Consider the following 1041576-nt stretch of genomic DNA (forward strand, 5'->3'; position numbering starts at 1 on the left):
TTCGAGGGGTCTTGATAAATGGAGAGGTTTTTCATCTTCGAGGAGGTTTGATAAAGGAAGAGGTCCCTCCTTCTCGAGGGGTCTTGAGAAAGGGAGAGGTTTTTCATCTTCGAGGAGGTTTGACAATGGGAGAGATCTCTCCTTCTCGAGGGGTCTCTCTTCCTCAAGGGGCCTTGAGAAAGGGAGAGGTTTTTCATCCTCGACGGGTTTTGACAAACGGAGACAAATCTGAACAGGTTTCTCCTCATCCCCATCATTATCGAGGAGGATGAGGATAGGCTTTTGGAAAGGTTTTTTCTTTTTCTTCTGAACAGGCTCCTCTTGATGCTCGGGGAGAGGGATGGGGTAGTTGTTCCACCATTCTATTTTTTGTTGCTCGAGGATTTTTTCAAAAGTCGTGGCCTCCTTCACATGAGACGAAGGACGAGAGTCCTCGAGAAGAATATAATAGGTATTTTTCCCAGTCTTCTCGATCGAGAGAGGTTCGTGCAAACATTTGTGCAACCATTCACTAAAATGAACGAGAATCCCTTTTATCTTCTCAAGACGATCCATAATCCTATTCATTTGCGAGACGGTTAGAAAGTGGGACGTGTAAAAATATTTGGCTCGTTTTATTAACAAAATTTGTGCATCCAAAGGTGGAATGTCATGAGCCATCAACACGTTTTCGTCGGACAAAAATTCGTCCCGCATCTTTTGATAACTCCCCACGGTATAATAACCCGCACATTTTGAAAAATCGGAGGCTTTCAGGTAAACGACTCCTTGGATGATATAAAAGGAAAGACCAACATATTTATATTTGAAAGGAATACACGTAGTGAGCTGGGGATGCCTCCTCATGATCCACTTGGACAAAAATACGACTTTGGGGCTCTCCCCTTTTATTTATAGAGAGAAAGAGAGTGTGACCTTCCCTTCCCTCCTCCTCCTCTCTCCCTGCTTCCTCTATCTCTGGACGTCCTTGGATTGGAAAGGTTGACTTTGAAAAAAAAAGAAGGTCATGGTTGGTAATTTTTTGTTTATTAAATTATTACTTTCACTTCCTCATTCCCACACACATTCATCTTTTAAGAAAACAAAAAGAGGTCATGGAGATAAGATTTCTTGGAAAGAAGAGAGAGAGAAACAAAAAAAAACAAATAAAACGGACGTCATACAGCCTCTATGTGTATCTGTGTGTGTCTATATAGATATATAAAAAGACGAGAGTACTGGGCGAGATCATTTCTTTTCCATTGGGAGCCATGTCGCTATTAGACGTTTTTCCAACTCAACGGATTTCGAACAGGGAGGATTTGAAGATGCTAAAGCAAATCTCCAACTTGAAAATTTTTTGGCGTGTCATTGTGCGACATTTATTCCGCATTTACCACCTCATCAAGCGATCGTTTCTTTCAACCAAGATGTCGAATTCTCCAACCTGCTCGTTCAGAATATATACAGAAATTTATTCGAATCGCAACAAACGAAAGAGGAATCTCCCTTCTCTTGGAATCGGATGGATCGAGCTTTGAGACGGCCCATTCAAACAGACCGGCGATATACGGATCCGCGCACGAGTTTTCGGTGGAAGAATATTTTTCTCACGAAACGATATTTTACGTTTGGAGTGAGAACGACGGCTGAGGACGAAGTTCATATTGTTCAAACCACAGCCGCTCCTCTCGCCTATTACGAATCATCGTCCCCCAATCTGAAGGAAAGAAGTTTTAAAGTTAGCGACAGGATGAAATATAAGAAATATATTCTAAGACCTTTTCAAAACTATGTCGTTCCCCCGAAAACGCAATATCTCATCGTCACAACCCAGAAGAGTCTCTTTCTCGTCGATCGGTGCTCGTACTCGCTTTGGAAACAATTGAAAAAGGAGATTTCTTTCCAATCGCCGATGATGTTTCAAGAAAAAGAAGAAAACCCTCCGCCACCTTTACCCATCCCTTCCTTAGATGATAAGAGGAGCTGGACCAAACCGTCATGGCCCGAAACAAAATCGACCCGGCAACGGAATGAAATTGAAGTCATCACAATTGAAGATGAGGAGGAAGAAAAAAATTACCTCTTAAAAAACGGTCGACTTACCGGAACCTACCTGGCGTGCAAGATCCGCTTCAGAATCCAGAAGCTTCTTCTTCTTCTTCTTCCCCGACTTGTTCCAACAGGCAGCCTCTTTCGGACTCCTCACAGACAGAACCTCTTCCAGTATCCTCTTCTTCTTCTTCTTCTCTAACCTGTCCCGACATCGTAGAGGTAGAATGTCAGACGGGTCCACAAGCTTCAAAAAGTCCCGACATCGTAGAGGTAGAATGTCAGCCGGGTCCACAAGTTCCAACGGGTCCAGAAATCATGGAGGCAGAATCACAGCCGGGTTCACAAGTTCCAATGGGTCCAGAAATCGTAGAGGTAGAATTTCAGCCGGGTTCACAAGTTCCAACGGGTCCAGAAATCATGGAGGTAGAATCGCAGCCGGGTCCAGACATCCTAGATCCCTCCACTCATCCCAAAGAGACTCCAAGTGTTTCAAGACAGCCTTGTGAGGATCCAGCCCTTCCCGTATGGAATGATTATATGGACTTACAAAATTTGGTGCAACAGGAAGGAGAAGAAAATAATCATACGGATTGGTGGATCAAAGACTGTTTAGATCATTTAACCTCGAATGAAATTGAACTGTTATGGAATTGCATTTCTGAAATCACATCGGAAATGGGATAAAAACCAAAACAAAAAAACTTTTTTAATAATAAATTGGAGGAGGGGAATGATGTCAATTAAAAAAAAATATTATATAGAGTCCAATGTTGGTGGTTCACTTCAATTTTCCAGCATGAGGTGATCCACGTTTCCCGAAATATGGATCCCATTCCAAGAGAGATTGTGTAGAGCTTTCACTTCAGTTCTTTTTTTTTCTACCAAGAGGAGAGGGTCCCCAAAGGGCTACCCATGTCCAAAGAGAGAAAGTGTAGAGCGTTCATTTCAGTTTTTTTTTCAAGTTTAGGGGAGGGAGGTCTCCAAATGACACCCCCCCATTTTCAAAGAGAGATGGTGTAGAGCGTTCATTTCTGTTTTTTTCCAAAGTTAGGGAGTTTTCAAATGACTACCCATTTCAGAGAAAGAGAGAGAGAGAGAGAAGGTGTAGAGCGTTCATTTCAGTTTTCCAAGGTTAGGATGGTGGTGGAGAATCCTCCAAAATGGCTACTAATCTCAAAGAGAGAGATAGAGAGAGAGAGAGAGAAAATGCGTAGAGCGTTCATTTCAGTTTTCCAACATTAGAAGGTCCCAAAATACCTTCTGAATTCAAAGAGAGATCGTGTAGAGCGTTCATTTCCAGTTCTTCAAGATCAGAAGAAGAGGGTCCGCTTTTCAGAGACAGCGAAGTGCAGACTTCAGTTTTCTCCCTCCCCAAGAATAGAGGGTCCCAAAATGGCTTTCCATTTCAAAGAGAGAGGGAGAGGCGTTCATTTCCATTCTCCAAGATAGGGTCGTCTGCTTTTTCCCAAAATGGCTTTCCAATTCAAAGAGAGAGAGAGAGAGAGAGAGAAAGGGTGTGTAGAGCGGTCATGTTCATTCTCCAATATAGGGTCGTCAGCTTTTTCTCAAAATGGCATCTCCCCATTCAAAAAGAGATCGTGACCAATTTTTTCCAGTTTTTTCCAAGATGGGGGGAGAAGAAAACCTAGGATGGAATAACACGACACACAGAGAGAAAGAGAAAAAAAAACGCCATCTTGTCATTTTCTGATAGGGTACCGGTGTTCGAATACTTTTGTGACCGATTGTACGTTTGTTTCGGGGCGCCATGGGCGCACAATTTGTGTTTATGGATGACAACGCCCGTCCTCACCGTGCAAACATCGTAAGCGAATGCCTTCAATCGGAGGATATCACCCGTATGGACTGGCCAGCATACTCACCGTATCCAACAGCTTTAAATAGTATTAAAATCTTGTAGTTTAAATAATTTAAATAGATGAACATTAAGTTATTTGTGAATGGCAATATTTGAAACCAGACTCGAGTGCCACGTGCGACTCTCGCACGAAGAATGTAATTTATTTTTAAATGTTAGAATGTGTTTTCTCTTCTTGTTTGTATGTCGCCATTTTTTTAGTGTTAAATAAAAGTTATTGCTGTGTTCCATCATTGGAGTTGCTTCATTTCGCCGAAGAAGCATCACAGTCATAATTATTTTGGAGGCACTGATCGAGATCGAATAATCGTGCGTATTTTTATTTTATTAGTTCATCACTGAACATAATATTAGTGATACCAGATTATTACTTCCTGTTCATATAGAATTGCTTTATTTTATTAGTTCATCACTGAACGCAATATTAGCGATACCAGATTATTATTTCCTGTTAATATTAAATTGTCTTATTTTATTACCGTATTTGATATTATATTTAATATTCATTTTAGTTGTGCAGACGGTAGATATATATATTGCTCTATGTTATTATTCTTATTTTAATCACAATTAATGTGGTAGAGAGAATGAACTTCATATAATTTAAATATTTCATTTTTGAGGTATACGTACTTAACAAAGTGTATTTAATTTCGTGATTCCTGACTGCATTAATTAATTAAAGTAATTGAATTGAGCTATTTTGAGGAAATATAAAGAAAACAGTGTTCGTTAATTTTAAACATAGAAACAATGTCTTACTTAGGAAGAGCTCGTAAGGAAGATTTGCAAAATCTCGCGGCTGAACTGGGAGTTCATGTGACTGCAGATTTGAAAATAGTCGATTTAAAACAGAAAATTGTTGAAAGTAGAGATTATGATGAAGTATTCGTCAAAGGAGTCTTAGACACAATAATAGAAGAACGGAAAGTGAGGGAGGAAAGGGAAGAAAGGAAAGAGAGGGAGGAAAGAGAAGAACGGAAAGAGAGGGAGGAAAGGGAAAGAGAAGAACGTAGGAGACAGGAAGAAGCGGAAGAGCGGAGAAGGAAAGAACAGTATGAATTAGAGAGATTAAGACTTGAAGCAGAGACAAAGTCTCAAAATACCGGACAGATCCGGCCGAAAACGGAGCTGCGTCACCTTATGCAGAAATTCGATGACAAGAAAGGAGATATCGGTCTATATTTGCTATTGTTTGAAAGGCAAGCAGAATGGGCTAAAATTGATAAAGAAGAATTTGTATCTCATTTACTAGGACTACTTCCTTACGAAGTAACCCAGTTAATAGCTAGAGAACCCTCCGATAAAACTAAAGACTATGAACACGTGAAGAATTTATTGTTAAGACGGTTTAAACTAAGCCCGGAAAAGTTTAGGCAGAAATTTATGAAACATCAAAAGAGTACCGAATCCACATGGGTGGATTTCAATTATGAAATAGAAAATTATTGCAAGGAATGGGTGACTGGTCTAGGAGTTAAGACTTTTGATCAGTTGCTAGATTTGATGGTGATTGACCAACTTAAGCGTCGAGTTCCTCCTGAAATTCGAGATCATTTTCTTGATGAGTGGGTAGAGATGATTTCATCTAAAAAATTAGCTGAAAAACTTGATGCCTATGAAAACGTTTGCGGAAACTTTAAAAAAAAGCCTGTAGTGGATAGGCAGAAAGAAAGATACAATGCACTAACTCAAGGTAAAATGAGTTCAGATAATAAAAATAAAACTGAAAACAAAATGTCATCAGGATTTAATACGCAAAGCTTGTTTCATAGACCTAGAAGTCCACGTCCAGATGATAAATATGAAAAACGAAAGACGCCACAATGCTATCAGTGTGGGTCCTATCAACATTTAAGGCCCCAATGTCCAAAACTTAAGAATAGTACTGAATCTCCTGCTAATCTTAACAGAATTAGTGCAAAACCAGAGGATAAATTTCTATTACCTTATACTAGTATGGGTTACGTAAATGGTCATAAAATTCCTATATTAAGGGATTCAGGTGCTAGTATTGATATAGTTTGTCGCAAATACATCACGCCGGAAATGCTGACAGGTGAAAATGTGTGGGTGCAACAGCCATTAGACTTGAATCCAACCTGTTTACCATTGGCTGAGATCGAACTAAATTGCGATCTTGGGCGAGTAATAACTAAGGCTGCCATTATTAGAAATGAACTCGACAAAGGAAGGTATTTATTAGGCAATCGAACTTTTGCACTGTTGAATAAACAAGGAAAGGAGCCTGATAGTTGTCCTCACCAGGTTAATGCTGTCTCTACTAGAGCTCAAAGGAAAAGAGAAATAGCTGAAGAGAAGCTCTTGGAACCGATGAAGGAAGAAAATAAAGCATCCAGAGATGTTTTTGAAGAAGAAGATAATTTACCGGAACTAAATACGGAAGATGAAGCTCTCATGAAACTGGTAAAAATTGACTCAGAAGAAATTGCACAACTTCAGCTTGCTGATAAGGAACTGTCTAAAATCATCCAAGAAGTTAAAGAAGGTACATGCAAAAATGAGAACTATAGTCTGACAGGAAAAGAACTTTTAGTTAAAAAAACGACGGATAAAATGGGCTTTGAAAGACAGCTTGTCATTATACCTGAAAAACTCAAGCCGTCAATTATAAAGATGTGCCACGAAGGAACTTCTGGTCATTTGGGTGTCAAAAAGACCAAAGACAGACTTGCTAGATATTTTTACTGGACGAGGTGTTACAAAGAAACTGAAGATTTTGTAAGAACCTGTGATGCTTGTCAACGCGCTGGAAAAGGAAATGACAAAAAGAAGGCTCCAATGACATTAGTACCAGTAATTTCCGAAATATTCACTAAAATAAATGCCGATGCCGTTGGTCCCTACCTATTTCGAAGACTGGAAAAAAATATATTATTACAGCTCTGTGTATGTCGTCCAAATATCCAGATGCTGTAGCGGTGACAGACATTTCTTCGCCATCTGTGATTGATGCTTTCTTACAGATTTTCAGTCGTATGGGTTTCCCAAAAGTGATCCAAACAGATCAGGGGACCTCTTTCGTCAGTGCTTTGACAGAGGAATTTTTGGAGCGTTTCGGCATTAAACATGTAAGAAGCTCTGTGTATCATCCGCAGAGTAATCCCGTTGAGCGATTCCACAGAACGCTAAAAAGGGTGTTAAGAGTCGTATGTATAGGAGCGACTTCGGATTGGGAGAATTATCTACCATCAGTTCTTTTTGCTCTCAGAACAGTCACACACGAAAGCACTGGTTTTACACCAGCAGAATTAGTTCATGGCAAAAACCTACGAACGCCAGTCACTTTACTTTATGAGCAGTGGCTAGAACCGATTGAAGAAAGTAATAATGCTGTCAGTTACGTTTTCGAACTTATTAATCGAATGAAGAAATGCCAAAAACTTGCCGTGGAAAACATGAAAGAAGCTCAACAACGGAGGAAAACATGGTACGATCGAAACGCAGTAAAAAGAGAATTTGCTAGAGGAGATTTAGTTCTTGTTTTATCAACGAATCGTCAAAATAAACTAGAAGTACAGTGGAAAGGATCTGGAAAAATAGAGCAAAAAATTTCAGAAACCAATTATATTGTAAGTTTCGAGGAACAAAATGAGCCAAATCAAGTATATCACATTAACATGCTTAAACCATATTACAAAAGACCAGAAATGATTAATATGATAACTGAAGTGGAAGGAGACTTAGAAATGGACATTCCTCGTTTACCTTCCAATCCAAGTATATTAAATTTCTCGGACATCATAGAGGAGAATGAACTCGAGAAAAGGTTGAAATCCGAGCAAATAGAAGATTTACGAAAGATTTTATGGAAATATTCTGGTTGTTTTTCAAATAATCCTGGACTAACAAACTTAGTTTGTCACGATATTGAGCTATTAAATAACGAACCAATACAAATAAAGCCATACAGACTGTCACCCCGACAGACTGAAATTCTCAAAAAGGAAATACAGAAAATGCTCGATCTTAAAATTATAGAGCCGGGAGAATCGGACTATACATCTCCCATGATTTTGATAGAATCTTCATCAAAGGATCCTCGGCCTTGTATTGATTATCGTAAACTCAATGCTGTTACTAAAACTGAATACTATCCTTTGCCTAATATTGAAGAACGTATCGAAACTGTAGCAAAAGCAAAATATATTACCCTATTAGATTTATCTAGAGGCTACTGGCAAATTCCGTTAACAGAAAGAGCCCAAAGATGTGCAACGTTTGTAACTAGTTTTGGAAGTTTCAGGCCCCTACGTTTACCCTTTGGATTAAAAAATGACCCATATTTTTTTAGCAAAGTTATGACTAAAGTCCTGGCTGGATGCGAAGGTTTCGCTGTACCATACCTGGATGACATTGCCATTTACTCAGAAAACTGGGAAGAGAACCTTAAAAACTTAACTTCTGTTCTAGAAAGAATACAGAAAGCAAATTTACGACTAAAACCATCAAAATGTAAATTTGCACAAGATCAAGTGAGCTACCTAGGCCATGTTGTGGGACAAGGACAATGAACCCCGGATGAAGTAAAGATCCTGGCTGTAAAGGAGTATCCTACACCTAAAACCAAAACAGAAGTACGTGCTTTCTTAGGACTGGTAGGGTATTATCGCCAGTACATACCGAGATTTTCAGAAATTGCTTCACCCCTCACGGACGCTTTGAAGGGGGTAACAAAAAAAGGAAATATACAATGGTCTGAAATATGTGACAGAGCTTTTAAAAATTTAAAAGAGTTGCTATGCAAGAAACCAATTCTGTATGCTCCCGATTTTGATAAAAGGTTTATTATACAAACCGATGCCTCAGACAATGGCATGGGTATAGTACTATGCCAATTAGATGATGAACAACGTGAACATCCTATCTTGTATATAAGCAAAAAATTTACTAAGTTTGAAAAGAATTATTGTACTACTGAAAAGGAGTGCGCTGCTATCATCTACGCTATCAAGAAACTGCATTTTTATCTGGATGGTCAGCAAGAATTCTTGATTCAAACTGATCATAATCCTTTGGTCTGGCTACAATCCAACGCCAAATGTAACTCTAGATTGATGCGCTGGGCACTCTCATTACAACCTTATAATTTTAAGGTCATTCATCGCAAAGGATCTTTGCACAAGAACGTAGATGTTCTGAGTAGAATTAAGTAATGTAACTCTTAGTGTATGTAACCACGTTTAGAATTAATTTTATTGTTTAATGTATGCTCAACTAATGTATTTGAACGTTCTCCATTTCTTTCTTTTAAAATGTAGTGTAAAAGTATTGTTTAAAACTTAAAATTTTTTGGCCTGAAATTTAGAAATTTATAAGAGAAATAACCTTTGCTCTTTAAGCAAATGAGCAAGCCGAGCTTATTAAACTGTCAAATTTTACAGAACTTTTCCCTTCGGAAAAAGTCTCTCCGTTGGGGGAGAGGTTGTAACAGCTTTAAATAGTATTAAAATCTTGTAGTTTAAATAATTTAAATAGATGAACATTAAGTTATTTGTGAATGGCAATATTTGAAACCAGACTCGAGTGCCACGTGCGACTCTCGCACGAAGAATGTAATTTATTTTTAAATGTTAGAATGTGTTTTCTCTTCTTGTTTGTATGTCGCCATTTTTTTAGTGTTGAATAAAAGTTATTGCTGTGTTCCATCATTGGAGTTGCTTCATTTCGCCGAAGAAGCATCACACACCGTATCCAGTAAAGCAAGTCACCATGAATCCAGTGAAGCACGTGTGGGACATGCTTGGCCGACGAGTTGCAGCCCATCAACCTCCTCCTACATGTCTACCGGAACTTCGGGGAGCATTGCCTTTTGAGTGGTGTAATATCCGCTAAGATCAGATGGATAATTTGATACTCAGTCTGCCTAGGCGTTGTACGGACTGTATTGCATCGTCTGGGAGACATGCAATGTATTAACAATCATACCAACCATGTAATATAGCCATTTTTGTAAATAGGTTTTTTTTTTTGTAATTTGCTCCAGGGAGAAAAAATCGCCAATTTTTTTAATAATATCAAACATATAGCATCTTTTTTTGGTCTTTGCCTTTTGTTTAATAAATAAACTTTACAAATAAGTCAAATTTGTTTTGTTTCTAACTCTTCCTTTGCCTGATTTTGCATTATCCTTAATTTATAGACATAAGTCTATTATGCATTTTTCCTATTTCTGCTCACTACTTAGATATTTTTCTGATGTGGAGGTACATGGTTTTGAACCATAATCATTCCGTAATTTATAATCATTGGCAATTCAGTTGTAGTTGTTGTTTTAAGAGTTTGTTTAACTGTAGCGAATTCCCGGATTAGCTTTCTCTAGCTGTTTTGAATTAAGTTCTCTTGAACGTTTGAGTAGTTAAAAGATAACTACTGTGAGATACTGTAATACTGTACGAATATCTGAGGAAATTTAAGTATTTTGTTTTATTTGTTGTGAAAATAATAAATTTTGTTCATTTTTCATCGGATTCAATTCATAACGAACCCGTACGCACGCAACAATATGTTAACTAATTTGAATCCTGATGGGAGCCAAGAAAGGTAGAAGAGACAGTAAAGATAAAAAATAATCAGAAAATGGGTTGATAAACATAAAACTATATTCATTATCAATCACTACCTTCGTCTCTTAAATTACAACACATGTGTAATAATTTTAACTGTTTCAAATTGTTCACCGTAAACTAATCGTCAGAATGAAAACGGTAAATAATTCCATGTCTATGAATTATTATTATGACCATGATACTTTTAGAGCAGGTAATGGCCTATGGGACAAAACAAATGACAAATCTGAAGGTCATATAAAAAGCAATGCACTGATTTTTTTTCTCCGAGGCTTTTACTTCAGATATTTCCTCCTTACATTGACACTACTATGTAGTCGCTCTACTTATGGATAACTGCAATCCAATGTCTCAAAAATTAGCTGTTCCTTGCAAAGTATTATTTTTATTCTATCCTGGGATGGCTTGGGTAATCGCTGAAGAAATCAATTAGATTAGCTGTTCCTTGCAGAGTATTATTTTTATTCTATCCTGTGATGGCTTGGGTAACTGCTGAAGAAATCAAAAATTACTGTTCCTTGCAGAGTATTATGTTTATCCTATCCTGGGATGGCTTGAGTAACTACTGAAGAAATCAAAGATTACTGTTCCTTGCAGAGTATTATGTTCATTCTATCCTGGGATGGCTTGGGTAACTGCTGAAGAAATCAAAGATTACTGTTCCTTACAGAGTATTATTTTTATTCTATCCTGGGATGGCTTGGGTAACCGCTGAAGAAATCTTTTTCAATGAGGAAAAACACCATCCATGCAGGAAATCTCCTTACTAGAAAGAACAGGAAGTATTATTACCCTGAGGTCAGATTTTATGGCGAGTGAAATAAAACTTCCTTTTCAAAAGATCTATTACAACCTTCTTACAAGTAACTGTCCATGGTGAGAAAATCAACTCGTGTTTTTTACATTTTTCTACACACTTTCCGCAACCATTCACAGTATTATGCTAGAGTCGAACTTTTCCATATGGAACTCAGTCTTGCCTAATTCTTAACAATTTTACACAGAGTTCATCCTTACCTTCACCTGTAACTGCCCATGCTGAAATTTTGGGAATCGCAAGGGAGGACAAACTTCTCCACTGCAGAGACTTCCAGTTGATATTGGGCATCAGTTCAAAGCCTCTAATCCATATTTCATCAGTACAATTATATTAGGCAGAAACTTTTCATCTTTATGATCAACTCTTCTTTTCAATGATGTTGCAATATCCAGGAATTTCTGTTAAGCAGTCAAGCAATGATTTCACTACATTATTTCAACCAAAGACAGTATTACAATCCATTACTTTATCACGAAAAAACTTCAAAAGTATTGTTGAGGTTTTGTAAGAATCACGCCATGCAAATTATTAATTTTGAACTCTTAATGATCTTTGATCTTCTGCTCTCACAGTACCCTAAAAGCCTCTATACTGCACTTCAACCACTCGTCACTTCACAATGTCGCGCTCTCGAGAACTCAACAAACGCATGAAACCCATTGCAAGGTTAAAGAATACAGAATTTTTTACAGGAAACACATCAAACACCTATCAAAATTACTAGGAAGATCTATGGCAGCACCATAAACCTGGAAATCAGTTGGTCCAACATCAAATGTTGGAAGAGTGTCATAACTTATGAATGCTAAATATTAGAAAACAAAATACAGATGAGGGGGGAGGAAAGAATTAAATACCTCATGCCCAAATATCAGAACTTTTTATTCTTCAACTAATATGTAATATTTGTAAACTGCCAGACATTTAATTATGCTTGACATCCTTCTCCTTGTGTAATTCACACGTTAAAATTTCTTAGGATAATTTGCTGATATTACCACAAGAAGGTAGTCTCTCCATCCATGATTAGCAAAAACTTGATTCAGTTAGCTACATAAAATATATCTTCAGGCAGAATTTTGGCAGGAATCTTTCTGTTTGATTAATCACCCCCCTATTCTTCAATTCAGATATATTTAGCACATGAATCTTCATTTTTATAATTTTAATCAGAAGTTTCCATGATGAAACTGGCATTAAGAACTTTGTAGTGCTTTCATGGTGTTTGTCAAAGCTTGATGTACTACAGATTTGTATACTTTATAACATACATTGGAGCGCGGGTGAATAGAGGTGAGTCGAATCGTAAGTTTTTTTCAAATCCAAACCCTAAGAGTTTCTTGTATTTTTCAAATCAGAATAATAACAAGAAAAAAATGAAAATACCTAACATAAAAGCTTTTTTTTTTTTTTTTTTTTTTTTTTTTTTTTTTTTTTTTTAATAAAGCAAAACTCGAAATCCGCCTCCAATAAAAAAATTAATTTTAGAACACATTTTTTTTTAAATACACTTTTATGCAATCATTTGAATTCAATGAACATTTAAAAATTCAACAGCCTTTCCTGAATAGTTCGATGATAGACATCTGGAGTCATATGCACGATGCTGCATTTATTTACCATGGCAAGAGTTGATAGAAACATCCAATTCATTACTTTAATCTACACACTTTTAAGCTCATAACGACCCTTCTCTAATTTCTGATCATAAACATGTATCATTATCACTGCACAGATAGGAGTACGGAATTTTAGCATATTACAGGACTCAATATTCAACAGCAGTGGTTATCATAGTTATGAAGCAAACTAGAAGAGACAAATAGCCTTGAAGTGCCTTTTTTAAAGTAACAAACTGTTGTAGGTTACATCCAAAATTATTGAGATGATTCAAGAGTTAGTTTTCAGTATTTTCAAAAAAAGCACCACATCAATTACTTGAAAAAATTCCAAAAGGTTCCAATGGATGTCGTACTGAAACAATATGGCAGTCAGGACCATCATGCGGTGATAAGGGTGAGCCAGATTCCACTAAATGTATAATAGTCATATTTTTTTAATGAATGCTTCTGTTAGCTGTCAATAAAACTTAATCTCTCCAAAGTTTCGATTTAAGACAGTTATTTGCTTCTTAGGTTTAGGTTTGGAACAAAGAAAAAAAGTTTCTCAGATTTGCTTTTTGAATTTTTGGCAAAGTTGACAACTGAATTTAAAACAATTTGACTACATCGAATAGTCATTTCTTCACATTGTGTGCTCCCATGACTTCTAAAGAAGCACATTATGAGTCAAACACTTGGATCTATTTTTCAAATTAAGTTTTACTCTTCACTCAGAAGAAAAACTTTTTGTGTCACTGCATTCACAGACTGTTATGTTTTCTTTAAATTTGAGTTTACTTATGTACTTCTGTTAAAATCAGCCAACAATAATAAACAGAAATGGGTTGTGGAAACCAGAAGAAAATGCTTAGTTTTTAGCCTAAAAAAGAGTGTTTGTTGCATAATACAATAATTTTTAATTTGTATATTTTGGAATAATTGTTGAATACACAGCAAATTATTTATATTTACATGTATATTTATATCAATGATGAAAAAAAAATACAGTCAAAAGTCGTTAATCCGGACTCATCGGGTTTTTGGCGATTCCGGATTATCGATTTTTCCAGATTATAGATCATCAGTTTAAATCTCGTAAGATGGCATGCAGAAATTCTAAAATTAAAAATATGAAACCGTAATTTATGAAATAAAAAACAATTATGATCTAAAGGGTATCAAAATTTACAAAAAAAAAAAAAAGCTTAATATTTATTTGTTTACTTTATTAAACATTTCTTTCAATGTAAGTTAAGTTGCTTCGTTTTATATGATAATACTTTCTCCTTAATTCTATAAACAGACATAATTTTTTGTTCAGTTACAAAGTTCCGCTGTTCAAGTCCCATTAATTGCTGTGCCGAGAATACCGACTAACTTGTCAATCGAAATTTTTTCGTTTTCACTAACCTCTCTGTCACATTCTTCATGTCTTTATCCATTTTTTGGAGCAATGCTACTTTTTATTTGTTGGACATCGAAACATACTTTCGTTTTGTAGATCCTTTGGAAGTTCCAGCATCGGAAATTCTATTTGACATAATCGAAATTTCAAGTTTACTTTTATAAAATTGCTCTTACAGTCTGCAAAAAATAATAAGCGGGATCTAATTCGAAGATTAAGGAACAACGCAATCATTAACATTAACTGAAATAGATAATTAGATAATTTTAGCTTACACCGTCCGTTATATATTAAACACGCAGGCGAAAACGTATTCTGCACTTGCGCACACGCATATGCGCAGTAGTCAAGGTCTTACGCACACGCGTAAAACGCTTGTGCGCAGCGCAGAAAGTTTTTAGCTTTGAGGTCCAGATTATGGGTGTCCGAATTAACGACTTTTGACTGTACAAATGATTTATTCATTTACTTCAAATGTTTCTTTTTACTCAAAACCCACATAACTACTTTTAAAATGAAACAAATATGGAACTGTGGTTCTTGACTTTTTCTGGTATCTAACATGCGAGACCTGCATCTTGACCTCCAGCAGTAGCCGAGTAATTAAAACTGTTGAATACTGGTAGTTCGACCCAGGTTCGATTACAGGTGAATGAGTTGACTGCATGTTTGGTTTTGAAGTTTTTGAGTGATAACACTACAAGTCAGTTTCTCTTAGAAATTTCCTTTCCTCTGAGCAGATAGCTCTAGTGTGCTTTACCATTTTCAAATAAGCTAACCTGATGCTATGAAGTTTGGCCATGTAACTTGGTATGCTATTTCTAGAGGGAGGAGTAAACAAAGAATTTGGTAAAAAAGTACACATAAATGAGATGTACTAAATACTAGGGTTAGATACTGTCTTTAGTATCTGCTTATTGTATATTGGCCTATCCCTTTCAGTACAGGCAGGGCTTTATAATTTACAAATGAAGAATCTTGATTCAAGTAAATGCAATAATCAGTTTCAAATAGAACTGACAAATGGAAATTTTAAATATTCAGTGTCTAAATAAGAAATGCTCGGGGAAAGGGTTCCAAACTGCTTAAAAGTAATTTATTTATATAAAAATATATAGATAACATATTTATTATATTTTAATAAACAAGTTTATATCCACATTTATAATCTACTACACTACTTTAGTTTGTATTTTACAGATTCTTTAGAATACAAACTTGAACTCCAAATTTTTTAGGAGAAAATGATACTTTTACACATGCTGAGGAGGAAGGACAAGATGACAAAAAAAAAAAGTGTTAAAGCTGCTATTATAGAACCTTCTAGAATAAAAGTTATAATTCTGAGATGTTCTTTAAAACTATCCCTCTAAAAAAGGATATGGCTATGTTAATTTATACAAGCATAAACATGTATTGTATATTTTTGGAATGAGCAGGTATGATCTACTCTAAAGTCAAAATTGGAAAAGAGATTTTTAAGTCACATGCTCTCAATACTCTTGAATATTAAAATGAAATAATTAAATTACTGAAATCAAGATCATTTTAAAAGAATATACTACAAAGCTATACCAATTTTTAAACAACCAAAAAATTTAAACATCAACACAGATGATAATTCTAAAAAATCAAATTTTCCCAAGCAGGAAATCCATAAAAAATGAAAAATTTGAATATATGGGGACTCAATTTATACACTGACTGGATCAAAATATAATATACTACTATTTACGCCAGAATAGTCACTTTAAGACCATTTTTCTCCATTTGCTTTCCTTGTAACAATAGTATTGACTTTTGTAGATGATGATAAGGTATGTGGTGATGATAATAAGTTATGATCAGAAATGTGTGGAAAGTCATTACGACTTTGAAGTAGCAGATAAAGTAGCAGATTATGGTTCCTTTTTACCTGTATGTATTATAAAGCAAAGCTTCAGATTGTATATCCAACCACAGAGAAGTTAGGCAAATATATGCCAAGAATCATACGACAAACAACCTAAATAGCTCTCTAATGAGTTATAAAAATGTGTAATTAATGACAAATTTTTCCAATGTTCATTCTATGCCTATATGTCTTAAAGAAGAGATCACTCTGTTCAGTGATATGTTAAAATTATTTAAATTCAGTACTCTACACTACATTATAAGCCATGTTTACTAAATGAGAATTAAGTAACATCTTGAGTAAAAAGTACTTAGGAATACCTCAATATCTTCTTTCATAATGATAAGACATCTTAAAGTATGTCAAAAATCAGAAACCAAGTTTAATGAAAAGTACTAAAACAAAATTTAATAAAAAATTAATTTTGGGTGCAGTTTTAAAAAATAAACTCATCTTAACTTTCCTACGATAAAATGATTTAATATTTTTGTTAATACTGTCACAATTTACTAGCAATATTTCTGTGCACTGAATCTAAAATACTTTTTAAGGTCAGCCTATATTGTCTTAAAGCTTTTATGAAAAATTATTCTACAAGTTACATCATGAAATGTAACTAGTTTGTAACACTGAGGAATAAGTTTTTATATCTGCTTTTATAAAAGGGCCTGATTTGATTAAATAGCTGTCATGTAATTAATTATAAGCTTTTTGCTAGAAGGTTATTATAAAGTACTTCATATTTATCAATACTGTTCCATATACATATTCTCTTATTTTTCCTTGTATTACCTTCATACAAACACGTGATATTAAAAAACAGTATAATGCTTAATATAACAAATCAAACTTTAAAAGAATTGCATGAAAAGCATCTCTTTTTTTTCTCCCAAGAATCTTATACAAAGAAAGCAACCTATGCATTCTTATTCAATTGTTCTGATTTAAAATGTTGCAGTTCTCTAATTTGACTTAAATAATCAAAACTGGCTCCATTAGAAGCTGGATGTAAAAAACATTTCTCTACATAGAGTATGCAAGGTGAAGACTAAAATTTTTAAGCATATGTATAAATGAATAACAAATTTATATATATATATATATATATATATACCACAAAAGTCAGGAAATAAAGTTTAATGTTTTTTCTAATTGCATAATTCTTAAATATACACTCCATTTCCATAATCTAGTAAAAAGAGCCAGACTGTAATTATCAAAATCATACATTTCGATGCTCTGGCATAGATATTGCCCTCCGAACCAATGGAAAAAAATTAACTAAGTGATTAGAATTATACAGTTAGCATTCAATAATGAAGTTACAAATACTTATTAAAAGTTCTTAAGCTTATTTTCAGTAACTATTTTCCTCTCCTCCTCTTCCCTCTACATTTCTGAGAGGAGCAGTTAAATGCATTCCACACAGTTAAAATCTTAATTTATGGGAAAAAATTACGAAAATTTATTAAAATAGTCTATTAAGTCTACTAATTCTTCTTTTATGAATGGATGTAACAGAAAAGAGAGTTTAATGAACTTAATAGCAGTTTCTCAGCATCTAATTTAAAACTGCACTGCAGAAGCAGTAACATCCTTTGAATAGACGCCCTTAAATTAAAAGGGAGTTTTCCATTGCTTTGTCAAGTGTGAACTTTAAGTGTAAATACACATTACTAAAAAAAGTGAGCTATGTGAAGTTATAGATTATATTTTATCAAGTACAATGCCTAAAATAAGTTTTAATGTATGCATAACTGATTCCTTTGCAGCAATGCACACCCATTTCTTTGAGCATATACAAGGGAAAAGTGAAACCTTTTCAGCCTTACAGTGAAGGGGGTGTTTGAGCTAGAGTTTCTTATTATGATTTCCCTACGTAATCACTTCCTTTATCAGTACACTTATGATATCAATGCACACCTATACCAGTGCTACAATTAGTTTATAGTCATCTTATAGAATGATTTGTTCCGACTCTTATCCCACTGAATGGCCATTTCACAATTCAGCACAGAAAAATCAGGTTATTGGTATAAATATTTACATCAGTAACTTCATATCTGAGTTGAAGTGGCACTTTCAAAGTGAATTCTTCATTGCAGGGATTAGATGAAAATTTCATGAGGCCAATCAAGAGAATAAGGTGGATGGGGAAGTAAAGCAACAGTTGACCAAACCAGCTTGTGCAACTGCAGTATGATAAAGAGATTCACTGTCTTGATGTAAGATGACTCTCAATCCAGAAAGAACCAAATCTGTCTTATAAAATTTTGCACTGTGTGTCATACAACCCCAACCTATTATCCTACAAAATCTTAATTATCTAGCACCACTTTTTCCCTGTGAGGCTAAAAACTTTTCACTCTCCCTATTAATCCCCCTCCCCAAGAGGCAGCAACATTCACAACAATAACCATTGATTTAGATAAAGGTAATTGAAAAATAAATGCAAAAAAATTAATCCAGTAAATCAAAATTTATTCATGTCCAGCATGAAATATTTATGCTTGTAATCGGTATTTACAGCTCACTGTTCTTGAATTATATGAGAAAAGTCAAAAATAGAATGAAAGGGGGAAATTGTAGATATCTGCATTTACCAATATTAAGCAAAAGAGGCACTGAAATCTATATTGCTACAGTATATGAAAATCATTGTTAAATACTATTAAAGGTAATTAAATTCATAAAATTATATTTCCCAATTAAAGAGTAATACATTTCAGTTTTCAAACTCAGTTTTTAAGACATATATCCTCCATTGCTTCAAAAAGGGGCCCTGAAAATCAATTTGACACAAGTTTGCATGAAATTTCTATTTAGATGGTAATCAGATTTTTTTTTATACTTATCAATTTATTTTTCTAATAAACATTTTTACTTCCATATTTACCATCATATTTACCAAAAAAAGGGGGGATAAGAAATGTCTACACTTATAAGCTACTACCATTTAAACATCATGCATAGTGGCACAATAAAAACATTTATCTCAACATTAAAAAAATTCCTATATTTTTACATATCTTTGAAACACTAAAAGGCAATTGTACAAATCCGCTAATGCTTAAATTCGATACTTTCTAATTATCCATACTTTTCTGAAAAGTATTCACAAGGCAATTCACTATGTTAACAAAACAAGCAACCACGACAGCACAAAATGCATTGATATGGCAACCCAGGTATGCATGGACGTGCAACAGATGAGCACAGAATGAGTATTTATTTTTGTTGCACTGACAATGGTTATAGTATTCGTTTTTGTAGCACTGAGTACATTTTTTTCTTGTGAGGAATCATAAAGGGACTTTTGATCAGCTGGACTTTTTACCAGCTAATCAAAAAGAGAGTATTGCATTTCTTCAGACATGTGGTGTTTGTTAGCAGAGATAGCAAAAATTTACATATTATGAAGTTGTACTTCATAAACAATTAAATTTTATGGATCCAAATTTGTGCTATTCCTCAATTTATAAGTAAAAACAGATCACTGTGAACATGAAAAAAACACTGCTGTGTGCAATGTCAAATTTGTGAAGTTCTCCAATTTTTTTTAATTGCTACGTATGAGAGAATATTGAGTGTCTGCAGTGCCAAGTTATGTACAATATGGAGTTTCTGCAAGTCATCAATGTTTTATGAAGCTAAAACAGATCACTGGGTATATGGCAAGAACAGCACAATGAAAAAAGTGTTATTTCATAGGTTTCTTGCACTTAAATTTTATTAACTGGTTACTATTTTATGCAATTCTTAGTGCGTCATTTTTTAAAAATGACTATTGCCTTTCATATCTTAGCTTGGGGGAAAATTAGTCATCAATGGTTGGTGACTTTTCGGAAGAGGGATGTCAATACATTAAATTATATCATGCAGATTTATGAAGCAAAAGTAATAACAAAGTAAAAATGTTTCATTTCAAGATTATGAACTGTTTATATGTACTCTTTCCCTCAAAAATAAAAATAGTTTTGTTACTTCATATTCTACAGTAACATATAAATTTTTTAAATCCAGCCTTTCAATTCAAAAAATATTTATAGGTAAACATGCATATTACTACAAAACAAAATGACTAATTAAAATGTTTATTTTTTAGAGACTAATTAAAATATTTATTTATTATAGACTAATTAAAATGTTTATTTTTTATGGAAAATTCATTTCAATAAATTGATTTTCAAGTTTCCAGAGGGGGATACTTTGCTTAACTATTAATTTGAAATATATTTCGCTCAAAGAAATTTTTGATATAAACAATCCCAAGAAAGACTTCAAAAGCCTAATGCAACAATAATTTTTCTTATGCTATGAAATTCAAAACATTACACATATTACAATAAACATACAATGTGGTTTAAAACTGACAGCGGGAATCCACCAAAATGTTCTTTTCAAAGCTATTTTACTTACTCTGGTCTACTAATCCAAAATGAAATTTCTGGTTATTTAGTAAAAGGCAAACATATATTTAAAGAAATAACAAAATAAGCGCACTGAAAACCAACTCTTCTTCTATATATAATGACATTAAGAAGCAGCCAAAAAATTCCAGTAGTCAAACAGTTCAGAATTCATCATTCTTCGCGTCCAGCGTGAAGTAAAAATTTACACCCATGACATAAAGTGACACTACAATAATGGCTCATGAGAATTTTTTCGAAAAATGTGATGGCAGCCAAAAGCAAAATGAAAGGAAATGCAGACATCTGCAATCAGCAAGGCTATTAAGTAGATGAGGCACCAAAGACCAACTGCTACAATAACTTTAAAGATCCTGTGACTTGATCAACAATATCAATGCGGCCCATCAGGCACAAGACCGTTGTAGAACCTGCTGCCACCTACAAAAAATTAAAACACTCTTAAATGCTTTTAAGTCTAGAAAAAAACTTAGATCAAATTACTTTTTAAATCATACACTGCAATTAAAATGTTATCAGTTTCTATACTCAATTATGATAATGCACTTGTTTTAATAATTATTAACAAATAAGAAAATAATCATTTATCACCATGATATATTCTTAATAAATGCTCCCTGCTATAGCTGTCCTTTTAATAAAAATATACTGAACATTAAGGTTTGACACTGATTACAAATTAGTTTTGAATAACGTTCATTAAATTATTTACTCTTAGTTTAATTCATATTCTTATTATTTAATTTGTATTTCTTCATTTGTCACATGTAGTTAGTTATGTTTTGTGCCTGCTAAAAGCAAACACATATACAGGGTGTATATATTTAAAACCCACATTTCAGAAGGTTTTATAAGAACTGTTATTTAAATAGTTAAAAGTCTGTATGAATAATCTTGCAGTATTGGAATTTTGCTTCATAAATAAAACATATGAGAACAAGTGACACTATTACAGTTAAAAGTAACATAAAAAAAATCAAAATATTTACTACTTGTATAGAAGGTGTTCAATACAGTCCCCTATGCTTTTGTTGCAAGCTGAAACTGTAAAATCACATGTTCGTAACATTGTTTCTCAACACAAACTGTTTCTTTTGAGATGCTATAGATGAAAGCATAAGCTTTTTTTTTCCAGATCCACAAGTATGCAATTTGTCCATTTAAAAAATGCGTTTTTCAGACAACTCAAAAGCCAAAATTGCAAAAATTTCACATCTGATGCATGCATAGGCTAAGAATGATGCATTCATTTTGGAAACAGCTATAACTAGTGTCTAAAAGTTAAGCAGCAAAATTTGCGTGCATAAGATGTGTACACACAAAGAAACTAACTCACAGAAAAAAATTCTGCATACCAACATTTTTTAACAAGTACAGATTGAAATAAGGAAAAGCACTTTTCATCCTCACAAACATATTAGGTATTGCTAGGATTTGCTAACTACTAAGTTTCTGTCCCAGACTTGCCAACCTAAGACACTCAAAAATCAGGAGATTTTTCTCAACGAACGACAAAAGGACTTTTTAAATGATAAAAATATATTTTTTAATAATGAATTAACTTTAAACAAATATCTGAAAGTTCAGTTACTAATTCTTAAACGCAACAGTACAAAAATACCTACTTGTAAAAAACATTTTTATTATTTGCATCTTTTAGTAAAAAATAATACTTTAATCAGTTTTCGTGCAAATACTATTAACAGTGACAGATTTTAGAACTCTTTTCAAGATAATAATAAATATCAACAATGTGTTCGGCGACATTTATAGGTAAAGAAGCTGCTCCTTTGTCTGCAAGTGCTAAGCAATTATCCAGAGTAATTGCATTTTCGTTTAAAATTTTAATAATTAGCTGTGCTATATTAAAGTCTGTCTAACGTGCTTCTAAGTTGGGAACAGAAAGTAAACTACACTCAATTTCTGAAGAAACTGGATTAAAATAAGAAACAACAATTGGATAAAATTTTGAATCGGTATTATTGCCTCCATCCGCAGAGATGCAAAATGGAGCTGTTTTAATGCAGTCAATAACTGAAGATTTATTGCTCATACCCATTTCTTTAACAATTTGCAGGCGTTTTGGTCCTTGCACTTGAATATTTCTTAGTGATTTTGCTATCGGGAAACATTTTTCTAAATAAAACTGCAGCATGATTCAATGCTTTCAGTGCCAAGTTGGGCTCAAGTAAAAAGTCAGAGAATAGGCATTCGGCATCGATAACTTTTCGGTCCTTTGCTTCCACAGTAAAATCTAATTTTTTGCTTTTTCAACAGATTCCTGTTGTCTTTGTGTTTTTGCGTACGCAGATATTTGAGAACATCGATCTTTCCACTATGCAAAATTGAAAAATCGCAGTGACAAAAGTACACATTGCAAATGTATTACATTTCCTTGAGGAAATAATAGAAAGAAAGTCTGAATTCGAAGACCACTGCAGTAAATTCATGTTTGCTTCACTCAGTATAAATTTAGAGTCTCTTCATAGAGATTCCGCTTCTTCAACAGTTGATGCCCCACTTATTAAGTCATCAACATAAAGTTTTTTCAAAATAGAACATGCTTCACTCTGTGAAATTTTATATTTCTTTAAATGAAGTCGTATAGTTGCTGTCAAAATAAAAGGACTGCATTTCACACCAAAAGGAACACGTGTCATTCGAAAAATTCCAATATCACGACCATTGAAATCAAGTTCGGTTCCCCCCTCATTTCTCCATAAAAACTGAAAACCTTCGATCCTCCTCTGCTACGCCAATCTCTAAAAATGCTCTCTGAATATCAGCACAAAACGCAATTGGGTGATAACGAAATCTTAAAATAATCCTGAGAAAATTTGGATTAAGGTTGGGACCACTATCTAAACAATCATTCAGCGACTGTCCATCTCTAACTTTCGATGACGCATCATACACAATCCTAACTTTCGTACTTTCCTTTGATTCGCGTACTACAGCATGATGAGGCATAAAATAATCAATTTTCCTATCACAATCTCCATGAAATGCAACTTGCTCAATAATACCATCCCTTAACTGCTCATTAATTATTTCTTTATAACAAAAATACAGATGCAGATCATGCCTAAATTTATTATTTAAGCTTATCAAACGTCTTTCTGCAACTTCATAATTACTGTTCAATGTGTTACAACCCTCCTTCCATAATAATTTAGTTTCATACCTCCCATTTCTAAACGTGGTATTTCTTTCAAACCTATCTATGACATCTGCATCTGATTGCGAAATTTCCTTCTCCTGCTTTATTCCTATAGACTCCAAGTCCTACAAATTCCTAACTCTTTCAAAATCTGTTCATAATCGCCATGATTATACCATCCCATTTCCTTACCTTGGATCACAAACCCAAACAAACTGTCTGTAATAACTAATCCTTTCCCTAATCTTATGTTTCTTTCATATAAAATTTCCCAAGTGTAATCTGAGCCGATCAACATGTGTATCTCTTTTGTATTTCCAATGTCGGCCAATTCTATTCCCTTACTTAGAGCCATGTTTCTGACCCACTTTGAAGGAACTTCTATGTGGTCATGGGTAATCGCATCAATTACCGCTGCTTCTATGCGGAGTTTTTTACTTGGGTTGGTTCTATTCTGCAAATCAAGCTGAACTATATTATACTGCTGTTTAGGTTTACACTCGCTACTAAACCCATATATTTCAAACGTTTCACATCTGGTAGCCTTCAATCCTAAGGAGTCCACAGTTTTCTTTCTGATAAACGTTCTGTTACTCCTGCCATCTATTAACACCCTCAAGATTTCGCTTTTTTTATTTGTTTTTACTATAGTGCTGAATGTTTGTAGTAAAACCGGGGATGACGCTTCGGCGCTCTCAGTTTTGTTTACAGATTCCCTTTTACTTCCTCCGAAGCAATGCAATGACTGTACCGCAGATAAATTATTGCCCGTTTCTTTACTATTTGATTCAGCTGCATTATCTGTCGGTTCAGCCTTATCGCATATTAAATAATTGTGAGGTTTTTTACATAATTTGCAGAGCTGGTCCTTTTTCTAGCAAAATTTTAAGGTATGTCTACGTTTCAGACAAATGTAACATCTCCCTTGTGATTTTAACGAATTTCTTTTTTCTGTTAATGGTAAAGGACATTTATGTGTTTCGTGAGATTTATCCGAACAGAAACTACACATTTCATTCACTATGGCCGTTAAAGCAGCCGCTGCTGGAATGTGTGCTTTTAAAATGTTTCATTTTGAGTCTACATAATTTTTCTGATAATTTTAACTCGTTTCTCTATTACTAAAGGGAATTTCATTTCACTTAAAGGTTTTTGAATCTGATAATAAAAAAGACGCTTACCTTATTTCTACCTCTTTTCTCAAAAACTCAACTAAGTGCTCTATATCAAATGATTCATGCGATTCGTGTTGCCTATTGTAATACAAATTTAGCTCATCTGGAATTTTCTGTAGTATTACCGGGCAAAGTAAACTACTATACGTTCCTGCTGCAACACCTAAAGACTTTAATGATCGAATCTGAATCTCAATCGTATCATACATTCTTCGCAATGCTGGAACGTTCGTGCATGTCTTAACGGAATCAATCAGCAGCAGTTTATTCATGTGCGAGCTTATAATCAAATCTAGAATTTCGAATCTTTCTTTTAACAACTTAATTGAGGAATCATAATTTTCGTTTGTTAACAAAAATCCCGAAACTGCTGATAAGGCAGTACCTCCCAAAAATGTTTTCAGATACAAAAACTTCTCAACCTTACTTAAGGAATTGTTATTGTGAATAGATACTTCATAGGAATTCCAGAAATCTAACCAAGAGCTACAATCACCATAAAACTTCTCAATACTTAACTTTGGAAGCTTAACTACACTACTTTCATTTCTTACTACACATTGTTCCAACCTAACATTTTCATTAACCCGAATTTCATATTGCGAAGCCCCGTTAAAAGCATTTTCTATATGCCTACCTAGTTTCGTTTTCCATTGAATACTGCGTTCCTGATATTCTTCACTCTCAGCAATTTCGTTTTCTAACTCATCTATACCAATTATCGCTTCTATTTCACTATCTAAACCCTTAAGATTCTTTATCTTTTCAATCAACTGGTTTCTTTGATCATAAAGATCATCAAGTTTTTGTTCTTTACTGTAATTTTCACTTAAAGGTTGTTTATTGAGTCTTCAATTTTTGCCAAAAGATTACAAAAAAGCTGCCTAATGCAGTTTCGTTTCTGCCTTAACCTTTCAACTCGTTTCACCATGTTTGTATAAACTACTTCTGTTTTCAAAACTAAATTTCAAATCAATTTACAACTAAATAATCAAATCACCACTATAAATTTAAAACTTTCTATCACATACAAAATCATAACACTTCAAGAACTGAATCTAAAGGGACCTACCTCAATTCCATGGTCGCGAATCAGAAACTTCCAAAACAAAGAAAGGTTCACATTCCATCAGAAGGTTCACAGATTCCAAATCACGTCCGGGTCACCAACAAATTTGTGATATCTTCATTCTGAAGTGTTGAGTCATTTAATTTACAGTAGTTGTCTTTTGATTATTTATTGAAAACAATAACAACATGATTGAAACAAATATGAAATATCATACGCGGCACAGTGCCGGATCTACACATCTTACCACATCATCGTTCCTGTGCGTTCTAACTGTATTTTCCCCCCCGCCGCGGGAAAAGCAAACATCAGTTTATCCCTTTAGGGAATTTTAGTTGGAACAGTTCTTAATGGAATTCCAAGGAAGTACATACAAGGGTGCAGGCCAAGATCTCCCACTAACTTTTCAAGAGGACTTCAGCTCACCATATATTTTGAGAGCCCACTAACTATTAAAATGCTATACAGTTAGAAACATTCATACCTTTCCTGGAATTCGAACCTGACCCCTTCAATATGACAGTCAGTGTCACATACCATTATCCTGTCTGAATGGCCAGTGCCATTAACAAGAGATCGATATTTTCCATTCATGAAGGAAAGTCAAAACATTATCCTGATTTGACCATTTCTCATTGCCGTTTCAAACAGTCAGACACTTAATGCATTTGTTGGGAGTTAAGTATCTCATACAAAGAACATTGCCCATGGTGCACCACAGAGGGTGACTAATTTCACACCAATGAAAACGAAGTTCCTATAAAAATGGGGGAAATATTTACTAATTTCTTTACCAAAAAAAAAAAAAAAATGTGAGGGGGTTAAATAAGTAAATTTTTTTTTTTTTTTTTTTTTTTTTTTTTTTTTTTTTTTTTTTTTTACAAAATATCCTGCTTTTTTCAATGCATCTGGTCCAACAGGGACGGACCAAGTGGGGCGCAAAGGGAATATGCTATGCCAAAAATTTTTTTCTCATTTCTCCTTATGCTGAATTTTTTTTCATCATGAAGAGAAAAAAATTACTTAAAAAGATGTGAGACTATGGGTCTTCAATCAGAAGGAATAGCCCTAAGGGGAATTTCACAGTTTCAGAGAGTAATTTAGTCAATCTCTTCTTTACGTATTAAGTATTTAGATTTAGTTTTTGAATATAAAAAAGCACTTTTATTCAAATTTTGGTATTTACCAACATGTTTCATACTCCTTTAATTTCCATTAAAAATAATCCATATTTAAACAAACGCATATGTACTTTTTAAGTTTTGGGAAGGAGAGATTGAATAATCGTTTGGCAATGGTGAAAAGGGCACATGAAGGGAAAAACTGTTGAGAATCACTGGTCTAGACTGAGCCAACTTGAATTAAATATAGAATTTTATACTTTACGGATCTTTAGTTCTTACTGTAGAGTCATTAGTTTTTTTTTTTTTTTTTTTTGTGGGAGACATGAAAAATAAGCAATACCCTCTTTGAGACTAGAGCCTATATCTCTCGAATACGAGCCAATTGTACTAACCGTTACACCACAAAGGCATCCTGGAAGGAGGGAGAAAATACCTTATATACTCCCCCTTTTAAAGACGACTGGATATTAGGGGACCCAGTTGTCAAATCTTGATGGAGAAGAATCATCATCCACCACCTTTTTTTTAGTTCAGCCATCATGCTGGAGGCGTGAAATATGAGCAATGAGCTCGCTAGGACTCTAACTTTAACCTCTCAAATACGTGCCGAGTGTGCTAACCCAGTTGTTGGCAAACTTATTAGCCAAAGAGCCAAATATGAACATTACAACCATTTTTAAAAAACTTGAGAGCCAAATCTGCTTGTTTAGTAAACTTTTATTACACTAAATAAAACTAAATTTAATACTTAATAAATATTTATTAATGCGAACAATGTGCTTGCATCCCCTTGGAAAGTTTGAGTTTGTATGTTATTGTTTTTAATTTTAGGCATGATTCCAAGTTCTCATCAATAAGACGATTTCTCAGTTTACTCTTGATAATGTTCATGCTTGAAAAAGATTGTTTGCATATATATGCAGAACCGAAAAGGGAAAGAACAGCAAACGCGAGCTTTTTCAGCTGATCGTAAGAGTCAGGAATACTATTCCAAGCGTTGAAAATGATCATGTCTTCCTTTTCCAGATCATTTAAAGCAGACCACTTGTGTTGTGAACTAAGATCACATTTTTTGTTCTTCAATATTTACAATTCAACACAAAGACGTTCGAACTTAGAGTGCCATATCTCCTCGTTTTTTAAATCCTGCAATTGTATTTCAAAGCTACCAATGTGAATTTCAAAAGGAGAAAGTTTCAACTCGGTTATCATAGCATTAAAAGGATTTTTGACAAATGCTAAAGTTGCTCTGCGGTTTTAAAATTCCTGAAACCTGCTGATAAATGCTTCCCTCATATTTAAAATTATTGTTTTAAAATGGTGTTTATCAATAGAGGAATTATTTTCTTGGTGATGCTTCAGCAGGCTCGTAAAGTGAAACAATGTTTCCCTTTCAAAATCCTGTGCAAAAATGGATAATTTGTTTTCGAATGTTATTACTTCTTCTAACATTGAAAAAATTAGGTTTCCTTTCCTTTGTAGTTTACGATTAAGCTGATTTAGATGAGACGTAATGTCTACCATGAAATAGAAGTTTTGGATCCACTGATCGTCTGTTAGTTATGGATAGTGAACGCCCTTCTCAAGGAAAAATGCTTTAATTTCCGGAAAAAGGGACGCGAAACATTTTAAAACGTTCCCTCTTGATAACCAACGTACCTTGTTATGAAGCAGAAGATCAGCATACACACTCTCCATTTCAAATAAAAATTCTTTGAATTGGCGATGATTAAAAGCTTTAGCCAAAATGGAGTTGATAATGGTAATCACTAATTCCATAACTTTACAATTTTTCTCCGGAAATGTTTGCGCACAAAGCGCTTTTTGGTGAATGATACAATGGTAAACAAGTATCTCGTGATTAATTTTTTTCTTTCTTTTCGTGATTAACTTTTTAATAAGACAGGACGATGGCAGACACGGTAGATATGACAAAACTGTTTACACTGAAACTGATGCTCTGCGATGCCAATTTGTGTCTTCACTACTTTATAAAAAGCATGCACGCACATGATTTTTGTACATGGTTTATGTCTACATTTACGAAAACTAATAAAATTAAAACTCGATGTTCGTTATGTACTTTTATAACAATGTAAAATTTTAATTACCTATCTATCTTTTTACTCAAACAAAAAATTATATATATTCTCGATTTATAGAAGAATTTTAATTTATCAAAATAAGATGTAATTTTTTTCTTACCAAGCATTTTTTTTAAATGAAAATATTATTGCACCTTCCATGGATATTTGTACCAGAGCCGCAACTTAAGGAGCCAAAGAGCCACATGCGGCTCTGGAGCCGCACTTTGCCGACCACTGTGCTAACCGAAGGCATGCTGGAAGGAGGGAGAAAATACTATCCTGTTATGTATCATTTCAGCCTGTACTGTCAATTTTACTTTCTGCTTCCTTACCCGAATGTAAATCAGTTAGTAAGTAAACATGTTTAGGATGCAAATGAGTTAAGAGTATTATTTAAGGCGAAGCTTTTGCAATTGAAAGGGAATGCGAGAATTGGCTACGTCGACTTCTGCTGTCAGAGTTTAGCCATTTGTGGCCATTGCATTAAGTGCGCCAGCAAGTTAATTGTCTGAGAAAGCCTGTTAGGCTAATCTTAAATTCCTCTATTTAATTTATTACCTTGAAATGTTAAGCTTATTAGTTGTGCTGATACTTTAGCAACTCAATATTTTGTTGACTGAGTTGTTAAAATATCAACACAACAATTTAAGTATTGTTGTATGGTTGTACTGATAGTTTAGCAACTCATTCGTCAATACTCAGTAGCTAAAGTATCAGCACTTCTATACAACAATATTTAAATGTAAGCAGTAAGCATAAATATGCAGAATGAAGTAAGCTTTGTAAACTTTTTTATAGTGCTAACTTAATTTTGATAGTAAACACTGATGTAAACTAATCATGTTCGCAAACACGCCCTAAAAGAACATCATCTACATCACGCCTTTAGCTACTGCAATATGTAATGTCCTGAAACATATCACCTTCATATCTACTGCAATATGTAATGTCCTGAAACATGATGCCTATAACAATTACAATAAATAATGCCATAATACATGCACTTGTACAACTATGTATCCCATTATATATCATGTAAAATAATGCATTTTACTTAATCTAATTTAATGCCCGTCAGTGGCAGAACTTGCAGTGTTGGCTGGAGTCACAATTTCATCATGACTCGAAGACGCCGGAAGGTTGTTGTTTTCTAGTCAATGTGTAGAGCTAATGTCTACTTACTTCAGGTAAATATTATGTGGCCTCTTTACTTCTATGTAACATAATACCACAAGCAGTGGTCTATATGTTAAGCACAAGGTGTACTCTTGTAAATAGTTCTCTTGGACAAAAGGTTTCAACCTTTATCCTTATTCTGTTGTTACTGAACATCAAGTTGATTAGTGAGTTTGGTTTGGATTGGTATATGTGAGCACAGCAAAGCCTCGAGGGCTATCTGCCTGAGGAGAGGGATGCCTTTGTGGAAGACCTTTCTAAGAGAAACTGGCTCGTATATATGTTACATGTGGGAAAACCCATGAAAATCTCCATACAACCAGACCATTTGCGGGACTCGTACCTCAGACCGAAGTATCAGTGTTTAGTGATTAAGTATTTTTAAGGTAATATGGCTGAGATTATGCTATTTTAAAGGTAATACGGTTGTCAATAGATATAATTCACTATAATTATTTTCTAATGGATAATGGAATTAATTTAATCTAATGCCAATTAGAAACAGCTATTTACAATAGGGAGATTTTAAAGCACTATAACTGTAATTAAGAGAACTGTAATTTTTCTTTCACAATCAGCTATTATATAACATTAGCTGTTTTCTGTATATTTTTCATAATATATAACTTATATCCATATGTCGTGAACAAATATACAGCAAACGCAAGAGAAATTATTAAAAAATTACAATTTGAAACATTAATACTAATTTTCTATTGCTATACATAATACTATTAATGAATGATGAATTTTTATAATATGTATACTTAGAATCCAAATACAATGAATTTTGAATCTGATGAATCTATAAATATATATTTATGTAGTTAGAAAATTTTATTAGATGTTACTATATGCGTAGTTCTTTGTAATCTTCACAATCTCTAATAAAATGCTACATATTTATTACTACAGTTTGAGGTGATTGTACTTAAATTTGTAGATATGTTGACTTTTAAGAGTTGTTCCATCCCCACCCAAAAATAAATAAATAAAATGAAAATTAAAAACACTATTCCAAATTGCTGTAGTTGAAAGATTAAGAGGTTACATTTGGAATTCATTTTCTGACAGGGTGTCAGTTTTAATTTATTCAGAAATCTAAAAGAAAATATCTCTAGAAAATCGCCAAATTATAATTACTACATTCAAAAAAGCTTTCAATGAGAAATTTGTTTAAACTTTGATAATAAGCTCAGTCTAAAGTAAATAATAAAATATCTCTTAGGCAAGTTTTCATTGTGCTTAACTGTTTTAATATTCCTAAACTAAAAAGGAACTCAAGGAAAAATTAAAAAGAAATAAAATTCAAGTGTTTTTAATTAAAGAGTTGCTTTCAACCTAATAAATTAAACAAATAAAGTAGTGATAAAATATACAAACAGACATATATTTGAGACATTAAAATTCAGATCTGAATACTCTATTTATTATAATTAAAATTATAAATACACAATTTAGTAATAAAAAACCATTAAGTCCCTTTTGATTATGTGCACTTTTATCAGTGTGGGCTTTCATCAGCATAGGCTTATATGTACGTGGGCTTTTATCAGTGTAGGCTTTTATCAATGTGCACTTTCATCACTAAGGTTATTTGTCACGTGGGCAATTGCTATAGTGGGGTTTTTCTTTTTTGTGGGCTTTTGTCACGTGCACTTTTGTCCAGTGGGCTTTTGTCTGGGAACCGATAAAATCATATCAATCCTTGAATAGTTTTAAACGGGACAAATAAGACTAATATAGCACATTTAGTTTTTACCAAGTGGTAATTCTAAACTAAAGAAATTACTTCTTTCATAACAATGACAAATGCAGCCCCCAATTTATTTATGGATATAACACTGTGGTCCAATGATACATTAGTTGGCATTCTTCCTCCATAGAGGTTTTTGATTTACAGCATGATCACTTATGCACTGCTTCCTTTAATTCTTTGCAGAATTACAACCTCATAAAGCACCTTTGAACAGTCCAGAGATATGATTAATAAAAAAGGAAAGATCAAGGCAGTAAGAATATTCCAACACCTTGAAACCCAAATGGTTAGTGGTTTCAATGGTCTAGTACGCCATGTATGGGAGTGCATTTTCAGGCAATCACTAAAATTTCTTCAGTAAAAGGCCTCGTCATCTGGTACGAATTGCTGACCTCAAATTGCTGATCAGGACAGAGTTTTCCAAACTGTTTTCATGACTTCTTTTAATATTTTCCCTTCATGACTCAGAAAAAATGTTTATGGCTTATTGGTAAGTTAAACAGATTTTAATTTTCAAATAATTTTTCTTTACTGTGAAAGTAACAAATATATATACAGTCAAAAGTCGTTAATTCGGACACCCATAATCCGGAATGATCTATAATCCGGACCTCAAAGCTACAAACTTTCTGCGCATGCGTCGTGTTCACGCATGCGCACAGGCGTTTACGAGAGCGTGTAAGACCCTTACAGCTGCGAATATGTTTGTGCGCATGCGCGTTTAATGTGTAACGGAGTACGCTAAGCTAAAGTTATCTAATTCAGTTAATGTTGCAGATTGCGTTGTTCCTTAATCTTCGAATTGGATCCGGCTTATTATTTTTTGCAGACTGTTAGAGCAATTTTATAAAAGTAAGCTTGAACTTTCGATTATGTCAAATAGAATTTCCGATATATATTTACTACAAAGCGAAAGTATGTTTTGAAATCCGAAATCTGTTTATCAATTTCACGCTGGTCTGCGGCAGGGGGGGGGGGCAGAAACGTCATTATTAGATTATGATAGATTAGAAAGATTATGTCAAATAGAATTTCCAATATATATTTACTAATATGTAATTTGTATCTACAAAGCGAAAGTATGTTTTGAAATCCGAAATCTGTTTATCAATTTCACACCACGGATTGGAAGTTGATCTGTCAACACTATCCTTATCTTCAGAGCAGATGTTTTTATTTTATTTGGATTATAATTCCGAAGTTTAGTATTTCATCTCGATGTACTCTGTCTTTGATATGATTTAAATCAAGTTCCTCGTTAAAGAGAAAGTATTATCACATGAAACGAAGCAACTTACATTGAAGGAAATGTTTAATAAAGTAAACAAATAAATATTAAGTTTTTTCTTTTTGTAAATTTTGATACCCTTTAGATCATAATTGTTCTTTATTTCATAAATTACGGTTTCATATTTTTAATTTTGTAATTTTTGCATGCTATCTTACCAGATTTAAACTGATGATCTATAATCCGGAATCGCCGAAGTCCCGACGAGTCCGGATTAACGACTTTTGACTGTATATGAAAGTGTAAAACAAAACAAAAAAAAAAAAAAAAAAAAGGTTTTAACAAGAAGGTGTGATGGTGTTTCTCGTTAGCTAGAACTTTCAGATCTATTGAAAAAGATGACAATTTTATTATTAAATTTCATTTGACATCTAATCAGTTTCTATATTCATTTTTTAGGAAAACTAGGGTCCTGAAGAGAGTTTTACATTTGTAAGTTGCAACAAAAGACATTAGAAATCTAATTGCATTTTATGACAAATATGGATAATCTTTACAGACTATTCAAAAATCTATCAATGATACTTCGTCAAAGCTTTATCATAAAGCAGTTCAATTATGGATTAAGTATCTGGATCCAACAATTCTTTCTCCGATTTTATGTTAACTGTGAAAGGGTTTCTTATACATCCTTTGTTAATACAAATTACAGGAAAATATTCTTTCAGATTTGTCTGCAGTCCTATCAAATGTTCCTTCATAGCAACTAAAATTTCATCAGGCATGTAAATAATATTGTAATTTTTTTTCTTCACTTCAGTTAGGTTCATGAAAGCCCAGAGCTTTTTCAGTGCAGCTTCCATCTTTTCTTGCCCGCACATTGTTGTTGCCTTCTAATGAAAGATTTAATTATTTTAAAACATCAAAAATGTCACAAAGATAAGACAACTTCATCAATCAATTACCATTACTAAAAACTATTGCATCTTTAGCCATTGATGAATATTGGTTAAAAAACATTGAAGAAAATGTTCATATTCATTGCCATTTCTTTATATAATGCACTGAAAAATCTTGAATTCAAGGAACACTGTCTTATAAAATTCATACATTTTATATACTCTTGCACAGATGTTTGTTAAAGAAATACATTTTTCTTGGCAAGGTTTTTCCATATATGCTGCAATGCAATCATACACATTCTGTTGATGTGGCCTTTATTTTTAAAAATAGCTCTGTGTGGACCTCTGCCACTGTGCGAGCACCAATGTTGCTTGGTACCATGCATTTTTTTCCTACTCAATGTCATTTTGAATGAAGTAAGTATTAATCAAATTTATAATTTCTTCTGCTGCTGTTCTTATATTCAATGGCTGCAAACTAGAAATTCTTCATTAGAATCTATTCTTAAAATTATATCTCGCAAGCACATTAATTTGGCATTGATGTGAGTGTACTTTCATTGAGTTGCACAGACAAAAAATTGCAGTTTTTGAGCTTCTTCATCTGCTATTTCCTCAATTTCTACGCTTCACAGTGTTATTAGAAAAGTCAACATATTTGTCAAATTTTGGAATAACACCATATTAATCTGGTTTTGCAGTTTTTTTTATTTTATTTTATTTTTTTTTTAATCATATACACAAGATGCCAACATTTTAATTGCAGAACTATTAAAATATCTGCAACTGGATGGGAATATCCAGTTTTGGAAATTAATTGAGATATTTCATACAAGCTACTACTAGATATTCAAACAAAGCCCCCAGAAAACAATTCACAGACATAGTCTGCTTGCATAGCTGTTAATTCTTTCTTCTTATTTATTAAGAAATCTATTGGGTTGTTGAGTAGTTTGGATGTTTTTAATTTCATGTGCTACTTCAAATTTGAAGGTCTCATGGACTCATTTAATAAGGACTATAGCAAATAGCATACAATGGTTTTTAATCAGCATTTTTCATGAAACCAAATTTTATACAGTCGTCAGAAAACTGTCAAATTCAGGGTCCCCCCCTTTTTTTAGTCTGTAATGGACAATACTTTATACAACTGCTTGTTAGTGCCAATCTTGGAATCTGTACTTTGCTAAATGCCACTTAAACATGTGTTGTTAGTTAATCAACAAAAATTGTTCTTATCTGGACAAGGCTGTTTATTGGTTATAACCGTACATTACTTTTTTGGTGTTTAATTAATTATATATCCACCAATTATTAGATGAAATGCAATATTATAATTAAGAGTAAATAAGTATAAAGAAAACAAATATAACTGCGCTGCTACCACAAGTTGACTGGAATGCGGCAGTAATTTCCCACTCGTGTAGACTGTCATCGCTCTCATACAAAAACATTGGTTGGTCTGCTGCCATACTCCAGGCAAGCTTAGTCAAGTTTTGGTGGCAATGTAGATAACATTACAATATAAAATAAACTAGGCAATAAATCAATAAGCCACAAGTTACATTCACATGTGCCACATATGAAGGCATTAAATTATTAAATTTTGAAGTAATCTACTGATAACTATAATATAATTTATTGTTACTGTGATTATGAAAGGTTAATAACTTCACAAGTTTAACTGCAACCTGCAGTTTACTTTCATAGCCAGGTCATGGCACTGTATCTGGGCAACGATGGCTCAGAAAGTTAGAGTATCTTGTCCCGTTAATCATGTATTCTTCCTACATAATCTTCCAGCTTATGCTATTTTGAACCACAAAAAAGAATCACCTTTTTCATAGAAGACTGAGTCTTGAACTTCTCCTTCATTGGTAACTTTGGTTGTCTCCACTCCCAAGATCGCCATGACTAAAACTAAAAGATTAGATTTAGTCATGGTTCATAATGATGGACTATGTTTCATCTTCTGCGACTATTATGTTAAAAAATTCTTTGCCATTATTCTCATAGTGGTTAAGTATGCATTTGCAGATTTCAACATCTTTGCACTTTTTCTTTATGGCAAGCTCTTTTGGCACTGATTCTGCACAGATATGAAGAATTAAGGCTGATCACTGTTCACTAATAGGCAGAACCATGACTAATATTCAAAAACACGCTACTTCATTGATGGTAACTTGCTGTTTCACTCAAGCAATATTCAGCAAGCTCAAAAAATGGCTTGAGCATCATTTCTCGAAACTTGCTAAATCTTCTCTCCACTCACATACATTTCTGTGTGGTATAACATTATCTCTGTATATGATGCAAGCTCCAGGTTATTCAAGCTTGAAATCCTTCTCACCAGAAAAATCATATTAATCTTTGATTTACAGAATGACAATGAAGGGGCCATGTTTTACAATTTCACAACTATAAGGAAAATGATTTTTCTTATGAGTAATTGACATTTTTATATATTGTATTTTACACATCCATACTGTCTTCAATACATAGCATACTTTTAAATTTACAGAAAAAGATTGTTTGGTAATGTCGACAAACAACAGTATGGTTTAATGCAAGTTTGAAAATGTGCTTTTTCTTGTATTCCATAAGTCCAGCAAAAACTAATTGCAATCCAAGGTTCAAAGCTCTAAAATAAATTCTCATTTAAGATAGTGTTAAAATTATTTAAATATAAAAAATAACCAAAAATTATTAAAACCTAAAATATGTTAAGAGAAATCTGAAGTTCACAGATTTATATGATAATTAGAGACAAAAATTTACATTCCCAAAATCTCAGAGTATCCCTTAAAATTTGTGAAAATAAACACGAACATTTGTACCACAATAAGGCTAATATTCTAGTTACATTATTTGACCTGTGAAATATTCAATGACTTCAAATAAATGCTTTCATTTCTCTGTTTAACTTTCGGACATGAGTGTATTTAAATGGTGTCACTTCTTGCAAAAGTGTACCCTCTCACATAAAAATTGCAGAATTCAGGCACTGACACTGTTGGCATTTTGCAAACTTATGGTTTCATGAAAGGTATTGCCGAAGAGTGAATGAACAAGCAACGGTCCAAAAAAAAGAGCATTGCCCAATAATTAACACTGCGGCAGCCAAGACAGTATAGTGGTTAGAGGAGCTAACTGCAATACCAAAGGGCTTGGATTCGAATCCTGGAGAAGGTGTGGTTGTAACTGTCTGTCCCGTTATGGGAAGGTGACAGTGGCTGCCTATTAGGTGACAATAAAATGGCTACCACTTCTGGCCTTAGGAGTGGCTAGTGCAAAAAGGCAAGCGCCCGACATCAGATTTTTTTAAAAAAAATTAACATTGCTTGTAAAGCCCCAATTACATAATGACTTTCCAAAAATGAAGAAGCTTTTCTGGTACTGCATGTGAGTTTGAAACATCCAAATTCTGAAATTATGCATATTAACTGCATCAAATAAAAATGGACAGTGTCTGTCCACAAAATATTTCTTGGTTTTTTGTTGATGTCTTTAAATTAAAGTGTAGTGCATTTCTTGTTTACTCTTGTCAACGGCTAAATACCAACACTTTCGTATAGATAAAAATTACGAATGTTTCTCACACTTTGCAGATCATGCTACCTAGCCAAGTAATTCCCATGCATTACTAACACGCTAGCAGCACTGACCATACTATTATTTAGTAATGCTATAGACACAATATTGAATTTCATTTTATAAAGATAATATTTTTTTCCTTCCTTTTTTCTTGTAATGATGCAGCCACATCATCATCATATGTCTGTCGAATGGTTTCAAGCCACCTTAAATTCTAAAATCATTTTTGCCTAAACAATTTTCAGACAGTGTGCAAATTTTTAATTACATATAATTATAATGGTTGTTGAGTTGTATAGATTTATTAATGCATACTTTAAAAGTTTTTTTTCTTGAATCCCGATTTTTGAAAATGAAACATGTTCAGTATGTACTTTTCTATAGCAAATTTTTAATAAAGTGTTCATTTTAAGTAATACATACACATGAATATTTTAACAATGACCATGTGCATCACTGCAAAAACCACCTAGTAGAACTAGCAGTATGCTTTAGAAGTAATTTTACTTTTCCTTCACTGAACAAAATTCCATTGCTTCTAAGAGTATAAACAGAAAACTAGAAACCAATATTGGCCCAAAATTTTCCAACAGAATTTTTTTGAAGTGTGATCTTTAATTACATATTCCATGTCCATTTATACATGTGCATATGTAATATAATATATATATATATATATATATATATATATACATACAATATATATATATTGTATATATATACATACACTATTATCAAGGCATCGAATATTTGCTCCGACTTATTACAGAAGAAAAAGCATTTCCATGAAGATATTGGGTTGAAACTTAAGGAATGGCCATTTATGTTGTGTTTAAAATTATGCAGTAAAAATAAATATATAAGCATAATGTTTTGTGTTATTCGAAAGAGAATTTTTCTCTCTACGAGATGGCGTATTTGATATTTTTGTTATTTTTCAGATCATTAAAATGGAGTGTCAAGTCGACAAAAATAAAAATTTTCAACACCTTCTTCTTTTTGCGTTTAATCGAGGCACCAATGCTGCAGAAGCTGCACGAGAGATTTGTGAAGTGTATGAAGAAGGTGCAATACCTGAACGAACTACAAGAAATTGGTTTCCCAAATTCAAAAATGGAAATTTCGACCTCGAAGACGCTGCTCGTTCTGGATGACCAAATGAGTTTGATGAAGAGCATTTAATCAACTTCTGCACAAAGACGCGAGTCAAAGCACTTGGGAATTAGCCGAACGAATGGGTTCTAGCCAGATGACTATAGTTCGACATCTTGGAACTATGGGGAAAGCCAAAAAACTCAGATATTATTAATTACTTTATTGTTCTTTGTTTTGTTAAAATAAAAATTTTTTAATTTAAAAAAAATGGCCATTACTTATGTTACAACCCAATAAAATCCTTGCCAAAAACTGTACGCTATACTCTACTTTGAAGAAGCCATAAGGTTACATTGTGAAAAATTAACTATGTTAAGGAACTTGCTGATAAATGTTCTACACAGAAAGCAATTAATTAGAAATTGAGCTTGCTGCAAATATTTGCTCAACATTCCCAACTTTAGTACACAGATGTAACTAGCTTATTCACTGATAGCAAGGCAGTACATGCACTGTTGTCAAAGACATAAGCTAGTTAATTAAGACGCAATAACAGGCTAAACAAATACTAATTCAGAAATCAAACAAGAAAAATCAGCGTTATATTTTCAAATTTTCACAGGACTAGTTTCGATGGTTTTACTGAACCAATATCCTCAGCTGCAAAAGCACAAATGAATGAGATAGGATATAATGATTAGATAAGACAAGAAAGCCTGGACATAAAATAAGCTAGTGGTGCCATCTGTTGATGAAACCAGAACTAAAACATAATTTTTTTAAAGGCCGAAGACAAAGATTGATATAACTAAGGTTTAAGGAGAAACTACAAAACTAAAAATCGGTTGTTTTGATGATTACTGGCTGCATATTTGGGTAAAAAAGAACTTATTACAGTGAAACTGTAATTATCTGTCAGTCTTAGAACTGCTGTCATGACAGAAAAAGAGAACAACACATAGATAACAGAAACTCCTCTCGTCACCACCTCCAAGTATGGACAGTCTATGAAGTTTAGTCCCAAGACTAACATTATCAGAAATAAGAGAATAGAAAGATAACATACACTTATTTCAGCATCATAAGCAGACATGAGTTGTCAATAACAGAGATTGGTTTCGGGATTGTCATTGTGATAGATAGGAAACCTGATAGCTCTTCTTTCCTCCACCACCAGCAGATAAGGGCAGTTGATAATAAAGATCTATTTTTAGCATAGCACATTGATTAGCATATATAAAAATCAAGATTAGAATTGGAAGTTAATCACTTTATAGTTCTTTGTGAAGCTTATTGTAATACATAGCAAAATTATGATACTTAAATCAATCCAAAGACATATTCACTTATAATAAATAAATGTCAAATAGCTTTTATTTTTCCAGTATTTTAAATTTCAAGTCAATTTAAAATAAAATGTTGTGCTGTATTTTTTACCTGCTGCAGGAAACTAAAGAAATATTTGTTAAAAATACAGTACTCAGAGCTACATAAAAAGACAGTTCTTCTTAATTTTAGGCTATATGCATAATTAAAATACATAATAATACATAATATAATGATACATTCAAACGATTCTCAGAAGATGTCAAAAGATGCAAAAATGAAATCCAGAGTGATTATGGAAGATGTAAAAATAAAACTTGGTGTGTTTACAGAATACAACGAGGGTGCAATGATAGAATGAATCAACATCTTGGTCCAGAAAAGCTGAGGGAAATTCTACAATGCTACCAATTTCACATGTAGAATACACAGTATTAGACACCAAATTTGGCACAGCTGAATATACATTCTGAGCGTTATCAAGAAAGCATCCATAGAGCTGTAATCTTTTTGGTAACTCTTATCATTTGTATATCAGTTTGGTGATTCAGAATCTTCATCAAGGTTTACTTGGTATAATCATCAAAACTTTTGTTACATTTATTGGTAAAAAAAGTTGATCAAAAACACCAATACCATTAAATTTTTTAATTGACATAAAACTGAAGATTTCATGGCTCCCCTAAAGCCTAAATATACAAAATACCTGATTCTTCACTTGCCAAAAAACTTTCCAATACCCGACTCAATTACATGAACTCAGTCATACTGGAATTGGGGCTCAGCGATCTCACAATCTATCTACATCACAGAAGCGTATAATTGCTCCACACCCTTTTCAGGGATCTTAACTCTTTGATATAACAGAACAAATGTCCTCATATTAGAATGAATACCTGTAACTTACATATGCACACAGCATACCTGCCAACCTCTAAAGATAAAAATTCAGAAGATTTCTCCCCCAAATTCAGAAGATTTCTCCAAAATTCAGAAGAACACGAAGAATTAATATCATGCTTTGATATTAAAAAAATAACAATTTATACAAATAGAAAAAAGAAAATTGTACTTGCATTAGTAAATCACAATTAAGTAGTAACTAAAAAATTTATTAGGAAACATAAAACAAGAACTTAATGTTACACAAAAAAAAAAAATTATTGTAATGAATTTAGAGTGCATTTTTTGGCTTTAGCCAAAAATTCTTTGGAAAATTTCCTGTCATAACAATTAGTTTCCTCATAACATTAAGCAATTAAAATGTTTTCTAGAGTTTTTGGTGAAATTGAAGAACGAAACATAGTTTTGTTTTTCTTCACAACACTGAAGACTCTCGCACTCAGCATTACTGTGTGGAATTACAGCTGCAGCTTTTTCTGCTGCCAAATTAATTAAGTGGCATGGGCATCCAATAACAATTAATTCATTTTGTTCTTTTTTGAGGAAAGAGGCTACACTCTTTTTGTCACCCACCATGACATGAGCATTATCTGCACCAAATGAAATGCAGTTTGATATTGGGATGTTGTTTCAACTCATTAATTACCAAGGAGGCAATATTTTCCCCCGTAGCGTCTCCATTTAACAACGGCAGACGCAAAAGATCAGTTTTCATTTCATTAGAAACATCACAGAAATATGTGACAACGTTGGGGTAAAGTTTCCAATCGCTGTCGTTTCTGCCATCGATTGACACCGAAAATGCTGAATTCTGGAGTGCATCTATCGTTTTACTTTGTGCATCGCAAGCAATTTCGTTCACAATAGAAGATGTTTTCTTGCTAGCACAAGCATATTTCTGAGCAATCTTGGAGTCGGGAAACATCCGTCTGAAAACTTGACCGGTGTGATCGGCAGCGCTTAGCAGCACGTTGTGTTCAATGAGGAATGCAGTAAACAAACACTCTGCCAAAATGACATTGGCATCCGAATTCGTAGCCGAATTTGAAAAAAAATCATCCACTTTCTTTGACATTGTCGAAGCCGAAGCATTAACTTCATGCTTTTTAGACTTAACATGCTTCACAATGTCGCTTCTTCCACTGTGACTTATTATGAAGTCACACACGCTCATGTTGCAAAATGCATAGTTATTTCCTTTGAAGGATTCTTTAATTGTTGGAAATTCGGCTTTGTAGGCAGGCCGAAAATATTGAGAATACGGTTTTTTTTTTTTTTTTTAACTCATTTCGTAACAACGACGTATTAAGAAAATTCGTAGCACTTGCAAACAAAAAAACAAAACAGAATGCGACAATCCACGCTCGCTGAGTTCGAGCTGAGTAATTCTCTTGCTGCTGAAGCGAAGACAAAAAAAATAATCTGGCGCTCACAAAGAAAAGAGTGGGAGAAACAAGTTCAGCGCATTGGATTGGTTTGTTAAGCGGCGAGTTGAGAGAAACCGCAGGTTACTGGATTCGAAGTAGTCGGTAGTTGGCGGTAAAACACAATGCAATTGGCGAAAATCGCTGAATTGGCGAAAAATTCTAAAATTTCGACAAAAATCACCAAAAACACTTGAAAAGGGAAAAAAAATCGTAAAAAATGGATTACGATCATAAAGTCGTAAAGACAAACGCATTTTCGTAAAAATTACGAAAACTTCGTAAAAGTTGGCAGGTATGACACAGTATGACATGATATGCAGTGGATCCAATAAAAGGCCACTGTAGAAACTAATTTATGTATATGGTGAACATCAGGGTTGGCATTCAAATAGGGGAATGAAATTTCCTGACTTTTCCAGGTGTGTTTATGAAAATTCCAAGCCATCTGTGTAGTGCGAGTTGGCTGTGTTGAAGATAAATTAATTATGGTACCACTTGAAAACATGAACATTTGCCAATTACATATAACTAATCCCCAAAGTATTACTTTTATAAATATAATAATTGTTTTCACCTGAGGATTGAGATTAGAATCTGCCCAATATAGATTAAAAAATGTCTTTTATGCAGACATTTTGCAGCTAAAGGGAAAAAGAAATGTATTTAATTATATTTTATATTTATTTAGCAGCATACATAAGTAAAAAATATGTGCACTAAATTTCGTGAATGTATGTCATACTAATGCTAGAAGTAGTTTCACAAGTATGCCAGAGATAACTGCCTGAAATTTGAAAGTATTATTAACTAATAATAAATATATTTAAAAGGAAGAAAACACATTAAATGATTCAAATAACATTAAAATAAAGTGACCACTTAAGTATTTGGCGAATATATATATATATGTATACTAAATGGTTAACCAATATAAGTGATTATTATTTTTATTATTTTACTGCAAAATGGCAAATAAGGCATTTAAGAAAGAAGAAAAGGTTTAAAAGATTTTGTTTTATGCGAGAATTGGGGGGGGAGATTTACTTTCGTTCAACATGCACTCCACAAGCGCATGCGAATCTCTGGATTCTCCAGGTTACTGGAAACCATAGATGCTGGAAACTTGCTTTGCCCTTCTATAAGACAATCTGACTGGCACTGCGAAAACTGGCTTTATGCCAGCTGTCTGAATGACACTAACGTGATACACGATTTGCCAATAAAGTTATTGCTTCCTTATCGCTTGGTGCAAGAATCGCTTTTTGGGGGATTGCAGTAAGAAATTTCCCAATTTTTCCAGATTTTGACTCAAATGTTCACTGACTTTTTTGGTTTTCCAGGTAGAATGGCAACCCTTGAAAATTTATCTATGCACAAAGTACTACTAAAATTAGAATAATGAATTATATTAACTTGTTTGCATATACTTTTCTGGAAAAAAAAGTATCATTTGACCTGTACTTTTGTTAAGTTCAAAGGGTTAAGAGCAATATATGTATAAAGCCTCACTCATCTCTTTCTGATATAGCCCAAAAAAATTGTAATATATGGGTAACTTACATTTATTATTGACTTCAAATATAATTCCTACAGCCAATAGAAAATCATTTATATTGCAGCAACAAAACTTCAAATTTTATTTAAAAGTTTCAATAAAATTAAAAAGCTTCAAAAGACTGCAAAAACAACAATCTACCTTCAAAACAAATCTCATACCTGTGTGCGTCCAGCATCTTGTACTAAGTATGTTGGCAAACCTAACCGAAGGGCTTTCCTTTCTAATTCTACTAAGTGCTGTGTAGTGTTACCTCTCAAAACAATTTTTGTTTCTCTAAAAATAAAAATTTACATAATTTTACTGCAAGGTATTTCACACATGAAATTATTTTCCATTCAAACTATTATCACTGCACTAACAGGTATTTAATAAAACTGATAAACAATGCAAAGTTGATTATTACTTCATTGAAATGCCACATTTTATGCACGACTATCACAACAACATGCTTTCAATATGTCTTAATAACCACAGGAATTAAAATAAGTGGATATTTATCACTTACATGTAGAAAGCCTTTCCATCACCCTCTTGAAAATAGTCTTTTTTTGTCTCAAGTTCACATTTCTTAAAAAAATGCATTGGCATGATGACCTCAAAATATCACAAATGTTTTCAAGGTATAAATTACATTGATTATTTTCAGACATTGGGGTTCATTTCATCATTACATGATGGTTAAATCTCATATTTGGTACATAAAGTCACAACTTTCAATGAACAAATGATTTTCCAAAGCAGGATGATATTACACATATTTATGTACAACTCTATCATAAAGTAAATTAGTTGACACCTCATGAACTCTTTGGCAACTTCTTTAGACAAGATGCAGAAACTTGCCATACTTCTTATCAAATTTCTAATTATAAATACTACAGAAATGTAAAAAATGATGATAATTAAATTATTATCAATGAAAGTTTCACCATAGTAAATAATATTTTCAGTTACTTATTGAAGTAACGAAGTTTATGTGTATCCTTTTTTTTTCTATTAAACAAATAAAGTACTATAAAAAAACTGAATATTTATTGAAAAGTGACAAATTGAACATAAAAGAGCAATATACAACTGATGCTCATTATAGCAACCTCTCGCCTCCTACCGAAAAAGATCATTATACTAAGTAACAACTTTAATGAAAATATCTGACAACCTTGAAATACCAAAAAACTAAAGCTTTTGGAAGGTTTTCATACTGCACAATGGCACTCTTTTCAAACAACTTCAAATTGACTTAAACTAGCTAGATAATACATGATTTAAATTATTCGACTATTTATAATATGACTCTGATAAATATATAAATTGATAATTAATTCAATATTCTAAATTTTATGTTCTTTGATTAATTTTATTTTTTAATTTTCTTACAGTTTGAAATTGAGAAAATCCTGAGTAGAAAAGAAAAACTTTAATTCACTAATGTACTTTTAAATGAAAATGATATTAATAATTAATGAACACACATCGTGAGGATAAATTTAATAGTGATATAAAACAAACTGATTTAAAAGAAAATTAAATAAATATTAACTGTTTAAGCATAAACTGAATCTTCGCATAAAGTTAAAAAAATATCTATAATACATTAAGACTATTCAGATGAAATAAATCACTAGGGCTGGGGGATTAAAATTTGCCCAATTCCTTCTTTCCTTCCTTCTTTAATTCAATAAATTTTATTTACAGCTAAAAAAAAAGTAAACGCATAAGTAAACACTAAAATTAAAAACTGAAAGATTTTAGCAATCTACCAAGAGACATGGCAAAAAAATGGGAAAAATAGCAGCTATGATATTTAATACACTTCACTTGGAATTATTTTGTATCATTTACTGTTGTTAGAACTTTTCATAGTATAGAGGGCACTGTTGCACCAAAAGAATTCTTTTGTGTGTTTACATTATGTAATTGTCGGTTCGCCGTTGCGATGTGTCTGTATTCCTTGATATATTTTGGTGTTTTCATTATATATAAACGAAAGATGTCATCAAGTATTTTTGTATACCGAAATGAGATAAAATTACGACTAATGCAAACTCGCCGAAACAAAAATAGCATTCGTACAAGAACCGTCAATTTTTGTCTTCACCTTTCGAACTTTGCATTTGTATAGTTAATTGCTTCGCAAAATGTGGTGCTGTCACCAGGAAACATCGTATGGTGAGGTGAGCAAATAGTTTTGTTGAAAATTTATTTGAATAGAATATTTTGTAATTGTTGAAGTAGTAAAGTTGCTTGATGTCTTTGATCTTGTTTGGTAAAAATTTAGAACTTTCGTTTTTGAAATTTACTGAATGTTTGCATCGATATTTAAAAGTTCGAATGTATTTGCAAGTAAGGAAATGTTGTTTTTTCCTTAGAATTAGAATTTGTTGTTAATGTTTGAAGTGTGATTTGTTGTTGAAAATTACAATTTGTCTTCTTAGAATTCTAGAATTAAAAGTATTTGAGGGGTAAAATTTTAAACAGCAAGAAACTGTGAAAATGGCTAAATTGTTAAAGCTTCGAACTAAGTGTGACACACATCGTGAGCAAACTTAGAAAAAATAAACAAATATTTGAATGAATCGCATATCAACATAGATGTATGAGATTCATATTTAGAACAGTTAAATATTAAAATTGAAATTATTAACATACTAAATAGTGACACTAATGAACTGTTGAAAGAAGAAAATGAAATTAAGGATGAAATTAACAAAGTAGATGAATATAATGAAAAAATAATACCAATTAAAGTTGCAAAACAAAATTAAATCAATTGGAAAAGTTCCATATCAGTCAGGTGAACAAACAGTAAATCCAGAAAATGTTCACGTAGAAAATAAAACTTTGCATTTAGAAAACAGAACTAAACTCCCTAAACTTTCGCTTCCTCGATTATATGGAGAGACTTCAGAGTATTTAGATTTTCAGAATCAGTTTGAGAATTCTGTGCATAATATTTCTAATTTAACTGAGGTTGACAAATTTTGTTACTTAAAATCATTATTAAATGGTAAAGCCCTAGCTAGCATTAAAGGATTTTCAATTACTCAGAGAACTATAAACAGGCTGCTAAATTAATTTCTGAAGCATTTGGCCAAAGAGACATTTTAATAAATGCTCACTTGTCAAATTTATTAAATCTGGCACCTGTAAAAAATGCTTCTAACATTTAGGCTCTTTGGAACCTTTATTTTGAAGCCCAAACTCAGATTAGATGTTTAGAGGGATTAAATGTCAAATCGGAAACATACACAACAATACCGACTAACATAACACTAAAAAATCTGCCAGGAGAATTGACTCTTGGATTTTCTAAGCAAAATATAAATAATTGTCATGATTTACAGGAATTAATAAAGTTTTTACATAATGCTATCAGTGCAAGAGAAAAAGCATTCCGTATTAATTCTAATAATGTATCTTCATGTAATAATTTTCATTCTAACCAACACAAACAAAACAATTTTCGAAACCAGAAACAAAACTTCCCTCCGAGTTGTAACAATCAACACACGTTAGTAACAGAATTTATGGCGAAAACTTCCCAAGTTTCTTTATTCTGCGGTCAAGGTCACTGTAAGACTGAATGTGAATATATGACTGTATAACAAAAAAGGGGAAAATTAATTAAGGAAAGGAGATGTCTGTTGTGTTGTAACACAAACTGTTTTGTGAAAAAATGTAATGCTAAATAGTGTTCATTCTGCTCTGGCAGACATGCCAAAGCTATTTGTTTTAAATTTGAAAATTCAAGCAAATGTAAATCTAATTCAAATCCAGAAGAAAAACCAAAGGAAATGGAAATTCAGCCTACTATTTCATATTCAGTTGTAAATGATAGGAATGTGATTTTATTACAGTGTGTTAGGACAGAAATTGTTGGTCGTAAATCGTCAGGTATAGTTATTGCAATGTTCGATAATGGTAGTGAAAAGAGTTTTATTAAAAGAAATGAATCTATGAAGTTGGGATTAAAATGTCTAGGGTCAGAAACCTTAAAGATTTATTCATTTGGAGCAAAGGATCCTTAGTTGCAAACATGTCGAGTCGAAGAGAGATTGCAGAATATTTTAGATGAAAATGAAGTCGTTATACAGGCATTGGAAACAGATGAAATGTCGAGGGCTGTGATTAATTTGCAGAATGAGAGTACAAGAGCTGAAATGGAAGCCAAGGGATTCACTTTAATGTGGGGACATAATCAAGCGTCTGATGATAATGAAAAAACTTCCTTGTTAATAGGTACAGATTTTTATTGGAATTTGACAAAAGGTTTTGAAAGGTTAAATACATATTTGGTAGCCGTAAACACAGAACTTGGATGGTCCTTGCAAGGAAATTGTGGTGATATGAGTAAAACGGCTGCTGTAAAATTAGTTTTGGGTGATTAAAATGCTGTGTCAGCTGAACTCAGGCGTTTCTGGGAAATGGAAAGTTTAGGTATTGAAAACAAGGAAGCGGAGTGTTTGACTTTAGTGGAACAGGAGATACTTGATGAATTTAATAACTCTGTTGGGTTCGTAGATGGAAGGTATTGTGTAAAGTTGCCGTGAAAACTGGGTATGCAGGAGAAATTAGCAAATAATAGAGAATTGGCTCGGAAACGTTTCAATGGTCTGGTTAGGAGATTTAGAAATGATACAGCTTTTTTTGAGGATTATAAAAAGGTAATTGGTGATTATCGTAAGGAAGGTATCATTGAGAACTCGTCATCAGGTATTGAAGTGCCATGTCCGAAGCAGTCATTCAGGAGGACAAATCTACTAGTCGACTTCGAATCATGTTTGATGGTTCTTCTCATGAAGGAGGACAACTTTCAATTAATGACTGTTTATATAAAGGACTAAACTTGTATCCAAATCTATTTGAAATTATTTTAAAGTTTCGACAAAATACAATTGCCTTCACAGCCGATATAGAGCAAGCATATCTACAAATTTTGATCAATCCTAGTGACAGAAAATTTACTGGATTCTTCTGGACTGATGATATCAGTTCTAATTCATATCAAGAAGTGAACTTTAGTAGAGTGTTATTTGGACTAAAACCAAGTCCATATTCATTAGCTGCAACTCTGAAATATCATTTTGATAAATGTAAACAAGAATTTCCTGCTACTTGCAAATTACTGTCAGAATGGTTTTATGTCAACTATTTGATTGGAGGCGAAGAAGATTTGCAAGCGGCTTTGAAGATTACGACTAAAAGTGTAGAAATTCTCAAAAGAGGTAGCATGATATTACGAAAATGGAAAACCAATTCCATGGAACTGCATAAGCTGTGGAAAGATGTTTAGTTCGACATTGATGAGGAAACGAGCTCAAGTACGGGACTTGACTCACCATCCAAGGTGTTGGGTCTAGTTTGGGATCCAGATACGGACAACATATCTTACAACTTAAAAGAATTATCAAAGTTTGCCAAGAACAGAACTGCTTCAAAAAAGGTTTATTCTTCGAGTAATGGGTCGTATTTATGATCCTATCGGATTTCTAGGATCTTTCATTATAAAGCTGAAGTGCATTCTACAAGAACTGTAGAGTTATGACATGGACCGGGATGACAAACTTCCATCGTCACTGAATCACAAGTGGTAGTTGTGGTGCATTGAAGGTCGAACACTTAGAAGATCTCCAGATTCCTAGATGTTATTTTTCAAATTTGAACTGTAAATTTATTTCATTTGAAATTCATTCTTTTTCAGATTAATCTCTTTTAGCATATGGAACTGTGTTGTATTTAAGAGCTTTATCTGAAGATGGAAGGATAAGTATTACTTTTATTTGTTCTACAAGTCATGTAGCTCCTCTGAAAGGTCTTACATTACCAAGACTGGAATTAATGGGAGCTTTATTGTCTGCAAGATTAGTCCATCAAGTAAGTAAACGTCTTAAATTTAATACTTCTAGTTATTTTTGGACCGACTCGATGATTATGTTATATTGGATTAAGGAACAATCTAGTAAATACAAAACTTTAGTAAAAAAATAAAATAGAAGAAATTCAATCTTTATCAGATACCAATAATTGGGCTCATTGCTCTGGCAAGCATAACGCTGCAGATATCTTCTCCAGAAGAATTTCTGCAGCAAATTTCGCTAAAAACCAGCTTTGGTGGCACGGTTCACTGTGGCTAAGCCAATCACTTGAATACTGGCCTACTGAAAGGGAGAACTTAAAATCTACAGACGTGGACTTAAAGTTAAAAATAGAATTTGAAAGAACAGTGCAAAATAAGTGTTTGGTAGAAAATTTGAAATTTATTTTATAGTTAAGGAAATATAGTTATTTGTTAAAAGTACTAAGAGTAACTGCACTAGTTAAACGGTTTGTTAATAAACTTCAAAAACGACAAATGAATGCAGGTCCCCTCACAGTAGAACTTCAAAATGCTGAAGTAGACTGTATAAAACATGAGCAAAACATTGATTTTAACTTAGAATTACAGAACATTAAAAATGGTAAGTCGATTCCTAAAAGACTATACACTTTCGAATTTAGCCCCATTTTTTGACAATTGTGGTATATTGCACAGAAAAGGAAGATTAGAAGAAGGAACATTTACAAAGGATGAAGCTCACCCTGTGCTTTTTCCAAAGCAGTCTAAATTTACAAAGCTAATTATTATTCGAGAGCATAATAAAATTTTTCATGGTGGAATGACATTTATGCTCACGAAAATTAGGTCTAGATTTTGGATTCCACGAGGTAGACAAATTATAAAAAGAGTATTAGGTAACTGCCTAATTTGTCAAAAGTATAAGTTGAAACCAGCTAAGCAAATAACTAGTCAACTACCAAAAAAGAGAATTACTAAAATCCTCCTTTTACTGTAACTAGCATCGATTTCACTGGCCCGGTTTTAATAAAATCAGGAAAGGCTTGCATAACATTATTTACATGCAGTGTGACTAGAGCTGTGCACATAGAATTAATCACAAATATGTCAACAAAAAATTTTATTTTGTCATTAAGGAGATTTTTAGCTAGGAGAGGAAATTGCAAAGTTATCATTTCCGACAATGCTAAAAACTTTAGAGCCACTAATGAAATTCTTAAAGCATTTTCAAAAATTAAAATAGATTCAAAATTAAAAGATTTCATATCAATAAATGGCCCATAACCTGGCAATATATTGTGTCTTAAGCTGCGTTCAAATTACGATGTAAATGTCACATAGACATTGTCATAAAGGAAAAAAATGTGAGAATTTCTTTCACACCTGTGACACAGGGTCTAAGCCGCACCCACTTAGAGAAGCTAAATTTGAACGTGCGTGAATGTGGCTACAGCTTTCCCGCTCTGTTTTCCCATTCAGGTTACGTGCGTTCACTCTGATTAGTCCCCGCAGAGCACTAAACCAGATTTTGTGACGTAGTGCAGACTGTTTGCTTGGAAACACGACTCGGCTTAAATCACTTACGCCCTTTATACCATCACCTCAATGCTACTTTACGTGCCTTAGTGGGGTGGTTTTTATGAAAGGCTTGTGAAAAATATCAAAGATCCTTTGAGAAAGGTTCTCAAAAGGGCTCTTCTTAACTTTGAGGAAATGATGACTACAGTAGAATTCCAGAAATCCGCAAAGCTTGGGACTAGAGGTTGTGCGGATTTTAGGATTTTGCAGATTTCAAGACAAAAAAGATGCATAATATTCGGACTAAAAGTGCAAAATAAATAAGGCGTATTAGATACATCTAATTAAGTTATTATATACATTATTGCAATAATTTATTATATGCATTAAATTATTATTACATATATAAATTGATTATATTATTCATTGTATTATATGTACACAGCATCGAGGTTTGCCGATTTCGCCTTATGCAAAGATTTCCAGTTTGGGATTTCGGTGTTAGAATCACTGTTGCTCTTTTCTTTATTTTTTCGTATATCATACACAATTGTGTCACAATTCCTAAAAATCGAGCTATAGCACCTGCTATAAATTGAGCAGTAGCACCTGCTTCCATCTTTTGCATAATTTGCACTTTTTGCGTTACTATCAATGCAACGTGTTTACGTTTTTCAATGTTGCAAAGCAGTAAAATCACAAGTGTGTTTCTTATCTGTCATTGTATTAAAAAGGGCTGAAACTAAAAATATTCTTATCAATAATTTGGTATTTCTGTTTTGACTCATTATTATTCGGTAAGTATTTTTTCTTCGATATTTCATACTCAATGCTGCGGTTTCCGAAACCTATAAACTGAATGTTTATATTCTGCGAGGCAACACGGATTTCAGGAGTTGGCGGATTTTCGGTATTTCACTGTATTGTATCAGAAATTGAGTTAGTTCTAAATCATAGACCTCTTACTTATGTCCACAATGAAATAAAAGAGCCACAAGCTCTCACACCTGCCCATTTCTTGTTTCCAGGGCAAGATATTATTTCTTATCCTGTACATTTTGCCGACCTTTTCAGGAATAAACCATTGAACAGGCAGATTTTGACTAGGAGAAAACTATATCCAACTAATCTTTTCAAACAAATTTGGAAAAAGTGGAAGGAGAATTATCTCCTCGAAAACTTTTCTAAATCCATCTCCTGAAAGGAATCTTAAAAAGAGTGAGGTTGTATTGCTGGAAGGGTCGACGAAATCAAAATTTTTATGGCCTATTTGAATTATAGAAGAAGTTTATAAAGGTAGGGATGGGTATGTGCATTCATGTTTGATTCGTACTTCTCAAGGACTTTATCGAACACCCGTCCAATTGATCTATCCTTTTGAAGTTTAAAGTTATGTATAATATATGTTTGTGTCATATATTGTATTAATTTGCAATGTAGTTTTAAGTATTCATTCGTGTATATTGATTTGCGATTATATCCACATTTATTATTGATGTGTACGCTTAACAGAGCACAGGTGGGGTGCGTTAGAACTTTTCATAGTATAGAGGAGGCTGTTGCGCCAAAAGAATTCTTCTGTGTGTTTACATTATGTAATTGTCGGTTCGCCGTTGCGATGTGTTTGTATTACTGTAATATATTTTGGTGTTTTCATTAAATATAAATGAAAGATGTTGTCATGTATTTTTGTATACCAAATCGAAATAAAATTACCACTGATGCAAACTTGTTGAAACAAAAATAGCATTCGTACAAGAATCGTCAGTTGTTGTCTTCGCCTTTCGAACTTCGCATTCGTATAGTTAATGACTTCGTGAAACTGTAATAGAAGAAGCATACTAACAAACGACCATTGTTATTGCATTACCATTTTGAAACTTCAAGGGTTTCCAGCATTGTAAAGAATAGCATATTATTAATAAATTTACTGCTCGGCTTGTTCCAGAATTACAACAGCATTACATAAAAAGATATGTGAAAACCGTTAATGATCCATGATGTAAAAGGATGTGAGCGCCTGGTTTTTCACAAACCTATCTTTAACCCAGCTTTAGTAGGTGTTAAATTCATACTTATGTATTAACACATTGGTGCAATTTGGCGATTTTGTCCACATGAAAAGGTAAAAGTTACTTATTGGGCAGAAGTGGGTGGTTTTCCTGGTTTGTTTTTTAGAAAGATTTTAAAACTATCAATATTTATCATAAGCTGGTAAACCTTATCAACATATGAAAAGAAAACATACTTTAGCAATTTAGAATACAAATTTGAATTATTAAATAAAAAATTAATGATATATTAAAAAATAAAACACTTGATTCTTTTTCAAAATCTTTCCCCCCCCCCACTATTCTTCTCCCAAAGTACACAACGACCTGTTTCCGTATTGGTAAACCCTTGGCAATAATGGCTATCAAGAAAACACATTTCCTCATCGTTTTCTTTACAAAATTTTCAGCAATATTCTGTATTCTTGCAGAAATTTTACCGCAGTTTCTTCCATTGCTGGCAAATTCCACAAGCTTGTATTTTAAAACTAAGTTTACGGCAAAAAATATCATGATTTGTTTATAAAAACAATTGGAACTTTGAAATACAACAAAAGAGAATGCATACAAAAATAGCAGCATTGCTCGACTGAAGGACTGTCATATGCATGGCTGCCAGAGTTTGGCACGTTCTGAAAGTATCTGACATCTACTAAGGTGATGGCATTAATTCGTAAGTACCATTAAATTTAACCAGAAATTAGATGATCCTTTGTAAATGACAGCTGTTGATGATGTTTATAATCAATACATAAATTCAGAATAGATAAATGAAATTCATCTGGAAAATTTTGAAACAAAGTAGAAATGTCTCTTTCTATACATAATTAAAGTATTAAAATTTTGTGTACATATTAGAATATCACTGTCAAACCAATATCTGCTATGTACCCTTTTTGGAGATTTTGACTATTATGACTAGTTTACTAACCAAATTTTCATATAAAAAGACTGCAATGGGACTCTAAGCATTTGCAATTAACTGTGGTAACTAAAAAAAAATATGCTATGTGCATCAGCCAGAATACTGTCAAATAAAAACAGCTATGTGACAAATGCACACATAGCATATTTTATTTGACTAAAATCAACTGCAATGGTTAGCAAAACATCTGCTATGTGGTTAGTCAAAACACAACAATAAATGTTGTGATTTGACAACAACCCCCCTCCTTCCTCATATGCATTACCCACAACGTGAAAAGAATCGTCTTAGCATTAGTTACCAATATGGTAATTGTTTGCGAGAGACAATATCATGCCAAGCAGCTTTCAAGCTCATAAAATCATCTACCTCATTTTGACAAATTCTGTATATGAAAGTGCATATTTAAGAACAACATTCAAAGAAATAAAGCCTGCAGCCACCTTTCTTCTAACTTTCAGAATAAAGATTATACAGAAAATAACTTACCCATCTTCTGACCACTGAAGAACCATTTCACCATATTTATTTTCATTTTGTAGTAATAAGCGATGCATTCCTATTGCTGCATGTGCTACTTGAGATGCCAATTTTCCTGTACCCATGTCCAAACTCATATTTACAATAAATGCCATCTTGTAAGCATCTCCAAAGGAATCTCTACCTCGATCATCTGCTTCAGCCTGTGAATTTTTTTTTCTATTTCAGAAGCTGTACACAATAAAAATAGTAAAAAAAAAAAAAAAACTTTCAAATATAGGGTCATCCAAAAATTTCTGTGATTTTTCAAATTAAAGTGCATTTTCTTGTAATGATTTTGTTAGTGCTGATGAGGAGCAACTGTGATTTAAGCAGATGAGTAAATAAGTCTTTTCTACTCATGCTGAATTTTTTTTTTTTTTTTTTTTTTTCATTGCAATGCTGAGAACCCAAAAGTTCATTTTCATCATATTATATATACTCTTTTATTTAAAAAAAAAGAAAAAAATGCTAGTCAGACTGTTAGTAAAATTTGTGCTATATATGAACAAAGTACTGCTTCTCATGACAAAGTTTGAAGTTGATTCAAAAAGTGCATAAATTTCAGCCTAAAAAACGATACCCACACTGGAAGACCATCCTGAAAATCTGAAAAATCTATGTTACACAGTTCAAGAACAATCAGATAGAGAAGGGGTTCACAACCAGTGGTACCATCAATGGTACATGTACCACTGGTGGTACACAAAAGAAAAATAGGTGGTATGTAAAGAAGCAAAGCATTTTTAACTATTAAATTCAAGAATTAAAACCCCAATACCCTGATTGAGTTTTTTCTCTAACGCTCGTAAATTTATGCGATCTGAGCTTTGTTCAAGAGTGGTGGTGGTAGTAGTACTTGTTCAAGAGTGGTAGTGGTGGTACTAAAGGTTTTCAATTTTTGTTTAGATGGTACGCATTAGTCAAAAGGTTGCGAACCGCTGAGATAGACTAAATATTTCAGGTACTCAAGTATTAGCACAACTACCTTGGCATATCAATAAATACATATTTTATATTTGAAATAGGTATTTATCCTAAGGATCGATCAATAAACCTACTTGTATGGCAGTTTTTTTTTTCTTTTGATCTCAGGGTTCGTACACATTTCTTTACATGAAAATTAAGGACTTTTAAGGACCATCAAAGAAAAAATTAAGGACCTATCAGCAAACAAAAAAATGAATAGAATAAAGCAATTATCCATACAACCGACTTCATGCTTGTAATTTCACTTTAAGAAACTAACAGAAGTGTGTATTATGCACTATTATTAAATTCAATTTAATACTTACCATAAAACAATTTTGAAAATTAAACTAACTCCCTACAAGTTATGAAGTAGATAACATTAAATTAGGAACATAATTTCTTGAAAAACATGTATAAGTGCATTTTACACTAATAACAGTCACTATTTTAGAGGTTTACATGATTATTATTTAACTTATTTGATATTTATTGAAACACAGTCACCTAGTATTATAATCACAATGTAAGAATATTTTGCAGATTAAAATAACTGATTTTCCTTGGTTTTTTGAAAGATACTAGAATAATAAACTGTACAATAAAAGATACAAAACATTTGTGCTTTTTTTTAAATCTGAAATCTTTTAAGCTATTTTAACATCTAATTTATTTATGTCTATTTTCTTTTCTTTAACTATTCTTCTAAGTTCATTTGCTTTGATAAACAAATCAATGTTCCTGCTGGTCTCAGCTTCATCTGCTAAAGCATCTACTTCTTCATTAATATCTTTAATGTCCCTTTGAAGAAATTTTTTCTTCTGCTTCATATAATCAATTTCTTCCTCAATAATATTTCTTTTCCTATTTGAATTTTCAGATTTAGTTAAAGATTTTTGTTCTTCTAAATACTGAACTTCTAAATAACGAACTCCACTTCTTGCAGAAGCTGCTGCTGATCTCATTTCTTTATTAGTTTCGATATTAAGAACACCTCCAGAAAATTTTATGTAATCAAATACTGTACGTTGAAAAATGTATGATGAGTCACTTAAATTTTCAATTTCAATTGCTTTATTTACAGAGAAGCCCCTTTCCACAGAGGCCTGTTCATGTGACAAGATAAGAATACTTGTCACAGTGAATACTTGAATAGTGAAAATATACATTTTTTACTATATATATATATATATATATATATATACATAATTTATTTTCTAAACAATATTGATTAATTGATTACATTATCTCCTAAGTTTATATTTGAAATAGGTAAATCCATACTGGTAAGTTATATTTTGAAAGATGTATATATATATATGTATGTATATACAGTACAAAGTCCGAGATCCAGACATCCAATATCTGGAATGATCTAAAATCCGGACCTCAAAGCCACCACCAACCAATTTTTTAGGGCTTTTTTGAAGGGAAGGGGTATGCTTTACGCACGCGCATTAGATTTTTTCCTCATCATAAAAAAACATGTCGGAAATCCCGATTCTTAATCTCAGTTTGGTGCTAAATAAAATATCTCATTATTGAAGAAATAATTATTTTAGCATAAATTTGTGTGATTAGTAACTTGACTCCATAGCTGCGTATCTGCTTGGCATAATCTCAAAACGAAACATTTGTTAATTTTACACCAACTAATATTTTATATCCTTGATGCCGAAATCGCGAATCATTATTTATTGTATTTTGCTTTCATCACCGCATGTTTATCAACAGATGACAACTTGAGTGATGAATCATGCAGCGACGCCAAATAACAGAGTATTATCCGATTACAGATTTAAGTTTAATGCGCTAAAATGTTGACAAGGGGAGATTTAGCAGAAATTTCTTTCCTTATGCTAAAAATAGATTTTGTTAATGATACTCATAGGACAAATGATTATATTTAGTGCTATTTGAATTAAGAATAACTGATTTGTTATTCACATAAAGCCAGAATCAGCACCAGATCTCGCATGGCCGCACCAGGCGGCAGAATTTAGCGAAGTGAAACAGAAGTTTTTCATTGCGATGACAATGCCCAATCATCAATCAATTAACGGAGGGCGAAATCTGTAGTATGATTCTAAATCCAGAAAATACAGCTACCGATAGTGAAGAAAGTAACAGAGAGGTTACTGAACGAGAAAAAATTTTGATTGACAAGTTATTCGGAATTCTCGACACAGCAATTACAGGACTTGAACAATGGAACTTAATACCTGAACAAGAAATTATATGTCTATAGTATTAGTCTAAAGTATTAGAAGAGAAAACAAATCAAACAACTCACATTGAAAGAAATGTTTAGTAAAGTAAACATATAAATATTAAGCTCTTTTCTTTTGTAAATTTTGATACCCTTTAAATCATAAATGCTTCATTATTTCATAAATCACAATTTCATAATTTCTACGTGCCATCTTAGTAGATTTAAAATGATCTAATAACCGGAAAAATCTCAAATCTGGGATAGCCGAAGTCCCGACGAGTCCAGACCTCAGACTTTGTACTGTATATATATATAATACGGAAAGTATATTTTCAGTTAAACTTCTACCCAATAACTTTAGTAATTCATGAAAGTTAATTTTGCGTCTAGTTAATTCAGGAAAATTAGTTTCAATTAGTTGTTTTCAGCTTTAAAAGTATTAAAAAAATTTTAATTAATAAGTTATTTTCAACTAATAATTGTATTGCATTAGCAAAAATTATGCATTTCTATCAACAACATAGGTTTAAACCAAATACTTAATTCTCTATTGAAGCTTCAAAACGTATTTCCGAACTTCACTTTTTCTCGGCTAGCGTTACTGAATTTGCCCTTGGCGACCTAAAATCGAAATGGAGCCAACAGATTTCCCGCGAAATCGATAACAGACCCTCTGCAGAAATAAACTCATAATCCCGATATCCCATACACATACCGTATTTATGCGAATCTAATGCGCCATCGAATCTAATGCGCATCCCCATTTTAAAACTTTAAATAATAAAAAATTGTTTGTCGGCGAATGTAATGCGCATCAATGGTATGAGGAATTTATTGAATCTTATTTTATACAACAATGGATTTGTATATAAACTATCAATCAATGGTATGAAAATTTTATTTAAATTTAGATACCATATTTTATACAACAATGGATTTATACATAAAGTAACAGAACATAGAATTAACCTATTAGTGGGCTATTGTTATGTGAAACAATCATTGTTAATTACCACTACCGTATATACGGTACATATCGTAAAGTATGAACATGAAATAAATGGTAACATTTTTATCTAGCTAACAGTTTCTACAATCAGTGATTAATAGTAAACGTCTTTATTCATTATTTTGATGATAACTTTTTTAGTCCCCTTCTCCGTAATGGTGTAGTTACGAGGCATATCAAACAACCAAATTGGCATCTCGTCAGCGTTGCCAATTTGCCCCATTGAAAAATTCTTTTCCTTCCGAAGTGTGATGAGATACCGCTAAAATGTTAGTAGTTTTCCCTCAAAATCTGCAGGAAGCTTTTGGCATATTGTTGTACGGCGTCTTAGAAATAAGCCCATCCGCTTCATAAACCGATCCATCCATCGACAGCTAGCTTTAAACTCTCGTTTCGGTTTTCCAAGAACTTCAGCCTCCTCTTTTGCTTTATTTCTTATAGTGTCGCTAGTCACAGGTTGTCCATTCTTCCTCCTTTCACGTACAAATTCCAAAACGTTTTCTTCAATTTTAGGGTGTCTTCCTTTGCGAGGGGCAGTGAATTTCTTTCTACTAGTTTTAGTTGCAAACAGTGCCAATTTCTGTTGCCGCCACAAGCGAACATTGCTCTCAGCTACGTTTAACTCTCTCCCAGCCTTTCTATTGCCATTTCTTTCAGGATAAACAATTACTTTACGTTTGAAAGTAGCATCATATGACATTCTTCTCAGCTTGTTCTCCATTTCGTGACTATGTACTCTGCAGTTTGTATCCTCTATGCAGTAATGTGTCAACGATAAATGTAACGGTAAATGTAGTCGAGAAATACAGTAATCCATTGTTACGATTTAAATTCGGTTGACGTCATCGGCGAACTTTGCACTCGAATCTAATGCGCCATCGAATCTAATGCGCACCCCAATTTTGAGTACTACATTTGGCCAAAAACGATGCGCATTAGATTCGCGTAAATACGGTAGTATGTGCAAAAGAGAATAAACTCCGTAGAAGGTGATAAAAAATTCATTTATGTCTTAATTGAAACAAACACAGAAATTAAGCTAAGCAAAACCGTGTAAAAACAAATTGAAATGATAAAACAAAACTGAATTTTCATGTGAATTTTCAGCGCTGACTCTCCCATTCCAGAAATTTCAATTTGTTTCAGACAAAGACCACATTTAAGGATTGCCATCCATCAATATCCAGTCTTTGTAGTCAGCTTGATGAAGCCACAGTTTATTGAAAATGCACTTTCCAGGCATCTCGTTCCTATTGGCGTCGGAAGGGTTGTGGCCTTCCAGGTTGGGATTGCTCTAATTTTGGCAAATATTTTCAGAATCCCCCCTCCCCTTTTTTTTTTTTTTTTTTTTTTCCTCGAGCACCTTCATCATCACTTTCGCTTCTTAAAGAACTTCTGGCTTCACGCTTTCGTCACAATCTGCCTAAATTTATGGATAACACCTGTTTCGAAAGATTGGGTGAATAGCCAATCAGACACCGATACTTTCGTTCGGGTAGCTAATTGTTTTGTTTTTTTTTTATCGTTAGCAACGCAAATCCGCCAACAGATTGGTTAAGAGCCATGTAATTTTAATTCCATATTCATGAGAAATCGTAATTCACACTTAGAATGGCAATCATTAGAAATGATAAATGTCAAATGAGCAAAATTAAGGACCGTTTATTCATTTTGGCCAAAATTAAGGACTTTTAAGGACCGTACAAACCCTGGATCTGGTGGAAATTTCATGGTGATTTTTTAAGAATACATTCAAAGCATTTATTCCCTTTAGTGATTTTATGACAAAATACTGCATTCCTGCAGAAATTTGAATGCAGATTTCTCCCCCTCCCCATACACAAATTTTACATGCATATATTTTAAAATTGAATTTAAGACACAAAATATTACAATCTGTCAATAAAAATTGTTGGACCTTGGAATACAAAAAAAAAAAAAGAAAAAAGAAAAGAAAAGAAAAGAAAGAAAGAAAAGAAGAATGAAGAAAAAATGCATACGAACACGGAGATGCTGCTTGTAAAATAGAATTACTATATGCTTGGTTAAAGTTTGCAGCAATCTGAAAATTTGGTGACTTCTACTAAAGTGAACCTACATGTAAGTACACCTACATGGTTGCACCTACATGTAAGTACCACATTTCAAAAAGTACAATACATGATCTTTTGAAGAAGACTGGATATGTAAGCTGATTAAACTAATGGGTAACCCATACACCACAGGCAGAACAGAATGCTCATGTGATTCAGTACTGGAAAAGAATAAAGCTCTTTTTTTTAAAGCAGCTCATTACTAGATATAAGAAATGAATACAATACAATAAAGTTACAAGAAATAGATCATGGGATAGTTAAAAAAATCTTTCTTTAGTAACATTCATCAAGAGGAGTTTTGCATCTAAAAATAATGTTTTGTATATGGTGGGACTACAAAGGAATTTAAGAATTATGAACAAAAAAATTATGTTTTAGTTCTGGTTTCACCAACAGATGGCACAACTTGCTTATTCTTGTCCAGGCTTCCTTATCTTATTTAATCATTATTTCCTATCTTGTTCATTTGCGGTTTTGCAGCTGAGGATGGTGATTCAGTAAAACCATCGAAACTAGTCCTGTGAAAATTTTGAAAATATAATGCTGATTTTTGTTGATTGACTTCTAAATTAGTACAAAGGAATTGTACATCATGCCAATCACCATCACACATTGTACATTATACCATTATTGCCACAAAATTAGACAATAAATTTCGAAAAATACTATTCCCAAATGGCAGTTTTAAAAGCAGAAATTGAAGCAAAGCACTGGGTTGTCTTCTATTGTGGCAGGGCTCGGTCCCACATTTTAATGAATGTCAGACAAAGACTTAAGCCTGGGATGCTTTGTGTCATCCTCCCATATTCATCAAATCTTGCCCCCTTTCATCTCTTCAGTTTACTTCAAAATTCTCATGATGGTCTGGAATTTACTTCTTTACATCAAACAGCACTATAACTTCTTTGTGAATAAACCACCTAATCTTTGGAATATGGTAACAGGTAGTTTGGCGACATTTTGGTAAGGTGATAAAGGTTACTAGCTAGGACTATAACAGTGTACATGGATAAAGTCAAGAGTTTGCTCATTGCCATTTTTGTGCAATTCTGGGATGTTTTTTTAAGTGAAAATAGGTCAACGTGTACATGGATACCATGTATGTGCAATTCTTAAAAACGGGGCAAGGAATGGGCGATTCTGCACTTTCTCCTAATTTCGCACCTAATCTTCGTCATGATTAAGCACTTTTGTTCCATATACGTTCTAGCATAAGCGTAATTCGGCTAGCAGATTGTTGGAAAAAAATGTTGAGTTAAAAAAAAAAAAAAAAATGACTTTACTCTTTACTTCGTGAAAACAAAATACCGTCCAAAAAAAATTTAGCAGCTTGCAGTAGCAGGGTTGATCGCCAAATTTTCGCCAAAAAATCGCCAAGATACCATAATCCAAAGAGCCTCTCTTTTTTTTTTTTTTTTTTTTTTTTTTTTTTTTTATAAAGATGAGAGGCAGCAAGAAGACAAGGAATAAAATAGTGTTTATACTATTCAATGATATTTTTTTATGTTGTTGTACAGCTTCATTTGTATTTATCACCAAAAACCGTACAACTATCCGGATGACCCAATATTCCAAAAAGTATGGTATATGATCTTTTGAAGAAGATTAAATAAGTGCATAGGTTGCTTCCAAAGTTTTAAAATTTGAGTACAATTTCTTTTTTTTTTTCGTCAATTTTTATCAATATTACAATGCAGCTTTTCAAAATAATCCCAATTTCATTGAATAAACTGATCCCAACGAAAAACTAATTTTTAAAATTATTTGGTCTTCAAAGAACTTTTTCAGCATCTCCTCTCTCTCCTTATGGCATAATTATATTCTCAAATCAAACACACCGTGAAGATTTTTTATGTTCAAATATGGAAACAGCTTACAACATGGAAATAGCCTCACAGAGGTTGAACACTTTCTGAAGTTTTCCCACCCTCTTTTCATAAAAAGACTGCTCTTTCCATCTTCCATGTTCGCAAAAATAGTGCTACAAAAATGTACCTGAATTAGTCAAACAACTGACTTGGACTAAACATTATTGCACGGGATACCTGTATAAAGATATGAAGACTTGTTTCTAGTTGAAGTGGTTGCCTTAATTCCTAGGAATTGAACTAGAGCTCAATTCTTAGAATTTTGGAAGTATCCAATGTATCTATATATATCAAATTAACCACATTCTATCAAGTGCGAAACTAAAGTTTACACATGAACACACCAAAATAAATAAATAAATAAAATACTGAATGCCTAAAAAGCGAAAAAATAGGCATACAGTCAAAAGTCATTAATCTGGACTCGTCGGGACTTTGGCGATTCCAGATTATCGATTTTTCCGTATTATAGATCATCACTTTAAATCTAGTAAGATGGCATGCAGAAATTATAAAATTAAAAATATGAAACCGCAATTTATGAAATAAAGAACAATTATGATCTAAAGGGTATCAAAATTTGCAAAAAGAAAAAGCTTAATATTTATTTGTTTACTTTATTAAACATTTCTTTTAATGTAAGTTGTTTAAGTTTTGCTTCGTTTCATGTGATAATACTTTCTCTTTAATTCTATTAAACAGACATAATTTCTTGTTCAGTTACAAAGTTCCGCTGTTCAAGTCCTATAATTGCTGTGTCGAGAATACCGACTAATTTGTCAATCGAAATTTTTTCGTTTTCAATAACCTCTGTGTCACTTTCTTCACTATCGGAAGCGAATTATAATGACAAGGAATTTGATTTAAATCATATCAAAGACGGAGTACATTGAGATGAAATACTGCATTTAGTAAGGAATTATAAGCTAAATAAAATAAAAACATGTACTCTGAAGATAAGGATAGTGCTGACAGATCAACTTCCAATTCATTGCGCGCTGCGGCGTTCCCCCCTCCCCCGCCCCCACCACAGAGCAGCATGAAATTTATAAACAGATTTCGGAATGGTTAGAGAAACAAAGGATATGCCTTTATCCATTTTTTGCAGCAATTCCACTTTTTGTTTAATGGACTTAGAAACATACTTTCGCTTTGTAGATCCTTTACTTATTAGTAAATATATATCGGAAATTCTTTTTGACATAATCGAAAGTTCAAGCTTACTTTTATAAAATTGCTCTAACAGTCTGCAAAAAATAATAAGCCGGATCCAATTCGAAGATTAAGGAACACTGCAATCTGCAACATTACCTGAATTAGATAATTTTAGCTTAGCTTATATCGTCTGTTATACATTAAACGCACATGCGTAAACGTATTATGCGCATGCACCCACGCATATTCACAGCCGTAAAGGTCTTACTGCGCATGCGTCGCATCGATGCATGCGCAGTAAGTTTCTAGCTTTGAGGTCCGAATTAACGACTTTTGACTGTATTTTAAAAAAACACAAATATTTAAAAAAGAGCCTTCACACATATACGTATTTGTTTTCATACAAGCACACACTCTGCATTAAAACTGCAACCATTTGACACATATCTGAAATGAATTAGAATGGCAAAGATGCATTTAAAAATTCAGCTTGATGAGCTTACTTCTAATGATGTTTCTAAATCTGCTTCTGAATTTTCAAATATCCAAGCAGCTGCTAAATCAGGAGATCTGTTGTCTGTATAGAATAAAGCCTAAATAAAAAAGCACACATTAATTGAAATACATAATGCATGGAAGAAGTAATTATATACATCAACAAAACAGAAGGAATTTAACACTCAGCAAAACTGGTGCAGACACCTGAGTAATTTTTATACATTTTAAATTAAATCTGTAATAATAGTGAGACTCAATGGAATTTTCTTACATTATAAAAGTAGATACAGTACATCTTAAACAAAAGTACACTTTTCAAAAGGTATTTTTGATATAAATTCAAATCTAATTGATAAGCTAATACATTTATTTTTAGTATTTATACTTCCTTAAAATAACAAAATTTATAGAAAACTCTTTTATATTTATTTAAATATTGATAATGTATTAATTTGGAGACATACTCTATTACAATATCATACATACAGATATTTTCAGGTTAAGATTGTTAACTCATAAAATATAAAAGACAGTGTTGAAGCTCTTTCTTGAAAGACATAAATAATACCACCACACACAGTTCTATTAATACATCAATCCACCACATCTTATTGTTACACAACTTTCTCAAATAAGCACAATTTTTTTAAAAAACAAAAACTCATTATGGATATGCTAAATATAAAACTACATTTTCCCAGAATGAACAATTATAAAAAGCTGAATACAAAATATCCCACATTTCTAGCATAAAACACAGAATTTAGATTAATAAATCAACTAGTATTTTTTATACACAGATATGTATCTTAAAATATGTCCAGATGATTAAATATATTGGAGTTATGGATTATTCAATTACAAAGCACACGAGGGCTATCTGCCTAAAGGGAGGGATGCCTTCGTGGAGGACTTTCTAAGGGAAACTGGCTTGTAAACATGTTACACATGGGAAAAACCACGAAAACGCCCATGCAGCCAGCCCATTCGTGGAATTCGAACCTCGGTCCAAACTACCAGTATTCAGCGCCTTTACCGCTCTGCCACTGGTGGGCTTAAATATATTGGAAGAAAATAGTAAAGGTGAAATTTAGAGGGTCATTTTGAAATTATAATCAAGGCAATACCTGTAACTTATTGCCCTTCTCAAAACTAGAGGATTTTGGTATCAAATACTTGGCCAATAGGAAGATTAATCAAAAGGAAGCATTTAAAAAAAAAACTTTATTTTTTTATACCTTATAACTTGACATATTTCGGGACATTTATAATTTAGATAACAATATCACTATATTTTTTAGCACCAATATTCTTTTTGAATAACTTTTCTGATAAGCTCATTGCTTCTGAGAAAAATAGCTAGTTCTGATAAAAGAATTTTCAGATTTCTTTCTTATGTAAAGCTATTAATTATTTAGCATTAAATGATAGGTTATTTAAGTCACATTCTCTGGTTATTAAATTACAACAGGCAAGTGCCATCTGCATATAAGGTATGAATTGCAAAACATTTTTAATGACAATTTGACCTGTATTTGCATTACATATCAGAAAAAAAATTGTATCGGCCTATTCAAAAATTAAGAATAAAGTTCTAGTTGACTTATATTTTGTAATTTTATCAATTTGGCCACATATATTCTTGAGAAGTAATGATATAAATGTAGACGTGTAGAAATAATATAAAAATGTAAAAGAAAACGTAAAATTATCATGAAAGCCAAAACACTCATGTAAAGTTGTGTCTACATATTATCACTAGCTTCAAAATATACTTTCTAAAAATTTTTAATATTTTAAATATAAAAATGAAAATATTAAATTGAAATGAAATTTCAAATTTACTGAAGATTAAAAAATAGACATCAAAATTACAAAACCGTTTGCAGAATATTAAAATGGTTACTGTAAGTGAAATTAGTGGTATCAGGTATTCATTACAGTACAAAGTCTTTAATCCGGATGTCCATAATCCGAAATGATCTATAATCCGGACCTCAAACTTTTGTATAATCCGGACCTCAAACTTAAACAAACTTTCTGTGCATGCACATAATACGTTTATGCATGTGTGTTTAATATATAACGGACAGTATAAGTTAGGCTAAAATTATCTAATTATCTATTTCAGTTAATGTTGCAGATTGTGTTGTTCCTTAATCTTCTAATTGGATCCAGTTTATTTTTTGCAGACTGTTAGAGCAATTTTATAAAAAGTAAGCTTGAACTTTCGATTATGTCAAAAAGAGTTTCCGATTCTGGAGCTGCCAAAGGATCTACAAAGCGAAAGCATGTTTCAATGTCCACAAAAAAAAAAAGTGGAATTGCTGCATAAAATGGATAAAGGTAGGAAGAAAGTGACAAAGAGGTTAGTAACAAGTTAGTCGGTAGTGTCGGCACAGCACAGGACTTGAACAGAGGAACTTTGTAACTGAACAAGAAATTATGTCTGTTTATAGAATTAAAGAGAAAGTATTAGCACATAAAACAAAGCAACTTAAACAACTTACATTGAAAGAAATGTTTAATAAAGTAAACAAATAAATATTAAGCTTTTTTTTGTCAATTTTGATACCCTTTAGATCATAATTGCTCTTTATTTCATAAATTACGGTTTCATATTTTTAATTTTATAATTTCTGCATGCCATCTTACCAGATTTAAATTGATGATCTATAATCCGGAAAAACCCCTAATCCGGAATCGCGGAAGTCCCGACGAGTCTGGATTAAAGACTTTGTGCTGTATTTGAAAAAAGGACTTTCATTTAAACTTAGCAATTAAAAAACGATAAAGAAATTAGCAGCTTCTTTTAATTACTACTTTGACTGTACAAATGAATTAACTATACTTCAATAAAAAGTAAAAAAAATCCGGTTTATCTATATTCTAGGGTGCCTCTTGGATTACTGCCAAGTTGTTTCATTTATTATCAAATTGTTGTTTCAGTTCTGGTAACCTGAGTAGTTGAATGTTATGGAAATACTATTATGACGTGAGTGGTTGCGTGACTGGCAGTGACTATGACTGGCGGGAAAATGTTCACTTGCAATGCCCATTTCTGGAATGTCTTGTTTAGGCACTATCTGCAAATACCATTCCTTTGCGTTTCTTAGCAACATTATGCAACTAGCCCTTGTTTAGCACTGTTTGCTTCTTACATCTCTTAATGAACTCCCGATATGATGCATTTGAGCCTCAGGAGATGCTTGTCCTAGACAGTTGTGCGCTCCAGTCAATACTCAAATGGTCTATGTGAGCAGCCCAGAAATCCAGACCCACTTTGTTTAGTCTATAGTTCAGGTTGCTCCTTGGATTCTCTCCAAGTTGTTGTTTCATTTATAGTAACCTGAGTAGTTGAATGTTATGGAAACACTATTATGACGTGATTGGTTACGTGATTGCAGTGAATTTGACTGATGAGAAAATATTTGTAAGGGCTTATTTCTGCGTTGGATGTCAGGAAGTACATTGCTTATTTTGTGCTGCACATATAAAATAGCTGTATGTGATGGGATTAATCTGAAGTTTCTGTACAATTTGGAATGAAAGGGAAAAAAAGCATGGTACTACTCTTATATGTGCCCTCAAGTCGCCAAATGCAGCGATATGTGTTGTGTGCGCTGGTTTTTGGCGAGATTGTGTGTTCTGTGATGTTGGTTTCTATGGCATCCCTTTTTATGTGGAAACTTGGATTTTGCTGTAATGGTTTCAGTTGCTAGTTGGTTCATGTGGTGTGTAGTATTTAAGTGATTTATGATGCAATGAAAGACGTGTTGGCAAAATTTTAGTCGCATGCCTGGTGCAACTATTTTTTTTGGTAGTTTGAAATTCTACAAGTATTTAGAAGAAGGTTTTGAACATTTACTATTTTTCCATCGTTGTTTTGAAATGGGAGAAGATGCTTTTAACAAATTTGAAGTGAAATTGTTTTGGTGATGTTTTAAATTAGTATTTCTGCTGTTCGAAGAAGCATTCATTCACGATAAATGCATTTTATTTTATTCTTATTTCGTAGAATGTTATGTTCATTGATTTTTAGTATGAATTTCTGTTGTTATTGTTTTTTTTTAATTTATTTTAGTTATTTTAGTTTATTTTGTTGATTGTGCTATGCCTAGATTACACAATTCATAGACGTTTTTTAAAGTTTAAACAGAACTCTGCATACATGGCATTCTTGAAATTTTTTGCTGTTATGTTAATTCATTAAAGCGAGGTGTACATAGTTCGTACATTCCTTCATGCTTAGATTATGCAATTCGTATATATATATATATATATTTTTTTTTAAAGTTTAACCAGAACGCTGTGTACATGGTATTCTTGAAATTTATTGTTGTTATGTTAATTTATTTAAGCTAGGTGTGCGTAGTTCATAGATTCCTTCGCTGCAAAGATTGTGCAATTCTGTGATTTTTTTTTTTTTAAGTTAGAACATATCCTGTGTACATGGATTCTTGTCAAGTATTTTTTGTTAAAAACTTTATGTTTTTATTTAAATTTTCTGTTTCTGTTTCGGATTTTTAGCTTAAATTGTGTGTTCAAAACATGGTTTTCGCACGTGCAGTTTTGGAGACAATTTAGGCTTAAAGTTCGAAATGTAGACAAAAATTTTAGATAGTAATATGGCCCCATGGAGTTTCTCACCAAACGAGGGCGTATATAACAGTAGTTCCAAAAGCATTAATTGAATGGTGTGTAAATGAAGGTTTACTTATTAGTGTTATAAGGGTCCTGTTTGCATAAAGGAAATGCACATGGTCGAACACAAAGATTGTTCAGATGGCTTTGAAATGGTTTGTCGCAAGAAAGTTAATGCAAGAAATCCCACCGACAGTCTGGCACTACAGAGGATACTTTTGTGAATTTATGTGGTGACAGAAATATGCATATTCTAGTTCGAATAATTTTAGAACATTTTTGGATGCTGTTAAGGAATTTTGTGCACTACAGACTGAAGACACAGAAATTTCTAAATATGGCAAGTTGATATTTCCTTTTTTGTACTGCATATATGCAATAACATGTACAGTCAAAAGTCTTTAATCCGGACTCGTCGGGACTTCGGCGATTCCGGATTATCGATTTTTCCGGATTATAGATCATCAGTTTAAATCTGGTAAGATGGCATGCAGAAATTATAAAATTAAAAATATGAAACTGTAATTTATAAAATAATGAGCAATTATGATCTAAAGGGTATCAAAATTTACCAAAAAAGAAGCCTAATATTTATTTGTTTACTTTATTAAACATTTCTTTTAACGCGCGGATGCGTAAAGCATACCTTACGCATAGCCGAAATTAGAAAATTGCAACCAGAAAACTATTTGATTTGTATTCGTGATATTTATAATGACGAGGAATTTGATTTAAATCATATCAAAGATGAAGTACATCGAAATTAAATACTGCATTTAATAAGGAATTATAAGCCGAATAAAATAAAAACATCTGCCCTGAAGATAACGATAGTGTTGACAAATCAACTACCAGTTCATTGCGTGCCGCGACGTCCCCCCCCCCCACGCAGAGCAGCGTGAAATTGATAAACAGATTTCGGAACGGTTAGATAAACAAAGAATATGCCTTTATCCATTTTTTGTAGCAATTCGTTTTTTGTTTGATGGACATCGAAACATACTTTTGTTTTCTAGATCCTTTGGGAGCTCCAGCATCGGAAATTCTATTTGACATAATCGAAAGTTCAAGCTTACTTTAGAAAATTGCTCTTACAGTCTGCAAAAAATAATAAGCCGGATCCAATTCGAAGATTAAGGAACAACGCAATCATTAACATTAACTGAAATAGATAATTAGATAATTTTAGCTTATACTGTCCGTTATACATTAAACGTGCACGCGAAAACGTATTCTGCATTTGCGCAGACGCATATGCGCAGTCGTAAATGTCTTGGGCGCACGAGTAAAACGCCTATGCTCATGCGTCAATGCGGCGCATGTGCAGAAAGATTTTAGCTTTGAGGTCCGGATTATAGATCATTCCAGGTTATGGGTGTCCAAATTAACGACTTTTGACTGTATTTCCTTTTCTATGTTATTTCATTGTGTGATTTAAAATGCAGTTTACTGAGCTTTGATTGCCTATAAATTTTGTTCAATTTTGATGGTGAGTAAACATTACATGACGTCATTGTTTTAACATTACATGACGTTTTCATTCTCAGGACTTTTTTTAAGTGAAAATAGATCAATGTGTAAATGGACAAAGTCGAGGGAGTTCGCAATGCCAAGTTTGTGTAATTCTCTGATTTTTTTTTAATGTGAAAATTGTTCAATGTGTACATGGACACTAAGTTTATGCAATTCTTTGACTTGTTATTTTGTTTTCATGTAGCAGCCATCTTGAAATTGTGCCTTGTTGGCCAATCACCCAAAATTGCAAATTTTCGCTAAGGGGCAACCTGAAATATATTTTTACCAAAAATCCTTTCAGCTATTCAACATTAGTACTTGAGCCAGTTTCCCTAGAAAGTTCTCAATCTGGGCAGCGTCCTGCCCACCAACGGCAGAGCAGTTAAGTCACTGAATAGTGGAAGTTCGACCTGGGTTTGATTCCAGGTAAATTGGCTAGCTGCATGGCAATTTTCCTCATGTGTAACATGGATATGAGCTAGTTTTCCTTAGAAAGTCGCCACGATGGCATCTGTCCCCTTAGGCAGCTAGCCCTCAAGTGCTTTGCCGCAATCGAATAATCCAAACCTGCCCTGTGTTTATCATACACATTATGGTAACTTTAAATGCATTGCATATGTAAAGTTTAAATTACTACTTCCTTTCTTCTACCAGTAACTACATATAACTTTCGTTCTATAAGTTATCTATTAACTACTTAGTTATAACATATTACAAGTTATGCATTTCTATCCCAGCTACCCCCTTCTCCCACAAAAAAAAAAAAAAAAAAAAAAAATCAAACTATAGCAGTGCATTTAAGGACTATGCATCTGTTAATAAAATGGGTCCACCAGCGGCTAAGCGGTCACTGAATACTGGTAGTTCGATCCAAGGTTCAAATCTTTTCATGGTTTTTCCCATGTGTAATATATATATGAGCCAGTTTCCCTTAGAAAGTTCTCCACAAAGGTATCCCTTCCCATAGGCAGACAGACTTCGAGTGCTTTGCCATAGTTAAATAACCCAAACCCTGCTAATAAAATACAAGCTATATTAAATATAATCAGTTCCTTGGCAAATAATAATACATGTATAAACAAAAATAATAGTAATAATAATAATAACAGTGTTCCTGACAAGACTGCAAAATCTACTTTTCTTTTTTTAAAATGACTAGCAAGAGATTTTTTAGAAATTTAACCTCATCTTCATTACTTTCCTAGGAAATGAAGATAATTTTCAAGAATTGCAGCTTTTTAATTAATAATAAACAATACATCTTTAGTCTTTAATTTTAGAATTGCTTTAAGTTTAGTTATTGAATATACCTTCTCAGCTGCAACACGGCTGATGCCCATTCCAGTGAGAACTTTCAAATACTCCTCATTTGCTTTCCAAGGAGCAGCAGTTGCTGTACTTTCTTCTCCATCTCCATCTTCTCTTGGTTCCTGCATTCTGCTATAATTTTTTTTTCTTTTTTTAAGATTCAATGTGCATAAATAAATTAATAAAATTTATATAGTATAGCAAATATGTTTATTGCTCTTTTAAGCTGGTTTGGTTAAGTTGCAAAATGTTACAAAATATTACACAAAAACTAAAAAATTAAAATTACTAAACTGCCTCTACTCTTATTGAAAACACAAAGACTGCACAGACCATATGGAAAATGCTAATTACTCAGTTATATAGACCTATAAATTTATTAGAAATTTAATATAAAAAAATTCATATATTATTATATCATTACTACCAACTTTCATTTGAAGTTATTTTTTAACTACTAAGTTCTTGAACTCTAAATATTCAGGAAGTCACACGTTTTCAAATGACAAAAAAATTTTATTTAACAATAAATCCATGGGAATAATTGATTATTATAACTTAATCACGAAATCACGAATACAAATACTTTCAGTTGTATTAAATTAATATCATTTATCACTTTTAAAGTGTCCAAAAAATTACGCGAAATTACGTAACTCGTGGTAAAAAAAAAAAAAAAAAAAAAAAAAATGTTCTGAAGAACAGAGAATCAAATCGTTAAGCATCTCAAAAAGTGAGCGCTTAAAAAACGAAATGTGGAGAAAATGCTCAATCAAATAAAATACCAAATCCAATACATCATATTGACAACATATCCATAGTATAACTGATAGCATACAATCTGAAATGGACTTCCATTTATGGTATTTGATGCAAATATTGACAGTGGGACTTTTAACAACTAAACGTAAACATATTAAAACATAGCTTATTTTTGATACAATACAGTACGCATTAAACCTATCGAAGGATTAAAAATAGCTCATACTAACGAGATATATTTACGATCCGTCTGAAAATAAAGATGTCAATATACAATTAAATGAAACCTAAAAGATAAATACTTAGCAGAAAATGCGCTACTGGGGACCGCGTCCACGATTAGACAGACAGACAAAGAAGACAGATGTCTTCTTTTGCACCCGCTAAGTCTTTCTGCTCAGGTGGGAGAAAAATCAAGTTCAGGTCCGAAAAGTGAGTCAAGGTCCGTAGAAAGAACCTTCTACGGACGCGTATTTCCAAACCCTACCCCACTTTTCGAATTTTTGACATCACGGAAATATCGACTAGTTTCACCTGGCAAGACGCCTACCCCACTTTTCGAATTTTTGACGTCACGGAAATATCGACTAGTTTCACCTGGCAAGACGCCTACCCCACTTTTGACTACTACGGCGCGCTTTCGAAAGAATTGTGCTGCTGAATAGTGTGTTTAGGTGCTAATTGTGAGATTTTCGCAATTTAAATTATTATGAGGTGGAACTTACGCAAAATCTTTAGTGAATGGTTATTGTTTATCGCCGTAGTTTATTTGAGGAAAGTGGAGAATAATTCACTGCTGATGTATACATTAACAGTATGAAAAGTCTGGAAGGTGACACTCGGCAATAAATGTGCTGCATTTCATCGCAAAATTCAGCGACGCCAGTGAAACAAACGAAAGTGTTCGAAAAACTTATCCACATCTGAAGCCACTATACAAAAATTGTATGTGTGCCAATATAGCAATTTAAATAAAAAAAAATTTTTTAAATTGCAGAAAACTTCAGATCAAGGAATAAGAAAGAATTGCAGTGCCTCTATGTGCTTAAAAACTAGGAAGCATTCTGCAGACTTTCGTGCCAAAAAATCAAGGTTGACAAAGAGATTAATACATTTTATTGTTTCTTTTAGTGTATACATTTCAAAATTATTAAAATAACTCGCACAGTTGTTTAATTGCTTAAAACAGCAGTAAAGTTCATTCATAAAGATATACAAGGAACTTCATAATTCATTGCTTAGGTGAACAACTGAAATTTACTAAATTACCTAACTTTATAACGTTAAATATCTTCGTAACTGTGGTATTATGCTCTGTTTTATAAAAGCTTAACTACTTTATTCATTTGTTATACATTAAAATATTTTCTGATTTATTTACTAAATGCATAATCAATTATCAGGATTACTAAATGTATTAAGAATTTCCATACATGCTTGTGCAGTGTGAATGCATGTTCGTGTAATGAACTTTGATTTTCATGAACAAAAAAGAAATACAATCTCCGAATAAGTACTTTTTTGTTTTCCAGTACCTGTGTTTAGCTGTAAAAGTAAATTCACTTCAAGTATGTGTCTGTGCAATTGTGACGATGTAAATGCTGAAATGTATGTATAGTAAAAACTCAACAAAAAAAATATCCGGAAAGCTCTTGAAATTTTGGATAGCCGACCATATAAAAAATGAAATATTGTAATAAGTGAATGGAAGAATAAACTACTAGTCTAAAATCATAAAAACAGTTCTCTTATTTGTATCATTTTCATTCATCCTTGGAGTCGCTGAATTCTATGCAGTGCAACATACGAGCCAAACTCACTAATTTTTACTCACACTGCCATATACTCATCACTGAATTCCAAAGCTAACTGATGAGAGATGAGATGTTTGTGTGGCGTTTGTAGACGTGGAAGGCGAAAGTACCATAGATAAAATAAACTGGCTCGTGTCACAGGCTATTCCGAGGGTATTTCAAAGCCAAATTAGCCTCTTTTCTACGAAACATGTGAAACCACCTCTCTTTCATTTCACACCCCATTTAAATCTCGCCAGTGATGCCAGTGTTTTCTGTATTTTGTTCATTTCCAGAAAGGATATCTTTTCGTGTTAAGAGAAACAAAATGCATGAAAATACATAGTAGGTTGTCGAGACCATTGCATTATTTCGTGTTAACCGATATTTTGCCTTAAGCGTTTTCATGTTAAACATATTCCACTGTATACAGATGTGTTTGGACTATGTATATACAAATAATTTTTTAAAAGGAAAGTTTATAATCCTTCCAAAAATTTTTGTGCATTATGCTGTTAAAAATTGATCAGTAAATATATAAAGAAAGAAATTTAGAACCAATTTTTCGGAAAGAATAAAAATTGAAATTCAAATTAACTTGATAAAATCCTGTTTAGACTAGTAAAATTTTTTAAATTGGAAGATATCTTTAATTTCTCATTTTAAGACATCGAACAAAGTGGAAATTTTAATTAAGTAACAGACGAAATGACAGCGTCATGTGCAAAGCAAGTAAAATGAATATTATATTATAAACAGAATGCGTTGAAACTTTTTTTTTTTTTTTTTTTTTTTTTTTTTTTGTCTGTATTGTCTTATCTTTATCTATTTTCAGATACATTGTGTAAAAATATTGGGTAATTGTAAAATTATTCTATTAAGTTTAAGAAATACCAAAACTACTAAAATTTTTTACGACCCCCTTCCTGTAGATAGGGGTTGCGATCTACAGTTTAAGAAAGTCTTGTCTAAAATAACGTTACAATATTTCCTTTTGTTGGAATATTGGATTAACTGAGGTCACAGCAAGTGCAGTTATGGCAGATGTGCAATTTTGGAATTTACAGAAATATCAAGTAGCAAAATTTTTGGAATTTAGGACCCACAGAGATTGCATAGCACAACAAAATGTACCTGCCGAAGCTAGGACTCCAGTGCATGGTTATATTTTCGTAAGGAGTGTATGCCTGAATGCAGAGATGCATTTTGAGTCATCATCGCTAGGTCACCAGCCTACACAGCATTGTGTGATACATCATTCATATAAATAAGAAATAAAATTGACTGCACTTTAGTTAACCAATTTCATTCCTTGTAAGTATTATGCAAGAGTATTGTAATTGTTGAATAAGAATACAACACTTGCTTTCTGTTCATCTGAAATGGGATAGATATTCTAGCAGTTATTCCAGCAGAAGTTTGCAAGAACGGATCATTCTGTATTTAGTTAGATAATCAAAATACACAAGCTATGAACGTAACATATTAAATCGTAATTCACTTTTCACATTGGACAGCCAATGTTTATCAATTTTCACATAAGTCGTGCTTTCCCGTAAATTTGAAAATACTCTATTGTATGCTGTTCTGTTGAAGACAAGCCTGAAATCTTTTTTTTTTTTTTAATGCAATTAATAACTTGTTTTTTTACAAAATTTTAAGCTGGGAGTCATGAACAAATTTGTGGCGGGTCACCAAATTCAAAGAAATTTATTTGACAAAGATATACGGAATTTGAAGAGAATTTTGGATGTTTTTTAACATTTGTCAGGAATTTTAAATTAAACATTTCCATATTTTAATTCTGATTTTATTGCTTTCCACTTGATTTATGTGTTATGTTTGATCATTTCCAAATAGCTCGAATCAAATTTCAAAGCAACTACATACGCGCAGCTAAGATTTAGTTTTTTCGGCTATCTTAGTAGTGTCTTGCATGCAATTTGTAATTGTAATATGCATCGTTTATAAACTATGTTTCTTATTTCTAATCAAATTTGTTGACAAGTAAGCACATAACATTTCCTAAGCATTGGAAAATTCAGTAGTGTCTCAAAGGATAATAAAAACAATTTTGTTTTCGTTGCAATTTTGTTCATGATGGTTAAATGGTCCAAAATCTCTTGTAAGAGAAATGGGATGGATGCACCAATATCAAATAAACTTGGAGAAAAACTATTAATGAAAATGCAAACAAAAATGTAACCATTGGCTCTCTTTCTACTTCTAAAAATAAAAAAATTGAGTAAATATCAAGAGTTTATACTGATTTACATGTTGCATTATCAATGGAAAAAGAATATCTATTGTGTGTTAAATGCAGTGAAAACTTGGCAAATGGAAAGCATGAAACCTGCGAAATTAAAAATACATTTAGAAATGGTACTTTTCCCGTTTTGCCGCCGCAAACAATAAAGTCGCCAACAATGGTACAACTGATGCCAAACGGAATATCTTCGCTGCCAACGTTTTCCGCCTCATTTTCAAAACAAGTCGCAGCCATTTCTTATCAGATTGTTTCTTTCAATACTGGCATACAACTACATAGAATTTTTACAAGATAATTAAAATTTATGCCCCAATACCATTCACAGTAATTAAGACAATTAGACTGCAATCCCACCACTCACCCGAAGGCAAAATGAAGGGTTAAATTCATCAATTCTAATGAGAATGCAGTAGCGAAGTAAAGCACAGCGGTTTTACATAATTTCTGAGTAAGCTATTAGTACGAATTGAAATAATTCTTGCATTTAAACTCGCATTCCACATTAAGATTTAACTTGAAATTAATGTAGATAATTACTGAGGTTTTTGTAGCGTAGTTTACGCGAGATGAGATCACTTGGGATCACGTGATATGAAACGGTGAGTCAGAATGTTCTACCATGAAAGCATAGTAAGTTCTTAAATTAATGTCTTTTTGCAAATTTATCGTCTTTATTTACTGTCTTTTTACAAAATTTTAAATGATATTAAAATGTTTGTGCCTTCAAAATAAAAAATTCTTAGAACTAACGTATGTTTACATTTTTTATGTGTATATTGTATGTTGTCGTCAACTAAGTCTGCTTGGCGAGATTTGCGCCAGTGAAACTGAAAAGTACCTCAGAAATTAAACATAAAGATTAAGTAAATAAATCTGAAGAAAGCTGATCTTTGGAATATGGTAACTGGTAGTTTGGCGATATTTTGGAGGCGATAAAGGTTACTACCTAGGACTTTGGAAATAATGTGAGAAGCACTCAGTTCCGATTACGCATTATTTTGTGTGAGGGAAATGAGAGATCATGAGATATGTCGTGACATTAATGGAGGAATTACAGTTTAATCGGAAAAGGGGGAAATCTGGAAATTTCGTATTTAGCTATATTCTGTGTTGTGTGAAACGTGACATTAATGGACAAATTACAGTTCTTTAATCGGAAAAGGGGATTAATTTGGAAAAGCTTCATTGTGTGTTGTGTGAAATAATGTTGATTAATTTTCGGATTGCATGGCGCTATGTAAAGTGAATTCTAAATTTTTAATGCGTTTATCTGATAATAATAATAAGTTGAGATTGTGTGAAAGAAAGGATATTACAAGTTTAAATGGCGGTGCAAGAAATATGGTGAAAATGGACATTTTGTGAAAAGGAGTGTAAGGAAGGGTACGTGGTTTGCTGAAAGTAGTTTGAGTATAGGTGAAATTTTATTAATTTCTTATTACTTGGTGAATAGACTTCCAGTTGACTACTGGATTTAGGATTTAGAAATTAGCAGTAGTACTGCGACGTAATGAAGATTCTGAAGAAGATTAGGTAAGTTAGTATTTTTAATCATTTGAGGATATCATTTTTATGCATTGTTCTAATTGTAAGGAGTAAATAAATTAAAATGGTATTATTTGAAAATTGTTATTAGCAATGATTTAGTTTAAAGTAATTAGGATTGTAATCTAATTTTTATTAATTTAATGTATGTGCTTATTTATATTTTAAGTAGTGTTTTTTAATTTAATTATATTTTAATTTAATGATCGTGATTTTGTCAGTTGTATGTTTGTAGTATTTTGGAATATGTTTGAGTAGTATACGTTGACTATTTTCATGCATTTTCGTGAAATTTTTCTAATTTATGAGAAAAAAGCAGTGTACATGGATATAGTAAAGAGTGTGCGCAATGCCATTTTTGCGCAATTCTGGGATTTTTTTTAAGTAAAAATAAGTCGACCTGTACATGGTTTAGTGATATTTTAATTAAATGATAGTTATTTTGTGAATTTTATGTTTGTAGGAATTTGGTATACGTTTTAGTTGAAGTAAATGTGCATGGAAATAATTTAAATATTTAACACTAAGTATTTGTAATGTTTGCGGTATGAATTCGTTGGTGACGTTTATAATATAATAGATAATTTAGAGGTAAAAGTTTTTAGATATTTTATTCATTTTATACGTGGAAATGTTCATATTTGGAAAGGGTATATACTTTTTCTCTTTAAAAGGTAATTTAAAAGGTAATTTAAAAGGTTCTTTAAAAGGTTCTTTCTCTTTAAAAGGTTCTTTTAAAAGGTAATTTAATATATGTTCTTTTTACCGGGTTTAAAGATTCAGAAAATTGTCATGCATTTTCGTGAAATTTTTCTAATGTATGAGAAAAAAGCAGTGTACATGGATGTAGTGAAGAGTGTGCGCAATGCCATTTTTGTGCAATTCTGGGATGTTTTTTTAAGTAAAAATAACTCGACGTGTACATGGTTTATGTGTATGTGTTATTGTGAAAAACGCGCAAGGAGTTTGCAATTGTGCACTTTTTCCCAATTTTGCAGTGAATATTTGTCATGATTAAGCAGTTTTGTTAGATAAAATTTCTAGTATAAGTGTAATTTGGCTTGTAGATTGTTGGAAAAAGTGTTCAGTAATTTAAAAGAAAAGAAACATGTCTTTACTTCGTGAAGACAAAATGGCGGCGGGAAAAAAAAAAAAATAGAGGGTTGCTGTAGCAGAGTTGGTTGCCAAAAAATCGCCAAGTTACCATAATCCAAAGATCACCCCTGAAGAATTTTTTTAAGGACTGAGCTGAAAGCATGAAAAATTAAAATGTATTTTTGTAAAAATATACAACAGCTCCTGAGAAGGATTTACAGGCATCCTTAAAAGTTTCATATTTAATTGCAAAAAATTTAAAACCTCATACAATTGGAGAATCGCTCATTCTTCCTTCAGCAATTAAAATTACATCATTTATGCATGCAGAAATATATAGTAACGATTTAAAAAAAAAAAAAAAAAAGATACTGTTTCTCACCAAATTTTTGTCATATCAGACACTATAGAATACAAAATCCAGTCTTTACTATAAAATTTGATGAAACTAACAACATTACTAAAATGTTTCATTTCATCGTTTATGTGAGATATGTTTTTGAAAACGACGTAGTAGAATATTTTTTATGTTGTAATATTTGGGAAGGAAAAGCAACTGGAGAGAAAATATTTGAAATTATTAACAGACACTTTGAAACGAATAATCTTACCTAGACACACTGTGTCGCAGTTTGTACTAATGGAAGCTTTTAAAACTAAGCCAATACTTTGGCAAGGAGAATTGAACAGAAACATGCTTTTCAGAATTTACTACAGAAAATAATACAGATTTCTTGTTTAAAACAACATATGATAAAATTGACAGAAAATTTTTTGAAAAATTTCCAAATAAGGAATTAGGTTGGATCTGTGACCCATTTTGCCTTTGGTATTTTCAATTCCAATGTATCTCTAAATGAAAAAGAACAATTAATTGATATTTTAAGTGACGGAATACTGTGTGTTAAGTCTCTAACTCTTGCCAAAAATTTTAGTTGATTGGAAACTAATATGCCGATTTAAAAGGAATGAAAGTAAATTATTACGTTTCTTACATAAAATTGTACAGTAAACTTTTAGCTTATATTTAAAACTTCTAAAATGCTTATCTTACATTTTTCTGTTACATAAGCATTAAAAGTGGATTTCTCACGGAAATAGAAATAATTTTGCTATTGAATTTACATGGAGAACTTTTTTATTGAAATATTTTTTCTCTGTGACATTAGTTGCATCAACTACAAAATAAAGATTAAAGAACTGTTTTTAAAACATTTTGAATTCGTTGTCATATTGATCTATGAAACACTAGATTAGTGAGTTTTTATTACATTATTGACAATATAGTTTTTAAACGATCGAAAACTTTTCAGCGGAGATAATTATTTGTCAAATATGAATGTGTTTTCAAAGAGGAAATAAATAATAAGTGATAAAAAGAAAATTCAGTTAGAACATTCACATCTCTAACAAAGTAATTTGCTTTGATTTAATCTTTATAATACAATACATTTTAAAATGATAAGGCAAAATCCAATGCGAAGATTACGATAGCACCTAGAGTATTCAGCATTTCGTATAATCCTATAACCAGATAATAATAATATTAAAATAAATTTGATCTGAATGAAGTTTTCTTATTACAGAAACAGTAAAATTATGCAATTACATAAACGAATACACTTTCAGACAATATACTTAATACTGTTTACAAGCCAAAGTTCTGTTTTTGTTACTTCTCGCCCTTCAGCGCATGCTCAAGAATTATAAGCCAGGCGAAACTAGTCGATTTGTCCATGACGTCAAAAATTCGAAAAGTGGGGTAGGGTTTGGAACTACGCCCCCAGGAGGTGTTCGCCAGGACTTTTAAAATATTAAAACTTTGGTACACTTTTTTCTTAAGTTTAAGACATGAGGAAGGAAAGTCAATTTTCGGTCGAACATCACCTCTAAAAATTTTACTTCAGGTGCAACTGGAATTACAGACCCATTGAGGTATAATTCAGGCTCAGAATGGAGACCTCGCTTTTTACAAAAATGCACGCACACGGTCTTTTGTTTTGAAAACGTAAATCCTTGTCTTTTTGCCCATTTCTGGATCCTGTTCAAAGCGATCTGGAGCTGCCTCTCTACATGTCTCATATCCGCACCCCGACAGCTAATTTGTAGATCATCAACATATAAAGATCCTTAAATGGTGGGAGGAAGTTGTTTTAATACAGAATTTATTTTTAGGCTGAACAGAGTTACACTAAGCACACAGCCTTGAGGCACACCCTCTTCCTGTTCAAAAATATCTGAAAAAACAGAGCCAATCCTTACTTGAAATGTCCTACTATTCAAGAAATTCTAAATGAAAATTGGTAGGTTGCCGCGCAAGCCACTCTCGTGAAGATCCTGAAGTATACCGTGTCTCCATGCCTTATCATAAGCTTTCTCAATATCAAAGAATACCGAGACAAGGTGACTTCTTCTTACAAAAGCTTTTCGAATGGATGTCTCTAAGAGGAGCATATTATCTACGGTAGTCCTCCCCTTTCGAAAACCACTTTGATAAGGCGATATAATATTATTCTTTTCCAAGAAGTAGACTAGGCGGCTGTTTACCATTTTTTCAAACAGCTTGCATAGGCAACTCGTAAGGGCAATTGGCCGATAGTTGGTGGGATTCCTTGGATCTTTCCCAGGCTTAGCAATAGGAATTACAACAGCTCTCCTCCATCACTGGGAAAAGTACGCTCCTTCCACACTCTATTGTAAAGCGTGAGAAGGGCATTCAGTGACTTATAGGACAGATGCTTTAGCATTTCGTAATTCACGCCATCAAGACCCTGAGACGACCTATGTGTCTGTAACAAAGCTGTCTTTAACTCTAGCTTAGTAAAATCTCTATTATAAGGCTCAAATTTGGAAGACTTGAAAGCGATGGGATTTTTCTCAGAGCGTTGCTTAATAGAAAGAAATGCAGGTGAGTAATGTCGGCTGGAAGAAACGGCAGCAAGTGTCTCACCAATAGTATTAGCAATTTCTTCTATAGAGCTAATCACTCGGCCATCTTTTTCCAAAAAGGAAAGTGAGTGGTCCTTATATATTCCGCATGCTTTTCGAACTCTTTCCCAAACCCGCTTACTAGGCGTAGAGGATGTTATTGACGACACATAGGAAATCCAAGAATTCCTTTGGCTCTGCCTCCTTACTTTTCGTGCATTTGCTTTGGCTCTTTTAAATGCTATGAGGTTTCGCAGAGTAGGATGTCTACGAAAAATACCCCATGCTTTTTTTCTGTTTTTTCAGTGCTTCATGACAGTCGCGATTCCACCATGGTTTCGAATATTTTAGTAGTTTTCCTGAAGTTCTAGGAATGGAAAGCATAGCTGCCTGAATAATAGTATTAGTAACAGCTTCAACAGCGTCATCGATATGCACATCTTCTACCATTTGATCTGTGAGCTCTACAATGTAAGAGAAGAGTTCCCAGTCTGCCCTGTCCAGTATAAACCGAGGGAGTCTCGACATGGGGTTTGCTCCTCTTTGTGCAAGAGACACAAAAATGGGATAATGATTATTGTTATAAAGATTATTTTCCACACTAAAAGTGCAAAAAGGCAACAGAGATGGTGAACAGATGGCAAGGTCGAGAGCATGGAATGTCTTTGAAGGCTCGTGGAAGTAAGTATCCTGCCCATTATTCAGGAGACAAAGGCTATGATCTTCAATCAATCGCTCAATTTGTCTTCCTCGGCAATTTGTATCTTTACTACCCCAGAGCGGACTATTATGGCCGTTAAAATCACCTATTATGATGAAAGGCTCAGGCAGCTGCTCTATAAGGCCATTTAAATCTTGCTGATCAATATGCTCATTTGGAGGCAAATACAGGGAAACGACTGTAGCAACAATATCAAGATTTGTTTGAGTAGCGACAACTTGGAGGGGTGTCGTCAAAGGAAAGGAACTTGATGGGTAGTCCAGTGAGGTGAGGAGACCTGTACCTCCACTGGCGTAAGGCTCCTCTAAACCAGGCTGAATCACCAACTTTTCTCTCTTGGCGAGGGAGGAACGCGCTACCAATTTTGGCGCGTTTATCGCACACGCTGGCTGAATGTCTGCTGTTTTTTTTTTAAAGATTTATTTTATAGACGCGCGGCATTCAGCGCACATAAACTTTTCGGATAATTAATTAATTCTCGAATAGTATATAGACGTTTTCACTTAAATAAAAATTTCGCGTATATTTTGTAAACATATTCAAAATAACTTATTCTTTAGATGTTTCAGTTTCGTTAGCTGACTAAAATAAATAAGATATGAATAAAAACTTTCAATAGTGTCAAATGGGGAAATAGTTAAAGCGTAGAGTGTGCAAATAAATTTATCTTAATGACATTTTAACAAAAATTTCCATAGAAACACTGTAAATTCATACTAAAAAAATAACTTAAGAATATGTTGTCATTTTAGTCTGAGGTATATGGAAATAATTGTGCAAGACTCTAAAGAAACACTTTCTTTTAAATGTGTGAAATATTTCATAACATATATGGAAGAAGAAAGTACAGCATTCTGTGTTTTGGATGACTTTCACCAAATGTAATATAAATACGAACTAGAAACCGTAATAAAAAGTCCTTCCTCTCCAATCAGATCACCTTTGTGTTGCATTGTATTTGTAATACTTCTAAAAATCCAATTTTTACCTAAATTAAAAAACAGTTATTCCATAAAAGATAATAAATTTGAACGTATATAGAATGAATTTTGTAATTTGAGTTATGTTACAAAATAATTCATAGTTTATATATTTTATACTAATAATTTAGATAAAACCTGTCCAATTTAAGAATGTGTGTTGACCACATTCTTAAATTGTAAAAGGACGACTTAACCACATGTAATTCATTTCAAAGCATAAAAGAAAGCTTATTTTTTATTTTACACAGCAACAACATTTTCATGCAGTCAAGTTTTTTTAATTGTTAGTTATTATACATAATACTTAATTTTTAACACATTCTTATTAGAAAGCCTAACTAAGAAACTTCTTTTTAAAGCCCCACAGTAATTGCAAAGAATGTCGTTAAATTTACAAAAGTATTGAAGATATATTGAACAGCATTATAACAAGAAACTACTGTACAAAATATGTAAATTTAACATAACTTCTTTTTTAGTATTTGCATAGTTTCCTCCAAATGAACCTTAATGGGAAGTTATCTTGCAAAAATTTAAAAGTATTAAAATGGCCTCTATTTAAGATGTAACTGCATTTATAATTATTTTGTAATTGTGAATAGATTATATTATTGCAATTAGATTATGCACTTACAACATAATTGCATAAAGTAATGAAATTAAGAGTTCACAGATACAATGTAATATAATTACAAAGCAATTATCTAAATTGTAATTATAATCACTTATTTAATACCACAATATTATTACAATCACAATGTAATTTAAATTGGGTACTATATTTGTATACCCTCCACTCAAAAGGAGGTACTGATAAGCCTGGAAGTTATTATCAACAAAAAGCCTGTTCAGGACAGTTTAATGACAATTTCCACCGGGCGAAAAGTACATTCTTAAGCCCAGGCAAATCATGACAATAAAAATCATTTAGTCTCATGATTCACTATATTTCAAACCCTAAATTTGAATTCTGCACCAAATTATTTACCTATATTTTAATATACTTTATGAATTATTAGAAGCGATATGGCAAATATCTTCTAAAAATAACTGTAAAATATTTGTATCCATTAATTGATTCAGATACACACTTTTATTATTTAAGTATATCAAAATAACAGTTTCATGTTCCTGAAATACAAAAGTTATGAAAAAAGTTAAAGTAATATTCTTAGAAGCATATGATATTAGTCACCAGCTGCAAAACAGTTAATTTTTTGCCCTAAATACAAGTTTATTACACAGTAGTCATACGTGTAACTTAATAACATGGTATATAAAAAATTAATGATAATAAGTTTATCAGAAATGAATTAATTCTGCAAATAAACTTTCTGCATTTGAAAATTTTCTACACCTGAGGGGAGGGAGAGATCTAGTAAAATTAGATTTATTATAACTTCAGTTGGACCAAATACCTTCTCTCTCTCTATATATATGCATCACTAAAGAAATAAATAAAATTATCATGCTTAAAAAACAGATGTACCATACCAGTTTTTTTCCCCTTGTTACCCTTTACATTGAGAAATAACAAACAGTACAACGCTGAAAAATACTATCTTTGAAATTTTATTTAAATGAAGAAACACACACCATCTTTTTATTTAAGCATTACACTTCAAAAACAGATACACATACCAATTTATTTTCACTAGCCTTTATACTAATAACATGCCATATAAAAATGAAAAGAATTATCCTTGAAATTTAGATAAAATGAAGTAACACAATGAAAAATTTATGCACACGGACATCTTTTTTCTATTGCATGTTGTCTGACATGATCCACAAGTGCCTAAAAATGTACCCAAGGAAACACATTTCAATATTAACAAAAAATTGTTTACAGATTAAAATTCATTCATTTCATACCAGTATTATAAAGATCATGCATGAAACAAATCTGCTTTCCCATACTTTTAAGTAAAACTGAACTGAAATTTTATACTGGAAAATATGCTATATTTCTATATATTAGAAACAAGAAAATAATACCATAATAATATACTCATAGCCTAGCAGAAAGTAACATATATAACATCAAACACAGAAATTTATATACTCGTAGCCTAGGAAAAAGTAATACATATTACATAAAACACATAAATTATTTAATATAAAACATACATACCTTCTAAAATTATTTTACTTTTTGTTTCTTATTGGCCGATGTTGATGAATATGAAACGTTATGGGCTCTTTTGTTGATAAGATGCTGTGTAAGGCCTTTGCATCTAGTAATAAAAAAATTATCAATAATTACTTTCTTAAGATTACAGCATTCTGGCATGGCCACATGCGTACATTTATCAATTATTCTTTCAACTAATTCTTTTGTGATGGCTGATTGTAAACGAAGGAGTACATCTTTACATTTTTGAAATTCTCGTTCAGCTTCCCTACATATTTGATACATTCCTGAAGAGATGACCTTCAGTCCACCTTTATTGCTATGTTTTGTAAGAATTGTGCGATGCTCGGGTATGTCAGGTTCCAGCATGTCCTCTGAAATGGTCATAGCTGTTTTACAATTTTCACATATGCTTTTTTTTTTCAACAACTTATTATATATGGCTCCTGCGATGTAATGTATATCATTTTCTTCCACAGCTGGGGGCAAGCGACGTTTCACTGCCACTGCAGAAGAGGTAGATGGCACTACAGAATTGGAGATAGGATGCAAGACCTCCTTTCTGATAGCAACCTCTAATTCAGAAGCATCAAAGAGGCTGTGGTCACTTTCAGAACAATAATTTGGATTATTGATATCTGAAATGAACTGTGATAGGCACACTAATTTCAGTGCTCTCTTGGCTTGCAAAGCAGTAGGCTTTGCACCCAACTTTCGTCTAATCTGTGAAAAGGCATTTTCCAGCGCATCTTGTGTCAACCTGCCTGGTAAGAAAAATGTAAACCCCTCGGAAAATAATTCTTTTGAGAGTTTCACAACACTCAATGTGCTCATAATAATGCCAGTTTGAAATGGCTTCCATGCTTTTCCAAACTGAACAGTTTCAGTCACATGAATGAATTTCAATAAAATATTAAATTTCTCATCTTGATTTTTGATAGTGATGCCTTTTTTTGGATGCCTTGTAGTCATAATTGTAAACCATTCTGCTACAAGTCTCAGCCACCATGCAGAAGTTAATGCTTCTTTTGCAACTTGGTGTAAAATACCTGCTTTTTCAATAGCAGCAGCTGTTTTTACAGAAAACAATTGCACAGCAGATGCCCCATTCATCGAGGAAAAGTGTGTTGGGAAGAGATGAACTCTGTTCAAGTGATGTAGAGATCTCAGGGCAGCATCTGCTTCTATCTCACTTGACCAGAGTCGTTTCACATACACTGAAGATACTATCCTCGATGGCAAGGCATGCTGGTGGCGAAATTCCTCTGGTAATATTATAATACTTGAAAGAAATGTATTTCTCATATTTTTAATGAGATGTGGTACATCTGCAATACTGTGAATGAAAACATCAGGTCCTCCAATGTTGTAATTTGTCTTCCTATCTCTCCTAGAGACAGACACATCCAATGACGACCACATTGCTCTGTTATTGCTTCCCATATCTGAAACAGAGGCTCTTACAGTTAAACCTATTTCTGTAGCTGCTACTACAGTTCTATGAATTAGATCTTTCATGTCAGAACCTGATGTTGAAGGCCCTGTTAATTCATTGGCAACAATCTGTTTCCATGATGTTTTAAGGCCTCTAAGCATTACAATAGTGTAATGCTTAGCTTCCTAACGTAACATTTCCAATGAATGACTTAGACGATGTATCAAAATCTTGATATGAAGCTATTTCCATTTCGTCAACTAAAAGGCAGCAGTTCCTATCAAGAGCATCTAATGAATGAACTTTTGTCTTGAGGAAAAAAAACAAATTTTCTAAAATGCCGAAATTAATTTTTATGTCCCTAATCCTCCTGTTCAAGGTACTGTACGATGGTGCTGGATATCCAGTACTTCTGAGGTAATTATATCCATGTTTGCCCAAAGCAAATCGCATCTTCAGTCCTTTTATAATGGACTTTTCTGACCAGTTCCTTTTTGACTGCACAGCAAGGGTTCCTACTTGCTCATCGGACAAAAATGATGTCAATTTTGCATCTTTTTCTTGAAGCTGTTGCTCAAGGAATTCTATTTTTTTTAACAACTCTTCATTTGAAGCAGGTAGAGTTTCCTAAATTCAAAAAGAAATAGTAAACATGTTATGCTGTGATTATTTTTTTAAACAATGGTTGACTGAATTAATATATTTGTAATAACAATGATTTTTTCAACAATTTTTTTGGAGAATATTAAATAATTTACCACTTCAGTATTTGGCTTAGGACATCTTACTTCTCTTATCCTCTTGTCAGTTACAGATGGTGGTGGATTTGGAATGCTAAAGAGTGTTGGTACTGCAGTTTTTCTTAGTTTTTAACTATCTTTGCATAGTGACTCAAATTGAAATTCCTCAAAATGATCCTGTAAATACATAAAGTAATAAAAAAAAGTATACAAAATAAATAAAAGTACAAAAAACAAACCACACGAAAGAAATGTGAGAAAAGTGTTTCACACAGTGAGGTTGTGCCAAAGGCAGCAAGCATGAACTGTAAGTAAGTATAGGCAATAAATAAATATGCAGGTAATTACATTAGGCCCAGTATTATAAAAAACTGAAACAATAAACAAACCATGTCTAACATATCAGCAGCAGCATCTTGTAAGCTTGGGCAGAATTTAATTATCCAATATTTATTTTTTGCCTATAATTTAAAGTGTTCTTTAGAACATTATCCAAAAATTAAATGAAGTAGTGTTTTGCTATAAAATTAAAAACAACTAAAATAAAACTTTATATTTCTTGCTATAGTGCTCTTACAATAGATAAGAAAATATGAGTTCACTTCACCCAACTTTTAAGATACTAGGCCGATAAATACATTTATAATTAGAGCAGACTATGATTCTTGTTATAATTGTAGTAATGTTTATTGCTTTAATTGAAATATTTAATTTTTAATTCTCTAATCATTCAAAACATAGGCCTAATTTCGAAGCACAGTGCCAACATGCATTTTAAAAAGCATCAAGGCCAGTTTAAACGACAATTTTTTAAATTACATCCCCACAGACATATCCAATTAAAGTTATTAAAAACTCTAGAACGTAGTTCAGTAGCTTTCTGAATTTGTAGGCAATTTCTTATTTAGAGATGACAACACAAAATAACGCTTCAGAAAATATTATTTATCATGTATAAAAATCTGCTTTGTAACACATATCAGTAATAACTGTTTATCAATGTCATGAGGATTTAATTTGACGAGATCACATTCTTTAGAAGTATCAAATTCATGAAAGGATTTTGGCTTGGCCTTTGAAATTCATCATTATAGGCAGATTTATTTGATTGTTATGCAAGCATTAAACACTACACATGCATTAAAAACACTACAATTATTTTTGAAAAATACACATGCAGTTTCACAAGTTTTCTGTGCTTATTTGAATGTTCTGCATTCATTTCTAAATCTTTACTCCATTGCCAAATTGTATAATACTGTGATTATAAATATATGGTACTTGCAATTATTGAAGTCAGATTATATATATTTTGTCTCATACTATTCAATTTATTCTATTGACTTCAGATGTCAATGTCGAAATTCTGGAAGTTATTTTAACCAAGAAACATTAGTGGGCACCGTGCATAAAAAACTCATCTAACTTTTTAACAATAGTGATTATAAAATAAAGAAAAAAATTATATATCATTCCAACGATATTGCAACTATAGTATAATGTTACATATATCTTTAGCAAACATTCAGATTTTATCTTGACTTTCCAAATTATGATTTGTTTTTTAATAAATTTCAATATGCTAATGATTTTCATGTTACATTAGTATAATTTCCACAATTAGCAGAGGAAAACAAAATTTGCGCTTTATATTAGAAGAGAAATTTCTTTTCCACATTCAAAACATCCACATTGGCGATGTTTGGCGACGGGTACATTAACCCTAGACTAATTTAATTATAGCTATTATTACAGAAATTAGCAGATACTTAGGTTATTGTACACAAGAATTTCACTTTACTTACACATTATAAACATCAGAGAAGATATAAACTCTAAATCAAGGCGTAATTAACATTATACTTACTAAGCAAATTTCAGCGCTTGGACCAGGTTTCCAATTGTCTCTTCGGCAATTATTTACCCATATTTTTCTTCTTTCTTCATTTTTAGGAAATTTTACCAATGTATGACCTTTCCGTGAATGATTTGAACAATTAATAGCTGCACATCCGCCCATTTTACACAAAAAAAACACAAAAAATTGTTGCACCGTAACTACACAGCCGCCATTTAATCTCCCACTTGGGATAGCGAATGCCTGATGATTCAGCCTGGTATATAGGAGCCTTACACTGGCGCGTATTTCCAAACCCTACCCCACTTTCGAATTTTTGACGTCACCAAAATATCGACTAGTTTCACCTGGCAAGACGGCGTACCCCACTTTTGACTACTACGGCGCGTTTTCGAAAGAATTGTGGTGTTGATTAGTATGTTTAGGTGCTAATTGTGAGATTTTCGCAATTTAAATTATTATGAGTGGAAATTTAAGCAAATCTTTAGTCAATGGTTATTGTTTATTGCCGTAGTGTACTTGAGGAAAGAGGAGAATAATTCACTGCTGATGCATTAACAGTATGAAAAATTTGGAAGACTCGGCAATAAATGTGATGCATTCATCGCAAAATTCAGCGAAGCCAGTAAAACAAACGAGTGTTCGCAAAACTTATCCACATCTGATGTCACTATACAAAAATTGTATGTGTGCCAACACAGATATTTTAATAAATAAATAAAAAAAAACTTTAGATCAAGGAATAAGAAAGAATTGCAGTGCCTCTGTGTGCTTAAAAACTACGAAGCATTCTGCAGACTTTTATGCCAAAATCAAGGTTGACAAATAGATTAATAAATTTTAATGTTTCTTTCAGTGTATATATTTCGAAAGTATTAAAATAACTTGGACAGTTGTTTAATTGCTTAAAACAGCAATAAAATTCATTTATAAAGATATACAAGGAACTTCATAATTATCAAAATATTTCATTGCTTTGGTGAAAAACTAAAATTACCTAACTTTTATAACATTAAGTATCTTCGTAACTGTAGTATTATGCTCTGTTTTATAACTTTATTCATTTGTTATACATTAAAATATTTTCTGTTTTATTTACTAAATGTGTAATCAATTATCAGGATAACTAAATGTGTTAAGAATTTCCATACATGCTTGTGCAGTGTGATTGCATGTTTGTGCAATGAACTTTGATTTTTCATGAAGGAAAGAAATACAGTCTCCAAATAAGTACTTTTTCGTTTTCCAGTTTATGTGTTTAGCTGTAAAAGTAAATTCACTTCAAGTATGTGTCTGTGCAATTTTGACGATGTAAATACTGAAATGATTGTACAGTAAAAACTCAACTAAAAAAATTTCTGGAAAGCTCTTGAAATTTTGGATAGTCAAGCATATAAAAAATAAAATAGTGTAATAAGTGAATGGAAGAATAAACTATTAGTCTAAAATCATAAAAACAGTTCATCTTATTTGTATCAACTTGACTATCAAAAGCCAATATTTAATATTATGCACGATTTTGAAAAAAATGTATGCTGCTGATCTTTGGAATATGATAACGAGTGATTTTTATAATGGTTGTTATGTGGATTAAGACTGCAAGTTGAGACTTTAAATATGAACAATAGTAATCTAAAGATTTGAAGTAGTAATTTTATATCCAACAATCTCTGCCAAATAACTTCCATATTTTAAGTAATTAAAATATATATTTTTAACCACTTGTTATTAATTTTATAAAGTACGTTCTATAATTTAAATTTTATTTACTTTCATCTATTTTTAATGTTTGCCATTATAAATTTCATACTATGTACTTTTTTAAGATTTCATAGTTGCTAATTAAACTTCCTTTACAATTTAGTTAGTTATTTTATACATACATTTATATTTTATGTAAGAAAGGGATTTATGTGCAATAGATATACAGTGAAAATCATTTAACACAAAACTGAGGGGACTGAAATATTTTTTCGTGTTAAAGAATATTAAAAAAAAAACATATATTCAACAAAATTAAGCTTATTAGAGTACATTTTATTTACATATATATGTATATATGCATGTATTTAATAAATCAATGAAACAAAAACATCCACAAGAACTTCATGGAATTTAATACAAAATTTTCATGTTTTTTAAAAACAAAACATTTATTGAGTTTTGGGAAAATAATCTGATATTTTTCTTTCCATTGTCTTTTTTAGCATCAAATTGTTCAATGTCGAATATTTTGTTATTCATTTCACCATTGGAATGTGCGTGTAAATAACTATTCATACTTTTTATGATATTCCTCATTTCGGATGACGGGGGAACAGGAACTGCATTCATTTTATTTTCGTCATCAGAATCTGCATCAATGATATCTTTTTAGCTTTGAACAAACTCCAAAATAACTTTGTCTGCCATAATTGAGGCTATACACACATTATCATAAACTACTGCAACGAATTCTTCCGATAGTACAGTAGGACAGTCCATTAATACAGAAACTTTCTCAAACATTTCATTAAGTGTCAGCTTAGTTTCAATATCCCACTTCTTCATTTCTTTCGGTGCCAAAGAATCTGATACTTTTGAGAATCGTGTGTAATAAAAATAATTTTCATTTATCCTTGGAGTCGCTGAATTCTATGCAGTGCAACATATGAGCCAAACTCACTAATTTTTACTCACACTGCCATGTGCTCATCACTGAATTCCAAAGCTAACTGATGAGATATGAGATATTTGTGTGGCGTTTGTAGACGTGGAAGGTGAAAGTAGCGTAGATAAACAAAACTGGCTCGTGTCGCAGGCTATTCCGAGGGTATTTCAAAGCCAAATTAGCCTCTTTTCTACGAAACATGGAAACCACCTCTCTTTCATTTCACACCCCGCTTAAATCTCGCCTGCGATGCCAGTGTTTTCTGTATTTTGTTCATTTCCAGAAAGGATATCTTTTCGTGTTAAGCAATTTTTGTTTCGTGTTGAGAGAAACAAAATGCATGAAAATACATAGTAGTTTGTTGGGACTGTTGCATTATTTCGCGTTCAACGTATTCCACTGTATAAAGATGTGTTTGGACTATGTATATACAAATAATTTTTTAAAAGGAAAATTTATAATCCTTCCAAAAATTTTCGTGCATTATGCTGCTAACAATTGATCAGTAAATATATAAAGAAAGAAATTTAGAACGAATTTTTCAGAAAGAATAAAAATTGAAATTCAAATTAACTTGATAAAATCCTGTTTAGACTAGTAAAATCTTTTTAAACTAGAAGATATTTTTAATGATTTTACTTTCCCCTCCTCGTTTTCCTTTGCTACTGCTGTTTGATAAGAGGTTCTAGTAAAGTTTTGTGTTAAAATTATTTTGAACTTTCAAAGATTTTCCACTGCAGGATTTTAATTTTTTCTACATTTTTAAGGGCATGTTTTCATTTTTTTTTTTTTTTTAAGATTCTTTTTAATTTTTAAATTGGAAGATATTTTTAATGATTTTCCTTCGCTTTGAGGATGACTAGAATTTTCGGGTGAACTATTAAGATAAAAAATATATTGAAATGGTTCATCAGCTGATTCTGGATACAGAAAAGCAAGGATTTTGTTTTAGATGGGGAAATGTAATAAAATTCGACATACCTCCTCTTGATGATATTATGTTAAAGTTGGTTGGATTCCTCACCTTTCTTGTTCTTTTATACTACTTTTTTGTTTTTTCTTGTGATGGTTTATTTTAACATGTTGACTGCCGTGGGGGTCACCGGTGACCGGCACTCGACTTGGCTACAGCGCCGTGGGTACCACCGGCAACGCGACAAACAGTAAAATACATAATTAGAATAAATATCGATACTGATAAATTTTTAAATAGTACCATTGTTACTGTATGGTTTGAAGAATAATAAATCATAAAAATTTAAATTATAAATCACAAAAATGGTCTACAGATGTTTGGGGGTTGATGGTGACCCCCAGCATGAAGCACAATTACATAACACAGGGTTGCCACTCAAACAGGAGAATGAAATTCCCTGACTTTTCCAGGTGCATTTCAAGAAAATTCCAGTCTATCCACGTAATGTACGTTGGCTACGCTAAGAGGTAAATTATGGTATTACTTGTATTGTGTAGCAAATTCACTTAATTATTCAATAAATCCCAGAGGACATTTATTCTTAATTATTCTTGGTATACTTTGTTTGATAATTTTGTTTACTTTTCCACTTAAGAAACTTAATAAAATTTAAGATATATACATTGGATAACAAATGTATGTTTTATTTAATTATTACTCATGATCATCACCAGTTCAACACGAGGCTAATCCGGTCCTTATAAATCACAACGCAATGCTAAATAGTTAGGTTAGATTTTAGGTAAATTTAATTTGTGTGAGGTGTTCTTAAAAAGCACCTTAACACTTGAAAACACAAATATAATTATAATAGTTGTTGTTTTCTCCATTGAAGATTGAGATTAGAATCTTCCCAATCTGGAATAAAATAAGGCTTTTTTTGCAAACATTCTGCAGCTAAACGAAACAAAGAAATCTATTTTAATAAATTGAGGTATTTTATATTTAGTTCGCAGCATACATAAGAAAAAAATATGTGCATTAAATTTCGTGATGGTATGTCATCATACTGCTAGAATTAATTTCAAGATTATGCCAGAGAAAATTTCCTGAAATTTAGAAATATTATTTACTAATAATTAATAAATTTAGAGGGAAGAAGCATCATTAAATTATACGAATAACAAAAATAAAGATAATTATTTAAAAATTGAATTACAATAATCAACGATATTTTAGCGAATATAGTTATATTACATGGTTAGCCTAGATGACAGATTACTATTTTTTATTTTACTGCAAAATGGCAAGGTATTTATTAAAAAGAAAAGTTTTAAAAGATTTTGCGGTAAAATTCTAGTATACGGTTAGGCTTTGGCACGATTTTGAAAATTGTCGCCAAGACCAAAATGACCCGTTTACTGCGCATCATCATGTCGCCAAATCCATACATGGAGATTATTTTAACCAAAAAACGTCTATGCATAGAATCTCTAATTCTTTGGTCTATGTAAAGAAGAAAATTTTCCATACAAGTAAAATGCTATTACGCCGCTAGAATGCGGAGGGAAAATTTGCAAAGGGATTTGGCGACGGAACCTGGCGGCCAGAATTTCCCTCTCCGCGATGTGTACCGGAAATTGAGAAACGTGTTAAGAAGAAACGTTCTTTGACAAAAAGAAAGCTACGAAAATCCGTTTTTAAATTATTGCTAAAAATCCAAGAAGAAACGTTTTATCATAGGACGTTTCTTCTTGGATTTTTCGCAATAATTTTAAAAACGGATTTTCGTAGTTCCCCCCCCCCTGAAAATTACTAACCTATGAATTAATTTACTTGCGCCAAAAAATATTTTCTTGTGCCGTGCGCTACAATATAGCAAGTGGTAAAGTGTCTCATTTACGCCGCTCCGCATCTGCGAGTGCAATCCAGAGCTGTAACTCGAGAAATAAACAATCTCGTTGTTAGGCGACGTGTGCACCATGTTATTTTCATTTTTGCGATAAATGCTTATCGACGTGGTGTTCACGTCGCTCGCAGTTTGAGACAAAAACATCTCGACGTGCGTGGCACGTCTTTTTAGCGCAAGTGGTTAAAGAAATTTTGAAGGATATTCATTTTATGAACTCTTGATAACGTGACCTTCGAACTTCGACACCGGTTTCCAGCTTTGGCGGCAGATATATCACGCATGCACAGCTGTTTCCCTCTATGATGGAACGGAGCCACGTCTGTTGCAGAGAGGTTTTCCTTCTTTACAATACATATTCTTTGATTCTAACCTCCATGGTACCGTATACTAAGATTAAACCCATTTTGTTTTATACGAGAACAGGTACTTTCTTTAGTTCATGCACTGCACATGCGATTCTCGAGAATACTGGAAACCAAAAGTTGCGGGAAACTTGCTTGCTTTGCCTTTCTAAAAGGCAATCAAATTGGAGCTGCGAAAATTGGCTCTATGCCAGCAGACACTCACGTGATAGGCAATTCGCCAAAAAAGTTATCTCTTCCGACGTCGGCGCAAAAATCGCTTTTTTTTTGGCGGGATTATTGTATGAACTTCCCTGACTTTTCCAGATTTTGACAAAAAGACTTAAATTCCCTGACTTTTCCCTGAATTTTTTGGTCAATTTTCGAATTCCCTGACTTTTCCTGGTTTTCCAGGTAGCGTGGCAACCCTGATAACATTATTTTCTGTAGATAATATTTCGACATAATATATATCGCATAGTAAAAATTTCAAGTTGCCGTCATGGGCAAATCACGTAAAATGCGCGCGGCAGTCAACGTGTTAATTTTTACATTTTAAAGTATTCTTGTTCTACATTTATAAGATTTTATGAAGATCATTTGAACTTCAATTTTTAAGTCTTTGTGAAAAGTTGGTTCCAAATTTCTTTATATACTATATATAAGAACTCCTACACTCCTAGAAAAAACTAATTTATATATTTATTTATCCCACATTTTCATTTTGAAACATTTTAGTACATGCTTTTCCTCAATATTTTAAAAGTTGATTTTTTGTTGAACTGAAATATGTAATATGGAAAAATTCTATCAAAAAACATAACTCAGAATCGAAACAGGAGATAAATAGAGATAATAATAATGTGGGGTATTTGATTCTCTTTCCCTAATAGTCATTTGAAACATTTTAGCGTGTTTTTCCATTCAGCTGAAACAGTAAAAATATAGAAAAAATCCCACAGAAACATAATTTGGCTGAGAAACAAAACAGGCCAAAAATTTGGTTGGCGTCAGGAAACTGATTGGTCTAAAACAGAGCTTCTTAAACGTTTTTTCAGTCGTGAACCTTTTTTATCATAGATTTTTTTTACGACCCCAAAATATTTACGAAAATTTTGTGGAACCCCATATTCTGAAAATCTGACATGTGCGTGAGTGAAACTGTCAATTTTTTCACATGTATTGTAAGATAATATTGCAGTTTTAGGTCATTATCTTTAATTTCTCATTTTTAAGACATAGAACAATGTGAAAATTTTAATTCAGTAACAGACGAAATGACAGCGTCACGAACAAAGCAAGTAAAATGAACATTTATATTATAAACAGAATGCGTTGAAACATTTTTGTTTTTCTCTTTGTCTGTATTGTCTTATCTTTATCTATTTTCAGACACATTGTGTAAAAATATTGGGTAATTGTAAAATTATTATATTAAGTTTCAGAAATGCCAAAACTACTAAAGTTTTTTGCGACCCCTTGCTGTAGACGGGGGTTGTGATCTACAGTTTAAGAAAGTCTGGTCTAAAATAACGTTACAATATTTGATTTTGTTGGAACATTGAATAACTGAGGCCACAGCCAGTGCAGTTATGGCAGGTGTGCAAAATTTTGGAATTTACAGAAATGTCGAGTAGCAAAATTTTTGGAATTAAGGAGTGGAAAAGTTTTTAGAATTTAGGACCCAAAGAGATTGCATAGCACAACAAAATGTACCTGCCGAAGCTAGGACTCCAGTGCATGGTTATATTTTCATAAGGAGTGTATGCCTGAATGCAGAGATGCATTTTGAGTCATCATCGCTAGGTCACCAGCCTACACGGCATTGTGTGATACATCATTCATGTAAATAAGAAATAAAATTGACTGCACTTTAGTTAAATAACCAATTTCATTCCTTGTAAGTATTATGCAAGAGTATTGTAATTGTTGAATAAGAATACAACACTTGCTTTCTGTTCATCTGAAATGGGATAGATATTCTAGCAGTTATTCCAGCAGAAGTTTGAAGGAACGGATCATTCTGTATTTAGTTAGATAATCAAAATACACAAGCTATGAACATAACATATTAAACCATAATTCACTTTTCACATTGGACAGCCAATGTTTATCAATTTTTACATAAGTCGTACTTTCCCGTAAATTTGAAAATACTTCATTGCATGCTGTTCTGTTGAAGACAAGCCTGAAATCATTTTTTTCCTCCCTTCAAAATGCAATTGATAACTTGTATTGTTTTTTTAACAAAATTTTAACCTGGGAGTCATGAACAAATTTGTGGGGAGTCACCAAATTCAAAGAAATTTATTTGACAATAAAAGATATACGGAATTTGAAGAGAATTTTGGATGTTATTTAACATTTGCCAGGAATTTTAAATTAAACATTTCCATATTTTAATTTTGATTTTATTGCTTTCCACTTGATTTATGTGTTATGTTTCATGATTTCCAAACAGCTCGAATCAAATTTCAAAGCAATTGCATATGCGCAGCTAAGATGTAGTTTTTTCGGCTATCTTAGTAGTGTCTTGCATGCAATTTGTAACTGTAATATGCATCATTTATAAACTATGTTTTTTATTTCTAATCAAATTTGTTGTCAAGTAAGCACATAACATTTCCTAAGCATTGGAAAATTCAGTAGTGTCTCGAAGGATAATAAAAACAGTTTTATTTTAGTTGCAATTTTGTTCATGATGGCTTGTGAACATTGGGTATTTCACAAGAGAAACGGGATGGATGGTCCAACATCAAATAAACTGTTAATGAAAATGCAAACAAAAATAAAACCATTGGCTCTCTTTCTACTTCTAAAAGGGGGAAAAAAAAAAGGAGTAAATATCAAGAAGAGTTTATTTTATACTGTTTTACATGTTGCATTATCAATAGAAAATGAATACCCATTGTTTGTTAAATGCAGTGGAAACTTGGCACATGGAAAGCATGAAACCTGCAAAATTAAAAACACATTTAGAAACAGTACTTTTACCGTTTTGCCGCCGCAAAAAATAAAGACGCCAACAATGGTACAACTGATGCCAAATGGAATATCTTCTCTGCCAACCTTCAACGCCTCATTTTCAAAACAAGTCGCAGCGATTTCTTATCAGATTGATTGTTTCTTTCAATACTGGCATACAATTACATAGAATTTTTACAAGATAATTAAATTTTATGTCCCAAGACCATTCACGTTAATTAAAGTCAATTAGACTGCAATCACATCACTTACCCGAAGGCAAAAAATAGAAAAGGCAAAATCAAGGGTTAAATTCATCATTTCTAATGAGAATGCAGTAGCGAAGTAAAGCACTGCGGTTTTACATAATTTCTGAGTAAGCTATTTGTACGAATTGAAATAATTCTTGCATTTAAACTTGTATTCGAAATTAAGATTTAACTTGAAATTAATGTAAATAATTACTGAGAGAATTATATTTTTGTAGCGTAGTTTACGTGAGATGAGGTCACGTGGTGTCACATGATACGAACCGGCAAATCAGGATGTTGAACCATGAAAATGTAGTAAATTCTTAATGTCTTTTTACAAATTTATTATCTTTATTTATTGGCTTTTTACAAAATTTTAAAAGATATTAAAATGCTTATGCTATCAAAATAAAAAATTCTTAGAACTAACGTTTGTTAAAATTTTTTATGTGAATATTGTATGTTGTCACAAACAAAGTCTGCTTGGCGCGATATGTGCCAGTGAAACGGAAAAGTACCTCAGAAACTAAACATAAAGATTAAGTAAATAAATCTGAAGAATTTTTTTAAGGAATAGAGCTGAGAGCATGAAAAATTAAAATGTAATTTTGAGAAAACATACAACAGTTCCTGAGAATGATTTACAAGCATCCTTAAAAGTTTCATACTTAATTGCAAAAAATTTAAAACCTCATACAATTGGTGAATCGCTCATTCTTCCTTCAGCAATTAAAATAACATCATTTATGCATGCAGAAAAATATAGTACCGATTTAAAAACAATAGCATTAAAAAAAGATACCATTTCTCACCAAATTTTTGTCATATCAGACACTATAGAATGCAAAATTCAGTCTTTACTATAAAACTTGATGAAACTAGTGACATTACTAAAATGTTTCAATTCATCGTTTATCTCAGATATGTTTTTGAAGACGATGCAGTAGAATATTTTTTATGTTATAATATTTGTGAAGGAAAAGCAACTGGAGAGAAAATATTTGAAATTATTAACAGACACTTTGAAACGAATAATCTTACCTAGACACACTGTGTCGCAGTTTGTACTAATGGAAGCTTTTAAAACTAAGCCAATACTTTGGCAAGGAGAATTGAACAGAAACATGCTTTTCAGAATTTACTAAAGAAAATAATACAGATTTCTTGTTTAAAACAACATATGATAAAATTGACAGAAAATTTTTTGAAAAATTTCCAAATAAGGAATTAGGTTGGATCTGTGACCCATTTTGCCGTTGGTATTTTCAATTCCAATGTATCTCTAAATGAAAAAGAACAATTAGTTGATATTTTAAGTGATGGAATACTGTGTGTTAAGTCTCTACCTTGCCAAAAATTGGTAAAATCCTAGTATACGGTGCAGCCTTGGCGTGACTTTGAAAATTATCGCCAACACCAAAAATGATCCAAAGAACGTCTATATATATACTATACACACATAGTATATATACTATATACATAGTATATACTATGTTTAACTGTATATTTTCTTTGAATGACCGGTTAACTACTCATCGTATATGTCCTGCTTTTACTGCTCATCATAAAGTCGCCAAAAGTAGCCAAATCCTGTGTGCACCGGATACTAGGATTAAACCCCAAAAATTTTAGTTGATTGGAAACTAATATGCCAATTTAAAAGGAATGAAAGTAAATTATTACGTTTCTTACATAAAATTGTACAATAAACTTTGAGCTTATATTTAAAACTTCTAAAATGCTTATGTTATATAAGCTCATTGCTTATGTATTGCTAAAATGCTTATGTTATATACCATTTTTCTGTTATATAAGCATTGAAAGTGGATTTCTCACTGAAATAGAAATAATTTTGCTATTGAATTAACATGGAGAACTTTTTTATTGAAATATTTTTTTCTCTGTGACATTAGTTGCAACTACTGCAAAATAAAGATTTAAGAACTGTTTTTAAAACATTTTGAATTCGTTGTCATATTGATCTATGAAGCACTAGATTGAGTTTTTATTATATTATTGACAAATATAGTTTTCAAACAATCAAAAAATTTTCACCGGAGATAATTATTTGTCAAATATGAATGTGTTTTCAAAGAGGAAATAAATAATACGTGATAAAAAGAAAATTCAGTTAGAACATTGACATCTCTAACAAAGTAATTTGCTTTGATTTAATCTTTATAATACAATATATTTTACAATGATAAGGCAAAATCCAATGTGAAAGGTTATGCGAAGATTACGATAGTACCTAGAGTACTCAGCATTTCGTATAATCCTATAAGCAGATAATAATAATATTAAAATAAATTTCATCTGAATGAAGTTTTCTTATTACAGAAATAGTAAAATTATGCAATTACATAAACGAATACACTTTCAGACAATATACTTAATACTGTTTACAAGCCAAAGTTCTGTTTTTGTCGCCCTTCGGCGCATGCTCAAGAATTACCATCCAGGCGAAACTAGTCGATTTGTCCATGACGTCAAAAATTCGAAAAGTGGGGTAGGGTTTGGAAATACGCGTATGACAAAGATACTTTACTCTAAGGACTTTTTCCTAAAGTGCTCTTTTCAAAGAGACTTCACACCCTATTAAGACCTTTGTGTCAACTGACAGCCGCCTGCAGAAAGGTAGGGAAAGGAAGACCAGATCGCGTCGTCTAAACACGTCTTAAGCAATCTTCGCGAAATTCGGGCTTCGTGTATACACGTCTTAAGCATTTTTCGTGCGATTTGAAATTCGTGTAAAGACGTCTTAAGCCTTTTTAAAGAAATTCCAAAAACGTTTAAACATGTCTTAAGCAGTTAAAGGGTTAAGGCGACGCTTTTGCGAGGCGAAAGCCAAAGGAGGAACAACCCAGAGCCCTTGAGGCGAGGTCGATAAACTCGGTACAGTAGAAACGGAGAGCGAAGCGATAAGACGTCCATCTCGAACGCTGTCCCACCTCGGAATGCGGTTTGGAATTGTAACGACAAAAGGTTCCACAAATAATGGGCAATTTCAAGGATTTTTAATGTTATAAACTAATGGAAATGAAGTTAAGTAATTTAGAAGCACTTTAGTAATGCAAATTTGATTTAGTTTAGATGAAAGAAAGATACTTATCTCAGAATTCCAGGCTTTCGTCGTGTATCCTCGCAGTGTCTGCTTTGTCACTCCCATCAACATTGGAACTTTGGAAAGGGTGTAGATTTTGTTGTAAAAAACAAACTTTCGAAGTAATTTACGTGCGGCCGCTTGCATCGGTGATCACAGCGCCCTTCTCCCCGCAATTTTGCATACATTATACGGCTGCAGGTTAAATTCTGCATTTACATAAACAACATTTTATCTTTTGGTAAGTTTATAATAGTCAAAAATTAAATTTATGATAATAACTTCAATAAATTTATAATTATTGTAAAGTTTTATTTACAGATATTAATTAATGACTTATGTTTGATATATTGACAAACCAGTATATTAATACTAATACTGATGTCAGGTAACGAAGTATTTAATTGTAAACAAGCCGTGTCCTGTTCTGGGAATCTAAACTATTTAAAAGCATTTTAAACTTATTTATCTGTTTTCCCTTTTTGTATTTCACGTGTTTCGCTGAGAGTTGAAAAGTGTTTACGGAGTGAAGAACGAAGTGAAATGAAAAATAGTTTCATCGAAGCAAAAGCGAAACTTGAATGTGTTATGTTGCTAACACAATTTAATTCACGTTTCTGAATTATTTCAGATCTGTTTGAACATCTGAATATTATAATGAACATCTTACACCCACAATTAGTGTGGATTGAAGACAGATGTTACAGAAAATTACCAATCAGAAATGTTGAGAAGAAATCAGAAGATGTCGGTAAGGGTATTCAAGATAATTAAGTACTTTGAGTGTTATTATGAAAATATTCTTTGTGAAGATTCAGTCAAGCACTCCTGCACTCCGTTTTCACTGCCTCAGTTAAAGTAAAAAAAAAAAAAAAAAAAAACTTTAAAATTGCTTTAACTGATTCTTTTTATGCTTATTTCCCCGTGGTCTAAAATTATTTTCCTTCTTCATCCCCATGTTGCTAAGTTAAATTTAAACATAATGCAACTTTAAGAACTTCTGACGGATAAAAATAATAAAGACATTTTGGAAGCACTTCCGCAGAGGACCCGGTAAATGTTAACATCGCCAACTTTGGAGATAATAGTTCAAACCTGGTAACCTAGCTAATTCATCCTATTCGCTTATGCGCAGGTTGTCGTTGTTCGCAGTTGGAGATTTATATTATTTTTCTTTTATTTATTATTATTTTTTCCGAATTTTTTAACAACGAATAGACAGAAATATTTTCGCGTAATTAAAGAAGTTTTCGTCGAAAGATGCCGGTTCTCGGGTCGTCAGTTCGGGATCAAAGGAAGAAATTATGGCGGGAGGGGTGAATGGTAATTTGTAACATGACTGTTCACGTTATGTTCTTAATTATTAACAGCTGTAAGCACGCAGATCCATGAGGTTTCCAACCCCTATAATAATTTTAAAATGTATAAAGTTCTAGTTTTATTAAAAATGCTACTGAAGAAAATTGGGTTACTGTTGAAGGTTATTTGTTTTGTGAAATATATTATGAAAAAGGATAGGTATTTGTTTCAACGTAAAATGCTTTAAGCTGTATGCAAGTAACTTGAAAAAAAAAAAAAAAAATACTTAAAACTATGTAAAATGGATATATTAAAGGTCATGCATTCATTAATTTATTACATGGGCATGGCTCTTACCGAAATACATCAATCAACAGGCAAAGTACTTAATAGTGAAAAAAGACATTTGTAATAGAAATATTAGTATTCTATATGAATTAGAGAAAATACATATAAGTATATTGTAAACGTAAGTATAAGAAAACTAATTGTTATTTTTTAAATGAATTTTTACTTCCCGTTATGTTTAATACATTGTTTTCTGTGCTAACTTGAATTTAATAGAAATTTATTTTCGTATATCACGTTTAATCTGTTAGTTTTATATCTACATACTTATTATCTGTGAATTTCTACTACCATTGTCTGCTAACTTGAATTTACATCACTAAAAACCACGTTTACAAAATATCACGCTTACGGCTCGGCTCAGCTTGGCGAGTAAAACTGAAACTGCGCCAAAGGTTTCTTTCCCGAAACGGCAACGGGTTCTCTGCGGATGAAAACCCGACACCGGAAAAAAATTTGATACATTGATTTTGTATTTGATATAAAGGCTGCTAAAGGACCTGTGAATACATAGTAGTCTAGAATTGCAAGCATTTTTTGATTAAAGGACAATAATCAATCAAAACTGTTTATTGAAATTACCTCAGTAAAATAATGTATCCATCATTCCATTTAACTGAAAACTATTTCTTTATTCTCAGAAATTATCTGCTGAAACTTTCCAAAAATGATTCCTGTAGTTTCAAGCAGTTTTGCACTACCATAGAGATAATAAAACTACCGTTGGTGTGTTTACTCTGTCCGCTTTCCAAGAAGTACTCGTCAGTTTTAGATGTTACAGAAGTGGCTGCTGTAAAAGGTCTTTTGTTGACAACTGTCAATGAGCTATTAAGCAGTAAATGATCTTCTTTATTTTTTAATTATGACAGCAATATAATCAAAACTTGTCAATGACTTACAAATCATACTGCTGCCATGTGGCTTTAAGATTTTAAATAGGGTTTGTCCTCTTGAGTATTCAGAGATGCTGCTTCAGTATAAGTGTGACTGTACATTATTCTGTTTATTTTGATGACAGTGGTTATTACTGTTTCACGTTTGTTAAATTGCAAAGTTAATATTAGGTTCTAATTTTGTATGTGTAAGAGAGGAGGTCTGGACAGCAGTCTTGTCAAGATTATCAACCGTATTATTAATATTACACCAATCTTGTATTACTATTCTAAGAGCAGTGCCAAGGGTTTGCTCAGTTATACTATTTGCATCCTTCTTCTGTGATTGTGTCTAAAAGACCAGATCATCCACAAATAAAAGGCAACTAATTTCCTCAACTGAGTTCAGAGCAGCAATTAAATCATTTATATATGTGTTGAAAAGGATGCAACTTAGTACCGATCCCTTAGTGAGACCAATCTGCCTGACAAAACTCCGAGATACTTTATTTCCAATGTGGACTCTACAGAAATGTTGGCCACTAAAAGAACAAATCCAGTTTAACATTTTATTTCTAATACCAGATCAGTAAAGATCTTATGGAACTACTCTGATATGCGCCCTCAAGTCGCCAAATTTCTCGCCAAACATTTTTGGCGAGAAACTCCACGCTGCCATATTACTATCTAAATTTTTTGTCTACATTTCGAACTTTAAGCCTAAAATGTCTCCAAAAACTTGGTTTTCGCACATGCAAAAACCACATTTTGAACACACAATTTAAGCTAAAAATCTGAAACAAAAACCAAAAATTTAGATAGCAAAAACGTAAAGTTTCTAACCAAAAATATTTGACAAGAATCCATGTACACAGCGATATGTTTTAACTTAAAAAAAACATCTACGAATAGCATAATCTAGGCAACGAACGAATCTACGAACTACTCACACCTCGCTTTAATAAATTAACATAGTAATAAATTTCAAAGAATACCATGTACACAGCATCCTGTTTAAACTTAAAAAAACATCTTTGGGTTGATCTTTGGATTATGGTAACTTGGCGAATTTTTAGCGAAAATTTGGCGACCAACTCTGCTACAGCAACCCTCTATTTTTTTTTTCCGCCGCCATTTTGTCTTCACGAAGTAAAGACATATTTCTTTTCTTTTTATTTACTGAACACTTTTTCCAACAATCTACTAGCCAAATTACACTTATACTAGAAATTTTATCTAACAAAACTGCTTACTCATGACAAATATTCACTGCAAAATTGGGAAAAAGTGCACAATCGCAAACTCCTTGCGCGTTTTTCACAATAAAACATACTCATAAACCATGTACACATCGACTTATTTTTACTTAAAAAACATCCCAGAATTGCACAAAAATGGCATTGCGCACACTCTTCACTACATCCATGTACACTGCTTTTTTCTCATACATAAGAAAAATTTCACGAGAATGCATGAAAATTTTGTGAATCTTTAAACCCGGTAAAAAGAACATATATGAAATTACCTGATCGCAAAAAAGTATATACCCTTTCCAAATATGAACATTTCCACATATAAAATAAATAAAATATCCAAAAACTTTTACCTCTAAATTATCTATTATATTATAAACGTCGCCAACGAATTCATACCGCAAACATTACAAATACTTAGTGTCAAATATTTAAATTATTTCCATGCACGTTTACTTCAACTAAAACGTATACCAAATTCCTACAAACATAAAATTCACAAAATAACTATCATTTAATTAAAATATCACTAAACCATGTACACGTCGACTTATTTTTACTTAAAAAAACATCCCAGAATTGCACAAAAATGGCATTGCGCACACTCTTCACTATATCCATGTACACTGCTTTTTTCTCATAAATTAGAAAAATTTCATGAAAATACTCAACGTATACTACTCAAACATATTCCAAAATACTACAAACATATAACTCACAAAATCACGATCATTAAATTAAAATATAATTAAATTAAAAACACTACTTAAAATATAAATAAGCACATACATTAAATTAATAAAATTAGATTACAATCCTAATTACTTTAAACTAAATCATTGCTAATAACAATTTCCAATAATACCATTTTAATTTATGTACTCCTTACATTTAGAACAATACATAAAAATAATATCCTCAAATGATTAAAAATACTAACTTACCTAATCTTCTTCAGAATCTTCATTACGTCGCTGCAGTACTACTGCTAATTTCTAAATCCTAAATCCAGTAGTCAACTGGAAGTCTATTCACCAAGTAATAAGAAATTAATAAAATTTCACCTATACTCAAACTACTTTCCGCAAACCACGTACCCTTCCTTACACTCCTTTTCACAAAATGTCCATTTTCACCGTATTTCTTGCACCGCCATTTAAACTTGTAATATCCTTCCTTTCACACAATCTCAACTTATCATTATTATCAGATAAACGCATTAAAAATTTAGAATTCACTTTACATAGAGCCATGCAATCCGAAAATTAATCAACACTATTTCACACAACACACAATGAAGCTTTTGCAAATTAACCCCCTTTTCCGATTAAAGAACTGTAATTCGTCCATTAATGTCACGTTTCACACAACACAGAATATAGCTAAATACGAAATTTCCAGATTTTCCCCCTTTTCCGATTAAACCACTGAATTTGGTCCATTAATGTCACATCACATATCTCATGATCTCTCATTTCCCTCACACAAAATAATGCGTAATAGGAACTGAGTGCTTCTCACATTATTACCAAAGTCCTAGGTAGTAAACTTTATCGCCTCCAAAATGTTGCCAAATTACCAGTTACCATATTCCAAAGATCAGCCCATCTTTGAATGGCACAATCTAGGCAACAAACGAATCTACGAATTACGCACACCTCGCTTTAATAAATTAACATAACAATAAATTTCAAAGAATACCATGTACACAGTGTTCTATTTCAACTTTAAAAAACATCTACGAATTGCACACACTAGATGCTACGCACTAATCAACAAAATAAACTAATAGAACTAAAATAAATTTCAAACAATTCAAAAAAACAACAATAACAACAGAAATTCTTACTAAAAAAACAATGAACATAACATTCTACAAAATAAGAATAAAATAAAATGTACTTACCATGAATTAATGCTTTTTCGAACAGCATTAATTCATGGTAAGTGCCAACTTCATACCGCCTTTAACATGACGCCACATAATCACCATCATATTTATATGACAATCAGGCACACTATTCAGAAAATTCATACTATGGTTCACAAATAAATAAAATCATAAATCTCTACTTCTATCATGCAACTAAAAATAATCTCCCAGACCCTCTTTCCACACCTCCAAATACCCACTGCCCTTCAACAGGATGGCCACGATGATATTTCCTTTTGCTGAACTTCAGTTCAACAACTTCTACCATTTTATCTTTCCCCTCTATCTTCGTGAACCAACGAGCTCCAGCGAAAGATTTTTCAACATCAACAGGGTTGCTATACAACATGTAATCACGTCAAAAACCAGCGCAGAACACATATAGCCACATTTGGTGAAATTAGGACGTATATCAGAGTTGTACCGATCTTATAAATATTATTGATCTTATAAAGATCTTATGAAATAACTTCTTCTCTCACACCCTATCATATGTGGATTTAAAATCATCATAAAGAGCCAAGAAGGAATTTCTGGCATCGAGCATCCTTTAAGACTTGAGCAAAATAGGTAACCTGTAAATTTTTCGATCAACATCTAGAAAATCTAGCCTGTTCCCATTACTAAACCAAAATACTCCAGATATCAATTAACCTTGCTTGAACCATCTTTCCATCACATATGTGAGTGATATACAGTGGAGGAAAAAAGTATTTGAATACGAAGTTATGCAATAATTTTATTGCAAATGGGGTAAATTAAATTTTTGAATAAGAACTACTTCACATAACTAATGCAATAATTTAAAAAAAAAAAAAATAGAGGGTTTGTTGTCACCCGTAACATGCAAATATTCAAGGGGAAAAAATTATTTGAAGTAAATAATTATAATCTGAAACTCAATCAAATACTAAAAGGAACATTTTATATTTCATAAAAAGTCTATTGTTGTCTATAATAGTTTGTAATCTTGTTATCCTTGATTCTACTAACTTTTTGTTTAGATCCGACAATATATTTTCCCATGTTTCCAAAAGAATATTTTTTAATTCATTTTTATTTGAAAATTTGTGTTTTCTAGCTTCTTGATCCCCCAACATACCGTAAATTCTCAATCAGATTGAGATCAGGTGGTTGAGATGAAGTGTTCAGTCTTTGGGGAACTTTATATGAGAGGAATTCTTTTGTAAATGTGATTAGCCTAGTATAGCTAAACTTAAGGAATAAATAGATCCATACCTAGCAGTTGCAGCTATTGCTTATATCCTAAAATTTAAACATTGCATTGAAATTGAAACTAAAAGCAAGAAAAAAGAAAGAGAGAGATAAAGGTGTTTATTATATATATATATATATATATATTGGAATATTTTTTTTAGAAAAATGTTTTAAAGTGACTCAACATGTTATGTATCAAATAAAAAGAGTAATTTTGGAAAACATCAGTGGTTTGCCCTAATGAAAGTTGCAATATTCATGAAATGCAGGTTACTGTAGGCAAGTTTGCCTTTCATCAAGTTTATGTTTTTACCAATAAAGAAAAGAAATTAATATCTGTGTACTGAAAATGCAAAGTTTTGATTCATACAGTCACAAGAATTAATTTGAGTCTGATATCTTTCATATATACTCGGTGATTTTCGACTCAATCTTTAGTGATTCTCTCCTTTTTCGTTTCATTTTGAAAATAATTTCAGAAAATTTAGATCTATTTGTATCTGGTATGTGTAAAAATACTTTGTAACCCTTATTTTCTTCTAATACAGTACAAAGTCCGTAATCCAGACTCGTCGGGGCTTCAACGATTCTGGATTAGGGTTTTTCCCAGATTATAGATTATCAATTTAAATCTGGTAAGATGGCATGCAGAAATTATACAATTAAAAATATGAAATTGTAATTTATGAAATAAAGAGCAATTATGATCTAAAGGGTATCAAAATTTACAAAAAAAAAAAAGCTTAATATTTATTTGTTTACTTTATTAAACATTTCTTTCAATGTACGTTGTTTATGTTGCTTTTTTTTTTTTTTTTTTTTTTTTTTTTTTTTTTTTGTGTGTGTGTGTGTGTGTGTGTGTGTGTGTGTGTGCTAATACTTTCTCTTTAATTTTATAAAAAGACGTAATTTCTTGTTCAGTTACAAAGTTCCACTGTTCAAGTCCTATAATTGCTGTGTTGAGAATACCAACTAACTTGTCAATAGAAATTTTTTTTGTTTTCAATACCCTCTCAGTCACCTTCTTCACTGTCAGAATCAATGAATGCGCGCATGCGTATCGGAAGCGCGCACTAAACGCGCATGCTTAAAGCATACAAAAAAAAGTTTGTGGCTTTGAGGTCCGGATTATAGATCATTCCGGATAATGGACGTCTGGATTACGAACTATGTACTGTATTGGAGTTGCTGTTTCAGGTACTTTTACACAAGGAATTGTGATATGTACTGTGCCATTTTCTATAAAACTTATAGCCCTGTAGAAGAACCATATTTACTATTTCTGAGTTAATGGAGGTACACTGCGGGGGGGGGGGGGGGGGGGGCAGTTCTATGTCCCGTTTTTCAAATTCAAATTTCGTCTTTCAGGTCTTGATTTAGGCAATATATATTAGATTTATATCTGTTCTATTCTAATATAGGTATTAAAATCAGACTTTTTCTGAAATGTCATGCCAATTTTTTTCCCTATTTCCATTCTACGACTTATCATACCTAAATACTAAATTTTGTAAAATTTGGGGCAAAATTTATAGAGAAATTCAAAAATTTATCTTGGCACATTTTTTTCAGTTTGCGCTTAGAATTAATTCACTTGGCAAACTTCTTAATTTATAGCAACCTCTTTGACTTTACCTTTTTTTTCTTTTCATTGTACACGAGTGGAAAAAAGTCATCATTCATACTTTCAAATAATTTTAACAAAGTGCATAAACCACATTTGGTGTTATTTATTGCTTTAACATATATGCCAAATTTCAAAATGCACCAATATGTAAATTCACATACATCTTAGAAAATTTTGAATAAAAGAACAATTTTTTGCAGGTGTGCCTAGAATACGTCTACTTTAAGATGATAAAAATTGTATAGGTTATAATACAAAAAATGTTTAAAACCCCAAATTTTAAAAATAAATTGTAAAAAATGTGCAAATTATATTTGGATTAGCCCTAAATTTTGAATTCTGGAAGAAGGAATCAAGTAAGTTGTATATAAAAAAGAGATATTAATAAATATATATCAAATTCAATTAACATTTAACAGCTAAAATTTTGAGAGCTAATTTTTTAAAAACTACTTGTGCGATTTTTTACAAGACTTGGTAATTTGGTATAATTTGAGTCGTAGAATCAAAATATGGAAAAAAAAAGGACATGCCATTTCAGAAAAAGTCCAATTTTGTGTCAAAATACCCATATTAGAACAATGCTATATATAAATCTAATACACATCCTAAGTCATGCTTTCGAGACATGAAAAACGCATGTTGAGTTTTGTCAATTGGCCCAGTAGAATGGGAGATATAAAATTGTCCTCCCCTTTTTTTTTTACCTTGAAAAATGCAATTAGTGCAAAGTTATTCTTACGAGGGCTATCCAGAAAGTAGATTACGTTTTGGAATAAAAAAATAAACAAAGTATAGGAAACAAATTTTATTATATACAGATGAAAGCCACACTCAAATACTACTTTTCTACATAGTCACCATACAAATTAAGGCATTTATCGTAGCGATGTACGAGCTTGGAAATTCCTTCGTCGAAAAATTCGGCCGCCTGCGCCTTCAACCACTTCGTTACCTCTTGCCTTCCATCTTGCACAAAACTTGTGGTAACCAAGCTTTTCGCTGATGATTTCGTGCAACAAACTTCGTGAAATTTGTGGAAAACTCAAAGAAAGTTCCGTTATTGTGAAATTTCGATTTTCACGGACTTTAGCATCGACTTTTTCGAGAAGTTCGGCGGTCACTATGCTGGGTCTCCCACTTCGATCTTCGTCGTGAACATTGGTTCGGCCATTTTGAAATCTTATGACCCACTGACGCACTCCACCTTCAGTGATAATGTTGTCCCCATACACTTCACGAAGCTGCCGATAGATTTCTATCGGTTTACAGTTTTTTGCAGTCAGAAACCTTATTACTGAGCGCACCTCGCAGCTCGCGGGATTTTCAATTAACGCAGACATTTCAAACCGTCACAGTATCTGAACGGAGCACAGCACGAACCTCTCACTAGCACGGCTAGATGCAGACTGAGCTGCGCAACGCTCTGACCCCAAGATGGCCGCGCTAGCCCCGCCCCTAGCGGACACAGACGGAAACGTAATCTACTTCCTGGATGGCCCTCGTATATCTAATTTTTAATGCATTAAATAAAAAAGTAATAGTTGTGGAACTGAAGTAGAACACTAACACTATTGCAATATTTAATATTTTCTATTATAATAAGTCTAAATATTTTACTTTCCGTATTCTAAAACTGAAAATTTGTAGAACTAAAGCATTTATTATTAACTGTGCATATATTTTATTTATTTCTCAGTATTTTAGAGAGTATGCATGTTTTACAAATGTTTCCGTTTTCTTTTCATGTAGTGGTTTCAAAAATCGCAATTGAAGATGAAGATGATGACTATAATAATTTGGGCATTAAATTTTTAAAAAGCAGATTTTTGGTGACAATTTCAGTACCAAATCCACTGATGAAGTATGTAAAATTTTCATATTTAAAAAATTATAATAGGTATATTGCTTAAAAAATGTGAAAGGTTTATGTTATGATGTTATAAAATGCTTAACAGTTTAGATGAGCAAGCATGCAATAAAAATCACTTGCAATAAATGATAAAGAAGAACTTTTGTTCCTGCAGTTCTCTAGTAATACTTTATTGGATAATAAAAGTCATATGGAATTATTAAACCTAAACACAGTACAAAGTCTGTGATTCGGAAAACATTTCTATCAATGTAAGTTGTTTAAGTTGCTTCGATTTTTGTGTTTTTGTGCTACCACTTTGGCTAATCTTTGGAATATGGTAACAGGTAGTTTGGCGATATTTTGGTAAGGCGATAAAGGTTACTAGCTAGGACTTTAGCAGTGTACATGGATAAAGTCAAGAGTGTGTGCAATGCCATTTTTGTGCAATTCTGGGATGTTTTTTTAAGTGATAACAGGTCGACGTGTACATGGATGATACCGTGTATGTGCAATTCTTAAAAGCTCAGCAAGCAGTGGGCAATTCTGCACTTTCTTCCAATTTCGCACCTAATCTTCGTCATGATTTAGCACTTTTGTTCCATAAAAGTTCTAGCAGATTGTTGGAAAAAAGTGTTGAGTAAAAAAAAAAAAAAAAACATGCCTTTACTTTGTGAAAACAAAATGGTGTCAAAAAAAAAAAAAAAAAAAAACTAGCAAATTGCTGTAGCAGGGTTGGTCCCCAAGAAATCGCCAAGTTACCATAATCTGAAGATTAACCAATACTTTCTCTTTAATTCTATAACCAAACATAATTTTTTGTTCAGTTACAAAGTTCCACTGTTCAAGTCCTGTAATTGCTGTGTCGAGAATACCGACTAACTTATAAATCGAAATTTTTTCGTTTTCAATAACATTCTCTGTTACTTTCTTCATTATTGGAAGCGTGCATGAGTGAACGCTTTACTGGCTTTACGCGCATGCGTAAGTTTGTGGCTTTGAGGTCCAGATTATAGATCATTATGGATAATGGATGACCGGATTATGGACTTTGTACTGTAGCAGACTTTGGATCAAAACAACAGGCAAGCATTAAATTCAGATAATTCTTCTAACCTCAAATAAATTAACTTTTTAAAGTATGGAAGGTATTTGCTGTCTATCCAAAAAACATGTTTGAAAAATTTGAGGGGAGAAATGCATGCAGCAGAACAGAATGTGGTAACCAAGGAAAGAAGTACAGATGTAATAATTTTTGGAAAAATGGAGATTATTTAATTTGATACACTTTTAACTTCCTGCCACTGTTCATGTTTCTTCTATACATCACATGCTAATGAGAATACCAGTTTAGCTTTGTGTAGCAGATGATTGTTGTTTAACTGAATTATTTCTGTCATTATTCTCTTATTAGCATTTCTTGACACATTTCCAAGCTGTACTCTCTTCAGCAGGAAATTATGAATGGCGGCTATTAAAAACTGCCAACATTTTTACACTATAAAATCTGAGATCTGTACACATCGAGACTTCGACAATTCCGGATTCAGGATTTTTCTAGATATCAGATTACCAATTTATATCTAGTGCGATCACATAAAGAAATTATGAAATTAATGTATGAAATAATAAATTATTTGTGACTTTAAGGGAATCAAAATTTATGGAAAAAATTTCAGTATTTATTGTTTTCTTTATTCAACATTTCTATCAATAAACCTTCTGTAATTTGCTTCATTTATAATGCTAATAATTTTTTTCTTTTTTATTCTCAACTACCTCTCTGATTTTCCTTCACTAATGGTAGCAATATTTTCTAAATATAGAACCATACTATAGATTTTGTTGTCCGCCATAATAATTGGAGTATTGTCATTGTTGTGAAAAACTTCTATTATATCTTCTTCATTTATTAATACTTTTTCACTGTCTTTATAAATTCTACTAATTGGAAAATTTTGTTTTTATTTGTGATATGTGATTACTGAAGCTACAGTGTATTGGTAGTCAAGCAGTGTTGAAAGCAAAAAAGTGATTCTCGTGGTTGCTATCAATGCCAAAATTAAAATTTAAAAAAATTAAAAAATCAGGACTCTCCAACTTGTTTTATTATGAAAAATATCAGATTTTCAAGCATAAAAAAATCTGATGTAAACAAAACATGACTTCCTTGTTATGGCCTGTTAAATTATATACATTTTTTGCTGTACTTCATTTAAATTATTTCCTCAAATCCCTCTAGGCAAGTTGAAAAATTGTAAATTTTGAAGTTGAATATCCTGGTCAATTTTTGTCATGTGGAGTGAAAGTCACGATTTCATTTTTTCATAATGAGTATGAAGCATTCCCAAATGTAAGTATAGAAACCAGAAGACAGCATTAAAAGTTAGATTTCGTAGTTTGTCCAACAATTTTTTATTTTTTAATTTGACATTGTCGAAACATGGATATTTTCATCAGTTGAAACATTTCTATAATTGGAAGTACATGACTAGAACCAGTGATGGTGAAAATAAAGGTGAGGTAAGTGTATGTCTATGTGCAATTATTACATATATTAAATTATGTGCAGGGGGGAAACGATGAAACTTAAATCATGCTTGAGTCATGGCCGAAAAGACTGTTGCTTAGTGCTGGTGGGAAAATCACAACTGGTATTTTTGTTCAAACATCATGTCTATTTTTTATAGAAACAACTATTTAAAAATATACTTCTCGTTAAAACTGATAGAACACTAAGGTTGCTAAACACTCCCCAGAATTTCAATACAGTCAAAAGTCGTTAATCCGGACTCGTCGGGACTTCGGCGATTCCGGATTATCGATTTTTCCGGATTATAGATCATCAGTTTAAATCTCGTAAGATGGCATGCAGAAATTATAAAATTAAAAATATGAAACCGTAATTTATGAAATAAAGAACAATTATGATCTAAAGGGTATCAAAATTTGCAAAAAGAAAAAGCTTAATATTTATTTGTTTACTTTATTAAACATTTCTTTTAATGTAAGTTGTTTAAGTTTTGCTTCGTTTCATGTGATAATACTTTCTCTTTAATTCTATTAAACAGACATAATTTCTTGTTCAGTTACAAAGTTCCGCTGTTCAAGTCCTATAATTGCTGTGTCAAGAATACCGACTAATTTGTCAATCGAAATTTTTTTGTTTTCAATAACCTCTGTCACTTTTCTTCGCTATCGGAAGCGAATTATAATGACGAGGAACTTGTTTTAAATCATATCAAAGACGAAGCATATCGAGATGAAATACTACATTTGGTAAGGAATTATAAGCCAAATAAAATAAAAACATCTGCGCTGAAGATAAGGATAGTGCTGACAAATCAACTTCCAATTCATTACACGCCCGCCGCCGAGCAGCGTGAAATTGATAAACAGATTTCGGATTTCAAAACATACTTTCGCTTTAGATGCTTTACATATTAACAAATATATATCGGAAATTCTATTTGATATAATCGAAAGTTTAAGCTTACTTTTATAAAATTGCTCTTACAGTCTGCAAAAAATAATAAGCCGGATGCAATTTGAAAATTAAGGAACAACGCAATCATCAACATTAACTGAAATAGATAATTATTTAGCTTATACGTCCATTATACATAAAATGCGCGCGCGAAAACGTATTCTGCACTTGCGCACACTCATATGCGCAGTCGTAAAAGGTCTTACGCACACGCGTGAACGCCTCTGCGAATGTGTCAACGCGGCGCATGCGCAGAAAGTTTTTAGTTTTGATGTCCGGATTATAGATCATTCCGAATTATGGGTGTCCGAATTAACGACTTTTGACTGTATACATAATTTACATTTTAGACAATGAAGAAGAAGGCAAAGCGAGAGACATGGTTAATTCAGGCAGCAGCCAGCGAGGATAAGTAATGCGTTCTCACTTCAGTCGTAGTTATAGTAAGAAAGTCGTTGTGTTAATTTTCAGCAGCAGCTGGGCTTCAGATGTTGCAGTGCAGAGAGTGTGGGGAAAGAATGAGGCAGAGTAACACAGCAAAGTGTATCCTTAAAAAGTGAGAATGCATTTAATTAAAATATATGACTTTGATTATGTATTGCCAAGACTGCAATTAAGTTAAATAAGTTTGCTATTACACTGTCTACCAAAAGTTAAGGAACAGCTTGTTTTTCAAAGCTCACCATTACAAAAATGTCAGTAGTGTTTAAATTCACAGTTCATATGCATGACAGTAACAAAGTTTAAGAAAATATATAGAAAAACAATAGCTACAACTTTTACTTTATAGAAATGAATGCTTATATAGGAGTTGGAGAAAAAACGCAAAAATTATATTTTTTGTTCACAAGAGTTGAAATTCAGTTGTTATTACAGTTTTGTGGACAATATCCAGGAGAAGTCGTTTGCCCGATTTGCGAAGGTGGTGGATGATCGGATGGATGGAATTGAAAATATCACAAGCTGATGCTGCTAGACATCTCAATGTCTCTTGTAGTGTGGTCCACCGACTGTGGAATCAGTTTGAATTCAAAGATTCTGCATCTAGAAGACATGTTCCAGGCAGACTTAGAGTTACAACACCTGCAGGAGATCGTCATTTAAATCTTATGGTCCGAAAGAGGAGTAACATTACTGTGCCTCAGCTCATGGCATATCATTTAGTGGCAACAGGAATCTCAGCTACTACAGTGTGCAGCTGCCTGCACAATGCAGGTCTATATGAAAGATGGCCAGATGTTTGTGTCCTCTTGACCCGAGGACACAAAGGTGTCCGTTTATTGTTGGGCAAGAGTCAGCAATGGGTGTCTATTCTCTTCACAGACGAGTGCAGGTTCACACTGGAGAGTGATTCAGGTCATCAGCTCATCTGGAAGAAACAACGCATCAGATAGAACCAATCCCATATTGTGGAAAGACACAGTTACAGAGGTGGTGGAATAATGGTTTGGACTGAGATCTCTCTTGGTGTTCACACTGACCTACGTGTGTTCCCTGAAGGAACTTTGACCAGTGTTAGATATTGAGATCCTTGATCAATATGTCCGCCCATATGTCGCTGCTATTGACCGTGGATTTCTTCTGATGGACGACAATTTGCAACCACACCGGTCTCGTGTTGCTGAAAAATATCTTAGGGTCACATTATGGAGTGGATGGAATGGCCAGCTGAATCCGATAGAGCATCTTTGAGACTACCTTGGGAGACAGGTTGCTGCTTTAAGCCATCCTCCAAGGTCGTTAGATGAGCTTGAACAAGGATTACTCTGTGTCTGGTCATTGCTTCCCATTTCTTTAACCAACACCATACATTGACAGCATGGAATGTTGCTGCGGCCAATGTATTGCAGCTAGAGGTGGACACATTCTTTATCACAACCTATTTTTGTAACGTTACCACCCAATTTTTCCTAAAAAAACTGTGATATACTCTCTCCAAGACTGGATTTCTCTCCCAAGAGTGCAATTTTTTGTAATTCATGTTTGTGTTGATCTTTAGAAACATTCTTTGTCGCATTCATTAAGGAACTGTTTAGTGAACATGTCCTATAAATTTCTTGTTTGTATGTTGCTTGATTCTCAAATTAGACACAAAAAACATGCTGTTCCTTAACTTTTGGAGGGCAGTGTATATACATAATAGCAAACTTCAGATAGATCTTCAGAAAGACCAACTTTGCAAGGCCAACTTTATTGTTCATGTTACTGTTATCTTTAAAGAAAATTGAATGAAAACACTAATAGTCTCTTTATAATCACCGAAATTTATAGGCTGGATAATAGTAGTAAAGTAGCTGGATGAGGAATATCAGGGAAGAGGACATTTCCATTTCTGCAGTATTCCAAAGTATTAGTTGCTAGTGCCTCGAAAACATTATTCTTATGTTCTATTTTGAAATCAATAGGCAGAACTCCTGCAAGAACAAAAGTAGCCTCATAGCTTAAAGCTCTATAACCACTAATAATACAAAGAATTCTCCATTGAATCTTTCTCAGATTTCTTTTGTTAACCTTATTTGCAAGAACATGTCTCCAAACACAAAAGCTGTATGAAATGAAAAGCAAAATACACTGCTTATATAATCAATTTCTTGACCTCATAGGTTACTCCAAAAGTATTTTTGGCAATTCAGTGAAAATAATTAATAATTTTTTAACATTTAGTTGAAAGGAATTCGATATGCTTTATGCATGTTAATTTTTGATCAAGTATGACACCAACACACTTAACACTTTCTACAAATTCCAACAAAGAATCATCAAATATGAAAGGAGCAATATTTTGTTCATCAAAATTTCTGAAAACAATCATAGCTTTACTTTTTGAAAGACTCAAAGAGAGTTTATGAGCGATCACCCAAATGGAGACAAAATCCATCATTGCTTCTCACAAAAGAGTATTAATCAAAATCATTCTTTGGAAGATTAAAAGTTGGTCTTTTGCAAATGCAGTTTTTAAACAGCCATCAAGATGACTTAAAAGATCATTTATTATTATGTTCTAAAAAGTAGGTTTGGAAACAGATCCTTTTTCCAGAGAATAAACTTTATCTTTGGACCCAAGCTAAAACTCGGTCCTCTTGTTTAAGAAGCTTATAAGCAGGTTATAGATATTATGTGGTATACCAGCATCTTTTAGAATTTTTAAGCTGGATTCAAGCATCATCAAAAGCACCTTTGATACCCAGAAAAATGAGAACTATTGTAAACTTCATATGCTTTCCATACTGCAAGATATTACTAAGGCGAATAAGGGCATCTTCAGCAGATTTCCAGGGAGTAAACTGAACTGAAAATCGTTATAAAAATGTATCTGGGTCAAATACCAGTTTATGTTATTAATGAAGAGAGTTTCAAGACATTTTCCCAAAGTAGGTAATAGGCTAATGCATCTAATATTATCAAGATGAGTTCTTTTATCTAAAGTTTTAAGCATCAAAACAACCCAAGCTCTCTTCCATTGTGTTGGGAAGACTCCTAATGATAAACAAAGATTGAAAAATCCAAGCAAAAAAGTGTTACCAACTGCATGAAAGTGCTGTATAATTTCATTGGAAAGAGAGTCTAGGTGATAATTAATTCTGTATTGTTTTAATCAAGTTTGATTTCAATAGTTGAGATTTTTAACTTTCATTTTGATCAGACTAGAAATATTAGTTCATCATATCAGATCACTTTATATACACGCATTTTTAAAAAACGTGGTTTTTTTGCAAGTAATAATACAACTATATGTACAGAATAATGAAACTTGTCAGGAAATACATAATTTAGGGGGTTGTGAATTCAAATTGGAACATCCTGAGCTTTTAAAACAATCTTTAAAATAGATATTTGAAAAATGTAAAAAATAATGTTGGTACTTTTCTGTTTCGCCAGCACAAATCCCGCCAAGCAGACTTTATTTGCAACAGCACACAGTATACACATAAAAAATGTTAACATATGTTATTTCTTAGAAATTTTTATTTTGAAGGCATAACATTTTAATATTGTTTAAAATTTTGTAAAAAAAAAACAATAAATAAAGACTATAAATATGTAAAAAAACATTAATTTAAGAATTTACTATGCTTTCTTGGTACAACATCCTGATTCACCGTTTCATATCACGGTACCCCAAATAATCTCATCTCACGTAAACTACGCTACAAAAATCTAATTATCTTCGCAATTATCTGCATTAATTTCAAGTTAAATCTTAATATGGAATAGAAGTTTAAATGCAAGAATCATTTTAATTCGTATGAATAGCTTACAGAGAAATTATGTAAAACCGCAGTGCTTTATTTTGCTAGTGCATTCTCATTAGAATTGATCAATTTAACCCTTAACTTTGCCTTTTCCATATTTTTGCCTTCGGGTGAGCAATGTCATTGCATCTTAATTGACTTAATTACCACAAATGGCCTTAGGGCATAAAATTGAACTATCTGGGTAAAAATTCTATGTGATTGTATGCCAGTATTGAAAGAAATAATCAATCTGATAAGAAATGGCTGTGACTTGTTTTGAAAATGAGGCGTGAAAGGTTAGCAGCAAGGATATTCCGTTTGGTATCGGTTGTACCATTTTTGGCGCCTTTATCGCTTGCGCTGGCAAAATGGAAAAGCACCATAATGTTTATGTGTTTAAATCCTTGTTTTTTTACATAAAACCACAATGCAATTTTTTTTTTTTTTTTTAAATTTCAAAAGAAAATTGCTTCCATAGCCTTTTTGAATTTTTTTTTTTTTTTTTTTTTTTTCATTTATTTCAGATTTTTTTTAGCCTAATGATTTTTCATTTGTAACCTATAATTCACACAACATCAGGTTGCACACCACATATTTTTGTTGTTCTTCTGTATACAAAATTTCCTGTAAATGAATGAAATGATTTTCTGTATCAACTTAACCTGCTCATAAAGCAGAAGCTATTATTATTATTAATCAGTGTATTGTTTTTCATAACCTTTGAAAATTTCAATTTCAAAACATGGAAAATGAATCTAATTGTTATGCAGAAATAATGCTATTTAAAGAGAAATTTATGATGCCATTTAAATTAGAAACAAAGGCTCTTCTTTTAAGTCGTAGAGACATTATTATTATTTTTTTTTAAGCAGGCGAGATGAGAAATGAGCAGTGCCTTCACCAGGACTCGAACCACGGGCCTCTTGAATACACGTCGAGTGTGCTGATCACTACACTATGAAGGCATGCCAAGAAGGCGGGAGAAATACCTTATAAAGTGATTAATAATCTCAATAAAATATTGCAGTTTAACTTGGAATATTTTAATTTAAAGGGGAAAGTGCTTCATTTTACATTAGATTGCAGTTTATTTCTAAATGTGTTGTCTAATATTTGTAGTAAAACGTTTTTAAATGAATATCACTTTTAAAAAACTTTCTTTAGAAGAATAATGTTTATGGACTATATTAATAAACGTAAAATTTTAGTTTTCATCAGAATGCGAGATTCAGACCAGTAATTTAAAAATTATTTTCTACAAAATTCTAACTTAAATTAATAGGCAGAAAATAGGAAATGATATAGACTCCTTTCAAGCTATAAAAAATGTTATTTAACATCAGAATTTCTTAAATTTGGTAATATATGTTGATAATTGTTGCCAATAAACTCATCAATGAGAGAGTATTTACGTTAAACAGAATTAGAGCCCTACTAAGGCACTTCCAGTTTTAGTCAAAATTTACACAAGTTCCTTAATTTTGTTTACCTGATAATTGTTTTCTTTTTCAGAGACTGAGATTTTTCAGTATAAATTAACATTTTGACTGAAAATGAAATTTCAAAACATGCAGGTAGTAATTGAGTCATTACAGACTGCCATAGTAAACAATGAGGAATGAAAGTTACAATGTGCCTGATTGGAATTTGCCCGACATTTCATTACAGGGATTATAAGGTATTTCTCCTGCCTTTGTCTTGTAGTGATCAGCGTGCTCGACGCATATTCAAGAGGTCCGTGGCTTGAGACCTGGCGAGGGCATTGCACATTTTTCATATCTTCTGCTATGAAAAATACCTAATGTCTCTAGAGCAGCGGTTCTCAACCTTTTGACTAACGCATACTATCTAAACAAAAATTTAAAAACATTAGTACCACCCCTACAATTTACTACTACCACCATCACTCTTGAACAAAACTCAGATCGCTTAAATTTACGAGTGTTAGAGAAAAAACTCAATCAGGATGTTGGGGTTTTAGTTTTTGAATTTAATAGTTAAAAATTAAAAATCTCAAAGGTTTCAGATTTTAAATTATGTTCAGAGGGGCGTTTTTTTAACGTTTTGTGTGTTACCTTTATTTATTAAATATCATGTTCTTCACACTTTAACCATAAAATTGAGTTCAACAGCAATGTCGCAAAATAATTTTAAAATGAGCATATCTTTAGAATTTCCGATACACAGTTGCGTGCGCTGGAGATAAAAAGGTTTTTACCCCCTTTAGAGTGTTGTCACTGCTCGCTTTTAAATTTTGAGTTTGTTAATCAAAAAATTAAATCGATAATAAAACAAATTTCAAATTTGGGCTTTAAGGTGCCCATATTCGCAGTAGGATTACGCTGTTCCAAATTGGATAGTTCTGGGTACCGTTGTTTTATCACAATGCGAGAAACATACATACGTTTATGCAGATTCTTCATTATTTAATTTCCTCAAATATAATACAGGGCGATAGTATTTGGTGGCAACGATTTGAAAAGTGATACAGCCTTTTAAAGTTTTCAGCGCAAAATCGTAAAACGAAAACAATAGTTCTTCAGGGACAAAGCCCCTTTGGACTAAAAATACTGTGCTTCTTTTGCGTACCACCTATTTTTCACCTACGTACCACTAGTTGAGAACCTCTGCTCTAGAGGGTTATTAATGCAAATTATATCTGTTTGCAGTGTAAGAAAAGAAACAAAAAAAAAAGTTTCTTGGACTTCAGTTTTCATTTTATAGCCATGCTTCAACCTGCTGTGACAAAAGCATGACCTTTATTAAGGTCAGATTTCAACCCACTGTGATCAGTGAATCCAGAAATTCTTCAAGGGTATGAGAAAAGATATGAATAGGGACTTGAAAAAGGGGAAATATAATCTTAAAATTTTTACTGTTATTAGAACAATCTAAATATAGGAATCTGCCACTTATTTGCACACATATTTCAAATATTACCAATTCCATCTCCACCGTAAGCAATTGGGACCACCTAGAGCAGTGGTTCTTAAACTGAGGTGCATGGATTATTAAATTTTTGATGGAAATTTCTGCCTGTGAGAAACTGGTGGGCTTTATGTCAACCTTTGGGATAAAGTTTGTAATAAAGTTATGACAGAGAAGAGTTTTCTAAGTATGCACCTGCTATTCTAAACTTAAAATGGGAAGAACTATATAAATTTTGAAAAAATGCTGTTAAAATAATACAAAAGACAAAGAGATATGAAATGCATCATTCTAAATCTAAATTGTGTGGGAAAAAATAAAAATAGCAAATCATACTTTCTGTTTTTCAATCTTTCTGAAGGCCAAGGAGTTTATGCCTGCTATGTTTTCTTTCTGCCTCTTTCAGTGATGAAACCAATGTGGCAAGTTACCTCTCCTTACAAATTTTTCTATTGTTTCTGATGATTATTGTTGCATTTTTACATTATTTGAGTACCACTTGCTATGAAATCTGGGAGCTGCTTATGTATTTTGTAGTTTGTTATATTTTTCCTTATTCATTCAGAAAATTGTTCTCTTTACAAATTTTTCTGTTGTTTCTGATGAGGGTGGTGGTGGTGGTGGTGTATTTAATTATGGCAAAGCACACTAGGGCTATCTGTCTAAAAGGAGGGATGCCTTCGTGGAGGACTTTCTAAGGGAAACTGGCTCGTATACACGTTACACATGGGGAAAACCACGAAAACGCCCGTGCAGCCAGCCCGTTTGCGGGATTCGAACCTCGGACCGAACTACCAGTGTTTCTGATTATTATTGTTGCATTTTTACATTATTTGAGTACCACTTGCTACGAAATCTGGGAGCTGCTCATATATTTTGTAGTTTGCTATATTTTTCCTTATTCATTCAGAAAATTTTAAATATTTAGTTTTCTTTATGTTGTATGTTTCATTGTAGTTTCTCTAATCAAGTGAAATTTATTTTATTTCTTGTTAATGTACTCTGACGTAGAACTCAAATCATGTTTGAATTTTGTTTTGTAAACTCTAAGTTCAACGAGACAAGACTTAGAACCTATTCCTAACAAAGTTGTATATTTCCTCTGGGTATATTTCAAAGTAGTCAGTCATTTCTCACAAAAAGTAATCCCTCTTATATACCTGTGCCTTAACTTTTTTTATTGGGATTTTACTGACCTTTTCTGTTTATACTTTAACACATTTCACTTAGAACAACATATAGTACAGGTTGTCCGAATCAAATGTACCAAATTTGGAGAGGTCGCTCTACTTAACAGAGAGTTTAAAATCATAAGAAAACTGTAAAATTAGATACCAGTACTCACAAAGTTTTTATTAAACAATCAGTACAATTCCTCCGGAGCTCCCTAAGTAGCCTTGAATGTCCAGATGACAGTCCAGTTCTAGCCATTTAGCATTTCCAGCATTAGCATTTAGCGCCAGTAGCATTTCTGGTATCACAATAGCAATAGCTGCAGTTATGGAGGCACGAAAGTCTTCAATATCACGGATATTCCCTGAGTAGACTTTGTCTTTCATGTAACTACCAAAGAAGAAATCGAGAGGAATAACGTCGAGAGATCTTAGTGGCCAGGCAATTGGGCCACTATGTCCTATCCATCAGTTAGGGAAAGTTGTATCTAACAATACACGAACATGGTTGCCCCAGTGAGGAGGGGCACCATCTTGTTGGAACAGTGGGTTGCAAATGCCGCATTTGGGGTATTGCATAAATTTGTAACATGTCCCCAGGTAACTGTTTGCCATCACAGACGTCTCAGCAAAGAAAAATGTTCCTATGATTGAATCATGTGATAGAGCACACCAGATATTGATTTTTGGGCTGCTCTGTTCCAATTTGTGTAGTGAATGGGAATTTTCTGAGCCTCAAATACTGCAGTTGTGCTAATTAACGTTGTTGCTAACATAAAAATCTAGTTTCATCTGAAAAAATATGCAGTTTAGAAAATTGTGTTCACTTACGATAAGAGATAACATCTCCACAGCAAATGCTGCACACTGCGGCCCATCATTTGGTTGCAGTTTCTACACAATCTGCATTTTATATGCATGCAACCTCAGTTCTCGATGTAGCACATCATGAATAGTTGGTCATGGCATAAATAATTCAGAAGCTGCCTACCTGATTGACTGACGAGGGCTCTGTTGGATATGCAATACTTCTGCCTGTGCGCGCGGATAACAGATTGAATTGATTACGTAAGTTTTAAACGCGCGCTCAACCATTTATGATGTAATCATTGTTCTATTTTTAGTTTAGTTTATTTTTTAATGCCTTAGGAAATGGATGCGTAGTTTTTGATCTCTTGTAATAACGTCTCTTTTATAACTTGTGTACAGATTAAAGTTTTAAAAAGCTGAACCTGATTGTATTTTTTGGATACACCTGAATGAAGAATCCGGTGATTCAGGTAAGTGCTATTTTGCTTACCTATTGTTGGAATGCTTTATGCATTGATTAATATTGTCTATTGAATTGACGCAATAGGCTCTGAACAAAAGCTTTGTCGAAAGCTTCACATGAATCAGAATGTGAACGCTGATCACCTCCGTATCTTTTCCGTACTCCTGTTTCAAGAAATGTTTTGTGTCACTTTTTTTATGCTCTTAGCCTGGGGTGGATTTCTTTTATAAACTGCTTGAAACATTCTTTGCACTTTTACTACAGATTTGTGTTCTGCATACTAGAGAACAGTTTGCACCTTCTCTTGCGGTGACACCATTTTTCCATTTGTCGGCTCAGCAAAAGCGCAGGTGCGTCAGACGCGAGAAAAAATATTGTTGTCAAACTTTACAAATTCAGCTCCCACATGTCACCAATATTGCCCTTGTAGCACTAAAACTTTATTTTTAATCAACTGTTCAAAGTAGGTACGTTTATTCAAACATCCTGCACTACGTTTGATTCTAACATCCTGCACTACATTTGATTCTAACATCTTGCACAATAAGAAATAAATTAACATGTGCATTTATTTTCATACTTTTAGTACAAACATTAACGAAGTAGTTTGGCATGGAAACAAATACTGTATTTACCAACATTAAACAGTGATTAAAGCCTGTACTGAATACAGTCAAATACATAAAATTAGTCTTCAAATTACGAAAAATTATAGTTATTTGACTAACTTTATTTTTTTTTTTTAATTATTGACTAACTTTCAATGTTTTAAAAAAATACTAATGAAAGGATCCCAGCAATACTCCCATTGATTGATTGATTGCATTTCTTTCCTCCTAGTAATGAGGGATCTGCACCTGGTGCCCTCGAAATCTATACAGTCTATAGTATAGAATATTGTTTTAACATTATTCTATACTATAGACTGTTAAAACATTAAGCAGGCAATTAAGTAAGCAGTCTAGGTCTTGATTTTGCACATTAATAATACTAGACGTACTATTACAGATTTTCTTAATCCTCCTTGAAGGTATTTACTTAGATGACACTTGATCGTAAAATATGAGACACTTTCTGGATTTGAATTTGTTATTAGAAACTAAATTTTTAGATTCAATTTCAAAGATCACTTTTGAAATTGAATCTGATAACAGCCTTCCCTTCCTTGATATTATTATAATCCATAATGGATCTGATTTTAGTGCTATTGTTTACTGTAAATCCTTTTCTGTTTGTTTGCCTCCCCACCCTAAACCATGCCCCCAGCTAATCAAAAAAGGCTTCTTTTTACTTTTATGTGCTTTGCTCTCTCAAAGCTTGCTCCTCAGAATCTTTGCTTTCTAATGAACTAAATTATTTGAAATCAGTTGCCGTTGACAAAGGATTGCCTCCCATGCTTATTGATTAAGGTTTAAAAGTTGTTCATCTTGCAATCAAAGACATTCCACTGTTAGAAATAACATTAATAACCTTATTGTACTTCTGTTTATCCTCCTATCTGTTACAAAATTGCACAGATTCTCCAGCAGTTCATTTTTTAAATCATTGTCTCATCTATCAATAAAACCCATTTTTCGATCCTTAAAGATCCCATATTCCCAGCTTTTGGAGAATATATGGGATATCCTATCAATGCAGTTTGCGATATATTGGCCAACTAAGAGAGTGTTAAGGGTTCATATCAAGAACATGAATATTATGACCAAAAAGAAAACAATAACAAATATTCGATAGCTAATCATAGTCTGAAATTTAATCACAATTTAGACTTTGGGTCTGCAAAATTTATCCAGAAAGCTTCTTCAGTTGGTAAGTTGGATTTCTTTGAAGCTTTTCACATTCACAAAGATTTATCTTCTTTAGTTAATGACTTATATTTAGTCCTTCATAATGCTTTTAAAATTTGTTTATCTTAATTTTCTGTCTCTGCAGATAGATAGTGCTACCCTCTTGTTTACTCCTTTGCTTGTGGCCCCTCAGGGGCTCACCTTCTGTGAGTTCGGGTGTAGCAATCCCACCTTCTTGTTTACTCCTTTGCTTGTGGCCCCTCAGGGGCTCACCTTCTATGAGTTCGGGTGTAGCAATCCCGAGGTACCCTAACCGTTCAAGGGATCACTTTCTTGGTGATATGGGGGTCATGATCCTGGAGCCTTTAGTAATCTTTCCTTCCTTCCTTTTCATCTCTCCTTCTGTCTACTATTTTCATTTCTTCTGCCCTTGTAGTTTTCCTTTTTAGAGGTTCGGGCTCAAAGTGAGAATCTGTAGAACTTCTAACAGAGAGAAAACCACCTACGCGTTTTGCCATGCGGTGTGACCCGTAAGGCTGGAAAGTAGGGTCCTGGTAGTTGAGGGGCGAGGTACTGTCTCCAACACACTGCTTTGGCCTCTGCTTCAGATTGAATTGGGAGGCACTTAGCTGTCCCCACTAGTGTCAATTGTCTAGTCACTTGTCCTTAAAGACAGTGGCTTGAGGATAAGCTTTTGGGAGTTCCTGCTTTTGGGAGAGCTGACTGTGGGAGCTTCAGATTTCGTATAGACCCGGTTAACCCTGGCACAGATTTCTGTTTTCTCTCATGATGGGTGGGGCTGGTGGGTCCGAATCATTTCTCTCATCAGTATTGCTAATTCCAAAATATATGAAGTCAGTCCCGTCGCTCAAAGCGTTAGTTCTAAAAAATCTGCTAAAAAAGTGCATACAAATGCAAAAAATCCTAACAATAGTCCTTGTTTCCTTGTTGCCTCTAGTCCTTCTGGGGAGCTGCAAAAGATGTCTCCTTTTGTAATAAATAAATACATTGAGTCTTGTATCAGTGAACCAAGCATGAATAAAGCATCTCCGCTCTGGAGACTTACTTATTGATACAACTTCAGCCACCCAATCTGCTTCCCTACTTCAAGTATCCAAACTTGGACAAGCTGATGTCACTGTAACAGCTCATAAGACATTGAATTATTGTCGCAGTGTAATCTCGGAAGTCGACCTTCTGCGTGTTCCTGAAGAAGAGGTCATATCCGAGCTGTCTGACCAAAATGTCTCTGGTGCTAAGCGGATCAAGATGCGTAGGGAAGGTCAGTTGATTGATACAAAGCACCTGAACCTGACCTTCAACTTGCCTGGTTGCTCATTTCAGTGGCTTGTGCTTTGCTATGTTCAGCCGCCTTGCATTCACTGATGATATTCTGCAGCGTCTTTTTCGCTCTACAGTCAAAAGTCGTTAATTCGGACACCCATAATCCGGAATGATCTATAATCCGGACCTCAAAGCTACAAACTTTCTGCGCATGCGTCGCTTTCACGCATGCGCGTAAGACCTTTACCGCTGCGAATTTGCGTGTGCGCGTGCGCAAAATACGTTTACGAATGCGCGTTTAATGTATAACGGACGGGATAAGCTAAGCTAAAATTATCTAATTATCTATTTCAGTTAATGTTGCAGATTGCGTTGTTCCTTAATCTTCGAATTGGATCCGGATTATTATTTTTTGCAGACTGTTAGAGCAATTTTATAAAAGTAAGCTTGAACTTTCGATTATGTCAAATAGAATTTCCGATATATATTTACTAATATGTAAAGGATATACAAAGCGAAAGTATCTTTCGGAGTCCATTAAACAAAAAGTAGAATTGCTGCAAAAAATGGATAAAGGCATATCCTTTGTTTATGTAAACTTTAACGTTTGTTTATGTAAACTTTAACGTTTGTTTATCTAAACATTGTTTATCTTTAACACCGGGCGGCGTGCAATGAATTGGAAGTTGATCCAGCACTATCCTTATCTTAAGAGCAGATGTTTTTATTTTATTTGGCTTATAATTGCTTACTCAATGTAGTATTTCATCTCGATGTGTCTTTGATATGATTGAAATCAAATGCCTCGTCATTATAATTCGCTTCGGATAGCGAAGAAAGTGATAGAGGTTATTGAAAACGAAAAAGTTTCGATTGACAAATTAGTCGGTATTCTTGACACAGCAATTATAGGACTTGAACAGCGGAACTTTGTAACTGAACACGAAATTATGTCTGTTTATAGAATTAAAGAGAATGTATTATCACATAAAAAACGAAGCAACTTAAACAACTTACATTGAAAGAAATGTTTAATAAAGTAAACAAATAAATATTAAGCTTTTTTTTTGTAAATTTTGATACCCTTTAGATCATAATTGTTCTTAATTTCGTAAATTACGGTTTCATATTTTTAATTTTATAATTTCTGCATGCCATTTTACCAGATTTAAACTGATGATCTATAATCCGGAAAAATCGATAATCCGGAATCGCCGAAGTCCCGACGAGTCCGGATTAACGACTTTTGACTGTATTTGTCTCTCGTATTAGCCGTTCTTGTAACGCTTTATCTGAGATGCCTTGCACTATTTTATCACAGAGCATTCTATCTTGCGCTTGCCCATAGTTGCAATCTACTATTGCACATCGTAGCCTTGAGTAAAAGTCCATGAATGTCTCTCCTTTCTCTTGCATTATTTCGAGAAACTTGAATGATGCATAAATCTCATTCTGATAATCTGCAAAATATTTGTCGAATTCTTGTAGCACTTGTTTCAAGGACACTTCACTGCTGCCTGCTTCTGGCTTCAAATCAAATGATCGATATTGCTTTTTTAATTCGTCACCACAAACATGTCAAAAAACGCAGTTTTTGTGCTTTCCAACTCTTGGCTATATCTTAATGCCTCGATATAGTCCTCGAAGTCTTCCTTCCAGTGTCTCCAAGCTTCAGAAGGGTTCGATCCAGTGTCAAACGGTGACAGCGTGGACAGGTTATGCGCCATTTTTGATTCCAAGTTTTTCGAATGCACGTAATTCTTAAAATATCAATTTATGCATTAAATTCGTGAGCATGGTTTACTCTGACACCATGTTATATATGTTGACTCGTCAAACATAGATAAATTACTGTTTATTTATAAGATTAAATTAGATTACTTTATACATAAGAGTTACATTGATGCTACATGGTTGGTGGCAAGTGACAAGAGTGTGATGCAGCACAAATACCGTGCACTTCCTAGCTAGTCAGGTTAGAGGCACTGCCATCTATCGGCAAGCAAAGTAATCAGTATCTAACATAACCCTGTTCAGCTTAAAAATAATCTCTGTATTAAAAGAACTTACCCCCACCATCTTGGGATCTCTATATGTTGATGATCTACAGATTAGCTGTCGAGGGACAGACATGAGATATGTAGAGAGACAATTGCAGATGGATCTGAATAAGTTCCAAGAATGGTCAGACAAGCAGGAATTTACATTTCCGAAGACTTTGTGTGTGCACTTTTGTAGGAAGCAAGGTCTCCATCCTGTGCCAGAGTTATATCTGAAAGGTACAATTATTCCAGTTACACCTGAAGTAAAATTGTTAGGAGTGATTGTTCGACCAAAAATTGACTTCCCTTTTTCATGTTTTAAATCTGAGAAAAAATCTGTTTTAAATCTGAGAATGCCTAGCATCTCATGTCTTTTTAAAAGAAATTATCTCTTAGATTCTTCTCCTCTAAATGTATGGTTTATTATTCCTTAGTTCTGAAGAAAAATTCTTTATTCCGTATTTTATCTCACTTTTATTAAATAACAAAAAATTTGTTTGTATGTATGTTTGATGATTCCTTTTAAAATACTTAGTGTTTAAAAACACTAAGTATTTTAAAAGTCTAAACACAAAGTATTTTAAAAGTCTTGGCGAACACCTCCTGGGGTGCAGAACGTTGCTCTATGCTTCTCATTTACAGAATGCTTGTCCACTCTAGACTGGACTATGGCTCAGTTGTATATGGATCTGCTCGGTCATCTGTTATTAAAATTAGGCCCTGTTCACCATCAAACTCTGCAGACTTTTTCTGGAGCTTTCAGGACATCTTCTGTCCAGAGCCTTTATGTTGACTCTAACGAACCATCACTTTATCTGAGGCGTGAGCAGTTGTCCCTTTTGCAGTATTTTAATATTTTATTGCAACATGAGCATCCTACTAAGCTGTGCTTACTTGATAATGTGTGTAACACTTTTTGAAACTCGTCCATCCTGTATGCCTACCTTTCCTTTAAGAGTTCGTCCTGCCATTGAGGAACTTTCTCTGATATTCATCCCCAAGCAGTGCAGAATTTTGAAATCCCACCTTAGGAAAATGCATGGATCCAGCTTCTTGATGTTTTCAACCATCACGTGAAGGCAAGCACTAACGACATCGTTTACAGACAATTCTTTGCTGAGCACAGGCATAAATATAGCAGTTATCTTACAGATGGATCCAAGTCAAATGTTCATGTTGGGGTGGCATTTGTAACTGAAGATCACATAGAGGGCAGACGTTTGCACAATGCTTTCTCAGTCTTAACATCTGAACTAACTGCAATATGTTATGGTCTTTTGTACAACTCAAAGCTGTGCCACAAGAAGTTGATACTGTATACAGACTCATATAGTGCACTGAAAGCATTAGAAGCTTTTTCTGACACTCATAATGCTGTAATAGTGGATATTCTTAAGATACATATAAACTTAACGAGTTGTGGATATGAAATCCTGTACTGCTGGGTTCCCGGATATGCGGAAATAAAAGGCAATGAGCTGGCAGATATCACGGCGAAATCTGCTGTTGAACCGTTCAGTTGCTTCATTCCTTTTAGAGATATCTGTTATACCATCAAAGATCCGGAAAAAATGGCAGCAACTTTGGGATGTTCAGCTTCACAACAAGTTGAGAAGTGTAAAGCCTAGAATTGAGCATTGGGATTTTAATAGAAATCGTAAGGAGGAAGTTCTTTTGGCTCGCCTCAGGATTGGTCACATTATGGTGACACATAACTGTCTTCTGAAAGCTGAAAATGAGCCTATTTGTGTAAATTGTAATGTTTGTCTATCTGTCCATCGTATTTTAATTGTTTAAGTTTTAATAATCATCGTCAGAAATATTTTAATAGCTGTGACTTACCTCTCAACCATTTAAATCGGAAGAGAGGTCAATTGTAATTGATTTTATTATTTAAAAGAGACTGTCTTTTATTACCTAATGTAATTTGTTTTGAAGATTATGTATTGTATTTTAATGTGTGCTTTTACCACTTGTATGCTTTTACCTTGTTTTTATATGACTTCATCCTCTGGATTTGGTACATTTATCCGGCCTTTTTTTTTTTTTTTTTTATTATTTTTTATTTATTTATTTATTTATTTATTTATTTTTTTATTAATAAATTTTTGATTTCATCAAATTAGATCATGCTACCTCGTGTTTGGCGCAGTATAATCATCTTTGGTTTTGCACCAATAATCTCACTCTCGTTCACCTTTGCTTTTGCTACAAATGTGGTCGTGGCTCAAATGGAGATTTCTTTGCCCCTGATGAAGAGGGACTTGTATCTGTTCATCTTCAAAATCGATAGAATCTTAATTAAAATCTATGCCAAATATCAGGTTGTTGCTTTTCAAATAGATTTTTAATATTAAAATAATGTTATATTTGCATTTGATTTAAAATTCATTGTAGTGGTCCAGTGGACAAAATGCTGTATGTAGAAGTCAAATTAGAATTGAATCTAAAAAAAAACCTATTGATTACTGTTAGACTATGGTGATTTCCTGTTATGTTTTTACCACCAATCCTCAAATTCCATAAAATTAAGCTTTATTTAGGAACTTCGCGCACACTGCCCGACAGCCTGCCTGTTTCGCTCTGCTCGCTACTCGTAAGAAAAACTTCTCCTCTAGGGTTGCCACACTTATCGGAGGGCGCAAGGCGTGCTCCTTATCGCCATCACCACAGAGTTTCCCCCCAGTTCCTTTAATGGCTATTCAAAGGAACGACATAGGTTATGAAATTATCTCAGAGTATCCGTACTGTCGGGTATTTTTACATGATTACAAAATTAAAATATAAAATTAGAAAAGATCAAAATGAAATTCAATATATAACAAGGTATTGACACATATAATAAACATGAAATAACAAGAAATATGTTAAGATATGAATTTAAAAAAAGTGTTTTAAATTGTTATGTAAGAAGCAAGTTTCTTAGGGAAGTGAACATGTCTTCCCGATCTGGTGACAGTTTGTGTCTTAGAGAGTTCGTTTGCAGATTTATTCTGCTGAACTGTCTTTAAGTCTTGATTTGTTTTCAGTTCAGGCAAATTAGAGTCCGAAAGCAAATAGGCTGGTTTCACACGGTCTATAGACACAGTAGATTTCAGACCGTTAACATCAATTGTGAAAGTTTTGTCCGTTCTAGAAAGGACTTTATGCGGACCTGTATATGGTTGGCACAGAGGTGGCTTTACTCGATCGACACGTAAGTATACATGCGTACACGACTTTAAGGTAGCACTTACGTAACATTTTTCTTGGCAATGTGCAGATGTTGCTATTGGATTCAATTGTTGCATTCTATGCCTAAGATTCGTGATAAATTAGATGACGATATCTTAGGATATATCTTAGATGACGTTATCATATCACTAGGCAGCTTGAGAGTTGTGCCGTACACCAGTTCAGCACAAGATGACTGTAGATCTTGCTTTACGGCTGTCCGAATACCAAGCATAACAACTGGTAGTGTTTCAGTCCAGTTATTGGTCTCGTGAGCCTTGAGAGAAGATTTTAAATGTCGATGAAATCGTTCAACAATGCCGTTTGACATTGGATGATAGGCTGTTGTTGTGATTCTGTTCGTACCCAAAATGCGCGTGAATTCTGCAAAAAGTGCGGATCTCATTTGAGAACCTTGGTCTGTTGTTATGATCGATGGGCAGCCAAAACGAGATATCCAACAGTTGAAGATGGCTCTGCAAATGGTTTCCGTTTTCATATCCGGGATGGGAATGGCTTCATGCCATCTTGAGAATCTATCTATTAGAGTCAAAAGGTACACGTTGCCTTCTGATGGAGGTAACGGTCTGACGATATCCATATGGATTTCTGAAAAACGTGCATCAGGAAGAGAGAATGTGCCCAGTGGTGCTTTAGTATGCCTAGTAATTTTCGATTTTTGGCAAGATTCACAGGATTTCACCCAATTTTTGATATGACGTTTCATATCGGGCCATACATAACGAGAACAAATAAGCTTCGTAGTAGCTGCAATTCCTGGATGTGACAGATTATGCAGATGATTAAAGATGAGTCTGCGAAAGGAATTCGGAACAAATGGACGAGGAATGTCTGTTGATATGTCACAAAGAATATTACCATCGGAATATTGGCACGGTTTAAATTCCAGTTTCAAAGATGATGTGTTGTTTTTGAGAAGGTCTTGTACCTCCGGATCATGCCGTTAAGCTTCCGAAAATTTTTTAAAATCCAAAAATGGAGATTTTGTTATGGAATCAATTTCGATTCTTGAAAGAGCGTCAGCAACGACGTTTTTTGAACCTTGCACATGCCTAATATCAGTAGAGTACTGAGAAATAAAATCTAAATGTCGCAATTGTCGAGGTGAGCATTTATGAGGGTTCTGTTTAAAAGCGTATATTAACGGTTTTTGATCCGTATAAATTATAAAATTTCTGCCCTCTAACATGTGTCAGAATTTCTTAATTGCAGAATAAATTGAAAATAATTCCCTATCGTACGCGGACCATTTCTGTTGACTTTTATTGAGTTTCATAGAGAAAAATGCTATAGGTTCCCATGTTTGTTGAGACAACTGCATAAGTGTGCCGCCGATTGAGACGTCTGAGGCATCTACCCAGATGCTTAGCTGGGCTCCGGGAATAGGGTGTCTCAAAAGGGTAGCCTGAGCAATGGCATTTTTGGCAGCAATAAAGGCTTGTTCAGCATTCTCGTTCCAATTTAATTGTGGGGATGAATCCTGAACACGAGAACGAGATTTCTTTTTATTAATATAGCCTTCTAACAATTTTATTAAAGGAGAAAGAATATGTGCTGCTTTAGGTATGAAACATCTATAAAAGTTAAACATGCCTAAAAATCGGCGAAGCTGAGTGAGAGTGGTAGGTTGAGGAAAATCTAAAATACATTTGACTTTGTCAGGAAGAGGTTCAATTCCGTTTTCACTAAGGTGAAAACCTAAGAAATCAATAGATGTTTGACCAAAGGTGCATTTTGAAACATTTATGCAAAGTCCATATTCCTGAAGTTTGGAAAATAAAGCTTTCAAATGCCTGCAATGTTCCTCAGAATCTTTAGAGGCTATGAGCAAGTCGTCGACAAAAGCGTAAACGCCTTCTAAATCCCGCGTGACTTCTTCATCTATAAAACGTTGAAAAGTCGCAGATGCATTGCATAAGCCGAATTGCATACGGATACTTTCGAATAAACCGAATGGTGTGCATATGGCGGTTTTGTGGATGTCGGCTGGGTTAATTGGTATTTGATGGTATGCCTTAATCAGGTCGACATGACTAAAAATTTTAGTACCGTGCAATGCAGCAGTAAAATCGGCTAAACATGGAATAGGGTATTTGTCTTTTATTGTTTGAGCGTTCAATGCTCGATAATCTCCTACAGGTCTCCATTCCAGACTTCCCTTTTTTGGAACCATGTGAAGTGGGGATGCATAATTGCTGCTCGAAGGTCTCAAATGCCCCAATTGCATCATAGTTTGAAATTCTTGTTTTGCTATTTTTAAGCGATCTGGAGCTAACCGACGAGGTTTTGCAACCACAGGTGGACCTTTAGTTATGATATAATGAACGGTGTTATGTTTAACAGGTTGGTTAGGATCTGGTAATCTAGTAACTGAAGGAAATTCTTTTAAAATTTTGTGATATGGTGTATCACTAAATACAGTTTTTACTGAATAAATGCTTGCATTTTTCACGCAACCGACGGTTTTAAAATGCGTTTTTAAATCTTTGAGACATTTGTTTCTGAGATCAGGCACCAATTCAAAGAAATGGAGAAAATCTGCTCCAAGAATGGGTGTACTAACATTTGCTATAAGAAAAGTCCATGTAAACTGTCGTCTTAATTTGAAATCCAAAGAAAGTGTTTTTTGACCATAAACATGAATAGTAGAAGAATTAGCAGCGAAAAGTGTTTTTTGGGACGAATTCCATTTTTGAGAATTATTTGCTGGAAGTAAGGACACGTCAGAGCCGGTATCGACCAAGAATGAAAGGTTTGTTCTACGGTCACGAACGAACAGGCGACGTGAAACTTGAGGCAAAGAATAAGTCGCCTCTATTCTTTGCTGGTTTCGTTTCCCTGCCATGAACAAGGTTTTGTACATTTGTCATCTCTACACTTTTTCCCAAAACGTCTATGATACCAGCAAACAGAATAGTCTCTCCTTTTGGAATTGCTTCTTTCTCTATTGCGATCTCCGCGGTTTGGCGAGCGACCACGAGAAAGAGAAATGCGATCAATACGTTTGTTTAATTTTTCTATTTGTTTAAATAATTTATCCTCAAGAAACTGATCGACTGTGCGAGAAACGGCACAAGTCCCTGGGGTTGGATTTACTTCTAAAATTCTGTCGGCAATTTCTGCAGCTTTATCTACAGTTAAATTGGAAACCGCTGCCAAAATAGACTGAACAGTCGAAGGCAAACGTTGAAGGAATAATTCTAACATTAAGTTATCAGGAACATTTAAAGATTCTGCTCGACGTTTCATATTTCTAAGCAAATCGGAAGGTTTTCGAGAACCTAATTCTTCTCCAGATAATAATTGGCGAATTTCTTGCTGAGAAGATTCTCCTGAACGATTTATTAACTCAGTTTTGAGCTTTGTATATGGATCAATAGGGTCTGGTTTCATAAGTAAATCCCGTACTAGTGATGCGATATCTGGAGGAAGATGAGAAACTACATAATTATATTTAGTAATGGATTCTGTGATAGGTTTGGAGGTGGCAAGAGCAAAAGTACTTTCACACATAATAAACCATAAAGATGGGTCTGATCGGTTATAAACCGGAATTTGGACGGCATGAACATCAGACATTGTGCAAGGTTTTTAAGCCAAAATAAAAGCAAAAATTTAACTAAAGAAAATTAAATTAAATGATAAGTAGAAAACAGAATTATAAAATGATCTATAATTAGTACTCATCTGTGATTCGGAGGATGAAAACCGATGTAATCCATTACTTCTGGTTTGGAGATCTTGAGTGATGGCTTGTAGTCAAAACCGAAAGTGCTTGAGAACTGTTCATACGATTTAACACAGTCCGGGTTACCATTATGGGAATTTCCTGTTATGTTTTTACCACCAATCCTCAAATTCCATATCGCAGATTATGTTCTTACTCCATTAATATAATATTAACAAGACATAGTGCACAATAAAAATTAAGCTTTATTTAGGAACTTCGCGCACACTGCCCGACAGCCTGCCTGTTTCGCTCTGCTCGCTACTCGTAAGAAAAACTTCTCCTCTAGGGTTGCCACACTTATCGGAGGGCGCAAGGCGCGCTCCTTATCGCCATCACCACAAGACATAATGGTTTGGGTATGCTTCACTGCCTTTGGGATAGGAGATTTTCTTTTCTTTTCTTTTTTTTTAGGAAATTATATCAATAAATATATAAATATTCATAAACCCAAAAAGCATTTACAAGAAAACTTTGAATGCAAAAATGCATTCATGTTCTATGAGAATAATGACCCTAAACATACAGCCCTAATTGCTCGCATGGGTCATGACAATTGTAGTAAATTTTTTACTTAAAGTAATCAAAAATTCTGCATATCCTTCGGACTTAAATCCTATGGAGTGAGTTGGAGAAAAGAATAATTAAACATGACATTTCTTTGAAAATTCTGTTAAAAGGAATTCTTATAGAAGATTGTAACATTCTTACTCAGAATTAGTTCAATCTATATGAAAAGTAGGATTTTAGCTAAAAGATTTCCAGTAAAATATTGAATGCCCTATTATTTTAATTTTTTCATTAAATATTAACTGCTTGTTCAACTGCCTAAATATTTATGTGATTTCATTCATGTAGCACCAATTAAGTCTTGATAAGCTGCCTTTTGTCTTATGAACAGGAATAAAAATTAATTGTTGTTTGTGTATTTTTCTTCCATCTTGAAAAAGAAAAAAAAATTAAGATTTGGTACCTGCTTCTACAAAATAGTGGATTGTTTTCAATGTTATGGATTCCTACTGTCAAAAAAAAAAAAAAAAAAAAAAAAGTATATGTTAATGGAGAAAAGATATGGTCAACTGAATATGGATGACAAAGTAGTAATAGATCGGAGTAGCTATCTACAGAAAGTTTACATTTATAGTGTTCTAAACAAAGCTTCTGGTAAAATCATACAGCTTAACAAAGTAGTAAAAATAGGCAAAAGCCTTTTTATGAAAAAATGAAGCGAGTTGAATACCTATTTTTTATTTATAAAAGGGACATCAATTCCTTTAGAATTCTGCAGGAACAGTTGCCTTAACTTTCACGAGATCCCCAACCTCTCCCATATTTCTATGGTAGCCAACTTTCATGGTCAATGGAATAACATAGTACCATATTTGGTAACTGATATTTACGAATAATACTGAAAAACACGTGTCCAAAATGTGAACCACTCTAAATCTTTTAGGAGAAGTGACAGCTTTTAGGAGAGCTGAGAAAATTAGAAGTTGATCTAATCATATTCTGCAACAGAACTGCCTTACAAAATGCCCAGGACAGTTTTTCTTAGCACCAAAATGGCAACTAATCAAGTTACCTAATTTTACAAAACAAATTTTACAAATTCTACAAATACAATTTAATTTTACAAATTCTGGTGGGTAGGTAAATCAATGACCAAACCAAACTCTGCTCATAAAAACAACTCTGAATTCTCACTTCATGGTTATATGTTATCTCTCATTTTTTCCCCTTGGTTTAAATCATAGCATAACAAACACTAAAGAGTTAATTTCATGTGAAGAAATATAACTTATTTGATTTGATTTGATTTGGGTTTTTCTTTATCGCTTCATGTCATTTGGATGTGCTAACAGGATTGCTATTTTTGTCCATGAGAGGATAAGGAAATGACTGAAACTGAAATGCAAAAAATGGATTAAATTCTGATGTCTATTTGCTAGATTGATAAATCTTAGTTAGTCTTCAGATGTTAAATTGATTCCAAGGTTTCTGTGGCTATGTGTATGTAAAAAATAAGGTGTGCCATTGCTGTGAGACATTCATTCTGTTTCTGCCTTAATGTTTACTGAACATATTGGTTGCTATATTGTGGATGTGTAATCTACTTTGCCTATGTGGTACTGATTGTGATGGTGAGTTCTATCTCAATGGTACTAGGCATCTATATTTCACTCTTATATTTGGTGATGCTCAGTGATTCAAGCTTCGGCTTCTGCTATTCCTCCAGATGAGAATTGTGTTTTTTCGCAAGGGGCAGTAGATAATTAACATTAGCTTGTCGATTTCTAGAAACTTAAATTTATCTGTATTTGTTTGATCTTGTAAATTATCTTCTTATCTTAGCCTAGTGCTTAAAAATTCAACACAAAAGTTACTGTAATATAATTTATTTCATGAAAATTAAATGTAAAAGTATTCTTGTGTTTCACCATGCCTTTTGTTAATCCTTTACCATTCTTGTTAATAAACATTAGAGTGTAAAAAAAATTTTTGTTTTTGTTTTGAGTGCATTTATGATGATAATTCTTATGGGGCTGCTATTGCGTAAGTATTATCAGCTTACACAAAAATTATCACCATACCATAGTACAGTGTTTTCTGTGAATGTGCTTTATATTTTGATTAAATATTTGTATCCCAAAAACAATTAAGGTTCTTACATTATGGTGTCAGTTGAACATCTATCTTGCAAAATAAACTAATTAATGTAAATTCCAATGTCCATGGCATATTTATGTGAATTTTCCATCCATGTGTCCGTTAATAATAGTGATGGAGACCATAATGTGTAATAATTTAGAATTATTATATATTATAATCTGTAAATCTTGAAAAATAAGAATTTTATTAAAATTTATATGTATGAAGTTAGTATCCAAAAGTCTTCTTTAATCTGGATTTAAATGCTAATATTAGTTTAAATGTTTGAAGCAATTGTTTTTAATTTGGTTTTAATCTATTTTAGATTTGTAATTGGAAGACATAATAAAACAATTAGTTCTATTGAGCAACAAACTGGAGCCCAACTTAAAGTCCTTAACAGAAAAGCTGAAAGACAAACAAGTGAAATTGGTAAATTATGTACTGCTATTTATTACTGAGTTCAATTTTTACCTGGTATTGCTATAATACAGAACAGACTTAAGGTACAGTAGAAAGTCTTTAATCCAGACGTCCATAATCCGGAATGATCTATAATCCGGACCTCAAAGCTACAAACTTTTATGCATGCGCATATGCATTTACGCATGCGCATAATACCTTTATGCATGCGCATATGCATTTACGCATGCGCATAATACGTTTATGCATGCGCGTTTAATGTATAACGGACAGTATAAGTTAGGCTAAAATTATCTAATTATCTATTTCAGTTAATGTTGCAGATTGTGTTGTTCCTTAATCTTCTAATTGGATCCAGTTTATTTTTTGCAGACTGTTAGAGCAATTTTATAAAAAGTAAGCTTGAACTTTCGATTATGTCAAAAAGAGTTTCCGATTCTGGAGCTGCCAAAGGATCTACAAAGCGAAAGCATGTTTCAATGTCCATAAAAAAAAAAGTGGAATTGCTGCATAAAATGGATAAAGGTATGAAGAAAGTGACAAAGAGGTTAGTAACAAGTTAGTCGGTAGTGTCGGCACAGCACAGGACTTGAACAGAGGAACTTTGTAACTGAACAAGAAATTATGTCTGTTTATAGAATTAAAGAGAAAGTATTAGCACATAAAACAAAGCAACTTAAACAACTTACATTGAAAGAAATGTTTAATAAAGTAAACAAATAAATATTAAGCTTTTTTTTGTCAATTTTGATACCCTTTAGATCATAATTGCTCTTTATTTCATAAATTATGGTTTCATATTTTTAATTTTATAATTTCTGCATGCCATCTTACCAGATTTAAATTGATGATCTATAATCCGGAAAAACCCCTAATCCGGAATCGCGGAAGTCCCGACGAGTCTGGATTAAAGACTTTGTGCTGTATTTGAAAAAAGGACTTTCATTTAAACTTAGCAATTAAAAAACGATAAAGAAATTAGCAGCTTCTTTTAATTACTACTTTGACTGTACAAATGAATTAACTATACTTCAATAAAAAGTAAAAAAAATCCGGTTTATCTATATTCTAGGGTGCCTCTTGAATTACTGCCAAGTTGTTTCATTTATTATCAAATTGTTGTTTCAGTTCTGATAGGTTATTTAAGTCACATTCTCTGGTTATTAAATTACAACAGGCAAGTGCCATCTGCATATAAGGTATGAATTGCAAAACATTTTTAATGACAATTTGACCTGTATTTGCATTACATATCAGAAAAAAAATTGTATCGGCCTATTCAAAAATTAAGAATAAAGTTCTAGTTGACTTATATTTTGTAATTTTATCAATTTGGCCTCATATATTCTTGAGAAGTAATGATATAAATGTAGACGTGTAGAAATAATATAAAAATGTAAAAGAAAACGTAAAATTATCATGAAAGCCAAAACACTCATGTAAAGTTGTGTCTACATATTATCACTAGCTTCAAAATATACTTTCTAAAAATTTTTAATATTTTAAATATAAAAATGAAAATATTAAATTGAAATGAAATTTCAAATTTACTGAAGATTAAAAAATAGACATCAAAATTACAAAACCCTTTGCAGAATATTAAAATGGTTACTGTAAGTGAAATTAGTGGTATCAGGTATTCATTACAGTACAAAGTCTTTAATCCGGATGTCCATAATCCGAAATGATCTATAATCCGGACCTCAAAGCTACAAACTTTCTGTGCATGCACATAATACGTTTATGCATGTGTGTTTAATATATAACGGACAGTATAAGCTAGGCTAAAATTATCTAATTATCTTTCAGTTAATGTTGCAAATTGCGTTGTTCCTTATTCTTCTAATTGGATCCAGCTTATTATTTTTTGCAGACTGTTCGAGCAATTTTATAAAAAGTAAGCTTGAACTTTCGATTATGTCAAAAAGAGTTTCTAATTCTGGAGCTGCCAAAGGATCTACAAAGCAAAAGCATGTTTCGATGTCCATCAAACAAAAAGTGGAATTGCTGCAAAAAATGTATAAAGGCATGAAGAAAGTGACAGAGAGTTTTAGTAAAATTGCGATTGACAAGTTAGTCCATATTCTCGGCACAGCAATTACAGGACTTGAACAGTGGAACTTTGTAACTGAACAAGAAATTATGTCTGTTTATAGAATTAAAGAGAAAGTATTAGCACAAAAAAACAAAGCAACTTAAACAACTTACATTGAAAGAAATGTTTAAAAAAGTAAACAAATAAATATTAAGCTTTTTTTTTTTTTTTTTTTTTTTTTTTTTTTTTTTTGTTGTTGTAAATTTTTAACTCTTTAGATCATAATTGCTTTTTATTTCATAAATTATGGTTTCATATTTTTAATTTTATAATTTCTGCATGCCATCTTACCAGATTTAAATTGATGATCAATAATCCGGAAAAACCCCTAATCTGGAATCGCCAAAGTCCTGACGAGTCCGGATTAAAGATTTTGTTCTGTATATGTGTTTACTAAAGCTTTAAATCTGTTTTTTCATCATTTTGTTGTTTTAAAAAAGAAAACCAGAGATATATTGGTTATGTTTGATTATTTAACTTTAATAAATATTACATTGGACTATCAACCAAAGTTGGTGTATCTTCAGAGAGAATTTTTCTGCCAATAGTAATACAGTGGATGTAAATAGGAGCACCATAAGCCTTTTCCATAGCATCTGAGAACTCATAAATCTCAGTTCTAACTGAGTACAAAAAAATTTTCTGTCAATCCCCTCTGTTTAAAGCTTCAAACAGAACTTGTCAAGGGAAAAGTGTTTTGAAGCCTCAAACCAAGTTGTGATCAACTAGAAAAACTAGTTAACGTGTTTTGTCAAAAACTTATTAAAAATCTGATTAAATTTATCTCTTTTTCCCAACTTGCTTTCGCCCCTCCAAGTCCTGTTATGCTGCCTCAACGTGGCAAGGGGGGTGTCACTGGGCGGAACCGGCGAAGTACGTCGGGAGCATAGCTCCTGTTAGGGCCACCCTAGGTGTGAAGGTCATTTCAACATGCTCAGCTAAAGCATAGCAGGTGAAGATCCTTCAGTGGATTACCATCTCGGTGATCGGTAGAGCCCCAGTGATCTCTTCTCCTTTCTGCCTCCTCTCCTCTTAACTGCAACTTTTCCCGTTTTCCTTTTACCTCTTCCTCTTCCAAGGTTCGGGCTCGTCATAAGAAACTGGAACTGCCTTGTCCCTAGTACTTCGAGTGGCGAGAAAACCACCCACGTGTTTGCCGTGCGCGGAGACCCGTTTTACTGGAAAGGAGGGTCCTGGTGGGTGAGGGACAAGGTACTGTCCCTAGCACACTGCTTTAGCCTCTGTTTCAGTTAAACAGGAGGCACCATGTTGTCCTCACATGTGTCAATAGGCTGGTCACTAGCCTTGTGTCAGTGGCTTGGGCACAAGCTCTTAGGAGTACCTGCTTTTGGGAAAGCCGACTGTGGGACTTCAGATTGCGTATAGGTCCAGCTAGCCTTGGCGTAGGAAACTTTATCCCCTTGTTGGACTCCATGGTGGGTGGGGCGGTCGGACCCGAATGTTTCTCCATTTAAATGTGAATGCTATGAAACCTTCCTGCTCCAACAATGTACCCAATACTCTGACTGTGACTAAAAGACTAAGAAGCAACACAGAAAGCACTGCATCAGATGTACTTTGTCCACGTTTCTTAATTATAACCAGCTCTGAAGAATTGAAAAAAATGTCACCCTTTCTAATAAACAAACATCTTTTGTCTTCTGTAGGAGAAATGAAAAATATTAGGAGACTTCGATCTTGGAGACCTTTTGATAGAAACTGTGTCTGGAAAGCAGTCTAATAGTCTTTTGAAACTAACTAAATTAGGACAAGCAAACATTGTAGTTAAGACACATAACACTCTAAATTCGTCCCAAGGAGTAATCTCTGAAATAGACTTACTGTCAGTAACTGAAGAGGAATTTGTTAAAGAGTTGGCAGATCAAAACGTGTGTGGTGCTCGTAGGATCAAAATACGGGAAAAAAGGTCAACTCATTCCCACTAAACATGTCGTACTTAACGTAATTTCGCATGTATAGTCCGCAGACACGATTTTATATAAAAAAAATTTCAAAAATCGTCAGATGGTCCACACCACCGGATAGTCCGCGGACTATACGTCCGAAATTACGTTTTTTAATACGGCAATATTCCCATGCTTTTTAAAAACATCCTTTTGTCTGCGCCAATTTCTCACCACTTTCTTGTCCAGTTCAAAATAACGGGGTAAAATCCTAGTATACGTTGCAGCCTTGGCGCGACTTTGAAAATTATCGCCAATACCAAAAATGATCCAAAGAACGTCTATATATATACTATACACACATAGTATATGTATATACACACATAGTCTATATACATAGTATATACTATGTTTAACTATGTATTTTCTTTGAATGACCCGTTAACTACTCATCGTATATGTCCCGTTTTCACTGCTTATCGTAAAGTCGCCAAAAGTAGTCAAATCCCGTGTGCACCGGATACTAGGATTAAACCAACAAAAGCCCGTTTCTCTATTTTCATCTTTTTCAGCATTCTCAACTACCTTGAGTTTAACTCAGCAGTAAAACTCTGGTGATGTTTCATCAACGTTATCGAAGATGAAAGACAAAATACTGTGCAACGTGCTATCCTCGTGATAAGTGGTAATGAAATGTGACCTTCGACCCCACTCACTCGGTGTTGCCAAACCACGCTATAAGTAAACGAATCACGCTTTTTTTTCGTACTCCAGGTACTTGCTACTATGGCTCATAAAAACCGAGCTGACGCATCAACTACTTTTCCCCCTCCCGGCAGTTACACTAAAGCAGTGCGAAGGATACTGGGATACAAGACTCTGGTTGCGCTAAGTGAGTGCTCATACAAGACTTTCTTTGGCTCAAATCCCGGCATCGCTTGATGCGCCAGCCTTGATTTTAGGAGCTCTACTTGCTAATACTCATTCGTTCTGCACTATTCTGTATGGTTTACTATCGATACAATACATACGAATGTTTTCTTAGAATCCCGCGCTTTTTTTATATTTGATCATCGGCAGTTCATGACAGCGTGTTTTTTAAATTTCAACGATTTTAACCATGAACAACCAGCGTATTATCCGCACTGGTGGATAGTCCGCAGCTTCAAAAATTCGCATTTTAAACACAGATAGTCCGTGGACTATACGCGCGAAATTACGGTACTTTCAAGTCTCCTAACCTGCCTAAAAACTTCAAAGCTGGATACCTAAACTGTTCAGTCAGGCCATATATACCGAATCCAATGCATTGCTTTCAGTGTCAGCGCTTTAGACATGGAAAGACCTCTTGTCGCGGTAGCCTCACGTGCGCTTGATGTTCCATCGTAGGCCATGCTAGTGAAGGCTGCTCTGCTGCCCTTTTGTGTTTAAACTGTAAAGGCGAGCATCCAGCTTTTTCAAGATCATGCCCAAAATGGCAGACAGAAAAACAAATTCAAAACATTAAAGTCACATAAAAGATATCTTTTGCAGAAGCCAAAAGACTTGTTCTCTCTAACCAGCCAAGATCTAATAAATCTTATGCATCCACAACAAAATCATTCAGATCAATATCAACGCAAACCACAGTAACCACACAGAAAAAAGAACTAGCAAAAACAGAAGATCCTAGAAACCAAAAATCAGGGGGAAAACCTGATGTTGAAAGTAGTATGCCGATAACTGTGCCCAAAAGAAAACAGGATGTCCAACAGAACAAGCATACAGATGGTATCAAATAGAAAAATAAGCAAAAGCCCAGGACTCCCAGTCAAAGACGACTCAGACGAAATGGACATTGAAGAAGGGTTATCCCTTCCGAAACACCTTTTGCCTCGAAAGTCAAAACACCAACACCGCCAAAACAAGCATCCATAATGGGTACATCTATTTTGTGGAATTGCTGAGGTTTCCGTCAAAACCTGGATAACATCAAGGATTTAATAAACATGCATCAACCTGCCTGCCTTGCATTTCAGGAAACCTTGTTAAAACCAAGCAGACATGCTAAGATACGGAGATATACAACAGTAAGAAAGGACAACCCATCTGGGAATCGTGCCTGTGGTGGTGTGGGCCTTATCACCGCCCACAATCACCCATACATTGATCTCCCTTTGTCGACCTTCCTACAAGCTGAGCAGCCGAGCGGTAAAGTCGCTGAACACTGGTAGTTCGGTCCGAGGTTCGAATCCCGTGATCGGGCTGGCTGCATGGATGTTTTTGGGGTTTTCTCCATGTGTGTAACGTGTATATGAGCCAGTTTTCCTTAGAAAGTCCTCCATGTAGGCATCCCTCCCCTTAGGCAGATAACCCTAGTGTGCTTTGCCATAATTAATTGCTTGTTGGTTCGTGTCGTGCGTGTTTTAAAATGGCCTACGTTGCAATGATAGATGTGGTGGGAAGATTTCAATCGCATATTTTAGATTGTATGGAAAGTAAATTTAGTATTAAAAGGTACGATGTTGGAGTTGCTAAAGAGTCTTTTGTTCACGGGTGCGTTTATGAGGATTGAAGTATATTTTTGGAATTTTTGTGCGACTTTTAAAAGAGAGTCCAAAATGTAGAGCTGCTATGAGAACTCCGACGAAGAAGGGCGTTTCTGATAGTTCTTGTGTGGATTTGCAGCACTTTTGTTCAGAGACATTGTGTGACTGGCGAAATTTTATTCAGGAATGTATTATGGTAAATGCATTTTATTTTCTAGAATGTTATGTTTTTTTTTTTTTTTTTTTTACTATGAATTTTTGTTGTTATTGTTGTTTTTGGAATTGTTTGTAATTTAGTTTATTTGGTTGAGATTGCGGAATTTGTAGATTTTTTTAAAGTTTAAACAGGATGCTGTGTACATGGTATTCTTCAAAATTTATTGTTGCTATGTTAATTTATTAAAGCGAGGTGCGCGAAGTTCGTAGACTAGACTGTGCATTTCTCAGTTTAAATTAAAATATATCGCTGTGTACATGGATTCTTGTCAAATATTTTTAGTTAGAATATTAGATAGGCTAAAAAGTTAGCTTTATAAATTTTTTAACACCAACACCATCCCTACAAGCTGTGGCGGTTCAGATTAATTTACACTTTTCAGTCTCTGTATGCACCATTTATTTACCCTCACATCAGCATATTGATCAGCGAGAGTTGGACAGAATAGTAGAGCAGCTCTCAGAACCTTTATTGCTTTTAGGTGACTTCATTGCCCATAGTACATTACAAGGAAGTAGGGACACTTATTCAAGGGGCCGGCAGATCGAACAATTAATGGAAGTTTGTTCTCCATCTCTACTGCCTTTCTTCTCTTTCAGTGTAGGGAAGAATCTCTATGATAGTGACCACTTCCCAGTCCTTGTAAATATTACAGGGAAATCAAAGATCTCAAGACAACCACGCTTACTTTACGATAAAACTGATTGGGATCTTTTTGAATCTTGTGCTGTGCTGACTGAAGAAATGGTCAACGATGTGGACATTAATACAGCAGTAAAAATGATCTCTGATACTATTGTACAAGCAGCTGAACTCTGTATTCCGAAGTCCTCGACAAAGTTCCCTAAACCCTGGTGGAACAATGATCGTCATGAAACGTCGAGAGAGCAAAAGGAAGCTTGGCGTATCTTTCGCCAATATCCAAGACTGGAAAATATCCTTGCCTTTAAAAAAGCTAAGGTGAAATGCAAGAAAAGTGAGGCGGCAAAGTCAGAGAAAATCATGGGCAGCCTATGTGTCCACTATTACGTCCTCAATGTCAGCAAACAGGTTTGGGAAAGAGTCCGCAAAGCCTCTGGACTCTATAATGATTATTCCTTTTCTGTTCTAGAAAAAGGTGGAAAGTTGATAAGCACTAGAGAAGAATTAGCCGATGCTTTAGGTGATGCATTTGCTGCTGTATCTGGCAGTAGCAATAACTCAAAAGAGTTTCTGCCCACAAAGATGCGCTTGGAAAGGATTCAAACCGACTTTTCTCATCCTAATGCAGAATCTTATAATAAAGATCTCACCATGTTTGAATTAAGAAATGTAATATCTCGCACGGATAGGACTTGCCCTGGTCCTGATGGCATAAGTTATTTGACGATAAAGCACCTGCCCTATGAATCTCTAGTGGTCCTTCTTGCTCTTTATAATAAGATATGTAAGGAACAAATTTTTCCTACGGCCTGGGGCAGAGCCTTTGATATTCCTATAGTAAAACCCGGCAAGGACACGTAAAATCCTTTAAATTATCGCCCCATCGCGCTCACTAGCTGCCTTTGCAAGATAATGGAAAAAATGGTAAATCACCATCTCACCTACTATCTGGAGACTAATCATTGCCTATCGCCTTACCAAAGTGGTTTCCGTAAGGGAAGATCTTCACTTGATAATGCCCTGTTTTTAGAAACCGCAGTATGCAATGCATGTGTGAAAAGAAATCACGTGGTTTCAATCTTCTTTGACATGGAAAGGGTATACGATAGAACTTGGCGGCATGGAACTCTTCATGACCTGTACAGCACTGGATTGTGAGGTAATTTACCCATCTTTATTCAAAACTTTTTGAAGGACCGCACTTTCCAAGTCAAGATTGGTTCGTTGCTTTCTCAAGTATTTGTACAACAAGAACAGGGTTCGCAGCGGTCCTTATAAGTTCTTATAAGTCCTTATATTTGAAAATAAAATATAAGGGCCCTTATAGGTGCTTACTTTTTCTCTAAAGCACTTATTTTTTGGGCTTTTAGTGGGGTGTTTTTTTTTTTTTTTTTAGGAATGTGCATTTTTTCCCCGTACTAAAGCCGAAACTAAATAAACAACTTTTCTTCTTTATATAGAACGTCAGATGGTGACTCATATTCCCAGAAAAAGCTTTTTGCCCTTTTCTCTGATTAACGTAACCGTTGGTTCACGCGAGTACAGACTTTGGTGCACGTTGTTCTATTTGTCAAAAAAATGTGAAAGCGGTAGAAAATTCCAATACATTCCGTATTCTTTTCCTTCCACCCAAGACTACACACATTTGAATTTCTATCAAGATTTTAATAATTTGCATTCTCGTTCCGTGTGGTCAGTTCATATTCATGTTTATTGTGATCGTTATGCTTATATTATGAGCATATATGAATATTTATAATAATATAGTTACAGTAACTGCTGAAGTATAGATAAACTTCAAAAATGGGTAAGTCTGTTTTAACACAGATTAGCTTTCTAAGGAATAATATTCTGAATTCTTAAATAAAGTTAAAGTAATCGAATAGTCATAATAATTTTTCTCTCTCTCTCTCTTTTTTTTTTTCCCAATGCATTATACATTATGAAAGTTGGGAGGTCCTTTCCTTTCTCCGCTTAATCTCAAATATTGAAACCGTTACAGTTCGCAGCAAAACAAGCAATGGACTTTTTTTTTTTTTTTTTTTTTTTTTTTTTTTTTTTTTTTTGTCACTTTCCAATCTGGATTGATTAGGACTGAAAGTTCTGCGGTGTGCCAACCCAAGTGAAGAATAATTCCAGAAATTTAACACAGTCTGTTCAGAATTAGAATGAAAAACACCTCAGGTGGGTAAATCTCTTTTCCTTTATTTAGTTCTTTATTCTACGAATACCAGTAACTGTTCATTCCGGTTGTGTAATATCACGTACGGAAGAATTAAGGCTTACCGTATTGTGTAATAACATTTGCGATATTTTTCAAAGATAATTAATTTTGATGTTCAGTCTGAGATTTGTTAATGAGCACTTAAAAGAACTTGCTAAGCAGAATATTTTTCTGTTCAGTTGGGCTATTTTTATATGATGCACATATCGAAAGGTCAAAAGCATTATTTAGCCGAAAAATCTAAAGAAAGGCTGCAATCTACCCCCTCTTTTTCTAGTTTCACTCGACTATCCGGAATTTTCAGATATTCGGCAATTTCCGAGTATACGGGTTAGTAAAGCTTTTACTGTTAAAGGGTGACTGCATGAAGCAATTTCCCGTCTTCTGATTTCAGAAATGTTCCTCTTTTTACTTATTTTTACTTAAATTATTTAACTTGCAATATCTGTTAAGGGAAAACTGTTATACAATGAAAATTTATAGAATTTTACTGAATCTCTCATATTTAATTTAGAAAATTTTCAGAATTTTGACTTAAGTTAAATTATTTAAATATTAATATGAGTGGAAAAATAAATTGAATTTCTTATTAGGTGCCAAGCGAATATAAGAAATATGGCTTATTATTATTTATTTTCTCTATTTTGAACTGAAATTTCATCATTAAATCTTGTAATATAATTTAGTTTTGCATCGTTTTTTCCCCCCTCATTATAAATAGTTCTGTAAATTGAACTGTTATTTAAAAAAAGTAATTGTTTTCCATGGTTGATTAATACTCAATCTCTCTTAATAAATACTGTTCTCATATTTAATTACAAGTCTAATTTTTCTTTTAAGGGTAGGCAGTTGTGTATAATGTAATTGGACAGATGCTTATTTTTTTCCTTAAAATGTGCTTGAAAAGCTTATTTTTTTAACTAAAATGTAGCTACTAATCCTGAAGGTGTACCACAAGGTTCAGTGTTCAGTGTCACTCTTTTCAGCCTGAAAATTAATTCCATTTTAAGAGAACTTCCTCCCACAGTGCATGGTTCCCTGTATGTTGATGATCTGATGACCTATTGTCATGGTCAGGTTATGAGATACATTGAGAGACAACTACAAATTGCTCTAAATAGAATCATAAAGTGGTCCAACAACAATGGTTTTTAATTTTCTAGTCAGAAGACAGTCTGCGTGTGCACTTCTGTCGCAAAAGAAATCTACATCCTGATCCAGAGCTGCATCTTGACGGCTCTTTGATCCGCGTTGAGCCAGAAGCAAAATTCTTTGGAGTTATCTTTGACAGAAAGCTCACTTTCCTTCTGCATATCCTAAATCTAAAGAAAAAGTGTGGTAAAGCTCTCAACATACTGAAAGTCCTGGCCAATACCTCATGGGGAGCAGAACGTTATTATATGCTCCGCATTTATAGAGCTTTAATCTGTTCCAAACTTGACTATGGCTGTGTTATCTACGGATCAGCAAGACCTTCTGTGCTCCTGAAATTGGATCCAGTCCACCATCAAGTGCTATGTATTTGCTGTGGAGCCTTCAGAACATCTCCAGTCCAAAGTTTATATGCCATCTGTTTTGAACCATCTTTGGAATTCAGACATAAGCAGTTGTCCATTGATCTTCATTATAAAGTACCATAATTTCCGGAAGAAAGGCCGCATCAGTGTAAACGGCGCACTCGAGAACAATGGCGGGAAAAAATTAAAATTACACAGAAACGCCGCATCAGCGTAAACGCCGCAATAGATTAAATTGCGCGTGACAACGTTGTGGGCTGTATAGATGCAAAAACTCAACCTAAGTCCTGATATATATATGACATACCAGTTAAGAAAAATGCATGAAATGAAACCATAACTCAAAAATAAATTAAAGGTAAGAAATGTATAGCTTCCGTGCCGTTTAGAGACATTTTCAAAAAATTTCCGCTCCCTTCTTACTTAAAAACTATCAACAAGTACTTGTACTCAAACTGATGGGATCTGTATTTGGCAGAATGCCAAGAAAAATCCATTCATACTGAAGGGGAAATATGTCAGAGTTCGTTATTGCGAGGCAGGTGGAGTCGTGTCCGCTTTTGAAAAAAATTGCAGAAAAGGCAGGGGTGGGGAGAGGATGGGTCCTGGAAGATTCATCAAATGGCAGAGGAGAGAGACTGTTCAAACTGATGAGAATGTTGATTTGAAAGGGGGAAGAATGTTATTGTTCTGAGATCTCGTTTAGGGTGAATAAGGCATGTAGGTCCATTCAAGGGAAAGAATGTAAACAAAATAACGTTCGCAAAAAGCAACTGAGTGGTCTTTTGTGTGGGAACAGCACCAGTCTATGCACAAGGCCATCCAAACTATGTACAATGACCATCATAGGAAATATTTTATTTTTAGTGCACCTAAACGCCGCATGGGTAGAAACGCTGCACCCGCTGAAAATTTAAGTTTTAAACACGTAAACGCCGCGGCGTTTCTTCCGGAAATTACGGTAATGTCACAGGCCGAACATCCTGTCAAACTCACGACATCCGATCAGTACTGCCGTCTTTACCATGCCCGTACTTCATGTATCCCACCTTTTAATCTTCGTATTCACCCACTGATTGAAGAATTCAACCTAAATGATCTGCATCCCAAAAGCTTTGACCTTTTCGGTATTGCTCCCTGGCAAGAAGTGAACATTCACCTACTTAACATTTTTGGTGAACTAAAGAAGAGCAGTACCAATGATATCCAATACCAACAAATTTTCCTAGACCATAGAAGCAGTTATTCTAACTACAAAGCAATTGTTGCTGATGGCTCAAAGAATCATGATCATGTCGGGGCAGCTTTTGTTTGTGATAAAGAAATAAAAAGTAGTAAACTTCATAAGGCTGCATCTGTCTTTACTGCGGAAACTTTTGCCATTTTGAATTCCTTAATCTTTATCTCTTGGCAGAATAACAGAAAGTTCATCATCTACTCTGACTCTCTGAGTGCTCTTGAATCAATAAATACTAATACCAGCCACACTTTGGTTTTAGAAATTTTAAAGGCACACCTCCATTTGAGAAATGCAGGTTATTATATTCCGTACTGCTGGGTGCCTGGACACGCTGGCATCAAAGGCAATGAACTCGCCGATATCGCAGCAAAATCTGCTGATATTACCTCAGAAATTGATGTCCCTTTTACAGACATACGGAATTACGTTAGAACAAAGGTGTTGTTCAGGTGGCAAGAATTCTGGAAATGCCAAACTCTGAACAAATTAAGACAGGTAAAACCCAATTTGGAGTACTGGGAGTCGAATGGGAATCGGAAGGAGGATGTACTACTGACTCGCTTGCGAATTGGTCATTGCAGACTGACACATCAGTACCTCTTGACAGGGGATAATGAGCCTATTTGTGGCACTTGCAATGTTTCCGTTTCAGTCAATCACATTTTAACCTGCTGTCCTGCTTTTAGTCAGAAATGTGAATTTTATTTTTACGAATGTTAACTTAACAGATCTCATTAGAAGAAACCCTCACATCAACCTCATAAGTTTTTAAAAGACATCTCCTTTTACTGTATGATTTGAACTACATTTTATCCTGCTCTACCTGTTGCTAGAGCATTTTTCAGTCATTTCTGCCTGGATATTTTAAAGTCATTTCTCCATGCCTTCATCAGCATTTCAGATTCATTTTATCAATTCACTTGACCCAGTGTGTTTATGCATCTTGAATTTTACTCACCATTTATCTGGCGCAAAATAACCCTCGAGGTTTTGTGCCATTTAAAAAACCAACCAACTTGCTTTCCTTTTCTATGCCACATAATGCAAAAAAAATCTTAAAGTAATTACTACAGAAATTATAAAATTTAAAATATAAAAATCAAGAAACATAAAAGGCCAAAAAGGTTAACAATCAAATCGCAGGGAAAATGCAAAAGAATTAAAATAATCAAACAATTTTCAGATATTAAAATTAATTTGAAAGCCCTGTGTAAAAGTAAAAAACAAGGGCTGACTCAACTATGAGAATTAAAAAACTTTTCCCTTTAAAATCTTGTTAAAGTAAATAAAAAGGAGCAATTATGCTCAAAAAAGAAAAAAAAATGCTTAACTCTCTGACTGCTCAATTTGTAGACCAAAATCGCTTCCAAAATTGCCCCCCCCCCCTTTTTTTTTTTTTTTTTTTGTGCGTATTTTAAATCTATATATATAGGAGAATTGAAAAATGCACTTTTTCTTTCTAGAAAATATTTTTTATATAGATTTTATCATGAGAAACTAAGTTGCCAGAAAAGCAATTTCAGATGTTATCACACACAAAAAAAATCCTTTTTTTAAAATAAATTTCAGTCGAATTACAGTTAATTTCCATTTATTGCATAATATAAAAAAGTAAAATGTATAAAATTTAAGAAAATATAAAGCGCTGAGGGGAAAATACCTTAAAAATGCAGTTTAGTATGATAGAGTTCAAACTTCACAGTCTTTGCACCAAATTCAATAAAGCTAATTAATAATCAATATAATTACTAATGTAATCAGTAATTCAATAATTTAATTAAATAATCAAGATAATTGCTGAACGTTTTCTAGCAGCCATTTCTGTAAGAAAAAAAGCAGCAAAAAGTGAAATTTGAGCGCTAATACCCGTGCCTTCAAATGCCGCAATTTAGTAGACAACTAACGATATCTGTTGGCCAAAACGTAAACTAAACACCTAATACTTTATATAATTTATTTCAATGGTTAAACGGGGAAAAAACGGGATGCGCTCCTCAATAAAGGAAGAAAAACTTATGCCCATGGAAATTGCGGGATGAGAAAATTTTGCTACGTTTCAGTTGCCAGTGAAAATCGTGGGATGATCAGCCAGAAGGTTAAAACAGTTAAAGATGGAACTTAAAATCATACCTTTCAGTCAACATAAACTCAATTAAGCTTTGAAATTGAGCTGAAATTTTCAAAGCTTAATTTGGCAGCAATTAAGCTTTGAACATTTTGGACGTGTAAAGGTTGCTAAATTTCGAACGAACCTAACAAAAGGGCTACCAGAAATTTGAAACAGTCTACTTCAGCCAATAGCAAGGGTCTTCAAAACCTGAAACTAGCCAGCTGTTCTTGTTGCTATGCCAATGGAGGATTTCAGAAATAAGGGGGCACAATGGGGGGGCATAGTCAGAGGTAACCAGTTAAAAACATTGAAAGTTGTACATTATGTGGCATAGAAAACGAAGACATGTAGGAAAAAGAAATCAATTTAATGAGACTTTAATTTAATGAGTTTTTAAAAAATATTAAGTTTAATTAAAATGGTTTGAAGTCTCAGTGAATTTATTAGAGCGAAACATGTTAACATTTTTCTACTTGGTCAACTTAGTTTGAAGCTTCGAAACACTTTTCCTTTGACAAGTTCTGTTTGAAGCTTTAAACAGAGGAGATTAACAAAAAAAAAAAAAAATTGTACTCTGTATTTTTCCCATAGTAAAATATTTGGACATGATTGTCTTATTTTAAAGTATTTCATTTTTGCAACGTGTTTCTGGAAAAGGATAGGATACTTTCAAATATTTAAGCAGCTTTTGTTAGGTTTTAAATTCCCTACATAATTGAATTAATTTTTAAAATTTAGTAGCTCAAGGTGCTAATTTTAGTCTCAATTTTTTCTTTCTTTTATTTTTGTAAAGCACTTTTTGACTACTTTGTTATATCTTCTTAAAATATGTATATAATTACAAAACAGTTCTTTTCAAAACAAAACATGAACTTGCCTAGTATTTCCGTGCATTATGCTGCAAAAAAATTATCATTAAAGAAATGAAGTAAGAAATTTAGAACTATCATAATATGTATATATATATATTTTTATAAGAGAAATGTTTAAGAGCTAATGCTAAAAAATACATCTGACACTATAGTTCCTTAGCAAAAATGTAAAATCATGTAATAACTAGAAACATTATTAAAGTAGTAAAAGCTATCTCATAAATACTAAATGTAAAAATTACAAATCGAGATGACTTCAAAATCAAAAAGGGTGAAAAAAAATTAAGAGATTTTAACGCACAAATAATTTCAAAAAAAAAAAAAAAAAACTTGTGTAAAAATTAAATACATTTCAAATACACAGTAAATATGTACAAAAAATTGCAATAAAAATGGTAAATAACTGAACTCGAGGTTTCAGCCGGATTTATCAAGGGAAAAGCAGCTCAAATCCCGAATTAAGTTAATACATGTAGTGCGTTCTGTCAAACAACAATAATTGAGACTATAAACGTAATTTCACTAAGGTCTCTCTAATTCATGTTGTCTTGCAACTTTCGTATATATGTATATATACACATACAGAGAGAGAGAGACAGTACTCACCACTAATTAAAATAACTTCCATTCCAAATAAATTTGTTGTTGTCTTGTCCATATTACATGAAACAATGTTTGCCAGAGCCTACTTCGAAGAGAAATTGGACTTCTATTTTTCACCCCCAATTTTGAGGGAGAAATCCATGGACCTCCCACCAATCCACACGAGAGGACTTTCGGGTCACTGCATATTTAGAGCACGGCCATGCTGCACCAACACTATAACATTTACAAACATCCATTCCTTACCCGGGATTCGAACCTGGACCCTTCAGTACTGTAGTAGGCTCTCCTAACCACTATATCATCTGGGCGACCCAAATATAGTTGAATTTATTAAGTGGGTGAGTTTAATAGGTAGTGATTAGTGTATTGTAAACTGTTATATCAGTTTTAAACATGTCAAGTAAAATAATAACTACCCACAGTTTCATTAATTGTTCATAAAATAATAATTAAAACGAGTACTAAAATTAAACTATTTATGCACTTTTAGAATTCATTATAACATTTTTCATAAAAATATTTTCATAACATTCTTGATGAGTTTTTGTCATACAAACAACTGTTCTATCAGTGTTTGTTTCATATTGTTCAACAACAATTTTTCAGTTGCATTCTCAGTTTTGTAAAACTGCTGATACCTTTTTTGATCAACAACTTTCAGTTCAAGAATTTGTCTTGGAGTTTGCAGTGCTTTTCTAGAGTCACCTAATAATGGAATGTCATCACTTTTTTCTGTATCACATTTGCTGTCAATTCTTATAAAACTTTCATAGTCAGATTTATATATGTTGTTTCAATATTATTGTGAATTAACACATATTCTAAAGATGAATTTTCATAACTTTCCTCGCTGATATCTGAAACATGAGCCATAGTTTGCAATTCCTCTGAGATTTCTTCTAGATAAAAGTGGTTAAGTTCTCATTCCTCATACAGTTGCCAAAGGTTTATTTCATCCCTAGCTTGATTAATCAAACAAAAATTGGAAAGTGTACGTAGACCTTCATGTTAAATACTGGATTGGCATAAGGGTGCTGACAATCAGTTTTAAGCCAGAAACTAATCTTCATTCTACACACTCTCCGTTATGCCCTGACAGTGTTATGAAAATTTTCTTTTTTTGAATAGCGTTTGACTTTTATAAAAGTGCAACAGTTCTGGGCACCACTGTAAAGGCATCTCACAAAAAAAAAAAAAAAAAAAAAAGATAGTGCACAGTATGTTTAACAGATGAACTATAAAAAGTTTTGATAACTACAGTTAGGATATTCTGGCACTGAAGAATTCAGCCTTATGCTAATTTGTATTTAATAAATGGCTGAGATGAATTTAATAAATTAGCAGTTTCACTACTGATTATGTATATGGCTTGGTTCCTGGAAATTGGGGCTCGACTGGAGCAGCCTCATGAACGTAATATGTGGCAGGTACTGTATATATATTATAAATAGATTTTATATCAAAATTATGTTAGATAGTCTGTATTTTCATAGTTATAGAAGAAGCTTTTGTGTACTGAATTCATATTAAAAGGTCACTCCAAATGTATTGTTACATTTCTACGGGTCCATGGATTTGAAGTGACTTACAAGACTTGATGAAGAATCAAAGCAAAACTTATTAGACAGTATTACTCGGAACAGTTCCAAAAACTCATTTACAGTCATTGAGAAACTATGACAAACATGCTGAAACAATCAGCAACACAGCTATCAAGCTATGACGGTGAAGCTGTCTTCACAACAAAGCACTAAATACAGCTCTCAACTCGGTCTATCGCTCTCGGAGCTGAACACACTGAAGATAAATATTGACGATATACTCTTGCAATGCATTAACTGGGGATCACTTAACGATGCATGATATCCTCAAGCTACTCTATGTACATGCAGGGTTTATATAAAGCTTTTGGCCTGCCTTCAAGAACATTTTGGGCCAAACCGGTAAGAATTTGTTCTAAAATGTTCTCCATCCGTCTATGATATATTGGCTATTTTGTCACCAAATGGGCAACTTTGCACCAAATCTGACAACCCTGCCTCTCCTTGCCATTTTACGGCAACGTTAAACGCACTTTGCGGGGAAGCTATGTTACTGCGGCTGGGCATTTTGTAACAGTATTTTTTGTAGTACTGTGTTCCACATGTATTTTTGTGTTTTACATATATTTTCTAATTCTAAATGTTTTTTCTGAATGTTCATTTGAGATTAAATGGAGAGTATAGTGACTTTGACCTTGTAGATTTCAATTTACCAATTTTAAATGTTGGATGAACAGTATTTTTCACTAAAGAACTTGATTTAAAATAGTCTAACTTTGCCATTTTACGGCAACATTAAACGCACTTTGCGGGGAAGCTATGTTACTGCGGCTGGGCATTTTGTAACAGTATTTTCTGTAGTACTGTGTTCCAAATGTATTTTTGTGTTTTACATACATTTTCTAATTCTAAATGTTTTTTCTGAATGTTCATTTGAGATTAAATGGAGAGTATAGTGACTTTGACCTTGTAGATTTCAATTTACCAATTTTAAATGTTGGATGAACAGTATTTTTCACTAAAGAACTTGATTTAAAATAGTCTAACTTTCTTTTCAAGTAAATGCTGCAGTTAAATTTGATTATTATTAATAATTAATCCCATTATTTCTAATATGTTATTACTGAGATACAAAGATAACATTTATGGAATTTCTCAAATTATAATTTATTCTCATACACATTATTTATGAAAGGGAAATGCATTGTCTGCAAAACTGTATTGCATGAAGAGATGTGTTGAAATTTGACTTTACCAGTTACATTGAAAACACTTTAAATGTGATTATTTATTACCAGTTTTATTTGAGTTTAAATCATTGCATATATTTGAGCTTCTTTCTTTTTCTTATGTAATAAATGTAAAAAATCAATTTGTATGTATTAGTTTTATGCAGTTCTGAAAAGAAGCATATAAATTAATGATCTTAACCTTCTCTAAATAGATTCAGCTTTATTTTAATGTCATTGAAATTTGTTGTTAAATCCAAGGACTAAAAAAAAAAAAAAATTGTAGAAGCCTTTTTTTAACTTCCGTTAAAAGAAATTTATTTCCAAATAGTTAAAAATCATTTTTATGAAAATAAATAATTTTTTCACTTCTGTTTTTATTGTATAATTTTTTTGTAGCAATAACTGGTGAAACTAAAAGAGTTGTTGGAGCTGCCTACTATAGAATTGAAAGTATTATTTCCAGTTCTCGTTGGTATGGGGATCAAACACATTTCATCTCTTTACCAATAAACAGCAAAAATATCCAAGAATATTTTATAAAGTTTCGAGAGACTATTCTATCAACTTGTCAAAAAGTAAGATAATTTCTCATTTGTGTTCAATGTATATTTTTGTAAAGAAATGGATTTTCAGATAAAAAATTTTAATTTGTAACTGATGTGTTTAAAATGCATGTACATTCAATAGCATCATTTAACCCATCATCAGTGAAACTCTAGTGTATAGATTTAATACATGTAAAAATGTTTTAATAATTTTTATAGAACTTTAAATCAGTCTTTTCTGTTTCAGTCAAATTTTGATCTTCAATTCAAAATTTCAAAACTTTTCTATTTCAATCAAATTTTGAAAAACTATATTTGTATTATTTTAAGATATTTTAATTGCTGAACATTATTTGGCATTTTAATACTTGTTTTATTTAGTAAAATATTTGCTATAATTTTTATAACTAGATTTTGTAAACATTGTTGTAATATTATGAAGTTTTAGTACCTCCTCCAGTGTTCCATGCACTATTATTTTTAGAACAAATGCATAGCACAGAAATATAAATATGATGGGATCATCATGAGCATTCAGTGTGTTGACAGTCTATGGTTCTTAGTTTATCATGAAGTAAAAGCCTGAATGTTTAGAGAGAACTTTGCCCTCTATCTATAATTCCAGACAGAATTTCACTGCAATTCAAGAATACTCCTTGTTCAGGAAAATACTATTCTTTGCAAGTGAATTTATAATTATCTATAATATATAGCACAATGAATGTTTGACACTAAAAGGAGATTTTTTTTTTTTTTTTTAAATTTTGTCTGGTAGGTGATAGATTATTTAGGGTAGCTATGTTATGTTATTGGAGCACGAAAGAGCAGTCTGCTTCAGGAAAGTTTTTATGGAAACTGTTGTAAATTGTCAGTTTAAGTCTGTCTTCAGCTGTTAAACCATATATCCACAGCTAAACCAGTATCATCTTTAAAACTGTTCAAGGTAACTAACAATCTGCTCCTTTATTTAAGAAAATTTATTTAATCTCTTTTGAACACAAATGATTCATTCTAACCTATTTGTTAAAATACATTGTAAAGTACAGTAATATCAAGTATAGTTTTATAAAATGAATATTTTTTAGCTAAGAAAAGATGACTGCAGCATACAGTGTGAAAACAAGTTAGTTCACCGAATTTTTAATTTAACCTTCTGAGTGGCATGATTGGGTTTAAGGGGTCAAGAGGATCTTCCAACATAAGCAGCATGGGTGCTTTTAAGTGGTCTCTGCCAAGTTACTTGAAAAGAGGACTAGCAGTCATGCAGATATCTGACTGCCTTATGATTAGTAGTAATCCTGTAGCTGTTCTAAATGAGGGCTCTCAGCAGGCAGTCTAAGAAGGTTGATTTATTTTGTTGTATAACTACTGTATTATAAGAGTGGCCAACTTTTGTATGTATAATGACTGACCTTTTTCTTCAAAAATGTATTGCAATCTATCTTTTAAAATCTTGACTTTTAACACATTCAGACTTATCTCTTATGTACTAATAAGTGACTTTGTTGAAGGGGTATTAAACTGTGATATTTTATTAAGTATATGCATTAATTGAAAAGTAGCAAAATTTTTTTATTTTATTTTATTGTCTTATTATAAATGGGAAGTTTGCTTCTACATGTCTTCAGCCAAGTGTTTATAATTTGGTGTATCTATAAGCACAATAATTACCAATATTTGTTCTTTAAAAAAATAAAAATTGCTTCTGTAGGTTGATTACTATTACTGTTAAATTTTTTAGATTTTACTTTTACTTTTCATCAGAAAGATTTTGGGTTTTCTTACCTACTGAATATACCAAAAGAGGTGTTACTTTATGTGACTGTAAGCAGCAAAACGAGTTTGCTTGCCTCAAAACCTTTAAAAAAAAAAAAATCGGGTGAAAAGATCTGAGTTTTTATCATGTATCAGTATCTTGTTTTATGTATTTAAGCGGTGTACTGATATCAAATTGTGCAAAATATATTTGTCACTTAACAAAGATTGACTATTTCCATCTCCTTTTGAAATATGCATAATTTCTATATGAAAAACTGTTAGCCTAGGGTTGAATTTTGTATAAACTGCTATAATAGTATTTTAACTTAAACAGCAAATAAAGACATATTCATATGAAATTATGCTGGGTTTATGTACCTTCTTTTCTAGTCTAAAATCATTTTTTAATAATTAGATGATTTTTAATAAAACTGAATTGTTACAATTGTAGTAAAATTTCATAATTAACAAAATTGTGAATAATATAATTTTATTTAATTAATAATAATAATAAATTATTTTTCATTTCTTTTTCTGATTGTTATGGCTCCCATCTGTAAACAAATTTTCATGCGAAAAAATAATTGATAATGATGTTGTATGCAATTTACCACTTTTAGTCATTTACTTTTTAGGTGGCACCACCAAAATTGGTTGTATTAATAATTTCTTTTAGAATTTTCTGCAGTCTGTTAGTATTAGTACCAACTGTAGGATTGACAAAGTTATTGTCCATCCTTCAGACAGTATTAATGGTCAAACAGTTGAATCATGCTTGGGAATTTTGAAGCTAAAGATTCTGCAGAACATGTGAAGTACCACATCCAAATGCTCCCTTGTTTTCTCGTAGAAGCATGAGGGAGATCCATTAGTAAGAGTGATGATTATTTTTTGGCCATGTTGCACAATATTTATAATGTAAATGGCTTGATGCCTCATAAAAATTGTCATTTAAAGGGCCAGTCCTGCTTTTGTTTTGTAAAACTTGAAGGAATAAATTTAATGAATTTAAAGATTGAATGATTTATTAAATTAAATAATGGAATCATTTTAATTAATGTATCTTTAATTATTTCTATTTATTTTTACTCATATATTTAAAAAATGCCGTTTTAATGTCACCATTTATAAAATAACTAACTAAAAGTTAAATCATATACTGCATCATTGCTTAGTAATTTGCAAGATCTTACATTTTATCTGATTGTTTGCTTATTTTTTTAAAATTAAATATGGAAGAGAATATGAATAATATAAAAATGAGAGAATCATAGATGGAGGATCCTCTAAGGGAAACTGTCTGATATTTACATCACGCATTGAGAGAGATCACAAAGACATGTATGCAGCTTCAATTAGAACCCAAATCCAACTACTAGTGATATTTTATACAAAATAAGATCTTTTTAATCAATCTCATGTTAATGACAGCTAGGATTGTAATTTCATGGCAAAAAAAAAAAAAAAAAAAAAAAAAAGACAGAATTTGCTGTACAATTAACTGGAAAATTAATGAAATTTTTGTAACCTAAGAATAACATTGGAAATTTTAGGAAAAATTCATGGTCAAAGGTTTCATGTTCAGAATTTCACCTTATCATTTCAAGACAATTGGGAGAAAGCATTTTTTGAGGATGTGCTCAATGTTCTAACTATATAATGATTATGTTTAAAATTGAAACTTATATTTCTCAGAATCGCTTCAAGTACACAATACACAAAATAAGTGTTTGAAGAAAAATATATTTAAACATCTAGTAATTGCTTGGTTTTGAGGAAAACTGAGTTATAATTTTTGAAAATTCTGTCTCTAAAAATGAATATGCTTCTTTCTACATAATGCAAAGCTCTGAAAGTGAATATAATAGTGAACAAGGTGTAAAAGATGGAGGTGTGTTTTGCTAGTTTGGTACTGAGAATTTACATCAATTAAATTTTATTGATACTGTTGAACTTAATATGTCAGCTGAATATTTCCATTTAAAAGGATGGCATTTTCATACAAATATTCTGTATTAATTAGTAAGTTTAGAAAATGGATAGTTGATCATCAGAACTGTTTATCATTACTGACAGACAGCACAGGACTTTATCATGTTATTCTAAAATGATATTTTCTGATATTCTATTGGTCTAAAATGATATTTTCTGATATTCCATTGGCAAGGACTGAAATATAATACTACGACTAAACTGAGAGTTGTTTTCGATGCTTCAGCTAAAACGACATCGGGTCTTTCATTAAATGATATTTTGATGGTTGGGCCAAGAGTTCAGCAAGAGCTGTTTCCAATTCTTCTACGTCTAGTGATACATTTCATTTTTCGGTATGCATAAGTGATAAAGAGTTTACTAAGAGGACTATTTTATCAGAGATAGCCAAAATCTTTGATCCAATGGGATGGTTAGCGCCAACAATAATATACGCAAAAATATTATTACAAGAGTTATGGAACTTACAGCTGGGTTGGGATGAACTCATTGATAAGAGAATAAGTAGAATTGCCCTTACTTTCAAGCTTACAATTTCCGAGGTATGTTTTGAGTCCAAAGGCAGTAGTTATAGAAATCTATGCTTTCTGCGACGCTTCAGAAAAGGCTTATTGTGCAGTCATCTATCTCCGAACAATCAACCTTGATTCGTCAGTCAAGGTCAGCCTTCTGACATCGAAAACCAGAGTAGTGCCCTTAAAAACCCAGTCTCTTCCGAGACTAGAGTTGTGTGCTTACTTTTAACCAACCTCTTACATGCAGTATTATCATGCATAGAACTGCCTATTAACAATATTTACGCATGGACCGACTCGCGGGTTACATTGGCATGGGTGTCGTCCGAACCTCGCCGTTGGCTACCTTTTGTGGCAAATCGAGTTGCAAAAATCCAGGAAGCTGTTCCAGGTATTCAATGGAATTATGTTGCTGGGAAACAAAATCTTGCAGACTGTGGGACCAGAGGTTTTATTCCATCAGAATTCTTACAATGTGAGTTTATGGATGAAGGGATCGCAGTGGTTAAACGAATCCCTAATTCATGTACAGCAAAATTCAAGTGTAGAATTAGAAAATGAGGTTATGTTGAAGGAATTGAAAAAGAGTTTCAGTTCAAATGTTTCCAAATTTGAAGAGCTTAGTGTGTTTTCAAGATTTTCATCATGGTTAAAGTTATGTCGAGTGTTAGCGTGGTGTTTAAGATTCAGAAATAATTGTAGTAAGTTACCTACAGAGCGTATAAAGGGTTATTTATCTACTGAACAATTCTATGAAGTTACTTCTATGATTATTAGGATTGTACAAAGAGCCGAATTTCCAGAAGAATTATTCTGTTTAGACTCTGGTAAACCCTTGAAGACATCAAGTAAATTACTGTCTTTAAGTCCTTTCTTGGATTCCGCAGCAATAATGCGTGTAGGCGGAAGGCTCAGAAACTCTACAGTTTCAAATAATCAGAAACATCCTATGATTTTACCTAAGAATCACAATATTACGCATTTAATTATTAAGCATTATCATGACACGTATCTTCACGCAGGTACGCAGTATTCTTATTTTATATCCTTATCTTCTAACTAATTATTCAAGGTAAAACAAAACTGCTTGCCTTGTTCCAATGGGTTCGGCCAGGGCCACTGGATCGATCTCCTTCGTGCATCTCCCTGCAAAATCTTGAGAAGGATAATCCATAAATGATAAACTTTCTTAACACAAACATATTTAATGAAGACGCAACGGTTACAGAATATTTACATAATGAAAGGTTTAAATGTTCGCACGACGCAGCGTGCGACTTCTCAGTTCCGAGTTCTCGTGATCTCTAAGCGAGAGTTCATAGTTCGAGATGACATCACTCAGCCATCGGATCTCAGCAAGAGTTGAGTTGCAACATCCTCTTGCCCGGAAGGACAATTGCTGTAATTGTCCTTATTACATTCCAGCTCCACTGGATGTAGTAATTGCACTGGTCTTCTAATTGTATGGCCATTGGGAAAGCGGACGGCACAGGCTCTCACCTTGCCATCTCTCCCAGGAAAGACTTCCATTATGATGCCCATCTTCCACATCAGCCGTGGAATTTTATCTTCATGCACTAATACAATAGTTCCTTTCTTCAAACAGGTTCCTGTTTTCACCAGTTTGGAATGATGAGCAGATTTAAATTCATCAAATAATCCTGCCTCCATTTTCGCTAGATTCTTTCTACCAGTATCTGTTGATGTCTAAATCGTGTAAGACTCTCCTTTGTTGAAGTTAATTTAGAGCTTCCTTGTGGCAATGATAGTAATCGTCTTCCTATTAAGAAGTGACCAGGGGTCAAGTTTTCTGGCTCTCCTAGATCCGAGTATGTAAATGTTAAAGGTCTGGAGTTCAATATAGCTTCTGTTATGACTGTCTCTAATTCCCTGAATGTCAATGATAATTTGCCTAAGATTCTCTTCAGAACAGCTTTAAGAGACTGAACCATACGCTCCCAAAAGCCTCCCCACCATGCCGCCCTCTCAACTGTAAATTTCCATTTGATTCCTTGATTAGAGAACTCGTCTTGAACTTTATTGCTTTTCATCACCTTGTTCAACAGCTCTAATTCTTTTTTCGCTCTTTTAACCCTGTCAGGGGCGCAATGTTATGATTTTTTAAAAGTTATGAAAAAGTAAGCATAATGACATGCAATGGTCCTACAGACAACATAAATGAGTTTAAAAAAATTTTTTTCGTCCCCCTTTATGGAAAGGGGACCGGTTTCGCCTTGAAACCAGCGCCCGTCTAGAGCACTTAAGACTAGACATTTACTTATTTATCTTTACTTTGCTGAAAAGTATCTAAACGTAACCCAAATCACAGATTATACTAGTAAATTACTGAACAACTAATAAAGTAAGTAATGTTTTCATAAACACACATTTTTAATTATAAATAAAAAATTTAAAACAGGAAACAAAAAAGTATGAGAGAAAAAGTAACTAATAATGCACTAAATTACTTGCATAAAACTATGAAATATTTTTAAAAATTATGTTTAAAACTAAGAAAATTATATGTAAAAATAAAATAAGATGCATACAATTATTTAACTATGAACTAGAAGCATGAGAAAAGCGACCGCTAAGAGAAGCATAATAAAAACGCAACTACGAGTGTTTTTCAGTGTGCTCTGTGTCTCTGTAAAAAATAAGAAATGTTTTCCCTCTCTCAAAAGCTCCATAAATCCTCATCTTTGAAGCCACTCAAACGAAGATATTGTGCAACTGTTTACAGCAGTGATCCGAAAGCAATAAACACAACTGCAAAAAATCTCGCGACTGCGTCATCTGATCATTTCTTCGATGTCCCAGAGGGGCGGTGGTTTCATACTGAAACCGCAATGAAAACATTCAAATTTAAAAGGGTTCTATTACTTTTTTCTGTGAACTAAGGACATTTCATTACTCATTGATGCCTGCTTATAAAATATATTGTGGAAAAATAAAAATTTTTTGGGTTTTTCGCTTTTAAAATGCGTCAAAAAGAGTAGGGTGCAAAAGAAGCTATTTTTGAATGATTCGTATCAATTAATGGATGCCCAGAGAGGTTTGTTGCTGTCATCTGTTATCAGATTTAAGAAGTAATTTAATTTTAGCATCGGTTTTGAGAAAAAAAAAAAAAAAAAAAAAAAAAACATATTTTCTAAATTTAAAAAAATGTTGAAAATGCGGTTTCAAGACGAAAGCCACCGCCCCTGAAAGGGTTAAAGGTTTTGGCGTTATCGGTGTACACTATTCGGCACAAACCTCTTCTGCGACTTGTATTTGTCAGCGTGTACACTAAGAGTTGCTCTGAGAAGAAACGGACTAGATGTTGCTCCAAAAATTACCCTTGTCATACGAAGAGCCTTTATTTTGGTTCCATTTAATTCACCATCGTTCCATAGAAACTTGACTGCGTTTCTGTCTTCATCAGCAAGAGAAATCTGCAAAAATGCTTGTTCGATGTCAGCTGTAAACGCAATTCGATTTTGACGGAACTTAAGGAGCAATTTCAGTATGTCTGGACACATCTTGCGACCTGAATGTAAACAGTCATTGAATGACAAACAATTCTCCACATGTGATGAAGTGTCAAAAACCACACGGAGTTTTGTAGTTTCCTTGTTTTCTCTTATAACGGCTTGATGTGGCATAAAATACGTTTTTGGTCCAATTTCAATGTTAGTCTCTTCAGCGATTCCTTCTTTTAAGTACTTATCAATTACTTTGCGATATCTGTCATAGAACTGTTGATTATTCTGAAATCTACAACTTAAACTCTTAAATCTAGTTTTAGCAATCTCCAGATTATCTCCTAGCTCATTTGAATTATGATTCCAGAGAAGGCGAACAATATAACGATTGTTTTCAAATTTCACAGATCTTTTGAAATTATCGAAAACTAAATTATCTTCTAATTCGAGTTCCTTATCCGAATCATAATTTATCCCCATAGAATCGAGCTCCCAGAGATTCTTCAGCAAACTAGACAGTGATTTGTTCGTGTGTATCTTTATTATTATGAACCACAACCTTCATCGTATTCACATTATTTGAGGAAATTCCGTAAGCCCTTTCTGTTCCACTAATAGTCCAACCCAATTTTGTTTCAACCGCTACTAAGGAATTAGACAGTCTGTGAACCTTACCCGTAACTATTTTCCAATAAAAATCTGCTCCTATCAGCAAAGAAATTTTCGGTGGTTTATTTCCTTGTCCCCATTCATCGCAAAAGTTGTATGCCCTGTTTTTTAATAAGATTAACTATTTCATTTCTAGGGGAATGAATATGTGATCCATTAATGACAGGGATAATTATAGCTTCTACTTTGATATCATACCGATACTTCGAATTATGCAAAATGAGCCTGGTTTTTTTTAACATTCTGCGCTTCAGACGTCGTGCAACCGAAAGAGAATATTTTTATTTTTTCTTCTCCAATAACGGGAAGTTTTAATTTCTTACAGATGTCCTCTCCAATAAATGTTTGCTGCGATCCTAAATCAAACAACAAACGAACGCTTTGCTGGCGCCAATTGCCTGTGTTTATAATTTCAGCTCGTTCTGTCAGAAGAAATGAGTTATTTGCTGTTGCGCAATCGGAAACAGAAGAGACTACTGCCCTTTGGACGGGACTCTTGTCTGACGCATTCATTTCATCAGAGTGTATCAATGTATGATGTCGCTGATCGCAAATACCACAAGTTAGTTTCGATTTGCACATTCTCGCTAAATGGTGTCTTTTGAGGCACATGAAACAAATTCCACTTCGCTTTAACGCTTCCTTTTTCTCTGGCACAGTTTTTTGACATGATTCTGACGTATGATTTTCAGAACAGAATACTCAGCTATTAGATAGTGATGTGTTTAACGCTGCCGCTGAAGGAATCCTACCCTTATTATAATCCCGATTTCTTTCGCTGTCTCGAAAACGTTCTCCAAACTGCTGCTTATTTTCAAAATGGGATTTCCTTTCAGTGACTTCAGAATCTGTTGGCTTAACTAAAAATCCTGTACGTTCTCGACTTTTCTTTTCTTAAAAAATTTAGCAAATTTGTAATTTTTGTCTGATTATCATCTTCATATTTCCTATTAAATTCTAGTGCTAAATCATTTGGAATCACCTTTATTAATATCGGATACAATAAGGTACCGTACGAATCCGGTAAAATATTACACGATTCTAATCCTCTAATTTGTACTTCACAACGATCATATAATTTTCGAAGTGCTGTCACATCGCAAGACCTTTTAACCGGAGTCAGAGTTAATAAATTGTTCATGTGGGTATCTATTATTAGTTCTTTGCGTCTGAAGCGATCTTTTAATATTTTCACAGCCTTTTCGTAATTCTCCGCTGTTAATGTCAACCCTTGTATTGCAGTTTCTGCATCGGAAGTAAGAATTGACTTTAAATAGTTAAATTAATCTACTGCATGTTGACTTTCGTTTTCATGTACAGCTGTCTCAAATCGTGCCCAAAACCCGGGACAACTGCACACGTCCTTTCCTGAAAATGTTTCCAGGGCCAATTTCGGGAGTTTAATTTTGTTCTGCAATTCAGTGACATTTCCACATGAAATAGAATTAGTGCTATGTGGATTAGTATCTAAATATCTTTTCGTGCGTAATTTCCAAATAATAATTTTACTTTTATACTCTTCTCTAGACATTATTTCATCTTCTAAATTTGTTACATCAATTAAAGCTTCAATAGCATTATCTGCTAAGATTAGTTCTTCTTCTTTACTAATTAACTGAACAACCATTTCTTCAATTACATTTTTATCCCCCTCATTAGCACTTTCTGTTTCCATCTTATTTATCAGTCTCGTAACTACTGCTCTTATAGCAGATCGTTTCTTTTTTAATTTTTCTAAATCCATGTTTTTGCTTAAGCAAAATCTATTAAATTTCAGTTCAAACTCAACCCAATGGCCCCACGTTGGATGCCACAATATTCTTATTTTATATCCTTATCTTCTAACTAATTAATCAAGGTAAAACAAAATTGCTTACCTTGTTCCAATGGGTTCGGCCAGGGCCACTGGATGATTTCTTCTCTGTGAATACCTGCAAAATCTTGAAGGGGATAATCCATAAATGATAAGCTTTCTTAACACAAACATATTTAATGAAGATGCAAACGGGTACAGGATATTTACATAACGAAAAGGTTTAAATGTTTGCATGTCGCAGCATGCGACTTCTCAGTTCCAAGTTCTCGTGATCCCTAATCGAGTGTCCAGAGTTTGAGATGACGTCACTCAGCCATCGGATCTCAGCAAGAGTTGAGTTGCAACACGCAGCTACTTACTTCTGTCATACCACGTAGAGTTTGGATTGTGAATGCTAGAGATATTATAAGAAAGTGTATAAACCAATGTGTTATCTGCCGTAGAGTTAGAGCGCAAACTGCAACTCAGCTAATGGCAGATTTACCCGCTTCAAGAATTGCTCAAAGTAGAGCTTTTTCTCGTGTAGGGATTGATTTAGCAGGACCATTTAACATTAAATATCATCCTGGTAGAGGAGTCAAAATCTTTAAGTGTTACGTATGTCTATTTATTTGTTTTACTACAAGAGCAATACATTTAGAATTAGTTGGAGATCTTTCAACAAAATCATTCCTCGCGACACTTAAGCGGTTTATAGCTCGTAGAGGCAAACCGCGTGAAATTCACAGTGATTGTGCGACGAATTTTGTAGGAGCTAATAAAGAATTAAGGAAAGCCTTTTCTATTGTTCAATATGATGAACAGCTATAGGGTTATATTTCTTCAGAAAATATTAAATGGTTATTTAATCCTCCCTCTGCCCCTCATTTTGGAGGGCTTTAGGAAGCAGATATCAAGTCTATGAAACATCACTTAAAAAGATGTTTAGGAACACTTACTTTAACATACGAGGAATTTTTGACATTATGAATCCTGTCTTAATTCTAGGCCTTTGGTACCAGCTTCAAGTGATTGTAGCGACTTGGAGGCGATAATAACAGGACACTTTTTAACCGGAGCGGCTTTAAGCGCTATTCCAGAATCTAACCAAATTCAAGAAACCATAAGCTGCAGTGACCGTTGGAGGTACGTGCAAAGGTTATTTCAACATTTCTGGAAGAGATGGAGCAGTGAGTATTTATCTAGGTTGCAGCAGAGACCCAAGTGGTGCAAGTTGCAGCAAGATCTGAAGGTTGGTGATATGGTTCTTATTAAGAACGAAAATCTGCCTCCGCTACGTTGGAAATTAGGTAGAATTACTAAAATGTATCCTGGCCTTAATGTGAAAGTTCGAGTGGTGAGTTTACGCACTTCCAATGGTGAAATAAAACGACCTATAGCAAAGCTATGTGCTTTGCCATTTAATTCCTGATTTAGAGACTTTAATTTTTATTTTAAAGTTTATTCAGTTCAACAGATTAAATTTATTGTTTGAACCCCCTTGGGACTTCAAGGCTGGGGGTATGTTCGATGTTATGCAAATTGTATTTCTTTCTTTGTACCAAGGAGCGGCGCAGACGCAAATTTGTTAGGTTTTTAAAGCTCGCATTTAGAGCTTTGAGGTTGCTGTGAATTACTGGAGTTTCATTTTTCTTCTGAGTTTGTTTGGTAAGCCGCTACCGAAGTCGGAGTTTGCAATGCGGTCTTCGCCATTCCTCAACCAACTTGATGTTTGAAAGCCAATAAAGAAGTTTCGGTCAACATTATTACTCTGAGGTTTCTTGGGTTCTACACTGAGGGAATATCAAGTCAATTACAATCCACTATTTTTAAACGACGGAACGTACAAGAAGTGTAGTACACTGTGCATAATAAATATGTCATTTAAATATTAAATAAACCTCACAAATAGTTAATTATGTGTATTAACTGCATAACTACTGCTAATTTTAATATGAAATCTAGCCAAACGATTTTAGTTTAGGCTTGCATCCACTATTACTTTTCACTGGTATGTCTGAAGACAAATAGTATATAATGTATGCATATAAATTTTCTTTAAAGTAACATTTTCTGAAAAATGGAATTGGTCCTTGTATTATAGTTAACGGAACTGTTATTTCAAGGAAATTCTGAAAGAACTGGAAAAAACTAATACGGACTGGTCGAGACTATGGCGATTCCGGATTATAGATCATCAATTTAAATCTGGTAAGATGGCGTGCAGAAATTATACAGTTAAAAACATGAAACCGTAATATATGAAATAAAGAACAATTATGATCTAAAGGGTATCAAAATTTACAAAAAATAAAAAAGCTTAACCTAAAACCGTGCCGAAATTCTCAGAATATAGCCTTCAGACCGGCGCGATTCGAAACAGTATTGCCCCCTCTTTGACATTTTCCTAATGAGAAAAGTCATTAGTCCCCCTTCATGGATGCAGTAATATTTACATGTTTGTCGGATGCTGTCACATAGTAGATGGGTTGCTAGATTTGTGATTTTTTTTATGATTATTTTGCTTTCATTTAAGTGAAGTTCTAAATAAATAAAGCTCCGGATGCATATCCAGTGCACTATTTATTTAGAACAAAATGTATGCAATGTTTATATTTCACTCACTGTTTCTGATCAATCTCGTCAATAACTTGTGAATTTTATAACTTTGTTTTCACACTTCATTTATATTCGCGTATTTTCATATTAGAAATTAGAAAACGAGAACAAAATTTTACAAAAAAGTAATAAATATGAACTAGCTTTGTAAGTCTGCAGGTTGGAATGTGATTTTTAATAACATATTTTCATTAACAAAATAATGGTAATGACTAATTTAATGAAATAATAATAATAATATTTATTACCATTAGATGATTAGAATGAGATTCAATACAACTAGATTTTGAGATGAACTTACAGCAATAATAAAGTTTTAAATAACAATAACAGAGCTTTAAATCTGCTTTTTTTCGATAATTTTGTTATAATATAAAAAAGAAAATCTGAGATACATTGGTTGCATTTCATCATTTAACATTAACAAATATTACAATGGACTATCAAGCAAAGGAGGTATATCTTTAACGAGAATTTTTCTTTGTAAAATTGGCTTTTGTTTATGTTAGCAGAGAAAAAAAAATATGTGACCTATACATGCAATCATCAAAAGTGTTTTTCAGAACAGTTTTAAATGTTCATGAAGAATTAATTATATGTCAATTTTTTTTCATAGGTAGAAATTTCGTCTAAAACCATCGTTATATCCAAAGGTTGAAGTCTATTTCATTTTCAACAAATATTCTATTTGCACATAATATATTTTCTAATTTATTTACAAGAGTAATCTTTCACGTTTTCAAAAGAATAAGGACATACTGAGTGTTGACATTTACAATGTAGTAAATCTGTTTTTCATATTTCTTCCAGTAATGAAAATGATTACCCTGGAATATTTTCAAAGCAAAATTAAGAAAACTGTTTACGCCAAATTTTGCATAAAGTATCTTCTCGTGTATTTTTTCAAGTGTGAAATTTTCTCTTTGAAAAAATAAAAAATCATGAACAGAGCAAACTTAATTTATGAGAAATAACTGTGAAATGCAATAATTCCATCATAATATGAAATAATGGAGAAAAGTGCAATACAGTTTATTTATTCACAAATAATCCCCTCATATGTGTAATTTATGTACTGTCGATTGAGAAATATAGGTTAATAAATTAAACCGATTATTTTAATACTTTATCAATTTTTTTACAGGCTCTTCAGTAGAGCGGTAAAGGTGGCTGAACGCTTGTAGCTCGCTCGGGTTTGAATCCCGGCTAAAGGGTTGGATTCATGGTTTTTTTTGTAGCATTAATGCAAGCCAGCTTCCCTTAGAAAGTCCTCCACGAAGGCATCCCGCCCCTTAAACAGAATTTGTTGTATGCTTTGATGTAATTCAGTAAGCAAACAAAATTAATCCAATCAAACCCGAAGAACGGGTTGATTACATGTGGAGTTTTCGACCAGGAACGTAAATGCGAGTAATTTTCTCTTAAAAAGGTTTACACGAAAGTATCCATCCCCTTAAGCAGATAGCGTTCGCGTGCTTTTCCGTAATCCAATCCTAATTCTCATACATTTAATAGTAAGTTGATGTACATCTTATTACAAAGTAACAACCTTTTTAAAAATTTTTTATTAACTTGTCTGAATTCCTTTTATCTCTTGAGGAGTATAAGAATTTCAGGAAGTAAAACTGGCCGAAATTTTATACAATGTAACTGATGTTTTGATTCAATTTAGAAGTAACGTGAGCTTTACTGATATTTAAATACTTTTTGGCAGATCTCATCCTAAAAGATGGTCTAAAGATAAATTTATTTTATTTAATTTACAATCAATGAAAACATTGAAAGCAATCATCGAATGAATGAAAATCACAAAAACTATTATGCATGCAATTGTCTCTTATTTATCTCCTGATAAATCAGACAAAATTGCCTACATAATAGAAGCACTTTGAAAGAGTTAACAGTTCTTAAGGGTTTTATGCACTCAAAAAAAAAAAAAAAATGTCAAAATAAAATCTCATTATTCATAAGTATAAAAAGGAAGTAAATTTTCATAAGTATAAAAAGGAATATTCATAAGTATAAAAAGGAAGTAAACGATAAAAACAGTTTTACCTATTTTCTAGAAGGGCATTAAATCTAAAATATTAATCTATTCTTATTTGCTATAATTAAAAAGCATTAAATCTGGTAAGCTCAAAACAGCGTGCAAAATCGCTGCCGTTTTAATCAGCAAAAGTTAGTACTAAAAAAATTAGAGATGGCCTCTATTTGATTTTCAAGTATATTGGCACGAAACGAAGCCTGCGGTTTTTGCCAAAATGTAGCCAAACTGTTAAGAAGAGGGAAATAATGCGTAACCAGCGGCTGTTCTGAGTAGCGACACTGGACCACCCACAGATCTACAGATTATAAGCGATTCTCTAAAATAGGGAGGGTATGGCTGGTACGACAGTTGTACCACAGCCGGCATTAAAGAAAGTCATTTTCCTTGTACAACTGCTGTACCAGCCGGCTTCGAAAAGTTAATATTTATTTTTTTACTTTATTAAACATTTCTTTCAATGTAAGTTGTTTAAGATACTTCCACAAAAAATTCAAAAAGTTCCTTTTTCTTGTGTCACATATAGTGGACATTCCAATGCCATATTTCTCGCATAATTTTGAGATGGATAGGACTTTATCCATTTTTTGCAGCAATTCCACTTTTTGTTTAATGGATATTGAAACATGCTTTCGCTTTGTAGATCCTTTGGCAGCTCCAGAATTGGAAACTCTTTTTGACGTAATCTAAAGTTCAAGCTTAATTTTTATAAAATTGTTCTAACAGTCTGCAAAAAATAATAAGCCGGATCCAATTAGAAGATTAAAGAACAGCACAATCTGCAACATTAACTAAAGTGCATTAGATAATTTTAGCCTAGCTTATACCGTCCGCTGTACATTAAATGCGCATGCGTAAACGCATTATGCATTTACGCATGCGCATAAAGTTTGTAGCTTTGAAGTCTGGGTTATGGACGTCCGGATTACAGACTTTGTACTGTATTCTGTTTCTTAGAATTACTGCAGAATAAGATAAATATTCACCCGCATTTTTATTTTAAATTTATCATAAAGTGTAAAGGGTGTCTTATATTCTAAAGGTTCTTATTTTTGAGAGACTGTGGTATTGTTTTTTTAATTTTGCATTAATTCAATTCAATTACATAGTGATTGATAGAAGAAACTTGAATATTACTCAACAGTTTTTAATTTTACTACAAAAATATGAAAAAAAGTTATATTAACTACCTAAGTTCTTATTGACAGCACAGCTTTCTTGTTAATTTTTTACAGAATAGCTTATAGTTTTAATCCTAAAATTCATATTACAATATAATAAATCTATTAAAGACAAATTTCTTGGTACTTTGTGATTTGATCAAATTTTCTTTTTGTCAAAAATATCCAATTTTAATGCAATTTGCACTGTGTAAAAGATTGTGAAATTTGATGACTAATTAATTCTTCTCTGAGTGGGATTGTTGCCCTGGAAAAAGAAATCATAATTTTTAATATATACATAACGTTACAAGAAAGTTTAAATTAGTCCGTGATAGGTTGAGCTTTTTATTTAAGTAATGTTAGGTACATTCTGTTTACTTTTTGGAAGAATAGTGATAATTCAGATTTGTGCTAAATGAGTAACTATTCCCTTGGAGAGTAGTGGTAAATGTTTCACTTGCTTTTGAATAATGGAGAACATTTAGGCCAGGGTATAGCTTCAGTTCTAAGAAATATATGGCATATCTATATTCCAGAATATGAATATGAGAAATATATATGAAAAATATATTCCTTCGAGCATAACAGCAGACATTATCATTTCTCACATTTGAACACTTGATTTCAACTTGCCTTTTCTATGTTTTTTCAAATTCACTAAAACTTGCTAACCGTGTCTCATAGCACTTTAAGTATGCTAGACCTAAAATACAAAATTTGTTGCTTAAATTTTTAAAGTTTTAGGCTTTCTTTAAATGTGATCACGTAATATTTGTAAAAATTTGCTTTGCATATCAAAGCTATGTTAGCCGTTTAAGTTCCAGGGGGTATTGAAAAAACAATGTCGAAGAATCCCAAACTGCTCAACCGCGCTTTCTCTAAATGAGTACGAAAAGACCCAAACAGCGCAATAGCACTTGTTTTATTTTATATCAATGTGCATTTGATTTAAATCAAGTGCCTACATTATCAATATCAAGTGCACCGTTAGTTGTTCACAATATTCGAAATGTACTGGGTTTTCTCATCATTAAATCTCAGCAGTGCTTGGGACTCAAACAGTTAATGTTCCTTCCGATATTGGTTTTTCATTATTATAACATTATAAGTTAATAAGCAAGTATTTCAAAAGGAAAATATTTCATATATTACTTTTAACTTGAAATTGTATTAAATTTAAATAGACTTTAAAATTAATTAGTATTAAGTGGTCTTTCTGAATTCATACAATATAAACTATTATAATACGAAAACGCGGAGAAATATAAAAGATTTTAAATGTAAAAAATTTAATATTCCCTTCTTTCAAATAATTTACATGATCATCTATCTCTCCTGAAATATTTTAAAATTTGCTCTACAGCTACTGTAGAAAATATTGATACTCAATTAAACTCGATTATTGTTTTCAGTTGTATGTAGTAAAGATTTTATGCAAAAAAAGCAATTAACCATTGCTGTTTTAACTTATTATTTAATTTACTGCAGAATGTACGATATTGATACTTTTATTGGGAATATAGTACATAAACATCATTAAAGGAGTTTTTAAAAACTTTCATAATTACAGTATCTGCTAAATATAATTTTAATAAAAACTATAACTAGATATGATACCTGTGCTATATTTGATTTCAGTTTAATGTAATAAAATGTGAAGAATTTCTCACTATATTTCTTTCAGAGGACTGGTAGAAATTTTGTTACTATGTGTGCATAGTTAAATTAAATGTAACGTGGTAAAATTGCTGTTTCTTTTAATAGAGAAGCAGGTTACATACTGAGAAGTGATGAAGTAAATTAGTTCAGAACATATGCAAATGTACACAAATACAACACATAATATACTGGTTTACAAAAGTTAAGGAAAAATCACAAACACTGATAACGCGTTCAAAAATAAGCCAATCTGTATAAAATTTGAATATGTTGCGAAATAAAAGTTAATGAGTAAAACTGCAGTATGCAAATTAGTGATGCTGTAATCAGAATATGCCTTCTGTGAAGAGCATAAAATCATGAGTCCTTCTGTGATTCATAGACTTTGGCAACAATTTCTAACAACAGATTTGGCATTTGGAAGGTTCAACCAAGGAAGGCCAACTGCAGCGACAAGCGCTGATGACTGATAGTTGATGCTATGCACACAAAGGAGCAACTCCGACTCAACTCAGATCTTTCCTTGCTTTGGCAACTGAAAGGTTGCTGTCAACATCAGTCATGCATAGAAGGCTTCACGAAGTAGATATCTATGCAAGGCTACCATCCATTTACGTGTTACTCGCATCACATTGGGTTGGCAACTAAGTAATTGCGGATTTCACTCATAGATGGCTTCAGTTGAATTTTTAGGGTTGCAGACGTAATACAAATGAAAAACACATTTTATTATTTGATAGTTGGCAATTCAGCTGTCAGTCAGTAAAAAAAGTTTTTTGATTGGTTGCATAGTTTTCGTTTGGCGTTCGTTGAAAAATGGAAAATCAAAAGGAACCTTTTCGTCATATTTTGCTTTTTTATTTCCGCAAAAGGAAAAACGCATCACAAGCTCATAAAAATTTATGTGCTGTTTATAGTGACGAAGCATTAAAAGAACGGCAGTGTCAAAATTGGTTTGCCAAATTTCGTTCGGGTGATTTTTCACTCGAAGATGAAAAACGCTCGGGTCGTCTAGTTGAAGTTGGTGACGACCTAATCAAAGCAATAATCGATTCGGATCATCACAGTACAACACGTGAGATTGCAGAGAAGCTTCATGTATCACATACATGCATTGAAAATCACTTAAAGCAACTTGGCTATGTTCAAAAACTCGATACATGGGTTTCTCACGAACTGAAAGAAACGCATTTAATGCAACGCATTAACAGCTGCGATTTGCTAAAGAAATGTAATGAAAATGATCCATTTTTAAAACGACTGATAACTGGCGATGAAAAATGGGTTGTTTACAACAATATCAAGCGGAAAAGATTGTGGAGCAGGCCAGGTGAACCAACTCAAACAACATCAAAAGCTAATAATAATCAAAAGAAGGTTTTGTTATCAGTTTGGTGGGATTACAAAGGAATTGTCAACTTTGAACTCTTACCACCCAACCGAACGATCAATTCTGATGTCTTACATTGAACAACTAACGAAATTAAACAATGCAGTTGAAGAAAAGCGGCCTGAATTGACAAATCGAAAAGGTGTTTTATTCCATCATGACAATGCAAGGCCACACACATGTTTGGTCACTCAGCAAAAATTATCGGAGCTCGGTTGGGATGTTTTGCCACGTCTACCATATAGTCCTGACCTTGCACCATCTGATTACTTTTTGTTTCGATCTTTACAAAACTCCTTGAATGGTAAAAATTTCAATAATGATGATGATGTCAAATCGTACCTGATTCAGTTTTTTGCTAATAAAACCCAGAAGTTTTATGAACGTGGGATTATGATGCTGCCTGAAAGATGGCAAAAGGACATTGATCAAAATGGGCAATACATTACAGAATAAAGTTATTTAGTTCCATGAAAAAATTGTCTTTGATTTTCTAAAAAATATCCGCAATTACTTACTAGTTGCCAACCCATTAGAAGGGAACATCAACATGTTCCATTCTATGGATGACTGAGGTACATCAACATGTCCACTGGATGACTGATCAGTGGAGGGCTGTTCTGTTGATGGATGTGTCCAGGTTTGTCCTGCAAAGCGGTAGTAGGATTTACTTGATTTGTAGAGAACCTGGAACCCATTATCATCCATCAAACATCTCTGAAAGAGATGCATGTGGAGGAGGCATTGTCTGTGTTCGGCATGATATCTTTTGGGGTGGATGCATAAACATCTGTGTCTTTCTGCATGGAACCATGAATGCTCAGGCCTATAGAGATGACACCCTTGATGCTTATGCTCACTGTTATGCCAGGGCAATGGATGATAATTTCCTGCTACAAGACGACAGTGCTAACCACTATACGCTTGCATCATGAACGATTATCTTCAGGCGTAAACAGTGGCCAGCTCGATCACCGTACCGGAATCTTATGGAGCATGTTTGGGAAGACGTATAGCTGCTGTCAGTCCTCATCTTCAGACCCTTGTCATACTTGCAGCTGCTTTACAAGAGCAGTGGCTCTCACTTCCTACAGAACTGATAGACCTCACTGTTGACAACATCACACATTGCTGTATTATTTCTAGGGAAGGTCATACTATCATACTACATATTGAAGGTAATATTACTATTCCAAACTGACACATTCTGTTTGTTCATTTTATCATATTATAAATTCTATAACACCATAATAGTCTGGTAACTTCTTTTCATGCTATTTTATACCTTACTATGTACTGTGGGTCAATTTCATTAAATTCAACATGTAACTTTTTGAGTATTTGTCATTTTTGTGATTTTTCATTAGTTAATGATAACCAGTGTATATTCATCTACTTAAAATGGGTGTGTTGACATGAATTTTTCGATTTTTGCATAAATAATATAATCTAAAAACTTTATATAAGCACACAAAGTAAAATGAAATTATTTCTCTGATAGTATTGACCACCAATAACTGAGCAGTAAGATCACTATGCATTGGTAGTTAGACACCACCTGCAAATCCCAGGAAACAAGCTGCTTAATTGGAGTTTTGCATGATGGATTACCATGTGTAATAAGAGTTTAATCTCTTTTCCCTTGAAATGTCCTTTGCAAAGACATCCATTTCCTTTGGCAGAGAGTCTTTGTGTTTTTTGCTACAATCTAAATAACCTAACCTAGGCTAACCTTAGTTAGCTTTATAAAGCAATTTACAGAATTAAAAGCAAAAAGTCTCTGTTATTGTAAACCTACGGTAAAATTAGATACGTTATTTAAAATAAGTGTTTTTATCATTGTGTTCATTTTGCATGAACACCATTTGGTTTTATTCATCTTAAAATGGTTCATATTTTCTCTTTGATGGGCAGTGCACTATTTATTATTCCTAAGTTCAGATACTCATTTTCTCCTTCCATAGAATTGTGTTTCTTAAACTTAGAATTATTTCTTTGTTTAACTAAAAAAGGTGAAGCACAAGTAGACTATCTACCTACGGGTAAGGTGCTTTTGTGGAAGATTTTTCACATTATAGTTATTTTGTATTCACATTACACATAGAGAAAGTGATGAAAATACTCGAGCACAAGCAGGCTTCAAATGCGTATTGAACTATCAGTTTTCAGCTATTTTAAGCACTGAGATGCCGTAATCTCAGAGTTTTTCATATTTTAGTGCATTACTCTTTATTTTAATATTGTTCTTGAACATTTTTATAACTAATAAGAAAGAAATATCTATTTTAGTTGAGACAACCTTAAAACCTAATTATTTACCTTAAAAAATCTACAAAAGCATTGTCTAATTGTAAAAGGAACATTGTCTTCATAACATGCCTTTTGTGAGCGTAATTGGAAAACTTTTCATCATTTGAAACTAATTTGCTTCAAATATCTTGTACTTGTTAAGACAATAATGAGATTAAAATTGTTTCTAGATTAGTGTCTTGCTGGAAACTGTCTTTCAGCATCTCATTTTTGTCCTTGGGGCAGGGTAGCTATATATTGAAAAGCATACTTCGCTTTTCAGAAATAATTAATTCTGAAATATATCTAAAAATAAAAACATTTATTTCACTCTTAAAACAAAGCAGCCTTTTACAAGTACACAAAGAAGTGAGCAGGACACCAGAATTTCAACCAGAATTTCACAATTAATCATATAGTCATGCCACACCATATATGCAGTTCCAGTGCTGTTTTGAGGGAAAACATCCAGGGGAGTAGTCTGAGGGTCTCCCATTCCTTTTCTCCTACCAATAACCTCTTGAGAGGACTTTTGGCTCAGTGTGTGTTTTGAGTACCCCTTATTGCACAGATACTAAACATTTACGAACATCTATGCCTTCTCTGGAATATGAACCCATCAGTATTGTATTCAGCAACACCAACCACTGTATCAAAACTAAAGAAAAAAAAAAAATGAGCAAGTGCAAAGCTAATTGACTCTATAATGTATATACGGCGTGATTCTATGATCATGGGACAAACTTAGAGGGGTGGTTGAGCATACTAAAACATGTATTTTTTGTATAGTAATGTAGGGTCTAAAGCGACGTGTTAAGGCACAAACGCAAAAAGAAGCCAATCCATGATCACACATTGCAGACTTTTTTAGATTTAGGGGTTTTCTTTAATATAGGAACATTTTTTCTCTATGAATCATCTCATTCATGCCAAACTTACGTGATGCAATACAGTTGTTCGTACTTTCCACAGATGAGGCTACTTTCAGCTTGAATTTCACAGTATAAGGCATTCTCTTTTGTTTTACACAACTCATTGCAGAGTGTGTGTGGCTCTGAAAAGAGGTTTTTTTTAAGATTTTGCTAAATTAGACATTAGCAGGATAAGCAAAAAAGCATTTGGTATAGTTACAGTTACTGATTCGATACAGTAATAGTAATCAAAGATCTCCGCACAGATATTGTACAGACTGAATTGCTCAGTGATGCCAGATAATGAAATGAAATGAAATGGGGGGAACTTTTCTAATAAACACAGATAAAATTGAAGCAAATTTAATAAAAAAAGAAATGAATAAATAAAAATTTTGTGTTTTTTCTGTATGAATGATGTAATTTAATAATAATGTTTGACAACGTATCATCGATCGATGGCAGCTTTTTTTTTTTTTTTTTTTTTTTTTTTTGATTCCCCATATAAGTCAACCCCCTACTTCAAAGCTTGATTTGTTTTTTAAATTTGTTGCCTATACGTGGGTATATGGGGTACTCATTTTATCTGTTTTTGCTCTTGTAGATGCATATTTAATTTTGGTATGGTATTGTTTATATTGGTATCTAAAAATGTTACAATTTTTAAAAAATTTCTTTGATCTATATATGCTGATGTGTAAATCCCCTATTGTCATTTTCTAAGAATTCAGTGCCAGATAACTTTCTAGTTCTGTTTAATACACTGGTGGGCAAAGTTTAAGATGAGACAGTTAACGTCATGGAGAAGTTTTCCACGTCAACCCAAATTATACTGTAAGATGACCAAGATATGGAAATATGGAACAAGTTGAACAAAGCCATCGAAACAAGGAATTAAAAGATAAAAAGCCATTTATTAAAAAAATAGCTTGAACACTAATGACCTTGAAACGTCCATGTGACAGGCTCCTGGCAAGAAAAATCTAGTCTTTAGAAAGGAATATAATCACCAGTGACTGTGATGCAGGAATTAGAATATTTGTCAATGCTGAGGACAAGGGTTGTCAAGGAGCTGTTGAGCCATAACTTTCCATTCCTCTTGTAGTATCAATTTCAGCGGCAGAATTGTTGCTGCCGGCTGGGTCACATGCTGTCAAACATCTCCCAAGAAGCTTTCACACATGTTCTATGGGATTTAAGTTCAGTGACCTTGAAGGGCAATCCATGCATTGAATATCATCACTCTCCAAAAGTGCTGTGATAGCTACTGTATGATGAGGTGTTGCATTGTAATCCATGAAGAGAAAATCTGAACCTACAGTACCTCTAAACAGATGCATATGAAGCAAGAGAACCTCAATATAATAGCTGACACCAGTGAATGAACCTTCTTGGAAGATGTGAAGTTCAATACAGTTACCAACCATGGTACTACCCCAAACAAGAGTTCTGTCACCTTCAAAATGGTCCCTTTCAATGATGTTGCAAGGGTGATTTTATGTTCTTTTTTTTCTCCAGATATGTATACATCCAAAAATAATTATCAGACTAAATCAGCTTTCATCCATAAAGAGCAGTCAGCCCCATTCCTGTTGTGTCCAGTTCTTGTGTTTCCAGTATCTTTGGTGAGCAGGCATTAATGTCACACACTGTACTGATCATCATGCATATAAATCATGTTTGTGCAGTCTCCAGGCGAAGACAAAATTTGATATCAAAAACCTGTCTCTTTTGACCTATAGGATATTATGCTGGTCATTGGCTGTTGCCGTTGCTAGTGAATGACCACTGCTAAACACTTGAACTGTTGTTCCTGTCATTTGAAATGCTCTCCAGGCTTGCAAAAAATTGCTGCAAGTGATTCTGAACTCTTGCACCATATTTGCAAACTTTCTTATAATTTCTCAATGATGCAACCTCTGGTAAAGTCAGTCATTCAGATGACATTGATTGCCTGTGAGCTATATCACATGATAATAGCTAAGTGATGTCACTGAAATCACTATAACCCATGCAATAGCTTTCAACAAATCATTGAGTGTACACTGCCCATGTGCTTTATTACCTAACTAATACTCTTCCCCCTAGCTTTAGTACCGGTCAAACGGTCTGGCATGATGTAAGGGCCTACCAGGTATCTGCCCTGACATCCACAGAAAATTTCTGGTGGTATTTACGAGGAGTAGTGCAGTGGGGATTGCTGTCAGACCAAACATGTTGATTATGCATGTTCAAAATGCCTTCTCTGCTGAATGTTGCCTCATCACTAAATAATATTAATGCAAGAAATCGTGGATTGTTATTCTTCATTCCAAGCATCCACTGCACAAAGTCTGCCCCCACAGGGATAATCATCTGTGTCCAAAAATTGCACTTTTTGCACGTGGTAAGGATACATATGTTCCTCATGTAAAATACGTCACACCACTGCTGAAAAATACCCATTTCGTATGCCGCTTATACATTTTGCGTACTTGTGAAAGGAACTGCTTCAGATCTAGTCAGAACTAGCACTTCCATTTCTGGGGTTCATGCATTTCACAAACATCCTGCATTGCTTTTTGAGATGGCAAAAGAACCGGTTTCTTGCAGTCTTCAATCAACACTGGAAAAGGTTGGATGACTTAAAATCCAACGAGTTGGAAACCGCTGTTCATGCAATCTTCGTGCTTCACGTCCATTCCCTTTTGCTTCACCATGTTTGAGTGAATATCTGCTAATTACTCATACGTGTACTGCACCATAGCATTCACCATGTTTCCACCGTGCCATAGAATTCACCGAGTTTTAGACCTATATTATCGGTGTAATACTTGATGCGATGATGATATGCCATTTTCAAGAACACTGTTTGCTCTGATTGGGTTTCTGCGGTACCAACTAAGAGCAAAATGCTGTTTCTTTCCAGAGCAAATTTGCATACTGTTAGTTCTTGATAGTTTTAGGAGATAGTTTCCTTGATTTTCAATGATGTGTTCTACTTTCCTCTTTTCTGCCTCTCAGAGTGGAATGTGACCCTATGTTCTATGATAATTATTGCTTGTCTGGATGGGTACTATCACCCCTCTTAATTTGTAAAAACAATTTAGAGCCACCCTATATAATCTGAATTATATTAGGGCTTCTATAAGCATGGTTACACCATAGCATTTTATTAAAATTTAGATTTTAAAAAATATTTTCAAATTCAAAAAATTATCTATGGCCGCTTTGCAGACTAATGGCCTTGTGTAATAAACACATTTTATTTTTTTCTCTTTAATAAAGCGCTTTGACTGGGTTATATAAATTTCCTCATTTAGTTTTGCAAATAAATATTCATTTTTCACATCTAATTGACAAATTATCCATCCAAATAAATATACCAGCATTGTGAAAAATATTCTTATGATTGAAAAATTAAAATGGATGGTAAAAATATCAAATAGCAATAAAAATAGGTAAAATCTTCCTCTATTTTCTGTCTGAATTCTTGTTTAACAAGACAAGTGTTATATCTAACAACTTCATTCTTTTCATATCCTTTTAGTGTATAGATCCATTGGTTTCCTAGTATATTTCCCCCACCCTTGCTTCTCAATTAATTCTCAAATTTTTCTTCTCTTCATTGTGTCAATAACTTCCCTCATTGCCATATCCCATTCTGCAGCATTTGCAGAGAAAACATTATAGGCGATTGTCATGTGTAATTTCTAAATCTAACTGATTCAGCTATAGTGTGATATATTCATATAGTGTGAATTTTATTTTTTGTTCTTTTGTGGAAATCTAAAATTACCACTTGTGGTCCATAGATGTAAAACATGTAAAGTGTTATATATAGTGAGATATTTTTGTAATATTATCTTGATTTCAGAAAGGAAGATGTGGTTAAAAATGAGAATTTTTTCAAAACATTAGCATTCCCTCTCCTTTGTATGTGTGTTATATAATTAAAAATCTCATATTTCAGGTTCGTGGTATAAATTCTACCATTTTCCAAAGTCCTGCAAGGTTGCATTTGACTGTAACGACACTTGTATTACTTGATGAGAAAGAAACTGAAAATGCTGCTGGGATATTACAGAAATGCAGAAACGATATTTTGTGAGTACTTACTTTGTGTGTTAACATGTGTCTAAAATAACATTTCATTTACAAATGTAAGGTGATCTGCTTGTAAGCCAAAAGGTACGATTTTGTAAAAAAAAGGTGGGGAAACACTGGAATTTTTATGTAAACTGAATTTTAAATTGCTCTACAAAGCCATATGTGTCATAATTTCAAATACTTTATAGTTTAATTTAGGTAGATCAGATTTTAAAAAGATTGCCAATGAGGTGTTCACTTAATTCTGAAAACAATGTTTTTGTGGCCCTCAGAGTTTGCGCATTTGAGTGGTGCAATCCCAAGGTACGTCCTCTAGGAGATATCTTATTCGTGAGACTGAAGTCACAAACCTGAAACCCCATGGATCTATTCTGTTTCTTGTTTTCTCTGTTCTTCACTGTTACTTTGGCCTTCCCTTCTCCCTTGGGGTTTACTTTATGGAGGATTAGGTTGTCTATGAAATACTGTTACATCCCTTTTCTCTCACTTTTACCATGATGAGATAATTGCGTATGTGTTTGTCATGCATGGAGATTTGTAGAACTCGGAAGAGGATTGTTGGTAGTTGAAGGTCAAGGTATTATCCCCCAGCACGCTACTTTGGCCTCTGCTTCAATTAAAACGAGAGGCACTTAGCTGTTCCTGTTATTGTCAATCAACTAGTTAGTAGTCCTTGTGTCAATAGCTTTTAGTAAGCTTTCAAGAGATCCTGCTTTCAGGAAAGCTGACTGTATGGCTTCAGTTTGTATATAGACCTGATTAGCCCTGGTATAGAAGTCTGCATCCTCTTGTTGGGTTCCATGTTAGGTGAGCCGCTCATTGTGAATATCTTTATTTTCTAACATGGAAACTTCAAAAGCAAATTCATTCATATTCATAGTGTATCATATGCTGATACTTCCATGTCTGCAAAATCCATATCTACCTTGACAATTTTAAGTTTTCAAAAAAGGCAAACTGAAACACTTGTTCAAGTAGCAAGTAAACCTAACAATATATCAGTAAGTAAAACAACAGCAAAAAAAGAAACCAAAAATAACAAAATAAACCCAGAACAAAAAATCTGAGCACCCAAACGCAGAGTCTCAGAGTGTGTGCTCTGGTTTCAGAGACTCAGTGCTGAAATCGGCTTAGACAAAGATCTGCAACTGCCAAAACATCTGTTACCCCGAAGACTAAGAAGCAGCATCAACAAAATAAAAAAATCGTAATGGCCAAATCTCTTGGCATTGTAGTTTGTACCAGAGTTTAGCTTATATTAAGAATTTGGCAAATAACCACAATCCTGTTTGGACTTCAGAAGACATTTCTAAAGCCAGAACTGCAGAGGTATTTGGTCTCTAGGAACAAGAAAGTTTTAGGATATCATATTAGTGGAGGAGTTGCTCTCCTAACCTGCCATCAGTGTCCATCAACTGTTCTATCACTGAAAAGTTTGCTCCAAGCTGTTGCAAGTCACACAAACAGTTGAACTTTAGTTAAATAATGTGTACGCTGTACCTACCTTCAAATGAATTGATAGCTCAGACATAGTTAAATGATTTGTTGATGTAGCCGTCTGAACCATTCATTCTGATTGCCGATCTAAACAGTCATAAACCGCTGTGGGGAAGTAAGGGTAGAAACTCTTGTGGTATGCAGATAGAGTTGTTGATCGAAGATCACTGCTTTTGTCTCTGTAATAACAGAGAGAAAACATACTTCCACCTACTCACAGATGTCATATCTCATTAAATCTAACCAAAACATTGTACGTTGGAGCACTCAACAAAAAATGTACTTATGTTAAATCTGTTTATTAATAATAAAGTTGAAAAGCTAAACAATGAAAAAAAGGTTGCTGGTGCAATGATCAGAACAACATGAGTGATCTGTAGTGCCTATTGATAGGTGAAGCAGGTGGAATAATAATAAATAAATAATAAATCTCATGCAGTGGAAATCTCTATTCCCATATTTATCAGTAAGGTTTCCCCAATTCCTGAAGTAGTAGTATAATCGCATATGTCAAGAAACTAGAGAAAAGGCTTGGGATATATTTTGATGTTTCCTCATTCTGACCAACATCATTGCACTGTAAGCAAGATCAAAGGCTCCAAGAGTGCATCAACAAAGCCTGAGAGATTCATAAATCTCCTTTTTGTCACCTTTCAGATCAACAACTCTGAGCAAACAGGTCTGGAAACATATACTTAAAGCTTTGGGTATTTGCAGTTAGTTTCTTTCCATCTTAGAAAAAAGCAATTGGATAATCTACAGCAGAAAAGATATTGCTAATGTCATTGAAGAAGCATTTGCTGACATATCGTGTAGCAGCAATTAACACCCTTCATTTCTTTCTGCTGTGCAACAATTAGAAAAGACCCATATTACTTTTAACACTCCTAGTCAGGAAGTACACAGTGAAAACTTCACAGTGCTTGAGAAATTTCTGGCTCAGTCTATTAAAACTGGACTTGGTATTGATGGCATCAGTTACATCATGCTCCATCTTTCCAATAAATCACTGGTATCCCTTTTCACTCTCTTTAACCTTTAAGAGACGGGGAGTTTGCAAAGGTTTCAGTTAAAAAGATGGGAAATCCAAATGCATTTCCACCCCCTATTAGCTGCCATTGTAGAGGGAAACTACTACTCTTTTGCAACTTTTCCTGTAGGTCGCCTTTGTTAATTTTCAGATAAGTGACTAGGGAATACTATAGAAGAATTTGTTGAATTTGTTCTCTTTTCTGCTGTTTCTTTTCCCTAAACTAGGAAAACATATTGTAATGAGATTTTGTAGCTAAATAATTGTCGTATGTTGAAATATTAACTTTTGACATTGCGTCATTATGAAAATGCACGCCTATAATTAGTTCATAGTTTATTCCATTTTTATTTGTTTCCAAACTGAATTTAGTTTAGAATTACATGTACTAATTAACATTTTTAATTTATACTCAAAAAAGATGTTTAAGTATTTGTTTCTCGTATAAATCTGCAGTTCGCTTTTATTTGTTTCCAAGCATAGTGTAACAGCTTATATTTATATATCAAACAAATTCCGTTGCCACAGTCGTCTTTTTGAGACACTGCAGCTCTGGCTGATATTTAGGCCACCTGTCTTTTAAAGGTTAATAGAATGTGAAAGAAGCATGCTTTTCCTGGTGCCTGGCAAAACGCTGTGGTGATCCCAATAGTGAAACTGGAAAGGACCAGAATAATTCTTTAAGCTGCTGCCAAATTGCTCTTATGAGTTGCTTGTGTAGAATTTTGGGAACAAAATGGTATATTACTGTCTCGTTTTTTGTTTGGAGAAAAATAGACATATTTCACCTTACCAAACTGGTTTCTGGAAAGGCAGATCAATTCTGGTAACATGCTTCTTTTTAAGACTGTAGTACATGATGTCTTTTGTAAGAGTGACCACTTAGTATCTGTCCTTTTTATGTGGAAAAAACCAAACCTAGAGGCATGGAATTCTTTGTTATGATTGTGATAGTGATTTTCATGGAAATTTACTGATCTTTATCCATAAAATTTCTTGAAAGATAGATATTTCCAAACAAAATTAATGTAAATAAAATCAAAGTCTTTCTGTCAAGAAGAGGGTGATCCACAGGGCTGTGTATTGAATGAAACCCATTTTAATCTTAAAATAAATACTAGTTTAAAAAGCTTCCTCTAGCTGTTTCAGAACTTTATATGCTGATAATATTCAAGTAAGTTGCCAAGGTTCAGACATGCATTTTATTGAGAGACAACTGCAAATTTCCCTTAACAGGATTGCTAAATTGTCAGAGTAAATGGATTTAAGTTCTCAAATCAAAAGACTTAGCATGCACTTTTGCTGCAAGTAATCCTATCCTCCTTTCATGATTTCTACCTTCTCCCTCGCTCGATCCTGATCTCATACTCTTTCTTGATGGTTCAACTATTTTAGTACAGAGGCCAAATAAATAATGGACTAATAATCCAAAACTTCTCAGATTTGATATTTAAAATAGGTATACAATGAGACCAATATATTGCATTTATAAGCATTAAATGTATTCTTGGAATAATGTTAAATGCTACGAGAATAAACTCATTATGAAGATAAGCTCTCATTATGAAACAATTAAATGTATTAGCCTCAGTTCCCCAATTTTATATTCATTTCACTTTTATATTGAATCACTTTGCAAATAAATGGATTCTACCACCATATGTTATTAATATGCATAATTTTTTTAAATAATACAGCAAATATAAAAATTAATTTCTGGCATGTGTCAGGAATTCTAAAGATACGCTTGCTGCTTTTAATAATTTTGTGATTGTCAAGTCATTGATTTGTGAAACACTGCATGACCAGATGATAATATGATGGATGTGATATTTCAAATTGCAACATTAACATGTGTAGTTTGCATTATCCATTCTATGGGAGAATAATGAAGAATTAGTATTTATAATTTAACACTGAACCATAAATTTTATAAACAAATAAGATTTTATTTATAAATGATCAACAAGAAGTTAATAGTTCACTTAAAGCTCATTGCTACTCCACTAATTCCATGTCTTAACATGGAGTTGGTAGAAAGTCATGTGCTGAACATACCAGATTTCCTTATATGTGATACTGTGTCCCTAATCAAAACCACAGGCTTAGAAGCCAATGTTAAGGAGTTACTAGAGCAGCGTAAAAATGAGCTCAATTAGAAAGAATAAGATCAACTTCAGAAGTGTGATCAACTTCAAAAAGTGATTGTGCATGAAATGTCTTTAGAGGAAGAGAAAAGAAAGGAAGATGACCCTAGCTCTTTTATCTGCAAAATGGAGTAAGTGTTAAGTTTTCGTGTAAAGATAGGATAGCCTAATAAAGCTGTTGCAAGCCGCAATATAAATATTTTTAGTAACCATGGTCTTATTTAAGAAACATTTTAAAGCATAAACAATAGTAAAATTGGACAAATTCTGAATAAAATGAAAACCCAATGAATCTCAAACAGAGTCAACTGGTGCTAAGTGACAATAAAAGGTGGACCCCTAAAAGACAGTTACCTGATGATTTTATGGAAAAGCAATAATATCTATTCCCTGTCTCTTCCTCATAACTTTCCACTTATGCTGTCCACACTCTTTCATATAGGTAAGATAAATTTTAATATCTTTTATCTGTTGCTAATATTTTTGTTTTGGATTTAATGATTTCTATTGGTTTTGTGTTATGAACTCAAATATTTCACTGTTGTGAAGTTTAAATAAATAATTATATGTATATATGAATTAATGAGTATGAATGAATGAATGTATCCAGGGTATGATTGAATCCTTCTTATGGTGAAGGTAATTTGGATTGCTAAATAATCTTTAGGAACAAATAATATTTGTGAACCGAGGTTTAACTCTACATACCTTGTCATATTTCTTATAGCAAAGCCAGAAACTATGTTTTTCATTTTGATCTTCTCATTTTATATATTCATATTTAGAGCTATTGACCCATATTTCATATATAAAGTACAAAGTCTGAGATTCGAAATCATTGGGACTTCCTGGATATTGTAAAATTTCCGGCTTTTAGATCATCAATTTAAAACTAGTAATATGACATGCGAGCATTGGGGGCTGCACTTATTGTTTAGGTGAGATATTAAAATGCTAACTCCCAAATGGATGGCACCATAGCAGCTGCATAACTGATGTGGCTGCCTCTAGCATCAGAATTTAGATGCGGCAAAAATTTTAGAATTTAGAAGAGCACTAAGCAGCAAAAATTAGGGATATCAGAATTTTTAGGATTTAAGAGAGACACAGGGCAGTAGGATTTAGGGGTGGGAAAACTTTTAGAATTTAGAGAGGTACCAGGCAGCAGGAATAAGCACTCACCAAGATCACTCATCAGGTGTCAAATGCACAGCACTGGCTCTGATCCCCCCCCCATAAATACTGAAGGGCCAAAAGTTTGATCCTGGCCATCATCAATCGGTCACAATGGCGACTTCCTGGACAGCACATGTTTGAAATTGACATGCAGAAATCTCAGTTAATTGGGAGAAAAGTTGCATTTATGGCATACTTTCTTCCTTTGTTGTTATATTGTTATGAATTTTGTATTTAGTTAGATATTTTTTGTAGAATTGTAATTAAAACTGTTGTATTTCCCTGTGAAATGCAGCACGAGACAAATATTAAGAGAAAACTATGGCGGAAAAGTAAAAATACGGGAGCACATGCATTTAACATTGAGTAAATGGATATCTCTTTTATTTGTATTGAAATTGAATAAATGTAATTGACTACTGTGTTAGCTGTAACTGTAATTACATCCTCTCACTGCTTTTCAGAAATCTCAAGAAGCAGAAAATGCTAGAACTATCTCATACGGCCGATTAATAACTAAAAGCCAGAGAGAAACACATCAGCTCAGTTGTTTAGTTAGCTGCTGTTGTTATTATTGTGAATTCATGGTGAGATTAGATTAGCTTTCTCTTTAAAATGTGCGGTGAATTGAGTTCTATTTAACGTATTTGCATTCTACTGATTATTACTACCTGATATTGTAAATACTTGCACAAATTTCTCTGAGGAGAATTCCAGGATTTAGTTTTATTTCTTGTGATAAGAATAAATTTTATTAACCTTTTCATCACCTGACATAAGGGCCACATAAGCATCAAGGACGTTAGCTGTATAGGCTTAAACATTCACAGTTCCACGTGGAAAGACATGGAGGTCTGTGTGTCCACCTAAAGAGATACCACCCCAAACAACGACACTGCATCTTCCATATGCACCTATTTCCCAGAAGTTTGATGGATAATAACAGGTTCCAGATTCCCTCCAAATCAAATAATGCCTACTATCACTTTGGAGTCTAAAACTGGACTCATTTGTAAAGAGAACAACTCTCCATTGATTAGCCGTCCAATGGGTATATTAACGTGCCCACTTGTAATGAGCATCGTGCAAATAGCTGGTTGCCTCGTTTACAGACCTACTTTGTGAAGTCTTCTATGCATGAGTGATGTTGACACCAACCTTCAACTGGCTGCACCAAGGAAAAATTTGAGTTGTGTCAGAGGTTCAATTCTATTCTTTTGTGTGCATAACAACAAATATTGGTCATCGACGCTCGTAGTAGTGGTTGGCTGTCCTTGACTGAACCTCTTGGAGGTTTATGAACCACAGATGGACTCGCATTTAACCATTTGGCGACTTTTGTCTGACTTTGTCTTTCCTCTAGTCTCCCAATAGCTCTCCATTGGAGTTCTTCAGGCAAATGATGCCTGGATGTGACTCTTACGAATTAACTATCCCAGATTTCTTATCTCAGTATCACAACGGAATTTTCAGGCATGCTCTCAAACAAGCAATTTTGTGCTCCTCGCTTATGACATATTTCAGTTGCAGCGCCAATAATCTGCATTTTGCAGTTTTCATCAGCAATTCTAATTTGAGAACATATTCAAGTTTTGTATGGATTGATGTATTTTTGAACGAGTTATTGCTATTTTTGCATTTTTCGTTAATTTTTTAAAACCATTGTTATTTCAAATTTAATTCATCCTTTTCAAAAGTAATGTAGCTATTTTATTAAATAATATCTGTCTACCAGTATGTAAAATATTTTTATTTTTCAGAAATATTCTTGGTGGTAAAAAATTAGTTATTAAGGTGAAAGGTGTTGAATATATGAATGATGATCCTGCAGAAGTCGATGTACTTTATGCTAAAGTACAAGAAACTGATGGTGATAACTGGTAAGATGTTTCACATTTTCAAAATAGGCACTTTTTTTAGGGGGCTATACAAACTTTAATAATAATAAGAAGAAGAAATAAGAAAAATATATAATTCTACATATGTTTTTAAGTATAAATTTCTTTACCCTTAATGAATTGACACAAAAAATACATGGGATTAAACAATTTTAATGCATGGAATTTATGATTTTTTTTAATCACTGAGGTCCTTGTATCTTTCAAATCAGCTGGTAGCATTAAAATGTGATTTTCATATACAAATACCATACCGACCATGACGTCTTTTACCTTTACTTTAGAACTGAAACTTATAACTTCCTTTCTGTGCATTATATATGAACTTACCATGCAGTATTTGCCTCCATTCTTCTGTAAATATTATTCATTAAATTGAATTCATATTTTGCTAACTTAAGCAAGACATTTTAATATTTATTAATTCTTATATTAGATATAAATTGTGTAGATATGCTCTTTTTGACATTTTTTCTAATTGCAGAGAAATAATCTTCTAATAAGCTGTGCAATATTTATATAAAACAATGTATTAGTTGTAGTTAGTTCACTTTACCTAACCAAACATATGCTATAACTTACGTTTAATTTAATTATCTATACTTTTGCACAATCTTATACAGTACAAAGTCAGAGATCTGGACGATCAATATCCGGAATGATCTAAAATCAGGACCTCAAAGCCACCAAGAACTTTTTTATAGTCTAAAGGGGCAATTTGCTCTGAAGGACTATTAATTTCATTTTGGCATTTTACGTTGGTTCACTATAAATGTCCGATTCACTTTTCAAATAGTTGCCACCAAATATTAGAGCCCTGTATTATATTTAAAGAAATTAAATAATGAAGAAGGGTGTTCATAATTAAACTTGATATTTGCGAGCAGTCTATAGCAAAAACTATACAGTAGAATTGCATGAAAACTGGGTAATGGCAGAATGAAATGATGGGAATTTTATCAAGGGGGTGGGGATAATGATTTTCAAAAACCACCCTTTGGTGTGGTGTATCATAGCTTTACCTATAAATAATTTACAAAAGTTTACAAAACATGCTTGATATGATGTCTACCATTGTCTGCTACCATCTGGAAGCATAAAATCATATGTTTGATTATTGAAAGCAGTAGGAAGTGGAGAATGTTACGCACATGGTGTTCTATGCTTTCTATGCTAAAAAAAAAAGCATTTTTATCTCCAGTACACGAGACTCTGTGTTGGAAATTCTAAAGATATTTTTTAAATTATTTTGTGATATTACTGAACTGAATTTTATGGTTTGAGTACATATATAACATGATATTTAATAAATAAAGGTAAAAGACAAAATGTAAAAAAAAAAAAAAAAAAAAACCCTTTGGACGTAATTTAAAATCTGAAGCCCTTCAGATTTTTTTAAATATATATTTTTTAAAGCTTTATGAATATTTGAATCCCCCCCATAATAAAGCATGTGGAGAATTCCAGTTCCAGTTCTTCATCACTTCGGCACTAAATAATAGACCTTGTTATTCAAGAAACATTCATTTTAACATAAATTTGTGTGATCAATAATTTGGCTCCGTAGTTACGTATCTGCTTGGCATGCATCTCAAACCAAAGCATAGCATTGTAGATTTTACACTACTAATATTTTACATCCCTGACACCAACCTGGCAAATCATTATTATATTTTGCTTTTATCACTGCGTGTTTATCAACACATGATAACTTGAGTAATGACTCATGTCTAAATAATTTTTTTATATTTGTAATTGAGTAACAAAAAGTATGGTAACCTTTTACGCTGACATGACGCTTGGCGATGATTGCAGATTCAAGTTAAACGCACTAAAAAATGTTGATGAGGAAAAATTTAACAGAAATTTCATAAGCTAAAAACAGATTTTTTTAATGATACTCATTCACCAAACGATTACATTTAGAATTATTTGAATTAAGAATAACTGATTTGTTATTTACATAAACCCAGAACCGGTGCCAGAGCTTGTATGGCCACACCGGGTAGCAGAAAGACAAAAATTTTAATTTTAGAGAAGCACGATGCAGCAAAATTAAGGGATGACAAAGTTTTAGAATTTAGGGAAAGCAGTGAGACCCAAAATTTAGAACTTAGGGGTAGCAGAACTGTGTAGCAGAATTTAGGATCTCCAGACACTAGCATTTTTTAAAATCCATGTTAAATTTCTTTAATAATGGCAAGGCTGTTCAAGAATTTTTTAAATATTTTAGCATAACAATCTGCTGTGTGGAGCATTTCAAGATCGTGGGAGGATGTGCGTGTCCAGCTGTTTTAAAAAGTACTTGGCATAATTTATGGCCAGCTAACCGTACTTCATGGTGACGATAACGCTGATAGCCGCAAATTTTAAGGTTTTTGGATATCACAAACCAAAGGTGAAATTTTCTAATTAATGGATTTTGTAAAGAAATGGGAGAAGCGGTAATAAATGAAAATTATATAACAGAAGTTTTTCATTGCAATTCCAATGTCCCAATCATGAATCAATTAACGGATGGCGAAATTTGTAATGTGGTAAATCCAGAAAATACTGCTAGCGATAGTGAAGAAAAGAGAGGTTATTGAAAACAAAAAAAAATTTTTTTGATAAGTTAGCCGGAATTCTCACAGCAATTACAGGATCTAAACAAAATGGAACTTTGTAACTGAACAAGAAATTATGTCTGTCTATAGAATTAAAGAGAAAGTATTAGCCAAAAAATGGAAGCAACTTAAACAACTTACATTGAAAGAAATGTTTAATGAAGTAAACAAATAAATATTAAGCCATTTTTGTGAATTTTGATACCCTTTAGATCATATATGCTTCATTATTTCATAAATCACAATTTCATATTTTTAATTTTTTTAATTTCTACATGCCATCCTTTTAGATTTTTATCTAATATCCAGAAAAATCCCAAATCCGTAATCGCCAAAGTCCCGATGAGTCCGGATCTCAGACTTCGTACTGTATATAGTTGCTGCATATCCAACTACCTGAGGCACTGGATGTTATATTTTTCTACTTCTAAACTCATAGTAATATACTTTAAGATCAGCAACTTGTATGTAGTTAGAAAGGTAACTGATTGTGGTGAAGATGGAATGCTTACATGAAATTTTGTAGCTTTCATTCTTAATTAATAGTAGCTTATAGTTTTGATTTTAATTAATGTAAAAGAGCCAAACATATGAAACATCAAAGACAAAGAACTATTTTGGTGCTTTAAGGAATTAGAAATAAAGTTTTTATTTTTTATAAAGCATTTGTTTCATGAAATGAGGATAATTGAATATGATTTTTACATGAATGGCAGTCACTTATAATGTGATATTTAAGTTTCTAAATGAAAATTTGTTAATTTATACCAGACCCAGTAGTAGTATGAAAGTATAACTAATAGAAATATTTGCATTACTAATCATCAGTATTAATTTTAATGATGTTACATATAAAGAGAAATAGTCTTTCTTTCCTTCAGAAAATTGTATTTGCTTACCATTCTTCTTCGGATTTATAGAACTGTTATTCTACTATTCTTCTGTAAGTTTGGGTTTACAGTTGTTGCAGTGAGAATGAGAATATTTTATGGAAGCTATATTGCCGAACTTTTCCTTCATTTGTCAGAAGTAATGACCATACAAGTATTTTTAATAGCATAGCTTTATTATAATTCAGAGTTATCAAATGAGGACTCTTTGTAATAATTGTAATTTAATATTTTTAGAGCATTTATATTTCTTTATCTACTTCAGTGTTACTGGCAAATTGATGTTTTAATTTTTATATTTTGAAGTTTGCAATTAATAGCAAACTTATTAGCTGAAAAATTTGTTGCTGAAGGATTTGCTAAACAACAGCATGAATCTGTGAAACTTCATGTAACATTAATGAATAGCCTGTTTGGGAATAAAAATGATGAAACTGGACAGTCCAGACACACATTTGATGCTCGTCCAATTTTAGAGGTAAGCCAATCTCTCACCAAGCTTAATTCAAATTATTTTTCTATATCACCAATTCTTACTTATTAATCATAAGATATTCTTTAATAATACTGAGAATGTCTTAAGTGAGTCTATTATGGATTATCTGTTACATTGCAAGTGGATATATTTGTTTAAACTCTGTTTGGGTATGCTTTTTCAATTAAATTTTAATATTTTTTTTTAACCAGATAACGTTTTTTCTGATTATGCATAGAATGGGGCAAATTTGCTAAAATTCTCCTTTCATAGAAATAGTCAAACATATGTGTTTCCACTAAATGTAGCCTGAAATAGTAATACCAATCTTTACAATTCATTACTGCTCAAAAGTATACTTAATTCTGTGTAAATTAATGGCAGACTATTTATGATTTGGCTGTTATCATGTGGTAACAGCCAAATCATAAAATCAATTTATTCTCTTGCCTCAGAAAACCAGCTCAATTGATAATGAACCAGCTCAAATGAAAAAAACTGCTCAATTGTTCTATAAAAATCAAAATCATGTGCCCAAATACTTATTTTATAACTCATAGTTTCAAATTAAGTATTTAACAAAATAAACACAGCTTTAAGAGTGGTAATATTGGCCGTATTTAGTAAAAACGTATGAAATATGAATTTTTATATTTCCACTCTTACGAAGAAATATTTCAAATAAATAGATTTCCCTCATATCATTATGGATAATTTTAAAAATATGCTCTTTAATGTAGCAGTTACTGATTTAAAAAAATTTTCAAAATTATATGATTTAAATTATTTGCGCCTGACATTAAGATTGGGTTACTAGGTGGGACAGAATAAATGCTAGAATCTGTTGATCAAAAAAGTTCAGAAGGTGCTTTACTGTACCTCTATCATGTAGTAAATGCATTTTAACATATTTTATCCATTGGGCTTTGTTTTAAACTTAATTTGCAGCAAAAATGTCTAGAAAATGAATAGCAGTCTTCCTGAAAGATATAACTAAATTTTAAGAGAATTGGACAGGAATACAAAATTTATGGAAATGTGATGAAAACTGAATATTCTTGTGGCAACATTGAAAACAAATATTTCTCGAAAAAGGAAATTCAAAGAAAGAATAACTATTTATGGAAAATCTGCTTCAAAGAAGTTGCATGTCCAGGATGAAATATCTAGAATTTAAAACCGTATTTTGCTAAAGTTAGTTCTCATTGAAATGTGTCTAATATTCCAGCAAATGGATCTAGATAGACAGAAAAGGCACAAGAAATAACATTACAAGTGAATGTCTACGTTGGAACAGAGCCACTCCTATCGCGGAGAGATTTTCCTTCTTAACAATACATATTTCCTTAGCTACATAGCCCACTTCTACCACCCCTATCCATATCTAAGTGGTGACCAAAAATAGGAAAATTGCATAAATAGTTATCATGATGCATACTAGAGGGAGCCACATTAGCTTGAGAAAGTTGCAAAGAGTAAATATTTTTTCACTGAACGTCCGTGTAAATTTAAATTATGTCATAGACTGTTTTAGCATATTATAAATGGAGAATCTGAGGATGTCTTAGCCAAATTTGTTTAGATTTAAAAAATTTTCTGAAGATGTATTTGGATATGAACAAAAAACGGTTTCAATATTGGTGAAAGCAGTCTTTCCTTTCATCTTTTGCCTAGCCTAAAGATGTTAAAATCTTGGTCAAAATCTCATCGCTAGTTAATTCTGGGCAAATATTAATGAAAAGGAAGGTGATTCCTCTACTCTTAAGAATCCACAAAAACCAAGATTTTTCAAAAGTATTCATGGTATATAGTAAATAAAAAATTGTAAATGATCATGGATATATCTGCAAAATGCCTCAAGAAAATTGATAAGGATTAAATGATATGAAGAATTTGTTGCATTTTTTAATAATGTACTATTTAATGCTTTTGATTAAAAAAATGAAATATTTTAAAACTTGTTCTGAAATACAAATAACATTTTAACAAACTGGAGGTTGTATGATAAAATCGTGTAAGCAAAGGCATAATGATAAATTGTGTAAAACAATATATGCATCTCCACCTAAATTAAAATGTTGATTATATAGCTTTCTTGTTTAAATATCCTTTCCTAACAGCCAACTGAAAGACATATCAACATTGCTTTACCATATTTTATCTTTTAATGTATGCAGTTTTCAAAAGCATCATCATGTATACTAGGTAACAAATAATTCTTTTGTAAAAATGCAATTTAAATAAATAAATTCAACTTTTCAAAACATATATATCAATAAATATACTTAAAGTACACAGTCTGAATGAATAAATAGACATTTTTATAAAAAAAAAAAAATTATTATTTGAAAAATATAATTCAAACATGCAATTCAAATAATTAAAATTAAAAGAAAGAGAATTAAAGGAAAAAAATCTAAAAATTACATCTGTGGTTAAAAGATATAATACAAAGTAAAAATATTTGCAAGAAAGAAGGAAATTTTTTTTTCCCACTTGTGCAGAATGAATGGAACAGTGAAACATGTTACCATATACTGAGAAGTTCTCCAAGTGAATTATTTTTGGTGCAAAGTGAAAAATGCACCAAATTGTATTCTCAATTCTTGTAAAATTAATAATTTGAGTTGTAGAATCAAATACGAAAATAAGTATGGAAAAAAATCAGCATATCGTTTTAGAGAAAGTCAAATTTTGTGTCAAAATATGAATGGTAGAGCAGGGCTGTGTATAATTCTAATACAGTCAAAAGTCTTTAATCCGGAATGATCTATAATCTGGACCTCAAAGCTACAAACTTTCTGCGCATGTGTCAACGCATAATGCGCCGACGCATGCGCGTAATACGTTTACACATGCACGTTTAATGTATAACAGTGACGGTATAAGCTAAGCTAAAATTATCTATTTCAGTTAATGTTGCAGATTGCGTTGTTCCTTAATCTTCTAATTGGATCCGGCTTTATTATTTTTTGCAGACTGTTAGAGCAATTTTATAAAAGTAAGCTTGAACTTTCGATTATGTCAAAAAGAATTTCCGATTCTGGAGCTGCCAAAGTATCTACAAAGCGAAAGCATGTTTCGATGTCCATCAAACAATAAGTGGAATTGCTGCAAAAAATGGATAAAGGCATATCCTTTGATTCTCTAATCATTCCGAAATATGTTTCTCAATTTGATGCTGCTCTGCGGGAGGGGGGGGTGGGAACGACGCGGCGCACAATGAACTGGAAGTTGATCTGTCAGCACTATCCTTATCTTCAGGGCAGATGTTTTTGTTTCATTCGGCTTATAATTTCTTACTAAATGTAGTATTTCATCTCAATGTACTCTCTCTTTGATATGATTTAAATCAAATTCCTCGTCATTATAAATATCACAAATACACATCAAATAGTTTTCTGGTTGCAATTTTCTAATTTCGACTATGCGTAATGTATGTTTTACGCATGCGCGCATTGAAAGAAATGTTCAATAAAGTAAACAAATAAATATAAAGCTTTATTTTTTGTAAATTTTGATACCCTTTAAATCATAAGTGCTCTTTATTTCATAAATTATGGTTTCATATTTTGAATTTTATTATTTCTGCATGCCATCTTACCAGATTTAAACTGATGATCGATAATCCGGATTCGCCGAAGACCCGACGAGTCTGGATTAAAAACTTTTGACTGTATATATTTTAAGTCATGCTTTCGAAATATGAAAAACGCTATTGAATTTTGTCAATTTATCATGAACAAGAGATAACAGACCATGTATGAAATACAGAATTGCCCCCCCCTTATTTTGCATACTACCCACTGACAAAAATATACCAATTTGTGGTTGCAGGAGGTGTCAAAATTGGTTTGTGAATAGTTTGGCATTTAGTATTTGGTGCAAAATTGCAGTCTTTTTATAACATAATAACCTCTTTTAAAATATAGTATTCATTGACAAAATTTCTAGCAGCTCACTGAGAAACATGATGAAGTTTAAATTCAAGCACTATTTTTTAAATCAGAGCATGAAATATTTTGTACCATAAATATGCAGATAGTTAAGCAAGCATAATTAATGTATGAAAGAATAATGTTTGACTGTATGCAAGTGTTTTTCATTACTGTGGGTGTTCTTGAGTTTTTTAAATATACAGAAATATCTCATTGATATAAAATAGTGGATTCACCTGTAATTTTTCTTGCATTTTTTTTTTTTATTTGTGTAAGATTTTGTTAAAATGTCACTCAGTATGTTCAGTTATAACTAATGCTTTCTCTTTTTCCAGAAATGTGGTGATTTTGATTTTGGAGAAATGGAATTGAATGAAATTCACATCTCAATCCGCTACACTGGTGGAGAACAGTATTATCGTCCTAGCTCATTAATAAAACTTAATTAATATAAATACTAGCTGCTATTCACACAGTAAATTAAGATAACATGAAAACCATCTCTGCATCAGAAAACGTTGAATAGATATAAAGAATATTCTTTATTGAGTGAAATGTATCATATTAAGAAAAATACTCAAAATGACAAAAGAAATGAAGTATAACAAAAACTGAAATATATTGATGATGATATTTATGTGGGGGGGAGGTGATACTTGGATATAATATACAAAGTGGTCATAAAATCTGTATAAAATTCAAATTATAGGAAAATCAATCATTGGATACAGCAGGGAACAATTTACATAAAAATATATCTGGAAAGTGAACCCTGCCTTTCCTCTATGGAGAAGCAAATATTTAATTTTAACTTTCATCTGTAGAAGCTGCTACTATACTGACAGTAATAATCTCATCAAAAAACATTACAAACAGTACTGAACTTTTTTTTTTTTTTTTTTTTTTTTTTTTTTTTTTTTTTTTTTGGATAGATTATCTGAGAATGATAGATTATCTCTGTGATATCTAAATTGTTTCTTGTTCTATACATTTAAAGTCAAATAAATATTTTTAACACTAATATGACTAATCAGTATCATTAATATGATGCACTGGCCTCTGTCAGTGAAACATTGAACTAATGTTTACCTCTGACAAAATTTAATCTCCTTCCTTGCGATGGACTTTTACATAAATTACACACCATTATACCTTTTTGTGTAATTTTCATTTCTACTTGTGTTTATGAATTTTAGGTTACCATGTATATATTCATTTTAAATTATTGCATGAATTAATAAGCAAAATATGTATCATGCTGTTTTAACAGTTTATCGAATATTTGCTATACAGATTTTCAGTATTATTCTCGTATTAACTGGTTCATCTCTAAACTATAGAGTGATCCTTTATCTGGAATGTCAACTAACCTTGCATTTATAGTTTAGTTTTAAATGCACTTGGTCAGTATGCTGTGGCATGTTATTGGAGACAGTTTTCGTCATATCCCACAAATTTTGAAGAAAAGACAATGCTTCATCAGTAAGAGCTGATTGAAAAAACTTAAAAGGAAGTTTCATGCTATATATTATTTTGGCATATGCACTCTGAAGATATTCTTTGGAGAAGGAACCCAGATCGAACTAGGCAGAGACTCGAGCCTCCAGTGAGTGTTGTAATGGCATCTGATGACTTGGTAAAGTATCCACCTAAATCATTTCATGAGGCCGTCTGAAAAAAATGCTGAGATGGAGCATGAACTCAGTGTAGCCTTAATTAGGATGCTAATGAGCAAACGAGATGTGACTAGAATTGTCAGTTTTGATTGTTATTACGACTGGTGGCACTCCAAATCATGAAATTTAACCAGAGATTTATGATGTCTTGTATAAAAAATGCTTTTTATAGCTTATGACGCAACTTAATAAATGTCGAAAACCTTCAGATGCAAGTAATGGATCAACAATGCCCAGAGGTACGTGGTCAAATCTTGCAGCTGGCATGTCAGGTTTTTGTAATGGGCTTTAGATATGCTGGGTAATGTGTGATTGTTGGCATGAGACATGAATATGTCCAGTTAGCTATGAGCATTGAGGGATAAAGAAACTGGATGAACTGGAAAAAGGATTTCTGGGTGTGAACAGTTTCTGAAAGCATCTAAATATTTTCTTCAATATATGAGAGGCCAAAAAATTGGGGAATTCATTTGCTCCCTGAGCAATATTCTGTATGATAATGTGGTTAAAAAAGTGATGGGTTGGCCATTCCTTATATATTATGCATTAAGTTACGAGTGTCGATCATTTGGAGCAAAAACCTTAATTTCAGTCTTTTGCCAAAATATTCAAAAACAAATTAGGTATGTAATTAAATGAAACTGCATGATTTTTCTGTTACATAGTGTAAAATGTATTGTAGCAAAAATTATATCAAGCAAATCGCAGTGCTTAGATTTATTTTTCAATCAAAGAATATTTTTCTTAACATCTTTAAGTAAATTCATATATATGTGTATCTACACCATAAGGAAGTGTATCAGCATGAAAAGAGGCAAGAACATTTTTGAATTAAATAAAATACGTATTGCCATTTTATAAATTTTGGGATCAAATCCTTATCTGACTGGAAAAATAATTGAACAGAAATTACTTAAAAAAATTATAATTCTACATATATAGATATAAAATATTAAAAATACAATGGCTTTGCTCTATGCAGACAGGCAACCTCTAATTAACTTTCTGCAATTTCAGGATCTTCCCCCTAGACCAGTACTTTTGAGAACATTCTGGCATGTTACGTAATTGCTGCTGTAAATGAAGAGTTCGCACCATTTTCTGTCAGATTGCTTTTCTCTGCCTGCCGCTGTAAAACCCTTTCGTTGCCGCTCTTCCCGTCTGTCTTCTTTATTTGAATAGTATGATGCTGTAAACTTAAAAGTTAATTGCATTTTAGTCTAAATAACTATCGTATATGTAATCTTGAGGAATTTAAAAGAATAATAATTTACCATTTGAATTGAACAAACATGTGAAACCAAAACAGCTAACCTCTTCTGTGTTGTCATTTCATGCCAAATGCCCGACTGCCAAAATATGACATATATACATATGTATTCCTTTTGAAATTAAAATAGTTTCAGTATGTAAGGTATGTAATCCTAAGTAAATAAGTGTAATCAAATCAAAAATGATTTTATTTTAAAATGATAAAACTAAACCAGCACCTCTGTACTGTTACAGAAATTTCATTTGAGATTGATGCTATTAAAAACCATTTGTGTGAAGCAAGATGAAGTTGAATTTTGCCCAAGATAAGCTATTTTTTATGACTGAGCATTACTTTGCAATGTGAGCAAATATGAATGTGATGCCATCATTCCTAACTCTTTGTTGGTGATTTCAACAATGTATTACCAGTATTGGTCGATTTTGTATGAACTCACAACTCAGTGGTTACTGAATTAAGCATATGAGTACAGCCAAATTAACAAATAATTATATTTATTGTCATTTGCAATGTTAGCACACTGTAAATTGGCGACATGCCGGCCATGTAAAGGGAAAGTTATGTCTTTTGCAGTACCAACAGATCATATGTAAAATAAATGGTTGGCATGTAATGAAGAAACCAACAAATTCAGTGAAAATGTTTCTAATATCAAAACATTAAATATGAGTTTCAACCAACTATAAACAACCATCTCCAGTTCCCACATTGTCTGCTCAAAAGATACAATTTCTCAAACAAGTGTGAATGAGATCTACATTCTAAATGCCATTTAGCCAAACCAATCTCATCAAATCATTGTGTTAAATCAATGTCAAAATCACTGTGAATCTAGAATAAATAGGTTTTTAGCATTCAAAAAAACACCATGTTCACAAAAATCCTTACCCAAAATTTATTTTTGCGACCTTGATCATAGGCTTATACTTAGAATTACAGTAATGTTTTAAATCAGGGATGTCAAACTCATAGGTACACTTGGGCCAAACAAACAAGGTTTAACTTTAGGCGGGTTGCAAAAAAAAAAAAAAAAAAAAAAAAATTAATATTCATAGAAACGTAGATTTATTTTGAATAATACAATAATAAACATATATATATATTTATATAGAGAAGAGCAAGAAAAATTTAATGTTTACGTCCTGATACTTGACATCTCTTCTCTGCTATTATCTTTCCTATTTCGGGAGAAATTTTCTTTGCAATGATAACTTTCAACGCTGACCCAAGGTGAGCATCATTAATACGGTTTCTAATAGGAGACTTATTACCTTTCATGACTGAAAATAACTGCTCGCACCGATAAGTGCTACCAAACATGGAAATAATTTCATATGCGAATTTTCGAGTATTTTCAAACCTGGCTGGTAAATATTTGTAAAATTCAGGCACGCCCACTTCAATGAATTTTGCTTTCAAATTTGAGTTGCATTGAATCTCTATCACCTCCATTTGCATATGGCTGGGTACTGAGTCAATACTTATTGAGAAAATCGAAGAAAACAAAAAAAATTTGTCTTCAAGGGAACTAAAATCTTTAAACCTCGTTTCAAATTCAGTTGTTAAATTTGCAATTTTTTCTGCGTATTTTTTATACGAACAACTATCATCTAAACTTGATTTGTTCATGCTGCACGTCGGGAAGTGCGTCAAATCTTCATTTTTAATTTTTTTTCCCCAAAGAACTAGTTGACATTTGAATGCTTTAATTATGTCAAACATGTTCGTAATGATATTATCTTTTCCTTGTAATGATAAATTTAAATTGGTTAAGTGTTTGGTTATATCAACCAAGAAAGATAAATCTCGTATCCATATTGGATCGTAAAACAAACTTACGTCTTGATTTTTCGTTTTTAAAAACTGACATATTTCTTCTTTCAAATCCCAGAATTGGAGAATCTTGGAGCAAGATAACCAACGTACCTCGGTATAGTAGGACAAACCCGAATATTCACTATCTAACTCACTTAAGAAAGCAGTGAATTGACGCTGATTTAAACCTCGAGATCTTATAAAATTTATAACTTTTTTTATATATGACAAAACATTCTCCATATTTATTGCTTTCGTGCATAGAACTTCTTGATGTATAATACAATGCATATGTTGAATGTTTGAACCGTGAATTTCACTAAGTTTTTTTCTTAGTAATGCTACGAAGCCCTTGTTTTTCCCGGTCATTGATGGAGCGCCATCTTTAGCTACAGAATTTAATTTTGCCAAAGGTAGACTGTATTTCTTCAGAAGTCCAAAAACACAAGTAAATATATCTTCTCCTGTGGTAGTACCAGGCATCGATATTAGTTCCAGTAATTCCTCAAAAATGTTAAAATTCTTGTCACAAGAACGAAAAAACACTGCTAATTGAGCTTTGCCACTAATGTCCGTGCTCTCGTCACAGGCAATGGAGAAACTTTCGAAACTAGATGATTTTGCTTTGATCTGATCACTTAAATTTGTGGCTAAATCAGTAACTCTTTCCGCAACTGTATTTTGAGACAACGAAATTGATAGAAAAGCCTTCACATTTCCAGGACAAACAATTTCTCCAGCTTTCATTAGGCATTCCTTGATGAAATCACCGTCAGTAAAAGGCTTCGAATGTTTAGCTATCAACTCGGACAAGACGTATCTTGCATGTACCGCTACTTCACTTTCTTGCAATACTTTACTAAACATGGACTGTTGCTTTTTCACTCCTAACTTGAGCTCTTTCAACTTTTCTTCTATCATTAATCCTTCATAATTGTTATATTTCGATTTGTGTTGTTCATAATGATGTTTAATATTATAAAACTTTTGTACATTAATAGTATTATTACATATCAAGCAGATTATTTTATCTTTTATTTCACAGCAAAAATATTCTAATTCCCATTTTACTTGGAATATTCTATGTTCGTCAGCGATTTTTCGTTTAATTTTACTACCACTTGGTTTTGATATAGACATACTGAATACAAAGGGCTGGAATAAACACGGTTAACGTTAAAAGTTAACAAAAATTTATTCTTTCAACAAGAGATAAATCAAAATGCTGAAATATTTCTTCAAAAATATTCTAACAATATCGCAAAATGTCAAACGTTTAGCAAAAATCAATTCAAAACAGAGAAACTAATTCTATCTCACAGCGAAATCGCTACAAATCAATCACAGCATTAAGTAAACAAACAGTTCGCTAGAACTACTGCTACTACTGAGATGAGTTGTTTGTTCTCGGCTTTCATAAGCTTTATAATTAATTTCTCGAATATACTGGAAACAACTGTAAATTTCTGGATTTTTGTAGATGGCAACAGCAATTACGAGATATTTATTTATTAGGTATTAAATGCACGCGCTGTTCTATTTTTAACCTTCCAACGCAGCTGTCATTTCAAAAATCGTCTGCGTTGCTAAGGCAACATGAAGCAAATCTAATTACGGTTCTAAATAATAATAAAAAAAAAAAAAAACTAACTAAATAAATAACTATGAAATCCGTAACAATATGAATTAAGTAATAATTAATAAAAAAGCAAAGTGCATGCACATGCATGCACCAATATATCGTATAAAACTATGATTGGAAAACTGAGACCATGAGTTCAGCCACATTTGGCTGTCGGAGGATGCGTACAAGTTCTGAGTGCACGTGTCCCCCAAAAGCCGAAGGTAGCTGAACGCAAGCTACTCACACACATTTGTAATTTAAGTAGTGTGTGCATCAGCTCCCTGTGAGTAATCTAACAACATTGAATAAATTATCGTTAATTACTTAGCAGTAAACATTTCATTTTTTTCTTCGTCGATATGTTATTTTATTATTATATATTATTATTTGCCGATATATTGCCCGGGCCGCAAAAATATTTGTTGTAGGCTGCAAGTTTGACATCCCGGTTTTAAATGATGCTACGATCTGTTTTGCCATTTTTAAATTTGAAGAAATCAAATTTGTAAAAATTATGATATCTAACTAAATTAAAAATATGAAACCGTAATTTATGAAATAAAGTGCAATTGTGATCTAAAGGGTATCAAAATTTACAAAAAAAAAGCTTTATATTTATTTGTTTACTTTATTAAACATTTCTTTGAATGCGCGCATGCGTAAAACATACATTATGCATAGTCGAAATTAGAAAATTGCAACCAGAAAACTATTTGATGTGTATTCGTGATATTTATAATGATGAGGAATTTGATTTAAATCATATCAAAGAGGGAGTACATCGAGATGAAATACTACATTTAGTAAGAAATTATTAAGCCTAATAAAATAAAAACATCTGCCCTGAAGATAAGGATAGTGCTGACAGATCAACTTCCAGTTCATTGTGCGCCGCGTCGTTCCCACCCCCCCCTCCCGCAGAGCAGCATCAAATTGAGAAACATATTTCGGAATGATTAGAGAATCAAAGGATATGCCTTTATCCATTTTTTGCAGCAATTCCACTTATTGTTTGATGGACATCGGAACATGCTTTCGCTTTGTAGATCCTTTGGTAGCTCCAGAATCGGAAATTCTTTTTGACATAATCGAAAGTTCAAGCTTACTTTTATAAAATTGCTCTAATAGTCTGCAAAAAATAATAAGCCGGATCCAATTAGAAGATTAAGGTACAACGCAATTTGCATCATTAACTGAAATAGATAATTAGATAATTTTAGCTTAGCTCATAGCATCCGTTATACATTAAACGTGCATGCGCAGAAAGTTTGTAGATTTGAGGTCCGGATTAAAGACTTTTGACTATACTAGCCATTGATCAGCTTGTGGTGTAACAAGGTACTCAACCCTGTGCCCGAGGCGACCTTGCATAGCGCCTGCCAAGCTTAGGTTTTTTTTTTTTTTTTTTTTTTTTTTTTCCCTCCTGCAGTGGTCTTTTTTAGGATTGCACGGAGAGGTGGTTCGGCTGGGGAGGGGTCAAATACTTGGTTGGCCTTGTCTTGGGTTTCGGAAACATCGAATGTGATGGCGTGTCTTAACTTGATCCTTCTTATCGCCTCTGTCAGGTTTAAAATGATAATATTAACTAAATATGAACGTGCGCTTTGGGCCTGGTAGGCCTGGCTACCTAATTTCTGAGAAAAAAAGGAGAGATGGATTCCGGAAATGCCTGTGAATTGCACGTACATGACCTTGAACGAGCTACTGAGAAGGTCGAAAAGTTTCACCTAAAGAGCAATTTCTGTACTATGTTTTTGTAACGACTGGGCCTTTTAGGCCCGACGCGCGTCCTAACCGGTTAAATTTTAATTAATTAAAAAGTTTAAGATTGGGAGCACGATATTACAAGTCTCAACACACCAAACCGAGTATACAAAGGTGTTGGGAACTGCAGGTCAGAGTCGACTCTTGACTCGACTGTATGACACTATAATATTAAATATTTAGCAAGGAGCAAAGAGAAACTTTCGATCCACGTTCTTCACCAGTCTTCTTTGAGTTTTTGGCAGTGACAATGTTAGTGGTGCATCCAGTCTTGTTCGGCATCCTCATTCTGCGTCGGGGGCTTAGCACTTTTTTTTTAACTGCTGCAGCATGATGAGTGGACCCAACAAAAGGCAGAAGATATACAATTACAATTCCAACTGGGAAGGAAAATATTGCTTTGTTGATGTGAAAGGAAAGTGTGTGTGGTGCTTCTGTAGCATTGGCAAAGAAACATAATGTGGAACATCACTTTCAGACGAATTATGGAACATTTGCAATCAACTACCAGGAGCATTCGAAAATTAGGAAGAATTGGGTATGCAAGCGGAAATTGAAGATTTCACCGCAGCAATCAGTACAGTCAAAAGTCTTTAATCCGGACATCTATAATCAGGATCTCAAAGCTACAAACTTTCTGCGCAAGCATAAATGCATAATGCGTCTACGCATGCGCGTTTAATGTATAACAGACGGTATAAGCTAAGCTAAAATTATATAATTATCTATTTCAGTTAATGTTGCAGATTGCGTTGTTCCTTAATCTTCTAACTGGATCCGGCTTATTATTTTTGAAGACTGTTAATTGGATCCGGCTTATTATTTTTGAAGACTGTTAGAGCAGTTTTATAAAAGTAAGCTTGAACTCTTGATTATGTCAAAAAGAATTAGTGGTATTGCTGCAAAAAATGGATAAAGGCATATCCTTTGTTTCTCTAACCATTCCGAAATCTGTTTATCAATTTCACGCTGCTCTGGGGGGGGGGACGTCGCGGCGCGCAATGAACTGGAAGTTGATCTGTCAGCACTATCCTTATCTTCAGATGTTTTTATTTTATTCTGCTTATAATTCCTTACTAAATGTAGTATTTCATCTCAATGTACTCTCTCTTTGATATGATTTAAATCAAATTCCTTGTCATTATAAATATCACGAATACACATCAAATAGTTTTCTGGTTGCAATTTTCTAATTTCAACTATGCGTAATGTATGTTTTACGCATGCGTGCATTGAAAGAAATGTTCAATAAAGTAAACTAATAAATATAAAGCTTTTTTTTTTTTTTTTTTTTTTTTTTTTTTGTAAATTTTGATATCCTTTAGATCCTAAGTTCTCTTTATTTCATAAATTACGGTTTCACATTTTGAATTTTATTATTTCTGCATGCCATCTTACCAGATTTAAACTGATGATCTATAATCCGGAATCGCCATTGTACCGACGAGTCCGGATTAAAGACTTTTTGAATGTATTTGTTAGGCCGGTTTAAAAGTCCTAAAATGCACCAACGGCTTCATTTAAAATTGCTCACTTGCTGGCGAAGAAGAAAAAACATTTTAAGATGGTGAGTTGCTGAAGCATTTCTTGCAAGTTCCAAAAGCCTCTTTGACAGATTCTCTAATAAAGCGTGAAATCGTCAATACAATTCAGGACTTCCAATTATCAGACAACACTGTTGTTGCCTCCTACGCGGCAATATAAGTTATGTACAGCGCATTGTTTCTGCGCAATTTTCAGTTAGTTAAGATTCGAACTCCTAGCATAGCATACATGTTTTTTGATCCCGTATGGTCGGGAATTTATCATATTCGATTTAGATTTTTAGTTATGATACAGTCCACGAAATAAAATTGTTGTTGTTGTTGTAAAGTTGTCTTTAGTCTACAGTCTAACCAGCGACCTCAAAACATTGGTCAACGTCGAACCGAAACGTTGAACAGGAAACGTGGTGGTATTAGAGCACAAATACAAGTCGTCTGTCAGTGGAAAAAGTGATGATTTTGGTTTCGAACAAAAAGTATTGCAAGAAAAGGTGCACAAGTTAAATAAACAAATTGATGAACTTCGCTTGGATTATTACAAAGTGTGCAAAGATGAAGAAATATCAGACATCGAGGCTACTTTTGAAGAAATCGAAATGGGTATTACCAGTGTTCAGGTAATGTCTGAAATGTCTTTATACTTCATTATGTTGTAAGAATGCAAATAATAGAATCCCAGTGTAAGATCCAGCCGTGTCCGGTGGCGTAATTAATAGACTCAGATTTATCTTTTAATTTATTCACACCATCAACGTAAACTATATACACTTTGTACAAATAGAAATATATAAAAACTTAGGATTGTTAAATTTATAAAGTTACTACACTGAGCAATCGGCCTCTCTCACCGAAAGCCAGTCTCCAACTTACCGTTTTTTCGCCTAGAGGGCACTACTTATTTTCAGGGTTACAGTTTCGGAGGACCAGGCACTACACCTTCCCCCTAAGATTGTGGTTGGGCAGGATGTCCAAACACATTCTGATAACAAAGCCTAGTGATCACAATTCAACATTATAAATACTAATCAACTAAAAGAAAATATAAAATATTACAACATTTGCATAACAAAAGAGTTAACTCTTACAAGTATACATTTTATAGAAAAACTTCTAAATGGTTAAGAATGCTACATTTAAATCATCTAAGTAACTAATTTCAATAACTTTACAAATATTACTTTGTAAAGATATATCTTGCAGTAAGCTTTAAAGAAAATAAGAAATTTAACAATTAATCTAACCACCAAAATTAAAGTCTATGAAAAGACATAAATAAATAATAAAAAAAAAAAGGCTATTCAGCCTTCTATCACTCTGGATAAAGCATCTGCGTTACCCATTTCGACTCCTGGTAGATGCTTCATGTCTATTTCGTATTTTTGCAAAGCAAAAGCCCAACGTTGTAATCTAGATGATTACGGTGCACATTTTATCAGGTAAGGTAAAGGATTATGGTCGGTATAAAGTTCAACTTTGGATCCAAAAATCCAGGTTTCAAATTTTTTCAAACTCCACACAATAGCATATGCTTCTCTTTCTATAGTAGACCACGATTGCTGAGCTCGAGTTAACTTCTGACTTGCATAGGCTATGGGATAATTGCGTTCATTGAAATTTTGTGACAAACGTGCTGCAACTCCTATTTGTGAGGCATCACAATGTATAATGAATGGTTGTCCCAAAACTGGTGTATGCAGCGATGGAGCTTTAATCAGAACATTCTTGAGTTCCTCGAAAGCAATATCGTGCTCTTCTTTCCATGGTATTTCCTCAGGTATCTTCTTTGTAAGTTCAGTAAGTGGATATACTAATTCAGAATATTTTGGAATATAGTCCCTATAATAGTTACATAGACCTAATAAACTTCTGAGTTGCTTCTTGGTCTTCGGTTTTTAAAATCTGGAAATTGCTTCTATCTTCTCAGGATCGGCTTGATGTTTTCCAAATGCGATTACATGACCCAAATATTTGATTTGCGGTTTGGAAATCACATTTGCTGATATTGACTGTAAAGCGAAGCTCTTCCAACTTAGTGAGTATCATATCCAAATGAACCATATGAGATTTCCAGTCCTTTGAAAATATTGCGATGTCATCAATATATGCTCTGGCAAAGTCTTTGTATTCATGGAGTGCTTTATTGATTTCCTTTTGAAATGTTGCTGCAACATTTTTCAAACCAAAACTCATAACTTTAAATCCGTACTGTTGTCGATGGGTTTTAAACGAAGTGTAATCACGACTTTCAGGATCCATAGGAATAGCCCAATAACCTCTTAGTAAATCCAGTGTTGATATTATATTAGCTTGTCCTATTGAATGTATAAGTTCTGAAGCATTTTGCATAGGAAAATCATCAGTAATTGTCACAGAATTCAATGCACGGTAATTAACACACAGTCGAATTCCCCCGTCTTTCTTGTTCACACAAACTATAGGATATGCAATTTCTGCACTGCTTTCTTCTATTAAATCAACTTCTAACAGCTCTTCAATTTGTTCATTAACTTTGGATTTTAAAGTTTCAGGAATCCGGTAGATATGTGACTTTTTCCTTTCTTGATTGGGTTTTAATTTTATTTTGTGAAAACCCACCTTTGCAATTTTCACTTTACCTGTAAATAACGATTCATGCTTTCTTATGAGTTGCTTAATTTGCTGCTGTTGTTCACCCATTAAATGTTCAAGTTGCAATTTTTGGAGAACAACTTCCATATCTTGAGAAGAAGCTTGCGGAGTTGGATGAATCTCTCCAAATTCTTCTTCGTTTTCGAAAATAACCCCCACAGCATTTACTCTAGCTATATACTTTCTGATTTTATTCACGTGAACATGTCTTACTTTCCCATCTGAAAGTTTGACTTTATATGAATGAGGTGGATAGTATTTTATAATCTCCCCTGGACCAGTCCATCTTGCATGAAGTTTATTGGACGAATCGGGAATAAGCAAATAAACTTTGTCTCCTACTTTGAATTCTTTAGGTGTAGCTCGACGATTAAAGTAATTCGAATAAGCTGCCTGTTTCTCAGATGCTATCAAGGATGCTTGATCAGCTGCTCGTTCTAAGTTTATTTTCATTTCTTGTAAATAATCAACAACTGATTGCTTCATATTTAAGGGTATCGGTATTTCACCACTCCAACTAGATTTCAAAACACTCAGTGGACCACGTATCTCTCGACCATACATTAACTTAAACGGAGAAACCCCTGTAGTAGAATTGGGAACTTCGCGATAAGCAAAGAGCAAATATGGTAGATACTTATCCCAATTAGATGGATCCATACGGATGATGTGATGTAGAGCGTTTTTCGAAACTCGGTTGTACCTCTCGACAAGTCCATTACTAGCTGGATATCCTGGAACTGAAAATCTAGGATGACATCCAAGACGCTTCATAAATTCTTGTGTCAGTTAAGAAATAAAGTTAGTTCCTTGGTCACTTGCTATAATTTTCGGAATACCAGTTCTTGTAAATACCGGGTGATCAAAAAGTCAGTATAAATTTGAAAACTTAATAAATCACGGAATAATGTAGATAGAGAGGTAAAAATTGACACACATACTTAGAATGACATGGGGTTTTATTAGAAAAGCAATAATTAGCATAATAAATTAAGACAAAGCAAAGATGATGTTCTTTACAGGAAATGCTCAATATGTTCACCATCATTCCTCAACAATAGCTGTAGTCGAAGAATAATGTGAACAGCACTGTAAAGCATGTCCGGAGTTATCGTGAGGCATTGGCGTAGGATGTTGTCTTTCAGCATCCCTAGAGATGTCGGTCGATCACGATACACTTGCGACTTCAGGTAACCTCAAAGCCAATAATCGCACGGACTGAGGTCTGGGGACCTGGGAGGCCAAGCATGAGGAAAGTGGCGGCTGAGCACACGATCATCACCAAACGACGCACGCAAGAGATCTCTCACGCGTCTAGCAATATGGGGTGGAGCGCCATCCTGCATAAAAATCGTAACATTTTTTGAACTTTTTTTTGGTTCTAATAAAACCCCATGTCATTCTAAGTATGTGTGTCAATTTTTACCTCTCTATCTACATTATTCCGTGATTTATTAAGTTTTCAAATTTATACTGACTTTTTGATCACCCGGTATTTCCAACAGAGCATCACAAGTAGCCTTTGCCGTTAAAGAACGTAATGGAATGGCTTCTGGCCAACGTGAATGTTGATCCATTAAACATAAAACATATTTATGTTTTCTAGCCGAAGGAGGATCTATAGGACCTATAATATCGATATTAACATCTTCGAATGGTAAATAAGGTCTTAGAACTGGGGTAATAGGAATTCTATCAGTTATTTTTTCGGTACTTCTTAACTTACATGGTTCGCAAAATAAACAATATTCGGTAATATCATTATTCATATTGAGCCAGTAGAAATTATATCTGATTCTCTCTTTTGTTTTCTTTATTCCCATGTGAGCCCCGAAAACAGATTCATGTGCTAATTTTAAAACATCTTTTCTTCGACTCTTTGGAAGAACTAACTGCTGAACCGAATCTCCCATTACTTTATCCTTATGAAAAATTATATTATCAAGTTCCATAAAATTTCCTTTCCCCTGCTTTAAATTAATTCTGACTTCTTCTAAAGTCGGGCAAGACATCTGCTCCTCTCGAAATTTTATTACATTATTACGTTGATTATTTTCTAATATCTGTATTGGAGTCGTTACTGAATGCGTGCTGGCATCTGAATTAACCCTATTTTTTTTATTTTAGTTTCTTCATATGGCTGAGGAATGTTTATTTCAGGCGTATTTGACTCCACGTAGTCTACACATTTATTCGTTTCGCTTTCCAAATTCATTTCCCCCGTTAAATTTTGTTTCCCCCTTCAAACCGCATCCCTCGCGCAAGAGTTCAAAGGTCTGTATGAGTAATAAACAATCTACGTTCAAGCGATCTGTTACCGCCGCCAAAATGTCTACCGGGTAGCTTAATAAATCAGAATCCTCATCTTTCAGTGACATAAATAACTTTATTAATTTCGCTTCTATTTCTTCGCCAAATGCAGATATTAACTTAATTTTTCCATTATCTTGATCGGTTGACGGTACAATATTACTGTTTAATACCGGAATTTGTGTACCTGAATCAATAATAGCATCAATTTCTTTATTTTCAACTAATATTTTCATATATTGCAAAGGCTGAACTTCGACTTGTTTCTTCTCGAGGTATTCTGTATTAATCTGGGCCACAACCGCATCACTTTTCTGTGATTTATTACTTTCGGAAGTAGTTATATTTTGAATTTCGCGTTTAAATTTTTTCTGACAGTCTTTAGCTATATGTTGGAAAGATCCACAAATATATCAATCCTTTTTAAATTTAGTAATTTTGGGCAAATCATCCGGTCTTCGCATAGGAGGGGGTACATAGCGGGTACTTTTGGTTTCAATATTCAGTGTTTCCTGAGAATAACTACCGATATCATTTAAAGATTTTCTCTTAGCAAGCGAAGAACGTGTCACATTCCTTTCCGATTTCCGCGGGTTTTAACGAAGTATCGCGTTGTTTCACATTTATATGCATGGCTGTCTCGTGATCAAGAGTTTGCATTAATTTATCGGCTACAATTAATTCATGGATTGTATTTAAATCATTCGCATTCCTTAAAGTGCAATAGTATTTCCACTGTGTCATTAACCGGGCTGCAAATTGTGCATGTGTTTTCCCTGACTGACGTTTAGCCTTTCGAAACATATCCAAACATGCTTGAGCAGTTGGCTGATATTCTTTTAAGATTTTATTCTTAACTGCTTCGTAATTTTTGACATCGTCTTCACTAACATAAATCAAAGCGTTTGTTGCATTTTCACCTAAGAGATTTATCAAAATTTCGGCTTTGTATTCTGGTACATTTTTAATCTTAAATGCTCTTTCTAGCGAAGAGAAATAAAGTGTCCATGATTCCGGACGAGTCGGAACGGATATTGTTAAAGTTTTTATGCTTTTAATTAAATTTTCTAACGATGTGTTATCCGAAAGATTAAAATTAGATGAAGCTCTAAGTTTTGCGATTTCTAATTCGTGTTCTTTCTCTAATTTAAACTTTTCTAGCTTCAACCTTTCAGCTTCCAATTCTTCAGTGGATTTCCTATCATCAATTATGGATATTAGCATAGATTTAACGAATTCAGGATCAGTTTTATAATCATTACTGTTAGTAATTTTATCTTTCAGTTCTGTGAGTTTAAGACTTTCATCAGCATCCTGACCTAGTTCTTTTGCCAATAAAAATAAGTCTTGTTTCTTGAGACCTTTAACCGAGAACATTTTGCGACTTTCTTATAACTTCGTAATACAGCGCTAATTAGTTCAAACTATTATAGTAACTTATAATTTATCTCATTATACAGTTTACGTAACTAAAATTTAGAGTCACTTTAAAATAATAGGTAAGCATAAATCACTTACCTTTTCTCCGTTGGAAGCATTAGTATCGATTCTAATCGTGTCGTACTGCGACAGTGTAAGATCCAGCCGTGTCTGGTGGCGTAATTAATAGATTCAGATTTATCTTTTAATTTATTCACACCATCAACGTAAACTATATACACTTTGTACAAATAGAAATATATAAAAAGGTAGGATTGTTAAATTTATACAGTTAACACACTGAGCATACTGAGCAATCGGCCTCTATCACAGAAAGCCAGTCTCCAACTTACCGTTTTTTCGCCTAGAGGGCGATACTTATTTTCAGGGTTACAGTTTCGGAGGACCAGGCACTACACCCAGAAACAAGAAGTAATTCATTGAATTATAAATTGCCTGAAATAACATTACCTAAATTCTCTGGCAATTTCGAAGACTGGAATTTATTTAAAAACCAATTTGTAGCTTTAATTTCATCTAATAGACAATTAACAGATTCTCAGAAATTGTTTTATTTACAATCTTGTTTCATTGGTGATGCAAAGCAGTTACAAACAATAGATGATACATTTTCTTCCTTTTTTAAGGCCCTTGAAGAAAGAAATGATAATAAGAGACTTGTTGTAAATTCTCATATCAATGAATTACTTTCTATTGAAAAAATAGTTTCTGAAAATCCTAAAGATTTACGATCATTAATTGATAAAATTCAGAAACATTTAAGAGCATTGAAAGTTATGGAATTAACTATGGATAAATTAAGCGAAGTTTTGCTGATTAATATTATTCTTAATAAAATAGATAAAGAATCGCGTAAGCAATTTGAAATGTCATTAAATAGTAATGATTTATGTGAATGGGATTCTTTCATGACATCTCTTCAAAAGCGATGCCTGATGTTAGAAAATATGCAAAACAAAACTGTATTTGCAAAAACAAAACAAAACATTCCTCCAAATAAAGTTCGATCGTTAGTGACAAAAACGAATAATAATAAATTTGTGTCCGGTTTGCAAAGATAATCACGCAATTTTTAAATGTGAAACATTTCTAGCATTAAATCCAATGGAACGATGCGAAATGAATGATTAAGAAGCTCTCTTTGTGCATTAATTGTCTACAGTCAAATCATAAAGTAGCTTCCTGTCAGTCTAGACACTTTTGTTCGGTTTGCAAATCAAAACATAATTCACTTCTTCATCGGAATGAAGCTTCCATGTCGTCTGCAACAAGTGGGGGAAAGGAAAGTGAAACTACGCCCTCCCCAGAGAACCGCAAAAATGAGGCTGTTTTGAATAGCAATGAATCAAACAGAAAAAGCCTTATCGGCGTGTCTTTTTTCGAAAAATAAAATTGTTCTCCTTTCAACTTCGATTGTTTGGGTTAGAAATATTTATGGCCAATTCGTTAAAGCAAGAGCAATTCTTGATTCAGGCTCAATGTCAAATTTTGCTACAAATGAATTCTGTGAGCGTGCAATTTTAAAAAAAGGAAAGAATAAATATTCCCGTTTCTAGTTTAAATGGGAAAATTTCAAACATTAAATCTCGTACTTTTGCTTCTATTTTTAATGGAAATAAATCGTTTCCTGCTTCATTAAATTTTTTAGTTGTAAATAAAATCACAGATTTAGTACCTTCTACAAAATTAAATATTGAAAATATAGATATTCCTGATACATCAAGTTTGGCTGATCCAGAATTTGCAACTCCATCTAGTATAGATCTGCCTTTTAGGAGCAGAAATATTTTATGACATTTTTATTAATGGCCAATTTAAATCTTCTACGAAATCACTCGTTTTCAGAAATTCTGTGTTTGGTTATATAGCTACTGGTTCTTTGAAATCATCTTTTGAAAATTGTCAGAATTATTGTGGACTTGTCGGTAATGTTGATAATATTGATAGATTAGTAGAAAATTTTTTGGTCAGCGGAAAATATTGGTGAAGAAAAGCCAATGCTTAGCCAAGAAGAATTCTGTGAACAACATTTCAAAGACATTTATAGACGAAATGAAGATGGCAGATTTATCGTAAAAATACCTATGAAAGACGAACAATTAGGAAATTCAAAGCACTTAGCCATCATTAGACTCAATCAATTAGTTAAACGTCTTAGCAAAAACGCTACATTGCAACATTTATATCAAGATTTCATAACAGAATATGAAAATTTGGACCATATGGAAAGGGTCGATGATAATTCAAAACCGGAACTTGAATATTACCTTCCCCATCATGGAGTATATAGACCAGAGAAATCAAGTACAAAATTAAGAGTTGTGTTTAATGCTAGTGTCCCAAGCTCAAATGGCTCAAGTTTGAATTATTTACTTTTAGCAGGAGCAGTCCAAGAAGATACTCTTGATATTCTTATGAGATTTAGAAAACATCAACTTGCAATTATTGTGGATATACAAAAAAATGTACCGGCAAATTTTAGTTGATGAATCCCAAAGAGACTTTCTTCGAATCTTATGGAAGAGAAACCTTAGCGACTCACCTGTGACATATAGACTCAAAACGGTGACTTATGGTACTAAAAGCGCTCCATTTTTAGCCATTAGATGCATAAAGCAAGTTGCATATGACGAAATGCATAAATATCCTGAAGCTGCCAAAGCTGTCTTGTCAGACTGTTATGTTGATGATGTCATCTCTGGTTCATCAAACTTAGCAAGGGAATTGAAAAATCAGCTTATACAGCTTTTTCATAGTTGTGGAATGACTTTGCACAAATGGAACTCTAATTCTCCTGAACTGTTGGATAGCCTTTCTACAAGTTCTGAGCTTTCATTCTCCTCCAAAAGTGATAATGTGGTTAAAGGTTTAGGCATTTCATGGAATTCTCAGAAGGATGAATTCAGTTTTAAAGTTTCAATCAAGGAGAAATCATCATATACTAAAAGAGACATTTTATCGACAATTGCCAGACTTAAGGATACTTTAGGACTGATTGGTCCGGTAATCACCAAAGCCAAGATATTTTTACAAAAATTATGGGTTTAAAAACTGAGTTGGGATGAACCACTTTTTGCATTTATTGCTCACGAATGGCAACAGATAGTTTCAAATTTAAAGGCTGTTGAAAACATCAGAATCAATCGTTGCATCCTCTCCAATCATCCAAGCAAGATTTCACTCATTGGATATGCAGATGCTTCGGAAGCCGCTTATGGTGCAGTTGTCTACTTAATTTGTTTTGATGAAGATCACGGCTCGTCATCTCATCTAATAGCCAGCAAATCTAGTATGGCTCCATTGAAAATCTTATCTATTCCAAGATTGGAACTTTGTGCATGTTTGTTATTGGCTCATCTGATTTCGAAAGTTAGCAACTCATTACAGATGCATTTAGATGACATCATTCTGTGCACTGATTCAACGATAGCACTGTCATGGTTGAAGACTTCTCCTCATCGTTTGAAGACCTTTGTTGCATATAGAGTCTCCAAAATCCAAAGACTAGTAGAGCCGCGACACTGGAAGCACGTACCATCAAGCAAATAATCCGGCAGATCTGATTTCTCGTGGTGCTTATCCTCATGAACTTGTGTCATCTTCCTTGTGGTGGAATGGTCCTGAACAGAAAGAACTTAATGATGCTTCTTTATTTGAACTTGACAAGACTCTCATAGATTCTCCTACTTATCAGGATGAACTTAAAAAACCTTTAGACGTTAATTTGAACTGCAATTTAAACTTGTTTTGGAATACCTTTTTTGAATTAACAAATAATTATGTTAAACTAATTAGAATTTTAAGTCTTATTTTCAGGTTTCTGTCCAATCTGAAAGGTCCAGTGAAGAAAACAGGCCCCATTAGTAGTACTGAATTTCAAGATGTGGAAATGCACTTGATAAAAATGGTTCAGGTAATAGAATTTGCAGAGGAGATTAAATCACTTCAAGATCAGAGAGTAATCAAAAGTTAGGTAAAAACTTTAAATCCATTTTTAGATGGAAAAGATATATTACGTGTGGGTGGTTGCTTAACTCATGCCACAATTAATTATGATTCTAAACATCAAATTTTATTGCTAAAAAATCATAAGCTTACCAAGCTAATATTTAGTCATTATCATTTGAAAAATTTTCATGCTCGTCCTCAAGCGTTATTACATTTTGTTAGGGAAAGGTTTTTGGCCCATTGGTGGCAAGGACTTAGCTAGAAAAACAGTTCATGAATGCTTAATTTGTTTTCGTCATAAACCTATCATTTCAGACCAATTAATGGCCGATTTACCTCCTGAACGTGTAAATCCAAATCTAACCTTTCATAACACAGGGATAGATTTTGCAGGCCCTTTTCTAATCAAATATAGAAATCAAAGGAAAGGTAGTTTACATAAAGTTTATATAGCAATCTCTCTTTGCTTAGTTACAAAAGCGATTAATTTAGAAATAGTATTTGACTTAACATCTGAAGCCTTTATTGCATGTTTAAAACGATTTTTCTCGCGTAGAGGTAAAAGCTCATGTCTGTTTGATGCTAAACTAAACTATGAAGAATTTTTAACCGTAATTGATCAAATTGAAGGAATACTAAATTCGAGACCTCTTTCTCCTTTATCGTCTGAACCTTCAGATTACAAACCCTTGACTCCAGGTCACTTTTTAATAGGCAGACCCATAAACTCATTTGTAGAACCTCAAATTTTGGACTTGTCAGAAAGCAGATTGTCAAAATGGCAAAAAATAACTAAAATGATACAGATTATATGGAAACGATGGATAGCTGACTATCTTAATCACTTGCAACAACGAAAGAAATGGTATTTTTCAAAGGACAATATAAAGAAAAATACAATAGTTATTATTAAAGATGATCAGTTACCTCCATTTAAATGGTTACTAGGAAGAATTGATCAGACCATTCCTGGTAAAGATGGTAAGATACGAGTAGCAGTCATTAACACAAAGTTTGGTCCAATTAAAAGGCCAATATCAAAATTTTGTTTATTGCCTATTGAGGATAACTTCAAGGATTAATTTCTATTGTTAATAAAATATACATTGTTCTTTATTATACTTATATTTTGGTTATTTTGATAAAAATTGTCAATATTTTTTATTTTTGAAATAACCATAATTATTCAAAAAATTTGCAAATGTTCAAATTTTATGGAATTTTTTGAATTGTTTATTTCATTCTGTAAATGATTTACTAACTTTAAGTCTTTTTTTAATGCTTAAAAAATGAATAGCTGAATTGTTAGCATTTAATATTGAATTGTATGCTTAGATTTAGTTTGCATATCATAGATATTGCAACGTGGGGCGGTATGTTGCCTCCTACGGGGCAATATAAGTTATGTACAGCGCATTGTTTCTGCGCAATTTTCAGTTAGTTAAGATTCGAACTCCTAGCGTAGCATACATGTTTTTTGATCCCGTATGGTCGGGAATTTATCATTTTCGATTTAGATTTTCAGTTATGATACAGTCCACGAAATAAAATTGTTGTTGTTAAGTTGTCTTTAGTCTACAGTCTAACCAGCGACCTCAAAACAACTGTTTTAAGGAGAATAGAAGTAATTGCTGATGACATGCAATATCAACTGAAGAGAGACTTTGAAACATGTGAATGGTTTTTCTCTCCAATTTGATGAGTCCCGACACGTCGCAGTTAGCTGTTATGATAAGAAAGGCTTTTCTTTAACAGCTAACTTTCTTATCATAACAGCGAACTTTTTTAAAGACTTTTCTTTTAAAGAAGAATTATTAAAAATTCTGCCTTTGAATATGAGAACGCAAGGAAAGGACATTTACAAAGCTTTTAAGACGTTTGTGGCAGAAATTGGCTTGCCGCTTATAAAGCTATCAGCAGTCAGGGTTCGTACGGTCCTTAAGAGTTCTTAATTTCGGCCAAAATCGGCAGAAGGTCCTTAATTTTAATCAACTGAAATTTCTGTTTGCTTTTATGACTATCATTTTGAGTGTGAATTAGCATTTTGGAGGAATATTTTTGGCGATTCGCAGACAAATATGGTTATCTTTTGAATGGGTGAATGCGTTCATGGGTTATAATTTGTTCCTATTTCTAATATAAATGGCGGAATAGAGTTTTTGAACAAGAAGTGGAATATAAACGTTTCGAAATTTTCTAATGAAGAGCTCTTAAACAACTTTTCGCTTTTGGGGATGTGAATTCCTTTATTAAATGGTTCTAAATTTGCCGACTTCAAATCAAAATTTTGGCAATTTTATGATCAGTATCTATAGAAATTTTTAATTCTGACATCTGGGAATTTTTCAACGATTTTTTTAGAACATTGTAACTTTGATAAATTTCATTAAAATAAAATAATGATAAATTTTGTGATTATATTAAGAAATAACATTAAAATAAAGCATTTTTATTTTTCGCTGTCATATTATAAAGTTCCATTTTGGCCATTAGTGGATTATTAGAATCTTAAAAGTATATTAACTGAGTTACAACCTCTGGAACTCTACACGAAGCTACGGCCCTAACTGCGTCAGACAGAGCCCAGCTAACTTTCAAAACCTGCCAACCGTGTTTACATCAGGCCTTCTGTTCTGATCCCTCTAGGCAAGTAGGAGCGGTGACAACAGCCAGTCTTTTGTTTTGAATCATGCTGATTATAATTTTACTCCTCATTTAGACCTATGTCACGTAACATAAAATCTACTTACGATTTACTACATCTCTCGACTGAGCAAAGTATGTGACAAAATGAGACATAATTTTTTTTTTTTAAATCAACATAAATCTAACTACAGTACAAAGTATGTAACCCGGACGTCCATTATCCGGACCTCAAAGCTACAAACTTTTTTTTTTTGTAATGCGTTTAATGTTACGTTAGCACAGAAAACGAAGCAACTTAAACAACTTACATTGAAAGAAATGTTTAATAAAATAAACAAATAAATATTAGGCTTTTTTTTTTTGTAAATTTTGATAGCCTTTAGATCATAATTGCTCTTTATTTCATAAATTACGGTTTCATATTTTTAATTGTATAATTTCCATTTTACCAGATTTAAATTGATGATCTATAATCTGGAATCGCCGAAGTCCCGACTTTGTACTGTATTAATTTAGAAGTCAAACAACAAACAATCGTAATAAATCTCTTAGTAAAACCTAAATAAAATGTCACTTATCTTTTTTCAAATATGTCCAATTATTATAAGTATAAAATATCTAATGCTACTTGATAAATTTCAGTTTATTTTATTCTCAAAATTAATAATTATTCTAATTAAGTTATGTTTAATAATAATGCATCCTACTTATGGATGTATTTTATTTTTAGCATGGTATTACAGAAGTGAAGTTCAGGTATAGATATTTTTGAGTTCTCATTTGCTCAGTCCTTAATTTTTTCCATTCATTGTCCTTAAAAGTACTTAATTTCCGTGGGCAGAAATGTGTACGAACCCTGGCAGTTACCACAGATGGGGCACCTGCCATGACAGGAAGAACCAACGGCTTTCCCGCTTTGTGCAAGAAAAATGAGTGTTTTCCGAACTTCATGTCTTATCACTGTATCATTCATCAAGAAAGCGTTGTGTCGAAGATACTTCCATTTGAACACGTCATGAATGTTGTCACGTCGATTTTCAATTCTATTCGTGCGGCTCCTTTGCAACACTAGAACGGGTCATTTGGATACATTTAACACTTTTTACCGTTGATTACTTTTGTTTTATTGGAAAATCGTTTGGAATTTTTTGACTTTTCCTAAATAGATAACAAATATTTGTAAAAAAAAATTCAGCATTCTAGGTTTGTTAGTTTTTGGAATATTGTTATGCATTCTTAGAACGGCAGACATTTTGACTCCTTTACTTTTATCCCTCTTTCTGCTAGAGACATTGTCAAATAACCCATGAAAAACATTTACTGATAAGGATTTTTCGATTGCATTCATAATATCTCCCAGAGGGATAAAAACCTGGGTGGTCTCACTACTTTGTAATGCCTACATAAGTTGTGTTCCTTTGTTTGGAATTTATCTATTCGTTTGAAGAAAATACTGCAAGGAAGGTAGATGCAGGGTTTTTCGTGCGTACATTTCTTTTCAGAAACAGTTTATTTTAACAGATGTATTTTCTCGTTTGTTAGTTCGGCTTACTTACTGCAGGTTTAACAGAACAGATGTTTTCTTGGTAATCCCCAAGGTCAGTAAAATACTTTTTTGCTTAAATGCGAATTGCATATGCTTATGTAGCCTTGCGGCTTTTATAAGCTCTGTTCTTCTAATCCCTAGGGAACATCACAGCGTAAACTATCAACTAAATCCCAGCCGGGAAACGGATCAAGGTAGGAAAGATGGCCCGTTGGCCGCGAAGCATATAAGATAATCATTACATAACTACCACTTATCGAAGAGGTTGTGAGAAAAATTCGTAACCAAAACATACATGTGCAAATGTAGCGATATCAAGTTGCAGAAAAATGAACAAATAAAGTGTAAATTAATGATATTTACAATGAGAACTGTAGTAAAGTGTATGCCTAAGTGACGAAATTATGGTCCTGTATTCTGTGAGCAGTAAAAGGCCTTAGTGCGACATCTGAGACGCATATGTAGTTTAAAGAAGCATTAAAATTGGCCGCCGTGCATTTTAAACCCTTATCATAAAATTTACTGTTTAATCTATGGAGGTACTCATCAATGTATTCTACCTTCAAATCATCATGCAGTAGTTTGTTCCCAATATAGAAATGTGCGTTTGTAATGGTGCGCAATATTTTATTTTGTACAACTTGTAATTTGTGCAGTTCATTGCTCTTTGCCGTAGCCCAAACTGGCGAGGCGTAACACGATAGGTCGCAAAATGGAAAGATAAATTTGTCGCTTCCTCCTTACGTCCAATTTAGAACAGCTACCAAGTAGAAGATTCAGCTGCTGTGCAACACTTTTAGTTTTGCTAGCTACATACGAGGGCAATCCCCCCAAAAACGTCTCCTATTTTTTGGGGACGTAGAGAAAGTTTTAATACGGTTGTTGGCAACACTGTTGTGAGTGGTGCTTTCTACACTACCACATAAGCACACAGGCGCTTCCCTCGGATGCTCAGTCTTGGCTTGGCAGCCATTCGAAATAGAGCTCCCGATAAACGTTACCGCCAAGTGCGAAGTGCGCGCAGTTATTCGATTTTTGAATGCAAAAGGCGTTAAACTGGTTGAAATTCACCGCCTATTGACGGAAGTGTATGGACAGTCGTGCATGGATGTCAAAAAAGTTCGCAAGTGGTGTAGAGAGTTTACAGCCAGTCGTACTGAAATTCATAACGAAGAAAGGAGCGGGAGGCCGTCAATTGCCGATGAGACAATCGCGAAAGTTAAGGAACTTGTGCTTAAAGATCGGAGGATCACTCTGGATGCTGTCTGCATTTTGGTTCCTGAGGTTTTCAGAAGCACCATCCACAGGATTTTAACGGAAAAGTTGCAATATCGGAAGGTGTGTGCAAGATGGGTGCCGCGTATGTTGACAGAAGACCACAAACAGCAACGGGTTTATTCTTCCCCGCTATGGAGACGAAAAGGACAGCTTCTTGGACTTCTTCGAAAGATGAGGGTCAACACTTCCTGAAGGGCATGGCGGCAAGCTGGTATGACATGGGCATTGTAAAACTGCCACAGCGTCTACAAAAATGCATCGATTGAAATGGCGATTATGTTGAAAAATAAAGCATTCTTCAATCTTTAAAGAGATGTAGCAATTATAGAAAATAAATGTTTCTTTGTATATCTAAAAATATAGACCTTTTTTTTTGGGATTGCCCTCGTAGTTGATATGGGTGTTCCACGTTAGCCTTTGATTTAGATAAACTCATAGATATTTGTTTGGCCTTGTCAACTGTGGGTATCCGCTGGTCGAATAGGTACAGTGGCTGAATAACAACTTTTAATTTCTTCCTGCGTACGATAAGCAGTTGAGACTTATCAGCATTAATAGAAATCCTCCAGTTGGAGCACCATTCTTCAATATCAAGAACAATATCTTGCAAAACGCTAATGGCTTGTAGCTTCTGCGTAACCAGTTTCTTTCAGTCTTGAGTGCCTTAATAAATTTAGGGAACTTAGTAATCTGTCACGTAGGCCTGCTTTCATTAATAAAAGTTTTTCTAATGTGTTTTCACTAATATTAGATCTAAATTTAGTCTTTGTTTTCGCAACAACACTGAAAATCCTCTCACACACTGCATTACTATGGGGAACTGTCAAGATGGCCAACATAATTCTAGACAGTTCACTATATTTTAAAATTCCATCAGCACCTTTCAGTTTTCCAATTAAACTCCACTGGGTGTCAATCCTAGCTGATTTTATAACTTCATCCAAGTTTCTCTAATTGTAAACTGCTGTTAAGCTGTTGGAACTGTTTCAATTTTCCCTTCCTTATAGAACTCCTTTCAAGATAATAAGTATCAACAATGTGTTCATCCACATTTATTGGTAAAGAAGCAGCCTAAATTTAAGAGGTGACAGGTGCACCTTATAATCTGCAAATCTGAATTTTCCTTCCTTAAGATGCCTGCAACACCAGTCTTCAAGCCTACCAATACTGGTGCATTATCGGCACTAAATGCTTAGCAATTATCCAGAGGGACTGCATTTTCTTTTAAAGCTTTAATAATTAGCTGTGCTATATTAAAGCTTGTCAAAACATGATAATTTCTTAAACTATTTCCCGAAGGCACGTGTACTCGCACAACTCAGGACAAAATGAACGAAATAACTAAAGAACATCAAATAACAACTTGCTTTGTCCTCATTGGCTAATATATGCCAAATGACACGCAGTGGAGATCGATGCCCATTGAAGAACTAGAAAAAGACGTTTCTAGATGCGTATATGCTCTCACTCACAAAGCAGAAGTTATCTGATTCGCAAGGTTTCGTTTTAGATATAATTTAGAGAAAATTCAATTGCTTCCAGACGTCCAAAATCACTTTATTTGGTTCACATAACAAAGTATTAAGCCAAGTTCCATAACAGTCGTGATAAATTTTAAGAATAAGAAAAAGTCGGGAGGAATATATTGTAAACCGGGAGTCTCCTGCCTAAATCGGGAGAGTTGGCAACTCTGTATATGTATTGAAGACCATCTCGGTGAGAGTTACCAATGTCAGTGATAAACCAAAAGTCACGAGGAAAGGCAAAATGCATTAAATGAACCAATCTCTGTGTCTTTGGGAAGTCTACATGAAAGTTACAGCAGAATACACAATTAAGTGATCAAGAAAGGAGTGACATGTCATTAAAGAATTTTAAAATGTTTTCTCCCGCCGACCTTCTGACACAAATTGAAACAGTTAGGCTCAGCATAAAATTGATATGGGAGATCCTCTAACAATCGAGCAACATCCAAGATGTCTACCAATTGCTAAACAGGAAGGTGTAGGAAAACTAAAGGACATGCACAAAAGCCACGTTATCAAGTGATCACCAAGCCCATGGGTCCTAGTCATCAAGAAAGATGGTTCAGTCAGATCTGGCTTTAATTGACAAAAGTCGGTTGAACAAGGTTAGAAAAAAAGACAGCTACCCTTTTCCCAGAACTGACGATATTCTGAATACATTTCATGGAAACAAGTGGTTTTTTGATGTTTGACAGTGGCAAATATACCCTGATGGCATTTACTATCAGACAAGGACTTTCACAATTCAAATAGATACTGTTTATATTATGTAATGCGACAGCAACATTTGAACACCCCATGGTAACAATGTCGAGAGGTCTTTCTTACAAAACCTGTCCGACATTATTGCCACGAAGAGTTTTGAACAGTATTTAGAAAATATTAAGAAGATTCTGGACTTTTTGGGGACCAGAAATTTAAGGTAACCAGTCTAAAATTAAGTTCTGCCAAATTTAAACTTTTTAGACAGATCCACACAAAAAAAATTCACAAGAAGCATGTACAGTTATTTACAAACATTCCAATGGTGAAATGACTAACAAAATGGACGACACCGAACAATTTGATGCTGATTATTTTCCAAAAACTCAATAAATGTTTTCCCCCCAAAACTTGAAAACTTTGTATTAATTTTCATCAAGTTCTTGTAGATGTTTTTGTTTCATCGATTTTTATGAAATATTCATATATACATGATCTATGTAAATAAAATTTACTCTAATACACCTATGTTAAATATATGTATATATTTTTCAATAGCCCTTAACATGAAAAAATTTCATTCCCCTCAGTTTCACGTTACACGATTTTCACTGTATGTACATATATTAAATTCTGCCTATTAACACACCTCATTCTATGTTGTTCGTAACCTCTGTAATAGGGTGATGCTTTGTTCCGCTATTTTTAAGCTAAGAATAAGCAATTCATCTTATGTTTGTGGGATTAAAAATCTTAGAATTAAACACACGGTTTAGTAACTTTACTGATCACGCCTCTTTCTTAAAATGTTACTTAGGGTTTAGGTGTAATAAATTGTTGTATAATAACTTAGAAGAAAAATATTATTAGCAGTCTTTTTATTATTCAGTATTGAAGCAAAACCTAAATTTTTCACTCTCCGTATTTCGAAAAAGGTGATAACATCCAACTTCCCTGTCTAACTCCAGCTAGACTTTCTTTTACTTTAAACCCACACACTAAACAACTTTGGTAAGGTTGCACACACACATATTGAATATTATTTACCGAAAATTGGTGCTAAAACATATCTATAATTATTAATTAAATGAAGAAGCTTTATGGATAATTTTTGCAGATCTCATATTAAAATGTAATTAAGTGATCGTTGTGCTTAGCTAAATAATTTTTTTCCTTTCAAAAATTCATTCATATTCCCTGATAAGAAATTTCAACGCTTTTTCAATTTAGCCAATATACAGCAAACTAAGCTAAATTATACACAAGAATTAAAAGCACACATGGGATCTTTAAGAATTGAAAAATGATTTAAATATTCAACTTAATGCAGAAGTTTGGTAACTGATACTAAGTTTAAATAACTATCAGGTATATATCAGCTAAACCTTACTGTCGGCCTCTTTGTATCCTACCTCTTTTGGGTACCATTTTCTTAAAAATGGTTTTTATTTTAACCATAAACTTATTAATGAGTGAAAACAGTTTAAAACATAATGCTAAGTAATTTTAATTTTGAAAAATAATGAAAAAAAAAAAAAAAAGGATAATTTTTCCTTAAATTTTGCTTTTACGGCAACAACAATGGTGAAAAATGTATATATAAATGGTGACCAGACAAAAGCGCACGCGCCTAAAGCCCACAAAAAGACCTCACTGGGATCATTGCCCACGCAACTAATACCCACACCGATGAAAGCACACATTGATAGAAACCCACGTAGATATAAGTGCACGCTCATAAAAGCCCACAGACAAAAACCCACGCCGAAATACATGCTACATTAAAATTAATATATTTTCTCTTTTTTCTTCAGCTGCACAAAGCAGATTCATGAATAAAGATAACATATACATGTAGAATAGAATTTTTAATACCTTGTTTTCTGCATGAAATGTTTCACCACTTTTTAAGGTTCATTCCTAAGAATAATTCATTAAGAAGTTAGTAAGAACAAGTAAAGTATACTTCAACTTTGATCTCATAGGTTTATTACATAAATAAACGATTTTGAATTCAGCATCAAATTTTAAGCATAATTTTTTTAAAAATTTGTCTCTTAACTTTCATTTTCAAAAAACATGCACGTGATCCGAAGTTTTGTATAACAAAAGTGCGACAAATTAAATTATCGGTACATTCAGTCACTATTAAAAACTAATTCTGTCTAGCCTATGGGTTCTCAATCAGGAGGAATACCCTTAAGGAGAATTTCACAGTTTCAGAGAGTAATTTAGTCAACCTTTTCTTTACGTATTAAGTATTTAGATTTAGTTTATGAATATAAAATAACACTTTTGTTCAAATTTTGGTATTTATCAACATGTTTTATACTTGTTTAATTTATACACTGCATTACAAATAATGCCTATTTAAACTAACGCATAAGTACTTTTCAAGTTTGGGGAAGGAGGTATTGAATGATCGTTTAGTAATGGAGAAAAAAACTGTTGAGGATCACTGGTCTACACTGATCCAACTTGAATTAAATATGGAATTTTATACTTTACAGATCTTTATTCTTACTGTAGAGTCATTATTATTATTATTATTATTATTTTAATGCGGGAGACATGAAAATAAGCAATGCCCTCTCCAAGACTCTAACCTGAATATCTCGAATACGAGCTGATTGTACTAACCACTACACCTCGAAGGCATGCTGGAAGGAGGGAGAAACACCTTATATACTCCCCCTTTTAAAGACGAGTGGGGATTAGAGGACCCATTCGTCAAATCTTGGTGGGGAAGAATCATCATCCACCACCTTTTTTTTTAATTCAGGCATCATGCTGGAGACGTGAAAAATGAACAATGCGCTCACCGGGACCCTTAACTTAAACCTCTCGAATACGTGCCAGGTCTGCTAACTGTTACACAACGAAGGGATGCTGGAATATAGTTCTTGTAAACAGTTCTTTTGGATAAAAGGTTTCAACCTTTTTCCTTATTTTGTTGTTACTGAACATCATGTTGATTAGCGAGTTTGGTTTGGTGCATACGGCAAAGCCTCAAGGGCTATTTGTCTGAGGAGAGAGATGCCTTCGTGGAAGACTTTCTAAGAAAAACTGGCTCGTATACAAGTTAAACAAGTGAAAAACTATGAAAACGCCCATGCAGCCAGCCCATCAGCGGGATTCGAAACTCTGACTGAACTACTAGTGTTCTGCGACTTTACCGCTCGGCGGACTCTATTGACTAGTGAGAAGTCACCAGCAATCTTACAGAAGGTCATTGACAATTTGCATGCTCCCGTAAACATTAGGCCTTATAAAGTGTTTGTTAGCTCCATTCTTAAAGCTAACATTCAAACGTAAAATTCCAAGTTTTACTGGAAAAAAAAAATTCTATTGATTTGAAAAGATAAACAAATTTTGAGCATTTGTTGAGATAAGCAGTATGCATACAACTTACATATATTAACATTCTAAGCGTGATTTTTTTTTTTTTTTTTGATTTATAGAACGTATCTCATCTAAGACTTAATCATTTATTTTCGATTCGCAAAACTTTCTAGACATTGTTCCCTTGAAAATAAATCCGAGAAAAAGTTCAAATATCGAAAAAAAAAAAAAAAATTAGTTAAATGAATAAAAAATGAAATAAAAGCTGTACATTAAGGAAGCGTCAGTCATCTAATTCTTAAGCTTTTCATGTAGGCACAAGACTCAGCAGCCAAGTGGTAAAAACACCGAACATTGGTAGCTCGATCCGGGGTTAAAATATCAATGGAAAGGCTGGCTGCATAGACACTTCCATGGTTTTCCCCTTGCGTAACACGTATACGAGCGAGTTTCCTTAACACCTTCCTCCACGAAGGCATGCCTTTCCTTGGCTTAGTGCCATTTTGTTTTTTTCTCTTTTCATGCCAAGTTCGAAATAGTGTCGTCCGTACTTATTCTGTCTTTCCCGTTTCATTCGCTGTTTGAAAAGTCATTTTATGATTAAGAAAAGATATATTCAGACGAAATGACCTTTACTGCTTTGATTTGACTTAGCCTTTGAGTTTTAATATTTATTAAACATTTCCTTCAGATAAATTTATTCCGAACAGAAATATTTCAGACATATTAAAGACGTGTTTTTGAATCTAATTTTATTTTTGTCATATAGTGTCCATTTTTTTTTTAAATTTCACACACTTCTAAAGAAATAGAACCACTGTTCCTCTGCTTTGACAGAAAATCAAAATGCAGCAAGTGTATAACTAAGATATACATGTTTTATTAAAAATATAGTGAGCTATCTATAATCCCAATCGTTTACGGTTTTAAAGGATTTTGGATGTAGATAGGTCTTAGAAATGTGATATTCACAAGCAAAGTTTGTTTATGTTCACAAAAAATATAGATCTCCTTCAAAAGGCAACCTCTTAGAAATGTCGTCAATAGATAAAATTCACTATAATTATTTTCTAATAGATAATGGAATAAATATAATCTAATTTCAATTAGAAAACAGCTATTTACAATAAAGAGATTTAAAAGCAATAGAACTGTAATTTTTCTTTCACAATCAGCTGCTTTCTGTGTATTTTTCATGTTATGTAACTGATATCCATGTCATGAAAAATATACAGCAAATGCAAGACAAATTATTAAAAAATTAAAATTTGAAACATTAATACTAATTTTCTCTTACTTTACATATTATTAATTAATGATGAATTTATATAATATGTAGACTTAGAATCTAAAAACTATGAACTTTGAAACTGATGACTCTTATAAATACATATTTATGTAGTTAAATTTTACTAGATGTTATTTGCAGTTTTTTGTAATCTTCACAATAATAAAATGCTACATATTTATTACTATAGTTTGAAGGGATTGTAGTTAAATTTGTAGATATGTTACTTTTAAGAGTTGTTCCATCCCCTCCAAATAAATAAAATGAAAATTAAAAATGCTATTTCAAATTGCTGTAGTTGGAAAGATTAAGAGGTTACATTTGGAATTCATTTTCTGACAGGGTGTTAGCTGGCAGCTTTAATTTATTCAGAAATGTTAAAAGAAAATATCTCTAGAAAATCGCCAAATTATAATTGTTACATTCAAAAAAGCTTTCAATGAGAAATATGTTTAAAATTTGACAATAAGCTCAGTCTAGAGTAAAGAATAAAATATCTCTTAGCCAAGTTATTATGCTAAACTGTTTTAATATTCCTAAACTAAAAAGGAACTAAAGGAAAAACTAAAAAGAAAGAAAATAAAATTCAAGTGTTTTTTAATTAAAAAGTTAACAGTTTTAGTAATGAAACATAATTATATTTAATTTCAGCCATACTACCTTGAAAATAGAACGCGAGAAACTCTACAATGATATTTTTTATTTTTCATATACACATGCCAAAGTTAATAAGTAAATAAATAATAAAATGCAATTTCAGATTTATCATCGAAACGTTATAGCTAATCAAACAGAGTGCAGAAAGTTTGCTTTCAACCTAATAAATTAAACAAATAGTGATAAAATATAGACATATAATTCAGATCTGAATACTACATTTATTATAATTAAAATTATAAATATAGTTTTTAGCAGGGGCGTAGCTAGAGGGAGGCATCTGTCCCCGGGCGCAGAATCCAAATGATGTTAGGACATTTTAGAATTAAATGTTTTCCCATCCTTGGCAAGCAGTAAGGGGGTGTGAAATCCTCAGTTGTCCCTGGGCACTGAAAACCTTAGCTACAACTCTGGTTTTTAGAATTAAAAAAAACCGCAAGTCCCTTTGGATTATGTTCGCTTTTATCAGCGTGCGCTTTCATCTCTGTGGGTATTTGTCGCATGGGCAATTATCATAGTGGGCTTTTGTCTGGGAACCATATAAATATGCAGTTTTTTAAATTTGCAATTATGTTTACACTTGTTTTGTATGCAACGAAGCAAAATTAAGAAATATTTATATATTCTTGAGATATGTCAAAATTTATAGTATTTACTGTATATTTTTCTATTATTGCATCCAAAATCTAAAAATAAAAAGTAACAATTCAACTTCTAATTAATATTACTAAAATCTTACGCTTCAGAGCATGCATCAGATTATATGAAACATGTATAGAAGGTATCATTTAATTTTATCCATAAAATTTTGAGTTATGGCTGTTACCATTGGCAATATTTACAGAAAACAAGTTTAAAGTTTTCATAAAACAATTTCGTAGTGAAAGAAGCATCCCTGATAATTAAAATTCCCCTGCTTTGTAACGCACACCTTGTTTTTTTCTTCACACAATTTGCACTTTTTCTTTCGAGAAAGCGTAATTTTTTTCCTTTGTGTTTTTGTAAAACTTGTAGAATGCCGCCAAGAGTCATGGTTTTGCACTTTATAAAGATTTCGAATTCCCTGCTCAGTGTAAAATCCAGGACACATACCTAACCTTGAAAATGCTTCAAGCAAACCTATAAATCCATCATTAAATAACATGAAATAACACAACACTTACATTTGCTCCAAAGATTAATGTTCGCAAGCTGATGATTATGAATTTTTCTTTCGGAACAATTTGCAATAAAATGCCATTAAAACATTCCTTGATATTTTGAGTTTTTGCCATGAATGCACCTTTTTAATAACTCTTGTTTATGTAGTCAACTCCATATATGTAGGTTTAATTAAATTCAAAATATATGTTGTATATACCAGAAGTTTCTGCCTGATTTTTTTCCCGATTTCTGCAATGCATATTCATAGTTGCACAAACTCATTGATTGAGGAGGGCATTGGCTTCGAAGAAGTGCTACAATGGAACAAGCAGCTAGTACAACCTGCTGCATCACAATTCAATTTCCAACATTACTTCTAACTGCAATCCCTAATTCTGCAGTCTATCAATAAAAGAATCAGTCAGTTTACCTTTTCCTTTCAATTCAGAAGCAGAATTTTTTACTTTTCATAGTCTACTACCAACCCTTCTCTGTACATGTCCAATGCATTCCAGTTCCTTGACCGAATCTTTACCATATATATCTTTCACAATTAAAAACCCCTTAGAATCCCCATCCTCATAATACTCCGTGTACTTCAGCTTTCGTAATGTAACAGATCATTCAAACAGCGGATAAGCACCAACTGCTTCCATACCTGAAGCTGCTTCTTCATAATTCGCAGAGCAGTTATGTTACGCTTTACATATGTCATGCTGAAGATTACATACTATTCTGTTTATTTTGTTGGAAATGATGCAAAAATGTGACATAGCTTTCAAATCGAGCACTTTGTCAACGCTAATCGACAAAGCAGCAACACATCCATTCAACGTCGAATACCCTCTGCGCCAAACTAAATATGAAATTAAGAGAAAAAACTATCCCCAGATTCTTAAAATGTATTACAAAATATCTAAACTTAGTACGCAGGTTTATAATTTACAAAATATTGACGATAAGTAAAGTTTTTAAATAGGTATATCTATATTTAAATGCTCACTTCCGGCCCAGAACAATGGAACTTCCGGTTTATTCTGTTACCGAAAAATGCTTATAACTTCAGTTCTAATTAATCTATCAACAAGCAAAAACTTTTATTTGATAGCTAAAGATGTATTCTTTAAGATAATGTAATAAAGTAAAAATCGAAATTTTGACCAAAAATCGTCTTTTGTACTAGGTTGGATACCTTAATGTCCTGTTGACTAAATGTCGTTGCCGGCTGTGTCACGGACCTATGTTGTGAGTTATGCAAATTTTATATTCCCAAAATTATTCCGTCACATTATAGCACTGGTAAGAGTTGTTTAAAAGCAAAATTTAACAGAAAAGAATCAATTGGCAAACTTTAAATTTTAGTATGTCTTCTTGACGTCACTTAGATGATTCGATGTGGCCTTATTATTGACAAGATAGAAGAATACTGAAATATAACACATGATTTAGGGAACCAGATGGTTGTTCTTTGGAAATTATTTCAAACAAATGGAATGCATAGCAAATGTCAGAGGAGGTCATGTTTGCAGTACAATGCCTACAGAAGATAGGTACATAGGGATATTAACAAAAAAGAACTGGAGCAGCACAGCAAATCCCGAAAAACTGTAACCAAACGCTCGTATAAATCCGTCATCCTGTTGTCTGCATTCTACTGTCCAAACGTCACTGTTCCTCCCATTTGCAATGGTGCCGTCAGCACTGCAATTGGAGGGAGGACGATTGGGCTCATGTACCATTCTCATGTAAAAGTTCAGTCTTGCCCGACTGTAGACAACTTATGTGGTAAGAGTAGTACCACACACAGTCTAGCAAACATCCAGGAAAGGAATCGGTATCTTTGTCATGGTATGGGGGCAGGAGGCTAGGGTTGGCCAATGCTACATTAACAATGTTCTGCTACCTCATACTGCTTAGTGATAAAATCTGCTTTCATGGAGAAAAACGCAATATGTCAATCACTGTCCAATGTTTACAGAAGGAGGATATTAGATGCCTTGTATGGCCAATACATTCTTTGGATCTGAATACCATTAAAAATGTTTTGGATGCTTCGAGAACTCTTGCTGGTCAACAATGTCCTCCCATAAACAAGAACACCCTCATCTGTGCACTTACAAAGAAATGGGATAAATTACCTGAACAGGTGGTGGATGATGTCATACAAAGCATGGCATCTCTATATAATGGCCATATTCTGTTAATATGTCACATCAGAATGCCTGCAGATAATTACATTTTTACGTATTTAGCAATAAAATGATCATTTTGTCCCTTGAACATTTTCCAAACCCTTTTTGATTTCAGAGTGCAATAAATTATCTTCACTGTTATGTGCTAGCATTATTTTATTTTACTTGGCATCCAATTACATTTACTTTATATGCACTATACAGTAATTTGCGATCTGTCCTTAGCACCTGCCCCCCAGTGTATGTACTACTGGGTGAATAAACTTAGCAATGTGCCATTTACTGATGCAAAGCAAAATTCAATGCAAATATCAGACACCTAAACATTATCTGAATCTTCAACAAATATCTACAACAGATTCAGGCAAAGAAGATGAAATAAAATTTAATCTACTAAATGGTAAAAGTCACACTAGGGATGGCAGAATGAAATTTGCACAATTTTTTAGTTTCATTAATTTAATAAATTTCATTTATGGCTGAAAATGCTCTTAATAGTAAAAGCTAAAAATCAGGAAATTCAGTAATCTCAGGAAGAGTTGGCAACTATGAAGTACATTATTAAGAATGAAAACAACCTTTTTGTAGTCTGCACTATATAATATTGAGAGTACTGATAAGTATTTGGCACCACTTGAGATGATACTAAGATCGACATGGCGGACTTACACATTTTAAAAATTCAGATAAAACAAACTACACTAAATATAAATAAAAAATATTTAATCAATCATCTTTGTTGTACAGATTCCAACTTTACAAAGGAAAGCACTTAACTTTATACTGATTATTGGTATTCTGCACTGAAATGTGCTCAGCCCACAGCAGAAAAACAGGCACCAAATCGGAAAAAATGAAACAGAACTAGAAGTTAAAAACAGAACTTTTAAATGAAATTAAGTAATACCCCAAAATCATAAGTTGTAATAAATATAATATCAAAGATCGCCGAAGCAAGTTTTCTTATCAATAATGGATAGAAAGAAAAGTATATTTTTGCTGCCTCAATGATTAATTAAATGTTTTATCAAGAAATAAATACAGTATTAAAAAGAGTCATTTTTAATATTTAAACTTTGAAGCTTTTGTTGACAAATGCCACACAGTAATCTATAACTGGCGATAATACCGCACTTTATACCTATTGGTTTAATACTGTGTTTTCTGTCACAAATTCTCAAAGTTTAAATGATCCTATGCAAGTAAATTCATACAAATTGTTCGAAAATGCAGTTAAATTTTTTTCACTTGAACATTCTATTCATGATTCAGAATTTGAGCACAGCAAGCATGCACCCAACTTTCATACACTAATTTGAAGTAACCTCAGATTAAGTCTGCTACATTCAAAGGCATCTCTTCTATTTGTGTGTTATAAAATTGTTCTATATCACGAAGAGATCTTTTATCATCTTCTGTAATGAAATTTATCGCAACACCTTTACGTCCAAATCGACCACCTCTTCCAATCCTGAAAATATATTAAATATTATTAATAAAACATGTATATTAAATCAGATGTTTTTAAACACACTAAAGATATTTTTAATAATAAATACAACACCTCATCTAACCCTAGAAAATATTTTAAATATTAACAAAAGATGCAAATAAGTGTTTTTAAAGTTCTTTAAACACATTTAAGTTTATATATATAATACAACATGCAACCATTAAATTTTCAGAATTTATATAACTGGACAGAGCCTGTTAATTGTCAGAACATGGAAAGTAGTTTATCTGCTTATGTCCAATGAAGTCAGCACCATTCAGAAGCAAGTAGTTGTCCTTGAAACATGCATTAACCCATTAACTGCCAAAACTACAAGGAATGTTTCTTTTCTCATGAAAATAATAACAAATATCAAATTAAGCATTTACAACAAATTTACATTGAAAATAAAAAAAAAAAAAGCTCTTGTGGAAAAAGCGAGTGTTGCGTTCGCGCAACGTCAGCAGAATAAGACTACGGATGTTTAGTGAGTTGGATTGTACTCGTGTGATGTTTCTTTTGAGTGGAGTGCAGGATTACTTTTTAGCTGTATAATGTTTTATAAATCTACAAATCACTTTACTTGTAATTAATTTAATATTAAAATATACATTGTATTTCTTTTACAAATACAGATTATTTCAACTGAAAGATTCAAGGATGAAAAGCTTGATATCAATCATGATGTAAAGCTACATTACATACTTTGCATCTAGAAACAGTCTGGCTATGGCACTCTTTACAACAAAGTCTTTTTGTTATCAACAGACTTTACGATAAAATGTCTACCATCTCCATGCAATGGTTTTTTAATGCTGAATTTACTGGGTCTTCCTGTTGCTGATCTATTTCTGGCTGATTCTACACTCTCAATAGGAGTTCGCAAAAGGAATAATGCATTCTCGCGTCTGAAATCTAAAAGAGACTTAACATTTCCAGTAGTAAAAAGTGGTGATATTTAGTAAGTTTAGATACGGTCTCACCTCATATAATTTATCAGTATTGTCAATTTGACAATTGTCAAATTCAAATTCTGCTTCATATTCCTGTGCTGCAAACGTGATATCGATTTTCGTACAACAGGAATAGAAATGTCCTTATCAAAAGACCAATAAATTTTTTCTTGAGGTAAAGAATGATATCCTGTAAGCAATAATATTCCAATAAATCTTCTCATACAGGCTTCAGATACAATAAATTCTCGGCACATTTCCCCCCTTTTTTCAGCTGAGCGTATATATTTGTCCGTTCAACGAGAAGAGAGTAAATGTCTAAACCAAAATGAAAATTTTGTATTTAATATACTTAAGAGCTCACAAGATTGTGCTCTACCATTTGCGCTAAAAAGACATGCCACGCACGTCGAGATGCTTTTGTCTCAAACCACGAGTGTCGTGAACACGACGTCGATAGGCATTTATCGCAAAAATTAAAATAATGTGGTGCACATGTCACCTAACAACGAGATTGTTTATTTCTCGAGTTACAGTTCTGGATTGCACTTGCAGATGCGGAGCAGCGTAAATGAGACACTTTACCGCTTGTTATATTGTAGTGCACGGCACCGCAACTGTGTATTGTAACGAAGTGGTTAAGAGTCAATGGCACTACCTTAAATTCTATTTTTATCTCTACATAACAGCTGTAATTTCACAGGCAAAAGGCACAATGCTGCCATCAGCAACAGTGAATTAAAGACATAATTAAAAACCACAATAGATTAGGTATCAGCCAGAAGACTAGGGATGTCATGAAATTAGGAGAATAAAACCTGAAAAATCACAAATCTTTATTAAAAACAGGATAATCACCCCATCTTTTGACTTGGGAGTCCCATTTCATTGCAGGAAAGAAGTTAAACTCACAAATCCTGCACCACAGAAACATGGCAGAATAAAAGAGGCATAAGGTAATTTGGCTTTGCAGTTAGCTATAAGGAATATATGCCGAACTCTGTTGCTAAGGAACTGGACATTGGCTACATAACAAAAACTGGTATAGAGATTCTCAGAGTTATACCTAATATCAGAACTCACCAACCAAAGCAAGACAAAAAAACCACTGACATTCAGTTGACAGTTTTGTTGCTGAGTGAACAGCACGTTTATGCTTTTCCTTCCCTGGATGGCAATGTGAACAGACTTAATGGCACCTTAGGATTATGACAATAGACAGCTAGACCATCATGTTAGTGTTTCCTAACAAAAAAAGGACTCTTAGCATTAACAAATGCATATACAGTCAGAAGTCGTTAATTCGGGCGCCCATAATCCGGACGTCAAAGCTACGAACTTTCTGCGCATGCGTCGCGTCGACGCATGAGCGTTTACATGTGCGCGTAAGACCTTTACGGCTGCGAATATGCGTGTGCGCATAATACGTTTACGCATGCGTGCTTAATGTATAACGGACGGTATAAGCTAAGCTAAAAATATCTATTTCAGTTAATGTTGCAGATTGTGTTATTCCTTAATCCGGCTTATTATTTTTTGCAGACCGTTACAGCAATTTTATAAAAGTAAGCTTGAACTTTCGATTATGTCAAAAAAAAATTCCGATTCCGGAGCTGCCAAAGGATCTACAAAGCGAAAGCAAGTTTCGATGTCCATTAAACAAAAAGTGGAATTCCTGCAAAAAATGGATAAAGGCATATCCTTTGTTTTTCTAAATATTTCAAAATCTGTTTTATCAATTTCATGCTGCTCTTGGGGGGGGGACGACTTCACGGCGCACAATGAACTGGAAGTTGATCTGTCAGCACTATCCTTATCTTCAGGGCAGATGTTTTTGTTTTATTCGGCTTTTAATTCCTTACTAAATGTAGTATTCATACCTGCCAACCTCTAAAAATAAAAATTCAGAAGATTTCTCCCCGAAATTTAGAAGAACACGAAGAATTAATATTATGCTTTGATATTGAAAAAATAACAATTTATACAAATAGAAAAAAGAAAATTATACTTACATTAGTAAATCTCAGTTAAGTAGTAACTAAAAAATTTATTAGGAAACATAAAACAAGAACTTAATGTTACACAAAAAAATTATTGCAATGAATTTAGAGTGCATTTTTTGGCTTTAGCCAAAAATTCTTTAGAAAATTCCTGTCATAACAATTAGTTTCCTCATAACATTTAGCAATTAAAATGTTTTCTAGAGTTTTTGGTGAAATTGAAGAACGAAACATAGTTTTGTTTTTCTTTACAACACTGAAGACTCTCTCGCACTCAGCATTACTGTGTGGAATTACGAGAATAGCACATAAAAACTCTTGCTAGTCTATCATATTTTGGTGCTCCATGAACTCTTTTTATTCTTTTTAAGGCACCCATGAGGACATCAAGTCTATCTTCTCCAGAACTGGCAAAGTCTTCAAACTGTGCAGCAGAAAATTGGTTCTGTAGTTCATCTAAAGCATCATTATGGCATTCATTTTCTTTAATTGTTAACAAAAATAGAAATTTATCAACAAAAAAAAAAAAAAAAAAAAAAAAAAAAAAACGAATCTTTTCAAAAGATGAAACATCCATCTGAAAAGTTGACCGGCATGATCGGCAGCGCTTAGCGGCATGCTGTGTTCGATGACGAATGCAGTAAACAAACACTCTGCCAAAATGACATTGGCATCCGAATGCATAGCCGAATTTGAAAAAAAAATCATCCACTTTCTTTGACGTTGTCGAAGCATTAACTTCATGATTTTTAGACTTAACATGCTTCACAATGTCGATTCTTCCACCGTGACTTATTATGAAGGCGCACACGTTGCAACAATGCATAGTTATTTCCTTTGAAGGATTCTTTAATTGTTGGAAATTCGGCTTTGTAGGCAGGCCGAAACTATTGAGAATACGGATTTCTTGAACTCATTTTGTAAAAACGACGTATTAAGAAAATTCGTAGCACGTGCAAACAAAAAAACAAAACAGAATGCGACAATCCACGCTCGCTCAGTTCGAGCTGAGTAATTCCCTTGCTGCTGAAGCGAACGCGAAAAAAATAATCTGGCGCCCACGAAGAAAGGAGCGGGAGAAACAAGTTCAGCGTATTCGATTAGCTGGTAAGCGGCGAGTTAGGAGAAACCGCAGGTTACTGGATTCGAAGTAGTCGGTAGTTGGCGGTAAAACACGATGCAACTGACGAAAATCGCTGAATTGGCAAAAAATTCTAAAATTTCGACCAAAAATCACTAAAAACACTCGAAAAAGGAATAAAATCATAAAAAATGGATTACGATCGTAAAATCGTAAAGACAAACGCATTTTCGTAAAAATTAGGAAAAATTCGTAAAAGTTGGCAGGTATGAGTATTTCATCTCAATGTACTCCGTCTTTGATATGATTTAAATCAAGTTTCTTGTCATTATAATTCTCTTTTGATAGTGAAGAAAGTGACACAGAGGTTATTGAAAACGAAGAAAATTTTGATTGATAAATTAGTCAGTATTTTCAACTCAGCAATTATAGGACTTGAACAGCGGAACTTTGTTACTAAACAAGAAGTTATGTCTGTTTAATAGAATTAAAGAGAAAGTATTATCTCATAAAACGAAGCAATTTAAGCAACTTACATTGAAAGAAATGTTTAATAAAGTAAACAAATAAATATTAAGCTTTTTCTTTTTGTAAAAATTGTTCTTTATTTCATAAATTACGGTTTCATATTTTTATTTTTATAATTTCTGCATGCCATCTTACCAGATTTAAACTGACGAGTCCGGATTAACGACTTTTGACTGTATTACATATATTCAAACTTTACCTGATGATCCAGCCCTCTGAATTTAAGTGCAGATATATTTTAACTTTATGCTGTTAAAAGTATGATGGTAATTTACAGCTAAATATATTTAGAATTACATGTTAACTTACCTGTGAATGTAATTTTCTCTGTTAGTTGGAAGATCATAATTAATAACCAAAGATACTTGTTGAACATCAATACCTCGGGCTAATATATCAGTAGTTATCAAAACACGACTAGATCCAGACCTAAATTCGCGCATGATAATATCTCTTTCCTTTTGATCCATATCTCCATGCTATGTATAAAAATATTTAAAATAAGAAATACATTCTATGACAAAAACAGTGTTATAAAAGAGTAAAAGTACCTTTAATGATAACATCAATAAAGCAAATTTTGAAATTATTTAATGTACATGTACAGTTAGTATCATAAACAAAATACCATTACATTTTGCTAATCTAACTTTACCAAGCCATGAATCTATAGCATAATTCTAAACTTATGCTGACTGTGACTCAATGTGTCTAAAGCATGCTGACAGAATGATTTTACAACTTTCAAATGATACCAATTACATAAAAATATACGATATGGTTACATTTAATAATTACCAAAAGTATATACAACTTTTTGAATTTCACTTTTCTTATTAAGTAAAGTAATGTTCACCTCCTCACCAATATGTGAAATAATAAAACTATTATGATCTTACTTTATATAGGGCCATTAAATGAATACTCTTATATAAACATATTTAGATAAATTGGCCAAACCACTTAAAATACAGAAAAAAAAAATAATAATAATAATAATAATAATAAAAAACTTTGCAAAGACAGTGACCATACAAATTAACTAATTTCATACATGTGACTGTGGAATACGAAAAACTTACTTCTACTTACGAAACTATTCCTGAAGCAGCAATTTTTATATACACAGAAGATGTAGCAAAATATTATAGTAAGAATTTGGAGCAGCATATAAAAACAATAAGCAATCTTAATACACGCATTCAAAAATTGAAAATTAATTTTAAATTTTATATCCTTTAAACAGAATTAATAAGTATTAAAGGTCTTAATACTGTCTTCCAAGGTATATAAAAAATCTGAATGAAAATTTTAGAACTGCTTATTTCTATATACAATCCAAATGAATAAATTTCGGCATCCAAAACAAAAATACTTTTTGGCAGCATTAATCTCCCTCTTCATATTTAATGCGCGATCTCGCGCGCTGGGTCTAACGGACCCACCTGACTCAAGAAACCTTTCTGAAAAGGTACCAATTTTCCCCAAGTGGTTGTGGTTCAGTGTAGTCTCCTCGAAGGCCACCCTCTTATGTTTCCGAAGTTTCGTTTTAATCGGATTGGTCTTTCACACCTAGCACACCTATTTGTATTGCTGTAGCGTAGTTTCATTTGTGGTAGCACGGAAAACTGCAAACATAAATAAATAAATGTTGCACAATTTATCCTATAACGAAGAAATATGTTTGCAAAAATTATTTGATGTATCAACTGTTGAAGACTTCATTGAAGAAAGTGATGATGTAGGTTATAATGAATTTTTTAGTTCTCATGATACTGACTCAGAAATCGAGATGCATTCTGAAAACAAAAATGAGAATAACATTTATTGCTTTATTGAAAAAGATAAAAAACCTAAACCTGATGTTAGAACTCCTACGCGTAATATTACTAAATTGTCCGGAAACATCGGTAAGGCAAAATATATGTAGACTCCAAATGAATCGTGGGAACTTTTACTAAGTTAACAAATGTTGCTGAAAGTTGTCAGTTAAAAAAGTAAAAGAGAGAGAGAAATGCTCGTCACACAACACAATTGAAATTCATGCTTTATTTTTGTGACATAAGTCATCTCATGTAACTGTGTGGGATCTGTGGGAAACAGATGGAGCCGGCTTGGAAATTTGTCGACAAAACTATGTCCTACAAGCGCTTTCTTTTTTTTTATAAAGATGTTTGCATTTTGATGACATAGGAACTTGCGTCGTCAATAAAGAATCAGATAAACTTTCACCTATAAGAGATTTTTTGAAGATTTTTGTGAATAACTGCCATATAACAAATTTGAAGCTTTCCGTGGAAGTTCTTTCAAGCAGTATATTCCTGATAAACCTCAATTTTAATAATAATTTATAATTTCTGAATAATAATATAATGAATTCCTAATAAATTTAATTTTTTTATTCCTTTAAAATATTTTATTTCATAAAAAATATTATGGAAATTAAAATTAATTTTTATAGTTTGCATATTTTTTTTAAGTTTGAGCATCAAATTTTGTCATAAATGTAGCACTTTAACCTGAAGAGTAACAGTTTTTCTTCAAAAAGCGCGAGCTAGGTCTTTTGGACCCAAGGCGGCGTGCTCCCGGGTTAATAAAACCAGACTCCTGCGTATGTTTTTCATTTTAACACTGCACCTGTATTTTATCACTTGGTCTGCTTACTTTCCATTTCAGAAAAAATATTGCAATTTATGATTATGGTATGAAAGTTAAACAATACAGAAATGATGGTATTTCAAACAATAAAAATAAGTACTTTTTATGAAAACATTAATATAACAGTAAGCACTGAAACATGCTACTAAAAAAAGAATTTTACTTTTCAATATATCTGCAAAATGTTTTATAAAACTCCACCATTAAACCTTCCCTTGGGATAGTAAAATTAACACTGCATGCAACTGACAAAGTATTTTTTGTGGCAATATCTTAATACATTTTGAATGAGCACTTCAAGAAAAACTGACAGCATTTCAGTTTCCTCCTAAGCAATTAAGTAAATGTTTCAATATTCTTCCCTAATTACATTATATTAATTATTAAATCTTTTGATATACTTACTAAAGCAGACACAGTAAAATCCTTGCTACGCATTTTATCAGTCAACCAGTCAACTTTCCTTCTAGTATTACAGAAAATAACAGCCTGAGTAATTGTGAGAGTTTCATATAAGTCACAAAGTGTGTCAAGCTTCCATTCCTGCATAATTTAAAGGGAAGCATTAATGTAACTTTCAATAATATAATGAAAAACTGAAAATGAGAACTACTAACAAAGAAGGTAACAGGTCTAGTTTGAAGTGGTCTCAACCATCAGTTGCAAGTCGGTTAAATACCTCTTTATTGCTTGCATTTTATTCAATTTATAAAATGTCACCAGCATTATGTAAAAACTGTATGATGTAAATTAAATTGGAATTGATGCAGTTTAGAAAGATTTATTAGGAGCAGTTACTAATTTGGGGACAATAAGGGGGAAATTGCAAATTTAAGTTAGAATTTTTATTTACATATTATCTTAATAAATATGTAAAATAAAAATATATTAAAAATGTGGCTGCATGCCACCAGTTTGAGACCACTGATCTAAAACCATAAGCTTGAATTTAGATAGTACTAAAGCATACATAACACAATATCTTGAATTTTTTTAACATATACTAATATTTAAAAAATTGATTTCTATATATTTCCAAACGAAGTCTTCTTGAGTGTCATTCAGATTACAATATCAGAAAATATTAATTTTTTAAAAAATATTTACCTCTCTATCTACTGCAATATAAAATTGCTTGATACCCTCTAAAGTAAGCTCTTCTTTCTTGACTAAAATACGAACTGGATCTCGCATAAACTGTTTTGTAACATCCAGAACATCAGCTGGCATTGTAGCTGATAATAAGATAACCTAAAACAAATTAAGAAAATTAATACATGCTTACCAGACTAAGAAAATATAAAATTTTATTTCCAGTGCCTAAAAATGGATCTCCATAACTTAAAATTAACATACTTATTTTTTAACCCATAGTTACATAAACATATAATTAATTATTCATAATCTGACATCTGCATATCAAAATTTACTTATCAATTTTTTCTGTAATGTCTTTATATACAAGGATATTGCAGAAATAATCAACTGTTAATATCCATGTTCAAGATTTAGAATGAAAAACTAGTAGAATATTACAAACATACATAAAAAGAGAGAAAAAATTAATACAATATGAAGTACATGAAAAAATCTTAATCTTCAAATCAACAGTTAAACACAACAAACAAAATTTTGAAGCTACAGAGGTCAGGGAAGATAGAAAAAAAAGTTTCATACCTAATATACAAATTAAATACTTATATCAGCACTAAATGAAGTTAGATAATTAATATTTCCAGTGATCTAACTGTAAAATCTATTTTTTACTGATACTATACCAAGTGCATTTCCTCCCATAAAGTAACTTCTTGAAGTCATACTTTTTTAACCCTTTTTTAATTTAGTAATTTAGAACATTTATTTCAAAATCTACAGAAACTTAAAACATACTATCATCAAATTTCCTTCACTATACATATTTGGCTATGCATCATGAGCTTGGCGGTAAACAACAAGTTGTTCCGTTAAATTTTATCTTGCTTCTATTGCGCAATGAGAGAATTAAGCCTGAATTGTATTAGTTATTTATTATACTTATGTCTATTTCTTGCACATGCTTAACCTTCTAAAACCAGGCCGAAATTATCACAATATAGCCTTCAGAAAGGCACGATCCAAAATAACTTTTAACCCCTCTGACATTTTCCTAATGAAAAAAGTCGTTACTCCCCTCCAATTTTGCTGCAGCAAAATTTACATGTTTGTCGGACACTGTTCCATAATAGATGGGTTGCTAGATTTGCGATTTTTTCGATGATTATTTTGCTTTCATTTAAATGAAGTTCTATTTAGAACATGTCGTATGCAATGTTTATATTTCATTTACTATTTCTGATCAATCTCGGCACTAATTTGTGAATTTTAGAACTTTGTTTTCACACTTTTTATATTCGCATATTTTCGAAATGAAAACAAAATTTTACAAAATATAATAAATATGAACTAGCTTTGGAAGTCTGTAGGTTGGAATGCGATTTTCAATAACATAATTTCATTAACAAAATAATGGTAATGACTAATTTAATGAAATAATAGTAAATTCATTAATAATATCTATTTTTATTAAATGATTAGAATGAGATTCAATACAATTAGATTTTGAGATGAACTTAACAGCAATAATAAAGCTTTACATAACATAACAGAGCTTTAAATCTGCTTTTTTCCCCAATAACTTTGTCATTATAATAAAAAAAGAAAATCAGAGATACATTAGTTGCGTTTCATCATTTAACACTAACGAATATTACATTGGGCTATCATCAGGCAAAGGAGGTACAGTCAAAAGTTATTAATTCGGACACCCATAATCCGGACCTCAAAAGCTACAAACTTTCTGCGCATGCGTCGCGTTGACGCATGCGCGTAAGACCTTTACCGCTGCGAATTTGCGTGCGCAAAATACGTTTACGAATGCGCGTTTAATGTATAACGGACGGGATAAGCTAAGCTAAAATTATCTATCTATTTCAGTTAATGTTGCAGATTGCGTTGTTCCTTAATCTTCGAGTTGGATCCGGATTATTATTTTTTGCAGACTGTTAGAGCAATTTTATAAAAGTAAGCTTGAACTTTCGATTATGTCAAATAGAATTTCCGATATATATTTACTAATATGTAAAGGATATACGAAGCGAAAGTATCTTTCAGAGTCCATTAAACAAAAAATGGATAAAGGCATATTCTTTGTTTATCTAAACTTTGTTTATCTTTAACGCAGCGAGGGCTTGCAATGAATTGGAAGTTGATTTGTCAGCACTATCCTTATCTTAAGGGCAGATGTTTTTATTTTATTTGGCTTATAATTGCTTACTCAATGTAGTATTTCATCTCGATGTACTCCGTCTTTGATATGATTTAAATCAAATGCCACGTCATTATAATTCGCTTCCGATAGCGAAGAAAGTGACATAGGTTATTGAAAACGAAAAAATTTCGATTGACAAATTAGTCGGTATTCTCGACACAGCATTTATAGGACTTGAACAGCGGAACTTTGTAACTGAACAAGAAATTATGTCTTTTTATAGAATTAAAGAGAACGTATTATCACATAAAAAACGAAGCAACTGATACAACTTACATTGAAAGAAATGTTTAATAAAGTAAACAAATAAATATTAAGCTTTTTTTTTTGTAAATTTTGATACCCTTTACATCATAATTGTTCTTTATTTCGTAAATTACGGTTTCATATTTTTACTTTTATAATTTCTGCATGCCATTTTTACCAGATTTAAACTGATGATCTGTAATCCGGAATCGCCGAAGTCCCGATGAGTCCGGATTAACGACTTTTGACTGTATATCTTTAACGATAATTTTTCTTTGTAAAATTGGCTTTTGTTTACGTTAGCAGAGAAAAAAAAATCTGTGACCTATACATGCAATCATCAAAAGTATTCACTCATATTAATATTGAAATAATTTAACTTAAATCAAAATTCTGAACATTTTCTAAATTTTCATCACATAACAGTTTTCCCTTAACGTATATTCCAAGCAAAGTAATTTAAGTAAAAAAGAGGAACATTTCTGAAATCACGAGAAGGGAAATTGCGTCATGCAGTCATCCTTAAACAGTAAAAGCTTAACTAACCCGCATACTCGGAAATTGTCGAATATTCCGTATAGTCGAGCGTAACTGGAAAAAGAGAAGGGGGGAGATTGTAGTTGTTCTTTCGATTTCATGGCTAAATAAATGATTTTGACATTTCGATATGTGCATCATATAAAAATAAAACCAACGGAACTGAGAAATATTCTGCTTAGAAAGCACAGTAAAACTCTTTAAAGTGTTCATAAATAAATATCAGACTGAACATCAAAATTAAGTATCTCTGCAAAATACCGCAAATGTTATTGCGCAATATGTGCGGCATAATTCTTAACAGCTGCCGGCATTCGGAGAATAAAGAACTAAATAAGGGAAAAGAGACTAATCTGGGGTGTTTTTTATTCTAATTTTGAACAGACTGCGTTAAATTTCCAGAATAGAATCATTCTTTGCTTGGGTTGGGTAGACCGCACAACTTTTATTCCTATTCAATCCAGATCTGACAGCGACCTCCCCCCCGAAAAAAAATTCCGCAGCTTCAAGATTAGAGATTTTGCGGAGAAAGGGGACAACCTCCGTACTGTATAATGTATTGGGGGGGGGGAATGTGACTCTTCGATTACTTTGTTAATTTAAGCCATTCCGAATATTATTCCTTAGAAAGCTAATCTGTGCAAAAATACACCCATTCTCATCAATAAGGGTTTGAGTACCTGTTTACTTCACTGTGATAAATTATAGCAAAAATATTATATCTAATGTTTCAAATGAGTACCTGTTTACTTCACTGTGATAAATTATATACAGAAAAAGAAAAGTTGGCAAATTTAATTTGCTTTTCAGAATTTAAATCTATACTGGCTAGATCACAGATGCACCTTTTATGTCTCACAGCAATTCCACTGCCAAAACATTTGGCAGTGGAATTGGTGAACCGAGTTGGTGTTGAATTATGTCTTTTCACATTTATTTTCTAAGAAAAATCTAATTTTCTATGAAATTTGGTTCCAACTGTTCTTTCATACAAAATTTGAAACATTAGATATAATATTTTTGCTATGTTTTGATACATTAGATATAATATTTTTGCTATGTTTTGAACTGGTTTTCTGTTTTCAGTAGCAGAAAATAACTCAAAACTTCCCAAATATTCTACCAATCACAAGAAAAAAATTTAATGCTAGTTCAAATAATTTAATTATAGCCTTTTTTGTGAGAGGGGTGTAAGTGTAATTCTCACTTCATGTTTCACAACATATACTACAAGCCTTGCACAAAAAAGTCAGAGTGAACAAAAAACAATAATTTTCCAATTTTTTCCAATTATGCACTTGGCAGACATTTTCATATCAAACAGCACTAGTTCAAAACTTGCATCATACTGCATTAAAGCTTATGTCTGTAACACATTCACCCAACAATAAAATATACTATTTACAAAATAGTTAACGGCACACTGCACTCATTTAATATGTATTTGATAAGTATCAAACTCTTATGTCTAATTTAAAAGTCTCTAAAGTACTAATCATTACTTATATCAAGTGAGGCTAGTTCACAACACACTGCTGGTTTTATCAAATTACCTTAGGAATGTACCAGTCCAATTAAGATTATGGCAACATTTTACCATATCTTATCCACATGGATTTGATTTACTTTACTTCCACAGCGACGTCCACAACAATAATTTAAACTGATGTGGTGCTTTTAGGAAGACTCAAATCCCTAAAAATTATTTGAAATAATGTTAAGACCCTATATAAAAAACTAACACATTATACAACTGATGTGGTGCTTTTAGGAAGACTCAAATTCCTAAAAATTATTTGGAAAAATGTTAAGACCCTATATAAAAAACTAACACATTATCCAACTGATGTGGTGCTTTTAGGAAGACTCAAATTCCTAAAAATTATTTGGAAAAATGTTAAGACCCATTATCACAAACTAACACATGATCTAAACACATTATACCATATCATGCACTAACACATTATAAAACTGATGAGGTACTTTTAGGAAGTATAAAATTCCTAAAAATTATTTAGAATAACATTAAGACCCAATATCACAAACTAACATATTACATCATCCAAGGTGGACTGGAACATGACATACACTGCCAATTTATTAAGTTAAATACCAATCATTACTTACATAAAGAAAGGCCAGTTTACAATACGTCCCCCCCAACTTTACCTTAAAAATGTATCAGTCCAACTGAGATAATGAAAACATTTAACCATTTCTCACCCACATGGATTTTAACTACTTTACTTCACTGCAACGTCCACAACAATAATTTAAACTTATGTGGTGCTTTTAGGAAGACTCAAATTTCTATTATTCTCAAATTATTTTGAATATTTTTAAGACTCAATTTCACAGAATCACTGTAACATCCAAGGCTTAGTACATAACATTAAAATAAATTAATGTTTCTTGAAATTATTTTAAAAGTTCCATAAATTATTTGGAATAAAAAATTCAATATAAATGTCATAAAATATTCCAAATAGACTATTGATAGTTGAAGCTGTGGTTTTTATTAGTGGTTCATTTCCAAAATGTTAAAAAGTAGACCCATGAACTGAAAAACAGCTATGTAAATTATTACAGTTCTTAGAATTTCTTAAAACCTCAAGTCTTTTACAAAAATAACGTATACTAAAATTTTACGCTGCAGTTTTTTCAAACAGGTAAAAAGAAGCTTGCAGTATATTCGTTTGAGGCACCACTAGCCCACACACATCAAGGATCAGAAGAGTAAAAGTATCAGCAGTCAGTAAAATCAATCATCAATGAGATTCTGAGGCCTGGTACACAAACTCATGACTCTCCTTATAAAGCCATGTTTACTCTCAAATGAGATACAAATAACAATTAATATTTCTCACGAATAAGCCCTTGAATATATGTTTTTTGATATTGGTCAGTGGATCATCATCATCAGATATAATATGTTTGCTATGTTTCTGATTACCTAAACTTGATTTAATGTAGTCCAGATTAATAACGGCTAACTTTGAACTCCTCTGCATATTAGCGTGATTTCAAGAAATTCTCACGACCTTTTAAAGAATTTTTTTATAAAAACCAAAAATTGATATTCCTAATATAAATTAACATTCTCTTACAATATTTTAAAATAAGAAAGTTGTTTTTTATTTTCAGTAGCCAAAAGTACTTAGCTTAAAACTTCTCAAATATTCTACCAATGACAAGGGAAAAAAAAAAGTTTAATGCTATTTCAAATATTTTCAGATGAGCCTTTTTTGGGGGGAGGGATAACTTTAATCCTAACTTCATGTTCCACGACATATACCAGGAGGTTTCCCACAAAAGTCACACCACGAACAAAATAAACAATACCAATTTTCCAGTTGTTTCCTATTACGCCCTCGACAGGCATTTTTGTTTTATTAATTTTAAACAATTTCTAATTATACAGGTTGTTTACAGACACACAAAAAGCAGTGCATATGGCACTACTGTTGTGTCTCCTGCCGTCTTGGGCTTCTCTTTTCCAGGTGCCAAAAAGCATAACAGATGCATAGCAAAAAAGTGTCGATATTCCATATACAGATATATAAAATTATAATATGTAGTAAATTTTACACATAACATTTAAGTTAAAATTTAATTATAAAATTAATTCCCTAGAGGAGTAACATGAATCAACAATAGCAAAAGCCTTTCAAAGCAGTCAGAATAGAACTTGACAGCATTATCATATCAGACAGCCCTAGTTCAAAACTTGCATCATACTGCAGTACAGCTTATGCCTCTTAACACGTTCTCCCAACCCTACAATATACCATTTACAAAATAGCAAACAATGCACTGCACTCAGTTAATGTATTTAATATACATTAAATGCTTACAACTAACTTATATAAAGAGAGGTCAGTTCGCAACACACGACTGGTTTTATCAAACAATGTTAGGAATGTATCAGTCCAATTGAGATAATGGCAACATTTTACCATTTCTAACCCACATGGATTTGAATTACTTTACTTCCATTGCAACGTCCACAACAATAATTTAAACTGATGTGATGCTTTTTAGGAAGACTCAAATTTCTAGAAATCATTTGGAATAACATTAAGACTCAATATCACACACTAACAGATTATACCATCCAAGGTGGACTAGACCATGAAACATACCGACAAATTATCAAGCATTAAGTAAAAACCATTTCTTAAATAAAGAAAGGCCAATTCACAACACATCTCTAGACTTTATCTTAAAAATATATCAGTCCAATTGAGATCATGGCAACATTTTACCATGTCTCACCCACATGGATTTGAATTACTTTACTTCCACTGTGACGTGCACAACAATAATTCAAACTGATGTGGCGCTTTTAGGAAGACTCAAATTTCTAGAAATTATTTGGAATATTTTTAAGACTATTTCACAGACTAATCATTGTAACATCCCAGCCTTAGTACATAATATTAAAATAAATTACTATTCCTCGAAATGATTTGGAATAAAAAATTCAATATAAATGTCATAATGAAATATTGCAAACAGGCTATTGATAGTTGAACCTGTGGTTTCTATTTGTGGTTCATTTCCAAAATGTTAAAAAGTAAAACCCATGAACTGAAAAACGGCTATGTAAATTATTACAGTTCTCAGAATTTCTTAAAACCTCAAGTCTTATAAATAATAATGTATACTAAAATTTTACTCTAGTTTTTTCAAACAGGAAAAAAGAAGCTTGCAGTATAATCGTTTGAGACAACACTAGCTCTCACACATCAATCTGATAAGCAGTCAGTAAAACCAATCATCAATGAGATTCTGAGGCCCGGTACACAAACTCATCACTCTGCTTATAAAGACATGTTCACTCTCAAAAAACAGTACAAATGAGATACAAATAACAATTAATATTTCTCATGAATAAGGACTTGAACTTATGTTTTGTGATATTGGTCACTGGAGCTGGAGTTTTAAGTACAATTTAATAGCACATTTAAATTTTTGAGAAGGTACAAATAATATTTTTCGAGTTGATGCTGAATTATGTCTTTTCACACATATTTTCTAATACATTTCATACAAATTTTTAACCATCACGTATAATATTTTTGCTTTGTTTCTGATTACCGTATACTTGATTTAATGCAGTCCAGATTAACAGCTGCTAACCTTGAACTGCACTGCATATTAGCGTGTTTTAAAAAAATTCTGAAGACTTTTTAAAGAATTTTTTATAAAAACAAAAAAAAAATTGATATTCCTAATATAAATTAACATTCTCTTACTATATTTTAAAATAAGAAAGTTGTTTATTTTCAATAGCCGAAAGTACTTAGCTCAAAACTTCTCAAATATTCTACCAATCACAAGACAAAAAAAAGTGTGATGCTATTTCAAATATTTCAAGAGGTGCCTCTTTTTTTTTGTGTGTGTGTGTGTGGGGGGGCAACTTTAATTCTAACTTCATGTTCCACGACATATACAAAAGTTATGACACGAACAAAATAAACATTACTGATTTTCCAATTCTTTCCTATTATGCCCTCTACAGGCTATTTTGTCTTATTAATGGTAAACAATTTCTAATTATAACGTTTGTTTATAGACACACAAAAAGCTACGCATATGGCACTACTGTTGTGTCTCCTGGTGTCTTGGGCTTCTCTTTTACGGATGCTCAAAAAGCATAACAGATGCATAGCAAAAAAATATCGATTTTCCATATACAGATATATAAAATTATAATATTTAGTAAATTATAGACAAAACAATTAAGTTAAAATTTATTCCCTAAAGGAGTAACAAGAATCAACAATAGCAAAAGCCTTTCAAAGCAGTCAGAATAGAACTTGACAGCATTATCATATCAGACAGCCCTAGTTCAAAACTTGCATCATACTGCAGTACAGCTTATGCCTCTTAATACATTCTCCCAACCCTAAAATATACCATTTACAAAATAGCAAACAATGCACTGCACTCAGTTAATGTATTTAATATACATTAAATGCTTACAACTAACTTATATAAAGAGAGGTCAGTTCGCAACACACGACTGGTTTTATCAAACAATGTTAGGAATGTATCAGTCCAATTGAGATAATGGCAACATTTTACCATTTCTCACCCACATGGATTTGAACTACTTTACTTCCATTGCGACGTCGACAACAATAATTTAAACTGATGTGATGCTTTTTAGGAAGACTCAAATTTCTAGAAATCATTTGGAATAACATTAAGACTCAATATCACACACTAACAGATTATACCATCCAAGGTGGACTAGACCATGAAACATACCGACAAATTATCAAGCATTAAGTTAAGTAATAACCATTTCTTAAATAAAGAAAGGCCAATTCAAAACACATCTCTAGACTTTATCTTAAAAATATATCAGTCCAATTGAGATCATGGCAACATTTTACCATGTCTCACCCACATGGATTTGAATTACTTTACTTCCACTGCGACGTGCACAACAATAATTCAAACTGATGTGGCGCTTTTAGGAAGACTCAAATTTCTAGAAATTATTTGGAATATTTTTAAGACTATTTCACAGACTAATCATTGTAACATCCCAGCCTTAGTACATAATATTAAAATAAATTACTATTCCTCGAAATGATTTGGAATAAAAAATTCAATATAAATGTCATCATGAAATATTGCAAACAGGCTATTGATAGCTGAACCTGTGGTTTCTATTTGTGGTGCATTTCCAAAATGTTAAAAAGTAAAACCCATGAACTGAAAAACGGCTATGTAAAATTATTACAGTTCTCAGAATTTCTTAAAACCTCAAGTCTTATAAATAATAATGTATACTAAAATTTTACACTAGTTTTTTCAAACAGGCAAAAAGAAGCTTGCAGTATAATCGTTTGAGACAACACTAGCTCACACACATCAAGGATCAGAAGAGTAAAAGTATCAATCTGATAAGCAGTCAGTAAAACCAATCATAAATGAGATTCTGAGGCCCGGTACACAAACTCATCACTCTGCTTATAAAGACCTGTTCACTCTCAAAAAACAGTACAAATGAGATACAAATAACAATTAATATTTCTCATGAATAAGGACTTGAACTTATGTTTTGTGATATTGGTCACTGGAGCTGGAGTTTTAAGTACAATTTAATAGCACATTTAAATTTTTGAGAAGGTACAAATAATATTTTTCGAGTTGATGCTGAATTATGTCTTTTCACACATATTTTCTAATACATTTCATACAAATTTTTAACCATCAGATATAATATTTTTGCTTTGTTTCTGATTATCGTATACTTGCTTTAATGCAGTCCAGATTAACAGCTGCTAACCTTGAACTGCACTGCATATTAGCGTGTTTTAAAAAAATTCTGAAGACTTTTTAAAGAATTTTTTATAAAAACAAAAAAAAATTGATATTCCTAATATAAATTAACATCTTCTTACTATATTTAAAAAAAAAAGAAAGTTGTTTTTTATTTTCAATAGCCGAAAGTACTTAGCTCAAAACTTATCAAATATTCTACCAATCACAAGACAAAAAAAAGTTTGATGCTATTTCAAATATCTTCAGAGGAGCCTCTTTTTTTTCTTTTCTCGGGAGGAGGGGCAACTTTAATTCTAACTTCATGTTCCACGACATATACAAAAATTACAACACGAACAAAATAAACAATACTGCTTTTCCAATTCTTTCCTATTACGCCCTCTACAAGCTATTTTGTCTTATTAATGGGAAACAATTTCTAATTATAACGGTTGTTTATAGACACACAAAAAGCTGCACATATGGCACTACTGTTGTGTCTCCTGCCGTCTTGGGCTTCTCTATTACGGATGCTCAAAAAGCATAACAGATGCATAGCAAAAAACTATCGATTTTCCATATACAGATATATAAAATTATAATATTTAGTAAAATTTACATAAAACATTTTAAGTTAAAATTTAATTATAAAATTATTTCCCTAAAGGAGTAACAAGAATCAACAATAGCACAAGCCTTTCAAAGCAGTCAGAATAAAACTTGACAGCATTATCACATCAGACAGCCCTAGTTCAAAACTTGCATCGTACTGCAGTACAGCTTATGCCTCTTAACACGTTCTCCCAACCCTACAATATACCATTTACAAAATAGCAAACAATGCACTGCACTCAGTTAATGTATTTAATATACATTAAATGCTTACAACTAACTTATATAAAGAGAGGTCAGTTCGCAACACACGACTGGTTTTATCAAACAATGTTAGGAATGTATCAGTCCAATTGAGATAATGGCAACATTTTACCATTTCTAACCCACATGGATTTGAATTACTTTACTTCCATTGCAACGTCCACAACAATAATTTAAACTGATGTGATGCTTTTTAGGAAGACTCAAATTTCTAGAAATCATTTGGAATAACATTAAGACTCAATATCACACACTAACAGATTATACCATCCAAGGTGGACTAGACCATGAAACATACCGACAAATTATCAAGCATTAAGTAAAAACCATTTCTTAAATAAAGAAAGGCCAATTCACAACACATCTCTAGACTTTATCTTAAAAATATATCAGTCCAATTGAGATCATGGCAACATTTTACCATGTCTCACCCACATGGATTTGAATTACTTTACTTCCACTGCGACGTGCACAACAATAATTCAAACTGATGTGGCGCTTTTAGGAAGACTCAAATTTCTAGAAATTATTTGGAATATTTTTAAGACTATTTCACAGACTAATCATTGTAACATCCCAGCCTTAGTACATAATATTAAAATAAATTACTATTCCTCGAAATGATTTGGAATAAAAAATTCAATATAAATGTCATCATGAAATATTGCAAACAGGCTATTGATAGCTGAACCTGTGGTTTCTATTTGTGGTGCATTTCCAAAATGTTAAAAAGTAAAACCCACGAACTGAAAAACGGCTATGTAAATTATTACCTTATTTTAAAAAAAGAAAGTTGTTTTTTTATTTTCAATAGCCGAAAGTACTTAGCTCAAACTTACCAAATATTCTACCAATCACAAGACAAAAAAAAGTTTGATGCTATTTCAAATATCTTCAGAGGAGCCTCTGAAGTTCAGAATTCTTAACAGCTCTCAGAATTTCTTAAAACTTCAAGTCTTATAAATAATAACGTATACTAAAATTTTACACTAGTTTTTTCAAACAGGCAAAAAGAAGCTTGCAGTATAATCGTTTGAGACAACACTAGCTCACACACATCAAGGATCAAAACAGTAAAAGTATCAATCTGATAAGCAGTCAGTAAAACCAATCATCAATGAGATTCTGAGGCCCGGTACACAAACTCATCACTCTGCTTATAAAGACATGTTCACTCTAAAAAAAAAAAAAAAAAAAACAGTACAAATGAGATACAAATAAAAATTAATATTTCTCATGAATAAGGACTTGAACATATGTTTTGTGATATTGGTCACCGGAGCTGGAATTTTAAGTACAATTCAATAGCACATTTAAATTTTTGAGAAGGTACAAATAATATTTTTCAAGTTGGTGGTGAATTATGTCTTTTCACACATATTTTCTAATACACTTCATACAAATTTTTAATCATCAGATATAATACTTTCGCTTTGTTTCTGATTATCGTATACTTGCTTTAATGCAGTCCAGATTAACAGCTGCTAACCTTGAACTGCACTGCATATTAGCATGTTTTCAAAAAATTGACATTCTTAATATAAATTAACATCCTCTTACCATATTTTAAAAAAAGAAAGTTGTTTTTTATTTTCAATAGCCGAAAGTACTTAGCTCAAAACTTATCAAATATTCTACCAATCACAAGACAAAAAAAAGTTTGATGCTATTTCAAATATCTTCAGAGGAGCCTCTTTTTTTTCTTTTCTCGGGAGGAGGGGCAACTTTAATTCTAACTTCATGTTCCACGACATATACAAAAATTACAACACGAACAAAATAAACAATACTGCTTTTCCAATTCTTTCCTATTACGCCCTCTACAAGCTATTTTGTCTTATTAATGGGAAACAATTTCTAATTATAACGGTTGTTTATAGACACACAAAAAGCTGCACATATGGCACTACTGTTGTGTCTCCTGCCGTCTTGGGCTTCTCTATTACGGATGCTCAAAAAGCATAACAGATGCATAGCAAAAAACTATCGATTTTCCATATACAGATATATAAAATTATAATATTTAGTAAAATTTACATAAAACATTTTAAGTTAAAATTTAATTATAAAATTATTTCCCTAAAGGAGTAACAAGAATCAACAATAGCACAAGCCTTTCAAAGCAGTCAGAATAGAACTTGACAGCATTATCATATCAGACAGCCCTAGTTCAAAACTTCCATCATACATGCATTACAGCTTATGCTTCTTAACCCTTTGACGCGCGTTGGTCGTGCCCTGAAACCACCATTTTTCGAGTTCCTTTCTCTGACATCAACACACTTGCTCCCCAAGCTAGTATTGTGATTTTATAAATTATTTCCTGTGGTTTAAATTTAATGTAAATATACTTTGCTATATTTAAAAATAGAAATTGCGTAAGTTTTATTTAAATTAAAAATATTTTCTGAATATTTTGGGTTGAAATACGAATAAAATAAGTATGAATGGAAAACGAACGATCCGTACAAAGCCAAAAAAACCAAGCCCCCCCATTTAACATAAAAAACCCAAATTTCATGTACCATATGAAAAGAAACTAAATAACGCTGGACACACACCAGTGAAATTTAAATCCATGCACTGTACATTTTGTAGCACAAGGAAGAAACCTCATAGAACAAGATGTGCGAAACGTGCAGTGTGGTTCTATGCATGTATCAAAGAGACAAAACATGCACAGTGTCCCAAAAAAAAAAAAAAAAAAGAGTTCTTTTTTTTTCCTTATTTTATTGAGTTTTTTAATCCATTTATCCAAATGTCCTTATTATGTAGGTACTTATATTTTCACTGCTGTAGAAAAATTACATAAATGTGTATTTTTTAATTTTTTTCTGACGATTTACTTTGCAAAATAATATTAAAATGTTATATATAATGCAATTCTTACCTAATTTTTTTTAAATCCGTAAATTTCGTCATTTATTGAAAACGCACGTGGAAAATGGTGCTCCCCCCCTACTACATAAGTAAGTTTCAAAGTCCTAGACGCGCAGTGGTTTCACAGTGCGACCACCACCCACAGAACAATGGGCAAGATAGATTTTTTTTTAAATTCATATATTATTTGTGTCTAGGATCATAATATACAATTTCTAGAGTTTTTAGTTAAAAAAATAATAAAAATAATATCGCGCTCGTCAAAGGGTGAACACGTTTTCCCAACCCTAAAACATACCATTTACAAAATAGCTAACAATGCACTGCACTCATGTAATATATTTAATAAACATCAAATGCTTATAACTAACTTATATCAAGAGAGGTCAGTTTGCAACACACTACTGGTTTTATCAAATAAAGTTAGGAATGTATCAGTCCAATTGAGATAATGGTAACATTTTACCATGTCTCACCCACATGGATTTGAATTACTTTACTTCCATTGCGACGTCGACAACAATAATTTAAACTGATGTGGTGCTTTTAGGAAGACTAATTTCTAAAAATTATTTGGAATAACATTAAGACTCAATATCACACACTAACAGATTATACCATCCAAGGTGGACTAGACCATGAAACATACCGACAAATTACGAAGCATTAAGTTAAGTAACAACCATTTCTTAAATAAAGAAAGGCCAATTCCTAACACATCTCTAGACTTTATCTTAAAAATATATCAGTCCAATTGAGATCATGGCAACATTTTACCATGTCTCACCCACATGGATTTGAATTACTTTACTTCCACTGTGACGTCCACAACAATAATTCAAACTGATGTGGCGCTTTTAGGAAGACTCAAATTTCTAGAAATTATTTGGAATATTTTTAAGACTATTTCACAGACTAATCATTGTAACATCCCAGCCTTAGTACATAATATTAAAATAAATTACTATTCCTCGAAATGATTTGGAATAAAAAATTCAATATAAATGTCATAATGAAATATTGCAAACAGGCTATTGATAGTTGAACCTGTGGTTTCTATTTGTGGTTCATTTCCAAAATGTTAAAAAGTAAACCCATGAACTGAAAAACGGCTATGTAAATTATTACAGTTCTCAGAATTTCTTAAAACATCAAGTCTTTTATCGATACAAATGTATACTAAAATTTTACACTAGTTTTTCAAACAAGCAAAAAGAAGCTTGCAGTATAATTGTTTGAGGCAGCACTAGCTCACACACATCAAGGATCAGAAGAGTAAAAGTATCAATCTGATAAGCAGTCAGTAAAACCAATCATCAATGAGATTCTGAGGCCCGGTACACAAACTCATCACTCTGCTTATAAAGACATGTTCACACTCAAAAAACAGTACAAATGAGATACAAATAACAATTAATATTTCTCATGAATAAGGACTTGAACTTATGTTTTGTGATATTGGTCACTGGAGCTGGAGTTTTAAGTACAATTTAATAGCACATTTAAATTTTTGGGAAGGTACAAATAATATTTTTCGAGTTGATGCTGAATTATGTCTTTTCACACATATTTTCTAATACATTTCATACAAATTTTTAACCATCACGTATAATATTTTTGCTTTGTTTCTGATTACCGTATACTTGATTTAATGCAGTCCAGATTAACAGCTGCTAACGTTGAACTGCACTGCATATTAGCGTGTTTTAAAAAAATTCTGAAGACTTTTTAAAGAATTTTTTATAAAAACAAAAAAAAAAAAATTGATATTCCTAATATAAATTAACATTCTCTTACTATATTTTAAAATAAGAAAGTTGTTTATTTTCAATAGCCGAAAGTACTTAGCTCAAAACTTCTCAAATATTCTACCAATCACAAGACAAAAAAAAGTGTGATGCTATTTCAAATATTTCAAGAGGTGCCTCTTTTTTTTTTTTGTGTGTGTGTGGGGGGGGGCAACTTTAATTCTAACTTCATGTTCCACGACATATACAAAAGTTATGACACGAACAAAATAAACATTACCGATTTTCCAATTCTTTCCTATTACGTCCTCGACAGGCTATTTTGTCTTATTAATAGTAAACAATTTCTAATTATAACGGTTGTTTATAGACACACAAAAAGCTGCGCATATGGCACTACTGTTGTGTCTCCTGGTGTCTTGGGCTTCTCTTTTACAGATGCTCAAAAAGCATAACAGATGCATAGCAAAAAACTATCGATTTTCCATATACAGATATATAAAATTATAATATTTAGTAAATTATAGACAAAACAATTAAGTTAAAATTTATTCCCTAAAGGAGTAACAAGAATCAACAATAGCAAAAGCCTTTCAAAGCAGTCAGAATAGAACTTGACAGCATTATCATATCAGACAGCCCTAGTTGAAAACTTGCATCATACTGCAGTACAGCTTATGCCTCTTAACACGTTCTCCCAACCCTAAAATATACCATTTACAAAATAGCTAACAATGCACTGCACTCAGTTAATATATTTAATAAACAACAAATGCTTATAACTAACTTATATTAAGAGAGGTCAGTTCGTAACACACTACTGGTTTTATCAAATAATGTTAGGAATGTATCAGTCTGATGTGTCATGAGTAACTGATGTGGCACTTTTAGGAAGACTCAATATCACACACTAACCATTAAGCCATCTAAAGCATACTATAATACACAATATTAAAATTTTATTACCGTTTCTTGAAAACATTTCTTTCAATTATTTAGAACAATAAGATTCAGCATAAATGTCCTAATGTAATATTAGAAAGAGACTACTGATAAATGAAGCATTTAGTTGTTATTACTGGTTCATTTTCCAAAATGAAACTCCAGTGAAACTTTAAACTTCTATGTAAATTACTACAGTGCTAACTTAATAGCAGTTCCCAAATCTTTAAAAACTCAAGAATAATGTATACTAAATTAAGAATATCAATACTCAAATAATATACTAAATCAAAACTCATAAATCAAGAATAATGTATATCAAAATTCTATACTGTACCTTTCTCAAAACTATGCAAAAACGAAAGTTGCTAAAATAGGTTGCAGCTTAAATTTGGACCAAGCAGTCTGATCAATAGCTATAAAATTATCAAAACTCCTCAAAGCTGTTTGAAATGTGTCAAATCTTGGACATGCGTTTGCATTAACCCTCTAAGCAAAAGTTGAAAATCGTTGTTTTAAACAATTTTTTCTTTTACATGGAGTATTTAAATTAAAAATCAACTCTAGACTATTTCCATGGTATGTTAAAAATTTGCAATAGAAATACTTGCAGTCAGAATGGAACTGTACAGCATTATCTTATCAGACAGCCCTAGTTCATAACTTGCATCATTCTGCACAATAGCTTAAATTTGTCACTTCCCAAAAATTATCTACAGAATTGTTCAGGCATTCCAATCATTCATTACATTTAAGAAATAACATTCTTAACCAGAGTCTTAATTGAAAAAGACTATATTAAAAAGTTACAAAGAAGCAAAAATAAGTTTCAATATTTAGTAAAATCAGCATTACTAATTTAAAATGTAGTAAACAAAATACAAATTATTACTTAAATAAAGAAACGCCAGTTCATAACACATCCCCAAATTTTATCTTAAAAATTCGATCAGTCCATTTGAGATAATGAAAACATTTTACCATTTTATACCCACGAGGATTTGAATTACTTTACTTCCACAACAATAATTTAAACTGGCGTGGTGCTTTTAGGAAGATTCCAATTTCTAGAAATTATTTGGAATAATGTTAAGACCCAACATCACATACTAACCATTACATCATCTAAGGCAGACTAGTTTAAGATATTAAAATTGTATTACCATCTCTTGAAATTACTTTAAAATGTTCTACTGATAACTGAAACCTGAGCTTTTATTAGTGGTTCACTTCCAAAATGTTAATACTACACCCATGAACCTTTTAAAACTTCTATGTAAATTATTAAAATGTTCACTTCACAGAAGTTATCAAAGCTTTTTAAAGAGCTCATTCTTTTATCAAGAATTATTTATAAAATTCTACGTTATAGCTTTCCCAAACAGCCAGAAAAGAATCTCTCAGCATAATCATTTCAGACAGCCCTAACTTAAAATACACATAATTTTACATTACTAAATGCCGTCTAATTTTAAAACTACGCAAAAAGGGACATTGCTAGAATACGTTACAGCTTAAATTTACACTAAGCGGCTTAATTAATAGTTTTATAATTATTAAATTCCTTTCATAAACTACCCAAAATTTTTAAAATATATCAAATCTCGGACATGTTTTCACATTAAAGTTAAGTCATGTTTCACAACAAAGCAAAGTTGAAAATTACTGTTTCAAACACAATTTTTCTTTCACGTGGAGTAATCAGTTATAAACTATTTCCACGGTATGTTAATAATCAGCAATGGAAATATTGCAGTCAGAATGGAACTTCACAGCATAATCATATTAGACAGCCCTAGTTGATAACTTGCATCATTCTGCAATATAGCTTAAACTGTGAAGTCTTATTTTGTCACTTCCCGAAAACTATTATCTACAGAATTCTTAATGCACTACACTCATTCGATATATTTAAGAAATAACATTCTTAAGTCATATATTTGACAAGATCTATACTAAACAATGTTACAAAAAAGCAGAAATAAGTAAGTTTTAATATTTCGTATTCATTAGCTAAATTAAGAAGCCAGTTCACAACACATTATTTGGTTTGCCAAATTAACTTAGAAATGTATCAGTCCAATTGAGATAATTACCATATTACCATTCTCATCCACAAGGATTTGAATCATTACTTCCACTGTGATGTCCACAACAATTCTAATTGACATGGTGCTTTTAGGAAGACTCAAAAGTTCTAGAAATTAGTTGGCTAGTATTAAGACTGAATATCAGAGTTGCCACCTTTGAAATATGAAAAACCAAGAGCTTCCAAGATGTTTTCTGCACTGCAAAGCGGCATGATTTAAAAAAAAAAAAAAAACAACTTGAAATTGATTTAAATGCCTTTCATAATTCATCACCTATTTACAATATGTTTCTGACAAATAAAATTAATATTTTAATTATTTTAAATTTTATATTGAAGATTTAATTGGTAAACGAGATTGAACTAAAAACAAGATAAAATATTTTAGGTTGACATGTTGAAACACACCACAGTCGAACCCATAATGAACTTCAAGAGACTGAAACACTACTGATAGTTTGTTACACTGAATTGATATTTTAAAATTGATCATAAAATAGGGTAAAAATTGAAGAATTCTACAGAAAGATCAACTAGTATTGTCACATCTCCCAAAATGTTAACAGTAACTTTAATGTCAAAAATATCAAAAGTTATTTACAATTATTATTGCATACCATTACTACATTTTTTTTCATTGCTTTTCAGTTTCACCATACATTATTTTGAACAAAAAATAACAGCATAAAAAGTCACTGTTTAGATCCATCCCATATACTTTCGATCTAAAATATGCATCAGCCTTGATAAGAATGCTGCCTAACAGCTCAATAAAATAACTCAAATGGTCGGGGAGAGAGATTCAAGCAGCTTTGTCTTAATGGTTAAATGCATGACATTAGGACATGCCTGTGGCTCTACCTGTTTTGCACCATGCATCCATTTCACTGCTTATAGATCACTCCCCACTCTTTGATACTTTAAACATAGATTTTTTCTATTTATGACTTCAAACTACATACTTAACAGCTAAATGAAAGGCTGACACATTCCCCTCTCCCTTGAAACTGAGAAATTTTCCCTCATTGATATCTCACACTGTATATCTACTGTTCCTACTTTTCCAAGAAGCGAGTCCTGCACCTACCAAGCATGGCCTTTTGTTTAGAACCCAGAGAAAAGTGGAATGTGAAGATAAAAGAGTAGAAAATTTAAAAAATGTTTTCCCTTATTCTGTACAGTATGTTTTTTAATTGTAAACAATTTCTAATTATAAAAGTAGTTTATAGACACACACAAACATCAGAACATATTGCATTAATATTGGGTTTCCTGATGTGTTGGGCTTCTCTCTCGTTAGTGCATAACGAAAAGGTTTCAATTTTAGATATAAAAAATTATAATATCAAGTAATTTTTACACAAAGCATTTAAGTTAAAATTTAATTATAAAATTAATTCTTTAAAGGAGTAACAACAATAGCAAAAAGCCTCGCAAAGCAGTCAGAATAGAACTTGACAGCATTATCATATCAGACAGCCCTAGTTCAAAATTTGCATCATACTACATTAAAGCTTATATCTAACACGTTCAACCAACAATCAAATATACTATTTACAAAATAACTAACAGCGCCTACACTCATTTAACGTATTTGATAAGTATCAAATTCTTATGACTAATTTAAAAGTCTCTAGACTTAGACTCTATGATTTACTGAGCTATTGCGAAGAGCAATGTTGCCGGTTCCAGAATTAAACCCCAAGGGCACTTGACATAAAGAAATCCGGACGTGGAGAAAAACTCAGATAAGAAAACGGAGATAAGGGGAAGAAGAGAAGTACCAAAAGGAGCAAGGCAATCCAATCGGACAAGTTCGCAAAATGTGACGAGCGATCGTAACTTTCAAGGAGGACCCAAGACAATGTAAATCAATGACAACAATATGAGAAGATACACTATAGCAATAGTTCCAATGACAAATTCAAATACAATTAAACAACCTCAATCAGTAGTGCTAAATACAACACAATACAAAACAATTATACAACATAATTTAAATACAACTATTCAATACAGCAATACACTACAGCAATTCAACAACAACCTAAGCAACCTATTTACAACACTGCTATATTATCACAATGCAAAAAATCTCACACCATTAGTTTTATCAATCTCCAAGAATAATACTCAAGCTACAGAAGAACTTCAATCAAAATCAGATGCATTGGAAGTATAAACAGCTACCAATTGAGGATCTAAGTGAAAAAGTTGTCGTCTCCTCCCATGAAAGTGTGAGCTGCAAGTGGTCTGACGCTTCAAGTCACATTGCACAACTTTGTTGAAGAATTTTTCATTAGATCTTCTGATGCAATCTGGAATCGTCTCAAGTTTTAAGTCTCTGTGTAAAAGTTTATTGCGGATAAGATAGTGTGAATCAGTAATAATACACAGAAATTTTTTTTGCACTACTTGTAATTGATGCAGTTGAGTTTGAGTGACCGTGTTCCAAGCAGGAGCAGCATAACAAAGGATCGGTTGAATGCAAGTGGTATATATATGTTTTTTGGTACACAAGCTAAGATTTGAATATTTTCCAGTGACCGGGAGAAATATGCATATTATGCCCATGGCTTTGCTCTTGACACTATTAATGTGATTAGACCATGTGAGCCTTTGGTTCAAAATAATTCCTAAGTATTTGGACTTTGTGACCAGAGGAACAGCTTCCTGAAAAAGATAGAGATCTTTAAAAGCAATGTTTTTCTTAGTTTTGCTAAGAATTAAAAGTTGTGACTTGCTAGCATTGATTTTTACGCGCCAATTTGTGCACCAGTCTTCTACGGCATAGAGGTAATTTTGCATTTTGTCTATTGCATGATTAGCTTGGATGGATTTAATTGCAATCGCCGTATCGTCGGCATAACATGCTAACAGAGAGTAATTGTCCAAACCAGGGTGAGGAAAATCTGATATGTAGAAAAGATATAGTACTGGACCGAGAATACTTCCTTGTGGTATGCTGGATCTGATAGGTCTTGAATTGGATTTTTCATTTCCTTGAGCGACGAAGAAAGTGCAGTTCTGCAAAAAGGAGAAGATCAGAAGAATGAGTTCTCTAGGAAGTCCCAAGTTGATAAGCTTGGAAACGAGCCCCTCATGCCAGACGCGGTGAAAGGCTTTTGCCACGTCCAGCATAAGGAGCCCAACACTTTGCTTGTTATGGAATGCAGATCCCACAAATTCTACAATTCTTACTAGTTGTCGGGTAGTACTGAGGTTTTTTCTGAATCCGTACTGATCATTAGGTAGCAAGTGAAGAAAAGGTTCCAATCTAGTGAGAATAAGTCTTTTACCAATGCTGGATAACAAACTGATTAGACGATAGCCATCAGGCTTGGTCACATCTTTACCCAGTTTGGGAAGAAGAAAGATCTTGGCTTGCTTCCAAGGATCAGGGAAATAGTCGAGAGTAAGACAAGCGTTGAGAATACTAGCGAATTTACTGATAAGATTTCTGGGTAAGTTACGAAGCATTTTATTAGTAATTTGATCACGTCCAGGAGCTTTTTAGATGTTGAGATATTTAATAATATTAGTAATTTCCATAGGAGAAGTAAGCCTTGGGATATTATGAGCCGAAGAAGAATGAAGCCAGGAATACACATAGTTTTCCAGAACATCTTTAAAGTTCTGATTCATGGGCTCCATATTAGGAATAAACTGCTTTTCCAGGTATTCAGCGAAAATATCAACTTTATCTTTAAGTGAGTAGGCAATTTTAATATCCGTATGAATAGGTCTATTGTTAATACTCCTTCTTTTAAGATTTTGAAGATATTTCCACAAAGAACCATCATTAATATTAAGTTTAGATATAAAATCTCCCGTTTCCTTTTTAAAATCAGTGATAAGCTTCTTGATTCTTCTATTAAAAATATTGATTTCTCTTTTAAGGGCAGGGTCCCAGTTACGGTGCCAAAGCTTCAGCAATCGGTTTCTTTCTTTCATAATGTCTGATACTGCGAGGAAGTCGAATATTATTGTTAGTTAATTGAATGGTAACTGTAGCATCTCTGAAAGCTTTCAGTATACTGTCAGTGAAGATTTGAATAGCAAGATCGATATCCTGTTTGGCAGAAAGTGAACTGAAAATAGGAGGATGTTTGATTAAGATATTGTGAAAAGTAATCCAGTCAGTATTATTTCTGGTAATAGGAGGGTCTTCTTTAGAAACACCAAGAGAAGCAATGACAGGTACATGATCAGATGCAAGTTCTGCCTTGACTTCCAAGGAAATAGGGATAGAAGTATTTGTAAGGATAATATCCAAGATGTCCAAGAGATTTGGAGAGGCAGGACGATAAGTGGCTTCAGAAGGTACATGTAATGCAACAGGATGATTGCAGATAAAATTATGCATAATACATCCATTGGTGTTAGAACGACGACATCCCCATTCCAGGTGCTTAGCATTCATGTCTCCGGCAATAATAACTTGCTGATTTTCAGAAGTAAGTTTTTTAATATATTTTCAGAAAGACGATTTCGTGGTGGATTATAAATAGCTGTAAAATGGATGGTACCAAATTGTGGGAGTATAACAGCAACAGTCACATTTTCGAATCCAGAAGCAGAGTTTGTCGAGACAAGACAGGATTGCAGAGAGTTTATAACAAAAATTGCAGCTCCTCCTCTTCTTTGTAAAAGTCTATCACCTCTGTAGGTGCGATAATTAGCAATATACAGTTTATCGGCAGGAAGAACATGTGTTTCAGAGATCATGCCAATATCTATGTTATATTCTATAAAAAAGTCTGAAAGTTCATCAATTTTGTTAACAATGCCAGCAGCATTCCAATAGCAAAGTTTAAGCGAATCTGACTTATTGAATATGCTGGTCAGAATTAGTTTCATCTGATACAGTATTAGTGGCATTTTGACGGATGTTTTGCGCAAGGAGTTTTATTCCTGAGTTTTTCAGGAAGGTGACTAGAGTATTAAGGTCATCAAATATCTTTTTTGCTTCTGCAATAAGATTTGGAGAAGGATTGTTATTAGTTTTGATGGCTTCAGCAAAAGACTTATTCATAATAAACCTATCAGCATATGATTTGATTTGTTCTTTTTTAGCTTGCTTCGGAAACTTTTCACAACTTTTAAATGAAGCTGTGTGGTCTAGACCACAATTTGCACATTTAGCAGGTGCATTCTTGTCTGTTTGACAGGTTCTTGAGTCATAGTTATCACCACATTTAACACATCTAAAGTCATTGTGGCAAGCAGCTTGTGAATGGTGAAATCCTTGACATCGGAAGCACTGGAGCGGGCCAGAGCGTCCTTTATGTGGTTCGACTTTGATATGTAATCCACAAATTTTGGTTTCTTTAGATTTTTCATTTTTCTTCAGAGCGATAAGAGAAAGTGGACATTTTTTAACTTCTCCTTTAAATCTACGAGAGAGTTGACTAACACTTATAACTTGGTAATTTTTGCTTAAAAGTTCTTTGATTTCATCAGGATCTGTGTCCATTGTAAGATGACGGAAGACCACTTTATGATTCTTCTCATCAGATAAGAGAAAGGAGTGATATTTAATTTCCTTTTTGTTCAGAATACTTGTCATTTCTCTATGAATGTTGACATGAGAGACTTTAATTTTAAAGCCTTCTTTTTGAATGTAACCAGTGTAATCAAATTTGTCTAATAATTTATGTTCTGCAAATAATGCTTTTAGTTCTTTCCAATCAAATTTTTTATCATTTATATAAATAGCAGGTGGCGCTTTGCCTTTTTTGTTTTGATCGTTTTGTATTTCTTCATTTATCTGAGATTCATTTGGAACAATAGAACTAGTGTCCATTGATTCTTGACTATTAATGGAAGGAGTAACAACTGGTTTGAGCTGAGAAGGATTAATGGGACGAAAATGACCCTTTTTCCTTTTACCCACACTACGATCTCCTTTGGGTTTTTGTTCAGTTTCGTTACTTGAGCTATCCGTTTCTTGTTCGAAAGGAATTTCATTTGAATTGTCTTTATTTGGCTTATTAGGTGAGCCTTTCATACGTTTTCTTTTGACAATTTTCAATTCACTTTCTGTAGGTGTAGAAGGAGTTTCTTCTTGATGTTCTAATGACTCTTCAATTTCTTTGTGAGTAGTAATTAAGGCATCATACCCTTTTTGAAGTAGATCAAATTCTTTGTCTTCTTTGATAGAAAGATTTCCATTTTGTTTTCTTTAATTCTCAGCTCCTCAACGGTAGCCGCAAAAATTTTCAAAAATGGTTCCATCATTCATAAGCAAATTAATGGAGTCCGGCGCTCCGGAACCAGACCCACACGAAGGTGTTCTGGATGAGCCGGAACTTCACAAGGCCCTTGACTTCAGCACTGATAGTCAAAGCAAAAGAGTAACAATCCAAAACAGTAAAAAATCGAAGGATCAAAATCCAACAATTCAGTGATGAGCGATCAGTGGCACAAAATAAGCAACCACAAAGCGTAAACGCAGACAATCTCCAACAGCGAGGCGGGAAAACACGTCATCCAAGTACGGGTAGAACACGCAGGTGGCAAAGAGCAACGTCGACAGACAACCTACCCTTACCGCTGCTCCACTGCTTTATAAATAAAAGTCTCTAAGTACTAATCATTGCTTATATCAAGAGAGCCAGTTCACAACACACTGCTGGTTTTATTAAATTAATGTACCCACCCTATTGCAACGTCCACAAAATTAATTTAAACTCATGTGGTGCTTTTAGGAAGACTCAAATTCCTAGAAATTATGTCAAGACCCAATATCACCAACTAACACATTATATCATCCAAGGCAGACTAGAACATGACAGATACTGCCTATTTATCAAGAATTAAGTTAAATACCAATCATTACTTAAATAAAGAAAGGCCAGTTCACAATACTTCCCCAGACTTTATCTTAAAAATGTATCAGTCCAATTGAGATCATGGCAACATTTTACCATTTCTCACCTTCATGGATTTGAAATACTTTACTTCCATTGCGACGTCCACAACAATAATTTAAACTGATGTGGTGCTTTTAGGAAGACTCAAATTTCTAGAAATTATTTGAAATTTGGACTTGATATCACACACTAACCATTATACATTCAAGAGAGTAGAACATATTATTATACTGCCAATTTATCAAGCATTAAGTTAAATAACAACCATTTCTTAAATAAAGAAAGGCCAATTCACAACACATCTCTAGACTTTATCTTAAAAATATATCAGTTCAATTGAGATCATAGCAACATTTTACCATGTCTCACCCACATGGATTTGAATTACTTTACTTCCACAACAATAATTTAAACTGATGCAGTGCTTTTAGGAATTCAAATTTCTACAAATTATTTGGTATAATGTTAAGACTCAAAATCACAGACTAACCATCATTGAAGGCAGACTAGTACACGATATTAATAATGTATTACTGTTTCTTGAAATTATTTTTTAAATGTTCTGCTAATTATTTGGATTAATAAGATTAAATATAAATGTCATAATGCTATATTACAAACAGGCTCTTGATAACAGAAGCTTTAGTTTTTATTACTGGTTCATTTCCGAAATGTTAAATTTACACTCGTGAAACTCCTATATAATTTATTAGAATGCTGATTTCACAGCAGTTCTCAAAGCTTCTTAGAAAACTCAAGTCTTATCACGAATAATTGATACTAAAATTCTTTATAATATAGCTTTTTCAAACAGCCCGAAAAGCACATAGCAGCATAATTGTATCTGACAGGCCGAGCTCAAAACTCAGCATTCTACATTACTTATACAAATCTAAATATAAAAACACTTTGTCACTAACTTAACAAGCAATCAGTAAATTTCCGATCATTAATCAAAGAGAGGCCAATTCACAACACATTGTTTGGTCTACTAACTTATCCTACAAATTTATTAGTCCAACTGAGATTATTGCACCATTTTAACATTTGTCACCCACAACAATAATTTAAACAGAAGTGATGCTTTTAGGAAGACTGAAAGTTCTAGAAATTATTTGGAATAATATTAAGATTCAATCATCACACACTGACTATTAAACCACAATGAACAGACTAGTCTTAAGATATTTAAAGTTATTACTTCGAATTATTTTTCAAATGTATCAGCCCAACTGAGATACTGGCAATAATTACCATTCCTTCCCCACAGGGATCTGAAAATTTTTCCTTCACTTCTGCTGCGAGACTGTTGCTTCTATAACAACAATACAGTATATGTGGTACTTTTAGGAAGAACCCACAGCTCAAGAATTTATCTAGAATAACATTTAGTATCTCATATTTATCTGCCTAATAAAATATTCTTTAAAACTGATTTCCCATCTAGCTATAATTTACCAAAAAAAAAAAAAAAAAAAAAAAAAAACTGAAATTTTTTCAGATTTTAAATTACGTCCAAAGGGGCGTTTTTTTAACGTTTTGAGTGTTACCTTTATTTATTAAATATCATGTTCTTTGCAATTAAACCATAAAATTCAGTTCAAGAGCAATATCGCAAAATAATGTTAAATTAAGCATATCTTTAGAATTTTCGATATACACAGTCTCGCGAGCTGGAGATAAAAGTATTTTTTTCCTATATAACGTTGCCATTTCTCGCTTTTAAAGCATTGAGTTTGTAAATCAAAAATTCGTTAAAGTTTTACAAAATATAAAATCTATAATAAAACAAATTCCAAATTTGGGATTTCAGATGCCCATATTCGCAGTAGGATTTCGTCATTCAAAATTCGATGGCTCTATGTACCATCGTTTTATCACAATGCGAGAAATAGACAATCATTTATGCAGATTTTTCTTCTAACATTTTGTGGCAACAGTTTGAAAAGTGAACCAACGTTTATGAGTCCGCAAAATGCCAAAACGAAAGCAATAGTCCTTCGGGACTGAAGTCCCTTTGGACTAATAATTAAATTATGTTCCAGAAGTATGGCTGTTGCCACCGATTCTTAGAGACCTGTTGAACAAAAAACATGTTAAAAGTTAATTATGCTCTGTCTGAGGTAATTAGTGTTGTAGCTTTGAGTACAGTTGTCGCAGTTATAAACCTAGCCGATGTAGTTTAAGTTTCAATACACTAAAGCAACAGAAGTGTAAGTTGTTTTGCATAACAAGCAGTGAGGAACAAGTTTCATATCGTATCTTGTGACCACAGTAAAGATTGATGACAAACAATAACTTACTTCAACATTCAGAGATAACTTTTAAGGGTAAGCAACTAGTTACAAATAATTAAATTAGGTAGTTAGATAACCTTAGTTTTATAGATTTATTTAGACACTATTAAATTTCAATTTTTAAAATAGTTGTTAAAAAGCATTAAATTTATGATACTGATTCTTAAAGGATATTAGGATAATTATACATTAAAAGCTACATACCATTTATGTTTTGTAGCAACAACACATAAATATTTACATGTCTCTTTTACTTGAAACATTCTCAAACATAATGAATGGCTTACATCAGTATCCTTTTCCCTACACATCTTAGCTAACAACAAATATGTTTCAGTAAGCAAACCAATGTTCCTACAACTTTCTGCTTCAACTACTAACTTGCCAATGTGACAACAATATTCCTTTGAAGATTTACTTCTCTTTACATATTATTTCTTCCTCAATAAGTTTTTTCTTCATTTTAGAATTCTTAGATTTAAAGATTTCTGTTATTCTAAAAAAACTTTAATTACTTAGAATCTACAGAAGAAACTGCTAATTATATATTTTTAGTAAGAAGATGAACATTGAAAATAAATATGATATATGGTCAGGGCCTGTATCAGAGCCAGTGTGGCAGAATTTCTAGAATTTAGGACCCACAGATTACATCAGGTGGAAAAATGCCTAGAACCAAGCTTGCGTATGTACCTTTTTAATTTTCAGTTTTCAATTTCTTTTGCTAATGTGATAAGAATTTTTTTTAATACTTTCCATGCTCGTGTCTAGTGAAAAGAAGACAAAATAAAAGGAAGATAAACATGTTAAGAGAAAGACTTCTAAGATAAGTAGAAAATTCAAATAATAAAGCTTTCTCTTGTTCTTCCAAAAAGAAAGATATTGATCACAAACTTCATGTAAAATACATCCATTACATCTTGATACCACGAAGACATTTTAAACTAATTACAAGAGTAATTTTATTTTTGCTAGGAAGTGTTTCAGAAACTGTGCTTTATAGCATTTATTTTTCAAATCCAAAATATTCTAATAAGTCGTCAAAATGGAAGGTAATATCATTTTATAATATAACAATGAAAAATATTTTATTTTAATGTTATTTCTTAAAAATACTTTTCATTTATTATTATTTTAAATCTCCAAATGGGAGTAATAGTTAAGAGGACTTCATAAGCAAAAAAGAAATAACTTCAAAATGCTTAACTTCTTGCCTAGAAACTTGGGTATTGCATCGCTTATACATATTAGTTTGCGTATAACAAAAAATATTCCCCCGAAATGGTAATCCACACTGAATATGGCAGTCATTAAAAAAAAAAAAAAAAAAATTTCGGATGATTAAGGGCCTTCTGCCGACTTGGCTGAAATAATAGATTTATTAAGGCTGAAATTAAGGATCTTAGACCCCGTGATCTTAAAAAAGATAAAGTACGGATTACATGATTTTGCAACTGCCAAATGATGGTTATAATCAATTTTGTGAAGATACCCATACAGAAAGACAAAAAATGTGATACAATTGTATTGGATGATAGTCTGAAATACTGCATATTATTTTTTTTATACCCTTTTGGTTTACTTTTAATGTCAAGAGCTGTTAAAATTCTACAAATTACAACAACGAATGTACAACTGCAGACTAGAATAATTACTCATTTTACCTGTGAATTTTAGTATTAGTTTAATAGAATAACTATTCTTTTAATTAAGCTATGAATATATCATTAGTGTTGCCATACTTATCCTTAGATTTTCCAGAAACATCTATGTTTAGTGCCAAGTTGTCCCTTACTTACTAAAAAATATTTCTAAATCTATATTACAAAGCATCTTAAATTCCCTTTATGAGAGTTAAGCTAATATTGAATAGTAGTTACCTGAGTACTAGAATTAAGTGTCTTAAATACATCATAAATTTGATCCTTAAAACCTCGAGACAACATTTCATCAGCTTCATCTAAAACAAATATTCGTATATGGTCGGTTCCTAAAAAAAATAAAAATATATGTTAGAAAAGTTTTATGATGAATAGTATTAAAAATCACCAAAAAAATTTTTCACAAAAAAAAAAAAAAAATATATATATATATATATATATACTAAGAGCTTTTCTGTTAATCATATCAAATACTCTCCCTGGAGTACCAACAACTACATGAACACCCATTTCAAGTTTCCGTATGTCTTCTCTGACATTAGTTCCACCAATGCAAGCATGACACTGTGCTCCCATGTAGTCACCTAATGCAATAACTACTTTTTGAATCTAAAAAGAAAGTTTTTAAAAATTAAACATACACATTTGAATTTATAATAGAGCTATATATGTGCGTGCACTTAAAAATATGCAAAACTTAATCAGATATGTATATACACCGACTACCAATAAGTATTTGGACACCTATGCAAATGACGATATCTGCAGTCCTAAGGTAGGTCACGGACTCCGCTGGTATATATCATGTAGGAAACAGCATCGGCTTTAGTCGCATGCAAGATGCCTCGCAGTTAGGAGCTCTCTGATTTCGAGAAAGGTACTGTATGTAAGGGTATCACAAATGTGGCAGATCCTTAAGGGACATATCTAGCAATCTGAAGTACTCAAAATTGACAGTGGCCTATGTGATTAAGAAGTGAAAGGTTAGCGGTGGTTGTCGGAATGTGCCCCGAGTCGGCAGACCAACGAAAGTGGGAGATAGACCGACGAGTGCTGTCCAGAGAAATTCGGAAGAACTGCACCCAACCGATGGCCCTCATCCGCGAGGAGTTTCAACAGCCATCCGGGAGTACTGTTTCAATGAATACCATCCGTAAGGAAACACATCTGCTTGGTTTTCATGGTCGTGCTGCTGCCCATAAGCCTTTAATCACAAAGTCCAACCGCACTGCTCGATTAATGTGGTGCAAAGCACATCGAAATTGGACTGTAGATCAGTTGAAACGGGTTCTTTGGAGTGACGAGTCAAGGTTCACCTTTTACTGTTCGGATGGCAGGGTCTGGCATCTACCTGGAGAACGTCTCCTGCCTCCGATGCTTACTGCACTATTCTGGATGACAATGTGCTTCCTATGTCCTGGCAGTTTTACGGGTTGGACCCCTGTTACTTTCAGGACAACAATGCCAGTTGTCATGTTTCGACGTTAAACAAGGGTTGGTATGGTGTCAATGGAGTTTATCGAATGAACTGGTCTGCCCAGAGTCCAGACCTGAACTTTATCGAGAACCTCTGGGACGAGTTGCATCGCCGAATTCAGGGGTGCACTACCCGTGCAAAATCAGTGAAGGAACTTCTATGTCTTCTCCAAGCCAAGTGGAAGAAAATACCACTAGCTGTCATACAAAGACTTGTGGAAAGTATGCCCCGGAGGGTCCAGGCTGTAATTACCTCTCATGGAGGCTCTACCAACTATTGATTTTGAATAAAGTTAGTTTTTCTTTTCTATCACAGGTGTCCAAATGCTTATTGGTAGTCAGTGTATAATATACACAAACAAAAAATGTGTTTGTTAATCTATAACTTGATATAGCATTGTGAAAAACAACAAAAAAAAGAAACAATTGAACATTTGTATAAATATTTCAATTTGCTTAATTTTTAATTTAAAGTTTTAATTCCCACAGATAAAACTTCCATTTTGTCATCCACATGATTCAAGATATTCTTAGATTAACACACATCCTCCAGATCGAGTAATTTTCCAGTATTTGATTAAATGGTAGTAATATAAAATATTATGAAAAAGAATCTAACATCTATACAGTGGTACCTCGCGATACGATCTTAATCCGTTCCTGGACCAGGATCGTATCGTAAAAAAATAGTATAATGAACAATGTAACCTTATGTAATTTAATTAATTCGTGCAACGCCCCATATATAAACACCAAAATCGTCTATACGTAATAATAATTAGTCACAAAATAGTATATTAAGTACCACATACACACAAACATTTATACCACATTTATAAATTAAAATAACCTTATAAATAAATAAAAAGAAAAATTAATTTCACTTACCGTAAAGTACTGTACAGTCAGCGAGGGATAGTTTTTATTACGAGACTGATAAATTGCGCACAGTGCTTATAAAACTTAGACACAGTAATGAAAACTTAAAATCAATTTTTTTTAAAATTTTTCTTTTGTAATTTTTTTGCTTTTCTTTTTTTTTAAACTAACTGAACTTAAATTTGAGGTGATACATTATCGTCTTGACTTTCCTTTCTAGTCTTCTTACTAGAAACACTCGCTTCTTCACTTTCTGGGGCACTTCTCTTCGAAAAATATCTATCTAAAGAGCCTGTTTCTGACAACTCCTCAAAATGTTTCGAAAATGACTCATACAAACGTCATTCACATTGTCCATTGCACGAGCTGTACGCATTTTTTCAATAAAACTGTTTAAGTTTTCAAACCAATTGATGGCTTCCCGTATTTCCGTAGATGTCAGTGCCACCTCCACCTCAACACTCGAATGATGTTCCTCTTGAAGATCGCTGATTTGCATCACCTCCAATGCCTTCAAGTCGTCAGTGTTGAGCTCTTCCTTGTGCTCGTCGAGTAGGTTGTCAATGTCAGCCTCATTGATAACAAGCCCCAAAGACTTTGACAGAGAAATAATCTCCTCCAATGGAGCAGGATCATCCACAGCTTCTTCTTCAGTAGGGATTTCGAAACCCTCAAAGTCTCGTTCTGCAACCACGGCTGCCCAGAGTTTCCCTCCATGCTGAGTTCAAGGTGTGCCTTGAGACCTCAACCCCATGCCTTTTCTATGATTTTTAAGCAATGGACAATGTCGTAGTGACTATTCCAAAACTCAAGGAGTGCGAGTTGCGTGCTCTCTGTCACTTCGAAGCATCGTTTGAAAAGGTGCTTCGTGTAAAGCTTCTTAAAATTAGCAATGACTTGCTGGTCCATAGGCTGGAGGATGGAAGTGGTGTTCGGTGGCAGATAGAGAGCACTTTGATGAAGTCGAAGTCGGGATGTATCTGTTCTTCAAGGCCAGGAGGATGAGCAGGGGCATTGTCGAGCCCAAGGAGGCATTTTAGAGGAAGACCATTCTCATCTAAATATTTTTTCACTGCAGGTCCGAAGCAGCAATTAACCCACTCAACAAATAAAAGCCTCGTGACCCAGGCTTTGGCATTGGAACTCAAAAAGACGGCGAGCTTATCTTTCGACACATTATGTGTCTTGAAGCCACCAGGATTTTCTGAGTGGTATACACCAGTAGGGGTTTTATCCCCACTGGCATTCGCACATAGGATAAGAGTAAGCCTATCCTTCATGGGTTTGTGTCCAGGAACTTTCTTTTCTTCTTCTGTGATGTATGTATGACGGGGCAATTTCTTGCAGAAAAGCCCCGTTTCATCACAGTTGAAGACTTGTTGAGGGATGTAGCCTTCATTGAGGATTAACTTTTGAAGGCCTCGATAAATTCTTGCGCTGCTTTTTCATCGGCGCTGGCAGCTTCCCCATGCCTGACCACGTTATGTATCCCCGATCTTTTCTTGAATCGTTCAAACCACCCATGAGATGCTTTGAACGTTGGGGCCTCTTGTGTTGATGTCCCTTCGCCTCGGGGTTTTTGAGAGGTCTTTAAAGATCGCAGTGGCTTTATGGCATATAGCAGCTTGTGTTATCGTATCACCAGCAATTTCCTTCTCTTTTATCCAAATAAGAAGAAGAGTCTCCATCTCGTCATTAAGGGCAGTTCTATTATATGAGAAGGTGGTAATGCCCTTTGCAGGCTTGCTGGCTTCTTTATTCTTTATAATGGTACTAATCGTCGATTGGTTTCGTCCATATGCATTATGCAATAGCCATGATGCGCATGCCACTTTCGTATTTTTTTATAATTTCCAACTTCACTTTCATGTTTATCGATGACTTTCTTTTCCCCTTATCACCACCAGCACTACAAGCACATTTAGGACCCATGGCGAATAAAGTTTATCACAAAATAATATTACGATCACACAATCACAAGAATATTCTATGAACTGTACGAACGCCACGCGGTCTCGAGAAGGAGAGAACGATATCACATCGACGCTTTGTGTGGACTCGGTATCCTACGATGCCGTGCAATAGGAGAACAGGATTTATAGAGAAAGGAAGATGACGTCACGTCGACCAATACCAGAACAGCTTGAATATAGTGACGTATTGAGGAACAATTTCAAGCGGCAAGAGATATTGGGATCGCATTGCGAAAAACGCATCGTTTCGCGAGCACGAATATTTGCGATATTCCACTTTGTATCTTGAACACATCGTATCGCGAGGTACTACTGTACTAAAGATATATACAACAAAACAATTAAAAGTAAATATGAAACAGAGCTCCTGCAAAAAGAATAAGAACACAGCCACAGAATTTCACATAAAATGACAACTCAAAACATGTAACAGCATCAAACCATCAAACTTAACATTTTCTCCAGAGTAAAGATAATTTTTATACAACAAAAATATGCCGAAATGAAAATTCTTTTTAAAAAGTACCTGAAAGAGCAGATACTATGTAAAAATCATTTTTAGCATTTTATAGAAATGATAAAAAAAATAAAATTGTACAAAAATGCTCATATAGAAAAATACTTTAACCAATTTTCATTTAATTCAAATTTTGCAACCTTTACGGAAGAAGCAGCATAATTTAATTCATATCTATTGCCAAGGAATGTTTGTTTTTGCTAGAACTTATATTCAAGTAAATTGCCATTAATAATGTATCTAAATTTAGTCATTGTTTCAGCATAACATTGAAAATCCCCACACATTTGACTGCTATAGAGAACTTAAAATACAAAAAGCCTAATTACTTTAGAAATTAATTCACTCCAAAATTCCATAACACCTTTCAGTAGCCCATTTAAATTCCACTCTTTCTCAACTCAACCCTTAATAAACTACTCAAAGCACATAGAACACGCACTGTTTAGAAACAACAGAAATGCAAAGAACAGCCTCAACCTTGCTCTGTGCTCAATGGCTGATGTATGGTCAGATGACCTGCAGCTGCACTTGATGGTCACTGGAGAACTGAAACACATTTTCAGACACATCTACTCACACACACACATAGCAGTAGCTGGCCATTGATGAAATGGCATTTTAAAACTAGGTAATCTAGAGAAATATCAAGTGGTTTCAGACACCAGAAATCATCTTGTGTTCAAACAATAAAATATTTTGCTAACTTATATATAAATCACTTTTTTAGAGTATAAGAGAAAGTCCGGAGATAATATATATAACAAACGAGGTTGGCAAAAGTATGGTAAAAAAAACTGGGAGAGAGGGGAAAAAATTAGGCACATCAGCAGCTATTTATAAAATTTTACACGCAATTTCATTATTTTGATGTTAACTTTTTCAAGATATAGAATATCTGAAAGAGTATAGGTATCCATCCCAGAAGGTTGCCACTAAGAAAAGTACAATAAAAACTGAAATTATTTTTATTGAAAATATTAAAAATAATCCAAAACTTGACATATTTTAACTAAAAACTATGAAAAGTCTACTATCTAGATTTAGAAATCCTTAATATTCACAAAACGTAAAATCCCAGAATTGAAAAGAACTGTTTATTTTGTTATAGAATAAATATGATAACAGGAAGACAGAATAATATAACTCTGAACTTATTAAATAAACAAATAAATTCAAAATAAAATGCAGTTTTTCATCAGATCATTTTTATGAGGCCTGCTTTTTCCAGCAACAGTAAGACATAAAAATTCATAATACAAAAACATTTTCAAAACACTATTTGTTTAGTAATATAAAAAGCAGATTTTACTTTTTTTTACATTGATTTTCAATGCTATTAAATTATTTGCAAATCACCCAAACTTTTAAACACACACACACACACACATATATATATATTCAGCTTTAGATTAAAAAATAAATAAACCTGTTGTGCCAATTCTCTAGTTGGAGCAAGAATTAAAGCTTGACACTCTCGTACCCCAGTATCCATTTGTTGTAAAATAGCTATGGAGAAAGTTGCTGTTTTTCCAGTACCAGACTGGGCTTGAGCAATAACATCAAGACCTGAAATTGAATCTTTGATATAGAACAGAGACTGAAAAAATTGCAGTTTATATAAGTTACAAAAAAGTTCCTAATAATAAAATTAATGAATATTTCTACTCTGACATTTAGATATTAATAATTAAATCATACTTAAGGGATACTGATCTCAGACTATCACACAAAAGGTGAGATTCAATGACATGTTTATTTCCTGCTACATTTTGAAAATACAAACTGGGAAAGAATGCTGCTTATTTTCTCCAAAAAAAAAAATTAAAAGTAACAAAATTAAAACTATAATTGAATATTTAATACTTCCTTCCGCACAGTACTTGTTAGCATCTATCTATACGCACATACCTACTAACTTCATAAGAAACACAAAACACTGATTAATTGCACTGGGAAAGGGAACTTACCATAAAAATGGGAAATCACTGATTATACAACTTCCACTATTCCTGCTGGAGGCACAGAAAACCGTGTTATGAATATCAGCTCTCCTCTTTTACCTAAGCACAAACCTTCTACTGCATTCACCATCATAAAAATGTTTTGACATTGTTGGGCAAGCTCAACAGAACTTCAACCAATGATTAAATTCTTGTTTCTTTGTGCTAACTATCAACTCAATAATGAGTTAATTTCCTCATATTTGAATGTGTGTCATATAAATTAGCCCATTTTATGCAACATTCACAATTAACTGAAAATTCATGTATCCACTGTAGTTTTGGACTATCACCAACAAACAGGATATACTGTAATATGTTTAAGGTGCCAGAAAAAAGATTTTTTTGAAATATTTTTCTTGATTTCTTAAAAATGAAGCACATTCATTCAAAACCACTGAATCTTAAAACAAATGAGTTATCTTACATTCAGATATGACAGAATGACATGTACCCAGAGCTGTGGAGTCAGGCAGACTTTTTGGGTAAAAGAAGTCGGTTGGAGCTAGTCACTAAAAACACATTGACTCAAGACTCGGTTTTGGGGGACAGTTTCAATTTGAAATGAAATTAAAGTAAATTGGAAAAAAAAAATTACGGAGTTATTATTTTTTATGGACTATACTAATATTTTGTTATTTTATATTTGATTGACATATTAATAAATATAAGGGAGGAGGATGGATGCAATATCTACCATTATTCATTAAACTGATTCATTTAGTTACTTCTTCAGCTCATAGATGGCATTATTGTAGCATAATTCACAAAAAAACCCATTGCTGCAAAATGCTACAAATCTCGTTAATTTTAGGCAAGCAGCAATGACTCTCAAAAGTCATGCCATTCTTAGGCAAGTAAGAAAAGGAGCAATTATTGATCAGATAACCCTTATGTTTTACTACCAGAAAGAATGTGGAATGATCTTGCAGAATTGGAAACTCTTCTTTCTACACCATATATAGCCACAAAAAATCTACAATCTGAAGAATTAACACGAGGCTTGTTTCTGTGAGAATGGAAAAATGTAATGTTTGTTCTTTCTAAAATGGGATACCTTATTACAGAAGGAATCATTTCCTCAATGAAGAAAAGAGAAACTAAACTGCTAGACAGTGAGATCTTGCTCGGTTCAATATATGTAGATCCAAAACACAGAACTTTGTTGAATAACAAACAAATTAAAAAGGCAAAGAAAGCCATCTATGAATTTTTACTAATAATGAAATTATTCTCAGAACAACTAGTGTATCAAATTAAGACAGCCTGCAAACACTGCAACTAAATCTCTATCATCTTCTTCCATCGATAAATTCAATTTTGAGAAATATTTGGATAATACTGAAAAAGGCTAAGCAAAGCAAATGAAATGAGAACCAAGAGACTTTAGATATAAAAATTAAAAACACAAATAAGATTTCGACTTGAAGAAATAGAGGAATATGATCGTTCTTGCAAGACAATTTTTTAGAACAAACAAATCTATCCTGAAAAGTTAAAAGTAGTAGCCCTAACAGCAACAGCTCTTCCTGTTCTTAAGTTTATCAAAGAAGATCTTGCTGAAGATATACTGGTTCTTAGAAATTACTAATGCTGGTTTTTCCATTCCATAATAATGCTAATTAATTTAAATAATCTGCTATGCCACCTTTTTCCCCCTGTGCCATTTATTACTTCTTTCATATTAACAAAAATAACCTATAACATATGTATATATGATTACATACATATGAAGGAATCAAGAGTCTTTCTTTGTTGGGTTTTTCCCTATTAAAGGGATATTTCTCTGCGGCAAGGGGCGAAATTAAGGTACTGGAGCATTTTTAGTCATGCCGCTAATTAAGCGTCTAATTGGCTGATCGACTTGCGAATTAAAAATTTCGAAATTTCAAGAAAATTGGATGATTGGTTCCCAAATTACGAATTTTCCTTAATTAAACTAAATGAGTCGGAAAAATGCACCAAAAATATGTATCTCCAGATCTAACAGACCGATTTCGTTCAAATTTTGAACTTCCCGCATGCTCAAATGAACGTTAGCGTCGATTGTAAACTGTTTTGCTAATTAGGAGCCTAATTAGCAGGTTCATTAAAAAAGCGCTATTAAAGTTCCAGGAGTTGGACATTCTCTCTACAGACTCCACAGCCCTGCATGTAATGGTCAGCAAGATTTTGAAGAAATGTTATTCCATTCGGAATGCATATTAATAAAAAGTACATAAAATGAAAATGTTCAAATGCATAAATGTCCTAAATAATCAACTGATGAAAGACTGTACAATACATCTACCAGATACATTCTGTAAAATAAATGAACATAAAAACTTATTTGATCAATAAGGATAACAAGTGAACTGGAGCATGCATTGGAGCAAACAGAAATAAATATAAACATTCTTAGAAATCATCACTTACAATAAAATTTAAGAGCTTTCATAGTAATTTTACACAAAATTAATTTGTGGAGAATTTTCTGAGGGATATTGATACGCAAAAAGAAACTATGAAAACTCTCATACAGAGTCTAACTATCATGCTGCACAATATTTGTGCTCAGCTTTTAGTGGACCTCAGAAACTGTAATATAAATACACTAGAAAATACTATTACAACCATGGAGGTAAGAAAGGAAGGAGTGGCCAACCGGCACTAGAAGTGAAGCACTGCTTTGAAGCTTCGGTCACCAGATGGAGTGTTCTTTGGTTACATCCAGAAGCTCGCCTGACCGTGTTCTGATAGTATTTCGACACACAATAGTTCCATACAAATCGAAAAAGGGATACTTTCGCATGAAATGAACATTCATAGCGTGATGGATAATAGCAATTTGTATAGTTTAGTGACATTTACGCAAAAATCACATCTTTGTTATTTTTCGATAACTAACAACAGCGTGACTTTGATTATGAATTTGTTTCATAAAATTCTAAGCTGTTGAACTACAAAAATATAGATTTTAGCAAAAATGTTATGCTTAAAGAATGAAAAATACCTTATAATACCTTTAAAATTGTATATGTCTTTCGATACCCTTGATAGAGTATTTGCTACTTTTATTTTATGTTCCAAACACCAAAATGTTTTAAATAAAATTTTTTTACATGCATATATTATTGTAACATGTAAAATTTTTTAGAGGAGAGGCTTTACTGCTGCTATTTTTAAACTCATCATTTTAATTTTATATATCTAAAAAATAATCCCTTTGGGCTTACACGTTTTACTTATTTGGGTCAATTATAAATAAAATATAGTGAATGCACAGAAATTAAAGATTTGGACATGCCAGAAATGAAAAATAGGAAATATGTATGGGTATTTATGCATGTGCTTGCAAAAAGCATGTATCTGCCTTTAACAAAATACATATATATTCATTAAATTATTTATAAATGTATTTGAAATGAAGAATTTATTCACTTATAAACAACTCTAAAAGTACCGTGAAGAAATCTAATTATTAAATGTATCTAATTTATAATGATTATAAATGCTATCTAAATATATAATAACCTTAATATTGAATTGTAAACATAAATTGAAATCCTGTTGACAAATACGTTATAAAAATATTTAAGCAAGAATTGTTCGTATTGTAAAGCAAAGGCTACGAGATGCGCACTTAAGAACGTAATAAAGAGTTTTGGAATATGTATTGTTGAAATGAAGAGTAAAAAAAATCTGATAAGTATAATTAAAAGAATTATTCCTCTTACATTTTATAATAACTCAGTTACAAGTTTTAAATAATACTTTAAAAAAAAACTTATTTTATTCCCTTTCAGAAATGTTCAGAGAAAGTCAAGTACTATTTAAAGTATTTTGCTAATTCCTAATAATTCTCTAATTTAAAATGAACCGAATAGAGCATTAATTATAAATTGACTTACATTTTTCGATTTAAAAGATGCCTCAGAAGCCAAAAAATCATGTCATATTTAAGAAAGTATTTTAAAAAGAAGCTCTATAAATAGAAAAGAAATAATGCATAATTTTAATATTAATAATACAATAAACTTCGATCTTAATTTTTGTACCTTAACCGAATAAAATCAAATTACCTTAAATTTTTGAAAATATTTCATTCAAATTAAACCATTCTGAGAAAACTGTTCTGCAAAAAGTATAGCATTTAATTCCGTTCAGGCTGAAATGTTGTTTAAAAATATGTTGTTTTCATGTACTTAGGACTCTGAAGTGTTGTAGAAAAAGAAAATATAAACATAATTACAAAATATTTACATCCGATTGTGTCAAAACCCATTGAACTTAATGGTAAATGACCCAATGTTTTGGTCACCACATAGGGATCGCCAGTGCTTCAGAGCAGGGTACCGGAGAAACCTGTTTAGGGCCACTCCATCTTCCTTCCTACCTCCATGATTACAACTAACAATAAAGCACCACCATGGCAATACTAAATAGAATACTGATTATTCAATTTGACATCTAAGGTATAATTTTAAAAACACAACTCCAGATGGACCAACCTTAAATACACCAACACTAAGCTTAATTTATCCTTCCTCTATTCCTCCAACTTTAATACCCAAATTTCGTTATGAACAGATATACAAGCACAATACATACTCTGGTCATGAAAATTAACCCCTTCTTGGTTGGATTTTTTTTTCAAATTTCTGACCCCCCCAAAAAAAGCCTTTTGTTATTGATGAAAATATATGTTGTATCCTAAATTCAAAATATTTTTGACGGTAAGCAGTTTTTGATGGACCTACAGGCGATCAAATATGTAACAGCCTGCACACCGATCACCAGTTTTCCCTGCAATGCACCCAAGTTTTAAATTTAAAAAAAATACAATGTGATACTATATTTATTAACTCTATTGTTTTGATGTGTTTCACATAGACATCTACATAAAAATAATTATTAAAATCATGTAAAAAATGCTTTATGAAATGGTTCTCCAACCTTACTGTTAAAGCACGTTTACAACCTGCCTCTGCCATGGACATCAAAACTACATTTATATATATATATATATATATATAAAGAAAAGAAAAAAAGGCAATGATATAAAAATATTGTGAATGTTTTTTTTAAAATTATTTTAAATTCTAATAGATATTCAAGGCATAATAATTCTAATAATATCGCACAGATATTCAAGGCAGGAAATCTCATTACGAAAAAACTAGGACCAGCCTAGTTCTTCGTAGTCTCTCTTAGCAATATTCAGAAATGCAAAAATAATCATGGAATTTAAAGTGGCATATTCAGTTTCAACAATGGAATTTTTCACTTTGTCATGTCATGGCGATATTACAGGCACAAAAATGCCAACCTAGAAGGGGTTAAAGAATAATCAGAAAAAATATGCTTACTAAGTTAATGTTGACAAATGCTGTAATTATTTACGTTCATTAAGTACTACTGAAAGCAAAATTTTACTTCTGCCAGTATATTAAGTGCCGGAAATATGTAATGATTGAAAATGCGATGCGAACTGGACGCATGTTGAAATTCTGGTATGTAGTGTTGTTTGAAGTGAATATGGTTTACCAGAGTGATCAATACTCAGTAGTTATGACACAAAGGCATCACTTAAGTGAAGGTCAAAAGTGGCGAATAATTGGTAGAACCGAGGGAAGTTAAACACAAATGGAGGTCACCCAAGATTTAAATATCCCTCAAAGTGTTATATCAAGAGTTTGCAGCCTCTTTTTTACGCACATCACCAGTCGATAAACAACCTTGTTCAACCAACCAAGAGCACCAACTGAACCAGAAGACCGTTTTCTGTTGATGGTGGCTTAAAGAAACCGTAAAACAACTAGAAAAGATTTCCTTTTAGACCTTCAGGCTACCACAGTAACTCGGATTAGCTGAACTACTGCTGTATGAAGATTTAACAAGGTTGGATTGTATGCAAGAAAAACAAAATTGTGTCTCACTAAGTTCAGCTTCTAGAGGGACCCGTTTAAACTTTCAGAGGGGCCAGTTCAAACTGGAGCCAGCGTCGAAGACAAGACGACTGGCCTGAGTATTGTTTACTGAGTCCAGATACAAATCCAGTGATTTTAGATGTGTTTTGATCTGGAGAGAGGAAGGAACACACAACTTGCCTTCCCTTGTCTGTGAAATATCAAGTTTCACACAACTGCAGTTTAATCGTTTGGGGAGGAATCATGACAAATGACTGCATATCTTTCAAGGAGGTTCTATTACCACTTGGAGATATGTGGACAAGGTATTGAAATTCCAAAAACTTTTGCTAATGGACGACAATGCTCAGCTTCAATGAACATAAATACTTGCAAACAGACAATACCACTCAAGTGGATTGGCTACCTTACTTACCCGAATGAGCGAAATACCCTCAATATGCGGTCAGGTCGTAAATTTAGAACCCCTTTTTTCACGGGAGGGGGGAGTAGGGGATAATCCGGATCCTGCTCTTGAGAAAATGTGGGGGTCATTTACACATGTAACTTCTCTACATTCAGTTTTATACAGAGCAAAATACAAATTGAATTCTTCGAATGAATGCAATTTTGTACAATGAAAATGTATTACTTAACGATAAACTGCAAGATAAATAACATCTTTTTTAAAACCATAGGTGTAGAAAGACAGATATTTGTTACACAAATGAATTTGTAGTAAATATTGAGTTTTTCATTTCGAATGCTATGTTCCATGTATGCGAAGTAGCTGAGTATGTGAGATAATAGTCATAACCGAATGGCTTTCAACCTTTTCACGGCTAAGGACTGTTTCTCAATTACATTGTGGTCGCTACTTTTTAGTTAATTTTCTAATGACATATAAGCAATAACTGTTTTTATTTGAGACTTATGAATAAAATAACGCAAACTAGACTGCAGAAAATTCTTACGAATGAAGTTAAATAATACTGAAAAATACATTATTGATGTACTTTTGTGTTTTATATGTAGTAGTATTAACTACTACTATAATCCTTAAATTATATATATCTATGTATAGGTATATATAAATGGAAACAAAAATAGAACAAGGTATAAAATATCTTTATTATACAATGTTCATTACCATACGTATATTTACGTAATATCAATATAAATAGTTAGGTTTTGTACATATATAATTTATTTTTATATTTTGTATTAGATTCAGTATTGTACAGTCAAAAGTCGTTAATTTGGACACCCATAATTCAGAATGATCTATAATCCGGACATCAAAACTAAAAACTTTCTGCGCATGCGCCGCGTTGACACATGCGCATAGGCGTTTACGCGTGCGCGTAAGACCTTTTACGACTGCGCATATGAGTGTGCGCAAGTGCAGAATACGTTTTCGCGTGCGCGTTTTATGTACAATGGACGTATAAGCTAAAATTATCTAATTATCTATTTCAGTTAATGTTGATGATTGCGTGGTTCCTTAATTTTCGAATTGGATCCGGCTTATTATTTTTTGCAGACTAAGACCAATTTTATAAAAGTAAGCTTAAACTTTCGATTATATCAAATAGAATTTCCGATATATATTCGTTAATATGTAAAGGATCTAAAGCGAAAGTATGTTTTGAAATCCGAAATCTGTTTATCAATTTCACCAGGGCAGATGTTTTTATTTTATTTGGCTTATAATTCCTTACCAAATGTAGTATTTCATCTCGATATGCTCCGTCTTTGATATGATTTAAAACAAGTTCTTCCTCATTATAATTCGCTTTCGATAGCGAAGAAAGTGACAGAGGTTATTGAAAACGAAAAAATTTCGATTGACAAATTAATCGGTGTTCTAGACACAGCAATTATAGGACTTGAACAGCGGAACTTTGTAACTGAACAAGAAATTATGTCTGTTTAATAGAATTAAAGAGAAAGTTCACATGAAATGAAGAAAAACTTAAACAACTTACATTGAAAGAAATGTTTAATAAAGTAAACAAATAAATATTAAGCTTTTTGTTTATGCAAATTTTGATACCCTTTAGATCATAATTGTTCTTTATTTCATAAATTACGGTTTCATATTTTTAATTTTAGAATTTCTGCATGCCATCTTACGAGATTTAAACTGATGATCTATAATCCGGAAAAATCGATAATCCGGACGAGTCCGGATTAACGACTTTTGACTGTATACGTATCTGAAGTTTAATTTGTTTTCTTTTTGGGTAAGTGAGAAAGAATTGTTAGGGCCTTCATAGGGATTACATTATATACAATCAGTTAGGATCCGACTTTTCCTTTCTTTTAATCATTATATATATTGAAATACTACTTGATAAGTATACATAAAATATAGCAGTTTTTTAAGCTACTTATTTATATATCTATTGTTTGATCTGGTTTGTTTGATTATAGCAAAGCATTCGACGGTTATTTGCCTAAGGGTAAGGGTGCCTTGTGGAGAACTTTCTAAGCAAAATTGACTCTTATGCACGTTACATGTGGGGAAAACCTCGAAAACGCCAATACAGCCATCCCCTTCGATCAGGATTCGAACCCCGGATCGACCTGCCAGAGTTCAACGACTTTACAGCTCAGTCGCTAGTGAGCCCCCCCACACACATACATTAAATAGTATTTACATGTCATTTATAAAGTATAATTGAGTGCAATTTAATCATAAAGAGTTAGAAAATATTCTACGGAATTACTTCACTTCGTAGACTTTTTGTTAAGCTTCACCATATTTCTTAAAGAGAATCTGAATGCTAGTTCCATTCCCAAGCTGTTTATGTACCTTATTTGAATTATATTTAGAAAATTATTTCACTTGGTTATAGCTGAAAATACAGTTTTTTTATTGAAGAATTTAAGGGTAAGAAGAGAATTATGCCCTTTTCTAATTATTCTTGAAGCATTTAATTTTTTTTTTTTAAAAAGCGCACATTAATACGGATCACTTAACTAAAGTGCTCGATACAGGACAGATTAATTAGCTACTAAATTTTGATTTTCGTTGAGTAAAAATGAATTCATCTGCATTCTATAAGAAAGTAAATATTCAAAAAATGTTTTTCCCCCCCTATTCTCGCAGTCACAATATTTTTCTTAAATATTCAGCTAATTCATATTCAAATATTCCAATCCATTGCAATAAGTAATAAATCGATACAGTAAATAAATTGCCCTATTGCATACATTTGAAATACTTATTCTCGTAATAATAGATACGTATGTGTTATTCTCTTCGTAATTTTCAGTATATATATTTATAATTAAGAAATCTTTTGAAAGCAGCATCAAACAGCTGTCAAAGTTATATTTTAAAATTATTATTTAGAAATGCGCTTATAATGGTTTTTATATTTACGAAAGATACTTCCCGTTTACTCAGGCTCACTGTATTTAAGTCGATAGGACCAATTGAATGGAAAGATCGATTTTGTTAATTCATTTCCAAGTTTCAAATCGGATGAATGGACTAGCGAATAAAATGGTACATTAAAATACGGTCAAAGGTTTCATACTTTATCTTATGAAAACAAAATATCAGAATCTAATTAAATGTTTCACTTATTAGAAAAATACAAAATATAAATATTTGTGAATAAAAAGAAATTATCTTTAAAAAAATAAAAGAATTACAAAATATTGCAGAAATTACATAAAATAGCGAATAAACTTATTCGGCACAAGCTTGCTAAATGTAAAACAGATTGTACAGTCAGAAAGCTCGCCTTGTCACACTGTTCATCGGGTTTAAAGATTATTCAGACTAACGTGCGAAGTTCAGTGAATAACTTGTATTTTCCTTTAAATGTATAAACTAGCCAAAAAAATTGAGCACCTGACAATTAGATGCAAATTTAACAGATGGATTGAAGGAAACCTACTGCAACGTACCACTTTGTGTAAGCATTTTCGTGGATTTCCTTAAGGTATGTAAATATGAGCCCATTTTCCTTAGAAAATTCTCCATGAAATCATGCCTAGCCAACCCTCATATGTTTTGCCATATTCAAACCAAAATCACTCTTAAGATGATTAATTAATTAGTTTTACCTCATATGTTTTGCCATATTCAAACCAAAATCACTCTTAAGATGATTAATTAATTAGTTTTAAGTTAGATGATACGAAGCTTTTCAAAAACTAGGATGCTTTCCGTAAACAATTAGTATTAATAAGCGCTGTTCAACTGGAATTGGATTGGATTATTTGTTTATAGCAGTGCTTTTCAGCCGACTTACATGTACCTGTATGTATTGCTCAGAGGGGGTGGAAGGAAATTCCTGAACGAAAACAATGTAATAATGAAATGTTAATAAACAAATAAATATAACTTTTTGTATCTTATGTAATTTGTCTCCATTCTGATACCATGTGCATCCATTATTTCTGATATACTGATACTGAATGAAACCTAAAAACACTTTTTTTTAAAAATATATCTCCCCTTATGATCCCTGACACAGCCATTTACCTTCCCCTTCCGTAATTAACGTCAGTCTCCTGCTCTTGACCGCATTTGCCAAGCCACCGAATGAGCATCCGTAGGACGCCTTATGGCGCTGAATTTCCGTGCGGCAATTTCCTCTCCCAAGCCTTTCAGGATTTGAAAAGTGCACTGGTGTGCAGTTCCACAAGACTTGATCAACACATCTATCAAATCAAGATGTGAGATATGCATATCTATCCAAGGTGACCATATACCACATAAAAAAATTAATTTTCACAAGAGGCGACATAATTTTTTCATAAATTTGGTTTCAATTTCAATATTTCAGAAATAATCAACTGACAAAAACTGAAATTTATGTTAACTTATGCCTTTGTATAAATTTATACTAATAATTTTTCATTAAATATCAGTTATGCTTTCTATCATTATCCTTTAATTTTAATGACTAGTGTACATTGGGTACTTCCTTATTACAATGGTCCTCAAAATTTAATTGCTAATCAATCAAAATGAAACACATATCAAGGTATAAAAACACCTGCCCAATTATGCCTAATTAATGCATTTATGACATGCAATTAGATTTTGCAGCAATGCTTATGTTTGGCTTTAAGTGGTACCCTGTTAAAAATAGGAAATATCCCCTCTTATTCCAGATCCACATGACTTCCTAGCATGTACCTAGAAAAAGAAATCTCATTTAAAATTAGCTATTAAGCTGAACCCGACAGACTTGGGAAACAAAATGAAACAGCACCTATACACACGAATAATATATAATTTAGGTTCATTGGTTCATTCAAAATTGTCAATGACATTATTTAACAAACAAATGTTAAGGTTTGTAAATTAGTTACTAATGACTATTACTTTTAACACACGAAACACGGCTATTAAGATTATAAGGAAACAGAAAATGATCATACCTCTTACACATGGCATAATTGCTCTCTGCTGAATAGCTGATGGCTTCTCAAAACCGTAAGCATAGATGCCACGCAGAAGTGGCTCATGTAATTGCATATTATCAAAATTATCAATAACTTCTTCCCAATTGCTCTGAAATAAGGTTTAAGTATTCTTTTTTTAGTTTATAACAGAAAAAAACTAAACTTAATATACATAAAAATATTTCAATATATTACAGTATTCGCAAGTATCATAAAACAATACTTTTAAAAAGTACTGTGTTATAATGCTTACGAATTTAATAATCAGAAACATAGCATAATATAAACTGAAAGAATATACTGAAACTGAAAGAATTAGTTTTAAGTTAGATGATACGAAGCTTTTCAAAAACTAGGATGCTTTCCGTAAATAATTAGTATTAATAAGCGCTGTTCAACTGGAATTGGATTGGATTATTTGTTTATAGCAGTGCTTTTCAGCCAACTTACATGTACCTGTATGTATTGCTCAGAGGGGGTGGAAGGAAATTCCTGAACGAAAACAATGTAATAATGAAATGTTAATAAACAAATAAATATAACTTTTTGTATCTTATGTAATTTGTCTCCATTCTGATACCATGTGCATCCATTATTTCTGATATACTGATACTGAATGAAACCTAAAAACACTTTTTTTAAAAAATATATCTCCCCTTATGATCCCCGACACAGCCATTTACCTTCCCCTTCCGTAATTAACGTCAGTCTCCTGCTCTTGACCGCATTTGCCAAGCCACCGAATGAGCATGCATATTGGTTGATTAATTATAGCAAAGTATTTATACATCAGCTGCTACTTGCACTTTCATTGAAGTTGACCTATTTATAACACAGTTGAACAACCCTTCAATATGGTGAAGAAAAGGTATAAAATAAATATGCTGCCTTACCAAAACTACACAGTACTTTACAGTTAAGGCCATACCACTTAACATTTTCTGAGCTTGTTTCAGCATGAGGTGTTTCAAGTTTAGTTTCTATTCTGGATGAATTCTTTACTGCAACAGATTCCATAACTGGGGATTTGTCAACAGATAAAGAAGTCACTAAGGTATTCCATTAAAAAAGAGATGTCATTCAGGAAAAAAGACTGAATAACCACCCCATGACATTAAAATTTAACTCAAAACTGAAATGACTTTGCAGCATTCATTCATGCCATGCAGGAAAAGTCCAAATACAGTAGTGGTTTGTTGGATCCTGTATTTCTTTCATTATCATACTTCATGTCTCAAAAGTTACTGCAAACCAAAGCTTGCTTCATACAAATCGTAATGAAATGGTTGAATGGAAAAGTCACATACGAGATACGAGCACAAATTGCTTGTGGTCTCAGCTTATCATTAAAATTGACTAATATAACAAACTGGGAGAACTGATAAAAACTTAGTCCCATAGTAAATACACACATACAAAAAATAAGCGAGTTTTATAATGATTTTTGTATATTTCTGTCAGGAAATTAAAAATTGTTCCTTGTTGCTGTTTCTGATCATTCTGTTTTATGTACACTGGTTATCGTAAATTAAGGAAAAACCACAAAAATAGCAATAACTCCCTCAAAAATAAGCCAAACCGTGTAAAATTTGAATATGTTGCCAAGTAAAAGTAGCTGAGTAAAATTATGTAATAATATGCAAATTAGTGCTGCTGCACTCGGAATACGTCATCTGCGAGGAGAATAAAAGTCCATGTTTGAGTGCAAGCCCACATATTTCACTGTGATAGTGACATCAGAAATCTGAGATAGCCAATTCATAACAATGACCTCCAGGCATCATTTGCCTGCAGAACTACGATGGAGAGCCATTGGGAGACTAGAGGCAGGATAAAAGTCAAACAGAAGTGGCCAGATGGCTAAATGCGAGTCCTGTGGTTCATATACTTTGGAGGCGATTTCAAACCACAGATTCGGCCTCTAGGAGGTTCAGCCAAGGACGGCCAACTGCTACGACGAGCACCGATGACCGATATTATGTGCACGCAGGAATAGAACACCACTACTCCAACTCTTCTTAGATCCTCCCTTGCTGCAGCCACCGGAAGGTTGGTGTCAACTGTGCGTAGAAGGCTTCACGAAGGTGGTCTATATACGAGACAACCAGCCATTTGTGTGCCACTCACGTCACGCCATAGGAGGGACCGTTTGCAGTGGGCACAACAACATGTCCACTGGACACCTGAGGAATGGAGGGCTATTCTCTTTACGGATGAGTCCAGGTTTAGTCTAGAATGCGATAGTAAGCATTATATGATATGGAGAGAACCTGGAACCCGTTATCATCCGTGAAAGAGATGCATAGGAAGAGGCAGTATCCGTGTTTGGGGTGGCATCTCTTTGGGTGAACGCACGGACTTACATGTTTTTCCAAGGGACTCATGTTTATAGAGATGACATCCTTGATGCTTATGTGCGTCCATACGCCGGGGCAATAGGCAATGCTTTCCTGTTACAGGAAGACAATGCAAGACCACACAGGGCTCGCATCGTATATGATTATCTTCAACAGGAAACAATTATGTACATGGAGTGGCCAGCTCGATCCCCGGACTTGAGCATGTTTGGGATGATTTAAAGAGACGTCTGTCTAGCTGCTCTCAGTCTGCCTCCTCAGACCCTTGCCGCGCTTGCAACAGCTATGGCTCTCGCTTCCTATGGAACTGATAGACAGCATAACTGAAAGTATCACACATCACAGTATGTGTTGTATTGGTTCTACAGGCGACCCTATTCCCTATTGAAGTTACTTTCCCCTAGCAAACTGACATCTTCAATTTGTTCATTTTATACATGTGCTAATTTATATACTACCATAATTGTCTGGTAATTTATTTTTAAGTTATTTGATACCTTATTATGTGTTGTATATTGTGGGTAAGTTAACGTTAAATTCTACATGTAACTTTTTCAGTAATCATGATTTTTCCTTAATTTATGATAACCAGTGTAGTATCAAGCCAAAGGCATGGGAGAGAAACCAAAATGTGTGATGTGGCTTTAATGAAAAAGTACCAACTATACTCATTTTAGTCAGCCTGACAGTTCTTCCAAGAAATTACATGTGCTTAGTTAGTTTCTAATAGCATTTAGTAATTAAACTAGCAGATGTCATCCAAATAAAGTTAAATAAATCTTACATGGATATATATCTTGAGAAATTTCAGAAAATTAATCTGTACAAAAAGCACTTATTGATTACGTATGGTTACTGATTTTGAGATATTAAAAATTTGCAAATGCATGTCAGTATGCATAATTTTTTTCTTTGTCAAAAGACTTAATATTTCATGAGGCTGCATTTATGCTTTTCACTCTTTGTTTTATGCAGTCGTTCCCATACTGCTGATTCATAACTGCAGTCCTGCAAAATCTCATTTTGAATGATTCTTTAACACTAAGTGCAAGATGCATCAGAATTTAGAAGGGCACTTGTAGCGAAAATGAGGAAAGCAGAAACTTTCAAATGCAGAGAGAGGCTCTAGGCTGCAGAATTTAAAACAACAAAATGCATCGCATTAGCCCCGCTCCAACCAAATCATTCAAGCATTGAAAATCTGATCACTGCCAACATCAATCAATGCACTGTTATTGAACACAAAAGGACTTCCTAGCCAGCCAATGTTTGAAACTGGCATGCAGGAATCTTGTTAGTTCCAAGAAAAAATGTATTTACAGCACATCTGCTTCCTTTTGTTATCATAATCTAGATTCCTAGACCTAGTGAGACAAGGATTTATTTACATTTTTATTTCATTTTCTTCTTTTGACCGGTGGTCCAGATATTGGATGTCTGGATTTCAGTCTATATTCCACATCTGAAAATTATTATTTACCTTCACTGTTAAAACATAAAACACACCAAAAATAAAATTTTGATTTCTAAATTATGATGCACAAAAAAAGGCTAATGTTTTTCAAAAAATTTTTTAAATTGCATGACAGGGGGAAGAAATTCACTTACTTCAATAATTCCATTTGTTTCCATTCCTGGTGGGCCATCATAATCACGGTCTCTTTCACCATTGCGTTCATAATCTGGACCATTTCTGTGAAATTTCAATAACATATATATATGAATGTATTATTACACATATAGGTATTAATTAATTTCCTATTATTAACACATATAGGTATTAATTATTGCCTATTATTAATATAGGTATTAATAATAGGCCTTGTAATATAATTCAATAAGATACTTTTTCTTTAATTATTCAAGACATTTCATAAATCTGAATATAAATAAGACATTCTTAATTTCTAAACTTACTTTTGTACAGTCTTAAAATTAACCTGTTTCCTAAACATTATCCAAGAAATAAAATTTAAAACATCTTAAGTTACTTTTGCAGAACCTACATATTTCCAAACACCTGCAAAATGGCAATAATTTATTTTGGTGATGCCATCAACATACTTCCTACATGCAACAACTATGTACATTACTCTTCTTTTTATGTCCTATTTGTTATAGAGCTGAGTTTTAGAATTTAATGCTGTTTTAGGATGTAACTAGAACTGAAATTCATTAGTTTCCAATAAGACAAAAGAAAACAGGTGAAGCAAGACAAGCTCATGTTTACGATAATAGAAAGACTATCTTTACCTCCAAATGGACAGCAAAAATGTCTTTTAATGATAGTGTTTTAGCATATTCCAAAACACAATTTCCTTTCTACTGCATGGATGGTATAATTTTGATTAATACCTTTAGATTTCTCTAGAAACCATAAGATTTTTGCCAGATAAAACTTTGTAAAATTGTATTTTAAGAATACTCCTCAGAATAGACCGCACACTGATTCTTAAACAGTTATGGACATTACTTACATCACATTATAAATTGGTATTTCTGAAAATATTTCACATCTGCATATGGCTGCAATTCATCACAACTCATATGCACACCAGGAGGTTCATGCTGTACAGCAACACCATGTCAAAGGAACTTGCTTTATAATGCATGGTTCAAGTTACTCAACTATTTGTAATTCAATTCAGATAAGAAATGCAGGGTGTTTCATATTGAATGGGACAAAAAGAATAGCATACTGCAAATTCAACAACTTATTTCTGATTTATTAAGCAAAAACAAATTAATCCTGAAAATACAATTATACAAAGTTTTACTTGGCAAAAACAAAAAAATCTTATGGTTTCTACGGAGATCTACAGGCACTGTTACTTAAAATTATGCTATCTACGCAGTAGAAAGGATAGTTTTGGAATATGCCAAAACACCATCTTTTAAAACATTTTTGCACACAAAATTTGGTAAAGTATCGCATCATCAAAATATCAAATGGGTAAAACAGTTTCAGGACACGCGCTGATTACTACAATTATAGAAGCTTAATTAAGCAACAGCAAAAAATCTTAGTGTTTTTAGAGATCTAGAAGCACTGTTACAACCCCTCTGGCTGATTATCCCCTTCCTTTATTGAGGAAGCGCATCCCGTTCCCCCCCATTTAAACATTGAAATAAATTGCATACAATATTAGGCATTTAGTTTACATTCAGGCCAACAGATATCATTAGTTGTCCACTAAATTGTGGCATTTGAAAGTACATGGTATTAGCACTCAAACTTCACTTTTTGCCGCTTTTTTCTTACAAAAATGGCTGCTAGAAAACGTTCAGCGATTATTTTGATTATTTAATTAAATTATTGAATTATTAATTAGATTTGTAGTTTTCCCTGTTTCGTACTCTACCATATCAAACTGCATTTCTAAGGTATTTTTCCCTCAGCACTTTTTTTTCTTAAATTTTATGCATTTTACTTTTTTATATTATGCAATAAATAGAAATTAACTTTAATTTTCAACTCAAATTGATTTTCTGGCAACTTACTTTCTCATGATTAAAATCTATATAAAAATATTTTCTAAAGAAAACATCTTTCAATTCTCCAATATATATAGATTTAAAATATGCCCCCCCTCCAAATAATTTTTTGGAAGCCACTTCGGTTCACAAATCAAGCAGTCAGAGGATTAATCAAAATTATGCCATCCATGCGGTAAAAAACATACCATGTTTTGAGAGATAACGAAACACCATCACTCAGACATTTTTGCAAGAAATTGGTAAAGAACCACCACATGTCATATTATCAAAGTGTAAATAAAACAGTTTCAAGACATGGGCTGCTCGTGTAAGAAAACCAGGCCAGGATGACAGCCCAAACCTGAGTGGTTGAAAAAATTTGTAAAATCTTTTATAAAGCCCCACAAAATTAAGGCGCCATGCGAGTTCTGAACTTCATCTGCCCGTGGCACATGTTATGGAAATGTCAACAATTCCGACCATACACCTTCCAGATGGTGCAAACATCAGATGAATTTACATTTCTGGTAAAATTAATCACCATAATTTATGATTTTGGGGATTCACGACGTAAGCACGTCTATCATTCTGGCCATACACCTTTCAGATGGTGAAAATATCAGATGAATTCACATTTCTGGTAAAATTAATCACTATAATTTATGATATGGGGGCACTGAAATGTAATGGGACATGAGCATGATTCTCCAAAGGTGAAGGTTTTCTGCACCATTTTCAACATCTGTGTATTTAGTCCTTCACCCCGAGGAAAAAATCATCTGACAAGTGCATTTATCAAGGTAATGGTTGTTTCCTCAGCTGGAGAAATTGGTTGATTTCACGCTGGAACAAAACACTACTTCACCACACTAGCATAAAAACACATACCAATAACTGAACGATAGTCTACCCCACTGCTGGGTCAAACAGTATGCCACTGCTTCGTTGGCTGAGATTCCCATATCTAACCCCTTGTGATTTTTTCCTATGGGGTTTTTGTTAAAGACAAAGTGTTCATGAATCCATTTCCCAGCAATTGAAGCAGTGGATAACTGGAGGTGCTCAAATCATTGACAAAGGATATTCTAGCACTAGTATGGCAGGAATACCATAGATATCTGCCATGTCACCGGAGAGGCATGCATGGAATATCCAAATACTTGGATAACTATAATTTCACTATCAAATTGATTTAGTAAAAATAATTACAGCATTCAGAGATATGCTTTTTTTGTCCAATTCAATATGAAACACTGCATATTATCATTTACACTCATGTCCATAAATTAAGGATAATTCGGAGTCACGCAGAAATCGAACTCTAAAATAAATATATCATCTGTAAAATCACTACACACATCTTCAAGAATCATATGCAAATTTCAGAAAGTAACCAGATGACGAGAGTGCAAGAGAGTGATATATAAGGAATACAGGCAAAGTAAAATTGTTTGCAGGTGCTTTATAAGCATTTCAGTGCAATAACCAAATAGTTATGACACAACGGATGCATTTGGATGATTTTTTATGTGGTAGAATTATCGGGCGTCTGGAATGTGGGCACACCCAACTGGAAGTATCAAACGAACTTGGAATTGCCCAGAGTGTCACCTGCAGGCTTTGGCAACGATTCCAAGATAATGGTAATGTGAGTAGACGTTACAGCACAGGTTGCTCCAGAGTTACAACGCCGAATGAGGACCGGTATTTGGCAGTTGCTGACAAACGAAACAGGCGGAGCACAGCCTCAGACCTGTCTTGTCAGCTCTCTTCAGCCACTGATACGACAATTTCAAGGCAGTCCGTGTCCAAAAAGAGAAATGAAATATATGGCAAGACCCAATTAAAGCACTATTTGGGGACCAAACGATTTAATGTGTATGTGTTCAATTATAAACACACATTTCACTGTGTGTAAACAAATAAAAAAACCCACTAAAGTGTGTGGCATGTGCATTATGGAAAAGCACCCCAAAATGTATGGTAAAACCATAAGTAATGTTCTCTTTTTCATTTTACACTGCAATTCAAAATCCTGAGATTGCTCATTCCTTTTCAAGTATATGTATTAATCGCAGAATGCTCAAAATTAACGACGTACGTGTATGTAACATCTACTCATACTTGAATCGGAATATTTCTTCGGCCATTAACCTTTTAACTGTCATGCCCGTCGGGGTAATTTTGTTTTGAGTGCATTATATTGTTATACCCGAATATATATAGGGAGATGTTTATTTCGGCTTCATCTCTGCCAAACCCGAATGTGTCTCGGGAAAAGTTAACGTGCGCTCAATTCAATAGATGACAGCACTTTACTGAAGATTTCAAAGGTTAGAGGTTATAAGTTCTTTGGTTCAATGTGCACGGGATCTTTTTGTTGTAAAATGGCGTCCAGTTCTTTGAAATGTTATATAGGTGATTTAGATTCTTCAACCGAAGATGAAGGATGTGTGTTTAATAAGCAGTATTCATGATACTTCCATGGTCAGCCTCAAAAATAAAAAAAAAAAAAAATAAATAAATAAAATAAAATAAAAATATACTCAAGCCGAAGATTGTTTCTGACTACAGTCTAACTATGGGTGGTGTAGATCACTGTGATCAGGAAATATCCTTTCATCCAACAATCCGAAAACGTCAGAAAAAATATTATAAGAAGATATTTTTGCATTTACTAGACAAGGTACTCTGGAACTCATATTTGCTCTTTAAAATTTTGTTGGGAAACGCATTACATTTTTAGAATTTTGAATCCAAGTTGTAGAAGAGCTTTTACATAAATATGATGATGCAGCTTCTGGACAAAAGAATGCCGGCAGACCACCTACAATAGATAACCCTGCCCGTCTTACTGAACAACATTTTATTTCCCATATTCCTCCTACTCCTGCGAAGCGTGAGCCTACAAGACAGTACAAAGTGTGTTGTTCGAAAAAGGATAAAAATGGGGAAAAGATAAGGAAGGAAATATGATTCTGGTGTAGTGATTGTAGAGTTGGTTTGTGCTTGGAAAAGTGTTTCCAGTTGCACCACACAAGATTGAATTACTGAACTACTAATAGGTATTCACTTTTATTTCTTTATTTTTTTTTTTTAGAAAATAATGCTCCACTAGAAGCGAACTTTACAACTGCCATGTTGAGTGGCAGCCGCCTCAAGCAAATATGCAGTGGCTGCAAGACTTTAAAAATTTTACCCATGTACTTCAAAATATCAATTTTTAACTACTTAAGTATATTTTATTTTGTACTAAACATTTGATTTTTCCAATAAAAAAATTTGACAAGTTGTGTACCCAAATCATCAAAATAACTTCACAGTTAAAGGGTTAATCTGCTTTTGTGCATTTTACACAAACTTCCATCTTATAACTTTAATAAACAATAACACAACAGTAAATCCTTCTTGAAAATAAATGACACATATATATACTTAGAGGAAAGTGGATTTAGAATGCTGGCATACCTATTAAGTGCAGACAATTGACTTATATGTTAGTTTGTTAACCCATTAGCAGCTGTTGCCTTGCAACAGTCAAAATAAATGCCTATATAACTACCTAAGATATTTTATATCAGATGATTTTGTGTAGGGATTAAGATTATTAATTAGTAAGTATTAAGATTATTTAATATAAGTATTAAGATTATTTCTGTAAAAAAATATTTGCCTTCAACAATCATTTTGTTTATAATAATTAATCTGGTATTTTAGACAAAATTTTGCCAAGAATCCATTCTTTATGAGTGTTCTATTTTTAGTCAATGTCAACATTTATCAGAACATTACATCAATTACATGTTCATATTTATGTTGGGAAGGAAGGGAAAACAGGTCTTGGGCTGAGGCAACGTCAGCAGGAACTCCTTTCACATAAGTTTCAGCCTTCTAAAAGCAGTGACAGTCATACGAAAGGGTTTAAAAAGCAGAAAACTGAAAACTTGGATAAAAAAAGGAACCGTCAGTTATGTCTCAGGAAGAAAATGAAAAACGAGATAGAAGAGAAACTATAAAAGACAAAATACAAGGCTAAACTTGTGGAGAGATTTTCTTTTTGGCTCAGACATTTACTCTCTTCTCATTGAACAGACAAATATATATGCTGAGGGGAGGGGGGAACCTCATATATTGCAACTGAAACCTATATGAGAAGATTTATTGGAATATTATTGCTTATGGGACATCATTCTTTACCTCAAGAAGAAACGCATTGGTCTCTCAATAAGGACATTTCGGCTAATCTTTGGAATATGGTAACTGGTAGTTTGGCAACATTTTGGTAAGGTGATAAAGGTTACTAGCTAGGACTTTAGCAGTGTACATGGATAAAGTCAAGAGTGTGCGCAATGCCATTTTTGTGCAATTATGGGATTTTTTAAAGTGAAAATAGGTCGATGTGTGCATGGATATCGTGTATGTGCAAATCTTAAAAGCGCTGCAAGCAGTTTGCGATTCTGCACTTTCTCCCAATTTCGCACCTAATCTTTGTCATGATTAAGCACTTTTGTTCCATAAGTTCTAGCATAAGCGTAATTCGACTAGCAGATTGTTGGAAAAAAATGTTGAGTAAAAAAAAAGCCTTTTTACTTCGTGAAAACAAAATGCCGTCCAAACAAAAACTAGCAGGTTGCATAGCAGGGTTGGTCGCCAAATTTTCGCCAAGTTACCATAATCCAAAGATTAACCAACATTTCTGTTCCTATTGTACAAGAATCGATGTCACGTTTGCAGTACAGGAATATGAAGCAGAATTTGCATTCAGCTGACAAGTCAAATTGACAATACTGATAAATTATATAAGGTGAGACTGTATCTAAACTTACTAAATAAGAAATTCTAACAATTTGGTATATTTTCTCATGATCTGAGTATTGACGAGCGAATGATTCCTTATTGAGGCAAACATTCAGCAAAGATGTTTTTAAAAGGGAAACCTATAAGATTTGGATACAAAACATGGACTGGATCATCTGGTGGATATGTGTTTCATTTCAATATTTATTCAGGTAAGCCCACAGCCCCAAAATTACCAGAATATGAAGAATTTGGGTTTGGAGGAAGTGTGGTGATAAATTTGCTCAGTGTTGTTGAAACTCCTGCAAATCATGCTATTTATTTGATCATTTCAGCTTCTCTGTCACCTAAAAAATAGAGGTTTCAGTGCTACAGGAACAATTCAGGAAAACCGTATACAAACATGCCCACTAGAAACTGTGTCCATCAGAAAAGGGTATTATGATTTCCAGTATAAGAAAAAAACAAAATAATTTTTGTCCAATGGAACGACAATTCGGTTGTAACTATTGGTTCATTTTGAAACATCCAGCCTATAAAAAAATGTTTCTCTTTATTCGAAAACACAAAGGAAAAAGGTTTTTATATCTCAGCCTCATCTTATTGAACAATACAATGCCAAAATGGGTGGAGTCGATTTATATGACAAATTAGTTGCCAATTACAGAATAAGAGTTTGTGGCAAAATATGGTGGTGGCCAACATTTACTAATTACATTGATATAGCCTTGATAAATGCATGGAAAATATCAGGACTTTCTGTACTGGAAATAGTTTCTTTTAGATTTCAGATGCTAGATTGCATTATTCCTTTTGCAAGCTCTTATTGAGAGTGTAGTTGAATAGATCAGCAACAGGAAGACTTAGTAAATTCAGCATCCAAAAACCATTGCATGGAGATGGTAGACATTTTATCGTAAAGTCCGATGATAACAAAAGATTTAGTTGTAAAGAGTGCCATAGCCAGACTGTTTATAAATGCGAAGTATGTAATGTAGCTTTACATCATGATTGTAGTGAATCTTTTCATGCTTGAATTTTTCAATTGAATTAATCTGTTTGTAAAAGAAATATAATATATATTTTAATATTAAATTAAAGTATACCTTAGTCTGGAAATATAAGTGATTTGGGCTGATCTTTGGAATATGGTAACTGGTAGTTTGGCGACATTTTGGAGGCTATAAAGGTTACTAGCTAGGACTTTAGCAATGTACATGGATAACCTAGGACTTTGGTAGGTACGTTTCATTTGAAGTAAACGTGCATGGAAGTAATTTAAATATTTGACACTAAGTATTTGTAATGTTTGCAGTATGAATTCGTTGGTGACGTTTATAATATAATAGATAATTTAGAGGTTAAAGTTTTTGGATATTTTATTTATTTTATACATGGAAATGTTTATCTTTGGAAAGGGTATATACTTTTTGCGATCAGGTAATTTCATATATATTCTTTTTACCGGATTTAAAGATTCACAAAATTTTCATGCATTTTCGTGAAATTTTTCTAAGTTATGAGAGAAAAGCAGTGTACATGGATATAGTGCAGTGTGCGCAATGCCATTTTTTGCAATTCTGGGATGTTTTTTTAAGTAAAAATAAGTCGACGTGTACATGGTTTAGTGATATTTTAATTAAATGATAATTATTTTGTGAATTTTATGTTTGTAGAAATCTGGTATACGTTTTAGTTGAAGTAAACGTGTATGGAAATAATTTAAATATTTGACACTAAGTATTTGTAATGTTTGCGGTATGAATTCGTTGGTGACGTTTATAATCTAATAGATAATTTAGAGGTAAAACTTTTTGGATATTTTATTTAGTTTATACATGGAAATGTTCATCCTTGGAAAGGGTATATACTTTTTCGCGATCAGGTAATTTCATATATGTGCTTTTTACCGTGTTTAAAGATTCACAGAATTTTTTTGCATTTTCGTGCAAATTTTTGTAATTTATGAGAAAATAGCAGTGTAGATGGATAAAGTTAAGAGTGTGTACAATGCCATTTTTGTGCAATTCTGGAATTTTTTTTAAGTAAAAATAAGTCGACGTGTAAATGGTTTATGTGTATGTGCTATTCTGAAAAACACGCAAGGAGTTTGCGATTGTGCACTTTTTCCCAATTTTGCAGTTAATAATTTGTCATGATTAAGCAGTTTTGTTACATAAAATTTCTAGCATAAGTGTAATTCGGCTAGTAGATTGTTGGGAAAGGTGTTCAGTAAATAAAAAGAAACATTACTTTACTTCGTGAAGACAAAATGGTGGCGAAAAAAAAAATAGAGGGTTGCTGTAGCAGAGTTGGTCGCCAAAAGATCGCCAAGTTACCATAATCCAAAGATCAACCGTGATTTGTAGATTTATAAAACTTTATACAGCATATTCCACTCAAAGGAAACATCGCATGAGTATAATCCTACTCACATCCGTAGTCTTATTCCGCTTACATTGCAAGAACACAACACTTGCTTTTTCCACAGGTAAGAGCATTTTTTTCTTTATTTTCAATGTAAATTTATGTTATAAATGCTTAATTTAATATGTTATTATTTTCATGAGAAAAGAATCATTCCTTGTTGTTTCGGCAGTTAATGGGTTAAAATAATTACTGCTTTACAAAAGTGCTCACTTAAAGCTGATGTTAACAAAATGATAAGTGGCAATTATGCAATAAAAAACTAATAAATGGTAATTGGGAGAATATTTCTGGGAAATTCTTTTTGTATATTAGGTGAAAGAAACATTAAAAAAAATTAATACTTATATTCACAGGCCCCCTTTCAAGAATTTACCAACTCATTCGGCACACAGTTAAAACTGTAGAATGGTAAAGTCCTTCTTTTGTTCATTAATAATAAGAATTTTTTAAAAAAATTATGCAGCCAATATTTACCTTTTTTTACAGCTACCATTCAGCAAAAAGTCATTTAAATGTGAAGCATATAAATCCACATGCAAGGTATGTGCAAGCATGAGTAGGGAACAGGGTTGCAGATAATTACAAAGTATCCTTCTATTTTCTTTCAAAATTTAGTAATACTATGTTACAAATTAGATTTAAAGAAAATTCTGCTCGGCATCGTATAGTGAACGAGCAAAATTTTTATAAGTACCATAGTCCGGAAACATATTGCATCTTTTAATTCCTCAAACAGCTTTTATAACCCTTTCCCTAGATATAATTTCTATTTCCATGCTTAATGTTTATCACAATATAAAATATTAAGTTCCCTATAGAAATCTCTGTCCAAAAATATTAAAATGTGTCAAATACTATTTATAATTTTAAGTAGGGGAAAAATCGGACATTACATTAAATACAAGAATTTAATGAAAGCATGAGCTAAATCTTTTGTTTTAATAAATTCCTCCTCCTCACACAACACAAAATAATAAAAAATACTAAAATTTTGTAAGTATAACAAAATTATACAAACTTGCAGTGCACAATAAAATGTATATCTAACAATTTCTTTAGACAAATTCTCCAAACATTAATACACCACATTTACATTCCAAATAAAAACACATCTACAATCAAAATTTATTGAGATTTAATACATTAACTGGTATAATGCATTAAACTTGTGACTACTTCTCTGTCATTTACAAATATATATTTTATGTATAGTATCTTTTACAGGATTAGTACATCTGTAAAAAGTTCCATTATAAGTTTTAACATGAAATAAATGTTTACTTTCGTTCAGCTTTTTAGAAGAAGCGTTACGTAAAATTACATAAACAAATAACAAGAATCATGCAGGAAAATCATTTAATATGCAATGCCCATATTATAATCCCATGCATTTATTATTGGCTGGCAATGATGTACAACATATTAGGTAACCTTTTTTAATTTACTTTACAAAATGCAAGAAAATGTGAAAAATGAGCAAAAAACGCACTCTACTACTATATTATTCCCTCTACACAAAATCATTTAACTTTTGACATCACACAGTATTAAAATAAAACAGTTTGTTTTGATCACTTTATAATCCAACGTATTTTTTAAAACACGTGGAAGAATCCTTAAATAATGTGAGTTCGTTCAATGCGTTCAAAAAATAATAATTGAAAACAAAAAGCAAACTTCATTTAATATTGCCTGTGTGTATACTTAACTGTTAATATATCTAACAGCAAGAAAGTAACAGGCTTCATATTGGATGACGGATGAATTAACAAACCTGGGTAAAAATTTTAAGTCGTATTGCTAAAGAATATATGAAATTCAATCCGTAAATAATGGTTATTAGCTACTGTTTAAACACACACATGAAAATATGATACGATCTAATATTGCTCTAACATTTTATAATCGTTCAAGGGTAATTTTCTAATAACACAAGGTAAATATCTTAAATTTATGCTCCAGAAGAACACCAAATTATTTTTAGGAAGGCAAAAGAATAAAATGCTACTAATATACACTGAAGTCGGACTAAGCCTATTATGCCACATCGCATTGCCATGTGTAAGCTAACATAATAATTACCAGAAGATATTATTATATAAAATAATGTCACAAAGAAAAACTACAGAGTCTAATATTGTTAAATCTTAATTAATAAATTAAACATAAACTAGTTATCAGCAGAAAACACACGTGCTACTGACAAAGGGTAACGTTCGTCAGCCATGTTTCCAGACACATACAAAAGAGAGTCAAACTATACTACCTATTTATGAATATACTAGTTGATCGAAGATAATTAATAAATATACTGCACAAAAAAACATTATATTTAACTTATTGAAGAAATTATTAGAGTAAAAAATCTTATATTAAGCAAAAACTAATTTACCTATTTCCGTCGTAATTCGACATCGCCAGCTGGATATAGAACAGCACGAAAAGGAACGAGTTAAGCTGAGTTGTAAAAAAGTTCCTCAAACTAAACGTAGCCAATTGAAGAACAACAAAAATCCAAGTCACTATGAAAACAAACTTTTAAAAATCTGCATGAAATAAGAAAAAATACAGAATCTGTAAAATTATTATTATTTTCTTAGTGTCTAATTATCTAAACACTGTGTTCTGTCCTAAAATCTTTAGAGATTATTATAATTACTGCTACCACTAGCAACAGACATCCAACATATATTCGAAATTTTAGTGTCAGTATCATACTATTAGTACTGCAAAAATAATCTGTAGTTATTAAAAAATTATGGGAATTTAAAAAAAAATGTTGCATAAAGCTGCAAGGATTAACTCGACAAGAACAAAACTCCATACTAAAGAAGGAAATGTAGGGATAAATGAAAGATAATGAAATTATTTTTGCACATATTACGTAAATTTACTATTTATTAAGTCCTCTCAGTTAGATAGGATAGTCTAACTGAGATGACTTAGTAGTATGATAGACAAAATATCAAAGGTGTGTTTGCGTTGCAAAGACTTAAAAATAACAGTTTTGTTACTTGGATAATAATTGATATTTTCCAAAACATGTTGTTGTAAATGGTTTCAATGACTGATAACATTACTATAAATATATAAATGCCTTACTATAAATGAATAATTTTAGTGTCTACTTGAATAAGCTGTAAATATTTCTGGCAGCTCCTTTGGTAAGATTGGCAACACTAGGTGTATGAAAACTTGTATCTTGTGAATAGCTGCAAATGTAAGTTACTGTTTTGTTATATTTTATTATTCCCTTTTAATGATGGATGTTAAATATCATTTTGACCGTATTTGTAACTGTATGATTTTTGCAGTTAAGTTCTGGCAACAGTAAGGTATTGCTGTTCTATTCTGCTTTTTTTATGAGTAAGTTATGCTTTGGGTTTGAGATATTTAAAAAGCATCTTTTTGTATTATTTAAAGATGTACACTACGAAAAAGAAAAGGGGTCGGACAGTTCTGGGCTCAAATGAGGTTTAGCCCACTGCTTGGGGATTTTTTTTTTTTTAATGGACAATAAAAGCCCTAAATGACTAACCCGATATTTTGAAGCTCCATTGTTATTCAAATTGTTGCCAATAAATACTATCGCCCTGTGTTATATTTAAAGAAATAAAATTATGAAGAATCTGCATAAATGTATGTAAGTTTCTCGCATTGTGATGCTCAGCAGGCAGCGCATCAGTCTCATAACTTATTGATGAAGTTTTCTATAACGCTCAACGAAGAGGGCGCTAACATCGCGGAAGATTTCATTTCCGGTATTGCTGTGTTTGTTTACGTTGCTGTTGTGAATTTTATGTTAGAAGTGTTTAATTTTTGTTTTATTCTGATAAATACAGAAATATGCGTAAAAGGAAATCGAGTCAATGTTGGGTGACTGTGGGCTGTAGCATGAAAGCTAAAATAAGTTTATTATCTAAAATAAAAATGTTCTATTTTCCTAGAAATCTTTCACGTAGGCACCTCTTGGAAGCTGCCGTTGATAGAGAAAACTGGACTGCTAATAATTCATCTACTCTCTGCAGTTCTCATTTTATTATGGGTAGTTAATATTTATAAGCATTTTATATCATACTAATGGGTATGTTAACATATATGTGGTAGGGGAGTTGAAGATGCTAAATAACAATTCCAACGTTTTCCACACCACAGAACATTTAATAAAAATAGCAGAAGAAGGTACATTAAATCCAGTCACAGTGCTGTTTGATACAAACAGGATTCTGGATAGGTTTTACCAATCTTATAACATGGCAGCTTAGTGCCTACTCGCACTTGCTGTCGTATTATGCAGTTCAATTTACCACCTCCTCGTGGAAACATACAGTCGCGTGGGATAGAAGACTGTCTATCTATGTCATACTCCTCTTTCACCCTGCTCTCGCTGCTGGCGCATAGGTGAGGCCCTCTGGTGGTTGTGTTGCACTTACAGATACTACAACTCGGCGATCCTGACTTTTTTCGCCCTCGAAAACATGGATCAAGGTCACTGGCTCATCAAGATAGCACCTGAAAATAAATTTAAAAAAACATAAGAAAAGAAAAAACAAAAAGAAAGAAGTGTGGAAGAACGATACATAGTTCTAGACAGTAGCAGTCCAAGCCTTCATGTGATCAGCTGCTGTAATGGTACATCCAGGACCTTCATGGTGTCCCACCTTTTCTACCTGGTAACGATCTTTGCCTTTCCTCTCTGTTACACGATATGGACCGAAGACCTTTGGCCTTAACTTCAGACCACCTCCATACTGCGTTCTTTGTATGGCAACTAGGTCTTTCACATTGTATACCTGTGCCTCTTTGCACATTGCAACTCTTCTTGTTGTATGTTTTTCTATTCTTTTTCTAAATTTTTAGAATGTTTTTCCTTGCTTCCTCTCTCATATCTCCTCGATCTTTCATCATAATATTTCTTTCTTCTTCTTTGAGAATTTCCATAATCTTTAAATCTTCTCGATTTCTCATTTCGTGCTGGAATAATAAAATCGTCCATGTAAGTAACAACAGTGTCATTCCGAATTAAATCTCTAAATACATTATAAATAAATCTTTGGAAAACACTAGGTGACGTGCACAAACCAAAATGTGCTCTTAGGAATTCGTACAAACCTGCATTTGTAATAAATGCCAAATATTTAGTGCAGTTTTCCTACACCGGAACATGAAAAAAACCATTTAAGTCTAATGGGGGGGGGAAAAACCTTTGCTTCACCCAAACAATCTAAAAACCTCTGCTGCTTGTGCCATGGGAAAAGAATCCTTAACTATTTTTTTATTTAACTGCCTGAAGTCAACACGGATTCCTGTCTTGCCCGATTTTTTCTGCACAAAACAACTGGCGAAGCATACTCTGAACACGAATGCTTTATAATCCCATCCTTTAACCACTCATCTATTTGATCATCAACAGTTTTTTGGTCAGCAAAAGGAATTCTCCTCGAACGCTGAGAAACTAGAATTTCGTCTTTTAATATTACTTTCATTTTTAAGTCTGTACTGCGCGGCTTTTCTAATGGTTTATATTCATTTATAAGAGTGGAAACAGTATTGCGTAATCCTTTATCCTTAATGTGCAATAAATCTCTTTCGCTGTTTCTCTCAATGGCTGCAGAAATAAAAGACAAAAATTCCTTTCCGACGAGACAGAATCATTTTCATATTGCGTACTCATCACTCCCTCACACCAGATGTCAGCTAGACTCGAAGGCGGTATAACGCATTCTGTAATTAGGTCATGAACCATTGCTGCTTCTATCTCTTTTTGTTTTTCGTTTTCGCATAAAGGAAAAATAAACTTAGCCGTTTCCACTTTAACCACGTGACCAAACGAACTTTTGAGTTCTATACATCCACATGATATTTCATTCGGAAAAAGAGATTTCTTTACAACTATCAACTCACTTCCAGAATCTATTAAACATTTTATTTTCTTGCCATCAATCAACAGTTCAATAAATTCTAATTTATTTCTAGCTGCATTATTCGATTCAATCTCTAACCCAGATACCTTTTTTTTTAAACAAACTTTCCTCCTTTTCTAACCGTTTGGGACACTTTCTCGCAAAGTGAAATAATTACCCTTTACTCCCACATACGTAGCAAATACGTTCTGTTTTACTACTGTTAGGATTTACAAGCTTCCCTGAATCCTTGAAATTGCTCTGAACTTTTCTAAGATTGTTTTAGGAAAAATTAAGCTTTTTATTTTCTGGAGTTTCGATTCGCGTGTTACTGGTATAAGCTAAAGATTTACCCCTGGATGAATAAAATAAATCCCATTCTCTCCCCAACTGATTTGGTTGGAACCAACTTTGGCCCTCCCGAACACTAATATGTTCCTTTGTTTTAGAATCAAGAGTTTCATACAACTTATCAGATACAATAAGATCACACAATTTCTTAAACTCATCTACCTCTCTTAACTTACAATAATAATTGAAAGTTGCACTGAGTCGAGACGCGAACTGAACATGCGATTCAGATGAATGTCTGCGCCTTTTTAAAATTGTTCAAACATTCACGCAGTGTCGGCTGAAATTCTTTCAAGGTTAGAGTTTTTAATTTATCATAATCCGCGATCTCTTGTTCAGAAACATACGTTAAAACATTATTACATTTATCACCCAATACATTAATCAACACTTCTGATTTTAACTCCACCGGTACGCTTTTAGTAATAAAAGGTTTCTCAAGTGACTGAAAAAAACAAATGCAGAGCTTCCGGGGTAGAGCTATAGTTAGTGTTTTGACGCTTTTAATGATATGTTCAACACTAGTCTGCGCGTTTCTTCTATCACCCGATAATGATCGTGATTTTAAATTTTCTAGCGCAATCTACTTCTCAATTTGAGCTAATTTAAGACGTTCGATCTCTAACAGATAGTGTTCATTACTTGTAGGCGTCCGATCCTCTGTGATCCATTTGACTTCCCACGAACAAATTCAACATTCGTTCTCAAGACATCAGAATTTTCGATAATTTTTCTAATGTCAGCTTTTTTAGCATTTTCCGGAACAGTCTGTCCGATTTGTTCCGCAATTACTAATAAATCACTTTTCTTTAAATTATATAAGAAACTCATTTTAAAAACGAAACAAAAGTATCACTATCTTCAAGAAAGAAATAAAGCAAAGTTTTCACAGTACCTTCTCTGAAGTATCCCGGCCGAGCCCCCAGATTTTCTGTGGTAGGAGAGTTGAAGATGCTAAATAACAATTCCAACGTTTCCACAGAACATTTAATAAAAATAGCAGAAGAAGGTACATTAAATCGAGTCACAGTGCCGCTTGATACAAACAGGATTCTGGATAAGTTTTACCAATCTTATAACACAGCAGCTTAGTGCCTACTCGCACTTGCTGTCGTATTATGCAGTTCAATTTACCACCTCCTCGTGGAAACATACAATGCATTATTTAACCACTTTCTCGTGGAGACATCTTACCACCTTCGCGTGGGATAGAAGGCTGTCTATCTATGTCATACTCCTCTTTCACCTCGCTCTCGCTGTTGGCGCATAGGTGAGGCTCTCTGGTGGTTGTGTAGCTCTTACGGATACTACATATATCATAAAGATCTTTGACAAAAATTGTGAAGAATGTATCAGCCGTGTTTGTTGATGCTTTGGCGACGATTTTCGCCTGTTGAGATTATGTTATATCCGGGACACTAATGATTCATTATGTTTTAAGAAGTCACGTATTGTTTTATGATCGTCAGATAGTTTTTTTTTTCAGTTTTCAAACTTCTAGGAATTTTTAAATATATTAAAATCTTAAAAAGCTTCATTCATGTGACCACTTTTTAGAGAAAATATTATTTGAAGATTCTTCTTTTTTTCATGTTTTATTCTTGGAATTCAAATGATTTTCAGTACACAAATTGAAATTTACTCAGCATTTGTTTAATCTATTTTAACTGTAATTTTTATTCTTAGTTTGCACATAGTGTTGTCTATGAAAATTGCAATATTTTAAGAGAGTACATAGGAAAGTATTAGTATATGAAATATCAAAATAGAAGCTAATGCTATTTTTTATTCTGTTTGCAATGCTATATATATTTCAGGTAAATCATTGTGATATCTGGCTACTGTTTGGCGATCAATACAGCGTGCTTGGCGCATGTAGCTCTTCTCCAAGAAGGGTTAATGTATTTTAAGAGAGTATATCAGGTTCTATGTTCCGCCTTACTTTCTTTGGGAACATGCAAGGACCTGACTCGGAACAGGGAGCTTACTAAAGCTATGTTCAATAAATGTGGGAAGTAGACAGGATACACAGGAAGGGTATACAAAACCCTTTATTTTTCACTCTTTACATTAATTTCCTTACTTCGGAATACAGAGACCAACTACTTGTGGTCTGAACCTAAGAATATAAAAATATAACTAAACTCTAACTTAAATTTGGAATAATAAACGTGGAAGATTGGCCTTATATTAACAGGAAGCCGTATGTAGTACAGAGAACTGTTAACACTACAATACGTTCAAAATTATCACGAGGATTAAACCTCTGGCCTGGAAGGCAACTAGCAACTGAGTAAACTTCTAAGGTAAGCGGCCTGCTTCGATTAACTCCTTCCTCTCTCTCGCTTGGCAAAAAGCCACAACTTAAGTACTTGGCGTTCGCCAGACAAATTTTGCATAAATAAGTTAACGCTTTTAATTCTGGCCGGAACTAGAAAATAAGAAGTGATAGTAAAGATTTAAAATAAAATAAACGTTAGTAAAACTTAAGATCCTTACATACTTCCCGCCAGAGTTAATTAGTTTGAAACTGAGGTCTAAAACGACCTTGTTGAAAACGTTTAGCTCTAGAATCTAACGCGAGGCCAATCTTTTACAAACATTTCTCCCTAGAAACTAGAAATTAAAAAAAAAATTGTTTTTACAATAACAGCTCCATGGACACCCAATTTTTCATCTGTACTGCATCTAAACAGGAGCTTTTATTCAAATCTGGTTCCTTCCAGATCTCTGGAAGGAAAACTAGTTTAATGAAATGTTACACAATGAAATGGCAAGTAACATGCATATTTATATTTCTCTTAACATTCTTATTTCATTCATGACTATTTTAATTATCTCTCTCCGTGCTGTCTGACATGTGTTGTAAAAGAACACCAAACACGAATGTGTTTATGTATACGTGTTCAACACTGCCTCCTATAATCAAAACACTAACGTGTTAAAATTCAACATGACAAGACCTCGTAACACACCCTATCTTCAACTCTACCCTGAGGTAGTATTCTGAAAGTGGCTAACTCTGAAGTGTAGCGTCAGAGAGCCTAACTACATTCATTCAACCTTTAACACATATTCACCATAAACTTTAAATTTGGTCTTTTTTCAGTCACACGAATAAGTTTAAAAATTTTGGCATTACTTTCACTTTTACCATATCACAGTATTTCTTAACATTTAAAATAACAGTTCACATTGTATATAAGAACATATTAACATGCCGTTAATTTTACGCATTTTAAAACATACGACTCGTACATTAGTAGTACATTGTTAACTTCTATTCTTTTCAAAGCAAGTGCCAATTCTTCTACATTGAAATACTACATTTCAAAAAGTCTTTCAGACTAAAACTTCTTTCTTGCCAGAATATTTTAAATAAAATTTATACAATAACTTTTACAATATTTAAGTATTTACACATTCCTATTATACATTAACTTTAGTTTTACGCGCGAGTAATTGAAAAACATAATACCAAAATCGGTAACAACTCATTTCTCGCCTTTTTGGACGGTAAAAGTAGACCTCACATGAGGTAAAACTTCTTGAAATCTGCCACTTGCAGTAAGAATGAAAGATTAATTTAAGTTTGCAAAGTAACATAAAATTTTACTTTTCTTTGTGATATTCGGACATTCTTTTCTGAGCCCAGTCCTGGAAGGTAGCGCAGATTCTGGTTTGATTTATCCTCCTTCTTGTGCGGGCTCGCCCTTCAGTGCCTTCCTCTAGAAGCTTTCTTTTTTCTCCAGTTCGGTCACCCTTGAATACCTTCTTTTTCGCCTCTGCCTGTGGTCTTGGCCGTTTGATCGCAGCTGGTCTTGGCGGAACCGGGACACTTCTTTCGCGTTCCTGCTTGGACCTCGTTGCTGGCCGTTCAAATTTTCCTTGTAACTTTTCCTCCGCCGCTGGTGGCCCTTCCGCAGTTCGGCGAAATTTGCTGCGGAGAGTCCTGTCCGATGAGTTGATCTTCCGTTTGGGAGCCGGGTAATAGTTGCCGTTATTTCTCCTGGCTTTCTTTGGATTCGTCGTATTTCTCCCTTCTTCATTCTGGGGGTGTTCGTGAGCTCTCTTTTCTGGACGGTGGAACGGCTTCTTTTTCTTGTTACCCTCAATTTTCCAGTGGGGAAACTTTCTTTTCAATTGCTCCTGCCTCCTAATGGCTTGTCCTTGCGCTTGACGTTGTTCCACCTCTGGAGCTTGTGCCTGCCGGTTCTGCCGTGCCGGATCCTGCAAAAGATCTTTGAAAATTTCATTTTATTACGATCATAGTAGGGTTTTATTTGATCAATGTTTCCGGAGCACGTTTCACCATTTCTGGCTTTTAACACCACTACAGCGTGAGTTATTTTTTCTATGACATATGGTCCTTCAAATCGTGGAAAAAATTTGGTAGTTTTATCTTCTGGTGCTGAAGAAAGTGAATGCTTAATTTTTAACACTTCATCCCCTACTTTATAAGTTACTCCCCGTCGTTTCAAATCATAATAAAGCTTCTGTTTTCTCTGTGCTACTTCAGTATTCTTTTTTGCTTCTTTAATTAATTTTTCTATATCACCCATTTTAAATTCTGGGGCTCTTTGTTGCACATAAAGTAATTTATCTAACGGCGTTATAATCTTTCTGCCTAAAAATAACTCAGCAGGAGTTTTGCCCGTTGTATCATGTTTTGCGGTCCTAAGGGCGAAAGCAAATTCATTGACATAGTTATTCCAGCTTTCATGAAAATTTTTAATATAACTACGGATAATTTTCACTATATTTCTATTGACCCGTTCCGCTATATTTGATTGCGGCCGATAAGGGACCATTTTTATATGACGTATGCCCAGTTTTTGGCACATGTCTTCAAATACATTACTTACAAATTGAGGACCATTATCCGATATAACTTTTAGGGGCGCCCCGTATTTTAAAATATATTTATTTAAAATAGAATCAGTAACTAATTTCGCGGAGGCTCGTTTTAAGGGAACAATTTCGGTCCAATTACTAAAATGATCAACCATAACAAGGAGATAGCGACTTTTATTTAACTGACTTTTTGGGAAAGGGCCCAATAAATCGATGCCAATTATTTCATTTGGAAATTCGGATTTAATACTATTTTGAAACCCGGCTGGGCGGAAATTAATATAATTAACTGCTTGACATGTTGGGCAGGACTGACATACGCCCTTGTTAACTTTTGCAGTTCAGGAAAATAAACTGCCTCGCTTACGCGTTGTATAGTTTTTCGAATACAGCATGAGAAGCTAAAGGGCTGTCATACAACTCCTGCAGGATATTTAATCTAAGACTAGCTGGGATAACAGGTCGAAATTCGTTGTTGGAATTCGTAGTTTTTGTATAAAATAATAGACCATCTATTAGTTCGTAATGGGCCGCTCTATTTCTTATCGCCACAATATCTTGGTGGCTAAAATTTTCAGGATCCTTTAAATACTCATAAATGCTTCCAAACTCAGGATCCTTACCCAGTTCGGTTACTACAGTTTCTCGGGAATTTATTGTACATGCTGTGAGCATTGCCACCTTTACAGTATTACCTTCTTCATCTATTTTAATTCTGGATAGGGCATCTGCTACGATATTTTCCTTTCCGGTCGTATGCTTGATTACCAGATTATATTCTTGTAGCTTGAGTGCCCATCTTATTAACCTTGGGGATAAGTTTTTCCCTGAGTACAATCTAGTTACCGCCGCATGATCAGAATACACTGTTATTGGCGCCTTTCCAAAATAGACTCGGAACTTTTGCACTGCTAACAAAACTGCAAGTGCCTCTCTCTCGGTCGCGGAATAGTTTCTTTGTGTTTGATTTAAAGTTCAGCTAAAAAATGCCACGGGCTGCTGATTTTGCGAAAGTACCGCTCCTACCGCATAATCCGAAGCATCCGCTGAAATTTCTAAATTCTCATCCTTTTCAGGAAATTTCAAAACAGGGGCTTGCGTTAATGCTTGCTTTAATTTTTCGAAAGCACTATTGGCTTCGGCCGTCCACGAGAATCTTGCCTTTTTCCTTTTTAATTTTAACGATGGTTCAGCAATAGCTGCAAAATCTTTTATAAAGGACCTATAATATGAACAAAGTCCTAGAAAAGAAGAGAGCTTCTTCGCCGTGTTTGGAGTCGGATACTTTTGTACAGCAATTATTTTTGATTCGTCTGTCTCGATTCGTTTCTGAGATATTTTGTAACCTAAATATTTTAATTCAGGGGCTGCAAATTTGCACTTTTCGACATTAACTTTTAGACCGGCCTCATTTAATAAAGAAAACACCTGTCTTAAAACTTGTACATGTTGGTCGAGATTATCACTAGTAATAATGATATCGTCTAAATAGATAAATGTGGTCTTTCCAAGAACAGGCCTTAACACAATGTCCATACATCGCTGAAATGTTGCCGGTGCCCCTGAAAGGCCAAACGGCATACGCAAGAATGCATAAGTGCCAGACTTGGTTATAAAAGCAGTCTTAGGCACGTCCTCAGGCCTAACCCCTATTTGAAAATAACCAGTCGTTAAGTCTAAAGTCGTCATATATTTGGTGGATGTTATGTTCCTTAGAATTTCTTCAATAATAGGTAACGGATATACCGGATATTTAGTTATGGAGTTTAATTTACGGTAGTCAATCGCGAATCTCCACCTTTTTGGATGTGTCAATGGATAGTCGTTATTTTTCTTACATAAAACCACCGGGCTAGCATAACTACTTGAGATGGGCGTTATGATCTTTTTACGTAGCATATCGGTGATATGCCATTCTATAATTTTTTCCTTATTCTTATCATACCGGTATGTTTTGTGGCGAACTGGCATTGAATCTCCGGTGTCAATACTATGGTTAGTACCCTGAGTAAATCCTGGAATATCACTAAATAACGAAGCAAATTCACTTACCACTTGTCGGATTCTTCGTTGCTCTTCATTAGGCAGGTGGGCAAGGTTTAACACCGGCAGTTCAGCCTTTTCTTCTCGAACTGGTTTCATCGTCAGCTTAAGGGACGCTTCATTAAAATCCAGCGTTGCTTGTGCCTCTGAAAGAAAATCTATTCCTAAGATAATATGTGCTTGCATATTCTTTACTATGAAAAACATAACCTTTACTTGTTCGTCCTTGATACGGATGTATAGTGGTAATTTACCTATGCACTTACATCTTTCTCCTTGCGCCGCTAACACTGTCGTATTATCCGAATTATATATGCGGTATTTCCGAAAATACTTCCTAAAAAAATCTTCTGCCACACAGGAACACTGCGCGCCTGTATCCAGGAGTGTGGTGGCTGGGATATTATTCACCAACACTTCAATCTTCGGAAGAGTCAAATTTTTCACCATTACTGTATTTAACTTGTAGGAAGAGGGGTTTTCTTGGCCTTCGGATTTCCGCACTCTCCCGTCAGCAGAAATCCGTTTTAGTTTAAATCCTTTTTTGTTTCCATGCTTTCCTTCTTTTTCCACTGGCCATGAGCCTTTTGTCCTGGGTTGCTATTGAACTGTCGACGTTCGCCGGCTGTTTTTGAATCCTCGGGTTTCCTTGCCCACTGATTTGCTTTGCTTCCGTAGCCGTGTGCTTGACTTTGCTGTGGTCTTGGCGCACCAAATTGGTTTCGTTGTTGATATTGGCGTCTTCTTTCAATGTCCGCCGTTCTTCTACTTTCAAACTGGATTGCTAGCTCAAATAACTTTTCCAGTGTAGTCGGATTTCTTAATTCAATAAAGTCTTGCACTTGGGGAAGTAACCTCGGCAAAATCACTTGAATTATCTCAGGATCCGGACGGTTTCCATACAAGAGTTTGAAGACGTGAATTTTTCTTAAAATAAAGCTTGAGAGATTTTCGATTCTTTGCTGATATATGCTGAAAAGTTCCGTTTCTAATTTCGCACGATCCCTTACGACAGGGAAGGCTTTTACTAGGGCAGTCTTGAAATTCTCGTAAGTATAGGTGGGACTTCCTGCTTGACGCAAGAGACTTCTGCCTATACATTTGAACCAGTTAAGCGCTTGGCCCCTCAAAGCGCTGGTAGCTAAGGTAACTTTTTGAAACTCGTGCACGGGATAGAGCATGAAGTGGTCATCCAATTTTTCCAAAAAACTGGTTACCGGTGAGTTTCCATTAAATGTTGCTTCTGGTTTCATCGAAGCGCGCATGGTCTGGACGATGTAACCAAATCCTTCCAGGGCGGCAGCTGGCATTTCTGGATTCTGAGCCGCTTCTGCAGGCAGCACGGGTTCTTCTTGAAACTCGGCCATGGTTATTCTTCTTCGTTGGGCGCCACTATCAGGTTCAATGTTCCGTCTTACTTTCTTCGGGAACATGCAAGGACCTGACTCGGAACAGAGAGCTTACTAAAGCTATGTTCAATAACTGTGGGTAGTAGACAGGATAGACAAGAAGGGTATACAAAACCCTTTATTTTTCTCTATTTACAATAACTTCCGTACTTCGGAATACAAAGACCCACTACTTGTGGTCTAAACGTAAAAATATAAAAATAAAACTAAACTCTAATTTATCTTTAAAATAATAAACGTGGAAGATTGGCCTTATATTAACAGGAAGCCGTATGTAGTACAGAGAACTGTTAACACTACAGTACGTTCAAAATTATCACGAGGATTAAACCTCTGGCCTGGAAGGCAATTAGCAACTGAGTAAACTTCTAAGGTAAGCGGCCTGTTTCGATTAACTCCTTCCTCTCTCTCGCTTGGCAAAAAGCCACAACTTAAGTACTTGGCGTTCGCCAGACAAATTTTGCATAAATAAGTTAACGCTTTTAATTCTGGCCGGAAGTAGAAAATAAGAAATGATAGTAAAGATTTAAAATAAAATAAACGTTAGTAAAACTTAAGATCCTTACAAGTATAACTGTATAACGATAAGCTGATCACTTGTCTAGGGTATGGGCTCATGGAGTCCCGCGTCCACAGTCAAGAAAGCAGATATCAGGGCACTGCGAGACATGGCTTACTAAGGACTGTTACGCAATTTAGCTTAATATATTCATTTCTGTTGGTCGTGTTGGCAGCACATCAGAGAACGTAACTCAAGAAGTTGTAAGGGATGACGAGTATGACACAAGGTCTTTTCTTTTGTATCTTCCAGATTCTGATGGATTTAAAAATTCTGTGAAATTTTGGGATTCTTAAACTTTAACATTCTTGGAAACAAGAAAAGGAGCTAATGCATTGGAGCAATTTCTCTTCAAAGAAGGTTATCCTGGAATTAGTGCTTTTGCTCTCAGAAAGGTAGAAAGAAATCTGTCGTACTGGGCGCACCCCAATCTTAGTGGCAACTACGGTTCCTGGGAGAGGTTTAATAATCTCAACATTAAACAAGTTTATTAATTTTTATTTACCATCTAATGTAGAGGAATATGTTAGTCGAATTAGTCGTATTGGCAGAGTTAAAAATTTAGGTTTGCTTACATCATTTTTCAATGAAAAGAAAAGGAATATAGCAGGGGATTTAGTGGAATTTTTCGCTCTGTATTTAACAGAATTGTTTGTAAATGAGAGTTTGCTCTGCAACCAGTGCTAGTTTTATTCTGTTTCCACTATACCTTTATACGTAAAAACGTAAATAATGTCTTATTCAATTTATTGAGATACTTTATTGTTGATTAGTAACGGGAATTTTAAAAATTGTATTAAACGTTAAATTAAAATTGAACCTATAGAAATTCACATCTAAAAGTATCAAGAGCAATTTACCAGTTCGTCTTATATCTCTATAGATTTTCGTATTTCTAAAAATAAGGCAGAGTAAAAATCAGAATTTTCTTGTCAGAAGAATCAGAAAGAGCAGAATTTTTTTATCGTCTGCTACAGATAGAACAAAACTTTAACTGAAGTTAAATAAAAAGCAGAATGCTAATTTACGGTTAAAACATAGTCATCTATTAATTAAACAAACTTTTAATTGCATTTTAATGAGCTTATAAAAGTTTATAAATAGTAGACTGACTATAAATATTCTTACATTTCCACAATGTATTGTTATATTTTTATTCATATTATATTTATTTCAGTACATTATGTAGTAATAAAATATTGCAGAAGAATTGCGAGTTCTAGTGTAGAAAAGAATGCTCCTTGATTTGGCGTCAAATACCAGGGCTGGTACCAGTTTTAATGGTAGTTCAGAAACGACTCTGTTACCCCAGTGCCATAGTAGCTATTTTTTTATTATGTGCCAATGCTTTTATAGTTTAATCTGACTCGGACTTATTTGTTTAGCGATCGAAGGCTGTGTTATTTGTAGTACACGTATTTCGGACTACAAATAACATATTTTGAATTTTGACCGTATTTTGAGTTATTGGACTTCTAATTGCCATTAATTGACCTTTAGTTTTCGTTAGTTGGTTGGTTCTAATTAATTGCTGTACCTCACACCCATAATGTCTTATGTCTGGTAAAATAAATACTCTTTTTTTTCCCATGATTTAGAGCGAAAGGATAAGGAAGATATAACTGATTGGTGTGTGAATAAAGACTTAATTAGTTCTCGGTATGGACGCCAAATTTTGTTGGACTTCTGTTGTTTTCGCAACATACGTTGGCGACGTTTTGGGTAACAGCTATCTTGGAAGCTGAGCTTTTTGGCACCATTCTTGGTGTCATAAAAATCACCAAAAATATCAAGGGGCACCCGATTGTAAACTTTTACCAAATTCAGTTATAGAGCCATAGGCCGATTAAAAGTAGCTCAACGACAGTCTGATCTGCAAGATGTCTAAATGTTGACCGTTCCTTGGCAAGCCAGTTGTGGAGCCAGTTTCTAATAGCCCGTTCAACCTTTCGATGAGTTACCGAAATTAGACCAATAGTACCATTTCTGTAGATGACAGGTATTTGCGACTTAGTGCACTTTGCAGCAGAACTGCAGCTCCATGTCAGCTTATATTCGTGTTCATTTCTGCTACAAGAAAGGCAGTATCACCCCCAACAATACGTAAAAGGCCGCATGAAAGATGCCTGTATGCTAGGCGACCAGCATTGTGCGTTCCGTTCGCCACCGGAGAGAGCATTTGAACTGCGCATATTGTCATGTAAACTCGACTGAATTAGTGGAGGACTGTTTCGTTCACTGATGAGTTCCGCTTTGTTTTACAGAAGGATTTTCAGCGTGTTTACATATGAAAAGAAGCAAACCTCGATAACTTCCGTCTATCATAAGAGAAAAGGATACTTATGCGGCAGGTAATGTTATTATATGGGAAGGGGTATCTTTAGGTGGACGCACATACCTGTATTTGTTGCCACATGGAACTTTCAGAGCTCTGAAGTACAGAGACACAACATACTGGATCATGTTGTTTCTTACATACTGGATCATGTTGTATATTGCTGCAATTGGTAATACCTTCATTTTCAAGGAGATAATACCTTCTCTCATAGTGCTCTTCTAGGGAATCAATTCCTTGAAGAGGAAACTATAGTTCAAATGGAATGACTAGAACGCTTTCATGCCCTTAATCCTACTGGGCAGGCGTATTGTTGTCTTCCAACCCCTCCTTCAATCTTTATGAGCTTAGAACTGCTTTCTGTAATCAATGATTATTGCTTTTCATGCAGCTCAGTGAAGCCATCATATAGAGCACGAGATATAGCTGCCAGGATTGTGTTGCTGTTCGGAGTAACCCCACTTAATACTGAGAAATTTTTTTCGCATTTAATTTGTACTCCCAAATTTAGGATATTTTACGTTCCTGCTGATATCACAAAATGTAAATATTCTATATATAATTTCATTTTGTGAGTTTTTCAGTTACATGTGGTAATCAAATTTCGTCTAATTTGCTTGCATACTTTTTGAGCTATTCTCAGTTTTCCATTTGCTGCTTAATTTTTAGAAACCAGTGTAGTTTCATGCACGAAACGCACATCTTACTGATGACAATTTTTCCTTTCTGTGGTTGTACGGTCTGACAGTATTTCTTCAAAAGTAATTTTTATAATAAGCACATGAACAAAAATAAAACTGGAAATGGTCGGTTTATTTAAATATTTATGATATATGACTACATAGAACGTTCAAAATTCCCTAAAAATATCCAGCTCAGAAATACTCAAGCTTCAGATATAAATCCTTTTTTCACTATTTTGCGTTTTTAATGTTTCTAATTCAAATACTGATTTTTCGAAATTAATATTTACGAAATATAAAAATTAGAGTTTCAATCATAATATGCTTATTTGCTTATTTTATACACAACTGGAAATTAATAGAACTAAATCCCAGCTTCGTTTAGAACTAAACCAGAATAAGAACTGAACTCTAATGATTGTCTAAGAACTAGTTGCGGAAGTTAATATTATTGATTTTCCATTTTGATTGCAAGCTCAAATCTAGAAACACGTTAAAATAGTTTTTATGATACTGTTACGAAATGTACAGACGCAGTAAGATGGCTTCCCAGCAAAGCATTTTTAGGTTTACCATAAAATGGCAAGGGAAGGCTGGGTTGCCATATTTGGAAAGAAATCGCCCATTTGACAACAAAATTGGCGATATGCCATGGACGGATGGAGAACCTTCTGGAATGAATTCTTACCGGAATGATTTCTTGATTAGTCTTCCAATAAAACTGAGCTTGAAAAACTGGGAAATATAAAAATAAATATATTTAATAAATCAAGAGGAAAACTACTGATTTTAAATATCGTGTCAACGATTTTGATGAAGAAAACGTTGAAATGCAATTAAACTCAAGAATTTTCAATCGTATATCGAAATCACTTTCTATCATTTCTCATTTATGAGTTTTGAGAGACTAGATTGATAGACTTGCCATACAAAATGGAATATTTAAAAGAAAAGTGAATAAAGATTATCAGGTCTCACATATGGTAAAATAACATAATCTCCTATTTAAAGAGCGACTGATGATAGGCACAGGACCCAATCGACCGAATCCAGGTGGTGACGAATTCTCATCCACCGCGTTTTAATTTGCGCTCCACCGTAGATATTTTTTATTAGTACCACCATTTATTTTTTCGGAGTAAGAAATGCGAGAAATCAACTGTGCTTCACCAGGGTACGCAACAAGGATTTCAAAATTGTTAGCTAGACCTGCTAACTACTTACGCTACTATAGCATGCACGGGGAACCGCGATAATTTCTTACAGTTTTTACTGATGTGTTCGAATATAACGAGCTTTCGGAGATACTAGTATTAAGTATAGCCAAGTCAAAGTTCAAGAAGAATAGCAGCTATTGAATGATTGCCATGCGCTGAGTGTCTACAACATTTTAGAACTTTGTACTGTAGAGTCATTAGTTTTATTTCAGGAGCAGAAGAGATGAAAAACATGCAACGCCTTCGCCGGGAATCGAACCGTGGATCTCTGGAATACTCGCCCAGCGTGCAGACCACCACACCATGAAGCCATGCCAAGAAGGCGGGATAAATACCTTATAGCAGCGGTTCTCAACCTTTTAACTAACGCGTATCATCTAAGCAAATATTGAAAACTTTTCGTACCACCACTACAAAGTATTACTACCACCATCACTCTTGAACAAAGCTCAGATCGCATAAATTTACGAGTGTTAGAGAAAAACCTTAATCAGGATGTTGGGGTTTTAATTTTTGAATTTAATAGTTAGAAATGCTTTGCTTCTTTGCGTACCACCTATTTTTCTCCCGCGCTTATAGTACTTTTTAAACAAATTCCAGAAAATCTGGCAAGCGATAATTGATGACATCTATTGCTATACATCTCAGCTTGGTTTCTCGAAAATGCCATTTGTTTAAGGGGCAGATCTTTCTGTACAGTTAATCATTTGCTTTGATCCAGTGAATGTGTGTTCACATGGATTCGAAAGCTGAGCAAAGAATAATAATTAAGTTTTGCTGTAAAGCGGACGAAACACCAACAGAATATTAATTAAATTATTGGGGAGAGATAATTTAAAAAAGTTTTATTCCTGCCGGACAGACAGAGAACTTCATATTTTATAAGGACGTAATGGATAGATTTCCGACGAGAATTCAGCACGTCGTTGCTCAAAAAAATCTATCGAAAAATTGATTTCTGTTGTACGACAATACGTCCCATCAAGCAGTTTTAAAAACAGACAAGCGTCACAATTCTCAACCATCTCCCTTATTTACCAGATTTGACATCTGCAGACTACTTTATCTTTCCTGAAGTGAAGTCTCAGCTATGTGTTATTATTTTATCAATTTAGAAAACCACAACCAGAGACTTAAATAGTATTTTAAAAGTTGAGTTTTGTGAAGGAAACAAGCCAGCTGTGAACTAATTTCTAAAACTTTGTAAACGCATTGTGTATATTCTACTTATGTTTCCATGTTGAATGTTTCAAAAGATGATTTTGACCATTTCGCAAGTTCCTTTAACATTAAAAGCGGTTTGACTTCATGAAACTTAGCCTTGCGGTTTAAGTATAGAAAACGGATGTAGAATTTACAAATCTGAAATGAAATATGAGAATTGCTTAGGAATTTAAATCAAAGTATTCGTGATAATGTAAACTTAAATGTACACAGACTCCTCAAAAAAAAAAAAAAAAAGGGGGGGGAGAGGGAGAACAGTTTTATATCTGCCGTTATACTTGGCCGATTGATGAAATTCAACTTGCGTTGCAAATTTTTACCTAAAATTGGACTTCTCCTGAAATGACCTGCCACATTTTTTCCATATTTTGATTCTGCGACTCACATTATGCCTAAAAACCAAATTTTATAAAGATGAGAAACATGCTGAGTAACTGCAAAATATAATTTGGCGCACTTTTTTCACTTTCCGTCAAGAGTGCTGTAGTCACACTTCCCGCACTGGCTTCATTTGGCGAACTTCTCAGTTTATGGTAACCGTTTAGTTTTCTTTTCTGAACATGCGGTAAAAATGTCTCGTTTCTCCTTTTTTGGAAATATTATTTTTATTTTACAGAGTACTTTTTAATCATAACTGTTACTTTTAGATTCTTCTTCTTTTTAAAGAATTTTATTTTAATTGTTTGAGTTGCATAGTTGAATTATAGTTCCTCAAATAGTTATTTTAAAAGTTTCTATTTATTCAGTACTTTAAACATGTTTATTCATATAAATGCTTTTATGCTGTATTTTAATTTGATTTATTTATTTGTATAGCATTTCTTTCAAAAAAATACTTTGTGAGCCAGTATTTGCCAAAATACCTTTGAAAACTGCATTGTACATTAAAAGAGAAAACAGTAAGCTTAATATGTGTTTGAATGGGCCGTTAAGAAAAGGTATGCAAGATTTTACTATATGCATTTTAATTTAACATGCATACAAACGAGTTTTTACAGTCTGATCGTTGTGCCACTGCTTTACACAATTTTATCATTCCACGTTTAATTTTTCAAAACGTTATAAGTGCGTCTTCTTAGCATGCCTTAAAGGTGTAATGGTCAGCACACTCGATGCGCATTTGAGAGGTCCGTGGATCGAGTCCCGGCGAAGGCATTGCACATCTTTCACGTCTCTCTCTCTCTCTATATATATATGTAGAATTTGACTTGATTCACAGCATGAGAGCACGAAGTAATATTTAAATGGTTTATTTAATATAAAGAAATGAAATTAATTAAGAAAAGTATATAAAGATGAAGTTAACGGTATGCAGGATTAACATAATGATGCACCAACAGTCCTTTTATAAACTCTTGAAGACGTGTGAGCCGTCTGCTCACGTCTGCCATCCACTCTCGACCAGGTCTCAGCGCTGTCTGGGATGATTCTTACTGCGCTGGGTGATGCTATACTGATGACGTCATAACGGGCAATTCTCATTCAGCATTGGACGGTATGATTTCCCACAGCTTCGGCCAGCCTCAAGAGGCATCGTCCTCGATGTCTGTTGAATGGACATCACTATCATGTACCTGCAAAGATAATAAAAAAAACAAAAAAGAAAAAAAGAGTATCAGGTCCTTAGGCTTTGAGCTGATACAAGCATTAAATCAATTTGACCATGGCTTCATATGGTCAGCCGCAGTAGATGTCAAATTTGGTCCTTCATGGCATCCTACTTTCTCGACTTCATATCTATCATTTGATCGAACAGCTATGATTTTATACGGTCCATGAAACTTAGGTCGTAGTTTCAAACCAGTCCCATATTGAGTTCTCTGAATGGCTACCAAGTCGCCAATCTTGTATAGTTTCGGTTTCTTACGTTTCTTGTTGAATTGTTTTCGATTCTCTTCTTGTATCTTCAAAATGTTGTTTTTCGCATCTTCTCTCATTTCGTCACGTTCTTGTATCAATTGTTTTAGATATTCTTCATTCAATATCTCACTAATTCTCAAATCTTCTTTATTCTTCATTTTCGTGCCTATGAGAAGTTCAAACGGTGAATATTTTGTACTTCTCGTAGTTGTACTGTTGATTATTCTCTGAACATCTGAAACATATTTAAACCATTTCGTTGAATCTTCATGTGATAATTTTGACAAAACAGGAATCAAAATTCTATGAATTCGCTCAATTTGTCCGTTACCTCTTGGAATACCGGTAGTAATTTTGACATGTTCTATTCCTTCTTCAGTACAATAAGCTGAAAATTCTTTCGATGTAAAGGCACTACCTCGATCTGAAATGATTCTCGCTGGATTTCCAAATACAGTCTGTTGTTGCTTCAATTTTGAAATAACTTCTTGCGTAGTTGGTGATTTCACTGGATAGAACCAAGTAAATTTCGTAAAAGCGTCGACAACAGTTAGAATGTGTTGGTATCTCTTGTTCGTCGATGGAAGAGGTCCAATAAAGTCGATATGATACGTACTCAAGGGAACGTTTTCTTTCGGTACAGGATGAAGAAATCCTTCTGCTTTTCCTTGCTTCTTGTTGTACAGTATACATTCTATACAGTTAGCAATTACTTTTTCAACTTTACATTTCAGTCTGGGAATATAGAATTCTTGCTCTACAGCATTCACAGTTTTATCTACAGCAAAGTGACCTTTTTTATGTACCTTCTGTATGATTTCATTCTGTAAGGATTCTGGCACTACTAGAAGATCTTTACCATTTTCAAATTTGTACAAAATATCATTTCTCACGAAGAATCCGTTTTCTTCTCCCTTCTCAACTAAATTCTTGATTAACTTCACATGTTCATCTTCATTCTGTTGTTGTGATAACCGAATCTTCTCAGTTACATCGGATGTGTATGATGTTAAAATTAAAGCATTTCTACTTAAAGCATCAGCATGTTTCATTTGGCTTCCTGAACGATGTACAATTTCGTAATCGAATTCTTCAATAAACATTGCCCATCTCGCAATTTTAGGAGTTAAATCTTTCTTATCTAAAGTTTTCTGAAAAGCACTACAATCAGTTACAATTTTGAATTTAGTCCCTAACAAATAGTTTCGAAATTTCTTCAGAGCTTCTATTACTGCAAGGGCTTCTAATTCGTAACTACAGAGTTTCTCTTGCTGCGGTGAAGTCTTCTTACTCATATACTGGATTGGGTGATAATTACCATCATCAGACAATTGGAGTAATACCGCACCAAAGCCTTGACTACTAGCATCAGTATGGAGTTCTAATGGATATCCTTGCCTAAATATGTGTAGAACAGGTGCCTGAGAGAGAATTTCTTTCAATCTGCAAAAAGCTTCCTGTTGTTCGGAATCGAACTTAAAACCAATACCTTTTCTAAGTAAGTCACTAAGAGGTTTAGCTATTTTAGCATACTGAGGAATGAATTTACGAAAATATCCCGTTAGTCCTAAAAAGCTTTGTAGTTGTTTACAGTTACGCGGTTGTGGAAAGTTTCGAACAGCAGCAGTTTTGGAAGGTGATGGTCGAATAGTTCCGTTTTCAATTACATGTCCCAAAAATTCAATTTTACGTTTTAAGAATTGGCACTTTTTGAAATTTAGTTGTAATCCATACTCCGAAGCAGTTTTGAGTACTCTTTCTAATTTGTCTAAACATTCAGCTTCATCATTAGCCGGTATGACTATATCATCCATATAAATAATTAGTACACCTTCATTTAGCAAGTCACGAAATACTGAATAAATATACCTTTGAAAAACATTTGGACTAATACATAAACCAAAAGGAGCTTTAAGAAATTCGTAGATACCATTATGTGTTACAAATGCGGTATATTTGGTGCAATTTTCGTCTATGTCTACATGGAAAAAGCCATTTCTCAAATCTAGTGTCGTGAAGACTTTTGACTGTTCTAAGCGATCAAGTACTTCCGAAATTAAAGGCAGTGGAAATTTGTCTTTAATAATCTTCTTATTCAATTTCCGATAATCTATACATAAACGTTTCGAATTATTACGCTTGTTACACAAAACAATAGGCGCCGAATAATTAGAATTGCTAGGCTTTATTATGCCCTCTTTCAACCATTCCTTAATTTGATCGTCAACAATTTTTTGTTCCGCGAAAGACATGTATCTTCTATTTTGACAGACAGGAATATCATCGCATAAATTTATTTGCATCTTGAAGTCAGATTGTCTATTTTTCCGAGGCTGGTACGAATTAATTAAATTACACAGTCTTTCTTTATGTTCTGCATTTGAAATATGCGATAAATCAATCTCGTTGACAGAAATAGCATTCACCAGATGTGAAAGGTAATTAAACGTCGAGCTACTTCCGCTTTCGGGACTTTTGTTTACATTAACAGAGACGCCAGACGATCGCGAAGGATCATAAGCATTCTTCAATGAGACAGCAATATTCAAATTTCCCATAACGCAACGAACGTTAGAATTTCGAGATGACTCAGCAGTTATCAAGTTTACATTACTTTTATTCCGATGAGAAATTATTTGAAGGCCATTCTCGGTAAAAGAGAAGTTAAACTGACTCAATAGATCCAAACCTAATACAATTTGATTACATAATGACTTAACAACATAAATTTTCGTACGCAGTGAAAAACTATCAATTGAAATATCAGAAATAAAAAAGCCGATAGGGTACGTTTGTTTTGATTCAATTCCGTTTAATGTGATATCGCTACAATTTAAATTAGGAGAACCAATCTGCTTGTGTAACTCTACGCTGCATATCGTTACATCTGAACCAGTGTCAACTAAACTATCAACTAAATGATTATTTATTTCTACAGTCTTCATAATTCTATGCTTGTCGGAAATTCGTTGTAATAAAGCTGCTTGTTGTGTTTCGGGGGTCTGCTCTGGACAGTTTGTTGAATAATGCCCGAACTTCTTACATTTTATACATTTTACACCCTTTGATTTGTTTACACAATGCTTAGAATAATGCCCAAATTCCTAGCAATTAAAACATTTGACCTTATTAACGTTAGATTGATTTCGGTTTGATGACGAAAGCTTACTTCTATCTTTAACTTGAGTGTCTACTTTCGGTTTCGGATTTTTAAACTTAGCATTGTCCGATCTCATTTTATCATAAATTTTAAGCCTTTGTTTAAATTCAGATATTGTTTCGCAACCATACAGTATAGTTTTCCTAACCACAGAATCGGGAATACCATCAATAACATATTTAATTAATGAAGCATCTTCAATGTTACCTCGCGAACATATTTCTTTCATTTTCAAAAAATACTCATCTAAAGATTCATTAGGCATTAATTTACGTTTACATAACATTTCATGCAACTCAGCAGAATTAAAAGCTTTACCATATTCAGATTTCAAAAGCTTTTTTAACTTGCACCAGTCATTAACTTTAGGTTCACTCTGAATAAATAGTTTCGCTTTACCTTTTAATGATCTTTTAGCAAAAACTAATTTATGCAAATCACTCAATTTTAAAGAATTTATAATATCTTCAAATTCATCAATCCATTTATCGACATTTTCATATGCATTACCAGAAAAAGGATTAACAATACTTTCAATATCAGAAAAACTAAGATGAGGTTTAAATTGATCTTGAATTGGAAGCTGCATACTGTTATTTACTTGAGACTCGTTAAAACCAGGATTGTCTCTTTGATTATCATCAAGCATTACTTCAGAAAATTTATTAATAGTTTCATCTTCAATATCACTATTTTCTTTATGCAAAATATTTTCAAATAATACAGATAAATCACATAGGAAAGAGACAATTCGGGTTACGACTTCCGTTTTTGAACCTTCTGAATTTATGCACAGTACATTGCAAATTTTAATTAACTCATTCAAAGTAAAACTATTCTGCACTGCATCTATTTTCTTATTAAATTCTTCAGAATCTGGTTTAAATATAAAGCCAGAAAATTCACGTAATCTTTTCCGGTTATTTCGATCTCCATCAGTATTAAAAATAAGCTTATGCAAACTTTTGATTTCAGAACTTTTACGGTTCTTTAAAGCTGCTTCCAATTCTGGAATTTCTACTAACTTCATATTGGAAAGAAAGTTTTGTACTCACCCGACAGATGATCGTCGTCAATTGGGTAATCCACACTTTATACGAGTAATCCAATAAATCGAATAACTTGTGACAACAGTTCACTCAGTTCACAGTTCAAAGCACAGTTCTACTACTCGCACATTTTGGAATTCGAGGCCGCACGGTTGGTCGCCATATTTTTTTGTAGAATTTGACTTGATTCACAGCATGAGAGCACGAAGTAATATTTAAATGGTTTATTTAATATAAAGAAATGAAATTAATTAAGAAAAGTATATAAAGATGAAGTTAACGGTATGCAGGATTAACATAATGATGCACCAACAGTCCTTTTATAAACTCTTGAAGACGTGTGAGCCGTCTGCTCACGTCTGCCATCCACTCTCGACCAGGTCTCAGCGCTGTCTGGGATGATTCTTACTGCGCTGGGTGATGCTATACTGATGACGTCATAACGGGCAATTCTCATTCAGCATTGGACGGTATGATTTCCCACATATATATATATATAATGGTTATTCTTGCTTTAGAAGTGGTTCGAGTCACAGCGAAGGTATTGCTCATTTTTTATGTCTCCTGCTTCGAAATAACATAATGATTCTATATCTTTTTCACTAGTGTAGGCCCATTTGCTGCAATATTTGATGCACTTCACTGAATGAAAACCTTAGCAAAATGCAACTTGAACTTTTAGATATTTCTTACATTAGATATATTATATTAGATATATACAGTCGATCGACAAAAATATGGAAACACCTTGTGAAATGCATGTTTGAAAAAAAAGATTGATTTAAATGAAATATGTCGGTGGCCCTGGCGTTTTTGACTACTGACGCCATCTATACAACTTCGTAAATGTGCTAAACAGTTCAGTTATTTGTCGAAGTACTGTTATGTGAGGTTGTCATTGCATTATGTCAGAGTTAACAGACATCGAAGTGGGCAAATTGTTGGAGCAAGTATGGTAGGTGCTTCCGTAAGCAAGGTAGCCGAGGTGTTTAGTGTTTCAAGAAGTACTGTATTGAAGATTTATTCCGCATATTTGAAAAGCGGAAAAACATCATCTGCTAAATCACAGCGCGGACGAAAGTGTGTCCTGAGTGATCGTGACAGACGATCATTAAGGGCAATTGTGACGAAAAATAAGAAGACCACAGCTGCAAAAGTTACTGCTGAAATCAATGTTGTGTTACCGAACCCTGTGAGTACCAAAACAATTAGAAGGGAGCTTCATAAACAAGGAATTGCTGGCCGTGCTGAAATTGAGAAGCCAGTCATCAGTGATGCTAATGCCCGTAACAGGAAATGCTGGTGTTTAAGTCATAAAGCCTGGACTATAGAGCAGTGGAAGCGAGTAATATGGTCTGACGAGTCTTCTTTCACATTGTTTTCCACTTCTGGCCGAGTTTACGTTTGAAGAACGCCATCTCAAGCCTATGACACAGACTGCTTGTTGCCAAGAGTGAAACATGGCGGGGGTTCTGTTATGGTTTGGGCAGCCATATCGTGGTTCTCTGCTAGCCCCATGATAACTGTGTCAGGGCACATGACTGCCAAGACTTACGTGAACATTTTGGCCGATCAAGTTCATCCCATGGTACAAACTTTGTTCCCCGATGGTGATGGTGTCTTCCAAGACGACAAAGCCCCTGTTCACACAGCTCACATTGTCCAGGACTGGTTTTCTGAGCACGAGGATGAGTTGTCCCATCTCCCCTGGCCACCACAGTCACCAGACCTGAATTTTATCGAACCTTTGTGGTCTAAATTGGAACGGAAAGTGCGTTCTCGTTATCCACCGCCAACATCGTTATCTGAACTTGCCACCGTTTTGCAGGAAGAATGGTATAATATTCCCTTGGCAAACATACAGGAACTGTATTTATCCATTCCGAGAAGACTGCAAGCTGTTTTGGATGCCAACGGGTTTCCTACACCATATTAAGCAAAGAAACATGTTTTTTTAAAGGTGTTTCCATATTTTTGTCCAACCCCTGTACTTTGAATACACAATTTCTTTGAAACTGTTTTCCGCAAACTGCTGTTCTTTTTTCTAATTTCTTTCTTTCAGTGTTGACACGAGAATATCCAGTTCTTTGACAGTTATATTTTCATAAATTTTGTATTCTTATCAAATCCTTTAAAACTTTAGTTGTATCTTTCAGGAAACTGCCTTTTATTTTCTAGATATTTTAATTGCAAATTAAGCTTAAAGCAAACTGAAGGATGCGTAATTAAGTTAAAATATGCTTATTAAATGATAGTGGAATAAAGCATTTCCCAAACATTTATGATCAACAGAATCCAGCATTTATTCTGGCCCACTTAATAATCCGATATTAATGTCGAGTGCAAGTATTCTAAATCATGTAATTTTGTGAATTTTTAAGCTCAGTAAGAGTATTTTAAAGAGCATTTAATTTAAAATTATCTGTAATAATATGAGAAAAAACTAGCTATTTGAAACATTACTTGTTACAATGTTAATATAAAATTTGTATTTCATATATTTTTACTAAATGATGAGATATGATCAAAACCGTCGACCTCTTAAACTTAGTTTACATTGTAAAACACTTAGCTTGAAACTGCGCACTGTGATATAGGTATATCATGCGTAAGAATTAAATAAAACGAAGTATCAATCCAAATACAGTCAAGTTTCAATAAGGCAAAACTGAAGAAAAACGACCGTAATCATCTTTCCATGGCTTATTTTTGCAAAAGGGAAAAAAAAGGATTTTTTTTTTAATTAGGGGAGACACTGGGAGTGCTAGTGTACTAATAAATATATTTATATAAAAATTTAACAAAAACAGGATTTTTTTTTAAATTAGGGGAGACACTGGGAGTGCTAGTGTACTAATAAATATATTTATATAAAAATTTAACAAAATAGTAAATCAAATTCTTTAATTTCAGAGGTTATAACTGCAGTACTATTGTTCGTTTTATATTAACGATTGAATGCTTTTAGTAGGTTACTTAAATTTTAAGATACGAATGTTTTTATTCCTAAAATGTTATTTAATAAATTACGAAACATTTAAAATCCAAAAGAGAATTTCTTAATGTATTTTAATACTCTATTTTTTTATCAAATATGAATTGTCATAGTAAATTACAAAACATTTAAAATCCAAAATACAATTTCTCAGTGTATTTAAATACTCTCATATTTCTGTTAATTGTGCATTGATCCGGATATCAGGTGATCTTCAGTATGAAAAAACAAATCTTACTTAAAGTATTTTTTAAATGTTGAGGTACACTACGGAAAAAAAAGGGAGGGCAGTTCTATATCTTCCGTTCTACTGGGCCGATTGACGAAATTTAACTTGAGTTTTTCACGTCTCGAAAGCCTGACTCAGGATATATATTATATGTATATATAGCATTCTTCTAATATAGGTATTTTGACGCAAAATCAAACGTTTTTTGAAATGACATGCAATTTTTTTCATATTTCGATTCTAAGACTCAAATTATGCCTAAATATTAATTTTTGTAAAATTTGGTGCGAAATTTACGGAGAAATTGAAAACGTTATCTTGTCACATTTTTTTCTGTTTGCACCAAGAATAATTTGCTTGGCGAAATACTTAATTCATAGTAATCTACTTACTTTTCTTTCCAAATTTCAAAACGCTCCAAAATGTAAATTCACGTATATCTTAGGAAATGTTGAATAAAAAACTAATTTTCTGCACTTGTGCTTAGAAATACATCTACGTTAAGAGGATGGTAAAAATTTTACAGGTTGTAATTCAAAATTTCTTTCGAAAATTTATAAAAATATTTAAAAATGCAAATTTTAAAATTGAACCGTAAAAAATCGGCGAATTTTATTTGGAATGAACCTAAATTTCGAAATATTAAAGGAAGAATCAAATAAGTTTGATAAAAAAAGAGATATTAATAAATGTATACCAAATTCAATTATAGCTAAGATTTTGAGAGTTAATTTTTTAAAAACTGTGCGGTTTTAACAAAACTGGGCTATTTGGCATAATTTGAGTCATAGAATCGAAATACAGAAAACAATTGCATACCATCGATTTTGTGTCAAAATACCTATAGTAGAACTATGCTATATATAAATCTAATACATATCTTAAGTCACGCTTTCAAGACATGAAAAACGCAAGCTGAATTTCGTCAATCGGCCGAGAAGAACGGGAGATGTACAACTGTCCCCCTTTTATTATTATTATTATTATTATTATTATTATTATTATTATTATTATTTATTTATTTATTTATTTATTTTTATTTTTATTTTTTTTCCCAGTGTTCCTTTATAAGACGAGTGCGACTTTAAGATGAAAGAAAGGGTATGACTTCAAAAAGCAAACTTTTTTTTTTTTTTTTTCAAAGAAAAGTCCTGTATTTTATTCTAAGTAGTAGGGTGTTAAGATGTCTTAGTAATACTTATATTAATCAGATACATGATTTATGTTTTCAAACTTTCATTAGGTTATTGAAGTGGAAAGCTCTAAACTCAACTATGCTGTCATCGAGAATAGAAACACGGATGTTCGAATTTGCTTACGCATATGGATATGCTTTACATTTTGACTTAACTTCACGTTTGGACTTATAAACTGGTTACACTATGACACACACACGGGTGAATGCGACAACCAATTAAACGCCACCACATTGCTTCGGAATCAGGAAATTCTAAGGCATTTTGCAAGTTAATACTCAACGTCCTAACCACCATCTTGTTAATTTATATAATTTCTCAGAATTATACTTTATAATAACATGCTAAGAACAACGAAACTTAAATGATACAATGGTCACGGCTATTAAGGACATGGGGAAAACCCAATACGATCGAACTGCCAGATGGAAATAAATGTGTGGTGTTGGGAAAATTGCAATTACTAAAGGATCCTAAGTTTTACTAACGTTTATTTTATTTTAAATCTTTACTATCACTTCTTATTTTCTACTTCCGGCCAGAATTAAAAGCTTTTACTTATTAATGCAAATTTGTCTTGCTAACGCCAAGTACTTAAGTTGTGGCTTTTTGCCAAGCAAGAGAGAGGAAGGAGTTATTAGAAGCAGGAGGCTGGCCATAGTAGTTTTACTCGTTTGCTGGTTGCCTTCAAGGCCAGAGGTTTAATCCTCTTGATAATTTTAAACGTATCGTAGTTTTAGCAGCTCTCTGTACTACATACGGCTTCTTGTTAATTAAGGGCCAATCTTAAAGTAGGCACTTGTATATTAATCCAAAGTTAGTTTAGTTAGAGTTTTAGTTAATATTTTTATATTCTTACGTTCAGACCACAAGTGGTTGGTCTCTGTATTCCGAAGTCCGGAAATCTCTTTAAAGATAGAAAAAATAAAGGGTTTCGTATACCCTTCCTGTGTGTATTGTCTACTTCACAAATTATTGAACATAGCTTGAGTAAGCTCCCTGTTCCGAGTCAGGACAGTTCATGTTTCCAAAGCAAGTAAAGAGGAATACCAGTCCTGATAGTGGCGCCCGACGAAGAAGAATAACCATGGCCGAGTTTCAAGAAGAACCTGTGGTGCCTGTAGAAGCGGCTCAGAATCCAGAAATGCCAGCTGCCGCCCTGGAAGGATTTGGTTACATCGCCCAGACCATGCGCGCATCGATGAAACCAGAAGCAACATTTAATGGAAACTCACCGGTAACCAGTTTTTTGGAAAAATTGGATGACCACTTCATGCTGTACCCAGTCCATGAATTCCAGAAAGTCACCTTAACTACCAGCGCTTTGAGGGGCCAAGCGCTCAATTGGTTCAAATGTATAGACAGAAGCCTCTTGGGTCAAGCGGGAAGCCCCACCTATACTTACGAAAATTTCAAGACTGCCTTAGTAAAAGCCTTCCCTGTCATAAGAAATCGTTCCAAATTAGAAGCGGAACTCTTCAGCATATACCAGAAACGAATTGAAAATCTCTCAAGCTTTATTTTAAGAAACATTCACGTCTTTAAACTCTTGTATGGAAGCCGTCCGGATCCTGAGATAATCCAAGTGATTTTTCCGAGGTTAGTTCCCCAAGTACAAGACTTTATTGAATTAAGAAATCCGACTACACTGGAAAAGTTATATGAGCTAGCAATCCAGTTTGAAAGTAGAAGAACGGCGGACATTGAAAAAAGTCGCCAGTATGAGCAACGAAACCAATTTGGTGCGCCAAGACCACAGCAAAGGCAAGAACACGGCTACGGAAGCAAAGCGAATCAGTGGGCAAGGAAACCCGAATATCCAAAAACAACCGGCGAACGTCGACAGTTCAATAGTAAGCCAGAAAAAAAGTCTGAAGGCCAGCGGAAAAAGAAGGAAGGCATGAAAAGGAAGAAACAAAATTTAAACTAAAACGGATTTCTGCTGACGGGAGGGTATGGAAATCCGAAGGCCAAGAAAACCCCTGTTCCTTCAAGTTAAATACAGTTATGGTGAAAAATTTGACTCTTCCAAAGATTGAAGTTTTGGTGAATAACATCCCAGCCACCGCAATCCTGGATACAGGCGCGCAGTGTTCCTGTGTGGCAGAAGATTTTTTTAGGAAGTATTTTCGGAAATACCGCATATATAATTCGGATAATACGACAGTGTTAGCGGAGCAAGGAGAAAGATGTAAGTGCATAGGTAAATTACCACTATACATCCGTATCAAGGACGAACAAGTAAACATCATGTTTTTTATCGTAAAAAATTTACAAGCACATGTCATTTTAGGGATAGATTTTCTTTCAGAGGCAGAAGCATAGAACCACCGAAATTAAACCTCGACCACCTGCCTAAGGAACAGCAACAAAAATTTCGACAAGTGGTAAGTGAATTTGCTTCGTTATTTAGTGATATTCCCGGATTTACTCAAGTTACTAACCATAGTATCGACACCGGAGATTCACTGCCAGTTCGCCACAAACCATATCGATATGATAAGAATAAGGAAAAAATTATAGAATGGCATATCACCGATATGCTACGTAAAAAGATCATAACGCCCATCTCAAGTAGTTATGCTAGCCCGGTGGTTTTATGTAAGAAAAATAACGACTATCCATTGACACATCCAAAAAGGTGGCGTTTTGCGATTGACTATCGTAACTTAAACTCCATGACTAAATATCCGGTATATCCGTTACCTATTATCGAAGAAATTCTAAGGAACACAACTTCTACCAAATATATGACTACGTTAGACTTAACGACTGGTTATTTTCAGATAGGGGTTAAACCGGAAGATGTGCCTAAGACTACTTTTATAACCAAGTCTGGCACTTATGCATTCTTGCGTATGCCGTTTGGCCTTTCAGGGGCACCGGCAACATTTCAGCGATGTATGGACATTGTGCTAAGGCCTGTTCTTGGAAAGACCACATTTATCTATTTAGACGATATCATTATTACTAGTGATAATCTCGACCAACATGTACAAGTTTTAAGACAGGTGTTTTCTTTATTAAATGAGGCCGGTCTAAAAGTTAATGTCGAAAAGTGCAAATTTGCAGCCCCTAAATTAAAATACTAAGGTTACAAAATATCTCAGAAAGGAATCGAGACAGACGAATCAAAAATAATCGCTGTGCAAAAGTATCCGCCGCCAAATACGGCGAAGAAGCTCTCTTCTTTTCTAGGACTTTGTTCATATTATAGGTCCTTTATAAAAGATTTTGCAGCTATTGCTGAACCATTTTTAAAATTAAAAAGGAAAAAGGCAAGATTCTCGTGGACGGCCGAAGCCAATAGTGCTTTCGAAAAATTAAAGCAAGCATTAACGCAAGCCCCTGTTTTGGAATTTCCTGAAAAGGATGAGAATTTAGAAATTTCAGCGGATGCTTCGGATTATGCGGTAGGAGCGGAACTTTCGCAAAATCAGCAGCCCGTGGCATTTTTTAGTCGAACTTTAAATCAAACACAAAGAAATTATTCCGCGACTGAGAGAGAGGCACTTGCAGTTCTGTTAGCAGTGCAAAAGTTCCGAGTCTATTTTGGAAGGGCGCCAATAACAGTGTATTCTGATCATGCGGCGGTAACTAGATTGTACTCAGGGAAAAACTTATCCCCAAGGTTAATAAGATGGGCACTCAAGTTACAAGAGTATAATCTGGTAATCAAGCACACCCCCGGAAAGGAAAATATCGTAGCAGATGCCCTATCCAGAATAAAAATAGATGAAGAAGGTAATACTGTAAAGGTGGCAATGCTCACAGCATGTACGATAAATTCCCGAGAAACTGTAATAACTGAACTGGGTAAGGATCCTGAATTTAAAAACATTTATGAGTATTTAAAAGATCCTGAAAATTTTAGCCACCAAGATATTGTGGCGATAAGAAATAGGGCGGCCCATTACGAACTAATAGATGGTCTATTATTTTATACAAAAACTACAAATTCTAACAACGAATTGCGACCTGTTATCCCAGCTAGTCTTAGATTAAATATCCTGCAGGAGTCACACGACTGCCCTTTAGCTTCTCATGCTGGTATTCGAAAAACCATCCAACGCGTACGCGAAGCAGTTTATTTTCCTGAACTGCAAAAGTTAACAAGGGCGTATGTCCAGTCCTGCCCAACATGTCAAGCAGTTAATTATATTAATTTCCGCCCGGCCAGGTTTCTAAATAGCATTAAATCCGAATTTCCAAATGAAATAATTGGCATCGATATATTGGGCCCTTTCCCAAAAAGTCAGTTAAATAAAAGTCGGTATCTCCTTGTTATGGTTGATCATTTTAGTAAGTGGACCGAATTTGTTCCCTTAAAACGAGCCTCCGCGAAATTAGTTACTGATTCTATTTTAAATAAATATATTTTAAAATACGGGGCGCCCCTAAAAGTTATATCGGATAATGGTCCTCAATTTGTAAGTAATATATTTGAAGACATGTGCCAAAAACTGGGCATACGTCATTTAAAAATGGTCCCGTATCGGCCCCAATCAAATATAGCGGAACGGGTCAATAGAAATATAGTGAAAATTATCCGTAGTTATGTTAAAAATTTTCATAAAAGCTGGGATAACTATGTGAATGAATTAGGTTTCGCCCTTAGGACCGCAAAACATAATACAACGGGCAAAACTCCTGCTGAGTTATTTTTAGGCAGAAAGATTATAACGCCGTTAGATAAATTACTTTATGTGCAACAAAGAGCCCCAGAATTTAAAATGGGTGATATAGAAAAATTAATTAAAGAAGCAAAAAAGAACACTGAAGTAGCACAGAGAAAACAGAAACTTTATTACGATATGAAACGACGGGGAGTAACTTATAAAGTAGGAGATGAAGTGTAAAAAATTAAGCATTCACTTTCTTCAACACCTGAAGATAAAACTGCCAAATTTTTTCCACGATTTGAGGGACCATATGTCATAGAAAAAATAACTCAGGCTGTAGTGGTGTTAAAAGCCAGGAATGGTGATACCTGCACCGCAAACGTTGACCAGATAAAACCATTTTATAATCGTAATAAAATGCCAATATTTCAAGATCTTTTGCAGGATCCGGCACGGCAGGCACAAGCTCCAGAGGTGGAACAACGACAATCACAAGAGAAGCCATTACTAGACAGGAGCAGTTGAAAAGAAAGTTCCCCCGTTGGAAAACTGAAGGTAACAAGAAAAAGAAGCCGTTCCACCGACCAGAAAAGAGAGAGCACGACCACCCCCAGAATGAAGAAGGGAGAAGTACGACGAATGCAAAGAGAGCCAGGAGAAATGATGGCAACTATAACCCGGCTCCAAAACGGAAGATATACCCATCGGATAGGAGTCTACGCAGCAAATGTCGACGAATCGATGAAGGAACACCAGCTGCGGAGGCAAAGAAACAAGAAAAATTTGAGCAGCCAGCAACGAGATCCAGCCAAGAACGAGAGACAGTTGTCCCGGTTCCGCCAAGACAAGCTGCCATCAAACGGCCGAGACCACAGGCAGAGGCTAAAAAGAAGGTCTGCAAGGGTGGCCGAACTGGAAGGAAGAGAAAGTTCATGGAGGAAGGAACAGAAGGGCGAACCCGTACAAGACGGAAGATCAACCAGACTGTAGTCTTCGCCACTTTCCAAGCCTGGGCAGATAAAAGGATGTCTGAATATCAAAAAGATAAGTAAAACTTTATGTTACTTTGAAACCTTAAGTTAATTTTTCATTCTTACTGCAAGTGGCAGAATTCAAGAAGTTTTACCTCATGTGAGGCCTACCTTTATCGTCAAAAAGGCGAGAAATGAGTTGTCACCTATTTTGATATTGTTTTTCAATTACTCGCGCGTAAAACTAAAGTTGATGTATAATAGGAATGTGTAGATACTTAAATATTGTAAAAGTTATTGTATAAATTTTATTTAAAAAAATTTTATTCTTAACTGGCAAGAAAGAAGTTTTAGTCTGAAAGACTTTTGAAATGTAGTATTTCATTGTAGAAGAATTGGCACTTGCTTGGAAAAGAATAGAAGTTAACAATGTATTACTAATGTATGTTTTAAAATGCGTAAAATTAACGGCATATTAATATGTCCTTATATACAATGTGAACTGTTATTTTAAAAGTTAAGAAATACTGTGATATGTTAAAAGTGAAAATATTAGAGTAATGCCAAAAAAAAAAAAAAAAAAAAAAAAAAAAACTTTTTACTTATTCGTGTGACTGTAAAAAGAGCAAATTATTGTGAATATGTGTTAAAGGTTAAATGAATGTAGTTAGGCTCTCTGACGCTACACTTCAGAGTTAGCCACTTTCAGAATAGTACCTCAGGGTTTAGAGTTGAAGTTAGGGTGTGTTACGAGGTCTTGGTATGTTGAATTTTAACACGTTAGTGTTTTGATTGCATGCGGTAGTGTTGAACACTTGTACATAGACACGCTCGTGTTTTGGTGTTTTCCTTTACAACACATGTCAGAGAGCACGGGGAGATAATTAAATAAAGTCATGAATGAAATAAGAATGTTAAAAGAGAAATATAAGTATTCATGTTACTTGCCATTTAATTGTGTAACATTTCATTAAACTAGTTTTCCTTCCAGATCTCTGGAAGGAACCAGATTTCAACTAAGAAACTCCTGTTTATAGATGCAGTACAGATGAAAAATCTTGTCCATGGATTTGATAATGTAAAAACGACTATTTTTTTTTTTTTTTTTTTAAATTTCTAGTTTCTAGTGAGAAATGTTTGTAAAAGATTGGCCTCGCGTTAGATTCTAGAGCTAAAAGTTTTCAACAAGGTCGTTTTAGACCTCAGTTTCAAACTAATTAACTCTGGCGGGAAGTATGTAAGGATCCTAGGTTTTACTAACGTTTATTTTATTTTAAATCTTTACTATCACTTTTTATTTTCTACTTCCGGGCAGAATTAAAAGCTTTTACTTATTTATGCAAATTTGTTTTGCTAACGCCAAGTACTTAAGTTGTGGCTTTTTGCCAAGCAAGAGAGAGGAAGGAGTTATTAGAAGCAGGACGCTGGCCATAGTAGTTTTACTCGTTTGCTGGTTGCCTTCAAGGCCAGAGGTTTAATCCTCGTGATAATTTTAAACGTATCGTTAGTTTTAGCAGCTCTCTGTAATACATACGGCTTTTTGTTAATTAACGGCCAATCTTAAAGTAGGCACTTGTATATTAATCCAAAGTTAGTTTAGTTAGAGTTTTAGTTAATATTTTTATATTCTTACGTTCAGACCACAAGTGGTTGGTCTCTGTATTCCGAATTCCGGAAATCTCTGTAAAGATAGAAAAAATAAAGGGTTTCGTATACCCTTCCTGTGTGTATTGTCTACTTCACAAATTATTGAACATAGCTTGAGTAAGCTCCCTGTTCCGAGTCAGGACAGTTCATGTTTCAAAGCAAGTAAAGAGGAATACCAGTCCTGATAATCTCACTAAAAGCATCTTTCATATCAAAATTAAACAATTTGATTTAAGAAGTAAATATACAGCATATAAAGGTAATGAATGGACCTCACTCTTAGAACCATTTGAAAAACTATTATACGATGAGAGCAAAAATCACGCTAGTAATATTTTCAGTTATTAACGCAATTATTTCTCCGACTAGGATTTATTCCCATGAATTTGGCTTGTTTACATTTTGGAATTTACACAAAACAAACAGGGAAATAAAACCTGAAAATATTACTTGTAGACATTAGGTATTTTGGGAGGGGGCAGGCAAGACGAAAAATTAGCAACGCCTTCGCCGGGAATCGAACTACGGACCTCTGGAATACGCGCCCAGCGTGCAGATCACTACACCCCGTACCTTATATATTACGTAGAAATACCTTATATATTCGCCCTTTTAAAGGGAGACTGGGGTTTTTGTAGGACCCAATCGCCAAATCCTTTAGTTCGAGCGCCAATGTAGAGACTTTAGGTATTTTTTTTTTGTGGGGGGGGGGAGAAGCAGGCAGGATGAAAAATTAACGACGCCTTCGCCGGGAATCGAACCACGGGCCACTGGAATACGCGCCCAGCGTGCAGACCACCACACCACGAAGGCATGCATGCTAGGAAAGTGGGAGAAATACCTTATATACCAGGGGTGGCCAACTTGCGGCTCTTTGAAGGATTATTTGTGGCTCTCGATGAATGTACCCCAGTTCCCTTTTCATTTTTGTGTTATTATATTTAAAAAAATTATTATCGGTTCGTCTGTGTTTCAAAATGTCTTTTAAATTACAGACAACAAGTATGAAAGACTAAGTGCAACGTTGTAACAAATTTCATTTCCGTTCATCGCCTCTTGATTTTTTTTTAAATTCATTTGAAATTAACATAATTCAAGGTGAGTTTTCCATTTCCAATATAATTATGACCCAAAAAGCATCTGGACAATTAGAATTAATAGAGATGCAAGAAGATCAAGCTCTTTAATTAAAATATAAATCGCTGCCGATTGCTGAATTTTGGAAATTTGTACCAGAATCGAAGTATCCTGAATTTAAAAAGGTTGCTTGTCGAATTATTTCAATATTCGGAACAACGTACTTAGGTGAATCATTTTATTCCACTTTAAAATTCGTGAAATCCAAACACCGATCAGTATTAACTAACCAGCATCTCGAATTACTGAGCAGTTCTGTCACCAATTATTCACCAAATTTAAAAGAATTATCAAGAGAAGTAAAATGCATATGTTTAATTTTTAATATTTAAATTCAATGCACATATTTTATACTTTTATTTATACGTTTTCAATAAATATAATTTCTGTAAAAAAATTTTTAATACCTTTTTTGCATACCTTTTAAACACGTATTTAATTGCGGCTCGCGAAAAATTTCAAATTTTGAAAAACGGCTCAGACTATCAAGGAGCTTGGCCACCCCTGTTATATACTGTTTTACACTTATCAGGAGATAAAAGCTCAGAGGAAGTTTCACGATCTTAAAATATTAAGCAGCACATTCCAAGGAACGTAAACGATTTATGAGTCTATATAATGGATGGCTTGTCCAAGCTAACCCGTACTGTGTTTTGCTTTTTGTAGTATTAATCTCAAACATTATTGCCTTTAACAAAAGTCTGTAAAAATAAGAAGATAGTTTATGAAAGCTGTAGAAAATTCAGAAACATCAAATAAATATTTTCAAACCTAGAATATAACGCTTGCCTAATAGGACATTCTAGAACGGCCCTTTTGTTGAAAGTGGATTGTGAGCTTTTACTATGAAAAGGACTTTGCGGATATTGTATTGTCCTACTTATTTAATTTCACCTCATTTTATTTTTATATTGACGTCCTGCCTTCGTGTTTTCTGATTCATTTTTTCTTTCATGTTGTTAGGTAAGATTCGGAAACCTTCTATAAATGTTTAATAAATATTTATAAAATGATTTCTGTTTAGTAATTTTATTTCGATGAGCGCAGAAAGGATATATGTCTGCTTCTTCAAATTAAAAATTTTTTATGACTTGAATAATAAGTTCAGGTTATAAGTCAATACTTCAAGGAATGTACAGTTAGTATAGCTATTGGCAGAGCCGTGCCTACATATTTTTTCACCTGAGGCAAAGCGGTAAATGTGCGTCCATGCCTACAATGCAAGATTATTTATTTAGCTATTTGTGTATGTGTTGTGTGTGTGAGGGGAAGAATAAATAAATAATACTAAATGATGTTTGAAAACATAACATTATACAAACACGCGCAATATATTTATAGATAGATACTTATCATACAATCAATAATTTTTCCAAAATCTATTTGATTACTTAATTGATGTTCTATAGAGAAAATGGCCATGTTTTTCTTGTCCTAGTAAAGATCTGCTATAGTTTTTTATTATTTTGAGTTTGCTAAAGCTTCTTTCGCCACTAGCTATAGTAACTGGCAACGTTAAAAAAATTCTTAACGATACTTCCAAATTCGGATAGAACTGAACTAAGGTATAATCGTGAATTATTTTTAAAAGTTCTAAGCTTGTAGCTGCTTTTGTGTCCGTAATTATTGAAATAGTATGGTTTTTAAAACTAGATATTTCTGACTCAATTTCTTCGGCGTTCATATTATTCGGTCATTTAAGTTCTAAGCTGCTGCCTTTAAATTACTTTAAAAATCAGATGAGATTTCATTTAACTTTTCGTATCGCCATTTCAATTATGAAATTAAAACGTACAGCACTTCAGTTTCTGTAAAAATATATTTTTCTCACAAAGTACGATTTATATCAATTGATTCCTCATAATTTGGTTTATTAACTTTGCGTTTCTCTTCAAATTCTGACGATATATTCATCTCTAAAGCTGAAGTTTTACACTTTTCAAAAATGCATTGAGAAATATTTTCTCTCATTTCCTGTAATGAAAGACATAGTCCCTCTATTAAGCGTGCAGCTTTATAGACAGTTATAGTTTTTGACTGCAAGGTTTTATATACATACGGTGATTGTACACCATATGTTTCGCATCATGAGCAACTGTGTCCGATTATTAGATACGTGTACATAAAAGACGAATCCATTTTTATTGAAGAAAGCTTTATAGATTTTATGGAAACAAAAGAGAAAACTGGTAGTGGTTTAGCAAATGAAATTATTTATAAATTAGAAAAGGATGGCCTAGACATTCAAAATGCTCGAGGACAAGATTATGATAACGAGGCCAATATGGCTGGATTGAACAAAGGCGTGCAAGCCATTATTTGCCAAAGAAATGATCAAGCTACATATGTGCCTTGTTCGGCTCATAGTTTAAATTTAGTATGTAAAAATGTCGCTTGAACAAATTTAAGTATGTTAAAATTTTTGGCACTGTACAAATGATTTATAATTTTTTTTTGTATCTTCAACGAGTAGATGGGATGCACTTACGTCCGTTTTGAAAACAACATTAAAAGGTCATACGGATAAACGATGGTCATCAAGAGCAAATGCTGTTAAAGAATTAGATAAACAAATAACAGAAGTATATACGAGATTATTGAAAGATATGGCATTAAATCAGAAATCTTTGCAATAGGCTGAAAATAACAGCATTTTGAAATAAATAAATTAAAAATTTTTATGTTTGCTATCTGCGTGGAATTTAGTACTTCAAGAAATCGAAAAGGTAATTTAAAAATTTTAAATCTATATACTGAAATCTATATACCTATCTAGTGTATACTGAAAAGCTATTTCAATGCAAAACATGTGTATTAAGCAAAGATTCCATTGCTTAGGAAAACACTTCCATATTAAAGAGTACAAAGAAATATAGATGAAGGATGATAAATTATTTATTGGGTAAGAAACTATTGTTACGAAATGCCCAGCCGCGGTAAGATAGCTTCCCGTAAAATGGGTTTGGGTCTGTCAAAAAATGACAGGGTTGCCAGATTTGACGCAAAATCGCCCTTTTGCCCACATTTGGAGACAAAATTGGCGATATACCATAGACGGAGCGTGAACATTCTAGAAAGAATTCTTACCGGTTTAACGCAGAATGTTCTCGAAGGCAGGTCAAAAGGTATATAAACTCTGTCTGTGAGTAGCAGTTTATCATCAGTTTATCGTGAGTGCATCGAAGAATATCGTTGAGGGCATCATGAGAGTATCTTGAGGAGTACGTTGAGCTCCGAGAGCGATCGACTGAGTCAGGATCTGTACTTTAGTGCTTTGCCGTTAAGCTGTCTTCACCGTTGTAACCTGAAGGCTATGTTTGATTGTAAACTATGACGATTGTAAACAATCTTTGGAAATTTCCTGTGAAATACTGGCGAATAAATTGTGTTTTGATTATTTATCAAGTGTTTACATCAATCACTCCAAAATCCACGAACCCGTAGAACGCAAGAATATCTTTATTATTATATCACAGCATTCAAAATTATAACATTTATTTTTGCATACACAATTCTGTGCTAATCTTCACATCTCCTTTGATTTTTCCCATACATTCACGCAATTATTGAAGACATATTTTGATTGCTCTTCACCAGGGTAGATGCATACGATAATAGCTGAAAAATAAATGCCAATCAATAAGTTTTAATGAAAGCTATTATGAAAGCTATATAATGAAATCATATTGTTACGAAATGTACAGGCGCGGTAAGATGGCTTCCCCGCAAAGCAGTTTTAGGGTTGCCATAAAATAGTAAGGAAAGCAGGGTGCCATTTGGCAAGAAATCGCTCATTTGGCGACAAAATTGGCGATATAACATGGACGGAGGGAGAACCTTCTGGAACGAATTCTTACCGGTTTAGCCCAGAATGTTCTCGAACACAAGCCGAAAGCTATATAAACCCTGCTGTTCCGCAGTCAGTTAGTGTGCCTCATCTAGAGTGCGAGTTAGTTAGTATCGAATTGGTGTCTCGTCTAGCGAGTCAATCCCTGCGGAGTCGATCGAGTTGACAGCCGGGCAGCGAGTACCGAGTGGGTCGTCGAGTGCACCGAAAGAGTCTCATAGTCTATTACGGTTAGTGTATCGTCGAGAGAGCGTGTTGAGCTCCGGAAACGACTGAACTGAAGAGTCGGGAGCTGTGCTCTGTGTGCAGTCGAGTGCATCGCGAGTTGTAGCGTGGAGAGTCTCGAGAGTACGTGGAGTTCCGAGAACGACCAAGCAGAGTCGGGAGCTGTACTCTAGTGCTTTGCCGTGAAGCTGTCTCCACAATGATAGCCTGATAACCTGGAGGCTGTGTCGCTGATCGTGTCAGCGTGTTTATAGTAGTTCATCGACGACTGTTTTGGAGCTTTCCTGACAATACTGGCCAATAAAGTGTGTTTCGATACTTCATCCAGTAGTATTGTCATTATTCACTCCAAATCCTCACGAACCCTGTACGAATGTGAAGGAAGAAAAAAACGTAACAACTGGTGTCAGAAAAAAAAAGTAACAATATTATAAATATCTGTAAACAAAATCTTTGATAATGGCAAGTTGAGAAATTCGCCCATTGCTTTTTGGTTTATTCTCGTTTACTGTACATTTGAATACACATACAATATAAGAGTTTAAAAATTATTTTACTTGAAAATGAGCTTAAAACTAAAGTCCTATCTTTATTGAAATATATGATAAAGTTTGCTATTCGATTTCATAGATTAGACGGAAATTTTAGTATTTAATTTTACACTCCACTTTTACGGCGGGAATTGATAGTTACGCGGTGAAGAATAAAAGAGAAATATCATTTCGTCACTTGTAACAATGTTTATATGATAGATATGTGATATTAGTTTTTTGTGTAGCGGCCATTTGCGAAAGCAAAATTACTTACAGGGGCTGTAATGAATTGCAATAATAAATATTTGGTTATTCATCAAATGCAAATAGATGTATCAAATGTCTCTTTTAGTGTCGAATATATTATGATGTGGAATTTAAATCTGGATTCTTCGCAAATAGAAAAGAAGAAAAAATATTCGTTGATTTAAACTTTTAATTCGGAATCGTTTGACACTCATTTCGTAATAATAGTCTACAGTGGCCTGCCTCAGGCAACATTATACCTTATAAAAATCGAAAATAAAACTTTTAGGGAAAAGTTGTTCAGTGGAATATATCTATGGAAAATCGAGAAAAATCGCAGAATACATTAACCAAATGAGAGCAAGCCTATCGAGCAGCGACTCCAGAATCCTTTCGCAAGGGATTTTGAGATTTACAAGAAAATATGTTTTATTCTTTATATTTCAAAAACCGCTACGCTTGAGAAAAATTCTTAAAAATCTTGAGAATATAAAAAATATATTAGTTTTTCTTTCACTTCTGACAATTATGTTTACTCGTTTAAACGAATTTCAACCGCTCAGTATACGAATACTTTGATTATTTCAAATGAAATACAGAAGAATATAGAACGATTTGGAAATAACGACTTAAAATTTAAGGTCTTTAGAGAGAAACTTTTGATAGAATGAAGTGTGACTACGATTCGTCGAATAATCTGTAAAATCACATCACACGATCTTTAATTGCTTTAAAAAAAGCATGAATTTTATTACGAGGAGCAACCGAATTGGAATCTGGTCTAACTGGTAACATGCGTAATAATAAAATTGTGCGCAGAAATACTGCTGGAGAGTGTAGAATATTTCGCAAGTTTACCTATTTTATGCTATATATCTATTAATGTTAGAGTGCTTATCTTTCCACAGACTTTCAGCAGAAATACACACATATATATAGGCCACCAGATTTCGAAACGCTGTAAAATGCATTTTTTTAATTTTTTTTTTTTTTTTTTTTTTTTACCGAAAACCTATTTTTCTATCTCCAATGACAAAAGAAGTTTACTATTTTTAGAATTTTTATGCTCAGACACAGGATTCTTTCAATAGAGTAATAGGTTACTTGATGTTCTAGAAAATTTATTTGAACGAAACATTTCAGACTCTGAAAAATAGTTCTAGAAAATTTATTTGAACAAAAAATTTCAGTAACTGATATATAAGTATGTACTATTATTTTTTACAATATAATTAAATGATCAAATGAAAAACGAATATGAAATAACTTTTCTGTTCATATTTTAAGAAATTTTTCTGTTTTATTCACTCTCTTCTTTATTAAAATACATCTTTTAACATGTTTTCTTTTTTAGCCCAAAGGGGCGGTAACGCAGAAGGGCTGTGAGCCTCAAAATGGCAGTTTATGCCTTTTCACTATAAACGGCAAATCACTTTTTTAATTGCTGCCACCAAAATATTATTGCTTTGTATTATTGTATTTAAAGAAATTAAATAATGAAGAATCTGCATGAATATACTTGTACCTATGTTTCTAGCATTGTGAAGAAGCGACAGTACCTAGAACTATCAAACTTTAATAACCTAATCCTCCAACCTGAACATGAGCACCTGGACGCCCGAATTTTGAATTTCAAATTGTTTTATTATCCAATTCATATTTTGTAAAACTTAACGAATTTTTCATCAACAACCTCAACGATTTCAATGCGAGCAATAAAAACACTACAAAAAAAAAAAAAAAAAAAAAAAAAAAAAAAACCTCCAGTGCGCCAGACTGTTTATCGGGAATTCTAAAGACAGGATAATTTTAAGTATTTTGTGATACTGCTGTTTAACTGAGTTTTAAGTGCTTTAAGTGTGAAGAACATGATATTTAATAAATAAAGGTAACGCACAAAACGTTAAAAAACGCTTCTTTGGGTGTAATATAAAATCTAAAAGTTTCAGATTTTATTAAAGAATTTTTTTATTTCATATTTCATATTTGGTAAACATTTAACGAATTTTTGATTAATAAACTCAACGATTTCGAAGCGAGCAGTGGCAACTCTACGAAAAGAAATTTTTATCTCCAGCGCGCGAGAATATGTACGGAAATTCTAAAGATATACTGTTTTTAAATATTTAGTGATATTGCAACTGAATTGAATTTTATGTGGTTTAAGGGCGAAGAACTGATATTTAATAAATAAAGATAACACACAAAACGTTAAAAAAATTCCTTTGGGCCAAATATAAAATCTGAAACCTTTCGGATTTTATATATATACATATATTTCTTTTTTATCTCGATATTTTTGCGAATTTCAGAAAGGAAATCTCGAATCTTGTGAAATAAATTAATAATTAATTCTCGAACCTCAGCAACGTGTAAAATGAATGTGATTATAAAACGCATCAGGTAGGTTTATGGATTTAATAAAAACTACTTATTTTTACTGTAATGCTGAAATAGATCTCAGAATTGTAGATTTTTAGGTTAGCCCTCTGTTTAAATACACTGAACATGTACCAAAGATTAATTTATATAGGGTATAAAAGATTTTTCTATGATACAGTACAGTGAATGTTTCAAATCAAGTTTTGAAAGAAATCGAAGCTTTTGCATTCAAGAAGATGAACCCGAGAACAAGTAAATGCTAATAAAATAATAAAAATAATATCATTGTTTTAGGCTTTTCGGGTTCAGCTTCTCGCTTTTGAAGACAAAAATATTATGTTTCAGAAACGTTTTTGGGTATTTGTATGCACTAAACACAGTAAAAGTTTTGCAACGAAGAATTACTTTTATTACAAAGCTTCTGTCATGTCTGGGACTAGCGGAAATTCATTGATTTGCATAGAGTATTTTCTTACCAGACACCTCTTAATACCTACCTGCTGAAAGCGGGCATCTATTTTGGAGCGTGGGCTGATTGGTAATCATCAATGTTGAAAAATAAGACTTTGCTTTTATTAAGGGTTATTATAATATTCACTAAAATTCTGCGCCTTACATAAACCATTTTTAACTTTCATTAGCTTCTTTCTGTTCTCAAAAAGCGAGATGCATTTACTTAATCCTAACTCCAAAGTCTCTTGTAAAACTACAGTGCACACATTCTAAGATGATCACCAGTCGTTCCATATGATTTTGATCTTCTTTGTAGGCGATTTTCTAAGAAGTGCTCAGTTATAGTGTTTTATGTTAATTAACTCAGTTATCTTCTTTTTCTGTCCATACTATATTAAGACTTTCGTCAATATCCACCAGGATGTAAATTAATTAATGGATATAAGCACAGATTTCTTTTGTTTAGAAGGAAGTCTTTGGCAGCTATCGCTGACCAGTTCCTCTGTTAGACTTCTGTGTTGCTGAATTCATTTATTAGCTGTAACTTCATGTGGCCTTCATGAATATCTTAAGCCGAGGAAAAAGTTATTTAGGCACGTGCTACTTTGTATTTAGCATTTTAATATGGCTGGAACATTTGTTTCCCTCAAGTAGAGGCTCATATTTCTGTTACTATGTAGTTTATGTAAGCGCCAAGCCTGACATGTAAATAAAAATTTATTTTAAACCTTTTTACTGGCTTACCGCAGTGCAGCTTTTGTGTCGTATCGTATCTTCTTCATCTCCATCGCCAAGTTGACTCGCTCTCGAGCAAAGTTGTGCATCACTTCAAACCGGGCCTGGAGATCTTGAGTGTATTCCTCGGGCGATGAAGGCGCATCCGGAGGGCGACAAAAGAAAAGATTACAAGGCAGACGAAGGTCACGACTGAAGAGCATCCGAGATGAAGAATAGCCGGTAGTCTCTTGAACAGCGCTAGGGTAAGTCAGTAAAAACAGTTGTAAAAACTCCATCCTGTTGGTTTCTGGAAACCACCAATGAGAGGTTATTAACCCCTTGACAACCAGCGCGTGGGAAACGAACCGCAGCCACGGAACAGAACCCCACAAAATGGAACGCCGCTACCGGCCCAAGCATTTTCAGCAGTTAAGCCTACTTTTACAAAAATATTCATATAGAATCAGAATTTTAATATAATGACCTCAATTTTGGAAGTTACGTGCATAATGCACTAGTTATTAATATAAAGAATGTCAAATTAATAGGAATAAATGAAACATGCGAAATACTAAAATTCTAACTATAATCACGAAAATAAATACTATACACATGAAAACAAAATTACAAATACGAAATGTAAAATAAAATGGAGCAATAATTATATGTAGGTAATTAAATTCCAATTTAATAATTCTGCTGTGTGTGGAATAATTGAAAACGAGAATCGACACACAGGACAATGACGCCTTTTTTCGTCGAGCAAGTAAGATACATCACGCATCAGGAATCCTGATGACCCTATCAGACAAAACAAAGATAACAAAAAAAAAAACGAAATTCCTAACGAAATAAACAAACATCCGGTATTCCGGAACTGTGATTCTCAGTTTGTTTACACCAATAAATCTATCAAAACCAGAACCACAGAACAGAAACTGACACTCATACACGAAGGTCAAAAGCCACATGACTTAACCGATGTGAAAACCGTTACCATTTAGCAACATCTATTGGCATTTAAAAATTCAAATAAATTATTCCGTTTTCAAGTTACATATACGCGAGGCTGGGCTGTAGAGATTGATTGGAGCTCTTCGCGTATACTCGGCGCTGGGCTGGTAAGGGTGAAATCCTTGCGTCGCGTATAGGCGTCGCTGGTCCTGAACGTGTTAACGATGGTTCGACTGAGCCTCTCTACCATGCCGTCCGACTGGGGATGTAAGGGCGTCGTTTAGGTTTTGTCAATGCCGAGTAGCTTGCAGAGTTCTTTGATTACCGCCCAGGTAAAATTCCTTCCCTGATCGGAATGTAACTGAAGAGGTACTCCAAACCTGGAAATCCAGTGCTGTATCATCACCTCAGCTACTATGACAGCTTCTTGATCAGGCATAGGATACGCTTCAGGGTACTTGGGGAAGTAATCAATAACAACGAAGATGTATTTGGAAAACATAGATTTCAAGACTATTTAAGAAACTTTGCTTTAGAAGGTACAGTAGGTGATGAGTCGTCTGTCTGTTTTTATGGCTCTAAGAGTTGGTATTAAGAATAATGTGGAATCGAGCCCAAATACCGACGTTCTTTAATATTCCTAAAGGTATGATATAGACAGAAATTTATAATTTTAAAGATATTGTATAGAACTGTTGCATTAAATATTATAGGGTATGATGGAACATTGAGAGTTAAAGATTTATCCGATAAAAATTAAAGTAATTTAAGCATGAACTGAATACATTTAAATTATCTTAGATAATTAGTAAATAACTCATTAAAATGTACATTAAGGATTTTCTTAAAATAATTACGAAGTTCAAAAAATTACTCCGATATGTTTGTGATTTTCCTCATTTTTATAGTCATTGTTACCTCTGATTGAAGAATTATTTTCAATTAGATGAAGTTTTGCAAGAAATCTGAGGGCAACTTTGAAGAAAAATTTTCTTATAACTTTGAGTTCATAACCACTGATTTCTGAAGAACCAGCAGTAATTGGCCCCAAAGCATATTTTGGAGAACTCGTTTAGTTTAAATTTACTACAGATAGAACGGACAGAAAATTACAGAGACGATGAACATAGTTTTGGTTTTATAAGTGAATAATTTGTTGTAACTCTGTTTTGAGGAACTGAAAGAAGGTGGGTTGGTTTATAAGCTGAAAGGCTTGAACCTTTGTGTTTACTTTACGGACTGAAAGCTACACACATATGGCATGTAAAGTTACAATCAAGGGAAATATGGGTATCTTATCTCCCTTGACCAAAGAATCCTTCTTCTTATGAAAGAGGGATTTTTTTCGTTAAGTATCCAAAAGGCATTGTTGTAAACAATCAATCGGCTTTCGAAATTTAAAAAAATCTTGCTAACTAATGATAGAAAAGAAGCAGTTCAACCTTAAATAAAGAATACATAAAAATGCTCATTATAATATGCGTAACGATAAACTCGAACACAGTTTACGTTGCCTTCAATCCCTTTTCTTTCATAGAAAGCTATTCTTTTTCTTTGTGCCGACAAGGGCACTGTTTACTTGCAGTTTGCTTTCCTAAGCTTTCCTAAGTCCTAAAGCTTTGTATTTGAAGAGAGGAAAGACAATTTTTTATAACTCAGTAGCAAACTTAAAGATAATATCGTATGTTGATTTCAAAGTTGATACTTACCTCAGTGGTCACCCAAACTGCATGCGGATCGAATGCGCAATTTGAAAACAGCTGATGGGCCAGACTTTTTTTTTTTTTTTTTTTTTTTTTTTTTAACAAAACACACATTTAATAAACCATTTATATTTAAAAAAAATCTTTACTTACAAAATTAAAAAAATAAAAAATATTTAAAATAATTTTAAAATTTTCGTTTGCTAAATCTTTATCAAGACATACATAAACAGTAATAATAAAAACACAGATTGAATTATTCATGTTCGTTTTTAATGGAAATGAATATAATATAAACTCGGACTTCAAATAACTAAAACCTTGAAATCGATGTTTTGCAATGAACACATGGCTGAAATATCTTCGCTGGCAGCATAAAATTGGGGTCGCCGTTTTCAGACCACTGCCTAGCTAAAATACATGCATAACAGAAAGAATGTGCTTGCATACACATTCGAAAAGATTTCGCTAAGGAGCCTGATAGTAAAAAATTTTTGAAAGGTAAAATCTTCAATAAAAGAAATACTGAATGAATAAATGAAAAGAATGAATCATATTGCCTTTATAGAATTCTTAAGAACATCTTGTTGCAAGAGCTACTATCCAAAGGCAAGTTTGTGATAGATTAGCCATAATGAGCTGAATTAAATTAAGAGAAAGGAATTCCTCCTGAAGGTAGTTGAATGCGAGCACATTTTGTTTAGTCATTTGCGAGAATTAAATAGTTGCGGATTACCCACTAATTGCATTAATTAACAGTTCATAGCTTTCCGGTAAACACTTGAGTTAGTTCTGCATAGAGAATATTCCACAGACTCGATTTTCAAGTGTGTGTTTCAATGTATTTTTGATGAAAAGGGAATTTGCAGTAATGAGACACAAGAGCTTATATTGAAGTATCTGCTATTCTGACTGCAAACTTAAGAACTGGTTGTGTAATTATACAATAAATCACATGTTATAAAAGCATTGTTGTCCCCCACCTTTTTATTTTCAAGCAAACTTTTCTTCCTTTTTTATTAGACAAAAATTCACAGATTTAATAATTGATTTACCAAAACTAATCCTTTACAAACATTAACAGGATTATCTAAAGACATTACCATCCTATAAAGAATATGCGTATTGGAAAATAAGTAGGGACGTTCCGTTACAGTAATGTGGTTTTCATCGTGATAGAAATTAGAATATAATTCAGTCTTCAACTGAAGCCAACAGCTACCGAACAAAATTACGATCATGATCAGATTTTAATTGGAGTTTAATGAAATAACTTTTTTACTTTTAACAAACATATTCAATTTATATTTTAATTCTAATAAGTCTATATTAGAAGAGCATGAAGAAAATGATGAAGTACAGTTCCCAGAATCGAAGCCACTGGAAAATGATGAAGTACAGTTCCCAGAATCGAAGCCACTGAAATCTGATATATCAGATTTATAGATACCGCATTTAATCGCGTATTTTTCATTTCTCTTTTATTAATTCTATAGGTTGAAAATCAAAAAAGGGGAAATTGTTCTGTGAACGTAATGGTAAAAGTTTACAATTGGGTGCTTCTTGTTTTTTTGGTGATTCCTTTTGGAAGACAAGATCGGCGCCAGGAAGGCACAATTTCAAGATAGCCGCTACACAAAACCAAAATAAGAAGTAAGAGAATTGCTTAAACTCGGTGTCCATACGCACATCGATCTATTTTCACTTAAACAACATCAGAGAATTGCACAAATTAGGCATTGCGAACTGCCTTAACTTTGTCCATGTACACATCGACCTATTTTTACTTAAAAAAAATCAGGAAGCTGAAACATATTTAAAACTATAAGGTATTTCTACCACCTTCCTAGCGTGCCTTCGTGGTGTAGTGTTTATGCACGCTGGGCCGGTATTCCAGAGGTCCGTGGTTCGATTCCCGGCGAAGGCGTTACTAATTTTTCAATCACCCTTGCTTCCAAAAAATCCTGATGTCTCTGTAGTGGCACCCGAACTAAAAGGGTGTTGGATGAGGATTCTACACACCCAGGATTTGGCGATTGGGTCCCCTAAAAACCCCAAGTTACCCTTTAAAAAGGGGGAGTATATAAGGTATTTCTCCTGCTTTCCTAGCGTGCCTTCGTGGTGTAGTGGTTCTGCACGCTGTGCCGGTATTCCACAGGTCCGGGGTTCGACTCCCGGCGAAGGCATTGCTAATTTTTCAATCACTCTTGCTTCCAAAAAATCGTAATGTCTTTATAAACTATCATGGTAACCATGAATGGGGTTTCATCGCCAAAACTGAACAAAATTTGTCGCTAATCGAAGGGACACCCAATTCTACACTAGAGCCAACGTAATAATTTTAGGAAATCAATTCTGTATTTTAGATGTTATATAATTTAATACTTCAGGAGGAAATTCTAGATTCCATTTTATACAGTCCTGATTTCAGATACGTATGAGTTCTGTAAACAAATATGGTCGTTAATGTATTTTTTTTCTGTTTGTCATATTAGGTTCGATAACAAACTATTTTGCGGGGCTTTAGGATCATTCATTGTCGCATACTCTAACATTAGCTACTTAAATTCTACGGTAAAACTGCGAATACCTTTATTCAACATTGTTCTCAAACAGTCCTAATCTATAATCAGTCACCCGAACTGACAAACCGTGATAGTGAAAGCAGGGGTAAAAATATATTTAAGGGTGTCCCTTGGCTATTTTTGGCGATTGGCCAGCAAGTCAAAATTTCAAGATGGCCGCTACACAAAACCAAAATAACAAGTCAAAGAATTGCACAAACTCGGTGTCCATGTACTAATCGATCTATTTTAACTTATAAAAACATCAGAGAATTGCACAAACTCGGCATTGAGCCCTTTGTTCATGTACACATCGATGTATTTTCACTTAAAAAACATCAGGAGAATAATAGTGTCATATAATGTTAAAACAAAGTTACTCATCACCAACACTGAACAAAATTTGTAGCCAATGGAAGCTCAGTAAACTGCATTTTAAATCATACAATGAAATAACATAAAAAAGGAAATAGATATTATCGCACATACTCACTACAAAAAGGAAATATCGACTTACCTTGTTTAGAAATTTCTGTGTCTTCAGTCTGTGGCACACAGAATTCATTAACAGCATCCAAAAACTTTCTGAAATCATCCAAACTAGAATATGCATACTGCCGTCATCACATAAATTCACAAAAATAAGAGCAGAAAATATCCCAGATAGTGCCGGACTGTCGGTGGCATTTCTTGTATGAACTTTTCTTGCGACAAACCCACTCAAAGCCATCTAAACGAACTTTACGTTCGACCATACGCATTTCCTTCGTACAAACAGGACAGTTATAATGACTCCAGTAAACCTTCATTTACACACCAATTAATTAATGCTTTTTTTCCTTTCGTTCAAACCGTACAGAAGCTTCATATTAATTTCATCACATACAGCCATTTGACGGTGTTTCTTTTTCAACAATTTGGAGCTAAATAAAATAACAACTTGGCGATAATCCAAGGGGCACGCTAAAATGTAGACTAACCAAAGCGGATCCGGACTCCCAGGCTGCTTACATAAATTATTCAAGTATTGACTGGAGCCTGCAATTGTCTAAGACAAGTATCTCCTGGGGCCCAAAGGGGATCGTATCGAGAGCTCAGAGATGTAAAAAGCATACAATGCTATAAACAGGGGCTAGTTGCATAATGTTGCTAAGAAATACAAAGGAATGATATTTGCAGATGGTACCTAAACATAAGACATTCCAGGTATAGGTATTGCAAATGGACATATAAGACAGACACCTATATAAACAGGTAATACGTCACTAAACATCAAATTATACAACGCTAAAACATCACTTGTTCTGACACGGTTTTAAAAAAACTGCTCTGGCTAACTTTGAACACCTCACTTCAAAACTGCTGCAAGGCTCTTGACCGCCAAATTGAGGCCCAAAGATACTGTTATAATTCTGAGTATTTAGAGTGCTCGTATAATTTCAAAGATAAACAAGTGGGTAGTAGATGTCCGGAACATTATAACATAAATATTGTACTGTGTTAAATTACTTAGATGATATAACCTAGTAAACAGTCCAGTGTAAACTAATGGTTTGTGTAAAACAAAGCAACTGAATGAAAAGGCTTGCTTTTAGTTAAAAAAAATTACATTATTTATATAGTACTTTTGAGGATAATGTTTACAATCTTAATTATAAAAAGAACTGCAGAGGATATAAAGTGGCAGCTGGTGCCATTTACTTATAACAAACAAAGTAAATTTACATACCTTAATCAACCGTAGGGGAGATGAACATCCCCGAATTTTAATTTGTTTTACCCCTTTCTAAATTTTTACATTTTCGGCAAAAGTATGATTTTCTTAAATACGTAGTATAGAATACAGTTAAACATCTGATAAACTATGAGCCGGTGGGCATTGGGAAACTTACGTTTCTGGAAATACAATTGTTATATAAATCAATAGGCAAATAATGGATCCGGATAATAACGAATAAAGAACATAATAAGGTTCAAATTTTGCTAAAACATTTTTTCACTATAAAGAAGACATAATTAAAAAATTTTTTACGCTTTCTCTTTTCAAGTTAAATAGACCGTCTAATCACCAGAACAGACTTTCAAATTCAATTACTAATCGCTAAGTCTCTTATTTCATCTAATTACTTCAGTTCATTTTGAAAAAATAATAAAAGAAAAACCTTATATCCATATTGAACAACAGGGATACTGGGGTCGAGGAGAGTACCAAGGAAGAGTATGGCTAGCAGAATTTTTATAGTTGCCAAGGCGTTTACTCATAGTTTTACCTGCAAGAAAGAAAAGCAACTAGAGGGATTATAAATGGTAGTCTGGGTAGAAAACTTGAGGCTCGTATTCTCCCGTCGGGCAATTCCCAAAATTCGTGGTTCACAACGAACATTTCTAACACATTTCTAAGTACTAAATTCTTTACCATTACGAACATTTCTAAGTACTAAATTCTTTACCATTACGAACATTTCTAAGTACTAAATTCTTTACTATTACAAAAATTTTTTTACCAAGTTAAACAGATGATCCATAAAATAAAGAATCTTAGTTTCATAGGAAGGAAGGGAAAAATTAGAACAAATTAAAATTAGCAAATCAATTAAGTGTAATATAAAATCAAAAATTTTTTAAATTAGTAAACCTTAAGGAGAATAATCCCGTTTACCATATCAAACAAACGTCATAAAATTCAAAAACCAAACAAAACTTAAATTAAGAATTAAGTTTTCAAACAGAAATTAACTATCATAAGTTTTTCCTTGAAAATTTTCAAAAGATTAATCATTATCAATTACTAGTTTAAGTAAAATAATTACAACTCAAGATCAAAACTTTAGATCTTAAAATCATGAAACAATAAATATATTCAAAGTAATAAAATGAATAGTAAATTAAATTAAACGACTTTGAATAGAAAACCAATCAACTACAAAAATTTAAATAACAAATTAAATCAGCTAACCAGCTACACAATAATACTTCAAGGTATATCACCAGTGATTATGTAGTCTAATGGCTAAAGATGGATACTAGGGAGACCGACAATGGGAATAACATTCTAGATTTGCAAGTACTTTGTCTTTTGGCAGAACAGGGGATGTCCTTTCCCATAGAGTACAAAGCCCTCTTATTTCAGTTCTTCATAAATACATCTTGAAATATGAATCTGCAGTAAGAGTTATTTTTATTTTCTTTTTCTATTCTATTTTCTAACATTTACTGAACTGTTTACTGCTTCAGCAATTACATGGAACTCATTACTATACCATTCCATCTGACCTACTAGAAGAGCATAGAACGAATTATTGAACAGGTGCCAGTTCGTAATATACTGTCGCCTGAAGCTCCATTTACATTTTGATCTCTATGAAAAGGAAAAATAATGTTAAAGAGGAAATTATATAAATGCGTCATAATTTTCTAAATCGCATGCTGAAAACGCTAGGAGAAATATGCGAAGGGGAAGAAAGTGAAGGAAAATACGGTATGCAAACCAAGAAATACATATAATAAGATACCTGTAACTGATTCTTAATTGGGATGTTTAGTAATAAACATCACTCACCGTCATCCGTTTGCATGACGATACAGGCAAGCTGTGAGGTCCTCCCCAGTAATGCATTTCCTTCTACTTTAACATAGGTGAACTTGATGTCTCTTAAAGTGATATTTGAGGAATAGAGCAAGGTGGGATCTTTAAAGGCTCTCTTAAGTTCTAAAATCTCCTCGGTTTTAACCTGAAATATTCCTAAATATGTATTTGAAAAACACAAAGATCAATGAAAAAAGCTTTTTATAGCTCAAGTTCACTATTATATATGCATTCGAAAAAACTTATTCATTATCTTGGAATCTGGAAGTTATGATCATTATCTTGGAGTGTAGAAGAAAACTTGCAAAATCTAGTACACATGTCTCAAACATTGATATGGAATTTAGTTTTCAAATTTGATGTAAACCAAAAATAAAGAACAGTTAAAAAATATTTATATCAAGCAAGCCGTCTTTTCTGCTACGTATTTCGCAACTCAAATTCTCTTAACTTACTTCAAGTTTGTTTTCTTATGCAAGAGTATTATATCACTTATGAATTTAAATATATTTTCAGCTTTAAATAACAAAACTTGAAATAGCATCTACTATATCAAGAAGAATAAATGAAAAATAACTGCGTTAGTGATACCTTTACTAGCAAACTTTTAAAGCTGCTAAGAAATAAAAAAGAATATAAGAAATCAGGACGATAGTTTAAGTAACTAATTTGTCAGAGTATTTAAAGAAGCCAGTGAATCAAGAGGTTTTACATGCATTCCCTGAATGAGGCAAATATTTTCGCATATAGTGGTTAAATTCATTTCTAACAGTATTCATTGTATGGAATAGCTTGCTAAGTGACTTTATGTACAGGGATGTTAATACATTTTTGATTTAGTATTCATCCTAACATCGAAAATAAATTTAAAATGAAAAATCTTCTATTACGAAAATCTGCCAAGAGCCATTAATGTTTTACTTCAACGACATTTTTTCTTTCTTATTACCCCTCTCTTTTTCTGCTCTTAACCCCTCCCTCCTCTCAAAATAAGAGTTGCTGCATTTAGAAGCTCTGCTTTAATAATCATTAACCCCTTTTTAGGTTGTAATGGATCAAGTAATTTGGTCACTGCAGATGTCGTTATACTGGACGAGAACTAATTGATTCTAGAGACTAATTTTTTTAATAAAATCAAATTACTAGTCATTTTCACAAGGTTAAAAACTTTTAAAATTCAACAAAAACAAGTTAACAAGAAGCCTGCGTCTGCACGCGACCAAGTGTAGAACTCCACTAGGCTACTAAATGAGATATAGTTACAGTTACATCTCAGTTAAAGATAGCCCTATTTCTAGTGTAGCAATAGTTTTTATTTTCGGAATGTTGTAATAGCATAAGTAGGAAGTCGTAAAATGTAGAAAAAAAATCTTGTAAAAGCAAATATGGCAAATCGAAGTACGAATGTGAAGTTCATCAGTAGAATGGCAAAGGCCAAATGTTAGCAATATGGCAGTCGAAGGAAAATTAAATATGACAGAGTCCTTATATGATGTAAAAAATGAAGAAGTAGATGATGAAGATCCAGCACTGAATATACATCTCCGTGAGCTAACTGCTGTATTGGCAGTGGTGGTGAGAGTCCCAGGCTGAATGAAATGGAGGTGTGAAATTGTCGAGGTATAAGCAGGAGCTAGTGCAAAGGTTCTAGAATCACATAAACTTAAACGAAACCCATTGAGAAGAGTTTACATGCTATCGAAGTGCCTCTTTGTGAAAGAAAGGATTACAGATAGAGAAAAAGCTTTTAAAGCCAGATTATTAATTAGAATAAAACTGTATTATATTACAAAAATATAATCAAGAGAAATTCTACCTCAATTTAAGATTTAAATGATGTCAAAAGAAGGATTAAGCTTGCTTATCTTGTAAAGCACTTTCTCACTCCTTACCAAATGCATTCGTGGGGTAATTGCTTAGTAATTGAAAGGTTTAGAGTTCGAATCTCGGCGAGGGCATTGTGTATTTTCCATATTTATTGTGTTCACAAATTTAATGTTTCTAAAGCCTAAATTAAAATATGATGAACTGTAACTCTTCACCACTAAGATTTGGTAATTAGGTCCACAGTCGCCCTTTAAAATTGCGTAAAATGTGAGGTATTTCCTCCAAACTCACCGTGTGTCTTTCAGGTGTAATTGGAAACATGATTGGCTAGCAATCAAGAAGTCCGAAGTGCGAATCCCAGAGCGGGTGTTTTAAATGTTTACACGTTTTCTGCTTCGACAGATCTGATGACTCTGCAGTCCTATTAGCTGAAATTCGATATATATTTTGGGTATCCTTCATTATATAACTTTTATTCGTTGGTTATTTTGGGATATTTGAAAAATATATGTCATATCGATATTCGTGCATTTTATTTATGCTTTTGATACTGAGCGTACTTCACTGATTTTTGAAAGCAATGGAAGACATCGCAATTTTTAAAGTTATTTGACGAAAGTATGCGTTTACTGATAGATTTACAGATCAGCAGTCATTGTACAAACTACCATTTTTTAGGACATGGATGAGACGGCTAAATGTCTGTAAGTAAACACATAACACCTTCATGTTTCTTCATGAAATAATAAACTGACATGAGCAATTTTAAGGAAAAATTTCAACTTCCCACGAAACACTAAGACACGATAACTATCATTCTTTCCTTTTAAATTAGTTTGGTGGAAGAAAATGAACTTGAGCTCCATGGCTTAGCACGAAACATGATAAAAAGCATTGTATGGCCTAGAATGAAGAGCTTAGCGCAACGGTGAGCAAAGAGAGCCCGACAGCTGAATGTGGCCTTTCTAATTGCTAAATCAGGCCCGTTATGTCCTGTGCAACCACATTTTCATATCATTCCTACCCGATTTTGAGCAAAAACTACCGAAATCAGCAGCACAAGGCGAATCTATTGTTACTATATATATACGCATATATATACATGATTATACTAGCGAACAGCCTATGCTGAGATCTCTAGATATGCAAGGAAGCACGTGCATTTTCGGAAGAATATAGTCCTATCATTTCTAGCAGCGTTAATTTAAAAGCTGAACAATGAAATATGAATATAATTGAGATAAAATGCTTGATAAAAAAACAAGCTTAGGGAAAGAACATATCACCTCTAAATTTTTATTTGAAAATGAAACAACATACTTTTCGGTCATTTTACTATGTCTAATAGCAAGATATCCCATTTCTGGGGTATTTGTAATTTTTTCTAAATTAAAGTTTTTTATTTGTAATTATTATTGAAAAATCTAACGGGGCAGGGGTATGCCATCCCCATTGTGTCCTGTAACAGAGGCACGGCAAAAGATCGTCATGGTCCTGCCTGCATGTTGCGCTGAATAAGAACTTTTGGGCCAGCATATTTGGCCCCTTGGCTTAGGGATTATTTTTCTCAAGCATTTGTGTGATAGATGTTTTATAGAGATCCAATTTGTATTCATTACTTCAGTAGGAGTCTCTAAACAAGGAGATTTCTTTCAACGAAATAAAAAAGAAATTTTATTTTGTTTATGATTGAATTTCTATCCTATGAATTTCTTATTTTTAGAAAAGCTTCTGAAACTTGACAATATTTTAAAATTATGTTATACAAGAATAAAACATTTACTGGTGGAGAGTCCTTGGGATATTTTCCCAAACAAGTCCCATCGTCCAAAGAATGAAAGGCAGCGAAAAGGCATCTTCCAGTTCCAGTGGGTACTTCTGTCAGCTGACGAGCCAAGTTTTCCCACTTCATTTGAAGCTGATTTCAGAAATTAATTTTACTTTTGCATCAGATAAGCTGAAAAAGAAGAATTTGGCAGGATCATAATAAGTCCAAGATATGTTAGCTATTTCATTTTCTAATAGTATTAATTCTGATCCGGTTTAACATTGCATTAATTTAAATTTAAGAAACATTCTCACACTTTTTGAAAAGATGAGGCGCCGATGTTTCATATGAAACAAAGGTATAAAATATATTGATGGAGAATACTGATTCGAATATCACAAGTGAATGCAAAGAGCCTCAACATTATCTGTTGAAGGAAAAGGTAAAGTCAAACCCAAAAAGCTGTGCAGAGTCGTATGATAGCGACAGAAGTTAGAATTATAATTGCTGTGTTACTTAAAGTTTCAGAAAACTAGCTCACCAATAATAAGATTATTGGCTCCTCACCAGCAGGCTAAGGTTGAAAAATGTTGTCTACATTTGAAGGTCCCTTTGTCATTCAGCAGCGACGGTACTTTACTTCAAACGGAAAGACTCGCAGAAAATGGGGACTATTGCAAGTCAACTAGACCCTTCGGGAGTTAATCAAGATAGCTAGAGGCCAGAGCAAATATTAATCGTACCGTAGTCTGACGAAGGCACGCCAAGAAAGAGAAATGCAAAGAGGCCGAGGATTGAACAAGTGGTTTAAAGGAACACTATAGCGAAAAGGAGAGCCGAAAGTGAGTAGAGTTTAGTGTACTGTAAATGAAAAGTTATTAGAAAGCTGGTGGTAAGTTCACCAGTAACACCTTGTTTGATATTGGTGCAGATAGGAATAGAAGTTGCCGTTTCGCAACACGAAGGCACACATCTGCTCACTTATTACAAAGCTGAAGAGCGAAAGATTTCAGCTGTATTAAAGCATGTTGTGAAAATTATTGGTTAAATAAACTATGGTATTTATGGTATTTACGTATTAACCTGTCCACCGTGAAGACTGGCTGCCATCAAAATATCAAAGTTGGTAGAGTTCCCACCAATCATTTCTATGGAATTCTGAAGATACTGTAGCCTTTTTAGTTACTAAACAATCAGTTTCACTCCGCTTTATTTTTTGCACCTCGTAAAAAGTGTTCATTGATTTCACTATTTTTTAGGCCATTAAATTGTATCAGAAGCTAATTTGAGAGTTCTCTGAGTAAAAATTTCCCGCAAGCATTGTTTCAATCTGTTATTATTTTGTCGGCCATATTCAGCCGATCATATCATGCCCAATTAATGCAGACTTTCCTTTTGATAGTGGAATCCCATAACTTTGAAAACAATCTACTGTTTGCTGTTATGTAGAAGGCAGATCTTAAATTTTAATCATTTCCCCCTCTCCAGAATTCAAGAAAAATTACAGCAGTAACAGTTAATTTATTTCCTTGTTCATAAGAATGAAAGGTGCGTGACGAGAACGTGTTACGTCAAACCAAAAGTGCGGATGTTATGAGTGTGTTGTTATGGCTTGTCTATCCATAACCGGCGCTAAACTGCGCTGCTTGGGTAGAGTTTCACGGTGCAGGATAACACGAAAGTATCTAGGTTGTTAAGCCATATCTATACTACTATCTGTGTAATCAAAAGTGTTATTTGTAGTACTAATATGGAAGGAAGGAAAAGAGACTGAACAATAACATGTTATAATGTAAGTAGGTATTAATTGTAGTATCAAGTCATTGTCAAATACACGTCTAGTTTTAGTGTGTTGTAAAAGTTTTCGCTCAATCTTAGTTTCAGAATTCTAAAATTCTCTAACAAGATCATTAAAGCCTTTCTTTTTAAATTATTTAAATTCTAATGAAGGTGACTGTAAGGTTTTATATTTATAAACCTAATATCTTATTATTTTTATCTTTACTATAACTTCTACGTTTCTCGGCTTCCATCAGTTGCAAATTAATTAACTTAGAATAAATTTCTTGAAGTTTAGAGAGAGCTTTTGCTAGAGACTGCTGACCACCTTCCAAGTATTTTCATCCAGCTTCCAAATTTATCTGCTTTAGCATTTGCTAGCTTTGCCTAATCGTGTGATTCGAGAGATCTGAGCCAATACTTGCAGAAGGACTTTGTCTTGTGAATTTATACTTTGATTGTTTAGGTTTATCTTGACTTAGTGTTCGGTTTGTAAAGTTGCGCGCTTCCAACCTGCACGCAATAAAGTGGTGACTGCTGAGAACTGGAAATAGACCAAAGTCTTGAGAAGGATTTAAATCCCTTTTTATTCAACTTTAGTAATTACAAATGCGTGCTCTTGACGCTCACAAACTACGCCGACCCGGCGGTAAAATAAAAATAAGAAACTGAAAAGAGATAATAACAAGTGACTAACTACGAGGCTCTCTAAACGTAACTAACCTCACCGCGTTCTAAAATACCGCTGATTATTCAGCAAACTCTGAATATTGCGTTGAAAGATTAACAATTTGCCGAGGCAAGCACACAGGCCGAAACGCGTGGTTCTTCAATTTCTAACTAGCCACCTCCACACTCGTGAAGAAGCAAGAAAGCACACCTTCGAACTCGTTTCCTTTCTATTTAACTCAGAATACTTCCGCTGATAATTTGAATCCTTGCGCGTTCTACTAAAATTTACATACTCTGGCATTGGCAATTCCAGGGGAAAGTAAGGCTTGACAGGAAAGATAGTTTAAACTTAAAATAAATGTTAGTTAAAATAAATATAAACCCTACAGGTTAATTCCTCAAGAAGCAGTGACTGTCATTCCAAGAGCTGTGTACTTTTGTTAATCTGAAGAACTAAAAGCTATATTTTTAACCGTCCTTCTGTGTTCGGTGTTATGGCAAACTAAGGCAATAAGTCGTCTGGCTGTCTACACGGAGCCAGAATTTAGCATTGAAATAGTACACTGGCGCCCATTGTGAATAATTATGTTGTAGGGATTTATATTTATTTTAAATAGCAAATTTAGTTTAATTTTACGTTTTTTCTTATAAGCCTAATTGTCAGTGCCAGAATATTTAAATTCGGTAGCGCGTGTGAAGTAATGTAAATTCTACCTTACGGAGAAAAAGTTTAAGTTTTTATTTCTAGAAAGTTTAAATTTTTTTAAATTTTCTAGAAAGGAGAGTTAGAGAGTTTGGACAAGCGCCATTACCTTTGTAGAGTGAGCTTCTATTTCTGTATTTATTGCTGGTTTACGTGGCGTAACAGCTATTACTTTCTAGATTTCGACGCGGTTTTAGGTAACATGATTTATCTGAGCTCTGCAGAGTATTTTCTACTACTTGTTAATATCTTCGAATTTTTACTTTAGTTCTTGTTATTTGAGTTATCGGCCGAGTGAGGCGTAGTGTGTTAGTGTCAAGTCGACGCACTGTGAATTTTAAAGAGTTTAATAAAGGGTACTTTTAACCCTTCTGTTGTTTGGTTTCTACATATACTGTAGCTGTCACCTTAGAAGATAGACAAGTGGTTCTTAAAATGTACGTCCGGAGATTCAGCAACTTCCAACTTAGCTCTTGCAAGGTTACAAGCGGATAGAAAGCCGACAAGTCGGATGGAAAGTTTCATGTGTATTAAAGATATTATGAAGCCAGGCATGAGTTCAAATGGTATGGATTCTGTAATGACTTTTGCGGAAGGCCTGGAAAACTATTTTCTTTTGTGTCTAGTCGGCGAGCAACAGAAGGTAGCGATACGTCCATTTTTGAAAAGCAAGGACCCTGAGTTAGTTCAAAGACATCGGGAAAAATTTATTAAGGGAACCCATAAGAGAGGCGTACAAATTTGGTGTTTTTAAGGCTGCGTTAGTTAAGGAATTGGCTAGAGTCAGAGTTCTTCGGAAAATATCAGATACTAGGGAAATAACTAACTGCATTTGCATTCAGAAAAGCGGATTATGTAATTATTGTATGGGAAAAAAGATTTTGGTATCATATAGTTGATTATGCACAGGATGATACTGCATACAAGTATTTCGTAGAATTGAAGTATCCCGGTATGCGTAAAAAACCATAAGCGGTAATATTGCGATAGTTTCGTCAGTAGTTACAAAAAGAGATTTAGCGGAAGAAAGGATCGAAAGTTTGGCCTGAGAGCAAGGTATGGTCATATAGCTACTCGAATTCGAGTCTAAACTTGGCTAGTGTGCCTATTAAGAGTTTTTCTATGTGGTTTTGACAAATGGATTATTCCAATTTGTGCTTTGGATTGCCTGAAAACCAGAGACAGCGTCTATGTATATGGTGAGATATTCATTAGGCCAAAGCACAGACAAAGGCAGCTTTTAATGCAACCGACTCAGCTTGAAGAATAGAAGTTATGCTGCCTGTGCTTTCTTTTCCACATCTATTGACCACTGTTCATACTTACTGCTAGTGTCACACTCTCTTTCTGACCTATCAGTGTAGAGTGCTGTGGCTTTAAGCTCTGCCGGCGATTTACTATGCTTAAAATATTGAATTCTTTCGAGTAGCAACGTGGCTGGCTCAGGAATACATTGCTCATAAGAATTTAATGAAATTTCATGGTAGTAATATTTATAGATTTATAGAGGTAACAGAGCATTACTCTCTGGGCCATTTTTCAGGAAAAAAGTACGAAGGTTATGCCATGTTATCAGGTTCGTCAGGAAGTTAAAGTTACTACTAGAGGAAGGTCTTCTCTGTTGACTGAGAGAGTTCGATACAGGACTGTGATAAGCTTATTCACTTAATCTGTGTCATCTCAAAAATTTTATATAAGAATATTTGAAATATTGTGTTTTCTAATTCGGTTGTGGTTTCTAAGTCATTCATTTTGTAAGGATCTTAAGTTTTACTAACGTTTATTTTATTTTAAATCTTTACTATCACTTCTTATTTTCTACTTCCGGCCAGAATTAAAAGATTTTACTTATTTATGCAAATTTGTCTTGCGAACGCCAAGTCTTAAGTTGTGGCTTTTTGCCAAGCAAGAGAGAGGAAGGAGTGATTAGGAGCAGGCCGCTTGCCATAGCAGTTTTACTCGGTTGCTGGTTGCCTCAAGGCCAGAGGTTTAATCCTCTTGATAATTTTAAACGTATCGTAGTGTTAACAGTTCTCTGTACTACATACGGCCCTTTGCTAATATATGGCCAATCTTGGAGTAGGCACTTGTTTGATTAATCCAAAGTTAAGTCTAGTTAGAGTTTAGTTAATATTTTTATATTCTTACGTTCAGACCACAAGTGGTTGGTCTCTGTATTCCGAAGTCCGGAAATCTCTTTAAAGATAGAAAAAATAAAGGGTTTCGTATACCCTTCCTGTGTGTATTGTCTACTTCACAAATTATTGAACATAGCTTTAGTAAGCTCCCTGTTCCGAGTCAGGACAGTTCATGTTTCCAAAGCAAGTAAAGAGGAATACCAGTCCTGATAGTGGCGTCCGACGAAGAAGAATAACCATGGCCGAGTTTCAAGAAGAACCTGTGCTGCCTGTAGAAGCGGCTCAGAATCCAGAAATGCCAGCTGCCGTCCTGGAAGGATTTGGTTACATCGTCCAGACCATGCGCGCATCGATGAAACCAGAAGCAACATTTAATGGAAACTCACCGGTAACCAGTTTTTGGAAAAATTGGATGACCACTTCATGCTGTACCCAGTGCATGAGTTCCAGAAAGTCACCTTAGCTACCAGCGCTTTGAGGGGCCAAGGGCTTAATTGGTTCAAATGTATCGGCAGAAGCCTCTTGGGTCAAGCGGGAAGTCCCACCTATACTTACGAAAATTTTAAGACTGCCTTAGTAAAAGCCTTCCCTGTCGTAAGAGATCGTGCAATATTAGAAGCGGAACTTTTCAGCATATACCAGAAACGAATTGAAAATCTCTCAAGCTTTGTTTTAAGAAAAATTCACGTCTTCAAACTCTTGTATGGAAACCGTCCGGATCCTGATATAATTCAAGTGATTTTGCCGAGGTTATTTCCCAAGTACAAGAATTTATTGAAATAAGGAATCTGACTACACTGGAAAAGTTATTTGAGCTAGCAATCCAGTTTGAAAGTAGAAGAACGGCGGACATTGAAAGAAGACGCCAGTATGAGCAACGAAACCAATTTGGTGTGCCAAGACCACAGCAAAGTCAAGAACACGGCTACGGAAGCAAAGCGAATCAGTGGGCAAGGAAAACCGAGTATCCAAAAGCAACCGGCGAACGTCGACAGTTCAATAGTAAGCCAGGAAAACAGTCTGAAGGCCAGTGGAAAAAGAAGGAAGGCATGGAAAGGAAAAAACAAGATCTAAACTAAAACGGATTTCTGCTGACGGGAGAGTGCGGAAATCCGAAGGCCAAGAAAACCCATCTTCCTTCAAGTTAAATACGGTGATGGTGAAAAATTTGACTCTTCCAAAGATTGAAGTGTTGGTGAATAATATCCCAGCCACCGCACTCCTGGATACAGGCGCACAGTGTTCCTGTGTGGCAGAAGATTGTTTTAGGAAGTATTTTCGTAAATACCGCATATATAATTCGGATAATACGACAGTGTTAGCTGCGCAGGGAGAAAGATGCAAGTGCATAGGTAAATTACCATTATATATTCGTATCAAGGACGAGCAAGTAAAGATCATGTTTTTTATCGTAAAAAATTTACAAGCACATGTCATTTTAGGGATAGATTTTCTTTCAGAGGCAGAAGCAACGCTGGATTTTAACGAAGCGTCCCTTAAGCTGACGATGAAACCAGTTCGAGAAGAAAAAATAGAACCACCGAAATTAAACCCCGACCACCTGCCTAAGGAACAGCAACAAAAAATTCGACAAGTGGTAAGTGAATTTGCTTCGTTATTTAGTGATATTCCCGGATTTACTCAAGTTACTAACCATAGTATCGACACCGGAGATTCACTGCCAGTTCGCCACAAACCATATCGATATGATAAGAATAAGGAAAAAATTATAGAATGGCATATCACCGATATGCTACGTAAAAAGATCATAACGCCCATCTCAAGTAGTTATGCTAGCCCGGTGGTTTTATGTAAGAAAAATAACGACTATCCATTGACACATCCAAAAAGGTGGCGTTTTGCGATTGACTATCGTAACTTAAACTCCATGACTAAATATCCGGTATATCCGTTACCTATTATCGAAGAAATTCTAAGGAACACAACTTCTACCAAATATATGACTACGTTAGACTTAACGACTGGTTATTTTCAGATAGGGGTTAAACCGGAAGATGTGCCTAAGACTACTTTTATAACCAAGTCTGGCACTTATGCATTCTTGCGTATGCCGTTTGGCCTTTCAGGGGCACCGGCAACATTTCAGCGATGTATGGACATTGTGCTAAGGCCTGTTCTTGGAAAGACCACATTTATCTATTTAGACGATATCATTATTACTAGTGATAATCTCGACCAACATGTACAAGTTTTAAGACAGGTGTTTTCTTTATTAAATGAGGCCGGTCTAAAAGTTAATGTCGAAAAGTGCAAATTTGCAGCCCCTAAATTAAAATACTAAGGTTACAAAATATCTCAGAAAGGAATCGAGACAGACGAATCAAAAATAATCGCTGTGCAAAAGTATCCGCCGCCAAATACGGCGAAGAAGCTCTCTTCTTTTCTAGGACTTTGTTCATATTATAGGTCCTTTATAAAAGATTTTGCAGCTATTGCTGAACCATTTTTAAAATTAAAAAGGAAAAAGGCAAGATTCTCGTGGACGGCCGAAGCCAATAGTGCTTTCGAAAAATTAAAGCAAGCATTAACGCAAGCCCCTGTTTTGGAATTTCCTGAAAAGGATGAGAATTTAGAAATTTCAGCGGATGCTTCGGATTATGCGGTAGGAGCGGAACTTTCGCAAAATCAGCAGCCCGTGGCATTTTTTAGTCGAACTTTAAATCAAACACAAAGAAATTATTCCGCGACTGAGAGAGAGGCACTTGCAGTTCTGTTAGCAGTGCAAAAGTTCCGAGTCTATTTTGGAAGGGCGCCAATAACAGTGTATTCTGATCATGCGGCGGTAACTAGATTGTACTCAGGGAAAAACTTATCCCCAAGGTTAATAAGATGGGCACTCAAGTTACAAGAGTATAATCTGGTAATCAAGCACACCCCCGGAAAGGAAAATATCGTAGCAGATGCCCTATCCAGAATAAAAATAGATGAAGAAGGTAATACTGTAAAGGTGGCAATGCTCACAGCATGTACGATAAATTCCCGAGAAACTGTAATAACTGAACTGGGTAAGGATCCTGAATTTAAAAACATTTATGAGTATTTAAAAGATCCTGAAAATTTTAGCCACCAAGATATTGTGGCGATAAGAAATAGGGCGGCCCATTACGAACTAATAGATGGTCTATTATTTTATACAAAAACTACAAATTCTAACAACGAATTGCGACCTGTTATCCCAGCTAGTCTTAGATTAAATATCCTGCAGGAGTCACACGACTGCCCTTTAGCTTCTCATGCTGGTATTCGAAAAACCATCCAACGCGTACGCGAAGCAGTTTATTTTCCTGAACTGCAAAAGTTAACAAGGGCGTATGTCCAGTCCTGCCCAACATGTCAAGCAGTTAATTATATTAATTTCCGCCCGGCCAGGTTTCTAAATAGCATTAAATCCGAATTTCCAAATGAAATAATTGGCATCGATATATTGGGCCCTTTCCCAAAAAGTCAGTTAAATAAAAGTCGGTATCTCCTTGTTATGGTTGATCATTTTAGTAAGTGGACCGAATTTGTTCCCTTAAAACGAGCCTCCGCGAAATTAGTTACTGATTCTATTTTAAATAAATATATTTTAAAATACGGGGCGCCCCTAAAAGTTATATCGGATAATGGTCCTCAATTTGTAAGTAATATATTTGAAGACATGTGCCAAAAACTGGGCATACGTCATTTAAAAATGGTCCCGTATCGGCCCCAATCAAATATAGCGGAACGGGTCAATAGAAATATAGTGAAAATTATCCGTAGTTATGTTAAAAATTTTCATAAAAGCTGGGATAACTATGTGAATGAATTAGGTTTCGCCCTTAGGACCGCAAAACATAATACAACGGGCAAAACTCCTGCTGAGTTATTTTTAGGCAGAAAGATTATAACGCCGTTAGATAAATTACTTTATGTGCAACAAAGAGCCCCAGAATTTAAAATGGGTGATATAGAAAAATTAATTAAAGAAGCAAAAAAGAACACTGAAGTAGCACAGAGAAAACAGAAACTTTATTACGATATGAAACGACGGGGAGTAACTTATAAAGTAGGAGATGAAGTGTAAAAAATTAAGCATTCACTTTCTTCAACACCTGAAGATAAAACTGCCAAATTTTTTCCACGATTTGAGGGACCATATGTCATAGAAAAAATAACTCAGGCTGTAGTGGTGTTAAAAGCCAGGAATGGTGATACCTGCACCGCAAACGTTGACCAGATAAAACCATTTTATAATCGTAATAAAATGCCAATATTTCAAGATCTTTTGCAGGATCCGGCACGGCAGGCACAAGCTCCAGAGGTGGAACAACGACAATCACAAGAGAAGCCATTACTAGACAGGAGCAGTTGAAAAGAAAGTTCCCCCGTTGGAAAACTGAAGGTAACAAGAAAAAGAAGCCGTTCCACCGACCAGAAAAGAGAGAGCACGACCACCCCCAGAATGAAGAAGGGAGAAGTACGACGAATGCAAAGAGAGCCAGGAGAAATGATGGCAACTATAACCCGGCTCCAAAACGGAAGATATACCCATCGGATAGGAGTCTACGCAGCAAATGTCGACGAATCGATGAAGGAACACCAGCTGCGGAGGCAAAGAAACAAGAAAAATTTGAGCAGCCAGCAACGAGATCCAGCCAAGAACGAGAGACAGTTGTCCCGGTTCCGCCAAGACAAGCTGCCATCAAACGGCCGAGACCACAGGCAGAGGCTAAAAAGAAGGTCTGCAAGGGTGGCCGAACTGGAAGGAAGAGAAAGTTCATGGAGGAAGGAACAGAAGGGCGAACCCGTACAAGACGGAAGATCAACCAGACTGTAGTCTTCGCCACTTTCCAAGCCTGGGCAGATAAAAGGATGTCTGAATATCAAAAAGATAAGTAAAACTTTATGTTACTTTAAAACCTTAAGTTAATTTTTCATTCTTACTGCAAGTGGTAGAATTCAAGAAGTTTTACCTCATGTGAGGCCTACCTTTATCGTCAAAAAGGCGAGAAATGAGTTGTTACCTATTTTGATATTGTTTTTCAATTACTCGCGAGTAAAACTAAAATTAATGTATAATAGGAATGTGTAAATACTTGAATATTGTAAAAGTTATTGTATAAAATTTTATTTAAAACATTCTGGCAAGAAAGAAGTTTTAGTCTGAAAGACTTTTGAAATGTAGTATTTCAATGTAGAAGAATTGGCACTTGCTTGGAAAAGAATAGAAGTTAACAATGTACTACTAATGTATGTTTTAAAATGCGTAAAATTAACGTCATGTTAATATGTCCTTATATACAATGTGAACTGTTATTTTAAACATTAAGAAATACTGTGATATGTTAAAAGTGAAAGTAATGCCAAAAATTTTAACTTATTCGGGTGACTGTAAAAAGATAAAATTATTGTGAATATGTGTCAAAGGTTGAATGAGTGTAGTTAGGCTCTCTGACGCTACACTTCAGAGTTAGCCACTTTCAGAATAGTACCTCAGGGTTTAGAGATGAATATAAGGTGTGTTCTGAGGTCTTGTTATGTTGAATTTTAACACGTTAGTGTTTTGATTGCAGGCGGTAGTGTTGAACACTTGTACATAAACACGTTCGTGTTTGGTGTTTTCTTTTACAACACATGTCAGAGAGCACGGGGAGATAATTAAATAAAGTCATGAATGAAATAAGAATGTTAAGAGAAATATAAGTATTCATGTTACTTGCCATTTTATTGTGTAACATTTCATTAAACTAGTTTTCCTTCTAGATCTCTGGAAGGAACCAGATTTCAACTAAGAACTCCTGTTTAGATGCAGTACAGATGAAAAGTAATTGTCCATGGAATTGATAATGTAAAAACGACTTTTTTTTAAATTTCTAGTTTCTAGTGAGAAATGTTTGTAAAAGATTGGCCTCGCGTTAGATACTAGAGCTAAAAGCTTTCAACAAGGTCGTTTCAGTTTCAAACTAATTAACTCTGGCGGGAAGTATGTAAGGATCTTAAGTTTTACTAACGTTTATTTTATTTGAAATCTTTACTATCACTTCTTATTTTCTACTTCCGGCCAGAATTAAAAGATTTAACTTATTTATGCAAATATGTCTTGCGAACGCTAAGTACTTAAGTTGTGGCTTTTTGCCAAGCAAGAGAGAGGAAGGAGTGATTAGGATCAGGCCGCTTGCCATAGTAGTTTTACTCGGTTTCTGGTTGCCTTCAAGGCCAGAGGTTTAATCCTCTTGATAATTTTAAACGTATCGTAGTGTTAACAGTTCTCTGTACTACATACGGCTTTTTGCTAATATACGGTCAATCTTGGAGTAGGCACTTGTTTGATTAATCCAAAGTTAAGTCTAGTTAGAGTTTAGTTAATATTTTTATATTCTTACGTTCAAACCACAAGTGGTTGGTCTCTGTATTCCGAAGTCCGGAAATCATTGTAAAGAGAGAAAAATTAAGGGTTTCGTATACCCTTCCTGTGTGTTTTGTCTACTTCCCAAAATTATTGAACATAGCTTTAGTAAGCTCCCTGTTCCGAGTCAGGACATTTAATGTTCCCAAAGCAAGTAAGGAGGAACACACAACCTGATAATTTAAATATTCACTCTGAGTGTTTAATGAGCGAGGCAAGTGACATTGGTTAAAGAAAGATTTACACATTCGTCATCCATAACGAATAAATGAAAAATATATAACCTTCCTTATGAAAAGGAAAGAACGCATATTATCCAAATAATGAATATGGTAGCAAACATAGGCGCAGATTTCTGTCAACCCTGACGAAGTAGTTTCCCACCTGAAGAAAAACTCCATTAGGTTGTAGGGTTTATTTTATTTTACTAACAGTTAATTTTTATTTTGAAGACAACCTTTCCTTTACACCCTCATTTTCTTATCCACGCTTTCCTGCCAGAAGGAGTTTTCAGTTTCACGCTTTGTGCAAAGTAGTGTAGAAACTACTATTTAAGCTGAGGTCTGTGCTACTTCAGACAGAGCCTGTTAATCAGATCGTAACGCATATTAGAGAAAAAGCAAACCGTTTTAATTTTATACAGCGTTGTTGAAATCAAAGATAATTAAAATTTTTGCCCAAAATCAAACAAGGTCTTCCAGTACATTAAAAGTAGTATATTAAGTACATAATGTAAAATAATTAATTATGTAACTAAAACAGAATTAGTGTTAAAACAACTTTTTCCTTTGTATGCTTGTTATTAAATTACTTGCAAGGCATTTCTCACTACTTTCATAATCAAGAAATTAAAAATTCATAATTTTTCAGTTCTTCCCATTTATAATTCTTTGTTTCAAAACACAAATTTTTGGGGATTTGTATTTCTGCATTAAACTGGAATAACATCCAATCAGTCTACAATATAAGCTTACTCATTTATTAAATGAGAATGCATTATAAAATGTGTAGGTACTTTTTGGAAAATTTGTTTAAAATTTACATTTCTGTATAATTGTCATGTATACCTACAATATCTGAGTTTCATTGATCAAGTTCAGCGGGTGATAAGTTTGAGAAGAAAAAATAAAAACACCTCTTTTAATTTAAGTAACATTATTAAACCATCCAACATAAAAGTATTTGTCATCATAAAATATGAAATTTAATGAAATCATACACTCATGTAATAAAAAATAATGTTCAAAAATCATGTTTGAGTAACCAGCATATGTAAAAATTTTTTAAAATAAATAAATTAAATGAATGGTGTGGTGTGGTGTATTTAATTATGGCAAAGCGCACTAGGGCTATCTGCCTAAGGGGAGGGATGCCTTCGTGGAGTACTTTCTAAGGGAAGCTGGCTCGTATACACGTTACACATGGGGAAAACCACGAAAACACCGATGCAGCCAGCCCGTTCGCGGGATTCGAACTTCGGACCGAACTTCCAGTGTTCAGGGACTTTACCGCTCAGCTGCTAAATTAAATGAATGAGAAGTGAGAAAGTAAAAAGGAGAAAATTACAATTAAAGTTAGCTTTCAACTACTAATACAATCGCGTAGTAGATTTGTAGCTGTTTTTGACTAGTTTATCAACCGATTAGTTTAAAAGTTTCTCTCCCCTCCTAATATTGCCAAATAATTAAATAAGTATATGGATAAATTTTTGTATACCGTATTTATTTAACACTAAATTGAATTCTTTATCCAGATAAACATTTCTAAAAATGGAGGCTATCTTTAGAAGCGATAGTAGCTTCATTCGAATTTTCCTTTGTGTATCTCTCAGTCTGCTTAAATCCATCTGAAATCAGCATGGATTATTCGGAAAAGGAATATGAATTCTGGTTGTCGAATGATAACTTTCCAAAAAAAAAAAAATAAAGAAAGAAAGAATTGGCAACAAAATTGGGAGAACGAGTATCAGAAACTTAATTCCCGAAAGATTCGAATAAAATTACATTTAAAAATATTATAGACCAACACATTCGATGTTTCAGAACAGGATGTATTTGATAATGAAGATACAATAATGTGCTCAGATAATGAAGATAAAATGTATTCAAAAGAATATCATTCTGAATCACAGAAATCACTCACGGAAATACTACATTAGATATTAAGATGCAGATATCGACGGTTCAGAAGAATAAGTAATTAATTAGTAGTAACTAAAATACCAAGGGTTAAATATCAAAAGTGGGAGTAAATAATTACTACTATTGTTAGTAAATCGAATTCCATTTCAAGAAAATGTTTTTAAAACTATACATGTACATAATTTTATTTCATGAATTGAATTTCGTAGAATCAAAGATATTTTATTTTGGTAAACTAAAATAATGGGCTTTACTATCGATGGCGTCTTAAAAAAGATAAGATAATTTATTCGTTGCCATACATCCTCATTCAGGAATGCGAATTTATTATATCGCATTTGTAAATCTAATGTCTACTAGGAATTATAATGCATTTTGTTTTTCATTTCTATGGTTTCCGTATATATATATACATTGGCTCAAAAAAGTGTTTAGGAGTTTTAGTGAAATATTGCTTTATTCATTAATAAAAATTAATATTTTAGAATGAAAAGGTTTTAATAATATCTATAAATTTCTTTTATAAAAACTACATTAATTATTTTATGAACATATTAAAACTTTTTTTTTTGAAAATCATAAATAAAAAAGTAACAGAAAAGTTACCTCACAAAAGTCTTCGTACACTTTAAAGAAATATGCATGTTTTAGTAAACATTGCAGTATTTCTATCAGTTAGTATTTTGTAGTATATCCTGCAATATTTGTGACAGCATTCAAACGTCTGGGCCTAGAGTTGACCAGTTTTTTTCTGTAATATCTGCATCAATGTTCCTCAATTTCTTTCACCATTACTGTTTACAGTTCGGTTTTTGTTTCAATGTTGTGTGTTCGTACTGCAATCTCTAATCCTCTCCAAATGTGTTCTGTTAGGTTTAAATTCTGGTTACTGAGGTGGTATTTTCAGAACTTGTGGACAATTATAGACACCCAAAAGGCGAACGTTGAGGACGGCGTGCTTAAGATCGTTACCCTGATAAAAAATAAAGTTGTTTCCAGTATCCAAATTTTTGGCTGAAAATTTTAAATTATCTTTTAAAATATTTACATAAAGAGCGTGGTTCATTCTGTCATCAATGAATACTAAATTATTTAATTCTGATGCTGACATGCATCTTCACACTAGAACACCTTCACTGCCATGCTTTACTGTTCCAACCAAGGTCTTGGCATTAAGCTCATTTTTTCCCTCCATACAATTATACCCCTATAGAAACCAAATATGTTAAATTTGGTTCCATCTGCAAATAAGACAGGATTCCAATGCACTTTGAGCTTATTTGCCATGGATTTTGAGAAGAAAATTTTTTGCACTTTTAAAACAATTTCTTCTAGGAAAGAGCCCATGTAATCCAGCTGTTCTGAGCACTCGTCGAACAGTTTTAAATGAACTGAAGTAGAAAGATTTCAGTAAATTCTGCAGAAATCTTTACAACGCTCAAACGTGGATTTTTCACAGAGTTTCTAACTATAAATCTCCGGTCATGTTGAGTCGCGTCAATTCCTCTTCCCCAGAGAACCTCTTCTTACTTTATTTTGGATCCTATTTTCTTCTTTAGAGCATTTTATCACGTACTGCATTGTAGAATGTTATAAATTTATTAATTTAGTGATATTACGAATCGAATTTCCCTCCTTATAATAAAAAATCCTCAATTTTTGAATGCTGTTCATTACTTCCTTACGATTACGAGATATTTTTGAACATTAAATAAAATATAACGAAGAATTACGAGATATTTTTGAATATTAAATAAAATATAACGAAGCAAGCAAAAGATAAAGGCAAAAGCTATTTTTTGAACGTCACCAAAATGCATAAACAAAAAAAAAGTGGTAGACGATAATTTTATTTATGAAATTTTACGAAAATGTCTCGGCGTACGATCAGTTTTGTGGCGTGTTTTATCTTTGCCTCCTTACATTTTAGATTTTAGAAAAAGAAAATAAGTCAGTATTAAAAATTAAATAGTTTGTTTTTTTTTATTCAGAAGGACATGGAGATGATATGAAAAAATATTAGGCTTTATATTCGAATTCAATTTCGGGTTACAGAGCTTTTTCTGCAAATTCTTAAAGCGTCCGAACACGTTTATAAAACACTGTATACATAAGCGGGAGAAAAAAAAGAAAAAACGCGTAAAATTTCTATATAAAAATTTAATAAATGTATTAAATTATAAATAATTTTTGTAAAAAAATGCTATTTGAAATAAAAAGTTAAAAGATATCGAAATAAACAATATAATAATAATAATGTTTAAAATTTGTGAAATATGTAATCAAAAATACTTTTTTTTACAAGCGTTTGCAGCAAATATTGGCAGATATATAGTCAAGATTTTGCACTAAGATTAACTCTTTCTCTGCTGATATTACATGTTCTCAGTATTTAATAAAAAACAAAATACGAAATAATCATTTCTTGCTTCTTCTCTCTTTACAAAGATTTTTTTTTTTTTGCTCCTAAAGAAAGTAAAATTGTGCTTTTGATTGCCCTGAATATCGATAGAATTTCATTCAATATCTACCCCACTCTAGCGTGGCATTTTAGCCTAATTTTTGACCACTTCTGTATTTGATTGGAATGTTCTATAGATAAATAAATTACAGTTCAATATTATGTCGAGAAATTTCCAGATCATAATGAATAACAGGAATTGCTTTCACAAAATCTTTCAAATCTGCCAAAAGTATTTAAAATTAACTGTAATTTAAATAATTTTCATGGATGTACAATCACAATAAATGCCTGGCGCTAGAGTATTTAAATTATATTTCTGCAAAATGGCATGCTCGAATGCGTTACATTGATTCTTCTGTTAATACTTCTACTGGCAATGCCTATCTCACAAAAACCCACTCTAAAATGTGTTCCCGCTCATACAGGGATTCAACGCTATGAAGCCGCTGACCTTCTGGCCAAGCAGACAGCTAACGACACGGAGTTACTAGAACGACCAACTAAACTTCCTTAATCTCACATTAAACAAACAACTTTGACAAGTTTACAACAAAATTGGCAAAGCAGATGGTCAGAGGCAGAGGTAGGATGAAGGACATTTCGCTTACTGCCGAAAGTTAACATGGAAATCAAGACCTGCCACGCTAGCCTAACACAATTCTTAGCAGAAACCAGCGGACTGTTACTGGGCCATGTGGACGTCTAACACACTCAAAAACAGAGCAGTCTTTGGAAAAAAGGGAGAAAATCTTAAGACGCTGCTAAGCAGAAACCACCGTGAATAATAACATGTTTGAAATGATCAGAATTTAAAGCAGATAATCAGGATAACGTTTGGCGCCTACAGTTATCAATCCCCGAACTACTGTTAAGTTTATCATAGAATAGTAAAGCGTGTTTTCATGCAGCAAGAAGTATAAATCTGAGCGATTGTTTTAGTTACTCAGTAAGATTATGATATGAACTAATTTTGGACAAGAAAGACTTTGTAAAATATGGAAACTGCTATTTGTACATAATATTCAACATTGTAACTTTGGAGATTTTCCCGCTGTAATGGTATATAATTCCGTTTAGTTCATGTCCGTGGTCGGAAGCCAACTTAGCCGTGCACTCACTTGTAGAGACATTAGGTATTTTTTGAAAGCAGGGGATATGAAAAATTAATACCCTAGCCGGGATCCGAACCAAGGACCTCTCGAGTACGCATCAAATGTGCTAAACACTACACCATGGAGACGTGCTAAGAAGGCGGGAGAAATACCTTATATACTCCCCCTTTTAAAGGGCAACTGGGGATTAGGGGGTCCAATCGCCAAATCCTGGTGGTGGAAAATCATTATCCATCACCTTTTTTTAGTTCGGGAGCTACTGTAAAAACATTAGGTAATTTTTGAAAACAGGAGAGACGAAAAATTAGCAATGACCTCGCCGGGACTTGAACCTCGAATACGCGCCGAGTGTGCTGACCACTGCACCACGAAGGCATACTAAGGAAGGCTGGAGAAATGTCTTATACACTCACTCTTCCTCTTCTTTTTCTTTTTTTTTATTTCCTGATAGCTGCTAAAACGCAGTAAATAAATTTGCGTACGTTGTTAAATATCAGTCTATTTTCATATAACCGTCCCCATATTATGAACTTATTTTAGACTAGTACTGTATAGTGAACTGTATATATGTAATAATAATTAACGAAATCTGCGCCGAAGGACAGCAATTACACGAGTAGTCCAGTTCGTATAAGTATTCTTTCACAGTAGATATTACTACAAATGAAGAAAGAGCAATTATCCTAATGGTTTTTGAAACACAGAAATATAATAATGATATGCTATGTAGTGACGCAACTTTACATAAAGATGCTGCTGTACAACAAATATAATGGTACCTTGGTATGCGTCCGTTCGTTTTGAAATGCATCCAATTTTGCATATATCCTATTTTGAACACGATTTTTTTTTTTTTTTTTTTTTTTTTTTTGGGTATACGACGTCTGTTTGGAATACAACTCAAGTTTGATGAGTCATGACAGCTTGCCTTACACTAGTTTACTTCTTTCGAGGCAATGCTGCGACTGCCTATGAGTATCAGTACGCCTGTTGCTACTTTTCAGTAAATATAACTAGCAAAAATTCTGAATTTTCGAGTGATTTTACATTTTTTTTTTTTTTTTTTTTTTTTTTGCATAATAATCGCATAATTGTTTTGTAAAGTCATTCAAAATGTGTTTTAAGAAAGTTAATAAGAAGAGTCAAGCAATGAAGAAAATTCTTAAGATCACTAAAGAAGTGAAAAAAAGAGCTTGTTGAAAGGTGTGAAGATGGCATGCTTATCCAGGACTTTGCTATTCCATATCGTATGACAAGCATGATGGTGTCCACGATTGTGAAAAACAATGACTATTGAATCGAGTAAAGTTACGAAAAGCTAAAATCGATTACCAAGCAAAGATGGAGCATGTTTAAAAAATTGCTTTTGATCTCGATGGCAGAAAGTATTCATGTGCAGTGCTTCAGTCATGTACAGTATATACGAGTGTCTTCCCTACTGCATTTGTTTTTTAATATAAACAGTGTTATAATCGTAACAATAGGAATTTTTTATAATTAAATTACTTTCCCTTTATATCTTATTGGAAAATTCATTTGTTATACGTTCAAGGATCAGAGGATCATTCAAGGATTACTGAGGTGTGCTGAGATACCACTGTAAATCTAAACAAAAAAACTTAAACCTTCAATCAAGATTTCAAAATGGGCAGATAGCTTCTCAAACTGCAAGAAACTTTACTATCGCGAACCGCTTAGTGCCCATTAGAGGCCAAGTGACTGCGGCCGCTGGACACTGATAACATGACTTCGGTTAGAATCCCAGCGAATGGAAGGCTGCAAGTAGGTTTCGTGCCTTTTATATATGTGTAACGTGACTACGAGCCGTTTTCCTTTAAAAAGCCATACCTCGACCTTTTATGTAGCCATACCTCAACTTACGCAGTTAATAAATACGCGTGTTGCTATAATTCAATTTCAGATAATGATTATAATATTTCTTTTGAAATCATACATTCATCTGGAGCAACTTCGACAGAGAAATTTCTATTCTAAATAAAAACAAAGCGATTCTTAGCATACAGTCTGAATGCTACTAAAATTGGCAAACAGGACCGTATGGCGAAGAAAAAGTTTTAATAATAAAAAGAAATAAGTATATACTTTACATACAGCAAGGTTATAGTCATATGTAGTGCCCAGAGAGTCACACAGCAAAAACAGCACAAAAAAAAAAAAAAAAAAAAAAAAAAAAATGAACCGCAGACCCTTTTACAGACGAAGGGCTTGTGCTGATGTGTTTTCGCAAGACTTAAAAACTTTAAAAAAAAAAGGGGAGGCGCTTTTATTTTTATTTAGCAAAATGAAATGTGTTCCTTAGATGTAAAATGCAGCACAAAATGTATTTCATGTTGATTTTTCCAATATATTCTTTTGGGTAGGGAAAGGGTTTAAATTAAGAGACATTTAATTGAAAGCGTAAATCTACAATTAATTTCTGCGCTGTTTCAGTGATACTGGATTACACAAGCGCAATCGAGCAATGCTCGAATTTCTGTATTTTCATAAACTAATTACTTCTGTTTTCTAGTTTTCACTAAATAACTAAACTGATAATCCTTTTTTAGACACTGATCTTCGATGATCTTTCATGTTTCAAAAATGAAAATAGAACGCGAGCTTGAAATTCGCTTCTTACGTGGCTCGACAGCTTTCGAAGGAAACACCATTTTCTCTTATCTTCTTTTTAAAATTGTTTCGCACAAAAACTCGCGAATTGGGGTTACGGACACGTACATATCTAGTTCGATGGAGCAAATTTTCCGAGGCATTTCATCTACATATTTTTCTCCTTGAAACGCCGAGTGTGACGTCACTACAGCACCAGTACGAATTCCAGTTTTTTACGAGCAATGAATATTGAGAACGCGGCGGTTACAACTAAAGAAAGTTGTATACGAACGGGTTTCCCCGTCTTTTACTTTTTTTTTTTTTTTATTAATTTATTATTTTTAAATTGCCGAGTAGACAGTAGGGAAGGTCATTGTTTAAAGAAAGTTGCGCGTTTCTTAGGAAATTATCGTTCAACAGAATAAATTATTCATACTGACTGAGGTGATCCATCCAAGTTAAAACTATATTTGCGATTTATTTTCAGTTAACTATCTTAGAGATTTATTTCTGGTTACTGAATGCTTATTTTACATTCTCGATTCCACAACTATAGAACGGGTTCTTTTCAGCTTTTTAAGCTATATTTTGAAAATCGAGTCAAATACAATATGAATGCTTATTCCCATTCGTGAATTATTCTCAAAATATGAGAAAGAAGCAATATTCGATTTTCGTTCTCTAATTGTGAAATTCTCATAGTTATTGAATATGCCGTCTCTCATGTGAAATAAGAGAAATTACTGATAGGTTCAGGCCTAACTCCTGCATTTTCAGCGTATTAGGTGATCAATACAATTGGTGCAATTAGTACAAATATTAATAGACTAGAAGAGAAACACGCTGATGTGACAATCAAAATCGTAAAAACAACCTTGTATTTAGCGCAAGTATATTGAAAACACTCAATCGATTGAGTGTTTTCAATATACTTACGCTAAATACAAGGTTGTTTTTACGATTTTGACAAATATTAATGTTTGAAATTTCAGTTTATTTTTTAGTTTCTTAAAAATACAGTCTTTCTAATAATTCTGATCTATTACAAATGCAAACATACGTTAGAATAAATTTCTCGTAAAAGTAGAAAGCAAATTCATTTAGTGTTGTAGCCACCCAAGAAATGAGGTCTTGTAAGGTGAACATTTCTAAGCGCATCTGCTCAGCATTCAGATTAATATCAGAGTGATGGCTGCTTATTCTATTCTTGGAGTCGTTTGCTTTCAAATAAGCTGCAAATTTGAATGATTTTCAGCTAAAAAGTTCCTTTTTTATTTTTCAGTATCATAAAGAAATTACTAGAGTGCATTCAGATTATGGAGCTGTTAAATCTTTTGCTTCATCGAAAAAACTTGAAGAAATATTTTTGAAATTACTTTTCCAGGTTTAACTGAAGTTTCAACAGAATATTCATAATCAAGTTTTCGTTTCTTTTGTCGAAATTTAATGAATTTGAATATACGTAATGTTTCTAAAAAATGCAAAATCTGAACGGCAAAGCTGATAAACATGACCACTCTTTTTAAGAAATGTTATAACAATGAAAGATAAAGGTATCTTCTCTACAGCCAAATGAAAATAATCATACACAGTAAAACGTAATTGGTCAATTCATATTGACGTAAATCGGTCTTCCATTGATGAACCAAGATTCCCCCCCTCTAATAATTATGTGCATCTCCAAATCAGATGATGGTGGTTCAGTGGGTTTACTAATTTTAACACTTTTACGTTTTAATAATATTTTAATTACTATATACAGAGCGTATTCTTAGGCCGCCGCCTTCAACATGAACAAACTTTATTCTCCACAACTAAGCGAGCAACAGCGCCCTCTAGCCTTTTTCTTCAAATTACACAACACTCCCCACCTGAACTCGGTGGAGAGTTCATCTTTCAATAATATATTCTAGAATATTCAATTAATATTTCGACAATAAATCCTGGAGAAATGGTTAAATATAACACACATGCATACATAATTATAAGCACAAAAAATTTTACAAAACATTAAATGATACCTATCAGCAAGGTCAGGAGAATCAAACCTAAAAATACAAAATACAAACATTAGTTAAGTTCCATATTATATAACAATTGTATAGGCCTTTTTAAGGTACCAGTAGGTGTTTTAATTATGCAAGATCTTATTTCACCATCTCTGCCTGGCATTAATTCCAAAATTTGCCCTATTGTCCAGAGATTTCTGGGATGTTAATTGATTAGCAGGGCAGAGATAGTAATCGTCTACCAACCAGAAATTGAGAGGGCGTTAGTGGAGAAGGTTCATTGGGATCGGTAAACACGTAGGTAATTGGTCTACAATTAATCATTGCCTGGATTTCAAGCTCTTTCACAGTAAGGGATGCTCGACCAATAATTTTTCGCAAGCTGGATTTTATGGTTCATACCATACGCTCCCAAAACCCTCCCCACCATGGACCCCTCTCAATAATAAATTTCCAATTTATGCCTCTAGCAGAAAATAATTCTTTCACAGATGAATCACTCAAAGTTTTAAAAATATGTTTTAGTTCTTTATCAGCTCTTTTAAAAGTCTTGGCATTATCGGAGTACACGGTGGTACACAGTCCTCGGCGAGCTAAAAATCTTCGGAAGGCTAGCAAAAAACTTTCAGTGCTGAGATCAGTTACTATCTCTATATGTAAGGCACGAGTGACCGCACACGTTAACAACAGCATGTAAACTTTACCTTGCCTGTCTTTCGTAAAAAATGGACCGGCGAAGTCCACCCGGTCACAGCAAATGGAGGCGACTCTTGGATTCTGTCTGGAGGAAGTGGAGCGATATCCTGTACCCCAGGACGTGCACTATATCGTTTGCATATCACACATTTTCTGATGATAGTCTTAACACGCTGTCTTCCCTTAATGATTCAATATTTGTCTCTGATCTGAGTTAGTGTTGAATTAACTCCAGCATGGAATACCCTTTCATGCGAGTCCATGATGATCAACTCGGTAAACTTGCATTTTGAGGGTAATAGAATAGGATGTTTTAAATTCTCGTGACAGTCTGCAAATTGAATGCGACCTTTCAACCGAAGAATTCCCTCCTCATCAAGCCTTGGATTAAGGGAGTAGATGGAAGAATCGAGAATTGATTTTTTATTTGATAACTTAATTATTTCCGCTTGATAGGATTCTCGTTGCGTAATTTTTATCCAATAATGTTCAGCTGCTTTAATCTCAAAAGCACTTAAAGGTCCATTCCCTGTAGACCTTTTCCGAAGCCTCCCAATAAATCTAAATACATAGGCAGTAATTCGAAGTAATTTTCCTAAAGAACTGAATTTTTCTATATGCAAAATTGGGGATTCATTGTTAATTACAGGTGCAGTCAAAATAATACTTTTTCTTAACTCCAACGATTCTGAATTTGGTTTTAATTTCTTTTGTTTTAGAAAGTTTTCAATAGAAAAACGTAACCAGTGTGGCCCATGCCACCACAGATCATTCTTAATTAGTGACTGAGCACTAATTCCTCGAGTTAGTAAATCGGAAGGATTTTGTTTTCCTTCGCAGTGGTTCCACAATTTTTTGTTGCATATACTCTGTATTTCTGTAACACGATTGGCGATAAATGGTTTCCAATTATTTGGCGAACCTTTAATCCAAGTAATGGCGATTTCGGAATCACTCCAAAAATAAACATTCTCAATTAAATCACCAAACAATTTTTTCAAGTATTTATACATTCGAGCAGCCATGAGTGCTCCCATTAACTCTAAACGAGGAAGCGTGATTGCTCTTAAAGGTGCAACTCTGCATTTCGACATGATAAAGGAAGTTTTAATTTTAGAATCACTCGTACAATATCTGAAATATGAGATGGCCCCATATGCTTTAGGACTAGCGTCCGAAAATAGGTGAAGGCTTATATTCATTGGATCATCATCAAAGAAATTTCTCTGTATCGATATTTCAGTTAAATCATTAAGTTCCTCCCGCCAAATGTTGAATTTTTCCTTAATCTCTGCAGGAAGGACCTCATCCCAGTCAGAACCGGAACACCAGATTTCTTGCATAATAATTTTTGCCCGAATAACAAAGGGTGCAATAAATCCAAATGGATCGTATATTTGGGCGATGCTTTGCAAAAGTTTCCTTTTGTAGCAAAATCGTTTCCAGTAGAAAAGTCAATTAAATTTTTTAAATTTAACTTTATATCGTCTTCAATGGAATTCCAAATCATGCCTAAGAAATTCGATTCACTAGTTAATTTGTTGTCTGATTCCTTAATCCCATCTGAGACCCATAAATCGTTTAATGCTTTAGAATTAGTTCTTAATTTTCTGAAATTCATCCCAGCATCCTTAAATATATTAACCGCATCTACAGATAACCGATATGCATCTTCAACCGTTCCTGCTCCAAAATATAGGTCATCGACATAGACAGAAGAATTTAACATTTGGAAACTGTCCGGCATTTTATCTTTATATTTTCGAATGTGATATTTTATAGTGGCGGCCAAAATGAAAGGAGATATAGTCAAGCCGAAAGCTACGCGACACATTTGCATAATCTTAAAGGAGTCATTATTTTCATTAAACCAAAGAAATTTTAAAAATTTTCTATCACCTTCAGCAATTCCTATCATCAAAAAGGCTTTTTCAACTTCTCCACAAAACGCTATCTTTAACTTACGAAAATTTAACATAATGTCTAATATATTTGGATTTAGATTAGGTCCCGATTCAAGGCAGTCATTTAACGAATTCCTGTCCTCTGTCCTTGAGCTAGCATCGTACACAATTCTTACCTTAGTAGTTTCACTAGGTCGTATCACTGCTCGGTGAGGCATAAAATATCCCAAATTTGTATCATTATTCGGACATTCCTCCACAATTCCTTCTAATATCTGGTTCTCAATTATATTTTTATATTCCTGAAAAATCTCCGGAGTTTTACTTAGTTTATTGTGAAGGTTTGCGAATCGTTTCTTAGCTACCTCATATCTTCCGTTTTTAAACTGCAAATTTCTTTCAAACTGGTCTACTATTTCGCAGTCAATATTGGAATAATCATCAGAATCATTAATTCCCATATGTTCTAATTCCCAAAAACCTTTTAAATCTTTCAACACAACAGTGTTTGTCATTACCGCTAAATTTTCAGAAAAATTTTTGTTTGTTTTATTTTTCTCGATTCCTGCGGCAACCCAACCAAACACAGAACTGACTGCGTACAACCCTTCAGATATTTTAATTCTTTCAGAATAAACTACATTCCAGAATTCATCCCCGCCAATTAATATCTCAACATCTATGTTATTTTTTCTTGCGCAATCGGCGATCTGCAACCCCATATGCTCCATGAAGTCTGTAATTTGTTTACTAGGCACACTGATGGACGCCGAGGAAATAACATCCGAGATCAAACATTCAATTTTTATTTTATTATTTTGTTTCCAATTCTGAATTTCGATTTCAACGACCGGATAGGAATGATTCATTGCCTTTGTCGCACCAAATGAATAAACAGAAAGTCTTTCATAACGGATTGGAGTAAGTTTTAAATGGTCGGCCAATTTTTTCGTTATAAAGGATCTGTGACTGCCTTGATCAAGAATTAATCTAGTTAATTTTGATTTATACTTAGAACAAGCATAAACTGTACAAGTTTGTAATAATATTTCCCTGGCATTACAGTCATCATTATTATCACATTGAGGAACAGAAGCAATCAATTTTAAGTTTTGAACTTTATTTCTTTCCTCAGAATTCAAAGTCAGAGATTCAGTTTCATTTTTGGAATAACCTTGTTCCGACTTTTTGTTTACAAGGGATTTATTAGTACAAATCGATTCATTGTGATACATACCGCCACATTTATTACATTTAGTTTTATTTCTGCACCTTTTTGAAGTATGGAATTTTTTAAAACAAGAAAAGCAGCGGTTTTCGGATCTTAGTTTCTTTAATTTATCAGAAACATTCACTTCGCATTTAAATGACTCGTGCAAATTATCACAAAAGATGCATTTTCGGTTAACTGCAGTATGAAATGCAGCCGTGGGTGTATTTTTTACATATTTTCTAGTTTCATATTTTGATTGATCGACTCGCGGAGGCACAGGATTTTTCCTTTCGCTTAATACTAGATTTGAAACTTCCCTGCATTCTATTTCCGTTTTAATAAATTGTGTTAATTCCGAAACTTCAACTTTATCTTTCGATCCTCTTTGCCGATTAAATTCCAAAACTAAATCGTCCGGAATTAATTTTAATAATATTGGAATTAATAAATGTCCATATGAGCCAGAAGTTACTTCTAAAGTTTCCAAATTACGAATCGAAACTTCTAATTCGTCATATAACTTACGTAAAGCCTTTACGTTAGCAGAATTTTTAACGGCTTCTAAATTGAGAATTTTATTCATGAATGAATTAATGATCAGGTCTTTTCGACCATATCTGTCCTTTAGTAATGCTACACAACTATCATAATTACTTTCTGTTAACTCAAAGCCTGACACAACATTCGAAGCTTGTCCCGTTAAGAATGTTTTTAAGTATACAAATTTTTGTATTTTTGAAAGAGTTTCGTTTTTATGTATCGAATTTTCGAAACTATTCCAAAATTCATTCCATTGTTTGGGGTCTCCCCAAAATTTATCAATCATTAATTTTGGTAATTTCAGCGTACTACTCCCACTAGAACTGGAACTTACATGCAAAATTCCATTACCACTAGACTGGTTTAAATCAGAACTTTGGGGATTCCTCGCTGGCGGTACTACGGTAATCGCACCTAGAAACTGCTTAATTTGACTACAAGCAATTATACATTTGTCATTGTATTCTTCGCTTATACTACAATCTTCTTCAATTAAGTTAACATCAATTAACTCTAGTATTTCATCACCAAGCGTTCTCAAATTATTTTTCTTTTCGGTTAATAATTCAAACAATTCTCGTAATTCTTTAATCGAATTTTCCTCCCCTTCAATTTTTAATTTATCTTCAATCACTTTAATTAACCTAGTAACAGACGATCTCAATGTGGAACGTTTACGTTTCAATCTATCTAACTTCTCTTCCATTTTATTTAATTTAAATACACCCACGACAGCAATAATAAATACTTACTAATGTACTACAAATAATCACTAAATAATTAATTTAAGATTTCCCTACCTTTATTTGGAATTCCATTGGCCCTTGAATATGAAATATCCATTGAAATCGAAACACTTGGATCGAACACCCAAAAATCTTCACAAAGCCTTAATTCCTTACGCCGATGCACCATCTAATAATTATGTGCATCTCCAAATCAGATGATGGTGGTTCAGTGGGTTTACTAATTTTAACACTTTTGCGTTTTAATAATATTTTAATTATTATATACAGAGCGTATTCTTAGGCCGCCGCCTTCAACATGAACAAACTTTATTCTCCACAACTAAGCGAGCAACAGCGCCCTCTAGCCTTTTTCTTCAAATTACACAACACCCCCCCCACACACATTTTAAAAAACTTAGATTTCAGTGGGGGTGTTCAAAAATCGCCTTCCCGGCCGCTATGCTTGACTACATAGTACATTAGAACTTTACGCTTGTTTCTTCACAATGATAACTCTTCAGAAAAAAACCTGGTTGATATCCATTTAAAGCGGCTACCAGAATCGCCCATCTTGGAGTAGGTCCTAGATAGGCTCTAACATATTGTTACGAATATTTTACATAGATAGATGATTTCAGTGAGTTATATGTGAAACTGTTGTATATTTCGGTGTAATGTAACATAAAAAAGTCTAGAGAGACAAGTTATGCCGGAAAATTAAGAATACAGGAGCAAATCCATTTAACATTGGGTAAATAGGTATCTCGGTAATTTGGCGAGATATCGAAAACGTTTTTTTATTATAACCTATAAAATTTTGCACATCGTCTTAAAGTAGATGTATTTCTAGGCACACCTGAAAAAAATTAGAGTTTTTGATTCAAAAGTTTTTATAAGATATACATAAATTTACATACTGGCGCGTTTTGAAATTTGGCATACATGTTATAAGTGATAATAACGCCAAATGTGGTTTACTCAGTTTGTTAAAATTATTTAAAAGTATAAACGATGATATTTTTTCCTTTCGTGTACAATGATAAAAAGGAAAATAGGTTGTTATAAGTAAAGAAGTTCGGCAAGTGAATTATTCTTGGCAGAAACCGAAAAAAATGCGCCAAGAGGAATTTTTGAATTTCTCCGTAAATTTCGCACCAAATTTTACAAAATTTAATATTTAGGCATAATATGAGTTGTACAATCGAAATACGAAAAAAAATTGGCATGTAATTTTAGAAAAAGTCCTATTTTGTGTCAAAATACCTATATAAGAACAATGCTATATATAAAACTAATATATATCCTAAATCGCGCTTTCGAGACATGAAAAACGCAATTTGAATTTCGTCAATCGACCCAGCAGAATGGGAGATAGTTTTTTTCTCGCAGTGTACCTTCCTTTGCTATGATTATCAGCTTTCCAAATGGGGGAAATACTATGAAACGAGGATAGCATTATCACAGGCTTTGTGAAATCCAGAGTCAAAAGAACGCTTCATGGCAATCATAAATGTATTTTTAGACAATACGCACTAGGCCAATACTGATACCCTGAAGTACTGAGTATTCTTTAACTGAATTTTACCATATTATTGAACCTTGTTTCGCTGGGGAAATATTATGTTTTCTCTTGTTGAAATAAGAAACCTGAAGACCCTGAGCAATATAAGAAGCTATGTTTGAAAAAGAATAACCATAATTAAAAAATATATATATAACATTCGTAAAAGGCCCTGCGGTTAAGATGTGGATTTTAATTACCTGAAACTTTATCCTCAGGACCTGAGGACAAAGTTTCGGATAATTAAAAATCTGTGAACAGCAAAAACGTACTAATTTTCGAGCAGCTGCAAAAGTAAAAACATATTGTAAATGCGTTTTGTAGTTGTGAAACTCCTAAACAAAACATTCTGATGTAAACTAAGCTTGTGCGAATGATTTAAAGGCATGGACACTAAAGTTTGGACATATACTGCACGAAATGTTATTAGAGTTTGTTAGGATGAAGAAAAAACTTAAAATACGGAATTTATAGTTCTGAAAAAAAGCTTTCTTACGTCTATATTTACTCATACTTACAAAATATTAGTAATGAAATGGAGAAATTTTAGAGATCCTCAAAAGAGGGAAATCTTGTCATTTAAATAACTATCCAGATTTACAATGGCCCCACCAGTGTCGGAGTCGTTAAGACCGTTAAATGATGGTATTTCGACTCGGCTTGGATTCAATCCCAGGCGAAAGGGCTGGCTGCATGGTTTGTTTCTATAGTTCTCCCCATGTGAAACATGAATATTTGCCAATCGCTTTAGAAAGTCCTCCACGAAGGCATCCCTTCTCTTAGCAGATAGCCCTAGTTACTTTGCTATATTCAAATAACCTAACATAACTAGATGTATAATAAATAACTATCCAGATGTAATGAACTAATAAAAGAAATGGAAAAACAACTGATTGGTTTGATTTATTTAATTATGGCAAAGCACACTAGGGCTATCTGCGTAAGGGAAGGGATGCCTTCGTGGAGGAATTTTTAAGGGAAATTGTCTCGTATACACGTTACACATAGGGAAAATCACGAAAACGCCCATGCAGCCAGCCCGTTCGCGGGATTCGAACCTCGGACCGAACTACCAGTGTTCAGCGAGTTTACCGCTCGGCTGCTGGTGGCCCCGGAGAAATAACTGAAGTACAACTATAAATAATAATATTTTAAATAAAAACTAATAGTAATAATAATAATATTTTTGTAGGGTTTATATTTATTTTAACTAACATTTATTTTAAGTTTAAACTATCTTTCCTGTCAAGCCTTACTTTCCCCTGGAACTGCCAATGCCAGAGTATGTAAATTTTAGTAGAACGCGCAAGGATTCAAATTATCAGCGGAATCTATTTTCTGAGTTAAATAGAATGGAAACGAGTTCGAGGTGTGCTGTTCTTACTTCACAAGCGCGGAGGTAGTTAGCCAGAAATTGAAGAACCCCGCGTTTCGGCCTGTGTGCTTGCCTCGGAGAATTGTTAATCGTTCAACGTGATATTCAAAGTTTGCTGAATTAGCAGCGGTATTGTAAAACGCGGTGAGGGTAGTTACTTTTAGAGAGCCTCGTAGTTAGAGTCTTGTTATTATTTTCTTTTCAGGTTCTTATTTTTATTTTACCGCCGGGTCGGCGTAGTTTGTGAGCATCAAGAGCACGCAATTGTAATTTCTTAAGTTGAATAAAAAGGGACTTAAACCCTTAGCAAGACTCTGTCTATTTTCCAGTTTCAACAGTCACCTCTTGGTTGCGTGCAAGTTGGAGGCGCGCAACTCTACATTTTAAAGAAAACTCAAGCATATGATTTATTATGTTGCAAGTAGTATTTTGTAAACGAATTTCATGTTACAAAATTTTGCACTTGAATGCATTTATTTCTAAAACTCTGATGGTTTATTAATGCACTGAAGTTTTTAAAACTCAATTTATGGCAAGTGCATTATTTACTGGAAAATATTTTTTCAGGTGTGTTTTATATTAGATGCAAACCGTAAAACTTGGTACAGTTTAAAGTATTGTAAAACCTGGTTCAGTTTAACAAAAGCGTGTAAATATTACAAAATGTGCAACATTTTAGGTACTCTTCTGTTATCTGGATCGGACTCAGAAATGTATCTTATATATGCACGTGTATATGCATGTATGTGTTTATATGTGTGTGTATACATACACATACATACGTATGTACATTAACACCTGAATACATGAACACATCCATCCATCCATACATACGTACATGCATTCACTTCTGAATCCGCTTTTGATAACAGAACAGTACCAAATTTTCATGAATTCATGTTTTCCATTGTGATTTTGAAAATAACAGATTGTCCTTGAATGAAAATTAATTTAACTATGTAATAATATCGAGCTTAAAATGAAATTATAAACAATATGGTTAATTTCTGAAGCTCATTACCAGTGAAAACAGAATATACTGAACTATAGAACGGTGCTCTAAAAATTATAATTCATTTTGTTCCTGCGCATCTGTGTAAGAAAGAGTTTTCATCGCTAATTCGGATAAAAAGGAATGGTTGGAACTGACTTGATGCATGTGCAAATCTCAAACTTAGGCTTATCAGCAAAATTCAAACATAAAACAGGTGTGCAAGAATCGGCAAGCTCATTCATCTCATTAATGCGAGTATTGAAGTTTTAGTTTTTTACAAGCTAAAATTTTCCATTCGGCATGTTCATCCAGTCCAATCGGCATACTCATTCATATCATTAACGTGAGTACTGAAGTTTTAGTTTACAAGCTAAAATTTTTCCAAATTCTAATAACCTTGAATTATTAAAAACAAATACAACTTTTCTTCTATTAATTAATTGAATAATACCGATAAAATTTAAATTAATATTGATTAATTCTATTTTTAAAATATAAGAATATTGGTAATAACATAGGCTAAAAATTTTATTTTGAAAGGTACAAGAATAACATTGCCCGCAGAACATTCTAATTTATGAAAGTGGTTCCCACTTGGGAAAAGTTTGACAAACGCTGTTCTAGATTTAATTTTTTCCCAATACTGATTTTATTTCGTTTATTAATGGCATTCATTTTAATAAATTCAATTTAGTGTATGCATAGTATTTCAGGCTTACAAAACGAAAAAAAGAATTTTATTTAATTTTATTCGATCAAATAGTGGGCACTTTCGTAAAGTAACAACTTTTCAGCGCTAGGCTTTCCACTTTAAAGTAGTTTTGCCACTTTAGTAGGTTTAGATGCAATTTCTCAAGTGCATAAATGTAATACACGCTCGATGTTTTAAATGTGACATTTTGTTCTATATAAATTGTTTTTCGTTTAATTCGAGGGTGATTAGTGGAACTAATTTCTAAATAAATACTGTTTGTAACAAGTTCTTTCGATAAGCATAAGAGATATTAATTCTAGATATTATTGCACATTACTTAAGATTATGAGACATATATACAAAGCAAAAATAAATTATAAATCTCTTACCTAGAATTTAAATTAGGTCGTCAATAACTGCTAGATAATGTAATATAAATTTTAAAGTATATCAAATAGCATCACGAAAACAAAGGTTTAGATTTATATACTTGACTTAAATTTGGAAATATTTTCCTTATCCTTCACTCCATGTTATTAAACATTGATTAATGTTGCCACCGAGTGTAAATCATAATAAACACGTATAAATCTTTCCGAACTTATTTAAGAGAATGTTAATAAGTCTGCTTGTATATCAGGCAATAATCATATTTGTTTAATTTAAAACAAATTTTATTCATAAAGTTATTCAAACCCTAATTTTAAATAAATAGTTTTGTGAGTAAAGGAATCAGAATGGCATCAGATGTAATTTACTCCTTGAGAAGTCTAAAATGAACGTGAAATCATCCTGGTCTATTTGATCAATCACCATGTATATTTTTTATGATTTTTTTTCAGTGGACCTTTTATCGAAATAAAAAAAAAGCTATAATTAATACTAAGACATAATATTTTAAATGAGATGCAAAAATAAGAAATGACTGTCACATTATTAAAAAATATATAGATATCATGTGTATCATTTTTAGTACCCATTTGAGTCATTCTTACCGTTGGGTGGCGGGATTTTCTACGTCCAAGATTTATTATTGCTTTTGACTTTGGAGTTTTGGCATCCAAAAAGTTATAATCCGATTTCATATTTTTTTAAGTTTGAGATAATCGCTTTTAACATATAAATAGCTGGTCCATTATGTTTGAGACAAGGTGGAAATGATAGATCGTGCTGTAAACTTGTGCAGTTGACAGAACAGTGCTCCTGGAGTCATTAACATTATTGTCAACAAAAGCATTTTTGAAAACGTTGAGAAGATTAATTGCGAGAAGATGTACAGTGAATCGAGGCATGATTTTTTCTGGTGCTTCAAACTTATTTGCTAATCTTGCGAATGCAAAAATTCGTAGTGAAGCTGTTACAAAGAATATAACATGGAGATTCAGTCCTCCGGCAGCACCATGGTGAGTTGGCTGATGGGAACAATTAATAGGCTGCACAAGGCAATTTTTAGAAGAGTATTGGGACGAGCAGCCTTAGATTTTGAAGGACTCTACATGGATATCTGTAATATTGACCCTTAAATACCATCTCCGAAGATGTTGATGACTTGGTTTCCTTGACTCCTAGTATGTTTTTGCAAGGAATTACGGAACTGGACTTTCGGATCTAAATAAACTAGAAACGTAAATTTAGAAAGAAGACATTGATGTTGGCTAAGGATGAAGAGAGATTTACGTAGCAGATTCAGAGTCGAATACGTAGGACAATTAAACAGTTCCAAAGGAATGACCAAAAAGAATAAGAAAATTGTTGTAGGGGATATTGATCTGAAAGAACATGGTAACAAAGAAGAATCAGTTGGCCTTTGGCTAGAATAGTGGGAGTATATCCCGATGAAGATGGATTAGTTATGGTGCCTAAAACTAAGACTGAGAGCGGATTTTTGATACGCATAATACAAAGACTATATCCTATCTACTGAGGAATGTGGCAACATCCGAACAAAATGTGCTTCTCTTGGAACTAATATACCTCCTCGAACAATTTCGAAGAGATTCCCTGATGACTCGAAGCTTCCCCCAAGTACTAATGCCCGAGCTGTCAAGAAGACACTCCGATATGAGATCTAGTCAGCAAGTTACTGGAAAGAGCAGACTCGTTAGGACTCATTAGCAGACTCATTATAGACTGAACTTATGAATTCTGTGAAAAACTGTATCTTTCAAATAGTTGCAAACGTAAGTTATTATTTTGTTTATATTTTATTTTTACTTTTGAATGATGCATGCTGAATTTCATTTTCACGAATTTGTAACTGTTCGATTTTTACTAGTGAGGTTCTGGCAAGAGCAAAATTTTGCTAATTCTGTTCTTTTCTTTTTTTCGTTTAAGTTGTGCTTTGTTTTTTGAGATATAAAAAAGCATCTTTTTCTTTTTGTGATATTTAAAGATGTACATATTGAGTTTCGATGTACTTACGGTGTAATAAATGTTTTTTATCACACAACTTGGAGGTTTAGTGAATCGTTATTGACTTACGTATCGTTATTGACTTATCGTATCTATCGTATCAGAGTATTTTGAGAGGCAATTATTTGTCAAACTCACTGATTGTTTAGTTTACTTCCCATTTTAATTTTATTTATTGTAACACGTTTATTAATGTTTTCCTTTTCCTTTATGTTAGATTTCGAGTTTGCATGACCAAAATCAAAGATGGAAGGATAAGCCACTCTTGCCGTCAGGCAAAAATACATACAAAGGCTAAGAAAGTACTGTTACGATAGAAGCCTTTATCGCTGAGCAACTAACTTCCTGTCTTTTACTATAACCGATAGCTGTGATTATTTTGACGATAATGTAATTAGTCGCTGAAGCCTTCAAGTTTCTTCCTGTAAAATAAAGTGTAATAAATGTTTGTGCCACAAGCATAGATTGTAATCTAGTCTGTGACTCATGATTGATTTTAGAACAACACTGGCGGAAAGAACGGTGAGATAAATGAGAATTTATTCACAATTACAAGTTTTGGAATTTCTGATGGGACAACATTTTCGAATCCCCATTATTGATTAAAAATAAAAGTGAAAAATGAAATTAAAAATAAATTTAAGATTTTAACGGATGTCCAAAAGCGCTCTTTTAAAGCTCGTTATCAGTAGAGACTATTGATAGGCCCCAAGTAGAATGGAGAATTTTATAGCTTATTAGATGAATATATATTTAAACTAACGTGAATTATATATCTGTATGTTTAAAAAATGAAAAAATATATAATGTAATTATAAAAAAAATATTTAATGTTTTAAATTAGATATATCATGAATTTAATGTATTTTGATTTTAATCAGTCAGATTAAAATTATAAAAATATCATTCTTACGAATTGAATGCATTGCTTTCAAATTATTTAGCTTGTTAATTAATAATGGATAGATTAAATTTGAAGGAATAATATCTCACGTTTGCCGAATGGCAATAGACTCAAACGAAAAGTGGAAAAATGCAAAACTGTGTTTCGGGACTAATAGCCCTTGTGAGCTAATAAATATAAATAAAACAAAAAAAAAAAGTAATAAGGAAACATGACACCTGAAATAGAAAGAAATTTAAATACACTCAATTCTGCATTTACATAGAAGTTTTTATATGATTTTAATTTAAAGCAATTTAAAAAAAAAACTTAGTATTTTCATTAGTACGCTGTAGTACTTACTTTACTTATTTTACGAAAAAAAAAAGCTTTATTTCACAAATTCATCAATATAAAACTATTTTTAGTACTATTCCGTTTTGAGGACCGTAAAAAAATGCAGCAAAAATGTATGCTCAAAAGCGCCAAATCTAACAAACGCGCCCATTTAACAGCGCGCCAAATCTAGCATACGCGCTGATTTCAAATTGCGTAAGTATATATACTTCTATATTTCTTAAGACGCCATTGAAATACTAGTTTAATTTTAAAATATTTTTTGATTTTAAATCCTTTTTTAACCTATGGATTTAACAATATGGGAATTGTCCATGACGAAAAGTCTGCAATAGAATTTTGCATAAAATGGCAGAATCACCCAAACTGCTTGACGCGTTTTAAAGAATTGCACATACTCGGTATCCATGTACATATCAACCTGCTTTCACTTCAAAAAAAAAAAAAAAAAAATCCCAAAATTGCACAAAAATGGCCCTGCGCACACCTTTGACTTTTCCTATGTGCACTTCGACCTATTTTCACTTAAAAAGTGACAGAAAATTGACAAAAATCCAATTGTTTTTACCTTTGTAAAAAGCGGCAAACAAATGAGTAGGAGATTCTGCACTTTACCGATAATTTTTTCAAAGAAAAGACATCATTCGTTATAGAGAATTATGTTTGAACAACCAACGAGATGGAATTATGCTTTAGCGATAACTCGGTAGAGAAATAGCGATACAGGCATCCATTCAGTCATGTTTAGCCTTTTTTATATAAATTATAATAATAAAAAGTATTATATGAAATTAACTTTGCATCTAAATTAAAACATCAATCTTAGATAATTATTTACTATTATACTTTCTTTCTTGCGTTAGGGTTGCCGCAGTTATTTTTGGCAGCACTGGCATCAAGAATAGTTTGGCGATTTTTTACGGCCCTCAAAACCGAATAGTACCCGATTTTCAAATACTATTTAAAAATGCCTCTTTAGTGTCACTAAATTACATACAAAGCAGAAAGGTGAAAAACAATTCCTTCAAAAAGTATCATTTTAAGCATTATACATATATAACATACATATGAGCAATTCGCCTATTCCTTAAATGAAGACTCAAATATGCAACAAAATCTTTTAATATTGCCAAATGAAAATAATAGTGTTAGTTTTGCATCAGCATTATTGTTTTAATGAGATAATGTTTAATGAATTATTAAACCCAAACAGAAGGTCAGCCACATGGCTAGGCTTAATGAATATTGATGGATGAATGCATCTGGACCAGACAATTGTCATAGACGTTGAAGATCAATTGTGATAGTACGATTTTGCTTAGCTGTATTCTAGTAATTTTGATCGGAAACAGCCTCGTTTTCTGAACCGTGGAGACAAATCAAATGCACTTCCGTCCTCAGAGCCAGTACAGCCGGTTGCGAGGGTTGCAACGGCCATTTAGGCACAGAAAAAAAAATTTCAAATTTAGACAAATACCGAGTAATTAAATTTAAGAATAGCAAAATTTGTAGAATTTGAGGGACGCACTAATAAGGAGAAATTAAGAGCGCCAAAATTTTTAGAAAATAGGGAGGCACCGGGCAGCAAATTTAGGACCATAAAGACTGCACCGGGCTGCAAAATGCCTTGAAACTGCCCTAATCAAATAATAAATATTATAAAAGTAAGCAGCACGGATAACAAAATGCCAATCGCTGCACAAAAATATGTAGCAGTATTCGTTACAATATACTTAGAACAGAGAACAGGAGTGAAGACTTTGAATTTATAAGTAGAGGTACGGGTAGAAGCGGGAGTACCAGAAATACACTATTGTTGTACAGGTATAGTCCTACCGCACTAACTATGCAGTTCTACCCCAGTTATGGGAGAGAACACTCCACGCGGCGTCCTTCCTCTACCACCAACTTCTCGAACGGACTTTGATGGAAGAAATGACTATATTATATGAAAGTACAACTGAGCACTTGCAATCAACTAATATCGAATTACCGTGTATTTTGGATGTTCCCTTGCCGCATAGACACGATTCGCTTACAAAGATCTATGTCTTCTCTGGGATTCAAACTGGGCCCATCGATAAGGCAATCGGCATTACTAACCACTATACAATCTGCGCATACTATACCAGCCAGTGGTTTGATTTTATCACTGCAGTTGCTACAGCAGCAGCTTTCGCTCATACGCTTTTTACATTTTTACAAAAACCCTTTTATAGCTAATAAGACTTCAGACATCTTCTATCTTCCAGGAAAATAAGGAACTGAGTAAATACTACTGTGTAGAATTATTCAAAATAGAGGGTTTCCAATAATATTTGTGATTATCCGTGATTAAATAGGTTGACCAGGTATTTAGCAACACGCTCTTCTTTTCTACATAATTACAGTAAATCGCTGATATAACACGTACATGTTTAGAAAATCAGAATTTTGAATGATTATAGAAAATTTCAATAACGTCATAGAGTTTTGATTAATAAAAGGATTCCACTCATGATTTAAGAAGGCTATATTTTTAAGTAACAATCGAATTTGCAGGCAGTCCCTTTTGTACTTACAGCATAAATTGCAGATACAAAAGGGAATTAATATAAATTAGGAAACAAAATTTTAAAATTTATTTTGGATGAGTTAATAAAAGCACTCGAATTTTCTGAGAGCTTAAGTTTAATTATCAGTTCTTGGAATCATGATCGTAATATTTTCGCTCAAAGCTGCTAAAACTTGTTATTTTATTTCTTACGGTTACTGTATTTTATGATAATTCTATAACTTAGTTGTTGATTTATGATACAATCTTCAGATCGACAATAGTGCGTTTTCTGCTTAAAAATACCATTCCATCTTGAAAAAAAAAAAGAAATTTATTTCTAAAAAATGGTGAGAGGCACGGCATTTTTAAAGCAAGTGTTCGAAATTTTTTAATTTGTAAGGAATTTTCTTGTATATATTTTCATGGCTTATGTATTTCTTGTATATATATTCGCGTTTTCTTGTATATATTTTCATGGCATAAGTGATTAGCACTTCAGATTAGTGGATATCTCTAGTATTAATCTTCTAGGAGTGCTTAGGACTGCTAGAAGATTAGTGGTTCCAATCTCGGTGACGGCAAAGTTCATTTTCACGTCTCTTGCTTCCCCCCAAAAAAACCTAATAGTATCTATAAATTACGTAGAATATCTACCGATTTCTCAGGATTTTGCCGCGAAATAGTGCAATCTATTCATCTGTTGGGACTAGTGTTAGATTATTAAGAACTTTGTACTTTTGCTGAAGATTATAAGATATTTTCAAAATACCATTTTGATTTTTATATATATTTGTTCACATTTACAGTTTCGTTATAAGAACTGCAAATAAAATAAAATTTGATGGGATATGCATACAACGATAGTTTTTATCTTATCCACAAATATTTCCTCTGATTTGGGAGTATTCTTTGGAAGAAAATTCTTTTGGGCGAATATTCATCAAGCAGATATTAAATCTGCTGAACTAGACCTTTCATGTGTATGGTTATAAATTTGTTATTTCTGGAAAGAAAGTGGGAAAACAAGGTGACAGATAAATTAGTATTTTCCCTTACTTTTTTTAACACAGCTAGGCATTCTGACTAAGCATTTAAAATTTTATTTTGAACTTTTCTTTGAAATTCTAGAAATACTCAAAGTTTTTGGTCGTATTAATAAATGATAATAACTTCCTAACTTTATGCTATTTCGGTTTGCAAACGGTTTCACAGGAAATTTCAAGTTTCGTAAGGTGGACGAAAGGTGTATTGGTAAAAGAGCAAGCTTACTTTGTATAGCTTTGGATGCGACAGTAAATAATACAGAAAAATCTTTAATACAATAAACAGTACTTTATTTCATTTTTTACTTTTTTTCTCTGTTTTTTATAGCTTCCTCTTCTGAAAATGATAAAAATGGAAGAAATCGCATTCATAACTATTCCTCAAGAAATGATCATGTATTTTGATTCATGAGCCTCTCTAGGATGCTTCACTGGATTAGTATCTGTATTCACGGGACAGTATCTATCATCTTTATCAACTCCTTCGATAGATACACACATAAACACACTAGAATAAATATAATAACTCTTTGATTATAGTTTATGTTTATTTCACTATAGCGACAGTCCGTCACACTGTTGTTCTAGGTTTGGATCAACAAATGTTTGTGAACAAATGTTTTCTGTTATGAACATATAATTTATATGCACTTAAAACACCTAATTGTGTTAGCATCATCAAGAACAAATCTTAATGTAGACGACTTGGTTAAAAAAAAACTACATATTCAAAAACCACGTTAATTAAGTACTGACTGTTTAATAGTTATTTAGAATTAAATGTTTCAAATTATTCATTTTTATTTTATACATAACCTAACTGACTAAACATTTAAAAATGTTTATTAATAATAAAACTCTCGTTTGAACGTTTGTTTGATTTATTATATTATTTTTTAAATGTCTTCTACTCAGAGTTACTTAATGTGCTCTTTGCTCTTGCTCTTTGCTTATCAGCCTATAGATAACATTTTTTCATCTTTTTAATATGTTGGAAATGATGGAAGTGGTACGCGCAACTTTTGTTTTTCAGGTAGTGGCCACTCTTCCTCGAAAAGGTTGGCCACGGCTGGTATACATGGATCATACACTATAGATCATACATAAATCTTGATTCATTACACTTTTACCATAGCGTCAAAGAAAAAAATTGTAATAGCCGACACAGGAAAATTCTAACAGCTGGAAATGCCGAATTTGAAATATTATATTTGGTATTTTTCAGGAAAGCAGCAGGGACTCATTTTCTGTTTATAGATGACAAAGCGTGCCAGCATCAAGCTAGCTAAACAGAAAAGTGCCTGGAAAAGAAGATATTAATTCCTTTGAAAAGACAATATTAGAAGTCGTTCATTTCATTTGAAAGTGAATAAATATACACGGAATGCTATCAGGTTATTTTTTTAGGATGAAAAACATTATCTTGATGACTTCTGACAATCGGATGGGCAAGAATCTAGAGTAATTAGGTTTTTTGGAAGCAGAAAACAGGAAAAGCCAACTATGCCCTCACCAGCGTTCGAACTCCGGGATTGCCGACTGTTGATTGGATGTGCTTTTCAGTTGCGCCACGAAGGCACGTGGTAAAAAAGGAGAAACTTCTTACAAGACTGCCTAACCCAACTGCAAAATATTCTTGCTTTCAGCGTCTACACTATGTCTGATTAAACAAGTGGGAATGGTCCTCTGTATGTTAATTTATTACTTGCTAATGTAAGTGCATACTATGAACCCATACATTACTTTCCTAATTGCAAGTAGCAGTAAATTATAATCTGTAAATTACAAGTTGAAGATAACATAAAACTGTTAGGTTTGTAAAATGTTTTAGGGCAAGAAAATGAAATTGGGTATTCATTCAGACTTTGGTTTAGTAGAAACCAAAGTTTGGTTCTTAGTAGAAGCAGAGATGAGGATGGTAAGTGAAAGCGGTAAGCTCTCGCAGTTGCTATATGATGTTAAAAAAACTGATGTGTCACAGTATGCTTCTTTCAGAAACTTGAAACTTTGAAACTTTTTTTTACATAACTCCTCATTCAAAGCACCTTTTTTATTTTTTAAAATGAAATTAAATTTGTAGTACATATTTCTGTAAGAAGAAGGCGGTAAAAATATAGGATTATCCACATGTGGGAAAACTTCTAAAAATGTGTACTATTTAAACTACGCAACTGATTCTAAATTTTCTTATTCTGAAATACAGGCAAACTTACCAAACGTTTTTAAATACGTTTCATAAATACTCAATCTATACATGTTTGCTGAAACGACGACTGAAACGATGAATATCTACACAATTTATCGTTTCATTCAACCACTCTTGTTTGTATTGCCACGCTACAATATTAGTGATAGGGCTTTAAAGCTCCTAAACATTCATGCGAAATAGAGGCCTAAAGACAGAATCATTGACAAATTCACATAAGAAAATTATTCTTGAGCTCAATCCTAAGACTAGGGTCCCACCAGCGGCCGAGCGGTAAAGTCGTTGAACACTGGTAGTTCAGTCCGAGATTCGAATCCCGCGAACGGGCTGGCTGCATGGGTGTTTTCGTGGTTTTCCCCATGTGAAACGTGTATACGAGCCAGTTTCCCTTAGAAAATACTCCACGAAGACATCCCTCCCCTTAGGCAGATAGCCCTCGAGGCTTTGCCGTAATTAAATAACCTAACCTAACCTAACCTAAGGCTTGGATGGCCACATAGTCATTTTTGTAGACTTCACCTATTCTGTGGAGACATGATGGCTTAATGCATCAATGCATCCTGACTTTGCCTTATCCACCTCAGCGATAGATTGTGATTGAGATACTCTCCCTAATGATCTTTGCTTTTGTAATAAGTTTTGACTGAAATAGTTTCACAAATTACCTTAATAATGATCTAAGTGGTAATGAACTAGGAAAATATCTTGTTGAAAGAAGCAAACGTTGAACTGTTGAACCAGCCAGCTTTCCAGTATGTCCAAATAAATCCTACGAGTAATGTATAGGTATCTGTCTTATATATTAAGGGAGGATATATTGAACAATGTAAAATATATGAACAAGTTAATGAGCTTAATAATCCTTCAGTAAAATAATTAAATGATAAAATTTAGTTCCCGTTACTTAGTTTATCTGTTATTTAAAAATATTTCATAAACTTCCAAATAATCCTATATTATTAATTTTTTGAATTAAATATCACACAAGAATATAAAATAAATTTTATTTTACTGAAAGGCACACAAAAATATTACTATTAAGAAACCGGCGTAAAATATACAGAACAATAACTCTCTTGGTTTGCAAATAATTTTGAGCTCTTTATCTTTGAGAGTTCCATTGAAACCCTCCATTTGCACAACAATCCTTCGCTGTGAAGCAAGTGGCATGGCAAGACGACACTGACTGTCTCTCGAGCAGTTGCTGATACTAGTTTCATATGCGTAGTGAGTTCTGTCGATCACGAATTCTATGGAGAAATCATTGGGAAGAATATCTAAATAAGTATGAGAAGAAAATATGTAATAATAATAATCAGTTTCTTCGATGTTGTGAAAAAGTGTGAATTTTCTGTATGTCTCATAGTACTTAGAATTACACTTATACGTTGATGGAAGTTGAACATGGTGCAAGGAGTTCTTGCAAAAATACGGTCGATCCGAATCGTTTGTCACTGCTCCCTGACTGCTAGAAATAGAAGATGTCACATCGTCGGATTCAGATTCAGACTGACTGTCCTCACCACTGATGTCCTCATCCGTTTCTAAATAAATCCTAGTAAAGAATAAGGTCTATGTTTAGAAGCCTGAAGCTGCAAAGAAATTTTAAATGACAAGAATTCATTTGCGTTTTTACTTTATAAATTCCAGAATAAAATAACCACTTTTAAAAAATAAAATTTCAAAGATTTGGTTTTAAAAACCTGAGAGAAAGCTATTTTTATTTAACTTACCAGATAGCATCTATTATCAATGAAATAAATAATCAAATATTTATTTTTATTTTAATGATGTACCACTAGTATTCCACTGCTGTTTTCCAATATTAACAGTGAGATTTAATATGATTTACTTGATTAATTTTTCTTTGTGGCTTAAGTTTTTGGACATACATGATAATTTGCTTATTTTAGATTGAGGAGCATTATTATTTCTAATGTTATATTATTACCACTCTCCCTCCCCCCTAGTTTACCATTTTATCATTTTACTCTTTTTACGACTTGATTATAAATAGCTATTGTATTACTATCGAAATATCGAACATTATGTTTTTTCATGCTCACTATTAGTCTTATTATTAGTCTCCATAAACCGCAGCTCTATATGCATTCTTATAAGAGATAATTAGTAATTTTTATTATTCGAGTTTTCTAATTAATTATCCTGTATATATATTTAAATTGGCTTAATTAAGCAAAAAGAAAGTATTTAATAATGTAAACCTTCCTCATTCAGAGTCAATTTCAAATTATAAAAAATGAGTAAACATAAAAATAGAAAGAATATCAGTTTATAAACAAATATGTGAATAAAAGCAAAATATGAAAAGAAACGGAAATAATAGCAAAACGCAAGACAAAATGGAATATATACTCTTAAACTACAAGAGGTGAAACTACACCGTCATTTATGGTTCGAGGGCTACTGTAAAGCCATTATGATATTTTTAAGCAGAAAAATAAGCACCATCCTCGCCGGGGACTCGAACCACGGATCTCCCGAATACGCGCTGAGAGTGCTCACCACTACACCACGAAGGCATTCTAAGTAGGCGGGAGAAATACCTTATAATTCCACTGTTAGAAGAAATAACATTAACAACCTTGTTATTCTTCCATTTAATTCTTCTATTAGTTACAAAATTGCACTAAATTCTCCAGAAGCTCAGTTTGGAAGTCATTTTCTTACCTATGAAAAAAAAAAAAAAAAAAAAAAAATTATTCGGTTCTTTAAGATCCCGTTTCTAATTTTAATTCCTGGAGAACATTACAGCATAGCTTGCCAATGGAGTTTGAGATATATCGGCTCAAACAAACAGCGTTTAGAAATGTAATCACAGTTTTGACTCGCAATTTAGGTCTGCAAGAATTAGCCAAAAAACTTCTTCAGTTGGTGAAATGAATTTCTTGGAAGCTTTTGACATTCACAAAGATTTATTTTATTTAGCTAATGACTTTAATTCCAATCCAGTTCTTCCTAACATTTTTAAAATGCTATCAACTTAATTTCCCCCTTTTCGTTACTATTTTATTGGAGAGATGGCGCTACCTTCTCGTTTCCTCGTTTCTTTTTCTTTTTGCTTTTGGTATACATATAGCTTCCTTCTTTGTTGTGAAGGTGAACTGAAGAAAAATCGCAGAATAAATTGCTATTTTTTACTCTTTCAAGAAGATAATGAATTCGCCATTACGCCAGTTAGTACACTACATGCTTCTTCATGTCTGAAAGAAAAAGACATGCCAATTGGAAATGCCATTTTACGAACTGCTTTCAAGGAAAATTAATTGCTTACTAAAATTGTCGTTACAAAAATGCTTTAAAATGTATTTGCCTTGGAACTTTCTTGCATCTCTACATCGACCGCCTGAATTGTTGTTCTTGTTGTTGTTGCTAATGCTCACTTGACTGACCTATAGTCAGCCCAAGCCCACGAAATTCCTCGGGGCAATGAGCCTAAGTTTACGCCTGTCGCTGGCAACAATTGAGCACCTTACAGGTGACAGTGCGATTTAACTCAGTTCAGTCCCCAATTTTGGTGAAGAGCACTCCGGGGGTGGGTGCGGGTCCGAGGGTCTCCCAACCCTCTTCCGCTACCATCAACCTCAGCTCACCATCTATGTTTAGAGTGCCCTCATATCGCACGGACAGTATACATTTACAAACATCCATGCGTTCTCCGGAATTCGAACCCGGGCTCTTCGTCACGGCAGTCAGCGACGCTAACCACTATACCGGTTGGGCGGCACCGCCTGACTTTGTCACCGTAAGACCTTCGCCTTCGAGTATGTGACCATTTTCTCTAAAATTAACGCAATTGGCCTTAGGGCAAAATTTTTAATTTACTCGTTAAGATTCTTAGAAGTTGTGCACCAGCGGCAAAGCAAAGACCAAAGATCACTGAATTTCTCCTCCTGATGATGCGGGATTTGTACCTGTTGTCATTGAAATCTAAAAAGCGTATAATATAAAATATTGTTTAAAGTATTGTTAAAATATACGCCAAACAGAAGACAAGCAGTGGCTTTGTCTAATTTTATAGGATTTACTAATTTAAGAGATAGATTTTTATTTTTGCCATTTTAGCTACATATATGTTACCGGGAAAGACCGAAATTGGAGAATGTCGAATTGGATGGTGAAATAGAGAAAAATGTAGTGATAAGAAAGAATTTAATAAATACTTAAATAATTAATTTTTAAATAATTTTTTCTCTGAGTTACTCTAAAAAACTTGTCCTCTAAAAAAGTTTAATTTACCTTATTTAAATAATTAAAAAATATGTCCAATGAAACAATTTTATTGCATACAATTTGATGCAAGGAATATATATTAACCAACCTAAGAGAATTTTCTGTGTAAAGGACATCTTTATCGGAAGTCTGCGTTTTTTCCTTTTCTCATATTTAAGATTTCGACATTTTATAACAACATATTTTATGCTGTACCACCACGAAATCTAGTTTTTTAATAAATGGAACGGAAAGGTAATGCCTGGCTTATATCTATCAGTTGCTGAGATGAAAATTTACAATCATCAATCCTTTTAGGAATCCTTTTAGGAAGGATTCCTAAAAGGCTCCGATCCTTTTAGGAAGATAGCCCTCCTGTATGTAAAAATTCTTTTCTTGTTACTTAAATTCCTTTAATAGTTTAATGGGCATCCGGAAGTGGATTGTTCAAATAGTTATTCCGAAAATTTCTCTGTAAGAGGATTTTGTGTGAAAAAGCTCAGGCTGTGCTGTTACTTATGAATTTATTGGTTAACAAAGCAGTCTGACAAGGTGTCTATTAGCGGTTAGTTAGTTTAAATCTTAACAATTGTTAAATTAACAATCTCTATGAAAAGTGACGAACGTTTAAGAGTTTTTATTATTAAGATTCAATTTTTCATATAGTCTCTGCCATTTGCAGCAAATATTTAAAGCTACAGTCTGCATTTTGACATCTTAGTAAAAATTTTTGTTTGGTTTGATGTTGTTGCTATGACTTATATCACTTCTTCACAATAAATTTACTAATTTTATCTGGCTAAGAGCGCAGGATTGCATCTACAATTTAATTTGGTTTAATCTTCTACGATTTGATAATTAACATCTGCGTGGAACAGGAGTAACCAAAGAATAAGTTAAATTCAATTAAATAAATATTTAGACTTTAGGCACAAGTTTTGAAATATTCATCATTTGGACAAATATTTTTGAACAGTACTGAAATTTTAAAGAAAATATTCTAAAATGCAGAATGAAAACTGCATGAATTAATTTGAGAAATACATATATTTTGATGCATCACAGACTACTTCGTTTTCATTGCTGCAGTAGTAGTGCATGCAGTAGGGAAAGAAAAAGTAAATGTAATGAAAGATAATTTAAAACAAATTCATTACCTGTGTTCTTTAAGACAATTTTGAAGCTCATGATATCCCTTGACAACCGAAACTCCAGCTCCAGACAAGCGAGAACAGGATGACATATTCACTTTTGAACCTTGAAGCAGATGAAATCTGAGGTATTTTTGAGCTTTGTTTGGTAAAATAATTCTTTGTGTAGCTATCATCCTTTCTGAAACCTCCTCGTTAACTTCAGGATCAGATTCATATAAGAAAGATTTGTAATTTGAATCTGATTGCAACTCAACTTCTTGGCACCAGACAGTGGAAAAGGGGCCTTCGACGACTTCCACATCTCCTGTTATTACTCGTTTCATTTCTGGTTTGTAAACATGGTACTTCAGTACTAAAGGCACAGAAAACAAAATGGCGGCTAGAATTATAGCTCCAAGTGTACCTAGAGCATGCATTGCCATTGTTCCACGCAGTTAGTATGCAGTTATTGCTGTTAGTTTCAATGCAAAAGAAATGTTCCAAGTAACATGGCTTATGAAATCTTTTGAAGGTGCATAAAGTTTTACAATATTAACCTCGAAAATGTCAAATGTACTTTATTAACAAGATACTGAAAAGCAGTTCATTTGTTTTCACGTCTGAATGCAAGGAAATGTTTTTTTATTCATGATAGACAGTTTTTGACGAACTGTCAGTTTCTAAAGTCATCCCAAAGATTTTTAAAGCACGTAAACAGGTCTTAAACATAGTGAAATCCTAACAAAAAGATCTTTTCATTATAAGCAATGACAAAAATTCTATATTTAAATGCAACACAATATTTATTGAAATATTTGTCTTTAATAAACTAATATTTTTGCATTTTGTAAGTTTGCAATTTTTTTTTTAAAATTTTACTGTAAAGTACAATAATGATTTATCAAAACAGGTTAAACAATAAAATTAGCTTAATTTCTCATGAATTTTAGTAGACACTGAAGCTACTTCTGAAATTATTCAAATTTATTAACAACTAAAACAAAATGCTACTTTTAACATGCTTTTAAGTTAACATTTTCTTTTAATACGCAATCCAAAATTGAAATAGAAAATATGAAGGGAAAATAAGAAAAAAGATTATCATCAAATACAATATTTGAATTTTTTGTAGTTAATTTTGTATGTGTAAAGAAAGATGAAAAGGGGAAAGTATTCAAAAGATATCAGAAAATGTTTAAACTAAAATTTTTTAGTACTACCTTTGTAATAACAAAATTCAGACTCTGTCAAATCTTGCCTTTATCTAATTCAATGATAACTGTTCCCATTGTGATACCAGATGTTCTGTTTCACAATTCGCAAATCAAATTCAGTTACTTTAAAAAGTATTTTCACAATTGGCGTATCCGAAATTTTTTGACAAATAAAGTTTCAGAAAGAAGCAGAGCGTCACTCTCATGGTAGTACATTAAGGTACGCCTGGGATCTTGTGAAAACGATTTCCTGTTTTTTGCTCGATATGTAGATGTTAAACAAGTTTTTCAATCGTGCTTGAAAAAAACTGCTGGATCTTACTGATGTTTGAGAACAAAGTTCCTTTTATCATCACGTGGTCACATATAAACGATAAGGAAGTATGAGATAAAAGTTCTGTAGATTTTGATGAAACTAGATCAGGAGTGCTCTGGCAAACGAAAGCCATTATTACTTATGTATCTTAAAAACAGATAGAAAGGCAAATAACTGGTAATAATGGAAAATTTCAGATAATATTACCTAATTCGAAAATAAAGATTCAGATAACAACGAGAAGCTTGTGATCAATATGTAACTCCATATTTTATTTCTAAGTATTTTTTTATGAATTAGGGGTTCTAAAACTAGATGATGCGAACCACTAGTGGAAAGGGTGTGTGCATGTGTGAAAAAAATTAGTTGGTGATTTCAGAAGTATTGTAAAATTTTATATTTTAGGAGTAATTACATAATTCGACTTTTGAAGTACATAAGTAATTATGTTGTATTCCTGTTTGCTGTGAAATTTCTCAAAATGATTCATTGTTTAAAAGAATTGCTTCTAATTTCAAATGGGTAATCTATTTTTAAAAGATATTTCTTAATTTTTTAACCTTATTATAAATACCGTGTAATTCTGGAAAATAGAACTTTCATTCAAGTGAAGATATCACAAAAATTTCATATGAAGAAAGCTATCGCGAAAGAAAGAAGTTTTAGAAACTTACTATAAGATCCTAACATCCTCAATTTTAGAATGAGAAAGCTTGTCAGTTGTTTAAAAAAATCGTTTACCATTGTTTGGAACAGGGTTGAATTTAATAGGATCATTATGCTTGGTATTTATTTTAAAACCCCGCAAAATTTCGCTGCTATGTTAGAACAAGTTTAGAGATTTTCATCCATGGTTGATGTAACAAAGATCAATATTGAATCTATAAAGCATTTCTCCCGCCTTTTCAGCATGCCTTCGTGGTGCAACGGTTAGCACACTCGGTGCGTATTCGAGAGAACAGAGGTTCGAGTCCCAGCGATGGCAGTGCTCATTTGTCTCTTCTCCTGTTTAGAAAAAAATCCTAATGTCTACAACAGTGGCGCCCCGAACTAAAAAAAGGTGTTGGACGATGATTCTTCATCACCAGGATTTGGCGACTGGGGTCCAGTCGCTCTTTAAAAGGGGGAGTGCCTTCGTGGTGTAATGGTCAGTACATTCGGGGTGTATTCGAGAGGTTCGATTCACGACGAGGGCATTGCTCATTTTTCATATCTCTTGCTTCGAAATAACCTAATGTCTCTACAAATCAACGAATGAAATTACCTCCGAAGCTTTAAAAAGGTGCAGTAATAAAAGTAATGAAATGTAAAATCGACTCATAAATCATAAAATTTCTTCGAAGAATAAAATCTGCTTTTATAGATTTTAATCAGGCTGCTAATACTGCAAATAAGTAAATTCACATAAAATTTCTCACATAAATGCGAGAGAAAAAGTAATCAGAACTGTCCGTGGATATTTTGTGTAGTTCAAAATGATATAATTTGAAGTTCAAAAGTTTGCATGAATACCACAGAAGTAAAACAACGATTTCTCAGTTTGATTCAATCAAAACAGATGGTCAGCTAGCCAATTTGTAGTTCAGAGTTGACTTCAGACTATTGAGATTCGCTTTTTATACGTACTTTACATCGTGTTGTGCTTAACGTTCTTAGTAGTTTTAAGTATAATTACTGATTGTTCTCTGTAATACTGAGAGCTGCACGAATGCTTTTGTGGAATGTTCCAAAAATGAAACTAGTTTCTTTTGGGAAAATAAATTTTATTAAACTAACATCAGTTCTGTGTGCATTCAGTTCATTACGAACCCGTAAGCACGGAGAAATACAATTTGCTAATAGGTCATATCTGAACGTACACTATAATGCGATCTTCATAGATCAAGCAAAGTGGAATTGTGACTAATATATAAACTGTTAAACAATTTTAAATATCTACTAAAATTTTACAAAGATCACTTGATTCCTCAAAGCTGGTGAATTTTCAACTTTTCTCGTGTATATTTCATTATTTAATATGCTACGCAATATCCACCAAATACGTAAATGATGCAACAAACTTTGAAATGTATATAATGCCAACTAATAATATATAGTTAATGTATAATATATTTATAGTGTTAATATATGATAATATATATAGTTAATGTATAATATATTTATAGTGTTAATATATGATAATATATATAGTTAATGTATAATATATTTATAGTGTTAATATATGATAATATATATAGTTAATGTATAATATATGATGATATATAACAAAGGTTTTTAAAAAATTATTATTAGGCAGCTTGTTCTTTATGGAAATTCAGAATACTTGCATGGTTTGGAGGAATGTTTGCAAATAATGGAATTGTTCCAATCTGAATAGACATATTTTACTACCACTGATTGTCAGCGTAAAAAATCGTAAAAACAGCATTCGATTTAAATAGAATTTTGTTTTAAATGACAATGAATGCCAACAGAAAAGAATATTCTCAGACATTTATGCCGAAATTAGTTAAATTAGAAAGATATGTTGCATAGCAGATGTCTTCACAAAAGCATACCTGCATCTTACTAAGAGTGAAAATTTTCCAAACTCAAAATTTTTATATGCAAAAAATTACATACTTGATTAGATAACAAGAGAGAAAAGAATAATATCCTTTCTAACTTTAAAAAGAAAGCAACAGAAATTTCATTCCCAAATCAAACATTTATCACGGTTGATATGGCAATCAAAGGAAACCGTAGTAGTCCATTAAGAGGGGCGCATAAAAAGATGCCAATCGGAATCACATTCCTGAACCTGAAGTTTTGAAGTATTAATAATAACATAAATTAGAAACTACATTTTCTTTAAGGAACTTCAGGTAGATTAGTATGATCTAAGTGTCTTTATTCCAGTTATTTCATTTAATTCATACGAATTAAAATTTTATTATTATCCAAAATTTTAAATACTTGATTTTACATACAAATTAAATCTTTAATTTTAGATGCCAGTTTTATTGCGATTTCTACGAGTTCCTTAAGGTATATTTGACAGCAAGAATGTATAGAAAAGCTAAGTACTGAAGATTACGCGAGAAATTACTGTGAAAAAGTTGCATATATATAGTAGTTGAATTCATTAAAACATTTTAAAAATACAGAATTTTAGATTTTTTTAAAATTCAACAATAGAATTCTCATTGGATGTTTCACTTGTCTTATCTTACTCGAGTGCATTGTTGGTCCTCCATTTGAAGTAGTTAAAAAATCGAGAAAAATAATAATTTACACCAATGTTTTTGGTGGTCGTTTTTCCGATTTAAGTTAGGGCTAGTTTTCTTTTTAAAGTTCAAATATTTTAAGATTACATTTATTACATTTTAAGATTCGAAAGGTGTGTACCTTAACTTTATTCGTTACCTAATGTTGTTTCATTGATAATAGGAATACCATCAACGTTATTCTGGAATTCGAAAGTTTCAGTTCTTGCTGTCCGTATGCAGTTCTTTATTAGATGAATTACTATATGTAACATTTTTTAAGAAATCGGGAACTATTACGCAAAAGTCATAACTCGAATTTTTAGAAAACAACCTTTAAACGCATAAAAAAGTCGGGGTTATCATTACATATATGAAATACTTTTATTCCTTTTTCTATTATAAATTAAATTTGGCGCCTAAGCAAACTCATACCGAAAAGTCATTTAGAAGCAATATATATATACATATATGTAAGATAAAAAATATGTGAATCAAAATTATAATTTAGACTAACGGAAAAAAATTAATTCTCTCTCTCTGTTTTAAAAATTGCAGTAACTTCTCTGGATTGCGTCATTTCTAAATCATTCTATGGCCTGCGCAGCTCTAATAACGTAATAATTGGGAACTGAAACGACCATCGTAAACCAAAGTTTTTGTCTTCGTGTGCTTCCATCTTGTATAACTACGCAATTAGCTTCTGTTTCTGCTTTGCTTGGACGTAATTTCGCTATGCTGCTTGCTATTGCAATAATATTAAAAATGTAAATGTTCTTGAATAGACACACCTCGAGTGTCAAGTGAACTGCGGCCACAAATATCAATTGCGAATAAAAATGAAATTAAAACTGCATCGACTGCCAAGTTTTTTAGATACTAACGAAGTCAACACATAATCATACTACCAATCAGAACTTCAATGTGGATCTAAGTACGCATTAACAGGGTTCCTGTTTTTTCTTCCTTTTCTTATGTTATACATATATAAGTGCATTTTATTTTCTTTAACAGTTTCATAGACTAATGACAACTATATAATAAAATTACTTCAGAAAGTTGAATCAAATATCTTTATACGGAATTATGACTTATTTGCTTAATTCGTATCTCAAAAGCCAGTCAAAACTTTGAATAAGACTTTTCTTTGGGAGTAAAAAAATTGACTATTTCCAGTTTGGGAATAAGAAAATAAATTATTTTCAAGCTAATAGTTTATGTTCGTCTTTCTCTTTAACACCACTTGTTTGTCGTCTGGGAAAACAGTCCTAAGAATCTTTTACTTTAAATCTTATTTGAATAACGTTACGTATATATACGTTACATACAAATAAGCGAAAAAGGTGATTTTAACAAGCATTCATTACAAGGCTATTTCTAACGTTGTAGAGTCATTAGGTTATTTTCAAGCAGAAAACACGAAACATGAGCAATGCCCTCGCCGGGACTCGAGCCTGAACCTCTCGAGTACGCGCCAAGTCTGCTACCGTTACACTACAAAGGGATGCATAAAGGAGGAAGGAAATACTTTATAAGGTATTAATTCTCCAATTAAATAGTGATTTATTTTAAATTTCAAATGCACAGATAGAAACTCATACAGTTAGGACTTTAGATGATACATAGTTCAGTTTCTATATGAATCCGCATGATTTATTTTAAATTTCAAATGCACAGATAGAAACTCATACAGTTAGGACTTTAGATGATACATAGTTCAGTTTCTATATGAATCCGCATTACGTGTATTTCTTTTCTGGATTGAGTATTAATAGGATGTCAAGTTTATGAAGATCATTTATTGCAAATAACTTGAACGCTACAAGCGAATTATATGATTTATTTCATGGGGTATTCTAATTTTTTCATTAATTCTGTTAAAAATGATTAATTGCAAATTTTATTTTATTAATTATAGCTTTGTTTTATTATTCAGCCTTTCACTCTAGTCATTAATCAACAGTCATATTTTTCCCCCGAAAATAAAGCAGAATATTAAAATTCAGCAGAATTTTGAATATTTTCACAGAACTTAAATAAAAACTCAAGTAGCTGCTGAAAAATTATTCTTTAGTTTTCATAATGTATACTGCGATGCGTAATGGTTAGCGTAAAAACGCAAGATAAAAAGTTTTTTGAATAAAATTTTCAGGGCGAATTCTACACATGAATTTTGATATTTAAAACAGTTTTTTAAGGGAAGAAAAGCTTTTCTTACATAATTTGATCATTAAATTTTTAATTGTATAAAATTCAAAATTTGGATATGACTTCATTTTTTTTCATCTGAGTTTTAGGCTATGTGTACGAAATATTGCAGCTTTCCTACGAAGGTTAGAATTCGTATTAATCGCCAATTTTCAGTTCTTTTAATATAACAGTTTCTAGAAAAAATGCAATAATCAATGATAATAATCAGAATATTCTTTATGAAATTTTATATAGAAAGATTTAAAATATGTGTTCATGAGAGAAAAATTAGTCATCATCTGTAGATAAATTCAAAATTTAATCGGTAAATTATTATCTGTTGTATGTAAAATGATTAGCTTAATACTTTTATAACAATTTCTTTCTGCTATGAATAAAAGAAAACATTAAAAGAAGCTATCGGAAATTGATAAATCATTACTAATTACATAATATTGCCAATTTATATAGCCAATATACCTTATGTGCGTCTCGCAAGCAGTAATAATACAGTATCATATGCCAGTATAATTAACTGAGCTATTGTGTTTCATAACATAAGGTACTTTTTCAGTATAAATGAGATTTTTAATAAAATATCATCTGTTTTAAATAATTTCACATAAAATCAGTTTAAATGCCATTTATAAGTATCAGTATATATAGGTTTTTGTATTCCTCAATGTCTCAACACCCAAAAATAAAATAAAGAAATTGAATTATAGTTCAAATGAAAGCAAATCTCATAAAATAAGGCATAAATAATCATAAAATAATAAGCTGTATAAAATAAGCGCTAGTTTAATGATGTTAATCGACCAAAATAAATTTTTCGTTTAAATTTCAGACAGTGCACTAAAAAAAATTTTTTTTGCTGATACTGATTTCATGAAGAAATGCTCAGAGAAATTATAATTCGGCTGAAAACAAAAATCTTTTTACACTCCATAAAATAATCGGTAGTTCATAATATATGATTTTGATCCATGAAATTGTTTTTACATTTAAATTACAGACAACTCGTCATAAAAAATAACAATTTCTTATATCCCTTTTCACGAAAGAATACATCTGCTTTTTTTTCAATACACAAAATTACAAATTAATCTTCAAACATCTGGATCAGAATACTGATTCTGTATATTTCGTTAAGCGTTGGATCAAATTCCATCTTTTCTTTTAACAATTTAGATCTTTTATAGCTTATGAGCAAATTTTTCATCTCCTTTGTACCTCTGGCATATAATTGACAATTCGTTTCTGATGTCAGTGTGCAACACTGAGAACGAGATTACGGATTACAACAGATCTCGACAAATGACATCGGGTTGCACGAAACACAGGAAACTTGAAAGGTTTTAATTTATGAGATCGAAAAATGTGAACCCATTTAGATGTTTAATGGAGGAGGATATCATGCGAATGGAGCAAATGTTAACATTCAGAGTACAGGTGTACAAAGAAACGACGAAAAAAGTATGAAAAATGTTAAAAAGATTTGCAATTTGAAAATTTCAGATTACAGTTTAATATCTCAAACACTTTTCAGTTAAAAATATTGAAAAAAATAAAAATATAAAAATCGTAAGCTTAAAAAGAAATTGCTGTCTGATTTTACAACGGCATTCCAAAAGACGACAAATTCTAAGAAGGAATGAAACCAGCTGCAAAAATGTGCCAATCACTGTACAAATTTACAAGTGACTATTGATTGTTTTCTTCTATTTCAGATTTCGTACAAACGTAATTCTAAAATGACAGTCTATCTTTATATGCACAGTCTATCTTTATATGCTATTGAAAATCATGATTCATAAATGTTTAAAGACTTTTTCTCTTGCTTCGCTGTAGAGCAGCTCTCTTACGTCACAGTTAAATGAACAGCACAATAAACCCTTGCTGAATGCAGAGATTACGTTATTAACACATACGGCAAAATCATGTTTCGCAGTGCTAACTTCCTATGGAAATAATGGGTTAGATATAGTTCAGATTAAAAATGTATATATAATTTATACAGATTTAAATACTATTTTAATTAAAAGGGAAAAATGAAACAAATGTTAATTGGAAGGATTTCTATTACTGCTTAAGAAATAGGTACATGATAAAATTATGTTTTTAAATAGATAATGATGTTTGCTTGTGACACTCTCTCACGCAATGTTTTGAACATTTCGCGGTAGGAAGAGCAATGTTTTCCAATGTCTCTCAGGGAATTAAGTGAATCATAAGGATGAATATCCATTCCTATTCAATCAGACAGTTTCTATGCCTTTTTTTACTAATCTCTTTAGTTTCTCGTACGTTAAAGGCTCTTTGCCTTCTTCCCCATCGCTGCTTCATTGGCTGGTGTAATAAGATCATGCAATTCTTCATTTGAATTTCACGATCGTCATCCTCAATTAATTCTTTGATTTCTCCTTCTTACATTCCCGAAAATCCTTTGCTACCTATTACTTTTGCAATTTGTACGATTTCCTTGGCTTCATTTTCAGTCAATAGAAGTTGTTGATAACTTCGACCAGAGCTGATGCCAGCAAGCTTTCGTTGGTATTGAATTCGCCTGTTCCCATGCGAGTTTAATCATTTCTATGCAGTACCTAAAATTGAAATGTTTCTAAAATGTCATTAGTAAGATGCGCTTTCTTTCATCTTCTTCATTATTTTCCAGACTTGTGAATATGCTTGACATAACGCGCTTTGAATGTGTTAATGATTCTTTGATCCATTGATTAGATCTAGGAAGTGGTATTCGGTCGAAGGAATAAAACCTCTAGATAAGAATGCAACGTTATGAAGGCTTCAGCACTGTATCTTGGAAGTTGGATTTTCCGGTTTTGAGTAATGTTTGACTTTAGTGAATTAACTTTCTAATCAGTCGTTAAAGAGGGCTTGTGCTACACAAGCTTTTCTATTCTACTTCTACACAGCCAGCAACTGCTCAAGATTTTCTCCTGCAATGTATTCAAGGCGTTTTAGAACGATAACGTTTTAAACGAGTTGTGCACCTGAAGTTACTTTATGCATGTCCGCAGAACAGCAAAGTAAGGCCATCCTTGAGAGCTTAAAACCTGGTGAAACCATTTTATGCCTTTGTGATGTATTGTACGTTTATTATCCTATTGTAAAATTATAAAATAGGCCTGTCTCATCTGCACTGTTGGGAAACGTAGCCATTATCCTCAACTAATTTAAAAAAATTGAGGTCTGAATATCTCTGCTGCTTTTTTATCTGCAAAGCCAGCTTCTTCCTGAAGCTTTAGATTGTGAAAATTAAAACGGCGTTTAGAGTTTTCTCATGTCAACGTTTGCTTGCTTGAAAGTCACTTTTTTTTCTGAAGATTAGCCATATTTATTTAAAACAAAAGAAAACAAATCTAAAGCTCTGTTTCGAATAGCAGCACCATCCACAGCTGAAAACCTTCCTTTTTTTGTTTACTTGTTTCTCAGGCCAAGCTACGAAAACATTTTTATTTTTTTAAATTCAGGAAAATTCTCCCATATTGTTCTTATGCTTGATTCGTTTATAGTTGGTTTCACTGCTAGCAATGAAGCAAGCGTATCATTTATCAATTTATCTATTTTTTATTTTGCTGCTTTATCATCTTTATTATAGCTTTTAGAGGTCATATCGAATTTTTGAATTAAAAGATATACAAAGGGAAACGTAGAAGAGGAAAAACACATATAAATACGTGATTACAGCTCTGTAACGTGAGTGAAATGACAGCAACTCGGTCTGAGTGACTCAGCTAGCGGGCAGCACCAAGCAGGGTTGACATACGCGCGCGTGGGCGTTATCTTGTAAATAACCAGGTCAGTAAGCAAATAAAATTATGCTCTTTTTAACGATCGAGTTCTATGGAGTCCCTTACAGAAATAGCCGAAACAAAGCTACAAAAGGAATAGTTGCTTTTGAGCAGACTTATGAGTCAGTGGCGCCACATGTTGAAAGATTTCACGTCTGGAGAGTAAACCTTGTTCTACGCCTAGGTTTGATAAAAAGTATGATGTATCACAACGCAGTCGAAGTTCTGCAGCATAACTGAAATTCTTACGTTGGGCAAATTGAATGGAGACAATTAAGAACATGCATAAGCATGTATAGAAAACTTGTATAAGCAAAATTAAGTTCCGAAAGTCCGCATTCGGCAAGGGTTTAGTGTATGTTAGCAAATGTACAGTTAGTCAATAAAGTCTGCGTACATCAAGAAAAGTAATATCAAATCCAAATTTTAAGGTGCAAAAGGGTAGTTTCTTAAAGTTTTATTTTTTAAATATTTAGTTTCAATAAGGGACTTTGAAATTATTTAACTGTAATATTTTCATATCTAATAATTTATACACACTAATTTTTAAAAGATAAGTGGCCAGAAATCAAAGCCAATAAAGTTTGCGTACAACGCGAAAGAGGCGGAGGATTTCTTATCTAACTTTTAAACTTCAAACTTGAGAATGCAAAGAAGGTTACACTTTCAAGGTCATTGATTTTCCGAAGCAAATTTCATGATTGGAAGTTGCTATTTCTATTTTCTTTGACGAAAATGACAACCAATAAAGAAATTCCTTTAGTTACGAGACAACTAATTATCAAATTGAGAGATGAAGGTAAAACTCTTCGGTATATTGGTAAAACCATTGTAAAACCATTTTCTAGTGTGCAAAGAGTTACTCGAAACTATCTTGACACTGGTAGTCTTGCTGTAAAACCAAGATGTGGGAGACCGAAGAAGCTAATGCAGAGAGAAGAAAGAAAAATTCTTTTACGAATTAAACAAAATCCTAAACTTTCTGCTGCAAGCATTGCAAAAGACATTTTTTTAACTAGCAACAAGGAAATTTCTCCTGAAACTGTACGAAAAGTGCTGCGAAAGTCCGAGTATCATGGACGCAAACCTAGGTCTAAGCCATACATTTCCGAGACAAATAGAAAGAAAAGAATTACTTTTTCCGAAACATATTTAAACTCTTCTCAGGACTTCTGGAACAATGTAATTTGGTCAGATGAAAGTAAATTTACAGTATTTAAAGTTAATGGCCACCCTATTGTATGGAGAAAACCAGGAACAGAACTGAATGTGAGAAATTTAAATCCAACTGTCAAACATGGAGTTGGCGGTGTGATGGTATGGGGGTGTATGTCGTCGAAAGGAGTTGGAAATTTTCATATTATTGATAAAGTCATGGATAAGTATGTTTATCTGGATATTCTGAAGAAAAATCTACGAGACAGTGCCCGAAATTTAAACTTTTCTAATACCTTTATTTTCCAACAAGACAACGACCCGAAACATACAGCTAAAATTGTGAAGGAATATCTCCTCTATCACACTCCAAAACAGTTGCGTACTCCTCCACAGTCACCAGACCTCAATCCAATCGAACATTTGTGGGCAAAATTGGAGAAACGAATTCGAAAACACAATATTACGTCCCGAAATAAGCTAATTAGTAAATTGCAGGAAGAATGGGCGAAATTTACGTCGGATGACACTGAAAAACTAGTTCAGCCAATGCCCAGACGTCTGCAAGCTGTTTTGAAGAATGAAGGATATCCTACAAAGTATTGAAGTAATGTAAAAAACTTATATTTTGCTTTTTTTTAAAGTGTAGCAGACTTGGAGGGAATTTCTGAGTTTTTTTTGACAAAATATATTTTTGAAAAAATGTAAAAAGTATTACACTGATATTATTTACTTTTTATTTAAGCTTACAATTTTAGCTAATAGGAGAAAAAAAATGCAATGATTAAAATACATTTTTCTATGCTTTAAGTGTTTTTTTAATTTAAAATTTAGTCTGTACGTAGACTTTTGTGACTAACTGTACATTTATTGCTTTGGTCAACGAGATGTAAGCGGCTAAGCTTTTTTATCCATTTCTGCTTTAATTTGTTTAGTAAAATAACTCCACTATATTTTCCATTCGTCTCACAACTTCAGCTAATATTTTAAGTAAGTTAAATGAAGAAGTACTATTTTTTATAAAAAAAAAAGTGTTCATTAAATAATAAAAAAATCAGTACAAAAGCCAAAATATAAATATAATACAAAAGCCAAAAGGCAATAAAAAAAAAGATAAGCTAGAACTGCAAACAGTACACAGTGATTTAATATAATTTTTAGAAACCAATAATTGCATCACTTCATTACCCACACACAGTAGGCTAATCACCTTGTTCCAGAAAAATATAATTCAACAGAATAATGGGCAGTTTTAGTTCAAGTAACAGGAAGTATAGGAAAGACAATAAGTAAATGTTTAAGGAATACAAGTTCGAGATTTTGTCATAGTAATTGATATAATTAATAAAAAACTTTTGAAAAATAATTTTCCTAAATATTACTTTCCTAAATATGTACTAATATTTACTGAAAAATCTTTAACAATTTCTCAGAATAAAACTCAATTTTTAAATGATCGGTTCATAATAATAAATTCAATCATAAGTCATATTTAACATTTAATAAACCATTATTAACAGCTGGTATTAAATATTCCTAAGAACGAAAAAAGCAGTGTTTTGCATTCAAAGCATTTGTAGTTTCTATCACTTGTTAAAATCGGCTTACCAGAGGCAGAGAGGCAAAGTCGCTGAACATTGGTAGTTCGGTTCGAGGCTTGAATCCCCGGCGAAATGGGTTTGCTGCATGGTTTTTCCCCTATGTATAACGCGTATACGAGCCAGTTTTTCTTGGAAGGACCTCCACGAAGGCATTCCATTTCTTAGGCCGATAGTTCTCGAGTTCTTTGCCATAATCAAATAAACAAAACTTATTAAAATCAAATATATTTCAGTTATGCAGCGGTTGAGTTCAATAACCGGTAATTCTGTAGTAAAGTCAGTTCAATAGTAATCATTCTTATGCACTGCAAACTCTGAGGTATCAGCTTTAAACTTATTTAGTAAGATGCTAACTAACAACTGATCTAGTAATTAAAACCAAATTAATAATTAAAAATTAATGAATAAATCAAACTGTTTATTTAATTTTGAAATTTCTGTTTATTTCTTTCCGAAAAATATTTTTACAAAGTACTTGACAAAATTTCAAACATTTGCAAAGAATTATCTATTCATCTTTGTTCCCCTTTTTTCATCTGTAGAGACATTAGGTATTTTGGAAGCAGGAGAGATGAAAAATGAGGAACGCCTTTGCCGGGAAGCGAACCACGGATCTCTGAAATACGCGCCCAGCGTACAGACCACTAAACCACGAAGGCGGGAGAAATACCATATACATCAATAGTTTAACAATAATATTTTCGAGTTCATGAACTGCTGGTAGCTCTTCTAGTTCTCTTTCATTTGAAGAATTTTTAAAATTTCATCTGGTTTTCTACATTCGATTAGATTGACATATCATCACTTTCCCTTCCGAATCACTTTCATTACCTATTTCAGTTTCTGCAGCTGTTTTAACAATTTCTCCAACACTATAACCAGTTTTTTTTCAATTATGTTGTTTCGCAATATTATCGCAAAGTATTCTAAAAACGGATCTTCGTAATTTCTTTCACTAATGTATGAATCTTTAGCTATAGCTTCAATTTCTCTGAGGCTTCTTCTAAATAAAAGTCACAATTTCGAAAGGACTGCGTTTCGAGAGACACACCTTCATGCATTGGATACGTATACATGGCCTCTAGCAAAGATATTGACTTAGTTATCTACTTCGATATGCTTTCATTTTCAAAAATTCAAATTTTGTTTACGATTTCCTGACCGACATCTTTTTTAGTGTATTTGAAAGTTTTTATTTTATCTGAATCTAAAGGCTAAATAAGAGAAATTGTATTAGCAAGAAGGAATACTTAATGTACTCAGTGCGAGATATGCGAATATTTTGAATGTAAACCATTCCATTGGGAAGATTTTGAATGTGGAAATCATTGCAGATTGTTGCAATTCCACCCCCTATTTGCTGAAATTTAGTACAAGCATTCATTTAGAGTGCCTTTAAAGGATTGCTTTTATTAATATCAAGGTAAGGAAATTCTGCCTGTTTCAATTTCAGTCTGAAAAAACAGCTTTGCAAATACTATCTGACAGGGATCAGATGGGGTAGAACTACGTTTGCTGAAATCTCGGCCAAACCCGCTTTACTGAAGTACCAAATACCTGAATGATAAGTAAGCCACCTTCTTGTATAAATTAAATAGATTGATCAACAAACAGCATTGATAGGTACCCAAGAGAATATTCTGGTACTGAATAACCAGTTTTTGAGTTTATAAGTGGCGAAGGTGAGTTTAATGAACAGCAGTTTTCCTATAGATTAGTATATATTTGTATTTTCAAACAGGACTATTAAGCGCAATCAGGAGTTGATTTTACTAACCAATGAGGTTAGCTACTGTAACACACAAAACCAAAGAAATTTTTTAATTGCTTCGTATATTTTATGATGTCTATTTTCACGATGTCAGAATACTTGTCTTCCTGTTCCAAATACATTTTAGAACAGGAAGTTTTATTTGAAAAAATGACATGGCATATATATGGGTGTGTATCTGTGTAGAAGAAACTTTAGACTTTTTATCCTACAAACTCAAAAAACAATATATATGTGTGTGTATCTGTGTACAAGAAACTATAGAACTTTTTATCCTACATACTCAAAAAACAGTCTCAAATACAAAATATAAATTTAATTTTTTACACAGTATAAAAATATTACCTATACATAAAATATACAAATAAAATAATTCAATCGACACAAAAGTCAAATCCGACCATCCATGATCTTATTGTTCTACAGAGTAAGTTTATCATTACACATGATATGCTTCCAGCTACAAATTGATTTGCAAAGTGACCAAAGACATCTTCTCTTAGATTTCAACACACTATCTGGTGATTTATAAAATGCTCAGTTGACAACTGGACTAGAATAAACGCCAATAATGATAATCACATCGTTTTCTGAATGAATTCTCAATACGTTAATTTTCAGAAGCTACTAAAATCAGCGTTACATTCACTGCGCTGAATTCGAAGCTGGTCCACTGCTTGCATTTTTGTCAGATTCTTCTGTTCTTTCTATTTTCAAACAAGCATAAGGAGGCGGTGGATCATACAGGGTATGATAAGGTGGTGGTAACTCATCAGCGCCTGAAGCAATCTGATGAGCACCACCACTTGTCGAAGGCAAAGCTTCGCAACTCGAGCCGACACTGTCGTCCAGTAAGGGATTCTCGAACCTTCGCTGCTCAGAACGTCTTCTTTGATTTCGAGAAGGAGAACCTCGGTTGTAAATGCGTCTGATTCCCTCCCTATCAGCTCGCACAACAAACGCCACAAGAAGAAACATCATAAGCGGCAAGAACACAGATAAGATGGCAAATACGGCAAGCCTGGGTTTACATCGGGAACGTATTGTAAAAGTAGAACGCCCAGCGTTATGCTCATCAGGAATCCACACAAGGGCACGGTCACTTGAACCGAATCCTAAACCTGCAGAAGAATAATAATTTCAATAATTCAAACAGCATTACAGGTTGTTGCACATATTTATGTATTAAAGATAAGTATCCAAGAAATAGCCTTTTTTTAGACAAATGGTCTACTGTTAATTTACAAAATAATTATGCTAGAAAAAAATGGTCATCTCTTTTAAAATATCTAGGAACAATGATGAGCATCAATAACTAAATTGATAGCATAGATAAGTATGAGGAATATAGAGATAATAAATAATTTAATTAATGAGTAAAAGGCTTTTCTATAGTGAAGTATTATATATTATCAGCAGAAATGAACTCATTACAAATATGTTATGTTTAATGATAAGACATAAAACCACACAAACAGTGCCAAAGTAACAGCTCTTTTATACATGTAATACTGCAACAACAGCAAATTATAATTCATCCACCGAACGCTCTGATTGGTGTTCTGCGTTGTTTTGGTATTGAAGCATTAAGGAAAACAGCAGACAGTGTTTGACATGATCATACTACCCTTGGGAACCAGAAGGTAATATTAAAACTTAAAGGTTAGCTCCCCAAGATAGCAATGCTGTTTATCTCAATAAAAATGAACTAAACGCATACAAATACATATTTTTACACGACAATAAAGAGAAATAGAAATGATAAAAAATTTATTAACGATGGTCAAAACTCATTTTGATTCTGATGTTCGCATTAATAACACTGTTTTAAAATTGTTCGGAAAAGATTCCCTTCCAAGACTTTCTAATGCACTCTGATGTTCACAGTTTCCATCAAAACCCTCAGACAACTAATAGTTCGGAAGGAAATACATTCCTATCTCATAATGAAGAAAATATTTCATTATAAAAATGTGGTCAAAAAGAAGACATTCTTTTATAGCGGCTTGGAGCTATCACTTTGATATCGATGCCAAGAGAAGTATATTTTGATTCACCTGCTAAAAGCACATGTTTATAGTTATTTGAAACGAATAAGCATGCTATTTTGCCATATACGCCTCTTAATAATAATAATATACACATTTCCACATTCATTAAACACGATTGATTAATTTTTTCAACCGAAAATAATGAGAAAATAAACTGCCAGTAAAATCTTCTGACTTGTAGCTTACAGAGAGCTTATGGAAAATCTTTGAAACTGCTGTTGCACAGCAAAATTATCTTCATACGGCTATCAACGTTTTGATAACTAGACTGGCTAAAGCGTGGAGTTCATTTTCTGAATCTAATGACTGCTTTACCAACAGCATGAAGTCGCATTCACTATATTGTATGAAGTAGGAGAGATCACATTCTCCTTTATATCCAAAGTCTGCATTTTTTCGAGGTATTCAATGTTTTTCTAATATCTTGCTATTAAATATTATTTATTTCCGTTACTTCATACATTTGTATTTATGCGTTATGTATTATCTCAAATAAATTAATTCAATTTTATTTAACAGCTTTTGTGAGATCAGTATTTCTGATACTAATACATAAAGTTTTTACTAAAATTTGAAATAACAATGCTAAAAAAGCTAATTTCAATTTTTATTACATATTTTTCAGTTATGCATTTTGTTTTTGTCCAACAACTTAAATTTAACTATTTTTATTTTGTTTACTGGAAATCACTGATTATTCTTTACACGTGAAAAACAACATATCAGGTTACATTCATGAAATAAAAATAAAAGTATTGCAAAAGCAATAAGTTAATTGAACTTAAAAAGAATTTTAGAAAATTCGGAGCAAAATAAGTAATTAAATATTTCAACATTTAAAATAGGTATTTAATCAAAGAAAATTCTTACTAATTTTAATGAGAATATGCTAGCTTGTATTTCAATGTTTTCATTCCAGATTATCAGCCATGTAATACAGTAAGTTATTTGGCTTTAAATCAAGCGATTTTCATTACAAGTAGTTCGAAAATATTGACTAATTCAACAAACAAGCAGCGGTATTCCACTCACATTTCTGAAATTTTTTTAATGGTGAAGTTTAAAAAAATTAAACTAGCTATCAGACTGATATGTATCGAGATAAATACGTTTGGTTTCAAATTCATAAAAATTCAGATGTCCCCAAGACTGTCGTAACAAAATTTCATTTCCTATACTTACATCGCTTGTTTACTGATTATTTCTTAACAATGAAGCGTTCATTTTTCTTTCATGTCGATATCTATTGTTACGACTAACTGTTTTTCTTGCAAGAACAATATGTTTTCTTCGCATTTGGAGATATCGTGTCTTGGCTCCGGTCTTGGCGCATGTTGGCTATAACGCCACTCACGTAAACTACGCACATGCAGTTTTGTTTTCACTAAAGCGGCAGGCTAAACATTTAGTCAGTTCAATAAATTGTTAAAGTTCATAAATGTTTACGTTCATCATCGCAAAACACAACGCATCCGCACACACAGCAATAAATATCATTTTAGCGACTATTACTCTTCTTTCTCACTTCATAAGACAGTAACTGATCCGATTTACCTATAGTGCAAGCTGTGGACAAGCTACACATGTCGAAGGCTTGACCGGACCTGTGGACAACATAACGGGATCTATCCAATAAGATTTGGAGACCAACGTTGTTTGTTGTCTTGCCGTTGGTGTTCAAGACAGCTATCATATAATAATCAGAAGCTGTAATATTCACTTTTATCGGATGCAATGCAACTGATGCCGAACATCCAAGAGAAAATTCGCCAAGGAAGCTGGTTTCAACAATATGATATCTAGGAGAAAAAGAAGAAATGCTAAGTTATTTGACATTGTGATCTAATATACTATTATTGTATTAAAAAACTGTATAAAGGCAATAAGGATTATGTAATATCCTTAGAACCATTATTAGTTTTACAAGCTTATTTTTCTGCGCTTACACACTAGCAAAATGTTTAATAAAATTAAAAGAAAAAAATGAATAATTTAACTTAATAACAAAGAAATGTATAAAATAATGAAATAATGACTTCGCGTTGCATCAATATGCTTTGTATAAAAATATTTCTTTCAAAGTAATGAAAAAAAATCTATGTCCCAAAACTAAAAGGTTTACGCATATCTATTTTACTCAAGCATACTTGTTTTATTCAAATGTAAGGAAATACGCAACTGGTTGGTCAAAATTATTTTGATAGTATCAAAAAAGATATTTTTTTCCGCTATTTGTGTACTAATACAACGTCGAAAGTTTTGTATTTAATGAAACTGTCAGTTTCAATATCTTACTTAATTTTTTATTGTAGAAGGTACAGTTTTTAGTGTACTGTAACGTAATTAAATAATCGAAAATTTGTGTATAATTGATATTCAAATAACAGCTGATACTTAAGAAGAAAAAACGATAAAACTGCAACGCTACTGTGACAAACAAGATTTCACATTTATATAATACCAGCCAGAAACGGAAATTTTAAGCAAAATGAGATCGTGTCAAGGCATGAATAGTGCGTATTGACTTATTGTGAAGTTAGCATTAACTCCTAAAAGTACTTTTACATCACGTCAAGAGGCTATTAATAAAAGTGCAACTGAAAATTCAGTTTATTTTCAGAAAAGATACAGGGAATATAGTTTTATACAAAATGAATCAACATCTTCTAAAATTGCGATATCCAAAAAGCGATTGAATTAGGCTTGCAGATCCGTATTCTTTTGGAGACAAATTCTCAAGCGTTATACATATAGTTTAGACGAATCGCATAGCTGAATACAAATAAAAATCTGTCAACTATTATAAAAAATAACACTGAATTTGCTAGCATTTGGTGAGTTAAGGGAAAAGAAATGGAAATTTCAAAATACCAAAGCTTTGCCAATTCCAGGAAATTGTTGCTTAGCAAATTATGTCACATTTAGAATGGCCCGCCTGAAGCCCAGAGGTCCAACGAATTAGAAAATATATGATGGGAGAAACGAACTTATTTATTATTGTACATAGCAGTAAAAAACATTACCACTCTATTCAAAAATTAAGTTAGACGTTGAAACACCATGAAACGCCTTACTGGCAGAAATTCAACAAAATTTTGTTTTGTTTATGAAAATGTGTTTATTTTTAGGAATTACATATCACGAGAAGTATATTCATGCATAATTATTTTGCCTACCTTCCCGCAATGTTTTCTATAAATACCTAAAATTAGGGATATTTGACTTCATCTGATGGACAAATTTTTCCAAAATGATATTAAATCAATGATATTTTCCAATTGTGCTTAGACTTTTGAGATAGAATGCACTTGTTCTCTTTCTCATACTATTAAACCTTCTACGCACGCAAAGAAAACAAAAGTACACTGAAAAAGAACTGAGGAGTTAACTGCCAAAGCGTACGAGGCGATAACCCATTTTTATACAAGATTCCGCATATTGATAAAGCTGAAAAGAATACATCTTTATTTAGAAATGTTTAAAGGATGTAATAAAAATATACTTATAATTATGCATTCCCCTTCCCACATTTTACAAGTAATATTGTAAGCCTAAATTTTAAGCTTTGTACAAGCCGTATACTACATTGTAAGCCTAAATGTACATACATTTAATAATGGTTTTAAATATTTGTATGTATGTCATACGTCTCAAATAAGTGATATTTGCAGAATACTTGAAAATCTACAAACATATGACTAGGAGTTCATAAAGTATTCTCCTTAAATGATACACACTTCAAATCGTTGGCAAAAATGTCGAAATATTCTTATGAATTCCTTTTCAGAAAATAAATAATTTTTTACTGCATTACCCTAACTTATTACAGTATGATAAAGAGAGTAGTAAAAAATTAACAAAAAGAGAGAAGAATGTTTAAAATAATGTCTTACATTAATAATGAAGAACACCTGTTGCTTTTCCAATGTCTAACTGCTTCCAATGGTTTGGATAAAATACTATATAGGTCTTGATAATCGAAACTGTCATCTTCTTCAGAGCTTTCGTCTGAATCATTCATACTAGAGGAATCGCGTTCTTTATTCATTATACTTTCCAGGCAAGAATCGATATCCTTGTCACCCTGTTTACAAATCAGTGGATCAGAAAAAAACACAAGAATGAGTCATTATTTATCTATAAAAGGACACATAATTTGAGAATGGCTTGGATATATACTGAAACAAATTTTCTCATACTATTTCACAATCTATTCTCTAAGATACTGCTTTCAAATATTCTGTTGTCTTTGTCATTCGCATATGCAGAAATTTTTTTATCAGAAGTATGTTATTAATTTTTAATTAAATTTTAAACAAAGTAAAGTTTACAAAAGCATTCATTTTTAAACTAGAAATGAAATTAATTAATATAATGTTGATGATGCTGATAACAATCTAATGTGAATTAATGGCATTAATATTTTCAGTTAATCCAATTACGTATAAATTAATAGATGCATATAGATGATGAAAAGATGACATTCATGAATTTGAATAGCAAACATAATAATTTTGGCTAACACTGTTCACTCACATGGCATCCGGTAGATACAAGGAGTCTAAAGGTAATTTTAGTAAGCTTATAAGGTATTTCTCCCGCTTTCTTAGTGAGCCTTTGTGGTGTAGTGGTATGTACGCTCAGCGCGTAATTGAGAGGTCCGCGGTTCGATTCCCGGCGAAGGCGTTGCATATTTCTCACCTTTCCTGCTTCCAAAAAAATACATAATATCTCTACAAGCTATGCTATTAAAATCTATGTGCATCTGTTTGTTTGTTAGTGGCACTATCTCCTCCGGAACAGCGAAGTGTTAAATTTCAAGAGAGGTACCCCCTCCGGATTTAAAAAATTCGTGGGAAGCCATGTCGACCATTCGAATCTTCGTACGTCTCTCATCACTACCTCGCTGACGTTTATTTCTCCATTTATCGCTGCCCCATAATCGCTCCACAATTTGGTTAAGGCATTCAGTTTCGGGGTCTACAAAATTGTTACTGTGATTCACAATGAAATGTTCATACCCAGAATTTTTTAATTCCTCTTTCTTGTATCCTTTCCATTAGTCTGAAAAATATAACGCTGCCATCCGCGATGTTTTCCTGAGTGGCTGTCATCAATGTTGTAGCAAAACAATCGGGAACGGTGACCAGAAAACTTGCTTTGCTTTCCCGGCATAAACCCCCGAATATCTATTGTTCCGGAAGAACACGTCCAAAGTTGTTTTTCTCTTTTTGTGAAAAGACTTTAATGTAGTTATTCCAATCTACTGTCGATTTCTAACTGAAGTTGGCAAAATTCAATCGACGTCAATCCTTGACACCACATATAGTAAAACGAACGGCATTGAGGGAAGAAAGCAGCGATCCCTTCAAACCATCTTTTGGCTCTCAATCCTTTGTTATTCACAGCAAGAACGTACGTAACAACGCCATATAGGAGCTTTGTTTGAGTCAAAAGTTAACTTCATCGGATAATTTTGAGAACAAAGTCTATTGCTACGAATTTTTTCTTTGTCTTGAAAGAACCTTATGGCAGCCTCTTTGTCCTTAGGTAATTGTGAAATTGTGTAATCTGTCGTATTAAAAAATGGCACAAAAATAAACGAGTGATGATATTTCAAACGAAGCCTAGAAATTTCGAACCACGATACTTCAAACATAAATAAAAAATACTCAAAATAACGAGTGACAATATTTTATACGAACACTAGAAATACTTAGCCACTAGGCACTGTCAGGGCCAATAAAGTGTATAGAGAACACCACTCGGACAAAGAGCTAAAAAGAACAGTTACAGTCATAAGCCAGGAAAATGTCGTCGCATTTCTGATTTCGGGATATATGCCCTTTATACTAAGCTCTCTGCGTATTGCCCACCGTCAATGTTGCTTGATGAAATAGTAAGGGAAATCAATAAGTTCATGAAAGTATGAGAAGACATGCCTATCACACTCTCGGGTTTCTCCAACGCGTACATGAGGGGAGTGGATACAAGTATGCGGATTTATGGCTGCATCGGGCTTAACTGTTTGCATTGAACCAAAGAGTTTCGCAACATACACATCAAATCGACGGAAATCGTTTGTAGATCATACCCCAAGTAAACGCTGAAGAAATATGAGAATTGAAAACTGAATACTGGAGGACAGAACGAGTTTGAAAGACCACAGATTCATTCATTACCTATGAACTCACAAATGTCTTCTTCTCAAAAAGACGGGTAAAGAGACAAAATTTGAAAAGATCAAATTAGATAGACCTGGAAAAGATCAAATTAGATCAACCTGCGAACATGACTATTTGAAGGCTTTCTATGAAACGGTAGCCTAAACAGCAAAGATTGACAGTGTCATTAAGAAAGCAACGTCGCATCAAACCTATGAGGACAAGAAAAAGTCACCAAAAGAAAATAAGATTTATCCCAAGTCGAATTAATCCTAAGTAGGTTTATTCCAAGCACAGAACTCAAAACTCTCAGAACGGAGGAAAAACGTATGAGATGCAGACGAAGATACTAGAGTCTAATGTAGGACAAAGATGAAAGAAGGTAGTACAAACAGAGCTATACAAGAGAAAAGGCTCTCTACAAGCACAATATTTATAGCAGAAAAATCGTAAGATGATATGACAGAAAGTATAGTTCATACCAAGAACAGAATATGATTTCAATTTTAAAAGAAAAGAGATCCAAGAAAGTAATAGGAACATCCAAGAAAGAGCGAGTATCAGATCTTGATAAAATAACTGTAGTCATTGTACAAAAACTGTATTTACCATACAGCGATATTCCTGAAAAAATAACGATTAATGCTCTCATTCATCTTTTGGAGATCATGAAAAGCATTCTCCACAGAAACTGGCATACTAGCGTAACCGCTCTAGGTATAAAATCGACTTGCAATAATTTGTAGTAGCCGTGACTTTTGGCCACACAATATAGACTTAAAAATGTCCGAAAAATATCTTCGAACTTTTAAATAACTATATAAATTACAGGCAAAATATTATAGAAAAATTCATTGAACATTATTATTATGATTAAGTTATTAAGCTTTTACACTTTTTATCATTTTGATGCTATATTTTTAAAATCAGTTTAACCCGGTCTGTAGGGTTTCAAAATTTACATACATTTTTTTTTGCACATGTTAGATTGCTTGTATTTGCAGGTTTTGTATTTTGAACTCAGTCTGCTCAAAATAGTTTTTAGATTTTGTATTTTTTAATATTTTTAAAAATTTATTTATGCTTCTTATGCTATAATTTTGCAACTGTTTGCTTCGGTCCGTAAAGGTTTGACTGATAAAGACACAGATGATTTTGATTGTTTTTCTGGAATTATTTTAAGTTTTTACTTTAATTTGTGTCTTTATTGATTCAGAAACAGACTGATTTATTTACTTCTTTTGTTGAACTAACCTCCTGATGATTATGCAACGAAAGATGTCAATTTCTCAATTCATTTCTCGTTTTGGCATGCTTTGCCCCTTTTTCTCGCAGTTTCCCACTGTGGTTCTCATATCTGATTTTTGCATATGTTTATTCCTGAATGAATATGGGATGAATTTTAAACGGACTATTTTTTAGTTCGTATTTTTCATGAATATATATGTAATATTTTGGTAGGCACAGGAATGGTATTAGGCAGGCACAGGAATGACAAAGTTTGATTGCATAACTACATCAGAGTTCGGGCATTATTGTGGCTGAGTAGAAGACAGCAAGATAAAATACTGTAAAATATTTTGGTAAGCAGGTACAGGAATGACAAAGCTTGACGATATAACTACATCAGAGTTCGGGTATTGTTGTGGCTGAGCAGAAGGCGGCACAGTGATGACAAAGAAAGCTCTAGCTTTTAAGGTTCCACATCTTTATTCAATTCTCATCGCAGATCATTTTTCCTATTCTCCAAATTACATATTTAATAGTAACTTAAACTAAGTAAGATTAAATTTAGAATTTCTACGTCATAACTGTTCTAACAAAGGGAAGACAGATGGGAAGAGCAGCAGTAAAGTCTGGTAGCAGCAGGAAGAGAAAGCAGTTTGACGAAAAATGGAGCGTTCTCTGTATTTATACTAGCGGTTATATAACATACAGAATGTTCTCGAAAGTATTGGTCTAGGGTAAGATCCTAAAATTGCGGAAAGTTAATTATAGGTTGCCCGTTCGCGCAGAGCAAAGCCATCGTATTTTTTATATTTTATATATACACACACACACACACACACACATATATATATATATATATAAATTTGGATGTAAAAATGTGATTTTAATTTTAGCCTCTTAAACAGCGTTAAGATGTTGGCAGGGTTAAGAAAAGAAGTGACGTAGTTGCTTGCGAAGCAGTATTTATACTACGTAGGTGCATATGTAAACCTAAGCTACAGTTGGTTAAGTTTAGGTTTTAGTTCCTTTTTTCAAGCAGTGTTATGTAATTTAGAAAGATTTAGAATTTGGGAGAAAGGATAAACTTAGGGAGAGAACAACAAATTTAGAGTAGTCAATTTTAAGGTCGCCAATTATTTCTTAACATAGTCAGAGTATTTTATTATATCTTACAGACACACACACATATATAAAGATGTAAAATATAAAAAATACAATGGCTTTGCTCTACGCGAACAGGCAAACTCTAATTAAGACACAATAACACGCCGAACAAATACTGATTCACTGATTGTTGTTTGACTTCTGAATTAGGCAAACTCTAATTAACTTTCCGCAATTTCAGGATCAATCTTGAATGATCTGCCATTTGCACTGAATAAAAATTTGGAGCTAAAAAGCTAAATTCTGTTTCGTCATTGTATTATACTCAGCCACAAGAATGTTCGGATTCTGATGCCCAGCTTCATCACTTATGTGCCCGACTGCCAAAATATTACATATGTGTGTGTCTGTATGTGTGTGTAAGATGAAACTGTAACTTTAATTTGTAGAGTTTTTATGTACAGTTCTACTAATTTTTCTTTCACTTTACTAATTTATATTTTAAAAGTAATTTATAGTAGAATATAGTTTAGTAATTTATATTTTAAAATTTTATTTTGTTTATTTTGCAAATTTACTTTAATAAGATATATTTTCTATATTTGCGGTAATTTTAATTCAAAGAGAGATAACTCGTAGAGGAAGCTCTTCGAGAATGTAAGACTATCAGTGAAATAATATTTCAAAACGAAAATTAATTTACAAAGGTTTAACAGTGTCGAAAGGAATGAAACATGTTGTTCAATACTCATTAATCGAGCCAGTTTAATGTTTTAAATACTTACCGCTTGAAAGGTTCTGTTTGAAACATTAAATAACGGTGATTAATTTATTATTTTCTCAATGTTCCTGTAATTATAATGATTACACCAATGTTTTAAAAAGTTTTAACATCCCATACCAAAAGCTTAGATTTCCCCTTTGACTACACTAAATATTCACTTTTAATATTATGTCATGTTAAAGGTGCTCCATACTTTTTTTCCTCAGATAAAATAATCAAAATTTCTAATCCTTTTGAATTAAATCTTGATCCATACTTATATACGTTTGTGATGTAGAGGCTGATAATACTATAAAGAAGTAGCAGTGGCTGATTTTAAGAGTACTTTATTCTCACTAATAGCAATTTGTAGCAAATACAGATAAAAAGCCGAATTTCAAAGTTAATTTTCTTAATTACAAATATTTCTCTGTGATTATTTTCCCTTGTTTCCACATTTCTGGAAAAAAATTATCCTTTTCATTTGCAAAAGTTTTTATATTCAGTGAGGCATATAAATGCTCTATGAAAGAGAGTAAATACACTAAGATCTCACATTTTGGTTCTGTAAGAGAATTCAAACCTTTAAAGAATGAATGGATTTTCTTTTGAAAAGAAAGCCCTTCTGATGCGTCGTTTTATAGCAACAGAAATTAACTTACCTTAAAAACGAGTAAATGAGCACCAGGATACGAAGAACATGCAATTATTTCCATCACTGAAGATGGTAGAAGAAAGTATCGAAGTTTCACAGAATTGCTACTTTTGCTGGTGCCCAATTTCAACTGCAAACCAACTTTCTGTCGGCTAAGATGCTTTGGATTTATACGAGGAGCCCGACTGACCTGCATGCATATACAAAAGAAAAATTAGGTAGAAATTTCTGAAAAAATACGTTTACTGGTCATAAATATTAGCGTAAATATCTATAGACTATATAATTACCGAAGCAAGTGGCAAGAACTTTTGTAAAATAAAGGGGACGGATTAAATCAGAGATGATGCGCATCCTAATATTCTCGAATTTTTCATATGGAAATAATAACAAAAAAAAATTGTTTCACATATACTTCTCTAATTAAAGCAAGTTTTGAAATGTTTAATGAAAAATAAATTTATGAATGCAGTTTTTAAACATTTTAACTGAAGTGAAATTTAATAAATGAACTAATAATTAAACTCTTAAATTTTAACGCTTATTTTCTCAATATGATTCGAGAAAATAAACATTAAGATTTAAAAATATTTGAATAACTCTCCAAAATTTTTACTTTTCCCAGAATTGTTTTAAATTAAAGTAAATATAGAAAGGGGAAGATTTGTTAGTTAACATACACAAAACATCTAATTAATACTTCATTTTTCAACGAATGACGAATGCTTCTCCTGAATGCCAATAAAGCCAATCTTTCATTTTACGTTAACATGTTTTATGGCTTTCAAGTTACGATTCGAATGATGAAAAAGAAGAAAGGTTGGGGCTTTCGAATGTCGAATTGTTTTCAAGACATTCGAGGATTCAAATGTTCCATCAATAATTTATAACTTAACGCAATTTAAATTATTGTGCTAGATATTTCTTGCTGAAGAATATCAAATCATTAGGACGACGGAAAAGAGCTTCTCAAATTTTTATTATGCATGTTGTGTTATTTAAGGCAAAAGTAACATACTTGATATAATGTTACCAATACACAGCATAAAGACCTATCCTTATTAGATTATCATTTGTCACCAAATATATAAAAACGTTTAAAAGGTTAAGAATAAGGTCGGAATTTGACGACGCTTCTAGAAAGCACAAGATGCATCAAAGGGGTCTAGTGAAATTAATCGTGTTTTTAATATCTGCGAGTATATTTTTGCACGAATATAACATTCCTATTTATCGATTATTAGTAATATTCGTGTTTACACAATTATGATTTCTCTGATAATTTGACAAAAATGGATTAAGAGTTTCGGTTAATGGGCTGGTTGTCATTATACTACTTTACCTTTTGTATCAAATATAAAATTAATATTTTAAGAGATTTCAGTTTTAATTATTTGCAGTTTTGATGAAAATGCAAACGTATTGATCTTTTAGTTATCAGAAGAAAAGTACGCTAAAGTATGCTAAAGTAAAGAGAAGTATGCCAAATACAATGTTGTTACTTTGGTAACTTAGTTATTTTTACAGTGTTTTTCGTAAGTACCTTCTTTTTATGCCAGACAAAATAAAAGTAGCAGAAATTTTTAATTGAAATTTTAGAAAAATTAAAGATAAGAAAAAAATTAAATAGTAAATTAAGAATTTGTTTAGAAGATTTCCCCACTAAAATCAATATTAAGTATAAATGCCATCTTTGTTCCAATATCCTCTGGCAGTAGCTTAGAATGCCGATACGCAATTTTAGATAATATTACAGTTTTATTGTATGACACTCTTTGGAGATACCAATCAACAAGTCACAATGAAATGGCAATTTTGGCAGCAAGATGTCATTTAGACAATATTACAGGATTTATCACAGGAATCGCTTCCAAAATAGATATACTTGCCCGTAGTTCATAATGAAATGGAAATTTTGATTGATTTTCTGCCTTATCTTGTATGGTAATTGCCCTAAAATACTGTTCAACGGAAATGAGCAAGCAAACTAAAAACTAATCGATAAGTTAGAAAATATGTCATTTCTAATTTTTGCTTTAAATAAATATTTCTTAGTTGTCTCTTTATTCAAAAGAGAAAGAGTTTTTTCTAATGTAGAGCAGGACTCATAAATACTCCCGCCGAGATTCGAACCAGGGTTCCTTCGACTGCTAAGTGGACGTAGTAATATCTGCACGAAGGCAGCACGCGCGAGAGAAGTCTCTTCTCTCCAACTTCCCTTCTTTTCTCCTTATCTTCTCTCCAACGTAAGAAATGACTGGGAAAGGCATCAGGAACAGATTAAATGTAGGTGGTAACATGCTAGCATCCCCTACGTTATAAATCGGATGCCACTGTCGAGTCTTTTAGAATATTTGAAGGGAGAAGAGTGAGAGAGCAATTCTGCCTTCATTGAAATTCGAACCACGAATTTTCCAACTGCTAACTGTACATGCTAACTATATACGCGTCATAAGCACGTACGGGAAAATGCGACAATTCTTCATAATTGCTCGTGATTTGTGTTTAAAAAAACGCACTTGCGAAATCTGTGTTCCGGTGTTAAATTTTAAGCACCTATGTTCATTGATGAATTATGTCAATTAAAACTGCCATAGTACTAAACGATTCTCTGAAAGTGAATAATCTTTCAATATAAATTATTAAAAAACTTCACATGGTTTTAATTAAATGCACTAAAAAGTAAAAGTTGATCATCCTAATATTTTTTTTATCTTACACGATTATAAACAAAATCGAGAAACGAGGAAAATATAAGTGAATCCAACGCAATCATTTTTGAATATATATTTTCTATACTATCTTTTTTGTTGTTACTTTAAGCCCTGTTAATATATAATAATAAAGAAAGAAAACTTCTGAAAGCAAGAACATTACTTCTTCTAATCAGTGTAGCAACGAAATATGTGTGACATCATCTCCCCACCTTCAATGTCTTCCGATCTATCTGATCGCGTCAAGATTGTAATAAATTCCTTTTAATTTCTGTTTGATTTAGATAACCCATCTGTCATCACTTAAAATCGGGCAGTTACTGACAATGAAAGATTAAATATTTTGAATTAATAACCATTACTGTTACCAGCCGCATAAGAGCTAAAAACGAAAATAAATTTTGAAAACTCGCCAGAAGTCTGTAAGTTATATTAGAAATTCCAAAGGAATTTTAGTTGCAAGATTACATTTTGATCTAGGATGACGTAAAAATCAAAATTTTGGGGCAGCTAATTTTATCGTTAAACAAGAATATGTGAGAAAGATTCAAGACAAAATTGAAAAACAAAATCTATACAGAATTTTGAAAAAAAAAGTTGTAAAACATTGCACTATCATCACACATATATGTAACTATGAGCAAAAAGAATAAAAAAATTTTAGGTTTTTGGAAATTTAAGAAAACGTCTACTAAACGTTTTAAATTTATGATTAATATACATTGTTTAGATCCCATTGATATGATTTATTCGTCTCTGAGTATTAGATCACTGATTATCTTCGTGTCAAATTGTTTTTCTTTAAACTATCTCAAAAATACACCAACTCCCACCAAGAAAGGACACTTGCTCATTTAGAATAAACTAAAACTTACTCTTTATTAAGTTGCAATACATTTCTTTTTAAGAAAAATATTAATTCTGTTTTCAGTTTGGCATGCAGCAGACTAAGTTCTGATATTTCCTTAACTACTTTGTCTTATTTGTATACGTAGTGGAACTTACTGAACTATGTAGGACTTATCGCTAAGTCCAAAGTAAGTAAACGACAAAGTCCAGAGAAGGTTTAAAATACCCTTTTATTAAGTCAAAAAAATAATGACAGTCCATCACTTCTCGGACTTACAGGAAAGTCTCCACTTGGGCTTAAAAAATTAAAATAGAAAATAAGAACCTAATCTAGAGCTAAACTAAACTGACTTAGTCAAAGCTATGCACAATTATGTACGTCAGTTGACCTTGATTAAATTAACCGGCGAATATCAGAATGCACGTACAATGAGGCCAAGCGTAGTGAACTTAACAACGAAGTACACGTGTCACACGCCAACACATACCACTAAAAGCGCCATCAGGCGGCACTAAAGACTCCTAAGCTCTTTTTGGTGAAGTAATCGCAATTTCCTTTATATACTCTTTCTATCTCATTTACATGCAGCGCGCTACTAAAACTCATTCTGGTAGGGGGTTGTAAGTGGGAAACAATAATTTAAAGGAAAGGGCTTCAGTATTAAAAATAACTGTTAGAAAATTAAAATAACCCTTACAACATTATAAAAAGCATCTTGCACAATTCTCCGAAGTTTCTTAAAACTGACGGATGATGGTATATTATTTTATCTTTTAGTTCGCGTCTTAAGGACCCAAATGTATTTAGATCCGGCGAGTGAGAAGGACCATGGCATAATATCAGTCCTGTTTACCTCCAATGAGGTTTCTTGTTATCTTTGCCGAATGTTACGGATTGTCTTACTGAGAGCTTCATCTGAGTGCCAGATTTTGTCCTGCAGATGGTAACACTGTATTCTCTAAAATATCCATATATACATCTTTGATCATTACATCATGTAAAGTAGCTCCCAAAAGTGTTCGTACATTTACGAGTTTTAGTAAAATATTGTTTTATTCATTAACAAAAATTAATATATTAGAATGAGAATTTTTTAATGATATCTATAATTTCTTTCAACAAAACGACACTAATTATTTTATACTTCTTTGTTTTTGGAAAATTAATAATAAAAATGTAATGCAAAAGTTACCTCACAAAAGACTTCGAATGCTTTAAAGAAATTCGTACATATTAGTAAATATTGTCGTATTTCTGCCAGTCAGCATTTTGCAGTATATCCTACAGCATTTATGACAGCTTTAAAACGTCTGAGTATAGAGTTCACCAACTTTTTCTTTGAAATTACCTGCATCAATGTTCCTCCTTCTTCCATCATTACTGCTTTTACTTAAGTTTTTGTTTTAATGCTGTGCCTTTGTACTCTAACCTCTTAATCCCTTCAAATGGGATTAAGTCTAAAACATCTAAATAAATTCTAAATAAATAAATGGAAAATTGGTTCATATCAGGTTAAAATTGCATTTTTAACCTGATATGTCTGAACGAAATAATATAGCTATATATGTTAAATTAGTACAAAATTATAGCAAGATAGTACGCTAGTAATCTTTTTTTACATAAATTGTACACTATTCTTCTTGATTCAAAATAATAGCAACAAAAAGTATAAATTTCCAAAATGTATATTAATATCATAAATTATTTTTCAAAATAATTAATACATGTGAATTATTTTGAGTTTCAATTAAAATTTAGTTATTAAATAATTGTTAACTCAAATGATTAAAAATTAATTAGTTGAATTTGAATTAAAAGTCATAGCTATTAATAATTAAGTTTACTGATTCCAGTTAGTAAGCAGTTCAGATAGGTACGTGAATTCAAAAAGAAAGATCGGCAGATGCTGCAAGAAAACTCGGTACTGTTCTGTTATCAGGACCGGATTCAGAAATGTTTGTATGAATGCATATATCTATTCTGTTATCAGAACCGGGTTCAGAAATGTCTATATGTATGCGTATATCTGTTCATGTATGTATGTATACATGTAAGTACGGATATATGTGTGTGTATACAAATACACATATATGCACATACCCTACAAACACTCGTTCATACATTTCTGAATCCGATCCCGATAATAGAATAGTACCGAAAATTCTAAGCACAAACATTGCGGGAAAATCAAGTTTGAGATTAGCAGTAACTTAAAAGCAAGGCAGGTAGAAGTAAAGTATGATGCATTCAAGAAATTTCCTTTCTGCACGTGCTGATTTATGTCTGAACTCAAAACTCGGATTCAGCACCACTGAAAAGCATCACAGAGACACAGACGAAATGCTGAACCTCGACTGTATGAATTCAGCTATAATACTTTTGTGTTATTTTTCCTTTTTCTGATGAAGCTTATATTAATGTGCGTATGAAGGTAACATTCAACACCGCAAATCTGACTAGAGGTTAAGAAAGTAAAATATGAATTTCAGGTAAAAAAAAGAAAAAAGACATGGAAAATTTAGGATGAAAAATTTTAAGATTCCTCTTAAATGTAGAAACACACTGCATTAAGAAAAAGCATAGAAAACAAAGCCTCTAAGTGTGTTAGTGTTGTAACATGTGGCCCAGTTGAAGCTGCTTCATCTGAATCTCAGGGTTAGCCAAGGCTCAGTCATTAATTTCTTGGGAGTCTCATGCAGAAAATATTGCACTTTCGGAAAGAAAAAATAAATTCCACAGATTTGCTCTATGAATTTTTCGAATAAAATTTTGTTTCAAAACTAAACTTCAAAGGTGAAACTGTACTTCCAACATTGCGAATAAAATGTGTATGTTTCGTATACACAATCTTTACACTGAAATCCACTCCTAGCATAAAACTATAACTTTTACAGTTTTTTTCGTTACACCCACAACCGTAAATTCTCTCATTCAGCTTCAACTTCTATGACTACATGATAGTTGATGATTTAATAAATTATCTACTTCTGCACAAATTACGTAGATTATTTGAGGCTTCCGTAATTTACCGTTAAACGAAAAAAATACATTTCGCATAAATCAACTAAACAGAAACTGTTGCCACTACAATGAATTTTAAATTTGGCTTTTAAAATTTTAGCAGTTTTACTTATTGTTTATTAAAATTTTAATCTTACAATATTCTAATTGAAAATAAAGTGAAAACTTTAGGTTTTCGTAGCAAAATAAGTTTTGGATTATAACAATGCAATATGTATTACGTCTTTCATTATAAACTAAAAGATTCTGTAACATAAAGGACATGTTCATGTTATATATACATATGTAAACACAAGGTAATCTAGAACTTCCATATTTAGCATTTATAAATTTACCTGATTTAAATTTATGAAACACAATTTCTATTGAACCATGATTATAACACCGATTATAAATCGTTTAGAGCGGTATTTGTTTTATTAATTTTAGTATAAAATAAAACCAGGTCATCTATCAGCTTTTACATTAAGTAATATCAGCCTTGAGTTAATTCTTGAAGGTCGACTGCCTTGCACTTGCAACTGGATAGTATAGAAGCAAAGAAGCACATAAAAAGCTTTTCTTCTCGGATTTCTTAATGGATTTCGAAACCTGTACACGTCTGAGAGGCATTTCAGTTTCCTCTATTTAAGTATTTAAAAAAATTGAAATTGAAGATCAAAGATTAAAATTTGGATCAAGTGATTAATTATATCAGAATTTTAATGAATGCATCAGTCAAAGGTAATTACGAGTAATATAAAAGCATACTTTTGCTGGATTGTTTCTTATTAGCTTCATTCAAGAAAGTGGGAAGAGAAAAAAATTGAAATTATTCATCCATCTACATTTACTTGGAACCGGTTATCGGTAGTTAACTGATAATCATCCGACTGAAAAAAATTTTTATTGATGAAGAATTAGTATTTTACATGAAACACAGTTTCATTAATTACTTATATTTTTAATTACTTCAGTTAAGAGTTTGATGTCCACCACTAAGTACAAGTTTGCTTTGTATTAATGTGCTTGTAACAGCAATATTACTTCATACTTAGGCCAGTGATGCTCTATGCTGCCCCCGTGGACAATTACAAATAAAATGGAAAGGAGAAAACTAGAAGTTCTTCAAAACAAAATCTTGAGAGCCATCACAAACGCGCCCTGGTTTGTTCGGAATACCATTATTCAAGCTGACTTGAAAATAAAGCTCATTCCTGAACAAATCCTCAATGATGCGCACAACTTCTTTGAAAAAATGGATAACTCTCCAGTAAACACATTAAGAGAACTCGGAAATTATGACCCTACGGTGGATAGCGTAGTGAAGAGACCTCGGTCAATTCATCATAATGCGCTGTGGTGATGTAAATATTGTAAATACTACTTATTTCTATATTACGTTTTCATTCTTATTTACCATTATTCACGATTAGTGCACTTCAGGACTTCGCCTGGTAGAGCAGGCTATAGAATCTACGATATAATCCTTGTGTTTTGTGAACTATTTAACCTTATTTAATCCAGAATTGTGTATTGCCAAAATTGGATTTAATGCCTGGTAGAGCAGGTTATAGACTCTACGTTATTTAGTGTCAATGTAAGAAAGTTTGTGTATCACGTGATATCACCACGCCCATCACAGTGGTTCAACTTCTGATTCGCTGCTAGTACTGCTACAAAAATTCTCTCAGTAACCTTACGCTACTATCTAGATTGAATGCTTTACGCATGAATTTGAACTTGAATTAGACAACTGGATACTTATTGATTTATTCTACGAACTAATTTCTCTTTTCGCTAATTTTCGTGAGTACAACTTGACTTTGCCACAGACTGATTGCACTTTGTTTCACTGTTACGTCCACGCTATAATGCTATAAAATGCAAATATAATTCGCATTTTGAAACCAGACTATCCACCAATTTAAACAGTGAAAGTGAAATTTGTTTAAATAAAGACAATAAAGCATACCACTGTAATTCCTTAACATTCCAACGCTTCATAAGTTATGTAATACAGCTGAGCAGGAATAACTGGCACATTATTGATGATATACTATTAACTCCTGTGACTCTGAGTTAGCAACACCTTTTGAAACAAATGTTATGCGGAAACCATGTCTTTGGAACCTAAAGTTATGGAATGTTCGACGGTGAAGTGAAGACCTACATAAAAGCAAAATCTCATAATATTCCTCGGTGCTCTTTCCACAATTAAACGATTACTGCGGAGTCCTAATGTTAACTTGTTGCATTATTAGGCCTTATCTTTTAGAACGATAATGGCAATTCACTACTAACTCTAGCTGCAGTATCAATGATTCTGAACTGGATTTCTAGGGTTAAAAACTAAGATATATTGAACCTTCAACTATTGTCCTATATAACTGAACACAAAAGAATTGATTGCTAAATGGACTGTTTAGTTAACGACAAAGCAACTACAGTTACTTATCTCAGAGGATATGTTTTATGAAACCACTCAGTAGCCACGACAAAAAAAAAAAAAAAAAAAAAAAAAAAAACTGAAGCTACTTGCCGGCAAAAGTTTCCCGGGTTTAAATAGTTAATAGTTGCCAAATTATCTAATGGACCTTATATAAGACGAAATTTAATAATTCAAGACTAAAATTCATAACTTGCGAATACGAGGGTTCATAACTTGCGAAAAATACGACGGTTCATAACTTGCGAAAAATACGAGGGTTGTTCGATAAGTTCTAAACTTGTGAAGTAATATTGTGGATGACGAAATGGAATGAAATGATTGATATCTCACGAATTTTTATGTCAGTAACCCTTTATTAAGGTCTTTTATCGGATAATGTAAAACTAGCTATTCTGAACGCCTGAATATTAGCTCAATATTGAACATTTTTCAGCTGTTGTTATTTAATTTTTGAGCGGCAGTTAAATGCTCAGTCAGTTACGTCTGTTAATACAGGTGTAGGGTTTATATTTATTTTAACTAACATTTATTTTAAGTTTAAACTATCTTTCCTGTCAAGCCTTACTTTCCCCTGGAACTGCCAATGCCAGAGTATGTAAATTTTAGTAGAACGCGCAAGGATTCAAATTATCAGCGGAAGTATTCTGAGTTAAATAGAAAGGAAACGAGTTCGAAGTGTGCTTTTCTTACTTCGCGAGCGCGGAGTTAGTTAGAAATTGAAGAACCACGCGTTTCGGCCTGTGTGCTTGCCTCGGCAAATTGTTAACCTTTCAACGTGATATTCAGAGTTTGCTTAATTATCAGCGGTATTGTAAAACGCGGTGAAGGTTAGTTACGTTTAGAGAGCCTCGTAGTTAGTCACTCGTTATTATCTTTTTAGTTTCTTATTTTTATTTTACCGCCGGGTCGGCGTAGTTTGTGAGCGTCAAGAGCACGCAATTGTAATTTCTAAAGTTGAATAAAAAGGGACTTAAACTCTTCTCAAGACTCTAATTTCCAGTTTCAGCAGTCACCACTTTGTTGCGTGCAGGTTGGAGGCTCGCAACTTTACACAGGAAACATCAAACATCTTTTTGTGACAGATTTCTTGATAAAAGAAGGTATAACAACGATAAATATACATGAATGCATGGTTGCAATCTGAAGTGTCGAGCATCGAAAAGTGATATATCATGGTCAGACAGAGAAGAATGTCACTAGAAGAAGATCGCAGTCCAGGCTGCAGTCTGATGTAATTGTTGGAGCAATGTATGTTAAAGACGAAAAAATATGATATGAAAAATAGATGAGTGACAGTTTCTCATATTGCTTCTGACGTATATATTAAAGCTATATCAATAGAAAAAATCTACATGAAGAGTTGGATGTCGAAAGTCTGTGCCAAATGGTACCTGGGATATTTACTCTAGCCATGAAAAAACATCGAGTGGAATGTTCTCTCAAACAAACATCGATAAAAATTTTTATTCACAACTAATGACAAGAGGTGAAATATAGCATCACTATTGTGACCCAGAAATGAAACAAGAAAGCGAATTTAGGAAACACAATGAATCTCATTGACGATAGATAGCGTTCCAGTTTACAGAGATCAAATTTTCCAAACTGCTATATTGCTATAGCAATGCGAATTTCAACTGCTACAGTAATGCGAATAACTGCGAATTTCAGCATCCTCCATCCACTGTATTCAGCATATTTGATTCCAAGCAAATTCGTTTTGTTTCGTAAACTGGAAGAGCATTTAGTGATTCCCATTACCGCGACGATGATGATTTGAACGATGCTGTTCAGAAATGATTGGAAGATTGTAACACAATTCCTAGAATCCGATGTTTACCCTACTGCTGTATTAGGTGCACTGAAAAGAGGAATTACGTAGAAAACTGAAATAGTAATTTTAGATGTTTATTTTGTAGCATTATGATGGGCTTAAAACTTATCAAATGACACTTTCTTATGATAATCAGAAATTAAAATTTTAGATTTCAAAGGCCATCAATTAACGGAACATTTTTTAATTATTTTTCAAAATTAAATAAAATGAAAATAAAGATTTGTAATTAATATTTGGTGTTTTACGCAAATAATACTGCAATTTATAATAGAATATTAATAATTTATTGTCATTAATGAAAATAAGTTGTAAATAGTTTGTTTAAAAATTAGTCTAATGACTTTATGATTAAAATCCTACAGTTATCTAACAAAAATAGTTAATAATGTAGTGAATCCCCGTTTAATCGTTAAATGTGTAGTACTGATCATTAAATGTCCAATCCTGATTCCGAAATTGTTTCGTATAACTAAACGATTAAAAGCCCAAAGGGACGTTTCTTTCACGGAGGTTCACAACGGGATTTGAAAAGTGATACAGATATTCAAAGTCATTTGACGTAAAATACTGTTAGACATTTGTAAAACCTTTGTCTTAAAGACTTCGTATTATCTACTCTAGCAACATAACACCAGTACGAAATGTAAAAAAAAACCTCGCGCATAAAATATCCACGCTTGACGATGCACGCGATGTTAATGTTATTAATGTTAATGAAACGCTTTGAAATTGTTGAGTTTGTTAATGAAAAATTCGTTGAAGTTTTACAAAATATATAGTAGATAGTAAAACAAATTCCAAATTCCAAATCTGGGCTTCCAGATGCCCATATTTGAATGGAGGACTACGTTATTTAAAATTTGATGTCTCTAGGTACCGTTATTTTTTCACAGTGCGAGAAATATACATACATTCATGCAGATTCTTCATTATTTAATTTCTTTAAATATAATACAGGGCGATAATATTTGGTGGCAATAGTTTGAAAGTGATTCTGGATTTTACAATGAACCAACGCAAAATGCCAAAACAAAACTAATAGCCCTTTGGGCTAAAAAAGTCAGTGAGCGTATTTTTTAATTTGATAATGAGAAATTAGATGAAGGATTTTTTGGGGGGCTGACTAAAATGAATTGAATATATGCCTTTACAGATGAATATATGCCAGAACAACTACTAGATATTGTTTCAGCAACTGTTTGTTGTTCAACAAAGACAGTGTTTGAAATTAAATCAAATTGCAGCAATCTTACGTTAAGGGTAGTAACTGTAACTATAACTACGTCGGGACAAAATTACGACTAAAAATGCATAGCATTCATCACACTTTTTATTAAAAGATTTTGAGAACATATTTCAAGAATCTCCAATTGCATTTAAGAACCCATTCTAAAAAAATATCAAACAAATCTACGTACGTGTAAATGGAATATATAAAGTTCCAATGAGTTTTGAAACGAAAAGAAAATTTATTTAAGTAGATTTTTGTAAGTTGTATTTATTTAAAGAAAATGTTTAATCGCTTATTAAACATCTCCTGTTTCAATCAAAATCATAAAAACAACCTTGTATTTAGCGTAAGTATATTGAAACACTCAATCGATTTCGAGGGCAGCTAAAGGTCCCTCCTCATCAGGAGAAAGAAATACCTAGAATCTCCTGTTTATAACATTTCTTACTAAACGCATGCATATTTTCATGCAAACGTTTAAGTCAAGAACTGATGTATACAATATAAATAAAGAAAGAACAAGCATTTCAAAAGACCATTTTAAACATACTGTTCGAAACTGCTACACAGGACTGGATATACATGCACTAGGTATCCAGCAATACAGGCTCCGATATCACGTTACAAATGTTCTACTGATAATTTTAGCCCAAATAACATCTTTTAGAATAAAAGGTAAATATGAAATATCATCAGGCACAACAATACTTGTCCTGTGTCTTTTAAATTCTGTATGTGGTCTGCAGGATATTTTTATCGGATGATGCGACTCTCCGCATATCATTGTTTAGCTCATGGAGGTAGGAAGTAAGTTTATTCTTACGTCTATGGTTTATTCGTGTGGCATAGAAGCTCCTAAAGCAGGGTTCTAAAACAGAGGGAAATTGCCAGCTGCAGGGATATCAATAGTTTCAGGAGGGAATGCGGTTAACGTTTTATTTAGATGTCCAGTATTTAGTTTTAATTTACGAATATAAAACTATTTTTACTCATGTTTTGGTACTCATCAACATTTTCTATACTTTTTATTGTTTAGTTTATAAAACATATTGAAAGTAATATGATTTTAAATAAACGTATATGTGTAATTTTTGTGTTTGGGAAAAGGAAAACAATGATCTTCTAGCGATCATGAATGGGTGCATGGGGTAAAATAGGTTGAGAATCACTGTCCTAAAGGCTGGGATATCCCTTGTATTTATTATACAAAATTAGTAGAGAATGAACTTCCTGTTCAAGAAATGACTTCCTATTATTGACATTAATTGACAGACTGTAAATTACAATTTGTGTTGCACTAGAGTTGTTTTTAGAAAGAGAAAAAATGGCCAGAAATGGAAGCAGCAATTATGTAAAAACAAATTAACATCTCAAGAAAATGTTTACCATTCTATAAGGGAATACATCAGCAGTCTTTCAGAGATGATGTCAGTATACCAGAAAGGAATTTATGGAATTGGTAACGTAAGTTGTTTATAAGATGCTGTAATTTTTTTTTTTTTTAATCTTCATCATGTGTTTTTCATATTCATTCATTCTTTTTCATTATGTTTTAATAGTTTATAAGTAGTAATTGCAATCAAAATTAAAATTTAACAAATATTTTTGTAATTATATACGCATACTATTTTTAAGACATTTAAATGAATATAAAAGTCAAATTCTCAAGTTCATTTTATGAAACATATACTAAAAACTAACCGCTACGCTGAAAATTTTTTGTTCTACCGCTGTTGCCGAAAATCTTTCAAAAATGGGACATTTTTCTTTTTAAAGAATACTTTGTAAAAAAACTCTGACCATGTGTTACATTAATGAATTATTCGAAATGGTTCTGCCTCCATTAATTTACGTAAAAGATGTTCTATCTCAATTAAATTTTGTTCGGTAATCAAATATTTGATTAATTAATTAATAAAATTTGGAAGAACTGGACAGGAAAACTTTTTCTAAATTACTATTATTATATTTTATTTACATCAAATAGGTAAAAGAAATATTTGATTTTTATCCTGAAAGCTTTCTTCTTCTACTCTAGTGATTCGGAAAGTATTTACCTGGTAAGCAACAAAGGGATGGTCCGAGTAGAGTGCAATAGCCTCGCACCAGAGGGTGGAAGAAGGAGGAATTAGCTTCATATCTGTCGCCGACAATTCTGTCTTTTGTTCCGGCCATGTCTTACGTTCCGTGAACGTGAAGAAGAGGCCGAAGACGGCTATGATGAAGATTGCTGATAGTACGAACCAACCAGAGATCCGTTTCTCCGTCATGCCTGCAAACAGAAAACAAATTTCCCAAACTAACACATAAATATCCGAAGAAATCTTTGTAATCACTGCACACAATATATGAAAATATTATGAATATAACTTGTTTTGGCATTTTAATATTTGTTAGCCATATTGAAAAGCATTCTTTTACTTTGTTAAGCAGTTAGATCTTTTTATACTGCAATTCACTGCAAAAAATAAGCAAATGAAGAAGGAAACAACAGTAAGCACAATGGTCTTTCTGTAAAAATCATATACTTTATTCTGTATATTTTTCTAGATTGGTTATTGATTTAACATTTTGATTGATTTGGTTATTGATTTAACATTTTGATTGATTAACTGTCTATAGACAGTGGCTCTTAAAAAAATCTATCAGTTTTGTTCCACAGTGATGCGTTCGTTTTTCCTTTCTATCTATGCAACGAAGCTCTGCGAATCTTTCTCAAGAATCAGGAAACAAATTAAGACATGACATATTGATTACTGAAAACTTTTCACATAGAGCTATTATTACAAATATAATTAGGCAAGAAGTTTAAATGTAATTTTATTTACAACAATCAAGTTGAAAAATATTATTAAGCACTGTGTTTATTGCTTTAAACTACTGAGTGTTTTACTCAGAAACTGATGAAATTCGCACAAAATATGAAATATTTTTTTAAAAATGGAAATTAGAATTTGGGTGAAGGGCTACGTATGCTCAGAATTTGGTGGCTGTAGCTGCCATCGTTTTTTCCATAATGCGAGAGACACATACATATATACACAGACTCTTCATATATAAATAGCAGAGACTACTGTTAAGCTTAAAATTAGGCACAGTAACAACTTTATGTTTGGCACAGTGGGTTCTCCTGATGACAAGGGACCTGTACCTGTTCGCCCTCGAAAACGCTCTTTTAATTAAAATCTACAGCTAAAGCAACATTATTGCTGTGCCTTAATTTTATGTTTAACTTTGGCGTGCTTTTCTTATTTCTTTATTTAGTGTAAAGCAGTCAGTCGACCATAACAGATACTAGGCATTCAAGTACATGTCTGTTATTTTTAATCGCTAGTCTGAGCTGTAATTTTGTAAATATTAGTACTAATTACAAAACAATTAATAAAACTATATGTAGAATCATATAGCAATACTGGCATATATGTATGAAGACTTTGTAAGGATCCTAAGTTTTACTAACGTTTATTTTATTTTAAAACTGTACTATCACTTCTTATTTTCTACTTCCGGTCAGAATTAAATGCTTTAACTTGTTTATGCAAATTGTCTTGCTAACGCCCAAGTACTTAAGTTGTGGCTTTTTGCCAAGCGAGAGAGAGAAAGAGTTATAGGAAGCAAGCGGCTTGCCACTGTAAGTTTTTACGAGTTTTCACTCGGTTGCTGGTTGCCTTTACGGCCAGAGGTTTAGCCCTCTTGATATTTGCAGACGTATCGTAGACGTATTGTGATGAATAAACAGATTGTTTTATCAGCGTTTATTCTGAAAAACAAACTATGACATGTGATCTTTTCGTTTATACTTATGACATTACGAAATTTACAATCCTTACGTGCTCACCACCGGAATTATGGTATACCTTATTTTCTATTTTGGAAGAAGAATTTTTTGTTAGCTTAAAATAATTTTTACTGTTTATATAATCAGTTGAATATTAATATTTTTTTCAAAAAGGCGTGAATTAATCTCTAAATAAATATATTAAATAAATAATATATTCTTTGATTGATTTACTATAACTTCTATAAAAAGAATAAGCCTTTGTTACCGCATCCTCTAATTTCAGTTTTGATTTCGAAAGTCTTTAAATCGATTCATTTAATACTTCACAAATGTTCTGGTAAATTATCGTTTAATGAAATTCCAAGATTAAATCCTTAAAGAACTTCTTCTATTTCTTGCTTTCGTGGTGTAAATGAGCTAACAAATGGAAGCTCCTTGATTAATTGGTTCTAATACCAGCAAAGGCACAATGGATTTTTCATGTTTTCTGTCTCCGAATAACTCAATAGTCTCTACAATTATCTACAACTTAAATTTGATGTATGGTAATTTCTCAACATCTGGATTTATTCGACTGGATCACGAAATTCTCCCAAATCGCACTAAGTACAGAAGGATGTAAGTAATTATAACATTCTTATGTGTGTGTTTTGCAGTGTAAGTGGTTAGCAGGTCAAGCTAACAGTTCGATGATCCATAGTTGGAATACCGGTGAGTGCATAGTTAACTTTTCATGTTTTCTGGCTTTGATATTTTAGTTTCCTTACACACTTCTGCTAAGTTATGAAATTTGGCAATATAATCATTTAAGGTTTTACCACTATCTTGCATTCATTTATAAAATTGAAATTTGTAAGAAATTCCGGATGCCTTCGAAAAGAAAATATCATTTTAATACAATCCTAATTCCAGAAATGTTTTTCTCTTGACGGTTTCTGTTACGACACATGCTCGCAAGTGCTAAAATTTGAATTTAACAAATGTCTAGAAAACGCAGCTAGACATTTTTTATTTTCATAAATACACAATTAGCTTCTGAAGAAATTAACTGATTTATTCGACATACAAATCTCAAGAATTGTTTATAACATCTTCAACGATCTTAAAAATAGTAGACATGATTAATTGAAATCAAATATTCTTGCCCATTAGAATGAAAGGAAAGTTAATTTACTTCGTGTCTGCAATGAAACCTTTTCCCGTTTTTCACATCCGAATCCTTCAATCCCACCCTTGTCACTACTTGTATGACAGCAGTTATCTTTGACTATAGAATAAATAACAGAAAAGAATAATATTTTGAACATTACTTAATGCCCCAAACATAAAATGAAACAAAATGTGTGTAATCTAGCTTCGGAACACAGTACAGAATATGAAAATTGAAGAAGCGAGTGTTCCACATAGTTAATACATAATCATTCATTTAAATCAAGGTGAAAAAACAAATAAACCTGTAGCCAATTTATGCACTTGGGGAATGTGAAATAACGATTTCATTTATCATATTTGTTCAATCATTAAAGCTCATTCACTTTTATAAACTGTGTGTATAAAAAGTCGTTTTCTTGTTTTCATTGAGCAAAAAATTATTTAATATGTATGTAATATTATATGAGGGGAAGATTTAGCAATTTTAACGACAGATAGTGACGTACTCAATTATATTTTTGATAGCATAATTAAAAAATTTGTCGAAGGAAAAATAAAATGCAAAGTTATAAAAAGTAAACAAGTACGGCCATTTAATTGGGAGTAGATTAAAGAGCGAGGATTAATAAGGCCTTATCAAAAACATTATTCAGAAGCGATAAAACATTTACTATTACGGACCATCAGAAAAGAGCAAAATTTCTTCGGAAAATACTAGAAAGAGATGAAAATGTGTGAAATGATACCATCTGGTGCCAGAGCAATTTGGAACTGTTTTTAAACAAAACACTATATAATTTAAATGACATGGAATATAAAAACATTATTAAATTAACCATTAAAAATAAATCTCTAAATCACAGTAATAAATTAATTACACAGATATGAATCTTATGTTTCTTATTGACTCCTACCGAAGTAGAAAAGGAATATAAATAAAAATATTTCTCGATTCCAAAGTGTAAACGCTTAAAATAAAGGTAAATTAAGAGCACTTTTCTCTTTACCATACATTCGTTGTTCCTCTTTTCTCTCTTTTTTTTAATTGCTGTCGGATTAACTGCGATTTTAATTTGTCTCAGACATTGTCCCGGGTGTTAACCACATTAATCTACATTTTATCATTTAAGACTGGATTGTTTTGCATAATTAATAACATGTACAATAATTAACAAAAAATAATCTGGACACTCAACCCTCAGTCGTGTATATTTTACATTTTCGTACTTTCGTTTTCTGCATAATCTTTTGGCATTCTTTGTAATTTTACACTATAAACCATTTAAATACATACATATTTAATTTTACTAATAAATAAATAAAGTGGAAAATAACAATAGTTTAGAAAGTTAAAACAATTTTAGCCTAGGGTGCGGAAAAATCCCAATCCGCTCTTGTTGAAAGATTTGTAAACAATGTTATACTTTTTAATGTTTATTTTTAATAATACATAAAATCGGTGTTATGTACATTGCATCTACTTGATAATTTTTATAAACACTTGCTTAGAATAATAGTGTAATTAATAATAAATGTTTCTATTATATACATTCGATTACAGGATGACTGTTTGTATACCGCCTAGCAAGAGTGAATTTTCAAAGACATAATTTCTCGGATTCTCTGCGGTAAGTGCAAGATTTAGATTTAAGAAAAACTAAAAAGCGTAAACATGCGTTCTAGAAATATTTCAGTGTAATTATGAACACATTTTTACAGAATGTAAATTTCTTCATGGTCTCAATGATTTTAACAAAAATTCCCCAAATTGGATCTGGTTTATTATGTAAATAATCTGGATAACTTTATACAAAGGAATATTTATTTTCATTATTAATAGCAGTGGTATTAATAAAAATTCCCATAGGTTCGCTTTGGCTAATTATGATAACAGTCTAAATAATTTCACGTTAAAGAATACGTCCTCTACATTACACAGATTTTGTTTTCGTTTGCTATAATATTTAATTATGATGCATATTTTCTATTTTATCATAATCGTAGATTAAAATTAATTTTAAATATAAATTCCTTCAAGATTTCTGAAACTGTCAGAATTTCAATTAAAATTATAAATGTTATAACAAATTCAGATACATTATAAATTTCACACGGAAAAATTTTGAGATCTAAACATTTTCAGTTGCGAACAAAACTTTAATTTTATGTAGAAGCACGTCCTCTTAATCAAAGCTAAAGTTTTGAAAGTTAATTTTATATGAAGGAAGTCCGTAAAAATCAGACCTTGATGCACATTTACATTATATGTGATTTATTAGGAAACATACTTGTTCTAAACGCAGGGTAAGTTAGATAATAAAACCGTAAGTGGCATCACTCTACATCCGTAACAGAGAAAGGTTACTTTTCGAAGGTCAGTTTGCTTACCTTGTCTTCGAATATATCCTAGGCAGTAGTCTTAATCGGAGCTCAGAAAAGTCTAACGTCGTCGAAAGGAAATCCGTTGCCATTCCTTTCTAAAGAATTTTGTCCTAAAAAAATAAGAACAAAATAATCTACGCAGTTTGAACAAGCTATCAGAGAAGCCAATGGCGAAAGCTGAAAAAATGCGCCGATAAGGAGATGTAAAGCACAATCGTTGGGTTTACGTCACACAGACCTTTAACCGCTGAAACTTTCTGAAACTCCTCAATGCTGCGGTACTTTATTATTGCAGCCGCCTGTCTAAACATAACATACATGCACCTGAAAATAACTAAATGCAAGCTTATCGTTAAGTGTGCACAGGCGTCTAAATACGAAAACTTGACTTAAATTTTGTTTTGTAATTGCCAGATCATGAGCTGTGGAGCTTATTAGGAAGCAAAATACTTCAGCAGAAATAAATTCTAAATAATTTCTTTCAGAGTGAAGCAATTTCCTTGTTAACTTCTTTTGAAAGATGTAAAGAAAAATTACATTAAAAAACAATAAAGCTAAAAAGAAATTTCGGAGCTAAGCATAGTATATACTTGTGCAATTTTTCTAAAAGTTCCGGATCGGCATTGAATGAGGATGAACGAACTTATAAAGCAAGGCAACCAGCAAGCTCCACATATATATCACATAAGTCAATAAAGGGTTCTACTAAAATTTGCGCGTTTAAAATAGAACATAAAAAATAAACGAAATGTAAGAATGAAATACTATTCGAAATAGTAAGTAGGTGAACTGTGTTATAGAATGTATGGTGAGAGAAGCTTGAACATACTTAAATAATAGAAAATTATGTAAGATCTTTACTTGACCATGAATTTTTTTAATCAAAGCTGCTCTCTTCATAAAACATTAATTAAATAATCAAATAGATCTTTCTGCCGCAATATTAACATGACTTACTTTTAGGTACATTTACAAATTGCTTTTTATACATTATTAACAGCTATTTACCTAAATTACTCATGCAGAGTTTCTTAAAAATTGTCATCACATAATCCATTATTTCCTTGATAATGTAATGAAGCAGAAAACCGTCGGGAGACTGGAAACAGGTTAAGTCTGAATTCAGATTGCTAGGGACTTGAATGCAATGCCCATAGTTGTGTATAACTTAGGAAACAGTTTCAGGGTAACGGATTTGAAGAAAGGAAGTCCTATCAAGGTTGTCCAAGAGCCACGACGGCCAATGAAGATAAAGAGTTTTATGTTTCGTTTAGTTGATTATGGCAAAGCACACTACGGCAATATGCCTTAGGAGATGGATGCCTTTTTGGAGGATCTTCTAAGGAAAACTGGCCTGTATGCACATTACACAAGGGAAAGACGCCCCTGTAGCCAGCCCATTCGTCTGGAATCGAACCCCAAATCGGAACTACTAGTGTTAATTGATTTTACAGATCAGCTACTTGTGGGCGATAGTAAGGCGGAACTAAAAAACAATAGCTTTTCAACACCCTTGTTATTTTCATTCGGCCCCAGGAAACCAAATTTTAAGAGTTATTATTTTCCAGAAGATTCTGTTTACAAAAATACCTGTTATTTGCAACCCATGCACTTCTGCCCGCAAAGAAGCCCGTTCAACATGATGTACAGAACACTGAATTGTTCTAAAAGCAGGGTAAGTTAGGTAATATAAACGTAAGTGGCATCACTCTACATCCATTTCATAGAAATGTGCTTTCGAAGGTCAGTTTGGGAACATTCTCATCATCACTAAACATCGGTGGGGAACCATTCCCTTCAAAGATGAATCCTGATTCAGCATAAAATTTTATTCTCCACGTAAACTAATAAAAAAAGAGTTCAATATCTTCCGTTCTATGATAGCAAGCCGATTGACGAAATTCAACTTGCGTTTTCATGTTTCGAAAGCGCAGCTTGGGAGATATATATTACATTTAAGTATTGCATTCTTCTAATATAGGTTTTTGCATTGGATTTATTATTCTCTTTTTTCCTTAAAAACGAAAATCTTGTGCACGATACACCAATATCGTAGCACGTAGTTTCAAACTAAGTTTTTTGTAAAATTTTGTATTTTGTTTCAAACTAAGTATTTCATAGTATAAATTAAGATTAAGGGTCTGCGGGCTTTGATCAAATCTCGTCTTTTAGTAAAAATATATGAAATATAAAGTTTATATTAACCCTCTTACAGAGAATGTTTCAAATAGCTAGTTTTCCTCCTAATATTACACATAATTTAAAACATATGCTGTTTAATTTGTTCTTTATTGGTCTTCAAAAGTTTCAAAACTATGAGATTTAGAAAATTTACACCCGATGTCAATATCAGATCACTAAGTGAGATATGATAAACGCTGGATTCTGTTGACAAAAATTTCTTAGAAATTTCTTCTGCCATTTGGTAAGCCCGTTTTAACTTCATTTTTGTCCTCCTTTACTTTAAGCTTAATTTTAAAGTATAAGCTTAATATGGAAGTTAAAATGCATAGAAAATGAATAGCAGTCTTCCTGAAAGATAGAACTAAAGTTCTAAAAGAATTTGATAAGAATAAAAAAAAATTATGGAATTGTGACTGTGGAAAAAAACTGCACATCCTTGTGTCAACATTGAAAACATATGTTTATGAAAGAACGAAATTAGAAGAAAGAACATCAGTTTGGGGAAGCCTTTTCAAAGAAATTGCGTGTTTAAGAAGGAATATCTGGAGGTTCAAATCATATTTTGCTGATGTTTGTACTCAGAGCAGTGTGTCAAATATTTTAGAAAATGGAACTATAACATAGAAAATGACAGAAGAAATAGTGTCGAGAAGAATGATTGTTTTTCTATTATTAAATAAAGCCATTGAAAGTCCTTATATTATCATAAATGGAGAATTCAAAGATGCCTGAACTGAATTTATTGAAGATTAATGAATTTATCTAAAGAAGTGTATGGATATCAGCTAAAAATGTTTTCATTGTTGATGGAACTCGTCTTCTCTTTCATAAAATGCATAGCCTCTAAATACATTCAGTATCATAAGTAAAATCGCTGCACTATTTTACTCTGAGCAATTATTGATGAAGCGGAAGGCGACACCTTTACTCATAAGAATGTCGCAGAAAATCAACTGTTTCAAAAATGAGCATCGTAATAAAATGGAGGATGATTGCGGGATATCTGCAGAATGTCTCAAGAAAATCATTAAGGCATTAAGATTTTCTTGAGACAACAAACCATTAAGAAGAAAAATTTAAGGTATAAATAAAAGAAAATATTTATTTTTTATTTTTATTTAAATATTTGTAGTGCCGATCGCTTGGAGCTGTGATGAAAACCAGATGCCGTGACGTCATTCTCTCTACGAGCTGCGAAGGCGCCAAGCAAAAATTAGGGAAATTACCGTTTTGAGATGATAGACGATTGACGTGAAAGCAGAGACGCTGCTTCTGTTCAAAAAGAACTTTGACGAATCATTACTTGTTTAATTCTCTTAAATGTTAAATTTATGTAATAATCGTTTGTCTAATTAAAATGTCTTTCGTTAATTAATTTGTTCATCGTTTAAAATCCCCACAAAAATTTTCTCAGAAGTGGGATAGCAATTAAGCACTCGAATGAACTGTAGTTTTACCTGCTTTCCTGGATTACTACCGGTTTTGAAGAATAACTGTTGCTGTGCTGGACTGTTTTACGATGTATAATCAACTATGCTTCGAACAAAAACCTCATCAAGCTCCTAGGAATGTATGCTGATTTACCTGAACTGAAACTGCGTAATAGTGAGTAAATAGTGTGCGGCTCTATTAAGGACTGAAATTAATTTTAATAATACTGGATGTCAAGTGTCAAGACGTGAATTGTGGCCAAAAATCCATCGGACATAACCTGTTTCTACTCGCCTTTTGTCGACACCATTTGTGATCCATTGGATGGTATGGAAGTAATTTGTTTCGTTTCTGTTTCCGGATTATAGAGCCAGGAACATCGTCGATTACCATTATATGAAGTGAGTGATTTTCTCAATTTTATTAACTATGTTTCTAATTGATGTGCCGGGAATGGAAGATGTCCTGAAAAGTGAAAAAGCGCATAATATAAAATTATTACACAAAATAATATTTAACGATGTGGGCGACAGAAATAATCGAAAAAGGTTAAGACAATTTAGTGGTTTCTCTTTAGCAGAGAATAGTAAAGAACTTAATGAAAAACTCGAAAAAATCAAACAAGATTTTCAGGCTTATGAATTAATTTCCATTGCCAATGTTTTATGCATTGATAGCTCTGGCGCACAAGATGACTTAGCAACCCGAATTGTTTCTTATCTGAATAATTTAGAATTGCTTAAAAATAATGTAATTTTAGAAGAAAGTGAAAACGAAAGTGATTTAGAGGGTGTGGATGGTGGGGATAAAAATGAAGTAGATGATAATGTTCGAGATGAAACGAAACTAAGAAACAATTCTGGTGCCACAGTGAGACAACTTCCTTCCCAATGTGCTAATGATAATATTCTTAGTACAATTGAAAACAAGTCGAATGTATTTCATAACTGTAGTATAAATGTTACTATTGAAGACATCAAATCTTTTGTTGCTCAATTTGATGGCCAAAGCCACGAAAATGTCAGTAGTTGGGTCGAAAGTTTTGAAGATGCAGCTACCATTCTTCAGTTAAATGATTTACAAAAACTGATTTTTGCTAAACGCCTGATGACAGGCAAAGCAAAGCTATTTGTTCTTAGTGAACCAAAGTTGAACTCGTGGCAAATTTTTAAGAATGCTATTCTTGATGAATTCCGGTGCAGCTGCAATTCGGCCGAACTGCATGAGTTATTATCAAAACAAAAAATGAAGAGCAATGAAACATTTGATGAGTATTTTTTAAATATGAAAAGAATTGCTAAAAATGGTCAAATTGAAGATGTTGCTTTAATACGATATGTTATAGATGGTATACCAGGCTCCGCGTTTAAAAAATCTTGCTTGTATGGGTCACAAACATTAACTGATTTTAAGAACAAATTGAAGCTTTATCAACAGATATGTGATGATGAAGAAAAGTCGCGAACGTCAAAAACAAAATCTGAAAGTAAACAAAAAATTGAATCTAGACATAAATATGACTCAAAAAATTCTGTTAACCAAACAAAGCGTAACGTAACCGATAGTCGAGGAACAATTCCTGAAATTAAATGTAATACAACCTGTTTCAACTGCGGTGAAAGCGATCATATTTCCAAACAATGTGTTCATAAAGATAAGGGAGTCAAGTGTTTTAAATGTAAAGAATTTGGGCACCGAAGTTTCGAATGCTCAAATACGAATTCGAAACCAGAAGTATCAACCATGAATATTGATGTAGTCTCGAAGTTGACCAAAGAAGTAAAAATTAATGATGTATATGTAACCGCGTTAATAGACACAGGAAGTCAAACTACTTTGTTATGTAGATCGACTTTTGATAAACTGAATATCGAAGGCCTCGTGCCCGTAAGTTCAACGCTGAGTGGGTTCGGTAAATGTCAAGTAAAACCTCTAGGTTTCTTTAAAGGTAATATTAAAATTAATGATTTCCAGTGTACTGCAGATATTTGTGTTGTAGACAACAATGTAATGACACATGAAGCCATTTTAGGCTTAAACGTAATATTAAAAGGTGAAATATTAATAAATGAAAATGGGGTTACCATAAAAAGTAAGTCACAGAGTGTAGAGAAAGTAAATATTGTATCTGTTTTACCTGTTGACCTAGCTAGTAACGAAGAAGAAATAAACATTGCACCTAGTGTTCCAAACTACTTTAAAGAGACTGTTCAACAGCTAGTTTCGAACTATATGCCATGTAAGACCAAATCTACGGACATACAGTTAAAAATTTTCGTTAAAAATAACGAACCAGTATCGCATCAACCGCGTAGATTACCGTTTGCGGAAAAGAAAATTGTTGAAACCCAAATATCCGAGTGGCTAAAGTCAGGAATTATAGAACAGAGTTCTTCGGAATATTCCAGCCCATTGGTCATCGTTAAAAAGAAAGACGGGACACCAAGAGTTTGCGTTGATTATCGTCGTTTAAACAAAGTTGTCGTAAAGGATAGATTTCCCCTTCCCCTGATTGAGGATATCCTAGACCGCCTTCAAGAAGCACGTGTTTTCAGCACTATTGATCTCAAAAATGGCTTTTTTCACGTGGACGTCGAAAAGGAAAGTCGGAAGTACACATCATTTGTTACGCATGAAGGACAGTACCAGTTTTTGAAAGTGCCGTTTGGACTCTCTAACTCACCAGCTGTATTCCAGAGATTCATAAATACCATTTTCCGACCGTTAGTTAACGATGGCATTGTTTTGCCGTACATGGACGATATCATCATTTTGTCCGCCTCATACGAAGAGGGAATCGAGAGGCTGAGTCAAGTTTTAAATCTAGCGAGTGAATACGGATTGGAAATAAATTTTAAAAAATCGCAATTCTTAAAGAAACGAATTGACTTTTTAGGTCATGTCATAGAAGAGGGTAAAATTTTCCCATCCACCTTGAAGACGCAAGCTGTTATAAATTTCCCTGAACCATCTAATTTAAAACAGATCCAAAGTTTTCTTAGGCTGACAGGGTATTTCAGAAAATTTATTAATAAATACTCTATAATTGCCAAGCCACTTAGCGACCTGCTAAAAAAGGGTAATAAGTTCGAATTCGGTGAAGAACAAAAGATCGCATTCAATCGTTTGAAATCAGCGCTAGCTGAGAAGCCTGTACTTGCAATTTATAACCCTAATTATGAAACCGAACTACACACAGACGCCAGTATAGAAGGATATGGGGCGATTCTAATGCAGAAACCTCCAGGTGATAGCAGTTTTCACCCCACTTGTTTTATGAGTCGGAAAACCTCTGATGCAGAGAAAAAGTACTCAAGTTACGAGTTGGAGGTCCTCGCGATCGTAGAAGCACTGAAAAGGTTCCGTGTTTACCTTTTGGGAATTTCATTTAAGATAGTGACGGACTATTCAGCATTTCAACGGACGATGGAAAAAAGAGATTTAGCGACGCGTGTTGCTCGTTGGGCTCTGTTGTTACAAGAATTCGATTATGTTATAGAGCATCGTAAAGGTGTTAGAATGCCACATGTAGATGCTCTAAGTAGAGCTCCTGTAAACGTCTTATGCATTTCTATTGAAAATATCTTACCTAAATTAAAACTTGCTCAAGAAAATGACACTGAAATAAAAACCATTAAGGAATTATTGAAAACCTCAAGTTATGAAAATTATTGTAATAGAAATGGCGTACTATACAAGTTTATTGACGGTAAAGAATTGATAGTCGTACCCAAAAGTATGCAGACTGAAATCATAAAAGATGCTCACGAGAAAGGGCACACCGGTATCAAACATACAGAGAAACACCTGGATGAATACTATTTCATTCCCAAACTTCGGCAGTAGATAGAAAACGTTATCGCGAATTGCGTTCATTGCATCTTAATAAATCGCAAAGCAGGGAAAAAGGAAGGATTTTTACATCCGCGATTCAAAGATGACATTCCGTTGCATACTTATCATATAGATCACTTGGGTCCTCTGGAAAGTACCCATAAAAACTACAAGCACCTATTAGTAGTGGTCGACGCCTTTACTAAATTTACTTGGATTTATCCAACAAAATCTACGACCTCAGCTGAGGTGATAGCGAAGTTAGAGAATCAGAAGGTCATTTTTGGAAGCCCTTGTCAGATCATTTCTGATAGAGGAACGGCTTTCACATCCAGTGAGTTTTCTGACTACTGTGCTAAAGAAGATATTAAACATCATCTAATCACCACAGGCCTGCCGAGAGCAAATGGACAAGTCGAACGAATCAACCAAGTCATTATATCAGTATTAGCGAAACTGTCCTTAAAGAAACCAACCGAATGGTATAAACATACACACGAAGTTCAGAGAACGCTTAACTCAACATATCAAAGAAGCATTAACACCACTCCGTTTGAATTACTCTTCGGTACTAAAATGAACAGTAAGGGCACCGATCAGCTCAAAGAACTGATAGAAAGTGAGTTTCAATCTCAATTCGAGTCTCAAAGAGAAGAATTACGAAAGCAAGCCAAGAGGCAAATTTTCCAAGTCCAACAGGAAAATAAAAAGACATATAATGCCAAAAGAAGACAAGCACAGCCGTACAAAGTTGGTGACTTAGTGGCAATCAAAAGGACTCAATTCGGACCACACTTAAAATTAAGAGCGAAGTATTTTGGACCTTATAAGATCACGAAAGTTAAGGGTGGCAACACCTATGACGTAATAAAGGAAGGATGCCATGAGGGTCCCATATGCACCACCACATGTGCCGAATTCCTCAAGAAATGGACGGCACCTTAAAATTTTTCACGAACACTTATTTCTGTTATTGTATATTCTTGCTTGTTGCTTTTTTTTTTTTTTTTTTGTTTGTTTGAATTTTGCAGTGTCCTGGAGGGCCAGTCCACCCTCGGATGGCCGAAATGTAGTGCCGATCGCTTGGAGCTGTGATGAAAACCAGATGCCGTGACGTCATTCTCTCTACGAGCTGCGAAGGCGCCAAGCAAAAATTAGGGAAATTACCGTTTTGAGATGATAGACGATTGACGTGAAAGCAGAGACGCTGCTTCTGTTCAAAAAGAACTTTGACGAATCATTACTTGTTTAATTCTCTTAAATGTTAAATTTATGTAATAATCGTTTGTCTAATTAAAATGTCTTTCGTTAATTAATTTGTTCATCGTTTAAAATCCCCACATATTTTTATTTGCATAAAATGTAGTCTTTTTTATATTATTGTTGCGTGCGTACGGGTTCGTTATGAAATGAATGCACAAGTCCGATGGAAAATGAACAAAAATTTATTATTATCACAACAAAAATGCTTAAATTCTCTCAAATTATCATGCAGTATTACAATATCTCACAGTAGTTATCTTTTAACTACTCAAATGTCCAATAGAACGTAATTCAAAACAGCTGAAGAACGCTAATCCGCGAATTCGCTACAATCAACAACAGTAGTTTTCTAAACAACAACAAACTAAGCAACTACTACAAACTGAGATGTTTTCCTCCTTTTATAATATTTTAAAATCACGCGCTAGAATTTTCCAGCACTTTCTCGAAATCAAAAAGAGATATTTATTTATTTAACGCACGCGCTCTTGTATTTTTAATTTTTCCGGCTTAGCTTTCTTTTAATATTCGTCACGCGCTGCACTGCGCGAGAAATAAAACCATTTAATTTATAATTGAACTAACATTAGCTTTTTAAGGTATCTGCCTACGTTAAAAAAACGATTTCGGCGAAAAAATTCGATTTTTTTTATTGCCCAATTTGAAAGGTCAATTTTGTAGGATTCCGAAAATGGTTCATTTTTACGTTTGTGATAATTAGAAGAGAAGGTATAGCCAATTAACTGCACTGGAAGTGAAAGCAGAAAGACCGGAAGTGCCATTTAAAAGGCTCAACTTAAAGGTAAACAATGTTGTTATCCGTGTTTTTTTTAACTGCTTGTGTGTAAAATTGTGCTAAAACATTTCATTTTAATTCTGGGTACTTTTTTTGTTTCTGGCAATAATTATTTGCCTTAATTCTTTGAACTGGGACTGGAAACATTGCGGTTTTTTTAACTGGGTCTGGCAACATTGCGATTAGGTATAAAGACTATGTTGCTGGGTGCATATATAGCAGTTTTAATTTTTAATTCAGGGTATCTTGGATTACTTCCTGTGTTTGAACATTTAGGCATATCAATTGAACAAGAAATGATTAAAAATTACTTTGGAATCGATAACGAAAGAATAAAGAACTCGAAAATTCATTCGTCGCTCGTTTCGAAAATAGCCAGAAAAAAATTAAAATCAAATAGGAAATCAAAATTACTTAAGTATAAAGATATGGAGGGTGTGATGTACAAATGTGGGGAATTTTAAGTGTGTAAATACAACAGAACAGTTTTTCTGTTCATATGAAATCTTTAAATGCGTTTTCTGAAAAACTAATTTTTCTAGTGTTTTTACATACAAGAAATGTAATTACTCAAAATGTTCTAAAGATATCTCTATTAAATTTCACTAAAATGTTTTCTATATTATTTATTAGGTTTTAAGCTAAAATCTAAGTAATATTTATTAATTTGATTGTTTTATAAGTATTTCTATATAAAACGATAAAAAATATTTTACAAAAAACTGTGTTTTTTCATGTAATTACACATATTTTAGTAAATTTTAGAAATATCATATACATTTTAGTTCATAACACAGATAAGTGTCGTAGTAGTATACAGTATAAAAAAAATTGAAATATATGCTGTGAGAAAAAATATACGGCATTTAACGTAAGTGTTAAATTCTCCTAAAAATTTGCATAAAATTGCATATATTTCAAAAATTTATAAAAATATTCCTAAAAATTTACCTATTTTCATGATTTGATATCATATTTTGACTAAATAAATATATATTTCATCAGAATTCTATGTTTTTAAAAAAAAGTGCTCCGAACGTAGGCAGATACCTTAAATACCAAATTCGTAACACTGCCCCCTTCCCAAGGACTGCACGTCCCGGGCAGTACAATCCCTGGACAGGAAGCTAAACTTACAACTGTGGCATAAATGCAACTGAGGCATAAACATTACATTACAATATCAAACAATATAAACAATAAATGCAATAATGCAATAATTTTTTTGAAGCTGCGAAAAACGCGAAGAACCCGTAATGCCCTCCGTGAGATCTTAACTTCGGGCCTGCCGATTACTAACCGGATGTGCTTCCAGTTACAAAAAAAAAAAAAAAAAAAAAAAAAAAAAAAAAAAAAAAAAAAAAAACCACCCTCGTGGTAAGGATTTGTGTATGAGGGAATACCTCATAACACAAATTATTTCTAATTTTACTTAAAATTATATTTTTGTGATTTCAATGATTTCGTCAATGATATTAATGCCGGATTATTGTCCATAAAATCCAGTTTGCTGTAAGAAATTTTAATATATCTCCAGACACATATCCTTCCTAGATTAATTGATTATATGCACACCATTAAGTGAATCCATCTTAAATTTCACATCGAGGCGCAAATTTATTATTCAGTATTCCGTTTCTTTTATACTTATTTAAATGCGTGAAATGTTTCCTCATCTAGTTGTAATGCTGTACTCTATTTACAAGTTTACAAAGACCATTTCGAATCATTATGTGGACCCAATTCCTAACGATAATTCGATATAAAGTTTTCACACATATATTTGGTAAGTAACATTTTAGAATATTTATATCATGTTCAAGGTATCGAATAATATAAAATGGTTGAGAATAATTGTCTTTGGCTTAGATTGTAAAGGTAAAGGTAAAAGTATGGGGACACCCAATTACCTCAATGTTTTCAAATCAAATAACTGTGGGGCATTGTGACATAACGAGAAACTTATATTGAGAATTCAGTTTTGGGAAAAGCAATTCTAACCCTAAATATTAATAACATCAGGTGTAAATTCTTAAATAATTATTCAGTTTCAGATGAAACTGCTATGTTAGGGATCGCTTTTCCATTGTTTGAATCCTTTGGCGCACGTATATAATTTATAATAAAACATCAATCTGCGCATTGTATGCAAAAACAACCAACTTTGAAATCTCTGTGTAAGAGATAGCTTTCATGCATATTTCTCATCAAATTACATTAGTAGCGTTACACGTATATATTCCTGCTTTCAGCTTCTGAAAATATATTCCATATATTATTCAAAATAAAGCAAATTGGAATCTGAAAAGTTCGAGTTGGAATAACATGCATAACACTTCGGAGTATTGCAGTATAACACCCAGATGAAAAGTTTATCATTAAAAAAATAATAAAGCAAAATGTATTAGAAAATATAAAAGTCAGGCAAATATTTCGTTTCTCATCTTAAATAATATTTATATTGTCAGTTCATAGAAACTAAAGTTTTACAACTGACTAATATTAAAATTCAGTTAAAGTAAGAATTTTATTTGCATTGGATTTTTGAGCTTAAAATGAATGAAAAAATAGTAAAATATTAAATTGCCTGTTACCATTCGATAAAAAATGAAATAAAAATAAAAGAAAAAGAAACATATAAAGGGGTATGCAATGTGTATGTTTCTACAAAATTTCTCCAGAACCTGAATGCAAATGATAGTGCACACAAAACATAAAATTAGAAGTTTTGTACTGGACATCGTCTATGACACCCATGATATGAAATAAAATTTGTAGCAAAATGTTGCTATGTATTCCATATAAAAAGACATTTTAAATCATTAACTTAATGCTTTATTTCGCACGAAGATAAATTAAAGATCATCTTCAACACCGATGACAAAGTCTATTTCGGTGAAAGTGATTTCATTAAAATTGATAACATTAGCAACCCAAAACGAATGCCTCAATTAAAAAAGCATTCGAAATCACTACATGTTTTATTTCGGATAAACAAGGAACAACGGTATATAAACTTCACCCATTGCCTTATGTTTTTAGGCTTAAAAATATACCTAAACGTACATTTAACAGTATACTTCATAACAAAATTTTATGTGTAAAAAACATATTTGTTTTTACTGCATTATTTATATATTTTAATAAGTATAATGGCATCAAATACATAATTGCTTGATTTTTTCTCTTGTATCAAAACAAAATTTTAAATCTTACACCTTTATAGTAAAAGTGTGCAAAATCGTACACTTTATAGCAAAAGCTAATATGGTACATCTAATGTTACACACCTAAATTAAACCAGACATTTCTAACTTACGATAATAATATGAATTAATTATGTAGAAAAAAAAAAAAAAAAAAAAAGAGAGAGAGAGAGAGAATTTCTTACCTTTCCAAAATCATCCCAAGTTTATCCAAAGTGGGAGAATATAATAATAAGTTTACTAAATATAAACAATAATACCGAGTTGTAATAACGTTTGCTTAATTTGTTTCTAAATAATTCAGCTATTCCGTAATAAAACGCAGTCTTTTAACGTATGGAATAAAAACACGCCTTTTTAAACTAGTAAACAATGATTTATCGAATGGGCTAAGAGAGTCTGCAAGAGCCAGATTATCAGCGTAATGAACAATGTTCCAAATTTTAAATGAATGACCCATTTCTAAAGCATGACTTTTGACCCAAGTAAATGAATGACAATTGTGATCGTGAGTTGTTTTTAAGGACTTTCTGGCTGCCGGAAAGCTATTAAACATTTTAGCACTTTATAAAGCAACAAAACCTTTTTTCGTAATCTAAGATGACGTAGATATGTGGCAGTGTGTCATTGCACTGATTAAGCATAGCGGAATTTTAATTTTAAGATTCTGGACATCAGTAATTCTGTTTATCCGAACAGCTAGCTCTCATTTCAGTCCTTTTCATTAATTTAAATAAGTAATATAATAAGTTAATACCTCAAAAGAAGTTATTAAATTAATTTAATGAATGCGTATAATAGTAAATAACTCTACAATGTTCGACAGATAATTTTCCTGCAAACAGCATCCGAAAATCGGTTAAAAACTACAATTCTTTGTTTATTCCGTTAAGTGTGTGTGTGTTATTATGGCAAAGCCTCGAGGGCTATCTGCCTAAAGGGAGGGATGCCTTTCGTGGAGGACTTTCTAAGGGAAACTGGCTCGTATACACGTTACACATGGGGAAAACCACGAAAACGCCCATGCAGCCAGCCCGTTCGCGGGATTCGAACCTCGGACCGAACTACCAGTGTTCAGCGACTTTACCGCTCGGCCGCTGGTGGGCCTTTATTCCGTTAAGAGATTACTCAGTTGGTAAATTTATATCAGTTCCATTTCCATGCAAGAAGTTTTTGTCTAACAAAAGGCAGTATTAGTGCAAATAAAAAATAATTCCTCTGTTTCAAAAAACAAAGCAAGATTATTCTTAGAAAAAAACAAAGCAAAATTATTTTTAGCTTTAGAGCCTGCTCATACAAAATTTAATTCGTTATTTTGTTTTAATTCAAATAGAATGTGTTAATTTAGGTATACAGAAGATAACTTCATCGTTTAATTTTGACAGGAGAATAGAAATTTTGCTTCATAAAACTAAAAATATTTTATTATAAATTTTTTTATTCGCATAATATTTATAAAAAAACATAAACCAAGAAATAAAAATTCCCTCACCTGTATTATAGTAAAACCGAGGGCCTGAAAATAATAAGATAATGTTATTATTGATATTTTTTAAACAGTCGGGCGGGTTGCGGCAGAAGTAAATTGCGATATTTGGAGTTTTACTGTAATTTACTACTGGTATTTATTTTCATATGAATCATCGTCAAAAGAAATGAGGCAGAAGTATATAGCATTTATTTTTTATATTGTTTACGCATACTGAACGCTAATAGAACAAATGGAGAATACAAAATTCTCACCTATTTTATGTAAATATTATCATGCTTACTGAAATACTATTAATGTTAGAATGAAAGATACTATATACCAACAATAATGGTTTCAAAAAATGAGCGGTTTTTTAAGCCGCTAATGTCATCTTTTGGACTAAAAATAATTGTAGTATTATTATGCAATTAAATTGAATGAATTTTAAATTTTACTGTGTTTACGAACGTTTGTTCATTGAATAAACTGAAAAGTGCGTAGTAGAAAGTGCGTATCAAAAAAGTTTGAGAATATATTTCTTTTTTTAATATGCGATATAGAACAGCAGAAGGAATTTTCGCGAATAGCTTGGTTATGGTTTGCTGGGAAAAAAAAAAAAACTTTTTGTACAAATCTGGCAATACGATCGGCTGAAATAAAACACAAAAATGCTACTAGTTACTTTTAACAACGGAAAATTAAGTCTTTCATAATTTGTTGCTTTAGAATAGGCACATCAAGGATCATTTTGCCCGACCAGCTGTCTCATAACCATTGTAACCACACGGTAAAAAAAAAAGTTCGCTCTTTACAGGCAAAAGTTTTGTAAAGTTACAGAAATCAAAAAGTTACAGAAGAATTTCCTGTAATGGTAACAGGTTGAAAGCAAATTGTAGCGGTAACAGCTGATTTGCTTGTAGCATTACAGATAATGTTTCAGTACCCGCGCGGAAGAATCACGTGACTGACTGGAAATTAGCCAGTCAGGAGAAAAGTATTTGAAAGCTAGTTGCAGAAAAAAAAACATGGCTGAATGCCTGTTGGTTGTATAGCGCAGGTAAGTAAGAAAATGTTTACAATTACTGCTTGAAATATTTTTTGTTCATTTTATGCAGATTATTCTCATGCACTTTGCACTGTTATATGTAGTGAGTAAGTATTTAAACGTTTAAGCTTTGCGATTAATTAATATCAGTGTTCGTAATGTCTAATGAGTTGAAAGAGTGCAAAATATTTATTCCAAATGCAGATCTAATAGTAGTATTTTGTCATTGTGCATCCGATAAATTACGCCTTAAATTGCCCGTATTATTATTTAAAACTAATTATTCCAAAATTTAATTACTGTTTGTGGTATTTAATTGAAATGGTAATGTGGTTGTTGAAAACAAAACTAATCATGTTAGCGTTCTTTTCCAATCGTCTGACCAAAGAACGTTTGACATCATTTTCCCGGCAGGCCTTGCGAGAAACGTTTATATAAACATTTAGAATTCTGAATGTAATGTATATATTTTTTGCTTACTAGGTTTAGTTTATTCTTTTTCTAGGATTACCTAATTAGTTATACCTGGTTTATAATTCAGTCTAATATGTTTATGTACGAGTGTGTTATGAAGTAAAATTACAAAAACTTGAACAACGCGGTCGAGAATCTCGTTTATTCCTTTAGTGTAATAATATTTTTTTCAGTGGTATTAATTTCTTACGAAAATATTATAATTCCAAAACGAAGTAATTATATTGATAAAAATATGCCGTATCATACTTTTCGTAATGTTTTGTTTTACTAACTAGATGCAACTTAATTATTCCATGTATTTTAATATACCAATATCAACAAGGGGAAAATGGAAATGACCTAAAATATTCTTCTAACAATTCGTTAAACTAATTATAAAACAAAACTAAAATTTTGTGCATTATTTCCAAAAATATCATTTCATTAATATTTTATAAATGACAACATATATTATATTGTATATATAACTACCATTGCATACTTATAAGTTTTTAAACAATTAATGTAGAATTTATGTTGATTTTATTTTGCCCAGTTTTAATACAGTTTTGAAGTATGATAGTCTTGTTACTAGGATAGCATGAATCTGCTAATACAAGTTTAATACATTTCTTGACGAATGTTTCTCTTATTCATGTAATATAATGTATAAATCATAAAATAAATGTTCTTAAAAATAAATTATTATTGTTTATTGGAATTTAAAACATTTCTGTATCTGTATGTTGTATTAAAAATAAAATAATAATGAATTTTTAATGAAGCATTGATTTTAGCATTAACAATGTAAATATATATATATACACACATGAATAAATGGAAATGCAAGCTACGTTTCCTTACAAAACCGCCCATGAATATAAACTTCCCCTTAGGCTGATAGCCTTTGCATGCTTTGCCATATTCTATCAATCCAAATGATGCAAATATGCAGAAAATTTTACTTTCTTTGAAAGTTAATACCGGAAATAAAATTCAGTGCATTTGTAAACTACATTAGTTCTCTTATAGCTTGGCATTTAATTGCCCAGTGATTTACTAGTCCAAACTAAGGCAGAATTCAGATATCGTTCAAATAAAAGAAAATTAATAAGGTCTGATTTTTAGACGTATATATGAAGATTTATTTTTTTTAATATTATTTTAAGTCAACCAAATTAATTTCAAATTTAAGTAAGTATTCATGCCTTTCAGTAGCATTATTTTTGATATCTTAAATTAAATAACTGAATGCAATATTTCTTGTTAATAAAAGAAAAGCAATGTTATGAAAGACTAGCGAAGTGGATTTGCAAGTTCTAATTACGAAAGGTCCCATGCTTTAAGGGGTCATTTTTAAAAATACTTAATTAAAAAAAATATTTAACGTAAAACTTCCAAACTTCACACATGTGGAATATTAATTCTATATATTTTATCTCATTCTTATTTTATTAATTAATTTCATAGCATTTCGTGTGACACTAGTAGTAATTATTAATTAAATTTTATGCAGTTTCTGATCTATGTTTTGATTTTGTTATTAATTACGTTAGTTTACATAAGATTTAAAATTATGTAAGGTACAAAAACCTTCTGCATCTATTAATATACGCTGAAGTGAATGAAATTACGCCAGTGAAATTTTTTAAAATCAAAAACAAATTTCTGTGGAAAATTAAAGTTTTAAATTCTAAATACAAACAAAGGAGTGAATTTGAAAGTTATCAAATAAGCCAAAGTGTTGGTCATTTTTTCAGTTTTGCAGAAGAATTTTTATACTTTGCAGAATGGGAATATGATGTTTGGTTTTGTTAGTATTAATTATTACAACTGAATTATTGCAACTTACATTGCAACACGTAATTTAGCTTAAAATTTATTTGAACTTAATTTTCTAATTTATTTTGATCATGTATATTTCATGTGTCATAAGTCTTTGAAATGAACTTAATTCTCATCCTATTTATTTACACAATTTTTTTAAAGAAAAAAAAGTCACATTTGTTTTGCTTAGTTGCAAACGAAGATACATGTCTATATATAGAGAGAGAAAGAGAAGTTATGTTTACTTGCAGACTTTTTTCCTCCTTTTATATTATAGTATGAAAATCAAGGGGGAAATTAAGCAATCAATTTAATTTTGAAGGATGTGATTACAATAAGATCATAACCAATCAAAAATATTCATGAATGAACTACTGGTAACTATCATAGTATTATTATTTAAAAGAAACCTACATTCCAATAAGAACGCTTAGTAACATAACCATTTAAGTTATCTGATAAAAGTAATTTTCATTCCTACTTCCCTATACCTTGAATTTCACTCTTAGTATTGCCCACTGCTACTCCCTAGACCTCAAAGCATTTAATGCATCTGGAACTGCAATTTGTGTCTTCTTCTACAGCATGCAAGTTATCACCGTTTAGTTTGTACTGCCACGAGCAATGATCTTCAGAATTACCGTATTGCGTTGCATATTCCACCCCACCCAGCTTTAGAACCAGATTCTGAAAAGTAAACAAATATTTACATAATTTTCCCCCTTTTAATGCATTCAGAAAATGAATATCCCAAGATTTTAAAATGGATTTATCAACATAATGATTGTTTTCGTCATACTAACCAAGGCAAACTTTTGCACACTTAAGGCCCGTTGAATTTTTCTTTCTAACTGTTGAATATTATGTCAGCCTAATACACAATGATCTATGATAGTGAAAGCAAATACCAACTGCCATTCACTGTGCAATTTTGCCATATCAGCTGAATGTTCACCCTAGCAAGCATCGGACCACAACCTTCTCTAATTATTTATGTATGATCTGAGGCCTAAAGATTTGCAAGAACAACAATGAGAATGACAGAAGTTCAAATTATAAAAAAGAAATAAGATAACTTATTAGATGTTGCAATTATGTGTATTCTTATTGAAATAGATGTTTCTTTTAAATAAATAATATTGTGATAGTAGTAGTTTATCCATGATTACTTTTCATTTGTTATATTCCTACTGTGACTGTGTCCTTTGGAAATTAAATTATTCGTTTAATTTTTCCCTCTTAATTTTCGGAAGATAAAATTAGTAAATAATAAGTGGGAATATGGCATCAAGAGCATTAGATATCCCCATTTTCTTGAAGATGTTCACTATTATTGTTTCATCAATGAGAGGCCATGCACCCAAAATCCACTAGCAAATCAGTTAGTAAGATGAAAATGACCACTATGCGGACAAAACATTTAGGGTAACTTGTTTTGTGAGCGCCTTAAGGAAGACAAACATTACCTAAATCATTAAAACATATTCAGAATCCTGTGCTAAAAGAAAGCTAGGAGAAAATGTTGTCCGAGTCCCAGTGATTCCTTTGGACGAATACGTAATATTGTTTTAGAAATTTAAGGTAATAAATATAATATTTTTCGAATGCTAAAACAGTTCGAGAAATTTATTCAAGTTCTGAATTCTGAATATAAATATACTGTATATTATATTTAATAACTATGGTGGCTTCATTTATGAAAATATTTGAATATTGGCTCTTTTTGTACAATAAACCTTCCCTAAGCTAGCTATACCTGATTCCTGAAAATTTTGGTCTTTAAATGATAGTGGGCATCCTAGAGAAGTTATGTTTACTAATTAGTTATTTTATGAGGAATGTTGGTTAAATTTAAAAAGTGATTGACTGAGGTAGCTTGTCGTAATGAGACGGTTCACTGTAATCCAATTTTTTAAAGAATTTAAGCTGTTCTTAATTAATTAAGATATTATAAAGAAATATGATTAAAAGTATTATATAAACACATGTTTAAAACATCCATTAAAATAATTTTTATAAGCTTTTTAAGAGCATGATTATGATTTTAAAAGAAATGTTTTTTTCTTTATTTAGGAGACATGGTTTACAAAGAGGGGAAAAACCATTCATTTTTTCCAAGCAGTCGAAACGAATTTTTATAAAATGTTTATTAAATTATATTATGTTATTTTTTAATTAATTCTTTTTTTTCAGGTTTTATGTAAAGTTTATGAATTAAATAATAAATTATTTTTACTTCTGTATTTTAATTAGCATATTATTTTCTTTATAGTGCTTCACAATAAAATTATAAATTCAATAAACTTCTTAATTAACATGCTGTAATATAGAGAGAGCATAAAGTTTGTTTTCTGTTGTCACATGTTTATTTCACAATTTTGTATGCGAATCTCGAAATTTATAATAACTAGGAATACTTTTTTAGTATCACTTTCGAAATGGTAAATATTAAGCTTAGATTTATTACATATTATGTTTGTAAAAAATTATAGGTAAAATTAAAATGCATTAAATTTTAAGCTAAACTAAAGTATTAATTTTAGAAATAAATTTCTTAAAGGCATAATTGTATTAAGAATTTTAAGGGAAACAAGGCTTTAAAAATTAAGGTCAGTTGGCAAAGTTTTATGCTTATTCAAAAAGCATGACATTAGGTTTTTAATGAAAGACTTCTATCTGTTAATTCAAAGAAAATTATTTGAAGGTAAGTAAAAAAGTTATGCATTATTTCAAACAATAGCAGACTGTTGACAAACACTGAGTGCAGATAAGAATAAAAAGATTAGTTAGACGTTGTAATTCAAGCTTATGAACAAAATTTGAATTCCTTGTAGTAACAAAATGAAGTTCATTGCTATGTTGAATTCTTTAATTTACTGAAAATGTCATTTTTTAGAAGGAGAGAATATATTTTTGAAATATGAAGAACAGCTGTTATGAGTTCTTCATAGAAATATTTCACAAAATGTCTTTTACTGTAATAATATGATCATATCAACATGCAACACGTTTACTCATATAAGTTAAATCTAAAGCAACATGTGTCTATTTTAGCTAAAATTACTAAAAAGAAAGTTCTAGAACATATCTTATTAACTGACACTAAAACATGCAAATAAAACATACTATTTTTTTCAGCTATTTTACAGGGCAAATATAAGGAGAAGCATATCAATTTGAACTTTTAAATTAATCAAAATGATAATATGAAAGGCCTTTCAATAATATCAGACATAAGTTTCTCTTCATAAAACAAAAATACTCTGCAACAGACTAATGTTACTTTTTGAAAAAACGAATATTGCTGTTGAAAGCGCATCTTTTAAATTAATGCTATTCTGAGGTCAAATTGACTAATTTAAAAAGCCAAACTATTATGCTTCACTTGCATATATCTGTATAATGATATACACATGCAGATATTGTTTTACTCAAAACATCTTGATTTCAATATATTTTATTATAATAAGCATCATTTTAAACAAAAAAATCTATTACTTTTATAGACATATCCTTTAGTATTATTATCTATGAAAAATATATTCTACACACATAATTACTTAGTGGGATATTAGAAGGAAATAATCTGAAACCTTTACAGATACAACCATTGGAATTTTACGTAAGAAAAGTATCTTCTACTCACATAATAACTTGCTATAATAATACAAGCAAATAACCTGTAACGGTTACAGATATATCTGTTGAGATTTTACATGAGAAAAACATGTTCTTTTTACATAATTATTTGCTGTAATATTATACGCAAATAATCTGTAACCATTACAGATATATCGTTTGGGATTTTACATGAGAAAAACATGTTCTTTTTACATAATTATTTGCTGTAATATTACACGCAAATAATCTGTAACCATTACAGATATATCGTTTGGGAATTTACATGAGAAAAATATGTTCTACTTACATAACTATATGCTGTGATATTACAAGAAAAAGATCTGTAACCATTACAGGCAAAACTCTTGTAATGTTACAAAGAAAACACCTGTTTCTGTTACTCAAATAACCCATGGCATCCCAGTTTCCATGAGTTTTCTTAGTAACCTTACAGATTTTTTTACAGTGCACAGCTGCGTCAGATGGTCAAGTTCCCAAGTCATTTTTCTTTTCAACTTCATTTCCGTTTAGTGTATTTCGCTTCGTGAAAAATGCACGAATTAAGACTCATTTGAACTGCAGTCTCAAACCAAGTGGATGAATTATATCGATGTAGCGAAAGTTTTCCGCAAAAATCATTCTTAATTAAGTTAGAAAAAAACGAAAGCAGTAACTTTAGTGCGGGTCATAATCACCACATAAATCTATGATTTCCTGCCAACGTTTTGGTAGTCTTTCAAAGCCTTCGGCTCAGACACTTGGTGGCCAGAGTCCAAAAACAGATCAGCCTCATTTTGGACGTTCTGTGCAGAATGAAGATAGCACCCGCAAGATTTAGCTGCAGGTGTGAAATAGGTAGAATTCCGAAGAAGCGATATCGGGGCTATATATGGTCTTGCAATGTTTTGATGGAACATTACCTTTTTGCGCCGGAACTTAGTTCGACGTTTTTACTCGATAGCAGCTTCACCATAGACTAGCATCTCGCTGTACATCCTTACTGTCAAGGGTTTTACCTTTTCCAGATAATGTTTGTAGCTAATACGATGGCAATCCCACCAGGTACAAAGCATGATCTTTTTGTTAGACAAACTGCGCTCTGCGGCGCTGCCGACGGCCTCACCGGGCGCAGACCAACTCCATTTTTTTGCCTGTGTTGTTGAAGGAAATCCACTTTTCATCGCAAGTGACCCAGAATTTTGTCCTTGCGTTGATATTCGAGCAGATTGTGCAGGCCCGAACACGTCTGTCTTTATCTGCTTGAGTCAGCTCACTCGGAGACCACCGACTGAACTTGTATGTCAGGTTTATGCTATACATAGTCCGACTAATGGACATGGCACTAACGTTTAACTCCTTAACAAGCTCTCGCAGGCGGGCCTCATCAACATCAGTAGGCCAGCCAAAGCGCGCTGCTTCTTGACTGCCATATTCCTTGCTTTTGAGCTTTGGGTTCCAAACTTTCACAGTATCGGATGATGCAACATTAGTACCTAAGGCTATACACATTATTTGGTGGCATTTTTTAGCTGACGTTTTGCAACAGAACTGGAAGTATATGATGGTTCTAATCTGGTAGCGTGATAGTTCCGTTTCAGATACCTTGTCTTATTGATAACGATATTTTTTTACAGCTTCATGTTCTAAAGCAAGTCTCTTTCTTTCAAATGCCAAAAATCGCTTGACAAACTATAACTAAACACGCTGACGCGAACTGTTTGCGCAGACGATATTTGCGGTAGCGGAAAACTTTCGTTAAAACCCGAAATCAGCGCTATAGTGCTGAGCAGCATACATCCTTGAAATTTTGCGCTCGTTCAAAAGTCTGCTGCAGAAGCATACGAAATGTTACAACAGGCATACAGTGAAAATAGTTTACCGCAATCAACAGTATTTTGGTAGTTCAAGCATTTTTAAGAAACTGTGCTTCGTTATCAAAGCAAAGCGTTTTAGATACTCCTGAACGACATTATGATGAATATAGATACTATCATTATTCGAGAAGATGGTTGAGTGGCAATGGATGGACTGGCGACGATGTAGCACATTTCACATGATAGCCCATTTACAGTTCTGCATAACTCTCAGGACATAAGATGTGTGTCTGCGAGATGGATGCTGGGATTATTAACTCCCTAACAGAAACAAGTGCGAGTAAACATGGTTCGAGAACTTAAAATCAGGCAGGAAAGCATGACGAATTTCATAGAAAGCCACAGTCAAAAGGTTATAAAGGGAAAATAGCGGTTGCTTCTTACAACATTCCATACAACTTTAAAAGCTAAAATTTATTTAAAGCAGTAATATGCTCAACTTGAATGAAACAGAATGAGCCTTGAATAACACGGGAAGATGGGTGGAACTTAAATTATTATTAGTCTATTAGTGACCAAAAACCTTAGAGAAGTTTCCATTATTACTAATGACAAAGCCAAACGGTTAATTAAATCATATTTTACATCAAATATTATTAATTTATTATTGCGAAAATCTTACCAGTGATATGAACAGTCAGCTAAATAATATTTTATATCTTATACACTGTACGTAAGTATTACATACCACGTTCTTACAATAAACTAAGTTGGAAAAAAAATACACTATTAAGAATAGCTGCACGAAAATGAAACATACATGCATGAATGATCTATTAATTTTATGATTGTCATATTCGCATCTTCTGTGGCAAGAAAAACCATGTAAATACTTCATTGGTATTCCCTTGTGAAATAAGAACACTCAAAATATTACAAGCATCACACTGATATCAAAATCAAGCGTTCTTGCAAGTGACTTACTTCTATTAGAAAATTAATCAATTGATATTGTTACGACTTCCTTTTTTAAGTACATACGAAAGAAGGTTTAAATCATAATTCTGTGTTATTATATCTGTAATATCGATGAGTTGAGTGTCAAATGTTTTTATACATTTTTTTAAAACTTTGTTTCGATTTATTTGTGGTCCCCGTAAAGGAGAGCAAAACATATTCTCATAAATTCTGTCTGAAACTCAGTAAATCTGCTACTGAAGTTTTTGATAAGCTTCGTATAGCGTATGGTGATCGTATTTTAAATCGGACAACTTTATTTCAATATTTCTTAATTTTCAAGATCAATCAAGTTTCTTGAGAAGATGCCGAGTGTTTAAGGCTATGAAGCAAGAGCAAAACAGCAGAAAATGTCGAAAGAATTCAAAGCCTCATTTAAAAATAACATTTGCTAACAAACCATGAAAACACTCAATCAGTTATAAAGTTTGCGAAAAGATTTTAACAAAGAATTTTAACCCGCGCCTCATCACGTTCGAGAAATTTGTTTTTTGTTCCCTCCGATGTATCCCTAACGACTACTATGCAGTTTTTGCTAAATAATTACATTAGTATTATTTTCCATCCTCCTTATTAACTCGACCTAGTTCCTCACGATATCGTTCTATTCTACAAGTTGAAAAAAATTAAATAAAAGAACGATATTTGGGAACTCAGTTCGACATTCAACGGTAATTGCAAGCCGTCTTCCACACACACATATACACCAAAAGAATAAAGAGAGAGAGAGAGAGAGAGAGAAGGAAAAAATCTCCATAGTGCTTTTGAGGCATGAAAAAAAAAAAAAAAAAAAAAAAAAAAAAGATGTTATCGCTGTACAGATTCAAAATAACAGCATTTTAAAGGACATGACAGCCAAAACAGAATTAATTTTTTATAAAATCCGAGAACTTTTTTATAGCTCTGGTATGCATGTGTTTCAGCAGTGAATGATAAAAAAAAGGTTAGTATTCGTGTTTTCCGGAAAATTTTGCTTCCTGGAAATTCAGATAGTTTATTCAATATGCATGGAGATCTAAGATTCTATCTCAAAAATTCTTAAAAGCATTACATTATTAAATTATGTTACCTAAAAAAAACTATTTTAATAAAGAGGAAAATGACACAAAATTAGTGCAAAATTACAGCGAAAAATACTGAATTTCTTAAAATTTATTCAATATTTCATTAAATTGAAAACAAAATAACAAAACATCTATAATTATAGGCAGTTTTTATTAAAATAGATTACTTTATGTAGCTACAAAAATAGTCTAGACTTTCAAGCAAGTACTGTGTTTTAAACACAAATACTTCGGTGTATGTTTCAGCAGTTCTTAGTTCAAGGTTATTTTTTCCGATACCTTTGGAACAAAAGCCGAATCTTATAACAAAATCCTATAGCAAAATCCTATAGCAATGCAAATATTGTAAAATTAATCGGCATATAATTTGAAAACTGGTACGAAAATAAGTCTGTAAAACTTCTTTCCATTCACAGTTCTGCGTAATAGTGAGAGAATTTGATCGCATCCATTAATAGACTGTGATAAAATTTCTACTTTTTTGACGAAATTCATGTTCACGTTTTATGCAATTTTAATACGCGGATCTTAGCCAAAATTTAAGGATTAAAAAACCTTCAGCTTAAATACCATTACCTGAAATTTCATTTCTAAAATTTGAAATATTATTATACCATTTCATTTTAAATGTCCCAATTACTATTTCCTATCACAAAATTTATTTGCATAGTATGTTCGAAAAACAGTTGCCAGTCAGTGGATAACAAGGTTTTAATAAATTTCTGAGATTAAAAAATTTTTTTCGGAACCGTACATTCTGAAATGGACTCAGTTTCGAATAAAGAACTCAGTTTCCTGGGTTCGATATTTGCTTGCAAATATTAAAATATTTCACTGCGTTTATTCTCAAGCATAATCACATGCTCATATATTTTACGCATTCAGCAATCCGTAGATAAATATTTTTTCTTTCCAACATTTCTCGGCTATTTGTTCATCTGTTCAATTTTCAAACAGTCATGAATTTCCCTAAAATATCTCCAATGAACATCAGTAGATTGCCCTAAATTTTCAGCAAACGGGCTTAGCTTGCAATGGTTAAAGTTTTAGTGGTTATCTTTACACGTAACCTTAATATAAGCCGTTAGAATCCCCCCCCATAAACAAACACAGTCATTGTATCCCTGGTAAGGAAGGACTACTTTCTCTTGTGTTGCCTGAGCCAGTAATTAACCTGTAGATACATTAGGCTATTTCGAAGCAGGAAAGCTGAAAAATGTGAAAGGCCCTCTCCGGGACTTGAACCGCGGACCTCTCGAATACGCGCCGAGCGTGCTGACCACTACACCACGAAGGCGTGCTAAGAAGGTGGGAGAAATACCTTATAAACCAACCAGGACACTTTTCAGTATGTTAAAAAATATTAAATGGAACTGTACAATTTAAACTAGCCTTGTTCAAGCATTAAATGTATTTTTTAAAGCATACATAAAATATTACTTCTGTTCAACAGCGTCGTATTAAAAAATAAAGCAACCTTTTTTACAGATGTAGAAAATAATTTCTGCGAAACCGATATACTTATATTTTTGATAGAGATCTTAAGTTAATATTTTCAAATGAAATTAGAAGAAACGAAGTTCACATTCCAATTGAAATAGTACTTACGGCGTTTATAGATATGGCAAAAACTGGTAAGTTTTATATCACATATTTGCAAATTCAGAAATCGCTATGTCGATTCACGAAACGCAATCCAATTTAACTAGAAGGTCTAGACCAGTGTTTCACAAACTTTTGCGTGCTATGCACCACCAAAGCCTTTCTAAAATTCTTATGCTCCTTCAATTAAAAGCTAAAAAAATAATATTGTAGAGGCATTAGGATTTTTTTTTCGGAGGCTGGAGAGATGAAAAATTAGCAACCCCTTTGCCGGGAATCGAACCACGGAGAAGGCGGGAGAAATGCCTTATAATATGAACTGGAGTAAACGTAGACTGAAACTGCATACTTAAATATATACGGCACATTTACCTCACCGCAAAGAAATATTCTTTTTTCATTTGACAAATGTTTCTGGAAAATGATGCTTGTAAATTTGAAATTAATAAAAATTACCAATTGAATTTACATACCATTTATATATAATTTATGTTTATACAACGTATATATTTTTTAAAACAACGAGACTTTTACAATTTAATGGTTAATTAAGTTTTATTTCAAATTAACACTAGCGGTGAATGCTAAACGTTATTGGGAAACTCTGCAAAAACTGAGATCCCGCACTTAGCATTTCGCGCCATTCAAAACAAATAGAGCGAAATGATTATTGCCGACACAATTTAACCAGTACTTGTACTGTAACGTTAACATGGCGGACAGAAATTGCTTATACTGGAGGTTTACTCAACTCGAGTAGCGACTGAGAGTAGCCATATGGTTAACTTATACTCCGAATGAGTCCATTTCCGAATTCCTTCACATTCCTTCACAATCGAATTTCCCCCTTGTGGGACGTGTGCCCCCCCACCTTGGGAAACACTGGTCTAGACAGACAGATGATTATGTTTGAAATTTAAGTCGAGAAGATAAAATGTATCACAAGTGGCAAAGAGTTCTCACATACTTTTAAATGGAACTTACAGACGAAGTTTTTGGTCCGAAAATAGTTTGACATGCTATTTACGTAAATGCAAGATGGCCTTTCAATATGTGCGTACACAAATCAAGAGTTAAATCTAATCAACTCAAAGTTCAAGCTACAGTTGCTCAGTTGATCGCTAACCACGCGTCCTAACGCGTGACTTTGTTTTCTGGGCTACAAGATTATACAATTGTGAGTCAATATTTATATGAAAAGCATTCATTTTAGTGAATTAGCAATGAGGTTAGCAATATATAAATTCATGTTTCTTTCTCCTTCCTTAAATCTTTCTGATTACAATCATGTTTGTCTGTCAGCGTTTCATTCATTAAAAAATAAATAAATAAGTAAAAATAGAAAATGCAAAATATATCAAATGTTGAATGATAAAGAAATCATTACTGAACACTGTCTGAAAGTAAGTTGAAACGTACAGATGGTAGAAATAGTATATCTTAACAGATATTTTATACATGCCATTCGATAACATCTTTCAAAATGGGCTGTATTGATGGTTCTCATGTACCTATTATTACGCAATTTTGGGTTATTATAAGGTATTTTCTTCCTCCTTCCAGCATGCCTTCGTAAAATGGTACTACCTCTTTACAGGGTGCTCAGGTTAAAAATATTCAGTGTCTTTGAGGACATTTCATATTGTTAAATGATTAAGCATTCGAAAAATACTGACAAAAAGTTTTAAAAATACTGACAAGAAAAAGAAAAGAGCTATATATATTTATGAAAGATGAACTTTCATTACGAACAATCGTAGCAACAAAATAGAAAAAAAGGCGAAACTCCGGTTGATAAGATAAAGCCAAATTAGATTCCTCGCTCGCGAAAAGCAAGTGAATTGCAGTTTCAATACTCAGATAAGCTTCCAAACTTGAGCCATTTACACTTCAAAAGCAGCACTTAGAAACACTGGTCGTTTGACAGTCACTAAAAGTGAAAATATGCTCAGAAGGCAGAACAGGTAAGGTTTAAACATTTTTCTTTTATTATCCGTTATTAATCCGGATATACTCAGAAGTTATCCGTTATACGACAAATATTTATATCCCTGTTACAATTGCATACTAGTATCAAGAAACGTTTGCATTCAGGATTCAGATAGAAATTTTTACTGCACTCGAGATCGTATTTAGTTTTTTTTTTCTAATTTTGTTTCATGATGCATAAAACTCAGTTTTCATGCAGCTATGTAAGTAAGAAACGAGTAAAATTAGCAGAAGTCATTTTCATTTCGAAAAATATGTTAACTACATTTAGCGTTTATTTATATTAACCGCTGATCTGACAATATTCCTAAATGGAAACATTTATAAAAAAGTAAACTAAATTAATTACTTTAAGTATTTTAGATAAATCACTTATTTCAATTAATATTTCCGTGGAATGGGTTTTAATCCTCTATAATTAGTTGTTTTGAGGCATTCATTATTACTTTTTGATTTCTCGAAGAAGTAAATTACAAAAATTAAACATAACTAAATAAAAATTTCCAAATAATAAAGCAGTTACTTAATAGTATAGATCTATGAATCAGCAGTACGAATCAACCAAACAACACGTGTCAGCTAGATATGACAGATTTCAGAACTAAAACCAACTCTCTGCCCTCCCCAGAAACTGCATATAGAACCATTTTCCCCTCATAACAGTTATCATTTTTTTAGGCGGCAATATCATTCCTGGTAGTTATGCAGTAAAGGCGGAAGCGAATAAAATTCTAAATTCAGTTGAATTTGGCCTGTAAGACGTTTACCCCCGAAAGATTTCAGATTATCATAAAAAATTCATATCTAAATTTTGAAGAACATTATTATTACAGAACTCTCTGATTTGACTATTTTCCGTATCATTTTTTGTGTACGTGAAGAAAATTTCTGTGCGTTATAGTATCCATAATTATTCTAAAATATTATGCAAAAATTAATCACGTGTTTGTTGGAAATCTATATAATCTATATATTTTGGCTGAAAACAGTTGCTTGGAGTAGACAATATTCTTATTAGAAAGAAGAAAAATAGATACTTAAATTAGTTTTCAAGTTTAAAAAGACTTTAAACTTAAATTTAAATATATAAATACGAGTATAATTTATTTTGGATTTAATTTAAATTTGAATTTAAAGTTATTACAAACATAACAATAGAAACTACAAAGTTATACTTTTCCTTGTCTTGGATTTAAACGACTAGAAAATATTCAGACGTCTTTTCAATTCAAAAAGATAAAAATGTTATTAAATGATAATTATTTAAATTTGATATTGTTATTCAAATAAACAATAACTCATAATAAAACTCAAATAGGCAATAATAATTTTAACAGCAGTATTAATTATCCAATCAAAATCACTAAGAACCAAAACTAGTTCAGTCTGAATTAAGATTTCATCCTGAAAATTACGCAGTCTTTCTCTGCCAGCTTGGCCAGCTTGGCCGACAGGTAGCGAGAGACGGCTGCGGCTCTCGTCTTATTGCAAATCTATCAAAAATGTAAACAGCCTCTTAATTCCTCATTTTTGATCCGAGTAATTCCTCTTTATTCTAAAAAAAATAATAACCTTTCTGGACTGCGCCAGTTCTAGATTAATCTATGCCACAAAGCCTGCGTAACGCTGATGACCTAGTTATTTCGGAATCTAAACTCTGAGAACTGAAACCTTTCTAACGTAAACGAAAACCTTCCTCTTTAGTGAGCTGCCATATTGGATAAATGCGCACTTCGCTTGTATCTTCGCTTATCTCTATTGCTGCTTGGACGCATTTCATTTCTCTATGCTCTCTTCCTATCGCAATAGTAGTCAAAATGTAAATGTTCTGAAAATAGGCATCATTAGAGTACCAAGTGAATTGTGGCCGGAAATGTGAATTTAAATAAAAATGGAATTTAATCTCCTCGAATGCCAAGTTTCTTATTCGTTATGTATTAGCATTCTACGCAATCGAAATTTTTCCTTTTTAGTATAGATCCTCTTCAGTATGCCGTCTACGTGCTGCATTTGCTAATACGCCTTTTTCTATTTTTTCATTACACGCACGCACACACACACACACACACACATATATATATATATATATAAATTAAGACTATGCTTACAGAAAATCGATATTTGAAGAATGTTGTTTAGCCTATATACATTCTAACAGTACGTATCAGTAAATATGCTCTCATAACTTTTAGATAATTTTGTAAAAGTTATCATTTCAAACGTTCTTTTATATTTGCCCGAATTAAAAATAATCTGCCAAAATTGCATTCTTTAATGCAAGGTGCTTCCAAAATGCATTCTTTACTTTCGGGATTTCACTTTTGGGAACAGAAAATACAAATATGGAGAGTAAGAGGACGATTATTAGGAGGATTTTGCCTTGTTTAAGCTTGATGATAATTATACTGTGCGAGGAGGCAATAAAAATATGCTGATCGCGCATTTTTACAGTTTAACGCGATGAATTCTTTTCCATGATGCGTTGCATTTTTCTTTCTAGATTATAGAGTTAACTCTCCTTCAAGACTTTCCTAATCTTCAAGCAAAAATTCACGGTGAAATACTCTCTTCCGATCAAAAAAATTCCACCGTGATCTTTAATCGAAGTTTCTAAAATCGAATTTTTGCTTGTCAAATCAAGTTTTCTCTTATTTATATAAGAAATTTCTGTTTTGAAGATGGAATATATGTAAAGCACCATCATTCTTCTCCAGCAACAGTTTATTAGAGAAATAGGAGAGTGCCATCTGTTACTTCAATCAGAGCCTTACTAGGTTTTCTGTTTTCAATGAAGACATCACGAATTCTGAATTTTATCGAATCTAAATCTGAATATTGAAAGATTCTCGAATCTTTTGTATCCTTCACATAATAATAATAATAATAATAAAAAGTGTGTGTGTGTGATTATGGCAAAGCCTCGAAGGCTATCTGCCTAAGGGGAGGGGTGCCTTCGTGGAGGACTTTCTAAGGGAAACTGGCTCGTATACACGTTACACATGGGGAAAACCACGAAAGCGCCCATGCAGCCAGCCCGTTCGCGGGATTCGAACCTCGGACCGAACTACCAGTGTTCAGCGACTTTACCGCTCGGCCGCTGGTGGGCCTTAATAATAATAATAAAAAGAACAAAAAACTTTCACTTTTTCATTATATTAAAAGTTATGTTTAATATTTGCATTTAATACGAATGAGATATAAAAGGGCAGTTTTATAAATCACTGTATAAAGTTTATAAATGAAGAAATAATTAAAACTCTCGAATCTTCAGGTTTACTTTACCAATATAATCTAACAAAATATATTTGAGTAATTGTTCAAATACAGAATCATAAAGGATTATTTCAAGAAATAAAATATATAAACACTAAAAACAGGAATCACTGAATTCTTTCCAGAAAATTAAAAAGTGCGGCATTCAAAACCACCACGACATCATATTGATGATCGTGGCACGTTGATCGCATTATGTTTCGCATTATGTCAATAAAAAATCTTTTCGACGTTTTGAGTTAAATATTGAAGGAACTTTTAGTTTCTATTCGAAAAAGGTCAAGTGACATAAAAATGACTAACATTTGAGTTGCAGAACCTGAATTCTTTTCGAGATTCATGCGGTTTGAGGATTCGAATGTCCTATCCATAGATTTTTTTAAGCGCTTGAACATATAATAACAAATATCAAAAGAAAAAATTCTGTTTAAATTACTTTCCTTACAGAGATGATTTTAAAGAAAACATATTGAGACACGTAAATAATCAGTGCTATTATTTGGCATGTATACTCAAATTAGTTGAAGAGTTCGGTCCTAAAACTTTGTAGATGCAGTATTTAACATAAATACACAGGAAAAATTCTAGCTTTGATTGATTTTTTTTCATGATCAAATTTTATAGTTATAAGAAGGGATCGAATTTTATTTCAGCACTTTCTTGAGTTTACCACGAAATGCATTTTCGGAATTCAAGCAAACGGTTACTGAAAAATTTATTTGTAAGGTTAAACTGCTGTCGATTATGATAATAAAAACATTAAAATTCAATATCTTTGAAATGCCTTTATTTTTTTAAAAAAACAAAACATTTGAAATATTGTAAGATTTTATGACAAAATATAAAAATAAATGCAGTGTAAAGTACAAATGAATTCTTATGATAGGAAAAAAAAATTACTTCGGAAGTCTTTTATAAAACTTGTTCTTTATGATGACGAAAAAATAAAATTACAAAAAAAAAAAAAATTCAACAGCTGAAATATATTGCTTAAATTGAAACCTTATTCCACGGAAAAATCTGCTTTATTTTTCCACAAGAAAGTAAATGATGGATTTAGTGCACTTTTTTACTAAAAAAAATGTTTTAATAGCATTACCTCTAAAGTATATTTTGTCTCAAACCTCACATTAAACGACACTGATAATAAAATAATTTAAAAAATAAACTTGTAAAAAAGTTCAATTTTTAAAATATAGTTGTATACTAATAATACTGAACTTATTAATTGATACTATTATTTATAAAACTTAGTTTAGAGCTCAGTTTAGTTTAGCATGGAAATAAACTTTAGATAAATTATAGAGTTATTCAGATAAATTATTATCGTTCAAAATTTCAGTATAATAATAAACTATAACAAAGAACAAATATTTAAGCAAAATGACGAATCTTATACTCTATATTGACACAAAACTAATTAAACAAAATTTTAGCAACTTATTGCATAATGTATTCTCATGGCAAAAGATGTTTAATTCCCACTCCCCCCCCCACCGGTTCTCACTGCTTATATTTTGAAGCTGATGTGTGCTTATCAATGCAATCTTTTGCAGTTCTGCAAGTACATAGTTTATTAAATGAATACAAACAAGTACGATTTGGGCTTTAATTCACAGATCTCTTATCAAATGCTTATCGGAAGCATATCCCAAATCGTACGGAAGCACGTAACTAGTAAATACGCCTCGTTTCCTTCTATGCTATATTTTCTCTTATTTTTTAGTCCAAAGGGACTTGAGTCCCGAAGGACTATTGCTTTCGTTTTGGCATTTTGCGTCGGACTCCTATAAATGTCGGTTCACTTTTCAAACTGTTGCCATAAAATGTTAGAGTCCTGCATTATATTTGAAGAAATTAAATAATGAAAATCTGCGTAAATGTATGTATATTTCTCACATTGTCATAAAATAACGGTACATAGAGTCATCGAATTTTGAATAACGTAATCCTCCAACGAATATGAGCATGTGGAAGACCAAATTTGAAATTTGGAATTTGTTTTATGATCGATTTCCTATTTTTTAAAACTTTGACGAATTTTTGATTAACAAACTCAAGGATTTCAAAGCGAGCAATGGCAACGTTGTGCAGAAAAAACATTTATATCTCCAGCGCGTGAGTCTCTGTATAGGAAATTCTAAAGATATGCTCGTTTTAAAACTATTTTGCGATATTGCTGTTGCACTGGATCTTATGGTTTAAGTGCGAAGAACATGATATTTAATAAAGAAAGGTAACACACAAAATGTTAAAAAACGCCCCTTTGGACGTAATTTAAAATCTGAAACATTTCAGATTTTTTTTTTTTTAATTTTTATTTTTATTTATTTATTTATTTATTTATTTTTGATTTTCATACATTACGAAAAATACAGAATATTATTTCTATTTTCCATTTTCCGCTGTTATACTAGACTTAGCCTGCGTGGATTGCAGGCTTTTTGCCAGTTGTCATCCAATATGGGTTCCTCGAAGTACAAAAAACAGAACAAAGGTGTCGCAGAGACAAGATGTGAAAAAACAGAATATTATGTTATTATCTTTCCTTTTAATATATATAAGCGGCTAAAGTGTGTGTCGCCGATAGTTTATTGTTGCCACTCGGAAAAATGAGCGCGGAAATTAACGTTTCCGCAGTTTTTAATTAATATCTCAACTGATTAAACTCGTACGAAGATGAGAACTGTATCGATGGATTCGGAGAATTTTTCGGAATCCCAGGATACGCGTCTCGAATTTCAACTCGGCGCCGTTCCATGGATATTCGGAAAAAAAAAAAAAAAAAAAAAAAAAAAAAAAAAATTTGGCACGTAGCCAAATTCTTCTAATAGGGAAAACCCAAGAGAGAAAGTGGAAAATGTAGAGAAAACATAGGGGAAAATTAGTTTTTAATTAATATCTCGGTTAATTAAAGTCAAAAGAAGATGCGAATAATCAAAATGGCGTGCCACGGACCTGCGGAATCCAACGGTGTAGCCCGGGAGCCAGCTGTTTCGGAGGAGATGATGTTACTTCACCCTATATATATACGCGGCTTAAGTGTCTGTTTGTCGCCGATAGTTTATTGGTTGCTTGCGTAACTGTACTAGCCAATGGGGTGAAGTTGCCACGGCACAGGGTTGCCGTTTCAATTGAGACGTAGACAATTTCCTGTAAAACTTGCCTTTGCTATGACCATCAATAAGTCTCAGGGCCAAACGCTTAAGCGCGTTGGCATTTTTTACCTGAGTCTGCATTTGGAACACGGTCAACTTTATGTTGCCTGTTCAAGAGTTCGTGAAAGAACAGACGTAAAATTAAAAATATTGCATGGAATTTTGCAAGGCGAGCTTAAAATTGATGGAAAGGTCTACTCTAGAACTGTTGTGTACAAAGAGATCTTTGACATGGGAATTAACATTTTATTATTTAAATCACCTTTATTTATTCAGCTAGCGGTGGCTCTTAAGAAATGTACCGCCAGTGTTTCCTTCATTGCACTCTACTTTAAACAATTAAGCAAGTAGAAGGGGGAAACCCCGTGGGGCAGCAAGCAAAGGGGCGTCCTCGCCACCTGCCCTGGGTAAATCGGTTTGAATTAGCAGACACCTTTGCACAAATCATTTTACTTACAATTTATAATGTCTAGAACAGCGGTCATTTCGTATGACCGCCAGGCTTCCTACTTTTTAATAACAGAATAATATTAATAATAATAATAATATAATAATAACTTTTTAATAATAAAATAATTTTAATATTTTTAATAATAATTTTAATATCAATTATAATTAATAATATTTTAATATTAATTTTTATAATATAAATAAAATGTTTTATATTAATTAAAATTATTATTAAAAATAGTAAATTATTTTTAATAAGAATTTTTAATAATAACTTTTTAATAATAAAATAATTTTAATATTTTTAATAATATTTTTTAATAATAATTAATAATAATATTTTTATTCCCCGCTAGCAATCAAGTCATCTAGCGAATATCTTGTGCATGCATACGTGAATCATGTGAGCTAGTAATATCTTGTGCAGGCATAGCCCGCTCAGCTGGCGGGCTTGCCAGCTAGTATTATATTATTATTTTAAATACTTGTGAACAAACAGTAACAGTTATCATTATTTCTCCTCAAACATTGCTCAACGAATATTTTTACAGCAAAAAAAAAAAGTACAGTTATTTAATAAAACAATGATAATATTTCTTTTATTATAAATATCAAAGCGGTACCTGGATAGATTTTATTACACAAGTAGCAGAAAATATCGAATAATTTCCTCATTTTTTCATAAAATTAAACAACTCGGTACTTATGTATTATCGCTACCACCTTCGCGGAGTTTAGAGAATTTTACGGAAGGAAAAGTAGAACTACTTTTATTGTAAAAATAATATATTGCATACATATTCTCATCTGCGTTTCAACTATATATTTATTCCAAAAGACAATCAGTAATGGTCGCTTTGAGAAAGAATTTGAAGCATTGTTCCGTTAGGAATTTTGCGACAATATAATTGTATTCCTGAAGAAATGTCGACTCCCTTTCTTCTCTTATATGAAAATCTTACAAGCACAAATTCTACAAAAAGCACGCGTATGAAAATGGTGATGTTGGAAACTGAATTTTTGTCATGCAATTTTTTTTTATTTGCCTAAATAATTTTTCATGCGCCTGGTTATCAGAGTTTGGTATATTCTTAACCTTTGGTAATTGATGAAAAATTTGAGAAAGGTTTTTTGGGGTTTCAACAATTGCTTCAATTCTTAACGATTAAATATTACTGCAATCTTACAAAACATATATAAATGGAATATGAAATGCAACTTACTACCTCTAAAGCTCTTCGTGACTTTATTACCTCCGAAACCGATTTAAGCCCAAGTTGAGAACTCCAAATTTTAAAGTGCCTTCAGAATCATAGTATAACTTTTCTTTACTTCCTTGTACAAAGTAAAGGACGTATTGTAATCACGAAAAATTTCGGGTATTGTATTTCAACGAAAATATCCATTCTGACCACTATCGAATGCAATTTAACGATGTTTTTGCGTGGCAGCTATACGTAAGGACAGAATAAAAAACTCTTTTTCCCTAAACGAATTATAAAACTGATTTAAAATGGTTTCAGAAGAGATTTTTTTCTGGCATCTGTACTTATGTATGTATCTCGCATAACTCAAAAAATGAATAACCTCAGAACGTTGAAATTTTGTATATAGGAATGCTATAACATGTAGTCGTGCACTTCACTTTTTGGTTGCAATCCGCCAGACCAAAAGTACATAAATGTAAATAAATATTATATGCATATATATTTCCCACTCTGTTACTCAGCTTCGTGAACTCCGTTTATTTTTATTCTTATATGTTGGTACACTTTGCATTTTTTGCTTTAAAAGCGATTGAATCATGTTGTTCTTATCTTCCGGTTAAGGGTTTTATGCCTTTTATTAATCTGAATGTAATAACTGTAGAATTATCAGCAATTTAAACGTTGTTTAAGTGCGGTTAAACCTACTTTTTTAACATAGCATGAACCATAGCCAATTTAAACCATAGCAGCCATATTTGTTTACATTTGAAACTTAGCAGAACAGTGAATTAAGATTTTCTGCACCTTCAGTGTCTTTTTGCCGAGTGGGACCAAAAGGAAATTTTTAGTTTTGTGCACCGAAAAAAATCTGCCTTCTTAGCTGCTGTCCGAATTGCTTGTTTTTGTGTAGAAACCGTACATTTTTTTAATTATCTTAAGTGTATGTATCTGTTGTTTTTTGTTTTTCCAAATTTTTGAATTTTTAATGTAGAGTTTCAGTTTTGATGTATTTTTGCCTTGCCCCTAAATGAGAACTGAATTAATTGAATGAAAAATATATCTCTAATGAAACTCGAGGAAGTAAGTTTAAATAATGCAGGAAAAAAAGTGCGTATAAGTTAATATTCCGTACTAAGAAGTCATGTGGTGTCCGTATCAGATTTTTTTTCTCAAAGAAACATGTTGAGGAAAATTGGATGTTGAGGATTTCCAAAACTATATTGCCTAGGATTCCGGAATAAACTGAGTGACCCCTTAAATGCTAAAACAAGTTGTATTTGGGTTTAGATTCATGGAAACTTTATTTTATCAGCCACCAAATATTATCGCCCTGCATTATGTATAAAGAAATTAAATAATGAAAAATTTGCACGAATGTATGTATGTTTCTCTCACTGTGAAAAATTAACGATTTTCGAATTTGTTTGATTATATATTTCATTATTTTTAAACTTTAACGAATTTTTGATAAAAAATCTCAGTGATTTCAAAGAGAATAGTGGCAACACACTGTACAGGAATGAAATATTTTTATTTCCAACGAGCGAGACTATCTAGCGGAAATTCTAAAAATATGCTGTCTTTATATAATTTTAGCTCAATGTGGCGTTAGCCCAAATGTTCTCAAAACTACGTGTCTGTAAATAATAATAATAAATAAAATAAAATAAAATAAACCTGTTTGGCGTAATATAAAACCTGAAAAAATTTCAGACTTTTTGTTTTGTTTATTTATTTATTTATTTATTAAAAATAAAAATGTTCTTGCAGACAAAACATTTTTTTAAACTAAATTTTAAATTCTATTCACTACCAAATATTTATCAAAACATATACAAACAGTTATGATAATGATGCAAAATAAAAATTTCCAATTTTTATTTATTTTCTGTCTGAAATCCAACGGTTGGTATCTGCAAGAAGTTCCTCTTCGCTAAGCTTTGTAATTCAAACGTATTGACCGCTAAATATAAAATTTTCAATTTGAAATTTATTTCAAATAATTCTAATATGTTGAATTAGTCACTAAATAACTTATTTTTTAACTTAACTGAAAGTAAACAAACCACTTGGTAAAATCTTTTTCAAGTGGGACAAAATCCGAGAATTAAATAATGACTACATATTATCTTTCTTATTAAACTTTTCTTCGACGCATAGAGAAAAAATACATATATTGCACATAAACTTTATTTCTGACTATAGCTCTTAGCTATAACAACTCATAGGTTTTCGATTTTGATGAAGTTTAGTCACTCTTGGTTAGTTTATTTAATTAAGAAAAGACACTCAAGGCTATCTGCCTAAAGAAAGGGTTGCCTTCGTGGGAGACTTTCTAAGGGAAACTGGCTCGTATACACGTTACATACGAAGAAAACCACGAAAATGTACATGAAGCCAGCCGTTCGCCGGAACCTGAGTCCCGTACCGAACTAGCAATGTCTGGACTACCGAAACGAACTACCAAGACCGCTCGGTCTCTGATGAGCTCATGGTAGTCTTGCTGAAAAATTGCTGAAACCATCTTTTTCACGAATAATAGCTAATGGGTCAGTCTGGATCTTCTTTCACAGATTAATTTCCAACTGGGAGAAAAAACTGTTCACATGTAGTAAATGTGGTTTCAATCAAAGCGATTATTTTTATTGAAAAAATCCGAGGATATTTATCTTTTTATAAGCGTGAAAAAAGGTTAGTCAAATCTTTGAATAAGATTTGCATTACAGTGTAAATTAATTAGCTCCATTTGTAGATTTCTGGGGCATTTTTCCCGTTCGGTTTTAGTGGTAATGTAAATAAAGTAAAATTGGATTAAAAATCATCAAAACCTTAAACTTTTCTTCAAATGCGTGATATAATAATTAATATCATAATAATGCCAACTAAGGAGAAATATATTCGTGGACTGCGTAAAATTGCTTTGGATGCCACATGCGCCCCGCCAGTTTTAAACTATTGTATTAGATGACTAATCTTTTCTTCTAAGTAATTCATCAGAAGATAAAAGAAGAATGATAGTGGAAAAGTACATCAATTCTACCAATAGTAAAGAATTATTGCATTCTTCCATGCAGTAAAACATTTTTACAGCCTTAGTATCGGAGATCAACACATTCGGCTAGAACTGGAAACCCATGGTTCGAATTCCAGGGAGAACACAAATGATTTTTCATGTTTCCTATATCAGAAATTTAATAATCTCTACAATAGAACCAAACAAAACAAAAGATGGTGGTGGCTAATTGGTCATTATCTGATTTGATCGACAAGATATTATGCCTTTCCCTAGGCGCCCTTTAAGTGGAGAAAAATGTAAGGAATTTACGCAATCCTCCATGAAGTATCCTTCGTGTTATAAGTGCTTTAATTAGGCCAGCTAACTGTCAAATGGATGGCCCACGGTATGGATCCAGGCGAGAGCACAGTAGATTTACTACATATCCCGCACAAAAAATATTTAATTGCGTCTACATATTATACAGTTATATAACTTTTATTTGAATTAACACAATCTACAAACAAGAGCATATTTAACATTAAAAGTATTTCGGCACGAATTTTAAAGTTAACACGAACGATTAAGATTCGTTGTAATTAATTTCAGAGTTATATAACTGATACTGCACACATTTCAGTTTAACACGTAAAAGCAATATGAATTAGTAATAAACCTGATTTCAATAAGTTTTTTTTATTATTATTATTTAGGAATTTTTAAAGATGAAACTTCCCTAAAATGTAATCTGATATTTTTCAAATTTCCTCAAATTATTCTTAAAGCATAAGTCATTTCATCGGATTAAAAAGTTAATAATTATAATAACAATAAAGCAAAAAGATGACAAGTGTATTCTGCCAATATTGTTTACCCCAGAGCTTGAGTGAACTAACATTATTATTGCTATTGAATTAAATTGAATTAAAAACGTGTATATGCTGGCAAATTACACCTGCAGCACACATTTTTGCAGTGAGCTATTATACGTAAATTAAAAAATAATCGCATGATTCTTCCCCCTCAGTACAACTCCGATCTCGTTATAAGTAACCTGCACTGCAAACTAAAGAATAATAATACATTTTAAAATGAAAACCAAATTAATTTTCTTTGGATAAAATTAAGTTGTTTAATTATGATAAAACGCACCTCAATTTTAGCTTCTTTGTATTAGTTTTAAATTATATGTATAATTTTACAAATGACGTACGGAACCCTCGCAAAATGGAAAACGAGTTATTTTAATACATTCTTTCAAATAACGGCGATATCTAAATAGCAAGAAAATTGTTATGACTGACTGGATAAATTCTACGGCGTACTTCAAAAGACGGTGTCAGTTTTAACCGTATGCCTTTTCAAAGCTTTGTTGCCATGGCGATTGCCGCAGTGAATGCATACATGGTATGACGTAAATGTCTGGATAAAGCAAGATTTTATACAAAGTAAAAAGGTTAAGTTAATTTCCCATTAAAGTCTCTAAATGTTTCTTATCTGAAAGACGATAATTTTTGTCTTACAAATGTCTAAAACTATTTTAAGAATAAATTCATAGCCTTTGATTTTATTCGTTCATAATTTTCTCTCATTGCCACATGTGACATATTAACGAGTTTCAATTCAGATAAAGTTTTGTAATTAATGTTCTCGCTTTAATACTTTTGAAAATCTATTTAGTACTTTTAAAATATTTTAATCTCAGTTGATATAAATTATAACAATATAATTAGTCACAGTAATCTAGGAGTTTTATGAGATTTTCCTTATTTATTAAAGAAATAAAAAAACAAATTAGATAAATAAAAACGAAAAATTCAGTTTGATGCTCCAGATTCCAGTAAGAAGGGTAACATAAAGTAGTATGTCTGTAGTGTATAAAATATGTATGTTCATCTAAAAACTGTGTATAATTTTTAAATGGCAAGAAATATGTATTAACACTTTCATACCACAAAACATTTTATGAAAAATAAAATCTGGTTTTCTTATAACAAGAAATATTGAGTCCTTCATATATATGATGCGTAAATTAAATGAAGAATATAAAGATATCGAATAGAAAACAAATAGAGCTTTGCTAAAATACAAACCAGTAAAACGTTATACAGATCTTTCTTTTTTTTATACATATATATGTAATTTTATAATTTTATACATATATATATATATATATATATAATTTTATATAATAATATTGTATAATAATATATTATATAATAATTTTATACATATTTATAATTTTATTATTAATATAATATATAAAAAATATGAAGAAAGGCTGCGAAATCACAGATGAAATTCATAAACTTTTTACAAGTTTTTATTTTGCCTGCTTGTATCAAATATTGACCTATTTTTACCCAGCCATTTTTTTTTAAATCATACACTTGGCAATGATAATACAATATTCGTATCTTTTTCAATATAGAGCAACACACACAGAGCAGTTTTCTCTAGAATGATATATGCCCCAACTTGACAATTAGAGATAAAAAACAAGCATCATCATAAGCTCATTTCAATTGCGGTAAAATTTTCTAAACATAAAAAATACTCCTCTTAGATTAGTCAGTTAATAAAAAAAATAAATAGATTGAGAGTAAATTTTTTTAATGGTGACACTTACTTTAGTAAACAAAAACACTTTGATAGGTGGTAAAAACAACATATTTAAATTAACGGTCGCCACTAGCCAATATTGGCGTGTATATGCGGATACATTATTCTGTAGAAACTTATTTGAAGCGTATTTTCTTGTAATATATAGGATTTCTCAATATTTCTCTGCAATTATTTTCCAAATTTGAAACAGACATTTTATTTAAAGTGATTTTTATGCAATTTCCTCACGTATTCTTGCTTAAAATAATTAAACTAATCATTGAAGAATTTTGAGTTTTTAACACGTGGAAGCAGAGTGGAAAATAATTTTCCTAATGAAATTTATTTCGAACATCTAACATATTTACCGATTTTGTATGACTTTCTAAAATGCATAATTTTTCTGCGTCCATTATACATTAAATATATTTAAATTCGTACGTCTGAAAATGTTTCGCTTATAATACATTAAAATTTTCATCGATTTTAAGACTGACTCTTCGTTTTCTTTTAAAAGAACAAAAAAATTAATGATTAATTGATTATAAAAAAATATTTAATCCAGCGATTTCCTACAAGTTTTTCCATGTATCGCATTACGATTTTCAGAGTGGTAACTTTTGGTTCCTTCAGTGATCTCGTAACATCTGGAAACAAAAACATTTAAAGCAAAATGATGTTACTTCGTTGTTATACTGATGAGAAAGAATAATTATTCTATGCGCAAGAGCAATGATTTCTTAATTATTTTCCCCACCTATGCACTAAAATGTACAAAATAAAATATATATTAAAGAAACTTCTTAATACACCCTTTCAGTAATGTGCATTAAAAATTAAAATATAATATTTCAGTTATCATAATATTTTTGTTCATACGTGACTAAAAACAAGTGCTCTTTAAAGAATCGAAGTGGAAAATTAAAAGAAATTCAAAGAAAGGAAAATATAATAACATAGGGCATGACCTGCATAAGAATAACTGCATTCAAATAATATAAATTTATATTTAAAAATTTTAATTATAATTCCGTCATTATTAGAATATCCAAGAATTTATTTTCAGTTATATACACTGACCAACATCGAAAATGCAACAGCATGAACGATGGGGTAGAATGTGATGTCAATTGATACACAGACAGGGCATGCATTTGTAAATAAGTAAAGTGATTTATAGAAAGATAAATTTATACTGTGATGAAATATACAAGGAATCAGTAAGAGGTACGACCACCTATCGCGGCTGATGCAATTTGTGTCAATTCAAGCTACGAGGTACAAGTTAAATTAGTGTGCGGATAGTTTCCTGATTAAATGGAAGCCCATATGCTCTGAACCCTCCTCCAATGTTCGTCCTCCGATAACGGCTGGGACAGAGCAGACAAACGACGACCAATCATGTCCTAGATATGCTCGTTCGGCGAAAGATCATGGGGATGTTTCAGGCCAGGGAAGCAATGGAACATGCTGCAAGGTTTATCTTCTAATGAATGCCGTGTACCGTGTCACGCTGTCCTGCTGGAAAATACCATATTGCAGCCGCTGAATGTAAGGCAGCACAACCGGCTGCAGCACGTCATCTTATATCGTCGTGCCATCAATGTGCCTCTGATGCGTAACAGGGGCGACCTGCTATCATGCTTGATGGCACTCCAAACTATTTTGCCACGATAAGAGGTGTGGCGTTCAGCAATAGTAGCCGGATCGGCTCTTCTCAACGCCTCCGGGATCTTAATCGGTGACTGTCATCAGACAAATAAAACAGAGACACACCGCTGAATACTACATTGTGGCATTCAGATATCCAAGTCGTTATTTGATGACACCATTGGCAGTCTTTCGCGTCGATGGTAGTCTTCGCAAAGGGCAGCTTGTGTGAAAGTCCTTTTAGTTAAACATCGGGAAACTATTCTCTTAGGTACTGGAGCGTTCGAAGTCCTGTCCATAATAGTCGACTGTGAGCCCGCCACCGCTTCTCTTCATATGCGTCAATCTGTGCATTCTATAGTGCGTATAGATGGACCTGGCCTTTCGTGACTATTTGTATTTTCTTCATCGATCCATCTAGAAGAAATTCTATGCACAGTGGATATATCTAAGAGAAGTTCAGCAGCAACATGACGGTAAGACCAACCAGCCGTACGTAAGCCTACAGTTTGTCCCATTGTTAAATCGTTCGTTAACCGGAACTGTTTACGGTGTTGCCGTTGATGCATCTTCTGGAAGGTTTAAATTCTGGTCACCCTAAGTATCAGAGAGTAGCGACTGTTGGTTCGTCCAGAGATCGGAAATCGTCACTTGTAGCAAAAGTCTATGGCTTCTGCAGTCTTTATTCTCGTACATCTCGTATCTCCTAAGGCATTCAAAGTACTGAAAGCGTGAAAACATGGCGTGCACGTTAACTGAGGAAGCAAAAAATATGATCGCGCTAACACAAACATTCAAACTGAACATTTGGAAGAGATAAATACTGAAAGAAGATGCTTGAGAGAGTGATCAGAACTTAAAAATTTTAAAGAAACATTCACTTCAATTTCATGGCGATAATGAATGTTTCGGAGTATTTGAATAATGTAATGGAGAACTACAAGAAAGCATTGGAGTTTCTAACTGAATCTGATAAACTTTTAGCACTTAATAAACAAAAATATGACTCAGAATGAGAAATATATTATTATATTTCTCATTATTTACCATTTGCAGTACGCGATGAAATTATTAAAATTATTAGTGGAAAAAAGTTTGGAAGGGTCTAGGTTTTAATATCACACCAGAGGGTTTGTTACGTTTCTTATATTCTCGTGGTTCTACGTCGGTCATGCCGGTCATACTAAATAGATGCAATAAGAGCAGTCCGATGCGGACATAGCAAAATGCGAACTGCTTTGCTTTAATACTCTCAAGATGAAAATCCTTCAAGCAATACCGAGAAAAAATAAGGGAACCGGCGTTTGTTCTAATCACTTATTTGGGATCAAATACTGATAAGGTAATCCTACAAAGGCCTATCAATAATTTGATGACCTGCATAAGTTTGCTACAAAGTTTTTTGCAACAGATATATTATTTAATTGGCAAGTACAATCACTGTGAAAATGAGGCATTAGCAATAAACATCAAATTTGAAGCTAACCCAAAAGAAAAAAAAATGGAAAAGATTTTTTTAAAAGAAAAATCAAATAGTTGGTGATATCAGTTTAGTTGGTCGAGCAAATTTTAAAATAAATACGTTCTATGTTAGAGACAGAATTGGTAGCGAAATGTATAGAAATATCAAGAAATTAATAAATGATTTTAAGTATTTTTACAGAAATTAGATTTAAAGATTGAATATTTTCAAAGGGAAAAAATGGTTATCTTCATCTACATTGAAGTATGATGATGAAGATAACCATTAGACGATGAGCTTGTAAAATCTTGCATTCTTAGGAAGCTAACAATATGGACTTTAAAAAGACTCTAGAAGAATTATCTTCTAGTCTTGTGATACAAAACAAAGGTCAGAGGAAGATTTTATAAGACCTTTTATTTGAACACAAAAAGTAACAAGGACTCAACTTGGGTTTCCACAAGCCAACACTTCTGGCTTAACTTAAATACGTAATGTTGAACTAAAATCAAATTTAACAGATTAGCCTAACGGCTCACAGGATAAAGTAACGTGCAGGAAAGGCTCTCGTTTGTAGAAAAACAGGCGAGACAAGCCTAATGGCTAGAAGCACTCAAAGCCATGCAATCAAATCGCTAATAAGTCACGGTACAAAGTGGCCTCAAGTAGGCAAAACATGCTCTAAAAATAACTTGCTTAACCTTCGCTTAAATAACACTTCTTTCTCTGTCAATCTGAATCGACTTTGTTATTTCATTTACATTCTGACATGAAAAGCATGGGTGAACAGACAGTGACAGAAAAGTGAATTAACTTAAAATCAACTATTATAGTTAAAAAAAATTGATAAATCCTCACAAGCTACACCATTTATTTTAATAGCGAGAAGATAAATTTCGCGAATAGAGAAATGTACCGGTTTGAAAAAAAAATAAATAAAAAATTACATCTTCTTTTCTTAATACCTAAAATTGTTATGTCTGTAAGTAATGTAACAGTTAAAGATTGTTCTTTGTTATAATACAAGTTAAAAATTATTAATTCATTAGTATATGAGATTTTATCATTGCTTACTAAATGAAAAAGTGCTCTCGAATGGTTAGATAGCGAAGATACTATTAAAAAATTTCTGATATGAAAATTCGAAAGCTAAAAATTAAAAATTTTAAAGGCTGATTGACAACTATAAATATAGATATTACTCGTTTATACCATAATCTCTTTTATTATACGATTATTATTGCTTAAATATTATTAATAAAATTAATTAAAAACTTTAAGTGACATAATATAAAATTGGATCAGAAACAACTTCATGACGTCTAAAGAAATTATTTTATTAATTGCACTTAAAGATAATTTATGATTAGTGGAAACATCTGAAGCAAACTTTTCCAATTACTATAAACTGTAAAAGGCCAAATGTATAAAGCTATCGCTAACTAGAAATTTCTTCTGGGTTATATTTCTAGCAAAATATGTCGCTTATAGTTTTCGATGCTCGTTCCATATCAGTAACATGAATTTGTGGCTTTAGGAGGTTGTCCTGGAAGGCAAACTGCCAACTGCAACAAATTACTGCTTGCGACTTTATTGCTCTTTATTAGTGACATACAGCTTTATTATGTGAGATAAACTGTCTAATATATGTACGAAAATTTCATTTTTTTTTTCAGAACACTTAAAGATGTTCCAAGAGAAGTGAGGCTCTCTTTGGAAATCTTAGACAATATTTTGGATGAATTTGATCAAGAAAACGATGTATCTACGGCAAAGTATGTAATATAATTCACTATTTTATTTTTCAACGGGAAAGCGTTTCAGGTGTTGATAACAACAACATACCAGAATTATAAATTTGTCAAATATACAAAAAATCTTTAGAACATTATAAACGAAAATTCTTCCTTAAAATAATTTAAATATGAATTGTATATCAAAAATAGAGCAAAACGTAACCCTATTTTTAAGTTATTTAAATAAAGGATGTTGAAACATATTGCAAGAAATTACTGAATCCATGAACTTGACAAATAGATATGTTTAAATAAACTTTTACGCAGCACTTTCATTTTCTATCATTTTTACTATTGATTTATCTTTAAACCAGACGTCGATACGAAAGCTTATAATGAAAGACAAGACCACTGCAAACATGCTTTTTTATCAGTTCTAATCTGCTCAAAGCAGTACAAATCGATAACATAACGTCAATAAATTCATAAGGAAATATCAAGAGAATATTATTAATACAAAAACATTTAATATGCTTTTAATATCGATGTCTTTCAAGCCATACTTTATTCGCTTTATTATGCCGATATCTGAAATAGTGGGTAGGTACTATAATAAAAATAACACCGTGATTCCTTTTTATAATGAAAGGGAGATGGAGTTAAAATCAAACCATGCTGAATGTAATGGATCTCCGAAAGAAGAAGGGGGAAGTCGAGTGTTTAATTAACAGAACAAATTTTGCGCATAGGTATCCACTAGTGAACACTAAAAATCAAATAATAAATTTGCATCGAAATAATTAAGACACGTCATCAGAAATTCCTTAAGCAATGCTGTAATGTAATAAAGGTTTATAAAAATTATCATTTGGACATGCAATAAATTGCAGATATATCAATTTTATGTAAGTAAATTAGATACATTAGTAAAAGTAAAACAAAGACATATGATATTGGGAAACATTTATCACCTTTTAAATCTCTCAGTTATTTACGTAACCAGCTATTTGCATTGCGTCGTGGAATACAATGATCAAATTTCACTGTCTATGAGATAACGGTTCTTTACTATAGTTTAGAAAAAAATTATATTATATCACTTAAAGTTGTTTCTAAACGGTGGAAGATATATAATCAAGAAAGCATTTAGATTATCTGGACTAAAAGAAATTCGTAAAATTCGAACTCGAATTTAGAAGACTAGAAAAGCTTGGAACAAGTATAACCGACAGCAACAGGGAAATTGGAAAGTAAGGGCAAGGCGAACTGGATGAATTTTTCGGAAAACTTGTGCCCATTCTCTGGTAACAATTCCAGGAAATTAAAACAACAAGCATCAAGTGAGGACAAGATATTCACCAAGCCAGAAACATCTTAAATAGAAACAGCGGAGAGTCGATAGCAAACAATTCTCTATGAAGATCTCTATTGTCCTTGGAATCCAAGTACAGAAACAAATGTATAATTCAGTGACAGATGTCTTCTTTATGCGAGAGTGTCAAAATTACATGTCTCATGTACAACTACTCAAAAAGATTTCTTTCTGAAATGGTGCAGATATCAGGCTTAGCCTTAAATTGAATCCATTTGTATGATTTTCAATAACGAGTTGAGAACAAACTTGAATTATGATTTTCATGTAGTCACATCGGCAGAAAACCAGTTATTCGAAATATTAGAGAACTTAACTTCAGTGGGTACTGGTTTCATGGAAGCAGGTGGCATTATGATGTACATCAGCATCATGATTATAAAACTTTTAAGTTTTTTGTTTCCTTATTTCTTCAATACTTTCTAAACAATTTGAGGGATCTTAAAAATTTTCATAGCAATTATAGTGGCTGTAAGTACTGCTTCTTCTTGAGCTACTTTTGAATTGCCATATCTTTATGAGCACAATACATGATTATAAGTAAATACTGATTATTACTTTGCATTCATTAGATTTAAAATATGTTTTTATAAGAAAAATATTTTAAGCATTTGGAATCTCCAACAGTGGATTATAGTGTATCCTTTGAATTACTGAGTAGTGCATGCTTTGAAATATTATAGATATAGATTCTTCCAGAACTTGTACAGATATTACATTGTCACTGAAGACCATGTCTTTCGAACAGCCTCAGAATTAAAATTCACACATTCAGACGTGGGGACGTGGATTCAGGTAATGCCAAACATTAGAGAAATGGCGATTAATTTCTCTTTCATTTTCAAAATGGTTTTTGAGCATCCGTGTAACGCTGTTGCACCATTCTGCACAAAGACTGTTGTTGCAAGACGTTGATGTGCCTCAACGCAGAAACCCAAGATGGACTTTGTGGAAGCAAGCTGATATGATAAAAATAATCCGAGAATGAATGATGCAGAATGCTCGAATCATACTCTTACTTCAGAAGAATATGTAGAGTATTTTATATTAATTAATCTATCAATTCTATTTTTATTAGCTCTCACGAAAATGTAAATGAGATACATATATGTAAGAACAGATTTCTTAAAATCTAGACAGAGAGGTTTGGCAGCGACACCAACATTAGTATTATTCCCTCTTCCATCTCTGCGAATTATAAATGAAGTGACGCTTGTTATGTTTTTGCAGTTTTTAATTTTCAGCATAAAATTATCAAATTACTTTGAGTTTCTGTAATCCTGCAAATACCGAAGATTAAATTATTAGCATAAGGCATGTGTCTCTTAAGTTTGAAATGAAAAACGATTGTTTAAACCTTCTTCTGACACAGTTGTTATTTCCATAGATGGGATGATAACTCACCGATAAACAAATAAGGTTCCAGCTCAGTCCTTAATGTCAAATGAAAATTTTCATCAGTAATTTGTGGTCGATATTATTTTTCCTATACTTCATTAACGAAAACATTCTTTCGCTGAAATATGTGGATCCAAATAAAGTTAAATACTTGTGACATAATCCAGAAAATGTTTCAATTTATGTGCATTCAGGGAACCACAAAAAAACCGTTCAGTTTCTTCAATGAAAATTTTTCTTTAACAAATGACCCAACTGCAAATCAATCAGTTCTAACTGAATCTTAACTGGAGCAGCTTTTGCTATTTTTCCATACTTTAAAAAAATCCACATTTCTCAAGTTTTCTCGACGGGCTTCCAATGTTAAAAAGTGTTTTAACTGTTTCTCCATTGAAGTTTCAGCTAATAAATTAAATTTTGTCATAAATTCTTTGATTTTTTATCGCTTATCAAAAGCGAATTACTTTTGTTTTCCTGGAATGTAATATTTAGTTTGCTCAAATAAGTTAGTATGTCAACAGAAAAGGAGAAATCATTTATCATTCCACATTTTGAGGTTTAAGAAAGTTGTTATTTTTTTTTTCTTTAATAGGCAAGAAAATTACGATTTCATCAAACAAACTGCTAAATCTCTTCAAAACCTTGTCCATGCTAAGCGATCGCATACTGTATACTATGGTAATTCGTAAAACTCAGTTTCAATATCTCTTAAGAAATCTCTAAACTACCGATGATTCAGGGCTCGTCCGCAGATTAAACTCCCTAATTTTGTTATAACATTAACAATATGACAGAGTTTTAAAACTGTTTCACAAAGCGCTTCTTGATGAATGCAGAAAAATTGTTTCGTGCTATGACTGCTTCGCTTTTATTTCATCACGTATTCTTTTTAATAAGCTAATATTTTTTTTTTCTGTCAAGCTAGGAAAGTCTTCCATGACAATGATGACGACTTTGCCGCAACTTGGAAATACTCTTCATTAGCCATTGGGCACTCTTCAACTCTTATTAGACACTCCTCAACAGCCATAAAAAAGTCTTCTCGGGTAGTCGTATCTTTCATCGAATATATGCTAACCAGTTATTTGCTATTTCGAATTTCTTATATATGCCATGAATAAATGTTAATAATTGTATTAGTTATATCGCAGGATTCGTCTAAAGCAAGATAACAATAATTAAAATCTGCACTTTTTTTTTACTTAACTAATCAAATAAATTCTGTGAAATATTTTCAGTCCTCCGTACTACTGTTCTTTTAAACAGGCTTCCATTTTCAAACATTCGTTTCTTTTCAGGACAACGTATTTCCGATAGTTTTCCATCGACAAAATCTGCTTCAGTAAACGGCTTACACAACTTACTAACATTATGTGCAACAATATAAGTAGCTTTCGTGGCTGCTTAGACGATGAAATATTTCGAAGTATGAAACTTACTCATATTTCCAATGCTTTGTTGAATAATGCTTCTTATCTACTGTGTTCAAAGAAACATAGTCTTTTGGCAAGTTAAATAGATTTCTTTATTATTTACATTTACAAATAAATACTCTGTTGTCCATCCTGGCTCATTTCAACGTCTCTAATGAAATTCTTAAAATTTCCCCGTGAAAAATATTTAGTATTCTCAGAATGGTTACTGTCAACTTGTAGTTTCTCCAAACAAGAACGCGATCTGTTCCTATTGGTCATCAGATGATCGACGTGTAAGCTGTTTCATTTTCAAATAAACATTTAGGAGTGGAAATGCTCTTTCCCTTTTCCTGATCAATATTTTTATTTCATCGTTCAGTTTCTAAATTAAAGCTGCTAGAAATGACAGGACTACATTCTTCGGCGGATGCGGATGCTTTGCAGCATATCCAGTGTTCTCAGCTTAACATGACCGATAATATGAACATCCGTAGATATACGCATATCCATGGTAACAACAAATGCGCACTCGTGCTTTAATGTCGGTAGTTTGCTTACGGAATCGGGTAGGAAAGAGTGAAAATGACGTTGGAAAGGATTTTATAAAGGTTGGGAAGTAATTAAAAGGGTCAAACTCGGCCCGCTGGCCGGCTTTTGCCCACTCCTGTGTTAAATGGTTACGGAACCTAGTATGCGGTCTACATTTCGCGCAAAGAAGCGCCCTTTAGAGGACTAATTGTGGGAAACTGGAACTAATTCTTTCGTGGCTTTAATTTCTCCGTTAAAGCGCTTCTTAAATTTCATAACTTTCTAGTGATTACTTATAGCTATTGAGAGTTCGGAGTATGTGAAATTTAATTACAGGTACTTTGCATAGCGCTGAAAGGCTTCTTGAACATTATGTATTCTAAATAAATAAAAAGATTCGTTAAAAGCAAATTATCAGTGTTATTTGCAATGCAAAATTCTGAAATCCATTTAAATAAAAAGTATACTTTAATGAATGTAGGTATTTATTTTACTGCAGGAATATGGCAGATGTTCCTCGTGATGTCAGGCATTCTTTGGAAATACTGGATAATATTCTCGATGAGTACGATATACAGGATAATGAAGCTGCAAGTCGAAAATACACTCCCAGTGAAACTGATCTGAGGCAAGTATAAGCTCAAATGCAATTTCAGTCCATTTATACAACTAATACAGATACATAAATTATCAGACTTACACCTTAGTAATAAAAATAATGAACAGTCTTATTTTAAACGGAATGTCTTTATTATTATGAAATAAATTTAAAAAAAAACTTTTAAAAAAATCTAAAAGGTTTCAGACTTTAACAATCACCCAAAAGGCGTTTGTTAAGATCTTTTTTCCCTCTGGCTGAGCTCTGTAGTATACGTAGCGTATTCGGAAACTAAGTACCGTTTCATTCTAGCGCCGTCGCAGCGCTATGGTAGGCGTCCCGCGCATAGTCTTTCTTGTTCACTGACTTTCAATTGTCGCCATTTTGGTTGCTCTGTGTTGTGTTTTCAGCTTGCTGTGCACATTCAAAATGTTTAAGACAATTAGTTCTCCCGCTGACTGTGAGATTCGTGCCGTGATTAAATTTTTGAACGCGAGGAATGTTAAACCGGCCGAAATTTATCGTCAAGTGACAGAAGTTTACGGTGAATACGCGATAAGTGATGGAATGGTGAGAAAGTGGGTAAGAATGTTTAATGCAGGTCGAACAAATGTCCACGCCGAGGCTCGGAGGGGTCGGCCTTCTGTTGTCACCGATGATTTGGTAAGGAAAGTTGATGAAGCAATTAATGAGAACAGACGCTTCACAATGACAACTCTTTCAGAGGCATTTCCACAAATTTCACGTACTGTTTTGTTCGAAATTGTGTCTGACCACTTGAATTATCGCAAACTGTGTTCCCGATGGGTTTCAAAAATGCTCACTGATGTTCACAAAACAAAGCGACTTTGTAGTGCACTGACATTTCTCAGGCGTACAGTGATGAGGGAGAAAACTTTCTAAACCAAATTGTGACAGGTGATGAAACTTGGGTGCGTCATTTCACACCAGAATCGAAACAACAATCGATGGAGTGGAGACACACTCATTCTCCGAAAAAACAAAAGTTCAAAGTGATAATGTCATCACAAAAAATCCTGTGCATTGTCTTCTGGGATAGGAAAGGCGTTTTGCTTACTGAATTTCTTCCCAGAGGTGAAACCATTAATGAGGCACGATATTGTGAGACTTTAACAAAACTAAGGCGTGCCATTCAAAACAAACGAAGAGGAATGCTCAGTAAAGGAATTGTGTTGCTCCATGACAATGCTCGGCCCCATACTGCTGGTGTCACTCAATCGTTAATTCGACAGTTACATTGGGAGCAGCTCGATCACCCGCCGTACCGGACTTGGCGCCGTCCTATATCACTTGTTCTTGCACATGCAGCGCAAGCTTGGTGGCAAGCGCTTTGGATCTGACGATGACACGAAAAATGCTGTGGAGTCGTGGTTATCGAAACTGGCGGGAAATTTCTTTGACGATGGTATACAAAAACTGGTCACCCGCTATGACAAGTGTTTGATCTTTGGCGGAAACTATGTTGAAAAATAGTTTAAGACATGTATTTTCATGTAAAAATAAAATTGGATTCGAAAAAATTGTTTTACTATTTTTTTTTTTTTTCTTTTCAAAACGGTATTTAGTTTCCGAATACACCTCGTACTTACAATAGTTTGCTCTTGTTAACCCATTTTTAGCCCAAAAGGGGCTATTAGTCTCGAAATGGGATTTTACGTCAAATCAATATAAATGCTTCTTTTCATTTTTCATTCGAGCCATTCTGTAAAATGTAAAATTATTATCTTTCAAACTGATTCTCTCTGTTGTGGATTAACAAACTAAGCTTTTTCAAAGCAATAGATGCAGTTCTTAAGAATATTCGTTTTATACTTTTGAATCGGATTCATTTAAATTATAAAAATGCATTTAATTCATGATTTATTTAATAACATATACTCAGTATTTTCACAGAATGACGTTATATATATTTTATTATTTATTTCCTATTTTGAAAAATTTTAATGAATTTTTGATTAACAAACTCAACGATTTGAAAGCGAGTAGTGGCAACACTGTACGGAATAAAATATTTTTATCTCCAGAACGCGAAATTGTCTATCGAAAATTTCAAGCACATGCTGTTTTCTGGTTTTAAATATTTTTTGATTTTGTTGTTGAATTTTATGTGGCGTAAGTGAGAAGAACGTGATGTTTAATACATAAAGTTAAGAAAACGTTAATTTAAAAAAATCTGTAAGGAATTTTAACGATCGTCCAAAAAAGGGTTCGCTAAGATTTTTTACGTTCTCGCTGAGCTCGCAGTCTACCAGTCTGCTGTTGCATTCATGAGAATAATTCCTACCTTATTTCCTACCTCCATAGTTCCACCACTCACTCCTGCTAATTGCACATCCCTTTTTTTTCTTTTTAGCTTTATCATTAAACATCGTTTTCTTCGCACTTATACAAGTAGCATAGCAGTATATGTTTAGAATTCCCGATGCAATGTCAAGTGTTGGCATAATATGTTTCCTTTATTTATTTATTTATTTATTTTTTTCAGTCTTTTCTCAATTTATAACATCAGTCTTCAGCTTTCTTACTAAGACGGTTTACAAAACATGTTTTTTTTTTTTGTCCTTTCATTATTAAAATTTTGTGTGTTAACTTTATTTATCAAATATCCTGCTTTTGGTGCTTATGCTACATAAAATTCAACTCAACAGCAAAATCCCAAACTATTTTGAAAACAGCATATATTTAGAATTTCCGACAGACAGACTCGTGCGCTGGAGGAAAAAATGTTTTGCTTCGTACAGTTTTGCCGCTGCTCGCTTTGAAATTGCTGAGTTTGTTAATAAAAATTTCATTAACATTTTAAAACGTAGAAAATAAAACAAATAAAATAAATTCGAAATTCAAAATTTGGGGCTTTGGGTGTCCACGTTAGGGTGGAGGACTACATTACTAAAAAATTGATGGCTTTAGGTACCGTCTTTTTCTCCCAATGAGAGAAACACACATTCATGATTATTCTTCATTATTTAATTTCTTTGTAATATAGGGTGACAATATTTGGTGGCAACTATTTGCAAAGTGATTCCGACTTTATAGTGATGAAGTGTAAAATCTTGTGTAGATTAATAGCCCATTTGGGCTAACACCCTCTTTTAGACTAATAAAAAAAAAAAAAAAAAAAAGACAAAGGTCTTGCAAGGCCTGTTACTAAGAAAAACTGAACATTGATATAAAGAAATGAGAGAAGACTGAAAAAAAATATAAATTTGTGCCAACACTTAACGCTGAATACAGCCCCCACCGGCGTCCGAGCGGTAAAACATTGGTAGTTTTTTTCTCCTGACGAACAGCTAGCTGCATGGGCGTTTTCGTGATCTTCCCAATGTATAACGTGAATACGAGCCAGATTCCCTCAGAAAGTCCTCCATGAAGGCTTCCCTTCCCTTAGGCAAATAGTCCTCAAGTGTTTTGCCATAAAAAATAAACCAAACTAACACTGTATTAGTAATTCTAAGTATATGATGCTTTCATAACCTTGCTGTTGAATTATATATACGAAGAAAACCATGCTTAATAATAAAGCAAAAAAAGATTAGGTTAGAAGCAGTGAGTGCAACAACAGACTGGCAGACTGCGAGCTCAGCGAGAGTGTAAATAAACCCTTATGGGGGACCGTTAAAATCTGAAACCTTTGAAAATTTTTAGCCGAAAGGAGCGTTATCTCCAGATGGGCTATTAGGCTTGGAACGAGATTTTCCGTTGGATCACTGAAAAAGGCTGAATAATTTTCAAATTGTTGCCACCAAATATTATCTCCCCGTATTATTTCGAAAGAAATTAAATAAAGGATTATGTGCATGAATGTTGGTATTTTTCTCGCATTGTGAATAAACAACGGTACCTATAGAGCCATCAGATTTTTGAATAACGTAATCCCCTTACCGAACATGGAAACCTGGAAGCCCGAATTTGTAATTTCGAATTTGTTTTATTATCTATTTCACATTTTGTAAAACTTAGAAGAATTTTTTATTAACAAACTCCGCGATTTCAAAGCAAGCAATGGCAACACTGTACAGAAAAAAAAAAAAAAAAAAAAAATCTTCAGGGTGCGAGACTGTCTATCGGAAATTTTAAATATATGCTGTTTTAAAATATTTTGTGATATTGTTGTTGAATTGAATTTTATGTGGTTTAAGTGCGAAGAAATAAGAAATATAAATAAAGGTAACACACAAAACGTTAAAAAAAGTCACTTTGGGCGTAAGTATTTTATTTCCGATCGCTATTACACATTGCTTTCATAGAGCAAAGTTTGTTAATTAAAACTGAAAGATTTTACATTTTTACGAATGGCAACAATCTCGCGCGCTGCAGTTAAAAATGTTTTCTTTCTAAGAGCGTTGCCACTGCTCGCTTTCGAATCGTAGAATTTGTAAGTTATAAATTTATTAAAGTTTTAAAAATACGAAATAAATAAAATAAAAGAAATTCTAAATTCTAAATTCAGACTTCTAGGTGCACTTAAAATCTGACGGCTCTAACTACCGCCATTTTTTCACAATGCGAGGAACATACATATATGCATGCAGATTTTCCATTATTTAATTTCGTTAAAAAATAATACAGGGAGGATAATTTTTATGGCTAGCCCCTTTTGGACTAATAATGTATTATAATGTGCTCTGTAAATTTTCTAGTTGAAAATAATTTAACACTCACACACATGCCCCTGTATATCAAACAATATTTCTCTATTTCAGACGAATGCGGCATAATATATATGTCAATACTTACAGCAAAGGCGCTTATACAATTACAAGAAAATAGCAAAATACCGTAAAGTATATATTTCCTCCTTTCAGAGAATAAAATAGAATTTATTTGCATTGCTCATTCACTTCATCTACATGCTGTCCCTTGCAAAAGTCCTCATTTTTGCTTTCGCAACTTATCCCTATTGAACCCTCTGCCAAGAAAATAATAACGCTTCTGCCATGTGTTTTTTTTAACAACCTTCTTGTGTTCCAATAACGATTGAGTGGATAAAGCCAATAAAAGTTTCCAAATGCTAAATGTCACTTGAGTAATTGGACTCGGTTCGAAGCCTGACTATGTAACTAGATATGGATTTTTAGGATTATGTTACGCCTTTCCAGAATGGGCACTTTAAATCAATCAATCCAATAGACTTCAAACCTAACTATTGATAAGATAAGCAGGTAAATGTCTCTTGGATTGTATCCTCCGAGTACTCGCATCAAAACTGGAATGATGTTCAGCAGGATGGTTCTCATATGCTCTGCCATAATCAAATCTGACATAGTAAACTAATTAAATCTGACATAGCGGCAGAAGGGCGGGCTAAAGAGAGTTTATCGCATGCCTAATGTGAAAGTGAGCCTGCCTCCCATAGACATTCCTATATCAAGCTTTCTTACATGACGTAGATTGCCATGAAACTGCATCCTCACCTAACTCTCCTCATAATAGCATAGCAACAGAAAGAAAATACAAATGAGTAAAAATGAAACTTCATTAAATGTAGAGATCCGTGTGAATTTTATTTTGAGAGGGGAACATATGCTATATACTGTTTCGTAGCAATTTGTAGACGTATAGGGTTAGCAAAATAATTTCATGTTTTTTAGTGTGAAACAAAACTTAGTTTTGTTCTATGCAAAACATGAACTCTAATCAGTCAAATTGTTCCATTCTGTTCGGTGACCTTTAGCCATTTTTCTGGTAACTTCAGGGTTCCGCGCTCATCGAATTTCTGGTGTGTATCAGCAAGAAACTCAACCAAATGCGATTTGAGGTCATCGGTAATATTGATATTTTTACCATTTAAGCTGTTTAATAAACTTCTAAATAAATGATAATTCGATGGAACAAGATCGAGGCTATTTGCGGGATGGGACATCACTTCCCAATCCAGTTCCAATAATTTCTAAACACGTGTGAGGTCTCGCATTGTCATGACGGAACACGATTCCGTTACGATTTGTCAGTTTTGTCCTTTTCTTTTTGATTACTTTCTCCAGTCTCATAAGCTGCTGGCAGCAAACAACTGAATTGACCGTTTGGTTACTTGGAAGCACCTCAAAATACACAACACCTTTTGTAATCCCACTAAACTGCTACCACGATCTTTTTCTGATGCAATTTAACTTTCGATATGTTTTGTGCTTATTCATCATGCTTAGACCATGATCCTTTTTGATTAATGGTATTGTAGACAATCCAATTTTAATCCCCAGTGATCATTCGTTTAAAATACGTATAAAAGGTCCATTGCATTACGTTTGAAATGTGTATCGCAAATATTGAGTCGTTGCTGCGGTAAATGAATTTCTTTCAATTCATGCAGAACCCAAATATCGAGCTTCTTAACGAGTCCAAGATATATTATGGGATCTTTAATGGCTCTGTGGGACACATTTAACCTTTTTCGAATGTCTCACACAGTTATATGACGATTCGATGCAATTATGTCTTTAACTTTGTCATCATCAACTTCAGAAGGTCGGCCAGAACGCTGGTCATCTTCAAATGAAAAATTTCCAGAACGAAAATTTTTGAACAAATTCTGTCAGATGCTTTCTATTAAGCAATCAACACCATAAACTTCACATACCTCTTAGTGAGCCTCAGCCGGTTTCTTGCCTTTACGAAAATAAAAAACAAAACACGTCAAAATCGTTTAGTTTTGCACCCCATGTTAAAATTGACCGCAGATTAACAGTTTAAACAAAAATACACGGAATTTGTTTCTGCAGAAACATTAAAGTCTCATCTGAGAAATCTCGACAGAAAAAAAAAAAATTATAAGATTGACAGAAGAATAATAAAATGAACATAATGCTACCTATTTGAGCGAACAGAAATTGCTTTCTTGCTAACCAAATAAATGGTGGGTCTTTCACGTATGAAACTACCGTGATATTTTTTATACTTGTGAGAAAGCCGTTAAAAATATGTTAAGGAATTAGAGGTTTGAAGCATTAAAAAGCAGTTCTAAAATATTTTATTTTTAAGCATTTGATTTATGCACCTGCTAGGTAATACTAGCTCTGCTAAAAAAAAGGATGCAAAAGAATTTAAGATCATGATGTTCGTTGCTCGATTATGGCATCCGGATTTGGAGCAGGGGAACATATTGGCTGTTTGTGCGTTTTCATGTTTTTTTCCCCTAATATAACATAACATCAATCAGTTTTCCTTAAAAGTTCTCCAGAAGGGTACCCATTTCTTAGCAGAAAGCCAATTCGTACTTTACCATTGTCGGTTAAACAACTTAAGGTAACGTGGGATTACTGTTTAGTGAATCTTATTATTAGTATCTGCGCGATATATTAACTGAATATTAAGATATATAAATATTTTATATATAACTATATTCTCAATATGGATGGGTATGTTTAACAGTTCGTTATTCTTGAAAACAAAATTCTTTAACGCATAGCTGCTGCAACTGTGAACATAAGCACGCTGGTTTCGTGTTACAAAAAGTTCTTTTTTCTTTTCTTTTTGCTCAGTTTCATTCTCCCCCCCCCTTTTTCAAATCTGTCGTACATGTACACATAAGCGGTTGCAAATGTCTTTTGAAAAATTCATTAGAACTGGAAAAGTAAAGATACGTGAAAAAAAGAGAGGTAAATACACGATTACAGTTTAATAATCTCTTCAGCAAATACACGTCATGCGTTACACAAGATCTTTTTATCGAAGTTTTGCCCGCTAATACAGAAAGAGATTTGTCACTTTCAGAAACTAAATATCCAGACGCAAATACTTGATGAAAGCAATCCTAAATCTTTTACCCATAGACATTTTTTTTGAGGTGAGGGAGGGGAGCAGGACTTGTAATAGATTATTATTTTTATCCTTCTTAATAAAATTCATAAGTTTTTCGCTTAACAGGATAATCTTCGTGCCAATCACATTTTAATGATAGAGTTTAATATTAAAATTGCTCATAATACATGAAAATAAAATATGCTTGTGCTTACGTTATGCAGTTCAAATACAAAACATCTTCATGAATCACTTTCGAAAATTCTGCCTCATGGTTAAAACATTTGCAAATCTGAAAACGTCATATAAACGTGCAAAGAATTTTTATGCTTTCTCAACGCGTACCTTCGTGCCAGTAGTGGCACTGAAAGGCCCGAGCTCGAATCCCAGCTAGGGTATCCCTGATTTTTCATGCTTCCTGCTTCGAAATAAACCTGATGAAGTTGCGCCCACAGTTAAAATGTGGTGAACGTGGTGTGGTGTGTGGTTCGTCACAACCTGTATCTGGCAGTTGCGAGCCCCTTCTTCCAAATAGCCCGTTTAAAGGGTGAGAATAAGAGAAATTTTATCCTTCCTTATCGCATGTAATTGGAAGCAAGCTCGACTAGCAATCGGTAGCCCAGAGTTCAAATACCGGTTACGATAGTACTGCTTTTTTGTTTCCTTCTCCAGCATGAACTTTAAGCCACTACAAGCTTTTCTAAAAGTCTTAATACTTTTATATATTGTTTGTTTTGTGCCATATGGCCCGTTCATTATTATCCATATGAATATGTTAGCTACATTGTAATACTTTTTTGAAAGGTTTTCCACCTTTTGACAGTAATTTGACAGACATTATTATTAGCTTTACACTAATTCTCTTACGAAAATATATAAAAAGAAATTAAAAACTGCGATCTTAAAACATCAAATCACACTCTAATACCTCGGAGAGTTAAATACTAAAGTTTAAAAAATTGCAAAATACTTCCAACTATGTAAATCTTAAGACTAAAAAGAAACTGCAATATTATCTTGTTATTAGATTTTAGTCTGATGTCTTAGCCTCAGTAGTTATGATGGGTCTGCTAGTTTAGTAATTATTTTTCAAGAAATTCAAGCTACAGAACACAATATCTTATATTTAAAATTAGTTATACAAAATGGTAAAGCGAAATGATAGGAGAAAATTTGTTCCAGTATTATTTCATCATAAATTAAAGCCACACAGAGACTCGTAAACTTACTTAACAGAGGTAACATTTAATTATTTAAGACAAAGTAGAGTATTTATTTCGGACGAGGTTTGTAACAAAAACTTTCCTGAAATGGCAATCCTTTCTATTTTCCAAAACGATGGAATTTGAGAAATAAAAACAACAAACACCTCGAAGATATTTCCTTCGAAGTGTTAATAAATCTATTTTTCTCTTCAATCCGCTTACATTTTTTGGAGCTATTTTAAAAAATAGCATTTTCAGGTGAAAAAGATGTTTACCTTTTTCTGACTTTTCTACTTACTGTCAAATGAAGTTTACGATCTCTACGCCCTTATAGATTTCTCGCTCCTTTCACTCGTTACCTATACAAAAATTCGACAGTCAGATCTATTTGATTTACAGTCTACTATTCGATTTACAGTATTTAAGCGATCTTCGATAAAGCATATTGATAGTTCCATAATTTCAATAAATTAATATTTTGAGATTGAAAAAGTATTAAATTGAGGCAACGACGGTTCGAAAACATACATGTAGAAAAATGAAACGAAAATGGACTACTTCGTTTTTTTGCGACAGTTGCATGAAATATTTTTATTCTCAGAGTCACCTCTGCCTAAAAAAGATGTTATATTCACTTAAAACGATATTTATAAAATTCTATTAGCTATCTGAAACTTTTAAACAGTTTTCTCCTCTTATACCTTCATTCAGTTCACTAAAGACGTTGTTCGCACATCTTTATAGACGATTTTGCTTTGCTGTAAAAAAATATTCTGCTTGGAAATTTTTTTTAACTGCAGCTATATTTTTGAAAGTAGAAATTATCGTATTTGACAGTTTTGTTTTCATGCAAAATATCGCTTTTAAAGAAGCAATGCATGGAAGGCTATACTTGTGTTTATGCTTTAAGAAGAAAATCATTCATCTAGTTATTAAGAAACGTTGTGAAAGCCATGGGTTTTCGATATCTAAAGCTACGATAGGTAAGAACAAAAGAAACAAACGTCAAAATTTAGCTTCAAATGGAAAATTTTCCGAAATACGGTGTCCGCCGAAAACATCGCGGAGAGAAAACGTCGCGGAGAAAACAACACAAGGCGAAAACGTCGTGGTACAAAACATCGTGGCGGGAAAAAAAAAGCAAAGAGGAAACATCGCAGTTCTAAAAACATCGTCGTACAAAATACCGTCATTAAAAATAAAGCGGTTTTAAAAACATTGTCGTCGAAAATATTGTGGTAAAAAATACTCCTACAAATCATCGCATGACGAACGCAGGCATGCATTTTCAGGTTTTAAAAGCTGTAAACGTTTTCGCATAATGATTTGGAAGCGCAAGAAGGATATTTTTACTTTTATATTTCATATTTTTGAATGAACTAATTTTTGCTGAAAAACTAAGAAGGAAACTTAAGAATTTCAAAATTGAAAATGAGTAGAAAATTAATGCAACTTATAGCACTAAATAGAACTTTAAATTTACATAGTTAATTAACAAAGATCATTAATAAATTCATCTTTTTTATAAAGTTTTACTTCCAATTTTTCATAAAAATACAGCCTAAAAATGTTTAGAAATAGGAAGATAAGTAACTATATGAGGTTACCTCTATAAAAATTGCTTATAGTTAATTATCAAGTTACTTTATTTCACGCTTGTTAATCTGATGTCGTTATGGTGAAAATTATATTTTGTTTTGTTTCCGTTTATTCTTAAAGTGTCGTTAACATTTCTTGCGCTTCCAAATCTTTATGCGAATATGCATTTACTACTTTTAAAACCTGAAAGATGCACGTGTGCGATGTTATCGCCATGCGATGATTTGTAGGTGCTTTATTTTTTACCACATTTTCTACAATGATGTCTTTAAACTGCAAAGTTTTTGAACCGCTTTATTTTCGACGACGATATGTTGTACCACGATGTTTTAGAACTGCGATGTTTTCTCTTTGCTTTCTTTTCTCACACGATGTTTTGTACCACGACATATTCGCCTTGCGTTGTTTTCTCAGCGACGTTTTCTTCACTTAAAACGATATTTATAAAATTCTATTAGCTATCTGTTTTTGTCGCGATGTTTTCGGTTGTGAAATTTAAGTACGTACGGTACGGTAAAGAAGAGCCCTGAGAAAGAGACCGACTGTTATTCTTTATTTTGATCAATAAAAGATAATTAACCCTTATTGAGCTTGTAAGGATTATGTTAATTTTATTAACAGTTAAATTTTGAGTTAAACTCCTTTTCTGTAAAATTCTTAACTTCAACTTACTACTTCCGGCCAGAACGCAGTTTTAGAATCACGTCTGAATACATAATGAGGAAGAGCGGTATTTAACCGCGAAGTTCTACTTGCTGAGTTAGAGAGAATCAGAGTTTCTGATTTGCGCGCGTCCGCCTTGTTGGCTACTCTCTCTCAAAGCTGTTATTACGCTCGGCCGTACTCAGGCCCTTGATACCTTCGCAGTCAATTAGCGTTGAGGGGCCAACTCGGTTAAAATCTTGATAGTTTCGGCTATATCTCTTTAGTTTAGATTAGTTTTAGTTTATTTCTTAGCCTCTTAAGTTCAAGCCCAAGTGTCGGCTTTTATGTACACTCCAAGACGGAGTTCTGTTAAATCTTATTTGAATAATAAAAGATTATTTACCCTTCCATCTTGTTGCTTCTTGTCACACGAACTTAAGTGATTATTTGCTTAGCAATTCTTAAGATTCTTCACGTCCAACTGTAAATTAGCATTTACAAAGTGAGCAACTCCACAAGCTTTACCTTTCTCTTCCTGAACTAAAGCGATTTATTCGCTTACCGGTTCACGAGGTTCCTACACATTTAGTTGTTAGATAAAGTTTGGAACCCCACATCCTATTTTATGTATTTTTATATATTTATGTTATCGGGATTTCCTCTGGTATAAAAATACTAAGTTGATGGGTGTTTTACATTTTTATTGAGAAATTTTGGGATTTTACTGGTTTTAAATTTCATTTCTTCCACATCTTTGTGAATCTGATTCTAAATTTCTTACTATTTTGTCTATATTTGGTTAATTTTTCAGCAGCATATTGCGCAGAAATAATTGGTATATTTTTTGTTTAAAAATTATGATACTTTAGTACGTTGCATATTATATATTACATATGTATGATTCTATCTTAATGTTTCCAATGCCCCTTTAGTCAACTAGTTGTAAATTTGATTTAATGTCGTCCTACTGAAAAACCGAGCCTGAGATTTTTCTACAGCTACTTTTATTCGAAACGTTTGATTAAGCACGAAAGTGTTCTATCTAGGAAATCTACTGAAGTGAGTTTTCAGTGCGTGTTATTCAGTGTGTGGTAATATTTTTGCATGTCTGAGAGACGAAACTGTTAAAATGAAATTTCGATTTGATTATTTAATCCAGGGTTTCTTTAACCTTTTTCAGCCGCGACCCCTTTTTATCATAAATATTTTTTCGCCACCCCCAGGACCCCATAATATTTACAAAAATTTTGTGGACCCCCATGAGTATTGCGCAAATCCGACACACGTGTAAGTGGAACTGTCAATTTTTTCACTTGTACTGTAATATACTTTTGCAGTTTTAGGTCATTAACTTTAATTTCTAAGACATAGAACAGTGTGAAAATTTTAAATAAGTAACAAACGAAATGGCAGCGTCACGTGCAAAGCAAGGAGAATGAACGTTTGTATTATAAAAAAAATGTGTCAAAAAGTTTTTTTTTTGTCTGTATTGTCTTATTTTTATCGATTTTCAGATACATTGTGTAAAAATATTTGGTAATTGTAAAATTATTATAATAAGTTAAAGAAATATCAAAAGTGCTAAAATTTTTGGGTTTCGTGACCCACACTTTATGAAACCCTGATTTAATCAATCATTCTTTATTTAAATTTTAATTTTAATTAATAAGGAAAGAATCTCTTTTGTATAATGACTTTTATTTAAAAGCTTGCATTGAATAATAAGGAGCAAATTTGAAATCAGCGAAACTTCGAAAGCTTTAATAAAGTACAATTCATGAAACAAAAATTACTGCGCTATCCAATTTATGTGACAAATATTTTCCTTCCTCCATTTTTTTACTAAAACTCAAAGCACTGTAAATCCAATGATATCGAAACGATTCTATTAAAGAGGAAGTCTTTTACACTTTATACTCTTTTTCACTTAAACTGAATAAATTTTTTTTTTTCGATTTCAGGAAAATCGAAGATATACCTCCAGAGGTTTGTAAATCACTGAATATGTTAGATAGTGTGCTGGATGAAGTCAAGAACGAAGCAGTGCAGAAACGTACGGTAAAGCGCACGCAGCGTAGTGATGGATCTCTCATTAGAAAAGAGAGGTATTGTGCACTTAATGTCATGTCCAAGAATTTCTTTTGTTCTCCGGCAGAAATGTACAGCTAAAACAGAAATGGTTACTGAAATTTTTGATAATTTAAGAGGAGTTAACTACAGTAACTATACTGAAACAGCTGACTACTCAATAAATAAAGTTTCGACGTAAATATGTACTAAATTAAAATTAAATTTAATATACATCAGAAAAAGAAAAAAAAATTACTAACTATTATTTGGAAGCAAAAATAAATATTTTATTTCAAGAATGCGCAATTAATACGAAGTCGCAGAACACTTTTTTAAATCAGAAATTTGTAATTATTTTATTTTTATTTATTTATTATTTGTACGTTTTATTTAATAATACATATTTTCTTTAAAAACATTTTTGCGAATAGGACCTAAATCTCATTAAAATTCAGCAAAATAATAAAAAATTAACATTCATTTAAAAAAAAATGGGGTAAAATGAAATTTGTTGATAGTCTAGAAAAAATTTTATATTTATGAAATGGTAAAATGTCATTTCTCATAAATGCAGTTATGGAATTTGATTTCGCAATAAAATTATGAACTTCTTTGAAGAAACATATTTACATTTATTACTATTATATTCTAATTATTAAATACATTTTAATATGCAATAAGATCAAAATAAGTATTTTTTTAAATTTTAGCTACGGTTTCTTTAATTTAAATGACGGGGTAAAGATTTCTTTTTTATAATTTATTGCAGTTCTTATCAGTTTCAGTTATTGCATTTTCGGAGCAATTTATTTAAAAGAATTATGAATTATTTCCTAATAGGGGCATCAAAAGGGGAAAAAAGGATGGGAATGTCGCAACCAATTCTCGTGCCAAACAGAGCATAAAAGTTTTAAATTTGGTGCTTCTTGATTCCTTGCAATATTCAAACCTCATGATCTTTGGCATATATAATTTAATGGAACCTAACCGATATAAATTAAAGCATAACAGTTTAAAGAATGCGATATAGTTATTTTACTGAACTATGTCAGCTCTATTTTAATGATAATTAAATTTAAAATTCTAAATTTTTTATATCATTATTTCTTTTGGCCAAATTAAATAAAATTTTTAAAACAAGTAATCTGTTAATCCATAATTCTTTGTCTATGTCTGGCAGTAAAATTACACATCTGGTGAATGGCAACACTCTGAGAATCGGCTATGTTCGATGGCACGCGCATGATAAATGAGAACGCTTATGTTTTTGCGCAATGGTACTACATGCAAAAAATCTGGATGTAGATGCTATGTCTAGATTCCCTCTGATTTTCATTCATCAGTTTCCAAGACATGATCCTGCCTTTGAATTTTATTTTGTAAGACACGTGATTTTATATGTTAAGTGAAAACAATAACATCCTCTCAAGGCAATAAAGAAATTATTTCAATTTTCAGTGCAGAATGAATAAATTTTATCCTTCAAATGGACTTACCCACCAGTGGCCGAGTGGATAAACTGTTGAACACTAGTAAGTCGACCCGAATTTAAACTCCGGCAAATAGGCTGGTTGCATATGCATTTTTCTAGTTTTTCCTAGGTAGAAAAAGGATACGCGTCACCTACTCTTAAAATGTTCCTTCATGAAGGCATTCTTTACCTTCAGTTACATAGGCCCCACATACTTTTAGTTAATTAAAATAATCCAATCCAATCTTTCAGGTAGCCCACCAATGTCCAAGCGGCTAAAGCCCCGGAATACAGAAGTTCGCTCCAAGAATAGTTCCTGATCGGTAAACGGATTGGTTGTAAAGCCTTTCCGTAACTTTCACAATGAAGATATTCTTAAGTGATCCTCTGATAATTTGCTGCAAATTTTTTAACCATTCACCAATAGCACATGTCCCATTTATTATTCTATGCTTTCCCAATTTATTTTTCTATGCTTTGATCAGAAGATATATCTAGGTGAGAGGAAATATTCGATGACTGAAAGATTGCATAGTAATGGAAGATATAATTAGTAAAATAATTTTATCGGAAAAAAATTGAGTTAAATTCGAGCGGTTACGAATTTTGCTGCTGATGATTTGCACTAATACATTCGCAGAAAAAAAGAGAGTCTACGAAACAGTAACATAAGTACCTAGTACGTCGCTAAATGAGGTTAAAATTATATATTTTTAAAACTGAGACTTACATTTAAACCTGCCAAAACTGACAGTTTTATAGATGTACTAGTATTAACAAATATATTTGTAAACTTACACAATTTTGGCAACATAATTAACGCCATTAATATGAGATAAAAAATTTACAGTCAGGTGCACCGTGTTTTCATATATTATATTATACAAGCACGGGTTTTCATCATTAGGTAGAACGGTTCTAAACTTAGCAAAGGATTGTTCGGTATTGAAACTATTGAAACTGCTTGTCGACAACAAAAAGAAAACGAAGAAAAATAGAAATAGAAAACGAAAGAAAACATTACGGTTTTAAAAACGATTTTTTAGCATTCCATATGCCAAACAAAACTACTAGAGAAAACTTCAGAGAAATTTCTTATAAAAAATTAAAAAATTCCATGTGTATTTCGGAACAAGATTAATATGCAATATTTCTTGTGTAAGTTCTAATGGAAGTCATATCAAATCTATTTAAAGATAAAAATAATAAGTTCTAAAAAGTTAAGTACAACAGAAAAGAAGCTGAATTTCACGAATTTAATCGACATTCGCGAGAAAAACTCTACAGTTGTTCGATATTTAATATTTCCAAGAATTTTACAAAATGCCCTAAAATTCGCGAAAACAATCATCAGAATTCCCTCCACGACAAAAATTACTGTTTAATTAAGCAATCATAACTTCAAAAGAACTAAAACTACAAAGCACAATTTAAGTACACGGTATATTCACAACTATCCGGATGCGGATTATCCCATTTGCAAATTATCCGTGTGTGGTGGTACGCATACACAACGCTATGCGTGAGAGTGTGCAAAAATAGAAGATTTATATAATATATAAAATATATTTATATATTTATTTAGAAATCGGAGATTTATCTAATAGTGAAGAATTCGAGGAAATAATTGAAGTCTTATGTGAAAAAACTGAAAATGTTGACCGGGAAAACATCGAGGAATGGTTTAATGGTGATTCGACTCAGCTGCGATTTCAGTACTTAATTGATGTGGATATGGTTCCAAATGTCACAAGAACAGAAGTGATACTGAAAATTATGTTACTTCCCGGATAGCGATGACTTGTACTGAAACTTCATTGGATTTCTTCGAGAAAAGGAGTTTCGAAGACAATGACAAAATAACACTTCAAAAAATATGCAGGGAAATTCGACAAATATTTAAACGTTCTCAAAACCAACGTAAAATTACTGCCTTTTTTAAGAAATGAATACATATAATATGCATGAAAACTGATAGTTTGGATTATCCGAACCTGCTTCCTCAGCATTAGCTCGGATGATTGGGAATACTCTGTAAATATAAGTGAATTCTTCTGATTGAAATTTACATAAATTCTTCTCAAAATACAAATGCGTTCATAAAAGAACTTGAATGTGCCTTTCGAAGCAGAGTCATGCATAGATTTTTCTTTGATTGAGAAAAAAAGGCGCTCTTCCTATACAGAGTATGGGTTGAATACATCCATACAACATTTTTTTCAAATAAATTCTAAGATAATTAAATCCCAGCAGAATAATTCTCAAAGCAGTTTTCATGTTCAAGAAAATTAAAATGAACCGCATTTTAACTTAATAACTAATTCAATTAAAATAGCAACTTGCTTAGATGCAGCACAATAAACATACCTCATAGACGATACTGTAGCGGAGGTAGGATGCTTCTCCAAAACCAAGGCTATATTCGTGGCTTACCTTTCCTTCCCAACCCCAACGCAAGCGCAATATAGGTTACACTCTGTGGTGCTTCTTGGACAATGCTCAGGGTAATAAGGCAGACAAAACACTAACTGGTTCGTCCATCCCTGATGAATACTTAATGAACAAGTGTCGGACTATTTGAGAGAGAACGGCTATATAAAATGATATTGTTCTGATTTTCAGTTCTTTTTGTATAGCATTCAATTTAGTTATGATAAAACAGCTTAAAAGTTACTTTATTCACATAAATCACCAAAATTTTCACCTAAAATATTATGACTTTCTGTTTTATCCAAGTTCTCACATATACTCCATTTCTGTTGGGGCACTCGTTGTCGAGCGGTAAAATCGCCGAACACTGCTGATTAAATCCAGATTTAAATCCTGAAGAATGAGCTGCCTGCATGAGAGATTTTATGGTTTTCCTGATAAGCAACTACCAGCTAAAACTTCCTCCACAGAGGCTTCCCTTCCCTTAAGCAGGTAGTAATGAAATGCTTTGTCATAATGAATATCAGCGCTTCCCAATCTTTTCACTCTTACAGAACGTTTATGACAATGTTCATGTTCTAGGGAACCCCAGCGTGCATGTAACAATATTTTTCATTAGCGAGCATTTATGGAAGCAAAAAATGACTATCATTTTAGTCGTTTATATTAAAACGAAAAAATGCAAATATATGCAATTGTTATAATTCAAAATATAATTACGCACAGATAAATAATAATGTATTTAGTATAATAGTTTATAACAACCATTAATATGAAATCTGCGCCTGTTTTTTGGAAAATAAATGTTAAATTAGGGGTCTGATTTTCGATATACGTACGCGTATTACATCTTTCACAGAAAGGAGACGATTTTTATCCTTATTCTTAACATTTGTTAAACAAGGAAAAGCTTGTTCCCACATACTTGACATTAAAAAGTGCAGCAATATTGGTTTCCTACGAATTGCTGGAGTCTCACTTTCAACGGAAATCCATAATTTGTCCAAAACCATTTCATTTTCAATAAATCATCCGATTGTAATTCCCTAAGCTCTTTTAAACTGAGGTTCTGAGGATGAACAAAAATGCGAGAGAATGGACACCTCACCCAAATCAAATAGTTCTGCTGACAGGGATGGAAAGTCTTGAAGCAATTGAATAACTTAGTCTTCGATAATAGTCAGTTCTAGTATAATAGTCAGTTTCCTAGTGTAGTTAGGTTTCTTCTATATTGATAAAGTAATAATTAGTTTTCTTCGATAGCTCCTCAGGTGGGAATCAATAAAACTTAAAATTCCTTAGTATCACTCTTCACCTTTTAATCAAACCAGTAGTTCAAAAATAAAGATTTCTTATCGCAACATGATCTTTCCGCAAGCTTAATATTTTTAACTCCAAGTATCTTTTCACTTGAAATTAATAATCCTTCATCTTGCAGTAACTTATTCAGTTGATTCAAGCGATGAAAAATATCTGCTAGCTAGCATCTGCATTAACATTTGATCCTCAAGGCATTTAATAAAGTCTTCTTGGTAGTTTTGTTGAACATGTGCATGCATTTCTTCCTTTAGCTAAAAACTCTTACTATAAACTTTGCTTAACCACTGGATTTCAGTGTATAATAACAGATTTGTTTTCACAAAGCTTTTTAAAAATTCTAGAGAGAAAGAACTTTTGTTTAATGAAGTTTAACATTTTTATAACATCATCAGATAACTTTTGTAGTTCATTACCAACAGATTTTGACGTTAGCCCTTCTCTATGAATAAAACAGCGTGTGGAAACAACATTGGCATTTTTTTTTCTTTTACAAGAGCCACAAAGCATTTTATGGGCCAAATAGCGTCCGTACAAATGTCAGTACAATTCTTCCACGAAAGGTATTTTTTTCCAGATATGCAGATAAAATATTAAATATATCTATTGCTCTGTTTGTCTCAATTAATTCTTTACAGCAGAGGAAGTTTTCTTGAATCTCTCTCTCATTAACAAAGCTTACAAATGCTAGAACATTTGTTGATTAAATCTCTTGACTCGTCGCACCCGAATTGAAAAATTTCCATTTTTTAGTTTATCACACAAAACATTTTCAAAATTATGTGACATATCATTGAACTATAGACTTAGTGTATTGTTGGAAAGGGGAATACTTTCAGTTTTGCTTATTGCATTTCTCCCAGCATTTTTACCCACTATAATTTTACATGTGGGCATTATCAAATTCTTGACGGCTGTGGAACTTTCCCTTTTCTACGCAATAAGCTCTGCTACCAAATAAACATGCTTCCTGAGCCTTTTCACTAAGTCTGAATGTGTTTACAAAAGCTGTAGTCTGTTTATTTTGCGATTTTAACACAGGTTAAAATAATCACCAGTTTTACTTTCCATATAAGTATGATTTGTCATGAAATGTCTGTTCAAATTTGTTGGAACCATGGCTTTATTTGAAACTTTTTTTACCACGAACGAGACACAATGGAAGAGGACATGTTGGATGATCTGTAACGGCAAACTCTTTCTCTACGAGTCTTTTGAAATTTTGTATAAGATTTTAAATCTGCGTCACTAATCGCTACAGAATTATCTGGATTGTTTGTCAAATATTGCCATATTATAACCGTTAAAATCTATATAAGAAATAAATAATAAGAAACAAAACCGAATCAAATACTAATAAAATAGTAGTAAAAATAATAGTAATATTTTCAAAAGAATGAGAATGAATAAGAAGCTTCTTGAATGTGCAGCTCCAAGCAATGGCCAATTCATCGTTTGCTAGAGGAGACGCGAAATATGGCTTGGCGAATTTCTGCCTTCTATAATTTCTGTTTTTGATTCCAATTTTTGTTTTTAATTTCGTTCAGTTTTTATTTATCTTATTTTGCTAGAGCTCCCGAGGAGCCCCAGGTCACGATGAGTTTTCTTATCTGTTCCTAGCACCGTTTTCTTTCCTTGTTTCTTATACCATTTTATGGAATTTGAATCAAAGTGCTTGCACGTAATAATATTGTTACGAAATGTACAGGCGCGGTGAGATGGCTTCCCCGCAAAGCAGTTTTAGGGTTGCCATAAAATGGCAAGGGAATGCCGGGTTGCCACATTTGGCAAGAAATCGCCCGTTTGGCAACAAAATTGGCGATATACCATGGACGGACGGAGAACCTTCTGGAACGAATTCTTACCGGTTTAGCTCAGAGTGTTCTCGAACACAAGCCGAAAGCTACAGGGGTTGGACAGAAATATGGAAACATCTTTAAAAAAACATGTTTCTTTGCTTAATATGGTGTAGGAAACTCGTTGGCATCCGAAACAGCTTGCAGTCCTCTCGGAATGGATAAATACAGTTCCTGTATGTTTGGCAAGGGAATATTATACCATTCTTCCTGCAAAACGGTGGCAAGTTCAGATAACGATGTTGGCGGTGGATAACGAGAACGCACTTTCCGTTCCAATGTAGACCACAAAGGTTCGATAATATTCAGGTCTGGTGACTGTGGTGGCCAGGGGAGATGGGACATTTCATCCTTGTGCTCAGAAAACCAGTCCTGGACAATGTGAGCTGTGTGAACAGGGTCTTTGTCGTCTTGGAAGACACCATCACCATCGGGGAACAAAGTTTGTACCATGGGATGAACTTGATCGGCCAAAATGTTCACATAAGCCTTGGCAGTCATGTGCCCTGACACAGTTATCATGGGGCTAGCAGAGAACCACGATATGGCTGCCCAAAACCATAACAGAACCCCCGCCATGTTTCACTCTTGGCAACAAGCAGTCTGTATTATAGGCTTGAGATGGCGTTCTCCAAACTTAAATTCGGCCAGAAGTGGGAAACAATGTAAAAGAAGACTCGTCAGACCATATTACTCGCTTCCACTGCTCTATAGTCCAGGCTTTATGACTTAAATACCACCTTTTCCTGTTACGGGCATTAGCATCACTGATGAGTGGCTTCTCAATTGCAGCACGGCCAGCAATTCCCTGTTTATGAAGCTCCCTTCGAATTGTTTTGGTACTCACAGGGTTCGGTAACACAACATTCATTTCAGCAGTAACTTTTGCAGCTGTGGTCTTCTTATTTTTCGTCACAATTGCCCTTAATGATCATCTGTCACGATCACTCAGGACACACTTTCGTCCGCGCTGTGATTTAGCAGATGATGTTTTTCCGCTTTTCAAGTATGCAGAATAAATCTTCGATACAGTACCTCTTGAAACACTAAACACCTCGGCTACCTTGCTTACGGAAGCACCTGCCATACGTGCTCCAACGTTCGAAGTCTGTTAACTCTGACATAATGCAATGACAACCTCACATAACAGTACTCCGACAACAACTGAACTGTTTAGCACATTACGGTTGTATAGGTGGCGTCGGTAGTCAAAAACGTCAGCGCCACCTACATATTTCATTAAAAGCAATCTTTCTTTTCAAACATGCATTTCACAATGTGTTTCCATATTTTTGTCCATCCACTGTATATAAACCCTGCTGGTCCGCAGTCAGTCAGAGTGTCTTTGTGTGTTCCTCGTCTAGAGTGCGAGTTAGTTAGTATCGAGTTGGTGTCTCGTCTAGCGAGTCAATCCCTGCGGAGTCGATCGAGTTGACAGCCGTACAGCGAGTGCCGAGTGGGTCGTCGAGTGCACCGAACGAGTCTGTTAGTGTATTGCGGTTAGTGCACCGTCGAGAGAGCGTGTTAAGCTCCGGGAACGACTGAACCGAAGAGTCGGGTGCTGTGCTCGTGTGTCGTCGAGTGCATCTCGAAAGTACGTGGAGTTCCGAGAACGACCAAGCAGAGTCGGGAGCTGTACTCCGGAAAGCAGAGTCGGATGCTGTGCAGGAAGCTGTCTCCACCGTTATAGCTTGACAGTGTGAAGGCTGTGTCGCTGATTGTTCCAGCGTGTTTATAGTAGATCTTCGACGACTGTAAAAGTATTTTCGAGGTGTCCTCATTAATACTGATAAATAAAGTGTGTTTCGATACTTCATCCAGTGTCGTCGTTATTCACTCAAATATACAAATCCTGTACGAACGTGAAGGAAGAAAATAACGTAACAACTGGTGTCAGAAGGAAGAGAAAAACGCAACAATATTTTCTCCCTGGAACTTTAAAACAAATTCGTTCTTTTACTTTATTAAAAATTGGCAGTAAGTATAGTTTTAGAATTTTTCCATTACAAACGTCGTTTATGAAGTCTCCAAAATTTTTGGATCTTTTACACAACGTTACTATGCATTTATCATCCAAGCAGCTTCGCAAGTGTTGCCGGTACGTTAATTGTAGGGTATTCGTTTCCTGTGTAGCCAGTTCTCCGAATGTTGTCATACAGCAGAGCACACGATTTTTTATTTGCAGATAATTTTAATAAGTGTGCAACTCCTTAAAAAAATTGAGGGATTTAAACGCAATAAATGCCCATCTTAATAAATTAAGTTTTTATATTGTTATTTAATGATATATTCAATTAAAATAAATAAAAGAGAATTAAATTTTTAATATTTTCAATACAATAAAATCTCTTTCTCTCTCTCTCTTCCCCTCAAGAGATACTTTTTGTTTAAATGCATCTCGGAATGTAATTACATGTTATTAACTGATTTCGATATTTCTGTAGTTTGCCGAGGAGAAATTCTTTATCATTGTTTTGTGACCAGGAAAAGAACTTTAAAAATTTCTACTCGTATAGTATTTACAACACCTAAAAGATATATTCATTATATTTTCATATAATGAATTCGTCATATACATAATTAAGGATTTTAAATGCTGTAAAAATAGATACAAAATTAGATTTTTTTAATCATATTTGAACAATGTAGCATATCTAAATAGATAAATTTCGTAAGGAAAGTTTTTGTTTTAATACTTGTGAGCATTTTGTTCCTTTTAAAGTCACCCACATGTTACACTGGTTAATTTTTTAAATACTATTTAACGTTTCCTTAGAACAGACCCTACCGATATTGCAGCACATACACAGGACAATAAAACTAGTAGCTATAAGAGGGGGAATGAGATAAGCTGTTTCAGGGAATGGCAGAATTCCAAAGACTGCGGCTGGCTTTGCACTTTCCTGAAATTTTAAAATAATTAATTAATTAATCTTTACTTTTATACCATATTACTTTTATTTTTTAAAGTATTTTTGAAATTATATTTCCTTAAATTCTCACCGCTACATTGAAGCAATTCGTATACTAAAGCTACTTTTGTCTCCACATGCACTTTAAATTAGATACTTCCTTTGCACTATCTAATCTTTTTTGTTGAAATCAACATGCAGATAATGAATCGTGAATTTGTAGTTAACCCCTAAACTGCTTACGAAATAGTATGATTCAGGTTAGCTACACTCTTGCAAATAACAGAAGAAACGATTGCTTTTATTCCACCCCCCTCCCCGCTTTTCTCTGTAATCTCTGTACGTCAGTATTTCCTTAATTTCCACGTATTTAATGATTAATCTGCGTCCGTATGACTCATTCAATTTTGGAAACGTAAGAATACTTTGAGCATATCCCGCCATCTACCGCTTAAAATAGAAACTCATATGCTGATAAATTCATTTGAAAAAGCTAAAAATTATTTTTAAAATTCACGGAGTTAAAAATTCACGGATTTAAAACTTAATACAACTTCAATTTTTTTTTTTTTTAACTTTTAATCATCCTTTGTCTCACTTTTTACTGAAAATTATCAGTACATCTTTCACAATCCTCTACCTGTTTTACTTAGAATTCAGGGTCTGCATATGTAGCGCCATCTGATTTTTAAATTGGAAAGTAATCTTTTCAAGCCTCTTGTAGTTTTTCAATTCAATTTTTACAAAGAATTTTAACTATATGGATGCGAGAGAATAAAATTATCTGGATCTTTTTTTTTTCTTCTTTCATTACGAAGTAAAATTAAGTTTGTGATTTGCTTACAAAGTTTTAACAATTTCGTTTTTTTTTAAATAGTGAGAAAAGCTAATACGGTAGAGCATGTATTTTTGAATGAACTATTAAACTGATTTAAAATAATACAGATTGATTCACAGTCTTTGAAAAACCTATAACCTAAACTGAAATGCAAATGTAAAACTATATACAGACCTGCTGAACTTTGAGTCACTGCTCAGACATTTTTTTTTTTTTTTCCTAAAACAGACTGAACAAAAGTAAACCGTACATTTTGTTGTTAACTAAATATTTATTTTTTAATTAAAGAATTTAACTGAAATAATAAAATATACTGAAAAGAACTATCTCAATTAAAGTAGGGTAACTATATATTTGACTACGAAAAGGGGGAGGAGAAAAGGGATAATCAATTGGACATTCCAATATCAGCAGCTAGTTGATCTATAGCGTTTGATTTTCTTTGAAAACATCAATCAAATCCAAACTCTTAACAGACGTAGAGCGAACTGTCGCTGTATCTGAAATTAACTACAAAGTCTTGGAAAGGTTTTAAAATAATCTTTCAGAATTTGAACATAAACGCACTTTTTGTGCTTGACAAGGTCAGCCACCACTTGTGGCGATGTAACTATATAGAAGTAACAATCAGATTCAAGCTTAAATCGTAAGCTAGTAGTGAAAGACTACACAATTAACTTTAATCTAAGTTAGCTCAGACCTTCTCACCGGCGTAGCAATTTAAACGACGGCAGCTATAATGCAAAGCCAAATAATTACAACCTTATCGGAGCTGGCAAAACTAAGTAACATGGCCTGGAAAACCAGAAACACGCTCGGTCTTGCAATCCGAATTATAATTCTTTAATTCATTAACATTTTTGGCGAGGAAACGGAAACGAGAAGTTATAGTAAAGGCTTGAAATTATAAATAAGAGGTTAAAAGGTGGTGGAAATTATTTCTCTACCAAATCCTGGTGGTCGCGAATTATTGTCCGCTATCTTTTAGTTCGGTTGCCACTGTAGAGTCAGTAAGTTATTTTCAAGCAGGAGACATGAAAAATGAGCAATGCCTCATCGATGCTCGAACCTGGAACCCTAGAATACGCGCCGAGTGTGCTACCGTTACACCACAAAGGCATGTTGGAAGGAAGGAGAAAATACCTTATAAGATAATACTCTAAACTTACAAAGCTTACAAATTTACAAAACATATTATAGTTAAAATGAAAATTGCTGCCTTAGGAAGTTGTGATGTTATAAATTATCTACTTCCAATACTTTTCAGATGAATTTACTTTCTCTAAATTATGACATTATCTCATATATCTTAAAAAACACGAAATGTGAATCGGTGATGTAATATAGCGTTGTATCTGGTGCTTCAAATTTTACTTGCATGTTTTCGCAAATTCTTGTGTGATTTCGAAAACTTTCGATCTTAAAAAACACGAAATGTGAATCGGTGATGTAATATAGCGTTGTATCTGGTGCTTCAAATTTTACTTGCATGTTTTCGCAAATTCTTGTGTGATTCTTGTGTGATTTCGAAGCTATAGTAGCAATCGAGGAAAATATCTACGGTTAACCTCAAATGACGGGTAATGCGACGTCAGTTAAAAATGTCACAGAAAGAAAAGTAACTCATATTATAATTAACATAAATTATATTATTAACTATTTATTATTTTAATTTTCTGGCAGTTTAATCACAAGAATACTTTTATTTGGTAAATTAAATCAGCACTGTAAACAATAATACATTTCAATTTTTCTTATTACTCTTGTATTTTTATAGGAATCAATGGGGAAAAGAAGATTAATTACAAACTTTAATTACTTTTTTTTTTCAATTTCTAAAGTCATTAGGTTTGATGGTCCCAGGATACATGAAACATTTACTCGCTCTCGCCGGTATTTGAACTTTAGATCTACCGATTACGCGTTGGATGTGCTGCCAGTTACACCACAAAGGCATACAAAAAGGAAGAAGAAAATAGCTTATATATTCCTCTTTATAAAGAGCGACTGGGATGAGAGGATCCAATCGCCAAATCATCCACCACCTTTTTTAGTCATTTGTATGTTTATCGTTGCAGGAGACGTGAAAAGTGTGCATTGCCCTCGCCAGGATTCGAACTCCGGACCTCCAGATTACACGCTGGATTTACTTCCAGTTACTCCACGAAGACACGCAGAAAGGAGGATGAAAATATTTTCTAAATTTAGAAATTTATTTTTAACGGATGATTTAACAATGTCTATATATTCCAGATTATGTAAGTTACATCAGTAGCCGAATGATTAAAACCTTTGAATACATATAGTTCTACCTGGTTAAAACCCATATGAATGGGCTGACTCCATGGCTGCTTTTCTCAGTTTTCCCCATGCATAACATAAATATGAACCAGTTTCGCTTAGAAAGTCTTCCTGGAATTCATTTATTCCTTTTACGCAGGTAACCCTCGTATGCTTTTTCGTATTTGAACAGCCCAACCTTACATGACCGAGCCAGATTATGTACAATTAAATCTCATAATGTTATGGATAAAAGCAGTTCCTAAGTATCGTGATATCATCTGAATCAGTGCTGTTATCCACGCATTTTCTTCTCTTTTTATACTTCTTTTTGAAATTCTGCTTTATCGTGATTGATTGTAATAATAATATTTCCATCCATTGCGCAATATTTAAACTATTTTTTCCCCTCGACAAGACCCAGTTAATCCACGGTAGTTAATCGGCAGTGTACTGTATTCACCTTATCGAATATCTGTGCTTTAAGGGTATGAGAAAAAATGAAGCGTCCATACCCATTCATTAGCGCAGACACTGTTTCCAATGAATTTAGTGCATATCTTAAGATGATGATACTTTCATTTACCAAAGACAAAATTGTTCAGTCGCAGTTTGAAGAATATGAAGTGACACAACCTGCGTGACCTGCGCAGTCACCAGACTTAAATATCATTGAACCACTGTCTTCTGATCTGAAAAATACAGTAGAATCCTGTTTTTCTGTCAGAGCATATATGAGAGAATTTTTTATGACTTTTCATCTACATTTTAGCAGATGTAAAAGAGTTTCTGATGGAAAAAGCGGATAAAATACATATCATTATCATCCAGAACTTGTATGCTTCCAATTCTAAAAACGTTTCAATCACTTTTTAACGCCAAAAGTCTCCTACATTATATTGGCTATTCAATTAATTTTTTATACTTTTAGATGTTTCTACTGTTTTGGAAAAACTCTAAATATACTTATATATAACGTGAAAACAAGACTTTAATTCAGAATTTGAAAATCTTAAATGGTCTTTATGTCATCATCTTTATTCCTTTCCCAAGTGTTTCGTTCCATAATGCTTATAAAATTTAATAAATCTGGCAGTTCTTCCCCAAAGGAAAGGAATATTGAATATTGACTATATCAGTTCACTGAAGGATCTTTTCGGGCACAAATTTGTTTTTCAGTGATTTCCGAAAACTTTTATTTTAGTTTCAGCTGACTCATAAAAGTTTAAATAATTTGTTTTCCTAATAACATTTCAATACTAATTGAAAAGAATTCTGTGTTGAAATTGATGTATTTGCCAAAAATTACAAATGAAATGAAATCCCTAATCATAGATTTGTTAGTTTTCTTGAAAGCGAATGCGAGATTTTCCGTAAAAAAAAGCAAGTAATATTTTAGCAGATTCGTAATCATCCACTGCATCATTGATATAAATTGTTATTTCGCATCAAGATATTTCATAAATTTAGCTACTCTTGTTGTTGCTTATCTTTTAACTCTGGAATCCTTATTTACAGATTGACAAATTAATAATCCTAGGTGGAATGCAGGGAGCATGTATCGTTGATCGGAAGCTTTGAATACCTTAGATGACATTATGACACAGCCCAGTTTCATTAAAATTTAGATAGAAAGCATTGCAAGAGATGTTACCTGAGTGTTCCGAATATTGACCGTCTCACTGACTCACTTCCGCAGCCTCTCGACAGAACTGTAATGTAGACAGATTTTAAGCGCATCTACTACGTATAGGACTACACCTATAAATGATGATCACGCTTACCTGACTTTAATCCTAATCCTTCATCATGGAGGCAGGTTGAACTGGCTATTATACCAATTGGATGGCTTAATAATTCAAATAAAAGTATGCATTGAAACTGAAACATTACTTAATGAAGATAAAGGATTTACATATCAGTTGCAAAACCAAAAATAAAGTTTACTTAAAAAACTTAGAAAATTTAATTACTAAAAACTACTTTTATCCTGGAGAAAATGCAGGTTGGAACAGAAACAGAGAATTAGACTGTAAAATAAAACGAAAAAGAAACTACAGAAATAAAAAATAATGCATTGTGAAGCGATAAGCCGTTTGAATTTTAAAAGTTTTAGTAAAGAAAATCTTGTTAGAATTGGACTTTTAATCAGCCTTTCAATCAATATGCCAGTATAAACCAGTCCAGCTGAAACCATAATTTGCTTCAAATGTATTGTTTTCATGAAAGAACAGCGAATAGTTCAAAAATAGCCTACAGGCAGTCATTTTCAATTTCATCCAAGCGCAAGATTGCTATTTTTCAACAATTTCTTTCGATGACTAGTTATTTGGGGAAATGAATCATTGCTATATAATAGAATAACACGAAATTGGTTGACATCAGGTGTTTTGTTTCATAAGTATTTTTTCCTTTATCAAATTATGCATGTATTTGTTGAAAAACTTTATTCTGAAATTTAACTACTTTTGATTTTTATACATAAAAATATCTGAATCATTCGGGCCGTTTAATTTCCACATTGAGAAAAATGTTTATTTTGTAAACCAAATGTTATAAAATTGCCTAATTTTTTCCTCTAAAAAACTTTTCATTGTAAAACACTGTTAACTTATAAGGTATTTCTCCCGCCTTCCTAGCATGCCTTTGTGGTGTAGTGGTCAGCACACTATGAGCCGGTATTTCAGAGGTCCGTGGCTCGATTCTCGGCGAAGGCGTTGCTAATTTTTCATCTCGACTGCTTCCAAATAATCCTAATGTCTCTATAAACTCTCTATCGCCATCGAGGTGCAGAACAACAGTTTTCACTTAATTTAAATCAATTCATCATAGCAGTAAATGGAAATTCCTTTAAGAGTTAGGTTATCTATTATCTGATTCACATGGAAAGTGTAAGGCTGATTTCTAATTGGCACTTGCTATTTTAATGCCGGATGAGTATTTACCAAAGTTATTCCGGTAAATTCACTTTTCAAACTCCTTTATGACATTATTTATTAAATCAAGAAAGAGAGTTCCTAAATTTGTGTATAGCAAGTTCACACATAACATTTATGGCTTTAATAAGAGTATCTTTCACGTAATAAAGCAGTAACAGAATTAGGAGGGTTTAAAAATCATAATAAATTTTGAACAAATTGGAATTTAAAGCAAATTAAGATATTCCTAAGTGGACGCTAATGCAGTTCAAAAGATCAATATCGAAGATAAAATTAAGCTTTTTATTATTTAAATAACTAGCAATGATAAAAGTAAATAATTTAGAAGATTTTTCTGCAGTAAAGCTTGGCTCTGTTTAATTGCTTTTTGACATTAACGCAAGCGGAAATATTTCCTTTTTCATTATTATTGTTCCCACTCTCCTCTATAATTTTAAGATTTGATATGCGCTTGAGTGATCGTTACGGAAATGACTAGCAACTTAAAATTAAAATCGCAGTTTTTCTAATAATATTTTAGAGTAAAAGAATTCTTTAGCTGATTTTCTTTCATCGCAGCGAAAGCTGAAGAGCATGTAATTTTTTAAGAACAAAAAGAAAAAAAAATATATAGAACGCTATTAATCTTTTACAAAAATATACGTTTTTGTACTAATAACTAAAATGCTTATGACCAAATTAATCAAGACTTTACAATATGAAAACGCTAAGGTATAAAAACTGAATTAGCAATATGAAAATATTTATTGAAGAACAACAAGAACCAGTGGTTAACTGGGTTAATCCAAAGGTCATAATTACCCTGTTAACCCAATGATCCTCATAACCCTCAAGAATTACAATTCATTGCTCCTCTTAAAACTTTTTTTCATAACCATCGCCTTTCGTTGTATTTCGTTGTATATTTTGTTATATATGTATACATGTATGGATGAATGGATGTTACATGTTGTTCGCACATTTTCCTATGTTAAATAAAGAACGCTCTGAATGTCTTTTACTTTGAATGGGAAAGTGTAAGACTTACAAGTGCAAATTTTCACCTATCTTGCTTCGTTTCCGAAACGGGAATTTTAATTTCTTCAAACAGCCGCTATGGCACTGCAAATGTTTGTCGCATCTGCCACTTCTTGTCACATAGTCACTACCCTATTAAACACACATTCGGAACATTTCAGAAGAACAACTGCTTAGAGCAATTTTTCTACTTTGTCACATTATATAAAGCATCCAATCATCGCCGATCACTTTGAGGTTAGCATGTAAAGAAGAAATTTATTCTCCTATATAAACCCAGAGTCCAAGAAAGAGCTCCCATTTCTGCGGATGATACTGCCATCTTGGTTCAAGCAGCCAATTTCAAATACAGTAAGATCCCGCTTAACGCTGTTTCGATTTAACGATTTTTCCTTTGAACTGTGGGATTCCCCGAAATTGCACGCAGCGTTAGGCTTCCCAATATCCGAAGCAGTTTACCTGTCTTTCTTCTTTCCTAACGTATTCTACGTCCTAACGTATTCTACCTGTCTTTCTTGTTTCCTAACGTATTTTTATCGTTTCAAACATTTGTTGACGTTATTGTAAGTATAAATTTCTAAAATATAACGATTGATTATAGTGACAAATATTATGATTTTTAGTATTTATCATGGGTGATAATAAAAAAACGCGAAAGTAAAGCAACAAGGAAAAGCATTTCACTAGAAACTAAAATGCAAGTGATTGGAAGATTAGATACTGGTGAACGTCAATCTCAAATTGGTGCTGCATTGAATTTGGCAACTTTAACAATAAGGACTATTCTTAAGAATGAAGAAAAAATACTGTCATCGGCAACTTCAACTACGACAAGCTCTGCAACTAGAATTACCCGTTCTAGAAATAATACAATAGAGGAAATGGAAAAACGACTTTCTGTATGGATTGACGACGAAATTGAATGCAATATGCCATTAAGCCAATCTATTATGGAAAAAGGAAGAACAATTTTTAATTACATTCAGGTTGAGGCTAGTGACACGAGTGAAACTTTCGTTGCAAGTCAAGGATGGTTTAATAGATTTTTAATGTTGATGAAACAGACCTATTTTGGAAGCGAATGCCAAAACGCACATTTCTATCTCGTGAAGAAAAACGTGCGCCATGATTTAAAGCTGCAAAAAATCGCTTAACACTTCTACCGGGTGATTTAAAACCACTGCTTGTTTACCATTCCAAAAATCCAAGAGCGATGAAAAGAATATCCAAATCAACTTTATCTGTAATTTGGGAGCCTAATAAAAAATCATGGATAACTATGAAAATTTTTCAGAATTGGTTCACTGAATATTTTTACCCGTCAGTTAAACGCTATTGCAAAATTTAAAAAACTTGAATCAAGAGCAATCAATAAGAGAGTTTTGGAAAAACTACAATATCATGAATGCTGTAGAAAACATAAACCTTTCTTGGAATGAAGTAACAGAAAAATGTTTGAAAGGGGCGTAGAAGAACATTTGGCCAGATCTAAACAGAGGCGGTGACACTGGACACTGTCGATTTGAATGAATAGGGGAAGAAATAGTGGAATTAGCGAAACAAATCCGTTTAGATGAGGTAAATGTGGAAGATATCGAAGAAATAGTGCAAGAAACAGCAGCAAGTCTTTCTAATGATGAGCTCAAGGAATTAGCGGACCAAGAACACAAAAATATTGAAAGTAGTGATCTGAAGAAGAGCAAAAAGAGCTTTCACAGAGTTTCTAAAAACCAGTTTGACCACTATAATAGAAATTGTGGACCAATTTATTGAAAATGACCCAAATTTTGACAGGACTTCAAAGGCAAGAGGGGGTGTTATGGATGCCTTATCCACTTACCAACAACTTCTTACAGAGCGCAAAAGGAAAACGCAAATTACATTAGATACCGTCTTGATAAAAGGGCAGAAAATTGGAAATACAGAAGAGACTGAATGATCTGAAGTGTAAACATACTGACATAGAATTTTCTTTATTTTTATATGTGTATTCATTTATTATGTTTCTATATCTGTAAGAAATAAATCTATGTTTTATCGTTATAAAAACATAATTAATAAATTTAATGGTAAAATACCTGACCAATTTTCTACCCATTTTCCCCTAACCCCATTATTTACATGATGAGATAACCTCGTTTAACGCTGTTTCATATTACGCTCTACTTTGATGAAACGTATACCCTGCGTTAAGTGGGGTCTTTTACTGTATGTTAGAACTCTTCTTTAAAGCTACCTTTTTACACTTGAAGACTAGTATACCAAATGGCGCACTGATGCCAACACACAAAAATCTGCTGCGCAATCTCACCTTCAAAAATCATTTCAGGAAAGTTCATGAAAAATTTCATTTTACTATTTGCAATATGTTCCCTCTTCTTAGACGCCACAGCAAGCTCTCCATTACAAACAAGGTTATATTGTACAAATCTGTTCTTCGTCCTGCTCTCCTCTGTTCATTTTCTATTTGGGAGCCAAGCTGCTACTTGCAATCTTCACCAGCTACAGATTCTTGAAAACAAGAATATCCGAATGATTGTTAATGCCCCTTGGTATATCAGGAACTCTGTCATCTATCACGACCTTAAAATTCAGTGTATCAATGACTACATTGGAAACAACCCCATTAAGTTCTACGTTTCAGCCAAACACGATCAAAATCCAATTATCTCCAATCAAAAACACAGTCCTATCCACTAGAAAAATACGCTTATCCTGTTAACACTGATCATTTAGTGCTAATTTCCACCTCTTCTGCTTTTGCAGACTTCAGATAAACATTTCTAGGCCGTTTCGAGTTTTTCTTCTAACATTGCCTGTGCTTCAGCATCAAAAATTTTAAATCAGACCTCCTTATATGGAATTTTTTGACCTACCCAATAGTATCCCTTAAATGCATTCTTGCTATACAATTGATGAATTTTTAATGTATACTTTTATCTCATTCGGAGCAAAGGAAACTTTGCTCCCGTTACTCCATTCAACATATGTCAACATAAGTCAAGTCAAGAGCTCCCATTCAAATTATTTAGTTCGGTGCTGATTGGATGAAAACGCACAATCTACAACTTTTTGAGGAAAGAAGGAAAAGTCGCGCCTCTTTCTTGCAGTGTTAAAGCCGGTAGAAAAACTGTTTGAAGCAGTTAGTCGTCTGAGACAAATGACTGTGTGATAGCACCCTTATAAGTCTGTTACTTTAAAATAAACATTTCAAGAGATTAGTGACTCTCAACTCATTTTCGATCGTAATTTGTGTCGTCATTATCACGCAAGAGGAATTAGGGGATGTTTAACATATTAGAAGATTCGACTTTTTTCAGCAACAGCCATTATCATAGTTATGAGGCAAGATATGGGAGATAAAAAAGGGCCTTGCCTGTTATTATGTAATAGTCTATAATAGACCCATTCCTAGTATTTTAACGGAAGCCTTGTAAATGTAGCTATAAGTTATATCTTCCGCCTTCTTAGCGTGCCTTCGTGGTGTAGTGGTCTGTACGTCGGGCGCGTATTCTAGAGGTCCGTGGTTCGATTCCAGGCGAGGGCAGTGCTCATTTTTCATTTCCGCTGCTTCAAAAAAAAAAAAAATAATTTATGTCTCTACAGTGGCGAACCGAACTAAAAGGGTGGTGGATGATTATTCTCCACCCCCAGGATTTGGCGATTAGGTCCCCTAAAACTCTAGTCGCACTTTAAAAGGGGCAGTATATAAAGTATTTCTCCTGCTTTTTTAGCGTGCCTTCGTGGTGTAGTGGTCTGCAGGCTGGGCGCGTATTCCAGAGGTCCGTGGTTCGACTCCCGAAGGCGTTGCTCATTTTTCACTTCTGTCTGTTTCAAAAATAACCTAATGACTCTACAAAGCTATCACAAAAACATGTAGTGAAATTCCTCATATGAAATTTGTCTAATAATCACAGTATATGAAATGCAGTAATAGTGAGAACTAATGATATATTTAAAATCATCTCTAAAGTGTCATAAACTCTATTTACATTTTGTCACCGTGTGAAACTCTGAATTCATTAAAACATGATTTAAATTCAATTTGAAAATTCTTAAAATCTAATAAAACTTCTTCCAAAATAAAGAAATAGGAATTCAAGAACGTGTTTCTGCAATCAAATTTTCTGGAAAGCGCAAACATCATAGGAGTCCACCTCTCAGGTGAAATCATGTTGTATTGTGCTCTTACAAATCGATTCTCATGCAAGGTAAGCTGGCAAGCGCCGAGAGTTAATGCCAAGTTAGTTGCGCATGGCATTTCACGCTTGGCAAGTGAAGTGTTGCGAGGTTTAAAATCTTACTCGGAAACAAAATGAAGCTCAAAGCAATTTTTAAGTGAGACAGCAAATGGCTCACAATTATACACCTCGCATTTACATGCGAATAACCCCTAGTAAATTGGAATGATGTCGGAAGATATGAATTGGCCCTCTCTCAATTAAAACGATAATTAATGCTGTCTTATTTATTTTGTAATGGATGTTGCACTGAAATATATATCAGAATTGACAGACGGCTGCTCACGGTAGAGAGTCCCTCCTTAAGGTTATGGAACAGCGCATTAGATTAGATATAAAATATTAGAATAATTCTTCAGGCAGAAAACGTGATATGCTCGTTTCCATTTCGTCAGCACACCGATAGCATGTCCACCTTCAACTCGAGTATCAGTAGCAGTTCGGTATTCACAACATAAAAGAGTGTGAAAAAATATTATTGCCTGGCGTCATATGGGAAAATATCGTACCGCTGAAGATATTAGTAGAAGTTAGAAAGTCAGTAATTTTCAAGCACAAATGTTATCAACTTATAACAAATGTTTCGCTAACTCGCAGGGCAAAAAACATCAGACAGCAAGACATTTTTTAGATTTCTTAGCACACTGCAAAAGCTACTTTGGGGTTTACGCCATATTTTTGGTGAGTCGCAGAAATGGTATCATAGTTTTTTTTTTTTTTTTTTTTTTTTTTTTTTTTTTTTTTTTTTTTGGGGGGGGGGTTCCGAAAAAGTAATTTTAAATTAAAATATCTTTCGATTATTTTTCTATCTTTGCATTCACCAATAGTTTTAACTTATGTCAGAAGTCTTAAGTATTACCGGATTGTTTTTCAAACGGTTTCAGTTGAAAATAAAAGTTTTTTCCTATTCGTCAAAGTATGGCTTCATAGTCATGTTTTTTTTCATTTTTCATACATTACTCAACCGGATAAAATGAAACAGGTGCGGCGTTTACTTTTTTTAAGTTTATCGATGTCTGAAGTATTCTATTCTATCTGTCACCCTTATCGGTATAGTAGTTAGCTTGGCCAAATCTCGAATCACGGAGAAAGCTTGGATGTTTGTGAGTGTTAGCGTCTTGGCAACACAGGAGCATTTAGAAAATAGAATCGAAAGGCCTTTTGTCTGGTTTGGTACTAGGGGGAAAGAGTGTGACGCCCTTGAACCCATCGCCTGGGGCATCCTCTTTCAAAGTTCAACAGAAGTCGTACTGTCAACCATACGTTGCCCAGGGCCCATGCCATGACAGACGCAATCCTGAGCTCCTAGCCATAAAATTGTTAGTTGCATATTCTTCGCTAAAATAAAACAAGAAATCGAAAAAAATCAAATTCTCTCATTTGCATTTCAATAAATCCGTATTAAGCATACAGCAAAAAGATAAGTCAATAATCTGGATTTCTCGATTATCCAGATACGATGACTTCTGACTAGATATCAGGGTACTTCCGGAATAACATGGCTTTTTTACGGAATAATATAAATTATTATTTGGAACGATAATCAAGAAAGTAGTTTCTTCCCTATAGGGTAAAATATACTATCAAACCCCAATTCATTTGTGTCAGAATCAAATAAAATTTTTCTTGCATCAGTAGAATAGAATCTTGTTTCTTTAGCATAACACTATCTCTAGCATCGTCTTTTGATTAATACTAAATATACCTTTTGGCTCAAAAATGCAATATTCAATAAACAAGACACAGAATCAGCATTATTTTGATGTTAACATCTAATCTCTCTCGCGCGCGCTCTCTTTTGCTTCGACTCTTTTGTCTTGACTCTTCTTCCTGGTCGCTCTTCTGTTGCCGCTCTCTTCTCTTTGTCTTGCTGTTAACTACCCCTTATCTAAAGTGTGACACGCTATATAAAATTGTGGGGTACATATTACGCCCATGATGACGTGTGAAGAAGAATATGTTTCGATATTGATTTCGTTGTCTAGCAATAAAAATTATGTTCAATTCGGCCATGTTTGTCTACAAGTTTCTCCTTCGTTATGCATCATTCTAAGCACGCAGGAAAACAACTGCCTAAATCTGTTACAGCTATCGCCTCGTCATTAAGATAATTACAGTTATTATGATTACATACACACACACATATATATATTGTTACTTTTTTTTGACACCAGTTGTTGCGTTATTTTCTTCCTTCACGTTCGTACGGGGTTTGTGTGGATTTGGAGTGAAAAACGACGACATTTGATGAAGTATCGAAAGACACTTTATTTGCCAATATTTAATCAGGACAGCTCCAATAACACTTTTTACAGTCGTCGAAATCTACTATAAACACGCTGGAACAATCAGCGACACAGCCTTCACACTGTCAGGCAATAACAGTGGAGACAGCTTCACTGCAAAGCTCCCGACTCTGCTCGGTCATTCTCGGAACTTCACGTACTCTCGAGACTCTCCACGCTACAACTCGCGATGCAATCGACGACACACGAGCACAGCTCCCGACGCTTCGGTTCAGTCGTTCTCGGAACTCAACACGCTCTCTCGACGATGCACTAACCGCGATAAACTACGAGACTCTTGCGGTGCACTCGACGACCCAGTCTGCACTCGCTGCCCGGCTGTGAAGCCGATCCACTCCGCAGAGACTGACTCGCTAGACGAGACACACACACACACACACACTAACTGACTGCGGACCAGCAGGGTTTATATAGCTTTCGGCTTGTGTTCGGGAACATTCTGGGCTAAACCGGTAAAAATTCGTTCCAGAAGGTTCTCCAACCTTCCATGGTATATCGCCAATTTTGTCGCCAAACGGGAGATTTCTCGCCAAATTTGGCAACCCTGCCCTCCTTTGCCACTTTATGGCAACCCTAAAACTGCTTTGCGGGGAAGCCATTTCACCGCGCCTGTACATTTCGTAACAATATATATATATATATATCTTCTGTTTTAAAATTAAAATTTCTACAAGGTTTTTATTTTAATATTTCTATTTGTTTATGTTAAAAATAAGAATACAATATTTCTGTAACATGATATTATAATATATGATTATTATTATTATATAATGCAATTAACTCACATGTAGTAACAATATTAATGAAATTTGCTGATATGCAATAAAACTGTATTATTGTTATCATATACCAGCCAATTAAAGTATTGTATTATTGTTATCATCATTCTTATTATCTTATCGTATACATACATCAGGGATCGGAGTTATGTACAGATATAATTTACAAACGTTATCAGAAATGAATGGCATTCGCAAGCCAGGGAATTCCTATATTAAGAGAATAATTTTAAATTAAAAAGACTTGTTTCAATGTAGTGTAATATTCCTCTGATTATGACTAACGCAGCTGGTTATAGTGCAATTTCGGCTGTAGAGACATTAGGTTTTTTTTTTTTTTTTTTTTTTTTTTTTTGAAACCGGAGAGATGAAAAATGAGCAATCGCCTTCGCCGAGAATCAAACCACGGACCTCTGGAATACCGGCCCAGCGTGCTGACTACCACACCCCGAAGGCATGCTAGTAAGGCGGGAGAAATACCTTATATACTCCCCCTTTTAAAAAGCGACTGGAGTTTTTAGGGTACCTAATCGTCAAATCCTGGGTGAGGAGAATCATCATCCAACACCCTTTTAGTTCGGGCGCCACTGTAGAGACATTAGGTATTTTTTTTTGGAAGCAAGCAAGATGAAAAATTAGCAATCGCCTTCGCCGGGTATCGAACCATGGACCTCTGGAATACCGGCGAAGTATGGCTACCACCACAGCCCGAAGGCATGCTAGGAAGGCGGGAGAAATACTTTCTACGGTTATTACCCGAGTGTTGTTGAAAAACTAATGTGTAAAATAATGTAGCAATACAGCTCCAGATATTGTCTTTAAAAATAAAACAAGTAAGTTTGCTGTTAAAATGTTTACGATTTAACGATGTTGAGAATAAAGACGAAGAGTAAAAGCAAAACAAAGCCAAAAAAAAAAAAAAATAAAACCCTTCAAACTAACGAAATGTTACAAGTTTCAGTATTTTGAAAGATGCTTGAAGCTTTAAATGTAGATGCCAACAACCAAAATGTACTACATGCCAACGGTTTAAATGTAGATGCCAACGGTTGAAATTTGTACGTGCCGCTTTAGCAGAACGTAGTGAGACATCTAAGGACGCGAATGCTGTATCTAAGGACGCAAAGCACCTGCATATGACGCCGGAATGAAGTAGGCAGTTGTGTGTTCCATCCAATTGATGCGGCAGTGCGTGTGATGACATCTTGGCGTTCCCGCAAAATTTTATGACTGAGAAGCAGAGAGATTTTATCAGATTTCTGGCTGGGGAAGGGGTTAAGTCGGCAGATATTCATCGCCGAATGGTGGCCATATACGGAGCAGACTGGGTGTCAGGAGAAAGCAGAGTGCCAGTTCCACTCTGTATACAGACACCATCCGGTGATGAACATCGGCCGATTTAATTCATTCATAGGTCCGGGCGTTATATGGAAATCTGAACATCTGAATTTTTGGGTGTTTCACATCTTTTGAGAAAAGAAATGTAACGTGTAAAATGTGCTGCAACTGAGGCTGAATTATGCTGCTTCATTACCTTCAATATTAATGCAAGTGCTTCTGCAGTAAAAGAAATATAGATATAAAGATTGATTTATAATGTACAAATATGATGGAAAACTATTAATGGAAATATAGCGAATTTGAGATTATTTATGAAAAGGAAATCTACATTTAAAAAAATTATTTATTTTTATGAAAAATGCGAGTTTTAAATGATTTTTAACTGTCTTCTGATCTACATGGCATCTGAAAGTATACTGCATCCGGATGAATGAATCAGTGTACTTTTCAGGAAAAAACAAAAATAATTTTTGCTTAAAATTTGACGCTTCCACTTTCTCATTTTTCAACAAAATTTCGCAGAATCAATGGCGCAATTAATTTCTACTTCTGCAAGTTCAATTTCAAACTCGAAGATGTAGACGGACTGCCTCAATTGTTGTAGACAAACAATTGTTCTGTTCGATGAACCGAAACCTTACTGTAGAAACTCACTGACTGCTTTCCAACTCGATAGTAACCCATTTTCTCAATTGCTCCCCGTTCACTGTTGAGTTCTAAATTGCCATTTGTTTACTAGCTTGAATGGTAAGCCAATTAACTTTTAAATGCTCTCATACTGGTCACATTTTTCTATATAGTTTAGATTAAAATTTTAGATAACAAGAATGGAATTTTACTTAGTATGCTAGAAGGAATTATAGTAGATTTATACAATTAGAGTCTTATAATCAAGCTACTTTTAAAAACTGTAAAATTACGCTATTGTTACTTAAAATATTACAAAATGCTCAAAAGTTGTTTTCAGTGTTTTAAGAATAATATAAACAAAATACAATCTTCCTCTACATAATGCTGAGAGTGAAACCAAAAGACCAACACATTCTGGATTTTAGATTTAGAAGATTTTAACGTGAGTTCTATTAAGTACTTGCTCACTTCATTGGAGTTAACAGTTAATGGACAATGATGGAAATATCTTTTAGAAGAAATGATTCCAATGATGATTTACAAGTAATATAGGTTACCTCTGTTTTCCCAAACTGTTTTATAAAGCACACGAAAATAAAAGAGGGCAAATCATTTTATAGGTAATAAAAGTCTTCCCAATTATTAACTGCAAACAAATATCCTCACTCAGAAGAAGCTCACACGAACTTCGCAAAAACAAAAATTTAATTTGCTTTCTACTTGTTGGACTAAACAAAGTTAAGCTTATTGTTTAAAGAATATCGTTATTCATAAGTTGGTATGCTTGAAGAATTATTAAACCCTCCTTCCCAATCTGGAACAATTTATTTACTTGCGAATTTAGGCAACGCCCATGTAACATCCAAAACAGAAATTATCCAGCAACATTACAGTAAGGAAGAATTAAAATTCCAAAATCAGTTTAAACTTTGGGTCTCAATTTACATTATCTGATAAGTTAGACTAATATTTCAAACGAACAATTAGTTAATCTAAAACAGTGGGGTGTCATCAGTGGACTAGAATGACTTAATATTTTAGATAATAACATGTTCAAGATAATTTTTACCTAATATTCATAAGCATTTAAAGGGAACATTATTTTATCTCTTTTAAGAGCGTGAACCTTTCGAGTAGAGTGGGATTTTCTCACGAATCAGATGTCACCGGTTGCGTGGATTTCACGCAATGAAGGATTAACTATAGTCTGTTACTTTAAAATAAGCATTTCAAGATCTCTTCGACCCTTCCCCATTTGAGATCGTAATGCGTGTTGTCATCACCGCACAGCATTTATTTTCTTCACCTCATTTGAGACTATAACTTAAGTCAGGCTTCACTCGTACATTTGTCACAAAGCGAAAGGAACTCAACCATTTGCCGCAACTGTCGTTATACTATGGTAAAAAGACAAGACGGGAGGGGAAGAAAGTAATCATGAGTTACATATTTTAAAGTAATAGACTATAGCTTTTCCCTGTTTACATAGACGCCTTTGATTTGCTATTAACTACTGGCGATACAACCGTAAGATTTTTTTTCTCGTGACTAATAAGTGAAATTAATTTAATGTTTAGCGCTGTATTTTAATTCGTGTTCATAAGAGTGTTTTTGTGATATCGGAGAGAGTACGATGCGAAATATATCGATGTGTGTTCTTTTTGAGATAAGAATGTTTTTTATTAATTACTTATTTTTAAGACATCCATCAGGTTCAAAAAAACACTTGGACATTCTCTGTATGTTGATTTCGACACAAGTGCACACATGTTTACTTTGATTTCCTCTCCTCCTCTGATTTTCACAAATTTATCAGAGCATATTATGCTTTATTAAACTCATTATTTTTTACATTCTAAATGCAATAAACTCTATCTAAATTACCATATTCCTAAGGCAACCACTTCTGAAAGGGACCAGTATTTTTGAGAGCATAAATAACCACACCTCTCTAAGATGACCACCTTGTAGAACATATTTTATTTTAGTGTGGAATTGTACTATCACTTCTTCTTTTCGTTAACTCTGAGGACAACGCTCACCGTAGTATTATTATCTCCCCCAGTTCTGCTACAGTAGAAATGGGGGAGTTCCACTGTAGCAAAATGGCTAGTCCGACATTAGCCATTTTGCTAGCCGAACTAAATCGCGCACTTTGAGCCAAGATTTAGTTAAGTCATTTGTAATGTAGTTTCCTGTATCCAATCTATGTAATTTTTAAGTTCAACTTTTATTAGCTGACACCCACAAGTTATGAAGACTTAATTTGTGACCACAAATCGTTCTTTCTTCAAGTTTTTAATGAAAAGGTTTGCTTAAATTTTCTTTGGACTTTATTGTAATTTCCCAAACTAAGCAAAACCTCTACTCGCTTAACTGCCTTAGTAGGGCTTTAAGAACTTTAAGTTAATTTACACAGAGTAACCCCAGAGCCTCAGTTGAGAATCAAAATCATCTGGAATCATGGGTGGTCGACTTAGAGAGGATTACATATTTTCATATCTAGTCTTCTTTTCTGAAACTCACCAGCGACCGAGTGCAATGAATATTTACTCTAAAATAAGCATTTCAAGATCTTTCTAGACGCTTCAAGACTCTGAACAATGGTAGTTCGGTGCGAGGCTCGAATCCCGCGAACGGGCTGGCCGCATGGGCGTTTTCGTGGTTTTCCCCATGTGTAACTTGTATACGAGCCAGTTTCCGTTAGAAAGTCCTCCACGAAAGGCATCCCTCCCTTTAGGCACTTAGCCCTCGTGTTCTTTGCCAGAACTGAATAATCCAATCCTCTTTTGTGAAAGCCACTGATTTTCAGTTTTGGAGAATTGAAAGGATAACATAGATTTATAACAAAGCTTCAATTTAATATCAGTTTCATTTAATTCATTATTAAATGAAAAGATCAAATACAGTCACTGTAAGAAAACAGGATCAGCATGAAAGTTTTGATTTCGTTTACATCATTTGGTCAAACGAAATTCATTATTTACCGAAACAAATAGTAACTTTTTAATTATACATTTTAAGTATTCACAGAAATAGAAAAGAATAACCTGGTTCCCATTTATCTATAAATTAAAAAACATAAGTATCATTTCAAAAAAGGTGTCAGAAGACAAAACTTGTTTACGTATTTCAATACGTAACTTCAAAAGATATAATTATTCATCCCAAGAACCAGCCTATTTTCCCACCACACATATTAACACCCACCCTCGCGAAAGATGATAACGTCTGATATACCAATCCAGATACGAATCAGCTGCAATTTTAGGCGGAAAGTTCACAGAGGTTATGCAGACAGTACAGCACTATGGGAAAAAAAACTGCCGTGAAGAGTTCCGTAAGCTTAGTTTTATTTTCAGCCTGAAAATCTTGGACGTGACCTCTCTAGAAGTTAAAACAAAAGTTTCTCTTCTTTTTTCAAGGATTCCTTTATATTATTCAGACTTTCGTTATTGAGTTGAATTTCTCGTTCAATTAAACCAAACGGTATTTTAGAAGGAACTGTCAAAGTATGCAAAATGAAGGTTAAAGCCGAATCTATATATTCGGATCATTTATTATTCTTTTAAACCAACTAAAATTTAGATTATTGTTAATTCGCTTACGTGTTTTTCATTAACTTAAATATAATGCGGAAACATATTTTATTATTATCTTGCATGGATTTACATTATTTAGTTACAGATTATCATTGCATATCATTAATGACTTAGCTTAATTTTAGTTGAATAGAAAGGGGTTATAAATTTTGGTTTACTCTTTTTTTTTTTTTTTTTTTTTTTCCAGTCGTGTGCAAAATAAAGAAAACATTATCTTAGTTTTAGAGCTTCGGTAACTAAAATTCAGTGTCATTGTTTGAGTTGCTTGTTAAGGCAAATAAAAAGATCAATTTCAATATTTAAGTTCATCTTGTATTTTGTTATTAGCTTTTGGAAAATAATTTTTTCTCGTTAACTCTAAACGCTTTTTCGGAATAATGCAATAAATGAAAAACAAAATTCTCTCATTTGCATCACCAAAAATATAGCAATTTAAAGCAGTACATTTCAAATTTTGCAGCAATTATGATATTGAAAGTCAAAAAAATTTACAGTTTTGAACGGTTAATAAATCCCCCTTGCCCCTTGAATCTTCCCCCTTGAATGAAATCTTCATACGTTGAAATGGCTCAAAGGGAAAAGCAACTGTTACAGTTTTATAATGGAGAAACTTATGATCATTCCCAGGCCAAAAAATCATGCAAAATCATGCTTAGCAAATAATGTCAAGTAATAAATAAAACCCTAAAATAACATTAATATAAAGCAAGCAAGATCGATATGATAGATAGAAAGCCTATAAAAAGCTGAAATTCAAACGGTCAATTTAGTTTTGCTTACATGAACCGAGAAAACAGATAGCAAAATAAAATATTCAGAAGTGATAGTACTTATAAAGATATGTAAACTTAAAAGGTGTTTCTCCCGCTTTCTTAGCATGCCTTCGTGGCGTAGTGGTCTGCATGCTGGGCGCGTATTCCCAGTGGTTCGATTCCCGGTGAAGTCGTTGCTCATTTTTCCTCTTGCTGCTTCCAAAAATACCTAATGTCTCTATAGTGGCGCCCTAACTAAAAGGTTGGTGGATGCTGATTCTCCACACACAGGAATTTCGGGACTAGGTTCTCTAAAATCCCAGTCGCCCTTTAAAAGGGGGAATATATAAGGTATTTCTCCCGCCTTTTAGCGTGCCTTCGTGGTGTAGTGGTCTGCATGCTGGGCGCGTATTCAAGAGGTCCGTGGTTCGATTCCCGGCGAAGGCGTTGCTCATTTTTCATGACTCCTGTTTCAAAAATGCCTAATGTCTCTACAAACTGAAATACGATATTGTGCAAAACTTAAAAACAACTTTTCTGATGTTGGTTGTAATTCTGAAACATTTTCAACGGGGAGACATAAAATTAATACTACAGAGGTGCAATGTAGTACTTAAATCATTAGGAAGATATAGTAACAAAAAAATGAATAGGACGCATGAAGTACGGAACGAAATTAAAAAGGCTTTATTGTCAGAATGGTGTTGTTAGAAAATACTGTTTAGCCAAGAGAAAGAACAACAAAGTAAAGAGTCTTAGTAAGGGATATGACCATCCCTAACTACAATGGCTGAGATACACTGTTTGTTGATTCTGAACACCAAATTATCTAACAGTTCTTGGGGTAAGAGTATCATTCTTGAAGCAGTATCTGTTTCAGTTATCTGGTGTTATCCGGAGGGTAAGATTCTGCCGCCAGGGTTCTCCATATAGTATCCCACACATGTTCAATGGAACGTAAATCAGGGAAACACGCTGGTCAATCCATTCTGTGGATATCTTCACTTCTCAGGAGATCCTGAACAGGAAGAGTGCTGTATGAACGTGCATTGTCATTTATAAAAACAAAGTCGGAATCAATGGCACCCCGGACAAGACGTACGTGGGGGGGGGGGAGAATAACCTCATCACAGTAACGATATCCGGTAAGTAAGCCTCTGTCGAAAATGTGAAACTCTGTCTTTCCGTTCTTCCTAATGCCTTTCCATACAAGCACGCCAGGACCACAAGAACTGTCTCTTTTTCTGATGTTAGTGTGATGAAAGCATGTCTCTACTTTTCTCCATAACATATGGCACCCGGAATTGTTTGTCAGATTGAAATGATTCTCACTGGCAAGGAGGATGTAACTCCATTGATGAAGTGTGCAGGCTTTGTGTTCTCTACGGCACCATAAACGATGTCGCCGATGGTTGGCAGCGTTATGGACGTCAGGGTGAATCTTTATGAAGTTGTCTGGCTACAGTAAATCAGGAACACCTGTCGTGCGGTTCCAGCGCTCACCTGCTGAGCAAAGTTACCCGCTGTCCAGTTTCGATTTCTTTTCGCCTGCAATACGATATATAGGCCATTAGTCATCGTTGTTTTCCTTACCTGACCGCTGCCAAACTTTCTTATAGCTAGCTGTACTTGGCATCTGGAAGGTTTTCAAGCTCGTGAAACAACACTTTTAAGAATTCCACACTCTTGGGAGACGTCAAACTACACACCTCTTTGAGCTTGCCAGTCATTCTACTAAGAGTAAAGGCATCCTGAATTTTTCTTGTAGCCATAATGCCTGTACTTTCAATTTAGAAGAACGCCTGAAAAAGCGACCTCCTTTCTTCCTTTAAAGTTGCTTTGCTCTGCGCGCCCTAACTCCTTGCATTTTGCGTGCCCTGACGTACCCTTTAACATTATGGTGCTGATATTTTCACATGTATGTCCTTTCAACTGAGCTGGCTTTTCATTTACTTATCGCAAAAAGCCCTTTTCAACAATTTTATGGTTGTGTGTTGAAAATTAATTTGTTGCTTAAGTTTTGCACACTAATGTATTATGGAACTGTAACTATAAAAAATAAGAAACCTGAAATTAAGACAGAATTGATATTTTAATTAATATGCTTTCATATTTTGAATCATTTACAGGCGATATGTTACCAAATTACACATCTTTGCCTCTCTGCCTATCGAAGTTCGACAATGGTCATCTTCTGTGACTAGAGAAGGGAGCTTTGACGAAGGGAGCTTTGAAATATGATAACACGGTTCATCAACCGTGTTATCATATTTCGCTATTCGTCAACGCTAAGCCTCTTTACTATCTTACATGCCATCAATAAAACTCTAGTTGATTCAGATATTCTTGATGAATCTCCTCCTACTGTATGCTTCAAAGTTCGAAACTGAATTTAATTTTTTCTTTTAGTTCTAATAGAGAAGTATAAAAAGAATCTAAAGTTAAAAATAAAAAAGCTGAAAAAATATAATAAAATACAGATGTAATAAATAGACAGAATATAAAAAAGAGAATTTTTAAAAACATCCAAATTCTAAATTCTTAAAAGTCTTATTTTAAAATAGGCACTTCGAGGTCTACAACTATCCCTCTTTTACGATAGAAACGCTTGTCCTTATCAATGCATAGCACTTATTTTCTGTTCCTCATTTGTAACCGTGTTTTAAATCAGCCTTAATTTATGTTCTTTTCACGATGTGAAACACGCTAAGCCGAAAATAAGTGGAGGAAAAAATTAAGAGACACGACCACCTTCCGCAACTGTCGTTACCATGGCCAGGAGGCCATCTAGGGAAGGAGGATTGACCTTGATGTGTCTACTCTAGTAATAGACTATAAAACAATTCCCAAGCATGGATCGAAGGAAGCAAGCCAAGGAAGAATACGGCCATTATCACATTTCCTTGCAGTTCATTCGAAGATCGTAAAGTTTGAAAAATCTGAGTTTGAACTTATGACATCTGACAAGAAACTGAAATCGTATTTAAGATTTAAATAAGGAAACTACAGAAAAAGATAAATGCATTTGGTAACCTTTGAATATTTAATTTTCACTTCCTTATGCGAAGTAAACGAAATATTATAATCGCAGAAAATTTCGGGTCCAGAAATTTCGCGAAACATTTCGGGTATTTAAACAGAAATATCCATTTTGACTGTTTCTGAAACCATTCTGATTATTTTTTTTCCTATGATGTCTGTACGTACGGACAGAATAAAGGATTCTTTTTCCAAAATGGATTTTAAAATAGTTGACTAAAAACGGATTTTTTCTTGGTGTCTGTACGTACTTGTATTTCTCGCACAATTCAAAGTCGATTTGCTATAGAAAGTTTAAATTTTGTGTATGGGAAATGCTATAACATCTAATCGTATACCTGCTTCTTTTATTGCGATCGGGAGCACCAAAAGTATATGCATATATATAGATAGATAGATAACAGAGACATATAGAAATATAGATATAGACACCCACTTCCACTTAACCGGCTTAAAACTTCCTTACTCGACCATTATCACTTGTTACAATCGTTGGTCGTAGTGACATGCTTCATGCTACGTAAGTGTTTTAAAGAACGAAAATTATTCATCTTTAGACAAAGTTAAATTTAAAAAAAAAAATTCGACACAGAACGAATACTAACTTTTAATGCTGTCTTCCGGTTACTATACTTACTTACTTTTGAAAAAGTTTTATACTGGTAATAAAAAAAATTATAAGAAGTTTGACTCTCGTATGGCAGTTGAGCTGGATATTTCATTTCAAAATTTACAATTTTAATGCCATTTTCAGCTTACTTCTTTTCTTTTTGCAGTTGTTGTTGCTGTTATTTCCTTCTTCATTTAATTCCATTTCTTCATTTCTGTTTTTACAGTGTTAAGCACTCTGAGAAGTTATATGGTAGAATTTTCGCGTCCCAAAATTTTGCATTTCTGCGCTTTTTTTTTTTTTTTTTTTTTTTTAAGCGCAAAGAGGTAATTTGTCCAGAAGGGCTATTAATTTCCTTTTGGCATTTTGCGTCGTCTACTATAAAACAGACTTTCACTTTTCAAATTTTGGCAAGCAAATATTAGAGCCTTGCATTATATTTAAAGAAATTAAATAATGAAGAATCTGCACGAATGTATGTATGTTTCTCGCATTGAGAAAAAACAACGATACCTAGAACCATCAAATTTTGAACAATGTAGTCCTCCACCTAATATGGGCACCAGGAAGCCCGAATCTTCAATTTCGAATTTGTTTTATGATCTATTTCATATTTTTTTAAGCTTTAACGAATTTTGATTAAGAAACTCAACGATTTCAAAGCGAGCAGTGGCAACACACTGTGCGGAATAAAATATTTTTATCTTCAGTGCGCGAGACTGTATTCGAAATTCTAAAGGTATGCTGTTTTTAAATATATTTAGTCCAAATGCTCTCGAAACTGTATGCATGCGTAAATGAAAAAAAGCGCCCATTTGTGCGTAATGTAAAATCTGAAAGCTTTCAATCTTTTTTCCCCATTATCCAAATTTAAAATCCATTAGTCTTAGACTAAATAAACTAAAAATGGTCTTAGACAGTAAAGCTATTTTTAAAGAGTGACCATTTTTTAAACATATTTTACTGCATTAACTTAGTTATTATGGCATAACACTCAAGGTCTATCTGCCCTGGAAGTGATGGCCTTTCTAAAGGAAGTATGTTCATTGTAAGAGTACATATTGGGAAAATACCGGAACTCCATTTAACCAACCCACTCAGAAACTAGATACTAAGCTGCCAACATTCGGCAATCTTATCCATTCGTCCACTCAGTTGGAATTAAAGACATTTAGCAAGGTTGTTTGAATATAGCACAGCTAACGAGGTCTATCTGCCTAAGGGGTGGGATGCCTTCGTGAAGGAATTTCTAAGAGAATGGGTATTTGTTCAAGTTATGCATGGGGAAGATCACAAAAACCAACCATGCAGCCAGTCCGTTCGTCTGGACTCAAATCCTTCCGAACTATGATTCAGAGGTCTTAATCTCTCGATCGCTGGCGGTGCCGAAATGTAGTAATGGATCTTAGAAAAGCAATAGGTATAATGGTGCACCTAAAAGTTAAGACGTCAAGAAAATAGAGCGAAATATACTTAAAACAATTATATAGTTCTTTCAAACAGTGTTTCTGACTTACTCGCAAATGGTGATTAATGGAAGTGCATGAACAGTAATGCAATCATAAAATATCATCTAATGCATTATCCCGCTCCTTAAATTTCATTTGCTTTTCATGACTATAATTTCATTATAATCCTGGAACATTCTCTTAACATCATCTATCCTAGCTTTATGCATATTTTACGCAAAGCTAAGATACACACAGAAAGGCCTTCCTCAACTAAACGATAAAACCATTGCATACAGGCTACTTGGAAGAGAAAGATAAAATTATTTCACATACTAACACAAAATTCAAAAACAATTTCTCAACACTACGAAAGCCGGATATATCTTAAGATTTGCTAATTTTTTCCACCTGTTGACTAAACCCGAATTATAAACTTCGACGTACAAGAAAATGATTCGATGAAGGCATTACTTTTTTTCAGTTGAACAGACGCTAAAAGTGTACTTTTGGGCTTTGTTAAGAAGGTGCTAATAATATGAAAAGTCATTAATGTTTACACCCACCTGTTTCCATTCATCCAGGACTTCTAGGAACTTCACTTCTTAAAATAATTTTAAGCAAGCAGCGAAAATATTTAGTGTCATCCACCTTAAAAATGAGCATAAAGATTTAAAAGATATTTTAAAACGTGGGAGTGGGTGTAACTAAGTACACCTAATAAATAACAAAGCTGAAGTTACTGAGTTAAAGTTATGAGTAATGTTTATAGGTAAAAAAGGCTATTGGCCGGAAAATATTGAAGATTTAAAACCGTGTATTTCCGCGCGGAATTTTGCATTGTCGCATATTTTAGATAAGATGTTTAAACTATACCAAATGCAATTATTTTTTAGTTAATTTTATTATTTTTTGTGGTTTAATTTATCATTTAACTATTTTTATACCTTTATTTTATATTTTATTTACTTTACTTTTCTTCCATATTATTGTAGTTTTAATCATTTTATTTATTTACTTTTACTATGGTTTATAGTTGCATGTTGCATAATTTTTATTTAATTTTTTTTACTTTTAAATTCTCTGCATTAGTCTAAACTACTCATAATTATAAGTAGAAACTATTTATTTTTTCTAGCATTACATGACTCAAATAGAGATTTGTGAATTCTTATAATTCATACAGACGTATTTCTCAAAATGTAGTACCCAACGATGGCCGATTGCCACATCACTGAGCTGGGATTCAAATCTCGGATCATATGCGGGCATTGTAGGCGTCTGTCATATTTTAATGAACGGTAGTATTTAAAATAGTTGATCTAAAAGTACTCTTGGGAGCCCATATTAGAGAATTATGAAAACAGACCTTCGAATTTCATCCCCCAGATATTTTTGATCAAAGTTAGAATGAAGATGAATTTCTGTCAGTCATATATTTGGCCCAAGACCTTGTCCTTTTCCCCCCTTGTACGTGGTTATTCATGATGCTGTTTTAAAGGACTTATTGCGACATGATTATAATTGTTACTAGCAACAGAATTAGACATTAAAATTATATGTGTAAAATGTTTAGTTGCATTTGCAAATAATTACTAAATTTCGAATGAAACTGCCTTCATAAAAATGTTAGTTTCAGAAAGAAAATATTCTTTTAAATTTTAAATTTAATGAAATTTTCTTGGTCGAAAATGGAAAAGAAATTTCCCGTCAAAAGTTTTGCTCGAATTTTAGCAATTGGGATTCATTAAATTAAAATTGCGCATTCATAGTTAAAAGCAGTTAAAAAAGAAACTTACATTTTAAAAACGTTAGTTTATAGTTTAATATCTCAAACAGATATATGTCTATTTACTGGTAAAGTCAAAATTGAAGTTCACTATTATAGTTAGTCAATTAAGTTTCTTAAAGTAAAGAATATTTAAACACTAAAAAGCATCAACTCGTGAAATTAAAAATAAATTGTAGTCTTCTCCGAATATGCAGATTTCAGTTTAGCCTTTACAACAGTTTTAAGCTAAACAGTTCAGGATAAGCCTATTAGTGTAAAAATTACTTCTCTTATTCCCGGAATTTAAAAATATCATAAAATCTTAATTGAAAATAATCTGTTCGAAAAAAAAGGGGGGACAGTTCTATATCTCTCGTTCTATTGGGCCTATTGACGAAATTCCTTATAACAGATTGCTTTCCAGTACGAACAATTCTTGCTTAAATAGTTTTATAATGTATTTATTAACAGGATTTCAATTTATGTTTAGAATTCAATATTACGTTATTATATAATAAATATTTATGCATTTTGTTAAAGGCAAATACATGCTTTTTGCAAGCATATACATAAATACTCATACATATGTCATATTTTTCATTTCCGGCATGCGCAAATCTTTAATTTCTGTGCATTCTCTATATTTTTCGAGTAAAGTAATTTACAATAATTTAGCATATACCCGAAATTTTTACATAAGAAATATGTATAAATATAATTTGAATGAAAGTTACATGCATTATTTTTAATACCCACTCAAAGGTCAGTTTTTCTTCTAAATTCCTCCAAGATAGCATCTCTCCCTTTAGGCAGACAGTCCTTCCGTACCTTACTCTACTTAATAACAACTTAACCTGACCTATGTGCCTAATTACAAATATTTTAACATGCATAATTTTATATTTACATTTAGCCATCAAGTTTCAAACTTTAAACACGTTTTAGGATACATTCATTATCATATTCAAATCTTCTAGTAATTATGTTTTGGCAGAGCACTCAATACACAATGCTCTAGTGGCGCAGTGGTCGCGCCCTGAAACCACAAAGCATACATACCATACCTTGTTGTTGACGAAGAAATTTTTCTTGCTTATCGCCCACTGTACCCATATAGTTTCTAATAGTTTCAAAGGTTAACTATCATTAAAAACCATTCTTCTAAATTCGCTGCAAGTTTTACACCACTGAAGTTTTGGAGGGTTGTGTAAATTTTTAAAGGATAAATCTCCGAATTCCTTGTACTAGCTTTGAGTATGGTCCAGTTTTCGGGCATTTTGAACAGTTCCGCGAAATTTACATCTTTTAATGCATTACAGATAGCTCAACGTTTTGCATCAAGAATATTTTGAGGATTTTGAATTCTTTTATCATCTTTAATATCGCGAATAGTTAAATTTCGAGCAGAACTTGTTAATTTGCTGTACCTTGCCTATTCACTTCAGAATGAACTGTTAATATATTTTGATTAAGTAATAATCAAAATATATTAACAGTTTAATTGTAAATCGTCAAGTAATGATTTACAATTTCAGACGACTAGTCTTGTGACGCAATTTTTATTTAAAACAAAAATATATGACAAGAAAAGTCGTTCTTCAAAACATTTCAGTAAAACTTTTCGGTGCCCGAATTATTATATAAGTTATCGATTAACACCCTTGGAATAAATAATTTTATTGCAAAGAATATTCTGATGATATTTATTTTGTAATAAACAAGTCTTAACACAGAGAAAATATAATGCATTAGGAAAAAAAATAGAGTCTATGTTTCAATATTTAGTATGAGTTATATGCAAATAAATTTTAAAAATACAGGTGCTCGAAAACAAATGTGAGCCACAATATAAAATCTGACCATATAAAATTATGGACAGTATTTCTGCTTCGATTTCCTTCAAATTAACTTTACCAAAGTACAGTCAGTTAGGGGGATGACCAGTTACCCAAGAAGCCGCGGGAATCCGAATTATTTTCCATTTAAGCATTTAAAAATTCAGTGAACGAGGTTTGTGGCATGCCTTTGAGTATGTAGAGATAGTAATGGATTTCGGCTTCTTGAAGGGAAAATATATACTGAGGCTCCCAAAAGTGTTAGTACACTTAGGAGTTTCAGTCAAATATTGCTTTATTTATTAATAAAAATTAATATTTTAGAATGAAAATTTTTTCACAATCTCTATCAACTTCTCTTCGCAAAACTACATGAATCATCTTATGAATAAATAAAACTTTTTTAAAGCAATAATAAAAAAGTAAAGTTACCTCACAAAAGTCTTCGTACGCTTTTAAAGAAATCTGCACATATTAGTAAATATTGTAGTATTTCTGTCAGGTAGTATATTTTGTAGTACATCCTGCAGTATTTATGACAGCTTTGGCATAGAGCTTGTTGCGCCACTTATAATAAGTAAATTACCTCAGTTAATACTTTGTTTGAAAAAGAGTAGCAACGCCTCAGTTTATCGCAAGACTGAGATTAGAACAGTAGTTTAAAGATTTTTAAAATAGATATGAGTTTGCAACAAAGTGGTTTGGTGCAAATAATTGAAATAAAATGTTTATGCCTTTAAAAGAAACTTCTTGTCCGTCGATTCAAGCGAGTCGTCTCAATTATCTGATTTAATGGCTATCTTTAATCTAAAGTAACGGACAGAGCTCATCAGGTTTTTCTAATATCTGCATCAATGTCCCTCCATCCTTCCATAATTACTCTTTTCAATTCAGTTTTCGTTTTAATATTGTAGAAAAAGAAAATAAATAAGTATTAAAAACTAAAAACTTTGGTTTTATTCAAAATCACACGGAGATGATATAAAAAAATATTGGGCTTTATATTCGAATTCAGTTCCGAGTTACAGCGCTAATACTGAAATGCGAACACTTTTGGAAGACACCGTATATATATATATATATACATAAACTAATTACAGTGTCCTTCAGAAAATGTTTGGGTACTTAGTAGTTACTTAGAATGAGTAATGAGTACTTAAAAATGAGTACTTAGAATTAAAGAAATTTAATTTATCGAGAAAACTAACATACATTTTTAATACATTTCCCTTGTAGTACGTACATTTCGAATGTTTAGAATTATCATACTCGAATAATTGGAATTCTACTGTGATTATGAATTATTTCTTTTTATGTAAAAGAGAATTATTCGTTTGCAAATAATGATATAAATAAATTTCAGGACAATTTTTGAAAATGAAATATGTATATCCTTATTCGATGTATTTTATTTGCGGAAATAGTTAAACATGTTATGCTGAGTTCTGCGAAAGGAAACCGAGCTTAAGAAAAGTAGTGTCTGTTCAAGTGTTACTAATCCAGCTTTCCAGTTGCGCGTATCGTAATTTCCAAGACACAACTTCTGTTTCACTGCAGATATCATTTTATATTGCTTCATGGACAGTTAGGAAAGAAAAGACCTTTTCCACTTCATAAAACCGAAAAATGGTATTGTTCTTTCCAAGGAGCAAACAAGTGGAGATTTATAGCCTAACTACTTGTTTCATGTTTTATAAAGGCCAATTCTTGACGCTTTTCGACATTTAATTGCTATTAAATCGTTGGAATGTTTTATCTAGTCATCTGAAATTAGTCATCTTAATTCTCGTCATTCTGGTCGTCTTAATATACATGACTCACATTTGTTTTCGGATACTTGTGTTTTTGAAATTTATTTACATAGATATTGGGCTAAAATACAGACTTGAAATATTTTTTCTAATATGTTAATTTTTTGTCTATTTTAAGCCTTTCTAGTTGCAAAATAAATGCCATCAAAATATTCCTTGTAATAAAATAATTTATTCACGTAGTGTTAATCAGTAACTTATATAATAATTTGAACAATCCCAACTCTTGTTGAAATGTTTTGGTATACTTTGTTTCTTGCTACAATTTTTTACAGTTTTTTTAAATGAAAATACATTGCAAGAATTAGCATTTGCATTTGAAAATTTCTAATTATTTATCAGAATATATTATCATTTCCATATATGAATTGAACAAGGCAAGACGCAACAAATTAACGACCCATTCTTCTAGAATTTTAATAATCCGTCTTATTTAAAGATATTTCAAATGTGTAAAAAATCCTTCATGCAACAACTCAAGTGGTGTGGAATTAATGAAAATGCACTGGAATCTGAAACACATTCCAAGATAGCATTAAAGAATCGCAGATTCATTCTATGAAAGATGAAACAACCCTTAAAAATTAGTACTGTGAAATGTTCAGCAGATTTAGAACAACGGTTTGCAACAACAGGAAGTCAACAAGAAAGAAGTTCTTTGTCAACAAGAAAACAAGGAAAATACCCCCGGCGTTCGTAAAATCCATGATAAGCAAGGTTTCATCATATGAGAACAATTTCATATTTCCAAAAAATTTAACATTCAATATATTGGGTCAGACAGACGAATGAATGGTGTCAAAATCTGAATTTATAATTGAATTCGAAAAACACATTGCCCAGCGTTATTCACGGGGCTAGAAGCATATTAAATTGCTGATGATTTCTTTGCCTTTGGAAGAAAAAATTTAGCGCTTATCTAAAAAAATAAGGATTGCTATAAATATACAAATATTCTTAATAAAAACCGGAAAACGTCTGAGAAGAAATTTGGAATGCAAAATACAATCAAGTTCTATTAGAATAATAACATAAACATACAGCTCTAAGTTTTTGCTTGTGATTATTATACAACTGCCCTACAATCGCCAAGTGTATTTTCCTTCTTAAAAAGAATTTCCTTCTTGCTGGTATTCCTTGTATCCATGTGCCCTAAATGACGCTTCTAAAAGTTTAAGGGTTAGTTTTTATTGTAAACTGTTCTTCTAAATCTGATGAACGTTTTACAGTACTAATGCTTAGGTTTTGTCTAACTTTCCATAGAATAAAACTTCAGTTTCTTAATGTTAGTTTAGCCGCCCAGACGGTATAGCAAAAAGAGGAGCCTACTGCGATACCGAAGGGACAGTCCCTTCGGTATTGCAGGTTGCTCAAACGCTTTATGATAAAGGGCTGTCTTCCAGAAGATCTGCTGTTTTCATTTCGCTGACTGCAATACACAAGACAGCGCATTCAGCACGGTGCAGACATATTGTCTTCACCGTCTTGTGGCAGTCTGGTCCAAGTCGCAATATGTGACTTGGACCAGACTTCAGTGAAACACCATGCTTTTACAGATGAATCAAGATTCAGCCTGAACACTGACTCTAGGCGTACATGTATCTAGAGATAGTCTTGAACACGATACCATCCTTCCCTAATCAAGTAAAAGTATCATTACGATAGTGAAGGTGTAATGTTTTAGGCAGGTATTATGCTGGACGGCCGCGCATCCCTGCATGTATTTGAAAAAGACTACCTGACTACTATGAGGTACATAGAAGAGATCTTAGAGCTCTATGTTCGACTTTCACGGGAGCAGCTGTTCCTATGTTCCTGTTAACGAAGAATCAATGTTCGTCCACATAGGGCTGAGCTGGTCGACTATTACTTGGAAAGTGAGGATATTCGCCGCATGGACTCGCCAACTAGATTTCTTGACTTTACCTCTGCACAGAATGTCTGGGACTAGGAGGGCAGTTTCATCTCGCATCTCATATCGAGAACCACCAGGGAGTTGAAAACTGCCTTTCTGCAGAAGTGTGATCAACTGCCACAGGGACACCTCAACTGCCTCCTGTCCAGTCTGCCGTCACGGTGAGCAACCTGTTTGGATGTGAGAGGAGACCATATAAATAGAAAAGGCTACTTCATCCCTTTGTTTGACTCCTCGCCGACGCGAGCCTAAAGGGGGGACCTTAACCGGCAGTAATTTGATGTCACTGAACCTGAATCAGAACAGGTGCTGATGCACCTGTTCTGATTTCCCGCGTTTAAAACTGTAGTTTCATTCAGCTGCGAGACGATTTTCTAGAGGTTTCATAACCCAAATTAATTTTAATCATATATATTTGTTTTCTAATAATGTAAATGTTTAAAATAATTTATATATATATAATTTTAGTCAGTTTTCATTTTAAGTTCTATATTGTAAAGTATCGTTTATGTAATATGGCTTTTTGCTCTGTAAAAACAAGCCGTAGTACTTACAGAAGTAGGAAAGGATGAGATGTTTTATTTCATGGGACCAAAGGAATTTGCTTTACCCAAATGAGAATTTGCTTTTGACGAAAGAATGGATACACAAATGTCAAAGACAAGATTCTATTAATGTGAAGAGCGGAAAAATCTGCAGCGAACATTTTCCATGCTGTGTTTATGAAGATGATATGAAAAACGCTTGTTTGGATAGCCACAAAAAGAAACTGTTGAAATGGAATGCTGTGTCAAAAGTAAATTATGATGACAATAATAAATCGAAATTGATGATGGCAATAATAAATCAAATGTTAATGATTTTGAAATAAAACTCACAAATGAAAATGTAGATGTTCCTGAATGCCTTAAGTTTAAGAATAAACAAGAATGCTTTGATAATTTGAAGAACAAAATAATATCCTTAGAAAATTATATTAAAGTATTGCAAAATAGAGAAAAGAAAAATTTTTAGAATGTTTGTTCAGCGGTAAAGAAGGTGGACAACATCTAGAAAGAAATTGGTATTAGAAATTAAAATTTCAAATAGCGAAATTTCTACGGGGGGGGGAACACACAAATCGGAAAATTTGGAAAAACGTCTAAAGCCTATTTTTATAAAGACACAGAAACCGAAAAAGAAGGGAAAAAATCAGGTGGAATAGTGAAGATATTTCACGTCATTGAAGAGCTCTGCCATCTTAAAGCTATGATTTTTCGAAAGAAAAAAATTGGAATTCCTTTACCTAGTATTAGCAAATTAAAAAAATGGTGCGCTAAATTTTAGTGTAGTCCAAGAATTCAAACTAATGTTCTTACTTAAAGAAGGAAAGAGGCGAATATTTGAATTCTGTAAAAAAATATGCGTTCTCAGTTTCGACGAAATGCATATAGATTGAAAACTCTGGTATGAGTCTAAATCGGACCAAGTTCTCGTTTCTTTTCAAAATGTGCAGTTTGTTTTAATCAGAGCTCTCATTTCGCGCTCTGCCTCAAATAACTGAGAAACCATGTTTAGATAAAGGATTTGTTTTAGAAGATGGAACTGTTTTAAATTTTGGTATTATTAAAGAGGTTTTAAATAGCTATTCGAAAGAAATCAAATTGTGTCACAAACTAAAACCGAATTATTTAATGGTCAAGGGAAACGAGAGACAAAAAGTCGCTCCAGCGAAAGCATTATTTTCAAGAACTACCTCAAAAGTATACTCCACCTCACAGGAAATCAAAAAGCATCTGACTTCTATGAGTTAATTGATAATATCTTCGGTATTATGAATAGTAAGTATCAAAACAGTACCAACAAGAATAACAAGTACTTAACAAACTAATTTTGTTAAGTACTTGTTAAAGTTATTCTTATTGTATCCTTTGTAACTTATTGATTCGATTTTGTGCTAGATTGGCATTCTAGATAAAATATAATAGTATGAAACGTCATAGTAATTGCCATAAAAAGACCTGCCGCCTTTACTAACACTTTTGAAAAATTTAATAACTGTTTTAGGTACCGTGAGTAAAGTTATTTTGTCAAAATTAAGGTAACAATCTTACATTTATTTAATTGTAATATAGATGTAAGTATAAATTACAAAATTATTTTAAAAATATCTATTATTATATTGAATCGGAAGAGAAATATGCTAATTTAAAATTTACAATTAGGCAAAAAATCAAACGTAGATTAGCAGAAATTTTGCCATATATGTCAGATATGTTTAAAACTATGTCAATGTAAAGTTGTTTTTTTTTGAGTAAATTTAAATAGCTGCTATTATAGTTATGTTAGAAGCAGTATAAAAATTCTCTCAGTTAGCATGCAGATAAATAAATGATTATAAATAAACGTGCATTAAATAAAAAAAACCTGAAAATTAAAAAAATAAATAAAAACCATGGAATTTTATGTTAAAAGAGTAGCGCATTTTATCTATTATTTGAAATTTGAGTAAGTATTATTAAATTTTTTAATGGTTCTGTGTAAAATGCATACAGCAGTAACATTGTCTCTTCCAAATTATAGTTATCTTTCACACACAGCTCATTTTAAATGCTGGTTAAAAAACGCTAATTTGTAAGCTGTGAATTGCATCTCCGCGTTCAGCGTCATGACTACGTCATCATTTCTCACTTTCTGCTGCTCATTTTCTGCTACGTCATCATTTCTCACTTTCTTCACTTTTCTCACTTTTTTCACTTTCTGCTTTATGAGCTAGCCCTTCTCTTCTAAGTCCTGCCCCATTAATTAGGTTACAACGTGGATTTTAGACATTCCTGCATTATGAGTTTCTCTGATAATCATGCATACATAAAATGACTTTTGAACTGCAACTCTTTCTCTGTTATAAATGTACTCGTATATCAATACCAAATTTATTAAATATGTCCGTTAGGTTTTCAGAAGTTCGACATAATGTGCAAATTCTCTTAATTTTGCACCATGAGTTTACCTGTTAATATGATATGATTTGTTTGCCCGGATGTGGAAAACATAGCAGATCCACATGCCTGATATTGTAGATGAAACATACGTATTTATTTCTATTCTTGATACCTAATGAAATGTTTTCTCTTTACTTTAATTATACATATTTTAAAGTATGCTTTTTAAGTATTTCAAAAGAAATATCATTTCGCCCTTTACTTAATCATTTGAAGTAGTTTTTCACAAGATTTTGGCCTTAAAAAAACCTTGACTTAATTTTCAGGTTTGGTTTAGAAAAACCCTTGAATAAATTTATGGGAACATTAAGCAGTTTAAATCGATGCTCTCAGAGACTTAGTTACCTGATTTATTTGGCACTATTTGAACAGAAAAGTCCAACAAAATACATTCAGGTTTTACCAAAATTAATAACATTTCTAAAACGCAGCTATTTTCATTAGCTTACTATATTTTTCTATTATATTATTATGTTTTTAAACACCTCGAGGGAAACGTTTTTTGAGTGTTATCATTTTGCAAGGGATTATGGGAAACACACAGTTGTGTCTTAAACGGTTAGGTCTATTCCTTACTAAACAAGTTGAAAAATCTCCAGGTATCATTAATTTATGATAAAAGGATATTGTATAGTTTTTTTTTTTTAAATTTCTGTCACTCGGCTTCTCTCATTCATTTTGAACAGCCCATTTTAAACATAAGATTTTATAATCTTTATGTTCAGTTTCTGGAAAATTAATTCTTAAACTCGTAGGTGTGTAACTTTAATAATTATTTTAAGTTGTAATAATTATTTAAGGTGTTAAACTGAAATCGACAAGATAAGATTGCAGTTTACTTTTAATCTCAAGATTTTCATATTTTTAAAGTTGTTTTAAAATATCTTTTTCAAACTTGAAACTTTAATGGTTATTTGTTTGAGATACTTAAGTCTAATTTTAATTTTTAAATTTCAGTTTATATATTTCTTCTTCATTATTTCTTTTCTAAATGAGGTTTGTATTTTATTGTTATTTACTTTTATTCTTAATTTTTTTAATTTAATTAACGATCTTGAAAAATATCCCAAATTTCTAGCAGAATGTAATAATCAGATATGCAATATGTAAGAAATGATCTTCATATTTATAAGTGTTAAAAGTTTTTCTAGTCCTTTCTAGTCCACTTTTCTAGTTAAAAATTGCTAATTAAGTTTAGCCTGTTTTCCTTAAAATAAATATATTTTTTCCTTTAACATAATTTTTTAATCTGTCAGTCAGTCCTCTTAAATTGCAGCTCAAATCAAATTTGGATTTAATTTCCTTGCAAAAGAAATCAATGTGGTTATATTTTTTAAAATCTAAAATGATATTTTTTTTATAATTGCCCGAAACGAAAAACTTATACCGCTTTGAGATATATATTAGCATTTTAATTTGAGATCAAGTTCTAGTTTTGTTCTAAAAAATAACCCATTTTTTCAATCAGTAAAATTACCATACAAATGCATTGTGCTGCAAAAATGCACTATGCATTCTCTTTAGTTCATAATTATTGTCTTAAATTAAGAAAAGATGAAGCTGGACAGTAAGTGACAGTTGTTACTCTAGGCTATCAGATTTCCATGTTTTTAACGTGCTGAATGCCAATGAGTCATTACAATTCCGAAAATTTCCATTCAAATAAGTATGCAGATGTACAAAAGAGGGGTGGTTCTAAGCTTTCAATTAAAAATAATGAAACTTCGCAGGTGCAAGCCAAAGAAAAAAAAAAGCTTAAAAATTCAAAACAAGCAAGCAACACCTTTCTGATTTCCTGTAGTTCTTCAGATTCCTGCTGTATCCGGCTGCATAAAGAGGGAATGCATTCGTTCTCATAGGAAACAAAAACTTTGAAGAATGCACGCGTCTTAAAACGCCCAGTATTAGCATGTAGAAGAACTATTTTTACTCACTTCCAAGAATAGTTTAGTCTAGACTAAATGGTGCTATTCATGTAGTTTTGAAGTTAGTTTTAAGCTAATGTCCAAAAGGCCTTGAGAATAAAGGAAATAAAAACCAAATATATACACTTATTTGTATACTGAAAATAAACAATGTAGCATATCTAAGTACACATACGTGCTCTTAGGTATATATGTGCTCTATGTAGATGCAACGTGTGTTACTTAAGTATTTTAAACCATCATCTATCTTACTATTGTAACTTTATCTTACGTAAAGTTGTGTTAACCAAACTAAAATCAAAGTTCAGCTGTAAACTTCAAGTTATGTACGAGGGCTATCCAGAAAGTAGATTATGTTTTGGAATAAAAAAATAAACAAAGTATAGGAAACAAATTTTTTTATATACAGATGAAAGCCACACTCAAATACTACTTTTCTACATAGTCACCATACAAATTAAGGCATTTATCGTAGCGATGTACGAGCTTGGAAATTCCTTCGTCGAAAAATTCGGCCGCCTGCGCCTTCAACCACTTCGTTACCTCTTCTTGTTTTTCGCTGATGATTTCGTGCAACAAACTTCGCGAAATTTGTGGAAAACTCAAAGAAAGTTCCGTTATTGTGAAATTTCGATTTTCACGGACTTAAGCATCGACTTTTTCGAGAAGTTCGGCGGTCACTATGCTGGGTCTCCCACTTCGATCTTCGTCGTGAACATTGGTTCAGCCATTTTGAAATCTTATGACCCACTGACGCACTCCACCTTCAGTGATAATGTTGTCCCCATACACTTCACGAAGCTGCCGATAGATTTCTATAGGTTTACAGTTTTTTGCAGTCAGAAACCTTATTACTGAGCGCACCTCGCAGCTCGCGGGATTTTCAATTAACGCAGACATTTCAAACCGTCACAGTATCTGAACGGAGCACAGCACGAACCTCTCACTAGCACGGCTAGATGCAGACTGAGCTGCGCAACGCTCTGACCCCAAGATGGCCGCGCTAGCCCCGCCCCTAGCGGACACAGACGGAAACGTAATCTACTTCCTGGATGGCCCTCGTAGATTTCAACTTTACTCTAGCGTTGGTTTTACACATGAAACTTGTACGATTGACAAACATTTTCGACGCAGCGACTTTTTCTGAATCAGCAAAAGTATTCTAGGCAGAATATTAATTTTTTTCTCGTTACAGTAGAAAGACCTGTATCAATTTCCTACGAAATTCATAGAATTTTTCTAATTTCTTTTAATCTTTGCAAGATTTAAATAACACATTTTTAATTACGTTTTTCCTTTATACTAAAATCTGTGTTATACTATTCTAGTGTTTCGTCTACTCCACCAGAATATGTAAATGAGAGCAGTTTTAAATAGAATTTAAGTTAGGAAAATGAAGACTGGAAACACTAGCCGACAGTAAAACACCCCTATAATTGCTTTCAACGTTAGCAAAATTTTTTTCCACTGAATTTCTGCTCTGCTATTTAATAGCCACTAGCTCTCAAAATTAGCCAAACCAGATGCTAGACAAATTTTAACCTTTGAACTGAAAGAAATCTGAATTCCGAGCTATCTGTTACTCTCGCAAGAAACAAATGTCAGTAGTATAAAAATACGGGTTCTGCTGCACGGGGTGTGGGGTGTGGGCGTGGTCAATGACGTCACACAGAGGGCGGGGCCAAAGGCAACGTCATCACACTAGTAGGCGGGGTGACGAGTGGAGTTGAGGTGTTGGTAGATTGCTGATTGAGTTGTAGACCTCCTGCTTTTCATTTAAAGTTAGTTTTTTTACATTGGCAACGGGAAATATTTTCTGCATCTTAATTTTGATGATATAGCGATGCTGCCCTCTCTTGACGAAAAAGTGAATTATATGTTTTAGAAATATATTTTTTAAGTCTGGTGTTAAAATTATTCAATGCGCGACTCTGAAAACAATGTAAAAGAAACAAATATAAAAAAGACTTTCCTTTAATGATAGTTCATCATGTCATGAAAATGAAATTACAAGATAATTTGTTTTTATTACTCAATTTTATTCTGATACTTTTATCCTTTCTAGTTTTAAATGAAACTTTAACTTATTTCTTAGGTTTTCTGTTCATAATAACATATTCATTTACTGTCATATTTTTTTAATACTTAACACGTTTCTAATTTGTAATATTTATTTAATTTCCACATACTATTTTTTTTTTCATACCTTTCATAAATTTCAGCATACCCTGATTTTTAACTTATATGTTATATTTCACAAACGTTCCCGCACATGCTGTTTATTTGTTATATTACTTAATTTTAGATGCAATTTCACACTTTTTTTAACGTTATAATGTTCAATATATTCTGAATTTTAACTTCATTTACTTTTTTTAAACCACTCTAGTATTCTATACACACTTTAACTTAGTGGTATGAAATTGTATTTAAAAAGAAACGTTTATTTTTCGTGATCTTAGTTCTTTTACTAAATTTTCTACAGAATTTCTAATTTCTTTCACGTGTTTAACAATATCTTCCTTACATTACCGAATATTTTTTAAAAAAACTTAAGTCTATAACTGTTAATTGCTTTTCTTACGTTCATGATTTCCCTTCTGTGTTTATATTTCTTAATTCTAGCTTAACTTATTTATTATAATGTTTTTATTTCTGTCTCATCACTCGTAATTCCAACATTTTATCCCTTTTTATTCATTTTAACGATATGGATTGTTTTCATTTACTCCATATTCAAATATTTCCTTACAATTTTTATAATACTTGTTTTATTCCTCGATCATAATAGATCATCTACAGGTTTTACTCAGAAATTTCCATTCACAACTTCAGTCACAAACAACAGTTTAATACCATTTATATCTAAATGTATTTCTTTCTCATATAGTTTTATGGTCTTCAAAGTTTCTAACATCATATTTAGTTTTAAATCCCGATTACCTTTAAGTGTGTTGATAATTTTCATTTCTAATTTTACAACCACGTTCAGTGTTTCATCCACACATACCAAAATATTTCTTACATTTTCTGATATTTAGTCTATGTCATATTTCAGTACTTCAAATGAATTTACACTGCTCACACTATTATTTTTTCATGTTTTAGAGACACTAACTATACTAATTTTACTATTTTTCCTGCACTAATTGCATCTATGTCAGCACTCATGCTAAACTAGCAATTGTTTTGCATCACATGCATAAAGAAATTCTTAAAACCAACTTTTTCAATATCGTACTCAAATTACTGTTTTCCAGATGGGAATTACCAGTATTCTTTGGTTTTACTCTGTTACATCTTTTTAAATTTTAACATCTTACTTTTAATTCTAACATACATCTTTTAAACAGATTTTTCTTTTAATGATAGCCTTACCTTATTTGTTCAAATTAATTCTTTCATTCACCTTCTTTACTACCTTTCAGTACCTTCATAATTCACTATGCAAACGCAATGTCTTTCACTGACATTCTGTTTAATAATACCACAAGTTTCCTTAATTGACAAAAAGCGAATTATTTCTCATTTCAAAATAGAACTACTATATTTTTGCACAAACATTACCTTTATCCATTCAAGCCACCCCTTAACCTGTAACTGACGTAGCGATAGGAAAGGAGATTCTTATCATATGCTCTTTCGACATTTGAGGTTTCTAGAACTTCTTTGACAAGTATATCAATACCATCAGAAAATATACTTAACACTTTTACCCAGTTTAAAGGCAACATACTGTTATAAGAATGGTTTTAGTTAAATTTATAACACAAATAAACGCATTTTGTGCTAAATAGGCATAAACATTTAGATTCAGAATATTTCTTTTTAATCCGATGTAAGACTTGAATTTCATTCATGATACGGATTGTCTCTTGATTTTCTTTTTGTTTACCTTACACTAATAGAAAATTTTTATTTTACAAGTTCAGCTTTTAATGAAATAGAAATAAAAACTACGATACACCTGCTGTTTTTAAGAAAAGGAACTTTGATATATTTCTGGAAATGTAAATGCTTTTAGAGTTTTCTTTTAATAACGTTGATTTTCATTACTTTACTAACTTCAATAATTCTCTTATTAGCTAATATGAATGAAAGAAGATTGTCAAAAATGTGACACAGTATAATTCTTACGAACATATGTACCTTTACCAGCATACAGATATTACCGATTGAAATGAAGAAAGATACAGATATTTTACTCCAATCTACATTAAATTAAAAAAAATATTTAAACTTTCATACATTCCAAAGAATAAACGAAAACTCAATAGATATTGTCATGTTTGCATATATGAGATAAAAGTTTTATGAATGGTATCTAAAGTAATGCTTAGAACTTCATAAAAGCGAACATTTACTATGTTAATACACATATCATCAGTTATTTACATTAATCAATGTAATATTAATCATTACATGTACTATATGCATATATATTTAAAGTTTAATTGTCTTACAATTGAATAATTAACTATTGAGAGAAAGAGGTTCATATCTTACACTATTTAATTCACATGGAACAAATTTTTCTATCAACCACATTGAACCACGTTTATTAAATTCGCCAAAGCTCTTTTATTTCTGCATTTTCACCCTCACGACACATTTTAAATGTAACTATTGATTACCATTTCAAACACCGATATCATAACTCAGTGTAAAACTACATCATAACTCATTTTTTCCCTACTAACTACAATTTTATATATTCAAGAAGTACATCTAAGACATGATCATTTTCTATGTTCTAGCAAATCGATTCAATTGCGAACATACTATTAAGACTTGCGATTTTAGAAGACTTGCATGTATTAACGATGTCAACGTTTCTTTGTTTTTGTAAGATTCGTATCAAACCATGTCGCATTCGAATGTGGTGTAAGAGATCACTTTTTCTTTTAAACACTTGTAAACAATGGATGCAATTTATAAGAAGAGAAGTATCATGCTGTTTCAAAACATCATCATCAGCATATTTCTGTTTCTTTTGACACCAGCAAAATTTAAAAAAAAAAAAAAAAAAAAGGTTCGTGAGATTTTCTTTAAATTCTGTTTTACTTGAAAAAAATGTCCGAACATTCAATACGATGTAAAGATTCATATTGTTTTAAATTCTTATGCTCACTAAATATTTTTTATCACGATTTACTCTTAAAAGTAACTTTATAAGTTTTCATATCCTTTTTACATGAAAAGAACTTGTGATTATTGACTACAAAATTCTAAGACGAGAAGCTTCGCGACTTTTCAAACTACAAACTTAAATTTCTTAGGACATACACTACATCTGATGTTTCTTTCATGAGATTTCAAATATCTCTTCAGATTACTCGTATTCAAGAAACCTTACAAATATATTACATAAGTTCAGCGAATAATCGCTTCATAAACTCTTAAATTTTCAACACGAGTGAATCATTTGACAGTACATACAGAAGTGAAGGAAGACCCTTGATGAGTGCTGCACGTTATCATGATAACGTGAAGTCTACAGCGCTTATCAAGGATCTTCCTTCACTACTATATGTACTGTCAAATTTGGAATAGCAACAACAACCTTAAGATAATACATTCTTTCGCGTATGATTATCAGAGTTTTAGAAATTTTCCATTACTCTATCATGATAAGTGGATGATGCTTTTAAGATTCTCCTTATGCATATATGTAATATCGAGGTTCAGAATAACAACATTAGGACACAATAACTCTTTCCCACTATCCTATCATGATTATTTTTACACATATGACGCCGGAAAGACTGGCTTCACAAACAAGACATGACAAGAATGTATTACGATAAGTGTTCATGAAATCATTTCGTTAATGTATGTTTTAGATAATTTTTGCTATTTAAGAATGCTACGTATTTCTATATCATTCAGAATTGTCGTTAGATTCAAAAGCGAATATGAGGAATATATGTGATACAGACTTAAATGTGGAATTATACGAAGAATTTTATTCACGAAATGAAGCTGATATTTTGCTAGATGAACTATCAAATTATGATTTTAAAAATATTAGTTTTGAAATTAATGAGACTCAGTATGTTCCACGAAGAAAAGTACTCGGTTTTGGTGATGAAGGACTTAGTTACGAATTCTCTGGAACGAGCATTTGTGCAGAACCATGGACTCAAACTCTTCTAAATGTAAAAGATTATGTTGAAACGATAATTGGCAAAAAATATAATTTTGCTTTATTGAACTATTATCCTGACGGAGTGGCGAAAATTTCAACGCATAAAGACAATGAAACTTGTCTCGAACCTGAAAGTGATATACCTATCATCCGTTTAGGTGCAAAACGTCAAATGGTATTTACCAGGCGAAATTTCACATCTCGAAGCGTGGACTTAACTCATGGAACTCTCCTTGTAATGAAACCCCCAACGAACCAATTTTGGATGCATGGAATACCCTCTCAACCTGACGTTAAAGATCCTAGAATTAGTATCACATTCCGAAACATAAAAATTTCGAAAATTAAAAAACGACGCTTGGAAGATAATGAGGATGAACTTCCAGAGGATGACTGGTTTGCCCACTATATGAAATCTGTTCCTGAAAATATCTTCATGCCGAATAATCGAGAACATAAAAAAGAAAGTTCGAAGTTGATTGCACAGTGGACTCTTGGTTGGGGATATTTTGTGTCCATAAATCAGTTTGAAAACAGAATGAACATTCATCTACGTGAATGTGTGGAACAAAATAAAATATTATACCCTACTACACGCGGTGTTGTTATAACTCTTGCAACACGGCAAGAATTTTCCTCAAAAATATATGAATTTAATCTGGTCCATACGAGTGCCAGCATCATTTGCAATAATGAGTTGGTAGTTTTCAACAAAGAAGGTGAGTGTATTTTTCAACAAGTTTTTAAACAAGATGAAAATTCTTTTAAACTAAAACCTACATATCTAAAAGTAAACTGTGATATTTTAAAAAAATTGAAAGAAATTATTCCTGATGTATCTAATACTTTATATAAAAGTATTTTTGAAATTATTTTACCGTTGCAAATCAAATGTAAAAAGAATTGTTCGGATATGGTAAGTGATGATGATGAACTTTTTAAAGAACTCATAAACTCTATCAAAACTGAATTAAATTCAGTGATAAAAAAGCTATATAAATACGAAGGTTGCATTGTAAATCATCCTTCACAAACAAGACATGATTGCATTATAATAAGTGTTGAGGACAGAATTAAATATATTGGTGAAGATATATTTTTATGTATTAATTTTAAAAATATAAGAGATTCTTTAAGGTAGAAAAAAATGTTTCATTTATTTTGTAATAGGTTTTTTGAATCGAAATGTTATGAAGATTATAAAAATGCACTAATATAAGTACAGCTATTCTATTTACATTTTTGTCTTTGGTTGATGTTATGAGTATTTTTTTTTTTTTTTCATTATGTTTTTTTAATAGAAATATATTGAAATTTTAGTTTTAATTTTAAAGCAAACATGTATATCAAATATCAGTAAATGGATATTGTTGTTAATTTGATATTAACTAATGAAAGAAAATTCTAAGTATATTTTATGTATAATACAGAAACTTGTTCTTTGGAAATAAATAAATGTATTTAAATAGAAAAGCTTCTTGGTGAAATGAATGTATTTTTATTTTTTATAACAATTTTTTTAAGTATTGTATGTTTACAGTGCAGTATATGCTTCAAGTGATTCACTCGTGTTGAAAATTTAAGAGTTTATGAAGCGATTATTCGCTGAACTTATGTAATATATTTGTAAGGTTTCTTGAATACGAGTAATCTGAAGAGATATTTGAAATCTCATGAAAGAAACATCAGATGTAGTGTATGTCCTAAGAAATTTAAGTTTGTAGTTTGAAAAGTCGCGAAGCTTCTCGTCTTAGAATTTTGTAGTCAATAATCACAAGTTCTTTTCATGTAAAAAGGATATGAAAACTTATAAAGTTACTTTTAAGAGTAAATCGTGATAAAAAATATTTAGTGAGCATAAGAATTTAAAACAATATGAATCTTTACATCGTATTGAATGTTCGGACATTTTTTTCAAGTAAAACAGAATTTGAAGAAAATCTCACGAACCTTTTTTTTTTTTTTTTTTTAAATTTTGCTGGTGTCAAAAGAAACAGAAATATGCTGATGATGATGTTTTGAAACAGCATGATACTTCTCTTCTTATAAATTGCATCCATTGTTTACAAGTGTTTAAAAGAAAAAGTGATCTCTTACACCACATTCGAATGCGACATGGTTTGATACGAATCTTACAAAAACAAAGAAACGTTGACATCGTTAATACATGCAAGTCTTCTAAAATCGCAAGTCTTAATAGTATGTTCGCAATTGAATCGATTTGCTAGAACATAGAAAATGATCATGTCTTAGATGTACTTCTTGAATATATAAAATTGTAGTTAGTAGGGAAAAAATGAGTTATGATGTAGTTTTACACTGAGTTATGATATCGGTGTTTGAAATGGTAATCAATAGTTACATTTAAAATGTGTCGTGAGGGTGAAAATGCAGAAATAAAAGAGCTTTGGCGAATTTAATAAACGTGGTTCAATGTGGTTGATAGAAAAATTTGTTCCATGTGAATTAAATAGTGTAAGATATGAACCTCTTTCTCTCAATAGTTAATTATTCAATTGTAAGACAATTAAACTTTAAATATATATGCATATAGTACATGTAATGATTAATATTACATTGATTAATGTAAATAACTGATGATATGTGTATTAACATAGTAAATGTTCGCTTTTATGAAGTTCTAAGCATTACTTTAGATACCATTCATAAAACTTTTATCTCATATATGCAAACATGACAATATCTATTGAGTTTTCGTTTATTCTTTGGAATGTATGAAAGTTTAAATATTTTTTTTAATTTAATGTAGATTGGAGTAAAATATCTGTATCTTTCTTCATTTCAATCGGTAATATCTGTATGCTGGTAAAGGTACATATGTTCGTAAGAATTATACTGTGTCACATTTTTGACAATCTTCTTTCATTCATATTAGCTAATAAGAGAATTATTGAAGTTAGTAAAGTAATGAAAATCAACGTTATTAAAAGAAAACTCTAAAAGCATTTACATTTCCAGAAATATATCAAAGTTCCTTTTCTTAAAAACAGCAGGTGTATCGTAGTTTTTATTTCTATTTCATTAAAAGCTGAACTTGTAAAATAAAAATTTTCTATTAGTGTAAGGTAAACAAAAAGAAAATCAAGAGACAATCCGTATCATGAATGAAATTCAAGTCTTACATCGGATTAAAAAGAAATATTCTGAATCTAAATGTTTATGCCTATTTAGCACAAAATGCGTTTATTTGTGTTATAAATTTAACTAAAACCATTCTTATAACAGTATGTTGCCTTTAAACTGGGTAAAAGTGTTAAGTATATTTTCTGATGGTATTGATATACTTGTCAAAGAAGTTCTAGAAACCTCAAATGTCGAAAGAGCATATGATAAGAATCTCCTTTCCTATCGCTACGTCAGTTACAGGTTAAGGGGTGGCTTGAATGGATAAAGGTAATGTTTGTGCAAAAATATAGTAGTTCTATTTTGAAATGAGAAATAATTCGCTTTTTGTCAATTAAGGAAACTTGTGGTATTATTAAACAGAATGTCAGTGAAAGACATTGCGTTTGCATAGTGAATTATGAAGGTACTGAAAGGTAGTAAAGAAGGTGAATGAAAGAATTAATTTGAACAAATAAGGTAAGGCTATCATTAAAAGAAAAATCTGTTTAAAAGATGTATGTTAGAATTAAAAGTAAGATGTTAAAATTTAAAAAGATGTAACAGAGTAAAACCAAAGAATACTGGTAATTCCCATCTGGAAAACAGTAATTTGAGTACGATATTGAAAAAGTTGGTTTTAAGAATTTCTTTATGCATGTGATGCAAAACAATTGCTAGTTTAGCATGAGTGCTGACATAGATGCAATTAGTGCAGGAAAAATAGTAAAATTAGTATAGTTAGTGTCTCTAAAACATGAAAAAATAATAGTGTGAGCAGTGTAAATTCATTTGAAGTACTGAAATATGACATAGACTAAATATCAGAAAATGTAAGAAATATTTTGGTATGTGTGGATGAAACACTGAACGTGGTTGTAAAATTAGAAATGAAAATTATCAACACACTTAAAGGTAATCGGGATTTAAAACTAAATATGATGTTAGAAACTTTGAAGACCATAAAACTATATGAGAAAGAAATACATTTAGATATAAATGGTATTAAACTGTTGTTTGTGACTGAAGTTGTGAATGGAAATTTCTGAGTAAAACCTGTAGATGATCTATTATGATCGAGGAATAAAACAAGTATTATAAAAATTGTAAGGAAATATTTGAATATGGAGTAAATGAAAACAATCCATATCGTTAAAATGAATAAAAAGGGATAAAATGTTGGAATTACGAGTGATGAGACAGAAATAAAAACATTATAATAAATAAGTTAAGCTAGAATTAAGAAATATAAACACAGAAGGGAAATCATGAACGTAAGAAAAGCAATTAACAGTTATAGACTTAAGTTTTTTTAAAAAATATTCGGTAATGTAAGGAAGATATTGTTAAACACGTGAAAGAAATTAGAAATTCTGTAGAAAATTTAGTAAAAGAACTAAGATCACGAAAAATAAACGTTTCTTTTTAAATACAATTTCATACCACTAAGTTAAAGTGTGTATAGAATACTAGAGTGGTTTAAAAAAAGTAAATGAAGTTAAAATTCAGAATATATTAAACATTATAACGTTAAAAAAAGTGTGAAATTGCATCTAAAATTAAGTAATATAACAAATAAACAGCATGTGCGGGAACGTTTGTGAAATATAACATATAAGTTAAAAATCAGGGTATGCTGAAATTTATGAAAGGTATGAAAAAAAAAATAGTATGTGGAAATTAAATAAATATTACAAATTAGAAACGTGTTAAGTATTAAAAAAATATGACAGTAAATGAATATGTTATTATGTACAGAAAACCTAAGAAATAAGTTAAAGTTTCATTTAAAACTAGAAAGGATAAAAGTATCAGAATAAAATTGAGTAATAAAAACAAATTATCTTGTAATTTCATTTTCATGACATGATGAACTATCATTAAAGGAAAGTCTTTTTTATATTTGTTTCTTTTACATTGTTTTCAGAGTCGCGCATTGAATAATTTTAACACCAGACTTAAAAAATATATTTCTAAAACATATAATTCACTTTTTCGTCAAGAGAGGGCAGCATCGCTATATCATCAAAATTAAGATGCAGAAAATATTTCCCGTTGCCAATGTAAAAAAACTAACTTTAAATGAAAAGCAGGAGGTCTACAACTCAATCAGCAATCTACCAACACCTCACCTCCACTCGTCACCCCGCCTACTAGTGTGATGACGTTGCCTTTGGCCCCGCCCTCTGTGTGACGTCATTGACCACGCCCACACCCCACACCCCGTGCAGCAGAACCCGTATTTTTATACTACTAATGTCACTTTGTGTTGATCAGTTTAGTTTTAGACTGCAAGTTGAAGGCTTTATAAATTTTAATTACTTTTATTTCTATTATATTCATTTAGTAATATGCTACTGCGGGAAAAGGCTCTATGGAAATTCGTCTTTCAAGCTAGAAAATCACCCTATTGGATTAATGCAAAAATTCAACTCGTTTTTGGAGATTCAAATTACCAGAAGTACGTCATACATGACGCTGTGTGTAAATTGACATTATAAATGAAGCTGTGATGACTAGAATTTTAGACAGAACAGAACGCAGGCAGACAGTATATGAAGGCAGCATGCTTGTAAAATTCAAAAATTTCAAACGATTTAAAATGGCAAAGGATGCGGAACACTTCAGATATTGTATGTTGTAAGAGTTGAATAGAAGCAATACTGCAACATACCGAAATAAAACATTTGTCAAATGTACAAGAAGGAAGACATGCATATGTTTAAAGACACCGTCGCTGGTTTCGGAAAATCAGCAATGAAGACAAAAGCTGTAAAGATCAATGACATTCCGGATGTCCATCAGTGGTTTTCCCGAAGGTTCTGTAATAAGCCGTATGGAATGTCTCCCATGCAACTCCTCAAGAGATAGCGAAACCTATTCGTACTCAGAACAACAACTGAAAGACAGATACAGACAAGTGTAAAGACATTTGGGTTCAACACAAAGATGAATTAGCGGGTAACCATCCACTCTCTGACATGACACTATAGGCGAGAACCAGTATCTGTATTTCTTTACTTTCTCGTTCCAGATATGAATCGTTTTTGGAACAAAGTATAATGGGTAATGCGAAAGGGATACTTTACCATAATGTCAAAGCTTGAAGGACTGTGTGTCGAGTACCAGAAGCTGCTTCATCCACGTCAAAAATTGAAATGCATTTCGAAAAGTTTTCGTTATGTGTATTGCGTAAAATGAAGGGAATAATCTGCAAAGATGAGCTCCTACGTGATCAAACGATTAATGCTGACATTTACTGTCAACAATCGGTTAAATTGAATCAAAAACTGATATGCCAAGCCAGAGCGTTATCTTTCAGCATGAAAACTCCAGACCTCATGTTGCTTTATTGATTCGGAAAAAACTACTCGATTCTGTTTATTTTATCCCTGGAGTTTGTTTCTTTGGAGTATCATCTTTTTCAGCCCTTACAAAATGGTCTTCAAACTCACGATTATACAAAAATCGTGAAAAGAGCATTAGAAGATTTTTTTAAATTCTAAACCAGAAGTTTTAATCGATTGCAAAGCAGATGCCAAGAAATCCCACTAAATGTATTCTGTCTGCACTAAATGTATTCTACATAAACACATATGTATCCTGCGTTTCCTTTTACTGGCCTTTCCCCCCCCCCAAAGGAGGGGGAAGAAATTTTGCCTCAGACCAATAGTTTTACATTAAATGAAAAATATAACTTATAAGTCTGAATTTTATCTAATTTAATGCAACATCAAGGTTATCATTCAAGTAAGAAGCGTCAAAACAAACATATCTGAAAATATTATCATAACCCATCTAAAAACAGCTTTATTAATTTTGTTCCATAAAGGTCATTCTTAGGTTGATTAAATATTCTTATCAGATATCAAGAATGTTACAGAGGAAAACGTCAAACGAGAGCTCTATTAGGAATGCAAAAAAAGGTTGCTATATAACAGTTTAAATCATGGCTCGTTAATAAATTTGCTGTTTCACTTAATTTTATTTTTAACTTGTGATAGCATATGCACTTACTTTTACCAGAATTCATTCCTGATTTGAGTAGCTTACCTTTGGGTCTCAAAGTATAAATCCAGTTATAAGATAATATGTTATACACACACATAGTAAATAAACCTGCATAGCTGTTTTAGTCTAAAATTGGAATTTTTAGAAGCAGATAGAGTTTGCTTTGTTTATTTCATTTGATTAATATATAATAATTGATTTCAGTAAATGTATACTAACTATCTTTATAGCTTTCTGACTTGCAAATTTGAGCCTCCAGTAAATTATTTTATTTAATGCATTTTAATGCCTACCATTTCGATTAGTATTTACTGAGAAATTTATATCATGCGAATGCATTTTGTTAGATACAGCATTGAGGTTATTACGGTATATTAGTTAGATACAGCATTGAGGTTATTACTATGTTACTGCTACAAAGCAACTTTTGTAAAATAAGCACTTATTGAAATTTCGCGGCTAAAACGCATAAGTTTAGGTTGCTAAATTAGGTAAAGAACAGCACATGCATTTTGTGCGGCAAATCGGATGCTTTGATATTTATAATGAAATAATGGAAACTGGGTGAGAAATTCAAAACTGGATCAAATGAAAAGTTGATGGCATTCAATAATAATTTGAAAATCTCTTCCAATGTTGCACAATTGAGATGCTTGAAAACATATCTCAAACACTTATTAAAAAAATTTAAATCTTTACAGAAAATTTTTTTATAAAAACAGTTTACAGGCAGTTCTTTTTTATAAAAAGAGTTTATAAACTTTCGCGTAAGCTGTAGAATCATTAGGTTTGCCGAAACAGGAAAAATGAGCAATGCTCTCGCCTGGATTCGAACTTGAACCCCTGGACATTCTATGCAGACGCGCTTCCAGTTATACCTCGAAGACACGCGGTAAGAAGGAAGAAGTTAGCTTACAAAGTTCTTTTAAGGTTATTTTTTAGTCAGAAAGGCATTTGAAAATACGTTTCAGCGCTTTTCTGGGAAAGTAAAATGCCTGCGTTGGGTAGGGAAACTGAGATAAAATTTTGTTATGAATTAAAGGATATTTGTTCGTTTCGAAAGATCTACGGTGAATTGAAAAGGAACAAAGATAGAAGAGATAGTTCAACGGATGAATGGGTACAATACGCTTGTCACTTTAGATATGATGTCAAAGCAACCAAAAATGGTAATCCTTAGGGGGGGGAATTTCAATTGCATTACATTACTATCGGTTATATACCCCTAGTATTTCATATTTGTGAGTTCCTGGGACCTTTTTTTTTAAAGTAGAAACAGTTATACTGATGTGACGAAACAGATTTATATTGCAGTCTTGATTTCCAATAAAAGGATCTGCAAGGATTTAAATTACAGCAAATTCAGATCACCGAAAATATTGCACGAATAGTTTTTTCGCTTTTTAGCTCAAAGGGGCGTTAGCCCAGATGGCTATTAGTCTCAAAACTGCATTTTGCGTCGAATCACTATAAACGGCTGTAATCACCTTTTAAATTGTCGCCATCAAATATTATCGCCTCGTATTAAAGAAATTAAATAATGAAGAATCTGTACGAATGTATGTATGTCTCTCGCATTGTGAAAAACCAATACCTAGAGCCATCCAGTTTCGAATAACATAGTCCTCTAGCCGAATAGGGGCACCTGGAAGCCCGAATCTTGAATTTATAATTTGTTTTATTATCTATTTCATATTTTGTGAAACTCCTACGGATTTTTCATTAACAAAATGATTTCAAAGCTAGCAGTAGCAACACTGTATGAAAAAATAAATTATCTCCAGCGCGCGAGACTGTCTATCGGAAATTCTAACGATATACTGTTTTTAAATATTTTTGGCCCAAATGCTCTCGAAACGTGCATGTATGTGTAAATCAAAAAAACGCCCCTTTGGGTGTAATATAAAATCTGAAAGCTTTTAGAATTCTTTTTGCAATTTTTTATATTGTTATTAATAATTTTATTATTATTATTACTATTTAATATTTTAACCACTGAAATGAAGAAATATCGTACTGATACTGCAAACCATTGTTAGTATAAAAATGCATAATACATAAAAATTCATATTGAAGAAAGGTTAACAATCAAAATTTTAAAGCTATTAACAAATAAATAACAAAATGCAATTCAAGAACGTTAAGTGTCTTGTAAAACATAAGCATGCGTAAATGCACGGTTATCACATGTCCTTCAGGACATGTCTGATTTTCAAGGGTTAAATAAACCTGGGAGAAATTTTCAAAATTTACAGGAATATTGAAAAATTGCAACTGTACATTTTAATTTTTAAAGCTGCTTAGCTTTGAAAAAATGGAAGCTAAAGATAAAAATTCAAGACGAAAACAAATAAAAGGTTTAACGAAGAGAATATATGCTCGCGATGGTATATATATGTGTATATATATATCTTCTTATATGATCGCCTAGAAAGTGTCTAGAAATTCATGCATACATGTAATTATTAAGGAGAGAAAAATATGGTTTTGAAGAGCCAGTATTTTAAAAATGAGTATATGGACATTAGAAAAAGGCTATCTCAAGCCACAAAGATGATAAAACCGATAGATCTGATGATGATTGGGGGGGGGGAACATATATCCGTTTGAAGGTTATAATTAAAGTTATAAAATTCTTACTTTTCATTAGTAGCATCTACTTTCTTTCAATACCAGAAATATCTAGTAAAAGCATCAATGAAAACATCCAACAGGTTACAAGTGTATATTTTAATATTTTAAAGACACTGTCTTTAAAATATTAAAATTAATTTTTATTTTGTCTATATGTATGTATGTTCCTCGCATCATGCAAAAACGATGGCGTCGGGACACACAAAATTTACACATAGTTCTGTATCGGAACGTGTGCACTTCAATACCTGAATTTTGAATTTCGGAACGGTTTTTTATTTATTTTATGTTTTGTGATAATATAATGAAATTTTGATTACCAAACGCAGCGATTTAAAAGTAATAAAAGCAGCTCTCCATCCCTATCATTACTAATTATTAGCTAGGCCAGTGAAATTACTCTAGCTAAACTCCATCAAATCATCAGACGTTTTTGTGATCATAATAACTATTTTAACGTGGCTAACTTATTAAGAAAGTAAAACTAGTGTTTTGATTAATTTCCGCATTAGTAGACAAAGAATGTCAAAATTAAATATTTTGAATTACAAAGATTCAACTGATCAACAAAAGGCAAAATTAATTTCCAAGAAATTTTGTCCGAGGGAAACAGTGAATGCAACTAATCAAGAATTTTGAGTTATCAAATTTCGAATAATCCATACTGTTATACCTTAATAATAAAAGAAGTGGACTTTTCCTTTAATGTTTGTTAGAATTTTAATTTGCGAGAAGTAATTGACTTAATTTTAAATAGAAGAATTAAATTCATACAATTAACAGTTCTGCTAGAATGCAACAATTTTTGCCCGCCAATACCCCTCTTTCCTTTTTCACGTGCGTACTGGGGGAGAAGATACAAGCATAAAAATATATTACTTTTCAATGATTTAAGAGACTTTCAAAGTGGTTGTAGTTTAGGATTTTGTTGTTTAAAAAATTATCTGAAATCATATTCACATTTATGTAATGTTACTTTTTGTCATTTTGCGTTCTATTCTCCTGGCTGTGTCATGTCCAGTGGTTGAATGACAAAGAATTTGAACGGCGCACTTTTCGCGCTGGTCAGTGTCAGTTTCGACATGAGAATAACCTGTAAAAGAACTTACCTTTTTATCATCCTCTTCACTAACATGGAGTCTTCTCATTCATTGATAGCAAATTCTCTTTACTTCCGCCGACCTGATTTCGTATATTCTTTTGTAATACTAATAAGAGCAGTGGAAGAAAGCAAAAGTTTGAAACAAAACAAACAAAAGGAACAAAGAATTGACACTTCACTCGCGGTTTGTTGTCATACACGTACGTCCTCCATGCACCAACCAATCGTTGAACTTCGAATCAACTGTGACGTAACCACACGTGGGAGAAACGAGTTGAGCTGAGGGAAAAGGCGCGCAGCAGACGATTGTTTGTGTATTAGAGAGTCTGTTGAGTTTATAATGGTAGCATGCGCTTTTTCAAAGCCGGGTTATTTTTTGAATGAAATGGATAGATATGAATTGATGGATAGTTGAACGCATTCAAGAGGATTAAGTCATACCTTCTTACATGTTTTATGAGAAAAGGAAGCATGATGAAATGGCGAGTGAGGAGAGAGAGCCGCTGCAATTCTGTAGAGTATGTAAACTATATTTCTTACACTTTCCTATTAAAATCGATTTTAGCATGTAATGTCCCTGAGATTCAGTGTTGAAATAATTTGTTGTTTTAATAGATTAGTTTCCAAAACATTTGCAAGGAAAATAATAAACACGTATAGTCCAGTAAAATGTACAGTTATGGAAGATCTAAAAATTACAATGACCGCTTAAAACTGGACGACATATTTAAACCGTGGACTACATAGTTTCATAATTACAACACTATTTTTAGATATGTCTCATATATTTGCATGTTGTCTATAATTTAATTCCTTTATTTTGACTATGGATCCATTTTTTTTTAAATTGAACACCCTACTTATTTATATGCACACAATATTTTTTATTATGTCCTAAAGAGGGAAAAGCCCAATGGTTTTATAAAAGTTGCTTAATAATCAATAAAAGCGTTTTTGTTAGATTCGTTTGGTAAGATGCAAAAGTGTATGGTTTTCTATAAACAATCAAATTATGGGTCAGCAGAATAAAGTAACTATCATAAAAATAAATAAATATATTTACTTATTTATTTTTATGATAGTTACTTCATTCTAGAATTTGGATGCAATAGAAATTATAAAATGAGCTGTAGTAAGCAATTCAGTTTATTGTACAATTTCTTTAAAGCTACAACTACATTTAATTATGCTTCGAAAAGACCTGGAATGAAGAAAAATGTTTTAAAGTATTTTATTTTTTAGTTCACAAAAGCATCTTATTATTTAACAATTAAATGCGGAATATGAAATATGGGTCAACTTATTTTTCCCTAAGATCTTTTCAACTATATTTATATAATTTTTGGCACGCTAATCTATATTTCGGTATATATTGACACTACGGATATTAGTTCAAATGCTAATATTAATAGTTTAGTTTTATTTTGCTTTTGTTTTTATTGGAAGAATTTGTTGCTGGGAGACACAATGGTCGTTTTATAGTAATCTTCATACATATTATTTCTGCAATAAAATTTCACTTTCCGTTCTGCCTGTTGCAACGAAGCCTGACGAATGTTTCTTAAAGAACACCAAAAAAAAGGGGGGGATCATAAAGTGAGATTATCACAAAATATAGGATAGACTGGATAGGCTGCGTAATGAATGTTGAAGAATTTTAGTACGAATTATTTAGCACGAGTCACATTAGGCAAACAATTAAACACACTTTTATTTCAATTAATCAGATTAAAAAGTTTTAAAAAAAATCTGAAAGCTTTCACACGTGACATTACGCCCAAAGGGACGTTTCTTGAACGTTTTGTGTGTTACCTTTATTTATAAACTATCATGTTCTTTGCACTTAAACCATAAAATTCAATTCAACAGCAATATCGCAAAATAATTCTAAAATGAGCAAAGCTTTAGAATTTCCAATACAGTCTTATGCGCTTATAGATAAAAATGTGTTTTTTTTTCCGTACAGCGTTGCCATTACTTGCTTTGAAATCGTTGAGTTTCTTAATCAAAAATTCGTTAAGTGCTACAAAATATGAAATCGATAATAAATCAAATTTCAAATTCCAAATCTGAGCTTTCATGATGACCGTATTCGGTAGAAGATTACGTTATTCGAAATTCGATGGCTCTAGGTACCGTTGTTTTATCCCAAGGTGAGAAACATACATACATTTACGGAGATTCATCATTATTTCTTTTAAATATAATACAGGGTGATAATTTTTGGTGTCAACAATTGGAAAAGTGAACCAACGCAAAATGCCAAAACGAAATTAATAGTCCTTCAGGTCAAATTGTCCTTGTAAACTAAAAAGTATTATTAAGAACTGCGTTTATTACTTTAAAATCGTTTATTTCGTTAATCAGTAACAGATAAATTAAATATGAAAGTTACTTACGCTTTGCGATATGCAACACACTGGCGTGCAGAGGATAAAAAATGCTTTATTTCGAGCAGTGGTAACACATCGTTTTTAAATCGCTGAGCCTGTCAATCATAAATTTATTATATTGGCACAAAATATGAAATAAATAAAAAACAAACGCGAAATTCAGTATTCGGACTTCGAAGTGCACATATTTGAGTAGAGGACTATGATCATAATATGGTTGTTATACGTGCCGCCGATTTTCCATAATGCAAGTAACAAACATATATTGATATACCTCATATCAAGCAATGCAACTATATATTATATTATTCTCATAACTAATTCATTTGAATAAAGTACATACATTTATTGTACTTTATTCAAATGAAATAGTTATGGGAATTATATCTTTTACACGAACTGCCTATTACATTAAGTCCTTTTCTGCGTCACTGGTGCTTCTCGAAAGAGGATTATAGATGTGGCAGAGCTTTTTCATCGGTTGATTTGTTGAATATATAATAAAAGCATAGATTATTTGTGAGTATTATGAAGGAGTTGATAGAAAATAATTGATGCTGATATCTATTGGTTTCAGTTTTAAATCATGTCAGAAATTTAACTTTGCACACTGAAAGAATTCCTAAGAAAAAAGCATTTTCTCTCACTTCTAGAGGACTGAATGAACTTTTTTTTTTCTTTATTTAAATTTCTTATATTTTTTAATCTAATGGCGGGCACTGGCCTATTCGACATTGGCACTCCTAAGGGCAGAACTGGTGGCCATTTTATTGTGGAGGCACCTAACAGGCGGCCACCGTTGTCTCCTATGAAAGGACGGACAGTTACAACCATGCCTTCCCTTGAGATTCAAACCTGGGCCTTCGGTACCGCAGTAGGCTTCTCTAATAACTATACTGTCTGGACAACAACGAGCTGAACAAACTGACGTGTTGCTCTACGTCAACTAGTTCAGCAATTTCTAGAAGAAAAATATTATAAATACAGAAAATTATACTCAAGGAAATGTTTCCTTTTACGTTTCTATGAATGAAACTTTTGTGATTGTTTACTACTATATATAGTATCCATTCCTCATCAGTAGAGCCTGATTTCCGCAAGGACAAATGGAGCATGTGCTCTGAGACCTCCACTTCCTAGCGCTCTTCCAAATCCTTCTATAGAATTTAAAATGTTAAATTTTACAATTTTTTTAAATTCTAGGATATATTAATTCAAGTTGTAGTATACGAAAAAAATTAAAGGGAAATCTCTATAACAGGCTCCCTTCGTTTTGCTCCAGGCGTCTAGTTTCGTAAATCATATCCTGTAAACAAGAATACGATTTTGCCATTTCTAACTACTTTACTTTATAAAATAATGGTTATACAACAGTTTATAAAGTAAGTAGTATGAAATGATACTTTCATTGAGGATAGTCTTTTTGGAATATCTAATCAAATAAATAGAAAAGCAAAACTAAAAAATATGGAGGGAATACAGTTGTTATGTATTGCTTTATTTGTGTTTCCATTTTCGTTTGCTTATTAGGATAAAAACTTGAATTTCAGTAAAACGTATTGGACATATGAAAGCTATCACGTATAGATTTGAGCTTTGAGCAAAGTAATAGAGGAGCACAAATTTGTAGTTACCTCTTTAATTACCTTCTGCATCCTGTGCTACAGTATTTTGATAGCTAAGAAATTAAAATAAACCTGTCCATGCTTTCCTATGTTTGCTTAGGAAACGTTCTTTTTTTTAATCTGAGAAGTTTGAGCTAATTATTCTTGCCCGAAATCTCATAAAGTAGATATCCTAAGATGACACTACAATCCACTTATGAAAATTTACTTTTAGAAATTTTGTTGCCATTGACAAATACAGGTAACTACATACGCTCCTCCACCGGAAAAAAACAAAGAAATCTCTTCTGCTGATTATCTCCAGTAGATGCCTACCTTCCTGAGAACACTATTTCTTAGAACATAAACAAACATTAGTATTAAATATCACCTCTCTAAGACGATCTCCTCTCCAAAACACCTTAAGAAAAGTATCACTATATACTGATGAATTTAGTGAAGTCTCTTATGACGGCTCTGAAAGTAGCCTCTATGTTTTAGAATATAAAAGAATCTTTGGTACTAAATATGTTTCTCCAATGTGATACTTCTGGTGATATTTAATGGGAAAGACATGGACAATTTACCACGTATAACAAAACCTTCTTAATCTACATGTTTCGTTTTATTAAAAAAGGTCTGTACAAATAATTACGCACATAAAACAAATCTCATTATCAAAAACTTATGTTTTTAGATGCAAATGCTCCTTGTCATTTTACTCTTTTGATGCGCTTTTAACTCTAAAATTACATAAATTATGATTCTTTTTGCGTAGTATATTCATGACCACTATCCTAATCTGACCAGAGAAATAATATATTACACAGAATAAAAAACTCGTTGGTGGCAAAATGTTACCTATCATAAAGAATAAAACTGCATATGTATAAGACATACATTATGTCCTTTTGTAGGCATTACTTTCACATTTGGATATTTGAGAAAGCATATCTAATGTCTTGTTGATTTCATTCATATTGTAGCAGAGATGTTACTTTTTATCTTTAAAATAGGATCATATGTGCTTGAAAATGGGACTTATTCCGTGTTATATTTTATTTTGTTTATTTATTTATTTTAAAAAATATTTTTTGCATTTGGTTTTCAAGTTTTGTTTGAGTTGTTCTATGTCGTAGGGAGTAAATTTAGGACTGGTTCTCGAATCGTAGAAGGTCATGAAGATTTCTAGTTGAGCGAGTAGGTGCATTCTGATGTTAGTTGGAAACTTTGGGTACTAGCTGTGAGAGTTTGATTTGTCAGATACCAAAAGACATTTAGTTATAACCAAAAAACATATGTTACACACCAACTGAGCGGAAACTGGTATACTTATTGTATCAGTATAAATCAGAGAAGTTGTCTGAGGATTCCATTACTCTTTCCTCCCAACCATAAACTTCTCGAAAATACCGACGGATTTTACATACATGACAAACGCAAATTTACATGAGTGCATTCCTTTCGGGGCACTCAGGCATGAGAGTTACTTTCACAAACCACCATTCGATTGGAAAGTTATTAATTTTTATTTGCTCAACTATAGCAAAGGGGGAGTTATTCGACGATTTTAAATCTTGATTTCAAAATAACAAAATGTATTCTGTTTTTTGTAGACACATAAATTATTAACTTTAAAAAATAGCATAAGCCTTATTCTCGAACTCATACTGTTAACGTAAGAAAGTATTTTAAAAGTCTTCAGGAAAATTAGTCTGATGAGGACATGAACCCAGGTAATAGTGGTATTATATAGATATGAAATTTCTTTACAGTTTTTCTGTATTAAACACTGTAATAAACTCCATATAGTTTTTCTGTATTAAACAAAATACAAAAAAGTTAAGATAAAAGTGCATGATTACATCACACGAATGGGGGTTGCGGGGACTCTATCTATGCTCCTGATTAAAATTATCTTTGTTAGTCTTATCGAATAATTATTTTGTGCATATATCCACAAATGGTGCAATATTTCTTTGACATTGCCAGATTGCTCAACAGTATTTACTGAGCACTATTAGTCTGACATTGCCAAATGCTCAACAGCATTGCCGGATCGTGACAGATAAACAGTCTCCTCTTCTGTTTCCCTGAAGCGACAGCCAGTCGAAATTTTTTAATGGCATTTTTGCTATGAGCACTTCGAAGTTTGTAAAGATTGGAAATTCTCACTTATCTAATAAAATATTTATAGAACATATTGTTACTAGAATTCATCCTAATCCTAGCTTTTGGATATTCGAAGTTCTATTGCAGTTTAATGGCTATAATTTTTTGAGCGCTCGAGCTATCAAATACACAAAGTTACATTATCTTTTCTTTCCATGGTGAATGTTCTAATTAAAGGACATGCTTTCCCAAATAAATGATGAAACCATGATCAGTTTATCTGATGAGATTCATGCTTTAAAGTGTAAAGACCTTATTTTGTACGAATCAATTATTATTATTTTTTTTTTTAAACTTTCCTTTCCTTCTGATTTCAATGTCCTATCAGAATGCCAATAAAATGACATATATGCAAATATCAGTGATTTCGGAAATAGTATTTAAGTAGAAGAATTTAAGAGTTTGCCGTAGAAGAGCTAGTTATGAGTTATGCAGCGTGTTTGTAAGTAACTTTGTAGTTGAATATTTGCGCTAGCCCCTTACTTAAATTATATTAATTATTTAGACGTGGCTTTGCTGTGTGAAGCGATAAAGCTTATTTAGATTTAAGTAGGAGCCAGTCGTGTAGTTAAAAATTACTTCATGCTCATTGTACATACTATTTTGTTACTTAACCACAACTGGAGTTTAAATCGTGAGCATCGAGTGAGTGCATGTTCTGTTCAGTTAGTTAAAATAAAAAGGTTATGGTAACCTTCGTTGGCAGTCATCTGTTTTTTTTTTTCAAGACACAACGAGAATTCGCTGTCTTGTCTTCAGTAGGTCTACATTTTATGCTCCCAAAAAGAGTGCGACGCTATAAAAGTTTGTCCTAAAAAACAATTGACTCAATAATGCTTTATAACGTAAAATAAATTATATTCCAGTTTTCCAGAACAATAATTTAGGTGTTAACTACAGTCTCTTTTCTCAGAAGAAACATTTATAGATGGGTAAAATTCGATGAAATTAAATAAGCCAGCATGTAAATTGCATGTAATTAATAATCATTGGAATTTTAGTTTCACTTACATGTTAAGGATTAGGTTTTTAGGAGGAAAAATCTGAGAGCTGTTTTCATTATTAATCCATTAACTTTTTGCTTTAGTACTTACTTTGTAAGAATTTATTTTATTCTAACCAATTATTTTTAGTTTTGACTTTCTTGTCCCTCCTGATTTCAGTTTCCTGACGGAATGTAAATTTGTTAGGACGTAGTATTCAAGTTTAAACGCGTTTCAGAAGCAGTATTTAAGCTGCATGTCAAGAGTTCAAAAAGGGCAGTAGCGAACTTAGTTCCGATGTTTATGCTGCGAGTTTGAAACTAGCTGTCTAATCGATATTCGACACCTTTCAGTTTATACTAATATTTCTCGCCTCGGCTTTCTGTGTGCAGTCGATTTAGCGTTAGTTTAAGCTAAGGAGACAATCGTTAGCTATTTCAAAATTTAATGTGCATTTACATTCTTATTTTCTGTTAATTTAAGTTAGCCACAAGTGGTGGCGATCTTATGTACGTGCATATGTTCATTTTAGCTTAAAATAAAAGTTTATTTAAAACTTTTCTTCTGCAGTATTTATTCTTAAAGACATAGCGAGAATTCGCCTTCAACATAGAGTATATTGTATGTTAACAAAAAATACCCATAGGCTCTATAAGCTATTAAAAATCAGTTTGATGGATTTAAAACAAATGAGATTGCGATGTGATGACTCATTTCTGGTTGAAAAGTCTTCCTATTATACGTGAAAATTCGTGGAAGTATGAACAGGATTTTCCATGCTCCGTTCATGTGAGAGTTCACTGTAATCATAATTCATTGGTCAAACATCCATATGCTTGAAAATGTCATTCATAGTTCTAGTTTCCCTTTTCTTTGTTTTTCTTAGTTGTAACTAAAATGTCGGAGCGGAGAGTTTGTAATAAATAGCGTTGCACAACGAATCATCACTAGATTTTTAAATAACGGAGGCGTCATTCCGTCTTATATGTATTCAAGATATAAAATCAGTTTAGGAATGAGTGTCTTTCACAGACAGAAGGAACAGAAGAAATTCAAGTGTAACCAGCAGGTTATTGACGCTATATTAGAGTGAGTCAACAAGCAATCAAAAGATATGTTCTTCGGGAATAAGAAACTTCCTGAGTGCTGTAATAAGCACATTGCAGGGACAATTGACTACACAGTAAAGCAGAAATAAATTTACTGTATTCAATAAACTAAATTTAGTAATAAATTATTGTTTGTATTTGAACGTCCCGTGTATGAATCCAATCTAAGATAATTACTTACTACGACGGTAAAAAGATTGAATTGCAGAGATCTAATTAGGTATAAGAACTAATTAGTTATTGAAATTAAACAATTGCTTTTAGTTTTGTGTTCCTTTAGCTTTAATCAGAAAAACTTAAAAATTTATTTAACAGAGTTATTAACATACCTATTTAACAACGTTAATTATATGAAATCGCAATGTAGCTATTCATGCACTTAAGGATGCTGGAAGAACTAAATATTAGATATGCATTTTCATTTGTCATAGAAACAAATCGTTTGGATCTCAGAAAAACATGTAACTTTCACCACAGCAGATTAATTATATCCTACAAGACTTCAAAAGACTTAGCATCAAAAGAACGGGAGTCAATTCTTGACATCTGAAGTAGGCGGCTGCATTAATATACCCGATGGGTTTTTTTTTTTTTTTTTTTTTTTTTTTTAATGCATCACGTAAAATAACCAACTTCCCAACTTCTCTTATAAAGCCGTTTGTGAAAGCATTCTTCTCTTTTGGGAAATATTCTCGTGAGCTTTACTGTATTAACTTAACCGAGCCAATCCATTCCATTTTTTATGGTCCATTAATGTCCCACATACATAAAACATAACGTCAGCCTTTCAGGCGTGTATCAACCATTTAATGCTCGTATGAGTATGTGAGGAAGAAGGGGGAAGAGCAAGTCATCTTGGAATCCAGGGAAAATTTGTTTTAATTCATTAATGGCACGGAACACGTTAAAAATTTCAGTGTCTATTCTGTTTTTGAGTAGCAAGATTTACGAACGGAATCAAATCTTTAATAGCTTAATAATAAGTGTATTTATGTTCTCAGTTATGAATAGAATACTTTTTATTCTGTGGCTTATTTTCTATCTTTATACATTTATGCTTTAACGTGCCAAGAGTAACATGAATAATAGCTAGTTTCGTCAAAAATTTCCATCCGTCTCAAACCTATAACTCGTATGTGCTTTGCCATAATCGATTAAACAACACTGTTGTTATTGTGTAATTAATTATGGCGAGTATGAGATAATATGATAAATTATAATAATAATTTAAAACTCGAGACAGATGAAATCGTAATCATCTTCTGAAAAATTCTTGGATGCGATTTTTAGATTATTCTGTGACATATGTGTCTGGATATCTATGGCTGGAGTACGGGACAAAATGTATCACTCTGTCAAACTGAATTATTTTACGATCTACGAGAAATTACTCTTTCGCTTAACTGTTGTTGCTTGAGTTACTATTTATGGAAATGCATACGTAGAGTTGACCTCACATGTATTATTTCATCAATGAAACCATTTTTGAATCGGAAGTAAGTGGACACTTTCATCACTTCCGGGGAAACCACTCAACAAAAATTCTCAACCATTCACGCCTTCCTTGAAACATCGGAAGAATACAATTATCGTACGTTTGAGAGAATGATTCATAACACTATATTCTCTTCCAGATGAGTTATAACAGGAAGAAATCGTTGCTTAATTCACCGCGGATGTAGTATTGTATCATTTTGCTACAGAAGTGAATTAAAGAATTAAGGTACGGGAAAATATCCTGGGGTTATATACACATATTTTGAATAGATATATATTTTTCGAAGACTGTCTACTATATATATAAATGAATGCAAAAATAATTATATATTTATATATAATTATTTTTGCCTTCATTTATATGGTGAGCGTCGAAAACATCTAGGTATGCAAATACTTTCCCCTCGAAGGATAAGATCGTGTGTTTTGTACCTATTTCATTTACGTTATTTCATCCAAAAGCCGATCTCATTCGCCAGTATTTCTACCTGCCAATCCAAAGACGCATATGTGCTATTTAAAAATTATAATTTTTCTTTCTCCCTAAGTAAACTATACTAAACTATTCACAAACTATAAAAAGTATTTCGCATGTTTGCTAATACTGCTATCCAAAAAAATTATACTTTGAACAATAGTCTACTAAATAATATTTTTTGCTAAGATGCTCGGCGGGTCATCTTAAAGCAATGAATAGTGCTGGGAAGCTATTACAAATGAAAAATGTTAAGAAAATCCCATTTTTATTTGGAGATAAAAGATATAATATTCTCCCGTATCTCTTTAGTAATTTATATGCATAAAAATAGTTGTAGTATCTCGAAATTCTATTTTACAACCATCTTCTTTGTAATAAGCTCTGTAATATTTTTATGGATAATCTTATGAAGCTATCTGGAAAAAAGTGTTGAAACTATATTGAAAGAATCATTCATTAATAAACTATTGGATAGAGCTTGTTCGCTGATTTAAAATATGTGCTCCGAATAGCGAGTGGATTACTACTGAACAACGGGTTTGAATGTCGCTGAATAGGTGTGCAGCGTGGTGATTTTCGGTTTCTTTCCATGAATAACGGGAATACAAGAAAGCTTCCTTTAAAAAAACACCTTCGTGGAGTAGAAGACATCGCTTCCTCTAAGCAGACAGCGCTTATGTTCTTTGCCATAGTCGAATAAATAAAGTAATTTTAAACAAAAGACAAAATTTTTAGTCAAACTGAAGAAATTATAATTATTTATAATACGTGATTCAAAAAGTATAGCAGTTAAAGTAACACTCGTACGGGGATTTTCATTGTAGTTGGTTGGTTAGTGAATTATTAATTAAAGCAAATCTCATGAGAGCTATTTTTCTAAGTAAGGGATATTTTTGTGTAGGATGTCCTAAAAAACATGGCTCATATTCACGTTAAACATGAGGGAAAATGCGTATAAAATCTGAAAGCACCCATTTCAAGATTTGAACCCAATCTTTCCTAGATTTCTAAAAGATTGTTGGAATTTATGAATTTTTCGGATCTGCAAATTTTCAGATCTTTCATATAGAAGTAATAGTAAGGAGTAAAATCTTTGATTTAATATTAAAAATTTTTAATATGAAACAATTTCAAAATATAAAGAACAGATGTTAAGAATCCAGTTTTTAAAACTATACATTTATTTTTAAGAAGGTAAAAAATAATATTTAATAAATAAAACACATACTTCAAACTCTTAAATATTACAGTTCATTTATTGAGTATAGCATAATAAACGTATGAGTATGTAACATTGCTAGTTCTTTATATTTTTTCCAACACAAAAATCAAATGTAGAGGAGTAAATAAGTAAAATCAAATGTAGAGGAGGGGAAGGTATTTCAAGAATTAGCTTTAAATGAATATTAAACATGAATCGTAGTTTTCTTTCTAGAAACTTAATACTGGGGTATTCAGGGATACTAGAAGGTGACTGCTGATCGAGGTCACTAAACCTGCAATAGTCTTCTGCTGGACATCAATAAAATTAATTTTTCCAGATTTTTTATTTAAGATTTTTAATTATTTTAAATTAAAATTCGAAAGATTCGATTATCGGAAAAAAAAAAAAAAAAAAAAAACGCGAAGATTCAAATTTTCGGGGCTCTAATTAATCTTTCGCGATATTTGTGAAGTTCAAAGATTGGAAGCCCCTTCACTATTTTAATTACATACCCATAGTTTTAAGTTTTTATTTTCATTTGTGAACTTACCTTAATTTACATTGCTTTATCTTATGCGTTTTCAACATTATGTTTCCTAAATAATACAATACCAATTCTGAGATCTTTCAAATTTTATAGTAAAGAGCTTTCATTTTTCTTCCTGGCAAATTGTTAAATCTCAGAACTACTACCAATCTTACGGCAGAAAAGTTTCAGTTTAGCCTTCAGAATAGAATTATAGAAGCGCAGTGTAGTAAACTGAGTGCTGAAGGAACAATGTTCATACTTGTTAAATAATTTGTGGTTTTACTTTATTTTAATAGTATATCTGTTATATGTTATTTATAATAAACATAGTTGATAAATATCTATGTCATTTGTGCCATTCATAAAAAAATATAGGATATGTTCCTAATGCCTTGTGGTGTTCGGTTGTATGCATTCTAGGGACGAGTTTGCTATACTTTTCAACATTAAAAAAATTGATGAACTAATAAGTTAAAAATGTGAGAAGCTTCAAGAATTAGTATATAAGCAATTATATAAACATAGACAACAAAGTCGTATTTTGTTTTAAAGCTTCCCTCTTTGTATTTTATAAGTGTTCATCATTTCAATGATATGGAATTTAAAGAATAATTTAATTTCTCGCAATGAAACATAGAATTTCATATGATGTTTTTTGAATATAAATAGTCTCTTAATTTTTAACACGTGATTATTGTTTTTATTATTCTTACTTTCTCTTATGGAACTGTAGCAAATCGTAAACGCTGATAAAATACGTATTTCAAAGCATTCATCATATGCATATAGACCGTATTACTAGAATGCAACGTACTTAAAATTCCCTTAGTTCTGTATGTGAATCTTTCAGTGCATATTATTGAATGATTAGTTTTAGTTATTTCCAGACTTTTACCTCTACTTACTTATTTTTAAGAATATGTTATTAGAATCCAGGCTCCCTTGATATCAGTTTTTATCGTAACGGCACTTTCGACTCGTCCTTTTTTGTTGATTGCAAGATGTACTATGAAAGCGGATTAGCTACTTTCGCAACTTTTCACTTGTTTCAATGAGGAAATGATTCCTGTTCTGCTGGTAATAGATCTGCCTGGATAAACAATAGACCGTATTCAACTTTCTTGCTATTATTTGAATTTGCAAGTGCGCACTTCGCCTTTCATCTGTAAAATATTGCTCAATGTTGCTACTTCTGTTATTGTACACCACTTTTTTATGCCACTTCACAGGCAAAACCGATTTGAGTTAGACTGGGATCTAGGCACAGCATTGTTTGTTTTAAGAGCTTCGAATGCCCACTTTCCTTGTTTTTATAAAAGAAAATAGGATTTTGACGAATTATTGGATGCTTTAAGGTTCTCATAAAATGGAACCTTCTCAAGGCTTGCAAGGGAATCGAGCCTGTTTACACAGTTTTAAAAACTGTGAGAGATACACTTGATCTAAATAATATATATATAACGCATAATGGTTATAGATTGGTGAAGTTTATTGCGTAGATGCGGACAAACAATTTCGTAAACACCACAATATTTCTGGGCAAAACAATTCTTGAGATTCATATTTTGATTCACATATCATCATGGGCGCAATGTGCACTCTACATTTCTGGAAATTTACATCTTAAGACGCATAGTGAATGACAGAGAGAAATTAGCCATATATGTTAACAGAAGTCAAGCAAGCAAAAAAGAAAAGTTACCCATCCAGAAGAAAGCGTAAGAGAATCAAAAAGCTGTGATTCTCAAAAAACTGACTAGCTTCACTGCAAAGTAGGAAGGTATTTCTCCCGCCTTCTTAGCGTGCTTCCGTGGTATAGTAGTCTGCACGCTGGGCGAATATTCCAGAGGTTCGTGCTTCGATTCCCGGCGAAGGCGCTGCTCATTTTTCATGACTCTTGTTTCGAAATTACCTAATGTCTCTATAAGCTCGTTGACGCAATTTAGATTTATATATTATATATAGTTACTTTTTTTAGGACAGGAAAGGGTTTTACCCAAATTAAAATGGAGCATAAAAGGAGCTATTGCCAATTAAGATTATAAGTTTGCTTTCATATGTTTGCATATATATCTAAACGTTTTAAGTTTATGGTTTAAGATGCATGAAAAGCCAAATTAAGTTTTTTAGCTATCACAACATTATTTATCTTCCGTGACCAAAAATAAAAGCCCGTTAACAGTGCCGGATTTAAGGTCAAAATTGTCAAAGAGAAATTTGAAACTTAGCGTGATCTTCCTTATACATATCATTTCTATGTTATTACTTAAGTAATCCCTCAAACGTTTGTTAATATTTCTGTATTCTTTTATGGAACCTTGCAATTTTATTTTTAGTTAGGTATGTTGTGAGAGCGAAAAAATATCATTTATTTTTTAGTGCGTTTATTAAAGCTGCATAACTAAAGAAATTTTTAATGACCTATTTTATACTCTAGTCAACGGAAAGACTGAAACTGTAAACTGTAATCCTGTATCTGAACGTAGGAAAATTATTCCCCCTGATTCGATCAAATTATGTGACGTCTTTTCTCCCCCCCAAGGTCCTTTTGTCTACCCGATAGTGTAAGATTATGTTCAATTCATTTAAATTTCTCTTAGATAATTTTTATTTAAAATATTCCGTTGTTGTCAAACCTATAACTATTCTTGAAAAATCATCAGAAATCAATATATTAGTTTAGAGATTCCATGCAAACATACTTCTAGGAAGACTGTTTTCTTATCTAGTGGATGGTGTAAAGATCAAAATTCTATGGCGATTAATTTGATCGTTTAACAAGAATATGTGCCAAAATTTCATACCAAAATTCTTCAACTTTAAAAAAAAATCGTATTATATTTTACGAATGGAGAGCACGTGAGAAATGAATTGCAATTTCAGAAACGTATCTTATGCAAAATTAAAAAAATAATAATAATAACATTTGGTAGAGAGATACCCAAAACTGATTTCAAGATTTGATCTAAACAAGCTAACAAAAGGTGGAAAAACCAGTTTTTAGATGATGAAATAAAATCATCTAAAAACTGATTTTTTGTATTAATTAGGAAGTGATTTTATGTAAAATGATAAACGCATTTCAAGAAACTATATGATGCATTACGTAGCTGCAAATGCTAGTCTAGCTTGGTTCGTAATTACTTGCCTCTCTGAACTAACGCCACTGCACGCGCATAATGCTTGTTGAGTGCAGGTGTGTTTTTTCTGAGGGAAAATTCTGTAATCAGAAATAGAGCGAAATTCAAGACAATGTAACGGCAGTCTGTTATTAAAGATGCATTACGATAGTGATTTCCTTTACTCGAAATCTTCCAAATAGATCCTTGCTAGCTGTATGAGTTATTGTGCTTTTTACCTCAGCGAACGAGCGAGTAGCTACGAGAAAGTTATTCTTAACGTTTCAATGCGAAGAAAGACTGCAGTCCAAAGCTTTAATATTTTAGTAAATAATTAATAAATGAATCGTGAAAATAATAGAATAGCATAAGAATAGTAGAAATAATTTAACTCAGTCAAAAACATTTTAAAGGGGTCACAAACAAGTATCCTTGCATTGTGAAGCATGCAAGAGTAAGGAAAGATTTTTATTTATATATTACTGTATTACTAGTGGCTCGGAAGCTGTATTTTATGAAGACCTGGAAATACTAGTGATAGCCTTATGAAGTGGCCGAAGTCATGGCGGTATAAGAAAATATTCAGCCTGAAAAATCAAAGAGAAAAGTTCTATTTTGCGATTTAATTATTCGTCCTAAATGGTAAAATTGTATTTACTTATTATATTAAAATTGTATTTACTTATTATATTAAAATTGTATTTACTTATTATATTAAAATTGTATTTTACTTATTACAAGTTTTCTGCTTGTTGCTTAACTTTTGCAAACTCCAAAAGTTAAGTAACAAGCAGAAAACTTGTAGAAAGATGTAGTAAAATTGCCATACTTAATAGGTGTAAACATGCGGAAACTCACCAGCGGTGAAACATTTTGCATGCCAGCAAAAGAAAATGTTTTTAAGCATAAAAAATCGTCTCCTTTGTGTAAAGCCTATATCTCTGCATTGCGGACTTCAGAAGGAAAATCGAAATAGCCAAATTTTGAAAAGTGAGTGAACGCCATTATCCAATAACCCCAAGTAGTGGAAACATACAAGGGTTTTCTAAAGTAGGCGGAGGCAGTCGGAAATAAGTCCACTTAAAATGTTACCTATTCCTTCATTTTCCGCCGATGGAACTGGTGTAAAGTCATTACGTTTGTTTAAAAAAGAACTGTGAAACATCTGCAATGAGCTCGCCGTGATTGGAACTCCAGGCCTTCGATTACTAGCCGGACGTACGTTCAGCAACGTCGCGAAGACATATAGTAAGGAAGCAAACAATTCCTTACAAAATAATCGTAGAATTTTATGAATGTCCTTTCGAAACCTTGTAGGATTCTCCACTGTGCATTTCTAAGGTGCAGTTGAAAGTGAAGAACCTTAAGAAATAGTAAGCGAATAATCGCTTGAGTTCGTGTACAGGAAACAACAAATAAGAAGGGTTAAATATCCCTTTATTATTCCAATTAAAGTTTAACAAAACTCCGTCTTGGAGTAGTATAATAAAGCCGACACTTGGACTTGAATTAAACTAAACTAATCTTAACTAAAGAGATATAGCCGAAGCTATCAAAATTCTAACAGAGTGTTTCCTTTAACGTTAATAGACTGCTATGCTATCAAGGGCCTAAAGTACGGCTGAGCGTAATAATAGCTTACTAGAGAGTAGCGTAAATAGGCGGACGCGTGCTATCCAGAATATCTGGTATCTCCCTCACTAAGACCGAAGAACTTCGAGGTTAAATACCGCTCTTCCTCATTATGTATTCAGACGTGATTCTAAAACTACATTCTGGCCGGAAGTGGTAAGTTGAAGTTAAGAATCGAAATCAAAATTTAACTGTTAATAAAATTAACATAATCCTTATAACCTTTAAAAATTGATTAGTAGCCATTTTTGTTGAATTATGAATGATACAATATAGGCCCTTTAGCTCGTTTTCCAATTTTTTTCATAAAAATACAAAAAATTACCCATTTTCCTCTCTGGAATTTCCAATAAAATCTATATAGCATTATATGCTCAAACACTTCAAGTCTTTTTTAAACCGAATGTTTTTCTAATGTCAGTAGCACGAAATCAGGTACAATAATTGTTATTTCATTGATAAGCAAATCTATATAGTTAAAACATTGAATTGAATGCCTCTTTTCAGATCACGTCTTTTATCTGATTAGGCATAGAATTAAATGCGCTCATTTCCTTGTCTAATGATATAATAACAGCTCAAGAGGCACGCGAAGCCTCTAATCTGTTGCGCGCGAGACTTTTAAAATTGCAGCTTGTTTAGCTTGATCGTAAATCCAGCCCTCATTATTATTAAGTACTATTTTTGATATAAATGATAATTTACAGATAGTAGAATTAGATGGAGATTCTCTAGTGGGATACAAAAAATATGGTTTAGAAACATTTTTTATTCATTTTACTAACTGTTTTAAAAAATGCTGTTAAAAATTCATATTGTTTTAAACTACTTTCTTGATGTACACTGCTCAAAAAAAAAAAAAAAAAAAAAAAAAAAAAAAAAAAAATGGGACAGTCCTATATCTCCCGATCTACTGGGCCGATTGACAAAATTCAAATTGCGTTCTTCATGTCTCGAAAGCGCGACTTAGGATATATATTAGTTTTATATATAGCAATATTCTAACATAGGTATTTTGACACAAAATCGGACTTTTTCTGAAATAACATACCAATTTTTTTACATATTTCGATTCTACGACTCAAATTACGCCTAAATATGAAATTTTGTAAAATTTGGAGCGAAATTTACGGAGAAATTCACAGATTTATGTTGGCACTTTTTTGTCAGTTTGCGCCAAGAATAGTTCACTTGGCGAACTTCTTAATATATGGCAACCTAGTTTCCTTTCTTGTGAGCGGAAAAAAAGTCACCATCGTTCCTTTTTTCCAAATAATATTCTTTATATTATATTTTTAATTATAACTTATTATTTTAAGTAATTTTTTCTTTTTCGAATTTCATTTTAATTGTTTAAGTTGCATTTTTTTTTTTTTTTCGAATAACTATTTTAAAAACTTCTACTTCCTATTCGAACTGCGTAAATAAAGGTGCAGCATTTATTTTTTTTCAAATAGTTTTCTTTATATATATTTTTTGTCATAGTTTTTATTTTAGGTAATTTTTAAATTCTTAACTTTTATTTTAATTGTTTGTGTTGCATTGTCTCTTCAGATAATTGTTTTAAAATTTTCTATTTATTCCTTCGAATTGAGCATTTTAAATATATTTATTAATATAAATTTTCCAGAATTTGATTTTATTTATTTGAATTGCGTTTCTTTCGGAGGAATACTTTGTAACCCAGACTACGATGCGTTTGAAAACTGCATATATTAAAAGAGAAAATACAGTAAAGCACAGTTAACACGCCTTTCAATGTTCCGTTCAGAAAAGATATATATAAATAAGAGAGACATTTAACTTAGGATTGCGACATTTTAACTTAGGATGACTTGCAGACACTGCTTTAAACAGTTTAAAAAAAAAAAAAAAAAAAAAAAAAAAAAAACAAATACTAAATTTTACCGTAAAATGTATTTTTTCTTCTCTTTTTCTTCAGGCATTCTACTTTATTCTTGCTCTTTTTCTTCATTCTACTTTATTCTTGCTCTTTTTCTTTAGGCATTCCGCAAGTATATTAAAAAATATCCAATTTTCGAAATATCTTGATATTTCTGACAATCATTTTAAATAAAGTTATCGCCTTCCATTTCATAAAGGCCCACAAACGGCCGAGCGGTAAAGTCGCTGAACACTGATAGTTCACTCCGGGGTTCGAATCCCGGTAAACAGGCTGGTTGCATGGGCGTTTTCGTGGATTTTCTCATGTGTACCGTGTATGCCAGCTGATTTCCCTTAGAAAGTTCTTCACAAAGGCATCCTTCCTTTTAGGCAGATAGCCCTGCTTTGACGTAACTTAATAATTCAATTCAATCCATTTCATCAATATTTGGTCGGAGCTTTTATCAGTCTTTAGAGGCTAAACATTTTGAAGGTATGAGATGAAAGGAAAGACTGGTTTCATCAAGAGGTTTTGGTTTATTTAATTATGACAAAGCACACTAGGGCTATCTGCCTAAGCGGAGGGATGCCTTCGTGGAGGACTTTCTAAGGGGAACTGACTGGCATACACGTTGCACATGGGAAAAACCACGAAAATGCCCAAGCAGCCAGCCCGTTCGCGGGATTCGGACCTCGGACAGAACTACCAACGTTCAGTGACTTTGTCGCTCGGCCGCTGTTTCATCAGGAGGGAAAAAAAAACATCTTTAGGTGACATCCACATACATCACTGGATAAACTCCTGAATCTTCAAATAATTCGAATGAGAAAATCATGGGATTCTCCATTTATGATACGATATGATGTTCTATAACGTAATTTAAATTTATACAACCATATAGTCTAAACCATATTGTCTTTTCTGTTAACCACAAGCTCAATTAATGGTATTTGCTGGTGTACACGTCCAAGTGCTTTTTTTTTTTGAACACCTAAATTCATTGAAGTATCCTGAAAGTATCTTCAAAAGCGTCCAACTTTTTGAAACATCTTGGTATGTCTGAGAGCCAAATTTCCCTGCAAATTTTTGCTTACTTTTCTCCCTAATTTTCTTCTTTCCTTCTACAGTTATTTTCAGTGCACACACAAGAAAATTAAGATTTTTCGATTGCTAGACTTCCATATATTTTGCTTTCTTGTCAATTTTTTAAAATATCAAATACATGAGTTGCGTTTCAGCTGAAGACAGCTTTTCATTTTCTAGTCATTTTAACTATAAATAAAAAAAAAGCGAAGTCCAAAGGATAAATATTTTAATTAAAAGATTTTTGCTAAATGACAAAGAAATAAAACAGTCCAGCAGGGTTAATTCTGTACCACCGAGTAACCTGATTCTTATATCGGCTGAAACAATCTAAATCATATTAAAGATCATGTTTTTTTATACAATCTATAACGCGAGAGAAAAATTAGCTTCTTAAAACATTCTTTCTAAGAGGATTAATATAAAAGATTATATTTATATATATATTTTTAAAGCTGGGACTTGAACCAAACTGTAAAATTTTTAAAGTTTAATTTACATGGTGGTTATAATTAAAGTTCCAATTTGAAATGGTCATAAAAGGAAAACTACCGTACCAAATGTTATCAAACTTGGGAATCGTGTAAAGGAGGTTATGGGAATTTATTTTCCGCGGAAAAAAAAAGAGTTCAAAAGCTCACCACCAGGGGAAAAATGGCGCTGTATACAATATTGTTAAATGAAATAAGACACGAAAACATCTGTTTAAAATATGTTTAATATTTTCCGAAACGTGTTACAAAGCATGTTCAATGTAGCGTCTAGCATTTTCCGAAAGCAAGTTAAATCCTGTTACTGCATTCTCAACAGCAGCTCTTAGCATATCGGGAGGAATGTTACGGACATGTCAGTGTTTAACATTTTTCATTTCTGCCAAATTGTTTAGATTATCACCATAAACAGTGCTTTTGAGAAAACCCCATAGCTAAAAGTCACAGAGGTTGAGATCTGGTGGGAAGAAGGGAAGTGTTGGCCTATAAGACGTTCATTCGTGAAATGTTGCCTAAGTAACTGTGCGACACACGTGAGGTGGGGCCCAGCAGTGCATAAAAATCGTAGTATCTAAAATGCCACGTTACTGCACTTCATGTATCACGAAACATTTTAACATTGACTCTAAATGAGCTGCAATCACAGTAGTCCAGCTGTCGACTGTTCTTCAGAGAAAAATGGTTCAGTTATAAAACTAGCTGTCATTCCACACCAAACGGTGTGGAATGACTGCTATGCAATCGAATGCAGTAGGAGAATGCAATGGAACTAGATAGATAACATGAGGGATTTTTTGGCCCAAATCGATTAAAAGCGTTTTGAATCAGTATCTTCATGTTTTTGGGCCGAATTCAGGCTTCAAAAATTACAAATTAGCGATCTGTAAGAAAACGATTTCCAGATTGTACGCACTTGTGCGAGTGATTTGCGATCTCACATTTTCTAATCGCTAATTCGTGGTTTTCACGGACGAATTTCTCACTTACACGGATGGCGCACTCGACGTTTATCGAATTTAACGCCTTTAAAATGGTAATTTTCTTACTTCAAAATTTCTTAAGGGTATGCAACATATTAAACCCGTGTAACAAAAGGTTAAGTTAGATTCCGACCCATATTTCGTTTAAAAATATTGCATACAGCGCCATTTTCCCCCTGGTGGTGAGGTTTGGAACTTCCCTTTTTTCGCGGAAAATAAATTCCTATGATCTCTTTTACACGATTACCAGGTTTGATAACATTTGATCCAGTAGTTTTTGTTTTATGACTGTTTCAATGTGGAACTTTAATTATAAACACCCTGTATATTATTAAATTTTAATTGAAGCTATGCGTTATATGTATACCATGCGTAAGATTTCCGCTTTTATAGAAAAAATAAAGAATCGAAGCAAATATACTTAGGATAATGGAACAAAACTGAAAAAAATTCCCCTCCCTCCGAAAATAAAATATTGAAACTTCGACCTTCAATTTATTGGATTATCGAAATATTCAATATGACCTATCTTCTAAGTCCTAGTTCTGACAACAATTCCGTCAAAAATTCCGAATTACTTAAGCTGATGTAAAAGATTTAGTATATATTCACTGTATGTTAGTAAAGTAATCCGAGTGTAATGAAAATAGATTATAGACGCCATTATCTTTTTGTCTGACTGCACAACATGTAATGGAAGAGAAGGCTTGTAGAGATCTGTTTTTGATATGCCTCTAAAAGTAGATGTCATACTCCTTTTGTCTCTTCAATATCAAAAAACGTTCCTTTGAGAGGCAACTTTAGTTTTTGGGAAAGAAAAAAAATCACAAGAAGACAAATTTGAAAAACATGCAGGACGATTGAGTACACATACTTATTTTCGGAACACAAGCGGTTCTCTGACTGGTTATTGAATAATGAAAAGATGCATTATCATGCAATACAAAACATTTGGAATACGTTGTCTGACTGAAAACGTAAGATTAAAAGTCATCTGCTTAATTCACAACCATTTACAAGTCAACTAATGGGGCAATTGCAGAATCGTTTTGATCCTGAGCTTCTAAGACAAACCTTATATCACTGGATTTAAACACTTCTTTAATCTTCCGAGAACGTTCCATCTTTAGCTCATATTCCAAGAATATTAAGTGAATACAATTATTGCAAAAGAAAATGAATATTCATTTGCACTACGGCTTGGTAGTTCTGGTTTTTATGTCTAAGTATACAACAATATTTTAAATATTTACAAATAAAATATTAAATTGGAGATTTAATTGGAGCCTCACCAGTTGCCTAGCATTTGAAGATTGTTAAATACTAACTGTTTGTTGCGAAGTCTAACCCAGGGTTTTGCATGGTTGGTTTTCGTAGTTTTCTAGGTTCTCTTTACAAAGGTTCTCTATGAAAGCATCTTAACCAAATAGCTCCCACATTCTTTCTATGTTCAAATAACCAACTAACCTAGTTTAAGTGCGATTTTCAAATGAAGTTACTAGCAAAACCCGAATACTCATTAAAAATCATGTAGCTTGCCAATCAGGAGTAACATGAAAGATACGGCGCCAATAATTGAATTGCTGTTACGGTACGCTGTTTCTAAATTTAGATGGTCATTCCTTAATTAAATAGCCCACTAGCGGCCGAGCGGTAAAGACGCTGAGCACTGGTAGTTCGGTCAGAATTTCGAATCCCGCGAACGGGCTGGCTGCATGGGCGTTTTAGTGGTTTTCCCCATGTGTAACGTGTATACGAGCCAGTTTACCTTAGAAAGTCCTCCACGAAAGCATCCCTCCCTTTAGGCAGATAGCCCTCGTGTGCTTTGCCATAATTAAATAATCCAATCCAATCCTTAATTAAATATAATTGATTTGTAACTTCTACTAGAGCTGACGGTAAAAATTGAAGTGCAAATAAATAATATCGTGTGCAATCTTGATTAATATAAATTAAAAATTTTGCATAGAAAAATATTTGCATTCAGACAGAAAGTTTTTTGAAATATTTGCAATTACTTTATAAGAAGGATTTATTAATAACCGTAATAATTACTTATTATATTACTGATGATTAGGATTCAGTTCTTGACAATTACATTCTAAATTAGAATTTTAAGGATATAATGAAAATAAGCTACGCACAAAAATACATTTTTACAGATTAAATTGACATTAAATACAAAAATACAGAATGTTGGGTGTCGTTTATATAATTATTCTTGCTTGTCCACAGAATCTGCTGACTTATCCAGCCATTAAGTAGCTGCAGATCATTTCTACATAACCATTGAACTTCCATTAATTCAATCTCTACAGGGTTGTATGTTTATATCATAATTTGACTTTTATAAAAATGATTATTCAAAATCTTATATTTCTATAAAAATATACTATGCTTTAAAAATATGGATGATAGTATCTGCCGCTCTTTCAGCCACTTCAAAAGCAACAGTTTGTTTAGAAATAAATTATGCAGTTAATGTCATAAAATATTTTCATTAAATTCAAATAAACATTAAACGAAAATTCTCAGTTTTAGACAATTCGATTTAAACGAAGTAAAGTAGCAGACGATAAAACGCCGAAGGTAAAAATTTACTCTTAGAAAAACGTACTCTTATTTTTTTAAAAAAAGGATGAAAGAGAGAAATTTTAAAAAATTGTTAAAAATTTGAATAATATCATCTATAATTTAAAAAATAGATTTTCATATAGTATTAATAAATATTTATTACGTCTTATTGTGGGAAAAAATTTCATATAATTAATTCTCCGTAAAATTTTACTTGAAATTTAAGGTTAAAAATAGCTGTGGCAATTCAGTGTAACAAAAATCCATAGACCACATTTGGCGTTATTATCGCTCAAAAAAAAGATGCCAAATTTCAAAACGCGAAAATATGTAAATTCGTGTATATCTTAGAAAATTTTGAATAAAAAAGTCTAATTTTTTGCAGATATGCTTAAAAATACACCTACTTTATGACGATGGTAAAAATTTTATAGGTTATAATTCAAAATTTTTTTCGAAAAATTTATAAAAATTATTTAAAAATAGAAATTTAAAAAATAAAACACAAAAAATGGGTAAATTTTATTTGGAATGAACCTAAATTTCGAAATGTGAGAGAAAAAATAAAAAAAGTTTAGTAAAAAAAGAGATATTAATAAATATTTGCCGAATTCAATTAACATTGAGGAGCTAAAATTTTGAGAGCTAATATTTTAAAAACTACTCGTACGATTTTTACAAAACTTGGTATTCTGGCATAATTTGAGCCGTAGAATCGAAATATGGAAAAAAATTGGTACGTTATTTAAGAAAAAGTCCGATTTTGTGTCAAAATACCTATGTTAGAAAAGTGCTATATATAAATCTAATATATATCCTAAGTCGCGCTTTCGAGACATGAAAAACGCAGTTTGAATTTTGTCAATCGGCCCAGTAGAACGGGAGATATAGCACTGTCCCATTTTTTTTTTTTTAGCAGTGTACTTATGCAATATAATGTTATAATTTTAAATATAAATTAAAGACTTAATGCATCGTGAACTGAACAGCTTTATTTTATTTGCCCTTAACGGTATTTTCTATGAAATCGAAGCATTATACAATAATCTTTATCCATGTTAAAAAAAGTATAGTTTGAAGTCTCGGAACATACAGGGAATGTTTTTCAAGTGCAAAACCTTTTTAATTTGGAAAATGTTTTCATTGATTAGAATTTTATATGGTAAGGACTCAAATTTTCCGATGTATTTCTCAGGCATGGTTGAACAGAATGGTTTGTTGTTTTCTTAATGGAATTATTATTATTATTATTATTAATAATCTTATATATCCACTTTTATTTTTACTTTAAAGTCTAAACGTTATTAAAAATATTATTTAATCCTTTTTTGTTTCTAAAATTTTCCTGAGATTCTTTTATGAAACTCCATCGTTAGTCCGCTAATTTTGCATCATTTTGAATAACGTATGAATTCAGTTTATTACAGAAAGTCGGAAATTCCTTAGGATTCGCCCCACAGCTACTCTTTATTGTCTTTTAAATTGCTAGATACTTGCCTAATATTAAAGTTTGCTCCTTTAACCTTAATTATATGGATACACCTTAAGTCACTTGTTGAAAGATTCATTTTATCACTTTGTCACGTGAACAAAAGCCCATTTTGTACTGTTGAATGATCTGGAGCATTGTTGAAAGCCCTATTTTCGTATGTAGAATTTGGTATCTTCTGATCAGAATATGCGGAAGAACAATGGCCCAACGTATGTGCATTGTTTCTTGAGGCTACAAAATTGCAGATATGAATAAACGCTATTTGGATGTCACTTTTTTGAATGAGGTGTTAAAAATTATTCCTTAATTTTTGTGACCGTAACCTTTGTTTGCCCATTTGCTACTGTAAATGACATGTTTTCTGGACTGTATCAAGGATAATGTGACAGAGCGTGCACTGTGACACTAATAATCTAACCAGTTGTATAGTGCTATTCAATACTATTGTCATTTAACAAATATATGCTTATACAATAAGCTGTAGAAAGTTCATTTATAAGCTCAGATCACCATTAGTAACAGTTCACGTATGCTATTCATTAACAGCAATTTGCGTGTAACAGTCTAGGGATTTATATGCATTTTTCACTAACATATGTTTAATTTTAAGCTTTCCTATAAGTCTTCATTCCCCTAATTGTCAATGCCAGAATATTTAAATTTGGTAGCACGCGTGAAACAATGCAAATTCTGCCTTGAGGAGAAAAGGTTTAAATACTGAGTTCCAGAAGGAAAAGTTAGAGAGTTTGGGAAAGCGCCGTTACTTCTATTTCTATTACTGAGCTTCTATTTCTGCATTTATTGCTGGTTAACGTGGCATAACAGCTATTACTTTGCTGCCACTAGACTTCGACGCGGTTTTAAGTAACAGGAGTATCTGAGCCCTCTAGAGTAATTTCTACGACTTGTTAATATCTTCGAATTTTTACTTTAGTTCTTGTTATTTGAGTTACCGCACGAGGGAGGCGTAGTTTGTTAGCGTCAAGTCGACGCACTGTGAATTTTAATGATTTGAATAAAGGGTACTTTTAGCCCTTTTCCTGTGTGGTTTCTACACATACTTCAGTTGTAACTTTAGAAGATAAACAAGTGAACAAAGTTTGAAGGTTGTAAGGTTTATGTTAATTTTCTTAGCAGTTAATTTTTAGTTAAAAGTTACTTTCCTGTCTTCCTGAATTTCAGCTTAGAACTTCCCGCCAGAACGTATTTTTAGAATCGCGTTTGAATGCAAATGAGGAGAAATATTTAATTGTGAAGTTCTACTGACTTCGTTAGAGAGTCATAGATTCTGAATAGCGCGCGTTCGCCTTTTTAGGCTACTCTCTTTCTTAAGCTATTAGTACGCGCGGCCGTACTTTAGGCCCTTGATAGCTTCGCCGTCAGTTAGCATTAAAGGGCCAACTGTGTTAGAATCTTGATAGCTTCGGCTATATCTTTTTAGTTAAGTTGGTTAAGTTTTATTGATTATTATTCATGTGTTCAAGCCCAAGTGGAGGCTTCATTGTAACTTCAAGAATGAGTCGCCTGTTAACTTTATTTTGAATAATAAAGGGTAATTAACCCTTCGTACGTTTACGTTTCTATCTCTCTGAACTAAGAGATTATTCGCTTACCTGTTTTTAAAGTTCCTCAACTTTAGATTTAAACACAGGAATCTTGCAAAATAAGAAAGTGGACAAGTGGATAATAAACGCTATAAGATAAACATATTCTTACAAGTTAATTAAACGGTTTTATATAACTTGATCTCGGGGTTTCTTTGTTTGGATCAAATCTTGGAATTAATTTTTGTTCCCTTTCACTGAACAGATTATCTCGAAAATTTTAACACATGCATATTTCGGATGGCAATACAATATTTTATCCGAAGGATTCCAAAATTGATATATGTATATATAAATGTATATGTAATAAGTATTTTCATTATGTAGAATGTGATGTAAAGAAGGTCATTCGCACGGAACTGATTTTGACAATTTTTAAGTATAAAGGGAGTGTTTCTTGCGTCAATTTGCTTCTGTCTGATAGCCTTTATTCTTAGTTATAGCTCTAGCTCGAAACACTTTCTCTAAGCATCGTCATGTCAATTTTAACCCATTCTTCTTGGGTTATTTTCGGAAGTCTGTTGAGTGTTCTTGGATAACATTTTCTTAAAGATCGTTTAAAAAACCAAAGAATAAAAGTACTCAGGAGAAGTGTCAGGTGATTTTACAGGTATTCCATAAATGCAATATATTTTATTCCCGTTTCTCATTCTTTCTTTGCTAGACAAGCGGAAGTTTACTTAGACATGCGAAGATACTTTGTAGGGTTTATATTTATTTTAACTAACATTTATTTTAAGTTTAAGCTATCTTTCCTGTCAAGCCTTTACTTTCCCCTGGAATTGCCAATGCCAGAGTATGCAAATTTTAGTAGAATGCGCAGAGTATTCAAATTTTTAGCAGAAGTAATTTTGAGTTAAGTAGAAGGGAAACGAGTTTGTAAGTGTGCTTTCTTGATTCACGAGCGTGAAGGTTGCTTGGTAGAAGTTTAAGAACCGCGCGTTTCGGCCTGTGTGCCTACTTCGGCAGTTAGTTAAATCTTTCAACTTCTTATTCTGAAAGTTTGCTGAAATCTCAGCTGTATCTTAGAACGCGGTTAAGTTAGTCACGTTTATAAAGCCTCGTAGGTAGTGACTTGTTATTTATGCATCCTGTTATTTATTTTTAGTTGTACTTTTCTCTTTTTATTTAACCGCCGGGTCGGCGTAGTTTGTGAGCGTCAAGTGAACGCATCTGTAACTTCTAAAGTGGAATAAAAAGGGAGTTAAACCCTTCTTAAGAGTTTGTGTAATTTTCAGTTCATAGCAGTCACTACTCCTGTTGCGGGCAAGTTGGGGCCACGCAACACCACAACTTTATCGATATGAAGCTCAAATTTATTGATGTCCCTTCCATACGAGACGGGAATTTTCTTCAAAAATTGGTTCTGAAATGTTCTGCTGATAGTAGTGAACTAATTTTAGACTTACTTGAAACTCTTTTGTATTTTAATTTATCGTTGAAGCAAAATCTTTCAGTTGCCATGAACTCCGCTGGAAACTTTTCTGAACATTGATGAAACAATTTCGTATAATATTTCCCTCAAATATTTCCCTTAAAAGTGCATTTATGTAATCTTTGAACTACCTATAGTTTTCGGAGCCATTTTCAAAATAAATAAATCTCTTACTCTGCATTTCATTCAAAACAAAACAGCAGCAGACAAATGGCCAAATTTTTATCTCAAAATGTCAAGGAAGAACATTTAAACAGAAAATCGTTTCCGAAAAGTGCGAACCAACTTCTATAGTTGGTTCATGAAGAAGTATTTACGTTCATAGCCTGTTGAACATTTCTCAATTCTTGACAAAGACAGATAAATTAGCGCAATCTACATACCCGTTCCTCAATAATTACATTTGTACTTCTCGCATTTTTGTAATATATTTTAAATAAGTGAGATAAGCGGGGAGTTACATGTTACATTAAAGAAGAGCACGCGAAAGCTGAATGCGTAGATTACAATAAAAATATAGTACAGTATAATATTAGTTTAGGAATAATACAGTTATGGTTTACTTTATTCCGATTCGTTAATCAAAGTTTTGATTTATAAATTTCAATATTTTTACTGGCTAAAAATTTCTTGCACATGCGTCTTGAGAATTATATGCGAATCACATGACAGGTATTATTTTTTTTATGTGTTTTGTTTTAGTAATTCTAATCTTTTTGGTTGACGCCGCATTTTATTAAGCACCTATGATCTCGTGAAGAATTGATTTGGAATTTAAATTAATATTCTAATTTATTATTGTTAAAATTCTGAAATGAACATTTTTGTAATGAATGTTAAGTCTGTGTTTATAAGTGCATTGGAAAAAGTTATCAAGAAATGGTCATTCGATTGATAGATCAGCAAGGACATCATTACTGTCTTTAGGTTCCACAATTTTTATTAAAGGAATTATCTATCCTCAGAATTTCTACGCTCAAACCAGTAGTATGATCTTTCTCGCCGTATTTGGGAACATGGGATATCGATATCGTAAATAAAATTAAAAGTACGGTACTGTAGTGATTACAAATTTTATTTTCGTTTTAATTTTACAGTTTTTTTTTTTTCCCATTTTCTTTTTTCCTTGTCATTTTGTATGTTTCTTGAGTAGATATATGAAATGGAGAAATACCCATTCTATAAATACCCAGAGAATGACTGGATTATTCAGATGATAAGTCGGAAAAGCATGGGAATACTATCTGTCTTAAGGGAAGTGATGTTTCGTGGAGAACTTTCTACGTTTTCTAAGGGAAACTGGCTCGTAATCACGTTTTATGTGAAGAAAATAATGAAAACTCTCATGCAGCCGGCCTGTTCGAGCGGATTTGGGCCGAGTGTTCTGCAGTTTTACGCTTGTCCGCTGGTGGGCAGAAACGGAGAAGAAATCGAAGTATTTTTTTATTGATGTATACATAAATATGTGTTTTGTTATTAACTTGTTCAGGCAATTTTTTCTTATTATAAGTAAAGTGAATTTAAAAAAACCTCTAACGCAGGAAGGAGCGCAATAATTTATCACTTATAAATAAAGACTTCCAAATCATAAAATGTTTACAGAATTTTTTGTTTTGTTCCTTGCTGATAAAATGTTTCTTGATTATCTTTGCGTCTTTCATTTTAAAAAGTTCTGTGTGTTTGAAACTTCGGCAATGTATGCTTGGAAATATCGATAGGACTTGTGTAGATATGTACCTCATGCAAAAAATCTGCAAAAATGTTTTAGCGAATTTTGCACACATTTTTGCTCCCTAAAGAAACAAAACCTATATTAGTTGCTCTGAATACCAGTTGCTAAAGGGCAACTGGTATTCAGAGGAACTAATATAGTAATTTTATAGAGCAACTAATATACTAATTTTCTTATAATTTTTGGAAAAATAGGTATGTAAACATATTTGTTTTTCAGCTTTAAATTGATCTTAGCTTTACAGAAATGCTGCGTGATTCTGAATAAAGCTGACATAATTTCTCTTCTCCGAGGAGCACAAATGTTCTGTAGAAAAAAGACTAGCAAGAAATTTTGCTTTTTGAAGAACTAATACCGTTTCCGCCTTCCTTGAGATGCATCATCCAATCTAAAGTTGAATTTTAACTATTTTTAATGTTCAAACTGGTATGCCTCTGTTCCATTTATTATCTCTTATTGCGGTGTGTTAACCTTAAATTTAACAAGTGTATTACTTACAAACGATATTTCGGAAGCCGATTTATCTGAATTAAGTGTATCGTTATGTTGAAAACAGAATAAAATGTCATACGAATTCAAATTCTAAAGTGTTTTATCTTACATGAACATAATTATCATGTAGTACAGTATAATATCGAATCTTCGAATAAAGATTAAAACTTATTACCAGACGAAATTATTATAGGCTTATGAGACTTGTGCTTAGACTTTGGGTTTTTAGTGGTTTCAAATCATCCTATAATTCCTTTCAATGTCGATTTCCCCCTCCGTACAGCACCCTTGAAAGGACGTTCTGCCTATGCTGTCTTCATTTGGCTGTGGGTATATCTTCTTATATTTATTTTACTCAGCATACAGTATTTCCTTCTATGCCTCGAAGGAAGTGCTATTATATCTCGCCCTGTGTTTATAGGAATTGTTGACGCTTCATTTGTAGGAAATTTTTTTCAAAGCTTTTTCTGTAAAGGATTCAGCTAAAAAAATTGCACAATTCTATATTGAATAATAAAACCTCTTCCATATTGAAATAGTAAAAAAATCTTCATGTGCCGCTAAATTATGATTGACTAACATCACCGCAGGTCCCCGTTTCTTACTCTTTGGATACTGCGATTTTTGGCAGTTTGTTTCAAATATATGACTTTACGTTCTGTATTTTGAATATCTAGGATTTTTTTAAAAGAAATATGTTTAGAATAATTATGCAACTTAAAACTATTTCGGTCTTTAAAATGAAATATAAATACGAAAATTACCATTAATATATATTTTTTTTAATTTTGCATGATGTTTTTATATTTTGTAATGGTTATAATATTTTTGAAATTTTTAATTATGAATTCTTTTTAGGGTGTTAGACTGTAATCTGCAAAATTGCACGTATATATATATATATTTTTTACTTCTTTTTACGTCCTTATACGAAGTACAAGGAAGTAAAAAGTTCTTTATTCTTTCCTTTATTCTGTCAGGAATATAGGACACATTTTCCCCAAACGGGTTTCAAAAAGGATTTAAAATGGACTCAGAAGACATTTTTTCGTGATGTCTGTACGTACGTACGTATGTATGTATGTATCTCGCATAACTCAAAAACGAGTAGCCTCAGAACATTTAAATTATGTATATGGGACTGCTATAACATTCATATGTGCTCCTCCCTTTTTGGTTCCAATTGAATGCACCAAAAGTATTATATGTATACTGTATATATATCCACTCTATTATTACCACACTATTTCACCGAGTCGGTGAGCTAAGTTTTTTTTATTCTTATATGTTGGTAAATTGTGCAATTTTTTTGCTTTAAAAATGATTGAATTATCTTGTTCTTATTTTTCTGTTAAGATTTTTATGCCTTTAGTTAATCTGTATATAATAGTTGTAGAATTATCAACAATTTAAAAGTTTTTAAGTGCGGCTAAGCCTAATTTTTTTACCATAGCAGTCATGTTTGTTTACATTTGATACTTAATAGATAGTGAATTCAGTTTCTGCATCTTCAGTGCCTTTATGCTAAGTGGGACCAAAAGTAAACTTTCAATTTTGTGCACCGGAAAACCTGCCTTCTTTCCCGCTGGCCGAATTGTTTGTTTTTGCGTAGAAATTCTAATTTGAATTATAAAATTTTTTTAAATTGTTTTAACTGTATTTGATGTTTTATATTTTTCTATATTTTTCAATTTTTAATAAAGATGTTTTGATGTTTTATATATTTTTGCCTTGTCACGAAGTGAGAATTGAATTAATTGAATGAGAAACACATTTGTAATGAAATTTGAGGCAATAAGTTTAAATGAAATGCAGGAAAAAATACTTATAATTTGATATTCCGTACAAGGAAGTCATGTGGTGTACACATCAGATTTTTTAACTATGGATTCCCAAGTGCTAACCCTACGAAAATGAACTCTCAAGACTTTTCCAGGAACAAGTTGCAAACAATGCAAAAGTCACTGATCGAATTCATTCAAAGCATAAAACATCTATCTGTGATTTCATTGAACTGTCTTTCTTGAAATGCCTTTTTTTTTTTTTTTTTTTAATGGAACTGCCTTTCTTTCATAGATTTTAGTTTACGAGCTCATAGCGCTGATCATTCTCCTTTGCACAACAATACACAATAGTGTTCATTTGGGAAAATTTATAAATGTAAAAATTTAAACAGACACGCATATTAGCAGTTGGATGTGAAACTTATGTTACCTACTCTAGGTAAACTCTTAATGATAACAGATTATGTACAATCTACACTATCAATTTAAATAGTTTCACGCTATAATGGTAGTTATCCTTGCAGGGCGAAGCTTTATATTTCTGTACCCTAAATTAATATATTTTTAGAAAGACAATATTTCTGTTTTACTTAAAGTATATTTTGTTGTTATGAAGCAAGAGGACTTCATGTAATTTAAACTTAACTCTGATTGTGCAGTTTGTGAAACGGATACAGAAAACCTATGCCTGACCTGTTTTTAAATCACATGTGCTTAGGCCTCTCGAAACAATAATAAACACCCCCTCTTTTCCCCTGTTCCAGCCATCCCTCCGTGGTTTACTTGTATATCCACACTGTCCTCTTATCTCCGAAGCCGCAAAAAATACAGACTTCAGCAATCCTTTTTTGCTTGCAAATTGCAGAAAGAACCCTGCCTCTAAAAATAGCTTTATCTCTCCCTCTCGCCATAGAGTAAAAAAAGAGGGATTGTATAGGAAAAGAATCAGGAAGCAGACTTGTGTATTTGAGTCACGCTTTTGACCTCCCCTTTCTCAGTGTTCGTACAATTCTTGAAGCATTTAAAATTAATTGTTTTGGAATACTTCTCTCCTTCCCCCACGCAATATAAACATTGATACTTGACTGCATTATGTAATGTATATATAACTATAGCATTTATTAACTAATCTTTCGCTGAAAAAGAACCTTCTGGTTTTACTTTCTGCTCAGAGAATGGTTTTCTCATTTATCCTGTCTGCATTTGGTGAAGCCTAATGAAAACTTCAAGTTTGTCGTAAGTTGGCTACTTACGACAAAGTTGATTGATTATTTGTTGCGAGGGCTGTATGCTTTAGAAGGAATAATTTCGTTAGAACTTTGTAAGTCATTGTTTGTTGTTGTTGCTGTTGTTTTTAAAGGTCAGGAGACGTGAAAAGTGTGCAGTGCCCTCACCGGAATTCGAGCCCTGGTCCTCTCAAATACGCGTCGAGTATGCTTCCAATTATACTACGAAGGCATGTGGAAAGGAGAGAGAAAATACCTTATAACTTAAATTCTTAATATTGACTTCATTCTTAGAACGCAAGGAAAATTTCACTCCCTTTCAGTTGAAATTTTCAGTTTCAGTTTCAGAGTTTTTCAGTTTCAGAGAAAATGAAACCAGAACGAAGTAGCTGTATCCCAGGGTCCTTCCTTTTCTCTATAGCAGACCTTCATGTACGAGAAGTGGAAGCATTAATGATTAAATGATATGTCTGTTAACATCAGGATTTTCTTAAAACACCATACAATTTTTGAGAGGAACAGTCTTGGAGACGGCATCCGAGAGTCTCATTCTTCTTTTTCTTTACCACCAATGATGCCTAGAAACTTTAGTAACAACATATTCTATGTATTTAACAGCGGCTTATGCATAATGCTCACAAACATCCAGTCCTTATAAAACATTATCGCATAACTCTCTGCGTGGTTTCGTCATATAGCTAGTAGTATCACCATTTGACCTGGTTGCTTCAGCTTATGGTACATCACACCGACGTGATCCAACCAAATGCACAGCATAATCTTCTTTCCATGAATAACTTCTTGCCATGAAAAACTCTGTTGTTGTTTTGACGTTGATGATGATGGTTCGCCGTGACATGCCTATGATTTCTTGCGCTTCTGATTGTCTTAACAAATCCATTTTTCATCAGAAGTTAAGCGATGCTAAAATAACTTCCGATTTTGTCTTTGAAGCAACACTTCACAAATGGTTGAGCGTTTTGCAACGTCTCTTGTTGTGATACCTAATTTCTCAATTTCTGAATCATCCCCATTGCTTTTAAACCGCTTACTAATAGTTGACGCATCCAGATTTTAGTGTAACCAGTAATGCCAATAAACTTTTTCGGCTGATTTGGACGCATTTTGTCACTCACCTCAAAATGGTTGTCTTTGAATTGTCGAAACCAAACTCTGCAGGCTGATTCTGAAAACGTATGTTCTCTATACGTTTCCAACTAGAAGAAAGCAGAAAAGTAACACTTCCTGCAAATGCTGTTTTGCAGTCACTGCATTCGAAAGTCACACCCATAGCTATAGGCCTAATGTTTCTACTGTTAAATACGTATCATATCACTGTGCGTTACGTCGCATTAGTACAACCACTGCCCTCTCTGCATCAACAGCGAGAATTAATTCAAGCTTCCAAGATATAATGGCCCGTTAATGGTAACCACATTAAAACATGGTGGACAATAATTTGACGCCACTTAAATTTGATCGACTGAGACTCGACCTCTCTCCAATCGCCCTTTTAGTGGAGAAGAATATAAAGCAAATCGGCCAGCAGGCAAGAAAACAGATTTTTCGGTGCGTAAATCCGAAAGTTTATCTTTGGTCTCATTCGGCAAAAAGATACATAAGGCGTAGAAACTGACTTAATTTGTTGTGGACGCTATGCTGAGTCAATATTTGGGATAATTTAATAACCTTAAATGATAATTCCAGAATAGATTAAGCAAAATTTAATTCGCAATAATAAAAGAAGATGTTACTTTGTTGTTGTGAAGCTTAGTTTCTCTAGATTGGCAAGAAATATATACTATTCTGCTAAGTTTCAAATGTAAGCAAATATGGCCGCTATGGCAAAAAAATTAGACTTACCACACTTAAACGACTTTTAAATTGTTGATAATCGTACAACTATAACATGCAGTTCAACTAAAGGCATAAAAACCTTAAACGGAAGATGAGAAGAACATAATTCAATCATTTTTAAAGCAAAAATGCACAATTTACAAACATATAAGAATGCAATTCGCTGCAGAGGTAGATGGAAGTATGCAAATATGTTAGGTAACAGCCAATCGCGCTTTCACGTCAAGAAATATGCAAAAAAGGCAGTCTTATAAGAAGCCAGCTTTATGAAGGGTTACAGAAGTGGATTGTAAATGCTGATAGAAGGTGTTTAAAACTTTTGTAAAATTTGTTTTCACGGCATACATGTTTCTATGACTTCCAGAAGACGAATGGAAGATTCTGAGCGCTGGCGTGCTGTGGGACGAATTGAAGCAGGACAGTCGATCACAAATGTTGCTCTTTTCTTCGGCGTTCATCATTCTGTAATTTCACGTTTATGGAAACAATTCCAAACCACACAGACAGTTGTCCTAAGGCCCGTAGCCGGTCGCCCAAGGGTTACAACCCCCCCCCCCGCGGAAGGTCGATATATTGCTATTGTAGCCAAGCGGAATCGTAGAGCGACCTCCACACGTGTGACATCTATGGTTACAGCGTCCATCTGCAGGCTACTGTACGCCGAAGATTACATATGAGTGGACTGTGCGCCCTAGTACCTCGTGTTTGTGTTCCTCTATCCGTCCAATCAAGAGGGGCACGATTACAGTGGTGCCAGGAACATGCCAATTAAAATGTGTCTGACTGGGGCAATGTCATGTTTACTGATGAGTCAAGATTTGCATTGGAGCCAGATGACAAGCATATAAGGATATGGCGGGAACAACAAACATGCAATTAGCCCCAAAACATCACCGAACATCACGCATTCCGAGGCGGAAGCATTATGGTGTGGGCAGGGATTTCATTAAGATACCGCACCGACCTGCACATCTTTAAACGGGGTTCTTTGACGACTGTCCGGTATCGAGATGAAGTCCTAGAACCCATTGTGAGATTGTACGCTGCAGCAGTTGACCCTGCTTTTGTTTTAATGGACAATAACGCACATTCCCATAGAGCTGACATCCTCGATGACTACCTGGAGAGTGAAGGGATTGCGCGTATGGCGTGGCCAGCATATTCGCCCGACCTTAATCCTATTGAAAATCTTTGGGATACTCTCGGTCATGCTGTATCTTCACGTTTCCCACCTCCAACCACTCTTATTGAGGTGGAAACTGCTCTACGAGAAGAATTGCGATTGCTTAATTCAGCGGTGGTTGACCACCTAATTGAAAGAATGGTCACAAGGTATAAACTTTGTATACAGATGAGGGGGGATCACGTACCCTATTAATGTCCTTTTTTCATTTTATGCTGTTTATTTTCACTTTATACATAATTCTGTTTAAGTCTCCAGTATGTCATTATCTGATAACTTACAAAAATTTAATATTGTTTTCATTTCTGTATATAATTATTGATTTTATTTTATGCATAAATATATATGCTACTTTCCTGCCGAATTTTGTGTGAATCAAAACAGTATTAGTTGACTTTTTTGCATTTTACATCTTCGTGCTTAACTTTTGGAAGTGAGTGTATTTATATACTTTTGGTGCTGCCGATTCCGACCAAAATAAGAGGTGCACATCTGTGTGTTGTACCAGTCCTATACACAAATTTTCAACTTTCTGGGGCTACTCGTTTTTGAGTTATGTTAGATACATACATACATACATAAGTACGTACAGACGCCACGAAAAAATGTCCTTAAAATCCATTTTAAATCAGTTTTACAATTTTTTTTTGGGGGAAGAGAGTCCTTTATTCTGTTCTTATGTACAGATGTCACGCAAAAACATCGTTAAATTACATTCGATAGCGGTCAAAATGGATATTTTCGTTGAAGTATGACACCCAAAATTTTTCGCGGTTACAATACTTCCTTTTTACTTCGTAGAAGGAAGTAAAAAGTGTCAGCCTCGGCTTCAGCACAAGATGAGCCTGAGCTTTGGGGTTTTCCCACATTTGCGACATAAATTTGAAGTATATTTTTAGATTTCTTCTAACACACATAATTGTGAAGCAATAAATTACTTACCTATTTTTTCCTTCGAAACCATTTAACGAAATCTTTCATTTCATGCAGTTTTTTTTTATTTCAATAAATGGCGCCTGTACTGCAGTCTGTACCTAGACAGGACCTTGCTATTGTATACAGTGGATAGCATTTGCCAGGTGACATTCCGCTGTTAGACTTTTCCTGAAAAACGTTAAGGTCAGTGGTGTCACCTGGTGGCGTTAACGACATTAACTAGTAGACTTGGGCGGCCGCATATTTTTCACTGAAGAAATACAAGAGGAATAGTTTTATATATTAATTCTTAATAATAGTTTTATTTTATTAGGAATACTATAGCTCGTCTTGAAATGTAAAAGAAATTGAAACATTTACCCATAATTTGAAGCCCAATGTCGCATTTTGAGCAATGGAGCTTTGCTCTCATTAGAAACAATTTAGAAGTGAGCAAAACAGTTCGCTCACTTAACTGAATCTTTTTTTTACAATACACTGCTCACTAACAATAACCTTGATAAGGAAGATCGAGAACGAGGAGTAAATTAAGAGCAGTGTACGAGGATAGAGCGCAGGGCGGAAAAAAATAAAGCAAGCAGTGAGTGAGATCAAGAGAATCTACTCAGTCGTACCGGTAACTCCATGGCCTAATTTCTATCCAACTGTAGTTTTTAAGATTCTTTGAAACTTACTTTCTACATAGAACGGAAAATGCAATTCTGGAAGTTAAAATAACACTTACAGAGTTGGGAAATGATAAAAATTAAACTCGCTTTTAGTATGGGAAGAAAATAATCTATTCTTTCTCCTCTAAAATAAGAATCGATCTTTCGTGGCACGCTTCCTACAGCAGCTCTCGATGGATGAACTCGAAAAGAGCTGCAACTTCGTATTTTCAGAATCATCGGCTGCTCGCTTACTAAAGTGAATCGATTCTCTGAAACAGTTCACGAGCGAATAGCTCATCTCTAAAACAGATCCTTCTCATATCACAATCATCTTATTTGCCAGATTTCTCACCCTTTGAGTATGCTGTTTTCTCATATAAAGATTCTTGTACACTAACAACTTTTTCAGACTATTGAAAATATCCAAAACGACACGCAGGTTAGTTTGTGACAAATGCAACTACAAGTGTTCTGTCAGTGTTTTCAGGAATATCATGAACTTTAGAGCAAACATGTCTATTCCCATAGATATTACTTTGAAGGTGACTAGGCGATAAATTTTTACATGACATTACGAAATTAAATTTTGCTTTTTTCAAAATTTTTCTGTCATTAATGGATGTTTTTCTAGGCTGATTAGAATTTCCATTTGATGAAGTCTTATATTCGTTTCGAAATTTTCATTGAGATGATTTAATTCATCTTGGATCTTAGAACTATATATGTGATAATCTTTTCCAAAATGTTTCCTTTCTGTTCCTTAATTAATGTTTTATGTTTTTAATAATCGAAAATTAAACAATTTTTATTACTTTCATATGTTATTTTTCAGTCGTAATATAATGAAACATTATATTATTGAGCGTAACTCAGAGTAATTGACGTAAGAGCTACTTTTAATTTCGTAACAAACAAATATTCAAATGCAGGATAAGACCGCTAAACACTGATAGTTCGACTCGGGTTTAAATCGCGGCGAAAAGGCTCTTTTTTTTTTTTTTTTTTTTGTTTGTTTGTTTATTTAAAAAATGCAAAATCTTCGTGTCCCACAAAATATGCTATAAGGCTCATTCAATAATACAAAACAGATGTAATACAACAATAATACATATATTTAGCACTGAAAAGAATAAGGAATATACATAATAATACAAATACTACTATAATAAGAATATTAAAATATACTATTGTCAGGAATTCTGTTTCTTCTAATAGCCTTTGGGAATATCACTGGAGTTCTGAGTAGAAACAGGGAGTTTAATAATTAAAACTATGTTCGTGTGAGTGTAGAAGATTCGACAAAAATGAGAAGGGTTAAATTACCCTTTATTTCTCACAGCGTACAGCCGTTCGGGATACAAAGACCAGCATTTATGGTGTGAAACTTAAAAGTATAACTAAATTAATTAACATATATCTGAATGTGTGCACTGTTTCTTTTGCATGTTTATTGTCAGTCTTACTAATAAAAACCAGTTCAGCTGATAATACAGTTTTTTGTTCAAGCTGTTCAACTTATTGGAAGAGACGATATTTATTGCAGAATCTTATTCTGGATATGATGTTTTAATAAAAAAATGTCTAATTTGGGGAGCGTTTTTCTTTCTCCTGCCTGTTCCTTTTTTTCGTTTCGTTTTTGGGCCCTCACCCTTTTAATTTTTCTTATGCATTTTAATTCATAGTATATACAGTATTTTATCAATTATTATAATTATTTTAATATTTCTTTAAATTTTGTTTTCCAACCAGCAACTAATAAAGCAGTTTTTAAGAGTTTGCAGAACTAAATATAGCATACTGACTACTATAGGACGCGGGCACATAGTTGTTCTGATTGCTTCTTTCATCATATGCGGATGAGCACTCTAACCTTAACTAGCCTATGTGATAACAATTTTTTCCTTTTTTTTCAATATTTTCGTATACTCAAACTTAAAAAAAAAAAAACACAGTAAAAACTAACACAGTATGATAATCAAAACAAAACAGGCTTGCTTTGGTTAGATTGCGCATGTGCATTTCATGACAATGCTGCTATACTGCAGATGGGCCAATATGTGTAAAAAAAATTCATTAAGCAACCCTGAAATTTTAACATTAAACAAGATATGCTGCTGTGACATCCAATTTCGTTTCTAATTTTTATACTGTCCGAAAAGAAGGTACAGAACTCTTTTATAATTAATAACATAACTTATTCACAAAAATTTTAATTTAAATCTGTACATATAGACTATCAAAGATGGATTCGGCAATAAACTTATTAATTTATTTTAAAATATTTAAAAAATAAAAAGTAATAGTCCCTTAAAACGCAAGAGTCCTTAGGTATTGCCTAATCTTGCCTGTCTGTAGCTACGCCACTCCTGCTTTCCCCATCGGATATCTACATATATGCTTATCAAGCGCTAGAGTAAGTATAAATGAGGTTATACTGAACACTGATAATATAATTATTTTAGCATTCTTAATAAATACTCTGTAAACAAAATCCCAATGAATGCAGTGATATATCACCTGATTCTGAAAGGATCAAAGATTTTTGTGGCACTAGTTTTTTATGCGCATTTTCGATAAATCTTTATACATCAAAGTTTCAGTCAGTTTTGTATCACACGAGCAACTGGTACTTTATATTTCTGCAACGCACTGAAAAAATTACCTGTCAGAGATTTAGTAATGTAATGAATAAAATGAGGCACATTTAGGAATGTGCTTTACAAATTTACAGACCAAAATTTCCAAAAGTATCAGATCTAGAGACATGGTAAACAACATCATACCACGCTTATTCCTTCCGCCGATCCGGCGGTGAGGAACAGTTATGTTCACATAATACACTGCAAGCATTGAATATAGAAACATTATTGAATTGTTTTTTCAGAAAGTAAGAATCAAAGCTTTGGGTTATCGAAATTCTAAAAACATGATGATTAAAGCTAATCTAAATACCTGCAATGTAATTTTCTATTTAAAAATATGCGTTATTTAAACATTGCTTAGATTTTAATGTACATCCTTGAATCTTAAGACATCCTTTATGCGATAAAAGGAATTAAAATTATCTTTGTGGGTTATCATTGTCACATCTTGCAGAGCAGAAAGTTGCTCTATATAATAAATATCTTCTCAAGTTAGAGCGGAGAAATTCCAAGTCTTAATCTGTCTTAAAATAGTAGATTTGAACTTATACCATGTTTGCAGTTCTGAAGCATTAGACGCATTTATTAAAGTTTTTTTTAAGAGATCATAAACTACGCAGTGTATTCGAACATAAATCCATCGAAATTCTCCATCAGCGTCGTAGAACGTTCGCACAATTGTATTTCGCAGATCATATTTGCGTTGTTGTCACTAAAGGCTCACATAAACTTGAATTAGCATGTTTAAAAATGTAAATCTTTCAAAATTAAGCGTCGAGCACTCTTGTAGTTAACGGGATTAAAAATATAATCGAAAAAAACTGTGAACTGGACAAAAAATAGAAGATAGCATCGTTTTCGTCACTTTTCTGCGAAGGTATAGAAAACCAAAGCAGTCTCTCGTACCTGATGTAATTTTCAATAACCAGCGTAGCGTGTTTCCTGTCATGAAGAAACAGCAAATTAAGGAATGAGGGAAAAAAAACCTGGCTCCATTCTCTTCCATCAAGAACTTCGCCAGTTAGAATCGTTTCTGGAAGGCGGAGGGCTTCAAATGATGAGTACTCTCCGCACCATTTCCTTCAAAAATATTGCTAATGAAACTCTAAATAGTTGCTGGTAATCAAGAGTATATAATTTTAGAGGAAGTAACCTTGAGTAAATCTGACCTTTTGCTGCCACTCCTGTGACTTACTGAATGAAAATAAAAATTCCCATTGCATAGTTTGTAACTTACGCATAGGATTGCTTTTCCCGCCTTTTTTTCAAATTGTATTCCGCTCAAAAATGCAATTTCCTCGGTTATCTTTTTTATTTTTCACATTTACGATCTCATTTATGAGAACGAAACTGAAATTTGTTGCTTAGTTGCCTTAAAAATTATATGCATGCGTAGGAAACAGAACAAGCATGATAGTTCATTCACAGTTCACTTATAGTTCATTTTTCTAATCATTATTATACTTATAAAACATTTCCCTTATAATTATTAATAGTCTTATTGTTACTATTGTAGTTTCCTATAACTTTATAATTTTTTCTTAAGGTGCCGTTGAATAGCCTAAAACATTTCTCATTGTATAAAATTTCTTACAAACAAAAATTACGAGGCTATTTTTTTAAATTAAAATTTTTATTAGTGAAATTATTGTTTATCAAATACAGTGTATAATGGAGCATAACTAAAATATACGTAATAGTTCTAAGTAAATCGATATTGTTATTCTGATTAAATTAAGGTGTTCTTTTCAAAGGCCCTTTTCTACAAGAGTTACATTGGGAGACATGCAAGGATTTAATTTATTGGTAGTCATAAAACTAACGTTTTTCAGTTAGTTGATAGTTAGAATAAAAATTTTAAAATAATATATTTTTGCAGTTAATTAAGATTAAAAAAAATTACGACTTTGAGTGTTATTTTGTAACAAAATAAAAACGTATCCTTTCATGTAATGTTGTATTTGTAACGGTCAGTGTATCGACTGATAATTCAGATTTCCCGAGCTCAGCTCATCTAATTAAGATTTTAGAAGACTGTTTAAGACTATGTATAATAAAAACTACAAGTTATTTTATAACGAAATAAATACTATGTGATATTCGGGCAAGATTGCAGATTATTTTCAACAACTGTACGCTCAAAAGTTTACATATTTTCATGATTTGAGTTTTTTTCGGCTATTCTGCTTTCGCGACGAAAGTGAAACTGCGCAATTATCGCTATATTTTTAGTATATATAGGTTTCAGCACAAAGAACAGATAGGTTTCTCAAATTTTCAAGCCTTAAAAAGTACTCAGCAGAATCATTTTTATCAACTGAAAAATAAAGACCGCCTCAGAAATGCAATTGTAACAAAGTAATTAAAAACAAAAAATCTTATGAAATAACTTGCATTTAAAAAAAATCTTCAGATTTAAGAAATTTTCGCTCATTTGCTATTAGCGGCTGAATAATAGTAAATTAGGAATATTAGTGACTGAGCAATAGAATATAAGAAGAAAGCATTGCATTACATATGATTCAATAATTCCACACATTCAGTTTCAATTAGTTCATTACGCAATTTGCGATTCAGGGTGCGTTACATCGCCATAAAATGCTTACCGTAGTCTATCTTCCGAGCCCATTTCTGAAGAAACCTTTTGGGTCGAGTAGTTAAAATCTGCTGTTATGTGTAACTCCACCCAGCTTGAATTAATAATAATCCTTTTCAACTTAAAAAAGGGAAGTTCGGAATATTGTTCTTTACATTGGAGTGCTGAAATTTCTATCGAGTGTAATATAAACTTCATATATGATTACAATGTGAATAAATGCACAGGGAGCCTACTTATTACAGAAAAAGATCAGTATAATCTCAACAAGTTACTAATTTTAGATTTCCCGCTGGAAAAAGATATCGATCTTCTAAAAAACAGGTATAGAAAGAATGTTTCTGTCAATCAACCTTGTCTAGATTAAAGCTTCTCTCGAAACTTTGGAATGTTTTCAAAAACATTCCCACATTTTGCTACGCCAGATTAACTCGTTCCATTCGAGTTGGACGATTTGCAATTCTTTTTCCATTCGCTTTCGAATGGAGTGACAGGATGTTGAGTTATAGGACTGATGAATTAATACATTTATGTAATTTTCATTCGTGTATTTTCTAAATTTATAACACTTTCGCATTCAGACGCTCCGATTCTCTTCTGTTTTATTCTTAATTAATCATTCAATAATCATTCATAATTTTTTTGTTTCCGTAAGCGTTTTATAGTAAGAACTGCGTTTTAATACAAATTTCGTAAAAACGTTTCGTGGTAGCAATTAACGTCTTAAAACAATATGTAAAACAACTGAAAATTCCAGATTACTGTTCAGCATTTCGAAAAAGGGTCGGATGCTTTTATTCCAACAATAAAAAACATTTGGGAATATGAAAAAATCATTCAAATATTTTCCTTCTGGTCTTAAATAAAAATAATATCTACTTTTTTGCCATTTCATAAAAATTAAGTGTTTTATGTTGAATAAAATTAAAACTCAAAAGAAATTTCAATCTTAAAAGATTCAGCATTTTTATTTGCGTTTCGTTTTCTAACGTAAAATAATGTAAATAAAATAACAACAAAATATTAAGGAAGTATAGTTAATTAAGTTTTAACAGAATTTTAAAAAATGTGCGTAGAGAGAATGAGGTTAGAAAAAACTTATAATTTCTATATTATTAGAAAACGTCATCTTTATTCTTGTGGCAGATAAAAACGTACAACGAGAAAAGTTGGGAATTTGCAGTTGATGAATAATAGAAGTTCGGAAATTTATGTATTTTCTTTAATTACGTTCGTGTATAAAATAAAATTTGTTGCAAAATATTTTAAACTGTTTTTAAATGAATTAAATACTACCTAACTATGCTATATAAATAGTATTCAGTTTAAATACTATCTAACTCATTTTAGGAAACGCAAAGAAGATGTTATAATAAAGGTTGAAATTATAAATAACTCGTTAATTTAAATAATAAACTTATGAGTTTCTTTTGGGATTGTCCAGAATGCTTTCATTTAATCATCATGTGCAATGAAATCTGGGTGTTTCATTTCGATCCTGACAGCAAAAAGCAGTCAATCGAATGGACGTACTGCGTTTGTGTCATAGAAACAAAAATGGATGCAGTACGTAAAGGATTTGGATCATTACTGCAAGACACTTCCAAAATGTCAGCGTTTCTACCTACAAAATTTCATTTCTCTAGTGCTTACTATTACCGATCTACAACAGATTGATCGTTACTTTTTGATGAACCTATGTGTTTTACGTAAAAAATATGAAATGAATAATCCTGTTTAGTGACAATGTGGCATACATACATTGATAAAACGACTTACCCTTAATTTTTAAATTCAAAATTGGCGTTACATTCCGTTTTATCAGAAATCTCAGTTACCCGAATCGGGATTAGTATTAGTTTATTTCGGCATTAATATTAGTATTATATTAATTCGATTATCGGTTATTAGTTTACTTCGATCAAATTGTTGCATTATAAAGAATTTGCTATTTATTATGAGCCTATAGTTAACTACATGTTTGAACCTAACCATTATTCCTTATTGCTTTGGTTTTTCTTACTTTCTTAGGTTTGCGTATTTTCATATAATTATGTCTTTTCTTCCCCCCCCTTTTTATCGAATAGTTAGTAATAAAATTAAAATTTGATTTCATTAGATAAGATTAAAAGAATAATTAAAGTTTCTAAAAGTAACTATATTCTCTTATATAAAAAACGTAATTCTGATATCATATATAATTTCATACATTGAATGAGACAATGATATCAAAACTCAGTGAGTATATCAGCTATTTAAAAATTAATTTTAAGTTATTTGGCGAACTTTTTACATATGTTAAGCATTTTTATCATTTTATGAATTATTAAATGGGAATGCAATGTGTCCTGCTTATTTCATATATAAACATACAAGAATTTTTAACATTAACCCAACCGCAAACATAAAATGCGTATTTAGATGAGTTATAGGTTTCCTCACTTTTATCTTGTTAAATATAATGTCGAGGAACCTAGTGAACTACTAAGCGAATAATCACTGAAGTCCAACCTAAACTCAAGATGGGTTAATTCCAATTTATTTTCTCCAAATAAAGATATACAGTCGGCCTCTTTCTCAGGGCGTACAGCAAAGCCTCCACTTGGACTTAAACTCAAAAGTTAAGAAATAAGAATAAACTAAGGACTAACTAAAGAAATTTAGCCGTAGCTAACACAGTTCTAAACTAGTTGACCCATAATTTTAAATTAGCTAGCGAAGCTTAAAAGACACGTGATACGGCCGAGCGTAGTAACAGTTAGAGAGATGTAGTCAAAAGGCAATCGCGAGCTATTCAGGAATCCTTAACTCTTTCTGGCGAAGTCAGTGAAACTTGACTTTTATACTACTCTACTTCTCTTTTGCGTTAACGCCATTCTAAAAACTCATTCTGGTAAGGAATTGTAATCTGAAGCCAGAAGAGATAGGAAACTGGCATGAACTTAAAATGACTGTTGTAAAATTAAAACATACCTTACAAAGTTATTCATTGAAAACCTAAGCAACGCACAATGATATAAAAAATAAAAACCAAAAAAAAAAAAAAAAAAAAAAAAAACCTAAATTATGAGAAGAATGACATTCACATTTCTTCACAATGTTTTCAGTTTGTTGTAAGTACTTTGTTGAATACTGTTAGTAAGATGCTCTGTATTCTTCTTAATCAACTTCATATTGACAATGGAGTTTTAGGCGACTCATACACCTTAAAACCCATAAGATCTTCGAATATGTGACTGTTGAAAGAATTGGGATAACTTATTTATTTTAAAAGCAGTTACTTCTAACTTTTTACAGTTGACTACATAATATAGCTGCTTTTTGAAATAGTAATAAAAAAGTTTGTGTTGCCACAAATATTTTTATAATTTAATCCTCTTTCTGACAAAATTTTTCATGTTTCCACCTTGCGCGCACAGTTTAAAACATTCTTTTGCATAATTTAACTCCATATTTAATATATAGCTTTTATAATATTGGTAAAATACTGTGAACCAAAAATGCTAAGAATTTCATGTTAAATTTTTATGTATTTTATTAAAAAAATCTGTAATGTTTTCATGCACAAGATTTTTTAATCTTAAAATATTCATCAGATTTTGGGTTCAGTTAGACTATAGTGCCCATATAAAGAATTCCATCAAATTTCAAGTACGTACAATTAGTCATTTTTAAAATATTATGCGCGCAAGCTGGAAACATGACGAAAACTTTTGTCACAAAGCGAAATGGCAAAACTATTTGTGCCAACACAAAATTTCTGGCTACTAGTTTCCAAAGCAGCTATGTTATGTAGCCAGCTGTAGAAAGTTGGAAGTAATTACTTTTAAAATAAGTAAAATATCCCAATTCTTGCAACAGCCACATATTCGAAGATTATAAGGAGTTTAGGGTTATGAGCCCCCTTAACATAAGTAAATCGAGCGAAACAATCAGGGAGACTGATGTCACGGAAATTGTTTTCAAATTATACTTTGCTCATAAGTTAACCTTTCATAATATCAGCATTTTTTAATTAATGACATTTCGAACTAGTTAAAATAAATTAAAAATCTCGTCAACTGAGATGTAGAGAAAACAAGCAAGAAATTAAGAATTTTCGTAGGTTACTGCTGAATCTATATAGTTATAAAATTCCTGAATACTGTATCTGCAGTGTACATGCAAGCTGTTTGCTTGTGTAAATTGTTTACCTGTATAAAATTTTCTATAGTTACTGTGGGATACAGTATTTGTACGCTCATTTACAGAACTGATATTGCATCATTCTGGAATTCCATAAGAATGTATTGTAAATTACTCGACACGAGATTAACAACATAGCAACTAACGTATCCTAATCGAATGTTATTCAAAATAGGTACCTTCGACAAGAATATCGACCTGTAGGGTATTAAAATCTTTTGTAATGGGATTCATATCCTATTTTTTTACGTTTAACAAGCGTGTGGTGTTGCGTGGCCCCAACTTGCCTGCAACCGCCTGCAACTTGACTGCTATGAACTGGAAATTACACAAACTCTTAAGAAGGGTTTAACTCCCTTTTTATTCCACTTTAGAAGTTACAGATGCGTTCACTTGACGCTCACAAACTACGCCGACCCGGCGATTAAATAAAAATCAGAAAGTACAACTAAAAATAAATAACCGGATGAATAAATAACAAGTCACTACCTACGAGGCTTTATAAACATGACTAACTTAACCGCGTTCTAAGATACAGCTGAGATTTCAGCAAACTTTCTGAATAAGACGATGAAAGATTCAACTAACTGCCGAAGTAGGCACACAGGCCGAAACGCGTGGTTCTTAAATTTCTACCTAGCAACCTTCACGCTCGTGAATCAAGAAAGCACACCTACAAACTCGTTTCCCTTCTATTTAACTCAAAACTACTTTCGCTGAAAATTTGAATACTTTGCGCGTTCTACAAAAATTTACATACTTTGGCATTGGCAATTCCAGGGAAAAGTAAAGGCTTAACAGGAAAGATAGCTTAAAATAAATGTTAGTTAAAATAAATATAAACCCTACATTAGCCGCTGCCAGAATTTGGTAAACTTGGAAGCAGGTCCTAGAAACGACCTGTTGAAAAGTTTCCACATTCTGAACTAAAATTCAAGAGCCTCGTTTACATAAAACAAACTGTTTTCTCAAAAATTAGAATAAATTTCTGTAGATACATCATTTTACCATCTCTTCTTACAGGAACCTTTCCTGGACTTCAGCAATCAATCTTTTCTCTTCCTTCCAGCATCTGGAAGGAATAAGTATCAGTATCTTCTAAATACATTATAATTTACACTTTCTTAACACTGGATAAAGTTTTTGTTTTTGATCGTTTTATTTTCCTTAATTAACTACTTAATTCACATTCATTCAAGTATTCAAACATGAAATTAACTTTACCCTGGTTCTCCACCATGTGTGGTGTCAAACGGGAATATTCGTGTTTTAGTATTGCAACACTTCCCCTAACCACAATGATTTGTTAGAATTCCAACAACCAAATAGACACACCTTAATCGACATACTAAAACTCAGTGAGCTATGTTTAACATTCTTAAAACTCAAGTGTAGGTGGAGAACCCTACAAAACACATTCATTCTAAATTCCCCCTCATTCATCTTTAGACATGCAGGCTTTCGTTCTAAAGCATGATTTTATCTACAGTTTAATACTTAAATTTTAATTCATTTGTTTCGAGTATTTACTTTTAGCATCTAAAATTTTATGCTTCTAGACTAAATTCTACTTTTACATAACTTTCAAGTATTTACGTATATTTACAAAATTCTAATACATATGATTTTTACACTTTACCATAAAAAATAAAGTTTTACTTCCCGCATTCTTCGCCAAGCTGGCGGCACTGAAACTAAATTTCTCATTAATACAAGAATACGAAGTTATTTTACTTTCGGCCAAATTTTGGCTTTAACATAACAGAATTAGTCTTTCGACCAACAGGAACTGCTTGCTCTTAGATTTTATACTTAAAGAAAATAATACTTTTGCCTAAATAAAGTAAAACAAAACTAAGTCTCAACCGAGACAAATTGACTTCCGTCAAAACATAGAACTTCGTATTTACGCATAACATTTCGGAACAAAAGAAAAAATTTATAGATTTTAACTTATCTTTGAGTTTTCGATGATTGGAACTCCGACATCCTCTTCCGGCAGAACTGCTCCCACGTTATGGAATTCATAGAAGTCAATCGTCTTCTTTGGGTTCTTCGAGTTTCATCTATGGTGATTTTTCTTTTTCGCCCTCTGTACGCTGGCCTCTTGGAGTGGTAGTCGTCGGGTTCCTGTCTTTTCCGTTTTGCCACTGGACGGCTGGTCTTGGCGGCTTCCGGTCTGGAATCGTGCTTGAATTTCTCCTGTTGGTGGTGGTCTTTTCGTTCCTCCTGCTGTCTTTTTGTTCTCGTGAAAGGCGGCCTTGTTTGCTCCTGACTATCTGGCCCTGGAAGTGGTTTCCTCGACGCAGAATTTCTACTAAGGGACGTTGTAACTGGTCTTTTTCTCTTTACCAAAGATTCTTTACACGGCGGCTTTGATTTCTTGTATTTCTTAAATGCTGGAGTCTGAACATTTTCCTTTCTTCTTTTCGGGATCGTAGCATGACTTATAGAAGGGCTAGGTTTCTCTTCTGTTCTCTGCTTCTTGGGTGGTGGAGCGGGTGGCGTTACTTCTGGACCTTCCACTTCTTTTGCGCTTGAGTCCTGCAAGAAACTTTTAAGGATTTCAAAATCATTTTGATTATAATATTTTTTCACCTGGTCGGGACTTGCTTTACAGATTTCCCCTCTCTCGTTCTTAAGGTACAATACGACTCCCTTGATTTCCTGAATTACATACGGACCTTCAAATTTTGGAGCTAACTTTGCAGTAAAATTGTCTGGGGCACTTGATAAAGAAAATTTTCGCTTTAACACTTTATCCCCAACTTTAAAATCTGCTTCACGGCGTTTTCGATCATAGTACAATTTCTTCCTATTTCTTGCCGTATCCGAACTTTTAACCGCCTAATCGATGAGCTTTTGTACATCTTTTTGTTTAAATTCTTGCTCTCTTTATTGTACAAAGAATAATTTATCTAGTGGCGTAATTAACTTCCGTCCTAAAAATAATTCTGCTGGAGTTTTCCCCGTAGTATCGTGATTTTCTGTTCTTAGAGCATAAGCTAACTCATTTATGTAGCCATCCTAGCGCTTGTGATGTGTGCTAACGCAACTGCGAATTACTTTTACGATGTTTTTATTCACTCTTTCTGCTATGTTTGCCTGTGGTCTATACGGAACCATTTTGATATGGCGTATGCCAAGTCCAGTGCAAGTGTTTTCAAATATTTGGCTAACGAATTGTTTACCGTTATCGCTAATGACTTTTATCGGTGCACCGTATTTTACGATGTTTTTTTACGTATTTTAAAATGTATCTGTGTAAGAATGCATCTGCGACTGTTTTGGCTGACGCGCGTTTAAGTGGAATAATTTCTGTCCATTTTGAAAAATGATCTACAATTACTAAAAGAAAACGATTTTTATTTAACTCACTCTGGGGGAAAGGACCAAGAAAATCTATGCCTAAAATTTCATTCGGAAATGTAGCGCGAATGCTATTTAAGTATCCGGCCGGGCTGTAATTAATATCATTTATTAACTGACATTGATTGCAGGACCTGACATACGCAGTTACTATTTTGTATAATTGCGGGAAATATACCGCCTCGCGTACCCTTTTTAAAGTCTTTTTGACCCCTAAATGACCCGCTGTTTTCGCGTCGTGTAATTCCTTCAAAATGCTTAATCGAAGCGAGGCTGGGATGACTGGTTTATATTCGATATATTTGTTTGTTGTTTTCGTATAAAATAATAAATTATCTATTATTTCATAGTTTTCTGCTCTATTTCTTATTGAATCGATATCTGTGTGTTCAAAGGTTTCGGAGTCTTTCAAATACGCATAGATACTTCCAAATTCAGGATCAGCTTTCAATTCAGCAATAATTGTTTCTCTAGAATCTAAAATTTTTGAAGTCAACACAGCGCATTTGAGTTCATTGCCTTCATCGTCCAGTTTTATACGAGATAGTGCGTCAGCAACATTGTTTTCCTTACCCGGTTTATATTTAATTATGAGGTTATAATCTTGAAGTTTTAAAGCCCATCTTATTAAGTAAAGTCTACCAACAGCCGCATGATCCGAAAAGACTGTTACTGGCGCTTTGCCTAAATAAACTCGAAATTTGTGTACAGCCATTAATACGGCTAATGTTTCTCTCTCTGTAGCTGTGTAATTTCTTTGCGTAAAGTTTTATTAAAAAATGCCAAAGGATGGCCATTTTGCATGATAACCGCACCTACGGCATAGTCCGACGCATCTGCTGCAATTTCCAGGTTTTCGTCCCCTTCCGGGAATTTCAAAACAGGGGCATTGATGAGTGCTTCTTTTAACCTTTCAAATGCAGTATTTGCTTCTGCTGTCCACGTAAATTTACTTTTTTTTCTTTTAATTACTACCAAGGGTTCAACAATATTCGCAAAATCTTTTATGAACGACCGATAATAAGAGCATAACCCAAGGAAAGAAAAAAGTTTCTTGGCGGTGTTGGGAGGTGGGAAATTCTTGATGGCTTTTATTTTTTAATCCTGAGTTTCTATACCCTTTTGCGAAATTTTATAACCCAGATATTTAAGTTCTTTAGTTGCGAACTTGCATTTTGATGCGTTAATTGTAAGACCGGCCTCTTTTAATAATTTAATAACCTCTTCTAAGTCTTTAATATGTTGTTCCAACGTACTACTCGTTATAATTATATCATCTAGATAGATTAAAGTCGATTTTCCTAGGACAGGCTTTAGAACAATATCCATAGCTCTCTGGAATGTTGACGGGGCCCCACACAACCCAAAGGGCATGCGTAAAAATGCATAAGTGCCCGATTTTGTGATAAAAGCGGTTTTATGTATGTCTTCGGGTCTCATAGCTATTTGATAGTAGCTAGACGTCAAGTCCAACGTAATCATGTATCTCGTAGACTTAATCTTTCTAATAATTTCCTCTATAACCGGCAAAGGGTAAACTGGGAACTTAGTAACACTATTAAGCTTTCTGTAATCGATAGCAAACCTCCAAGCCCTTTTATCCGAAGGAGGAAACTCATTCTTTTTCCTACGTAGTACGACTGGACTCGCGTACTCACTATTTATGGACGTTATTACCTGGTTCTTCAACATTTCCTGAATGTGTTCTTCGATGATTTGCTCTTTTTGTTTATCATACCGGTAAGGTTTAGTCCTACAGGGTTTGTCGGCAGTTAACTGTATATCATGCGTAACAATTTGACAATTACCAGGGCGTTCTGAAAACAAGTTCGAAAAAGTACTCACCACTTGCTGGATGGCTTGGCTTTCCTGGTCATTCAAATGGCTAAGGTCGACTTGCGGTTGTTCCACTGGCTCCACCACCCTCCGATCCATTTCCAGCATAATAGAATTTTCCTGAAAATTCAGTTTGGCCTTCGCGGCCTTTAAAAACTCCATGCCTAAAATAAGTGGACTTTGCAAATTTTTTACCACAAAAATTAATATTTTAAGGCTTTCATTTTTCACCTATATTTGTAATGATAATTTCCCAATGCATTGACAAGTTTGTCCTTGCGCTGCTATAATTTCTGTGTTTTTATTTTTAAATAATCGTAACCTATTAAAATTCTTCTTAAAAAATGTATCACTCATAAAGTTACCTTCTGCCCCTGTATCGATCGGTACATCGCCAACCAGGACTTGTATAATTGGTAGATGTGAGTTTTTTACGATGACCGTATTTAAATGTCTTTTTGAGGTTTTTTTTTAAAACTTCCGGGGTCTGGACCCTCGCTTTCACAGGCCCCTCTACTCGTTTAAAGCTTTCCTTTCAAGTTCTGCCTTCTGGGTACGCGGATGTTTGTTTTCGAATTTTCTTTTTGGGCCTTGACCTTCGAGGTTCGATGAGTTAGCTTGTTAGCTCTTTCCCCCATAAGAGCGGTTTGCATTTCTGGTTTGCTCATTTGAAGATTTCCTTCGGGTACTTTGAGAATACGATGCCCCTCTAGCTTTCTCCGCTATTCTGCGATTTTGGAACTTGACCGCCAACTCGAAGAGTTCCTGCAAGGTGCTTGGGTTCCGAATTTCGAAGTAATCTTGAACAGCAGGTAGCAATCTTGGTAAGATTAGTTCAATAATCTCTGCGTCGGGTTTCTTCCCATACAGCTTATCCGTCAGCTTAATTTTTCGCAGAATAAAGTTCGTCAACTCTTCTATATTACATTGATAAAAACTATACAGTTCGGCTTCTAGCTTTGCTCGGTCTTTCACTATGGGGAAGGCCTTTAATAATATTTTTTTGAAATTCTCAAAGGTATATGTTTGGCCTCCGAATTCCCCTAATAAAAATTTGCCTATATTCTTCCACCATAACGAGGCCTGTCCTTTTAGTGCAGACGTGGCAATGGCAACTTTTTGTCTTTCAGGCACTGGGTATAGCTGGAAATGATTTTCGAGACCTTCTAAGAATATCGCCACCGAATTTTTCCCGTCGAAATTGACGTTTGGCTTGATTGATGCTCTCATCGTCTGGACCTGGTATCCAAATCCTTCTAATTGGGTCGCCATTTCTTGTTGTTGGACTTGTACAGAAGCTTCCATCCAGTTTTCGGCCATTTCAGTTCGAAAAGTGTTCGGGCGTCAGTGTGGTGTTGCGTGGCCCCAACTTGCCCGCAACCGTAGTAGTGACTGCTATGAACTGGAAATTACACAAAGTCTTAAGAAGGGTTTAACTCCCTTTTTAATCCACTTTAGAAGTTACAGATGCGTTCACTTGACGCTCACAAACTACGCCGACCCGGCGGTTAAATAAAAATCAGAAAGTACAACTAAAAATAAATGACCGGATGAATAAATAACAAGTCACTACCTATGAGGTATAGTATAGTTACTATACTACTATGAGGCTCTATAAACGTGACTAACTTAACCGCGTTCTAAGATACAGCTGAGATTTCATCAAACTTTCTGAATAAGACTTTGAAAGATTCAAATAACTGCCGAAGTAGGCACAGGCCGAAAAGCGCGGTTCTTAAATTTCTACCTAGCAACCTTCACGCTCGTGAATCAAGAAAGCACACCTACAAACTCGTTTCCCTTCTATTTAACTCAAAAATACTTCCGCTGAAAAGTTGAATACTTTGCGCGTTCTACAAAAATTTACATACTCTGACATTGGCAATTCCAGGGGAAAATAAAGGCTTGACAGGAAAGATAGCTTAAAATAAATGTTAGTTAAAACAAATATAAACCCTACACGCGTAACAAAATTTCCTAACATGATGTTTAACCAGCTGCATTTGATCAAAAAAGTGAATAAAAACAGAGAGCATGTTTTTTGCTCTTTTTTTCCTTCTCCTGGATTTTAACGTAGTTTTTTCCTAGTAGCTGCTGAAACACCGCAGAAACATCTTCATTAGGAAGGAAATTTTAAAAAAATACAAAGATGGAAGAATGACTGACAGGGTTGCGCCAATATCTTTTTATCATGATGTAGTATTAAGTTTCAATAAGAATATTTATCATTTATTAATTTGTAAAGAGGAATAATATTATTTAAACACAAAAGAAAAATTCTTGTGAAAGAAAAAAGTTAGATCCTTTAAATGTTTGAAAAATATAATCCAGTATTAATTTAATATTCTTTGATAACAATGTAGAAAATCTTTCAGTCTTTTGATAATGTAATTTGGAATGTCCATTCGCTCCTTCGTAATTGGACTACGGCGACTGTGCTTACAAATTTTAGAACATAACACGCTGTAAAATCACTGCAAATTGATAAAGTCTTTGATTGCTAGAATTACTTAAAAAAATGTGGAGATTTGTTTGAGGTATACGATTATTTTACTGTAGCTACAGATTTATCGTTATAAACTACTTTGCTGTAATCGTTGAAGACAGTCTTCGATGAATTACTTGGACTCAATCTAAACTCAATCGTGCTGCTTTTTATTGTTACTTACGCAACCATTTCGATTATAAAGCGAAATGAAACATTGCAGTAAAGTTAGCATAATTCAGATCACTTGGATGTGCCCTCTGAAGTTAAACGTTTGATAGGGCATATTCGTTCTGACAATTCGGAAGTAGAACACAGACCGTAGAAAGCTGATTTACTAACAAGAAATTAAATGAGTTATTCTCAGCCTTTCGCCACTACAGGGTTATTGTATTAAGTATTAAAAGTTTTGATTAAATACTATTGTATAGATGTGTTCAATTTTAGTTCTTACTGTTAACGTATTCCTCCGATTCTAAGACGTATACCTGTTTTTCCCATAATGTCACTAAAAAAAGGGTGCGCTATCTGAAATTATTCCGAAGTACTAATTATTCCGAAATAATAAAATTTTCAGAAATACTAATTTAAATAGAGATGCTGTTGTGGATAATAAATCGTCAGAAATACTAATTTAAATAGAGATGCTGTTGTGGATAATAAATCGAAGTTAATTAGTGAAAAAATTCTTACATGCAGTTCAAGGTTTTATTCCATTTTATTTGCTTAGAAACAAAGTCCTTTATTTTGGTGGTGATGTTAAAATTAAAACGTGCGTCTCGGAATCGAAATAATACGGTATGTGACTATGCGTATTAGTTGCATCATATAATTAACAGATAAGGTATATTAATGAAAAGGAACGACGCATGTCAGATATCTAAATTATAAAAGTGTGCTGCTTGGAAACTGTAAGAGGGTAAAATTGACTTAAAAAAAGGTTTTAGGAACTATTAAATATTAAAACTTTGTTCTATATATATATATATATATACCCATCTCTCTCTTACATGTATAAAGTTTAAATATTATTTTTTTATTATCTATCAAATACACCGGGTAATTCACTCCCAGACCGCCAAATTTGCAGAGTGTGTAGGGGTTACAAAGACGACTCGGAATCACATAAGAATAGGGTCGCAAATGCCGTAGTTGCGAGCTATGGTACAAAGAAGCTGAGAAAAAGAACAGAAACAGCAGTACGTTGATGGGACAGAAAACATTTTATTGAAAAGTTGTACTACAACAGGTGTTCCAAATTAAGACCAGAATCGTCAGGTAGGCCGGACAGCGGCGCTGCATGGAATTCCTTAGCAGCGATACTGCTGAAAGTCGTCATTTTGATCCTTTGTAGGATGAACGCGCATTCAAACGATGAACTAGTCGACATGCTGATCGTGTATGGAGCTGTGGATTGTAACGGGCGGGGGCGCCGCTTGGAGGTTGTACCAGGACCGTTACTCGAGGAGTGCTCCACTCACATGACCTTTACAAGTATTAACAGGATGTTATGTGAGACGGATTAACGAGAGCTACAATGAATCGACAGGGAACGACGAGGACACCTGGCAATGAGGAGGTGGTCTTATGTATGGCAGAAGAAAATCCAAGTACGAGTAATCGAGCGATAGCCCAACAAGTGAGTTTATCTCAATTCATTGTCTGGAGGATACTCGTAGCAAATAAAATGAGCGCATACCATCTTCATCGCGTCCAATTATTAGAGCTTGAGGATTATCCACTCCGGAGGACGTTTGATACACGTTTCCTGCAACAGAGTGCTACAGACAAGCGCAATTGCTGCGTCCGTATTGTTCACGGATGAAGCATACTTCCACGTGAGGGAGCCTTCAATCAGCATAACGCCTATGTGTGGGAGAATCCACGTGGCTTTGGAGAACCCTCATCGTATGCAACCACGTGCAGCTCAAGAGCGTCCTCGGTCAATATTTGGGTCGGCATTCTTGGAGACTATCTCATTGGATCGTACCTTCTGCCCAGTCCTTTGAACGGTAGGGCATACCTGATCTTCTTGCAACAACATTTGCCCGAACTTCTTGACGCAGAACATGTTCCTCCGTCGTTGCGCCGCTCTATGTGGTACCAGCATGACGAGGCGCCTCCACATTACACGATTGACGTCCGCCAACACTTAGACGTTACCTTTGGACAGCTGTGGATATGTCGTGATTCCTTGGCCTGCCACATCACCGGACCTATCATGCATGGATTTCTTCTTCAGGAGTCACATGAAGAGCCTGGTGTACGAGACGCCCGTTCCTTCAGTTGAAGACCGTCGCTCGAATATCTGTAACTACCGAAGGATACGTGACATGCCAAGAATCTTCGAAAACGTAAAGAGTTCCATGCAGCACCGCTATCAAACCTTCCAGACAACTTCTAGTCGTAATTTCGAACATCTGTTACAGTATAACCTTTCAATGAAATGTTTTCTGTCCCATTAATGTGTTTCTGTTCTTTTTCTCTGCTTCTTTGCACCATAGCTCGCAACTACGGCATTTTCGACCCTAAATTCCTGTGTGATTCCGAGTCATTTCTAGAACCCCCTACACACCCTGAAAGTTTCTGGGTCTGATAGCGAACCACCCTGTATACATAAATGTATACATATAAGATTAAAAAATTTTGAATCTTATATCATACAAGAGGGTTGCACCGATATATTTTTGTCATTTGAATAAAAGGTACTTATTGGATTTTCAGAAATAATTTTTATTTAGGTATAATTCGTAATATTATACATTAAAATATCGGAAGCATTTTGGAACAGTTTAGTACTCATATAGAATAGATTTAACATATCCAGAGAAATACAATTTACGACAGAACAAAATAAGCGAACATGGTGTACAGAAGTAAGCGTGAAAAGAAGTACAATGTCTTGTAGATACTAGATTAAGAATAATAAAGTTTAGCTTTAGTTTCATTGATTAATTAAAGTTTTGGTATTCAAATTTTAACTACATTATTTGTTAAAAGACCTTTTTTTTTTCATTTTATCTATTAATTCATTGCTTGCATAAGTAGCTCTATAGGAGAATCATATGACAGGCATTAGTTTTAGAATGATGCAGTTCAGAGAGATTAATTACAAACATATTATCTCTTTAAAAGAAAATAATCAAATTGACAAGGAAACTTAAGAGACTAAGATAGAATTTTATCTTATATATCAAATATTAACTCTCAGTTTTCGATAAGTGGTTAACTGCAAACGTCGAATTTTTTCTGGAAATTTTTTTACCTATTATTGGCATGGAAAAGTTGGGAGAAAATAATTACTTTTCTTAATAGATAATGCCTACTTTCATAACAACATGTTTTAGTAACCTGTTGCAACGATTGGGAAAGCGAACGGTTTTATGAACACTTTATAATAGTACAGCAGCTGTAAACATATCCTAGTAAGCTTGTGAAACATCTGAACTCGTTTTACCAGATGGAGCGTGAGACACACGTTCTAAATTCTCACGCTGTTCAGCACGAACATTCGCCCCCACACACATATGCCTTTATTATGGGAACTGATGCTTATAATTTCCATCCTCCTCGTGTCACACACTAGTATGGTTGAAACTTCAGGCGGAGAAAAAAAGTGTGTTTCTCCTGATTAAACATTTCTCTCAAACACGAAATGTCGTCTTCCATCTCTCCGCCTCTTCTGCCACCTCTCCTATCTTTTGTGATTACGGCGAAAATAAACTTTCCAGTGTCATCTGTATTTCCTGGTATGTCTGTAAGATGATTCAGCTGAACACTGAGCGTTCTCAAATGACTAATACGAAGAAAAAACTTTATTTTTTTGTCCAGCACTTTTTATGATGTTATTTGCGAAATTTGTATCTGGTGTCAAGAGGTTCAGCATTTTTTTCCTTTATTTTTTTTTTTTTTTTTTTTTTGTCCTGGCCCTTCTACCACTTTCTTTCTTGAGATTTGTTACATATATTTGACAATATAATGTAGTTTTTGCGATTAAATGTATATAAGTGATCTTTATTTGTTGCAGGATAAAAAATTCTTACATAAGATGAAATTGAGATATAATTTTAAGAAAATGCAGTCAACTCCCGATTAACGAGGGATATATTACGCGGTTGCTGACTAAGCAGGTTTTCTTAATATCACAATAATTAGAAAGTTTGTTCATCCAGAATAATCCATAATTTAATTGTACATAATTTGGAATATCAAAATTTTATTAAATTATCTTTACAAATCGATTTCTAAATCTTAAATATAAATTAAATGTACAGCCATTATTTTTCTGTTCTCATTGAATGTTGTCGAAATTCAAGAGTAATATATATAAAAACACTGTTCTTTGTATTCTGAAATGTATTCTTGTTTTTACTGCTGATTTAATTTATATAACCAAATAAACATATTCTCCAAATAGAACCACTTAAAAATACAGAAAATTATAAATACTAGTCTTCTCTCAATTATAATAGGGATTATTCCCTTTTCTTGTGGTTTTTTAACTGCCGTTGGATTAACCGTGATTTTGGATTAACCGTGAACGTCGATACAGTTTAATTGGGTAGGGCAGAAGTCTGTTGTGTTTGTGTTTTGACAGAGAAACCTGCTATAGTGTGTAAAATTATTTTAACTTTACAAATTCGCATCAAATGACTGCAAAAATAATTACATACTTTTATCCATGAATGATTTTAGTTTTCTAGATCCTCGAGAAGATCGCTACGCTACCTTAATATCGAAATCTCATTCATATCTTACATTAGAAAAGGCGAAGAGAAAAACGTGTGGCGTGGTCTCAATCAAAAAGTTTTGCCATAATACGTCAACATCGGAGGTAAATAAAATTAGTTTCGTTTGGCTTTTTATTGCCCTTTTGGTGGTTGTTAATTCCAAGGGGACACGATTCTGAAATTACGTCCAATAAAATTAAAACTGTTTTCTGGTAAGTTCTAGAATTTTTTTTTCCTGTTGAACACTCTTTTTTCCCAGAACAACGGTCTTCAAATTAGACTGCGAGGAGCAGTTATTGGAATGCGCGGAATGGTCTTACTTTAGTTCAATTCAAGTTTTAAATCGTAAATAGGTCTAATTGACAAAAATAGTGAAATACAAATTAATCTCTTATTAAATTTTAATAAACGTTTTATGAAACTAACATTTTATATTAATAAGACTAATAACTTTTATAGTATGAGCTTTGTATTGCGTTTATAAAATTTTGTATAATTTAGTTTTTAACATATTATTAATATAATTAGTATTTAATGAATATAATTTAATATTAATCTTTAATCGTAATTAAATGTAATATAAATGCTATTTATAACTATTATTATACTATGTATTACTATTATTCTAGCGTAATTTATTTTATATTAGAAAAGATGAAGGGAAAAAAAAATAAGTGTGGCGTAGACGCTCTCAGCTGATCAATGTTTATTAATTTTAACAATGTTTTCAACATTGTTAAAAACATTGTGTACAGTGAAGTGTGTGATTAACTTTATGAGTTGATTAATTTTGTTAACTTTACAGCTCAGTGCTGTGCCAAGTTAGAATTAGTTGTAATATAAAACAATAAAGTAATAGATCCAGCTTCATTTAATCTTTATTTAATATTAATTTATTGTTATTTAATTTCATTTAAGCTTTGTGTAAATTTATCACCAAGTCTCAAAATGTATATACAACTTTAAAGCTGGATTTATTGTCTACTTTTTAATTTTTCCATTCTCATTCCCATGTAATCCACACCAAGTTTCACGAGTTCACTCATTCGATTCATTAGAGAATCAGGAGCATACTTGTCAAACAAGAAGTCATATTTTGGAACAAAACCATCAAGTACACTTGTTACATAATCCCAAAGTTTAGCTTGAGAGAGAAGCATATTCTAAATTTTCTAGTTAGTTCTACTATGTGGGATATGTTTAATTCGACGTGGTTTGGGCAGAAAATAAAAATTAAATAAATGCATTAGTATAGCTGTAAATAAACATTTGAGAATTCTGAATTAGCACTTTGAGGTAAGAGAAAAGTTGAACATAACTATGCCACTAAATTAACCGTGTACTGCATATACAAATGATATTAATGTTAACTAGAATGTGAAGCCGCGGCCTCTTTCCAACTACAAATATTAGCTGTAAACACTTATAAGATATTTCTCCCGCCTTCTTAGCATGCCTTCGTGGTGTAGTGATCAGCACACTCGACGCGTATTCGAGAGGTCCGTGTTGAGTCCCGGCAAAGGCACTGTTGGTTTTTCATGTCTCCTGCTTCGAAATAACCTAATGTCTTTACAGTGGCGCCCGAACTAAAAAAGGTGGTGGATGATGATTCTCCACCACCAGGATTTGGCGATTGGATTCCGTAATCCCCAGTCGCCCTTTAAAAGGGGGAGTATATAAGGTATTTATTCTGCCTTCTTAGCACGCCTCCGTGATGTAGTGGGTCAGCACACTCGACGCGTATTCAAGCGGTCCGTGGTTAATCGGTGCTTCGAATTAACCTGATGTCTCTACACACTTACTCTCGTTATTATCCAAAAGAAAAGTATCATTTGAGACACTGATATTTCTCTAATTATTGCAATGAATGCTATTGCTAATATTACTTTTGGCTATGTAATAGAGTGTATATTTGAACTTTATATCCTATGATCTCTGGACAACATATTTAAAAAGCTGTTATTCAATAACTGTTATTCAATTAGCTAGCCTAACCGTTTTGAAGTCGATGCTTTAACATTTTACTGTGAAACTAATACAGGTCTGATCACATCCAGAAAGACATGAATTATTATTTATTTCTATCAGGCTGCAGCAGGCACGCAAATATAATTATGCAGTGTGTACCTTTTGAAGATATGCTCAACATATTACATGAAGATATCTGCTATAAATTGCCTCTTCTTTTCTGCAAGCACTTGCAATCCACGTTCTATGTATGCGACAATCTGAAGGATATGAGGGTGAATGTCATCGTTAGCTATAACAAAAATGCTCTTTTTCGCCTTCCTGAGCTATGTATGATTTATTGGCTGACTTCATAATGCCCTGACCTGGAAAAAAATAGTTCAGAAGATTCTGATCGATGCAAGAGAGTATGATATGAAATTTCTATAGTAAAAATTTGAAACCATTTTGACATTTTTATTAAAAAAATGAAGTAAGTGGATTAGTAATTATGAAAAATTAATAGGAGTCGATAATTATCTAAAATGCTACAGGTTTCTTCAAAATGCTACAGGTCCGAGTCGCCGTCATTATGGTTTCAGCACTATTATCTGTGCTAGCCACAACGAACGAAGGTATCTATATCAACGCACATTAACAGCGGCTGCCTGCAGTAATCTTGTCTTCGGCCTCTGCTGAGCAATATTGTGGCAGTCTCGGCCTTGGGATTCTTCGATGGGAACAACAGTGTGAATGTTCTGGCTTACACTGAAGATTTCTGTTAGTGATCAAAGGACGTGCCATAAGAGGCTAAGAGTTTGACCTAGAAAAGGCAGTTAATCTTTTTATCAATTGAGCCATAAAAGGCAAGCTTACCATTTCAGTGACCTAGACACAAAGAATGCCTATCAGTCCAGGAAGAAGTTAAGCTCGATCTCCCTACATGGATTTCGACGGAAAAAATATTAAAATAGTGAGCCTTCTGAAATACTTGAATGTGATTATTGATGACTGGCTAACCTGATGAGATAGTATATTGCACATCAAACAATGCCTGCCCAAACTCTCCAAAATCACTGAATAGAATCACAGCTGCTAAGTGGGGAGTATCCTCACGGATGCTTAAATTCTGGCATCTAATTCAGATAGTGTGTATAGATATCTATATAGATAGATATCTATATAGATAGATATCTATATAGATAGGTATCTATATATAAATAGATAGCAGATAAAGTAGCCTTGCATGGGGCTTCTGTGTAGTTTTCCCATGTCACCAGCGACACATTACAAAAACTGCGCAACGTCTTTTTCTTCTGAACATCTGCCTGCGATATCATATTTCCTTGGACCAGTGCTTTAACCGCAACAGTTTCTTTAAATGTGCTCCCTGGACACCCTTCTTTCTCACCTAGTAATTCTGCGAGAAAATACTGTGGTGCGCATATAAAGACTCAATACCAGGGCAAACCTGTGGAACTATACTTAAATCTGCACGGGCTATGAACCAAGTATATTGATACAGATATGTCATACGGCGGATTTTAATATTACAACAGAACTTACAGCATCATGTTTCCTAGAGTTATGCACTATTTACACAGCTCAGAGGAGGAACAAAGCACAGGCTGCGCCTTTTGTATGCTGCAAGGAGCCGATATACTACTTTATTGGGCACGAAGACTGGATCACAATAATTCAGTGCTCCAAGCAGAGCTGGCTGCACTAAGAGCGACTCCACAACATTGCTTTAAAGCTGGTACTACTTACCGATCTGTACTGATCCAGATTTTTCCTTGCATGGAATTCAAGAAAGACCCTGCAGAAACGGTATCATCAAGGAAATTCAAAAGCTTTTAATCTACTTACCAAATAGCATCTGGCTAAAACACCAATGAGCTCCCCCACACACAGTGATTTCTAACAACGAAAAAGTGGATGAATTTGAGAAATCGTCTGCCATAAATGACAACACAAGGACTATACGTATCCCATTCCTCTTGCATATGAATACAAATACAAAAGCTCTGTTAATGGATCTATAAAAAAAGATCTGTGTAGGAGAGTGTACAGTTTTATACCAAATTAGGGAAAAGCTACATAGCAGTATATCTGACCTCACTCAGAATTTCAAGCGATCCAGACTTGAGCTATCTGTATCATTTCGGTTTTCCGGACGGTGACAAATGCGCATGTGGAGGAGCTGGTTATCCTGATCACTACTTATTCGAATGCCCTAAAACGAGAACTTTTCACCTTAGAAAACCATCAGCCGAAGTGCTACGCATGAGCCAAAAATACCTGTAAAAATTCACATTCAATTAACATATTCAGAGCTGCACCAACGTAGCTTTTTTGATTTTGAACAGTTTGCAAGACTGGTTTAAATTTACTTAGCGTAACTAAATGCTGATTGGTATGCGTCGCTGATAGTTTGTCGTATAAGCACACCTGCGCGCTTTAGTAAATGCTGCTTGAACATTTCTGCCCCCCTACGAGGATACAATTTGTTATATGTCTATTACTTAAGACTGTGATATAATGATACATTAGATATCTTACAAATTCTCTTCCAACTTAAGTCTCTAATGTAACCTCTGTATAGCAGAACTAATATTTGTTCAACATAATTGTAAAATCAGTGTATTAGTATTAAAATATAACATTGTAAGATGGTAACTCACTTATAATAGTTTCCTTTCGTTATTTGTATGTGTGTGTACTGGTGCTCCAGTAATTTGGTACTGCAGAAGTGCAGTGTTTATTTAATGAATTGTGATACATTATTGCGTTTGTACATTGTATAACAGTAAATTGCTATTTACATTTATTTTCAAATGACATACATCATTATGCTTGTAATTGTATTGTAACGGTTTCTTTTATATATATATCTGCTTCGAACAATTGTGAAATTTCGAGAACCCTGAAAAGATAGCTCCATTTTAAAAGAAAATAACAGCTCATGTATTGTGAATAAAAAAATTAAATTTAAGAATGCGATTAGCCGCATAGCTAACTTCATTCCTTCCACTGTACTTCCGTTGCCGTTTCCAACAAAAACAGCTTCATGTCTCAGCACGTATGAGCGAAATTCAAATCGCTAGCAGGGCTTAAACACGCTGATAAGCACCATCCCCATGTGGACCAGCAGCTCTGTCAGTGGATTAAAATAGTTTTAGCAGATAGAACTCACAGCTAGGATCTCCATGATACTTTTTCTTTTTAAATCTCCACTATTTAGCATTAAAAGGAAAAGGACGGATGCCCGTGGATGATTTTTTAATGGAAACTGGCTTATCTCCATTTTACACATGGGGAAAACCAAGAAAACGCCCATGCAGGCAGCCCATTCTCCGTGACTTGAAACCAGGACCTAACTACCAATGTTCAATGGCTTTTACGGCCATGACCATCTTTCGGATGTTGTTTTCAACGCCACTGATTGATATCGCGTTATGAGATCTAAGGTGGGCAGCCCCGTTTACTTAAGTTAATTGTGCTTTCTATTTGCTTTGAGGCTATCTCAAAGGCAAGACGCACGAACAACATCTTCATACATTTTTTTCAGTTAAAAGACTATAGTAGTAAACTCGCCAAGCGATGTTTAAATGTGAATGAGGTTCTTACCATCTCATGTGCAGTAATATATTCAATAGGACAGGATGTTCCTTACTGTCTGTGATTTTAATATACGATGGTGCCGTAGTAAATGCTAAATTTCTACAATAAATATATGTATGAAAATACATTTTTCTTTCTGTAATCGCATTCTGTATTCTTTTAAAAATACACGAATTGTTTTTATCTCATCCTACATATTATGGCTATAATAAAGATAATGAAGCGTTTTTGTTACGAAGAAAGCACCTAGCTTACAACTGATTTTGAATTCATTCGCAGGAGAAACTTTTAATCAAAGAAAATTCATAGATCGTAATTTTTAAGTATCACAATTGACTGCATAAACGATTACTGTGATTAATGCTTTGACATATCTCTCCTAGAAGCATATTTTTAAAACAATTTACTTCACCATTAGCTGCTGAATCAAAAGAAATAACAATGAATTCTGCAAGCTTGTTTTTACCGCCTTTATTTACTTCGGAGACGTTAATTAGAAATATTATTTTTCTTTACGCAATGTGCAACTAGCGGAAGTAATATACTGGTTGTGTCTAGAATTTCCTTCTATGCCAGTTTTTTATCATTAAACGAAATGCTTTGTTTTCTGTGTAGGTATATCAGCACAACGAAAGCTCATGTCAAAAATCACCTTTTTTTCCTGCATTAGATTTGAAATTCGTTCTGGTTTAGCGAACTTAGTTAATTCTGAATCGATATAAGGGTTGTATTTCGAATGACGTTCCGCTTCGTCCGTCACGTCTCTCCCAATTCATTTTGCTCTGTGAAACATGTTCAGAAATGTCTCTGGTTTCGAGACATATTAGTTGAAAGATTGGAAAATTACATGAAATGAATTTTTGTTCATCCGGCTTTTGTTTTGTCAATAACACCAGAAAATGTAGTTTATTATTAACAAAATAAAAAATGAGCTCTTTTATTATCTCAAAAAGGTGTTTGCCTGAATGGGCTATTAGTCTCGAAACGGGATTTTGTATCTTCCGCGTTATAAACGGTGAATCACTTTTCAAATTGTTACCACTAAATATTATCGCCCTGTATTATTTTTAAAAAAATTAATTAATGAAGAATCTGAATGTATGTATGTTCATCGCAATGTGGAAAGAAGACGGTAGTAAGGCCATCCATTTCTGAATAATTTAGTCTTTCACCCGAATATGTGCATCTGGAAGACCGAAGTTTGAATTTCGACTTTTATATTTCATATTTTGTAGAATTTTACTGAATTTTTTTTTATTAACAGACTCAACGATTTGAAAGCGAGCAATGGCAACACCCTACGGAATAAACATTTTTATCTCTAGCGCGATACTGCATATCGGAAATTCTAAATATATGCTGCTTTTAAATATTTTGTGATTTTGCTTTTGCGTTGTTGTTGAATTGAATGTTATCTGGGGTAAGTGCAGAGAAAGTGATATTTAATAAATAAATTTAACACACAGAACGTTAATGATAAAAAGTCAAAAAAATGTTTGTTAGTCATCTTACTAAGAAAACTGAATATTGGTATGATAAACTGAGAAAAGACTGAAAATATATAAAAATTTATGTCGACATTTAACATCGCATCGGGAATTCTGAACATACACTGCTATGCAGCTTTTAATTTAATTTTTTTATTTTGTCGTTGAACTGTATGTGGTGCGAAGAAAACGATGCTTAAAACTAAAAAGACAAGAAAATAGGAGGTTAGGGGGAGGTAGTGCAAGAGCGCACTAGTAGACTGCGAGCTCAGCGACAGCGTAAAAAACCTTAATAAACCCTTTTGGACGACTGTTCAAATTTCAGACTTTTCAGAATTTTTTTAAATATCTGAACTTTTAACAGTCGTCGTTTTTATTTCGTGTAATATTTCCACTTGAGCTAAATTAATGGAAAACAATTCCGAAATAACCCTAATTACCAATCCATTAATGCCATTTGCAAATGGTTTAAGTCTCCAGACAATAAATGTTTGAATAATGAAAATGCTTTGAATTTTGTTAATTTATTGTAGCATTAATTTAGAAGTCAAACAACAAAAATCAGTGTTATATTTGCAAATTTTCACGTGACTAAGTTTCGATGTCCTGTGGATCCATTTGATCCAAACCCATTTGCTGTTTGGCAGCTGAGCATGATGTTTCGGTAAAACCATCGAAAACTAGTCCTGTGAAAATTTGAAAATATAACGCTGACTTTTGGTGTTTAACTTCTAAATTAATATTTGTTCTGCGTGCTATTTTTACCTAAGTTATTGTAGCATCAAGAATGCCTTTGATAAATCATCGATTCACTGAGATGAGGCAGTTAGATTTTTCTTCACTTAGTCAGCGACCTTGTATAATTGCGTTTTATTTAAACAATTAACTTATTTTTATTCCATCAATATTAGGTACTGTAATGCAAAGTAACAAAATTAATTATTATTAACATTATGAGTATATTTTAAAATTATTATGTGATATCTTTCCATCTTTTTTTACCAGGCTCTTTTATCGTTTGATTAAACTTTTCCAATAAGTCAGTTATATCTTATGCTTAGCGTAGTGACGATTTTAGTTGGCCTTTTTCAGATGTGCAGATAATAAATGTTAGGAAAGTAGATGCTGATTTACTGCATTTGTTCCCAAAGAACGTATAAGATTCAGTTAATTCTAAAGATTTGATAAAATGTTATTACTTTAAAAAAAGGGAAAAATTTTTTATTTATCGTCGCTAAATCTGTATATAATTCCTCTGTAAAATTCAATAATTTTACATCATGTGTTGTCAAAATATTTCCTTGCGGGAAATAAACATTCTTCGACGTGTGCACCTCATTTGTGAAAGTGACCTATTTAAAATTATATAGCTGACGGAACTGCGCTATTCATTTTCCAAGAACAAAATGCAAACTGTATGAGCCTAAAATTTCTTTCGCGAATGATTCTTCTTGTAATCATTCGCATTCCATAAAAAATTTAAGAAATTTAAGAAAGAGAAACTCTCTGAAAACGGTTGGCAGATAACTCTAGTTTTCTTTGCAATACTCAAATAATGGAATACATGAAAATTATTCCCAAAAAGCACAATTATTTCGTTATTGAATGTTTCTATTCTGTTCCCACAAAGATATCCGCACATCTAAGACCGGCACAAGAAAAATTCATCGCGAGCACAAAATTTTAGGAAATCCGAGGTGTATGGTAAACTGTGGTACTATACTGAATTCCGGAGCAGTTTTCCACATAATCTGGGACATCTTGTCATCCATTAGGGTGACATTATACACCAAGAGGAATGCGTACATTCACTCATGTACAGTAATTAATTAAATAAATAAATAAATTATAAGCTATAAAATATTTCCTGGTCTGTCATATAAACCTTGAATTTTCATCTGTGTTTCGTCAATTCATCCGTAATTTTAACTATCGGATCTCTTGGTAAATTTCACTGAATGATATTTTTTGCTTTTTTTAGTTTTGATAGACCTCTATTATGAATTTCTCAAAAGCTACTTATGAGTATTAGATACGCATTAAATGCAAAAGTCTGTACAGAGCTTCAAATATGTAAGTGGCTTTAATCTAAAATATTATTCTAAAGGCGAATTATATGATGAATTTGCGTCTAGACATACAAAATTATCATATGGTTTATTTAATTAAAGGCAATTTAATTTATTTCTCCATGCAGAAAGTTTTGAAATTCTGTTCACTATATAATATCAAATAAGTGCCTCTATTCCAAATTTTAAAATTTATTTTTAAAAAATGATATCACCAATTAACGATATTTGTAAGTTTTTTCAGATTAAATTGAATCAAATTGCCAAAATGACATTAATCCCCTAAAAACAAATTATTTATATTCGTTAAGAATGATTTTACAGTTGATATGGTATTTTGGTTTATTTGTTGAGACTTTTCCTACTAACAAAATCGAAGGAGAATGTGACTCATGTATGAATGTACATAAATGTATGAAATGGCTATTTTGAAAGTTGCTCAACCCTTCCTTAACTTCCGCGATTCGATTGAGGAGCGTGAGAAACTTAGTAATCGTGAGAAATCTTAGAATAAAATTTTGTGAGAATGCCTACGTGACCATTCATTCGTCCATTCTCAAAAAAGCTTAATACGATATAAGTGAAATGGAAAGTTACGTTTAGGGCATTCTCTGTTGCTGATATGCTAATATTTTGCCGCCTCTTGGGTGACCCCATTTTCCTTATGCAAGATAACTGGCTTTTAGCATTGTATAAGTATATCAAAGTAATTGATTATAAAGTATGACCATGAAATTCTTCAATGTTGCATAATTGAAGTATATATAAACTTAAATACACAAAAATTCAATTTCAAAATAAGACGAATAATTTTGTTCAAGTTAACTCTTACAAATTTAGTGAATAAAATTTTACATCACCCTTCAATAATAATATGAAAAGATAAATGTGTGTGACTGGTGAAACACTGAGCCCGTTAATAGTTATAGCAGTCTTAAAGAAATAAAGAAATTAATTTCGATATAGAAGCATACATACAGCGACAACGGGCCTTTGCTATCAGTGTTGGTATCCTTCCTAAGCAAGGAATAAATGCAAGGATGCAAGGAAGATGGATGCAAGGAATAATACACATGATGTGGCTGTCAGATCGGAGTATAGCATATATGCTTTCATTTTCCAAACATCTGGTATTCTAAAATTAAGACACAATAACACGCCGAATAAATACTAATTCAGAAGTCAAACAACCAAAATCAGCGTTATATTTTCAAAATCATTTTGCGGGATTTTCAGCTGAGGATGGTGGCTCGGTAAAACCATCGAAACTAGTCCTGTGAAAATTTTGAAAATATAACGCTGATTTTTGTTGTTTAACTTCTGAATTAGTATCTGGTATTCTAGTCAGATTCTGCAAAACGTGGTTCAGAGTCCTTTCTTCTCCTCACCTTCGGGTTTTAGGACGCGTATATAACAAATTTTGAACTGAAAACTGTATGAAGAAAGAAAGGGGTAAGATAAGAAAGGAGCCCAAAACTGAGAAAAAGTCAAATTCAGGAATAATTTCTCGTAATTAAGTTTAGAATTTAAAAATTAACTAATTTTTAGTAACAACGGGTATTTTACTATTCCTAACAGTTAATTTAAATTCTTTTGCTGGGTTAACAGGTCTGAGCTTAGTAGAATGCATAGTTTCTGAATTTTAGTAAGAGAATTGGGTTTAACTATTCGAAAAGAAACTTCAAATCGTTAATACTTTATTATTTTTTTATACTTAGAATTACAAACATTATCCAATTTTGAAGTTTTAATGTCTCTCGATTTTCCATCCCTTTTGCGCTTCATGGAGACATTCGCATTTTTAAAAGTTCTTTATCAATTTTATTTCTTTATCAATTTTATTTCTTTGTTGAATTAAATTACGTAATCCTGTTTGGGAAATGCCCATTTTAAAAGCTGCTTCTGTTTGGCTGCATTTTCAAAACGTATCATAAACGTTTAAGTCTATCCTTTTCTTTCAAGTTTAAATCATTTCATTTAGTGATTTTCGACAAAATGCAAGTCTCTCGCACAGCAAATAAAAAGTGTTTCTTCCAGTGATTTATTCAAATCCAAAACTCCCGTTTCTTTGTCAGCAGGAAGATGCCACCTTTGCCTGTCAGTTCATCTTTTCATGGCGTAATCAATGTTTCTTTTCTTTTTACTTCAGCCTACAACGACTACTCCCTTTTTCCAATCAAAAACTGATAATGTACAACAAAGCAAAGAAGCGTTTTATAATGTTTTCTGGAAACACCCTGCAAACTTAAGTTACGTATGCACGTCCATCGCCTATGCGTATATGCACGCCTATGAGTGTGCACGTCCATCGCCTATTAGCTGGATAGGCGATGCAGAAATGAACACGGGGTCCCTTCGAGAAAGAGAACCAGCGTTTACTTAAGTATCATCTGTTCTTTAATCCTAGGAAGCATTCTTCATTCATTTATAATCAAGGAAATTGTTTCCAGTGCCTCTAGAGGACTGCTTTTCTTAATCATAAGACAGAGGTATTCTGTCGTTCTCAGCTATAGTCCGAACAAAGAGATTCGCAAACACAGGAACCAAGTAAGTGTACCTAACACCCCAGACGGTTTTTGTTCTAACTGCACTGGCCGAAATTTTTGCTAAAGCCGTTTTATTGAAACACTGCATGACTAAATGATAAATGAATGAACTTACAAACAGCTTTTGTCATCCACAAACAGTTTATTCCAGATCTGAATAATTGGACTTTCGCCAGTTTGAGTTTTATAAGTGGCGATTTAATAAACGGCGATTTTCTTATTTATTAGCATATACTCGTTTTGGTTACTAGAAACCTGAACGCAGTGAGTGGCTGAGTTTAATAACCAAGGCGTTTAACGAGCTGCAGGCAGTGTGTGTGTATATATATAACAGAAACTTTAATTGATAATTTAGTAGAAGTATTTAGAGGTTTAATATATATACATTTATATCATGCTTTTTGGTTTGCGGGTAAGCATTTGAAGTGGCCAACAAGTTTTCTTATCTAATTATTTAATTACGTTGTATTATACAAATTCGTAGCCTAGCATTCATGTTCTTTTGACTTTTGTAAAACGAAAATATAAACAAAGAAAACTCAGCAGAGCTAAGCTAGAATTTTCTAACTTTTTAATAAAATACTAATTATTATTTTTACCAGATCAGTTATAAAAAGCAACTTTTAATACAAATCACAAATATATTATAATACATAAATTAAGAAATTTTAGAGACTCTAGGCTTTTTCTTCAGAGCAGGAAACATGCAAAATCAGCTATTTCCTCACTGGGATTCAAACCACGCATCTTTCACTTATCAGCTGACCACGAAAGCATGTGTGAGGGGAATGAGACATTCCTGACTGAGACAGGTACGAGACTCAATCGAACAAAACTAGATGACGGTAAATTATCATCCACCATATTTTAACCAAGCGTCTCTATAGAGGTATTAGGTTCTTTTGGAGCGGAAGATGCGGAAAATAAGCTTTACTGTCCCTGGGATGCGAACTACGGATCTTTCAGTTGTTAACCGAGCATGCTACCTTTTACACCAAAAAAAGCACGAACAGGGGAATGCAGCAGTTTCTTATAAAGCTGACAATGTCTTAAAAACAGAGATATCAGAAATATTAAATACTATTTTAATTAATCACTAGCGTTTTAAGGTATTTCTCACCGTCTTCGTAGTGTAGCGGTCAGCACGCTCGAACGCTTATTCAAGAGGTCCGTGGTTCAATTTCTGGCGAGAGCATAGCTCATTTTTCACATCTCCTGCTTCCAAAAAATACCCTAATGTCTGTACAATGGCTCCCGAACTAAAATGATTGTGGATGATGATTCTCTACCGCAAGGATTTGGCAATTGGGTCCCCTAATTCCCAGTCGCCCTTTTAAAAGGGGAAATATATAAAGTATATCTCCCGCCCTCTTAGCATGCCTTCGTAGTGTAGCAGTCAGCACGCTCGATACTTATTCGAGATTTTCGTGGTTCGATTCCTGGTGAGGGCATAGCTCATTTTTCACATGTCCTGCTTCCAAAAAATACCTAATGTCTCTACAACTTTCTTAAGAAAGCAAGCTCCAAAACTCATTAAATGTCTAGAAAATAAACAAATTTGAGTCTGTTGATACAGGATATTTCTCATTTATAAATATGAAACTTAATATGCCTTTTATTAAGTTTTCGAAAAAACCAATAACGTGAGACCATTTCCGCTTTCTCTGCCCCCCCCAATACTCTTACCATTCGGTTTGTAAACTTAAATTAATAAATTTTTCATCTTGTAAAATAATCGTTTTAACTCGTTCCGAATATTTATCTGTTTCAAACGAGAATTTTATGGACAACAGTACATATTTGACACTAAAATTTCTGTGAGTTTCCTTTCAAACAGTAGACCTCAGTCATGTTGCTCTGCATAGTATTTATTGACAACACTAGTTGTCCAGGATGCTAAGGTAGATTTTAGCATTAAAAATTCTGAATACTACAATCGGGGAAGTAAGAGCTCGCGACGGACAATCGATAATACAAGCTACCTCCTCAATGTGTGAAAGGTTCACTGTGCTAAATTCCATGCTTTTGGTATTTTGAAAACACTATACATGGTCATCAACATTATACCATGCATGGTCATCAACATTACACCATGCATGGTCATCAACATTAAAGTGGTCCTTAATTCCATAAAATCATTCCATACTGCCGAAGATAACTAGATTTCAGGCATTTACTTGGTGAGACCAGAGTTTTGATTGAATTACATGCGATTTATGGGTCCTGGAAAATAATAGTATAAATTTATCTTCATACATTTTGCTTAAAAATATACATATTAGTAAGTTTATTTGGTTTTAAAAGCAAAATTTTTTAGAATATAATTTAATAAGACAGTATGGTTGTCCTTAAAATTTCATGGTCTTTCTCAATCAGGTTAATGTTGATGATTCAGGAACAATTCTAATAATGTTTTATTTATAAATAATTTACTTAGATAAATAACAGAACTGCGATTATCCTGATTGCAGATATCCGGATTTTTAATTGTCAAAACTATTTTTTCTTCTATTTAGGCTGTGTAAAATTAAGCCTGGTGGTAAATTATACACATGGTTTATTTTTTTCTGTTAATTTAACTGACGTTTCTTATTAAAAACGTATAATTTTTTGCAGATCTGAAAAATTGAATAGCATGCTTTAATACTGTTAATTTTCTTATAAGAATTAGAATAAGATTATGTGCTTGGTCGTAGCCAATGCATGGTTTCTGTATTTATGCAAATTCAAAATAATTCGGTTATTTAATTTTGGAAAATAAAATGGAGTTTTGTATTTTTAGCTAAATGTAAGGATTTTATTTTCTTTAATTATATAATCTTTATCGAAATAAATATGATAAGAGACGGTCGTTACAGAAAGAAATCTGAAAACTACAATCTACGAAGAGGAATTTTTAAATTTACTAACAAAACGTAAGAAATATTTTAAAAATTTTTAATATAAAAAATCGTAAAAATTAAAAAACGAAATTGTAGTTGGAACTTCGTATTAAAATTATATTTATCGTCTGAAACAATTATGATAGGTATACTGTTTTAGGAAGTTCAAGACATAGAATATAAAATCCTTTATTCAAAATTAATTGTTCAAAATAAAATTGCGAAAAGCACTGCATTCTGTATCAATGCCACGTGGAGATTTTTGCACATATTTGATAAATAAACACTTAACTATTCAAACTGCGATTTGCATTTTGTTTTCTCTACATGACTTGCCCATGAGGCGTGTGACAGTTATTTCTCATAAGGAAAGAGGCAACAATTTACATTTTGCCTTGATACAAAATTCTCATAATAAAAAAAATAACGCATTCCTGCATTTTGTAGAAAACTTCCACACTTGCATATTAATACTATAAACATTTTATTTACTTAATACATTAAATACGTATTTGATTTACTGAAAAAATCAATTACAGGGATTTTTCAGATATCTGGATTTTATATTGTCCAGATAAAAATTTGTGATGAGTCTCGTATGAAGTTGAGCAGTATAATGTCACAATCAACGTCTTTTGAGACAGTACTCAGACATCTTCTATAATGGTAGTAAAATTAAAGCAAAAGTTTAAATGATGAAAATTAGAGCTAATAAAATTTTAGTTTTATTGGAACTCTGAACAATTCACACTAGAATAGCGCTGCTTAGTTAATTTTTCATAATGTATCTAATTTTTTTCATTACAAAACATTTTTTTAAACGTTATTATGTGCGAAGAATTCTTTTTGCCTAAATGTTATTGTATCTTTGTCTCCTACGTAAAATTTTTGTCATTCAAGATGTAGCAAAATTCTACTGCTTTTCGTACCGCATGAAGGATCAACAAGTATTATGCGCATATACAAATAGATTCAAGATATTATCATAAAAATGCTCAAAACCGCGCCTTTGAATTGAGTTTAAATACTATTTTTTTTTTATTTTTTTTTATTTTTTATTTATTTATTTATTTATTTATTTATTTACGGATTGTTAGACTTTCGCGTTTTTTATAGAAAGAAGAAGGAAAATGGTACGATTTATTAGGCGTGCAAAATACCGATTTAATTGTCTGGAACTTATTATTTTTCCAACTTCATTAACTGGTGTAACAGTTTTTAAAACTGAGACTGAGTGCTTTTGTCAAAATCATATGCAATAACATACGCCCTCAATTCAGGAAACTAATTCTAAGGAGGGGGGGGGGGAATCTGTCATGATTCTTTAAACATATTGCATTCGTAAACAGGTGTTCAACTTTGTATCACTGTTGCAGAGACTGATTTACAAAAAAGGATTTAACATTTTTTACAAAACAGGATTTAACATATTTTACAAAACAGGATTTAACATTTTTAAGTCAGAGTTTAAAGCAATTTAATAAAATTAAATCTTCATTGCCGTCTGCAACAGTACATGTTTTAATTATATGTAAGTTTAAATAATACTTCAGTTCACTTTAATTCGATCTCCGCTCAGGTAGATCGGATAGAGCGAATCTTTAGAGATATTTTGACTATGCCTTGCATACAGTGATTGACTCTTCCATTTATTGAAATGTATTTTTAAACTAAAGGTTTAAGCAATATTACTGAGACAAGAGTGAGAGATAAAGGCCTAGTATATATTTTTAAAAACATGTAATTGGAAAATTCATGAAATTTTACATATTTTATATACTATAGAAGGCTTTTGCATCCTGCTTGAAAGTGGAGAACCCGGACTTATGCCCTATTTGCTCCTGGGAAATCAGGCCATGCACTGTTGGCCTAATGTGTAGCAATTTTTTGTACTGTTTAACTTTTAAACAGAGGTAGTATGAACAGTATGAAAAATACTAATAAATATCAAGTAGCGCATGGCATCTAATGCGATTTAGTAAATTCGCAAAGAGATGATTAAAGGTGGTTAAAAGATGGTTAAAAGATTGACTACGGTAACTTAATGTTAGTAGCATCTACTCCCATAAACCAAGAAATCCTGATTTCAGCTGTCGTTAGATTTAGATCTCTGAAGTGGCGTCCAACTAAATCAAAATGGCTTGTAACAGTGATATTGCTCATGAATTGGAACGCATTGCATTCATATTAGAAGGAAAACGTAAGCATAACTTTCCCGCAATGAATCATTGATTCGTTGCTACGATTGTGAATCAAACCTGGAACTCTTACAATCTGGAAACGAATACTGTACCATTGTACTCATTGTCACTGGTCATTGGTCACTCGTCTAGCTGGTATTTAAACTTCGTCGATTAGCTATAGCCTCCTAGCTTAAATTCCCTTGAACTGAATTAAATGTTTCACAAATAATAACTAAGTAAACTTTATTACCTGGATTTGTGAGTTACAGAAAAGGTATCAGAAATTTCCGTTGGCTAATCAAATCTATAGTTCTTGAGTTTCAGTATAGTTCTGATTTCTGACAAACCAAATTTATTCGGTATAAGCATTTTGAAATGTTTTACATCTAACAATCAGCTAACTACTGTAAATTCAGAAATTACCACTTATCACCAGAATCTTGAAATTTAGCCTGGCACTGAGGAATAGAATACAGTAACAATGTACTTTAATGCAAATCAGCTCAAAAAATTCTGAGCTACATGCATATCCATTCCCAATTTCTTCTCCGCTATAACTGGATGTGAGAGCTTTTTCATACCAAGTCAGAAGAGGTAGGCTAGAATAAACATTAAAAATAGCTATTTAGGAACTTAGATTAAATATTACAAAGGCGCTTTTACAAACTTTATTACAAAACAACTGGATACATCCACGTATGCGTGGATGAATAATTTGTCGCACGATTTTCTCAAAAAAATTTTAAATACTAGGTAAGCATTTAATTTCATTGCTTTTTATCTTAAGCTCTATCTCTGGAAAATTATTTGTCACCTAAAATCTTTAAAAATTATTTTTACCACTCTGAATTTAGCATTACTATCACAAAAGGACTCAGATAAATTTCATCTCCTATGACAAAGAGCTTTAAATCGTATTCTCTTTTTTTTTATATAATTTCTGACACATCAAGCAACTGAATGAAGAAGAATAAAATCAATAATCTTTGCAGCTGAGGAGGAACATATTAGCTGGACACTGATAGTCTCCTTTTGTTTTAAAGAATTTGAACATTTGTTTAATGCACTCGTTCTTTGGATTATTTCCTCCTTTTTCTTTTTGTAAACTATGGAATGGATTTGGCGCGGAATTATTCATTCATACAGAAGCCCCCTTTTTACCTTCCCTGATATTATAAGGGCAAACACACATCATTTTCAAATAATTATTTATTATTTTAATTTATTTTATTAGAATGGATTTTCTACCCGCTTGCGAAGTAGGCTGAAAAAATATTCTTGATATAAAAAATTCCTGTATATATTTTTTTCCTAAATCCTTTTGGCCTGACATTAAATGACAACGAATAGTTTTTTGGTAAATTCAAAGCTAAAACATAAGCTGATGGTAAATTCAAAGCTAAAACATTTCGTTCACATTTCACAACAAATTACTTTTTTCAGTAAACTTAATATTTGAAACATTCCAAACTGAAGTAACAAGAATAGTATTGTTTCTTTAACACAAGTTGTTAAGCTAGATATACCAGTAGTCTCAACAACTGTTCTTTCATTTCAAGTGCCAGCCAGGGATATTTATTTGCATTTCCTCCCAATTTTCATACATTATACATTTTCTAACTTATTCCATAGCATTGTATTTGTTTTCCTACTGTTCTGTAACGAGATCACTCACGTGAGCCTTTCGCGCCACACTCCCCTTTTATTCCATTCGACTTATTTTTCTTTCTGAAATTGGCCTCGACATCAACATGCCTGAGCGTGATATCAGAGAGCATTGTTCTCCTTTGGGTAGGTCATCTTGGTTGGGCAAATTTACGTCTCCTAAATGCATTATTTAGATCTTCTTTTTCGGAATCTTTTTTCACTTCCTTCAGTCGCGAAATCTAAACCGTTGCCGGTGTGATCTAAATTCCTGCCAGAGTTGGGAATGGTAAACTATCGGAGAAGCCAGCTTTGAGTTTTATGAAATGGCAGTTACTTTTTAAAGAGGAAGGAAACTAAGATCTAGCTATTGTGATATATGGAGTTTTTCTTCCAGCAAGAAATGAAATGATAGAGAATACTTTTGGATATCAACTTCACTGTATCCTAAATTAAGCACCGGTTCTTTCATTATTGGGAATTTTTGGCAAGTTGTGCTGCAGAATTGAACTGGATCAATAATGGATTGGATAAAATTGCGGTTTGTAGTAAATTTATTCATTAATTAACTTTTATAATTCAAATATTTTGTTGTTGTATTTCATTCATATTTTTAGGAGACATTTTTTAAATTCACTTTAATCGTGATCTGCTTCTCTGATCGGGGTTTACCAGACATTGGGTATTAACCTGGACAATCCAGAAATATGAATTATGTCCAGAGTTTTCTTCCGGATTGAAAAATGTCCGGAATTTACAAACGAGAATCTAATTAATCAGTTTTGCTCTATATATACATCAGTACAGCTGTGAATGTAATTTTCGAAGTTTTAAAATCTTTGGATTAGGTGCAATAACCATAAGTGAAATTTTAAAACTGTTGAAATCTAGGTTAGATGGTAAGTACAATAAACAGAAACTGAAATTTTAAATCTATTAAAATCAGAAACCCTGATGAGTTATATAAAGTGAAATAAAAAAATATTAACAATAGCCGAAGAGTCTTGGTCTGATGTGATGCTAGTAATCTGTATGTATTTAATCTTGTGTTTCTCAACTTTGTGCTTCACCATGCTTATCTATTCGAAGTGTTCTCTTCGTTTTCATCAAAAAAAAAAAAAGTTTTGCCACCTCACTAAATCTATGTTAGACCAAATAAGATGAGAAAAATGCAATAAAAAATAATTTTGTCTCAGCATGTAATGAAGAATAAACTGACGAAGTATTAATTTAAACTGCGCAATTAAAACTCATTACAAAACTTAGAAACATAGCAGTAGTAATCAAAGATTTCTCATCCATTTAAAATGAGTTATAAAAATGAATCTAACGAGGAAGGGAGAAAACATATGCTTAGATTCCCACCACTTGCGTGCGCGCTGAATTTGTAAAATGTTACATGAGATTAAAGATCTTGTTTCTTTCACGTAACTGAATATCATAGCAAGCACAGATGTGTCATCTTGTTTACGGAACTTCATACGATGTTGTATTGTTAGGCAGATAGGTTGCGGGGTAAAAAATTAATCTTACTTACATCTTACATAAAGTACATAACATGTATACAGAAACGTAAAAATGATCGACATGATTTCATATTATTCTTCTAAGAATGCGAATTGCTTACACAACCAATGAATACTTAAATGTAGCATTTAAACAAATGGTTGGACGCCAAACGTTTCAAGCTCTTTTTTATTAACCCCTGAACTTATTGCTCATACCGTCTTTAGAACCATCACTGCTTTCTTTTCCTTGAAATCTTAGCGGCTACAATGGGATTATGTTCTCAGATATTTCTTTTGCTTTTAAACATTTTTATTAATTTAAGCTCGGTCGGGGCAAAAAATCACCAAAAAGCAGAATAATGGCTAGATCTCTCAAAATTGTTTACTGTCATAATTTGCAGAAAATATTGAAAAACATGATTAATTGAGCTATGTTACTCACGCATCCTTGAAATTAATTGCTACGCTTAATTTTTTATTAGTTATAAAAATTTTAAAGATTTAATCCTTTTATTTTTCACAATCCACTGCACTAATCATTACCTAAAATCAGGTGCGCTTATCAATGAAAACTCGGGGGGCATGAAGTCACTGAACTTCCGTAATATAGAGCCAGTTCAATGTTATTAAAGCAGTCTGCCTGCATTAATGTTTTCATGAATCTCCTGAATTAAATCAAAAATGAACTATATTCTGTTCCTTTAAAACAGGCTTTTCAAAGGTTTTCCGTCCCGCTTCCACTTGCGATCGAAACGCATATCATCATCACCATACAGCATTTATTTCCTCCACCTTTCATTTGAGACTGTAGTTCAAGTCGCTCTTTATTCGTGTGCTTTTCACAAAGCGAAATGCGTTAAATGGAAATGAAAGGGGGAAAATAATCAGGGACTTGGGCATTTGCTGCAGCTGTCGTTACCATGGTTACGAGGCAAGCCGTGAGGGGGAGAATATGACCCTGAAGTGTTTTTTCTAAGGTAACATATTATAGTTGACTTCACTTACTTGCTGTCGAAGGTCATCGTTTCAAGGTATGCATTTTGAACTTCCGATTATTCTAATGAAACCTTTATAGAATAATAACGTACGGATAATTCGAAAATAAATTTATAATTAATATATGACTGCTGCAAAAAGTGTATCCTACAGAGATTTCAAATTGGTGAGTAATGTATTATTTATAATAGGGCTTAGTTAAAATAATAATGAATTTTAAATGTGTTTCCAGTTTTCATTCTAAAAAAATTATGTTCTCTCTATCTGAGCCGTATTTATGTTTTCTGAGCTAAAAACCTCTGGAAAACTACAGTGTTATTAAATCTAAATCACTCATATCGTTTATAATAATACTGAAGAGCTATATAAGTTAGCAAATTTGTTTTGTTGTATCTTAGGGAATTTTGCACAAAGAACTGTGAAATATTTAATACTTGACTCAATAACTTAAATCATTATTTTACTAACTGAAAATTTAATTCTGCAGTGCCATATAAAAAACATTATATTTCCCAAAACTTCCGAATTTGTTTAGGATATAGTTCTTTCCTATATATTTCGGCACTCCACCAGGATTCGTTGCACCGTGCAGATAAAAAAAAACCAGCCACCGGTGTGTAACATGCATTTTAGAAACGGTAATCCTCTACAAATTCATGATTTGTCGAGTTTATACTGCACATAATAGTACTTTGGCTCGTAAAGCTTTTATGGTTCTGCTTTGCAGAATGTTTAATGTTTGTACTTACATAGCTGTAGCTGTATGGAAAAAAAAAAAAAAAAAAAGAAGAAGAAGAGAATGTCGAATCCAAGTATTATTTTTGAGAGTAACTAAAGAAACTGAGCCATTGTATACTGATTTCAATTTTTATTTTTCATTGAATCAATGATGCCTGTGATGAGTATGCAAAAAAAATGTGTTCTGCATATATTTTTTTCACCTCTTTATTTCAGACATTCAGAAGGTGTCTCTTTCCTCCGCTTTTGAGTATAGTCCGTCTGATAACGCCTTCTTGATTCATTGCCGTTAATGTCCGCTTTTTCTGTTTGCTGAAGAGAAAAGGCAAACAAGAGTGAAAGGTTTTCGACTTCAAACTTTCTGGCATCCTGTCTGCTACGTATCTGTGATGCATGAAGAAATGGCTTTAAATTAAATAAATTGAAAAATCATTATACATAAAAATTTTTATGCATATAAAATTTATTGTACATTTTACGTAATGTTCGATACAAAGGAAGCTACAATCTTTCCTTCCTTAAACTGTGTCAGAAATGTGTTTTTAAAATAAGTTAACAGAATTTTATGAAAAATCTTTCAAAATTGGAGGTGGGTGGTTTCTGTAAATGTAAAATTTAATTCTTTAATTGGCTGCTGTAGAGTAAAAACTTCAGTTAATAAGATATTCATTATGATATAATGAACTAAATTCAAATTTTTCTTCCTTTTATGCAGAAATTCAGCGGAGCTATTCAAAAACGAATTTGCTAGCTCAGATCACTTTTCATTGACTATTACTATCTGGAATCTTGCATTTTTCAGCAAAATTTATAAAACAAAAAAACTATTCTTCTAGGCGATTAATGATGCCATACTGCAGGGATTCTAAACAATTTTTAAACTTTGTGCCACATAAATAAGAATACAAAATATGTGCACGATCTTGTACCAATGCATATATCAAAAGAGACATCATTTTATATTCATTCTGAATGTTCATTTAAATCTTTTGTGTAAAAACTGTACTACCAAAAATAATATAATGTCCTATTAGTGAAACATGTACCATAGATTGAGAAATTCTGTCATATTGTTTAATCATAAATAACACTATTTATTAAGTTTGCTGCTCATCAAATGAAAATTTTTAATTACGCGAATCATTGCGAATTTTGAACATTAATGCATGGAATTTTTTTATTGAACCTATCAAAGCACAATGAATAGTTTACTGACTGAATTTTCTTTTTGCAAAGAATTATGTAAAAAATTTTATTTTATTTTTGCATATGCTTCGTCCATGGTATTGCTTAATACTTTTAAATATGAAATATAATAAATTTTAATAAAGGAATTATCAACTTTCAATTAAAACATAGTTATAATAATTTATCTAAATAATAATATATGCATGTCTATAATAATTCTCGTAAAGAATTTTATACCTTTATGGTGTAATTGGAAGCACATTCGGATAACAAGAGTCCGAGTTTCGAATCTCGGGAAGGAACGTAACTGATTATTCATGTTTTCGGTTTCGCAATAAATTTGATGACTCTAAAATATTAAAATATTTAAAAAGTTTTTATTGAAAATAGTTATCATGCATGGTTCATTTTAACGATAAAAATTCAAATATAAATAAATATTATAATTTAAGCGTAATAACAGGAACAAGTGTAATTTTTGTATTTCTTGAAACTCTTTTTAAAATACCACTCTTGCATGATAATCAGTAAAAAAAAATAGTCGCTCATATCAGATACGTCCAACCCGCTTTCCGTCTTCTTGTTTCACAGCTCGCTGACTCGGCTCGTACTGTGTAACTGAAAAAAGAAAAAAAACATGCGGTGTAGAATTTAGAAATGACAAATGATTAATGGACAGATGGTTGACAAATTGATTTCTTTAATAGATGGGAATACAAAAGTTAGCATACTTACTTAATTAAATTGAATGTGCGTCTTAAAAACTAAGCAATTCACGGGTGATGTTCCAATAAAAGACGACATTCAAATTTTAAATTGAAACGATTTCATTTTAGAAGTAGCAACTTAATGCACTCTGGAACACTTCCTGAACATGTAAACGAAAAGCATGTAATGTTGTTTATTGACATGCTATTAAAAGGCTTTAAGAATAGACTTAGAAATAGCACGTTATAGAAAATAGCACGTCACTGAAGGTGGTAAAGCAACAAAACTCAATAATTTGCAAGACTAATTTCGAAGATTTAAATATAGAATCTTATCCTTCAGCTGGAGGAAGGAAAATAATGAAAGAAAAGCCTGTGCTTAGCTGGTACTAATGTGAGGAAGGAAGTAACGATAATGGCGGCATCTATTCATAAACTGAAAACAGCTATTAAATAATTTTATTAAGCTCTTGAAATCGGAGTAGAACTGGAATCATTAATGAAACAGAAAAAAAATTATGAATATGGAATCCCTTTAGAAAAATCCAATTTGTCAACGGAGAATGTTTTTTTGAATAATTTTGGCTACAGAAAAATGAAAAAAGTAATTTTTTGACAGCAGTGTTGAGAAACAGAGGATTTATGTGTTTCTTTTTCCTAGCATATGCCTCGGATCCCTTAGTGCATAATTCTAACGCTCTCGTAGTTTGACCAATGTAAATTAAGCTACATTGGCAAGAAACGCTATATATACGACAGGAGTTCATATTCAAAATGCATTTTAAAAATGAATACATCTTTACTGAACAGCAATAAGAGCTATGAGAGGGAAAATAAAGAGGACACATCCTCGATCAGAACAAGAGCATGAAGAAGCATAAATATCGAAAATATGATGACAATTAGTTAAACTTGTAGAGACATTAGGTAATTATTTTTGAGGAGTAGAGATGAAAAACGAGCAATGCCCTCGCTGGTACTCGAACCACGGACCTCTGGAATACGCGTCGAGCATGCTGACCGCTACACTACGAAGGCATGCTAGGAAGGCGGGAGAAATACCTGATATACTCCCCCTTTTAAAGGGCAACTGGAGATTAGGGGACCAATCGCCAAACCCTGGCGGTGAAGAATCATAATTCACCTTCCTTTAGTTCGGGCAGACTGTAGAGACATTATGTAATTATTCTTGAAGAGGAGAGATGAAAAAGGAGCATTGACCTCGCCGTGACTAAGGCATGCTAAGAAGGCGGGAGAAATACCTTATAAACTTAAGTTTTACGTCGTTAGAAACAATGGCGTAGAAGAACAGAATTTATTCTCGATATGAAACTTTTGGAACTACAGTACATGATATCAAGTAGTTGAAACGCCCCTTAAAAACTACTCATACTAACGTAGCTGTAGTAATTCTCCTGAGAGCTCTAGCAAGGTTTTCTAAGAAAACCGAGTTCGTTTCAAATTACACAAGGGAAAAACGATGGAAACCAACCACGCAGCCAGTCCGTTCAGCTGGGTTCGAAAGCAAGACGAACTAGCAGTATTCAGCAGTCTTTAGTCACTGGGCCAGAGTAGCACACACAATTTCAAAACGTAAGGAAGCTCACACAATTGCGAAAGAATTAATTTCACCGGCTGCTGAACATTAATGACAAGTGAGTGTTGAGAAGCCACTTTAAAAATAAATTTATTCAATAAGCAGTGCCAGCCGCAAAATATAACACACAACAGAAAATCTAAATGAATAATTAATTGAAAAATTACGTTCAAAGAATTTGCTTTGCGTATTGATGAAACTACAGATAATAATAATGATATAAACTCGGTTTACTATGTATGATTTATAGTAGAGGGCAATAATATTTTGAAATATTTTCTGTTCTGTAAAGTATCACTGCTAGTATTAAGGCTAAAGACTTGCTCGAGATCCTTGGGACTTTCGTTCCCAAAAACAGTTTGATGTAGACTATGTGTGTTAGTGTTTGCAAAAATGATTCTTGTTCTCTGTTCTCGGAGCAAAGCTCCTGGAGCTCTAAACACCCATTGCATTATTCACAGGAAGTAACACTCGCATAGAAATATTTGAGTCCTTCATTGAACCAGGTCTTAAAATATGTAATGGATTTAATAAACTTTATAAAACCTCGACCATTGACGTCTCTGTTGCATTACAGCAATTCATGATGACTTTTTTACGATAATGTGCTTTCTCGTGCGTTTGAAATGCGAACACAAATATACCGAATGAAGATGTCTTGGTAAACTTAGCATATTATTCGATATTTTACTTTTGAAAAGCTGAGAGCTGAATGCTTTGAATGTTTTCCTGCAGGGGAACAATACTCCTTTCAAAGTCGTTGGAAAAAATGTTTTAACTTTCTTAAAGGAATTAAAGGTATGGGAAAGAAAAATGAATGAATACTGAGGCAAAAAAAATATGTTTTCTTCCTTATTGCAACATTTTTTGTCTGCGGTGTAATTGATTACTTTCGATTCATGAAATCCATTTTTGAAGAACACTTATCACAGTTTAACATCTGGTCTGAGAAATATTTTCGGAATGATAATATCGATAAATTAATATAGATTCAAGATCCATTAAATGCCACCGCTCCATTTGAATTTGCTGCCGAAGAAGAAGTAACTCTGAGTTTTCTTGTAGCGATACGTTAAAAACAAAATTTAACAGCATCGAATTAATTGAAATTTGGCTATCAAAAAAATATAAGTATCTGCTCTTAAATTCTAAAGCTCAGAAAATTTTGAGCCCATTGTTACTTGCTGTTCGGAGTTACTTGCTGCCCATTGTTACTTGCTGAAGCTGGGTATTTGGCAATCGGTTTGATATAATTTAAGTAACGCACAAAAACCAACATAGAAAAGGAAATGAGAATGGGTGTGTCCAATTTATTTCCACCGTTTCAAAAAGTGTGGAGCGATCAACAGGCTCATCCATACCACTAACTGTTATAATTAGTAAAATTTTATTAATTACACATTTTTGTGATCTAAAATGTGTTTTATTTATTTTCACTTCAATTACGCAAAAATTATTGGCTCTTTGCCAAGTGTGATTGTTAAAACTTGACATGGGGTACCTTGGGAAGATATGAATTCAGCAAGGGAGCCGAGAAATGAAGATGTTTGGGAACCACTGGTATATAAGTCAACTCTCGATTAACGAGGGGTGGATTAAGCAACTTTGTTTAAGAAAAAAGCAAATTATTTTATTGTAGAACAAAGGGAAAAAGGTCTGTCACAAACCATCAAAATAAACCAAGGTTTCAGTGACTGAAAAGAGGGGGGAGGGGAAGAAAATGACTTATTCCTCTACTTACATTAAAAAATTTGCTATTTACCGAAAAATCCCATATTAAGCTTAGAAATAATATTTTTCGCCTTTTTATAATTTTTAGTACATTGAGAAAGTTGGAAATGGCACGCATAACTGTTTTTTTTTTTTTTTTTTTTTTTTTTTTTTTTTCAGATGGTGGCACTGTTCCCAAAACAGTTGGCCACCCTTGCTATATAATCAAGTCCTGGTATCCCCTATCTTGCTACTGCCCTGTCCTGCTTACGCATTTGTCTCTGCGAAAGTTCTTACTATAAGCTTTCTGTGAGAAAATGAAAGCAAGTTATTGTTCTTAAGAACTAAATGACCGTGCAAAGTCTGTCCTGAAAATTTGCTTTGAAATTATAGGACAAAAACTGCGGACATTATAGGAGCGTCTACGATGACCATGAACTCGAGATTTAAAATTAAAAATTTTTGATGAAAATATTATGTTTATGTATTCCATTTTACCCAGTTTCATATCAAACTGTTAAAAAAGAAGTAAGAAGCTGTATAAAGAACAAACATGATGATATATGGTCTAAACTACCAGACTGCGCTCATTCTAAATTGGTGCTCAGTACACTTAACTTATCATGTAAACTCATACACCTCAGTAGAACTAACTTACACCAGGTAATTCAAATTGTTACCGGACATGCTTATCTGGCTAAGCATCTCCACAAATGTGGTCTTGTTGAATCTGCTCTCTGCCCAGCTTGTGGAGAAGAAGAGGAAACACCTTTTCACTTTCTGGGACGATGTCCGGTGTTTTCTGTCCCTAGAAACAAATTCCTTGGGTTTCCCTATATTACCTTTGATCAAGCCCTTCTATACAAAGGTCTCTCTGGCATAATAGGGTTTCTGATGTATAAACACCTACAGGTAAGGTGAATTTGAAACCACAAGAAACAAGCATTGAGACGCCCTGTGAGTTCTTTTTTTTTTTTTTTTTTTTTTTTTTTTTTTTGAAAAGAAACTATGCAGCGATTTTCTTCTCATAGTTGTGTTTTGGAATATAATTTGAAAATAGATATCAAATCTTTATACACTACCTGGCCATTTGGCTTGAGAAAGCACGTCTGCCCTCCTTATTTAATTTTAATTTTTTTTTTTTTTTTTTTTTTTTTTTTTTTTTGATTCGCCGTCGCACTCTTGTTTGGTCAAAAATTTGCGTTTGGTAGTTTGGGAGGGATTCAATCGGCTCTTCATCCAATAGGGAAGTTTTCACGATCCAACCGACACCCTGAACTTAGAGATGGGATCTTTTGCTGATACTATAGATTTGGTGTCAGTTTGGGATCTTATCTATCTATTTATTACTTACCTTTCATGGGAGTTACCATTTAAATCCCTTGATTTAAATGATCAAATGGCGGATGAGTAATGGGCAATATTGCCTAAACTCTTTTTCCTTCTTTTCATAAGAAGGAAACGCCATTAAATGTTATGTTATGTTATGTTTATGTATTATTACGTATGTAGAGACATTAGGTTTATTTCTTTCTTTCGAAGCAAGACCATAAAAAATTAGCAGCGCCCTCGCCGGGGTTTGAACTCCGAACCTCACGACTGCTATCCGAACCCGGACGTGCTTCCACATCACGAAGGCATGCGGCAAAGGGGGAAAACAATTCCTTACACTCATAAATATATAATTACAGTCATACATGCCAAGATATTTGTTTATATTATTCATTATACGTATGCATGTATCTGTTTTCTTTTATGCCCAGTGATAGAAAAGGATTATATTCGATAAAAACGAAATATTGTTTATAGAACTTTGGTCGCAATTCGAAATAGATAGAAACAGTGTAGATTAAAAACTTTTATTTGCATTAGCTAAGTTTTTAAACTGAATATTCAGTATTTTCTCTCTTGTTAAGCTGTTTTTACTGTTTTCTTCTTTAGTATCTGGACACTATGCCCAGTGATAGAAAAGGATTATATTCGATAAAAACGAAATATTGTTTATAGAACTTTGGTCGCAATTCGAAATAGATAGAAACAGTGTAGATTAAAAACTTTTATTTGCATTAGCTAAGTTTTTAAACTGAATATTCAGTATTTTCTCTCTTGTTAAGCTGTTTTTACTGTTTTCTTCTTTAGTATCTGGACACTATATGATTCTAGAAGAAGCACTGGGATTTTTACTTTTTCAGTTTCTCCACCATTTTCTATTAATATCAAAATCAAAGAATTAATTTGGTTAAAATGATTGGGATGATTAAATATTAATTTTAGGTATGCTCTGGTACAATGTTACGAGTTTCTAAGACCTTAACTTAATTTCATTAAATGATTGCCTTTGAATATTGGGTGTCTTTACATAAAAATATTCCTTTTTTAAACATTTGAGAACATCGAACATAGTAAACAGAAATAAATGTCTTTCTCAGGAGAAAAATGTCTGAAAAAATATTAATATGATGTACCGTACAGACTTATTTTAAAATTAGTTGCTTCTATAAATTTTTATTTATTTATATAATTATTAAATAAATTGTCTTTCATTATCACCCAATGTTAGGATTTCAGTTGACCTCAGAAAACGATAGATGGCACTTGTGCAGCCATTCATCGAGTCCAGTAGAAGTAGGGGTAATTTCTTTTTTTCTTTTTTTTCTCTCCCTCTCCGTCCATTACTTTATTAATGAAGTCGTCTACTTTTCGAACATGTATTTATTTCGTACCAAGTTGCGCCCGCCTTTTGACGGCGACTTTGAAAACCAAAGACTCTTTTCTTTGTTTTGTTTTTAATGCAACTAAAAAAGGAATTCTTGGCGTGGGTTACGTTGGTCTAAATTTACCAGCTGTGTTTTGCATCAGTAATGAGATTCGGCTGTGTGGCGTTATGATTTGTTCGTGCGTATATCTTCCGCTTCGATCAAAACCAACATCAATTTTGTGGCGTGATACAGTGTTTGTTATGCGGTGAATTCTGTGGACTTTGCCATAACCAATATGACTTTGCCATAACCAATATGTCGTGAGTATTTGAATTATTTTGTTGATAACGTTAATTAACTTACCTCCGTTTCATTTTGTAAATAAAAGTGCTCATCAGATTTTTTTTAAGTGCCATCGATTCCTATATCATGGGGCTCATCTCCAAAACTTAAATCATTTTAATATTACTCGTTTCTAACCTATAATATGATATCAAGAAATAGAACAAAATTTAAATGTGATTTAAAAAAGTACAATAAAAATTAGACAGACTAAATATAAACTAAAATACAGCAAAACTAATAACATGAATTATCATAATATCGATGAAAAATGCCTTATGTTTTGTCAAGTGTTTCTGTGAATGTTCCTCTAAAAATGTTTTGTTATTTTACGAATTTTTCAAAAATGCTATTTGCAAGAAAGATAAAGATGTAGAGGGAAGATAATTAAAAGTGTAATTTTAATATAAGCCTCAGATAATTTTGCGCATATGATGTATATAATAAGTCATGTGCATAAGATGGTTTTTATAATGATTCTCTTCAAGTAACAAATCTTGACTTAGAAAGGGGGAAGGAGAGGGGGAAAACCGTTCAGATACGTTAAAAGGAGTTTCTCTAATTAAAAGTTTTCGTATCTTTGAAAATTTTAAAAATTAATACATTTTAATTTGAAAATTTCAGATTATAGTCTAACATTTCCAGATGTTTATAATTAGAAATTAAAAAGTTAACAAAATATTAAAAAATTTTATTTATAAAAATTATAAAATTAAAATATTGCAAATCTAATTTGCATGTGTTAATTCCAGCTTAAAGGGTCAGGCGCCTTTAAATAATTAAAAAAGATCGAAATTATTTTGTACTTTTATATTAAAATTCAGTTTCTTACAAGTACTTTTAAACCTATGTAAAAATTCGCTATAAAACCAAAGCTATGGTAAAAAATAGTTCTAAACTTCTCTGCCATTTTATAGGCCTGATGACTGTTTTACATTTGCATTGCAGGAAATTCCTAGTACTAAACCCTACAAACTGTACATAATTGCTCCCAGATACGATTTTATACAAATAACCCGTAGTTACATATGACAGAAAACTGAACTTATTATCATATCTACCTGTATATTTACTAATTTTAAAAAAGTAATGTATTTACAAAGTAATTTCTTTTTCAATTAAAATTTTATTAAAAAAGTTAACTTTTCTGCTTGCATGTATGATTTCTCTGAAATTTTAATTAATTGTTTAAACACTATACAAAATAGCTAATTATTGTGCTTCTGACATAAGAAGGTCTGCAACTATAATTAAATTTGAAATCGTATCAAAATTTAAACACTCTTTTTACTGTCTTAATTATGTGTAGAATAATGTTTATGCCTACTTACAGATTTTATATTTCTTTATGTTTATATTTTTATAGTGCCTTATGAGAAAACAATATACATTTCAGGATTTCAAAATAATTATATCAAGTTTTATAAAAGCCACAATTTTCCTGCTACCTATTTATAAATGCTACAACTTTTAACGATTGTATAAACCATTTGGGAGTATGAAATGACAAATTATTGTGTTTATTTTTTAGGGAAATGTATTTCAATTATTCTTAAATTAGATCATTTTAATAATACATCTCTCTAAATTGGGGGAAGCATTTAGCTGAAAATAGAGATTTGTTTACCCGTAATGCTGCTGCGTTACATACAATTTTGTGTTCGATGACGATCTTCTATTTTTTAATTTATTTTATTTTATTCTATTTTATATGATATGTTTAATATCTGTAACAAAAAGTTGCAAAAAGAAAGGATATGGAAAGAAGCTTTACGAATTTTCACAATCATAAACCAATTACCTAGAAAAAAGTTAAGCTTTAAGATGTGTTACATATTTGACATATTTTGGCATTTTAAAGGTGATTTATCCCTTAACGCCCAGAGAAATTTCAAGTTAAATTGTTATGATTCGTCTGCTAATTTCAGAATTATTCCCTCAGAAATTTAAGAGATAAAACAAATACGTATATTTAAAGCGAAGGGGTTAACAATAACAGTGCCAAATAGTAGAGGAAAAGCTTACTATGATAAATTTCATCACCCGTTTTTGCCACGTTGAGATTTCTGCGCTTATTTAATAAAGAAAAGACCCAGTTATTCGAGATGTGACTGTGCACGTATTTCAGCGGATCGCGTGCGCATGAGGCTTGCGATAAATATTTTAGTAAGTAGCAATACTTTCTGATTTACCAAGGGATAAATTCAACAAACTAAAAACCCATAAATACCTTGAAGAAATTTCCTTAGAAAGGGATCTGTGTCAGTCGTTGAATCTTATTTAAAACCTACACCAATGTACCCTGTATTTCACATTCGCGTGTTATTCTTTTGTATAGATTCTGCGCAAAGAATTTATTAAGCTTCTCAAAGTATTCACTATTGAGGTATAATTTTTAATAATATGGACTTTAAACTATGTAATTTCAAGTTGAATGTAAAAAATTATAAAATAGTAACAGTACGATGGAAATAATTATTTTCATTATTTTAGCATTTTCGTGGAATAATATATCAGTTGGAATCGGATCATGGGTAGCTTTAATTTTAATTAGGAATTCGAACCGATAAAAACCGAGTTTTAATTTTTAAAATAGATTTTAAACATAAATGAATTTCTTTCCAAATTTTAAATGGGTTATTGCCAAGAATACCGGTATTAATATGATAGTAAATAACAAGATAAAATTCTGAGACCTTTAGATCTGATATTAAAATTGCTATCTGCTTGAAGCGATTGTATGTTTTGAAAGCTATTTATTACTTTGCATCTTATTTACTTGCTTCTGTATACGAAGTAAAAGTATGTAATTGTTTTCTTCGATGCTTATTACTTCCCATCTTCAATCCTAGATCATAATTTCAGCTGCGGACGATTTTCCTGTTTACTCAAATATTTGTCACAACTTTGTCAGTAAAAATTACAAAGCAGACTTTAGTACTTTTATTGAATCATTTAATTCAAACGATGCGAATGATATAATTTCCCATTTTTACAACTTCTTCGCCCCCCCCCCCATTATTCTTGCTAATATTTCAGGACTCATTAGCGAAATTCCAGTTTAAAGATTTTTGTGCAATATTTGATTAATTCGCTAAAACTTCGTTGGGAATATTTATTTAAGTAAAATGATCCTATAAGGTATTTCTCCCGCCTTCCTAACGTGCCTTCGTGGTGTAGTGGTTCTGCAAGCTGGGTCGGTATTTCAGAGGTCCCTGGTTCGATTCCCGGCGAAGGCGATTGCTAATTTTTCATCTTGCGTGCTTAAAAAAATAGTAATGTCTCTACGGTGGCGCCCGAACTAAGAGGGTTGTGGATGATAACCACCCAGGATGATCTCCACACCCAGGATTTGCGATTGGATCCACTAAAAAAACCCCAGTCGCCCTTTAAAAGAGAGAGTATACAAGGTATTTCTCCCGTCTTCCTAGCGTGCCTTCGTGGTGTAGTGGTTCTGCACGCTGGTATTCCAGAGGTCCGTGGTTCGATTCCCGGGGAAGGCGATTGCTAATTTTTGATCTTGCCTGCTTCAAAAAAATACCTAATGTCTCTACAATCCATTTAGTTAAATTACACTTTACAACATAATAAATCTATTATACAGTCATATCATTGAAGAATTTAGTCTTCTTAGGCTTCCATTAGATTTTTCCCCTTATACTATTATCGTAAACTGGTTATTACCTACAGTAACTAATAATTAAATACAAATTTATCGATTATAAGAACAGATAATTGTTACATTTTGTTTTATTTTTCTCCTGATAAATAAAACTAATAATATTAAAAATAATATTCAAGCAAAAAATGCAGTCTGCGCCTGAGTGGAGTTTACATGTTTCTAATAAAAATCTAAAATTATTCTTTGAAAATCCAAGCTCGAATTCCGAAATCAATTTTTTTATATACATTTAAATTTATATATATTTTATAATAAGGGTAATTTTTAGCTAACTTTTCAAATGGTTTATCAGAATGCATATTCAAGTTAAACATTTCAAATGCAAATTAGTTTTGATACGTCTTCAACAAGCTCTTCATCTTAAACAGATATTCAGTAATACATCACTAAGAAAGCCCAATCACTTGAAAATATTTGATTATTATGTAGCTAAAACAGTACATCTAATTTTTGATGAACAAGCATATTGCTGTATTTGTTTGTTTAATTAACCATTAAAATTGCCACTAAATCTAATCGATTTTAAATTTAAAAAGAAATTTTGAAAGTATTTTTCTCCTTCTTTACCGTATATCTTCGGGGTGTAATTGAAAGCAAAGCCGATTAGCCAATTGAAAGGTCCGGTATTCGAATCCCAGTGAGGATATTACTGAGTTTTCACGTTTCCTGCTCCAAAACAAAACTAATGGCTCTACATCTTCATCCTAAAATAGTGATTTTCATATTCCGTGGAACTCTGGGGTTTCACGAGTCACTTTGACTCTCTCAGCGTTCAGTGAGTCAAAATAAAAACTCGAAAAGAAATTTATAAAATACTCGCTCTAGTTGATAGTGCTTATTAACTAAAAAATATAAAGATACATTTCGGTACCGATTAGTTTTAAAATTTAACATATGTTCATCATATGTCAAGGAGAATGACATGCAATCCTTTGCGAAAGCTAAACAGTTTTCTAGTAGAAAATGAATTAAACTTAATGTAAAAATATTTCTCTAATTGTCTTCATCTAAAGTACTTATAACATGCTGACCTACTTTAAATATTATTTGAAGATATATTTTTCCTATAGTGGGATGAGGTTCTCCGGAAAACGTTTATAGTTCTAAGGGTTCCATGGGTCGACGAAGTGTAAAGACTACTGTCCTGAAAGATTCAGATGAAAATTTGTCGTATACCGAAAACTAAACGATTTACCCCAGATATAAAATACACGACATTAGAAGCATCTTTTATGAGGTTAATGCTGCAAATGACATTAGAAGCATCTTTTATGAAGTTAATGCTGCAAATGACATTAGAAGCATCTTTTATGAGTTAGATTAATGCTGCAAATATTTCTATAAATTCTCAGTTGGTTATATGATAAACATATTAAAAATATATTATGTCATAAATATAACAAATTTTTGTAAATTATCAATGCCATGGTGACCCACAGCTTGATTGTTACTTGTGAGGTACTACGTAGGAAGTTATCGAGAAATGCATTAGAATTCTTTGTTTGTTAGGAAATTATAAACTAATCAAATTTGAGAATTTACTTAAAGACTTAATGCTTCTAAAAACAACATTATGAGAATTTGCTGTGCGCGATACAGCACGGAAGATCTGTTTGCTTTCGAATAGCCGAATTCGTGAATTAAAACCGAAAAATCTTACATTTTGCCGAATTGCAGTAACCTTGAGCTCTGGAGATAAAATTGTTTTATTTCGATTAGTGGAGCCACTGATCAGTGAGCCAGAAAAGCCAGTGATCAGTGATCACTGGCTTTTCTGGCTTTTGTGTAAAATATGAACTTGCTTAAACAGAAATTCGTCAGATTTATGTAAAATATGAATTAAATCAAAAACAAATTTAAAATTCGAGCTTCGGCGTGCCATTGTTTGGGTGAATAACTACGTGTATTAAGCATTCGGTGGTTCTAGTTGTCTTTTTTCCACAGTGCGAGGAACGTCCCTACATGTCATACATACATATAGATTTTTCATTACTTAACCTTTTTAATTGATACAACGCGATAACATTTGGCAGTAGTAATTTAAAAAATTATACGGACAAAAAGTGAGTTTCGAGACTACTAGCGCTTCTGATACTAAAACAATTATCCTTACGGCACTTTTGTCTTATCCAATTAATTATTTTGCATCTTTTCCGTTTAAACTTCCTTACCAAGAAAATAAGGGAAATTTTTCGTAAATAATTAAAGAGTAACTACATAAAATGTATCTGTAAATTTTGCACTTAGTCATACATGCATTAACAAATCTTTAAGTTACCACAGTTTATTATTACCAAGCATTTCAATATTCCACAGCCTAGCAGTATATGACCTATGAAATAGTTTTGCGTGAAAACATATGTCAAGCGGAACTAGATAGTTATGGGGGTAGATGGTTTAATATCTGCCCACACTTTTAAATAACACGCATTTTATTATTTAAAATACTTCCCACACCCTTTATAAAAGCGCTGGATATGGAATAGTAGGCCACGACGCCTTCTGAAATTCTGAGAAAAAAAATTTCAAGGATATATTTTCAAAAAGATTTAAAGTTCTCATGCGGAAGTTCGATCACATTTTAAAAATTTATTGACGATATAAGCATTTATAGTTTCATCTTAGAATTTTTATCACCTTTATATTACTTTACCTACTGTGACACTCCTCATCTACGCCGCCTGGCAAGTGTTGTCTTCGCACGAAACGTAACATTTACCCATCCACGCGGCATGGCAAATTGTTTGTTCTCAAAACGGTTGCCATTCGATATTCCATAAGAAATTAAACTTTTGAATTTAGAACAGTACATTTTTGAACTGACTGAATTATTTCAATACGATATGTGCTTACTTCTTAATTATTTGAAGGTTTATTTTATTTTTTAATTTAAGAACTTTTTATCAGAGTGTTTCCAAACATCTTAACCGTTACGCTAACATTCCTTTTCACTACCGTGCAAATTATGATCTCCGTTTCCTGTCAAATTCTGCCTTTGCACAAGGCTTAACACTTTTAGTTTTTACCGCGTGGACGTGGGGTAGCAAATAAGCAGTTTCTAGCATGTTGCCATTCCAACTCATACAGAATCTTTCGTTTATCTTCTGAATTTTAATTGTATTCCTTAAAAATCTGAGCATTTTTTTTATAATTTAAATCTTCATTTAATTTTTTCTTTAAACATCTAAGTGATCTAATACAGAATTCACTTAATTTGTGATATAGACAGTTGTTAATTTTTACGAACATTTGCCAGGTTATTGCAATACAGACGCCTGTTTACTGGGTACCAGAAAGGATGTCGACGTTTAGCCCAGAGTCACGGTTAATCAGAAAACAGTTAACACAAAGGAATCAATATTATAATTAACAAGAAAAAAACTCCATTAAGAATTCACCTGTATTATCAAGCATTTATATCTTGAAAATAAATTCATTTGGCTACGCAGATTAAATCGATATTCAAAATAGAATGAGTACAAGCAAATAACGAAAGAACAAATATTTTTAGAAATAAAAAACGAAGTTATAAATAGCATTAAGGAACAATATGTACAAAATAACTTAAACAATGCCTTTGATTTGAAACTCCGGTGAAAAACTGTAAAATTTTTTGCTTTTATTATACTGTGGTAATATATTACGAACAATTAAATTACATACTGTTGTAGATAAAAGCAGCTCTCAAACTCTGTTATCAATGGTGTTATCTCACAAATTTTTATTGATCCTTTTTATTTTCCGTCAACAGTTTTGTTTTAGCTGATGATTTGTGATCATATTTTTTCCATCCTTCCACAATAAATGTACTTACGTTTATGTAAAAGGTCCCAGTTAACCCACCTACGGTTAATCGGGAATTCACATTAATTAAATTATACTTCTAACTCTATATCTCTCTTTGATGTAATTTACAATGCACCTAATTTTATTATTGATTTATATCATAATTAACAGATAATGTTGACAAGCATTTACTACGGTTATTGTATTTGTATTTGTATTGTATTTATTGCAATGTCTATGAAACGCCGGAATTTTATAGAATACCTGGTGTTTTTAGGCTAAGTGTGAAATATGAGAATTATTATATAGTTTCTCTGGCATTATATATAACACCTATAGAATGACAAATGCTATTTAGGCAAAGTATGTACTATTATTTAAAAGACGTAGACATTCCTCAAAAATACAAATGTTATTTTGGAAAAATAATGAAAGAGTGCGATTAAAAAATTTTATTTAATATACTTAAAAGAAAGACAGTATGGAATTACAGAACAAATGTATTAAATGCATGGACTATGAGTATGTATAAGTGCATTAAGTGCATAGAATATTTGACACGAATCGGAGGTTTATTTCATACTTTCCCGGTTTGTCATTTGGCATTCTATAGAATGCCTAAGAAATGTATGAAATTGCTAATCGTTTCATTCATTCCCAGCCAGTTTTCGGCATTCTATAAAATGCCTAGATGTTAGATAGAATGCCGGCTTTTATACATTGCCGGTAACATATTTACTAAAAGATGTTTGGAACAACATTTTAATCCTATTGTGTACTTAAGCATGGAATAATGCGTGCTTTCCAACGGATGGATGTTGCGTGTTTTCCAACATCATATTAAAAATAAGCATTTTCTTAAAATTTTCAAGAATAATAAGTCTCGAACTATCAAGAAATATTATCTAATGCATCGGCAATGCAATATTTTTCAGTTTCGGAATGACTTGCGAAATTAAAGGTCATATAAAATGAGTTAATGAAATCGAACCATCTCTTTCCTTGTTTAATACTCGTGTATTGAAGAATGACTTTTGCCGACCCGTAATAATTGCTCTGCGGACACTTCAAATAGTACTCGCGTGATATTGAGTCTTCCTCTGACGTAGGCTTGTTTTTTTCCGATTGCTAGTTAGCTTCGGCTTCATAAAGCATCCTCATGGTTTTCGTTACAGACTTTTATTTCGGTTTAAAGACAATGACAAATTATTTAAATACTTTTAAATTATTAAAGTTTTTAAATAACATTCTGTTGGATTTATAACTCATATATTCTTTTGTGATATTTTTAAATTTTAATATATCATAAAAGAAAGTGTTAATAAATAAATTCAAAATAACGTTTTTTTTATTTATGCAAGTATTATTGGCAGTTCAAAGTCATATAAATTTCCTTTCACTTTCTTGTACGAATTAAAGGAAGTATTGTAATCGCGAATAACTTCGGTTATTATATTTCAACAGACATATCCATTTTGACCCTTCTCGAATCCAACTGAACGAATTTTTTATGATGTTTGTACGTATGGGCAGAACAAAGAACTTTTTTTTCCAAGCGAAATGGATTCAGAAGGGACTTTTTTATGCGACGTCTGTACCTATTTGCGTACATATGAATTTACGTATTTTGCATAGCTCAAAAACGATTAGCCACAGAATGTTGAAATTTTGTATATGGGGCTGCTATAATATGTAGTTGCGACCTCCCGTTTTTATTGCAATCGGCAAGTATATGTCATCATTTAGTGAGTAGAAGAAAAAACAACTTTCGATATTCGTCATCGCTGAGAAGACAGTATGGGCTGAAGATAAAAGGTATGATGAGCAGTTAACACAGCTGAAAAACCATCTTAACATACATTTATCCAATCATAATGAAATACGATCATTTTTATGTATATATGTTAAAGGTAAGACCGAGGCGTAGCGCAGTGTTGGCAGAGCAGAAGTCAGGGAAAGGAAGATGATGTAGTTGTTTCGTCAAGAGTATTTATACTAAGTATGATGGATAAGTACAGCTAATCTGTAATTGGTTAATTTTAGGTTGTTATGTAACATGGAAAGATCTCGAATTTGGGAGAACAGATGAATTTAGGGGGGAGAACACCAAATCTAGAATAGTTAATTTTGAGGTTTCCAATTATTCTTAAAGCAGCCACCATATTTTGTTATATCTTACATATACCCCCTTAAAAAAAAAAAAAAAAAAAAGGGTTGGGAGAGCATAGTAGAAGAAAAATGTGTGAGATAAAAAATATAAAAGCAAATTTCTAATTTTAATTGGCTATAACCTCTTTTATTTTTTTTATTTAATTTGGGGACTTCCTATATTTTAAAAATAGTGCTATAAGTCTAAACTGAGTCATTCAATCCGGAATTGCTTTTCCTCACTAATACAATTATCTTGAATCTGGCCATGTCTACATTGCCAGGTTTCTTTGCTAGGCATCTATTATGCCACCGTCAAGTTCTAAATCAGCCATATCATGCATGTAAAGAATAAAGTATGCAAAGTTCAGTAAAAGGAGATTAATTTTTATAATTGTGTATATTTTCCCTTTCACATTTTTTTTCGAGTTTGTTATACTATGAATTCTTGTTTTGATTTTGATTTGTTTAGATATTATGTTAAACCTCTTATACATGGTTGCAGTTATTAATATTGTTGAGAAATAGGCTTTCTTTGATTCCAATTTAATATTAACTTTAGATGCTTTAAGTTTATATATATATATGTGTGTGTAAGATAAAAAATATATAAATCAAAATTATAACTTAAACTAACAGTAACTCTGTAATTCTTCCTCTTTCTTATAAAAATCTCTTATAAAAAACTTCTCTGGATTGCGTCATTTCTAGATCATTCCATTTTGCATGCCCTGCGCACCCCTGATGACGTGTGACCTGAAACTTTTAACTCAAACCAAAACTTTTCTCTTCGTATGCATCCATCTTGCATAACAACGCACACTGCTAGGATCTAACTTCGCTGTCTTGCTTGCTGTTGCAATAATATCAAAAACGTAAATGTTCTATAAAAAGGCACGACTAGAGTGCCAAGTGATCTGTGGCTACATATGTCAATTGGAAATAAAAATGGAATTAAAATCGCCTCGACTGCCAAATTTTCTTTAAGAATTCAACACATTGGCATACTACGCAATTCTGCCTCTTCAATATAGGATAACTACGCATCAACACTGCTCCGTCCTTTCCTTGCTGCTATTACATCATATATATACGTGTATATACGTTTTTCGCAATCCTTGGTCGTAATAGCATACTTCCAGTTACAGAAGTGTTATAAATAACAAAAATATTAATATATTGTCAATGTCCATTTTTTTTTCAAAAATACTTTTCGACAAATAACAAAATTTAATTTTTAATACGTTGTTCTTGTTTCTATACTTAAATTTGGGAACATTTTAAACTCTTCATGAAAAATCAAAATTACAAGAAGTTTAACTCGCGCAAAATAGATATTTAATTTAAAAATTAGCAATTTTTGTTGTCATTTTTAACTTGCCTTGAGAGATTGGTTAATCAAGTTATAATAATTCGAGGATATAAATTAAGATGCAGTGAGTGCAGCCAAAAATTTTGTGTAATTTAATAGCCCTTACAAGAGTGAGGTGTCCACATCAAATTTTTTAATTTTAAGAGTTTGAATAGTTTAAAGTAATGAAAGATCCTAAACTGTCAAGTTTGCAGTTTAATAGCCTTTTCAATTCAGATGAAGTCCACTACAACATTTCTAAGATATGTGTAAACTCATATGAAATTTATTGAGCAAATTTATTAATAGACAAACAATACATTTGCAGGAAATTTAGATTTTTTTAAACACCCCGAGGTGTTTATGAGTTTTAGTTTGCGAATTTTCTGCTCTAATAATATGGAAAATATTGGCACTCGAAGGAAATTTTTGTTGCTACCTTCGAGCGCAAGCGATCTAGTAAAATAGATGCACAATTATGTTTTGAATAACTGAGTCTCTTATTTGTTAAATAAGCACACAAGTCTCCAAGTGGTGTTAATTTATGTTGAAATAATATTAAAAGAAATTTTTTCCTCCCATTTGGTTTTGATATTTTGAACAGCTCATTTTAAATACAAGGTTTTACTTTCTATAACTTCTTAATTTCTTCCTCTTACTTTCTAGGGAATGAATTCTTAATTTTAAAGTACTATTTTAAATTAATATATTAAATCCATAAAAAATTAATTTCTATTGCAATTACTTCATTTAGTAAAACGAAAATGGGTCCAACTGTATTAGCTGAAGAATTTGCAATTTTTATGAAAACGAAAACGCATACGATTATTCTAAATTCTTTTTATTTATATATTTTTTCCTTAACGTTACGAGTCATCAATCATTTTGAGGTTCATCAATAATTGAGGTTCTTCCTTTAAAGTCCTTCGTTTTTAATTCGTCCTTTATTCGTTGTTGCTCTGAAACTGCCAAAAGAATACATCTCTTCATACACTTTCAATATATTTATCATTCCATGTTCCATTATTTAAAGCACACTGTGTTGAGAAGGAGCAACTTTTAGTTCCAGTTCAAAATCCGAAATTACAGTATAACATTACTTTCGGTACGAAGTTTTCAAACTATTTTAATTCACTAACGCTCGAATTCTGAGAGAGAATACAGACTAAGCCGATCGAATAGAAGCAGTCACTAAAAGCACGAGAATAATTTCTTCCAAGATGGCCTTGGCCCTACTGTTGGCAGGATGATTAAGACTGCTGAATACTTAAACTTTGACCCAGGTTCGAATGCAGCTGAACGAGCTAGCTGCATGTTTAGTTTTTGTGGTTTTTTCCCATGCGTAACTTGAATATAAAGCAGTTTCTCTTAGAAAGTCTTCCACGAAGGTCCTTATTTCCTTATTGCCCTCGAATGTTTTCCTATATTTCATTAACCTAACCTATCCAAACAGGTCTGGACTGCACAAGTACCCGTTATCGTGGAATTTAGGACAAGTTAACGTCAATGGGAGATAACGGAAGTCGAGTAACTACGTGGTGAATATTACTGAATAGCTGACTGTGTAGGATTGCTAGTTTTCACCGAAATGACAACAACAATAAGAGAACCGTAAGATTTAGTGAAGTCTGAAATGTCACATGCAATTGGCTTATGCTTAGCCGAAAAACAGGAGATACACGTTTCTCTTAAGCGCATTAATCGGTATTATGTTGTTTTTAAAATTAGCTTTGTTGGTTACTTTAGCTCTGTGTCACTCAATAATTTCGAAAAAGGATGTACTGGTTTACGAATATATTTTATGAATTATGCTGTAAGTAGGGTTTAACGCTGGGTGGAGCTTCTAAAACGTTGAGCTTTGGGCGGGGTTTCCGAACTCTTATTATAAGTTATTTCCTTGTTTTTAACTCGTACCTATTAATGCTTATTTTTCTAATAGCCACTAAACTAAGAATAATATTTTTCACCGAGAGGGTCGATTGCTTTTGTTATCTAAAATGGACTGCTGAAGCAATCTGTTTTAAATAATCTGTTATTACCAACCAAGAAAGCTATGTTTTATAGTCTAGAAATAAAATCATATTATACAATAATATAATACACCAAAAATATGTACTGTTTTAAAAAAATTTAATTTTATGAAGATTTACAAAAGAGTGACTTCGAGACGTTTTTGCTCAGTGCAAAACAGCCCGATCATTAATATCATTGTGCTTTAAATGCTTATATTAATTATTTTACTTAAAACTGTTGCTTAGATTTTTCTTCTTTTCATGTTTTAATTGTTTTATGGCACAACTTTAGTTTTTTTTTTTTTTTTTTTTTTTTTTTTTTTTTCTTTTATTCTTAGTACATTAGCGGAAACGTAGACGTGATATCTGGAATAGCATAATAAAAATTTAAGAGAAACACAAATTTATTAGCTGAAAATGGCTAAAATATGTTTTAAAGAATTTTATGAAGTTTATCCGATTGTGTGCCTTTTTACTATCTTTTAGTATAAAAGTCCGTTTGTATGTACTTATGTACTCTTTTTTTTTTCTTTTAATGAGACTTTGTAGTTACACTGGTACTCTCACAGCAACCACTTTTTTAAGACTGCCACTTCTGAAAGTGAACAAGATTCCTGAGAACATATTTGTTGGGATTTATGTCACATGTCTGATATTAACAACAGATCAAATCCACGAATTTTGATTGTGGCCAAAAGGTAGGGATTGCACTCGCCGTTAGTTTAGGCCTTAGGCCCCTTGCAGGCGATAATATGAATTTGTCCAGCTTCCTTCGATTTTTGAAGAATTCCCAGGTTGCGGATTCGAGACACGCTTGTTCCCTTCCGCGAACCTTTCGAGAAGACTGTTTACTGGACGGTATTTAAGCATCCTCACGCTGCAAAAACACTATGCACTTAAAACAACCGTGTCATCTCCGGGATTCGAACCTGGGTCCAAGCCCAATTCCTTACCACCAACAGCCATAAGTTAGGAAAAGTAATAATAATAAAGGACAGAATTAAATAATGGTGCTAGGCAACGCTGATAATCGTGCTATCTAAAGCGAATACCACCAAAGAAGGTTGATATCGACTGGAACCACGAATGGACAATTTCCCAGTACTTGTACTCGGTTTTGAATCCATAAAATTCAAATACATTTATAACGAATTGTTGTTAATTCAAAATAAGATACATGGAGATATAAAGTGTATCATTTTTTAGATTTATTTTAAGCCTTTACTCACAAACCAAGTTTACAGGAAGCACTTAATTTCTGTGTAAGAAACTCATGAGACAGTATTCTCGGAAAAGTTATAAACTTGTATTGAAGATTGCCAGTGATAATCATATCAACTAAAATGTTGGCAAAATAATTTTAGAATAAATTATTGTTGTGAATTAGTAGAACAATATTCTAAAGCAGCGGTTCTCAACCTTTTGACTAACGCGTACCATCTAACCAAAAATTGAAAACATTCAGTACCAGCACTACAAAGTATTACTACCCCCACCACTATTGAACAAAGCTCAAATCGCATGAATTTACGTGTGTTAGGGAAATAACCTCAATCAGGATGTTCTGGTTTTATTTTTTGAATTTAATAGTTAAAAATACTTTGCTTCTTTGCGTACCACCTATTTTTCTCTTGCGTACCACCACTGGTACGCGTACCACCGTTTGAGAACCCCTGTTCTAAAGTATATGTTCCTAAATATTTTATCTCCAGTTACTAAAGCAGAATACAATGGAGAGAAGACCATGCAAGATTCCTAAGGAGAAGGCTATACAAGATTTTAAATGATTTTGATATTCTGCCGAGGGTGATCGCTTTAATATTATTGTCAGAGATTTTACGTAGCGATATTCATTCATGTTCTTAGGATACTGATAATTCTTATAGGCCATCTATGGCAAACGTGGTTGACGTGTGAGGTTACAATTCTATTGTTTGTTTAAATTTCATACTTATTATGATTGATGGATACGGTTCTTGTTTAAATGAAGAAAATGCCTTTTTAAACGGTAAAACTTCTTTTGAAAAAAGTTTGTTTCAACAAAAATAAAGTTATTATAAACTGTAATCTGAAAATGCCTTGGTCAAAGAAGATTCCGAAGGCTCCAGTTTTTTTCTTTCATTTTCCTTCTCATTTTGTATTGAACATGACGATAAAATAAGAAAATGTCAGCTAAAAAAAAAAAAAAAAAAAAAAAAAACTTACTTGAATTAGTTCCATTCTTATCCTAACTCCATAATGAAAGCCCTTTCTTGAAACAGAAGCTTCTTGGTTTTTCTGAACCTGAAATCAAGATATTGGCTTTACAGAAATAATGCAGTGAAGCGGTAGTTCGTACAGGAATCAAATTTCGATCTTTTTGTGCCGATAGACCAAAATTTTTTTCTTTAGTCTGTTTTTAACTTCCGGCCAATTAATCTCATTTCATCGTCAGTGGAAAGATCTCGTTTCATGGTTTGATGAAGCGGCAGACCATCTGGTTTTCTGCCGAAGAAACATTTTTAAATTGTTTATTCTTTTTCTTGCTTATCCAGTTGTATAATAAGGCATCAAGTTCAATTTCATCTTAAAGCCATAAGTTAGGAAAAGTAATAATAATATTATTGCACAATAAACTTGATAAAGACATTCTTTTCGACGAACTCAGTGTTTACCAGCTGGTATGTCATAAAATCCTTTAACTGCGTCGCAAAACTTGCTAATTTTAATAGAATAATAACTGGGCTTAAGCTGTATGAACTTTCATCATCCTGCACTTATGTCGCCTGTACCAACTGTGAAAAAAGTGACTTTAGTGCTGTTGACAGGAAAATAGATGAACAGGAACTTGCGTTTGGGAAGCTTCTGGAACTTCAGAAGAATTAATATGTTCGTACAGAAATTGAGGATGTTGATAGGTAAATATCTTTAAAAACATTGAGTCGAACGAAGAGCAAGTAGCAAAAAGCAGAAAAGAAGCAAAAAGGTTTCAAAACAACAAAGAAAGGAGCTTGCTAAAAAGCTTAGAGTGAATTGCTTCTTCTTAGTATTAATAATTTTCATATAACATGGCGTTTACATAAACTTTAATTCTACGTACTATATAATTTAAGTGCAAAAGAATATGTTGTTATATTTTTTGTAAAATTTATTGGTTGGACCCTCTCTGTTTTAATTCTTTGTCTACAAAATAATTTTCATAATTTACGCCGTCGATCCAGAAATGAAAATCTACATAATTTCGAAGTATCGAGGAGTTTGCAGAAGACTTCCCTTCCCCCGATAAATGAAAGATGCTTGAGCATACGACGTATAAATTTGGTAATCCGATGACACATTCTACATCAGTCGTTACTTTGGTCTTCATGAGATTATAGGAGGATTAATGGCCAAAAAACATTAACTACAGTATCTTATATAAAATTAACAGTTTTATATTATACTTAGTGCTGCATGTATTATGTAAAAGAACTATAACTTTTGCTTAATACTAAACGAGTTGTGAAGCTTACATACTTATGAAAATTATTGAAGAGCTGCGTGTAGTAGAAGCAACTTTTCTCATATTCTGAAGCATCAAATTTTTTATATTAAAGCTTTTTAATACTTAAACCTCGAATTTATAACATGCATTGTGAGAATTCTATTATTTACTCGAGTTATCATAAGCCTGTCTTCTTTGAAATAAATAAAATTAGAAGAAATTTAATTCAATGAAACCTTTTTCCCCGAAATTTCCTTTAACATTAGAATTAACATTTGACATACAGACGTTACGGCTCTTGGATTTCTCTGCCATTATTATATTCTCTATCAAGTACATATGCTTAAGAATTAATCTTCTAAACTGCTTGTTTCCCTTTGCTTTTGCAACGAAACAGGTACCGCCATACGCTTTCTCGTGCTGAAATAACCTAATCTTATTAGAACGCAGATAATGAGGCCTAAATTAAATCTGCCTCGCATTAAGTGCTTCTCATTGTAAAAATTAAATATATAGCTAGGGGGAAAAGGCTATATAATGATTCTAGGATTATATGGAATGCGAGAAAATTAGCTGTTAGCAGTTTGCTTACTTCAGGGAAATCCAGCGTAATTACCAGACAGCAGACATTCGAGAAAGTCTGCAAAGCTGGCACTAAAAGAAATGAATTAAAATATGTGAGGTTCATGAGGCAAACCTTTTGTTTTTAAATCAACGGAAAAGTAGCCATAGCAAATCACTGTTCAGAAGATAAAGCGAGAGCTTGCTAAAGTAAACAACACTCCTTTGGAGATGTCTTCTTTTTAAACTTGACACATACAAAAGCTCCTTCTTATGTTATGTCAGATTATGAGCCTGAGCTCATTATTTTCAAGACCGCATTATTCAACGAAGGTGATTTTGATGCTCTTGGATGAATCACTGTTTTTTTTTTTTTTTTTTTTTTTTTTTTTCTGTGCTCTATATTTATGCACTATGTTAACTGAAAACATTTATAGGCAACACGCACTGAATATGCGAAATCGCGCTATGTTGAATACAACTAGAAATAATTTTGTTAAGAAAATAATTTTAGTAATGTCATTTTGCAAAGGCAATTAAACTATGGTATTCGTTTTAAAATATGTATTTTAAGTATATTATAAACATTTAATTTTCTTCAATTAGAAACCAATTATATTATATGTTATTCCAGTTTCCGATAAAAATAATTTTTAATTATAAACGTTTGATGATGTTGATACAAATTCAGAAAAACTAGTTTTTACATACTGCCAATTATACCTTATAAAATATAACCGAAAATTTCATGTTATAAACCTTTCCATTTAAATTAGATTTGTTTATAGGCGATCAATTGGTTTTTTTGCCTTTGTTTTATTTGATTATGGCAAAACACTGGAAGACTATCTGCCTAAGGAGAGGGATGCCTTCGTGGAGGACTTTATTCATTACACACGGAGAAAACCACGAAAACGCCGAGCAACAGCCCGTTCACCAGGGCTGGAACCCCAGACAGAACAACCAGTGCTCGATCAAGTGGAAATGGTTTTTTAAAGCTCTTTGCGATTTAAAATGTGTAACAAGAAGGAGGTTGTGTTCTGAGCACTATAATTTTTTAAAACATACAGTGAAAGCTGTCACGGTGAATTTTTCTCAAAGTAAACAATATTTCTCGGAACATAATTGAATAAAGGTACTGAACACCGTTACTGGAGTTCTCTAAGACATAAAAAGAAAACTAAAGAATCCTCCATGATGAACTAACACTGTACGGAAACATCGGTCATCATCTGAAGTTTCCAAGTGATGAATTTTAAGCTTTTGCTCATCTTCGAGGAAGAGATTATTTATTTTTATAAAAAAAATGGGAAATTCATAGAAAAAAGTACAAACAAAATAACATTTTTCTGGGGAAACTTAGAACATACATAGCAGTCGAGAAGTTGCTGATGAAAACTGCGAATGAGATGATATTCCAACAGAAAATCTCATTCAAAAGTGCGTAGCAGTGATTTAGAATGAAAAAAAGATTAAAATGCATTATTTAACATTAATATGCAATATTTTTTATATTAATGATACTTAAAATATATTCCTAGTTCCAATAAATATATTCCTAGTTCATATAAACAGAAAAATTATGTCTTATTTGAAATTTTTGGAAACTAACCATTGTTTTTCCTCTGTTAGTTTGTAGAGACATTAGGATTATTTTTGAAGGAGCGATGGAAAATGAGCAAACACATTCGCCGGGAATCGAACCGCGGACCTCTGGAATACGCGCCCAGCGTGCACACCACCACCACGAAAGCATGCCAAGATGGCGGCCTTCGTGGTGGTAATATTAAAATTATCTAAAAGACCTTATAAGCTCATTGTTTCATTCAAAACGATTTCTTGTGATGGCATTTTTTTAAGAATTGCTTTGTACAGAATCTATTTTGCGCTAAGTAGAAGTAACTCTATCTCTACTATTGGTTTTCGTGTTATGTTAGAGTTTTGCATTATTATAGCTTCTCTTGAAATTTATAACCCGTAGTTTTATATTTTAGCTGCTTTTATATTTCTTATTGTTGGAGCTGGTTATAATGTCCTTAGAAATCTATTCCGAGCTTTTTTCTTTTTTTTTATTATTATTCTTCCGAATTCTAACTCATGTCGTGCTTAGTAGTTTTACTACAAAGCCTAAAAATGTCATCATAATAATCTGAAACCTAATATTTGGCTGAGATTATTGTGAATAAATCTAAAAGAAAAAAAAATTGAACTAGCGTGGTTTATGTTGGGATATGTAGGTCATGAACGGCGTTTACTCTGTCCCTTAAATTGAGGCCGAGTTCATTAACCGTGAAAAATTCGTTGAGGCGAATTTTCTTTTCACAGCATGTGAGACAATTGACTCCAAAAACGGAAAAAAAAAAAAAAAAAAAAAAATATTAAACACCTCCCTTCACGTGATTTTTAGTCCAAAGGGATTTGAATCCCGAAGGACTATTAGTTTCGTTTTGGCATTTTGCGTCGGACGGATAAATGTCGGTTCACTTTTCAAACTGTTGCCATAAAATGTTAGAGTCCTGCATTATATTTGAAGAAATTAAATAATGAAAATCTACGTAAATGTATGTATATTTCTCACATTGTCATAAAATAACGGTACATAGAGTCATCGAATTTTGAATAACGTAATCCTCCAACGAATATGAGCATGTGGAAGACCAAATTTGAAATTTGAAATTTGTTTTATGATCGATTTCCTATTTTTTAAAACTTTGGCGAATTTTTGATTAACAAACTCAAGGATTTCAAAGCGAGCAATGGCAACCTTGTGCAGAAAAACATTTTTATCTCCAGCGCGTGAGTCTCTGTATCGGAAATTCTAAAGATATGCTCGTTTTAAAACTATTTTGCGATATTGCTGTTGCACTGGATCTTATGGTTTAAGTGCGAGGAACATGATATTTAATAAAGAAAGGTAACACACAAAATGTTAAAAAACGCCCCTTTGGACGTAATTTAAAATCTGAAACATTTCAGATTTTTTTTTTTTTTTTTTTCTATGTACACTTTTCAGCAAGAAAGTTATCCGTACGAGAGGAATAACAGGTTAAATTATTGCTCTCGTACGGATTAGTTACATATGTTTTAATTTTTAGCTTTTATTATATGATTTTTCGCATTAAGCACAAAGACTATAGTTTATTATTATTATTTATTTTTATTATATTGAAACCTTTTGTTTCATTATAAGGGCAACAGCGAATTATAATGAAAAAAACTTCTTTTTTCTTCATTTTTGTAAACTCTAATTTTAAGTTAAAACTTCCTTTAAACTTGTAAATTTTAAAACTCATAAACACTTATTTAGTTTATTATTTTAAAGCAAATTAAAAGCGTTCTTTAAATCTTATTCGTGTATGCGTTTTCTTTATTTTTTTATTTAAATAAATGTCATTTTAGCTATTTATATTTAGTTTAGGGCTTCATTTGCAGACGTTTGCGATGTTTTAAAACTTTAACGTTTTGTGATAAAATTTAATAATTTAAGAAACAAATTTAAAATAATATTTTAATGAGTAACTAAAAAACAGCATAAACAATACCAAAACATTTCATGGATTCTGAGATAATTAAAGTGTAAAACAGGAGGAAGCAGAAAAAATTGAGAAAAATGTATTTAAATGTTTTAGTTTAACAACATTTTAAACGCATATGAGCACTACAACTATATGTCTAGCATGTACTCTAATTATTGGTATCAATATCAAACTTACGACATAGATTTATTAATATATGAACGGTATATTAGCTTATATAAAATTTGGAAGATCGAGTTTTTAAGAAATTTTTCAAAACCTTAGCATCCTCTCTTCTCTAAATCTATTTGGATTTCCACTACAGGATACATGCAAGATATATTCCGAAAAACATTTTAAGCTGAGATGTCATTTTCATTATAATCCATCAAGAAGTTTTATTAAATGGATCCTTTTTGAAGGAAGTTAATTAACATAATTTACACTACTAATTACTTTATTGTAAATTAATAACCATTATCGACAGCTGCCATCTATTCGACATTAATTAAAGCTAAGGGCTTGGATCAGACAAATAATCGTGTACGGATATAGTTCAATCCTGCTACGAGAGATGGAATTTATATTCTCAAATCGTCATCATTCTTGTTCTCACCGTTTTGTAAAAATAACCTTTTTCGTGTTTCAACCTAACCATTCTTGGAAGGGGGGGGGAAAAGAGAGATTGTGCGTGACGAAATCCAGCTGTATTTCTGTTTGTGCAACATGTAAATCATGGTTTCCTAGTATTGTCACTGGTATTTCTCGTAAATATGTCTGCTGCACTTTTTGGTGTAAAATCTTGATTACTTAAACTAAGCCATGTTTTTCACGTTTCCTTCCATGTTCTTTCACGTTTCACGAAGTAAGACAAACCTCCGTGTTCTCTTTTAATAGTGCTCGGGATTTCGTTTATTGTTTCATTGTAAAGTTCAAACCTCGAAAATACAGTGTTAAAATTTTAAACGCAAAATTATGTTGATGTCACGACAAACATATAATATTGAAAAACAGGGAAAAAATGTACTATGTAATTTCAAAGCGTACTTGATGAAACATTATATCAACCAAAACGATCAATATCACGGTTTTATACTTACATATAAGGTGGGCATAAAGCAACAGAACAAAATTACCTTAAAGCTGATAAAACCTGAAACAATTATATGAAAATTATGTAAAAGACTTGTCTGAAAATTATTTTTGAGTAAATTCAGAGAAAATGAAATTTTGCGGTGAAAAATTTCATTGAGAAATATTATAAATTATATAATCAGTACAGTGATGAATTTACTTGTAGCAATAGCGTGTTGTGATTTTTTATTTGACTGGATATGACAAAGAACGCAAGGGCTGTTTTCCTAAGAGGAGGGAGGCCTTTGTGGGAAACTTTTAAAGAAAAACTGGCTCGTACTTGCGTTTTAGAAAAACTGGCTCGTACTTACGTTTTATATGGAAAACCGATGATATGATATATGGAAAACTCACGAACACTAATATAGCCAGACCGTTCACCGAGAACTGAACCAGTTTTAGTCATATCCAAAGAATATGGCTAAATAAAGTAAGAAAATAAATTCACGCTGTTCTACGAAGTATAAAATTACAAATATCAGTTGGCTAAACTGTTATAGATACAGCTAAGGCTGCTGATCAAAGACGGGCTAGCTGAAAACACAGATTGCCCCACCCCAGTTTTTCCTTCGTAAATTGCACGTAAAATATAGTGCAAATGCATTCGAACACTATATAGCTAAACAGCTTTACGTAAATCCGTGTTTGCGAGTTTACTTAGATATCAGATGACCATACACTTTTGTTGAAGTTCCGGAAGGCTCAGATACAAACACGTCACTAAACACGGGTTACTTGCTAGCATAATATATAATCCATATTAATATGCTAGTATAATCTGAAATGTCAACGTGAAGAGAGCCAATTTCCCTTTAAAATACCTCTACGAAAACATCCTTTTTCTTAGGCAGATAGCTCTAGCTCACTTTGTTTTAGTACCTCATTGTATAAGCAAACTTTAGGTTAAAGTAAGGGAACGGGTTATATACGGTAGGGAGAGATTTGTAGAAAAATGTAGCTACTTTCTCTATTACAATGTTATTATTGACTTTTTCTTACGATATTGTTATTTGTTTAATTTTAAGGGAACAAAGAATTAAACTCGATTGTGCTCGGAAACTGCTCTTAGAAATCTGTACTTTTTTTAATAAGTTTTCATTCATTATCATGGTTTGAATTATGTGAGCGATTTGGAACCTACTTCCTGATAAGCTTTCGAGTTCAATTTTTGTACACGCAACTGTTTGTCGATGGCAATGCAATGGGGTGAAGCGATTTTTCAAAATTCGATTTAGAACTATTTTTTATTTAATGTTTAAACGACTTTTCGAGCATATCTTCGTTTAACGAACAAATAAGAATATCAGAATTTTACGAAGACTATCAGATTTACTGTTTGCACCGTCGAATACAGTGGCAAACAAAGCGTCCATTTCAATTAAACTTATATGAAAATTGTAACTTATTTTTCTGAATTTTGGACGAATTTTTGAAAATTTGTCGATTTTTAAGACTATTTAACGTTTATGATTTTAAAATTTTAACATCTAAGCAACGATATTCTAAAAATGTATTAAAAAGTTTAATGTATTAAAAGATCTAAAGTTTTAAAATTTTTCACATTTTGTACAACAAAATTTTCGCCCTCTTTTAAAACAAGATTGATAAAGGAATATTAATTTAACGATTTTTTTCACTTCCTTGTACGAAGTAAAGGAAGCATTGTGATCGCAAAAAATTGCGGATATCATATTTCAGCGGAAATATCCATTTTGACCGCTCCAGAATCTATTTGGACGATATTTTTGCTTTTAGTCCATATGTATGGATAGCATAAAAGGCATGTTTTCAAAAAAAGGGTTGAAAATGGATTCAGAAGACTTTTTTTTCCTTGATGACTGTACAATGACTGTACAATGTATATTTATTATATATGATGACTGTACGATGACTGTACAATGTATATATATTATATATATATTATAGGATAAAAATCTTGTCTACCAAAGTGATCTGATGGGAATTATCATGGAATAAAATTATGTTTCGAGACGGCCATGGCTGGAAGTTGGTTTATGCATCTATCTGTCTAGCTATACAGTAAATTCTCTTCGACTGCCGGAAATTAAAAGTACCGGTGTCTTCTACACAATAAAATATTACATATATATATATATCGCATAACTCAAAAATAATTAGCCGTAGAACGCTGAAAGTTCGTGTATAGGTCTGATATAACATCTAGTTGTGCACTTCCCTTTTTTTGCAGTCGGCCGTACCAAACATATATATATATGATATAATAGCAGCAAGGAAAAAGTCGGAACACTGTTGATGCGTAGTTATCCTAAATTGAAGAGGAAGTAATCTGATTGCGTCGTAAGCTAATGAATGTGTTGACTTCGTAAATAAAACTTGGCAGTAGAAGCGATTTTAATTCCATTTTTATTTCCAAATGACATATGTGGCCACAGATCATTTGGCACCCTAGTCGTGCCTGTTCAAGACCATTTACATTATTGATATTATTGCAATAGGAAGCAGCATAGGAAAATTGCGCCCAAGGGCAGCACAGACAGAAGCTGAAGTGCGTAGTTATGCAAGATGGAGGCACGCGAAGAGAAAAGTTTTGGTTTACAAGGCCAGTTTCAGTTCCCAATGATTACGTCATCAGAGCTGCGCCGATCATAGAGTGATCTAGAAATGACGCAATGCAAAGAAGTTATTACGATTTTAGAATAGAGAGGAAGAATTAATGTTTATAGTTTAATCTATAATTTTGATTCATATATTTTTATCTTACATATATATATATATATTTTCCCACCCCTTACCCGCCCTTTATTTTCGCAATCGTTGGTCGTAGTTATATGCTTCCAGTTACAGAAGTACGAATGACGAAAATTTTCATGTTTTATCAATGCCGAATTAAAAAAAAAAAAAAAAATTACAACAAAAAATGTGTATAATTTAATAGGCCGTACACAAAAGTCAAGTGGTGTCCACATCAGATTTTAGAAAATTGTTCTGCAGTCTGAAGCAGACAAAATTAAAAAAACGTTTTGAAGCATCTTAGCTGGCTTAAATCACGAATTAGCGATATTCGTTTTCTCAATTTAATTTCAAGTAAAATGCTCTAACATTAGCATTGTTATTACATCCAATAATCGAAACTGAAAAGTCAAGACTTTTTTTCCATTCTCCAAATGAAGCTCATTCTTTATATCATAATTTTTATTATAATTTGTTACATGTGTTTTAATGGTGACTAAAAATTTTATCGTTGATAATGTATAAGATATTTAAAAAACAGAAAATAAAATATAATTAAAAAAAGGGTTTTAATCCATAAGCTCTTATTTAAAATGGATATGATAATTAATGCACTAGAAGGAGATAAATAATTTATCATATTGTTTAATAGGAATGGCATACTAAATAATTCTATTTGCAGAATTCATCTACAATTTTATATCGCGAATAATAAAAATGTGGGACGCCTAAATACCGACATCTTTTAATTTAATTACATTGTCAAATATATAATCCATCATCTTTTTTTAATTTTCCATTCATTTAATTGTGTAGTCAAATATATAACCAATTTTTTTTTCTTAATTTATCATGGGCATTCCACACTTTTATTATTCGCGATATAAAATTGTGGATGATTTCTGTAAATATAATTATTTAATCTATCATTCCCATTAAACTATATGATAAATTGTTTTTCTCCTTTTCTTCATTATAATATCCATTTTAAATAAAAGCTTGTGGTATAAAAACCTTTTTTTTTTAATTGTACTTTTTATTCGTAACTTTAACAAGCAATTTTAACAAAGCCTAGTTTTAAACGAAGGTTGAGCCTTTTTCTTCTACTAAAGCTCCATGTTTTTTCTCGCTAAGCGTAATATTTGTATATAGAGGCAAGTTTTATTCTGGGAAAGAAAAGTGTAGTTGTCTTCCGTTTCTTAAATAGTTATAAGGTATTTCTCCCACCATCTTTGCATGGCTTTGGGGTGTAGTGGTCAGAACGCGTATTGGAGAGATCCGAGGTTCGAGTCCCGACAAGGGCATTACTTATTTTTCATGACACCTGTTTCAACAAATTCTAAAAGACTCTACAGTGGCCTCCGAATTAAAAAAGGAAGGTAGTGGATGATGATTCTTCACCACAAGGATTTGGCGACTGTGTCCCCTAACACCCAGTTTCCCTTTAAAAGGGCAAGTATATAAGGTAATTCTCCCACCTTCTTAGCGTGGTATAGGGGTCAGCACACTCGTCGCTTATTCGAGAGTTCCGAGGTTCGAGTCCCGACGAGGGCATTGCTCATTTTTCATGATTCCTGATTCAAAAAAACCTAATGTCTCTACATAGTGGTAATCTAGTTGCATAAGAAATGTCAATACTTGGTAAACCCTGTTTGTAGCAAATATCAGTTAAGGCCAGTTTACATCTGTCAAAGCAGCTCGTAGCGAGCCGCTCTTCCGGGAGTTTCGAACCGAGTGAACGGACCTGTACTCTGATAGATTGTTTTTTACACCAATCAGAGTGGACTGACAACTCGCCTCCGTTTGTTTTCGAAATGGATACCGACGTCGCAGCTGCAGGAAACAATATGCATTATAGATGTTCTTTGGCTGCAGTGCTTGAAGTCTGCGAAGCAGTTTCAAACGAATTAATTTCTGCTCTTGGGAGGGGAAAAAAAAAAGAAAAGAAAATGGGTGCGTGACTGGGTAGCTTGCCGCGATGAATTAGGAGTATCAAATGAGCTATTAAATGAATTTCGGACGAGAATGTCCAAAGTTACAAAAACGTTATTGCATATCAGATACAAGAATTTAAAAGAAACTCAGTTTGAGAGAAGTTATTTAGTCAACTGTTGTTACTGAAATTCAAATTAACAAAGTTTTTATACTATATACAACTGTTTATTTACACCTAATTAATCATTTACAAAATAATGTAAAAGTAATAATGTGTTTTATTATTTATTAATAGGAAGAATATATTTATTCATCCAGAATCCACAGAATCAGTAGCTCTCTGTGCATGAATTAATTATGCAGAGTTCTAACTGGAACTGTGTTATTTCTAGAGAAGAATGCAAAATTAACACATGGAATATTTATTCAACGCTACCATTAACACGACAGAAGTAAACTGCATAATATCTACCTAATTATTCAGAAAATCTTAAATAAATAAGAAGTAGCAAAAAACTTGGGAGCATTACATATATTACCACAGGTAAAAGAATATATATATTATGACATAGTTCCAACAGGAAGATATTTATCGCAAATTGTTATTTTTGGATCCTACTGAAATTGTGTTTCTGGACAATACACAAAGTGATATCAACAAAATTAATAATCGTTAAATATAGTGATTATACTTTACTTTTAAAATGCTAAAACGGATAGTTTAAGAAGATTAGAATTCATCTAGCATAATTTGTATAAACCTTAATACACCTTCAGTACTTGCACTCACACATCCAAGCTGAATTGTAATGAATTATAGCCCAGAATGTTTTTATACAAAGCAAGAAATTTAAATATCCCCAATAAAACAGATCTACATATCTTTTTCATAATTCCCTTTTTATTTTTATAGTTTATAATATCATATATTTATTGCATCCTCATCTAGGGATGCTTGTAGAAAAATGAATATAAGCTCACATAATTATAGAAGTAAAACACTTCATAAGATGCGTATGCATTAAAAAAATGCCATGGTTTTAGCTATCGCTTAATCTCGGCATTATAGAACTCACTGCCACGATGTCCCTGCGAACGCGGAGAGATTTTTCAACAGGTTCAAAGTAGAAACGGAAGCGCTGACTCATCTCCCCTACGTTTCTACTCCGTCGAAGTGAGCGTTTACATTGTCAAAGTAATCCTAAGGAGCGAATCGCTCCGAGCCGCTCTGACAGGTGTAAACTGACCTTTAGTTTCAGCAGCCTTTAAATCACTATCGATGTATTCAACCGATGCTTTTTAGTAATATGTATTTCGAAGTAATACCCGAATTTGTCATCAATCTGTTCCATGCTTACACCAAAGGGGCTATGCACTCACTAGCAGTTCTGGTAAAACCTTTCATATCAATAGCAATGTATTTGATAGTTAAAACGCGGTTTTCCCTCAAAAATAACTTATTTCTCGAAAAATGATAGGCCATACGGCATTTTTAAAGCCATTTTTAAGGCGACTGGATAAACTCGATCATAATCACACAAAATACCAATCAGTTTTAAAGCAGCGATTTTACCAAAGAACGGTGTAGTGTTTTCTGTTCTAAACATGTCAGAAAGTTTGTTTTTGTAATGTTGTGGAAAAAATGTACGCTAATAACTAAATATTTGAGTTTATTTTTATATCTGTGTTTTAATTAGCTGAATCGATTGAATCTTCAAGATCCCGTCATTATTTCTCTTGGATGCAATTTTAAAATAATCCGACAATTTTAATTTCGTTATATTGATAGCTTTCCTCATTTCACGTGTTTAACCAAGGCATTGCAAATATATGTATTGTTAAACTTATCAGTTATTAGTCCATTTGTTCTGTAATGTAAAGTAACCTTTCCTCTGAGTAACCTTAAAATTGAAAATTTTGATCCGGTTTTCATTTTCATTTTCACACTTTAATTGTTTATATGGTTGATAACATAGTTCCAGATTCAAACATTCACGAAATTTTATACTCAGTTTATATTTTAGGTAACTCTATATTTATTTTTAAGCCTATACATCTAAACAGCAAAGCAGTCTCTAATACTGACGCCAAAGCGGTAATGTACTGGTGGCAGACTAAAGAGTCCTGTGGGTAAGGCTCGTCTATTATAAGATCTGAATACGATGATCAGCACAGGGCTAAAAATCTTTCTTTTTGTCCATCATCAGCTAGACAGATTAGAGGCTGAGTGGGCTGTAACTTGCCAGATCTTGACAAAGTATCGAACGTCTAAAATCCGGGTAAACCGAGATCCTATTACTGAGCTTTTCACAGTCATCTAAGTAATAGCGATAAGCAATAAATTTAGAACAAGAGTGTCGGGAATTGCACTTTTTTTAATGGGATACAAAGGTTTTCGTTCGTGAAGGACGCATCGATTTTTCTCTGAATTTTTTAATCGGAAATCAAGCCTTTTTCTCTAAAAAATTTGTAGATGCAAAAAAAATTTTAGGCCTTTTTCTAGCATGTAAATGTTTTTAGATGCAATATGTTGTAACAGTTAAATCAGAGTAATTTTAATATCAAAGTTAAAAATCGCTTTTTATCACATCATCTACAGTAATTCTGCCGAATCTTCAGCTGGGTGCACTCGCTCTTCCCCCCCCCTTTTTTTTATTTTTTTTTATTTTTTTTTATTTTTACAGCGTAAATATTCATTCTAATGCACATTCTGCCTGCGTTCTGATTTTTTAAAAATGGGTTGGCTGCATGGGCGTTTTTATGATTTTTTCTATGTGCAAAGTGCATACGATTCACTTTCACTTCAAATATACTATACGAAGATAATCGACTCGTTAATCAGATGCCCCTTACACGTTTTGTCGTATTTAATTAAATTAAACAAATATTTCAATGCGCATATCATCCTTAGTCGTTAGATAGCATCATTCATCGTTATCTATAACATATCAAGTAAAAAAAAAATTAAACATGGCATACAATGTATAAAAATAAATAAGAGATTAAATAAATTTCGACATGTATGTTATTTTGTTATTTGCTGCATAAAAATGCTAATACACTTTTCTCCATATCATTTTCACGAATGGAATTCTTTCAGGAACTTTTATGCAATACCGGAAGATGAAAAAGTCATATAAGACTAATAGGGTATTCATCTTCTACTTCACTACCCTGACAGCATGTGAGCTCACATTATCGTGCAGCAGAGCTATTTACAAAGGTTAACTGCATAAAAGACCAGAACCAGATAAACATCCATCAGTTAAAGACCTTTCGCAGCCAAATAAACTCATTGTTGAGTTTGTGGATACATATGGTGGCCACTGTAACATTAGTATGCTTACCTTCCACAAACGATTCCCAATGTAACGAATGCCATGTTAACCAGGTGCCCGCCGAAAACATCCCGGACGAAAACGTCGCGGGGAGAACAACGCAAGGCGAAAACGTCGTGGTACAAAACATCGTGAGAGAAAATAAAGCAAAGAGAAAACATCGCAGTTCTAAAACATCGTGGTACGAAATATAGTCGTCGAAAATAAAGCGGTTTAAAAACATCGTCGTCGAAAATATTGTGGTTAAAGGTAAAGTACCTACAAATCATCGCATGACGATAACATCGCAGATATGCGGATTTAAGAGATGCTTTAATAATTGTAAAAAGGATACTCGCATAATGATTTGTGAGCGCAAGATGGAAAGAAGGATAATTTTTACTTTCATATTTTTTATTAACTAATAAATATTTGTTGAAAATGTAACATGGAAATTTAAGCATAGAAAATTAATGCAATTTAAAGCACTAAAAAGGAATAGAAAAAGAAAGATAAGTAACTGCATGACCTTTTCTATAAAAAAATTGCTAAATTAATTATGACATTATTTTCTTCACTTTTGTTAATCTGATACTCTTATAGAGAAAATTATTTCTTGTTTTGTTCAAATTTATTAGTTAATAAAAAATATGAAAGTAAAAATTATCCTTCTTTCCATCTTGCGCTCGCAAATCATTATGCGAATATTTATTCATAATTATTAAAGCCTTATAAACGCATGTCTGGATGTTATCGCCATGCGATGATTTGTAAGTACTTTATTTTTTACCACGATATCGTTTATTATATTGTTTATTTACCACGATATTATACCGACGATGTTTTTAAACTGCGAAGTTTTTGAACCGTTTTATTTTAGACGACGATATTTTGTACCACGACATTTTTGCCTTGCGTTGTTTTCTCCGCGATGTTTTTGCCGCTATGTTTTTGGCTGTAACCGTTAACCGCGCGGTTCCATCATAGCTTTTACGTCAACTCATCCTGGACCTAATGTACGTCATTCGTGCGTTGTCACCATTCACTTTACAATCTCCCCTTATAAAACAGAGTTTCGTTTATTAAAGATGCCTGTTATTAGTTTTTATTCATATTGGGCAGCAAATGAGAGCAAAAAGACTTTCAAATCGCTCGCACTAACGACATTACTAGACTTGTCTAGACGAAGTTTGTTTTGTTTGTTTGATTCTAGCAAAGCACTCGAGGAGAGGGAGGACTTACTGAGGGAATCGAATACACATTACACATGGGGAAACCATGAAAACGATCTTGCAGCGAGCCCGTTCACCGGAATTCGAACTTCTGACCGAACTACTAGCATTCAGCGACTTTAACGCTCGACCGTTGGTGGGCCTCGTCTAGACGCTAATTAAATTTTCAAATGCTGCAAAGACTCTAACGATGGTAATCAAAATTGTGAGTTCTATCTAAAACTATCCTATAATATAAGGATAAAATAAAATGTGTTTCAGTACAAAAACGTGCACTTTATTTTATGTATCAAATATGTAATGAAAAAGTTAAAATCTATTGACATGCGTACTTACTTTTCTTTTTTGCAGACACGAAGATATTCGACGATCTTTGGAAGTTCTTGACAGCGTTTTAGCGGAGTTTGATGACTGCTTGGATTCCTGGGATTCCTCACTCATTTTGCAGAATGGTAAATGCTTGGAAAATGATGTTTCTGAAACGAGAAGGTAACGAGTATTTGTCTGACGTTTTTGGAGAAAATTTATGTTGCTTTTTAATTTAGTTTACATAAAAATGAACTTGGCGATCTAAAATTTCTCTCAAAATCATCTGAATGTCCCTAGAATAAATATTAAACAAAAATGCCATGCAAAAGTTGGCTCATATTTAAAAAATTGTACTAATTTTGTGTTGTAGAAGATGAAACCATATAAAAGGGGTTTAGGATCAGTAATTACTATCGAAATGATTTCTGTTTTATTTCTGATAAAAACAGTTTTTAAAGACTGGTCTGATTAAGGTTCAGATTAATGTTCGAAAGGAGATAGGGGTAGACACTAGATATATTAGTTAATGAAAATGTCTTTGGGATAGAAATAAGTGCACATTAGTCTTCAAATCTTTTAAAGTTTTGTAATAAAAACAAAACTGCAAAACTTATTGTATTAAAAATTATAAATATATCATTACATTGTTATGATTTCTATGAAAATTCTTCTAGATAAAAGATTAATACGGTAGCAAAAACTTTATTTTTAGTAAGCCTTTAAAGTGTTTTATAAGATTGTAGCAGTATGTGAAAGTCCCGATACTGTATTAACTGGCGCAAGCCTCCAGTCCACCTAGCCGGCCATATGACTAAAAGGAGGACCGGTCAATCCAACCAAAAACAAGGGAGCCAACAGCCCGGCTGCGCCCCCCCGCCCCCCAAAAAAATCAACAAAATTAAACTGGCCCCCAAGGTCAAAACCTGAAAGTGAATTTTCTGAAATGGCAAATACTTAGTAAAATGCATATAATAACTATCAACAAAATATAAGTAATCTTATTAATAGAACTAAAAAGTATTTAGTTAAAAAATGCTTTTCAAACAGTGCATATTTTTAACATTTATACTGCGTTAGAAACTGAAGGTTTTCCAAAAATGTTAAACTGCGAGCCTGCCAGGATTCGAACCTGGAATCTTCTGATCCGTAGTCAGACGCGTTATCCGTTGCGCCACAGGCCCATGAACTTCTTGTGCATAAAATTCCTTATAAAGAAGTTCCTTATCAATCATGTTATGAAGTGATGTATCGTTAATTTGGAGGGAATACATAATAAAAAGTTCAAGCAAAGTATTTACTTCATTGAATTACAGAAAAGAAAACAAATATTAATTGGATATTAAAGAAATCACACCCTCGTACAAATATAACTTTAGATAGTAGCATTTTAGGTACGTGATTGAGTTTTTCAGCGTTAATTGTCATTGTATTGTTCTAAAAAGTGCTTATTGATTATTTAATACTGCGATTTCTGTCTTAATCTATGGCATAAAAATTCCTTACTTTCAATTATTCAGTGTTGTGGATAATTTATTTTTAAAACTTTATGTTTTACCCATAATGTTTTAAATTTAAAACAAATAGTTATTAATGTCTTTCAGTGTCTTAATCTCTAAAATTTTATCGATACACATTCTTTAATAACCGTAATTTATTTCAGCAGATGGGAGCAAGGGGAATCTAATAATGAATTCACTGATTATTCGTACACCTCTGATGACAAATTCTCTAACAAGAATCAATCAACAGATGGCAGCACTAGTCATAACAATCGGACGCATTTTCAAGAACAGGTTCGTAATTTTGCCTTGTAATATTTATTTACCAGAAATATATGCAAACAATTTGGAGAAATGGGGTCAGATCTCCAAAAGTTGAATCATTCGAAATATTTGATTACGTTTACGTGTACATAGTTTCAAGGCATGCGTCTTACCCCCGTGAAGATCTTTGAGGTATGCCCGCTCATTCAAAATAATTTCTACTGATTCGTACTGCGGAAGTGCATTTAAATTTTCTCCAACAACAAATTTTGTATTTCAATAGAAATCACTGAGCGACGATATATAATAATTAACTTTAAGAATTCATTATGTTTTATTGCTTTTAGTCTAGTATTGCATCTATTTAAATTGTATAATGAATGAATATTAGAATTAAAGATTTAACTACTACATTCCATGTATAAATATTAAAAATAATATGATAAAATATAAGCTTTTGAATCTTTTTAATTTCCCGCATTATATTTTATCTATTGTTTAAAAGAAAAAAAAATTCCGAAAATAACTATCGCATTTCCTGCATGTAAGCGCTTTTTTTGTGTTCTAATGAATTTATCTGCGCGATTTCGGCCAAGAATTAGCAACTTTTTAATTTAAGTAGAATTTTTGAGGAGAAAGAAATATGCAATACTTTTGTTCGTTTTCGATTACTGCAATATACGCATTTAACTTCTTTATGGAATTAGTATTATCTGTTTATTTATTTTGGGGTAAAGCAAGTAACTTTTGTCATAACGTTTTTTTTAGTAATATTATTGTCGTTTGAAAAGGTTTTTCTAATGCTTGTGTACGAGATTTATAAACAAATATTTCCTGAAAGTGAAGTGGCGACGATTGGAATTTTGCCTGGAAAAAAATTCAGTGTTGTGAAAACAATGACGTCTGGTGTCAGGCATTAAAAAGAAAGCCGTTGCCAATCCATTCTAAAGATCTCTCATTTAATAACACCATACCTTTAATGACTAAATAAAATTGCGAAATAATACAGACGATAGTAACTTACATATCTCTGAATAATTTTTCTATTGTTATTAGATTTTATTTTTAATGCAGATTGCAGTGAACTGGTAGATGATTAAAAAGAAAGCTCACTTAGATTTCCTATATAGTATATAGGATCACTTAATATAAAATCCCTGTCACTAAAATTCTTAATAAAATATCTTCGAAGTGGCTTAGCGAAAGTAATAATATAAATGTTCATAAAATGCTTAAATGTCTGACAGTCATAAAAAAAATCGTCACCATTCTGTTTAGAATAAATAATGAAATCATACGCTGCAAACATCCTGTAAATAATCTCGCTGTAATCAAAAAATATCAAAACACTATTGAACTCATTTTACACACTGATTTTACTGATTTTACACACTGAACACACACTGATAAACAGTTTATTTTTACAACTTGAAAGATCCTTGACTACACGAGTTAGTAATTATTTCCTTTTTTACCAGGACACGTTTCTTTGCAAAATGAAACAATAACTCTTTCGAAATATTTTGGACCGATGCACATGTTATTTATCATCCACACGACCGACCTGTATTACTAACGCTATATATTACGTATCTCAATACAAAACTTTTTTTTTAATTGGCAGATTTGCAGGGTGATATTTGAAATTCCCGTTTAATCCCTGAAATATGCCATAAATTAGTATTCTTCCCGTTTGGCATGTTTAAATCCATCGTAAAATTCATGTGAAATTTTTTTTTATTGCATGCAATGTTTTTTTTTTTTTTTTTTTTTTTTTGTATTTACGTACGGTTTAACAGGATTTGTAAAGATTCTGAATTCCAAGACCCAAAATTTACGGAAACTTTGTGCAACAAAAATCAATCAGTGTTCCGCTTTTGTCTTGAAACAACAGTATAATACTGCTTGTCGCCATTTAATGAAATTAAATCCTTGCCATTCAATTAAAATTAAAAAAGAAAGTATAGAGACTGCTGCACTCTACGTTGCTACAGAATTTAGGTGTCTTAATTGCGTTTCATTTTTTAATGCAGACGTCACTGCGTGGTTAAGATAGAAAAGATACTTATGACCTTATACAAACGCATTGCGAACATCTTTCGTGAACTATGCTGGTGATAAAAATAATTTTTGAAATAACTACTTGTTTACGAAATTTCAACCTTCTGTTTGTAAATAACAATGAAATCACTGCTAACGGAATGAAATTCCTATATCAAATGTTCTTTCAGTAATAATGACACCATCGAAAAATATCGAAATACTGATTCATTTTGTTGCATTGATAAAGTATGTGTTTTTATAATTTCAAAGATAAATGCGAGTTACTATACTGCGTACATAGGCAACTGCTTCCATACTACAGTCGTTTGTTTAATGGGAGCGGAATTTTATTGAGTGTTCTGAAAATAACGATACTTCCATCAAGTTCTAAAACTTGAGCTTCTTCCGGTATTCAAAAAAGATATGAGATGAATCCCGTTTTAAAACACTTAAGGAAAACAATAATGGTAAGGCTTCTATGTTACAAAACTAATACGTAAGTTTCTTCAAAGTATTAAGATTTTTTTTTAAGACATGTAAAATATTTTTATTATTAAAAATGAATAATGTGTTTAGATAATAAACTTAAAGGAAATCGAAATGTTATTTTTAATGAAATACATGTAATGGAACGCTAAACGTAAATAAACTCTTATAATTATATAATAAACGATATAATTAAATTAAATTCTAGGATTATGTAGGACCAAACTTGTTAAAACCAAATCCTCTATTTCATTGCAAATTTCTGATATCCAGCAGACAACAATAAGCAAAACGCTTTCTGCTGTTCGCCATTTTCATTTTTTATCAAAAAGAACTTTTCACATATTAGTGCCCTTTAAAGCTTATATATATTAAGACATTTTCCGTTTATGTTTATGTAATAGTTAACAGTTTTGTTTGTTAGTTTTTAAATCTGTAAAAATATAAAATTGGATAATTCTTTTTGAATTATCTGTACTTTCATGCTCTTTGATTTGCACCGTTTCGGAAATTACTGCATAAAAGCCCAAAACTGTATAAAATTTCAAAAGTGAAATATTTTTTAAACTGATTTCCTCAGTGGCGAACTGGCAGCACAAATAATTTGTTAATATAGAGAATTCAGAATTGTGTTATTAAGGAAGCTTTGTTAGGCCAAAAGGGCTACTAATCTCGAAACGCGATTCTGGGTTGGTTCACTTCAATGCATTGTACTTTTTTTTTTTTAAATTTTTAATGTTTTTCATTTTTTTAAAAAATTTTTTATGCGTTACATTTTTTATTTTTCATTCGAGTCTTCTGACATTCAGAAAATCGTGAGATATTATTCTTTCATATTTAATCTGTCTGCTACTAAGTAGCAAAATAAACTATTTAAAAGCAATAGATGCAGTTCTTAAGTATATTATTTCTTTTAATTTTTAATCGCATTGATTTAAATAAAATTGGTTTTAATTCACGATATATCTAATTAAAAATATTAAATATTTATATAAAATTTGATTATCTATTTTTCACTTTTCAAATATACAGAAGGTATGTAACATTCTTATGCTATTCTAAATGCAAATTCACCTAATATCGTATAAAATGTTACATTATTCGACCTGGGCCATCTGTATCGATAATTTGTTACTGATAAACCTTATTAAACCTTAAAAAAGCCCTTTTGGGAGCTCGTTAAAATCTAAAAATCCTTTCGGACTTTTTATTATTATCATTTCTTTTTTCTTTTTCTTTCTTTCTTTTTTTAAGATTTTTTTCCCTTAGTGTTTCTTATTCACGATATTTACAGTATAATAATCTTTTAACACATATCATTAGATTGTCTACAACTTTTTAGCCCCTTTGTAGTACTGGAATTTTTTGCTAACCTTACGATGACTTCAGCAAATTTATGACGACTGACCAATGTAATGTTTCGAAACAGTTTGGGTTATTGTTCTGGATTTCAGTGCGCAATCTATCTTTGCCGAATCATTTAAAATCTACATAGCTTCGTGAATTGCCCGTTATCTGAGTGTTGCCATTCGAGGTGGCATAAAATTTTTAACCTTCAGATTAAAACATTGAAGCATTTTAATTGGGTAACTTGAGAGTAATGTGCATTGAAATCAACCACGACTCCCCAGAGAACTTCATATGTTGCCGTTATTTAATCGTGTTCTTACAAATACTGGTCACGTTCTCTGATAATTATCTCAGAAAAAGTGGTTGCCATGAGAGGTTTTAAGTGTAGAAACTACTTAATAATTTAAATTTATGTATATTTTTTATGATATCGGTGATGTAGCTGGGTAGAATAAGATATGCCCCGGGCGGCATATCTTTTGAAGCGCTTGTTTTTACGCAAAACGTAACTTTAGAGGGCTCCGTCATGTGGATCTTCAGAGCAGAAAAAATAAATTGATAACAGATCTAGAATCGTGCAATGCTCAAACTGAATTAAGAAGAACTTCGAAATTGAATTAAGAAGCGAAACGATCTTTATATTGGACTAAGTATTGAAAGAAATAACAATGAATTTTCAATAGCTTCATACTCTTTATTGTTCTCCTTCTTGCATTAAAATTTTCGAATTAAAAATGGGAATGTAAGCTGAGGAACTAGTTCTCTTTGAGAAATAAATATTTCGAAGCTTTATTTCTTTTCTTTCTAAGGAAATACGAAGAAAGGACTTAAGGCGAGATCTTTTTGAATTTTTGAAGTTCATTCTAAAATACAATCTCTAGAATGTAGTGTCAAATTACAATACTACTGTGAATTTTCCTCATAACTGCCATATTACTTACTGGGAAAGGAGTTTTTCTAAATAAAAAAAAAAAAAAATCGATTAAAAATTACCTGAGACCTAAGAATGAGTACCTTATTGCACTCTTTACAGAACAGCAATAAGAGTATACTGTAGTTTCTATTGTGTAAAGAGTGAAATAGTCTCCAACAATGTCGTCGACGGTTTGCTAGCAGAAAAACGAGCAAACCTTCACGTTAGAAAGCTGGAATTAAAGTGTTACTTCAAAAATAAACACAGATTTTTAATATTTTTCCCTACTTACCGTTTTGATATTTTGTATTTTATGGAAATGTTCTGAGTATGGCTGCAAACTCAAGGACCAAAAACAAATTACAAAAACATTTATCTGAAGTTAATATTTTAATTGATATAATTTATAATATATTTATTTTATAAGATTTATATATTTACCTGAATGATTTTTGAGAACATTTAAAATCTGTATAGTAATTTTACTTCATTATAATAATTGATAAAATGTGTTTGCAATACCTTATATTATGTATTTGGGTACTGCATAAACATGTGCACGTCACTTGATAAAGCATCCCACATTTAAAAAAACGTTAACTGTGTAAGTTCATATTCTGCTGCATGCAAGAGTCTAGGAATTACCGTGACAACATATTAACATTTTGATGTTATTTCACGCAAATTTTGATGTAATATCACGCAAAAATATCATGTGTAGCCTTCCAAATTGTTTTTGATATGTATAAATTAAATTTCCTCTTTGATATTCAAATCTAAAGTGCAAGTATTATATATTTAAAAAATATATCTGTCGTATGCATGTTTTGTATTTAGAATAAAATCCTTGTGCTTAACAATCATTTTTTTTTTTTTTTCAATCTTTAGGCCAAAATTAATTCGCCACCTCCTATACCAAAGAGAAGTCCAGGAACAAAATTGAGTGAGCGAGATAGTGATGTTTTTAATTTTTCAACAGACAATGCTTCTTTGGATAGTTTCGACTCCGCGCCGCAAAGCAATCAGGGTCGCTTATCTCAACATCATCACGCAAAGAGACCGATAAACGATTTATCAGCAGAAGAAAATGGAGACATAGAAAATGGCGACGTGTTTCATCATCGAAATGGTGTTTGTGAATCTGGAAAATGTGCAAATTGCGGTTGTGAGCTGGAAGAAACTATTGATAAACTCATCATGAATTCTGAAGAAGGCAAAAGCTTTTCTTCTCCATTCCAGCAGAGAAAACAAATGTTTGAAGATAAAATCGCAGAAGCTTCTGCAAGCGCGTTAAATGCAGAATTAAACATACGGCAAAAAGGATCGAGTTTCAAGTCAAAGAAAAAAGACCAGATGCAGGTATCTGAGATAGACATTGCAGACTTATCTCCGGAGAGTGGATTCGAGGGAAGCAGCCATTCGTCATTACAGCCGTCGGATGATTTATCAGCAGACTCGTCATTAGATGTGAAAATACCTCAGCCTACCTCAAGCGAAATATTATCATCTCAGTACCATGCTGCAAACTGCACATGTAAAGAAAGGATTCGTAAACTTGATCAGAGATTTGCAGAAACACGAAGGCGTTTAAAACTGAATAAAATAAAAGGTCTTGAGAAGAAACCTCCATCTTTTGTGCCGCCTTCGCCACCTGGAACTGCGAAGGGAAACAAAACTGAAACATTCTCCCTCCAGCGAATGAACAAATTTATGGAGACATCGAGAATTTCTGAGAACGCGACAGCTGAAACTTCCTGCTCTTATGTTACCAGTTCGTCGAAATATGATACCTCTCCAGATGGAATTGATGATACTGACTCCTTCCACACGGCAACTACTAGTTTTATCGATGATCCCATTGAAGATGAGCACAAACTTACTTGCCAGAAAATTACAAACTCTCTCAACTCCAAGAACTTCAGTCCACAAATGAAATTTTGCAGTCGATGCTCTAGAACCATTCCTGCGCCTTTAGTGCAAACGATCGAAGATTTGCCAAATCTTCTGCCAACCGATGCACTCAATAGGCCACAGTTAGGGTTATCATATTCAATGGAAGATGACTTATCTCCCGGTGTAAAAGAAATCCGTCAGACATCTACTCCTAAAAGTGATATATCGCCTTCGTCTAGCGGGAATGCCAAAGAAGTGTCCAGCTTGTCTACTTTCAGCCTTTCTGCGAGCAGTCTGGGTTATGTCTCTAGTCAGAGTGACTTGGAGCTCAACAGTTCACTGACAGAACCCGATAAAGTGCCAGTATCTACTCTAAGGTCAAAAACCTTACCAATAGGTAAGTGCTAGGATTAAAATAATCCATACAGAATAAGAGTTCTCAACCTGTTTTGCTCCATGCACCCCTTCCTCTATTGCTAAATGATCATTCGTCCCCCTGTCTTTTCAAAAATTCGAAAAATGCATATGCATTAATATAAATTTAGATTATTTTTTAAATGTGTTTTGTAAATTAAACAAGGAAAAGTAGAGAAAATGTTGACAAGTATTCGAAAACTTGAATAAAAGTAGCTTTTCATATTCATAAACTAAAAAGAATACTTAATAGGTAAATAAAAGTCTGACCGCATTCTCCCCTCTGGTTGAGAACCCCTAATGTAGAATTTTAGATGTAACTGAATAGCTAACTTCCATACAAAACTAATTTGAGTAATAAATTAGAAATTTTTTAACTTCCCATGCTTCAACTAATACACGCATTACAAAGTCATTTAATTAATTTGCTTTGAAATGACAAAAGTATCGTAATTAACAGCGTCACTTTGTTAATAGCTGTTGCTATGAAACTAAACGTTTTAATTCACTTCTTATGTATGCATACGGCTACAATGCAAATAGTAATCTTACTATAGACGTTTGGCCCACCAGCGGCCGAGCGGTAATGTCGCTGAACTCTGGTAGTTTGGTCCAAGGTTCGAATCCCGCGAACAGGCTGGCTGCATAGGCGTTTTCGTGGATTTCCCCATGTGTAACGTGTGTACGAGCCAGTTTCCCTTAGAAAACCCTCCACGAAGGCATTCCTCCCCTTAGGCAGATAGCTCTCGAGGCTTTGCCATAATCATATACACACACTATAGACTTTTGTGATATTTGTCGTATCTTAAATAAATTGTAAGTCTCCGTTATAGCTTCTAATATTCCCTAGTTGCTTAAACTTTGATATTAATTTTAATTTTAAGTGAATAATAAAAAATTAATAGTTATCAAAATTAAGGAATAATAAAGCATGAACTAAGAACTTACTTTTAATGACCATAACGTATTCTAAAGCGAAAAATTTACGAATATGGAAGAAATAATTTGCCGTAATGAAAAATAAAATAAAAATTGCTCGTGCCGTAATGAAAATTAAAATAAAAATTACGAGAAACGTAACGGTGAGAAGAATGTTTCCTAATTAGTAATGACTAAATTGTTTAAACCTATATTGTGTATACAATATTTTAAAAAGTACCATTAATTCGGCAAAGATGTTGTATAACTTCTACTTAACGTGTTATGATGGAAGATGAGCAATTTCTAAATGTTCTCTTCTCTGTTATGTACTTCAGCAGTTATTCTGCTTGGCTTTTGTCTGAACATAATTTGCTTTATTATGCTTGTAAATGTTGGGCGTGTTCTGTTATTTAACTAGTGGCAACACTTAATTTACTTGCAAATCTAAATTGATGGCGCAGAACGCTATTAAATTTATGATGGCAATATTTGCTGATAGGTGGCACTCTGCAGGTCAGTGTTCATTGGTGTTGTGCTAGAACATGAGTCTCGATCTTGCTTCCATTAATGCCACGATTTGATGCTCGATCGAGGAAAATGCACATTTATAATTAAAAACGTCGTTTCGCTCTCCAGACTTATCTTCATTCAACCTTTTTGAAAGCAAGATTTTAGCCTTTAATTTCTTAGATTTGTTTCCATTAGAAATGAAAAATTTCCAAATGGTATTTTTCATGCTGAGATTAATTATCATAATTATTTTCCGTTTTACAATGCAAGCCAATCACACTGTGTAAGTTTTGCTTCTGCAGCTTAAATATGGGAATTTTACGATCTTAAATAACATCGATGTAATCAAAACCATTTTAAAATTTGATTTGATTTCAAGTATAAAGTGATTCTTATTTGCTGCTTTGCTTATTACACCCATAACTTTAAGCATTTGCATATTTCTTATTTTGCTCTCTATTCTTTATTAATATCGTAGGAATAAACAATATGCTTCTAGTATTTAAAATTAGTGATATCTGATGTCTTTATGTTTGAGACTTTCAATTATTAGTAAATCCGATCAGCTGACCATTTTTATTCTTTTTAATATTTAAAGTAACTTCTAAAAAAGCTGATTTTTTTTTTCATTTTATTTCTAAAGAAATTATAGGGCCCCGTTCTGTTGGGTAGTGTAACCTAACGAGCTCAAAAAGATTGTATAAGGAATTATCCAGTCTTTAGTACAACAGAAAAGTCAGACTAAGGGATCCTTTATTCAATCAATATAGTTGCACTGACAGTCTAAAGCTAACACTTCTGGCTTAACTCAAACAGGTAACGTTAAACTTAAAAATAAAATATATTAAATTTAACTTAATCGCTCACAGGATAATTTAACGTGCAAGAAGGCTCTGACTCGTAAAAGCTGGCAGAAACAAGCTTGATGGCTAGAAGCACTTAGCGACACAGAATCAAATAGCTAATAATTCAAAGAAGCAGCGTGGCTTTCAAGAAGGCATAACACGCTCTAAAGTTACATTCCAAAAACCTTCCCTTAAATAGCATTGCTTTCTGCCTTAATTTGAGTACACACGCGCTGGCTTATTAGCATTTTAACAGGAAAGCGTGGCTAAAAACTAGCCTGAAATTAAAGTTGCTCTAACTAAAAATTAGCTGTTAGTAAAACTAAATAAATCCCCACAACATTTAACTTCATTTTGCAAGTATTAATTTGAGCTCTTATTTTCTTTAGTACTAGTTCTTTGCGCTGATTTGTTTCTTGCCTTTAGCCAGATTCTACTTCAGATAAAAAAACCAAAGTTTCATAATTAAGTCAACCGCAAATCGATTTCTAAACCATAAGCCTTGCTGGGTATGGTGACTACTGGAAACTACCCGAGGTCTTCGGACAAAATTCATATAAGGAATAGACATTTTGAAGGTAGTGTCTTTAAAGAATGGCAGCACCTATAATATTTGTCGTCATGAATGTTTTCATAAGAGATTGTTAGTTGGAAAAGAAAGGTAGAAGTCTGTTGTATTCATTCATTTATCTGATATTCTCGATTTTGATTTTTGCAAAGCTGCTTGCTTACAAACGTTCCAGCTGTTCGTTGGTGCATGGGAGTTCGTGATTAATTATGTTTCATATTATAAATGCAAAATAAAATAAAATAGATGAAAGGGTAATACAAAAATGCAAATACAGTTTGAATAAAAATTAAAATAATCAAGGAAACAGAATTTACTGGTAACAAGCCCTTAGAGGGAAAAGCCATGTACAACAGAGGAAGGGGAAAATTTGCGTATAATTTTCGGAACCTAGCGCTAAAAAGCTGGAAAAAGCTGAAATACGGTACCCTATAAGCATAACCGGAATATCTGGGCTCGAAACTGGCATTTTGGAAGTGGCGAACGGCTGTGGACTATGAACATCGAACTTCACTCACAACAGCCGAATTGTCTTTTCATTACATTGTTCAATGCTAGGCTTCTCCCTATTTGTCGTCGTTTTATGACAAGACCTCAACGCTGATACTTCCATATTTGAATATGCTGAAACCACTTTCCTGCCTTGCCTTCATATGTTGTTACGTCTTAGTTCAGTATAACATATTTTCTGCTCGAAACATTAGCTCTAACTAGGCATGTCAAGTTGAGTATCTCAAATGGGCGAAATAGTCATCAGTATATAAGCATAGCTTCAGGATGTTTGGAGACACGCTGCTCGAACGAGAAATTTTCACAGCAGAGGTCCGATAAATGTTTTTAACCTGAACCTTACTGGGGACTTGTTTCTTTTGATTAGTTAGGAAGATTGTTCACATTGATACTACTACGTACTACTGAGCATGGAAATCATGTACGCTGCAAATTTGCGGCTTTCTGAGAATCACGCAGGCAAACATTTGTAACATTCTCCATTTCTCATTCCATTTCGCTGGAAGCACTAGCAAATGCTGATAACACTCGAACACTCATATATTACATTACATTACCCATTTCGCTGAATGTTTGCTTTGAGTTCCGCTAAATTTGTTAATTCCATCTGTAAATGGACTAAATATTTTTTCAGAGAGACCTTTAAGTTTTTTTATAACACCTGAAATTGTACATACGCTTCTATAACTGGTAAAATTGCAGTGTTTATTAATATATTATACTTATATTTTTTTGTTGTTTTCGGGGCTAAACCTAGGGCAACATAAAAATGAATAAAAGACAGCAAGCGGCCCGCAAGTGTGCTGTGACTACCCCAAACCTTTTTGTATGATAGTGCCTTATAAACAACGTAGCAGCATATTTCGCATAACGAACATTTTCATCTTCAATGATAACAAACTGCTTCGTACCATGAACTCTAAATTCATCTTCTGTGTATCACCCTTAGTTTATTTACTTTTATGTATGAAATCAGTGTCAAGTATTGTAGAAACAGTTTGTTCTGATTTGCGTATTATTCAAAATTATAAAGTTTTAATTAAAACTTATAAAAAATGGCTCGAATTTATTATCGATCTCGATGTCTAATATAACGGGGTACTTAACTCGTGCTTTGAATAGTTTCAATAAATGTTCTTTGAAGCAGTCCTTTTTCATAAAAGTAATATAATAAAAATGTATTCGAAAAATTTTTTTACTGTTTTCTGCAATTTCTAGGTGTGAATCTTACTCCTTCACCTTTCTATTCCGCCGTCGACAACAATCATGAAAATGATTATAATGATAATAGATTATTCAAAGATCAGAAATTCAGTGATAGTTACAGTGAAGATATACAGCTCAGAAGCTCCAGCGCTCCTCCCTTGCCGGAACTAGAAAAACAGAAAAAGAAACATTTCCGGGGCTTCAGCCGGAAAGAAAAGAAAGATAAAAAGAAGAACGGTAAGTTTCGCCTGTTTGTAATAAATGTTTTAAACGTGTTATATACTTTGCTTAATATCTAAAGTGCAATTAGGAACATTTTAAGATAACTTGTGTGTATTAAATACATGTCAGTAAGCATTCATGCTGTTAGTCTCGTGCTCAGGCTGCATCGTTTTTGCGGCATATCTCTCCTCATAGTCGCCTGCGCAACTACAATGCTTGATAATATGTATCAGGACAGCCCACAGATAAAATGAAAAGTTCCAAAATTCTGCGCAGGTTCTTCTTGGGGAATGCATCTCTTCAAACAAATATATGAACAGTTTTTTCAATGTCTGAGAGATTCTTCTCATATATCTTCAGTTAATGATCGAACTAATAATTTAAGAATTTTAATCTGTGATTGATCGGATAGATCGGAAGGTAATTCATTGACGCAAAGATTGAACTCCTCTTTTGAATCTGTAACATAATTTTTTCAATACATCAGACTCTGTCTTGATCTTTAAAATGCATTTGATTTTGAGTGGTGGCCTGAGGTCCTAGACCTGCTCAGGCACATTAAATGCCCGAAAAATATCTACGAAACCTTCCAAAGCTACGTTTCAGACAGTAAAAGTATTATTACTATATTCTATAACAGACTAATCGAAAAGAAACAAACAAGAAGCTCTCTGCACTGCTCTTGCCTTAACGTGGATTTCTGGAACTAGTAGCAACCGGATTTAATCAAAGAGAAGGAATTGATTATGAAGATGGATTTAGCCCAGTAATGACACTTGCAACCTTTATAACATTGTTATCGATTACAGTTTACAAAAAACTACAAAATAAGATTTTTTGATGTAAAAACTGCATATTTAAATGGATACTTGGATAAACCAATTTACATGGAACAACCACCTGGATTTATATCATATCCGAACAAAGTATATCTTGTAAACAAAAGTATATATGGATTACCACAATCAGGAAAATGCTGGTATGATGAATTATGTAAAGTTCTTAAGGAAAAGAATTTAACTAGACTAAAGTCAGATCCGTATGTTTATATTTATAAAGATAAGATCAACTATCTTATCATAGCAGTATATGTGGATGACTTAATGGTGATTGGAAATTCAAATTCTGAGATAAACGAAATCATCTTTCAACTATCTAAATCGTTCACATTATGAGAAGTCACTAAAACACAAAAATTTTTAGGAATAGACATCCGTCAAGAATCTGGAAAACTTATACTCAGTCAAGAAAACTATATAACTAAAATCTTAAAAAAACTTTGAAATGGATGAATGTAAAACTGTCAAGACTCCAGGAATATTGGGTGAAAATCTTGATGACATAGCATCTTCGCCACCTGTGTCGAAGACAAAATATCAAGAAGCATTAGTTTCATTGATGCACTTAGCAACAGGCATAAGGCCAGACTTAGCTTTTGCCATAAGTAGTTTGTCAAAATATAATCAAGATCCCAGAGAGAAACTCTGGAAAGCTGTGAAGAGGATATTTAGATATATTAAAGGAACACAAAGCTTGTTTAGTATATACTTCAGACAACGGGAAATTAAATGCTACATCAGATGCAAGTTGGTGTACCACTGAAGATGGAAAATCATTTGAAGGTTTTTTTTCTTTAAATTAGGTAAAAATTTCATAAATTGGAAGTGCAACAAACAAAGAATAGTTGCTCTATCTACAATGGAGGCTGAACTTTTAGCATTCTGTGAATGTGCATGTGAAGTTAAATGGTACATCTTTTTACTTGAAGAATTGTGACAAGATGATCTAATTGATAAACCAACAGAAATTAGAACAGACAGTCAAGCATTAATAGATTGGATAAGAAAACCAAAACAAAGTAGTAGTTCAAGGCACATTAATCGAAAATATTTCTTAGTGAAAGATGAATATGAAATGAATCAAATCGTTCCTCATTTTGTGTGTTCACAAAATCAAGAAGCGGATATTTTAACAAAGTATCTACCTAGGGTGAAATTAATTGAATGATGAACTATTAAAGTATGGACATGACTGACTGATTAAAATTATATCTTTAAACACAAATAAGGGAGGAATTGATAGTATTTGTTTATAAAGTATAATTTTAAGCTTTAATATTTTGGCAACATTGATATTTTTTTAAATTGTAAAAGAATGAGTTAAAAATGTATCTGGCATCTAGAGAGTTTGTTATGGTTTTGTAGAATGCGGTAAGTCTTATTTTGACTAAACTTATTTAATAAAGTTTTCTTTTTATATATTACTATAATGTGTTTAAGTATACTTATAGAAGTAGATAACTCTTTAGAGAATATCATTTATATGCCAATCACAAACTAGCAACCTGGCGTTCGATAAGATTACCTAAAATAAATGCCATGGCATCAGTATTATTTTCAGCGAAATCCGGATCGCGGTCGTCAGGTACCGGCACCCTCCAATCAAGTTTCCGGTAGTGTGCCACTGCCACCCAGCATGGTCGGATCATACACATTACAAAGAGATGCATTCTTTGACTCAATCATCTTCCATTATCAGAACTGGAATTCTGTATAAACACAAAGAATTCAAAGCTTTTATACCAGTGCTTAACTTAGGTGAATGCACAGTGGAGGTAACTGAATCAATACAATAGCAATTTAACTTAACAGATAAAATATGTGTAATATATTTATAGAAAATATAATGTTTAAAATGAAGATGCTTACAATAGAGCTGCAATTTTCATCCGCATTCTGGGATATTAGTCTCGAAACAGGGATATTTCTCATAGTTTGCGGAAGATCCGCGTAGAACTGCTTTGATTGGCGTATGCTTAATAAATAACATTAATATTTAAACTTTGTACAATCATTTTCTTATTGTTGCCACTACTTCAAGTTAAAACTGATATTTAGAAACTTCTGCATGTTAATTTCAGACATCAATCCGGCATGGCTTAAGATTTTAGTAGAATTGAAATAGCATTGGTTTGGTGTAGCATTAAATCATTAAAAAAAATGCGAAATTTCAGAAAAACTGGATTTAGAAAAGTAACAAAACAACATATCTTAAAATTGTGACTAATCAAAATGAAATACGTAATTTTTAAACCAAAGCACGAGAACAATTCGTTGGCCATTTTCTCTACGTTATATACTCTTATTATATAATTTGGCAGCATCAAAATTATAAATTTGTATCATGGCGGCTAATGCAACTTTACTATTTTCCAAATTCTATTCAAATTTCAATTCATCGTCTTTTGTAAACGTCTCTCAAGATTTGGTGTATTCAGTGTCCCAAGAACTGCTGCATAAAGCAATTTACTTAGTCAGCGCATTTACGAATTGTGTAGCATTTCTCATTTGCTACATTTATCTCAAAAATTTCAAAGGCCACTCTATCATTCTTTTGGACGGATATGTTGCTATCTTCAGGACATTTGCAGAATTCATCAGTGCCACTGTTTGTTTCAGCTACGGTTTAGTCGAAATGGACATGTATTATATCGGTCTTGGTGCCTGCGGAATTGTTATCGGTTTGGCTCGTAAAGTACTGAATTATGTGTATCAAAATAATCCTTTCAAGGGAACAATGGTTGTTGTGATGTATGTCCTAAATGTTCTCAATGTCTTTTGCGTTTACATATGTAGCAACACTTTTTATGACATCACTATTCAGACTGGACTCATCTCTTGTGCTTCGAGGCTTTTTACTTGTGTCCTGCCTCTCCTGGCGTTATCCGAAAGCCTCAAAACTCGAACTACAGCCAGCCTTTATTTCAGTATGGCTGTAGACAGTCTAGCTGTGATGTTGTTATGGTGGCATTGTTCCCATCTTCCTTTGAAGTATTTTGTTTTAGTACCAAGCTTAATAGGATTATCTATGTCTTTTGTGGAGTACGTCATGGACGAAGTTCAAACCTATGTGGGAGACTGAAGCTGGTGGCTCTGATATAGCCGATAAATAAAATTTTTGAAGCTATTTTAACAACCAAATATCGTTATCATTTAAATTTTATCCATGTATTGCAATCAATTATAATAAATCAAATAAATGCTTTATTATTAATCTGATAAATTTGACTCAAAATTTACTTAGACAACGAAATATGTAATTAATCTTTATTCCTATATTACTTTCTAGTTATTGGATAGCATTCTTTTGTAGTTTCTCATATCACATTTTATTAAGTAAAATTATTGCTATATATCTGAACATTTTATTTACTGCTATATCCCTTATCATTACTGCTATATTAAATTATTCTTTGGTTTATCTTCATTTAGTGCTGAGAGCTTCGCTTTGACGATTATTGATGACATTTGGATATCATTGGCGACAAGCTTGCTTTTCGTGATTGAGCATAATTATCATATTTTATTGATATTTGAACATAGTATCATATTTTATTCCCTTTATAACTATCAAATAAATACCTCGCCAAAAATCACCAACACTGTACTTGCTACTGAAAATAACCTGCTCTTTTACTGAAGTTATTCATAGTTTAAAAAATATTATAATTGGTACATTCTCATTAGCAGTACCACCTCAGTGTAAAAATGTTGTATCAAATGGTTTATTCGGTAACTATTGTTTAACAGTAAATATTTATCATACCAACATTTAATTCCTTAACCTCTTAGTTGGTAACCATATTGGAAATTTTTTGCAGTTTAACAGTAAAGCCTTTTTGAGGCGATGATGCTAATAAGAAAAGCCCTCATTATTTTTTCAAAACTATTTATTCTTTCTTGAAAATTATTGGATACGATAAAATATCGTTAACAATTAGAATGTACATGTATATAATGCCTTTTAATGGTCTAGACTAAAAAATACTCAATTAATCAAATTTCATTTATCTATGCAAAGATCTAACCAATTTTGTGAATTATAAATGCCAGTGAACTGAATATCTTAAAATCTTATTATCATTTATGACGTCTGAGCTTATTAAATGTGATTAACGTTTGCTTTAAGAATTTTAGTAAGTTAATGATTATATTAGTATTTTAATAAACAATAATATTAAAAAATATGGTTAATGGTGCAATAACTTAAAAGTTAACAATATTAATAGCAACCTTAGTAAGTTAGTTAACAATATTAGTAGTAACCTTAGTAAGTTAACAATATTAATAGCAACCTTAATAAGATAGTAATTAATATGTTTTAAAAAATGTTGTAGCTCTTATGTCGTGGCTAGAAATAATTTTTAAACACAAATTTCATTTAACATTTGAGGCTATAAGGTATTTCTCCGCTTTCTTAGCGAGCCTTCGTGGTTTAGTGGTCTGCACGTTCAGCGCGTATTTGAGAGGTCCGCGGTTCGATTCCCGGCGAAAGCGTCGCTAATTTTTCATCTTGCATGCTTCCAAAAATACCTACTGTCTCTACAAGGCAATATCTAACAGTTAATGAACATCTATAACTCTAAGTACAAAAAGTACTGGTCACGGTGTGATGTGAATTTATCACCTCAATCGTGATCGGACCCTTTTCCTTCGAGGAAATGTGTGGTTCTGCTATTCAAACTGTCAGTGTGACGGGTGCGAGGTACGCTGATATGTTACAGAATCGCATCATCCTTAGTCTAACTGATAAAGACCTGTTGGAAGGTATGACTTTTATGTAGGATGGGGTTTCGTCCCATATTGCTACAGGTGTGAAAGGTAAAGGTATCTTGCACACATCTTTTAGTGAGGATCGGGTGTTGAGCCGCCACTTCCGTCATGCTTGGCCTCTCAGATCCCTAGATCTCAATTCGTGTGATTATTGGTTGTGGGGTTACTTGAAATCGCAAGTCTACCGCGATCGTCTGACCTCATTAGGGATGTTAAAAGAAGGCAATTCCTAACCATACCTACAGATATGCTGTACAGTGCTGTTCACAACATTGACCCTCGACAACAGGTATTGTTGATGAATGACGGCCGACATGTTAAAAATTTGTTATAAAGAACGTACTCTTTGCTAAAAATCATTTTTTTATGCTAATTATTGCTTTTTTATCATATGAAGCTCCATCTGTTGGCCGTTTTAAGCGTTTTTATTCTTTTCTTTTCTTTCAATAAAACCCCATGACATTTCAAGCTTGTGTGTCAGTTTTTAATTCTCTATCTACATTATTCAGTGAATTATTGAATTTTCAAATGTTAACGGACTTTTCGGTCATAGGGTACTTCTGAAACGGAGGGAGGATTTCTCGTCTTTCCCACATATTTTGCTCCTCCTAATGAAAGTGCAGTTTTGTTATACATTCAGTAGCTAGTATTAATGTGAATGTCAGTTTTGAAAACTGTTAAAAGGAATGTTTCATTAGTAACAGAATTTTAAGTTTATATTAATATTTAATCATAGGAAGCACCAGAGCATATCTTAATAGTGCACTGGCCGTGATCTTCGTGGTTAGGTGCCCTTACAAGAAAGATACACTCCGGCGCAGTCCAATTGGAATTACTATTTCATTCAAAGATTGAAAACTCCCGAAGCTGGGGATAAGGCTAAATTTAAGTCCTGTAGAAAGGGTTCCGGATCATTACAAAAGTCCACGGCTTAACATTCTGTGAAAAAGACCCTACTTTTATCTACAGTGCATCCTAGACTTCGTGATTTCTTTGCTTAGAAAAATATATCTTGTTGCGCGTTTACGGGTTCGTAACAGATTGAATGCACACAGACCCGATGGCAGCTTGATAAAATTTATTTTACCCAGAAGATACACCTCACAGTTCTGCAACTTTCCACAAAAACATTCGTACAGCTCTTCACAGTACCACAGAGTAGCACCAGTTACACGTCAAACTACTAAGAACATTGAACACAACTCAATGCAAAGTGCATCATGGAGATGATACGCTTTGCGGAGTTCAGAGCGCCCAATACTCCGAACTCATGCTGAAGTAAACAACTGAGAAATTGAACTTGAACTTGATGCGAACTGTTAGCCGTGATGGCCCGTGACAGTGAAGGATAAATCATCCAGGCTTTCGGATAAATCTGACCTGAAGGAGAAATCGCTCTCCTCGATATTATATAGTTTTCCCGGGCCGCCGAGAAATCTTTAGTACTTCTTGAAATTATTTTAAGGCATATGAGAGCCGGATACAGTTACATAAAGGATCAATTACAATTATTCAATTACTATACCCATTACAGTTATACAGGGGATCGGACCAAAATGTCGCAAATTTTGGCAACAAAAATTAGCCGCCGCAACCATTGCCACCTTGGTGATATCTCGCCAGTTTAGAGAGATAGTCATTTAATATTAAATAACTTGCCCTTGTATTCTTACTTTTCTGGCAGAGCTTCGCTTCTTTAGATTTTCATATAACATTGTAACCCTAAAAAATAAAAAAAAACCTATAGTTTTACATATAATTTCACTAAAATTATTTGCATACCTGTACAAAATTCGTAACAATATTAAAATATGTTGTTTCTGTAATTGCTAAAAAGATGCTGTCTGTATTGCTGCAAAAGTAGTTATAATTATGAGAAATACCGTATTTACTCGATAATTTGACCTCGTTTTTCTTGTTTGTTTTAAAATTTGGTAGCATCTTATAAAAGAATTCGTTAAAGCTGATAGAAATATAGCTGCAACAGTAGTTATAATTATGGGAAATATCGTATTTACTCGATATTAGACGTCATTTTTTTTTTTTCCTGTTTTTGTTTCATTTAAAATTTGGTAGGGTCTTATAAAAGAATATTTTGATACATGAAACTGCAGAATGAGAGAAGAAGATTGTTATCTTAATAAATAGAATAACTGCCCTCTCTAAACAATGAATAATACACATAATAAATGGTAATTTAATAATAACAGTGTATAGTTAAATTACCATAAATATAATCTGCACTACTGCCACAAATTATAATAATTATGTCTTGCCGAACAGTTTCATTTTAGCCTTCATCCACTATTACTGGTCACTTGGCATGCCTGAAAATAAATAGATAGCAATGTATCACTAACAATATATTTGGGCCATACCGAATACTAATGTTATTTCAAGTAAATTCAGACGGAGGGGAATAGGATTAAGTCTCCTTACTGCAAGGCAAAATAAATGTTCACTTATATTTTTATATCTTAAAATTGATCCTAAAATATGAAGGAGTCGGGTTTTATAATAAATATGATAATGAAAGTTGAATGAATAAGATGACGGATACATATAATGCCAGAAATTTTTTGCAGCTCCTTGTAAGGCAACAAATTTATTATAAAATTTAATTTAGTGAAAAATGTTTAATATTTTTATTGTTATAAATTATTAAAAACAATTTTAATTATTCGCAGAAAATTTTCTCCAACTTACATCTGTTTTAATATATTGGCAAAAAAAATCGAATATTTTTAATACGATAATAAAAAGTAGTTATTCAGTAGTGTAAGGTATTCACGAAAAACTGCACCAATTCACGTATTTAGTTTCCTGAAAAAAAAATTTTCAGCTTAATTTTAAGTTTAATTTCTGACTAAACTAAGTGAGAATTTTAACTGATGCATACATATTACCTTTTAAAAATGTGTTAAAATTGTGTATGCGAAATTTTGTGTGCTGTTTCTCCTGCTGTCTTCTCCAAAAACATCCTAAAAATTTTCTCCAATGTACCGCATTACTGTTCTTATTACATTACTTTTATTATATTTGTTATATTCATTTATTTTTTCTGTTTCTGGTTTTTGTATTGTTTCACATAAAGACGTAAATAACTCTTTTTTTATTTTTTATGCCTTTCATTTTCAATTTTTATTTTCTTCTCAGAAGATAACGTATCTGTGAAGTCGGATTTCTCTCTAGATGAAGGAATCATTTTAAAGAAAATTGAAGCACTAGATGGCGGCACTGACGTGTATGGTGAGTGACATTTTTCTGTTAGTTGATATTAATAAAACTAATATATATACAAAACGTACATTAAAAGTATGTTTTTTATGTTTATCGTAAATGTTTTCAAAGAAATCATCTTTTAAAATTTAAGCAATGTATTCTTATTTATTATTATTCGGGTATTTTTTTCAAACTATATTTTTATAACGCATTAATATTAGCGCGTGATTAGGCAATTGTTAGTGCTTCTTGTGCTGCCATCTGTGAGTCGAAAGTTATATGATTAAGAAAAAAGTATGTAAATATGAAAATGCTTTATAATTTGCGCAGTTTTCTGTGGAATATTTTCTTTGTATTTTATTTATTTATTTATTTTGTTATATTCCTGTCGTTTAGTGCTGTGGTTTTCAGCCTTATATGACTCGCGCCACACTATATTCATCTCCTTTTCGACTCGAGGATTGCGGTTTTATATTTCTTCCTTTTTCCACTTTTCACGATCGTTATCTGCCAGTGCACCTGTAGAATTTCGCTACACACTCGTTCACAGCCAGAAGCTTATGATACAGAAGCTTTTATTTAAAAAATTGTTGTAAGAACGGGAGAAAAACTATTTAATGTTGAAGTAAACTGGGTTAGGTTACATATGATTTCTTTGTATGATGAGTATATTTATTTATTGTGCGGTTTTAATTGTGCGTTTAAATTTAAAGCAAAAATATTTTGAATTCGTATTGGTAACTGAGCTGCGACTGAACGTAAATGCAGGGCTGATTTCAAGCATAGTCATATAAGCAAGTCTCCTAGGGTGCCAGTTTTCAGAAGGACCCGATCAGATGTTATCACAAGCAACACCTAACTAAAACCAATTTTGCATATTTATCTCTATTAATGTGTTTAATTAAGAATTATTAATACGTTTAATTTATATAAAGCGCCATTTTATATTGATCGTTAAGGGAATCGAAATTTCTGATGCTGGGTTTGCACAAATAATGCAGATTTTTCTAAAAATTCTGGTACTGTCTATATTCATTAAATTTAGTGTCCATGTCGTCATCATGGTATCTTTGTAGCAAGAAATGTTATAGCTCGAACTTATGATACGCTAGTCCGCATTCCTAAGGTGTGTAGATCTTTTATGAGTGTTATAACGATAATTTGGGCTCCTTAGTAGTCGATAGGTACTGAATACTGATACTTTGACCGCTGTCTAATTCTGGAATGTGAGATAACCGTATAGGCGTTGTCATGTGCAATGTGAATGGAAGCTAACTTACCTTAACAAGTCCTTCATGAAGGCATTCCTTTCTTTTGCCAGCTGAGCTTAGTGTGCATTGTTATCCAGTCCTCCAATTACTGAATTCTGCAAATTATAATGATTATAATAAAATATTGCAATATGTTATACAAAATGTAGAGTGAAAAGGAGAAAACTTCGAGATCGTTATCCAAAATTTTTTTTAAAAAGTATATATATCCTAAAATCCCCCCCCCGCAAAATAAATAAATAAATAAAAAATAAAAATTATTTGCGAATACTAATTTTTTTTTTCTTTTTTTTAATTATAAAACTGCTTTCTAAAAGTAATTTTTTAGTCAGAAGATTGATCTCTAGCTTATTTTTTCATTAGCATGCTTTTTTTCCAGCAGATTTTACTTTGTTATAACAAAAGTTAACCCATAAGTTGCATTTAAATGTACTTAGAACGTCCTCCACGAAGGCATTCCTTTCCTTTACTAGAGAATTCTGCAATAATCTGAATCAGTGGTGTTAAACTGCATGCAGACCGCTTCCATCATCTGGAAGCAATTGAGAGGCCATTTTTCCCTACCTTGTACGAAGTAAAGGACGCAAAAAATTCCGGGTAACATATTTCAACGAAAATTTCCATTTTGACCACTATCGAATGCAATTGAACGATATTTTTGCTTTACATCTGTATATACGGACAGAATAAAGGAATCCTTTTCTAAAAAGGAATTGCGAAATTGATTTAAAATGGACTCAGAAGGGATTTCTTTCGTGACGTCTGTACGTCTATACGTATGTATGAATGTGTCTCGCATAACTCAAAAACGTTGAAATTTTGTATATGGGACTGCTATCAAATGTATATATGCACCTCCCGTTTTGGTTGCAATAGGCCGAACTAAAACTATGTAAATATATATATATATATACCCTACTCGGTGAGCTAAGTTTTTTTATTCTTATACGCTGGTAAATTGTGCATTTTTTGGTTTAAAATTTATTGAATTATATTGTTGTTATGTTCCGATTAAGGTTTTTATGCTTTAGTCAATCTGCATGCAATAGTTGTAAAATTATCAACAATTTAAAAGTTGTTTAAGTGCGAGATGCCTGATTTTTTTTAAACCATAGCAGCCATATTTGTTTACATTTGAAACTTAGCAGAATAGTAAATGAAATCTTTCTACACCTTCAGCGTCTTTTTGCCGAGGGGGACCAAAGCAAACTTTTAGTTTTGTGCACCGAAAAATCTGCCTTCTGGCCTGCTGGCTGAATTGCTTGTTTTTGCGTAGAAATTGTAATTTCAGTTGTAAAAAATTGTTTTTAATTATTTTTGACTGTAATTCGTATTTTATGTTTTTCTATGTCGTTCAATTTTTAATGAAGATATTTTTTTGAGTTTTTACGTATTTTTCTCTTGCGCGAAGTGATTTCTGAATTAATTAAATGATAAATATATCTCTAATGAAATTCGAAGAAATAAGTTTAAATATAACGCAGGAAAAAATACGTATAATTTAATATTCCGTACAAGTCATGTGGTGTACACATCAGTTTTTTTTTTTTTTTTTTTTTAAGAATTAAAAAAAAGTTTTAATAAGAAAAAGTATTTTAAATAAGTTTGAAATTTCGCTTACTAAATATTTATGAAACGTGACAGAAACAATAATAGTAATATCATAAAAGAATAAGTCAAAATTACGTAGGTCAGTCAGAAAGTTCGTTGCACGACTGCGTAAATATGTTTCGTTTAAGACTATTTGGATGACACTGTATGGCAGCACTTCAGACATGTACCTTTATCGCTTGACGTAGCGGCTTCCCCGAGGCAAGTTTAGTTTATCTGATAATCAGTCGCAAACATGTTTCGACAGCTGCAAATAGCGTCCAAATTAGAAATGCGTGCAGTGATTCGTTTTTTGTGGGCAAAAAGGTGCAACTGCACTGAAATTTATGGGCAGTTGCATGAAGTGTATGGTGAAAATGCAATATCACGTCAAGCTATCGCGGAATGGCGCAACTTGTTTCAGAATGGACGTACAGATATTGACGACGCTGAGCGCGAGGGAAGACCATTAACTGCAACAAATTCGGAAATCTCTGCCCGCGTGAATGAATGCATTCTTGCAAACAGATGCATAACGATAGACGAAATCTCAAATGAATTGGATATTTCTCATGGAAAAGTGCATAAAATTATTACCGATCACCTTAAATTTCGTAAAGTTCGTGCTCTGTAACAGCTTTAAATAATATTAAAATCTTGTAGTTTAAATAATTTAAATAGATGAACATTAAGGTATTTGTGAATGGCAATATTTGAAACCAGACTTGAGTGCCTCGTGCGACTCTCGCACGAAGAATGTAATTTATTTTTAAATGTTATAATGTGTTTTCTCTTTTTGTTTGTATGTCGCCATTTTGAGTGCTAAATAAAGTTTTTTTCTGTGTTCCATCATTGGAGTTGCTTCATATTGCCAAAGAAGTATTACAGTCATAATTATTTTGGAGGCACCGACCAAGATAGAATAATCGTGCGTATTTTTATTTTATTAGTTCATCATTGAACATAATATTAGTGATACCAGATTATTACCTCCTGTTAATATTGAATTGCTTTATTTTATTAGTTCATCATTGAACGCAATATTAGTGATACCAGATTATTACTTCCTGTTAATTTTGAATTGCTTTATGTTATTAGTTCATCACTGAACGCAACATTAGCGATACCAGATTATAACTTCCTGTTGACATTGAATTGCCTTATTTTATTAGTTCATCACTGAACGTAACTTCCTGTGGATATTGAATTGTCTTATTTTATTAGTTCATCACTGAACATAATATTAATGATACCAGGTTATTACTTCCTGTTGATATTGAATTGCCTTATTTTATTAGTTCATCACTGAACGTAATATTAGTGATATCAGGTTATTACTTCCTGTTAACACTGAACTGCCTTATTTTATTAGTTTATCACTTGAACGTAAACTTAGTGATACCATTTTAATGCCATTTCTACTAGAGCTCAAAGGAAAAGAAAAATAGCTGAAGAGCAGATCTTGGAACCGATGAAGGAAGAAAATAAAGCATCCAGAGATGTATTTGAAGAAGAAGTTAAATCACCAGAATTAAAAGAGGAAGATGTTCACGAAAATTTAAAAATCGATAAAGAAATTAATATTGAGAATCATTTTGCAATGCAGCGTTATCATCATCTTTCGGCTTTTGATTTAATATCAAAGCCGCTACTAATAGACGAAGAAAACAATTGTCGAAAGCAAATGACAAATGAATATTATCCGAAAGGCACAGATGAACTGAGGAAAGGCTTTGCTGTGAATTATAGCCGAGGAACTGGTCCACCATGGAAGAGATCTAGGCGCCGTCAAGAAAAAAAAAGAAGACTAATTTGAACACTGGTCCATTTTCTTCCTATTTAAATGTGGTGTAAAAATATTTGTTTAAAACTTAAAATTTTCGGCCTGAAAATTTGGAAACTTATGAGAGAAGTTATCTTTTCTCTGTAAGCAATTTAGCAAGCCGAGCTTATAAACTTTCGAATTTTACAGAACTTTTCCCTTCGGCAAAAGTCTCTCCGTTGGGGGAGAGGTTGTAACAGCTTTAAATAATATTAAAATCTTGTAGTTTAAATAATTTAAATAGATGAACATTAAGGTATTTGTGAATGGCAATATTTGAAACCAGACTCGAGTGCCTCGTGCGACTCTCGCACGAAGAATGTAATTTATTTTTAAATGTTAGAATGTGTTTTCTCTTTTTGTTTGTATGTCGCCATTTTGAGTGCTAAATAAAGTTTTTTTCTGTGTTCCATCATTGGAGTTGCTTCATATTGCCAAAGAAGTATCACAGCTCGATGGGTGCCACGTCTATTGACGGAGAAACATAAAGGAAAGCGTTTTGAGAGTGCATTTGCATTTCTACAACGTTACCAAACGGAAGAAAATGAGTTTTTGGGACAAAACTGTGACTGGAGATGAAACTTGGATTCACCACTTCTCACCTGAAACAAAACGCAGCTCGCTCGAGTGGAAACATTGCAGTTCCCCGACACGAACAAAGTGTCGAACTGTTTTATCTGCAGGAAAGGCGATGATGACGCTGTTTTTCGACAGAGAAGGCGTGGTGCATACAGAGTTCATGCCGAAGGGTGCCACGATTGCGACAATCACTTAAAAATCGACGGGCAGGTAAACTGTCGAACGGCATTGTCTCCTGCATGACAATGCAAGACCGCATGCAGCAAAACAAACGTGTGATCTTCTGAAAACGTTTAGGTGGGAAGGTGTGGAATCACCCTCCTTATAGCCCAGAACTTTCACCTCCTGACTTCCATGTGTTTGGTGCCATGAAACAAGAACTTTCAAAGCGATGTTACCATTCGGAGCCGAAGTGAAAACTGCAGCCCATCAATGGTTATCGGATATTTAACGGGATTTCTTTGCAGAAGGCACGAAAAACTTGTACCACGCCTCGATAGATGCTTAAATAATGGAGGTAATTACGTTGAAAAGTAGATTTTGAATGGAACTTTAAAATATAAATAAAGTTATTGTAGAATTTTGCTCCTGTTTTGTTTTCTTAGGCAGTGCAACTAACTTTTTGACTGACCCTCGTATTTTGTTTTATTTTCTACCTAAAATCTAAAGTTTGGTACTTGTAAGAGATATTTGTTTGTTACACTCTGTAATTCAAACATAATAATTTGCAAGTTTTCAGAGAAACTTTTCTAAGTGGGACAAAAACTTGAGACTAAGCAACAGCAACCTAATTTCTTTCCCTCTCATTTATTAAATTTTCCTTCGGTTCATAAATAAAAATACTTATGCATGCTTGTATGCAGATAATTATTAAATTCTTATTTTCTTATTACAACTTTCCAATTCATGGTAATGTAATATACGACTGTGCTGCAACCCTCCTGGCCGATAATAACCGGCCTCATTGTTAACGTAGCACACACAACAAAGATTAAAACAAAAATACAGGTAAAAACAGCAAACCAAAATTCCCAGTATTGTTATCTTGCCATTTATAAAGTTCATCAAATCCTTTGCAAATCTAAACTCTTTCCTGCGGCAATAAAATTCCTTTATGTTACAATGTTTTTCCCTAACATGTCGCAATAATACGTAGTCTTCGACGAAATGTCGTGTATTGCCTTCAGCACTACAAAAACCACAAAGACTATAATTTTGCAAATTAAATCCTTTCAGGTATGCCGGGAAGCGCCCATTTAATTGTAATCAAAATCCCATGTCATTCTCTTATTTTTAGAAGTTCAACAAATTAATCTTTCCTTTTTCCGGAAATGTTTTATCTCTCTTTCCAGCAATCATAATAGAAACCCTAGATTTTACCAATAACAATTCTTTTTGTATGCCTCAATATGGAACGCATCTCCGGCATTACCCATAGCAGCCTCTTTGGCCACCATGTCGGTCCTCTAACGCCAGTATGGGCTTTCATCCACTTTATTTTCAAGTTATGTATTTTCTTAACTTTTACAAGGAAACCATCTGTATATGAGACCAAATTATTAGTTTTATCAGCATCTGCTAGTGCTTTGAAAACCAGATAATGAGTCTGTATATATTAATATATGTTTCATAGTCTAGTTTTAATCAATTCATTTAAAAGCAAATATGATAGCAGCCAATTCGGATTGAAAAACCGAATTGTAAGGTTCGAGTCTAATTTTGACATAGTCTGTTTCGGTAAACCACATATACTGCCCCCAATTCCATTGTCATAACCCGAACCGTCAGTAAATATATTCAATTCTCGTAGGTAAACATTTGGTCTCTGATATTCAACTGCTTTTCTTAATGTAGGATGTATACTGTTAATACTAAAAACAGAATATTAAACCAGATTGTCACGCCAGTCAGATTGACAAAATATATCCTTAAACCATTAAAATCCTGGGCCTTATTAGAGCATTCTGGATCCCTTAACGCACTTTCTCTTCCCCAGAAGCCTTGGAACTAATTTTCGTGTATGGAAAAGATAAATATATTAATATATATATATAAAGTCTGTCTTTTGTTGGCGTTGGTTTTATCGCAAACTATAGCAGTTCAAGGCCAAAATTCCCTCTTTTTCAATTCACAGAATACATTTGCTTTTTTAAGAAGGAGCTATTAACCTGCTGTCTTTGGAAGTTCTCTATAAAATAAGTGCCAGCCTGAAGTTGGATTCTTGCTTAATTTTACAACTCACTTTCCTCCCCCCTTTTTATGAAATAAGAGAGGGAAGCCAGTATTATGAGGAATTCTGGATCATTATGTGATCTCCTAAATTCTGCAGCCCTAAACTCGAATTTTCTAGACCTAGGCGGCAAGCAAGCCCTGAATGGAACTAGTAGTTTTATCCAAAATATGTCTTTTGGCAACACATACTAATTGTATAGAAATACGAATTGGATTTCCTTAGAAAGGTGAGAAGCGTAATTTTCAAGTTTTGCAAAAACAATATATTGACAGAGGAATATTTTTGAATCAACAGTAGTGTAAGAATGAAATTATTAGTAAGCCGCTTTACGATGATTTCAAAGTAGTGAAACCGGTCTAAAAGTACGAATGGCTGTCCGCACATTGCGCGATAGCTCAGAAACATTGCAATGTAAAAACACTTAATTTCATGTACGTGACTATACTCTCAACCTTAATTAACAAAAACAAAAAAAAAAAAAAGTAACGCCAGAAAAGGAGTGTTTTAAAAAAGACTTGTCTTTTCAGAAAAAATTAAGTTTCTTTAAGGACATCAACTTTGCATAAGGAATTTATAATGGAACAGATTTATAATTAAGGTTTTTTTCTAAATTATTTTGTTGTTAATTTAATAGTACTGTTATATTAGTTTTTTCTCATAATTACAATAAATCAAAGTAATTTGAAAAGACTAATAATCATAAAGAATCTCAATATAATTAATTTCATAAGTATAATTTAAGGCTCAGCATGCCTTTTTCTGTTTCGGTAAAAGGAGTTTTTATAGATTGTACCTTATAGCTTTTTGTTTTCTTGCCTGAAAAAGTCACGAATTATTCACATCGCTTTTTCGAAATTTCGATTTTAAAATTAGATAAAATTTAACTTCGAAATGGGCTCACTAGAAGCTAACTGGCTTAAAGCGGGAGACATTGGTATTTTGTTTAACGGAGTGACTATTGCTTGTCTTTTCGGGACGTTTCTTGTGTGTAACGGAAATGCGAGCCAATTTACCTTAAGAAATCCTCCATAAGAGCATGTTTTGCTCATGTGCAGATAACAATTGAGAGTATTTTCGTAGTTAACCAATGAACATTTGATCAGTTTAAAGAAAAATTATGCATTTCAAGATATCCGAAAAAGGGAGATCGCTCTTTTTTATTGCGTTGTCGAAGCGAGTAAGCCATTTACTTAACACCTCTTGAATTTTGCTTAAAAACTAGTATTCTTTTTTATATGTTTGAATTTCGATTCGTATTTTATTTTCCATCAGTTTATTTATTTCTGTAATTGAACTGGCAAAGCACACAAGGGTTATATCTGCCTAAGAGAGGAGACGCCTTCGTGAAAATTTTTGTAAAGAAGGAAATTGGTTTGCATTTATATTACATGTAGGGAGGACCACGATAATATCTCTGCAGTTAGTCTGGTTATTGTGATTTGAACCTAGATCAAACTACCCGCATTGAGCATTCTAATCCCCTTGGCTACTGACAAGCCTATTTACTAACAGACTTAAACTTTGTATTTAACAGCTTGACATTAATATTATATTGTTGTACATTAACGTTATATATTGAAAATACAATTATTTTTATCTTTTTAAATTAATAAGTTGCCACTGAAGTATACAAAAATAAATGGGTAATAAAAACTTATGAAATAAAAAATTCCGTTCGCGAGCTTAAAATTATCGATTTTCATTTGTCTGGACAATTTCTCGAAAAGTGACCTCATCTTTCATGCAGCGTAATTATAATATGATCAAGATATTAAAAAAAAGGGGGGGATGTTGCTATTGGAAACAAGCTCATGGAAACTGAAGTGGAAAATCCGGCAGCCGGCAGCCCAATTGAGAGACCGGCCGTCGCTGAAGAGCGTCAGCAGCCGCAATCAAAGCCAGGGTCCTGGATCATGAAGCTGAGGAAACGATGTGTAGCGAGATGTATATCCGATACCTCTAGAAATCAAGGCACAGGATATACAGGATCCACGGTTTCCTTTTTCCTGCCGTCCTCCTGGCCACTGAACTCGGCTATCTCCCAGACGAGCCACGAGCCAGTTTCCAGAAACGTGATTCTGGCAATGCTGTCGAAATGCCTGGGAGAAAGTTGCTTCATTTTATTTTAAGAAACTCAAATAGTAAAAGCTAAAACGATAAGAGGAAACAGTGGAGAATATTAAATGTTACGTGCGAGTTATTTCGATTCAAGTTACTGAAAGTGTTATTCTGAAAGTAAAAAGAGAGGTTATAGTATTCATTTTGATGCGGTTTGTAGAGATAGCCACTCCTGATTATTGTAAGGAAGTTTGCGTTATAAGTTTTTTCTCATAATTACAATAAATCAAAGTAATTTGAAAAGACTAATAATCATAAAGAATCTCAATATGTTTTATGAGGAAAATAAGTGCATTTTAATAATAATTTTTTAAGGCCGTCTAAAAGTAACACTACATGCTACTACAAGTATTCTTAGTTAAAAGTATTATTCCAGGAAGCATAGCAAAATATGTACGCATGTTATAAAGCAAAAATACATATAATGCATTTACCAACTTACCAAATATACGTATGTTTTCGGAGCTCTGCTTCATTTTATAAACTACTAGCTTTTAGTAAATATGATTTCGGTCCTAAATAGTTTATTACATTTTTAATGGTATTCTGTCTTGTGAGTTCGTGAAATCCACTTTAGGTTAGCTTATTTGGATACAGCAAAGCCCACGAGGTTGTCTGTCTAAGGGATGCCTTCATGAAGGGCTTTCTAAGAAAAACTAGTTCGCATTGGGGAAAACTACGAAAAACGCCACTGAAATCAACCCGTTCATCTAGATTGCAAAATGTGGTGGGATATGTGAAATACACTCTAATAAGAGTAATAAAAAGCTGTTTGAACAAACTATTTTTTTACCTTCTTATTTCAAATTGTGTTGCATAAGAAATCCGATTATTTGAGATTACGTATTATTCTGTTCGAAGCTAGGATTGCATTCTTCTATTTATTTCGTTTCTAGGATTGTATTCTTCTTTTCTATTAAAACTTTAATGTGAGTACTGTGATGTTGGTTCTGAATCGTGTGCGATATTTCTAAATGATGTTTTTTATTTACGAATTTCCAGTTTTACGGACATTTGTTTTTTAAGCGCTTAAATTGAAAAGCTGACATTCACTATGAATATAAACCGGAATTTTTTCCTCTAATAATTTATTAAACAGAAGAAAACTTGTACGTTCACTTAAAAACAGACGCTTATTTAAGTTAAGCATATCTACATATATCTAACACAAAGGATAATTATTTTGGGACCATTAAAAAGATGGCCATAGGTCATAAAAGTGAAAACAAAAATCAGTTTAATGTTACTCAACATCTACATTTTCCTGAAATAACAATTTGATGGGAGAGCATTAAACTTATCGATATTTTGATGCTGAGGGAAAGGCGTAACATTGTAATCAAGTAGCCAAGAACTGCTCAAAACAAAAATACTCTGAAGCATTATTCACCACTGAAAATATAATCGAAGGATTCAAGAACTATCAAAATGTAAAGAACTGTAAGACAGCTAGATTTGTATATATATATATATATATATATACTTAAGATAAATTAATAAAAGTTTAATTGCGGTTGTAAAAAATACAGCAGCAGAAACAGCGAGAAGGTTATCTTTAAAAATAGGTAAACATGTTAAAAAGAAACTTCAGTGATATATAAAATATTAAATTGTAGATTCTTAATCTCACTTACATTTTTCAACTAATAAATAATGTATTGTTTTAGAACTTTTTCAAAAGAAATGCCAGCTATTTATTTTTTATTCATTTTCTTTTGCTTAACTGTAAGGCTTAAAGCATGGTATATCTTTATGTTCATTCGCTGGTTAGTTTCTCCTCTGAAATTTTAGCTAAATGTTTTTCTCTCTGAAGATTTATCAAAATTACTATTGTTGTGTACATACCCTGGTATAAACGCTTGATAGAAAATATGGAGACATTATTAAACTTGTCGTTATTAATTTAGGTTAGTTTAGGTCATTTGAATAAGTTATTTGAGAGCTATCTTCATTCGTGGAAGACTTGCTAAAGAAAACTAACTCGTACTCCAGTTACAAAAAACCAAAATGAAAAATCATGAAAACCAACCATGCACCCAGCTTTGGTTTCAACATTTATTAAATTCTTTGTTGCAGTTATAGGATTATTTGAAATTTATTAATTATGAATTTCAAAATTTTTGGTCTTTGTGAAACATTAGTTCTAAATTTCTTACTTACTTTATGCCTTAATGGTTCTATATATACCTTAATTCATGACGATTTATAACGAAAATAAAGTAACGATAGCAAAAGATGATCAAAGCCTTTTTCACGTTTCATCCATTGGTTTCCCATTTTTTATCAATCATTGATTTAATGATAAAAAAAAACTGACAGAAAAATTATGGCAATTTTTACCTTTTATTTATTTATGCTTTATTTTATTTATTTATTTATTTATTTATTCATTATTTTTTTTATTTTATTCCTTTGATTATATTACTACAAAATAATTTTGCTTCGATGAGCGGACAAATCTGAATATTTTCCTTGAGCATCAAGTCAGTACTATTTTTTCTTAAATCTTTTTGACGCTGCTTATTTTTAGTAGAAAATCTTAAGATTATTAGGGTATGGAAGGACGAAAGACAGGAAAAAAAAATAAATAAATAAAGGAATTTGAGGCTGAGAATCTGTATTCAATTTAGAATTTTTAGCGTTCATTTTTAAATAATTTGTTATCAATTGTGTCAAATTTCCGCCTTTGTTTTCAAATTTTTCCAAAATATTTGTTTTATCATCTACCGGTAAATCGAAATTTTGCTGTAATGTAATGCGAAGCGTAAAAAGTGTTTGGCGGGAAAAGTCTATTTGGAATGAGTTAATCTTTACAATACATCACGTGCTTGATGAGGACATGAAGTCACCCTTTCAGTCGCAAAGACACGTTAGGAATTCTGGCGTAGTGCCTGTTGGTAGCAACTTCTTACATTCGTCAGCTTTAAAAAAAAAAAAAATTATAAAAAAAAAAAAAAAATTAAAAAAATAGGGCTAGAACATTTTTACTCCAAAAATTTTTTACAAATATTTTCCGTGGCTTTCCTTTTTTAAGACTATGACGTCACTGGATCTGAAAAAAATGTCTAAAAAGATGTATTGCAATGTTATATACATCCTAGTTATTTTAAATATCGAAACTGGCTTTCTGGTCTGTCAAGATGGTGTTCTTTCATTACGACAGCTGTTCTACAGTTCTCAAGCAAACTGTAGGATCTGAACGTCTCATGAACGAAATAGAAATTTATGCTTCTTTACCTCGCAATAAAATAAGTTTTTCTGCAGGTTTATAAGGTGAAACTTCTGCAGGAAAACTGTAATTCAGGTACACTCAAAGAAATATTTATTTAGCTTAAAGATTTTTCAAAAATTATAAAAGATTAAATAATATAAAATATATAAAAAATGTTCAATTTTCATTTCGGATTCCATTTTAACACTTGAAACATTCTTAAGCTAAAACGTTGAAAACCGGCTTACCGGTTTAAGAACTGACGTTCAGAAATTTAATCTATAGAACATAAAATTCATATGCTTAAAGCGATTTATACAAAACAAAAATGTTAAATAGTGTGAAAGGGGGACTTTCTGTATTATTGTTTTCTATATATCAATGCCCCCTGGAAATGTTTGCACTCATTTATTAAAAAAAAATATATTTGATTATTCAAGACATTGAACCTTCTTCGAGATCTTAAAAATATACTAGAGAGAAATACTAAGCACAGGCTATGATTTAGGGACCACAGCAACACAAGCTGGATATTGAAATGCTAGAGATTTTTTTACAGTGTTTCTGTTAAAATTACTAATGAAAGATGCTGCGGATTACTAATGTATTTACGCAGAATAAACGAGGAGAAAAGTACTATAAACCGTCGTCCGACTGTGCCATCCAACTGAACTTCAGTGTTTTTAAGAGCTATATTTATGCTAATATTCCGATATCAATTGCTTTCGTATTTAGTACGTATTTCTACAAATTGAATGCATAAAAAAGTAACATAAATTTCGCTGAATTTCTGTTTTTAGTTGTTTCCTTTTGTAGATTCTGGAAAAGAAAATTCGAAGTTGCCTTTTTAAAAAATAAAAATAATTCTCGGCTGTTTTCTCAGCCAGATACGAATAAATCAATAATGTTTGTCAAATTTGTGTTTTTCTTTTAATGAGCGTCACTTGTGACATGCTATGCTTGCGAAGCTCTGAAACGTCCTTTACAATGACGTAATTCTGAAAATTATTTCCAGTACTTTGAAATATTTAAAAATTAAGTACGTATTATTTTCACATTCTTGCATCGATATAACCTAATGACTCTATAGTGTATTCGCTGAATATTTTGATCTTCCAGAAACCGCACATATGCAATTATTGTTTGAGGCCAGATATAATCTTCCAGGAAAGGTAAGAGTTATGAGCTTAGCCATTGTTAGTTTATTGAATCTATCGTGATATATTATTATTTTAGACATTACTATGTATAGTTACACATTATTAACGAGGACAGTTTTATTAGTTAAAAGTATGGGTAGCTCATTAAGATACTAAGAATTTCTTAAAGGGGTAGATAGTTTAAACGTTTGCGATTTCTAATCTACTTGAAATAGAGCATCCGAAACCTTATTACTAAATGACGAACTGTTTTAAAAAATTTTTTTCTCCCACTTGCACTGTAAATCTTTGACCCCTGGCACCAGAAAAAAAATACCAAAAATGCTGGAGAAGAAATGTTTCATCTAGACATTATTTCTGTCCAAGGTATCCAGTTGCGTGAAACGTTCCATCAGTATACGCTCCATTGAGTGCACCAGGAACTGTGGTGCCATAGTTGACTGGGAATCGGTTACGGTGACTGCGCGAAGCATTAGACCATCAGCGCGTCCAAATGTTCTGCGATTCGCTGACTTCACCCTCTCAGCATGCTAATTTAATTGTCTGCCCTTTGCGTCTTACCTAATTCTATAGCGATTTATCGCTTCTGTTCTCATAAGTGCTCCATAAATGATCGGCCTTAATGAGGTTGGGGTTGGTTTTGTTATTCTATTTGGTGCTGGTCCACATGGTTTCGCGACGCACAATTGTCATCAATTTCAACGTCTGACATTCTGCCACCCATTTCTAAGCCATCATTTCTTTCTGGGCTGTCAACCGAATAATGTTTTGTGGATTTTATTCTTTTAATGCAGGCGTGGCAAAAATCTTGTAAATGCGTTGGACCCGTAAGATTTTAGCGTTTAATTTATCTGCCCCATCTTTTCTTTCGGAAATCCATAATATTTTATATCGAAATTAGTTAAAACAATCATTGTTTTATTTAATGTTAATCTGAAAAAATGTTGGGAAATATGAGAAAAATTCAGTTGATTATTTTTTTTTCACGTTTTATAAACTGAATATGCATTTACGAAAATAAATCATTTTATAAATTTGTTACGTAAACTCATATAAGGACTTTTAGCTTGGCATAGGTTTCTGAAAAGCATTTCATGTAATACATCAGTGTTGTTAGTGCAATAAATATGTCAGATAAATTGCTTATTTTTAATTAAGGTGTTATTCACAAAATTTATCAAAAATTTATCTGTTCAACGTATTTCATTTATTTTAGGTGTATCACTTATTTATGCTTATGTATAATTATGATTACATTAATTCAAATTCTGAAATAGAATAGATGCTGAAAAAGCTGGCATTGGGTTTATTTTAAATAATAAGGATAATAAATATGTACACCAATATTTATTATCTCGTCCACATGAATAACAGAGTTAAGTAAATTTAGGCTTTTGCTCTTTTAAAACATATTATTTCTGTGTAGTGTTTCTTTCGCTTTCAGAACGACGCGGAGACATCCCTCTCCTAAGGCAAATTGTCTTGGTGTGCTGGGCTGTAAGCAAATACTTTAATCCAATGAAATTTTTTCAAAAACATTCTCTTACCTTCAAAGCATGTGCGGATAATTTTCTTGCGATAATCTGAATGTTTTTATTTAAAATTTGAATATCAGATTATCAGAAAGCATCATTTTTAGTCGACGGCCCACCAGCGGCCGAGCGGTAAAGACGCTGAACACTGGTAGTTCGGTCCGAGGTTCGAATCTCGCGAACGGGCTGGCTGCATGGGAGTTTTCGTGGTTTTTCCCATGTGTAACGTGCATACGAGCCAGTTTCCCTTAGAAAGTCCTCCACGAAGGCATCCCTCCCAGGCAGATAGCCTTCGTGTGCTTTGCCTTAATTAAATAATCCAATCCATCATTTTTAGTCATCCTTTCATAATTTCAGTATGCAAACAAATAACCAAGATTCATAATTGATGTTTTCCTAACGTTTAAAAAACGTTCGAGGTCAGATTAAGAAATTAAAGAACATTAGAAATCGATTAAATAAGTAGCCTTAGCGTTCTTTGCCATAATTAGATAATCCAATCTATTCCAGTTCAGCTGAAGTAAATGTTATTTTAAGACAATCACACGACTGTGAAATGCATTAAGTTTCAAAAGTATGCAATTCTTTCAGCATCATTTGAAAATTTATTGTTATTCGTTTAATTAGTCTTTGCGACATTCCACCGTATTTCGTCACAGAAAACCAGTTGCTCACTCCTTGGCCTATAGAAAGCCACTGCATTTCGCAAGGCCGTTGCTAGGTAACTAGTCTGGCGTTTCATTTCATAAACGCGCAGGAAAGACGAGTTGAGGAATTAGTCTGTATCCGTGCCTTTTAAGCTCATGTTTAGCGAGCAGTCGTTGAAGCAGAGAGATGGAAGGCGAAAGTGTAAAAAAAATGAGGTGGGAGGAGTAGTCGTCTGCTACGTTCAAGAAATGAAAAGAAGGAAACGGTAACCAGGTCACACTGTCACTGTGAGCTCAGAAGCTCTGAATCCAATCGCAGCGTGGCTTTTGATTTGAATCAAAAAAGGAATAATAATAATAATAATAATAATAATAATAATAAAAAAACAGAAACGAAAGTTTTCTGATGGTCAATTAACACGCTTATATTGCCTGTGACTTGTTTGCCCGATCATGTGAGGGGGAAAATAGAGAATACAGACATTAGATTACGGCTGCTTTCTTCATTCTGCTGACTTTTCAACTTTATCCCCCGAATTGGCGATTTTTTTTTTTTTTTTCCCTTATTTATTTTCCTGGAATATTCGACAGCTTCGTAGACTAAAAATAAATAAAATTACTAAAACTCTCAAAAAAATAATTGCCGTAATGTTTTAGCATTTTAATCAGTATTAACTCTAGGTAACAGTGTATTATTTCCAAGGAACAATTACCATTTCCAGTCATTCCTCATTGCTTTCCTCTAATTAAAATTAAAATAATAATATCCTACTTTCCATTTATTATAACTTGTCATACGAATATTATGTATGTTAAAGAATCGTTCCATTTTGTCTTTCTTGGAAATATCAGTCTGTGGTTTAACGTTTAGTTTTCAAAGAAATGTTGCTGTTACAGAGTATTGAAGATATTATAGGATTACTTTAAAACAGGTTAAGCAGGAATCCGAAATAAAGAGATTGCTAATGGAAAGGCTGAAAATTAAAAATCTAGATTTTAACTTGGAATTTTATCATTAGTTCGTTATCGTATTCTTAATTGCTGTGTTAAGTAAATTTTAATTTCACTTTCATCTTTACTTGAAAGTTGTGTTACTGTATTGTTCATTTACCTTTAAATCATGTTCTATTAATGTAATTATTGCGTTGAATCTACTTGAATATTATTTCATTCAGTCGTTCTCGCCTTTAAATTAAATCTGACTCCATTCCATAACTATTGAAACGAAATATTTTAAATAAACAATTACATTTTCTTGCTTAAGAATGCCAAACTTTATTTGCTTACACACTTAAGGAAATCAAAACATTATTCTAATCTTTCTTACTGTTGCCAATCTACAAAATAAAAATAAAAATAAAAAAATAAATAAATAAAAATAAATAAATAAAAACTCCGTCTAAAATAAAAAGAAAACAACAGGTGTTGAATATCGTTAACAGATATAAATCATGGAGCTCACAATATTAACGCATCCGAAATATACTTACGCGTTGAAGCATTTATTTTTTCTTATCTGATTTATGATGTGATAATTCCCTTGCCCAGTAAGTAAAATTTAATACAGTAGTTCATTCCGGTTTATTCTGAATTATTCAGATTTATGGCCATACATGTTGGGCTATCTGCTTAAAAGGAGAGATACCTTCGTGATGGATTTTTTAAGAGAAACTGGCTGGTATTCATGCGCACATGGGAGAAATCATAAAATCTCTTGCAGCTAGCCCTTTTACCGTAATTTGAACCTCGACTGCATAATTTGTAAGTGCACATTTGTATCACAACCGAAAGAGAGACTTTTAGAAGGAACCAACTGACTTCAAGTAGTATTTTCTGCTGTGTTGTATGACTTTTGCCGCGGTTGAAATAAAGTGACTAAAAATATTTCGCTGTATAATTTCCTCCGCAAAATAATAAAAACATGGTGATATATTGTGAAAAATTTCAGGCGAAATTAGATCAAATATAATTGTAAGGATTTCACTATCTGGTTGAAAAAATTTGAAAGAAATACGACCATTTGCTTGCTGAATACTGAATGTAGCAGTGGTATTAACTTTCGGCCACTGGTTGGCAGTTTATTCCGAAATCGGCTCATAGCAAACTGACTTAGCTGCATGGCTTTTGTTTTCTAGTTTACCCCCCTTGCCTAACTTAAATACGAATTAACAGACAGTCTTTTAAGAGGTAGAGGCCCAACAGCGGACGAGCGGCAAAGTCGCTGAACAGTGGTAGTTCGGTGCGAGGTTCGAATCCCGCCAATGGGCTGGCTGCATGCGCGTTTTCGTAGTTTTCCCCATGTGTAAGTTCTTTTAGTTCTCATGAGCCAGTTCTTTTAGAAAGTTCTCCACGAAGGCATCCCTTCCCTTAGGCAGATATTCCTCGAGGCTTTGCCATAATCACATAAACCAAACCAAAATTTACGAGGTATATCACCCTTGTGGATTTTGCTATAATCAATAACCCATCCTAAGTAACTTTTTTAAGAAAACTGGACCCACCCGAGGACGAGCGTTTAAAAACATGGATCATTGGTTATTCGATCCGGATACAAATACAGGTAAATTGAGCCGGCTGCGTGAATATTTTCGGAGTTTTTCCCCGTTTCTTACTAAGGCCTCCAATGAGATATCCCTTGTAATTGTCTTAATTAACAATATAATTAACTCTTTATGCTACCCAGACGGTATTGTGGTTAGGGAATCCTGACTGCGATACCGAAGGGCTGGGTTTGAATCCTTGAAAAGGCATGATTGTAACTGTCCGTTCCTTTATAGGAGGCGACGGTGACCCACCTAATTAGGTGCCTCCATAATAAACGAGACCACCACGTCTGGCCTTGTATAAATTAATGGACTGTGTTACATTGTAACTGTTCACAATCTGCCACTGGAAAAAAAAATTAACTGTTTATAATTTTTTTCAAAGAGAGTCTCAGAAACTATCCAGATTTGAGAAACGTCTTCGTTTAGACTATGTTTCTAGGAAAAGGACTCTTTTGCTACGTATGGCAGATAATAAAGACAATTGGTACACTGATGCACCAAGTTCGATGTTCGAAATAATGTTTGTTGAATGTTTACGACTGTTTATTCTACGCAGAATAAGAACACGTAAATTATTGGTAAATTCTTTTATGTGGTTGATGGTTAGTCCCGGTGTGCTTCGATTCAAATTAAGATGGAATTCGACTTGGAAATTCAAACTTTGCATGAAATCTCCACCGATATCCCCTGCCTGTGACTGATCACGGTTTTGTCAGTTTCGATATGGGCTACAGCAACAACTATAAAATATTAATACTTTTTCTTTAATGCGATGAAAATTTTTTTATTTTAACTTAAAAATTTTACCTAGATTGCCAACTTGAATAATGTTTTCAGAATTAAATAGATCACATTAAACTCCTCCACTCCTTAAGGAGTTTTCTTGTAAAGAAAAAAATTTGGATAGTCGTGAATAGTGTTAGAAATAGATCCGACTCTGTTTCAGTGATATTGTTATTTAAGTTATGCATGTAATGCATGTACAAGCAATTTAAAAAAAAATTCCTTGAAGAAATTTTGAATTAAAATATATAATACTTAAATTTTGATTCTAAAGAACTTAATTTTAAGCAAACTTAATTATTATTAATATAAATTCTTAGTTACCAGAACAATATACAAATCGCAAAGGAAAATGTCGTTAATGTAAAAATGCCATAAACGGAAGAAATAATTCGTTGGATCATAACAGTTCTTATTAAGTTCACATCACGTGATTCAGCTTATTCTGTGAATCATGAAAGGGAAAGAATGAGACAGAATTCTGCGTGTTACTACTGCTATCACTGTGCAAACAGCGGCTATTATTAACTTCGGAAAAAGCAGTATGAGAAACTAAAAATCGTGAGAACAGAGTTACGAAATTTGAATTTTGAGAAGGAGATCCGAATGATTACGTATTTGTCAGTTGATAGGCATAATGTTAAATAGCATTTAGTAATCAATTGCAAATCGTTGACACGTTGCATCTTGCACTGTTATTTTTTTTTAAAGATATCTGGTGAGTTAAAGGGGTAAAAAATTGGTTAAAAGCAAATATTTATTAGCATATAAAGAAAATATATATTATATGAGGCCATAAAGGAGCAGCATCTTCACCAGACACACACAATCTGTTGTCATTCCTCCGTAGAAGAATTACAGCAGAAATCTAGTTGCTATCTTTATTTTTCTAAATGCACGTAATCAAGCAGAAATATCATTTCATCCAATGCTTGATGTTCGTATATTGTTAGTAACAGAAATTCTATAATATCCAATTCAATTTTCACTTGGAATTCGAATTCGTGTTATACTGTTTTAATTTAGTTTCATGATAGTTTAGGTAAAAAAGAGGGAAAAAAATATGCTCGTGTTCTAACATGTTTCAAACATCAATTTTTTAAATATCTTTTTTTAATTTTGAGAACAGACTAAAGAAATGTTTCTAAAATTTATAACAAAATTTAGAATTTTAATGTCATATTTTTTAAATTAAATTTTTACCATGAAAATGCACTAAAGATGCATTTTTATTGCAATAAAAATTCCCGAAATAAAATGTTCCTTAACGTAACTATACACATGCCGAGAAAAGCATTTTATCATCGGCTGACAATATATTTCACACAACCACAACGGAAGTGGCTTGCTTAGTTCTACTTTTTGTATAAGTATAATCATTTTGTTTCTTAAGTATAGTCACCTACCACAAAGAAAGAATGAAAAATTTTTTGTTGATGAGGTTCCATTTTGTCCTCCCCTCTTCTTTCCTTACACAATTTTGTACAAAGCTACATTTCTTTATGAAGGATAATTTATTTTATTCTCCTAAATGTATTCCTTAAAAATAATAATTAAAAAAATGTGTTTAAGTAAATAAAAGCAGGTTCGTACTTTATTATAATAAAATGTTACTTTTCTTAAACTTTACACGAAATTCTAGCATTAAACTGTACACTAATATAACGTAGATCCAAACATCATTATATTAGTGCCTCTACTTTTCTGAATTACAGGTATTCGACTTCCAAACCGACTGTTACATGAATGATCACATGGTCTTCATAATGAAACCATTGTTTTCTCTTAAGAGGTCCTCACACTAGCAACTTTCACTCGACTCACACACAGCCAGCACTATTTTTAAAGATTCCTGAAACGCTTTACTTAACTCGTCGCTGACTGAGAGTGGGTTTTAAGATTGATATGAATGAAGGCGTTGTGAGAATGGGGGTCAAACGGCGCGAGATGTTGAGTTTCATTTATTTATTTAATTATTATTTCCGAACCATCACGGCTAATGTCATTCTGATTGAGGAGTGCGCCATTTCAGGTGAGTGGGCTGAAGACTCTTTTCGAACGAGTTCACAGTAGCATGAATGGTTAAAATAGAACACGTATTTATTTTTTAATTCGTGTGATACTTTCGGCTCCACTGAGCATTCTTCTACTATTAGATGTTTGGAAGTGGGTGTGTTTGACACTTTCCGCACTGAATAGGTATTTTTTTATACACTCATAAAAATAAAATTATATATAGATGTAATGGTAATGCATGTATTGGTCGATCTTTATGGTTTAAGGCTTCTCGGCATTACTCACGTAAAATATAAAACACGGTTGCCATTTTAGGATAGTTTCAGTCAAAGATGTGTTAGCTTCAGGATACAATACATGTTCCAAGTGGATATCTAGTATAAGGATGACGCTTTTCAATTGTATTTTGATCTTATATGTAGATGAGTTTTATTATTGTGTACCAACATTATTCACTGAAAATCTGCAATATGATCAACATTTTTTTACATTTCAAAGTTTTGTGAAAACTGAAATATCTAGGTGCTCTAGGTGTTCATCCAGAAACATCTATCATGGTCTAGGTGCCCGTCATATGAGATTAATATATATATATATGTCTGTATATATGTGCATATATGTATATACTTTTTATTTGCATTCGATATGCTCAAATTTTGGACATGATAATCTTTAAAAAACAGTATTATATACAGATAAGCGGCCTTTTGGCTAAGATCCAAACGCAAATTAACATAAATAAGTGAACACTGATAACTTTTAAGTTTTATGGCTTTTCTACAGCTAATATATTATTCTCGTTAAATTTGAAATATTGTCTCCATTTATTGGTAGTTTCAATAAAGAACCTTTTTAAGCTTCCAAACAAACACTGGTATAAAATAAAGGGGCTACTCTGTATGACAAAGATATATCAATTATTACGATATGCAGAACTTTTATGAGCATATATATATATATATATATATATAAGAAAATGCTTGAGAGTTGAGCAAAATAAGAGGCCACGAATTGTACTGTCATTCTATCTAAATGGTTCTAAAATTAACCTTTTTATCTGAAAAGAAAAAAAATCTTAAAAGGAGAAGTCCTAAAGTAAAGAGTTCTCTTTAAAAAAGAATTTTTAATAAGATTTCTTCTTTTATAGCTGTCTACTTAAATTAACTGTTGAAATCCCGTCTGAAGTTTTGAAGTCCTGTATTTGTGCATCAGAAACGATAAAAGATCCCCTCTCCCAATGGTTACTAACCACAGGAAGAGAAGAGAAAACGGATGAAAGTAATTAAATAAAATCTGTCAGGGCTCAGCTGAGTAAATTAAATACGCGAGGCAATAGCAAACAGAGCATGAAAAAGGGAACCATTAGTGTAAAATGAGCATGTCATTTATAAAGCGATGGAAGGCAAGCGTAAAGAAACAATGCGGTGCAGAGAAAAAGTCGCCAGAGGAGTTTAGATGAGAATGTTGTGTTGGGAATTATGTTACTGGTTCGACTATGAACCGTATTCTTTTCGTAAAATGTTCATAAGACCTTAGTCTTACATCCACTCAGAATATCTTATCTTATGATAGTTTACCATTTATCTGTTACTTTTTAGTTGGGAAACATATCTAATTAATTTTACTTCAAGGTGTAGTAGTTAGAAAGTTAAATTATCTTTCTTTCAAAACGCTTTCAGAAAATCAGATTCATATCTAAAAGACCGTTATATGTAAATCCTTTCTCTATTATAAAACTTTTAAAATTCGAAGTTGTTGTTTCGGAATGTCAGCAGGTTGGTACAATTTTGTAAAGATTGACAGTACAGAAAACTTATTTTAGCTGTTGTTCTAGACGACAATGAGGGTAATGTCTGGATACTGATAACCGGCAGTAGAAACCGAAAAAACTGTTAATTTTACTAACTTTTTTGGCACTCGAGAGGAAAAGGACGGACATTTTTCTTTTACAGGGAGGAAAACTGACATAATGTCTTAAATAGTTTGTGTGTAATCATCTGATACTTTAGATGTATTTCTTTAAGTGCGGGTATGTATCAGTACCCAGTACATATCAATAATTTGCAAAGCAACTAAGTGCAACTAAAGTTTATTAAAATAATTTATGGGATTATATTTAAATATCATGCCAATCACAGAACAAAACACTGCGATTTGCAGAGTTACAGTAGCTCTACTTAACATCGCTAATAACAAAATGTCATTTTATTGTAAGAATATATCTTGACAGCACATATCTTGAAAGTATGCATTAATTACTGGCTCCCATCCAAAAGAAGTTTAAAATATAAATTAAAAATTATATTTTTAATTTTTTTTTATTCTGTTTTGTCTCTTGAAGATGATTTCGCATTCCCCTCCTTTAGAACTGATCGTAAAACATCCTCTACTTCTTGTTTTTCATATTTTCCTTGTTTTCCATCTTCCATATAAATAGCTAAAAGAATTTTATAATATTTCATAGTTGCTAATACTCAAGTATCTTTTCTTATGCTTTGACTTGCAACCATGGCAACAATTGTCATATTAGTTTAACTAGTAATTGTCATATTAATTTTAAATTGTTTTCTTGTTCCATGCACTTGTTCGATGTAAAGAAATTGCAGTTCGATGAGACCAGTAGAGAAACGAGGTTTTGGCTCTTTCTCAGTAAAACATATATTATCGATTTACAGCTCTTGTGCTGAGTTAGCAAGTTTCAAAATATGCTGCCCTAGGATTCCCAACTTTTCCCGTAGTCTTTCTCTGTTTTAAATGTCTCATTAGGTCTGAATTTTTTTTCTGCTTATCAAAGGCAAGCTTTCTAGATTCCTTGCATTCAGTTCATGACGTAGTTCTCCTTAGCTAATTATTCGTAGAAGTCACATTTCATACGACAAGTGTTCTGTTCGTGCCGCACGGACGGTATAGTGGTTAGGGGAGCCGACTGTGATCCCACAGAGCTCAAGTTCGAAACCCGGAGAAGGGATGGTTGTAACTGTCCGTCCCTTCATAGGAGGCAAAGTTAGCCCACCTTTTAGATGCCTCCATAATAAAGTGACCACTACTTCTGGCCTTAGTTGTGGCCAAGTCGAAGTGAACTGAGGGCTTGCCATTGAAAAGAAATTCTATTCATAATATTATTGCTATTGAAAAATGCAGATGTTATTGATGAAAACGTATTGAATAATTTTGTTGCGCTTACAAAGCTAAATGCAACTTTGGTGTGGTTTACTGAACAATCCCTATGCATTTTGAGAAAAACTGACACGAACGAATTCCTTCTTGCAATTGTTAAAATACAGTGGGTAAAAAAGTATTGGCAATTGCCTATTATTGATCCTATTAGTTAACTAAGGAAATGCTTGACAGTTTTATCTGAACATAATGAACACAGGAGGTAATAAACTCACAAATCTTATGAACCTTTCATTTTAATATGCCTTTTACACAAAATATACAACAAAAACGTAAATTTGCATGTCAAAAAGGTATTGGGAAAATCATACAGCAAAATGTGGGAACAAACTTTAAATACTTTGTATTCATAGATTTTGCATTTATAACAGTTTGTAATCTATTTTTCATAGAGAAAACAAAAGTCTTAGTTGTACTATTGGGAATTTTGTGCCATTATTGCAGAAATATACGCTTAAGTTCGTCTTTACATGAAATTTTATGTTCCCTGACTTCTATATTCCAATCTGTGCCATAAACTTTCAATTGGTTTTATGTCAGGCGATTGAGGCGCTGTCTTTAACTGATGAGGAGCGTTATAGAGTAAGCACTCCCGGGTGAGGTTCGCTGCATGCTTTGGGTTATTGTCCTGTTGAAACACGAAGGATGTTCTTAAGCCAAGTTTTAGGACACTGAATTTCAAGTTATGACGCAATATGTTAATGTACGTATGTGCTGTCATAATATCATCAATGAAGCACAGGTTACCAACTCCATTCTCTGCCATACAGCCGCAACTACGACGCTTCCACCAGCATGTGGTTAAATGCTGTTTTTCCAGTTCGGTGTTTGGCTTTCTTCACACATACTCTCGTCCATTCCCGAAAATGTTAAATTTGGATTCGTCGGAGAAAATAATTGTGTTCCAAACTCGTCTAATAAACAGACGTGAGAGTTTTCAAAATCTAACCTCTTTCTCTTGTTTATTTCTGAAATGAAAGGTTTCTTTCTAGCTGCCCTATCCATAATAACTTCCTCCATGTAAAATGTTCCGTATAGTCTGTACACTAAACGTTTTATGCGAAGTATTAGGAACGTCTTTGGCTAACCTGGGGTGAAATCGTTTTAGGGATTTTTCTTATCCTCTTTGATAATGGCACGTTTTTCCCTTGCAGAAAATATTCGAGGCCATCCACTTCTAATCTTATTTTCCGTCGATCTTGTCTCGTTCAGCATTTTTACAACACTTCTAACAGTAAATGAACTTACGTTCAGTTGTATTCCGATAGCATGATAAGTTAAATACCCGTTTCTGCGCTAAATAATCATGTTTTTAACATTAACATCCAACTCCTTCGACTTCGAAGTCATTTTATCAGAGTATTAGCCGAGTAACGTTTTAAAAGTTTTGAAATTGCATTGCAGACTTTATACTAACAGGGTTTCTTATCAGTTTAAACATGTGATCTCAACATAACGAGATTTGCATAGCAGTTAGAACTTCTTTTGCTAAAAAAGCATATTAAAATGAAAAAAGTTTCATTAAATTTGTATGTTAATTACATCTTGGGTTTACTATATCCAGCTAAAACTGTCAAGCATTTTTTTTTTTTGTTAGCTAATATGATCAATTATAGGCAATTGCCAATATTTGTTTTACCCACTATATACTGATGTGCTGAAAATACATTGTTTGAAAAGTAGCTGTATTTTAAATTTATTAACCTATTACTTAAAACTAATTAGAGTCCAACATCGATGAGCTGAAACTGAAGGAAGCAAGATGAAACGATTGAAATAAACAAATTCAAATTAATGAAAATTACGCTTGAAAATACGCTAGTAAATTACCTAGGATTCTTCTTCGATTTGCATATAAATGCTTATAAATAAAAGAAGTTTCCCCCCCTCCCCCATACATGAATGATGAAAATGATTTCGATCTATGAGAAATGTTGAAACGTAATTAAAATCAAGAACATTGTATGTAATTAATGGAAAAACAAAACAAATGTTCGAATGTTTAAGCTCGTATGTATATTAGAATAGTATTTCATATAATTGCGTGAAATTATCTTATCCTAATGGAGAATTACATGATCTATGTTTATTAATTTAAGCAAAAGCGCAACGAGAAATTTTTCACGAGGGGCGCTGTTCTCTCACTTCGACTCATATCTCGAAATTAATTTCAAATTTCATTCTTCACTTTTGAAGGCAAAAAGAATGTTTATGACATTGAAAACATTAATGTTTTCTAAAAAAGAGGTATAAAAGTTAAGAGTAATTTGCCAAATTGTTCTTCACAACACATGGAACAAAACATGGTTTGAAAGGGGAAATTTTAGTGTAATAATGTTTTAGCAATATTCACATTTTTTGTGCATATTTTTTCAATTCCATATTGTTTTAAAATTTAGATATTCAAATGAGAAGGAAATCCATGCATTGCAAAAAGTGAAAATATATTTCACTTTAATAAAAATTTAAAATTTTATCTTATTGGAAATAATCTGCTTAAAATTTCAGGATACAGCAATCCTTTCGTAGAAGTTACAAGCCACATATCCCCCTCCCATTGCTACGCCACTTCTCGAAAGTAGTAATGGAATTTTGTTAAATGTTTTCTTTGCATTTGGCAATAAGGCTTTACTTTCTTTCTTTTAGCCATCAAGAGAACAGATGGCCCACTGGGTTAGGTGCTCTTCAGCCTGCTGGATCGCGTCGTTGGCAGTGCCGCCCTAACCACAGGGCTAAATGGGCTATAGCCCCAGGGCGCAAGCCTTTTGAGGCGGCAATTTTTTATTTGCGATATAGTAAAAATTTATTTTTCATTTTATTAGTTTTTACTTATTTTTAAATTAAAACACTTCTTAAAATATTAAACTGATTTTTATTTCTTTTATTAAAAACGGTAGATAGAGAAGGGCAACCCGAAATAGGAGTAACACCCTACCGATCGTACTTTTGTTTCAGTCGCATTTGAACTGTCGGAGCTGTACTGGAGTTAATATAAGACCACCTACGTATACTCACCGCGTCGCCAGGGCATATTCATTTATCTAAACGTAAATTGTATTATTTTAACAATCCTGATAAAAGATAGTGTTGCGTGCGTACGGGTTCGTTATGAAATGAATGCACAAGTCCGATGAAAAATGACAAAAATTTATTATTATCACAACAAAAATGCTTAAATTTTCTCAAATTATCATGCAGTATTACAATATCTCACAGTAGTTATCTTTTAACTACTCAAATATCCAATAGAACGTAATTCAAAGCAGCTAAAGAACGCTAATCCGCGAATTCGCTACAATCAACAAGAGCAGTTTTCTAAACAACAACAAACTAAGCAAGCAACTAACTACAAACTGAGATGTTTTCCTCCTTTTATAAGATTTTAAAATCACGCGCTAGAATTTTCCAGTACTTTCTCGAAATCAAAAAGAGATATTTATTTATTTAATGCACGCGCTCTTGTATTTTCAATTTTCCGGCTTAGCTTTCTTTTAATATTCGTCACGCGCTGCACTGCGCGAGAAATAAAACCATTTAATTTATAATTGAACTAACATTAGCTTTTTAAATACCAAATTCGTAACAATAGGAACATAAAGGGGTCACTGATGCGTACCTTAATATAGATTGCACGACAAAAGTAAAATTGATATAATTTTAGTATTTGTCGACTGAATAAGGTGAATTAAAAGTTGAAAATTAAGTGGAAATTATTAAATTATATTATTATCTTCCTAAGTTCTTTTCCTTTTACATACACTAGTGGACAAAAAAAAACGCATAATAAAAAAAATGACATTTAGCAAGATAATATTTATTAATTTTAAAAGGTTAAAAAATAAATTGTTTTTTTTTTCTCATTTTATATTTAAAAATATAGTTACTTTAAGGTATAAAGAAATTAGGTAGTATATTGAACGGTTTATAAAAATCAAAGTGGACAAAAAAAAAAAAAAAAAAAAAAAGAAAAAAAAAAGGAAAAAAAAAATGCATATTGAAAAAAATTGCCTTTTCCCGCCAAAAAACATAAAAAAATTCTCTGATTCAGTGCATCCATGTCAAAGCAATTATCAATTGAATTATCATCTAAAGTGGTCTACAAATCACAGAGCAGGTATGCTACAAAAATATTTTATAGACGTTTACAAAACGGAAAACAACAAAAAAGAAACTGGCTTTTATACTCAAATACTTCAGGAAAAGTATATTGCATCCCTTGCAAACTGTTTGGTAGTGCCAATAATCCATTTAGTGCAGGTTTTAACGATTGGAAACACAGTGAAAAAATTTCGGACCATGAAAATTCAGCCCTTCATAAAGAAAACACCCGTATAATTGTGAACAGATCTACAGAAAAATGGGAATATTTCAAAAATTATTCTATTATATCAATGGAAAAAAATACGAATTACTGGAAAAATATTTTAGAACGTATCATCGAAGTCATAAAATTTTTAAGTTCAAGGGGTTTGGCTTTTAGGGGAGAAAATCAAACTATTGGTGATAAACATAATGGAAATTATTTAGGGTGCTTAGAACTTTTAGCAAAATTTGACCCTATTTTGCAACAACATATATTTAATTTTGCAAATAAAGGTACTGGGAATATTTCTTATTTATCTGCAAATATTTGTGATGAGTTTCTAAAAATATTGGGCAGAAATGTTAGATGTTTTATTATCACGGAACTAAAAGAGGCAAAATATTACTCTATTATAGTAGATTCGACGCCCGATATTTCCCATATGGATCAATTAACCATTGTCGTAAGATATGTCAATAAAAATGGAACACCCGTTGAAAGGTTTTTAAAATTTTTGGAGAATACTGGCCATAAGAGCTCAGGAATGCAAGACTGTATTTTAAAGCTATTATCTGATTTAGATATTAGTTTGGAAGATTGTAGAGGACAATCTTATGATAATGCCTCTAATATGTCGGGTATATATAACGGCCTCCAAGCACGCATTAAATCTAGAAATAATCTTGCCATTTACGTGCCCTGTGCGGCACATTCTTTAAATTTAATTGGACAATCGGCAGCTGAATGCTGCATACAAGCAACTAAATTGTTTTTGTTTCTACAAAACTTATACAATTTCTTTGCCGCATCAACATCAAGATGGGAAATTTTAAAAAATACGCTAACAGCAAAAAATAAAGTTCCCAAAAAATTAAGCGACACTCGTTGGTCAGCAAGAGCTGATTCAGTGAAAGTAGTGGTTTCGGGCTATGAAAATTTTAAAAATGCTTTAACTAAACTTTACGATAATAATTTTCAAAATAAAAAAAAAAAAAAAAAAAAAAAAAAAAAAATTAAAAAAATTTTCAAAAGCCTGCAACAAAAGTTGAAGCCCAGGGGTTGTTAAATGAGTTCAACTCATTGGAAACTGCTATTATGATAGCATTTTGGAGTGAAATATTGGAAACCATCGATAAAACTAATATATCGCTTCAAAAAGTTGATATTACAATTGAATGCATTGTTTCATTATATGTTTCTTTAGAAAAATTTGTACAATCGAAACGAAATATAGATTCGTTTAACCTTTACAAATCAGAAGGTATAAAATTATCTGGCTGTTATGAATACAAACGGTTACGGAAAAGAAAAAGACAGTTCGACGAAAATACGTCGGAAGAAGTGCAACTTGATGCAAATGACGAATTCCGCATAAAAACATATTATGCTATTATTGATAAAATTCTAGCAGAAGTACAAAAGAGAAAATGTGCATATATTGACATTTATTCAACATTTGGGTTTCTAGTTAATTTAAAAAATATAAATGAAGACATAATTAGAAATAATGCAGCAAAGTTGTGCGAAATATATCAGAATGATTTAGAAAACAACTTCATTGAAGAATGCCTACATTTTAAACATGTGAATTTATTGGAAAATACCGAAAATATATCTATCGCAGAACTAAGTTTAAAGACAATAATCGAGTTAAAAATTGAATTTACATTTCCAAACGTAACCACAGCACTGCGCATATTTTTAAGTATCGCCACAACAAACTGCAGTGGCGAAAGATCATTTTCAGCAATCAAAAGAATAAAAAATTACATACGATCTTCTTTGGGACAGAGTAAACTCAATGATTTAAGTATTTTGTCTATTGAAAGAGATTTATTTGAAAATTTAATACTAGTGATATTATTGATCAGTTTGCCAAAGAAAAAGCTAGGAAAGTAAATATATAAGTTACATTTGTTTAGATTAAGGTGTGTTTTTGTTCTTAAATGGTTTTTTTATTTAATTAAATTTTATTTTTGTTTATGTTATGCACTGATGGAGAATCGTATAATAGTTCCGATCAAGTTCTAAGGATTAGACTAAAAACTGATCGGAACTGTCATTATTGAGATAATCCCCTCAAATCTGGGTAAACATTTATACCCATCTTTTAAATAAGTGACTTTAAAGAAAAGTTACAATAAAGATAACAGTTTATTATAAAAGTAATAAATAGTTTTTTTCTAGTTCTGACACTTTTCTTTTGTATAACTTTTCCGACTCCCATTTGCCATTCTGTGTATTTTCTTAGGAAGAAGGGCGCATTATTTTTAGTAGCCCATGGGCGCCGAATTCCTTAAGACGGCCCTGGTCGTTGGAATTAAAATAAATAAATAAATAAAGAGCTTAGTACTGTGTCCTCTGGGAATTTATTACATTTAGAGCTTAGTGCTGTGTCTTCCGGGAATACGAGGAACATTGAAAGAAGGACCAAAATATTGAAAGAAGGTGCATAGTGGGAACTGTTGAGACTAAGGGAAACACTTTTCACTATTATAGTATATATTAGGCATACAGATATATTAAGGAAGGATGTAGCCTTTGGATTCTTAAAGAAAATTTGTAGTAAATAATAAAATAATTAAAAAATATCTTCGCCGAGGTTCGAACTTCAGACCTCCATACTGTCATTCGAACGTACTTCCAATTACTCAATGTACGTGGTAACGAAGGAGAAAACTTCCTTACAAATTTATGAAATTTTTCTATAAAACACGGGATAAAAATGCATTGTTAAATTAAAAGTGAATGTATGGATTTTTAAAATAAGTTATAGTTTTCTTTGAAGCAAATTGTTAAATACAGTAGAATCTCTTTTAACCAGCGTCCGTTAACTGAGAGGCAAATAGTTCAAAGAAATAATTAGGAAAGTACAGTAACGTTAGAAAAAGGTATAGCGAAAATAAATAACATTTGCGAATCTTATAAATGGTTAATCTTCTCCCTTTCTCATCAGTAATGAGTCATTAAACTGCCTTTTTACTGTGCATTATGTTGAAAAAAATGTAGTTTACTAGTGGTGATTGACTACTAATTCGTAGACTTGTTTCAAAGGATAAAAAGATTACATTTCGTCACGGGTAAATGTGGAAAACAGTAAACCAGATTTTTAAATTCTGAGTGAAGAAATAATTCCTGGCATGGATCGAGAAAGACCGAGGCTTAGAATGACGATGAAACGAAAAATGTAAAAAATAGGTTTGTTCCTAGCTTTTGGTTTATTTTTATTTATTTATTTGGAAAGCATACGAAGGTTGTCTACCTAAAGAAAGAGATGCTCTCGTAGATAATATTTTAAGGAAAATTATTTTTAAAAATTGCCATCTTTCCCGATATGGTAAAAAACCATGAAAATTCCATGCAACTAGCCCGTTCGTCAGAATTTGTACCTTGATCAAGTTATCATTAAGCAGTGGTTTTTACCGCTCTGTTCTCTAATCAGCGCTGAAGCTTTAGTAAAGTTTTTTAATGTTTAAAGTAACATCCTGATACTTTTCAAATAGATCTTTTGTTGTTCAGAAACTAATTGATCGGACGGCAGCTGATAGACATATAGGGCTATCACAAAAGAGGTTAACATACTTTTTCAAAAGAAAATTATCTCATAAAAATGCATGTAAGAAATGTAACAAAATTTTACGATTTGCGTAAATTTTGATAGAGTTTGTTTAATTTAGTTGTTTTCTGGATATTTTTGTTGTGAACGATACAAGATTACATATGAAGAAAAAAAAAATTATTTAGTAATAAAAAGGTTTATTAAAATATTTGTATTCGTATTTGTGCATCTAATTTTAGAATATCAAGTAAGCAATTTTAGAATTAATTTAGCTTTTGGCGGTCTAGCCAGTATAGTGGTTAGTGAACCCTGACGCAGTGGCGATGGGCCTGACTTGGAATCCCGGAGTAACCATTGTTGTAAAACCCCTATCAAATACACTATTTGTTGCCGGAACACAACGTCGAAAGGAACAGTTCTCGGAACTGCGTCCCTTCATAGGAGTCCTCATAGGAGGTAACTCTCCGTCCCTTCATAGGATGCAACGGTGGCCACCTGTTGGGTGCTTCCATAACGAAATGGCCACCACTTCCGGCCCTTATAGTAGCGCAAAGCGAATGGCTATTAAATAAAGCGCCTGGCAGTTAAAAAAATAATAATGATAATTTAGGTCCGAAATTCTGTTGCCAAGCGAAATTCTGAAAATCTTGCCATCCATTAATTTTGTTGCTTGGTGCTTCTGTAAATTCCAAAATTCTGTCGCCCGATAATGATTCACCAGGTTGGCGCCAGTGCTGAGCTGGAATTAAGAATCAAGTCCCTCCACAAATTATATCGTGAAAAAATATCAAATGCGCAAGCATAAAGCATAAAAAAAGGAGTGGTTGCTGGTGCTCCGGGAGGTTCGGATTTTAGATCATTCCGGATAAAGATACTGGATGTCCTGATTTCGGACTTGTTTTTGTATAACAATACATTTTACCAATAGAAAACTTTCAGTTCGAGTTATCAAAATTCGAATAATTGAAATTCTGTTGTAAATAACGGAACAGGACACAACAGTTGCATCATAGTCGTTTCTTTTTGTTACTTTATTTTGTATTTATTTATGCTTTCAAATAGATATTGACAGAACTACACGTATTGAATTAAATGTTGATATGTCAGTTGGGATTTCTTCAGCAAATAAGTGTATCTTTCGTGTTAGCGCTTATATTTCGGCAGTTGGACGGAATATACATAATAATCGTTTCCTTTATTTCATTAGTTATTACTCTATAAAACGTACTTTAATAGTCAAATTAGTTTGTTTAATTAATTTTGATTGTTCAGCTAGTTTGGTTGATTTTCAATTAATTAACTATTAACGTTATAAGGTATTTCTCCCGCCTTCTTAGTTTGCCTTCGTGGTGTAATGGTCAGCACGTTCGGAGCGTATTCGAGAGGCCCGTGGTTCGAGTCCCGGCGAAGGGCATTGTTCACTTTTTCATCTCTCTTGCTTGTAAAAGAAATCCTAATGTCTCTACAGTGGCGCACGAAATGGTGGTGGATAATGATTCTCCAACACCAGGATTTAGCGATTGGCTCCCCTAACCCCCAGTCGCCTTTTAAAAGGGGAGTATACAAGGTATTTTTCCCGCCTTCTTAGCATGCTTTCGTGGTGTAGTGGTCAGCACGCTTGGCGCGTGTTCGAGAGGTCCGTGGTTCGAGTCCCGGCGAGGGCATTGTTCATTTTTCATATCTTTTGCTTTAAAAAAAAAAAGAAAGAAAAAAATAATGTTTTTACAACGCAGTTATATCTTTTTTGTAAAATTGACTAATTTATTGAATTAATGGTTATTTTTCATGACCTGGCCGCACAATACAAGGGAAAAAAAATGGTACAATATGAAATAGAAGTGGAAAAGTCTGTGTTTCTTTTTTTTTTTTTTTTTTTTTTTTTTCTTTTCGGTTTTTTTAAGCTTTTTAAGCTGTTCACGAAAATTTACATATCAATGTACGTTATTCTTTCGATACGAAAAGATATCAAAAGTAGTATTTTTGTTTAAAATGGTAGAAAAATGCGATTAGTATGAATTTAAAATGCATAACTGTAGTTGGAGGTGTTTCTCAAGATCTTGCCTACCAGTGGCCGAGTGGCTAAGACCACTTAACACTATTTTAAACCCTACGAATGAGCTAAGCGTTAGGGATTTCCTCATGGGTAATGTAAAGATGAGCCAGTTTTCTTAGGTTACAACAAAGCATTTCACGTAGTGTTTTTGCATTCAATAGCAAGAGCTGAAAAAAAAAAAAAAAAAAAAAAAAAAAAGAGTTGTGCAGTGTACTCTTGATTATGCGGCCTAATGCCAGGAAAATAACTGAGAAACACGCGTAATCCAAGTTATCAATTTTCATCCATATTGTATGCATTTATTTCCTAAAAAAAGTCAGCAATTATTTTGTTTTCGAGAACGTTTAAATATCTGTCGGATTTCACTGCGTATTTTTCGAAATACCATTATTATTCCAATCCTCTTTCGTCGACGAAGTCCAGTAGTGTTTCAATATAAGTCATTGTTGTCTCGGAACTGATGCAATGAACTGTCAGGATCTTTTTCGCTTGTATTTTTAGTATCACTCTTCGCCTCTTTTGTTTGAAACGATATCCGCATCACTCAAGCATTGAAAGTCTGGCTCAGTAGAGCAACTGTCGAACCATTCCTCGATTTTTCGCTATCAACATTTTCGAAGAATTTTACGTTGTAATTTTTTTGGCATAGAACTGAAAATTAAAAAAATAATAATAATAATAACATAACTTCAAGTTCTTACCTCAACATTTTCACAATTAGATAAATCTCCGATTTCTACATTACGAAAAGTCTTTCTCGCGCTCAGATTTGCGCGTGTGTGTTTTTTACACATTCTCGCGCACAGCATTGAGTGCCACGCACGGATAATCACGCACGTGGCCACTGCCACACGCGGATAATCCGCAAACCAGATAATCCGCACCCGGATAATCGAGAGTCCACTGTAATCATTTCATTGAAATGTAATTCATTTTACCGCCTTTTAGCTAGGTAAAATCCTCATTTCTAAAGTACTTGAACAGGTGACTAAATTGCCGTCCATTCTAACTATGCAGAAGATATGTTATTAGACAATTACTTTCGAGAAGATAAGCTTCTTCAGGTAAGCATCTTCTCTCTCGTCTCTCACTGGTGGAAGATTTTAACCCGAAAAAAAACTTAAAAGTGCAAGGTCCAAAAAAAATTTCCCAGCATTAAAATTTTTGAAACGTAACTTAAAAAATTCTTAGAATTAATTTTAGAAAAATTGAATAGACCCTTTTTCTATGAACCATGGAAAAGAATTTGTGAAAATTCATAAACTCTTTAATGACTACTGGAAACATCCTGAGGTAATGTTCAAAAGCGATGAATCACACAACGTCTCGTACACTTCGTGACTCAGCTTTCGCACCAGAGTTTGAGTTATATTTAGAAATTAAACTTTTTGCTTTTCTAAAACCGTGGCCTGTTAATAGTATTTCATTAAATTTGTCACTCTCATAATACACTAAATGATATGAAGAAACTACAGTTGCTGTTAAAAAAAAACGTACATACTTCCAGGATTCGAGTTTTTTTAAAGTATTTTGCCCCTATTACAACCCCATCTAATGTCAATGTTGTCTTGCAATACCGGAAGCGTCAAACAGTGCCGGAGGAGGTAGTGATGGAAGGGGGGTGGCACAAAAGCGAAAATAACTCTGAGGAACCCCCAAAATATGGAGATCCCCATCCTTAGTGCCTAAAAATGAGCACCTGGTACCTGAGATTGAGGGTGAAACTTTAGATTTCCCAAAATAGAGCGAGGGAAGCATCGCGCCGAATGGACTGTCTAGGAATGTACGGACATCACTCGTCAGACGACTTTCTTCCTTCTTTCTTTGTTAGTCGCTAGGGTGCGCTTTCGTTTTGACGCTGGATTTTTCGCTTTCAGCCGTCAACATTTCTTTTGGTATGCATAACGAAAAAATCTCAGGAACAGATTGAGAGTTAGGAACAAGATAAAAATTTTCGAACTACATAACAGTAAAACGAAATCTCTTGATATTTTTTATATTCTTCATTAATGAAATAGCATCGTGTACAAAAATGTCGAAAAGAGAGTCGATGCTTAAATAATAATTACTTTTAATTTCTGTGGCTTCGTTGTCGAGAAATTTAAGAAAAATCTGATATTCCTGCAACACGGATGTTTTCAATGTTTTCAATAAATAATACTATATTGTTACGTGCGTACGGGTTCGTAATGCACACAGAGCCGATGATAGCTTGGTAAAATTTATTTTTCTAAAACAAATACTTTACAGCTCTGTAACTTTTCACAAAAGTATTTATATATCTGTTCTCCGTATAACTGAACAGTATCAGTAGTTACCGTCTCAAACTACTAAAAAGTTAAACACAAGAGAAAATACAAAGCCTCAGTACGTAAGCTAGAAGAGTGATCTCTCCTTACACTGAGCACTCTGAGCTAAATTCTGAACTCAAATCTGAATTAAACTGAGAAATGATGCTCTCTCCGGTCTTGTATAGTTTTTCCCTGTCTGCAGAGAAATTTCCAGTACTTTCGATTTTTCGAAGTTGCTGGAAAACATACACAGTTAAATATTGCCCGATACACTTGTAGTTACATATGAACCGGACCAGTTACAATTAAGCAGGGATCGGGCTAAAAATGTCGCCAAATGGTCTCCATCTTTGAGCGACTTTAGGTGATAAAAATTAGTCGATTACCGGAGTTCTTTGATTGATTATATTGTTTTCTCTCTCTTTTCTTTATTTTTACTATGACCAACGGTAATATATGGCGGACACCATTGGGGGGTCTATATCATTTTTCTTTAGTTTCTTTATTACTACATTTTTTGTTCCTCGGAGCACTTGGTTCTCTTGAGCCAGTAGAAATAGAAATAGGGATTTCATTTTAATTTTATTCCACTTTGTTTGCTGCGACATGGCTGGGCTGCTGGCTGCCCTCGTTTGTAGTTTTGAACTGATGTAGTCCACTAGTCTGGCCATCAGATAAGCTATTTGCTAGGTGTCTTAGGCTGCGTCACGAGAGCACCTTTTTTACTTATTACGTGCAATCCCGCCAGACTGCTATGTAGTTCTAAGGACATCCGAAATCTTGGAGGTATTTACTGCCATCGGACTTCTTTTCCATCATCCGATTAGAACTTCCGGTACAAAGCGCCATTTCGAATATGAAGGCTCAGGTGCTGGGCACTTCTTCAGGCTCCTCGGCTGGAAAGCCGTATCCTGTGTTTATCCCGTGTAAGTTGGCATATCTTTTTCTGGTATATCATGGCAAATTACTTAGGAGAGGAGAATTCCTCGTGATTCGAATATGAAGTGACTCACAGATAGCGCAGTTTGTTGTATTGCTTTGTCGTAGGACTATAGATCGAAATGTTCTGCGAGGGAGATTTCCTATTTGAAGGCTCCGTTGAGTCAGTTATGAATTTAATTTCGCAGTCTTCTAACTGGTCTTTCCTGACTTTTTCGTCACTCGATAGCTCTCAGTCAGAAAATGTTGAAGCTGTAACTTGATGTGCGACCGAATTAACTAGCTCGTATTTCTCTTCGACACTGGAACAATATTGGCATATAACTGGACAAGGTCTTCCAGACAGGGCTTCGGCATTTTCCTGTGATCATCATTTCCAGTCATTTCAGATTCGGTACTATCAGTCTTCAGTCATCATTGACGAATAGTTAGCCTGCATAATAGCCCGACCTGCATAAAAGTGCCAGCATCTTTTAGACAGGACATCGCTGTGAAATCGTCGGAATGGCCGGACATGAAAATTTCCCGCTTTTGTGCCATTAGGTAAAGAACTAAATCCAAGAGTTATGAATTTGTAATGAGATAACGGCGACCAATTTAGCACGCTATCATAGTTTTATATTTATTTTTTATTTTATCCCGAGATGGGGTAGCTCTAAATCTAGAAATTTCCAGAATTCGCGATAGCTTTATGTGCCCCTGATCCTTACCCTATGTAACATGGAGTATGGAGTAATAGTATGCTGTTATTCTGCATAATGCATAGAAGTAAAAACACATAAATAGATTTCTCTACTAGAAATATATTTTTTTCGGTTTCTATATGCAAAAATGACAGAAGTGTTTAGTTTCGTGCTAGAATTATTTTTTACTGAAAAAGCGTTTGAGTATTCTTTTTCGCCTTTTGTAAATTTGTTTTATTTATTGCTGCGTTCTATAAATGAAATTTAACTTCTTTTTCCTCTTCTTTTCTTTTCTTTTTAAATGTGTGATATATAACATTGTACGTACAACACGTTTTGGAAACTGAAAATCAAAATCATCACATACGCTGAAAAACATCAATTAAAGGATAAGAAATATTCTTAAAGAAATAATTTTCACATTAAAAAAGGGGTATAAAATTAGAGCACCCAATAGGACAGACACATGGTTTTTACTGTTTTATACATAGTTAAAAGTAAGTAAAAATCATAAAATAGTAATTAGTATCTTTTTGGCTGCGGTGCTTTACTTCCGGCATACACCAGAAAGAGTTGCAACGTTTACGCAAGAACGAAAATATCCATCCCTCACCGACGATAAAGAGACAAATTGGAAACTTCAAGGTAAGAAAAATAAAGAAAATCTGATATTTTAGGGACTCGGTGCAATATTTTGTTTTCCTTATTTCATCCTCATGTAACGTGCAAGATGAATGAATGAATTCAGACAGAAGTGAGACTTTTACAAGTGAATCTTAGTAAAATAATTTTAAAAAAATCTAACAAAATTAAAAAAAAAGTCATAATAATAAAGTTAATCGTAATAAAATTTTTAAAATTAAAAATTTTTCAAGCTTTTTAAATGTAAAAGATATTTTTAAAAAAGAACTACGACAATTATTTAATAATTGTTATAAAATTAAAATTTACAAAATTAAACAACTGCAATTTTATTTTTCTAATTGTATTGCTAGATATCAAATTCACTACGAAAGAAACTGAAAAAATATGCCATGGGATAACTTTCATTTATCTATAGATAGTAATAAAATTTCGTTTAACTAAATATCGTAATTGGGAGTTATTTAACAAAAGTTTATGTATGTGATATTGAAGGAAATCAGAGAGAGGATACAAATTACTTTATAATCATGACGAGATTGTTATAGATGGAATGCGCAGCTGCGCAGTAGAAGATGGAACTTGAAGCTGTAGATTTAACGCATAATTTTTTTCTGGAAAAGTCTTACACATATTCTGATTCACGTATCATCATGGGCGCAATTTGCACCCAATAGTTTCGGAAGTTTAATACGTTTTAACACATGCAATGGATGACAGAGAGAGTAAGCGATGACATTCTAGCAGGAAGTAAACAATGCAGGAAAATGTAGATGCATTCAGAAAAAACGTAGGAGGGTGTCAAAAATATTCAGTTCTCAAATGACATCTTATTTATTCAGTGACTGGATAAAAGGTATCTGCATTGTAGCGTTACGTAAGGGCGTATGATGGGGATTAATTCCGAAATGATTGATATGTTTAGACTGATATATTATAAATAGTTACTACTTTTAGGACAGAAAAGGAAAATACCCAAATTAAAATGAAGGATAAAGGGGGCTGTTGCCAATTAAAATCAAAAATTTGCTTTAGATATTTTTATCGTACATAGTATACATTAGCAATCAAGTGGCCATCAGAAAAATTCTGTTCTGTGTATTTAACCCAGTTTCTAATTTTAATTATGCAAAATTCAAATCATTCAGCAATTTAACAGCTGAACAACTGCTCCAGCTAAAATTTTACTGTTACACGTCACTTTAAAAATCACTGAGGGGACGACTGAGGAAATAATGTATTGTCTGATACGTTGCCATAGCTGTATCTCTAAGCTACAAATTGGATAGCTTTTTAAACTCAACCTAATGGATTCTGACGAACGCTGATAAAATAAGTAAGTTACAGGAAAGAAGTAACATAAAAGAATGTATTAGCTAAAATAAACCTTATAAGATGATAAAAACATTTAATAATTTTGATTGTCGGTCTATAAGCCGATTTATAGGCGGTAATAAACTGGTATTAATGAAAGTTTCATTTCGAGAGCTTAAGTTTTGATGAAATGGTATAACTACGGGAGGCATTCAATAAGCCGTGTACAAGATGAATGTTTAAAATTGCTTTATTAAATCTGTATTTAGTTTCCCTTGATGACTATGGTGCAATGTCTTACCGAAGTTTTTTCAGACTTCAGCAGAAGTGATTTCAGAATTTACATAAACTCCCTGTTGCGCCTGACAGCGAAAAGTAAAAAACAAGAAAAATAATTTTATATGGCATGAATATTATTGCACAAATTGCTTACGTCTAGCTGTAAGCCCATTTCTAATATTCTGCTTTTGCTGTTTTTGTTGTGGAATATACTGTAATAAAAAAATTGCAAATTTTGTAACATATAGTATTATTGTACATTTTGTAACATTAATAATATTATTATTATTAATTTTCCCTCATTCATAATTTTTAATGGTCAAATTTCAATCTTTGGTCCACCAGTTACTTGAAAAACTTTTAAACGGCTATTCAAACACAATGTTATCGGACAACCCTGCTTTAATAGTGTAATTATTGAAATAGTTAAAAAATATATTAATTTTATTGGTTAAAATCATAAATTAAAAAACTTAAATTTTAATTAAATATAATTTTTTAATTAATTTAATTTGCTAGATTATTTAGGTTGGTAATAGAAGGAAAATTATATCTGAGGAATTGTTTGAATATTTTTATGCTTTTACTTTTACTTGTCGTTTGCTCATTAGCCTTACTAGGCCACCTTGTTTTAGGATATACTTTTAATTTTGTTTCAGTTTTAGGTATTACTGTAGTACTTTTATTATAATTTTTACTATTTATTACTTTAAATGCTTTAGAACATGCAAACATGTCGGGAAAAGGGACAAATCTAATGAAACTTTTGTTAGTTTAAATTTATAAAGAAATTTGAGTTCGATTAATACCGTTTGAAGTCTCAATAGATTTGTCAGACGAAACATGTTTGCATGATCTAGTTAATCAACTTCGTTGGAGGCTTCAAGCACTTATTCCTTGACAAGTTCTGTTTGAAGCTTTAAACAGAGAAGATTAACAGAATATTCTTGTACTCGTTTTTTCAAATTTTTCTGTAGTTTTGAAAGTTTTTTCCAAATAATTTAAAATTTACTTTTAAACTCATATTACAAGGTGTTTCTGCTATTTTGATAGGAAACTTCAGATGTTTTTAACGACTCTTTCTAGTCTTCAAACTTCCTTTCTTATTTAAATGTAACATAAGTATGTATGCATAAAGTTGCATACATGATAGAATTATGTAGGCATAGTTACGTAATTTTATCCAATGAATTATTCGTTAAATTACTGCCGTATCTGTGTGGATTACTTTTCTTTACAGAACAAAACCTCAAGTTTCCTTGGTAAACTAAATTTATGGTATCAGTCTTATCCGTTCACTTTTTTCAAAATTTTTATCTTGATCTAAAATATTGTCATTTTTTCACATTTCGAGGAGAGAAATAGGAACCCATCGCTCCTCAAAATATGCCCTTAATATCTTTCAAAAGATTCCTGGCGTCAAGAATAATTTTTGCATCTCCCAAAAATGTGTGCAGTTGTTTTCCTGAATTTTTCTGCGAAGAATTCGAGCGACCAGCAGTATTTAAATGAAGGCTTATGTTTTTGAGAGCTGGAATATTCGCATAAATCATGTTTCGTGGTATATATTTGACTGTAAAATTTAGGAAGGTGAGTGAACTATGGATTGGATTGTACAGGTTTATATGGAGGGTGATTTGCATCGAACGCTCTGTTTTTTTTTTTTTTTTTTTTTCCTTCATTGTTTGAATCGTAAGCTTCCCTGTTAGCCGAATAATTCGGTTAGCTGACTGATTTATTATTCTAGCGAGAGTCGCGTGAAGAGCAGTCTGCAAATAGATAAAGCCTAAACGATTTCCCCCGTTATCGTATCATTCAATGATAACGGAACATACCATTCCGATGTAAGCATCCAGCGGCAGTTCGAAATGCTTTTGCGATTGCAACAATTCGGTCCGATATCGAGAAATTGTGTGCCCCCAACATCCACTTTATCATCATCACCGCTGCTGTGTTTAGAAATGCTTGCGAGATCACATTCTTTATTTGTTTTTCTCGTGTAAACAAGCTTTATCTCGGTAAACAAGAATTATACCGATAGAGTTTTAAAGTGATTTGATGGAGGAGGAATTCTATGTGCAATGGAATTCGATTATAACAAGCGAAGATACATGAAATCGAAACATTAGTGAACAAAAATGAAATAGGAATTTAAATTCATACGTATATGTACATTTCAATTATGGATGAAGAAAATAATTATTACAAGTATAATGTAGGAATCCGTTAATAATTTTAATTTACACGTATTTTCATGCAGACATAACCAACTCATCATATAACAATGAGTGAGTAGGGTAACAAGTAACTAGTACGTGAGGAAAACAATTACTATTATGAAAAGTTATTTTTAGACTGGCTAAATGTGTATATTGTTAAGAATTTCGTATACATAAGTTTAGTGGCATTATATGTAAATAGTAGTATCTCTTGTATGATGTAACATGAAATGCCTCGAGAATGCCAAGCTCCTCTGGAAAAATAAGGTCGAAATATTCTTCCAATCATTTCTTTCGCGCACATGAAAATTTTTCGATTTATTCTTAAATCTGTTACAAACATTTTCACGAGTGTAAATAAGTAATGATTGGATACTATAAGTGAATTTTTCGAATTTATGCTAGTCTAAAAATACTGGTTATTATTACAGTTTAAAAAATAACCAGCGCAATACAGTATGCGATATAAAGCAGTGTGACTAATGCGATGTATTATACAGAGCGAAATTTTGTCGTACCGTACAACCTCAAGAACCTAAAAAAGTCATTTGGTTAAAGACTTCTTTTTAAATAATCAATGAAACTGGTTTTAGCGGTTAAAAATAGAAATAAATTATGTGCAACATCGTTAAATAAAAGTACACAAGACTTGCTTTGTGTATACGAACTAGTTTTCCTTCCTCTACGAAGCATCCTCCTTGGGCAGATATCCCTCGAGTGCTTAAACGTAATTAAATATACACAAAATTTGCTTGGTTTCGGAAAAGAGAGTTTTTCTACAAAACATTCCATAAGCCAAAATGAAGGAAAGCAAAGATTAAATTACTTGAATAGAAAGTAACTGGATAAACCCCAACGAATGATAATTAAAACCGAAGAAATGCTAACAGGTAATAAAAGCAAAAATGGCACGATTTATTAAAAAAAAATAAAACTTCTCCATAAGTACAAATAATAAATATGACTCAAAAATAAAAAACATATTATTTACATTAAATATTTTTATATAAATATATTCCCGTTAAATCTGGTATTTTCAGGCTGGCTGCATAGATGTTTTTTGTAACTCCCCATTTGTAACATGAATAAGATACAATTTCCTTGAAAAAAGTCCTCCACAAGCATCCCTCCCCGCAGAGAGTTGACTTATCTTAATCAAGTAAACTAATTTTAATTTTAATTAAACTAGTTTAACCTATAATTTAATTAAACTATCCATTCTTATCTTATCTTAGCACTGTATTTATCTCGTTCATTTGCGCTTTGGCAGTTAAGGATAATGGTTCGGTAAAACCATCGAAACTAGTCCTGTGAACATTTGCAAATATAACGCTGATTTTTGTTGACTTCTAAATTGATATTTGTTCGGCGTATTATTTTACTTCAATTAAACTAATTTTAAACTCATAAGGTAGAACTGAGTATGCTCTTTTTAGCAACAACATTGTAGTTTTTTTTTTTTTTTCCAATTTTTGCGTGTCATATATCAGAGAATATCGATGATATATATGAGTTGAAGAACAACACATTTTGAATATTTTGTACGTGTAAAAAATTGTATTACTGACAAATTAGACTGGTATGAACGACGCAACACCAAGAGTCAAGCTAAGGTGAGAAGAATAAGTAAAGGTGTTTACGTATTTTGCAATATTAGCTGTTATGTATAAATAGGAAATCTTTATATAGTATATGTGAACTTCATCTATAGCGCGAGTGACACATATGATATACTTCAGTTACGTTTGTATGATTCATTATACTGCACGCGCTCCCCGAATCCTTTGAAAAGGGAAGTCGAGAGGAAGAAGTGTTTCAGCGCAGCTGCGAGTTTCTGTGAGGCCTCCTCGGAGTTTCCGTTGGGGTTTCCAAATCTTTTTCTAGAACTGAAAACGAACCACACATAACTTTGCATCATGTCAGATTTTGAAAAATGAAACTAAATAACTCCGTAAATGAAAAAGATTCTCATCTCAGAGAGAAAATACTGATGGCATGACTTCGGATATTTTTATAATGCATTTTAATATTTCAGGATGAAAATTTGACATTAGCTTGAATAATTTCATTTTCCCCGATACAGTATATTATTCGTCTTTCGGGAATTACTATTCCAATGCAATTCTTATTTTTGTTTAAATATCAGTTATAAAATATTTCTAAATATGATCACACAGATTAAAGTTCTGCGAAGTTGCCGAAAAAATTCATAGCAATTCGATGAAAACAAAAATGAAAGAGCGTGTACGTTCCTGATCTGTAAGTAAATTATTTAAAATAAGCAAACATAATTTAGTTTAAGGCAATTCCACCAGAAATGCATCTGGGATATATTTCCAAATATAAATCGAGAGGTAAAGATTTTCCTACAAAAATTCATCCAAAACTGAAACCCGAATATAAGCTGAATTTAAAATTTCCTTATAACTCCAGCTATGTATCACCTAATTCGTCTTCTAATTTAGTTACATCCTTCAGGCGAGCTGAAAGTGAATATTAAATCCTCATCCAGTTAAAATATATATCGACGAGTGTCAAATCGTTCAAAAAGTATTGCATCAGCAATGCTATAGACGGAACTGAAGATATTACAATAGGTGCCGCTTAATATGATCACGTTTGTCTATGTTTGTGATTATGTTACGGCAAAGCATTCGAAAGCTATATACTCAAGGTGAGGGAGGCCTTCTTGGAGACTGGCTCGTATACACGTTACATATGCAGAGAACCACGAAAATGCCATTCAGCCAGCCCGTTTGCTAGGATTCGAACCCCGGAATCCAACTACGAGTGTTTAGCTGCTTTATCGCCCGGCCAGTGGTGGGTATTTTGATAATATTAAACGATCAGAAAAGATATCCTTCAAAATATAAGTGAAATTTAACTAATTTTGCTTAAAGGTAACAAGAAGTATATAAATAAGCACTTTCACAGAATTTTAATTAAGAAAGTACAAAAGTTTGTTTATGAATGGAAATTATTTGACCCAGTGCTGTACTACTAATCTTAGTACTCGGAGGGCATCCCCCATTGGAAGAAAACTTCCGAATGTAAAATTTAAAGTTAAGCAAAACGGCCACCTTAGTTTGGAGTAGATGTTCTAAGGGGGGGGGGAATCTGGAAGCTTTTTTTACTCCTAAAGAAGACAGACGTGTATCTGATCTCCTAAAAATCGACACAGTTATTGAAAATCTATGTGAAACTGCGATTTTTTATTTCTCCCCTAATTTTAAATGTTTGACCACCAAAATAAAAACCAAGATGTTTGGCGACTTTATCTCGTACTTGGTGACATTTCTGTAATTTATAATTTTTTATAATGCATCTTAGCGATTTTACTTCAGTTTAAAAAATTTATTCTATAATATTTTGATCATATTAACCGAATTGTTCATCATAGTAAGCGATAAATTTTTCATGTTTTCGTATGCAAAAGGACGGAACCTCTGCAATTGAATAACAACATTCGAATGCTAAAATTAACCGTGATCACATTAAGGGGCCAATTAATGGATTACGTAGCTTATGAAGACGATTTTGAAGGTGAAATTGAGCACGGTGCTATTTACTGGGACCTAATTGCGGCAAAGAGTAAGTTATGAGAATTGCTGGAAATTTTTAGTCGGATAGGGATGCTGAGAAGTTTGATTAATGAATTAAATTAAGTGATTAAATAAAATAAAAAATATTGTTCAATTAATTATTAATATTTTTAGTTATTCATTGTGTTCGAATCATTTGTAAATCATTTTCAGTTCATGGGAGATCTTTAAACGTGTAGCAAAAAATTCTCGGCTTATATATGAAAATTACGGTAGATATTATATAAAAGCGTACATCATTAAAAATTATGAAAAATATGCTCTTTTAAACGTTTTACAGTACACTGTGTTTGCCAGCTGTAAAACTTCTCTTTAAGAAATAAATTAACAATTATTTTGTTTTTCATATAACTATTGCAAAAATATATGAGAATTATTCGCACATTTTGTGCTATAACTCGAAGAGTCCTGCAGTGCATTGTTGAGAGTGTAGATGTAAATGTTCGATCAATATAAGTCACAATAGAAACTTGGTTATCTAACCACACGTACACAAATTTGCGATTAATTGTTTACATTGCAATGATGAAATCATAGCTGCATTTGTGTGTGCAAGTGCAAGTGCAAGTAGTATGAAAAGGTACAGTGCGGTGCGGAAGCGGAAGACGAGTGAATGGTTACCAACGCAGAATGGTGAAAAGTAGATAATGGCCTCTAATGTGAGAGTGAACAGAGAGAAATGAAATGTTTTGCCACTGTCAGCAATGTATTTATAATAAGACAATCAAAAATATACTGAAAATAGCTATTGTTTTCCTGTGTTCTGCTGTTTGTGCTTTTTGGCTCAAGATTTAAATCTGCCTGGGACCTGCACTTTAATGGGTTCTAGGACATCATGATTATATTTTCGTAGATGTACCTGTTGAATTAGAAGCCATAACGAACTCTGCATCTGCCAGGTGAACAGTTGACTCTTGGACTAACGCTGCTGAAATATACCGCTGATAAACGACCCTATTACGTCTTAGTTTTCAACTATGACACATCTGAATGAAGCCGAAAGAATGAGGCGGCAGTCGTATAGCGTACAGCGGAATATAGATGAAATTTCTGTGGTTTCTCGCAGACGAAACCGTAGCAATTTCTCAGACTTTATTTTCGATTTATGTTACGTAAAATAAAGTTTGAAATGGTTCTACTTTCGTAAAAGTCAATCATTACTTACCTCAGATTTTAGGCATTGTAATTTAGCTTTTTATGCATTGTAATTTAGCATTTTTTGTAGCTAATTTTGTGTGCTAATTTCTTTAATAACTGCATAGTGCACAAAAATTAGTTCATGAGTTCATCAGAAATGAATCTCAATCTTGTGCAGTTTTGTGTAGATAGACAGTTGTGCAAAATTCAGATAGACGCTTCTGCAGTTTTGTTGAATCTTGTCGAATTTTCGCGGTTAATTTTTTGAAATATGGCTGAATTAAAGATACTAGTACAGTAAACTATGAAGAGAAATTGATGATTCTTCAATGCAAAGCATTAGAAATATCTTTTATTAGCTACAGTAATGCTATAAATCTTTCGTAATTAACAGCTGAATATGTCATAAATAGAGTTTATTTTAATATTAACTGAATTAGGTGAATCATAAGGTAAGAAAATAAAATGAACATTTGTATTAAATGCGTTTATATTTTTAAATCATTCAATATTTTAATTAAATTACAAACTTATATATCTGAAATGTAAGTTGAAGATCTTACGTCACATCGAATGGTAACGCTCTAGAAACTGTTGCAAACCGAAACCGTGTGGAAATAAGTTTAAGATTTTTTATTTCACGCTGTAGATAACCAATGAATTCGCGTAGATCATAAATATATGGTAGTGTAACATAACATAAAGTACTGGTCCAGAAATTTTACGAAGACATTTTTGTCCCTAAAAAACACTGCATTATCTTGAAATCGTAGGTGACACTGGATAGTGTATGCAGCGTGTTCTATAACGAGCATTGCACTTGTATTCCCCTAAATATCAATGAAAGACATATACTTCCAGTTACAACGTTTGTCAAATTAAGGCAAAATGTGTTCCAAAAAGCACACTCAAAACCATGGGTTGGAGCGTTTTCTAAAAATATATTTTGTATATGATTTTGCGTGGTTTATATGAGTTTTTTATGGCATAAAGCTGTAGTCAATGAAATACACTCATGTCCATAAATTAAGGATAATTCGGAGTCACGCGGAAATCGAACTCTAAAATAAATATATCACCTTTAAAATCACTACACATATCTTCAAGAATCATATGAAAATTTCAGGAAGTAACCAGATGACACCTATGGTACGTCACAATGACGAGAGTGTAAGAGAGTGATATATAAGGAATACAGGCAAAGAAATAAAATTGTTCGCAGGCGCTTTATAAGCATTTCAGTGCAATAACCGAATAGTTATGACACAAAGGACACATTTGGATGATTTTTTAACGTGGTAGAATTATCGACCATCTAGAATGTGGGCGTATCCAACTGGAAGTATCAGTCGAACTTGGAATCGCCCAGAGTGTCGTCTCCAGGCTTTGGTAACGATTCCAAGATGATGGTAATGTGAGTAGACGTTACAGCACAGGTCGCCCAAGAGTTACAACGCCGAATGAGGACCGGTATTTGGCAGTTGCTGCCAAAAGAAACAGACGGAGCACAGCCTCAGACCTGTCTCGTCAGCTCTCTTCAGCCACTGGTACGACAATTTCAAGGCAGACCGTGTACAGACGCTTAGGGCAGATTGGTCTATATGCTCGTAGACCTGTCAGATGCGTTCCACTTACTACAACTCACTGTCGCCTGCGGTTAGCCTGGAGTAGAAAGCATGCATTGTGGACACCGCAACAGTGGGCTTGTGTGATGTTTTCCGACCAGTCCAGGTTTAGCTTGCAGTCTGATTCTCGCCGGACGTTCATATGGAGAGCTCTAGGTACCCGTTACCACCAAGAAAACATCATTAAACGACACCGTTACGGTGGTGCAGGAGTGCTCGTTTGGGGTGGCATTATTCTGGGTTCCAGAACTGACCTGCATGTTCAAATTGGAACCATGACAAGCCAAATCTATCGGGACGTCATTGTGGAACAACATGTACGTTTGTTTCGGGGCGCCATGGGCGCATAATTTGTGTTTATGGATGACAACGCCCGTCCTCACCGTGCAAACATGGTAAGCGAATGCCTTCAATCGAAGGATATCACCCGTATGGACTGGCCAGCATTCTCACCGGACTTGAATCCAGTAGAGCACGTGTGGGACATGCTTGGCCGACGAGTTGCAGCCCGTCAGCCTCCTCCTACATGTCTACCGGAACTTTGGAGAGTATTGCTTTTTGAGTGGTGTAATATCCCCCAAGATCAGATCGATAATTTGATACTCAGCATCTCTAAGCGTTGTACGGACTGTATTGCATCGTCTGGGAGACATATAATCTATTAACAATCATACCAACCATGTAATATTGGTTTTTTGTATATAGGTTTTTTTGTAATTTGCTCCAGGGAGAAAAAATCGTTAATTTTTTTAATAATATCAAACATATAGCATCTTTTTTTGCTCTTTACCTTTTGTTTAATAAATAAGCTTTACAAATAAGTCAAATTTGTTTTGCTTCTAACTCTTCCTTTGCCTGATTTTGCATTATCCTTAATTTATGGACGTGAGTGTATTTAGCATGCTTTAATGTGTTAAATATAAAACATTTTAAACTTCGCGCACAAAGTTCATAGAAGTGTGCATTAAAAGTATTTTGATGGAATTAACAAAAGGTTTAATAACAAATGCTGTTTCACACGTATGGATCCGTTAATCGCCAAAATGAGCAGTTTTTATTTTATATTTGTTCCATAAATTAGGTCGGATAATAAAATAGATTTCGGCTAGTAAGAAATAATGAAAAGAGATCCAAGATAGTAATTTCATTAATATCTCCGCGAATTTTGTATGTTATAGAACTTTTTTGTGTTTAGCTTATAAAAGAATAATATTTTACTTGTAGACTTCTTGTTCTGTTGGGACCACTTAAAAATTTAAGTTTAAAAAGATACCTTATCCCATTACTGTAATTGCTTTCATGAAAGAAAATGAAATTTTGAAAATTTTGCAACTGGAAGTTAGGATCAATATTAAAGGAAATAGGCTGTAGCTTCCTCCCTTTTTTTACAATATTGTATATAACTTGGCGTTAACGAAAGATACATAGATATGGTGAAATTTTAATTAATTAATTAGTAAACTATTACTTATATATTATACAATAATAATAAAGTAGATTCATGCTGCCATAAACATGGAATAATCTCAAGAAATAACAGAACAGTTCAAAAAAATTCTTTTCAATCAAAACACTCCGTAAGAGAATCTTCTATCCAAAACCAGTCATGAATATTTGTGCTCATGTTCGGAATTATTGCGAAGACAGAACTGAGCTTGCTTATTTTATTTAACTCAACGTAATACGACGTAATACTTCAGTAGACAATTTAATTTTAAGGGCGAAAAATTGTTTAAAAGATTCGCCCGTTTCATGAAACAAAGGTATCGTTTAAGTATCCTTCAAGCTGGAGTTCGAAAGATCAGACTGAATGTTTTATTTATCTAGCCTCTTTTGGCTCTCCTGCCTATTCTGACCGCACATCCCTGCTCTATATGCATCTGATCTTCATTTACCAGCTGACTACTGCATGGAGCATTTGGTTTCGTACGGCAAGGCCGAAAATATGAGCTGATCGCAGCTGTTCAGTCTGTTTTCATCGCATTTAAAAAGGAGAATTGAATAGAAAGAGGGGGAGATTGAAAGATGGGAAAGAAAAGCTTCGTTGTCAACCGTTTTTGTGTCCCTGCTGTTTTTCGTATACTTTCTTCTTGTATGTATATTGTAATATTATTTTTGTTTGCGTATTTCTTTTTTTTCTGCTCTATCTGAATAGTCACAAGTACACATTCGCAGAGCTTTTCACTTAATATTTCAGATTACATCTTTCCAGTCTCTGTGGGAAGATTAAAAAATAATTTTAATTATAATTATAACGGGAATAATTTAAATACATCAACAGATTCATCACCATTCTTGGTGTATTTTTGCACGTGAAGTCGGGGAGGACATCGTGAATGAGATTCTAAAGCAAAAGAAACTCTGCTGGGTTCGGTGTTCAGTACCTGATTGAAGAAGCTCCACTAAGGGCTCATGTTTTAAATACAATTTTATTCCCATAGAAAATCCGCCGTGAAGCAGAGAAATTTCTGTAGTGTTTTTCTAGAATTAAACCAAACAATTGTTTTAAGGTGAGAAACATTCCCACAACTCGGATTCAGCCGCATCATTTCGTAAAATTCTGCTTATGCAGTTATGCTACTGTCTCCTACCTGTATCTTGATTCGGACGCCAAGTAAAAAAAAATCTGTTATTGCTCATATTGATGAAAGAAGACTCAATAATTCTGTATTTTCCTTCTTCGCGAATCTGAGGTTTGACGAGCGCTCGGTGTTCCGGTTCAGCCTTGGGAGCTGAAAGAGGGAAATGAATTTTAAAGTCTATGTTGCGGGATTGAGGCTTCCGCAGCGCAGCAAGCGAGTTCGTCTAATCCCTCTTTTGAGAATTTTCTATAGACATCACCTGGCCCTCCCGCCTAATACGGAGGTAGTTCAAGGGTGGTCACCTTATCTGCATCAAGTTGCAGGAAAGTTTAAATATTTTGATTGACTGATCTACGTTCCTTCCATTCCGCTAGAAGTATTTGAATCGAACATTCGAAGTAAAATATTGAATGTGAGAACCTATCCTTCGAACTGGTTCTATGAAGGGGCTTTTCTAAAAAGTGTTGCTGTTGCCTTTGGTGTTGAAGAATCTAATAGTCCTATTACATTCACAAACTTGTTCCTCACCCTAATCATCCATCTATTAATGAACTGTCCTCATTCCATATTAGGCGTAACAAAATTTTCCTTGTGAAGTGCATATATATATATATATAACTTAATATCTATATATGTAACATACAAAAAGCAACATAATAATAGGCTAAAAATGAAAAACAAAATTTTTTAAACTCGTCCTGCGCTATAGCTGCAGGACTGAAGTAAAATAAACTTAAGGCATCTAAAGTTAAAATTAAATTGGAATTAAAGCAATGCAAATCCTCAACCATATTAATAATTGCAACCGTGTATAAGAGGTTTAACACAATATGTAAACAAATCAAAATTAAAATAAGAATTCGCAACAGAACAAACTCGAAAAAAAAGGTGCGAAAGGGAAAGTATACAAAATTATAAAAATATAAAAATTAACCAGGATTTGCCTTACTTTGATTCCAATTTAATTTTAACTTTATATGCTTTAAATTTATATATATAACATATAGGTATGTTTAAGATATCAAAATATGAAGAAACATTTACTACCAATCTGAACTTGATTAAAAAGATCCTTTGGGTTCTTAATTTTGGTTGCATGCTTCCCCTCTTCAAGGCTCCAAATTGCACAATGTTACACCACGCTTTCCCTGCAGAAACCGCAGTTTGCTGCTCTGGCTTAAAACAAAAACTTTCCGAGCTTATAAATACTTTTGCAGTTGTTACGCATCACTCTTTTGCGGCTTGTTCTGCGTAGGAAAGTCATGTCTTTTCGTTAAGCTTCTTTTTCTATTATCTAAAATATTAAACTGTGTATAAAGAAATTGTGGGACACGTTTAGCACGCCTAGTGTTGCACTCATTTAAGGAAAAATGTATTTCTGAATAATTATTCATATTCAAAATAAAAATGATGTTTTAACCATCAAGTCAGTTGGGATTTTCGCTCCAATCAAATCGACGCAGCAATTTTTCTAGGTCATGCTAAAATGTGGATTGGTAAAAGCTATGACTTCGAAAACCTTTATTCTTCTCTAACCATTGAACAATATTTTTACTAGTTTAATGCAACTACCACAACTTTTTCCTGACATGCTAAGCATCCTATGAGTTGACAAATGGAAAACATACCTATATTGTGCTTTATTTAATAACTACATTAATTTCAATAATAAGTTATTTCAGCAGGTGAAAGTTATCCAAATGGGAGCGAACAGTTCAACACAGATCTATAATCTATTTCTTTTTGTTAACGAATATAAATTTAAACTGGGTGTGAATAACTATGAATTAACGTTATTTGCTTTTACTTTTAGATACATTGATGATATTGTAACTTTCAACAATGATTCTGCTATAGAACAATTCAAAATTTACCTAGATGGTTTAACACTTCATAAAACTAATACAAATCAGGATATTATTGAACACATTGACCTGCAAATTCTTAAACGCAGCAAAATTAAATTATATGATAAAAGGAGGGATTTCCAATTTGAGACTATCAAAATAATTCAATGGGACTTTAATATTTCTAAAACAGTAATAGGTAACACTTTTTATAGCCAAATCATTATAGACTGAAAATTATTTGTACTCAAAATAGATGATTTAAAAGAAGAAATCATAAAGGTAATTGATGTACGAGTAAATAACCAGGTCCCAACACTATTTATTAATTTCTGTATTAGAAAGGCGGGGATAGCATTACCTTAAACCTTAACTGGAGGGTTATGGAGGATTTTGGAGAATTTATGGATTAATTCTCGTGTAAATATGTATATATTTTTTAATCAATACTGACTTCTTTCCTTTTATTAATGAAGGGCCAGCTCTTTCCTAAAGTCTCAATTATAGCTCGAATTGAGTGAAGATTTTTATCTTTTTCTAATTTTTCCTTACCTTTGGCTAGTTTTAATTTAAAGTAAAGTTTTCATTTAACTTTAGTTTAACTTCAGTTTTAATTTAATTTAAATTTAATTCTAATTAAAATTGTATCAAAATTTTTAATCTATTTTCAAATTTGGAAACAATAACCTTTATTTCGGTTACATTATTTTTCATACATTGCTTCCATTTTTACAATCCTATAGCAGTTAGCAACTACATTTTTACAATATTTTTCATACAGAAATTCCATTTTTACAATCCTATAGCAGTCAGTAGTTACATTTTTACAATACCTAACACAGTTAGCAGCCTTACACTACTTTACATAGTATCAGCGCCCTCTATTTACACAGTTAGCGGCTACAAACAACTCAACTTTACATAGTATCAGTGCCCTCTGTTTACACTATTTCACTATTATTATTATTATTTACGTGTTCTGCACTACACAGAAAGTAGGGATGCCTTCGTGGAGGACCTTCTAAACAGAACTGTCTCTTATTGACACGTTACACATGGGGAAAGCCACGAAAACACCCATGCAGCCAGCCCGTTCGCGGAATTCAAACCTCTGCCCGAACTACCAGTGCTCAGCGACTTTACCGCTCAGCCGCTGGTGGACCATTTGAATAGGTTGGAGCAGGAACGAGATTGATTCCCAATGCTGTAATGATATAACTTTGGTCGTTAGTTTCACTGAAAAAGTATCCTTCTTTTGAGGAAATGCATTTATTTGGCCATAAGTTTGTTGAAAAGCTTATAGCTAAGTTTTCAAAGTGGATATCTATTTCTTTTAGATCAAATCAAGTAATTTGGATTATTTCACATGGTATTATTAGTGTTTATAATCGTAAAAAACCTTAAGCTATTCATATGTAAACTCTAAGACGTAACATGAAATTCTGAAATTTCGGGACAGATCTTCACATTTTCGTTTCCTTACTTATCAGAAATTTCAATGTTTTCTACGCCATGATTTTCTCAGTGTGGCAGGAAATCGATGTTAACAGTTTACAGTATTCACTAGTGATTAATATGACTATGTCTAAATGATATAATATTACAGTTGCATTCTAATGAAACTTTAAGGCTTCTCACAGGTGATGTGAAACCGTAGAAAGTATCAAACGCTTTATTTATAGCTGTTTTTCTTGTTTAAATGAATTAAGAAATTCCAATTCGTTTATATCTTTCCTCTTAATTAGATTATTAATCCACTTAATATTTTATCTCACGTTCCTCTATACATATAGATAGATGGCTGCAGATATGTAGTACATTTATAATTCATCAAGGAATTACAAGTGTTGAAAACATCTGTAATAGTTCATTCGCTATTTTCTTTCGTCTCTTTTTGGAAATAAAATTTGAAGTTTGTCGTTTTAAAATCAAGTTTGCATTTTGTCTGTTTATAGCATGGCATAATTGTCTATGCTATGAACAGATAAATTTCCTAAAACCTTAAGAAGCAGTGCTGAAAAGTCGCAACGATTAATAAAATCTGTACCTACCGTTTGATATAATCATCTGATTCTAAATGTTGCAACATCTGCAAATGGTAGGGTTTCAGTTGCAATTGCCTATGCAAATCTTTCAAATATTTGATTGAGGAATAACATCCGCTGCTAGTGCAATTTGTTGGACTTCTCTGGGATATGCGTGAAATTCTTTCAGTACTGTTTTATTAGAAACGTTTGGCCGTCCGGGGTTCTTACCTTTGCATACGCAACGAGTGTTCTTGTCTTGAACTGTCAATACCTTTGAAAAATACTCTGATAGCCTGGTCGATCTGTACTATACTGCCTTCGAAATGCGCGTTACACAGCAACAAGGGATGAGCTCTTCTCATATTCAAAAAATGCAAACCGCTCTCTGCTGCAAACTTGCCATTATGAAAATGGAAATTATATCTGCGACATGATATGTCTTAAGAAGCTTTGCACATGCAAATTTAAAGGTTATTCTTTTTTTTATATTTTGAGAACTATCAGTTTTACGTGATTATCAAGAAAGCTTTTGATCCATAATTTAGAAATTATAGGACTTTAAAACCATATCTCTGTTATTGAATAAGGAATAATCTGTATTTATTTTCGTAGCACCGCAGAAAAACAGCGGCACCTAGAGCTACCAAATTTTGAACACATAGAATTCTCCATACGAACATGTGCAATTCGAAATCTGAATTTTAAATTTCGATTTTTTTCATATTTTATGGAAACCTAACGACATAAACTCACCGATTTAGAAGCAACATGTTGTTATTCGGCAAAGCGTAAGGTATCGGTCTTTCAGATTTAATCAATAAGCGCAGGGATTTAAAAGAAGTGTATTGCCATTGACCGAATTGTTTTTTTTCTTCCACGCGTCAGTGTGTTACAATTCGGCAAAGCATTATATATTCAATTTTTCTTTCAAATTTAATCTATTTTTTATTGATCAGCATCAACAAACTAAGCAATTTAAAAGCAACAAACGCAGCTCTTCTCTGTTATTAATAATTGCTAGTTAGACTCGTGAAATTACACTAGCTGAACTCGTTTAAATCATATGTTTTTTTCCCTTTTTTATACGTAATAATGATTTTAGATAGGACAGGAATAAGTGCAGGGGGCACCATGCCATCGCGATTAACAAAAATGGTATAGCCCCCATGCACTACCTCTCTAGCGTACCGCCCTTTCCTCAGGGGACCTGATTACAGTGCTTCAACACATAGCACATAGCACGAACATATTATTACAGATTATTTACAGTGCAAGAAGTTATGTTCATTATAGAGCTTGTTGGTTTCGGTATAATATATGCTTTATGATACGTAGGGTGCTATATTTGAATTATGTAGTAGATGTTGTAGTGTGGTAATTCGGTAGGTAGTGTTCCATTTGGTCCACAGTTTAGCAGTCCATGGTGCACTACATTAACATGTATTTTGAAATCATTGCATGTGATGCACAGTTCACTGTTCACATGTGAAATTGGTACGTTATACCTGGTGTAGATTCTGCTACTTGTTTAAGGTGGTGTTTGATATGAGTTGAAGGCACCCCTCTGACGATACACCTTTTTCTCTTGTGAAGTATGGGAACACTTTGCCAGTGACACTATGGCATAGTTTCAGTGGATGCAGGCACAGGTACAATATAAATTGATAGCTTGCATTTTAGCCAATCCTTTTGGAGGACAGTTATTATGAAATACAATCTTTGAGATCACGTTGTCGTTAGGTGGTTGATGCTTGTTTCTCATTCTGGGCAGCACAGCTCGAGTCCGTATTCGTGTAATGTGTCTATTAGCTTTCGAAGGTTGTCATACACATTTCTCCGCTTGATTAGAAACCTTAGAAATTCTATTCCGGAGTTCGTGGGATGGCGCACATGGTAAGTTGTAGTCAGGGGACATTGTAGGATGTAGTGATCGGGATCGCCCATCTCCTCAGATACACACACATTTGTTGAAGAGAGCTTTCTTTCGCAGAAGTATGTGGGGAATGGACCATGACCGAAGATAAATTGTGTGAGGAAATAGTTGGAGATTAATGCATTCTTCATTAACCTTGGTTAGCAGACTGTGTATCCGATGTCCAGTATGTCCATTCGGCCATTCCATTTGCCAAACCTCGTTAACAAGTTGTTTCAGCTTTAGTTTGATTGCTGATTAGGGCCATAGGGCGTGGATAAGGTCGCCTCTGTGTTCTTATCGTAGCTTGCTTGGCAAGGGTGTCTGCCCTCTCATTGCCCTCGCAGTTGCTGTGACCCCTTGCCCATGTGAGGATAAAAGTTCTATTGCTGGATGAGATGATATTTTGAATTTTATGTGCTATTAGAGAAATTATTTTAGACAGCTGGCCATGCAAGTGTCTGATACAACAAATTTAGAATATGTAATAGATTTACACAACAATTTAATGAACATATTTGCACGCCTGGTTGAATAAATAGAACTTCTGCAACAACATTTATCGAAGACCTAACATTTGATATAGAAAAATTGTTATTGCTGGGTCTTGTACGATTTGGGAAAATGAAAGCTGGTAGTAATCATACTTTTTGGAAATAATTTAAGTTATTGTGCACCAAAACAACATACATAATTTTAATTAGCTATTTTATTTCTTACCCCTAAGTGATAATTTTCAAAACAATCATCTGAAGTTCTGAATTCATAAATTATGTGTACTTCTGTATTCCACTTTCCCTTGTAAAAATATATAAATTAAGTCAAGAAACTTCATTCAATTTAATTTTAGGACGGTTAGCCATTAGTAAATTTTTCAGCTAGCTACATGGACGTGGATGCGTTAAAAAAACTGCAAATCCACTCGAGTCATATTTTAGCCTAGAAATAAATTTGTTTTTATCGCCTTGTGGCCTTAAAAATTGATCACAGTTGCTGTTTAAATTTTTTTTCAAGAAAAGCTTTGCTAACTTCTTTTCAATGATTACATTGACTAATGTGGGTAATATTTAAGTTTTTCATTGGAAGTTGCTGACATGCTAATACTTTGTCGATTGAATAGGCCAAAAACATTGATGATGCCAGAAGTATTGACAGTTCTTGTCAGTTTATTGACTAGCTTAAAAAATTAAAGCAGTTTGAGAATTTCGATAGATGTTAAAATTTGATCTCTTGGAAACAGGTAAGTCAGTTACTTTGGTTTTAAGAAACTGAAAAAGAAATCCATATGTTTACCACTGATTTCAGATTTTGAAAACATCAACGTAGAGACCTTACTCTTTCAAGAGCAATGCACTGCGCATTAGTGTATTTGTCTTAATAGTGTTATAAAACGGATGATTAGCGCTTTTTGTTGAGAATATTATGCACTAAAGTGCATAAACACTCTTCGAAAATTTGACCTTGAATTAGAAATCATTAATTAAAACTAGAATTTTTATGGATGAGAAATCTTCAAGAAAATTTAACTCACCTATTAAAGAAATATTTTTAGTCCAAAGGGGCTTTGTCCCTGAAGGACTATTGTTTTCGTTTTGCAATTTTACGTTGAATCACTATAAATGTCCGTTTCACTTTTCAAACTATTGCCACTAAATGTTAGAGTCCTGCATTATATTTGAAGAAATTAAATAATGAAAAATCTGCATAAATGTATGTCTATTTCTCGCATTGTGATAAAACAACGGTACATAGAGCCATCGAATTTTGAATGACGTAATCCTTCTACGAATATGAACATGTGGAAGACCAAATTTGGAATTTGTTTTATTATCGATTTCATATTTTGTAAAACTTTAACGAATTTTTGATTAACAAACTCAAGGATTTCAAAGCGAGCAACACTCTACGTTGGGGGGGGGATTATCTTCAGCGCGCGGAACTCTAAGAAATTCTAAAGATATGCTCATTATTAAAATTATTTTGCGACATTGCTATTGAACTGAATTTTATGGTTTAAGTGATATTTAATAAATAAAGGTAACACACCAAAAGGGGAAAAAAACGCCCCTTTGGACGTAATTTAAAATCTGAAACCTTTAAGGGTTTTTTTTTTTTTTAATTAATTTTAATTTAGGAAAATTGGAAAATATGATAGACAGACCATCAGTGATTAACAGTGAATAAATTATTACAATTCATTTACCTTAATATGAATTTCAAAAATCTTAGTCAAGCCAATATGTCATAAGCTAAATTGCTTCTGAACAACCGGAAACGCTTTCGTTAATCTCTGGGGGGGGGAAATCGAGAGAAGGTAGCAAAAGAAGGCTGAATTTCATCAGATTTTAATATTCAGATTTGGTACCTAACTCTTGAAATTGGGCAACTGAAGCTTTCAAATGGTTTAGAGTTTGCCTATTATAGTACATCTTGCAATCCCACTGTACGCCCCGTATCCAGTACTTATTAAAAATACTAATAAACCTTATGTAGGACATAAGAAGATTACAATATAGTCTGAATACAGTTTGAAATTCACAAAATTAAATTGAATACATGTTTTGGTGTAACAAAAGTAAGAGATAAACATAATTAATAAACAGATAAACATAATGAGGTAACTATAATTAGTACTGGAAACACAATATGTTAATGAATTGTAATAATAATGCTAAAGAGGTTGGGTGTACATGGGTTATTTCAGGTATAAAGGTTTATTGCAGTTTATAAAGTTCACGAATGGAGTTATTTTGTCCATAATCGCAGCATGTAAAATTTCACTAAATTTATGCGGTATGAGGACTTACACTTGACAGAGATCTAGGCCGTAGGAAGAGAGTCGTTGCATAATTTTTTTAAACTTTGGATAATGATGTTTGTCTTTAATTGGAAACCTTTGGAATGCTAGGAGATCAGTTCGTGGGGATTTTATGTGAATATCCTCAGTTAAGAGGCATGAGAAAGTGTAACAATCGGGAGTTCCCTGTTCCCCACATAAGTCCCGAAACTGCATTTTGCGTCGAATCACTATAAACAGCTGTATCACTTTTCAAATTGTTGCCGACAAATATTATTGCCTTGTATTATATTTAAAGAAATTAAGTAATGAAGAATCTGCATGAATGTATATATTTTTCGGACATTGTGAAAAATAAACGATACCTAATCTTGAATTTAAAATTTGTTTTATTATCTATTTCATATTTTTAAAATTTTAACTTATTTTTGCTTAAGAAATCCAATGATCTCAAAACGAGCAGTGTTGCAACACACTGTACGGAATAAAATATTTTCATCTCCAACGCGTGACACGATCTATGGGAAATTCTAAAGATATGCTGTTTTTAAATACTTTTAGCCCAAATGCTTTCGAAGCGTGTATGTATGTGTAAATGAAAAAAAAAAAAAAAAAAAAAAAAACTCCCCTTTGGGCATAGTATAAAATTTGAAGGCTTTCAGATTTTTTTTACATATTTTTTCTGTTATCATTTATGATAGTATCAAATATTTTTATAGAAATAATGGTAGTAATCTTTTAAGAAGGTATAAATAAGCTCATAAATTATTATTGCAAATTTAATTAGCATTGTATCATTAACTATTCAGGATTTCTGTAAATTATCCCTACATTCAGAGACAATAATAACTTCATTTTGAATCAGGTATAAAATAAGTAAATTATCTTAAAAGTATCATTGTCACTAATATTTACAGATTGCATGCAGTTCTCTGTTAAAATACTCAGCACTACATTCGATAAGGTTGGTTTTTCAGAATAATAAAAATTGGAAAAAAAAAAATCATTTCTGGAGTTAACTTTATCGAAACTCGTGCTTAGATTGAAGATGACGTTTTCCTGCTGCATACATTCCTGCATCGCTTACGCATTAGCCGACTCTTTGAACAATGCTTGACCGCAGATTTCGTGATAGCCGATCGTTCATTTTCGCAATCCACGTGCTTCGGCTTTAGGTCCTTGATCCGCACGGCGACTGTAACCCGTAGTGAAGAAATCAGCGGGTCCAAGGAAGCGTGAGGTGAAAGAGCATGTGTTGTAAAAAATACGAACGATTCATCTCCACATATTCCTCGTAATTTTCACTCTGAAACTTACTTTTATTTGTTTTATTTATGTCGTTGTAATGTGAGTCTTTAAAATTTCGTTTGAATTTTTGGAGATAACGTTGAAACATCTGTGCTCATTTAAATAAGTACAAATTTACTCATTTAAGTAAGTTCTAATTAAGTAGTATATAATTTGATAATCTGAAGGTGGATAGTAATTAATAATAATAAATACAAATTATTCACAATCAGAAAATTTCAGAATAGGGTATAATATCGTGATGAAACGTTTTTGCAAAATTAAAAATTAAATTACTAATTATTATTATTAAAATTTTTTTGCAAATTAAAAAATGTAAAAAAATTAGCTGTGCAAAAAAATAGCACAATTTTAAAAAATGCTATAATAATCATGCAAGTACTGTATATTTCCATACATAAGGTGCCTCACCAATGGATGGAAGGTTAAGACCGCTGAATACTGGGGGTTTGTTTGGGGTTCGAGCCTAAGCGAACGGGCTGGCTGCATGAGTGGTTTTTCACCATATGTTACGTGAATATGAGCTAGTTAGAAAGTCCTCCACTAAGACATCCCTTCCCTCAGGTAGATGGCGGTCGTATGCTTTGCTAATAACCTATAGCTATGCAGAAGGTGAGAGATTTTAGCAAATGCTTTACACACAGGGTTGGGGGTTGTCTTACATGAGTTTAAAATTATTTGGAAGTAATTCTATCGTGAAAATAATGTTATAGGTGAGCTAAATGAAGACGCATTAATTTTAGTCACTTGATTCTAACAGTTTATTATATCGGTTTCGGAACCGAAATTTTCTAGCAGTTATGTGAAATATCTCTCTGCTAGACAAGTCCGGATGAATATCATTTGACTATTATTGTTATTATTTACGTGTTCCGCTCTAAGACACTATACGGAAGGTAGGGATTCCTTCGAGGAGGACTTTCTAAAGGGAACTGGCTCTTATTAAGACGGTTACACATGGGAAAACCACGAAAGCGCCCATGCTGCCAGTCCGTTCGCGAGACTCGAACCTCGAACCGAACTACCAGTGCTTAGGAACTTTACCGCTTGACAGCTGGTGGGCCTTCATTTCACTATTAGCATCGTTCAGATAACATCATCTACAGTTCTGTGCATAGTCTTGCTCAGAAAAAGTGCTAATTTTTAATCTAACAATTTTTTTTTTAAGAATGAAGATTGGCTCTAGACATCTTCGATCATATAGCAGAAATGAAGACTAGAAGAATTGTATTTTGCCCGTAAAAGAAGGAGTGCCATTAAGGCAGAAACAAAATATTGTCATTATTTGAAAATTGCCACAACTGAGAACCAAACTAAAATTCATTATGCTATTTTTCAAGTGCCAAATGATGGCCAAGTCCTAAAAGTTGGAAGAAATGAGAAAGAGAAATTTTTGGCGCTAAAATTTCCATTTTAATCTGCAATGATTTAACGGCTATTTTTCGAGTAACTGATCATTAACTTCTCTAACGAATCTAGCTAAGCTTGACAACCATATTCATACATTTAGCAGTATATATAAGGGGATTTATAGTTTAATTCCAAATTCGGCTGACACGAGTTTTCCGTTTTGCATGAATGATTTTAGCAAAATTTTATCTCTCGGCATATACACGAATTAGCTTATAAACCGATTCCTGTATATTCGCAAATATATGGTACTTCGATTTTGTTCTTAAATGAAAATAGTATCTATTGTTGCCCATTCATAAACTATGCTGAGCAAGCTTTTTTTTTTTTTTTAAAGAAAATTGACATTTTGTCGGCTTATAGAAACAGACCATTTTGCTTAAGTAACATTCATTAACCTGGTTGGAATACTTTTTATATTAGTTATTTATTTTTATCTTATTTGATTGCACGAACAATTCTGAATTTAAGCAGTTTAATGCAGCTTAGCTCTTCAGTACGGTGTGCTGACTAGCCAAGCCTGGCTGATTCCCGCGTTTGGATTTGAATCCCAAATAAGTAAACCAGTAATTAATCGCAAGGCAAAAAAAAAAAAAAAAAAAAACTCACGATGTGCTATTTAGTCGTGAATTACATAGTAAAAATTCGCGAAACTTTTGCGGACGGAAATTTACATTAGCATACTTGGGAGAAATGATTTACACCAGAAACGGAGCAATAACACAAATAATCAATAAATATAAGATTATATGTCTTTTAAATGAAATTTACATTTATAAATTAATCATATTCTAGAAAGATGTTCGGAAACATTATTTTAGATCAAGATTCCCATTTAATTGAACAGTTTTTTTTATACATTATATTGTACGTAGATTTTCAGGTAAACTGCTCTCAAGGTAAACTGCTCTCAAGAGTATCAACTAGCAACGTGGCGTTCAGCATGTGGAACGCTCCGATTCTACAGTCTGAAACCTTCCTTTAAATACTGTCTCTTTCTGTCTCATCTGAATACATGCAAGCTACAAATTAGCATTCTGGCAGGAAAATGGAAAGCGAGAAAGGCAGCAAAGATCATTAATATAAAATAAGTGGTTAATGAAAATAAATGAATACTTTACAAGATTTATAAAATTTTTGTAGAATTTTATATCAGAGAAGCATTTTTCTATAGAAGATTAACAATAAAGTTCTATAGGAATTTTCAGAGAGCAGCCTTCAAAATATATATTTTTGTAGAAATTCATATGGAACTTTATCCGTGATACTCTAGAACCTTATCTCTAATACTCTATGCTTTTTTACAAAGTTCTAAAGAAATTTTATAAACCTTTCACAGCACAGAATTATTTAGAAATGTTGCTTTGGAAAATCATATAGAAATTTACAAGGCGTTAATAGAGTAGTAGTCTATAGAAATCTGAAACGTTTTCACTATATAAACAAAACAAATTTTTAGTCTCGGATGGGATATAGAAGACTGAGTATAGATATAGAATGCAGAACGGCAAAAATAAGCAATTTTTATTCATAAGCGATGAATCATTTTTAAATGGAAAGATTTGCTTTTTTTCCTGCAGCTTAAAGTTTTTTAGCTTCTAAATTTATTTTTTATAAATTTATGTAACATATTGTGCAATGTTTGTACAGTATGGTTGTAGAGACATTAGATATTTTTGGAAGCAGGCAAGATGAAAAATTAGCAAACGCCTTCGCCGAGAATCGAAACTACAGACCTCTGGAATACCGGCCCAGCGTGCAGAACCATTACACCACGAAGGCTCGCTAGGAAGGGAGAAATACCTTATACACTCCCCTTTTTCAAAAGGCGACTAGGATTTTTTTAGGGTACCCAGTCGCCAAATCCTGGGTTATAATATAAAAATTCAGTCTTGTATAAGCGTAAAATCAATGCAAATAAATATTAAAAAATTAAATTTATACTGTTAATTATGAAGTGTTAATTCCTAGATTTAATGCATTTATATGTACCCATAATAAGAGAAATGGCTTCTTAGTTTTAATTAAAATTAACTAGTAATTAAAATACATTTATTTTTATTTAAATATTTTTTAATTCAAACGAATTAAATATTTTTAATTGAAATTTTTTATTAAGAAAAAGAATCACATCTGTACCGACATTTTTTGTTTTCTCTTCAAGTCAGTGATCGTTTCAAAATTTAATTAAAAAAAATTCTATTCGAAAATTAAAATTTATTTCATTCTTTGAATTCGAAATGAAAATTTTGTTGATTTTATAATGCTTTTAAATACTTATAAGGTATTTTCTCCATCCTTTCCGCATGCCTTCGTGATAAAGTTGGAAGTATATGCTCTACGCGTATTTGGAAGGTCCGGAATTCGAATCCCTGCGGAAGGATTCCACATTTTTCATGTTTCTACATTGATATAACTTAATACCTCTACAAGTGGCGCGGCGCCCGAACTAAAATGTGGTGAATGATAATTCGTCACCACCAGGATTTGGGTTTCCTAAAAGGGAGAGTATATAAGGTATTTTCTCCCTTCTTTCCGCATGCCTTTATGGTGTAATTGGAAACACATTCGACGCCTCTCCGGAATTCGAATCCCGGAGAGGGCATTGCACATTTTTCACATTCTTGCATCGATATAACTTAATTACTCTACGTACTCAAAAGCTTCGATTGGAATTTAAAAAAAATAAATAAATAAATAAATAAAGCAAAGGAACTTGTTTAGAATTCTGTAGAATTATTTTCCAGTCCTCTAGAAACTGGATCTGATATTTTCATTAAAATTATATTAGTTGATTCTATGCACATTATATAAAATTCTATACGTGGTATCTTTGGAAACTGTACAAATTTTTATAGAACGTCTACACAAATCTCTGTAGAATATCTGCGCAATATCTATACATAACTAGAAAAGCTGTATCTAAAATTTTATAGAGTTCTATAGATCTCTGATGTAGTTCACAGAAAACTGGGCCGCAAGTCTAAAGGATTGTAAAGAATTTTAACATTAGATTTTTGACAGAATTCTGTAAGCAATGGAATTCTATAAGGAAATAGCTGTTGTTGCCATGTAAAAATTAAATAGTTCGATCTAAATATACTTTAGTGTATCTGCTTACGAATTGATATTAAACTACCTACCTTACTCAGATGTCAATAAAAGATATAATTCATAATTACCGTATTCAGTCGAAAGAGACTGTATACTTATATTCTCTCTTCTTCTTTTATTATTTAATACTTGTAATCTTAACATTTTAACATATAGAAGATTCTTGAATTTTAGAATCACAATGAAATTCTTTTATGGAAAATTTTCAGAAGCATAAATTTGTTTGCGGATATTTCTTACAATGAGATTAAATATGTAAAGAGGATTTATTTCTACATTCGCGAGGATTTATATTCATACCGCCGCCTCCGGCAACGCCTGTGGCGACAAATCCCGATAATAAAATAAGGGCACGCATACATTTCAAATTGCATCTTAAAGTTTTCTAAATGATGCAAAAATGCGAACCAAAAAGTTTCGGATTCTATTTATAACTATTAACAAACCCTAGGGCTGAAGACTTCAATAAAAAAAATCACTCTAAAAAGCTGTTATTTGTATGATTTTAGCTCTATTACTCTCATTTTAAAACGAAAGAAGTAAATTGCCTCCTGATAATTCAATTCAATGCCGTGTGTTTAGATGCGCAACTGTAATTACGTCACTCCACCGGTCGTGATGCTATCGTCGGTGATTCACTTCTGGCGATTACAGTTAACGCAGCTGAGCGACAGTGACTCATTTTTCTATTCTTTTGTCTTTTGCTGTGCTTAGAACGTTTAAACTAGACCGCAATCTTTGACAAGCAGGGAGGAAAGATCGGAAGAACTATCTTCTCCTAAGGCGAGTAAAGGTATCTTAACCTTGTCGGAAACCAAGTTGTCACACATTCCATGTCCGTTTCCTAAATGGAAGTGTACCTTTGATAGTTCCTGCCAATTCCGGTACACGCTTGATCGGCTAGAATTTGAAAGAATACCCGCTAGCATAGAAATGTATAACTTATTTTTCTGATGTTATTAATGCTAAGAAGTGGGCTGAATGGAATTGACAGTTTTCCTGCAATTGATTTAAGTGGGTAGAATTAAATAAAGTTGAACAGAACACAGAAAGTTGAACAATTTTTGTGATATTAATATTATAGTTTAGTTATTATATTTAAACATTAATATTTAAAGTCCCAGCGTTTATTGCATGTTAGAAATGCATGGTCTAGTAGAAATATATCTGAAACGGATATTAGTTGGAAATTAAATTCTGTGTGTGTATTTTTAACCGTGGCTGTTAATATATTGGGCATGACTAAGAATTTATATGGTGACACTATATGTAGCAATCTATATATGCATTACAATATGTCCATATCAAGATCTAACCTTTTCAAAATGACGAAGAAAATTAGTCGGCCGCTAATGCACACATATTATATGAATATGTAATATTGTTATTATTACTTGTGCTGAATCTCGGACTTAAAGCACACTGGCCATCTCCAGAATAGGATTTATTCAAGGGCAAATGTGCCTAAATGTTTCAAGGGGGGACCTCTAAATCTTCTTGTATTACGTATACATATATGTAAGATAAAAATATGTGAGACAAAATTCTAACTTTAATTTGCATTGGTCTCTGAACTCTCCGTTTTAATTTGGCTAGTTCACTTTTCTGTGTTAAAAATAGTAACTGCTTATAATAAATCTCTCTAAACTGCGTTATTTCAAAATTTATCAATCTCATATGAATCTTACGTAACGCTATTGATGCAGGCAATTCACATAAACGCTTCAGTTCTCATATAAATGCAGTTGGAACGGAAACTTTTTATTAATGACAAACAGGAAAATTTGGGAACCATAACTCGAGTTATAAACTTAGTTATTAAATCGATAAACAATTTATCGATTAATTAATTTATTTATTTATTCTCATTTCTGAAATTGAAATATATAAGGTTTGATGGATCCCTAAGAATTTTTTATGTTCTTTACTTCTTCTATTTTCATCTAGAGAAACAAGAACGTAGTTTAAAATGCATAAGCTTATCAGGTTCAATGTTCCGTCTTACTTTCTTTGGGAACATGCACAGACCTGACTCGGAACAGGGAGCTTACTAAAGCTATGTTCAATAACTGTGGGAAGTAGACAAGATACACAGGAAGGGTATACAAAACCCTTTATTTTTCACTCTTTACAATAATTTCCGTACTTGAATACAGAGACCAACTACTTGTGGTCTGAACGTAAGAATATAAAATATAACTAAACTCTAACTTAAATTTGGAATAATCAACAAGGACCTACGTGTAAGATTGGCCGTATATTAACAGGAAGCCGTATGTAGTACAGAGAACTGTTAACACTACAATACGTTTAAAATTATCACGAGGATTAAACCTCTGGCCTGGAAGGCAAACAGCAACCGAGTAAAACTTCTAAGGCAAGCGGCCTGCTTCGACTAACTCCTTCCTCTCTCTCGCTTGGCAAAAAGCCACAACTTAAGTACTTGGCGTTCGCCAGACAAATTTTGCATAAATAAGTTAACGCTTTTAATTCTGGCCGGAAGTAGAAAATAAGAAGTGATAGTAAAGATTTAAAATAAAATAAACGTTAGTAAAACTTAAGATCCTTACAAGCTTATATTTTTTGCTGCACACAGTAAACTGAAACTGTGAAAATAATGCGCAAAAAAATGTTACACGGTTTTTCTATTATTTTGAATTACACTCATGTCCATAAATTAAGGATAATGCAAAATCAGGCAAAGGAAGAGTTAGAAGCAAAACAAATTTAACTTATTTGTAAAGCTTATTTATTAAACAAAAGGTAAAGAGCAAAAAAAAGCTTCTATATGTTTGATATTATTAAAAAAATTAGCTATTTTTCTCCCTGGAGCAAATTATAAAAGAAACCTATTTACAAAAAACCAATATTACATGATTGGTATGATTGTTAATACATTGTATGTCTTCCAGACGATGCAATACAGTCCGTACAACGCTTAGAGATGCTGAGTATCAAATTATCGATCTGATCTTGGGGGATATTACACCACTCAAAAAGCAATACTCTCCAAAGTTCCGGTAGACATGTAGGAGGAGGCTGACGGGCTGCAACTCGTCGGCCAAGCATGTCCCACACGTGCTCTACTGGATTCAAGTCCGGTGAGAATGCTGGCCAGTCCATACGGGTGATATCCTTCGATTGAAGGCATTCGCTTACCATGTTTGCACGGTGAGGACGGGCGTTGTCATCCATAAACACAAATTATGCGCCCATGGCGCCCCGAAACAAACGTACATGTTGTTCCACAATGACGTCCCGATAGATTTGGCTTGTCATGGTTCCAATTTGAACATGCAGGTCAGTTCTGGAACCCAGAATAATGCCACCCCAAACGAGCACTCCTGCACCACCGTAACGGTGTCGTTTAATGATGTTTTCTTGGTGGTAACGGGTACCTAGAGCTCTCCATATGAACGTCCGGCGAGAATCAGACTGCAAGCTAAACCTGGACTGGTCGGAAAACATCACACAAGCCCACTGTTGCGGTGTCCACAATGCATGCTTTCTACTCCAGGCTAACCGCAGGCGACAGTGAGTTGTAGTAAGTGGAACGCATCTGACAGGTCTACGAGCATATAGACCAATCTGCCCTAAGCGTCTGTACACGGTCTGCCTTGAAATTGTCGTACCAGTGGCTGAAGAGAGCTGACGAGACAGGTCTGAGGCTGTGCTCCGTCTGTTTCTTTTGGCAGCAACTGCCAAATACCGGTCCTCATTCGGCGTTGTAACTCTTGGGCGACCTGTGCTGTAACGTCTACTCACATTACCATCATCTTGGAATCATTGCCAAAGACTGGAGATGACACTCTGGGCAATTCCAAGTTCGTCTGATACTTCCAGTTGGGTACGCCCACATTCCAGACGACCGATTATTCTACCACGTAAAAAAATCATCCAAATGCGTCCTTTGTGTCATAACTATTCGGTTATTGCACTGAAATGCTTATAAAGCGCCTGCGAACAATTTCACTTCTTTGCCTGTATTCCTTATATATCACTCTCTTACACTCTCGTCATTGTGACGTACCATAGGTGTCATCTGGTTACTTCCTGAAATTTTCATATGATTCTTAAAGATGTGTGTAGGGATTTTACAGGTGATATATTTATTTTAGAGTTCGATTTCCGCTTGACTCCGAATTATCCTTAATTTATGGACATGAGTGTCTAATTGCTCTACGAATCATAGAAACTATCAGATGACTTATCACCACGTCTATCTTTTAATTAACGACATCACTAATCAAAGTACAGATTTAAAACATAAACTTTACTTTGTGTAACGGTTACACAAGCTAGAATGTTTAATATGAAACAAAACTTCGGTATTTATGCCTCTGCCGTCAGTCAAATGATTAATTGACTGACTATTCAGTTGAATGCTGATAGTTTTGCCCAGGACTGAACTTGGGCAAGCCGGGCTTGGCTGCATGGTTATTTTCGTAGATTTCCTCCTTTGTAACATGAATACCAGTCAGTTTACCTAAGACAGTACTCCACGAAAGCATCCCTCTCTTTAGGCACATAACGCTTGTTCACTTTGGCATATTAGAAAAAATAATTTAACCTAACCTGTTACCTGCGGATAATTCAGAACAAACGTTCAAATTCAAACTGTATTCAAAATACGTAATAAACAACCCTTATTAAAGCAATGCTTCGTTCTAAATATTTGGAGAGCAGAAGCGACTAGCCGAAATAAAAGTCCATCAATTAAATTCAGTCAGCAGGAAAGCGAGGGGAACGATGATTCTATGCTTCCAAAAGCTTGTACATTAACTTTCTCTAAATTAAAAAATTCTGCGCTTAAGTTTACGTTAAATAATATTCATTCTGGAAGGGAGCTGATGAAAACAGAAGTGGAAGTAAAAACAAATTAATAAGATGATTGCGTTAATTAACAGAAAACTTTATATTCTTTGTTTAAGAAAATTTAAATGCAAAATTATTGAAATTTTTAAATGCGAAATTATGAATAATGAAAATACTTAAGCAACTTAAATGCAAAAATATCAGTAATAAAAAGGGCTGATAATTCGCCTTCTATGGAGAGTTGACAAAGTTGAAAATAAAGCCAAAATAAAACAAGTAAATTGGTTGATTAGAATGAGACCTATATTGTTTAAATGACGTTAATTCAAAAAAATTGAATTTCTTTAAATGGAAAAACATGACTAGCGACAATATTTAAATAACTTTAACAGAAAAATAACAGTAATGCAAGAGGTATTTTATAAAATACTTTACATATATATAATGCACATCAGTAATACCTACTGTGTTGGAAAAAAAAAAAAAATAAGGGAGGCCTTGTTAAGAAGTTTTGTCTTGCGCTTCCAGTTTTGTCAATCGGGCCATAGTAGTCTCATGAACTAACATGAGCGATTGTATTATATTTAGTTATTATATTTATATTAGACTTTGGGCGTAAGTGGAGATAGTGGGACATTTGCTAGCTGTCCTTGTTTGCGAAAGCGCCACCGTCAAATGAATGAAATGCCTTTTCGTCAATCATCTCAATAAGACTTTCGAACCAGAAGATTTTTATGCAGACTCATTCTTTAAGTATGTGCAGCGTATGTAATTGTATAACTGCTTAGTTTAAATTAGAAGAGGATTAACAGAAAAGAGTACCTACCGCTTTAAAAATTATTTAAAAAAAAATTCTGTAGTCAAACAAGTTAAGAGGTGTATTTAAAAACTTTGCTATTCCTTTATTTTTGATAATTTAATTTATTATTTTTAAAGGTATCTAATATTATAGATTAAGAAAACTGAATCCGCAGACAATTAATTCAAAAAATAAATTAAATTCTCAACTTTAATTTCTTTAACAATAGATTCGTGACTTATTTATTTAAAACAACAGTTATCTTTGCTAAACATTATTTCTTTTTCATTTAATAAGGATTATTTCTTTCTCCGTTTTTCATTTGTTAAATATTATTTCTTTTCGATGACTTTGCTAAGCATTATCTCTTTTTTCATGCCTTTCTTGAACTTATTAATATATACCATACGGACTATTACTTTCCAACTTCACTTTGTGTCCGCATCACGTTTCGAATCAAAAGTCGATCATATACAACAGATATCGTATATAACAGAAATCGGCCACATCGCTGTTATACGAGTACAATCGCTAATAGATTTCATACTGTCGATATTTCTGTAAATATTAAATTTGTTTCGATGACGCTTCTAACTTATCATCGTTTCTGTGGTGTATAACTTATTTTTGTAAAGCTTATAACGTTTATAACTTATTTTTACAAGCATGGATGCTGATAAGTGTAGAAATATGATTATGTCAAATATTTGCTTTTTGGATCGATAACGTATTTCGCTTATTACACATGCAACATTTATAACTTATACGTACTTTTGCGATGTATCACTTTTCAGATAGCGCTAAAAAATATCACGCTCAAAAATATAATGCTATTGAATTCTCAAAAATATCATGCTGTTGAATGTCTGTTTTTTGAATGATAATATATATTGCTTAGAATTTTTATAAATTATTTCTATAACACTTATGTAATATATAATATAAATATATGTGTGCGTATACGTATAAAATAAAATACATGTAAATCAAAATTTAATCTGCAGTAGTTCTTTAATTATGTATTTTAATTTGGATGTTTCCCCTTTCGATTCACTAAACTACTATCTACTTATACTAAACTAAGAAACTTCGTCCTTTCAAAATTAATAGCTATCACATGACTCTTTCGTTAAGCTGATGACGCAGGCTATCATTTCAGATGTGGGAATCGAAATTTTAACGGCCTATGAAACTGAACCTTTTTAGAAACTTTTACTGAAACCATTTTTAGCCATTGGGAAATTAGCAAACCACAGCTATATCACCGAGTTTAACTTTCTTCTGGGGTACGACGAATTCTCGGTGTTTGTTTACTGTTCAGTGAACATCTTGCCGCTTCTCGTGTTTTATCCGTCAGAGAGTCATATGGGATATGTATGTAATAGATTTTAAATATTAATTGCGTAGATAGAAAGATGACTCTTACAGTCAAATGTAGCCATAGATACAGTATAATTTTACTACTGGATAAAGCAATTCATGAGACGCATATTCTGATCCATATCATTATGGACGCAATATGCACCCCACATTTTGGGAAGCTTAGCACATCTTCAGACGATGGATGATACACAATTTGTTGGCAGCAGGCAAGTGGAAAAACTGCAACGCATTCAGAAGGAAGCCTGGGGGGGGGGGTGCCAGACGGTTGGTTCTGTAAAAAACAAGTGAATACAGCGTCAGGCAAGACAGTATGATGTGGATTCACATTTTTTACACACACGTACACATATATGTACAATAACAATAGCCCTTTAACTCTTCTTTTAAATTTGAGCATGCTCCCATGTTTATTCTAAAAAATAGCAAGGCAATAACTTTTTAATGTAATCTTTACTTCCTATAATTCTTAAATTTTAGCCGTCATCTGATCTCTACTGCGCAATTAGTTCTGGAATGTGATGAAATTTTAGTCCCCATTTGACCATAGGTACTCCATAAAAAAAAAAAAATCCTTGATTCTTGGTCTCGCTCTCTTTGGTTGCCTGTCTTCGCGCTCTTCCGCTTTGCTATAGCAACATACTGCTGCCTTAAACAAATATGTTTTTCAAGTTTATCCGTTGCAAAACATTCTTTAAGAACAAAAGGCTTTGTAGCGACGATTCAATTTGTGTTGGATTAAATAAAAGCGTATGTCAACCATGAATAAAATGGAAATAATTGAATTCGGCCAAGTCTAGAAGTTTCTAGGTTATGCATTCATCTACCACGCCAAGGTATTATGATGAACTTCTTCTAATTTCGTTATATATAAACTCAAAAGTCATTAGCCAAAGCTCCCTTAAAAGATCAAAGTTTATTCTTCCAGTTTCGTTATACGAGTATATATATAGTTTGCTTTGGTATCAGCTGTATATTAATATTCTGACTCTGCAATATCGTTCAATCTGCTGAGGAACTACATACGTATATTATGACAGAAATTGATTCTATAGGTTGTGTGTGTGTGTATTTAATTATGGCAAAGCACACTATGGCTATCTGCCCAAGGGGAGGGAATGATTCTATAGATTGAATGAATCATATTAACAATACACATTTATTATGTTGCCTGCGTGCATGTATTCGTTAATATCAGGTCTTGTTTCTTTTACTAACATCACATAGATAGCATTCGGGTTTAGTCGCAGGAGTCTATTTGCATTACCTATGTATAGCAGTTGCAGCCAAGAAGTGAAAAATTTGGCAAAATTAGAAATTGTGATTAAAAGTATGTTCGAATTTGTCTCTCCACATTTCCATGCTGCTGCCCACACAGAAAATTGGTTAGTGACTCTGACTGCCGTATCGAAGGGTTCGGGTTCGAATCACGGAGAGAACATATAAACTGTCTGTCCCTTCATAGGTGGCCCACCTATTAGGTGCCTTCATTATAAAGTGATCACCGCTTCCGGCCTTAGTAGTGGCCAATGCTTACAATGGCTAGTGCCCGTCATGGGAATTTTTTTTTTTTTTTTAAAGGGTCCATCTTTTCGCTGTTATTTTTGAATAACTAACAAATACTGCAGTTTTGTTTCTTTCGAAACATACAGAATCCGCAGTATACAAGTAATTGAGTTTAAAGCAGTTCAGCCAATGATACAAAAAGAAGAATGATGTAGAAAAAATGGAATATAAAAAAAAGAATCTTTTCCAACAGCTGCTTTCAATCCTAGTCGGGCGTAACTTGAAGCATCCTTCTGTCCTTTTCAGTAGAAACCAATAAGCAACAGCGGAGGGTTGTGGGATCGTGAACTTAACAATAACACCGCACACGATCTGCTTTACATCATTCGCAAATGCTGGCTGGCTGTTCGTTTCTCAACAGCCTAATCGATATGAAGCACCTGTGTATGAGATAGAAACGCGGGTTTAGTAAGCTGGGAGTATTTTTTTCAGTAGTAATTTTTGTTTTTAAAAATCATTTGCGACACACACGTCATGTGACTGGAGGGACGTATCCCTTCATTTTCAAACCACAAACCGGTTTATTACAATTTATGTTGGATATTATACAGTCTGCCTTCAGGTAGGCTGAGGTACGCTGGGTAATAATAATCCAGTGCTTCCTCTCTACAAAACACCTCGCTATTCAATTTATTTTCTGTGTTCAAAGTTGAAATTATGCTCGATTTAGTGTAATAAAAAAGAATTCAAAATCACGGAAATTTAAATACGTTTCGCTCTTATGCTGTATGGGAGTTTTATTTGTGAGCAAATATTCATTATTTTCTATTTACTTCGTGTAATGGAAAACAGTGTTATTGATGACGAAATTATTAATGAAAAGTAAAATAAGGCGGGAGGGAATGATTAACTTTAACAAATGCTAATGTTCAGTAGGAATGGATTTAAGAGCAGTATTTCTGTTTACAAATGTACTTCGTATTTTGTATCTATCTAGTATTACGATAACATCATGCTTTCCTATTCAACAGTTACGTTCGTTCTCGGGTACGAGTTGCTCTGAATCATTAGATATTCTGCATTCATTTGGAATACAATTTTGTTTATTTTATGCAATAGACACAGGAAATAAATTGTTTTCGCACTAAATGAATTTAAGATCATACAACATTATATATATATATATATATATATATATATATATATATTATAGTGTTAGGGCCTTCATGGTGATTAAACTATATACAATCATTTAAGCTCCGACTTTTACTTTCTTTTAATAATTATTTATATGTGTGTGTGTGTGTAAAGCAGTGGGCCCAACCTTTTTCCTGTCGCGAGCACATTTCCAAAACATCAACATTTTTGTTAAACATATTTCCAATCTTATGTGATACATCTGAAATATTAATTTCGGCAAATGGGTTTGAGATGAATAATAATATTGCTTAAACTTTATGGAAATCAGAGAAGCGGATTTCAAAATGATTTTTCTGTGCATTTAGGCTTCCCGAGTGTTTCTGTGTTTCAATTGCCTTGTGGTTATTAATATGGCTTGATAAATTCTAAAAATGGTGAATTTTTTTTTCTTTTATCTGATTTATCCACAAATTTAACTTCATCTGAAAAGCAATTACAGTCCCTAGTTCTACAAATCGTTGAAGTACTTTTTCCCTGATGAGCCATCTAACATCGGAATGAAGCAATAAGATTCCATGTTCTCTATCAAGTTCATCAGACAGCCATCAATTATTTTATAACGTCTTGCAAGATATCTCTTATGACTATAAATGCTTACCATATTTTAACAATTAAGAAATATAAATGAATGGTTATTTTAAAAATATCTTTTGTTTATAGTACTTAATCGGGCTGACGAGCACATACAAAACGATCGGCGAGCACAAGGTTGGGCACCGCTGGTGTAAATCAAAATTCTAACTTTAATTTGCAAAAGTCATTAACTCCCCATTTTCATCTGACTGTTTCCGTTTTCCATCTTAAAAATAGTAACTGGTTTTAATAAATCGCTCTAAATTGCATTATTTCAACATTAATTTATGATACTTGCATAACGCTATGATACTTGCATAACGCTAATGGCGCAGGCACTTGCATAAAGGCTTTAGCCTATAATAATTTGGAACTAAAACATTTTATTACTCAAATAGGGATTAAATGTAAATCCCTATGTTGAAACTAAATCATTCCAAACCCAGATTTCATCTTGGTCGCCGCATCTCGAGTCGCTTCTTTCCTGCTAATTTGATAACGCCTTCTACCCTGTCGTCTATCTTCGAATATATTTCAGTACCGCTGCTTTTCTTCAAGAATGCGTACTTCTATAGCATCAATTTATTTGAGCTAGCTTAAGATACGTTTGTGAGCGAGGCTAAAAAGAAATATTAAATTGGCCATTACGAATGTCATCTTTAAATCACCAAGCTCTATCACTCCGTTAATCATGTTTTTCGCGACATCAGCTCTACAATTATATATATAAGTAGAAAGTAGTAAGTAGTAAATTAAAAATTGAGAGACCTAGTTGGTCAAAAAAAATTGCGCATTGAGCTGCAAATTTTAAAATAAGGTTGAAATGAAAAGGACAGTTCAAAATAGATAAAGCTTTAAAGTACATTTGAATTCCAAAGTTTACATATAACACCAAGTTAAAACAGTTGCACTGAACGAAAGCAGTTAAATTTTACGCGAAAAACCTACTGAAAATTTAAAAAAAATCAAAATTGGTACTTTGAAAACACTAAAAACATTTTTTGAAAACCTATACAACAAAATCAAATTTGGTTCGCTTAAAAAACCTAGACATTTTAAATACAGAGAAATTATGTACCAAAAAAAAAAGTCTATCCGAGGTTTCAGACAGATCTTATCAAGGAGAAAGTGTCTGAAATATTCAATTAAGTGACATAGGCATGTTTCGTCGAACCAAACCATTGAGACTGAAAGCAGTAATCCATTTATAAAATTATTAAATTCATTCATTTTTCTAGCGAAGTCTCAATAGTTTTGTTCCTTTACCTGATTTCGCATTGGCCCTTTCTTTCCCGACATTTTTTTCGTTCTCTCCCTTTTTGAAAATCATACGTATACGCAATGCGTCCGCAAAGTTTTAAAATTAATGCAAAATTGTGATTGTAAGAACGTAACAAGATTATTGTTGAGCCTTCTGTTATACATTCTTGATACTGTTAAACGCATCTTAGCATGTTCTTATCACAATTCTTAATTTCTAGCATTAGAAGTGCCGGAACCCTATGTAGACTAATAGACCCTATGTAGAAGGAAAAAAAAAACTAATAATTAAAATAATAAAATAATTAAATTAAAGTTAAAAGAAATATATAAAGAGATAAATAAAAATTATGAAATTAATTACAAACAGTTAAATAAAAAAAAATATCGGACATTGTCTTACTTGGAGGCTTCTGAAACTAAGGTCCGAATTACTGTAGCTAATCGAATATCGCGCGAACATTGAAACGCACATGTGTACCGACTCCCAGCGTGTGTTGCTCGTCAAACGATGCTATTTGCATTGGTATTGTTGCAGTGTGCTGTGTACAGTGTCAGTTCAAAATGTTTAAAACAACTGATCAACCCGCCGACTATGAAATAAGGTCAATAATTCAGTTTTTGACAGCAAGGAACGTTTCAGCAACGGAAATTCATCGACTAATAAGCAATGCGTGGCTTCAATGCGTTTAGTGACTGCAAAGTGCGTAAGTGGGTGAGAGCTTTCAAAAACGGGTAGGAAAATGTCTATGATGAACAGCAATCAGGGTGACCATCAGCGATCACAGAAGATTTGGTCAATGCCGTAGATGAAAATATTCGTAAAAATCGACGATTCGCAATTTCAACTTTAATACTGGAATTTCCGAATGTGGGTAAGACAGATTTGCAAAAAATTGTCTCTGAAAATTTGCAATTTCACAATTTGTGCGTGCGTTAGGTTCCCAGGCTGCTTACTGAGGAACACAAAATGAAAAGATTATCTTGTGCTCTTGAGTTTTTGGACCGATATCATAAGGAAGATGATCAATTTTTAGACAGGATTGTCAAAGAGGATGAGACGTGGTTTTCTCACGTGACCTCAGTCTAAACGTCAGTCAATGGAATGACGTCACACGGCATCACCAGTCAAACTCTAGCAGACAATCACAATGCGCAAGGTTATGGCATCCATGTTAGACATGGAGTCTTGTCAGTCGAGGTTATACAGCAAAGGGCAAAAATAAATATAGCCATTTACTGCGCTTTTCTGACTAAACTTAGACATGCGATATAAAATAATCGACGTGACCTTCTGACGTCTGGAGTTTTGTTGCTGCTTGACAATGCCAGACCCCATTCTGCCATTCGCACTCAAAATGTGGTCAAATCTTTCGGATGGGGACAGATTGACCACCCATAGTACAGTCCAGACGTGGCATCGAGTGATTTTCACTTATCCCGCTACCTAAAGCAGTTTCTCAGCGGCATAAAGACTGGTTATCCTTACAGGCATACAAAAGCTTGTAGAACGTTATGATAAATATTTAAACAAATATGGAAACTATATAGAAAAATATAGAAACATATAAGGAATTAAATAAGAAAAGCTTTTTAATGAAAATCTGTGATGGTTTATGTTTTATAAGAAATCGGACCCTACTTTACGAATAACTTACGTACAATTTCATTTGAATTTGAGCCCTGAGGTATATCCTAAATAAAATAAGTAAATAAACCTCTTATTATTTCATAGCCTAATAGATATAAAAATCATTCTTTTTTTTCCGACACACCAATGGAAAAAAAAATTAAACTATGAAATTGTCAGTAATAAGAATGGAGAAATACTAGGCGCAATGTGAGAGTATGGAAAGAAATTTAAGCGACGAATGTAGCTTCGAAAATAAAGAGGGAAGATTCCAAATCTTTTTGATTAAAATGACCTGCCGATGTAATTTTAGCCATTGCACTTCCTGGAGAGTAAGCCTTTGACATGTAAGTGTGGGCTATTCTTTCTTCAAAAATTGTAACCTTTGTCTAAGGTTCGTGTCCGAGGGAAAGAGATGCCTGCATTCAGAAGTTAGAATAGATTTTGAAGTCAAATCCAAATCTTTTTGATATTTGTCTCTGTTATTAAAATAAAATTTGTCTGATGAAACTGAAGTTCACTTACATGAAAGAAATGCATACTAAGTCCTTTTATTTAGGGCTGTGGTGCGCTCCGGCTAAAATTACGATTTATCTGTAAAACTTAGAAGTACCGGAGCTGGGCTTCAATAGGCTCCGCGGCAATTTAATCTTTGTTTTAGCAGCTTCTGGTTGCTTCCATAGAAGTCAACTATTGGAATATTCGAATTACCTTTTTTTAGTACGTTCTTTTTTACAGAATCGTATATTCTGGCGTGAAATTTCACAATTGTCGCATCTATGTATTAAGAGGAAGTGTTGCATTTTTATTTACAATAAACTACTTGGTAATTGGATTGTGCAAAAAAAGCAGTAATATGAAAATTATTATAAAAATTAATTAAATTAAATTAAAAGTGGAATCTGAAAATATTATATTACATTCAAATGCCTCAAAGCAAAGATTACCATTAAAAATTTTCCAAAAATTACGAAATATGTGTAAAAACTGTACAATTTTTTTAAAAATTGCAACTCCTCAAAAACTGCTATATTCGAAATCTAGTTTAACACCTGAAACACTTTCAAACTGAACAGTTACGATAAGTCTACTAGTTTGAAATCCCCAGAAACTTGACGCAAAACATAAAATCATATATTTATAACGACTTACTCAAAACAGCAGTGTCAAACGATTGAAAGAAAAATTTGCTGTAATATTATTCCATCGAAAATTAAAGTCTCTTCAAGACTTCTGTATTTAATTAGTAAAGGAAGGTTTAATTATTTAAGACTTAATCGTTCATTTCTTTCGCTGGATCACTTGTATACAAAGCTACCAGCTATCGCCCAAGTGCACAGTATCTAGGTTGCTTGAGACGAAATTTGTGTAGTAAAAATAATAACATCTTCTTCGAGGTGTTAAAAATACCTGATATAACTTTTTCCGATTTAATAGTTAATTCTTTTCAGAAATCGAACGGTTAATATCGAATTTTTACAACGTTATCATCCGTGTGGAATTTTCAAAGGATTAAACAACACTCGTGGGTTCATCACCAGCATCCTTCTGCCCACTGAGGAATTCGTGCTTATCAGCTGAAAAACATTAGATCTCCGTATGCCGTTCACATCACTTCATGCTTCTACTGTAGTTTTATTAGTATTTGTACATTATTGTTTATCATTGTACAGTCTGAGTTTGTGATCCTAAATGTCGAGAGCATAAATAATGTTACGTTTTACTCTTCCTTCTGACACCAGTTGTTGCGTTATTTTCTTCCTTCACGTTCGTACGGGGTTTGTAGATTTGGAGTGAATAACGACGACACTTGATGAAGTATCGAAACACACTTTATTTAGACAATACGCAATTAGACAGCTCCAAAACACGTTTTACAGTCGTCGATGAGCTACTACAAACACACTGACACGATCAGCGACACAGCCTTCAGGTTATCAGGCTATCACGGTGGAGACAGCTTCCTGCAAAGCACCCGACTCTGCTTTCCAGAGTACAGCTCCCGACTCTGCTTGGTCGTTCTTGGAACTCCACGTACTCTCGAGACTCTCCACGCTACAACTCGCGATGCACTCGACGACACACCACAACTCCAGACTCTTCGGTTCAATCGTTTCCGAAGCTCAACACGCTCTCTCGACGATGCACTAACCGCGATACTCTACGAGACTCTCGGTGCACTCGACGACCCACTCGGCACTCGCTGGCCGGCTGTCAACGCGATCGCCTCCACAGGGATTGACTCGCTAGACGAGACACACTCACTCGATGAGAGACGCACACTAACTGACTGCGGACCAGCAGGGTTTATATCGCTTTCGGCTTGAGTTTGAGAACATTTTGGGCTAAACCGGTAAGAATTCGTTCCAGAAGGTTCTCCATCCATCCATGGGATATCGCCAATTTTGTCGCCAAATGTGACAACCCTGCCTTCCCTTGCCATTTTATGGTAACCCTAAAACTGCTTTGCGAGGAAGCTATCTTACCGCACCTGTACATTTCGTAACAATAATAATAAGCAAAAAATCTGAAACTTTTTCCCATAAACAGACGATATTTTAAAGAAAGCAAGTTCAGACGCCATGGCAGTGATAGCCATTGCTTACCTTTCGTAAGTTTTGCTTAAGAAGTAAAGATCTGTTGGCGTTCTGGGTATGTAGCTAAATACCGAATCTGCATAGCTGTAAGAACAATCACGTTACTGCTAAATTACACTGTTTTTTCTTATCAAAAATGCTCCTTACTTCTACTATAAAAGGTGTAGTATATACAGTAAATTTAAACTTGAAACATTTTGTTGCTGGAAATGAAACTGATTTCTGGGCAGAATGCAGCTTATACGCCCTTAGTTTTTACATGCAGCTTCCTGCCATCCTTTATAAAAACTTGTCATGGGCGTCGTTAAACTGCAAAAACGCTTGGCATTTCTGTTTTTAATTGTAGTTTGACAGCAGTAGCATGTAAAGATTTAAGTTCTGTCTAATTCTTTTCCCGACTTTCTAAGACGCAGAAGAATTATTACAGGTATGTTTTGAATCTATAGCACTGTTAAGTAGATTGGAACAGAAAATAAAAACGAGTTAACTGTGACCTTGTGTGACTGTATATATTTCTTCCAAGGAAAAAATACTTTACGTGATTTTTATAATAGTATTCTGTAAATGGATTTACTATTCATCAAATTATCATGTTCGTAAATCCTGTCGTTGTTTACAACTGTTAAGTGAATTTTTTTTCATCCCGTTGTTTGAATCATTCCTGGGATAAGCGAAGGTCGGCTGAATTATATTATGATTTTTTAAGACAGATTATCACAGTCGGAATACTTTTTGTTTTGTCGCTTAATTGTCCGCATTTGTTAAGATTCGAGTCCTTCAGTTCTAACTCCTCTTTGTCAACGGCCCACCAGCGGCCAAGCGGTAAAGTCGCTGAATACTGGTAGTTCGGTCCGAGGTTCGAATCCCGCGAACGGGCTGGCTGCATGGGTGTTTTCGTGGTTTTCCTCATGTGTAACGTATATACGAGCCAGTTTCCCTTAGAAAGTCCTCCACGAAGGCATCCCTCCCCTTAGGCAGATAGCCCTGGTGTGCTTTGCCATAGTTAAATACACCACACCACACCACACCACCTCTTTGTCAATGATCTGCAACAACATCTGAGACTAATCCTTTTACATCGACCCACTGCCTTTCATTACAATTGTAGAAACAGTTTTATAAATTTTGTCTTATGTTTAATGTAGTGAGAAGTTTATCTTACATCCAGAAGTTTCCGGAATCTATCCCTCGTTTTAGATATAGTTCAGTCAAGATACATTGGTATGCGAAATAGGACGAGACGGTTTTTCGAATTTAAGGTCGATCAGAAGTCTTCTACATTGACCCAAATCCTACTGATCCCCAAAATATGCAAATATGGAACAAGTCAGCAAAACCATCCAAACTAGGAATCAAAAGGATAAAAGACTAATAAAAAGGTAGCTCCTAGCAAAACTGGAAAAACAAAGAAACGTCCACGTGACAAACGTTTGTTGGAAAAATCTAGTCCTTAGAAGGGGATATGATTATTCCTGATTGTGATATAGGAATTACTACGTCTGTCTATGTCGAAGAGGAAGTTGTCAAGAAGCTGTTGAGGCACAGCGGCCCATTCCTCTTGGAGTGCCAGTTTCAGCTGCAGAATCGAATTTGTCAGCTGATCATGTGCTACCAAGTGTCTCCAAGAAGGTCCCACACCCGTTCTATGGGATTTGGTCCGGGAAACTTGTAGGCAAATCCATTCGGTGAATATATTCACTCTTCAAGATCTCAGCGTCAGCTACAATTCGATGAGGTGTAGTGTTGTCGTCCATGAAGACGAAGTCCGTTTACAGCACCTGCACACAAGCACACAATTGGCAAGATAATCTGAGTACAATAGTGGACACCAGTGACTGAAGCTCCTTGAAAGATATGAACCTCCTTCGGAGATGTGGAGATCAGTACGGCTGCCAAGCATACCACTTCCAAACTCTGGCGCCTCCAAAATAGTTACTTTCGATGATGTTTTAGAAGTGACTGCGTGTCCCTGTCTCTTGTACACGTACAGAACCAAAATAAATTAATAAAAATAATAACAAATCGCGAATAATAAGCAGAAGTTCAGCGAATGACGTGGATCAGTTTCAGACTAAGGTCGAGTTCATTTTAAGTGCAATATTGTAATACTACATAAAAAATACGAAACTTAAACCACTAGCGTTCAAATTACGGAATATTAAATTATATATTAATGATCTTATCCCTAGTTTGCTAATATATAATGTAATACGAAATTTAAGATAAAGGTGAACGTGGTGCTGTACTGATTAACCCAAATGATAAAGGGACAGTGCCCACGTCCTCCGTCGCTTATCGCTTATCCCTAGTTTTCAAGTTGAAAAATTTGCCTTTGAAGTGTATCAGCAGGTGAAGTTTATTTAGAGAAAGCAGGATTCAATATAAGGAAGTGGCGAACTGATATGCAACTAATTCAAGAGAGATTTAATGAGAAAACTATTTCTGATACTTTTTCTGTAATCTTCTTGAATGTTGCTGGTATTTAAAAGAAGATTGGATAGCATCGCTAATGAAAAATTAATGTAGTATAAGAAGAATGCGTAGTAATTCAAATCGTCGAAGGGAAGAGACATAAGAATTGTAGGAAAAATGCTTGACACAATTGCACAATCTTTCTTCACATTTAGAAGTAAAAAGACACTTCAAGGAATCTGGAAAAGAAGATTGATCTGAAATGATCACTTTCCACCAGATTTGGCGAAAACATATCAAGATTTCTGTGAAGAACTGTACTACTTGAACGAAGTACCATTACCACGGCATTAATTTGCACTAAAGGAATAGACGAATTACCTAATCAGCAACTAAGGGCTCGTGAAAACGTCCTTCGCGAGGATTCCCATTTTTCGCGAAGTCTGTCATATCTGGCTTTGGACTAAATATTTTAGTATGATTTAGTGAAGTGCAGTTTGATGAAAAGTTTCACTGTTCATTCGTCGAATATAATTGTGAGAAATTTAACTACCATTTGAGATAAACTCCATCTCAGATTAAGACAGCACTCAAGAAAACTTTTTAATGATAACAGAGGAAACACAAGTTTATGAGTGATCTGATGTTTCGAAAAAGGTGAAAAGTGCAACAAATTTCAAAAGATTCACAATATCGATTTTACTTTTTTATCCAGTGCGCAACTTGAAGTGTAGCCATTATGTGTAAGAGATATGGCAATCGAGCCCGGAGCTTTTGTAATCGCAAGAAGGATATCTCACCCTGCAATCATCTATGCAACTCACTAAAATATCATCTTTAGTTTCTTTTTAGTTTATAGGGAGAAGCGTACCTTGATTAGTAACTTTCTTAATTCGATAATGTAAATGCGCCTTTTTTAAATAGGATTTAAGAATATCCTGGTTTCTATTTCCAGAGGATATATTGTACTCTGCTGAAATTTACTGTACACTATTGAAAATACAGTATTATTCAGTACTGTGCTACAATTTGGATTTGGTAACTTATTTAACATGGAAGTCACCACATCGAAAATGTCAAGATTTACTTGCTCATCAAATCCAAATCTTTATATATTATCCGTCTTCCGACAATCCTTTCTGATATTTGGATTACAGTATGCAATACAAAAATGGGATGTTCTGAATGCTGCTCGATTTTTATTATGTATTATTTTTAGTCAAACAGCTCCTGAGATGTACACGCAATGAATTTTAATGGTAAAGTATAATAGCAAAACATAATATCATTATTCAACTGTTGTGAACTTGCAACTTTCAAGTTTTAAAACTGGCTGAAGGACAAGTAAACATAGAATGATTTAATTCTTCAGCTATTCAAATACCTATATGTTTGGTCTTTCTAAAGTATAAAGTATGTTAAGACTTGGCATTTCGATTCAAGCTGGAAAAGATTTCTTGTCGAAGTTATCAAACTGTTTATTTTGGACAGAATAACGTATTTTTTTATTCTAATCTTAAAATGGAGCTGGTACTTTGTAGAGACATTAGGTATTTTAGAAAAGACGGAGAGATGAAAAATTAGCAAACGCCTTCGCCGGGAATCGAACCACGGACCTCTGGAATACTGGCCTAGCGTGCAGAACCACTACACCACGAAGGCACGCTAGGAAGGTGGGAGAAATACCTTATATACTCCCCCTTTTAAAGGGCGACTGGGGTTTTTAGGGAACCCAATCGCCAAATCCTGGGTGAGGAGAATCATCATCGAACACCCTTTTAGTTCGGGCGCCCCTGTAGAGACATTGGGTATTTTGGAAGCAGGAAAGATGGAAAATAGCAAACCGCCTTCGCCGGGAATCGAATCACGGACCTCTGAAATACCGGCTCAGTGTGCTGACCATTACACCACGCAGGCACGCTAGGAAGGCGGAGAAATACCTCATATACTCCCCTCTTTAAAGGGCGACAGTGGTTTTAGGGGACCCAATCGCCAAATTCTGGGTGAGGAGAATCATCATTCAACACCCTTTTAGTTCGGGCGCCACTGTAGAGACATTAGGTATTTTGGAAAAGCCGGAGAGATGAAAAATTAGCAAACGCCTTCGCCGGGAATCGAGCCACCGACCTCTGGAATACCGGCCCAGCGTGCAGAAGCACTACACCACGAAGGCACGCTAGGAAGGTGGGAGAAATAGCTTATAACTTAATCTGGCAAAACACATAAACTACTAAAAAATTTATTCCACCGAAAGAGACGCTAAATAATCCATCGAAAAAAGATCGATAAATTAAGTGTTAAAAAAAAGTGGTTGTTTGATATGCGCGATCTCGTATCCTTAATTGCATAAGTATAATGACTTTTATTATGAGTTTATAATTTGACTTTCAAAATGGGCTTCGTTATCAAACTAATTACATTAAATTTAATACGCCAGCTTGAAAACCTTGTGCATTATTCACATTGAATAGAAAGAAACATTAAAAAAGAGAAAAATTTATTAACTGGCTCAAGCAGTGGTATTTTCATAAACAACTCGAAATCGTTTATGAAAAGCACAAGAAAATGATAAAAAATTCGTCCTTGCGTTCACTGTTTATTTCTATGAAAACTAAGAGATCAAGATTTCTAAAATAGTTGTAAGAAAGCCAAATTTTAGAAAAGTGTCTTTTTTCATAAACTTCAGGGAATTTGTTTAACTTTCTGGATTCATGTTTGTTTTAAAGAACTTGCAACTTTAAAATTCTTGAATAGTTAAAAATTTTTGTCTGTGCAGAGCAAACTAAAAATTTAAAATCTAGTTTATCTCTAATTTCAAAATGCCTGGATATGATTCATAACTATACAAATAACCACGAAAAGTACTTTTTGCTATCTTTACCTTTTCTCATCTAATAATTCCAGTTCGTAATGTCGCGGTCGAGAGATCATTCTTTCTTGTACCCTAAGTTGAAAGAAATGAATGCACATGAGTCTTCTTTATGCTAGTGGGAGAATGCGGACACTGCTTTCAAACAAATGTGCTAAGGACTTTACTATATCTTCCGAAAACGACAAAAATCTCATATCTGCGAAGATTTATGACGCAAAGATTCCACTCTTTTCAGTGAAGATCCAAATGGTGACCCAGGTCTGGTAATCCATCTGTGACAATACGGTAAAAATATATCTAAGTATGGTAGGACTTTTAATTTTTCTTTTCCCTGTTTTTTGACAAGCAAGGTTTGGCTGAAAAACCAAAAGTTTAAATCTGCCAACATTAACTTCGGTCATTACGATCTTGCGCCAGATCGGGAAAAAAGAATATTAAAAAAAGGTAGCTGAGGCTTTTCATTTTGTTAAATATCAATTCTAGACACTACCTTCCAGTTGTATAGTTTATCAAAATGAGGATAAAAATAGAGACTGCTATGAAAGGGATTTCAATCTGTGAGTTGTAGGTTTTTGTAACTGCAAAAATTTATAATAAGTAATTGTGAAATATTCATTATGTTTTAATCGGTTAAAAATTAAAATCTTCACATCTTATCATGCAATATTAGCAGAGCTATCCGTCATTAATATTTAATGCTCTTTGCTGTAATAATCAGTGCTGTTTTACCCGTAATAAGTGCTGTTTTACCCCTTACGAAACTATCGAAGTAGGCTTTGTTTTGTAGTTGCTAATTAACTTTGATCAAAAGAGGTTCAGTTTCTCACTATAGTAGATATAAAAATAACCTGAGTCAGTAAATTCTTTCTGGAATATTTTCTCAAATTTTGAGCCGTAAATGTAAGAAACGCTTAAATTCCGCTTATTAAAGAGTAATAAATATTCTATTAATTGGAATTATAGTTATACGAAAGTAATATAAAAATTAGATTTTATTTTTTATAGAATTATCTTTCTTATAATTATTTGTCTACAATCGTATTTTGAGAAATTCTGTTACTGGAAGTGCACGTCCAATGTTTAAATCCAATAACTAGGACCAATATTTAAGGAAATAGTTTCTGCAGCCATCATCTTATTCAAACTCCTTATACTGCATACATGCTTATTATAATTCAATTTCATTGAAAACATAATAAAATGTTTAGTTCGAATACTCGGCTGCAGCTGTTGAGATTCCGGAGCGATTGTAAAGATAACATTCCATCAGTGTTTAAGAATTCTGATAAAAATTATGTGAAGGAATGATGCTGATAAGTGAAAATATGTCTGTATCTTTAGAAAAAAATACTAAAATAAAATAAACAGCATTTAATATGCGCATAGCTTTAGTTTTTATCCAGCGTTCTTTTCCATTTGAATCAGTTTTCGTCTTAAAGTTGTTTTGCATTGCTATCATGCATATATTAATGGAAACAAATACCTCATAAAGATTCTCATCTAATTCATCCTTTTCTCATCGCAGTTAAACGTGATTCTAATGCAGCATGACATTTTAAATTTAAAATAAAAATTGGGATAAAAAAATAAGGAAAGCTGAAATTTAATAGCGTAATAATTACGTTTTCTGGTTAAAACTTAATGATCTTTTTTGATATCCTTAAGAATTTATAAGTTTCTGTGCATAAAACAGCTTAGATCTATCTATTCTTGCCAAAAATTAGCGTATATTCAATCTTAGCCTTATAATGGATTTATAGAAAAGTCTATACATATTTCGGGGGAGACTTATATGGGTTGCAGCAAAAATATTATATAGCCCTTTGTTGCAAGTACGTCAAATAACTAGATGATATAAAGTTAATAATTAAAGAAAGCAGTGATTGTAGCACCATCTAAAAATATAAATGTAAGGACTCAATATTTTTAAACACTTAAGTGGGAAATTCTATTGGAATTAGTCGGCGACTAGCTTAGTTGATGAGTCTGAAGAATATGCCTAGGTTGCTGCAGTGGTCTCAAACTGAAATTGAATGCATGGCGTGAAAGCATCTGGAATGGGGCAGATTTTTTAATAATAAATTTCAAACAACTAACTAAATTTTAAATAATTTCGAATTTTAGTTATTAAGTACTTATCAAAACAACAGAAGTAATAATAATAACTCTCTCTCTTTCCAAGTGCCTTCTTGGTGTAATAGTGTAGAGATCTTAGGTTATTTCGATGCTGGAAAAGTGAAAAATGAGCAATACCCTCGCCGGAACTCGAACCACGGACCTCTCGAATACGCGTCGATATAATTCTAGCCGTCAAGGAGAAATTTTCGCCAAATACGATTCGGTAACAACGTAAAAATAAACATAAGACTTCTCTATACAAGTGACAGCAGAGGTGCACCCCCCGTCTGATTACTACAGGAGTTCTGCAATAGGAAGTCACTAGCGTGTAACGTGCAAGACCAGGGTATCACTTTTAGTACTTTGAGGAACACAAAATTTGCCCGTTGTCATAAAGTCATTGCACATCCTGGAGAATAAGCCTTTGACGTATGATTGGGGGCTTTTCTTTCCTTAAAAGTCTCAACTTGTGTTCAAGGTTTGAATGAGAAGGAAAGACAGGCCTGCATTCAGAAAAGTTAGAATTGGTTTTGAAGGCATCTTTGCTATTAAAACAAAATTTGTCTATTAAAATTGTGGTTCACTTACATAAAAGAAGTGCCGGAGCCCTTTTGTTTAGAGCTCCGACTAAATTATAATTTATCTCGAAAGCTGAGAAGTACCGGAGCCGGACTCCGGTGGGCTCCGGCGCAATTTAAGCTCTGAGTGGACCCTTTGGTTAGACTTGTTAATTTTCAGTTTCGAAAAAAGCTTTTCACATATAAATGTACTCCCAAATAAATGCATTATTCTTATTGCAAAAATTCCCGATGAGGATATTATGACAAGTAACAGTAAAAGTTAATTAGATCTGTATCTTGAAATATTTGAAGATTTATATCACACTGTAAATTTATTAACTCCATTTGTAGATTTTCTGGTGTGTTATTTCGTCCGCTTTTTATGATAATGGAAGTAAGAAGTAATTTAAAATCGGACACCAAATCCTTACATTCCTTAAATCTGACTTCAGATTTTGGTCGTAATAAAGCTATTTTTCTTGCATATTTGAGACTTTTCATTTGGAATAATAGGGTAGGATTTAAGATATAGAAAATGTGATATTTTTTTTTTAAATTTCAGTTGTGTTTCCCACATTTGAAATTTATCTTTAAAAGCTATAATAGAAGCAGCATACAATGATGAGTTTATCCTTTCTTTGAAGCTCTTCTTCTTTTTTTTTTGGGGGGGGGGGAGAATACATAAATAGCCGTTTAAATTAAGAGAAATGCCAACTCTGTTATCCATGCATTATTTTGTAGCTCGGCGATGGTTTTATTTATTTATTTATTTGCGTCGTAAAAATTTTAAAATCAAAAAATCGTTTTAATACAAGCTCCTCCAAATAACCACCTCATATTCTTATAATAAATCACTTCTTCGTACTCACTTTCAATATCGTCAAACAATACAACAAATTCTCGATGATTCACAGCTCATCCACACATAAAGTTTAATGTGTTTTAATTACGATAATATCATGCATTTTCAAACTTTTACCACAAAACATATTCTGAAGATTTCTTCTTTCACTCTTCTTAATTTTGTTGCTTCTTCATTTTTGTACCAACCATAGCAGCTGTACTATCACTTGCAAATCCAACCATTTTATCTCAGTTTAATTTATATTTATCAAGTACAGTTTTTATTTCAGAAAAAATATTCTGCGCAACAGTTTCTCCTTTCATAGGAATTATTTCGAATAATTCCTCAAGTACTTCAAATCCATCAGTAACACCTCTCGCGAAAACGGCAAGCTGCTCTATATCTGTGACGTCAGTATTTTCATCAACTACTGTTGAGAATGCTGAAAAATTGATAAATTTTTGTTAATACGTTTTGCTATTGTGTTGGCTATCAAGCTAAATTTTTAAAAAAGTGTTTTCGTCAGGATAGCAGGAAGTTAATTAGATTTAATCAAACAAACTTTAAGAATTCACCTTCACTAAATGGTTTTGATCCTTTGACAATGATGTGCTCAAGAACAAAACTTGCGTGAAATATTGTTTTACTGGATTTATTTGCTTTCGTAAAAACATTTTTTTGTTGTTGTAAGCAAGAGTTTAAAAAGTGTAACTTTTCTTCCCTCAGTTTACCTTCCAACATTTCAAATTTTTCTTTATGATTTATTTCGTTATAACAACATAAACTGTAATCTTTTGCAACTGATATTCTCTTATTATAAATAAAACATACAATTTTATCGCGCACAACCCTACAAAAGTACGTGATTTTCAATTTATCTTGAAAAACACGTCCCCCCTTTTTTTTGTTACTTTTTTTTACCCTTTGTTAAAGACTTGGCTTGTAGTAAAATCTCCTAATTAAAATAACAATTATAATTTTGTTGACAACTTTATTATAATTATAATTTTATTGACAATTCAAGAAGAGGAATTTTCGTAGGAAAGCAACATACAAACGTTTTGCACAATTTTAAATGCTTGCTGATAATGCAACGTAGATCTAACGACGAGCACAAATAACAGGTTTTACAAGCCATACGTTAGGTTTGTCTACATCTATTTAGAACATGAATTGCATGTATCAATTAGTGACTGACTCGAAGAAAGTAAAAGAACCAACAGACACGCCAGAATTTAAAAGTTCTACCAACTATCGACTGACGATTAAATTTATTAATTGTATCGACGTCCCACCTTTTAACCTACCTGACATGCAAGCATAAAAATTGTATTTAACTGACTTATTAGTTTCATCTCTTATGACTTATTATTTTTATTTTTTTCGTATTTTTTTCATTTAGTTAAATCTATCTGTTCTACTTCTTTTTCATTCAGTGGCAATCACGCATATGAACACAATTCATATGCTTCTAATGTTAATAATTTAAGTAATCATTTCTTGAGATGCGATGACGATGTTATATTTTTCGCTTAAATTCTTTTGCGGGTCTGCTGTCAGAGCGCTGTTATATATGCGTTATATGTGCAATTTTGGCTATGTGCCAGCGCTATCTTCAAACTCAACTGAAATGTAATGATTGCTGAAATGTTTACTAGCGCTTTTCTATTTTCTTAATAAACTCTATATTGAAGTCCATTGCCCAATGACTTTATGTTGTTTCGAAATCTATAAGAACTGTTTTAAAACAAAGAACTCAAATATATTGGCGGGCCGCATGTCGCCAGTTTGAGATCATTAACTTAGGGGAAACTTAATAAAGAAATGTCTCGGATAATTTTTGTGGAAGAAAATTTGAAAACACGATTGAAATACCATCAATGAAAAATCGATGGAAATCATATCAGTTTCTTCATTTACCACGTACATATTAATGCGAAATTTTAATATTATATATGTTCGGCTGAAGTATGGTTAAATTACGCATATAAAGAATTTATAAATTTCCCAGAAATAATACAGAATTTTCCACAACATCACCACCAATCTAATGCTGTAATTTTGGTTAATATTTCTATAATTCATACTTTCTTCCATAAATATTATTCCTAGTTTAGTTACTTCAATAACAATTGCATTTCTCTTCTTAATTTGTTTTAAGTTTTCAAATATTTTAATAAAAATGGGCGGAAACTGAAGGAAAATTGAAAGATGAGAAGGAGGAACATTTCCTTCCTCCTCGTCATTTTTATTTTTAAATACGGATAATTCTTTATTAAAAGCTTGTTGCCATACGCGGTTTCGTTTTCATCCATAAGGAGGAAAGTGGAGGGGCAACTTTTCTGATTCAGAAATTTTTTAACAATTAATGCTATTTCTTTTTTTAATTATAGCGAGTAAAACTCTTCTTCCATTTGACCTCCAGTACTGTTATTTCCTGCTCTGTTTTTTGCTCCTTGCCCTTTTGTTGTTGACATTCCTGCTGACACTTTTGTTGAAGATGTTGTATAGCATATGGAGTGAAAAGGAGATTTATTAATTACTTCCATCTTTTTTTTAATGAGACAAATTAGTCATGATTTTGTCAATGCTCTTTGATGTTCCTTAAGCACATAATACGTGTCTGTCTATTCCAATATTCTATTTTCTCTTTATATGCGTAACGGAATGTGCCAAAGGTGGTACCATTAGAAAGATATTTTTATTAGTTAGTGACAAATATCGTAATGGTTCAGAATTTAAAATTGCATATAGAATAAAGGAAGAAGTTGTGAGGTATTTTATGTTAATTAACCAGTTTTTATGATTTGAAAGTTTACTATGACTTCTCCTTTGTGTTAGCTCTCACTAGGAGGCAAATGAGGTTAAAAAATCTTTAAGACGAGATTTTGATGTTTTAGATATATAACTTCTGGCAGTAGTGCTTGCAGCCTCATTTTCTACTGCCCAGCTCTGCCTGTGAATATTCTGGTTTAGCCATTTTGCTAGCCGACGTTAATTTAATGACACATTAAAGTTTTGACAGCTTAAGTTAGTCCACATTTGGGTAGTCTCCGAGACGATACTTTTAATTTTAAATTTAAATTTTATTATTGTACTTCCTAGAAGTTGCGGAGTTTTGTTGTACGCACAAGTGGTGCCTTCCGTTTAAATTAAACTTACAAAAAATGTTTATTTAAAACCGTCATAGGACTTTGTTGTATTCACATTAGACGGATTGGTAACTCATTTTTCACTCTATTAGGGTTTAAGGGATATTTGATTTAATATTGTACGGGAGAGGACCCTATACAGTTAAAGTTCACAGCGGGCTGTTAAAAAAATGGTCTAAAATATATGAACATACATTTTTAGGAACCGTGTTCTTTCACAAATTTGAGAAGCTTGAATTGATGTGAGAAGTTCATAACAAAGATGTCATTTCGAGATTATTATATTATTATTAGTGCTTTATACAGAGTGATTCTAAAAACGTTGACAAAGATTTAAAATAGGTAGTAGCTTATTAGTAATGTTACTTGCTTGCTTGTTCGTTTGTGAATCAGATGAAAGTATTTTGAATACCAACAAACAATGTCGTTCTACTGGTTTAAGTGCATGCTGGGCTTGGAAAAAACTATATAAACGATGTCCTTAAAATTCTTCCCCCCTTTTCAAGTTTGACCTTATCATTGAGAAGGCATTTGATTCATTACAATCACATGCCATAAGAAATCTTCAAACTCGAAATTATTTTTGTACTTTATCTGTCAAATATCTGGTATTCTATATCTAGAGAGGCAAAATGTTCAAGTATAAAGAACAGAGTAATGGCGGATATTGATTATTTAAAAAAAAAAAAAAAGAAAAAGAAAACCTTTGCATAGATTTTTTTCCCTTTAAAGCATGGATTCCAGATCATTTTCTTGCATCGAACCCTTTTATAACTGATTTTCATTATCGATTCACTTACATTTTTCTCTATAATATACTATAAAATATTTTTCTCACTTCCCTAACGTGCCTTCGTGGTGTAACGGTAGCACGCTGGGCCGGTATTCCAGAGGTGCGTGGTTCGATTCCTGGCGAAGGCGTTGTTAATTTTTCATCTTTCCAAAAGTATACCTAATGTCTCTACAGTGGCGGACGAACTAAAAGAGTGCTAACTGATGATTCTCCTCAACCAGGATCTGGCGATTGGGTCCCCTAAAACCCCAGTCGCCTTTTGAAAGGAGGAGTCTCCCACCTTCCTAGCGTGCCTTCGAGGTGTAGTGGTTCTGCACGCTGGGCCGGTATTCCAGAGGTCCGTGGTTCGATTCCCGGCGAAGGCGTTTGCTAATTTTTCATTTCTCCGCCTTTTCTAAAATACCTAATGTCTCTACAAAGTACCAGCTCCATTTTAAGATTAGAATAATAATAATAAAAAAAAAAAATACGTTATTCTGTCCAAAATAAACAGTTTGATAACTTCGACAAGAAATCTTTTCCAGCTTGAATCGAAATGCCAAGTCTTAACATACTTTATACTTTAGAAAGACCAAACATATAGGTATTTGAATAGCTGAAGAATTAAATCATTCTATGTTTACTTGTCCTTCAGCCAGTTTTAAAACTTGAAAGTTGCAAGTTCACAACAGTTGAATAATGATATTATGTTTTGCTATTATACTTTACCATTAAAATTCATTGCGTGTACATCTCAGGAGCTGTTTGACTAAAAATAATACATAATAAAAATCGAGCAGCATTCAGAACATCCCATTTTTGTATTGCATACTGTAATCCAAATATCAGAAAGGATTGTCGGAAGACGGATAATATATAAAGATTTGGATTTGATGAGCAAGTAAATCTTGACATTTTCGATGTGGTGACTTCCATGTTAAATAAGTTACCAAATCCAAATTGCAGCACAGTACTGAATAATACTGTATTTTCAATAGTGTACAGTAAATTTCAGCAGAGTACAATATATCCTCTGGAAATAGAAACCAGGATATTCTTAAATCCTATTTAAAAAAGGCGCATTTACATTATCGAATTAAGAAAGTTACTAATCAAGGTACGCTTCTCCCTATAAACTAAAAAGAAACTAAAGATGATATTTTAGTGAGTTGCATAGATGATTGCAGGGTGAGATATCCTTCTTGCGATTACAAAAGCTCCGGGCTCGATTGCCATATCTCTTACACATAATGGCTACACTTCAAGTTGCGCACTGGATAAAAAAGTAAAATCGATATTGTGAATCTTTTGAAATTTGTTGCACTTTTCACCTTTTTCGAAACATCAGATCACTCATAAACTTGTGTTTCCTCTGTTATCATTAAAAAGTTTTCTTGAGTGCTGTCTTAATCTGAGATGGAGTTTATCTCAAATGGTAGTTAAATTTCTCACAATTATATTCGACGAATGAACAGTGAAACTTTTCATCAAACTGCACTTCACTAAATCATACTAAAATATTTAGTCCAAAGCCAGATATGACAGACTTCGCGAAAAATGGGAATCCTCGCGAAGGACGTTTTCACGAGCCCTTAGTTGCTGATTAGTTTTGCGTATATCATACTATTTTATTCGTACTTTTTAGTTGTGTTTTTTGTGTTCTTGCGCTATACTTTTCTGTATTGCACTGATTGCATACAAAAATTAATATATTCAAGAAAAATATTATTGATTTTTATGGTATATTAAATAATTTTGTTGTATTTTTCCTTTATTTTACCTGATTTCTTCCTCTATGTATTATACTGCTTTATATCAAAAATATTTAATTACCGATTTTATTAATACTTTTTTAATCACTGGGATCTTCATAATGCCAATCTATGTATGTCGTGCTATCGACCCTCAATCGGCCTTAACATCATCTTTGACCCCCTTTAAAATTTCATCGACTACCATGGGTTCAATATCGATTCCGCTGGGAATCCCTGCTTTGGAGTGAGCTGCAATGAAATAGATAGAAATAAGAAAGCACAATTTAGAATCATCTTTCATAAAATTTTTCATATAGGTTTTTTGCAATATTTCGAAGAGACTGTGCTTCATTGCAAGTTAATGTGTTGGTTGAGAGGCAAGAAACAGGTATTGTTCATACTCTGTCAAATTTTAAATATCCACATTTCAAAAAGAAGTTGCTTTCTCAGAAGGATATGTTTTATGGGATAGTTACTTTGATTTATTTATTGATTTTCAATGAATGAGAGTCACTGCACTTTTAAGGTAGAATCAATAAGCTTTCATGAAATGATTACGTTAATTGTACATGAGGCACTACGTTAAAGTCAAATATCTCCGATTTTTACTTTTTCCACTTACCTTTTTTTCCTCCTTCAATGCTTAAAATTATGCTAAAAATAAATATGCAAATTCTATGAATTAAATGTATAAGAATTATTATGTAGAAGTCATAAACAGATTTTTCACAAAATCAAACCAATACTAAATTTTTAATTATGATTCTTCGAAACAGCAGTTTTGCAGATTCGTGGTTTTGGCGTAATAATGACGTACTCTTTCATCTGAACACGTAGTTTATACGGTATATTTTAATTAACAGGTTATTTTTGTGTTAAACCTGTCCTCTTTTTCTATTTCTTCCGTCATCTTAACCAGAAATATAATTTCGATGAGTTATAAATGGCGGCCAAAGAAAAGGTTAAAGAAAAAGAGCTTGACAATGCAACCAACAACGCTGCGTCTCTCGTATTTCCGCTCACTTGTAATCCACGCTAGTTTCATTGACTACTTTTCTTTTTTTTTTTTTTTTTTTTTTGAAGCTTTTGCTAGTATTTATGTTTAAATGGTTAGATTAAGTTAGATTATTTAAATTGGCAAGCAATGCGAGGGTATCTGTCTAAGGATAGGGATGCCTTCGTGAAGTATTTTCTAAGGAAAACTGATTCGCATTCACGTTACTCATGGGAAAACTACAACCCAACTATACAGCCACCTCGTTCGCCTAGGTTCGAACCTAGATCGAATTATCAGTATTCAACTGTCTTAACCATTCGGCCATTGGTGGGGCTTCATGTTCGTAGTTCGCTCATTATTACGAGCAGTGTTGACAGTATTTAATTTACTATATGTATTATATATATTTAAATTTTTGCATTTTCAGATTCGCAAGGAGCGTCGATTAAAATGTTTTTGTGTATTTAGCTGTATCTGCTAGTCGTAGTACAAATAAATTATCAGTTTAAATTTTCTCTTATTGTATTCATTATTTTAGTAACTTCATATTTAAGGACGATAAAGATAAATTGCCTGGTAGCGTACGAAGATCATACGAGAAGTTAATTTAAGTGTAAACTGACTTTTGGTGATAAAAATGGTGATAAAAATTTGGTGATAAAAATGTTCTTCAAAAACATAAGCGTATAATTCCGAGTTTTTTTTATATATTTTGTGCATGTTTTTACTCGTATTAAAATATGGTGGAGATTTTAAAATGTCTATCACATTCGCCCAGCTGTCTTTCCTTTGAAGGTGCTCTTTATTATGGTAATAAATAGAATTTTAAAACTTATTAACTTGCCATGATTGTTCAGCAGAAATTTTAATTACTGTAAATTTTACAAACGTAAGCGAAAAAAATTTCCCTGGTGCTATGATTTTCATAAGTAGCTCTTCGAGAACAAAGTAATACCGAAACATTTTACCTAGGGCAGTACTCGAAATGATCTAGACGTGCTGTAATTAGGCATGAAAAACTTCACTGCTTGTTATAAAATCCGAAAGGATTGGTTGCCGAGTTGCCTCTGGTCACGTGACCACGATGAGACGATAAGGGCAGTAGTATTCGTATGAAACATGATCGATAATGAGTATTTCTTACATCCGTTTGCAAAAAGAAATAATTGGCCAAAGCAGCGGCGATTAAATTTCAAAGGAAGCGTGAGATCGAAGTCTGTCTACACCTTTAATTAATATCTATGAACTAATACAAAATAAAAATAATAATTAAAATAATAATTAAAATGATTAAATAAATTAAACTATAATGCAGCTTTTTATTAATGAACCGTTATCATTATTATTTCAAATTGCGTGAATATTTGCAAAGTTAATTTAAATTGACCAGATGAGCGTATTTTTATTTTTCGAGTATATGCTCACGCATGCATTTCTATGTTGCCTGCTAAAAATATGTTAACTTCAGTAAAGTATCACAGTAATCAAATTCATTTATCTGCATGCAGATGAACAGGAGCTTAAACAGCAGTAAAGATGCTGTTGCATCTTTACTGCTGTTTAAGTTTTTAAGCATCATGCTGTATTTCAGTTAAGTTTTTAAGCATCATGCTTATGATACTGATGCATGCTGTTGTTTCAAGAATTACTTTAGACAGCGTAAATTCCTTTAGACTGTAGGGGTTGTTTTAGGTTATAAAATATTTCTCCCGACTTCTTAGCATGCCTTCGTAGTGTAGTGGTCTGCACGCTGGGCACGTATTCCAGAGTTCTGTGGTTCGATTCCTGGAGAGGGCGTGGCTCATTTTACATCTTTGCTGCTTCCAAAAAATACTTAATATCTCTACAAGGTTTCTAACAGTTATTTTAATTTTTAAACATGCTTTACTGTCTACTCTCGTTTCCCACCTACTATTCCCTACCAGAATAAGTTTTAATATCGCTCTGAATGTAAATGTGGGGTATTTAATAGAAGATTTCGATTACTTCGGCAGAAAAGATTGCAGTTTGCTTCAGCAGATAGTCCTTAGTGGCACGTGTTTGCCGTCAGCTGCTTCACTGTATAAAGCTAAATCTTACTACGTTCGGTCATATTGTACGTGCTTGCTAATATTCGCCAGTTAATTTAATTAAGGGCCGTTAGATAATTTTGTACAGCTTCGGCTAAGTTCAGTTTAGTTTAACATTAGATTAGTTTCTCATTTTCTTATCTTGAGTTAAAGCCCACGTGGAGGCTTTTTTGTAAGCCCGAGAAAGGGGCGATCTGTGTTCTTAGTTTGAGATGATAAAGGGAGAATCTAACCCTCGTCTGTATTTTTCATTTATACACTTGGACTCAGCGATAAGTCGCTTTATAGCTCAACTAGGTTTCTACTAAGTTAGGCATAGATAAAGTAGTTAGAAACATTACAAGACTAAATACAGGGATTACTAATTATACTTCGCTGCCTCTGATGTATTGAGACCTGCCCTGAAGCAATATCATGTGCTTGAAAGACTATGCGTGTTTCACGCTTATTATAGCTATTATTTTTAAACTTATCTCTAAAACTACATATAGTATATGTACGTATGGAATCTTTTTTTTTTTTTTTTTTTTTTTTTTTTTTTTTTTTTTTTTTGAAGTATTGAGCTTTCGCGTGGTTAATACAGGTTCGCGGGTTTAACTCTGTTATTATTTAAGCAAAGCACATTAAATAAAAATCTGAATTATTAACGAAACTTTATTTATTTCTTTTTCAAATAGTTATTAATTATTTGAACAAGACTTAAATCATCAGGAAATTTATTTATCCTCCGCAGACAAGCTTCTAACTTTCCTTTAAATGAATTACGTTATAAAATTATTTCAGTGTACAGTGGAGTCTTCATAATCCTGTCTTCGATTATCCTGTATTTCTCTTTATCCAACAAACTACAAAAATCTAGGCCATACTAGAAATTATTATTAATATTATTATTACTACTGATATTAAGTATTGTACTGCATGGTTGCATTACAGATATACCACTCGTATAGTTACCATGCAAGTTATAATTCTGAGTAGAGCTCCATTGTTAGTTAATTCTGAGCAGAGGTACATTGACATCCATATAATCTCCATATCGTCATAATCAGAGATACTTATTAATTTCCCTGTAGAAACTCGTTTCACTGAAAAGGAAGATTGTAAGATGAGAAGTTGTACAGTATTCAACCGCATTTGTACTTTTGCCGGTAACTGAATAGGAGAAGCATCATGCCTGAGCGAAATTCAAGAGTTTGGGCTTGGAGAATGTGAGCGTACTAAGGCGGACGAGCTACTCGCACAGAGGAATATAGGCAAGAAACCACGTAATGTGTTATATCCGTCCGTAATGAATATAACGCAGGTACACATCCGTATATGCACGCAAGTTCTAAAACTTTGTCTCCTGCCAGGTGCAAGTTATATATAAGTACGAAAGTTACGACTAAGCTTAAGTTATGTAAGTTCTTAAGTTAAGTAAGTATGACTAGTGAGACTAATTATAAAGTGATTGCCCTCGTGAGACTATGTTAGATTGCCCTCGAAATACCTGCCAAACTAAAGTGACTTAAATAATTCTGTGCCCAACTAAAACGACATTTTTGTTAAATTTTAAATTTTACATAGGTTTGTCTCTCTTTCGGTTCGGTCCTTCCCCTCCCCTTCATGCTCATCTGTCTTTTAATGTTTCAAATTATTAATTTTTATGTCCATCGTGAAAGATAAGCGGAAGTTATTTATAATTCTCCTTACGTTTATAGAAGTGTTCATCTTTATAAAAATTAGGTCGTCGATAGCGATGATATTTTTATGATATTAAAATATACACATACATATGTGTATTCAAGATTCAGAACTATGTATAGGAATAAGGATCGGAATTTCCATTTTAAATGGTTGTAGTATTATGCCTTGGGAACATGTGCCGGAAGTAGCGGAAGTTGGTGAACTTTTCTCTTCCATGGAAACGGATGTCAAACGGATATTGATAAAGGGTAGCATATCCTTTCCCATCTGACTCGCTTCAAGAGGATGTATCTCGGACAATTTTAGTTCTTTCGCTTTTAGGCCTGTCTGCTTATCTCAGCCAGACTGCGTGGTAATCTTAATCTTTTGTATACACCGAGAAAAGCATCTACAATCGATAGCAGTAATAGATACAATGACACGATATACTTACATCCTATATTGGCATTAGAAACGTCTATACTTAAGTACTTCTGATTTCCCCATCAGAGACCTTGGAATTTTAGATTAAATTTTTGTCAGCTTGTTTTAGTTGGCCAATAGTATTTGATCACATCTGTTTCCCATGCCTAATTAACATAGTTTTCTTTTAACTACACTTATTTTGGATTACTATAAACCGAAGGCGTTGTTTCAGTATATGCAATGCTTACGACTCATACATATAAATTCAAAATTATAAAAAAAAAAAGAATAATTGCTTTTCAACTCATATACGCAATAAAATGCTTATTAATTGCGTTTAATTTGTGGATATGCACTGAATCGTCGATTTTAGAATCGAAAATTCAAAGCCAAACTAATTCCGTGCTGCCGTATCCCGTTTCTTTCTGTCCGTTCCCCCTATACTGAAGAACGTACGGCATTTGAGTGGATAAAAGGCGGATAAAGAACTTAGTATCTTTTCCTCTCACAATGGGGAGCGAGTAGGCGAATTACATGCTGTCGCTTTATAGCTTGTAAAGAAGGAATAGTCATTGTTTACCAATGAATTTAACGCAATTTATTATCATTTCGAAATATCCCCTAGAGGCGATTTTTCTACTTTGAGGTTTACATTGGATTATATATTGTAGTTAAAGGCAGTTAATTCTAATTTCTGAATGTCTTTCAAAGTTCCATATGACAGACTATATCTCCATGGGCTTAAGTATTTTTTCTAGAAATAGGAAAATTTCTAGATTAATGGATATAATTCAACTGTTATTCATCTTTTGAAATTTCTGTGGAACAAAAAATCATTAAAACTTATATACCTTGCTCTTTTTTTTTTTTTTTTTTTTTTTTTTTTTTTTTTTTTTTTTTGTCGTCGAGCACATGCAGTAAGTATAAAAATAGCAGAAGACATTCTTAAACTGTACAGTGCAAAAGAATTAGTCGTTTAGTAATTTATAATGTTAATTTTCTTTGTCTTATTTTTGTCTTGTTTGACAATGAGAGAATAAGCGCTTAGACCAAGGGTGAATTTAAGAAATTCATTATGCTATTAGTATTTATTTTAAAGCATTAAAAATTTCCTATTATACTTGAACAATCTCAAACAAATCTCACTGTTATATTAGATACAGTTTAGAGCTTTCTTCACATGATAGAACTGGGAAAGTTCTTCATTTGAATCAACAAATGGAAACATCTGCACAGCTTATAAAGGTGCAGTAGTAAAAGTAATGGTGCAGTAGTAAAAGTAATGCACAGCTAATAAAGGTGCAGTAGCACTTTTAAATCGACTGATAAATCATAATATTTCTTTGAAAAAAAAAAAAAAAGATATCATTTAAAGATTTTGATGAGCCTTTTACAAACAGGTAAAATTACATAAAATTGATAAATCTAAGTAAGAATAGAAAAGTAAACCGAGTTGTCGCGGGTATTGCGTGTTGTTCAAAATGATACAAATTGCAGTGCAAAAATTTTAAATAAGCATAGAAACAAAACAGCGCTTTCTTAATCTGTTTCACTAAAAACACATCGTCAGCTGATACAAAATAATAAAAGGGCTTTTTTTCTAGAAGAATAGAACAAACGTGAAATGCATTGGAAAAATGTGAAATCAGGTACGTGTAGTGTAACATTATAATATATCCAAACAGAAATGAGAAAAGTCTGGTTTGAATTCGCGAGCTTTCTAAACGAAGAGAAAATTTCTTTTTCATATCTAGTTTTCCAGAAATACTTTTGATCAAATTTAAATAATTATTAAATAAACTTAACTCCAGTCCTTACTACAAAATATTGAGTTGGTTATTTTTTATTTTTCGCCCAAGGTAGAAAATGAACCTATATATAAATTAACGCCAAGCATAAATATCAAGCACATTCGAAATATTATGAATGAAATTTTAATTTCACTAATTTTGGCAATATTATCACTATCATTATCACTGGAACGATGTTTTTTGTCATTAAGGTGATTAGCAATTGAATAATATAATTGGATAATTGATTAGCAGTTTTATTATTCAATTACCAATTGAATATAAATCTGGATGCATACTGTAATGCAGTCTTTTTAAACCAGGCAGAATTGAATTCTGACTACGATATAAATTCTACAACAATCTTAACTAATTTAAAAGTTTTATAAAATTTCCCACTTTTTTCTTCAAAACTGGCGAATTTAAAATTTTTTAACATGTGTGTTTCATTTATTTATATGCTATGCAATGTTCACCAGAGTTAATATGCAAATAATGCAGACAACTTTGAAATTTAATGATAATCTCACACGTTAATATAATTTAAAAAAACTGTTTTAAGTCTGGTGTTAGCAGCATGCTTTCTGTGCAAATTGAAGAAATGCCCTTTGCTATAAGAAGGGGAAGGCACGAGCTGAATAGATAAGTTTGATGAACTAGTAATTCAACGCGAGTTCGAACCCCGGCGGACATACTAACTGCATGGGAGATTTCGCATGTGTAAATGTGAATGTGTTTCCCTGTGTGTACATGAATACAAACCAATTTCTCTTAAAAATTCCTTCATGAACGCATTCCCTGTCCCGTTAAGTCCCTAAAGTTCAAATCTTCAGGTTTATTTTGGTTTATATGATTATGGCAAAGCACACGAAGGCTATCTAACAGGATGGAATGCCTTCGTGGAGGATTTCCTAAGAAAAATGGCTTGTATTTACGTCAGAAAAAGGGGAAATCGCCAGCATTCAAACTCAGGTCGAACTTGCAGTGTTTAACGTCTTTATCGCTCTACCAGGGAACAAATTTCTAATTTAAAACGGAAAAACCTGTCAGTATACACTACAACAAACTCATTTACTAACAACACAGCTAGTTAATTTCTGGCTTGCTAGTAGCCGAGCTGTAAAACTGCTGAACGCTAGTAATTCTACCCGATCCTTATCTTGGTGAATGGGTCAGAATGGAAGTAATCTTGACTTTTCCCATGTGTAATATGGATACAAGCTAGTTTCCCTTAAAACGTCTCTATGGAAGCATCCCTCCCCATACACAGCTGTTCCTTAGCTTCCTGGTCTTATCGAAAATCCTGGCATGAGCTAAGAAATATAGGAGAGGGCTAGCAAAAGAACAAGAGAATCTTATATGCATTTTACAAATTGGATCTCTGGATTGGATACACTTGCAGAGTATCACATTTGGTGAACTTGAAAAATAGCACACTTTTATAAATTTAATTATATTATAGGATATTGTGATAAACAATTTATTTTACTGTCGCTAGTATTCGCGTTAAAAACTGGCTCGTATTCACGTTACACATGGGAAAAACTACGAAAACAAACTATGCAACTATCCCGTTCGCCTGCGCTCGAAATACCAGTATTCAGCGTTCTTGTCCAATCAGCCTCTTGTGGGACCTTACTCATATGAGAGCATTAATTTACCGGCTTTGAGCAAAAATTGTTTTTAAAATAATTTGTAGTAGTAAAAATATTTCACTAATAATTATTTTATAGTAAATAAAAGTTTTCGAGCATTCTTAATTTCTTTTTAATAATTTGACAAAGAAACCATATAAACTGAAATAACTAAATTGAAATTAAAAATAAGTACAGCAGTTAATAATTGTATAAATTAAAACGTGGTAATTAGGTAATAATATTATTATTAATATTCAATTTTTGAATATATACTATACAAATGAATTCACTAATAAAAAGAAGAGGTATGACCCAGTTGTGGGTATTTCTAAATGAAAACACAGATTGGATTGCTTGGAGAAAAGACTTGAAGCGAAGTAGAATTTCCTTTTCGCGTTAATTTATCTTTGGATCATAAATCTGGCAGTGCAGTAATGCTCAGCACATAAATCTCAGTTCCACATTTCCGGTTGTTATTTCTGTTAAGTTAAAATTTTAAAAACTTTTCAATGTGCAAAATGGAAGCGGTGTGGAAAGTGAAAAAATTTTGACTCGAAAATATCATATTTTCAGTTGGAGCGAAATTCAGCCGACAGACAAAGGGTAGTATACGGTTTTTTTAATAAGGTAACATTTAAATTAACAAATGTTATTTACTTACAATATGTTGCTTTTTAAACGTGTAATAATTTTCCGGTTTATTCGTGCTTCCCTTTCCATTCTATGGAAAAGCAACAGATCGAGAATCAATTGTACCTAGTCTTCGGAGAATGATTTAACAATATGAAGGTTAAATTCCATTTTCTGTAGAAGAAACGAAGAAATTACGAGATACTTGGAGACGAGTGATACGAGATACTTGACTTTCAGTCGTAACCGCATCTGCTAGACATAAACCATTACTGGCAGGGTCGAGAATTATCTTCCATGTTAAATTCACTCGTAAGTCTTAAAGAATCAATGTGCGAGAATGAAAGCCAGCTAAAAAAGCAAATAAATGAATGCCAGGTCGAGGACCCTCTACTTAACTCACGGAAGCTAGCTATCAGAGAAGGCGAAATCAGAGAGAGAACACTCGAATGAAACACGCCATTTTTCGGAGATGTCATTTTGCTGGAGGTTAAACTCCCCGGTGCCGACATCCCGTGGGCCCCATTCGTTTTAAAATACTAGTTTTTGAAACGACTTGGGAAGAGAGTTCGGTTCTCCATCTTTCTGACATCCCTTCCTTAAATAGCTGAACTTCGTAAAAGTGAATGTTCCTTGTCGCATCTAAATCCTCTCCGCTCAAGAATGAATTTTCACCAGAGTTAAATAGGTGGTATAATCCAAATAATAGGTTAAATCCAAATATCCGAATAAACTGAGACCATAGAAAACGAAAATTTTGATATTTAAGTTGTCTTTTTTCTGTACGTCATGTATTATTTGTATTAATGCAAATGAGGAAGTTTTATTTTGTTGCTCATTACATTGTAATTAAACTAGTTGGACTAGTGCTAATGATTCGTAAAAATTCTTCAGTATTGGTTACGTTTAGTCCGCTCAGTCTATTCTATACCTTACATTATTATCCTTACCTTTAAAAAAATCATTTTCATCATTCTTTGAAAAAGATCTACCAGATTTCGTTGGATAGATAGAGAGAAAAAAGAATTTTATTACAGAAATAGAGAGAAAAAGGAAGTTTACTACAGAAATAATGTATGTGACTGTTGCTACAGAACGACAATTGTGTCCATTATCATCGAATTCTTCAATTAAGAAAACCAAGCAATCGCTATTCCAGCTGACATTATGCATTGAAAATTCGAATGAATAAAAATAATATAAGTACAGTTGAGAAAACATGAGGAAAGAAGCTGACTCATATTTTATTCTCTGTACCAAACAGTTAAAAAATAAGATGCCTTAGTGCATTGAAAAATAAAATAATATATCTAGAGTAATATAAGTAAATTATCTCAAATAAATAAAACAAAATATTAGAAAGGAAAGCTTCTGTTTTACTCATTAAAAGCAACATAACAAACTTCTCTTAACGTCCCTCCTTTTATTAAAAAAAACTTTGAATTGTAATATTTCGTGCTCGAGGTCCTAAGAGACGCGTGTATCATTATAAATATACGCACGCCTTAAAAACAGATGCATTGATTTTATAAAGCTTCTTTACATATTAAATTCATTAAATTAAAAAAATACACAATATTATTCATCGGAAAGGGAAAATCTTCGATCATTTCTTTTACATCGAAAAAAGACTCAACGAATACCCGAAAATGGTACGGACTGTTTTAAATGTTTTCTGTAGCAACAATAAATTGAAACACAAAAAAACAAAAAAAAAAAAAAAAAAAAAAAACTGAAAGCTTTCAGCTTTATATTACCCCCAAAGGGGCGTTTTTTTAACGTTTTGTGTGCTACCATTATTTATTAAATATCATGTTCTTCATACTTAAACCATAAAATCCAATTCAACATTAATATCACAAAATAATTTTAAAAGCGCATATCTTTAGAATTTCCGATACACAGTCTCGCGGGCTGGAGATAATTATTTTTATTTATTTTTTCCCTCGCACAGTGTTGCCGTTGCTCGCTTTGAAATCGTTGAGTTTCTTAATCAAAAACTCATAAATGCTATAGAAAATATAAAATATATAATAAAACAAATTCCAAATTTGGGCTTCCAGATGCCCAAATTCGGGTGGAGACGTATGTTATTCAAAATTTGATGGCTCTAGGTACCGTTATTTTATCACAGTGCGAGAGATATACATATATTTATGCAGATTTCTTCATTATTTAGTTTCTTTAAATATAATACAGGGCTATAATACTTGGTGGCAACAATTTAAAAAGTGATTCACCTTTTATAGTAAATCAACGCAAAATGCCAAAACGAAATTAATAGCCCTTCTGGGGAAATTGACCCTTTCGGATAAAATAAAAAGTAAACAAACATTGGAAATCCAAAATTCGAACCTCGAAGTCCGCATGCCCCTATGCAGGACTGCGTGTTTCATTTGATGGCTCTAGACTGCTACCGTGTTTCTACAGTCAAATGATCTCACGTACTCACTCTCAGATTTTTTACTTTTTAGTAATAGAGCCGAAGAATGTGTAAAAGAAAAACTACAACAAGGCATAGAGCACACATTTTTCGACAAATTTAAATAATAAAATTACTCTTTAATTGATGCTTGCAATAATTAGAGTTCTTTTATTATAATAAATGTAATTATTATAATTTCCTGGTATTTCTTCGTAAGATTTCATGTTTTTTTTTAGTTCTAGTCATTCATTCTTTTATAACATACTTGTTCTGATTATTGCGTACTTTTTGTGTTTCGTTCTATTACAAACTCTATGTTCGTGTATTTGTGTTCGTTCTATTTAACAAAATATACTCCGGAATGTTATGAACACCTGCATTAGTTTTTGAGGGACATTTCTGCGTCTGGAAATATGAATGAAACAGAAAATTTAAAGGCATCGAATTTCTAGCCGAAAATGTTGATTACATCAAGCCAAAGTTCATCTTTTTTAGTTAATAGAAGTGTTAAGCTTCTTTGATGAGTTATATATTTATTACACAGCTATGTTTCGGTAAAGTTAAAAAGTTAATTTGGCGAGCTAGTTAAAAATATAAATTTTTAAATCTTCTCTGCTTTATTACTCGATCGTTTGATAATTCATCAGTATATATCTTCATTATTTTACCAAAGTACATTGCGAATACAAATTAGTGATTTTCAATAACTCTTTATTATAACTTTGCCAAATCAGTAACAGATTAGTATATCATTTGAACTCACAAGAAAAAAGTCAGAAAATGCACACAAGAAAAAAGTCAGAATATTCTGAGTAGAATTATATATATTGGAAATCGGAAAAGGTATAAATGCTTGGTTTTGATTGCGAAGAATTTTTATTTATCGATGGAAATTTCATGGGTTCAAAATGATAGAACTATCATAAAAGCTTACATTTTCTCACCCGCAGAATATTTTATCTGATATCAACCGAGAAGAAAAAAATCCAGCCATAAAAATGGTTATAGATTTGTAATTCGTAATATATCAAGAAATAATTCCAATTAAAGTGACCACTGTAAATTAATCCAGTGATCGACTCCTCTCTTTTACTAATATTTCCAAGCTCTAGCGCATATTTAATACAGGGCTTGTGTGCTTTTGTTAACCAAATTTTTGTCCTCTCGAAATTCGGGAATTTCTAAAATAGTGAATTAGTCATTAATCTATTTCGCAGGGACGGGGGATTCTCTCTCTTTTATTTATTTATTTTTTAGTGGGAGGGATAAGGAAGGGAATCATTCAAAATGAAAATGTTATATTCTTTTATGTATGTACTGCATCTTTTTTATTTATTTATATTGAATATGTTAACTGTACCTATTTTACGCTTTCTGACAGTTTTTATTGCATTAAGTATCTGATGCATGTAAGCCATCCCAATTTATCTGCTAAATAGGCCCTGTATTTTGACGTAGAATTTCTAGAAATAAAAAATTTCCTCTCACTTTGCGTTTATATCGGTTTTATGCAAAATATGACATTTCGTAGGATTTCCAAATTGTAGAGCCATATATAATAATATATTTCGGCTACGAAATTTTCTTTTTTGTTCCCCGCCTGTACATTATCAGCTACATAAAAAATAAAGCATATATCATAAGTGGCACATTTATGAAAGGGGAGGGGAGCTTTCTTAAAACACGGGTATATTTATTTTATTTTATTTTTTTTTTTAAACATTTTCACGCGATTTTTTCTTGAATCTGAAAAGAAACCTTGGGTCGATCGCAGCTGCGATCCTTTTAATGTGCTTGTTCATGATAATTTCTTGTAATAGCAGAAACACTAACATCAATAGATAACACGATTTGAAGTTGCTGGGTGTGTGAAATTTCATCTTTCAACAAAATCTTCTTTACAGTTTTGTAAGACAAAGGATAGCATTTAATTTCATCTTGTAATGAAATTCTTACATTCTGAGGAATTGCCTATCGTATTTGTTGTTATTACGGATCTCGGTCGAAAATCATCGCATTAGAAACATTTAATATTAATGTCGTAAGTGAAGATTTCATTACTGAATCATTTAGTGTTCTTTTAATATTTCATTTTAAATAATTGAATTAATCTCGTATCGTAAAGCTATAATTCATTTCCAGATTTTGTGGAAACAGAACAAACATAATGATTTAAGAAATAATTTTTTTTGTCGGATTAGAAAATATTTTTATATACTGGAATTTTCTCGGAGTTCTTCGCGAGAAACGGGAATCACCCGCAAAAATCTCCTTGAGAATAAATAGCAGCTCAGGATTTTCTCGTGAATCTTAATATTTCCTCGGGTTTCATGATCATATTAAGTACTAGATAGAACAAATGTATGTAGTAAATGGCGTTTTTTCGGTACAGACTTCCATGTTCATTTTTTTTCCCTTGTATTTTTTCAGATGCTGGTGACAAAAACGAAGCCGTGGTAAGTAGAATACATTTCTTTTTCATTCTTTGTCTGGTTCCAGTAGGTTAATCTCGCTCGTTGAATTTCATGCGTTAATGCTTACTTATCTTGTGTACCCAGCTGCCGCAGATTTAAACATCACAAACTACACATTTCACAGATGAATTTGTAAAATATGAAAAAATTCCTTTTGACATTTATGTTTAGGTATGCAGTATGATTAATTAGGCAATGCAATATAATTAATTAGTTGTCTGGGCTTTTGAATATGGAAATTACGTTTTTCTCGTGGTTAATCTGATCCTTTCAACAGCAGCATATACAGTAGCTTCATAGAGCTTCATAGGTGTTATCTGATTATGGCAAAGTAGATTATTTATGATTACTTTCCTAACGCCAGAAATACTTAAGTCTAAATGGCTCATATTATATTACATTGGGTTTACATAACGAAATATAATATTTTTATGAAAATTTATACATACAGTCCGTTTAGATTCTGAGGCTAAAATCTAGACAGAATTACTATTTTTTATGGTTTTAACTTCTCGTCCTGTGATGGACTTGAAAGAGTTAGATCAGAAAGCCTTTTATAGAATCTTCCCTTACTACAGGAAGCAGAGCCATTATTTGGGCCCATGCGTCTAAAATTAAAATTGTGAAAACAATTATTACATTATAATTTAACATAATAATTAATTATTTATTATGTTTGATATATGTAATAAAACTTACAAATATAAATGTACTTTTAAGAATCAGGAACTATAATAGAAAATAAAAACCATTCTCTTCTGTCTTCTTTCAAGAAGAACATGCTTTCTGTTGATTGGATATCATGAGAGTTAAAGATCTGTATAACACGGCCAAGCGCTAAGAGTACATGTGGCAGGGCCGTTCCTAGTGGGCGTGCAGCTTGTAAAGTACGCGGGAGGTCAAAATCAGGGGTAGCCGCGATACCACCACTAGTGCTTAAAATGTTTTTAATTCATTAAATTCATTGTAAGTACTTGTCATTTGTAAGTACTTAGTGAGTATGAAATAAAAATGTTATTGATCATTGAGCATATTTTTTTTTAATCTGGGGGCACAATTTTAGGAAAGTACTAGGGAAGCCAATGGCCTAGGAATTGCTCTGACATGTAGCCATGAATTTCACCTTTGGCATGTAATACAGTTTGGATTCGCATGAGAATCAAATCATACAAGTGCTGAATAGTGTCTAGAGGAATATTGTACCATTCTTCATGAAGATACTATGACCGTTCCGGGAGAGATGCTGGTGGAGTATATCGATTCTGGGTCATACGTTCTAAAACAGACCATAACGGTTCCATTTATATTGAGGTCGGGGGGACTGTCGGGCCGAGGTAGATATTTCACTTCATTCTCATGTTCATCAAACCATGATTATACAAATCTGGCTGCATGGATAGGAGCATCACCATCGTGGAAAATTCCATCTCTTGCATGAAACAAAATTTTCATCATAGGATAGACCTGGTCAGCTAAAACATCTCTATACTTCTCCTCAGTGATCCTTCCTTGGAGGGTTACGATTGGACTAGCAGAAAACCGCGACACGGCTTTCCATACCATGGCGGATCCATGCTTGACAGCTGGAAAGATATAATCTCGATCGTACACTTCTGCAGATCTCCTCCAAACGTGCACCCGTTCTGTTGTAGGGAAAAGTGTGAAAAAATGATACCATCTAACCATATACGTTCCACTTATCAATCGATCAGGTTTTGTGGTTCTGGCACCACTGTAGACGACGTTTGGCATTAGTATGTGTGACAAGTGGCTAATATTCTGTTTATGAAAATGCCTCCTAACTGTAATTATTGACAGTGAAGAATCCACATGCTTATTGAGCTCTGTAGTCACTTTGGCTGCAGTTATATCATTTTTTAGACATTACATTACGCTTCAATACCTTTCGGTCACTTTCACTCAGCTTTTCCTTCCGTCCACTATTTTGCTTTGTCGAGCTTCTCTTGTCGCGCTGTCATGACTGTAGACACTGTACCTCTAGAAATGCCTAAAATAGCTCGGATGTTTCAGTCACAGTTGCTCCAGCTAATCGGGCTCTTACAGTATGGCCTCTTTCAAAGTCTGTGAGGTGTGACATTTTATGCTTCGGACGAAACTCCAAGACGTATACAACTTCACTAGAGCTACCTCATGCTACTATGATGTATACTGTATTTTAAAAAACTGATAGCTAGGATTATATTTTATTGCGTACGAAACGCAAACTTAGATGTCATTTTTTTTTCACAAGTGTTTCCATTATTCTGATAACCACCTGCATATTCACTTTATAATGACCATGATTCAGGTTACTGAATTATTTATAAGTCTGATATAAATTATATTAATATTTAATTATATATTATAAATTTCATATTCTTCGGCTAATTTCATTCTATAATTTTCTTACTATATTCAGAAAATATCGAGTAGGAAAGGAAAGCTTTTATTTATCAAAGTACTTTTTAAATACGATGAAAATATAATGAATAATTAATGCACATAGTATTGTGCGGATTAACTTAGTAACATATCATATATTCCTGCAAAACAAAATTAAATACAGTCAAAAGTCGTTAATTCGGACACCCATAATTCGGAATAATCTATAATCCGGACATCAAAACTAAAAACTTTCTGCGCATACGCCGCGTTGACACATGCGCATAGGCGTTTACGCGTGCGCGTAAGACCTTTTACGACTGCGCATATCAGTGTGCGCAAGTGCAGAATACGTTTTCGCGTGCGCGTTTTATGTATAATGGACGTATAAGCTAAAATTATCTAATTATCTATTTCAGTTAATGATGATTGCGTTGTTCCTTAATTTTCGAATTGGATCCGGCTTATTATTTTTTGCAGACTGTAAGAGCAATTTTATAAAAGTAAGCTTAAACTTTCGATTATATCAAATAGAATTTCCGATATATATTTGTTAATATGTAAAGGATCTAAAGCGAAAGTATGTTTTGAAATCCGAAATCTGTTTATCAATTTCACGCTGCTCGGCGGGGGGAACGCCGTGCCGCGGCGGGCGCATAATGAATTGGAAGTTGATTTGTCAGCACTATCCTTATCTTCAGCGCAGATGTTTTTATTTGGCTTATAATTCCTTACCAAATGTAGTATTTCATCTCGATATGCTCCGTTCTTTGATATGATTTAAAACAAGTTCCTGGTCATTATAATTCGCTTCCCATAGCGAAAAAAAGTAAGAGAGGTTATTGAAAACGAAAAAATTTCGATTGACAAATTAGTCGGTGTTCTTGACACAGCAATTATAGGACTTGAACAGCGGAACTTTGTAACTGAACAAGAAATTATGTCTGTTTAATAGAATTAAAGAGAAAGTATTATCACATGAAACGAAGCAAAACTTAAACAACTTACATTAAAAGAAATGTTTAATAAAGTAAACAAATAAATATTAAGCTTTTTCTTTTTGCAAATTTTGATACCCTTAGATCATAATTGTTCTTTATTTCATAAATTACGGTTTCATATTTTTAATTTTAGAATTTCTGCATGCCATCTTACGAGATTTAAACTGATGATCTATAATCCGGAATCGCCGAAGTCCCGACGAGTCCGGATTAACGACTTTTGACTGTACATATAACAGATTAAATACTGCTTGAATCTTCATAAAAAACTCTACAAATGTCCAGAGTAGATTAAGATAATTCAAATAAAATAAAATTTAGTAAAAAAATATTATGTTGAAAATCACTAGAGTAAGGGGAATGGAATTTGAACAATTTAAGTTACAATACTTGGATAAATTTTCTTAAATTCCGGAGTACATTTTCCTTAGCGTAAGCAAAAAATTAAAAACAGAGAGATTCGGTGATTTACCGGAAGATGTGATGGAAAACCAGGAGTGTCGACAGTTATACTATGCCCGTAAAGTCACTAGAAATCAGCGAAACAAAGTAGAAATGTAAAATCTTCACCAAATAAAAGGAAAACTCTCCAAGTTTCACTTCTGTTCAGTTTAGTTCGATGTGGCCTCCATTTGTTGCCCTACACACATCACATCTAAACGATATTCAAGTTCTTCCCACACACGGTTAAGGACGTCTGGTGTAACAGAGTGATTAATGTCTATTAATGTCTATGATTCTCTGTTTTAAATTATTAATGTCGTTGATACGTTCACTGTACACACACATGTTGCTTCGCATAACACCGCAAGTAAAAGTCTAATGACCGATTCGCTGCTACACATTTCGTGGTGTTGCGTCATCACCTTTGTGCGCACACTCTTACTATGAACTGCACACACATCATACTATGAAAACCTGGAGAGTTTCCCTTTCATTTGGTGAAGATATCACATTTCTATCTTGTTTTGTTGCTTTCCTGTGACCGGTCAAAAGTGGACCATGACTTTATGGACACACTGGACGTAGCTATCGGAACCTGTGAGTCGAGTGACGCATTAACGATGCAAATATGAAATATTACTAAGAAATTTGATAAAAAATTACATTTAGTTTTTAATAGGGCTTTATTTCTTAAAATTAGAAAAGGCGGAATCCTGTGGCAGGAGCGATAAATAAAAGATAAGTAAAATCATAAATAAAACAATAAACATTTAAATTTTAAAAAAGGTATACAGAGATCAATAATATTATTAATAAATTAAATAAAATTAATCAGGGCTCATAGCCACATTTTAGTTAAAAAAATAAGCACCTATAAGCACTTTTCAAGCACATTTTAAGAAAAAAAAAATAAGCACCTGTCTAATTACATTATACACAACTGCATAACCTTAAAAGAAAAATTAGACTTGCAATTTAAAATATGAGCAATGCAATATTTATTAAGAGAATAAGCATTACCTCAACCATGGAAAACAACTTTTTTTTTTTTTTTTTAATTTTAAATGACAGTTCAATTTACAGAATTAGTTTACAATGAGAGAAAAAAAACTATGCAGAACTAAACTATATTACAAGATTTAATGATGAAATTTCAGTTCAAAATATAGAAAATAAATAATAATAAGTCATATTAATTGTATTCGCTTGGCACCTAATAATAAATACAATTTATTTTTCCACTCATATTAATATTTAAATAATTTAAATCAAAATTCTGAACATTTTCTAAATTTTCATTGCATTACAGTTTTCCCTTAACATATATTCCAAGCAAAGTAATTTAAGTAAAAAAGAGGAACATTTCTGAAATCAGGAGAAGGGAAATTGCTTCATGCAGTCATCCTTAAACAGTAAAAGCTTAACTAACCCGCATACTCGGAAATTGCCGAATATTTCGTATAGTCGAGCGTAACTGGAAAAAATGGAGGGGGGGATTGTAGCCGTTCTTTAGATTTCTCGGCTAAATAAATGATTTTGACATTTCGATATGTGCATCATATAAATATAGACCAACGGAACTGAGAAATATTCTCCTTAGAAAGCACAGTAAAACTCTTTTACGTGTTCATAAGTAAATCTCAGACTGAACATCAAAATTAATTATCTCTGCAAAATATCGCATACATTATATTGCGCAATACGTGCGGCGTAATTCTTCCATACGTGATATTACGCAATCGGAATCAACAGCTGTCGGTATTCGGAGAATAAAAAACTAAATGAAGGAAAAGAAAGAGACTTACTAATCTGGGGTGTTTTTGATTCTAATTTTGAACAGACTGCGTTAAATTTCTGGAATAAAATCATTCTTCGCTTGGGTTGGGTAGACCGCAAAACTTTTTAGTCCTATTCAATCCAGATTGGACAGTGACAAAAAAAAAAAAATTTCGCTGCTTCAATATTAGAGATTTTGCGGAGAAAGGGGAGAACCTCCCAACCTCCGTACTGTATAATGTATTGGGGGGAAAAAATTATTCTGACTGTTCGATTACTTTCCTTTTATTTAAGCCATTCCGAATATTATTCCTTAGAAAGCTAATCTGTGTAAAAATATACCCATTTTTGGAAGTTTATCTACACTTCAGCAGCTACTGCAACTATATTATTATAAATATTCATACATATGCTCATAATATAAGCATAACGATCATAATAAACACGAATATGAACTGACCACGCGGAACTAGAATGCAAAATATTAAGATCTTGATAGAAATTCAGACGTGTGTAGTATTTGGGTGGGCGGAAAAGAATACCGAATGTACCGGAATTTTCTACGGTTTTCGCAATTCTTTGAACAAAAGAACGACGTGCAACTGTCTATACTCTCGCGCGCACCATAGGTTACGTTAATGCAGAGAAAGGGGGAAAAGCTATTTCCGGGAGTATGATTCACCATCTGACGTTCCATATAAGGAAGAAAAGTTGTTTATTTAGTTTCGGCTTTGGTACGGGAGGAAAAATGCGCGTTCATTAAAAAAAAGCACTAAAAGCAAAAAATAAGCACTAAAAACAAAAAAGTAAGGGCTTAAAAGAAAAAGTAAGCACCTATAAGGGCCTTTATATTTTATTTTCAAATATAAGGACTTATAAGCACTTGTAAGGACGGCTACGAACCCTGTTAATCATAAATAAGGAATTAAAATAAAATAAAAGAACACAGCAATATACATGAAATAATAAAACAAATGAAAGGCGATTAAATTAACAGGGAGAACATATGGTATGGAGCATAAAAGAAAGAAAATATTCTGAATAATATTCTTCGCGGTCAGATAAAATTGCATTTTTATTTTGACTTAGAATTCTTAGCGTACAGCTAAAGACTTCATCGTCAAACAGATATAGCTTACAAAATTCCTCTTCGTGAAAAGGTATCGCATTCTGATGGCGTTTTCTTCCCAACTATTCAAATTTTTCCGTTTATTTCGCTTTATCAAGTGAATTATTTACTAACTATTAAGTAATAGTAATTCACTTTATATTATTCATTCTGTTAAGTAACGTTAATTCATTCTATCATGAAATAAATGTAAATAAAATTAAATGGAAGTTTTTACTAACTGTCAAAAATGTTGCGTTGATAACGTAATTTTTTACTGCGATTCAGTTATAGAGGAAAATATCACAGTTCGTCTTACCTGAGGCTGTGATGTATTTTGGTAAGAATTAGGATTTCATTAAAAAATTGAGAAGTATAAGTGAAGCTCAGTTTTTTAATCCAAAATATATTTATTAGAAAAACAGTATAAACATGGTGCATTGTGAAATCGAGCCTGAGAATGTATGCACTTCACACACACACACACACAAAAAAAAAGGGAACCATTCTATAGGGCTGATTGGCGAATTTTAAAGAAATAAAGCCCTATTAAAAAATAAAGCCCTTTAAGAAATAAAGCCCTATTAAAAACTAAATGTAATTTTTTATCAAATTTCTTAGTAATATTTCATATTTGCATCGTTAATGCGTCACTCGACTTGTGCTTTTCGTCTCTCGAAAGCGCATAGATTTACATATAGTATTGTTTTAACATAGATATTTTAACAAAAAATAGGACTTTTCTGAAATGACATACCAATTGTTTTCCAATTCTACGATCAAACTATGTCCAAAAATTAAATTTTATAAAATTTGGTAAGAAACTTAACGAAAAATTTTAAAATTTATATTCGCGTTCTTTTTTCAGTTTGTGCCAAGAATAATTCACTTCGCAAAGTTTTTAATTTTTTCATTGTGCACGTGCAGAAAAAAGGTGCATCATTTATTCAAATAATTTTAACAAAATGCGTAAAGCACATTATCGCTAATAACAAACATGCTAAATTTCAAAACGCGACAACATATTCACATATATATTTGGAAATTTTGAATAAAAAACTGTAACTTGTGCCTAGAAATGCATCTACTTTAAGGTGATAGTAAAAATTTTGTAGGTTATAAATTAGAATTTTTTTTTCTAAAAATTTAAAAAATTATTAAAAAATACAAATAAAAAAAATAAGTCAGAAAATATATGCGAATTTGATTTAAATTAAACCTAAATTTCAAACTGTGAAAGACAGAATAAAGTAAGTTTAATAAAAAAAAATCTGATGTGTACACCACATGACTTCCTTGTACGGAATATTAAATTATACACATTTTTCCTTCCATTTCATTTAAACTTATTGGATTGAATTAAACCTACTTCGCCGACAGCGCATAAACCACAATAGAATAAATGCATTCTTTAAAATTCACTTTGTTTACCATAGCGACACTCTGGCGCTAGGTTTACTTAACAGTATTATACTTCATTCATATTATAACTCAGAATGCACAAAATGTATATCATTTAAAGAATTATCTAATCGTTGCCACATGTTCTATTCAAATACTATAATAAAGCTGGAACTATGTATAAAAGAAATTAAGCAAATAAAACAAAAAAGAAACAGTTTTTCACAGACGATTGAGTATTTCTCATTTAATTAATTCAGTTCTTACTTCGCGAGAAGGCAAAAATACATAAAAACTCAAAATATCTATATTAAAAATTATGAAGTAAATCTCAAACCCTTATTTCCTCGAAAAAATTCCAGAAAGAATTAAGCATGATTTAATTGGCAATAATAAATGAATGCGTTATCTTTGTTGTTGCGAAGCTAAGTTTCTCTAGATTGGCAACAAATCCACTAGTCTCCTGTTTCAAATGTAAACATCAATGTCCGCCATTAAAAACAGGCTTAGCGGCAATTAAACAACTTTGCTGATAATTCTAAAAATATTGCGCACAGATTTGCTAAAGGCATAAAATCTTTAACCGGAAGATAAAAACAATATAATTCAATCATTTTTAAAGAAAAAAATGGACAATTTACAAACATATAAGAGTAAAGAAAATGAGATCACTGAGCCGGGTAACAGAGTGGATATATATATAAACATATTTATATACGTTTGGTGCGGCCGATTGCAACCAAAATACGAAGTTCACATCTACATGTTATAGCAGTCCTATATACAAAATTTCAACGTTCTGAGGCTACTCGTTTTTGAGTTATGCGAGATACGTACGTACGTTCGTACAGACGCCACGAAAAATTCTCTTCAGAATTCATTTTAAAGCAGTTTTATAATTTTTTTGGGAAAAGAGTATTTCATTCTGTCCTTACGTACAAATATCACGCAAAAAAATCGTTAAATTTCATTCGATAGCAGTCAAAATGGATATTTTCGCTGAAATATGCTGCCTGAAACTTTTCGCGATTACAATACTTCCTTTGCACTTCGTACAAGGAAGTAAAAAGAAAGAGATTAATACATATATACCAAATTCAATTAACGTTAAGGAGCTACAATTTTGAGAGCTAATTTTTTGAAAACTACTCATGGGATTTTTGCAAAACTTCGCAGTTTGGTGTAATCTCGGTCATGGAATCGAAATATGGAAAAAAATACGTATATTTAAGAAAACGTTCGATTTTGTGTGAGAATACCTATGGTTAGAACAATGCGATATATAAATCTAATATATATATATATCCTAAGTCGCGCTTTCGAGACATAAAAATACACAAGTTAATAAATTTCGTCAATCGGCCCTACAGAACGGGAGATATAGACCTGTCTCATTTTATTTTTGGAAGGTGTACTAAATGTAGCAGCTATTGTGAAGTGCATATTTTATGAAATGTTTTTCTTGTTTCATATTTTGTATGGTACGAGAAAAAAGTTGTTGCCAAAGACACATGCTTTCAGAAAGAGACATTATAAACAGGAATTGTTCTTGAAGAGTAGGGTGTTTTTCTTCATGTAGATAAAAGCCATAAAAGTAGACTTAAATAAGCATTGTAAAGGTTTTTGTATTTAGTTTGCTATTTTTAGTAGAATTGTTATTAAATTGTTTCATTTCCCCGTGCGATGCTGCGCGCGAGAAGTTTTAAGAGAAAGCTACGCCGCAAAAGTAAAAGTACAGGAGCACGCACATTTAACATTTTAATGAATAGATATTTCGTAATTGTACTCTTCTGCTATCCAGAAAAATCGAGAGAATACCAGAATGTTCTTGTGCATGATTAAAAAGCCTATAAAAGCCGGATTAAAACATCTCAGTTCAGTTGTTTACTTAGCGCTATTATTCGAATTCGCGATGAGATTGGATTAGCTTTGTCTGTGTTTTTGAATTGAGTTGTATTTATATTTTAGTAGTTCACAATATAACTACTGTGCGATAATAATTATGCAATAATAATCGCAATATAATTGCGATATTGTACGAATATCTCTGAGGAAGTTTCAGCATTCTGTTTTATTTCTTGAAATAAGAATAAATTTTATTAACTTTTTATCGACTTGTGCATTCATTCCATTACGAACCCGTTCCACACGCAACACTTTTTGGTGTCAGGAGTGGGGTTTGAATGGCAATAACTAGAGCGATGGAAAAACAATTGAAGCTATTGATGCATTCCAAGAAAAGATGGAAGCTGGACAAGCATCCTTTAAAGTGCCAAGATTAAAGCGGGCCAAGAATCTGTTAAGGAACAGATGCAAGCCGTTCAAGCAGGTCAAGAAGAAATTAAAAAGGAAATTACTTGCATAATAGAAAGCAGATATGAGGGTATGGAAGGCAGAATAGATGGGGTTGAAAATAAAGTTGGACAAATTGAAGAAAAAGTTTCTTCTGTGAAAGAGCAAATAGAAGAGAGAGTTTCGGCCGTGGAACAACTAATAGGTTACAGAGTTTCTTCTGTCAAAGAAGAAATCGAAGGAAGAGTTTGTTTCGAGGTTTCGTATGGTCCTTAAGAGTCCTTAAATTTTTTGGAATCGATTTTTGGTCCTTAAAAGTCCTTAATTTTGGCAAAAATCAGCAGAAGGTCCTTAATTTTAATCATCTGAAATTTCTGTTTGTTTTTATGACTGCCATTTTGAGTGTGAATTAGCATTTTGGAGGAATATTTTTGGCGGTTCATTGACATTTATCTTTTGAATGGGTTCATGGGTTATAATTTGTTTCTTTTTCTAATATAAATGATTGGATACTCGAGTTTCTAAGCAAGAAGTGAAACATAAGCATTTCGAAATTCATTTTTTATAATAAAGAGCTCTTAAACAAGTTTTCGCTTTTGGGGATATGAGTTCTTTTATTAAACGGTTCTAAATTTGGCAACTTGTCACCATTTTGGTGATTATAAGATCAGTTTCTATAGAACATTTTTAATTCCGAGATCTGAAAATTTTTCGACGATTTTTTCAAAACATCATAATATTGATAAATTTCATTAAAATAATGGTAACATATTGAAATTATATTTAAAAAATAACATTAAAATAAAACATTTTTATTTTTTGCTGTCATATTATAAAGTTTCATTTTGGCAACTTATTATTATACAATATTTTGAATCTGAAAAAATAAACAAGGTATAATGCTATAAAGCATAATTTACGAAAGAGCTCTTAACAAAAGTAAAATTAGCTATATAATTAATTAAAAATGTCTTCTTTTTAATTTTTTCATAGTAAGGGTTTTTCCCATCTAATTGTCTTAGAACATTCAAAAGTCTCAGAAGATGCATCAGTTTTCTCTATAAAATTAATTTTACACTTTTTCCCCCTTTTTTTCCCCTCCCCAAAATATTTCTGGTTTTTTGCTGTTACAGAATTGATAGGGATAATTTTTCTTTAGTATTTTAGACATTGCAGCTTGGAAAGTTTAGAAGGATTTGAAGGCAAGAGTTATAGATCCACGATTCTAGAAGATTCGAGAAATATGTGACAAAATGGAAAATATCTCCATGGTATCAACACGTAATGGATGTATTTTACAGAAAGTTTGCGATGATTTTTTTTTTTTTACTTTTTGAAGAACGTCTGGAAGAACAATGAAAACATAATATTTGAATGTTTTACTCCTGATACTAGAATCTTTTTCTTAACATGTTCATCTTCCCTTTATTTTCTCGACTTTTCACTAGACACAAGCATGGAAAATATCAAAAAATGCTTCTAATCTTATCACTTGAACAGGCAAATTATAGAAAGGGATTTTTTTTATTAATAAAGAAATTGAAAACTTAACAATTTAAAAGATTCATCTAATATGTCTTAATGCATCATACACATAGCTGGCACTAGGCATTTTCCCACCTGATGCAATCTCTGTGGAACCTAAATTCTGCTTCCAATGCCTGCTCTAAATTCTAAAAGTTTTGCCATTTCTAGATTTTTTGTTCGGTGTGTTACTAAATTCTAAAATTTCTGCCACACCAGCTCTGTAAACGACCTTTACCATATATATTTCATATTTCTTCTGAATATTCATATTATTAAAGAAATAAAATTAGCCACTTTTTCTATATATTCTAAATGCATTTAGTGTTTTTTAGAATAACAGAAATCCTCAATTAAATCCCCAAATTCTAAAATAAATAGGTAAAGGGGTTGTAGAAAGAAAGTCAATACATAAAGAAAATTATTCTTCAAAGATATGTGCAGTTATTATTAAGTAAATTACCTAATTGTTTATGATTTCAGCCTTTACTATAATTCCATTTCTATTTCCTCAAATGATAGAGTTACTGAGCCAGATTAAATTAAAATTAAATTGATTTGACTGATTTTAATCTTTAACCACTAGTCCACATTTTGAGTTTGAATTTGACTGCTCTTGTTTAATTAATTACGTCACCGTGAGCTGTAATTGATTTTGTTAGCATCAGAACATGCCTTTATGTTATAAGTTCTTTTTAAATAAGAAGCTTATTTAAATCTTTGTAGCTGCTTTCAGACATAGCGATAATTTGCTTCACATCAGTCCGCAGGGTTTTGGATTATTTAACTTTTACCAGATCAAGTACACCTTCATTGCTACATTGTGGGGAGGTTCATAAGTTAGGAGATAAAGCACGCAGAAACTAGTGAGAACATTGGTTTGTGTATTGAGACAAATTTCTGCTTGTTGGAGAAGATGCTTAAAGAGAACGAAATTGATTTGAATTAGCCAAAATGTCTGGGAAGGTTCAAATTAAAAAGATACATAAATATTTTGTTGAGTGTTGTTACAAAACCGAAATGTTTTGTAACAACTAATTACTGTTATTTATTGTAATTAACTGTTTACCCTTAAAAATTATCTCTACATATTAAAGAGAGTTATTTGCCTTTCATTAATACCGTATTTGACGGCATATAAGACGCACCCTTATTTAGAAGGCCACACACATGTAGATGTAGAAAAAGTTATGTGTGTCTAGACCTTTATCCGGGCTAAAAATAGCATTCAGTATTGAAAGTTAACCTGTGTCCTTCACGTATAAGACGCAGGTAACTTTTTTGAGACCAAATTTAGGAAAAAAAGTGCGTCTTATATGCCGTCAAATACGGTACTCACATCAAATACGGTCACAAGCTAAAACACAAAAATGTAAAACTTACTCTTTTCATCTAGTGAGACTTCATACAATACAACTTATCACCTCTGGTGCTTTAATGGCTTATTGGGACCTTAAAGTATATTAACTGGGTTACAATCTCTGGAACTCTACATAAAGCTATGACACTAACTGCGTCAAACAGAGCCTGACTAAATTTCAACACTTGCCAACCGTGTCTACATCAGGCTTTTCAGGTTTGTTCGAATCAGCATGTCTCTCTCTGGACAATCAGCAGCGGTGATTCTTTTGTTATGAATCATTCTGATTATGATCTTACTTCTCATTTTAACCTATGCCGTTTGACATAAAATCTAATACCTGCTATTTACTAAATCTCTAGACTGACCAAGTATGTGACAAAATGAGACATAAAAAATCAACATAAAGCTAACTATTAGTAAAACGTAAATGTCATTTATCTTCTTTCAAATATGGCCAACTATTATAAGTGTAAAATATTTAATGCTACTTGATAAATTGCATAAAGTTTATTTTATTCTCAAACTTATTAATAATTATGTTAATTAATTCATGTTTAGTAATAATGCATACTACTTAGGGATCTATTTTATTTTTAGGATGGTATTACAAAAGTGAAATTCAGCAGATTAATATTTTTAATTGAATTTATTCAGTTCCCATTTGCTCATAGGTCCTTAATTTTTTTTCATTAATGGTCCTTAAAAGTACTTAATTTCCGTGTGCAGAAATGTGTACGAACCCTGGTTTCAACAACAAATTGATGACAGGGTTTCTTCGGTCGTCAAGAAAATTGATGCCTTAGAGAAATTCGTAGCGACGGCAGGGAGCAATTCTGATGGTTTTAAATTTTTAGCGATGCCTGCTCGTCTGTCTATGAAGCTATCCTCGTATGATGGGAAGACTTCCTAGCAAGTATATAAGACACAATTTTCTATAAATTGCGGTTGCGAATGGATGGGATTCCCAAGTTAAAGCCTGTCATCTCGCCGCTTCTTTCAGAGCAGACGCTGCGGATACCCTTCAGACTCTTCCGGAAAACCAAAGGCTAGATTTCGAAGCTTTATCCGGCGCATTGGAGCTGCGCTTCGCCGAGAAATGTTTAAAAGACAATTCAATTCAATTAAAATTCCGTTAACAGAAGCCCGCGGAGACACTCCAGGAGCTCGCCACGGATGTTGAAAGGCTGTTTCACCTCGTCTTTACGGAGTGGTCGAGAGAAACAAGGGAAATCCTGTCCCTGCAATACTTCATCGACGGCATCCGGGTTCCCGAAATACAGAAAGCTCTGAGAATGGCGGATGTGAAGGACGTAAAAAGTGCTCTTTTGTACGCTATGAAATTCGAAGCAGCCCAGTAAGCAACTCGTAGAGACTGCCAACCAGTCAGAGCTGTGCCAATGGATCAATTGATGGCTCGTTTAGATGATTTATCCAAACAAGTGAATGCTTTGATGCGGAGTAGGAGTGAGAACAAACTTGCTCTAAAGTGTTGGAAATGTGGTACTCAAGGCCACCTACGACGGAATTGCAGAACACCCCAGGGCACGGAAAATAAAACAGACGACTTGAAAAGGCCAATCAGTGCCTTGAGACGGAACAGCAGTGAAAAGAAACCAATCCTGAAGTGTTGGAACTGCGATGTTGAAGGCCAAGTACACTGTTCATAAACGGCTACATGTAGGCAAACTTTATGTAAGATGAGCAATGGTTTCCGTCCCTAAAAACCTTCGCGCAGAACGAAAAGGGGCGCTGAAACTGATCTCGAAATTACTACAGCTGGATACAAAATAAAAAAAGAGTCTTGTTTAAAGACGATTAAAGGTTTGATCTATAGATTGATTCCCAAAGGTTATTGGCCTCTAAAAGGCCTGGAAGTCGCTATCCCGCTTTTAAGAACCAAATACATGCGCATAGATGCAGTGATTTGATGGCTTGGGCAGGGATTGCTGTAGGCATAATAATGTGTTACATTAAAATAGGAAATTTTATTTTCTGCGGCCCCTCGCATTGCAAAAGAACGTCTATCTAAAGAAGGAAAGGTTTCACAGGTGTAATGTAAACCAGTTTGCGATTACGCCGCTGGAAAGCGGAGAGAAAATTCGCCAAGGGATTTGTTGATGGAACCTGACTGCGAGAATTTAGCCCTCCGCGATGTGTTACCTCGTAACCATAGGAACGATAGCCACAACCGATGTTTCGAGTAGCTTTATCCGCTCCCCCCCCCCGTTTAACATGCTTCCCTTCATGAAAAACGGCCGACTTGAACTATACTTTCAATTGAGATGGAGAAAGCAAGCACTGTAAGGTGATGAAGACACGTGTTTACAATCACAAATGGAGAAGGTTGCCAAAGTTCTTGAATATAATCTCAACTTCTCTTTTCTTTGAAGCATTTTATTAAAAAAAAAAAAAAAAAAAAAAAAAAAGACAATACCTCGGTAAAGTGGGCAAGCCTTAAATGTTAATAGTTTGTGCATTTCAACGTTCAGCAGTAAGCGTCTTGAACCTTGACTTTTTTCTTTCCACTCTACTATTGCCTGATTATTATATCCAAAACTTCTTAATCTTACACCATTTAGTCTCCTTTGTCCGTAAATTTGGTTGAGAAATCAAAAATCAAACTTTGTCAAATATCAGTATAGATTTAATAAAAATTTTAGTTTCTTTTCACAATTCCAGACATTTACATTTTCATATTCTTTTGAGTAATGTTCACATTTTTGGAACAGATTTCCTGTTTCTCATCTTGACATACGTGTTTCAAAAAGTGTTCAAATTTTTTATAAATAAGAAATCGCTTTATGTAGCTTATTTTCTGCAACTTCTGAAGTCAGTTAACTGGCTTAATAATCAAAAAGAACACTAAATATTTTTGAAGGATTACAAGGATATACCCCCAACATGAGCAAACGGGATTCTAGTGTTATTAAAACTTATTGCTATATATTTAACATTTATTTATGATACATACGAATAACTAACTATACATCTACTGAAAAGATATACATCACTAGCCATAATACTTTTATGAAACTGCTTTATCACCTTTTCATCTAAGAAATAAAAATAAACGGGTGCAGCTTTTGAATCCCAAGTTCATCACGGTCAGTAACCAAGAGCTAAATTATCTCCATGCTCGCTTTATTTCCGCAAGACTAAATACCGTCTCCATCATTGATACATAACGTGGTTGTTTTGACATGCCCCATCTCAAGGCCGAGAGGAAGTTGCTGACAAGACTAAATAAAGAGTATCATTTCTCGTTTGAGGTGAATCCAACCAAAAGAATTAATAAATATACAGTAAGACCCCGCTTAACGCGGGGGATACGTTCCATCGAAGTAGAGCGTAATGCGAAACAGCGCTAAGCGAGGCTATCTTAACATGTAAATAATGGGGTTAGGGGAAAACGGATAAAAATGGTTAGGCATTAAATTTAATACAGTCAAAAGTCGTTAATTCGGACACCCATAATCCGGAGCTCAAAGCTAAAAACTTTCTGCGCATGCGCATAGGCGTTTAAGCGTGCGCGCAAGACCTTTACGACTGCGCAAGCGCAGAATACGTTTTCGCGTGCGCGTTTAATGTGTAACGGACGGTATAAGCTAAAATTATCTATTTCAGTTAATGCTGATGATTGCGTTGTTCCTTAATCTTCGAATTGGATCCGGCTTATTATTTTTTGCAGACTGTAAGAGCAATTTTATAAAAGTAAGTTTGAACTTTCGATTATGTCAAATAGAATTTCCGATGCTGGAGCTCCCAAAGGATCTAGAAAACGAAAGTATGTTTCGATGTCCATCAAACAAAAAGTGGAATTGCTACAAAAAATGGATAAAGGCCGCATATCCTTTATTTATCTAACCGTTCCGAAATCTGTTTATCAATTTCACGCTGCTCTGCGCGGGGGAGGACGTCGCGGGCGCGCAATGAACTGGAAGTTGATCTGTCAGCACTATCGTTATCTTCAGGGCAGATGTTTTTATTTTATTCGGCTTATAATTCCTTACTAAATGTAGTATTTCATCTCGATGTACTGTCTTTGATATGATTTAAATCAAATTCCTCGTCATTATAAATATCACGAATACACATCAAATAATTTTCTGGTTGCAATTTTCTAATTTCGATTTTGCGCAATGTATGCTTTACGCATGGGCACGTTGAAAGAAATGTTTAATAAAGTAAACAAATAAATATTAAGCTTTTTTTGGTAAGTTTTGATATTCTTTAGATCATAATTGCTCATTATTTTATAAATTATGGTTTCATATTTTTGATTTTATAATTTCTGCATGCCATCTTACCAGATTTAAACTGTTGATCTATAATCCGGAATCGCCGAAGTCCCGATTAAAGACTTTTGACTGTAATGTTTTTTAATAAAAATAAAATCAAACATTTATTTCTTACAAAAATAAAAACAATATAAACGCATATACTTTTAAAAACAAATAAAATTCTCAGTCAGATCATTCAGTCTATTCTGGGTTTCCAATTTTCTGCCTTTTTGTTAAGAAGGCATTATGATAGATTGGCTTAATGGCATATTGCGTTCAATTTCGTCGTCAATCCATATAGACAGTCGTTTTTCCATTTCCTCTATAATGTTATTTCTAGAACGGGTAATTCTAGTTGCAGAGCTTGACGTAGTTGCAGTTGCCGATGACAGTATTTTTTCTGTATTCTTAAGAATTGTCCTTATTGTTGAAGTTGCCAAAATCAATGCAGCACTAATTTGAGATTGACGTTCACCAGAATCTAATCTTCTAATCACTTGCATTTGAGTTTCCAGTGAAATGCTTTTTCTGGTTGCTTTCTTTTCTTGTTTTTTATTATCACCCATGATAAAAACTAAAGATCATAATATTTGTCACTGTATTAATCGTTATAGTATTATACAAATTTAAACTTACAATAATGTCAACAAATGTTTCAAATGATAAAAATGCGTCCACCAAGCAAGAAACACAACTACACTGTTTCGGATATGTTATTTGGAAACCTAGCGCTGCGCACAATTTCGGAGAATCCCCGGGTTGAAATAATAGAGCGCTAAACCGAAACAGCGTTAAGCGGGGTCTTACTGTATGCTCCCTAAAGCTTCATCGTGAAACTCTTGTCTCTGAATGTTAGAGACTGGAAAAGATGGTAAGCAGAAGTGTTCATTCCCCCCCCCCCCACACACACTTGACACTCCATACTGCTCAGCTGTGAAAATGGCCAAAACAAATTATTAGCAACATCAGACTCCTGTTCAAAATGGTCAAATTCCAGACTGAAGAGAAACAGTTGACTAATGAAAAATGAGAGCTTCGTAGTGCAGTGTTGCCAACCAAATGAAGAAAGACACAGACTCGTGCACCAACCCAATATTTTTCATATACATTTCATGAATTTTTTTCCAAAATTGGTAAAATTACTGGTAAACCAAAATTTGCTTATAAAATTTCCTTAATTATGAACATGATTATCACTGATCCTATAGGGGAGAGAAAGCAGATGTATGAAAATTATTCTCTTCAGTCTTAAATAGAATCGCATGGAAGCTCCATTACTAAGCACCAAATTTGGAATACAAGCCTCTTAACTTTTTTAGTTTCATTTAGAATGAAGAACTAATCTTTTATGTGTCTATGTGAGAAAAGGTTTTCGTCATTAACTAAATAAGTACCAAAATCAACCTGAATATATTTTTCTTATCTTCAACTAAACTTACTATCATGGATCTAAATAATAGAACAGCTGTCCAAAAATCGACAGGCTCATTCATATCAGTTATCAGTGCTTTTTAGTAATTAATATACAATATAACTTGATACCAGCATAAAATTAAATGAATTTGAATTTTGTTTTAGAAGTGTACTAGTAGTATAACATGTTCTACTTTCGGAGGACCGAGAGTAAGGTGTTCTGCAGAACATTCTAATTTATTAAAAAATTTCAGAAACGCTGATCTAGACCTCATGTTGAGGGATAAATGAATTTAATGCAATTATTGACAGTTTACAGATTTTAAGTAGACAAAATTATAGTTTTCCTTTCGTGGCATACATCTCGCTAAAAATCTGAATGTGCTAGTTCTTCATTGTGTTTCACGATGAAGTTTCTCTTTGCACATGGATAAGAGATTTCTTCAGCTCGAAACCACAATAGTTCTACAGGAGACTTACTGAACTCCTACCTGAACACTGGCAGCAGGTGGTCATTAATAAAGATAGTGATAATATCTCTAAGTGTATATACACTCTTTTGGAGGAAGAAAAAAAAAAAAGCAGCAGCAGAAGAATCATGAAGGAAGTGGTTGTTTTTGATGAAATTGAATATGTGTATAGCTCATACACAGATAATAAAATAATTCAAAAATCAAGGTCGTAGTACTGTTCATGGCTCACAATCACTCATTGAGTTGTAACGTTGCGCGCCTCCAACTTGCACGCAACCAAGAGGTGACTGTGGAAACTGGATAAAACACAGTCTTGTGAAGGGTTTAAGTCCCTTTTTATTCAACGTAATAAATTACAATTGCGTGCTCTTGACGCTCACAGACTGCGCCAACTCGGGGGTCAAATAAAAATAATAACCTGAAAAGAAACTAAAGACAAGACTCTAACTACGAGGCTCTCTAAAATAACTAACTCACCGCGTTTTACAATACCGCTGCTAATTCAGCAGACTTGAACGATTAACACTACTTCCCGCCAAGCACATAGGCCGAAACGCCGGGTTCTTCAATTTCTCGCTAACTACCTCCGCGCTCATGAAGTAAGAATATCACACTCCGAACTCGTTTCCTCTCTATTTAAATCATAATACTTCCGCTGATAATTTGAATCCTTGCACGTTCTACTAAAATTTACATATTCTGGCATTGGCAGTTCCAGGGGAAAGTAAGGCTTGACAGGAAAGATAGTTTAAACTTAAAATAAATGTTAGTTAAAATAAATATAAACCCTACAGAGTGTTCAAATTAGTATTGGTTGAACCGCCCCTGGCAGCAATGCATGCTTGAATTCGTCAAGGCAAAGAGTGGTAGAGGTTCCTAACGTCATCCTGCGACGCATTCATCAGTTGTCGCTCCAGATCTGCAATATTTTGTGGTGCCTGAATCTGGCAGTCTACCATACCCCAGACATGCTCGATTAGTGAAAGTTTTGGTGACCTTACTTGCAAAGGAAGAGTATTAACTGCACGGAGATATAGTCCAGAGATATCCGAGCAGTATGTGGCCTGGCATTATCTTGTTGGAAAATGGCCCCAGGATGATGTGCCATGAAGGTTAATTCAACTGGCCGCAGGATGGTATCAACATATTGTTGAACTGTTAAAAATGTACAGAGGGTGAGTAAAGATGACCTGCTGTCATAAGAAATAGCACCCCACACCATGGGAAAGGCTGATTGGGACTGCTGGACCCGTCCTCTCCAGACATGAACATGGTGGCCATCTGCTTCAAGAGTCAAGTGGGATTCATCACTGAACACTATACAATGCCAGTCTGGTGGCAGCCATGATGATCGGCTGCAAGCGCCGTGAGATGGTGGACAGTACCATGGGAAGTATAGATGTGGCTGAAGTGTGTTGAATAGTCGACCATGGTACCGTTGAGGCGGTTCGGGCCTGACGAACAATCATCCTATCTTGCCTCACACGTGTGATCTTTGGCCTTCCAGAGCCTTCATTTCATTGGCAGTTTCCTTGTAGCAAACATTGCTGCCAACATTTTTGCACAACAGCGTCTGTATGCTGCAGGTAGCGGCCTGTTGCTCGGTATGATCATCCAGCTTCACCTAACCCTACAATGCGACCACGTTCAAAGTTGTTTGAGTTCTGTAAGGTCTTCGATATCATCGTAATGACATCTTTAGTTGCTTCTTTACGGAATTACAATGGCAGCAGCAAAAAACAAGATAAATTTTCCACCTCCGTTACTGGTTTTATACTTTGTGAATTGTGCAGTAGGATCGCAACTTCTGTTTGCATGTTCGATCATGATGCTTTTGCATACTAAATTTTGTCACGATCGCAAAAGTCCTTCTTGGTACTTCAATTTTTTTGCAAAAGAGTGTATATTGTTTTGTAGTACATTTTATACTAATAAAATTATAGCATGGTAAAAATGGCACAGACTTATGCACCAACCCAATATACCATTAGCAAACATTCTGAATTTCAAATGGTTAAGGTCAGAAATAAAAAGCTTTATGTGCATTTTTATTTGGCAAAATATCTGAAAGCCAGAATGTCAACTACTGGATTAAATGTAAAAATAACAGCTGCTTTTATGCTTCACATTATATGCAAAATATATTTTCACTGTATACTTGCATTTGCCATTTTTTTCCTTCTTAGGTGGAAAAGAAAAGGAGAAGCATATGGCACAGCATTATGGGAAAGAAATGATTTAGACTTTTTTTTTTTTATTTTATTGGCAAACTAGATTTTTGAATCAAATTGTATAAATTAAGAATGTGTTAATACTTTTTGTGTAAAAAAAAGCCTTGTAAAGGAATAAAAATGAATATATATTCTGTGTACATTAGAATCATTTAATCCTGCTGTTATACACATTTACTTAGATTAAAAATACTTTCATTTCAGTTTTCTTCTAAGAATTTATATCTTGAAAAATCCCTATTTCTTTTGTCTACTTTCAGAGACAAATCCATACAAAAATAATGCAATGAAAAGAATAAAAATTATTTTAAATAGTTGATGTTTTAAATGTAATATGCTTATAAGGCAGTCAATAAAAATTGAGTTTTGATGATTTTTATATTTATCCTCCAGAGGCACTATGCATGCACTGCCTTTGGATTGGCCTTAAAACCATGTTCAGATTTTCTTTATTTGTTATTTGCCTAAATTGATTTAAGAAAGCTTTGCACAGATGTCAAGTCACAGCTGGAAAATGGTGCATCACGAAACGAATCTTTTATATGGATATCTGCACAACATATCCAATGCATGGAGATAGATGGGCATTATCATGAAACAAGATAAAATACTTCAACATCTAGGTAAATTGATTTCAATGTGCAAGTTTTTTTTTCATTGGCACATTTTATCATAATACATTCCCCCCCTTACAAGACTATATTTACCACACTCCAAAAATTAGTATATTAATCACCAAAGTAGTTAGCACTACATTCTCCCTACTACTATGGATGTCTTTGATTATGGCAAAGCCTACGAGGGCCTAAGATGGCTTGTTGGGGGAAATTGGCTCATATCCACACCTCACATAACGAAAATTATGAGATACCCATCTTTTCTGAGGGACTTAAACTTATGTCAATCTACCAGTGTTCATCAACTCTACTGCTCAGTCACAGAACTCCTACTATGAATGGCAACAAATGTCTTAGAAGGAGTATATACATCATGTTTCGATCAGACTTCTGGCTCAATGGTAGCATTTCACAACAGGAAGTCTTTCCTTTGTTATGCATTATTATAACAACATTGTCATATGCACAATTTGAATTGTCATATGCACAATGTTTTGGAACAATTCTAAATGCCTTAGTATTCCTGAACTGCATACTTCAGATAGTTTCAACTGCTCTGTGATTACGTCATGGATAGCTTAAGGCTCTCATGGCAGACTTTCAATATTAAGGTCTGCCATCTTACTGAGTAATTTTGAGAATCAGTAAAACATACAAGTTCTCCAGGATTACTTGTCAATAAATGGATCATCTGAGAAATAATGTGCACCATTCATCCAAACAAATAAGTGACATTATAACTGATTTTCCTTTCCTCCTCATCCACCTCCTTTGACCTTTCAATACTGCTTCTTTCATATTCAAAAACTGTTAATATCATGATGTATATGATTTTCGGCTCTCATATGCAGAAACTGGCTGGAAACGAATGATGAGTTGTTGACCCTCCAAAACTGTAAAAAGAAATACTCTCTTTAACAGCACATTAATCATTGTATTAATCACTTATGAATATTACTACTTATGAATTTCTGGCTTTACTGAGAGGGGCATTTAGCTTATTTTTTACTGACTGCACTTCACTTCTAACATGTACCTGATTATACTAAAAGTTACATTTCAAAAAACCTCATTGATTATGATATGGATTGCTTATAATATATACTATTTACTTAGTATGCAATTTGTAGTGTTTTATAGCATTTATTTAAACAAAAATGTCATAATATTTACATAAATAAGCAAATGTAATTAATTTTAGAGTCTTACATAGATTATACTAAAAATTACATTTCAAAAACTCTCATCGATTCTGATATGGATTGCTTATAATATATGCTATTTACTTAGTATGCAATTTGTAGTGTTTTATAGTGTTTATTTAAACAAAAGTGTCATAATATTTACATCAATAAGCAAATGTTAATATTATTCCCTCTTAATTTTAGAGTCTTATGAATATTGCTTTCTCTGTCTTTTTTTTTTTTTTAAATGTACGCCATTAACAATTTCCCTACCCCTAAAAATCTGTGATAAATTATTACAACATCAAATATCCATTCACTAATTATAAAACAAGAAAATCACAACATATAATATACAGAAATGACAAATTTAATTAAAAAGATGCCAAAATTGGTTAATACAAAAAACTATCGAAGTATTACAAAGCTTTGTAACACAATTCCATTGTGGAAAAACATTGGCACCACAACAGGAATACCACCAATGGACCAGACATTGTAAGCTGAATTATGAGAAAAGACACAGAAAAATTCACACCTACAGATTTCTAGAACAATATGTTTGCCACAATACACAAATAAATGCCAATTTCTCCAGTAGCAAAAATGAAATGCACATTTGCTTTATAGGTATAACAACACCTTACAATGTATCAAAGTATGTCGGTATCAAAATGTCAACATATACCAATAAGATATTAAATCACAGTAAATTAAAGGCCTTTGCTGCATACAAACATTCTCAATAATTTACACTTGCAATCCAAATAGGATTCATTCTGATACTAAGCAAATATTTAGGAAAATATTTAAAAACTCATTTTTATCATTAAATTTCAGTTATTAGAGAGAAGTTTCTAAAAATATATAAACAATACAATACAAAACATAGTTTTCAGTAGTATAAGCGTACCAGGCAAGATTCACTGCAGATATATATATACAAAGATTATTTCGATGAATAATTGACTAGGTATAAAACAAAGGTTGTTGAGGCAGAATGTGAAATGATAACTAACACAAAATATTTCAGGAATTGAGATAAAGCTTGAAAATAAAGGCTACAACTCTGGTATCATTGGCTGCAGTTCTTGGGGTGAGATGGGAAAAAGAATAGGTATTACTCAGATAAAAATGAATAATTTTTTTAAGTCTTTAAAAACCCGGTACTGTTGTTGCCAGCAATCATTTTTTTCTTATTGAGTTATTAAACTGATTTGAGCAGATCTCTGAAACAAAATACTGCAATGTGATAAGCAAATCCATCAAACTGAGAAGTTAAATTTTCCAACCATCAAATACCTGCAAAATTAAAAAATATCATTTAGTTTAGAAGAATAAAATCAACTTTTAGTAAAAAATTTCAACGCTAAACATAGTTTCTTTAGTATAGAACAAAAGTGATGAATACAGGGCTTAAGGAAATCAGACTCGGTTATGAACATAAATGCTATCAAAAATTTTTGTTGCTGCAAGCTTATTTGTATAAACATTAGTTGGTAGCATAAAAATTATTTCAACTAATCTCTCAGAAATAAGGCTTTAAAGTGAACCTACATTATTATACTTTTTGCTTTTTCAATATAAAACCTTGTTTATGCATTCAGTCTCTTAATCCAAGGCTATTAAAAAGAAAAACACAGAGTAATGAAATAACTGTCTATATATGTTAGTTTACCCCATTTTAAATTTAATTATTTTGCTTTCAGTTTAATAATTATAATGCAGAAGACAAAATCTGTTAACCTAGAATCCATTCAAATGTCCACAGTGAAATACAGATGGTTCTGGCAATTTTTGGCAACATGTAATGTTTGACTATCATTCAACAAATATCTTGCCCAAAGTCACTAAACATATGTAACTTAAGTCTAAAGATTTTTAGTAATCACTGAAATATAAATCTACTGCTCTCAATTCTCCCAAATTTAGATTTCTATTTTACTATTTCTTCTATTCTATATGTTAACTAAGAATTTTTCAGTAAGTTAAAATATTTTCTTTCCAGTAGCTTTCTCAATAACAGAAACTTGTTCAATTCAGAAAGTAATATATTCATAAATCCTTAACACTTGACTAAAATACTTTAACAAAATCTACCTCTAGTTGTTAAACATATCCCCATAAATACACTAAGGCAAGAAATTATCTATATTTTAAAAATTATTCACTTTTATATACAATTTTTTTCCTATAAGTACTTTTTAAAGTAGCATAAAGAAATGAAAATTCAACTTGCCTAATAATTATTTTGTTTCAAATAATCTCCTAATTTTTCAACTACAGTGTTTAACTGACCAGGTGGAAAACCATCTGTAGTGGCAGCAACTAATAAACCTACAAAAAAGTATTACATTCATTCACTAACCATACTAATTTTCAAAACACATGGTACATTAATCTATTCATAAAGTATCTTGGAACAGAATTCTCAACTTACAAGTATTGGTGGCAACAACAATCAAGGCTGAACTGCCCTTCCTACCCCTCAATAAGGTGGGTTCTGCATATAAACAAATATACTTTTCTCCAGCAAGGTATATTCCTGTTTCTTGAAAACCAGCTGGATTAGTTCTCATGCCATCTGCTATAGTCTTTAGCTCCTGTTGTGTAACCTGTAAAGTCAATTTACTATCAGTCCTAAACAATATTTTAAAAAAATGTAAATTCATATGGGTACACGATAGCTAAACTATGAAGAAATATACTAAGAGTGTTTATGAACAAAAAATTAAGTAGTTTTACACGTTTCAAATGTTTCTCCTAAAGTAAATATAAAAACAAGGTAACATTACGTAGCTTCAATTTCTTGTCTTAAAAATCATTAAGGATTCATTTCTACTTCAATAAAATGAATTGCTTGTCATTTCTGATTATCTGCACCCCTGGAAAATATTCAAAAGGCAATGCACATCATTCAAATATGCTTATGTGACAACCCATGTATGCACACAAGCATAGCAGATTAATGTGGATTTCCACCTTCAAACTTGACAGAATTTTTCTGATTAGCTTTTGTTTTTGCACTGAGTATTTATTTATTTTGTAAATTATAACAGGACTGAGGAGTTTGCAGCTAATGAGAAAGGAAGTGTTGCATTTCATCAGAAATATGGTGTTTTGTCTAACAGTCCAGAATGCAAAAGCTCTTATTCCATGAAGTTGTACTTCTTAAACAATCAAATTTTATTCCATAAAATTGTGCACAATGCCGAATTTGCATTTTTTTGAAGCGAAAACAGATTGAAGTGTATGCACAGAAAACAAGAGAGCAAGAAAAATTACATGAGGATTTACTGAAAGAAATAAGTATTTTATTATGGATGTTTCTTATTTTTTTCATTGATTCATTGGTCTTTTATGGAATTCCTAGTGTGCATATTAGCTTTCATATATTAGTTTTGTGAAAAATTACACTTGGCAATTTTTTGGAGAAAGGTTGAGACAACCAGAGTACTAAAATAGATCAAGTACTGAAAATTAAAAATTCGCTATATATCAATATTCCTTTAGGCTGGATTTATTTTTAAAACTCAATTGAATAAGTCCATTACTTTACTACACATAGAGTCATACTAACAATTTAACTTTCACTTTTTTAAAGTGTAATAATATGTCTTTAACAATGTAAGGTGAATTCATCCTTTCCGGAACATCAAAAGATATTTTAGGACACAGTTGTATCTCCCCATAAAAAACTACAATAATCATAAAAAATTTATTCAGAAAACAAATTAAATATTTCATATAATCTTATCATATTTATTGCATATGTTCTGAAAATTATATTTTTGCATACATTAAAAAAATCCATCTGGATAATAAAACAGTATCCTATTGTTTGCTCAGATTTTATGAAAGATTCAGCTGGTTGTTTTATTTTTCCTGAGCAATACATATCATGGAATGAATTGAGGAGATAAATTTGGTTGGTTTAACAGGTTGAAATTTTTTATACACTTTTTTAAAAGAATCACAGAATTAATGCCAGTGATATTTTATAAATTAAAGAAGTTCCAAAGGCCACCAACTTGTTTTCTAGAGCAGAAACTGAGTGGCATAATTGGTCAAATGATTGATGTAGGAGTAAGGTAATTCAGATCATTATCAGAATTTGTTGACTAGTGCAATACAAAGTATGAAATCTGAACCTGCAGACCACAGCACAAAAACATGAATAAATAATGAAAAGAAATTCCTTCGGGTCCTCACTTCAAAATCCAAGTCTCCAGAATATAATACCCAACAGAAATAACTCAGATGATCAACAGACACTTAACAGAAGGTTTGTCATGTAAATGCAATTTCTATATGGACTAACAGATTCTTGCATGTCACTTTCAAACACTTACTGGCTAGGGAAACATAACATGGCCCATGGCAATAAGTCATTACCGGTTGTGATCACACTTTCAGTCCTGGAGTGGTTGTGGAGGGTCAGACCTTTTTCTATTTGACCTAAATAATATGTGAAGCTCTAATGCTGCCATGTTTACATGCTAACTAAGTGGATGATCTAAAATCAGTATATTTCTGAGATCTAGAGTAACCAAAATCTCAACCATTCTGGATTTTGGGCTTTGTATTGCATTGATAACTTTGATGGGAAAGATGCAGTATCTCAGCCTTATTATTGTTTTATCTCAACCATCAAAAACGACTTCATCACTGCATTCCAGACCAACCTTCTCTGATAATCTTAGTCATGATTAAAATCAAAGTATTTCGATAGCTTAGACATTTTCCCCCCATTTCCTAAAACATTTATTTGAAAACAAATTGTGCAATTAAATTTTAGAAAAAAGTTAATCTAAACACAATTCAAATTCTGTACATAACAAATGTACATGCATAATATAATTTAAAACACTTAAAAAGATTAATACCCAGGAACACTCATGTACCTCAATACTTAATAATAACCTATCATGGGTTATAAAGTTCTAGTGTCACTTGGAAGGGAAAAATTCAATTTTATTATGATGAATCATTTCTATCTTAAGGTACTCTCCTTCCAGGTTAACCTATTATTATTATTATCACATTGAACTTAGTATGTATTTGTAATTACTCTTGTAATTTAACACAAACTGGAGTCTCCTAACTAGAGCCCATGAGCATTATCAATCCAGCCCACCAAAGATTTTAAAATAAATTTATAAAATTCAAAATAAGCAAGGTAATATACATGTTAACTATTAACTATTTTATATAACCAATCTATAAATGCTTTGACTGTCAGACATATTCCTCATAAAACATATTATAAGCATTATACAACCATTTCTAAATTTACAATGAATGAAATACAATAATTATTAAAAAATTTGGCATTGTATTTTTTACAACAATAAAGGTTTTCATGTGTTATCTTCACCTAGTGTCATAGTAGTATTCAAAGTTTGATCACAGAAATTTTCAGCAGCGATTTTGTTTAAATCTTTTTTTTGTTCTGTATATTTTGTCTTAATTGTAATTTTGGAGATACTTTGTTTCACAAAATACTTGCCCAAAATATGAAATATCTATGACTGGAAATTCATACTTGATCAAAATATAAACAAAATATGCTGATAAATTGTTATGGAAGGAAAAATACAATGGAAACTGAAGAAATCTGATATTCTGGAACAAGAACATTTTTGCAAATGTTTAAAGAATTTAAGAAATTTATGTTAGGTGAAACTGTATGAAAGTCCAAAAAACAAGACTCTTCGTAATGACAAAATGGATACATACCATTTTGTTATTATGAAGAGCAATGACAAAAATCTAATTGCCTTGTTTAAAAACATATGCATGCTAGTCATCACACTTATATCATCATGGTATGACAAGCTAATTAATTAAGTCTTGGCCCTCAAAGCTTTGTGAAAAAGGCAATATGAATATGGCCCACAGGCTGAAAAGTTTAGAGATCCACAAAGAATGACTTTTACTTGACAAAGGCATTTAAAAAAAAACTGTGGACAAAAAAATTCAAAGAAATTAAGGAAAATCACTGACTGCTGATGGAACAGAACACAAAATTCCTGAAAGGTATATTTTTTGCTCTTCCAAGTATTTTACAATGGACTGTGGTGGTTTATTTTTAGATTTTTTAAAAACTATAAATCTCAATGCCTTTTCCAAAATAATAATCCCTAAAAAATGTACAATAATGAACATCTTGTATTAAATAAATGGAACAGCAGCATAAATATTTGCATTCGGTACATACATTTGACGCAGTTGAAATTATCTGAACGGTGTTACAAGATAAATATAAATTACTCTCACAATCAAATAATGCATTAATATTATGGATAATTTTTTTTTTTTTTTTTTTTTTTTTTTTTTTTATGTAGCGAGCTAGTTTATTATTCGTTGCCTTCTAATTTCAGTGATTATTAGGGATACAAAACCGAATAAGGAAGAATAATTACGAGAGAAACAAAACCAACCTTCATCAGAGCAACGCCCAGCCCTTCAAAAATCGATAACATGCGAAGCAAATATACTGTGGTGGTAAAAGGTGAGAGGCGGTCGTTGCAGAGAAGAGAACTGCGTGAGTCACTGCAAAATCAAGACGTTGAACTCGCAATGGCTCACAACGTTTGGCACAATGCCTTATTGGCAGATGCCGACCTTGAAAGCCTTTAAATCATCTGGCGGCTGTGGTGTCGTCGCGCCTAGTACAACGAGTTTCATTTTGATAAACTGGTTATAAACGGTGCACAAGATCCCCGTGACACAACAACAGATAAAAAATATCACAGAAGTCTGGAAAACAAGTTTTTTCCTTTCAACCAAAGGCTTTACACTTTTAAATGCTACAAGAATTACAAAATTTTAAAATGAAAGAATTACAAATGCGCGCATAATACGACGGTTGCAAATGGTTTCAAATTTGATTTTGCAGTCGAGACATTTCATTCGTCACCAAGATTTTCCGACTGCTCGATATTTTAAGACTATGCGAATCAAAACAATCCAGTCTGAAGCCTAGCTAAAAACCACCGTAAATGAGTAATGCTAAAAGTCTTTAGATTACTTCTAAAACAAAGTCGCAACAATTACTAAATTGTTTTCAATTTTATTCCATTAAGAAACATGCAATATAAGCCACGACGTTTAGTAACAAGCAAGGCAGGTTAATTCTCTGTCTGCAGCGATGCAGAAAGTTCGCTCGCTGAACTGCCGATGTTATTAGCACTAATTCGCCCCGATTTTCGTCGGTTTTGACACTCACATGTAATAAATCGTTGCTTTAATTCTTGAAAAAATTTTCAGAAGATAGAGAAAGAAGATTTTATTTCTTTAGTTTTGTATAATTTTCCTTAATTCTCCTTTCTATAAACTGCTCGCTGCTTTGAAGGAGAAAATGGATTTATTAAATTTATTTATTAAATATCATGTTCTTTGCATACACAGTTCCGCGCGCTGGAGATAAAAAGGTTTTTTTCCCCGTAGAGTATTGCTATTGTTCGCTTTTAAATCGTCGGGTTTGTTAATCAAAAATTCGTTAAAGTTTCACAAAATACGAAATCGATAATAAAACGAATTCCAAATTTGGGCTTTCAGATGCCCATATTAGCAATAGGATTACGTCATTCAAAATTGGATGGCTCTAGGTACCGTTGTCTTATCACAGTGCGAGAAACATACATATATTTATGCAGTTTCTTCATTATTTAATTTCTTCAAGTATAATACAGGGCGATAGTATTTGGTAGCAACGATTTGAAAAGTGATACAGTCTTTCAAAGTTTTCAACGCAAAACGAAAACAATAGTCCTTCAGGGACAAAGCCCTTTTAGACTAAAAATAACTACCGACAGAAAAAAACTACAAATTTTCTTACATTTTACCGCTGTTTGGGGAAAAGTATCGGCACTATTAAAGATATACGAAATTATGTAACCAGCAGTAGTATGCACGAAATATCCAGGAAATAAAAAAAATATCTAGGAAAACGATTTATTTGATCTTGGCAAAGCATAACAGCCCTTTTGCCAAAGGAAAGGGATGCCTTCGCAAAGGCACTTTCAAGGGGAAACTGGCTCGTATACATGTCACCCACAGGGAAAAATCACGAAAACGCCAGCCCGTTCACCGGGATTCGAACCTTGGACCAAATTACCAGTGTTCAGCGACTTTACCACTCGGCCGCTGGTGGGCTCTAGAAATGTAAACAGATCATCTTGATAAATAGAAAGATACTTCAGTTGCAGAGAACATCAGCATTGATCGCAAATTTTCCCTAATTTACATTATATATACTTTTAATTTATTGCTCTGATCTATATAATACACGACTTCACAAGCACCAAATCTGTCTTAAAAAATTAATATGAATTAAAGGTATTTGAAATCCTTCGATTATTATAAATAATTGTTAGTTCTGTGCCCTAACAAAAAAAACCATACTCCATCTCTTCAGATTCCGCTTCACAGTATTAGATATTTACTACTGTAATTACGCTAGTTTACATTTAGCCTCTATGTCATAGCCTAAGAAACAGACAGCTCAGACTTCTTATCGCAGTCAGTTTCATTCATAAAAGTTTTAGCTAACACATTATCTAGCACACGAGCGCGATGAAAGATACAGATCACATTTGTCCTTCAGGTCAAGGGCATTAGAACTTTAAAAGCGGTTCACCCTGTAACGGATAGTCATGCCTCGAAACAATTTGATAAATAAAGTGCAGCGGAAGAGAAAGCTTTAGAACTGTTACGCAAATACAATAATTTATTATCAGCTAGAAGAAAATAATGCGGCAGCTAGTTGGTGTGAGTCTATAAGGTTATCTTGTTAAGCATTATTTAATTCAACTCTACATGGCAGGAACAGAGGCGTAGCTAGGGTTTACAGCGCCCGGGGACAACTGAAGATCTTGTGCCCCTTTCTGTGTACCAAGAGTGAATAAAGTTTCATTCTAAAATTTTATACCATTAATTTGGCACCCCTGGATGCAGCGCCCGGGAACAGATGTTCCCCTTTGTCCCTCCCTAGCTATGCCACTGGGCATGAAAGATTTTTACGAAATCTAGCAATTTTCAGCAGAATATTTCAAAAAAGTGGACCTGGAAGTAACATGTAAAATCCAAACAGTTTTAATATGCATTGTTGATAAATCCATTCAAGAATTAAATTTCTATATCCTGAAACAGGTCACAAAAATTTTATCTCAGTTTACAATCACTTTTCTCAATTCATTCAACTCAGTGTCTCCTAAACCTTTTAGCAACTATAAATTTATAATCCATTATATAAAGAAATGGCATGAGGGGGGTGAAAAAGAAAATTGGACATTTATTTATACATCATTTTAAATCAAACAGTTAAATGCAAATGTGTGTATAGAGGGGTTGGATAAAAATATGGAAACATTGAAATAAAAACATATTGCTCTGACTAATACGGCGTAGGAAAACCGCTGGCATTCAAAACAGCTTGCAGTTTTCTCGGAATAGATCAATAAGTTTTGTAGGCTTTGCAAGGGAATCTTGTACCATTCTTCCTGTAAAACGTTGGCAAGTTCAATTAGTGATGATTGCGGTCAATGGCGCTTATGCAGATTTCTCTCCAAAATAGCCCACAAAGGCTCAATACTATTGATATCTGGCGACTGTGATGGCCATAGTAAATGTTAAAGCTCATGCTCAGAAAAACCACTCCTGGAGAATGCGAGCTGAGCGAACATGAGTTCCGCCATATGGAATACAGCATCGCCAGTGAGGAACAAAATTTATACCCTGGGATAGATGTGATCGGCCAAAATGGTTACATAATCCTTGCAGCAATGTTACCTTGCACAGTAATGATGGATTCCATGGAATACCGCAATATGGCTACCTAAACCATAACTGAACTCCCACCATGTTTCAATCCTGGTAGCAAACGGTCTCATCATATGCTTGGGGTGGCAAATTCGCTTAGAAGTCTGAAATGGTACAAAACATAACTCATCTGACCAAATGACAGTCTTCCATTGCTCTAATGGCCAGCGGCCGAGCGGTAAAGTCGCTGAACACTGGTATTTCGGTTCGAGGTTCAAATCCCACGAACGGGCTGCCTGCATGGGTGTTTTCCCCATGTGTAACGTGTATACGAGCCAGTTTCCCTTAGAAAGTCCTCCATGAAGGCATCCCCCCTTAGGCAGATAGCCCTCGAGGCTTTGCCGTAATTAAATAACCTAACCTATCTATTGCTCTAAAGTGCAGGTTTTATGATTTTGGCACCACTTTCTCCTTTTACAGGCATTTTGATCACTGATGAGTGTCTTTTGAATTGCAGCTCACCCAAAAATACCCTGTATAATTGTGAGCTCCCTTTGTATTATTTTGGTGCTGACAGAGTTTTGGAATGCAACATTCAGTTCAGCAGTCAATTTTGTGGCTGCAGTCCTCTTATTTTTCATCACTATCTTCATCAATGACCTTCTGTCACGATCATTCAACACACATTTTCGTTTAGACTGTGATTTAGCAGAATGCATTTTTTCGGTTTTCCTGTACAAGTTAAAAATCTCAGATACTGTGCCTCTTGAAACAAAAATACCTCAGCACCACCGTATGAGCCCCAACAATTTGTCCACATTTGACTTAATTTAGCTCCGATATTATGCACTCACAACTGCACAGAACACCAGTCTTGATAACAAATGAACTTGCAACAGATTGAGACGTACAAGTGGCGTAGGTGAACAAACACATCAGCGCCACCAACAGCTTTTGCAGAATAAGCATTTCAGTTTACACATGCATTTTACGAGGTCCATATTTCTGTCCATAAAAAATATATAACTCAGCTTTATAATTCCTCCTTTTTTAATTTGGGTACTTCCTCTTTATTCTAAAAAAGAAAAAATAACATATCTGGACTGCATTATTTCTAGATAAATCTATGTTGCATGACTTAGCTAATTCGGAACTAGAACTTAAAATTTTGAAAACTGAAATCTTTTCACCTAAACCTGCCTCTTTGGTGAGTTGCCATATTGGATAAATGTTCCCTTCGCTTGTATCTGTTGCTGAGTGGGTGCATTTCACTGTACTCTCTTCCTATTGCAATAGGATTAAAAAATGTAAATGTTCTGGAAACAGGCACGGTTAGAGTGCCACAAATGTGAATTGAAATAAAAACGAATAATTAATATTACTTGACTGCCAAGTTTCTTAAGTCATTACGAATTTTACATTTTAAAATTCTACGCATTCAAAATTCTTCCTCTTCAATATGGATCTACGTTCTGCACCAAACAACACTGCTATGTTTCTGTGTCTCCATGTTCCAACATCAGTACTTCTCTAAATTTGTTTATTACACGTATATTATATACAGAACAATTTATGTTTAAATGATTCAAACTGGAATAACCAGAAATAAAAAATTTTCAAAAAAAAAAAAAACCTAGTCATGCCAACAACTGCCTCCCCTGAGCATAAATGAATGAACCTAATAAATTAAATCTTTCATCAAGACCTATTATACTTTTTTTCCCCACTTTATAGGCTAATTCTTTCAAAACATTATTCAAAGGAAAACTACAGTAAAATTTAATGAACTACTTTCCTTATGATACATGAATATCAAAACATTATCCAATGAAAGTTATTAACACTTTGTATCATCATTTAAATTAAAACCTCAAACCATTCAGAATGGTGGCATCTCCAACAATGGTCTACTTAGCATATGTTATAACAGTAAATCGTGAATAGCTACAATCTATATTTGCATACTACCTTCTGCATCAGCAGTAGTAGCAGCCACTCAAATTCAACTATGCTTTCAAAAACTGCTGATCTGCATTACTTGATGGACTGTTGAGAGCCAATGTGATTTCTTACTCATGTTTCACACAGCTTTGTTCTATAATAAATTTCAAGATGGAAAATTAGTCACTATAAAAAGTTACATATGTTGTTATTAGTAGACGCAGCAGCATTGTTTGTACAATTTATTTGGACATCCCATTGCTTTAATTGATGGTTAGGAACATAAAACAACAAATATGTGAATTTTTGAAAAATGAATGGACAGATTTTACTGAAATTTGATATCATTGTATATTTATAAAAAAGTAAAAGATTTACTTTTCAAGACATTTTATATATGCACGATTATCATTAATGCTCATAATGCAGGGATACTCAAAATGCACGCTGTGATTTCAGGCTGAAAATGAGTCTAATATTGGATAAGAACCCTTCTCACAGCCAGACAGGTTGTGTAGAGTGAAGGCATTTTGGACAGGAAGCAGATGAGGAGCCCTTATGGCAGTTTATCCCACTCCTGCTACAACATAGTTTTCAACTCAATAGATTTCAGAAAAGAAACAAGATAAAATTGCCTTCCGAAAAGCATCGCAGACGATCAAGGTAAGAAGATCTGGTTAGCCAAACCATGCAGCTAATATTCGCACTTTCCAAATAACCGTCGACCAGCAGCTTAATACTGCACAGAATTCTACATATGTTTGTTACATACATATTTCAATTTATACAGATAGAAAATTTCAAAATGATATGAATGGTAAAAATATGTACCATGAAGAATATCGTGTTATCACGTATCAAATATCCCACACGACAACATCCTCCAAGTTTATTTGGAACATAAATTACTTCATAAAGCGAGGTGGTAATCTACTAGGTTCAAAATGTCTGGAAAAGTAGAGTCCCACAGTTTCATGCAAGTAAGTTGGTTTTGAGCATTTTGTACACAATTTAACGAAAAACTCAATTCAAAATTCACAAGATAAAATCTAACAAAAAGGCAGCTTCCATACACATAAACCATCAGGGAGGTTTCCGATTTCCAAGATTACAGTCCTTGGATGACTACAGCGAAAGCCAGATGGAAGTTTGCTATCGTGCAAACAAATGAATGCATAAGCATTTACAAATATATCCTTACTGAAAAATATTACTAGAGCATCAGAGACAAGATCTCAAAGCAAGTCATTCATGCTGGACAATTTTTTAAACAGATCATGATTCAATGATGAGGCTGCATGCCAACTTAGTAGATTAATAAATAAATGAACAAACAAAATGATGATACAAGATGAATAAGTATTTTATATCATCCCCATATCAAAAATAATTTAGTCTGTCCTTTTTGTTAGAACTATCAATGGTAAAAATATTTATAAACATGCCGACCAATTTAATTCTGCAAACCAAGGGTGTCATACTGGCAGTCCAACAAAGCAAATTTTGCAGCCTACGAACACATTTCAATTACGTATTTGTTGCAAATTTGGTGTTACAAAGGTTCAAGATTTTAGTTATTTGAAGTTGAAGTTTATATTATTTTTATTTCCATTAAAAACGAACTTGAACAATATGCTAGAAAATCTATAAAAAGTTTTGTCCTACTTGGAAAAGTTTCTCTGGAAACTTAAATTTTTCATAATTTTTTTTTTTTAGTTTGAATTTAAATAATTGATTTAACATGGTAAAATTATTTGAAAGAAATGTCAGGCTAAGAATTTAGTATTTAGCTGCCAGTATGTTTGAATTACAAAGTATAACCACCAAATATATCTTACAAGTATAAAACCTTAGATCTCAGATAGAAAATAAACAGAAATTAATTTTTTTCTTTTAAGGTGTTATTTTTTGTCCTGTTTTCATAAATATTTAATGAGCAAAATTTAAAATACTTTTTATTTAGCATTTTGTAAAAAAGTAATCTTGCCCCTCAGTTGTTCCCAAATTGTGCATGCAACCCACATGATTGAACACGCCTGGTATAGATGGTAAAGCATGAAGGTACCAACATCATACTTTTCAGCTCGATGAAGACTTGTAACATTACCCATCATAATGTACGGAACTTTTTTAGCAGGACTTTGCTAAATCAAAAAAGTGGATGAGCACTCAGAAATTTTTCATCCCTTGAGTGGGTCAGTAAAATGAGTACCAAGTTCCCTTGGGGACTAAACACCCGGATGGGATCCTGGGACATGCTGAGCACTTGCCCAGAGCATATGTTGATGCACTCGGGGGGGGGGAGGTCAAGAAAGCAGTTTTCTGCAGGTCACGCACCACCGAGTTTAATTTTAGTCAGAAATTATCAACATCTTATTTGTAAACAAGGTGGGTATTTTCATGAAACTACATAAATGACAATATTTACAAACCACTACTCTCAAGATGTGTATGAACTGCAAGACTGCACTGGCAATATAGTGAAAGCGATTGATGAAAACATGTTGAAATGCACTCTGGCAGCAGACTAATATATTTATATCTTCAGAATAAAAAGGAAAGCTGACATAGAACATTTATATGATAATTTCAATATAGCCATTGATAAATGAACTTATTTACATTGCACACATGAGAAATTAAATAATTTTAACATAAAATTGAAATTAAATCATTTTCAAATGCCTTTTATACATATAAAGTGTTACATGTTTATCCATGGGCATAGCCAGGGGGTATAGTAGGGAGGTGCACTTGCACCCCCTTGTTTTTATTTCAACTAACAAGTTAGCAAAAAGTTTTCTCTGTTTCTTATGTTATTCTTTAATTTCTACCTGTCTGTTTCTTATACAGTACAAAGTCCAAAATCCGGACTCGTCGGGACTTCGGCAATTCCGGATTTTTCTGGATATTAGATCATTAGTTTCAATCTAGTAAGATGGCATGTAGAAATTATAAAATTAAAAATATGAAATAGTGATTTATGAAATAATGAAGTATTTATGATCTAAACAGTATCAAAATTTACAAAAAAAAAAAAAAAAAAAAAAAAAAAAAAAAAAAAACTTAATATTTAATTGTTTACCTTAAACATTTCTGTCGATGCATGTTGTTTAAATTTCTTCGTTTTTTGTGATAATACTTTTTTTTAATTGTGTACACAGACAATCTCTTGTTCAGTTACATTGTTGAAGTCTTGTAACTGCTGTTTCGAGAATTCCGACTAACTTGTCAATAGAAATTTTCTCGTTTTCAGTAACTTCTCTGTCACTTTCTTCACTAACGGTAGATGTATTTTATGGATCTAGAACCATACTACACATTTCGCTATTCATTAATTGATTGATGATCGTAAAGCAGTGTCATCCCAATGAAAAACTTCCTTTATATCATCTTCATTATTACCGCCTCTCCACATTTCTTTACAAAATCCGTTAATTAAAAAATTTCACCTTTATTTTGCGATATCTGGAAACCTTTAAAATTAGCGGCTATCATCATCAAATATAGCTATCCTTCACTATACATATTTGGCTAAGCATCACGAGCTTGGCAACTAATGACAAGTTGTTCCGTTAAATTTTATCACATGCAAATGATTCGCCAGGTTGGCGTCAGATCAATGACGTATCTATGTGGAATGTTTCGGTATGAGATACGAGTCAAGCAGATACACAGCAACAGAGCCAACTTGCTGATCGTACAAAGTTATGCTAAAATGATTGTTTCTTCAATAAGAAGGTATTTTATTTTGTGTCGAAGTGAAATTAATAATCGAAACTCTCCAGATATTTTATTATGCGCAGAGGGGGAATCAAATATGCATGCATAAAGCCTACGAGAAAAAACGTTGTTCGTGGTTTCGAGGTCCGGATTTCAGATCATTCCGGATAATGGACGTCCAGATTTTGTACTTTGTATTGCATTATTCTTTAACCCACAAAGAAGCGCGCTACTTTTAGCTACACGAGGACGCGCGTTGGGCTCCGTAGAACCGAAGCGTTATTTCTTAACAAAACAAAAATAAAATTGCTCGTGTAATTGAAGAAAAATATTTAAATAATAAAAACAGAGTATATAAAAATATACTTTTAATTTAATAAGTCTAATAAAATTTTATTTAAACAATTTTAAGACTGAAATTTATCATCATTATAAACAAAAATTAAACTCATTTATTTTTGTGCGCAAATGAAATTTAGTACTAATTTATGCAATATTAAAAATTTACAGAAATAACTTCAAAATAAAATTTACATTTTTTTGCAAAAAATCGTGCTGTATTTACCGCAAACAATTCTCTCGCACTCTGTGCAGCATAACTGTGATTTTTGGTCATTTACGCTAGGACATATATGGCACCTTTTCCTGGAACACTTGTTTCTTTGACGGGTATCCTTCCCAGTCTTCCCTATACCTGCAATTTAATTTTTAACACAATTCGTGTAGAAAATTTTGCTGCGAACTTCTTTCTTGAATGTGATCCTTCCAAAGTTCTAATGCAAATTCTTTGATAAATAAACTTCGTTTCCTATATTCCATTGCTGGCGTCTTCGCAAATTACAATAACATTCTAGCATTTATAGCTGCAATGTTGAACATACTGAATAATACTGCCAATGGCCATCTGTTGCTAATTCTAACAGTAGTATAAGTGGATTCAATCCACTACATCTACAGCACCTTTTGTTAAAGCATAAAAAGTTTCTTTTTTTGACTTCTCTAGTGGAGACATCGATGGCACTGTCATTACACATGGTGGACAACAGAACAACGCATTTATTTTTGTTTGTTGTGTTTCTTTGAAATCCAAATAATGATGAATATACTTCTCTTTTTTTGCCACAAGTAAAATCTTTTGTCAGTTCTTTTTAATTTCTTCTGATAGTTCCCATGAGCATAATTTTCTTTTCAAGGAGATCCTCTGCCAAGGTATAACTGGTATACCAGTAGTAAACATTAAGGTTGTGCCCTGAATTCAAAATAGGTTCCACAAACCTTTTGATTACTTTATCAGGGCCATTTTCCGAGCTATACGGCCCTGTGGGTTGCTGCATAAATTTTAAGATTTTTAAGTGCAAAATGCCCTTGCATCCACTAGAGCAAAAATTTTAATTTCATATTTTGAAGGTTTACTGGGAATGTATTGACGAAATGAGCATCTTCCCCAAAAGGTTTCTAACTTTTCGTCAATTGTGACGTATTCTCCAAGACTCAGGGGCGTAGCTAGAGTGGGGCAAGGAGGGCATTTGTCCCCGAGCGCAGAATATAAGGGGCGCCAAACTGATGTTATGACATTTTAGAATTAAATGTTTTCCATCCTTGGCAAGCAGTAGGGGGCGTGAAATCTTTAGTTGTCCCTGGGCGCTGAAAACCCTAGCTACGACTCTGCCAAGACTAAACGTTTTTGCAATTTTCAACGCACTTTTCAAAAACATTTATCAGAGCCAGTTTATCCATTTCTGTTCTAGAAGTATGATCTCTTATGTCATCAAATTTCAAACTACTCATCTGAATTAAAAAAAAACGTTTGTAAGACATTGTTCGATGAAAAATGTCAAGCCCTGTTCTGTCAGTCGTCCAAAGGTCGCAACATTATGTGATAAACATTGTGCAGTCCTCCAAAAAAAAGAAAAAAGAAAACCAATAAATGCTCCAATTTCTGTAATATCCGTGGGTCGAGAATCTCTCTATCTTCCATATTTGAAGGCTATCTTTGCCAAGATAACAATTTGCGGACACAGAAATACTGAATTTATTACTAGATTCATCGCTTGAGTCTAATGCCTCTTCAGAATTCGACTGGTGATCACTAAACTGTTCTTCATCAACTATTTCTTCGTCTTCTTCATTAACTGAATCTTCATCAGTTGAAACTTTGCCTAATAGTTTCTGTAAGCTTTTCGTTTTCTTGTCATAATTGAAATAGTGAGACATTTTTGCAACTGCCTGACCTCTTTCATAATTTTAAAGACAATGTGAGCACGTGCCTCAGGCCTGGAAAGCCCAGCTACTCAGTTTCTTAGAAAAGATGGAGGATAAATTCTGGAAATGCTTGTGAATGACACATAGATGACCTTAAACGCAGCTACTGAGAAGGTCAATAAATTTCACCAACGGGCAAAATTTTTGTAACAACTGAGACTGGCAGGCCCGACCCACGTCCTCGCGGGTTAAGGTTGCAACCATGATTTGTGAGGATGGGTAGGGGTGTTCGTCATCAATGGCCACACATCTAAAGATGGAAATATCAAAATGTTGTAGGACACCCGATTAAAATTATGATTTTGCAGCAGATACTATCCATCCAAAAAGAAAGTTTAGACATAAGTGGCTAAAGACTTGTGCTTCCTGGCTTGCATATTCAAAAAGTGTAAAAGGAGCATTACGTTTGAACTGTGTTCTTTTCCCTCTTGCTTCTCCATCAATGCAAGTTGTTTTGAGCTCCTTCATTATTAAACTATTCATGCATTATTGTGTCATGCATGCAGCTTGTAAAATGACTTTTCAAATCAGTGACACAAAGCATCAGTAATCGCCTCCAAAATTTTCTAGAAAATGAACCTGTAAATATTAGACTAGTTTCTGAGCACAAAAAAGTAATGGAAGAAAATCAAAACGTAATAGCATCAATAATTTACGCAATTATATTTTGTGGAACCCATGACCTCTCTGTAAGGGGCAAGACGAAACAGGAAGGGAATTATTAGGACCTGATTCATCTTAAGAATTGAAGCAGGAGATAAAAGTTTTAAAAGACATTTCGAGAAATGCTACTTATGTATCACCTTAAATCCAAAACGAATTGTTGAAATTTGCATGGATTGGTGGTGAAAGACACTGTAGTAGAAGATGCAAGAAAAGCTTCTTCTTAAAGCATAATGGAAGAAACAGGCAATATATTTGGGAAGGAGTATTTTGCCCTTGCCTTTCAATTGGTATTGATATTTTGATGAAGAAAGATTACCAAATTGTCAATTGGTAAAGATTACCAAATTGTCAATTGGTATTTGATGAAGAAAGGATGGCTGTGCGGAAAGAATTTCTAGGATTTATTGAACTAAATGCAATGGATGCTCGAACTGTAGCAAATGAATTACATTTTTCGGAGGGAAGGTTTTGATCCAAGTAAATGTGTTTGATAAGATTACAATGGATGTTAAACTAAGACAGGGAATATTAGTCGCGTGTAGAAGATCTTGCAACAGAAGTATAATAAAGCCCTTTTTTCCACTGTGCCAGTCACAAACTAAATTTAATTGTGAACGATTTGAACTGTGCATCGAAAAACAGAAATACTATTGCTACTATAAAGGATGTGAAACTTTTTTTTGCAAATCTGTTCTATAAAGAAGATACACAGTAAATATTCTAAACTTATGTGACACACGCTGGTCTCAGAAATACAGAAGTATTAATATATTTAAACATAGTACAGGGACTGGAAAAGTTATCAAAAGAAGTAAAATGCTTGTAAAGCAACATCATAGAGCAACGGATGTTTTATGCTAAGAAATTGTCTTTCGCAAGTGCTATGGTTGAGAGCATAATTTTACAAATTAACATATTTGTAAAAAATGCATGAAAAAAAAAAAAAAAAAAAACGCATTACTCGTGGGAAATTAACGAGTTTTAGAAAGTCATAAGAAAATACCATAAATAATTAAATCAAAATGCAAAGTAAAATATTTGGAGCATCTTAAGTTTAAGAGTTTGATGAAGAATTATTCTTCTTTGAATTTAAAATAGAAAACTGAATTCATCCCAGAAACTTGCAAAGAATTACTCTAGATGACTTTTACGGCTAACATATTTAGGTGAATTTTAATGCATACAAAATTTACATTAATGAAATTCAAGAAAAAATTTAATTGAGACAAACAATTAAATTTAGATACAACTTTAAAGATATGGGAAATAATTTAAGCTATCATTTATATATAGCACTTTGTGCTAATTTATTACTTTTAGTACATACGTCGTCTTCTACTAGACTTAATTAAGCTATGTTACGTTTTTTACGCATGTTTTTTTATGTGTTATGTAAAATCCTTATGCTGTTAAGATGTCTTCTAGACAATGTAGCTATTCTTACCTCATTGACTACTTCTTTCCTCTTTAAATCACTTTAAAAAAGATGTCTAACAACTGTATGTTTTTAAATGAATGTGGACAAATAAACTAAATTTGGACATCAATACATTTTCAGAAAATTATGAAGAATTAAGCATACTTTATGAAAACTTTGCATAAAAAATTCAACACTTTGGTTTAATCCTAGTATCCGGTGCACAAGGGATTTGGCTACTTTATGATGAGCGGTAAAAACGGGACATTGCAATGAGTAGTTAACGGGTCATTCAAAGAAAATATATAGTTAAACATAGTATATACTATGTTATATACACACATAGTATATAGTGTATAGTATATATATAGACGTTCTTTGGATCATTTTTGGTGTTGGCGATAATTTTCAAAGTCACGCCAAGGCTGCACCGTATACTAGGATTTTACCAAAACTTTTTTTATTATCTAAATTCCAAGCTTCCTTATACGGGAATAAAAAATTTTACACATGTTGAAATTCAACTTACCTTTAGGAACAATTTTATTTTTCTTAATTTCCTTATTAAATTCTTTTTGAGTATAAACTAAAAATGTGATTATCTGTTCAAACACAACTCATACACACACACAAAAAAAAAAATCCACTTTTATGGAGTGGTACCAGATTAAAAATTCAAAAAAATAAGTCTTCCACTTAAGGCAGCGGTGGGCAAGTGATTAAATCAACACTTATATAAGGTGAAAAGCATGAAATGCTAGCTTTTTGTAGGTAGCTAGTCACAAATTCTTACTCTTCTCCAAATTACATATTACCAGATAATAAATCTCGATTTTGAATTAACAGCTCGGGTCATTTATTAAAAATCTAAATTAGGACTCTACACACCTTCAATAATTCATGGCTCTGCATAATCAGATGATTCATGATTGAACTTACTAATTTTAAAATACAGTTCTTAAAAAAATACAACATAAAAGGAAGTGAGATGAAAATAGTTCCTGTAAACAATTCATTAATCAAAATACTTAAATAAGGATAATAATATTGCATTACATCTTCCCTCTGCCATTTACGGGATATACCATTTTTTCAAATTAACAATCATTTGGATTATGATTTTCACTACCATATGCAATACGATTACAGAAAGTTGGGCGTTTCATTATGGAATTAAGACTTAAAAACTTTTAACTAGACCTTTAATAAGAAGCTCAACTGAATACACCGGTATTTGCATATGCGTTTAGGGGGAAAAGTAAAATATTTAAGCTTATATTTCTTGAAGCAGTAGTAACCTACAATGAAATCATGGCATATTTTCAGTAAAATTTGTTTTATTTAGTTAACAAGACCATTTAATATTCACAACTCACGACTGAGGAGGCTAATTGCTAACAACTTTCGGCAACAAACACGTTAGGCTTATTATAGTTACAAACGAATGAAGGCACAAATGACATCTTGATAAATGTCACAAAATCACATGTTACATAAGATGCAGTGACCAACTTCTTCAGAAAATTTGACGTTACACTTGAAAATATAAACCTACCGGTTTTGAATTGGAATCTTCGTATTTTGCCCATACAGCACCATCTTGTAATCCTGCTATGGCAGCAATTTTACAGGACACTTCAGCACAAATCTGATTGTCGACATAGGCTTGCCACGACATTATAATTGATAAAAAGTTCTATTTAAATGCAAAAATACTCCACCAACGATTACCAACTTCACGAGTTACACACGTAACTACTTCCAGAATGCCGGGTGGCTGAACAGATCACTTATCTTTTGTATTCCTCCGCTAGGGTTGCAAAGCAATAGGGGAAATCCTCATCCGAAAAACAGCCAAATTGGCGTAAAATGGAACACAGAAAAGCAATTGTACTTTGCATAAAATTTGATCAAAATCAGGTTTTGAAACACTGTATCCAATCCATGTGTAAAAAATTTTTGCCAGTAAAGATTATGCAAATAAAAAACGTGTTAGGCCGCCGCGCCGTACGGGTATATGCCGAATTATTACATTGTTAACAAAATACAAGTAACTTTAATCCCAGAATGTTTAAATAAAAAAAAGTTAAAAACGGTTATAAAAATTAAATAAAATTAAAAATACGTTCATTTCAGTAACAGAGTATGTATTGTCACACAACAGAGTCACTGTACTTTACAGCAGAGTATACGCAGTATTATCGATAGTGTACTCATGCTTACTCTTTACTTGGTACCTTTTATGTGTACAGGGCAGGCGGTAGAGCGTCTGCAACAGGTGAAGCCGCACTGGACGGCAAAATTTGTAAAATTAATTGGAGTTAACTGGGTGACAGATTCTAGGAATCCAAGTGACTGCACCTGGTAACGAAAGGCCTAGTGTATTTATTTTGTACTTTTTATATTACTAATTAGTTACTTCATACTTATTTTTATATTACTGAGCGCTTATTTCATACTTATTGTGTATTTATATCGTACTTATTCTTTATTCAGTTTTTATAGCATCTCTCTCATTTCTTTGCAATAGTTTCAGAACCATTTCACATCTTTATGCTTCAGAACAATTTACATCCTTATATTTTATTTATTTATTTATTTTTCTTTAATCTTTCATCTTCAGCTGAAGACTTGAATTTTCTATACTAATAAACATCCACTAAAACTATGTAGTTGCTTCTTATTGCTATGCTGATCTTTGAATAAAATATGGTGCACAATTTCAGCAGCACCTATAGAAAATACATACAACTGATTTTCACAGATGGGACATTTCCTAAAGCTAATGGATAAAACATACTTGCATAAAAGGTTTACCTCATTTTTTATTTAATCATTGCTTTTAGTTGTATAAAATAAATAAATCTAAGTTAACAATCAAACATTTATTACTTCAAGCAAAACAACAAACATTGAACATGATAATCAAAATATTGAACTCCAATTTATTACTTCAGCCATCTTCTTAAATTATAATTTTAAAAGCAGTTTTCATTTTTTGACTTTTCCATATTCTTCATCCTATGATTTGTCAACAGTTTATTGTGAAGATAGAGATTTACTTCTTTAACTGATGAAATACATTAATATTTTCTTCCATGGGAATCCCACTTCTGAGAATTTGTTACCTTCTATCTTCTTCATTCAAAACAATAATTACTTAGTAAGATATTTTTATTGTTACTTAAAATACTACACATAAAACTTAAATACATAAAAAGATTGAAATTAATAATTGGCATCTTACATCTAGTTCTCTTATTATTAAATCTAAGAAGGCATTCCTAAAATATGATCTATATATATATTGGCATTCATAACAAGAACATTATTTAATTTTTGTCAATTCCTGCATTTTTAAGGACAGTTGATTCTATTTATATTAGACATGGGGCTAATTCGCAAAAGCCTCATTCAAAAAAGGGTTCAAACCTGGTCCAACTACATTGTTGGTCTTGTTCATCTCACACCAACTGTGGTGGACCAATGGAAAAGGGACAGAATCAATCAGAAGTATTCAAAACAATAGGTAGATCCCAAAATATCTTTTTTAGCTTGTGGAAACAGTAGAGAACCAAGTTGCTTACTGCCACCCGCAGGCTTTTCTATAAGCTTATAAACACTTGGAAAATAGTAGTATAATTTTAATAGCAAAAAGAAGCAAGCTAATGATAGCAAAACAGATTGCACATGAGCTTGCTGCCCTGTGACTGTCATCTAAATGTATGAATTTATCCAGTTGCTAACTAAATATAAAAGTCCATATTTTAAAAATTTATTGTTAGCTACTGTAGGTATGGGACCAACACTAGACATTTTGCTGCCTGCTGCAAACTCCATGACTCCAAAATTCTGTGCTTGGCTCCTTCCTAAATTCTAAAAATTTTGCCACCAGTTGCACACACTCTGGCACCAGCCCTGTGCAATACCACAGAAATAAGAAGAGTATGGTAAGACTTCTCAGTGGTGTTGCCCTGTGTAGGTAAGGACCTCAGAACATTACAAAAGAAAGGGTCCATGGATCTGTTCAGACAGCATATCTCCATTTCTCCTCAGAGATCAGATAGATATAGAATCCATATGTGAACTTAATATGAGACTTATGGCGATGAATCCTTCTTAAAGCACTGATAACACATGACCTCCTGCAGCATTACTTCCCCTTGCACTAGCACTCCTTTAGCGTTAGTCCAGGGAACGTTCGACAGGGCCGGCTAAAAATATTTAAAAACTTTTTATTTACCATAATTTTTTTTAATTGGTTCTTCGAGATTTTTTACAAATTCCATGCTTTTTCCTGAAAACTAACTGTAATTAAGCTTGTTTTAACCAATTATCCGTTTTAACTTCTTGGTCCATTGTAAAAAATCTATGACAGGGGTTCTCCTGCAAATTAAAGGGTGGGGGAAGGGAAGAAAAAGGAAAGAAAAAAAAGAGAAGAGAGAGAGACTATGAAACAAGAAGCAAAATATTAAATTCAATATTACGATTAAAAGCTTTTAGAGATCCTGCTTGCAGTTTTTTGCAGAGAGAAAAAACAACAGATAATCAATTTAATTAATGATTTTCTTCAGAAAAGGAAGTAATTAATGAATACAGAAAATTGAGAGAAAATTTCACTGTATTTTAATGGGTATAATTAATATATCATAATGAGGCCTATTCTTCATTAAAATATTAATTTAAGTATTTAAAAAAACAATATTTTTTCCGAAGTTTTGTCTTTTCATTATTTCATGACTTATTTTTGTAATTAACTTATAATTTCATTAGTAATACAATATTAATACCACCACATTTGGAACATCATCTGGAAGCATGGGTGATCCTTTTAGATGAGATTTATTATATTTTATATTATATATCATAGTAAGGAACACAAACTTTACATCATAATGCTTTTAAATTTAAATTAATCTATGTAAAACATTAAAGTAATGTTTTTAATTTCCAAAGACTAAAGAAAATTTCCAAAGAAAGAGGGTGAGCATAAATACAGGGATTAGATATATAAATGAAATACCTAGGCAATATAAGCCCTTTCATTTGGGACTCTGAATGATTTTGAACTTTTATCAACAGTACTAGTTTGAATTTCCAGCAGTATTAGAGTACTAGTTTTTTTTAACACTAAAAACTGGAAGACATAAATGGAGACTGGAGTTATAAAAAGGCAGACTTCCGGGCCTCATCCAGAGTGGTCTTCTTATCGAGAGAGCAGGCCTCTTTTTGATGCATTGAAGATTATAGTATCTAGCATCATTCCTGATTACCCAGAAAAGGAATTCCATCTAAACGGAGTAAGTAGAGAAGTAACAGGAAGTTATTTGAAAAGGCTAGAATGTTAAAATAAATAGTAGCAAAAAAACCTAAAACAGTGCCATTCAGATCATGGCAGAACACTTAACACTCTCTTGAATTTAACAACTTCTACAAAAACTGCTTCTCAGGAACATCACAGGGTTAACACTTACTGTCATGAGGATACATGAGAGCAATTAATAACCAATGGCCATGCTAAATTATGATTTTAGCAATGTCAGGAGTTCAAACCTTGGATAGTATGTAATGCAAAATTTGTACAAATGAGCCCACCTTCTGGAAGACTTTATCCACAGGTCAGAGAGAGGCACATGATTCTGAGTATTTCAAAGTGAAGCATGGAGACAGACTAGGATCTGGGTTTGCACTATCATGGAAGTCACCAGAAACACTGATTGTTCTTGATATCAAGGATTACTGAAGGACCAAATTCAATCAAATCTTCAAACTATGCACTCCAAAGAACATATCACATATTAGGATAGCAACTCATCAGTTCATACCATAAAATTGGAGACTAAGTAGTTTGAAGAGCATGAAAGTGAGCTTGAACATCTTCCACATCCTACATAATTCCATGCTTTCAACAGCACCGGTTGAGATATTAAAATTTGCTGGAGTGGTTGGGTTGTTAAAACTGGATATTGAAAACATTTTCCTTCTCCACTATCATGAACTGAAACGACCACTGTTTTGCAACAGGAAAGGCTAAAAATACTTTTAGAAATTGAGCACGATTTGTGCTGATCATTTCTGAGAAAAATTACTGCAATTTAAAACACAGCTTACATTGCATTAAAAAACATCATATTTCTAGATGTGAACTAAAATTACCTGGTCTGACTCTCTTGCACATGAATACAGCATTGAATAAAATTATAGAAAAATAAAACCCAAAAGATACTTTATTATCCTACTACCAGATAAACTTTTTAAGGGGTGGAAGGAACTTACTGCAAAAACAGTAAAAACAAGTACTGTGCACAAAAAACTTAAAGTAGTTTCATTTTTCAGAAACTCATTCTACTTCAAGAGATGTTTTATGAATGTCACACTGGTCTTGCTCTTGTGTAAAATTTTCAATAACCCAGTCTTAAAGAATACATTTCCCTATAAAATAGGGCATACTTTCTAGTCTCACATATATATACACAAACTATGCTTTATACTAAATATGTTCTATATCAGTGGTTTAAAACAGGCAGCCTGTAATATTTTATAAGACTGTGAATACATTTCTGCAAATTAATTTAAATTATTATGACAAGGAGTAGAATCTTGGATTAAGTTCCAACATTTTAATTTATACTGTGATATAGATCATATTCAAAGATCTGATGATATAGATTTGGCCAACTTTTTTCACACATTTTAAAAGATAAATACCTCAGTTGAATAAGAATGATAATTTTGTTTGTCAGTACATTTATATGCAAATCGCTTCCTTTTCACAGCCAAAAATCAGTAAGTCTAAAAAATGAATCAGATTGAGCAATCAGCATATAGATAGTTTCTGGCAATTTTATCCAATGTTGCACACTTTATAAAAACCAAAATATCATCAGGTGTTACAGCTGAAAGTTGTAGTAAGAAATAGAGAAGTTTAAAATTATTTACATACAAATATACGTATCTTTTCTGTATGTGTGAAAGAAAACTTCTATATAAATGAAAAAGAAAAGAGAATAGGTTGTCATAATTTATTTTCAAGCTTTGTTTACACTTCGAAAGTTTTACGAACTGGTTCGTTTTTAGGTTAACCCTCTGAATGCTCAATTTGTAGACCGAAATCGCTTCAAAAATTGTGTAATTTTTTTTTGCATATTTTAAATCTATATATATAAGAGAATTGAAAAATACATTTTTCCTTTCTAGAAAATATTTTTTATATAGATTTTTATCATGAGAAATTAAGTTGCCAGAAAAACCAATTTCAGATGTTATCACCAAAAAAAATTTTTTTTAAATAACTTTCAGTTGAATTACAGTTAATTTCTATTTATTGCATAATATAAAAAGTAAAATGTATCAAATTTAAGAAAATATAAAGCACTGAGGAAAAAATACCTTAGAAATGCAGTTTAGAATGATAGTGTGCAAAACAGGGTTCAAGGCAAAGTCCAACTTCACAGTCTTTGCACTAGATTCAATAAATTTAATTAATAATCAATCTAATTATTAATTTAATTAAATATTCAAGATAATTGCTGAATGTTTTTAGCAGCCATTTCTGTAAGAAAAAAGTGGAGTTTGAGCAGTAACGGTGACACCACGTGCCTTCAAACGCAGCAATTTAGTGGACAACTAATGGTATCTGTTGGCCAAAATGTAAACTAAATGTCTAATACTGTATATAATTTATTTCAGTGGTTAAACGGGGGAAAAACAGGATGCACTCCTCAATAAAGCAAGAAAAACACATACCCTCAGAAATCGCGGGATGAGCAGATTTTGCTGCATTTGAGTTGCCTGTGGAAATCGCGGGATGATCAGCCAGAGGGTTAAGTATATTATTTATTGGTTTATTCAATATATTATAATTATTTGAAATACATTTCTGTCTAAAAATTTAATATTTAGCTGTCACTACATTTCGTTTACAAAGTGTAACCATCAGAAATTTCTTGCAGATACCAATGTTCAGACTTCACAGAGGAAATAAATTCGATTCTTTTTCTATTGCATCATTATTACTGCTGTTTACATATGTTTTAACAAATATTTAGTAAATAAAATTTATGAAATTTTGTTTCATTAAAAAATCTTTTTGTTTTGGAAAATGAAAAGATTTTTGTAGTTAAGAAGTTCATTAAAAACCTTTTCATTAATTTCAGAAAAAAATCAGTACATGCATTTGGTTCAAATGCAATTTTGGCTTGACTTCATTGCTCTACACCTTACATCTTTCCCCCCCTCCAATCATCTATTTATGCACATAATAATTAATAAAAAGTTATTGCACAATTCTGAGCATGTCGATTTTTTTTTTTTTTTTGTAAAATATGTGGTTATTATATATGAGTAAACGAACAAATGCATAAAAACAATACTGATATTTATTATTAAAAAACAATCACTGTAACAATACAAGATATTAACAGCATTTTATGCAGTCCTTTCAACAATACTTACATTTTCTTTTCTTTCCTAAAAATCTTATATATACATCATAGCTACATCAAAATTAAGAATGTTTCTGCATGTTTTCAAATAAAATAATTCAGATGATATATGCATATATCATACAAAAAAATCTGCTTAAATAAATAGCATGATATTTAACTAATTCTTATCAAATGTGATATTAAAGCACATCCAGTTAATTATTTTTTTAATAAAAAATTATATTGGAAATATGAAAGAGGTACCAAATCTCTTTTCCTTAGACAATTAGTCCATGGTACACACTTGCACTAGCTCCCTCCTGATTTCCATTTATGATATCTACATCAGCACTTGAACAATTAACAGCAGTTGGAACTAAAGTATCCTTCCCATTGTTCACCAGTGGTTCTGCAGGAAAGTGTTCATCTTCACTCTGGCTCTCGATGGTAACAGTGGAATCAGCAGGTAAAAAGGAATTGTCTGAGTATTGAAATGTATCTGACAATGAAGATGGTCCCCCAATGGCTCCATCATTTATTGTATGCACTGGATTGACTGCAAATGTACCCCAAGATTGTTCTCTGTTACTTGGTGATGCTAACAGAGGTGTATTCTCAGCAGGGGATGTAAGCTCAGAATCTTCAGAATCACTTTCATCCGCAGAATCCCCAAATGTAATTTTGCGCTTGCAAAGCGGGCAATTACGCCGGTTATTCATCAACCAAGGGTCAATACACTTGGCATGATATGCTAAAGATAAGAAATATTTCACTAAACATGTTTAATGAAAAACTGGATGTCAAATATTTAAATTTACAAATTTTAAATTACCTGGAGGTCTATAAAAGAAAAGCTATATACTGTACATGGAATATTTCATTTTAAATTATAAATACTGTGTTTAACAATTTTTTCATGAAACTGTTCCTGAAAATGTAAAACACATTTTACAACTTCAGGGAAAAATTCTGTTTCTTTTTACATACTCATTTCAATAAAATTTGCTTACTTTTTATGGTACAGCTGATGTAAGAAAACTGAAGGAGAATTTAAATTGTTTCTTGTAACTGAAACTCTAAGATAGAAAAAATGTAGGGGTTAGTGAGGTTAAAAAAAATCTTTTTATACTTGCTTTCCTATACTCCATATCAATACACACATTCTACATTTCTAGAAATTAACTAACATGGTTTTTTTTTTCAGAAGTATCATAAACAATAATAACCACCCAGGTTTTGTGATTGGTACCAATGATATTTTCCAATTTAAGTACAATCATGCAGAATGCATTCATAGCATTATCCCTAGTTTGGAGCAAAAGTGGGTCGAAAAATATAGTGATAATCATACAAAATGGAGCTGCATTTTGGTTTTATGTGGAAATACTCGTAGATGTTTGGGAATTTCTAACCCTTGCTTTACTTCCATGTTATCTGAATCAATGGAGTCTGAAACCATTTCATCAAATGAACTATTACTAACACTTCTTTGTTTGTTGCCTTTTTGGTAAGATTTTTTGTTTCTTTTGGATTATTGTTTCTGTTTTCTGTATTTCATGAGTTAGTTTGTCTATTTTGGGCTTGCTTATTGTGGATTGGGTTTTAAATGCTGGTGTTTGTGTGCTCACTGAAGTTTGGATACCAACAGATTGCGTTGATTTTGCAGCACTAGGAAATGACGTCCCTGTTCATGGTTAAGTGCCTTCGACTATCTTTCTGTTTTCTGTATATGATATATTCTTCGCAATTTTAATAGCCTGAATTTCCCCTTCTGTTTTCCATTTGGGACATGAGTGTGAGGAAGGTGCATTGCAATTTATGCACAGTGGGGCAACAGTACATGGGTCACTATCTTGGCCAACCACTAAGCATAACATGCACATGTGAGTTAGCCACGGCAGATGATCTTAGTGTGGCCAAAACGCCAGCACAGGAAACATCGCATCGGGTTTGGAATAGACAGGGGTACAGGACAATTGAGGTATCCAGCCTTAATATTCTTAGGCAGATCAGGCAACTTGAAAGTCAGGATCACATGTTTTGTGTCAACTGACCTTCCTTACACATCTTAATCCACCTGGCAGCACACACCTTTTAACCAGCTAGCTTGGAAACTAACTCTTCTTCAGAAACAGACAGAAGGTCGACTTCTGAGATTATGCCTCTACAAATGTTAAGTGTTTTATGTGCTGATATGGTTACATCAATTTGCCCGAGTTCAGTTAATTGAAGAAGGGAGGCAGACTGTATGGCCGAAGTTGTGTTGATAAGGAAATCTCCAGAGCGAAGACATTTTATGTTCTTTGGTTCAGCAATGAAAGAATGAATATACTTGTTAATTATGAATGGAGATATGTTTTACATTTTGCCAGAAGGGCTTGAGACTACATGGAAATGTGGACTATTGCTACAATTGCTCCCATCTGCATCAGCACGTACTTTTTTAACAGTTGACTTTTCAGAAGAATTAGTGCTTGTAACTACTTGACTGACCTCAAAGTCTTTTATTAGGTATATATAAGAATTCACTATATTTAATAGAAATAAAGATTCAGGTTCAACTGTCCCACCCACCACAGAGCCCAACAAGGGAACACAGATTCTTGTGTTAGGACTAGCCAGACATATACGTACACTGAAGCCCCACAGTCGGCTTTCTCGAAAGCAGGTACTCCCCAGAGCTTATCCCCAAGCCATTGACACAAGGACTAGTGACAAGCCGATTGAAAATCGTGAGGACAACAAGGTGCTTTCTGTTTAGCTGAAGCAGAGGCAAAAGCAGTGTGTTGGGGACAGTACCTCACCCTCAACTACCAGAACCCTCCTTTCCAGCGACACAGGTCTCCACGCACGGCAAACATGTGGACAGTTTTCTCGCCGCTCAAGAACTAGAGACAAGGAATGTTCCAGTTTCTCATGACAAGCCCCCAGCCTCCAAAGAGGATAACTGCAAGGGAGAATTAAAGGAAAAAATTTCAGCTCAGAGGAGAAGATGGAAGAGGGGATAGATTACTGGGGCTTCAGGATTGGGACACGCATCTCACCAAGAAGATGATCCTCTGAAGGGCTAGGGTACCTCGCGATTGCCACACTCGTACTCACAAAAGTGGCCATGTTGACCATGTTGTTTATGAAACTGCCAGATTGTCTTATGACAATATATAAGTGAATTTTAATTAGACAACCTAAATTGGAAGAGAATCACTGCCAAGTTTGTGTTATGATTACTCATGTGCATGCTGTTAGAAGCTACAAAACCAGGTCAGAAACAGCAGAAATTATGATGAAAATTGGGTTTATGGATATCTCCAAATATGGAAACAACTGGTCTCAATATAAATCTAGATGTTTATGACAAAATCTCATCAGATAAAAAACAAAATAAATTTTGCTGTTTCTTTCACACTGAAATCTGATTGTAAATGCTGAGTTCTAAATGAATACAATATGCGGGTATACGTAAAAAAATAGCACAAATAAGAGGATTCTCCATCACAAGAACTCCTCTCTAACTACCATCTAATAATAAAGATGTCATTTAATAATACAGCAGCTGCCACTCATCCTCTTCCAACAGATTTACCGCCTAGCTAATTTTATTATTTCCAAAGCAAAATACTGAGAACTCATTCAAATTTATACATGATTCAGATAAAACCACAAATTAAAAATTCACTAATAAAAGGATTCTCCATCATAAGAATATGCTCTCTCATACTACAGGCATCTAATAAGCTGCCTGCTGTGCTCATTCAAAAGATTTACCCTCATTTTTTTATGTCTCATTGTTACCGAAAAGAGAAATGAATAAATAAATTCTGACTATACTCTCTATATGTAAAATTCAGATAGAATATGACAATGCTAAATTCAGCAAAAAGGAATACACATATATTAACTTTTGACTAGTACTTCATTTCTTCAAATGGATCTCAAAGCATATTTACCGTGAGAGCATGGGAGTAACCGAAGCTTATCTCCTTCATTATAATCTTCTAGACATATGGCACATACATCATAATGATCACCTAGATAATTTAGTGTAATACAATATATTTTATTAAAATGAACAATCTGCATTTTGATATTTAATGCACAAAAATAAGTGTGTAAAATTATAGCTCTAAAATAATTAATAACAATATGGCACAACAGAAATATTTATAAAAGGCTTTTGTTTGCCTAAACGTGTTATGCTATAAAGACATTATCAACAATAAAAAAAGGGGAAAAAGTGATAATAGTAAGTTTATTTCTGCAGATGCTAAGAATACACGTAAATAATCACAAAATAATATATTTATACTAAAGATATATAATAAGAATTTTTCTTATCATTCACCTTAAATTTAGAGATTTAAAGAAATATAAAATAAAAACATTAATAAATGTTGCTATGGAAATTACAAAGTCAAATATAACTGTACTTGGTTAATACAAGAAGCCAAAATATCCAGCATATAAGAAAAATATTTGTGACATAAAAACAATAAAATTTTAATCACTTCCCATTTCCACATGTCACGTAAAAGATAAATAGCATTCAACAAATATATCTTTGGTTCAAACTTTTTTTCAATCTTTTAATTCAGATGCAAGGTTAAGTCATTTTAAAGACATATGAAACTTCCGTTTCCTGAACAAGTGGTTATAAAACTACAGTTGCATTTAGTGGGATGGGGGAAATAAGTTTTAACTTTTTCACAAAATGATGAGGAGCAACTTAATAAAAAGGAACTTTAATTTATTTTTTGAATAATCCATATTCCATTTTATTAATATACTAGAGAAGACTTTAGACCTCATCCAGGCTTTCTGATTTGTTGTGAATAGAAAGGAATGCATTTAGCAGTTTTGAAGCATCATAAACTGAACTTTCGAATAACTACGAACAAACAAACTTCTACTTTTGAACTCCTGCCATATTAAAACACTCATATTTTCTTTTGCCATTTTACTGTTTTAATCCTTAAATTCAAAGGTTTTATAAGATATTAATTTGCAAAAAAAATTCGTCTTATTTGCATATAAATATTATTTGTGTGTTTTGAATACAGTTATACATAGTTTCCTTGTCTTCTCCAGATAATTTTACATATAGTGCGCTATGTTTGCTTTCAAAGTGATCCTACCTCTTATTATTGCATATATGCAACACATTTTTTCAGTTTCAAATTTCATAATTTGTCCCTACAGAAAAACCAGCTTTGCTGATTTTTGAACCACGACAGAGCTTTGCCGACATATTCTTTCTCACATTTCCCCCCCCATTTTTTAGAATTCATTGGTTTCTCATTAAGTGCACAGTTAATTGTTTCTCTGTTTCCCCAGACAGTTCACACACTAGACGAAGTTAGAGCATATTTCTTACACACTAAAGAATTCTTCTCTCTATACAGCAACTTGATAACATTCTCTCTACACAGCAACTTGATAACAATGTTCAATTGTTCATGAAATGATAGATCTTTTCACTTGTCATTACATTTTTTTTAAAAGCTGAAAAAAAATCGAGATTGTAACAAGACAGAAAATTTAGTTTTTCTAAAAGATTTCTGTCAAGAAACAAAAATCCTTCCTTGACTGAGTTAGAATACAGTTATTGGTAAAACTGATTTTTAAAAAAATGCACCATCCAAAAAAATTTCAGGTTTTTCTTTCTAAATACATATGAAATATCTGATCATTTAAAAATATGTACAGAAATAAAATATAAATATTGTGGGTGATTACCAATGTGGTTTCCGCAAAGGAAGATCTACAGCAGAACAAATCTTTAACATTAGGCATTTTTTGAAAAAAACTAATGAATATGGCATTGCAACGCACCACCTTTTTGTTGATTTTAAGACTATCTACGATTCAATAAACAGAAAATATTTAATTGAAGCTATGAGAGAATTTGCAATACCTGAAAAACTTATAAATTTGGTCACCATTATTTTTATTGAGACAAAACTTAGGGTTAAAATCCAGAATAATCTTTCCGAGCTTATTGCTGTTTCAAGTGGGCTCAGACAGGGTGATGCACTGGCCGGCTTGCTTTTTAACCTTGAACTCCAAAAAAGACATAAGACTTCAACATTAATACTCGTGGAACTATCTTTAACAAATCTCTTCAGATTTTTGCGTTTGCTGACGATATTGACATAGTCGCATGCAGTCCCGAGTCACTTACGCTTTTACACCTCTAGAGGCTGCAGCCAGCAAAATGCATCTAACAATCAACCAAAATAAAACTAAATATATGCCATGTGGTGATAACAGCAAACCCTATTTTGAAATTGGGAATTACAAATTTGAAACTATTAGCAAATTTTAATATTTAGGATCAGAGGTTAATACTCTCAATGATTTAATGCCCGAGATTCGTAGTAGAGTTACAGATGCTAACTGATGTTTTTTCAGTCTAAAAAAATACTTGAAGTCTAACTTTTAGCAGAAAAATGAAGATTTTAATTTACAAAAGCTTAATCAGACCCATTCTTACATACTCTGCTGAGACCTGGGCGATGACAGAAAAAGCTAAAAGTATTATTTCTGTCTATGAAAGAAACATTTTGAGAAGTATATTTGGTGGCATAAAATGTAACAATATCTGAAGAAGAACTAACTCTGAACTCTATAAATGCTTTAAAGAAATAGATATAGTAAAATATATAAGGATTCAGAGAATTAAATCGGCAGGACATTTGTGCAGCATGGATGAAAATCGAGTAACTAAAAAGATCTTCTCGGCCAGACCATTTGGCACCCGAATAAGAGGGAGACCTAAACTTAGGTGGCTCGACTGTTTGGAAACAGACTTGAGAATTTTAAAAATAACCAATTGGATGTCCATGGCAAGGGACAGAAGAGCTTGGAATTCAATTCTGAGGAAAGCAAAGTCCTATCCTGGGCTGTCTGGCCATTGAAGAAGAAGAAGAGAGAAATAAAAATATACATCTGCCATTATAAAGATTAATGGTTAGAAATAAAATGGTAAGAGTTCGACTACCCAGAAAGCTTGGGAAATGCTTAATTCCATGATTATGAAGATGATAGCTGCAAATTTGAAGGTTTACAGATACCACACTGCGCATATGCGTGTGCTCAAACGCATAATACGTTTACGCATGCGTGTTTAATGTATAACGGACCGTATAAGCTAAGCTAAAATTATCTAATTATCTATTTCAGTTAATGTTGCAGATTGCGTTGTTCCTTAATCTTCGAATTGGATCCGGCTTATTATTTTTTGCAGACTGTTAGAGCAATTTTAAAAAAGTAAGCTTGAACTTTCGATTATGTCAAATAGAATTTCCGATGCTTGGAGCTCCCAAAGGATCTACAAAGCGAAAGTATGTTTCGATGTCCATCAAACAAAAAGTGGAATTGCTGCAAAAAATGGATAAAGGCATGAAGAAAGTGACAGAGAGGTTAGTGAAAACGAAAAAATTTCGATTGACAAGTTAGTCGGTGTTCTCGGCACAGCAATTACAGGACTTGAACAGCGGAACTTTGTAACTGAACAAGAAATTATGTCTGTTTATATAGAATTAAAGAGAAAGTATTAGCACATAAAACTAAGCAACTCAAACAATTTACATTGAAAGAAATGTTTAATAAAGTAAACAAATAAATATTAAGCTTTTTTTTTTTTTTTTTTTGTAAATTTTGATACCCTTTAGATTATCATTGTTCTTTATTTCATAAATTACGGTTTCATATTTTTAATTTTATAATTTCTGCATGCCATCTTACCAGATTTAAACTGATGATCTATAACGCGGAAAAATCAATAATCGGGAATCTCTGAAGTCCCGACGAGTCCGGATTAACAACTTTTGACTGTATCTTGTTCTATGAGGTTTCTTCCTTGTGCTACAAAATGTACACTGCCTGGATCTTCTAAATTTCACTGATATATGTCCAGCGTTATTTAGTTTATTTTCATCTGGCACATGAAATTTGTAGTTTATCATGTTAATGGGGGCAGGGGCTTGGTCTTCTCAGCTTTGTTACGGATCATTCATTTCCCATTCATATTTATTTTATTCGTATTTCATCCCAAAATATTTTTAAATAAAACTTTTACGCGATATCTATTTTTAATTATAGCAAAGTATATTTACATTTAATTTAAACCACACTAAATAATTTACAAAATCACAATACTAGCTTGGGAAGCAAGTGTGTTGAGGTCAGAGAAAAATCTCTAGAAAAGAAAGTCCTTTTCACTGGGCAGGTGCATGCATTGCTTAGTAATAAAATAACTCTGTGGTTTCAAAGCCCCTTATATATATCCGGGTAAAAATAAACATTCCTATTTGAAAAGCAAGCAAAACGACATTGTGAAAAGCAGTGGTTTCAGTTCGCGACCACCGAGCCTCCACAGCAGAAGTGAGCAACAAACATTTTTATGCGGCCAGCCAAGCATTTCTAAAATTGAATTTATTTTATCGACTTTTTCCCATCAATATATTGTTATAAAAATGATTATAATAAAATGGTAGTACATACTAAACCGAAACAATTTTTTGTGACAAGTTACTCACTTGTCAGCAACTTGTTCAAACATGCAATACGAAGGCGCCGCGTCTGTGCTGGTTTGTGTTTGTTTCTGTCACACAATCAGTCAGACTGGTAAGCTGTTAACTAGCAATTTTAGCAATTCTTGTGTTTCTTTTGAAAGGCGTGAGTGCAATATTATTGTCAAAAAGGTGTAGGCTACATAGCCACACTCATGCTGCCAAGCCATTTTCAGGTAGTGACACCTATTGATGGAAAATGAAAGCGCTAATAACTACTACTACTTTCGCTTTTAGAAGAGAATTCCCCGCCGCATTTAAACAGAGTAGTTACATTCTTAAAAAGTAGAAGCCACGTGCTAGAGAGAAGAAATAAAGACGTTGCATGCGAAAGTAGATTCTTGCATTTTGGACATTGCAAACAACAAAAACATTGCAGCGGTAACAAAGGTAATATTAGAGTTTTTTATTCAAAATTAAGTTTTCCTGAAATTTTTTTTATTTTCACAATTTTAATCCATAATAGCATGTCGGAAAAACAAACAGAAAAACAGCAGGTTGCGGATGAGCACAGGCATTTCCAAGAAAAGTGGAAATTTGATTATTTTTTCACTTTCGCCAAAAATAAAGCTGTATGCATAATATGCTCAGAGACTGTGTCAACATTAAAAGAATATAACATAAAAAGGCGTTATGATACAAAATATGAACAATATAAAAACTCAACAGGACAACTCCGGATAGATAAGTTTAATCAAATGGAGAAAAACTTAGGAAAATAACAGGCTATTTTTAAAGATCAAACTATTTTATCAAATATGGCAGTAAAGGCTAGTTTTGTTGTCAGTCAAATATTGGCAAAAAAATGAAACCCTTTGCGGATGGAGAGATGATAAAAGAATGTCTAACAGCTGTTGCAGAAATAGCATTTCCTCATAAAATAAATATTATTTCAAACATTAGTTTATCAAGATTCACTATTGCAAGGAGAAATGGAGATTTGTCCAAGAGCAAAGCAACAACGCTTCATGAACGCATTGCAAAATTTGAATACTGTTCTTTGGCACTTGATGAGAGTTGCGATATTAGCGATACAGCACAACTGGCTATATTTTTATGTGGTATCGACACCAAATTTAATATTACCGAAGAATTACGTTCAAATTATCAATTATTATGCGAAATGTCCAATGTGCATGTATATATATATAAAAAAAACATGCTTTAAACAGTGTCACAACAACAACAGGAGAAAAAAAAAAAATGTTCTTTAAAATTTTTATCAAAAAAAAAAAAAAAAAAAAAAAAAAAGAGAGAGAGAGAGAGAGAATTTTTTTTTATCCTTACTTTACTGAGTTTTTTATCCATTTATCCGAATTTATGAATGATGATTTACTTCGCAAAATAATGTAAAAAATTTGTATATAATGCAATTCTTACATACATTTTTTTTTTAATTCGTAAATTTCGTCATTTATTTGTAATGTGCGTGGAAAAAAGTTAAGTTTCTCCCCCTACTACCTCAGTAAGTTTCAAAGTCCTAGGCGCGCACTAGTTTTACAGTGCGGCCTCCACCCACAGAACAATGGGCAAGAGAAGATTTTTTTAAATTCATATATTACTTGTCTCCATGATCATAATATTTATTTTCTAGAGTTTTTAGTTAAAAAAATTATAAAAATAATATAGCATGCATCAAAGGGTTAATTTTATAATTTCTACATGACATCTTACTAGATTTAAACTAATGATCTAATAACCAGAAAAATCTCGCATCCGGAACCGCCAAAGTTCCGACGAGTCTGGATCTCGGACTTTGACCTGTATAGGGAATTGTCAGGATGGCCAACATTATTCTAATCAGTTCACTATAGATCTGTTCACATGCAACACTCTTTCGCACAGCCATTGTTTGTATTAGGGAGAAACGGGGATATGAAGCAGTTTCGCCTTCAGGACCGGTTCAGATGCACATCGTCTTCCATCCCTTAAACCATAAGACGCTGCGAGCAATGACATCACAAATGCAAATCGCGATGGATTTCTAACGTTTGCTTACATCTTTTTTGGCATAGTTTACTATTTTTATATTATAACACCATCAGAGTTTAACTCTTTAATTAATTAAAATACACCTAAATTAATTTCAAATGCAATTTATATACAAGACCAACTGGTTAACCCTTTGCGACACGCATATTTAAAATATATTTTAATATTTAAAAAAATGCCTTAGAATAAGTCAGATGGACTTACTTAAGGGCCTTTAAGGCTTGAAAAAAGTTCTGCGCTTTTATTTTTTTACGGTGGAAGGTGGGATACCGTTTGTCCCACCATGCAACTAGCACGTCTTATAGCATATTGGTGTATAACAGGAAAAAAAAATTATATGTGGAATGAATAAACAAAATAAAGCGTGCATTCTAAAATATTCATAATAAAAACACTAAAATGCATTTTGTACTTATTGTATATATGCATGACTTGTAAAATTTTGCATATGCACATTTTGCATGTAGTATATATTTAATATTTTTAAATTTTAGGAACAAAAGAAAATATTTTCTTGAATATTAATTTAAGATTAAAATTTGATACTCGTACATATGATACTAAATAAAATATTAAAATTGGCACTTGATTCAAAAACATTTATATATGACTAAAATTGAAAAAACGTCACTTTCATGAAACTTTGAAAAACATGTTGTTTCATTCTTTTGTAAGCATAGAGGCACTTCACATGTTTCACACATGCAAAATGTTCGTCGTTCTTCTTTCGATATGCTGCAACATGCACATCTTCTCCTGCTCGTTCTCTTTGGCGTTTTACTTACATTTTTTAGTGTCTTTTCTGGTTGTACGAACGGGTTTTTAGTTTTATTTGAACTGGGGATTTCAGTTTTCTTTTCAGCTCTTTCTTGCCTGCAAGTGCCATTAGACCTTCTGTAACTGAGAGAAGAAAATCTTTCATTGTTTTTACATCATGATCAGGTTCGCGAACAAACTTGAATAAATGTGTTTACTATACTCGCATCTAAAAAGTAAAAAAAAAAAAAAAAAAAAAATCATGTGCCACCATTTCTTGCTTTTGTGGTCTATTTCATATAGTCCTTTCAGTTGATCAATCAGTCGACATATCCCATATTTTTATTGTATGAAATAATGCTGTTTGGGCACAGTACTTTTTTTTTTTTTTGTCTTTCCATCTCGTTCCTTTCTATTAATTTCTTTCATTTCAGTTGCCTTTTCCAAGCAAGACAGGATAGAAACAGATCTTTTATCCTTCCATTTTATGCAATAAATTGAATCATCGCTAACTGAAAAGTCTATATTCTCTTGACATAAATTTGTCTTTTAAATTTTTGGGTAGATACTTCCGATCCATATTTACAGTGCCACATGCATAGATGGGTCTGTGTCTTTAAAAAGCTAAACAAATTATGACTACTTCCCTTTCTTCTTCAGCAATAACTTCAACCTCAGTTATTCTCTCCTGGATTTCAATTTCATCTGAATCAGAACTGACATCTGAAGCATTTGAGTTGCAATCGGATGCCAATTCAGAAAAAAGATCCAAAGCTTCCTGAGTTTTTAATTTTTTCCTAGACATTTTAGCACATCAGAGCATACAACGGATGTAAAAGCGCGCGCAATCACGAAAAAAGTAGATGCGAAAAAATAATCGTGAGTGCTGCCATCTTGTGGTGGGACAAATTTTAACCCACTTATTTCAACTGAAAAATTAATGTTATAAAATATTGAATACAATTAAGATTTTTGAAAATAAAGTACTTTTGAATATTAAAAAGTATCATACATATCATAAATTGTATACCAAAATTTTTAAAATATTGAGAAATGCAAGATACAGGGATATCACTCTTGTGATCCTATTTTGAATATTTTTTGCTTATAAACTTAAGCCCTGGTATAGTAGTAACATCTACTGAGAAAAATAATAACTAAAATAGATTATTTTTAAAAGATTAGAAAACTTCTAACGGACCACCATGCCGCAAAGGGTTAAAAGAAGAAAAAAAATCACGTATGCTACTGAACGGTTTTAAATACATTGCTTTGTGGCTGTTAAAATTTCAAACTTAGCTTTTTTGCAAAAATGAATAAAATGACAAATTAATATCATTAATATTAATTATAAATGTTTAATGTATTTTAGAAAACATATTATAATTAATTCATGTATTAAAATTGTTTTGAACGTGTTTTACAAAGACTTTAAATAAAAACTTGTAATTTATGTTTATATTAACTGATTGAATAGCACTAGGTTTCATTACATATACATATGTCTTGAAATTCAGTAATAAGATTTTTAAGAAATTTGAAATGAGTTAATAACTATTTAGATAGTTTACGTTCTTTAACCTGCATTTTTTCAATAAATCTTTTTACTTATATAGATATCAACTAAATTACTTAATATTTTTACCGCTCATTTAAAATTATATACTTTATAGAAACAAGGATGGTTTTGAAAAACACTAAAAAGGAAAATTATATGAAGTGAAAATGGGATTGAGATCATATTTGTTTCAAAGTTTTTACATAAGAACATGTTTTTTCTCAGAAACTAATTCATTAATTGCAAAATTGATCCTTAAAGTAATTAAGAACACTGTAATAAATACAATCAGAAAATTTGGGGGAAAAACATTGAAAATTGTAGAAGAAAGATATTTTAATTGTTAAAATTTTCTTCCAAAAATTTAAATTAAAGTACTGGCATTTCCCCCCCCCCCCAGCTTAAAATCATTTTGTCTTACAAAACCATTTCATAATATTCATAAAAAGCAGATGAAAGTTCTTAAATAAAAAAATAATTCAAAAGGTACCGAGTCCCCTTGTTGCGTTGAAGTCGATATGCACGTCTTTAGTTTTAATCTGAACGGTATTTCTGGAATACCCACCATCAGATAACCTTGTCTGTACTTGTTTACAAATTTCCGTACTCCGTCTGGTTATATCTAATTTTTTTGGGTGATATCGCATCCCCAAATATCTACTAACATGATTGCTTCGTGGACTGCCCAGCGAGCAACAAGTTGCATGTCAGCCATGTTGTTTGTTAAAATTAAGTGAACCGCGCTGTCGCGCAGGGCAGTGCAGAAAATCTCCCCATATGCCCTGCTCCCAAGAGGTAGAAATGTTCTACCAAATTCTACCTCAAATTCGGAGAAGCAGTTAATACTTGTTCTCCATGTGAATGGAACACGTTGGAAGAACCAGTTTTCACTACCGGTCGAATCTGCTCTTGTGAACGGGGCTTTAAAATTTTATCAGCACTTCTTACTTTACTTCTTACTTACACTTAATTAAACTCTACTGGGTGTCAAACCTAGCTGATAGTGTAACAAAGTTTTCTAATTGTAAACTGCAATTTATCAGTTGCAATATCAATATCATTGTTTTTTATAACTAAATGAAGTAAATCTGGAAATCTATTCAAAATATACCAGAAAAAAATGCATTTGCTAGAGCAGAAACACCACTTCATTGTTGTCAAAGTAAAATCACTTCACTGTTGATTGGAAATTTAAGTAATCATATAATCGATAAAAGTAACATCTAATGTGGAAATAAAGCTTATTTTTACTTTCCTCTGAACGTTCTTTCACTACTTTGTTACTTGCACTTCTATTATCATATCTTCCTCTTTCTTCTGATTTACAATTTATTATAAATCACATTACATATAGAATTAGAAGACAAAACAAAGAATGGTTTTAAAAACTTTGATAAAATGTCTTTAACTCTTAAATGCACATAGTTGCCATTTGGCAACATACTCATATTTAGTCATGTAAATCAAATCAAAACACAAATTTTAGCTTACCACATAGTGTAACCAATTGGATACATATTGTTTATTTGCATATAGTTTTGAGAGTTTCAATGTGCTGGTATCACTAACAGTGCAACGGTCATTAACGTAAGTTGATGTGTAGGGTGTGGATATCATTTGTGTATACAAATTTTTGATTTTGTGTTTGTTGTTATTTTGATGTATTCAAAGTTTTAAAATTGTTTGAACAAGTTTATAAGGTATATATTATTACATAAAATTGCTATTATACATTTCCGTATCTTTTTTTTTTTTTTTTTTTTTGTAAAAGTTAATTTTTTAAAGTTAATAATAGTTTTTCAAAAATTGGAATAAAAACTAAGTTTATATTTTTTAGCATTTTTATCTTTTTATTTAATATCAATTCTAATGTATTTTTAACTTTAAAAATAAAAATTCGTGCATTTAAGTGTCAAACAGTTCATAAATCATTGATAGCAAACATGAATTAATGGAATTCTGCTTTGCAGAACTATGTTAAGAACATCAAATGATAACAAAATGGAGCATACAAAAAAGCAAAAAAGCATTGTTAAGGTCCGAGGACAAAAACATAAATATTCATTATTTGAGAAAAATTTGCATCAGCTTTAAATTTTGTAGTATTATTTTGAGAACTGCCAATTAAATTGCTCACAGGTGCAGAAATTATTTTTCTCACACCTATTTTTAACAGTGGAAATAGTAACTACACCTCTATTTACTTCTTAAAATATGCAAGAAGTTCCACTGGTCGAGGATTCTAGATAAATATTTCCTCAAAGATAGCCAGCATGTACATGAATATTTCAAAATTCTTTTTATTTCAGTATTATGCAGCTGTTGGAATTGTTTAAAATTTTTCTTTCTTTTTATTCTTTCTTTTTATAACTCTTTTCAAGATAATAATAAATATCAACAATGTGTTCATCCCACTTACTGGTTAAAGAAGCTGCATCTTTTTCAGCTGCTAAATTTAAGAAACAACAAGTGCACCTCGTAATCTGCAAATGTGAATTTTCCTTTTTTTAAGATGCCTGCAACAAGAGTCTTCAAGAAAATTATTGGTGCATTGTTGGCACCAAGTGCTAAGAATTATCCAGAGGAATTGCATTCTCTTTTAAAGTTTTAATAATTAGCTCAGCTTTATTAAAGCCTATCAAATCTCCTTCTAAAGTGCAAACAATTTCTGAAGACTCTAAATTAAAAAAAAAAAAAAAAAAAAAAAAAAAAATTACAGTTTTGCATTGGTATTATTGCTTTCATCTATTTTAATGCAATCAATAGCTGAAGATTTATTTTTTTACACCCATTTCTTTAATAACTGCAGCCATTTTTGTCCTTGCACTTGAGTATTTCTTACTGATTTCGCTAAAGGTAAACATGTTTCTAAATAAAGCTGCAGCATGATCCAATACATTCAGTGGTAGGTTGTGCTCTAGTAGGCAAAGAATTGGCATGCTGCATTAATAACTTTTTGGTTATTTTTTCAATACATTATGCTGTTTTTGTGTAGGCACATGTTTGAGAACACCGGCCCTTCCACCTGAGAAACTGAAAATTGCAGTGATGATAAATGGCACATATCACAAATGCATTACATTTTCTTAAAGAAATAGTAGAAAGAAAGTCATCTGTGTATGATTTTTGAAAAGTACATGAGTATTTTACCTTTTTTTGTAGATATGACAAAAGATTGTAATTTCTTAAACCAATTTTTGAAAGCACATGGCACTCACACCACTCAGCGACAAGATAAATGAAATAACAACCTCAATCCTGCTTTGTGCTCATTGGCTAATATATGTCAGATGACATACAGTGGTGTTTGATGCTCATTGGAGAAGTAGAACGAGATGTTTTCGAACACATATGCTTTCACTCACAAAGCACAAGTGCACTACAATTTCTCACTGATGACTTTGGTTTTCTTTATGTAATCTATAAGAAAATCAAGTGCTTTTAGAAGCCCAAAATCCCTTTTTGTGTGTAAATAATGAAGTATTAAGCCAAGGAACATAAGAATTGTGAGAAATTTTAACAATAAGAGAAAGTCAGGAGAAATGTGTTATAAATCACATTGCCAGGAGTAAAGTCAGAAAATGGAAGTCTATCATCTAAACTGGGAGAGCTGGCAACTCTGCTACTATAATTCTATTATAAACCTAACTTAAAATAAGAAATGATTATTTTAACTGCAAACTCACATTAACTTTGCTTGTATTGTAATTTGAAAAAATATACTATTTTCTAAAGTCATTAAAAGAGAAAAAATAAAAGATCACGTAAAGCAACAGTCTTTTAACAACAGTGCTTAAGGATTCTAATACTCTGAGCTGTGAAGGAAAGAATTCTTACAAGAAATGAGTACCCTATATTCAGGCATATAACACATACTTTTAATATGAAAAATAAAATCGAAATATACAGGTGTGCATTATACATAGGATACAAAAATGGTGCATTTAAAAATAAAGAAAAGAAGAGTATACAGAAATTAGATTTCTACAGGTACCTAAATACTACTTAAGAAATGACACTCCTAATGAACTCAAAAGTTTTCATTACCAGATAATCTGCTTTATGTAAAGCATAGTAATTATTGTGCTCTTCTTTTTCTTTCACTCACATATGGGGCTTTTGCCAACACTAAACACCCTTGTTGCAGCATTATTTCCATTTTCCTTCGAAAATTAAATGACTGCATTTGAAACCTGAACATGATTTCAAGGTGGATTAAATCAGCAATATGGACAAAAGTCTAGTGTTATTTGATTATGCCATCAAATGACATTGTTGATATTAAAGGTTTTACGATCATTTTCGAAAAGGCAATAGATCATGAAAAATGCCGATTTAATGGTCGTTTTGTATTGTCTAGTAGATGAAACCATTTACTTCTACAATTATTTTGAAATGAAAGACTCTGTCTAAGGGTGCAAAATTTCCAAGTGAAGTTTTATGCCCATAAAAAAGTTTGGATGGCTGAGTATGGATCTTTGGAATAGCTGGAAAGAACATGAGCTGAAGAAAAAGGCACTGTATTTAATAAACGATACATGCTCCTTTGGGACTCATTCAAAGCTCATCTCACAGATAAAGTGAAAGAAGAGTATTGTGAAACGAAAACAAAAATGGCAGCAATACTAGAAGAATTGATATCTATGTTCCAACCACTAAATATTTGCTTAATGGAGTGTGCAGCAACAGAAGACAAAGCTATAAATATGTGGCCAAAAATGGAAATTAAAAATAAAGGAATTTAGTAATAATTACATAATGCGTAAAAGACACCTGGTTGGCGATTCCATCTGAAGTGATAGTTTGAGCTTTTAAAAAGTGCTGCATCAGTAACTGTATAGATAGCAGTGAGGATGATTTTGTGCATAAGAGGACATAAATTATAGTATGGGAAGTACTGAAAGGATGATGATATGCATCCAAATATCCCAATGAGTTAAAATGAATTTTATGAACTATTCAGGAACTCCAATTTTGACACAGACTTTGAAAGATTTACACTTTTTTTTTTTTTCTTTTTTTTTTTAAATAAAGGTTGCATTTAAAAAACCTAAAAAATAAGTTAAAAGATTAAAATAATTTTTCTTTCCCACTGCAACTTGTATGTGTTCATTATTTATGGTTTTCTACTATTATTTCTGGTAGATGTTTTGGTACTTTTCTGTTAGCCGGGCATAAATTTCACCATCATCAGATATTTTGTTTTGGTGATAACACAACCAAGCAATGTAAACAATTTGGAAAGAAAACAATTCATTTTCCTAAAATAAATAACTCATTTTATTTAAAATTAATTTTTTCATAAGCTTAAAGAAATAAAATGTGCTATACTTAGTGATTTATCACTTGTACATAACTAATGGAAAAATAAAAATGGAAGAATGTTTTTTACAAGATTAGCGGATCTGTATAAAAGCAGACTCCCATAACTTAGCTTTAGAAAAAGTTCCAAAAATGTTTGGCTTATATGTGGAAATATACATTACCTAAGTACTGCTTTTACTTAAAATCAATACAATTAACTCAGAAAAAGTACAAAATTATATATGACATAAAGACAATGTTATTATTTAAAAAAGAAATTACAATAATATCACATTTTAATCAGGGGGAAATTACTTTGGCAGATTTCCCAAAATAGTTTGCTTTAAATGCAAAAATGTCACATACATTATCAAATACACCACTTTTAGTCTCTCAATCAAATTGCTTAATTTCATTTAAGTTTGTATTTACCTTTAAAAGGACAAAATTAACAGTAGATACTGCAAATTCAGAAATAAATAAAGGCCATAATTTATTAATGTTTGAAAAAGATGCAAATTAATAAAATGTATGCAAGTGGAATGCACACTATCTGAATGGTAGTCCCAATTTAACTGAATTTAATTCCTTAAATTGAGGATATACTGTTAATATTTATTACTTATAAATTATCAAAACATCAAAAGTTCTATTGATAAATGCAATAATGCATTTATCAATAGAACTTTTGATGTTTTGCCTTTAGAAGTGGTGTTATATATTTTTGATTTTTTGATTTGAACTTTTGATGTTTTGCCTTTAGATTTTGCCTTTAGAAGTGGTGTTATATATTTTTTAAGCAAACTATGTAACTAACTACAGCATAAGTAAATATTAAGCAGATTGTGTTCTAAGATAAAATGAAATAAAGAATGATAAAAATATACAGAATTATACCTTTAGAAAATTTTGCAGTTGGTATTTGTTTGATTTGTCTACTTGACAACCTATTACGTCTACTTCTTCTCCTTTCTTGTATACATTTTATAAGCTATAATAAAAGTAATAACAATAATAAAATACAAAATACATATTTAACTTTTGATATAATTTTTTAATTATTTTAAAAATCAAGCACATCAATAACTCCCTAATATTCTCTCTATAATAATTTTCGAATTTCTTTATATAACTAATTACATTACTTGAACAGCAAAGAAAATTTCCAAAACATGCTTATGATAAGTTAAAAACTCATTCATTACATGATATACAAAATGACTGTACAATCTTATTTTGATGTGATTTATGCTCTTTTTTCATTAGTTTAAAGCAGGTATGGGACAATCAAATCCTCAAACCTGAAGAATCTTGGGGGGAAGGAATCAGGTTTGAAAAATCTGAATCATGGCACTTTTCTCTTTATTTGAATTTTTTGGATCCTAACCTAAAAATGATTAAAATCAAACTTTTAAAATATTAATATTACTGACACTCATTACAAGCATTTATTATGATGAGAGAACTAAGACTGGTGTACTTTTTTTGGGGGGGATGCAGCTGGATCACAAGTTTTGTTTTGTGGTGGCCCTGAAAGTAACTCTTAATCAATCTTCTATAAAAGAATTTAACTATTAGTCTTTGATATTTATTTGCACTAATTCTTAAAATAATACTGTCTCTTCTCCAATTGTTCTACTATAAATATATGTACAAACATGCAAAATGTTTGGACATTTATTTCAAAAATATATCGAGAAAATTAATCTCAAGTTTTAATAGTTTCAATTATGTACTTAATTTGCAACATTTCATTAGCATCTTTTTAATAAATAAAAAGTGTAAGAACTGCATTCTTAATTTCTCTCCCCTCCTCATGAAATGCACATTTGAGATTTTGCTATAAATAAGAATTATTTATATCGAAGTCCAAAACAGCAACTAACAGCAACTTTTTTTTTTTTTTTTTAATTTGCTAAAAAAAGAGAGAAATAATTAGCAATGCAGGATCTCACTTTAGCATACACATGCACTTTAGCTCACATATGTGCAGCACACATTTTTTCATAAACAAGCATGTACATGGTTCTGATTCTTAATTCTATTTTATAAGATTAATCGCCTCTGCACTGCAGAAACACAATCATTAACATAAATCTGTAAGATCAATAATTTCGCTCCGTAGCCATCTTTTTTCCTTGGTATACATCTCAAACCAAAATATTCTACCAAAGTTCATCAGAGTTTAATACGTGGTAACAGTCCATTTTAGTAGTAGTAGTAGATTTTAGTAAGTTCATCACTAAAAGTAACTTATAACCCTTGACACCAACTTGGTAGAGTATGTTGGCAAGGAGAAATTTAAGAAGTTTTTTTCCATATGCAAAAACCAGATTTTGGAAATGACATTAATAGACCAAAAGACTACATTTACAATTGTTAGAATTAAAAATAATTGATTTGTTGTTCAAATAAGCTTTAAATATATATGGAAATTTAATTGGGACTAAGGTAAGCCTTAAGCATATATAAGAAATAGATGTAAGTATACTAAATAACTGCACTATTTCAGTCTTAACTTCTTTAGCACACGATAGAAGCATGAGCAAATTTTACAGAACATTGTGAATATAGCGGATACTAGCTAAGCTTTATGATAAGAGCCGTGAATTTGAAGGTTACTGGATATCACAAACCAAAAGTGAAATTTTCCAGTTAATGAAATTTGTGAAGAAATGTGGAGAAGTGGTAATAAATGAAGATGATATCACAGAAATTTGTCATTACGATGACAATGCCCCAATAATCCATCAACTAATGGATGATGAAATCTATAGTATGGTGACTGGACTGAGAAGGGCAGGCTGGTCCATAAGGGAAATCTCAGCTGACACACACACCTGGACGCGCCCACGGTGGACAATGGCACAGTGTCTTGTTCTCAGATGAATCAAGCTTCTGTTTTTCAATGATAGTCACCACGTACGAGTGTGGCGTCTATGTAGAGAAAGGTACAATGCATCTGGCAGAAATTACGAAACACACCAGAACGCGGCACCATGGTTTGGGGGACAACTGTGTACAGTCCCAGGTCACCTCTAGTTCTTATTCAGGGCACTATGACGGCCCAAAGATATGTGGATGATGTCTTGCAGGTATTAGCCGATGCTAATTTAAAAAGTGCCCTTTATTAGCAAAATAACACCTGCCCACACACTATTCGCATCAGCCAACATGCTCTACAAGGTGTACAGATGCTTCTGACTTTGTACCCAGATGTGTAGCTTTGTGTGGACAATCTAAAATCTGGAATCGCAGAAGTCCTAATGAATCCAGATCTTAGATTTTGTACTGTTTTAAGTAAATTCCTCCTTCTTGTTATATGGAAGAGTATGAAAACCTTTTAGGATTCATATTCACAAAAAATATAAAATTTGTTCCATCTCTAACTTAATTATTATTCTTCCTTTTTTAATTTTGATGTTTAAAATAAAATTTTTATTTGATGCACTAATTTCTTTTTTTCAGCTTTGAAGTATTATTTTAAATTACCAACACAATTTCCATAATCAATTTTGTGTTTTATTTTCATATTTAAAGTATCATATCAAAGTTTATATTAATATTCTTATTCTCTTTTTGATAAAATTTTCTTTCATATTACAGGAAAAGTCTTGATATATAATTTAAATCTATAAAGAAAGAAAAATAAAAATAAATTACCAAGCACATCATGAATAGCAGCATTACAAAGAAACACACGCCTAGGACAGCACCAAACAGGTACATGTAATAAGTGATATTAGGAGTATTAGGCTTTATTCTCAGTCTGTAGTTATAGCGAATGCTAGAAAAAATTTCAGATTAAACATATTTTCTTCAAATCAATAAGAACAGTCAGAAACTAACATATCAAAAATAATTTTAGCATTAAATGATAAAGAATCGATATGTATGTATGTATTTAAATATGTATGTTTCTTGCAACCCCTAGAGCCATCAAATTTTGATGACATGTAGTCCTCCACTGGAACATGTGCCCCTCGAAACTCAAATTTTAGATTTTTTTAAATATTTATTTTGCATTTATTGAACTTTTGATTGAAAACTCAACAATTTGAAAGCTTTGAGTTGTCACTCTGCAGAGTGTAAGATAATTCTTACAGATTTAATCAAAAAACTCAGCAATATAAAAGAAGTGTGTTGTCATTCAGCAAAATGCAACATATCTATTGGTCTTTTGAATTAAATCATGCTGAGGAAAAATGACAGCTTAGCCACCGAATTCTGCAAACATACAGTCGTCCACACAAATAAGTGCACTTTAAAGTTGAATTATTATTTTTTCAATTCATTTAATATTTTTTGTGAACTGAAGGAACTTTTGATAAAAACTCAATAATATAAAAATTTTGTGTGGCCACTTCATGAAGTATAAGATATTTATGTTTCAAAAATTTAATCAAAAGACCCAATAATATATTGTGCATTGCTCCTCAAAGCAACACACAATGTATAAATTTGCCAACAAACTCAGCAATTTAAAAGAAATGTGTTGCCACTGCCCAAATTAAAATATTTTTTACTTCCATGGAACACTGTGTTGTCGTTCAGCAAAACATATGATAATATTTAATTTTTCTTTCAAATTTATTCTGTTATTAATTTATGTAATTAATTCTGTTATAATTAAGCAACTTAAAAGCAATAAATGTATATTTATTTCAATTGTTATTAACTGCTAGCTGGACTCATGAAATTACATTACTGGACTTAATATCATTATATATATATATAACAACAATTGTTCACTTTATGCAAATTAATTTAGTCTTAAAAAATTCTTTAAAATTTTTAGGATTAATTATTTCGATTATTAAAATTTTTTCATGTTTTTAGGTACTTGCACTTAATTTACATATGCTTTCTGAATTTGAATGATATTGAAAATTAGTTCACAGCAATAACTAATCTTTTATTTGTACACAATTAAATTTTCATAATTAAAATTTAAATTAGCTTTATATGAATGAGAGAATATTTGTTAAATTCAAATTTCATTCCTTGCAGCAATGGCGCAAGAGAATTATTTCATTTTAATTTAACTTTATTATTAATTTCTTATGAAACAATTATAATATATATATTATAAAAACTACTTTAAGCAGCTAGCCACACAAGTGGTTAGTTCAAGTTAAATTTTACTTTCATATATTACTTATATGATTCCAAGACTAATTTTATTTTGCCTGCCTGTGTTACAATAAACAAAAAGATAACTGAAATAATATGCAGAAGACATAAAATACATAAATTTTTAAGCTGTCCCACAGTTAAAAAAAAATTGCTCAACCATGTTGAAAAATCTAAAAGCACACATAATTAAAATGAAAAATATATTCCACCTTAACATGCTAAAACTACATTTAAGATTTAGTAAAAAAAAAAAAAAAAAAAAAAAAGAAGGAGTTTTTGCAGACGACCTGTCTCCACTGTCAGCTAGAACTAGAATGAATGGTGCAATCAAGTTCCCTCTCTTTATTATTATTTCCTTCAGGACTGTTTCTTTGATGTACCTCAAAGTGGCATACTTTTTCAAAAAAAAAAAAATTTTTTTTTGGAAGAGATATGGGTACTCTTCAAAAGAAAAAATTTGGAAGAGATATGGGATTTGTTATCAGGACTGAATTCAGAAATGCACGTATGCATGTGTGTATGTATGTATGCACGTATATATGTACACACATGCACATAAATGTATCCATATATGAACACATCCATCTATACATACATACACACACAGATACACTTCTGAATCTGATTCCGATAACAGATTACTGAGATATGTAGATACATATATTTGTGCAATGGAAAGATCAAGAAAACAAAATGAAGGCAGAATTTTCATTTATCTCAGAAAAATTCCTTAACCTATAGTTTATAATTAACAGAAAAAATTTGATCTCCTGATTTTAAGGTGGAATTCTTTAGGTTACATTTTAGTACAAACAAGCTAGCACTCCAGGAATATTTTGAGTTTCGAATCTGTGAACAGGCTGGCTGCATGGGTGTTTTCGTGGTTTTCTCCATGTGTAACATGTACACGAGCCAGTTTCCCTTAGAAAGTCCTCCACAAAGGCATTCCTCCCCTTAGGCAGATAGAAATTGTGTGCTTTGTCATAATTAATTACACCACCACCAGGAATATTCCTGTACAATTCTTTTTATCTTCATTAAAACATTGCTTTTAATTTTCACTTAAGCTAAGCTAAAAAATCTGTTCCACATTCAATCTTAATGAACACACAACAAACTGTGACAAACAATAGATAGCCTCCCAAAACAGTTCGAAAGCATTTCAAGAAAATCAACAACAACAACAAAATAAATAAATAAATAAATAAAAATAGAAATAAAATCTTATATTATGGCCAAATGGGTGTTTTTTCATTTATAGACACGTATACCCTTCTAGAGCATTTAGGCTAAGAACACTTTGGGCTAAAAATATTTAAAAACAGCATACCTTTAGAATTTTTGAGATAAATATGTTTTGTTCCCTACAGTGCTGCTAATGCTCGCTTTGAAATTGCTGAGTTTTTTTAATCAAAAATTTGTTAAAGTCTTACAAAATATGAAACAGTCAATAAAAACAGATTTGAAATTCTAAATTCGGGTTTCAAGGTGGCCATGTTCGGATGGAGGACTATGTTATTCAAAATTTGATGACTCTAGGTACCAATGCTTTTTCACAATGCAAGAAACATACATGCATTCATGCAGATTCTTCATTATCCAGTTTCCTTAAATATAACACCACAAGACGATAATAGTTTGTAGCAACACATTACATTTAAGTGATTTAATGCAAAATGCCATTTCGAGACTAATAGCCCTTCTGGTCTAATGCTCCTTTGGGCTAATAATCTTAAAGAATTCAGATTTTAACAATTGCTCAAACAGATTTCTTAAGGTTTTTTAAGCTCTTGCCGAGTTCGCAGTCCACCAGCCTGCTGTTGCATTTACTCCTGCACCATTTCCTTTTGGCTTAACGAATGATTTTCTTTGCACTTACGCCATACATAGTTCAACATAAAAATTTTAGAAGCAATATACATTTAGAATTAAATACGCAGTGTTAAGTGTTGGGATAATTTTTTTTCACGCTTTTCTCAAATCATATCAGTGCTCTCTTTTCTTAGTAAGATGGCTTGCAAACTTTTTTCTGTGGTTTTTATTATTAACATTTTGTGTGTTAACTTTATTTATTAACCTGTTCTGGACCAATGTCGATTCCACTCTTACCAGCCCAGTGCCAATTTTTAAATGCGAGTAGATGGTGCTAAATGATAACGGTTTTCACATCGGTTAAGCCAAGTGGCTTTTGACCTGCATGTATGAGCATCAGTTTCTGTTCTGTGCTTCTGGTTTTGATAGATTTATTGGTATAAATACACTGGGAATCACCCTTTTAAGGCTAAGGGACCGGAGTGTTTCTTTATTTCGTTAGGGATTTCATTTTTTTGTCGCCTTTGTTTTTATTCTTTGCATTTTTCGTTATTAGAATGTGCAGAAGTACATTCAGGCCAGTATTTTCATTTTTTTAAGAGAATGTGAGAAAACACATCTAGCTGACTACAGTGGGTGAAATGTCGCCAAACTTCCATGATGGAAAAACTCAAACCAGTTGCCCTTTTTTATGCTTATTTTAAAACTTAACATAGACCTTTCTCGGCTAATTAAAAAGCAACTTTACAACTTTATTACAAAAGGAGAAATGCCCAATGCATGATTTATCTTACTTGCTCGGCGAAAAAAAGCCATCATTGTACTGTGTGTTGATCCATGTTTTGAATTATTTCACATATAGCACAATTATTAAATTGGAATTTAATTACCTACAGATAATTGCTGCTTAATTTCCTTTTACATTTTGTATTACACATTTATTTGTATTAGTAATTTTGTTTTTACGTGTACTGTATTTGTTGTCATGTGTATTGTTATAATTTTAGTATTTCCCATGTTCCATTTATTTCTAATATAGTGATATTCATATATTAATACATATTAAGAATTAGTATATTAAGTATGTAACTTCAAAAATTAAAGTCATTATATTTAAATGCTGATTTTATATGAATTTTTTTGTAAAAGTAGGCTTAACTGCTGAAAATTTGTGGGCTGGGGGCAAAGTTCCATTTTGGGTGGTTCAGTCCGGTGGCTGCACTTCATTCTTATTCAAATCACAAAACATTGAAAAACAGCATATTTTAAAACAGTCTTGCTGTGCATGTATGTGCATATATGTATTTGTGGTTACATATATACATGCATACATGAACACATAAGTTTATCCATAAATACATTTCTGAATCTGGTCCTGACAACAGAACAGCACCGGGATGATTAAAAAAAACTTTTATTTTTTTGCAGGTATGCTTAGAAATACATCTATTTTAAAGTAATGGCAAAAACTTTATAGGTTATAATGCAAAATGTTTTTGGAAAATTTATAAAGATTACTAAAAAAATACAAACTTTAAAAATAAATCATAAAATATCTGAGAGTTTTATTTGGATTGAACCTAAATTTAGAACTAAGAAAGAAGGGATCAACTAAGTTTAAAAAAAAAAAAAAAAAAGATTTAACAAATATATAGCAAATTCAATTAACATTGAGGACCTAAAGTTTTGGGAGATAATTTTTTAAAAACTACCAGCACGATTTTTTACAAAACTTGGCATTTAGGCATAATCTGAGTTGTAGAATCAAAGTATGGAAAAAAAATTGGTTTGCCATTTCAGAAAAAGTCCGATTTTGTGTCAAAATAAATATTAGAACAATGTTGTCTGCTGCGCAAAAAAAGGGGGGAGAGACAGTTCTTTATCTCAAGTTCTACTGGGCTGATTGACGAAATTCGAATTACGTTTTTCATGTCTCGAAAGTGTGACTTAAAATATATATTTGATTTATATATAGCATTGTTCTAACACAGGTATTTTGACACAAAATTGGACTTTTTCTGAAATAACATACCAATTGTTTTACATATTCAAATTATACGACTCAAATTATGCCTGTGTGAAATTTATGGAAAAATTCAAAAATTTATCTTGGGTCAATTTTTTTCAGTTTGCTCCAAGAATTATTCACTTGCTGAACTTCTTAATACATGGCAACCAATTTTTCTTTCCCTTCTATTATGCCGGAGTGGAAAAAAGGCACTTCATTCCTACCTTTTTTCATTGTGCGTCAGTGTAAAAATAGTCACATCTTTCCTACTTTCAAATAATTTTAGCAAAGTGTCTAAATCACATTTGATGTTTTATCGCTTTCAACAAATATGCCAAAATTCAAAATGTGTCAATATAAATTCACGTATATCTTTGGAAATTTTGAATAAAATACTGTAATTTTTTCCAGGAATGCTTAGAAATACATCTACTTTAAGATGATGGCAAACTTTTATGGATTACAATTCAAAATTATTTTTGAAAAATTTATAAAACTTATTTAAAAATACAAATTTTAAAAATAAATAAAATTTTTTAAATGGGTGAATTTTATTTGGAATGAAACTGAATTTCGAAATGCGAAAGGAAGAATCATATAAGTTTAATAAAAAAAGATTAATAAATATATACCAAATTCAATTAACATTGAGGAGCTAAAATTTTGAGAGCTAATTTTTTTAAAAACTACACATGCAAATTTTACAAAACTTAGTAGTTGGCGTAATTTGAGTCGTAGAATTGAAATATGGGAAAAAAAAAACTGGTGTGTTATTTCAGAAAAAGTTCAAATTTTGTGTCACAATACCAATATTAGAACAATGCTAGATATAAATCTAATACATATCATAAGACACAATTGCGAGACATGAAAAACGTAAGTTGAATTTCGTCAATCGTCCCAGTAGAACAGGAGATATAGAACTGTCCCATCCTTTTTTTTTTTTTGCACTGTTCATAAATCCAATACATATCCTAAGTTACACTTTCAAGACATTAAAAACATAAAGTTAAATTTCATTAATCGGCCCAGCAGAATGGGAGACATAGAGCTGTCCCTTTTTTTGTTTGCAGAGTGTACTTATGTATATTACATATGGCTACTGGTCCAAAACAAGGACCTCTTAATCAAAAACAAGCAACTAAATTAATATAATAAATAATTCAAATAAATATTCTTGCAACTTTTAAAATTACTAAAGGTATCTAATTTCAGAATTTCATATACTAAAGTCCAGTACTCAAAATATTCTTTCCACATAAAAAAGCAATGTCTACAATTCAAGAATAAAATTATTTATCTATACAAATTTACAACTCACAACATATAATTATCTCAGTATATTCTCCATCTTTAGCAGTATAAAAGCATTAAGTATTCTAAATGATCAAACACACTTAAATTATACTGTTTTATCTGGCTCTATCTGCATAGCTATGGCAGTGTTCCCAGACCTATAAGCTCCTTAAATTGTGCCATGAAATTCGAGGATTTAAATATGCATTTTATGCCAGTTAGAAAGGACTACAAACTGCATATTTAATATGAAGCTATCAAAACATTTTACTCTGTGACGGACAGCAGCAACTTGTTAATACCTACAATAATGTTCAATGTATCTTTTTTGCTAGGGATATTGAACAGCTGCATGGAAAATCCACTAGATAGATTGGTAGTTCCCTTTAAATTTCTTTTCCTGCATGTTTTATTTACTGGTACAGTACAAAGTCCGTAATCTAGACTCGTTGGGACTTTGACTTCGGCGATACCGTAGGGATTTTTCCGGAGTAGAGATAATCAATTTAAATCTGGTAAGATGGTATGCAGAAATTATAATTAAAAATATGAAACCGTAATTTATGAAATAAAGAGCAATTATGATCTAAAGGGTATCAAAATTTATAAAAAAAGCTTAATATTTATTTGTTTACTTTATTAAAATGTTTTTCAATGCAAGTTGTTTAAGCTGCTTCGTTTTTTGTGCTAATACTTTCTTTAATTCTATAAACAGACATAATTTTTTGTTCAGTTACAAAGTTCCACTGTTCAAGTCCTGTAATTGCTGTGTCGAGAATACCGACTAACTTGTCAATCGAAATTTTTTCATTTTCAATAACCTCTCTCTCACTTTCTTCACTATAGGAAGCGGTATTTTCTAGATCCAGAACCATACTACAGATTTTGCCGTCTGTTAATTGATTGATGATTGGGGGCATTGTCGTTGCAATGAAAAACTTCTGTTATATCATCTTCATTTATTACCGCTTCTCCACATTTCTTTACAAAATCCAATAACTGGAAAATTTCACCTTTAGTTTGCGATGTCCGAAAACCTTCAAATTTGCAGCTATCATCTTCATCGTCCTCACCATGAAATATAGTAGCTGGCCATAAATTATGCCAAGTATTTTTTAACGTATCTGCAGACACACCTCCCAATGTGCATGCATTAACGTGCATGCGCAAAGCATACAAAAAAAAAGTTTGTGACTTTGAGGTCCGGATTATAAATCATTTCAGAGAATGGACGTCCAGATTACGGATTTTGTACTGTATTTTAAAGTACAATTACTAAATGATTCTTATACACTGAGTACTGCAAATCCTCTGACAAATCAAAGTCTGAAATGCTAACAAGTAAACTGATCGTATACTTCCTTTAAATTTGCTATGACTTCCAAAATAAATGATGAAAACATGATTTGAAATTCCATTCCATATGCAAATTCAGAAGATACATGTAAAACAGGATCCAGAGTTATGCAGACTGCAGGAAACCTGAAGTACTTGCTTCAGGTAAAAGATAAATTTGGTACAAAGTGTAATTAAATAGCAACATAAAAACGATAGGTATTTAGAGGGAGCAGCTTTAAATCTGCATCAAGTGTTAAATTCTGTCATCGTAACTCTGACTGGAATTCTTTAATAGTAGTTAGCTGCTGATGGTGCAAAGACTAATCTTTCTTACATCAAAAATAGTTTCAATACACAGAATATAAGATATGCTGGCCTGTCACAAAAGACTTGTTTAACTTTTGAAAAAGCATACAGTACAATATACTCCCTCTCAAAAATTTTTGTATTTTTAGGAGTATCATCATACACATTCCTCAAATTCAATAACTAAGCTACATTATATACATATACATCCAAATTGATCTTATCTAATAATCCACCATCCCAAAAACAAAACACCAGCCAGAACTAGTGGCAACATGTTGAAATAAATGAAGGCATCGAAAACATCTACCTTCCACTGGCAACCCCAACTATAAACACAAATAGAAATTCACAATTTGAACAAACATTTCATTCTTTATGTAGTGCTTTGTTGGACTACATGACATGTATCATCTCTTAAAACAGTACTTATGGAAAATAATGTTGACCATTTTTGCCTATTAAAGAAAAGATGCCAAACTACACAATTTTTCACCAAAAATTTTTGCACGCTGGGTTTGGTGTAACCTTGAGGTCATAATTTTTATGAAAATGAAGATATTGGTGATTTCACGAGCTGAAAATTTCACGAAATTTAGTAAGAGAAAAACTCCTGATTTTTTATTATTATTTGAGGTGGGGGGGGAAAAAAAAGTATTTTCAGAGACTTGTATTTTCTTGTGAAAATTAAAATAATTGCTTTTATAGCATATCTCCTTAATAAAAAATAAAGGAAATTTTTAATGAAAAATTAAATATAAATAAATGATAATATAATAAATTTGAAAGAAAAATAAGAATAGAATGTTTCTTCTTAGTAAATGGGATTTTTTGGTTTGGCGCGGTCTCTTGTGGTCGACAGGATTTTCCGTAAGCACCCTTAAAACTGTATACAATACTACACAATATGTATTTCATATCTGCACCACCTCTTGAAATTAATAAAAATGTCATAAATACAAAAAAACATTTTAAATGTACAATGCAGCATACAATACTTTCTAAGTGCAGTTTTGTTTAATACTGGCAATGTTTTATTGTGCATAATTTACTGATTGAAATTTATGGTATTAATGCATGTTACACAGGGTTCGTACACATTTCCTTACATGAAAATTAAGGACTTTTAAGGACCATCAAAGAAAAAATTAAGGACCTATCAGCAAACAAACAAACAAAACAAAAACAAAAACAAAAAAAAAAAAAAAAAAAAAAAGAATAGAATAGAATAAAGCAATTATCCATACAACTGACTTCATGCTTGTAATTTCACTTTAAGAAACTAACAGAAGTGTGTATTATGTACTATTATTAAATTCAATTTAATACTTACCATAAAACAATTTTGAAAATTAAACTAACTCCCTATAAGTTATGAAGTAGATAACATTAAATTAGAAACATAATTTCTTGAAAAACATGTATAAGTGTATTTTACACTAATAACGGTCACTATTTTAGAGATTTACATGATTATTATTTAACTTATTTGATATTTATTGAAACACAGTCAACTAGTATCATAATCACAATGTAAGAATATTTTGCAGATTAAAATAACTGATTTTCCTTGGTTTTTTGAAAGATACTAGAATAATAAACTGTACAATAAAAGATACAAAGCATTTGTGCTTTTTTTTAAATCTGAAATCTTTTAAGCTATTTTAACATCTAATTTATTTATGTCTATTTTCTTTTCTTTAACTATTCTTCTAAGTTCATTTGCTTTGATAAACAAATCAATGTTCCTGCTGGTCTCAGCTTCATCTGCTAAAGCATCTACTTCTTCATTAATATCTTTAATGTCCCTTTGAAGAAATTTTTTCTTCTGCTTCATATAATCAATTTCTTCCTCAATAATATTTCTTTTCCTCTTTGAATTTTCAGATTTAGTTAAAGATTTTTGTTCTTCTAAATACTGAACTTCTAAATAACGAACTCCACTTCTTGCAGAAGCTGCTGCTGATCTCATTTCTTTATTAGTTTCGATATTAAGAACACCTCCAGAAAATTTTATGTAATCAAATACTGTACGTTGAAAAATGTATGATGAGTCACTTAAATTTTCAATTTCAATTGCTTTATTTACAGAGAAGCCCCTTTCCACAGAGGTCTGTTCATGTGACAAGATAAGAATACTTGTCACAGTGAATACTTGAATAGTGAAAATATACATTTTTTACTCTCTCTCTCTCTCTCTCTCTCTCTATATATATATATATACATAATTTATTTTCTAAACAATATTGATTAATTGATTATATTATCTCCTAAGTTTAATTAAAGTAGAATCCATACTGGTAAGTTGTATTTTGAAAGATGTATATATATATATGTATGTATATACAGTACAAAGTCCGAGATCCAGACATCCAATATCTGGAATGATCTAAAATCCGGACCTCAAAGCCACCACCAACCAATTTTTTAGGGCTTTTTTGAAGGGAAGGGGTATGCTTTACGCACGCGCATTAGATTTTTTCCTCATCATAAAAAAACATGTCGGAAATCCCGATTCTTAATCTCAGTTTGACGCTAAATAAAATATCTCATTATTGAAGAAATAATTATTTTAGCATAAATTTGTGTGATTAGTAACTTGACTCCATAGCTGCGTATATGCTTGGCATAATCTCAAAACGAAACATTTGTTAATTTTACACCAACTAATATTTTATATCCTTGATGCCGAAATCGCGAATCATTATTTATTGTATTTTGCTTTCATCACCGCATGTTTATCAACAGATGACATGATGAATCATGCAGCGACGCCAAATAACAGAGTATTATCCGATTACAGATTTAAGTTTAATGCGCTAAAATGTTGACAAGGGGAGATTTAGCAGAAATTTCTTTCCTTATGCTAAAAATAGATTTTGTTAATGATACTCATAGGACAAACGATTATATTTAGTGCTATTTGAATTAAGAATAACTGATTTGTTATTCACATAAAGCCAGAATCAGCACCAGATCTCGCATGGCCGCACCAGGCGGCAGAATTTAGCGAAGTGAAACAGAAGTTTTTCATTGCGATGACAATGCCCAATCATCAATCAATTAACGGAGGGCGAAATCTGTAGTATGATTCTAAATCCAGAAAATACAGCTACCGATAGTGAAGAAAGTAACAGAGAGGTTACTGAACGAGAAAAAATTTTGATTGACAAGTTATTCGGAATTCTCGACACAGCAATTACAGGACTTGAACAATGGAACTTAATACCTGAACAAGAAATTATATGTCTATAGTATTAGTCTAAAGTATTAGCAGAGAAAACAAATCAATCAACTCACATTGAAAGAAATGTTTAATAAAGTAAACATATAAATATTAAGCTCTTTTCTTTTGTAAATTTTGATACCCTTTAAATCATAAATGCTTCATTATACAACATTTTATATATAATACGGAATGTATACTTTCAGTTAAACTTCTACCCAATAACTTTAGTAATTCATGAAAGTTAATTTTGCGTCTAGTTTATTCAGGAAAATTAGTTTCAATCAGTTGTTTTCAGCTTTAAAAATATTAAAATTTTTTAAATTAGTTAGTTGTTTTCAACTAATAATTGTATCGCCATTAACAAAAATAATGCATTACTATCAACAGCATAGGATTAAACCAAATACTTAATTGTCTACTGAAGCTTCAAAATGTATTTCTGAACTTCACTTTTTCTCGGCTAAAGTTTTAAAGTACACCGAATTTGCCCTTGGCGACCTAAAATCGAAATGGAGCCAACACATTTCTCGCGAAATCGATAACAGACCCTCTGCAGAAATAAACTCATAATCCCGATATCCCATACATATAGTATGTGCAAAAGAGAATAAACTCCGTAGAAGGTGATAAAAAAATTAATTTATGGCTTAATTGAAACAAACGCAGAAATTAAGCTAAGCAAAACCGTGTAAAAACAAATTGAAATGATAAAATGAAACTTAATTTTCATGTGAATTTTCAGTGCTGAAATCTAGAAATTTCAATTTGTTTCAGACAAAGACCACATTTAGCTTTATAAGGATTGTCATCCATCAATATCCAGTCTTTGTAGTCAGCTTGATGAAGCCACAGTTTATTGAAAATGCACTTTCCACGCATCTCGTTCCTATTGACGTCGGAAGGGTTGTGGCCTTCCAGGTTGGAACTGCTCTAATTTTGGCAAATATTTTCAGAATCCCCCCCTTTTTTTTTCTCGAGCACCTTCATCATCACTTTTGCCTCTTAATGAACTTCCGGCTTCACGCTTTCGTCACAATCTGCCTAAATTTATGGATAACACCAGTTTCGAAAGATTGGGTAAATAGCCAATCAGACACCGATACTTTCGTTCGGGTAGCTAATTTTTTTTTTTTCATTTGCAACGCAAATTTGCCAACAGATTGGCTAAGAGCCGCGTAATTTTAATTCCATATTCATGAGAAATTGAAATTCACACTTAGAATGGCAATCATTAGAAATGATAAGAAATGTCAAATGAGCAAAATTAAGGACCGTTTATTAATTTTGGCCAAAATTAATGACTTTTAAGAACCAAAAATCATTTTTGAAAAAATTAAGGACTTTTCAGGACCATACGAACCCTGTTACATGTATATCAGAACATTCAGCATTATCTATAATATTACATCAGTGCAGTGAAATACACTCATTCCCATAAAAATTTGCGCACCACAAAAGAGTTGTTAGAATAAAACAAAATTTTACATATGTAAGTACTACTTTGATATAAGTAAATGATTAGAAAATCAAAGAAAAGGGGATAATTTATTGCAGAAAAAAGTACACATGAATGGAAATTTTAGTACTCTGTTAGGTCACCTCTAGTGCAAATGCATGATGCGATACGAGCGGGCCTTGAGGCATGCACGTTCCGTATGGTGTTCTGAGACATCTCATTTCACAGTTGCTGTAAACGTGCATCTAGTTCGGCCAATCTCGTAGGCTGTCCAACTTGCCGTCCCAAACGATCCCAGATATGCTCGACTGGTGACAAACCTGGGGATTGAGTAGGCTAGGTAAGGGAGTTAATGTGGTGGAGGCAGTCTTGTGAGATCCATGCTGCGCGTATCCGAGTATTGTCTTGTTCAAAACAGGCTTCTGAGAGTACTGCCAGGAGTGGCAACACATGTGGCTGAAAAATGTCATGGACGTACCGCTGGCCTATCATTGTGCCATGGATCAATATTAGGGGTGATCATGTATCGTGAGCAATGGCACCCCATACCATCATGCCAATTGTGAGAACAGTGTGTTGCTGTAAAGCGAAGGCAGGAATGAGGCATTCACCATGGGGCCTCCACACACAAACACAATTGTCATCATTCGTTGAATTGAATCTAGATTCATCACTGAAGATGACCTGGTTCCATTCCGTTAAAGTAGAATCCTATCAAGTGCGACACCACTCCAAATGGAGCTGTTGGTGGGTGGGTGTCATTGGCAGCAAATGCAATGGGTGCCGTGATAACAGATGTCCTTCAACCAGGCACCTTGTGATGGTTCGGGAAGACACCTACGACCTTAATGAAGCTGCTGCCTGTGTCTGGATAGCAGCCAATGTGGCAGTTGGCTCTACGTGTGCATGTCGTATGATGTGACGTTCTTCTCGATGAATGGTCTGTCGAGGGCATCCTGAGCCTGGTTGCTGTGTAAATGACATCTCTTCTGCTCACTGGTTCCAACACCTCCTCACAATAAAATCAGAACGGCCTACCTAATGAGCTATTCGCTGAGCTGACTACCCAGCTTCCATCAACCCGATGATTCTTCCCCTCTCAAACTCTGACAGCTGCTGATATTGGCTTTGATGTTGGCGTAACGGCATGTCTACCTCAGTGTTTCCTTAGCAAAAGATTAAGTACACTCAAACAAGCTCTGCTTACCTGTTTTATACTCCAAGAAAAACAAAGTACAATGCCCTCTAGTGGCATTATGCAATGTGCAATCACGCTGAATTTCTAATCATTTGCATATCTACCCAACATGTACCTTCATGCCAAGTTTCGTTACAATCCCACAACTATTTCTTGTGCTCAAATTTTTATGGCAATGAGTGATATGAGGCACTTCTGTAAACAGAAAACAAAAAAAGGGGGAGCTTTATTTAGAGGAGCTGAAAAATAGCTCAAACCAGTTTTTCTCCCTTTTCTTTTACTTTTTTTTTAATACAACAGTAATCTTAATCACATTTAAAAAACATTCTGAACTTACAATTTCACAAAAATAAACTATTTCGAATATGCATAGCAATTTACTTTCTTAACATTTAAAGGAAAATAAAATATGCGTAATTATCTTACCTATTATTATATAAATAATTACTGCGGATCTGTACACCATCTTCATATGACACAAATACAAAATGTATATCAATTTGCATGGTTGGGAATGGCACTGAAAATATTAAATTCATTTCAAAAATGAATATGAAAAATGCAAATCACAAAAGGCAAAATTTTGCTATAACAAGGTTTAACACACACATTAAACAAACAAACTATGTACGTAACCCTGCAATTTTTTATTAAAAAACAATAACACTACAACACTTTTTTTTCCCCTTAAGATAGAATAATATTTCTCTAGAATACAATCAACCACATATATATATAACTTTAGTAGCTCCTTTTCCCTCCCCTTTTTTTTTTTTTTTTTTGGTAGAAATATATTTTGGACTTTTTTAATATAAAATCAAGAACAAGACACTTAATAGCATATTCAAATAATTTCATCTGATTTAATCCCTACCCCCACCTTTTTTTTTAATCCGGGAGACAAAGAACTTAAATACTGAAATTAATTTCATAATTATGTTACATGTGATACATGTTTTCTTTCCAAGCAAATTTATTTATATAGGGAAACATGATTTCTTCTAAAGTCAAATCCTAATAAGCTCACTTTAATGCAAAATAATGAGAATAATAAAATGCTATTACCAACATGGAAAAATTCAAATGCCAAAGGTGAAGGATCAAATATTACAGCCACATCATACCCTGCCTTTTCAGCATTTCGAACCTAAAACACATAACAAATATTTATAGCATTCCAACAGCATTTACACTTGTATGCTTTCTACAACAAAAGAAAGATATATTTTGCATAGCTAAAGCAGCTTTGTTAATTGTTAAATACAAATTTGGCAATTATGAGTATGATTTCTAAGTGCAATCGCTCTTTTGTCACACAAGTCAGCATTACCCTTTAAGATTAAAAAGAAAGACTGCTATAAACCAAGTACTTTTACACATCATACTAATGATAAAATAACAAAAGCAGGCAGCTTTATTTAATGACTAGCATATATAGAAAGAAGACAACAATTACCAGTTAGCTGTGGAATGATAAGTACTATTATAATAGGACTAATATCTATTTCTTAAATATAATTATTAAACTTTGAGTATAGTGGCAGAAATATTACTATGGAACATACAACATTAAAATTTTAATGAATGATTAAAAATTATTAAAAAGAAACATGACAGACAGATAAGAAATTTATGGTTTTAATAGTAATTGAAAACAATAAGAAGATAATTATACAAACTTACAAAATTTTGACGATTCTGCAGTATTCAAATGCAATGTTGAATATTTTCATATATTTTCAAGTTAATGAATAAAAGTATAACTCACAGTTTTAAAACATCAAACATTATTCAAATGTATTCTGAGTTTGCAATTATTTTAGATGTGCAATATAACACTGATTATTGATTACATGAATGGCTGTAAATCAACACTTCTTTGAAGTGGGATTGGCAAAGATACTGTGGAATAATATACATCAAGAATAAACAAAATTCTCTGAATAATACTTTAAGAGAATTATATGATTTTTTTAAAATTAGTATTTACTTAGGGCATAATGATAATTATGGCCAGCAACGGAATATACAATTGATTATGATACTGGTCACAAAATAGATAATAGTGTTTGGGAAATTCTGGGATTAAAACAGCATTATTAATTATTAACACATACACTAAACAGCCAAAACATTATGACCACCTGCTGAATAACATGTTGCATGACCTTTGGCCAATAAAACAGCTGGCCTTGGCGTGGATGCCAGAAGTTCTTGATAGATGACTGGAGACAGGTTGTACCAAATTTCTACACAGCGGTCACACAAAGTCAAGATATTCCAACATCAACCACACCAACACAATTCGAGCCTTGTGACATAGGGCATTGTCCTGCTGGAAGATTCCATTTTCTCTTGGGAAGAGAGATGCAATGTAAGGCTGCAACTTATCCTCAGTTATGTTCAGGTAGTCTGCAGCTTTCATGGTCTGTTCCACCAAAAATTAGGGTCCCACAGCTGACAATGAGAATATCCCCAAAGCATAATACCACCCCCACCAGCCTGTGTAAGACCTGCTGTATGGGCGGGCGGTGGAGGGAATTGATCATCAGGAAAACTCTACCCTGCCACAACCATCACTGTGATGAATGAGAAATTGTGATTCATCTGACCAGGTAACTGTCTTTCACTTAACCATGCTCCAATCTCAAACCACTGTAGGCATAGCTGACAAAGACACTAAGTCAACAGAAGCAGACAAGTGGGGTGTCTGTTCCGCAGTGACACACCTAACAGTGCCACTGAACTGTGTTCTGAAACACTTGCGCTTGGACCTGCATTGTATTGGGCTGTCAGCTGAGCCACTGTCTGGCACCGATTTTGCTTTACTAACTGAGACAATCTCCGAAGCCCTTTTTCCTTGATAACCTGTGGATCTACCTGTCTACTGCTGGTTTGGCCATCATTTATCCATTTTGCATAACTAGCAATGGCAGATTGTGAACAACCTACCAGCTGCACAGTTTTGTACATACTCATTCTGAATTTTTAGGCCAGTACAATCTGAACCTCTATCAAATTCGTTTAGAACAGCAGCCTTCCCTATCATTCGCAAAAGTAAGTGCAAGAATGATTCCTTACCTTCTCCAGCAGCAGTTAAATACCATTCTCACTTAATCACATGCCCTCCACATCATACAGACAAGTTCTTTGAAAAATACAGGGATTGTTATAACATTTTAGCTTGTCAGTGTATACTGCCATACTAAGAAATGGCAATAACAGAAAAAAAGAATTGCACCTTGATATTACACAGCTAATACTTAAATTGTTATTGTAATGTTTTTTAATATCCTGTGTATAAAAAAACAATAAAAATAATAGTGAAAAACATATCAGTCACAGGTAGCCAACATGGCTGGGACATAGTATTAGTTGTTTATGTAAATAACATTTGATACAACACTGCATTAGAAATGTCATCAAAATAAATATATTTCAGATTAAAACCTTGATATACTATCTGCTACACGTGACTGACATAGCTCCAAAGGCTTAGTGAAGTGTCAGTTTCATGTACTAGACTCAGCATTATATGTGTTACAGATATAAGCAGTGAATGGAAATGGAGCATGATCTTCAGTTACTCAAGGATGATGAAATAATTCTAAATATTTAACATTAAAATAGAAGCAAAGTTGAGGAAGAGCAGGAGGAGGACTTCCAGTTCCATGAGAATTTAATTATCCCAGCAAAGTAAGGCACAACTAACGTTTAGAAGTATGCATGTGATGGGATTCATGCAACTTTGAATTACTGCTATGAAGAAATGGGCTTGCTAGTCAAACAGAAATTAGTAAATGGTTGCTTACTTTTAAAAAATTATAAGCTTTGTGCATTTTCACTCTTCATTTTGCTGGAAAATATAATTTAATGTTGAAATAAAATAATTGGTATTTGGAATTAAATTTGTATTCAGTTTAAAGTAAAAAAATGTAATGAATGCACTGAATACACTGAATAAACAACTTTATTCGAATTAGTAATTTTTTTTTAAATATGAAAGACCCAGCCTATATTGATTGAGAGTGGATAATAAAGGCTGTACTATATATATTGTCATTCATAAGAAGATGAAAATATTACGTTAATACTTATATAATAAAATGCTACAATAAGAACAAAATATAAATACCTTAGTAGTGAATTCACACATTTCTGTGCCATTTATAAGAACAAATTTAGAAACGGTAAAATTTGCAAGAAAGGTAGGTTCAGCAATTTTGGAACATGCTTCGGGTGGATCAGCACCAAGAATGAAACCCTTCAAATACAGAAAAACTACATGTAAGCACTCAAATTTTTAAATTCTAAACATACAACAATAACATAAATATGATATTTCAGTGGGAATCATACTAAAGAACTAGTTACGGTTCAATATACACTCTAGAGAGAAACATGTAGGGAATTATACAATATAACATGGTGCTTGGGAATGTCATATGATTCACAAAAAAAGATAAAAAGGAAATAGTTATATTAGATTGCAGGTACATCCAAACAGAAGTTCCAAAATCTTAATGGTCCTTGCAACACACCCTTATTAACAGTTTCAATTGCTTCATTAATTTTGCAATAAGTCCTTTGATGGAAAAAGCTTGCTTTAAATACAAAATTTCAGATGATAAATCTTAAAAAATGAATAATCATGATCATATAAATATCAGTATGATAGTTAAAGTTTTAATCAGGAGACCAGATTTGTAAGGTTCCACTATCTCTAAAAGTTTAAGTTAATGTCCTTCTAAAAACTAGACTGATAAGCGAGTTATTACTCTAGTCTGAATTAAGACAACAGTCTTACAAAGTCAAAACAATCTTTATTTAACTCCTCAAATTAGCAGAAGGCACCACTTGTGTTAGAGAATATATAATTCTGCTACTTGGAGGTATTTAGAATAAAATACGTTAAAAGTCAAGTAAAGTAATCTGAGACAATATGCAAAGATAATCTACTTAAGCTGCATCAGGTTAATTGAATGGCATAGTTAAATGGCTGAAGCTTTGGCAGAGCTCGAGATAGTACGTCATTGCAAGTGAGACTGTCAGAAGCTCTAACACTAAACATTCAAACCTATAACTTAAAAATACTCAACAACTAATTTGAATTCTGGTGAGGACTACTGAAAGAAGAAGTCATAATAAATTTCAAATTATAATAACTAGTTAACTAACATAAAATCCTATATATTTATAAAATAAAGAGATGGCAGATTCATGGCAAACAGACAAACTTTACATTTTGCTTAAGTACAATTATTGTTAAGTTGTTATTCAAACCAGACGCAAAATGCAACCACCTTTTTAAACTGATCAGATTTCTTACTTAAACCTTAATGAAACTTCTGCTCTTACAATACCTTTCAACAGGAATCACAAATAGAAGTAGTGATATTTTTTTTTAATGTCACATCTTTTACAATTAAATTTCCAACAATTGCTTCTTTTCTTCAAAAAACAGCAGAAGTCCTTACAAGAAGGATCTTTAATTTGCATTTAGTATCTTTACAGTTCAAATACAGAAATGATTCCTCTAACCAGACTAAGACAGTGGGCGTGAACCCTTAGAGCTTCACAGACCACTACATATATAATTTTACATTTGGCAGACCACTTATATTAATTTTTTTAAAAAAAAGGAATACGTTTATGCAATTATAATCAGAAAACTACACATATTTTTTTCACATTGAAAAATTACATGAAAAGTACAAAAATCTTACCCTCTTGTACAGAAAGCTTCACATTTCCATATCAATGAAACGGAACTTCACGAAAAGCAAGAATAAACCAGCAAACACAAAGCAATATAAATAAACTGACAGTGTTATGGCACCAATTTTTAATTGTTGTAAACATAATAATCATCACTTGCTCAGCAATGGCGCCATCAATCAACAGTTAAACAAAACAAAAACAAAAACGGAAACTTCCAGTGATGCAATTATAAACAAGAATGCAGATGGTTCCCATAAAAATCCATCAAGATGCTTTTTGAGATGGAGAAAAATTGTATTATTAACGACCACAATAGCAAATGTTTGTAATTCAAAAGGACATATCCATGCATGCCATCTCTCACTTTCAAATGTCACTTGATACACCTGCAAAAGTAACTAAAAAGTCGCTAAATTCAGAAGGAATTTTGCCAAAAGTAGAAGCTAAAATTTAGAAAAAAAAAGTATAATCCAAATTCCATAATAGGTATTGTTACTCATCCTTTTCTAAACTGAATCTTCATAAAAATATTTAAACAGCATTTATTAGCTAAATTTGTATGATTATTTATTTTAGTCTCTATTTTTATAAACTTACATTCATTAAGATGACATTTATATTATTAAAGAAAGTAAGAAAGGAAACTAACTTAAATTAAAGACTAATATATAGCAAGAAAAAAAAAAAAAAATCTCATCACTGGATAAAGATGGTCATGACACTCAGAGGTTTAAACACAGATTAAACTATGGATTATTAAAACAATCTCTTAAGATTTCCGGACTTTTATGTTGTGAAAGGAATTATGACTCAAGAATTCTGAAGTACCTCAACAGGGTGGGGTTTCCCCCGCTTTCTTTCTTTTAAATGCTGGTGATAAGAAAAGCTTTCTTGTCTTCAAATTTCCTAACTATGGTCTGTACTCATAGTCTTAAAACTACCTTCAACTTCAAAGTAAAAACATGAAAATGTTGAATATTTCTTATTAATTATTAGTTCACATCAACTGGTGAAATGCCTGCATTTGTTTACATTTGCTATTAATCAAATACAGTCAAAAGTCGTTAATTTGGACACTCATAATCTGGAATGATCTATAATCCGGACCTCAAAGCTACAAACTTTCTGCTCATGTGTCGCGTTGACGCATGCGCATAGGCGTTCACGCCTGCGTATAAGACCTTTACGGTTTCGCATAATATGTTTACGCATGCGTGTTTAATATATAACGGACGGTATAAGCTAAAACTATCTAATTATCTATTTCAGTTAATGTTACAGATTGCGTTCTTCCTTAATCTTTGAATTGGATCCGGGTTATTATTTTTTGCACACTGTTAGAGCAATTTTATAAAAGTAAGCTTGAACTTTCGATTATGTCAAATAGAATTTCCGATGCTGGAGCTCCCAAAGGATCTACAAAGCGAAAGCATGTTTCGATGTCCATCAAACAAAAAGGTGGAATTGCTGCAAAAAAATGGATAAAGTCATATCCTTTGTTTCTCTAACCATCCCTAAATCTGTTTATCAATTTCACGCTGCTCTTCGGCGGGAGGGAGAACGCAGCGGCGCGCAATGAATTGGAAGTTGATCTGTCAGCACTATCCTTACCTTCAGGGCAGATGTTTTTATTTTATTTCGCTTATAATTCCTTACTAAATGTTGTATTTCATCTCGATCTACTCGGTCTTTGATATGATTTAAATCAAATTCCTCCTCATTATAAATATCACGAATACAAATCAAATAGTTTTCTGGTTGCAATTTTCTAATTTCGACTATGCCTAATGTATGCTTTACGCATGCGCGCGTTGAAAGAAATGTTTAATAAAGTAAACAAATAAATATTAAGCTTCTTTTTTTGTAAATTTTGATACCCTTTAGATCATAATTGCTCATTATTTTCTAAATTACGGTTTCATATTTTTAATTTTATGATTTCTGCATGCGATCTTACCAGATTTAAACTGATGATCTATAATACGGAAAAATCGATAATCCGGAATCGCCAAAGTCCCGACGAGTCCGGATTAAAGACTTTTGACTGTAGTATTTATCTGCCATTAGTACATCCACATGCTAACAATTCCTGTAGCAGACAGAATGCTTTTGGGAAATGATAGAAAATTATGTTTCTAGATTTTGGTTTTGGTTTATTTGATTACAGCAAAGCACTCGAGGGCTATCTGCCTAAGGGGAGGGATACTTTTGTGGATGACTTTATAAGGGAAATTCATGTACACGTTACACATGGGAAAAACCATGAAAATGACCATGCAGCCAGCCCAATCACTGAGATTCAAGCCCTGGACTGAACTACAAGTATTCCACAACTTTGCCATTCAGCCGCTAGTGAGCGTTTATGTTTACCACTTGGCTGCTAGTGGGTGTATGAAACTGATACATTTAGAAAAGAAATTTATTGACATAAGTACAAAAGTCAAATTTTGTACTAATAAATGCTGTAAATGACATAAGTACAAAAGTCAAATTTTGTACTTATGTCATTTACAGCATTTATTAAAATTATGCCATAATATTAAAATTATGCCATACAGCATTTACTAAAATTTTGCATAGTTTATAAATTTTATAAAACTTTTGGTCAATCTATGTTAGGATATAAGCCTTTTATAAAATGAGAGACAGACAAAATTGAATTTAACATAACCACATTTAACATTATTATTAGTAATGTGAATCTTTTGCAAGGGAAAAAACTGGAAAAGGATTTCGAGTTGAAATTACATTACTCATAAAAAGAACTACAGCTCTTCAGTCACGAAACTTTAAATTATAAAATATAATCATTAGTAAAAAAGAATAGAAAATGTATTAATGGAATATTATCCCATGAAACCTAAAAATCTGTAAAAATAGTTACATACAGCAATATACATAATCAATTGTTCTCCATATCACAAAAAGACACAAACATTTCTTCCTCTCACCCTTCACTACTTCCTCGTAACGCATGTAAATATTTACATTTGGGATGGCCAAAAAGGAACCTGCATTGCATCTACTGATTGAAACATTTATGAAACCATTTTTTTACTACGCAATTTCACCTCCTTCTTTATACTCCATGGTTCTGGCAAGTGCAAATATATTTTAGAATGAAGAATGTGATGCCAGATATATGATTTACCATCTAGTAAATAAAAGCTGTGCTTCATATTATGAAGGACTATCAATACCTTTTATGCATTAAGAACATTTCATTCATTTAGTACATACTGCGATATCAGCCAAAAGATTATGACCTTTTGTGGCAACTGCTTATTTTTCTTTTTTATAATTTCTTGCATACTATTGAATAATAATATGATCTGCAGAAAATTAACTCCTAGAAATTGTGCATAACACTTTACCACTATCACTTTCAACTAGGGTTTAATTTCTAAAACTAGAATAGAGTTTTCTAAAATGGAATTGATACATGGAATAATCAGTTCCATGTTCAAAAGATTTGGTTATAAGCTTGGCATTACCCCACTACCATTCATATGCAAATTATTAACATCATATAAATTGGATATCATCATAACAGATATTTCAGGTGTATATACCATTCCTATCCAACTGAATGGGACAAGGCAAAAATCATTGTCAAATCTCAGCACAAAATTGTGCAGTCTCAAAATTACAGAAGCCCTTGAAATCACTACAAAACCATGTTGCAACAGAGACCTTCTCTTTTATCATCCATACATCTGGATGCTGATTCTGAGTACAGCAACTTTGCAGAAAGCAATAAAAGAAGATGAATCTGATCAAATCATCCTTCAGCTTTATCTGACAGGTCATCTGCGAAAGGTCCTATTTTACTCTATGTTGAAACCTGTTCTCAGCATGTCAACCTGTATATTTTATCTCATTTTTAAGTTAAATTTAACCACATGTGCCAGTTAATTCTTCAACAAGAATATACAGTCAAAAGTCGTTAATTCGGACACCCATAATCCGGAATGATCTATAATCCGGACCTCAAAGCTACAAACTTTCTGCGCATGCGTCGCGTTTACGCATGCGCACAGGCGTTTACGAGAGCGCATAAGACCCTTACAGCTGCGAATATGTTTGTGCGCATGCGCGTTTAATGTGTAACGGAGTTATACGCTAAGCTAAAGTTACCTAATTCAGTTAATGTTGCAGATTGCGTTGTTCCTTAATCTTCGAATTGGATCCGGCTTATTATTTTTTGCAGACTGTTAGAGCAATTTTATAAAAGTAAGCTTGAACTTTCGATTATGTCAAATAGAAATTCCGATATATATTTACTACAAAGCGAAAGTATATTTTGAAATCCGAAATCTGTTTATCAATTTCACGCTGCTCTGCGGCAGGGGGGGGGGCAGAAACGTCATTATTAGATTATGATAGATTAGAAAGATTATGTCAAATAGAATTTCCGATATATATTTACTAATATGTAATTTGTATCTACAAAGCGAAAGTATGTTTTGAAATCCGAAATCTGTTTATCAATTTCACGCTGCGGATCGGAAGTTGATCTGTCAGCACCAGGAATAAATAGAAGGGCTAGGTCGTTCCTTTGTTCGACTCCTCGCCGACTCGAGTCTCATAGAGGGGGGGAACCGGAAGTAATCTGACGTATCTTTGTTGCACCTGCTCTGATTTCGCGCCTTTAAAACTGTAGTTTCATTCAGTTGGGAGACGATTTTCTGGAGATCGCATATCCCAAATTAATTTTATTCATACATATTTGTTTTCTAATAATGCAAATATTTAAAAATAATTTGTGTATATATAGTTTTAGTCAGTTTTCCTTTTAAATTCTATATTTAAAGTATCCTTTATGAAATATGGCTTCTTGTGCTGTAGCAACGTGCCGTAACACTTATAGAAATACGAAAGGAAGAGATATTGTATTTCATGCTTTCCCCAAGGACAATTTGCTTTTGATGAAAGAATGGATACATAAATGTCGAAGACAGGATTCTATTAATGTGAAAAAAGCAAGAATTTGCAGCGAACATTTTATGTGCAGTGATTATGAAGATGACATGAGAAATCGCTTGCTTACATTGCCGCAAAAGAAACTGTTGAAATGCAAAGCTGTGCCGAAAGTAAATTTATCGTGTGCAGTAAACAAAATAACACCAAGAAATCGGAGACATTTGAAAAAACTAATGCAGAGTGCTTTTGAAAGACTACATGAATTAAGCCCAAAGAAAATTTATTTTGAGGCCGAGAACGAAATTGAAGCTGACAATAATAAATCAAATGTGAATGATTTTGAAATAAAACTCACAAGTGACAATGCCCTATGTGGCAATATCCCTGAGTGCCTTAAGTGTAAAGATAAACAAGAATGTATTGATAATTTGAAGAACAAAATAATATCCTTAGAAAATTGTAATAAAATATTGAAAAATAGAGAAAAGAAAGATTTTAGAATGTTTGCTCAGCGACAAAGAAGGTGGACGACATTTAGAAAGAAATTTGTATCGGAAATTCAGAAATTAAAATCCCAAACAGCGAAATTTAGGAAAAAACAGAACAGATCGGAGAATTTGGAAAAACGTCTAAAGCATATTTTTACAAAGACGCAGATTAACGCATTGCTAGAAAAGAAGGAAAAAATCTGGTGGACTAGTGAAGATATTTCACGTTGCATTGTCATAAGAGCTCTGTCATCTAAAAGCTACGATTTTTGGAAAGAAAAAATGGGAATTCCTTTACCTAGCACTAGCACATTAAAGAGATGGTGCGCTAAATTTTCATGTAGTCCAGGAATTCAGAGTGATGTTCTTGCTGTAATGAAGGAAAGATGCCAATATTTGAATTCTGTAGAAAAAATATGCGTTCTCAGTTTCGACGAAATGCACATAGATTCTAAACTCTGCTATGACTCTAAACTGGACCAAAATCGGTCCTTTTCAAAAAGTGCAGTTTGTTTTAATCAGAGGTCTCATTTTGCAGTGGAAACAACCAATATTTTTTTATTTTAACACTCCAATGAAGAAAGAACTTCTTTTTTCACTCATAAGACATATTCAATCATCTAGAGTAGAAGTGAAAGCAGTAGTGTCTGATTGAAGAGGATCTACTACTTTGTGGAAAGAGTTACAGATTTCAATTAATAGTTCTCATTTTCCAAATCCAGTATTCCAAACGAAAAAAATATGGGTTTTTGCAGATTTAGCGCACTGCCTCAAATTACTGAGTGTTGGTGTATTTAATTATGACAAAGCACACTAGGGCTATCTGCCTAAGGGGAGGGATGACTTCGTCGAGAACTTTCTAAGGGAAACTGGCTCGTATACACGTTACACATGGGGAAAACCACGAAAACGCCCATGCAGCCAGCCCGTTCGCGTGATTCGAACCTCGGACCGAACTACCAGTGTTCAGCGACTTTACTGCTCGGCCTCTGGTGGGCTCAAATTACTGAGAAACCACTTTTTACATAAAGGATTTGTTTTAGAAGATGGAACTGTTTTAAATGTTTATATTATTAAAGAGAATTAAATTGTGTCACAAACTAAAACCAAATTATTTAATGGTCAAGGGAAACGAGAGACAAAAAGTAAGTATATATAATATGTTTTGATTTGAAATATTTCTAGATTGCATTTTAGAAGTTAATAGCGTAAAGCATATTTCAAATGAGAACTAATTCTGTTAAGTTATTGTTACAGTTATTTTTATTGTATCCTCTGTTATTATTGATTCGATTTTGTGCTAGCTTAACATTCTAGATAAAATATTTATAAAGTATAATATTAAAGTAATTGGCATAAGAAGACCTGCCCCCTTAACCCCCACTTTTGAAAAATTAAATAACTATTTTAGGTAATATGAATAAAATTGTTTTGTCTAAATTAAGATAACAATCTTACATGTATTTATTTAAATGAAATATTGATGTAAGCCTAAGTTACAAAATTATTTTAAAAAAATATATGTTGTTATAATGAATCGGGAGAAAAATATGCTAATGTAAAATTTACAATTAGGCTGAAACTCAAACTTAGATTGCAGTAGTACAGTTCTCTTAGTTAACATGCAGATAAAGAAATGATTAGAAACAAACAGGCATTTAAAGAAAAAAAAAAAAAAAAATCCCTGCAAATAAAAAAAGGAACTTTATGCTAAGAGTAGCGCATTTTATCTATTATTTTAAAATTGAGTAAGTACTATTAAATTTTTTAATGTTCAGTGTAAAATGCATACTGCAGTAACATTGTCTTTTCCAAATTATAGCTATCTTTCACACACAGCTCATTTTAAACGCTTATTCTTCAAATTTAAAACGCTAATTTCTATGTTGTCAATTGCATCTCCGCGCTCAGTGCCATCATTGCTACGTCATCACTCCTCACTGCCTGTTTCAGGGGGAAACGCTCTATGAGCTAGCCATTCTCTTTAGTCCTGTGTCAGCACTATCCTTATCTTCAGAGCAGATGTTTTTATTTTATTTGGTTTACAATTCCGTACTAAGTGTAGTATTTCATCTCGATATACTCCGTCTTTGATATGATTTAAATCAAGTTCCTCGTCATTATAATTCGCTTCCGATAGTGAAGAAAGTGACCCAGAGGTTATTGAAAACGAAAACATTTCGATTGACAAATTAGTCGGTATTCTCAACACAGCAATTATAGGACTTGGACAGCGGAACTTTGTAATTAAACAAGAAATTATGTCTGTTTAATAGAATTAAAGAGAAAGTATTATCACATGAAACGAAGCAACTTACATTGAAGAAAATGTTTAATAAAGTAAACAAATAAATATTAAGCTTTTTCTTTTTGTAAATTTTGATACCCTTTAGATCATAATTGTTCTTTATTTCATAAATTACGGTTTCATATTTTTAATTTTGTAATTTCTGCATGCCATCTTACCAGATTTAAACTGATGATCTATAATCCGGAATCGCCGAAGTCCCGACGAGTCCGGATTAACGACTTTTGACTGTATTTCCCTTAATATGACCATGGATTTATCTGATTACTTTTGTGCTTTAGCATTTTAGCATTAGTCAGTACATTAAATACATAATTAAATCTGTTTGAGTAGATCTAAATTATATCATAATCTATTCCAAGAAATTACATTGAACACTGTAACACTGTTGTTCAATTAACAAGATAAAAGGCAATCTTACATAATTATTACATGACTAAGTGGCAACCATGAACTAAAGATGCATATTTAAATAGAATTGCTGATAAAATGGTTGTGCGATGATATGCAAATGTTAAGTGAAATTAATGTTGAAGACCTTTTGGCAGAAGAAGGTATACCAATTGTAAGTTCTATATTTCCTTCTCCGAGTGAATGAATTCCATTTAAGCTCTAGACCAATGATTCTCAACCAATGGTACGCAAAGGAAAATAGGTGGTATGCAAAAAAAAAAAAAAAAAAAAAGTATTTTTAACTATTAATTGCAAAAATTAAATATCCGAACATCCTATTGATAAGTTTTTTCTCTAACACTCATAAATTTATGCGATATGAGCTTTGTTCAAGGTCAATAGCCACTTACAGACTTTAGCAAAATAGAACGTTTTTATTTTCACAAATATTCTTTTAGCCATAGACATAATAATAACATAATAAAATTTGTCATAAATGATGCTTTTAAAAGGAGTAATAGAAATGGATGTTGTGTTTAAATAAGAAAGAGGTGGTATGCAAAGAAAATAAAAATAAGTTTCTATAAAAAGATAACAGTATATCATTAATTCTTTTACAGTTGTTTGATTCATTAACATGTCTACACTTTTTGTCACCACCATTTCTGGACTCATATTGCACAATTTTCAATTGCATCATTATTTGACATCGATTTGCTGTATTTAACAGCTGGTATTTTTTGCTTCATATTCCTTACTTTTCTACGTGATTTGAGAGTGTTTATTTTTGAAGAACTCGTAATATATTGTGTATTTAAATATTTGTGAAAAAATAATAAAACAAACCTAAATTTTTCAAACTGGAAAAACGGCTAGGCATGACTAAGCAGAAAAATGAGGATTCACCGCTGATGGATCCAGGATAATTAATCTACTAGCACTAAGAATATTAAAAAGAAAAGAAAATTGATTAAAAAAGTAATGGAAGTTATTCAAAATTTATTTGGAATGGAGATGAAATGGAACCTCAACCTCAATGTGTTATTTGCAATTAACTATTACCCAATCAAAGTATGATGCCATCGTTTCTTAACAGACATCTTTAATACTAGAATTACGGTGGTCTTCGTATACCTAGAATTACGGCAAGTGTCATTTTGACCCCTTGATAAGATATCTGCATATTTCTCTATATGATACATTATATTTGTGAAAAAGAAATTAAAATAACACAAATTATGGCAACTACAGTTTATTTTAAAGAATATAGAGACTTTAAAGATATGTAGTCAAATAATGAACAAGCATTTAAATATTTCCATTGGAAAACGTAATTTTTTTTTTTTTTCCCATTTTCTATAGCTTACATTTCAGAAACACAGAAAAAAAATGTATAAATATTTACGCAAATTTTTCGCAAAAATGGGGGTTTTAATCCAAATATTAAAGTATTTTAAAACAAACTTTTTGCTATAAAGAGTACATAGAAATAGAAATATATAGAAATATTTTATTTACAGATATGTTAGTCAGCGCAGTAATTAGCACACATGCTTATCTTTCTGATTTTTTGTGTACAATATCTGCATACATATTTATTACAGTTGTCGCAAATATTAGAAGTTTTGTTACCTTTGCACTTCTTTACTTGACATTTCTTCCCCCCCCTTTTTTTATTATTCTATTGAATCTTGTCTATCCACAAAGCCACTTGAAGAGAGAACAAATTTGTTTTTACTAGATATATATTCTTCTCTTAATTCTTCTGCCAAACGCAATAGAAAATCCCTTCTGCTGATATTTTCTTTTGTAACTTCCTTTCACAGAATACACGCATTTATGCCCGCTAAGTCCAAAATATTGTAGAATACATGTACTGGCCAACAGCGTGATGGTGCTTTCACGGAGTACTTTCTTGTTTGATCCAAAACATCTACCCCAAATTTTGTAGAATTGTAAAACTGTATTAAATCAGGAACCTTCTTTTCATTAGATTTTAATTCAACTGATGAATGGAGTGCACTTAACAAAATTACGTTTTTGTTCCTTTTACTTTGATGTAAGAGTTATATAGCCGTGTTTCATCACAACTGAAGAAAAAAGTTCGTTTCTTACATTTTTGAAACTAGAGGGAATTTCTCTTTTTGCGCGATTTACTGTTTCAACATGACTCAATCCTTTTGATTTTAGGAATTTTGCAAGTTTTACTGACGTAAAGAAACTGTCTGTAGTTATATTTCGGCCAGTATTTTTGTAAGGATCAACGATTTACTATGTTCTCTCCTAAACTTTGATCATTTGTTTCATTTTATCTTTTCCTAAATATGGAAATCCTTTTAATAAGTATTTTGTCTTAATGTCTACTGCTAGCCAAAATTTTATTCCGAATTTATCGGGCTTGTTAGGCATATACTGCAAAAAACGGCATCTTGTTTTTGTAGGGAATAACTGTTCATCAATCGTAATGTTTTCATTTGGGTTTGTAGCAAAGCTTACAGTTTCCTATAAAAGTATTCCATACTTTGGATATTAGTGCAAATTTATCACACTGCAAACGTGGAGACCTTGTTAGTTTATTATCAAAACGAAGAAATTTCATAATTTCCAGAAACCTATCTCTACTCATAGTTTCATGACATGGTCCCCAAGTCTTGGACCACAAACTAAGAATTGGTAAGTCCTTGGCGGCTAATGCCCCCTTTACGTACAACAACGCTATGAATGCTTCCAGTTCTGCTAATAAAATAGTGAAAGAGTGATTATGAAGTTTACGCTTACCTTCAGCATCAGTACACTCCTTCATGACACGTAAAATGTTTTCATTTATTATTAACTTCCATGCATTAAGAGCTTTACCAGAACAAATGTGACGTCTAGCATAGGATGTCGGTCCTTCCTTTTTCTCGCAAGATATTTGCAAGGGTTAACCAGAAGTATTTGAAGTATTTTCTACTTTCCATATAGTTCCATCACTAGCAATTTCTTTACAAGTGTTAGTCTAAATTACCTTGAATTTCATGTTCCCTTTTGAGCGTCTACTAGTTCCCGCTTTGGCATTCTTAGGTACGGCAGAATTTGAACTCGTTGAAACAAATCCATTTGTAGTTTCACTTCAGCTAGAAGACGATATTGCCTGATTACTCTCTATATAATAATTTCAGAATCACAAGGTGTTTCATCTTTATCTGTAGAATTATTTTCGATTTCAGAACCGGAATCGGCATCAGATAGTTCTTGCATCAGTTTCACGATTTCTTCATGCGTTAGTCCTTTTCTACATGCCATTAGTATGTCATTATACTAAATTCATGTAAATAGAATAAAATTTTCCATTAAAACTTGTTATGAATAATAAACAAAACATCTACGAAAAATCTACATTCAGCTCAACGTTCAGCTCGTAATAATCTCTTTTCTCTGTTTTCTTTCCACAAAGAAAAGTATTGCACATATTTCAAATCACGTGACTGGCAGATGTGAAACTACGCAGACCCAACATATTCTTTTCCTTTGCTTGAATTTTTTTTGGCAGGTGCAAATAAAAATAGTTTACAAAAGTAACAGTGTTCAGATTATACAATGGAATGTATTCACATTTCTTTTCTCTCAAAGGAGTCAAAATGAGACCTACCATATTTCTAAGTATAGTCATTTGTTAGGGCTAAAATAAAAATACAATTTTCTTGAAATCTTTACTATTTCATAAAACACAATGATTTAGGAAAAGTCGAGAAAAGATTAAGATATTTGCGAAAAAAAAAAGAAGAGCTGTCAGAGATAAAAGTCCGCTAGGTGTCAAAATGACCCCTTCCGTAATTCTAGTGTTAATCTAAGCATTCCAATTTAAAGGATAAATCTGAAGAATATTTTAAGAGGAAATTATCAGAGTTTGAAAATAGCAAACAAGTAGTGAAAGGTTTTGTCACGTCAGGTGAATGTAAATCTCTTCCTGATAGAGCAACTGTAAATGAAATTTTTAATTAATTTAATAGTAATTGAGAATTTTATATCTAAGAATGAAATTCCTTCTAATAAGTGCATTGCTGACCGAAGTGATGGAGCTCGAGCCTCAACAGGAAAACATTCCAGTGTTATTTTTCAAATCAAGAAAGTCGAACCTGAAATTAAATTTACTCATTGCTTCACTCATCATGAAGGTTTAGCAGCCAAAACAATCTCCAAAAACGCAAAATCATTTTAAATCAAGCTGTGAAGACTGTTAATTTTATTAAAAGCCGAGCTTTAAATTCAAGAATATTTAAGATTTTATGCCAAGAGATGGGCAGTGAACATGAAACTCTTTTGTTATATTCTGAAGTAAGGTGGGCATCCAGAGGCAAATTTTAAATCATCTTCCTGAATTTTTATCAGAAATTCAAACGGATTCAAAATTTGGATTGCAAAAATGTTTACTTAGTGAATTGTGGTTAGAGTGTTTAGCATCTTTTTGGAAAGTTAAATAAGCTAAATTTAGGATTATAAAGACAAAATGTTAATTTGTTGCACAAACTATTAGTGTGAACAAGGATTTTCTTCCATAAACATAATTTAATAAACATAACTATAAAACAATTCTGAGAATAAAATCCACTTTATAAAACTTTTTAAGTAGCATTAAATATTTTTACACATATAACAGTTGAACATATTTGAAAGAAGATTGGGACATTTTGTTTACATTTATTTTACTAACAGTTGGCTTTATGTTGATTTTTTCTGTTATGTCTCATTTTGCAAGGTACTTAGTCTACAGGTTTAGTAAATAAAACCTGAAAGTCTGACGGAAGCATTGTTGGCAAGTTTTGAAAGTTAGTTGTGCTCCGCTTGTCTGATGCAGTTAGTGTCATAACTTCATGTAGATTTCCTGGGATTGTAATCCAGTTATATTTTAAGGTTACAATAAGCCACTAATGCACCAGAGGTGACAAGTGTCACTAGATGAAAAGAACAAGTTTTACATTAACCTTTTACATGTGTGCTGTGTCTCATGATACATGTGTGCTGTACACTACTTTGTAACTTTACATGTGTGCTGTGTAAGGATTAATGAAAGGCAATAACTTGCTTTAATATGCAGATAACTTTTAAAGATGAGCAGTTAGTTACAAATAATTAAATTAGTTATACACTCTTAGCCACTATAGATTTACATGACCACTATTAAATTTGGTACTTTTCCGTTTCGCCGGCGCAAATCTCGCCAAGCAGACTTTATTGGCGACAACATACAGTATACACATAAAAAATATTAAAAAAATATTAGTTCTAAGAATTCTTTTAAAAAAAGAAGGCATAAACATTTTAATATCGCTTAAAGTTTTATAAAAAGCCAATAAATAAAGACAATAAATTTGTAAAAAGACATTAAATTTGTAAAAAGAATTTACTATGCTTTCATGGTTCAACATCCTGATTCGCCGGTTCATATCACGTGACCCCAAGCGATCTCATCTCACGTAAACTACTACAAAAATCTAATGCTCTCAGTAATTATCTACATTCATTTCAAGTTAAATCTTAATTTGGAACACAAGTTTAAATGCAAGAAATATTTCAATTCGTACGAATAGCTTACTCAGAAATTATGTAAAACTGCAGTGCTTTACTTCGCTAATGCATTCTCATTAGAATGGATGAATTTAACCCTTGACTTTACCTTTCCTATATTTTCGGCTTCGGATAAGCGCTGTCATTGCATCCCAATCGACTTAATTACCGAAAATGGCCTTAGACATAAACTGAACTATCTGATAAAAATTCTATGTATTCTATATGCCAGTATTGTAAGAAACAACCAGTCTGATAAGAAAAAGCTGCGACTTGTTTTGTAAATGATGCGTAAAAGGTTACCAGCGAGAATATTCTGTTTGGCATCAGTTGTACCATTATTGGCGACATTATCGCTTGCGCCGGCAAAACGGAAAAGTACCTTAAATTTTATTAGTTGAAAGGGAAAATTTGCCCTGAAGGACTATTATTTTCGTTTTGGCATTTTGCATTGGTTCACTATAAATGTCCAATTCACTTTTCAAATTGTTGCCACCAAATACTTCACCTTGTATTAAATTTAAGAAATTAAATAATAAAGAATCTTTATAAATGTATGCACGTTTCTTGCATTGTGATAAAACAATGGTACCTAGGGCTATCTAATTTTGAATAATGTACGTTTTCACCTGAATATGGGCATCTGGAAGCCCAAATTTGGAATTTGTTTAATTACCTATTTCATATTTTGTAAAACTTTAATGAATTTTTGATTAACAAACTCAACGATTTCAAAGCGAGCAATGACAACACTCTACGGGGGAGGGGGAGACCTTTTCTCCATCGTGCGGATTTGTGTATTGGACACTCTAAAGATATGCTCATTTAAAAATTATTTTGTGATATTGTTGTTGAACTGAATTTTATGGTTTAAGTGCGAAGAACATGATATTTAATAAATAACAGTAACACACAAAAAGTTAATAAAATGCCCCTTTGGATGTAATTTAAAATCAGGTTATCAGATTTTTTTTTTTTTACCTTTCAGATTTTTTATTTATTTATTTTTTAAAAACATTCGTTAAAAAAGCACTATTAAAATCACAATCTAATAACATTTCACAGTTTAAAATGCACGAATTTATAATATTGATTCTTAAACAGTATTATGATAATTACGCATTTAAAGCTAACCAACACACAACAAAATATTTATACATCTTTTTAATTTGAAGCCTTCCCAGACATTTTGGCTTAATTTATATCAATTTTCTTCTCTTTAAACATCTTTTCTAACAATTAGAAATCTGTTTCAATACACAAACCAATGTTTCCACTATTTCTGCGTGCTTTAGCACTTAACTTGCCAATCTCTTAACAGTGTACCTAATGAGGTTTTACTTGATCTGGTTAAGTAGTCCAAAACCTCTTATAGACATGAAGCAAATTATCACAATGTCTTAAAGTCACATAGAGGTTTAAATGAACCTCTTATTTAAAAAGAACTTAGAACACACAGCGTTGTTCGTATGTTGACAAAATCAACTACAGCTTGTGGTGATGAAATTAAACAGGAACAGTCAAATTCAAACTAAAAATATGGATTAATAACTAGCCGAAGACTACACTATTTAATTTTAATCTAAGCTGTGTTCGTAACTCTACCATCATAACAAATTCAAATGTTAGCAGCAATAACGCTAAGATGAATAATTAAAAATTATCAGAGTTGGCAAGAACTAAGTCAACATCCAAGTAGAAGGCAAAAACACTCCGTCTTGCTATCCAAAAACCTGAATTTAAAAACTATCTGATTTGCATTATGGTGAGGAAAGGTAAAGTTATAGTAAAGGCTAAAATTATAAATAACTGATTAATTTGCATAACAATAACTGTACAGACCTTTGAAGAATAATTTTTTGCCTCTTTATGTATTCAGTTTTTTTCTTTAATATGTTTCCTTTTTAGAATATTCAGAATTAATTAAAGATTTCTGCTATTCTAAATAAACAAATGCATTAGAATGTAAAGAAAAAGCTGAATATTCAGAATAAATATGAAATGATATAAATTAAGGGCTGGTTTCAGAGCCGATGAGGCAAAATTTTTGGAATTTAGTGACACACCGAGCAGAAATGACAAAACGTTTAGAATTTAGGGCAGGCACTGGGAGCAGAATTAAGGAGTGCACAAGACAGCATAATTTACGAAGGCACTAGGAGGAAGAATTTAGGATCCACAGAGATTGCATCAGATGGGAAATGCCTAGCACCAGCCCTGTGTATGATCCATTGAGACATATAAGGTGAATCTTTTAAATTGTCAGTTTTCAATTTCCTTATTAATAGAAAAATTATTTTTTAGAAATGCCTGCCCATGTGAAAAGATTAGAAACATTTTTGATATTTTTCATACTTGTATCTAGTAAAAAGTTGAGAAAATAAAGGGAAGATAAACATAAAGGGAAGAAAAAGACTTCTACTATCAGAAGTACAACATTTAAACATTATGTTTTTAATGTTCTTCCAAAAATTCTCCAAAATGTAAGAAATTCATCACAAACTTTTCGTAAAATACATCCATTATGTGTTAATACAATGAATAAATTTTTCTGGAATGTTCTAGAATTGTGGATCTATAAATCGTGCCTTCAAATCCTTCTAAACTTTCCAAGTTGCAATGTTTAAAATCCTAAAGAAAAATTAGCCCTACCAATTCTGGAACAGAAAAAAAGGCAAGAAATATTTTGGGAAAAAAAAAAAAAAAAATCAGTGGAAAAAGTGTAAAATTAATTTTATAGAGAAAATTGATGCATATTCTGACAATTCTGAATATTCTGAGACAATTACATGGGAAACATTATTACCATGAAAAATTAAAAGGAAGAAATTTTTAATTAATTATACAGCTATTTTGTTTTTGCTATGAATTGTCTTATAAACTGTGCTTTATAGCATTTATTACCTTGTTTATTTTTCAAATTCAAAATGCTGTATAATAAGTCGCCAAAATGGAAAGTAATGTCAATTTATAATATGACAGCAAAATAAATAAATAAATAAATAAAATAGTTTTATTTTAATGTTATTCCTTAAATATAATTTCAATATATTACAATTATTTTAATTAAATTTATAATGTTTATAAAAGTGTTTTTGTTATAATGTTTTAAAAAAAATCTTTGAAAAATCCCCAGATCTCCGAATTAAAAATTTTCTATAGAAACTGATCATAAAATCGCCGAAATGAAGTCGGCAAATTTAGAGCCATTTAATAAAAGAATTCACATCCCCAAAAATAGAAAGTTGTTTAAGAGCTCTTCATTTGAAAAAAAAAAAAATTAAATAATTTTGAAATGCTTTTGAATCCTTGCTCAGAAACTCCAGTAACCCACCCTTTATATTATATTAAAAATAGGAACAAATTATAACCCATTCAAAAGATAATCATATTTGTCAATGAATCATCAAAAATATTCCCTCAAAATGATAATTCACATTCAAAATAGCAGTCGTGAAAATATGATAGAAATTTCAGATGATTGAGGACCTTCGGCATATTTTGGCCGAAATTAAGGACTTTTAAGGACCAAAAAACTTAAGGACTGTATGAACCCTGAATTACATAACATGCCAGAATGTTCTCGAAAGTACTGATCTGAGGGAATGATCCTGAAATTACAGAAAGTTAATTAGAGGTTACCTTTCGTGTAGAGCAAAGCAATCGTATTTTTTAGATTTTACATATACATATATATATATATTGTTTCATAAGAATAAATTGAGTTTAATTAAAAAAATTAAATTTAAATACATATTTAATTATATATTCTTTGCGCCATTGCTGCAGGGAATGAAAATATCATTTAAATTCAGAAGCATAAGCAAATCAAGTGCAAAATCTATCCATGAAAATAAATCTACTAATTTAATAAATTAAAATTAAATTAAACAATTTTTTTAAAAAATGCATATGTGAATGATCGTAGAGTAGGCAGGAGACAGACTTATCAAGGGGAAGTTGCCTCCAAACCTAACTCTCCAATCATTCAATTCGTGTTTCGTCATTCATGCAGGCAAGGGTAAAAGTCAAAACCAAAAGTAATTCCAATAAAGTGGTACCCTCAGAAATTAACATTTAAGAATTAAAGTTCAAAAAGGAAAATACTAATTAAGTCTTTTGAGAAACAAGCAAGTAAAGTCAAGAATTAAACTTTTTCTTAAAAAATTAAATATTTTATAAAATAATAAAAAAAATCTAGAAACCAATGTATTTTAGAAATTCTTGTCTACAGAAACTTCCCCTACACGAATATGCATATCAATAAAAAGAAACTATAAAAGAACTATACATAATCAATATAAGCCAATAAGAAATAAAAAACAAAAACTTCTCTTTCACAACACTTTTGCAGACCCCAACACTCATATAGTAGGTAAGTTAGAATTAAAACTTACTATTTACTTGGTTTAAGTATTTTTTTTTAAATTTTTTTATGTAGTATCTTAGTATTTTCTAAATATGAAATTATATTTTTAAATATATATTTATTTTAAAAATTGTGAATTAGTTCTTTTTGTTTTTTATTTCTTACTGGTTTATATGGATTATGTATAGTTCTTTTATAGTTTCTTTTTATTGATATGCATATTTGTGTAGGGGAAGTTTCTGTAGACAAGGATTTCTAAAATACATTGGTTTCTAGATTTTTTTATTATTTTATAAAAAATTAATTTTTAAAAAATTTAATTTTTTAAGAAAAAGTTTAATTCTTGACTTTACTTGCTTGCTTCTCAAAAGACTTAATTAGTATTTTCCTTTTTGAACTTTAATTCTTAAATGTTAATTTCTAAAGGTACCACTTTATTGGAATTACTTTTGGTTTTGACTTTTACCCTTGCCTGCATGAATGACGAAACACGAATTGAATGATTGGAGAGTTAGGTTTGGAGGCAACTTCCCCTTGATAAGTCTGTCTCCTGCCTACTCTACGATCATTCACATATGCATTTTTTAAAAAAATTGTTTAATTTAATTTTAATTTATTAAATTAGTAGATTTATTTTCATGGATAGATTTTGCACTTGATTTGCTTATGCTTCTGAATTTAAATGATATTGTAGATTAATTCGAGAATTAAATCTTTTACATGTTTGCATATTTTACAATTATTTTGGCTTTTTTTCCTTTTTTTAGTATTTAAATTTGCTTTTTTACTTTTTTACTTTTATACGTATTTGTTAAGAATTTAAATTGATATTCCTATTGAGAAATTGTAAAATAATCATTGAAAAATGTAGTGATGGTACTAAAGGTTTTCAATTTTTGTTTAGATGGACGCATTAGTCAAAAGGTTTAGGACCACTGCTCTAAACTATACCAACATATAGGATTATCCCTGGGAACATTTACAATATTCAGAAAAGACTATTAAAGTTTTCACAGCTGGAAAACAAGAAAGATGCACAGTGTCCACATTGAAATCATATTCACTTAAGATAAAAGTTTTGAAATTTTTTTCAGGCCAAATTTGAGATACTTGAAATTACTCTTCTATTTATAAATAAATTATTTCTAACTCAACTGAATATCCTTCAACAGTTTAAAAACAGCTTCTGCAACTGAACAAGAACTACAAGAGTTAGTATCCTTCAATAGTTTAATAACAGCTTCTCCAACTGAACAAGTACTACATAGTTTCATTTAATGCCTCTTAAATTCCAGAATGATACTTTTATACGTGACAAACAATTATGGCGGCTAGAAAGAAAGATTTAGTTCTGGAAAGAAAATGCTTTTTTGCGTTAAAAATAATTCAATTTTTGAGCCCTTTACCTATACATGAAGAAATGAAAATACAAAGCAGTTTGGGACCATAGCTGGACCTAGGAATTCTACCATCCAGAACGACAATATATCTCACCACTCTTTACCAACTAACTATAGATTACTACCAGTCTATATAAATTTTGCCATTTTGTGCAAATGGACAATTCACCATGACCGAAGTATCAAATTTATGAATATATTTTGATTATTGACTATTGCAGGCTACCGCGCAATTTAAAGAAAGTTCGGTGAATACCTATGACATCCAATCACCAATCAAGTTTTAAGCAATATGTATATAATACTCAAGATTGCAGTATGTCAAGTGCCATTAAAATTGAGGAATATCATATTCAAGCTCTGTTCTAGGAAAGTTCTAAGAAATAATAATTACTAAAATATAATTTTGAACACACATAAGAAAGCCATAAAATTCACAATTATAAATTAAGACATTTAATTTTTTCTAAAATCAATTACCTCCAATACAGCAAAATCATCATCAAATGGAGACTGCCTGTCTTGGATAGTATCAACTTTGACTCCAGATGGGTCATACTAATAAGAAGATATATGAAATTTATTACTTTGAACATATAATTTAAAAATACAATTATACACAGAACATATTTCTATCCTTACAGTCTTTCAAATTTGTGGGCAAACTGGCACATCTATTGTGATTTCACACCCATATCACATATTTTAAACTCATATCACAAGTAGATTATAATAATTTAAAACAAAGTCCTCTGGAACCAGAAAAATGCAACCTCTGATTTCAGAAAAGATTAATTTATATACTTTCTAATTATCTGCAGCTTCACCAAAAAGAATTTATTAAGCAAAGCAGTATCTCACGAAAATATTATGTGGCCACCAAAACATATTTATGTGGCAGCCCAGGTATGCACACAGCATATCTGGTATGCACAGATAGTGCACATGGATGCTGAGTTTGTACAATTCTTTGACTTTTTTTGAAATGAAAATAGACTGCTGTGCATATAGGAAGAAAAACAGCACAAAAAAGAATGATTTCTTAAAAAAAGTATAACAATTTATTTTCACTACTTTTCTTTTAAAATTTTATTGATTAATTGCTCTGGTATGGAGTTCTAAGAGCACCGCCATTTTAAAAATGATTGCTCCTTTCGCACATTAGCTTAGCGAAAACTTAGTACCAATGATTTCACGAAAGCTCTCTAAAATTGGCAATTGAATTCAGCGGGAATGTAGATACTCAGAAAGTATCTTAATTTTTTTCATATTATAATTTTATGAAAAAAAGATATACATTGCAGAATGCTTGCAATGCAATTGCAGCATGCAAAATGCTTAAAAGAGCCAAACTGCTCTTGGAGTTTAAATGATTTTTTTTTATCTCATGTAAACCAGTTACCAGTTGATGATTATCAGTTCTGACTTCAGTCAACAAATATATATTTTCTGATTACAGGATACTCTCTTCAACTGACGATGTCACTGTTGAATTTACACAATCATTGCTGAATGCAGTGCTAGAATAAAGTTAATTTTACAAGATAAAAAATATTTAAAAAGTCAAGTTTTACCTGATTATGAACAGTATATTTCACAAATATACTTCTAAAACTTACATTAAAAACTTTTTTTAGCACAGTCATTTAATTTTCAAGGAATTTAGCAGTTTATGAAAGCTGTGGGAAAAAACTGATATTTAAGAAAATACGGTACTTACATAGTATTATCCCATCAGCTGGCTAGGTGACATCATTTAGCACAAATGACTGTGTTCTTTAGAATTTTCTAATAATGGCTGGTGACCATTGCTGAAATTTCTACTAAAGCTTGATAGGATAATACTTAAGTACCAAAAATAACATTAATTTTTTTCAATTAAGCTTGTTATAGATATAACCTACAGCAAAAGTTTACATCATTTCATTTACATGAAATAGGGCTCCCCCCAACTAAACAAAATCTGAAGAGTTTTTGCTTGTACAAAATATGGCAAAATGTACAAACAGCATTAGTGAAATTTTCAATTTTTATGTATCAGCTGCAGAAAAGTATGCAATTCCGCATGGTCATATCAGTTTAAAGCATGTTTGCTGCATCTTATGAATGGTTACAAAAGAAGTTTATGATAGAAAAATGCATGAATCTAAGTAATCAAATATACCACTGTACTGCAAACCTTTCATATATATTACAAAAGATAAATGTAGATATTTTGATGCTAAAGCTGACAAATCAAAAATAAATATTAGATTTGTGGCCTGTCTGCCTAATAGATTCAAGTCATAATAAAATGCTAATGGATGATCTTTTACTTATAATCATAATTTCAAGTATCTTGTACCACCCCAACTTTTTCAATGATTAAAGCATCTCCAAGCTTCACTGTACACTTATTACCTTCTCAACTCTCTTGAAACTCAATTCTCTATTTAATTTATATTTTATGCAGGCTGTATATATAACATACCAGCTCTATATTTACTACATGCTTGCATTATTTCATGTTTTCGTGTTATTTGTTCATCTCTTTGTACAGAGGGATGGAAATTAAACTTTAACAATAAGTAACCTGCACTTGATTTACATATGCTCTCAAAATTTAAATGATGTTGTAGATTAGTTCGCAACAATAATTAATCATTTATTTGTTTGCATTAAATTTCATTTAAATTTATTAACTTTAAATTTGCTTTTGACGAATAGAGAATGTTTGTTAAATTCAATAAGTAACATATATATTTTAGTTGCTCCAGCATAGATAATGTAAACACAACATAACATTACATCTTTGGAGCACAGTTATAATAAAATAATCACCTGTTCCCACATTGCTGTTCCCAATTACCATATAAAACAACATTTTCACAAAACGTCCATTTGGTAAAAGCAAAACTCTTTATTCTTAACTTTCTAGAAAACTACAGATTTCTTTTCATATGTGAATAAAATGTAAAAGTAGCATCATATCTGGAATAGAAGATAGTACATTTTTTTAAATGTTTCACATAGTGATACATGACCATTTTTTTATGATTATGATGACTTCATTGCAGACAATTTATTAAGCAGACTCCATACCATATATAAAATAATCTAAAGGATTAAAAACTATAATAGGAGATATCTTCATAAAAGATGCTTTACATTCACCAATATTAGTTACATTTAGCAATAAAAAAAGTCAAAAGCTTAATTGATTTAAAACTTGTATGCAGAATGTATTGAAATTAAAAATGCACACCATCAATAGAAAATATGAACAGCTCCTTATTACTATATTTTTTACATATAATTTCAATGTTATAATTTGAAAATCAAAAGTGAAAAGTTATGCTACAAATGCTACTTTTAAAAAAGATGCACCAGAACTTATTCAAAAACATATGTAAACAGATGAATTAATGATGCAGTCAATTATTCTATTCAATATTCTTTTTATTCCTATGCTGCAGCTTGTCTTCTGTTTCTGAATTAAGGGTAAAAACAAACTTCCTTCTTATATTATGCAATTTAAGCCTAGGACTCTTATTAACCCTTTGAGGTTCGGTGCATAAAAAAAATTTTTGGGAGGATAAAATAACTTTACACTTAGATAATTAGCACCTAAAACAGGTAAACCTTTAAGGTAATTCATGACGTGGTGTGATACCGCTTGTCCCACTGTGCATCTAGAGCAGTAAAATGGCATCATTGCCTGAGCGTAAATTCTCCTAACATGCTTATTTAAAGTGCTAGTTTTACCATCCAAATGAAAATGCAAGATTTAAAAAACACTTTTGAATAATTATCTAGAAAATATTGATCATATTCGCAAAATAAAAAATATTTTTCAAAAAAATTACAAAATTTTTAGAAAATCGCTCTCTGTACGACTTTTTAGATATTTTTTAATGATTTCATATAATAGATTTGAAACAGAGATGATTTTCGCTCTAGTACTTTATTTGCTATACGTTTGAAAAGGGAGATATTTAGAAGGCCATTATGTTTATTTACATTTCACCTCTCTTTCCTCTGCTTAGGATATTTTTCTATGGTGAATCACACTCGCATATCCATTCAGTATTCAACGACATTTCATGTTAAAGAGTTATATTGTTATGAAATGTCAAGGACGCAGGATAGTAGCTTTCCTGCAAAGCAAGTTTAAGGTTGCCATAAAATGGCAAGGGAGGCAGGGTTGCCACATTTGGTGAGAAATCACCTATTTGGCGATATGCCATGGACGGATGGAGAACCTTCTGGAACGAATTCTTACCGGTTTAGACAAGAATGTTCTCGAACACAAGCCAAATGCTATATAAACCCTGCTGGTCCGCAGTCAGTCAGTGTGTGCCTCGTCTAGCAAGTGATAGTCAGTCATTGAGCGAGTGTCTCGAAATCTAGTGCCGAGTGCATCGAAGAGTCTCTTAGTGTATCGCGGTTAGTGCATCGTCGGGAGAGCTCTGGGAATGACTGAACCAAAGAGCCAGAAGCCGTGCTCTGTGTGTCGTTGAGGGCATCGCGAGTTGTAACGTGGATAGTCTCGGAGTACCTGGAGTTCCAAAAATGACCAATACCGAGTCGGGAGCTATACTCTGGTGCTTTGCAGTGAAGCTGTCTTGACCGTTACTGCCTGACAGTGAAGGCTGTGTCACTGAACGTGTCAGCGTGTTTATAACAGTTCAAGGACTGTAAACGAGATTTTGGAGCTGTCCTGAAATTATCTAATAAAGTGTGTTTTGATACTTCATCAAGTAGTGTCCTCATTATTCACTCCAAATACACACGAATCCCGTACGAATGTGAAGGAAGAAAATAGCGTAACAACTGGTGTCAGAAAAAAAAAAAAAAAAAAAAAAAGGTAACAATATTTTCATTTCTTTAGGAAAAAATACTAAATATTTTTCAAGTTTTAACATTATAGCAATTTATTGAAAAATATAAATTTGTATTATCAGCATATAAAATGAACATGGTACTTGAATTTAAAAATATTTGAACAATGCTGCCATCTAGTAGCAGCAACTCCTACATGCGTGGTGGGATGTCTTTGTCCCACCTTTTAATTTCAACCATTCTAAATTAATATATATGAATTCAAATAACAATTTTTATTAGAAAAGGAAACTTTCACATAAAAATATTCATTTTAACACCAAAAGTTGTTGTTCAGACAATTTAAATTGCATTAGAAATTAAGAAAAAACTGCTTCATAACTAGATCTGCAAAGAATTTCCATTTTACATTATTTCCATAAATGAATACTAATGATGCCTGCCATCTGTTATACATTTAGAGAATTAAAAGGCATAATTGTATGTATTTTAAATGGAATTTTGCACCTTTTATCTGGGAGATAAGAACTGATAAAAATGGTGGGATGCTAAAGGTTAATAGTCAAAATCTATAAATAAGAAACAAAATAAAAACTTATACATCATGTCTTCAATGCCTTAGTAAGTTACGATAACCAGTAGCTGGAGATTGACTCCAGAATGAAAGACAACACTGAATTAACTTTTGCAAGTACTGAGCACGTTTTTAGGGGAAGGGATGTCCATTCCTACATCGATAACAAGGTAGGGTACGAACTGCGCCAAATTTGATCGAAAATCCCCGTCCCCCTCTTTTTTAATCCACGAACTGCGCGACGTTTCCTGTCCCCCATTTCTTTCCAAGAAGATTGGGTGCTACAAAAAATCGTTTATCGCCATTAACGGGACATTCTATTGAGACTGCAAGCCTTTATTTTCGTTTATCAATATTGCAAAAATTGTGCATGTAAAACAAATATTAATTTAAAGTCTGGCATGTGCTAAAAAATAAATTTCTTTTACACTCATTTTAAAGTTTTATGATGCTTAAAAGAATGATAAGCCAGATCTTTTTTATTCTCTGTAAGAATTAAAAACTTTCCAAATTGTAGATTTTAGTTGCTGATATATATATTAGTTTTGAATAGTAAAATTGATAGATTAATGACATACACAAAACTGATACATAATCAACGTATCAAATATCGGATTTGTAGCTCACCTTAAATAAGTTTCTTGTCTAGATATATATTAACAAATCTTCTTAGATAGCAGAATGGTTTTAACTTTCAAATTTACCATTTTAGGTAAACAGTTCTAATTTAATTATAAAAATTATCTAAAAATTGGACTTCATAAGTTGTTCTAAATTCACACTAATATTATTGCAATATATTCCCGTATTAAGCTTTTCATTTTTAATCATTGAAGTTATTTTAAGGTTATTTAACTTTGTTACAAATTCCATATTTAATACTAGAAACATTTAAATATTTATTCTGTTTTCCACCTGATGTACTTTGGCATGCATTTAATTTCTAATAAACATTTAATTAATAAATTTATAATTATGAGCGTCATCAGAATTTTTATAATTAACAAAAAAAAAAAAAAAAATTCAAACTCCCTTATATTCATATCCTGGGATTTCCAGTTTCCCTTTTAATCCATTCCTTTTTCACATATTGTTGCACTGTACTCAAGTTTTCATGTATGTAAAATTTATATAATTTGTATTGTATTTATGCCAATTTATAATTAAATGATAATTTTTACAAATTCTTGCTTCATAACTCTAGTTAACAGATGTTTCTAACACCTTGGCAAAGCTTAATCTTCAGCATGTAGCTTATTTTCTAATCTAGTTTCAGGCTGAATTATTTGTAAAATTAGTTACTTTAAATTATTTGTTAACAAAGATGGTCGCTAAATCATGCTAATAATATTTCTAACTGTTGTAATTTATAATGCAACGAGTTGATACGATTTATAATATAATTCATTTATAATTTTTTCAGCAGTATTGAAATTAATAGCAGATACTGATAATGTTATACATTTAGATTAGAATGATTTAGATTGCCATTGCCTTCTTCACTCATGCTTTTATGCTACTTCCTAATACTTCATAATGGCATACAGGTAAGTTTAACTTATTCATTAACCATGTAACTTTCTAATTCAGCCCCTTTTTGTTCTTACGTGTGCTGTATCTTCTATTTTCTTTAATATATTGTTGAGCCTAATTTCAAAAGGTCTTATGATCAAGCGGAAAAGTCACTAAACATTGGTAGTTCGACTCGAGTTTCTAGTCCCAGTGATCCCCTAGCTCTTTCTTTTTTTGTACTTATTTACTGTGCAAAAATGTATAGTAAAAATTTCAGTTCATGAAGTAAAAATTAATTCTTTAAAAATTCTTTATTATTCTTTTAAAATTTATTCTTTAAAAATATTGCAAAATTTTTCACCTTAGCATATCTTTTTACAAATCCCTCTGATAAAAAGTAAGGAAAGAAATTAACTTGGTTTCGGTGATTGAAACCTCAGTGCAAATTATGTGTAACTTTTTCCAAAAGCATAGAGTTTATTATATGAATATCAATAAATTATGGATTATTTCTCATCAATTTTCTTAACATTTTTATTTCAGAATTTTCCTTTCACACTGTAGTGTTTAACTTTATGCGTTTTGTATAATAATTTACATTTGTTTATAATTTTACGTGAATGAAAGTGATTATTTAATTGTATAAGCTTTGCTGAAAGATAAACGAGAAAACAAAATTCTATCACTTGCGATCAAGAGAGTATTTGATATAATAATTCTTATATATTTTCTTTGATATTTTTTATTTAATTTCTTTCATTTATGCATTACTACATAGTTCTTTTCAAAAAATATTTTTCTGTGCTGCTATGTCCGTATTTCAGTTTCAATGAATGCGTGCTCCATGTAGGGTATGTAATGCTTAATAAACTTATGATATGAAAGAGATCTAAATTCTCTTCTCATTTCTACTGTATTTTTTAAATTTCAACCTCTAAGACATTTAATCTAGAAATCGTTTTCATGATTTAATATTTTATACTTATTTATTTATTTTATTCATACTTTAGCATTTTCTTTTAAGTTTATCCTTTATCATGCTAACCTGTTTTTAAATATTTTTCTCAGCAAATATAATTTTCACCAAGATAGTCAAAGAATCGTTCGGAACTGATTGAAAATTTAGCTATTTAAGTAATATACACTGACTTCCGGTTGTAGGGGTGAAAAAGGTCAGAGCCAATAGTTGTGCTCATGAAGAATGCCTTGTAGCCCCACATGTTGTTACAAAGATGAATTTAATGCTTGCAAGAGTATTACGAAAGGCCTCTGAAAATTTCTTTTGTGTTACAGAGCAATTAACAAAAGTAAATCTAAAGCGATGTATAAAAGAAATTAAACAAAAAAAAAAGAAACGATTTTTCACAGACAATTCAGTGTTTCTCATCAATTAATTCAGTTCTTATTTCACGACAAGGCAAAAATACGTAAAAGCTCAAAATATCTGTATTAAAAATTACGAAGTAAATCTTAAACACTTATTTCCTGGAATAAATTCCAGAGAGGATTAAGCATGACTTAATTCGCAATAATAATAAAAGAAGGCGTTATCTTTGTTGTTGCCGAAGCTTAGTTTCTCTAGATTGGCAACAAATCCACTATTCATTTATAAAAAATATATTTCTTTATTTTTATTTTTCTCTTGGCTACAGTTGGCTTCGAAAAATAAAACTGTAACCCTGTAGGCAACGGGGCAAAGAAATTTTGATCGGCACAGTTGGACTATAGCAGGACGAGGGGGGGATTTTCATCAGCGCAGTTGGAGTACACCCGATAATAAAATAACTTATTACACTGCTGTCTTTATCAACACACACTGAAGAATGAGTCTATTTCTACTTCCATGTCCTAGACATGTAAATTCCAGATGGTATTGTTTTCAGACTCTGAATTCATTCCTTTTTTATTTACTTTAAAAATAAAGGAGAATGGCTAAGATTTTAAGGGCTGAATGACCAGTCTGGCACATGCCAATAGTACCAACATTAGAAACTCCAGAAAATGAAAAAGCCCACATTTGGATTCAAGGATTAGATTGAAAGTTATGCAAATGATTCAAAAGTTTAAAAATCATATAAAGAATTCTACTAAGGTAAATACAGTTAACACTGCAGTTGATGACCAATGGACTGTACATTAATTTAACATGATTCAGCTTTAACAATAAAAAAATGGGCTCGCTTTTCTTTCTTTCTTTCTTTTTTTTTTTTTTTTAGTGTTTCAACAAGAAGGACCTAAGACAGACTACTCTTGAAATCAAAAGAATTTGGGGTACTTTCCGATTATTCGCACCTCTACCAAGAAGTCATAGAAAAGTGTTCTTAGGCAGTGGTGTAGCGAGAGGGGGAGCAAGGGCGTCTATTATAGTCTGGGCGCTTGTAGACGGGCACCAAATGGTCCCCAAGATAAACAAAATTTTCTGGAATTTTTTTATTTTGATCAATTTCTAGGAAATGAGTTTTAAATCAATAATTATTGTAATATAATTATTTCCTTTCTTGGTTTGTTTGATGAAATATAAATAATGTTTGCAGTAAATCAATCAAATACCTCCCTATGCAAAACGTTCTTTCTTCTTTCTTTCTGAACACTTTATTTTTGTAAAATAGTGAAATATTTTTTATTTTAGTATCTCTCTAGTTGCTCACACAAATCCAGGCATCTCTTATTTTGGCAATCATTTTCCAGTTTCTGGCCTTTAGAATGCTTAGGTTATTTTCAACACAATTCATCCATCTCACTGGGGTTTCCTATGGGCTTTTACAGAAAGATGTTCTTGCAACACTGATCTTCAGACATTTTGGACAGATGACTACTCTATTTAATTCACTGTAGTTTGGAGAATTTTATTACAGGTTGTCTATAGATTTTGTATAGAAATTATATCTTCTGCATGATCCATTCACATGGACCCCACCAAGTATGTAATGCAAAATCATTCTCTCAAAAATTCCCAAAGCCTCCTCAACATGCAAAGTCAGAGCCCAGCCACAGCAGAATGTGCCATAGATCACCATACCATAACTCCTTCTCAGCCATGTTTAACACTTGGTACTAAGTTTTGCTTCTGAAATTCCTCTTTGGGTTTTCTGCATACAAAACACTTGCCCATCTGAGTCGAAGATATTAAATTTGCTTTCATCAGAAAACAACACTTATTTCCAGTAGTCAGGTGTCTTTTTTTCACTGATTTTGTGAATGCGAGTCAAAGTTTTCGATTTTTTTACTGGCATAAAATTTTTTTCTTGCTACTCGCCCATGATATCCTGCAGATCACATTACTCTTCTTATAGTTTCTGGATTTACACATATTCCATATAATTCACAAAGTCCAACAACAAGTTTAAGAGGACTCAATCTTAGATTATTTTTAACATTCCTTAAAATAAAGAGTTTCATTCCATGAGATAACTTAGATGGTCTTCTTTTGTTTTGAATACGATTCTAATTTTTATAATGCTTAATAATATCAAAAACTGTAAAATCACTTTAATTAAGTAAATAGGCAATTTTTCCCAGTAGTTTCGCTTTCTTCTGATGTAAATCAACAACTAATCTGCAGGTTTCTTGTGGTGTTTCCTTTCGTGACCAAGCCATAGTAGTAAAAATAGCATTGTGCCCAGGGCTGTGGATTCGGTACAGAAAATGACCGACTCCTGGAATTTTAAAGACTCTGACTCTCTCATATATTGGGTTATATAAAAAGTCTTTGCGTTTTTTGCCACTAGTTGGTGTTGATGCCTATATATCCAGCAACACTCAACCGATTGTCTCAAACGAACATGTGCTAGCTTATTACAGCTATTATGTTACAGCTTATTATTTTTTTTAATATAAAAGAAGTAATAGATGCTACAAAAAATTACGGCATAGCAGATTATTTATATTAATTAGCATTTATTATGAAATAGAAAAACTGGCATTAGTAATTTCTAAGAAACAGTATAGCTTCGGCAAGATTTTCTTTGATAAAGGACCATATATCCGATTTGATAAACTTCACAGCTGAGAATAGTCTTTCCACACAATCTTCAATAGGAGGAAGAGTTGTTCATATTAGGGCTACTTATTTTAACTCTTCAGGATAGATTTGAGATTAAGTTCTAAAGAGGTGTCTTGCAAGAACATTCATATTTCTCTATTTCTTCCAGTGATATGTAAAAATCTTCTTCGTATTTTTACATCTATCTTCTCTTGGATCTTTATTTTCATTCACTTTCCTTAGCCTTTTAAATATTATCCAAATATTTCTCAAAATCTAATTCATCAATGGAAGAGGATGATAGACACTCAGTTGCAATGTCTGCAGTCTGTTTTGATTTGAATACTCTAGTTGTTCAGATAATAATTTTATTCTTAGTGAACATTCATAGATGGCTTTTTTTTTTTTTTTTTTTTTTGCCTTTTTAATTTCTTTGTCATGCAAAAAACATTCGGTGTTTTGGATCTACATATATTGAACACAGAACGATCTCATTGTCTATCTAACTAGTTCCTGTTTTCTTCATTGAGAAAAAGATTCCTTCTGCAATAAGCCGTCCATTTTAGAAAGAACAAATATCACATTTTTCCATTCTCAAAGAAACAAGCCTCTTCTTAATTCTTCAGACTGTAACTTTTTTGTAGCTATATGAGTGCAGAAAGAAGAGTTTCCAATTCTGCAGGATCATTCCACAGTGTTTCTGTTAGTGAAACATCAAGGTTATCTACATCTTCTAAATATTCTTAATGCTAACAACCTCTTAATCATCAAATAGGTACTTCCCCACAACATTGCTTGATCAATAATTTCTCCTTTTCCTGCTCACCTCCTAAGAATGGCATCACTTTTGTGAGTCCTTCCTGCTATTGCTGCTTGCCTAAATTTAATAATGAGATTTGAAGCATTTTGCAGCCACAGGCTCCTTTTCCTTGTTGTGACTTATGCTACAATAATGCCCTCTATGAGCTGTAAAAGTACCTAAATGAATCAGTTTAATGAATAATGGCAAATATCATATCCATCCTCCTCATATTTATTTACCAATATGTCAATCAAATGGAAAGTAACTAAATATTATTTAAAAATATAGTCCATAAATAAAAACTCAGTCTGTCTTTAATTTTTTTTTCAATTCACTTTAATTTCATTTCAAATTGAAACTGTCCAGCAAAAACACTAGTCAATGTGTTTTTAGAGACTCTCAACTCCTTTTACCCAAAAATCTGCCTAACTCCGATTCTGACTTTACAGCTTTAGTTGTGCCTGGTCATTTTTTGTGAGACTCTGTAACTTTGCAATATGTCTCTGTTTATACATTGGCACTTACATATTAAAACAGCCACCTTGGCATAATTTGGCAACCTTTAACATATTAAAACGTAAAACCCATCTCTAATTTTCTAAAGCTCTTCTCCCAATGTATACAGTGATCTGTTATTGGCTTAAAAAAACCAGAGAACTGTACACATTCCACATTGCGCATTGGCTATCTACTAAACTCATGTCATTGCTGTTTTGTCTAGATTTTGGGGCAACACATTATATTTCTGGAGAACCCTTATCACAGTTTCTTCCACTGCTAGCAAATTTCCCATGTATAATAATTCTAAAATCGAGTTGAAGGCAAAAAATTTCACGATTTGTTAAAAAAAAGAACTATTAGAACTTGGAATACAATAAAAGGAACTTGCATAAAAATGGTAATATTGCTTGAGTGAATAATTATAGTGAGCATGGTTGCCACATTCTGAAAATTTAGCAACTTCTACTGATATGGTTGTGCTAATATGCAAGTATCTATACATTTTATGCTCAGGCTCATAGTAAAATTAAAATTGTACGTCCTTGAAAAGTAGAAATTTATTGGTGGATTCTGTTCAGCTGTCAAGATCCACTTACGGAGGACGGGGTAAAAAGCCTTAATTTAAAAATATAATTTTAATGCATTAATTATTTTTAAAGACTTTGTAATTTACTTTTAATTTTTTTAAAGAAATATTTCATATATTTTAGAATAGGAAGTCATAACTTATTATCAGCTAACATTTGATTATAATAATGAGTGGCTCATGCTATATGTTTAACATTCCAGAACTCAGCAATGAAAAGAGTAAATAAACAATATTCAAATTATTTACCACAATTTTATCACATTTTAGTGAAACCTTGAAAAACTTAATTTCACAATGATATTATAGATCACTATTTTTTCAAACAAGTTTCGAATGAAAATTTTGTACAAGTATTATGGCTTTACAGCTTCAAAAACTACTATTGCTACTGTTACTGAAACCAGTAACGGAAAAAAATTAACTTACCACTTCTATAGTTGCATCAACTGTCCGAAACAACACAACTATAAAATGTACAGATGACAAACATAACAGTTTAGCCATGAATCCCATTTCTAAGTTTCTGAAAGAGTAAAATGAAATTGAAATCATACATAATGAAATATATATATAAATGCTTACATACAATTTTACATAAAAACGCTGGTGAAAAGGAAAGCCTATAATAAATGCCTTCATAAATAATCCTCACAGAAGTGAAATTATGTGCTTTAATCACTGTTACGTCACTAATAATCTCAAGTATTTATGGCAAAATTAAAGATAAAAGACGCGTCATCAGGTCTTTTATATAATTCTGTAATAGTTAACAACATATTAAAATCTCAAGATTGAAAACGAATTAGAAACTACTTACAATATTATTTTCAGTCATACGTTTCGGGATGCAAATTTAAATATAAGTTCCTCATTGTAATTACTTATAATTGATTAATTTGTTACTAAAACTGTCATGTCTGATTTAAGTGAATTTCGTCTTAACCTATAATTAATAATCACGTACTAACTGCCCTTCGCTGTTAACTTCATAAACAAAATATTGCCACTTCCATTTCCTGTTTCATTATACCAAAGGAAAGTTGTACGACTACGCTGAGGCACATCAGATAGATGCAGAAGATTACCGGGATTATCGAAGACATCAGTCAAAAATACTTCAGAATTAAGTTTTCAATCTTTAGACCTTAAAAAAATTTTCAAATTGTTTACAAGAGAAGTAACAGTTACAGCAGCATTTATTAAACTTCTTGTGGAATAAGTGGGGAAGTAATAAAGGAACAGCTAATTCAAGTTTTTGAGTACAGCACCAGGTCTTAGTCTGTTTCTTTTTTCACTCATACAGATTTATTACAGATATTTATTTTATTTTCGAGTATCAAGATGTAGAAACATCTTTTTGCTCGGCTTCTGATAACAACCTGGAAAGAAAAGAAAGAAGAATATTGTAGTAGGAGGTGTGGGAGGGGGAAAGAGAGTCAGCTCCGCGCTAGCGCAAGGCCAACTAGATGCCTTGCCTGTAGATATCTAGTTGGACTTGGCTAGCGGCGGCTAACCGGGGAGCGTATTTCCAAACCCTACCCCACTTTTCGAATTTTTGACGTCATGGACAAATCGACTAGTTTCGCCTGGATGGTAATTCTTGAGCATGCGCTGAAGGGCGAGAAGTAACATAAACAGAACTTGGCTTGCACTTGTAAACTATATGAAGTATATTGTCTGAAAGTGCTGTTGAGTGCGTACGGGTTCGTTATGAAATGAATGTACAAGTCCGATGAAAAATAAACAAAAATTTATTATTATCACAACAAAAATGCTTAAATTTTCTCAAATTATCATGCAGTATTACAATATCTCACAGTAGTTATCTTTTAACTACTCAAATGTCCAATTGAACGTAATTCAAAACAGCTAAAGAAAGCTAATCCGCGAATTCGCTATAATCAACAAGAGCAGTTTTCTAAACAACAACAAACTAAGCAACTACTACAAACTGAGATGTTTTCCTCCTTTTATAAGATTTTAAAACCACGCGCTGGAATTTTTCAGTACTTTCTCGAAATCAAAAAGAGATATTTATTTATTTAATGCACGCGCTCTTGTATTTTCAATTTTCCGGCTTAGCTTTCTTTTAATATTCGTCACGCGCTGCACTGCGCGAGAAATAAAACCATTTAATTTATAATTGAACTAACATTAGCTTCTTAAATACCAAATTCGTAACACTGCCCCCTGCCCAAGGACTGCACGTCCCGGGCAGTACAATCCCTGGACAGGAAGCTAAACTTGCAACTGTGGCATAAATGCATTAATAAGCATTACATTACAATAATAAACAACATGAACAATAAATGCAATACATAAAACAAATCAAATGCTATCAAATACAAATCAAATACTAAATGCAAATCAAATACTAAATACAAATCAAATCAAATACACATTTAAAAACAAAATGGACCATGGTCTTATACTATTGACAATTATTTACATTATGTACTATGGCCATAGTAACGAGCTAACCTGTCGTAATGAACGACTTTAGGTTTAGAGTTCGAAGACTTACGGATCCGAACCACGACGTCGTTCAGCCTGTTTAGGACTGTGTACGGGCCATCCCAAGGTGACTGTAATTTCGGACAAAGTCCTTTCCGTCGAGTCGGATTCCACAACCATACCTTGTCTCCTTCGTGGAATTGATGTTCAGTAGCTCTAGTGTCGTATCGGGTCTTCATCTTCTCCATCGCCAAGTTGACTGGCTCTCGTGCAAAGTTGTGCATCACTTCAAACCGGGCCTGGAGATCTTGAATATATTCCTCAGACGAAGAAGGAGCATCCGGAGGGCGGCCAAACAGTAGATCACAAGGCAGACGAAGATCACGACCGAAGAGCATCTGTGATGGAGAATAGCTGGTAGTCTTGCCTTTCTTTTCGACCCTGGTATGATTTCGGCAGCTTCCCGAGCTGGATCTTTCGGACAAGGCGTCGACATTACCAGGCGAGGATCCCTTTTGAGGATGGATAGTCATGCCATCAGATGCTGAAAGCAGTTTGCTGTTTTTCAAGTCTAAGGAAAAATTGTATTTCCTTAAAAGTCCAATCCGAGTATGCATGGATCTGTGATATCTGCCACATAAGCCGTGTCATGGTAGGCGGCACTTCCAAACATGATGTTTACGTTTAACTTCCCAGTTATGTCGATCTTATCACCAGACGCAGTCTGAAGGGTAACACAGGATGGCGTCCAAATAAGTTTATCTTTAAACTTTTCAGCTAAATCTTTTCTAATAATGGTAACATTAGCTCCTGTGTCAATGATCATATTGCAAAGAACTCCATCGATATTCCCATTAATGGACAGTCCGTTACTGTGTCCACTCACTGTATAAATTTTAAGAGCTTTAAAACAAGGTTTTTCATTCTGTGGCAACCTCAGTTCTTTGATATGGTCACTAATTTGTTTCCTGTATTGTTGCTGGGAACTGGTCTCAATTTTCGTACCCTGGGGTGTTCTGCAATTCTTTCGTACGTGGCCTTCAGCTCCACAGTTCCAGCACTTCGGTTTCTTGTCAGTCCTTTTCTTACCCGTGGCATTGAATTGCCTGCTTAAATCGTATGCCTTAGTTTCCGTGCCCTGGGGTGTTCTGCAGTTCCTTCGTAGGTGGCCTTCAACACCGCAATTCCAGCACTTTAGCGTCGGTTTCTTTTCACCACTATTCCGTCTTAAAGCATTCACTGGGCTTGTCAACTCATTCGTTTTATGATCCGTACCCTGGGGTGTTCTGCAATGCCGTAGTAGGTGACCTTCACTACCACATCTCCAACACCTTAGAGCCACTTTCTTCTCGCTCCTACTCCGTATCAAAGCGTCGACTTGTCTGGCCAAATCATCTAAACGAGCCATCAGTTGATCCACTGGCTCATGGACTCGCACAGCTCTAACTGGGTAGCGATCTCTACTAGTTGCTTGCTGGGCTGCCTCGAACTTCATGGCGTGCAACAGAGCGCTTTTTAGGTCCTTTACATCTGCCATTCGAAGAGCTTTCTGTATTTCGGGATTCCGGATGCCATCGATAAAGTACTGCAGGGACAGGATTTCCCTCGTTTCTCTCGGGCACTCCGTAAAGGAGAGGTGGGACAGCCTTTCAACATCTGTGGCGAGTTCTTGGAGTGATTCGGTGGGCTTCTGTTGACGGGATTTTAACTGAAGCCTGCTGTAGTCTTTTAAACATTTCTCGTCAAAGCGCAGCTCCAATGCGCCGGATAAAGCTTCGAAGTCAAGCCTTTGGTTTTCTGGAAGCGTCTGCAGGATATCCGCTGCGTCTGCTCTCAGAGAAGCGGCGAGGTGACAGGCCTTAGTTTAGGAATCCCATCCATTTGCATCCGAAACGATAGAAAATTGTGTTTTATACACTTGCCAGGATGTCTTCCCATCATATGTGGATAGCTTCAGAGATGGACGAGCAGGCATCGGTAAGAATTTAAAACCCTCAGAATTGTTTCTTTCGTTCGCTATGCTCTTCTTTAAAGTGTCAACTTCTTTCGCAACGGCTGAAACCCTATCATCAGTTTGTTGCTCGACGGCAGAAACTCGCTCTTCTATATGTTCTTTTACAGAAGAAACTCTTTCTTCTATTTCTTCTTTCACCGAAGAAACTCTTTCTTCAATTTTAAATTTTACGGAAGAAACTTTTTCTTCAATTTGCCCAACTTTATTTTCAACCACATCTATTCTGCCTTCCATAGCATCGAATTTGGTTTCTATTATGCAGGCAATTTCTCTTTTCATTTCGTATTGACTTTCTTCAATCTTTACTTGTACGGCTTTTATTTCTGCTTGAACAGATTCCTTAACAGCTTTTATTTCGTCTTTAAAAGTTAATTGACCAGCTTGAATGGCCTTCATCTCTTCCTTAACGGATTCTTGTCCCGCTTCAATCCTTTCCTGATTAGATTTCATATTTTCTTTCAACGAGGCAAAGGCTGAGATCAACTGCTTTAATTGCTCTTCCATCTTGTTACTGGCATTCAAATCCCACTTCTGACACCAAAAATTGTTGAGTGCGTACGGGTTCTTTATGAAATGAATGCACGAGTCCGATGAAAAATAAACAAAAATTTATTATTATCACAACAAAAATGCTTAAATTTTCTCAAATTATCATGCAGTATTACAATATCTCACAGCAGTTATCTTTTAACTACTCAAATGTCCAATAGAACGTAATTTAAAACAGCTAAAGAAAGCTAATCCGCGAATTCGCTATAATCAACAAGAGCAGTTTTCTAAACAACAACAAACTAAGCAACTACTACAAACTGAGATGTTTTCCTCCTTTTATAAGATTTTAAAACCACGCGCTGGAATTTTTCAGTACTTTCTCGAAATCAAAAAGAGATATTTATTTATTTAATGCACGCGCTCTTGTATTTTCAATTTTCTGGCTTAGCTTTCTTTTAATATTCGTCACGCACTGCACTGCGCGAGAAATAAAACCATTTAATTTATAATTGAACTAACATGAGCTTCTTAAATACCAAATTCGTAACAGAACTTGGCTTGCACTTGTAAACTATATGAAGTATATTGTCTGAAAGTGCATTCGTTTATGTAATGGCATAATTTTACTGTTTCTGTAATAAGAAAACTTCATTCAGATAAAATTTATTTTAATATTTTTATTATCTGGTTATAGGATTATACGATATGCTGAATACTCTAGGTACTATCGTAATCTTCGCATAACCTTTCGCATTGGAGTTTGCCTTATCATTGTAAAATATATTGTATTATAAAGATTAAATCAATCCAAATTACTGTTAGAAATGTGAATGTTCTAACTGAATTTTCTTTTTACAACTTATTATTTATTTTCGATTGAAAACACATCCATATTTGACAAATAATTATCTCCGCAGAAAACTTTTTGATTGTTTAAAAACTATATTTGTCAATGATGCAATAAAAACTCACTAATCTAGTGCTTCATAGATCAATGTGACAACGAATTCAAAATGTTTTAAAAACAGTTCTTTAATCTTTAGTTTGTAGTTGATGCAACTAATGTCACAGAGAAAAAAATATTTCAATTAAAAAGTTCTCCATGTTGATTCAGTAGAAAAATTATTTCTATTTCAATGAGAAAACCACTTTCAATGCTTATATAACAGAAAGATGTAACATAAGCATTTTAGAAGTTTTATGTAAAAAACGTAATAATTTACTTTCATTCCTTTTAAATCGGCATATTCGTTTCCAGTAGATAGGTAAAATTTTTGGCAAGTTAGAGACTTAACTTGAACACACAATATTCTGTCACTTAAAATATCAATTAATTGTTCTTTTTCATTTAGAGATACATTGGAATTGAAAATACCAAAGACAAAATGGATCACAGATCCAACCTAATTCCTTATTTGGAAATTTTTCAAAAAATTTTCTGTCAGTTTTATCACATGTTGTTTTAAACAAGAAATCTGTATTATTTTCTTTAGTAAATTCTGAAGAACATGTTTCAGTCGTTTTTGTTCAATTCTCGTTGCCAAAGTATTAGCTTAACCCTTGATTTTGCCTTTTCTATATTTTCGCCTTTGAGTGAGTGGTGTGATTACATTCTAATTGACTTAATTACCATGAATGGTCTTAGGGCATAAAATTTAACTATCTTGTAAAAATTCTATGCAGTTGTATGCCAGTATTGAAAGAAACAATCAATCTGATAAGAAATGGCTGCGACATGTTTTGAAAATGAGGCGGAAAAGGTTGCCAGCGAAGATATTCCATTTGGCATCAGTTGTACCATTGTTGGCGACTTTATCGTTTGCGCTTGCAAAACGGAAAAGTACCGTTTCTAAATGTGTTTTTAATTTTGCAGGTTTCATGCTTTCCATATGCCAAGTTTTCACTGCATTTAACACACAATGGCTATTAATTTTCCATTAATAATGCAACATGTAAAACAGTATAAAATAAACTCTTCTTGATATTTACTCAATTTTTTTTAGAAGCAGAAAGATAACCAGTGGATTCATTTTTGTTTTCATTTTCATTAATAGTTTTTCTCTAAATTTATTTGATGTTGGTACATCCATCCCGTTTCTCTTGTGAACATTGAGTATCTATTTTGGGCCATTTAACCATCAGGAACAAAATTGCAACTAAAACGAAATTGTTTTTATTATCCTTAGACGCTACTGAATTTTCCAATACTTAGGAATTGTTAAGTGCTTACTTGACAACAAATTTGATTAGAAATAAGAAACATAGTTTATAAATGATGCATATTACAATTACAAACTGCATGCAAGACACTACTAAGATAGTTGAAAAAAACTACATCTTAGCTGCGCGTATGCAATTGCTTTGAAATTTGATTCGAGCTGTTTGGAAATCATCAAGCATAACATACAAATCAAGTGGAAAGCAATAAAATCAAAATTAAAATATGGAAATGTTAAAAAACATCGAAAATTCTCTTCAAATTCTGTATATCTTTTATTGTCAAATAAATTTCCTTGAATTTGGTGACCCCCACAAATTTGTTCATGACTCCCAGGTTTAAATTTTGTAAAAAAAATACGAGTTATCAATTGCATTTTGAAAAGAAGAAAAAAAAAAAAAAAAAAAACATTGGCTGTCCAATGTGAAAAGTGAATTATGGTTTAATATGTTATGTTCATAGCTTGTGTATTTTGATTATCTAATTAAATACAGAATGATCCGTTCCTTCAAACTTCTGCTGGAATAACTGCTAGAAAATCTATCCGATTTCAGATGAACAGAAAGCAAGTGTTGTATTCTTATTCAACAATTAAAGTACTCTCACATAATACTTACAAGGAACAAGTTAGGTTATTTAACTAAAGTGCAATCAATTTTATTCTTTATTTGCATGAATGACATATCACACAATGCTGTGTAGGCTGGTGACCTAGCGATGATGACTCAAAATGCATCTCTGCATTCAGGCATACACTCCTTACAAGAATATTACCATGCACTTTGGAGTCCTAGCTTCAGCAGGTACATTTTGTTGTGCTATGCAATCTCTGTGGGTCCTAAATTCTAAAAACTTTTTCACTTTTTTTTTTAATTTCAAAAATTTTGCTACTTGATATTTCTGTAAATTCAAAAATTTTGCACACCTGCCATAACCACACTGGCTGTGGCCTCAGTTATCCAATGTTCTAGCAAGATCAAATATTGTAACGTTATTTTAGACCAGACTTTCTTAAACTGTAGATCGCAACCCCCATCTACAGCAGGGGGTCGCAAAACATTTTAGTAGTTTTGTTATTTCTTAAACTCAATATAATAGTTTTCAATTACCCAATATGTTTACACAATGTATCTGAAAATAGATAAAGATAAGATAATACAGACAAAGAGAAAGACAAAAATGTTTCAACGCATTCTTTTTATAATATAAATGTTCATTTTACTTGCTTTGCACATGACGCTGTCACTTCATCTGTTACTTTGTTTACATTGTTCTACGTCTTAAAATGAGAAATTAAGGATAATGACCTAAAACTGCAATACTATCTTACAGTACAAGTGAAAAAATTGACAGTTTCACTCGCGCGTTTCGGATTTTTGCAATGCTTATGGGGTCCCACAAAATTTTCGTAAATATTTTGGGGTCATGAAAAAAATCTGTGATAAAAAAGGGTCACGACTAAAAAAATGTTTTTAGACCGGTTTCCTGACGACAACCCATTTTTGGCCTGTTTTGTTTCTCAGCCGAATTATGTTTCTGTGGGAATTTTTCTATATTTTTACTGTTTCAGCTGAATGGAAAAACAAGCTAAAATGTTTCAAATGACTATAAGGGGAAGAGGATCAAATACCTCACATTATTATCATCTCTATTTATCTCCTGTTTCGGTTGAGTTGAATTATGTTTTTTGATAGAATTTTTCCATATTACATATTTCAGTTAACAAAAAATCAACTTTTAAAATATTGAGGAAAAGCATGTACTAAAATATTTCAAAATGAAAATGTGAGATAAATAAATATATGAATTAGTTTTTTCTAGGAGTTCTTAGATATATATATGTATAAAGAAATTTAGAACCAACTTTTCACAAATACTAAAAAATTGAAGTTCAAATGATCTTCATAAAATCCTATCTAAATGTAGAATAAGAATACTTTAAAATGTAAAAATTAATACGTTGACTGCCGCGCGCATTTTACGTGATTTGCCTATGATGCCAACTTGAAATTTTTATTATGCGATATATATTATGTTGAAATATTAGCTACAGAACATAATGTTATATATAATCGTGCTTAATGCATTTTTCATGCTGGTGATCACCGGCGACCCCCAAACATATGTAGACCAATTTTGTGATTTATAATTTAAATTTTTACGATTTATTATTCTTCAAACCATTATAGTAACAATGGTACTATTTAAAAATTTATCAGCATCAATATTTATTCTAAGTTTGTATTTTACTATTGGTCGCATTGCCGGTGGCACCTGGGGCGCTGTAGCCAAATCGAGTGCTGGTCACCGGTGATCCCCACAGCAGTCAACATGTTAAAATAAACCATCACAAGAAAAACAAAAAAGAAGAACAACCACCACAAGAAAAACACACAAGAAAAACAACCACCTTTTCATCACAAGGAAAACAACCACCTTCAACATAATATCGTCAAGAGGAGGTATGTCGAATTTAATTACATTTCCTCTTCTAAAACAAAATCCTTGCTTTTCTGTATCCAGAATCAGCTGATGAACCATTTCAATATATTTTTTATCTTAATAGTTCACCTGAAAATTCTAGTCCTCCTCAAAGCGAAGGAAAATCATTAGAAATAATCTTCCAATTTAAAAATATTTTTCTAATCTAAAAAGAATCGTAAAAAAAAATGAAAACATGCCCTTAAAAATGTAGAAAAAATTATAATCCTGCAGTGGAAAATCTTTGAAATTTCACAATAATCTTAACACAAAACTTTACTAGAACCTCTTATCAAACAGCAGTAGCAAAGGAAAATAGGGGGGGGGGAGAAAGTAAAATAATTAAAAATATCTTTTAAAAAGATTTTACTAGTCTAAAAAGAATATTTGATATTCTACATTTACAGGATTTTATCAAGTTAATTTGAATTTGAATTTTTATTCTTTCTGAAAAATTGGTTCTAAATTTCTTTCTTTGTATATTTACTGATCAATTTTTAGCAGCATAATGCAAGAAAATTTTTGGAAGGATTATAAATTTTCCTTTAAAAAAAATATTTGTGTATACATAGTCCAAACACATCTGTATACAGTGGAATACGTTAAACGTGAAAACGCTTAAGGCGAAATATTGGTTAACACGAAATAATGGAACGGTCCCGACAAACTACTATGTATTTTCATGCATTTTGTTTCTCTTACAACAAAAATTGCTTAACATGAAAAGGTATCCTTTCTGGAAATGAACAAAATACAGAAAACACTGGCATCGCAGGGGAGATTTAAGCGGGGTGTGAAATGAAAGAGAGGTGGTTTCACGTTTCCTTAGAAAAGAGGCTAATTTGGCTTTGAAATACCCTCGGAATAGCCTGTGATACAAGCCAGTTTTGTTTATCTATGCTACTTTTGCCTTCCTCCTCTACAAACATCTCATCTCTCATCAGTTAGCTTTGGAATTTGGTGACGAGTACATGGTAGTACATGCCGAAAAAATAATTCTGCAACTTATTAAACCTTTCCGGTTTCGAATTTGAATAATTTGCAGAATTATTTTTTCGGCGGAAATCTTTTGGCTATTGTTTTTAGCACTGATTGAAAACCGCATTCGCCATAACCATGTACACGTCGACTTAATTTTACTTAAAAAAAAACATCCCAGAATTGAACAAAAATGGCATTGCGCACACTCTTGACTTTATCCATGTACACTGCTATTTTCTCATAAATTACAAAAATTTGCACGAAAATGCAGGAAAATTTTGTGAATCTCCACATGCTCTTTTTGCAAAACTACGTATAACACGTAGGGTTGCCGTAAGTAGGGTCTAAAGCCGTAAGTAGAGTTCAACTTATTCAAATTCGAAATCGGAAGGGTTTAATTGCTATTTTATATTTTAAAACAAAATAATATAAAAAACTGTATTAAAAATTATCTGTAATTAATAAATGTACATTTTCTTTCTATTCATACTTTTTTACTCAAAGGTACAAATAGCGCCAACCTGGTTGCGATAATACGTAAGTACGCAGATTATTTTCCCAAAACTCAATAAATGTTTTGTTTTTCAAAAAACTTGAAAATTTTGTATTAAATTCCATTAAGTTCTTGTGGATGTTTTTGCTTCATTGATTTTTATTAAAAATATGCATATATACATATCTATGTAAATAATATGTACTCTAATAAGCTTAATTTTGTTGAATATATGTTTTTTTTTTTTTTTCCAATATTCTTTTACACGAAAAAATATTTCAGCCCCCTCTGTTTTGTGTTAAATGATTTTTACTGTATATCTATTGCACATAAATCCCTTTCTTACATAAAATATAAATGTACGTATAAAATAACTAAATAAATTGTAAAGGAAGTTCAATTAGCAACAATGAAATCTTAAAAAAGTAGTATGAAATTTATAATGGCAAACATTAAAATAGATAAAAGTAAATAAAATTTAAATTATAGAATTTACTTTATAAAATTAATAACAATTGGTTAAAATTAGTATTTTAATTGCTTAAAACATGGAAGTTATTTGGCAGAGATTGTTGGATATAAAATTACAACTTCAAATTTTCAGATTAGTATTGTTCATATTTAAAGTCTCAATTTGCAGTCTTAACAACCATTGTAAAAATAACCCGTTATCATATTCCAAAGATCAGCAGCATACATTTTTTTCAAAATTGTGCATAATATTAAATATTGGCGATTTTAGACTAGTAGTTTATTCTTCCATTCACTTATTACAGTATTTCATTTTTTATATGCTCGACTATCCAAAATTTCAAGAGCTTTCCGGATATTTTTTAGTTGAATTTTTACTGTACACACATTTCAGTATTTATATCGTCAAAATTGCACAGACACACACTTGAAATGAATTTACTTTTACAGCTAAACACAGGAACTGGAAAACGAAAAAGTACGTATTCGGAGATTGTATTTCTTTTTCGTTCATGAAAATCAAAGTTCATTACACAAACATGCAATCACACTGCACAAGCATGTATGGAAATTCCTAACACATTTAGTAATCCTGATAATTGATTACACATTTAGTAAATAAAACAGAAAATATTTTAATGTATAACAAATGAATAAAGTTATAAAACAGAGCATAATACTACAGTTACGAAGATACTTAATGTTATAAAAGTTAGGTAATTTTAGTTTTTCACCAAAGCAATGAAATATTTTGATAATTATGAAGTTCCTTGTATATCTTTATAAATGAACTTTATTGCTGTTTTAAGCAATTAAAGAACTGTCCAAGTTATTTTAATACTTTTGAAATATATACACTAAAAGAAACATTAAAATTTATTAATCTATTTGTCAACCTTGATTTTGGTATAAAAGTCTGCAGAATGCTTCATAGTTTTTAAGCACACAGAGACACTGCAATTCTTTCTTATTCCTTGATCTAAAGTTTTCTGCAAGTTTCTTTTTAAATTTATTTATTTATTGTATGTGTTGGCACACATACAATTTTTATATAGTGACTTCAGATGTGGATAAGTTTTGCGAGCACTCGTTTGTTTTACTGGCTTCGCTGAATTTTGCGATGAATGCATCACATTTATTGCCGAGTCTTCCAAATTTTTCATACTGTTAATGCATCAGCAGTGAATTATTCTCCTCTTTCCTCAAGTACACTACGGCGATAAACAATAACCATTCACTAAAGATTTTGCTTAAATTTCCACTCATAATAATTTAAATTGCGAAAATCTCACATTTAGCACCCAAACACACTAATCAACACCACAATTCTTTCGAAAACGCGCCGTAGTAGTCAAAAGTGGGGTACGCCGTCTTGCCAGGTGAAACTAGTCGATATTTCCGTGATGTCAAAAATTCGAAAAGTTGGGTAGGGTTTGGAAATACGCAACCGGAGATGAGGTCAGTGTCGTTACAAGATGTAGCAGCGGGTGACAGACCGCAGAGTCAATTTAGCGTGAATGAGTCAAATAAGGGTGTAATTCTTATGTGGGTAAGATGTCACTTGGATACCCATGTTTTTCACCAGGACGCGGGGAGTGTCTTAGAGTGCTAATAAGGCTATTACTGTGGGTTTGTACTGAATGAAAGAAGTTGAATGTTAATCGTTTAATATAATTCTGAATAAGTTCGATTTGAAGGTCTCTGTGAATGTAGGTGTTTGAAATATACCAAGGAGCATTGATAATTTCTCGTAAAGTTTTATTTTGCAGAATTTGCAATTGTTTAATATTGGTTTTAGCTGCATGTCCCCAGATTGGAGCTGCATAAAGGAGGGCTGGACGAAGTATGGAGCAATAATGTTAATTTTTTTGTAGTAGATAAGTTGCTTCTTCTACCAAGAAGACGTCACATAGTAGCTGAGGTGATTTTAAATTTTTGTGCTACGGAGCGCAATTGGGTTCTGAAGATAAGTTTTTGATCTAGGGTGACTCCAAGGTATTTGGTTTCATTAATCCAGTCTATTTCTTAGACAAATATTTCAGGAGATGGAGGATAGTAGTTCATGTTTCCCTTACGGAAAATTATTGCCTTGATGTTATCAGTGTTAATTTTAATCCTCCAAAGGGTGAGCCATTTTTTCAGTTTTATGAGATAGTTTTGGTTTTGGTTTCTTACGGCGATTGCTGTGCAGGCTTTAGTAAGTATGGTGGTGTCATCGGCAAAGAGTGCAAGATGAACAGAAGGGTTTTTAGGGATGTCTTGCGCATATATATATTAAAAAGATACGGCGTACTGTACACTGGATCCACATCGAAAAGACGTGGTTAAGGTCAACCAAGATCCATAATGACGAATGAGAATCTTTATTTGGCACTTTCAGACGGGGGCAAGACTGCTACAGCTTTAAACCTATCACGTGAGCTACCACTAGAATAGTTTCATGGTCTACATCTGCCCGAAAATTTCGTGAGATAGGGCTGCCCCTCTCACTGCAGCACACAAGACAGCGCATCTGGCATGGTGCACACCTTGGAGCAGACTTCAGTGGAGGGCTATGTTTTTTACAGATGAGACGACATTCAACCTGGATATTCATTCTCAGCGTATCTGGAGACAGCCTGGAACACGATACCATTCATCTGTCATCAGAAAAATGATGATTACGATCGTGGAGGGGTAATGGTTTTGTCTGACATTATCTTAGACGGTCGCTACCTCTGCATGTGTTTAGCAAAGGCTCTCTGACTGCTATGAGGTATAAAGAAGAGATCCTATGACCCTATGTTCAACTTTTCAGTGTCCCTGTTGGCCCTAAATTCCTGTTAATGGACGTCATCCCTCGTCCACGTAGGGATTAGCTGCTTGACGATTACCAGGAAGTCAGAATATTCACCGCATATACTGGCTAGCCAGATCTTCCTATCTTAGTGCCATAAAGCATGTCTGAGAAGCTCTTAGAAAAGTAATTTTATCTCGCTATCCTCCTCCAAGGAAGATCCCAAAGTTGAAAAGTGACTTGCTGCAGGAGTGTGATAGACTGCCACAAAGACTCTTCAACTGCTTCCTGTCCAGTACGCCATCACGCTGCGCGATCTATCTGGCTGTGAGAGGAGAACATATCTCATAATAGACTCATTTTCAGTTCGAAACCACAAAAGGATTTTGGACATCATACACTATAAGCTTTCTGATAATCACGCGTACGTAAAATGACTTTTGAATAGTACATCTCTTTCTTTGTTACAAATGTATATTCATATAAAATTTCATTAAAATTTGTTTATTAGTTTTTTAGAGATTAGATTTTGCGCGTAAATTCTCTTAATTTTGAACATGAGTGTCTTTTCAAGTGTCACAAGAGCAGAAGAAACAGGGAGTGATACTGAAAATACAAGCAAAGATACCGCTAATTACCTTAATTCTTGAGACAACAATGATTGTATGTTGAAACAGATTCTATTGGACTTCGTCCACCGAATGCGATTGGAATGCAGTCAGTCATAAAATAGCACTTCGAAAAATACGTAGTGAATTGGACAATATTTAAACGTTCTCAAAAACAAAGTAATATTACTGATTTTTTTAAGACATAAGCACATACAATTTATGCGTGAAAATTGATAGTTTGGATTTCTCTTGACCTGCTTCCTTGGCATTAGCCCAGATAATCGAGGGTACGTTTGAACTTACTGATAGAATGCATCAAATGATTTCAGATTGTGTTTGATTGAACTTCAAAGCACTACGAAACTTCTTTAAAAAATTCTCAAGTCAAATATCAAAATTCAGAAGATATTTTGAATACTTTGTGGACTACAAAACTAAACCTAAACTACATTAATAAAATATTTTTAAAAAAAATATTGCTACCTCTTCCTAAAATAATACGAAGTAGATCAATATTGTAATGAAAATTAAAAATTAATATTGTAAAGAAAAGTAAAATTGTAATGAAATGATGCTTTTCATTTCATTTTCCTAATAAGTAAGCAACACTGACATATTTTCAATGTTTTATTCTTTTTTTAGTCATAACTTTTCTGAGAATAAAAACGGCTGTACTAAAAAAGAAATGTTGATTGCTTTATAAATTAAAAAATAGTTTTATGGCCGCCTAGACAGGTTAGTGATTACCGAAGGGCCCGTGTTTGAATCTCGGAGAAGGCTTGGATAGCTGTAAATGTATAGTGTCTTTACGGCATGGACGCACTCCAAATATATGTCGAGCCGAAAGCCCTCTCCTGTAGTTTGACGCTAGGAAGGAGGGGTGGGAAAGTACCTCCTAGGGTGCTCTGCGTCAAAATTGGGATGGAAGTAGAAGACCAACCTCTAGGGTTTTGCATCCCTTCTATCATGAAATATGGACTGGACAACAAACAACAGTTTTATGATTTCCCTTAGTCAACAAATTTTGAAGACAATATTGTATGTAATATTAACTACTAAAACAAAGTTATGTAAAATGAGCAGCATTTGGAGCTTTTTGATAAATCTTTGGGGCATTACGAGTGTCAGCACTTGCACAAGGTTTTTTTCTTTTCTTTAAATAATAAAGCAGCTCTCATTTTTATACATTGTAATAATACTGTTGGATTTAAAGTATTGTTACGCATTTTGTATTTATTTGGCTATTTTTAGAAGAATTGATTTAAATTGTTTATATCTCCGTACAATGCAGCACGAGACTTATTTGAAGAGAAAGCTACGACGAAAAATTAAAAATATAGGAGCATGCGAATTTAATAAATAGATATCTCGTAATTATACGCTTTTGCTTTCTGGAAAAATCGAGAAAATACCAGAATATTCTCGTACTTGATTTAAAAGCTTATAAAAGCTGGAGGAAAACATCTCAATTCAGTTGTTGTTTACGTATTGCTGTTGTTGGCAGTAGCGAATTCGCGGTGAAATCGGATTAGCTTTGTCTTTTTAATTGAGTTGTACTGAATGTTTTAATAGTTCAAAATATAACTACTGTGAGATATTGCGATATTGTACGAATACCTCTGAGAAAGTTCAAGCATTTTGTATTTATTCTTGTGATAAGAATAAATTTTATTCACTTTTCATCGGAATAAAGTCCTCATCAATGTTATCTCTTTAAATTTAAAGCAGATATCGGTTAAGCAATTTACTTAAACCTCGCTTAAACAAATTTCTAATTTAAAGTATTGTCGATTTGCTGCACTGAATAAGATGAAGGAAAACTGCTAATTTAATGATGCCACAAAAATATTCTAGATAATGGGTTTAGTATTTTCCCCCATTCAAGCATAATATGACTTATATGGCCGAAATAACGATTTTTTAAATAAATTTTCTGACTTTATAAAATTGCAAAAATTTATTATTGTTTGTAGACTTATATATTTATGAAATATACATAGGTATGTTACATTTAATCAATTTACTTTTCTTAAGCAACTCGACAAAATTAGCGAAATGCTGTTTTATTATCGCTTGAAATAAATACTTTAAATAAAGCTATTGACATGTTGAGTTTTATGCCAGAGAATAACAAATACGAATATTCACTTTATATGCTTTTCAAGGAATGCTTATAATCTTATAAATAAACGGAATATTGATAAATATTATCACTATAAAAATATTAATTTACAGATTTCATTTGAATTTTATTGTTAGTTACACCAAAATGTATAAAATTGCTTTGATTTTTTAAAATTGTAAATAAAGATTTTAAATATGCATTAAAATATCTACTTTATTTTAAATCTGTGTTGCTATCACCCGGTCAAATAACTTTAGTATAAATTAGTCAACTTCAAAACACGTGAATGTCGCAATTAAATAGAAATATCTGGAGCTGATTAAATTCTTTCCGATAACTTGATTGGGAAAAACATTGCTCTACAGAGAAGAGGTTCTAGATTCAACTCTTACCCCGAAGCCCAGATATGTACAGTAATGTTTTCTGCTTAACTAAAGTAGTATAGCTTTTGGAGGAGTAGAAGGCCTTTTTGCTGCACTAACCGAGGCACACTGGTTGAGTGGAGGTTATCGGGAGCTGTCGGTTCTGCATAGCTTGTTTGGTAAGAGTACCTAATATCGTAGAAATTGTTCTGAGTTCGATTCCCTCAGTTGGTATATGGGTTTTTAAAAACTTCCGTTGAGAAAAGGCACAAATTTGCTTTAAATTAATTAAATGCATTTCATGGGAAAAAGTAGTTGTTAAAAAGAAACGCTGTTTAATTATAAAAAGAGAATTATAGCATTCACACGTTTAAATTTGTTTGACATCCAGTTCTGATTCAATTATAAGTAGTTTGAAAATTGCAAAGAAATTATCCATTATTTATTTTAATCTGTTCTTGACTCAGAATTCTACAGCGGAATAAATTATTAGATATTCTATAAAAAAAACTGCGTATATAAACTAAAATGACATTTATTTATGAAAATAAGTTTGAGGAAAACCAATTTGTTTTGTTAGTTTAATTAAAACTCTTTATTTTGAATTGGCTAAAAATAACTTTAACTAAAATTATAAATAAATAATTTAAATTTTCCTTATGACCAGTGTCGGATAGGACTGGCGGGTGACCGGACAGATGCCCGGTGGGCCGGAGCGATTTCGGGACGATCAAGAAGCTCTAACGATCGAATCGACACAGATGATTCGGTGAGACAGCCCTGCGCGTGAGGGAACGTCGTGTGTAGATTTGCACTCAAAAGTATACAAAATGCACAGATACAACAAATGGCAAAATCTATTCTGGATAAAATATCAATTATTAGAATAATTTTGTCTGCTCACGAATATTTGAAAATATTTCAGTATATTGAACCAGTAATGAAATATTTGCAGACTAAAGAATTAGATTACATCCTAGCATATAATATGGTTAGAGAGGCTACAAGCTCTTTTTATGGTTTTTAAACCATTTCTGAAACTTTTTTAGATTTTATATTTAACACATCGAAATCATTTGCAACGGATTGCAATAATAAACTAGAAAGGCTGAGTTGTGATATATAGAAGAAGAACTACCTGCTAGAAGATGCCGAAAAGTGAAACAAATGGACAACGAAGAGAATTGTCCAACTATAGTTTCAATTGCCATATCAAACAATTCGAAGTTACTGTCTTTAATTTTGAATAACACAATTTCATCGATGGAAAGTAGGTTTAAAGGGCATAGGGAGTTGTATGAAGACAAAGCACTTCTCGATCGCAGGTGCCAAGTCAATTGGAGGAGTAGAAGAGTGTTCTATATATTTATGCGCATTCACCCAAAGCTAAATGAAATTTTTGACAATGCGTCTTGTGTGTATATAAATTCATCTTGAAATTTAATTTATATAGTAATGCATACACCAATGTCGTTTTTACTTATAAGTTTGTACACACCCTATTTATAAGGCAAGTTGAACGCAAAAAAACTTTGTCAAAATTAAAAATTGTAAAAAAGTAGATTAAGGAGTTCTATGAAGCAAGATAATTTGGATTTATTGCTGTTGATGAACATAGAGGAAGATATTTTGGTTGAAGCAAAAACTAAAGATATAATAGAGAAAATATTTAAATGGCTAATTATGATAGTTACTTAGTAACTGTTATTTATTGTTTGTAGCTTATTTGCATGTATATATTGTTACGAAATGTACTGGCGCTGTAAGATGGCTTCCCCGCAAAGCAGTTTTAAGGATGCCATTAAATGACAAAGGAAGGCAGAGTTGCCACATTTGGCGAGAAATCGCTCATTTGGCGACAAAATTGGCGATATTTCATGGACGGATGGAGAACCTTCTGGAACGAATTCTTACCGGTTTAGTCCAGAATGTTCTCGAACTCAAGCCGAAAGCTATATAAACCCTGCTGGTCTGCAGTGAGTTAGACTAGCGTCTACATCCCAAAACGGCAGCCTATGAGAGAGGCGATTCTATTATTTTCATCGGGGAGTAAGGAATTTAGAATGGTTTTCTGAGGAACGCCAGCGGCAGTGCGCGATGTTTGCTTACATTAGGAAGTTCAGAAAATTGCAAAGGTGGATTGCCTTAGTTTCTGCGGTTACTTTCAGGGAAATATTAGGCAGTTTTTTTGGTTTGCTGATAGATGGCAAATAGATAATTTACCTTTATAAATCTGTGTTTATCTATTTAAACTTCAGAAGATTTAAGATGAAGTGAATATATTTAACACAACAGAACGCAAGCTTAAGACTTGTAAATCTTTAAAAAAAAACAATATATCGATAATTAAAAATATTATTTATAGTTCATTACTAAAAACTTTTTATAAATGTATAGTTATCATATAATTAACAATGCATCCATGCATTATCTCATTATTTATTATAATTAAAAGAGAAGATATTTTTTACAGTAATGTTTAAAAATTTGCTTTTGTCTTTTAAAAGATTTACAAGTCTTAAGATTGCGTTCTGTTGTGTTAAATATATTCGCTTCATCTTAAATCTTCTGAAGTTTAAATAGATAAAAGCGGATTATAAAGGAAAATTGTCTACTTGCCCTCTATCAGCAAACCGAAAAAACTGCCTAATATTTCCCTGTAAGTAACCGTAGAAACTAAGGCAATCCACTTTAGCAATTTTTTGAACTTCCAAATGTAAGCAAATATATAGTCCACTGTCGTTGCATTCCGCAGAAAACCATTCTAACTCCCCTACTCCCCGATGAAAATAATAGAATCGCCTCTCTCATAGGCTGCCGTTTTGGGATGTAGACGCTAGTAGTCAGTGTGTGTCTCTCATCGAGAGTGAGTGTGTCTCAGAGAGTGTGCCTCGTCTAACGAGCGGTGCGGAGTCGATCGAGTTGACAGCCCGGCAACGAATGCCGAGTGGGTCGTCGAGTCACCGAAGGAGTCTGTTAAGGTATCGCGGTTAGTGCATCGTCGAGAGAGCGTGTTGAGCTCCGGGAACGACTGAACCGAAGAGTCGGAAGCTGTGCTCTGTGTGTCGTCGAGTGCATCGCGAGTTGTAGCTTGTCGTCGAGTGCATCTCGAGAGTACGTGGAGTTCCGAGAACGACCAAGCAGATTCGGGAGCTGTACTCCGGAAAACAGAGTCGGGTGCTTTCCAGGAAGCTATCTCCACCGTTATTGCCTGACAGTGCTGTGCGGCTGATTGTTCCAGCGTGTTTATAGTAGATCTTCGACGACTGTAAAAAGTGTTATTGGAGCTGCCCTGATTAACATTGGCTAAATAAAGTGTGTTTCGATACTTCATCAAGTGTCGTCGTTATTTACTCTAAATCCACACGAACCCCGTACGAACGTGAAGAAAGAAAATAACGTAACAATTGATGTCAGAAGAAAATAAAAACGTAAGAATATATATATATATATATATATATGAATAAACTATTATTTTTATGCAAAGGTATATTTTTATTTTTTATGTTTTTTACGATGATGATGACAATGATAACTTATATGTATAATGGAATTTCATTCGGGGCCTTAGGGCCAACATATTTTTTCTTGTCAGGGCCGATTTCTTTGGCTAGTTCGCCATTGCTTATGACCATGTATATAACATAACATTTTGTCTTTCCTTTGGCCTTTTCAAAAAGAGAAAAGGAAACACAAAATTATTTCTTCAAAGACAATAATTAAGAATATTATATGGTTTTAATACAACTGAAAACATTTGAACCAGTGTCTTTAAACTTGATAACAAACTATAAGTTCATTATTTTTGCTAATTTTTTAAGTAATTGACAGACTTTAGTAGCTTTTCAATACTGCAAGCAATGCTTGCTTATAATGCAAGAAATATTAACGTAATTGAGTAACACAGAAGCGCACTAGATAATGAAAAAAAAAATTAAAGCAAGAAAATAGTCTATTTTTGATTCAGTGAAAGCAGTCGTTAATTTTTTTGGAAATTCACATTAAATATAATTGAAAGCTAAAGTGCAAAGGATACGGAATTTCAAAAATTTTATGATCGAAGGTCAAGAATAATTTGAATAACTTAATATTTAACGTATTGTAAATACAATCTAATCTCTCGCAGCATCCATCTAAGAAGACCAGCTCTGTAAATGACTAGAATTTCTGGAGCATAATTGAAAAACAGCATAATGCTAAATCAGTGATTCTCAATCTGTTTTACCCAATGCACTCCTTTCACCATTTCTAGAAGATCAACATGGTTTCCCCCGAAAAAAAATAAAAAAAGCAAGCTTAGTTTGGAATAGACTTTCAATATAACTTTATCGATTTCGAGGACGATCAGTCACATTGTTTTTCTTACCTGTATTTTCAAGAAGCGTAACCTGTGTCTGATCGTCCTTGAAATCGATAGAGTTTCATTGAAAATCTAGTCCAAACTAAGGCTGCTTTTTTTCTTAATTTAAAATTTTATATTCTAGGGTCAATATGAATTAAATTTTTGATGTTTGCAAGAAGTGAACTAAATTTCTCATTATAAAATTAAGAATTAATAAAAAAGAACGTTTGAGTTATCATTAATACAAATAACGCTTGAAGAGAAACCTCAATATTAGGCAATGCGTAATATTTTAGAAGGCTTCACTTCCCTTTTTGAGCCATCCTATTAACTTTATTTCATATATAAGTGAAGTTTATGAGACTAACGATTTCCTTAAAATTAAAATTCCAAATATGAGGTACGAATTAGAAATAAATACGATATCTATTTTACAGTTGACACAGCTTAATGTGATGGCGATTAATATTATCATTCGGGTATTGTTATTGAAGTCCCGCCCATTTGTGTACGAAAGTTTGGAAAATACTTTGCTTATTATGATTAACAATTCGGTTGATGTGATTAAAATATAGACTAGTTTTTTAAGTTGAAGTAAAGTCGACAAATAAGTTCAAAAATAGAGTAAAAAAATTGGCGAGTGATAGTGAAATATCACCAGGCAAGGGATTAAGTGACCAAACAGCTTAGTTTTACTTTTAATCCACCATTTAAAACTAAGGGGGGAAAAGCAACCATAGTTTGACGTAGGTTTTGATTAACGCTATCAATTTTGAAGCATAGGTCTCTTTTTTTCAAAAAGAGTTTAAAATCTGAAAACGTTTTGTCCTTTTTATGTCCTGGCACGAAATAATGGAATTTGGACTGTAATTAAAGAACTGTGAAAATACTTGGCGTAGATAAAACACGAGGACACTTTTACATTCGCAGTCAGACAGCAGGTAGAGAGTCTAAATGTACTAGTCAGACAGCGTTTAATAGAACTATCTTTAATAACCTCTCGCTGATGGTTTCCAGAAACCAACAAGATTGAGACCAAAAATTACCCTTGTTCTTACTGGCCTACCCCAGTGCTATCTACGAGACCTAATGGTTATTCCCCATCGTGACCTTCTATTATTCTATCGTGACCTTCGCCTGCCTTGTGATCTGTTATTTGGTCGCCCTCCGCTTGCATCTTCATCGCCTGATGAGTACATTCAGAACCTCCAGGAACGGCTTGAAGCAATGCACAATTTTTGCTCGAGTACGATTTAAGTTGACAACGAAGAAGATGAAGACCCGGTACAACACAAGCACTATAGGACATCGATTCAACGAACATGACAAGGTATGGTCATGGAATCCGATACGAAGGAAAGAACTTTCTCCTAAACTACAGTCACCATGGAATGATTCTTACACTGTCTTAGACAGGCTGAATGACGTCGTAGTTCAGATCCGTAAGTCTAAGCCTGAAGTCGTTCATTACGACAGCATAGCCCCTTACTGTGGCCATAGTTCGTAGTTCCCAAAATAAACACAATGTAAAAAGATAATGGTCGTATATGTATATAAATATTTTATTTTTTGTTGTATGTTGTTTAAAGAAATCATTATTTTAGTATTATTCCTTAACCATATGTACGGCTTCCTGTCCATGGATTGTACCCGGAGTGTGCCATCCTTGAGAAGAGTACGAATTTTGAACATATGTAAATAATTTCAGCCAAATTATATTTAAAAATGTAGTATGTTTTGTATAATGTAACATAAAATTCCTCAAGAGACCAACTGGACCGAAAAAAGGGGCAAATCTATTTAACATTGCAGTATATACCTTTCTTGCTAAATTGACGAAATATCGCCAAGCTAGCGACGGTTTTAGCGACTAATTTTGTCGCCAAATTTGCCGATAAATTGCCAAAAGTCACTTAACTTTGCGACCATATGGAGACATTGGGGTCCGGTCACGGTACTGCAACTGAATAACTTTAATTGATTAAGTAACTTTAACCGTACATTCCTTCGAGTAATTTCGAGAAGTGGAAGCTGCTAGAGATTTCTCGGCATTCGGGGGGGATTATATAAGGCCGGAGACAGCATCAGTTCTCAGATTTTCAGTTCAGAGTAAACTTCGGAGTACTCAGAGATCTTGGTTCCATTTTCGCTTTTTATATGCTTTTAATATTGCCTTGTGTTTAACGTTCCTAATAGTTTGAAGTAAGAAACTACCGATTGTGCTCTGTTATGCTGATAAATGTTATATCACTACGATTATGGAAAGTTTCATAGCTGTAAAATGTTTCTTTTGGAAAAATAAATTCTATTAAGCTATCACCAGTTCTATGTATGAACCAATAAGCATGCAACAGTATTATGAAAAGCTATACTTGAAGTAAATTATAATCTTAATAATGCCCTTAGTACAAGCCTGCTGAACTAAAAATGCTGGTTTCCTGCTTTGTTTTTATACTTCTCAGTTAGTGCTTCTGGACTAAATTTCATTAAAAAAAATCCCTGCTCAATGGGAAAGATGCCTTCGTGGAGAACTTTCGACCGGAAACTGGCTCGTATACAGGTTACACATGGGGAAAATCACAAAAACGACCATGCAGTCAGCCATTCGCCGAGATTCGAATCCCGAAACGAATTACCAGGGTTCAGCGACTTAATACTTCGGCCACTTGTGGATCGTATAATACGCTAGTCATCAAAATTTAAGGATAATGACAGAAAAAAAAACATAACTGACACTTACTGAAAAATTATTTACAGAAATGTCTACAAAAGCGTTAATTAACACAACTTATAATGTTTGGCAATTGATTATTCGCAAAATAGTGAAATTAAAACCAAATTTACGAAAACTGGAAAATGATGGAAAACTTATGTCGCCTTTGGTGTAAAACATTTTTCTTTAATATTGCGTATGGTCACCTCGAACAAATATGTATATCTCCCGTCTTGATTTCGTAGATTTTACCATAGAGCGTTGATCAAGTTTTGCAGAATTGCACGCCACTCTTCTAAAAGTGCCCTTTTCAACTCCTGGAGAGTCCGGATAGGAATTCGGCTAGCTGAGATTCGGCGCCCTAAGCATCCTAATACACAGGCTTAATCGGGTTCAAGTTCGGTGAGTGAGGAGCCAGTCTATTCCTGTGATATGTTCTGTTTCGAAGTATTCTAACACCACATATACTTGATAAGGAAAAGCATTGTCATCCATTAGCAAAAACCCTGGGCAAATAACACCCTTAAACAGTATAACTTCGAGTCCGAATATGTCGTCCACATACCTCCGAACGGTTACAGAACCTCCTTGAAAGATGCACAGCTCGGTGCGACCATTTGTCATGATTCCTTTCCAAACCATTAAACCGCTGTCAAAGAAACGGGATATTTCACGGACAAAGCAAGACAAGCTGCGTGTTCTTTTCTCTCTCCAGATCAAAACACGTCCAGAATTACTGTTCAAACTATATCTGGGCTCGTCGAACAATACTCGGGCCCAGTCATCTTAGCTCCATCGAACATGATGACGGCAGCAGTTTAAACGAGCCCCTCTGGAATCTGAAGTGAGTAAGACACAAACCATTGGTCTTCTCGCATACAGTACAACTTCAATAAGTCTTGTGCAACAGTAGAACAGCTCACCCGAGTTCTTGTGTCAGCCTGGAAGGTTCAAAACCAAATCTCTTGTAGTAGCTTCTCAGTTTCTTCGAAACGACAGAAAACGGTCTTTTGATTCAGTTGTTCTCTTGGTCCCCTTTGATCAGGTTGTCTGTCAACTGACCCAGTTCTTAAAAAGGGCTGCAAGCTCTTGATATGACACTTTGAGGAATATTAAAACCCTGAAACCCATTTTCGTTTGACCTCCCTCGATTCTGCCCTTTATTCGCCACTTTTGACCTTCACTTAAATGATGCCTTTGAACCATAACTACTGAATACTGATCACTCTCAGAAACCACATTCCTTTTAAAGAACACTACAGATCGGAATTCCAACATGCATCTATTGCGCACCACATTGTCAATCGACGAATTTGAATATTTCTGTCGCTAATATATGCGCAGAAGTGCTCTTTTGTGTTCAGGTGAATGCAATTAGCCCTAATAATTATAGCATTGGATATTGTTTGCAAAATTAACTTAGTGAACTGAGTAACTAATATATGCGCAGAAGTGCTCTTTTGTGTTCAGGTGAATGCAGTTAGCCCTAATAATTATAGCATTGGATATTGTTTGCAAAATTAACTTAGTGAGCATATTTTGTCTCGTTATCCTTTAATTATAATGACCAGTGTATAACGCAATATCTTAAGTAATTTTCGCTTAACGCATACACACGCCAAGAACAAAAATGTGAAGTAAAGCAAAAATTTCGTTGCTTTAAGAATAAATGCTTTTAAAATGAAAGCATTATTAACTTGCGACATGGCCCCCTGGACGTTTCATTGATTTTGTGTTCCAGTGCAGCCATCCTGTAAGAAAAAAGATTTTATTTCTAATTACATGATCATTCTGGTTTTAAGTCTTTTAATCGAATTTCAAAATCCATACATAATTTAAATGTTAGTAATCTAAAATTTAATGTTGTTTATATTGTTGAATGTTTTAAAATACTCAACAATATAAACATGATACATGATGATCGAAACGCGCTTTGATTGTGGTAGATTATGGTAGACAATTGGCGATATCGATAAACTCGGGATTTCAAAATCCAGTTCTACACGAGCAAAATTTTAAGTCGGTTAGTTGATTATGAAAAATACTCGAGGAACACTATCTGCCTAAGGGGAAAGATGCCTTTGTGGGGAACATTCTAAGAGACACTGGCATGTCTCTTACATGTTACACCTGAGAAAAGCCTCGAAAAACGCTCATGAAACTAGCTCGTTCGCCGAGATTTGAATCCGGATCGAGATATTAGTATTCAACTATCTTAAACACTAAACCGCTGATAGGCTAAAAGGGCTGATGGTTTAGGACGAGCCTCGAATGAGGAATATATTTGAAGAAATAGAAAATAAAGTAGACGAATTCAATTTTCTGAGATTCTTACGCCTCTGCATTATATGTTCATTTTAATATCTAGAAGAAACATTATAATAAAGTCTTATCCATTGCAAATAAAAATAAGAATGATGGGAATATGCTGTTGCCAAATGCATAGAATTTTTCACTTGCCATTGATAATCTAAATAAACGATCTCATATTATATATAGAAAAATAAATAATCTTACGTTATGAGTCATTTATAATACTGAACCGTTTAAAAAGTCATTTTACCCGAATTTTATTTTGTAGCAATTGTTATTTCCCATAATAGACTGAATGCAAAAATTCTAACTCTACTTCTTCCGCATACTGACGTCTACATCCAAAATAAAATCGGAAGGTAAAAATAAAATGTTAAAGTCAAGAGTAACGAAATCGCAAAGTTCCGCGGAGCAACCAATTCGTAGAAAAGCTGTTCTATGTAAGACATATTTCACTTCCGTTAAATAAACACTTAGTCATCAGTAGGTTTTTCCAATTACATTCAAACACTCGTTTCCCCTGTTAAAAGTGATTATGTAAAAATTTGCAATGAAGGTTTCTATAGATTCATAAGTATTTCTTCTCGAAATTAAGTTATAGATCTACATGAAGATTTCTGAACATTTTAGTTTAGAATTAGTTTCAATTTTAATTTTAATAGTAATTCTTATTCTTGAGTAGAAGTAAAAAATTGTTTAGAAAAACATTTTGCCACTAATAATGGCAACGCTGTTCGGTTTACATTTTAACATAGAGACTTGTCACAATAAACAATAGTACAGTTACATACTACGGTCAGTAGCAGAATGGAAGTCTCTTTTTGTAACAGGAAGTACTTTTTTGTCTCATTTCTAAAACTGAAAAGATTAATTGCATGTCCCCTACCTCTCCTCCTAGACATTTCCTATTCTTCAAATCGCTGACATATTCATTTTAAATGAACAAAACAGGTACTTTAAAATTTTTTTCAAACCATTCTGAATTCTTTTTAGTCTGCAGTATTTTCAATGCAGCAGAACGCAATCATTTAATTCCGTTCTTTTCTCTTGTATTTAATAAGCCTAAAACAAATCGGATTTCATTTTTGCAGTTAAATCAAAACTTTTACTATCGGCTTTCCTTTTCATGACAAGTTTATTTACTCCTTATAAATAAAATAACTTCCTTTAAATTCTTCTGATATTCCTGCAGCTATTATCTATTCTTCGCATTCTGCTTTGTTCAAGGGCTGAGTTACCTTAAAACTTTCTACTGAACAGAATTCTTCATTCATTATTGTTGATAAAACTAAAAGAAAATGTATAATGTTTTTTATATGAGTCAATCACTATAATATTTTTGTGATTCCCTTGTACTAGGAAAAGTATCAAAAATTAAATTCAAAATTGTTCATATTTTCTTCAGATACGGCTTCCGCTAATTTTGCCACTAATATTTCGTTAATTTCACATTTTCTTTAAGAATGGATGATTTCCCATTAATAAATATTAATGGATTAAGAGAAAATACACAAGGGTTATCTGTTTAAAGACAGTAATGGATCTTTGCCATGGATATCCTAGGAAAATGGCTTAAATTTACAACACAGATGAGAAAAAACCTCATAAAAGTAAGTCAGCTGGCAGTTATTTGAATTCGAACCTTATAAACCTAGTTGAAGTAGTTACCTTAGCAAATGCGAAGGGATGGATAACGCGTGAGAGGAAGCGAACCAAATTGCTTAAAAAGTTCTTAAGATCTCTCAAGGAAACAAATTTAATAATCTTCAAGAAGAGAAACTTGAAGAATCTGAAATGCCAGTGAACAAACAGGCGACTGCTGACAAAAGTGAGTAGTTATACCATCAAATTTTCCGTGTCAAACCAGAAGTTGGAGTTTCCACCTAGTTTTTTTAAACATATTTCCCAACAGAATTGAAGAACTCGAAAATAAATTTTGGAGCAGCAGGCACAGAAAAAGCAATATAAATAAAGATATAGAATATAGAATAAGCAGAAAGGAGAGATTCAGATTAAATACTTTCATACCGAGGAATGACACTCCTATCGACGTGGTTTTAAGATGATTAGATCCTGATTTTACTGAGCAAAAAATATTCGAAAAAATCAAGGCACGCAATATCCCAGTTATGAAGGGTTAAGCAATTCACGAGAAAGAACTATGATATGTCGAAATGACATACCAACGTTCTTCTTTCACATGAATTGCTCGTGTCGAAATGACATATCTTCTAAAAACGAGGATCTATATTTCCTCATTTAAAGCTAGGAGATGCCTTATTCAATGTCTTCGTTACCAGAGTTTTGAGCATGGTTCGATGTGATGTTTCAATAATTTCTGATGTATCATGTGGGCGCAGGATAGTCTGACGTACATCTGTTCACTTCGCAAAGAGGACAAGCCAATCTGCAAATGATGTTCGGCGACCAACTTGTAAGGATCTTAAGTTTTACTAACGTTTATTTTATTTTAAATCTTTACTATCACTTCTTATTTTCTACTTCCGGCCAGAATTATAAGCGTTAAGGTTTTTATGCAAAGTTTGTCTGGCGAACGCCAAGTATTTAAGTTGTGGCTTTTTGCCAAGCGAGAGAGAGGAAGCAGTGAGTCGAAGCAGGCCGCTTACCTTAGAAGTTACGCAGTTGCTGTTTGCCTTCCAGGCCAGAGGTTTTAATCCTCTTGATAAATTTAAACGTATTGTAGTGTTCACAGTTCTCTGTACTACATACGCTTCCTGTTATTATAAGGCCAATCTTCCACGTTTATTATTTTAAAGTTAAATTAGAGTTTATTTTATTTTTATACTTTTACGTTTTGACCCCAAGTAGCGGGTCGGTGTATTCCGAAGTACGGAAGTCATTGTAAATAGAGAAAAATAAAGGGTTTTGTATACCCTTCTTGTGTATCCTGTTTACTTCCCACAGTTTTGAACATAGCTTTAGTAAGCTCTCTGTTCCGAGTCAGGTCCTTGCATGTTCCCGAAAAAGGTTAGAAGGAACATTGACCCTGATAAACTGACCTCATCAAAATTACTGCCTAGATTCTCAAAACCCTAGGATAGTACCGAAAAAAGTCCTGTTTCGAAAATCTGATATCCAAGTCTTATGTTCCAGTTCTTTGCTTCCAGAAAGACTGAGAAGCTAGACAACACCCCTCAGGATCTTTTCCAAATGCTCAAAGATACTCATCTCCGGTACTGTTTACTCTAGACTGTAAAGCTAACTAAGCTGTGTGAAAAAGCGTGAACTTCACTGCAAAAAGCATAGACTCGGTCTAAGGACAGTGGAACTTATCAAGATCGTCAGTAAAAATGTAAATATCTTAATACAGGTGTAACTATCCAAATCTAGGGAACCGATAAATATGCAAAACGAATTATCACTGTGTCTGGAAAAAAAAAAAAAAAAAAAAAAAAAAAAAAAAACTGTAGAGTCTTAAGAAGGTTTAACAAACCGTTTAATTAAATCAGAATTGGAATAGAAATGCATGTCTCGTGCTTGACAAAAGTATTCAACTCCTTGCGCCTAAAGTAACAGTCAGTTTCAAAATTTAAAACTAAATCTATTAGTTAAAGGCTACACAATTGATTTAACGCGAAGTTGGCCCAAAGTTTGACGTCGTAACAATTTAAATGTCGGCAACTATAATGTAAAGCCGAAGAATAAAATTTTATCTAAACTAGTAGAAACCTAGTTAAGTGGCCTCAAAAGGCAGAAACTCGCTCTGACGTATAGCCCAAGAAACCCCAGATTAAATACTGTTAACCTGATTCGCATTCTGATAAGGAAAGGCAAAGAAAAGTGAAAGTACAGTTCTAAATCATAATAACTGGATAGATTAACATAATGGAACTTTACAAATAAATGGAGCTACATGTACGTCAGGATTTTAGTTTCGATGTACAGGCAAAGTAAGCAAAGGAGCTCTTCTTTTGTTACTACTCCCATATTTTTATAGTACGACCACATTAAAAACGTTTTATTGCCAGGTTCTGTACGGCTTCATTATGATCTCCTTCGCTAGAAAGAACTAGAAATTCTTCTCAGCGGACTCTAGTTACTATATTAATTTCAAAATTTCAAGATCATTTGAACTCAAGAACTATAAGTGTTCTCATTTTTTATCCACTCAAAAATGAGAGTGGTTGGTGGGTCATTTCTGTTAATAAGGTTAATGGTTCATACTTTGATAACTCTACTTAATATTTTAATTCTTAGGACAACTTATAAAATTATTTACATTTACAGAGAGTGCCTGATTCAGAATAGTTTATTCTTGTAAGTGACAGACCGCGCAATTTTCTTTCGAAGTAATCTGACTCTTTTTATTTGAAATCGGTGTCAAACTGAATTTGAATATTTTGAAATTTTAAAATTGATCACAGTTATTATGAAGAAATTTTGCGTGCTTTTTGGTATTTATTATAACTGATTTCAACTGTATTTTAAAAAATTAGGAATTTTCAAAATTCTCCGTAAAATTTGCATCAGAATTAAGGTATAGCATAATTTGATCAATTTCTCATTGTTTAATAAACATTCTCAAGCTGAGTGTCCATGTATTTGAAATCGTCTCTGTGAAAGCTACAGTCCTTGCCATTTTTTAAAATGAATTTGTTTCATATTAGTATTTGTAAGTCTTTGCATCTCTTTTTAAAATAATTTTTTTCGTTTAGTATCCGGTCTATTTCAAAATTTTAAGAAAAGGCAAGTTAGTTCAAATTAAAAAGCTTGTGCACTTTTCACGGTTTCGATAACGTCATTTTTGCAATGACGTCGCTTGATTAAATTGTAAGAAGTTATTTTGGGGAGGAGAGGGTGGAATGCTTCAGTTTTGGCACACTTGGAGAAGCAGACCCCATTTCTCTTCTAAGAGATAAGCCATTGTTAGAGATAGAGATCATAAATCTAAAATTGATTTTGAGCGTGTTGTGAAATTCCCGTATTTTTATGGCTGGGAATTATGCTCAACATAATCAACTTGGAATTTCAGAAGTGAAGCCTTTCTTAAAGGAACTAAAATATGCACCATAAATCTGCACTTGAGTGTGACAGCTTCGAAATTAAATGAAAAGTTAAAATTTCATCGAAGCTATGACAAACTGATTCGATCGAGCTGCCAGAAAAAAACACAAAATAAGGAAACTAAAACTATTGCCGCTTGCCAATAAGGAAATTTTAAAGCAGAAAGACAGTCTCTGTCGTTCCAAGCCGTCATGTGACATTTCTAAACGATTCTATATCTGCAAAAAGTACTAATTTTATAATTATGATGTAAATTATATACATTTGAAAGCATTAATGATCTTGTCATCACATGAAATTGTCGTTATGAATTCCAATTTTACTAACATTAGAACTTCTACTACTGATATTTAATTGAGTGTGAAAGAACGTAGCCTTTTTTTTCGAAGGGGGGAGGCGAGGGAAGTAATTGTTTGGCAGCCTTTCCAGATAGTAATATTTAGTCCAAAAAATATGTCTCAATTTGTGTCGTCTTGAATTAATGTGGCTGGTTTCGGAATGAATTACTACGTACTTTATAAAGTATTTTTTCCCTCCTTTCCTCGAGGAAAAAGAACGGACTAAGTGTTTTTGAAGATATTGTATATTTGTCTGTCTCAAAACTGAATGCATTAATGTTTTCGCAATACATATATAATAGAATTTTGTATAGAACCTTTCTAAATGATGTAAAATATAGATTTAAACTAGCGGGCTGAAGCCCGCTTTTCATTGTTCAATGTTCATGAGTTCCCTATTCAATTTTAAAATTCGTAAGTTGGACCAGTATTCGAAAGTTGGACAGAACTATCAGTGTTGAGCGATTTTGAGCGGACGTCCCCCGCTTTATTCACGTATGCATCGAGAAGATACTGCATACACGTTAAACATGCGTAAAATCACGAAAACACGCATGCACCCAGCCCGCTGGTCCGGATTCGAAAGTTGGAACGAACTACCAGTTTCCAGCGGTTTTGCGCGGGCTGCGCCCGCTTTATTAAAGTATGCATCCAGAATGTACTGCATACACGACACACATGCGAAAAATCACGAAAACACCCATAGAGCCAGCCCGTTGGCCTTTATTCAAAAGTTAGTCCGAACTACCAGCGTTCAGCGATTTTACGCGGGCCGCGCCCGCTTTATTCGCGTTTGCATCCAATAGATACTGCATACACGTTACACATGCGGAAAATCATGAAAACATACATGGAGGTAACCCGTTCGCCGGGATCGAAAGTTGGAGCGAACTACCAGTGTTCAGCGGTTTTGCGCTTGCTGCGCCCGCTTTATTCACATATGCATCCTGAAGACACTGCATACACGATACACATGCGGAAAATCACGAAAACACTCATGCAGCCAGCCCGCTCGCCGGAATTCAAAAGTTGGACCGAACAACCAGTGTTCAGCGGTTTTTTGCGGGCTACGCCCGCTTTGGTCACATATGCGTTCAGAAGATACTGCTTACTCGATGCACATGCGGAAAATCACTAAAAAACCCATGGAGCCAGCCCGTACGATTGGATTCGAAATTTGATCCGAACTACCAGTGTTCTCCACCCGCTTTATTCACGTATGCATCCACAAGATACTTCATAAACATTACGCATCCGGAAAACCACGAAAACATTCCTACAGTCAGCCCATTCGCTGGTATTCGAAAGTTTGACCAAACTACCAGTGTTCAACGGTTTTGTGCGGGCTGCGTCTGCCTTATTCATAAATGAATCCATAAGGTATTGCATACACATTACACATGCATAAAATCACGTGAACAAATGATGTAAAATATAGATTTAAATTCAAAAAGTTTCCTCCTATCTTATTAGTTTATTGGTCATTAGTTTTTATTCCCAAGGAACGTTGAAAAGCGTGTTTAAAGTACCACTACTTTTTAAAGTTTAACGAGAAGTTCGTATCATCGATGTGAACAACTGCTGTTTATTCCTAGACATAGCCAGTTTTTTATACTTTAATCTATTGATTTTAGCAGATAATATGAAACCTTGAAGAGAAACCAGTACTGATCTGAGAAAGTTATCTGATCTTTCAAAGTTATCAAGGATTGGTAAACCTGATAGTGAAATAGCTAAAATTATAGGATGAGTCACACACGTGTCTAGAAAATAATTGCAAAGTATAAAAGAGAAAAATGGCAAAAAATAAAAGTAGAAGAGGGGAAAAAAATCTGATGTGTACACCACATGACTTCTTTGTACGGAATATTAAATTATACGCATTTTTTCTTGCATTTTATTTAAACTTATTAGATTGAATTAAACCTACTTCGCCGACAGCGCATAAACCACAATAGAATAAATGCATTCTTTAAAATTCACTTTGTTTACCATAGCGACACTCTGGCGCTAGGTTTACTTAACAGTATTATACTTCATTCATATTATAACTCAGAATGCACAAAATGTATATCATTTAAAGAATTATCTAATCGTTGCCACATGTTCTATTCAAATACTATAATATGACTTATGACTTACTTTTTTTCTGGTCATTAACTACTAAAGAGTTTTTGCCAGTAGATACTATAATAAAGCTAGAACTATGTATAAAAGAAATTAAGCAAATAAAACAAAAAAGAAACAGTTTTTCACAGACGATTTAGTATTTCTCATTTAATTAATTCAGTTCTTACTTCGCGAGAAGGCAAAAATACATAAAAACTCAAAATATCTATATTAAAAATTATGAAGTAAATCTCAAACGCTTATTTCCTCGAAAAAATTCCAGAAAGAATTAAGCATGATTTAATTGGCAATATTACATGAATGCGTTATCTTTGTTGTTGCGAAGCTAAGTTTCTCTAGATTGGCAACAAATCCACTAGTCTCCTGTTTCAAATGTAAACATCAATGGCCGCCATTAAAAGCAGGCTTAGCGGCAATTAAACAACTTTGCTGATAATTCTAAAAATATCGCACACAGATTTACTAAAGGCATAAAATCCTTAACGGGAAGATAATAATAATATAATTCAATCATTTTTAAAGAAAAAAAAAATGTACAATTTACAAACATATAAGAGTAAAGAAAATGAGATCACTGAGCCGGGTAATAGAGTGGATATATATATAAATATATTTATATATGTTTGGTGCGGCCGATTGCAGCCAAAATACGAGGTGCACATCTACATGTTATAGCAGTCCTATATGCAAAATTTTAACGTTCTGAGGTTACTCGTTTTTGAGTTATGCGAGATACGTACGTACGCACGAACGTACATACGTTCGAACAGACGCCACGAAAAATTCTCTTCAGAATTAATTTTAAAGCAGTTTTATAAATTTTTTGAAGGAAAAGAGTATTTTATTCTGTCCTTACGTACAGATATCACGCAAAAACATCGTTAAATTGCATTCGATAGCGGTCAAAATGGATATTTTCGTTGAAATATGCTGCCTGAAACTTTTCGCGATTACAATACTTCCTTTTTACTTCGTACAAGGAAGTAAAAAGACATCCCGAATACAGTTATAAAAAGAAAAATCAGAAAGAAATTAAGCTGAGTTCCGAAGTAATACCACCAAACTTGCTCTAGAAATCTCTGCAGCCACTGGTAGACGTATTTGCATGCAAAACTGTTTGAAATATGTTCAGAGGAAACAAAGCTAAATTTTTAAAACTAAAAGCACCGAAGCAAAAGACATTCGGAAAAGAGGAGCAAAAACAAATATATAAATATCGTAGTATAATAATTAAAATAATAAATTAATAAATGATAAAATAACTGATAATTTAAATTTAAATTTAAAATTCAATAAAATGTAAACAGATAAATAAAAATTTAATAGATTATTAAATAAATGGTAAGCAGTTAAATAACGAAATTAAGTGCTGGATCTCATCTTGTTTGGGGCTCGCGCTGGAATTACAGTCTCACTCAAAAGCGAAGAAATAGCTTGACCGGGCTCCAGCTGAATTTAAATTCTGAATATACACTTGCAGATTCTGAATATACACTTGCTATATTGATACGGGAAACATGGTGGTGTGGTGTATTGAGAATACGGCAAAGCACACTAGGGCTATCTGCCTAAGGGGAAGGATGCCTTTGTGGAGGACTTTCTAGGGGAAAACTGGCTCGTATACACGTTACACATGGGAAAAACCACGAAAACACTCATGCAGCCCGTTCGCGGGATTCGAACCTCGGAACGAACTACCAGTGTTCAGCAATTTTACCGCTCGGCCGCTGGTCGGCCGATACAGGAAACATGAAAAATGGCCTATCCCGATTACGCGTTAGACATGCTGCCAGTTACACCGAGAAGACACGCGGAAAAGAGGGAGAAAGTACCTTATACAATTCCCCTTTTTTAAAAAGCGATTTTAAATGTGAGGACCCAATCGCTAAATCCTGGTGCTGACGAATTATCGTCCACCACACTTCTTTAGTTAATGAGCCACATGTAGCGTCATTCAGAATTTTCCAATAACAGGAAGCTGAAGAAAATTACTAATAAGAACCTATTACTAATAAGTATTACTAAAAAGAATAAAAGTATTACTAATAAGAATAAAAGTATTACTAATAAGAATAAAAGTATTACTAATAAGAATAAAAGTATTACTAATAAGAATAAAAGTATTACTAATAAGAATAAAAGTATTACTAATAAGAATAAAAGTATTACTAATAAGAATAAAAGTATTACTAATAAGAATAAAAGTATTACTAATAAGAATAAAAGTATTACTAATAAGAATAAAAGTATTACTAATAAGAACAGAGAGTATACTTTAAACAATAACAGAGTATAGAGGAAATTTTAAAAAACTTTACTCGCTGTCATTGCACTTCCTGAAGAATAATCAACTAGCATGAGGATGGGGGCTTTTTTCCCTTAAAAGTATTAACTGTCCTTCAAGTGCTTATTTCCCCCCCAAAAAAGAGAGGCCCACATTAGAAGTTAGAGTAGAGTAGCAAGAAAGAAATCATAATAAGTTTGTAATATCAGAGAAAGTGTTAAGAATTTAAACGTATCATGTAAAGACACAAAATTTTGAAGAAAAGTCATTTTTATCGATGAAAGCAAATTTAGTATTAACGGTCGTCGCACTGTTTGCAGAGAGCCAAAAATTGCTCTAAACTTACGTCCAACGGTATAACACATGGGGAGCGGTGGATCAGTTATGGTTTGGAGTCGTGTGACCTCAAACGCAATTGGAAACGTTTTTTCATTGATGGTATTAAGAACCACATAGCATATTTAGATATACCTAGGCAGAGTATAAAAGAAAATTTTAATTAACACTAAGTTAGGCTTGGGTGAAAATTTTATATTTCTGCAATGCAGTGATTGCAAACATATGACGCATTATGTGAAAATGTACTTTGGCACTGTAAACAGCAACTACATACTCTTCCCTAGTCCTCAGACGTCAATATCATTAAAACCTGTGGTCCATGCTCTAAACGTCTATATAGCAACATAAAATTAAAATAACAAGCAAACATCATTTGAGACATGTTCTAGAAGAACAATGGAACGACATATCTTCAGATGCAATTAAATCATCGTTAAGTCTGTACTACGACGTTTAGAATGTACACTGAGGAAAAAAAAAAAGGGGGGGGAAGGACAGTTGTATATCTCTCGCTCTGCTGGGCCGATTGACGAAATTCAAACTGCGTTTTCCATGTCTCGAGAGCGCGACTTAAGATACATATTAGATTTATATATACCTTTTTTCTAACATATGTATTTCCCGACTTTAAATTAAAAAAATTTACATTAATTATTAGTTCGAAGTTAGACATTTCGTCCATATAAGAAATCTAGGTTCACATTTAAGTGATAGTGTGTCCAGCAAAGCGGGCGGGTATCAGCTAGTTAATTGATATTTGTCCCAAAATGATTTTTAGCAATGCTAGAGTCAGAAGTTTTATCACTTTCATTATGCCATTTCTTTCTATTCATACCTATCATAAGTAATTTCCGTATCTGACAAGACATATCAAAGTTGACTGATAATACACACAGGAATATTTGCTGAGCAAAGTGAATAGTAAAAACAGCAGACTGCAAGTTCAAAAGTGAAAAAGGGAAAAGAGATCCTATTTTTTAGTATTCAAAATCAAGACTGCGCGTGTAAAATATATTTGTTGATAATTACAGTCAACTAATTATGTTCCCCTTCTTCTACTCCTATTTATTAAATAAATAAAGGAGTAAAATTCAATTAACACTGAGGCGGGCATGGTTGTAAAAATGTGTAAAAGCCTTTTTAAGCCATTTATCATAATTAAATCGTTTCAAAATTTCTTCTTAGTCCAGTGAAGGTATTAAAAGCATAGTTTGAGCAAACATTGGAAAAATGATATTTTCATTATTTTTCTGTCAAACGTAGGGAGGTTACTGAGGTAGCTCTTACATATTTTTTAATAAAAGTTTTATTCTAACTTGTTATTTTTATAAAAACTAGAACAGGTTTTAGGGTTTCTTTTGAAATTAGGAGATAAAGTCCTGCAGACCCTACTAGACGAATAGCGCGTCATCTTTATGTCTTAAACAACTCATAAAATACGGAAGAAGATTTAAGTAATCCTTTTTTTTTTTTTTTTTTTTTGTCTTATATATACATAAGATCGAACTAGCTAGAGGATAGGAATTTTACCATGAAAATTAATACATGAACTACATAAAAGCAAAATAAGATACAAGGCATTGATCTGAATGAAGTAATTAATAAAGAAGAAGATAATTCTGCAAAAACTAATCTCCCTCGTTTGGAGCTTCATAACAGAATTTGTCAAGCGAAAAGTGTTTTGAAGCTTCATGCTTGGTCGATTAATAAGAGAGCCAAAACAAATTTCATTCCGACTTATTCACTGCGACTTGTAAGCGCAATACTTAATCAATTAGTCAATTAATTAGTAGAATTAGGAGTCTCATTGAATTGTATCTTTCCCCTATTTATCTTAGCTTTCTAACACAAAAATGAAAATAGAAATATTTTACATTTTTACAAAAACACGTTATAAAAATATACAACTAGAAAAACTGCGAACTATGAAAAAGTTTTACTAAGAAAAAGGCAAATAGAAAATTAAAAATAACCTCTGTTAAAGAATTAAAAGGAGACAGTCCTGTAAAACACCTTAAAAAATAAGTGTCTCGAAAAATAAGAAGAAAAACTGTAAAGAAAATTGTAAATTTAAATTGGACATAGCCTATGTAAGAGAATGTTGAATAAAATAGTATTAATTTTAAACTACGATCTGTATAAAGAAAAGAAAAGTCGACCTGAAACAAGGCGGCTTGCAAAAGCAAATACATTAAGAAAAAAACCGAAACAAATTTTATAGTTCAAACGAAGAGGTGTGAACCAAAGAGAAACTGTAAGCGTAAAATGCAAAATAAATCGTAAAGTTACAGATACAGCCTAAGCTTTAATAAAAACAGTCTGAAAACTGAAGTTGAAGTCAACTTTCTTAACCTGTGCGCTGAAAGGAATGACTTGAAAGTTGAATGTAGTGAAGGTTTGCCACAAAGCGCTGTGAAAAAAGGTTACCAAAAGCGAAAACGTTCATTTCAAGTGAATAGCAGTTCAAGCTGCAAATTTACGTGTTCTTGTAAACGGGTGGGTTCCTCTTAGTCGGCAGAAATGTGGAGGAAAGGGGAAAAAACTTAGGGGTCAACCTTCCTATCCAGTGCTTAAATTGCGCCGGAGCCCACCGGAGCCGAGCTCCGGTACTTCTCAATTTTTACGATAAATTGCAATTCTAGCCGGAGCGCACAGGAGCCCTAAATAAAATGAGCTCCGGTACTTCTTTTTATAAAACTGAACCACAATTGAAAGGGAAAAAATTTTGAATTCCTAACGTTTTAGTTTAACAATAAGCAGACTTTGCAATACTCTATTTCCCTAGAAATACGAACTCATGAGAACATGAGACGTTCAAGTAAAGTCCCTTCACTCACATGCGGAAACCGTTCCCTTTAAAAAGGGCAATAAATTTGGGGAAGTTTGTTTAGGAACGCGTAAATTTCTCTCCATGCCATCGTATCTAGTGTATTGTTATCGATGCTTACAGTTAGTTATCCTTTCAGGAAGGAAAATTTGTGTTTTTAAATGTGCGTTTAGCGAGTACAATAAACTGAATGCTGAGAATAGTGAAATACTGAGATAAACTGCTCAAGCAAGTTCTATACATCGTCTTTCCACAGTATCCACTAATGGGGGGAAGCGTAACCAGCAACTTTACATTCATCCTTAGGAGTCAGATTCAGGTCTCATTTTACCCCTGACACACATCTGCTTGATGGCTATATCAGCAAGGTCTCTCTCACCAAGAGTCTCCTCATTTTTTGTGTCCACCCACTCATACGCTCATTCTGTTCCGCCCTGGAATTTTCATCAGCTGTACTTTAAGTATATATAATTTTTGTGATGGCAAAAGGAGTTCCCTCCCCCCTTACGATCAGAGCTTAAATTGGGCCGGAGTCCACCGGATCTCGGCCCCGGTGCTTCTTAGTTTTTGTAATAAATCATAATTCTAGCCGGAACGCACCGGAGCTCTGAATAAGAAGGCTGCGTCACTTCTTTTATGTAATTGGATAACAATTTCAGTAGAAATTTTATCTCGGAAATTTTTATTTTAACAAAAAATTTTTTAAAAAATCGCTTATTAAATTTCAGTTTATCTCTTTACATTTTATTTAAAATATTTAATTACTTCAATCTTTAAGGATTTCAATAAATAATAATTAACTATCTAATAATTATCAATTAAATTATAATTAATTAATTATATAATAATTATTGATTAAATAAAAATTTATAAACATTAATTAATTTAATAATAATTAACTATATAATTTTAAAATTATTAATGAGTTTAATAGTTCTTTTATATATTTACGTATTTACTCTTGTTCCTCTTTGCTGACGGCTTCCATAGGGCTCCGGCACTTCTAATCTTAGAAATTAAGCCCTGTTCCTAGCAACAGGAAAGCTACAAAATGGCTACAGTGGAGATAAATGAAAGAGAAGTTCAAAATGGCGCGTTTCAACTTACTATTTTGGCCAAAAAGTGTAGAAAAAGGAAAAATTTTACAATTTGTTAGTAAAAGTCGCAAGTCTTCAAGTTTTTCGAGCTGCAAAAACGTCTTTTTTGAAAAGAAAATAGACACTGTGCCCCCCCTTTTTTTTTTTAATTTAGAAAGGATAAATGGCCAGTAAATTAATGCCAAAGCAATATATACAAATTAATTTACTGAAAGAACTGTACAATGAAATTTGTAGAATTTAGTAAACATATGTACATCAATACACTTGTATTAGCCATCCTTCATTTTCCTCCTTATAAAAGTTTAAGTAAAGATAGAGAGATTCAAAGATTAAGGTATATACCAGCTTTTCTGAGTGCGTGTGAGATTACATGCCTTGGAATTTGATTTTCTAGGTGAATTTGAATGAAGTATTGTATCTCCTCTTCAAGGTACTTTTCTATAAAAAAGATGCAATAACTTCATTGGTACGTCGATAGAACTTTGTAAAGAGTTGGCTATAGAAGAAGGAACCAATCGCCTTTTAGTTATGCCCCAGAAAACTACTGCGTAGATGATGAGTGGAGGGAAAATCACAACTGGCTTGATGGTTAAAACATCATTTTTATTTTGAATAGGAATAAATCTTCAGAAATATATTTTTGCTTAATTGGTACAACATCAGGGATGCTAAACGAGTCCCACAATTTTTATATATGCAGCTTATCTTTTAAGCAATAGAAGAGTACAACGAAGCGAAAGATATGGTTTACTCAGGAAGCAGCAGGCGAAGAAGTAAAGTGTACCCGAATACTCAATTATTATACAACCATCAGCTACCTTGGGTAACTCTTTTCTGTAATCTCAGATAGTTTCAGTCTGGGAAGGAACGAAAGAGGTGCGTCCTTACGTTAACTCTCAAAGAGTGATTCGTGAAATTAAAAGAGAGGTGAGGAACTTTATCCACTGTGGAAGCTGTTGGCAGTGTCCGGGAGAGGAGTTGTCTGTACATCAGTTGTCAATATATATATATATATATTTATATATATATATATATATTCAATAAATTAAGTGCGATAATTTAGTATAAAATGGAGAGTACTAAATGTCCATAAATAAAGATTTAAGGAAAGATATACAAATCTACAGAAGAGAGTCCACTACGAGAATTGGGATGACCCTCGGAAATAAAGCAACAATGAAAATTGTCGTCGGCATAGCATGAAAGGAGCATATGTTGTGATCTTTACTGAACTTGGAAAAATCATCTACGAAAATTATGCAAAGAATTGGGCCTAATATTGATTGTTGTGAGATCCCTGAGTTAATCTGATTGGGTGTGAAGAATTTATCTTCTTGTCTAACCAAAAAAGTCCTATTTTTCAGGAGTGATTTAGCTAGCAAAATGATTTCACAAGGAAAATATCTATCTTGATTAACTTAGAAATTAACCCTTGATGCCAAACGCTGTCAGAAGCTTTGACCATGTCTAGCATGAAGATAATAACAATTAGCTTGTTGTGAATAGCTGGTCTAATGTATCCACACATTCTTACAAGCTGTTTAGTGGTAGATAAGCCCTTTCGAAATCCATCCTGTATATCCGAGATATCTTGTAGACAGGGTTTCATTCTGTTATAAATATGTTATATTCTGTTTCCAAGCATAGGTAGAAGACTAATTGATCTGTAGCTGCTGGGAGAATTAGACCGCTTGAGAGGCTTTACAATCATGAAAACTGATGCTTGCTTCCAGGCGCCCAATAAATAAGAATTCCACAAACATGCATTAAAAATACTGCTGAGGAAAGCTGTCTAACTATTAGGCATATTTTTAGTATATGTAACCACTGAATATACCAGCCAATATCTTGACACGTATTCTCTATTTTTAAAAATTCTGTTATAGTATTTTGCACTAAATCTTCGATTTGAAATTTGATTCAAACAGAAAAATTTAACTGAATAAAGAAGGTAATGAACCTTTATCTAAAAATGTTCGATTTGAGTTGTTTATACCACCGAGTCATAAACCTGGATCTAATGACAAAGTTTGGTTGAGGCCTCCTTCATTTCCTGTGGTAGTTCATCTATTGTTTCGAAAACTGCTAAGCTTTGTTCCTCTCTGGAACACTTTGCAGTTTCTTCATTAATATTGCTATCGTCTTGATTGATAATACAAATCAAAATCAGAATTGATAATAGTGTCTATATCTCAATAATCGCTTAGATGTTTGCTTTGTTTTGAAATATTTGCATCTCTTAAGAAGCTACGCAATGCTGCTGAGAGTAAAAAAAAAAAAAAAAAAAAAAAAAAAAACTTGTTAAATGCTGTCAGCGGTGGACGCAAATTTCTCATTTCGTGTTGCGCGGTCGAGTATACAAATGCCCATTTTGTCATAACCATTTGAAAAATCGTGGATCGTGGATCATGGTGGTGGACAAGCATTTAGCCACTGGGCATTAACCTTCTGGGGAATTGCTCCTAGGCATGTGGTGGTGTATGGAGAATGAGTGCTAAGATGCTCTGCCGTTAAACGGAGATGGAATGGAGGTGGTTCGAGCTGGTAACTTAAAAGATGCAGGCAGAAAATGGCAGACGTCAGATTTCTGTGAAACCAACTCTAGCGATTCAGAGAAGAGGAACTATTGACGTGGAAATTACAGCGTGGAGGATACATGTTATGCAAATACAAGCAAATTTATTGATCAGATTTACAGATGGAAGATGCAGACAATACAAAAATATTGAAAGTAAACACATTTACAGAATATGTGCAAAGTGGTAGTATACACAAAGTCGCTTTCCTACTTTTCTAGGATTTATAAAGTCTTTAATTTCACCGTTGAAAAGCTTGGTGGAGTAGATTCATTGGATAGACTAGAAAGCTGGATAATGAAAAAGTGTATGAGAGCTCTTGAATGGCTGTTCAACTGTGGGATTATAATTTGAGTATTCGGCAATGTAAGAGTAATTTTAGTTCATTACTTCGGCGAAAAACTATTAAAAAAAGCTGCGCGACACTGCTGAGAGTAATGCAAGAGTCATAAAGTGCTTCTTTTATATGGCCAACCAAAAAGTCGACGATACAAAAAACTGCATATAGCTATTGAACCATATTAAAAAAAAAAAAAAAAAAATCGCTGCCTGTAAGGAAAATTTTGCCATATTGTTAACTACTAAGTTTAAAGCCAGAACGCAGAAGATTTTTTTTTATTCTTGTCTGCTGTACATCTCAAAATATCGAATTGCCAGAAACCTGTCAATTACTATTGCATTTAATTTTGTCTTACTATTACTTTATTTACTAGATTTAGGCAACCGGAATATATGTTTTGAGTTTTTTGCCGTTGTTGTTGCTGTAGTTCATTTGGTTTCACCGGCCCTAAATTTAACCGTCGCAGGCAATTTGCCTACCTCATCTAGCCCTTAGGGCCGCCCTTAATATTTTTAAAGTATCAGCAGATTACAAGGAACGCTTATGACACTTTTTTCTCTTGGTTATCATGGAATCTCTTGGTTATCATGGTTTTATAAAGCAGTCTTAGTTTAAAAAAAAAAAAAAAGAAAAGAAAAAAGAAAAAAAAAAAAACTGAACATTGATATGATAAACTGAGCAAAGACTAAAACAGGCAGAAAAAAATGTGTGCCAACATTTAACGCATAACACTGCATCGGGAATCTTAAGCGTATACTGCTTACTATATTGCATTTAAAATTTTTGTAATTTTGCTGTTGAACTCTTATAGCGTAAGTGCGACGAAAATGATGCTTAATAACAAAGCTAAAAATACAACAATAACAATAACAACAACAACAAAAAGGTTTAGTAAGAGTGAGTTAACAGCAGCTTATATACTACGAGCTCAGCGAGAGCGTAAAAAACCTTAAAAAACCTTTCTGGTTGGCCGTTAAAATCTGAAATCGTTCAGATTTTTTTTAATTAATTTTTTACGTGTTAACTCTATGTATTAAATATTACGTTCTTTGCGCTTACGTCACATAGAACAACAGCAAAACCACAAAATATTTTAAAACAGCATATCTTTAGAATTTCGCAAAGAAATTCTCATTCGCTGGAGATAAAATTTTTTTATTCCATGCAATACTGGCACTGCTCGCTTTCAAGTCGTTGAGTTTGTTAACCCTTTGCGGCACAGTGTGTCCGGTCTGGACACACCTAAAATTTTCCTTCTGTACGCACAGAAAAATTGAATGAAAAAGGATTTAAAGGTTACTATAGTTACTCTGAACCTTCTTTATTTATAGCAGATGGCAGCTCAACACAAACCAGTCCATGTATCTTAGCCATGTTTAGTTTTTTATGACTCTCATTTTTCAAAGAAATCTTCCAGATTTTTTTAGGGTATAAAAGGAATTGTTTGAAAAGAAATTTCTATGTTATTTTTTTTTAGCTGTGAGCTAATCTCCTTATTCTATATTTGTTTAAAATTTTTACCTTGAAATCTTGCCTAAAATCAAACGGCGAACCCTAGGTGTGCCCAGACCGGGCTCACCGATAATCTAGGACAACTGAGAGTCTGTATTCTTTGTTTCTCCGCATCTCATCGGTCAGTTCATTGACAACAATGCTCGTTTCAGCACTCTTTTCGAAACTCTATTCAATCAGTGTGCCACTTTGGGCACACCTACAGAATTAAAACGATAAGTGCTATGTTCACAAAATTTTACTTGTGTACTCCTCTAGGCCTAATTAGACTGCCTACCTTTTTTCTTATTTAAATTTTTTTTTTTTTATCAAAACTCCGACTTTGAAAGGTAGCGTGCCGGAAAGGGTTAATCAAAATTTCATTAAATATTTACAAAGTATGAAATAAATAATAAAACAGATTAGAAATTGAAAATTCTTCCATGAGCATATGTTCCGATGGTGGATTATGTAATTCAAAATTTGATGAATCTAGGTGCCGTCATTTTTTTTACAATGAAAGGAACGTACATGCATACATTCTGATTCTTCATTATTTAATTTCTTTAAAAATAATACAGTGCAATAATAACTGTTGATTATTTCTTTAAAAATAACACAATAATAACTGATAGCAACAATTTGAAAATAGATACAAAAATAGTTAGACCATAAAACTGAACTCAAAAAGGAAAAATTGCAACATCCTCAGAGGCAGCAACGAAACACAATTGTGGAAAAAAAGGAAGAAGGGGAAATATTCTTAGCTCCCTAATTCGTGAAATTCATGCAAAATGGGATATGAGTAGATAGAATATGAGAGTTTTGAGCCACAGGGTGCTGGGCCGCTCGGAGAGGGGGATCTGGCGAGGGTTGCTACGTCACCAACTACGGACGCGTTGCATCCTGTTCGTGACGTCATCACACATTGTCACATCAGATTATCTTGCTATTGCTACATCAGCCACATGTTTCATCCTGTTTGTGTTGTAATCCGGTTTCATGTACACGTTTATCGATTGACGTAGAACTCCCCGCTGCCCTGATGTCATACTAAATCCGCAAACTGATTGCAGCATGCAGATACATGTTAGAATTTCTAGTGCATTCTTTTTAGTTCAGCAATGACCGCTAGAGGGCAGTAGTCTTATCCATAGCGCTTTTTGATTGGTTTTTGGTGGATCCCGACCAAAGCCTATATAAAGAGACGCTAGACCCTTTCATATCATTTCTGTCTGTGTTGCATGCTTCGTTCCTTCTTTCGCGCTTTCTGTTTGAATCAGGACTTGTTATTCGAGGTAAGTGTTTTACCATAGATTATGTTTGCATTCATATATTCGATGTTAATATTTATTTTTATTAAATATTATACATAGTTTTATGTCTTCTTTATTTTTCTTTCAGATTTTTGCTTGTGATTATTTTAATTGAACCCATTTCGTTTTAACGTAAGTCATTCATTTTCGATACCTCTTTTACATTAATTTTTACTCTGTGTTTTTCCCTATTATTTACAGATTATATTTATCGACATTTTAGCAAAATATCTAATGTAAATTTTCTTCGTTAAATATTTTTTAACTTAACTTTTATGTTTTCTTTGCTTTTATGTTTTCATGTGAATATTACCCGATTGCGCATTCCTTAAATTATGTACAGCGTACTTTCCTTTTCCTATTGCAATTCTTTTAATTAAATTAACAATACTTCGTGTTTCCATGTAAATATTATAGCATTTATTAAAATGATGATTTGCCCTTTGCGATCTTTCTATTTAACGCTGCAATATATTTTTAAATAAGTTTGTTTCTATTTGACAGTTATAAGTAGGTTTATTATAAGTTATTATTATTTTAACTTTCCGTTCATTTTTATTTGTTTAATAGTTTTTTATGAACAATCGAATTTTTTCTTTCTTTTTTCAGTTGGAACATACATCTGAGGCTATGCTTTTAAATCACGAGGCTGCTCAGCCACAAGGCAACGTAAGTACCTTTCTTTTTCAAAAATTGTATGTTCGAGAATTTTTGAGTTATAATATTTATTTTTGTTCTCTTATATTTTTAGATGGATCCTGAATATGTTTTTGAACATGAAGACATGCCTTTGGATGATCAAACGATTGTTATAACGGATTTTGGTGATCTTACATCATTGCAGCTGGATTCGCCTTTCGCTGACACCCCAGATTTGACTTGCCTGGAGAACCTTTGCACACCAGAGAAGCTTGACAAGACATATAAAAGTGCAGCATTCGGCAGGTAAATACATTTGCTCCACATGCAGAAAGATCTTCCGACGTTCCGATAAAATGAATAATCATATGAAGATTCATGCTAAACCCCAGTAATCCATGCCATCTCACGCAGTTAAACGAGCAGCTCCCCCTGCCACCATCCCTGCCCCTTAACGACCACGGCAAGAACGCCCACCCTGCCTTGGTATGTTTGATAACAATGTCTTTTATCCCAGTAAAGACACCAAGACAGAGTTGCAAGTATTTTTAGAGTCGTCGAAAACTGATGTCGCGAGCAAGATTCAAGAAGCTGTCACACAGCACCAAGTTATCAAATGGTACTTGAATGCTTGTGTGAAGTTGATTAGAAAAGTATTGGAAACTGAGGAGGAAACATGCACCCCTTACTTTCGGTCCAGATGCAGCACTACGCTCACAGGAGAAATGCCCGACATGCAAGCAGATATTGAAAAGGTAAGAAAGTTGATTTTACTTGAATTATGTACACAGAGTACAAAATAAAAATTAGTAATACTCATGAAATATTTTGCTTTGCATGTACTGGATTCCTTGGACAAATTTCTGAAAAATGGTTCAGGCTGGGTTTTAGACTCCGTCCAATACCTGGAGCTCAAGACCGCTGTCTACAAATCCCTGCCGGCCTCTTCTTACCTACCTCTGCCGAAAGCCTTAGCCAGTAAGAAGGGGGTTCTCAATCTACATAATGAGGACCACAAGTGTCTGGTGTGGAGCGTCTTGGCGGCTCTTCATCCCGTTGAAGATCATAAAGAACATGCGTACATATTATCTCATTATAAGAAATATGAAAGAGAAGTCAATGTAGATGGCTTGTCTTTTCCCACCCCCATTCACCAGCTGGACAAGTTCGAGAAAATGAACAACCTGTCGATCAATGTGTTCGGTTGAGAAAACAATGAGATTTTACCTCTTCGGATCACCAGGAGTCGAAAAGGTAATTTATCTTTATTTTGTAAACTTTAATAAACTTGTTTTAAGTTTGAAAATTATTTTACGGAATGATATTTTTCTTTTTTAGGTGATCGCCATATCAATCTGCCGCTCATTTCCGATGACGAGAAGAGACATTATTGTCTCATTAAAAACATGTCTCGTCTTCTTGCTGGCCTCACGAAGCATAACGGCGCGAAATTTTATTGTGAGTATTGCCTTCAGCGATTCACGAAGAAAGAGACTCTCGACGCGCATGTAGAAGACTGTCAAGTGCATGGACCTCAAAAGATCAAAATGCCGGATAATAAATGGTTAAAATTTGACAAGCACCAGTTTCAGCTTCATGTCCCTTATGTTATCTACGCCGACTTCGAAGCTATTTTAGTAAAGCAAGCTACCTGTCTACCAGATCCTTCGAAGTCATCTACCACCCCTGTAGCCGACTATCTTCCTTGTGGATATTGTTACGTGATCGTGGGACCCGATGGTTCATTTTATAGAGAACCTCAAGTCTATAGAGGAAAAGATGCAGTCAACCATTTTCTAGAGGCTTTACTAGAAGAAGAAAGGGCAGCGGCGTAGCTAGGGTTTTCGGCGCCCGGGGACAACTAAAGATTTTACGCCTCTTTCTCTGTGCCAAGAACGGAAAACATTTCATTCTAAAATTTCGTAACATCAATTTGGCGCCCCTGAATGCTGCGCCCGGGGACAGATATCCCCCCTTGCCCCACCCTAGCTACGCCACTGAGAAAGGGGCATCTTTGAAAACTGTAGAGCCCATGATTTTCACCCAAGAAAATTAGTGGGCCTACGAATCTGCCTCTGTATGTCACATTTGTGAGAAACCATTCAATGGAGATAAAGTAAGTATTATTCAAATATTATAACTTCATTCAGTAATATGCATTTATAATAATGTGTTTTTAAAACTAATTTTTAATTTTTCTCCCCAGATGCGGGACCATTGCCATCTTACGGGAGTCTACAAAGGAGCAGCTCATAATGGATGCAACATCAAGTTCAAATTTGCAAATTTTCTACCCGTGGTCTTTCATAGTCTGAAGGGGTATGACTTGTGGTGATGGCGATAAGGAGCGCGCCTTGCGCCCTCCGATAAGTGTGGCAAACCTAGAGGAGAAACTTCTTACGAGTAGCGAGCAGAGCGAAACAGGCAGGCTGTCGGGCAGTGTGCGCGAAGTTCCTAAATAAAGCTTAATTTTTATTGTGCACTATGTCTTGTTAATATTATATTAATGCAGTAAGAACATAATCTGTGATATGGAATTCGAGGATTGGTGGTAAAAACATAACCGGAAATCACCATAATGGTAACCCGGACTGTGTTAAATCGTATGAACAGTTCTCAAGCACTTTCGGTTTTTACTACAAGCCATCACTCAAGATCTCCAAACCAGAAGTAATGGATTACATCGGTTTTCGTCCTCCGGATCACAGATGAGTAGTAATTATAGATCATTTTATAATTCTGTTTTCTACTTATCATTTAATTTCATTTTCTTTAGTTAAATTTTTCCTTTTATTTTGGCTTAAAAACCTTGCACAATGTCTGATGTTTATGCCGTCCAAATTCCGGTTTATAACCGATCAGACCCATCTTTATGGTTTATTATGTGTGAAAGTACCTTTGCTCTTGCCACCCCCAAACCTATCACAGAATCCATTACTAAATATAATTATGTAGTTGCTCATCTTCCTCCAGATATTGCTTCAATAGTACGGGATTTACTTATGAAACCAGACCCTATTGATCCATATGCAAAGCTTAAAACTGAGTTAATAAATCGTTCAGGAGAATCTTCTCAGCAAGAAATTCGCCAATTATTATCTGGAGAAGAATTAGGTTCTCGAAAACCTTCCGATTTGCTTAGAAATATGAAACGTCGAGCAGAATCTTTAAATGTTCCTGATAACTTAATGTTAGAATTATTCCTTCAACGTTTGCCTTCGACTGTTCAGTCTATTTTGGCAGCGGTTTCCAATTTAACTGTAGATAAAGCTGCAGAAATTGCCGACAGAATTTTAGAAGTAAATCCAACCCCAGGGACTTGTGCCGTTTCTCGCACAGTCGATCAGTCTCTTGAGGATAAATTGTTTAAACAAATAGAAAAATTAAACAAACGTATTGATCACATTTCTCTTTCTCGTGGTCGCTCGCCAAATCGCGGAGATCGCAATAAGGAAAGAAGCAATTCCAAAAGGAGAGATTATTCTGTTTGCTGGTATCATAGACGTTTTGGGAAAAAGTGTAGAGATGACAAATGTACAAAACCTTGTTCATGGCAGGGAAACGAAACCAGCAAAGAATAGAGGCGACTTATTCTTTGCCTCAAGTTTCACGTCGCCTGTTCGTTCGTGACCGTAGAACAAACCTTTCATTCTTGGTCGATACCGGCTCTGACGTGTCCTTACTTCCAGCAAATAATTCTCAAAAACGGAATTCGTCCCAACAAACACTTTTCGCTGCTAATTCTTCTACTATTCATTCAAAAAACACTTTCTTTGGATTTCAAATTAAGACGACAGTTTACATGGACTTTTCTTATAGCAAATGTTAGTACACCCATTCTTGGAGCAGATTTTCTCCATTTCTTTGAATTGGTGCCTGATCTCAGAAACAAATGTCTCAAAGATTTAAAAACGCATTTTAAAACCGTCGGTTGCGTGAAAAATGCAAGCATTTATTCAGTAAAAACTGTATTTAGTGATACACCATATCACAAAATTTTAAAAGAATTTCCTTCAGTTACTAGATTACCAGATCCTAACCAACCTGTTAAACATAACACCGTTCATTATATCATAACTAAAGGTCCACCTGTGGTTGCAAAACCTCGTCGGTTAGCTCCAGATCGCTTAAAAATAGCAAAACAAGAATTTCAAACTATGATGCAATTGGGGCATTTGAGACCTTCGAGCAGCAATTATGCATCCCCACTTCACATGGTTCCAAAAAAGGGAAGTCTGGAATGGAGACCTGTAGGAGATTATCGAGCATTGAACGCTCAAACAATAAAAGACAAATACCCTATTCCATGTTTAGCCGATTTTACTGCTGCATTGCACGGTACTAAAATTTTTAGTCATGTCGACCTGATTAAGGCATACCATCAAATACCAATTAACCCAGCCGACATCCACAAAACCGCCATATGCACACCATTCGGTTTATTCGAAAGTACCCGTATGCAATTCGGCTTATGCAATGCATCTGCGACTTTTCAACGTTTTATAGATGAAGTCACGCGGGATTTAGAAGGCGTTTACGCTTTTGTCGATGACTTGCTCATAGCCTCTAAAGATTCTGAGGAACATTGCAGGCATTTGAAAGCTTTATTTTCCAAACTTCAGGAATATGGACTTTGCATAAATGTTTCAAAATGCACCTTTGGTCAAACATCTATTGATTTCTTAGGTTTTCACCTTAGTGAAAACGGAATTGAACCTCTTCCTGACAAAGTCAAATGTATTTTAGATTTTCCTCAACCTACCACTCTCACTCAGCTTCGCCGATTTTTAGGCATGCTTAACTTTTATAGATGTTCCATACCTAAAGCAGCACATATTCTTTCTCCTTTAATAAAATTGTTAGAAGGCTATATTAATAAAAAGAAATCTCGTTCTCGTGTTCAGGATTCATCCCCACAATTAAATTGGAACGAGAATGCTGAACAAGCCTTTATTGCTGCCAAAAATGCCATTGCTCAGGCTACCCTTTTGAGACACCCTATTCCCGGAGCCCAGCTAAGCATCTGGGTAGATGCCTCAGACGTCGCAATAGGCGGCACACTTATGCAGTTGTCTCAACAAACATGGGAACCTATAGCATTTTTCTCTATGAAACTCAATAAAAGTCAACAGAAATGGCCCGCGTACGATAGGGAATTATTTTCTATTTATTCTGCAATTAAGAAATTCCGACACATGTTAGAGGGCAGAAATTTTATAATTTATACGGATCAAAAACCGTTAATATACGCTTTTAAACAGAACCCTCATAAATGTTCACCTCGACAATTGCGACATTTAGATTTTATTTCTCAGTACTCTACTGATATTAGGCATGTGCAAGGTTAAAAAAACGTCGTTGCTGACGCTCTTTCAAGAATCGAAATTGATTCCATAACAAAATCTCCATTTTTGGATTTTAAAAAATTTTCGGAAGCTCAATGGCATGATCCGGAGGTACAAGACCTTCTCAAAAACAACACATCATCTTTGAAACTGGAATTTAAACCGTGCCAATATTCTGATGGTAATATTCTTTGTGACATATCAACGGACATTCCTCGTCCATTTGTTCCGAATTCCTTTCGCAGACTCATCTTTAATCATCTGCATAATCTGTCACATCCAGGAATTGCAGCTACTACGAAGCTTATTTGTTATCGTTATGTATGGCCCGATATGAAACGTCATATCAAAAATTGGGTGAAATCCTGTGAATCTTGCCAAAAATCGAAAATTATTAGGCATACTAAAGCACCACTGGGCACATTCTCTCTTCCTGATGCACGTTTTTCAGAAATCCATATGGATATCGTCGGACCGTTACCTCCATCAGAAGGCAATGTGTACCTTTTGACTCTCATAGATAGATTCTCCAGATGGCCTGAAGCCATTCCCATCCCGGATATGAAAACGGAAACCATTTGCAGAGCCATCTTCAACTGTTGGATATCTCGTTTTGGCTGCCCATCGATCATAACAACAGACCAAGGTTCTCAAATGAGATCCGCACTTTTTGCAGAATTCACGCGCATTTTGGGTACGAACAGAATCACAACAACAGCCTATCATCCAATGTCAAACGGCATTGTTGAACGATTTCATCGACATTTAAAATCTTCTCTCAAGGCTCACGAGACCAATAACTGGACTGAAACACTACCAGTTGTTATGCTTGGTATTCGGACAGCCGTAAAGGAAGATCTACAGTCATCTTGTGCTGAACTGGTGTACGGCACAACTCTCAAGCTGCCTAGTGATATGATAACGTCATCTAAGATATCTCCGTATGACACACAATTTATCACGAATCTTAGGCATAGAATGCAACAGTTGAATCCAATAGCAACATCTGCACATTGCCAAGAAAAATGTTACGTAAGTGCTACCTTAAAGTCGTGTACGCATGTATACTTACGTGTCGATCGAGTAAAGCCACCTCTGTGCCAACCATATACAGGTCCGCATAAAGTTCTTTCTAGAACGGACAAAACTTTCACAATTGATATTAACGGTCTGAAATCTACTGTGTCTATAGACCGTGTGAAACCAGCCTATTTGCTTTCGGACTCTAATTTGCCTGAACTGAAAACAAATAAAGACTTAAAGACAGTTCAGCAGAATAAATCTGCAAACGAACTCTCTAAGACACAAACTGTCACCAGATCGGGAAGACATGTTCACTTCCCTAAGAAACTTGCTTCTTACATAACAATTTAAAACACTTTTTTAAAATTCATATCTTAACATATTTCTTGTTATTTCATGTTTATTATATGTGTCAATACCTTGTTATATATTGAATTGCATTTTGATCTTTTCTAATTTTATATTCTAATTTTGTAATCATAAAAAAAATACCCGACAGCACGGATACTCTGAGATAATTTCATAACCTATGTCGTTCCTTTGAATAGCCATTAAAGGAACTGGGGGGAAACTCTGTGGTGATGGCGATAAGGAGCGCGCCTTGCGCCCTCCGATAAGTGTGGCAACCCTAGAGGAGAAACTTCTTACGAGTAGCGAGCAGAGCGAAACAGGCAGGCTGTCGGGCAGTGTGCGCGAAGTTCCTAAATAAAGCTTAATTTTTATTGTGCACTATGTCTTGTTAATATTATATTAATGCAGTAAGAACATAATCTGTGATATGGAATTCGAGGATTGGTGGTAAAAACATAACCTGAAATAACCATATAACCACATTATCACTTTTGGAAGAGAATGAAAGCTCAGAGCTTGTAGAAGGGCTATCCAACAGTTCAGGAGAATTAGAGTTCCATTTGTGCAAAGTCATTCCACAACTATGAAAAAGCTGTATAAGCTGATTTTTCAATTCCCTTGCTAAGTTTGATGAACCAGAGATGACACCATCAACATAACAGTCTGACAAGACAGCTTTGGCAGCTTCAGGATATTTATGCATTCCGTCATATGCAACTTGCTTTATGCATCTAATGGCTGAAAATGGAGTACTTTTAGTAGCATAAATCACCGTTTTGAGTCTATATGTCACAGGTGAGTCGCTAAGGTTTCTCTTCCATAAGATTCGAAGTAAGTCTCTTTGGGATTCATCAACTAAAATTTGCCGGTACATTTTTTGAATATCCACAATAACTGCAAATTGATGTTTTCTAAATCTCATAAGAATATCAAAAGTATCTTCTTGGACTGCTCCCGCTAAAAGTAAATGATTCAAACTTAAGCCATTTGAGCTTGGGACACTAGCATTAAACACAACTCTTAATTTTGTACTTGACTTCTCTGGTCTATATACTCCATGATGAAGGTAATATTCAAGTTCCGGTTTAGAAATATCATCGACCCTTTCCATATGGTCCAAATTTTCATATTCTGTTATGAAATCTTGATATAAATATTGCAATGTAGCGTTTTTGCTAAGACGTTTAACTTATTGATTGAGTCTAATTTTGGCTAAGTGCTTTGAATCTCCTAATTGTTCGTCTTTCATAGGCATTTTTACCATAAATCTGCCATCTTCATTTCGTCTGTAAGTGTCTTTGAAATGTTGTTCACAGAATTCTTCTTCTTGGCTAAGAATTGGCTTTTCTTCACCAATATTTTCCACTAACCAAAATGTTTCTACTAATCTATCAATATTATCAACATTACCGATAAGTCCACAATAATTCTGTGAATTTTCAAGAGACCAAGTAGCAGAAAGAACCAGTAGCTATATAACCAAACACAGATTTTCTAAAAACGAGTGATTTCGTAGATTTAAATTGTCCATTAATAACAATGTCATAAAATATTTCTGCTCCTAAAAGCAGATCTATACTAGATGGAGTTGCAAATTCTGGATCAGCCAAACTTGATGTATTAGGAATATCTATATTTTCAATATTTAATTTTGTAGAAGGTACTAAATCTGTGATTTTATTTACAACTAAAAATTTAATGAAGCAGAGAACGAATTATTTCCATTAAGAATAGAAGCAAAAGTACGAGATTTAATGTTTGAAATTTGCCCATTTAAACTAGAAACGGGAATATTTATTCTTTCCTTTTTTAAATTTGCACCTTCACAGAATTCATTTGTAGCAAAATTTTACATTGAGCCTGAATCAAGGACAGCTCTTGCTCTAACGAATTGGCCATAAATATTTCTAACTCAAACAATCGCAGTTGAAAGGAGAACAGTTTTATTTTTCGGAAAAAGACACGCCGATAAGGCTTTTTCTGTTGATTCATTGCTATTCAAAACAGCCTCATTTTTGCGGTTCTCTGGGGAGGGCGTAGTTTCACTTTGCTTTCCCCCACTTGTTGCAGACGACATGGATCCGTCATTCAGATGAAGAAGGGAATTATGTTTTACTTTGCAAACCGAGCAAAAGTGTCTAGACTGACAGGAAGCTACTTTATGATTCGACTGTAAACAATTAATGCACAAAGAAAGCTTTTTAACCATTTCGTATCGTTCCATTGGATTTAATGCTAGAAATATTTCGCATTTAAAAATTACGTGATTATGTTTGCAAACCGGGGGGGGGACACATAAATTTATTATTATTATTCGTTTTTGTCACTAACGATCGAACTTTATTTGGAGGAATGTTTTGTTTTGTTTTTGCAAATACAGTTTTGTTTTGCATATTTTCTAACATCTGGCATTGCTTTTGAAGAGATGTCATGAAAGAATCCCATTCACATAAATCATTACTATTTAATGACATTTCAAATTGCTTACGCGATTCTTTATCTGTTTTATTGAGAATAATATTAATCAGCAAAGCTTCGCTTAATTTATCCATATTTAATTCCATAATTCTTAATGCTCTTAAATGTTTCTGAACTTTATCAATAAATGAGCGTAAATTTTTAGGATTTTCACGAACTATTTTTTCAATAGAAAGTAATTCATTGATATGAGAATTTACAACCAATCTCTTAATAATAAGAGTGCCTTAAATAAGGAAGAAAATGTATCATCTATTGTTTGTATCTGCTTTGCATCACCAATTAAACAAGACTGTAAATAAAACAATTTCTGAGAATCCTTAATTGTCTATTAGATGAAATTAAAGCTACAAATTGGTTTTTAAATAAATTCCAGTCTTCGAAATTGCCAGAAAATTTAGGTAATGTTATTTCAGGCAATTTATAATTCAATGAAGTTCTTCTTGTTTCTGGGATACTATTATCTGCATACTCATTATTTGCAGTCTTACTACATAATGAAGTATAAAGACATTTTAGGCTTAACTCAACATTGGCAATATTAATCTCGATTTCTTCAAAACTAGCTTCGATGTCTGATATTTCTTCATCTTTGCACACTTTGTAATAATCCAAGCGAAGTTCATCAATTTGTTTATTTAACTTGTGCACTTTTTCTTGCAATACTTATATTTGTTCGAAACCAAAATCATCACTTTTTCCACTGCCAGACGACTTTAATTTCGTTATTTGTGCCGTAATACCACCACGTTTTCTGTTCAACGTAGTTATGTTTTCATTAGCCATTTTTTATTCTAATTAGCTGCGGTTCGACGTTGACCAATGTTTTGAGGTCGCTGGTTAGACTGTATACTGTAAGACAACTTTACAACAACAACAACCAATTTTATTTCGTGGACTGTATCATAACTAAAAATCTAAATCGAAAATGATAAATTCCCGACCATACGGGATCAAAACATGCATACTACGCTAGGAGTTCGAATCTTAACTAACTGAAATTACGCAGAAACAATGCGCTGTACATAACTTTGAAGTTGCGCAGAAACAATGCGCTGTACCTAACTTATATTACCGCGTAGGAGGCAACAATCTGATTTAATTTAATAATTGCGATTTTCAGGCAGTGATTTTCAAAACTATAATAACATTACAAAACAATCATTTATTTGATTATATCATCATTAACTTAATTTAAAGTGGAATTTTTATTTTAGTTATTTATAAAATTCGGAGTATAAAATTTTCTGAGTATAATAAAGGGAGAAAAAAAAAAAAGGTAAAATAAAATCTAGAAGCACTCAGATTTTATATTATGCCCAAAAGGAACCTTTTTTTTTAACGTTTTGTGTGTTAACTATATTTATTGAATATCATGTTTTTCGCCCGTAAACCACATACATTTGAAAACAGCATATCTTTAGAACTTCCGCACTGGAGATAAAACTGTTATTTTCCGTACAGTGCTCGCTCTGAACTCGTTGAGTTTGTTAATCAAAAATTCGTTAAAGTTTTACAAAATATGAAATAGATTAAAACAAATTCGAAATTCGGCCGTCCAGATGCCCATGTTCGGGTGGAGGATTACATTATTCAAAATTTGATGGCTCTAGATACTATCGTTTTTGTCACAGTGCGAGAAACATACATGTATTCATGCAGATTCTTCTTCATTACTTAATTTCTTTACACATAATACAGGGCGATAATATTTGGTAACAACAATTTGCAAGGACACACGGACAATTATAGTAAAACAGCTCAAAATGCCGCTTCGAAAAAAAACAGCCTTTCTAGGCTACCGCCTCTTTGAGCTGATAATTAAATTAAAGTAAATAAAAAAATCTTATGCAAAACTAAAAATAAATTTTAAAAAAATCACTATAAAATACAAGCAAAATTAATTATTACGGTTAAATACAATTTTAATATTAGAATTAAATGTATAAAACTTTTTAAGGAGTCAAAAGTGTTTATCACTATGATGTATTATGAAATATAATTGAAATAAAATTCCTTTATAGAAATTGTGCTATAATACTCATCTATAATTTTAAAAAAGCAGCCCAATTTAGAATTTTAAACAAACTTTCAAAAATTCGTTTTTAAATATTTTAGTATTTTTTTACTTATTTACACCAATAAAAAGCATAAAAATTGCAAGAGAAAATTGCTTGTTTGAAATTTTTTATTAGTTCAGATTTCAAATATTATTTTCTAAAAGAAGTATTTACAAATTTTTTTACAGCATAGGAAAAGCTAAAAAAATATCCAGCTCTGAAAGCATGCAATTGCTTTATAATTATTTGGAACGTTAATTATGCTTGATAAATATGCTAAATTTTTAAAAATCAATATCAATTTCAAAAATAAAAATATGGAGAAATTCTAATTTGTGAAATGAGGCGCTACAGCCAGCCTTTTTCTTGACAATTATATACGCTTCAATAGACAACCACTGTTAAATTTTTGCAATTCGTCCCTACTCCTCCTGATGTGATCAAGGTGACAGCCGGGAACGAATCAGACGAGGGAGAAAACTCATTTGGGTTAGTATATTTCTTACAAGGTCCATGAGATTTACCGTCTATCGCTTCTGTAAGTCACAGACTGTATTCGATTGTTAGTCCTTTTTAATTTCGTATCTTTAGCGAAACTTTTAAAACTATTATTGCTCAATTTCAATTGTTTAAATATCCATTTCTTTTTAACTAATTCTCATTTAATATAGGTTTCTATTCTTACATTAATTTGCGGATATCCATTCTTGAGAGATTCCTCACGGTTAGACTGTTAGCGCTTTTGTAATAAAATTCTTGCAGTTTGCAGTTAATTTTTTTAATCCATTTTTTTGCATAGTTTTGAACCTTTTACTCGAGGAATGCTTTTCAGCGAGTTTTCCGTCCTGTGTGGTGGATCTGTTTCAGATTCTGATTACTTAAGAAAGCCTTATTCTTTCACTGTTAAATTTATTTGTGTTATTGTTTAGAAAAATGTCGTTGCTTTGATTTTCAAGTCATTCCCATTGCTTAGTTCTTACCGATATTATAATCCAGGGGAATGAATTTCATTTCTTTCTCTGCTTTCTTTCTGGGCCGAGGGAGGGTGGTTGAAAGGTTCGGAACCATTTCTTTTCCTTTTTTCCACTTTTTTCACGTCTCTTGCCCCTTTTTTTATTATACCGGCATCAGGTTCCGCTTTTAACATAAAAGCATTTTACGATATATTAAACAAAAACAATCTTTGAATTCGCAAAAAGTAGCATAAAAAAATGATGGATTTTGCAAAAACTAAAATTTTAGTAGCACAAGTTTGTTAAAAGTCGCAAATTTGCGAAAAATCGCACGATCTGGTAACACTGCTTTTATATCAAGTTTCCCGATAGTTTCTTAAATAAATTTAATACTAGTCGTGCGAATTATTTGACTTTTCTTTTCCTCTGTTTTTCCTTGAGATAGAAAATAAACTTGCATTTGAATACCTTATATAAACAGCAACAGCATTCCTAACGTTAGGAGTGAAATTTATAGATAGATTTACTAATTTTGCTAGTATCAACATCAACTGTACCAGTATCGACAATTAACAGCACAAAATTAATAAACGAATCAATAAGCTTATTAATTAATTATTTGCTACACTATCCGCATAGATCAAGCAAATTAAAAGCAAGTTGTAATGTGTGCTATAATGCAATTTGTATGAACCAAGCAAACTTGAATTATGACTCTTCAATATAAAATGTTCGTAAACTTTACCTAAAAAGATTTCCACTTGAAACCTTAAAACTGGTTTAAATTAAAAATTTTTACTATATGCATTCCATAATTTTATATGCTGCGTAGTATTCGATTATGTTAATATACAAATACTACCGCTAATTTTCCAATGCATATAATGCTCACTGCCATTCGTTAATATCTTTTTTTTTAATATGATGTTCAGCATAATGCCTTTTATAAAAATTCAGATTTCGTCCTGAACGAAACATCTGTCCTTCCAAATACCACATTGCAGATAGTATTTTCAAATCTCAAACTGACTTGTTTTGCAACTAAAGCAATACAGACAAGTTTGGTACAGTTAATATGTTACTTACACATGGTAATTTGGGGAAAATCTGGACCAAAATGTTTTAAATAAATAATTATTAAAATTTGAATCACTAAATGCCAATGCAGTACAGAAGAAAGTAACTTTGAACTGAGACATACAAACTGATTTTGCTTATTAATTATCCAATTTTTAAATTCAATTAGTTTTATGATATGGTTTTATGACTATAGAGTTTTAAGACTATAGAGTTTTATGACTATAGAAATGGGGTTAACTACGTATATGACCTTCATTTCCAGTTTTCTTTACTCAATACAAATACTGGGAGAAGAGCGCGAAACTTGTTTCTCAAGGATTCTAGACTTTAGGGGGGGGGAACGCTTTTAGAATTTTTTGTATCGGATGGAAGTACTCTGAATTGTAAATTACCCATGACCTCAGTAAAGGGTTTTTATTACGTAAAATACATGTGGGTTTAAAAGCATTCAAGAATGAAGAATCACACTTCTATTTATTAACACATTTTTAGCATTTAACAGAATAATAATTTTATGGTTTCATTTGATCTTAAAAATTATCACAAGAGCTTGTTTTTCAGTGAAAAAATTTCAGTTAAAGAGAACTCCTAGGTTAATAAACAAATTAACGATAAATATGTATTAAAGTTCCTTAAATATTTAGAAACAAATTTAAATTTGAAAGAAAATTCCAAGAAATTTTTCCTTCTTTCCCTAATTTTTCGACATGACGGTCACTATCATTATTGGTAAATGAACTTTGAACGGGTTCTTTACTGTATATCATTTTGAAAATCACTGAAAATTTTATTTACAATATACTTATGTTCCCACAGAAAGAATTAATTTATTTACACAAAAGAAAAAAATATGCTTGAATTTTTAATCAGACAAATGGTAGGTTAGGTTACTTAAATTCGGCAAAACATAGAAGGGTATGTGTTTAAGAAGACAATCCTTCCTTTTAAGCTCCTATTCACGTTGCACATGGGAAAAAACCAAACACGCAGCTAGCCCGTTAGCCTGTGATGGAATCCAAGTTGAACTCCAGAATTCATCAGCCGGAGAGGTCCAGTCGAATGATAGTATTCAGAGATTTTAAAACCCTGTGCAAAAACAGTTTGCGCCTTAAAAACTTACAATACTTTAAAAAAAATAAAAGAAAAAAAATTATATCATACATATGAAGGATTCTAATAGTCAATTTTGAATAATTGTGCCTTTGGGCAGACTTGGGTTAATTATAAACAGTACAAGTTCGTGCTGAAGATAATGCAGAAAAGAGTTCTTTTTGTAAGTTAAAGGAAATTTTTAGGCGGGGCATTAACAGAACACTGCAACAGAACTTAATAGTGATGCCGACTTTTCAGGGAGGTTCACTGAATAAAGTTTCTGGCCCCTGGATCGGGTCTTGCTCTCAGCGCACAGTCATTTCAGATTGAGGATAGTATAGTCCCGCATTGGAATGCAGGGTTCCGCTTTAGAGTATGCTCAGGAAAATATGCCAAATTTCGCAAATATTCTTTATTTTCTAAATCCAGTTGACATGAGTTTTGTTAATGATGTTTCTATCACGATGATCCATTTTTGAAATTAGATATATCTATTTAGGAATAAAAAAATCATGCTTTCTAGGCACTGGTTTTATGGAATTTGCGTGGTATATAAAATTCTGGATTTATACTCTGGGAGCAAGCTTGGATGAGCCCGGTGGCGCATTGGCTAGCGCGTCGCGTAGCAACACCACAGGTTCGGTGTTCGATTCCCGGGTTGGGTAAAATTAACTCAGTCTTTCATTCCTGGAGTGGAAAGGTAAAATGAGTACCAAGTTCGTTTGGGGTCTAAACCCCGGGGGTCCTGCGGCAAGCTGACCACTTGTCCAGGCTAAGATGCACAAGCACCCCGGAGCCCACGCTATAGAAAATAGATATCAGGGCATTGCCAGCCATGGCTCTCTAACGGCTGTTTGTGCCGTCGAGTTATTTTCTTAGCATGCTTGGATTATGGGTAGTGAAATTAAAATCATCTTTAGAACTTTAAATAGATCTTAAAAAAAAAAAAAAAAAAAAAAAAAAACATCGAAGAATATAATTTCGTGGAGGAAAGCTTAACTTTCTTAACTTTCATAATAAACAAATAAATAAATAAATTGGAAAACAATAGTTACCTGATAATAAATTGTTTAAGTACTGTATTTAGAATATATAAAGCACTTGAAAAATTAAGCAACTACCCGAGTATAAAACTGATGTCCTACAAAGCAGAGCAATATTTTCCCTATAACTGGAACAAAGTTGTTTCTTTTGTAAGAGTCCGCAAGGCAATGACGTCTGCAGCGCCACAGACTGTCAGCAAGGTGCAACCACATAGACCTAATAAGAGGACCTTATAAGATATTTATTTCTTATAAGGTCCATGGGCAACCATTGTGGCGGCTTTCACCAATGCTGCAGCAGACACAAATGCGGCTACAGTGGTGCGAAGAACGACGACACAGACATAGCAATGGCACCATGTCGTCTTTTTCAGAGGAATCCCGGTTCGTCTCTATTTAGCTATGCACGCTACGCCAGACCACTTGTAAATTTAATCACGTCTTCCTTCCGTTATATTATATATTTACAATAAATAAAATTCTGCTATTTTCTTTTCTTCTAGGTGTAGTAATTTGAATGGCCAACAGTGTAATATAAATAAGTATTATATTGTCTGACTTTAAAATGTACTCATACACCGGAAACTTCATAAACAATATTATTTTGAGCATATAAATTTTATATAAACGTAAGTAAAACGAAGTACCCTCTTCCATCTTTTCGTTTCGGTCCATACTTTTCTTTTTTCCTTGTATTCTATAATTTTTGAAGATTTCTTAATTCTAAAAAGAGTTAGAGAAATGCTAACAGAGACAATTTAATACTATAGCTCACTGATATATTTGTTAAAACTGACGGCCAAAAAATAATAAAACAGGAAGAGGGAATATACTGATTTATTAAAATTAACGTCTTTTGCTGTCATTTCTTCAAAGTTTGTTGTTAGTTCTCGGATATCTAATTCTTTTTTTCTTTTTTCCTTTACCATGTGAGGTTCTAATGGTAAAAAATGGTAAGTTTGGCAAAAATTTGGCGTTGTGTCCCAAACTGATGTATCGATCTATGTAGCTTCATCCTCATACAGTCACAATGTTCCTTTCTGCATCGTATGCAAATCTTGCAAGGGTAAAAATCATTATGCGCTTTTATTTATTTATTTTTTAAAATATGCAAATTTCGGTCTGAGTCTTCTTGTTCATATCTTACTTTGCATATCCGTTTTCATGCCACTGTATAGAAGGACTCAGAGCCTTAGTATTCCTTTCTTGATCATTTCAAGAAAACTATTAGTCGCTAAGCAAACTAAAGCGATTCACTCTTCAGGCACGTCATTTACGGAAGTAGTATCTGTGGCATAGAAAGATAGATTTAGTGCGGCAAAAATTTATGCCTAACCGAACACAAATGTCGAACATTTCTTTCCATGTAATAAACTCAACCAAAACTTCACACTTGCTTCAGGCTGATGTTGGTTATCTCTGTCTTGGAACATGAAATTTTTTAAAACATATATTATTATTGTCACAAATTTTGTATATATACGTGTAATTTTAGTGAATTTATATGTGAAATTGTTATATTTTGCTGTATAATGTAACATGAAAATCTAGAGAGACGATGCTGTGCCGGAAAAATAAGAATGCAGGGGGGTATCTCTATTTAACATCGAGTAAATGGCTATCTCGTTAATTTAGCGAGATATCGCTAAGTTGACTATGGTTTGGCGACTAATCGTTTCGCCAAATTTGGCGAGAAATCGCCACAATTTGCCGAATTACATCATCGTAACAGGTATTAAGTAACTGTAATTGATTTCTTATGGAACTGTAACCGTATTCGGCCCTCATATGGCTTCCAGTAATTTCGAGAAGCTGAAAGTACTAGAAATATCTCGGCGGCCCAGCGAAAACTGTATTAGTTCAGAGCGACTTCGGAGTATACAAAGCATCGCATTTTAGATGTGCTTTGCTTGCGTTGTGTTTAACGTTCTTGCTAGTTTGAAGTGTAAATACTGACTGTACTCAGTGATCTGTAAACACCTGTACGAAAATTTCTGCGAAAAGGTCCAGAACTCTGGAGTGTTTGTTTTGATGAAGTAAATTTTATCAACCTATCATCGGACCAGTGTGCATTCAATCTATTACGAACCCGTACGCAAGCAACATTATTATTGTTTTGTTGAATTTATAGTATGAGACAGGGATATGCTTTAAAGCATTTTATGAGATCATAATCAATTATTAATAGCACATATTTTACTTACCTTTTTATAATTAAATAAGATTTGCATTTTATGCTTTGAACAGTATAGTGGTAAGCGGAAATTGAACTTTGCATAACATTTTCCATGATAAGAATGGGATTACCCACTTCCGACAAGTGCTTAAGAAGTAAAATACAATCATTTGGAAACAAACAAAAAAAAAAGGGGAAAGATTTTGAATTATAAGGTACTAAAAGCAAGCATTTTCTGAAGCAAATGTTTGTTCTGTAAGTATGACTTTAATTGTTTGCTGACAATAATTATGAAATCTGAACGTTTGGATCGTTATTAGGAGTTAAAAATTAACAATTTTTTAAATAAAGAGCAATTGAAACGCTTAATTTAAACAGTGTATTACTCAGTATCATAACTGCGGTAAAACAGTAATGATTATCTATATGCCATTATGATTGCAAATTGCAAAATAAAAACACTGCTTCCTGGAGATGACATTGAAAATTTCTTCTTTGAGCATTGTTTACAAATTCACAGGATTATCCTCGTGACGAGAACTCGTGATCTCATAAATCGCTTTAAGAGTTGACGAACTCTCAAGTAGGAGAATCCAGTTTCCTGACAATTATGCCCTTGAAATGTTTTCATTTCTGTGCAGCTCGAAGCGTGGAAACACGAGTTGACCAATCACATGACAGACAAATCAAATCATCACCAGAGCGGTAAGTTTCAGTAAACGGAACGACCGATGACTGAAGAGATGACTGAGCTTGTCAGAGTAATGTGCAGCAGCAAATTTTATCTGATAATTTTTAAAAGATAATGAAATCAAAACAAAATGAAAAGAAATTAGTGGATTGTAGCAGAAACATTTTATAGATAACTCTGATAAAACTTTTTAAAATCGTTATCGTTATCTTTTAGTTTGCGTGACTACTAAAGCTAGATGAACTGGGCAAAATTAGGCAAAAAAGAAAAACAGCCTGGGGTTGGCGAGTATTTAAAGAAAAAAAAAAAAAAAAAACTTTCATGTGAGTTTCCAGCAAAACGTAGTGGAAATGTTTCCTCTACAAAAACAAGAACATTTTTTTCCTCCTGCAAAATCGATAGATTTTTATGTAAAATCTAATTTTTTGCTGAAGTGCTTTCAGTCACAACTTAAAATTATGTTCTGACAAAATTAATACATCGACACGATCATGCGTCGAAAACTGACAGACGAGAAAAAAAAAAAGAATCTAGAAACAGACTTTGGCAACTGTTGGTGCCGCGCGAAACTTCAAGACTTGTCATCCTTGCGCATCGGGTAAAACCGAATCTCAGAGTGCTGTCGATCGGTAAAGCATATCATCTTTAATTTACTTTTGTTAATTAAAGATCTTATATTGTTATTGAGTTAGAGACTAAAGGATTTAAAAGCGATAAAATCTTCTCAATGCGTATAAATCTTTATTTTAAATTTTCTAATATTTCAGTGATCTGTATGCCATGGGTCGCGAAAATTTAGAGTAGGATGGCAAGGAGGACAAAAATCCTAAAAAATCTGAATTGCTGGTATATAATAAGGGTCAACGCTCTGATTGGGGTCGAGAAACTATTTTTTGTGTGGTCTGCAATTTTTGGAGGTCGCATTGCCATAAAATTGGAATATTACTGATGCATCTAATTGATATAAATTAAAATTAGTTTACTTTACAATATATCCAAATGATAATCTTTCCGAGCATTTGTCGCTTAACAGAGTCCTTCGGTTAGTGATGTTAGACAAGGTCGTACACAGAAGTTTCTTGTTGGAAGAAAATGTTTTCATGAAAACTTTAGAAGGTATAAATTGTATTGTGATACCGAAATCGATATTGTATTGGCATGAGGAGAAGCTGACTAACAAGAAGAATGCTCACATCGCTTACAACAGAATGCATTTCTAACGTGGGGAGGGGTTGTCAGTTTTCCTTTTAAAAAAAATTAGATTTTGTTTAAAACTCCTCTGATTTAAATATTCTGCTAGAGTAAACGAAACAGTAAGAATAGAGCACAGATTTTAACATGAGCAAAGACATGTTAATTTAAACAAGTCTTACATATGAAAGTTATCTAATGCGTGCCAAGGCAAATATATTTTTGCATCAAGTTGCCAGTCTTCATGAATTCGATTTTCATTGAAATTCATGCTTGATGAGTTCTGACGAAGTTTATGAAGACGTGATTTTATGATATACAGACCAGTATGCTTATCGACTTTAAGATATTTCAATCTATTTTTATTTCGTTATATGAAGTAAAAAGGAATTATCGTAATCCCGAAAAATTTCGGGTGTCTGATTTCAACAGAAATATCCATTATGATCGTTACCGAACCTATTCGGGTGATTTTTTAGTGTGACATCTGCATTTGCTGGCAGAATAAAAGACTCTTTCTTCCAAAACATATTATAAGATTAATTTAAAAAGGATTCAAAAGGGATTTTTTCCTGACGTGGGTACGTATGTACGTATGTATTTCGCATTACTGAAAAATGATTAATCGTTCAGTATTGAAATTTTGTGTATGGGGCTCGTATAACATCTAATTGTGCATCTCATTTTTTTATCGGAATCGGGCAGTGCCAAACATAAGTTTCAATTGTCTGTTTCGGCGAAACGTGTAATGGAGTTAGCTTGGTTCAACGTTTAATTAGAAATTTCCCTTGAAAAGCCAGATTGGACTTCGAATTCAGCTAATTTACCATTTTCCGCTTTATATTTTTTTTATTTTTTTATTTATTTATTTATTTTTGTTGTTTTATTTGTTTTAACTTGTTCCATCGATTGGTTTTTTTATATGTTTTTACTTTTCACTTATCACATCAATAGGTATTTTATTGTATTTTTTGCCATTACTAGTTTCCAAGGATTAGTATTTTACTGTGTTAAATATATTTTACATTTTATTTCTCGTGTAGCCTAATTTTTCACCCTTCAATAGCATTGTTTTTTTTTTTTTTTTTTTTTTTTTTTTTTTTTTTTTTTTTTAATGTGTTGAACTTTTTCTTGGAGCCACAGC

General features: G+C 32.9%; 10 protein-coding genes, 1 long non-coding RNA gene and 1 other non-coding gene across 28 annotated transcripts; 2 read left to right on the forward strand and 10 right to left on the reverse strand.

Annotated features, from left to right (window-relative positions):
- Positions 1-17345: 17345 nt before the first annotated feature.
- On the reverse strand, positions 17346-73579 carry LOC118179820 (putative peptidyl-tRNA hydrolase 2). 5 transcript variants are annotated; one of them, XR_015040803.1, is made up of 7 exons: positions 73352-73543; positions 72362-72491; positions 64898-64987; positions 55056-55249; positions 44395-44509; positions 26061-26179; positions 17346-21073 (listed from the first exon to the last, which is right to left on the reverse strand). XR_015040803.1 is itself a non-coding variant. In XM_035348979.2 (6 exons), exons 2-6 carry the CDS (start codon positions 72485-72487, stop codon positions 20987-20989), a joined length of 612 nt encoding a protein of 203 aa, XP_035204870.1. In that variant the 5' UTR covers positions 72488-72491; positions 73424-73579; the 3' UTR covers positions 17346-20986. The 5 variants fall into 5 exon arrangements, 4 of the variants coding, with proteins under 4 accessions (XP_035204870.1, XP_035204869.1, XP_035204871.1 ...); XM_035348979.2 differs by lacking the exon at positions 26061-26179 and having other exon boundaries at positions 73424-73579; XM_035348978.2 differs by lacking the exon at positions 26061-26179 and having other exon boundaries at positions 73352-73509.
- Positions 73580-88453: 14874 nt separating this feature from the next.
- Positions 88454-90886, reverse strand: LOC146997726 (THAP domain-containing protein 10-like). Of its 2 annotated transcripts, XR_015040804.1 has the most exons (3): positions 90632-90886; positions 88783-88941; positions 88454-88651 (listed from the first exon to the last, which is right to left on the reverse strand). XR_015040804.1 is itself a non-coding variant. In XM_085815619.1 (2 exons), the coding sequence occupies exons 1-2, from the start codon at positions 90782-90784 to the stop codon at positions 88894-88896; spliced, it is 201 nt and encodes a 66-aa protein (XP_085671745.1). In that variant the 5' UTR covers positions 90785-90886; the 3' UTR covers positions 88454-88893. The 2 variants fall into 2 exon arrangements, 1 of the variants encoding a protein (XP_085671745.1); XM_085815619.1 differs by having other exon boundaries at positions 88454-88941.
- A 12410-nt stretch (positions 90887-103296) lies between these two features.
- Positions 103297-203710, forward strand: LOC118187625 (activating signal cointegrator 1 complex subunit 1). 2 transcript variants are annotated; one of them, XM_085815620.1, is made up of 8 exons: positions 103297-103510; positions 113062-113173; positions 141305-141411; positions 160527-160705; positions 186896-187029; positions 194643-194762; positions 198583-198754; positions 203025-203710. In XM_085815620.1, the coding sequence occupies exons 1-8, from the start codon at positions 103417-103419 to the stop codon at positions 203136-203138; spliced, it is 1032 nt and encodes a 343-aa protein (XP_085671746.1). In that variant the 5' UTR covers positions 103297-103416; the 3' UTR covers positions 203139-203710. The 2 variants fall into 2 exon arrangements, with proteins under 2 accessions (XP_085671746.1, XP_085671747.1); XM_085815621.1 differs by lacking the exon at positions 103297-103510 and adding an exon at positions 104049-104082.
- Positions 203711-239737: 36027 nt separating this feature from the next.
- Positions 239738-312177, reverse strand: LOC118197938 (eukaryotic initiation factor 4A-I-like). The gene is made up of 10 exons (XM_085815622.1): positions 312105-312177; positions 300617-300701; positions 296628-296760; positions 284757-284896; positions 278926-279091; positions 278702-278811; positions 248851-248994; positions 248149-248286; positions 245395-245564; positions 239738-240502 (listed from the first exon to the last, which is right to left on the reverse strand). The coding sequence occupies exons 1-10, from the start codon at positions 312125-312127 to the stop codon at positions 240358-240360; spliced, it is 1254 nt and encodes a 417-aa protein (XP_085671748.1). The 5' UTR covers positions 312128-312177; the 3' UTR covers positions 239738-240357.
- A 40442-nt stretch (positions 312178-352619) lies between these two features.
- LOC118188519 (uncharacterized) lies at positions 352620-402201 on the reverse strand. Its single transcript, XM_035358955.2, has 4 exons — positions 402075-402201; positions 369977-370150; positions 366340-366511; positions 352620-352774 (listed from the first exon to the last, which is right to left on the reverse strand). Exons 2-4 carry the CDS (start codon positions 370103-370105, stop codon positions 352683-352685), a joined length of 393 nt encoding a protein of 130 aa, XP_035214846.1. The 5' UTR covers positions 370106-370150; positions 402075-402201; the 3' UTR covers positions 352620-352682.
- Positions 402202-412108: 9907 nt separating this feature from the next.
- LOC118188520 (uncharacterized) lies at positions 412109-418019 on the reverse strand. The gene is made up of 2 exons (XM_035358958.2): positions 416513-418019; positions 412109-412677 (listed from the first exon to the last, which is right to left on the reverse strand). Exons 1-2 carry the CDS (start codon positions 416929-416931, stop codon positions 412131-412133), a joined length of 966 nt encoding a protein of 321 aa, XP_035214849.1. The 5' UTR covers positions 416932-418019; the 3' UTR covers positions 412109-412130.
- Positions 418020-432093: 14074 nt separating this feature from the next.
- LOC118188518 (uncharacterized) lies at positions 432094-594123 on the reverse strand. Of its 5 annotated transcripts, XM_085815625.1 has the most exons (7): positions 593974-593992; positions 463165-463268; positions 457901-458115; positions 443767-443949; positions 437737-437927; positions 435398-435642; positions 432094-432913 (listed from the first exon to the last, which is right to left on the reverse strand). In XM_085815625.1, exons 3-7 carry the CDS (start codon positions 458111-458113, stop codon positions 432438-432440), a joined length of 1308 nt encoding a protein of 435 aa, XP_085671751.1. In that variant the 5' UTR covers positions 458114-458115; positions 463165-463268; positions 593974-593992; the 3' UTR covers positions 432094-432437. The 5 variants fall into 5 exon arrangements, with proteins under 5 accessions (XP_085671751.1, XP_085671753.1, XP_085671750.1 ...); XM_085815627.1 differs by lacking the exon at positions 463165-463268 and having other exon boundaries at positions 593974-594123; XM_085815624.1 differs by lacking the exon at positions 593974-593992 and having other exon boundaries at positions 463165-463314.
- Positions 491621-869948, forward strand: LOC118188521 (uncharacterized). 7 transcript variants are annotated; one of them, XM_035358959.2, is made up of 11 exons: positions 491621-491753; positions 510255-510353; positions 515509-515655; positions 528794-528937; positions 715000-715137; positions 716618-716750; positions 722401-723802; positions 728392-728616; positions 737370-737462; positions 848077-848102; positions 869764-869948. In XM_035358959.2, the coding sequence occupies exons 1-11, from the start codon at positions 491734-491736 to the stop codon at positions 869812-869814; spliced, it is 2478 nt and encodes an 825-aa protein (XP_035214850.1). In that variant the 5' UTR covers positions 491621-491733; the 3' UTR covers positions 869815-869948. The 7 variants fall into 7 exon arrangements, with proteins under 7 accessions (XP_035214850.1, XP_085671749.1, XP_035214851.1 ...); XM_085815623.1 differs by having other exon boundaries at positions 737373-737462; XM_035358960.2 differs by having other exon boundaries at positions 716621-716750.
- Positions 716066-716138, reverse strand: TRNAR-ACG (transfer RNA arginine (anticodon ACG)). The gene has a single exon. It is a non-coding gene; the product is annotated as a tRNA-Arg (tRNA).
- On the reverse strand, positions 734993-772873 carry LOC146997727 (uncharacterized). The gene is made up of 3 exons (XR_015040805.1): positions 772737-772873; positions 738716-738801; positions 734993-735935 (listed from the first exon to the last, which is right to left on the reverse strand). It is a non-coding gene; the product is annotated as an uncharacterized LOC146997727 (long non-coding RNA).
- A 2010-nt stretch (positions 869949-871958) lies between the features above and the next one.
- On the reverse strand, positions 871959-893170 carry LOC118188522 (uncharacterized). Its single transcript, XM_035358965.2, has 4 exons — positions 892939-893170; positions 874050-874224; positions 873849-873946; positions 871959-872911 (listed from the first exon to the last, which is right to left on the reverse strand). The coding sequence occupies exons 1-3, from the start codon at positions 893059-893061 to the stop codon at positions 873849-873851; spliced, it is 396 nt and encodes a 131-aa protein (XP_035214856.1). The 5' UTR covers positions 893062-893170; the 3' UTR covers positions 871959-872911.
- Positions 893171-899743: 6573 nt separating this feature from the next.
- Positions 899744-974704, reverse strand: LOC118188523 (E3 ubiquitin-protein ligase RNF167-like). The gene is made up of 10 exons (XM_035358966.2): positions 974516-974704; positions 974125-974221; positions 961398-961475; positions 939904-940032; positions 936834-936915; positions 936195-936288; positions 921653-921776; positions 918887-918980; positions 903757-903837; positions 899744-900560 (listed from the first exon to the last, which is right to left on the reverse strand). Exons 2-10 carry the CDS (start codon positions 974209-974211, stop codon positions 900088-900090), a joined length of 1242 nt encoding a protein of 413 aa, XP_035214857.2. The 5' UTR covers positions 974212-974221; positions 974516-974704; the 3' UTR covers positions 899744-900087.
- Positions 974705-1041576: the final 66872 nt, after the last annotated feature.

The sequence above is a fragment of the Stegodyphus dumicola genome, chromosome 4 (genome assembly GCF_044657685.1).
Source record: "Stegodyphus dumicola isolate Sdum_Otavi_A_Nest chromosome 4, ASM4465768v1".
Classification (NCBI taxonomy): domain Eukaryota; kingdom Metazoa; phylum Arthropoda; class Arachnida; order Araneae; family Eresidae; genus Stegodyphus; species Stegodyphus dumicola.

Coding starts and splice junctions, on each gene's coding strand:
- LOC118179820 (XM_035348979.2), bottom strand. CDS start 72,487: ATGCAGGAACCAAGAGAAGATGGAGATGGAGAAGAAAGTACAGCAACT. Junction 64,988..72,361: donor GCCGTGTTGCAGCTGAGAAG/GTATATTCAATA, acceptor TTTTTTATTTAG/GCTTTATTCTATACAGACAA. Junction 44,510..55,055: donor CTTCAGTGGTCAGAAGATGG/GTAAGTTATTTT, acceptor TTTTATTTTTAG/AGAAACAAAAATTGTTTTGA.
- LOC146997726 (XM_085815619.1), bottom strand. CDS start 90,784: ATGGGCGGATGTGCAGCTATTAATTGTTCAAATCATTCACGGAAAGGT. Junction 88,942..90,631: donor CAAGCGCTGAAATTTGCTTA/GTAAGTATAATG, acceptor ATGTATTTACAG/GATCATTTTGAGGAATTTCA.
- LOC118187625 (XM_085815620.1), top strand. CDS start 103,417: ATGAACATCTTACACCCACAATTAGTGTGGATTGAAGACAGATGTTAC. Junction 103,511..113,061: donor GAAGAAATCAGAAGATGTCG/GTAAGGGTATTC, acceptor CTTTTCATGTAG/TGGTTTCAAAAATCGCAATT. Junction 194,763..198,582: donor GAAACTGATGGTGATAACTG/GTAAGATGTTTC, acceptor TATATTTTGAAG/TTTGCAATTAATAGCAAACT.
- LOC118197938 (XM_085815622.1), bottom strand. CDS start 312,127: ATGTCGAATTACGACGGAAATAG. Junction 279,092..284,756: donor CTAGAGAATTGGCACAACAG/GTTTATTTATTT, acceptor CTTTCTTTTTAG/ATTCAAAAAGTAGTTATTGC. Junction 278,812..278,925: donor GATTAACAGAAAAGCTCTTA/GTATATATATAT, acceptor TATTTTTTTTAG/GAACCGACCATATACGAATA.
- LOC118188519 (XM_035358955.2), bottom strand. CDS start 370,105: ATGAAGTGGGAAAACTTGGCTCGTCAGCTGACAGAAGTACCCACTGGA. Junction 366,512..369,976: donor ATCCCAAGGACTCTCCACCA/GTAAATGTTTTA, acceptor GGAATATTTCAG/GTTAAAACCGAGGAGATTTT. Junction 352,775..366,339: donor CGTCATGCAAACGGATGACG/GTGAGTGATGTT, acceptor TTTATTTTTCAG/CTATTATCGTATGCATCTAC.
- LOC118188520 (XM_035358958.2), bottom strand. CDS start 416,931: ATGGCAATGCATGCTCTAGGTACACTTGGAGCTATAATTCTAGCCGCC. Junction 412,678..416,512: donor AATTGTCTTAAAGAACACAG/GTAATGAATTTG, acceptor ATTCTTTACTAG/GATTTATTTAGAAACGGATG.
- LOC118188518 (XM_085815627.1), bottom strand. CDS start 458,113: ATGACGGAGAAACGGATCTCTGGTTGGTTCGTACTATCAGCAATCTTC. Junction 435,643..437,736: donor AGGTGTTCTTCATTATTAAT/GTAAGACATTAT, acceptor TTTTTCTCCTAG/ATATCATATTGTTGAAACCA. Junction 432,914..435,397: donor GTCCACAGCTTGCACTATAG/GTAAATCGGATC, acceptor ATTCTTCTGCAG/GTTTAGGATTCGGTTCAAGT.
- LOC118188521 (XM_035358959.2), top strand. CDS start 491,734: ATGCTCAGAAGGCAGAACAG. Junction 491,754..510,254: donor ATGCTCAGAAGGCAGAACAG/GTAAGGTTTAAA, acceptor TTTTTTTTTCAG/AACACTTAAAGATGTTCCAA. Junction 715,138..716,617: donor GATGTTTCTGAAACGAGAAG/GTAACGAGTATT, acceptor AATTTATTTCAG/CAGATGGGAGCAAGGGGAAT.
- LOC118188522 (XM_035358965.2), bottom strand. CDS start 893,061: ATGTCGTGGCAAGCCTATGTCGACAATCAGATTTGTGCTGAAGTGTCC. Junction 874,225..892,938: donor AAGATTCCAATTCAAAACCG/GTAGGTTTATAT, acceptor TTGACTTTACAG/GTTACACAACAGGAGCTAAA. Junction 873,947..874,049: donor TGTTGTTGCCACCAATACTT/GTAAGTTGAGAA, acceptor ACTTTTTTGTAG/GTTTATTAGTTGCTGCCACT.
- LOC118188523 (XM_035358966.2), bottom strand. CDS start 974,211: ATGGGATTCATGGCTAAACTGTTATGTTTGTCATCTGTACATTTTATA. Junction 918,981..921,652: donor TGCTATTCATGATGTGCTTG/GTAATTTATTTT, acceptor CTTTTATTATAG/CTTATAAAATGTATACAAGA. Junction 900,561..903,756: donor GTTACTCCCATGCTCTCACG/GTAAATATGCTT, acceptor TCTTATCTTTAG/CATATCATGCCAAGTGTATT.